This window comes from Homo sapiens, chromosome 9 (genome assembly GCF_000001405.40).
Source record: "Homo sapiens chromosome 9, GRCh38.p14 Primary Assembly".
Lineage (NCBI taxonomy): Eukaryota > Metazoa > Chordata > Mammalia > Primates > Hominidae > Homo > Homo sapiens.
The window spans coordinates 128,302,670-129,378,182 of NC_000009.12; the positions used below are offsets into that span (position 1 = coordinate 128,302,670).

The following is a 1,075,513-nucleotide window of genomic DNA, read 5'->3' on the forward strand; positions in this document are numbered from 1 at the left end:
TCCGCCTGCCTCGGCCTCCCAAAGTGCTGGGTATAACAGGCATGAGCCACCGCGTATGGCCCAACTGCGCTTTTAGAAGAGACTTCTGTCCACGGAGTGGAGGAGGACCAAGAGCAGCAGGTGAATGGTGAGAAGTGGTCAGATTCTGGAAACACTCGTATTTTGAAGTTAGAGCCTGATGATTTAAATATGCGGTATTATAGCCGGGCGCGGTGGCTCACGCCTGTAATCCCAGCTACTCGGGAGGCTGAGGTGGGAGAATCACTTGAACCCAGGAGGTGGAGGTTGCGGTGAGCTGAGATCGTGCCATTGGGCGCCCAGCCTGGGCAGCAAAGCGAGACTCCGTCTCAAAAAATAAAAATAAAAATAAAATGGGGTATAAGCCAGATGCAGTGGCTAACACCTGTAATCTCAGCACTTTGGGAGGCCAAGGTGGATCACTTGAGGTCAGGAGTTCGAGACCAGCCTGGCCAACATGGTGAAACCCTGTCTCTATTAAAAATACAAAAATTAGCCAGGCATGGTGGTGTGTGCTTGTAGTCCCAGCTACTCGGGAGGCTGAGCCAGGAGAATGGCTTGAACTGGGAAGCGGAGGTTATGGTGAGCTGAGATCACACCACTGCACTTCAGCCTCGGCGACAGAGTGACATTCTGTCTCAAAAAAAAAAAAAAAAAAATGTGGTGTGCACAGTGGTTTACACCTATAATCCCAGCACTTTGGGAGACAGAGGCAGGCAGTTCACAAGGTCAGGAGTTCGAGACCAGACTGGCCCAACATGGTGAAACCCCGTCTCTACTAAAAATACAAAAATTAGCCGGGCATGGTAGCATGCACCTGTAATTCCAGCTACTTGGGAGACTGACACAGGAGAATTGCTTGAACCCAGGAGGCAGAGGCTGCAGTGAGCCGAGATCGTGCCACTGCACTCCCATCTGGGCGACAGAGTGACATTCCGTCTCAAAAAATAAACAAACAAATAAATATGGGGTCTGAGGAAAGGGAACTTTGCTAGGGTTTTGACCTGAGCAACTAGAAAGGTGAAGCTGTGATGCGCTGGAGTGAGGAAGTCCCTGGGAAGAGCTGGTCTTGGGGAAAGATGACGAGTTAGGATTCAGAAGTGTTCAGTTTGAGATGCAAACACAGCTCCTAAGTGGAAATGCTTAACGGTATAATGGAGTTCATGGGAGAAGTCAGGCTAAAGGTGTAAAAATGGGCACCATCAGTATAATGCTATTAAAAACCATGGTGGCCAGGTGCAGTGGCTCATGCCTGTAATCCCACTACTTTGGGAGGCTGAGGTGAGCAGTTCACCTGAGTCTAGGATTTGAGACTAGCCTGGGCAACATGGCAAAACCCTGTCTCTACAAAAAATACAAAAATTAGCCAGGCATGGTGGCTCATACCTGTAGTCCCAGCTCCTCGGGAGGCTGAGGCATGAGAATCACTTCAACCCAGGAGGTGGAGGTTGCAGTGAGCTGAGATCACGCCACTACACAACAAAAGAGCGAGACTGGGCAACAGGGCGAGACTCTATCTCAAAACAACAATAAGAAAAACCATGGCAATATTGAGTTGATGTCACCAAGGGACTGGGTGTGGGCAGAGGAAGAACCAGGACCAGAGGAGAGCTCAGGAGAGGAGGAGCCCCACAAAGGAGACTGAGAAGGAACCAGGGAGGGAGACGGGGAGACCAGGAGGAGCCTCCTGAAGGCAATGTTTTTTGGGAGGAGGCAGTGACCAGCTGTGTGAGATGCTGCTGAGAAGGAGCTGCTGGATTTAACCAGGAGGAGGTCATTGTTGACCTTGACAAGTCATTTCAGGAGCGTTTTGGCGAAGGAGAGTCTGACTGGCATGGATTCAGGGCAGTGTGGGAAGAGAGGAACTGGGGACAGTGACTACAGACAACCTTTCCAGGAGTTTTGCTCTAAAGGAGGCAAAGGAATGCAGTAATTGTAGAGTTATGAGGTCAAGAAAGAGCTTTTGTTTTGTTTTTATGGTTTTTATGTGGGTGTGATAAAATGTGCATAATGTAAAATTTATCATTTTAGCCTTTTTTTTTTAAGAGTTGAGGGTCTTAATTAGCCAGGTGTCACGGTGTGCATCTGTAGTCTCAGCTACTTGGGAGGCTGAGGTGGGAGAATCACTTGAGCCTGGGAGGCAGAGGTTGCAGTGAGCTAAGATTGCGCCACTACACTCCAGCCTAGGTGACAAAGTGAGACTCTGTCTCAAAAAAAAAAAAAAATTACGTACATACTTATATATAAAATGAATCAGCTCCCAAGCCTCTGCTTCACTGACCAGCCAGATCTCCTCCCTGTGCTCATCACTCCATTATTTTCTTGCCTGATCCCCCTACGTCATAATCTCTGTGAGACCTAGAGCCTCATCTGTCCTTGAGTACCAAGTCCCAGCACCCAGAGCAGTGGCTGGCCTACAGGAGCACGCGATTAACACACGTGGGTGGGATGAAAGACAATGAGCAAGTGAGTGTCGTTTTAATCCCCATTTTATAGATAGGTGACAGCTTCAGAGGCCACATTACCCAGTCAGTAAACACAGTAAGCTGAGGTTCCACCCAGGCCCTTTGGCTGTGAAAGCCAAGATGAGTAGCCTGGGGGCCACGCCCCTCCCCCAGGTGCCCAGTTCATACAGGCAGGCAATTGGCAGACGTGGGGGCCTGTGGATTTGTCAGCAAGGTTGCTGGTGGGGTTTTTGTTTGTTTGTTTTGAGATAGGGTCTCACCCTGTCACCCAGGCTAGAGTACAGTCGTGTGATTTCAGCTCACTGCAACCTCCACCTCCTGGGTTCAAATGATTCTCCCACCTCAGCCCAGATCTGGAGTAGCTGTAGCTGGACTACAGACAAGCGCCACCATGCCCGGCTAATTTTTGTATTTTTGGTAGAGACAGGGTTTCACCATATTGGCCAGGCTGGTCTCGAACTCCTGACCTCAAGTGATTCACCTGCTTTGGCTTCCCAAAGTGCAGGGATTACAGGCGTGAGCCACCACGCTCAGCCTGCTGGGTGGCTTTTTCTTTTTTTCTGACATAGGGTCTCGCTCTGTTGCCCAGGCTGGAGTACAGATCTCCATTTACTGCCGCCTTGACTTGCTAGGTTCAAGCGATCCTCCCATCTCAGCCTCCCTAGTAGCTGGGACTACAGGCACACACCAACACCCCCGGCTTTTTTGTTTGTTTGTTTGTTTTTTGTAGAGACAGGGTCTCCTTGTGTTGCCCAGGCTGGTCTCAAACTTCTGGGCTCAAGCAATCCTCCTGTGTGGGGATCGCAAAGTGCTGGGATTACAGGCATGAGCCGCCACACCCAGCAGAATTTTAATTTAAAAGCTCAGCTTAAACACCTCATGATGCTTACACATTTGGTACATTTTTAACAATCGTTGATTGTTCAACTCCATCCGTCTCAGAGTTAAAGACACAGGATAAGGAAAACATCTCCTTATCCAAGTGATTTGGGGTGGTATTCCCAGCTGTCTGAGGCTGTACATTGACCAATTATTTTGGCCATGACTCAGAGTTCCCCTATCCTGCTATCCTGAGATCATGAGAGGCCATCACAGAGTCCACTTTTATCATCTCTATGCCAATAAGGGCTCTAAATGGGGTGGTGTGACAGCCCATGTGCCCTACGTTCAAGTTACCTAATTTTTCCAAAGAACTGAGTTTTGCTGATACCCTCCACTCCCACCCAGCTTTCCTCACCATTTCATTGGATTCTGCTTGTCTAAATATTGCTGATTTTGTTCTGATTTTTCTCTTTTTTTTTTTTTTTTGAGACAGAGTCTCACTCTGTCACCTAGGCTGGAGTGCAGTGGCGCAATCTCCACTCACTGCAAGCTCCGCCTCCCGAGTTCCAGTTATTCTGCATCAGCCTCCCGGGTAGCCAGGACTACAGGCACGTGCAAGCACGCCCGGCTAATTTTGTATTTTTAGTAGAGACAGGTTTCACCATGTTGGTCAGGCTGGTCTTGAACTCCTGACCTCGTGATCCGCCCACCCTGGCCTCCCAAAGTGCTGGGATTACAGGCGTGAGCCACCGTGCCCAGCCTTTTTTTTTTTCTTTTCTGAGACAGAGTCTCACTCTCTCGTCCAGACTGGAGTGCAGGGGCACAATCTCAGCTAATGGCAATCTCCACCTCCTGGGCTTCAGCGATTCTTGTGCCTCAGCCTCCCAAGTAGCTAGGATTACAGAAGTGCGTCACCATAGCTGGCTAATTTTTGTATTTTTAGTAGAGACAGGGTTTCACTATGTTGGCCAGGCTGGTCTTGAACTCCTGATCTCAGGTGGGCCAGGTATGGTGGCTCACGCCTGTAATCCCAGCACTTTGGGAGGCTGAAGCGGGCAGATCACCTGAGGTCAGGACTTTGAGACCAGCATGTCCAACATGGTGAAACCCCGTCTCTACTAAAAATACAAAAGTTAGCTGGGCGTGGTGGTGAACGCCTATAATCCCAGCTACTTGGGTGGCTGAGGCAGGAGAATCACTTGACCCTGGGAGGCGGAGGTTGCAGTGAGCCAAGATTGTGCCATTGCACTCCAGCCTGGGTGACAGAGCAAGACTCCATCTCAAAAAAAAATAATAAAATTAGCTGGAAAAAAATATTTAGCCAGGCATCGTGGTGCACGCCTGTAGTCCCAGCTATTCTGGAGGGTGAGGTGGGAAGATGGTTGAGCCTGGGAGGATGACGGTGCAGTGAGTCATGTTTGCACCATTGCACTCCAGCCTGGGTGACAGAGCAAGACTCTGTCTAAAAAAAACAGGCCGGAAACAGTGGCTCATGCCTATATTCCCAGTACTTTGGAAGGCCGAGGTAGGCGGATCACCTCAGGTCAGGAGTTCCAGACCAGCCTGGCCAACATAGTGAAACCCTGTCTCTACTAAAAATACAAAAATTAGCCAGGCTTGGTGGTGCACACCGGTAATCCCAGCAACTCTGGAGACTAAGGCAGGAAGAATCGCTTGACCCAGGAGGGTCGAGGCTGCAATGAGTTGAAACCGCGCCACTGCACTCTAGCCTGGGCGACAGTGCGAGGCCCTGTCTCAAAAATAAAATAAAATAAATAAATTAGCCAGATACTGTGTGCACGCCTGCAGTCCCAGCTATTCTGGAAGCTGAGGTGGGAAGATGGTTAAGCCTGAGAGGACAAAGCTGCAGTGAGTCATGTTTGCATCACTGCACTCCAGCCTGGGTGACAGAGCAAGACCCTGTCTAAAAAACAAAAACAGGCCGGGTGTGGTGGCTCATGCCTGCCATCCCAGTGCTTTGGGAGGCAGAGGTTGGCATAATCCCAGCGCTCTGGGAGGCTGAGGTGGGCGGATCACCTGAGGTCAGGAGTTCCAGACCAGCCTGGCCAACATGGTGAAACCCTGTCTCTACTAAAAATACAAAAATTAGCCAGGCATGGTGGTACACATCTGTAATCCCAGCTACTTGAGAAGCTGAGGCAGGAGAATCGCTTGAACCTGGGAGGCAGAGGTTGCAGTGAGCTGAGATTGTGCCACTGCACTCCAACCTGGATGACGGAGTGAGACTCCGTCTCAGAAAAAAAAAAAACCAAAACAGGCCGGGTGTGGTGGCTCACGGCTGTAATCCCAGTACTTTGGGAGGCCAAGCCAGGCGGATCACGAGGTCAGGAGATTGAGACCATCCTGGCTAACACGGTGCAACACCGTCTCTACTAAAAATACAAAAAAATTAGCTGGGCGTGGTGGTGGGCACCTGTAGTCCCAGCTACTCGGGAGGCTGAGGCAGGAGAATGGCGTGAACCTGGGAAGCGGAGGTTGCAGTGAGCCTAGATCGCACCACTGCACTCCAGCCTGGGCCACAAAGCAAGTCTCAAAAACAAAAACAAAAACAAAAAAATGATTAACATTTCAATCAGTCAATGGGTAGACTTTGAGTCACGCTGATTATCCACCACAATTGTGGGCGGAGCTCATTCAATAAACTGAAGACCTTTAAGAGAAAAGACTGAGGTCCCGGCCAGGTGCGGTGGCTCACGCCTGTAATCCCAGCACTTTGGGAGGCTGAGCCAGGCCAACATGGTGAAACCTCATCTCGGATACAAAAAATTAGCCAGGTGTGGTGGCGGGCGCCTGTGACCCCAGCTACTTGGGAGGCTGAGGCAGGAGAATCACTTGAACCTGGGAGGCGGAGGCTGCAGTGAGCAAAGATGGCGCCACTGCACTCCAGCCTGGGCAACAACAGAAAAACAACAAAAATCATCTCATTTTCATCTGTGTCTTCCAGTATTAAAGAGGTTGAGTGTCATTTCTGGCTTACTAGCCATTTGGATTTCTTCTGATACACACTTCATCTCATTTGCCTAATTTTGTCGTTGTCTTCTTATTGCTTTCTAAGGGCTCTCTGTATACTATGGATATTAGTCCTTGGTTAATGACACTGCAAATACTTACAATTTTTTTTAATTTTTAATTTTCGTGGGCACATAGTTTATTGAGAATTTTTTTTTTTTTGAGATGGCAGGGGTCTCATATGTTCCCCAGACTAGAGTGCAGTGGCTATTCACAGGCGCCGTCTAGCGCACTACAACCTTAAACTCCTGGGCTCAAGCAATTCTCCTGCCTCAGCCTTGGGAGTAGCTGGGATTACAAGTGCCCGCCACCACGCCTGGTCTGCCAATACTTTCTATCAGTCTGTCATGTTTACTGTCTTTTCCTCCATACAGAAGTTTTTCCTTCTCAGTTGGGTCAAGTCCATTGACCTTTCTGTTACAGCTTGAGTTTTGTGTCTTACGTAGAAAAGGTGCCCCTGCTCTCACTTTCTGCACAGCTATCAGGTCCAGCTCATAGCAGTTCTTCTATTTATCCATCCACTGCCCCAGGAGCTGCCTGGGCATTCACTGCCCCGCACCCCTCTCCAGCCCCAAGGTAGAGCTCGGGCCCTGGGAGTCCCAGGACCATCCCGGACTGGGGAGCTGCTTGGTGTCCAGCCCCGGGCTCAAGCTCTTCTCCAGCTCTGCAGCTACCTGAGGGGTAGCAGCCCGGATAGCATCCTGGATGTTGGTTAGGTCCCACTGGGTCCTCAGGAGGGCACTGTCTAGCGTGAAGAAGCCGTCGCGCGTGCGCCGCACTTGGGTGCAGACAGCAGTGGTCTTTAGTTCCAGGCCGATTTCATGAACCAACTTCCGCAGCTCTTTCTGCGTCTCATGCATGCACTGCACCTCTGCCAGGGACACACAATGACAGACATGGTGGTGAGAGCACAGCCTCTAGTGTGTGGTTGTGAACGCACACCCCTTGGATACCTCCTAGGTGTGTAACAACCTTAGCAAGACCCCTAAGCTCTCCAGGTTGTGCTATTCAGAGGACCTGCCCTGTGGGTGCCACCTGAAATGTGTTAAGACTTGCAGAACCTCAGGCCCCACCGGGACCTGCCAAGTCAGAATCTGCCCTTTTTTGGCAACAGGGTCTCATTCCATCACCCAGGCTGGAGTGCAGTGGTGTGATAACAGATCACTGCAGCCTTGACCTCCTAGGCTCACATGATCCACCTGCCTCAGCCTCCGGAGTAGCTGGGACGTTCTGAGCCATCACAACTGGCTAATTTTTTATTTTTTGTAGAGACAGGGTCTCGCCATCTTGCCCAGGTTAGAACCTGCCTTTTACTAAGACTCGGTTTCCCTATCTGTAAAATGGGAGTTATGAGGAGTAAAAGAAATCATTTATAGAAAGATAAATGATTATCTTTAAAATGTTATTAAGATGTTATCTTAATAACAGAGTTCTGTGCTCAAGCAGAGGAGCAGGCATTAACATGACCAACAGAAAAAAGGGGCGGGCGCAGGCAGAGACAAAAGGAACACAGATAAGAGGGGCCTGAGCTGGGTGGGACTGGGGACGTAAGAGTTGTGTCTGATGGAGCCCTCACAGCTTCAAACATGGGCAGCTCTGGAAATAAGCCACTAAATATAACCTTTGCTTGGTAAGGTCTGGCTTCCAAGGGTGACTTGGCAAGAGATAGGAGAGCTTTTGTTCTGCGAGCTCTGTCATCAGCCAAGTCCAGGCCAGGGCTGGGAAGGAAGTCGGCACCTGATGCCTTGGCCCGCAGAGATCAGGGCCGGCGTGTGCTGGCCTCAGCTGAGCCAGACAACAGTGACCTCTGCAAGAGCGTTCCTGAGTGACTCCCAAACCTACGGGTCCCATCTCACTGCTCCAACTTCCTTGGCCAACCTACCTAAGAGGAATTCCGGAGGTGCAAAGTAGAGGCATCGGATGCCAGTTATCAGCATCGGGGACTTGTTCATGGGCCGGATCAGGCCTCTCACGGCCATCTCATAGGCCTCCTGGGTCTTCAGGTCGAGGTTGGAGTACCTGCAGATCAGGAAGGGGGCTGCAGCTGGGTGGCCCACCTACCCTTTCCCCCACATGAGGTGCCTCTCTGGAAGCTCCTCACTTGCTTTGTGTGCCCTGCCACCGTGGCTCCTCCAGCCACCTTTCCTGCCCTCCTTCATCACCAGGTGCCTGGTAGAGTCAGGAAACCCAGGCAAGCTGGCTCCAGAGCCCAAGCTCTTAACTCCTTGGCTGCTCTTGCCCTTGGGCTCTGTGCTCCAATGATGTGGTCCCTGGTTTCCTTGCCATTAGATCATATACTCTCAGCAGGACAGCTTGGTTCTCTTGCTCTTCTTGGCCTCCCGTTGGCCAACCCAAGACCTGGCACACAGAACCATTTCTTAATGCCAAGAAAGAAACAGGTAGCTCCCGTCTGGTTCTGGGCTCTAAAAACAAGATCCATGGAATCTGCCCCAGGTTTGGGGGAGCCTACGGGAGCCAAGGGCACTTACTGCTCTCCCAGTACCTCCCTGAGGGCCCTACTCACATCACCAGGGCCTTCTGATGGGAGCCTTGGATAACGGCCAGAATGCGGTCCAGCTTCTCTCTGGTCACGTGGTCTGGAAAAGGCAGGGGGTTGTCAATGTACAGGTACCTGCTGAGTATTGGTCACAGCAAACTCCTTCCCCCCAGGCCAGCCCCATCCCTGGAACATGGAGAGAGGATGTTTTGGAGGGATCCCCATGGCGGGGTGGTTGGGAGTCCTTTGAGATTCTCATGAAAGCACTGGACCTCAGAAAGATACTGGATCTCAGAAAGATACACATGACTCAGCAGCAAGGGCACTCTATTTTTTTTTTTTTTTTTTTTTTGAGACGGAGTCTCGCTCTGTCACCCAGACTGGAGTGCAGTGGCGCAATCTTGGCTCACTGCAAGCTCCGCCTCCCAGGTTCATGCCATTCTCCTGCCTCAGCCTCTCGAGTAGCTGGGACTACAGGCGCCCACCACCACGTCCGGCTAATTTTTTAAATTTTTAGTAGCAAGGGGGTTTCACCGTGTTAGCCAGGATGGTCTCGATCTCCTGACCTCGTGATCCGCCCGCCTCGGCCTCCCAAAGTGCTGAGATTACAGGTGTGAGCCACTGCACCCAGACTTTTTTTTTTTTTTTTTTTTGAGACGGAGTCTTGTTCTGTTGCCCAGGCTGGAGTGCAAATGGCACAATCTCAGCTCACTACAAGCTCCGCCTCCTGGAGTCAAGCAATTCTCCTGCCTCAGCCTCCTGAAAAGCTAGGATTAAAGGTACACGCCAAGACACCCGGCTAGTTTTTGTATTTTTAGTAGAGACGGGGTTTCACCATGTTGGCCAGGCTGGTCTCGAACTCCTGACATCAGGCAATCCACCTGCCTTGGCCTCCCAAAGTGCTGGGATTACAGGCGTGAGCCACCGAACCTGGCCTTTTTTTTTTTGAGATGGAATCTCGCTCTGTTGCCCAGGCTGGAGTGCAGTGGTGAGATCTCAGCAAACTGCAAACTTCACCTCCTAGGTTCAAACGATTCTCCTGCCTCAGCCTCCCGAGTACCTGGGATTATAGGCGTGCACTACCATGCCCGGCTAATTTTTTGTATTATTATTATTTTTTTTTTTTTTTTTTGAGACGGAGTCTCGCTTTGTTGCCAGGCTGGAGTGCAGTGGTGCAATCTCAGCTCACTGCAACCTCCGCCTCCCAGGTTCAAGCGATTCTCCTGCCTCAGCCTCCTGAGTAGCTGGGACTACAGGTGCCTGCCACCACGCCCGGCTAATTTTTGTATTTTTACTAGAGACGGGTTTTACCATATCAGCCAGGCTGGTCTCAAACTCCTGACCTTGTGATCCACCCATCTCGACCTCCCAAAGTGCTGGGATTACAGGCGTGAGCCACTGCGCCCGGCCTCTTTTTAAAATTTAGAACAGTAGCCAGGCGTGGTGACTCACACCTGTAATCCCAGCACTTTGGGAGGCCGAGGTGGGCAGAATACCTGAGGTCAGGAGTTCCAGACCAGACTGGCCAACAGGGTGAAACCCAATTTCTACTAAAAATACAAAACATTAGCTGGGTGTGGTGGTGTGCACCTGTAATCTCAGCTACTCCGAAGGCTGAGGCAGGAGAATTGCTTGAACCTGGGAGGTGGAGGTTGCAGTAAGCCAAGATCGCGCCACTGCACTCCAGCCTGGGCGACAGAGCGAGACATCGTTTCAAAAAAAAAAAAAGAAAAGAAAAGGAAAGGCTGGGCGCGGTGGCTCATGCCTGTAATCCCAGCACTTTGGGAGGCCAAGGAGGGCGGATCATGAGGTCAGGAGATCCAGACCATCTTGGCTAACATGGTGAAACCCCGTCTCCCATCTCTACTAAAAATACAAAAAAAAAAAAGCCGGGCGTGGTGGCGGGCGCCTGTAGTCCCAGCTACTAGGGAGGCTGAGGCAGGAGAATGGCGTGAACCCGGGAGGTGGTGCTTGCAGCGAGCTGAGATCGTGCCACTGCACTCCAGCCTGGGCGACAGAGCGAGACTCCGTCTCAAAAAAAAAAAAAAAAAAAGAAAAGAAAAGGAAAAGGTCAAAGACTGACGAGATGGAGAGAAACTAGAGTCTTTGGAAGTGACGTTACATTTGAGCTAGGCAAGCAGGGGAGTAGAGGATGCTCCTGGAGCACAGATCCCGTGGCCAAAGCCTCAGCCCAAGCCTAGTGTGTGCAGTGGAACTGAGAAGGGGCCAGCGTGGCCTAGGGCGGGGAGAGGACTCAGGGAAAGCAAATGCGGAGGGAGGCAGCGGCAGCCACTTCCGGTTCTCACCATAGGTTGTCTTCTCTACCAGCCTCCCGTCCTCACGGAAGTCATCTGTAGCTTTGCCCAGGAGGCCACGCACTGTGTAATCCTTCAAGGACAGGGAGGTAAAGATCCGTCAGTGACCCCATTCTAAGCCCTAGTAGCCCCTGCCCCAGAAGCTGGGGGTGGGGGGTCCTCAGGTCTCCCTCAGGAAGCTCATGTGCCCAGCCCCTGCCCAGCTGCTCCACAGCCCCAGGAGGAAGGGCACCAGCTCTGTCATGTGGCCTTCAGCAGCTCTTGCTCTCTTTGTATTCAAGCTCTCCTGTCACCTGGGGACAGTAACAGGGCCAGTCTCACAGTACTGCTGCCTGGATTCAGCAGGACATGGTACCTGGCTCCCAGTCAGCAGGCTTCCTACAAGACTGCTGGCTGGTTTCCATGACAACCAGCACTGGCAGCCTCCAAAGGTACTGACCGCTGACAGCCACCCTGTGGCCACCCCAGGCCTCCATGTTTCTCCTCTCCAACCTAACTCGGCAATTTATCACCCCGAGCCCCTTCTAGCATGCCCTGTAGGCTTCTCTCCACGCCTCTAAATAGAATGAGATTCCATGGCCCAGATCAGGCCCTTGCTCATCCCTGCTTGTAAAAACTCCCCCTCCTCTGAATCTGTGCAGCTAACCCCATCTGCCACAGATAAGTAATGATTGGCTGGATACAGTGACTCACACGTATAATCCCAGCACTTTGGGAGACAGAGGCGGGTGGATCGTCGAGTAGCTGGGAGGACAGGCATGCGCCACCAGCCTGGCTAATTTTTTTGTATTTTTAGTAGAGACAGGTTTTCACCATGTTGTCCAGGCTGGTCTTGAACTCCTGGCCTCAAGTGACCCACCCACCTCAGCCTCCCAAAGTGGCAGGAGCCACTGAGCCCGGCCACAATTTTTAAAATTTTTATAATTTAAAAAAATTTTGTAAATAGAGATGGAGTCTTGCTATGTTGCCCAGACTGGTCTCAAATTCCTGGGCTCAAGCAATCCTCCTGCCTCAGCCTCCCAAAGTACTGGGATTACAGGTATGAGTCACCACACCTGGCCCTCATTCCCATTTTACAGATGAGGAAACTGAGGCACACAGATATTAATTAGGTAATCTACCCAAGGACACACAGCTGTCAGAGTGGTAGAAGCTGGGGTTCAAACTGAAGCCATTTGGCTCCAGAATTTGTGCCCTTAACCACTAAAAACATGGGCCCCATAACGTGGCACCTGCGTACATACTTTGTGGTATCAGACTCCATAGCCCCGACCCCACCTCTGGATGGTAAGCTCCCTGTGGGTAGGATGCTGACATCTACCTCTCAGTCTTGGGACAGAATAGGGAATGGCATCATGATCAAGCTCTGGTGTTGGAGAGACCTAGGTTCAAATCCCAGCTCTTAAAGCCCTAACAACTACATGACCTAGGTAAGTAACATCTCCTCTCTGAGCCTCAGTTCTCTCATCTGTGAAATGTGGCTAACAACAGATTCCACTTTACAGGGAGGCTGTGAGGCTTCCCTAAAGGAATCCACGTACAGTGCTCAGCACAGAGTAGTCGGCATACACTAACACTGGTAGTTATTATTGTTATTATTATTACAGCCCCTGCACAGCACACGATCATCAAAAAAATGCTTGCTTATGGCTTGGGTGTTCCCCCACGGAATCCTCTAAGCTTCAGAATCCTGCTGGTGACCCCCAGGAAAGGACCAAGGGAGAAGCAGGCTGTCCCCAGACCCTCGTACCTTGGTAAGATGAGCATTGTACATATCGGTGAGGAGCCTGCATCCATGTCCCACGCCGAGCACTGAAAAGCAGCCAGCGTCATCTCACACCTGGGACCCCCTTCCCATTCCCCTAAGTATCCCCACCCCTACCCCCACCATCAGAATACTCCCTTTTCTGATGCTGCCAAAGGCAACAAGAAGGCAAAAAGATCTTCTACAGGGGGCAGGTGCACCCCTCTGGGTATATATCACATGCAGATTGCTGGGCCTTACCCATATGCACTGAATCTGACTCATGGTTGGAGGGGGCCTAGGATCCCTGCCAAGCTCTCCACAGGATTCTGACACCTGAGAGGAAGAGATCCCTGGCCTAGTCACACAAACCTGCACTCAAATCAGGGACAGCTCTGAGTATAATCTTTAGCCTCTTTGAGCGTCAAGTTCCCCATCAGTAAAATGGGGGTAAAAATACTGTCTGAAGGCCAGGCGCAGTGGCTCATGCCTGTAATCCCAGAACTTTGGGAGGCCGAGGCAGGTGGATCACCTGAGGTCAGGAGTTTGAGACCAGCTTGGCCAACATGGTGAAACCCCATCTCTACCAAAAAATACAAAATTAACCAGGTGTGGTGCTACACTACACTCCAGCTTGGGCAACAAGAGTGAGACTCCGTCTCACAAAAAAAAAAAAAAAAAATTAGCCAGGCGTGGTGGCGGGCACCTGTAATCCCACCTACTCGGGAGGCTAAGGCAGGGAGAATTGCTTGAACCCAGGAGGCGGAGGTTCCAGTGAGCCGAGATCATGCCATTGCACTCCAGCCTGGGAGACAGAGCAAGACTCTGTCTCAGGAAAAAAAAAAAATACTGATTCCTGTGGGTGCTGTGCAGTCGGCACAGAGGAAGGGCCCAATAAACGGTGGCCACTGTGGTCACTTCCTGCCTTTCTCCCGGTCTGTTTCTCCCTCTGGCTGAGGGACAGAATAACTCTGCATTCACTCGTGGGGAGACAGAACAGGGAGAGGGGGCATGAGATCATGTCTGCCTGCCTGTGCCTCAGGAAGCAAGACAAGGGGACTGTGACTGTCGCGGCTGGAGGATGTGGGCACCACCTGACCCTGGGGACACAGATGGCTCATGACTAGGGCTTTGTGTGTCCAGACCCAGCCACATGCAGGCCCTGGCCATTAGGTCCAGAGTCACGCGCCTGGCTGCCCCATGATGCAATGATGGTTTTCCTTCTCCGGACCAGGGGTATTCACTGGCCATGGGACCCAGAACAAGTCACCTAAATCCTACTTTCTTCTTCCATAAAATCATATAGTATCTACCTAATAAAGTTGTTGTGGTAAATAAATGTGCATAAAGGGCCTCGAACTATGTCATGTGTGGGAATCACTGAATAAAGGTGGGTGACTGTGGTATTAACCTGTGATTACCTCCGTCCCACCTATCCACTCCCCAGCTGATCAGCCTTGGGGCAGGAATCAGGGCAGGAGAGGAGTGGTGGGACGTGGGTGCCAGGTAAGAAGTGGGCTGGGCTCCTGGTAGCTTCAGGATCTTTTCTCAAGCCTTATCACTGTACCCCCAGGCTTCTCACATCACCTACCAAGTACTCCAGAAGCCTGGGCATCCAACCGATGTCCCACGCCAACCTTGAGATGGGCGAATGCTGGTCCACATACTGGAAAGAAACAAACAAGGTCCATTTTCTCAACTAAATGCCACCCCAGGATGGCTTTGGGCTGCATGTTGACCTCGTTCTCAGAATGGGCCTCATGGAGCCCAAACTAGCATCAGGCCAGACTCTCAGGCTTCCCCGTCATGGAATCTGGGACCCTGAACTGTATCCTCAGTGCCCTGGGATCCAAAGGGCAGCCCAAGATGCCTCTTACTCTGCCTATCATCAGTCTCCCAGTGAGAGGCTCTAAGAAGACTGGCGTAACACTGAAGGTCAAGAGTGCGGGGTTCCCTGCCCAGCTCTACTGAGGAAGAGTCCCTGGAGGAAAATGGAGGCTGTGAGCTCCTTAAGGCAGAACCTGGGTGTGTCAACTCACTAGCTGCTCAGGAAAGAACTACTGAAAGAATAAATGCAGGAATGAGCCAGAAGTGTTTACACTTCTACAGATTAAGAGGAATCTAGGGGAAGAGTCCAGGGTAGTTAAGGGCCTATTGAATCCAGGCCATGTTACTAAATGTCAACACTGAGCCTCAGTTTTCTCCCTTGTGAAATGAAAATAGGACCCATCTCACAGCACTGTGGTGATATCAATGAGGATTGTACTTGGGGGAAGCTTAACACAATGCCTAGTACAGAGTGGCGACTCAATACATTATACTTCTTATTGTTACCATATAATAGAGTCATTGAATATCACAAGTCCAACGGGTTTTTGAGGTTTCTGGTCAAACCTCTAGATTCCCTGACACATGCCTTAATCACATCTAGTGATGGGGACACATTACCAGAACCAGTTCCATTGTTGGGCAACTTTATTCAGTAAAAAAATCACTCTTTCGGCTGGGCGCAGTGGCTCACACCTGTAATCCCAGCACTTTGGGAGGCCAAGGTGGGCGGATCACCTGAGGTCAGGAGTTCGAGACCAGCCTGGCCAACATGGTGAAACCCCATCTCTACTAAAAATACAAAAATTAGCTGGGTGTGGTGGCACACACCTGTAATCCCAGCTACTTGGGAGGCTGAGGCAAGAGAATAGCTTGAACCTGGGAGATGGAGGTTGCAGTGAGCTGAGATCACACCACTGCACTCCAGACTCCAGCCTGGGCAACAGAGCAAGACTCTGTCAAATAAATAAATAAATAAACTTATTCTTTCCCAGAAACCCAAAACCCCTACCTTAGGACTTCTACCTAGGGTCTCATTTCTCACCTGGAGTCCCAGAATAGAAAAAGGGTCAGCAAACTACAGTCCACAAGTCAAACCTGAAGACTGAAGACTGTTTTTTTTTTGTGTGTGTGTGTTTGCTTGTTTTGTTTTGTTTTGTTTTGAGATGGAGTCTCACTTTGTCACCCAGGCTGGAGTGCAGTGGCGCCATCTCAACTCACTGCAACCTCCACCTCCCAGATTCAAGCGATTCTCATGCCTCAGCCTCCTGAGTAGCTAGGATTACAGGCACCTGCCTCCATACCTAGCTAATTTTTTGTATTTTTAGTAGAGACGGAGTTTCATCATGTTGGCCAGGCTGGTCTTGAACTCTTGACCTCAAGTGATCCGCCTGCCTCGGCCTCCCAAAGTGCTGGGATTACATGAATGAGCCACCGCATCTGGCTTGTTTTTTGTGGCCTATGAGTTAAGAATGGTTTTTGCATTTTTCAGTGGTTCAAAATAAATCAAGAGACCAGTTGCAAGGGCTCACGCTTATAATCCCAGCACTTTGAGACGCCGAGGCAGGCAGATCACTTGAGCCCAGGAGTTCAATACTAGCATGGGCAACGTGACAAAACCCCATCTCTACAAAAAATACAAAAATTAGCCAGGCATGGCCGGGCGTGGTGGCTCACACCTGTAATCCCAGCACTTTGGGAGGCCGAGGCGGGTGGATCACGAGGTCAGGAGATCGAGACTATCCTGCCTAACATGGTGAAACCCCGTCTCTACTAAAAATACAAAAAATTAGCTGGGCGTGGTGGCGGGCGCCTGTAGTCCCAGCTACTCGGGAGGCTGAGGCAGGAGAATGGCGTGAACCCAGGAGGAGAAGCTTGCAGTGAGCCGAGATCGTGCCACTGCACTCCAGCCTGGGCAACAGAGCATGACTCCGTCTCAAAAAAAAAAAAAAAATTAGCCAGGCATAGTGGCCTGTGCCTGTAGTCCCAGCTACTCGGGAGGCTTAGGTGAGAAGACTGCTTGAACTCAGGAGGCAGAGGTTTCAGTGAGCCGAGATCTCACCACTGCCCTCCAGCCTGGGTGACAGAGTGAGACCCTGTCTCTAAATAAATAGAATACTACAGTTGTCCCTTGGTATCCAAGGGGATTGGGTCCAGGATCCCTTGCAGATACCAAAATTTGTAGATGTTCAAGTCCCTGATATAAAATGGCATAGTATTTGCATATAACCTAGGCATGTCGTCCCATATACCTTTTTTTTTTTTTTTTGAGGCAGAGTCTCACTCTTTCACCCAGGCTGGAGTGCAGTGGCACGATCATGGCTCACCACAACCTCTGCCTCCCAGGTTCGTGCGACTCCTCGTAACTCAGCCTCCTGAGTAGCTGGGATTACAGGTACGTGCTATCATGCCCAGCTAATTTTTACTAGAGACGGGGCTTTGCCATGTCTTGAACTCCTGACCTCAAGTGATCCGCCCACCTTGGCCTCCCAAAGTGCAGCGATTACAGGCGTGAGCCACCACACCTGGCCACTTTTTTTTTTTTTGAGACTGAGTCTCGCTGTGTCGCCCAGGCTGGAGTGCAGTGGCACGATCTCCGCTCACTGCAAGCTCCGCCTCCTGGGTTCACGCCATTCTCCTGCCTCAGCCTCTGGAGTAGCTGGGACTACAGGCGCCCACCACCACGCCCGGCTAATTTCTTTGTATTTTTAGTAGAGACAGGGTATCACCGTATTAGCCAGGATGGTCTCGATTTCCTGACCTCGTGATCCGCCCACCTCAGCCTCTTTATTTTTTTTGGAGACAGAGTCTCACTCTGTCACCCAGGCTGGAGTGCACTGGCACAGTCTCGGCTCACTGCAGCCTCTGAACTCCTGGGCTCAAGTGATTCTCCCACCTCAACCTCCCGAGTAGCTGGAACTACAGGCATATGCCACCCCACCTGGCTAATTTTTTTTTTTTTTTGAGACAGTTTCACTCTTATTGTCCAGGCTAGAGTGCAATGGCACAACCTAAGCTCACCGCAACCTCCGACTCCCGGGTTCAAGCAATTCTCCTGCCTCAGCCTCCTGAGAACCTGGGATTATAGGCATGTGCCACCACACCTGTCTAATTTTGTATTTTTAGTAGAGACGGGGTTTCTCCATGTTGGCCAGGCTGGTCTCGAACTCCCGACCTCAGGTGATCTGCTCGCCTCAGCCTCCCAAAGTGCTGGGATTACAGGTGTGAGCCACTGCACCCGGCCTTTTGTATTCTCTTGTAGAAGTAGGGTTTCCCCATGTTGCCCAGGCTGATGTTAAACTCCTAGGCTCAAGTAATCCACCGCCTCAGCTTCCCAAAGTGCTGGGATTACAAGCATGAGCCACCAGGCCTGGCCTTCCCATATATTTTAAATCATCTCTAGATTACCTTTTTTTTTTTGAGACGGAGTCTCGCTCTGTTGCCAGGCTGGCGTGCAGTGGCACAATTTCGGCTCACTGCAACCTCCGCCTCCCGGGTTCAAGTGATTCTCCTGCCTCAGCCTCCTGAGCAACTGGGACTACAGGCGCCTGCCACCACTCCCGGCTAATTTTTGTATTTTTAGTAGAGACGGGGTTTCACCATGTTGGCCAGGATGGTCTCGATCTCTTGACCTCATGATCCACCCTCCTCGGCCTCTCAAAATGCTGGGATTACAGGCGTGAGCCACCACGCCTAGCTAGATTACTTATAATGCCTAATATAATGCCTATGCATCACCTTGAGTGGATTCAACACAGTACTAGGTGCACAGCAAATTCAAGTTTTGCTTTTTGGAACTTTGTGTTTTTCTTCCCAAATACTGCCAATCTGAAGCTGGATCATGGGATGTGGAACTCATGGACTCAGAGGCAACTGTACTTAGTGACACGTGAAAATTACCTGAAGTTCAAATATGAATATTCATAAAGTTCTATTGGAATACAGCTAGGCTCATTCCTTTAGATACTGTCTATAGCTGTTTGGCACTACATTGGCAGAGTTGAGCAGTTCCAACGGAAATCACATGGCCTGAAAACTAAAACATTCAGTATCTGGCCCTTTCCAAGGAAATCTGCCAATTCCTGGTCTAATACCTCACTCCTCTGTGGACCTTCAAGGGCCTGGCACAGGAATCTGAGCACTGGGACACTGACTCGGCTCAGGGATTTCCTGGGAAGTGACACACAGGATCCTGCTTAAATCTGCCTTACCCAGTGGATGGTTGATGAAAGAGGGTACGCTGGTGGCTGTGAGGGTCAGCTCCTTCTCTTCGCTGCCTTCCATGGGGCCCAGCAAGAAGCGAACACGCTGTTTAGGAGCGGGAGGCTTCCTGGCATTGAGACCTGAACACACAGAGATAATATATACACACATACATACAAATATATGTACATATAAAATATTTTTTAAGAGACAGGGCCTCGTTCTGTAGCCCAGGCTGAAGTGCAATGGCGCCATCATAGCTCACTGTAACGTCAAACTCTTGGGCTCAAGCGATCCTCCTGCCTCAGCCTCCAGAGTAGCTGGGATTACAGGCGTGCACCACGATGCTGACCAGGAATATCTTGTTCTGTCCAAACACTTGGGGGATTAGACAACAGGGAAGTATGATGTAGAAGACAAAGCAGAAGCCCATGGTGCAGAGGGCAGTATAGCAGTAGTTAAGAAACAGGCGGATTCAAACAGACTCTACAACGTAGTAACCGTGTGACAAGGAACAATACTGAGTCAGTTTCCCCCTCGGAAAACAGAGGAAAGTGAGGAGTAAGAAAGCACAGAGAACAGGCGTTTGGGAAAGCGCTCTGCCCAGGTGAATAGGTCACGTGATTTTGTTTTGGGGTAAGGACCAGAAGCGGAGATGGACTTCCAAGAGAACGAGAGCGGGAACGTGGGTCTGGTTCGAGGCACTCACCCTTCAGAAGTTGTAGCTCCACTGTATCCCGCAGGTGCTTCCATTTTAGCCCCGGGGGCTTATAGACCGCGAAAAGCCCATGCAGCCGCGACAAGCCAGCAGACCCCATACTTGAAGATCACAGCACCCGCTGGACCTGGACGGAAGTACCGCCAGGCCCCGCCCCCAAATGTGGTCCTTTCCACGGGCGCCGCCATGTTCCACAGCCGGAAGAGGTTCGCATTTTATAGTCTTCGGGGAAAACCGGCTGTGGAGAAGGAAATAGGGCCCGGCGCTGAGTGAGCGTGGTTGCGTGTCCTTTGCAGACACTTTCTGGGGCGAGGTGACATGGCGAGAGTCTTGGATCGGTGGACGTAGACGGTAGACAGTTCGCGTGCGTTTCCTTCGCCTACTTGGCCTACATGCCTTCTGCCCGTGAAGCGATGTTTCCCCTCGAAAGGCCGTAGGCTACGCCGTCAGAATCGGTTTTTCAGTGAGTTTTGACCCCTCCGACGCTCCGTCGCCTGACAGAATCGCGGCGTTCTTCGTACCCGCCCATCCTCCGCGGACGCCCGCTGCCATGGCGACTCTGCTGCGCCCTGTCCTCCGTCGGCTCTGCGGGCTCCCGGGCCTACAGCGGCCTGCGGCAGGCAAGTGGCGCCGGGTTCTGGGCGCAGGCGGGAAGGAGCCTGAGGGCGCCCGGCTCCTCTGACCTCGGCCTTTTTCTTGCCCCGCAGAAATGCCCCTCCGGGCTAGGAGCGACGGCGCCGGCCCGCTATACTCGCACCACCTCCCCACCTCCCCGCTGCAGAAAGGGCTGTTGGCCGCCGGCTCCGCGGCGATGGCGCTCTATAACCCCTACCGCCACGGTAAGGCCGCCCGCGCCTCGCCCCCGTGGGGGCGGCTTGGAGCCGTTTCCTGTGGGTAACTGGAACATAGCCTAGGTCGGGGTACCCAAACCTGGTTGCAGCTCGTAACCACTCGGAACGTTTATGAAAATGCAGATTCCTGGATCCCACCTAAACGCACTGAATCTGAATCTGAATCTGCAGTGGAGGGAGAAATGGGCGTGAAACCGAAAGTCTGTCTTTAAACTACTTGGGAGAATCTGTCATGCAGCCATATTGAGAACATCTAGACTAAATAGATGATTCATAAGTACCGATCAGTTTATAATATCCTACTAGAAAGTCAACTCCGAGGTCGAGGACCATGTCTGCCTCGTTCCACTGCATCTGCAGCCTTCTGGATAGTGCCTGGCACATAGTAAATGCTCAATAAATGTTTGCTGGATGTGTGACTAGAACATTCTAGGGTTCTACAGTGTTTTTCTTATGCCTCCTAGATTTTTGAGTTCTGGGAAGTACTGTTATTCCTACTAACAAAAACAGGCTAGGCGCTATTATAGTGGCTCACGCCTATAATCCCTATCGGGGGGCCGAAGCGGGCAGATGGCTTGAGCTGAGGAGTTTGAAACCAGCCTGGGCAACACGGTGAATCCCCATCTCTACAAAAAAAAATACAAGAATTAATTGGGGCTGGTTGCATGCGGCTGTATTCCCAGGCTGAGGTGGAAGGACCATTTGAGCCGGGGAGTTCGAGACTGCAGTAAGTTGTGATTGCGCCATTGCACTCCAGCCTGGGCGACAGAGCGAGACCCTGTCTTAAACAAAAAATACACTATATCTCCATGTCCCCAGTGGTTTTTTGTTTGTTTTGTTTTGAGACACAGTATTGCTCTGTGGCCCACGCTGGAGTGCAGTGGCGCAATCTCAGCTCTATGCAACTTCCACCTCCCAGGTTCAAGCGATTCTCGTGCCTCAGCCTCCTGAGTAGCTGGGATTACAGGCCTGTGCGGCCTGGCTAATTGTTGTATTTTTAGTAGAGACGGGATTTTGCTATGTTGCCCAGGCTGGTCTCAAACTCCTGACTTCAGGTGATCCTCCCACCTCGGCCTCCCAAAGTGTTGGGATTACAGGCATGAGCCACCACGCCCGGCCAAGACCAGCGAATTTTTTAATTTTTTTGTAGAGACGGCGTCTTGCCACGTTGCCCAGGCTGCTCTGGAACTCTTGGCCTCAAGTGATCCTCCTGCCTCAGCCCCCCAGTGTTGAGATTACAGGTGTCAGCCGCTACACTTGGCCACTAAGTGTTATATATATATGATTTTCATGGTTTCTCACATTAACCAGCTAAGAAAGGTGTTGTCTGCACTTCACAAATTAAGACACTGAGGCTGAAAAATGTGAAGCAGGCCAGGCATGGTGGCTCACACCTGTAATCCCAGCAATTTGGGAATCCAAGGTGGGAGGATCACTTGGGGCCAAAGTTCAAGACCAGCCTGGGCAACATAGCAAGACCTCATCTCTACAGAAAATTTAAAAAACTAGCTGCATGCCTGTAGTCCTAGCAGTGAGCTATGATCACACCACTTCACTCCAGCCTGGGCAACAGAGCAAGACCCTGTCTCAAAAAAACAAAACAAAACAGAAATGTGAAGCAATTTGTACTAGGTCACCTAGATAGTGAACACACCTGGACTGTAGCCCAGCATCTCTGATGCCTAAGCCTCTACCAATCAATGGAGACATGATATTGTATTGTGAAAAGTGATTTATAAAATCTTTACAACGTTGTGCTAACTAGAGCTGTCCCGCCCCAGTAGATTAAGAATAAGAACTATAGATATGTATACTGATCCCTTGTTGTGTGCTGGGTAATTTGCTAAGTGTTTAGCCTGAATCCTTATAACAAAGAGCTAGACATCATCCCTAATTTATCCTGTAGGAAACAAAGGCTCAGACCAGGTCAGCTAACTTACCTAAGATGACATCCCCCATTTGTGCCCGTTTCTGTCCTTTCAGACATGGTCGCAGTTCTAGGGGAGACCACAGGACACCGCACCCTGAAGGTCCTCAGGGACCAGATGAGGAGGGATCCAGAGGGTGCCCAGATCCTGCAGTAGGTCCCAGCTCTGCCTGGGGGTCTGGGGGCATTCTCTAGGTATTCTGACCTCTCTAGAATCACATTGTGTTTGTTCTGTTCCGCTAGGGAGCTTTTGATACCCTGGCTACATATGGTTGCACAGGCTGGGCACTGCCCAATTCCAGGGGTGTCATTCACATACATGTGTATACACTGATGACTTCCGAGTTGTGCAGTGTGATAGCCTTGGCCCAGTTTCAACCACAGGGCTCTGTGCCTTCATTAAGTTCCCATAACATGTGCTGGCTTTACCCCTCCCTTGCAGTACCTTTTGCAAGTACTCTGGTCACATTCGAGGACTGTCTTCCTGCCGAGATTGTACCCCTGCCCATGTCCTTGGTTTGGGGTAGTATCCTAAGTCCCTGACACTAGCCTGGCCAGTTGTAGGTGCTCCATTAAGGCTTGTGGTGGCCACATTGCTCCTCTGTACATTCTCCCGCCCCTCAGCTCGCTGTAGTTGGATCGTTCACCTACCTTTGCCCACACCCTCCCAATGCCCAAGTCTTGCCTTTCAGGGAGCGTCCCCGGATTTCGACATCCACCCTCGACCTGGGCAAGCTCCAGAGCCTGCCGGAAGGCTCCCTCGGTCGCGAGTATCTCCGTTTCCTGGATGTGAACGTGAGTTTTCAGCTCCTGTGTATCTGGCAGTCACCAGACAGGACAGAGGAATAGCACAGGCATGACACCCTGAGGAAAGAGGAGCCCTGAGCTGCCACCATTGGCAGGAGTGCTCTTCAGGCTCATGCCAAGGCTTTGTCATTTTCTATGGGATAGGCAAATGGGTGGGAACATGCCTGCAATTGATAATACTGGCCAGTGTTCATTAACCTCGCACTGCATGCCTGATGCCAGCCTCATCCGTGATCTTGCTGAATCCCCCCACAACTCTGTCAAGTATGTTCTATTATTATCCTCTTTTAGCAGATAAGGAAACAGAGGCTCAGAGCAGTGAAGCAAACTTGCTAATTCCACATAACTGGTATTAATGGAGATAGTAATCAATCCCAGATCATGCTCTTCACTGCTGTACTGTATCCCTTTATTCCAGGGACATTGCTTTCCCTACGGTATGGCAGGTGTGGCACTCTCCAGCCCCTCCAGCCCCAGGCAGGGAGGACAAGGAGAGGGGGAAAGGGGGTGTCCCGACTATTGGCAAACTCATTCACTAACTGAGGCTCTGCTATGTGCCATCCCTTTTTTTTTTTGAGTCGCTCTGTCGCCCAGGCTAGAGTGCAGTGGTGCGATCTCTGCTCACTGCAAGCTCCGCCTCCCAGGTACACGCCATTCTCCTGCCTCAGCCTCCCGAGTAGCTGGGACTACAGGCGCCCGCCACGACGCCCGGCTAATTTTTTGTATTTTTTAGTAGAGACGGGGTTTCACCGTGCTAGCCAGGATGGTCTCGATCTCCTGACCACGTGATCCGCCCGCATCAGCCTCCCAAAGTGCTGGGATTACAGGCGTGAGCCACAGCGCCCGGCCCATCCTTTTTGTTTTGTTTTGTTTTGAGACAGGGTCCCGCTCTGCCACCCAGGCTGGAGTGCAGTGGCGCCGTCTCGGCTCACTGCAACTCAGCTTCCTGGGTTCAAGCGATTCTCCTGCCTCAACCCCCCACGTAGCTGGGACTACAGGTGCACACCACAACGCCCAGCTAATTTTTGTACTTTTAGTAGAGAGGGGTTTTACCATATTAACCAGGCTGGTCTTGAACTCCTGACCTCAAGTGATCCACCTGCCTCAGCCTCCCAAAATGCTGGGACTACAGGTGTGAGCCACCGTGCCCAGCCCAACCATTGTTTTGTGTACAGGGGATATAATGGTGAACTAGACAGCCAAGTTCCCTGCCCTCATTTCTATTCTACTTCGAGAGGTAGACAATAAAATAGTTTTTAAAAATTTTCAGGGAAGGCACAGTGGCTCACATCTGTAATCCCAGCACTTTGGGAGGCTGGCGGGAGGACCACCTAAGGTCAGGAGTTTGAGACCAGTCTGACCAACATGGTGGAAACCTGTCTCTACTAAAAATACAAAAATTAGCTAGGTGTGATGGTGTGCGCCTGTAATCCCAGCTACTCGGGAGGCTGAGGCAGGAGAATTGATTGAACCCGGGAGGCACAGGTTGCAGTGAGCTGAGATCACACCACTGCACTCCAGCCTGGGCGACAGAGTGAGACTCTGTCTCCAACAAAACAAAACAAAAAAATTCATATAAAAATACAGGTAAAATGTTTCAAGTAATTAGAATATTCTGGCACTGGTCCATGCGTGTTGGCTCATGCCTGTAATCCTAATACTTTGGGGGGCTGAAGTGGGCGGATCACTTGAGCCCAGGAGTTTGAGACCAGCCTGGACAACATGGTGAAACCCTGTCTCTGCAAAAAATGCAAAAATTAGCCAAGTGTGGTGGTGTATACCCATAGTCCCAGCTACCTGGGAGGGAGTTTGAGGTAGGAGGATCAGTTGAGCCCAGGAGGTCGAGGGCGGTGAGCCGTAATCACACCACTACACTCCAGCTTGGACAACAGAGCAAGACTCTGTCTCAAAAATAAAAAAAAGTATACCAGCACTATTGTCAGCAGTTGGGATACAGTGGACAAAACCAGCAAAAAGCCTGCCTTTGTGGAACTTACATTCTAGCAGCTATGAAGAGAACAAGTTAGTGTGATAGAAGACAGCTTTGGTATTGGGAAGGGTACAGCCACTTCTGACTGGGTGGTCAGGGCCGGCTCCTCTGAGGAGACTTGGAAGGTAAGGAGGAGCCAACCCTGTGGAGAGCTGAGGAGGAGCATTCTGAGTAGAGGGAATGGCAAGGGCAAAGGCCCCTTGTGTTTAGGAAAAGGAAGGTTGACCAGTGTGGCCGCAGAGGAGGGAGTAGCAGGGAGACAGTGAGTGGGCTGGAAGGGGAGCCAGGGCTGCGCCCTGTAGGCCACCAGAAGGAGGAGTCTGTATTTTGTAATAGGAGCAGTAGGAAACTTGTGGAAGGTTTTGAGCAGGACAGTAAAGTGACCTGATTTGTAAAGGACCTTAGGATCCAGTTGGCCCATCTTCCCTGTCCCTGTCCCATCTTCCCTCCCTCCTGCAACACAGATACATCCCATCAAGGCACCCCTGCCAAATGGCGAGCCAGTCTGGCTGATGGAGGTGAGGGGTCTCCAAAGGTTGCCCTAGAACAGTTTCTCAAGCCGGGCATGTTAATGTTTAGGCTGGATCACTCTTTGTTGTGGGGGCGGTCCTGAGCCTGGTAGGATGTTTAGTGGCATCCCTGGCTTCTACCCACTGGATGCCAGGAGCACCCCCCCGTCAAGTTGTGACAACCACAGATGTCTCCAGAGATTACAGATGTTCCCTGGTGGGCAGTTGAGAACCACTGCTCTGAATGGTTATTGTCCCCGAGACGATGTTCTGTTCCTCACAGTCTCCTGCACAGCTACCTTGACGGGGCGATCACCTGCACTATTTTAAACCATCTCTCTCAGATTTCACCAGGATGCAAGTCATTTCATCAGTGGGAAACTCACCAGGGTGACCTGCCTCAAGTGCTACACAGGGAGGGACAGTCTGAATTTCCCCCAGTCTTTAGCCCTGTCGCTGTGGAGGGGAGGGGGTAGCAGGGACAGGACTGCTAGGACACCTTGCTCAGCCACAGCCCCACTTGTAACCGCGCTGGCGATTGTGACACTTGTAGAGCAAGGAAATCAGCAGCTCATGGAATGTGAAGGAGCACCTTTGTCCCCAGAGAGATTTAGATAAAGGTTCAAGGTGAGGCTACCCTCCCCTCCCTGAGGCTGATTTTGGTGAGAGGTGTGGTCATCTTGTAGTATCAAGACTACAGGCATGGGCTTGAGAATTAGGAGGAGCCTGAGTGAGAATCCTGGCTCTCTTCCCAGCTTTACAAGCCTGGACAAATCCTTTGACCTCGCTGAGTCTCAGGTTCCTCATCAGAAGTAAGAGGACCTCCCATATATCTTCCAGGGCACTTATCGGCCTTGGTAATGGATATTAAGGCCACTGGCTTTGGAATCCAGCAGACTTTGTTTCAAATGCTGACTCGGCCACTTTACTAGCTGTGTGATCTTGGGCAAATTACTTTATCTCTCTGAGCCTTGTTTTCCTTATTTTTATTTATTTATTTATTTTTTTGAGTCTCGCTCTGTCACCCAGGCTGGAGGGCAGTGGCACAATCTTGGCTCACTGCAACCTCCACCTCCTGGCAATTCTCCTGCCTCAGCCTCCTGAGTAGCTGGGACTACAGGCGCACGCCACCAGGCCTGGCTATTTTTTGTATTTTTAGTATAGGCGGGATTTCATCATATTGGCCAGGCTGGTCTCAAACTCCTGACCTCAAGTGATCCGCTGGCCTTGGCCTCCCAAAGTGTTGGGATTACAGGCATGAGCCACCACGCCCGGCCCTTGTTTTCCTTATCTATATCTGCAGTAATAACAGTATTTACCTCCAAGATTGCAAGGATGAAAGGATAATATATGTAAAAGACACCCTAGGTGCCGGCACCTGGTGGATACTCTATGATCACCTTCAGCTTCACACAGCAGGCTAAGGCCATTCTTTGGGAACAGGAAGACCAGGCTGTTCCCACTGTGTATGGGTGCTGCTGAGTACTCAGAGGCAGTGGGCAGTTAAGAGGAGAAGAGTTCTGGGATCAGAAAAGTGCCCAGGACTGGCCTTTTATTCATATGTTCAAGAGGTGTTCATTCATCCAGGCCCTGGATCAGGCTACTGGAGGTAAAAGAATAAGTGAAACAGAGCCAGTCCTGCCCTTGTGTAGCAGACAGGCTGTCTGGATACTGTCCATAAAAATAAAATGTGATCGGCTGGGCACGGTGGCTCACAACTGTAATCCCAGCTCTCTGGGAGGCCCAGGCGGGTGGATCACGAAGTCAGGAGTTTGAGACCAGCCTGACCAACATGGTGAAACCCTGTCTCTACTAAAAAAAAAAAAAAAAATTAGCCGGGTGTAGTGGCACGTGCCTGTAATCCTAGCTACTCAGGAAGCTGAGGCAGAAGAATTGCTTGAATCCGGGAGGAGGAGATTGCAGTAAGCCGAGATTGCACCACGGCACTCCAACCTGGGCGACAGAGTGAGACTCCATCTCAAAAAATAAAAATAAAAATAAATAAATAAAATGTGAGCACGTAGGTAATTTTTAATTTTCTGCCAGCTACTTTAATAGCAAAAAGAAATTAATTTTTTTGCTATTAAAATTAAGGTGGAATTTTTTTGTTTGTTTTTTTGAGATAGAGTCTCACTCTGTTGCCCAGGCTGGAGTGCAATGGTGCCATCTCAGCTCACTGCAACCTCTGCCTTCTGGGATCAAGCAATTCTCTTGTCTCAGCCTCCCAAGTAGCTGGGATTACAGGCACCCGCCACCATGCCTGGCTAATTTTTGACCATATTGGTCAGGCTGGCCTTGAGCTCCTCAGGTGATCCGCCCGCCTCGGCCTCCCAAAGTGCTGGGATTGTAACCATGAGTCACCGTGCCTGGCTAGAATTGATTTTAAATATGCATCTTGTTTAGCCCAATATATCCAAAGTATTATTTCAACAAGTAATCAATTTTCTTTTTTTTTTTTTTTTTGAGACGAAGTCTCACTCTGTAGCCCAGGCTGGAGTGCAGTGGCGCGATCTCGGCTCGCTGCAAGCTCCGCCTCCCGGGCTTACGCCATTCTCCTGCCTCAGCCTCCCGAGTAGCTGGGACTACAGGCGCCCGCCGCCACGCCCGGAGAATTTTTTGTATTTTTAGTAGAGACGGAGTTTCACCGTGTTAGCCAGGATGGTCTTGATCTCCTGACCTCATGATCCACCTGCCTCAGCCTCCCAAAGTGCTAGGATTACAGGCGTGAGCCACCGCGCCCGGCCAGTATTTTTAAATCATTGAGAGTTTTACATTTTTTTCATACTAAGCATTTGAAGTCTCGTGTGTATTTTATATGATCAGCACATCTCGCTTGGACAACTTTCTTGGCCACATGTGGCAAGCGGCTGCCATACTGGACAGTGTAGGTCTAGGAGACATTAATACTCACATCCACTAAACATCAAGGTACAGTTATTTTGAGTGCCACTAAGAGGTGAATGATGTTTCCAGAGACCATAACATGAACCCACTTGGTCTGTAGGTTAGGGGTGGCCTCTCTGTGGTGGGGGGAAGGGATGGGGGACAGGGGACACTTAACCCAGGTCATGAAGGATAAGTAGGAGTTACCACAGTGAAGATGGAGGTAGTGGGAGAGAACACCCCAAGCTGGGAGCAAGTTATGCTAGGATCAGGGTCTTTGGGGCTTCATTATTTATTTTTAGAGACAATGTCTTGCTTGAGTGCAGTGGTATAGTCATAGCTCCCTGTAACCTCAAACTCCTGGGCTCAAGCATCCTCCTGTCCCAAGCCTCCTGAGTAGCTGGGACTATAGGCACACACCACCACACCTGACTAATTTTTGTATTTTTTTTGTTCTGGGTTTTTTTTTTCTTTGAGACAGAGTCTCTGTCACCCAGGCAGGAGTGCAGTGGTGCAATCTTGGCTCACTGCAACCTCCGCCTCCTGGGTTCAAGTGATTCTCCTGTCTCAGCCTCCCGAGTAGCTGGGACTACAGGTGTGCACCACCACACCCGGCTAATTTTTGTATTTTTTAGTAGAGACAGGGTTTCACCGTATTGGTCAGGCTGGTGTTGAACTCCTGATCTCAGGTGATCCGCCCACCTTAGCCTCCCAAAGTGCTGGGATTTACAGGCATGAGCCTCGGCCCCTGGCCAGTCGCCAGAGTTTTCTAGTAGGTATGAGTTAGGTGAGAGTTGTGACGGTGTCAGAGACAGACTGGCAAATCGGGCCCTGGGAACCATCAGGAAGGGTTCTAGGGGAGGCTCATGGTTGTCAGAGGGTCTCCCCAGACACCCGAGCACCCACCCGCTTCGTGGATGATGAGGAGCTAGCGTATGTGATTCAGCGGTACCGGGAGGTGCACGACATGCTTCACACCCTGCTGGGGATGCCCACCAACATCCTGGGTGAGTGCCCCCAACCCTGATGGCCTGTCTCCCTGGGGTGGCTTCAGGGCCAGGGCAGGGCTTGCCTATCTCCACCACCCTCTGCATCACCTGGCTTGGTGCCTCAATTTCTGCTTTACCTGAACATCTTAGTAGCATCTTTGCCACATGTCCCCCTTCTTTCTCCCACTGCCCCTCAGGGCTCCTGCACTAATGGAGCAGCAGAGCCCATCTTCAAGGCTCCTGGTGTCTTTTTAGGCTTTAGCTGCCTCCCTGCTCTGAAACCTCAGTAGCTCCCTAAGGCCTGCAGGAACCATCCTGGAGTGTTTAGCCTGGCTTATGGGGTCATGGGGTCCTCTGCGCCCTGACCCCAGGCTTCCTTTCCATCCCCTACTCCCTTCTGTTCACTCTTGGGCTCTCTCCTGTACTCCAAGCCAAGTGCCCCAGGGCCCAGCACAGGCCAGGACTGGGCACAGCTGACCCCGTAGAGATTAGGGAGGAACAGTGCCTCTCTTTACCCTGCTGTGAGCACCACTGGCCTTTCCTTCAGATAGCTTGTTCACCTCCCAACACATCCCTCACCCACAGGGGAGATCGTGGTGAAATGGTTTGAGGCTGTCCAGACTGGCCTGCCCATGTGCATCCTGGGTGCATTCTTTGGACCGATCCGACTTGGCGCTCAGTAAGTTTTCAAGTGGTAGCTGGGTCGGGGTTGAGGGTGGTATCAGGACAGAACTCAGAGGGACCAGGGCTCTTAGAAGTAGGAAGAGCACACGGGCCCCTGCACAGCCCGTTCCAGTTCTCCAGGAAGTAAGGGTAGAAAGAATGGAGCAGAGATGTGAAACTGGCCTGGGGCAAGGGTCTTCAAGTGAGCAAATAAAGCCTGTACATTTCACAGGACTCTGGGGTCTCTTGGGCCAGGCCTAAGTGCATGGTCAGAATGATGAGCGTCAGTGGGAAGGCAGGTTGGTGTTAGATTCTGGAGTGAGGGAGCCATGATTTAAATCTGAGCTTCGACATGTTCAAGATGTGTGGCTTTGGGCTTGAGATTCCACCTCACTGAGCTCTGTTGCCTCATCTAAAAAGCAGGGATAATAACTACCTCCTTCCGAGGCCTTTGTGAGGATGAACTGAGAAAATGCACAAGTGCCGAGCAGTCGAGTGCCTGGCCCCAGGGACTTGATGTTTTCTTTTTCCTCTGCTGCCCCACAGGAGCCTGCAAGTGCTGGTCTCGGAGTTGATCCCATGGGCCGTTCAGAACGGGCGCAGAGCCCCATGTGTCCTCAACCTGTACTATGAGCGGCGCTGGGAGCAGTCCCTGAGGGCTCTGCGGGAGGAGCTGGGCATTACAGCACCACCCATGCACGTCCAGGGCTTGGCCTGAGCTCCTGAGCCAGCGGGGCCTGGCCTACCTCCCCCATCCCCTGCTTCCCTTGGAGGCAGAGGGCTCCCTTGACTACCTTTGTTCCTCTTCTTTGAACACTGACCCTTGGACAACATTTATCATAATTTGTCATAACCACTGCTGAGTGGCCTTGAGGACGAACCCCGCAGGGAGCAAGCAGTACAGTGGCATTCCCAGGGGGACCAGCAGCTACCCAAGGAGAACCATGCATGAACAGTATCAGTCGTCTGGGCTCATGCTGGGATGTCGCAGTGCTCCTGTTGCAACTCCTCCCAGCCAGCCAGGTTTGCTGGGGGCCAGGCTGGGTGTCCTCACAGGAGTGAGGGCTACACCCAATTCCAAAAGCCTGAGAAGAGAGAAGTGGAGGGGGAGGCGAGTGTGTGAATAAAGGCTCCCATCAGGTCAAGTGTCTGCTTGTCCTCCTTTCCCCCAGGGATGCCCCTGACTTTGGCACTCTTGCGCCTTCCAAGCACCCTAGTGCTTGGAAGTAGAAGTTTCCCTCCCAGCCTGGGCTCTAGCTGCTTGTCCCCTCTCCTCTGGCCGAAGTTGGGTGGACATGGATTCAAATTCCCAGCTCCTCCCTGTTTTTTTTTGTTTTGTTTTTTTGTTTTTTGTTTTTGTTTTGAGATGGAGTCTCGCTCTGTCGCCAGGCTGGAGTGCAATGGCGAGATCTCGGCTCATTGCAACCTCCACCTCCCAGGTTCAAATGATTCTCCTGCTTCAGCCTCCTGAATAGCTGGGACTTCAAGTGCGTGCCACCACACTCAGCTAATTTTTGTATTTTTAGAGACGGGTTTTCACCATGTTGGCCAGGATGGTCTCGATCTCTTGACCTCGTGGTCCGCCCATCTCGGCCTCCCAAAGTGCTGGGATTATAGGCATGAGCCACCGCGCCCAGCCAACTCCTCCCTGTTTTCCAGCAGAGGACTTAGGGCAAGTCCCTTCCCCTCTCTGAGTCCCCATTTCATCATCAGGAAAAGTGGAATCCTAAGGCACTCATCCCCTAGGACTATTGTGGGGGTTTCTGAGGGGACATTCAGAAGGCGGACTTCAGAAAAAGGGCCCAAGGAGCAGGAGGTGGGGTTTTTTATTGTTGTTGTTTGAGACAAGCTCTTGCCCCGTCATGTAGGCTGGAGTGCATGGCATAATCTTGGCTCACTGCACCCTCAACTTCCTGGGCCCAAGCAGTCTTCATCTCAACCTCCCCAGTAGCTGAGGCCACAGGTACACACCACCATGCCCAACTAATTTTTTTTAATTTATATTTATTTATTTTTGAGACAGGGTCTCACTCTTTTTGCCCAGGCTGGAGTGCAGTGGCACGATCTCGGCTCACTGCAACCTCTGCGTCCCAAGTTCAAGCAAGTCTCCCATCTCAGCCTCCCCAGGAGCTGGGACTACAGGCGCATGCCATCATGCCCAGCTAATTTTTGTATTTTTTGGTAGAGATGGAGTTTCACCATGTTGGCCAGGCTGGTCTTGAACACCTGACCTCAGGCGATCCAGCCACCTCGGCCTCCCGAAGTGCTGGGATTACAGGCGTGAGCCACCACGACTGGCCGCCCAACTAATTTTAATTTTTTGTAGAGATGAGGTCTCTATGTTGCACAGGCTGCTTGAACTCCTGGGCTCAAGTGATCCTCCCACCCTTGGCCTTCCAAATAATCCAGATGTGAACCACTGTTTCCAACCAATCAGGAGCTGTTTTATTCTTACTGTGTTCATAAGCACAAAAAGCTGCAGTTCATTTTGGAGTGGCAAAAAGGCATTTTCCTTGGGTAAGAGCCAAGGAACAAGGACCGGCTGGATGAAAGGTATTAGAAGAGTGGGTGGCCCTGGCTTGGGTTTAGAACCAGAAAAGCCCCAAGATGGAAGAGGCTTTAGCATTTTTCAGGCCAATTCCTCATTGCGTGAATAGATGATTGATGGCCCAGAGGCAGGCAGAGAATTGCCTGGAGTAACTAAAACACAGGCCACAGGCCCCCTGGTATGTTTACCAGTGCCTCAGTTTCCCTATCTATAATCAGTTTCTAACTGTACTATATGTCAGGCAGTACTAAGCACTTGAGATGCATTATCGCACTGACACCTCAAGGTCACCACCCAAGGAGGGAGATGGTATTTTGCTTGTGTTTTACTAACGAGGCAGTAGGAATAGAGCTGGGGTTGGAACCACGGGTTGTCTGAAGACCTGCTCAGCACTGCCATACCAGGGCCCCAGCCTTCCCTGTGCGCACCACGTCTGGTTCAGGGATCCCAATAGCAGAGGAAGGGCAGGGGAGGCTGGAGGCCCACCTCAGAACCATGGACTTTTCAGGAGGGAAACCTTGTTCTGAGCTCCTTGAATCTGCGGGAAAAGGAGGCCATGCTAGTGAGTCCCCATACCTCACCAGTCTCTGCAGACCTGCCAGCTGTTTCTGCAGCTTCCCAGGGTCCCAGGCACCCCCACTGCAGCTCACTAAAGTCAACAGTGCCAGGGTGGCAGCGGAGGTCAGACAGATGGCCTTCACTGCCCAGCTGAGCAGCTCACCTGCTCTAGGCAGGCAGTGCCTGGACAACCCTGGGCCTTTGTAGCACTTGTGAGATGGACACAAAGCATCAGGCTTAGCTGGGAATGGAGTCTGGTCTCCTGAGTATAGGGTGGCATTTGTGTTACCAGCTCATGATTGGAGAAAAATCAAACTGGCTATAGGTAATCACTGGTGAGGCCCTACCAACTTCTGCCTAGAAACGTCTATTCTCCCATCTCAGTAAACCATGCTTGCCTTCATCCTGCTCCCTGAACACACCAGGCTTCTTCCTGCCTTTGGGAACAGCACCGTGTCCCCAGGTTGTTACATGGTGAGCTCCTTGTCATTCACATCTCTGCTCAAATGTCACAGCAGAGATGTCTTCCTGGGCTTCCTGCCATCTAAAGCAGTCCCTAGTCCCCCTCTGCCTCTCTCCATGCTATCATCTTCTGTTTATTATTATTTATTTTTTGAGATGGGGTCTCATTCTGTCACCCAGGCTGGAGTGCAGTGCCACTATGACGGCTCACTACAGCCTCGACCTCCTGGGCTCCAGGATCCTCTTGTTTTAGCTTCCCTAGTAGCTGGGCCTATGGATGCATGCCACCACGCCTAGCTAAGTTTTTTTTGTTTGTTTTGTTTTTTTTTGTTTTTTTGTTTTGAGATGGAGTCTCGCTCTGTCACCCAGGCTGGAGTGCAATGGCGTGATCTCAGCTTACTGCAACCTCCCTTTCCCAGGGTCAAGCAATTCTCCTGCCTCAGCCTCCCAAGTAGGTGGGATTACAGGGGTGCACCACCATGTCCAGCTAATTTTTATTTTTAGTAGAGACGGGGTTTCACCATGTTGACCAGGCTGGTCTCGAAATCCTGACCTCAGGTGATCTGCCCACTTTGGCATCCCAAAGTGCTAGGATTACATGCCTGAGCCACCGTGCCCAGTCAAGTGGTTTCTTTTTTTTTTTTTTTTTTTTGGCGGGGGGAGTGGATGGAGTCTCACTCTGTCGCCCAGGCTGGAGTGCAATGGCGTGATCTCGGCTCACTGCAACCTCCCACCTACTGGGTTCAGGCGATTCTCCTGCCTCAGCCTCCCGAGTAGCTGGGATTACAGGTGCCTGCCACCACGCCCGGCTGATTTTTTTTTTAATTGTTAGTAGAGATGTGGTTTCACCATGTTGGTCAGGCTGGTCTCAAACTCCTGATCTTGTGATCCCCCCGCCTCAGCCTCCCAAAGTGCTGGGATTACAGGTGTGGGCCACCGGGCCCGGCTTTTTTTTTTTTTTTTTCTTTTGTAGAGACAGGGTCTTGCTATGTTGGCTCGGCTGGTCTTGAACTCCTGGCCTCAAGCCATCTTCCTGCCTTGACCTCCCAAAGTGCTGGTATTCCAGATATGAGCCACTGCACTATGCCCTTATTTTCTTTAGAGCATTCACCACTCTGAAATTATTTTGTTGGTAGAGCTTGGCGGGGGGTGGCTCATGCCTGGAGTCCCAGCACTTTGGGAGGCCTGGGGGGGCAGATGACTTGAGCTCAAGAGTTCCAGACTAGCCTGAACAACATGATGAAACCTCGTCTCTACTAAAAATACAAAAAATTAGCCAGGTGTGGTGGCGCACACCTGTAGCCCTAGCTACCCAGGAGGCTGAGGTAGCAGGAGCACCTGAGCCCAGGAGGTGAAGGCTGCAGTCAGCTGTGATTGTCTGGGCAACAGGAGTGAGACCCCATCTCAAAAAAAAAAAATTAAAAAATTTTAATGACAATACTGTGATGAGCGTGACACCAGCACAGTGAGCACTGAGTGAGGGATGACCTATTCCATCTCACTTCCACCTGTCCTCTGTGCGGCCAGCTAGACTGTAAGCAACTGAAAGGCAGGCTGTCCTGTTCTGTGTTGTCTTGCTTCTCCCCCTCAGGCCTGATCCAATGTCCGGTGGTACTGCTTTGGTTTCTCCAGTGTGACGAGCCTGACTGAAGGAGAGCAGGTGGCTGGTCACCAGCATCCTCCCGCTAACTCTCACCTGCCCACTTGCATATGACCTCAGTAGTTGATGTGGAAGTACTCATGATTATACTCACGAATCCTGGTGTGCATAAGGTCAGAGCCTCCAATTCACTCTCCCTTTCATTCATTCAAGAAATGTTGTGCCAGGCGCAGTGGCTCATGCCTGTAATCCCAACACTTTGGGAGGCTGAGGCGGGTGGATCACGAGGTCAGGAGATCGAGACCATCCTGGCTGACACGGTGAAACCCTGTCTCTACTAAAAAAAATACAAAAAAATTAGCTGGGCCTGGTGGCGGGCGCCTGTAGTCCCAGCTACTCGGGAGGCTGAGGCAGGAGAATGGCGTGAACCTGGGAGGCGGAGCTTGCAGTGAGCCGAGATCGCGCCACTGCACTCCAGCCTGGGCGACAGAGCAAGACTCCGTCTCGGAAAAAAAAAAAAAATACTCCCCACAAATCTCCACGCTGACCCTGTGAGGTATTATTAATTAGTATGTCCCATTTTTTATATGTAAGAACAAAATGAATCTTGACCTTTCAGCTGAGAAGGCGAACTCAATGCTCATGCCCATACCACTGCACATTCTGCCTCCTGATGGTGATACCCATGAAGGATGTGGTGCTGGAATTTACTCAAGTCCCCAAAAGGAGGCACCCTATATTCCAGAAGAAATAGGTCCAAATCCTTATCAGACCAAAATTTCATCTTTATTTTTATTATTATTAGTTTTCTGAGACAGGCTCTCACTGCTCTGTTGCTCAGGCTGGAGTGCAGTGGCCCAATCTCGGCTCACTGCAACCTTTGCCTCCCGGGTTCAGTGATTCTCTTGCCTCAGCTCCTGAGTAGCTAGGATTACAGACGTGCACCACCACGCTCGGCTAAGTTTTGTATTTTTAATAGAGACAGGGTTTCGCCCTGTTGGCCAGACTGGTCTCGAACTCCTGACGTCATGTGATCTGCCCACCTCAACCTCCCAAAGTGCTGGGATTACAGGCATGAGCCACTGTGCCCAGCTTATTTTTATTTTTTGAGACACGGTCTTACTTTGTTGCCCAGGGTGGAGTTTAGTGGTGCAATCACAGCTCACTGCAGCCCCAAGTTCCAGAGCTCAAGCAATCCTCCCACCTCATCTTCCTGAGTAGCTGGGAGTACAAGCAAGAGCTACCTGGCTAATTTTTTTTTTTTTCCTGTAGAGGCAGAGTCTCACTATGTTGCCCAGGCTGGTCTTGAACTCCTGGCTGAAGTGATCCTCCTGCCTCAGCCTCCAAAAGTGCTGGGATTACAAGCTTGAGCCACCACGCCAGTCCCAGAATCTTTTTTTTTTTTTTTTTTTTTTTTTTTTTTGAGATGGAGACTTGCTCTGTCGCCCAGGCTGGAGTGCAGTGGCGCAACCTCGGCTTACTGCGACTTCCGCCTCCCAGGTTCAAGCAATTCTCCTGCCTCAGCCTCCCAGGGATCTATTAATGTTTAAGGACAAGTGGCAACTGTGGATGCCCAACATGGTTACTTAACAAGAAACCAATTTTTCAGAGGCCAAGAGTCCCAACAGGGCCGAGAATCTGGCCACTCGCCTATGGCTCTGGAGGTGGCATGACAAATAAGGGTGGCATGACAAATATAGGTTAACTGATTTGTTGCAGGGACCAGAGATCATAGATGGTGAAGTTAACTAAGGGCCTCCAAATCCGTGTCCTTTGTGCCAACAGGTGTGCCAGGCTGCTCACAAGACACCATGGTACGAGAAAGGATTTCTCGTAGTCACCTAGACACCAGGTTTATGGCTGTGTCGCAGCAAAGTTGGGTGTGACTTATGATTTTCGTTCTGAACCTTATTTGTTAGATAGGTCCTGGAGTCCTTAAAACACGCAGGTGAAAGTCAGGGAGTAGGAGCCATCAAAATTCGACTCTGGTGGGACTCGAACCCACAACCTTTGAATGACCACACTAGGCTCAGCTAGAAGTCCAATGCGCTATCCATTGCGCCACAGAGCCGGCTGCGGAACCCGGCCGCCCCGCTCACCTCTGCCTGAAACCGCCCTCTTAGCGAGCTTCTAGGTGTGGTGCTGGGTGTTTGCTGAACTCGGCCGGGGCCCGAGAGCGTGCTCCGGGTTTTCGGCTGTGGTGTGGACTGGGGTGCTCTTCCTACATCCGGGCGCTGGGGACAGCAGGGGGCAAGGGCCGGGGTCGGCAGGGAGGAAGGGCCGGGGTGAAGCCCGCCTGTCTCCTCGCGGACTCGGGGGTCTCCTCGGCTGGGTGGGGCCGCGCGGCGTGGACTACAACTCCCAGCGTGCCGCGCGGCGGCGCCGCCCGAAGCCGTTGCGCGAGCAGGGCGGGCTGGGGCCGAGCGGCGTCAGGCGCGCTGGGGCTGCGCTGCGCCGCCGGCTCTGTGGCTTGCCGGCTTCGGGGAAGGTGCGGCAGGCGGTGCTGCGGCCTGGCACAGCAGGTTTGGGGTGCGGGAGGCGGGCGGGGTAGGAGCGCGGCGGGCGGGGCCGGGCGGCGGGCGGGGCTGGCGGGGCGGCCGGGCCATGCAGGGCGCAGAGCCGGCTAAACCCTGCTGAGACCCGGCTCCGTGCGTCCAGGGGCGGCTAATGCCCCTCACGCTGTCTACGCTGCTGCAACCGGGCCGCATCTGGACGGGGCGCCGCGCGGCGGAGCCGACGCCGGGTGAGCATAGACCGGGCTGGTGGGTTCCCGGGTGGGGACATGTGCCAGGCCGAGTCGGGCGAGGTGGCGGTGCGGACCCCAGGTGGGGGGCGCGCCCTGCGGCGCTATTTCCCCGACAGACGCACTGTTACCTTGCTGTCTAGGGGCGAGGGCGGCACGCGTGACCCGGGACAGGGGCCCGAGGGAACTAGTCACCCTCTTCTGGCCTCTTCTTGCCCCAGCCTTCCAGGACAGGTTCCTGCCCCTCTGCTATGGCGGGCTATGGGAGGCCAGAGATCTGAGGACCCTGGACCCTGGCGTTGGGGTTGAGGACTCTGGTTCAGTTCCCCCGCCCCCGGCTTTTGCTTTTCGCGAGGGGGAGGGGGAGATGGTCTCCCAGGGCTTCTTGTGGTCCAGACCATTCCCTTTTCCTGGCTTGGAGGCTCTCAGGCCATTTCACATTTGTGACCTTCATCTACTCCCAAGAACAGGAAAACTCGGAGAAAAACAGTCCCATCAGATGTCCCCTTGATCGAGTCCTCAAAGCTCCAGGAATAGAACCCAAGAGTCCTAGCTCAACCCAGCCCCTGAAGCACAGTCAAGTCATTCGCCTTCCCCTAAGCCCTAGACCCCAAAGATTCATCCGAGTGGCTGTGTGTGTCTGTGTGATGGGTGGTGGTGTCTTCAAGGTCCTCCTCGCCTCCCTCAATCAGCTTTGCCCCCTGGGCGGTCACCTTTCAAGCACTTCCAGGCTCTAACTCGTTTTCTGGGTCGCCCTCTATAGACCAACAGACGCACTGCGATACCTGAGTCTATGGGCAGGGACCAAGCAGGGCTCCTTTTCCAGGGAGCTGCCCCTTTGACTTGGCCTGGTCATCCACAGAACCTCCCTGGGTTCTGGGTGGGGAGTCGAGCCAGAGACTTTTTTTTTCTTTTTTTGAGACGGAGTCTCGCTCTGTCTCCCAGGCTGGAGTGCAGTGGCACAATCTCGGCTCAATGGAACCTCCGCCTCCCGGGTTCAAGCAATTCTTCTGCCTCAGCCTCCTGAGTAGCTGGGGTTACAGGTGTGTGCCACCATGCCTGGCTAATTTTTGTATTTTTAGTAGAGACAGGGTTTCACCATCTTGGTCAGGGTGGTCTCGAACTCCTGACGTCATGATCCGCCTGCCTCGGCCTCCCAAAGTGCTGGGATTACAGGTGTGAGCCACCACTGCCAGCGAGCCAGAGGCTCTTAAGTCAGTACCCACCCCCAGGCCATCCGGTTTTAGGGACCCTGGATGTCAGAAGAGTGAACTGTCATGTTTTGGCTAGAAAAGCCTCTTAGAACACGTCTCAGGACAACTCGGTGGTGGCCACTGCGCAGACCAGACTTCGCTCGTTCTCGCATGCCTCGCTCCGCTTTTCCTCCGCAACCATGTCTGACAAACCCGATATGGCTGAGATTGAGAAATTCGATAAGTCGAAACTGAAGAAGACAGAGATGCAAGAGAAAAATCCACTGCCTTCCAAAGAAACGATTGAACAGGAGAAGCAAGCAAGCGAATCGTAATGAGGCGTGCACCGCCAATATGCATTGTACATTCCACAAGTATTGCCTTCTTATTTTACTTCTTTTAGCTGTTTAACTTTGTAAGATGCAAAGAGGTTGGATCAAGTTTAAATGACTATGCTGCCCCTTTCACATCAAAGAACTACTGACAACGAAGGCTGCGCCTGCCTCTCCCATCTGTCTATCTGGCTGGCAGGGAAGGAAAGAACTTGCTTGTTGGTGAAGGAAGAAGTGGGGTGGGACGACAGTGAAATCTAGAGTAAAACCAGGCTGGCCCAAGGTGTCCTGCAGGCTGTAATGCAGTTTAATCAGAGTGCCATTTTTTTTTTTGTTCAAATGATTTTAATTATTGGAATGCACAGTTTTTTTAATATGCAAATAAAAAGTTTAAAAACTTAAAAAAAAAAAGAACACGTCTCACTACACCCATTGCACAGAGGGCAGATACTAAGGTCTAAAATGTGAAAAGGTCTTGCCCAAGGTCACTTGGAGAATGGTGGGCAGAGATGGGACTATGAGACGAGAACCAGCCTCCTGCTTCTCACTCTTGGAATTCCTCACCTCAAGTGCCAAGCCCCTAGCCTGCCCCTTCCAGGCCAAGCCTGGAAAGGGACCCCTGTGGTCAGTCACCCAACTCAGTATGGCTAAGCCTTACCACAGGCTGTCCCCTTGGGATCACAGTGGCCTGGCTGTCTGGGCTGGGAGGTAGGAGACCTGGAGGGTTGGGTGTTTGGGTCCACTAACTGCCCTGTGTCCGCAGGCCACAATGCTGCTTGGAGCCTCTCTGGTGGGGGTGCTGCTGTTCTCCAAGCTGGTGCTGAAACTGCCCTGGACCCAGGTGGGATTCTCCCTGTTGTTCCTCTACTTGGGATCTGGCGGCTGGCGCTTCATCCGGGTCTTCATCAAGACCATCAGGCGCGATATCTTGTGAGTACCTGGCCCAGCCTTTCCTGGGGTCTGCCACACTACAGTGAGCTTCTGGTCCCCCAAATCTCCCCAGGCCAGACCTCATGTTCTCTACCAGCACAGGGCAGCTGAGCTGAGTTCCAGAACAGCAGCCTCTGCTCCACACCCGTACCCTGGCAATAGTACCTGGTCCCTCCATCTCCAAGGTCAAAGTCTTCTCCCAGGGAATCTCCCTAACTTGAGGCTCCCAGGCCTTGGGCAGGCTTGGCCTAGGACGTACATTGAACACCAAGTGTGTTGAGACATCTGCAAGGGGTCCTGAGGACTCTGTAAGTTTATGAAAGGGTAAAGAGGAATTTTGGGGAAAGGCCCTGCCCTCAGGTTGGCAGGGGTGTGAGATGGCACAGGGGGCACTGAGTTCTAGAGCAGAGCCCCTACTCAGATGTCTGGGATAACCTGCTCCCCAAAGAAAGCCCGGTATGCTCCAAGGGACATCCTGTACCAGAAATATCTATTCCCGCTTGTTCTCTACTAGGTGCCAGGCTAGCTTTGGGGTCCAGAGAGGAATAAGGCAGACCCCATCTGCCAAGCTCAGATTGGTCAGGAGAAAGAAAGGGACACAGCACATCTGTAAATTGGCAGTGCCATGTGGGCAGAGACCCTGGCACAGCCTTGCTCACTACTGTGTCCCAGCACCCAGTTCAGTGACCCACACCCCACACAGGCAGCTCAGCATTTGTCAATCTTGGTTGATTGCAAAAGAAGGCACGGAGTGGCACACCAGGAAGGGTGGTAGCTGTGGGAGCATGGAGCAAGGAGAAACAGCTGCCAGCCAGGACCCTGGGAATCAGAGAAGGCCTCCTGGAGAAAAAGCGGCTGTACTTGAGAGGCGCCTTAGTGGTGGTGGAAGGAGATGAATCCAACCAGAAGGCACAGCATCAGCAACAAAGGCATGGAGTCCAGGGCTGGGCGCAGTGGCTCACACCTGTGATCCTAGCACTTTGGGAGGCCGAAGTGGGTGGATCACTTGACCTCAGGAGTTTGAGACTAACCTGGGCAACATGGCAAAACCCCGTCCCTACCAAAATACAAAAAAGTTAGCCAGGCATGGTGGTGCACACCTGTGGTTCCAGCTACTTGGGAGGCTGAGGTGGGAGCATCATTTGAGCCTGGGAAGTGGAGGTTGCAATGAGCTGACATTGCATCACTGCACTCCAACCTGGGTGACAGAGTGTGACGCCATCTCAAAAAAAAAAACAAAAAAACAAAGGTGGCAGGAATGGGATGTTGCCAAGTGATTCCACAAACTTATTGAACATCTACTCTGCCTGGCACAGGACCCAGGGGATAGAGTGTTGAATAAGACAGAAGCCTATCCCAGCTAGGCTCACAGGGAGGAAGACTGGACAGACCAGCAAACTCATTCATTATTTACTGTGGTCATGGTGGGTCGAGGGAGCAGCTGGACTGTGGGAGGCCCCAAACAAGGAGTTTGGACTTTTACAGGAAGCTCTGGAGACCTAGGAGGTTTCTGCTGGAGCAGCAGGCTGAGAGGGTAGGAGTAGAACTCTGGAGCCAGAGAGGCCTAGAGTTCAAATCTCAGCTCAGCCACCCTCCATCCATGAAGCTTTGAGCAGGCCACGGCACCACGAGAGCCTTGATTTCCTTCTGTGTAAGGGGAGGGGAATCATACGAACTCTCAGTGTTATTGAGAGGCATCAGTAAGGCAGTGCATGTTCCCAGCAGGAGCCAGGAGATAGAAGTGTTGTAGGGGGTCTGGCTCATGAAGCATAGGCTGGCGAGGCAGCAGCCTGGGGTAGGGTGTCAGGACCCCTCCCTCCCAACCATGGCAGACACAGCGCCCTCTCTTGTTCACACACAGTGGCGGCCTGGTCCTCCTGAAGGTGAAGGCAAAGGTGCGACAGTGCCTGCAGGAGCGGCGGACAGTGCCCATTTTGTTTGCCTCTACCGTTCGGCGCCACCCCGACAAGACGGCCCTGATCTTCGAGGGCACAGATACCCACTGGACCTTCCGCCAGCTGGATGAGTACTCAAGCAGTGTAGCCAACTTCCTGCAGGCCCGGGGCCTGGCCTCGGGCGATGTGGCTGCCATCTTCATGGAGAACCGCAATGAGTTCGTGGGCCTATGGCTGGGCATGGCCAAGCTCGGTGTGGAGGCAGCCCTCATCAACACCAACCTGCGGCGGGATGCTCTGCTCCACTGCCTCACCACCTCGCGCGCACGGGCCCTTGTCTTTGGCAGCGAAATGGCCTCAGGTGAGCCCCAAGGGGGCGGGGGACAAGCAGGAACCCCATGGGATCTTACACAGACCACAGCTCCCTTCCAGCCCTGCCAAGGCTGTGTGGGTCAGTGGTTAAGGGCACAGAGTGGAGTCAGACAGCTTAGGCAGTGCCACGAGTAAACGAGATCCTGGGGAAGGGACTGATTTCTCTGAGCCTCAGTTTCCTCATCCGTCGTTCCTACCTCATACTGTTTTCAAAAAGGTACTTCAGACTGGGCATAGTGGCTCACAGCTGTAATCCCAGCATGTTGGGAGGCCAAGGCAGGAGGATCCCTTGAGCCCAGGAGTTTGAGACCAGCCTAGGCAACATAGTAAGACCCTGTCTCTACTAAGAAATTTTTTTGAGACAGGGTCTTGCCCTGTCACCCAGGCTGGAGTGCAGTGGTGCAGTCACAGCTCACTGCAGCCTTGACCTCTCAGGCTCAAGCAGTCCCTCCACCTCAGCCTCCTGAATAGCTGGGACCACAGACATGCACCACCATGCCTGGCTAAATTTCACATTTTTTGTAGATACTCAGTTTTGCCATGTTGCCCAGGCTGGTCTCAGACTCTTGAGTTCAAGCGATCCACCTACCTCTGCCTCTCAAAGTGCTGGGATTATAGGCATGAACCACCACACCTGGCCTACTAAAAAAAGTTTTTTGTTTTTTTTTGTTTTTTTTGTTGTTGTTGTTTTGAGATAGAGTCTTGCTCTGTCGCCCAGGCTGGAGTGCAGTGGCGTGATCTCGGCTCACTGCAACCTCCACCTCCCGGGTTCAAGCAATTCTCCTGCCTCAGCCTCCTGAGTAGCTGAGATTACAGGCACCCGCCACCACGCCCAGCTAATTTTTTTGTATTTTTAGTAGAGACGAGGTTTCACCATGTTGGTCAGGCTGGTCTCCAATCCCTGACCTCGTGATCCACCCGCCTCGGCCTCCCAAAGTGCTGGGATTATAGGCATGAGCCACCACGCCCGGCCTAAAAAAAGTTTTTAAAAAATTAGCTAGGCTTGGTGACATGGACCTGTAGTCCCAGCTACTCAGAGGCTGAGGCAGGAGGATCACTTAAGACTAAGAGGTTGAGGCTGCAGTGAGTGATGATTGTGCCACTTCACTCTAGCCTGGCAGACAGAGTGAGACCCTGTCTCAAAAAAAACAAAATAAAAGGCCGGGTGTGGTGGCTCATGCCTGTAAATCCCAGCACTTTAGGAGGTCGAGGTGGGCAGCTTTGAGATCAGGAGTTTGAGACCAGCCTGGCCAACATGGTGAAACCCCGTCTCTAATAAAAATGCAAAAAAAAACCTAGCCGAGCATGGTGGTGCGCACCTGTAGTCCCAGCTACTCGGGAGACTGAGGTAGGAGAATCGCTTGAACCCAGGAGACAGAGGTTGCAGTGAGCCGAGATCACGTCACTGTGTTCCAGCCTGGATGACAGAGAGAGGTTACGTGTCAAAAAAAAAGATACTTACCTGAAGCACTAGCAACATGGCTGATGCTAGGTGGCCCCTCAGTACAATGGTAATCATCCTTGTGACTAATTAGGCCGTATCTAGCTCATCTGTAAAATGGGAACAAAATTAATTCCCCACTTTCCTCACAGAGCCTGCATTTTATTTGCTGCCACATTGGGCACCTGCAAAGTACTGAGGTTGCTGCTTTCCAAGAGCAGCTCTAATCTCTATAAAGACCGAGTGAGGTAGGGATCTTGGTTTTATGGATGATGAGCCTGGAGTTCAGAGGGGTTTGTGAGGAGCTCACCCAAGATCACACAGTTAGTAAGTGGTAGAACTGGGGTTTGATCTTCAGCTTGATCACAGCACTCTGTTTTTTCTCCCCACACTGTTGTGGTTGTGGGATAATGAATAGGGAAGTCATTAGGATGCTGAAAGGGGGCCTGGCATGGTGGCTCACGCCTGTAATCCCAGCACTTTTGGAGGCCAAGGAGGGCAGGTCACCTGAGCTCGAGAGTTAAAGACTAGACTGGCCAACATGGTGAAACCCTGTTTTTACTAAAAATACAAAAATTAGCCAGGTGTGGTGGCACACGCCTGTAATCTTGGCTACTCAGGAGGCTGAGGCACAAGAATCACTTGAACCAAGTGAGCCGAGATCATGCCACTGCACTCCAGCCTGGGCGACAGAGTGAAACTCTGTCTTAAAAAAAAAAAAAAAAAGATGCTGAAAGGGGGCCAGGCACAGTGGCTCATGCCTGTAATCCCAGCACTTTGGGAGGCCAAGGCAGGAGAATCTCTTGAGCCCAGGAGTTCAAGACCTGCCTGGACAATATAGTGAGACCCTGTCTGTCTCTATTTAAAAAAAGCAAAAGAAAAAAAAAAAAAAAGAAAGGAAAGAAAAAAATGGTGCTGAAAGGGGAGAGGGAAGAAGGCAGCCAGGGAAGAAGAGAGGGTTGGGCAAATCAAGAGGAAGCCAGGAAGGTGGGGCCAAGCCGACCAGCGCTGCTCCATGCCCGGGGGTGGGGGTTATGTGATGTCCGTGCAGTGCGCAGGGGAGCCTGAAAGCAGGTTCCCGCTCTCGGAAGGGGATGGAGGGCCACTGGCCTCTGACCCGCACTCCTCCCTTCTATCTGGTGCACCACAGAGTAAGTAGTGCGGGATAGTGGGGGGGAGCCCAGACCTTGATGTGAGGTAGAGCTGGCATTGCACGCCAGGTCCAGCACATTCTAGCTGTGAGCAGGTCCTCTCATTCTCGGAGCGTCAATCTTCTCATCTGTAAGAGGGGCTGTCAATGGTCCCTCCTTCCCAGGGCTGTGAGACCAGGGAATGCAGGTAAAGCGGACCTACTCTGTGGTTAGCCCATGGCTAATAGAACCATTGCCGGTGCCCCTGTCAACACTGAAGGCCCAGTTGCTTCACTGCCTCTCCTCCTGCCCAGCCAGTATCCTCAGCAACATGGCCAGCCCTGCTGGGAGCAGAGGTCCCTGGGAACATGGGGTTTTCTGGCCTGCCTGCTGACTGCCCTGTCTCCCCACAGCCATCTGTGAGGTCCATGCCAGCCTGGACCCCTCGCTCAGCCTCTTCTGCTCTGGCTCCTGGGAGCCCGGTGCGGTGCCTCCAAGCACAGAACACCTGGACCCTCTGCTGAAAGATGCTCCCAAGCACCTTCCCAGTTGCCCTGACAAGGGCTTCACAGGTGGGCTCCATCCCCTCCCCATAGAGGGGCTCTCACACAGGCCCTGGACAGAGCACTGGCCTCAGTGCCAGAAGGAGGCTTTTCTGGAAACTTGCCATGTGCCTGGAACATGTCACGTCACCTCCCTTTTTCCATCTGGAAAATGGTGACAGTAAACCTGGGCCACTCCAGGGTTACTGTGAAGGTGACATGAGCTGATGTGTATCAGTGCCAGATACAGGGCTGAGAACACAGGAGCTCACAAAGTCCAGTGTGATTTGTTGAACAAGCCTTCATTGATGCCTAATGGGCAGAATCCTGTGGACTCCGGGAACCTGCCTGGTCTGGGCTTTGGTTGGGGTTGGGTGGGAGGGTGGGTGAGGAGCAAGACCCTTTGTATATTCATCAAGTGCCTCTTCAGTGCAGGACACTTCAGGATCTCCAGCTGTGATCCTCTCCCAGCACTGTGCTGCCTCCCTGACCCCACCTCCAGGCAGCCTTCCTGAGCCTCTCACCCCTCTTCTTTTATACTGTAGCCTACCTGGTTCTTCTGCTCTTCTCATTCTCTTTCCTGTGAAGCCACATTGCCTGGTGGCTCAGAGCTTGGGCTGTCGAGTCAGATCCGAGTTTATATCCTGGTTCTACTGCTTCCTTTGTGTGAACCCTGACACCTGCCCTGCCCTTGGAGCCTCAGTTCCCACAGCCATAAAACTGGGGACAGTAGCAGAACCTACTCTATGGGGTATCTTTGAGGGTTGAAAAAAATACAGTGGGGCCAGTCCTGAAGCTAGGGTGTGGCAGGAGGGGCTCAGTAACTGGTCATTGTCATCAGCACTGTTTAACTTCTCTCTTGTATGTGAATCTGGTCTCTTGGGTGCATTTGTCAGCTGCTTGAGGGCAGGGACTCTGGCTGGTTGCTCTGGTGCCCTCATAGTGCCTAGGGCTGGCAAACAGCAGGCAGGCAGAGAGCATGAGGTGTCTCGGCAGGCATTCTAAACACGTGGAGTCTGCCTGTGGAGTTCCTGACCTCCAGGGAACCTCAAGTCTGGTAGGGCCGAGCCTCACATAGAAACTCTAACGTGGCAATCCCTGTCGAGGGCTGCAGAGTGGGACAGATCAATGCTCAGCAGTGCGGAAGCTACCTCAACACCCCACTTCCTGCAGCTAATGCCTCCCTGTGCTCTATGACTTGGGGCAGGTGTCACCTTTATCGTGAAGCCCACCTGGCACCACCTCCCCTCCTGCAAGCTTGGGCCAAATGTGGCTACTGGGTTTCAACAGGTCCTGTGCCCTCCCTCGGCACTTGTTGCTTAGTATTGGAATTGCCTGTGTCCTCATCTGACTGTTCCACTGAGCTGTGACTGCCAAGAGGGCCAGGCCCGTGCCCATCTTACTCACTGATGTCTCTCTCCACCAGGGCCTAGCACAGAGCAAGGGCCCAGGAAATATTTGTTGGAATGGATGCCGGTGTTAGAGCTGAATGGTATCTGAGGTTATCAGAACAGGCTTCCTAGCAAGGGTGTGATGGGAACAGGTGTTGAAGGGTGCACACCTGCAGGTGTCCATTTGTGTGACCCTTTGCCCAGCCCTGAGCTGCCCCCGACAGCCACTCGCGTCTGTTTTCTTTAGATAAACTGTTCTACATCTACACATCCGGCACCACAGGGCTGCCCAAGGCCGCCATCGTGGTGCACAGCAGGTAAGGGGCAGGTGCCCAGGGTGGGGTAGGCACAGGCAGGGCTGGGGAGCCTCCTTCTGCCTTTCTAGGGCCCGCTCAGCCCTTGGCCCTGTGCCTTCCCAGGTATTACCGCATGGCTGCCCTGGTGTACTATGGATTCCGCATGCGGCCCAACGACATCGTCTATGACTGCCTCCCCCTCTACCACTCAGCAGGTAACTCTAGGGCTGTCACACAGCCTCCAGCACCTGCCAGGTCTCTAGGAACCCCACCCCCATCAGGCAGTGTGCTGCAGTAGAAACACACAGCTTTGGGCCAGGCGCAGTGACTCACACCTGTAATCCCAGCACTTTGGGAGGCCAAGGTGGGCGGATCACTTGAGGCCAGGAGTTCGAGACCAGCCTGGCCAACATGGCAAAACCCCATCTCTACTAAAAATACAAAAATTAGGCTGGGTGTGGTGGCTCACACCTGTAATCCCAGCACTTTGAGAGGCCAAGGTGGGCGGATCACTTGAGGCCAGGAGTTCGAGACCATCCTGGCTAACACGGTGAAACCCCGTCTCTACTAAAAGTACAAAAAATTAGCCAGGTGTGGTGGCTCATGCCTGTAGGCCCAGCTACTCGGGAGGGTGAGGCAGGAGAATGGCGTGAACCCGGGAGGTGGAGCTTGCAGTGAGCCAAGATCGTGCCACTGCACTCCAGCCTGGGCAACAGTACAAGACTCTGTCTCGGAAAAAAAAAAAAGAAAGAAATTATCTGGGTGTGGTGGCGTGTGCCTGTAGTCCCAGCTATCTGTGAGGCTGAGGCACGAGAATTGCTTGAACCTGGGAGGCAAAGGTTGCAGTGAGCTGAGATCACGCCACTGCATTCCAGCCTGGGCAACAGAGCGAGACACTGTCTCAAAAAAAAAAAAAATTAGCTGGGTCTGGTGGCGTGTGCCTGTAATCCCAGCTACCTGTGAGGCTGAGGCATGAGAATTGCTTGAACCTGGGAGGCAAAGGTTGCAGTGAGCTGAGATCACGCCACTGCACTCCAGCCTGGGCAACAGAGCGAGACACTGTCTCAAAAAAAATAAAAATAGGCTGGGCGCAGTGGCTCACGCCTGTAATCCCAACACTTTGGGAGGTGAGTGGATCACGAGGTCAGGAGTTCGAGACCAGCCTGGTTAACATGGTGAAACCCTGTCTCTACTAAAAGTACAAAAAGTAGCTGGGCTTGGTGGCGGGTGCCTGTAATCCCAGCTACCCAGGAGGCTGAGGCAGGAGAATGGTTTGAACCCAGGAGGCAAAGGTTGCAGTGAGCCTAGATCGTGCCATTGCACATCAGCCTGGGTGACAGGGCAAGACTCTGTCTCAAAATAAATAAATAAATTAATTTAATTTAATTTAAAAATAAAAATAAACAGGATTAGCCAGGCGTGGTGCACATGCCTATGGTCTCAGCTACTGGGAAGGCTGAGACAGGAGAATCACTTGAGCCTGGGAGTTTAAGGCCAGCCTGGGCAACATGGTGAGACCTGTCTCTAAAAAAAATTTTGTTTTAGGCCAGGTGTGGTGGCTCACGCCTGTAATCCCAACACTTTGGGAGGCCGAGGCGGGCGGATCACGAGGTCAGGAGATCAAGACCATCCTGGCTAACACGATGAAACCCCATCTCTACTAAAAATACAAAAAAAAAAAAAAATTAGCCGGGCGTGGTGGCGGGCGCCTGTAGTCCCAGCTACTCGGGAGGATGATGCAGGAGAATGGCATGAACCCGGAAGGCGGAGCTTGCAGTGAGCCGAGATGGCATCACTGTACTCCAGGCTGGGCGACAGAGCGAGACTCCGTCTCAAAAAAAAAAAAAAAAGTTGTTTTAAATTGAAAAAAGGATGAGCACACCAGCCTCACAGTGTGTGTGGCAGTGTCCCACGGGGCATCTGGGCCTGTCTCATTTCAGTTTGTTTCCACAGATATGCATGGCATTGCTGCTTGTTTGTAGGGGCTTAAGGGAAGACAGCTTGAATAAATATAGCTCCTGCCCTCCAGGTGCTTAGAGTCGGGTGTATATGTGAGTGTAGGAGAGAGGCAGGGAGCAAGAGGGCAGCACCAGGGAAGAGCCTGGTGATGGAAGCCGGGGAGGCTTCTTGGAGGAGGTCACCCAAGGCAGGCAGATGTGAGGTGCAGAAGCCTGCAGGGCAGCACAAGCCTGCCTGGCTGGATGGCAGTATCACTGATTTGGGGCCGGGGAGGGTCTTCATCTCGCTGACCCTCAGGGGCCATCCCTCTGCCTCCAGGAAACATCGTGGGAATCGGCCAGTGCCTGCTGCATGGCATGACGGTGGTGATTCGGAAGAAGTTCTCAGCCTCCCGGTTCTGGGACGATTGTATCAAGTACAACTGCACGGTGAGCGAGAGCGGGAAGGGTGAGCTGTCCCTTTCCCCTAGTTACCCTCTTCCCAACTACACTCCGGGGCATCTGTCTTATAGCTGAGGTGGCCAGTCATTCCAAAGGGCTCATTTGTGGCAAAGTTCCCATTGTTCAGATGGGAAGGCTGAGACCCGGAGAGGGAAAGGATGGCATGGCCAGCCCCTGGGGAGAGTAGGGGCTTGAGGGATCAGGAGAATCCTAGTGTAGTGAGGGCAGCCTCTGGAGCCTCGAATCACACCAAGTTCACCCCCAGATTGTGCAGTACATTGGTGAACTGTGCCGCTACCTCCTGAACCAGCCACCGCGGGAGGCAGAAAACCAGCACCAGGTTCGCATGGCACTAGGCAATGGCCTCCGGCAGTCCATCTGGACCAACTTTTCCAGCCGCTTCCACATACCCCAGGTGGCTGAGTTCTACGGGGCCACAGAGTGCAACTGTAGCCTGGGCAACTTCGACAGCCAGGTGCGGCCAGGTTGGGGATGGGCGAGGCTGCTGCAGGGATGGCCCACAGAAGGCACTGGATGCAGAGGGGAGGGCAGAGTTCGAGCGTGAGAGTGTGGGTGCTGGAGTCCCACTTCCCCCTCATTGTCCAGTTTTGGGCCCATGGTGAGAGAGCCCAGGCCCAAGTCTTGGCCTTCGCAGGTGGGGGCCTGTGGTTTCAATAGCCGCATCCTGTCCTTCGTGTACCCCATCCGGTTGGTACGTGTCAACGAGGACACCATGGAGCTGATCCGGGGGCCCGACGGCGTCTGCATTCCCTGCCAGCCAGGTCTGCCACTTCGGGGTCAGAGAGGGAGGGGTTGGCCTGGGAAGGAAGGAGGCCAGGCGCGTGTGGATGGGGAGCCTTGTTCTGACCAGTGGCCATCAGTTATCTCTGCTCTTAGGGTTACAAGTTACTCATTTATTTGTGTATCCATCCATTCATTCATTCATTCGCCATTCTATCTGTACATCAGTCCATTCATTCATTCTTTTTTTTTTTTTTATTTGAGACGGAGTCTCGCTCTGTCGCCCAGGCTGGAGTGCAGTGGCGGGATCTCGGCTCACTGCAAGCTCCGCCTCCCGGGTTCACGCCATTCTCCTGCCTCAGCCTCCCAAGTAGCTGGGACTACAGGCGCCCGCCACTACGCCCGGCTAATTTTTTGTATTTTTAGTAGAGACGGGGTTTCACCGTTTTAGCCGGGATGGTCTCGATCTCCTGACCTCGTGATCCGCCCGCCTCGGCCTCCCAAAGTGCTGGGATTACAGGCGTGAGCCACCGCGCCCGGCCAAGCAATTCTCTTTTCTCACCCTCCTGAGTAGCTGGAATTACAGGCAAACCCCACCATGCCCGGCTAGTTTTTCTATTTTCAATAGAGATGGGGTTTCACCATGTTGTCCAGGTTGGTCTCGAACTCCTGACTTCAAGTGATCCATCCACCTCGGCCTCCCAAAATGTTGGTATTACAGATGTGAGCCACCATGCCCGGCCCTCATTCATTCATTTTCATATTGACTCCAAATGACCCTGAGTCCAGGCTGCTTGAGATTTATTCTGGCTCAGCTCCTTAGCTCTGTGTCATGGGCGAGTATTCAGCCTCACTGTGCCTAAGTCCCCTTATCTACAAACTGTGCCCATGGCAGCACCCACACATGGGGCTGGCCTGAGGATTATGTTTCATAAAGAACATAAAACTCTGAGTGGGTCCCGGCATGGAGCAGAGGCTTGGGGCGCTGGCTTTGTTAGGCTGTCCCCAAGGAGCCTGACTTATGTTCATCCTCCCATCAGTTTCGAGAACAAACATCACTGGCTCAGTGTGTCCGACCTGCCAAGATGAGCTCCTGGGCTGGGGGAGGGTGGGGCATTTCTGTGGCAAGCAGCATGACTCAAATCAGATCAAGACACAGAGTACAGGCTGGGAGTGGTGGCTCACACCTGTAATCCCAGCACTTTGGGAGGCCGAGGCGGGTGGATCACCTGAGGTCAGGAGTTCGAGACCAGCCTGGCAAACAGGATGAAACCCATCTTTACTAAAAAATAAAAAAAAAAAATTAGCTGGGCCTGTTGGCGTGTGCCTGTAATCTCAGCTACTCAGGAGGCTAAGGCAGGAGAATTGCTTGAACCCAGGAGGTAGAGGTTGCAGTAAGCCAAGATTGCACTGCTGCACTCCAGCCTGGGCAACAAGAGCAAAACTCCGTCTCAAAAAAAAAAAAAAAAAAAAAGACGCAGGGTACACCTGGTGACAGGACGGGTGGGAGAGGCTGCCTAGGGCAGATCTGACCCTGCCTTCCCCACCCCAGGTGAGCCGGGCCAGCTGGTGGGCCGCATCATCCAGAAAGACCCCCTGCGCCGCTTCGATGGCTACCTCAACCAGGGCGCCAACAACAAGAAGATTGCCAAGGATGTCTTCAAGAAGGGGGACCAGGCCTACCTTACTGGTGGGTCCCCAGCCCTTCACAGCCCCTTCCTGAGGGTTGGGGGAGGAGGGGACCTTCTCCCACCTCCAGAGGACACCTTCCCAGGACTCCCCCAGTCCTGGCCCTTGTGGTCAAACAAATCCTTGGGCTCCAGCAAAGCCTCCCTGGCTTGAGCCCTGGTCTCAGAGCTGGCCAGGCCCAGCCCTGCCTCATCCGGCCCCTCCCTAGGTGATGTGCTGGTGATGGACGAGCTGGGCTACCTGTACTTCCGAGACCGCACTGGGGACACGTTCCGCTGGAAAGGTGAGAACGTGTCCACCACCGAGGTGGAAGGCACACTCAGCCGCCTGCTGGACATGGCTGACGTGGCCGTGTATGGTGTCGAGGTGCCAGGTATGTGCAGGCAGGCGCGAGGTGTGGGTAGGGAGGCACCACCCAGGGGCACCACCAGCTACTCAGTGTCTACCCTGCCACCCCCAGGAACCGAGGGCCGGGCCGGAATGGCTGCTGTGGCCAGCCCCACTGGCAACTGTGACCTGGAGCGCTTTGCTCAGGTCTTGGAGAAGGAACTGCCCCTGTATGCGCGCCCCATCTTCCTGCGCCTCCTGCCTGAGCTGCACAAAACAGGTGTGTCCCTCCCCTGCTCCAGCTCTCGGATCCCAGGTCCCTTCCCGTTTCCTTCTGGAGAGACCCGGTTGGCTGTTACTTGACCTCTGCACACAGCCTGGCCGGGCAGTTGGTAAAGTGACCTGCCTGTGTAGAGGTGAGCAGACGGGGCTGGCAGAGAAGACACACATTGTTCCTTAGTAGAACACATATTAGGTGCCAGGCACAGCGCTAAGCCTCGGGATACGGCTGGTGAGCTCTGGATGTTTTGCCTTCTTGGAGTTTTAGAGCAGGAGAGAGGCTGGCCTAGGACAAGGCATTCCAAAGGTAAAGAATCGACCACATAATCTGTCATGAGATTAGAGTTAAACAGATAAAAAGAAAAATGAACCACAGAGCAAGCTGATAGGAAAGCAAAAAGGTGGGACGCTTGGGATGACTAGAAGGCTCCTCTGAGGAGGGGATGGTTCAGCTGAGACCTGAATGAAAGGAAGGACTTTATGGCGGTGGGAGGCACTCTAGGCTGCAGGAATAGACACTGTAAAGCCCCCGAAGCAGGAAGGAGCTTGGGTGCTGGAGGAACGAAAGGGGGCCCCCAAGGCTGGAGCCAAGTGAGAGGGGCAGGCAGTGGCATGAAGTGGGAGAGAAACCAGCAGGGGCCAGAAGCCCAGGGCCTTGCAGGCCAGGGTAAGAGTCGGGACTGTCCCGGGGGCAGTAGGGAGCCACAGAAGCATCTCAGCAAGGCCGGGCGCAGTGGCTCATGCCTGTAATCCCGGCACTTTGGGTGGGAGGCCAAGGCGGGCAGATCACTTGAGGTCAGGAGTTCGAGACCAGCCTGCCCAACATGGCAAAACCCCGTCTCCACTAAACATATAAAAATTAGCTGGCTGGGCGTGGTGGCTCACGCCTGTAATCCCAGCACTTAGGAGGCCAAGGTGGGCGGATCATTTGAGGTCAGGAGTTCGAGACCAGCCTGGCCAACATGGTGAAATGCCATCTCCACTAAAAATACAAACATAAAAATAAAAAAATTAGGCTGAGCATGGTGGCTCACACCTGTAATCTCAGCACTTTGGGAGGCCAAGGCAGATGGATTGCCTGAGCTCAGGAGTTTGAGACCATCCAGGGCAACATGATGAAACCCCGTCTCTACCAAAAATACAAAAAAATTAGCCAGGTATGGTGGTGGGCGCCTGTAGTCCCAGCTACTTGGGAGGCTGCAGCAGGAGGATCGCTTGAGCCCCGGAGGTGGAGGTTGTAGTAAGCTGAGATCACGCCACTGCACTCCAGCTTGGGCTACAGAGTGAGACTCCGTCTCAAAAAAAAAAAAAAAAAAATTAGCCAGGCATGGTGGTGGGCGCCTGTAATCCCAGCTACTTGGGAGGCTGAGGCATGAGAAGCACTTGAACCTGGGAGGTGGAGGTTGCAGTAAACCGAGACCGTGCCACTGCACTCCAGCCTGGGAGACAGAGTGAGACTCTGTCTCAAAAAAAAAAAAAAAAAAAAATTAGCCGGGCGTGGTGGTACATACCTGTAATCCAGCGACTCGGGAGGCTGAGACAGGAGAATTGCTTGAACCCAGGAGACCCAGGAGCCACAGGTTGCAGTGAGCTGAGATCATGCCACTACACTCCAGCCTGGGCGACAGAGTGAGACTCTGTCTCAAAAAAAAAGCATCTTAGCAGGTGGGAACCTGGTCAGACTCATGCTCTACAAAGCTCTCTGGCTGCTGTGTACGGAGTGGGAGAGGATTGCAGGCAGCCCTGAGGGAGCTGGGAGACGAGGGAGGGGCTGTTGCAGTTGTCCAGGTGGGAGGTGGGCAGCGGGCCCGCAGTCGCCCACAAGGCAGCACCATCTTTCTATCTGTTGGCCCATTGGTGGCTCTCAAGAGTTCCCTGGTGGGCAGGAAATGCTGAGGCTCATGCCCATACCTGCCCCTGCTTTCCTCAGCCCTTGGTGCCTCTTCTGGGCCCTCCCTGGCTGCTCACCCTTTGGAGCACATTTCCCTGGCCACCTCCCACGTTGTCGTCATATCAGTCCTGCCTTGATGGTGGGCACTCCCTAGCCAATGTGGCTTCTGCCAGAGAGTGGGTACCTGGAGTGCCTAAAGCATCGGGGAGGGTTTAGGACTTCAGTGTGGTTCTGAAGGTTGGAGACACTGTGGCCAGGCTAATGGCCAAGACCATGAGCTTCCGGAGGATTGAGCAGCACCATACTTCTGTCCAGGAAAGGCAGGGAGGCTCTCAGACCTTGTATTTCAGATGGGCTTTGCTGCAGAACAAACCACCCCCAAACTTACTTGCCCCAAAATGGCTCGAAACAACCAGTTTATTGATGCATAATTCTGTGGGTAAGCAATTTAGGGGTTAAGTGCAGCTGAGCAGTTCTTCTATTGACCTTGCTTTGGGGTCATCACTTAGTAACTTAGCTGGGGCAAGAGGCAGTTAGATGGCCTCACCCACGTGTCTGGCTCTCGGCTGCTTACCTCTGCAGCACTGTCCAACAGAACTTTCTGCAGCGATGGAAATGTTCTAGGTTTCTGCTGTCCAACACAGTAGCCACTAGCCTGGCAGAGCTACTGAGCACTTGAAAGGTGGCTGCTGGCTGGACGCCGTGGCTCACGCCTGTAATCCCAACACTTTGGGATTAAATTTTGTTTAATTAACTTAAATTTATTTATTTATTTGAGATGGAGTCTTGCTCTATCGCCCAGGCCGGAGTGCAGTGGTGCAATCTCAGCTCACTGCAACCTTTGCCTCCTGGGTTCAAGTGATTCTCCTGTCTCAGCGTCCCCAGTAGCTGGGATTACAGGCACGTGCCACCACACCTGGCTAATTTTTGTATTTTTTTTATTAGACATGGGGTTTTGCCATGTTGGCCAGGCTGGTCTCGAACTCCTGACCTCAGGTGATCCGCCCACCCTGGCCTCCCAAAGTGCCGGGATTACAGGCGTGAGCCACCATGCCTGGCCTTGTTTAATAATTTAAATGTAAATAGCCACATGAGGTCATATTGGACGGCGCCGGTCTGGGCCCTCACCTGGGATGGCTCATCTCTGCTCCACGTGGCCTCTCACCCTTTGGAAGGCTAGACTAGCCCCAGGGCACCCCCAAGCAGGTAGAGGTGGAAGATGCAAGGTCCCCCGAGGCCTAGACTCACCCAGAACTCCTACAACATTGCTTTTGCCACCTTCTGTTGGTTAAAGCAAGTTGTAAAGCCAGTCCAGATTGAGGCCAATGGAGATTGAAAAAGTCGAGCTCTTGCCAGGAGAAGTGCCAAAGCCACATAGCAGAGGTGTGTGTGTACAGGGAGGGGAGGAATCTGCAGCCATTTTTGGTAGTCTGTCTCATCCAGGTTCCAATCCCAGTTCTACCACCCTGAGCATCAGTCTTCTCATCTGTACAGGATTAATACCATTGATTGAAAGATGCGGCCAGGCGTGGCAGCTCATGTTTGTAATCCTAGCACTTTGGGAGGCTGAGGCAGGTAGCTCGCTTGAGCCCAGGAGTTCAAGATCTGGGTGGGCAACATGGCGAAACCCCATCTCTACAAGAAATACAAAACTTGGCCAGGCGCAGTGGCCCACGCCTGTAATCCCAGCACTTTGGGAGGTCGAGGAGGGTGGATCATCTGAGATCAGGAGTTCGAGACCAGCCTGACCAACATGGTGAAACCCCGTCTCTACTAAAAATACAAAAAATTAGCTGGGCGTGGTGGTGGGTGCCTGTAATCCCAGCTACTTGGGAGGCTGAGGCAGGAGAATCGCCTGAACCCGGGAGGCCGAGGTTGCAGTGAGCCAAGATCGTGCCACTGCATTCCAGCCCCGGTGACAGTGCAGGACTCCGTCTCCAATAAAGAAAGAAAGAAAGAATTACAAAACTTAGCCAGGCACAGTGGTGCACACCTATAGTCCTGGCTACTTGGGAGGCTGAGGTAGGAGGATCACTTGAGGTCGGCAGGTGGAGGTTGCAGTGAGTTGAGATGGCATCACTTCACTCCAGCCTGGGTGATAGAGTGAGACCCTGTCTCAATAAAAAAGAAAAAAATACCATGAATTTTTTATGTACGAGTAAGAAAATATGTGCTGCTAATTATACTAGTTCAGAGATGTTAAAATCTGCAAGCACGTCCGTGTTAGAATCCAGAGAATACGGTTGAGCACCTGCCTTATGGGGCTGATGTACAGATGAAATAAGCTCACACTGTTACCTGGTAGGTACTCAAAGGGAGACATCACAGTCAGAAGACCTCCGTTCTGGTCCCCACTCTGCTGTCACTCAGCATGTGACACTAGGCAAATAGCCTCCCTTCTCCAGGCCTGTTTTCCCATCTGCAAAGTAGGGGTGGGTGGGTAACTAGCAGCTGTCCCCATGCCCCAACTTTGCCACAGCTGCTGTATGACCATTCTTTGCAAACTGTAAAGGGCTGTGCCTCCTCCCCCACTTCCCTCCCCTGTTTGTCCTCCAGCCCTGCTCCCTGCCTTCCTCAGTACTGGTGGTTGGGAAGCTGGGAGCTCGGGCCCCTGCCCTGCACTGAGTCTTCTTCCCTGCTCTCCCAGGAACCTACAAGTTCCAGAAGACAGAGCTACGGAAGGAGGGCTTTGACCCGGCTATTGTGAAAGACCCGCTGTTCTATCTAGATGCCCAGAAGGGCCGCTACGTCCCGCTGGACCAAGAGGCCTACAGCCGCATCCAGGCAGGCGAGGAGAAGCTGTGATTCCCCCCATCCCTCTGAGGGCCGGCGGATGCTGGATCCGGAGCCCCAGGTTCCGCCCCAGAGCGGTCCTGGACAAGGCCAGACCAAAGCAAGCAGGGCCTGGCACCTCCATCCTGAGGTGCTGCCCCTCCATCCAAAACTGCCAAGTGACTCATTGCCTTCCCAACCCTTCCAGAGGCTTTCTGTGAAAGTCTCATGTCCAAGTTCCGTCTTCTGGGCTGGGCAGGCCCTCTGGTTCCCAGGCTGAGACTGACGGGTTTTCTCAGGATGATGTCTTGGGTGAGGGTAGGGAGAGGACAAGGGGTCACCGAGCCCTTCCCAGAGAGCAGGGAGCTTATAAATGGAACCAGAGCAGAAGTCCCCAGACTCAGGAAGTCAACAGAGTGGGCAGGGACAGTGGTAGCATCCATCTGGTGGCCAAAGAGAATCGTAGCCCCAGAGCTGCCCAAGTTCACTGGGCTCCACCCCCACCTCCAGGAGGGGAGGAGAGGACCTGACATCTGTAGGTGGCCCCTGATGCCCCATCTACAGCAGGAGGTCAGGACCACGCCCCTGGCCTCTCCCCACTCCCCCATCCTCCTCCCTGGGTGGCTGCCTGATTATCCCTCAGGCAGGGCCTCTCAGTCCTTGTGGGTCTGTGTCACCTCCATCTCAGTCTTGGCCTGGCTATGAGGGGAGGAGGAATGGGAGAGGGGGCTCAGGGGCCAATAAACTCTGCCTTGAGTCCTCCTAGCCTGTGTGCAAACCACCCAAGCCCACCCTGACCCCAGAACCCCACAGCCCCACTGTGGCCGCTTGATCCCCCACGCCAACCCCCTGGCCCATTGACCCGCCTCATCTGTTCATTCACTTATCTAAGCTGAGGGTGTAGCAGGTAAGATGCCGCAGCCCCTGCCTCCAATGTGCTGGTTCAGCCGGGGGCAGTGCCCATGTGAATCTGGCAAGGTGTTTAACAGTGTGGGCTTGAAAGTCCAAACCAGCTCTGTCACTCTAAGTGTGTGGCCTTGGGGAAATGACTCAGTTTCATCTGTGAAATGGGATTCATCAGTTAAGAGGATTCAGAAGCTAAAAGTGCTATCACGAGTAAGGAGCTTGAGGGGAAACCGTCACCTCGGGCAGGACCCTGACTCCGCCTGAGGTGCATTTTCCCAGTTGTTTAGGGGCGGGAAAGATTTGCAGGGGTGGGGGCTGCAGTGAGAGCCAAAGCAAGGCTGCCTGGCAGCCCGGACAGAGGCCAGGGAAGCTTCCTGGAACAGTCAACACAGCTGTCCCACCAGCAGTGCCGGTGGAGAGCCAGCTGTCTCCTAGGCCCCGATGGAGGAGTCACACCCACGCTGGAAACTCACTGCCCAATGGGAAGGGGTTCCAGCACAGCCCAGGGCGGTGGGCAGTGCAAGCCCCTGGGCCTTTATCTCCACTATGGGCTTTCTAAGGAAGGAACCAGAACTTGGAGGTTTTCAGTTACATGGCCAACATCTCACAGCAAGTAGAGAGGGCTGGAATGGAGCCCGTGCCCTTCCTGCCACACCACCCTGCCTCCTGGTGCAGAAGGCGGGGGAAGCCAGAAAGCCTCCATTCCACGCATGCCTGCAGGGCCGCCTTGGCCACGCCCCGGGCCAGCAGCTGACAGTGCAGGCGGAGGGTAGCCAGGCTGAAAGCTGGGGTGCCTCCTGGGGGAGTGCACTTGGAAAGACAGAGGAATCCAGTGCCTGTCTTGGGAGAATTTGGGATGCAGAGGCAGAACTGGAGTGGGGGCCTTGCGGAGCGGTGCTGAGTGGAGTCATGTGGCAGGTATAGCTGCCGTGCCTGAGTGTGATCAGCAGAGGGCGTGTGGAGCTTGGAGAATCCACTCCTGGCCCTTAGCCGAGGGAAGCATGGAGAGGCTGATTCCCACCTCAGCCGCGAGCAGGTTCCCAACTTAGAGGACCCTGTGACAGGCCTCCGAGGGCCTTTGGTCGGGTTTCCAAGGACCTGGATTTGGTTGGCAGTGCGGCTTTGTGTCTTTAACCCTCAGTAGTGAGTTCTCCACAGTGGGAAGAAGGAGCTCTCAGAGCGGGGCATTCCTTCCTCCAGGTTGAACACAGTCACCCGAAGGCAATATGCAGTGGTGGTGAAGAGCTCTGGCTCTGGAGTCGGACAGGCCTGCATCCAAATCCCAGCTCTACCACTTGCCAGGCTAAGCCTCAGTTTCCTCTCCTGTAAATGAAGGTCAAGGAATCCCTATCTTGGGATAGTTGTGAAAATTCAATGAGATCATGCACGAAAATCTCAGCACTAGGCCTGGTGCTGGTGTCCACTCAGTGCATGGTAGTTAAAAGAGAAAAAGGAGATATATTTAGATGTTAAAACCTCACTTAGACTAGGCTAAGTTTCCCACTTCTGTACTAGGCCCCACTGCAGCCCCTCCATGATGGACAGGGACTGGTGGGCCTGTGACCCCTTCACCTCTCGGGTCTGCATCTGATCATACCTCAACCATGGCTGTGTGAGTCATCTCCGTGCATGCAGCAGGTGCTTAATACATGCTTGTGAGGTTAACTGACAAAAATAGCTACTGTTTCTCAGGCATTTCCTGACATTTATATAGTGCCCCACAGTTTACAGAGCACCCTGTAAGTTCATCTATGGAGCAAATTATTATTATTATTATTTTTGAGACGGAGTTTCATTCTTGTTGCCCAGGCTGGAGTGCAGTGGCATGATCTTGGCTCACCGCAACCTCTGCCTCCCGGTTTGAAACGATTCTCCTGCCTCAGCCTCCCGAGTAGCTGGGATTACAGGCATGCACCACCACGCTTGGCTAATTTTGTATTTTTATTAGAGACGGGGTGTCTCCATGGTCAGGCTGGTCTCCAACTCCCGACCTCAGGTGATCCGCCCGCCTCGGCCTCCCAAAGTGCTGGGATTACAGGTGTGAGCCGCCGCACCCGGCCCTATGGAGCAAATTCTAAAGGCCTACCCTGTGCAGGGAGGGCAGGGAACTGCCAGATGAGCAAGATAGAGACCTGGGTCCCAGATCTGCCCTCAGGGAGCCACCATCTCCAGAGAGGGGGATGGTGAGTAAAGAAGCAAAGGCTGTGTGCTTAGCTGCACCTAATCCAGCACATAGGCTGGGTGTATCTTGGTCAGGGAGGGCTTTCAAGGAAGATTGTTCCAGATGGAGGAAGCAACCACATGTAGAGGGCTGGAAGTCCAGGGCAGGTTAAAAGGGCAGACAGGCCAGGCGCAGTGGCTCACGCCTATATCCCAGCACTTTGGGAGGCCCAGGCAGGCAGATCACTTGAGGTCAGGGGTTCGGGACCAGCCTGGTCAACATGATGAAACCCCATCTCTATATTAAAAACAAAAATTAGCCTGGCGTGGTGGTGGGCACCTGTAACCCCAGCTACTCGGGAGGCTGAGGCAGGAGAATCGCTTGAAACCTGGGAGGCGGAGGTTGCAGTGGGCTGAGCGCTCATGTCACTGCACTCCAGCCTGGGCAACAGAGTGAGACTGTCTCAAATAAATAAGGGCAGGCAGCGAAGCTGCAGGGTTGGGGAGAGGGGTTAGAGTTGTTAGAATCCTTTGTGGGCTCTTCTATTTTTACGCCTCCAGAGAGGAGCAAGCTCCATTTGGAGGTCCGAGTATCAAGTCAAACCCACTTCCTTAGGCTGCCATTAATGTCCACAATGTACGGCGCACTTCTATGTGTCAGGCCCTGTGCAAAGCGCTTTATGTGCATGATTTCATTAAATCCTTCTATTCAAAGCACGTACCTTGTTTTTTTAAAATCCTCCTATTCAAAGCAGGTACTATTTTTTTTTTTTTTTTTTTGAGATGGAGTTTTGCTCTTGTTGCCCAGGCTGGAGTGCAGTAGCCCAATCTCGGCTCACTGCAATCTGCACCTCCCGGGTTCAAACCATTCTCCTGCCTCAGACTCCCAAGTAGCTGGGATTACAGGCACCTGCCACCACGCCAGGCTAATTTTGTATTTTTAGTAGAGATGGGGTTTCACCATGCTGGTCAGTCTGGCCTCGAACTCCTGACCTCAAGTGATCCACCCGCCTCGGCCTCCCAAAGTGCTGGGATTACAGGCGTGAGCCACCGCGCCCAGCCCAAAGCAGGTACATTTTTATCCCCATTTCACAGATGAGGAATCTGAGGCTCAGAGAGGCAAAGTCTCTCCCAAATACCACAGAGCTTGTGAATGGCAGAACTGGGAGGAAAGTCCCCTTCCCTGAACCTCAGTGTTCCCATCTGCAAACTGTTCCTCCAGGAGAGGCTGGAAGGGGCCAGCCTCGTGCGCTCCCGGAGGTCCAGCTGCCCTCGGGACAGGCAAGTGGCTGTCCAGGCCACTGCATGGTGTATCACTTTCAGTTCCTGGGAAGAAGGTTAAATACCTCCGAGGGGCCCATTGAGGCTGCGGCAGCAAAGGAGGGGGTGACCGAGTGACTTTCAAAGGGGCTTGAAATGCGTAGCCGGCCCCTCCCCCCGAGGAGGGGGCCCTGCTTCCTCCCGGCCTAATGATATTCTGGGCTCAGCCCTCGTCTTTGGCGGCAGTTTAACCCGAGCCGGGGCGGATTTCTTTCTCACTGATCTCAGCTTGACACCCAATTAGCACAAGAATGGGAGGAGGAAGCCTGCGAGAGGCGCCTCCCAGCCTCCCGGGGCGCGCGAGGGGAGCAGGCGGGAAGACAAAGGACAGCAGGCAGGGGGGCACCCGCGCCCTCGCCTCCCCAGCCGACCCTGCCATTGTCTCCCTGCGAGCTTCAGAGAGGACGGAGGCCTACGCCCGGGCTGGCCGGCCTGCTGGAGGGAACAGGGAATGGGGCCCAAGCCCCTGTTCTGTGTGGACCCAAAGGGAAAGCATTTGGGTGAGGCTAGTCCAAGGGGAGGCAGTGAGGTCAGTGCATAAGGGGCAGGGATCCCGAGGACACAAAAGCCTGGGGCTGAGGCCTTACGGGGGCTCAGGCAAGCCACCCATTCGGAGTCTCGGTGCTCTCATCTGAAAAAGGGATCACAAAGAGTCCCTGTGAGGAGTAAATTAGGGGGTGCATGTAATGCACCTGGCAGGTGCAAAGTGGGCGTGCAATAAATACTATTTGAAAGATTATGGGTGTTAAGCTAATATTGTTACTAACTAAAGGATGGAGTGGGGTAGGCTTGGGTTAGAAGGAAGGACTTTATCAGTGATAGCTGGGCATCCACAGAGTGGGCTGGTTTACCCAAAGAGCTCACCAATCTCTGGGCTGTGCCAGGAGAAGCTGGAGGACCACCTGCCTGGGAGATTCCAGTAGGGAGGGAGTGTCTCTGGCCCCGTGCATAGACTCCCAACACCTCCTTTAGACTTGGGCTTCCATGTGACTTCCTGTGGGAAGCCTTCCCGGACCCCAGGACTAAGTTGGGGACCTCCTCTGGTTCCCACAGGCCCCGTGTTCTCCCTCCATACCATGGATTGCTCTGTCTTCTGTGGTTCCCTCTATGTGGTCTCCTTGAACATCAGCCCCAGGAGGGCAAGGAGACCCACAGGTTTTGGGGTTTGTTTTGTTTTGAGTTGGAGCCTGGCTCTGTCGCCCAGGCTGGAGTGCAGTGGCGAAATCTCGGCTCACTGCAACCTCCCCTTCCTGGGTTCAAGCGATTCTCCTGCCCCAGCCTCCCAAGTAGCTGGGATTACAGGTGTGCTCCACCACACCTGGCTAATTTTGTGTTTTTAGTAGAGATGGGGTTTCGCCATGTCCAGGCTGGTCTCAAACTCCTGACCTCAAGTAATCCACCCACCTCTGCCTCCCAAAGTGCTGGGATTACAGCGTGAGCCACCATACCTGGCCTACCGACAGGTTTTTTTTTTTTTTTCGTGGTGGTGGTTTGTTTTGTTGTTGTTTTTTTGTTTTGTTTTGTTTTTGAGACGGAGTCTCGCTCTGTCACCCAGGCTGGAGTGCAGTGACGCGATCTCGGCTCACTGCAAGCTCCGCCTCCTGGATTCACGCCATTCTCCTGCCTCAGCCTCCCGAGTAGCTGGGACTACAGGTGCCCGCCATCACACCCGGCTAATTTTTTTTTGTATTTTTAGTAGAGACGGGGTTTCACCGTGTTAGCCAGGATGGTCTCGATCTCCTGACCTCGTGATCCGCCCGCCTCAGCCTCCCAAAGTGCTGGGATTACAGGCGTGTGCCACCGCACCCGGCCAACTGACAGGTTTTGTTCATCATTGTGTTCCCAGCAGCAACACTGGCCCTGGTGTGTAATAGGTTCTCAGTGAATGTTTGTCAGGTGGATGAAGCTCTTCAAATGCTCCCAAGTGCTCCATTCCAGCTCTGGGAGGCAGTTTCCAGGTCAGGGGACACTGAGGTGGGTTGGAATCAGAGGCTGTAAAGGGCTCTGTATGCCTTCTAGGTAGGCCCTTAGCTTGTTGGCAAAGGGAAGCCATTAAGTGACTTTGAGCAGGGGACTGATATCATTCATTCATTTACTCATTCAGCAAGCTCTTGGCAAACCCCTATAGAGTACAAAGTTCCGCACTACCTGCTATAATCAAAGATGAATCAGGAAAAGTTTCTGCCCAGAAGGAGCTTAGAGTACAGTAGAAGAATCTTAGAATATGTTTGCATAGAAGACCTTAGAAGATCATTTGGTCCCAAACCTCTTCACAGAATAGGGAAACTGAGTTCCACAGAGGGGTGGGTCACATGGCACGGTGAGGATGAGGCCTTTCTGTGTACCACGTGAGTCCTCCACTTTCCAAGGACCAGGGCAGTGTCTCATTTGTCCTTGTTTTATAGGAACAGGGCCTGGCACATTGAAGGGGCTCAAAGCTGTCCGTGGAGTTGATCTGTACAATGAAGCCAAGGCCAGAGGAGGTGGGAGGCAGGCAGGCCAGAGAGGAAGCAGGTGCAGGTGAGGTGATGAGCTGGAGGACTGGGGGGGCATGCCAGATTAGAAGGGAGACTCGGCTGGGCGCAGTGGCTCACGCCTGTAATCCCAGCACTTTGGGAGGCTGAGGCAGGCAGATCACGAGGTCAGGAGATTGAGACCATCCTGGCTAACATGGTGAAACCCCATCTCTACTAAAAACACAAAAAATTAGCCAGGCCTGGTGGCGGGCGCCTGTAATCCCAGCTACTTGGGAGGCTGAGGCAGGAGAATGGCGTGAACCCGGGAGACAGCTTGCAGTGAGCTGATATCGCACCACTGCCCTCCAGCCTGGGCGACAGAGTGAGACTCCGTCTCAAAAAAAAAAAAAAAGAAGGGAGACTCATCCAAATTTGGTGACTGTTTGGATATGAGAGAGGGAAAATTAGGGTAATTTGGGTGTTTACTTGGGTGTTTTGGTGGGTGGTAGTGGTATTCCTGAGATGGGGAACACAGAACCTGTTTTGTTTTGTTTGTTTTGAGACGGAGTCTAGCTCTCTTGTTGCGCCACTGCACTCCAGCCTCCCGGGTTCAAGCAGTTCTCCTGCTTCAGCCTCCCAAGTAGCTGGGATTACAGGTGTGCACCACCATGCCCAGCTAATTTTTCTATTTTTAGTAGAGATGGGTTTCACCATGTTGGCCAGGCTGGTCTCGAACTCCTGATCTCAAGTGATCCACCTGCCTCAGCCTCCCAAAGTGCTGGGATTACAGGTGTGAGCCACTGCGCCCGGCTGAGAGAACCTGTTTTAGGAAAGAGTCACTGTGCCAAGAACTTACTCACTCCTCACTACAACCTTATGGGGTTGGGATGTTATTATCCCCATTTTACAGATGAGGAAACTGAGGCGCAAAGCTGTTAAGGGACTTGCCCAAAGACACAGCTAGAAAGTAGTAGGACCTAGATATATTAATTTTTAATTTTAATTTTTATTTCAGACAGTCTCACTGTCACCCAGGGCTGGAGTGCAGTAGTGTAACCTCCGCCTCCCAGCTTGTGCCTCAGCCTCCTGAGTAGCTGGGACTACAGGTGTGTGCCACCATGCCTGGCTTTTGGTAGAGATGGGGTTTCATCATGTTGCCCAGGCTGGTTCTGAACTCCTGGCCTCAAGCAATCCATCCACCTTGGCCTCCCAAAATGCTGGGATTACAGGCGTGAGCCACTGTGCCTGGCCAGGGCCTGCATATAAAGCTGGTAGTTGTACTCCTAGATCTTTACAAAAAAAATTTTTTTTAAATTAAAAATTCTTTGGCCAAGCCAGGTGCAGTGGCTCACACCTGTAATCTCAGCACTTTGGGAGGCCAAGGCGGGCAGATCACCAGGTCAGGAGTTCGAGACCAGCCTGGCCAATATGGTGAAACCCCATCTCTACTAAAAGTACAAAAATTAGCCAGGATGATGGCGCAAGCCTGTAGTCCCAGATACTCGGGAAGCTGAGGCAGAAGACTCTCTTGAACCTGGCAGGCAGAGATTGCAGTGAGCCGAGGTCATGCCACTGCACTCCAGCCTGGGTGACAGAGCAAGAATCTGTCTCAAAAACAAAACAATTTTTTTTTGGCCCAGTGTGGTGCCTCACACCTGTAATCCCAGCACTTTGGGAGGCCAAGACAGGCAGACTGCTTGAGCCCAGGAGTTTGAGAGTAGCCTGGGCAACATGGTGAAAACATGTCTCTACAAAAAAATTTTAAAAATTAGCCGGGCATGGTGGACTAGAAGGAAGGAAGGACTTTATCAGTGCCTGTGGTCTCAGCTACTCTAGAGGCTGAGGCAGGAGGTTCCCTTGAGTCCAGCAGCTCAAGATTACAGTGAGCTGTGATCATGCCATTGCACTCCGGAGTCTCACTCTGTCATGCAGGCTGAATGCAATAGCATGATCACGGCTCACTGCAGCCTTGACCTCCAGGCTCAGGTGATCCTCCCCTCACAGCCTCCTGAGTAGCTGGGACAGGCACACTCCACCATGCCTGGCTGATTTTTGAAGAAACATTTACAGACATAGGGACTTGCTGTGTTGCCCAGGCTGGTCTCAAACTCCCAGCCAGAAGCAGTCCTCTTGCCTTGGCCTCCCAAAGCATTGGGATTACAGGTGTGAGTCGCCACACCCATTCCACCTGAACTCCTAGATCTTAACTATTACATCATTCTGCCCTTAACCACTAGGCTACACCATCATCCTCTACCAATGCTGAGTTCAGTTTTGGAAGTGTTGGTGTTTAGATACCCATAGGCCGTCTACTTCATTCCATTTCTTTTTTTTAGCGTCTCACTCTGTCGCCCAGGCTGGAGTCCAGTGGCACGATCTCGGCTCACTGCAACCTCTGCTGCTTCCTGGGTTCAAGGGATTCTCCTGCCTCTGCCTCCAGAGTAGTTGGGATTACAGGAGACTGCCACCATGCCTGGCTAATTTTTGTATTTTTAGTAGAGACAGGGTTTCACCATGTTGGCTAGACTGGTCTTGAACTCCTGACCTCGTGATCCGCCCATCGTGGCCTCTCGAAGTGCTAGGATTACAGGCATAAGCCACTGTGCCTGGCCAACTTCATTCCATTTCTGCCCTGGGCTTTTTTTTTTTTTTGAGACAGAGTCTTGCTCTGTCACCAGGCTGGAGTGCAGTGGCTCGATGTCAGCTCACTGCAACCTCCACCTCCCGGGTTCCAGCGATTCTTCTGCCTCAGCCTCCCGAGTAGCTGGGACTACAGGCGCACGCCACCACATCCAGCTAATTTTTGTATTTTTTTAGTAAAGACAGGGTTTTGCCATGTTGGCCAGGATGGTCTTGATCTCTTGACCTCGTGATCCGCCTGCCTCGGCCTCCCAAATTGCTGGGATGACAGGCGTGAGCCGCCGCGCCCGGCCTGCCCTGAGCCGCCGCGCCCGGCCTGCCCTGAGCTTTTGCAACAGGCTCCAGTGGTCTCCGTGTCTCTTTCCTTATTCCCCTCAAATCATTCTCCATATTGCAGCCAGAAATTATATTTTAAAACACAATTCTAAAATGTCACTGTCTCCCAAAACCCTTCAGTAGTCTCCCACTGCTCCTAGAGACTGAAATGTTTACCTGCTTACAAGGCAGGGGTTGGCCCCTGAGCACCTTTGCAGCTCCCTCTCTAGATGGATGAAAGTCAGGCTCCCTAACTTCCACCTTCCTCTCCATGTTCCAGCATGTTCTCACCCAGAGCCTCTGGGCCTTTTGTCCTCCTCACTGGAATGCTCCTAGAGGTTTCTCTCCCCTCACAGCCACCTAGTTTACTCAGGTTTTAGAGCCCAGCAAGTCCAGTCTACTCAGTTTTCTTTTTGAAGTTCCTATAACTTCAGTTCCTTTATTTAAGTTTGAGGTTGTACATGTCTTAGTATGCTTATTTGATTACAGTTAGTCTCCCCGCTAGACTGTGAGTGCCCTAAAGGCAGGAACCTTGCCCATCCCCTTTACCACTAGCACCGATCAAAATGCCTGGCACAGGGAGGCGCAATGAACAGCTGTTGAACGAGTGACTTCCAAATCGACAGCAAAGGGGGCGGCTGGATAGCGAGTCGCCCGCTCAGGAGAGATTCTGGGTCGGAAATAAAGATCTGGGAGTCATTTATAATTCCAACCAGACGAGTAGATGGGCTGGCCCAAGCGGTGTGTAGACTGAAGAGATTCTAACTCATGCAAGATAAGCAGCTACGTGGCTCACGGTCACGTCGCAAAAAACCTGGGGGCTCTCCTCCGCCTGCTTGTGGTCCCGTACAAGGCGCTTCCCACCCTGGGTCTCTGAGCCCAGTCGGTGAAAGACGGAAGGAGACCGATTCACAGCCCCAACAGCGCCGGTGATAGTCCCTCTGCCACCCCTTTCCCTCCGCTGCCCTCCCCTCCCCTCCCCTCCCCTCGATGACTTCCTCCAACAGCTGACGAAGCTGGATCCCTGGGCACCGCCTCTTCCGTCCGCGGCACCCGGAGACGCCCGGAAATTTGCGGGCGCGCCGGAAGTTGAGGGGAGTTTCCTGCGAGCTCGGCTTCCTCAACATGGCTGCGCCCTTGTCAGTGGAGGTGGAGTTCGGGTGAGTCACAGAGCTGGGGCGCCGTGGGGATGGATTGAAGTCGTCGGGCCCAGAATTCCTTTCCTTCTGCCGTGGGGCCTGACACGGCCGAATCACTGGGTGTCCCAGTGCCCGCTGTGAGCTACGCTACCCGCCTAGGAGAGTCTGAGAGGCCAGTCTCTCTTGGCAGTGAGGCCGTCTGTCCGGAAATAGAGGCGCACATTGGGAGGGAAATGCTCTCTGTGTACCACTCGGTGCCCTGTGCTCCGCCGGAGTCGGAGGTCGTGACTGTTAGCAGGCAGCCTCTCTCTCTTCTTTTCCATTCCTATCTCGGACCAATCCCATCTGTTTGGCATCTGAGCTCCTAGAACCTAGAAGGACCACCCTCCACCCGCTGATTTCATTCTTTGGGCAGCAGTTTCTTTTTACACTGTTATTAAGGTCTTGTTTCTCGTGGGATGTAGTGGCCAGGGCGGGACTTTTTTCTTTTTCTTTCCTAAGACTTGGGGATGGTAAACAGACCTGAGCCTCCTTCAGGACAGTCAGTAAACTTGCTGATTGCCTTCTGCAGAACTGGAGTCAGGTGGAGACACGGGGACAAATAAGAAATCACACTGAAGGGAACTAACAGGGACAGTATAGTATACACAAGATGAAAAATGCAGAGATTGGGACACACACCAGTTACTGAAGAAACACAGAGCAGGGAGGAAGTCTACCCAAGGCACTATTTGTGCTTCCTACAAACAGGTTTGTCATATGGTTTCAAAGCTGAGGGAAACTGCAGAGCTTAGAGAGAAGGCAAAGAAACAGGCCTTGAAAGATGGGTGGTGTACTTTACAGTATCACGTGGAAAAGAGGAAATAGGTAGGGATGTGTGTGTGTGTGTGTGGAATAGGTAGGTGTGTGTGTGTGCCTGTGTGTGTGTAGATAAGCCAAGGTCTATGTGACAGGAAAAGTCTGGGATGGGAATCTAAAACCTCTGCCCAGTGCCTTTCTTCTCATTGGATGCCTCCCATTTCTTTCATGTTTTCCCTTAATTGGGTAGTTCATTCACCAGCCATTTATTGAGTGCCTACCATGTGCCGGGCAGCAAGCCAGACACTGAGGATACAAAGATAAATAGAAGTCTGTCCGTGCCCTACAGCGTTCAGCATTTCTGCCCCTTAGAAGGGGGGTAAGTCTCATGACTAAGTGCATTTTAATTGATATTGTCTGGCTGCTTGGATCCAATTAGAACTGTATTGGTCTGGACTCCTCACTGTTTTGCCTCACTGACCCTTGGCCCAGCTACACTCCCCAAAGCCTGGGATTCTAGGAGGATCCCTGCTTCCTTGACAGGCCTCAGCAGAGCTGGAAAGAGAGAAGCCACAGACTGCTGTGTTAAGATTTATCTGGGCCAGGCATGGAGGCTCATGCCTGTAATCCTAGTACTTTGGGAGGCTTGGGCAGGAGGACTGCTTGAGCCCAAGAATTCGAGACCAGCCTTGGCAACATGGGGAGACTTCATCTCTACCAAAAAAAAAAAAAAGAAGATTTATCTGCAGACAACTTGCCTTTCATCCTCATGAGTCAGACATGGTCTTTGTTTATCAACAATGTCTCTGCTAGGTACTGTGCTAGCTCAGTGGGGAAGTCATGTGAGGAAGATGGGGCCATTGCTCTCCAGAGCTTACAAACCAGCACAATTGCCCTTTTTCTGACCCAATCATCTCTAACTTCAGTCTCCCTTACCTCCAAGAGCAATAATGACCCCTGGCAAGGCAGGACAACATTCCTCCACCCACCCACCCACCCACCCACCTTCTATCACCTCCTGTCACAGCACAGCGTTCCATGAAAATTGCAGCATTCTCAGGAATGCCCAACATGATGCTCAACCCAGGTTCCTTCTCTCTTTGTCCTTGTGTTGATGCACGTTTTTGCCCTGACCTTTCTTTCATTTCCTATGTATCTTAGCAGACATGATTCACCCTTATCCAGAACTGGAGCAAATTTGCAAAGGCTAACACGCCCTTCATTTTCTCTCTTTTGTCCCTTAGTGGCCCCACTCCCACTCCAGTTCTGGAAGGGTCTCCCTCCTGAGCAGATGTAGTCCTCTTGGCCCCACCAGCTCCTCCAGAGACCCTCTGGAAGGCCTCTAACACCTTCCTTCTTGTCAGTGACCACGTCTGCCACCCTTTGTCTTCCCCCTGAATTGTTCTCAGCAGAGCGTTTTCTCAGGTCACGCAGGATTCAAAGTATGTAATATAGTTGTGTTTTGTGTCCCTGTGGTCCATGTTGTAAAGGCCCAGATATGGAGTTCTCTCCGTCCCACCCCTCTTCCTCCTTCCCAAGTTGGGGAGGTATTGGCAAAAGGAGGGAATGTCATTGAGGTCAGAGAAGAACTGGGAGAAATGGGCATTTCCTTTCCTTTAGCAGATATTTGTTGAGTGTCTACCATGTGCCAGGCCCTGTTTTAGGCAGAGCTTGCAGCCCAGCAGGTGGAGAGGAAGTAAATAAACAAAATATATATATACGTGTATATGTATGTGTATATACAGAAGATTAAAAGATGAAGATACATCAGAAAAGGTGAAGGTGGTTTTGAGAATATCTATACCTGTCACTGGTATCTACAAACACATCCACCAAGAATTGGGGGGGTTGAAGGAAGATGGAGATATGTCAGTTGAGTTTGAATAGCAGATCTTATAAGACATAAGAGAGTCTGGCCTTGGTCTCTCCTGGGCTAGAACAGGCCCCTTGTCTGCCTCCCTGAATCACTCTTGAGGCTGGGCATGCACCTTCCCCCACTCCAGATGTGCTGACAGCAGAAATGCCAACCCCTCCCTTGAGGGCCAGTGAATTCAGCAGTGACAGGTCACTCTCTGAGCGAGACTGGTTCTCCCTTCATCCGCTTGTAAAGGGAAAAACAGCCTCGGCCTCTGAGCCTGGCACCACCAGGTTTGGCCAGTCTTGGTTGTTTGCCTAAGTCCCAGTGCCTTCAGTTCCCATCCCTCTTCTCTGACCCCCAACTCCTGAGCCCCTTGCCTGTCACCCTCCCCCACCCCAGCTGCTGCATGTGCCAACCCCCCACCCAGGAGAAAACGAGGCTCTTGGAAGGGAATAAATGGAGGCTCTGTGCAGGCTTGCAGCTGAAATGGCCCTGTGCGCGGCCACAGATGGGCCTCCTCTCCCCCTCCACATTTCTGCATCAACAAAGCGTGACCTTGTTTGGATGACAGTCGCCCCATGTTTTCCCCATGACAATGCTTGCCTTGCCTTTGCCTCCCAGCGGGCTGTCTCAGGACATCTCTGTTCCCTGAAATTGGGAAAGGGTGGTGGGGTGGAAGACATCTCATTCTTCAAAAGTCTGGTGAGGCCTTTTCAGTTAAGATCCACAAGAAGTCTGAGATGGGAATTGGGAGACCCAGAGGGAGAAGCAGCATGGGGCGCTGAAAGAGCCCTGGCGCTCATCTCAGAAGCCTCAGCTTCTGGACTTGGCTCCAATCATCTCTGCAGTCCCCGCCTTCCCTTGGCCAGGTGCTGGGACACAGAAATGAACCAAACTCTGCCCTCAAGAGGCTTTCTGACCTTTGGGAAGTCCTGTTTTTTTCTGACCAGTCTGCTGGTGCTAAGCAGGAATCAGTTAGACTGAAATTATAGTTCAGCCCCTGCCTCTCTAACCTTGGACAAGTTGGTTGCTTAACCTCTCTAGGCTTGAGTCTGCTTTTCTATCAAAGTGAGCAAATAATATCTACCTCCTTCCTTCTTCCCTGGGACTCCCTGAGGATGAAATGAGATGAGGAACATCTTATAAATGGTGAGGCGATGTGAACAGTTGTTCTTAGTTGATGCCAGGCCTCATGGACTCTCTCAGCCTCCAGCACTGTGATGTACCCACCAGGTCAGCAGCAGGTGGCATGGGCAGGAGCATTCAAACCATCATCTGGCCAGAGGAAACCCCTAGATGCACAGGGTCTCCAGAGTGCCTCACAGTGGCTCCCCAACATTTTTCCAGATGGAAAGACTGAAGCTTAAGATTGAGTCAAGGCCAGGCATGGTGGCCCACACCTATAATCCCAGCACTTTGGGAGGCTGAGGCAGAAGGATTGCTTGAGCCCAGGAGTTCAAGACCAGCCTGGGCAATAGAGTGAGACCTCACTATGTTATAAAATATTTTTAAATTATTATTAGTTTTGAGATAGGGTCTCACTGTGTCGCCCAGGCTGCAGTACAGTGGCATGACCTTGGCTAACTGCAGCCTCAACCTCCCAGGTTCAGGTGATCCTCCCACCTCAGCCTCCCAAGTAGCTGGGACTACAGGCGCACACCACCATGCCCACCTAATTTTTGTAGTTTTTGTAGACACAAGGTGTTGCCATGTTGCCCAGGCTGCTCTTGAACTCCTGGACTTAAGCAATCCTCCCTCGCCTCTCAGCCTCCCAAAGTGCTAGAGTTACAGGTGTGAGCCACTGTGTCTGGCCCCCAAAGTATTTTAATAACAAAGAAAAAAGAAGATTGAGTCACACATCTAAGGTCTCAACATAGGGAGAGGTGGAGCCTGGGCTTCACATCGGGGCCGGCAGCTCCAAAGGCTGTGTTCTGCACCTGTGTGGTAAGCTGCCTCTCTAGAAGGCAGAGGAGTAAAAACAAGAGTCGGCAAATTTGGGTACTTGATTTTTTTTTTTTCTTTTTAAATAATTAGAGACAGAGCCAGGCATGATGACTCACAACTCTAATCCCAGCACTTTGGGAGGATTGCTTGAGCCCAGGAGGTCAAGACCAGCCTGGACGACATAGGGAGACCCTGTCTCTACAAAAAATAAAAATAAAATTAGGCAGGTGTGGTGACACGTGCCTGTGGTCCCAGCTACCTGGGGGCTGATGTGGGAGGTTTGCTTGAACCCAGGAGGTTAAGGTTGTATCAAGCTGAGATCACGCTACTGCACTCCAGCCTGGGTGACAGAGTGAGACCTTGTCTCAAAAAATAAATAAATAGGCCAGGCACGGTGGCTCACGCCTGTAATCCCAACACTTCGGGAGGCTGAGGCAGGTGGATCACGAGGTCAGGAGTTCAAGACCAGCCTGGCCACAATGGTGAAACCCTGTCTCTATTAAAAAAAAATACAAAAATTAGCCAGGTGTGGTAGCACGTGCCTGTAATCTCAGCTACTCTGGAAGCTGAGGCAGAGGATTGCCTAAACCCAGGAGGCGAAGGTTGCAGTGAGCCAAGATCGCACTACTGCACTCCAGCCTGGGCGACAGAGCGAGACTCTGTCTCAATAAATAAATTTTTTTAAAAAGTAAAATAAAATAATAAAAATAGGCCAGGCACAGTGACTCATGCTTCTGATTTCAGCACTTTGGGAGGCCAAGGCAGGGAGATTACTTGAGCTCAAGAGTTCGAGACCAGTCTGAGCAACATGGCGAAATCCCATCTCTACAAAAAGTACAAAATTAGCTGAGTGTGATGCCATGCACCTGTAGTCCCAGCTGCTTGGGGGTCTGATGTGGGAGGATTGCTTAAGCCTAGGAGGTCAAGCCTGCAGTGAGCTGTGATTGTGCCACTGAACTCCATGCTGGGTGACAAAGCAAGACCTTGTCTCAAAAATAAATAGATAATAATTTCCCGGGTGCCTAATGATAATAATAATTACATAGAGACAGGGTCTTGCTATGTCACCAAGGCTCTATTTCACTGAGGCTCATCTCAAACTCCTGGCCTCAAGCAGTCATCTCGCCTTGGCCTCCCACAGTGCTAGGATTCCAGGTGTGAGCCACCACACCTAGCCGGTACTTGATTATTAGTAAAAATTATATCCTACCTTGCCACATTAGAAGTCATATTTAGGAATTGGTCACTGGGTCTGGGCAGAGTGGCTTGTGCCTGTAATCCCAGTGCTTTGGGAGGCTGAAGTGGGAGGATTGCTTTAGGCCAGGAGTTTGAGATCAGCCTGGGTAACATAACAAGACTCCATCTCTACAAAAAATTTAAAGATTAACCTGATATGGGCCAGGCGCGGTGGCTCATGACTGTAATTCCAGCACTTTGAGAGGCCAAGGTGGGCGGATCACCTGAGGTCAAGAGTTTGAGACTAGCCTGGCCAACATGGTGAAACCCTCTGTCTAAAAATACAAAACTTAGCCAGATGTGGTGGCTCATGTCTGTAGTCCCAGCTACTCGGGAGGCTGAGGCACGAGAATCACTTGAACCTGGGAGGCGGAGGTTGCTGTGAGCTGAGATCACACCACTGCACTGCAGCCTGGGCAACAGAGTGAGACTAAACAGAGTAAAATAAAATTAAATATAAACATAAATATTAATATAAAAAGTAGCCTGATATGGTGGCATGCACCTGTAGTCCTAGCTACTTGGGAGGTTGAACAGGAAGGTCTCTTGAACCCAGGAGTTCAAGGTTACAGCGAGCTATGATTGCACTGCTGCATTCCAGCATAGGCGACAGAGTAAGAACCTGTCTCTAAGAAAGAAAGGGGGAGAAAAAGAATTAGTCACTGCACCCAAGGTGTTTCTGCACCTTAGTCTCTGCTTCTCTCGGCCTTCATTACCAGCCCTATCCTCAGTTTTCTGTTTCCGCTACCTCTTCCTATTTGCAGGAGCTCACCTGGCTGTCTTTTTCTCTGGTCCTCCTTTGCAGAGGTGGTGCGGAGCTCCTGTTTGACGGTATTAAGAAACATCGAGTCACTTTGCCTGGACAGGAGGAACCCTGTGAGTATTGGCTTTCTGAACCCCTCTCTTGGGGCCATTGAACAGGAGTTGGTCCATGGGGAACACTCAGCCCCGTTCAGGCCTGTGTTCTGCATCCGTGTGCTAAGCTGCCTCTCTAGCAGGCAGAGGAATAAAAACAAGAGTCTACACGGCTGGGCCGGGTGGCTCATGCCTGTAATCCCAGCACTTTGGGAGGCCAAGGTGGGTGGATCACAAGGTCAGGAGTTCGAGACCAGCCTGGCCAACATGGTGAAATCCTGTCTCTATTAAAAATACAAAAATTAGCTGGGCATGGTGGCGCGTGCATGTAATCCCAGCTACTCAGGAGGCTGAGGCAGGAGAATTGCTTGAACCGGAACCTGGGAGGCGGAGGTTGCAGTGAGCCGAGATCATGCCACTGTACTCTAGCCTGGGCGACAAAGCAAGACTCCATCTCAAAAAAAAAAAAAAAAAAAAAAAAAAAAAACTTGTTAATCTTTCTTGAACAAATATACACTGAGCACCTTCTGTGTAGCAGACCATGTGCTGATCACTGTGGAGACAGACATGAACAAAAGCCAGTCCCAGGCCAGGTGTGGAGGCTCACACCTGTGATCCCAGCACTTTGGGGGGCCGAGGCGGACGGATCACTTGAGACCAGGAGTTCTAGACCAACATGGCGAAATCCCATCTCTACTAGAAATACAAAAAATTAGTCACGCATAGCGGTGCGCGCTTGTAATCCCAGCTACTCAGGAGGCTGGGGCAGGAGAATTGCTTAAACCTGGGAGGCAGAGGTTTCAGTGAGCCGAGATCGTGCCACTGCACTCCAGCCTGGGTGGCAGAGCAAGATTCTGTCACCAAAAAAAAAAAAAAAAAAAAGAATGAACTTGCAGATCTTTGGCTGGGTAACTGTCAGGATAGCCTAGGGGCTGGGGACCGGATATGGCAGGTGTTCACTGTAACCTTAGCAGTGGGTTCTAGCAAGGGCTCAGGGATGGGATTCCAGTCTCCACCTATGACTGAGATACTTCTGGGGAGAAGAGGGCATCAGTTATATTAAGAGACAGGAAATGAGGTTCCTGGAGGTGGGCGGTAGAAAATGGTCAAGTCAGGCCGGACGTGGTGGCTCACACCTTTAATCCCAGCACTTTGGGAGGCTGAGGCGGGCAGATCACGAGGTCAGGAGTTCCTGACCATCCTGATCAACATGATGAAACCCCGTCTCTACTAACAGTACAAAAATTAGCTGGCGCAGTGGCAGGCATCTGTAATCCCAGCTACTTGGGAGGCTGAAGCAGGAGAATTGCTTGAACCTGAGAGGCAGAGGTTGCAGTGAACCAAGATCGCACCATTGCACTCCAGCCTGGGCAACAAGAGCAAGACTCCGTCTCAAAAAAAGAAAAAGAAATAAGAAAATAGGCCAGGTGTTGGCTGGGCACGGTGGCTCACGCCTGTAATCCCAGCACTTTGGGAGGCCAAGGCGGGTGGATCACGAGGTCAGGAGTTCAACACTAGCCTGGCCAAGATGGTGAAACCCCGTCTCTACTAAAAATACAAAAAAATTAGCTGGGCGTGGTGGCATGCGCCTGTAATCCCGGCTACTCTGGAGGCTGAGGCACGAGAATTGCTTAAACCTAAAGGGGCGGAGGTTGCAGTGAGCCGAATCATGCCACTGCACTCCAGCCTGGGCAACAGAGCGAGACTCCATCTCAAAAAAAAATAAAATAAAATAAAATAAAATAAACCAGGCACAGTGGCTCATGCCTGTAATCCTAACACTTTGGGAGTCTGAGGTAGGAGGATTACCTGAGCCCAGGAGTTTGAGACCAGCCTGGGTAACATGGCAAAACCTGGTCTTTACAAAAAAATAAAAAATTAGCCAGGCATAGTGGCATGCACCTGTGTTCCTAGCTGTTTTAGAAGCTGATGCTGAAGGATTGCTTGAGCCCAGGAGATCGAGACTACAGTGAGCTATGATCACACACTGTTCTTCAGCCTGGGTGCCAGAGTGAGACCCTGTCTCAAAAGAAAAAAAAAATACATAAGCAGAATATGTATGGGGAGAAAAAAAGAAAATGGTCAAGTGAGATTTGGCAGGATTCTTCTGGAACTGGACACACATCTGCCAGGAATCAATTATTATTGCTCAGATTCACTGGCTGCCGCACCTCTCTGTCCCTCCCTCAGGTTGGAGAGCAGTGGCACAGGGTGGGGTCTGTCTGCCACACGTGGAGGCTGGGGGGGGGACACTTACTGAGGAGCAGGTCACTGCCCACATTGAGCTGGGAGGGGATATGTGGCTGGGGTTTCATGTCAGGATTGTGTGTCCCTGGTCGAGGAAGACATGGGGTGCTAAAGGTGACTGTTTCTTAGTTTGACAGATGGCCATGCAGCCTTGGGAGGGCACATGGTGCTCTCAGAAGAAGCTTCTCAAAGATTCAGTCTCAAAGACCTTGCCTGGAAGTTTATTAAAATATCACAAGTTATTATTTATTTCCTGTGGAGTTTGTCTGACATGAAAACCCACAAATTTTCTTTTTTTTTTCTTTTCTTTTTTTTTTTTTTGAGATGGAGTCTCGCTCTGTCTCCCAGGCTGAAGTGCCGTGGTGCAGTCTCAGCGCGCTGCAACCCCCACCTCCTGGGTTCAAGCAATTCTCCCACCTCAGCCTCCCAAGTAGCTGGGATTACAGGCAGGCACCACAACACCTGGCTAATTTGTGTATGTTTTTTTTTGTTTGTTTTGTTGTTGTTTTTGAGACGTAGTCTCGCTCTGTTGCCCAGGCTGGAATGCAGTGGCGCGATCTTGGCTGACTGCAAGCTCCGCCTCCCGGGTTCACGCCATTCTCCTGCCTCAGCCTCCCAAGTAGCTGGGACTACAGGTGCCTGCCACCACGCCCGGCTAATTTTTTGTATTTTTAGAAGAGACGGGGTTTCACCATGTTAGCCAGGATGGTCTCGATCTCCTGACCTGGTGATCCGCCCGCCTCGGCCTCCCAAAGTGCTGGGATTACAGGTGTGAGCCACCGCGCCCAGCCCCAAAGTACTTTATTCTTTCATGTAGTTGGCAAATCTATTTTGAATGCCCTCTTTGTGCCATCACTGTACTAAGTTACTGGATATTCATTAGTGAGCAAAATAGATGTGGTCCTTGCCCTAGTAGAGTTAGCAGTGTAATGGGAGTGGAGCCAGGGAATAAACAAGTAAACAAATGAATGTATAACTGCGTCATTACAACTTTTAGTAACTGGCATGAGGAGAACCAAAGGGTACTTGAATAGGACTAATAGGTGGTCAGCAGAGGTCTCTTTAAGGAGGTAACATACCAAGGCCAGGTGCAGTGGCTCACTCCTGTAATCCCAGCACTTTGGGAGGCCAAGGTAGGCGGATCACCTGAGGTCTGGAGTTAGAGACCAGCCAGGCCAACATGGTGAAACCCTGTCTCTACTAAAAATACAAAAATAGCTGGGCATGGTGGTGGGCACCTGTAATCCCAGGTTGAGGCAGGAGAATCGCTTGAACCCTGGAGGTGGAGGTTGTATAGTGAGCCGAGATCGTGCCACTGCACTCCAGCCTGGGCGCAGAGCAAGACTCCGTCTCAAAAACAAAAAACAAAACAAATAAAAGGTAGAAACCAAAATTTAGAGAAGTCAGGGGTCTCACCCCAAGTCATAGAGTTATTTAAATAGCAGGGTTGGGATTCAGAACTAGCTTTCAGGCCACTGAATTTCAGAGTCCTGGCGCTTTGCCACTAACCCATCACCGTCTATCCCAAGAGGCTCCCTGAATTACTCTAACATCTTACATTTTCCAGTTTTTACGCTTTCCTTCATTTATTTATTCATGAGTTCAACAACTACTTATTTCAACTTTCAGATGACCCCAAGAGATAAGAGACCCCTAAAAGAGAAAGAGAAGGAGGGAGGGACCTGAGGCCTGCCCAGAGTTACCCAAGTAGGGAGGCTGGGCTGGGACTCAGATTTTTTTATCCTTCATCTTCCAGCCACTGTTCAGGGAACAGGCAGGGGCCTATCCCCACTCTGGGAAGAAAGGAGGGGAGTGGGAGGGAAGGCACAATGGCCCACTTAGTCTTTGGCTCCTTTGCTGTGAGTCCCTACACCTGGTTCCTGTTGTGCCCAGAGGCATGGGTCACACAGCAGACCCATGGTAACCTAGGTTGGTGACCTAGGTCACCAACAGAGCTGGTTAGCAGCTGCCAGGCCTCACCCTGGCACATGTGAGCCCAGCTGGGGGTCAGGGGCCTGGTGCTGCTAGGAGAGTCTTACCCTTCCCCCAAGTCCATGCCCAGATATGTCATCTGGCAGACTTCCCAGCCTAGGGGCTGCCACTTGGCCAAGCGAGTCTTGGAGGTTCCAGCAGAAATAATAGCAGCCGTAAGATTTCAGAATGTGACAAGCCTCACAAATGAGGGAACTCGTGGCTCCTAGGCCAGGGGAGAGCTTCCAACCCAGCCAATTTGGGAGAAATGATGAGCAAGGCCTGAGGGAGTGAGACTGCGAGAGAGGAAGCCTGGCACGCGCAGTTGCACATCACTTATTCCTGCCAGACTCTTTCTTCCCTATCTGTAAGATGGGAGGTTGGGCTCGCTCTGTATGTTATTGAGCTGGTTGTCTCTTTGACATCTATAAGAAAAGTTTCTTCAAGATCCAAGTATATACAATTCGGTGAAGCAGAGTGTGCTGACCCAGTAAGAAGTTGTGTGAGAGAAGGGATGTCTTAACAGCCATCTCGCTGAAACGGCCATGCAGGCACCCACCAGCTTAGGGTATTGCGGCTGCTGGGAGTTGGCCTCTGTGATTCAAGCATCCCTTTGACCCAAGGCCCCCTGCCCAGGCCCCAAGTGTAGACATGGCCGCCTCACCTTTCCCTGCCTGTCTTCCCCTGTCCTGCCTTTGTGCCCCCTCTGCCTGCTCCACTTGTGTTAAAGGGTGGCTGGTGAGGGAGGGCAGGAGCTGCAGGAGCTCCTGGGCGCTTTAAACTGCTTAGCATGCATTTCACAGCCTCTCTGGGGCCAGCTGTTCCTTTCTCTGCTCTCAGGGCCTGTTTGCTGATCCCCTCTCCACCTCCCTCCTCCCCACACCCCTCCCAGTCCCTGTGCAAAATTGCTTTTGAAAAGATCCACTTTCTGCTTAATTAAACAATGAGGAGGTCCCCTCGCACATCTGTAAACCTCCTTCTGAGGCCAGTTTAGCCCACAAACTGCTCCATTCTTACCCCCATTCACTTGTAAATGGCCCCTCTGATGTTCCCTCCACCCCCTCTCCTCTGTTACTCCCCCCTTGCCAGCTCTTTCTTTTCCCTTTTCAACTGAGGCCTGGGGTGGGCTCTCCGAAGAGCCGTCTTGGAGCCTGGTGGACTTGGTGGGGACAGAGGCAGTTTAACCTGTGGAAGAGAAGACTTAGGGGATCCTTTCTTCCAAATCTGAAGGGCCATCCTGGGGAAGAGGGGGTGCATTTGTTGGCATGGTCCCCGTGGACCATTCAGGCCCAGTGGGTGGGAATGACAGGAAGACAGATTTCTGCTTGGGAGAAAAGAGCTCTTAACAATCAGAGCCGCTCCACAGAGGAGCTGACCTCCTGTCCCTGGAGGTGTTCAAAGAGAGGCTGGATGAGGGTCTGTTACGCCTGCGAGTCAATATCAGATACGACTTTGAGGTTGTTCCGTTTCAGTCCCACGAGGCTGAGGCTGACACCCTTTGGGGCCCTCCCACAGTGGGCAGTCAGTGTCCCCCAGAATAGGACAAGTCCACCGGGGCGAGGGATTCTGGTGGAGCTTGCGTCGGTGCTCTCCACAGTGGGTATCCTCCCTTTGGCAGCAGCCTTTAGAAGGTACTGGAGCCCAGAGGATGAGGAATCTGAAGTCACTGTGGGCTTACAGCTCAGAGCAGCCATCTGTTGAGCGTGTCCTGTGTGTGTGACACTGCCAGGCCTGCCTTGGGCATTGTGCCTTACGTAATCCTCAGCAGCTCTTGGTGTTTGGATTATTATCCCTGCTTGTCAGAGGATGACACTGAGACAGCAAGATGAAGTGACTTCCTAGCTAAGGCCATCGAGCACACAGCCGAGGTCCTCTGGCTGTAGACTCAGAACTCAACCACTCCAGCATAGAGCAGCAGCTCTCATTGCCTGCTCTGCCCCCGATGGGCAGGCCAGGTGCCAAGGTATCCTGCACTGGAAACCTTGTATTAAGTGCCCATCTCCTTCCTCTGGTGCTGTGTGCCCGGGGGCAGCCTGGCCGCCAGCACCTACAGACTCAGAGTGTCATTCCTACCACCTGGGTTGTACTGGGAGCATTGGCCAACCCCAACATCTTGTGGGTTCAAACATCTAACACAGAAGGAAGGTCAGTATCTAGGACCCCTCACTACTCTCGCAGTCCCCTCATTCCCTTTCCAGCTTCTGATGGGAAGATACGGGATGCCACAGAAAACCCCAGCCGGTCCCAGCACTATCTGATTAATGGTTGGCTCTACCTTGCCCTCTAAAGCTGAGGTGCCAGGCCACTGGGCAGAGCGTGCAGAAACCCAGAGAGCGCGAGGGGTATAGGTTCTTCCTCTGGATCCTGGAGTAATTACAGCATTGATATGCAGGGCACAGTGCTGAGAGCTTTGTATATATCGTCTTATTTGATCCCCCACAATGACCCTATGAGACAATGTTAACATCCCCATTTTACAAAAAAAGGAAGCCGAGGCTTCCTATTACCTAAGGTAATAGAACTAGTAAGTGATGGAGTCCAGCTCAAAACCAGGCCTGTCTGACTCCAGGGTCCATACTCTTAGTCTCTTTCTTCCTCCCTCCTTCCCTCCCTACCTCCCCAGTTGTCCACTCAAGTAATGGTAATGGTAGTGCCATACATTTGAGCTGGATCGTGATTCAAGTGTTGAGTCAGAGACACATGGAAGCACAGGCCTGGGCAGTGGGGCCTGGTTCCCAGGAAGCACATACCTGGGAGATACCGCTGAGGTTCACTGGGAGGGAGAGGCCCCTACGGGAGCAGGCCCGTTCTCAAGGCCTGGCCCCATCTCCTGCTGAGCTTCTTACCTTCTCTGTTCTGCTGCCTTGAACCTGCCCATTCCATCCTGCCCCAGCCTTCCCATGTGTTATCCTTCTGTCCAGAATGCTCCCCACCCCACTCATCCTTCAGACCCGAGCTTCACTGTTTAACACCCTCAGTCAGGCCTCTCCTGATCCCAGATGAAGGAGATAGCATTTGTCACAACTAATTAAGTATGGTATGTCTCCCCTGCTGACCTCTAGCTCCCTGAGGGTAGGTAGCTCTGTTTCCCTCTTGCCCACTACCATCTCCCTAGCATCTTGCACATAGTAGCTGCTCAATAAATATTTTTCTCCTGCATGATCACACGGGATCCCAGGAGGGAGACCGCCCCTAGTAGGAGAGGGAAGACAAGAGGACACAGAGTGGGAAGGTGAAAGTGAGAGTCTCCAGCCCCTATCTATCACAGAGCCATCCATCCCCAAGCCACCAGCCCCTGACTCTGCTTAACCCTTCCTCCTCCCCTGGGCGCCTTTGGAAGCCGACCATCTGGCTTGGAGGCTATTTGCATATTGTCTGTGCCTCAGCAAGCCTAGCAAGATGTCCCTGGGGGTGTGTTTCAGGCCAGGCCGAGTGGCCCTTGCATCCTGCGAAGGGAGCCATGAGTTCCCCCTCTCCCCACCCCCAAATCCAGGCATGGGGGAACAATACGAGTGGCGATGCGGTAGCCTCACCATGGTAACAGGCTATCAAAAATGTGGGCAGGCCTGGGTGGGGGGCGGGCAGAAGAGGGAGGGAGTGACCTCAGCAAATAGGAGCATCATGATAAATGAGCCCGCACTGGGCAGCAGACTCATCCCCCAGCTTGTCCCTCTGGGACTCCATGCTGGTGCCATCGTTTGGATGACTCCACCATGACCACTAGCCCTTCCCCCACCCCCAGGCCTATCCAGAGTGGAGCAGAAGCACCTTCCCTTTGGAGGGAGTCAGGGCTGTCCCCTAATTGAGTCCTGGTTCCATGCAGGCCAGGCACTGCCCAGACCTTCTCGCCGCCTCCACACACACAGGCACACCCCCGCCCGCTAGGGCTGGCTGATGGATGTGTCAGACCCCGGTGGCTCTATCGAGCAGCCACAAGATGTATGGGTTGGCGGCCCACCAGACAGTACCAAGATGGAGGCCAAGGGGATTCAGAGCCAAGGGGAAACCTCTGAAACCCAGACCTCAGGGAGGAACCCAGCCAGGAGTCCAAGTGAGCTGCAGCTAGTTGGAGGCAGCATTTTCCCCATCCCATGCCTGCTCCAGGGACCGTGAAGACTCTGATCTGCTTTGTTTAAAAGGAGACATTAAAATGGAAAGGCGGCAGTCTCAGTCCATGGACACTTTGCCCGTGGCCCTGTGCTTTGCTGGCGTACGATCCAGGCAAGTTGGCACCAAGCAAAGTGGACCATCCAGGCTGCAGGCCTGTCAGAGCGAGGGGGCACGCGTGCCAGCCAGCGTGCCTTAACTCCCTGCCCAAGGCTGGGGCCGTGTGTGCGTGCCACACTGTGGGCCCAGACAGGGCAGAGCAAAGTCTCCCTGAGTCCTAGCCACCTTTCCCTTGCGTACACTCTGGACTCCAGGCAGGAAAATCAAGGCCTCACCTGGGACTTCTCCAGCTTAGCCCTGAGCTTTGTCTCAGGCATTAGTCCAGGACAGCAGACCCCTCTGGACGCTGACTCGGGATGGGGTGCTTAACCCCAACCTGTCTGCTGGCTTCCCAGAGGCGAGTTGTCTCCCTGGGACCTTTATCCTCAAGTCGTCTAAGAGAATGAGAAGGAACTCCTCAGCCTCAGGAGAATGGCCCTGTTTCGGGGGCGGACAGTTGAGGACCATAGGCTTCGAGGTGTTTATAGAGCCACATTTCTGTGTGCTGTGGCCCGATACTGCTGCCCCTAGGAAAGGACAGGTGACCCTGAAGACAGGTGGCTCTGAGCCTCCACATGACATACAAGGAGGCTGGTGGCTCCCCCAGAACCACAAGGAGGCAGATCTCAGTGTTAGCTGAGCTGGAGAGGCCCTGTCACCCGAACCTCTGGCCACCGCTGGCGCGGAGGGCTCTGGAAGCACAGGGTGGTGGCAGGGGAGTGGAGCAGGGATTTGTCAGCATCCCTAGCTGGTGAATGATCCTTCTCTCCCTCTGCCAGAGGAAATTAACTGATGTTATCAGCTCAGCAATTGTTTTTTTCCCCTCACAAAGGGAAATATATGCAGACCCCTCCAAGAGCAAAGCCGAATCCTCCCCATCTGCGACTGGCTGGAGAGATAAAGGTGGAGGGGGCTCTTCAAGGTCCTCTCAGAAGTCCAGCCATGGCAGTTGGAGACTGGCTTCCAGGACTTGTGGGTAGGGGCCTGTCTCCTAACCCTTTAGATGCGACAGTCCTCCCGCCGTCTGCCTTGAATCCCCCCACTATAGGTAAATCCCATTGCCTCTTCTCCAGGACTTCAGCAGTGCCAGGTGCAGCTTTCTCTGAAGATCCACCTGGCAAGTCACTGGCCTGTCCTAACCTGTTTCCTCACCTTTGGAATCTACAAGTTCATGGGCTATCACAGCCTGGTCTAAAAGAAGCCCTCTAAACACCGTGTGTATTTCCTTGTGGGCCAGGCAAGGCTCTGGGGGTGGGCAGGTGCTATTTGGGTTTGACAAGAGTTTGTTCTGTGCATTCCTTTCCAGGGGACATCCGGAACCTGCTCATCTGGATCAAGAAGAATTTGCTAAAAGAGCGGCCAGAGTTGTTCATCCAGGGAGACAGCGTGTGAGTCCCACTCCTCCCTTCCCTGAAGCAGGTGGAGGGAGGGACGGATATTTGAGCCCCCACCCTCGGGTTCAGTCCTGGCCTTCTCTGAATCCGGTTCTCCCCTTCCTCCTCCCTAACTCTTCCAGCTCTGAGATCTGTTTTCAGTTTTCTTGTTACTAAACCGAACTCTTGAGGATTTTTTAAATCCCAGATGAAAGGAGCCTGGTGAATTTCTCAGAAAACTTGGATTCTGCCCTCTGGTTGCCACAGACTTGCTGTGGGACCTTAGGCGACTTACTTCGCTTCTCTGGGCCTCAGTTACTCTCTACACAGAAAGTGCTGAGGAAAAAACGTAGCTAGTACAACTGAAGAGCTAAATATTCTGTTTTATTTCATTGTAATTTAAATAGCCACATGCAGCTAGTAGATTACCATACAGTGCAGCACGGGTCTAGAATTCCAAGGAGTCATTGACTCTGTGCGTGCACACACCCATGCACATGCACACACACTCACTGGGGACACCCCATAGAAGCCCAGTGCAGTCTCCTTGGAAAGGACCAGGTTCCAGTTGCCACGAAGTTACTTCTAAAACAAGGCCAGTCCCCCACGTGAAAGGTGGCCGGTGCAGTTGTGAGGCTCGCTTATTTGCCTCGAAGCATAGGTCACTGTCAGGTCCTAAGGGATCAGGCCTAGGGGATCAGCCCTCCTTCAGGTCATGGTCCAGTGGTCCTGGAGGCCACCTCTAAGGCCAGCAGTGCTCCTTGGGCCATTACCAGTGGGAGCCAGGCTAAGCTGCCTGACCAAATGTTGACCTACCCTGCCTTATGCCAGGCAGGACTGCACGTGAGCATTGCCATGTGGCATGGCAACTGATTCGGAAGAGGCAAAACAGCCTTCTCTCCAGGATGGGCATGCAGAGGCCTAAAAAAAAGCCGAAGTTCTTTTCCAGGGCTAACGAGAATAAGATTAGACCCCTGGAAAAGTCCTACTAATGGTTACCATGACAGTGTGGCAAGCACTCCACACATATCAGCTCATTTCGTTTTCGTATAGGCCTTGTGGGTTAGACAGTATCACTTATCCCATTTTCAGATGAGGAACCTGATACTCAGAAACAAAATGACCTGCCCATGGTCTGGGTGGTGGTGCTGGCTGGCATTTGCACCCATTTTCCATCTGGCTACAAAGACCATGCATGACTGACCTGGTTTCCTTCACACTCAGACCAGCCTCCCCTTCCTGGGATATCTTTAGCCAGACCCCAGGAGGAAGGCTCCTCAGCACACTCTCCTGCAGCCCAAAGCTCTCAGCCTCTCTTCCTCTGTGCTACTGCCTCCTGCCTCTCACTCCTTGCTACTCACCACCATCTTTCCCACAGGCGGCCAGGAATTCTGGTGCTGATTAACGATGCCGACTGGGAGCTACTGGTCAGTACCTTGGGGGACATCCCTCCCCCAGCCCCTGCCCTTGCTGCTTCAGTGGGAAAGCGTTGGGCCTCTCCTCAGGCACATATAGAGTGGCTGGGTAATCCTCCGCCCCACTCCAGCCCCACACTGAGGCTGCTGGAGTCTCCCACTCCAGGTGAGGAAGGGATGGGTAGCTGGGGACATGGGAGTACTCCTCCATCCTGAAGATTTGCAGGTTGAGGTATAGGATACCCATTTTTCTGGTAGAGTCTGTCTCTTCCAGAGCAGCCAGTCCTCAGCCCCTGTTCTCCCAACTCCTGGGGTGGACCTGGGAAGGTGGCCCTGAGGGTCTCCCGCTCCCCTCTCTCCCGCACCAGGGTGAGCTGGACTACCAGCTTCAGGACCAGGACAGCGTCCTCTTCATCTCCACTCTGCACGGCGGCTGAGGGCCCTTCTCTGGGCCTGGGCACCCTTAGAGGGGAGAACGAAGCAATCAGACATCCCCTTGGGCCCTGCTTCCAGGTCTCCCTGTCCCCCTTGCCTGCCTTCTTCCCTGCTCTGTCCCCTAAGCTCCCTCCAGGCAGGGAAAAGAGGCCAGGTGCTAAAAATGAGCCTTTCTCAAGCACGTGAGCAGCGGAAGGCAGACAGGCGCCAGAGCCCAGCACTCCCTTTTCCAGCAGCTGTGGTGGGGGAGGGTTCCCCTCCAGTTTGTCAAGAGTTGAAGGAGGCTCTGTGGCCAGGTGACCTGGCTGCCTTCCACTCCTTGTACCTCAGTCTAAACATGGAGTGGCCGCTGACAAGGCGCTCCAGCCCCAGAGCCAGCGTCTTCATGGGGAAGATGAATGGACCTGAGTAGCTGAAGGAAGGCCCCTCCCTACCCAAAGACTGGAGGCTTCTCAGCCTCAATTTCCCTGTCTGTACAGCTGAGGGCTCTGCCTGTCCCCCACTGCTATCAGTATGGAACCCCAGCTGGGGTCCCCTATTGAGTGCCGACTCCCCCCACCGCCAGCAGCTGCTCCTCCAGCCACACCCCTCCTGCTCCCCCCACCCCTAGCCCTTGACCCTGGCTGGCCTGCCCCGCTCCACAGGCCACCAGATGGGCTCCTGAGACCCTCCCCAGGCTGCTTACAGCTCATTCTGCTGGGGGTAGAGATGAGGGGAGGGAGTAAGTTAAACCTTGGACTAGCAAGTAGAAGCCTGGGGGGATGCGTGTGCCTCAGTTTCCTCCTCCACAACTGAATATAGTGGCTGAAAACTGGGGAGATACTTGATGGCGCGAATGTCCGTTTTCTCTCCCTTCCCACCTCCTGCAGGAAGCAGGACGGGGCAGGCAGCACCTGGTAGGCACAGTGCTTTGCCCCTCCTCCCCTTCCCTTCTGGAAGTCTTGGGGCCTCAGTGCTTGCAACAGCCGGCCTTGGGCAAATAAAAGACTAGGTTGTTTACTAGCCTTGCTTGGAGCTTCATCCTTGGAAACGGGTGGCACCTCATATCCCCCCAGCCGTGGTCTGTGATACAACCTCTCCATCCTCAGCCTAGGGCCTCAGAGCTACCCTTCACCCAAAAGAGGGGTGGGGGTGAACACTCAGACAATCTGAGAGGGGGTAGTCTAATAGAGCCATCTGGAGAAGGGAGTGGCAGAGCCAGTCTGTGCTGACCAGTCTGTGTCCCGGGACGCATCCCCACCCGTCTGTCCAAGGCTTTGTCCCACCAGCTGCAGCCAGCAGCCTCAGAACCCAAAATGAGGGTAGCATAGATAAGACTGCTGAGCCCCCTTTCTGTGGTCTTTCCTTTCCATGACCTAGAGAAAAGAGCTTTGCTGGAGGGAGACCCCCAAAAAGAATTAGGGTGCTAACATCCCACCAAAAGCATCATCCCACCCAAAATGTTGCTTTTCATTCTATGTCAATAATTTAAGGTGGAATTTCTCTCACCCTGTGGAGATGAAAGTGGCAAAAGGTTGTCCCAGCAGTGTTGGGGGATGGGGTGTGCACATCATTCTTTTGGGGGTAGATGACCTGCTGGCTGGTGGGCTTTTCTCCAGGACTACTGCAGGTAGAGACCCTCTGGGCTTGTGTGGAGTGGGAGCAGCCGTGTTGGGACTATGGGGAGGAGCTGGTCTGGGTGCAAATTAAGGCCAGTGTTGGGGTCTGAGTGCTGTCCAGAAAGGCTGTGTGACCAACCCTCACTAGTTCCTGAGGTCAGGGTCTCCATGTTAGGGAACAGAGCAAGAGACTTGGAACAGCTCCCTACAGCTGCACTTCTAGAAGGTCAGCCTGTCCGATTCTTGTAACCTGGAGGTCCCTCCCCATCTGCAGCCCCCTGAGCTGCAGGAGCGGCCCCATCAGTGCACCTGATTGGAACACACTAGATTTCAGGTCCTGGAAACTGGGCGCTAGGATCCGTTTCCCTGGCTGCAGAGAGTGGGAGGTGTGATGTGGAATATCCCTTCTCCCAGCACACCCCAATTAATACTGAAGAGTAGGGCAGGAGGAGGTGCTGGGAAAACCGGGTTTCTTGGCACATGGGGGTGCAAGCACTGTGGTTGAAATTGGCCATGTCCAAGGCACACCAGACGATTTCAGGTCATTTTTAGCCCTAGACTGGAAAGGGGTCAGGGGACAGGTGACCTGGGCTCAGCCCCCAGCAGCTCCCAACTGCCCCTCTCCCAAGCAACTCCTGATCCCTGCTTTTGAGGAAATAAACAAATAAAACCCCGCTATCTCCGAAGATTTTTCTTTAATGAAAAGGATTCGTTTTTCCAAATTCTATTTCCAAAGCCGAGGAGATTGCCGGGCTGGAGCGCATCGTTGGTGACGCTTGCCCGTCGGACCCTGGCAGCGGCTGGAGGAGGCTCAGCCCATCGGTCCGTCCGGAGGGGCTTGCGGGAGGGGTTGGTTTGTTTGGGATTTAGGGGTTGGTTGAGGATTTGTTTTGTTTAGGTAGGGAGTATTGGGGTGATAAGTTAGAACAACTGCGAAACGAGTTAGCGGGCGCATTCGGCCGGCCTCTTCTTTCACCCCCGACTTCATGCGGCTTGGGCTGAGGGCGGACCACATTCGGCCCCGCCGCTGCGTGCCGGCTTCGTTCCGGCCGAAATTTGAAAGGAGGAAAAACGACGCGATCGACTGAAGGACCCTGCCGGCCGGGACTGGTCACCCGCAGAGAAGGAAGAAGGACGAGGATGCGGATGGCGGCGCTGGTGGCAGGGACCGGCGTCTCTGTGCGCGCGGGCCGGGACCGCGATCCTCGCGCTGGGGCCAGCCAGCCGCCGCCCCGAGAGGTCTCGCCCGCGCTGAGCCCTGTCCCTGGGGCCCCCGCCCCTGTTGCGCCCGGAGCTCAGCCACAGATGTCCAGCCACAATTCTCGGTTGGCCGCAGACTCGTACAAGAATTGCGTTTGGACAATCAGTGGCGAAGCCCCTGAGTTCAGGGCCCTGGTCTCCTGCGGGGTTCCCCTTCGCTCCTAAAAAGCGCCAGTCCAGGACAGCTCGGAGCTGCGCGTCGGACCACCTAGCAGGCGCTCAGCAGCGGCTGCCCATCCGGCGGTAAGGTGGACTAGCAAGCACGCGGATCCTGACCCTGTGCGGGGATCCCCATCGCCCCTGGCGTGGCTCCTTCGATCGCGGCCCGGAGTCCGCAGAGTGGCCCGCGTTGGGTCTCAGCGCCGCCCCAGGTCGAGGGGGAATCTCCTCTGTCTGGCCTGGGGAACCCCGACTCCCCTCTCCCTGCCCCCAGCCTGGGATCTCCGGGAATCCGGAAGGCAGGAGCCCCAGGCCGGGTCGCGTTTCCGAGCCCGGGGTCCGGGCTGCTGGATTCGTGGGTCCCCCGCCCCCGCCCAGCCCCGCGCACGCACCGGCTCGGGCGCTCTCCGCTTTCCTGTGGCTGAGTCGCGGCCGGGGCGCCTGCGGTGGCGGTGGCGGCGGTGGCCCGGGCGGCGGGGAGTGCTGGAATGCGCCGCCGGGTCACCTGCAGCGCCCGTGGAGCCGGACTGGGAGCCGGCGGGCTGCCGAGGCGCAAGGCTGAACCCGAGCAGGCGCCTCTGGCGGCTCGGGGCCGGGGCGGGCTTTTAGTGGGCCGCTCCAACAATACGGGCCTGGCGCGGAGAAAGGGGCTCGGCTGCAATTGGTACTGGATTTGAATAACGCCACGGGGCCATCAATGGTCATTGTGTCGGCGGGTAATGAATCTCCGCTGTCTCTCGGGCTGGCCAGGCAGCTGCAACCTGCGCTCAGGCAGCTCTTAAAGACATAGCGTGCCCCTCCCCGGGGGCCGCCTCCCCCTCTGCACCGGCCGGACCCCTCGTCCTCCCACCCCCACTCGGCACCCTCAACTCCCGATGCCCCGCCTGCTCCCTCGGCCTGACCCCTTTGCCCATCGCCCCCTCCCTTCTCCTGGGCCAGGCACCAGCATCCCGGCCCTGCTCTCCCGTGGACCTGACTCAGGCCCCGGCCTTGGCTGAGCTCTCCAAGAGCACCCAGGGCACCCCAGAGTCTTTTACGGCCCACCCCCTGTCTCCCAGCTGCATGGAAACCAAAGGCCTCTGGAGCCCCCTCCCTAGGCCCCTGCCCAGGGGCTTCCACTGGAGGGTGAGGGGGAACAGTCTGGAAGTCAGAGGGTCACCCCCTGAGAAGACCATGCTGAAGGATAAAGGAGAAGGGGGTACAGTCCCCACCCCTGGGCTGAGGATGCCATCCCTGGAGACCACACCCCACGCGGGAGCTGGAGCCTGCCCCCTCCCCCGACCAAGGACCAGAGCTTGATTCCCAGGCTCCAGCAGGCTCCTGGGTACCTCGGGGCTAGCAGCAAGGGTGGGGGGAGGGGAGCAGGTGGGTGTGAGAGGGGCGTGGAATCTGTGAATGCTTGTCTTGTCATTGTCTCTTCCATTGGACAGTCCACCCATCCAGGAGAGCAGGGGCTCTGTCCAAGGTCTAATGCGCCCCCAGCCCCACCCCCAGCCTGGTCTGGCAGAGACGGTTCTCAGTCTATTGGGTAAATACATAGCCAGCTTCTCACCCCCAAAGCCCAGCCTGTCTTTCCCAATGAACCTCACACCCTAAAGTGGGAGTGTGTGGCCATTTTTCCCATACAGCCTGCCTTCCATTCACCCCAGAGTTCTCCAAGCACCCAGAATACCCCTGCCTCTGTCCTGGCACACCAAGCTGCCTTGCTCTGAAATGCTCTCCTGTCCTCACAATCTCTGGGTGGCCTTGCCACGTGCCCGGCTGAATTGTGAATATCGGTTTGTCTGAGTCTCCTCCCTAGGACAGGAAACGGGTCCTACGGATCTTTGTGCCTCCAGGGCCTAGTACAGTGCCCTCCCCCCAACCAATCATTAAATATCTGTGGGTGGTTGCACGCATGCCCGGTGACTTTAAAATGAGCCACATAGACTTCTTGGAGTTTCTTATAAAAGTTGAAAGAATGTTGCTTGTGGGAGGTAATTCTTGCAGCCCGGGTTTTACAGGGAGGGAGTCCTGCTAACCAGATCCCAACTCCTGGGAATGCTCCATTTGGTAATAATAACAGCAAAGAGTGTATTGTGTGCCAAGCACTAAGCTCTTTGAAGGTAGTAGCTCACTGATTCCTCACAACAACCCTGGAAAGTAAGTGCTGTTATCAGCCCCATTTTACAGATGAAGAAACTGCAGAGCCCTCCTTCCTTAGGCTCCTCCCTGGAGCTTCCAGCTGGAGAGGGAGGGGGAGCATTCTGGAGGTCACAGGGTCACTCCCTGAGAAGACCATGCTGGAGGATAAGACAGAAGGCATGCAGCCCCAATCCCCAACCTCCAGAGACCGCACCCACTAGGGATCTAGAAACCCAGAGCTTTAGGACTTGCTGCACACTCTAGTTTCCAAGCCTTTATTTAGTGGGTACAGAGGGGATGGATGTAAATGCACTTAAAACGGCTAGACCCAGGAGACACTCTGTGTCACCTTATATTAATACATTATAATCCAGTCCCAGCCCACCCCAGCCTGGCATGAACACAACCAAGATGGACTGGGCAACAATAGTCTCTGATTACCAGGTGCCATGGCTGGTGTCCATAATCCCAACACTTTGGGAGGCCGAGGCTGGAGGCCAAGGCAGGAAGATTGCTTGAAGCCTGAAGTTAAATACCAGCCTGTGACAGGTGAGGTGACTCATGCCTGTAATCTCAGCACTTTGGGAGGCCGAGGCGGGCGGATCACTTGAGCCCAGGAGTTCAAGACCAGCCTGGGCACATGGCAAAACCCCATCTCTACTAAAAACACAAAGATAAGCCGTGTGTGGCGGCAAGCGCCTGTAATCCCAGCTACACAGAAGGCTGAGATATGAGAATCACTTAACCTGGCAGGTGGAGGTTGCAGTGAGCCTAGATCGTGCCACTGCACTCCAGCCTGGGCAACAGAGAGACTTGGTCTCAAAAAAAAAAAAAAAAAAAAAAAAAAAAAACCAGCCTGGGTAAAAAAGTGAGACCCCCATCTCTACAAAAATAAAAATAAACTATTTATTTATTTATTTTAAGAGGGAGTCTCGCTCTGTCGCCCAGGCTGGAGTGCAGTGGCACAATCTCGGCTCACTGCAATCTCCACCAACTGCGTTCAAGCAATTCTCCTGCCTCAGCCTCCAGAGTAGCTGAGATTACAGGTGCCCGCCACCATGCCTGGCTAATTTTTGTATTTTAGTACAGATAGGTTTTCACCATGTTGGTCAGGCTGGTCTCAAACTCCCGACCTCAAATGATCCGCCCTCCTCAGCTTCCCAAAGTGCCAGGATTACAGGCCTGAGCCACCACACCTGGCCAAAATAAAGATTTTTAAATAAAAATTTAAAAAAGAGTTGGGGGCTGGCCGGGTGCAGTGGTTCACACCTGTAATCCCAGCACTTTGGGAGGCCAAGGTGGGCGGATCACGAGGTCAGGAGATCGAGACCATCCTGACTAACACAGTGAAACCCCGTCTCTACTAAAAATACAAAAAATTAGCCGGGCGTGGTGGTGGGCGCCTGTAGTCCCAGCTACTCCTCGGGAGGCCGAGGCAGGAGAATGGCATGAACCCGGGAGGCGAAGCTTGCAGTGAGCCGAGATCGTGCCACTGCACTCCAGCCTGGGCGACGGAGCGAGACTCCGTCTCAAAAAAAAAAAAAAAGAGAGTTGGGGGCTCCCAAGCTAGGTCCTAGCTGCCTTCTAGGAGAAGGGCTTTTCTGTCCCCAGGGTACATTAGAGCCAATTTCTTTTTTTTCTTTGAGATGGAATCTCGCTCTGTCCCCCAGGCTGGAGTGCAGTGGCGCGATCTCGGCTCATTGCAAGCTCCCCCTCCCAGGTTCATGCCATTCTCCTGCCTCGGCCTCCCGAGTAGCTGGGACTACAAGCGCCCACCACCACGCCTGGCTAATTTTTTGTATTTTTAGTAGAGGCGGGGTTTCACCGTGTTAGCCAGGATGGTTTCGATCTCCTGACCTCATGATCCGCCCGTCTCGGCCTCCCAAAGTGCTGGGATTACAGGTGTGAGCCACCGCACCCGGCCAGACAGCCAATTTTTTTTTTTTTTTGAAACGGGTATCTCCCTATGTTGCCCAGGCTGGTTCTCGAAATCCTGGGCTCAAGGGATCCTTTCACCTCAGCCTCCCGAGTAGCTGAAATTTGACAGGAATGTTCCACCATGCCCAACTGAGGTATTTAAAGCCCATCAGTACTGGGCAGAGAAGTGAGTTGCCCTCACCCGCACCCTCAGGGAAATGAGGAGCCAAGAAGGCTGCTAACTGCAGCCACTGAACAGATATTGATGGAATGCCTACTGTGTGCTCGCCCAGGACTCGGCAGAGGACAGATGTCCCCAGAGGAGACGCACAGTGTGGGACAGAGGCAGATCCTGGGGGAGGAGGAGTGGGGAGTTAGGTGAAGGCGGGCACTGTCCCAGGCGGAGGGAACAGCGTGCTCTAAAGAAGTACTTGGCGAGCTCAGAGAAGGAAGGAAATTTGGTGTGGCTGGAGCGCAGTGAGGAAGGGGAAGTTCCACATAAAGCTGAGGTCGACCTTGCCAGGCTCTTAGGCTATTGGGAGGATTTGCGATTATATCCTAAACGCGGTGGGGATCCTGAAAGGTCTGACAAGTTCAGATTTACATTTTTAAAGGTTTGCTGGGACTGAAGTGTGGAGAATAGGGGGAGGGGGGATGGGGGGATAGGGCAAGTTTGATGACCAGAGACCAGTTAGGCTACTGAGCCAGGTGAGGGCCAGCGGTGGCAGAGCAGGCTCTGGAGCCGTGTTCTTGACGGTCTATCTGAGTGATTCTCCATGAGCAACGCTTAGTGGACCGATGTTTGCAAAGCACTGTGTGTGCGCTGAAGGTAGGGGAAGGGAGAAAGGCAAATAGTGTCATTGCCCCCCGGAAGTACCCGGTATCCAAGTGGACCAACAGACACAAATACCCAGCCAACTCTAATGAAAGCAGAGCCCCGGGAAAGCACGGTAGCTGAAGAATTAGCAAGGTTCTGGGGATTATAGAAGACAGAGATTCATTCCAACAGGGAAGCTGTGGGAAGACTTCAGGAAGAGCCAGCATTGCCTTGGGCTTCCAGGACAAGTGATTCCAGGAGGCTGAATCTTAGTGACAGCCTCTGTGCCTATCCATCGTGCCTGTCCTGCCTCTCTAGAAATGGGTGGGTGTTAGGAGGATCCAAACACCCTCTGCATGTGCTTGCAGTTAAGTAATGTGTCATCATGAGCTTCCACCATCACCACCATACACCCCGGGTGTGCATGCGCACACACACACAGCACACACACACAACCAACTCTCAGGAAGATGGCAGAGTCAGCAGGATGCAGTGGCTCACACCTGTAATCCCAGCAGTTTGGGAGGCTGAGACGGGCGGATCACCTGAGGTCAGGAGTTTGAGACCAGCCTGGCCAACATGGTGAAACCCCGTTTCTACTAAAAATACTATAATTAGTCGAGCGTGGTGGCAGGTGCCTGTAATTCCAGCTACTCAGGAGGCTGAGGCAGAATTGTTTGAACCCAGGAGGCGGAGGTTGCAGTGAGCTGAGATCCCACCAGTGCACTCTGGCCTGGGTGACAGAGTGAGACCTTGTCTCAACAAAAAAATTAAAAAAGAAGACCAGGCGCTGTGGCTCACGCCTGTAATCCCAGCACTTTGGGAGGCCGAGATGGGTGGATCACAAGGTCAGGAGATCGAGACCATCCTGGCTAACACGGTGAAACCTCATCTCTACTAAAAATACAAAAAAATTAGCCGGGCGTGGTGGCGAGTGCCTGTAGTCCCAGCTACTCGGGAGGGTGAGACAGGAGAATGGCGTGAACCCGGGAGACGGAGCTTGCAGTGAGCCGAGGTCACGCCACTGCACTCCAGCCTGGGCAACAGAGCAAGACTCCGTCTCAAAAAAAAAAAAATTAAAAAAGAAGACGGCAGAGTTGTCCACACTGCCAGTTAAGCAAGCCCTTCCTTCCCACCAGGACTGGCTTTTTTTTTTTTTTTTTTTGAGACGGAGTCTCGGTCTGTCATCCAGGCTGGAGTGCAGTGGCGTGATATCGGCTCACTGCAACCTCCACTTCCCGGGTTCAAGCAATTCTCCTGCATCAGCCTCCCAAGTAGCTGGGACTACAGGCACGTGCCACCACACTCAGCTAAATTTTGTATTTTTAGTAGAGGTGGGTTGAGACCAGGATGGTCTCAATCTCTTGACCTCATGATCCACCCGCCTCAGCCTCCCAAAGTGCTGGGATTACAGGCGTGAGCCACCGCACCCGGCTTTTTTTTTTTTTTTTTGAAGTGGAGTCTCACTCTGTCACGCAGTCTGGAGTGCAGTGGCACAATCTCCATTCACTGCAACCCCTGCCTCCCAGATTCAAGCAATTCTCATGCCTCAGCCTCTCAAGTAGCTGGGACTATAGGTGTGTGCCACCATGCCCAGCTAATTTTTGTATTTTTAGTAGAGATGGGGTTTCACTGTGTTGGCCTCAAACTCCTGACCTCAAGTGATCCGCCCACCTCAGCCTCCCAAAGTGCTGGGATTACAGGCATGAGCCATCGCACCTGGCCTGGCCTGGCCTGGCATTTTACCAAGGATTTTTTTTTTTTTTTTTTTTTTTTTGGTTATGGAGTCCTGCTCTGTCACCCAGGCTGAAGTGCAGTGGCGCAATCTCGGCTCAGTGCAACCTCCACCTCCCAGGTTCAAGCAATTCTCCCTGCCTCAGCCTCCCACTTAGCTGGGACTACAGGTGCCCACCACCACGCCTGGCTAATTTTTGTATTTTTAGTAGAGTCAGGGTTTTGCCATGCTGGCCAGGCTGGTCTCGAACTCCTGACCTCAGGTGATCCTTCTCGGCCTCCCAAAGTACTGAGATTACAGGCGTGAGCCACCGCACCAGGCCTTTACCAAGGATTTGACCAAACATTGTGCTCAGCACAAAGGACATGCTCAGTAAACATCTGTTGAATGAATGATGAATGAATGAATGAATTGATGAATGCTTTATTGAAGTAATAATTAAATGAATGGTAGATGGAGACGGATGCATGAAAAAGCAGACTTTGGGACAATGGAGTGAAAGATGAAATTAATAAGGAATTGACAGTGGGTGCACGGATGTTTGCAGCCAATCAGCTGAGGTTCTAGGTGTGGCACTTGAGATATTGCTGTGGGTGAGGCTCATTGAAGGGGGCTGGGAGGGGCTTCTGTCATGCAGCAGCCTCAGTTCTGCACTTTAAGGCAAGTCCAGGACCCAGAGCATGCAGACAGATGCCCAGGGAACAGCTGTGGCGACAGGCTCCACCTCTGTGCCAGATCTTTCCATCCCTAGATTCCTGTCCCCAAGTGTTTCTGTCAATCCGGGTTTCACTGTGATTTGGCCTGGCAGCCTGGGATAGAGGAAAGAACCCTATTGCTATTCAGTGTGCCTCCATAGGCCAGGCCCTTGCCCACTCTGGGCTTCAGTAGCCAGAACCATTTATACAAAGAGAATTCTCTAAGACTGGCCGGCACTCTTACATGGTGACTGGCCAGGTGTCCTACCTCTAGAAATGAACTGACAACCTGACTCACTCCAGTCTCAGAAGATGCCAGAGCCAGGCCACCTGTCCCCACTCAGAGGGGATCCTAAGAACCCCTCCACCCTGCCTAGCATTTTTCGGCTTACAGAAGATGTTCCTCTCTATGAAGTGAGTGAAGGCAGGGCAGGGAAGCCTTCCAGGTTAAAACATGCACCTGCCCGGCACGCTTCAGCCCATCGTGCTGTGTTGATGTCTTCCTTGACTGGATCACTCCCTGAAAGTGTCATATTTACCAGCTGTCTTGTTTGTCACCTACTAGAACAGAAGCTGTATGAGGGATCACGTCCTGTTCATTACTAAATCCCCAGCACCTAGAACAACGCCTGCCCCTTGGAAGGTGCTAAGTTTTTTTGTTTTGTTTTGTTTTGTTTTAGATGAAGTTTCACTCTTGTCACCCAGGCTGGAGTGCAATGGCGCGATCTCGGCTCACTGCAGCCTCCGCCTCCCGGGTTCAAGCAGTTATCCTGCCTCAGCCTCCCGAGTAGCTGGGACTACAGTGGCCTGCCACCACACCCGTCTAATTTTTGTATTTTTAGTAGTGACAGGGTTTCACCATGTTGGCCAGGCTGGTCTCAAACTCCTGACCTCAGGTGATCCGCCCACCTCAGCCTCCCAAAGTGCTGGGATTACAGGCGTGAGCCACCGCGCCCGGCTGGAAGGTGCTAAATTTTTGTTTTTCTTTCTTTTTTCCTTTTCTTTTTTTTGAGACGGAGTCTCACTCTGTCACCCAGGCTGGAGTGCAGTGGCGCGATCTCGGCTCACTGCAAGCTCCGCCTCCTGGGTTCACGCCATTCTCCTGCCTCAGCCTCCCGAGTAGCCGGGACAACAGGCGCCCACCACCACACGTGGCTAACTTTTTGTACTTTTAATAGAGATGGGGTTTCACCGTGTTAGCCAGGATGATCTCGATCTCCTAACCTCATGATCCACCCGCCTCGGCCTCCCAAAGTGCTGGGATTACAGGCGTGAGCCACCACGCCCGGCCGGAAGGTGCTGTTTTATTAAATACCTGGGTCAAGGAATAAATAGATACATGGACCATTGTAATCTGGACCATTGTAATCTAGTTAGCAACAACTACCATATATTAAGCACTGAGCACTGGGCTAAGCGCTTGACATGCATCACTACAGCCCTTCAGAGAAATTCTATCACTCTCCGCATTTTACCCACTAGGAACCTGAGGCCAAGAGAGAGCAAGCAACTTCCCCCAGGTACAGAGCTCCTGAATGACAGAGATAGGTTTTATTGATTTCAATTAATCTTTTTTTTTTTTTTTTTGAGACAGAATTTCGCTCTTGTTGCCCAGGCTAGAGTGCAGTGGTGTGATCTCGGCTCACTGCAACCTCTGCCTCCTGGGTGCCTCATCCTCCCAAGTAGCTGGGATTACAGGCATGTGCCACCACGCCTAGCTAATTTTGTATTTTTAGTAGAGACAGGGTTTCACTGTGTTGGTCAGGCTAGTCTTGAACTCCTGACCTCAGGTGATCCACCCGCCTCAGCCTTTCAAAGTGCTGGGATTACAGGCATGAGCCACCGCACCCAGTGTCAATTAATTATTATTATTTTTAATAGAGATGGGGTCCCAGGCCGGGCACGGTGGCTTGTGCCTGTAATCCCATCACTTTGGGAGGCCGAGGCAGGTGGATTGCTTGAGCTCAGGAGTTCAAGACCAGTGTGGCCAACATGGTGAAACCCCGTTTCTACCAAAAAATAAAAAAAATAACTGGGTGTGTTGGTGGGCACCCGTAATCCCAGCTACTCTGGAGGCTGAGGTGGGAGAATTGCTTGAACCCAGGAAGTGGAGGTTGCAATGAGTGTAGATCTCGTCACTGCATTGCAGCCTGGGCATCAGAGTGAGACTCTGTCTAAAAAGAAAGAAAGAGAGATCCTTCCTGGCTAACACGATGAAACCCTGTCTCTACTAAAAATACAAAAAAATTAGCCAGGCGTGGTGGAGGGCGCCTGTAGTCCCAGCTACTCTGGAGGCTGAGGCAGAAGAATGGCATGAACCTGGGAGGCGGAGCTTGTAGTGAGCCGAGATCGCACCACTGGACTCTAGCCTGGGCGACAGAGCGAGACTCCGTCTCAAAAAAAATAATAAAAAAGAGAGATGAGGTCTTGCTATGTTGCCTAGACTGGTCCTAAACTCCTAGGCTCAAGTGATCTTCCCACCTCTGCTTCCCAAAGTGTTGGTATTATAGTTGTGAGCCACCACGCCCTGCCAAGAGCTAGAGTTTTGGTTTTTTTTTTTTTTTTTTTTGAGATGGAGTTTCGCTCTTGTTGCCCAGGCTGGAGTGCAATGGCATGATCTTGGCTCACTGCAACCTCCACCTCCCAGGTTCAAGCTATTCTCCTGCCTCAACCTCCCAAGTAGCTGGGATTACAGCCATGTGCCATCACGCCCAACTAATTTTGTATTTTTAGTAGAGACGAGGTTTCTCCATGTTGGTCAGACTGGTCTTGAACTCCTGATCTCAGGTGATCTGCCCACCTCAGCCTCCCAAAGTGCTGGGATTACAGGCATGAGCCACCACACCCGGCCCTAGGTTTGTTTTAGACCTAAGTCTGCGTATCTGCAAAGACCACATTCTTCAATACTTCACCACCTCACTCCTCTTACTCTATTGCCCCAGTACCCAGTGAAGTAGGAACCATTGGAAGTTAAGGAGTTGGGACTCACGAGAGTTCAAGACCATCCTGGACAACATAGTGGGAACCCATCTCTGCAAAAAAAAAAAATTAGCTGGGCATGGTGATGGGTGCCTGTAGTCCCAGCTGCTTGGGAGGCTGAGGCAGAAGGATCACTTGAGTCTAGGAGGTTGAGGCTGCAGTGAGCCATGAGTGTGCCACTGCACTCCAGCCTGGGTGACAGAGAGAAACCATGTCTAAAAAATAATAATAATTGGGACTTAGACATACTGTATAATTCCATTTACATGAAATATCCAGAATAGGCAAATCTATTGAGACAGAAAGCAGATTAGTGGTTGCCTAGGGCTGGGGAGAAGGGCAGTTGGGGAGAAATGGGGAATGATGGCTAATGAGTATGGGCTTTCTTTCTTTCTTTCTTTTTTTGAGATGGAGTCTCACTCTGTCATGCAGGCTGGAGTGCAGTGGTGCGATCTCAGCTCACTGCAACCTCCGTCTCCTGGGTTCAAGCAATTCTCCTTGCCTCAACCTCCCGAGTAGCTGGGATTACAAGTGCCCACCACCACGCCCTGCTAATTTTTGTATTTTTCTAGTAGAGATGTAGTTTCACCATGTTGCCCAGGCTGATCTTGAACTCTTGACCTCAGGTGATCAGCCCACCTTGACCTCCCAAAGTGCTGGGATTACAGGTGTGAGCCACCACGCCCAGCCTGAGTATGGGCTTTCTTTTCAAAATAATGAAAATATAAAATGGCTTGTTGTGATGGTTGCACAATTCTTGAATATACTAAAAGCTGTTGAATGATACACTTTAAGTAGGCAAATTGCATGGCATGTGAATTACATCTCAACAATGCTGTTATGAAAAAAAAAGAGGCCGGGCACAGTGGCTCACACCTGTAATCCTAGCACTGGCCGAAGCGGCTCACACCTGTAATCCCAGCACTGGCCGAAGCGGGTGGATCATGAGGTCAGGAGATCGACACCATCCTGGCTAACACGGTGAAATCCCATCTCTACTAAAAATACAAACAATTAGCTGGGCATGGTGGTGGGCACCTGTAGTCCCAGCTACTCCGGAGGCTGAGGCAGGAGAATGGCGTGAACCCGGGAGGCGGAGGTTGCAATGAGCCAAGATCCCGCCACTCTGCCACTGCACTCCAGCCTGGGTGACAGAGCAAGACTCCATCTCAAAAAAAAAAAAAAAAAGATAAAAAGAGAGGGATGGGGCTCAGGAATCCCACCTCTGCCACTTACCTGCTTGGCACATGACTTCATACCTCCCAACCTCAGCTTCCTTAACCAATAAAATAGGAAAAATAAACATCTCCTGGGTCTTTTGTGAGGATTAAATGAGATAATACATATTATTATTCCCATTTTATCAAGGAGGAAACAGGCCCAGAGAAGGGAAGTGACTTGGGTGCAGATGGCACAGCTGGTGGGTGGCAGGTGAGAGACTCAGGCCTGGGTCTCATGGCACCACCCCATCTTTTAGCATTGTGTAGAGTGGACCAGTGTCTGCACACTCCACCCACCCCTTCACCAACACTCTCTTCCATCTCCCTCCTTCTCTTGGGCTCTGGGGCCCTGTCTCCCCACTGCTCACGCTCAGAACAAGTGGAGGTGGCTGAGTCCCCCCAGAGCACAGGACACCCTCTCCCCCAGCCCCCACCCTGCTCCCCTCCTGGGGCCATGATGCTGTCTTGCTTTTGCTTGTAATAAAGAAAATATCTCAGCTACCCTTCCATGGTTGCTTGGCAACCCCGAGGGGGGTTGGGTGGGGGGGACCAAGGGGAGGAGGGATGGGGGAGGATTCTGGAGCCAATCTGGAGACAAAGAGTAGGATTTGGGTGACATGGAGCCTGTTCTTAGTGCTAACCTGGCCTGGCTGGGGCGGCGGGTGGGGGCAGCGGGCTTCCTCCCACCCCAGTGTCTCACACCAATAAATATGGATTAGGGAAATGGGCTGAGTTTTTCCCACGGGCCTGAAAGGCCGCATCTGACCTTTCTACCCCCTTTATGTACCAATGTGACAGTCAGAGACAGCAAAGAGCAGGACCCCCTGAGATGCCTCCCCCATGGCCTTCTGACTTGGGGAAACTTTTCACCCTCCTCCTTCCCCTGGCCACAGACCAGGTCACAGCTCTGCCTGGGCCCTTGTTCCGGGGATGAGAAGGAGGCTGGTTTCCAGGTGGGCGCCAGGAGCTCCCATCCTCAGTGTCCACTCCGGGCCCTGCTGGCCGTGACCGGTGCAGAGCCAGGCTGTGAGGCCCTGGACTGGTTAGTGACGGCCCTGCCTGCCTCCTAGACAGTCCTCTGCTCTGTGGCTCCCCCATCCTGTCCCTGCCCCATCTCTGCCTGGGCCGCCTCCATCAGGAGCCCTATCGTCCGTGTCCCTTTGCGTCCCTCTCCTCAGATACTTCCCACCACCCTCTTCTCGACTTGGTTTCCCTCTTTCTCTCCTCCTGCCAGCCCCCCACGCCCCAGTCGTCCATGAAACTAGGAAGCCCTTGTGGCTGAGGTATCTCCTGCAGTGAAGAGGGCAGGAAGGGTTGTGGAGGGGGAGGTGGGGGCCGTGATCTCACTCCCTGGTGCCCTGACTTTCTGGTCGTTGGCCGGGGGTGGGGATCGGCTGCTCTGAATGGAGTCAGTGTAGAGGCAGGAAAAGCAAACACCTCCGTGTGGGCCCTGCTGGCAGTGGATGGGAGCGGTCGGGGGGCAGGGGCCTGGGCTCCTCTCAGCCTCCTTGATCAGACCTCTCCCCACTCCTGAGGCTCCCTGTCTTCCTGGACCTTTGGCCTACAGTGTCCAGAAGGAGAGTGGGGTGAAGGTTTAGGGGGAAGCCCTCTGGGAGACGTCTTTGCTCAAATCTTTCCCTGCTCCTCTGCCCAACCCCCAGCCAGTGCCCTTCCTGCCCAGCAGATGCCAGGAAAATCTGTGCCCGGGAAGGGCGGTCTGGCACCTGAGGGCCCCGCCTGACCAGTCCTTCTCAGCAGCAGGAGCTGGGTGGGAGTCACCTTATGCCAGAGACGCCCCAGCAGTGCCATCCACCTCCTGGGCTGAGGAGTACCCCCAAGAGGCTCTGCCCGGGTGAGTGCTCCTCTGGCCCCACAGCCAGGCAGTGAGGGAGGGAGAGGTTGTCCATGTCGGGGCTCCCCAAGACCCCCACAATCTCCGTGAGTCCTCATGGTTCTGTGGCCTTTTCTGTTGTGACTGTCTCACCCTCTGTCTGGGACTCGTGTGTCACTGATGGTTTGGTGAGGGGAGCTGAAGGGATGGTTAGAGAAGCTGGAGGAGAGGGCTGGGAATGTGAGGAGGTAGGAGGGGCTGGAGTCTAGGGTATAGGACTCCTGGATTCCCAGCCAGGTTTTTGTGTTTTATTTTTATTTGTATGATTTTTAAATTTCTGTTTTAAAAGATGAGGTCTCTCTTGCATGGAATATATCTTTATATTAAAAAAAAAAAAAAAAAGATAAGGTCTCACTATGTTGCCCAGGCTGGTCTTGAACTCCTGGGCTCAAGCAATCCTCCCACCTCAGCCTCCCTAAATGCTGTGATTACAGGCCTGAGCTACCGCACCCAGCCTAGCCAACTTTCTGATTAGATTTGTGAAATCACAGAGGCTGCTGTAATGGTTTCCTTTTAACACTTTGGATTCTAAAAGACCTTTGGAATGAGCTCAGAGAGAGTTAGCAGTTCATCCCGGGTGACACAGCAAACTGCTGGTACTCAAACCCACCAGGCCCCCTCATCACACCGCAGGCTGTTTGTGTTATGGAAGCCATCTTTGACCACCTCTCTCTTTCCCTCTCCACATGCAGTTTCCCCCTGAATTTAAGAGGCTGAGGGGTGGAGGGAGCCGACTCTGCCTAGCACCTCCAGGCCTTTCCTTTCTGTTGTCTCTCCAGGCACCATGCCCAGGGCCCAGCCTAGTAGCAGGAGCAGCCCCTGCCTGGGCCTCAGAGCGCCACAATCTCCTCTGACTATCCCTGGGAAGCCGTGGTTGGCTTTTGCCTTACATCCCCCAGAGAATGGCGTCTTTGTTCTTGGTGTCTAACCATAGTCCCTCATGTTGTCTTTAAAGCCCAACCACTTCCCAAAAAGCAAGGTCAACAGCTGACTGCATACCACAGCACCCCAGTGGTTCCTGCTTTGAGGTGGGACCTGGCTGGGGGGACCCTGCCGAGTAGAAACAGGCATTCCTCACTGGGTCAGGCTCTGTTCTGAGGTCGTCCACGTACCTTGCTGAATGGTGGTCACCACATTCCTGCAGTGTGGAGTCAGTTTTACAGATTGGAAAACTGAGACACGGAGCATTGAAGTGACTCATCTGTGGACACACTGCGAGAAAAAGAGCTGGGATTCAAGCCCATAGCTTGGCTGCAGAGCCCAATCCCTTAAACGTTCTTCCATAGTGCCTCTGATTCCTAGGAGGCCTCCGCTGGAGGTCATTGCATTCAATCCCCTGCATCTGGATGTCTACCCAGGCCCACCTCTGTTCACAGATAAAAATCAATCAAGCTTTTTTTTAAATAAACTTTATTTTTATTTTTTGAGACACAGTCTCACCCTGTCGCCCAGGCTGGAGTGAATGGCCACCATGCTTGGCTGATTTTTGTATTTTTTGTAGAGATGGAGTTTTGCCATGTTGCCCAGGCTGGTCTTGAGCTCCTGGGCTTAAGTGATCCACCTGCCTCAGCCTCCCAAAGTGCTGGGATTACAGGCGGGAGCCTCCCAAAGTGCTTGTCCAACCTCGTTTTTAAAGGCAACTGCAGCTGGGCACAGTGGTTCACGCCTGTAATCCCAGCACTTTGGGAGGCCAAGGAGGGCTGATCACAAGGTCAGGAGTTGAGAGACCAGCCTGGCCAATATGGTGAAACTCCATCTCTACTAAAAATACAAAAATTAGCCAGGCGTAGTGGCGGGTGCCTGTAGTCCCAGCTACTCGGGAGGCTGAGGCAGGAGAATCGCTTGAACCCGGGAGGTGGAGGTTGCAGTGAGCCAAGTTCGCGCCACTGCACTCCAGCCTGGGTGACAGAGCGAGATTCTGTCTCAAAAAATAAATAAATAAATAAATAAATAAATAAATAAATAAAGGCACCTGCTCCAAGGATGGAATTTCCCCTGGGGATAAGCAGACATTTCTTTATTCATAGCCTTCTGGCAGGGAGGGAAGACCCTCCCAGCCAGAACTCACCATGTCCAGCTGCCTCGTTGTTCCTCTCTCCTTCCCACTGGAGTATAATTTCAGGAAGGAAGCGGCTCCGCCTTGAGTATTGGCTCCACAACCTCCAGGCTGTGTGGCGTTGGACAAATGACTGAACTTCTCTGAGCCTTAGCTTATCAAGTGTAAAGTGGAGCTAATTATACATCTGCTTTGTGAGTCTGAAAAAGTTTACATGATAAAAGGGTATGAAGGTCTGAAAGGGCTTAGTGAGCACAGTGCCTGGCACCTCTGAAGTGCACAGGACCAAGTGGCAAATACTTCTCACTGCATCCTGAGGGGTCGTTCCCAGACCCTGAGATCCCACCCAGCCACAGCCAAGTCACCTTCTGGGTTGTCTTACTTAGCCATGGGATTGTCCCTGTTCCCCTGTCCCCTCCCTAGTCCGGGTTCTGGCCTCAAGAAAGAAGGCCCTAGGGGTAAAGGAGTTGGAGGAGGGGGGCTTGGCAGCACCACCATCACCACTGTCATCATCCTCATTGAAACTCTTCTACCTGCAAGATCAGAGCCTCGTGCTTTTGGCCTTATAGTTTAGCCTTCTTACTACAGATAGGGAAACTGAGGCCCACAGTGGGGAAGGACTTGCTCAGGGTCACGTAGCAAATTGGTGGTGGAGCAGGAACTAGCTCTCAGTCCTCCACATTCCCGGTTGGTTTCCCCTGTCTCTTCTTGATGACTGCCCACCTCAAGTCCTCCCCTGGTGTGCCTAGGGTGTGGGGCCTGGCACCCAGTCCTGCCTGGCAGAGCCTGGAGAGAAGTGAGCCGCGGTTGGTGGAGTAGTCGCAGCGGCCCGGCGCGTTCTCAGCCCGGCTCTTTGTCTGCTGCTTTGTGATGGTAAGTGCTGCTCCTAAATCAGTTCTGTGACACTGTTATTGTTGCCCAGGGCGCAAAGAGTCTAAACTTTTCCCCTGAGGTCAAGAATGTGGCTGGTCCCCAAGCCGCCCAGAGCAGAGGCCTGGGTGGCTGGGGGTGGGGATGGGGCCTCGCCCCGAGCTGGGGCGAGATGTTGGGGGGAGGGGGTCAGCGGGAACAAAACGCTTTGAAATGCCTCCTCTCCATCACTGCCAACATTGTCCGCTGCCCGCGGGGGGCCTGGCACCGCCTCGCCGGGGCTCCGGCCCCCAGCCCTGGCCAGGCGCGGCCCGACATCTGAAAATGGACAGAAGGTTATTGTCCCTTCCCGCAGCCCTTTGTCTGCCCCAGTTCCAGATGTCTAGGCTGGGACCAGGGAACTGACCCATGGTGGGCAGGGGGGAGAGGACAAAAAGGGAGAGCACGGGTCACTGCATCCTGAGGGGTCGTTCCCAGACCCTGAGATCCCACCCAGCCACAGCCAAGTCACCTTCTGGGTTGTCTTAGCCCTGAGATTGTCCCTGTTCCCCTGTCCCCTCCCTACTCCAGGTTCTGGCCTCGAGAGAGAAGGCCCTAGGGGTACAGGAGTCAGAGCAGGGGACCTTGGCAGACTCACGGACGGGGCTGAATCCAGCTCCACCCGGTAACTGTGTGATCTTGGACAGGTGTGGCCCTCTCCCAGCCTGCTTTCCCCATGTGGGGACCACGGACCAGGTTCATTCACAGGTAATGATGGAGCCCTCCTACGTACCAGCTCTGAGCTGAGCATGGGGGCACGCGGTGGTGCATGGGCCACTTGGATCCTGCCCTTGACCATTGTGGTTAAATAGAAGAGTAACAGGCAGCATTTCCCACCCACTACCTCTGGGTCAGGTCCTGGGCTAATCACTTCATCTGCGTCATCTCATCCTTTCCATAACAAAATCAAAGATGCAGAGGCGTTTTTCCTGTCTCCATTTTGCAGCTTTGGAGACTGCTAGACTCTTGAGAGGTCCAGTCACTTGCCCAAAGCCAGGCAGTCTGGAGGCAGCAGAGCTGGGATTCTAGCCCAGGCCGACCGTAGCCACCAGGAGGAGTAATTCGCTAATAAATACTTGGAAAGAATCGAGCACAGAACCTGACACAGCTCCAGACTCAGAACTGGTGGTGTTTACTCCATGCATAGAGTGTCCCCATTCCACAGGTGGGGCGACTGAGGACAGGGAGAGAAAGCCTGGGGCAAAAAGCTCCAGGGAACTTAAACAGTAACACCAACAGCAGTTCCAGAGTCACCAGGGCTGGCCAGAGTGAGACAGGCAGACTTGGTTTCAAACCCCAAACCCCAACTCTGGATGAGCTTGGCAAGTGATTTATTTAGATTCTCCGTGCCTCAGTTTCAAGGTTTCCTCTTCTGTAAAATAAAAATATTCCCAACTGGCCAGGCATGGTGGCTCACACCTATAATCCCAGCATTTTGGGAGGCCAAGGCGGGCAGATCACTTGAGGTCAGGAGTTCAAAACCAGCCTGGTCAACATGGTGAAACCTCATCTCTACTAAAAATACAAAAATTAGCTGGGCCTGGTGGCACGTGCCTGTCATCCCAGCTACTTGGGAAACTGAGGCAGGAGAATTGCTTGAACCAGGGAGGTAGAGGTTGCACTGAGTTAAGATAGTACCACTGCACTCTAGCCTAGGCGGCAGAGCAAGAATCCATCTCAAAAAAAAATTAAAAAAAAAAGATTTCCTGACTTCACAGGGTTGTCGTGAAAATCAAGTTATATAATACATTTAAAGCACTTAGCAGGCTGGGCACGGTGGCTCATGCCTGTAATCTGAGCACTTTGGGAGGCCAAGGCAGGTGGATCACCTGAGGTCAGGAATTGGAGACCAGCCTGACCAACATGGTGAAACCCCATCTCTACTAAAAATACAAAAATCAACTGGGCATGGTGGCGGGTAATCCCAGATACTTGGGAGGCTGAGGCAGGAGAATCGCTTGAACCCAGGAGGCAGAGGCTGCAGTGAGCTGAGATCGAGCCATTGCACTCCAGCCTGGGCGACACAGTGAGACTCCATCGCCCACCGCAAAAAAAAGCACTTAGCAGATGCCTGGTACACAGCAAACGGTTAATGATAGCTATGATTATTATTCTGAATAAGGTTAACATTTATCCCTTTGAGCCTCCTGCTGGGTTCACCTGAGGACAAGGCTCTGTGGAGTGGGGCGGGGGTTAGGAGTTGTTGAGGGGGGTGGGGATAGCAAAACTTGGTCTTCTTGGGGTCCCTAGAAGTCCCGAGATGGGCTAGTTCTGTGGGTCAGGGGGAAGCAGAAGGTATCAGGGCTGAGAGAGGGAAGGGGCTGCCTGGGCCCAGAGGAGTTAACAGCTCCCAGGACCTGGCTCAACAGGGCTGCCACGCTGCAGCCACAGCAACGATTTTAGCGGAGGAGCCAGGACTGCTTCCTGATGGGCAAAACAGCTGGCTGCCCAGAGAAAACAGCTGGCCTGGTCCCAGCCTCCTGAGAACAGAGGCAGAGCCTCAGAGGAGGACAGCTGCACATCTGGGATCCTGGGAGAGGAGGGCATGGCCAAAAGGGAGAGAGAGGGTGGTCCGTGGAAGTGTGTGTGGGTGTTGGGTGGACCCCCAGAATGGGGGGAGCTGAGGGCAGATTCCTCGAGCAGAGACCAGGGTGCGCTAAGTCTAAGCAGAATGGGCAGAGATGCCTCCAGCTGGGCTTTGAGGGTGTCAGTCTTCCCTCAAATAGGAAAGATGAGGGGCAGGGGAGGATATTGGGGACAAGCCTCTGCTCAGCCCTGGGTCCTCTTGGAACCGGGCTTGGAGCCGGAGGTGGGGAGGGTGTCCAAGCTGAGCTCCTGGATTCCCATCTGCCGAACTGCACCCAGAACCAGGAGTGGGGTGCGGGCCCATCCTCTGGCCAGGATCCTGGGCTCCCTTGGCCACAAAGCAGGACAGGGGACCAGAGATCCCCCAACTCAGGAGACGTGAAGCTGGCAGCTGGTAAGAGCATGCAAGCATCCTCTCTGCTTTGGGTCCCCATTTCAAGCCTGTTTGACTGCCAGGCCATGAGGACTCCCAATCCGGGGGCCCTACCTGGGCCCTGGGGCACCCCCAGGCTGCCCCTACCCATTGGCAAGGAAGCAGCTCCTGGGACCTCAAATGAGGTGGGGCAGGGTACGCAGAGGGTTAATGGGGGTGTGGCCAGAGTCCACTGGACCAGAGCAGCCTACCCGGGTTCCTGACCCCCAACTCCCAGTGGCCTGATACCCCTAGTTTCTCTTTGACCCAAAGGGGCTCTTGTAGCCCACCTCCCTAACATCTAGGAGTAGGGGTTGGCCCCCAGTTTGAGTCTGCCAGCCTCAGCTCCCCTCTCCCTGGTGGAGCCATGCTACAAAGTCTTTGCCAGGGGCAGGCAGGCCTTGGAACTGAGGCTCCCAGCGGGACGAAGGCGCTGGGGAGGGGGACGGTTCTTGCAGGGTCTCTACTCCAGGAAGCCAGAGTCAAGCCTGAGGCGCTGGCGCCATCACCTGGATTTGGTCAGAACTACAATGGCTGAAGTGGGTGAGGATGCTGCAGGCAGAAACCGGCAGCCCCACCAGGTGTCAACCCCATAGGATCCGGATCGTGCTCAGCCAGATGGGTCCGAGCAATCATTTTTTTCCAGGCATGACCCAGCTAATGAGGTCTTAGGCTCCACAGGACAGCACTTTTTTTTTTTTTTTTTTTTTTGAGACGGAATTTTGCTCTTGTTGCCCAGGCTGGAGTGCAATGGCGAGATCTCGGCATACAGCAACCTCTGTCTCCCAGGTTCAAGCGATTCTCCTGCCTCAGCCTCCCGAGTAGCTGGGATTACAGACACCCGCCATCACGCCCGGCTAATTTTGTATTTTTTAGTAGAGACAGAGTTTCTCCATGTTGGCCAGGCTGGTCCCAACCTCAGGTGATCCACCCGCCCCAGCATCCCAAAGTGCTGGAATTACAGGCGTGAGCCACCGCACCCGGGCTTTTTTTTTTTTTTTTTTTTGATGGAGTCTTGCTCTGTAGCCCAGGCTGGAGTGCAGTGGTGCGATCTTGGCTCACTGCAACCTCCGCCTGCTGGTTCCCAGTCCAAGAAATTCTCCTGCCTCAGCCTCCCAGGTAGCTGGGATTAGAGGCACGTGCCATCATGTCCAGCTAATTTTTGTATTTTTAGTAGGGATTACATGTCTGTAATCCCTGCACTTTGGGAGGCCGAGGTGGGTGGATCACGAGGTCAGAAGTTCAAGACCAGCCTGGCCAAGATGGTGAAACCCTGTCTCTAGTAAAAATACAAAAATTAGCCGGGCATGGTGGCGAGCGCCTGTAATCCCAACTACTCGGGAGGCTGAGGCAGGAGAATCCCTTGAACCTGGGAGGCGGAGGTTGCAGTGAGCCAAGACCATGCCGTTGCACTCCAGCCTGAGTGACAGAGTGGGACTACATCTCAAAAAAAAAAAAAAGAAAAGAAGAGAAAAGAAAAAAAGAAAATCCAAAACCCTGCCATATGGCTGGGCGCAGTGGCTCATGCCTGTAATCCCAGCACTTTGGGAGGCTGAGGTGGGCGGATCACCTGAGGTCAGGAATTTGAGACCAGGGTGGTCAACATTGGCAAAAGCCCGTCTCTACTAAAAATACAAAAGTTAGTCGGGCGTGGTGGCAGTTGCCTGTAATCCCAGCTGCTCGGGAGGCTGAGGCAGGAGAATCGCTTGAACCCAGGAGGCAGAGGTTGCAGTGAGCCGAGATCGCACCATTGCACTCCAGCCCGGGTGACAGAGCGAGACTCCTTCTCAAACACAAAACCAAAACCAAAACCCTGCCATAGTTTCAAGGCACTGGGTGACCTGGCCGTTCCTACCTATTTAACCTCACGTCTTACCATATCCTCTTGCTCACTTTGCTCCAATCACACTGGCCGCCTTTCGTGTTCCCACCCCGGGCCTTTGCTCTACCTGTTCCTGCATCTGGAACACTCTTCCCTCAGATCTCCCCTTGATTAACTCTTCCTTTTGTTCCAAAATGTCTTCCCTGAACCCTCTGTCTGAATGTTGCTCGACTCCCAACTACTCTCAGTTCTCTCTCTCTCTTTTTATTTATTTATTATTTTTGAGCCAGTGTCTGCTCTGTTGCCCCGGCTGGAGTGCAGTGGTGCAATCTCAGCTCACTGCAACCTCCGCTTGCCGGGCTCAAGTGATTCTCCCACCTCAACCTCCTGAGTAGCTGGGACTACAGGTGTGCACCACCATGCTCGGCTGATTTTTGTACTTTTTGTAGAGGCAGGGTTTCACCATGTTGGCCAGGCTGGTCTCGAACTCCTGAGCTCAAGCAATATGCCTGGCTTGGCTTCCCAAAGTGCTGGGATTACAGGTGTGAGCCACTGCCTTCAGCCTACTCTCAGTTCTTGATCATGTGTTTCAATTTGTTCATGGCATTTACCATTCCTTGAAATGATCTCTTCATTGATTGTTTTGCTTGTTTCCTGTTTCTTCTCACCAAAATGTAAGGAGCCTAGGAGCAGAGACTGCTTCTGTTTTGTGCACCTCTGTATTCCCAGCCCCTAGCGTTCCACCTGCACATAGCATGTGCTCGGGAAATAGTTGCTGAATGAATGGGATCATACAGAATGACCTGTAGGGATATGTCTCCCAGACATGGCATCAGGGAAATCTTTGCAGAGAGAGGAAGTTTTGGCTGAGACTATAGGACCCACAGTATAGAAGCTGCCCAGGAAGGGAAAGACCAATCCAGGCAGCGGGACCAAGGGAAAAAATAGAAAAGGATGTGGGAAGGTCCAAAAGCATGGAGTATTCTGGAAACTGTAAATTGTGCAATTTGGCTGGAGCATAAGGTCGGGTCAGGGGGAGGGCTTGCAGACCAGAGGAGGTGGAGAAGATGCAGGCAGGCCATGAAGGGCCTTGTTGCCCCTTGAGGGGTTGAGCTCTGTGCTCAGCGGTGGCAGCTCTGAAGGGAGTTATTGTCAGGCATTTTAGAAAGGCGTGCTGGCCGGACTCAGTAGCTCACACCCGTAATCCCAGCACTTTGGGAGGCCAAGGTGGGAGGATCACTTAAGTCTAGGAGTTCAAGACCAGCCTGGGCAGCATAGTGAGATCCCCGTCTATACAAAGTAAGTAAATAAATAAATATTAGGTATGCACCTGTAGTCCCAACTACTCAGGAGGCTGAGACGGGAGGATGGCTTGAGTCCAGGAGTTCGAGGCTGCAGTGAGCAATGATCATGCTACTGCACTCCAGCCTGGATACAGGTATGAGGAGGAAGTGTCCACTCGGGGGAGTGGTTGGAGGACTCTGGTCTCTGCAGGATCCACCTTGATGTGTGTCAAGCAGAGAATGGAAGGAAGTGAAGAGACAGGGAACAAGGTTCACATTCACCATTCAAGAGGCTTGGAGGAGTTATGGCCACAGCTAGAGGCCACAGGGGTGCCTTGGTGCTTTCTTATCTTTGGTTGTGGGAGATCCAAGTCCTTTGATATGTGGAAGGAAGGGCCTAGAAGAGAGGGAGGATGGGGATCCAGGAAGGGAGAGGGGACCAGGTGTAACCACCCAATGGGTTCACCTTGCTTGCTGCCTAGACAGAACCGATTTATCAAGACAGGGGAGGCTGGGCGCGGTGGCTCACGCCTGTAATCCCAGCACTTTGGGAGGCCGAGGCGGGCGGATCACGAGGTCAGGAGATCGAGACGACGGTGAAACCCCGTCTCTACTAATAATACAAAAAGTTAGCCGGGCGTAGTGGCGGGCGCCTGTAGTCCCAGCTACTCATGAGGCTGAGGCAGGAGAATGGTGTGAACCCGGGAGGCGGAGCTTGCAGTGAGCCGAGATCACGCCACTGCACTCCAGCCTGGGTGACAGAGCGAGACTCCGTCTCAAAAAAAAAAAAAAAAAAAAAAAAGACAGGGGAATTACAAAGGAGAAAGAGTAATTCACACAGAGCCGGCTGTGCGGGAGACCGGAGTTTTATTATTACTTAAATCGGTTCTCCCCAGTCATGTGGGGATCAGAGTTCTTAAATATAATTTGGCAGGTAGGGGCTTGGAAAGTGGAAAATGCTGATTGGTCAGATTGGAGATGGAATCATAGGAGGTGGAAGTTAGGTATTCTTAATGTCTTCTGTTCCTGGGTGCGATGGTAGAACTGGTTGGGCCAGATTACTGGTCTGGCTGGTGTCAGCTGATCCATCGGGTGCAGGGTCTGCAGAATATCTCAAGCACTGACTTTAGGTTTTACAATAGTGATGTTACCCCAGGAGCAATTTGGGGAGGACCCAAAGGCTGCATGACCCCTAAATTGTAATTTCTAATCTTATAGCTACTTTGCCAGTCCTGCAAAGGCAGACTGGACCCCAGGCAAGAAGAAGGGTCTTTTTGGGAAAGGGCTGTTATAAATTTTGTTTCAGAGTCAAACCATGAACTGAATTCCTTCCCAAAGTTAGTTCAGCCTACGCCCAGGAGTGAACAAGGACAGCTTAAGGGTTAGAAGCAAGACAGAATCAGTTAGGTCTGATTTGTTCCGCTGTCATAATTTCCTGAGTTACAAATTTGCAAAGGCGGTTTCACAGGGGCCGTTCTGTTGAGGAGGGGTGTGCCTCCTGAGGCTGGCTGAGGGCAGAGGTGGAAGGTTTGGAGGCTAGAAATGAGAGTTCCCAGGTAATGGCTTCTATTTTCTCCAAAAAGTAGTAGAGAGATCTTTGCTGGGGGAGAGGGGCGGTGGAATGGGGGCTTGAGAAGACTGGAGGCTTTGTTTTGTTTTGTTTTGTTTTGTTTTGTTGAGACAGAATCTCACTCTGTCACCCAGGCTGTAGTGCAGTGGCGTGATCTCAGGTCACTGCAACTCCCACCTCCTAGGTTCAAGTGATTCTTCTGCCTCAGAATCCCAAGTGGCTGGGGCTACAGGCATGTGCCACCACACCTGGCTAATTTTTTTTTGTATTATTACTATTTTTTTTTTTTTGAGACGGAGTTTCGCCTTTGTTGCCCAGGCTGGAATGCAATGGCGCGATCTCGGCTCACTGCAACCTCTGCCCCCCTGGGTTCAAGTGATTCTCCTGCCTCAGCCTCCTGAGTAGCTGGGATTACAGACACACGCCACCATGCCCAGCTAATTTTGTGTTTTTAGTACAGACGGGGTTTCTTCATGTTGGTCAGGCTGGTCTTGAGCTGCCGACCTCAGGTGATCCACTTGCCTCAGCCTCCCAAAGTGCTGGGATTACAGGTGTGAGCCACTGCCCCGGCCTTTTTTTGTATTTTTAATAGAGACAGGGTTTCACTGTGTTTCCTAGGCTGGTCTCGAACTCCTGGCCTCAAGTGATCTGCCCACCTCAGCCTCCCGAAGTCCTGGGATTACAGGCATGAGCCACCGTGCCTCAATGACTAGAAGCATTTGAAATGCCCTGAGGGGAGTGGGCAGGGGACACAGGGAAACAGGATTCTTGGGCTGGGTGAGAGCCCAAGTGAGGGTAGAGACCCTGAGTTTGCAGTTGCCCCAACCTGCCCCAAAACAAGATGGCTATTGGGTTTTCCAGGCAGGTGTGATGGGAAAACTCTGAGGCAAGAAAGTTAGTAACAGGCTGGACTCCTGGGGAGGGTGGGAGGACTTGGGGGAAGAGGAGGACTTGAGGCCAGGGAAGAATCAGGAAGCCCCCTGTCTTAGTCCGTTTGGGCTGCTATAACAACATATCTTAGACTGCATAATGTATAAACAACAGAAATTTATCAGCCGGGTGCAGTGGCTCACACCTGTAATCCCAGCATTTTGGGAGGCTGAGGCAGCTGGATCACCTGAGGTCAGGAATTCGAGACCAGCCTGACCAACGTAGTGAAAACCCATCTCTACTAAAAATACAAAAAATTAGCCAAGCATAGTGGTGTGTGGCTGTAATCCCAGCTACTCAGGAGACTGAAGCAGGAGAATTGCTTGAACCACCCCCCAACCCCTGGCCAAAAAAAAAAAAGAAATTTATTGCTAATAGTTCTGGGGGGTTGGGAGGTCCAAGGTCAAGGCGTCAGCAGATTTGGTGTCTGGTAAGGGCCCGTTCCTCATACCTGGGGCCTTCTAGCTGTGTCTTCATGTGGCAGAAGGGGTTGACAAGCTCCCCAGGCCTCTTTTTTCTTTTTGAGACGGAGTCTCGCTCTGTTGCCAGGCTAGAGTACAGTGGCATGATCTTGGCTCACTGCAACCTCTGCCTCCTGGGTTCAAGCGATTCTCTTGCCTCAGCCTCCTGAGTAGCTGGGACTACAGGCACGCGACACCACACCCAGCTGATTTTTGTATTTTTAGTAAAGATGGGGTTTCACTATGTTGGCCAGGATGGTCTTGATCTCTTGACCTCATGATCCACCCCCCTCAGCCTCCCAAAGTGTTGGGATTACAGGCGTGAGCCACCGCATCCGGCCCCCAGGCCTCTTTTATAAGGGCACTAGCCGCATTCAGGTGGGGCAGCCCACCCAATCAACTCCCAAAGGCCCCGCCTGTTTTTTTTTTTGTTTTTTGTTTTTTGTTTTTTTTTTTTTGAGACAGAAGTCTCGCTCCGTCGCCCAGGCTGGAGTGCAGTGGCGCGATCTCGGCTCGCTACAAGCTCCGCCTCCTGGGTTCACGCCATTCTCCTGCCTCAGCCTCCTGAGTAGCTGGGACTACAGGCGCCCGCCACCACGCCCGGCTATTTTTTTCTATTTTTTAGTAGAGACAGGGTTTCGCCGTGTTAGCCAGGATGGTCTTGATCTCCTGACCTCGTGATCCGCCCGCCTCCGCCTCCCAAAGTGCTGGGATTACAAGCGCGAGCCACCGCGCCGTGCCGGCCCCGCTTCTTAATACCCTGACATTAACATTAGGTTTTCAACATGTGAGTTTTGAGGGTCACGGACATTCTGACCATAGCACCCTTGGACCAATAGGACAGGCAGAGGCTGTGGAATGACTCTGGGGTGGGTGAAGTAGGGAACACTGCTTTGCTTTAGAAAGGGAATCCCTCTTCTGGGGCTGGGAGTGGCTTCCCGCAGGGGACTACCGTGCAAGGGAGAAGAAATCTGGCATCTCTCCAGAATGCTTCTCATTGCAGGGCCGCTGGCCTAGAAATGGCCTCAAATGGAAGCTGCCACCCGATCCTGGTGGAGGCTTTGAGCTAGGCTAGAGATCAGGACTCCAGGGTTCAGTGCGCACGTGCTGCCCCTGCACTAGGTAAGTTCCTTCCTCTATGGACCTTCAGCCCTCCCCTTGCAGTGGAGATAGTGTGCACAGCCCTGGCTCCCCTCCCTGACCCTGGGAAAAGGCTGAAGGGAGACCCCGTGCTGTTCCTAGGAAAGGAGATCTTCCCAGCGGTGGGAGGGTGAAGGGGGAGCCTCCCTCTCCTCCAGTCCTGTCTTCCCAGCCCCAGGGCGGAGCTCTTCCTGTGTGTAAGCCTCCACGCGGGAAAAGCTGCCAGTGCATTCATTCTCTCGAGGAATCCCTGCAAACCCTCCCAGATGGGTGGCGTTATCAGCCCGATTTTACCCGAGAGGCTCCTGAGGGAAAGGGACCTGTCTGAGGTTGGTGACAGACACCCAGTTCGATCCCATCTGTGGTGCCGCCAGGCCGCTCCCTTTTCTGCTCCTCTCCCGAGAGGCTGCAGAGTTCTTTCCCTCCCAGCAGGGTCCTAAGGACCCCGGCGGTGCTCCAGGGGAGCCAACATCCCCTGCTTTGGAGGACGGACGGGTCGGGTCGCAGTGAGCAGCTCCGTGGTGTCCCCTAGTTCTACACTCAGACCAAGAGAGGGCTGTGAGGGCTGTGCTCTTTTTTTTTTTTTCTTTTTGAGACGGAGTCTCGGTCTGTCATCCAGGCTGTAGTGCAGTGGCGCGATCTCGGCTCACTGCAACCTCCGCCTCCCGGGTTCAAGCGATTCTCCTGCCTCAGCCTCCCAAGTAGCTGGGAGTACAGGCACCCGCCACGACGCCCGGCTAATTTTTGTATTTTTAGTACAGATGGGATTTCACCATCTTGGCCAGGCTGGTCTTGAACTGATCTCAGGTGATCCTCCCGCCTCGGTCTCCCAAAGTGCCGGGATTACAGGCGTGAGCTACCACGCCCGGCCTGGCTGTGCTCTCTTAAAGGGCCGAAGCAATGCGGGTGCTGGCGACCGACGCAAGGAGGTGACGCACAGGGGACTTAAGGAGCGGACCGCCGCGGGAGGACGCGCCCAGCTCAGGGGGACTCCCTCTGCGCCCCCCACGCTGGGTCTCCGGCCCACGCGTGGCCCGGCTGGTCTGCGGAGCTAGCGCCAGGGCCGCCAGAGGGCGCCCGGGGCGGAGGATGGGGCGGGAGCCGGGGAAGCCCGGGAGGTGGTGGCCGAGTGGGCGCCGCCCCTCTGGGTCTGCGGCTCAGGTCGAAGAGTCGGCTGCGTGGGCCGGGGAATCCGGATTCCGGGGGTTCAACGCCCAGGGGTTCCATGAGCCCCTACTGTTCTCGGACGCCCGGCCGGCCCCGACGCACTCGTCCTAGCACCCCTCCCCTGTCCGGTCCTCCGGCCCCTCCGCCGTCGCCCCTCCGGGGTCCAGCCGGGCGGGGCTGCTCCAGGGTCGCGGCTGGCGCGGGTCCCCGGGCCCTGGCCCTCCGGTGCCCCGGGCCAAGGAGAGAAAACTTGAGCATCCACGCACAGGGGTGGGGAGCAGGATCCCACTCTGAGGGTGCACTGCCCCGCCCTCTCCGGGTCTGCCTCGGCCCCGCCCGGGCCCCAGGCCCCGCCCCCTCCCCTCGGCCGGCCCGAGAGCTCCGGGGGCCGCTGCAGCCGCCCAAGCGCCCGCCATGCGCGCTGCCCGCGCCGCGCCGCTGCTCCAGCTGCTGCTCCTGCTGGGGCCGTGGCTGGAGGCTGCGGGCGTTGCGGAGTCGCCGCTGCCCGCCGTGGTCCTTGCCATCCTGGCCCGCAATGCCGAACACTCGCTGCCCCACTACCTGGGCGCTCTGGAGCGGCTGGACTACCCCCGGGCCAGGATGGCCCTCTGGTGAGAGACCCGGGCATTGGCACCGAGTGGGCACCTAACCCCCAGCTTCGCAGATGGCCCCCGCCCCCGGCGGCCCTGTCTGCTCGCTCCCTGCCCAGACACCACCTAGACAGGCCCCTCCCCTCACAGACGGCCCTGCCAGCCCGAGCCGCCAGAGAGGACCCCGAGCCCCCTGCTGGGAGACGACAGACCTCTGAGGCCACAGGCCGACGCGGGACACCCACCCCTCCTTCTGGTCCCCTACTCCTTCCTCTTGGGGCCTTCCCTGGGTGTAGGTTGGGCCCAGCCAGCCCTTTTCACCCCAGCCTTCAGGGCCCAGCTCAACCCCAGTGGGACCTGTGGTTGGCTGGATTTGAAGAGGAGCAGACAGGAACCTCTGAAGTCCACTGGGGCCCAACGTGGCAGGGATCGACCACGCTGGAGGCTTCCGGGCACAGGTTGGGGGTGCCATCAGCACTGGGCTCCGGGCTGTGCAGGGGAGTCAGACCGGCCCCCCCACCGCCCCCGTGCTGGGGCCAGCTCTCTTGGTAGATCTTGGTAGAGGGGCGGGATCCTGTCAGCCAAGGGCAGTCCCCCTTCCTGGAGCCTCTCCCCTCTGGCATCTCTGTACCCCCAGGGCACTGGGATCGAAGGCCACAACCCCTGGTCTGTAGACACCAGAACAGGGAGGAGTCCCTGGCTGAGGTTGGGGGTAAACTGAGAAAAATGACAAGCCACCCTCTTCAACACACCACAGTTGGGCTGGGGGGGTGGAGCCCTGGCCTGGGGAGGCCGCCCACAATTACCACAGTTTGGGAGTTTGTTAGTTCCCACCCCTGTAAGACTTGACACGTAGTCTTCATTTCTGGGGAATTGGCTTAAAGGGGCAGCATCACCCAAAACCTGGGCACTTGGCTAAACCCCCACCTCTGTTATGGGGGCCCCTTCCCCAGGAGAGGGGAGGCTGTGCCCCATGACAGCAGAGCTTGGACCCATCTGCATTCTTAGGGACGCTTAGAGCATGGTTTGGTCCTTATTACAACCTGGGGGTGGAGGAAAGCAGCAGCTCTTCTGTCTAGTCCCCATTCAGAGAGGGACAGGGGCTGGCCTGTGGTCACACAGCCACAGGTCACATAGGTAGGTATCTGCCCACCTAACGAAGGTAACCAGGGAATGCACCAGGTGTGATCCTTAAAGTCGAGGTACTTTTCATCTTTCAAAATGCATTCGTTGGCCAGGTGTGGTGGCTCACGCCTGTAATTTCAGCACTTTGGGAGGCCGAAGTGGGCAGATCACCTGAGGTGAGGAGTTCAAGACCAGCCTGGCTAACATGGTGAAACCCCATCTCTACTAAACAAACAAAAATTAGCCGGGCATGGTGGTGCACACCTGTAATCCCAGGTACTCAGGAGGCTGAGGCAGGAGAATCACTTGAACCCGGGAGGCGGAGGTTGCAGTGAGTCGAGATCATACCACTGCACTACAGCCTGGGCGACAGAGCAAGATTCCATCTCAAAAAAAATGCATTATTCTTCTCTTATCTTTGTCCATGACATAAGCAGGACAGCTTAAGTTATAGAGGGAGGACGTGAAGCCCAGAGAAAGATGGGACTTGCCTGAGGTCACACAGCAGGTCACAGAACTGTGGTGGGGACCTGGCTGTGCTGCCTCCAGCCTCTCTGCTGTAGCACACCTACCCTTCACTGTTCCAAGGAGAGCTCGACCTCAAAGGTGTTAGTGCTTTGGGGTCAAGGCTGCCTTGGGGTTCAATCCTGTGGCTGTGCCCCCTCAGCCTTTTTTCTTCCCGTCCCCAGGTGTGCCACGGACCACAATGTGGACAACACCACAGAGATGCTGCAGGAGTGGCTGGCGGCTGTGGGCGATGACTATGCTGCTGTGGTCTGGAGGCCTGAGGGCGAGCCCAGGTGGTGATCTGAGGGGAAGGGTGCTGGGGAAGATGGAGAACAGCTGCAGCCCAGAGAGGAAAAGGGACAGCCCAGAGCCACAGCCTCCAAGCCAGGGCTCTGTCCACTGCCCTGCAGAGAGGGAGGGGCATGTACCCCATGGGAACATCTCACCTCTATCCCCTCAGGTTCTACCCAGATGAAGAGGGTCCCAAGCACTGGACCAAAGAAAGGCACCAGTTTCTGATGGAGCTGAAGCAGGAAGCCCTCACCTTTGCCAGGAACTGGGGGGCCGACTATATCCTGGTGAGGAAGTCTGGCTAGAATCGGGCTTCTGAAAGGCGGTAGTATCCGTCCCTGATAGAAATCTGGGTATAGGCTGGGTGCAGTGGCTCACGCCTATAATCCTAGCACTTTGGGAGGCCAAGGCAGGTGGATCACCTGAGGTCAGAAGTTCGAGACCAGCCTGGCCAACATGGTGATACCCCATCTCTACTAAAAATACAATAATTAGCTGGGCGTGGTCGCAGGCGCCTGTAATTCCAGCTGCTTGGGAGGCTGAGGCATGAGAATGGCATGAACCTGGGAGGTAGAGGTTGCACTGAGCTGAAATCATGCCACTGCATTCCAGCCTGGGTGACAAGAGTGAAACTCAGTCTCAAAAAAAAAAAAAAAAGAAAAAGAAATCTGAATGTGACTGACCCACCCGAAGGCTGGATCCTTCGGCAGGCTATCTGGGCCAGAGCCCAGACCAGATGTTCAGATTGGATCCCTATGTTAAAAGCTCAGACTAGGTACTAAGCCTGGACCCCTCAGATAGATCCCGTTGTATACACTTTACTGAGCCTCGATTTCTGGGCTAGAGCCCAGGGTATAAATTGAGCCTGGATCTCTGAACTAGAGCTCAGAGTAGGTGTTTGGATCCATTTTCTAAGCCAGATCCCAGATAAAGGTCTTAGATCAGTAACTCAGGTATAATCTCTGGACCCAGTCCCTGAGTCAGTGCCCCAGACTAGAGCCTTGGTCCAGAAACAGATGTACTGAGTTTGTGAGACCTCTGTAAGAGCATTCCCACTGGATCCTAGGAGCCACGCTGGGTCTCTGGCAGGACCACTCAGTGAACTCCTTGGGGGGCTGCAGCCCAGGCAGGGCTGGAGCCTGTGACGTCCCCTCCTCAAAGTTTGCAGACACAGACAACATTCTGACCAACAATCAGACTCTGCGGCTTCTCATGGGGCAGGGGCTTCCAGTGGTGGCCCCAATGCTGGACTCCCAGACCTACTACTCCAACTTCTGGTGTGGGATCACCCCCCAGGTGAGGCCGGGATGGGGGCCTTGGGTGGACTGAGGTCCTGGAAGGAGGGACGTGGAGAGCAGAGAGCCTGAGGCCTTGGGGTCTGTGGGCAGGGGCAGGGGAGCCCTCTCACAGCCCAAAGCATCCCTTTTCCCCAGGGCTACTACCGCCGCACAGCCGAGTACTTCCCCACCAAGAACCGCCAGCGCCGGGGCTGCTTCCGTGTCCCCATGGTCCACTCCACCTTCCTTGCATCCCTGCGGGCTGAAGGGGCAGACCAGCTTGCTTTCTACCCGCCACATCCCAACTACACTTGGCCTTTCGACGACATCATCGTCTTCGCCTATGCCTGCCAGGCTGCTGGTGAGGACCAGCCCTCCTTTAGCATTCCTTGGAGGCCTCTGCACATTTGCACATGCTATTCCAGCTGCTTACCATGCCCTTCCCTACTCTGCATTTCATCCTGTTAACCCATGAGTTACAACTTTGGGTCATGAGTTTTCTTTTCTCTCTCTTTTTTTTTTTTTTTGGTGTGATCTCGGCTCACTGCAAACTCTGCCTCCCGGGTTCAAATGATTTCCTGCCTCAGCTTCCCGAGTAGCTGGGATTACAGGCACCCGCCACCACACCCAGCTAATTTTTGTATTTTTAGTAGAGACGGGGTTTTGCCATGTTGGTCAGGCTGGTCTCAAAACTCCTGAGCTCAGGTGATCCACCCGCCTCGGCCTCCCAAAGTACTGGCATTACAGGTGTGAGCCACCCGCCCAGCCAGTGGTTACTTTTAAGATGAAAGGTTTTTTGTTGTTGTTGTTGTTGTTGTTTTTGGGACAGAGTCTCACTCTGTCGCCCAGGCTGGAGTGCAGTGGCCGATCTTGGCTCACTGCAAGCTCCGCCTCCCGGGTTCAAGCCATTCTCCTGCCTCAGCCTCCCGAGTAGCTGGGACTACAGGCGCCCACCACCACGCCCGGCTAATTTTTGTATTTGTAGTAGAGATGGGGTTTCACCGTGTTAACCAGGATGGTCTCGATCTCCTGACCTCGTGATCTGCCCGCCTCGGCCTCCCAAAGTGCTGGGATTACAGGCGTGAGCCACCGCGCCCAGCCAAGATGAAAGTTACTAGAAAGAGTTTGGGTATGGCCAGGCAAGGTGACTCAGACCCTAATCTCAAAGTCTTGGGAAGCTGAGGCTGGAGGGGAAATCACTTGAGCTCAGGAGTTCGAGACCAGCCTGGACAACATAGCAAGACCTCATCTCTTTTCTGCCCTTTTTTTTTTTTTGAGATGGAGTTTTGCTCTTGTTGCCCAGGCTGGAGTGCAATGGCGTGATCTTGGCTCACTGCAACCTCTGCCTTCCGGGTTCAAGCAGTTCTCCTGCCTCAGCCTCCCGAGTAGCTGGGATTACAGGCATGCACTGCCACGCCTGGGTAATTTTGTGTTTTTAGTAGAGACGGGGTTTCTCCGTGTTGGTCAGCCTCGTCTCGAACTCCTGACCTCAGGTGATCTGCCCGCCTCAGCCTCCCAAAGTGCTGAGATTACAGGCATGGGCCACTGAGCCCAGCCCAGCCTTTTTTTTTTTTTTTTTTTTTTGAGACGGAGTCTTGCTCTGTGGCTCCCAGGCTAGAGTGCAGTGGCACAATCTCAGCTCACTACAGTGTTGACCTCCCCCACCTCAGCCTCCCACGTAGCTGGGACCACAGGTGCACACCACCATGCCCAGCTAATTTTTGTATTTTTTGTAGAGATGGGGTTTTGCCGTGTTGCCCAGGCTGGTCTTGAACTCCTGGGCTCAAGTGATCTGCCCCCGCAGCCTCCCAAAGTGCTACAATTACAGGCGTGAGCCACCGCCCCCGGCTGCGAGATCCCATCTCTACAAAAAAATTTAAAAATTAACTTGGCGTGTTGGCCCACGCCTGTAGTCCCAGCTTCCTGGGAGGCTGAGGCAGGAGGATCGCTTGAGCCCAGGAGGTAGAGACTGCAGTAAACTGTGATCATGCCACTGTACTCCACCTTGGGCAACACAAGATGAGACCCTGTCTGAAAAAAAACAGAGAGTAAGAAAGTGTTTGGGTTTGGATGGAATAAATCCAGTCCTGGCCAGGTGCGGTGGCTCACGCCTGTAATCTAAGCACTTTGGGAGGCCGAGGCAGGTGGATCACGAGGTCAAGAGATTGAGACCATCTTAAGACGGTGAAACCCCGTCTCTACTAAAAATACGAAAAATTAGCCAGGCATGGTGGCGGGTGCCTATAGTCCCAGCTACTCGGGAGGCTGAGGCAGGAGAATGGTGTGAACGCAGGAGGCAGAGCTTGCAGTGAGCCGAGATCGCGCCACTGCACTCCAGCCTGGGCGACAGAGCGAGACTCTGTCTTAAAAAAAAAAAAAAATCCAGTCCTGAGGATGAGAGGGAGGGGTGGAGACACTGATGTTGGAGTGAAGCTCTTGAGAAGGCTGCAGAGAATATGTAATTCCGACCCTGAAGACTATCTGGTGCATGGAGAAGAACTTTGCAGGTGCTCAGGGTAAATTAGAGGTGACGATTTAATCAAGTAATCAGTGGCAGCCGGTAAGGAGGATGTTGTAATTCTTTGTTTTGTGCTGGAGAAGTCTGCAGTGTGCAGACATGCAAGAAGAAATCTTACCAAGTGCAAAAAGTGAGTGAAGGTGAAACAATTGGAGGGGAAAACACAAGAGGAAACAAAAGCATTCTGTTATTTTTAATTTGCTAGCCCTACTTCAAGCGACAGCCGTTGTTAATTGGTCAATGGTTTGAAGGAATTCAGTCTCTAACAGCCAGATACTACATCCCGGCTCTGGGCCAGGCTCTGTGCTCAATGCTGGGAATAGGGTTAGCTTTTATTTGTTTTTTGTTTGTTTTTTTTTAAGACAGAGCTTTGTTCTGTCGCCTAGGCTGGAGTGCAGTGGCGCGATTTTGGCTCACTGCAACCTCTGCCTCCCGGGTTCAAGTGATTCTCCTGCCTCAGCCTCCTAAGTAGATGGGATTACGGGCGGCCACCACCACAGCCGGTTAATTTTTGTATTTTTAGTAGAGATGGGGTTTCACCATGTTGGCCAGGCTGGTCTTGAACTCCTGACCTCAAATGATCTGCCTGCCTGGGCTTCCCAAAGTGCTGGGATTACAGGCGTGAGCTACTGTGCCCCGCCTAGGTTAGCTTTTTAATTGGCACTGTGTGCCTGCCCCTGAGGATAATTATAATAAAGGTAACAAATATTGGCCGGGTGCAGTGGCTCACGCCTGTAATCCCAGCACTTTGGATGGCCTAGGGTGGGTGGATCACTTCAGGCCAGGAGTTCGAGACCATCCTGGCCAACATGGCGAAACTCCGTCTCTACTAAAAATACAAAAATTAGCTGGATGTGGTGGTGCACACCTGTATTCCCAGCTACTCAGGAGGCTGAGGCAGGAGAATTGCTCAAACCTGGGAGACAGAGGTTGTAATGAGCCAAGATCGCACCATTGCACTCCAGCCTCGGTGACAGAGCAGGACTCCATCTCAAAAAAAAAAAAAAGGTAACAAATATTGAAGCCGGGGGAAGGCCACTCTGGCTGCCAGGTGAAAGACATCGTGGAGAGGAGCCCCAGAGGGTGTGAGGTGAAGTGGAGGGGTGTGGGGAAAAGGCGATGGCCCTTGGATCCAGGTGGGGTGGTGGGGATCAGGAGAGGTGGGGGGATTTAGGAGACAGAGCAGTGGGGCTCACTGGCACCCTGTGGCTGTGATGGGTAGGAGTTTGTCTGCTCCTGCCTCACCTTGATGCCCTGAGGGCAGGGACTCAGTCTTGCTCACTGCCGTAACCCTGGCTCCCAGCGGGTGCCCTGGACAGGTATATTGAATGAATGAACCATTTCAGTAGAAAGACCCCTTAGATATTGTGTGAGCCAAGCCCTTTCTCCCTCTGGTCCCACAGGTGGGGAAACTGAGTCCCAGAGAAGACTGACATGTTGGGTCACTGGCAGTGCTGGGCCTAGGACCTTTCAGCTGGGTTCTGAGAGCCCCACCCTCCACTGCAGCTCTCACTCAGCCTGTCTCTGCAGGGGTCTCCGTCCACGTGTGCAATGAGCACCGTTATGGGTACATGAATGTGCCGGTGAAATCCCACCAGGGGCTGGAAGACGAGAGGGTCAACTTCATCCACCTGATCTTAGAAGCACTAGGTGAGGGCTGGGGAACTGTTCCACCCACCTGCTGCCGGGGCTCCCTGCCTCCCCACGGTGCCCCTTTCCCTAGGCCCTGGACGGAGCGGGCATTGGCCTTGGGGTTCCAGCTTTGTCCCTAACTCGTTCCATGACTCTGAGAAAGTCCCTTTCCCTGTTGGGCCTTAGTCTAGCATCCCTACAATGGGGGCAGGTGGATCCTGTGATCTCTGAGGTCCCGTCCTGTGGGGTGTTCTGCCAAAGGGGGCAGGAATGAGGCTGGGGGCTAGGACTTCAGGGTGACTGCTAACAGGAGTCAGTAGGGACTCGTGCTTGGGGTGTGCTTCCCTTTGCAGTGGACGGCCCCCGCATGCAGGCCTCAGCTCATGTGACTCGGCCCTCTAAGAGGCCCAGCAAGATAGGGTTTGACGAGGTAAGTCCCCCAGCCTGTGGGCTCGCTGTTAGGAGGTGGATGGGCCCTCCTCTTCCGCTCCCTTGCACTTACCGCCCACCCCCCTGCCTCCTCCAGGTCTTTGTCATCAGCCTGGCTCGCAGGCCTGACCGTCGGGAACGCATGCTCGCCTCGCTCTGGGAGATGGAGATCTCTGGGAGGGTGGTGGACGCTGTGGATGGCTGGTGAGCCTGCCTGGTGGGGGGGGCCCTGTGCGCTTGGGGAAGCAGTGTGGTCCATCTCCTAGCCCGCTAGGACTGGGAAAAGCAGACAGGTTGAATGAGTTTCCTGTCCCATGTAGTATCCAAATAGGGTCTGAGTAATATCCTCTCAGGGAGTTCCGGAGCAGACACACGTGGGAGAAGATGCCCTCCTGCTGCTCACCAGAGGAGGAGAGCACAGTGGCTGAGGCTCCAGGGCCTGGGTTCCAGCTCTACCAGTTACTGAATGTGTGACCTCCAGCCAGCTACCCCCATCTCTCAGCCCGTTTGTATAAACAGCAGATAACTGTGCCCTTCTCTTAGGGTTTTGTGAGTTTAGTGAAGTTAGCCAGGGCCGGGCACATAGTTTCCAAAGGCTTAGGTGTCTCCCTTATTATTACTCTCCATCCTGGACTTGAGCTACTGATGCGTGGGGATTAGGAAAGGCCAGCCATGTTCCCCCGAGGAACCCAGAGGCTAGGCTTCTCCAGCCACCAGGGGTCCTATGGCCCCATATGTCGGCTGCCATTTGCTTCAAGTACTCAGCTCTTTTTATTTTTTTTTTAGAGACAGCGTCTCCGTCTGTTGCCCTCCGTCTGTTGCCCAGGCTGGAGTGCGGTGCCACAAACATGGCTCACTGCTGCCTTAAACTCCTGGGCTCAAGTAATCCTCCCACCTCAGCCTTCTGAGTAACTGGGACTATAGGTGTGCACTATCACATCCAGCTAATTAAAAAGAATTTTTTTTTTTTTTTGAGGCAGAGTCTCGCTCTGTCGCCCAGGCCTGGAGTGCAGTGGCGCAATCTTGGCTCACTGCAACATCCGCCTCCCAGGTTTTAAGTGATTCTCCTCCCTCACCTCCCAAGTAGCTGTGATTACAGGCTTGCATCACCACACCCGGATTAAAAAAAATGTTTTGTTTTGTTTTTTTTTCATAGAGATAGGGTCTCACTCTGTTGCCTAGGCTGGTCTTGAACTCCTGGCCTCAAGTGACCGTCCTGCCTCAGCCTCCTGAATAACGGACTACAGGCATGCACCACCATGTCCACCTAATGAAAAAAAATTTTTGACTGGGCACGGTGGCTCATGCCTGTAATCCCAGCACTCTGGGAGGTTATGGATGGATCACCTGAGGTCAGGAGTTCGAGACCAGCCTGGCCAACCAACATGGTGAAACCCCCTCTCTACTAAAAGTACAAAAATTAGCCAGGTGTGGTAGTGGGTGCCTGTAATCTCAGCTACTTGGGAGGCTGAGTCAGGAGAACTGCTGGAACCCAGGAGGCAGAGGTTGCAGTGAGCCGAGATTGTGCCATTGCACTCCAGCCTGGGCCGACAACAGTGAGACTCTGTCTCAAAAAAAATTTTTTTTTTGAGAGATGGGGTTTTTCTCTGTTGCCAAGGCTGGTCTTGAACTCCTGGCCTCAAGCAATCCTCCCACCTTGGCCTCCCAAAGCACTGGGATTACAGGTGTGAGACACCACATCCCCCGAGGTCTCTTGACCATAGGCTATCCATCCTTTGCTTGGGCCTCTGCCCAAGAAGTATCTATCATGTTCCCACATTCTTCCTAGAGTGCCTCCCCCTCAGGCAGCCCCCTACCATCCCACCCTTTCCTCAAGGGTCACCCCTGTCTTATCATATTAGGACATGTCCTAATAGTTATCCTCTCAGAACTCCCGAGGTGGCTGGGCGTGGTGGCTCATGCCTGTAATCCCAGCACTTTGGGAGGCTGAGGTGGGTGGATCACCTGAGGTCAGGAGTTCGAGACCAGCCTGGCCAACATGGTGAAACCCCATCTCTACTAAAAAAAAAAAAAAAACATTAGCTGGGCACCTGTAATCTCAGCTACTTGTGAGGCTGAGGCAGGAAAATCACTTGAACCTGGGAGGTAGAGGTTTCAGTGAGCTGAGATGGTGCCACTGCACTCCAGCCTGGGCAACAGGGGCTCCAGTTCCCCAGGTCCAGTCCCTTGACAGCTTCAGGTCACACAAAGGAGTTACAAGGCAGAAACCTTCTTCAAACCCGACTCCAGTGTGACTGTCCCCAACATGCACAGGCCTGGCCCCTCTGGAGGGGTCTCTGGCAGGCACCCCTCACCCCGCCACACCTGTGTCCCTCAGGATGCTCAACAGCAGTGCCATCAGGAACCTCGGCGTAGACCTGCTCCCGGGCTACCAGGACCCTTACTCGGGCCGCACTCTGACCAAGGGCGAGGTGGGCTGCTTCCTCAGCCATTACTCCATCTGGGAAGAGGTGAGGGTGCCTGCTTCCTCCATCCACAGCCTTCGGGGAGAACGGGGCCAGTTTGTTCTATTCACTGCTCTGTGAACGAGTGAGTGAATGAAGACATTCATCAAAACCTGGCCAGCAGCTTTCAATCTCCTCTGTGTTCAACACCCCAGTGGGCACCACTAAGCGGTGCTTGTTTTCATTCTGCAGTCTCTCTTGAGCATCTACTATGTGCTAGGAGATATTCTGCTCTGAGAACACAGAGGAGGACAGGAACAATGCATGTCTGCTCCTTCCTGCAATAAAGGGATCCCCCTGGGGCTCAGGGACCAGAGCGGGATTATGGAAATCAAAACCAAGCTTGCAGTGGAGGGGAGAGGTATGGGCCACTTTGAGAGGTGCCTCGTGTGGGAGGGGGTCAGAATGGACCTCACCATTGAGGGGCCGGGAGAAGAGGCTTCTAGGCAGAAGAGAACAGTGGGTGCCAAGGCCCTGAGGCAGGAAGGTGTTTAGGAGCAGAAAGAAGGAAGCCTGGGGCTTAGCATGTGCTCAGTACTTGGCCAAGAAGCCTCGGCCCAGGGGCTGGGAGTGTGAGCGCAGGAAAGAGGTTGCTGGACACGGCAGGAGAGAATGGGAACTGGGCCCTCCAAGGGCAGCCCTTCCAGGAGATGGGACATGGATTCCTTGTTTGTGTTCTCTGCTATAGCCAAATATATGTGCACGTGTATGTGAGCATTATGGGTTTTTGTTTTGTTTTGTTTTCTGAGATGGAGTATTGCTCTGTCACCCAGACTGGAGTGCAGTGGCACAATCTTGGCTCATTGCAACCTCTGCCTCCTGGGTTGAAGCGGTTCTCCTGTCTCAGCCTCCCAAGTATCTGGGATTACAGGCATGTGCCACCACACCTGGCTAATTTTTCTATTTTTAGTAGACAGGGGGTTTCGCCATATTGGTCAGGCTGGTCTCGAACTTCCAACCTCAGGTGATCTGCCCACCTCGGCCTCCCAAAGTGCTGGAATTACAGGCTTGAGTCACCATGCCCAGCCTATGTTGGCTTTTTTACCGTCCCTGAACAAATTGGAGGATGACATGGTTCACTACTTTTTTTTTTTTTTTTTTTTTTGAGACAGGGTATTGCTCTGGCACCCAGGCGGGAGTGCAGTGGCGTGATCTTGGCTCACTGCAGCCTGGACCTCCCGGGCTCAAGCAATTATCCCACCTCAGCACCCCCGAGGAGCTGAAACTACAGGCGCGCACCACCACACCCAGCTAAATTTTGTATTTTTTGTAGAGACAGGGTTTCGCCATGTTGGCCAGGCTGATCTCAAACTCCTGAGCTCAAGTGATTCCACCCACCTCAGCCTCCAAAAGTGCTGGAATTACAGGCATGAGCCACCGCTCCTGGCTTCACTACTTTCTGAGCTGATTTCCTTTTCACAGAAGTTATCAAAAGTAGTTTTCCAAAAGTTATTCTAAAGTAACTTTTCCAAAAGTTATCAAAAGTACTTTTTCTTTTGGATATTCGGGGCTGGGGTCTTCCCACCCCCCACCCAGCCCAGCTTCCTTTAGAAAATAGCAGGAGGCCAGGCCAGGTGCGGTGGCTCACGCCTGTAATCCCAGCTGAGGCAGACAGATCACGAGGTCAGGAGTTCAAGACCAGCCTGGCCAACGTGGTGAAACCCCGTCTCTACTAAAAATACAAAAATTAGCCCGGCGTTGGCCGGGCGCCGTGGCTCACGCCTGTAATCCCAGCACTTTGGGAGGCCGAGGCGGGTGGATCACGAGGTCAGGAGATCGAGACCATCCTGGCTAACACGGTGAAACCCTGTCTCTACTAAAAATACAAAAAAATTAGCCAGGCGTGGTGGCGGCGCCTGTAGTCCCAGCTACTCGGGAGGCTGAGGCAGGAGAATGGCGTGAACCCAGGAGGCGGAGCATGCAGTGAGCCGAGATTGTGCCACTGCACTCCAGCCCGGGCGACAGAGCAAAACTCCGTCTCAAAAAAAAAAAAAAAAAAAAAAATTAGCCCGGTGTGGTGGTGGGCACCTGTAATCCCAGCTACTTGGGAGGCTGAGGCAGGAGAATCACTTGAACCCGGGAGGCAGAGGTTGCAGTGAGCCAAGACCATCTTTTGATGGGAACTGCAAGCCACTTCCCCGCCCCCAGAGAGTTGGGCTTCTGGGCCCAGCCACCATCTGTCATGCTTGCACTCAGGCAGCTGGAGGAGTGGGAGGGGAGATGGCTCCTGGTCTTGGCCATGGCTGCTTTGGCCTCCACCGTTCCTGCTCCTCTTCCATGCAGCCCCCTGACTTGGGGGGCCATTTCACTCCAGTCTGGGCAACAAGAGTGAAACTTCGTCTCAAAAAAAAAGGAAAATTGCAGGAGGCCAAAGTGACAAGCTGGGCCCTGGTGTTCAGCAGATGCGGGTTCATATCCCAGCTCTGCCACTTCCTGGCTGTGTGTCCTTGGACAGGCAGTTTCCCATCCCTGCATGTCCACCTCCTTCCTGCGATTGAGGATCATCATCTCCTGCCTCCTGAGGGCCCCTGCAGATACGCAGTGGCACAGCCCTGGGGCACAGTAGCACTCAGGGAATGTAGCAAGGGCCACGGTTACCATCATGATTCTATCTGGAGATCCTCAAATGCCAGAGCGAGGTTGGGATTTCCGGTCCCAGGCAGTGGGGCCCCCAGCAGGCTTTGGGGCAACTGCATGATGTGGCCAGGCCAACTGAGGCCAGGCAGAGGCTGTGAGCTTCAGCGTGGAGGGAGGGGGGTTGTTTAACTCCGAAGAGCCATCTCCCACCCCATTGTATGCCACAGGTGGTTGCCAGGGGCCTGGCCCGGGTCCTGGTGTTTGAGGATGACGTGCGCTTTGAGAGCAACTTCAGGGGGCGGCTGGAGCGGCTGATGGAGGATGTGGAGGCAGAGAAACTGTCTTGGGACCTGATGTAGGCAGCCTGCACCCTCAGGGACAAGGGGGCAGGGTGGGCCTCCGGAGTCTGCCTTTTCCTGCTTGGGACCCTGGCCGGCCCATCCCCTGAGAGCCTGGCCCTGTAGGAGCGGGTGTGGGAGGGTCCCATGACACCCAGGACCTAAGTGACTCCTGGGCCCCTTGGTGTCACTTACAGCTACCTCGGACGGAAGCAGGTGAACCCTGAGAAGGAGACGGCCGTGGAGGGGCTGCCGGGCCTGGTGGTGGCTGGGTACTCCTACTGGACGCTGGCCTATGCCCTGCGTCTGGCGGGTGCCCGCAAGCTGCTGGCCTCACAGCCTCTGCGCCGCATGCTGCCCGTGGACGAGTTCCTGCCCATCATGTTCGACCAGCACCCCAAGTGAGGCTCTGATGGGGGCCGGGCATGGCAGGGCAGAGGCGTCCCCTCCAGGAACTCACCTCAGTCAGCAGGAAGTCCCCTCACCTGGCAGATGGGGAGACTGGGACTGGCAAGGCCAAGCCACTTGGCCCAGGTCACCAAGGAGTGGCTCAGCCTAGCCTTAGAGTCAGTCCATTCTCGGTGTGTACTTTGCACAGTGCATGCAGGCTTTTTTTTGAAATGGAGTCTTGCTCTGTTGCCCAGGCTAGAATGCAGTGGCATGATTTTGACTCACTGCACCTTCTGCCTCCCAGGTTCAAGCAATTCTGCTGCCTCAGCCTCCTGAGTAGCTGGGATTACAGGGAAGTGCCACCACACCCTGCTAATTTTTATTTATTTATTTATTTATTTATTTATTTTTGAGATGGAGTTTTGCACTGTCACCCAGTGCGGTGCAGTGGCGCAATCTTGGCTCACTGCAACCTCCGCCTCCCAGGTTCAACTGATTTTCCTGCCTCAGCCTCCTGAGTAGCTGGGATTACAGGTGCCTGCCACCACACCAAGCTAACTTTTTTGTATTTTTAGTAGAGACAGGGTTTCTCCATGTTGGCCAGGCTGGTGTCGAACTCCTTGACCTCAAGTGATCTGCCTGCCTGGGCCTCCCAAAGTGCCGGGATTACAGGCATGAGCCACTGTACCCAGCCTCAATTTTTGTGTTTTTAGTAGAGATGGGGTTTTGCCATGTTGGTCAGGCTAGTCTTGAACTCCCGACTTCAGGTGATCCGCCCGTCTCGGCTTCCCAAAGTGCTGGGATTATAGGCATGAGCCACTGCGCTCGGCTGCATGCAGTTTTTAATCAAATGACTTCCTTGTTCTCAGCCTCTGTTTCCTCATCTGGAAAATGGAGGTAGTAGAAGTCCCACTGCTCAGGGCCGCTGTGAGGACTAGATGGCGGGGAGTGAGGTGCTTTGGGCAGGCAAGGTGCCTGGCTCCGGGCAGGCATGTGTCCGGGGAGTAGGGGCCCGCCTCAATCCCCCTGAGCTATCCTCTCACCTTACAGCGAGCAGTACAAGGCACACTTCTGGCCACGGGACCTGGTGGCCTTCTCCGCCCAGCCCCTGCTCGCTGCCCCTACCCACTATGCCGGGGACGCCGAGTGGCTCAGTGACACGGAGACATCCTCTCCATGGGATGATGACAGCGGCCGCCTCATCAGCTGGAGCGGCTCCCAAAAGACCCTGCGCAGCCCCCGCCTGGACCTGACTGGCAGCAGCGGGCACAGCCTCCAACCCCAGCCCCGAGATGAGCTCTAGGTGAGGCCAGGGCGGGAAGAGGCCCCAGCCCCGTAGACCTTGGCTTGCTCTCCCCTTTGATGGCATAACTGTGTCTGGGGCTGTTTTCCCCTTCTCAGCCTTCTCTCTCCCTCTCCATCTCTAGCTTTGCCTTTATGTTTGTTGTTGTTGTTGTTTGTTTGTTTTTTTTAGACGGAGTCTCGCTCTGTCGCCCAGGCTGGAGTGCAGTGGCGTGATTTTGGCTCACTGCAACCTCTGCCTCTCGGGCTCAAGAGATTCTCCTGCCTCAGCCTCCCCAGTAACTGGGATTACAGGCACCCACCACAAGGCCTGGCTAATTTTTCTATTTTTATTTTTATTTATTTATTTATTTTGAGATGGAGTCTTGCTCTTTTGCCCAGGCTGGAGTGCAGTGGCATGATCTCAGCTCACTGCAACCTCTGCCTCCCGCGTCCCGGATTCAAGCGATTCTCCTGTCTCAGCCTCCCGAGTAGTTGGGACTACAGGCGCCCACCACCACGTCCGGCTAAATTTTGTATTTTTAGTAGAGACAGGGTTTCACCATGTTGGCCAGGCTGGTCTTGAACTCCTGACCTGAGGTGATCTGCCCGCCTCAGCTTCCCAATGTGCTGGGATTACAGGCGTGAGCCACCGCGCCTGGCCTTTTGTATTTTTAGTAGAGACAGGGTGTCATCATGTTGGCCAGGCTGGTTTTCAACTCCTGACCTCAAATGATCCAGCCGTCTCGGTCTCCCAAAGTGCTGGGGATTACAGGCGTGAGCCACTGTGCCTGGCCTCTGTGTCTGTCTATAATTGTACCTTCAGCTGTCTCCGCATCCCTCTCTAGCTTTTTCCCTCTCTGTCTGTCTCTGCCCCTGTTTTCCTATATCTGTCAGTGTCTGTCTGTCTCTGATTCTGTCTGACTCTAATTCTCTTTCTCTTCCTGCTCCTCCTGTCCCACCAGGTCCAGGTGATGACTGCAAAGCAGTGTCCAGGAGCAGGCCACTACTGCCCAGAGAGCAGAGGAGGAGGTTGTTGGCAGGGACTGCAGATCCTGTCAGACCTGGCCACCACCTTGGGCATGGCCACTCTGCCCTCTGGACCTGTCTTTCATCGGGAGAAACCACTCAGAGATGGATCCCATTCCCTAAAGGTCTCACAGCAAAGGAGCAGGACTCCCAGGCCCCTGTACCCTGCCTGGCCTGATTCAGGGCCTTGTGGCCCCCAGCTTCTGTTTCAAGCTGGGCAGACCCCAGGATCCCTTCCCTCCCTAAGGACTCAGCTGAGGGGCCCCTCTGCCCCCTTCTACCTCCACCTCAGCACCCTCCCCCAGCTTGATGTTTGGGTCTCCCCAGCACCCTCCTCCCTGGCCGGTGCAAAGTACAGGGAGGTAAAGCAGGACCCTTGCAGACATGTTGCCCAGCACACAGTAGGCCCTCAATAAAAGCCATTTGCACTTTAAATATATATATGTATGTATATATATGTATATATATATATATATATATATGTATGTATGTGTATGTGTATATATATATATATATATATATATATATATGTATGTATGTATGTATGTATATATATATTTTTTGACACAGGGTCTCCCTCTGTTGCCCAGGCTGAAGTGCAATGGCGCAAACCCAGCTCACTGCAGCCTCAACCTCCTGGGCTCAGGCAATCTTCCTGCTTCAGCCTCCCATGTAGCTGGACCACAGGCACATGCCACCATGCCTGGCCACATTTTTTTTTGTAGAGACTGGGTTTTGCATGTTGCCCAGGCTGGTCTCAAACTCCTGGGCTCAAACAATCTATCCACCTCGGCCTCCCACAGTGCTGGGATGAGAGGCGTGAGCCACTGCACCCTGCCACTTTATATATATACATATATATACACGTATATACGTATATATACACGTATATATACATATATACGTGTATATACACGTATATACACATACACGTATATACACGTATATACACATACACGTATATACACGTATATACACATACACGTATATACACGTATATACACATACACGTATATACACGTATATACACACACGTATATACACGTATATACACACACGTATATACACGTATATACACACACGTATATACACGTATATACACACACGTATATACACGTATATACACACACGTATATACACGTATATACACACACGTATATACACGTATATATACGTGTATATATGTACACATACGTGTATATACATGTATATATGTATACATACATATATATACATGTATATATATTTGTTTGTTTTTAAGACAGAGTCTCGCTCTGTCACCCAGGCTGGAGTGCAGTGGTGTGATCTCGGCTCACTGCAGCCTCCGCCTCTTGGGTTGAAGCGATTCTCCTTCCTCAGCCTCCCTAGTAGCTGGGATTACAGGCATGTGCCACCACGCCCAGCTAATTTTTGTATTTTTACTTTATATTTTTTAACTCATGGCTGAGCCTCTGCATCTCAGCTGGCCTGGGAGGAGGCTTCCTGATCTATGGTTGAGCAATTGGAGGGACAGAGAGGGGAGGACAGGTGAGGAGTCAGGCCGATCCAGCATCACCTCTGTGCTGGGTGATCTTGGGTGGGTGCCATCCCTTCCCTGGGCCTTAGTCTACTCTTCGGTCATTGTGGCTGGTTGGGTATAGAGTGGCCTAGCCTGAGCCCGGCTCACAGTGAGTGCTCACCTGTTGGGGCTGATGTGGTCATCCCCGAAGTCATTACCAGCCTCACCTTGCTGGTCAGGGTGGGCCCAGCCAGTCCAAGGGCTGCTGATGTCCCCCGGCCCTTTGGATCATCTCTTGTGCAGCTGAAACCCTGGCTTAGGGGAAGAGGAACCGCCTGGGAGGGGCTGGGGGAGATCCTGGGTTCCCCTCTGGCACTAACCAATGTGGCCACCAGAGGGCGCAAGGTGGCAGAGCCTGGACTTGGCCAGGATGCTCTCTGCTGGGTTGGGGCCAACACCAGGAAGGAAGCATGGGCCATAGGGAAGCTCCCATTGGTGCTGGGGCAACCCGCAGCAGCTCTGCGTCTTCTGCTCTTCTGATGGGAACTGCAGGCCTCTCCCCTGGCCCCAGAGAGTCGGGCTTCTGGGCCCAGCCGCTGTCTGTCATGCCTGCACTCAGGCAGCTGGAGGGGTGGGAGGGGAGATGGCTCCTGGCCTTGGCCATGGCTGCTTTGGCTTCCACCGTTCCTGCTCCTCTTCCATGTGGCCCCCTGACTTGGTTGTGTGAGCACTCCAGTCCTGGCAGAGCCTGACAGGCACTCCCTGAGGTTGGGGTATCCCTTGGCTCTGTCCTGGGGTTGAGGTCCAGGACCTGGCACGGCTGTGAGAAGGACCTTGGGCTGGAGCTGTGGACTCGGTGCTTTATTCGTTCTAAGATGAAAGTCATTCATTCTGGATGGCTATGACCTTGAGCGACTCACTTCTCTCCAGGCTCCAGGTGTCCCCTTCATTCATTTGTTAACCTTTATTAAGCACCTCCCATGGGCCGCAGTCAGGCCCTGGGGATTCAGCAGTGAATGAAACTGACAAAACCCCTGACCTCATTAAACTGACATTCTTTTTTTTCTTTTTTTTTTGTGGCGGAGTCTCACTCTATCACCTTCTGTCACCACACCCGGCCAAAACTGACATCCTAATGAGGGATGCAGACAAAAACAAAGAAAGATCAGAGGGTGTGAATTGCTATAGAGAAAAATGAGAAGCGGAGAGATACAAAGTAAGATCTGAGAAGTTAACACCTGAACAAAGACGCAGGAGTGGGCCAGGCATAGTTGCTCATGCCTGTAATCCTAGCACTTTGGAAGGCCTAAGCAGATGGATCACTGGAGGCCAGGAGTTTGAGACCAGCCTGGCCAACATAGGGAAATCCCATCTCTATTAAAAATACAAAAATTAGTCAGGTGTGCTAGCGGGCGCCTGTAATGCCAGCTACTCGGGAGACTGAAGCAGGAGAATCACTTGAACCTGGGAGGTGGAGGTTGCAGTGAGCTGAGCTTGCACCACTGCACTCCAGCTTGGGCGACAGAGTGAGACTCCATCTCAAAAACAAAAGACTTCGCCAGGCAGGGTGGCTCACACCTGTAATCCCACCATTTTGGGAGGGCGAGGCAGGTGGATCACGAGGTCAGGAGTTCAAGACCAGCCTGGCCAAGAGGGTGAAACCCCGTCTCTACTAAAAATACAAAAATTAGCCAGGTGTGGTGGTGGGCGCCTGTAGTCCCAGCTACGTGGGAGGCTGAGGAAGAGAATTGCTTGAACCTGGGAGGCAGAGGTTGCAGTGAGCCGAGATCAAACCACTGCACTCCAGCCTGGGTGACAGAGTGAGACTCCGTCTCAAAAAAAAAAAAAAAATAGACAAAAAAAAAAAAAAAAAAGACTTTAAGGAGGGGAGGGGCTGAGCCTTGGGGATAGCAAAAGGAAGAGCTTCCAAGCAGAAGGAACAGCATATGCAAAGGTCCTGAGGCAGAAGCAGGACTGACAGTGCAGAAGAGAGGAGGACCAGTGTCTAGAGTTGATAGAGCCAAGGCTGGGGCCAGAGCAGGGATGGCCATGAAGGCCATTTTGGCTTTTACTCTGAGATGGAGCCCCCAGAGAGATGGAGGCAAAGAAGTAACCATCTAACTTACATTTTTACATGATCACCCTGGCAGAGATGTGGCATGATCTCATGTAGTGTTATAAGATCACACCGGCTACTGTGCTGAGAATAAACTGTAGGCAGGTCCATGGAAGAAACAGTGAGACCAGTTAGGAACCCACTGTAATAATTCAAGCATGGCTGGGCGTGGTGGCTTATGCGTATAATCCTAGCACTTTGGGAGGCTGAGACGGGTGGATCACCTGAGGTCAGGAGTTCGAGACCAGCCTGGCCAACATGGTGAAACCTCATCTCTACTAAAAATACAAAAAAGTCGGGCGTGGTGGTGGGTGCCTGTAATCCCAGCTACTCAGGAGGCTGAGGCAGGAGAATTGCTTGAACCCGGGAGGTGGAGGCTGCAGGGGGCCTAGATCGCACCATTGCACTCCAGCCTGGGCAACAAGAGTGAAACTTAGTTTCAAAAAAAAATTAGCTGGGTGTGGTGGTGGGCACCTGTAGTCTCAGCTGCTCAGTAGGCTGAGGTAGGAGAATCTCTTGAAGCCGGGGGCGGAGGTTGCAGTAAGCTGCAATCATGCGATTGTACTCCAGCCTGGGTGACAGAGACTGTCTCAAAAAAAAAAAATTGAGATCCAAAAGGGTATGTCAAGTAAGTAGCTGGATACACAAGTCTGGAATTCGGGGCCCCAGTCTGGGCTGGAGATAGAAGCTTGGAACCCCTCAAGCTGTATACTCCTCCACCACAGGAACCTGTTAAAAGGCACATTCCTGCCCGCTCCCAATTCTCTGCAGGTTCTGATTTAGTAGGCTATGGGTGAGGCCTGACTTTTTTTACTCTCTCTTTTTTTTTTTTTTTTTTTTTTTTTTTTGGTAGAGACACAGTTCTCACTATGTTGCCCAGGCTGGTCTCAAACTCCTGAGCTCAAGTGATCCTCCTGCCTTGGCCTCCTAAACTGCTGGGATTACAGGCGTGAGCCACTGCACTTGGCCTTTTTTATTTTTGTTTATTTATTTTTGAGACAGGGTCTCACTCTGTCTTACTCTGTCACCCAGGCAGTGATGTACTCGCCAGAGTACAGTGGTGCAACCACAGCTCATTGCAGCCTTGACCTCCTGGGCTCCACTGATCCTCCTGCCTCAGCCTCCCAAGTAGCTGGATCTCTAGGACCGTGCTACCACCCCTGGCTAATTTTTAAATTTTCTGCAGAGGTCGGATCTCGGTATATTACCCAGGCTGGTCTTGAATCCTGAGCTCAAACAATCCTCCTGCTTCAGCCTCCTAAAGTTCTGGGATTACAGGTGTGAGCCACCAGGCCAAGGCTGGTGTTTTGTTTTGTTTTGAGACGAGTCTCCCTCTGTCGCCCAGGCTGGAGTGCAGTGGCGGGATCTCAGCTTACTGCAACCTCCACCTCCTAGGTTCAAGTGATTCTCCTGCCTCAGTCTCCCAGGTAGTTGGGATTACAGGCGTGAGACACCACGTCCAGCTAATTTTTGTATTTTTATTAGAGACTGGGTTTCACCATTTTGGCCAGGCTGGTCTTGAACTCCCGAGCTCAAGCAATTCCCCCCACCTCGGCCTCCCAAAGTGCTGGGATTACTGGTGTGAGCCACCACGCCTTACCAAGGTGATGGCTTTTATAGAAATCTGTTCCCTGACTTTTTAAGTAGCGAGTAGTACCTTCTCTTGTAAAATCGAATTGTAAGTGCTTCTGGTTCCCTGTCTGCTGAAGTCAGGGGCTATCGGCCCCTTTGCTGAGTGCCCCAAACTGCAGAGTTTCCTGAGCTCCTTTGTCTGCTTTTAAAGTTCTTTTGCTTCCTCCTTTGCTGGCATGTTGCCAGGATAAAGAACGTGGAATCTGGAGTGGGTCCCACGTGGGCTGTAGTCCTGACATGGCGTGGGGAATGTGTGACCTTGGGCATGTTACTTAGCCTCTCTGAACCTTCATTTCTCCATCTGCAAGTGAGGGCAATACTACCTTGTAGAATGCAGGTAAGGCACAGTGAATGGTATTTGATTATCTGGTCTTCTGATTATCCCAGAGCTGTGAGTAAGGATGCTTTTTGCTGTAAGGGACCAACTCAAACTGACTTAAGAAGACCATGTACAGGCTGACATAACACAGAGTGCAAAGCTGTAATCCCAGCACTTTGGGAGGCCGAGGTGGATGGATCACTGGAGGGCAGGAGTTTGAGACCAGCCTGGCCAACATAGGGAAACCCTATTTCTACTAAAAATACCAAAATTAGCTGGGCGTGGTGGCAGGCACCTGTAATCTCAGCTACTCAGGAGGCTGAGGCAGGAGAATCACTTGAACCCAAGAGGCAGAGGTTGCAGTGAGCCAAGATTGCACCACTGCACTCCAGTTTGGGTGACAGAGCGAGACTCCATCTCAAAAAAAAGAGTCACTTCTAGGCTGGGCATGGTGGCTCACGCCTGTAATCCCAGCACTTTGGGAGGCCGAGGCGGGCGGATCACAAGGTCAGGAGATCGAGATCATCCTGGCCAACCCAGTGAAACCCCGTCTCTACTAAAAATACAAAAGCAAAATTAGCTAGGTGTGGTGGTGGGCATCTGTAGTTCCAGCTACTCGGGAGGCTGAGGTGGGAGAATGGCGTGAACTCAGGAGGCGAAGCTTGCAGTGAGCTGAGATGGTGCCACTGCACTCCAGCCTGGGCGACAGAGCAAGACTCTGTCTCAAAAAAAAAAAAAAAAAAAGTCACTTCTAGATGCTTTTGAAGAAAGAACCCCAGCCAGTCTCTCCACATTGGCCCAAATAGAGTCACGTGTCCATTTCTGAACGAAGTGTTGACAATCACTGACAAGGAGGTGGGATTATCAACAGGCCAAGCAGACTCATCCTCAGAGCCAGGCTGGGCTCAGCCTCCTCTGCAGCGGTGTGCCATGGGCACTCAGTGTGATTTATTGGCAAGTGAGCCAATAAATGTTGATCAGCACCCTCTTTGGGGCAGCTGGGCAGGGCCTATGGTGGCCTGTGTGGGGCAGGATTCTATTTTATGTCCATGGTTCCTGTGGAAAGTGAACATGTTCTGATGAGCTAGCTCGGCCAAGGTGGGGGTCCACACCCCAGACATCCACTTAAGCAGTCAGCTGCATAGGACGCCACTGCTTGTCTTGGACAGGGGACCCATGGACCTCCTGCTAGAGGAGTTCTGGTCCCGTGTGCCCAAGGTGCAGCTGGCCCAGGAAGGAGGAGGCTGGTGTGCATCGCTCCTGGGGGTGGCTCCCCAGCTCCATCTTCACAAATTTCAATACTTCCCATCTGTTTGCAACTAACCTGTTCTCCTACTGGCATCTGTGACAGCTTTTTTTTGAGATGGAGCCTTGCTCAGTCGCCCAGGCTGGAGTGCAGTGGTGCAATTTCGGCTCACTGCAACCTCTGCCTCCCGGTTCAAGTGATCCTCCCACCTCAGCCTCCCAAGTAGCTGGGAATACAGGCATGTGCCACCATGGCTGGCTTTTTTTTTTTTTTTTTTTTTTTTTTTGGTATTTTTTGTAGAGATGGGGTTTCACCATGTTGACCAGGCTGGTCTCAAACTTCTGACCTCAAGTGATATACCCACCTTGGCCTCCCACAGTGCTGGGATTACAGGTGTGAGCCATCACGCCCGGCCCAAGTCTTTTTTTTTTTTTTTTTTGAGACAGAGTCTTGCTTTGTCACTCAGGCTGGAGTGCAGTGGCGCGATTTCGGCTCACTGCAAGCTCCACCTCCTGGGTTCAAGCAATTCTCCTGCCTCAGCCTCTGGAGTAGCTGGGATTACAGGTGTGTGCCACCACGCCCGGCTAATTTTTTTATTTTTAGTAGAGAAAGGGTTTCACCATGTTGGCCAGGCTGGTCTTGAACTCCTGACCTCAGATGATCCTCCCACCTCGGCCTCCCAAAGTGCTGGGATTACAGGCATGAGCCACCCTGCCCGGCTGGCCTAAGTCTTTAAATGTAATTGCAACTGGGCGTATGGCAGCAGCCAGGGGTCCCAAGTCGGTGGAGGACCCAAGCCCGGGGAGTCAGTGCTTCTTCCCTCCCTTCCCTACTCTTCTCCCCACTCCCTCCCTCCCTCCCCAAGAATCTTTGGAGGATTGTCCTGTGGATGAAGTTGAAGATGCATTTCAGGGCCTGGGAAAAGAAGATGAGGAAATTGAACAATTCAGTGATAAGACATTCGGGTCAGGTGCAATTGATGATGACTGGCGGGAAGCACATGAGTGCCTGGCTGAACTGGAAGTAAAGCAACCAGTGGCAGTTATTGAACAAACAGGCAATGGAGAGAGGGATGAAATGGACTTGTTGGATGACCATGAGGAGAATCTGGCAGAAAGGCTCAGTAAGATGGTGATTGAAAATGAACTAGAAGATCCAGCTATCATGAGGGCAGTGCAAACCAGGCCAGTTTTATAACCCCAACCGGGAAGTCTGAATTCCAGTATCTGGGATGGATCTGAAGTTCTGAGGGGAATCCAAAGACTACTGTTCAGGAAATGCCTACAGTGTCTGTATTAAAGTGTGCCTTGCCTCAGAGGCCCCCAGGTTCCAGAAGATGATCGGGACCTTTCTGAACATGCATTACCAAGGCGGCCAACTTCACCTATCATTGGCAGTCCTCCTGTTAGAGCTGTCCCCATAGGCACCTCACCTAAGCAGATGGCTGTATCCAATCTCACCCAACACTTTCTGTGTCTGACGCCTGTCCATGTTCAGCCCCCAATGCCACCACAATATCCTGCTCCCTATAGTGACAGGACATCAAGCCAGCTCTGCTGTGTCCCGCTACAGTCTGGATGTATGTCTCCCAGCCAGTTCGCCTGGGTCCCTGGATTTGCTGGTAGTCTACTTGCTGCTATGAATCCCAAGTTACTACAAGGGCCGGTTGGGCAGATGCTTCCCCCAGCACCAGGCTTCTGTGCCTTCTTTAGTGCTCCACCCCTGCTGCACCACCTCCACAGCAGCACCCTCCTGGCCCAGGACTTCACCTGCAAAACCTAAGATCTCAGGCCCCAATGTTTATACCAGACGCAACTCACTTTCATCCACAGCACTGTCGACTCTTGCATCAGAGACAGCAACAGAATAGAAATCAGCATCAGAGTCTCAATGGTGCAGGAGATAGAGGAAGTCAATGGAACAGTCATCAAGATCATCTCTGAAAGGATCCATATGCCAATCTCATGTTGCAGTGGGAAAAGGATTGGGTCCCTAAATTCCAGATGATGCAACTGCAAAGCACTGATCCCTGGATTATTTTTATTACCAGAATTACTTGGAAAAACAGTCAGCTGCTGAAGAAATATAAGGTGATGGCCCGAAAAAGGAGCGCACCAAGCTCATCACCCCTCAGGTGGCTAAACTGGAGCGCGCCTATAATCCAGTGCAATTTGCGGGCTCTTTGGGAAAGCTGACTGTTTCTAGTGTAAATAATCAGCAAAAAATGATTGATGCTGTTGTGACATCTTGGAGTGAGGATGATGAAACAAAAGTTTGAGACAAGAGGAGAAAAACCCTTGTCATGGCCGAGCGCAGTGGCTCAAATCTGTAATCTCAGCACTTTGGGAGGCCAAGGCAGGCAGATCATGAGGTCAAGAGATTGAGACCATCCTGGCTAACACGGTGAAACCCCGTCTCTACTAAAAATACAAAAATTAGCCGGACGTGGTGGCGGGTGCCTGTAGTCTCAGCTAGTTAGGAGGCTGAGGCAGGAGAACCGCTTGAACCTGGGAGGTGGAGGTTGCAGTGAGCTGAGATCATGCCACTGCACTCCAGGCCTGGCGACAGAGGGAGACTCCATCTCAAACAAACAAACAAACAAAACCCTTATCATAATTGAGAAAACCTACAGATTACTCCTTGATGTGGAGGACTATGAAATAAGTTATTGCCTAAAGCTAGAATGGATGACGGAAAGCACAAAATTTGTAGCATGTATGACAACTTAAGGGGGAAATTGCCTGGACAAGAGAGGCCTAGTGATGACCACTTTGTACAGATCATGTATATCCAAAAAGAGAAGAGAATGGTTGCCTGTATTCTTCCTCTGCTCTCCACAGAGCAAGCAGCTGACATTCTCCTGATAACAGCCAGGAACCTCCCTTTCTTTATCAAGAAGGATGCACAAGGGCCAGGCGCCCTGGCTCACTCTTGAAATGCCAGCACTTTGGGAGGCCAAGGCGGGCAGATCACTTGAGGTCAGAAGTTCAAGACCAGCCTGGCCAACATGGTGAAACCCCATCTCCACTAAAAATACAAAAATTAGCCAGACATGGTGGCACGCACATGTAATCCCAGCTACTTGGGAGGCTGAGACAGGAGAATCACTTGAACCTGGGAGGTGGAGGTTGCAGTGAGTTGAGATTGCGCCAATGCACTCCAGCCTGGGTGACAGAGCGAGACTCCATCTCAAACTAACTAAATAAATAAGTTAAAAATAGCCGAGTGTGGTGGTGTGCACCTGCAGTCCCAGCTACTTGGGAGGCTGAGGTGGGAGGATCATTTTAACCCAGGAGTTCAAGGCTGCAATGGGCTATGATCACAGCACTGCACTCCAGCCTAGGTGACAGAACGAGACACTGTAGCTAAATAAATACATGTGAAATGTGAGCTTGCTTCTATGAAAATAACTTTTTATGGCAGGTTTCATGTTTGAAACAGCTACACACAATTTCTGATAACTTTTTATCAGGAGAAATAGGCTTTGTAATGGTAGTCTCTTAAGAAATTCTTGATGGCTACTAATAGTGAGAACCTTTATTCACAGCTGCAGGTGATATAAAATTTGGACCTTTTTAGGCCAGGCGTGGTGGCTCATGCCTATAATCCCAGCACCTTGGGAGGCCAAGGTGGGCGGATCACCTGAGGTCGGGAGTTCGAGACCAGTCTGACCAACATGGAGAAACCCTGTCTCTACTAAAAATACAAAATTAGCTGAGCGTGGTGGCGCATGCCTGTAATACCAGCCACTTGGGAGGCTGAGGCAGGAGAATCGCTTGAACCTGGGAGGTGGTGGTTGCGGTGAGCTGAGATCGCACGCGCCATTGCACTCCAGCCTAGGCAACAAGAGCGAAACTCTGTCTCAAAAAGAAAAAAAAATTGGACTTTTTTTTTTTTCTTTTTGAGACAGTAACATTCTATCGCCCAGGCAGGAGTGCAGTGGCTTGATCACAGCTCACTGTAGCTTCCACCTCCCCAGTCTCAGGTGATCTTCCCACCTCAGCCTCCCAAGTAGCTGGGACCACAGGCACACACTGTGACGGCTGGGTTTTTTATTTTATTTTTTTGTAGAGACGAAGTCTCATTATGCTGCCTAGACTGGTCTTGAACTCCTGGGCTCAAGTGATCTGCCCTCCTTGGCTCTCAAAGTGCTAAGATTATAGGTGTGTGCCACCACATCCAGCCTGAAATGATTTTTTAATCTCTTTCCTTTCCTTTTTTTTTCTTTTTTGAGACAGAATCTCTCTCTGTCACCCAGGCTGGAGTGCAGTGGTGCCATCTAGGCTTACTGCAACTTCTGCCTCCTGGATTCAAGAGATTCTCCTGCCTCAGCCTCCTGAGTAGCTGGGATTACAGGCATGTGCCACCATGCTCAGCTAATTTTTGTATTTTTTTTAGTAGAGATGGAGGTTTCACCATGTTGGCCAGGCTGGTCTTGAACTCCTGAACTCAAGTGATCTGCCCTCCTTGACCTCCCAAAGTGCTGGGATTACAGGCCTGAGCCACTGTGCCCAGCCTCTTTTCTTTCTTAAGCTGTGTCCTGGCTATGTTAGTGTTTATTTTATTATAATCCTTAAACTAAACTTATACATTCTGTTATGGGTTGAATTGCATCCTCCCTGAATTCATGTGTTGAAGTTCTTACCCCCAGTACCTCAGAATGTGACCTTATTTTGTTTTGTTTTGTTTTTTTGAGACAAAGTCTAGCTCTATTGCCCAGGCTGGAGTGCAGTGGCACGATCTCAGCTCACTGCAACCTCCACCTCCTGGTTCAAGCAATTCTCCTGCCTCAGCCTCCTCGAGTAGCTGGGACTACAGGTTCATGCCACCATGCCTGGCTAATTTTTGTATTTTTAGTAGAGACGGGGTTTCGCCATATTGGCCAGGCTGGTCTTGAACTCCTGACCTCATGATCTGCCCGCCTCCACCTCCCAAAGTGCTGGGATTACAGGCATGAGCCACTGCACCCAGCTGCTCATTTGGATATAGGGTCATCGTAAATGTAATCCGTTAAGATGGGGCCCTGCTGAAGTAGAGTGGGTCCCTAATCCAGTATATCTGATGTCCTTACAAAAAGGGGAAATTTGGACACAAGCACACACACAGAACACCAGATGGAGGTTGGAGTTATGCTGCCAAGGAACCACCAGAAGTTAGAACAAGGTTGGGAATACATCCTTCCCTGGAACCTTCAGAAGGAGCACAGCCCTGCAGACACCTTGATCTTGAACTCCAGCCTCCAGAACTGCCAGACAATACATTTCCTTTTTTTTTTTTTTTCTTTCTGAGAGAGAGTCTTGCTCTGTCACCCAGGCTGGAGTACAGTGATGCCATTTCAGCTCATTGTAACCTCCGCCTCCCAGGTTCTAGCAATTCGCCTATCTACCTTGGGTGAAAAAGCCAGACCCTGTCTCAAACAAAACAAAACAAAACAAAAATCTCTTAGAATTGAGAGACTTTCAGTTTTCTACATGCAGGGATAGTTTGTCTAGCAGAGGGCATATTCGTTGCTTGTAAGACTGGCAAAATCCCTCCTGTTGTTTATAACACAGTAAACACTGGGTGAGTTTATGCATTCTCAGAAACTGTTGGTTGGGGCTCCAACACAGAAAGACAGCTGTACCTGTGCCATGTTAAATCAGAGAAAAAGGTTGTTGAATAGTAAGTGTAATATGAGTTGATTTAAGTGAAAAATATTTTCATTTGCCTTGAAAAGTCTGTAAGGTACACATTAAAAGGTCAACAGCAGTAAATAGGCCAGCGCAGTGGCTCATGTCTGTAATCCTAGCACTTTGGGAGACTGAAGCAGGAGGATCACATGAGCTCAGGAGTTCGTGACCAGCCTGGGCAACATAGCAAGACCCCATCTCTAATTAATAAATAATAATAACAATAAAACAGCAGTTAACATATATTAAAAAAAAAAAAAAAAAAAGAAACTGTTGGTTGGATATAAACTGGCCTAACCCTTTTGACAAGATTTCCTGTCTTTTTTTTTGTTTGAAACAGAGTGTCACTCTTTTGCCTAGGCTAGAGTGCAGTGGTGATCTTGGATCACTGCAACCTCTACCTCCTGCATTCAAGCAATTCTCATGCTTCAGCCTCCCCAGTAGCTGAGATCACAGGTGTGTGCCACCACACCCAGCTAATTTTTGTATTTCTAGGAGAGACAGAGTTTCACCATGTTGGCCAGGCTGGTCTGAAACTTCTGGCCTCAAGTGATCCTCCCACCTAGGCCTCCCAAAGTATTAGGATTACAGGCGTGAGTCACCATGCCTGGCTCCTACAGTTTATGTTTTAGCATACATAGGATCATATGGTATGTCTTGGGGATCTTCTCCTATTATTACTTATGGATGTACCTAATGCGTTTAAACTGGTATACAGATAACATAGATGTACTATGTTAATTGATTCCTCTGTTGATGCATATTTAGGTTGCTCCCAAATTTTTAACATTACTTTTAGACCCAAAAGTCTAAAAGTTTTAGAAGTTTTTTTTTTTTTTTTTTTTTTTGAGATGAGGTCTCACTCTGTTACCCAGGCTGGAGCACAGTGGCACGATCACTACTCACTGCAGCCTCAACCTCCCCAGGCTCAGGTGATCCTTCTAACTCAGCCTCCCAAATAGCTGGGACTACAGGTTAGTGTCACCACGTCTAGCTAAGTTTTGTATTTTTTTTTTTTTGAGACAGAGTCTTGCTCTGTTGCCCAGGCTGAAGTGCAGTGGCGCAATCTCGGCTTGCTGCAAGCTCTGCCTCCCAGGTTCATACCATTCTCTTGCCTCAGCCTCCCGAGTAGCTGGGACTACAGGTGCCCACCACCACAACCAGCTAATTTTTTTGTATTTTTAGTAGAGACGGTGTTTCACCGTGTTAGCCAGGATGGTCTCGATCTCCTGACTTCGTGATCTGCCCGCCTCAGCCTCCCAAAGTGCTGAGATTACAGGCGTGAGCCACCGGACCCAGCTTTAAGTTTTGTATTTTTTGTAGAGACACAATGTTGCCCAGGCTGGTCTTGAACTCCTGGGCTCAAGCCCAGCTCAGTCTCCCAAAGTGCTAGGATTACAGGCATGAGCCACACTGTGCCTGGCTCCCCAAAAGAAGTCTTTAAAGTTTATTTGATCCTTGATTGGACTTCTAAAGTGAAACTCTCAGAGCATCTATTTTGTGCTGGATTCTGTGGGACATGAAGAAGTGGCCCTTGCCTTAAGAGAGCACCCAGTAGGAGGTGGCACAAGATTTCCGTACACACACGAGTGCTTACAGCAGGGATATTGGGACCCATACCCAGGAGGGAGCCATCAGTGCATCCTGAGAAGTGGGAGCCACCGCAGGCCTCATGGAGGAGGGAGCATCTGAACTTGGCCTGGAGGGTTCCCACAGTTGCAGGGGCTGGAGATCCTGGCCCAGGCCCAGCCCCTGCGCTCCTGAAGTGGACACTCTAGAGACGAGTGGAGGATGAACACTGTTTCTGGTTTGGGTGGTTTGTGTGTTTGGGGCAAGGGAATTTCTCAGGTTGCCCTTATTTTCTGAAATGCACATACTCCTGGATGTTTCTGTGTAAACCATCAGCTCCATTTTGGCCAGAGCAGGAGTTCCTCTCAACTCTCCATGGGGACTGGGGAGGTGGAGGATGCAGAGATCAGACAGACTTATAGCCTCTGAGCTTCGGGGTGGCCTGTGGGTCTGGAGAATACTTCTGTGGTTCTCCAAATGTGATCCTTGGCCAGTAGCACCAGCATCACCTGGACATTTATTAGAAATGCAAATTTTTGGCCAAGCGCAGTGGCTCACTCTTATAATCCCTGGGCTTTGGGAGGCCGAGGCGGGTGGATCATCTGAGGTCAGGAGTTCGAAACCAGCCTGGCCAATACGATGAAACCTTGTCTCTTCTAAAAATACAAAAAATTAGCCAGGCGTTGTGGCAGGCGCCTGTAATCCCAGCTATTCAGGAGGCTGAGGCAGGAGAATCGATTGAACCCAGAGGTGCGGAGGTTGCAGTGAGCCGAGATCAATGCCACTGCCCTCCAGCCTGGGCAACAAGCGTGAAACTCTGTCTCAAAAACAACAACAACAACAAAGAAATGCAAATTATCCGGCCCCATCTCAAACCTATCGAATCAGGAACTTTTAGAGAATTGGTTCCTGTAATCTGTGTTTTAACAAGCCTGTGACTCTGGTTTGAGAACCACTGATAGCGATATTTACTCCAGGTGACCCAAGGAAGCGGGGCCCAGCCTGGGCTCCCCCGACCCCTGTCCACCATCCCCGACTGCTCCGTGCTCACCTCTAAGAGGGTGAAGCTGTTCCTGACTGATGGCTCGCAGGAGGATTGGGAGCTGGGATGCTGCTTGGCTAACGTCCTCTCCTGCAGGGAGGGGGTGAGGTCTACAAGGGGTACCCAGGGCATTCTCTGGAATGCTACCTCCCTTCCCGTGAATACTACCTCCCTCCCACTTAATGTACTAGGTGGCATTATTAATAGTATTATTAATCCATACATTCATTCAACATTTTTTTTGTTGATTGTCTACCGTTTACAGGTTGGTTTGGCTACTGGAGATACAGAAATGACTGTGATGTCACCCTAGTCCACAAGGAATCCATGGTCGAGTGGGGACACTGGGGTGGCCAGCAGGCAGTGACAGAGCAATCTCATACAAGTTTATATTACAACCAGGTGCAGTGGCTTGTCCTTGTAATCCCAGCTACTTGGGAGACTGATGCACCTCCTCGGGAGGTGGGAGAATCACTTGAGACCAGGAGTTAGAGACCAGCCTGGGAAACATAGTGAGACGGTCTCAAAAAAAAAAAAAAAAAATTAGTCGGGCTTGGTGACCCGCACCAGCAGTCTTAGCTACTCAAGAGGCTGAGGAGGGAGGATCGTTGGAGCTCAGGAGCTTGAGGTTGCAGTGAGCTGTAATCATGCCACTGCACTCTAGCCTGGGTATATTACATATAATATGTATGTATAAAAATGTGTATATTTATTTATGTTTATTTATTTATGTTTATTTTTTGAGATAGAGTCTCACTATTTCACCCAGGCTTGAGTACAGTGGCACAATCACGGCTCACTGCAGTCTTGAACTCCCAGGCTCAAGTGACCCTCCCACCTCAGCCTCCTAAGTAGCTGGAACTACAGGCATGTGCCACCATGCCCGGCTAACTTTTAAAAATGTTTTGTAGAGATGGTGTCCCCTATGTCGCCCAGGCTGGTTTGAAACTCCAGGTTTCAAGCAATCCTCCCACCTCAGCCTCCAAAAGTGCTGAGATTACAGGCATGAGCCACCATGCCCGGTGATTTTTTTTTTTTTTTTTTTTTTTGAGATGGAGTCTCACTGTGTCGTCCAGACTGGAGTGCAGTGGCGGGATCCCTGCTCACTGCAACCTCTGCCTTCCGGGTTAGCGCAGTTCTCCTGTCTCAGCCTCCCGAGTAGCTGGGATTACAGGTGCCCGCCACCATGCCTGGCTAATTTTTTTGTATTTTTAGTAGAGATGGGGTTTCGCCCATTGGCCAGGCTGGTCTGGAACTCCTGACCTCAAGTCATCTGCCTGCCTCGGCCTCCCAAAGTGCTGGGATTACAGACGTGAGACACCGTGCCCAGCCCCCCGCCTTTTTTTTTTTTAAGAGATTGGGCCTCCCCATGTTGCTCAGGCTGCTCTCAAACTCCTGAGCTCAGGTAATCCTCCCACCTCAGTCTCCCAAAGTGCTGGGATTACAGGCATGAGCCACCACGTCTGCCACCCCTGACCCCCAAATTTTGTTTACAGTTAATATTGCAAAGGCCTCCTCTCTCTACATGCTTTCTTGTCTTTCCAATCCATGCTCCACATTTTTGGAGATGGAGTCTCGCTCTATCCTCCAGGGTGGAGTGCAGTGTTGCAATCTTGGCTCATGGCAACCTCTGCCTTCCAGGTTCATGCAATTCTCATGCCTCAGCCTCCTGAGTAGCTGGGATTACAGGCATGCACCACCACGCCCGGATAATTTTTGTATTTTTAGTAGAGATGAGGTTTCCACATGTCTGCCAGGCTGGTCTGGAACTCCTGACCTCAGGTGATCTGCCTGCCTCAACCTCTCAAAGTGCTGGTATTACAGGCTTGAGCCACTTTGCGCTTGGCCACTATTTTTTTTTTTTTTTTTTGAGATGGCGTCGCGCTCTGTCGCCCAGGCTGGAGTGCAGTGGTGCAATCTTGGCTCACTGTAACCTCTACCTCCTGGGTTTAAGTGATTCTCCTGCCTCAGCCTCCTGAGTAGCTGGGACTATAGTCGCCGGCTGCCACGCCCAGCTAATTTTTGTACTTTTAGTAGAGACGGGGTTTCACCACGTTGGCCAGGCTGGTCTCAAATTCTTGACCTCAAGTGATCAACCTGCCTCGGCCTCCCAAAGTGCTGGGATTACAGGTGTGAGCCACAGCGCCCAGCCTAGAGTGAAATACTGAAAACCCTCTCATGGTTTTCCAGGCTTCTGAGGGATGAAGTCCAACACCTTAGGCTGGCCTATCAGACGCTGCATAGTCTGGTCCTGCTGACTTTGGCAGGATTTCTCTCATCGCTGGCCCTGTAACACTTCAAGGGACTGCAGTGATGATGCTTCATAGAATATGCAGTATTCTCTTGTACCTGCATGTGGTACCTGTGTACCTACTGCAGTCTGTTTAGAATTCCCTTTGCTGCTTGTTTGGCGAACTTCCACTCACCTTTCATGGCTCAGTTCCAATACCATCACCTCTGGGAACCATCTCCTGCCTGCCCCAGGAGGACCGGGACCTCCTTTTCCTGTCCTCTTTTCCTTGAACCTGTATATACTTTTTTTTTTTTTTTTTTTTTTTTGAGACAAGAGTCTCACTCTGTCACCCAGGCTGAAGTGTAGTGGTGATTTTGGCTCACTGCAACCTCCGCCTTCCAGGTTCAAGGAATTCTCCCTGCCTCCTCCTCCCTAGTAGCTGGGATTACAGGCACACACCACCATGCCCGGTTAATTTTTGTATTTTTAGTAGAGACGGGGTTTCGCTATGTTGGGCAGTCTGGTCTTGAACTTCTGACCTTAGGTGATCCGCCTGCCTCAGCCTCCCAAAGTGCTGGGACTACAGGCGTGAGCCACCGCAGTCTTAAATGGTTAATGAGGATTAGGAAATCTATCAATTATTCAACAGAGAGACAATGAATGGATCAAGGGATTGGGGAGCTCCCTGACATTACAGAACAAATTCAGTATGCAGTATACTGTGAAAGCGAGGCGGAAAAGCAGGTTTTGTTTGCGAGTCTGACTTTAGGATTGCAGGTGAAACACTTGTGTGACCCTGGAGCTGTGTGGCTAAGGTGCTGCGGGGTCACTGGAGAAAGGTCAAGGGACTGTGGCCCAGTTGGCCCGGAGGTGGTTCAGGTCTCCCAGATTCCAGGGCGGCATTATGAGCCACGTGACAGACCTCCCCTGACTGGCTGACAGTGAAGCATAATTGAGAAGATGGCGGACCAGCAAGGACCTCATCAGAATAGGTCTGTACACAGAGCGGCATAGAGAGTGCAGGAGGGTAGTAGACCGGGCGCGGAGGCTCAAGCCTGTAATACAAGCACTTTGGAAGGCCGAGGCGGGTGGATCATGAGGTCAGGAGATGGAGACTATCCTGCCCAACACGGTGAAACCCCGTCTCTACTAAAAATACAAAAAAAAATTAGCCGGGCGTTGTGGCGGGCGCCAGTAGTCCCAGTTACTCGGGAGGCTCAGGCAGGAGAATGGCGTGAACCCGGGAGGCGGAGGTTGCGGTGAGCCGAGATCGCGCCACTGCACTCCAGCCTGGGCAACAGAGCAAGAATCTGTCTCAAAAAAAAAAAAAAAAAAAAAAAAAAAAAAAAAAAAAAAAGTGCAGGAAGGTAGTGAACAGAACAGCAAGGGGAATGCCGACCCTTTCTCCTGTTGGGGCCAAGACAGAGGCGATGTGGGCAGGGGAGAGGCCGGGGAATGCGCAGAAGCCGACTCCATCTCCGCATTAATAGTGGACTAGGGGCAGGGCTGGATTTTCGGAGGCAGTGTGCAGCTCCCAATAACTAGTTCCATGGGTCCTCTGTGAGCCTAGTTTCCTGGTGGGTACCGAGGGGAGGGCGTCGGAACCGTACGCTCCTTTGAGTGAGGGGAATCCGGGAGGATCCAAGGCAGGGGAAACAGGGCCGAGCGGGAAAGGCCTTGAATGGGGGGCGAGACCCGGCCAGGCCCGCTGGACGCGTAGCACGTCTCCTTGGTGACGGGACGCGTGGCCCGGAAGTGGGCGGCCCTTCTGGCGGGGCGGGGCATCTCTGTGACGCTAGGGGCTGGGCCTCGATGGCGAAACCCAAGCGGCTCCCGGGGGGGTTTGAACTGGCCAATGGGCGAGCTGCCGACCGGGTGTCGGAAAAGGAGGCGGAAGCGGGGAGGAGCCGCTGCCAGAGCCAGACTGCATCCGCCGCGGCGTCTCCATGGCACGACCCTGGCCTCCGACTTCAACGACTTCATAAGGCGGCGTTTCTGGGCGCAGCCGTGTCGCTCCTGGTGAGAGGCCGCCGGCAGGCGGGATCCAGCGCCCTCCGGGGCACCGCGGGCGAGACCGTCGCCTTCGCACCCCCGGCGCGGTCGACCCCGCGGGGCCGTCGGGTCCTGGGTTCCCCGCCGCGTTGCGCTCGTCCCCCTCCTGTCAGAACCTGGGCCCCCGCCCCGCCCACCGGCGCGGGGCCTCTCCTCCTCCCGCTAACGGGCGGTCGGCCGCCTCCTTCCTCTCTTGGCTACCACGGGGCTCTGCCCCTCCTCTGCCGCCCGCGGGCAGGGCTTCACCTTTCTCTCTATGGGCAGAAACCGGTACCCTCCTGCCTGCTGGTGGGTGGCCGTCCCTTCTCTCCGCCGACAGAGGCTCTCCCTCGCTCTGCTGCCCGTCGGCGGCATCGCCCCGACCGCCTCGTCCTCTCCTCGGGCCTCCACATGGCAGTCACTTGTACGCCCTCCGTAGGCAGCGCTGTCCCCCGGGCACCGTCTCCGGCTTGCCAGGGCCCTCGCCCGGCGGGGGGGGGTCCCGCCCGCCCCCTCCCAGCCCGGCGTCTATCCTGCTCAGAACTCTGTTCGGTTTTCCCTCGCGGCGGGGCGCCCGGGGCCCGTGCAACCTCCGCGCCTCCCTCCTTTAAACACTATTGGTCCTCTCGGGCATCTGTTCTTCCGTAACGCCCCTTCTCCTAGGAGACAGTTGTCCGGCCCCGCCCCAGCATCCCCGCGGCTCCCTGCGCGGTTCTGGCCCTCTGGGGCCCACTTGGGGCCGAGCGGTTCTCACCCGCCCTCTCCGCACGTCCGCCGGCGCCTCAGGTTTCCCCCGGTAGCCACCGGCAGTCCTCCGCGTGGGACCCGGGCGCGGTGGTCCTTTCCCTCGCGGTTCTGCCCCGTCCCCTCCCCTTCCTCCCCTCTGCCCCCAGGTCGCTCAGCCTCTACTATTTCCCCCTACTTTGGCAGGACAGTTGCTGTGCGACTTGGACAGTAGAGGAGCGCCTCCCAAGTTTTCATCCAACTGCCAACCCCAAAGCTTCCACCCTTCTCCCCTCAGAGAGGACGTTTGATGCCGGGCCCCTTGAGAGGCTCATTGACAAGCCTGCCCCTCTGGGTCCCCCTGAGCAGAGCCTGCTGACCCAATTGCCCACCTTTGCGGCTTTGATGCCTAGCCATGTCTGCCTCATCCTCAGGCGGCTCCCCCAGGTATTGCCGATGTGGGAGGCGCCTGCGCCGGAGGGCAGGGAAAGGTGGCCAGGGGTCCCCAGGGCAGGCTCGCCTGAGGCTTCCAGCTTCCTCATTGTGTTTGCTGAAAGTCTGGACCAAAACGTTTAAAAATCGTTTTTAAAGGGAAGGGGGAACGAAATGTATACACAATCCTAGCTCTACCTCCCTCGCTCCTTCCCTCCCCAGATGTCACAGCTTCCTGGAAGCAAACAGGGTCACTCTTGTTGTCTTTATATAATAGAGTACTAGGTTCAGAGCCTTTTTGAAGGGAGTCGAGGTGTAAATAAATAACACGTAGGAGGTGGATGTGGCAGTTAGCAAGATAATGGAATCCAGGTGGTTTGACAAGAAACCCACTGAGAGATTTCCCAAAGCTATTGGCTTTACGTGAACAATGTTCTAAATGATTAGGGAAAAAAGCCTGTCTTCTCAGTTTTGGTATTCCTTGGCTAAAGGATCAGTAGAGGTCTATATATATATATATATTTTTTTTTTTTCCCCTCTTTTTAAAATCACGATGTAATACATATACAGCAAAACGCATACCAAAGTGCTCAAGTATTTTTTTCCTTGCATTTTGATGTTGCATTATTTTCCCCAAGTGTTTGTAAAGAGGGCAAGATGATAATTTTGGACCTCCCTGTCTCTGCCCCACCCTCCCTGCCACCCCCTGGTCGCTCCAGCCTCTCTGATCTCCCCCCACTTTGGGGGGCCAGGTGCGGTGGCTCATGCCTGTGCAATCCTAGCACTTTGAGAGGCCAAGGTGGGTGGATCACCTGAGGTCAGGAGTTTGAGACCAGCCTGACCAACATGGTGAAACCCCGTCTTTACTAGAAACATAAAAAATTAGCTGGGCATGGTGGCACACGCCTGTAATCCCAGCTACTCAGGAGCCTGGGGCAGGAGAATTGGAGAATTGCTTGAAGCCAGGAGGCAGAGGTTGCAGTAAGCCAAGATTGGGCCACTGCACTCCAGCCTGGGCGACAGAGCGAGACTCTATCTCAAAAAAAAAAAAAAAAAAAAGGCCAGGAGATGGATCAGATGGTTATTCCAAGGCCCTTCCCATCCTGGACTTTTTGGATATACTGCTGAAAGATTTTGGAGCAAATAGACTTTTGCTCTCTCTCTTTTTTTTTTTTTTATTTGGCTGTCTTTGCAGATCTGGTGATGGAGCTGTACAGTATATGTGTAAGCAAGGTGAATTAGACATGGCATTAAAAAAAAATCCCCTGCTGCTTGAGAGCTTAAAGGATAGCAAGTGGAATATTTTGGGAACTAGATACTTTTTTATTCTCTTAGGGGAATATTTGAGCCTTAATTTGATGAGTGTGCGTCACAGTGACCTCTCGTGCCTGAGCCTAATGCTCTTTGAAAAAATTTTTTTTTCTTTTTTGTTGTTGTTTTGAAACGGGGTCTCCCTCTGCCACCTAGGCTGGAGTGCAGTGGCGTGGTTACGGCTCACTGCAGCCTCCACCTCCCAGGCTTAATTGATTCTCCCACCTCAGCCTCCCGAGTAGCTGGGACTACAGACACACGCCACCACGCCAAGCTAATTTTTGTATGTTTTGTAGAGATGGGGTCTTGCCATGTTGCCCAGGCTGGTCTCAAACTCCTGGGCTCAAGCAATCTGCCTGCCTTGGCCTCCAAAAGTGCTGGGATTACAGGCATGAGACATGGCTTGTGGCCACTAATGCTCTATTTTTGTCACTCACTCACTGCATCTTTCTCCAGGGCCGCCTCTGCTCCAGGCACTGTCCTGGGTGCTTCTACCCTTGGCCAAACCAGCACATTGGCTTCTGTTCATGTGCTGCTTGCTTTTTGTCATCTGACAGGATGTCAGCTAGGCTTTTCAGCAAGGGTCATAATACATGTGATGTGACGATATGTTAAAAGTCCAGCCTGCAAATGCCTGTCACCCTATTTCCATCCCACTGCTGGGCACACCACGCACATCTGGTGCTCATCTCAGGGGAGTCAAGGAATTCCAGGCTGGTTTTCCTAGCCATGAACATGTTAGCTACCGTAGTCAGTGTGTAATTTCATGAGATCTGAAATATAAGATTGCCCTAGTTTTCTGCTTACAATCTGGTTCTTGTGCCTGGGTGCAGGTTTCCATCGTGTGGGAAGAACGGAGTAACGAGTCTCACGCAGAAAAAGGTCTTGAGAGCACCTTGTGGCGCACCCAGTGTAACTGTGACGGTAGGTGATGCACTCACGTAGCAGCCCTCTTTGGTCACCTTGCTAAAAATGCTTTTGCACACCGTTTCTAGGAGGTGCCTTACCCTGCTGGGCACCATCGCCGCCCAGTTGCTCTGCTAGGTGCTGTTATACATACTCTGCTGATTTTTAATTATGATCATCATTTTTGCCTGTGGTGAGGCTGCCGGGTGTGAGGAAATTGTCTTAGACTTATTCTTCCAGCCAAATCCTAAAATCTTGAGATTTTTAAAATAAAGGAAAAGAAAAAGAAGAGAAAAAAAAAGTTTAAAGAATGAGGGGAAGGATAAGAGCTGGTGGTGGTTGAGGGGTTTGTAGCTGTGGTTCTGCCTTGCTCATGTTTTCTTTAGAATCTAGACAGCCTTCTCATCCTTAGGATTTCCTTCAGCTTTCTGTTTTCCTGTTCTTTGATCTGCCTGCTCTCTGATTTATTCTGCACCCTGAGCATTTTGTGTGTTTCCCACGCCAATCTGCATGCCCAGTTGAGATCACTGTGTAGAAGGATCCGCCTGCTTTCCGCTGTGCTTCACTAAATCCAAGGAGGAGCTGTGCATTCCAGCAGGTTTAGAGGAGATCCAGCCCTAAGAACCCTGGGGCCGGCGTCTGGGATCTGTTCTGGAACGGGTGGGTCTTGCAGACCCTCTCTTGAGTGGACCAGAATCTCCCTTGTGGTCTTCTGCTGGGATCTCTGCAGGAGCCTGCTGAATGATACTCCCGCCTTACTCCCTGCCTGCATGCCAGTAGTTGGTAGCTGTCCTGCTCGCTTGGTGGCTAGGCTTTTTGGTGGCCCCCAGAGGCTGTGAGCTCTGTTTTTATGCCCAGTTTACTCATCCACAGATCAACCATTTTTGTGTTGTCCTCCCCCACCTGCCAGAAGCCAACCATGAAGGACCGCTCTTCAACTCCCCCCTTACATGTTCACGTGGATGAGAACACCCCTGTCCACGTCCACATAAAAAAACTCCCGAAACCATCAGCGACCAGCAGCCAGGTAGGAGCATGCCAGTGGGGCGAGGTAGTAGCTGTGGATCTGGGTGATCCTGCTAAGCCCAGCCTCCTCGCACTCTGACTCCAAAGGTTTGGGAGACAAACACACTCTTTCGGAGGCCGGTTTCCTGGTTAGAAGGTAGGCAGGCCTGTCATCCAGGAGCAACAGCAGTAACATTAGTCAGAAGAGGCACTCTGCTAGTCGGAGAGGGATGTCACTAGCGTGGCACCGTGGCCAGCTGGGTGTGGAAGTGACCCTGGGTTTGTCCCTTTCCACAGAAATCTCACAAGCGAGGAATGAAAGGGGACACTGTGAATGTGCGGCGGAGTGTCCGGGTGAAAACCAAGGTACCTTGGATGCCCCCTGGAAAATCATCTGCCCGGCCTGTGGGATGCAAGTGGGAGGTAGGCTCACCCTTGCCCAGGCTTTTCTTCTCGGACTGCTCAGATCCTAGCAGGCCTCAGCCTCGGTATGATTCAGGGTCAGCTATAGCTACTGGAATGTCCTAACAGACCCCATTTACTGAGGGCCTTGCTAAACCCTGAAACTATGTGAATCTTCTTGAGTTCTTATGATACTGCTGTGTGGGAAGTCCTGCTGTCCAAAGGCAGAGATGAGGAACCAGACCTCAGAGAGAAGTGATTTTCCCAGAGTCACAGAGAAGTTAGCAGAGCTGGAGTTAAGATTCATTCTAGAGGCAGTACTCTTAGCCTCTCTGCTTTGCTTGTGAGGAGCCACATCACATGTATTTTCTTTTCTTTTCTTTTCTTTTTGAGACAGAGCCTTGCTCTGTCGCCCAGGCTGGAGTGCAGTGGCATGATCTTGGCTCATTGCAACCTCTGCCTCCCAGGTTCAAGTGATTCTCCAGCCTCAGCCTCCCTAGTAGCTGGGACTACAGGCGCCCGCCACCACTTACGTCTGATTTTTAAATTTTTAGTAGAGATGGGGTTTCATCGTGTTGGCCAGGCTGGTCTCGAACTCCTGACCTCAGGTGATCCGCCCGCCTCGGCCTCCCAAGGTGTTGGGATTACAGGCGTGAGCCACCACAGCCAGCCTATTTTTCTTATAGTTTATTACATTAGAAATCTTTCATACCAGCAGTGAAAAGAAAAAAAAATAGAAATGAAAAACAAAAGTAACTCCTTGAAGTTTATAGTCATACCTCATAAAACTATGTCAAAACTGACTCCTTGATTTACCAGACAAAGGAGACTCCTTTCCCTTAGAGACAAAGGGAGTATGGGGCTTTCTTAGGATTAAATGGAAACTGCTCTGACCAGTACAATAAATTAAAAGGATTGAAATTAGACTGCTGCCTTACATTTTTTACTACATATACTTCACTAATAATCAGTGAAATGTAAATTAAAAGCCACAGTATATTTTTTTTAAAACAAAAACAATGAGCTTTTTTCTTGAATGGAAAAAGTTTAAAAAATGACAACTATCTCCTGCCAGCAAGCATATGGGATATCAATGAATCTTTTTTTTTTTTTTCCGAAATGGAGTTTCGCTCTTGTTGCCCTTGCCCAGGCTGGAGTGCAGTGGCGCGATCTTGGCTCACCACAACCTCCGCCTCCTGGGTCAAGCGATTCTCCTGCCTCAGCCTGCTGAGTAGCTAGGATTACAGGCATGCACCACCATCCCGGCTAGTTTTGTATTTTTAGTAGAGATAGGGTTTGTCCATGTTGGTCAGGCTGGTCTCGAACTCCCGACCTCAGGTGATCAGCCCACCTCAGCCTCCCAAAGTGCTGGGATTACAGGTGTGAGCCACCACACCCGGCCCGAATCTTTTAAAACGTTTTTTATAGGACTGTGAACCTGATTCAGCTGTTCTGGAGTCAGTTTGGCAGGACTTGTCTAAACATTGATTCTGTAATTTTTCGTCTAGGAAGTTGTCCTAAAAACATCATAGAAGAGTACAGGGATTTTGTTTTTTTGTTTTTTTTTTTTTGAGACGGAGTCTCGCTCTGTCACCCAGGCTGGAGTGCAGTGGTGCAATCTCGGCCCACTGCAAGCTCCGCCTCCCGGGTTCACACCATTCTTCTGCCTCAGCCTCCCGAGTAGCTGGGACTATAAGTGCCCGCCACCATGCCCGGCTAATTTTTTATGGTAGAGACGGGGTTTCACCGTGTTAGCCAGGATGGTCTCGATCTCCTGACCTCATGATCCGCCTACCTCAGCCTCCCAAAGTGCTGGGATTACAAGTACAGGGATTTTTTGTAGATTTTTTGCTGTAGCATTGTTTGTAACAGAAAAATTGGAAGCAACCTAAATGTCCATCAGGAGAGTGTTGGTTAAATTATAATACATCTGGCTGGGCGTGGTGGGCTCACACCTGTAATCCCAACACTTTTAGGAGGCCCAGGAGGGAGGATCGCTTGGGCCCAGGAGTTTGAGATCAGCCTGGGCAACATAGTGAGATCCTATCTCTACAAAAAATAGAAAACTAGTTGGGTGTGGTGGCATGCGCTTGTAATTCCAGCTACTCAGAAGGCTGAGGTGGGAGGATCACTTGAGCCAGGGAGGTTAAGGCTGCAGTGAGCCATGATCATGCCACTGCATAGCCTGTGTGACACAGTGAGACCCTGTCTCAAACAAAACAAAACAAAAGAGAAATATGATACATCCATACAATGGAATACCATGCAGCCTTGCAAAGACTGAGGTAGAGGCTGGTTGCCGTGGCTTATACCTGTGATCCCAGCACTTTGGGAGGCCAAAGCAGGAGGATCACTTGAGCCCAGGAGTTCAAGACCAGCCTGGGCAACACGACGAGACCCTGCCTCTACAAAAGATAAAAAATTAGCTGGGTGCAGTGGTACGCACTTGTAGTCCTACTTACTTGGAGGGGAGGTTGAGATTTCAGTAAGCTGTGATTATGTCACTGCACTGCAGCCTGGATTACAGAAAAGGACCCTGTCTCAAAAACAAAAAGATTGAGACAGATATTTATGCATGATAATGAAGCATGGAGATGCACAACATATAACATTTGGCCGGCCCTATTTGTGCAGAAAATGGGCGTCTGTGTCCATGTATAAACGCATATGTTTGTATGTGCAGAACGTTTTCTGGGAGAATATGTTTATATCTACAGAACGTTTTCTAGGAGAATATGCAAGTAGTGGTAAGCAGTGATTGCCTCTGAGGTATGGCAAGGTTTAATGCTTTATTTTTATTTATTTATTTACTTTTTGAGAAAGAGTCTCGTTTTGTCACCCAGGCTGGAGTGCAGTGACGCAATCTCGGCTCACTGCAACCTCCACCTCCTGGGTACAAGCGATTCTCCTGCCTCAGCTTCCCGAGTAGCTGGGATTACAGGCACGCACCACCACACCTGGCTAATTTTTGTATTTTTAGTAGAGACGGGGTTTTGCTATGTTGGCCAGGCTGGTCTCGAACTCCTGACCTCAAGTAACCCGCCCACCTCAGCCTCCCAAAGTGCTGGGATAACAGGTGTGAGCCACCACCACGCACAGCCAAAAATGCCTTTTTTTTTTTTTTTTTGAGACGGAGTCTCGCTCTGTCATCCAGTCTGGAGTGCAATGGTGCAATCTCGGCTCACTACAACCTCCATTTCCCAGGTTCAAGCAATTCTTCTGCCTCAGCCTCCCGAGTAACTGGGACTACAGGCGTGCACCACCACGCCTGGCTAATTTTTGTATTTTTAATAGAGACGGGGTTTCACCATATTGGCCAGGCTGGTCTCGAACTCTTGACCTCGTGATCCGCCCGCCTTGGCCTCCCAAAGTGCTGGGATTACAGGCGTGAGCCACTGTGCCCAGCCCAAAAATGCCTTTTAAAAAAATAAAAAGCCTTGGTAGTTTGGGTTTTTTTGTTTTTGTTTTTTTGAGACGGAGTCTTGTTCTGTTGCCCAGGCTAGAGTTCAGTGGCATGATCTCGGCTCACTGCAACCTCCACCTCCCAGGTTCAAGTGATTCTCCTGCCTCAGCCTCTGAGTTAGCTGGGACTCAGGCATGCACCACCACACCCAGCTAGTTTTTGTATTTTTTTTTTTTTTTTTTTTTTTTTTTTTTTTTTTTGAGACGGAGTCTCGCTCTGTCGCCCAGGCTGGAGTGCAGTGGCGGGATCTCGGCTCACTGCAAGCTCCGCCTCCCGGGTTCACGCCATTCTCCTGCCTCAGCCTCCCAAGTAGCTGGGACTACAGGCGCCCGCCACTACGCCCGGCTAATTTTTTTTGTATTTTTAGTAGAGACGGGGTTTCACCGTTTTAGCCGGGATGGTCTTGAACTCCTGACCTCAAGTGATCTGCTCGCCTTGGCCTCCCAAAGTGCTGGTATTACAGGCGTGAGCCACTGTGCCTGGCCTCCTTGGTAGTTTTCAAAGTACACATCACAGAGATGCTGCTATGAAAAATTTTCCTGTTGACATGGGTTGCTAGGGGTAATAATCCCCTCTGAAAAGCATAATGCCACTTCCAGCCCCATTGCCAAATCCTAGAGGTGGAAGGTCCCAGAGAGGTGGCCTGCCCAGGTTCTCTCAGCACCTGAAACAGTAGCTGTCTTTTCTGCTTTCATTCTTGTGTCTGCCCCTTTCCACTTGCCAGTGGCTTCCTGTGGCCCTGAGAGGCCCTAACTCAACCCTGTCCTTCATGGACGGAAGGGGAACAGCCCCTGGAGGTGGAAGTTTGAGGAAGATATGGAAATGAAGACCAAAAGCTGCTGTATGCATGTGGGGTTCTTGTTTGATATCTTACAACTCCTGGAATATAAGATCAGCTTTGGGAGAAAGAAGGTCTAGGTTTTTTTCTTGCCTCTATTACTAAAAGTGATCAGCCGGGCGCGGTGGCTCACGCCTGTAATCTCAGCACTTTGGGAGGCCAAGGCAGGCGGATCATGAGGTCAAGAGATTGAGACCATCCTGGCCAACGTGGTGAAACCCCATCTCAACTAAAAATACAAAAATTAGCTGGGCATGGTGGCACGCTCCTGTAGGCCCAGCCATTTGGGAGGCTGAGGCAGGAGAATTGCTTGAACCCTGGAGGCGGAGGTTGCAGTGAGCTGAGATTGCACCACTGCACTCCAGCCTGGCGACAGAGCGAGACTCCGTCTCAAAAAAAAAAAAAAAAGTGATCTATTTTTATTTAGGGAAATTTGAAAATACAGAAAAATAATCAGCTACTCAATTCTGGCTGCTATTAAGTTTCAAAATTTCTTGTTGAAAAGTACAGGCCCAGGAGCAATGGCTCACTCCTGTAATCCCAGCACTTTGGGAGGCCGAGGCAGGCAAATCAACTGAGATCAGGAGTTTGAGACCAGCCTAGCCAACATGGCGAAACCCCGTCTCTACTAAAAATACAAAAATTACCCTGGCGTGGTGGTCGCGCCACCAATATCAGCTACACAGAAGGCTGAGGCAAGAGAATTGCTTAAGCCCATGAGGCGGAGGTTGCAGGGAGCCAAGATCGCGCCCCTGCACTGCAGCCTGGGCAACAAAGCGAGTCTCCATCTCAAAAAAAAAACAAAAAAAACGGAAAAGAAAAACGAAAAGAGGACTGGCCGGGCCTGGTGTCTCACGCCTGTAATCCCAGCACTTTGGGAGGCTAAGGCAGGCGGTTCACCTGAGCTCAGGAGTTGGAGACCAGCTTGGACAATGTGACGAAACCGTATCTCTACCAAAAATACAAAAAATTAGCCCAGTGTGGTGGTGTGCACTTGTGGTCCCAGCTACTTGGGAGGCTGAGGTGTAAGGATGGGTTGAGCCTGGGAGGCAGAGGTTGCAGTGAACCAAAGTTGTGCTACTGCACTCCAGGCTGCTTGACAGAGTGAGACCCCATCTCAAAAAAAAAAAAAATGGAAAAGTGCAGGGATGTACACCCATCAGAAGTGTATTGCTCCATGAATTTTCACAAGCTGAAGGTACCTGTGTAACGATCACCCAGCATCCTAGAAGCTGCCCCTGGCTTTTGTCTATGTCACTCCCTCCCCATCACAAGGAGTAAGTAGTCACACTTTCCCATATATATATATATATATATATTTGTCATTTTAAAAAATATATAGTCATGTGGCCGGGCGTGGTGGCTCACGCCTGTAATCCCAACACTTTGGGAGGCCGAGGCGGGCGGATCACAAGGTCAGGAGATCGAGACCATCCTGGCTAACACAGTGAAACTCCGTCTCTACTAAAAGTACAAAAAATTAGCCGGGCATGGTGGCGGGCACCTGTAGTCTCAGCTACTCGGGAGGCTGAGGCAGGAGAATGGCGTGAACCTGGGAGGCGGAGCTTGCAGTGAGCCGAGATTGCACCACTGCACTCCAGCCTGGGTGACAGAGCGAGACTCCATCTCAATTAAAAAAAAAAAAAAAAAAAAAAAAAAAAAAAAAAATATATATATATATATATATATATATATATATATATATATATAGTCATATATCAATTAACAATGGGGATATATTCTGAGAAACATGTTGTTAGGCACTTTCATCATTGTGCAAACATCATGGAGTGTACTTACACAAACCGAGATTGGTAAAGCCTGCTACACACCTGGGCTGTATGGTATAGCCTATTGCTCCTAGGCTACAGACCTCTACAGCATGATGCCGTACAGAATACTGTAGGCAACTAACACAATGGTAAGTATTTGCATATTGAAACATAGTAAATATAGAAAAGGTACGGTAAAAATACGGTGTTTTGGGACCACTGTCATATATGCAGTCCATTGCTGACTGAAATGTTACGTGGCACATGACTGTTTATACATTTTCCTATTTTTGTCATTTTAAGTATTAAAAGTAACTTCTTTTCTTCTAAAAGTAATATACATACCTGGATGTGGTGGCTCATACCTGAAATCCCAGCACTTTGGGAGGCCAAGACGGGCTTATCACCTGAGGTCAGGAGTTCGAGACCAGCCTGGCCAACATGGTGAAACCCCACCTCTACTAAAAATACAAAAATCAGCTGGGCATGGTGGTAGGTGCCTGTTATCCCAGCTAGTCGGGAGGCTGAGGCAGGAGAATTGCTTGAACCTGGGAGGCGGAGGTTGCAGTGAGCCGAGATGGCACTACTGCACTCCAGCCTAGGCGATGGAGTGAGACCCTGTCTCAAAAAAAAAAAAAAAAAAGCAAAGTGTTTACAGCTTTGCATAAAGTTTCCTGAAGCATATATGCATTTTAAAATATTTAAAAAAATATTTAAAAAGCTGAGACTACAGGCACCTGCTACCACGCCCGGCTAATTTTTTTGTATTTTTAGTAGACACGGGGTTTCAGTGTCTCGATCTCCTGACCTCGTGATCCGCCCGCCTTGGCCTCCCAAAGTGCTGGGATTACAGGCATGAGCCACCGCTCCTGGCCCTAAAATATTTTTTATACTGACGTATTTAAAAAGTATTGTATTTTTTTAATACAATACTTTCCAGGTATTGTACCATGTGCATTTATAATATTTTTCTACATCATCAAAATAACTGATTACTCCTAAGAGCATTTCTTAATATCATACAATATCTGGTCCTTTTTCCAATTTACCCACTTGTTTCTACAATACCTTTTCAGCAGATTCATCTACCTTTGTAACTAATCCACTATCAGCTATTCATATTCATTTAAAAGACTTTTGACATATTTCATTTCTACCCTAGGTATAAAAAAATGTACTGCCCTAAACTTTTGCCAACTTTGGGTATTATTAATGTTTTTGCTGATTTGTTATATTATTTCTTTATGAGTATTGTTATTTTTAGAGACAGGGTTTCGCTCTGTCACCCAGGCTGGCATGCAGTGGTGCTATCATAGCTCACTGCAGCCTTGAACTCCTGGACTCAAGGAATCCCCTGCCTCAGCCTCCTGATTAGTTGAGATCACAGGCATGTGCCACTACACCCACCTGATTTTTTTTTTTAGAAGGAGTTTCGTTCTGTTGCCCAGGCTGGAGTGCAATGGCGCAATCTTGGCTCACTGCAACCTCTACCTCCCGGGTTCAAGCGATCCTCCAGCCTTAGCCTCCTGAATAGCTGAGATTACAGGCATGCACCACCATGTCCAGCTAAGTTTGTGTTTTTAGTAGAGACGGGGTTTCACCGTGTTGGTCAGGCTGGTCTCAAACTCCTGACCTCTGGTCATCCACCCGCCTCAGCCTCCCAAAGCGCTGGGATTGCAGATGTGAGCCACCATGCCCAGCGCTAGCTAATTCTTTTACTTTTATAGAGACAAGGTCTCGCTATGTTGCTGAGGCTGGTTTTGGCTTCCCGCCTCGGCCTCCCAATATACTGGTTTTACAGGGTATCCAGCCTATGTTCTTTATTTTAAACTTAACATTGTAGCCCAAGCTTTTAATTTTGATGTTGGGAATTCTCCAAAACCATCATTTAAACATGGATAGGTAATGTTCCATCACAAGGGTTCAGAGTATGTTCTTCCTGGGGTCCCCGAGTTAGCTGTTACAGCTTTTCCCGTCTAATCAGTAAATAAGCCTCCAGTGGTGGAACTCGTGGTCAAGGTTCTGCCTTCTGAGTTCATGTGTTTCTCCCTCCTCTACATCAGAATCCACCTCATTGCCTGGAGATCACGCCACCATCTTCAGAAAAGCTGGTCTCAGTGATGCGGTTAAGTGACCTCTCTACAGAAGATGATGACTCAGGTCACTGTAAAATGAACCGTTATGATAAGAAGATTGATAGTCTAATGAATGCGGTTGGTTGTCTGAAGTCTGAGGTGAGGGAGGTAGGGGGCTGGGATAGCTACTACCCTGAGGATGTGCAGGAGCACCCAGGTGGATTTCCTGCCTGGTCCCTCAGCCTGCGTCTGCAGGCCTTCAGGCCTCCTCTGCAGGGTTGCCCCGGGCTTCAGTTGCCTGCCCCGGGAGGTAGCTGGGGCAGCATGGGATCCCATCCCACCAACAAGGGCCCTCTCTATTGAGCATGTAGCTGTCCTGGTGCTCCACATGGGTGGTCCAATTTGAATTTTTACAACAGCATGTGAAGCCAGTGGTGTTACTGTCCTCATTACAGAGATGAAATACCTAGGAAACTAGGGCCTATGCCTTCCGCTTTATATAAGGTTTAACAAAAACAGGCCGGGCATGGTGGCTCACGCCTGTAATCCCAGCACTTTGGGAGGCGGATCCCCTGAGGTCAGGAGTTCGAGACCAGCCTGACCAACACGGTGAAACCCTGTCTCTACTAAAAAACAAAAATTAGCCATGCGTGGTGGCGTGCACCTGTAGTCTCAGCTGCTCAGGAGGCTGAGGTGGTAGAATTGCTTGAACCCAGGAGCCAGAGGTTGCAGTGAGCTGAGATTGTGCCATTGCACTGTAGCCTGGGCGACAGAGAGAGTCTCTGTCTCAAAAAAAAAAAAAAAAAAAAAAAAAAAAAAAAAAAATATATATATATATATATATATATATATAAATAAAAAAATTAACAAAAACAAAGCCCCAAAGAGGCCAAGGAAGTTTGTCCTCAGTTGCCGTGCTCTCTCTTGGGGTGGGATGTGACAATGGAATTGGAAATAGAACCTGGAAGTCCAAGGTCCCCAACTAGGAAATTGGCAGAGTTGTCATTAAAATCCAGGCCTTAGACTTGGATTGCTATGTCAGCCTATGTCTTCACTGCTAACACGACCTGTGTCTTTAATCCTCCACCCTGTACTCGAGGTCCAGGGAACCTCCTGGAGAACCTAGGGCTGGCTGCCTAGAATAGGCCCTTCTTGGCCAGGCGTGGTGGCTCATGCCTATAATCCTAGCACTTTGGGAGACTGAGGAGGGCAGATCACTTGAGGTCAGGAGTTCAAGACCAGCCTGGCCAACATGGTGAAACCCCATCTCTACTAAAAATACAAAAATTTGCCAGGCACACGCCTGTAATCCCGGCTACTTGGGAGGCTGAGGCAGAAGAATCACTTGAACCCAGGAGGCAGAGGTTGCAGTGAGCTGAGATCGTACCGCTGCACTCCAGCCTGGATGACAGAGTGAGACCCTGTTTCAAAAGAAAAAAAAAAAAAGCCCTTCTTCCCCTATAACTCAAAGTGCAAGAGCCTTTTTGTGACATCTCTCCTCCTATGGTGTGCCAGCCAAACCACGGTTTGCAACCTGGCTTCGTTCCCAACCCACAAGTCACTGGGGCTCTCTGTACTGAGTTTCCTCATCTACAAAAAGAAAATCAGCATCTCCCAGGAGAGTCAGTCTTCATGGCAGTTAACTGAGATTGCACCCATAAGGCCCTGGCATGCAGCCTGTGTAGTTCTCAATTGGAAGGCTCCTTATTTTTTTGTTTTTGTTTTTTTTTTTTTGAGATGGAGTCTCACTCTTGTCCGCCCAGGCTGGAGTGCAGTGGGCACGATCTCGGCTCACTGCAACCTCTGGCTCCTGGGTTCAGGCGACTCTCTTGCTTCAGCTTCCAGAGTAGCTGGGATCACAGGCATGTGCCACCACATCTGGCTAATTTTTGTATTTTCAGTAGAGATGGGGTTTCACCATGTTGGTCAGGCTGGTCTCGAACTCCTGACCAAAAGTGACCTACCCACCTTGGCCTCCCAAAGTGCTGGGATTACAGGCGTGAGCCACCACGCCCGGCCGGGGCCTTATTTTGGTCCAAAGCATTGAGCCTAGCAATGTGGCATAGAGGAAGGACCTCCCTTCAGTGGCCCCTGCCTGGGTCCCCCTGCTCAGGTCAAGATGCAAAAAGGTGAGCGCCAGATGGCCAAAAGGTTCCTGGAGGAACGGAAGGAAGAGCTGGAGGAGGTGGCCCACGAACTGGCTGAGACTGAGCACGAGAACACGGTGTTGAGGCACAACATCGAGCGCATGAAGGAGGAGAAGGACTTCACCATGTAAGGTGGCTCCTGCTCTGTCCCCGCTGATCTATTCCTCCCTACCAGGCTGCCTTGAGCCCTGGGCAATAATGGAAAGCAACGTAGGAGGTGGGCACAGGCACTGTGCCTGTGCCCTGGAGCCTGTTCAACAGTCACACAATTAATTACAGTTAATTACCTGGTTGTGCTTATGATTTGTACTATGAGGGAAAGGGAGGACCCCGTGGATTGTGGTGTGGGACTGGGTAGCAGGGAACTGTTTCTGGAACAAGTGATATTTAAGGGGTGTCCTGCAGGATGGTTAAGCATTCGGCAGGTGGGTGCTAGGGAAGAAAGCACGCTACTCAGTGGGAACATCTTATGCGAAGGCCCCAAGGTGGGAAAGTGTTTGTAGCTGAGAAATGGAAGGCAGGCCAGAGTGGGTGGGCAGAGGATAAGGGGGCCACATAGGTTGGCAGGGGGCTGGCTCTCAGCAGCCACTTTGAGGCATTTGCATTGAGGGCATTTGGAAGCCATGGAAAGGATTTATTTTATTTAATTAATTTATTTGGCCGGGCGTGGTGGCTCACGCCTGTAATCCCAGCCCTTTGGGAGCCAAGGCGGGCAAATCACAAGGTCAGGAGTTCGAGACCAGCCTGGCCAACATGGTGAAACCCTGTCTCTACTAAAAATACAAAAATTAAGCCGGGCGTCGCGGCGGGCGCCTATAATCCTAGCTACTCTGGAGGCTGAGGCAGGAGAACTGCTTGATCCTGGGAGGCATCTCAAAATTTTTGAGATGGAGTCTCGCTCTGTCATCCAGGCTGGAGTGCAGTGGCGTGATCCTGGCTCACTGCAATGTCCGCCTCCTTGACTAAAGTAATCCTCCTGCCTCAGCCTCCCAAGTAACTGGAATTACAGGTGCCCACTACCATGCCCGGCTAACTTTTGTATTTTTAGTAGAGATGGGGTTTTAGCTGTTGGCCAGGCTGCTCTCGATAACACCTGATCTCAAGTGATCTGCCCACCTCGGCTTCCCAAAGTGCTGGGATTACAGGCTTTAGCCACTGTATCCAGCCTACAGCCATGGAAGTTTTAAAAGCAGGGAGGTGGCCTGACTAGCCTTGGCTGCAGTGTAGAGAAGAGGTAGAAGGGCTCAAAATCGTATCTGAAGATGGTGCGTAGGAGGGCGTGACAGTGGAGGGGGGCAGTGCAGAGATGACAATGGTGGCTGTTTGAGAGAAACAGGGCCACAGGTAGCTAATGTCTCCTGGTGTGGAGGCCCTGGTCTGGTGCCCAGGCAGATGTAACTTCTGGCCCTGGTCCTTTCTGAAGGCCACCCAGGCCAGAAGGGCTGTCCCTGCCCCCTCCCCTACTTTTCCCTGACCAGAGGTGAGCCCCCTAGGGCATTGTGAGGCAAGCCTTGGATCTCTGGGCATGCGGGGGCCTGGGAGGGCTCACAGAGCCGTCTTTCTGGCCCCAGACTTCAGAAGAAACACCTACAACAGGAGAAGGAGTGCCTCATGTCCAAGCTGGTGGAGGCGGAAATGGATGGGGCTGCGGCTGCCAAGCAGGTCATGGCCTTGAAGGATACCATCGGGAAGCTGAAAACAGTAGGTGGCAGGTGGCAGGACCCCAGCCATGGAACTGGCCTCGGGAGGGGGCAGCTGCAGGCTGGGCAGGGTCTTTACGCGTCATCAGGCAGACTTTATGACATCTTCAGGCTGGGGGAGAGCACGCTTAACTAGGCCCCCACCCACCACTCTCACTTCCCAATCCTTGACCCTTGAAGATGACCTCTGGTCACCAGGGCCTCTGAGGAGACCTCATCATGGGTCTCCTGGGATCACAGTGAGTCAAGGCATGTGGTTGATTCCTGCAAGTATCAGCCACCAGGTCTTGTCATCCTCCTTTGCTTCCTCCAGGAAGTCTGCCCTGACTGTGCTCACCCACACTGAGCCTTCCCACCCCTTTCTCCACCTTTGCTCGGAGCAGACTTAGCTCCTGCTTGTCCCTTTAGGTCCACCGCTTCCAGGAAACCTGCCCTTGATCACCTTGGCACTGTACACAGCCTGGTTCTCCTTGTCTGGGCTTTCTGGCACCAGACCTCTTGAGTGCCCATGGGGCCTGCTTCTTCCCTTCTCCCCCTGCATCTGTAAGACTGGCTACTTGTCTTCCAGGAGAAACAAATGACCTGCACGGACATCAACACCCTGACAAGGCAGAAGGAACTTCTCCTGCAGAAGCTGAGCACATTTGAGGAGACCAACCGCACCCTCCGAGACCTCCTGAGGGAACAGCACTGCAAAGAGGTGAGCTTGGGGCCTGGCTCTTTCCCTCCAGCTCTGCATGCCCATCCTCTCTGAGCCTTTCTCCTTGTCTGTAAAAAGAAAATAAGATTGGTGCCCGACCTGAGAGGTCCTTAGAGAGATGTAATGAAATTGTTCACATGAAGTGCTCAGCACCCAGTAGACAAGTACCATCTTAGATGCCGTTGAATCCAAGCCAGGCAGCACCGGAACAACCTTGAAAGTCAGGAGAGGGGCAGTGGGGGAGTCAGGGAGGGGTTCAGCCCAGGGCATAGAAAAGAGAGTTCCAGACCTGAGCTTTTTGTTCAGTAAGAGAATGATTAATGGCTGGCAGACACAAATCGTGTGGTCTCATTTTGTTTTCTTAAAATATGTTCTCTGAGGGTGGGCATGGTGGATCACTTGAGGTCAGGAGTTCGAGAACAGCCTGGCCAACATAGTGAAACTCCATCTCTACTAAAAATACAAAAATTAGGCTGAGCGCGGTGGATCATGCCTGTAATCCCAGCACTTTGGGAGGCCGAGGAGGGTGGATCACGAGGTCAGAAGTTCAAGACCAGCCTCGCCAACAGAGTGAAACTCCATCTACTAAAAAAATACAAAAATTAGCCAGGTGTGGTGGCGTGCACCTGTAATCCCAGCTACTCTGGAGGTTGAGGCAGGAGAATTGCTTGAACCTGGGAGGCGGAGGTTGCGGTGAGCTGAGATCGCGTCACTGCACTCTAGCCTGGGCGACAGAGCGAGATTCCATCTTGGGGAAAAAAAAAAATTAGTCAGCCAGGTGTGGTGGCAGGCGCCAGTAATCTCAGCTCCTCAGGAGGCTGAGGCAGGAGAATTGTTTGAACCCAGGAGGCAGAGGTTGCAGTGAGCTGAGATTGTGCCACTGCACTCCAGCCTCAGCGACAGAGCGAGACTCCATCTAAAAAAAAAAAAACATGTCTGGGCCAGGTGCGGTGGCTCATGCCTGTAATCCCAGCCTTTGGGAGGCCGAGGCGGGCGGATCACCTGAGGTCAGGAGTTCGAGACCTGCTTGGCCAACGTGGTGAAACCCCATCTCTACTTGAAAAATACAAAAATGAGCCTGGCCTGGTGGCAGGTGCCTGTAATCCCAGCTACTCAGGAGGCTAAGGTAGGAGAATCACTTGAACCTGGGAGGCGGAGGTTGCAGTGAGCCGAGATTGTGCCATTGCACTCCAGCCTGGGGAACAAGAGCAAGACTTTGTCTGAAAAAAAAAAAAAGTTGTCTGAACTTTATATGTTAGCAAATATAGTCGACCCTCTGTATCTGTGGGTTCTGCATTCGTGGATTCAGCCAACCTTGGATTGAAGATATTTGGAAAAAATTACATATTTACTGAACACCTATAGACTTTTTCTTGATATTATCCCCTGAATCATATAACAACTATTTACATAGCATTTACCTTGTATGAGGTATTATAAATAATCTAGAGATGATTTAAAGTATATGGGAGGAGGTACACAAGTATATACAAATACTGTGCCATTTTATATCAGGGACTTGAGCATCTTTGGATTTTGGTATCCACAGAATGTCCTGGAACCAGTCCTCCATGAATACCAAGGGATGACTGTAGTTCTTTTCTTATTTTGATAGTCAAATAAAAATTAATGATGTACAACATGTTTTGACATACGTACACAATATAGAATGGCTAAGTCAAGTTAATCAACATATGCATTGCCTCACATACTAAGATATTTGTGGTGAAAACACTTAAAATTATCTCTTAGCAATTTTCAAGTATACACATCAGTAACTATAGTCACCATGTTGAACAATTTCTCCTTGTCTAATTGAAATCTTATATCCTTGACCAATATTTCCCCAATGCCCCCCAGTTCCATCTCTGGCAACCAGCATTCTGCTTCTGTGAGTTCGACTTCTTTTTTTTTTCTTTTTTGAGATGGAGTCTTGCTCTGTCGCCCAGGTTGGAGTACAGTGGCGCGATCTCTGTTCACTGCAACCTCCGCCTCCCGGTTTCAAGTGATTCTCCTGCCTCAGCCTCCTGAGTAGCTGGGACTACAAGCGTGCACCACCATGCCCGGCTAATTTTTGTATTTTTAGTAGACACAGGGTTTCACCATGTTGGCCAGGATGGTCTCGATCTCTTGACCTTGTGATCCGCTCACCTCAGCCTCCCAAAGTGCTGGGATTACAGGGGTAAGCCACCGCGCCCGGCCGAGTTCAACTTCTTTAGGTTCCACATATAAATGAAGTCATGTGGTCTTTCTGGGCCTAGCTTATTTCACTGAGTATAATATCCTCTAGTTTTGTGCATGTTGTGAAAGGATTTCCTTTTTGAAGGCTCAGTAGTATTCCATTGTGTATCTCTACTGCGTTTTCTTCATTCATCTGTTGATGGACACTTAGGTTGATTCCGTATCTTGGCTATTGTGAATGATGATATATTAGCAAATATTGCAGAAAAGACTGACAGTATAAATGGTTGTCTCCTGCTTGGTTCTAAGCAAAGAGATGACAATAGTCTCAAAATGCCAGTGCTAATGAAATGGTGACGTTCTTCTTATTTTTGCTTTTTTATTTGAGACCGAGTTTCACTCTTGCCCAGGCTGGAGTGCAATGGCACAGTCTTGGCTCACTGTAACCTCCACCTCCTGGGTTCAAGTGATTTTCCTGTCTCAGCCTCCCTAGTAGCTGGGATTACAGGTGCATGCCACCACACCGGGCTACTTTTTGTAGTTTTAGTAGAGACGGGGTTTCATCATATTGGTCAGGCTGGTCTCGAACTCCTGACCTCAGGTGATCCACCTGCCTCGGCCTCCCAAAGTGCTGTAATTACAGGCGTGAGCCACCACACCAAGCCCTGTTTTTTTGTTTGTTTCGTTTTGTTTTAACATTGTCAACCTTGTTTTTATCTTTTTTTTTTTTCTTGAGACAGAGTCTTGCTCTGTCGCCCAGGCTAGAGTGCAGTGGCACGATATCGGCTCACTGCAACTTCTGGCCTCCCGAGTTCAAGTGATTCTCCTGCCTCAGCCTCCTGAGTAGCTGGGATTACAGGTGCGTGCCACCATGCCCAGCTAATTTTTGTATTTTTAGTAGAGATGAGGTTTCACTGTGTTGCTCAGGCTGGTCTCGAACTCCTAAACTCAGGCAATCTGCCCACCTCAGCCTCCCAAAATGCTGGGATTACAGGCATGAGCCACCGCGCCCGGCCTTATCTTTAAAAATTAATATATTGGCCGGGTGCAGTGGCTCATGCCTGTAATCCCAGCACTTTGAGAGGCCAAGGCAGGTGGAACACTTGAGGTCAGGAGTTCGAGACCAGCCTGGCCAACATGGTGACACCCCACCTCTACTGAAAATACAAAAATGTGATGGGTACCCGTAATATCAACTACTCGGGAGGCTGAGGCAGGAGAATTGCTTGAACCCAGGAGGGGGGAAGTTGCAGTGAGCCTAGATTGCACCACTATACTCCAGCCTGGGTGACAGAGCGAGACTCTGTCTCAAAAAAAAAAAAAACCTGTTAATATATAAAATAAGGCCAAGTGTGGTGGCTCACGCCTGTAATTCCCACACTCTGGGAGGCCGAGGTGGGAGAATTGCTTGAGGCCAGGAGTTTGAGACCAGCCGGGGCAACACAGTGAGACTTCATCTGTACAAAACATTTTAAATTTAGCCAGGTGTGGTGGCACACACCTATAGTCCTAGCTACTCGGGAGGCTGAGGTGGGAGGATTGCTTGAGCCCTGGAGGTCAAGGCTACAGTGAGCTGAGATTGTGTCACTCACTCAGGCTGAGTGACAGAGTTAGACTGTCCCCCCAAAAAATTATATATATATATAACAAGTAATGTAAAGTGGTATCCTCACTGCCCAGCTTTTTTTTTTCTTTTTTTTTGAGACGGAGTCTCGCTCTGTCACCGAGGCTGGAGTGCAGTGGCGCAATCTCAGCTCACTGCAACCTTCCCCTCACGGGTTCAAGAGATTCTCCTGCCTCAGCCTCCCAAGCAGCTGGGATTACAGGTGCCACTCCCGGCTAATTTTTGTATTTTTAGTTGAGACGGGGTTTCACCATGTTGTCCAGCCTGGTCTCAAACTCCTGACCTCAGGTAATCCACCCGCCTCAGCCTCCCAAAGTGCTGGGATTACAGGGGTGAGCCATTGTGCCCGGCCACTCACCGCCCAGCTTTTAAAATAAGTGTCTACATAGTTGATTCCCTTTTGTGTGTCATTTTGCAATAACCTTGTCTCCCTCCCCTCAGAGGGAAGCTTTATTAATTTTTTTGTTTGTTTTGATACAGAGTCTCACTCTGTCACCCAGGCTGAAGTGGCACAATCTCAGCTCACTGCAGCCTCTACCTCCTGGGTTCAAGCGATTCTCCTGCCTCAACTTCCTGAGTAGCTGGGATTACAGGTGTGCATCACCACACCTGGCTAATTTTTTGTATTTTTAGTAAAGATAGGGTTTTGCTGTGTTGGCCAGGCTGGTCTTGAACGCCTGACCTCAAGTGATCTGTCTGCCTCGGCTTCTGAAATTGTTGCACTCCAGCCTGGATGACAGAGCCAGACACTATCTCAAAAAGGAAAGAAAGCCAGGCATGGCGGCTCACGCCTGTGATCCTAGCACTTTGGGAGGCCGAGGTGGGCAGATTGCCTGAGCTCAGGAATTTGAGACCAGCCTGGGCAACACGGTGAAATCCCATCTCTACTAAAATACAAAAAAATGAGCTGGCATGGCGGTACGCTCCTGTAGTCCCAGTTACTCAGGAGGCTGAGGCAGGAGAATCGCTTGAACCCGGGAGGCAGAGGTTACAGTGAGCCAAGATCATGCCACTGCACTCCAGCCTGGGTGACAGAGTGAGACTCCATCTCAAAAAGGAAAAAAAAAAAAAGCCTCTTGCTCTAGCCAGTTTTCTCCTTTTTTGGTTTCTTAGCTTCTGTCATCCTGGAGTCCCATCTTCAATTGGAGATGAAGGGTCAGCTAATTTGAATTCCCACCCAAAAGTGGTGTTTTGTGCTTTGTCCAGGCTCAGCTCCTTGGTGCCCATCTGTGCTCAGGGCTCCCTCACCATCTCGGTGCTTGCTGGGTAGTGCTCAGTGTGGTGGGGAACTGCTCTGGTTCTGGAGTCCGAGTCGGCTCCAGGGCCCAGTACTACCCCTTCCAGCTGTGTGGCCTCACTTGCCTTCACTTCTCCCAGCCTTAGTCTCCTCCTCTGAGATGGGGGTAGTGATAGTGCATGGCTCTTAGAGTAGGGGGCTTTGGTGAGTTCATGCACATAGGATGGCAGAAGAGTTGGTCAGTGGTTTCAGTGCCCCAGGGGAGGCCTGGAGGGCAGTGAGAACAGCCTCAGGTTCTGCATCCGTGGCCAAGCCTTCTGTCCCAGGTTCTTTGCCTCTTGTTGCCAGAGAAACCATAATACTGTCTTTTATCAGTTCCTAGGTGCCCAGGAAACTTTGGGAACCAGAGAGCCCTTTTCTCTGGGCTTATGAAGGGGATCTGTGGGTCTGAGAGGGAAAGAGGGTGAACAAGATGTCCCTCCCTCAAGGGATACTTTGTTCAGGTGCCAAAGAAAAATAGGGACAGTCACAAAGACATAGCCCAGTGAGAAAATGGGCCAGGGCAGGAGCAGGAAGTTCAGGCAAGAGGAGACCCAAATGGCTCATATGAGAGGATGCTAATCCTCACTGGTAATTAGAGAAGTGCAAATGAAACCAGCAGGAGTGCTGTTGGCAGATGACTGGCAACAGAGGCAGAGGTTGGCTGCTGCCTGGTACTGGTGAGTGCAGGGAAGTGAGTCCTCCCATGTCCTGCTTGTAGCCCAGTGAATTGGTGCAGGCATTTTGCAGGGCATTTCAGCCACAAATCTCAGACCTTCCGACCTGGCCATTCCTCTTCTTGGTATCATCCCTAGAGAGGCACTTTGTATATGCCCAGCAACGTCTATTGCTGCAGTGTTTGTAGTTGCAAAACATGGGAACAGCCTCATTGTCCAGAGGTTGTGGGGAGAGGTTAAAAATGGCAGTGGCATATTAGAGACACGGAGAGGTTCCACATGCCATGGCATATTAGAGACAGAAAGCAGATCAGTGGTTGCTAGGGGCAGGAGTGGGAGGGAATGGGAATGGCTGCTTAATGGTACAGGGTTTCTTTTTTGGGTGATGAAAATGTTGTGGAGCTAGATAATGGTGATGGTTGTACAGTATTATGAATATACTAAATGCCACTGAATTTTACGCTTAAAAATGGTTAGCCAGGTGTGGTGGCACACACCTGTGGTCCCAGCTACTGAGGAGGCTGAGGTGGGAGGATCACTTGAGTCCAGGATATCAAGGTTGCAGTGAGCTATGATCCATGATTACAACATGCACTCCAGCTTGGGTGACAGAGCTAGACTGTGTCTCTAAAAGAAATAAAAAGGTTAAAATGACAAGTTTTATGTTACATATATTTTACCACAATTTTTAAAAGTTAATAATGGAATATACCAAAGCCATTTAATTGTATACTTTATTTTTTCTTCTAGCTTTATTGAGGTATATTTGACAAACAGAAGTAGTATACATTTTAAGATGTTCATCGTGATGATTTGATACCCATATACATTGTAAAGTGACCACCTCAATCAAGCTGATTAACACATCCATCACGTCACATGGTTACCTTTTTGTGTGTGTGTGGTGACAACACTTAAGATCTCCTAGCAGATTTCAAGTATATAATACATCATTAATTATAGTCACCATGCTGTACACTTTAAATGGTGTTCAAATTTATATCTCAATAAAGCTGTTTTTAAAAATCAAGTAACAGCTGGGCATGGTGGCTCACGCCTGTAATCCCAGCACTTTGGGAGGCCAAGGCGGGCAGATCACCTGAGGTCAGGAGTTTGAGACCAGCCTGGCTAACATGGTGAAACCCTGTCTCTGCTAAAAATACAAAAATTAGCCGGGCGTGGTGGCAGTTATCTGTAATCCCAGCTACTCGGGAGGCTGAGGCAGGAGAATCGCTTGAACCTGGGAGGCAGAGGTTGCAGTGAGCCGAGATCGTGCCATCGCACTCCAGCCTGGGGGACAAGAGCGAGACTTCCTCTCTAAAAAATAAAAAAAATTAAAAAAAATTAACACATAAATACAATATGATATTATTTTCCTAAAGTTACACATGAATCCCTTTCCCCTTCCCCCAGAGACAAACAGTATTTCTCTTGATGCAGCAAAATGCTGTTTCATTACAGAGAAACAGTATTTCAATACAGTATTCTGTACAGTATTTTCAATACAGAGAAATACAGTATTTCTCTGTAGATGTAGAGAAAAAGGATGGGAAGGATACTCCTCAAACTAATAGCAGTAGGGTAGGGTTTGGAGGTGGGTACAGGAGGAACTGTAGCTTTATTAGCATTCACTATTTTATAGTGAGAATATATTCACATTACTTTTCAAATTAGAACTACAGTTTTTTGGGCCAGGTGTGGTGGCTCACACCTGTAATCCCAGCACTTGGGGAGGCCAAAGCAGGCAGATTGTTTGAACCCAGGAGTTCAAGACCAGCCTGGGCAAACAGGGAGACCCTCCAACTCTACAAATAATAATAATGTTTAAAAAGTTGGGCATGGTAGTGCATGCTTGTTGTTCCAGCTACTTTGGAGGCTGAGATGGGAGGATGGCTTGAGCCCAGAAGGACCAGGCTGCAGTGAGCCATGATTGCACCACTGCACTCCAGCCTGGGCAACAGAGTAAGACTCTAAAAAAAAAAAAAAATACAATTTTTGGAAAAGGTAAAGAATCAATAAAATGTAGACATCTGGGTTTATTGCTTAATGACTTGACTTTTTCCTTTGCCTTTCTTTGAAGGATTCTGAAAGACTAATGGAGCAACAAGGAGCACTGCTGAAACGGCTGGCGGAGGCCGACTCAGAGAAAGCGGTAACTAAGGCTGCCCTTGTCTACTCTAGTGGGTACAGGTGGCAAGAGCGTCGTTCCACTACAAAGTGTAGAGGTGCTTGGATCAAGGCAGGAGGGCTGGAGCATTTCGCTAGGTCTTAGTTTCACGATCTGTAAAATGGGCTGATGTCCTCCTGTCACGCTTGTTCTGATAGGCTTGTCTAGTTAGTTACTTGAGACCTTGAGCCACAAAGCTGGACACCAACATAGAGAGGGTAATGATGATGTTGGATTTGTAAATCATCCGTGTCTGTTAAAGCTGGATTTCCATCAAATTAGTATTATGGATTCAAAGCCATCAAAAAGTACACACCTTTGGACTCAGTAATCCTAATTCTAGGAATCTCTCCCAAAGCAGCATGTTCCAAAGTCTGTTCATGGAACCCTAAGTTCCTCAAGATGTTAATGAGTGCAAGAAACCGAAGGGGAGGTTCCATAGCCAGTTAAATTTGGGAAACCATAGGCTGGCCTGAACATGAAGTTCAACAGCTTCTTTCAAGACTTTTTTGGAGTGTCTGCTGTATTAATGCTTTTGTAAGTCTCCAAGAGAGGGGAGGGAGACGGAGGCCCAGTTTCCCAAGGTGTGGTCTGTGGCCTCTGATGCTTAGTTGAGGAAGGAGTGGAGATGCAGCAAGCTCGGCGATAATGCCTAAATGTGCATTCCCAGCTCAAGAACCCTTGTTAAGTTATGATATACATCAGTAACTTGAACCGTCAAGCAGCTCTTTCAAAAGACACAGAAGATTTAATCACATTATGGTAAACATGAGCTTTTAGGCTATGGAACGAAGTAGGCATATGACTTTTTTTTTTTAACGGTGCTGAGCATATGAGTTTCAATGTGCATTAACTGGTTATCTCTGCATGGGGGGTTACGGGGTTTCTTTGGAGGATTTTTTTGGTGTGTTCTCAATGTTTTCTACAGTTAACATTGCTGTTCTTAAATTGCAAAATAAATACATGTTCATTGTTTTAAAAAAATGTTTTAATGCATATGTTAGGTGCTTCCTACCAGAATCTCTGACATGGGCCAATGTATGTAGGACCTTGGGCCCCAGTGGCCAGGTACTCACAAATCTCTGTCCTCCCTGGGCCGGGCCTCTTTGCCCTTCCCAGGGGCACCTGACAGCCTGTGTTCTCTCCCAGCGCCTGCTGTTACTGCTGCAAGACAAGGACAAGGAGGTGGAAGAGCTCCTTCAGGAAATACAATGTGAGAAGGTAGTGTGCTTTTTTTTTTTTTTTTTTTAGACGGAGTCTCGCTCTGTCGCCAGGCTGGAGTGCAATGGCGCGATCTCAGCTCGCTGCAACCTCTGCCTCCCGGATTTGAGTGATTCTCCTGCCTCAGCCTCCCGAGTAGCTGGGACTACAGGCGTGCGCCACCACGCCCAGCTAATTTTTGTATTTTTAGTAGAGACGGGGTTTCACCATGTTGGCCAGGATGGTCTTGATCTCTTGACCTCGTGATCTGCCTGCCTCGGCCTCCCAAAGTGCTGGATTACAGGCATGAGCCACTGCGCCCAGCCGCAGTTGTGCATTTTTATGAGCCAGTAGAATATAATGGATATGCAGAGAGCTGGGTTCAAATCCTGTCTTTGGGCCGGGTGCAGTAGCTCATGTCTGGCACTTTTTCGAGACCAGCCTAGGCCACTCCCTAGCACTTTGGGAGGCCAATGCAGGAGGACTCATTGAGGCCAGGAGTTTGAGACTGTCCTGGGCAACACAGGGAGACCCCATCTCTACAAAATTAAAATTAAAATTAAAAAATCAGCCAGGTGTGGTGGCATGCACCTGTAGTTCCAGCTACTCTGGATGCTGAGATGGGAGGATCACTTGAGCCTGGGAGACTGAGGCTGCAATGAGTCATGGTCACGCCACTGCACTCCAGCCTTGGCAACAGTGATACCCTGTCTCAAAAAAAAAAAAAAAAATTATTGACCATGCGCGGTGGCTCACGCCTGTAATCCCAGCACTTTGGGAGGCCGAGGCAGGTGGATCACTTGAGGTCAGGAGATCGAGACCAGTCTGGCCAACATGGTGAAACCCTGTCTCTACTAAAAATACAAAAAACTAGCCGGTTTTGATGGCACGTGACTGTAACCCCAGCTACTCAGGAGGCTGAGGCGGGAGAATCGCTGGAGCCCAAGAGGTGGAGGTTGCAGTGAGCTGAGATTGCGCCACTGCACTCCAGCCTGGGAAACGGAGCAAGACTCCGTATGAAAAAAACAAACAAAAAATTGTGCCTCCATCACTTTTTCCGTCTCTCCACAGGCTCAAGCAAAGACAGCCTCTGAGCTTTCTAAATCCATGGAGTCCATGCGTGGGCATTTGCAGGCACAGCTTCGGTCCAAAGAGGCTGAGAACAGTCGCCTGTGCATGCAGATTAAGGTACCTATTGGCCCCACAAGTGGGGAAAGAGGAGGCAAGGGCCTGCCAATTTGATGGTAGCGGCCTGGCCCAGATATCACACTCAGGAAGTGTGCCTCCAAAGGTTTCTGAGGCAGCTGATGACAAAATACTCAGGCCTCAGAGACATTCCAGGACAGTGGCAAGAGCAATGGACAGAGACCCAGGAGGTGTTGGGCATCCTTCCCAACAGTGACGGGGTTGCGTGCCATGCCCCCCAGGCCTATCACTTAATCCCCTAGGCCCTCAGTTCTCCTCATTACCCAAGGGAAAGGGATGGTCTCTTTGTAGCCCAGGGGTCCTCTGAGGTCATACTCTGCTGAGTGACCAAGGAACTATCTCTGACCACAAGGCTGGGAGTTCAGGGAAGGATTCCAGAGCAGTTCTGACCTAATATCAAGACCCCATGGGCTGAGAGATCCAGGGAGGTGTCGTGGGGAGCTGGGAGGGACTGTGTCTCTGGTCCGAGTTAGGGGAGCCTCTCACACAGCTAAGCACTTTTTTCTGTCTTCCTCGTTTCCTCTTTGCTCTTGCCTTTTCCTCCCTTTCTCCTTCACCCTCTGCTTTGCCTTCCCACAACCTCCTTGTCTCTCTTCTCCCTCTCTTTCTCACCCCTTCCCCCTTCCAGAATCTGGAGCGCAGCGGGAATCAGCATAAGGCAGAAGTGGAGGCCATCATGGAGCAGCTGAAGGAGTTGAAGCAGAAGGGAGACCGAGACAAAGAGAGCTTGAAGAAGGCCATCCGAGCCCAGAAGGAGCGAGCCGAGAAGAGCGAGGAGTATGCTGAGCAGCTACACGTGCAACTCGCTGACAAGGTCGCAGGCCCGCGGTGCCCAGCTCCTCACCTGCCCTGAGGAGGGCTGGGTGATGGCAGAGGGGTGGTCAGCCAGATGGGTAGCGGGGAGGGGTGGGTGGATGAGGGATGGTAGTGGTGGAAAGGATAGATGGCTGGGGAGGAGGGAGAGGGAGTTAAGGGGATCAAATGGGTAAAAGCTGGAGGGATGGGTGGCTGGAGATGATTGGAGGCTTTGTAGGAGAGTTCAGCCACATCAGCTTTGTGGGTGAGAATAATGGTTAAGGAAGGATTTACAAACAGGATGCATTTGATTGCTAGAAATCTGGGAGCACTAGCTGGGCTCCCACTGTTGCTTCCAGCGCCCTCTAGAAAGGTGAATTCCAGAATGAGGTTTAGGTTACCAGGGTGAGAAACCACCTAGGATGAGCCCGCTCCCAGCTCCTGGCAGCCTCACCACTGACACTAGGCTAACAGGCCCTTTTGTCCCGTGTTCCCAGGATCTTTATGTCGCTGAAGCTTTATCCACTCTGGAATCCTGGAGGAGCCGCTACAACCAAGTTGTAAAAGAAAAGGGAGACCTTGAGCTGGAAATTATTGTCCTGAATGAGTACGTCTTAGAGTAGGAGAGGGAATGTGGCGCTGTTGAGGGACTTGGGTGTGCAGGTGGGAGGGGCCTAGTGGCTCAGGGAAGGCCACGTGGCTGCTGTTTGTACTCTCCGGGTTGGGGGCTGCACTGGGCTGTGATGTGGGTAGCCCTGAGCTGGGCTTTCTGGTTGGAGCTGGGGTGCAAGCTCTGGCCCTAGTCCTGGGGTCCTACCCTACTGTCAGGCACTGGCTAGGGGCCGGGTCTTTCTGGTCAGAGGTGTGGGTCTGACTTCATCACCTGGGCCTGATCCTGTCCTCAGTCTACACAGCATTTGAAATGGGCACCGTGGTGTCCTCATTCCTATTGGGGAATGGGGCAGATGGTGACCCGAGTGTCTTCTCTCTGTTGTCTGTCCAGGGACAGCAGCTGTTTGCCAGTGCCTGCCAGTCAGTAGGTCAGTGGTATGGCATGGGAGTAGGGGGCAAAAGTGGCCTCAATTTGCAAGTGACTGAGCTGACACCTTTCTTGCCACTGGCGAACTGTGAATAGTGACCATTCCATCATTCTCCTTTTTTCCTTCATTTATTGGAAAAACATATATTGAGCATCTACCATATACCAAGCTGCTGTGTGCTGGCCACCAGGGTTACAGCAGTAAGAAGACAAATGCATTCCCTGCCCTCTACTCTGTAGAGGAGATAGGGCTACAAGAGGCATGGACTCCCTGGACTAAGGATAGGTCATGGGGGAGCTCATTTAATCTCCCAGGTCAGGAAAGTCTCTTACTGTATTCAACTCAACTTAGCAAACATGTTCTGAGAACTCACTATGTGCCAGGCTCTATGCCAGCTGCTGTCCTTAGGGAGTTCTCTGTCTAGTGGGAGAACATAGATACCTAAGACAGAAGCATACATGGTACAGGGGAGGGGTCAGGGACAAGATGTCTTGAAGTCTGAACTGGGTTTTTAAGTGTGAGTAGGAGTTTGCCAGGTAAACTGGAGTTGCCAGCAAACTGATATGTTTGCTTGGGCCTAGTCAGTGTTCAGTGGTGGACTGTAATTGGTCAATACTGAGAGCACATATTGTGCAAAGGGTTTTTGATGGGTCTGTGGTCAAGATAGAGGAGTAAGCACCTGTGAGCCCCAGGGCTCCTCTTGAGGCCACAGTCTCTGCTCTTTGACTGATGATGGCCTTGCTGAGTGACTGAGGCAGCAGCAGGGAGCAGAAGGGACTGGGGGTGGGGCAGGCAGCTGGCTTCTAAGTTGGCGTCTTTCTATTTGTGCCTTTTTCCCACACCACACTCATTGCCGTTCCTGCCTGTGTTAGGTGAGTGTTCATATGTGAATGAGCAATCATGGCACCAGCCCCCTGCTGGGGGTACAAAAGCCCAGGGTGCTCAGGGCCCTGCTGGAGAGGAATGCCTGGGTGATAATCCCTGACCACCAGCCTGGGAGTCCAAGAAGGGATTCCAGAAGCGTCTGTCCTAACACCAAGACCTGATAGGCAGAGAGATTCCAGGAGGTGTCATAGGGAGTTGGGAAGGGATCATGTCTCTGGTCCTTGCCTTCAAAGGGTATCTTGGCCTTATGAGAGGATCAAGATGGGTACACATCCCTCTCTCTCTCTCTCTCTTTTTTTTCTTAATGGAGACAAGGTCTTGCTCCTTCACCCAGGCTATAGTGCAGTGGCACCAGCATAGCTCACTGCAACCTTCAACTGCTGGGCTCAAGCAATCCTCCCACCTTGGCCTCCCAAAGCACTGGGATTACAGGTGTGAGCTGCCACACCCAGCCCACACTTCTCTTAATAAGTCATTGCTTATTGTTGAATTGTAGATGGTTTCTTGGAGGGGGAGGTATGGGAGACACATCTTAACGGACGTCGTTCAGAGGTGGGACAGGCATGGGAGTACCACAGCAGCAATGCCAAGGCAGGGCAGCAGAGTTGCTTCTCAGTGTGGAGATTGGGGAGCAGGCAGGCAGTATATTGAGTGATGAGAACGCTGGGTCCCACACCACACAAAGACCTGGGTTCTTTAGAACCTGTGTAATTGGCCGGGTGCGGTGGCTCACACCTGTAATCCCAGCATTTTGGGAGGCCGAGGCGGGCAGATCACGAGGTCAGGAGATCGAGACCATCCTGGCTAACACGGTGAAACCCCGTCTCTACTAAAAATACAAGAACTTAGCCGGGCGTGGCGGTGGGCGCCTGTAGTCCCAGCTACTCGGGAGGCTGAGGCAGGAGAATGGCATGAACACGGGAGGCGGAGCTTGCAGTGAGCCAAGATCGCGCCACTGCACTCCAGCCTAGGTGACAGAGCGAGACTCCGTCTAAAAAAACAAACAAACAAAACACACACACACACACACACACACACACACAAACAAACCTGTGTAATTGATTCTCTCTGTCTGCTTTCACTTTGTGATCTTCCAGCCGGGTAACAGATCTTGTAAACCAACAACAAACCCTGGAGGAGAAGATGCGGGAAGACCGGGATAGCCTGGTGGAGAGACTACACCGTCAGACTGCTGAGTATTCCGCATTCAAGCTGGAGAATGAGAGGCTGAAGGTTCGCAGTGAGAGCTGGGGACCAGGCAGCTGGATGGGGCCCAGCGAGCTGATGAGGGGTCTTGTCTTACGTGGGCCTGGGGGCATCTTGACTAAGAGGGAGTCAGAAAAGCCTGGATTTGACCAGGCATGGTGGCTTAGGCCTGTAATCCCAACACTTTGGGAGGCCAAGGCAGGTGGATCACTTGAGCCTAGTTCGAGACCAGCCTGGGCAACATGGCAAAATCCTGTGTCTGCAAAACATACAAAAAGTAGCCAGGCGTGGAGGCATGCGCCTGTAGTCCCAGCTACTCGGGAGGCTGAGTTGGGAGAATCGCTTGAGCCTGGGAGGTTGAGGCTGTGGTGAGCCGAGATCGCCCCACTGCACTCCAGCCTGGAAAACAGAGAGAGACTCTGTGTCAAAAAAGAAAAGAAAGCCTGGATTCAAGTCCTTACTCTGCTGCTTCCTGGCTGTAGGACCTGAGTGAAAAACATTCCATGCCTCTTCCTTAGGTAGAGGAAATGAGGTCCTTGTGAGAATGTGGTAACGCATGTGAAATGCTTAACATGGTGTACTCAGCCTGCGCACATGAGATAGAACTCATTTGAGGTTAATGTGGGCTCTCCTGGGGGCCTGCTGGGCCCCTTCACAGGCATTAATTCTCACTTAAACTGTCCAACCTGCCAGTAACATGATGATTATCTCCATTTGAAATGAGAATAAGGGGCCGGGCTCACGTCTGTAATCCCAGCACTTTGGGAGGCTGAGGCAGGCGGATCACCTGAGGTCAGGAGTTCAAGACCAGCCTGGCCAACATAGCGAAACCCTGTCTGTACTAAAAATACAAAAAAAATTATCTGGGCATGGTGGTGTGTGCCTGTAATCCCAGCTACTCAGGAGGCTGAGGCAGGAGAATTGCTTGAGCCCAGGAAGTGGAGGTTGCAGTGAGCCGAGATTGCGCCACTGCACTCCAGCCTGGGCAACAGAGCGAAACTCCGTCTCAAAAGAAAAGAAAAGAAATGAGAATAAGGAAACTGAGGCTGAGAGAGAAGTCAAGTGTCTTGCCAAGATTTTGCCCTAGGAAGTATCAGAGTTGAGATTTGAACCCGAGTCTGACTCGAGCCCTAGCTCTTAAACTCACCATACCCACTTCCAGCCTGCCAGGAGTGAGAGGCACCTGAGCAGAGGTTGACATTTCAGAGACAGGTTTTATCTTGCTCTTTTGTTGATCTGGGCAATAACATCTAGCTTTATTTTTTCACTGATTTTGTTTTTTCTTGTTAAGATTGATTTTAAGGAAGAATAACATATGGAAAAGTACACAGATCCTAGAATTTTCATAAAGTGAATATACTTTGTCCATCACTCACTCTGATTGAACCTTGCCTGCACCCTAGTGACCTTTCTTGTTACTAATACCCCTGTAAAGGTAACTGCTAGCCCATCTCCTGTCACCACAAATTAGTTGCCTGCTTTTAACTGTAGAGATTTGAATAGTTTGAATATCCCTGGGCCTGGCGTCTACTCTGCAAGTTTGTTGAGTCAGCCCCATTGTTTGGAGGAGTTTATTCATCCTCAGCGCTCTAGGGTATGTCGTTATATGAACACACCACAGTATATTTGTCCATTCTACTGTCAGTGGACATTTGGGTTTCCATAGTGTTGCTGTGAACATCTTTGTATGTCTTTAGGTGTACACATTTGGTGCGTCTTTATTGTTTATATACCTTGAAGTAGAATTGCCAGGTCATCATGGGGTGTGCATTAAGTCTATATTTGGTAGATGTCACTGAATAGTAAAGTGTGTCACTGAGTAGTAAAGTAGTTACTGGTAGATGTTACTGAATAGTAAAGTAGTTGAACAAATCTCCACACCTGTCAGTGGTGAGTAAAAGGATAACAGTTGCTCCTTGCCTCCTTGGCAACGCTTGGTAGCTTGGTATTGAGTGTCTTATTTTATGTTAGCTACTCCGGTGGGAGTGTAGTAGTATCTCATTTGTATAGTGTAATTGTCGGATAAGTTAAAAATAACATGCACGTCTTAACAGTTATTTAGGAGGCCAGCCATGGTGGCTCACACCTGTAATCTCAATGTGAGAGGACTGCTTGAGGCCAGGACTTCTAGACCAGCCTGGGCAACCCCAGCAAGACCCCATCTCTACAAAAAAATTTTAAAAGCCAACAACTATTTAGGGGATTAGTTATAGTATGGTGCATCTGTATAGTGTATTACAGTGTGGTCATTCAAAATGATGTTTGTAGAAGTATATTTTCCTAGTCTAATTTTTTTTTTTTTGAGACAGAGTCTTGCTCTGTTGCCCAGGCTGGAGTGAAGTGGCATGATCTCAGCTCACTGCAACTTCCACCTCCCAGGATCAAGTGATTCTCCTGCCTCAGCCTCCCAAGTAGCTGGGATTACAGGCATCCACCACCATGCCCCGCTAATTTTTTGTATTTTTAGTAAGAGACAGGGTTTTACCACGTTGGCCAGGCTGGTCTCGAACTTCTGACCTCAGGTGATCAACCTGCCATGGCTTCCCAAAGTGTTGGGTTTATAGGTGTGAGCCACCACGCCTGGCCTTTCCTAGTATAATTATAAAAGTTAAATATGCTCATAGTAAAAATTCAAAACATTACAGAAATGTGATGTAGACATGAAGATCTTCGCTAGCCATGAACATATATTTTTCTAGATTATCCCCCAGTACTAACATATCAAGCACACACACATCCACTCATCCATCCATTATTCTGTCACTTGCTTTTCTGATTTAACTATATTTACGGACATCTGTTAAGGTTGGTTTTTTGAGCTTTATCTCTCTTTTAAGTGACTACTAGTTACTTTATTCATTTGATACACCATGATTTATATTGTCCCATTTAAGATGAATAATTGGGTTATAGGAAGACATTTATTTATTTATTTATTTATTTTTAAAATTTCCCACCTGCATTATAAGTTGAGAGGACATTCATTGACTTGAGAGAAGTTCACAACATAATTTTTTTTTTTAAATATATTTTTGGTAGAGATGGCGTTTTACCATGTTGGCCAGGCTGATCTCAAACTCCAGACCTCCAGGCTGGAGTGCAGTGGTGCAATCTCAGCTCGCTGCAACCTCCACCTCCCAGGTTCAAGTGATTCTTCTGCCTCAGCCTCCCAAGTAGCTGGGACTACAGGCACATGCCAGCACGTCCGGCTGATTTTTGTATTTTTAGTAGAGATGAGGTTTCACCATATTGGCCAGGCTGGTCTCGAACTCCTGACCTCGTGGTCTGCCCACCTTGGCCTCCCAAAGTGCTGGGATTACAGGTGTGAGCCACCACATCCGGCCCACAACATATTGTTAATTTTAAAAGTGTGTTACAGCTAGATGTGGTGGCTCACGCCTATAATCCCAGCACTTTGGGAGGCCGAGGTGGGCGGATCACTTGAGGTCTGGAGTTTGAGATCAGCCTGGCCAACATGGTAAAACCCCATCTCTACCAAAAATATAAAAAATTAGCCGGAGTGGGGGTGGTGGTGTGTCCCTGTAATCCCAGCTACTCTGGAGGCTGAGGCAGGAGAATAGCTTGAACCTGGGAGGTGGAGGTTGCATTGAGCCAAGGTTGTGCCTTTGCACTCCAGCCTGGGTGACAGAGCGAGACTCCATCTCAAAAAAAAATAAACAAATAAAAAGTATGTTACATACAACCTGGCAGATCCCATGGTGGGGAAAAACTATGTTACATAGCAGTAAGTATAGTATAGTCTCATTCTTTTTGACAGAAACGAAAAAGTTATGCAGCTATAGATATATAGCCATATCCAAGTCATTAAGCATTAGGATTAGTGTGTCTTGGTTTTATCCCCATTTTCTTTTTTTTTTTTTTTTTTGAGACGGAGTCTTGCTCTGTCGCCCAGGCTGGAGTGCAGGGGCACGATCTCACCTTACTGCAAGCTCCGCTTTCGGGTTCATGCCATCCTCCTGCCTCAGCCTCCCGAGTAGCTGGGACTACAGGCGCCCGCCACCACGCCCGGCTAATTTTTTGTACCTTTAGTAGAGACAGGATTTCACTGTGTTAGCCAGGATGGTCTTGATCTCCTAACCTTGTGATCCGCCCACCTCGGCCTCCCAAAGTGCTGGGATTATAGGCGTGAGCCACCGCGCCCGGCCTGGTTTTATCCCCATTTTCTTTAATGATTATATATTGCTTTTGGATTAAGAAAAAACAGAAGTCATTTATTTGCATCTCTATTCACTTGAGGTGGTAACATTAGGAGTCTTACCTGCTTCTCGGTGCTTCTCTCAGGGAAAGTGCTCTGTGGGTTAGAGTAGGGGGCCTTTCCTTTTCTGGTTCTTTGGATAGAGTTGAGGGTAGGAGGTCCACCTGAAGCAGAACCTTCCTGTGGGTTACTCATGAGCCATCCCTTCCAGGCCAGCTTTGCTCCAATGGAGGACAAACTCAACCAGGCACACCTCGAGGTCCAGCAGCTGAAGGCCTCAGTGAAGAACTATGAGGGGATGATTGACAACTATAAGAGTCAGGTAGGCCTCACTGGGGCCCTGGCCCTTCTGAGCAGTGCCCTCCCTGCCCCCATCAGACTGGGGGCTCCCTACCAGGCCACTCCCAGGGAGGGTTGGGTATGGAAGATGGTTTTCATCAAAACGTGGCTCTACCTAAGATGAACCACAGTGTTGTTGGTCCCTAGGTGATGAAGACCAGATTGGAGGCTGATGAAGTAGCTGCCCAGCTAGAACGCTGTGACAAAGAGAACAAGATCCTTAAAGATGAGATGAACAAAGAGATTGAGGCGGTACTGCTTTCCTTCCTTGTTTTCTTCTCCTACCCAATTCCATATCTAACTCAATGACTGTGAGTCTGTTCCCCTTGTTTGCCTTTGACCCTACCTGATTTGGGCAACAAAGGTGAGCTCATTTTCTCATTGGTGGGCTCATCCACTCTACCCTGTGCCTCTCTCTCCTTTGTCTCTTTCTTGTTTCCTCTCTTCTCTCTCTCATGCTGCTGCTTTGTCTTTTTTTTTTTTTTCTCTTGGTTTTCTTCTACCTCCTTTTCAATTTTCTTAAAATAACAACAACAAAAAAACTCTCCTGGCTGGGCACGGTCTCTCACACCTGTAATCCCAGCACTTTGGGAGACTGAGGCAGGCAGGTCAACTGAGGTTGGGAGTTCAAGACCAGCCTGACCAACATGGTGAAACCCCTGTCTCTACTAAAAATACAAAATTAGCCGGGTCTGGTGGCGCATGCCTGTAATCCCAGCTACTCGGAAGGCTGAGGCAGGAGAATCGCTTGAACCCAGGAGGTGGAGGTAGCAGTGAGCCGTCATTGTGCCACTACGCTCTAGCCTGGGCAACAAGAGTAAATACTCTGTCTCAAAACAAACAAACAAACAAACAAAAAACCTCATGCTTGGAGCATCCAAGTAGACAGAAATCTACAGTTATGCCAGGTCTTTGGCATGCCTATTTCATTCTATATGGTGTCCTTATTTTGTACCAGCCAGAAAATATGTCTCCCATCCTCTTCCCAAAGAGCCTTATTCTTCTACAGATGGTTTGGCTGATTAGAGCAGCGGGATTATCTTAATGGTTACCTTGGAGATGGGCTGAGTCCAGGCTCAGCCACTAATTTGTTTCATAACCTTGGGCAAGTCAAGCCCCTCTCTGGTCCTCAGTCTCCGTGTTAAGTACAAGGATGGACTTAGACCAGATATTTCTCCCTTTCCCTCTGACCTGTAGCATTGTGACTGCTTTCCTAGGGGCTTTAGAGTTAGACTTTTAAAATTTATTTTATTTTTTTTGAGACAGAGTCTTGCTGTGTCACCCAGGCTGGAGTGCAGTGGTGTGATCTCAGCTCACTGCAACCTCCACCTCCCGGGTTCAAGTGATTCTCCTGCCTCAGCGTCCCAAGTAGCTGGGACTACAGGCGTGTGCCACCATTCCCAGCTAATTTTTGTATTTTTAGTAGAGACAGGGTTTCACCTTGTTGGCCAGGGTGGTGTCGAACTCCTGACCTCAAATAATCTGCGCCCCTTGGCTTTCCAGAGTGCTAGATTACAGGTGTGAGCCACTGCACCTGGCTTGGAGTTAGACTAGACTTTAATCCTGTGTTTACCAGTTTTTAGCTGAATGACCTTGGGCAAATGACTTAGCTCTCTTGATGCTTACTATACTTGTATGGGGACAGCATCACCTATTTTACAGGTTGTCTGAATTAAATGAGCAAGTGTGCAGAGAGCCCCTGGTACAATGCCTGGGTCTTGGTGTTTACTGTGTGGTTGCCATTGTTACGGGATAACTAAATGAATGGCAAGCCACCTGCTCAATGGCCAGCGGGGAGTGTAGGCCACACTTCTGCTGTGGATTTTGCAGGATCCTCCACTGGGGACTGTGTCAGCCCTGCCCTAACTCTAAAGGACTCTGCCTGGCTCCACTAGGAGCCAGGTCTTTCCTAACTGTGGGTCTTTCCTTCCTGTGGGTCTTTCCTTCCTGTTTCAGGCACGAAGGCAGTTCCAGTCTCAGCTGGCTGACCTGCAGCAGCTCCCTGACATCCTGAAGATCACGGAGGCGAAGCTGGCTGAGTGCCAAGACCAACTGCAGGGCTATGAGCGGAAGAACATCGACCTCACAGCCATCATATCAGACCTGCGCAGCCGGGTAAGGGACTGGCAGAAAGGGTCCCACGAACTGACCCGAGCAGGGGCCCGCATACCAAGATGAGCTGCACGCCCCCCAAGGGAGGACTACTTCCTTTTTCTTGGCTGCTGCTTTTTAAAAGGAGTGAGCTATCATCAGTGCTGTGAAATAAAAGTCTGGTGTGCCAAATGCCATGTGTTTGCACAAAGTGATTGTAGTTATAGGAGCCGTCACTTGCGTGGAGTCACTGGGCCCTCCTGCTGTTGCCCCCACCCAAGACTGCTGCCTCTGCCTGTGTGCTCCGCAGCTGTCCTCAGCTCCACACCCACAGCTGGGAGATGCCAGCAGACACCGAGCCGTAGAATTTCTTTTTTTCTCTTGCTTTAGCTGCTTCTCCTGACTCTTTAACAGATGCACTGCCTGAGATTCTGTCCTGAAAGAAGCAAGCATCCCTTTCTCCCAGAAGCAGTCTGTCTCTGGGTTACTGGAACCATGCCTACGGCCTGCAGTGTCCAAGAAATTATATACCACTCATTTGCAGCGTGACCTTGGGCAAGGCCCCTTTCCCACTCTTGACGTGTGTACTTGTGATAATTAGAAAAGGGGCTACCATTTTTTGAGCACCTCTTCTGTGTTCCTGCATTCTCTCATTTAATTCCATCAGGAACTCTGTGAGGTGCATGTGTTATTTTCCCCATTTTACAGAAAGCAGCCCAAGGCATAGAGAGGAGAAGTAATTCCCCACCATCACAGAGCTAGTACCTAGTAAGCAGGGATTGGAACCCAGCCAGCTCTGTCTGGTTCCCAAGCCCACATTCTCAGTACTGTAACCTTACATTGCCTGCCTTCTCCGTTGAACCTGAGCATTCTCAGGGACTTTGAGCCTTGATAGCTGAGGCTTCTGCATAAAACAGCCCTCTGGGTAAATTCTCAAACTTGCCAACTCAAAAGGATTGACAGATTTCCTGTTGTCTTGCCTGCACTTGTCCCCAGTTAAGAGGAGGTTGAGATCAATAGTACCAGCAACATAACAGGTAAAGCTCTGTGGTTGGTTTGTATGGGCCAGTTAGCCCTGCCAGCTGTTTCTGCCTTCTCATGTCTGTCCTGGATCCTAGCTGGGTCTCTCTGAGTGGCCTCCCCTGATCGAGAAAGCATCTTTGTCATTCTTTAGCATCAAACCTGGTTTCTCCCAGTGTGGGGAGAGCCTTTTGTCTTTGGAGTTGGGCCTAACCTGTCCCTGCTGTCCTTTCTCCTCTAGGTTGTGCGTTGAGACTTGGACACCTGCTGAGGGCACTGTGCCCCTTTCCTGGGTGTGGACAACAGGTCATAGGGAAAGGGGAGGGCTCTAGCGGGAAATTCCTTTGTAAACCAGTCTGTGTTCCTGTCATTTTAGATCGAACACCAGGGGGACAAGCTGGAGATGGCGAGAGAGAAACATCAGGCTTCCCAGAAGGAAAATAAACAGCTGAGTCTGAAGGTGGATGAACTGGAGAGGTTAGAGGCACTTGGTCCCATCTCTGTCCTCTTCCTAGGACCTGAGACTTTCAGCCACTTAGCTGTTTTTTGCTTAGTGTGCGGAAGTGTTGAGGGACTCGAGGCCCTGGAAGGTACTAGGCAGACCTCAGAGGAAAAGCTGCTTCCATTTCAGTGGTAAGCATTGTGGGAGAGAGCAAGGGGGCCTCTCAGCCTGGGGAGACACTCCATGACAGCATGATCAGGATCTGCCCACCTGTAGGCACCACCTGTCCCAAAAGGCATGCCTGGTCCAGGCCTGCCAGGAGGGCCCAGTTTGAATGGAGCAGCCAGTATACTGTGGTGGGGGCACTTCCCCACTCTTTTCTGCCCTTTCTTGCCAGTCACCCTTCCCAAGACCTTTCTGATCTGACCGTTCTCTGTTATTTACGGATTGTTGGAGGCAGTCAGAGGTGAAGGGTACGGCTTTGGGAATCAGAAGCCCTGGCCTTGGGGCCCAGCTCTGCCACTTACCAGCATTGTGATCTTGAGCAAATCATTTAATTCCTTTGAAGCTCAATTTCCTCCTTTTGAGGAAAGGGTCAAGGTAGAGTTTATCTATCTATCTATCTATCTATCTATCATCTATCTATCATGTCACTCTGTCACCCAGGCTGGAGTGCAGTGGTGCAATCTCAGCTCACTGCAACCTCGACCTCCTGGGCTCAAGCAATTCTCCTGCCACAGCCTCCCAAGTAGCTGGGACTACAGGCGTATGCCACCATGCCTGGCTAATTTTTGTATTTTTTGTAGAGATGGGGTTTCGCCGTGTTGCCCAGGCTGGTCCTGAACTCCTGGGTTCAAGTGATCCACCCACCTAGGCCTCCTAGAGTGCTGGGAGTACAGGCGGGAGCCACCACACCTGGCTGATAATAATCTTTTCATGGTGGTGGTGTGAGTCTTCAATGATATAATCCTGGTAAAGGTCCTAGCATGTTACCTGGCATAGAGAAGCGCTCAGTATAGCTTAGAACATGTTATTAGTTAGCTGGTATTATCCCAGTTTTAAATATGAGGAAACTGAGCTTGGGGAGGAGTTAAGTGACTTTCCCAGCATCACACTGTTGGTACCTGGCAAAGCATGACTTAGACCCGTGACTGTCTTCCTCGAGAGCTTCTGTGAGCATCTCTAAGAGGTAGGCAAGAGGCCGGGCGTGGTGTCTCACGCCTGTAATCCCAGCGTTTTGGGAGGCCGAGGCGGGCGGATCACGAGGTCAGGAGATCGAGGCCATCCTGGCTAACACGGTGAAATCCCGTCTCTACTAAAAAAAAAAAAAAAAAAAAAAAATATATATATATATATATATATATATATATATATATATATGTATAAAATTAGCCGGGCGCAGTGGCGGGCGCCTGTAGTCCCAGCTACTCGGAAGGCTGAGGCAGGAGAATGGCGTGAACCCGGGAGGCGGAGCTTGCATTGAGCCGAGATAGCACCACTGCACTCCAGCCTGGGCGAAAGAGCAAGACTCCATCTCAAAAAAAAAGAGGTGGGCAAGAGTCCTCCAGCCCTGGTCCCAGCCTTAGTTTCAGAGGTGAAGGTGCCTGACATCCTAGGAGGCCCTAAGTGCCTCAGGTGGCCAGTGCACTTGCAAGGAGGCTACAACCAAGTGGGCTCCTTCCAGGCTCCACCTCTGCTCTGCCCTGCCAGCCTTGGAAATGGCAGCTAGATCCCCCAGGCCCTGCAGAGCTCCTTAAATTGGAAGGCATCCTGGAAGTGCACTGAGGACAGTGTGTGTATATCGGGATGGCCATATTTGCCCTATGGCTGGTCACACAAGATGTTGAGTGGTGTAGCTGAAGTCCCTTTGCTGTGGGAGGCAGCAGTGAACAGCAGAAGTTGCAGGCTTAGGTTTTGGTTACAGACTTGCCAGCTGTGCTGACTTCAGGCCAATGAATTCCCCTCTCTGAGGCTCAGTTTCTTCATTTCTGAAGTGGGGATAATAATGGTACCATTTTTCTGAGCTGCAAGTTGCTGTGTTCCATGTGATGCTATCCACACTTAACAAAGCCCACGGTCAGTCTCTGCGTTCCCACCCTTCACTCTGTTCTCTAACCAGTTGCTCCAGCTGCACAGTTCTTTGGTCGCCTTGCTGATCTGCAGATTTCTTTGGCTTATTCCTGTGGCTCCTTGGAGATTCTTGGCATGATGAGATCCCCAGTCCAGGAGAGGCTGGCAGCCCCCTGGCGGGGTGGAACATGACAGGTTGGGGTATGCCCAGGATCTGATTGAGTGCTTTCACCTAGGAAACTGGAGGCGACCAGTGCCCAGAATATCGAGTTCCTACAGGTGATTGCCAAGAGGGAGGAGGCAATCCACCAGTCCCAGCTGCGGCTGGAGGAGAAAACACGGGAATGTGGGACCCTGGCAAGGCAGTTGGAGAGTGCCATTGAAGATGCGAGGAGGCAGGTCAGTCCCGATTTCATGAATGACTAGCTCTGTGACCTTGGGCAAATCACCTAAACTCTCAGCTTATTTCTCCATCTGAAAAATGGGCACACAGTAGTACCCGCTTCATGAATTAGTTGTAAGGATCACATTTTCATCGTAGAGGGCTCAGCACTTGATATCTGATGATTGCTCATTTACTCACTACCCTCTTGAGCCTCACATAGGCTTACCACATCTTAGGTGGTGACTCCTGGAGCACTGGCAAAGCTGGGTGGCAGGCATAGTCCCCATAGTTAGTTCCTGCCCCAGCGTTCTAGAGAACACAGTCCACAATGATGTGCAAGTGCTGTCTGCAAGACCAGATAGTGGGCCCAGCCTTCTCTTTGCCAAGTGTTCCCCATGTCCGGTAAACCAGTCTCATGTCTGGGCCTTTGAATGTGCAGGTGGAACAAACCAAGGAGCACGCACTCTCCAAGGAGCGAGCAGCCCAGAACAAAATCCTGGACCTTGAGACCCAGCTGAGCAGAACCAAAACGGAATTGAGCCAGCTGCGGCGGAGCCGTGATGATGTGAGTCAGGCTGGTGGGCCGGGCTAGGAGAGTGGGCAGCAGACCTAGCTTCTGTGGGGCCTGTGGGCCAAGGTGTTTTGTTGTTACTGTTTTTGTGAATATGACATGGTTTTATTTTTCTCCAATCACTTTCTATCCCTTAAGGATATCCTGGGTAGATATTTATTTATTTATTTAGAGACGGAGTCTCCCTGTGTCACCCAGGCTGGAATGCAGTGGTACGATCTCAGCTCACTGCAACCTCTGCCTCCTGGTTTCATATGATCCCCACCCCACCCTCAGCCTCCCAAGTAGCTGGGATTACAAGTATGTGCCACCATCCCTGGCTACTTTTTTGTGTGTATTTTTAGTAGAGATGGGGTTTCGCCATGTTGGCCAGGCTGGTCTTCAACTCGTGATCTCAAATGATCTGCCCATCATGGCCTCCCAAAGTGCTGGGATTACAGGTGTGAGCCACTGCACCCAGACTCACGTTTTGTTTTGTTTTGTTTTGTTTTGTTTTAGACAGAGTTTCATTCTGTCACCCAGGCTACAGTGCAGTGGTGCTGTCATAGCTCACTGCAGCTTCAAACTCCTGGGGTCAAGTAGTCCTCCCACCCCAGCCTCCTGAGCAGCTAGGACTACAGGCGCACACCATCACACCCAGCTAATTTTTGTATTTTTTGTAGAGATAGAGTCTCACTATGTTGCCCATGCTGGTCTTGAACTCCTAGGCTCCAGTGATCATTCCGTCCTGACCTCCCGAAGTGTTGGGATTATAGGCATGAGCCACTGTGCCTGGTCTTAGAATATTTTCAGAAAGAAACCCCATACCCATTAGAAGTCACTCCACACTCGCCTCCCCAAACCTCCTGGCAACTCCTAAGAAAGTCCCTATGTCTCTATGGATTTCTATTTTGGACACTGCACAGCGGGCCCATGCTCTGTTTCTCCTCGTTAGGCGGACCGCCGCTACCAGAGCCGGCTGCAAGACCTGAAAGATCGCCTGGAGCAGTCCGAGAGCACCAACCGCAGCATGCAGAACTACGTCCAGTTCCTCAAATCATCATACGCCAACGTGTTTGGGGATGGTCCCTATTCCACCTTCCTGACTAGCTCTCCCATCCGCTCCCGATCTCCTCCTGCCTGAGGCCACTTATCAGGGCCTGGAGCCCTGATGGAAGCCATAGGAACTCCAGAGTTGCCAAGCCATAGCTGAGAAGCCTGGTGGTTTTCCTCTCCCAGTGAAAAAATGGGTTCAGGGTCTTGTCCTTAGCTACTAGCTCTAGAAAAGTCCCAAAAGCAGCAGAAGGTGAAGCAGGAAGCACTTGGTTTTCTCCTTCCTGATATAGTCACCTGTTGGAAGTGTTAAAATTTCCTCGACAGGCCTTAAATTTACTACTACATTAGGGTACCACATTTTAACTTACCATGACTTTGCTCCTTCCTTTCCTGAGAAAATATTTCCACTGGATTTTTTCCACCAGTCCCCTTACAGCCCTCATTGTTTTAGGAATCTCTCTCAGGTTTTTTCTGACCTAAACCAGCAGGAAGTCGTCCTGGGCTGTAAGCACCATCACTTGCTTTTTTTTTTTTTCTGATTTCACAAGTGTGGTGTTTTCCCAAGGCTCCCTTCCCAAGCTCAGTGCAAACCTCTCACTCCCAAGTTTCTTTGAGGCCACTTGCCCCCAAGCACTTCACAATAGACCCTCGAGGGCTTGTGTCCATTTGGCCTTTTACAAGTGTAATGCCAATTTCATTGATTTTTGTTTCTTTTGGCCTGATTTGTATCTCTGGAATGCATTTATTCTTGAAATATTTGTGTGATTTTACAAAAAGCTTTTGTAATCAGTTATTTAAGGCTCCATTTGATGATTTCCTTTACCCAACCAGTCCTCATCCCTCCTCTAAAAAATGATTAAGTAAAATGCTGCAGGACAGCCAGTAGACATTTTTAAAGTACTTGGTGCCTGAAACATCAGGCTTCTCATTTCATTTTAGCTCAGGTTGGTGCTTTCACATTGTAATCAATGAACTGTCAGGAGGGAACAAACTGTAAGAAGGATTGCTTGGTGTTTTAGGGTAGATCACTTTAGCTATTAGGAAGAGGATGGGGTAGTGTACAGTATATATTTTTAAAATGTGAATTGGTTTCTGAATAAGAATCTGGGCCATTTTTGTTCACCATTTTTGTTCGTACTGTGCTAACCTCTGCCCTTCTGATTCTAGCTAGTATTGGCCTGGGTGGTCCAGTCTTCTCACCTCTCAGCCACTCTGACTCAACTCTAGAGAATTTCTTCTCTGTTCTTTTTTCTTCTGGAGACAGGTCTCTGTCACCCACACTGAGTGCAATGGCGGGAACATGGCTCACTGCAGCCTTGACTTCCCTAGCTCAAGCAATCCTCCCACCTCAGCCTCCACAGTAGCTGAGAGCACAAGTGTATGCCACCATGCCCATCTAATTTTATTATTTTTTGTAGAGACAGATCTCACCACATTGCCCAGGTTGGTCTTGAATTCCTGGGCCCAAGTGAACCTCTCATTTTGGCCCCCCAGAGTGCTGGGATTACAGGGGTGAGCCACCACACCCAGCCTTCTCTGTGTTCTTGAATCCACCTAGGCATCTGGATTTCAAAGACCAGAAATCTCTTTTCTCTACCAAATTTTGAGGATATTTATAGTTTCCAGCTTTCAGTTTTTCCAATGAAGGTAATTCCAGCTACCACTGCCAAAAAAACTAAGCCCATTTTCATACTCTTAACGTAAATAGACAAGAACTTATAATAGGTGAAAGACCTTCCCGAGAAAGGACAATTGACAAACTTCCACCAGCATGTATATATATCTGTATAACTCATTATTATTTTTGCCAAACTAGAGAAAACCTCAGTGCAGGGCACTGCTATGTAACTCTGGTGTGAGCAACACCTCTCTTGGAGTCCCTTGCTGGGACTCTGGGGACTCTTCCAACAATTTTTCTTTTTAAAATATTTTTATTACAAGAAGTCCAGGGAATTTTTAAAAACTCAGAAAATGAAAATTGTTCACATTGCTCATACTCCAGAGAGAATTCTTCCTACCTCAAACTGAGATCTCACGAGGTGGTGGACAATGGAAGGGTCAGAAAGTCTGGGGTCCCAGTTAGAGCCGTCTCTGGACAATTGTGACTCATTCTATTTTTATTGAGATATAATTCACATAAAATTCACTCTTTTTATTTTTTTGAAACAGGGTCTCCCTCTGTCATCCAAGCTGGTGAGCAGTGGCACAATGATGGCTCACTACAGCCTCAGCCTCCTGGGTTTAAGCGATCTCCTGCCTCAGCCTTCTGAGTAGCTGGGAGCACAGGTGCATGCCACCATGCCTGGCTAATTTTTGGATTTTTTTTTTTTTTGGTAGAGGCAGGTCTCATCATGTTGTCCAGGTTGGTCTCAAACTCCTGGGCTCAAGCCATCCTCCTACCTTGGCCTCCCAAACTGCTGGGATTACAAGCATGAGCCACCATACCTGGCCTAGAATTCACCCTTTTAAAGTGTAAATATAGGCCAGGCGTGGTCACTCACACCTGTAATCCCAGCACTTTGGGAGGCCGAGGCGGGTGGATCACCTGAGGTCAGGAGTTCGAGACCAGCCTGGCCAACATGGTGAAACCCTGTCTCTACTAAAAATACAAAAATTAGCCGGGAGTGGTGGTGGACGCCTGTAGTCCCAGCTACTTGGTAGGTTGAGGCAGGAGAATCACTTGAACCCAGGAGGTGGAGGTTGCAGTGATCCAAGATCACGCCACTGCACTCCTGCCTGGGCAACACGGCGAGATTCTGTCTCGAAAAGATAAAGTGTATATATAATTCAATGGTTTGTAGTATATTCACCAAGTTGTGTAGCCATCACCATTATCTAATTCTAGACCTAGTTTTTTCTTTTTTCGAAATGGAGTCTCTCTCTGTCACCCAGGCTACAGTGCAGTGGCACCATCTCGGCTCACTGCAGCCTCTGCCTCCAGAGTTCAAGGGATCCTCCTGCATCAGCCTGTGGGGACTATAGGTGCATGGCACTTTGCCTGGCTAATTTTTGTATTTTTTGTAGAGACAGGGTTTTGCCATGTTGCCCAGGCTTGTCTGAAACTCCTGACCTCAGGTGATCTGCCCACCTTGGCCTTCCAAAGTGCTGGGATTACGGCACCCAGCCAACCAATTTCATCACTCCCAAAAAAGAAACGCCATACCCATTAGCAGTCACTCCCCATTCCCCTCCCCCAGCCCCTGGCAACTAGTCATAAAGTTTCTCTGGCTCTATAGATTTGTCTCTTCTGGATATTTCACATAAGTGGAATTGTCCAACATGTGGCCATTCATGACTGGCTTCTCTCAGCATAATGCTTTCAAGATTGATGTTGCAGCGTATCATCAGCACTTTATTTTTATGGCCCCATAACATTCCATTATATAGATGTGGTGTTTCCTCCTGCCAAACAGGGCTGGTTGGGATTCCAAAGAAGCACTATGGCCGGGCGCAGTGGCTCATGCCTGTAATCCCAACGCTTTGGGAGGTCGAGGTGGGTGGATCAACTGAGGTCAGGAGTTCGAGACCAGCCTGACCAACATGGTGAAACCCCGCCTCTGCTAAAAATACAAAATAGCTGGGCGTGGTGGCTGGCGCGTGTAGTCCCAGCTACACGGGGAGCTGAGGCAGGAGAATCGCTTGAACCCGGGAGGCGGAGGTTGCAGTGAGCCGAGATCGAGCCACTGTACTCCAGCCTGGGGGACAGAGCAAGACTCTGTCTCAAAAAAGCAGCATTAAACCCAAAACATTTATTAGGGAAGCTTACAGAGTGGGCTGCAGCAATTCTCGCGACAGACAGAGAGAAGCGGTGTTTCACCTAGGTACATCCCCAGCGAGGGGTCAGGGTATGAAGTTTATATGAGGGTTTATGGAATTTGGCTAAAAGCAGGGGTCAGTTTCAGCGTTTTGGGCAATAACCTAGATATCCTTAGTGCCTAGGGATATGCAAGGCCCGTGTTTGGTTGCAAGTCTGCAGGAAAAAACTTGCAGCTGGCTGGGTCACAGGGCGGTCAAGGCACTCTGATACTTGGTCAGTGCACAGAAAGCGGGGGAACTCGGGAACCGCGCACATAGTACTATATTTTATTTATCCATTCACCAATGGATGGACGTTTGGGTTGCTTTCACTTTTTGGCTATTATGAATAACACTGCTGTGAACATTCATGGACAAGTTTTTATATATACATAGGTTTCATTTCTTTGGCGTATTTTATATATATATATATATTTACCTAGGAGAATTGCTGGGTCAAATGGTAATTGTTTAACCTTTTGAGGAACTGCCAGACTGTCTTCCACAGCAGGTGCTTCATTTTACAGTCCCATGAGCAGTGTATGAGGGTTCCAGTTTCTGCACAGTCTCAAGGCACAGACAAATTTTCAGCAGCCCCGGGGATTGGGAGCGGTGGTTACCTCTGCGGAACGTGCCCCGACAGCCAAGCCCTGCGCGCAGGCGCACTGGTGGGAGGGCGGGAACGCGGGAGCGTCGCCGGAGGTGGGGCGTGCAGGCGTTAGGGGCGGGGCTGTGCTGCGCGCGCGTCCCGGAAGCAGAAGCCTGTGTGGCCTTCCCGGCGGCTGATTCGAGGGCTTGTTTGGTCAGAAGGGGGGCGTCAGAGAAGCTGCCCCTTAGCCAACCATGCCGTCTGAGGGTCGCTGCTGGGAGACCTTGAAGGCCCTACGCAGTTCCGACAAAGGTCGCCTTTGCTACTACCGCGACTGGCTGCTGCGGCGCGAGGTGAGCGGTGGCCCCGGAGGACGTAGGCCTTTCCGGCCCCTCGCGACCGAAACCTTCTCCCTAGCCGTTGGCACGTTCTGCTCCCGGGAACCCGTGCAGTCTAACAACCTGCATTTATTTCTTGACTTCTGTGTGTACATCCCTCTGTCCTGGGGTTTCTGTCCTCTTCAGCCTATTTTAGCGTTTCGGGGAGCTCCCCTGACTTCACAGGTGCCCCGCGCTCTGAAGGCTTCATTGCTACCCTCCGCCAGTTGGGCGCCTTCTCCGTTCTGCTGTTGTCAAAGCAATCTCGGCCCCAGGTTCAGTTAACTTACTGTATGTCTCATGTGCTGGGAGCTCTAGAGTTTGCGACGAACGATTGACACGACCTAATCCATTGCTACTAGTGAAATGACCAAATTTTTAGATTGATTTGGCAGACCTGGAAAGTGAATGGGGGCGTGGTCACCGTACCTAGCATTTGCAAAGCTCTGCGCGAGAAGTGGAGGGATGTGGAGAGTTAAGGCCGAGCTCCCATTCCCGAGTCGCTGCTAGTTAGCTACAGATAAGGCGTTGTCCTGCATCCTCAGACTTCTTGGGAAACAATCCTAAAGTATTTCCCTGTCTTTTATGTTGTTGACAGTTTTGAAAAATACAGACCTTACATTCTGTAGGTTGACTGCCAGCATATGTGCTTTCAAACCACCAGACCAAGGTTAAGCATTCTTGGCAGGAATACCACAGAAATGATGCCATGGCTTTCTCAGTAAGTCACATGAGGAGGCACACAGATGTCAACCCATCCCAACACTGGTGATGCTAATCTTGATCACCTGGTTACGTTATTATCTGCCTGGTCTCTCCGTTTAAAATTCGTCATTTTTCCCTTAGTAATTGTTGGGAAGTAATAATACCAGTATCCTTTTTTCTGGGCAAACCTTAATCCTCCATGGCTTTAGCATTCATTGATGTTTTCCACATGAATCGATACCTCTATGACGTTGCCAGATCCTGTTTCTTTATATCCGCTATTCCTTCTGCATTTGTTAGTTGGCATTCTACTGTAAGGAGGTGCTTTCTATTTTATTCAGTGAGTTGTAATCCATTACTTTTATTATTTATTTATTTTATTTTAAATGTCCCAGATTTTGTAAGCTTGTATCAAAATAATCACATGCAAGGCTAGGCGTGGTGGCTCAGGCCCGTAATCCCAGCACGTTGGGAGGCCGAGGGGGACGGATCACTTGAGGTCAAGAGTTCGCGACCAGCCTGGCCAACATGGTGAAACCGCATCTCTACTAAAAATACAAAATTAGCCGAGCATGGTGGTGCATGCCTGTAATCCCAGCTACTCGGGAGACTGAGGCATGAGAATTGCTTGAACCCTGGAAGCAGAGGTTGCAGTGAGCCGAGATTGTGCTGCTGCACTCAAGCCTGGGTGACAGAGTGAGACTGTGTCTCAAAAAAAAAAATGTAGCCTTGTAAATATGTACAACAATTATGTATTCATAAGAATTAAAAAGAAAAATGTCCCAGATTTGGCTACTGGGCACCTCATTAAGTTGGTTCCTGTGTTCCTGTGACATATTTCCATCTTTCATTGACATTTCTTTACTTTTTGACACAAAAAGATGTCCCAGGTGCAAGTTTCCCTGTCTTAATCCTGGAATCAGCTATTTCTCCAAAGAGGCTGACTCTTTTGAAGTGGAGGATGGTGCTGTATTGGCAAACCAAGATCTGGGAGTTGAGTGTGTTGAGATTCTTGATTGGGTACCATTGCTTCTAGGCCTTCTCAGTAGACAGAGCTAGGAAATAATACATATCTAAATATGTACACACATCACCACACACACATTTATGTACTGTCTATTTGTGTGTACATATATATTATAAAACCATGACTTCATACTGATAAATGCCACTTCCAACCCAGCACTTCACTTTTCTTTCTAATCTTACCCCATCCATGTTTGTAAATATGTTACCTAGCAGTGAGAAGTTTGGCTCCTGTTATTCTCAATATGTTTACTTATTTGCTCAATCAGTTTACTTTATCTCATTGTAGCAATCTCTGAACTACTCTAGTTTTTTCATTTATTTATTATATCATAGGTAATCAGTACTTATTTTCTCATACAAAGATGTTCCACGCTCATCTTATATTTTTCTGCCTCCAGTTCTGGAACTTACCTTTTCTGCAGAGACCCCTGGTTTCCTTTGATTTAAAATTATATTTACAAACCAAGATCTGGTACTAGATATGCTCATTATTACTACTAAGGGTGTATACATACATATCCATATCTATTTCTATTTTTTAAAATATTATTAGGCTGGTTGTGGTGACTCATGCCCATAATCCCAACACTTTGCGAGGCTGAGGCAGGACGAGTGCTTGAGGCCAGTTCAAGCTGGGAGCCAGGCTTGGTGTCTCACACCTGCAATCCCAGCACTTTGGTAAGTCAAGGTGGGCAGATCACTTGAGCCCAGAAGTTCGACACCAGCCTGGGCAATGTGGAGAAACCTCACCTCTACAAAAAATACAAAAAAATTAACCAGGTGTGGTGGTGCGTGCCTGTAGTCCCTGCTCCTTGAGAGGCTGAGGTGGGAGTATTACCTGAGCATGAAAAGTTGAGGCTGCAGTGAGCCGTGATCACGCCACTGCACTCCAGCCTGGGGAACAGAATGAGAGCCTGTCTCTCAAAAAAAAAAAAAAAAAAATAGTCGGGCGTGGTGGCTCACGCCTGTAATCCCAACACTTTGGGAGGCTGAGGTGGGTGGATCACCTGAGGTCAGGAGTTTGAGACCAGCCTGGCCAACATGGTGAAACCCTGTCTCTAGTAATAATACAAAAATTAGCCGGGTGTGGTGGTCGACACCTGTAATCCCAGCTGCTCGGGAGGCTGAAGCAGGAGAATTGCTTGAACCCGGGAGGTGGAGGTTGCAGTGAGCTGAGATCGTGCCACTGCACTCCAGCCTGGGTGACAGAGCAAGACTCCATCTCAAAAAAAAGGCTGGGCACACAGTGGCTCACGCCTGTAATCCCAGCACTTTGGGAGGCTGAGGCGGGTGGATCGCCTGAGGTCAGGAGTTCGAGACCAGCCTGACTAACATGGAGAAAACCCCGTATCTACTAAAAGTACAAAATTAGCCAGGCATGGTGGTGCATGCCTGTAATCCCAGCTACTCAGGAGGCTGAGGCAGGAGAATCACTTGAACCTGGGAGGTGGAGGTTGTGGTGAGCCAAGATCGTGCCATTGCACTCCAGCCTGGGCAACAAGAGCGAAACTCCATCTCAAAAAAAAAAAAAAAAAAGACCAGCCTGGGCAACATATCAAGACTCCATCTCTATAAAAAATGAAAAAATAATTAGCTGAATATAGTGGCGCATGCCTGTACTCCCAGCTGCTGGGGAGACTGGTTGAGGTGGGAGGATAGCTTGAGCCCAGGAGGTCAGGCTACAGTGAGCCATGATTAGGTCACTGCACTCCAGCCTGGGTAACAGAGTGAGACCCTGTCTCAAAAATAATTAATTTTAAAAATGAAAAAATATATACATCTAGGTTTGTGTAAGGATGCTTTACGATACTCGCACAATGACAAGATCACCTAACCCTGTGTTTCTCAGAACTTACCCCCATTGTTAAGTGACTGACATTCTACTGATTGTGTATACAGTAGCTTACTTCAGAATTCCTCGTGTTCTGTTCAGTGCTTTAGATTGCTTTCACATATGCTTTAGTGGGAATCTTTGTGCATTGTCCCTTTTTCTGTAGTTAGGGTTATTTAGTCTGATTTTCATTAGAAGGATAGTAGTCTAGGTCATTATCAAGAAACCACTGTACTTTGTTTTCATCTGATTGTTAATACATTACTTTGGGTCTTTGATGTTTATTTATTTAGGCCTTCTTAGATGTTCAGTAAGGCATGTAGTGGATTATACTGAGAACAGTTGACGTGTAAGTTGAGCTTAACCCTATTCTTTTCTCTAGGATGTTTTAGAAGAATGTATGTCTCTTCCCAAGCTATCTTCTTATTCTGGATGGGTGGTAGAGCACGTCCTACCCCATATGCAGGAGAACCAACCTCTGTCTGAGACTTCGCCATCCTCTACGTCAGCTTCAGCCCTAGATCAACCCTCATTTGTTCCCAAATCTCCTGACGCAAGCTCTGCCTTTTCCCCAGCCTCCCCTGCAACACCAAATGGAACCAAGGTAAGGTTGTGATCAGCTTAAGACAAAAGACATGGTGGCTGCAAAGTCAAAATGTTTAATATTGTCATATGACAGTGACCATACCCTAGGGGAAATAATGATTGCTCATTGTTGTAGCTGTTGTAGAGACAATGTTGACAGCACCATTCAGTGTTCTCTTTAGACAGATCCAGAGGGAGAAAAATCCCCTCTATTCTTAGTACCGAGAATAGTATAACTAATTTCATGAGCAATTGGATTTTTTTTTTTTTCTGATGAACGCTGCGTCTGTTTAACTGATATGGTCTCCCTTTTTGTGTTATCTGCTGGAAGAAGGCTTAGAGTGAAATGTATACCTTCTCTTTAAGTTTACATGCCTTCTCTCATTGGTTCTGTAGGAGATTTTACCCTATTCCTGGCTCTGTTTTGTCCCTGCCTCTGTTTTTTTGTTATTTCTCCCACTTAAAAATGCTAAACTGGGGCCATTTCCTCTCAGAAGACCCCTCTCTCTCACTAGAGAGAGAACTATTTTCCTTTCTCTTTCTCTTGCCTATTAAACCTCCACTCCTAAACGCAAAAAAAAAAAAAAAAGTTAAATTGGACCCAACACAGTGGCTCATGTCCATAATTCCAGTGCTTTGGAAGGCCAAGACAAGAGGATTGCTTGAGCCCAGGAGTTCAAGACCAGCCTGGGCAACATAGTGAGACCTTGTCTCTCCAAAATACTTAAAAATTGGCTAGGCATGGTGGCTCGAGCTTGTTGTCCTAGCTACTTGGGACATTGAGATGGGAGGATCACTTGAGCCCAGGAGTTTGAGACTACAGTGAGCTGTGATCAAGCCATTACATTCCAGCCTAGGCAACAGAGTGAGTCCCTATCTCAAAAAAAAGTTAAATTTTGGAAGTTTTTTAAAATTACTTTTTATATACTTCTAGAGGTAGTTTGTGTATATACAAATATACGTGAACATGTCTTCTTCTTCACCCTCCCTTTTTTTTGAGCTGAGGTCTGTCTCTGTCAACCAGGATGGAGTGCAGTGGCATGAACATGGCTCACTGCAGCCTCCACCTCCCAGGCTCAATCCACCCTCCTGTCTCAGCCTCCCGAATAGCTGGGACTGCGTGTGGACACCACCATACTTGGCTATTTTCTTTTTCTTTTTTTTTTTTGAGACGGAGTCTTGCTCTGTCCCCCAGGCTGGAGTGCAGTGACGCAATTTCAGCTCACTGCAACTTCCGCCTCCCGGCTTCAAGCGATTCTCCCACCTCAGCCTCCTGAGCGGCTGGGATTACAGGCACCCACTATCACGCCCGGCTTATGTTTGTATTTTTAGTGGAGATGGTGTTTCACCATATTGGCCTGGCTGTTCTCAAACTCCTGACCTTATGATCTGCCCACCTCGGCCTCCCAAAGTGCTGGGATTACAGGTGTGAACCACCACACCCAGGCTTTTTTTTTTTTTTTTTTTTAAGATGGAGTCTAGCTCTGTCACCCAGGCTGGAGTACAGTGGCATGGTCTCGGCTTACTGCAACCTTTGCCTCCTGGGTTCACGCGGTTCTTCTGCCTCAGCCTCCCAAGTAGCTGAGATTACAGGTGTGCGCCACCATGCCTGGCTAATTTTTGTATTCTTAGTAGAGACAGGATTTTGCCATGTTGTCCAGTCTGGTCTCAAACTACTGACCTCAGATGATCTACCCACCTCGGCCTCCCAAAGTGCTGGGATTATAGTCGTGAGCCACTGTGCCTGGCCAGTTTTTTTTTTTTTTTTCTTTTTTACATAGAAAGTATTTTTTTTCTATCTAGTAGTTCATCTTTTAAAATATTAGTCTTTAAAAAATATTCTTTGTGGCCACGTGTGGTGGCTCACACGTGTAATCCCAGCACTTTGGGAGGCTGAGGCAGGTGGATCACTTGAGATCAGTAGTTCGAGAGCAGCTTGACCACAGTGAAACCCTGTCTCTACTAAAAATACAAAATTAGCTGGGCGTCGTGGCGCACGCCTGTAATCCCATCTACTTGGGAGGCTGAGGCACTAGAATTGCTTGAACCCGGGAGACGGAGGTTGCAGTGAGCTGAGATCATGCCATTGTACTCTAGCCTGGGTAACGGAGCAAGACTCAGTCTCAAAATATATGTATATATAGAGACTGAGTAAATAATAACAACAAAATAAATAATATATATATTATAAATATACATAAATATATATATTTATGTTGATTTTGTTGTTGTTGTTGTTGCCAGAAAAGGTCTAGGTACTTTAAAATATATATTTTTAGCAACTGAACGTCTTAAGGAAAAAAAGGAACCTCCACCTAAATGTCATACCTTATATAAAAATTAACTTGGCCGGGTGCAGTGGCTCACGCCTGTAATCCCAGCACTTTGGGAGGCCAAGGCGGGTGGATCACTAGGTCAGGAGATCAAGACCATTCTGGCTAACACGGTCAAACCCCTTCTCTACTAAAAATAAAAAAAAAAATTAGGCGAGTTGGCGGGCACCTGTAGTCCCAGCTACTCAGGAGGCTGAGGCAGGAGAATGATGTGAACGCGGGAGGCAGAGCTTGCAGTGAGCTGAGATTGCGCCACTGCACACCAGCCTGGGCGACAGAGCAAGACTCCATCTCAAAAAAAAAAAAAAATTAACGTGATCATGGACTTAAACATAAAAAAAAAACTGTAAGCCTTTTAGAACTAAAACATAACCAGAATCTAGGGCTGGGTGAAGATTTATTTCTTTATTTATTTTTGAGACGAAGTCTCATTCTTGTCCCCCAGGCTGGAGTGCAATGGTGCAATCTCGGCTTAATGCAACCTCCGCCTCCCAGGTTCAAGTGATTCTCCTGCCTCAGCCTCCCGAGTAGCTGGGATTATAGGCGCCTGCCACCATGCCTGGCTAATTTTTGTACTTTTAGTAGACGGGGTTTCACCATGTTGGCCAGGCTGGTCTCGAACTCCTGTTCTCAGGTGATCTGCCCAACTTGGCCTCCCAAAGTTCTGGGATTACAGGCGTGAGCCACCAGGCCCGGCCTGGGTGAAGATTTATTTATTTAACATTCCTGAATTAGCAGAACTGTAGAGAAGGAGAATAGCTTAGAGATGAGGGATGGGGGAGGAAGTGGTGAGGCTATAAATATAGGTGTGACATGGGGTGGTTGGTGGTGATAGAACAGCTTTGTATCTTGAGTGTGGTGGTGTTTACATGAATCTACATGTGATAAAATTACATAGAACTATACATAAGCACAAATGAATGCCTTTAAAACTGGTGAAATCTGAATAAGCTCTGTGGATTGTACCAATATCAATTTACTGGTTTTGTTATTTTATTGTATTTATGAAAGACATTACTATTGGGGGAGACTGGGTGAAAAGTACATGCGACCTTCCTGTATGTATTTTTGCAACCTTCTGTGAACATTAATTATTTAAAAATTAAAATTTTTAAAAAGTATTTTTATGAGCAGCTTCTTGGCAACAGATTCTGATCTGATCCTGCCAATATTGTGGCGTGCCCTCAGGTGGGCCTCTTTTCCTCAGTGGACTTCAGTGTCTTTATCTGTAAATCTCATTCTGGACCAAATTGCTGAGGTCTTTTTTTTTTTTAATATGGAGTTTCGCTTTTGTCGCCCAGGCTGGAGTGCAATGGCGTGATCTCGACTCACTGCAACCCCAGGTTCAAGTGATTCTCCTGCCTCAGCCTCTTGAGTAGCTGGGATTACAGGCACGCGCCACCATGCCTGGCTAATTTTGTATTTTTCGTAGAGACGGGGTTTCACCATGTTGGTCAGGCTAGGTGACCTCAGGTGATCCACCCGCCTTGGCCTCCCAACATGCTGGGATTACAGGCATGAGCCACCGTGCCCAGCCCGAGGTTATTTTCACGTATAAAATTCCGTAATTTTTGGAGCCACTGCGCCTGGCCTAATAAATTATTAAATGGTTTTATGTAATGGATTGTCACATTATTTAGGAATTTTTGGTATTTACGTAAGAAAAACCCAGTTTGGCTTAAGGGACTGAGGGAAGTATTAATTAGTTCATGTAACTAGGAAGTCTAGGAGTGCATTTGGAATCACCTAGATCTAGGAACATCTACATTCTGCATCTTTCTGCTTGACATTATTTATTATTATTTTTCAAACATCTCCCCCACATAGGATTGATTATTTTTGACTCAATCTAGTGTCCCAAACATGGGGCTTTGCCTCTCCATTTCTCAGTTATTGGTTTCATTGTTGAGATAGATTAGGTGGCAAGATGGCTACTGGTAGCCCTGGACTCAGCATCTTCTTAGGTTAGCATTCCCAGATAGCTTCATCAGAAAAGTTCAAAGATATCCATGTCAGGTGTGTTAATGAAAATAAAAAAGCTGGGTGTGGAATCCCAGGACTTTGGGAGGCCAAGGCAGGTGGAACATTTGAGCTCAGGCATTCGAGACTAGCCTGCGCAACATGGGGAAACTCCATATTTACAAAAAAATTACCTGAACATGATGGCTCATGCCTACGGTCCCAGCTACTCAGAAGGCTGAGGTAGGAGGATCCTTGATCCTGGAAGGTCATGGCTGCAGTGAGCCTAGATAGCACGACTGTATGCCAGCACGGGTGATAGAGTAAGACCCTGTCTCAAAAAAAAAAAAAAGAAAAGAAAAAAGGCGGGGTGCGGTGGCTCACGCCTGTAATCCCAGCACTTTGGAAGGCCAAGGCGGGTGGATCACGAGGTCAAGAGATCAAGACCATCCTGGCTAACATGGTGAAACACCATCTCTACTAAAAATACAAAAAAAATTATCCTGGCGTGGTGGAGGGTTCCTGTAGTCCCAGCTACTTGGGAGGCTGAGGCAGGAGAATGGCATGAACCCGGGAGGCAGAGCTTGCAGTGAGCCGAGATTGCGCTACTGCACTCCAGCCTGGGCAACAGAGTGAGACTCCATCTCAAAAAAAAAAAAAAAGAAAAAGAAAAAGAAAAAAAATAGGCCAGGCATAGTGGCTCATGCCTGTAATTGTAGCACTTTGGGAGCCTGAGGTAGGAGGCTTGCCTGAGACTAGGAGTTTGGGACCAGCCTGGGCAACATGACAAAACCCTGTCTCTACAAAAAAATACAAAAATTAGCCAGGTGTGGTGGCGTGCGCCAGTGGTCCCAGCTACTTGTGAGACTGAGGCAGGAGGATCAATTGAAGCTGGAAGGTCCAGGCTGTAATGATCCGTGATCACGCCACTATACTCCAGCCTGGGAAACAGAGTGAGATCTTGTTTCAAAAAAAAAAAAAAAAAAAAACTTAGAAAAGTTCAAAGATGAACTCTGGCCTTCAGGTCATATTTTTCATTCCTCAAGTCCATACTGGGTGTAGGAGGATAGCAGACTTTTTTTTTTTTTTTTTTTGAGACGGAGTCTCTGTATCCCAGGCTAGAGTGCAGTCGTACGATCTCTGCGCACTGCAAGCTCCACCTCCCAGGTTCACGCCATTCTCCCGCCTCAGCCTCCCGAGTAGCTGGGACTACAGGCGCCCGCCACCATGCCTAGGCACGTGCCACCATGCCCGGCTAACTTGTGTATGTTTGGTAGAGACAGAGTATGTCTTGTGTATGTTTAGTAGAGACAGGGTTTAGTAGAGACAGGGTATGTCTTGTGTATGTTTAGTAGAGACAGGGTTTCACCATGTTGGTCAGGATAGTCTCAAACTCCTGACCTTGTAATCCGCCCACCACAGCCTCCCAAAGTGCTGGGGAAAAAGGTGCCTGGCCTTTTTTTTGAGATGGAGTCTTGCTCTGTCGCCCAGGCTGGAGTGCAGTGGCGCGATCTCAGCTCACTACAGCCTCCGCCTCCTGGGTTCAAGGGATTCTCCTGCCTTAGCCTGCCTCCTCAGTAGCTGGGATTATAGGTGCGTGCCACCACGCCTGGCTAATTTTTGTGTTTTTAGTAGGGACGGGGTTTCACCATGTTGGTCAGGATGGTCTCGAACTCCTGACTTTGTGATCCGCCCACCTCTGCCTCCCAAAGTACTGGGATTACAGGCGTGAGCCACCACACCCGGCCTGAGGATAGAGTACTTTGATAGCCAGCTTTCTCCTGAAGCCAGGAGGATGGAAGCTTAGGGATGTAGGTTGGGGATACTCCATCCAAAGCATCCCAGGATAAATGGACACTGATCTGAAGAAAGGGGAAACATTTTCTAGGCAGAGTAAAACAAACAAGTCAAAAAAAACATAGAAAAACCCAAAAAATCACCCAAAGTAACAAACATCAATTTATTAAAGAAAACAATTAGAACAAAGTCAATGTCATTCATGAAAAGCACACTAGTTCTGACCTAAATTTTTTTTTTGCTCTTGTTATTGGTGGTTGTTCATAAGTTGGGATGTGGTCTTTGTCTAGAAGAGATAACACCAACTTTACCATATTAAAAACTTATTTTTTAATTATTTTTCCATTTTCTGCTCATATAGGGCAAAGATGAGTCCCAGCACACAGAATCTATGGTACTTCAGTCCTCACGGGGGATCAAAGTGGAAGGCTGCGTCCGAATGTACGAACTGGTACACAGAATGAAAGGAACAGTAAGTGAACCCATGAAGGAAGGCAGCCTTGATCCTGCGAGCCACATTTAACTGCAGTTCCCCAGGGCGTAGGAATGGGCACTGTATGCTACTCATCCTTCCCACCTACTGTTTAGTTTTGGGGGTAGTGTAATAGAGGTCAGGAGTGAGTGCTCTGAAGTCAAGTCTGGTTTCAGATCCTGGCTGTTACATTTTACATGTGACTTTGGGAAAATTACTTAGCCTTTTCTGGCTTCCATTTACTTCTCCAAAATTTGGAAATGGTCTGGGATTGTTAGATAAGCTTATTCTGAGAAAATGGGACCTTAGCCTCTTTTTTTTTTTTTTTGAGGTGGAGTTTTTGCTCTTGTTGCCCAGGCTGGACTGGACTACAGTGGTGTAATCTTGGCTCACTGCAACCTCCACCTCCCAGGTTCAAGTGATTCTCCTGCCTCAGCCTCCCAAGTAACTAGGATTACAGGCTCGCGCCACCACACCCAGCTACTTTATTTTCTATTTACTAGAGACGGGGTTTCACTATGTTGGTCAGGCTGGTCTCGAACTCCTGACCTCAGGTGATTCACCTGCCTCAGCCTCCCAAGGTGCTGGGATTACAGGCATGAGCCACGATGCCCAGTCAGGACCTTAGCCTCTTGAAAAAATAGCAGCACTATTTTAATTAATTTATTTGATTGTATTTTGTTTTTGTTTTTGTTTTTGAGATGGAGTCTTGCTCTGTTGCCCAGGCTGTAGTACAGTGGCACCATCTCGGCTCACCGCAAGCTCCGCCTCCCAGGTTCATGCTATTCTCTTGCCTCAGCCTCCCAAGTAGCTGGGACTACAGGTGCCTGTCACCACGCCCAGCTAATTTTTTGTATTTTTAGTGGAGACAGGGTTTTGCCGTGTTAGCCAGGACGGTCTTGATCTTCTGACCTCGTGATCTGCCCGCCTCGGCCTCCCAGAGTGCTGGGATTACAGGCATGAGCCACCGTGCCCGGCCTGTTTTTTGTTTTTGTTTTTTTGAGACAGAGTCTTGCTGTTGTCAGCCCGGGCTGGAGTGCAGTGGTGCAATCTTGGCTCACTGCAACCTCCGCCTCCTGGGTTCCAGCAATTCTCCTGCCTGAGCCTCCCAAGTAGCTGAGATTACAGGCGCCTGCCACCACGCCTGGCTAATTTTTGTATTTTTTAGTAGAGACGGGGTTTCACCGTGTTGGCCAGGCTGGTCTCAAACTCCTGACCTCAGGTGATCCACCCACCTCAGCCTCCCAAAGTGCTGGGATTACAGGCATAAGCCACTGCGCCCAGCATGTATTTTTTTTTAATTAGGAAAGCAATGCATGATCTTGTAAAAATGTTTCAGAGTACAGGAATTTAGAAAATGAAAGTCTTGGCCAGGCACGGAGGCTCATGCCCGTAATCCCAGCACTTTGGGAGGGTGAGGCAGGTGGATCACCTGAGATAAGGAGTTCCAGACTGGCCTGGCCAACATGGCGAAACCCCATCTCTACTAAAAATACAAAAATTAGCCGGGCATGGTGGCACATGCCTATAATACTAGTTACTGGGGAGGCTGAGGCAGGAGAATCACTTGAACCCGGGAGGCAGAGGTGGCAGTGAGCCAAGATTGTGCCACTGCACTCTAGCCTGGGCAGCAGGGCAATACTTTATCTCAAAAAAAAAAAAGAAAAAGAAAATGAAAGTCTTCTAACATCTTGCCTCATTGGTCATTGAGTCAATAAATATTTGCTGAGCACCTATGTGCTAGATGCTGTTCCAGGTCTAGATAAAACAGTAAACATTATAGACATAGAGCTTATATTGTGGTGGGAAGAGACAGAAGTAAACAAGAGAAATAAGTAAAATATTTGGAACATTGTTGTAATCTGGGTGAAAGATGGTGGTTGCTTAGAGTAGGGTGGTAGCAATGGAGATGGTGAGAAACGACTAATTCTGCATATCAGAGTTGTTTTAATTCAAAGATTTATTTCCTGCATCTTTGGAAATTTTTCCCCTTGATTAGTTCACCTCTCCATTGCCTAAGTTAATCCTCTATATGTCCTATTCTTTCTTTCATTTTCCTTTTGTCTTATTGTTTTGTTTTCTAGAAGATTTCTATATTTTATTCTCCACCTGTTGATTGAAAAAATATATATGTATTTATTATGTCTAATTTTCATGAGTTTTTTTGTATTCTCCACTTCTTCCTTTTTCAGAGCATCTTATTCTCATTTCTTATCATATTCAGAGCTCTTTTTCAGATTCACTTGTGTTCCTTGATATACATGTCCTTCTGGATTCATTATTTTTTATTTGTTCATCTTGATCCCTTTTAGGATATAGAGATTCCTCAGTTATCTAAAGATCCTTATTGCTAGTAATCAGATCAGAGATTCAAGGGGAATAATCAGAAACAAGGTTATTAAGCTTTAGGACTTCCTAAGTGCCAGCATATTGTTTTGGAATACTAGTTCCCATACTGATTAGCTGTTTCTGGACAGTTTATTCATTTTCTTAAAAAAAACTCACGTGCCTGGCCTATTTTTTTTTTTTTCCGTATTCTGTTAGTCACGGTAGTCATAAAGTCCACTCAGGTTGAAGTAGAGGGTATGGAAGGATTGTCAGACAATTTGCAGATCTGTTTTAAAATCATTACAGCACAGGGCCGGGCCTGTTGGCTCACACCTGTAATCCCAGCACTTTCGGAGGCCGAGGCAGGCAGATCACTTGAGGTCAGGAGTTTGACACCAGCCTGGCCAACACAGTAAAACCCTGTCTCTACTAAAAATACAAAAATTAGGCAGGCATAGTGGTGCACGCCTGTAATCCCAGCTACTCAGGAGGCTGAGGCTGGACAATCACTCGAACCTGGGAGGTGGAGGTTGCAGTGAGCCAAAATCGCACCACTGTACTCCAGCCTGGGTGACAGAGTTGAGAATCCGTCTCTAAAAAATAAAAAATAAAAATAAAATAGCTGGACATGGTGGCTTGCACTGGTAATCCCAGCACTTTGGGAGGCCGTGGTGGATGGATCACGAGGTCGGGAGTTCGAGACCAGCCTGGCCAACATAGTGAAACCCCGTCTCTACTAAAAATACAAAAATTAGCCAGGCATGGTGGCAGGCACCTGTAGTCCCAGCTACTTGGGAGGCTGAGGGAGGAGAATCGCTTGAACCCAGGAGGCGGAGTTTGCAGTGAGCCAAGATTGCACCACTACACTCCAGCCTGGGCGACAGAGCGAGACTCCAAAAAAAAAAAAAAAAGCTGGGCACTGTTGCGGGAAGTCAGGGACCCCAAATGGAGGGACTGGCTGAAGCCATGGCAGAAGAACATGGATTGTGAAGATTTCATGGACATTTATTAGTTCCCCAAATTAATACTTTTATAATTTCTTATGCCTGTCTTTACTGCAATCTCTAAACATAAATTGTAAAGATTTCATGGACACTTATCACTTCCCTAATCAATACCCTTGTGATTTCCTATGCCTGTCTTTACTTTAATCTCTTAATCCTGTCAGCTGAAGAGGATGTATGTCGCCTCAGGACCCTGTGATAATTGCATTAACTGCACAAATTGTAGAGCATGTGTGTTTGAACAATATGAAATCTGGGCACCTTGAAAAAAGAACAGGATAACAGCAATGTTTAGGAAACAAGAGAGATAACCTTAAACTCTGACCGCCGGTGAGCTGGGCAGAACAAAGCCATATTTCTCTTCTTTCAAAAGCAAATGGGAGAAATATCGCTGAATTCTTTTTCTCAGCAAGGAACATCCCTGGGAAGGAGAATACGCGCCTGGGGGTAGGTCTATAGATGGCCCCCTGCATGTGGCCGTCTTTTATGGTCTGTAGACTGTAGGGGTGACATAGACCCCAGTCTCCCATAGCGCTCCCAGGCTTATTAGGAAGAAGAAATTCCTGCCTAATAAATTTTGGTCAGACCGGTTGCTCTCAAAACCCTGTCTCCTGATAAGATGTTATCAATGACAGTGGTGCCTGAAACTTCATTAGCAATTTTAATTTCACCCTGGTCCTGTGGTCCTGTGGTCCTGTGATCTCGCGATCTCGCCCTGCCTCCATTTGCCTTGTGATATTCTGTTACCTTGTGAAGTACTTGATGTGTGTGACTCACACCCTATTCGTATACTCCCTCCCCTTTTGAAACTCCCTAATAAAAACTTGCTGGTTTTACGGCTTGTGGGGCATCACAGAACCTACCGACATGTGATGTCTCCCCCGGATGCCCAGCTTTAAAATTTCTCTCTTTTGTACTCTGTCCCTTTATTTTTCAAGCTGGCCAATGCTTAGGGAAAATAGAAAAGAACCTACATGACTATTGGGGCAGGTTCCCCAATAGGGCACCCGTGGCTTACACCTGTAATCCCAGCACTTTGGGAGGCTGAGGCGGGAGGATCACAAGGTCAAGAGATCGAGACCATCCTGGCCAACACTGTGAAACCCCGTCTCTACTAAAAATACAAAAATTAGCTGGGCGTGGTGGCACATGCCTGTAAACCCAGCTACTTGGGAGGCTGAGGCAGGAGAATCGCTTGAACCTGGGAGGCGGAGGTTGCAGTGAGCCGAGATGGTGCCAGTGCACTCCAGCCTGGGTGACAGTGTGAGACTGTGTCTCCAAAAAATATATATATATATGTATATATGTGTGTATATATATGTGTATATATGTATATATGTGTATATATGTATATGTGTGTATATGTGTATATGTGTATATATGTATGTGTGTATATATGTATATATGTATATGTGTATATATGTATGTGTGTATATATGTATATATATGTATATATGTATATATATGTATATATATATAAAAAATACAATAAAATCATTATAGCACAAATGCTTGGCTCTTGGCTGTTTTGATCTAATGACTAGGGGAAGACAGCAAGAGTTGACTGTTTTGTCTACAAACATTTAGCCGGTAGCTCCGTTTTCAGCCTGATGAGGCCCACCTATATGAGTCGTGGCATTTCCCAGTCTTGAGACTCTGCAGTTCGGCTGGTAGATTGGCTTTCTGCTCCCGTGAGGCATCGTCTGCTTCTCACACACATCGTGTGTGTGTGTGTGTATCCTTGGGTTTTCTCAGCTCTGCTCTATCATTTATTGCTTCTCCACTATTTTTTTTTTTTTAAAGACAGGGTCTCGCTCCGTTGCTCAGGCTGGAATACAGTGGTGCAATCACCGCTCCTTGCAGCCTTGACCTCCTGGGTTCAGGCATTCCTCCTACCTCAGCTCTTTCTGCTTTCTAAATAACTGGGACTGCAGGTGTGCACCACCACAGCCAGATAATTTTTAAATTTTTGGTAGAGACGGGGGTCTCTCTGTTGCCCAGGCTGGTCTCGAACTCCTGGGCTCAAGTGATCCTCCCACTTTGGCCTCCTCAAGTGCTGGGATTACAGATCTCAGCCAGTGCACCTGGCTATTTCTCCACTGACTGTTTTCCAGAAGTATGTAGAAGATTTTTCCCTGCTGGTGACATCTCTCATGCTCTATGTGGTGTTATGTCTTTTTTTTCTTTCCAATTCTCACTTTAACAGAGTCCCAGAGGAGAGGACATATATGCTTGTTTAGTTTGCCTTCTTTCGCTGGAAGCTTTAAAATAAGTTTTAAGACTGGGTACAGTTGGCTTATGCCTATAATCCCAGCAGTTTGGGAGGCCAAAGTGGGAGGATAGCTTGAGATCGGGAGCTCTAGACCATCCTGGGCAATATAGTGAGACCCTGACTCTATAAAAAATTTAAAAATTAGCCCCGTGTGATAGTGGACACCTTTAGTCCCAGCTACTCAGGTGGCTGAGTTGGGATGATCCCTTGAGCTCAGGAGTTCAAGGCTGCCGTGAGCTATAAGTGTGCCACTGCACTCTAGCCTACATGACAGGGTGAGACCCTGTCTCAAAAATAAACAAATAAACAAAATAAAATATAATTATGTTTTAAAATAAAATAACATAATGTCTTAACAGTAGATTTTGACATATCTCCATGCTAGCTGGCATCTCGTCATCTTTAAGGGCTGCATAGTATTCTGCAGTATGACTGTACTATAATACGTGTCGTCATTCCCCAGTTAAGTGGTTTTAAATGTATTGCTGTTATCAACAGGGCTCCAGTGAGCATTCTTGTACATATATCTTTGCACACACATACAAGCATTTCCTCAGGATAAATTCCTGAAATGGAACAAGTGTCAAAGGATATAGACACTTCAAATTTTGATAGTTAAAATGTCAAATTGCCTTTAACCATATGTGAGTACTCTCATGAAATGATAAATTCAATATCTGATACCCTTAGGTACTAAGGAAAAGGACTTTCCTTAGTGGAGGTCCAGGAGAAAATCTTCGAGGCAGAGATTAACAAAATCAGTGAGATAGGAATGTGTATAGCTTGTTTATGGAATTAGAATGAGGATTTCCGTAAATTACCAATGAACCCCATAAGACTACACAGGATGGAAGCTTAATAGTGCATGGCTGTTTGATGTCATGTTGCTAAATTCCTGTCCGTTCCCAACTTGTACTGGAGTGACATAAACCATATGGGGCAATTGGAAGAGCTTTCCAAAACAGCTGAGCTTAAAGATCAAGCAAAAGGAGAAAGGATATTCCTGCAAAGGTTCTGATTCCATGCCCTTAAGTATCTCTGATGGTGTTAGGGGCCGATGGGCAGGTAGCCCGCAGGGGTAAATGATCAAGGTGTTGAAGGCGCTCCAGAGAGCAGGTGTTAAACATTTTCGGCCGGGCGAGGTGGCTCACGCCTGTAATCCGAGCACTTAGGGAGGCCAAGGCAGGCGGATCACAAGGTCAAGAGATCAAGACCATCCTGGCCAACATGGTGAAACCGTCTCTACTAAAAATACAAAAATTAGCTGGGCATGGTGGCAGGCACCTGTAGTCCCAGCTACTTGGGGAGCTGAGACAAGAATCGCTTGAACCCGGGAGTTGGAGGTTGCAGTGAGCTGCACTCCAGCCTGGCGACAGAGAGAGATTCCATCTTAAAAAAAAAAAAAAAAAAAAAAACCTTTTCAGGAGGGCCTGAGGCTATGGCAGGAGGAGCAGGAGAGGAAGGTGCAAGCCCTCTCGGAGATGGCATCTGAACAACTGAAGCGGTTTGATGAATGGAAGGAACTGAAGCAGCATAAAGAATTCCAGGACTTGCGGGAAGTAATGGAGAAGAGGTGAGTCTCCCTGAATTATGACTGGGAATGTTGATGTGTTCAACTGGAACTCTTTCCCAAGAGGAATTCCAAAGGGAAAGAGTTGAACAACTTCTGAGTCCTTAAATATCAAGGTAAAATAGGCAGAGAATTTTATAACCTGGAAAAAAGACCAAACTTGGAGAGACAACCAAAGGAACACAAAGAGGGAGGCTTTTAGGAGAGGTAAAACAATTTTACGGGCGTGGTGGAACACAGCTGTAGTCTCAATTACTAGAGAGGCTGAGGCAGGAGGATTGCTTGAGTCCAGGAGTTTGAGGCTGTGGTGAGCTATGCTCTGCAGCCTGGGCAACATAACGAGACCCCATCTCTAAGAAAAAGGGAAGGAAGGGAAGGGAGGGCAGGGAGAGGGAGAGAAAAGAAAGAAAGAAAAACAATTTCAGGAAGTATCCCTGACTATTCCTCCCTGCCATTTTTCATGCAGCTCCAGAGAAGCCTTGGGACACCAAGAGAAGCTAAAAGCTGAGCACCGTCACAGAGCAAAGGTCAGAGCCTGGCAGAATTGGTGTGGGTGTTTTGGTGTCTGTCTGTAACCTGCCTGGAGAGCCAGGTTTTGGCAGATGGCCACCATGGAGGATCTGGGCCGTATTATGCCTGTGTATGACTAACCTTGGGATGTCCTCTTCCTGCTCTGAGCCCATCTGTGAAAATATGTAGCCCACGTAGAATTTGAGGACTGTAGAAAGAAGAAGCCCAGGAACCCCTCAGAGAGAAGTCACTCAGCCCTTTTCTACAGATTCTCAACCTGAAGCTGCGGGAAGCAGAGCAGCAGCGCGTGAAGCAAGCAGAACAGGAGCGGCTTCGGAAGGAAGAAGGCCAGATCCGCCTGCGGGCCCTCTATGCTCTGCAGGAGGAGATGCTGCAGCTCAGCCAGCAGCTGGATGCCTCTGAGCAGCACAAAGCCCTGCTTAAGGTCGACCTGGCTGCCTTCCAGACCCGAGGCAACCAGCTGTGCAGCCTCATCTCAGGGATCATCCGGGCCTCTTCAGAGGTGAGGGGGGCTTCAGAGTGACTCTTTGCTGTCTTTGAAATGGAAGCCTTTAAAAGCAAAACTGTTTTCTGACTTAAAAAGTAATACCTGCTATCTGCTTATTGGGGGAAATACCAAACATTACTTGTTATCTCCATATCTCTTTACCTAGAAGTAACCACTGTTAACATTTTATTTTGTTTCTTTTATTTATTTCTTTATTTTTATACCTGCTTATTCTGGAGTCTTTTTTTTTTTTTTTTTTTTTTTTTGTGATGGGGTTCCCCTTTGTCACCCAGGCTGGAGTGCAGTAACACAGTCTCAGCTCATGCAACCTCTGCCTCCCGGGCTCAAGTGATCCTCCCACCTCAGTCTCCTGAGTAGCTGGGACTACAGGCGCATACCACCATGCCCTGCTAATTTTTGTATTTTTTTGTAGAGACAGGGTTTTGCCATGTTGCTCAGGCTGGTCTCTAACTCCTGGGCTGAAGTGATCCCCCTACTTCGGCCTCCCAAACTGCTGAGATTACAGGTGTGAGCCACGGTGCCAAACTTTTTTTGTTTCGTTTTGTTTTTAAATTAGCAATAGAGATCTCACTATGTTTCCCAGGCTGGTCTTGAACTCCTGGGCTGAAGTGATCCTCCCACCTTAGCCTCCCGAAGTATTGGGGTTACAGGCACGAGCCATTGTACCTGCCCTGTTTCTTTGCTTTGCTTTTTTTTTTTTTTTTTTTTTTTTTTTTTGAGACAGGGTCTCACACTCTTGCCCCGGCTGGAGTGCAGTGGTGTGATCATGGCTCACTTCAACCTCCGGCTTCCAGGTTCAAGCGATTCTCGGATTACTTGAGGCTAGGAGTTCGAGACCAGTAGGTTTCAGCCAACATGGTGAAACCCAGTCTCTACTAAAAATACAAAAATTAGCTGGGTGTGGTGACGCACACCTGTAATCCCAGCTACTTGGGAAGCTGAGGCACGAGCAGCACTTGAACCTGGGAGGCAAAGGTTGCAATGACCGAGATCTTGCCACTGCACTCCAACCTGGGCAATGGAGATTCTGTCTCAAAAAATAATTATTATTATAATAAAACAGTATTATTTTTGTCTAACATATTGTCACAAACTTTTTAAAAAATTACGCTGGCCCTTGTTGCTGAGAATACAGACCAATTTATACTTAGAAACTATGGATGTGACAGTAAGTTGGAATTATTAATACCTTTAAGAGAACAGGGAAAGAAGTATCAATTCGTTGAATGTGGATACTCCATTGGTGCAACAATTCCAATTGCAGGAAATTTATTGACTTGTATGAGGTATGATTTACCTAGGGAATGACCACTAAGCACCATCTCCGTCACTCTGACAGAGCAGCTATCCCACAGCAGAGAGTCAAGCTGAGGCTGAGCGAGCTCTGCGGGAAATGCGGGACCTCCTGATGAACTTGGGGCAGGAGATCACCAGAGCCTGCGAAGACAAGAGGAGGCAGGATGAAGAAGAGGCCCAGGTAAAGCTGCAAGAGGCACAGATGCAGCAGGGACCAGAGGCCCACAAAGAGCCCCCAGCTCCCAGCCAGGGCCCAGGAGGGAAACAGAATGAAGGTGGGTTTCAGTATGGATGTGGTCCTTTAACTCGTAAGTTTCAAATGTGAAGAGAAACAAGAGCATGTTTTGAATGTTGTGTTAAACTGTAGGACAGTTAACCAGAATTTTATGTAATGTATTTCATTCAGTTTTGGTTGATGTAGAGTCTGATTTACGATTCCAACACTTTGCGTGAGGACTTGAAATTCTGTATAACTCTAGCAGATACATTATTTCAATTATTGCTGCTGCTGAGTATTTTAAATAAATGCGCACAGATATGTGTTGGTGTAATACGTATAAGGGGTCAGGAGTTCGAGACCAGCCTGGCCAACATGCCGAAACTCCCATCTCTACCAAAAATAAAAAAATTAGCTGGGCATGGTGGCACGCACCTGTAGTCCCAGCTACTCGGGAGGCTAAGGCAGGAGAATTGCTTGACCCAGGAGCTGGAGGTTGCAGTGAGCTGAGGTGGTGCCACTGCACTCCAACCTGGTGACAGAGTGAGACTCCGTCTCAAAAAAAGAAAAAGAATCAGTGTACCATAGTGTTTGAGAGTGCTGACTCTGGAGCCAGATCAGTGGGAGTCTGGTTTTTGTTGTTGTTGTTGTTGTTGTTGTTTTTTGCGGGGAGGGGATGGAGATTTGCTCTTGTTGCCCAGGCTGGATTGCAGTGGCGCGATCTTGGCTCTCTGCAACCTCTGCCTCCCGGGTTCAAACAATTCTCCTGCCTCAGCCTCCCGAGTAGCTGGGATTACAGGTGCCTGCCACTGTGCCTGGCTAATTTTTGTATTTTTAGTAAAGATGGGATTTCACCACGTTGGCCAGGCTGGTCTCAAACTCCTGACCTCATGATCCACCCGCCTCGGCCTCCCAAAATGCTAGGATTACAGGTGTGAGCCACCGCACCCAGCCTGGGAGTCTAATTTTTCTTTTTTGGTGTGTTTTGTTTTTGTTTTTGTTTTTTTTGAGACAGAGTTTTGCTCTTGTTGCCCAGGCTGGAGTGCAATGGCACAATCTCAGCTCACTACAACCTCCGCCTCCCAGGTTCAAGCGATTCTCCTGCCTCAGCCTCCTGAGTAGCTGAGATTACAGGCATGCACCACCACACCTGGCTAATTTTTTTGTATTTTTAGTGGAGACGGGGTTTCTCCATGTTGGTCAGGCTGGTTTCGAACTCCCGACCTCAGGTGATCTGCCAGCATTGGCCTCCCAAAGTGCTGGGATTATAGGCATGAGCCACTGCGCCCAGCGTTTTTTGTTTTTTGTTTTTTTTTTGAGATAGGAGTCTCACTCTTGTTACCCAGGCTGGAGGAGTACAGTGGTATGATTATGGCTCACTATAGCCTCACCCTCCCAGGCTCAAGTGATCCTCCCCACTCAGCCTCCCAAGTAACTGGGACTACAGGCATGCGCCACCCTGCCTGGCTAATTTGTGTATTTTTTGTAGAGATGGGATTTCACCATGTTGTGCAAGCTGGTCTCAAGCTCCTGGGCCTGTCTTGGCCTCCTAGAGTACTGTAATTATAGGCGTGGGTCACCACACCCAGCCTTAGTTTTTCTACTTAGTAGTAATGTGACCATGGCAAATCACTTAACCTTTTTGTGCCTGTTTCCTTTTCTATAAAATGGAGATAATAATAGTATCTATTTCATAGTTATGGTGACAGTTAAAGCAGTCAGTACATACATAAAGTGATTATAACAGTGCCTGCCTCATATTACATGTTCAGTAAATACTAGCTATTACTAAAACCTCTCTTTTATTTCTCAGACCTCCAGGTGAAGGTACAAGACATTACAATGCAGTGGTACCAGCAGCTGCAGGATGCTTCCATGCAGTGTGTGTTGACCTTTGAGGGCCTGACCAACAGCAAGGACAGTCAGGTAGGGGAGAGGTATATGGCAGTAATTTTGTGGACTTGATGGTTCTCAGAGAATGATCACTTCGTGTCCCAAAGGAATGTAGCTGGCATGTCACTTTACCTGATTCTAAGTGACATCTACTCAGCTCTTCAGAACACTGCTTTCTCACTGTTCTCTTCTGGCAGGCCAAAAAGATAAAGATGGACCTCCAGAAGGCTGCTACCATCCCAGTGAGCCAAATCTCTACCATTGCAGGTTGGTCAGAGGGGTTGAGAACATGACCTTTCATTTCATTGTATTATCTTTCAGACTCCAAATCTATGTATCTGTAAGGTTCCTATAAAAGTATATTCAAACAAATGTTTACAGTTGGATCGGGTACATATAAGTGACATACATCTTGTTTCCCTGATATAATCATGGCTGGGCTCACGCCTGTAATCCCAGGACTTTGGGAGGCCGAGGTGGGCGGATCACGAGGTCAGGAGTTCAAGAGCAGCCTAACCAACATAGTGAAACCCTGTCTCTACTAAAAATACAAATACTAGCTGGGTGTGGTGGCTCTCACCTATAATGCCAGTTACTCAGGAGGCTGAGGCAGGACAATTGCTTGAACCCAGGAGGCGGAGATTGCAGTGAGCCGAGATCACACCACTTCACTCCAGCCTGGGTGACAGAGCGAGACTCTGTCTCAAAAACAAAAAAAGAAGACTCTTTTTTTTTTCTTTTTTTCTTTTTTTTTTTTTTGAGACAGAGTCTTGCTCTGTCGCCCAGGCTGGAGTGAAGTGGCGTGATCTCGGCTCACCGCAAGCTCCGCCTACCGGCTTCACGCTGTTCTATTCTCCTCCCTCAGCCTTCTGAGTAGCTGGGACTACAGGCGCCCACCACCATACCCGGCTAATTTTTTGTATTTTTAGTAGAGACGGGGTTTCACTGTGTTAGCCAGGATGTTCTTAATCTCCTGACCTGGTGATCCACCTGCCTCGGCCTCCCAAAGGGCTGGGATTACAGGCGTGAGCCACTGTGCCCAGCCCCCTTTTTTTTTTTTTTTGAGATGTAGTCTTGCTCTGTCACCCAGACTGGAGTGCAGTGGCGCAATCTCGGCTCACTGCAAGCTCTGCCTCCCGGGTTCACGCCATTCTCCTGCCTCAGCCTCCCAAGTAGCTGGGACTACAGCTGCCCGCCACCACGCCCAGCTAATTTTTTGTATTTTTAGTAGACACGGGGTTTCACCGTGTTAACCAGGATGGTCTCGACCTCCTGACCTTGTGATCCGCCCGCCTCAGCTTCCCAAAGCGCTGGGATTACAGGCGTGAGTCACTGCACCCGGCCTTTTTGACTCATTTTTAACAAGCTACCTTTTATGGCAAATTATTAGGATGGCTCTTAGCTTTGAAGTTGCAGTTTACTGCTGAAAACATCACTCAGGGAACCTAGGCTGTGACTTGCAGGCTTTGCTTCTGTCCTACAACATTAGCTTTTCCAAATTACTCCAAGCTCGCCTTGTTCATCCTCCAGGACTCCTTTTCTCTCCAGAGACTGAGGTTTAGAAAGTGAGAACCAGACAAGGAAGAAACTTCTTTAGAACCAGAGGTTCATTTGTATGGAGCTGTAGATGTGGAAGCCTCCAGATTATAGACTGAGCTGCCAGGTGGCTGGGGAGTGTGTGTGCAACTGGAACACTCCTCTGACGCATCGTGGGTTCCGTTCCCCGACTCACTTCTCATTGCCTGGAAAGCATAGGAAAATTTCAGTTCCTGCCCTTGATAGGCAGTCCAGCAAAACTTACATATGACTTTGCTGCCTGAAATTCTTTCTGGAACAGGGCAAGGTATAAATAAATAAATAACATATCACTTTTTGGAATTTAAAGTGCTGTGTCCTTTGATAGCAACAGCAAAGCAAGAGAGGTTGACTGGACAGCCACTCCACACCTCGATGGCCGTTCCCAGTTCCCCTCTGTTGACTGCAGACAGGGTCAGTACCTCCTTCATCAGGAAAATGGAGACATCCAGTGTGAGCTCCTCAGAGCCCCTCCACCACTGCACAGTGACATTTACCTCTTAGTCTCCTGTGTCACTGGATGAGGCGTCCTTGCTGCTGGGCTTACCCTTCCACCTCTGCCCTTGTTCCCTTTCCTTCCTGTCTCCTGTCAGACTGCCTCATCGTTTATTGCCTTTCCTGTTTTCTGTGATTACTCCTTTTTATAGGCTCCTCTCTCTCAGCCTGTAAATATATGTGAGCCCCTCACATCCTAACATGAGTCTCCCTTGATCCTATGTCTTCTAAGTGTTTGCTGATCTTCCTGAGGTTTCTGTTCGGCACTGTTGCTGCTTTCTCTGTGCAACTCTACTCCTTTGGCCTCCATGGTGCCATTACTTTCCAGGTTCTTCTCCTCCCTCCCTCACTACCCTTTCCTCTCTCTCTCTCCCTCTCTCCCTCTCTCTCTCTCCCCTTTGTGGGTTTCTTAGTCTTCTACCCCACTCTAATTGTAGGTGATTCCTAGGGATCTACTCTTTTTTTTTTTTGAGAGTCTCGCTCTTTCGCCCAGGCTGGAGTGCAGTGGCACTATATCGGCTCAGTGCAAGCTCCACCTCCCGGGTTCACGCCATTCTCCTGCCTCAGCCTCCCGAGTAGCTGGGACTGCAGGCGCCTGCCACCACGCCCGGCTAATTTTTTGTATTTTTAGTAGAGACCAGGTTTCAACGTGTTAGCCAGGATTTCAACGTGTTAGCCAGGATGGTCTCGATCTTCTGACCTCATGATCTGCCCACCTCGGCCTCCCAAAGTGCTGGGATTACAGGCATGAGCCACTGTGCCCGGCTGGGATCTACTCTTATCCTGCAGTTCTTTTCGTTCTCTCTACTTACAGGGCTTCAAACATTACCTGAATGCTGATGACTCCCAAACCTACCTCTGGTTTATTCCTTTCTTCTGAGCTTCAGATTCTCCAGCTTCAGCTACCTGAGGGACATCTCTGCCTATATGTCTCTTAGCTGCCTCAAGTTTAATGTGTTCAAATCCAAACCCATCATCTTCCTTAGCCCTCTTTGTCTGCTGTTTTCTCTTGAGTAATCAGTAGCACCATTATCTACTCAGTAATCTTAGCTGGAAACCTGGGAGTCATCTTTATGACTGCTGCCTCTCTTTCACTCACCACATCGAATTAGTCTATATCTTTGCCTTTTTTAATTTTTCTACACATTTCCTGACTCTCCCTTTGTCTCCATCAAGACTTTAAGTCCTTTAAGATCTTGTAGTCCAGCCAGACACAGAACATGCTCTAGTTAGTGCTCAGTAAGCGTTTAATGAATAGGAGGGAAGGATCACCTAATTCTTCTCTTTTTTAAAAAGGTGGGCCGGGCGCGGTGGTTCACGCCTGTAATCCCAGCACTTTGGGAGGCCGAGCCTGGCGGGTCACCAGGTCAGGAGATCGAGACCATCCTGGCTAACACGGTGAAACCCTGTCTCTACTAAAAATACAAAAAATTAGCTGGGCGTGGTGGCAGGCACCTGTAGTCCTAGCTACTCCGGAGGCTGAGGCAGGAAAATGGCATGAACCCGGGAGGCGGAGCTTGCAGTGCGCCGAGATAGCACCACTGCACTCCGTCCTGGGTGAAAGAGCGAGATTCCGTCTCAAAAAAAAAAAAAAGGTGGGCCGGGCACAGTGGCTCACGCCTGTAATCCTGTAATCCCAGCACTTTGGGAGGCTGAGGCGGGTGGATCACAAGGTCAGGAGTTCGAGATCAGCCTGACCAATATGGAGAAACCCTGTGTCTACTAAAAATACAAAATTAGCTGGGCATGGTGGTGCATGCCTGTAATCCCAGCTACTCAGGAGGCTGAGGCAGGAGGATCTCTTGAACCCAGGAGGCAGAAGTTGCGGTGATCTGAGATCACGCCATTGCACTCCAGTCTGGGCAAAAAGAGCAAAACTCCATCTCAAAAAAAAAAAAAAAAAAAAAGGTGGATGTCAGCTGGGCCCAGTGGCTCACACTTGTAGTCCCAGCACTTTAGGCGGCTGAGGTGGGTGAATCATAGGAGGTCAGGAGTTCAAGACCAGCCTGGCCAATGTGGTGAAACCCCATCTCTACTAAAATACAAATATTAGCCAGATGTGGTGGCAGGCGCCTGTAATCCCAGCTACTCGGGAGGCTGAGGCAGGAAAATCACTTCAACCCAGGAGCGGAGGTTGCAGTAAGCCAAGATCGTGCCATTGTACTCCAGCCTGGGTGACAGAGTGAGACTTCATCTCAAAAAAAAAAAAAAAAGTGGATGTCGCCGGGTGTGGTGGCTCACACCTGTAATCCCAGCATTTTGAGAGGATGAGGCAGACAGATCACTTGAGGTCAGGAGTTTGAGATCAGGCTGGCCAACATGGTGAAACCCCGTGTCTACTAAAAATACAAAAATTAGCCGGGCGTGGTGGCACACACCTGTAGTCCCAGCTACTTGGGAGGCTGAGGTGGAAGAATCACTTGAACCCGGAAGGCAGAGGTTGCAGTGAGGTGACATCGAACCACTGCACTCTAGCCTGGGTGACAGAGTGAGACTCCAGCTCAAAAAAAAAAAAAAAAAAAAAGATGGATGTCCATGAGTGGTTAGAATTAGAAGAAATCTTAAATAAGGACATGATGTTGCTGTGGCATGGGGAGGCCACGTCAGTCTAGGGTTGGAAGCTAACTAACTTTCCTCCTACCTAGAGAGGTATGGAGAGAGGCTAGATGCTAGATGGGGCATTCAGCCAGTGGGGTCCACATGGTTGGCTTTTTTTTTTTTTGATAAGAGAACTGAATGACAGGATATTTCTGAAACTTTTGTGACATTTCTTGAAGTGATTAGGAACTTGACAGGGTATTTCTCAACTGGAGATGCTGTATTAATTAAAACATTGACTTCAGGACTTCAGGTAATGGAAAGTAATTCAGATCTGCTTTGCTTTTTTTTTTTTTTTTTTTTTTTTTTTAGGGAGGAGATGGAGTCTTGCTTTGTCACCCAGGCTGGAGTGCAGTGGCACAATCTCGGCTCACTGTAACCTGCGCTTCCTGGGTTCAAACGATTCTCCTGCCTCAGCCTCCCCGAGTAGCTGGGATTACAGGCACCCGCCACCACACCTGGCTAATTTTTGCATTTTTAGTAGAGACGAGGTATCACCATGTTGGTCAGGCTGGTCTCGAACTCCTGACCACAAGTGATCTGCCTGCCTTGGCCTCCCAAAGTGCTGGCCCAGATCTGCTTAAGCAAAAAAAAAAAAGCATTTATTGGAAAGATAAAGAAATATCCTACAGAACCCAGTGGCAGGAATGAGGTGAGGTCTCAGGAGCTAGAAACTTTAGTTCTTTTTTCCTCTCTCATCTCATCTGTCCTCTCTACATCTCCATTCTTATTTTATAGATTGCCGTTCTTTGGTCTTCATGGCAGGTACGCAGCCCCCACTGCTTGTGAGTGTATGTGACACAGGGCCAGCTACCTCAAGGAAGTGACTCTTAGTTGACTGACTGGCTCAGCTTGACTGCCTCTAATCTAACTGTAGCTAGTGTGGGGGTGGAGCACACAAAATCTTTGGTACAAATATAGCTGTTACGAATCCACTTCTGTGTCTCTGAGGACGGAAGAAGGCAAGTCCTGAGAAGGGGGCATATCATCATGAGCTGGTTAGATCCTTTAGAAGGTTTTTCCTAGAGATGTGACTAACTCCTCTAGAGATACCAACCACAGTCCATGGGGTCTGTAACAAAATGTAACACCTCTTTCTATACTGTTTATCCCTTCATTTTATGTGTACAGTAAGGGATACTGTTTATCCCTTCATTTCTGTAGGGCAGCACAGCTGGGTTTTTGTAGATGCTTTGTAATTACAATGATGAAACAGGCTGGGCATGGTGGCTCACGCCTGTAATCCCAGCACTTTGGGAGGCCAAAGCGGGCGGATCACTTGAGGTCAGCAGTTAGAGACCAGCCTGGCCAACATGGTGAAATCCCATCTCTACAAAAAAAAAAAAATACAAAACTTAGCCCAGTGTGGTGGCGGGCGTCTGTGATCCCAGCTACTCAGGAGGCTGAGGCAGAGAATTGCTTCAACTCGGGAGACGGAGGTTGCAGTGAGCCAAGATTGTGCCACTGCACTCCAGCCTGGGCAGTAGAGTGATACTGTCTCAAAAAAAAAAAAAAAAAAAAAAAAAGGAAAAGAAAAAGAGATTGATCTGTGGTTATATCTTTTAATTTCTCTCTATCATGCTCAGGCTCAAAACTGAAGGAGATCTTTGACAAGATCCACAGCCTGCTCTCTGGAAAACCTGTTCAATCTGGTGGGCGCTCTGTGTCTGTCACACTTAACCCACAGGGGCTGGACTTTGTTCAATACAAACTGGCAGAGAAATTTGTGGTGAGAAACCTTGTTGCTAGAGGTATGGGAAGCAGAGGCTGGTGTACAAGATTTCAGCCTTTTTCTGGTATTAAGTTAAAATTGTACCCACCTCTATGTTCTCAGAAACAAGGCGAGGAGGAAGTGGCCTCTCACCATGAAGCAGCATTCCCCATTGCAGTTGTGGCATCCGGGATCTGGGAGCTCCACCCCAGAGTGGGGGACCTCATTCTTGCTCATCTACATAAGAAGTGTCCTTACTCTGTTCCTTTCTATCCCACTTTCAAGGAGGGAATGGCTTTGGAAGACTATCAGAGGTAAAGTTGTTTTTCTCCCTACTCACTATCCCTAGAGTGATTAATGAAATATAAATAGAATTGGAATTTGTTTTTCCCTCCTCACAGCTCCTATTACGTACCTTGAATGTTCTATCAGAAATATAATGTCTTTCGGCCGGGTGCAGTGGCTCATGCCTGTAATCCCAACATTTTGGGAGGCCAAGTTGGGTGGATTGCCTGAGCTCAGGAGTTTGAGACCAGCCTGGGCAACATGGAGAAACGCCATCTCTACTAAAAATACCAAAAATTAGCCAGGTGTAATGGTGCACACCTGTAGTCCCAGCTACTCAGGAGGCTGAGGCACGAGAATTGCTTGAACCCGGAAGGCGGAGGTCGCAGTGAGCCAAGATCGCACCAGTATACTCCAGCCTGGGTGACACAGCAAGAGTGTGTCTCAAAAAAGAAAGAAAAAATATATATACATAGTCTTTTATGTAAACTGGAGAGCCTTTGGGATTTGTGAACTTAGGTGCCAGTAGTCAATGTAGTTTAGTGGAAAGGATACTGGGGTCTTGGAATTTTATCCCTGCTTTGTCATTTAATACCTTTGCAAAAATGGACAAATCATTTAGTCTTTTTGAGCATCTTTTCCTGATTTTTAAATGAGGGTAATGACATCTATTACCTCCTGTGAATTTACCTCATGGCTTACATGAAGCTCAGATTTGATGATGGATATGAGTGCTTGGTAAACAAAGTATTCTACAGATGTAATAATATGTAATAATATATATACATATTTTTTATTTTTTTTATTTTTTTTTGAGACAGCGTCTCGCTTTGTCACCCAGGCTGGAGTGCAGTGGCGTGATCTCAGCTCACTGCAACCTCTGCCTCCTGGGTTCAAGTGATTATCCTGCCTCAGCCTCCCGAGTAGCTGGGACTACAGGCGCCCACCACCACGCCCAGCTAATTTTTATACTTTTAATAGAGATGGGGTTTCACCATGTTGGCCAGGATGGTCTCGATCTCTTGACCTTGTGATCTGCCCGCCTTGGCCTCCCAAAGTGCTGGGATTACAGGCGTGAGCCACCACGCCCGGCCTGTAATAATATATTAATAGTAATGCTGAGTGTAATAATATATTGTTATTTTTTAGCCATAAAAAGTAATCTCTGGGCCAGGTGCAGTGCCTCATGCCTGTAATTACTTTAACAATTTGGGAGGTTGAAGCAGAAGGATCGCTTGAGCCCAGGAGTTCAAGACCAGCCTGGGTAACATAGTGAGACCCTGTCTCTACAAAATTAGCCAGGTGTTGGCTGGGCGCGGTGGCTCACGCCTGTAATCCCAGCACTTTGGGAAGCCAAGGCCGCCAAAGCGGGCGGATCACCTGAGGCCAAGAGTTTGAGACCAGCCTGGCCAATATGGGGAAAACCCGTTTCTACTAAAAATACAAAAAATTAGCTGGGCATGGTGGCAGGCACCTGTAATCCCAGCCACTCAGGAGGTTGAGGCAGGAAAATCGCTTGTACCCAGGAGGTGGAGGTTGCACTGAGCCGAGATCATGCCATTGCACTCCAGCCTGGGCAACAAGAGTGAAACTCTGTCTCAAAAAAAAAAAAAAAAGGCCAGGCGCGGTGGCTCACATTTGTAATCCCAGCACTTTGTGAGGCTGAGGCGGGCAGATCACCTGAGGTCAATAGTTCAAGACCAGCCTGGCCAACATGGTGAAACCCTGTCTCTACTAAAAATACAAAAAATTAGCCAGGTGTGGTGGCAGGTGCCTTAATCACAGCTACTCGGGAGGCAGAGGCAGAAGAATCGCTTGAACCCGAGAGGCGGAGATTGCCTGAGATCGTGCTATTGCTTTCTAGCCTGGGCGACAAGATGGAAATTCCATCTCAAAAAAAAAAATTAGCCGGCTATGGTGGCATGTGCCTGTGGTCCTAGCTACTCAGGAGGCTGAGGCGGGAGGATCACTTGAACCTGGGTGGTGAAGTTTGCAGTGAGCCTTGATCATACCACTGTACTCCAGCCTGGGTGACAGAGACTCTGTTTCCCAAAAAAAAGCAATTTATCTCTAATTTGTCACCCTTATTTTGGCCTTGTCCCAGTGAATTTTTTCTTATTTCTTTTTTTTGAGACACAGTCTTACTGTTACCCAGGCTGGAGTGCAGTGATGCAATCTTGACTCACTGCAACCTCCACCTCCCAGGTTCAAGCAATTCTCATGCCTCAGCCTCCCAATTAGCTGGGACAAACAGGCATGCACCACCATACCCAGTTAATTTTTGTATTTTTAGTAGAGATGGGGTTTCACCACATTGGCCAGGCTAGTCTTGAACTCCTGGCCTCAAGTGATCTGCCCACCTTGGCCTCCCAAAGTGCTGGGATTACAAGCGTGAGCCACCACACCCGGCCAAATTTTTTCTTCCCGTATAGGATGCTTGGTTACCAAGTAAAGGATTCCAAAGTGGAGCAGCAAGACAACTTTCTAAAACGCATGTCAGGGATGATCCGTCTCTACGCTGCTATCATCCAGCTCCGGTGGCCATATGGAAACCGACAGGAGGTAGGTAAAAGAGGCTTACTGTCAATAATGAGAGGTTAGACCACAGTCCATGTGTATTCCTCCCACAGGAAATGTTGGCCTTCTTTCAGAGAGCCAGTCTAGTTAAAGGATAAACTATATGGCAGTTTCATGGGTATTATGTAGAGGACTGAATGTTGATTATTAGGGAACTTTCTTGGATCACCTGGTACTTTAAAGAGCTGGTTTTGTAACAGAGTCTACCAGAGGAGAGTCTGTTATAAATCAGTCATTAAGGTTAGAAGATTTTCTTACAAGAGGAATGAGCAAGAAATTGTCATCTTAGAACTAGTTGAGACCTTAGAAGCCATCTAGATCACATACCTTACTTCACAGATGGACAGAACAAGCTCAGAAAGCTGCAGCTGGGGTTCAGGGCTTTGACTTGCCAGCCCAATTAATTTCTCAGGGAATACAGATTAGAAGGACAGAGAAATTAATAGTTACGGAGACCTAAAGAGAAAAAATAGAAGTTGATTAAATCCAAGTTTTTATTGTATGCCTGCTGTGTCCCAGGTTCTGTGCTAAAGGTACCAAGAATAATAAATAAAATGTCAATAAGGCTAATTGTTACCCTATGGAATGCCTGAAACTGAAGCTGACACATGCATATTGAAGGGAGCCTATAAAGAATGTGTGGGAACCAATGTATTGAAACATTAAAAAATAGAAGGCGAGGTAGCTTCAGGCCTGATATCCCAGCACTTTGGGAGGCTGAGGTGGGTGGATCACCTAAGGTCAGGAGTTCAAGACCAGCCTGGCCAACATGGTGAAACCCCGTCTCTACTAAAAATACAAAAATTAGCTGGGCATGGTGGTGGGCACCTGTAATTCCAGCTACTTGGGAGGCTGAGGCACGAGAATCGCTTTAACCCAGGAGGCAGAGGTGGCAATGAGCCGAGATCACGCCATTGCACTCCAGCCTGGGCAACAAGAGCAAAACTCTCCCTCAAAAAAAAAAAAAAAAAAAAAAAAAGAATGTGTGGGAACCAATGTACTGAAACATTTAAATACAGAAGGCTGGGCGAGGTAGATTCATGCCTGTAATCCCAGCCCTTTAGGAAGCCGAGACAGGTGGGTCATTTGACTCCAGGAGTTTGAGACCAGCCTGGGCAACAAGGTGAAACCATGTCTCTAAATAAAATACAAAAAAATTAGCTGAGCACGGTGGCATGTGCATGCCTGTAGTCCCAGCTACTTGGGAGACTGAAGTGGAAGAATCACTTGAGCCCAGGAGGTGAAGGCTGCAGTGATCCATGATCGCACTATAGCACTCCAACCTGGACAACAAAGTGAGACCCTGTCTCAAAAAAATAAAAGAAAAACAGAATTTGTTTAGTTTGTGTTATTTCTGCCCTGTGGCAGGTGCTAGGGCTGGATGATCTGGGGTTCATTTCCACTTGGTAATGGCTGGATGATACACTGGGAGTTTAGATTTCTAAACAAAATGAGATCAATGATAACCAAGCTTCTCTACTCCCAGATTCACCCTCATGGCTTAAATCATGGATGGCGCTGGTTGGCACAGATCTTAAACATGGAGCCCTTGTCAGATGTGACAGCCACCCTCCTCTTTGACTTCCTGGAGGTACGTAACTCAGTTATCACACAAGAGAAGGCCAGTGGTTGAGGTAGCCTTGATCCACTGGGTGACATGAATGGGGAAACAGCATAGCATTTGGGCCTGATAGTAAAACAGCATGAGGTTCCAGTGTCATACATTTTTCCCAAGCTGTAGACCAACCTTGCTTTCACTTTTACTCCATACTATATTTACTTGGCTTCTCTGGATTTTTTTCATTATAAAGAACAGAAAATTGTACATTCTAGCAAAAGTGAAAAGAGGAATTTGTTTTAGGGATATAGAAGGGACTCCCAGGCCGGGTGCGGTGGATCACACCTGTAATCCCAGCACTTTGGGAGGCCAAGGTGGGCGGATGACATGGGGTCAGGAGTTCGAGCCCAGCTGGTCAGTATATTGAAACCCTGTCTGTACTAAAAATACAAATAAAGGCCGGGCACGGTGGCTCACGCCTGTAATCCCAGCACTTTGGGAGGCCGAGGTGGTTGGATTACCTGAAGTCATGAGTTCAAGACGAGCCTGTCCAACATGGTGAAACCCCGTCTCTACTAAAAATAAAAAATCAGCCGGGTGTGATGGTGCACACCTGTCATCCCAGCTACCGAGGAGGCTGAGGCAGGAGAATCGCTTGAACAGGATCTCACTCTGTCAGCCAGGCTGGAGTGCATTAGTGTGATCATAGCTCACTGTAGCCTCAAACTCTTGGGCTCAAGCGATCCTCCCACCTAACCCTGCCAAAGTGTTGAGATTACAGGAGTGAGCCATTGCACTCAGCCAAGAAGACACTTCTTATAGAAGAAAGCCTTGGGGTACATGCCATAACAAATCTGGAACCATTTGATCTATAGTGCCAATAGTTCCTAGTTACCTTAATAGCTCCTGACGTCAGCCAGGTGCAGTGGCTGACAGCCTTTGGGAGGCCAAGGCAGGCGGATCACTTGAGCTCTGGAGTTCAAGACCAGCCAGGGCAATATGGTGAAACCCTATATCTACCAAAAAAATACAAAAATTAGTGGTGTGTGCCTGTGGTCCCAGTTACTGAGGAGGCTGAGGTTGGAGGATCACCTGAGCCCAGGGAGGTTGAGGCTACAGTGAGCTGTGATCATGCCAGTGTCCTCTAGCCTGGGCGACAGAGTGAGACCCTATTTCAAAAAAAAATAAAAAGCTCCTGAAGTCACCATACATGAACAATGATCCTGTATCATTTGAGAACACAAGTGGTATTCTGTATACTCTCCTTACTAAGTTTGGGAGGTATACCATACCTTTAGGAAGGCGTCCATTCATTAGAGGAAAAGAAGAGTAGTTCATTAAGACCTGATTGGTTAAATGGAGATATTGCCATATAAAGAGAAATGCTTTAGAAGAAAGTTGGGTGTTTCCATTTATTCCCTTGTTAGCAAGTTCAGTGGCATTGTGGTTGAAATTTTTGATAGGTGTGAAAGATGAAGGGCTGATTGTGCTTTATGAATCTGTCCTGTGAGTGTGAATTTTCATTTTCTGCTCTGACAGTGCCTGTCTTTCCCTCTAGGTGTGTGGGAATGCCCTCATGAAGCAATACCAGGTTCAGTTCTGGAAGATGCTAATTCTCATCAAAGAGGACTACTTTCCCAGGTATCAGGCTTGTTGAGCAGACAGCAGGGGATTAAGTAACTCATAACCAGGCCTCAGATACCCAAGGGTGCTATTACCTGCTGGTTTTGATTCAAGTTAAAAACACCTGTACTAAGTATGACATCTTTCCTACTCCAGTCCCTCTCGTTGATATTTGAATAAATGCTTTTGAACCTTAATGAGAGTCTGTCTTAAATATCATTGCCCAAACAAAAACACAAATTAGGGGCTGAGCACAGTGGCTTATGCCTATAATTATGCCTATAATTGCAGCTCTTTGGGAGGCCACAGGAGGAGGATCACTTGAGCCCAGGTGTTCAAAACCAGCCTGGGCAATATAGCAAGACCCCATCTCTACAAAAAAAAAATTAGCCAGGCATGATGGCATGCATCTATAGTCCCAGCTACTAGGGAAGCTGAGACAGGAGGATCGCTTGAGCCCAAGAGTTCAAGGCCTCGGTGAGCTATGATCGCACCACCGCGCTGCACTCCAGCCTAGGTGACAGAGTGAGACACCGTTTCCAAAAGATAGGTGTATATCATAGGTGTGATTCATGTGTCTTTCTCTCCCTGTAGAATTGAAGCTATCACAAGCTCAGGACAGATGGGCTCCTTCATACGCCTCAAGCAGTTCTTGGAGGTAAGATGCCCTTAGACCAACATGCCCCACACTGTTGTTGGGCTGGAATGCACCTATGTCTGACAAGTCTTGGACCTTCCGATGCTCTGATTGCACTCTCTTCCTTAGTTCTTCCAAACCCTTCTTTTTGTTCCTAATTCCCTCTTAACCTTTGGAGTAAGGGCTGCCATTTCCTCTTCTTTATATGTATCATTCTCTATACTGCCTGTGAGAAAGCTATGCTGAGATGAGTAAAATATATTTAGTGTATCTCCTCTCATTAATATATATTTTTTTTGCATGTTGGCCAAGGTTATTTTCTTAGTCTCAGGTCTGGGGAATTGGTAAGTGTCATCACTTTTCTCCATGAGATCAAACTGCACTTTCAGTTGGACTCTTCCCCTACTTCCAAGTGCCAAGAGATTGTAAAAGGTTAATTTTGACAAAGAATTTAGAACACTATAGTGGGTTTGCCAAGATAGCCTGCTGACTTTTCAGCTTCTCAAAGCTCGATTGTGAAAATAGTGATTGTGAAAGATGAGGTTAGCCTGTAGGGAGACAAGAGTGGGACAGGAATAATAAGAGCATTTCATTTGTTGTCTGGAGCAGATCATGCAGAAGTGGACATCTTATACAGAACCATCAGTCTTACTGGCTTTTTCCTTTTTGTTCACTGTTCCATAGGGCTGAAATATGGTGTTCCTCAAAGCTTCTTTTAACCATTAAGTGTTGGGAACACTGTTATCAGAAACTCATTCTGTTTTCTTCATCTTTCCCTGACCAGAAATGTTTGCAACACAAGGACATTCCTGTCCCCAAGGGCTTTCTGACTTCCTCCTTCTGGCGCTCCTGATGTCACTCCATCACCCACCATCACCGCTGCTGCAAAGAGGCAATAATAAAGGAACTGAAGACAGCTGTATTTGGGAGAAGTCATGTCAGATTCAGAAATTTGCCATTATGTATTTTTATGTATTTATGCCTTGTGACTAGGAGAGGAGATTTTCATGGGTCACAAAATTCTTGGAGGTCCCTTAGTAGATTTGGTAGTTCCTTAAGAGATCCACGTGATAAAATAAATGGAGTTGGCCTTTCTTGTTTTTTGCAAAAGTGATAAAAGGTCTTTAGCACTTGGTCTCCTCCCTTGTCTCTAGTGTCTTTCAGAAAGTTGGCAATACCTTAACAAATGCACTCTGAGCTGGAGGGAGCCCACCATTTGCACCCACCTACCCACCCTCACCCCTGTTCAGATGAATTTCCAGAAAGAGCTAAGGCTCATAAGGTTCCCTTTTAAGTATTATTTAATAGTTGAGGCCAGATACTTACATGCAAGTCTGGGTTATGGTTGTTTTGCCTTTCTCAGCTTGTGAAGTCATTCTAAAGCTAGAGGAAGTATGTGATATACACATGGACTAAGGCTCAGGTGACACTATGGCTAGATTAACATCTGGGATTAGGACTGGAAACACATGTCATTTTGAACTAAGGGAAACTCTTTGTCATCCTAATTTGGAATTTGGTCCCTGGATGGCTAGGGATCCATGAACCAGGCAGGTACCTTTTTTGTTTTTGTTTTGTTTTGTTTCTTTTCTGTTTGAATTAAGATGGGCTAAGATGGGGCTTGCAACATTAAACATGAGCTGAGCATCCATAAGCATTGAATTGGGATTAAATAAAGATGTTGGGCAGGAACTGAACACTGCTAATATGATGATAAATATGCCTGACTAAAGCCACTACAGAAATCCAGAGATTGGCTGTTAAAATTTGTTTTGTGGAAAGACTAATTCTCTTTGATACTGCAGAGGCAGTGGCCATGGATCTGTTCCTCTGTGCTAAATGTCTTGTGGCAGGGTGTGTTTGTGGGGGAGTGTTCACTGGTACTCTTGAGTGGCCTGAAGTGACCCATTCTATGAATTGTTAATTAAGGTGCCAAAAAAAATTAATAATAAAGCTTGGTTTTTTGAAAAACCCATTGCTGATATATTGGTTCAATATGATCAATTTCCTCTGCCTTGAGCTATGTAAATCATGATAGTATACAAGTCCAGGTATAGAGCGGTATGCATTTATTCCTTTTGGTCTTCTTGACCTACACCTTGGGAATATTACTTCTTTTTCTGTCATTTCCTTTTTTGGAATTATGTACTAATAACTGACCCTATTTTATCTAGCAAGAGATGTGAAAGTGTATTAAAATCTTTGAAAGACACAATAGGCCGTGCTTAGTGGCTCATGCCTGCAGTCCCAACACTTTGGGAGGCTGAGGTGGGAGGATTGTTTAAGTCCAGGAGTTCAAGACCAGCCTGGGCAACATAGTGAGACCCCCATGTCTAAAACAAATTTTTTTGGCCAGGCGCGGTGGCTCACGTCTTACCAGCCTGGCCAACATGGCAAAACCCTGTCTCCACTAAAATTACAAAAATTAGCTGGGCATGGTGGTGTGTGCCTGTAATCCCAGCTACCCAAGAGGCGGCTGGGGCAGGAGAATTGCTGGAACCCAGGAGGCAGAGGCTGCAGTGAGCCGAGATCACTCCAGCCTGGGCGACAGAGTAAGACTCTGTCTCAAAAAAAAAAAAAATTTTTTTTTAAATTTTTCAGGCATGGTGGCACATGTCTGTAGTCCCAGCTACTCAGGAGGCTAAGGTGGGCAGATCACTTGAGCTTGGGAGGTCGAGGCTGCAGCGAGCTGTGATCATGCCACTGCACTCCAGCCTGGGTGACAGAGCAAGACCCTGTCTCAAAAAAATAAATAAATAAATAAGGTAGACACAATGGAATGAACACTGGGGACGGAGTCAGGAGACCCCGGCTCAAATCACTTTTAGGTTTTTTGGCCTTGGGAAGGTCCTTCACCCGCTCTGAACCTCAGTATCCCCACCTGTAAAACAAAAGAACTGGACATGTCACTGTAGTTTTCAAACTATGCTTGATAGCAGTTCCTTAGCGAAGAGCTTCCCAGCTGGTGTGCCTTGGCATGATGACCTCATTAGCCCTCCCAGACAAGGCCTGTGGTGGGTGAGCCCCCAGGAGCGGTTCCATTCACATTTCCTCTCCTTACCTTTGCCTTAAAAATGGCATAATTCATCCGGGTGTGGTGGCTCATGCCTGTAATCCCAGAACTTCGGGAGGCCGAAGCTAGTGGATCACAAGGTCAGGAGTTCGAGACCAGCCTGGCCAACATGGTGAAACCCCCCCATCTCTACTAAAAATACAAAAATTAGCCGGGCATGGTGGAGCACATCTGTAATCCCAGCTACTCCGGAGGCTGAGGCAGGAGAATTCGCTTGAACCCGGGAGGCAGAGGTTGCGGTGCGCCGAGATCGCGCCACTGCACTCCAGCCTAGGCGACAGAGGAAGACTCTATCTGAAAAAGAAAAGAGAAAAAAAAAAGGCATCATTTTCTAGGTACCGTGACAGGGAATAGGTTGGGAAGCAATGACTTCAGGACAGGGGGATGTTGAGTGAATGGGGCTCAGCCCTGTAGCCAGTCAACATACAGAGGCTTAAAGCAAATTTCCAAAAGGCATCCCTTTTCCTTCAAGATACTACCACCCTCTATTGGACAACTGCCCTGTTAATAACTGTACAAATCTATGAGTGTTACAGCTCTTTTAGAATTTGTCTAGCAGGTTTTCCAATCTTCACTGAAAAGCTTTAAAAAATAAAGTAAAATTATGATGGAGGTCATGGTACCTCCCAGAGTTGTGCAGCTCATGTTTTGCACAACCATTTAGGGGTTCTAATGGAGCTCTGGGATCCTCTCTGCCACAGCCTTTTTGTTTTATGTGCTGTATGATATATTATGGTTCCATGTAAGATTATGTATGGAAAAGTTCATCTGTCAAAAACAAAATGAAAAATCACTGGATGAGATGATCTATAATTTCTCTTCCACTTTGGATTTGTATTACTTCATAGAAAATACCTCTTAGGCTGGGCATGATGGCTCATGCCTGTAACCCTAGCACTTTGGGAGGCCAAGGTGGAAGGATTGCTTGAGCTCAGGAGTTCAAGAGCAGCCTGGGCAACATAGTGAGACCCCATCTCTATTATAAATTTTTAAAATTTTAAATAAATAAATTAAAAAGAAAATTTATGAAATACCTCTTACGATTTTTGAATTATTTGAATATTCTTCCTCTAGTGGTTAGTGGTCTTGCATATGTCATTTGATGCTGGTATTCCTAATGGATTTCAATGGTAAACCAAGAAAGGAGAGCACTGGGAGTCCAGGTTTTTGATACTGACGGATAGAGATAATGATTACTAGATGAGAGATGCAGCTCCTGATGGAAAGTAGCATCAGACTCCTTACAGCAGAATACTAAGGACTGCCTTCGGCTTTAATTCAAATACTCACTTGTCTCCTTTCTTGCTTTCAAACTTGACCTCATTTATCAGGCTGAGGATCCATGTTTTTGTCACATTATTGTCCTGCTAAAGCAAATCTGATGACAAATTAAAAATTCCAAGAGGACAGAAACTCTACACCTCCCTTACATAGAAGAATAGATTTCTGAGGATTTCCCACCCATGTGCTAGGAGCTTTCCCCCTACTTCTCCAGCTTTCTATGATGATAGCAGTGACAAAATTAGGCTTGGACATCTTCTATCTCAGTGTCAGGAAAACCAAAAGCTCCACTAAGAGCCACAGAGCTTCTTACAAGTGCCTATGTCACACCTGGTAATCCCCTTCACTTTTCTTCATCCTGCCTAATGAATTCCTGACATTAGATTTCCAGTGGACCTACAGAGAGTAGATTAAGCCAGGTGCAGTGGTTCACACCTGCAATCCCAGCGACTTGGGAGGCCAAGGCAGGAAGATTACTTGAGCCCAGGAGTTTGAGACCAGCCTGGGCAATACAGTGAGACCCCATCTCTTAAAAAAAAAAAAAAAAAAAAACAAACAAAAACAGCCGGCCGGGTGCAGTGGCTCACGCCTGTAATCCCAGCACTTTGGGAGGCCGAGGCGGGCGGATCATGAGGTCAGGAAATCCAGACCATCCTGGCTAACACGGTGAAACTCCGTGTCTACTAAAAATACAAAAAAAGTAGCCAGGCGTGGCAGCGTGCGCCTGTAGTTCCAGCTGCTGGGGAGGCTGAGGCAGGAGAATGGCGTGAACCTGGGAGGTGGAGCTTGCAGTGAGCCGAGATCACGCCACTGCACTCCAGCCTGGGTGACAGAGCCAGACTCTGTCTCAAAAAAAAAACAAAAACAAACAAAAAAAACAGGTCACACGCCTGTAGTCCCAGCCACTTGAGAGACTGAGGCAGGAGGATTGCTTGAGCCCAGGAGGTTAAGTCTGCAATGAGCCATCATTGTACCACTGTACTTCAGCCTGGGCAACAGAGTGAGACGCTATCTCTAGGGGGAAAAAAAGCAGATTAGAACTATAGTCTTCCTGGCTATGTGATGCATTTACAAAAACACCCATTATAAAGGGATTTATCCTTTCATTTAAAGCCAGCCTCCATTTAAGAAAGTATCAGTTTTTTCCAGAAGGATGTATTCAAGAACTTTTTTTTTCTTTTAGTTCTTTCAGGATATTTATACTCAGTGCAGCATGTGATCCTAGATTGGAACCTGCACTAAAAATAAAGATATTTCTGTGGGTGTGTTTTTTGCTATAAAGGACATTGGAACAATTGGTAAAACTTGAATAAGGCCTGTATATTAGATAATAGTACTGTGTCAACATGCATCTCTTGACTTTGATCATTGTACTGTGGTTATGAAAATGAATGTTCTTATTCTTGGAAAATATACATTGAGGTAAGTGGGCATGATGTCTGCAACTTATTTATTTTTTTGAAACAGAGTCTAGCTCTGTCGCCCAGGCTAGAGTGCAGTAGTGTGATCTCGCTCCCTGCAATCCCTGCCTCCCGGGTTCAAGCGATTCTCCTGCCTCAGCCTCCTGAGTAGCTGAGATTACAGGCACCCACCACACCTAGCTAATTTTTGTATTTTTAGTAGAGACGGGGTTCCGCCATGTTGGCCAGGCTGGTCTTGAACTCCTGACTTCAGGTGATCTGCCCACCTCGGCCTCCCAGAGTGCTGGGATTACAGGCATGAGCCACCACACCCGGCCTGCAACTTATTTTCAAATGACTGGGGGGAGGGGATATATATGTGTATACATATATATGTATACACGTGTGTATGACAATGTATATGTATACAGCTGTTATGTGTGTCTATATATGTAAACATAGAATAATAAAGCAAATGTGGTCAAAGGTTAACAAATGGGGGAATCTGGGTGAAGGGTATATGGGATTTCTTCCCAGTATTCTTGTAACTTTCCTGTAAATTGGAAACTATTTCAAAATTAACAGATACCTCTCTTTTCACCCTGCAAAAAAACATGCTTACAATTCTGATGAGGTGACAAAATCAACCTCTGGAACCTACAACCCTGAAAACAGGACCCTGGTGACTAAGGTTACCTTGAAGCCATCGACCTGTAGCAAGGATGGAATGTTGACTCTAAACATGTTTTCAACATAGGTGACTTGAAGGTAGAATTTTAATTCAATCGAGAATGCGATTTAAGCACCTGGAGCACTTGATGGGTTGAGCTAAAAGTTACAGGAGCACAGATAGACTTATTTCATCTAGTCTAAGTCCAAAGGCCTGACAGCCAGTCAGCTGATGGTTTAAATCCCAGAGTGCTTTTCTGCAGGGTTCAAAAAAAGGGCTTGATAGTCAAATAAGTTTGGCAAGTAATTTTTTTTTTTTTTTTGAGACGGAGTCTCGCTCTGTCGCCAGGCTGTAGCGCAGTGGCACAATCTTGGCTCACTGCAACCTCCACCTCCCAGGTTCAAGCGATCCTCCTGCCTCAGCCTCCCACGTAGCTGGGACTACAGATGCACGCCACCACACCCAGCTAATTTTTGTATTTTTAGTAGAGACGGGGTTTCACCATGTTGGCCAGGATGGTCTACATCTCTTGACCTCGTGATTTGCCCACCTCGGCCTCCCAAAGTACTGGGATTACAGGTGTGAGCCACTGCGCCCGGCCTGAAAATACTATGTTAAAGGTGAAGTAATCAATGATTACTTACCTACTTGGCAGAATGGGCCAGGTGTGGTGGCTCATGCCTGTAATCCCAGCACTTTGGGAGGCCAAGGCGGGCAGATCACCTGCGGTCAGGAGCTCAAGACCAGCCTGGCCAACATGGTGAAACCCTGTCTCTACTAAAAATACACAAAAATTAGCTGGGTGTGGTGGCAGATGCTTGTAATCCCAGCTATTCGGGAGGCTGAGGCAGGAGAATCACTTGAACCCGGGAGGCGGAGTTTGCAGTGAGCTGAGATCATGCCATTGCACTCCAGCTTGGGCAACAAGAGCGAGACTCAGTCTCAAAAAAACAAACAAGAATGGCAGAATGTTGATAACTGTTGGAGCTGGGTGACAGGCCTATGGAAGTTCACTGTATTAGGGTCCCCAGAGAAACAGACCAATAGGAGACGGATGGATGGACAGGGATATGATGAGATTTAATTACGAGGAATTTATTCATGAGATTATGGAGACTGAGAAGTCCCACAATCTGCCATCTGCAAGCTGGAAACCCAGGAAAGCTGGGGTTGAAATTCTAGTCTAGAGACGAGGTTTCATCATGTTGGTCAGGCTGGTCTCGAACTCCTGACCTCAGGTGATCCACCCTCCTTGGCATCCCAAAGTGCTGGGATTACAGGCGTGAGCCACTGCGCCCAGCCTATAATTCTTACTTAAATGGACTGAGTACCATTCATGTAACCTAAAATTCAGTAACACTTCAAATATTTTCTCAAGTCAATAAGTATTATATCATGAATATAGTCTTGAATTTATGAATCGTAATTAATCATTTTTCACTTGGTGACTAGGTTATGCCTAATATATTTTTTTAAATTATTAACATTCTTTTTTTTTTTTTTTTTTTTTTTGAGACAAGGTCTCACTCTATTGCCTGAGCTGGAATGCAGTAGCACAGTCATGGCTCACTGCAGCCTTGACCTCCCGCGCTTAGGTGATCCTCCCACAGCCTCCTGAGTAGCTGGGACTACAGGCGCAAGCCACCACATCTGGCTAATTTTTGCATTTTTTTGTAGAGATGGGGTTTTGCCATGGTGCCCGGGCTGGTCTTAAACTCCTGGGCTCAAGTGATCTGCCTGCCTCAGCCTCCTAAAGTGCTGGGATTGCAGGTGTGAGCCACCACGCCCGTCCTGAATGAAAATGCATCTTGTCCTGCTTAAGGCAGATTTCTAGATGTAACTAACATTGCTGGGTCAAATGGCATGCAAATTTTATATTTTGATCCACATTGCCAACTGCTCTTCCAGAAAGGTTCTACTTACATATACTCAAAATGGGTAAGATTTTCAGGCAGAAAGGAGGCATGAGTGTTGGGAAAGGATGTTCTAATTGGAGGAAAAAATTGTTCACAAAAGCATGGAGTTGGAGAAATAACATGTTTTGGAAAGAGGCTAACCTCAGACCAGTAGAGCAGAACTGTAGGGAATGATGCTGTGAAAAGGTAAATTGGAACAAGATTGTGGAGGCTGCAAATTTCGGCCTATTCCGTAGGCAATGGGAAACAACTGAAACTTGTTGAGAAGGTTTGACGTGATTTGTGAAACTAACTGTAGTAGTGGGTTCAAGGTAAGCAGGAGGGACACGGACTGACCAGGCCTAGCAGGCAGCCCTGCAAGGGAACAGATGTGAAATGACCGGAGCCAGATTACAAGGTCGGATTAGGGGAGGGGAGGGAGGAGTTTACATCTCTGCTGTCACCTGGAGTCTTAAAACCCTGGTAAGGCCACACTCCCAGAGCCTATCAGGCTGCTTCTCTAATGTGGTGCTTGATTTTAGAAGCAGGGGCTTGTGTTTTGCTTTGTCTTTTGATTGTAGTAAAATATATAGAACATAAAAAGTTTAACCTTTTTTTTTTTTTTGAGACGGAGTCTCAATCTGTCGCCCAGTCTGGAGTGCAATGGCGCGATCTTGGCTCACTGCAACCTCCGCCTCCCGGGTTCAAGCGACTCTCCTGCCTCAGCCTCCCGAGTAGCTGGGATTACAGGTGTGCACCACCACACCCGATTAATTTTTGTATTTTTAGTAGAGGCAGGGTTTCACCATGTTGGCCAGGATGGTCTCAAGCTCCTGACCGCAAGTGATCCGCCCGCCTCAGCCTCCCAAAGTGCTGGGATTACAGGCGTGAGCCACCAAGCCCTGCCTAACCATTTGTAAGTGTACAGTTCTGTGGCATTATGTACAGTCACAGTGTTGTGCAACCATCACCACCATCCTCTCCAGAACTCTCTTTCACCATCCCAGACGGAAACTTTCCCACTAAACAATAATAACCCATTCCTCCCTCCCCTCAGACCCTGGTAACAACAGTTTTTTCTGTCTCTATGAATCTGACAATTTTAGGGATCTCATATAAGTGGAATGGTCATACAGTATTCATCCTTATGTGTCTGGCGTATTTCACTTAGCATAAAGCCTTCAAGGTTCATCCAGGCACTGTGATTTGAAGAGCTGTGTTATTTCTTGCCAGCTCTGACACTGCAGAATGTCATATGGGAAGTGCAGTCCACTTGCCAGCATGACTCTTCCCAATCAGCTCCCTTCTAGGGAAGAAAAATAGTGGAAGTGCTTGCCTGTTATCTTTGCAGGGGGTGAGACAGGGTGTGGAGGGGAGGGGAGGGGAAGGGGTCTCTCCCAGGGAGAGTGGGCAAGTGACTTTCCCTGGCTGGAACATATGGACACATCACCACAATTAGTGTGTTTTCCAACAGTTGACCTTTTCAACAACCTGAAAAAGTATTGGGACTATCTAGACGCTTAAGCTTAGGGTGCCTATCAAACCTTCTGAGGATTGCTGAAACTAGAAAAAGGAGTTGAGAATTCAGTCCAACCCTCTGCTTTTTAGGAGGCCAGGAGAGGTGTGACTGAGAACATGGAGTTGATTGGTTACAAAGTCGTTACACTGTCCTGTGCTTTTTCTGTTGTTGTTTTTTCCCCCAGCTTTCCACACCTACTAGGGTGTTAGGCATATGGTGAAACTGGTGGGAGGTGAGGTAGGCAGACAACAGAACAGTGAAGAATGGCTGGTTTCAAGTGCCAAGTGCAGAGAAGGCAGGGTGAGTGGGTGGGAGGTGGAGAGCGCTGGGGATACTGTTTCTTGGTCATGTCTCAGATCACACAAAGAATCAAATAAGATTTTAGTTTCTCTATCAATACAGAGCTCTCTCTTAGGTCTCCATTTTGCATCCAGCAAAAGCAGCAGAACCCCCAGTTCACTATGGGGCCAGGGTGATTTAATAGAAAAACCCTCCCTTTTGAACAGCTCCTGCCCCTCAGTCCCAAGGTGCTTTCTTTGCTGGAGCAGAAGGTCTTGGAAATTTTAGGGAGCTACAATTGTGTTAGCCATTTTGTACCCAGAGCTGAATATCTGATCAAACATTTTACTGCAACCTGCTGGAGAAGAGGCCACGGATACCATCAGCTGTTCTCAGAAATGCACACTCCAGGGAGGAGTTGCTCAGCGCTGTTTTCTCTACATAGAAGATTGCAGGAAATGCCTCTCAGCTCCTACGTTTCTCCTACACAGATTCTCTAAAGCAGCTTCTGGGGTGTGGTCACTGCTTTTCTCTCCACTCCAATGGAGTGAGTGGGTAGGGAAATTTTTCCTCAGTATCATGGCTACAGCCAGGACAGCTTAGAAACCGTATTGCAGGTCCCAGGCACGGGGAAAGAAGCCAAACTGCAGAGGGCCAGGAAGCTCAGGGCCAGGTCTGGGCCCAGATTCTGGTGCAGTGTCCAATGACTTTATATTTATTTAAAGAGGAGAGCTGCTTGGTAACCAGGAGGCTGAAGCCTTCCTAAGCTGCAGAGCTCCCCGTCTGCCTGACTGCACAGGAATGATCTGGGTGTTACTCCCAGTGGCTGCGGCCCAGCTGTCACCGGAATGGGGATAGGGAAAGGGCTTCCTAATCCAGGGCTTCTGGCTACAGAGTTTAGAGCCAGGACCTTAAACTGCTAGGACTTTAAGTATCAGAAATTCTGAGAATCTTATTTTTCTCTTTCTGCACCCCAGCAGCCACCCGCATCAAAATGCCTCCCTTTCCTATTTGAAGGCAATACACATACGGTTGCAAAGGGAAGGTTCTGACTGCTGAGATGTAAATCCTAGCTCTTCCAATTGGTAGCTGCCTGACCTGGGCCAAGAGACTTAGCCTACATGAGCATTATGTAAGAGTGCCCATTTGTAAAATGGGAAAACATCTCATAAAATTATTGCAAAGATTAAGAAATGAAAAGGTAACACGAAATACTTAGCATAGTGCCTAGTACACAAGGCAAGTTCGATTAATTGTGCCAGAAAGAACCTTAATGTCTTGTTTATGAAATAGGATGAATGTAGCCTATTCCACTGGCGACCTGTGAGAAAGCTTTTGTTGCAGGAATGTAAGAAATTATTATTTTGCCGCTGCCGTTTCCTCCCCCATAATCTCCAAGAACATAAGAAATTAACTCTCCAAATCCCAGAATGACAGCTTTATGCCCCAAATTAGTCGACTTAATTTTTTTTCTGATTCGGATTTGGCCTTTTCCTCTCACCACCTCCTCAAACCCGGGGCCCCAAATCATCCGCGTCTTCTTGACCCCAGCCCCCACCGAATTAGGCTGACTTGGGACCCCAGCGCCAGCCTCCTCCTCGGGAAAGTGAGCAGGAAGAGACGCACTCGGGTGATCTCACCCTTTGGGACTGGGCGTTTTTCCGGCCGGGGCGCGCAGCATCCCCAGCCAGACTGCAGCGATACCCCCGCCCCGCCCTTCTCCGCAGTCCTGGAAGAGCTCCCAGGGCGGAGTGGTGCGATGCAGACGACTGTCCGCAGGGCGGGCGGTGGCGGGGCGCAAGCTGCGGGGAGGGAGGTGAGGCGGGAGCGTCTCTACCGCCAGGGCGTAGGCAGTGACCTCACTGCACCATCACCCCTCACCCCTTGCGCGCGCCCCATTTCCCCATCCTCCCGCGGCCCGCCCCTCGCTCACCTCTTCCCCCGCATTGTCGCTTCGGCTCCTTCCGGGATCGCTCGGCCCTTTCCGCCGGGCGGTCGGGCGGCGAGCCGGCGGGAGCACCGCCCCCTTTGCTCCGCCGGCGCGCTCCCCCACCCCTCGCGCAGCGCCGGGGCGCTTCCCCCGGCGCTCGCGCCCGCCCGCCGCGGGAGCGCGCGTAGCCGCTTATAAAAGAGGCGGGGCGCGCGCGTCGCCGCCACTACCCGCTGCGGAGTGAACGGTGTGGAGCGGAGGCCGCGGAGGCTCCTCGGTCCTTCAGCACCCCTCGGCCCGACGCACCCACGCCCCTCACCCCCCGAGAGCCGGTGAGAGGGGCAGCCGGGGAGCTCCGGGAGGGAGCGGGGCCCCGGGCAGCCGACCCCCGGGTGGGAGCTGGGCAGCTCTTCAGGCGGGGCGGGGCCGGCGCGCGGACAGGTGAGCCGGGCGGGCCGCGGGGCTGCCTCCATTCGGCTGAGTGGGGGAAGCCGCTGCCGCTGCTTTTGTGGCGCGTGGGCTGCGGAGGAGCAGCCGGGCCGAGGCTCGGCGCCGCCGCTGGAATGTCACTGACGGGGGGAGGGGGCGCGAGGCCGCCGGGTCCCTCCCAACCACCCCCAAGCCTGGCTGCGGCGCGGCCCTGCCCTGCCCCATCCGGCTGCGGCAGGTGGGTGGGGGCTCCCTCGTCGGGATCTTCGCCAGCCGCCTCCCTGCAGAACGCTCCCCGCACCGCCCCCGGTCCCTTCCCTCGGCCGGGAGCGACTTCTGCAGCTCGTTCTTCCGAATCGCACCAGCAATGCCGGCCAGCCGTAGAGGGAGGAAGAGCCCGGGGAGCCCGAGCATAGCGTAAACGGCTCTCTGACCTTAATTTCATCCTGCATGGCGAATCTCTGCCGTCTCTCTGAACGCAGAAGGGTCTGAGACTGGCCGTCTCCTTTTCTTTCCTTGTAATAAACATTTTTCTTTCTTCCTAGTTGTGATTTGCTTGTAAATAATAGGTAAATGCAGTGCTTGCATGGTATGTGGCTCAAATCAAATAACTTAATAGCTTAGCGTTCTTGTTTGTGTGTGTGTTTCCTGGGACTGGGTCTTTCGAGTCGAGATACAGTGTCAAAAATTCTACCATACCACTGTTGAATGATAGAACAGTCTTTTGTTTGAAAGCTGTCCCTGAGAATTTGATTAGACGCTTCCCCTAGAACATCGCTTTCAAAAGTCTCTGATGTACTAGAGTAAAATATATTTTAAATAAGCGCCTTGTTAAAAGTTGAATATGTTTTAAATGAAAAGCCTAAATAGCTCAGAAAGCTGGGTTGAGATGATGCTTGAACTGTTCCAACATCTAATCAGATCTCTTTTATATAATAGATCCTAAAATATTTAAGCCCTTTGTTCTGTCTTCATCATGTTATTTTAGAAAAACTTACCATCATGGCTGTTCGGGAAGAACAGGAGAGAGGCCATATGAAGTATTTTCATAATGTGTTGAGAAATTGCGTCGTCATAGCAATTGGCCTTAAGTAAAACAGAATGTATCAAAGATGGAAGGGTGGGGGTGTCTTGGAGCCAGGAAACAGAAAATCTTGGAAATAGCAGGAGGAACACTCAGCTATATGAAGCCATTGAGTCAAGGTTCCGACTCCTTAACTAGTCGTTTATTTTCCCTTTCATTGCAGCTAACTAATGTCTTAGATTTTGAAAGGTCAAATTGAATGTGCTGCGGAGGAAAAAAAAAGTGCTGCAGTAAAGGCCTCTGTGCAGGAAATTAACAATAAGCCTTTTTTAGTAACTGGGCCAATAATTACTCAAAGGGACCCTCAAAGTGTGTTAACTGTTATCCAGGGACCTTGATGGAGAGACTGGAAAGGAGGATTTTTGCTTCATCCTGGACAAGTGTGAAGCAGTTCTTATGGCAAACCATCAGCCTAGTAACTGATTCTCTGATATGCTTTGGTCTTGGCAGTGTGTTTTGTAGTCATCTAATAATTGGAGAAATCTGGTATGTCACAGGCTGCAGTGTAAGCCTGTCAAGCAATATGATGAAGAGGTGCACATGGGGAGAGCTGTTTTAAGTATGTCTTTTGGTTCCCTGGGTTAGAATTTTTTCTGCTTTTTCTTACCTGCCTTCATCCAAAGTTGGGGGTCAACTGCAGATCCTGAAAAGTGGATCTCAGGAATAGTCCCCCATGTCCTGTCACTGCTGAATCTACACTAAGAATGGACAAGTGTGTTCAAGGCTGGCCTGCCTTTGTAATCAGTCCTCCGTGGGCTATGCAGGGATCCCACTAGTTACGCACTCATCTGTTGCAGCATATCAGCTGCGGCTGTACTGTAGAAGAATGCAACGCCCTAGTGGCAAATGCTGACTCCAGGAATGCGGAGGAGGAGGAGGACTGCATAGCTCATCACTGGGGGCCACTTGACTGGAGCAGCTGTGCTGCAAACCATCACCTCTCTTCCACCTTTTTTGCATATTCCTCTTGTACCAATTTTGAACAGGAAATAGTATTTTGTAAAGTAAGTGTACTGGCAAACTAGGCCCAAGTCAGATCTTTGTGGCTTGAGTTCTACTTTGTGGCAATTTCATGAAGTCATGCTCTTTTATTGCTGAATGGAAGGGGATTTAGGAATCATCTTGTCCTGGGATCCTCAGGAGGAAGGCATGTTTAGTTTGAAAAAGTATATTCGGTATTATTACTTTAACAAGTGGGGAAATTGAGGCCCCAAGGAGAATGAGACTTGACCAGGGCAGCATATCTAGAAAGTAACTGCCAAGACCTGGGAACCTTGGTTCTCCTTCCACATTTTAAATCCCTTGTGGGATTTAGACGCTATACAGAATGTCAGAGAGAAGACACTGAAAAAATATCTGAAATTGGATTTTTAATCTGTATTCATATTTTTTAAATAATCTGTTTTCTTCATGATTTTGTTCCGTTTGCCCTTAGAAGCTTGTTATCTTGCTCTTCCCCCTCCCTCTTTAGACTCCACATTCCTCCATCATGTTGTCATCGTTTCGTAAACGCAGAGTCCAGGTATTTGACGAGCATGCAGAAAACGGGTTGCCTTTTTGGTTTTGCCTGGCTTGCAGTGAAGGCATATTCGTGTCAAAGAGGTTGAATGATCCAAAGAAAGGGGGAAAAAAACCCTGCCTGCATGACGTTTCTGTTAAACAAATTGGTTAGGATTTGTTTGGGGTTTTTTGGTGTTAAATTATCAGAAGTATTAGTAAATTTACTTGAAAATTTGCAAAGCCTTTTTTTTTTTTTTTTTTTTTTTAACCTCCCTCTCTTTCTCTTTAAGGCATGAATATATTAATTTCTTACCACCATTCTGGTGTTTGCATGTAGTGTTTGCTGACTTTTTATTGGTGGCTACTTGGTTTTTAAGAACCAAGGGACTAAACATATTATCCTAGATATTTGGAGAAAATAATCTGAAAATACATAGTAAAAATTGTGTTTTTAAAATTTGACAAATATTGTAAACTTGGGTTTGTTTCCTGTTGCATTGACTTCTTCCACCACAATTTCTATAATAGAGCTTACCTTTTCATGTTTAAAAAATAGCTCTCGGGCTGGGTGCGGTGGCTCATGCCTGTAATCCCAGCGCTTTGGGAGGCTAAGGTGGGTGGATCACTTGGTCAGGAGTTCAAGACCAGCCTGGCCAACATAGTGAAACCCCATCTCTACTAAAAATACAAAAAATTAGCCGGGTGTTGTGGTGGGCCCCTGTAATCCCAGCTACTTGGGAAGCTGAGGCAGGAGAATCGCTTTAACCGAGGAGTTGGAGGTTGCAATGAGCCGAGATTGCACCATTGCACTCCAGCCCAGGTGACAGTGCGAGACTCTGTCTCAAAAAAAAAAATTAAAAAACAGCTCTCTTTATATGTTTTCTTTGTGTACAGTCTTTGTTTTCTAAGTCGGACCTTTTTCACAAAAAAAAAATTTAGTATCTTGATATCCCAAAATAAAAAATATAAACATTGGAAATTTCTAGTGTTTATAGGTGATAAATCCAAGGCAGGCCTTTTTATAAATCAGATGAGTTATTTACTTAAATGAGGTTTATAAAAATGGGCCACATTATAACCATTTCCTGTTTTGAGTCATAGTAACAATAAGGAACTTAAATACCTCTCATCTGAATTTTGCAGGTTAAAAGGTAAGTAGCAGCAAGATAGTATTTGGGAAGCAATCAGAAGTAAGTTTTCTCAATATTGCTCTGCATTTCTGGATTTTGATGCAATGCAGTATGAATCTTTTGCTTTCTTAAAGCTAAGTCCCTGCTCACCTCTGCAAAATTGCGCTAACAAGTTGAAATGAATTAATCAGTTTGAAGGCTGACATGCTGATCCACAATCCTGATTGGAATGTGGTTTAAGCAAAAATATTTGTTGTTTTTATTTATGGTGTTCAGTCATCCTTTATGTATTATTGACCTCTCTGCTTACCATCAAATCTGCCACTAAAATCTGCAGCTAAGCTGGTTTTGAGTTAATTTTGTTTGATCTGAGAATCAACTGGTATACAATTTTATGAGTGCTAATCAATTCTTTGGTGGTTTGTTCTTAGGGAAGCCCTTCCACATCCATGGATATAGTTCTCTTGCTTTGCAAATCTGAAATTTGGTAATAGGCTGGCATCCTAAGCCACGGAAAAAAGACATTGTTGGTTCTGCACATTTGGGTTCTGACTAAGCAACAAAAGCAACTGATGAATGGTTTCTATGATCTTTTGCTTTGGGTGATGTTTATGAATTTTTCCATAACCAAATGACCAAACGACCCGTTCATCCTGTTAGTCCCTAAAAATCCCTTTCTTGCAAAACTGTATGTCTAGTGGTGTCCTGCCTGAGAATCAGAATTCATTTTGTAGTATTCCAAATGTCTCTTACATCCAGTGCATTCAACTTGCTGAAAGAATGGCAATCCCAATGCTTTGTTTTTAATAGAGACTCCTTTCAGCTTCACTATAATTTTTTTCTCTCTTTTGGGATTCCATAGAGAAACTGACTGCACTCACTGCAGGTGCCAGGTTTACAGAGTCCAGAGCATTTGACCTTTGGTTCGAAAATGTTTGTATCTGCAGTCTTTTGTGTTGCTTAACGCAGTGGGATTCCCACCCACTGCCTCTGCCTGTACAAGAAGATAGAGCTATATATCCCATAAATACCCCCCAATTTTTTTTATTTTTATACTCCCAAATTTTATGCCCCCAAATACCCCCAAATTTTTATTTGGGGAATGAAAATTCCCCAAATACCAAGAACTGCCTCAAACAGCTGTCTCTTGGCGTTCATCAATAAGACAAAGATATTCATGTCTAATCTATTTTGTAGGAATCCATTTTCAGTTGATACTGTGTATAAGTTTGTGTTTGATATCCTGGATCATTCTGAAGCATGCTGTATCTTTGGATTAAATTAGAAATTTCTTTTTTTTTTTTTTTTTTTTTTGAGACGGAGTCTCGCTCTGTCGCCCAGGCTGGAGTGCAGTGGCGCGATCTCGGCTCACTGCAAGCTCCGCCTCCCAGGTTCACGCCATTCTCCTGCCTCAGCCTCCCGAATAGCTGGGACTACAGGTGCCCGCCACCACGCCCGGCTAATTTTTTGTATTTTTAGTAGAGACGGGGTTTCACCGTGTTAGCCAGGATGGTCTCAATCTCCTGACCTCGTGATCCATCTGCCTCAGCCTCCCAAAGTGCTGGGATTACAGGCGTGAGCCACCGCGCCCAGCTGTATATTAGAAATTTCTAGCCAAGATTCATATATTCAGACCCCACTCTTCTTCCGAGATCTGGTAGTATTGTAAGAATGCTGACAAGTTCATTTTATTCATTTTATTTATTACAATAGAGGACATAGTTGTAATTCCTGCTTTATCCCCCTGAGATTCGCATTACTTGCTGAATGATGCAGCTAACGTTTGACTGCTGCGTTGCAGCATTTATAAATAGCCTACGTCTTCAGTCTCCTCTAATAATATTTTGCAAATATATACCTTTTTTTTTAAGTTACCTTAAATGGGAAGTTGTCCTTAAACATATAGAGAATATACTTAGCACTTCATTTCCCCTCCTTCAGTCTCTATGTGAACAGACTTGATTGGCAAAATCAGAGACAGTTGGCTCCTTTGAGATAAGCAGTCAGTTGATTGCATTCCTAGGAAGTCGTCTCTGTTGTGGTTTTTAGGCAGTTAGTGGAACTGATAGATAGGCTGGTAAGATTGGAGTTTGTTTTTTAATGGCACGTTTCCCAGATTTTTCCTTTCTGGTGCTCTCAAAAGGCGTTAATCCCATATGGCTGGGAACAGCCTGGAACGTTCTCTGTGAAGTCGGCCTTATCAGTCTGCTGCATATGCCAGGGAAGGGGTGGGGTGCTTGCAGCATGCAGCCTCGGTTGTGGAAGGAATGTGGCACGCCCAGGCCGAGCTGAGCTGACATTTCAGTAACTGACAGTTTCGGGTGAGAGGCTGTAGCACCTTTGGATGGCAGGAATTCTTAATGATATTTATGAGAATTTTCCTGTGTTTAATGTAGTCTGCAGAAATGACCCTTTTAGGAGCAAAAAGAAACTGGAACTCGTGTAGATAAACAAGAGACAGCTCCCTGTCAGGTTAAGAGGGGGGAAACTCTCACTAACCCATAATGTTTTTTGGTGTCTCCTGTAATTGCACAAATGAAAATTCTGAATGCTGACTGCAGTGGGAGCACATTGGTGACTTTCAGATACCCAGCTCCCCAGAGACAGCCTGTTGTGGCTTGGCAGACCTCCCACCTACTGACGTCAGCTGATCTACTGCAGGAAAGAAAAGTCCATTATTGCCTGACCAAAGCACTTGGTATAGAATTGACTCGTTCTACTTCACTGGGGTGACAAAGAGGGCCTTTTAGGTTGGTTAATTTCAGCAGGGCCTTGCTGAACTGTCTCTCTGGATTGGCAGGATCAAATCAGCAAGCTGGGCCCAAGCAGGGGGACTTGCTCAGATGGAACCTTTGCGATATTATGATGGAGATTTTCTTATCATAAAGGGCTGTTCCCAAATGTGATTTAATTTCTGTAGCAGGTAAAGGATTTTAGAAATGCAGTGACTCCTGTGATAGGAGGCAGAACAGCACCATACACTCGAATCCTGGAGACTGCCATCTCTTTCAGGAGCTCGTGTGCAGTGTCGTTATTGTTCCATGTGTAACTATGCCTTCCTTGGAAAATTTCTTTACAAGAAAATTTTGGAAGCAAACAAATTAGATGCATAATTTCTCAATGTTTTTCCATCTTAACTGTTTCCTGAGGGTTGAGAACAAAGGAAATATATAAATAAATAAGTCTAACCCTAATTGTTTACCAAGACTCAATCTTAAATAATTTTGATTTTTTTTTTTTTTGAGACGGACTCTTGCTTTTTCGTCGCCCAGGCTAGAGTGCAGTGGTGCGATCTTGGCTCACTGCAACCTCTGCCTCCCGGGTTCAAGCGATTCTCCTGTCTCAGCCTCCCAGGTAGCTGGGACTACAGGCGTGCGCCACTATGCTTGGCTACTTTTTGTATTGTTAGTAGAGATGGGGTTTCACCATGTTGGCCAGGCTGGTTTCAAACTCCTGACCTCAGGTGATCCACCCGCCTTGGCCTCCCAAAGTGCTGGGATTACAGGTGTGAGCCACCCTGCCTGGCCGATAATTTTGATTTTTAAGAAATGATTAATACATCCACATCCACCTCACCTTTTTTTTTTTTTTTAAGAGACAGAGTCTCGCTCTGTCGCCCAGGCTGGAGTGCAAAGGCGTGATCTTGGCTCACTGCAACCTCAGCCTCCCGGGTTCTGGCAATTCTCCTGCCTCAGCCTCCCAAGTAGCTGGGATTACAGGCGCACGCCGCCACACCTGGCTAATTTTTTGTATTTTAATAGAGACGAGGTTCCACCGTGTTGCCCAGGCTTGTCTCGAACTCCTGAGCTAAGGCAATCCACCCCCTTCAGCCTTCCAAAATGCTAGGATTACAGGTGTAAGCCACCGTGCCCGCCTTTTTTTTTTTTTTTTGACACGGAGTCTAGCTCTGTCACCCAGGCTGGAGTGCAGGGGCTTGATCTCAGCTCACTGCAAACTCCGCCTCCCAGGCTCAAGGGATTCTCCAGCCCCAGCCTCCTGAGTAGATGGGACTACAGGCATGTGCCACCACACCCAGCTAATTTTGGTATTTTTAGTAGAGACAGAATTTTATCACGTTGGCCAGGCTGTTCTCAAACTCCTGACCTCAGGTGATCTGCCCGCCTCGCCTCCCAAAGTATTGGGATTACAGGTGTGAGCCACTGTGTCTGCCTCACTGTTTTTTCACTCCAAAGTGCAGATGTGAAAAGGAACTAATAAAGAGGGAGTGAAGGCCGGGTGCTGTGGCTCACGTCTGTAATCCCAGCACTTTGGGAGGCTGAGGTGGGTGGATCACCTGAGGTCAGTTCGAGACCAGTCTGGCCAATATGGTGAAACCCAATCTCTACAAAAGTACAAAAATTAGTCGCGTGTGGTGGCGGGTGCCTGTAATCCCAGCTACTGGGGAGGCTGAGGCAGGAGAGTCACTTGAACCTGGGAGGCGGATGTTGCTGTGAACCCAGATAGCATCACTGCACTCCAGCCTGGGCAACAGAGCAAGACCCCATCTCAAAAAAAAAAAAAAAAAAAAGAAGTGAAAGGAACTAATAAATAACCAAACAGCCATCAATAAATAATATGTCGGCCAGGCACGGTGGTTCACGCCTGTAATCCCAGCACTTTGGGAGGCCGAGGCGGGCGGACCACAAGGTCGAGATCAAGATCATCCTGGCCAACATAGTGAAAGCCTGTCTCTTAAAAAGAAGAGAAATACAAAAATTAGCTGGGCGTGGTGGTTTGTGATTGTAGTCCCAGCTACTCGGGAGGCTGAGGCAGGAGAATTGCTTGACCCTGGAGGCGGAGGTTGCAGTGAGTCAAGATCGCACCACTGCAATCCAGCCTGGCGACAGAGCAAGACTCCATCTCAAAAAAAAAAAGGCCAGGCGCGGTGGCTCACGCCTGTAATCCCAGCTCTTTTGGAGGCCGAGGCAGGCAGATCACGAGGTCAAGAGATCGAGACCATCCTGGCTAATATGGTGAAACCCCATCTCTGCTAAAAATACAAAAAATTAGCCGGGCGAGGTGGTGGATGCTTGTAGTCCCAGCTAGTCGGGAGGCTGAGGCAGGAGAATGGCATGAACCGGGGAGGCGGAGCTTGCAGTGAGCCGAAATTGCACCACTGCACTCCAGCCTGGGCAACAGAGCGAGACTCCGTCTCAAAAAAAAAAAAAAAAAAAAAAAAAAGAATATGTCAATATGTCAACTCTAATCATGTTAAGAATCACTGTGTCTATTGTGCCATATTCTGGGAACCGGAGGATCCCAGGTCATCCTGGCCTTTGCAACTTGCTTACTAAATTACCTGTCTCCCAACTACTTAATTATAAAACGATGGCAGTTTCTTTATTTCCAAGCTCTGAATATAATTGGATCTATAATATGTGCCAAGTCCTGAGTTCTGTGCCCAGAGAGTAAGAGTAAAATATGGTCTTCTTTAGAGTTCCTTAAAGGACTTATGAATGTGGTAGGGAGAACACAATAATTTCATGGCAGAATGTGGCAGTGTTATAAGATGAATGATAGAGGTGGGTGGTCAGGGAGTGGAGACTTCTGATTCAGAAAGACTTCATAGAGGACGAGGCATTTGCTTTGGACTCAGAGATCTGTATGATTTGTTTTTTATATTTTTTATTTTTTTGACAGGCTGGAGTGCAGTGACGCGATCTGGGCTCATCACAACCTCCGCCTCTCAGGTTCAAGCGATTCTTCTGCCTCAGCCTCCCGAGTAGCTGGGGCTACAGGCGCGTGCCACCACACCCGGCTAATTTTTGTATTTTTAGTAGAGATGTGGTTTCACCATGTTGGCCAGGCTGGTCTGGAGCTCATGACCTTGTGATCCACCTGCCTCGGCTTCCCAAAGTGCTGGGATTACAGGCGTGAGCCACCGCGCCCAGCCGAGATCTGTATGATATTAGATGGTAGGGTTGGGAGTGGGAGAGGAGAGTGCACTCCTGGGAAAGGGAACTTTTTGAGCTTTCAAATGGACCCTGTCCAGGACCTGTAATTGGTGTTGGTGAGGGAGCTTGACATGAGATACGGCTGGAGGAGACAACTGGAAGGTGACTGAGTGAAGTCTTGTTTACCTTGTAGTAAATGTGATTATAGTGATCCTTGTCAGGGTCCTCATCAGAAATCAGCCTTCTCCAAAATAGGCTGACAGACTTAGGGCAGCAGTGTAAACTATGACTGCCTGTTATCATTAAATATTACAAAACTTTGGGAGGCCAAGGTGGGCGGATCACGAGGTCAGGAGATCGAGACCATCCTGGCTAGCACGGTGAAACGCCATCTCTACTAAAAAATAGAAAATATTAGCCGGGCGTGATGGCAGGCGCCTGTGGTCCCAGCTACTCAGGAGGCTGAGGCAGGAGAATGGCGTGAACCCAGGAGGTGGAGCTTGCAGTGAGCCGAGATCACGCCACTGCACTCCAGCCTGGGCGACAGAGTGAGACTCCGTCTAAAAAAAAATATATATATACATGTATGTGTATATATATATATATATATATATATATATATATATGTATATATTTTATTACAAAAACTGCTCTGAGCAGACATTAAGCTTTTCAAGGTCACTCCCAGTTTTTGGTTTTAAGGACTTGACGTCTGTTTTAAGAATAGAAAATAGGCCAGTGCAGTGGCTCATGCTTGTAATCCCAGCACTTTGGGAGACTGAGGCATGTGTATCACTTGAGTCCAGGAGTTCGAGACTAGCCTGGGCAACATGGTGAAACCACACCTGTACAAAAAATATAAAAATTATCCAGGTGTGCTGGCACCTGCCTGTACTCCTAGCTACTCAGGAGGCTGAGGCGGGAGGATCGCTGGAGCCCAGGAGGCAAGGTTGCAGTGAGTTGAGATCGTATCACTGCACTCTAGCCTGGGCAACAGAGTGAGACCCTGCCAAAAAACAAAAAACAAAAAAACGCCACTTTCTCAGAGTATACTGCCATGTGGTCAATCCAAGATTGGTAATTCAGATTTAGTCATTAGGTTGACACCTAGTTGTGTAGCTTTAGTCAGCACATTCTTTATTTGCCATTCTTGTCATCAGTCTAGCACTTAACTGGATAGAATTCCAATTTTACAATATGCAAACTGAAAGATTCGTTATGGAGCTCTCTCCCTACCCCTTACAAATGAATTCAGGTCTGCTGCACAGCATCTGCAACATTCAGCATGGACTTGATCATTTATTCAACCATTTCTTTTTTTTTTTTTTTTTTGAGACAGGGTCTCATTGTGTCACCCAGGCTGGAGTACAGTAGTGTGACTACGGGCGCATGCCACCATGCCTGGATAATTTTTTTTTTAGAGCCAGGGTTTAGCCATATTACCTAGGCTGTTCTCGAACTTCTGGGCTCAAGCAATCCGCCCACCTCAGCCTCCCAAAGTGCTGGGATTGCAGATGTGAGCCATGGCGCCCGGCCTATTCAACCAACATTTCTTGATGACCTCTGTATGCTAGAAATCAGGGATACAGGACCGGACATGGTGGCTTACACCTGTAATCTTAGCACTTTGGAAGACCGGAGGTGGGAGGATCATTTGAGCCCAGGAGTTCAAGACCAGCCTAGGCAACCTATCAAAACCCTGTCTCTACAAAAAAAATTTAAAAATTAGCCAGTCATGGCTGTGCGTGGTGGCTCACGCCTGTAATCTTAGCACTTTGGGAGGCCAAGGCGGGTGGATCACGAGGTCAGGAGTTCGAGACCAGCCTGGCCAACATGGTGAAACCCCGTCTCTACTAAAAATACAAAAATTAGCTAGGCACCATGATGGGCGCCTGTAATCCCAGCTACTTGGGAGGCTGAGGCAGGAGAATTGCTTGAACCCGGGATGCAGAGGTTTCAATGAGCCAAGATCATGCCACTGCACTCTAGCCTGGGTGACAGAGCAAGAGTCCTTCTCAGAAAAAAAAAAAAAATTAGCCAGTCATGGTGGTGTGCACCCATAGTCACAGCAAGTGGGAGGCTGAGGTGGAAGCATCACTTGAACCAGGGAGGTCGAGGTTGCAGTGAGCCGTGACTGCACTCCAGCCTGGGCAGCAAAATAAGGTCCTGTCTCAAAAACAAATAAATAAATAAATAAAAATCTGGTATACAAATATTAGGTTGCTCGGTGTAATCATACCTTAGGATGTATGTACAATTGCTTTGCAAATCTATAGAGAAGTGTGATTACGTCTGAGAAGGAGGGAAGGAAGGAACATTGGGTACAGTTTAGTAAAGAGTCAGGATCCTGCAGTTTACCCATTTCAGCTGGGTGTTGAGATATAAATAAATAAGCGCTATCTAGGCAAAGAAGAGTCATAGGACATTCTAAACAAAGGAAGCATGTGCACATGGCTTGGAGTTTTAAAGGGAATTACACATTTTAGAGCAGAAAGAATACTTCTATCCGCCACAAGGGTAGGGGTCACGGGTGAGAGATAATACCAGGCAGGCATGTTGGGCCAGATTGTGAAGGTCCTGCTCAAGAGGTGGGTTCTTTCTTCTGTCTGAAGGAAGCCATAGGTCGGGGGCAGTGGCTCACACCTGTAATTCCAGCCCTTTGGGAGGCTGAGGCAGGCAGATCACGAGGTCAAGAGATCGAGACCATCCTGGCCAACATGGTGAAACCCCATCTCTACGAAAAATACAAAAATTAGCTGGGCGTGGTGGTGCAGGCCTGTAGTCCCCGCTACTCGGGAGGCTGAGGCAGGAGAATCACTTGAACCCTGAAGGCAGAGGGCAGTGAGCTGAGATCATGCCATTGCACTCCAGCCTGGTGACTGAGCGAGACTCCGTCTCAAACAAAAAACAAAAAAAAGCCATAAAAGATTTGGGAGTGGCATGGCGAAGAATGTTTCCTTTTATAGTATAAAACATTTTGGACTGTGGAAAAACAATAATACAACAAAAATACATGGTTGATATGTGGAGAATAATTTAAAGGAATGGTGATATGACTAAAATCAGCTCATCTACACTTCTCCAGGAAGGTGGTCTCTTAGAAAGGCAATCTTCAGATCTGATCAGGCACAGACAGTGCCTTCCTACCACCAATGAGAACTGCTTGAATCCCTACAGAGCTGGGGCACTAGCTAGAAACTCTGACATCAGCCATCTCCTTCTGTTTACCTGCTAGGTGGATGTGGGGCAGCACTCTTGACAGGTTTCATTCCTAACTCTTAGCCTACTCACCCTTTTCTTTCTGTCTTGGGATAGACGACAGGATAAAGGAAAGAACTCCCAGATGTTTCCAGGGTAACACAATTTTATACCTTTTATTATACATTGTAGAACAATAGCTGGAAGGGACCAGCAGGCTTATCTGTTCTGCTTCCTTAGTGAACTCAAAAACCTCTCTATAGGCTGTAATTTTGAAGTTCGAAGAGACTTGAGAGCACGTCGTTTTTCCTGACATTTTTAGTCACTTTAGGAAATTGAGGCATGGAGAGGGAAGGTGGCTAGTGTGAGGTCACATGTTGCTGACAAATTCAGAAGCTTTTTGGCGTTAATCTGTATCTGTTTCCTTCTGTGTTCCTTAATTAGTTAGAGGATAAAATGGCATATTCTTTGTTTTCGGTTTTTGTTTTGTTTTGTCACCCAGGGCGGAGCGCAGTGGTGCAATGATGGCTCACTGCAGTCTTGAACTCCTGGGCTCAGGTGATCCTCCTGCCTTAGCCTCCTGAGTAGCTGGTACCATAGGCACACACCACCATGCCCAGCTATTTTTTTGTATTTTTAGTAGAGACGGTGTTTCACCTTGTTGCCCAGCTGCTCTCGAACTCCTGGAGTCAAGCAGTCTGCCACTTTGGCCTCCCAAAGTGTTGGGATTACAAGTGTGCGCCACCGCACCCCCTGCTTGAAAGGACTTCTGAATGGACTTAGCAGTGATTATTTGAATACCACAGTTGCTGTTTCCTCTGAATCCTTGAAGCCTTTGTAGAATTGACAGTACAAACCATAGTTCTCCCATTCACAGTTTTCATTTGGTTTCCTTGCCGTGTGTGGGTTAGGCATCTTCTGAGGGCCCTATGTAGGTAGGTGTTGCAGGGGAATGGATGGCCGTTTTTAATAAAGAAATAGGATCTGGGCTTCATTGTTCCTAAGAAGGGGCTGTCTTCTCAATTCATTTGTCTCCTGGGTTTATCTGATAATTATTTCTTTCCTTCAGAGAGGCTAATTACTTTTCATCTATTTTGGTGCCTATTGGTACTTATCTCAGCGCATTTTGTCATTTCAGAAAATGGACCCAAGTGGGGTCAAAGTGCTGGAAACAGCAGAGGACATCCAGGAGAGGCGGCAGCAGGTCCTAGACCGATACCACCGCTTCAAGGAACTCTCAACCCTTAGGCGTCAGAAGCTGGAAGATTCCTATCGATTCCAGTTCTTTCAAAGAGATGCTGAAGAGCTGGAGAAATGGATACAGGAAAAACTTCAGATTGCATCTGATGAGAATTATAAAGACCCAACCAACTTGCAGGTACGTCTGATCTCCTGGGATTCCTGCCAAAATTCAAGAGCCCAAATGTTCTTACCCAAAAATCAGACGAGGAAAGTTACTTAATTATGACCTTGAGAGATTGGACAAGAAGAATATAATAAGGAAGGACAAACTCATTGTTTTCCTGTATTAGTGAGGGTGAATGTGGAATCTTAGAGGTATTAATTGTCTTTTCTGGATGCTTTAAACTGATGGTTCTCAAACCTCTGCCTTGATACTACTGGTGAGCTTTAAACATTTTTCAGGGAAGTTCTGGGTTAATCTCTTGGAATGAGGTTTTTTGTTTTGTTTTGTTTTGTTTTTGTTTTTTGAGGCAGAGTTGCGCTCATGTCGCCCAGGCTGGAGTGCAATGGTGTGATCTTGGCTTACTGCAACCTCCACCTCCCAGGTTCGAGTGATTCTCCAGCCTCAGCCTCCCAGGTTGCTGGGATTACAGGCGCCTGCCACTGTGCCCAGCTAATTTTTGTATTTTTAGTAGAGATAGGGTTTTGCCATGTTGGCCAGGCTGGTCTTGAACTGACCTCAGGTGATCCACCCACCTTGGCCTCCCAAAGTGCTGGGATTACAGGCGTGAGCCACCACACCTGGCCTGGAATGAGTTTTTGAGGAAGGCATAATAGTGATGTTGCTGGCAAAAATTTATAGTTATTCTGGAGTCAGATATCAAAGAATAAGTACTTAAAGTTATGAGTCCCTTTCAGAGACTTGGTAAATCTTATCAAAAGCAAAGCCTGAATCTTATGGTACGTAAATTATATATTTAAAACTTTTTTTTTTTTGAGACGGAGTTTTGCTCTTATTGCCCAAGTTGGAGTGCAATGGTGCAATCTCAGCTCACTGCAACCTCTGCCTCCCAGATTCAAGTGATTCTCCTGCCTCAGCCTCCCGAGTAGCTGGGAATGTAGGCACGCGACACCACGCCCAGCTAATTTTTTGTATCTTTAGTAGAAACAGGATTTCATCATGTTTGCCAGGCTGGTTTCGAACTCCTGACCTCAGGTGATCTGCCTGCCTCAGCCTCCCAAAGTGCTGGGATTACAGGCGTGAGCCAATGCACTCGGCCAAAACTTTTTTTATAAAAAGGGAAAGCCTTTCTTCTCACTTATTTCAGTGAAAGATTTTTAAAGAAAATTGTTTCGGTAGCAAGTGGAACAGTAGTTGGGCCCATGGATTTTTTAACTATAAAAAATTGATTACAGTAACCTAAGAAGAGAATGAAGAACACTGCTTTAGGTACAATCCCTGCCTGGCAGGCCCCTTCCCATCTTAGTATTTGATGAAAAAGAGGTATTGAGAAATGGAGTGTAGGCAGGGTCAAAGAGTCTGGCCTCTAAAGCAAGTGAAAGAAAGTCTCATGTGTGAGTGAATATGGATGGATTTTTCAAGAGTAAGCACTGAATGTTGAGAAAACTGTTGGTATGGTTCTGTATTTCTAGAAGGGACTGGATGTTCACATAAAGGCTAATTTTCTGATAGCAAAAACAAAAAATTATTAATAGGATATTTTGTAGCATCTTCCATTGACAATGTTAGTTCTCAATGGTGAGTGAGGACCATTGATGGCCCTCGCTGGCCAGGCTTTCAGAGGACCAGGAGAAATGCAGTCAGAGTATTTGAGGAATTGAGCAGGTAAGAGAATGGGCAAGGTGCCAAATGATGTATCCCTAACTAGAGGGAGCAGGATTGAGGAGGGGAGGAACACGGGGAACAGCGGGGACAAAATGCTGATGCTGTGTGGTTGCGTCTGAGGCTCACTTCAAGGTCCGCCAACAGGGAAAGCTTCAGAAGCATCAAGCATTTGAAGCTGAAGTGCAGGCCAACTCAGGAGCCATTGTTAAGCTGGATGAAACTGGAAACCTGATGATCTCAGAAGGGCATTTTGCATCTGAAACCATACGGGTGAGTATGAGTAGCTCGTGGAGTGGATGGCTTCATCTGGGTGGAGCATTGTAGATTCATGCATACATGTCAGTTTGGGTTCCCAAAAAGATAGACTTTTCCAGCTTTTAAAAGAATTTATGAAGTCTCCTTAAGAAGTTACCCGAATCCTGCCTTTGTAATATGACAGCATGAATGCAAGCGTTTGTATACTCAGTGAGGAAATTAATATTCCTTTTGCAGAGCAAATTAGAATGTGATTATACTTTAAAGAAAACTGTGAATTTAACATTTATAAGTGGCAGTGAGATGGCAGAGCATATTAGTGAAATTGGCAAATTTAAGGACTCAGATGCAAAGATAAATAGAAACAAGCACAGACACTATAAAGAAGGTTATCTGTGGGAAAGCTTGCTGTCTTGAATCTTGGCTTGCCCTGGGAGGGGTTTACGTCTAGGCAGCAAGCCTGTTAAAGCTCCAGCTCTAAGGAATGATGTGTGGCACCTATTGGTCAATGACCATGGTGATGGGACTGACTTTGAGGCAGGAGTCCTGGAACTCTTTGGTCTGGCTGATTTTAGTGCGAGTTTATTGGAGCTGAGGTAGTAATTGATCTTTCTCTGCTTCGTTTCACATATCTAGTATGAAGATATTAAGGGAAAACAAACCTCTTGACAGTGAGGTGTGCACGTTGAGTTTCTTATAACTGGATGTACTTATCTATCTTTGATATACATCATGTCTAGCTGTGTGTTCTCTTTGGTTCTTTGTCATCCAAAGCCACATTGCATTGAGGCCCAGCCTTTTCTAGTCTTTTACCTGTCAAAGCAGTCCTGAAGATTTAAATGAAAGCTGCACCCTTAAGCCCCAGCTAGAACTGTTTTGTCTCCTACTCTTCCTTGATAACTGTGTGGAGGTTTCGTTCACTGAGGATCCAGTCTACTCATTTTCAACAATAAATGTTTGTTGTCTCACGTTTGCTTGGCAATACTCTACAGTCTCATATTAAGGACTTACAATTAGCCCTAAGATGTATGATGAATAATTATTAACTATTACTAATAATGATGATTGTAAATAGGAAATAAAAGTGAATTCCAAATGTCATATGACTAATAACATTTAACCCATTTGGGCAATGTAATATGTGTTTGCAATTAAATACAGATATTTATCTTCCCATCTTCACACTATTTTATATACAGTCTTAGAGTAAATGAAATCAGTCTGCGTTATTATTTCCTTGATAGAAGTTGTTTTCCCAGAGTGAATGAGGCACCTCTGTAGTAGAATATGTAACCAGCTTACAGATGGGGAACATTGGACAGAGATCAAGTGTTTGGCTTCAGTAATTAAGGCGGAAGGGAGGAGGACCTAAAGCTGACTTTATTCATGTCTATTAGTACCCTCTGCCCTGTTTAGACAGCTTATATATATATATATATATATATATATTTTTTTTTTTTTTTTTTTTTTTTGAGACGAAGTTTTGCTCTTGTTGCCCAAGCTGGAGCAGAATGGCAAGATCTCAGCTCACTGCAACCTCCACCTCCTGGGTTCAAGCAATTCTCCTGCCTCAGCCTCCTAACTAGCTGGGATTACAGGCGCCCACCACCATGCCCGGCTAATTTTTGTATATTTAGTAGAGATGGGGTTTCATCATGTTGACCAGGCTGGTCTTGAACTTCTGACCTCAGGTGATCCACCTGCCTCAGCCTCCCGAAGTGCTGGGATTACAGGCTTGAGCCACCGTGCCCAGCCCAGATGGCTTATTTATTTATTTATTTATTTATTTTTGAGATGGAGTTTTGCTCTTGTTGCCCCGGCTGGAGTGGAATGGCACGATCCCGGCTCACTGCAACCTCCACCTCCCAGTTTCAAGTGATTCTCCTGCCTCAGCCTCCCGAGTAGCTAGGATTACAGGCATGCGCTGTGCCACCACAGCCAGCTAATTTTGTATTTTTAGTAGAGACAGGGTTTCTCCATGTTAGTCAAGCTGGTCTCAAACTCCCAACCTCAGGTGATCTGCCCGCCTTGGCCTCCCAAAGTGCTGCGATTACAGGCATGAGCCGCCGCTCCTGGCCTAGATAGCTTATTAAAGCAACATTAACAATACTGTTAACTGGCCGGGCATGGGGCTCACACTTGTAATCCCAGAACTTTGGGAGGCCAAGGCTGAGGCAAGAGGATCACTTGAGCTCAGGAGTTCAAAACCAGCCTGGGCAACATAGTGAGACCTCGTCTCTACAAAAAAAATTTAAAAATTAGTGGGGCGTGGTGGTGCACACCTGTAGCCCCAGCTACTGGGGAGGCTGAGGTGGGAGGATTGCTTGATCCTGGGAGGTCAAGGCTGCAGTGAGCCATGATTGCACCCCTGGAGTCTAGCCTAGGCAACAGAGCAAGACTGGGAAAAAGAAAAAAAAAAAGGCCAGGCACAGTGGCTCATGCCTGTAATCCTAGCACTTTGGGAGGCTGAGATGGGCGGATCATCTGAGGTCAGGAGTTCAAGACCAGCCTGGCTAACATGGTAAAACCCCGTTTCTACCAAAATACAAAAAATTAGCCAAGCGTGGTGTTGCGTGCCTGTAATCCCAGCTAGTTGGGAGGCTGAAGCAGGAGAATTGCTTGAACTCAGGAGGCGGAGGTTGAAGTGAGCCGAGATCCTGCCATTGCACTCTGGCTTGGGCAACAAGAGCGAAATTCTGTCTGAAAAAAGTAAAAAAATAAAATAAAATTTAAAAAACCTATTAAATATAGTTTGTTGAGTAGGTATTAGGAGCTATTTATGTACAGTTACTTTGCTAACCTCTGATCTTCACAGTAAGTGTGCAAGGTGGCCATTATTTCCCTATTATGTGAGAGTAGAAACTGAGTCTCAGAGAATTTGAGTAACTTGCCCAAAGTCACACAGTTGATAGATGACTGAACTGGAATTTCCTCTATCCCCTTCTTTGTCCAGTCACCACTATTTGTTTTATTTTAATTTATTATTATTTTTGAGACAGGGTCTTGCTGTGTCACCCATGCTGGAGTGCAGTGGCACAATCTCAGCTAACTGCAACCTCCTTCCACCAGGCTCAAGTGGTTCACCCACCTCAGCCTCCCGAGTAGCCGGCACCACAGGAACGCACAAGCACACTGAGCTATTTTTTTTGTATTTTTAGTAGAGATAGGGATCTTGCCATGTTGCCCAGGCTGGTCTTGAACTCCGGAGCTCAAGCAATCCGCCTGCCTCGGCCTCCCAAAGTGCTGGGATTACAGGCGTGAGCCACTGCACCCAGCCTGTGTGCTTTATTTTTCCAACCTGTACTTCATTCCTGTCTTCTTTGCTTAATGTTTCCACCATCTGCTTCTCTGAAGGCTCCTGTTGCTTGCTTATGTCCCTACTGAGAAATCCACCTGAGTCAGAACCAGGCTTGCTTGTCCACCCCGTCAGCTTTCCACATGTTTATGAAGTGCACCTGCCTCCCTGCCCACTCACGCTCTCAAATAATAGTAAGCCTGTGAAGCCAGACTCTCTCTAACCTGCAGTATTTACAAGATCAGACACATCAGCAATGGGACAATGGTTCCAGTACTGGGACAGGCCTTGCCCTAGTTCTTTCTTGAGGGTGTAAAAATGAAATATGTGAGATGGACAATTGACTTGAATGTGAGAGGATTTTCTCTAGTCTTCTGTGGCCTCATTTTTAATTTGAGCAGGAGCTCTCATTTAATCTTTTACTTTCATGCTCACAGTTACTATGGTGATCTTGGCTTGGTCATTTATTTGGTCCCCTAACTCAGTACCTTAGTTTGGCAGAAAGTGGTAGCAGAGGAAGGTGGGTGGCATGTGAGGGCATGTCTGTGTCCTGGATAACCTGTCTGTCACTGGTTTAGACTTTCACACCATACCGGACAGCGTGGCGCCCCATAGTCACCGCCACCCACATCGGGTCCCACATCCGAGTAGGTGGAGTATTGACTTGGTTGCCTTTTCCCCCTTGCTTTGGAGTGCCTTTCACTTCTTTCTCAGTGGTGGGGTCACAGTTTTGCCAACAGTGGTGGAAGTGAATTGTGTGAGCATGTATTCCTCTGCTGCTTTCTCCTTTCAAGTAAAACATCCACACTTGTTTCTAAGAGAATCCACCCATGTTGACTGTCACATGGTTTTCAGGTTTTCATTTTGCTAGGAGTGACATCTCAATCATGGGTGGATCCCAGACTTCTTTTCTGTTAGTGTTTAAACCGCTTTGTTTGTTTTACTTATGTCTGTCAGTGTTGTACAGAAACTCCCAGTATCTTGGGTAGGCATAATCAAGGCATTGAGGTTGGATTGGAATACCAGAATGCATCATCTAAGCTTGAATTGATTACTAATTTCCTCCAATTCTTGATAAGTCCTTACTGGGCCTGTGTTATGAGAACCCAAAGATGCTGGGAAGTGAATACGTTTGACCCTGTGGCTGCCACTTGGGTGAAGTTTGGAATAAACCTCACTTGAGATGTACCACAAACTGTCTTTTCACAGAAGGTCCAAAGTTTTTTCTATCAGGGATCCTTTTTGATAGCTGATGACTTTTCAGGACCCCATCTTTTCTACTTTTTTATTTTTCCCGAGATGGATTCTTGTTCTGTTGCCCAAAGCTGGAGTTCAATGGCACAATCTTGGCTCACTGCAACCTCCACCTCCCAGGTTCAAGCAATTCTCCTGCCTCAGCCTCCCGAGTAGCTGGGATTACAGGTGTGTGCCACCATGCCCGGCTAATTTATGTATTTTTAGTAGAGACGGGTTTCACCATGTTGGCCAGGCTGGTCTCGAACTCCCGACCTCCTGATCTGCCCACCTCAGCCTTCCAAAGTGCTGGGATTACAGGAGTGAGCCACTGCGCCCAGCCCTTTTCTACTTTTTTTTTGAGACGGAGTCTCGCTCTGTCGCCCAGACTGAAGCACAGTGGCACAATCATGGCTCACTGCAAGCTCCAACTCCCTGGGGTCAAGTGATTCTCCTGCCTCAGCCTTCTGAGTAGCTGGGATTACAGGTGTGCGCCCCCATACCCGGCTCATTTTTGTACTTTTAGTAGAGATGGGGTTTCACCATGCTGGCCAGACTGGTCTTGAACTCCTGACCTCGTGCTCTGCCCGCCTCGGCCTCCCAAAGTGCTGGAATTACAGGCATGAGCCGCTGCACCCAGCCTCCCCTTTACTACTTTTCCACCAAGATTTTCCTGTTGTGCCTCATAGTTTTTACATTGATGATGCCTATAAGACCTCTTCTTTTGTTTTTTTCCCTTTATCTCCATGAATTTGGAATACATCCTTCAGTAATTTCAGCTCAGTTTACACATTAATTCCTCATTTTTCCTTTCCCAGTAGTCTTCTGGATTAGGAATTCCACTCTAATAATTTAATAATAATTAATAGTATCAATTGTGTACCTATTATTATATAATACTAAAATATATAACTATACAATATAAATATATCATAAATATAATTATAAATGAAATATAAAGATATTATTAATAATATAAATGATAATGATTTTCCTGATGTAAACTAGAGTAAATCTACCTGTGAAAGAACTAGAGTAGATCTACCTACTTGTAACTTGAAGACCACCAAAAAACCACTGTGAACTGTGGACTTTTCCCTACTGCCAGTTAAATTTACTATTTCCTCTCAGTTTAGGGATTATCTTTTAAAAATATTTTTATTCAGCGCTCCATAAGGTCTCTAACTTGTCTAAACTCTATGGAAGAGCCAGATCCCACAGAGCCAGTTGTGATCTGATTAAAACTCTGATTTGAAACTTTCAGACCCGTTTGATGGAGCTGCACCGCCAGTGGGAATTACTTTTGGAGAAGATGCGAGAAAAAGGAATCAAACTGCTGCAGGCCCAGAAGTTGGTGCAGTACTTACGAGAATGTGAGGACGTGATGGACTGGATCAATGACAAGGCACGTTTTGGGAAGAAGGGTTTGCTAAGCTTTACTCAAAGAAAAGGGAAGAGACTCCTCTGTGATCTGTAGTGAGACCCAGTGTTAGCACAGATACGGCCATTTTAAGTAAAAGGGTGGAAGTGGGGTTGCTGTCTCTCCAGCTGCTCTCTAGGTGTATGTGCTATTCTGTAACTCTGAAGCCTGGAGTCGCTGAGACAGAAATGCCGTGAACTCAACCTCTTAACTTTCTGTGGGAGGAACTAAAATCACAAACCACAGACAAAACTGTATCCATTAAAGCTAACATGGCTCCGTCCCTAATGTGTCTGTTTGATGTTTCTGGAAGCCATTGTTAACAAATGTTGGTTGGTGACTCTGGCTCTCTTATGGTCCCTGAATAGGAAGCAATTGTTACTTCTGAAGAGCTGGGCCAGGATCTGGAGCATGTAGAGGTTTTACAGAAGAAATTTGAAGAGTTTCAAACAGATATGGCTGCTCATGAAGAAAGAGTTAATGAAGTGAACCAGTTTGCTGCCAAACTCATACAGGTAAATAGCAAAGTGCTGTATGCTTCTCACAACATTATTATGTTAACTTTTTAGTATATTCAGGATAAAATTTTGATGATTGGTCCCCTAATTTCTGAGTGAGCAAGTTTTTGTAAGCATGTCTGAGAGTTTTGTTTAGATGTGAGGCACAATACTGATTACTCCTAAATTGGAAAATGCTTTTCAATGTGTTGCCTTGGGCAGGAAGGGCAGAGTTCATTTGATCTGTTTCCTCTACCCACTTTTGGGTAGGGCTGGGTGAAGCTTTTATTGGACTGCTGAAGCTAGGTCTCAGGGTTTCTCAGACGAGGGTGTGGTGGTGAATGCTAAGTTAGTATTGGCAGATGTCCACCAATGCATTAGGGCTCTTGCCTTCCTTTTTTATTTGAAGCTTCCCTGGGCTCTCTTGGGAGCCTGGGAGAACCTTGTCGTGAATAGGCTCTCCACTCTGGCGCTGGAGCCCATTAAGAGGGAATGACAACCCTTCCCCAGTGCCCACGTGTACAATCCTGTAAGCTGCTTCCACTACGAGTCCAAAGGGTTCCAAAGACATCAAGTACTCGGAACCAGAGAGTTTTTACTTTTAGGGAAATTTGATTTGGGGGGTACAAATTTTAAGTGTATAAATCTGCTTATAGGCTGGTACTTGTTTCCATTTTCTGGCCAGTGATTAAGAGAAAGATACCCGGCATTCCTCAGAAATATCTCACCCTTCCACAGTGACAGATGTGTTGCTTTTCCAAACCCTAAGCTTTCCTGCGGTTGAGCTTGAGAAAAGTAGTCAGGCCAAACCCATGGTATCCCAGATGGATTCAAGAACCCTGAAATGCTTCATTTTATTACTTTGTATCATATTTTTTAAAACACCAAAATGTGGTTGGTAGGGAAGGATACTTTTAAAGAAATGTCTCTAAGCTTGATGCAGTGGCACCTGCCTATAGACCCAGCTACTCTACTCAGACTCAGGCTGACAAGACAGGATCACTTGAGACCAGCCTGGGTAACATAGCAAGACCCTGTCTCAAAAAAGAAAAAAAGAAATGTCGTCAGTCTAAAGCCAGGGACAAACTCTTGAGCCCCGAAAATTATGTTTATGTGCAAGAATGCTTAACAGCCTCATGAACATCTGAAATACCAAATTTTCAAGCAGTTAGGGTAGATGAGTACATTGATAAAGTTACCACACAGTTGTTGCCAAACTATTTATTAACATAAAGGTTTTTGGCACTTTTGCACATAACCACCTTATAGACTAACCACACTACTCCAAAAGATAGAGAATGGCTCTCCCCTTTTTACATAAGAAATAGAAACTCTTTGGAGTTGTAGTTCACTTTGTATCATGTTGACCATTATTTCTTGTGATTCTCTTCAGAGTGGTGATTTGCTGAGATGCTTCAAGGAACCAACCCCAGGGTAACTAGTTGGAGGAGCCAGAAGTTGTGTACAAATCCAGTCTCTTCTCTTCCTTGTTTAGGAGCAGCACCCTGAGGAGGAACTGATCAAGACTAAGCAGGATGAAGTCAATGCAGCCTGGCAGCGGCTGAAGGGCCTGGCTCTGCAGAGGCAGGGGAAGCTCTTTGGGGCAGCAGAAGTTCAGCGCTTTAACAGGTGTCAAGCCAGAGTGGGCTTTGGGGAATGGGTCTCAACCTGGAGGGGAGTTGTGAAGCACAGGGCATGTGCTGGTGAGCTGTCGAGGCTGACTAGGCCTTGGTCCCATGGGGTGTTCCTAGTTCTAGGGAGTCATCATTGCTGTGGATTAACTGGTGCCTTTGTTCTGTAGGGATGTGGATGAGACTATCAGTTGGATTAAGGAAAAGGAGCAGTTAATGGCCTCTGATGATTTTGGCCGAGACCTGGCAAGTGTTCAGGCTCTGCTTCGGAAGCACGAGGGTCTGGAGAGAGATCTTGCTGCTCTAGAAGACAAGGTGGGTTTTACAAGCAGCTGATTCTGTAAATAAGTTACCAAGGGTCAGGAGAATAGTTCTGACGGAGTTCATTTCTAGGTCAAAGCCCTGTGTGCTGAGGCTGACCGCCTGCAACAGTCCCACCCTCTGAGTGCAACACAGATTCAAGTGAAGCGAGAGGAACTGATTACAAACTGGGAGCAGATCCGCACCTTGGCGGCAGAGAGACATGCACGGCTCAATGATTCATACAGGTGCAAATAATGCTCCAGGTCTTAACCAGTATCATTTGGCTTCTTTTTTGGAAGCAGGAATAGCAGAGTTAAGGGTCTGTTCTGTGTTCTGTGAAAGTGTCAGGTATCACCTACAAATGCAAATCACTTCTTACCTATGTTCTCTCTGTTTGGAGACTGGCAACTGTATCATGTGTAGTATACGTATGGTATTTACAACTTCATAAATTCTTCTATTCTGCATCACTGCATTATGATTGATAGAATGGGAATGTCCCTTTAAGTATCTGAGTATCACATGAAATATCTTATTAAAACCAGGATTAGAAAGGAAAAGAATCCTTGCTAGCCAAGGGTTGAACCTGGGAATAACAAGGAAGTTGAAAATGTGGGACAGGATTGGGGCATTATAGTGATGGAGAGAACCTAAGTTTTAAAGGGTTGATTTCAGCCTTCTCTTGCTTTCCTTCACAGTCTAGATTGGGAAATTTTCATATTTCCCAGAATTAGAATTTATATAGTTTGTTAGACATTTGAGAACATAGAATTCAGAGCTTTAGGGAGGCCATTTTCCACCCTGGAACCTCCGCTGGAAACATAATGTCTTCCTTTGGTTTTCCCTAGGCTTCAACGCTTCCTTGCTGACTTCCGTGACCTCACCAGCTGGGTGACTGAGATGAAAGCCCTCATCAATGCAGATGAGCTTGCCAGTGATGTGGCTGGGGCTGAAGCCCTGCTAGATAGACACCAAGAGCACAAGGTAATGGTATCTCTAGAATCTTCCAGAAGTGAAGATTTTAGCTTATAATGCACCAGTTTATCAGTGTTGGGTGAGGCCTATAGTCGGCGTTGGTACCATGTTATTCACAGGTGTTTCTCATCATGAGGATTATGGTTGGTTTTGCCTTTGGAGACCTGGTCTACCTGCTTCTGATAGAGGCTTAACTGGGTTCAGTGTCAAGAGGTTCACTGTGGTCCATAAAAGCAAACAGACAAGCTCTGGCGAGATAGAAGTGCTACTACTTGGCACATTGATCCTTTGTGATGTAAAAAGTATTTGTTGGGCCAGGCACGGTGGCTTATGTCTGTAATCCCAGCACTTTGGAAGGCTGAGGCGGGTGGATCATGAGGTCAAGAGATCAAGACCATCCATGCCAACATGGTGAAACCCCATCTCTACTAAAAATGCAACAGTTAGCTGGTCATGGTGGCACGCGCCTGTAGTCCCAGCTATTCAGGAGTCTGAGGCAGGAGAATCGCTTGAACCCGGGAGGCAGAGGTTGCAGTGAGCCAAGATCACACCATTCCACTCCCGTCCGGACAACAAGAGTGTTTCACTCTGTCTCAAAGAAAAAAAAAAAAAAAAAAACCTTCTGAGAGGTTTTAATGTGCTAGATACAAAATCAATATACTGAAAGTCAAACATGTTTCTCTACACTAGCAACAGAAACATAATTTTTAAAAATACTACTTATTAGAGCAGAAAATATAAAGTACTTAGGAATAAGTCTAACAAAAGAGTGTAAGACACTTCTGGAGAAAACTATAAAACTTTGTTAAAAGGCATTAAATAAAAACTGAATAGATAGAATGATTTATCTAGTACACAGATGGAACGATCTTCTGTGAAGGTGTAAATTCCCACCAGGATATATACCGTTAATGCAGTTCCAGTCAAGTGCTCAGCAGGTATATGTGTGTGTTTCTTTTTGCAATGAGATAAGCTGATTCCAAAACTGATTTGGAAGAAAAAAATTCAAAAAAAGCTGAGACAATGTTGAAGATCATAATGGGGCCAGGGAGGGACTCGCCCTACCAGGTTCTATAAAATCATAGTAAACAAGTCCATTTGGCACAAAGAAGACAGAGCCCTGGAATGAAAGAGAGCTCAGACCCATGTGAATGTGTGGAACCTTGACAAATGACAGGTGACCTGAAAAGCCATTTGGAAAGGATTTCATCAGTGAGTGATACTCTCACATTTGATGACCTAGACTGATTATGTATTAGGAAATCTGGCCTAATCTTTCATTTTGTTTCTCATTTTAGATGTCATAGTCTGGCTTATAATGCTTATGTAAAATTCAGCACCTTGTTTTTATTTTGTAAGATGCTGGGCACAAATCATGGCTTTGTTTTTTTCTCCTGTAGGGTGAAATTGATGCCCATGAAGACAGCTTCAAATCTGCAGATGAATCTGGACAGGCACTGCTTGCTGCTGGTCACTATGCCTCAGATGAAGTGAGGGAGAAGGTAAGAGAAGAGAAATGGAGCTTTTGAGGAGCAAATTACACCTTTCACTAAGTCTCTGAAAGCTATTATTCATCCTTAAATATCCAGAGAACGCATTCACCATGATATGTGAGAAACTTTCCTTTCTCTGCAGAGGTTTAAAAAGAAGGTATATGTATAGTGTGCTGATTTCCTGAGAGACAGTCCTCCTTATCTGGGGCATGTGTGGCATGTTTCCTACTTACAGGGACTTTCTGTAGGGAGCTGAGTCTTGCATTAGGAGTTGGAGCAAAGAGGAAACAAATTTTTATAAAATGATACATAGGCCAGGTGTGGTGTGACCCCAGCACTTTCAGAGGCCAAGGCAGGAGGATTGCTTGAGGCCAGGAATGGGAGACCATCCTGAACAACATAGTGAGACCCCCATCTGGACAAAAAATTAATAAATTAGCCAGACATGGTGGCACATTCCTATAGTCCGAGCTACTTGAGTTCAAGGTTATAATGAGTTATGATTTGCACCACTGCACTCTGGCTTGAGTGACAGAGTGAGACCCTGTCTCTAAAAAAAAATAAATAAATAAAAATAAAATATGTATATATATACATATTTTATTTTACTTTTTTTATATGTGTATATATATACACATATGTATATAAGTTTTGAAGTATCTTCGAGTATAAAATTGCCTAGGAACATTAGATAAATAATGATTTATATGATTTATATGTTTTTTAGTATTACATAGAGTAAAGACATTTCAAAGACTTGTCATTAGTAGCTTCGGAGCCTAAAGTCTAGGGAGTTTCTGAATTTATTTTCCATATGTTATGGAGCACCCACTCAGTTGACATTTCTTAGTGGAGAGTCCCTACTCCATTTATACTCCATTAAACTCCATTTATACTGCCTCACTTTTAAATGGATGCCCTATTTCTTCTACCTGGGAGTTTACTTACTGTTTTTACCTAAAGTCATTTGTGATCATTTGGCAATAAATTAATTCTAGATTAATTAAAACAGGCCATCCCTTTTATATTGAACATGCACATACAAGTGAATGTTGTTTTTCCCCTTTTGCAAATCGGAAAAAAGGCCTGAAGATTAGCACTAGGATTAGGAATTCCAGGATAGCTGTTCTGTCTGCCTCGGAGGCATTGGGGCTGACCTCATCTCCCTGACCATGTCTCCTATGCCCCCAAGCTGACCGTCCTTTCCGAGGAGAGAGCGGCGCTGCTGGAGCTGTGGGAGCTGCGCAGGCAGCAGTACGAGCAGTGCATGGACCTGCAGCTCTTCTACCGGGACACTGAGCAGGTGGACAACTGGATGAGCAAGCAGGAGGTAATCTGTGAGCAAAGCCTTGCCAGTGGTGGGAGAAGAAGGGCCTGTGTTTTGCCTCCTCGGGTAGTGTGCTTGTTTTGTTTTAGGACATCAGTACCATGTTAGTTCTGAATCCATTGAAGAGGGGGAATTGAGCAAGCTTCTCTCAGCTCTGCCAGCATCTCTCCCTGCTGAGATTGCAAGGCCTTCAGAAAAGGCCCCAGCTTTTCAGATTAGTGTGATGTAAAATGTTTTATTAAAGAGATTTTTTTCTTAGAACTTAGCATTGCTGGGTGCAGTGGCTCCCTGCTGTAATCCCAGCACTTTGGGAGGCTGAGATGGGAGTATCCCTTGAGCCCAGGAGCTCAAGGCTGCAGCAAGCTATGATCGTACCACCGCACTCTAGCCTGTGCAACAGACCGAGATCCTGTCTCACAAAAAAAAAAAAAACAAACAAAAAAAACAAACCTTAGCATTATGTAACATCTGAATCTAATAGAAGCAACAAAAACTATGTAAGAGAAGTTTCAATAGAATGTGGAATAGGATTTCATGATATGGCTGGATTGATTTTAAGAAAATCCAAAAGGACTTTAGACTTCCTAGAAGAGATCTTAGAAGTTTAGCAGCCATAAAATCTCTTTCCTTCTTTTTATATTTTGGCCAAAATACCCTTTGCTTCACAGTCTTAGAAGATCAAAGGAATAGGACATTATTCTGAACACTTTGTTTCCTTTGGCAAGGCGTTCCTGTTGAATGAAGACTTGGGAGATTCCTTGGATAGTGTGGAAGCGCTTCTTAAGAAGCACGAAGACTTTGAGAAATCCCTTAGTGCCCAGGAGGAAAAGATTACAGTAAGACCCCTTCTTGTCAGTGCTTTCAAATGACCCTTATAGTAAGCCAGAGTCTTTTTCCCTGGAAGGATTCCAAACAGATTTGATGAAAGATTCATATGCAGAGTACTCCTGTGGGTGCTTAAACTTTCACAAGGATGACATGCTATCTCGTTGAAGACATAATACAACTTTATGGAAAAATGATTTACTTAATGGAAACCTCCAAACTTCTTTAAGTTTGTACCCTTCATTAAAAGTAGGTCAGGGTTAATATTAAGAGGTACTCTTCCCATTGAAAATACATCTTAGAAATAAGAATTTGGAAAGCTGTTAACCTGTGTTTGACCCCTGCCAGGAGATCGTGCCACAACTAATGTCTCCAGTCTTGAATGGAGGTAGTGCAGTCTTATGATATCTGACTGGTGACATCAAGCAAAATCTCAAAAGTTATGAGAAAAAATGTCATCACCAACCTTTGGGTGAAAACCTTGACCTATGTTAAAGTTTGGTGTGTTTTATGATCTGTTCAGCAGTTACTTTTCTCCAGAGGCCAAGCTTGGGACTAGTGTGCTTACCAATGAAGAACTCTTATCTTCCTTCCTAGGCATTAGATGAATTTGCAACCAAGCTAATTCAGAACAACCACTATGCAATGGAAGATGTGGCCACTCGCCGAGATGCTGTAAGTTTGTAGGTTCTTCATGCTCCTCCTTTTTGGTACATGAATGTCTCTTCTAAGATGTTCCAGTTAAGTCTCTTCAACTGGATATCCCTTTGGGAGTGAACACTAGAGACTCACAGGGGATCCTTGTCTTTCAGCTGTTGAGCCGCCGCAATGCCCTTCACGAGAGAGCCATGCGTCGCCGGGCCCAGCTAGCCGATTCTTTCCATCTGCAGCAGTTTTTCCGTGATTCTGATGAGCTCAAGAGTTGGGTCAATGAGAAGATGAAAACTGCCACAGATGAAGCTTATAAAGTAATGTACTGTTAGTGTTGCCATGTAGCACTCGATTAGTAAGCTAAACACAGCTCTCACAAATAAATTGTAGCTAAAGGACGAAATAAGGGATTCCAGAAACCCCACTACTTAATGTAAGCCAACTGTTTTATACATTCCTCCATAAAGATAAGTATGAAGGTAGTGCAAGGGAACTTGACGTTCTCAGGTTCAAGATAGAAAGAACCCCCTTCTTTTATTCACAGGATCCATCCAACCTACAAGGAAAAGTACAGAAGCATCAGGCTTTTGAGGCTGAGCTCTCAGCAAACCAGAGCCGAATTGATGCCTTGGAGAAAGCTGGCCAAAAGCTGATTGATGTCAACCACTATGCCAAGGATGAAGTGGCAGCTCGTATGAATGAGGTGATCAGTTTGTGGAAGAAACTGCTAGAGGCCACTGAACTGAAAGGTAAGAGATGTTCCATTGAATTGTGACATGCATGTTTGGGGAACTAAATACCCCTTTCTATTAAGTATTTTAGGGACATATACCCCCCAAGAAAGGTGAGGTGGATGACTTTGGCGTTAGGGATAATTTCCTGTGTAGGAATTACTTGGCTTAAGTTCTTGATAATAATTTGGTAAATGTGGTCGAGCATACTGGTTGGTGAGGGAGTCTGAGTGAGAAGGAACTGAATTGGGCCTCATTGCTGAAAATCAAAGTTCAGCTGAGAGCCAAGGGCATTTACTAATTCTCCAGTGTCCTTATATCTCAAGGGGGTTAGAATGCTTCCAGTTCAACCTTGAGAAGGTAGAGCAGAGGCTGCAATTGATATTTTCTTTCTCTTTGTGACATAAGTGAAGGAATAAAATTCTGACCTGTATAGTCCTTCACTAAGATACTACTGTTCATGGGCAGTGTTGGCAGAAGGGTAATGCTAAGCAGTACAAAATTAAACTTGTTTTCTTCCATAGGAATAAAGCTTCGTGAAGCCAACCAGCAACAGCAATTTAATCGCAATGTTGAGGATATTGAATTGTGGCTATATGAAGTAGAAGGTCACTTGGCTTCGGATGATTACGGCAAAGATCTTACCAATGTGCAGAACCTCCAGAAGAAACATGCACTGCTAGAGGCAGATGTGGCTGCTCACCAGGTAGTGTGAACTGGGGGCTGTGGTTGGGCAAGTGAATGCAGAAACTATAGGAGGGAGGAAAAGCCAGTAATTTGAGACTAAATGAATTTTGGGAGGGATGAAATGTGTTGATTTTCTTAGATCGCTCTGTGCTGCATGTGCTTCTGCTCAAATTAAATATCATCCCTTAGAGCTTTCTAGGAGCCCCAGATGAAGGAAGGAGATAGCAGAAAGAATCCTCTCAGGAATGGAAAAAAGACCTTATCAATTTTTCTCTGTATACGATAAAACCACACCCAAAGTAAAGTCTGCTCTGTCCTTTTGCATTCCCAGGACCGAATTGATGGCATCACCATTCAGGCCCGCCAGTTCCAAGATGCTGGCCATTTTGATGCAGAAAACATCAAGAAGAAACAGGAAGCCCTCGTGGCTCGCTATGAGGCACTCAAGGAGCCCATGGTTGCCCGGAAGCAGAAGCTGGCCGATTCTCTGCGGTTGCAGCAGCTCTTCCGGGATGTTGAGGATGAGGAGACGTGGATTCGAGAGAAAGAGCCCATTGCCGCATCTACCAACAGAGGTCAGTCTGCTTCCCTCAGGTAGGAATCAACTTGGGAAAGGCTGTGCTATTGTAGCATAAAGGGGATGCATGTCAGGATGGGCAGGGTCGAATTTAAATTATTGAACTGGAACCATGGTGGTAGCTAAGAATGACAAATCAGTGCTGACTTTTCTCTTCATGGTTGGATAACTGGGGACTGGTGTCTGCTTTCAGGTAAGGATTTAATTGGGGTCCAGAATCTGCTAAAGAAACATCAAGCCTTACAAGCAGAAATTGCTGGACATGAACCACGCATCAAAGCAGTTACACAGAAGGGGAATGCCATGGTGGAGGAAGGTGAGTGATTGGTATCAGTGACATGGCTTGGTGCTGCTCCTCGTGTCTCCCCTTCTTGCCGAGGGCATGGCCACGTGGGCATCACAAACCAGGCTCTGGGGCTGAATACCATCCCCATTCTTTCCTAACTGTATGACCTGACCAGACCTTACCCTTTCTGAGCCTGAATTTCTTTTTTTTTTTTTTTTTGAGACGGGGTCTCACTCTGTCACCCAGGGTGGAGTGCAGTGGCGCGGTCTCAGCTCAGTGGAACCTCTGCTTCCCTAGTTCAAGCAGTTCTCCTGTCTCAGCCTCCCAAGTAGCTGGGACTACAGGGACACACCACCATACCCAGCTAATTTTTGTATTTTTATTTTTGTATTTTTAATAGAGACAGGGTTTCACCATATTGGTCAGGCTGGTCTTGAACTCCTGACCTCAGGTGATCCACCTACCTCGGCCTCCCAAAGTGCTGGGATTACAGCCATGAGCCACCGCGCCTGGCTCCGAGCCTGAATTTCTTATCTGTGAAACGGGGATGACAGCACCTCTCCTGACACTGTAGTGGGGAGTAAGTGAAACCAAGTAGGAAAAGAGCTGATAGAGTGCCTGCACGTGCCAGTCTCAGTAACTGAGCGCTACAGTGGTACTGTTACTAGTCTTTATGATACTATCACTAATGCCAACTTGCGATATCTGCTTCTTAGAGTCTAGATAGAGGTCATGGTTTGAGGAGGCAAAAAATGAAACAGTCCATTAGAGGGTTAGAACCTGAGCCTCTCAAAAAAAATGGAATTATGAAAGGGCACAGCTCACCAAAACATAGTAATGAAAGTGCCGTGAACACACAGAGAAAACTTATTTTTGTCCTTCTGTGATGTGTCAACGTAGTTTTTGTTATCCTCTTTCCCTACCCATCTTCCAGGCCATTTTGCTGCAGAGGATGTGAAGGCCAAGCTTCACGAGCTGAACCAAAAGTGGGAGGCACTGAAAGCCAAAGCTTCCCAGCGTCGGCAGGACCTGGAGGACTCTCTGCAGGCCCAGCAGTACTTTGCTGATGCTAACGAGGCTGAATCCTGGATGCGGGAGAAGGAACCCATTGTGGGCAGCACTGACTATGGCAAGGACGAAGACTCTGCTGAGGTAACCAGGCGTGGGAAGCGTCTCACCTGCCAGGGAAGTGGAACAGGGCTTGTACTGAGAAGGAAGTTAGGAGAAGTAGTGATGCGCGGGAGGTGTGCATTACAGTGATTGTTTTTTAAAATGTTTTGGAATCCATTTTTCACTTGGTTTTTTTTTTTTTTTTTTTTTTTTTGGAGACAGAGTCTCACTCTTGCCCAGGCTGGACTGCAATGTTACAATTGTGGCTCACTGCAGCCTCAAACTCCTGGGCTCAAGCGATCCTCCTGCCTCAGCCTCCCAAGTAGTTGGAACTATAGGCAGGTACCACTACCTGCCTAGCTACGCTTTTTAATTTTAATTTTATTTTTAGTAGAGACAGGGTCTCGCTATGTTGTCCCATCTGGTTTCAAACTCCTGGCCTCAAACAATCCTCCTGCCAAAGCCTCCCAAAATGCTAGGATGATAGGAATGAACCACCCCTTCTGGCCCATTTTTCACTTTTTATTATGAAAATGTAATCATACCTAAAGGAGAGAGAAGATGACTTCTCACTCACCTTCAACCGTTAACATTTGTCACTCTTGTTTCATCTATGTGAAACCATATGTGTGCTTACATACATACTAACATACCAACATGCACACATACATATATACATACCTACAAACATACCAGCATACACATGTACATACCAGTGCGCACATATACCCACATACCAACATGCACACATACATACATAGATGTACTTGGTTTTTTACTGGTTATCTGTTTTTTGACTAAAATTCTCAAATTTTATTCATAAAGGTCTAGGTATAGTTCCTGTACCTAGCTCTTACCACTCTTCACAAAAACTAGAATGAGTTGAATTTTTCCTTTTCTTTTTTTTTTTCTGAGACAGAGTCTCACTCTGTCATCCAGGTTGGAGTGCAGTGGCATGATCTCGGATAACTGCAACCTCCACCTCCTGGGTTCAAGCGATTCTTCTGCCTTGGCCTCCTAAGTAGCTGGGATTACAGGCGCCCGCCACCACGCCCAGCTAACTTTTTTTGTATTTTTAGGAGAGATGGGGTTTCACCACATTGGCCAGTTTGGTCTTGAACTCCTGACCTCAAGTGATCTGCCTGCCTCAGCCTCGCAAAGTCCTGGGATTACAGGCGTGAGGCACCGCGCTCGTTCTGTCGCTAGGGCTGGAGTACAGTGATGCAATCACGACTCCCTACAGCTTTGACCTCCTGTGCTCAGCAGTCTTCCTGCCTCAGTCCCCTGAGTAGCTTGGACTACAGGCACGCACCATCACATCTGGCTAATTTTTGTATTTTCTGTAGAGATGAGGTTTCAGTATGTTGCCCAGGCTGGTCTTGAACTCCTGGGCTCAAGCTGTCTGCCTGCCTCAGCCTCCCAAAGTGCTGGGATTACAGGCATAAGCCTCTGTGCCTAGACCAGGATGAGTAAGCTATAATCATAATATATATGATTGTCCCAAAAGATGAGAATCCTGAAAAACTTTGAAAATGATATTAGCACTGTAAGAAGGGCAGGAGGTGATTACGTCATTGTGCAACTGAGAAAGGCTGTTGAGGCAGGATGGCAGGTTGGCGAGGCAGTGGAGGATGGGAGGCTTCAGCCCCTGCACAGTGCTCCATGTGTGGTTTTGGTTTCAGGCTCTACTGAAGAAACACGAAGCTTTGATGTCAGATCTCAGTGCCTACGGCAGCAGCATCCAGGCTTTGCGAGAACAAGCACAGTCCTGCCGGGTAAACTTGTAACAGTTTATGGGTTACTGGAGGGAGGCCTTGAAGGACTCAGATACTGTCAGCAGGTGTTCCTATCATAGGCCCCATTTGACTCTGCTATTAACTCTTGTGACACAAAGATTTACAGAGTTTAAAATAAGATTTATTTATTTATTTATTTATTTAGAGACAGAGTCTCACTCCGTCGCCTAGGCTGGAGTGCAGTGGCACAACCTCGGCTCACTGCAACCTCCGCCTCCTGGGTTCAAGCGATTTTCCTGACTCAGCCTCCTGAGTAGGTGGGATTACAGGTGTTCACCACCATGCCCAGCTAAATTTTTTTTTTTTTTTTGAGATGGAGTCTTGCTAGAGTGCAGTGGCACTATCTTGGCTCACTGCAACCTCTGCCTCCCAGGTTGAAGCAATTACCCTGCCTCAGCCTCCTGAGTAGCTGGGATTACTGGCGCCCGCCACCACGCCCAGCTAATTTTTGTATTTTTAGTAGAGATGGGGTTTCACTATGTTGGCCGGGCTGGTCTTGAATTCCTGACCTCATGATCTGCCCGCCTTGGCCTCCCAAAGTGCTGGGATTATAGGTATGAGCACTGTGCCCGGCCCTACTTTAAAATGAGATTTTTTTTTTTTTTTTTTGAGATGGAGTTTCACTCTTGTTGCCCAGGTTGAAGTGCATTGGCCTGATCTTGGCTCACCGCAACCTCCGCCTCCCAGGTTCAAGTGATTCTCCTGACTCATCCTCCCGAGTAGCTGGGATTACAGGCACGCACCACCACGCCTGTCTAGTTTTGTATTTTTAGTAGAGATGGGGTTTCTCCATGTTGGTCAGGCTGGTCTCGAACCCCCGACCTCAGGTGATCTGCCTGCCTCAGCCTCCCAAAGTGCTGAGATTACACGTATGAGCCACCGTGCCCAGACAAAATGAGATTTTTTTTTTAAAGATACCAAAAATTTAAAGTTCTTGGATCAGATTTTATTGGTAGCTTCAGTGAAGAATTCTCATGAGTGTATATTTGGTACATTTGGTACAGCTGGTGGCATTTGAATCTGCTCTGTACTTAGATGACTCAGCGCGGACGTGTTTTTACCATGTTTGCCCTTCCTTTGGATTTTTAGCAACAAGTGGCCCCCACGGATGATGAGACTGGGAAGGAGCTGGTCTTGGCTCTCTACGACTATCAGGAGAAGAGTCCCCGAGAGGTCACCATGAAGAAGGGAGATATCCTTACCTTACTCAACAGCACCAACAAGGCAAGGCACAGAGAGTGGCTGTGTGTTTGTTCCACGCTGGCACCTCCACGTATGCTCAGTTGGGTTTCTGTGGGTTGCATGTCTCCCTGAAATGAGAAGGCTTAGAATTCAAAGACATGAGTTTCCTCACCAATCCCCCACGTGACATACATTTATGCAGTACTGTGTATGACCAAGAAGTTAATCTGTCTTCTTGAATACCTGCAAGAAGCATAGATAATCACACTCAGAAGGATAGCTTATTTTCACCATTGAGTGTCTCTAGGTGGAATTTTTGTCCTGTCAAGCCAAAGTTTGCTTTCTGTATAACTTGGACCTGTTGGTTCTTTTTTTTTCTTTTTCTTTTCTTTTTTTTTTTTTTTTGAGACAGAGTCTCGCTCTGTCACCCAGGCTAGAGTGCAGTGGCACGATTTCAGCTCACTGCAAGCTCCGCCTCCTGCGTTCACCCCATTCTCCTGCCTCAGCCTCCCGAGTAGCTGGGACTACAGGCGCCCACCACTGCACCTGGCTAATTTTTTGTATTTTTAGTAGAGATGGGGTTTCACCGTGGTCTCTATCTCCTGACCTCGTGATCCACCCACCTCAGCCTCCCAAAGTGCTGGGATTACAGGCATGAGCCGCCGTGCCCGGCCTTTTTTTTTTTTTTTTTTGAGACAATGTCTTGCTCTGTCGTCCAGGTTGCAGTGCAGTGGCATGATCTCAGCTCACTACAAGCTCCACCTCCCAGGTTCACGCCATTCTCCTGCCTCAGCCTCCCGAGCAGCTGGGACTACAGGTGCCTGCCACCACGCCCGGCTAATTTTTTGTATTTTTAGTAGAGACGGGGTTTCACCGTGTTAGCCAGGATGGTCTCGATCTCCTGACCTCGTGATCCACCCGCCTCAGCCTCCCAAAGTGCTGAGATTACAGGCATGAGCCACCGCGCCTGGCCGACCTGTTGGTTCTTACTCCAGACTACAAGCTACATCTCAGCCCAGCAGATCATTGAAGACAGCTGTGACCTCACCCCACAGGCTTTGTCTTCTTTAGGCTAAATAATGACAATAATAAATCCATCCTGGTCCACCAGCCTTTCTTCCCTAACACACTCTGAATTGACAGTGGTGTTGAAGCATGCACAGATTGACTGATCCTGAAAGAGGCCTGCCTTCTGTTTTAGTTAAGGCTGGAGAAATGTCCTTGGCCATTTTTAAGAGCAAGTTTATTCCCATTCCCACACCTTATTTATCCTTGTCATGATAATTTGAGGAAACCTGTGATTCTTATCTTTCTATTGAGTCTAATTTAAACCTAAACCAACTTGTGGTCTAACTTTGGTTTATTCAAGAGCAGCATTGCCCAGTAGAACTTTCTGTGATGGTGGAAATGTAAGTGTCTGTGCTGCTTCTGCAGTAACTACTAGCTACGTGTGATAGTAAGCCCTTAAAATATGGCTAGTACAACTGGGTGTTTTATTTAATTAAATTATAACTCGATGAAGCCGGGCATGGTGGCTCACGCCTGTAGTCCCAGCACTTTGGGAGGCCGAGACAGGAGGATCGCTTGAGCCCAGGAGTTCGAGACCAACCTGGGGCACATAGCGAGACCTCATCTCTATTTATATTAAAAAAGAAAAAAAAAAAAAAGGGCCAGGCGTGGTGGTTCACGCCTATAATATCAGCGCTTTGGGAGGCTGAGGTGGGTGGATCATGTGGTCAGGAGATTGAGACCATCCTGGCCAACATGGTGAAACCCCGTCTCTACTAAAATACAAAAAAATTAGCTGTGCGTGGTGGCGTGCACCTGTAGTCCCAGCTACTTGGGAGGCTGAGGCAGGGGAATCACTTAAACCCAGGAGGCAGAGGTTGCAATGAGCCAAGATCGTGCCACTGCACTCCAGCCTGGCAACAGAGCAAGACTCTGTCTCCAATAAAAAAGAGTTCTAACTCAATGAAAGTTAAGTGGGCACATGTGACTGGTGGCTACAGTGTTAGCACAGCTCTGGAGCATCTAAGCAGAGAGAAGGCCAGCCTTGGTGGCAGGCGGCATTGCTCTTCTGCCTGTGACCCTCTGCAGGTATGGCAGGTGAGGAAGGGACTGAATTATCAGACCTTATAGAAAGTGATTTTAATATCATTTTGGACCTTTTTTTTTTATGAGACAGAGTCTCGCTCTGACGCCCAGGCTGGAGTGCAGTGGCGCAATCTCAGCTCACTGCAAGCTCTGCCTCCTGGGTTCATGCCATTCTCCTGCATCAGCCTCCCGAGTAGCTGGGGCTACAGGTGCCCACCACCATGTCCAGCTAATTTTTTTTGTATCTTTTTTAGTAGAGACGGGGTTTCACTGTGTTGGCCAGGATGGTCTCCATCTCCTGACCTCGTAATCCACCCGCCTCGGTCTCCCAAAGTGCTGGGATTATAGGTGTGAGCCACTGTGGCCGGCCGTTTTGGACCTCTTAAAACAACGCTCTCGTGTGTGTGTATACACGTGACCTCCTTGGATTCTCCCTCTCAGAGAAGGAATTTACTTTCAGTTCTCCCTCTTTTTTCCTTAGGATTGGTGGAAAGTGGAAGTGAACGATCGTCAGGGTTTTGTGCCGGCTGCGTACGTGAAGAAATTGGACCCCGCCCAGTCAGCCTCCCGGGAGAATCTCCTGGAGGAGCAAGGCAGCATAGCACTGCGGCAGGAGCAGATTGACAATCAGTAAGGATGACACTGGGGGCCGCAAGGGCTAGGCGTCCCATAGGCATACTCTGTTCCACATGGGCCGAAGCTTAGGCGTGTCCTGAGGCTCCTGGAGCCCACCTGCACGCCTCCTGCTGTCTCCACCCCACTTTGAGCCCACAGACCTCCCTGTGTGGGTCTCAGACCCCTGACTGATGACTTATATTGCTTTGTTTTTTTTCCACCAGTGTTCATGAGTTTTTCCTAACCAGAATTTTTCTAATCATTGCCATTTGCCTTTTGGTTCGAGATGCTTTTTGAAATTGGATTTTCAGATACTCTACGCCCCTACAGCTCTGTCCACTTTGAAAAGCTGCTTTCAGAGCTTCTCTGTCTGCCATAGCTTTGAGTTCTGAGAATGGAATTTTGTAATGAAATGGCTCTGTCCTCTTTCCTCTAGCTGAGCCCCCATATTGCCCTGTGTCCCTCCTTTAGGGTATTTCTGACTCCACTAGTGGAATCAGCAGTTTTGGACACTTGGGAAATATCCAGGAAATACATTCCCACTAGAGTTTGGGTAGAATAGTGAAATTTTTGGGCTCCAGTGATCCTCAGTAAGATCAGAGTTATTTGTCCACTTTATAGATTCTGTTACTATAGAGATAAGAATGGGAGGTTTTGGTTTGTGTTCTTTTTTTTTTTTTTTGAGACAGATTCTCGCTCTGTCATCCAGACTGGAGTGCAGTGGTGTGATCTTGGCTTACTGCAACCTCTGCCTCCTGGGTTCAAGTGATTCTCCTGCCTCAGCCTCCCAAGTAGCTGGGACTGCTGGCACATGCCACCATGCCCAGCTAATTTTTGTATTTTTAGTAGAGATGGGGTTTCACTGTGTTGGCCAGGCTGGTCTCAAACTCCTGACCTCGTGATCCGCCCGCCTTGGCCTCCCAGAGTGCTGGGATTACAGGCGTGAGCCACCACGCCTGGCCTTGGTTTGTATTCTTACCAGTAGTCTGGGTCATAAATATAAGAGGAAAAAGATCAAATACGTGGCTAAATTGCCTGTTAGCACTCAGTAAAATTTCTTTCTAAGGGTAGTCCAGTCTGTTCCCTGACCTTGCTCTGTGAAGTTACCAGTGTTTTCAGCACAGGAAAATCTGCCTTAAGCATGGCAGACCCGCCAGGAAAATGAAGGTGAACTAACCCTCTAATTTTCCTGCTATTTCTTTACTGTCATGTCACTCATGACTTAGACTGCTCCTTAGACCTGTTGAATAACTCCATAGTTTCCCAACATTAAGCATCCACCATCATGGCACCAGTCGGAGCTGCTGCCTTTCATCCCTGTGGATTAACCCCACTAATTCGTGCATGCTTTTGCTGTGCCCCCTCTGTGCAGGACACGCATAACTAAGGAGGCCGGCAGTGTATCTCTGCGTATGAAGCAGGTGGAAGAACTGTGAGTAGGCTGAGAGTCTTGCAGAGCACCAATGTCCACTGCTACCCTATCCATTCTCCCTCTGCCGCTTCTCTTGAAGGCCTTTGTCCATCCAGAAAGATGAGGTGGTGGGAGGAACTGCCTGTCCGTGCAGCAGCTTTGGCTCACAAGGGAAGAGGTCGCGGTGCAGCTGTGTCGGTCGATGACTGCTTATCTCATTGGTTGCTTCCATGTGCAGCTGTGTGTTCAGAGTGGTGTTGGTTCTCCCTCCTGTTGGTTTTTGTGGTGGACCAGCCACTATCAGCAGCAAACCTGAAGGCCTGTTCTATAGTTTTCCTTAGTAGGAAGGAAATCATATGCTTCTCTTAAAGTGCTCTGATTCTTGGTAACTCATTGCTTTTTTATTTTACTTTGGGACACTTAGATTTGATGATGATTCTAGTTTTTTTTAATTTTTAGTTTTTTATTGTTTGTTGTTTTCGTGTTCAAAGATAATATTTCAGCCTTTTGTATTTTAGTTCCCGAGGGTTAGAATATTCTTTGATTCTTAAGAAATCTTTCAAGTAACAGAATGGCACAGATACTCAGTACTGTGCCTGATTTTCCTTCTGAACTTGCCAAAACTTTCTGAGAGCTGAATGTATCATTTTAGAAATGTCCTACTAATATGGAGATAAAACATCCTATATGAGGATATTTTAAAGCTCAGTGTACCCTCCCCCACCTCACCCCAGCCTGGGGGCTCTTCAGAGAATTATAAAAGACAGAAAAACCCTCTGTATACATTCTGCCCAGCAAGTTCATCTCGTCTCTCCACTGTAGTTGCATGAGCCCTGTGTTACTGTGCTAAGCGCTTGGTTTCAGTCCCTTGTGGTTGTGTTGTTCTAAGTGCAGAATCGGCCTGGGGATAAGTGTGCCTGGCTGTTCTAGCCACCTGGTTGTGAACAGTACAGTGTGCGCATATCTCTCAGGCTGTGGCGTGGGTACTTGGGATCCTCGTCTTCATCTGATAACTCTGTTACTAGGGCATCATCATTACAAACTCGTAGCCTGGAATCCACATCTTGGAGACACCTCGTGGTTTGCCTTTATGTTAGCATCTACAGCTAACTGCCTTCCTTGTCCCTCTTGTCACCCTCTTGAATTCCATCAGATATCATTCTCTGCTGGAACTGGGTGAGAAGCGTAAAGGCATGTTGGAGAAGAGTTGCAAGAAGTTTATGTTGTTCCGTGAAGCGAATGAACTACAGCAATGGATCAATGAGAAGGAAGCCGCTCTGACAAGTGAGGAGGTCGGAGCAGACTTGGAGCAGGTTGAGGTGCTCCAGAAGAAGTTTGATGACTTCCAGAAGGTATGGGCAGTCTTCAGGCTCAGCTGAAAATTTGTTTAAAGATTTGAGTCTCTTGATTTTTTTTTTTTTTTTTTTTTGAGATGGATTCTCACTGTCATCCAAGCTGGAGTGCAGTGGTATGACTTCGGCTCACTGCAACCTCTGCCTCCTGGGTTCAAGTGGTTCTCCTGCCTCAGCATCCTGAGTTGCTGGGATTACAGATGTGCGTCACCACGCCCTGCTAATTTTTGTATTTTTTGGTAGAGACAGGTTTTCACCATGTTGGCCAGACTGGTCTCAAACTCCTGACCTCAGGTGATCCACCCGCCTCAGGCTCCCAAAGTACTGGGATTATAGGCATGAGCTTCTGCGCCTGGCCAGAGTCTCTTGATTTCTGACTGCAAATTACTGGAATGCAAATTACATAGATTATATTCCATCATGTATGTAGCTTTTTTTTTTTTTTTTTTTCAATTTTTTTTTTTTTCCTTTTGAGACAGAGTCTCTCTTTTGTCGCCCAGGCTGGAGTGCAATGGTGCGATCTCGGCTCACTGCAACTCCTCCTCCCAGGTTCAAGCAGTTCTGTCTCAGCCTCCCGAGTAGCTCACCACCACGCCTGGCTAGTTTTTGTATTTTTAGTAGAGATGAGGTTTCACCATATTGGTCAGGCTGGTCTCAAACTGCTGACCTCAGGTGATCCGCCTGCCTCAGCCTCCCAAAGTACTGGGATAACAGGCGTAAGCCACCGTGCCCGGCCTCAGTTTTTTTTTTGTTCAAGACAGAGTCTCACTCTATCACCCAGGCTAGAGTACAGTGGCTCGATCTCAGCTCACTGCAACTTCTGCCTCCCAGGCTCAAGTGATTCTCATGCCTCAGCCACCCGAGTAGCTGGGATTACAGGTACGCACGACCACATCTGGCAAATTTTTGTATTTTTAGTACAACCGGGATTTTGCCATGTTGGCCAGCCTGGTCTTGAACTCCTGGCCTCAAGTGATCTGCCCACCTCAGCTTCCCAAGGTGCTGGGATTACAGGCATGAGCTACCATGCCTGGCCTGTGTAGCTATTTTTAAAAGACTTTAATTGAAACCTTTTTGGACAAATTTAGTTTTAAGGAAAGATATGCTATGTTCTCTACATGTTGTTATAAGAACTTTTCTAAGCCTAAACTACAATAGATGTGAAAGTACTCTTTTTTTTTTAATTGGGGTAAATTCACAAAGCTAGCCATTTTAAACTGTACAATTCAGTGGTATTTAGTACATTCACAGTGTTGTGCAACCACCACCTCTAGTTCCGAAACATTTGTGTCACTTCAGAAGAAAACCACATATCCGTCAAGCATTCATTTGCCATTCTCCCTAACCCCAGTGGCCCACGCAGCCACTCATCTGCTGCTTGCCTCCAGATTTACCTATTCTGGACATTTATATAAATGGAATCACGTTATGTCACTTTTTGTGACTGGCTTCTTTTGTTTAGGTTTTCTTTCTTTTATTTATTTATTTTTTGAGACAAGGTGTTCTGTTGCCCAGGCTGGAGTGCAGTGGCCCAGTCTCGGCTTACTGCAGCCTCCGCTTCCTGGGCTCAAGTGATCCTCCTGCCTCAGCCTCCTGAGTAGCTGGGATTATAGGTATGCACCACTATGCTCAGCTAATTTTTGTATTTTTTGTAGAGACAAGGTTTTGCCATGTTGCCCAGTCTGGTCTCAAACTCCTGAGCTCAGGCCGTCTGCCCAGCTTGCCCTCCCAAAGTGCTGGGATTACAGGTGTGAGCCACCGCACCCGGCCCATAATGTTTTCCAGGTTCATCCTTTTTGTAGCACATACCAGTACTCCATTCCTTTTTATTGCTGAATAATATTTCACTGTTTGATACACTACACATTGTTTTTGGGTTTTTTTGTTTTGTTCGTTTTTTTTGTTTGTTTGTTTGTTTTTCGAGACAGAGTCTCTCTCTGTTGCCCAGGCTGGAGTGCAGTGGCGCAATCTCGGCTCACTGCAACCTCCACCTCCCAGGTTCACGCCATTCTCCTGCCTCAGCCTCCCGAGTAGCTGGGACTACAGGCACCCGCCACCACGCCCGGCTAATTTTTTGTATTTTTAGTAGAGATGGGGTTTCACCGTGTTAGCCAGGATGGTCTTGATCTCCTGACCTCGTGATCCACCCGCCTCGGTCTCCCAAAGTGCTGGGATTACAGGCGTGAGCCACCACGCCCGGCCTAATATACTACACATTGTTTATCCATTCCACCACTTAAAAGGATTCTTACAACAAATTAAAATGAGGAGGGAGAACTTATTTCTCCTATAGTAACTGTGCATTAAAATTTTATCTCGTTTTTATTTATTTTTTAGAGATAGGGTCTCACTCTCTCACACAGGGTAGAGGGCAGTGGATGATCATAGCTCACTGTAACCTCAAACTCCTGTGCTCAAGTGATCCTCCCACCTCAGCCACCCGAGTGGCTGGGACTATGCACATAGGCTACCACATCCATTATTATAATTGAAAAAATTTTTCTGGCCGGGCCCAGTGGCGCATGCCTGTAATCCCAGCACTTTGGGAGGCCGAGGCAGGCAGATCACCTAAGGTCAGGAGTTCGAGACTAGCCTGGCCAACATGGCAAAACCCCATCTCTGCTGAAAATACAAAAATTAGCTGGGCGTGGTAGCGCCTGCCTGTAGACCCAGCTACTCGGTACACTGAGGCATGAAGATCGCTTGAACCCGGGAGGCGGAGGTTGCAGTGAGCCATGATCACGCCACTGCACTCCAGTCTGGGCAATAGAGTGAGACTGAGTCTCATTAGAGAAAAAAAAGAAAAAAAATTTTTCTGTAGAGATAGGGGTCTGGTTATGTTGCCCTAAGCTGGTCTTGAACTTAAGCAATCCTCCTGCTTTGGCCTCCCATAGTCCTGGGATTAAAGGTGTGAGCCACCACACCTGGCCTCATCACATTTTTAAAACATTATTTTAAAACCAAAAAGAGGTTTTAAAAAAGTCTCTATTTGATAAAATTATTTGCTGGGCATAGTGGTGTGTGCCTATAGTCCAAGCTACTCAGAAGATTGAGGTAGGAGGATTGCTTGAGCCTGGGAGGTAGAGACTGCAGTGATCCATGATTGTAATACTCCACTCCAGCGTGGGTGACAGTGAGACCCCGTCTCCAAAAAAGACAAAAAACTACAGTTAATGAAGTAAATTTGAGTCCAATAATTATCTGAGGACTGGGAAAACCAATCCATAGGGATACCTGTTGAACAGATCCTTATAGCTTTTTTTGTTTGTTTTGTTTTGTTTTTGTTTTGTTTTGAGACAGAGTCTTGCTCTGTTGCCCAGGATGGAGTGCAGTGGCACGATTTTGGCTCACTGTAACCTCTGCCGCACCCCGGTTCAAGCGATTCTCCTGCCTCAACCTCCCGAACAGCTGGGATTACAGGCGCCTGCCACCGCGCCTAGCTAATTTTTGTATTTTTAGTAGAGACGGGGTTTCACCATATTGGCCCGGCTGGTCTTGGACTCCTGACCTCGTGATCCACCCATCTCGGCCTCCCAAAGTGCTGGGATTACAGGCGTGAGCCACCGCACCCGGCCTGTTTTGTTTTGTTTTTGAGATGGAGTTTCGCTCTTGTTGCACAGGCTGGAGTGCAATGGCGCAATCTCAGCTCACCGCAACCTCTGCCTACCGGGTTCAAGCGATTCTCCTGCCTCAGCCTCCCGAGTAGCTGGGATTACAGGCATGGACCCCCACACCCAGCTAATTTTGTATTTTCAGTAGGGACAGGGTTTCTCCATGTTGGTTAGGTTGGTCTCGAACTCCCGACCTCAGGTGATCCGCCCACTTGGGCCTCCCAAAGTGCTGGGATTACAGGCGTGAGCCACCATGCCCCCAGCCATAGCTTATTTTTTTAATCCCCCCCTTTTTTTTTTTTGGTAGGCCTCTGTAGAAGAATCCTTATAGTTTCAAGCCATAGTTTGTGACTATGTCTCCTTTGACTTTGGCTTGCTATTTTGGGTTTTAGTTATTATGGCTTTTGCTTTAAAGGACCTGAAGGCCAATGAGTCACGGTTGAAGGACATTAACAAGGTAGCTGAAGACCTGGAGTCTGAAGGTCTCATGGCAGAGGAGGTGCAGGCTGTGCAACAACAGGTAGGTGTCTCCATCTTGGAGTGAGGCTCTGTTGCTGTAAGGATGCAGCTTTGTTCCTCTTGTGTCTGTCATAGCCCAACAAGCAGTGTTTCATAACACAGAACTGTGGCTTGGCTGTAGGTCAGGTCCTCTATGTGACCAAAACCATTTTGATTAACTTCTTTATACCCATATCCCTCACTTTCACTTGGTTTGGAGGGGGGTGGGGGCTTCTGTCTTCTCCGTAAGCTCATTAAATATTTAATGTTTATATAGCCATTAACTAATGGTAATTTCATAAGTTCCTCAAAGAAAAAGTTTATATATAAATACTTGAAGCTCTGCTGGACATTTGGACTGGCATTTCCATTTGTCCTTTTGGAATTATCTCCTGTGTTTCCAGGTTTGGCCATAATAAGTATTCTTGAGAGATGTGTATTTCTTCTAATAATAAAACTGGTTTCTCTCTCTCCTTGTAGGAAGTGTATGGCATGATGCCCAGGGTAAGTTTCGGGTGCTGTGTGTGGATCTTGAACATGAGAAGGACTTAAATCTTGGGAAGAATATCAAGCCAAGAACTTCTTCATCAGAATTGCTGTTCCTGAACCTCAGATGCCTTTTGTGTGTAAAGATTTGTGGAAAACTCCAAAAATTGATTTCTTTTTTTTTGAGACGGAGTCTCACTCTGTCAACCAGGCTGGAGTGCAGTGGTGTGATCTTGGCTCACTGCAACCTCCACCTCCCAGGTTCAAGCGATTCTCCCATCTCAGCTTCCTGAGTAGCTGGAATTCCACGCATGTGGCACCACACCCAGCTAATTTTTGTATTTTTAGTAGAGATGGGGTTTCACCATGTTGTCCAGGCTGGTCTCGAACTCCCAACCTCAGGTGATCTGCCCACCTCAGCTTCCCAGAGTGCTGGGATTACAGACGTGAGCCACCATGCCCAGCCCAGAAATTGATTTCTATTTGCCATTCTCCAAAAGACAAAAAAAGTTGGTTTTTTTTTTTTTCGGTCTTTTGTTTGTTTGTTTGTTTTTTAAGAGATAGGGTCTTGCTTTGTTGCCCAGACTGGAGGTCAGTGGCTTTTCACAGCTGCAGTTATAGCCTACTGCAGCCTCGAACTCTTGGCCTCAAGCAATCCTCCCACCTCAGCCTCCCAGGTATCTAGGACAACAGGCATGCAACACAAAGCACAGCTCTAAAAAAAAAAAAAAAAAAAAAGTCTTCTGTCTCTTCAGTTTTCTAAAACTTTTTCTATAGCTATCTTTAGGTTCATTTATTACCCCTTTGCAGACAATCTTATGAGTACAACATAAAAGTTGGTGGTTTTCTTATTAAATTTCTTTATTCTCTCCATTTCTTCTACTGGATAAAAAAATTGGAATTTTTCTCTCCCCTGTTTGTTGGCTTAATTTTTCTTAACCAGCCTTGTAGTTTGTTACCAGCCAAACTATGGAGGGAAAATGCTGTTTTGGTTAATGTATTAGTATCTGGGATCTCCCCTGGGGGAAACTAGAGTCATTCGCTGGAAAGGCCAGGTGCTTTGTTTCATGGTCAATTGCTTGGCTGCCTAAATTCCTCTTTCTTTGAATAGGATGAAACTGATTCCAAGACAGCCTCCCCGTGGAAGGTAAGAACTCCTTTGCAAATTATTGTTTTCAAGAGTTTTGCGAGATCATGAAATATGTCCTTTTCTGGTGTGCCTTTCTCTGAATATTCAGCTTAAGTCTTTAGTCATTTCTGGACTTGTTTGGGCTGGTTTCTTTCTGAATCTGTTAACTCTAAAATGTGATGCTTAATATACAAAAGCAGAGTGTCTGTCAAATGCTCAGTACAGTTAGGTTGCATTGATTACCCATGTTGGTGCAGGATATGCTGCAGCAGGGAGCACTGTTGTTGGCAGGGTCCCACCAGTAAGAGGCGGTCCAAAGGGAAATGATGTGAACACGAGAACAACTACACATGTAAAGGAGGGCAGGCCTTCATTCACCATCTGCCTGGCCTCTTTATCCTGTGGCCTAAGAAAGGCTTCAGAGATGCCCAATACAGAGATGTAAAGGGAGGAATGAGATGTTTCCCCACTACAGTAGACATTTTTCTGGACAAATCTGGGTGTGAATATGGCTTAACCAGAATGGGCCATCCCTGACCAAGAATACAGGGAGAAGGTGTGTTTTTTTGTTTTGTTTTGTTTTGAGATGGAGTATTGCCCTGTCACCCAGGCTGGAGTGCAGTGGCACAATCTCGGCTCACTGCAACCTCCGCCTCCCCAGTTCGAGCAATTCTCCTGCCTCAGCCTCCCAAGTAGCTGGGACTACAGGCATGTGCCACCATGCCTGGCAAATTTTTGTATTTTTAGTAGAGACAGGGTTTCGCCATGTTGGCCAGGGTGGTCTTTAACTCCTGACCTCAGGTGATCTGCCTGCCTCAGCCTTCCAAAGTGTTGGGATTACAGGCCTGAGTCACAGCACACAGCCAGGGAGAAAGTCTTTTTTTTTTTTTTTTTTTTTTTTTTTGAGACGGAGTCTCGCTCTGTTGCCCAGGCTGGAGTGCAGTGGCACGATCTCAGCTCACTGCAACCTCTGCTTCCCAGATTCAAGCGATCCTCCTTCCTCAGCTCCCCTAGTAGCTGGGGTTACAGGCATGCACCACCATGCCTCCTAATTTTTGTATGTTCAGAAGAGATAGGGTTTCCCTGTGTTAGCCAGGCTGGTCTCAAACTCCTGACCTCGGGTGATCCACCTGCCTCGGCCTCCCAAAGTGTTGGGATTACTGGCCCGGCTGAGGTTTTTTATGTGATACATTTATAACTGTGATTGTGTAACTGGTTGCCTGTGTAACTGGTTGCCTGTGTCTCAGTTCTAGCATCTTCCCTCCTGACCCAGCTCTTCAGGAATACATCACTTGAGTTACAGGCAAGTTAGACAGCAGATTCTGACTTTATAAAAGTAGATCTTTTGGCTAGGTGTTGTGGCTCACACCTGTAATCCCAGCATTGTGGGAGGCTGCCACAGGTGGATGAGCCCAGGAACTGGAGACCAGCCTGGGCAACATGGCAAAACCCCGGCTCTACAAATAAAAATAAAAATGTTTTAAAAAGAAGAAGAAAAAAAGTAGGCCTTCTCCTCATTAGTACAGTGGTGAGTTTGACAAGCAAATAAAAAACAAAAAGTAAAAAGAAATTTTAAAAGTGTGTCCCCAGAAATATGAAGAAAGCATGAAAAGCTAAAAACAAAAAGCCTCCCCTCAACAACCTTTCCGTGTCCACCTTTGAACCCGCTCAGTCACCTTGTCTGACCTCTCCTGAGGACCTAGGCTGAGAGGGGTCTGTGTCTTGTGGCCTCCTTCCCCCACTGGCTCTGACTATTCTCCTCATTAAGTAGATTTCTAACTGGGCCAGGCATGGGTATACACCTTTCCTTCTATTCAACTTTCTCTCCTTTTCTCACTCTTCCCTTTTCTTACGTAGCAAAACTTGGTCATTGATGATATGAATGGGCAACAGCCTTACCCCCTCAACAGAATGTTTCTGATAACATAAGTATTCTTTCAGAAATTTATTTTAGGTACCTTTATAAATCCCAGTACCTCTTATTGGAGACAGTGGGTCCACCTTCTGACTCCTATAAACACACGGGTTGAAAATGTCACCTAGGGATGCCATGAGGACATCTGCATCCAAGCTCAGCCCTCCTGCCCTCCTGTTTTTTTTTTTGTTTTTTTTGGGTTTTTTTTGTTTTTTTTTTTTTGAGACAGAGTCTTGCTCTTTCGCCCAGGCTGGAGTGCAGTAACGTGATCTCAGCTCACTGCAACCTCTGCCTCCTGGGTTCAAGCAATTCTCCCACCTCAGCCTCCCGTGTAGCTAGGATTACAGGCACCCGCCACCATGCCTGGCTAATTTTTATATTTTTAGTAGAGACGGGGTTTCGCCAAGTTGGCCAGGCTGGTATTGATCTCCTAACCTCACCTGATCCACCCGCCTTGGCCTCCCAAAGTGCTGGGATTACAGGCGTGAGCCATCATGCCCTTCCTCTTGTTCTTTACTCAAAGGGTTGTGAGCATTATAACCTAGGCCAATTAGAGTTTCTTTCCAATGAATTGGGTGGGCTGAAAGATCCTAAGGGACTTTATTTATTTGTTTTTATTTGTATTTTATTTATTTATTTTCGAGTCGGAGTCTTGCTCCGTTGCCCAGGCTGGAGTGCAGTGGCGCAATCTCAGCTCACTGCAACCTCTGCCTCCCAGGTTCAAGCGATTCTCATGCCTCAGCCTCCCAAGTAGCTAGGATTACAGGCTCACACCACCGTGCCCAGCTAATTTTTGTATTTTTAGTGGAGACGGGGTTTCACCATGTTGGTCAGGCTGGTCTCAAACTCCTGACCTCAGGTGATCCACCCACTTTGGTCCCCCAAAGTGCTGGGATTACAGGCGTGAGCCAGCATGCCTAGCCCTAAGGGACTTTAGGTTTTTAGAAGTAGCTACGTTGTTGAAATGTACGTTGTTGAAATGTACGTTGTTGAAATGTACGTTGTTGAAAGCTAATTCACTGCTTTATTTTTTCCCTCTGGTAAAGCCGTTGCCCTTCAACGGGGATACGGTTAAAAAGAACAGCAACCCAGTAACTATAATTGGAGATGAAAGTGATTATTAGAGCTCCTGGCTGTTAAACAGTCTCAGCTGCCAGCATTTGTTAAATTTAGGGTTTTTTTTTTTCCGGAATGTTCTCCTGTAGTATAGACAAGAAAATGACACTAATCATTAGTCTTTTAGGTATTTTTCTGTCCAACTAGCTGCTAGAATTGTGGTTTTTACCATTCTTTTTTCACTCTTCATCAGATAAAATTAATTACTCAGTTGAGTCTAATTGTGCACTTTGGGTATTTTCATGACATTCTAGTACTTGACACTTGTACTGATGTCTCTGTTAAGAATGTTGACAGTATCCCTTTAAGGTAATTTGGGTTAATCACAGGGACCTAATCAATGACACTTGCAGCTCAGATCTCTAATTGCCAGACACTTGATTAGTTTTGCCTTCTGCTTTCCTCCCTACCTAGTCTGCTCGTCTGATGGTTCACACCGTGGCCACCTTTAATTCCATCAAGGTAAGAAGCAGTGACCAGCTCCTCTGATCTCCCCTGGTTTTCTCCACTATCTTCCTTCCCTGTCTACAGCAGAGCTCTTGTTCTTGTCAACCGGGTGACCTGTGACATATCTCACTCTATTGGGTCCAAGCATGTCCTAAGTAAACATCAGCACATTCATGGCCGCTGGGTAGCTTGGTGGCTTTCCTGGTCAAGAGCCTGCCAGTTCTCAACAGTGGAGCAAGCCTTCCCTCTGATTTCCAGTAGGGCAGGGAGCTGGAAGGAGCACAGTCTCAGTAATGCAGTGAGCGGCTTCCTTGCCGCCTGCAGTGCGAGGTCCTGTGGCGTGTCGGCTCTTCCCAGGCCTGCTCTGGCCTGAGAGTCTGCTGATTGGGTGTTGGGAGGCAGCAGACTCGCTGGGATTTCTCCACGCAGCTGTGACTTAGGAAGCAGTTGCTACCTGCCAGGCCCCAGGCTAGGAGGTGAGAGTAAGGAAAAGTCAGCTGTGTCTCTCCTGCTGCCTCAGAGAGGATGCCTAGGTCAGGTGTTTGTGGGTGTTGAAGCTGTCAAGCACAGCTAGTTTTGGCTTGGCTCTTACTGGAATATTGTATACTAATTTATTCAGCGAGGAAGGTTGGAAACAGGAAATTATATATGCCCTAGCATCTCCTTCAAACAAAGTCATTTTCCCAAAGTCTGACTGGGGGCATGACAGGAGAGGGAGTGCAGTGGAGCTGATGTTTTGCTGTCCTGCAGGAGCTGAATGAGCGCTGGCGGTCCCTACAGCAGCTGGCCGAGGAACGGAGCCAGCTCTTGGGCAGCGCCCATGAAGTACAGAGGTTCCACAGGTGAGGGGTCAGCCCTGGGCTGGGAGAGGGAGAAACAGGTGACTGCTGGTTTCCTGACAGCCCCCAAGCTTGCTGACTGAGATCCTAGAGCAACTGCTGGCTCTTACTGATGTTTATTTGTGACATGGGGTGGGTGCTCAGTAAATCCTGCTAAGTGAATTATTTGGCTTTTTAGAGTTATTGGTGGTAGCCACAGACAAATATACAAATGTCAGCTAAATAAATTTTTTTAGGCTGGGCGTGGTGGCTCATGCCTGTAATCCCAGCACTTTGGGAGGCCAAGGCAGGCAGATCACCTGAGGTCAGGAGTTCAAGACCAGCCTGGCCAACATGGGGAAACCCACCTCTACTAAAAATAAAAAAATTAGCTGGGCATGGTGGTGGGCGCCTGTAATCCTAGCTACTTGGGAGGTTGAGGCAGGAGAATCACTTGAACCCGGTGGGGGCGGAGGTTGCAGTGAGCTGAGATTGTGCATTGTGCTCCAGCCTGGGTGACAAGAATGAAACTCCATCTCAGTAAATAAATAAATAAATAAATAAATAAATTTTTTTTAGTGTCCTGTAATCAAGGCAGTTGTACTTGGCATTTCTTAACCTGAATGTGTCTCGCCTTTAGAGATGCTGATGAAACCAAAGAATGGATTGAAGAGAAGAATCAAGCTCTAAACACAGACAATTATGGACATGATCTCGCCAGTGTCCAGGCCCTGCAACGCAAGCATGAGGGCTTCGAGAGGGACCTTGCGGCTCTCGGTGACAAGGTGAGAGGACCCAAAGTCATCTTCTGTCTGGCATTTTTGCCCCAGAAAGAGCAGAGTCTTCTGTTCTGCAGAGCATACCCCCTTACTGCAAGCTCATTCACCACTTTCTTCCCATAGGTAAACTCCCTTGGTGAAACAGCAGAGCGCCTGATCCAGTCCCATCCCGAGTCAGCAGAAGACCTGCAGGAAAAGTGCACAGAGTTAAACCAGGCCTGGAGCAGCCTGGGGAAACGTGCAGATCAGCGCAAGGCAAAGTTGGGTGACTCCCACGACCTGCAGCGCTTCCTTAGCGATTTCCGGTACGGAGCCATGTTCACTCAGACTTCTGGAACATAGAGCCTTCTTTGTAGGGGTCATTTTTATTGTGAAAATAGTACATGCTCAGCAGGGTACAATGGCTCACACCTATAATCCAAGCACTTTGGGGGGCCAAGGCAAGCGAATTGCTTGAACTCAGGAGCCGGAGACCAGCCTGGGCTACATGGCGAAACCCTATTTCTATTATAAAATTTTAATTTAAAAATCAAAAACGGCCAGGCACAGTGGCTCACGTCTATAACCCCAGCACTTTGGTAGGCCAAGGCGGGCAGATCACCTGAGGTCAAGAGTTCAAGACCAGCCTGGCCAACATGGCGAAATGCCGTCTCTACCAAAAGTACAAAAATTAGCCAGGTGTGGTGGCAGGCATCTGTAATCCCAGCTACTCAGGAGGCTGAGGCAGGAGAATCGCTTGAACCTGGGAGGCGGAGGTTGCAGTGAGCCAAGATCGTGCCACTGCACTCCAGCCCGGGCAACAAGAGTGAAACTCCATCTCAAAAAAAAAAAAAAATTAAAAACAGAAAAAAGTAGTACATAATCAATGTAAAATAGTCAAACTACTGAATGCCATATTGTTAAAAATAAGTCTCTGCAGCCGGGCACGGTGGCTCACGCCTGTAATCCCAGCACTTTGGGAAGTCAAAGCAGGTGGATCACGAGGTCAGGAATTCAGGACCAGCCTGGCCAATATGGTGAAACCCCATCTCTACTAAAAATACAAACCAGCCGGGCGTGGTGGCACACTGGCACACACCTGTAATTCCAGCTACTCGGGAGGCTGAGGCAGGAGAATCATTTGAACCTGGAGGCGGAGGTTGCAGTGAGCCGAGATCGCACCACCGTACTCTAGCCTGGGCGATGGAGCAAGACTCTGCCTCAAAAAAAAAAAAAAAAAACAAGTCTCTACTTTCCTATCCAAGTATGGGCATACTCCCTCTCATCTCCTTGCCATATGACATTATATTTTTCCCTAGACATATATATATATATATTTTTTTTTTGGGGGGGGAAGCGTTTCGCTTTTGTGCCCAGGCTGGAGTGCAGTGGTGCGATCTCAGCTCACCGCAACCTCCGCCTCCTGGGTTCAAGCGATTCTCCTGCCTCAGCCTCCCAAGTAGCTGGGATCACAGGCATGCACCACCAAGCCCGGCTAATTTTGTATTTTTTTTAGTAGAGGCGGGGTTTCTCCATGTTGGTCAGGCTGGTCTCGAACTCCTGACCTCAGGTGATCCACCCACCTCGGCCTCCCAAAGTGCTGGGATTACAGGCGTGAGCCACTGCGCCTGGTTGTCTTTTTCTTCTTTTTATTGAGGTAAAAGCCACGTAACATACAATTAACTACTTTAAAATGTGCAATCCAATGACATTTAATGTATTCACGGTGTTGTGCAGCCACCCCTCTCTAGTTTTGGAACATTTTCATTGCCCTAGAATAACATTCCTTAACTAATCACCCCCTCTTCTCTCTTCCCCACCCACTAGGAATCCTTTATCTGCTTTCTATGTCTATGGATTTGCCTCTTCTGGACATGTCATATAAAAGGAATCATACCATATCTGACCTTACACACTCAGTTTTGTGCCCTTGTGGTTGTACAGCTGTGAGAAACTGGATCAAATGTATGCCCAGGCCTAGGGCTTCAAGGGTTAATCCTAAAGAAAGGCTTTTTCTTTTTTTTCTTTTTTTTTTAGAGACAGGGTTGCACCACATTGCCCAAACTGATCTTGAATTCCTGAGCTCAAGCGATCCTCCTGCCTCAGCCTCCCAAAGTGCTGGGATTACAGGCATGAGCCACCACGCCTGGCCAACAAAAGCTTTTTCATTTGAAGCTATCAAAGACTTAATTGTAGCTAGAACTTGTTATTCTGGAGGGTGAAAAGATCTTAATTATAAGCCTACTGACTTTTCCTCTGAGAAATTCGGACTTTTAAAAAAATAACAAGAAGTTTTTTAACACTTTGCCCAAAGACCTAGCCTCATTCAGTAGATCAGATTAACCCAAGATAACTTTCTGAGGCAAGAATTATGTCATTCTCTGTTTTCCTGGGCAGAAGATCTCCTTACCAGGTAATATAATAGCTATTTTTCTGGGGTGCTGGTTTCCAGGGACCTCATGTCTTGGATCAATGGAATACGGGGGTTGGTGTCCTCAGATGAGCTAGCCAAGGATGTCACCGGAGCTGAGGCATTGCTGGAGCGACACCAGGTGGGTGGACCTGCCTGCTGAGTAGCAAAGACGTGGCTGCTCTGCAGGGCCCTAGAGGCCTCATTCCCACCCTTTGTGGTGAGTCGGTGGTTGACGTCAGAGTGGGCATCTGCTGCCAGTTACCTAATCCCTTCCCTCCTTTTGGCAGGAACACCGGACAGAAATCGATGCCAGGGCTGGCACTTTCCAGGCATTTGAGCAGTTTGGACAGCAGCTGTTGGCTCACGGACACTATGCCAGCCCTGAGATCAAGCAGAAACTTGATATTCTTGACCAGGAGCGTGCAGACCTGGAGAAGGCCTGGGTTCAGCGCAGGATGATGCTGGATCAGTGCCTTGAACTGCAGGTGTGTGTGCTCCTGGTTTCTGACCAAGTGTTTCCTTGCTGAAGGGCCTCATTTTCTCACCTGCCTCTTGCCCTCTTTAGCTGTTCCATCGGGACTGTGAGCAAGCTGAGAACTGGATGGCTGCCCGGGAGGCCTTCTTGAATACCGAAGACAAAGGAGACTCACTGGACAGCGTAGAGGCTCTGATCAAAAAACATGAAGACTTTGACAAAGCGATTAACGTCCAGGTGAGGCCTCTGGACCATGGAGTTGGAGTCTGGATTTTTCCTGATTGACATCTGTTTCTTGGCTTATATAGTCACTGTTATATCTCCAAGGAATACCTGCGTTGTCTAAGAAAAATATGTACATAAATAATCTTTAAAACTTTATAGATTCTGGTATTTCTGAGATTTTAATAATGGGGGTGCCACAGGAAAAAAAAATATTATCAAAGGGATGGAAAACAAATGTGTGGGTAGGTAAGGGAATAATGAACAAACAACAAGGAAGATGTAAAACTGTTTGATTTATACGTCACTTTGCTGTAAATCTGACAGCATTTTCCTATTATCAGGCTTAATTTTGTTCTGTTCTGATATTCTAACACCTGCCCCACCTGAGTGACCTGGAGACTTCTTGAGTTAAACTCTACTCTAGTAATGAATGAAATCAAGCTTTCTTTTGGCATTTTACACTCTTGCTTCTAAAGTGTCAGTGTATTCTGATCCTGCCACCAGCTAGTTCTCAGTCACCCAAAATAACTATCCTTTTCTCAAGACTGGCAGTCCAGGCAGGGCCCAGCCACAGGCCCACCTTGATCTCATGCCTTTGTTTTCTGACAGGAAGAGAAGATTGCTGCTCTGCAGGCCTTTGCCGACCAGCTCATCGCTGCCGGCCATTATGCCAAGGGAGACATTTCTAGCCGGCGCAATGAGGTCTTGGACAGGTGGGTGTCCTGTGGCACTGACATAGTCACCAGCCCTGAGAGGATGCATCCCCTCATACGAAGGCCCAGGCCTGTTCTGTCTCCCCACTTCCTTCTCCACGGTAAGATATGCTCATGTTGGATCTCATGGTTTCACTCTTTCAGGTGGCGACGTCTGAAAGCCCAGATGATTGAGAAAAGGTCAAAGCTAGGAGAATCTCAAACCCTCCAACAGTTCAGCCGGGATGTGGATGAGATTGAGGCTTGGATCAGTGAAAAATTGCAAACAGCGAGTGATGAGTCGTACAAGGATCCCACCAACATCCAGGTAAGCTGAAGTGACTGGGTGTTGGTCTTGATGTAGCCTTATGTTATTGAGTAGATTTTGTTAAATAAAGCATTTATAAAACAATCTCCTTGCACCCATGGGAAGTCAGTGAGAAATATTTCAGTAAGCCCAGCCAGTGGGAAAGCCCTAGTCAAGTTTCAGAGCCATTTAAAAGTTGCCTTCCTCATTTGTCTCCATTAAAACTATTTCTGCTGTAATAAAAGTCTATAGAATCCCCCTTCTATTACTGTTCCCAAATGCTGAGCTTCCTGGGGGAAGTATGACAAAATGAGTTTCTATTTAATAGCTGATATGTGTGTCCACATCAGTGTACTGAACTCTTGTTCTTTTAATCTGTTTTTGTAGCTTTCCAAGCTGCTGGTAAGTTTTTAATTTTTTTAAGAGTTGTAGTTAAATGAGCTCCAGTATTTGTGTTACTCTGCGTAGATTATTGTTATTATTGTGGTCACACGGTTTGCTGGTGTCTCTTCATCCATCCTTTTCATTTCTAATCATCCATTACACTCCATTCAAGTGTCCCTGTGGGATGTGGCTTTTTCTGTTGTAATTAGCCTGCAACGCCTTACTCCCCCTTCTCTCCCCCAGTTTATCACTTAGGCAAATTCTGTACAGTGTTTGATTTGCGGGGCAGTAATTGACCATTTTCTTTCAAGGAGTGCTTCCTTTTGAAGATGGAACATCAGCTTCAGCTTTTTCTGTGTAGACATTGGCTCAGACTTGCTATGAGCTCATGGTGTTCGGTGGCCTGGGTTGGGGAGGCCAGTCTGGTGTGAGGGTTTTAATGCATACCCACTCTGGCATCCAGAGGTGCCAGTCAGGAGAGGAACAGCTAGAGAACTGTAGAGAGACGGATGGTCTATTAATACCTCCAAATCTTCAAGGAACACAAATGAGAAGTTAAGATAAAAGCAGACATCACTCAACAGGTAGTGAAAGGAGACTTCAGTCAACATGTAGCTCAAAGTTACTTAAGCGGGTGGAAGAAATGAAGATAGAGAAGAGAGTAAATGGGATTTGAACCAAAGGGTGATCAGAACAAGGAACAGAAGAAGAGGGTAATGGGACTTTTGTCAGGATATCTGAGTGTTTGAGACCCTTTTCCTTCTTGGCTTTGGGATCAGGCGGTGGGAGAACGTAACAAGGACATTTCATGTTAGTGCTGAATTGAGCCAGATGGCTCCATCCTTTGACAGTTGCTGCCTCTGAAATGAAACATTTGATGCAGAATTCCCCAACACTACTGCCTTTTAGTTGTTTTTTTTTTGCCCCCCAAATAACACTCCCCTGAGACCCTGCATTTCTTACCCAGCCAATTGTTTTTCCCAGAATTGTGGCATAGCTGCTATGTCCTTGCAATTGTCTCTTGTAGCATTTCAGTACCTTCTGTTTCTTTATGGATTCATAAAAACCATATCAGGCGCCCAGGATCAGGAGCCCATCCTTCTCCTAGCCCTTTCATTTCCCAGTAAAATAAATTCCTTCCTGCAGTCAAGCCTGGGTTCTGACAGTATCCCAGTGTTTTGATTAATGACAGCTACCTAAAGATAAATCAACAAAGCCAATGTCTGTAGTAGCTGTAGATTTCTCCTCTGTCAACAGAGGGAAAAGACTGACCATCAAATATTATTTTGCTGGTTATTACAATTTATGTTATGAATTTTGCTTAATGGTGATTTCTGCTTTAGATAATGAAATGTCCATATGTATCTCATTCATTACAGCCTGTCTCCAATAAGGAGAAAGCCATGGATGGAAATTGATGTACAAGCAGATTCAAAACTGAAGTTGGCCATTGCCATCTTCTGGAAAGTGTTAGGAAGTGTGTAATTCTAGGGCTTCACTCCCAAATAGCTAGCATAGCTACTGCAAGAATTGATTTTTTGGCCAGGCTTGGTGGCTCATGCTTGTAATCCCAGAACTTTGGGAGGCCAATGTGGCTCGATTGCTTGAGCTCGGGAGTTCAAGACCAGCCTGGGCAACATGGCGAAACCCCATCTCTACAAAAAATAGAAAAATTAGCTGGGTGTGATGTCATGCACCCATGGTCCCAGCTATTCGGGAGGCTGAGGTAGGAGGATTGCTTGAGCCGAAGAGGTTGAGGCTGCAGTGAGCTGAGATTACGCCACTGCACTCCAGCCTGGGCAACTGAGCAAGACCCTGTCTCAAAAAAAAGGACTTCCAGTTCATCTACTCCTGAGCTAGTACATTTCCTTCCTCCTTTGCTAACTCCCCAAGAGATGAACCCTAAAATATTTCATACAAACTCCAATTGCCTTCTGTTAAAAACGTTGGCATTTACCCCAGTTCTTTATGTTTGCTGCCACTCCCTGCCTCTGAGAACCCCTTCCCCCTGAAAAGACATAACCTAGCAGGAACTGGTTTGGAAAAAATTTTTTTGGTATTTTTAGAGCAAGCACCAGAAGCACCAGGCTTTTGAAGCAGAGCTGCATGCCAACGCTGACCGGATCCGTGGGGTTATCGACATGGGCAACTCCCTCATTGAACGTGGAGCCTGTGCCGGCAGTGAGGATGCTGTCAAGGTATGGCCCACCAGCTCCCGGTGCCCAGGGAGGAAGATGACCACCGTCACTGTCAACCTGATATAATAACTTGGACATACAGTCTTAAGACACTAAATGGATTATAGAAGACTTTAGGCTGAATTACAGATGGGGAATGCTAGTGAGAATGGCTCCTATGAGTGTTTTCCATTCTCTTCTCTTAGAAGTTCTCAAATTGAGCTTTAGGAGAGGGACGATTCTTCATAGATTTCATCTCTTTTTGGCTCCCTTCTGTTCCCCAGGCCCGCCTGGCTGCCTTAGCTGACCAGTGGCAGTTCTTGGTGCAAAAGTCAGCGGAAAAGAGCCAGAAACTGAAAGAAGCCAACAAGCAGCAGAACTTCAACACAGGGATCAAGGACTTTGACTTCTGGCTGTCTGAGGTAACACTGAGTGGTTCCTCTTCCTACCAGTGGGGGATTTCTAGTCATTTGGCACAGTGGGTCCATCAGTGCCCAAAACCACGAAAAGGCAGGGCTCACCAGACACCCCTTTTGACAGAAACCCTTATTATATATGAGTTGCATGCTGTAAGGGATTTATGAGCAAAGGGAGTGAATGTTAAGAGAGCTGACTTGTAGTGGCACTTGGACTACAGGTCACTCACATCCATAGGGAAGGCAAATAGGAAGAGATTATGGGTAGTTATATGGCATGCAGCTCTAACAAGCCTATGCCAGGTTAGAAACCAAGATAGTAGCATCTGGGAAGCCAGAGTCAGTCATGTATTCTCCATGGAGAATGTTTGGAAAGCACAGACTATAAAAACATAGAGGTTTTGGCCAGGTGCAGTGGCTCACGCCTGTAATCCCAACACTTTGGGAGGCCGAGGCAGGCAGATCACTTGAGGTCAGGAGTTCGAGACCAGCCTGACCAACATAGTGAAATCCTGTCTCTACTAAAAATACAAAAATTAGCCAGGCGTGGTGGCACGCTCCTGTAATCCCAGCTACTCAGGAGGCTGAGCAGGAGAATCGCTTGAACCTGGGAGGTGGAGGTTGCAGTGAGCTGGGATCACACCATTGCACTCCAGCCTGGGCAACAGAGCGAGACTTCATCTCAAAAAAAAAAAATTTTTTTTTTTAATAATTGCGTAAGTTTATCATAGAGCCATGCCATAATGTAACCATTCCCATATTGTTGGACATTGAGGTGTTCCCAGCCTTTTGGTGTATATATTTTGCTGTAGTGAATATCTTTGAATATTAATCTTTGTCCACACTGCTGATTCTTTCCTAGGGGGGTTTCCTTGAACTAGGATTGCTGTGCATTTTGCCTTAGCTGTAGTATTTACTATGAATAGACTCTGGAGTCTAGGTTTGACTGACCGAGTGGAGAGAGTGTCTCAGGCCGGGCAGGCTGATTGGGGTGGCTAGGAATCACAGTAACACATTGTGATGGAGAAGTATTCAACTGTCCAAGCAAGGCCCTGGAATAGCCACTGGGCAACCTGAATTTTCCAGAATGCTGAGTATACACCACACAGTAGCCTTTGCTTTTTGTGTTTTCATTGCCAGGTGGAGGCCCTGCTGGCATCCGAAGATTATGGCAAAGACCTAGCTTCTGTGAACAACCTGCTGAAAAAGCATCAACTGCTGGAAGCAGATATATCTGCCCATGAGGTAAGCAAAGGGAGGCGGGCCAGGCCCGAGTGCCTGGGACACAGCTCTGCCTGACTCCTAAGGAAAACAAGCGTGTTTGAGAAAAGAGAGTGACTTCTTTCACTTAAAGCAGCCATTCTCAAAGGTTGTGGCCTCAGGATCATTATACACTTGGCAGTTATTGAGGGCTCTTGAGAGATTTTTATTATGTAGGTTTTATCAATGCTCACCATTATTAAAAATTACATAAATTTTAAGGCCAGGTGCAGTGGCTTACGGCTGTAATCCCAGCACTTTGGGAGGCCCAGACAGGCAGATCTCCTGAGGTCAGGAGTTCGAGACCACTCCGGCCAACGTGGTGAGACCTCCGTCTCTACTAAAAATACAAAAATTAGCCGGGCGTGGTGGTGGCTGCCTGTAATCCCAGGTACTCAGGCGACTGAGGTAGGAGAATCACTTGAGCCCAGGAGGCGGAGGTTGCGGTAAGCCAAGATCGCGCCACGGCACTCCAGCCTAGGCAACAGAGCAAGACTCCATCTCAAAAAAAAAAAAAAATGCTGAATTCAGGTTGTGGTGTTTTGCATTGGATGAAAATTCAGTTTTACACAGGTAGGTAGGTAGAAAAGGGAGGAATATTTTGATTCGGGTAAGTGTGAATAATTTTCTTTGATACTATACCAAAGTCATAGTTTCTTAAAGCTTAGCTGTGGTCAGGTACAGTGGCTCACACCTGTAATCCCAGCACTTTGGGAGGCCGAGGCAGGCAGATCATGTGAGCCCAGGAGTTCAAGACCAGCCTGGGCAACATGATGAGACTCTGTCTGTACAAAAAAATACAAAAATTAGGCTGGGCATGGTGAGTCATGCCTGTAATCGTAGCACTTTGGGAGGCCGAGGCGGGTGGATCGCCTGAGCTCAGGAGTTCGAGACCAGCTTGGGTAACACAGTGAAACCCCGTTTCTACTGAAATACAAAAAATTAGCAGGGCGTGGCATGTGCCTATAAATCCCGGCTACTTGGGAGGCTGAGGCAGGAGAATTGCTTGAGCCCGGGAGGCAGAGGTTGCAGTGAGCCGAGATTGTGTAACTGTATTCCAGCCTGGGCGACAGAATGAGACTACGTCTCAAAAAAAAAACAAAAAAAAAACACAAAAATTAATTAGCCAAACGTTGGGGTATGCACCTATAGTCCCAGTTACTTGGAGGCCGAGGCGGGAGGTTCACTTGAGTCCAGGCAGGAGGTTGAGGCTGCAGTGTGTGTGTCATGATCACACCACCGCACTCTTGGATGACAGAGCAAGGAAAAAAAAGTTGTTGGGGGGTTAGTTGCAAAGTGGCCCCTGAAACCTTGTCAGTAAACTTTTTATACTGGATTATATTAAAACCCACTGGTCCATCTTGGGCTTTGAATGTAGCTCTTACCTGTGCATGATTTTGCAACATCATGCATGGCTCATTTGGTAAATATTGCTTCACTGAGTTATGCCTGTTCTATATGTTGACACATGTGATTATATGATATCAAAACATTGCAGTTAATACCACCACCAATTTCATTAGAAAAATCTTCACATATTAGGAAGCCTTCAGGCTCCTGGTGGTGGGTGTAAGTTTTCTAAAATTCTAACTTTCTCATAAAAGTTTGAATTTTATCATTAGTAACAAACTGTCAGTATTCTTTGAAGTGACAGGCTCACTTTATTTATTCTGGACCGAGTATCTGTGAGATACCAAGTCTGAATGAGCATAGTTTGTTCGGTGGTTGTTCTTTCAAGTACAAAAGAATGGCTACTCAGTAAAATTAACTTTCACTGCCTTTTTAAGGACATTTTTAAGTGAAACAGCATTTTTTTTTCACTGTGAGTGGGTGGCAGTGAAGAATCCACTTCTGCTAGTAGTTTGCCACTGCCTTGATTTGAGCTAAAGCACCAGCATGTCCCCTCCTCCATTGCTTTTGTACTATCAGTGCAAATGTCCACACGGTAAAAAATAATAATGTCTTATAATGTTATGAAAATAGTGTGAGTTGATAGAATGCCAGAGGTCCACATAACAGACTTTGAGAATATCAACACTCCACATCTCAGTAAGGAATTCCTGAGTTCTTATGTTCAAGCAGATAGCTGTGGGAGACCCAGTTTCTGACCCTCTTATGTCCCCTGCCCCAGGATCGCCTGAAGGACCTGAACAGCCAGGCAGACAGCCTGATGACCAGCAGTGCCTTCGACACCTCCCAAGTAAAGGACAAGAGGGACACCATCAACGGGCGCTTCCAGAAGATCAAGAGCATGGCGGCCTCCCGGCGAGCCAAGCTGAATGAATCCCATCGCCTGCACCAGTTCTTCCGGGACATGGATGACGAGGAGTCCTGGATCAAGTATGTCTTCTCAGCCCTCTAGAAGGCCCCTTACGCCTGTAATAGTGGGCAGCAGGAACCACAGGCTGACTGTTGAGTGGTGAGGCTGGAAACCCTGCTGGACTGGGATCCCAGCTTGGGCACACAGTCGTGGGATGCCTCAGTGTCTTCTGCTTTCCGGGTTTACAGTGATGATAATTGGCGGTGGTGGTGATCCATGCTGGCTACATAGGCCCTGTCTAGACCCTGCCTTTTAGATTCCCGTGAAAGTTAGTGAGTTTGTTTCTGAGCTTCTGGAGAAGATCACTTCTCCAAGGAAGGAGTTGCTTTTTTTCTTATTCTCTATCTGTCCCCGAAAATGTCAGTCTACTGATTCCAGTTGATGTGGCAGGTAAACAAACATTTTTTTTTCTGAGATGGAGTCTCGCTCTGTCACCAGGCTAGAATGCCACCATGCCTGGCTAATTTTTGTATTTTTAGTAGAGACAGGGTTTCACTATGTTGGCCAGGCTAGTCTCGAGCTGACCTCACCTGACCTCAAGTGATCCACCCACCTGGGCCTCCCAAAGTGCTGTGATCACAGGCATGAGCCACTGCGCCTGGTCGGAAGGCTTTAAGGAAGTAAGGAATTAAGAGAGAGGATTTTGTTCTTAAAAGACGTTTGTGGCCGGGCGCAGTGGCTCACGCCTGTGATCACAGTACTTTGGGAGGCTGAGGCGGGCAGATCACTTGAGGTCAGGAGTTCGAGACCAGCCTGGCCAACATGGTGAAACCCCGTCTCTACTAAATACACAAAAATTAGCCAGGTGTGGTAGCAGGCGCCTGTGGTCCCAGCTGCTTGTGAGGCTGAGGCAGGATAATCGCTTGAACCAGGGAGGCGGAGGTTGCAATGAGCCAAGATCGCACCACTGTACTCCAGAGCAAGACTCCGTCTCAAAAAAATAAAAAATAAAAATATAAAAATTAGCTGGGCATGGTGGCACGTGCCTGTAATCCCAGCTACTCAGGAGGCTGAGGCAGGAGAATGATTTGAACCTGGGAAGTGGAGATTTCAGTGAGCCAAGATCGTGCCACTGCACTCCATCCTAGGCGACAGAGCAAGACTTTGTCTCAAAAAATATATATATTACTTATATAGCTGGGTGTGGTGGCTCACGCCTATAATCCCAACACTTTGGGAGACCGAGGTGGGCAGATCACTTGAATCCAAGAGTTTGAGACCAGCCTGGGCAACATGGTGAAAACTCATCTCTACCAAAAATAGAAAAAATTAGCCAGGCATAGTGGCGCACACCTGTGGTCCCAGCTACTCCGGAGGCTGAGGTGGGAGGATCACTTGAACCGGAGTGGCGGAGGTTGCAGTAAGCAGAGATCATGCCATTGCACTTTAGCCTGGGCAACAGAATGAGACTCTGTCTCAAAAAAAAAAAAAGTGTGTATATATGTATATATATAAATATCTTTGTATATTTACAGACATATATTGATATATTAATACATATTTAGTATACATGATTGATATATATTGATATAATTTGATAGGGCTCCTCAGGGCAGCACTAGTGATGCCTCCCATCCTCCAGTGCATCCCCAACCCTCCAGAATCCGGACACACAGCAGGGCTCATAGATGCATAGATGGACAGAGGTTCTTGGTCCCTACTCATTTGGGAAGTAGAGGCTTTTGTTGTTCAGAAAACTGGCAAGGATTTTCCCAGAAAGATTAGTAGATGTCTGTGAGGTCCACAGTTGACCTGATGTCCCCACTTGAAAGCAGGGAGGTGCAGAGACTGACTGTGCTGTTTCCCATCTCTCATTCAGGGAGAAGAAGCTGCTGGTGGGCTCAGAGGACTACGGCCGGGACCTAACCGGCGTGCAGAACCTGAGGAAGAAGCACAAGCGGCTGGAAGCAGAACTGGCTGCGCATGAGCCGGCTATTCAGGTAAGGAGGCCGCCTTCTGGCCAAGAGGGCAGAGGTGTTTGAGTGGGCCCCAGGGGACAGACAAACCCCTTGCGCTTATTTCACTGAGGTCCCTAAAGTGTTCATGACCCCTCAGTCCAAACCTGGAGAAGTCCCAAACTTGATGTTGAGGCCTTTTCCTGGGAGCTTCGAGACAGAAGCACCAGAAGAGCTACCTGCTGTTAACCTCCTCGTCCTTGCCTGTCAGGGTGTCCTGGACACTGGCAAGAAGCTGTCCGATGACAACACCATCGGGAAAGAGGAGATCCAGCAGCGGCTGGCGCAGTTTGTGGAGCACTGGAAAGAGCTGAAGCAGCTGGCAGCTGCCCGGTGAGTAGTCAGAGGCAGGAGCTCCCGGGAACAAGTGGAAGGCCAGCACCCAAGGGCAGACTCTGAGCTGTGGGGGTCCAGTGGGCCCTCCTACTGTCTCCTGGACCTTTGGCCTCACATGTGCCATAGTCGGTTTGCTCCAGAGCCACCTCCTACAGGCCATGCTGAGGTGGTCTCATTCTGTTCATCTGGACCCACTGTATGAGTCCAGAATCATACATGTTTCTGTATGAGTCCAGAATCACACATGAATCACACATGAATCACACATGATTCTCCAGAAATCAAGACATGAGAGTCTGGAATCACAGAGTGGGTGATTCATGATGTTCCATGGACGGCCTGACTGACTGTGAGGGCTCACCTTTTTTGTGAATGTTTTTGTTTTTGTTTTTGAGACGGGGTCTTGCTGTCACCCAGGCTGGAGTGCAGTGGCACAATCTCGGCTCACTGCAAGCTCTGCCTCCCAGGTTCACGCCATTCTCCTGCCTCAGCCTCCCGAGTAGCTGGGACTACAGGCACCCGCCACCAAGCCCAGCTAATTTTTTGTATTTTTAGTAGAGACGGGGTTTCACCGTCTTAGCCAGGATGGTCTCGATCTCCTGATCTCGTGATCTGCCCGCCTCGGCCTCCCAAAGTGCTGGGATTGCAGGCATGAGCCACCATGCCCAGCTTTTGTGACTGTTTTTAAGCATATGTTAACTATCACAATCAAAGCTGGAGGAGATTATGGCTGATTTTCTTCCTGTCTCCTGTAATTAGGGGTCAGCGGCTGGAAGAGTCCTTGGAATATCAGCAGTTTGTAGCCAATGTGGAAGAGGAAGAAGCCTGGATCAATGAGAAAATGACCCTGGTGGCCAGCGAAGATTATGGCGACACTCTTGCCGCCATCCAGGTGAGACAGAAACCAAAGGTGTCACCTGCTTTCTCTCTTGGCAACTGCCTGCTGGTCATCATTTCCCTGTTGGTTTGTTAGAGGGCCCTGCTCTTACTAGGAGAGCACACAGGGCCAGCAGCCAAGGCCTCAGTAGTTGGTTTTAGCCCTCAAGATCTCACACTAGGGGACATCACCCTTCAGTAAACAAAATTGGTATGGCTTTGTCAGTCTCAGTTCACGGGCCCTGTCATTCACCAGGCAGCGCTGTGGGCTTGAGTCTTCATATCAGTTTCCTGGGGCTGCCATAAATAAGTACCACAAACGGAGTGGCACGAACGGAGTACCACAGACAGAGTGGCACAGATGGAGTGGCTGAGGACAACAGAGATTTATTGCTTCTCAGTTCTGGAGGCCAGAAGTCTGAAATCAAGAAGCAGGCAGGACCATGTTCTGCAAACCTGTAGGGGAGGATCTTTCCTTGCCTCTTCCAGTTTTTGCTGGCACCAGGCGCCCTTGGCATGTGGCAGCATCACTCCAGTCTCTGCCTGTCTTCACGTAGCCATCTTCCCTCTGAGTCTGTCTTCACTTGGCATCACTCTGTGTGTCTATTCACATTTCTGTGTTCTGTTGTAGGGACATCAGGTCTATTGGATTAGGGTCCACGCTAATGACCTCATCTTACCTTTGCAGAGGACATTTGCAAAGATCTTGTTTCCACATTCATGGGTACCAGAAGTTAGGACTTCACCATCTCTTGAGGGGGACACAGTTCAGCCCATCACATACTCCCTAAATTGGTTAACTGTTGCTACATAACAACCCGCCTAAATGTAGTGGTTGAAAGCAGCACCCATTTCTTACTTCCAATGGATCTGTGGATCAGCGGCATCTGCAGCTGTCACTGGAGGTCCTTCACGCTCCTGCATTCAGGCAGAGCGTGGCTGGGCTGAGAGATCCATCACACACTGGCAGCTGAGCCTGATTGTCATCCAGCCTGGACATCTCTGTTCCCCTCCACATGGCCTGTTGTCCTCAAGCTGGCTAGACCAACCTCCTTCAGCAGCATTCAGACAGGCAAAGGCAGGAGCTGCAAGATGTCTGCGGCCTCACACATCATCCTCACTGCCTTCTGGCCAAAGCAAGTCCCAAGGCAGCCCAGAGGCATAGGTGGATAGATTCCCCTCTGGAAAGGAGATGCTGCAAAGTATCATGGTCAGATATGACTAAATTCCTGCCCCCAGATGTGGAAGCAGGAGTGTGCACTCCCAGGAATCGAGTTAGCTTTGAGCCACCTTCCTCACCATGGGAAGCATCCTCCCGCTGGTCAGGGTGATTCAGGTAGAATTTAGATGGTCAGTCATTTCCCATCCTCTGCATAGTTGAGTTCCCTGGAAGCAACCAAAAAGGCATGGTCTGCAGTGCTTAAATTGTACTAAGGAAAAGACCTGGGGCCAGGTGCGGTGGCTCACACCTGTAATCCCAGCACTTTGGGAGGCCAAGGTGGGCAGATCACCTGAGGTCAGGAGTCCGAGACCAACCTGGCCAACATGGTGAAACCCCGTCTGTACTAAAAACTACAAAAATTAGCTGGGTGTGGTGGTGCACACCTGTAATCCCAGCTACTTGGGAGGCTGAGGCAGGAGAATCGCTTGAACCTGGGAGGCAGAGGTTGCAGTGAGCCAAGATCACGCTGCTGCACTCCAGCCTGGGCAATAGAGCAAGAACTCCGTCTCAAAAAGAAAAAAAAAAGACATGACTTGGAAGGCCTTTTCTGAGATGTGTTCAAGTTAAACCTTAAAAATGTGTCGTTTTTGTTTGGGTGTATATCTTCAGCTTGCTTTGTGTCATTCTTGTGGTCCTCTTGGGGGAGAGACCATAAGTCACTGTTGATGGATGACAAAGGGTTTGACCCTTCCCAAAGGTCCAAAGACTGTCCCTGCTGAAGCCTGTCCCACCACTGCTGGTTACTCTCACTGCCTCACTGCCTCCTGTTTTCCTTCCTTTTATGATTCTCTATTTATTAATGTTCCTCTTTATTATCCTCTTCCCCAGCTAGACTGTAATGTGTGCATGGACAGGGACCATAGCAGTTTTGTCACTCTCTGTCCCCGGGGCCTAGCCCACAACACATAGCAGGCTCTCAATAGTGTGCCTTGGCTGCTTCTACTCCAGGGCTTACTGAAGAAACATGAAGCTTTTGAGACAGACTTCACCGTCCACAAGGATCGCGTGAATGATGTCTGCACCAATGGACAAGACCTCATTAAGAAGGTGAGTCCAGCCCATTGGTAAGACCTCCATCGCCCACTGGGACACCCACGTGTTGGTACCACAGAGGTCCCCCAAAGTTCACTTCCTGGGATGTTCACCAAACCAAGGTCTGCGTGGAGACCAGCAGCAATTCCATTCCTGTGTTTCGTGACAAGTTGGATATTTCCCCCTTTTTGAAGCCAGTAAAGTTATTCTGCAGTGCTTATTTTTTCTGCATTAAGCAACAGAGACACTGGCACTCCCAAATGCTGCTCTTAGTTTATTTCTCAAGCAATACAGTCTCTTTATAGGGACAGTAGAAAATGCAAATAAGCAAAACATAAAATAAAAATTACCCATAAAGCCCCACCCTGACACCACACATTAGATCTTTGTGTCTGACCTGCCAGACCTTTCTTTTCTCTCCACAGGTTTAGAGCTACCAGCTAGATCAAACAGCCGCAGACTCCCGTTTAATAGGATCATATCACTCCATAAATTATCAAAAACCTCGAGGCTGTACAGGGCATTTTAGAAATGAATCTACTTCATTCGCAGCCCTTTTGGGAGAAAAAATAAAGGGGCTTGGTGCTTTCTCAGCAGCAGCGAAGCCACATCCCTCCCACACAGAAGCTCTAGACTGAAGGCAGTGTGTCCGTGGGTCGGGAATTCACCAGCAATCACTCAGGTGCAGTGACGCACCTGGAGTGCCTCAGGACAGAGGTTTTAACAGCTATGGTTTCCTGTCACACACACATCATGAGTAAGATTTCTCATCACAGAGGTTGCACTCAGCAGTCATGGCCTTCAGACTAGGGTTTGATCCATAGGCAGCAACAATGTAGCTAAAATCCACTTCACTGGAGAGCTTTTCTTCCTTGCTCTGATCTGCAAATAAACTTGCGTGAAACTAATTTCAGCTACAGCCATGTATAGATGTAGACGTGGCTCCTGCACACTTAACCCCCTGACACACACCCAGACAACATTCTCTGTTCTTCAAGCCAGGAGATCACCAGTGTGAGTGTCCTTCAGCCTCCTGGCAACGAGCCAGCTGCTTTTTTTTTTTTTTTTTTTTTTTGCGACGGAGTTTCGCTCTTGTTGCCCAGGCTGGAGTGCAGGGGTGTGATCTGGGCTCACCGCAACCTCCACCTCCCAGGTTGAAACGATGCTTCTGCCTCAGCCTCCCTAGTAGCTGGGATTACAGGCATGTGCCACTATGCCCGGCTAATTTTGTATTGTTAGTAGAGATGGGGTTTCTCCATGTTGGTCAGGCTGGTCTCGAACTCCTGACCTCAGGTGATCCGCCCTCCTCGGCCTCCCAAAGTGCTGGGATTACAGGCATGAGCCACCACCCCCGGCCAGCGAGCCGGCTGCTTTGTCCTCAGCGACAGCCTGTTTCCTCTTTGAATTTATCTTTCAATTCTTTTTTCTTTTTATTTTCCCCCTTTCCACAGGTGTTAAAGAATTTCTCTTTAAATTCAATGTGACTTGTAGTATGGTTTATTTATTTATTTATTTATTTATTTATTTTTTAGACGGAGTCTCACTCTGTGGCCCAGGCTGGAGTGCACTGGCGCAATCTCACCTCACTGCCACCGCCACCTCCTGGGTTCAAGTGACTCTCCTGCCTCAGCCTCCTGAGTAGCTGGGGTTACAGGCGCCTGCCACCACGCCCAGCTAATTTTTGTATTTTTATTAGAGATGGGGTTTCACCATGTTGGTTAGGCTGGTCTCAAACTCCTGACCTCATGATCCGCCTGCCTCGGCCTCCCAAAGTGCTGGGATTACAGGCGTGAGCTACTGTACCCAGCCAATTTTTTTATTTTTATTTTTTGAGATGGAGTCTTGCTCTTGTCGCCCAGGCTGGAGTGTAGTGGCACGATCTCGGCTCACTGTAGCCTCTGCCTCCCGGGTTTCAGCAGTTCTCCCACCTGAGCTTCCCTAGCTAGCTGGGACCACAGGTGGGTGTCAACACACCTGGCTAATTTCTTTCTTTTTTTCTTTTTTTTTTTTAAGAGATGGGGTCTCACTATGTTATGTTGCCCAGGCTGGTCTCCAACTCCTGGGCTCAAGTGATTCTCTCGCCTTGTGCTGAAATTACAGGAGTGAGCCACTGCACCCAGCCCTGTATGTGTAGTATTTTAAGTGATATGATTCAGTTTTTTTCTATCAAAAATAATACTAATGAATATATCATCTTAACTTCAAATTTCAGCCCATTCGTTTTTTTTGTTTGAGACAGAGTCTTGCTGTGTTGCCCAGGCTGGGGTGCAGTGGCATGATCTCGGCTCACTGCAGCCTCCACCTCCCAGGTTCAAGCAGTTCTCATCCCTCAGCCTCCTGGGTCACTGGGATTACAGATGAGTGCCACCAAACCTGGCTAATTTTTTTTTTTTTTTTTTTTTTGTATTTTTTAGAAGAGACAGGGTTTCACCATATTAGCCAAGCTGGTCTTGAACCCCTGGCCTCAAATGATCTGCCCACCTCAGCCTCCCAGAGTGCTAGGATTACAGGCGTTAGCCACTGCGCCTGGCCCATATTTCTTTAGAATTAATTCCTTGGACCGGCTGGGCACTATGGCTCACACCTGTAATCCCAGCACTTTGGGAAGCCGAGGTGGGCAAATCACCTGAGGTCAGGAGTTCGAGACCAGCCTGACCAACATGGTGAAACCCCCATCTCTACTAAAAATAATTAGCTGTGCATGGTGGTGTTCGCCTATTAGTCCCAGCTACTCGGGAGGCTGAGGCAGGAGAATCTCTTGAACCCGGGAGGCGGAGGTTGCAGTGAGCCGAGATCACGCCACTGCATTCCAGCCTGGGCGACGGAGTGAAATTCACTCCGTCTCAAAAAAAAAAAAAAAAAAAAAAAAAAGAATTCCTAAAAGTAGAATTGTCAGTACGTGTATTTGTGTGAAGCCTTTGACCGCATTGCTCTTACAAAAGCCTTACCCTATCATTGTTTACCCAGCAGTGGACAGGGGAGCAAGTGGCCCATTTTATAGAAGTTTAGAGCCTTTCCAGGGAGGGCATAGTCAGGTAACCACAGCAGGTAAGGCTGACCAGTGTGTGCCTCTCTCCATGGCCTAGAACAATCACCATGAGGAGAACATCTCTTCAAAGATGAAGGGCCTGAACGGGAAAGTGTCAGACCTGGAGAAAGCTGCAGCCCAGAGAAAGGCGAAGCTGGATGAGAACTCGGCCTTCCTTCAGTTCAACTGGAAGGCGGACGTGGTGGAGTCCTGGATCGGTGAGCACTGTCAGCAAGGCCCGGAAGAGCCTTCCCAGAGCTGCTCTTTGTCTCCTTCCGTGTCATTGGTTTTCTTCTGCAGAGAAGAAACTGATCAATTGTGGGCATGGCAGAGAACCTACTACCAGGGCAGACCACTGACTGCCAGCTAGGAGGAGACAGTGTCCTGAGGCCAGAACTGCCACCCGGAACTGGGCTGGCACCAGGGTCAATAAACAAAAGCCTGTAAACGCTGCTGCACGCAGAGATGGCATAATGTGACGTCATGGCATGAACAAAGTTGGCACAGCAAAGGCACCACTAGCTGCCCTGGTCAGGGGCGCCACCCAGCTCCTGGGTGAGGGAAAACTGGGTCCGGATATCGGGGTCCACGTGTCCTGGGTAGTAGTAATAGCAACTGAACTAGAAGACGGGCTGCAGGGAGCTCGTCATGGCACAGATGGAGGCCAGGCCTGGGTGCAGGGAGGGGCCTGCTAATGTGGGTTCTGAGGCTGTAGTTAGGAAGATTGGGATTTATCTGTACACAAAAAATGGTTTGTCTGGGTTTTGATGTTTTTCCTTTCTAATCCATCTCCACTGAGGAGGGCAGTATATTTTCCACACTTCGTTTTCTAGGTGAAAAGGAGAACAGCTTGAAGACAGATGATTATGGCCGAGACCTGTCTTCTGTGCAGACGCTCCTCACCAAACAGGTCTGCCCTGGCCCCTTCACTGGTTGAAATGTATGCAGATAGCATCTGTGAGATGACTGGTGGCGTCTTTCACTGAGGCATTTATCTTCTGTTAGCCCCTGGGGATCAGCAGGAAAAAGATCCTGTCCTGGTCCTCAGGGAGCTTCCAGACTAACTGGGGAAGCAGACACAGAACCAGGCATCTCTGCAGCAGCCTGCTGGGTGCTGACGGGACTGGGCACTGCAGGAGCACTCACTCAGTTTTCAGCAGGCGAGGGTTGAAGGGGCAAGTTCTCCTAAGCGAAATCATGAGGGGTGAATGAAAACGGTCAGGGAGAGAGGCAGGGCGAGTGTTCTGGGCAGAGCTGGCAGGGATCCCTGGGGCGGGAGAGCGGAAGGCTGGGGTCAGGGAGGTGGGAGGAGGCTGCCGCAGTGATCTGCGGTCTGAAGGAGAGCAGGAAAGGGGGCATGTGTGACTGAGTCTCAGCAGTGTCCAGGTGGACAGTTTGGCTTGGGCATCTGGGGGACATGCTGGTGCCATCTGAGCCTAGGAAGAGCAAGTTCCAGTCCTGTGGAGTCACCACAAATTGGCTTGTCACTCCTTGTTCAGGAAACTTTTGACGCTGGGCTGCAGGCCTTCCAGCAGGAAGGCATTGCCAACATCACTGCCCTCAAAGATCAGCTTCTCGCCGCCAAACACGTTCAGTCCAAGGCCATCGAGGCCCGGCACGCCTCCCTCATGAAGAGGTGGAGCCAGCTTCTGGCCAACTCAGCCGCCCGCAAGAAGAAGCTTCTGGAGGCTCAGAGTCACTTCCGCAAGGTGAGGATGGGGCCACGTGAAGCTTAGCTGGCCCACAGCTCAAGGAAGGACGCCCACCTTCTGTCTGCCCAGCTCTGCCACTCCCCCTTGAGGAAGCTGTGAGCTCAGTGCAGAGCTTTCAAACATGGGTGTGGCTGGCATCAATTAAAACCAGGGCAAATGAGAGGGCCCTGTGAGATCGCCATTCAGAAGCACGCAGGACAGACTAGAGACAAGGGCAAAGGGTAGGAAGGGGAAAAAAGGCTGGTGAAGACTTGAAGGGGGAGCAGGAGACAGGAGCAGAGGGGAGCTAAGCTCCCAGCAGGCTGTGTGCGCCTCTGATTCCCAGGAACCACCCCGCACCCCACCTCCTGCACTGCGTCGGCACGTCCAGCCCTGGCGACTCCGCCAACTCAGTCTCTTCTGCTTCCAGGTGGAGGACCTCTTCCTGACCTTCGCCAAAAAGGCTTCTGCCTTCAACAGCTGGTTTGAAAATGCAGAGGAGGACTTAACAGACCCCGTGCGCTGCAACTCCTTGGAAGAAATCAAAGCTTTGCGCGAGGCCCACGACGCCTTCCGCTCCTCCCTCAGCTCTGCCCAGGCTGACTTCAACCAGCTGGCCGAGCTGGACCGCCAGATCAAGAGCTTCCGCGTAGCCTCCAACCCCTACACCTGGTTTACCATGGAGGCCCTGGAGGAGACCTGGAGGAACCTACAGAAAATCATCAAGGTACACCTCCCGCTGCCCTCAGGAGCTGCTCGGCCTCCCAGAGCCCTCTCTGGGCCCTGCTCAGAGCCCACACTTAACTGAGTCACGACAAGACGAGCAGGATGGAGGAGCATGGTTTCATCAGAAGTTTCATTTCTTTTTGTGTTCTTGAGGCAGGGTCTCTGTCACCCAGGCTTCAGTGCAGTGGTGCTACCATGGCTCCCTGTAGCCTCAACCTCCCAGGCTCAGGTGATCCTCTTGCCTGAGCCTCTTGAATAACTGGGACTACAAGCACGTGCCACCACGCCTGGCTAATTATTTTAATTTTTGTAGACAGGGTGTTGCTATGTTGCCCAGGCTGGTCTTCAACTCCTGGCCTCAAGCAGTCCTCCTGCCCAGGCCTCCCAAAGTGCTGGGATTACAGGTGTGAGCCACTGTACCCAGCCAGAAGTTTCCATTTCTGACAGTCCAGCAACTCCCTGCTTGACTGACCAGTCGCTTCCCTCCAGGTCCGCCTCTTCCTTGAAGCCCCTGGGGGGTGGGAACAGAGAAAGAACTACCAAGTGCTCTGAGCCGGCCTCATGTCTCCCAGCCTCCTCCTCTCATCTTTGGGGAGGTTCCTTGTGGGGAGGCCACCACCACCCTGAGCCCATCTGTGAAGGAGGGGCTGGTGTCACTGCCACAGCAGCGCACAGCATCTGCCCCCCTTTGGCCCTCAGGAGAGGGAGCTGGAGCTGCAGAAGGAACAGCGGCGGCAGGAGGAGAACGACAAGCTGCGCCAGGAGTTTGCCCAGCACGCCAACGCCTTCCACCAGTGGATCCAAGAGACCAGGTGCCAGCCCGCTGGGGCCGGGGAGCAGCAGCATGTCCCTGCTGTACTTAAGCCCTGGGGAGCTTCCAGCCCCAAGGAGGTGGTGGTGCTTTGTGTAAAACCAGAGGCAGCCTGGGAATAAAGCTGGGCTGGCAACGCCTGGTCGGGCTCTGGAGCCGGGAGTGGGGGCATAGGTGGAGCAGCCTCTCAGTGCTGCATGTCCCAGACATCAAGTTGTTAGAGATCCCGGATTGAGTGGGACCATGCAGGGCGCGTGGTCAGCCCCAGCCATGACTTGGTGACAGACGATGCAGGGTCTGTGCGTTGGGTACTGATGTTCTTGCTTTTGTTTTCCTTTCTTTCTTGTGTCTTCTCTCTGTCCCCCCGATTGCTGCTGTTGTCCGGACACCACCTTGTCTCCCGGCTGCTTGGATCTGCTCTCCACAGGACATACCTCCTCGATGGGTTAATATTGTTTTCTTCCTTCTCTGGGCTTGTCATGTGGGGGTCTCGTGCGCTTGCCCCTCGTGGCCTGGCTTGTGGAGGATCCCGGGATGGGCCTTCCTGCCCAGGGCGGGCTGCACTTCCCCTCCCACCCTTCTCGTCACCTGATGAGGAGTGTGTGCCTTGCCCCATAGCCCATGGTCCCTGGTCCCCGATAGAGCCTTCAAGCCAGGGGGAGCCGTCCTTGCCTCACTGGGCGATTCCAAGGGCTCACTTTGGGTAGGGAAGGTGATGAAGCACGAAGGCCAGAGCTGGAGTCCAGAGGCCCTAAGAACCCCCGTGCCTGTCCAGCCACCGGGCTCTGTTGGGCTCTCACCTCTGCTTCCCCAGCGAGTCCAACAGTGGTCAGTGGGCATGAAGCAGATGGCAGTGCTGGGGGCTCAGGCAGGGTACAGTAAGTCCACAGCTGAGAAGGGCTGGGCACTGACACCCCCTAAGTAGCTGAGGCTGCCACTTTACTTTCCTGGGGTCAGGGAGGGTAACAAGACTGTCCGCCCTAATAGAAGGCAAAAATGCACCCGTTATGTGATAGACAGGACGTGGGAGGAGCCCCAGGGAGGAGCAGGGCTGGGCTGTCCCGCCCAGTCCCGGCAGGGACTTCTCTGCTTGGCCTGGGGCCTCTGCCTGGCCGGGTCACCTTTGTAATCTGCCAAGCCTGCTGTGAAAGCCAGGGCTGCTGGGACTGGAGTGGCTTGGCCTGCACTCCTGAGGCTCTGCACCCAGGCACATCAAGCCTGTATAGGCGGCCAGGGGAGAAATAGACCCATCCAGCCGGGCCACACATTCTGATGGCAGAGCAGCTGGGGACGTAGGGATCGCAGTTTCCGGCCTGTGCCCGTAGGACACCCTGGCCACCTGACTCCCCTCCCTGCCCCATGCCTGTGTCTGCTGGTCTTGCTCTTGTCTCCGTGAGGTGCCACGCTCCCCTCACCTTATGGCTCCTCCCAAGCCCTGCCCATCTTGCCCATTCCTAGTGTGAGCTGCCTGGGGTGAACCACTGGGCCTGCTGCCTCCAGGTACCCGCCGGGCACCAGGTTGCCCTTGCCTGCGCCCTGCCAGCTTGGGCTTTGTGTGTGTCTGTTGCAGTGTGCTCTTGCCTCCCCTCCCTTTGGTGTATTCATTTGGTTTCTTTTCTTTGAATAGCATAGCATATCGTCGGGTCATTCGTGTCTATCAGTATGAAGTTGGGGATGATCTGTCTGGAAGGTTTTTCTCCTTATTTCTCTTCTTACCTCACTGTGGCTTTACTGATGCACTCTTGACATCCCCAGGCGGCTCCACCCTGACTAACCTGCCGCCCTCGGCTGCTTGGGAAGGAGGGGTCTGTCCTCCCACTGCACCGGCACCCAGCCTCCTGCCCCCAGGTCCTGGGGGGCATTTTCCCCGGGGGGACATGGCGTGACTGTGAGTCTGACCTGCTGGGGTAGGAGGAAGCCTGGTGCCTTGCCTTGCTAGAGCACTTTGAACCTGGGGAGATTGCAGAGCTAACCCTGGCTCGCCGGGTTTTAAAAGGGTAGGTTGGGGTGAATGTGGGTACAGGGGAGCCTGGGCTAAAACCCCACCAAGGCCACACGCACCGTGTGATTCGTCCCTGCACGTAACCCTAACTCGTTTGTTGTCTTTGTTTACTGGTAGCCTCTGTGACCTGGCACTGTGTTCTCTTGGGAAGGAGGCTCCCCAGAGCCCATCTGCTCTCAGAACTTGGTCCTAGAGAGGAGGCTCCCTCCCTGGCTGTGTCTAGAGGATGGAACCGGGATCTGGGGTTTAGTCACAGCCATCTCTCTCCTTTTGGCACAGTTGGTCGTGATCTCCCAGCACTCCACTTGTGTCCTTTGTCTGCAGGGTCGTGCTCTCATTCCCCCTAGAATGGGGCTCCCTCCCTCAGGAACCTTGCCGGGACACTCCAGGGTTTCTGTGGGGAGGCTGTCAGGTTCTCAGCCTCCCCTCTGCCCTGAGGTCTCCTGTCTGTCAGGTGTCAGGGTGTGCCATCCCCCACATGGCTGCAGAGAGGATGCTCAGACAGGCCTGCAGCCACCCTGCACCCATGGGGGAATTTAAACTCCATTCCTGAGTCATCCTGGCCTTGGGAGCAAGACGAGTGGGCTCAGCCCTGGCCCACACCAAGGCAGCAGCTTCCCATCTCTAAAACGGGAGAAATGCTCCCTGCCATCCCTCGATCCCTGGGGCCCATTAGGTAAAGATGGCCAGTTGCAGTTAGGTTTGGTTTCCTTAAAAGGAATGTGAGGTTGCCAGGCATTGCTCTCTCTGAGAGAAGGTTCATTCTGAGCTCTCGGCCAGCTGGGAGCAGGCCCCTTTCCTCACTGTCCTTCCACGTTTAGGTCCTGTATGGTGGAAGAGTCGGGGACCCTCGAATCCCAGCTTGAAGCTACCAAAGTAAGTGCCCGTGGGGCTCTGGCCCAGCAGAGACCCTTCACCCAGCCACCCCCCAGGGTACCCCTTCCCTTCCTGGCTTAAAGTCAGGAACCAGATGTGCTATTATTGTACCCTTTTCCCTTGGCCTAAAGCAGTCTAGGGCTCTTCACTATCTCTCTCTCTTTTCTTTCTTTCTTCATGGAATCTCTCTCTCGCCCAGGCTGGAGTGCAGTGGTGCGATATTGGCTCACTGCAACCTCCACCTCCCAGGTCAAGCAATTCTCCTGCCTCAGCCTCCCAAATAGCTGTACTACAGATGTGTGCCACCACATTTGGCTAATTTTTGTTTATTTTTAATTATCTTTTGAGATGGAGTTTCACTCTTGTTGCCCAGGCTGGAGTGCAATGGACGTGGTCTTGGCTCACTGCAACCTCCACCTCCTGGGTTCAAGTGATCCTCCTGCCTCAACCTCCCAAGTAGCTGGGATTACAGGCGCCCACCACCACACCTGGGTAATTTTTGTATTTTTAGTAGAGACAGGGTTTCACCATGTTGGCCAGGCAGGCTGGTCTCGAACTCCTGACCTCGGCTGATCTGCCCGCCTCGGCCTCCCAAAGTGCTGGGATTACAAGCGTGAGCCACCACATCTGGCCTAGTTTTTATATTTTTAGTAGAGACAGTGTTTTGCCTTGTTGGCCAGGCCGGTCTGGAACTCCTGATCTCCAGTGATCTGTCCACCTCAGCCTCCCAAAGTGCTGGGATTACAAGCATGAGCCACCACTCCCGGCCGAGGGCTCTTCACTTTAAAGAAAGTCTTTGGGGCTGGGTGTGGTGACTTACACCTGTAATCCCAGCACTTTGGGAAGCCGAGGCGGGTGGATTGCTTGAAGTCAGGAGTTCGAGACCAGCCTGGCCAACATGGGGAAACCCCATCTCTACTAAAAATACAAAATATTAGCTGGGTGTGGTGGCAGGCACCTGTAATCCCAGCTACTCAGGAGGCTGAGGCAGGAGAATCACTTGATTCTGGGATGCGGAGGTTGCAGTGACCCGAGATCAGGCCATTGCACTCCAGCCTGGGTGACAAGAGCAAAACTCCCTCTGAAAAAAATTACTTGGGCATGGTGGCCTACACCTGCTCAAAGTCCAGCATGGGCAATATATAGCAAGACCTTGTCTTAAAAATAAGGCTGGGTGCAGTGGCTCATGCCTATAATCCCAGAACTTTGGGAGGCCAAGACAGGCAGATCACTTGAGCCTAGGAATTCAAGACCAGCCTGGTCAATGCAGTGAAACATCGCCTCTACTAAAAATACAAAAATTAGGCAGGTGTGGTGATGGGCACCTGTTAGTTCCAGCTACTCAGGAGATTGAGGCAGGAGAATCACTTGAACCCGGGAGGTTGCAGTGAGCGTGATTGCGCCACTGCACTCTAGCCTAGGCGACAGTGAGACTCCATCTCAAAAAAATTTATAAAAATCTTTGGCCACTGCTTCCTGGAGTCCTCGCCGTACTTGTCCTTGGCGTGCACTGCCCTCTGGCAGGTCTACCAGCTGCTTTGGAACCCTCACATTGAAAGTCTCTCCCTCTATTGAGGTGGTTGGGATTTCTTCAGCTTCACCCCATCCCACTATTCCTATTCTAGAATGTTCTTGTTTTACGAGGTCTCAGGCCAGGCCTGGAGCAGGAACCAGAGGGCAGTAAGTGGCTCCTGGGCTGGTGACTGAGCTGAGGGCCCCCGTCTGAGCATCTGTGCTCCCCACCCCTGCAGCGCAAGCACCAGGAAATCCGAGCCATGAGAAGTCAGCTCAAAAAGATCGAGGACCTGGGGGCCGCCATGGAGGAGGCCCTCATCCTGGACAACAAGTACACGGAGCACAGCACCGTGGGCCTCGCCCAGCAGTGGGACCAGCTGGACCAGCTGGGCATGCGCATGCAGCACAACCTGGAGCAGCAGATCCAGGCCAGGTACCCGGGAGGGCTGTGGGCCAGGCTCAGCCCAGAGCAGGGGGAGGAAAAGACACAGTCACCTGCTGTGTGGAGGGTCTGTTCCCTAATTTCTGTTTTTCTTCCAGGAACACAACAGGTGTGACTGAGGAGGCCCTCAAAGAATTCAGCATGATGTTTAAGTGAGTTCAGCCTTACTCGCCCTGGCTGGGTGGGGGGTGTTCGGCAGCAGGGCTGCCTGCTGAGCCGCCCTCGGCTTTGTGCTGCAGACACTTTGACAAGGACAAGTCTGGCAGGCTGAACCATCAGGAGTTCAAATCTTGCCTGCGCTCCCTGGGCTATGACCTGCCCATGGTGGAGGAAGGGGAACCTGACCCTGAGTTCGAGGCAATCCTGGACACGGTGGATCCGAACAGGTAAATTAATTAAGGCCAGGTGCTGTGAGCCTCTGCCCGGGGCACCCACCTGCCCTCCCTGCTCAGGCTCTTGCTTCCCCCGCTCCTAGAGATGGCCATGTCTCCTTGCAAGAATACATGGCTTTCATGATCAGCCGCGAAACTGAGAACGTCAAGTCCAGCGAGGAGATTGAGAGCGCCTTCCGGGCCCTCAGCTCAGAGGGAAAGCCTTACGTGACCAAGGAGGAGCTCTACCAGGTATGGGCCTCAGGAGGTGGGTGAAGAGGTGTCCTTTGGAAAACTAAAGCCAAATTTGTGGCAGAGCTGAGTCTGGGGTAACAGGCCCTGCGCTGGGTATTCTCCCCATTTACAAATCAAACTCAGTATGGACAGAAGTCCCGGATCTGCTTGTAGAAGCAGCTCCGAGCCCCCAGCATCCTGAGACCTGGGAGGTCGGGTTTGAAGTGGGTGCAGCTGGCTCAGGCACCAGGTGCCATCTCTTACCCCACAGAACCTGACCCGGGAACAAGCCGACTACTGCGTCTCCCACATGAAGCCCTACGTGGACGGCAAGGGCCGCGAGCTCCCCACCGCGTTCGACTACGTGGAGTTCACCCGCTCGCTTTTCGTGAACTGAGCCACTCCCTGGGTCACCCACCCCTCGCTGCTTGCCCTGCGTCGCCTTGCTGCATGTCCGCTCCTCTGTGTGCTCTCACTTTCCACTGTAACCTTAAGCCTGCTTAGCTTGGAATAAGACTTAGGAGAAAATGGTGCTTCACTAACCCGCTTCCGGTCCAGTCACAATCATCATGTCACTGTGGGGACCCAGATCTGTGTCTTGAAGCAGCTGCCCTCATTCCGACTTCAGAAAATCGAAGCAGCTGGCTCCTCCCCTTGTTCTCTCTCCCACCCTCCCCCAAATCTGTTTTCATGTAAAAGACAAATAAATGATGACTTCCCCCAAAGCTTTGCTTTTCTTCATTTGGCTTGCGTCAGAAACACAAGGCTCGGCACAGCGAAGGCTTGCACCCGCCTCCCGGGACCCCTCAGGCCGCCACCTCTGCTGCCAGGCAGTCCAGGTCCTCAGCTTCCCGGGGCCCTTGTTCCGTGAACTCTGTGCTCAGCTGCCACACCTTCACTGTGCCCTGGGCATCGCCCGCAGCCAAGAGCTGAGTCTGCTGGCTGTTGAACTCCAGACAGTAGACAGGGCTTTCATCCTGGGTTTGCTTGATCAAAACTGTGGGTTTCTGGGAGCTTTTCTGGAGATCAAACAGCTGCACGTCACCTGCAAAGAGAGACAGATACGTGGAGTAAGAGAAACTCTAGAGACCAACCACATGGCAGGAGGAGGCTAATGCCCGGGTTCAATCCTGTTGTGTGCAGCCACAGTGGCTTTGAGTTGGGTTGCTGGAGGGAAGCCGTCCTTACCCCCATGTGTGGTCTTTTCCCCAACCCAGAACCCCAGGTACAAGCAGGGCCCAGACCACCCACCCCTTAAACAGATCCAGGCCTAGCGGCCCCTTCCTACCTTTCCCAGAGGCAGCTGCAAAAACCAAGGGCCGCACTGGGGACCAGCGCACAGCAAACAGATACTTGAGGGAGAGCTGCAGCGAAGTCAAGGGAGGGGCCTGCAGCATGGAGTACAGGTGGACATGCCCGTCAGTCCCAGCGCTCAGGAAGAGATTCCTAGACGGGATGCAGGGGGCCAGGCAAGGGAATCAGTGCTGGGGTCTGGGTGGTGCTGGCCCCCAACACCAGACCCCTCCTGGGCTGCCAGGCTCGTGAAGAGCCTCCCGGGTCCCTCAGCCTGGAGTTGGTCCTCTCATTAGAGAAGGGACGATGCCTGGGCCAACCACCAAAGACCTGAACACGGGTCTCAGAGTGGGCAGAAGGCAAGCACTTGAAGCAGTTTGTCATGAGGCTTGGCAGGCTAGAGACCCGCAGGGCAGGGACACCCTGGCCCCACTGTGCCCCAGGCCTGCCCTACGTACCTGTGGAAGGGGGAACAGCTCACAGAGTAGATGGGACCGCCGTGGGGGGAGAAGGTAAACTGTGCTGGGGCCCGCAGGGGCACGGAGCTGGGCATCCGCGTGAGGGCTGCCTCTCCAGCTGCCAGGGAACACTTGAGCGGGAAGCCGCCTTCCGTGCCCAGAATGAACAGCCTAGGGTCAAAGCTGGAGAAGGCCACTGCCGTGGCGCCCACCTCGGTCTCCCCGCGGGGATGCTGTGGAGAAATGGCAGCAGCAGGGTCAGAGCCAAGGGCATCAGATGGCACTGTCCCAACAGAGCCAGAGAACAGGAGGGGAGATCACAGCAAGTCAGGCCCACTGCCACACCTTCCCACCCCCAAGGCTCACCGGCGCAGGCCAGGGCAGTTTCCGGGTGCCCACGTACCTTCTTGAGCTTGGTGCTCCGTGGCAGCTGCTGCATGACCAGGGCGAAGCCCTCTGTGAGCTGCAGCTGGCCTACCCCGATGCCCTGCCAGAGTAGCACCTTCCCGTCGGTGGCCACACTCAGCACCTGGAAGCGGTGGCTGTGCCCAGGCTCGGGCAGCCACACCACCTGAGTTAACAGCATGCAGGGCCAGGATGGAGACAAGGGACACCTGCCCAGGTGTCACGCTCCACCCCTACCCTCCCTCTCTTCCAGGAAAAAAAAAAATTCTCCGGGAGGCCCCAGAACCAGGCTCACCCACCAGGGGGCAGGCCTGGAGGGTTCCCAGGGCCCTCTCCAGTCCCAGAATCCCAGCGCTGCTCACTCGGTGCCTGCAGAGGAGGCTGGGAATGGCCACAGGGCCCTGGGAGTGGCTCCTGAGGGGGGTGACTCATGCTGCGGGAGCTCCGAGAATGCAGGAGGCAGCTGTCCAACTGCCAACGCCCGGGTGACCTTCCTAGGAGAGTGGGCGCCCTCTCCCCAGCTCTGCCTCAGGGCCCACCCCGCCCGGCAGCCCCTGCCCTGACCTGGGACACAGGGTCTGTGTGGGTGTCATCCGTCAGGCCTGTGCGCCACAGCAGCGGGTCCTCAAGACGGCTCAGGTCCCACACCAACACCTCACCACTGTACAGCCCTCCTGCAGGGACAGTGGACCTGGGCAGAGGCTCAGCCCCACCCCCAGCCTGACTTCCTGGCCAAACACCCGCCCCAGCCCACCTACAGGGCCAGGGCCAGGGCCAGGCGGCAGAGCCACTTGGCTGGAAGTCATCCCCACAGAGGGAGAGTCCTAGCCCCCAGCTCCCCTGTTGTACCCCAGGGAGCTTTGCCGGACACCCCTGCCCTGCACCTGGCAGCTCCCTCCAGCGTTGCCTGCCCCCTACCACTGACGGCTTCCCAAGGGCACCTGCCTCTTCTGGCCTCTCCACAGCCCCCTGTCCTGGCCCCGACCCTGGCCCCCTTCCAGACTCCTCCCCCGAGTTCCACCCCTCAGGGCTCACTGCAGACCTTCACCTGGGCTCCAGACTGAGAGGGTCAGGGCCCGCCTTCCTGTCTCCGGGCCAAAGGGCCCATGGAAAGCTCCCTTGTGCCCTCTGCAGGGCGGGAAGCTGAGTCCTGAGAGGAGAGGAGGCGGACACAGCAGGCAGCTCACCTGCGACGTGGGAGGGCTGCGTGGGGTGGAAGGCCAGACACAGGACAGCGCTGGGGACCTCCACCACGGCCGACGGCTGCTGGGGACGCAGGTCTCGCCGGTCCAGGTTCCAGGCACACACGAAGGACTTAAGCGTGCTCCAGTCCCCATGGTCCAGCCTGTGCAGGGACAGGCTTGAGCCGGCTGTGCCCCTGGGTGGGGCTCCTATCACCCACCCCACCTCTCTCCCCACTAGCCCCGGACACACTCGCTGTGTCCTTGTCACCACCAGACACTACTCTGGGTATTGAAGTGGCCCACACTCCACTCTAGCACCCCAAGGGTGTGGCATTCTCTGGAAAATGGTCCCCAGGCACCAAGGACAGTCCATGCCATGCAGGATGGGGAAGCAGCTGGTGGGGCGGGCGAGGCAGGCAGGCCCAGGGCCTCCAGGCAGGGGGGAGGGTGATCCTGGCACTCAGCCCCACTGCCTGCTCTTCTGCCACTTGTTGTCAACCCTGCCCAGGAAGGCTTGAGAAGAGACTCCCAGGATGGCCAAGCTCTTAGAACCAGCCCTTCCCTGTGCAGCTACAGAGACAAGGCCCAAGGAGGGTCCTGGGGTGGCGAGCTGCCCCTCACCTGCCCCGCTGCCACTCACCGGCCGTAGGCACAGGCCACCACAGAGCCAGTGGAGTTCCAGGAGATGCTGGTCACATGCAGACCCTGCGCTTGGGCTGGCGGGTAGCCCAGGGTATACAGACAAGACACCTGCGGAGACGTCCCCAACCCTGAGTCCAAAGCCACCAGCAGGGGCCTCATGACTGCCTAACCAAACCCCACCTAGGCCAGGCCACCCTTAGCCCTAGAGGCCCTCAAGTCCATCAGCCAGGCCTAGAGGAAAATGTGGCACGTTCATCCCCACATCTGCCCCAGCAGAATGCTTCCAGAAGCCCAGAAGGCATGGCCTGAGAAGCAAGGCCGACCAGGCTCCCGCCCAGAGGGGTGGCTGCCCTCACAGGCACACTCCACAGTTTCCAAGCCTCAGGGGCTGCAGCAGGAAGGTGGGGATGGTTGCCCAGCAGCATAAAAGTGCCCAACGCGGCCAAGTACAAGGGGTCAAGCGAACCACCCGACGTCACGCTGTGCTACACGCACATGATTTTTTGTTGTTTGTGGTGGTTAGTTGGTTGGTTTTCTTTTTGAGACAGAGTCTCACTCTGTGGCCCAGGCTGGAGTGCAATGGTGCAGTCTCCACTCACTGCAACTGCCACCTCCTGGGTTCAAGTGATTCTCATGCCTCAGCCTCCCAAGTAGCTGGGATTACAGGCGCGTGCCACCAAACCTGGATAATTTTTATATTTTTATCAGAGACGGGGTTTCACCATGTTGCCCAGGCTAGTCTCGAACTCCTGACCTCAGGTGATCCGCCTGCCTCGGTCTCCCAAAGTGCTGAGATGACAGGCATGAGCTGCTGTGCCTGGCTGCCCACGATTTTTTGTCAAGCTCTGGCATCTTGCTTTCAGCCCTGCAGCCGGCCACAGCTGCATGTGAGGAGGCTGACGACCAGCCTAGCCAGGGGTAGGCACCAGCTGCCCAGGAAGTGGTGTGTGCCAGGAATCCAAACAGCCTCTCAGATCCTCTGACGTTTCAGATCTGTTGACCTCATGATTCTACATAAAGAAACTATCAACTGAGGGCCGGGCACGATGGCTCACGCCTGTAATCTCAGCACTTTGGGAGGCTGAGGCAGGAGGATAGCTTAAGCTCAGGAGTTCAAGACCAGTGTAGGCAAGATGGTGAAACCCCGTCTCTACCAAAAATACAAAAATTAGCTGGGCATGGGGGTCAGAGCCTGTAATCCCAGCTACTCAGGAAGTTGAGGTGGGAGGATCACTTGAACCCAGGACACAGAGGTTGCACTGCTGCTCTCCAGCCTAAGCAACAGAGCAAGACCCTGTCTCAAAAAAAAAAAAAAAAGGCCAGGCCTGGTGGCTCATGCCTGTAATCCCAGCACTTTGGGAGGCGGAGGCGGGCGGATCACAAGGTCTGGAGTTCAAGACCATCCTGGCCAACATGGTGAAACCCATCTCTACTAAAAATACAAAAAATGAGCTGGGTGTGGTAGCACGTGCCTGTGGTCCCAGCTACTCAGGAGGCTGAGGCAGCAGAATAGCTTGAACCCAGGAGGCAGAGGTTGCAGTGAGCCCAGATCACGCCATTGCACTCCAGCCTGGCGACAGAGCGAGACTCCATCTCAAAAAAAAAAAATGCATTTTGTAAAAAAATAAAAAAGAAACTATCCACTGGAAAGACTCCACACTCCACAAAGAGCTCCACAGCCACACCCCGCGCACTGCTGCAGCATGTGCAAGAGGTGCCTCTGCTGTGGAGAACAAGCTGCAGGAGACCAGGACCAGCAACTCCACTCATAGGTTTAGACCCTAGAGAAATGAAAACTCATGTCCACATGGACACCTGTACACCAATGTCCACAAGAGCATGACTCACTATAGCCAAAAAGGGGAATAGCCCAAATGTCCATTAGCTGATGAGTGGCTAAATGAATGTGGTCTGTCCATGCAACACCATGCAGCTGTAAAAAGGAACGCAGCACCAACCCAAGCCACAACACGCATGAACCTATTATTTTCAAACAAAGCTATACAATGGGCTAGGAGGTGGAAGGAAGCTTTTACAGGCCTTGTAATGTTCACTTTCTTGATCTGGATTTTGGTTCAAGGAATGTTTATACTTTGTAAAAAATCATCTCAGGAGGCTGAGGCAGGAGCATCTCTTGAGCCCATCTGAACTACAGCCTGGGCAACATAGGAAGACCCTAACTCTAAAAAAATTTTTTTGGCCAGGCGAGGTGGCTCACGCCTGTAATCACAGCACTTTGGGAGGCCAAGGCAGGCAGATCACCTGAGGTCAGGAATTCGAGACCAACCTGACCAACATGGTGAAATCCATCTCTACCAAAAATACAAAATTAGCCGGGCGTGGTGGCGGGTGCCTGTAATCCCAGCTGCTCAGGAGGCTGAGACAGGAGAATTGCTTGGACCCGGGAGGCAGAGGTTGCAGTGAGCCAAGATCATGCCACTGCACTCCATCCTGGGTGACAGAGCGAGACTCTGTCTCAAAAAAATAAAAAAAAAAGAAAAAGACAAAAGCTCCCTCATCTCAAACCCAATACTGTCTGCCCAACTGCCCATCAGCATTTACAGGGTCATGACTCTGGACTGTACTTGGAGGGCAGATGACCCAGAGCATGGCAGTGAAACCAGAGAGACTGGGGTTCAAGTTCTGGAGCTGTGTGTGTGGACCTGGATATGTCACTTAGCCTCTCTCAGCCTCATCTATAAACTGAAGATTATAATAGCACTACCTCATACAGTTTTTTTTTGTTGTTTTTTTGTCTTTTTTTGAGATGGAGTCTTGCTCTGTCACCCAGGCAGGAGTGCAGTGGCACAGTCTCAGCTCACTGCAAGCTCCGTCTCCCGGGTTAAAGTGATTCTCCTGCCTCAGCCTCCCGAGTAGCTGGAACAACAGGCGTGCACCACCACGCCTGGCTAATTTTTGTATTTTTAGTAGAGAGGAGGTTTCACTATGTTGGCCAGGCTGGTCTCGAACTGCCAACCTCAGGTGATCCACCCACCTTGGCCTCCCAAAGTGCTGGGATTACAGGCGTGAGCCACTGTGCCCAGCCTCATACAGTTGTTTTGAGGAGTGAAGAAGATACCACAGGAGACATTCTTTTTTTTTTTTTGAGACAGAGTCTCGCTCTGTTGCCCAGGCTGGAGTGCAGTGGCGTGACCTCAGCTCACTGCAAGCTCCACCTCCCGGGCTCACGCCATTCTCCTGCCTCAGCCTCCAGAGTAGCTAGGACTATAGGCACCTGCCACTACGCCCGGCTAATTTTTTTTTGTATTTTTAGTAGAGACGGGGTTTCACCGTGTTAGCCAGGATGGTCTCCATCTCCTGACATTGTGATCCGCCCGCCTCGGCCTCCCAAAGTGCTGGGATTACAGGCGTGAGCCACCACACCTGGCCAAGGAGACATTCTTAAACTGTGCCTGGCCCAAAGAAGGCCCTCACTGCACCGTACATGGGGAGGCAGGGCAGCCGGGCCACCCAGACTCTAGCCTGCCTCCACTGCTCAGCTGCTCAGTTTCACTCTGGACGTTACTTCCATATAGGGTGTCCATCTCCCTAACTGTAAAGTGGACAGAACAATACCGACCTCAAGGTCAGCAGTGAAGGCTCACTGACTTATTCTTAGGGAACCTAGCGCAGTACCAGGCAGGACATTAGAGCCTGGTGATTGCTGGCCGTGATGATGACTGGCACGGCTGTTATTTGTGGGAAGGAAAACAAGAGGAGACAGAAGTGGGGCAGGGGCTCGACCCGAGGCTGCACCAGCCCATCCCCTACCATCTGCTGCTGCTCGGTCCAGTTCACCTCGAAGCCATCAAACGCGTGGCTCTGCCAATTCTTGTTCAGCTCTCGGATGACCATGGCCTCCACTCTCCGAAGAAAGGCTGCGAGCCTGGGTATGTCATACTGGGACGGGGGCTGCACGCTGACAGGCACGGGGGCCTCCGTCTGCACCTGGGCGTCCACATGATTCCTGGCCTGGGCGGATGCACTGGCAGTGGCAATGCTGGCCGTCTGGCAACTTTTCTGGGGGGAGGGTGAAAACAAGTGTCACCACCCAGCTGTCCTCGCACAGCCCCCACCCAGCCCCCTGCCTGCCCCTCCTGCTTGACCCCCTCCTTGCTGCTGTGGGTCTCAGGCTAGGGGCCTCTCTCAGTGAGGTCTTGGTTGGAGATGGCCCCTTGATTCTCCTATGTCCCACAACCAATCAGTGCCAGCCAATCAGAGCACCGTGTCCCTACCTCAGCCACAGTGACCAATTCAGGGCTGGCCAAGTGACCAACACAGGCCAGTGAGACCCTGCCCCAAGACTTTTGGTGCAACAATTCGGAGGAGTCAGAGGGCTCCCTTTCTGAAGATGCGGAGGGCAGGCAGAACCACATCGGCTCACAGCAGCACCCTGGCAGACACATGGTCTGATGCCCATGAACACCCCAGCTTCACACCACCAGGCCCTCCCTCAACGGGCAGCCCTCCCAGCACCCGGGTAAGCAACAGCAGCTTCAGCATCCACTATGAGCTGCTAGGTGGGAGGCAGAGCACTGCCCCCAGAGGCCTTGCTCTCCACCCTGCCACCACGCCTACTATTCCTGGTCCCCTGCTTAGCTGTACCTGGCACAGGTACAAACATCAGAACAGGGCAGGAGAGGCCAGCCTCCCTTTCTTACAGACATGCCCAATCTTCACCAAACCAAGGCTCTCTGGGCGGAAGCAATCATGGTGATTGCTGCTATCTGTGAGGGGCTCTCCTCGGGTGGCTGCTCAAGGGACAATGACAAGGCCCTGGACTGCCACACTCCCTCCTTCCCATCTCATGCGGGATTCGAGCTGGGCCAGGAGGCAAGCCCGGAGGAAGAGGGCAGGACTCACCAGGACAGTTCTCTTCTGAACACACAGGCCTCAGCACTGGTACCCACCCTCACCTCCACAGGCCACTCAGTTCTCTCTGCTTGTCTGTGTCCTACTGAACCGCCAGCCCCCCAGCATAAGACTCTTGTCTGATCTTTGTATCCCCAGCACTTTGCATGGTATTTGGCACAAAGCAGATGTTCATTTATATACATACACACACACACACACACACACACACAAATGCCGGGCACGGTGGCTCACGCCTGTAATCCCAGAATTTTGGGAGGCCGAGGCGGGCGGATCACAAGATCAGGAGATCAAGACCATCCTGGCTAACACGGTGAAACCCAATCTGTACTAAAAATACAAAAAATTAGCTGGGCATAGTGGCGAGCATCTGTAGTCCCAGCTACTCGGGAGGCTGAGGCAGGAGAATGGCGTGAACCCAGGAGGCGGAGCTTGCAGTGAGCCAAGATCGTGCCACTACACTCCAGCCTGAGCGACAGAGCAAGACTCCGTCTCAAAAAAAAAAAAAAAAAAAATTAGCCGGGTGTGGTGGCGCGTGCCTGTAATCCTAGCTACTCAGAAGGCTGAGGCAGGAGAACTGCTTGAACCCGGGAGGCGGAGGTTGCACTGAGCCGAGATCATGCCACTGCACTCCAGCCTGGCCTATGGTAGGAGACTTTCTCAAAAAAAAAAAAAAAAAAAAAAAATTACTTATTGAGGCCGGGCGCAGTGGCTCACGCCTGTAATCCCAGCACTTTGGGAGGCCGAGGCGGGCGGATCACAAGGTCAGGAGATCGAGACCATCCTGGCTAATACGGTGAAACCCCGTCTCTACTAAAAATACAAAAAAATTAGCCGGGCATGGTCCTGGGTGCCTGTAGTCCCAGCTACTCGGGAAGGCGTGAACCTGGGAGGCAGAGCTTACAGTGAGCCGAGATTGTGCCACTGCACTCCAGCCCGGGTGACAGAGCGAGACTCCATTTCAAAAAAAAAAATTACTTATTGAGCATCTACTTGCCAGGCATTGTCTGGGTAATGAGGACACAGCAGAAAAGAAAATGTGCAAGATTCTTGTGCCCCAGGCGCTTACATAGGGGTGGGGAGAGATGAATAAACAAGAAAAAAACACCAAATCCACACAGCACTGAGCACATGCAGAGGCACGAGAAAGGAAGGAAACAGCAAGGGAGGCTGTCTGGATGGGATGGCGAGGGTGGCCTCTTAGGGAGATGGCGTTTGAGCTGAGATGTGAAGGACATGAAGGAGCCGGCCAAGTGGAAAGCTTCAGGAAGGAGTGTAGTGGGCCAGAATAAAATGTCGTGGAGGAAAATCCCCTGAGCGCCGTGGCTCACGCCTGTGATTCCAGCACTTTGGGAGGCTGAAGCAAGAGGATCACTTGAGTCTAGGAGTTTGAGACCAGCCTGGGCAACAGAGGGAAACTCTGTACCTACAAAACAATTAAAAATTTGCCAGAAGCCAGGCGCAGTGGCTCATGCCTGTAATCCCAGCACTCTGGGAGGCTGAGGCGGGTTGATCATGAGGTCAGGACTTCAAGACCAGCCTGGCCAAGATGGTGAAACCCCGTCTCTACTAAAAATACAAAAAAATTAGCCAGGTGCAGTGGCAGGCGCCTGTAATCCCAATTGCTCAGGAGGCTGAGGCAGGAGAATCGCTTGAACTTGGGGGGCGGAGGTTGCAGTGAGCCGAGATCGTGCCACTGCACTCCAGCCTGGGTGACAGAGTGAGACTCCATCTCAAAAAAAAAAAAAAAAATTGCCAGGCATGACGGCGCATCCTGTAGTCCCCAGCTACTCAGAAGGCTAAAGTGTGAAGATTGCTTGAGTCCAGGAAGTGGAGGCTGCAGTGAGCAGTTGATTGTGCCACTGCACTCCAGCCTGGGCAACAGAGCAAGTAAAGCCCAAGACGACGTGTTGGACTCTGGGAATCGTGGAAAGAAGGAAATCCAGGGTGACCCTGGGATCTGCACTGAGAACCTGTGGACGGGGCGTCCCCAGATGTGAGGTCACACTCAGGCAGAGAACACAGGGCAGTTCTGTGGGGCCTGCTTTGGACTCAGATGCCTCAGCCACCCACGGGGAGGCACCAAGTATTCCCGGGGGAGGTCACAAAGCTCTGGAGAGTTTCTGACCAGACATGTGACTTGAAGCCCCAGAGCTGGAGGAGGCTGCTGAGGGACTACACACACCAAGGAATGAATGAATGGGCCAGGGGATCAGAAAGTGCATGTGCCGAGCCAAGATGCAAGGGGACTAAGGCAGAATCTCAAACTCCATGGAAGCCACAATTCTGATGACAGTGCCAGTTGGTAAGAGCTCACTTCCAGGCACTGTGCCAAGAACTTCACCCACATCACCTTTCTTCCTCACAACCACCCTATGAAGTAAATCCTATCTTCATATTAATGTTGGCACTGAGGCACAGAGAAACTGAGTAACTCACCCAAGGTCACACAGCAAAAGGTGATCGACTTGAACCCAGGCGGCCTTTTTTTTTTTTTGAGACAGGGTCTCACTCTGTTGCCCAGGCTGGAGTACAATGGAGTGGTCATAGCTCATTGCAATCTAGCTCTGCCTCTTGGGCTCAGGCAATCCTCCCACCTCAGCCCCCCAAGTAGCTGGGACTACAGGTACACAACCACACCTGGCTGATTTTTTAAAAGAATTTTTTCGTAGAGACAGGGTCTCACTATATTATCTAGGCTTGTCTCCAACTCCTGGGCTCAAGTGATCCTCCCTCCTCTGCCTCCCAAAGTCCTGGGATTACAGGCGTGAGCCACCGCACCTGTCCAACCTGACTTGCCACTAGATTGTCTGACCTCACGACAGTAAACTGCATCTCAGCCACGGTGCCCTCCCGAACACGTGCGAAGCTGGGCCGCACCACGTGTCACTGCGCTCTGCTTCATACGCTTTGCAGATTCAGCACTTTTCACAAACTGAAGGATCACGGCGCCCCTGCACTGCACAAGCCTATCGGGCCATTTTCCCTACAGCATGCGCTTAGTTGATGCCTCTGCCACATTTTGGCAATTCTCACACTATTTCAAATTTATTCATTCTTATTATATCTGCTACACTGATTTGTGATCAGTGATCTTTTACGTTACTACAGTAATTGTTTTGCAGCACCACAAATTGTGCCTACATGAGATGGTGAACTTCATCGATAAATGTTGCGTGTGATTTGACGGCTCCACTGACCAGCTGTTGCCTGTCTCTCTCTCTCTCCTTGGGCCTCCCTATTCCGAGACAAGACAATATTGAAAGTAAGCCAATTAGGCCAGGCGCAGTGGCTCATGCCTGTAATCCCAGCACTTTGGGAGGCCGAGGCGGGCAGATCACCTGAGCTCAGGAGTTCAAGACCAGCCTGACCAATGTGGTGAAACCCCATCTCTACTAAAAAAAAAAAAAAATACAAAAATTGGCCGGGCATAGTGGCTCATGCCAGTAATCCCACCACTTTGGGAGGCCAAGGCGGGCGGATCGCCTGAGGTCAGGAGTTCGAGACCAGCCTGGCCAACACAGCAAAACTCCATCTCTACTAAAAATACATAAATTAGCTGGGCATGGTGGTGTGCACCTGTAACCCCAGCTACTCAGGAGGCTGAGGCAGGAGAATCACTTGAACCAAGCCTGGGCAACAAGAGTGAAACTCTGTCTCAAAAAAAAAAAAAAAATTACCCAGGCATGGTGGCGGGCGCCTGTAGTCCCAACTACTTGGGAGGCTGAGGCAGGAGAATCACTTGAACCCAAAAAGCAGAGGTTGCAATGAGCCGAGATCGTACCACTGCACTCTGGCCTGGGCAACAAAGTGAGACTCCATCTCAAAAAAAAAAAAAAAAAAAAAAAAAAAGGTAAGCCAATTAATATCCCTACAGGGGCCTCTAAATGTTCAAGGGAAAGGAAGAGTTGCAGGTCTCTTAATTCAAAAGCTAGACATGATTAAGCTTAGTGAGGAGGGCATGTTGAAAGCTGAGACAGGCTGCAGCCAGGCCTCTTGCAACAAACAGCCAAGTTGTGAATGCAAAGGAAAAGTTCTTGAAGGAAATTAAAAGTGCTACTCCAGGGAACACACAAATTATAAGTGAAACAGCTTATTGCTGATAGGGATAAAGTTTAGTGGCTTGGATAGAAAATCAATCCAGCCACATTTCCTTAAGACACACCATAACCCAGAGCAAGGCCCTAACTCTCTTCAACTCCATGAAGGCTGAGAGAGGTGAGGAAGCTGCAGAAGAAAAGTGTGAAGCCAGCAGAGGTTGGCTCATGAGGTTTAAGGGAAGAAGCCATCTCCATAATGTACAAATACAAGGTGAAGCAGCAAGTGCTGCTGGAGAAGCCGGAGCAAGTTCTCCAGAAGATCTAGCTCAGATTATTGATGAAGGTGGCCGCACTAAACAATAGATTTTCTTTTTGTTGTTGTTTTTTTGTTTTTGTTGTTTTGAGACACAGTCTCACTCTGTCACCCAGGCTGGAGTGCAGTGGTGTGATCTCGACAACCTGTGCCTCCTGGGTTCTAGCAATTCTCCTGCCTCAGCCTCTTGAGTAGCTGGGATTACAGGTGCCTGCCACCATGGCTGGCTAATGTTTGTATTTTTAATAGAGACGGGGATTCACCATGTCAGCCAGGCTGGTCTCAAACTCCTGAACCCAGGTGATCAGCCTGCCTGGGCTTCCCAAAGTGCTGGGATTACAGGCATGAGCCACCTGGCCCAGATTTTCAAAGTAGATGAAACATTAGAAGGACATGCCATCTAGGAATGTGAACTAGAAAGAAGTCAATGCCCGGCTTCAAAGCTTCGAGAGACAGGCTGACTCTCTTGTTAGGGGCTAATGCAGCTGATGACTTCAAGTAAAAGCCAAAGCTCATTTATATCCAGATAATTCTAGGGCCCTTACAAATTATGCTAAGGAAGGCACAGTGGCTCATGCCTGTAATCCCAGCACTTTGGGAGGCCAATGAAGGTGGATCATTTGAGTCCAAGACTTTGTGACCAGCCTAGGCAACATGGGGAAACCCAGTCTCTACAAAAGATTTAAAAATTAGCCAGGTTGGCTGGGCACAGTGGCTCACGCCTGTAATCCCAGCAATTTGGGAGGCCAAGGAAGGTGGATCACGAGGACAGGAGTTCGAGACCAACCTGACCAACATGGTGAAACCCCGTCTCTACTAAAAATACAAAAATCAGCCAGGCGTGGTGGAGCGTGCCTGTAATCCCAGCTACTTGGGAGGCAGAGGCAGAAGAATCACTTGAACCCAGGAGGCAGAGGTTGTGGTGAGCTGAGATTGCGCCATCACACTCCAGCCTGGGCAACAAGGGCGAAACTCTGTCTCAAAAAACAAACACACAAACAAAAAACAATAATATGGCACCTGCAAATTTCCTGTGAATTGGTAAGAAGCCACCATTACTCTTTGTGCTCCGGGATACCTAAGTCAGAGATCCCTTTGGGGATGAGGCCCAAGTCCATACCCCGCCACCATGCCAGGCAGTGTGTGACTAGCAAGAGGGTAAGGCTCCAATAAGCCGCCCCCGGGGGAAGTCAGAGAAAGAAATGGGGCATGGGAGTCAGGATCCTCACTTCCTAGGCCACTCTCAGAGGGGAGTGTCAAGGACGCTAGGCCCAGAGCCAGCCTCCCACACCTAGAAAGTGTATTCAGGGGCCAGGCGCTATGGCTCACGCCTGCAATCCCAGGACTTTGGGAGGCCAAGGCGGGTGGATCACGAGGTCAGGAGATCGAGACCATCCTGGCCAACATGGTAAAACCCCGTCTCTACTAAAAATACAAAAAATTAGCCAGGCATGGTGGCATGCACCTGTAATCCCAGCTACTCAGGAGGCTGAGACAGAATTGCTTGAACCCAGAAAGCAGAGGTTGCAGTGAGCCGAGATCACACCACTGCCCTGCAGCCTGGGCAACAGAGCAAGACTCCATCTCAAAAAAAAAAAAAAAAAAAAGCGTTCAGGGGAATACAAAGGGCTGGGCCAGACTTTATGTAATCAGACCAGGACATCCTTGGAGGGAATCAGAGAACAGTAATTACCAAAGCAAGACCAGCAGGGTCCACCCTCTTGAGAGTCTGAGGCCCCAGGGACGCTCTGCAGCCTGAAGCCCAATTCTCCTGCCCCAAGAGAGCCTGCAGCCATGGAGAAACCCAGAACATCAGCACTCCTGCCTCTCAGAGGAAGGAAACTGAGGCCCAGAAAGGTGAGGAGATGCCTTCTGGAAAGTCCACCTGCCCCACAGGACCCCTTTCTTGGAAAACCTCCTACCCAAGCCACAAGCTAGGCCCCAAGCCCCAGACTTCTCTGACTGAATGAAAACTGAACACTGGCCGGGCACAGTGGCTCGCACCTGTAACCTTAGCACTTTGGGAGGTCGAGGCAGGAGGATCACTTGAGGCCAGGAGTTCGAGCACCCTGGCCAACATGGCAAAATCCCATCTCTACTAAAAATACAAAAATTAGTCAGGTATGGTGGCACACGCCTGTAACTCCAGCTATTTGGGAGGCTGAGACAGGAGAATCACTTAAACCAGTAAGGTGGAGGTTGCAGTGAGCTGAGATCGCGCCATTGCACTCCAGCCTGGGCAACAGAGCCAGACTCCATCTCAAACAAGCCCACTCCAGCAGGGGGTGCCATATGCTAGAGAATCTCCTGGGCCGGGCCCGACCAAGCCAGGCCCCGCCAAGCCAAGCCAAGCGGGCAGGGCCAGGCATGGTGGCTCAGGCCTGTAATCCTAGGCCTTTGGGAGGCCGAGGCAGGCAGATCACTTGAGGCCAGGAGTTCAAGACCAGCCTGGCCAACATGGTGAAGCCCTATCTCTACTAAAAATACAAAAAAAAAAAAAAAAAAATTAGCCAAGCGTGTTGGCGGGCAACTGTAATCACTGCTACTAGGGTGGCTGAGGTGGGAGGATTGCTTGAACCTGGGAGGTATAGGTTGCAGTAAGCCAAGATCGTGCCACTGCACTACAGCCTGGGCGACGGAGGGAGACTCCGTTTCAAAAAAAAAAAAAAGAGAGAGAGAATCTGCTGGGCCAGAAGCTACAGCCAGTCCAGAAGAGGCACTCACTTAGAGGCCCAGAGCTAGGCAGCTAGGTCAATTCTGAGGAGGGATGCAGCAGAGGCCTGCCAGGGAGTGAAAGCACACAAGAAACCATTCAATTCAGCATTTCCTAGGCACCTCTGGGACATGGAAAACTACAGGAGACTCACCCCTGCCCTCAAGGAGCTAAATCACGGGAGACAGACCTGAATGTCAAAAATGCATCCCACTGGGAAAAAGTTCAATAGATCGCGGTGATGACTGTGCACTGGAATTATACTTGATGCCTCTGAATTGCACACTTTTTAAAATGGTTAAAACGGGCCAGAGATGGTGGTTCACAGCTTTCATTTCAGCACTTTGGGAGGCTGAGTGGGAGGCTCACGTGAGGCCAGTTGTTCAATACCAGCTGGGCAACAAAGCAAGACCTCTGACTCTACAGAATTTTCCAAATTAGCCAGGCGCGATGGTGTGCACCTGTAGTTCTTTCTACTCGGGAGACTGAAGTGGGAGGATCGCTTAAGCTCAAGAGTTTGAGGCTGCGTGAGCTACGATCACATCACTGCATTCCAGGCTGGGAGACAGAACCAGACCACCAGCACTTTGGGAGGCCAAGGTGGGAGGATCATTTGAGGTCAGGAGTTCGAGACCAGCCTGGCCAACATGGTGAAACCCTGCCTCTACTAAAAATACAAAAAAGAGCCAGGCCTAGTGGGACGCGCCTGTAATTCCAGCTACTGGGGAGGCTAAGGTGGGAGAACTGCTGGAACTCAGGGGGCAGAGATTGCAGTGAGCCAAGACTGCACCACTGCACTCCAGCCTGGGCAAGACAGTGAGACTCCATCTCAAAAAAAAAAAAAAAAAAAAACTGGGCCAGGTGCAGTGGCTCACACCTGTAATCCCAGCACTTTGGGAGGCTGAGGTGGGCGGATCATGAGGTCAGGAGTTCAAGACCAGCCTAACCAACATGGTGAAACCCCATCTCTACTAAAAATACAAAAATTAGCTGGGCATGGTGGTGCGTGCCTGTAGTCTCAGCTACTAAGGAGGCTGAGGCAGGAGAATCGCTTGAACCCGGGAGACAGAGGTTGCAGTGAGCTGAGATCGCGCCATTGCACTCCAGCCTGGGTGGCAGAGCGAGACTCTAAAATATAAATAAATAAATGAAAAATTTTTTAAAAAACTACTGGAAAGCAGCTGGATTAAACTAGTGGTTCTAGTGGTTCTCAAACTTTGCTAAGCATTAGAATCATTTAGGGAGATATTATGAAACCAGATCCCCAGGTCATACCACATCCAAAGTAAGCCACAGTAACTGCAAGTAGAACCCAGGAGTCCACATTTTTCAACACTTTCCAGGGCATTCCAGTGTTGACTACCTTTGAGAAGAGGAATGAGGAGGCCCCCCTCAGCTGAGACAGCAGGGCCAGTCACTGACACTCAGAAACTCCACGTGAACAGCACTGGCTTTCACTTGGCTTTCTGGTCAACAGTCCCATTCAACCCCATAAGAAGTATCCTAACAATCGCACTTCACAGAAGAGAGACTGCGTTACTAGTCCAGGGCCAAGCCACTGATAAAAAGGATCTGCACCCTCAAACTCAGATCGAAAATTAAGGTCCAGGACACTGTCCCTCTAAACAGATAGGGACGTGGCAAGAAAAGTCAAGTCAGGCCAAAGACCATATATATATATATATATATATGCCACCACGCCCGGCTAATTTTGTATTTTTAGTAGAGACAGGGTTTCTCCATGTCGGTCAGGCTGGTCTTCAACTCCCAGTCGACCTCAGTTGATCTGCAAGGCTCAGCCTCCCAAAGTGCTGGAATTACAGGCATGAACCACCACACCCAGCCCCATTTTTGTATTTTTAGAGATGGGGTTTCACCATGTTGGCCAGGCTGGTCTTGAACTCCTGACCTCAGGTGATCCACCCACCTCAGCCTCCCAAAGTGCTGGAATTACAGGCGTGAGCCACCACGCCGGCCCATAGATTACTTGTATAAAGAACAAAAAGTTAACTCAAAAAGCACCAGGCAGCAGTGGCGCAGTAGTCACCATGACGGCTAAGGGGCTGGGTGCGGTTCTGCCAGGCTAGGAGCACAACCGGCACCCAGAATCTGTCGCCGCTGCTTGAACACAGCCTGCACCATGGCCACCTCTGCCCCCTCCTCGGAGCATGTCGGGAAGCGGCATGAGATCTTTCACTGTCTCTATGAAGGCCTACAAGGAGTGCCCAAGCACCTGCTGGGTGCAGTGGGGACCAAAGAGAAGTTGATCAGAGATTTTGATGAAAAGCAACAGGAAGGAAACAAAAAGCTGGCAGAGATGGAGGAGGAACTACATTATGCACCTCTATCTTTCCGTAACCCCATGATGTCTAAGCTTCAAAACTACCAGAAGGGCCGGGGGTAGTAGCTCATACCTGTAATCCTAGCACTTTAGGAGGTCGAGGTGGGCAGATCACTTGAGGTCAGGAGTTCAAGACCAGCCTGACCAACATGGTGAAACCCCATCTCTACTAATAATACAAACATTAACCGGCCGTGGTGGCGCACGGCTGTAATCCCAGCTTCTCGGGAGGCTGACGCAGGAGAATCGCTTAAACCCGGGAGGCAGAGGTCGCAGTGAGCCAAGATCGTACCACTGCACTCAAGCCTCAGCAACAGATCGAGACTGTCTCAAAAAACACTACTGGAAGGACCTTGCCAAACTATCAGGAGATGAGAAGCACACCTTGGAGAGCCACAACTGGAGGCCGAGGAGACATGAAATATGGCACACAGCCAGGCACGGTGGCTCACACCTGTAATCCCAGAACTTTGGGAGGCCGAGGCGGGCAGATCACCCAAGGTCAGGAGTTTTGAGACCAGCCTGGCCAACACAGTGAAACCCCATTTCTACTAAAAATATAAACAATTAGCTGAGTATGGTGGCAGGCGCCTGTAATCCCAGCTACTCAGGAGGCTGAGGCAGGAGAATTGCTTGAACCCAGGAGGCAGAGGTTGCAGTGAGCTGAGATAGCACCACTGCACTCCAGCCTGGGTGACTGAGTAAAACTTCATCTCAGAAAAAAAAAAAAAAAAAAGAAAGAAATATAGCACATGTGCTGCAGAGAATGAGCACATGGACTGGCTACAATCTCAAAGGGCAATGCTTCTACAAGGCACTGGAAGCCTGATCCAGGTGACCCGAAGTACTGAACATTCTCATCAGACTGGCACAGAAACTGACCAGATTGGCTCAGAAATCACAGAAGAACCAGAGGAACAAGACAGACCAATTAGAAAGCACCAAGAATCGGGCCAGGTGCGGTGGCTCACGCCTGTAATCGCAGCACTTTGGGAGGCCAAGGTGGGCAGATCACCTGAGGTCAGGAGTTTGAGACCAGCCTGGCCAACATGGTGAAACTTCGTCTCTACTAAAAATACAAAAATTAGCTGGGCATGGTGGCAGGCACTTGTAATCCCAGCTACTCAGAAGGCTGAGGCAGGAGAATCGCTTGAACCCAGGAGGCAGAGGTTGCACTGAGCTGAGATCATGCCATTAAACTCCAGCCTGGGGAACAAGAGCGAAACTTCATCTCAAAAAAAAAAAAAAAAAAAGAAAGAAAGAAAGTACCAAGAGTTGGCCAGGTGCTGTGGTACACACCTGTACTCCTAGGTACTCAGGAGGCTGACGGAGGAAAATCGCTTGAACCCGGGAGGTGTAGGTTGCAGTGACCCAAGATTGTGCCATTGCACTCTAGCCTGGGCAACAAGAATGAAATTCCGTCTCAAAAAAAAAAAAGAGGCCGGGCACAGTGGCTCACTCCTGTAATCCCAGCACTTTGGGAGGCCCAGGCAAGTGGATCACCTGAGGTCGGGAGTTCGAAACCAGCCTGACCAACATGGAGAAACTCCCTCACTACTAAAAATACTAAATTAGCCAGGCATGGTGGCACATGCCTGTAATTCCAGCTACTCAGGAGCTGAGGCAGGAGAATCACTTGAACCCGGGAGGCGGAGGTTGCAGTGAGCCAAGATCATGCCACTGCACTCCAGCTTGGGCAACAAAAGCGAAACTCCGTCTCAAAAAAAAAAAAGTAAGTACCAAGAGTGCCAGGCACGGTGGCTCACACCTGTAATCCCCAAGCAGTTTGGGAGGCTGAGGCGGGTGGATCACCTAAGGTCAGGAGTTCAAGACCAGCCTGGCCAGCATGGTGAAACCCTGTCTCTACTAAAAACACAAAAATTAGCCCAATGTGGTGGCGTGCACCTGTTATCCCAGCTACTCAGGAAGCTGAGGCAGGAGGATCACCTGAAACCAGGAGGCGGAGGTTGCAGTGAGCTGAGATCACACCACTGCACTTCAGCCTGGGCAACAAAGCGAGACTCCGTCTCACACACAAAAAAGAAAGTACCAAGAGTAGCCCAGGTGAGGTGGCTCAGGCTTGTAATATCTATACCTTGGGAGGCCGAGGCAGGCAGATGACTTGAGGCCAGGAGTTTGAGACCAGCCTGGCCAACATGGTGAAAGGTCGGGAGTTCAAAACCAACCTGGCCAATATGGCGAAACCCCGTCACTACTAAAAATAAAAAAAACTGGGCCGGACACGGTGGCTCACACCTGTAATCCCAGCACTTTGGGTGGCCGAGGCAGGCGGATCACGAGGTCAGGAGATAAAGACTATCCTGGCTAACACAGAGAAACCCCACCTCTACTAAAAAAAAAAAAAAAATTAGCCAGGCGTGCTGGCATGCACCTGTAGTCCCAGCTACTCGGGAAGCTGAGGCAGGAGAATCGCTTGAAGCCGGGAGGCGGAAGTTGCAGTGAGCTGAGATCACGCCATTGCACTCCAGCCTAGGCCACAGAGCGAGACTCTGTCTCCAAAAAAAAACCCAGGCCGGGCGCAGTGGCTCACGCCTGTAATCCCAGCAATTTGGGAGGCCAAGGCAGGCGGATCACGAGGTCAGGAGATGGAGACCATCCTGGCCAACACAGTGAAACCCCATCTCTACTAAAAATACAAAAAATTGACCAGGCGTGGTGGCGGGTGCCTGTAGTCCCAGCTACTGGGGAGGCTGAGGCAGGAGAATGGCGTGAACCCAGGAGACAGAGCTTGCAGCGAGCCGAGATTGCGCCACTGCACTCCAGCCTGGGTGGCAAAGCCAGACTCCATCTCAAAAGAAAACAAAAAACAAAAACAAAATGTTCAGCAAGAGCTATTTTGAGTATTGCTTAAAAGCCAGTGCATCTGAATCATCAATTGACCTGCGATAAGGATGGACAGTTAACTAAACCACCTAGTGCCCTGGCTTTCCCTGAGAACCGTTCCCATACAGCACAGCAAAGCGGGAAGTGCGTGCAAGCCACATCAGATCCTGGCTTCAGCTGGGCAGACTTCTAGGCCTGAGGTAAGAAATCTGTCCTCAAGAGTAAGATTTCATGGAAACCTCACTGGCCTTGGGGAGGATTTGGGCTCTCTGCAGGTTCATGCAGCAAGCTAAGCCTCAGTATTCTCTTCTGGGACGTGTGCAGCACCCAATGCTGCTCATTTTCAGAGGAAAAACATAAGTCCTTACAATACTCTGACAGCCCCCACCTGACCTGCCTTTCCTTTCCTTACCCTCTCTGACCTCACCTGGGACCACTCTTCCCCACCCCTCACTCCTCTCCAGCCCCACCTGCCTCCTCAAACAGACAGATTTGCCCTAGGGCCTTTGCACTGACCTTTTTTTCCCCCTGTAAAGTTAGGGTCTCATTCTGTTACCCAAACTGGAACACAGTGGTGCAATCATAGCTCACTGCAGCCTCCAACTCCTGGGCTCAAGGGATCCTCCTGCCTCAGCTGCTCAAGTAGCTGGAAATACAGGCACAATGCCAGGGCACCCTACTTTGCACTTGACTTTTCATCTCCTTAGATGACTCTACCCCAGGTATCCACTTAGCCCACGCTCACTCCTCCAAATCTTTGCTAAAATGTCACCCTCACTGTAGCCCACCTGGCAAACCACCCTCTCAATCCCCAACCCAGTCCTTCCAATCTCTCAGCTTTCTCTTTTGTCCACGGCACTATTCACCTTCTAACACACTGCATAATTTACTTATTAAATATACTGTTAATGTTACAGCCGTTGCCACTGCCCCATGTAAGCTCGAGGAGGGAGAGATGTCCGTCTTCTTCTCTGATGAGTCCCCAACCCTTGAACCGCTCCTAGCACACAGCAGGTGCTCAAGCTGAAAGTCCGCACAGACCCCTTGGGAGAGGCCTTGAGCACGCAGCATCTCATCTCATCAGAGCATCTCCTTTCGTGTGCGTTTGATTAAACACCTGGAAAACTGGCTTATCTAGAATTTACAATGCAGTTTGGTCATTTAAAAGTTAGCCTGGGCCGGCGCGGTGGCTCACACCTGTAATCCCAGCACTTTGGGAGGCCGAGGCGGGTGGATCACAATGTCAGGAGATCGAGACCATCCTGGCTAACACGGTGAAACCCCGTCTCTACTAAAAAAAAAAAAAAAAAAAAAAAAAATTAGCCGGGCGTGGTGGCGGGCGCCTGTAGTCCCAGCTACTAGGGAGGCTGAGGCAGGAGAATGGCATAAACCCGGGAGGCGGAGCTTGCAGTGAGCAGAGATCGCGCCATTGCACTCCAGCCCGGGCGACAGAGCGAGACTCCGTCTCCAAAAAAAAAAAAAAGAGAAAGAAACCAAGTAGCGCCGAAACCAAGTAGCTGGCACTACTACACTCCAGCCTGGGCGACAGAGTGAGACTCTGTCTCAAAAAAAAGAAAAAAAAGAAGGCCGGGCGCGGTGGCTCACGCCTGTAATCCCAGCACTTTGGAAGGCCGAGGAGGGCGGATCACGAGGACAGGAGATGGAAACCATTCTGGCTAACACTGTGAAACCCCGTCTCTACTAAAAAATACAAAAAAATTAGCCAGGCGTGCTGGCGGCCGCCTGTAGTCCCAGCTACTGGGGAGGCTGGGGCAGGAGAATGGCGTGAACCTGGGAGGCGGAGTTTGCAGTGAGCCGAGTTCGCGCCACTGCACTCCAGCCTGGGCGACAGAGCGAGACTGTCTCAAAAAAAAAAAAAAAAAGCCTGAACGCGGTGGCTCACACCTGTAATCCCAGCACTTTGGGAGGCCGAGGAAGGAGGACAGCTTAAGCCCAGGAGTTGGAGACCAGCCAGGGCAACACATGGAGACCCCATCTCTACAAGATAATAAATAAATAAACAGCCAGCGTGGTGGCCCGCGCCTGAGGTCCCAGATACTCTGGATGCGCAGGTGGGAGGATCGCTCAGCACCGGGGGCTGAGGCTGCAGTGAGCCGAGATCGCACCACTGCACTCCAGCCTGGGCGACAGAGCGAGACCCTGTTCAAAAAAAAAAACACAAAACAAAACCAAAAAAAGTTGTTTGAAATGCTTAAAAACTACAGTTCACACAAAATCCTTCAAAACGTGGGATCCTTGGAGGTGTTTTGTTTTTCCACTTTTTGTTGTTAAAAAATGGGCCGAAAGTATCCTCTGGGTCAGTTTCTGTGGAATAAACTGTAAAGGCAAACGGTGGGACGCCCGAACCCGCCCGGCAGCCACGGTGGGACGCCCGAACCCGCCCGGCAGCCACGGTGGGACGCCCGAACCCGCCCGGCAGCCGCGCTGCGACCCCGCCTTCCCGCCCGCGTCGCTCCGCGCGGGGCCCGCGCCCTCACCGTCTCCCAGCGGATGCCCTGGACGGCCCTCCACTGCGAGGGCACGGACGCCACACCCAGGGTCTCGTCCTGCAGCGGCCCTGGCCGCCCCGGCCCCGGGCCGCTCGCAACCCCGACTGTCGCCAGCGCCGCAACACCAGCGCTTCCCGCCTGGCTGAGTGGCCCCGGCTGCGCGCGGGTTGCCATGGAGACGGTTCCGCCCTCTCGTGCGGACGCACTCAGGCGCGACCTCCGCCCCTACGCCGCCATGAGCGGAAAACGGGGAATGTGAGGCTGACGGCGCCATGTTTGAATTGGTCGCAGCGCCTCCTGCAAGACCTGGAAGAAAGAAAAGTAACGATTCTTCTCGGCCAGAGAGAGAAGCATGACCGGTTTTGCATACCCTGTCCCCAGAAAAAGCACTCTAAGAGTAGGCGCGCTACTCCTGGGCGAGGAAACTGCGGAAGTGAGGCATTGGTGCCAGGTTCAAAGATGGCGCTGAGCAGCCAAGCGCAGAAGCGAAGAGAGGGCGGCAGCCTGCGGCCGTGGCCGGCCCGCGAGGTCTGGGCCTGGGAGCGCAGATCTGGCTGAGCAGCTGATTCTTCCAGCAGATCCGAGAACCGCGCCACTCGAACAGGCTGTCACCTCGAAGCCAAGTGATCTCCCTTTAATCCTCAGTCTCTGTCTCAATAGAATGATGATGAAAAATATTCCTACGGAGATCCTAAATGTGGTTAAAAAGCTGGGAGGCCCAAATGAGGTCTTCTACAGAAACATGCTTATTAAATCGAAATTAAAAGCAAATAACTAAATAATGTGCCTACTGTGTGTCAGGCAAAGAGCCCAGAACGTCTCTTTCTTATTAAGTTCTCACCCTGAGGAAAGAATTGCTTTTTATACTATATTATGTCGTTCTGCCATTCCGCGCGCCCCACCGGAATTAAAAAAACTGGAGATTCTGACCTGAGGACTAAAAAATAAAAATAAAGAATAAACAAATAGGCCAGGTGCGGTGGCTCACACCTGTAATCCCGGTACTTTGAGAGGCCAAGGCAGGAGGATCGCTTGAAGCCAGGAGTTCGAAACCAGCCTGAGCAACATAGTGAGAGCCCGTCTCTACAAAAAAAATGTTTTAAAACTTAGCTGGGCATGGTGGCACGTGCCTGTAGTCCCACCTACTCGGCAGGCTGAGTGTAAAGATCCCTTGAGTCCAGTAGTTTGAGGCTGCAGTGAGCTATGATTACACCACTACACTACAGCCTGAGTGATAGAGCAAGACCCTATCTCTAAAAAAATAATAATAGGCCAGACGAGATGGCCAGCACTTTGGAAGGCCAAGGCAAGAGGATCACTTGAGCCCAGGAGTTTGAGACCTGCCTGGGCAACACAGCAAGACTCCCTCTCTACAAAAAAAAATTTTTTAATTGGCCAGGCATAGTGGCACACACCTGTAGTCCCAGCTGCTCCGGAGGCCAAGGTGAGAGGATCCCTGGAGTCAGGGAAATTGAGGCTGCAGAGAGCCCTGATTGAACCACGCTGTGCTTTAGCCTGGACAAGAGAGTGAGACCCTGTCTCAAAATAATAATAATAATAACAACAAAATAATAAAAAAATTCTAAAAAATGATCTGGGAAGGATAGATGCTACTTTTTTTTTTTTTTTTTAAGACAGAGTCTCACTCTGTCGCCCAAGGTGGAGTGCAGTGGCGTGATCTCGGCTCACAGCAACCTCCACCTCCCCAGTTCAAGCGATTCTCATGCCTCAGCCTCCCAAGCAGCTGGGATTACAGGCACATGCCACCACACTGGGCTAATTTTTGTATTTTTAGTAGAGAAGGGTTTCACCATGTTGGCCAAGCTGGTCTGGAACTCCTGATCTCAAATGATCTGCCCGCCTCAGCCTGCCAAAGTGCTGGGATTACAGGCGTGGGCCACTGCGCCCAGCCTGTTTGTTTTTTTTTGAGACAGAGTCTCGCTTTGTCGTCCAGGCTGGCGTGCAGTGGCACTATCTTGGCTCACAACAACCTCCACCTCCCAGGCTCAAGTGATTCTCCTGCCTCAGCCTCTCGAGTAGCTGGGATTACAGGCAACCGCCACCACGCCTGGCCAATTTTTTGTATTTTTAGTAGAGATGGGGTTTCACCGTGTTGGCCATGCTGCTTTGAAACTCCTGACCTCAGGTGAGCCACCTCACCTGACCTAATTTTTTTTTTTTTTTTTTTTTTTGAGACAGGGTCTGGCTGTGTCACCAGGCTGGAGTAGTGGTATGATCATGGCTCACTGCAGCCTCAACCTCTCCGGGCTCAGGCCATCCAACCACCTCAGCCTCCTAAGCAGCTGGGACTACAGGCATGCACTACCATCCCCAGCTAATTTTTGTGTTTTTGTAGAGATGGGGGCAGGGGTCTCCCCGTGTTGCCCAGGCTGGTCTCGAACTCCTGGGTTCAAGTGAACTGCTCACTTCTACCTCCCAAAGTGCTGGGAATACAGGCTAAGCCACTCCCCAGGCCAAAGCAGATGGTATTTGAAAACACAATTCAATCCCTTCAGGGCCCAAGATTCCGTCCCTGTACCCACCCTCTCTCCACCCCATGGCCTCTGCCTCCACCTGCTTCAAGCACACCCCTCAGGCCTCAGTTTACCACCACCTAGAAAGGCCCTTCCTCAAATGTAGACTGAAGAAAAAGGGACTTTTTAAAAACTCATTAAGGGGCCGGGCGCGGTGGCTCACAACTGGGAGGCCGAGGCGGGCGGATCACGAGGTCAGGAGATCGAGACCATCCTGGCTAACATGATGAAACCCCATCTCTACTAAAAAATACAAAAATTAGCCGGGCGTGGTGGCGGGCGCCTGTAGTCCCAACTACTCGGGAGGCTGAGCCAGGAGAATGGCATGAACCTGGGAGGTGGAGCTTGCGGTGAGCAGAGATCGCACCACTGCACTCCAGCCTGGGCGACAGAGGGAGACTCCGTCTCAAAAAAAAAAAAAAAAACACACACACAAACTCACTAAGGTCTGGTGTGGTGGCTCATGCCTAAGAGTTCGAGATCAGCCTGGGAAACATAGGGACACCTCGTCTCTAAGACAAAACCTATTTAAAAAATTAGGGCTGGGCGCAGTAGCTCACACCTGTAATCCCAGCACTTTTGGAGGCCGAGGCGGGTGGATCACCTGAGGTCAGGAGTTCGAGACCAGCCTGACCAACATGGTGAAACCCTGTCCTTACTAAAAATACAAAATTAGCGAGGCGTGGTGGCACATGCCTATAATTCCAGCTACTCCGGAGGCTGAGGCAGGAGAATCACTTGAACCTGGGAGGTGGAAGTGGCAGTGAGGCAAGATGGCGCCATTGCACTCCAGCCTGGGCAACAAGAGCAAGACTCTGTCTCAAAAAAAAAAAGTTAGCCAGGTGTAGTGGCATGCATCTATGGCCCAGTTACTCTGGAGGCTTAGTTGGGAGGATCGCTTGGGCCTGTGAGGTCAAGTGCAGTGAGCCATGATTGCGCCACTGTCTTCCAGCATGGGTGCCAGAGTGAGACCCTGTCAAAAAAAAAAAAAAAACCCTCAAAACTCATTATTATTATTATTTTTATTTTATTTTATTTTTGAGACGGAGTCTCGCTCTGTCGCCCAGGCTGGAGTGCAGTGGCACGATCTCGGCTCACTGCAACCTCCGCCTCCCGGGTTCACGCCGTTCTCCTGCCTCGGCCTCCCAAGTAGCTGGGACTACAGGCGCCCGCCACCACCCCCAGCTAAGTTTTTTTGTATTTTTAGTGGAGACAAGGTTTCACCGTGTTAGCCAGAATGGTCCCGATCTCCTGACCTTGTGATCTGCCCACCTCGGCCTCCCAAAGTGCTGGGATTACAGGCATGAGCCACTGTGCCCTGCCTATTATTTCTTTTTTTTTTTAAACAGTCTTGTTCTGTTGCCCAGAGTGGACTGCAGTGGTGTGATCTTGGCTCACTGCAACTGCTGCCTCCCGGGTTCAAGCGATTCTCCTGCCTCAGCCTTCAGAGTAGCGCATGCCACCACGCTCAACTAATTTTTTGTATGTTCAGTAGAGACAGGCTTTCACCATGTTAGCCAGGATGGTCTCGAGTTCCTGACCTCATGATCCGCCCACCTCAGCCTCCCAAAGTACTGGGATTATAGGCATGGGCCACCATGCCTGGCCTGACAAAGCTGTCTAATTTTATTTTTATTTTTTATTTATTTATTTATGTTTTTGAGATGGTGTCACGCTCTGTCATCCAGGCTCAAGTGTAGTGGCACAATCTCGGCTCATTGCAACCTTCACCTCTTGAGTTCAAGTGATTCTCTTGCCTCAGCCTCCCAAGTAGCTGGGACTACAGGCATGCACCACCACACCCGGCTAATTTTTGTATTTTTAGTAGAGACGGGGTTTCACCATATTGGCCAGGCTGGTCTCGAACTCCTGACCTCAGGATCTGCGCACCTCAGCCTCCCAAAGTGCTGGAATTACAGGCAAAAGCCACTGCGCCAGGTCAAAGCTGTTTTAATAATGAGGTTGTTGTGTTGAGCCGGCCGCAATGTTTCACGCCTGTAATCCCAGCAATTTGGGAGGCCAAGGCAGGTGGATCACCTGAGGTCAGGAGTTCCAGACCAGCCTGATGAACATGGTGAAACCCTGTCTCTACTAAAAATACAAAAATTAGCCAGATGTGGTGGTGCATGCCTGTAATCCCAGCTACTCCGGAGACCGAGGCAGGAGAATTGCTACCCCACTGCACTCCAGTCTGGGTAACAGAGTGAGACTCCATCTCAAAAAAAAAAAAAAAAAAACAAAAAGAAAAACCAGCCTGGCATGGTGGCTCACGCCTGTAATCCAGCAATTTGGGAGGCCGAGGTGGGCAGATCACCTGAGGTCAGGAGTTCAAGACCAGCCTGGCCAACATGGTGAAACCTTGTCTCTACAAAAATACAAAAATTATACGGGTGACATAGCGGGTGCCTGTTATCTCAGCTACTCGTGAGTCTGAGGCAGGAGAATCGCTTGAACCCAGGAAGTGGAGGTTGGAGTGAGCCGAGATTGAGCCGTTGCACTCCAGCCTGGGCAATAAGAGTGAAACTCTGTCTCAGAAAAAGACAAACCAAAAAATTAGCCGGGCGTGGTGTCAGGCACCTGTATTCCCAGCTACTTTGGAGGCTCCCATGCATCAGGTCCTAATAACAATCACACTTACTTGATCCTCAGGGGATGAATGTCTGAAAAAAAGCCGGCCGGGCTTGGTGGCTCATGCCTGTAATCCCAGCATTTTGGGAGGCCGAGGTAGGCGGATCACCTGAGGTCAGGAGTTGGAGACCAGCCTAGCCAACATGGTGAAACCCCGTCTCTACTAAAAATACAAAAATTAGCTGGGCGTGGTGGCAGGCGCCTGTAATCCCAGCTACTAGGGAGGCAGAGGCAGAAGAATCACTTGGACCTGGGAGGTGGAGGTTGCTGTGAGCCGAGATTGCACCCCTGCAATCCAGCCTGGCGACAGAGCGAGACTCCATCTCAAAAAAAAAAAAGAAACCCCATCTCTACTAAACATACAAAAAATTAGCTGGGCATGGTTGCATGTGCCTGTAGTCCCAGCTACTTTGGAGGCTGAGGCAGGAGAATCACTTGAACCTGGGAGGCGGAGGTTGCAGTGAGCCGAGATTGCGCCATTGCACTCCAGCCTGGGCAACAGCGCGAGACTCCGTCTTGGGGAAAAAAAAAAAGAGCCTGAAACCTGAAGGGGGCTCAATCAATGGTGGCCATAATGAAAGCGCCATCTGCCCATGCTCTTTGTGTTGAGAGGCTGGTGTGCCCTACAGATGGATACTGGACATAAAGCAGCAGGATATTCATAATTCCAAAACACAAGTGTTACAGTCTTGGGTGTTTTGTTTTGTTTTATTTGAGATGGAGTTTTGCTCTTGTTGCCCAGGCTGGAGTGCAATGGCGCGATCTCGGCTCACTGCAACCTACTTCCTGGGTTCAAGCAATTCTCCCTGCCTCAGCCTCCCGAGTAGCTGGGATTACAGGCACCCGCCACCATTCATGGCTAATTTATTTATTTATTTTTTTGCAGGCAGAGTCTCACTCTATCCCCCAGGCTGGAGTGTAGTGGCACGATCTTGGCTCACTGCAACCTTCACCTCCTAGGTTCAAGTGATCCTCCTGCTTCAGCCTACAGAGTAGCTGGGATTACAGACAACTGCCACCATGCTGGGCTAATTTTTGTAGGTTTCACCATGTTAGCCAGGCTGGTCTCGAGCTCCTGACCTCGGGTGATCCACCTGCCTTGGCCTCCCAAAGTGCTGGGACTACAGGAGTGAGCCACTGCACCCAGCCTTTTTTTTCTTTTGAGACGGAGTTTCTGCCTCACAGGTTCAAGCATTTCTCATGTCTCAGTCTCCTGAGTAGCTGGGACTACAGGCGTGGGCCACCACACCTGGCTAATTTTTGTATATTTGGTAGAGATGGGGTTTGGCCAGGCTGGTCTCAAACTCCTGACCTCAGGTGATCCGCCTGCCTCAGCCTCCCAAAGTGCTAGGATTACAGGCGTGAGCCACGGCGCCCGGCCCCAATTCATTCTTAATGATCCAGATTGAACCTCTCTGATCTCTGCCAGTGGATTATTTATTTATCTATCATGTTTTTTTTTCATTCTAGTAACTACAAATAGGAAACCAGAGGGGGAGCCCCAGGCTGGGACAAACAATGGCCACCCCCTCCTTGACATTACAGTGGAACAACGTGGCCCCTACATCCTTTATGGTCAATTCAGGCCCCACTCCTTCCTCTTCTTCTGCTGCAGTGTAGGGACCTCAAACTCCTCCTGCTTTGTTTCCTGTACCCCAAAGGGGATTGTCTGACCTAGTGCAGGGACTAGGGAAGGAGAGGAAGGAAGAAAAGTGAGTGTGAGCTCCATGGAGTGACAAAGACACAGGCTGGGCTGGGGACATTTTTGAGAATAAGCACCCCCGCAGATGGCCATACCTGCTACTGCCAGGACAGTGGAGGAGGGTGTGCTAGGATGAGATGGGGCTTGGGCTCCTTTTAATCTGCAAGTAGATGTATTTGTTCCATTTTCTGTAGCCCAATTAGGTTTTGTTCATATCTATTATAGTTTTTTTCTTTTTTTTTTTTTTTTTTTTTGAGACAGGGTATCACTCTTGTCACCCAAGCTGGAATGCAGTGGCACCATCATGGCACACTGCAGCCTCAACATCCAGTGCTCAAGTGATCTCCCAGCTCAGCCTCCCTAGTAGCTGGGACTACAGGTACACGCCATCATGCCCAGTTAATTTTTTGTATTTTTTGTAGAGAGTGGGTTTCACCCTGTGGCCAAGGCTGTCTTGACCTCCTGGGCTCAAGCGATTCGTCTGCCTCGGCCTTTCAAAAACCTGGAATTACAAGTGTGAGCTACTGCACCCAGGCTTTTTTTTTTTTTTTTTTTTTTGAGACGGAGTTTTGCTCTTCTTGCCCAGGCTGGAGTGCAATGGCGTGGTCTTGGCTCACCGCAAACTTCACCTCCCCGGTACAAGCGATTCTCCTGCCTCAGCCTCCCGAATAGCTGGGATTACAGGTGGCCGCCACCACACCTGGCTAATTTTTTTTTGTATTTTTAGTAAAAACAGGGTTTCACCATGTTAGCTAGGTTTGTCTTGAACCTCTAACCTCAGGTGATCAGCCTTCCAAAGTGCTGGGATTACAGGCGTGAGCCACCACGCCCAGCCTGTTTAGCATATCCTTCCCCGATGGTCACAATGCCTCCTCCCCACGTCCTTGATGTCTCTGTTCAAAAGCCAACTCATTAGGGAAATATTACCTTATTTTGTGTATTTTGTTCAAAGCACTGATTACAATCACTGCTGCCTCACATATATTAGACACTCTATAAGTATTGTTTAAATGAATGAATATGGTTCTGTGTAGGCAATTGTTCTAAATATGTCAATACCAGTATTTCATTTTTCTTTTTTTTTTTTAGACAGAGTCTTGCTCTGTCACCCACACTGGGGTGAAGTGTCGCGATCCTGGCTCACTTCAACCTCTGCCTTGTGGGTTCAAGCAATTCTCCAGTCTCAGCCTCCCAAGTAGCTCGCTTTACAGGTGCCTGCCACCACGCCCAACTAATTTTTGTATTATTAGTAGAGACAGGGTTTCACCATGTTGGCCAGGCTGGTCACGAACTCCTGACCTCAGGTGATCCACCCGCCTCAGCCTCCCAAAGTGCTGGGATTACAGGCGTGAGCCACCGTGCCCCACCAGTATTTCGTTTTTCAACATTATACATGCAGCACCAATTCTGTTGAAAAAAACGTTGGCCAGGTGAAGTAGCTCACACCTGTAATCCCAGCACTTTGGAAGGCCTAAGGGTGGAGGAGCACTTGAGCTCAGGAGTTCAAGACCAGCCTGGGCAACATAGCAAGATCCCATCTCTTTTTTAACAAAAATAAAAATAAAAACAAGAAAAATATAACACATAAACAGTTATTTGGGTAAAATTATAACTGTGAATTTTTTTTCTTTTTCTTTTTCTTTTTTTTTTTTTTGAGATAGAGTCTCGCTCTGTCACCCAGTCTGGAGTACATTGGCGCAATCTCGGCTAACTGAAAGCTCCACCTCCAGGGTTCAAACAATTCTCCGGCCTCAGCCTCCTGAGTAGCTGGGATTACAGGCGCCCGCCACCACGACCAGCTAATTTTTGAATTTTTAGTAGAGACAGGATTTCACCATGTTGGTCAGGCTGGTCTCAAACTCCTGACCTCGTGTTCCACCCTCCTCGGCCTCCCAAAGTGCTGGGAATACAGGCGTGAGCCACCGTGCCTGGCCAAATCTGTGAATTTCAAAGTTACTCAGCCAGAGATGGGTCATGTTAGTCTCACCGTTATATTTGCCATGACCTTAAATTAGGGCTTTCTCATAAAAAGTACTTAATCAACACGTATTGAATAAAACAAATGTGTTGGGACCAGGCGCGGTGGTTCACACCTGTAATTCCAGTACATTAAGAGGCTGAGGCAGGTGGATCACCGGAGGTCAGGAGATCAAGAACAACCTGACCAATATGGTGAAACGCTGTCCCTACTAAAAATACAAAAATTAGCTAGGCATGATGGCACACGCCCGTAATCCCACCTACTTGGGAGGCTAAGGCAGGAAAATCGCTTGAACTCGGGAGGCAGAGGTTGCAGTGAGCCGAGATTGCACCACTATACTCCGGCCTGGGCGACAGAGTGAGACTCTGTGTCAAAAAAAAAAAAAAAAAAAAAAGTCGGGCCCAGTGGCTCACGCCTGTAATTCCAACACTTTGGGAGGCTGAGGCAGGCAGCTCATGAGGTCAGGAGTTCAACACCACCCTGACCAACATGGTGAAACCCCGTCTCTACTAAAAAAAAAAAAAAAAATTAGCCGGGCATGGTGGCGGGCGCCTGTAGTCCCAGCTACTCGGGAGGCTGAGGCAGGAGAATCGCTTGAACCCAGGAGGCGGTGGTTGTAGTGAGCCTAGATGGCACCACTGCACTCCAGCCTGGGAGACAGAGCAAGACTCCGTCTCAAAAAAATAGAAAAAAAATGTGTTGGATCAATTGACAAATATTTTGGAAAAATAACTTTGGGAGCCTAAGGCGGGCAGATCACTTGAGGTCAGCAGTTCGAGACCTGCCTGGCCAACATGGAGAAAACCCATCTCTACTAAAAATACAAAAGTTAGCCGGGCGTGGGCATGGTGGTGGGCGCCTGTAATTCCATCTATTTGGGAGGCTGAGGCATGAGAATTGCTTGAACCTGGGAGGTGGAGGTTGCAGTGAACCAAGATCGTGCCACTGCTCTCCAGCCTTGGTGACAGAGTGAGACCCTGTCTCAGAAAAAAAAAAAAAAAAAAAGCCAAAATACATCCACACATCATACTACAAAATTAATTCAGGTTGGTTATAAACTGGAATGTTAAAAATGAAGACAATGCCGGGCATGGTGGCCCACGCCTGTAATCCCAGCAGTTTGGGAGGCTGAGGTGGGCGGATCACTTGAGGTCAAGAGTTCAAGACTAGCCTGACCAACATGATGAAACCCCATCTCTACTAAAAACACAATAATTAGCTGGGCGTGGTCAGTGCCTATAATCCCAGCTACTCCGGAGGCTGAGGCAGGAGAATCCCTTGAACCCAGGAGGCAGAGGTTTCAGTGACCTGAGATTGTGCCACTGCATTCCAACCTGGGTGACAGAGCAAGACTCCATCTCAAAAAAAAAAAAAAAGAAGATAAGGCCTGGCATGGTGACTCATGCCTGTTGTAATCCCAGCACTTTCAGAAGCTAAGGTGGATGGATCACTTGAGCCCAGAAGTTCAAGACCAGCCTGAGCAAAATGGCAAAACCCTGTTGCTACGAAATACAAAAATTAGGCCAGGCGCGGTGGCTCACTCCTGTAATTCCAGCACTTTGGGAAGCAGAGGGGGGTGGATCACGAGGTCAGGAATTCAAGACCAGCCTGGCCAACATGGTGAAACCCCATCTCTATGAAAAATACAAAAATTGGCCAGGTGTGGTGGTGGGCACCTGTAATCCCAGCTACTCAGGAGGTTGAGGCAGGAGAATCGCTTGAACCCGGGAGGCAGAGGTTGCAGTGAGCCGAGATCACGCCATTGCACTCCAGCCTGGGCAACAGAGCAAAACTCCATCTCAAAAAAAATAATAATAATAATTAGGAGTGGTGATATGTGCCTTTAGTGCCAGCTACTAGGCTAAGGTGAGAGGATAACCTGAGCCCTAGGAGGCTGAGGTTGCAGTAAACTGTGATTATTTATTTTTATTTTTTATTTTTTTATTGAGATGGAGTCTCACACTGTCGCCCAGGATGGTGTGCAGTGGCACAATCTCAGCTTGCTGCAACCTCCGCCTCCCTGGTTCAAGCGATTCTCCTGCCTCAGCCTCCCGAGTAGCTGGGACTACAGGCGCCCGCCACCACGCCCGGCTAATTTTTGTATTTCTAGTAGAGATGGGGTTTCATTATGTTGGCCAGGCTGGTCTCACCTTGTGATCCGCCCGCCTCGTCCTGTATTTTTTTCTTTTTTGAGACACAGCCTCGCTCTGACACCAGGCTGGAGTGCAGTGGCTCCATCTCAGCTCACTGCAACCTCCACCTCCCTGGTTCAAGTGATTCTCCTGCCTCAGCTTCACGAGTTGCTGGGATTACAGGCATTCGCCACCACGCCCAGCTAATTTTTTTTTTTTTTTGAGAGGGAGTCTCACCCTGTTGCCAGGCTGGAGTGCAGTGGCGCAATCTTGGTTCACTGCAACCTCTGCCTCCTGGGTTCAAGCGATTCTCCTGCCTCAGCCTCCCGAGTAGCTGGGACTACAGGTGCGTGCCATCATGCCCAGCCAATTTTTGTATTTGTAGTAGAGATGGGGTTTCACCATGTTGGCCAGGATGGTCTCGATCTCTTTTTTTTTTTTTTTTTTTTTGAGATGGAGTCCCGCTCTGTCACCAGGCTGGAGTGCAGTGGCACAATCCCAGCTCACTGCAACTTCTGCCTCCCAGGTTCAAGCGATTCTCCTGCCTCAGCCTCCCGAGTAGCTGGGATTACAGGCGTGAGCCACTATGCCCAGCTAATTTTTGTACTTTTAATAGAGACGGGGTTTCATCATGTTGGCCAGGATGGTCTTGATCTCCTGACCTTGTGATCCGCCCGCCTTGGCCTCCCAAAGTGCTGGGATTACAGGCGTGAGCCACCACGCCCGGCCAGTCTCGATCTCTTGACCTTGTAATCTGCCCGCCTCCGCCTCCCAGAGTGCTGGGATTACAGGCATGAGCCACTGCGTCTGGCCACAACGCCCAGCTAATTTTTGTATTTTTAGTAGAGACGGGTTTCACAATATTGGCCAGGATGGTCTCCATCTCCTGACCTTGTGATCCGCCCGCCTTGGCGTGAGCCACTGCATTGGGTCGTAAATCACGATTGTGTCATCACACTCCAGCGCCAGCTTGGGTAACAGAGTGAGACCATTCTAAAAAAAAAAAAAAAAGGCTGGGCGCAGTGGCTCACACCTGTTATCCCAGCATTTTGGGAGGCTGAGATGGGTGGATCACAAGGTCAGGAGTTTGAGACCAGCTTGGCCAACATGGGGAAATCCCATCTCTACTAAAAATACAAAAATTAGCAGGGATGGTGGCATGCACCTGTAATCCCAGCTACTGGGGAGGCTGAGGCATGAGAATCGCTTGATCCCAGGAGGTAGAAGTTGCAGTGAGCTGAGATCATGCCACTGCACCCCTGGAAAACAGAGCGAGACTCAGTCTAAAAAAAAGGAAAAAAAAAAAAAAGAAAAGGAAAGATCAAGTGCCTTGAATACATAGAAATAAAATACTTACCGGGACAGTGTATATGGAGGTCAAAATATGCTAAGGAGTGTATAACAACTAACCTGCCATATGGCCAGGTGCAGTGGCTCACACCTGTAATCCCAGCACTTTGAGAGACCGAGGCCGGTGGATCACCTGAGGTCAGGAGTTTGAGACCAGCCTGACCAACATGGCAAAACCCCGTCTCTACTAAAAATATATAATTGGGCCGGGTGTGGTGGCTCACACCTGTAATCCCAGCACTTTGGGAGGCCGAGGCGGGCGGATCACGAGGTCAGGAGATCAAGACCATCCTGGCTAACACGGTGAAACTCCGTCTCTACTAAAAATACAAAAAATTAGCCAGGCGTGGTGGCATGCGCCTGTAGTCCCAGCTACTCGGGAGGCTGAGGCAGGAGAATGGCGTGAACCTGGGAAGTGTAGCTTGCAGTGAGCCGAGATTGCGCCACTGCACTCCAGCCTGGGCGACAGAGCGAGACTCTGTCTCAAAAAAATTTAAGAAATTAAAAAAAATTTTTAAAATTAAAATTAAAAAGAAGGCCCAGCGCAGTGGCTCACACTTCTAGTCCCAGCACTTCAGGAGGCTGAGGTGGTCAGATCACCTGAGGTCGGGAGTTCAAGACCAGCATGAGCAACATGGAGAAACCCTGTCTCTACTAAAAATACAAAATTAGCCGGGCGTAGTGGCACATGCCTCTAATCCCAGCTACCTGGGAGGTTGAGGTAGGAGAATCGCTTGAACCTAGGAGGCATAGGTTGCGGTGAGCCGACATCGCACTATTGCACGCCATCCTGGGCAACAAGAGCGTAACTTTGTTTGAGATGGAGTCTCGCTCTGTTGCCTAGGCTGGTGATGAGTGGCACAAACTTGGCTCATTGCAACCTCTGCCCCCCAGGTTCAAGGGATTCTCCTGCCTCAGCCTCCCTAGTAGCTGCGATTACAGGTGTGTGCCACAATGCACGCTTATATTTTTTGTATTTTTAGTAAAGACGGGGTTTCACTATGTTGCTGAGCCAGGTCTTGAAATCCTGAGCTTGTGATCCGCCAGTCTCGGCCTCCCACAGTGCTGAAATTTCAGGCATGAGCCACTGCACCTGGCCTAAAAATACAAAAATTGACTGGGCATGGTGGTGAACACCTGTAATCCCAGCTACTTGAGTCTGAGGCATGAAAATTGCTTTGACTGATGAGGCAGAGATTGCACTAAGTCAAGATCTTGCCACTGTACTCCAGCATGGGTTACAGAGTAAGACTCTGTCTCAAAGGAAAAAAAAAAGGCTGGACACCGCTGGTGGGTCACACCTGTAACCCCAGCACTTTGGGAGCCCAAGGGGCGGATCACCGGAAGTCAGGAGTTTGGGACCAGCCTGGCCAACATGGTGAAACTCCGTCTCTACTAAAAATACAAAAAAATAGCTGGGCGTCGTGGTGGGTGCCTGTAATCCCAGCTACTCGGGAGGCTAAGGCAGGAAAATCGCTTGAACCTGGGAGGCAGAGGTTGCAGTGAGCTGAGATTGTGCCATATCACCCCAGCCTGGGTGACAAGAGTGAAATTCCATCTCAGAAAAAAAAAGAGAGGCCAAACACAGTGGCTTACACCTATAATCCCAGCACTTTGGGAGGCTGAGGCGGGCAGATCATGAGGTCAAGAGATCGAGACCACCCTGGCCAACATGGTGAAACTCCATCTCTACTAAAAATACAAAAATTAGCTGGGTGTGGTGGCCCACACCTGTAGTCCCAGCTATTCGGGAAGCTGAAGCAGGAGAATTGCTTGAACCTGGGAGGAGGAGGTTGTAGTGAGCCGAGATCACACCACTGCACTTCAGCCTGGCAACAGAGTGAGACTCCATCTCAAACAACAACAACAAAAGAAAAAAAAAAAAAAAGAGAGAGAGAAACGCGGTGGGGTGTGGTGGCTCAGGCCTGTAATCCCAGCACTTTGGGAGGCTGAGGCAGTGGATCACCCGAGGTCAGGAGTTGGAGACCAGCCAGCCTGACCAACATGGTGAAACCCCGTCTCTACTAAAAATACAAAATCAGCCAGGCGTGGTGGCACGTGCCTGTAATCCCAGCTACTTGGGAGGCTGAGGCAGGAGAATCGCTTGAACCTGGGAGGCAGAAGTTGCAGTGAGCCCAGATTGCACCATTGCACTCCAGCCTGGGCAACAAAAGCGAAACTCCGTCTCAAAAAAAAAAAAAAAAAAGAAACACCCAAGAATGGGCAGTTTAGAAAAGCAGTAGCATCATCAGTCAAGAAACACATGAAGAACTTCGGCTGGGCACAGTGATGAGCACCTGTCCCAGCTACCAGAGAGGCTGAGGTGGGAGGGTCACTTGAGCCCAGGAGTTCAAGACTACAGGGAGCTGTGATCCTGCTTCTGTGCACTCCAGCCTGGGCAATAGAGTGGGACCCTGTCTCTCTTTTTTTTTTTTTTTTTGAGATGGAGTCTTGCTCTGTCACCCAGGCTGCAGTGAAGTGACTTGATTTCAGTTCACTGCAAACTCCGCCTCCTGGGTTCAAGCAATTCTCCTGCCTCAGCCCCCCAAGTAGTTAGGATTACAGGCACATGCACCAGGCCTGGCTAATTCTTTTTTTTTTTTTTTTTTTTTTGAGACGGAGTCTCACTCTGTCTCCAGGCTGGAGGGCAGTGGCCGATCTCGATTCAATGTAACCTCTGCCTCCCGGGTTGAAGTGATTCTCCTGCCTCAGCTTCCAGAGTAGCTGGGACTACAGGTGCGTGCCACCACGTCCAGCTAATTTTTGTTATTTTTTATTTATTTATTTTTTGAGACGGAGTCTTGCTCTGTCGCCCAGGCTGGAGTGCAGCGGCTCGATCTCGGCTCACTGCAAGCTCTGCCTCCTGGGTTCAAGCCATTCTCCTGCCTCAGCCTCCCGAGTAGCTGGGACTACAGGTGCCCGCCACCATGCCCGGCTAATTTTTTTTGTATTTTTAGTAGAGACGGGGTTTCACCGTGTTAGCCAGGATGGTCTCGATCTCCTGACCTCATGATCCGCCCGCCTCGGCCTCCCAAAGTGCTGGAATTACAGGCTTGAGCCACCGCGCCCGGCCTAATTTTTGTATTTTTATTTATTTATTTATTTATTTATTGAGACGGAGTCTCGCTCTGTCGCCCAGGCTGGAGTGCAGTGGCGCGATCTCAGCTCACTGCAACCTCCACCTCCTGGGTTCACACCATTCTCCTGCCTCAGCCTCCCGAGTAGCTGGGACTACAGGCGCCCACCTGCATGCTTGGCTAAATTTTTGTATTTTTAGTAGACGGGGTTTCACCGTTTAGCCAGGATGGTCTTGATCTCCTGAACTCGTGATCCGCCCGTCTCGGCCTCCCAAAGTGCTAGGATTACAGGTGTGAGCCACCGCGCCCGGCCAATTTTTGTATTTTTAGTAGAGACAGGGTTTCACCTTGTTGGCCAGGATGGTCTGGATGTCTTGACCTCGTGATCCGCCAGGCCTGGCTAATTTTTATAGTTTCAGTAGAAACGGGGTTTCCCCATGTTGGCCAGGCTAGTCTCAAACTCCTGACCTCAGGTGATGTGCCCGCCTCAACCTCCCAAAATGCTGAGATTACAGTTGTGAGCCACTACACTGACCCTGTCTCTAAAAAAAAAAAAAAAGTTTAATCTCATTAATAATACCAGCTGTGAGATAAAATTTTCCAACTACCAGGAAGTGTCTATTCAGGGCAACTTAAATCTATGCTTCTGGGGAGAAAAAAAAAAAGGAAAAAAATTTCCACCTGCCAAAATGGAAAGAAGCCAGATTCAATGAAATGTACTGAAATATACACAGACACTACAGAAGAGCAACTGGACAATTTGGGAACATGTTAAAAACCCTTTTTATTGGCCGGGCGCGGTGGCTCACGCCTATAATCCCAGCATTTTGGGAGGCCGAGGCAGGCGGATCACAAGGTCAGATGGAGACCATCCTGGCTAACATGGTGAAACCCCGTGTCTACTAAAAATACAAAAAACTGGTGGGGCGTGGTAGCGGGCACTTGTAGTCCCAGCTACTAGGGAGGCTGAGGCAGGAGAATGGTGTGAACCCGGGAGGCGGAGCTTGCAGTGAGCCGAGATTGGGCCACTGCACTCCAGCCTGGGCGACAGAGTGAGACTCAGTCTCAAAAAAAAACCCTTTTTATTTTACATACTTTTTCACTTAACAATTGTAGTTCTAACAACATACTCTAAGGAAACAATCATGTATATGTGCCAGGACTTAGCTGCTCAGATGTTTATCACAGAGTTGCTTATAATGATCAAACAGTAGTAGCAGCTTAAATTTTCACCTTTGAGGCTTAAATAAGTATAGCACATTTACCCAACAAAAATAATGCAAGATTAAAAAATACTGTCAATAATAAAATGTTCTTATTTATACATAATGGCAAAAAGTTGTCAAAAACATTTGTTAATGGTTAAAAAATACAGTAGCAAACAGTTGTTTTGTTTGTTTGTTTTCAAGGAGTCTCACTCTGTCGCCCAGTCTGGAGTGCAGTGGTGCAATCTGGGCTTACTGCAACTTCTGCCTCCAGGGCTCAAGGGCTCCTCCCTGCTCAGCCTCCTGAATAGTTGGGACCACAGGCACAGACCACCTCACTGGCTATTTTTTTTTTTTTTTCTGAGACGGAGTCTAGCTCTGTCACCCGGGCTGGAGTGCAGTGGTGCAATCTCGGCTCACTGCAAGCTCCACCTCCTGGGTTCACGCCATTCTCCTGCCTCAGCCTCCCGAGTAGCTGGAACTACAGGCACCAGCCACCAAGCCCGGCTAATGTTTTTGTACTTTTAGTAGAGATGGGGTTTCACCGTGTTAGCAAGGATGGTCTCGATCTCCTGACCTCGTGATCCGCCCCCCTAGGCCTCCCAAAGTGCTAGGATTACAGGCGTGAGCTACCGCACCCAGCTATTTTTTTTTTTTTTTTTTTGAGATGAAGTTTCACTCTTGTTGCCCAGGCTGGAGTGCAATGGCTCAATCTTGGCTCACCGCAACCTCAGCCTCCCAGGTTCAAGCAATTCTCCTGCCTCACCCTCCCGAGTAACTGGGATTACAGGATGCGCCACCACACCTGGCTAATTTTTGTATTTTGAGTAGAGACTGGGTTTCTTCATGTTGGTCAGGCTGGTCTCTAACTCCCAACCTCAGGTGATCCACCCACCTCACCCTCCCAAAGTGCTGGGATTACAGGCACGAGCCACCACACCTGATCATCGCTAGCTAATTTTTTTTGTTTTGTGTGTGTGTGTCTTGTTTTTGAGATGGAGTCTCGCTCTGTTGCCCAGGCTAGAGTGCAGTGGCGTAATCTCGGCTCACTGCAAGCTCCAACTCCTGGGTTTATACCATCTACTGTCTCAGCCTCCCGAGTCACTGGGACTACAGGCGCCCGCCACCACACCCGGCTAATTTTTTGTATTTTTGGTAGAGATGGGGTTTCACCGTGTTAGCCAGGATGGTCTCAATTTCCTGACCTCGTGATCCGCCTGCCTTGGCTTCTCAAAGTGCTGGGATTACAGGCATGAGCCACCATGCCTGGCCGTCTCTAGCTAATTTAAAAAAAAATTTTGGCCTGGCGTGGTGGCTCACGCCTGTAATCCCAGCACTTTGGGAGGCCAAGGACGGTGGATCACAAGGTAAGGAGTTCGAGACCAGCCTGGCCAATATGGTGACACCCTTGTCTGTACTAAAAATACAAAAATTAGCTGGGCATGGTGGCACGCACCTGTAATCTCAGCTACTTGGGAGGCTGAGGCAGGAGAATCGCGTGAACCCAGGAGATGGAGGTTGCAGTGAGCAGAGATTGCACCACTGCACTCCAGCCTGAGAGAGAGATCGAGACTCCGTCTCAAAAAAAATAAAAAATGTCTAGACATGGAGTTTAGCCATGTCGTGCGGCTGGTCTCAAACTCCTGGACTCAAGTGATCTGCCCGTCTCAGCCTCCTAACGTGCTGTGATTCAGGCGTGAGCCACCACGCCCAGCCAATGATAACTTTTTAAGGAATACTCAGGAGCCAGAGCTCAGTGTGAGGGGCAAGGAAAGAGAAATGTCTGTGGTAGAGAAACTCTACCGGGAGATTCCTGAGGCCCCGTCAGAGCTGATCTCCCGGGGGTCTCAGAGACCAGCCTTGCTTCACTGTCAGCCTTCCTGAGCGGTCTGTTTTCATTACACTAAGGCTATGTTGGTATAGGGGAGCCAGAAAGACAGGGGTTGGAATCTTGACTCCTCTACTCCTTGCCCTTTGATTTTAGGGCAAGTTATGCCTTTGAGTCTTTATTTATTTTTTATTTATTTATTTTAGAGGCAGGGTATTGCTGTGTCAACCCAGGGTGGAGTGCAGTGGCGCGATCTCAGCTCATTGCAACCTCCGCCTCCTGGGTTCCAGCGATTCTCCTGCTGCAGCCTCCCAACTAGCTGGGATTACAGGCATGCACCACCATGCCCAGCCAATTTTGTATTTTTAGTAGAGATGAGGTTTCACCATGTTGGCCAGGCTAGTCTAGTCTAACTCCTGACCTCAGGTGATCTGCCCACCTCAGCTTCCCAAAGTGCTGGGATTATAGGCATGAGCCACCGAGCCTGGCGGAGCCTTGATTCTTCATTTGGTTTGGTTCTCCCAACTGTAAAATAAGGGCATAATACTATCCTATAAAGATGGATGGGAGGATTCAAAAGGGTAATGCTTAGTCAGCGCCACATGTAGGTCCAGCTGATGCTCAATAAATGGTAGCTATCTACAGCCATCCCAAGCGGACAGGTGAACAGATAAAGAAACAATACAATGTTTTGGAAACTTCTGGTTCCCAGAGGGAGCCTGGCCTTGGGGTTATGGAACATCTGGTACTCCCTGAGCCTGTCAACTTTTGGGTGGAGTGGAGGGACACCTTTTGCTTTGCCCCCAGCTGCCCTGTAGCTCCATTCTAGAACTGGGAAGAGTTGCCACAGTTGCCTAGTAACGCCCCTGGGAGTCCAGGAAGCTCAAATTTTAGAAGCTGGAGAGGAAAGGAAAGGTGGGCCAGGTCCAGCTACCCTGGAGGCTGAAGCAGGAGGATCACTTGAGTCTAGGAGTTCAAGACCAGCATGGGTAATATAGCAAGACCCTGTCTCTACAAAAAATACAAAAATTAGCTGATTTGCTGGGGCACACCTGTCGTCCTAGCTACTCAGGAGGCTGAGGAGGGAGGATCACTTAGAGCCTGGGAGGTGGAGGCTGCAGTAAGCTATGATCACACCACTGCATTCCAGCCTGGATGATAAACCAAGACCCTGTCTCAATTTAAAAATAAAGAAAAAATATTAAAAAACACACAAACAGGCCAGGCACAGTGGCTCACGCCTGTAATTCCAGCACTTGGGAGGCCAAGGTGGGTGGATCATCTGTGGTCAGGAGTTCAAGATCAACCTGGCCAACATGATGAAACCCCATCTCTACTAAAAATACAAAAAGTAGCCGGGCATGATAGTGGGTACCTGTAATCTCAGCTACTCGGGAGGCTGAGGCAGGAGAATCACTTGAACCCAGGAGGTGGAGGTTGCAGTGAGCCTAGATCCTGCCATTACACTCCAGCCTGGGTGACAGAGAGAGACTCAGTCCAAACAAACAAACAAACAGGAAAAGTGAGGTCTTATGTGTTTGAATTTTTTTTTTTTTTTTTGAGGCGGAGTCTTGCTCTGTCGCCCAGGCTGGAGTACGGTGGTGTGATCTCAGCTCACTGCTACCTCCGCCTCCTAGGTTCAAGTGACTCTCCTACCCTAGCCTCCAGAGTAGCTGGAACTACAGGCACCTGTCACCACGCCAGGCTAATTTTTGTATTTTTTAGTAGAGACACGGTTTTGCCATGTTGGCCAGGCTGGTCTCAAACTCCTGACTTCAAGTGATGTGCCTGCCTCAGCCTCCCCAAGTGTGGGGATTACAGGCCTGAGCCACTATGGTTGGCCCCAGCTGTTTTTTTTTTTGTTTTGTTTTGTTTTTGAGACGGAGTCTCGCTCTATTGCCCAGGCTAGAATGCAGTGGCGAGATCTCTGCTCACTGCAAGCTCCACCTCCTGGGTTCAGGCCATTCTCCTGCCTCAGCCTCCTAAGTAGCTGGGACTACAGGCGCCTGCCACCACGGCCGGCTAATTTTTTGTATTTTTAGTAGAGATGGGGTTTCACCGTGTTTGCCAGGATGGTCCTGATCTCCTGACCTCGTGATCCACCTGCCTCAGCCTCCCAAAGTGCTGGGTTTACAGGCGTGAGCCACCATGCCCAGCCAGTTTTATTTTTAATGTAATATGTTCACAAAGGGCCAGGTGCCATAGCTCACTCCTATAACTCTGTCTCAAAAAAAAAAAAAAAGAAAGAAAAAAGTTCACAAGCCTCCAAACTCAAAATGCAGAGCAGAATTCGAGACTAGCCTATCCAACATAGTGAAACTCCATCTCTACTAAAAATACAATAAACTAGCCAGGCATGGTGGCTTATGCCTATATTCCCAGCTACTTGGGAGGCTGAGACATGAGAATTGCTTGAACCCAGGAGGCAGATGTTGTAGTGAGCTGAAATCGCTCCACTGCACTCTAACCTGGGTGACAGAGTGAGACTCCATCTCAAAAGCAAAAACAAGAAAACAAAATGCACAGGCTAGGCACAGTGGCTCATGCCTATAATCCCAGCACTTTGCGTCGGCTGAGGTGGGTGGATCACCTGAGGTCAGGAGTTCAAAACCAGCCTGACCAATGTGGCGAAACCCCGTCTCTACTAAAAAAAAAAAAAATACAAAAATTAGCTCGGCGTGCTGGCAGGCACCTGTAATTCCAGCTACTCGCAAGGCTGAGACAGGAGAATCGGTTGAACCCAGGAGGCAGAAGGTTGCAGTGAGCCAAGATCGCGCCACTGCACTCCAGGCTGGGCTACAAGAGGGAAACTCCATCTGAAAAACAACAACAACAAAAAACACGGCAGGGTAGAGTAACACTGCTACCACCTATCCTTGTCCTCTCACCTCTGATCACCCAGTCCTTTCTCTGGGGACAGCCATGTGATTCGTTTATTGGGAATCCTTCAACAGCTGTGTTAGAGGTATACTGGCAAAGTGTTTTTATCTACTCCTCTTTTACACAAATGGCAACATACTAACCACGTGGGTTTGGACTTTGCTTTTTTCCCTTCGACTTAGCTGCAGTTTTCTTTTCTTTTCTTTTTTTTTTTTTTGGGACAGAGTTTCGCTTTCGTTGCCCAGGCTGGCGTGCAATGGTGCAATCTTGGCTCACCGCAACCTCTGCCTCCCGCATTCAAGCGTTTCTCCTGCCTCAGCCTCCCGAGTAGCTAGGATTACAGGCATGTGCACCACGCCCAGGTGATTTTGTATTTTTAGTAGAGATGGGGTTTCTCCATGTTGGTCAGGCTGGTCTCGAACTCCTGACCTCAGGTGATCTGCCCACCTCGGCATCCCAAAGTGCTGGGATTACAGGTGTGAGCCACCATGCCCAGCCTAATTTTTTTTTTAAAAGAGGCCAGGTGCAAAAAAACTTAATTTTTCATTTTCAATGTTCATGTGTAGAGACCACAGGTAATTTTTTTTTTTTTTTTTTTTTTTTTTTTTGGAGACAGAGTCTTGCTCTTGTTGCCCAGGCTGGAGTGCAGTGGTGCAATCTTGGCTCATTGCAGCCTCCACCTCCCAGGTTCAAGCGATTCTCCTGCCTCAGCTTCCTGAGTAGCTGGAATGACGAGTACCCACCACCACGCCCGCTTAATTTTTGTATTTTTAGTAGAGATGGGGTTTCACCATGTGGGCCAGGCTGGCCTTGAACTCCTGATCTCAAGTGATCCACCTGCCTCAGCCTCCCAGAGTGCTGGGATTACAGGTGTGAGCTACCGAGCCTGGCCAGGTAATCTTATAATAAAACAAAGAGGGCCAGGCGTGGTGGCTCACACCTGTAATCCCAGCACTTTGGGAGGTCGAGGCGAGCAGATCATGAGGTCAGGAGATGGAGAGCATCCTGGCTAACATGGTGAAACTCTGTCTCTACTAAAAATACAAAAAATTAGCCGGGCGTGGTGGTGGGCGCCTGTAGTCCCAGCCACTTGTAAGGCTGAGCCAGGAGAATGGCGTGAACCTGGGAAGCGGAGGTTGCAGTGAGCCGAGATTGCGTCACTGCACTCCAGCCTGGGGTACAGAGCAAGACTCCGTCACAAAATAGATAAATAAATAAATAAAACAAAGAGGCAGGTATTATCATCCATTTTACAGATATATACACTGAGACTTAGGCTTGTTAGCAAGCACATCTCTGTGATGAGGTGATCCTCAAATCCATTTCTCATTAGAACGTGGTTATTCTCTTCATGATCTTAGGCAAATCCCTTCTGTCAGGCTCGCTTGCCCTTTGTAAAATCAAGACACCTGTGACTTTCAAAATGCATTAGAAGGAGCCCAGAGTCTCAGCAGCTCAAAAAGAAGAAAGGGAATCGATGAGGGACATGGGTGATGGTGGCACGTCCTCCACCTTTTCTTCCACCAGAGAAAGCTCAGCTTTTTATCAGTATTGAGGTCATTGACTTATGACTAAGATTTAGTTAAAGTAATTAATTAATTAATTACTTTTTGAGGCAGGGTCTTGCTCTGTTGACCCAGTTGGAGTGCAGTGGAGCAATCATAGCTCACTGTAGCCTATACCTCCCGGGCTCAAGCCATCCTCCTGCCTCAGCCTCCTGAGTGGCTGGGACTAAAGTCACATGCCTTTATGTTTGGCTAACTTTTGTTTTTTGTTTTTTTTTGTTTTTTTTTTTGAGATGGAGTCTTGCTCTGTCGCCCAGGCTGGAGTGCAGTGGCGCGATCTCAGCTCACTGAGGCCTCTGCCTCCTGGTTTCCAGTGATTCTCCTGTCTCAGCCTAAGTAGTATTTAAGGCTGCAGTGAGCCATGATTGCGCCACTGCATTCCAGCCTGGGCAACAGGGAGGGAGACCCTATCTCAAAAAATAGATACACAGACACACATATATAAAATCTGGCAAACCTAAGATTCATGAATGAAATACACTGGTATAGCAATCCCCATCCAGAAACTGAGCATCACCAGGACCCTGGAGTCCCCTAATGTCTCTTCCACATACCCTTATACCACAAGACTCTGGACTTCTAATAGTACATGCTAATTTTGCCTGTTTTAGTACTTTATTTCTTTCTCTTTTCTTTTTTTTTTGAGACAGAGTTTCACTCTTGTTGCCCAGGCTGGAGTGCAATGGTGTGACCTCGGCTCACCACAACCTCTGCCTCCCGGGTTCAAGCGATTTTTGTGCCTCAGCCTCCCAAGTAGCTGGGATTACAGGCATGTGCCACCACACCCGGCTAATTTTTGTATTTTTAATAGAGACGGGGTTTTGCCATGTTGGCCTAGCTGGTCTCAAACTCCTGGCCTCACGTGATCCTCCAGCCTCGGCCTCCCAAAGTGCTGGGATTACAGGCATGAGCCACTGTACCTGGTCAATTATTATTATTATTATTATTATTATATTTTTTTGAGACGGAGTCTTGCTCTGTCGCCCAGGCTGGAGTGCAGTGGCGCGATCTCGGCTCACTGAAAGCTCCACCTCCTGGGTTCACGCCATTGTCCTGCCTCAGCCTCCAGAGTAGCTGGGACTACAGGCGCCCGCCACCATGCTCGGCTAATTTTTTGTATTTTTAGTAGAGACGGGGTTTCACCGTGTTAGCCTGGATGGTCTCGATCTCCTGACCTCGTGATCTGCCTGCCTCGGCCTCCCAAAGTGCTGGGATTACAGGTGTGAGCCACCGTGCCCAGCCTATTATTATTATTTTTGAGACAGGGTCTCACTCCGTCGCCCAGTCTGGAGTGCGGTGGCGTGATCTCGGTTCACTGCAACCTCCACCTTCTGGGTTCAAGTAATTCTCCTGCCTCAGCCTCCTGAGTAGCTGGGATTACAGGCGTGTGCCACCACGCCCAGCTAATTTTTGTATTTTTTAGTACAGACTGGGTTTCATCATGTTGGCTGGGTTGGTCTCAAACTCCTGACCTCAAGTGATTTGCCCACCTTGGCCTCCCAAAGTGCTGGGATTACAGGCGTGAGCCGCCACACCTAGCTTGTTTTTGTACTTTATACAAAAGAAATCACATGGTGTATACTATTTTGTGTCTTTGTCTTTCACTCAACATTATATTTGTAGGCTGCATTCACATCATTCCGAGTACCAGTCATTCATTTCTTTTCTTTTTTAGAGACGGAGTCTCACTCTGTCACCCAGGCTGGAGTGCAGTGGCGCAGTCTCGGCTCACTGCAACCTCAGCCTCCCGGGTTCAAGTGATTCTCCTGCCTCAGCCTCCCGAGTAGCTGGGACTACAGGTGCGTGCCACCACTCCAGGTTAATTTTTGTATTTTTAGTAGAGACAGGGTTTCACCATGTTGGCCAGGCTGGTCTTAAACTCCTGACCTCAGGTGATCCACCTGCCTTGGCCTCCCAAAGTGCTGGGATTACAGGTGTGAGCCACCTCGTCTGGCCCATTTATTTTCATTGCTTTGTAACTTTCCTTTCCTTGAATATCTCACAATGTATTCATTCTACCTTGGACAGACATTTGCATTGTTTCCAGTTTGTCTATTATGAATCTTGCTGCTGTGAACATTCTTGTCTATTATGAATCTTGCTGCTGTGAACATTGGTGCACGTTATGCATATCTGTTGGAGATGTAGGGAGGAGTACCATTGCTCGGTCACAAAGCATGAACACATTCAGCTTGGGTAGTCTTGGCATGCAGTTTTCCACCTTAGTTGTACCAATCTACCTTCTATTAGCTGTTGTGCTTTTGTTTTTTGCCTTACTCATTTTTATGCCCTAACAGACCCCCAATAACAGTGGCCTTTGTGACCCCCAGACAAGCGGCTTTCTAAAAATTCTTCTAGGTTGGGTGCGGTGGCTCACACCTGTAATCCCAGCACTTTGGAGGCTGAAGCAGGAGGATCACTTAAGGTCAGGAGTTCAAGACCAGCCTGGCCAACGTGGTGAAAACCCATCTCTACTTAAAATACAAAAATTAGTCACGCCTAGTGGCGGTGCCTGTAACCCCAGCTACTCAGGAGGCTGAGACAGGAGAATTGCTTGAAACTGGGAGGTGGAGGTTGCAGTGAGCCAAAGATTATGCCACAGCACTCCAGCCTGGATGACAGAGTGAGACTTTTTTTTTTTTTTTTGACAGTCTCGCTCTGTCGCTCAGGCTGGCGCAATCTCCACTCACTGCGATCTCCGCCTCCTGGGTTCTGGCCATTCTCCTGCCTCAGCCTCCCGAGTAGCTGGGACTACAGGTGCCTGCAACCACGCCCGGCTAATTTTTTGTATTTTTAGTAGAGGTGGGGCTTCACCGTGTTAGCCAGGACGATCTCGATCTCCTGACCTCGTGATCCACCCGCATCAGCCTCCCAAAGTGCTGCGATTACAGGCATGAGCCACCGCACCTGGCCCAGAGTGAGACTCTTTCTATAAATAAATAAATAGTAAAAATTCTTCTGGTCTGGTGTGGTGGCTTATGCCTGTAATACTAGCACTTTGGGAGGCTGAGGTGGGCAGTTGGCTTGGGACCAGGAGTTGGAGACCAGCCTGGGCAACATGGCCAAACCCTGTGCCTACTAAAAATACAAAAAATTAGCCAGGCATGGTGGTGACGTCTGTAGTCCCAGCTACTCAGGAGGCTGAGGTGGGAGGATCACCTGAGCCTGGGAAGTTGAGGCTGCCGTGAGCCATGATCACTAATGTACTTGAGCCTCAGAGACAGGATGGGACCTTGTCTTTTTTTTTTTTTTTTTTTTTGAGACGGAGTCTCGCTCTGTCGCCCAGGCTGGAGTGCAGTGTTGCGATCTCAGCTCACTGCAAGCTCCGCCTCCCGGGTTCACACCATTCTCCTGCCTCAGCCTCGTGAGTAGCTGGGACTACAGGTGCCCACCTCCACGCTCGGCTGATTTTTTTGTATTTTTAGTAGAGACGGGGTTTCACCATGTTAGCCAGGATGGTCTCGATTTCCTGACCTCGTGATCCGCCTGCCTCAGCCTCCCAAAGTGCTGGGATTACAGGCTTGAGTCACTGCGCCCGGCTGGGACCTTGTCTTAAAAAAAAAAAAAAGTCTTTTTTTGAGACAGGGTCCCGCTCTGTCGCCTAGGCTGGAGTGCAGTGGCACGATCTCGGCTCACTGCAACCTCCACCTCCCAGGTTCAAGCGATTCTCCTGCCTCAGCCTCCCAAGTAGCTGGGATTACAGGTGCCCACCACCACGCCCAGCTAAAATAAACCCTCTTCTCTTAACTTGTATCCCTTTCTGAAACAAGTGAAGAATGAATAAATACTCCAAGTCTCCAAAGTTTCCTGCTTTTCCCTCTTTCTCTGTAATTCTTTCTTTCTTCTTTTTTTTTTTTTTAAAGCAGGCATCTAATTCCTTTGTAATTCTTGATTGGGAAATCTTTTTTTCAACATTAATCTATCCCTTCAAGCAGAGACAAGGGAGGTCAGGAAGGAGTTAGCGAAACCGGGCAGTGGGGGTGTGGTTTACTGAGGAATGTTCCAAGCTTAGGTGAGGCAACAGCACGTGTTTAAATCTTTTGGAGGCCAAAGGAAAAAAAAAAGAGGATAAGTTCTCAGTAGGGGCAGGCCTGTCTACCTGGGGGTTTGGGAACGAACTGGGGGATAGGCTGCGGGGGTTTCACGTGAAACCAGGAGGTCTAGAAAGCACAGGGATCCTCTCCTCAAGGAAGAACTTGCCCCCTCCCCCAAAGCCAAGAGTGCCCCTGCAGAGCGAGGCAGAGAGCAACTAAAAGAAATTTCTCCTGATTGGAGGGTGGGTGGGATGAGGCTGGGGGAGGGGGCCGGGGTGTGTGTCCCACTGTCATGTAAATATCCCTTCCAGGCAGGGCGGCTCCAGTGCAGATTTAAGCCGCTGGCACCTGGGGCAGTCTCAGTGTTCAGCCTGCTTCCGGACGGGCGAGGAGACTCGTGGTCTGGTTCTGGGACTTCCCTAACAGCATGGCCCCTAAACGCCAGTCTCCACTCCCGCCTCAAAAGAAGAAACCAAGACCACCTCCTGCTCTGGGACCGGAGGAGACATCGGCCTCTGCAGGCTTGCCGAAGAAGGGAGGTACGTTTCTGCGCTAAGTTTTATTGGAGATTTAAGGGATTTGCAAGGATTGACTCTCTGATTTTTACCCCCCAATCCCTCTTGAGATGTGACCCCTAAGCACCCCCAAAGGGTTTTAAACCTGGGATGGTGGATTAAGTTTGCGTGAAGAACCAGAAGGGACTAGACTGGGAGAACGGGAGTGCACGGGAGCTCATCCCTGCCCCCAACTCAACACTGACCCCTGAGCTTGTCTCCCCAGCCCCCAAACTTCCTCCTCTGGGGCTCCCTTTCTTGGCAAGGGGCACTGCCAGCCAGCCTGAGGCCCCTCCTTCACCCCTCCACATCCAGCCAAATCCCCGATTCCTGGTGGTTCTACCTCAGTATCTCTCAGATCTGTCCACCTCTCTCTCTGTTCTTGCTGCCGACGGCGGCCCACAACTCTGGCCTGAATCTCTGCCACCTCCTCATCTTGGCTTCCAGCTTCCTCCTCCTCCCCTTCAGCCTGAGCATAGCCAATCACGTGGCCCACTCCCCGGCTTAAACCCCTCCCTTGCCTCCCCGCGTCCTCCAGGTGCTCAGAAACTTCTCTGGCCCGCCAACCCGGTCCCCGCCGACCTCTCCTGGTTCACACTTCTGAGACTCCCCACCTGGAGGCCTCCCTCAAGGTGGTACCCTTCACCTTGACCTCTTGGGACTCTACCCTCTGATCTCGGGGCCTAGACACCCACTTGCCCTTTCCTCTCCTTACCTGTGCACCACCTCCAGCTCTCTGCTGGAAAGTCACTTCCTGTGGGCAATCTGTGAGCCCCAACACTTGGGAGTTAGGAGTCCCAGAGTCATGCTGCCTCACCCTCTTGTCATTACATTGTAACCAGCAGTTTCATGCCTGCCCTTCCCCCCATTAAACTTAGAGGTGAGGGCTGCATTTTGGGAGACGTAGCTGGAGCTGGATAGAGAGTTGACTGTTCTGGTGACTAGGTCTGGCTCATAGGGGAGGGTTGTGGTGGAGCCTTCCTGGGCTGGGTGTGGATAGGCCCAGGGCCTGCAAGGAAACGGGAAGCTTTGATTGGCTGAGGGCAGGCAACTCTTATGGAAGAAGCACTGAGGAGGAGTCCTACCTCAGGGCTCAGTGTGGACCTGTTGGCACTTTTACTGGGTCTCAGTCCCTTTTCCTCCACATGGGATGCAGAGACCTCCTGCCCAGCTTGAAACCTACCTTGCTGGGTGAGCCACATAAAACAACTTGTGCTTGTTTTCTCTTCTATAAAATGGGATCCACAGTACTGATCTCCAGGCTTGCTGTGAGTCTGAAATCTAAGGGGAGCACTAGACAGCGCCTAGCACATCATCAGTGCTCTAGAGTGCATTTGTGCGCAGCAAAATGTGGGTGAGTCTTCCTAGTTTCCTTCCAGTGAGCTTCCTGGGAGCATTAACAGGACTGGAAGGGATGGAAAGGTGTGAGGGGGTTCATCTAAACCCAAAGAACAGCTCCTGCTGCTTAGTAGGCACTGATGGCATGCCAGAAGCTGTGCCAAGCACTTCTCTATCCTCACAGCCGTATGCTGTGGACATCCCAATTTTACAGATCAGAACAGGAGGCTCAAAGAGATGTGTATGTGTCTGTGGCGGGGGAGATGTTCCAGGCTCTGGAGATTTTTTGGTCTGTGCTTGGGACACTGCAGCACTGTGGGGGAATGCCAGCCTCTCTCTGTTCCAGTCTTTCTGGCGGTGGGGTTCTGTCCTCTTCAAAGGGAGCCGGGGGCCGGGCGCGGTGGCTGACGCCTGTAATCCCAGCACTTTGGGAGGCCGAGGTGGGCAGATCACCTGAGGTCAGAAGTTCAAGACCAGCCTGGCCAACATGGCTAAACCCCATCTCTACCAAAGACAGTTAGCCAGGCGTGACGATGCATGCCTGTAATCCCAGCTACTTGGGGGGCTAAGGCAGGAGAATTGCTTGAACTCCGGAGGCGGAGGTTGCAATGAGCCGAGTTCGTGCCATTGCACTCCAGCCTGGGCGACAAGAACAACAACAACAACAACAAAAAAAAAAACAACCAGAGGGGCCAGGAGGAGAGGAGAGAGGCAAGGGAGGAATTCTGAGTGAGGGGAGAGGCCAAGAAGAGAGAATGCAGAGCTTCTGGTGTTGGAGACGGGGAGAGAGCAGAGTCCTAAGAGTGGGTGAATAACCTCTCAGTGTGCCCCCGGCTCGCCTGTGTTTACTCACACCCCTGGCCCTTTTGCTTTCTCTTTCTCTTCAACTTCCTAGTGTGCTCATATTTATCTTGAGAAGCACTGTGTGGGGAAGGGCAGGAAAAGAGGGGCAGGGAGGTGGCAGGGAGGGTTGGGAGGCCAGAAAGGGAACCTGAAAGCCCACTCCCCCATCAGAAGGCATTACAGGGTTCCCTGGGACCCCTGCAGGTGCTTGGGAAACAGGCAGATAAGGCACTTAGGAGACATTGTGGGTCAGGAGTGACCCTATGGGTCAGGCTTTGAGGATGGAAGCAGCCAGCCCTTGGCATAGTGTTCTCAGACAGACTCAGCCCAGGAGCGGGTCGTGAAATCAATTTGGTGGGGTGTGACCTGCATTTTAAATAGGAAATTAGAATCACATCACCCTTGGTAAGGGTAAGTTTTGGTTTGTGTGTGCTAGGTCATGATGTCAAAAGTACTTCTGACTGTTGGTCACATTAAAAAAACTGAGGCAGGGTGCGATGGCTAACTCTTGTAATCCCAGAGCTCTGGAAGGCTGAGGCTGAAGGATGGTTTGAGCTCAGGAGTTTGAGACCAGCCTGGGCAACATGGTGATACCTCCTCTCTACAAAAGATAAAAACAAAATTAGCCAGGCAAGGTGGCAGTGGTGCTTGCCTGTGGTCCCAGCTACTCAGAAGGCTGAGGTGTAAGAATCCCCAGAGCCCAGGAGGTCAAGGCTGCAGTGAGCCATGGTTCTGGGCGACAGAGAGAGACCCTGTCTCATAATAATAACAACAATAAAAATAGAAAAACTGTTTTAAGGTAAGGGCTTTGTCAATTGCTACTTGGTTTAGAATCTTGGTTCTGTCACTTGCAACAAAGTTTAGTTTATGCTAGGCACAGTGGGTGGCTCATGCCTGTAGTCCCAGCACTTTGGGAGGCCGAGGTGGGCAGATCACCTGAGGTCGGGAGTTCGAGACCAGCCTGGCCAACATGGTGAAACCCCGTCTCTACTAAAAAATACAAAAATTAGCTTGGCATGGTAGTGGGCGCCTGTAATCCCAGATACTCGGGAGGCTAAGACACTCACCGTGCACTGTCTTGAACATGAAAGATGCTGCTTGAGCTTTAAGAGCTGATAGTGGGCCGAGCTCAGTGGCTCATGCCTGTAATCTCAGCACTTTGGGAGGCAGAGGCAGGTGGATCACCTGAGGTCAGGAGTTTGAGACCAGTCTGGCCAACATGGTGAAAACCTGTCTCTACCAAAAAATACAAAAATTAGCAGGGCGTGGTGACTCACATCTGTAATCCTAGCAACTCAGGATGCTGAGGCAGGAGAATCACTTGAACCCGGGAGGCGGAGGTTGCAGTGAGCTGAGATGGCACCACTGCACTCCAGCCTGGAAGACAGAATGAGACTTGGTCCCCTCCCCCACCAAAAAAAAAAAAAAAAAAAAAGAGCCAATGGTAAAGTGTGAGTTCTGGAAGGCAGAATTCCAACCCCAAGTTCTGGTTAAAAATGTCCAAAGAGAGATTTCAGGTATTTTTTTGTTTTTGTTTTAGAGATAGGGTCTTGCTCTGTCACTCAGGCTTCAGTGCAGTGGCTGCATTGGGGCTCATTGAAGCCTGGAATTCCTGGGCCCAAGCGATCCTCCTGCCTTGGCCTCCCAAAGTGTTGGGATAACAGGAGTGAGCTATTGCATGGCCAGGATTTGAAATTGGCCAGCGTATCACTAAAATCAACAAATGGTACTGGCCGGGCGCAGTGGCTCCCGCCTGTAATCCCAGCACTTTGGGAGGACGAGGTGAGTGGATCACCCCAGGTCAGTAGACCAGCCTGGCCAAGGTGGTGAAACTCCATCTCTACTAAAAATACAAAAATTAGCCGGGCATGGTGGCACGTGCCTGTAGCCCCAGCTACTCGGGAGGCCGAGGCAGGAGAATTGCTTGAACCCGAGAGGCAGAGCTTGCAGTGAGCCAAGATTGCGCCACTGCACTCCAGCCTGGGGGACAGAGCAAGACTCCCGTCTCAAAACAAACAAACAAATGCTACTAATCAGGGTTTTTCTGGCTTTTTATGGTTCATGTCTTGGGGTGCTGGAGGGACAGAATGTGGGGCATCCGCATTACTTGAAAAGTATTATTTAAACAAAATGCTTTGGCCCTCCTTAGTGGTTCAGAACTTTGCCTCTCAAGTAGAACTTGTTGGCCCCTTTCATCTCTATGAACAGAACACCGCCTATCGCTTGGGGCTGTTGTGAGGCCTCGGTGAGATAACCGTGCCATGCGCTGCTGAAACTGGCACTTAACGCTCAGTATGATTCTTGCGGGCGCTGGGCACCGCGGACTAATGTGGTACCTCCCTGCCTTCACAGGACTTCGAGTTTAATGTGGCTTCAGTGTCGTAACCTTTATCATTTCATAACAGAAACGGGTTCAGAGAGGAAGGGTGACTTGCTCAAGGGTACAAGCTTGCTGGGCAGGGCTTGGACTAAAACCCAGGAATGGCCCTGCGCGCGGATTACACAGCCTGGGGCTTCGCACACGAGCCCGAGTTTGAGTCCGATCGGCAGTTCCCCATCTGGCATCCAGAATGGGGTGCCCCCTGCTTTCTCCACGAAGTGGAAGGCGCCGAGAGGCCGGGCGGAATTCGGGGCCCCCATACGAGGCCGGGCCTGCACTTTCGGGGTGGTGGGCGCCCCGCTCCCGGTGCCCCGCGGAGCAGGGAAGCCGCTCGCTCACCACGTGACGCGCCGGCCGGGGGCACCCGCGCCTCCGTGCGACGCCCCGCCCACCGGCCTGCCGCGCGCCAGTGTCCTGGGTCGGGCCGGAGAGGGGAGAGCGGGGGAGGGGACGCGGCGCGGGGGGCGGCCGTGCGTCGCCGCGCGCCTTCCTCCCACCTCTCGCCGGGCCCTGTGTCTCCGCGCCGCGACTCCGCCCCCTCATCCCGCCGCCCAGGCCAATGGCGCCGCGGCGCGAGCCTCCCCGGCCGGAGGCGGAGCATCCGCGCGGGGCCTGGCGCGCCTGCGCCCTGCGCCCGCCCCTCGCCGTAGGAGGAGGTGGAGGAGGAGGCGGCTCGGGAGAGCGAGCAGCGAGCTGGCTGGATCGCCGAGCGCGAGTGAGGGAGCCGAGCCGCCCGCCGCCGCCGCCTCCGCCTCCCCTCCGCGAACAGGAGCCCGGGCCGGGGCCCGGCACGCCGCCCCAGCCCGTCCCTCGGCGTCAGGCCGCGAGGGTAGCGCGCGCGAGCGAGCGAGGGGGAGGGAGAGCGAGCGAGCGCCGGGAGGAGGCGGCCGGACCGAGCGGGCGCCCGCGCGTGTGGCGTGAGGGGAAGCCGCTTGCCCGCCCCCTTCGCCTTCCCTTCTCTCCCCCTCCCCGCTCCCCCCCCGACCGCGGAGCAGCACCATGTCGGCGCCGGCGGCCAAAGTCAGTAAAAAGGAGCTCAACTCCAACCACGACGGGGCCGACGAGACCTCAGGTGAGAGCAGCGAGCCCGGGGGCCGGCCCGCGCCGCCATCTTCGCCGCCCGCCCCGGCCCGCAGGCCGCCGGCGGGGCCCGGGGCGCGCGCGGGGGGCGCCGGGCGGGGGGGCGCGGCGCGGCCGGGCGGGGGCCCGCGGACTCGGCGCCCTTTTTTGTGCGCGGCTGGGCTGGGGGCCTGGGTGGCCCGCGCCGCGGCGGCCGCGCTGCGAGGCGGGGGCGCTGCGGCCTGCTCGGCGCGGGCGGAGGAGACCCCCCCTTCCTCTCCCCCCTCCCTCGCTCTCCTCCCCCTCCCTCCCTCCCGAGAAGCCTCTCTTTATTGTGCTCCGCCATGATGCCTCGCTCCCATCAGCCGCCGCCGCCGCCACATGGTGCGGCCGGACGCGGCCCCGCGCCCGACCTCCCGCGCGGTTCCGCTTCGCGCCCGGCCCGCGGCGGCGCCCCCGGCACCCCCGCCCAGAGGCTGGCCCCGGCGGGGCTTCTGCCTGGAGCTCGGGTGGGGTGGGGGCGCGGGGAACACGCGGGCGGCCGCGCGCTGGGCCTTGGCCGGCCGGGAGGATGCTCTGGCCAGCCCGGGCGCACTCCCCACGTGGGGCGGCCGCCCCGTCGCGCCAGCGTGCGGAGAAACCTGGCGCCGCGACCAGTGTATCGGGGGTCTTGGAAATGGCTAAGAAAGCTGGCCTCTGCCTAGGAGGCTCTCGGCAGGGGGGCTGCCAATCCGGGATGGTTACCGGAAATGAACCGCGCGATCTGGCCCTTTCACACCCACTTAGCTTTGTAGGGGGTTTGTAGTCTTTACAGGACAAAAGGGCACCTATTCCAGAGCACACCCCCTTTTCTTCCTCTCCCTTCTGTGCCTCACTGCTTTCCGATCTCATAGTTGCTCCCAGTAAGTGCTCCAAAGTCGTGTGGGGCCGCATCTGAGGTCTGCCCGCCTGAATTGGGTTGGAGGGGTTCATGTTCTGAGAAGGCGAAGGCCAGGGTGTAGGATGGTGCCCCGTGACTTTCCAGTCTTTGTAGGCGTGCCTGGTATCTTCATCGTAATAGCAGAGTCGTCAACTTTCTATGAAAGGTGGTTTTACCTTGATAGGTGGTAGTGGTGGCCTAATTTGTATCATTGTCATGGGTTTAGTTTCCATATTCTAGTTAGCAGCTGCTACTGTTCTCTTGCAAGTGTATAATGTGAAATAATAAACGTGAAGACTTCTGAATAAGGTTATTCTGTGTCTTTCATAGTAGAAACCTTAATGATCGGTCTGTTGTAGTGAAACTCTTTAAAAAGGCGCTATAGAAAACCAATTTCTGAGTAAACCAGCAGACAGCATGACTTGTAAATGGTCTTTTAATTAATTAAAAAGAAATTAGTCAGCTACAAGCATGAACATGTGGAACGCTTGCCTTTGTACTAGGCGTTTTTGTTTTTGTTTTAATGGCTTTTGGAATATTATAGTATTAACATCTGGAAAACTAGGTAAATTTATCTTAGAATTAAGTTTTTTGCTCCTTTTTTGCAGAAAAAGAACAGCAAGAAGCGATTGAACACATTGATGAAGTACAAAATGAAATAGACAGGTAACATTTTTCTTAATATACTTCGGAGAAATTTTCTGAGATGTGTCTAATAGCCCGGTAATTATCGAAGCTATGGTCAAATCTATCCACTGTCAAAGGGGAAATGATTCTAACTTGGTTGGAAATACTTATGTAGATTCAGTGTTTTTTGGTGAAGTGATTGTACAGAAGTTTTTGAAAGTGCATTGACCTTACAAGGTTTGGGTTTGCTTTCAAAGACTGAAAATTGTCTGAATTGCAGTGTAGGTCTTCTGATGGTTTAGCAGTGTGGCATCAGTGGTTGCTCTAACTTGCCTTACAACTTTGTTATGGATTAGCCACTTTATTTAGAAATCGCGCTTGAGGGAAACAATTGAAATTGGACTGGAAATGGAGTGGGCGAAGTAAATACACACGTTACCAGAGTGTTGAGTTTGGGCACTCTTAACAGTCATTATTACTCAGTGTTTATTGATAAATCAGACAAAATTGCCATCTTAGTTTTGAGTGTCTAAATTAGGTGATAATGGTTATTATAATTTGGTTATTTTGCATGACTCAAGCTAGTAAGTAAATACACTCTGTAATCTCAACCAATTTTTTAATTTGTTAAATACTATCATTGTCAACATCTCTTTTCATTTGCTTCAGACTTAATGAACAAGCCAGTGAGGAGATTTTGAAAGTAGAACAGAAATATAACAAACTCCGCCAACCATTTTTTCAGAAGAGGTCAGAATTGATCGCCAAAATCCCAAATTTTTGGGTAACAACATTTGTCAACCATCCACAAGGTATGTTTTGGACAGGGCATTGTTAAAGGATAAACAGTGTTTGTTAGAATGGAGGAAGCTTGGTGAAGACTTAGTCCAGCATGCTGGGTTGCGTGCAACAAAGACAGGCTGGGTGCGGTGGCGCACCTGTAATCCCAGCACTTTGGGAGGCCGAGGTGGGTGGATCACTTGAGGTCAGGGGTTCGAAACCAGCTTGGCCAACAGGTTGAAACCCCGTCTCTACTAAAAATACAAAAAAAATTAGCTGGGCGTGGTGGCGCGCGCTTGTAATCCCAGCTACTCGCTACTTGGGAGGCTGAGGCAGGAGAATCGCTTGAACCCAGGAGGGGGAGGTTGCAGTGAGCCGAGATTGTGCGCTTTTGCATTCCAGCCTGGGCGACAAGAGTGAGACTGTTTCAAAAAAAAAAAAAAAAAAAAAAAAACCTCAAAGACGGGAAAAGATATACAGCTACTGCTTTCTATTCTGTTTAGGAGAAGCTATATTCTAATTGCTTGATGAAAGATAGTGACAGTCTGATATTGAGCAATTGCCTTTAGTTAATAATGGGTTTATAAAACCAAAGATGCTCACTAAGTTCGGAAAAATTTTAAAGGGATCACTTAAATTGTTGTTAGTGTGTGCCTGTTGAAAATTCAGCTGACCTGTAATTTTCTGGCCTAGTGTCTGCACTGCTTGGGGAGGAAGATGAAGAGGCACTGCATTATTTGACCAGAGTTGAAGTGACAGAATTTGAAGATATTAAATCAGGTTACAGAATAGATTTTGTAAGTATCTCTAACTTAATCTTGTTTGCCACTGTGGAAATTAATGTGAGCTTTGGTTGGAAGACCTGTTCATATTTCTAATCTTTCAATTATTTATTACAGTATTTTGATGAAAATCCTTACTTTGAAAATAAAGTTCTCTCCAAAGAATTTCATCTGAATGAGAGTGGTGATCCATCTTCGAAGTCCACCGAAATCAAATGGAAATCTGGAAAGGTATGTTTTGAGGAATTATTTGACAAAAATAGCATTTTGCCTATTTCAGTTTAGTTTTAACCACTTACAAGTGCTTGATACTTTGGTCATGTGGCTAAATACAAAACCTTAAAATATAAAACGTTCCAGTGTGCTGAAGCCAAGTATTACAGTAGTTTAGGGTTCTCATTAGATACTACAGATGTAGGCAGGAAGATCTCTTGAGCCTAGGAGTTTACCCTGGGCAACATAGACCCTTACCTTCCAAAAAACAAAAAAAAAGAGAAAAATCTAGCCCAAGTTTAAGAATTGAGAACTGGACTAAATTTTTTGTTGCTGTTGTTTTCTGCAGTGGTGACTGAGCTCTTCAAATGGCTTGCCATTTCTCAAAATCATTTACATCCGTATTTAGGTAGTAAGACATAGTTTAGATATTTATACTGTGTTGTGCTAGTGGCTGTTAACAGTGGAACTAATTTTATGGAAAACCAAATGTAGTTGATACTACCTCTACCTGCTGCACAGTTTTATAATTGCTCTTAGGTAATAATGGTAGCGTAGATAGTATACTGATATTTGTTTTGCTTAGCTTTTGGGGAAAATCTTATTTTTTAAATTATAGGGAGTTTGGGTGTTATGGAGAGATTGTATCAAAAGCTCTTCCGGTATTCATTTAGGATTTGACGAAACGTTCGAGTCAAACGCAGAATAAAGCCAGCAGGAAGAGGCAGCATGAGGAACCAGAGAGCTTCTTTACCTGGTTTACTGACCATTCTGATGCAGGTGCTGATGAGTTAGGAGAGGTCATCAAAGATGATATTTGGCCAAACCCATTACAGTACTACTTGGTGAGTTCTAATACTCATTTATTCAAGGTTGGACTTGTCTCGGTTGTTTAAAAATGAGTCCTTATATTGTGCTTTTTTTTTTTTAAGGTTCCCGATATGGATGATGAAGAAGGAGAAGGAGAAGAAGATGATGATGATGATGAAGAGGAGGAAGGATTAGAAGATATTGACGAAGAAGGGGATGAGGATGAAGGTGAAGAAGATGAAGATGATGATGAAGGGGAGGAAGGAGAGGTAAAAGAAAATTTGGCTAAACCCACAAAGATAACTTTTAAAGAATTCATGTTATTTTGGGGTGTATATATATATATATAGTGTGGTAGAACTGACCAGAACTGATTGTGGAAAAAAAGTAAGCCATTTTGTTGTTCAAGAATTAAGGAAATGTTTGATAAGCACATGGTACTAATGTTTAACTAGGTTTTTTTTGGTTTTTTTTTGGGTTTTTTTGGTTAGACTTATCACCACCCAAGCTTGTTTTTCCCTAGCCAGTACTTAGGCAATATAGGCAGTGTAGCTGGTCAAATTCTGACATCTCTGAAATAACAAAGTTTCATGTATTTTCGACAAACTGCACAATTTCTGAATAGTCAAATTAGGATAGGTTGGTTTTATTTCGGATTATTTGATCCGAAATATACCTGATTTGGTTAGAACTGAAGTTACTAATTAATCTGAAGCAACATCATCACGGGTGTTTCCTTCGATGCAGCTGACTTACAGGTTTAGAAACTGGAGTGCCCCCAGGGGCACTCGTGGGGTCCATTGTGGTCCATATGAAAGCAAGTCTCAGCATTAATCCTGAAGATTAACTGCCCACTTTTTCTTTCAGGAGGATGAAGGAGAAGATGACTAAATAGAACACTGATGGATTCCAACCTTCCTTTTTTTAAATTTTCTCCAGTCCCTGGGAGCAAGTTGCAGTCTTTTTTTTTTTTTTTTTTTTTTTTCCCTCTTGTGCTCAGTCGCCCTGTTCTTGAGGTCTCTTTTCTCTACTCCATGGTTCTCAATTTATTTGGGGGGAAATACCTTGAGCAGAATACAATGGGAAAAGAGTCTCTACCCCTTTCTGTTCGAAGTTCATTTTTATCCCTTCCTGTCTGAACAAAAACTGTATGGAATCAACACCACCGAGCTCTGTGGGAAAAAAGAAAAACCTGCTCCCTTCGCTCTGCTGGAAGCTGGAGGGTGCTAGGCCCCTGTGTAGTAGTGCATAGAATTCTAGCTTTTTTCCTCCTTTCTCTGTATATTGGGCTCAGAGAGTACACTGTGTCTCTATGTGAATATGGACAGTTAGCATTTACCAACATGTATCTGTCTACTTTCTCTTGTTTAAAAAAAGAAAAAAAAACTTAAAAAAATGGGGTTATAGAAGGTCAGCAAAGGGTGGGTTTGAGATGTTTGGGTGGGTTAAGTGGGCATTTTGACAACATGGCTTCTCCTTTGGCATGTTTAATTGTGATATTTGACAGACATCCTTGCAGTTTAAGATGACACTTTTAAAATAAATTCTCTCCTAATGATGACTTGAGCCCTGCCACTCAATGGGAGAATCAGCAGAACCTGTAGGATCTTATTTGGAATTGACATTCTCTATTGTAATTTTGTTCCTGTTTATTTTTAAATTTTCTTTTTGTTTCACTGGAAAGGAAAGATGATGCTCAGTTTTAAACGTTAAAAGTGTACAAGTTGCTTTGTTACAATAAAACTAAATGTGTACACAAAGGATTTGATGCTTTTCTCTCAGCATAGGTATGCTTACTATGACCTTCCAAGTTTGACTTGTATAACATCACTGTCAAACTTTGTCACCCTAACTTCGTATTTTTTGATACGCACTTTGCAGGATGACCTCAGGGCTATGTGGATTGAGTAATGGGATTTGAATCAATGTATTAATATCTCCATAGCTGGGAAACGTGGGTTCAATTTGCCATTGGTTTCTGAAAGTATTCACATCATTTGGGATACCAGATAGCTCAATACTCTCTGAGTACATTGTGCCCTTGATTTTTATCTCCAAGTGGCAGTTTTTAAAATTGGCCTTTTACCTGGATATAAATTAATTGTGCCTGCCACCACCATCCAACAGACCTGGTGCTCTAATGCCAAGTTATACACGGGACAGTTGCTGGCATGTCTTCATTGGCTATATAAAATGTGGCCAAGAAGATAGGCTCTCAGTAAGAAGTCTGATGGTGAGCAGTAACTGTCCCTGCTTTCTGGTATAAAGCTCTCAAATGTGACCATGTGAATCTGGGTGGGATAATGGACTCAGCTCTGTCTGCTCAATGCCATTGTGCAGAGAAGCACCCTAATGCATAAGCTTTTTAATGCTGTAAAATATAGTCGCTGAAATTAAATGCCACTTTTTCAGAGGTGAATTAATGGACAGTCTGGTGAACTTCAAAAGCTTTTTGATGTATAAAACTTGATAAATGGAACTATTCCATCAATAGGCAAAAGTGTAACAACCTATCTAGATGGATAGTATGTAATTTCTGCACAGGTCTCTGTTTAGTAAATACATCACTGTATACCGATCAGGAATCTTGCTCCAATAAAGGAACATAAAGATTTTTTTTGGACTGGGGTCATTCTCCTTGTTTTATAGAGAAATGTTACTTGCTATTGGATTCAGAAATTGTTCTAGTTTTTTGTCTTCACATCGTTAGTGACTGGGGAAGCGTGGGTTAGCGCTAATGGTATGACATTGGTTTAGAAAGCTTTGAGCTGGTCGGTGTCCGAGTAAAGGACAAATTCAAATATCTTACTTGGATACAGTTTCTGAGTAAACAGTTTCTGAGAGGGTGAGTATAGCATTTTCATTCTGAAGTCTCAAAAGGACTTTTCACTAGGAAGAAAATTGAGTACAGTGGGTCCTGTTATCTGCAGCTTCAGCTACATGTGGTCAACTACAATTCAGATACTTTGAGACTACATTCACACCTATACTGTATGTTAAATGTGTGAATGTATAGTTATAGTATACAATAGTCAAAATTATCCTATACCGTTAATCTCTTACTGTGCTTAATTTGGAAATTAAGTTTTATAGGCAGGTACAGGAAAAATTGTATGGGGCTTGATACTCCTGTGGTTTCAGGCAGCCACTGGGGCATCTTAGAATGTATCTCCTTTGGATAAGTGGGGCTACTGTAGTCATTTGAATCAATATCCACAAGCCTGTGATAACTTTCTCACAAACTTAACAGTGAAACTTAGCACAACTAGTGGTTTTACATGCTGGTGAGCGTCTAGGGCTGTCAGGTTATAGGTCACAATAACGTTTATTTTCGGGAATGTAAAAAATCGGGAGCCCTTTAAGGTAGTAGTAGTTCACTCAACTATTGTGATCTCCTGAGGTGCCACTAATATCTGCAAATCTTGTAAGAGAACTAGGCTGTGAGAAAACAAAATGGCAACCTTACTGTACCAAAAACTTCCATACACAGTAGCCAGCATGCCTTGTGTCCAACTGCAAGACAAGTTCTTGGGCTGGTCTTTAGTGTGTATTGGAATGGGCTCAGCTCCTTTTCTCAAGGACATTTGAAAATAGAAAATAGAAGTTGGGCACAGTGGCGCATACCTGTAATTGCAGTACTTTGGGAGGCCCAGGCTGAAGGATCGTGTAAGTCCAGGAGCTCTAGGCCAACCTGGATGACAGGGACATCCCAACACTACCATTAAAAAACAAACAAACAAAAAAACAGGTGTGGTGGCGCTAGGCTAATCCTAGCTACTTGAGAGGCTGGGGCAGGATTGCCTTAGCCCAGGAGTTTTGAGGCTGCACTGAGCTATGAGTTTGCCACCGTGCTTCAGCCTGGGCCACAGAGCAAGAAGACCCTGTTCAAAACAAGACAAGAGTAATAATGGCTGTTTAGGAAGGGGCTGTGTTCCCAAGCTGTGCTGTATTTGGTTTATGAGGGGTATTTAATAACTGCATGAATTAGGATGGAGGGCAGTAGCTTGCAAGATGTCCTTACATCTAGTTTCAAAACCTTAAGGAATATTCTGCTTTAGACCATCTCGGTTTTTGTTTCTCCAGTGATTTCATTTTATTTGTTTTTGAGACAGAGGTATCACTCTGTCGCCTAGGCTGGAGTGCAGTGGCACGATCTCAGCTCACTGCAACCTCCACTTAGCAGGTTCAAGCCATTCTTCTGCCTCAGCCTCCTGAATAGCTGGGATTACAGGCACGTATCACCATACCCAGCTAGTTTTCATATTTTAGTAGAGATGGGGTTTCATCGTGTTGGTCAGGCGGGTCTCAAACTCGCGACCTCACGTGATCTGCCCGCCTGGGCCTCCCAAAGTTCTGGGATTACAGGCGTGAGTCACAGTGCCCGGCCAGTCACAAGTTTACTCCTTTTTTTTTTTTTTTTTTTTTTTTTGAGACGGAGTCTGGCTCCGTTGCCCAGGCTGGAATGCAGTGGCATGATCTCTGCTCACTGCAAGCTCCACCTCCCGGGTTCACACCATTCTCCTGCCTCAGCCTCCCGAGTAGCTGGGACGACATGCACTGGCCACCACACTCGGCTAATTTTTTGTATTTTTAGTAGAGACGGGGTTTCACCTTGTTAACCAGGATGGTCTTGATCTCCTGACCTCATGATCCACCCATCTTGGCCTCCCAAAGTGCTGGGATTACAGGCGTGAGCCACCGCGCCCAGCACAAGTTTACTTTTTAATAGGCCTGAGGCAAAGGGCTGCAGAATAGCAAGGACTTTTAAAGTGGAGGGTATAGACCAACTGTAGTTGGTGACATTGTGTGCTCAGATTCTACCCAGAGACAAACCGAAATAAAAATGGACTGGTTGTAGGGCCAGGCGCGGTGGCTCACGCCTGTAATCCCAGCACTTTGGGAGGCTGAGTGGGTGTTCACAAGGTCAGGAGTTCGAGACCAGCCTGGCCAACATGGGGAAACCCCATCTCTACTAAAAATACAAAAATTAGCCAGGCATGGTGGTGGGCGCCTGTAATCCCAGCTACTTGGGAGACTGAGGCAGGAGAATTGTTTGAACCCAGGAGGCGGAGGTTGCAGTGAACTGAGATCGTGCCACTGCACTCCAGCCTGGGCGACAGAGTGCGATGGCGTCTCAGAAAAAACAAAAATTGGTTGCAACACCAAGAAGGAAAAAATTGTATTCATGGAAGGGGGAAAATGTTTCCTCATGCAGCCTGTTGACAAGTTTTAGGTTCCTTTCAGTTGAGTTATAGTCTTTTTTTTTTTTTTTTTTTTGAGATGGAGTTCTGCCCTTTTTACCCAGGCTGTAGTGCAATGGCGCGATCTCAGCTCACCTCAATCTCCACCTCCCGGTTTCAAGCGATTCTCCTGCCTCAGCCTCCTGAGTAGCTGGGATTACAGGCATGCGCCACCACCCCGGCTAATTTTGTATTTTTAGTAGAGACGGGCTTTGTCCATGTTGGTCAGGCTGGTCTTGAACTCCCGACCTTACGTGATCCGCCCGCCTCGGCCTCTCAAAGTGTTGGGATTACAGGCGAGCCGCCGCGCCCAGTGAGTTATAGTCTTTTAAAGGCCAACTGGCTAGAGAGTTGGTTTGCACTATTCACGGTCCACTAAATGCTGAACACGAATTTCCTAAGAATTCCAGTCTTATGAAGTGTTATCACTATCAGAAGTAAGGTGCAACTACCTGGTCAGACTCATCCAGCAGTCCAGGACTTGGCTTCCCTGTGTAAGGTGGTGAAAAACACTCCCCAGGTCGGGCGCGGCAGCCACACCTGTAATCCCAGCACTTTGGTAGGCTGAGGCAGGTGCATCACGTGAGGTCAGGAGTTCGAGACTGGCCTGGCCAACATGGTGAAACCCCATCTCTACTAAAAATATAAAAAATTAGCCAGGTGTGCCGAGCGCGGTGGCTCCCGCCTGTAATCCCAGCACTTTGAGAGGCCGAGGCGAGCAGATCACAAGGTCAGAAGATCGAGACCATCCTGGCTAACACAGTGAAACCCCGTCTCTACTAAAAATACAAAAATTAGCCGGGCGTGGTGGTGGGCGCCTGTAGTCCCAGCTACTCGGGAGGCTGAGGCAGGAGAATGGCGTGAACCCTGGAGGCGGAGCTTGCAGTGAGCCGAGATCAGCCACTACACTCTAGCCTGGGCGAAAGTGCGAGACTCCGTCTCAAAGAAAAAAAAAAAAAAAAAAAAATTAGCCAGGTGTGGTGGCATGTGCCTGTAGTCCCAGCTACTCAGGAGGCTGAGGCATGAGAATCACTTGGACCCGGGAGGTGGAGGTTGCAGTGAGCCAAAATTGAGCCACTGCACTCCAGCCTGGGTGACAGAGCAAGACTCTCTCAAAAAAACAAAAAACAAAGCCACTTTCCAACCAAACTTGGAAAACCATCGAATTCAGCTTCCTGCCTGCAGTGAGTGGATAAATGAGCCGGGAGTTGAGATGTGAGCACCCTCCTATGGAGAGTTATCTCAGATTACTCTTGGCTTCCAGAAGTAACATTTAGCCATCAAGGCAAATACACATTTTAAAGTGTTAATTAGCTGGCTGGACTGATTGCACCACTGGAGAATTCCTAAAAGGTGGGGAAGGCTTGTTAGTTTGATTCCTGGGTTTTTGATGAGCTGCAGTGAGAAGCTGAGGACTTTTTTACTTCTTTATTTTACTTTTTTAAGAGATGGTGTCTCACTATGTTGGCCAGGTTGGTCTTGAACTCTTAGGCCTCAAGCAATCCTCCTGCCTCATCAGCCTCCCAGAGTTCTAGGATTACAGGCATGAGCCACTGGGCTTGGTCAGCCTTTTTGCTTCTAAATGATGGATAATAACGTTCATTTAACCTCCATTTTATTTTATTTTTATTTATTTATTTTTCTTGAGACAGAATCTTGCTCTGTTGCCCAGGCTGGAGTGTAGTGGCGTGATCTTAGCTCGCTGCAACCTCTGCCTCCCAGATTCAGGTGATTTGCCTGCCTCAGCCTCCCGAGTAGCTGGGACTACAGGCGTGCGCTACCACGCCCAGCTAGTTTTTCTAATTTTTTATTTTATGTATTTTTTTGAGATGCAGTTTTGCTCTTGTCATCTAGGCTGGAGTGTAGTGGCGAGATTGGCTTACTGCAACCTCCACTTCCCAGGTTCAAGTGATTCTCCAGCCTCAGCCTCCCTAGTAGCTGGGATTACAGGCACCCACCACCATGCCCAGCTAATATTTTTTTTTTGTAGTTTTAGTAGAGACGGGGTTTCACCATGTTGGCCAGGCTGGTCTCGAACTCCTGACCTTGTGATCCGCCTGCCTCGGCCTCCCAAAGTGCTAGGATTACAGGCGTGAGCCACCGCGCCCAGCTGCCTTTTTAATTTTTTTTTAGCAGAGACGGGATTTCACCATGTTGGCCAGGCTGGTCTTGAACTCCTGACCTTAAGTGATCTGCCCTCCTCAGCCTCCCAAAGTGCTGGGATTACAGGCATGAGCCACCATGCCCAGCCAACCCCCATGTCAAAGAACCTACTATGTGCCAGGTGCTTCTGCTAATGTCTAGACCTCAACAACTCTAATGTGTAAATGTCACATTTCGCCTCTGATTATGAAATCTGGGCATGTTTCACAGAGCCAAGTTGCCTTTGCTTATATGTCAATGCCACTTGGGTGATTTCCCATAGCAGGACAACCCAGTGTTGTCCATGGCTCACCAATTTCACTTTTTTCCAGTCCATTATGAAGGAAGTGATTAGTGCAAAGCACAACATGTGGCTTCCTTCATTCAGTAAGAGCACCAGAGCCTGTCTGTTCCAAGTCACTGTCGGTATTTGACCCTTCATCACCTTCCCACCTCCTGGAGGACGCTCCTCCACGAAGTGCTGACACAACCTCCTGTAAACGCAGGATGCCAGGACGGGCTGAATGGCCCGCCATAGACTAGGCAGTGACCAGCACACCTCCCTTGGGCTGAAATAGTGGCGGCTATTTCACCAGGTGTAAATGGCTTTTCTCCCGTGTGGATGGATGGGCTTTTTAGGGTAAAGCCCTAAAAAGTGGCACGGGCTGAACCAGCAAGCTCAGTCTGAGTAAGAGATGGGCCGGAGAGAGGTCTGGTTCATTCATCTGTAATTTGTAATTTATCATAATTTTGGGTGAGGATTTACTTTTCCACAAGTATACGTTCTTTTTTTTTTTTTTTTTTTTTTTTTGAGATGGAGTCTCGCTCTGTCACCCAGGTTGGAGGGCAGTGGCAGGATCTCGGCTCACTGCAACCTCCGCCTACTGGGTACAAGTGATTCTCCCACCTCAGCCTCCTGAGTAGCTGGGATTACAGGCGCCCGCCACCACGACCGGCTAATTTTTGTATTTTTAGTAGAGACGGGGGTTTCACCATGTTGGCCAGGCTGGTCTCGAACTCCTGACCTCGTGATCCGTCCACCTCTGCCTCCCAAACTGCTGGGATTACAGGCGTGAGCCACCGCACCTGGCCTAGTATACATTCTTGTAGTGACTAATATCTAGTCTGGGCCAACCACTCCGAGGAGAGAGACAATTTTGGATTAGCCCACATTACACCAACAACGTGCGAGACAAAGAGAGACTTGAGGGGCTTGGTCGAGGAGGCCCAGCGCGTTAGAGGCGGGAGCCAGGTTGTAGAGGGGCTCAAAGTTAGAGGAGGCGGCCAGCTCCACCGGCTGCACCCGGCTGGGCGACCCGGCAACCTTCAGGGGGCGCTGTTTCCCCCATCCCTGTCCCTAACTGGCCGGCTCCCGCGGGCGCGCGGCGGGGAAGGCCAGAGGACCTGGGCGCGGGCGATGTGCCTCCTGAGCGTCCAAACCGGGGGTGAGGCGCGGTCACGCCCAGCGGGAACCGCAGGCGCCGAAGCCCGGGTACTGGGCCCAGAATCCCGCGGAATTTTGGATCCGAGGGAGGCGCTGGGGCGCGGGACCTCGGGCGTGGGGTCCCGGGCGCTGGATCGGCGCGGACGGGAGGCGGCGCTGGTCCCGCGGGCCAGCGGGTCTCGGGAGGGGGCGCCCGATCCCGCGTCTCCGGCGCCGCTTCCCGGGAAGTTTCAAGTTTGAAAGTCCTGGCGGAGGGTCTGCGGCTTCCGGGACCGGAGTGGCTGAGAGAAGGGCCCCAAGCGGCCGGAGCGGCGCCATGGAGGAGGGGGCGCCGCGGCAGGTGAACGGCGTGGGAGGGGCGCGCGGGCCCGGGGGGTGCGAGAAAGCCTCTGTCATCGCCCCGGAGCCCCGAACCGCGGCCGCTTCCCCCGATCCTCCCCTCACCCGCGCCCCTTCCCTGCCCCTGCCCTGGCCCCGGCCCCGCGACGCCCTCGCAGAGCAGACCTGATCTCCGGGTTCGGTGGTTCCTGGACCTTGCACAGTCTCCAAATCAGTCCGCGGCTGACCCGGAGACTGAACCCCAACCAGCCCGTGAGCGAGGACGGCTGAGTCCGCAGTGTGCGCCACCAGGGTGGTCCCCAGAGTGTCCTTAAGTCGGTTCTCCTCGGTGGGGCTCCAAGGCCGACGGGAATTAGCCGGGATAGAAAGGCGGGGCACAGGGGCCTGGGGGGGTTAGAATGTGCGCGCAGCGGGGGGCGCAGTCTGTGCGCGCTTGGCAGTGGCAGGAGTCCTTCCCGGAGCACAGGAGGCACGAGGGGAGCGTAGATGAGAGGGGAGCGGCCTCCCCCGCCCCAGGGCGGGAACCTTTGGGTACATAGCGGGTTCTAGAATGCGGAGGGGGCTGGGTTTCCTGCCAGAGCTGGCAGTAGGTGCGCGTGGGCCCGGAGGACCGAGGCCATGTCTATCTGCTCCTGAGGAGGGAGAGGTGGTGTCCTGTTCCGGAGCGAGTGGTTGGGAGGGGGGCATTTGCGGACAGGAGTGGGTCCCCGCAAAGAGCGGAAAGGAGGTGGTGTGTGTGTCCATGTTGGAGTTCCAACCCAGGGCAGACGGGACCATGGGGGTGTTGCGGGGTGCGTGTAGACTCCTTGAGCGCCCAAGCCAGTCGTTTAGGCCGCCTTCAGGGCTGGGGCTCGGTCTGCCCCCTCCCACCCCCTTCCTCTGGAGGTCCCTCCGCCTGTTCCAGACGTAGCTTGTACACATTTTCCGATTTCCTGCGGGGCTCCGCCCTGCAGCGGCAGCTGGGTGACTCAGGACCCCGGTGGCCGGGCCCCCAGCTCCATGGGACCTTTGTTTGCTCCGGTCTTTGGCTCTGGCCCTGTGGCCTAGGGCGGTCAGAGGATTTCCTGAGCCTCGCCCTTGCCCTCTGACAGCTGGGCCAGCAGGCCCCGCTGAGGTCTGGGGTGGGGGGGTCCCTGAGTCTGGGGTTGCGGCCCCTTCCACTGGGCTCAGGAGAAGATGGAACACAGAGAGGTAAGATGGGGTTCCTGCAACAGCCCGTGTTGCGGGGCATCATGGGTTACCCGGCCTGAGGTCACCTTTGGCACCGGTTGGTTTGAAATGCTGGCGGCTGGAAAGGAGGTGTTCCTGTTCCTGGCTCCAACCTGGGTGAAGCCGTGAGAGAGCCTTCTACTTCCTCCCGGGAGCTGAGCAGGGAGTGGGCACCCGGAGACCTCCCCAGTTCCTCTCTGTGCCTCTGCTTTGCTACCTGTGGCATTGGGACATCAGGGGAACAAGCCCTGGCTCCCAGGCCCCTGGCTGCCTTCTCATGTGGCTTCGTGTGAACCCCTATTCGGCGTAGCTTTTGTGGCTCCTGGACTCTACTTTGGGTCCCAGATGTAGAGAGAGCAGCCTGATTACCCAGGGCTGCCAGGGACAGCTGGGGCCCGAGAGATGGTGGCCCCTCCTCTGTGTCTTGACTGTGGGCAAGTTACTTCACCTCTCTGGGCCTCAGTTTCCTCACTAGAAAATAGGGGTAATAGTACAGGCGTGGTGGCTCACACCTGTAATCCCAGCACTTTGGGAGGCCAAGGCAGGTGGATCACCTGAGGTCAGGATTCAAGACCAGCCTGACGAACATGGAGAAACCCCGTCCCTACTAAAAATACAAAATTAGCCGGGCTTAGTGGCGTGTGCCTGTAATCCCAGCTACTCAGGAGGCTGGGGCAGGAGAATCGCTTGAACCCGGGAGGCAGAGGTTGTGGTGAACCGAGATCGTGCCATGGCACTCCAGCCTGGGCAACAAGAGCAAAACTGTCTCAAAAAAAAAAAAAAGAAAAAGAAAAAGAAAAAAGAAAATGGGGGTAATGACCACCGCTACCGGGTGGGGTGGCTGGGAGGAGTGATGTGGTAATATATGCAAAGCACTTAGAATAGAACCTGGCACCCATTTACCGTGTGAACTGTCCCCCCCGCCACATCCTTCTCTAACGGGCGGAGGACAGGAGCCTGGCCTAGATGAGTGGCCTCGGAGTTTCCATCTGGCTCAGGCCTGAGCTCTAAGGGGAGAGAGGCTTCCAAAACCCTGTGCGAGTCAGTCCTGGGTGCCGTCCCTTCCTTCGCCTCCATCTGCAGTGAGCAAAGGCTGCTGGTGGCCGCTGCACCCCATGGCTGTTCTCCACCCTCTGCTTTCCACCGGCTCTGCAGCCTGGGCCGAGCCAGTGGCCCCCAGAGGATGAGAAGGAGGTGATCCGCCGGGCCATCCAGAAAGAGCTGAAGATCAAGGAGGGGGTGGAGAACCTGCGGCGCGTGGCCACAGACCGCCGCCACTTGGGCCATGTGCAGCAGCTGCTGCGGTCCTCCAACCGCCGCCTGGAGCAGCTGCATGGCGAGCTGCGGGAGCTGCACGCCCGAATCCTGCTGCCCGGCCCTGGGCCTGGCCCAGCTGGTGAGTGAGGAGCTGAGACCCCCTCAGGACAGAAGGCTCTAGGCCCATCTGGCCCCTGGCCTTGGCCCTGGCCACTGTGGCGAGACCACCTCATTTCCTGCCTATAGATCAGTAGGGGAAGGAGGAAAGGCCACAGTGGGGGTCTCGGCTCTGGGTGAGGGACTCCTGTGCTCGATACCCCCGTGCACAGAGCCTGTGGCCTCAGGACCCCGGCCGTGGGCAGAGCAGCTCAGGGCTCGGCACCTAGAGGCTCTCCGGAGGCAGCTGCATGTGGAGCTGAAGGTGAAGCAGGGGGCTGAGAACATGACCCACACGTGCGCCAGTGGCACCCCCAAGGTAAGGCCCCACAGTCTGATGGCAGGAGCACCCTGGCCCCTGGTCTGACAGGGAAATGCACCTCAGCCATTGGGCTCATAAGGAGACACCATTCCAGCCTGCAGCCTGATGGGGAAAATACAGCCCCAAACCCCAGCTGGGTGAGGAAGGCATGGCTGTAGTCTCTAGTGTGACAGAGAAGGCCTTGCCCTGGTCTAATGGGATCCTAGCCCAGCCCCAGTCCCAACTCCCAGCATGATGTCCAGAACTGGGCCTCAGTCCTTGTCTGACAAGAAGACTTGGCTGTGGCCCTGATATGATGACGGAGGCAGGACCTTAGCCTTGATCTAATGGGGGAGGCTTAGCTTAGCCCCTGCCCTGATCTGATGGGGGAGGCTTATCCCCAGCCCTGATCTGATGGGAGAGGCTTAGCTTAGCCCCTGCCCTCATCTAATGGGGGAGGCTTAGCTTAGCCCCTGCCCTGATCTGATGGGGGAAGCATCAACCCTGCTCTGATGGGGGAGGCATGACCACAGCCCTGATCTGATGGGGGAGAGTTAGCCCCAGCCCTGATCTGATGGGGGAGAGTTAGCCCCAGCCCTGATCTGATGGGAGAGGCATGACCCCAGCCGTGATATGAAAGAGGAAATTTGACCCCAGCCCTTGTTGGTCAGATGGAAAAGGCTCCCCTGACCCACCAACTAGTCCAACAAGGGAGGCTTGACTTTAGTGTTTGGCCTAGAGGTTTCACTTTAACCCTGTTTTGATGGGGGAGACCCGGCTCCAGTTCCTGGTCTGATGGGGGAAGCTGTGGCCCAGGCCTGGTCTGATGGGCCTGTGCTATGGCTCCATAGGAGAGGAAGCTCCTGGCAGCTGCCCAGCAGATGCTGCGGGACAGCCAGCTGAAGGTGGCCCTGCTGCGGATGAAGATCAGCAGCCTGGAGGCCAGTGGGTCCCCGGAGCCAGGTGAGGCCTTGAGACACAGGGAGGGCGGAGCAGGGAAGAGCAGGGCCTGAGAGCCGCCGTCCTTCCCACAGGGCCTGAGCTGCTGGCGGAGGAGCTACAGCATCGACTGCACGTTGAGGCAGCTGTGGCTGAGGGCGCCAAGAACGTGGTGAAACTGCTTAGTAGCCGGAGAACACAGGACCGCAAGGCACTGGCTGAGGTCAGGCCCCAGCCCTGGCCCTCTCCTAAGGCTGGCTTGTTCCCATACCACCCTCAGCAGGGGTGTGAAGGGAGGGTGGCCGTGTAAAAGCAGGACTTCTCTGTTGAGACTTCATGCGGAAGGTGGCTCCGGGTGACCTGGGCTGCTGCCCCCTGCCATATACCCCACGAACCTGGCTCTACGTTGTCCCCTCTGCAGGCCCAGGCCCAGCTACAGGAGTCCTCTCAGAAACTGGACCTCCTGCGCCTGGCCTTGGAGCAGCTGCTGGAGCAACTGCCTCCTGCCCACCCTTTGCGCAGCAGAGTGACCCGAGAGTTGCGGGCTGCGGTGCCTGGATACCCCCAGCCTTCAGGGACACCTGTGAAGCCCACCGCCCTAACAGGTAGTCAGAAGTTCCTCCCCCTTCAAAGCTCTCCTTCTTTTTGGGGGGAGGCCGGAAGCACAAACAACTCTGATGAAGAGTTCAAGAGTTCCAGTCCTGCCCCAGCACCCACTAGCAGCGTGACCTTGGCAAACTGACATTCCTTCTTCAAACCTCAGTTTATCCATCTGTAAAATGTGGATGATATAGCACCTACCTCATAGGGTTGCTGTGTTGCACGTGATGTGCTAAGCACAGTGCCTAGCACAGTCAGCACTCGGACAGCGTAGCTTGTATTTACATAAATAACCAGAATAATGCTTAAAGCACTGGTGTTAGGAAGCTCGCAGCCCTGGAAAGCTTGATACCCAGCACTGGGCAGCTTGGACTGTTAGAAAGTTTTCTAGGCTGGGCGTGGTGGCTCACGCTGGTAATTCCAGCACTTTGGGAGGCTGAGGTGGGTGGATCATGAGGTCAGGAGTTCCAAGACCAGCCTGGCCAAGATGGTGAAACCCTGTCTCTACTACAAATACAAAAATTAGCCGGGCGTGGTGGCGGGTGCCTGTAATCCTGGTTGCTCAGGAAGCTGAGGCAGAGAATTGATTGAACCCCGGAGGCGGAGGTTGCAGTGAGCCGAGATCACGCCACTGCACTCCACCCTGGGCGACGGGGCAAGACGCCGTCGCAAAAAAAAAAAAAAAAAAGGTTTTCTTGGGCCAGGCATGGTGGCTCATGCCTGTAATCCCAGCACTTTGGAAGACTGAGGTGGGCGGATCACCTGAGGTCAGGAGTTCAAGACCAGCCTGGCCAACATGGTGAAATCCTGTCTCTACTAAAAATACAAAAAAGTAGCTGGATGTGGTGGCACATGCCTGTAGTCCCAGCCACTCGGGAGGCTAAGGCAGGAGAATTGCTTGAACCCAGGAGGTGAGGTTGCAGTGAGCTGAGATTGCGCCGCTGCACTTCAGCCTAGGTAACAGGGCAAGACTCCATCTCAAAAAATAATAATAATAATTTCCTTGGAAAAAAAATAATAAAATTAAACTAAAATTGCTGGGTGCAGTGGCTCACACCTATAATCCTGGCACTTTGAGAGGCTGAGGTGGGAAGATTGCTTGAGCTCAGGAGTTTTTTTGAGACCCAGTCTCAAAAAAAAAAGAAAAAAAGAAAGTTTTCTTGGCTGGGCACAGTGGCTCAAGCCTGTAATTCCAGCACTTTGGGAGGCTGAGGTGGACGAATCATTTGAGCCCAGGATTTCTAGACGAGCCTGGGCAACATAGTGAAACCTCATCTTTAGAAACAAAAAAAATTAGCCGGGCGTGGTGGCGCATGCCTGTAATCCCATCTACTGGGGAGGCTGAGGCAAGAGAATTGCTTGAACCTGGGAGGCAGAGGTTGCAGTAAGCCAAGATTGCACTGTTGCACTCCAGCGTGGGTGACACAGCAAAACTCTTTCAAGAAAAAAAAAAAAAGAAAGAGTTTTCTGGTCTGGCTCAGTGGCTCATGTTTATAATCCTAGCAGTTTAGGAGGGTGAGGCATGTGGATCACTTGAGTCCAGGAGTTTGAAACCAGCCTGGGCAACATGACAAAGCTCCATCTCTACAAAAAATACAAAAATCGCCGGGCGCGGTGGCTCACGCCTGTAATCCCAGCACTTTGGGAGGCCGAGGCGGGCGGATCACGAGGTCAGGAGATCGAGACCATCCTGGCTAACACGGTGAAACCCTGTCTCCACTAAAAATACAAAAAATTAACCGGGCGTGGTGGCGGGCGCCTGTAGTCCCAGCTACTCGGGAGGCTGAGGCAGGAGAATGGCGGGAACCCCGGGGGGCGGAGCCTACAGTGAGCCGAGATCGCACCACTGCACTCCAGCCTGGGCCACAGCGAGACTCTGTCTCAAAAAAAAATAAAAAAATAAAAAAATTAGCCAGGTATGATGGTACGTACCTGTAGTCCCAGCTACTTGGGAGGCTGAGGTGGGAGGATTGCTTGAGCCCAGGGAGGTTGAGGGTACAATGAGCCATGATCGCGCCACTGCACTCCAGCCTGGGCAACAGAGAGCCCGTCTCAAAAAAAAAAAATTAGGCTGGGCACGGCAGCTCATGCCTGTAATCTCAGCACTTTGGGAGGCCGAGGTGGGTGGATCACCTGAGGTCGGGAGTTCGAGAGCAGCCTGACAAAAATGGAGAAACCCCGTCTCTACTAAAAAATACAAAATTAGCCGGGCCTGGTGGTGCATGCCTATAATCCCAGCTACTCAGGAGGCTAAAGCAGGAGAATTGCTTGAACCCGGGAGGTGGAGGTTGCAGTGAGCCAAGATGGCACCATTGGAATCCAGCCTGGGCAACAAGAGCAAAACTCTGTCTCAAAAAAAAAAAAAATTTGCAAAAATTAGCTGGGTGTGGTGGCGGGCGCCTGTAGTCCCAGCTACTCGGGAGGCTGAGGTGGGAGAATGGCATGAACCTGGGAGGCGGAGCTTGCAGTGAGCTGAGATTGTGCCACTGCACTCCAGCCTGGGTGACAGAGTGAGACTCCAAACAGAGTGAGACTCCGAGCAGAGTGAGACTCTGAGCTCTGTCACCCAGGCTGGAGTGCAGTGGCGCGATCTCGGCTCACTGCAAGCTCCTCTTCCCGGATTCATGCCATTCTCCTGTCTCAGCCTCCCGAGTAGCTGGGACTACAGGTGCCCGCCACCACACCTGGCTAATTTTTTGTTTTTGTATTTTTAGTAGAGACAAGGTTTCACCGTGTTAGCCAGGATGGTCTCGATCGCCTGACCTTGTGATCTGCCGGCCTAGGCCTCCCAAAGTGCTGGGACAGGTGTGAGCCACCGCGCCCGGCCAAAAAAGTTAATTTTCTTATCTTGCACTGAGATCTGTCTCCTTGTAGCAGCAGCCAAATCATCATCAACAAATAATCTGAGAGCATGGGCTTTGAAGCTGTATCCCACCGAGATACAGTGAGAGCTGGAAAGGCCAGTGCCTGTCTCCACAGAGCACTGCTACAGGGCCGACTGACCCCATTCCATTGTGAGCAGAGCTGAGAAGAGGAAATGCAGGCTCTGGATGGAGCCCTCTCACCTGGCCTTGGGGAATCGAGGAATATTTTCTTTTCTTTTTTTTTTGAGATGGAGTCTCGCACTGTCGCCCAGACTGGAGTGCAGTGGTGCGATATCAGCTCACTGCAACCTCCGCCTCCTGGGTTCAAGCAATTCTCCTGCCTCAGCTTCCCGAGTAGCTGGGATTACAGGCCTGCACCACCATGCCTGGCTAATTTTTGTATTATTAGTAGAGACAGAGTTTTGCCATGTTGGCCAGGCTGGTCTCAAACTCCTGACCTCAGGTGATCCATCTGCCTTGGCCTCCCAAAGTGCTGGGATTACAGGCGTGAGCCAACCATGCCCGGCCCAAGGAATGTTTTCTAGAGGAGGTGGTGTCTTGGCCTTGAAGGACTTACACGGGAGTACTTATGGCCAAGTAGACAAGTTGAGGAACGCAGAAGAAACAGCTTGTTAAAAGGCCTAGAAGTCAACTACTCAAGGCCACCCCATATCCTGTCCCCTGGCTAAACACCCCAGATACTTGAGTTGTCCTTTTTTTTTTTTGAGATGGAGTTTTGCTCTTATTGCCCAGGCTGGAGTGCAGTGACACGATCTTATTGCCCAGACTGGAGTGCAGTGGCGCAATCTTGGCTCACTGCAACCTCCGCCTCCCGGGTTCAAGCAATTCTCCTGCCTCAGCCTCTTGAATAGCTGGGATTACAGGCATGTACCACCACACCTGGCGAATTTTTATATTTTCAGTAGAGATGGGATTTCTCCATGTTGGTCAGGCTGGTCTCGAACTTCCGACCTCAGGTGATTTGCCCGCCTTGGCCTCCCAAAGTGCTGGGATTACAGGCGTGAGCCACCTCGCCCCACCTCTTTTTTTTTTTTTTTTGGAGACAGAGTCTTGCTCTGTCGCCCAGGCCGGATTGCAGTGGTGTGATTTCGGCTCACTGCAAGCTCTGCCTCCCGGGTTCACGCCATTCTTCTGCCTCAGCCTCTCGAGTAGCTGGGACTAACTACAGGCGCCCGCCACTGCGCCCGGCTAATTTTTTGTATTTTTAGTAGAGACGAGGTTTCACCATGGTCTTGATCTCCTGACCTCGTGATCTGCCCACCTCGGCCTCCCAAAGTGCTGGGATTACAGGTGTGAGCCACCACGCCCGGCCTTTTTTTTGGGGGGGGTGGGGGACAGAGTCTTGCTTTGTCGCCCAGGCTGGAGTGCAGTGGCATAATCTTGACTCACTGCAACCTCCGCCTCCCAGGTTCAAGCGATTCTCCTGCCTCAGCCTCCCAAGTAGTTGGGATTACAGGCGCCCACCGCCATGCCCGGCTAATATTTGTATTTTTAGTAGAGACAGAGTTTCACCATGTTGGCCAGGCTGGTCTCGAACTCCCGACCTCAGGTGATCCACCTGCCTCAGCCTACCAAAGTGCTGGGATTACAGGTGTGAGCCACCACGCCCGGCCTCAAGTTTTTGTTTTGTTTGTTTTTTTTTGAGCTGGAGTCTTGCTCTGTCGCCCAGGCTGGAGTGCAATGGCACAATATTGGCTCACTGCAACCTCTGCCTCCCGGGTTCAAGTGATTCTCCTGCCTCAGCCTTCCGAGTAGCTGGGATTACAGGTGCCCACCATCATGCCCGGCTGGTTTTTGTATTTTTAGTTGGGATGGGGTTTCGCCATGTTGGTCAGGCTGGGCTTGAACTCCTGACCTCAGGTGATCTGCCTGCCTTGGTCTCCCAAAGTGTTGGGATTACAGGCATGAGCCACTGCGCCCGGCCGAGCTGTTCTTTCTAAGCTTCTCTTTCTACCCTGGACCCCTGCCTTTGTTTACAAGTTCTCTCTGTGTGTAACCCCCAGGCCCAGACTCTCCCTAAATGATACTCTTGGGCCTGCTTCGTGTCCTCAAAAGCTGCTAGATCCCCACTGCTTTCTCTACCCTTTGAGGGACAACCCTCTAGTGACGTGACACATGAACTTACTCCGTTGACAAAACACGTTTCATATCCATTGGGAGAGGTGGGGCAGAGCTGGGACTCACCTCCACTGTTCAGATGGGGAAACTGAGGCCCAGGGAGCAGGTGGGTCCGGACAGGAAGCCAGGCTTCCTGCTCCCTGTCCCAAGCTCTTATCCTTGCCACAGTGCTCTCTAGGCCCCACTTCTAGGCAGCATCTCGTCATGTGCTGTGGCTCTGTGCAGCCTGGCTAAGGTCTGAGGTCTGAGCCTATGTCCCTGCCGCTCCAGCATGTGGAGGGGAGAGCCAGTTGCTCTGCCCTGGAAAGAGGTGGCTGCCACAGAGAAGTGTGCATTCTGGGACAACGTGGCTCCTCACCTGGGAGTGTCCAGGTCGGAGGCCTCCTAGGGTGTCATCGGGGTCCAAGGGTACCCTTTGGGGGGCTCATGGTGCTTGGGAGCTGCAGGACAGTCAGCAGGCTCCAGTCTAGGCACTCTAGGCCGCCACACTGAGTGAGGTTCCTCAGGTAACTGCCCTGGCCTCAGGTGGGTACGGTCTGGGTTCAGCCACCTCCTGGAGAGGGTGGCCTTCCTGGGGTCCCAGGACACCTTGGTGGTAGCAGTGGGAAGATGGCATCTGACAACGCCCCCCGCTCACTCTCCCCACAGGGACACTGCAGGTCCGCCTCCTGGGCTGTGAACAGTTGCTGACAGCCGTGCCTGGGCGCTCCCCAGCGGCCGCACTGGCCAGCAGCCCCTCCGAGGGCTGGCTTCGGACCAAGGCCAAGCACCAGCGTGGCCGAGGCGAGCTTGCCAGTGAGTAGGGAAGGAGCTTCAGGGGGAGCAGGAGACCCCTGCTTCAGGCCTGCCCTGAGTCCCGGCTCTGGCCCTGCAGGCGAGGTGCTGGCTGTGCTAAAGGTGGACAACCGTGTTGTGGGGCAGACGGGCTGGGGGCAGGTGGCCGAACAGTCCTGGGACCAGACCTTTGTCATCCCACTGGAGCGAGTAAGGCTGGCCTTTGTGTGGTCAGGGGTGACCTTGGGCTGCGGGGTGGAAGGCTGCCCAGGTCGGGGCTCGTTCTGCACCCCACCCTTCAGCCTGGCCTCCCCAATACAGGCCCGTGAGCTGGAGATTGGGGTACACTGGCGGGACTGGCGGCAGCTATGTGGCGTGGCCTTCCTGAGACTTGAGGACTTCCTGGACAATGCCTGTCACCAACTGTCCCTCAGCCTGGTACCGCAGGGACTGCTTTTTGCCCAGGTGCTCACCACCTCCGCCCTCTGACTTGGTGGGACCCTGGGGCGTCAGGGCCAGGAAGGCCTTCAAGACCGATGCACTGCGTGTAGGTGCAGAGACTGACGACCAGAGAGGAGGGCTCCAGGAATAAGGGCTCCTAGCCGCTCTCTCAGGGCTGCATCTGGAGGCCTGGGTCCTTGTCCTGACTGCCCTGCCTCAGGTGTGACCCTGGAAAAGTGCCTCTCCTCCCTGGGCCTCTGTTTCTCCACTAGTATCAATGAGGACATTGAATCTGTTTCTCTGGGTCTTTCTGGCTCTTGCATCTGTTGACCCTGGGGGCTTGGGCTGTAATCCCAGGGGCAGAGGAGGTGCCATGGCAGATGAGATGGGAGGCGACTGGTCCACAACCCTGCCCCTACCCCTGCAGGTGACCTTCTGCGATCCTGTCATTGAGAGGCGGCCCCGGCTGCAGAGGCAGGAACGCATCTTCTCTAAACGCAGAGGTGTGGAGGGAATGGGGGCTATGTGTGAGGGAGCAGGGCTGGGGTCCCGGGACTAAGCTCCCCCTTTTCTCCCAGGCCAGGACTTCCTGAGGGCTTCGCAGATGAACCTCGGCATGGCGGCCTGGGGGCGCCTCGTCATGAACCTGCTGCCCCCCTGCAGCTCCCCGAGCACAATCAGCCCCCCTAAAGGATGCCCTCGGACCCCAACAACACTGCGAGAGGCCTCTGACCCTGCCACTCCCAGGTGAGGAGCTCCCTTGCCCTAGACTGCATGCTCCTCTGTGGCGGCTTCCTGACTCCAGATCCAGGCGGTATCTGTCTGTCTGTCTGCATTGCTCAGCCCGCTAACCCTCTGTCCATCTCACTTTGGGTTGGTGTGTCCATCCTGCCAGCTCTTGCGTCTGCCTGTGCTGGGCACTGTGTCTACTTTCTCCCTACAGTAATTTCCTGCCCAAGAAGACCCCCTTGGGTGAAGAGATGACACCCCCACCCAAGCCCCCACGCCTCTACCTCCCCCAGGAGCCAACATCCGAGGAGACTCCGGTGAGGGGCTGGAGGGACTAGTGGCTCCTAGGGCCGGCTGGGGCTGGCAGGGCCACCCAGCTGTGGGGTGGCAGGCCTGAAGGGAAAGAGAGAAGGAAGCCCAGCCCTGCCCTGAGCTCCTCTATACTCACAGCGCACCAAACGTCCCCATATGGAGCCTAGGACTCGACGTGGGCCATCTCCACCAGCCTCCCCCACCAGGTACCCCATCCTGCGCACCTTCATGTTTGAGACGTTCGTCTGCTTGCTTGAACATTTGTGTATCCATTCATACATTACTCCCTGGCTCCCTGGCGGGTGCGCTGACTGGCTCTCGGGGTCTGATTTACTAAACCCACATTATTGAGCTCCAGCTCTATGCCGGCTTCTAGGAGTCCTTACTGCAGGGCTTTTTCGAGCCCATAGGTCGGGACAGCCCAGGACTGGGCATGGGAGGCTTGGAGTGGCTCTGGGTAGGGGCCCAGCCAGTGCCCTAGGGGACTTCATATACCCTCTCTTCCTTTGCAGGAAACCCCCTCGGCTTCAGGACTTCCGCTGCTTAGCTGTGCTGGGCCGGGGACACTTTGGGAAGGTAGTGGGCTGAAGAGGGTGGTATGGGACGGGATTGGGGGCCTCATCACATGAGCCGGGAGGACCTGATCTGTGGGGGCGGTAAAGGCTCCCTGGTCTGGCCCACCTGGAGCACAACCTCTCTCTGGCCCCAGGTCCTCCTGGTCCAGTTCAAGGGGACAGGGAAATACTACGCCATCAAAGCACTGAAGAAGCAGGAGGTGCTCAGCCGGGACGAGATAGAGAGGTGTGTGGGGGTGCCGCAGGGCACCCAGGATGGCTGGCCTGGGCTGTGGCATCCAGAGGGCAGTTGAAGGTTCCTGGGGCTTTGGAGAGGTGACCCCGTGGGGCCAGCCAGCCTGCATTCTCTTTTGGCACCTGCAGTTGTTAACTGTGTTTCCTTGGGCAGGTCCCCTCTTCTCTCTGTCAGTTTGCTCTACTGTAAAATGGGGGCATTGGTGGCTGTGCACGTTCAGAGCTCCTTGTGAGCCCCTGACATATAGAAACCATCACTCTATGGCCAGGCGTGGTAACTCATGCATGTAACCCCAGCACTTTGGGAGGCCAAGGCAGGCGGATCACTTGAGTCCAGGAGTTCAAGACCAATCTGAATCACATGGTGAAACCCCATCTATAAAAAATAGCCAGACATGGTGGCATGTGCCTTTAGTCCCAGCTACTTGGGAGGGTGAGGTGAGAGGATTGCTTAAGCCCAGGAGGTAGAGGTTATAGTTAGCAGAGATCTCCAGCCTGGGCAACAGAATGAGACCTCATCTAAAAAAACTAATTAAAAAAAAAAAAAGGAGGGGGAGGCTGGGCACAGTGGCTCATGCCTGTAATCCCAGCACTTCAGGAGGCCAAGGTGGGAGGATTGCTTGAGCCCAGGAGTTCGAGGCCAGCCTGGACAACATGGTGAAACCCGCCTCTACAAAAAATACAAAAATTAGCTGGGCGTGGTGGTGCACACCCAGCTACTCGTGAAGCTGTGGTGGGAGGATCACTTGAACCTCAGTGGCGGAGGCTGCAGTGAGCCGAGATCGCACCACATCACTCCAGCCTGGGCAAGAAAGTGAGACCCTGTCTCAAAAAAAAAAAAAAAAAAGGCTGGGCGCACTGGCTCACACTTGTAATCCCAGCATTCTGGAAGGCCGAAGCAGGTGGATAACTTGAGGCCAAGAGTTCGAGACCAGCCTGGGCAACACAGCGAAACCCTGCGTCTACTAAAAATACAAAAATTAGCTGGGCGTGGTGGCGCACTCCTATAATCCCAGCTACTCGGGAGGCTGAGGCACAAAAATCTCTTGAACCCGGGAGGCAGAGGTTGCAATGAGCTGAGATCACACCACAGCACTCCAGCCCAGGCGACAGAGCAAGACTGTGTCTCAAAAAAAAAAAAAAAATGAAAAGAAACCATCAGTCTACTTGCCTGGCACTTTGGCTGAGGGCCCAGTGAGCCAGGGGTGTTGTGCAGGGCACAGGGCACAGCCCAGGGAAAGTTTTCCTTCCCTCTAATACTCTTGCTCTCTCCTGTAGCCTGTACTGCGAGAAGCGGATCCTGGAGGCTGTGGGCTGCACAGGGCACCCTTTCCTGCTCTCCCTCCTTGCCTGCTTCCAGACCTCCAGCCATGCCTGCTTTGTGACTGAGTTTGTGCCTGGTGGTGACCTCATGATGCAGATCCACGAGGATGTCTTCCCCGAGCCCCAGGCCCGGTGGGTTCCATCCCTCCTGCCTGCCTCTTCCAGCAAACTTTGCCTGGTTCCCTACACCCACTCTCTACATACTGCTTTCTCCAAGTGCCCAACAGCAGGGGAGCAGGAGTCAGAGGCCTTGGTTTACATCCTGGCACCAACTGACAGCATTTGTGATCCTGGGTATCAGCTTATGAAGCTGTGCATTAGGTTTCTTTTTTTTTTTTTTTTTTTTTTTTTTGTGAGACAGAGTCTGGCTCTTATTGCCCAGGCTGGAGTGCAATGGCATGATCTCGGCTCACCACAACCTCCGCCTCCCTGGTTCAAGCCATTCTCCTGCCTCAGCCTCCTGAGTAGCTGGGATTACAGGCATGCACCACCACTCCTGTCTAATTTTGTATTTTTAGTAGAGACGAGGTTTCTCCATGTTGGTCAGGTTGGTCTCTAACTCCTGACCTCAAGTGATCCGCCCACCTCGGCCTTCCAAAGTGCTGAGATTACAGGCGTGAGCCACCACACCTGGTGAGTCTCAGATCTTTATTTGAAAAATAGGCATGATTGGCCGGGCACCTGTAATCCCAGCACTTTGGAGGCTGAGGCGGGTGGATCACCTGAGGTCAGGAGTTCGTGACCTGGCCAACATGGTAAAATCTTGTCTCTACTAAAAATACAAAAATTAGCTAGGCATGGTGGCACACGCCTGTAATCCTAGCTACTTGAGAGGCTAAGGCAGGAGAATCGCTTGAACCCAGGAGGCGGAGGTTGGAGTGAGCCGAGATCCCGCCACTTCGGTCTGGCGACAGAGTGAGACTCCATCTAAAAAAAAAAAAAAAAAGGCCGGGCACGTTGGTTCATGCCTGTAATCCCCACACTTTGGGAGGCTGAGGCGTGTGGATCATGAGGTCAAGAGATCAAGACCATCCTGGCCAACATGGTGAAACCCTATCTCTATAAAAACTAAAAAAAAAAAAAAAAAAAAAAAATTAGCTGGGCGTGGTGGCGCGTGCCTGTAGTCTCAGCTACTTGGGAGGCTGAGGCAGGAGAATTGCTTGAACCCAGGAGGTGGAGGTTGCAGTGAGCCGAGATCGCACCGCTGCACTGCAGCCTGGGTGACAGAGTGAGACTCCGTCTCAAAAAAAAAAAAAATAGGCATGATGAATATCCACTGCAGGGACCAACACTTGGTCCCTGGCACCATTTAAGGGCCCATGAAGGGTGAGCTGGAAATGCACGCAACCTTGGGGCGACCTTGGGACTATTGGAGCACCCCCACCCTCAGCATGATGCTTGTCCCAGTCTCACTCATCTCTGACTCTGGCCGGGACATCCGGGATCCCCCCGCTATGGCCATCCTGGTGCCTCCCTGCCCTGCCTCCCTGGTGTGTGTCTTGGGCCTGAGTTCTCCCATAACCACCCCTGCAGCTTCTACGTGGCTTGTGTTGTCCTGGGGCTGCAGTTCTTACACGAGAAGAAGATCATTTACAGGTGACTTTTGTCCCAGGGATGCACGGGGGTAGGGGTGGGGGTGGGGGTGGAGTGGGTAAGGACAGATGCTGCCTCCGCCTGCCTGGGCTGCTCCAGGGGCCGTTACTGTTCCCTGGGTCTAAGCCCCACTCAGTCCCTTTGATCTGCACCCTTGCCCTCAGGGACCTGAAGTTGGATAACCTTCTGCTGGATGCCCAGGGATTCCTGAAGATCGCAGACTTTGGACTCTGCAAGGAAGGTGGGGGCCGCCCATTGGGATCCATATCTCCAGCCTTGTTTACCCACCCTGGCCAATAGGATGATGGGCACATGGCATGTCCCAGGAAATCTCCTCACCTGCGGATGCCCTGGTTCCACCACCCCAGACCTCATTCCAGGGGACAGCTGGGCACACTGGCCCTTTCTTCCTAGTCCTAGAGGCTCGTAGCCCCAGCCTGCACCTGGCCCAAGGGAGAGCCTGTGGTCAGGGATGGGAGAGGAGACTGAGTTCTGCCTTCTGTTTTTTTTTTGGTTTGTTTTTTTTTTTGAGACGGAGTCTTGCTGTGCCGCCCAGGATGCAATGCAGTGGTGCAGTCTCGGCTCACTGCAGCCTCCACCTACTGGGTTCAAGCGATTCTCTTGCCTCAGCAGCCCAAGTAGCTGGGACTACAAGCGAGCACCACCACACCTGGCTAATTTTTGTATTTTTTTAGTAGAGACGGGGTTTCACTGTGTTAGCGAGGATGGTCTCGATCTCCTGACCTCATGATCCACCCACCTTGGCCGCCCAAAGTGCTGGGATTACAGGCGTGAGCCACTGCGCCCGGCTTCTTTTTTTTTTGAGATGGAGTCTTGCCCTGTTGCCCAGGCTGGAGTGCAATGGCGCAATCTCGGCTCACTGCAACCTCTGCCTCCAAGGTTCAAGAGATTCTCCTGCCTCAGCCTCCCGAGTACCTGCGATTACAGGCACATGCCACCACACCCAGCTTATTTTTTGTATTTTTAGTAGAGACGGGGTTTCACCATGTTGGCCAGGCTGGTCTCGAACTCCTGACCTCATGATCTGCCCACCTCGGCCTCCCAAAGTGCTGGGATTACAGGTGTGAGCCACCGCACCCAGCCGAGTTCTGCCTTCTGTGACCTTAGCCTGTGAGCTTGGCTCTGCATGCAGTCAAATGGCGTCATAACCATTCCCACTTCCTTGGGTACAGGGCAGGGCTTGGCACAGGCTCAGCTCCCTGGCATCATAAGGCTTGGCTATTGAAGTTATTGTGAATAGGCCACACCAAGCAGCTATTGGTGTGCCTGTTGGTTTGCAGGGATCGGCTTCGGGGACCGGACTAGCACCTTCTGTGGCACCCCGGAGTTCCTGGCTCCCGAGGTGCTGACCCAGGAGGCATACACACGGGCTGTGGACTGGTGGGGGCTGGGTGTGCTGCTCTACGAGATGCTGGTGGGTGAGGTGAGTGCTGGAGCCTGTTTCCTGGGCCTCTGGGTGGGGGTGGGGTGGCCCGTGCATCCTGCTGAGCCCCCATCTCCACAGTGCCCGTTCCCAGGGGACACAGAGGAAGAGGTGTTTGACTGCATCGTCAACATGGACGCCCCCTACCCCGGCTTTCTGTCGGTGCAAGGGCTTGAGTTCATTCAGAAGGTAAGCACTGCGGGGTCTGGGGCTGGGCTGGATGGCCGCTCAAGGCCCATGTGCCCTCTGCCGTGGGACAGCAGACCCCCTGCCACCCATCCTTAGAGCGCTCTGGGCCAGCGTGCTTGGGGCCTGTGGATGATGGCAGTGCCTGGGGCTGAATGCCCTAAGTGAGCGCCTGTCCTATTGCCCAGCTCCTCCAGAAGTGCCCGGAGAAGCGCCTCGGGGCAGGTGAGCAGGATGCCGAGGAGATCAAGGTCCAGCCATTCTTCAGGGTGAGCGGCTGGGGTGGCGGTGGTCCCCTGTGCCTGGCAGGGTAGGTGGCATGGAGTGACTCCTGGAGCTGCTGTTCCTGCCGTCTCAGGCGCCTCTCCTTTGCCCTCAGACCACCAACTGGCAAGCCCTGCTCGCCCGCACCATCCAGCCCCCCTTCGTGCCTACCCTGTGTGGCCCTGCGGACCTGCGCTACTTTGAGGGCGAGTTCACAGGGCTGCCGCCTGCCCTGACCCCACCTGCACCCCACAGCCTCCTCACTGCCCGCCAACAGGCCGCCTTCCGGGACTTCGACTTTGTGTCAGAGCGATTCCTGGAACCCTGAGGGCATCTCCTGGCACCTCTGTCCCCTTCCCCCACAGACTGTTAGAGCCTCTGCTCGTTCACCCGTGCGCCCTGCCTGGAGGTCCAGGCCTTGCTGGGTACTTCTGAGCCCTTGGGATTCAAAGTGGCAGCCATGGGGCCACTGTTGTGGGCTTTGCTCAGTGTCACTGGGCAAAGTGTGTCCCTTCCCCCTCCAGCTCGCCCTCTTCTACCTCCCAGCGAGACCTGGCCCAGAAAGGGTGCCGCAGCAAGGAGTGATATGGTTTGTCTTTTTAAGACTGGACTTGCTTTATATTAAATTTGTAAAAGTGTGCACTGGCAGCAGCCTGGGCGGGGCTGGGGTGGAGCCCGGGGTCTGCTTGGGCCTGAGCCACCCACAGGTCCTTTTCTTCCCCTTCTTCCTTGGAAGGCAGAACTGCCCACCAAGGCAGGGATCTGTCTGACTTGAAGCTCCGTTCTGGGGTCTGGGAGGCGTGGGCAGGAGTGAGGGCCCCAGGCCCTCTGAGCGCTCACCCCAGCTGGGGACAGGCCCCGTGGTTTTCAGGCACAAGACGGTAGCCCGGCCTCCAGCAACCCTAAACAGCTGGGCTGCTGCCCTCTTCCTCCTCCTCAGCCCAGAGGGTCTCCCAGGACCCTGAGGGCCATCCACAGAAGAAGTGGGCCAGGTTGCGGGTCAGGCCTCGGTCGAAGGGGTTGCTGGGGCGCTGGCGGAGATAGGCGATGCGGTGTGAGGAGATGAATTCCCAGGTGGTGGTGTTGCTGGCCACCAGGTAGAGGTGCGAGACGAGGAGCAGGCTGGCCACCAACGAGAAGAGGGACAGCAGCAGGAAGGTGGCGAACAGGAGCCCGCTGGACCGCAACCACTGACCCCAGGGCTGGAAGAACCGGAGGCCTGACCTGCGGTGCAGGGGACAGGGGCCTGGTGCTGGGGGAGGGCAGGGGAGCCCTTCCCTCCCCATGCCGGGTCCCTGGGAGTCCTGGCTCTGTCCACCCCTGTGGGAGCATTCATCCCACCCTCCCTCTACACCCGGGCAGCAGCACCCACCATGCCAGGTACAGGCCCCACAGAAGCACCACCAGCTGCAGCGCCAGGTAGACCACAAAGAGTGGGTGGTTGCGCTCTCCCACACAGTTCTCCATCCAGGGGCAGTGGTGGTCGTAGCGGCGGACGCAACGGCGGCACTCACGGCAGTGCCGAGCCCTCAGGGGCTGCTGTGGGCATGGAGGAGAGTGGAGGCTCAGTGCCAGCCCTGCTGTGGGCCCACCACTGAGGGAAGGAATCAGGGCCTGATTCTGGAAGGCCTTCTTGGAGGAGGGGCGAGGCCCAGGCAGTGGGGCAGGAGGAGGTCGAGGAGTCTCAGCTTTGGCCCAACCTCTCCCACGGGTGTCCGTGCATCACTCACCAGCACCAGGCAGTATCTGCAGCGCCGAAGAGGGATGGCTGGAGGAACCATGGCTGTCTGCTCCTCTTTGAGCTCCTCCTGGAATGAGGGGTGGGGTGTAAGACAGGGTCCCCTTGGGAGACAGATGGCATTGGCGGGCAGCTCCCCTAGGGGCCGGCTTAGCTCTGGGTATGGAGTTTGGGACCCATCCCATGCAGAATGGAGGTGTGGGGTATGGCGGAGCACCCTGGACTGAGGGCGGCTGTGTATGTTTGCAAGTCTCTTCCTTCTCTGGGGCCCAGCAGTTTCCTCACTACTGTAGATGGGGCTCTAGGGGTGGCAAGAGGAGTCACTGAACTGCTCCCACAAGAGCCTGCAGCACAGAGCCTGGCATGGAGACTGGTGCTGGTTGTTAGGTCCCTGTTGGTGAGAGTAGGGGCCCCTGGTTACCTGAGGCTGGGGCTGCACATTCACGTAGCCAGGGTCCATGAGTGACACAGCGAGGTAGAGCAGCAGGGAGCCCAGCACCAGGAGCAGGAAGGTGAGGGGCAGGAGCAGCTCCCCCTGCTCCTCCCATTGCCGCAGCTCTGGAGAGGCCGGAGAGCACAGTGAGGCTGGGCCGGGTAGAACAGGAGTGGGTGGGGTTGGGGTGCAGTTGGAGGTGGGGAAGTGTGTTCCTGGCTGAGCAAAGGCCTGGAGATGTTGGTTCCATGAGTGGCTGTGTGTGGCCAGCAGTTCATCTGCACTTTTATCTGGAGGGTCAGAGGGAACCATGGAAGGTTATAGAGCCAGATCTGTTTTGGAAAACCTCATTGCTAAAGAAATGGATCAGGGGAAGCCTGGGGGCAGAGAATCTGGCCAGGAGGAAGAAGAGAGTCGCTACAAAGGCCTGGCAGGAAGTGAGGGAGGAAGGAATGGACAGGGGGCTGCTGGGTCAAGGGAGCCAGACCTGACTGGATGTGGGAGAGAGGGAAGAGGGGTCCAGCGTCTCTGGCTCTGCAATGGTGAGAGACTGGTTAGGTCTGAAATGCCTGAGAGAGATACAGTGGGAAGGGTGCAGCTGGCAGGCTCAGATGCTGCAGAGGGGCATACGGAAGGGTCCAGCAGGCTTCAGCCCAGGGAGGTGACAGGATTTTGGGGAGGTAGGGTGCAGGGCAAGGAGTGAGGGGGCATGAGACCACCAGACAGCAGAGTGTAGACAAATCCTGTGTCCCTTGGTTGTAAGGGGGAGCAGAGAAGAAAGGGTGGGTTTTGAGGGGGGTTTTCTGATACGGAGACCTGAGCAAGTTTTTAGGCTAAAGGGTGAAGGTGGTGGAGGAGGTCTGTCTTGGGAGGAAAGCCAGAAGGGGCCCCAGTCCAGAAACTGAGGCTGGACCGCCATGGAAGGAGGGCTGGGGTCTGCTGTGGGGGACAGTGGGGGAGGCTGCCTGTGGCAGGTGAGGCGCTGGGTAGGGGGCTACTAAGAGGAATGAGGGAAATGGAGGTGGGTGGGTGGGTGAATCTGTGGGAAGATGGGAGACAGGCCGCACCCCATGGAGTGTTCTCTGGCCTGAGGGTTTGCCTGGACTTGGGCAGCTAGTGGCCATGGGGGTGTGGGGGGTGTGGGTGTGGGCAGAATGCCAATCTTTGCATCTAGTTGAGCCTCCTAATCGTATGGATAGGAAGATTTGGGGTCAGTTCCTGGGAAGGATCATGTGGGTCCCAGGATCAGGGGACATGGGGCTCAAGTCGGTCCTTGGATCTGGTGGGCACCGGCTGGGTCCTGGGATGGACAGGGCATTTGGCAATGATCAGGAAGATGCTGGGATTAATTAGGGATCAACGGGGTATCAGACAGAGAGCAGGTGGCTCTTGGAATGATAGATGGGGAGAGGGCTTCAGGAGCTGGTGGAGATCGGGCCAATCCCAGGATCTCCAGGGATTAGGCGGGAGACCCAGTGTGACCAGAACGTCTGGGGAAGTACGCGGGATCGGGTGGGTCCGGGGTCGCTCGGGGTCCGGCTCACCGGTATCGTGCAGGAAGAGCACCAGCGTGATTCCCCAGGTCAGCACGGTGTGCCCGGTCCGCACCAGGACCCCAGGGCTGAGGAGCGCCCAGGGCGCCATCGCCTCGGCCCGGGGCCCCACCCGGAAGAAGCGCCCAGAGGGGCGGGCCCTCCGAGGGAGGGGAACGCCGCCGCCCGGGGACTGGTGGATCTAGGCGTTGGGCGGGGCCGGACTGGGTCAGGGAGGCTGCCTATTGGATGGCATCTGCGGCCGAATGGACCCTCAAGCCAACAGGTGCCTGAAGAGGCTGAGGGTGGGGCCGGCGCGCGCGCAGCTGGTAACTCCCTCAACTCCAGCCCCACCCGCCAGGTAACTTTTGAAAGCGCCGGAGCGCGCGCGCACCTCCCCCGCGCTCCGCTGTGCCCTCCCCCGCGTTCCCCTGTGCCCGCCCTCGCAGCCTCGCGCATGCGCGTAGCTCCCTGGGCGCTTCGAAGATCCAGCGGCTTGCTGTGAGTCCGGGAGGCAAAATTGTACCCATTTCAAAGATGTGATGACTAAAGTCTCGAGAGGGCCAAGGCTCGCCCAAGGTTGCTCTGTGGTGACAGCTTTACCTCCTTGCTATGTATTCTCAGATATTGCAAACGGACGAGAGAAAAGTGGAGGTACGTGGTGCACATTCTGACTATGGGTGATCCAACTTAGGCGGGAGTCAGAAATCCCAGCACTGCCCCTTCCTACCTGTGTGACCCTGGGCGAGTTACTGAGCCCCTCTGAGCTGTTTTCTGTCTCTATAAGGGGGATTACAATAGTGTCTTCCTCCTAAGGTGTTTGGGAGGATTAAATAATGGAAGCGCCTTGTCTAGCACGGGACTGTCTTGCCTCTCCTGCTGTGAGCCACCACCTACAGGCGGACTTTCCTCACCGGAGGCTGCAGGCTGTCCTCCTTCCCTGTGTCCCCAGGGCCTTCTCCACTCAGCCCCGCCTTTCCACAGCACCTCCCACTGATACCAGCATCCTCCTCCGCCTCCCTCTGATTGGCCCCATCCCAGCTCCTCCAGGATACTCCTCTGACATCTGTTGTTTTTCTCAGCTCAACATCCTTTTTTTGGTTGGGGAATCGACTTCCCATCCCATGTGATTGGAGGGACTGCCCCTCACCCCATAGGATGGCGAGCGGCAGGCTGTGGGCTTTCGACTCTGCAGAACCAATCACAGGCCTTCCATGAGATTACTGTCTAGATGCTGAGAGGAAGGAGCATTCTTTTGGATCTCAAGCCTAAGGAATGGGATATAAGGCAACTGGGAGCCGTCTTTACGCTGGGCGGAGAGGGCTTACCCTGTCTGTGGCTGGAGAAAATGAGACCAACTTATAAAGACACATAGAGATGGATAAGCAGCACTAAAGGAGGGAGCAAGAGATGGTCTGAACAACATTGTCTGAGCCCTCTAGATCCGGCTGTCCCTGAAGCTGATACTGACTCTGCATCCCCTGGTTGCAAGAGTCAATGAATGCCCACCTTTTTTTTTTTTTTTTTTTTGAGACAGAGCCTCACTCTGTTGCCTAGGCTGGAGTGCAGTGGCGCGATCTGGGCTCACTGCAACCTCCACCTCCCAAGTTCAAGTGATTCTCCTGCCTCAGCCTCCCAAGTAGCTGGGGTTACAGGCACATGCCACCACGCCCAGCTAATTTTTGTATTTTTAGTAGAGACAGGGTTTCACTATGTTGTCCAGGCTGGTCTCGAATTCCTGACTTCAAGTGATCTGCCTAACTCAGCCTCTCAAAGTGCTGGGATTACAGGTGTGAGCCACCATGCCTGGCCCCAATTCCCACCTTTGACTAGCCTGAGTAGATGTTTGAGTTGGGTGTCTGTCATTTGCAGCTAAGTCTTGACTACTGCACTGGGTGCAGGATCTGATGTGCTCAGTGGGGACATCCAGCACATTATCCACTCAGCACATAATTCTGAAGCTTCCGTGGGTTAGGCACTGTGCTAGTATCAAACATCCCAACACTAGTTCAAATAGTAAGGCCAGATTTTAATTAACAATATACTACTGATAGGGCGGAGAGCCCAGTGTGAACCAACTGAAACTTCTGTTTGTGCAGAGGTGACTGATGTTTTTTGTGGTTTTGGTTTTCTGCTTTCTTGAGATGGGGTCTCGCTATGGCCTCAAACTCCTGACCTGAGGCAATCTTCCCCCTCAGCCTCCAGAGTAGCTGGGACTGCAGGCGTGCTCCACCATGTCTGGCTTAAAGGGAGAATGAGGGAGTGGAGGGAAACGGTGAGGGCTTCAGCAGAATAAGGGAAATGAAAAATTCCAAAGGGTTGGTCATGGTAAATGTGATTAGGCAGCTCCGCGTGCTCGCTGGCAATGGTGAAAGTTAGGACTCTGTTCTCCTGCAGAGACTGGGAGACAGAGGCTCTGTCCTTCCTGATATTACATTTCAATAGAATGGCCTTCAGGTCCTTGAAAAAGACACTTCTGAGTTGTAGGAGATACACACTCATCTCAAATGGACAGAGGAAGGATCACAATTGTAAGTTCCCATCCCACCACACTTTTTTTTTTTTTTTTGAGACGGAGTTTCGCTCTTGTTGCCCAGGCTGGAATGCAATGGCGGGCTCTCGGCTCACTGCAACCTCTGCCTCCCAGGTTCAAGCGATTCTCCTGCCTCAGCCTCCCAAGTAGCTGGGATTACAGGCACCCGCCACCATGCCCAGCGAATTTTGTATTTTTAGTAGAGATGGGGATTCTCCATGTTGGTCAGGCTGGGCTCAAACTCCCGACCTCAGATGACCCGCCCGCCTTGGCCTCCCAGAGTGCTGGGATTACAGGCGTGAGCCACTGTGCCCAGCACTTTTTTTTTTTTTTGAGAGGGAGTTTCGTACTGTTTCCCTGGTGTGATCTGAGGCTCACTGCAACCTCCGCCTCCTGGGTTCAAGCAATTCTCCTGCCTTAGCTTCCAAAGTAGCTGGGATTACAGGCACGTGCCACCACGCCTGGCTAATTTTTTAAAAATTCTTAGTAGACACAGGATTTCACCATGTTGGCCAGGGTGGCCTTGAACTCCTTACCTTGTGATCCGCCTGCCTCGGCCTCCCAAAGTGCTGGGATTACAAGTGTGAACCACTGTGCCCGGCCAGAGGTCACATTTCTTAGGGAGACTCAGTAAAATGGCTTTATGGTTTAGACATCAGTCTATTTTGGAGAGGTAGGTCATGTTTGAAGGTGCTGAGCGGCAAAATTAGTTTCTTTTTTTTTTTCTCTCCAACTTTTATTTTAAGTTCAGGGGTACATGTGTAGGATGTGCAGGTTTGTTACATAGGTAAACATGTGCCACTGTGGTTTGCTGCACAGCTCATCCCGTCACCTAGGTTTTTGTTTTTGTTCGTTTGTTTTTGCAATGGAGTCTTGCTCTGTTGCCTGGGCTGGACTGCAATAGCACGATCTCAGCTCACTGTGACCTCTGCCTCCTGGGTTCAAGTGATTCTCCTGCCGCAGCCTCCCGAGTAGCTGGGATTACAGGTGTGCACCACCACACCCAGCTAATTTTTGTATTTTTAGTAGAGACGGGGTTTCACCATTTTGGCCAGGATGGTCTCAAACTCCTGACCTCAAGGGATCCGCCCACCCTGGCCTCCCAAAGTCCTGAGATTACAGGCTGAGCCACTGTACCCAGCCTGGCCACAGGTTTTTAAAAGGAGAGCCCTCCATGTGCCAGGTTTTGTGCTGGGCTACAGCAGAGCCTTGATGTGGCTTGTTGCTCACAGTCCAGTGGGGGAGACGAGACAAGGCAATTTCAGCCCCATGAGATAAGTAGGTGCTGTGATGGGATGAGCAGGAACTAGAGTGTTCCTGACACAGGAAATGGCAAGTATCAGGCCAGCGAGCTAGAGGAGGAGCACCTGGCACATCTGAGGATCTTGTTTTCCCTCCTTTACTGTGGCAACCTTGAGGTAATAAGTCATGTCAGGCCAGGTATGGTGGCATATGCCTGTAATCTCAACACTGTGGGTGGCTGGAGTGGGAGGATTGCTTGAGCCCAGGAATTTGAGACCAACCTGGGCAACACAGTGAGACCCCATTTCTACAAAAAAACAAAAATTAGATGTGCATGGAGGTGCACGTTTGTTGTCCCAGCTACTTGGGAGGCTGAGGTGCAAGGATTGCTTGAGCCCAGGAGGTCGAAGCTGCAATGAGCTGTGATCGTGCCATTGCACTCAGCCTGGGCAACAGTGAGACCTTGTCTGAAAAAAATAAAAAGTAAAGTCACTTCACCTCTCTGAGCCTCAGTGTCCTTGTCTGTGAAATGGATTATTGCCAGGGTTCTGAGGAAGCGGAAGGTACATGAAGCACTTAGCCCGGGGCCTGGGACACAGAATAAGGTTCAGCAGTGTTGGCTGCTGCTGGCAGGCACTGCCCTCATTCCCTCCGAGGCACAGACGACCCACCAGGGTTCTGAGGCAAACCACTTGATGCCCTTCCTGCCCAGGTCCTGTGGGTGGCCAGTGGCAGGGGGCTGTCAGCCAGGGGAGAGAGAGGCCAGGTCCAGGCCCTGCAGGGGGTGGAGAAGAGGGGACCTCGGCTTCACAGAGGCTGTGGGAGGAGTCAGTGCTCAGCTTCCAGAAATGCTTAATTGGGTCCTGATGCCCAGGCTTAAAACCTCACATAAAGGGTAAAATCCACACACTCACGGTGGCCTATAAAGGGTGTGACCGTATCATTTCTTTTTTGTTTTTTGAGACGGAGTCTCGCTCTGTCACCCAGGCTGGAGTGCAGTGGCACCATCTGTGCTCACTGCAAGCTCTGCCTCCTGGGTTCACACCATTCTCCTGTCTCAGCCTCTCAAGTAGCTAGGACTACCGGTGCCGGCCGCCTAGCGCAGCTAATTTTTTTGTATCTTTTAGTAGAGACGGGGTTTCACCATGTTAGCCAGGATGGTCTTGATCGCCTGACCTCGTGATCCACCTCGGCCTCCCAAAGTGCTGGGATTACAGGCGTGAGCCACCGCACCCAGCCCACCATATCATTTCTTATTCCAACCAGGCAGCTCTTAAGGATGACAAGGCACTGTTGATAGACGTGCGGGGACCACAGGTGTCAGCCAGGACGGCCCTGGGCCATGCTAGAGTCTGGGCACCTCACAATTTGGCACCAGCGACTTCCTGGTCCCCTCCCACTCTACCCTTGTTCCTCACGCTGCCAGGGCCACATGGGGCTGCTTCTCTGTCCACCCTGGCGGGACCCTCTGCTGAGGATGCACTTTTCCTCAGCCCCTCGGGCCAGGCCTGGGCAACCTCCTTCTTTTCCCTGGGTTTGGCTCCACTCTGTCCTCTTGTAAGAAGCCTCCCAGACACATGGGGACATCGTGCTGGCTCCTCCCCCTCTCCCCAAAGCACTGTGGCCCAGCGGACTCCAAGCTTCCCTGATCCGCCTGCCCACTCCCATCCACTGGCAGGAGGCACCTCCTCCGCTGCCTTCTCCCTGATGGTGGCACAGAGTTGTAATCTTCTATTTGCCATCTGTCTCCCCCATCAGGCTGAGCCATCTTAGGCAGGCACCCTGTTGGTCTGGTTGCCAGCTGTGTCCTCAGTGGGCACAGGGATGTGAAGAGAACACATAGGAAACAGGTACTCCAGCTCAGTCCCCTGCCACCTGTCCCCAGCCTGCAGCCCTTTAACCCACCAAACGCACCCCTCCCTACCACAGAACTACCTACACTGCAGCCCCCCTGCCAGGGGTGGCTCAAGCCCTGCTCCAGAGCCTGGAAGCCAGGCTAGCAATCCCCTCCACAAAAAAAGACGCTCTGTTTTCCATTTTGCACAAAAATGTATTTCTGTGACTTCCCAAAGTACAGACATTTCCCCAGGCCCCAGGGGGTAAAGCAATGAGGTGTGAAGTCTGCCAGGGTCTGGCCGGGGCCGCTGAGCGTGGGAAGGAAGGGAGCGCCGCATGCAGCCCATCTGCCAAGCTGGGGGAACACAGGGCTGCGCCCACTTCCCAGGGCCGGGAGGGAGAGGCTCCAGGAGAAAAAGGCCAGGTGTCTCTCCCAAAGCTGCTCACCCCTGCCGTCCTGCCTGGAGGCAGAAATGCTAGGAACACCTGAAAACAGGCCCGCGGGAGGAAAAGGGAAGAAAAAGCCATCACCCAAAGGCTGCCTCCAGGGTTAGCGCTGCTCCCCAGGCCCCTGCGCTCCACAAGTGTCCGATGAGAAGCAATGCAGTGTCCATCGATGGAGGAGCAAGAGAGCCGGCGCCTCTCAGGCTTCCAAGGTAAAGCCTAGGGCAGGGCGGGACCGCCAGGGAGGCCCAAGCGGCCACTGCAGGGCAGTCCGAGTGCTGGTCTGGAGGCGGCTGTGTGGCCGTTGTGGGTCAAAGGCTGTCATGGGACCTCTGCCTCTGAGAGGCGTGGGGTCCTCTGGGCAGCGGGGCAGGCTGGGAGGAGGAGGCAGGCTCAGTTCTGCTGGTGGGAGCGCCTGGGCAGTTGAGGGCTATGGAGCGAGGAAGCAAGCCCCTGGCCCCAGAAGATGCTAGCTTCCAGGGCTGAGGGCAGGTTCTGGATGTGTTTGGCAGAAGGGGCAGTGGAATCTGCCCCTGAGTTCTGACCATCCCTGGGCTGGGGCTTTCCACAGCCTGGGACCTGGTGGGAGACTAGGAGGCAGCCTCCATAGCAGCGTGGCCTCAGGCAGGCCTGGCTGGACAGCAGCAGGGCCACTGGGTGCCCTGCTCCTAGAGGGTCTTCAGGGGCAGGGCTGCCTGGACCTCAGCCTAGGAATGGCTCACTTTCCTGCCCCAGATGGCCCACAGCCGGGAGCACCAAGGCTTTTGGGAGACCCAGTGGGGTAAGTTCTAATCCCCAAACCCCATCAGCTGTGCCCGGGAGCCGAGATGGCGTTCTCAGGCAGGGGCAGTGGGTCAGGATGCTCGATACGCTGTCCAAGGCCTGCTCCTCTCATGAAAGGAAGCCAGGCCGGGATCTGAGTTTCCTGGACAAGGACTGGACACTCACAGCGTTATAGGCATTTAGTCTGGTTGGGGTAGGAGTGTGTGTGTCAGCGATGAAGGCTGAGTGGGTTTGAGAATGGCCAAGGAAGCTGCAAGGACTCAGGAGTGTTGCTTTTGTTTTTGCACAGAAATCATACACACAAAACTTCACACTTCCTAACCAAAAAAAAAATATATATATATAATATATATATATCTCACTAACATTAAGGAAAAGCGTCGGTTGTGCAAAAGTCCCCCATGTCTCTTCACTCCGTGGGAGGCTCCCTCGGAAGGGGCCCGCCCGCTGGGCTGCTTGAGCATGCTTCCTCCCCGCCTGTGGTCCAGAGCGGTGGCGGCCATGGGGACGGAGGCCTCTATCTAGACGTGTCCATGTTCTCCTCTTTAAAGTTACTGCAGTGCTCAATCACCTTGCTGGAGACAATGGGGGAGACAGGATTGGAGGGTGGGCTTGGGTGGGGGTGAGCCCAGCCCCTCCGAGATCATTAGGCAGCTGGGTAAACACGTGTTCATAGTGATGGTGATGCTGACCGAATGATGTGGACAGAGGGGCTGGCAGAGTGGCTGGCATGTGCAGGGGACTCAGGGAATGGCACCTGTGGCCGTGAATGCCATCACCAGCCATCCTCCGCTTCCTTCCTTTCCATGCCCCTCTTCTCCCACCCCCAGTCCCAGGGCATCTGTGGATAGGGGGTCCCCAAATCAGCTCAGGCCCGACCTCCAAAACCCTTTGGAAGTTTCTTTAGCGACCTCTTCTTCATTTTCCCTGCACACTAGACCCTTCTCTTTCCAGAAGTCCACCAGTGGTCCCCAAACTGACTGCACATCAGATTCCCCTAGAGGCCCGGATCCAGTGGCAGGTCCAGGGTCGGGCAGGGGCAGCTGTGCTCGCACAAGGGCCCCCACTACCCTGTGGCAGCCAGGGCTCAGCACTCCAGCTCAGATTTCGAGTCTCGCCCGCCCCAGCCTGACCCCTGCCACCCATCACTGTTGGTTGTCACCTTGGACCCCGGACAGCTTGCCCATTCAACACCAAGCCTGTGGTTTGGGGGCTTCACTGCAGCCTCTGTGTGTTAAAGGGATGCCCCAATACCTTTTAGGAAACAAATACCCAGAGTGGGAGAGAGGTCAGTGGACAGGCCGAGGGCCTTCTCCTAAGCATTGTCCAGGGTCATTTACTCCTTGCTGTCAGACAGGCCAGTGCCTCAGATTCCCATCACAGGCCTTGGAGAAATGTTCAAAGTGACTGTGGTAGGTAACTGGTCAGTCTTACCCAGTGCTTCTCAAATTTCCCGGGAATCCTTGTTAACCATGAAAATTCCAGGGCCACCTCCCACCTCCCGGATGTACTGGAAAAGAAAACCTAGGGGTGGGCCCCGTCCATTTATTTTTAAATTTTATTTTTTTGAGACAGAGTCTCGCTCTGTTGACCAGGCTGGAGTGCAGTGGCACCATCTCGGCTCACTGCAACCTCTGCCTCCTGGATTCAAGTGATTCTCCTGCCTCAGCCTCCCAAGTGGCTGGGATTACAGGCACGTACCACCACGCCGAGCTAATTTTTGTATTTTTAGTAGAGACGGGGTTTTACCATGTTAGCCAGGTCTCGAACTCCTGACCTCAAGTGATGCACCCACCTCAGCCTCCCAAAGTGCTAGGATTACAGGTGTGAGCCACTTCGCCTGGCCAGTAGCGCCTTTGGCCAGATATAATAGCAGAACCAGCTGACACTTCCCTCCCCTGGCCCAGGAAGTGGCTGGCTGAGGAGCCTCTGAGTTTCAGGCCCCTCCTCCATGTGAACTTTTGCTCTATACAGAGCCATGAAAAAGTGTGCTCGGGTCAGCTTGACTGTTCTCCCTTCTAGAATGAATCCTGGAGAAAACAAGGTCGTTCGACGATTTCGACACGTCGCATCCCTGAGAGTCTCTCGTGTCCTGATCAACTCGAGAACTGGAGGCGGTGACATTTTAGATGCTGCAGTGAAAGCCACAGAGCCACGGAAGGCCGAGACTCCACCATGTTTGTGATCTTCACATTCAGCAAACTCACTCGCACTCTGCCTCATCTTATCTCTAGAATGTATTTTACCACACTGTGTCCCTTCTTTAGTGGGAATGTCTTTGGCCAAAAATAATGAATAGTTCTGACCTGACTTGCTAATACCCAGTGATAAAAGGATGGAATTTGTTGGGAATAAAAGAAAACTAAGCTTACAAACGAGGGCCCTGATGCTCCGTTCCGAGCTTGGTCATCTAATTTCCAGCCACAATGTGGTCGAGATGACATTTGGAGAGGCCCCAGGTGGACATCAATACACTGTCAACCTCCATACTCAACTCTAAGCTGTCCCTGGGAATTTCAGCCATTCCTAACCTCCAGAGGGCGCCCGCTATGCCCTTACTCCCCTAAACCAAGGTTCCAGGCAGAAACACACTGCTGGTCTCTTACCGGGCCATTTCCTTGGTCTCCTGCCGTGCGGTCGCCATCTTAATTATGTCCCTCAGAAGGGGCATCCCCCCTTCTTTGATCAGCAGAGGGCAGTACTTGTCCGCTGTGGGATAGGAGCAGACAGCAGAGGATCAGGATGGGTCTTCTTATCAGCCCGAGGCCCAGAAACCCACCCTGTCTGTGAGGACTATCCTGGTGTCGGGGGTGTGAAGGCACAGCCCTTGGTGGGGGCAGTGCTAGAAATGGGGGCAAGACGTGGGCCCAGCCCCATGGGTGGGAGTTCTGCGTCCATGTAGGGGAGGCAAGAGGTGACTCCTTGGTTTGAAGTTGCTGCATTTATTTCCAGAGCTCATTCTTTTTTTTAAAAAAAAATTATATATATATATATATAAAATATATAATCTTAAAATATATATATATATGGCCGGGCACGGTGGCTCACGCCTGTAATCCCAGCACTTTGGGAGGCCGAGACGGGCGGATCACGAGGTCAGGAGATCGAGACCATCCTGGCTAACACGGTGAAACCCCGTCTCTACTAAAAATACAAAAATTAGCCAGGCATGGTGGCGGGCGCCTGTAGTCCCAGCTACACGGGAGGCTGAGGCAGGAGAATGGCGTGAACCCGGGAGGCGGAGCTTGCAGTGAGTCGAGATCGCGCCACTGCACTCCAGCCTGGGCGACAGAGCAAAACTCCGTCTCAAAAAAAAAAAAAAAAAATATATATATATATATATAAAATCTTAAAAAAAATATATATATATATATAATAGATATAATTTTTTTTTTGAGACAGAGTCTCACTCTGTCACCCAGGCTGGAGTGCAGTGGCACGATCTGAGCTCACTGCAACCTCTGCCTCCTGGGTTCAAACGATTATTTTGTCTCAGCCTCCCTAGTAGCTGGGACTACAGGCACGTGCCATCAAGCCCAGCTAATTTTTGTATTTTTAGTAGAGACGGGGTTTCACTATGTTGGCCAGGGTGGTCTCAAACTCTTGGCCTCAAATGATCTGCCCGTCTCAGCCTCCCAATGTGCTAGGATTACAGGCATGAGCCACTGCACCCGGACTAATTTTTTTTTTTTTAAGTAGAGACAGGGTTGCGCTGTGTTGCCTGTGCTGGTCTCAACCTCTTGGGCTCAAACAATCCTCCCACCTCAGCCTCCCTAAGTGCTGGGATTACAGGTGTGAGCCACTATGCCTGGCCTCCAGCGCTCATTCTATGGAAGATGTCACCCAAACCAGTGAAACCAGTGGCTCCTAAAGATGGTGATCCTTTGAGGAATTTCTGTAAAAATATAGATTTCTAAGCCCTGTCTCTGGATATTCTTTTTCAACAAATCCAAGGACTAAGATTTATCTGTATTTTTACCAGGTGATTCTGGTGACCTGCCAGGTTGGAACCAGCTGATGGTATGTGTTTTTTTTTTTTTTCATGCAGACAGCATGGAGACTTTTATTTTACTTCTGGAGATGGGGGTCTCACTATGTTGCTCAGGCCGGAGTGCAATGGCTATTCACAGGCATGATCATAGGTCATTGCAGCTGGAAACTCCAGACCTCAGGCAATTCTCCTGTCTCGGCCTCCTGAATAGCTGGTGTGCACCACTGAGCCCAGCAGGCATGGAGATTTTGGACTGTTCCTGCACATGGAAGCGGGAAGCATTAAGAAAGCTGTCTAGGAACTCTGCACAGGTATTTCGCCTGCCAGGCCTGCTTCTGGTGATGAGGCAGGAGTGAGCCCTTAAGCTGGGTGTCCCACAAACGCTGGAAAGTGGAGGGTTCTGCTCTGAGGCACAAAAGCTGACAGCAGCAATTAATGCCCCCCTCCTGGACTACAAACTCCCTGAGGGCACATCTGCTTTCAGCTGGATGAGTGTCTGAACCCAGGACAAGTTGGCACTCACGGTAGACAGACACGAGGTTATACAGGGCCCAGGTTGCCCAGTGCTGGCTGACAGGAGAGATTCCCTGGGGAAGGAGGCGGAGAATTGGTTCAAATGACCTGCAGGAAAAGAAATCAAGGTCACTGTGGATGCTGAGGGTGGGGAGTGTGTCTTTTCTTGTCTGAGGTTTCCTCCCACTGGAGAATCCTAGTGACCAACCATGATAGGCTGGCAGGATGCCAGGGAGAAGGGACAGCTGGCCCTGCATCCCACTGGCAGGCTGCACAACAAGGTTCCCTTGGAGAGGATAAAGGCACAAGCACATGAGGGAGGCACAAGGGACCCAGATTAGGAGGAGCAGAAAGCTGGAGACCTCAGCAAGGAGCAGAGACCCAGCCTGTGGGGAAGAGGGGAGAGGCACCCTGGGAACAGAAGCACGTGTGACCTGGTTTTTTTTTTTTTTTTTTTTTTTTTTTTTTTTGTGAGACGGAGTTTCGCTCTGTTGCCCAGGCTGGGGTGCACTGGTGCAATCTCCACTCACTGCAACCTCTGCCTCCTGGGTTCAAGCGATTCTCCTGCCTCAGCCTCCTGAGTAACTGAGACTACAGGGGTGTGCCACCACACCCAGCTAATTTTTGCATTTTTTTTTCTTTTGAGACAGAGTCTTGCTCTGTCGCTCAGGCTGGAGTGCAGTGGCATGATCTCGGCTCACTGCAAGCTCCGCCTCCCTGGTTCACGCCATTCTCCTGCCTCAGCCTCCCGAGTAGCTGGGACTACAGGCGCCTACCACCAAACCCGGCTAATTTTTTTGTATTTTTTAGTAGAGACGGGGTTTCACCGTGTTAGCCAGGATGGTCTCGATCTCCTGACCTCGTGATCCACCCACCTCAGCCTCCCAGAGTGCTGGGATTATAGGCGTGAGCCACCGCGCCCGGCCTAAATTTTGTATTTTTGGTAGAGACAGGGTTTCACTATGTTGGCCAGGTTGGTTTCGAACTCCTGACCTCAAGTGATCCACCTGCCTTGGCCTCCCAAAGTGCTGGGATTATAGGCGTGAACCACCATGTCCAGCCCTTTTTTCTTTGTTTTTTTTTTTTTTGAGACGGAGTCTCACTCTGTCGCCCAGGCTGGAGTTCAGTGGTGCAATCTCGGCTCACTGCAACCTCTGCCTCCTGGGTTCACATGATTCTCCTGCCTCAGCCTCCCGAGTAGCTGGGACTACAGGTGCATGCCACCATGCCCAGCTAATTTTTGGTTAGAGCATCATTTTGCTGTTGGCCAGGCTGGTCTTGAACTCCTGACCACCCGCCTTGGCCTCCCAAAGTGCTAGGATTACAGGCGTGAGCCACCATGCCTGGCCTTTTTTTTTTTTTTTTTGGAGAAAGGGTCTCGCTCTGCTGCCCAGGCTGGAGTGCAGTGGCATGATCACAGCTCACTGCAGCCTTGACCTTCCAGGCCATGCAAGTGTTCCTCCCACCTCAGCCTCCTGAGGAGCTGGGACTATAGGTGTGAGCCACCATGCCTGGCTAATTAAAAAAAAATTTTTTTTGGCCAGGTGCAATGGCTCACACCTGTAATCCTAGCACTTTGGGAGGCTGAGGGGGGTGGATTGCCTGAGCTCAGGAGTTTGAGACCAACCTGGGCAACACAGTGAAACCCCGTCTCCACTAAAGTACAAAAAATTAGTTGAGCATGGTAACGTGCACCTGTAATCCCAGCTACTCGGGAGGCTGAGACAGGAGAATCGCTTGAACCTGGGAGACGGGGGTTGCAGTGAGCCAAGATCACACCATTGCACTCCAGCCTGGGTGACAGTGCGAGACTCCGTCTCAAAAAAAAAATTTTTTTTTTTGTAGAGGTGAGGGCTCACTATATTGCCCAGGCTGGTTTCAAACTCCTGAGCTCAAGTGATCTTCCTGCCTTGGCCTCCCAAAGTGGCTGGGATTCTAGGTGTGAGCCACCGCATCCGGCCTGTGACTGCTCTTCTGACGAGGGCCTTCTGTGGGCCAGCCTGGAGTCATGGTCCAAAAGCCTGAAACACGTGTGTGCAAAACTCCTGGGCCAGCGATTCCGCTTCCTTTCTCCCCAAGAACTATAGTACTTGGCACACTGGCAACGCTACCAATGTCAGCCTGTTCCTCCCAGTATGGGTTTTCAACTGAAATGTCCATCTGTACAGGATGGCACAAAGAAAGTGACTCCGTCCTAAAATGACGAGGGAGATCCATGCCTGGTGATTGGCCAGTCAGTCACAAAACAGTAGGAATTGATGCCAGCTTGACTTAAAGTAATGAAATCTGTGCATAGAAACACTGCTGGAAGGAGACACACCAAAATGTCAACAGGAGTTCTCTTTCAGGGAGTGAGATTATGAACGATTCTTGTTTTCTTCTTCTTCTTTTTTTTTTGAGATGGAGTATCACTCTGTTGCCCAGGCTGGAGTGCAGTGGCGAGTTCTTGGCTCACTGCAACCTCTGCCTTCCAGGTTCAAGTGATTCTCCTGCCTCAGCCTCCCAAGTAGCTGGGATTACAGGTGCCCACCACCATGCCTGGCTAATTTTTGTATTTTTAGCAGAGATGGGGTTTCACTGTGTTGGCCAGGCTGGTTTCGAACTCCTGACCTCAGGTGATCCGCCTGCCTCAGCCTCCCAAAGTGCTGGGATTACAGGTGTGAGCCACTGTGCCCGGCCCTGTTTTGTTTTCTTGTTTTTTTTATTCATTTTTATTTTTATTTTTATTTATTTATTTTTGAGACGGAGTCTCGCTCTGTCGCCCAGGCTGGAGTGCAGTGGCGCGATCTTGGCTAACTGCAAGCTCCGCCTCCCAGGTTCACGCCATTCTCCTGCCTCAGCCTCCCGAGTAGCTGGGACTACAGGCGCATGCCACCACGCCCGGCTAATTTTTTGTATTTTTAGTAGAGGTGGGGTTTCACTGCGTTAGCCAAGATGGTCTCGATTTCCTGACCTCATGATCTGCCCGCCTCTGCCTCCCAAAGTGCTGGGATTACAGGTGTGAGCCACTGTGCCCGGCCCTGTTTTGTTTTCTTGTTTTTTTAATTTATTTTTATTTTTATTTTTATTTATTTATTTTTGAGACGGAGTCTCGCTCTGTCGCCCAGGCTGGAGTGCAGTGGCGCGATCTCGGCTAACTGCAAGCTCCGCCTCCCAGGTTCACACCATTCTCCTGCCTCAGCCTCCCGAGTAGCTGGGACTACAGGCGCATGCCACCACGCCCGGCTAATTTTTTGTATTTTTAGTAGAGGTGGGGTTTCACTGCGTTAGCCAAGATGGTCTCGATTTCCTGACCTCATGATCCGCCCGCCTCTGCCTCCCAAAGTGCTGGGATTACGGGTGTGAGCCACCGCGCCTGACCTTCTTCTTTTTTTTAAAGAAATGGTCTCATTCTGTCCCCTAGGCTGGAGTGCAGTAGCATGATGTTGGCTCACTACAGCCTCGACCTCCTGGGCTCAAGTGACCCTCCTGCCTCAGCCTCCCCAGTAGGTGGGACTACAGGTGTGCACCATCACACCCAGCTCATTTTTTTTTTTTTTTTTTTTTGAGATGGAGTCTTGGTCTGTTGCCCAGGCTGGAATGCAGTGGCGCCATCTCGGTTCACTGCAACCTCTGCCTCCTGGGTTCAAGCGATTCTCCTGCCTCAGCCTCCTGAGTAGCTGGGATTACAGGTATGTGCCACCACGCCAGGTTAATTTTTGTATTTTTAGTAGGGACGGGGTTTCACCATGTTGGGCAGGCTGGTCTTGAACTCCTGACCTCGTGATCTGCCCGCCTCAGCCTCCTAAAGTGCTATGATTACAGGCGTGAACCACTGCACCTGGCCTGATTTTTAAAATTTTTCGTAAAGAGGAAGTCTCACTATGTTGCCCAAGCTGGTCTTGAAATCTTGGGCTCAGCTGGACGCAGTGGCTCATGCCTGTAATCCCAGCACTTTGGGAGGCCGACGTGGGCGGATCACGAGGTCAGGAGATCGAAACTATCCTGGCTAACACGGTGAAAACTCGTCTCTACTAAAAATACAAAAAAATTAACCGGGCGTGGTGGCGGGTGCCTGTAATCCCAGCTACTCTGAGGCTGAGGCAGGAAAATGGCGTGAACCCAGGAGGCAGAGCTTGCAGTCAGCTGAGATTGCACCACTGCACTCCAGCCTGGGCGACAGAGCAAGACTCTGTCTCAAAAAAAAAAAAAAAAGAAAAGAAAGGAAATCTTGGGCTCAAGTGATCCTCCTGTCTCAGCTTCCCAAAGTGCTGGGATTATGGGCAAGAGCTACTGTGCCCGGCCCACCTGTATGGTTTTCTGTTGTGTGTCTATTTTCTCCCCACCCCTCCCCACAAATCAGTAGGTATTAGTGGTTTGCAAAGAGCAGGCTTTGGGTACATGCAGATGTTGGCATGTATGACAAATGCTCCAGGCTGCACGGATGAGATCGTGCCCTTATGTATGCTCTGTGCTGTGTGCGGCTACGTATCAATGAGTGAAAGCAGAACCCTACAGAAGACCAGAAGGAAGGTGGGAGCTCTGAGCAGACCTTAATGGTATGAGCATCCTGCCCAGCACTTACCCCATATTCCACACCGCATCCCCGCTCCCTGCCCTGCCCACACCTGTAATTGATGTTTCTCCGAGAGTTTATGTCCCAGCTCTGGATGGCAGCCCACATGCGTTCCTCCACCTCCTCACGCTGGGGCTCACAGACGCCCCAGGCCTCGGGTCCATCAAACATGATGTGGGAGAGGACGCCGCAGGCATTGTAGGAAACCTCGATCCCATCGGCCTTGCTCTCCAACAGGTTGCTGCCAGGAGAAAGACAGAAAAATGGAGTCCCACTCCCCCAGTTTCTCTTCAGATACCAGCGGCAGGACCCCAACTTAAAACCAGAAGCAAGAGGTGCTACTTATTTCTTTATCCCATATCGTCTATATACCCAGACTACTTCTAAAGGGATTTGAGGTCATTTAAGATATAATTACAGGCTGGGCGCAGTGGCTCACGCCTGTAATCCCAGCACTTTGGGAGGTCAAGGCAGGTGGATCACGAGGTCCGGAGATCGAGACCATCCTGGCTAACATGGTGAAACCCCATCTCTACTAAAAATACAAAAAAATTAGCTGGGCGTGGTGGCAGGCGCCTGTAGTCTCAGCTACTCGGGAGGCTGAGGCAGGAGAATGGCGTGAACCCGGGAGGCAGAGCTTGCAGTGAGCCTAGATTGTGCCACTGCACTTCAGCCTGGGTGACAGAGCAAGACTCCATCTCAAAAAAAAAAAAAAAGATATAATTACAAAAGGACCACTTACGAAGGATTGAATGAATAAGAAACCACATTATCGAGGGAAAATGACATTTATAGCAAACCTAGGCTAAGAGCAGTTGTGCAACTGAGCAAACGCTAGAGCTCTGAGCATTGTGGCAGCTAAGGCAAAAAGGGAAAGGATTAAAAATACCAACCTGAAGACGCTGATGAACTGGGAAGTCATTAGTTGAGGCCTCAGCTCCTTCACTTCTGCCACATTCCCCAAAAGTCCTAGCATATTCCTATGCAGTTCCTGCTTCTCTGGGAATTCCTGGGAAAAGGAGAGCCAATGGGCCGCATCAATTAGTACTTAATGACTTAGTATCTGGTATTGTTAACCAAAAAGCTTCATGGGCATCTGGCCATGCCAACTAGACAAAGAGGGGGCATATATGCTGCCCTCCTACCCTCCAATGCTCCTAGGTCAGTGCTGGGTACACACACTAAGGAATTAAAGGGGTGGGATTGCTTGCCACAAAGACAAAGGTTGATTAGAGATCTGACCTATGGGACAGACGTGGTTCTGTTCACCAAAGCTCAAAATACTAGTTTAAGGGACCCTCCTAGAAATTAAAGCAGGAAAACAGAGCATGTGTTTAAGGATGAACAGACCCGCTGTCCAGCTCGTAGCGTAGTGGGCTCTGGCCAGCTGTGGGCAGCCTGAGAACAACGGCCGAGGAGACAGGGAGGGGCTTTCCCTGGGAGTGGGGGCTCTCAGGAGGCCCCACCAGGCCATCTGGGTCTGGAGCTTCTGTCAGCAGCAAATCCTGGGTGGGTGGGCCTGAGTCTGTCCCCACTGCCCTTCTCCAGGAAGCATGGGTGAGGGGTGCTGCGGATTTGGTTGGTGGGGAGCCTAGGGACAGAAGAGGGGCCATGTGGGCAGCTGAGGCAGCTGCTGCTGCAGGAGGTGGACACTACCTTCAGGCAGTCCAGGAAGAGCTTCATGCCGTTGAAATTGAGGAACATCTCGCAGTTGTCAGGAGTTTCATCTGTGATGTTCCACAGGGCACTCCAGGAGAACTCCATGACCTGGTCACACTGTGAGGGCAGGGCAGGGCTCAGCCAAGGCTCCTGGTACCCGGGGAGGGGGGCCCCTGACAAAACACAGACCTCCCCCAGGGGCAGCCCAGGCCCCTTGCGAGGTGGGGAAAGGGTAGCGTGGCTTCGTGAAGACTTGACTTACTGTCTTGTCCAGCAGCTTCTTCTGAATCAGCTTCAGCATGGTCTGCAGGCAGGGACAAGAGTCTGCTAGAGTGCTGGGGCTGAAGAACTCCCACCCCCACGAACCCAAGATGGAGGGGAGGCTCAGCAACGCCATGGCTAGTTCAGGAGTCTTGACGAGATCAAGTCTCCCTATATTTGGGGGAGGCTATTTGAAGGCATCCACGCCTCAGCCCCTTGGTATTGGCATTAGCAGGCCCGGGTGCCGTTCCTGGCCCTCGGGTGACTCCCCTGTGACTTTGGGCACAGCCCTTCCCGCTGGGGCTTGAGCTTCGCTGCCATCAAATGAGACCAGAAGCTCTTGAGCTCCTTTGTCATTCTTTCCTTCCTTTCACCAGTGATATTTATCATCTCCCCACTGGCCTCCAGGGCCCATGCCAAGAAGTGCTGGGGACACAATGACGGAAGGACAGCATGGCATCTTTCCCTACAGAGCTTATGAAAGCAGGATGAGCGCAGGGACTGGGACAGGATGACAGCATGCTCTAGGTGGAAGAAATCTATGAGGGCATCAGCAACATTCAGCATTAAGAAATTCTTCCTTTGGTCTAGCCTAAATCCCTCATGCTTCAGCACACTCTCCCTCTCCGACTCCCAGCCCCAGGCCCTGCTCTGAGACTCTCGCTCAGGGTAGAGGGGTGGGGGAGAGCAGTGAGGCTCAGGAGGAAGGGGGCAGCGCCCCCCACACGTACCACGACAAAGCCCATCTTGCCCACGGCCTCCTTGTGGTCGTTGTCTACCTGGCAGACCAGGGCATTGCACAGGTGCACGGCGATCCGCTGGATAGACTCGTCCTGCCGCGTGGGGTTGAGGATGCTGAGCAGGAGCTCGTTGACCCGGCGGTACTGGAATTCCAGCTCCTCGGGGATGCTGAAGTTGCAGAGCGTCAGGCAGCAGTTCCGCTGCACCTGGGCCGGGACAGGACACAAGTGGGGCACATTCAGGGTCAGACTCAGGAGCAGGGCTCTAGGAACTATCTAGAGGTATGAGCTCATCCAGAGTTGTGGCAGTCCAGCCCGGTTTTCTGGAAGAGGAGGCTATACAAGTCTTCTCTAAAAAATGTTTTTTAAAAATGTGAAATATTCATACAGAAGAATGCATAAAACACAAATGTATAGTTTTATAAATGACATAAAGTGAACTCAATGTAACCACCACCTGGGTCAAGAAACAGAACACTGTCAGCACCCCGAAGTCCCCACTGTCCCTTCCTGATCATAAGACCCTTAGCCCTTCGACCCCCCTAGAGAGAACCACTACAATATCTCTGCTTTTCTTTTTCTTTCTTTTTTTTTTTTGAGATGGAGTGCTGCTCTGTCGCCCAGGCTGGAGTGCAGTGGACCTATCTCGGCTCACTGCAACCTTCACCTCCCTGGTTCAAACAATTCTCCTGCCTCAGCCTCCTGAGTAGCTGGGATTACAGGCGTGCCACCATGCCCGGCTAATTTTTGTATTTTTAGTAGAGATGGGGTTTCCCCATGTTGGCCAGGCTGGTCTTGTACTCCTAGCCTCAAGTGATCTGCCTGCCTTGGCCTCCCAAAGTGTTGGGATTACAGGTGTGAGCCACTGCGCCCAGCCTTCTTTTATTTATTTATTTTTTTTGAGACAGGGTCTTGCTCTGCTACTCAGGCTGGAGCACAGTGGCACCATCATGGCTCACTGCAGCATCAACCTCTGGGGCTCAAGTGATCCTCCCTCCTCAGCATCCTGAGTAGCTGGTACTACAGCTGTGTGCCACCATATGCGCAGCTATTTTGTTTTTTGTAGAGATGGGGTCTCACTATGTTGTCCAGGCTGGCCTCTACTTCCTGGGTTCAAGAGATCCTCCTACCTCAGCCTCCCAGAGTTCTGGGATTCTAGGCATGAGCAACTGCACCTGGCCCCTGCTTTCTTTAATTTTATTTAGTTTTTGAGACAGGGTCTCACTCTGTCACCCAGGCTGGAGTGTGGAGGCACAATGTCAGCTCACTGCAACCTCCCCCTCCCGGGCTCAAGTGATCCTCCCACCTCAGCCTCCCTAGTAGCTGGGATTACAGGCGCCTCCAATGGCCCCTGCTTTTTTTTTTTTTTTTTTTTTTTGAGATGGAGTCTCACTCTGTCGCCCAGGGTGGAGTGCAGTGGCGTGATCTCAGCTCACTGCAACCCCTGCCTGTGGCGTTCAAGCAATTTTCTACCTCAGCCTCCTGAGTAGCTAGGATTACAGGCAACTGCCACCACGCCCAGCTAATTTTTTGTATTTTTAGTAGAGATGGGGTTTCACCGTCTTGGCCAGGATGGTCTTGAACTTCTGACCTCGTGATCCACCCACCTCGGCCTCCCAAAGTGCTGGGATTACAGGCATGAGCCACTGTGCCCAGCATTTTGTTTTGAGATGGAGTCTCGCTCTGTTGCCAAGCTGGAGTCCAGTGGTGCAATCTTGCAGTGGCTCACTGCAACCTCTGCCTCGCGGGTCCAAGCGATTCTCCTGCCTCAGCCTCCCAAGTAGCTGGGATTATAGGTGCGTGCTACCATGCCCAGCTAATTTTTTTGTATTTTTAGTAGAGACAGGGTTTTACCATGTTGGCCAAGATGGTCTTGATCTCATGATCCACCAGCCTCAGCCTCCCAAAGTGCTGGGATTACAGATGTGAGCCACCGTGCAGGGCCTTTTTTTTTTTTTGGATGGAGTTTCACTCTTGTTGCCAAGGCTGGAATGCAATGGCGTGATCTCAGCTCACTGCAACCTCTGCCTCCCAGGTTCAAGTGATTCTTCTGCCTCAGCCTCCCAAGTAGCTGCGATTACAGGCTCCAGCCACCATGCCTGGCTAATTTTTGTATTTTTAGTAGAGACAGGGTTTCGTCATGTTGGCCAGGCTGGTCTGGAACTCCTGACCTCAGGTGATCCACCTGCCTCAGCCTCCCAAAGTGCTGGGATTACAGGCATGAGCCACCATGCCTGGCTGGCCCCCGCTTTTTATAGAGATATTCTATAGGTTTGCAAGATTAACTGTTGTTATACGTAGCTGAAATGCATTCATTTTTCATTACAGTATAGTATTCCATCATGACACCCCAATTTTTTCATCCATTCTACTGCTGATGGATGTCTGGGTGACTCTAAGAGTTGGCTACTGTGAGCCATGTATTATACCTGCATCCTGGTGACCATAAGCATGGGTTTCTTTAGGGCACACATGCCTGGTATGACTTCTGGGTCACAAGATGTACATGTCTTCAACCTTTTTAGGTAACACTAGACTGTTTTCCGCAGTGGCTTTAGCAGTTTACACTCCTACCAGCAGTGTAGGAGCTCTCCAGTTGCTCTACATCCTCAGTTTTCTTTGTACTGTCTGCAGGTTTATTTGCTTATTGATTTGTTTGGGTTTTTTTTTTTTTTTTTTTGAGACAGTGTCTGATTCTGTTGCCCAGGCTGGACCATAGCTCATTGCAGCCTCAAAATCCTGGGCTGAAGCAATCCTCCTACTTCAGCCTCCTGAGTAGCTGGGACTACAGGCGCACATCACCACATCTGGCCAATTAAAAAAAAATTTTTTTTTTGAGATGGAGTCTCATTTACTCTTATCACCCAGGCTGGAGTGCAGTGGCATGATCCTGGCTCGCTGCAACCACCTTCCAGTGCAAGCGATTCTCCCGTCTCAGCCTCCCAAGTAGCTGGGATTACAGGCACCCACCATCATGCCTGGCTAATTTTTGTATTTTAGTAGAGACAGGGTTTCACCATGTTGGCCAGGCTGGTCTTGAACTCCTGACCTCAGATGATCCACCCGCCTCAGCCTCCCAAAGTGCTGGGATTATAGGTGTGAGCCACCTTGCCTGGCCTTTTATTTATTTTTAAGACGCGGTCTCTCTGTTGCCCAGCCTGGAGTACAGTGGTGCCATCATAGCTCACTGCAGCCTCGAACTCCTGGGCTCAAGAAATTTTTCACACCTCAGCTTCCAAGGTGGCTGGGATTTCTGGGTATGTGCCATCACACCCCGCCTTTTTTTCAGTTTAAATTTTATTTTATTTATTTATTTTTTGAGACAGAGTCTCACTTTGTCACCCAGGCTGGAGTGCACTGGCACCATCTTGGTTCACTGCAACCTCTACCTTCTGGGTTCAAGCAATCCTCCTGCCTCAGCCTCCCTAGTAGCTGGGATTACAGGCACACACCACCACGCCCGGCTAATTTTTGTATTTTTGGTAGAGATGGAGTTTCGCCATGTTGGCCAGGATGGTCCAGAACTCCTTGCCTCAAGTGATCCATCTGCCTCAGCCTCCCAAAGTGTGAGGATTACAGGCATGAGCCACTGTGCCCGGCCTTTTTCAAAAAAATTTTACAAGTGAGGATATATCTTTTTCCTCTAAGAACAGTTCTAATTGCAGAATGGCTAGGTCAAAAGATAGATGCATTTAGAATTTTGGCAGGTTCTGCTGGTTGCCCTTCACAAAGGTTGCACGATTCATCCCTTACCAGTAGACAGGGTGTGAGGGTGCTCTTCCCTATCTTTGCAACACTGGGTATCACCAAGCTCTTGAGATGAAATGTGACTTCCTCTTATTTTGATTTCCATTTCTGTGACAGATTTATTAATTCATTTGGGAGTCTCCAACTAGTCTTCTTTTTCTCTCTTCTTTTCCTTTTTTTTTTTTTTTTTTTTAAGACAGGGTCTCCTCTGTTGCCCAGGCTAGAGTGCAGTGGTAGAATCTTAGTTCACTGACTGCAGCCTCCACTTCCCAGGCTCAAGCAATCATCCCACCTCGGCCTCCGAGTAGCTGGGGCTACAGACGCATAGCACCACACCCAGCTAATTAAAAAAAAATTTTTTTTTTTTGAGACAGAGTTTCACTCTCGTCACCCAGGTTGGAGTGCAATGGTACCATCTCGGCTCACTGCAACCTCTGCCTCCTGGGTTCAAGAGATTCTCCTGCCTCAGCCTCCTGAGTAGCTGGGATTACAGGTGCCCACCGGCACACTCAGCTAATTTTTGTATTTTAAGTAGAGACCGGGTTTCACCATGTTGGCCAGGCTGGTCTTGAATTCCTGACCTCAGGTGATCCACCCACCTTGGCCTCCCAAAGTGCTGGGATTATAGGCATGAGCCACTGCGCCGGCCTAAAAAAATTTTTTTGTAGAGAAGGGGCAGGTGGGCAGGTCACTTGAGGCTAGGAGGAGTTCCAGACCAGCCTGGCCAACATGGTGAAATCTTGTCTCTATTAAAAATACAAAAATTAGCCAGGCGTGGTGGCATGCTCCTGTAGTCCCAGCTACTCAGGACACTGAGGCAGGAGAATCGCTTGAACCTGGGAGGTAGAGGTTGTAGTGAGCCGAGATCACACCACTACACTCCAGCCTGAGCAACAGAGACTCTGTCTCAAAAAAAAAGAAAAGAAAAAATATACACACACACATACTGCCCCTGAAATTCTACAACTCTACTTACAGAAATGTATTATAAGGATAACTAATTAAGTATAATTAACAAAGCATTGCTTGAGAGAGCAAAAGATGAAACAGCAACCTAAATTATTTGGCCCTGGGGGCTGTTTCACACACTGGGCAGAGCCTTGACCTTGGCCACTCCCTCCAAGCTCCAGCAGAGTCCTCCACACAGTGGCCTCTCCCTGGATGAGGACACTGAACATATGCTGGTGTCAGCAGTCATGAAAGTGAGCCTTAACACCAGCTGCATCTAGAGGAGGAGAGGTGAGATTGTAAGTGGCTTTCGCTCTATTTAATACATTCTTGTATCACTTGAATTTTTTCATCTTTTAAGCATTTAGGTATCTTTTTTTTGTTTTTGGTTTTGTTTTGACACAGAGTCTTGCTTCGTCACCCAGACTGGAGTGCAGTGGCACGATCTCAGCTCACTGAAATCTCCACCTCCCGAGTTTAAGCAATTCTCCTGCCTTAGCCTCCGGAGTGGAGTAGCTGGGACTACAGGCACCCGCCAGTATGCCCGGCTAATTTTTGTAGTTTTAGTAGAGATAGGGTTTCACCATGTTGGCCAGGCTGGTCTGGAACTCCTGATCTTAAGTGATCTGCCTTCCTCGGCCCTCCAAAGTGCTGAGATTACAGGTGAGGGCCACCACACCTGGCTTAAGCATTAGATATCTTTTGTAATCAGAAAAGAAACATTATTAAACAATTTTTGGGCCTAGTGCAATGGCTCATGCTTATAATCCCAGCACTTTGGGAAACCAAGGCAGGAGGATCACTTGAGCTAGGGGATAGCAAGGGCAACACAGCGAGACCCCGTCACCACATACACACAGACACACACAAATACAAATTAGCTGACTGTGGGCCGGGCATGGTGGCTCATGCCTATAATCCCAGCACTTTGGGAGGCCGACGCAGGCGGATCATGAGGTCAGGAGATTGAGACCATCCTGGCTAACACAGTGAAACCCCGTCTCCACTAAAAATACAAAAACTTAGCGTGGCAGGGTGGCGGGCGCCTGTAGTCCCAGCTACTCGGGAGGCTGAGGCAGAATAGCGTGAACCTGGGAGGTGGAGCTTGCAGTGAGCCGAGATCGTGCCACTTAACTCCAGCCTGGGTGACAGAGCGAGACTCTGTCTCAAAAAAAAAAAAAAAAAAATTAGTTGGGTGTGGTGGTACATGCCTTGTTGTCCCAGCTACTGGGGAGGCTGAGTTGGGAGGCTTGCTTGAGCCTGAGAGGTGGAGGCCACAGTGAGCTGTGATCATGCCGCTATACTCCAGCCTTGGCAACAAAGTGAGACCCTGTGTATTTGTTTTTGTTTTTCTTTGTGACAGAGTCTCCCTCTGTCACCCAGGCTGGAGTTCGGTGGCTTGATCTCAGCTCACTGCAACCTCTACCTCCTGGGTTCCAGCAATTCTCCTGCCTCAGCCTCCCAGGTAGCTGGGACTACAGGCGCCTGCCACCATGCCCAGCTAATTTGTGTATTTTTAGTAGAGACAGGGTTTCACCACGTTGGCCAGGCTGGTCTCGAACTCCTGACTTCAGGTGATCCGCCTGCCTCAGCCTCCCAAAGTGCTGGGATTACAGGTGTGAGCCACCGTGGCCAGCTAATTTTTGTATTTTTTAGTAGAGATGGGGTTTCGCCATGTTGGCCAGGCTGGTCTCAAACTCCTGACCTCATGATCTGCCTGCCTCAGCCTCCCAAAGTGCTGGGATTACAGGCGTGAGCCACCACGCCCAGCCTGAGACCCTGTCTTAATTAAAATATATATATATATATTGTGGCTGAGCACGGTGGCTCACGCCTGTAATCCCAGCACTTTGGGAGGCCGAGGCAGGTGGATCACCTGAGCTCAGGAGTTCGAGACCAGCCTGGCCAACATGGCGAAACCCTGTCTCTACTAAAAATACAAATATTAGCCTGGCATGGTGGCACGTGCCTGTAGTCCCAGCCACTAGGGGGGCTGAGGCAGGAGGATCACTTGAACTCAGGAGGCAGAGATTGCAGTGAGCCAAGATTGTGCACTGCACTCCAGCCTGGGCGACAGAGTAAGACTCCATCTCGAAAAAATAAATAAATAAAAATTATTGTTTGATCCTTTCGTAGTTTATAAGAGTGATGATTAGGTCTTCATGCTCATGTGTGAAATGTGCCTCCCTCAAACCATGTTAGGACGTTGGCATATTGCCCATCTGAAATGAAAAAAAGTTTTTGTTATATAAATATGTTGGCTGGGTGTGGTGGCACATGCTTGTAATCCCAGCACTTTGGGAGGCTGAGGCAGGTGGATCACCTGAGGTCAGGAGTTCAACACCAGACTGACCAACATGGCAAAACCCCGTCTCTACTAAAAATACATAAATTAGGCAGGTGTGGTGGCATGCACCTGTAGTCCCAGCTACTTGGGAGGCTGAGGCAGGAGAATCACTTGAACCCGCCACTGCTCTCCAGCTTGGGCAACAGAGCAAGACTCCATCTGAAAAAAAAATTTGTTGGCTGGCCAGGCGCAGTGGCTCACATCTGTAATCCCAGCACTTTGGGAGGCTGAGGCAGGTGGATCACCTGAGGTCAGGAGTTCGAGACCAGCCTGACCAATATGGTAAAATCCCATCTTTACTAAAAATACAAAATTAGCCGGGCATGGTGGCGCATGCCTGTAATCCCAGCTACTCGGGAGGCTGAGACAGGAGAATCACTTGAACCCGGGAGGTGGAAGTTGCAGTGACCCGAGATTGTGCCATTGCACTCCAGCCTGGGCAATAAGAGTGAAACTCCATCTCAAAAAAGAAAAAAATTGTTGGCGGATAAGGGAGATGTTCATATTCATGTGACAACACAGTTGAAGTAAAAATCCACCATATACAAACAGTATGCAGTTTGTGTATCCCATTTACAAAATATGTGTGCATAGGCTAAAATTCACAATTGATATCCCATGTTAATGGTGCCTGTCTCTGGGTAGTGGGTTTATGGGTGATTTTTATTTTCTGTATATCTGTAATTATAACTTTTCTATAATAAAGGCTTTTATTACTTTTATATTAAAAGCAGCTGTTGGTAAGAAATCCCCCAGCAGAGTGTATGGGCAGAAGGGCTGAGGAGACGGCACAGGCAGGGAGAAGGGCAGGGTCCCTGGGCCCCCACCCCCACATGGGGCAGGGAGGAGGATGGAGGGCAGCCAGGAGTGATGGACTGTGGGAAGGGCCAGGTCCCAAGAGTCAGGGAGTGCTGCTGTGGGAAAGGGAGCTGGGACAGATGCAGCCCAGAGCCGGGGGAGCCCTAGCGGGACGCAAGAAGCAGGAAAGGGGTGGCTGGGCCAGAGCATGCGGGGCCGTGGCGGGTGGGGGCTCACCGTCACCTCCTGGTAGGATTCCATGCCATTCAGCACCACCTGGATAACCTGCCGGCGCAGCTTCACACTCTGCTCTGAGCGGTACTCGGAATTTGTTAGGTAGAAGAGAGCGGCGCTGCCTGTCACTTGAATGTTCCTGTCATATTTGTGGCACTTGAGGGCCGTGATGACCAGCTGTATGAAGACAAGGGGGACCTGGGCTGGCAAGTGCAGGGAGAGGCCTGGGCTCTGCAAGGGGCTGGAACAGGCTCTCTGGGGCAAGGTTTAGCCTGGTCTTGCTCTCTAAAGGCAGAAGTGGGGCCTGGGGAGCAGACACCAGGGTGGGGACCAAACAAGGCCAGTGCTGAAGCAAGTCAAGTGCTGTGAGGCCCAGGCTGGGGTTCGGGTCCTGGGGCCCTGGGGACAGGGTGCAGAAGGACACAGGCTCTGGGGACACGGCTCAGCCAAGCCCGGCAACCTCCAGGTGGGGAGGGACAGGAGGCCAAGGCCCCAGGCTTGGAGCTGACCTTCAGGGCCCGCAGCAGCTGGTTGCAACGCTCGATGCGGGCGATGTCAAAAAGCAAGTTGATGGCCCGCGAGGTGATCTCAGGCCGGTGCTCCGTGTAGGCCTCGATGGCATTCAGCACCTGCTCTTCGTTTTTGTCACCACTTACCTGCGGGTGGGACACGCTCAGAACAACCCAGCAGAGGCCAAGGGCTGGGATGCCAGATCCCAGCTCAGTCTCCAGCCCCAGAATCCAGCTCCTTCTCTCTCCCAAGGCTCCCTGGCCCAGACCCATCCCACTTCCACTGCTCACTTTGTAGGCTGGAATGTGCGTGAGGCGGCACAGAGAGTTCTCAAAGAGCCCGAGGAACTGCAGCGGCCTCTTCAGAGCCCGGAAAGGTATGATGCTGCTCTTGGAAGGCTCAATGCTGGGGAAAGAGGGTGCCGGTGTCAGTGGCTTGGGACCCAGGCCTGAGCTGGGCCTCCCCACTGGGGGTGGTGAGGCATTTCCTTGCTTTCTCTTCTAGGCCCTCCAACCTCATCCCCTACTCCTTTTGTTTTTAATGGTAGGGGACATAAGCACCACCTCCTGATGGAAGCATGGCAAAGCCACATAGTAGGGGAACACATAGGATGGGCAATGCAGCCACCTTTAGAAACCACCTGCCATTCTAGTAAGGACATGGCACCTTTAGGTCTCACCAACAATCACAAAGGGACAAGCTCAACTGAACACCATTAAAGCAGGCTGGGGCCAGGGCTTATGGGTGGCCAGTTACAGCTGGTAGGGTTTGGTCAAACTTCTCAACCAACCAATCCAAGAACCGACCTATGTCCAGCAATACTCCATAGGTGGCAGACACTGCCAGCCTTGCCTCTTCCCCCCATGGCACTGTGCTCTGGTCAGGCTGAGTGTTGGGTAGTTCCCCTGTCGCTCCTCATGCTCTCACCTACTGGCCTTTGCAGGTGCTGTTCCCTCTGCTAGAACACGCTTCCTCTGGCAGAGGCAGAATGAGCTTTCAGGACAGCCAGGATGCGTCCCTCCTCCTCCTTCCTTCCTGATCCTCAGGCCACACCGGGGCCCTGGATTGCCCCTACCATAGCCCTTGTAATGACTTGATTGTCCCCACCAGCTCACACAGCCTCCAAGAGGGCAGGACCTGATTTGTTTCTTTATCTCTAGCACCCAGCACAGCACTTGGCAGAGGGGTACTTGGCAAATACTTTCTTTTTTTTTTTTTTTGAGACAAAGTCCCACTTTGTTGCCTAGGCTGGAGTGCAGTGGCGCGATCTCAGCTCACTGCAGGCTCCGCCTCCCGGCTTCAATTCTCATACCTTAGCCTCCCAAGTAGCTGGGACTACAGGTGTCTGCCACCATGTCCAGCTAAATTTTGTATTTTTAGTAGAAATGGGGTTTCACCATGTTGGCCAGGCTGGTCTCTAACTCCTGGCCTCAAGTGATCCGCCCATCTTGGCTTCCCAAAGTGCTGGGATTACAGGCGTGAGCCACTGCGCCAGCCTAAATGCCTGTTGAATGACACCCTACCAGTAGCCATGGAGGCTGGGGCCCCACCTGGTCTGCCCCGCTTCCTCTTCCATCTTGGAGATGCTGCAGTTCTCTAGGATCATGTGGCCAGAGATGTCCAGGGACATTAGGTTCCCCAGCTTCTGCACAAAGAGGCTCAGCACCTCCCGAGTCAGCTTGAACTTGTAGTAGCTGGAGAGGCGGTCTCGGGAGATGTCCAGGTGTCTGAAGATTGGGGTAGGGGGTGCAGGTTAGGAGCTGGGTACAGGGTGGGGCTGCCTTGCAGATCCCAGCTCCTTTAGTCTGTAGCAGGGGAGGGCCCATTCCTGCCACAACTTCCCCAGGGCATTCTGGGAAGAAACCCCAAACAGCCCCAATCCAGCTGAAACACTGGGTTTAAGGAATGGGACTGTGTCTTCATCCCCACCCTCTGCCTAGCCAAGCGCTCCTGAACCCTGAGGGCGTGACAACACCCACCTCTACTCCTCCCCACCTGCCCCCCAAACCCCACCCTGGTGAGCTCTGGGCCAGGAGCTCACCGCAGCTTGTGCAGCTGCACGATGACCCGGATGTGGTCGTCGGACAGGTCCATGTTGTAGAGGACGAGGGACACCAGGCTGTCTTTCCACTGGGTGAGGAAGGCGGCGTCGCTCGTCTGAATGCCTGAGAGGTCCAAGGCAGCCAGGGAGTTAAGCGGCCGCAGCAGGGACTCCACAGGGACCCAATCAATCATGCGGCCCAAGTTGAGGAAGCGGAGGCGGCTGAAGCCCTCGAAGGTGAAATCCTTAACCAGCACCTGGCAGGTGGGGTTGACGAGGTACTCATCTTCACAGCCCCCTGGGTTCTCCTCCTCATAGAAAATGTTTGTACAGCCGAAGAGGCTCAAGGACACCAGGGTGTGGCTGAAGCTCCTCAGTGTCTGCAGGCTCTTGGCGGACAGCTTCTCGCAGTTAGTCAGGTACAGCTCCACCAGGTCCTGGGAGTGGGCACAGCTCCATCATCATCACCACCCTTGCCCCTTCCCCCGGCCCCAGGCCTTGCCCTGGGCTACAGGTGGGTTGGAAAGGGGGATGTGCACAGTCACGGTGCACACTGGCTGGGCTGGGGATGGCTGGGCTGGAGGCGAGCAGCCTGGCCCCTGCTTGGTGTGGGCCCTCCTGGCGCTGTGGCGGGGCAGGTCTCACCTGCTTGCGGATGGCCTCCAGGTCCTGGTCCTGCACCAGGTCCTCACGGAGGTGGATCCGCGTGAGGCGGGTGCTGCGGGGGTCCGAAAAGAGGCTGAAGAAGCTCTCGTGTGGCTCGAAGTTACAGGCAGCGTTCACCAGCTCCACATACCTGGGAGAGAAAAAAGCCTGGCTCAGGAGAGGGCCACAGGGACTCTCATCCTCGCTTCAAAGCCAAGCCCTCCTCCCCCTGAAGCTTTCTTGGATCACCCCAAGTAGCAACCTCCTTCTCCTAAGAGTATCTGGTCAGATCCTGACTAAACTACCAGTAAGATTAAGGGTGCCCAGGAACCAGGAATCTAAAGGCAGCTCTCTGGGAGACCTTCTAGGTGATGCAGGCGCCATCTCTCCCAGTGCACATGCCTGTCACACAGCCTCCACGCACGCACACTGCAGGGGCAGCAGCCCCACTGGCATGGCCACTCTCGTCACCTTCTTTAAGCCCCTCCTGCGACCCTTTTAAACAGGCAAACTAAGCCAAGTAGTTCAGAGTTCCCAGCTGGGTACAGGACAAGCCCTTAATGAAGCCCTGTTGAGACATCAGCTCATGCAAGAATCCTGGTCTGCTGGGAAATGCTTTGGATTCAAACGCTTTAGACTCTAAATCTTGGCTTGGCTGCTTCCTACCTGGGCAACTTCACACAAGTAAATGAACTTTCCCAGACCTCAGTTTCTTCATCTGTAAAGTGGATATAACTATGGCCTGCAAAGTGTCCAACCTAAAGCCTGACCCACGGTAAATGCTCAGGACGTTATTACAGGTCCACCTCTGTCCTCAGGCCCACACAGGCTTCTAGTTTCCTATGCAGCTGTCTAATAATTTCCCTTCTGGGAATCTTTTTCTTTTTTTTTTTTTGGTAGAGACAAGGTCTCGCTATGTCACCCAGGCTGATCTTGAATTTCTGGTCTCAAGTGATCCTCCTGTCTTGGCTTCCCAAAATGCTGGAATTACACGTGTGAGCCACCATGCCTGGCCACCATCTGGGCCTGTAGATTGAACTCCCAGCATTCAGTGACTGCATAGCATGCTTCTAGGAGCCCCTAGGAGTGGGGAGGCCCTCGGAGGGCCATTCAGATTTTCTGGATGATTCACTCCCTGATCATGGATCCGTTATTCTGGCACCGGCATGTACATGCATATGTGGCCATGCTCACTGAATTCACAAGCACAGGTATGTGCATGTGAATGTACATACACGTGTGGGGCAACACTTAATTCCTTCATTTATATGCAGATTTTGACACAATCACATCTCTAAATGCACACATGCAGTTTCACAGTCAGAAATAACCTGTGCTGCATAAGCTTACATGTGTACACACACCCATGCCTTCACGTGCACACCCCTCCACACACACACCAACACACACACATATACACCTTTACGGTTATGGATACACCACTATTCTCTTGCAGCCATGAACATCCATGTGCACACACACACACCCTCACACATTCATCTCCATAGCTACTCCCCACATAGTGCACACACGGTCCCAATCTCTCTATACACATTCATGGTAAGACCCCTGCCCCTCCTCAGCCCTGGGTCTGCTCACTCATTGACGAGCCGGTCACAGATCTCGCTGGGCAAGAAGATGTCCGGATGTAGCCGCAGGGTCTCCTTGTCCAGCAGGTAGCCCAGGGTGCCATCCAGGTTGCGCAAGCAGAAGTCAGTACAGAGGGCCATCAGCGACTCGGGAGTGTCGGACGCCATGCTGGGGGCAAGCAGGTGGGCCACTCCAGGACAAGGATCCCCAGGGGCAACAGTGATTCCTGAATACTCACAGGATCATTGGCAGAGCCACTGCCTGGGGAGTGGACAAGATGCCAAGTGAGCCACACACAAGGGCTAGAACTATCAGTGGTCCCATGTCCACGCTCTGAGTAGGGAAACTGAGACCACACTCCAATTAGCAGCTTAGCAGGGCCAGGCCCAGGTCTCCTGACTCCTTCTTTCACCCGCCTCTGCTGTGCCACTATCTATGCACAATTTGACCTGCAAAGAACATGGAGCCTTGTCCAAGCACTTATTTGCCTGTGAGCAGACGTGTGTGCTGGGGACCCAGTGCTTGGGTGGGGATAATACAGATTTTCACTCTTCAGCTTCCCACAGTCTGAAGAGCTACACTGGGGTGTTCCATGCTGTGCAGTACTTCCTAACCTGTATACAGCTATGATTGATTGAGCACTTAGGCTGTGCCAGGGCTTAATAGACATATAGACATGATATCACTGAATCTCATGGTGTCTGATTAAAAATGAAGGCTCCTTACAAGAGCAATGAAAACATATGTCCACATAGAAACTCAGACGTGGCCGAGCACGGTGGCTCATGCCTGTAATCCCAGAACTTTGAGAGGCCGAGGTGGGCGGATCACAAGGTCAGGAGATGGAGACCATCCTGGCTAACACGGTGAAACCCTGTCTCTACTAAAAATACAGAAATTAGCCGGGCGTGGTGGCGGGCGCCTGTAGTCCCAGCTACTCGGGAGGCTGAGGCAGGAGAATGGCGGAGTGCGGTGAGCCGACACCCTGCCACTGCACTCCAGCCTGGGCGACAGAGTGAGACTCCATCTCAAAAAAAGAAACTCAGATGTGACCATTCATAGCAACATTATTTGTAAGAGCCAAAAAGTGGAAACAACCCAAATGTCCTTCAACTGGTGAACGGATCAACAAAATGTTACATATTCATACAGTGGAATATTATTCAGTCATAAAAAGTAGTGATCCATGCTATAATGTTGGACCTTGAAAACATTATGTTGAGTGAAAGAAATCAGTTTAAAAAAAAAGTCATATACCGTATGATTCCTCTGATAGAAATGTCCAGTGACGATAGGCAAATCTATAGAGACAGAAGTAGGTTTGTGGTTGGGAAAAAGGAGAGTAACTGCCAGTGTGTATGGAGTTTCTTTTTGGGGTGATGAAAATGGTCTAAAATTGACAGTGGTCATGGGTGCACTCTATGAATATACTAAAAATCATGGAATTATATACTTTATATGGATGAATTGTGTGACATGTGAATTATATATATCTCAGTAAAACTGTTATTTAAAAAAGTGAAGTCTCCTACTAGCTTCATGACTTTAGCACAGCTAAAGATTTCCTAACTAGGACTCAAGAGGTGCTAACCAGGAGGTAGAAAATCATAAACTTATCTACACCAAAGCAAAGAAACTTCTGTTCATGCATACACAAAAATTAATTTGAGATAGATGATAGATATAAATGTGAAAGTTAAAACAATAAGGTTTCTAGAAGAAAACACAGGAGTATATCTTTATGACTTTAGGCAATGATTTCACATGAAGAGAAAAAAACTGATAAATTGGACTGCCTCAAAATTAAAAACTCTGTTCATCAAAAGTTACCACACAGAGCCTGGGTGCAGTGGCTCAAGCCTGTAATCCCAGCACTTTGGGAGCCAGAGGTGGGCAAATTGCTTGAGCCCAGGAGTTCAAGACCAGCCTGGGCAACATGGCGAAACCCTGTCTCTACAAAAAATACAAAAAAAATTAGCTGGGCACGGTGCCATGTGCCTGTAGTCCCAGCTACTTGGGAGGCTGAGGTGGGAGGATCACCTGAGCCCAAGAGGTTGAGGCTGCAGTGAGCTGTGATTGCACCACCGCGCTCTAGCCTGGGCAACAAAGCCAGACCCTGTCTCAAAAAAAAAAAAAGAGTGAAAGATTTGAACAGGCATTTCATGAAGGAAGATAGTGAAACAGACAACAAACATGTGAAAAGCACTCAGCTTCTTTACTATTAGGGAAGTGCACAGTAAAGCCACAATGAGATGCCATTTTCCACACGCCCACTGGCTCAACTGAACGCAACTGCAGCAACAACAACATGGGCAATACCTGGCATTGGGGAAGACGGGGAACAGTGGGAAATCTCCCACAGGGCTGGCGGCAGGGCAAATTGGTGTGAACTGGGAATACAATGGGAACAGTGTTTAACACTATTCACTATTTACTAAAGCTGAACGTACATACGTTCAACACTTAGCAACTTGACTCCTAGGTATATACCCAACAGAAATGCATAAGTAAATGTGCACCAAAAGATCTACACTAGAATGTTCACAGCAGCACTATTTGTAATGGCCAAAACCAGAAAAGAACCTACATGTCCACTGGCATTGGAATGGATAATTATGGTATATTCATCTACTAAATACTGCATGGCAATGAGAAGGCACAAACTCCTGTTAACAGCTTGGATAAGGCTTACAATGTTTTTTTTTTTTAATTTTTAGTTTAGGTTTTTTTTTTTTTTTTGAGATAGAGTCTTGCTCTGTTGCTCAGGCTGGAGTGCAGTGGCATGATCTTGGCTCACTGCAACCTCCGCCTCCTGGGTTCAAGTGATTCTCCTGCCTCAGCCTCCCGAATACCTGGGATTACAAGCGTGCGCCATCACGCCGGGCTAATTTTTGTATTTTTTTCTTTTAGTAGAGACAGGGTTATCCATGTTGGCCAGGCTGGTCTCGAACTCCTGACCTCAGGTGATCTGCTCGCCTTGGCCTCCCAAAGTGCTGGGATTACAGGTGTGAGCCACTGTGCCTGGCCTTAATTTTTAATTTTTGAGATAGAATCTCATTACCTGGGCTGGAGTGCAGTGGTGTGATCTTGGCTCACTGCACCCTCTATTTCCCAGGCTCAAGCGATCCTCCCACCTTAGCCTCCTGAGTACCTGAGACTACAGGCATGCATCACCACACCCGGCTAATCTTTCTGGTTTCTTTGTTTTTTGTTTTTTGTTTTGTAGAGACAAGATCTTGCTATGTTATTCAGGCTGGTCTCAAACTCTTGTGCTCAAGCAATCTGCTTACCCCCGCCTCCCAAAGTGCTGGGATTACAGGCATGAGCCGCTGCACCTGGCCAACCCTTACTGCATTTAATGAGAGGAGTCAGACACAAAAGGATCTACACTGTGTCACTCCACTAAGTTCAAAATCAGGGGAATCTCATCTGTGGTGGGAGAAGTGAGGACTGTGGTTACCCGGGGAGGTGATTGGAAGGGAGTTTCTGGGTGCTGAGGAGCTTCTAGTCTCCTTGATCAGAGTACTGGGTATCCAGGCTCGCTTACTGTGTGAATCTTCACCGACCTGTGTATCATGATGTGTGTACTTTTTCAAGTGAATTTTTTTTTTTTTTTTTAGACTGAGTCTTGCTCTGTCACCAGGCTGGAGTGCAGTGGCGCGATCTCGGCTCACTGCAACCTCCACCTCCCGGGTTCAAGTCATTCTCCTGCCTCAGCCTCCCGAGTAGCTGGGATTACAGGCATGGGCCACCGCGCCCAGCCAGTGAATATTGTTTTTTTTTTTCTTTTGAGACGGAGTCTAACCCTGTCATCTAGGCTGGGGTGCAGTGGCACGATCTCAGCTCACTGCAACCTCCGCCTCTCAGGTTCAAGCGGTTCTCCTGCCTCAGCCTCTGGAGTAACTGGGATTACAGGTGCCTGCCACCACACCCAGCTAATTTTTTTTTTTTTTTTTTTGGTAGAGATGGGGTTTCATCATGTTGCTCAGGCTGGTCTCGAACTCCTTACCTCAGGTGATCCGCCCATCTCTGCCTCCCAAAGTGCTGGGATTACAGATGTGAGCCACCGTGCCTGGCCCGAATATTGTAATTGAATAGAAAGTTAAGAAAATGGCGGCTGGGCATGGTGGCTCACGCCTGTAATCCCAGCACTTTGGGAGGCCAAGGCAGGTGGATCATGAGGTCAGGAGATTGAGACCATCCTGGCTAACACAGTAAAACCTTGTCTCTACTAAAAATAGAAAAAATTAGCCGGGCGTGGTGGCACGCACCTGTAGTCCCAGCTACTTGGGAGGCTGAGGCAGGAGAATGGCGTGAACCCAGGAGGCGGAGCTTGCAGTGACCCAAGATGGCACCACTGCACTCCAGTCTGGGCAACAGAGCGAGACTCCGTCTCAAAAAAAAAGAAAAAAATTAATCAGACTCTATACTCATATTTTGTGCATCTTTCCTTATGTATGTATTTTTTTGTTTGTTTGTTTGGTTGGTTGTTTTTTTCTGAGACAGAGTCTCATACTGTTGCCCAGGCTGGAGTGTGGTGGTATGATCACGGCTCACCGCAGCCTTGACCTCCTGGGCTCAAGCGATCCTCCCACCTCAGCCTGTTGAGTAGCTGGGACCACAGGCATGTGCCACCACGCCCAGTAAATTTTTTAATTTTTAGTAAAGACAGGGTCTTTCTGTGTTGCCCAGGTTGGTCTCGAACTCCTGGGCTCAAGCGATCCTCCCATCTTGGCCTTCCAAAATGCTGGGATTGCAGGCGTGAGCCACTGTGCCTGGTCTCTCATGTATGTTATACTTCATAAAAGTTTTTTATTTTTTTGAGACGGAGTCTTGTTCTGTCACCCAGGCTGGAGTGCAGTGGGGCAATCTCAGCTCACTGCAACCTCTGCCTCCCAGGTTCAAGCGATTCTCCTGCCCCAGCCTCCCGAGTAGCTGAGACTACAGGCGTGTGCCACCACGCCCGGCTAATATTTTGTATTTTTGGTAGAGATGGGGTTTAACCGTGTTAGCCAGGATGGTCTCAATCTCCTGACCTTGTGATCCGCCTGCCTCGGCCTCCCAAAGTGCTGGGATTACAGGCGTGAGCCACCGCACCCAGCCCCAAAAGTTTTCTTTTAAGTGCAGGCTCTGTGGTCAGACAGATCTATGTTTTGACCCAGTTATACAATTCACTGTAAAATTACTTAACCTCTCCATTGAGGCCAACATAGTGAAACCCCGTCTCTACCAAAATACAAAAAAAAAAGCTGGGTGTTGTGGTGCACACCTGTAATCCCAGCTACTCAAGAGGCTGAGGGAGGAGAATCACTTGAACCTGGGAGGCGGAGGTTGCAGCGAGCCAAGATTGCGCCACTGCACTCCAGCCTGGTGACACTGCACTCCAGCCTGGCGACACAGCGAGACTCCGTTTAAAAAAAAAAAAAGTTACTTAACCTCTCCAGACCTCAGTTTCCTCATCTGAAAAATGGGGATAATAGGCCAGGCGCGGTGGCTCACGCCTGTAATCCCAGCACTTTGGGAGGCCGAGGCAGGCGAATCATGAGGTCAGGAGATCAAGACCATCCTGGCTAACACAGTGAAACCTGTCTCTACTAAAAATACAAAAAATTAGCTGGGCGTGGTGGTGGGCACCTATAGTCCCAGCTACTCGGGAGGCTGAGGTAGAAGAATGGTGTGAACCCGGGAGGCGGAGCTTGCAGTGAGCCGAGATCGCGCCACTGCACTCCAGCCTGGGCGACAGAGCCAGACTCTGTCTCAAAAAAAAAAAAAAAGGGAGGGGGGGATAATAATCTCTACTTCACAGGGCTGTGGTACTAAATGAGATAATGTTGAAGAAATGCTTAGTCCCAGCCCAACAGACTAAGTACACAACATGGTGGTTATGACCCCACCTTTTTTTTCTTTTTTCAGAGTCTTGCTCTGTCACCCAGGCTGGAGTGCAGCGGCACCATCTCAGCTCACTGCAACCTCTGCTTTCCAGGTTCAAGTTATTCTCCTGCCTCAGCTTCCTGAGTACCTGGGACTACAGGCACCTGCCCCTACACCCGGCTAATTTTTGTATTTTTAGTAGAGACGGGGTTTTGCTATGTTAGCCAGGCTGGTCTCGAACTCCTGAGCTCAGGTGATCCACCCGCCTCGCCTCCCAAAATGGTGGAACTACAGTCATGAGCCACCATGTCCAGCCCTATGACCCCATAATTTGTTTTTTTTTTTTTTTTTTTGAGACAGAGTCTCACTCTGTCACCCAGGCTGGAATACAGTGGTACGATCTCGGCTCACTGCAAGCTCCGCCTCCTGGGTTCATGCCATTCTCTTGCCTCAGCCTCCCAAGTAGCTGGGACTACAGGCGCCTGCGACCACGCTCGGCTAATTTTTTGTATTTTTAGTAGAGATGGGGTTTCACCATGTTAGCCAGGATGGTCTCGAACTCCTGACCTTGTGATCCGCCCGCCTCAGCCTCCCAAAATGTTGGGATTACAGGCGTGAGCCACCGCGCCCGGCTGACCCCATCTTATAGAGGAGGAAACTCAAGGTCAAACAGAGGGAGCTGTGTAAACTAGACTGGAACCTGGTCTCGTGGAATCCCTCACATCTCTTAGAGCAAGCTTGTCCAACCTGTGGTCCATGGGCTGCATGTGGCCCAGGACAGCTTTGAATGCAGCCCAACACAAATTTGTAAACTTTCTTAAAACATTATGACATTTATGGACTTTTTTTTTTTTTTAGCTCATCTGCTGTTGTTAGTGTTGGTGTATTTTACGTGTCGCCCAAGACAGTTCCTTTTCCAGTGTGGCCCAGGGAAGCTAAAAGATTGGACACCCCTGACTTAGAGGGTTCTGGAGTTCTGGGGCCCAGCATTGTCCCAGCTTCTGGGAGCCTCCCTCTGTGCCCATTTGTAAACCTTCCAGACTGCTCAGGAAATCCAGCGGGAAGCCACAGGGCACACTGGGCTTTGGAATCAGCCAGTTCTGAGTTCAACTGTGGCACCACTGTCTACTGGGGACTGTGTGTGGATGGGCTGTGGATTCAGGCAGGCATAGCTCACATTTCAGCCTTGCTGCTCACGAGGAGACAAACTTGGGCAAGTGTCTCCACCTCTCTGTGCCTCAGTCACTTTTCCTCTAAAATAGAAGCAGCACAATACCTCATCCCCAGCACGGTGTGAAGATTCCATGGAATAATATCAAAAGGGCTTAGAACGGTGTCTGGCATGTAGTCATTGCTCAATAAAGACAACCGTTATTATGTTGTTGTTATAATCATTACCTTCTCCTACCTCATCTGCCCTGGCTCCCAGCTCCGGGCCTGTGCTCCCCGGCCTGGGTCTCCCACAACAAGGCTCATTGTGTCAGCTGTCCCACTGGCAGCATGGCACCCTCGAGGGAAGGCACAAAAGCCAGGATGCCTGGGCCCCGGGCATGGCCTTCCTTTGCCTTCATTTGCTTCAAGATCTTTAAGAGCCCAGCAGCCTCTCTTGCCTGGGAAACTGGAACCAGAGGGAGCACTGCTGGCAGAGAGTCCCCACTCTTGGAAAGCAACTCTTTTCAAGCCCACCGGAATTACAGCCAGCTTTCTGGCCTACTTGGTCCCCACTGCCCCCCTACTCCAGCCAGCCTGGCCTCATCATTCACTGTCCTGGCAAAAGGCCCTCGGCACAGGTCACCTTCAGACCTTTGCCCAGTCTGTTCTCTTTCAACCAGGACCATCCAAATTCAACTAATTACTGCACTTTCTAATTTAAATACTGCCTTCTCCCCTCCCCTACCCAAATACACTCCATGTCCTTCCTCCAGGAAGTATCTCCTGGCCACTCCAGCCCACATGATCTTTGAACTCTCCTTTCACGTAGCTGATACCTATGGTCCCAGTGTCAAAGTTACTTCCTCTGGGAAGCCATGCTTAACCCACCAGGGTGTGCCTGCTGAGTCCCCCCACAGGCCCGATCTACCACAGCAATGAACACTTGGTACGATGTGGCTTTGATGATTCAGCATCCTTGATGGATGGCCAGGTCCATGAGGGCAAAACCAGGCTGTCTTGTTTGGTATCACCTCCCTGGACCTGCTCACTCAGTCCCTGCTGAGCACTGGGGGTCCTTGGTGAGCGAGCCGGACAAGGTCCTTGACCACATGGAGCGTACTGGCTCCGGAGGGAGACAGATCCACCTACAGGGCCCATAAGCGCCTGTCGCGTAACTGGGACCAGTGTCTTGCAGGAGAAGGGGCCTGGGGCTCTGGATGCCCAATCAGGGGACTTGCCCTGGACTGGGGAGTCAGAGCAGGTATCCTTAGAAGTGACATTTCAGGCCAGGTGCAGTGGCTCACACCTGTAATCCCAAAACTTTGGGAGACTGAGGTAGGTGGATCACCTGAGGTCAGGAGTTCGAGACCAGCCTGGCCAACATGGTGAAACTCCGTCTCTACTAAAAATACAAAAATAAGCTGGGCTGGTGGCGCACGCCTGTAATCCCAGCTACTCGGGAGGCTGAGGCAGGAGAATTGCTTGAACCCGGGAGGCGGAGGTTGCAGTGAGCCAAGATCACACCATTGCACTCTAGCCTGGGCAATAAGAGCAAAACTCCATCAAAAAAAAAAAAAGAAGTGACATTTCAGCTGGGACCCAAAAGATAAGTCCTAGTTAACTCTGGTGGAGGGGAGAGAAGGGGAAGGCGCTTTGGGAGGAAGCAAAGAAGTACCTAAGCTGCAAGGAGAGGGGGTGCATGGGACGTTGGCACTACGGGCCCAGGTCCATGACTATTTGCTAAATGAACAAAGGAAGCACTGAACACTCAATGTGGGGCCTGCCACAAGGTGAGGTTTCAACAAAGGCCTGTGGAAGGAATGACAAAGTACTCGCCATCAGAGGTCTGCACGAGGCCTGGGAGGTATAGTACACTCTCGCATTCTCCCTGCTTGCTGCACTCAGGACACTGCTGGGCGCCCAGTGGCTGCAAATGATGCCTCTTGGCTCGGAGGCTCTGAATGAGGGAGAGCCACTGGGGTTTTGCCTTTTCTGCAGGTCTGAGCCCAGTTACCTAGGCAGCTGCTCTGCCCTTACCATGCTCCCCAAGTGGAAGAAACACCACCACGTCAGTTGTCACGGTCACCAAAAGCCCCCAAAACATAAGCCAGGTAGATGGCGCCATCTGCTAGCCTCCCCTTAGCAGTGTTGACCTTGCCACTCAGGGCTGGAATGAGCTGGAAGAGGAAGCAGCCATCTTACATCCTGGCACAGAGACTGAAGGGCCCCGGGGCTACCATGCCCTGAGACCCATCCAGCTGCGGGCCTGGCACCTGCCAGAGGCAGCCATCTCTACCTACTCCACTCTACCTACTCCATTCCTTAGGGATTGTCATTCTCAGGGCAGTCACAGGCCATCTGGAATTCCAGCAACTGAGGACAGAGGGAGCTCTGGTTATGACCGACCACCACACTGGGAGAACCCTGTGTCTTTCTCCATCCCTTTTCTTGCATGTTCTCTAATACTAGGTCTATCATGAACATTCGACATCCTGGGGAATGAAGGAAGTGGGAGAGAAGAGAGAGAAAAACAGCACCAGCAGCAGCAGCAGCAGAAGGCACCGCCATACCACGTCCATGTTGGCTGCTTCCAGATGTGGTCCTAAGCTCCTTACAGGCTTTACTCCCTCGAGTCTCTTACTCAACCGACAAAATATTTCCTAGTACCCTGTACTTGCAACTAATTAATCATTTACATAACAATTTGTCAACTGACACCCTCCTACTGCCTGTGAGCTCTGGGAGGACAGAAGCTGTATGCTTGCTTGCATGCCTGCATCCATGCACATGTACACACACACACACACACACACACACACACACACACACGTGCGCAAGCGCGCACGCACCTGTATCCTTGGTGTCTGACTTCGGTGCCCAATTTATGCCTGGTGTTTAATAGAACAAAGGTTTGCTGTGGCTGGAATTCCCTTACTCTAGTACTGCAAGATAGAGATTATTACCCCATTTTCTGATGAAGATACTGACGCATACACAACTAAGCAGAAGCTTGCCTGAGATCACAAAACTGATGAGAGTGGGATGCAAACCTAAAGCAGACCCCCGCTTCTCACCAAATATTTGGTCTTCAGTCCATCCATCCAAACAATGGGAGGGAAAGAGAAACTGAAGTCTGGAGGTGGGAGCATGGGATCCCACCAGTGTCCTGATACCCAGAGGACAGAGAGGTTGGGGGAGCCAGAAGCTCTGAGCCTTGGAGCAGTACTCACCCTGTGAAATATTAACCTAGGAGCTGGGGGGAAAACCCAAACAAATGCCCTATTTACAGAGGCTAGACGCTTTCCAGGAGGCAGCAGATCAAGGGCCAGAGACTGGGGGTGTGAGGGGAGTCACAGCAAGTGTGGGGATCTCCAGGTGGTCGGGAAACAGGTGAAAACCAGACGCCACCTGGCTCTGAAAAGTCTGCAGAGATTAAATCTATGAGTTGGGTTATGTCAGAAAGATGCAGACACACAATAATTGGGGAGTGTGCCTCACAGCTAGGTGGCTGCTCATGATGCTGGAGACAGAGAGGCCTTGAGGAGGCTGCATTCGGCTAGTAATCAGACTGGTTGGGTTCTATTCTTGTAACCAAATGTATTAATGATCCTACCCATACTGAATACCAAGTATATACCAAGAATTCTGGCTGGGCGTGGAGGCTCACGCCTCTAATCCCAGCACTTTGGGAGGCCAAGGCGGGCGGATCACGAGGTGAAGAGATTGAGACCATCCTGGCCAACATGGTGAAACCCTGTCTCTACTAAAAATACAAAAATTAGCAGGGCGTGGTGGCGGGCGCCTATAGTCCCAGCTACTCAGGAGGCTGAGACAGGAGAATTGCTTGAACCCGGGAGGTGGAGGTTCCAGTGAGCCAAGATTGCACCACTGTACTCCAGCCTGGCAACAGAGCAAGATTCCATCTCAAAAAAAAAAAAAAAAAAAGAACTCTGTTAAGTATTTTATATGTGTTAATTAATTGAATTCTCTCAACACCCAACAAGGCAGGAGTTACCATCTACAACTTACAGAAAAGGCAGCTGGAAGGAAGGGGCTATGGCTATGCAATTTGCCAGAGACTATGGATCTGAACAGACAGATATGTACACAGGTAGTTCATTAGTTCAAGACGCAGTGTGTCAGGCTGGGCACAGTGGCCTACGCCTGTAATCCCAGCACTTTGGGAGGCCAAGGCAGGTGGATCACCTGAGGTCAGGAGTTCGAGCCCAGCCTGGCCAACATGGTGAAACTCCATCTCTATTAAAAATACAAAAATTAGCCAGGCATGGTGGCGGATGCCTGTAATCCCAGCTACTTAGGAGGCTGAAGCAGGAGAATCGCTTGAACCTAGGAGGCAGAGGTTGCAGTGAGCCGAGATTGCACCACTGCACTCCTGCCTGGGTGACAGAGCAAGATTCCGTCTCAAAAAAAAAAAAAAAAAAAAAAAGACCCAGTGTGTCCAGCTTTCCAAGCAGTTCGCATCAAAGTCACAGATAACTTATTTATTTATTTATTTATTTTTCTTTCTTTTTTTTTTTGAGATGGAATTTTGCTCTTGTTGCCCAAGCTGGAGTGCAATGGCACAATCTCGGCTCACTGCAGCCTCTGCCTCCTGGGTTCAGGCAATTCTCCTGCCTCAGCCAACCAAGTAGCTGGGATTACAGGTGCCCGCCACCATGCCAGGCTAATTTTTGTATTTTTAGTAGAGACAGGGTTTTGCCATGTTGGCCAGGCTGGTCTCGAACTCCTGACCTCAGGTGATCCACCTGCCTCGGCCTCCCAAAGTGCTGGGATTACAGGTGTGAGCCACTGCGGTCGGCCTATTTATTTATTTTTCTTTTAAGAGACAGGGTCTCACTCTGTCACCCAGGCTGGAGTGCAGTGGTACGATCTCAGCTCGCTGCAACCTCCACCTCTCACGTTCAAGCAATCTCCCACCTCAGCCTCTGGAGTAGCTGTGACTACAGACGTATACCAACAGACCTGGCTAATTTTTTTATTTTTTGTAGCGATGAGGGCTCACCATGTTGCCCAGGCTTGTCTCAAACTCCTGGGCTCAAGCAATACGCCCACCTCAGCCTCCCAAAGTGCTGGATTACAGGTGTGAGCCACCGCACCCAGCTGCCACAGATAACATTTTATCAATATGATAATACATTATCATTTTGTTTCCCAGATAAGGAAACAATGGTTGAAAGATGAGCAATGAGTTGTTCCTCCGGTAAGTGTGTGACCCTAAAGTTCGAGCCCCTTGCCATTATGCTATGGGGAGGGACCATTTCTCCAACCTCAGCTTTCCCTTCTGTTCCACGAGCCTCCGCCGCTTCCTTACAACTCAGGCACTGAGCTCACATGATCCAGTACTGCTGGTAACCACTCCGTGGCATGTCATTTTTTGGCCACAGCATTGAAAGCTTCCTGAGGGCAGGGACCCTATGTGATTTCTGGGGTCTCCATTACAGAGTATGTGAGTGGCTCAATGCCAGTGACAGGGCCTCGGCTCCACAAGATCCCCAGCCAATGTTTTCCAGCCTCAATATTTATCAAGGTCCTTACCTGTCAGCATGTTGCGAGTGGCACACGCTGTGTTGCGCGTGTTGTGAACAGGGTTGCTGAGGAGATGCCATGAAAGGATGGCAGGAAGGTGGTAACCAATAATTATGAAGAGTGATGTTCCTGAGAATAATGCTTCAAGAGACCCTTCTGCATCTCTGAAGCTGGAAAATCAGTTTCAGCGATTGCGCCAGATATAAGACAGTGGTCCACAAATAGATAACCAGACAGGGGTCTCTGCACTCACCTCTCAGGACTCCAGAACAGATGAGGTACTGAAGCCAAGCAAAAAAACCAGAGTGCCAAGAGCAGTCTTCCAGCTAGTGGGCCCCCAAAACGTGTCTGCATAATCCTAGTGGTACTAATGATAATACCTTTGTAGAGAGCTTCAGAACACACCTAATTCTTTCACAAGCTGTGTCTCATTTCATCCTCCCAACAGCCTTTAGAGTTAGTCGGAGGCAAGGGAAGGCCATTATTCTTAATCTACAAATAGGAAAACTGAGGCCCAGAGAGGAGATGGAACCTGCCTAACTCACACAGCAAGCCAACAGCAGAGCCGGGATTTGAACCAGGTCCGCAGGTCACCAGCCTGGGGTTCTACCCACAACAGCCTACCCCAACATGCTGGCTCTCAGCTCCTAAGTGCTCTGACCTTTCATTTTCAAATTCTCTGGCCCAGTTGCCCTGCTCAGCCTGTGTCCCAGGCCTGAGGATATAGTCCGGGCTTGGGGTATAAGGAGGGAGATCAACTGTGGTTCTGCTTCCTATAAAGCAGGCTGGAAAGTCTCAGCCTCTGCCGGGCACTTCCGGATCACCAGCCTCTACCCGTAGATCAGCCACGCACACTCCAACCACATATCTAGGCCCAGCATACACTGCCCCTCCCCACCTGTCTCCAAGTCACATTCATTTCAACACCCTCATTTTGCCTATTTTACGTGGTAGAATGGAAATTTGCTGGGCTCATTTTAATTCTTTTTTTTTTAGAGATAGGGTTTCCCTATGTTCTCCAGACTGGTCTCAAACTCCTGGCCTCAAGCGATCCTCCCAAAGCGCTGGCAGTGCTGGGCTCTTTTTTAAAAGTCCCCATCACCCTCCGCTGCTGTCAGAAAAGCCAGGACCAAGCTAACGTCTTCTCTGCAGAATATTAACCCAGTTACCTCTGAGGGGTGTCAAGAAGTTTCTGTCTTGCTTTCCCCAATATTTCCTCAAATCCTACTAGTTGATGGAGGCAGCTAGAGCTGGTGACACCACCAGCTAGTGCTAAAACGAACGGCTCTGAGGCAGACATACATGCCCACATTCCTCATCATCACATCATCCTCATCAGCGTGACCGCTATGTATTGAGCACTTTGTGTGAAATACTGCATTAAGCACTTCAGCCCATGATTTTATCTAATCCAACAGCCCTATTTTCTTTTCTTTTCTTTCTTTCTTTTTTTTTTTTTGAGATGGAGTTTCGCTCCTGTCGCCCAGGCTGGAGTGCTGCAGTGGCATGATCTCAGCTCACTTCAACCTCCACCTCCCAGGTTCAAGCGATTCTCCTGCCTCAGCCTCTCCAGTAGCTGAGATTACAGGCATGCGTCACCACACCCGGCTAATTTTTGTATTTTTAGTAGAGATGGGGTTTCACCATGTTGGCCAGGCTGGTCTCGAACTCCTGACCTCAGGTGATCCACCTGCCTCCCAAAGTGCTGGGATTACAGGTGTGAGCCACCACACCCAGCCTGCTGTATTTTCCAGATGAGAAGATTGAGGTGGAAAAAGGTCCCGTGCCCACCTTCTCACAACCAGGAAGCAGCGGCATAACTTAACTTGATTTAATCGCAGTTCTCTGTGACCATGATTCTTTGTATTTGTTCCATCAATGGTCATTACAAAGATGGAAGAAGGGTACTTACAACCGAAGCCCCAAGCACAATGGCCATTTGTCATCTAAAACAAATCTGTATTTTCTCCAACCACCAGACACTTCAACAAGTACGGTTCTGAAAGGGTGTCCCATTAGACACCCTGTGACCCTGTATCACAAGGACAGCCCCTGATGTCTTCCCCACCTTTTTCTGGTCCCCACTGTTCTCTGACTTTCTTGCCAACCACTCTTCCCTTTCTTCAACCTGCTCCAGTCCCCCATCCTCCCACTGTTTCTTTCTTTTTTTTGAGACAGAGTCTCACTCTTGTCACCCAGGCTGGAATGCAATGGGCACAATCTCGGCTCACTGCAACCTCCACCTCTCAGGTTCAAATAATTCTCCTGCCTCAGCCTCCTGAGTAACTTGGATTACAGACATGAGCCACCACGGCCAGCTAATTTTTTTTTTGGTACTTTTAGTAGAGATGGGGTTTCACCATGTCGGCCAGGCTGGTCTTGAACTCCTGACCTCAGGTGATCCGGCTGCCTCAGCCTCCCAAAGTGCTGGGATTACAAGCGTGAGCCCTTATGCTGTTTCTTCAAATCACCAGGCATATGACCACAGGACCTTTGCATTTGCTGCGGAATGCTCTGCCACAAGAGAACTACCTGGCTTGCTCCCTCACTTATCTCTGCTCAAAGGTCACCTTACTAGAGACCTTCCCTGAACACCCTCTATAAAATGACAACTCCCAACTCCTTCCCCATGGTCCTTCCTTCTCTATTTTTCTCCAAACCACTTATTACCTCCTTACATATCATGTTTATTATTTGCTGAATGAACAAATGAACCAAAGTAGCGAGGCCCTTCACCCCTGGCCACCACTTTCTGCTCTAAGTATAGCCTCCCGTGACCCTTTTCAAGGCTATGCTTTTATGCTCATCCTAACCAGTTTGAAGTCTGAAGAGAAACATTCTGTGAAAGATCATATATGGAAGGATTTTCCCAAGACATCAGACATTCCATTCCCCTCCCCCTTAAAAATCAAATGCACTAGCTGAGCGCGGTGGCTCATGCCTGTATTTCCAGCACTTTTGGAGGCTGGAGCGGGCGGATCACTTGAGCCCAGGAGTTCGAGACCAGCTTGGGTAACATAGTGAGACCCCATCTCTATTTAAAGAAAAACAAAACAAAACAAAACGAATGGACTGACAAACACAGGCAAAGACTGGAAATCTTGGGCTCTTTCGGTCAAAGAGCAGCCAAGACAAGTTCCACCCAGAGAGCTATAGTGGCCAGCACAGTCAGTTTCACTATCAACTCACCTGTCGGGCTCCCTTGGCCCTCCGGTTGCAACCTCACCCTGTTGGATTTCCCTATACTTTGTGTCATCCCTTTTGGGAGCTGATCCAGAATCCAAGTCGTCCTTGAGCTTCTAAGCACTTCTCTGGGGGAACTTAAGCTCATCCAACAGGTAGGAGGGGCAGAGGGTGGCCCTTTCAGCCCTACACCGATCCCCCATCTTGTAGGGGCAAACGACAGAGCGTCATTTTCTTTCTGGAGGAAGGGAGCTCAGTTTTAAAGACACGATTCTCAGACCTGGCGGCAGGGATAGAGAAAGGAACCCTCCCACCACTGGCGGAGATGGACCTCAGAGAGTGGTTGCAGCGGCGATGCTTAGGCCCCGTAGGCAGGAGGCGAAGGAGGAGGACGCAGGTACGTCCCTTGGCCCGGGGTCCGGGACCTACCCTGGACGGGGCTGCCCTCAGCGTCGGGAAGCGGACGTGATGCTTCGCAGGCGAGGAGGAGCAGAGAATGCAGCCCGGGAGAATCCGGGGCCAGAGCACCTCAGGAGGTTGGGGATCTCGTCAGGCTAGAGCCGGGGTCCAGGGGAGACGGGGGTCGGCGGGGCGGAGCTTGGGATCCCGGGGACGGGAGCTCCGGGAGGGAGGGGGTCGCGACGGGGACCCCGTGGCGGTTACCTTGCCCTTAGGGCTGCCGGCGGGGCTGAGGCTCCTGGGCCCGGCCCCTCCCCCGATCCGGCTCCTACGGCTCGGAGCCTGCAGCCGCCGCCGCCTCCGCTGTCAACAAACCCGGGGCGCGTCACTTCCGGGGCCGCCCCTTAGCAACAGCGATCGGGTTCCCCCGACCCGTCCCGCGGCTAACGCGGGCGGCGGCGGCAGAAGGTTCCGGGGACCGGCGGGCGGCTCCTTTCCCCGGGCCCGGCACGTTACGCCGGTGGAGGAAGCCGCGGGATGCCCCCCCCAGGCCACCCGAGAGAACGCGTCATTCAGGGCTCTCCCTGGCCTCCGAGGGGCCTGTTCGTGGGACCCTAGGATCGGTGCCCGCCCTGGCGCTGCGGTTCACCTGAGCCCAACACTGCTGAATAGCAGGACTGACTCTGGGCGCCAGCCCCCTCCATCCAGCGCCCTGTTGAACATGTCTTGCGTTCTCCACGGGTGGCTCACACTCGCGTGTCAACCCGCAGTCATCACCGTCCCCCAAAAGGTGCTCCTAACCTCCATCTAGGGCATGCGCCACCAGGCAACCGAGCTTCCAAATGGGAAATTGGGCGGCGACCTCGGCCCCTACATTTTCCTGGGCCCCTCGTCCAGTCTCCAAGTCCTAAGGATCCTGTCAAACCAGTTCCTTCTGGCCGAGCGCAGTGGCTCACGCCTGTAATCCCAGCACTTTGGGAGGCCGAGGCACGCGGATCACCTGAGGTCAAGAGTTCGAGACCAGCCTGGCCAACATGGTGAAACGCCGTCTTTACTAAAAATACAAAAATTAGCCGAGCGTGGTGGTGCGCGCCTCTAATCCCAGCTACTCAGGAGACTGAAGCAGGAGAATCGTTTGAACCCAGGAGGCAGAGCTTGCAGTAAGCTGAGATCGCACCACTGCACTCCAGCCTGGGCGACAGAGGAAGACTCCATCTCAAAACACCATCATTTCTTCTCTGGATTTCTCTTTTTTTTTTTTTTTTTTGAGAGACGGAGTTTCTCTCTCTTGTTGCCCAGGCTGGCGGGCAATGGCCCTCAGCTCACTGCAGACTCCCCGGGTTCAAGCAATTCTCCTGCCTCAGCCTCCAAGTAGCTGGGATTACAGGCGCCTACTATCACGTCTGGCTAATTTTTGTATTTTTAGTAGAGATGGGGTTTCGCCATGTTGGGCAGGCTGGTCTCAAACTCTTGACCTCAGGTGATGCGCCCACCTCAGCCTCCCAAAGTGCTGGGATTACAGGCGTGAGCTACCACACCCTAGCTAGATGCTCCTTTCTTGAGGAACCCTTTCTTGACAGGTGCCTCAGTTCCATTCCAAGAACTAATTTTGTGGATTTCTTTTTTCTTGCATAGCACCTTTTAATCTTTGACCAGCTACAACTATGTTCGTACAGTCTTGAATCCTTAAAAAAGCTGTTGGGCTTGGCACAGTGACTCACAACCTATAATCTCAGCAGATGGGGTTGTCGAGGCTGAGGCTTGAGCCCAGGAGTTGGAGATCAGCCTGGGCAACATAGGGAGACCCCATTTCTACAAAAATTAGCAGGGCATGGTGGTGCGCATCTGTAGTCCCAGCTACTCGGGAGGCTGAAGTTGGAGGATTGCTTGAGCCCAGGAGGTGGGGAGGTACGGTTTTATGCTCCTTAAGATGGACATCATCAGAGAGACAATAACAAATGTTGACGAGGATATGGCTAGATGGGAACTCTCATATTAATACATTGCTTGGGCCAGGCGTCGTGGCTCAAGCCTGTTATATCAGCACTTTGGAAGGCCAAGGCAGGCAGATCACGAGGTCAAGAGTTTGAGACCAGCCTGGCCAACATGGTGAAACCCCGTCTCTACTAAAAATACAAAAATTAGCTGGGCATAGTGGCGCACGCCTGTAATCCCAGCTACTTGGGAACTTGGGAGACTGAGGTAGGAGAATCGCTTGAACCTGGGAGGCAGAGTTTGCAGTGAGCCAAGATTGTGCCATTGCACTCCAGCCAGGGCAACAGGAGTGAAACTCTGTTTCACAAGAAAAAAAAAAAAAGCCCGGTTTGGTGGCTCACGCCTGTAATCCCAGCACTTTGGGAGGCTGAGGTGGCCTGATTGCCTGAGCTCAGCAGTTCGAGAACAGCCTGGGCAACACGGTGAAACCCTGTCTTTACTAAAATAAAAAATTTTAAAAAATTATCCAGGTGTGGCAGCATGTGCCTATAGTCCCAGCCACTCTGGAGGCTGAGGCAGGAGAATTGCTTAAACCCTGGGGGCGGAGGTTGCAGTGAACGGAGATCACGCCGCTGCACGCCAGCCTGGGCAACACTGTGAGACTCTGTCTCAAACAAAAGAAAAAGAAAGAAAACAGAAAACAAATAGGAAATAAGAAACAAATAACAGGCCAGGCGCGGTGGCTCATGCCTGTAGTCCCAGCACTTTGGGAGGCCGAGGCGGGCAGATCACGAGGTCAGGAGACCGAGACCATCCTGGCTAACATGGTGAAACCCGGTCTCTACTAAAAATACAAAAAAATTAGCCGGGTGTGGTGGCAGGCGCCTGTAGTCCCAGCTACTCGGGAGGCTGAGGCAGGAGAATGGTGTGAACCTGGGAGGCGGAGCTTGCAGGGAGCCGAGATGGCGCCACTACACTCCAGCCTGGGCAACAGAGCGAGACTCCGTCTCAAAAAAAAAAAAAAAAAAAAAGAAACAAATAGCAAAATGGGCTTAGATTAAACCAGGAAAATAATCATAGTGAATGTAAGGGTCTAAACACTTTAAGTAAAAGGCAGAGTTTGTCACATTGCATAGAAAAGCAAGCCCCAGGCTCATGCCTGTAATCCCAGCACTTTGGGAGGCTCAGGTGGGCGGATCACTTGAGGCCAGGAGTTTGAGACAAGATGGACAACATAGTGAAACACTGTCTCTACTAAAAATACAAAAAAAAAAAAAAAAAAATTAGCCAGGCGTAGTGGCATTTGCCTGTAGTCCCAGGTACTTGGGAGGCTGAGGCCAGACTGGGTGACAGAGCAAGACTCTGTCTCAAAAAAAAAAAAAGAAAGTAGGAAGGAAGGAAAGAGAGAGAGAGAGAAAGAGGGAAAGAGAGAAAGACAAGAAAGGAAAAAAAGAGAGAGAAAGAAAGAAAGAAGGGAAGGAAGGAAAGAGGGAAAGAGAGAAGGAAAGAAAAAGAAAGAAAGAAAGAAAAAGAAAGAAAGGAGGAGAAGAAGAAGAAGAGAGAGAGGGAAGGAGGGAGGAAGGAAGGAAGGGAAAGAAGGAAGGAGAGAGAGAGGAAAAGAGAGAAAGAAAAGAAGAAGGAAGAGAGAGAGAAAGAAAAAAGAGAGAGAGAGAAAGAAAGAAAAAAGAAAAGAGCGAGCTGGGCAGAGCAGCTCACACTTGTAATCCCAGCACTTTGGGAGGCTGAGGCGGGCAGATCACCTGAGGTCAGGAGTTCACGACCATCCTGACCAACATGGAGAAAACCCATCTCTACTAAAAATACAAAATTAGCCGGGCGTGGCGGCGCATGCCTGTAATCCCAGCTACTCAGGAGGCTGAGGTAGGAGAATTTCTTGAACCCGGGAAGTGGAGGTTGCAGTGCGCTGAGATGGCATCATTGCATTCCAGCCTGGGCAACAAGAACGAAATTCCATCTCAAAAAAAAAAAAAAATGGCTGGGCACAGTGGCTCATGCCTTCATGCCTGTAATCCCAGCACTTTGGGAGGCCGAGGCTGGTGGATCATGAGGTCAAGAGATCAAGACCATCCCTGGCCAATGTGGTGATACCCTGTCTCTACTAAAAATACAAAAATTAGCTGGGTGTGGTGGTGCATGCCTGTAGTTCTAGCTACTTGGGAGGCTAGGGCAGGAGAATCACTTGAACCCAGAAGGCAGAGTTTGTGGTTAGCCAAGATGGCGCCAATGCACTTCAGCCTGGGCAACATGAGCGAAACTCCATCTCAAAAAAAAAAAAAAAAAGAAAGAAAGAAAGAAAAGAAAGAAAGAAAGAAAGACAAGCTCTCACTTTGGGAGGCTAAAGTGGGAGGGTCACTTGAATCCAGGAGTTTGAGACGAGCAAGGGAAATATAGTGAGATCCTGTCTCTACAAAAAATTTAAAAATTAGTGAGGTATGGTGGCATATGCCTGTAGTCCCAGCTACTCAGGAGGATCTCTTGAACCCAGAGGGTTGAGGCTTTAGTAAGTCATGATGGTGCACTGCACTCCAGCCTGGGTGACAGAAGGAGACCCTGCCTCTAAAATTTTTACTTTTAAAAAAGCAAGCCCCAACAAAATGCTGCCTATAATAAGCCCACTTTAAATGTAAAGACAGAAATAGGTTCAAAGTAAGAGGCTGAAAAAAGATATAGTTTCGATATAGCAAGCCAAATTCAGCAGCATATTAAAATAGCAATATACTATGACCAAGTGAGATGTGGGAATGGGATTTATTGTTGGAATTCAAGGATGGTTCAACGTATGAAAATCAAGTACTGTAGGCTGGGCTCAGTGGCTTATGCCTGTAATCCCAGCAATTTGGGAGCCTGAGGCGGGCAGATCACCTGAGGTCAGGAATTTGAGACTAGCCTGGTCAATATGGTGAAACCCCGTCTCTACTAAAAATACAAAAATTAGCCAAGCATGGTGGCAGGTGGCTGTAGTCCCAGCTACTCAGGAGGCCCAGGCAGAAGAATCGCTTGAACCTGGGAGGTGGAGGTTGCAGTGCGCTGAGATCAAGCCACTGCACTCCAGCCTGGGTGACAGAGCAAGACTCCATCTCAAAAAAAAAAAAAAAAAAAAATTCAGCCAGGCACCGTGGCTCATGCCTGTAATCCCAGCACTTTGGGAGGCCGAGGCAGGTGGATCACCAAGTCAGGAGTTCGAGACCAGCCTGACCAAGATGGCGAAACCGTCTCTACTAAAAATCAAAAATTAGCCGGGCATGGTGGCGGGTGTCTCTAATCCCAGCTACTTGGGAGGCTGAGGCAGGAGAATCGCTTGCACCTGGGAGGCAGAGGTTGCAGTGAGCCGAAATCAGGCCACCGCACTCTAGCCTGGGCAACAGAGCAAGACTCTGTCTCAAAAAAAAAAAAAAAAAGAGAAAAGAAAACCTTAAATAATGCACAAAAATTTATTAAAGCCAATAAATGAATTTAGCAGAGTTGCAAGATACAAAAGCAACACACAAAAATCAGTTGCATTTCCATATACTTTAAAAAAACCATCTGAAAAAGAATTTAATAAAACCAATTCCATTTGCAAGGGCATCAAAAAGAATAAAATAGAATAAATTTAACCAAGGATGTAAAAGACTTGTACACTGAAAACCACAAAACATTGCTAAACAAAATTAAAGAATACCTAACTAGGCTGGGTGCAGTGGCTCACACCTGTAATCCCAGCACTTTGGGAGGCCGAGGGTGGCAGATCAACTGAGGTCAGGAATTCAAGACCAGCCTGGCCAACATGGTGAAACCCCATCTCTACTAAAAATACAAAAATTAGCCAGGCATAGTGGCAGACGCCTTTAATCCCAGCTACTTGGGAGGCTGAGGCAGGAGAATCACTTGAACCCAGGGGGCAGAGGTTGCAGTGAGCCAAGATTGTACCACTGCACCCCAGCCTGGGCAACAGAGCAAGACTCTGTCTCAAAAAAAAAAAAAAAAAAATCCCTGCTGGGCGTGGTAGCTCACATCTGTAATCCCAGCATTTTGGGAGGCCAAGGTGGACAGATCATGAAGTCAGGAGTTCGAGACCAGCCTGGCCAACATGGTGAAACCCATTCTCTACTAAAAATACAAAAATTAGCTGGGCATGGTGGCACACCTGTAGTCCCAGCTACTCGGGAGGCTGAGGCAGGAGAATCGCTTGAACCCGGGATGCAGAGGTTGCAGTGAGCCAAGATCACGCCATTGCACTCCAGCCTGGGAGACAGGGCAAGAGTCTGTCTCAAAACAAACAAACAAACAAACAAACAAACCCAATGGTGGTTTTTGAAATACAGAAAAATTCATTCTCATATTCAGATGGAATCTCAAGGAACCCTTAATAGCTGAAACAAACTTGAAAAAGAACAAAGTTAGAGAACTCACATGCAAATCAAAACCACAGTGAGAGGCCACTTCTCACCTACTAGGATGAGTATCATTTAAAAAAAGAGAGCTGGCGTGATGGCTCACACCTGTAATCCCAGCACTTTGGGAGGCTGAGGTGGGTGGATCACCTGAGATTGGGAGTTCTCGAGACCAGCCTGACCAATGTGGAGAAACCCCGTCTCTACTAAAAATACAAAATTAGGCCGGGTGTGGTGGCTCACGCCTGTAATCCCAGCACTTTGGGAGGCTGAGGCAGGTGGATCACGAGGTCAGGAGATCGAGACCATCCTGGCTAGCATGGTGAAACCCCATCTCTACTAAATATACAAAAAAGTAGCTGGGTGAAGTGGCGGGCGCCTGTAGTCCCAGCTACTTGGGAGGCTGAGGCAGGAGAATGGCGTGAACCCGGCAGGCAGAGCTTGCAGTGAGCCGAGATCACACCACTGCACTCCAACCTGGTCAACAGAGCAACACTCCGTCTCAAAAAAAAAAAATTAGCCAGGCATGGTGGCGCATGCCGTAATCCCCACTACTCGGGAGGTTGAGGCAGGAGAATCGTTTGAACCCAGGAGGCGGAGATTGCAGTGAGCAGAGAATGCACCATTGCACTCCAGTCTGGGCAACAAAAGCGAAACTTCGTCTCAAAATAAAATTAAAAAAGGAGTCATGGTGGCTCATGGCTGTAATCCCAGCACTTTGGGAGGCCAAGGCAGACAGATAACATGAGCTGAGGAGTTCAAGACCAGCCTAGGCAACATGGTAAAAACGCATCCCTACAAAAAATAAAAAATTAGCCAGGCATGGTGGCACGTGCCTGTGGTCTGAGCTACTTGGGAGGCTGAAGTGGGAGGATTGCTTGAGCCTAGGAGGCAGAGCTTGTAGTGAGATGAGATTGTGCCACTGCACTCCAGCCTGGGTGGCAGAGTAAGACCCTGTCTCAGAGAAAAAAAAAAAAAAAAAGCTTTATTAGCAATAACAAGAGATTGGAATCACAAGGGATTGGTTAATAAGAAGTTAAAAAAAAAACTCTACAGAATATGGGAGTAGCAGATACAAGGAGCAGATAATGCCCCTTGGGGTAAGATATAGCTCTTAAAGAAATGGACTTCCCCAGAGATCCAGACCTTGTTAGAAAGACAAGGCAACTGGGGGCAGTGGCTCATGCCTGTAATCCCAGCACTTTGGGAGGCCGAGGAGGGTGGATCACGAGGTCAGGAGATCGAGACCATCCTGGCCAACATGGTGAAACCTCGTCTCTACTAAAAATACAAAAAAATGGGGCTGGGCGCGGTGGCTCACGCCTGTAATCCCAGCACTTTGGGAGGCCAGTGAGGGCAGATCACGAGGTCAAGAGATTGAGACCATCTGGCTAACACAGTGAAACCCTGTCTGTACTAAAAATACAAAAAATTAGCCAGGTGTGGTGGAGGGCGCCTGTAGTCCCAGCTACTCAGGAGGCTGAGGCAGGAGAATGGCATGAACCTGGGAGGTGGAGCTTGCAGTGAGCCGAGATCACGCCACTGCACTCCAGCCTGGGTGACAGAGCAAGACTCCATCTCAGAAAAAAAAAAAAAAAAAATTAGCTCTCCCTCCTCTCCCCCTCCCCCTCCCCCTCTCCCCACGGTCTCCCTCTCCCTCTCTTTCCACGGTCTCCCTCTGATGCCCAGCCGAGGCTGGACTGTACTGCTGCCATCTCGGCTCACTGCAACCTCCCTGCCTGATTCTCCTGCCTCAGCCTGCCAAGTGCCTGCGATTGCAGGCACGCGCCGCCACGCCTGACTGGTTTTCGTATTTTTTTGGTGGAGACGGGGTTTCGCTGTGTTGGCTGGGCTGGTCTCCAACTCCTAACCGCGAGTGATCCGCCAGCCTCGGCATCCCGAGGTGCCGGGATTGCAGACGGAGTCTCGTTCACTCAGTGCTCAGTGGTGCCCAGGCTGGAGTGCAGTGGCGTGATCTCGGCTCGCTACAACCTCCACCTCCCAGCCGCCTGCCTTGGCCTCCCAAAGTGCCGAGATTGCAGCCTCTGCCCGGCCGCCACCCTGTCTGGGAAGTGAGGAGCGCCTCTTCCCGGCCGCCCATTGTCTGGGATGTGAGGAGCCCCTCTGCCTGGCTGCCCAGTCTGGAAAGTGAGGAGCGTCTCTGCCGGGCCGCCATCCCATCTAGGAAGTGAGGAGCGCCTCTTCCCGGCCGCCATCCCATCTAGGAAGTGAGGAGCGTCTCTGCCCGCTGCCCATCGTCTGAGATGTGGGGAGCGCCTCTGCCCTGCTGCCCCGTCTGGGATGTGAGGAGCGTCTCTGCCCGGCTGCCCCGTCTGAGAAGTGAGGAGACCCTCTGCCTGGCAACTGCCCCGTCTGAGAAGTGCGGAGCCCCTCCGCCCGGCAGCCACCCCGTCTGAGAAGTGAGGAGCCCCTCCCCCTGGCAGCCACCCCATCTGGGAAGTGAGGAGCGTCTCCGCCCGGCAGCCACCCCGTCCGGGAGGGAGGTGGGGGTCAGCCCCCGCCAGGCCAGCCGCCCCGTCCGGGAGGGAGGTGGGGGGTCAGCCCCCGCCAGGCCAGCCGCCCCGTCCGGGAGGGAGGTGGCGGTCAGCCCCCCGCCCGGCCAGCTGCCCCGTCCAGGAGGGAGGTGGGGGGGTCAGCCCCCCGCCCGGCCAGCCGCCCCGTCCCGGAGGTGAGGGGCACCTCTGCCCGGCCGCCCCTACTGGGAAGTGAGGAGCCCCTCTGCCCGGCCACCACCCCGTCTGGGAGGTGTACCCAACAGCTCATTGAGAACGGGCCATGATGACGATGGCGGTTTTGTGGAATAGAAAGTGGGGAAAGGTGGGGAAAAGATTGAGAAATCGGATGGTTGCCGTGTCTGTGTAGAAAGAGGTAGACATGGGAGACTTTTCATTTTGTTCTGTACTAAGAAAAATTCTTCTGCCTTGGGATCCTGTTGATCTGTGACCTTACCCCCAACCCTGTACTCTCTGAAACATGTGCTGTGTCCACTCAGGGTTGAATGGATTAAGGGCGGTGCAAGATGTGCTTTGTTAAACAGATGCTTGAAGGCAGCATGCTCCTTAAGAGTCATCACCACTCCCTAATCTCAAGTACCCAGGGACACAAACACTGCGGAAGGCCGCAGGGTCCTCTGCCTAGGAAAACCAGAGACCTTTGTTCACTTGTTTATCTGCTGACCTTCCCTCCACTGTTGTCCTGTGACCCTGCCAAATCCCCCTCTGCGAGAAACACCCAAGAATGATCAATTAAAAAAAAAGAAAAAAGAAAAAAATTAGCTGGGCCTGGTGGCATGTGCCTGTAGTCCCAGCCACTTGGGAGGCTGAGGCAGGAAAATCGCCTGAACCCGGGAGGTAGAGGTTGCAGTGAACTGAAATTGTGCCACCGCACTCCAGCCCGGCAACAGAGCAAGACTCTGTCTCAAATAAAGAGAAAGGACAAGGCTGTGGCTCACTGAATGGTAGCAAAGTCATGGTGATGCTGCACTGATGAAACTTTCTGGAAATTCTACGTTTGAAACTTGCTGGAAATCAGCTGTGGTGTCATGTTGAAACCAACCCAATTGTCCCACAGAACTGATATTTATGGTTTTTTTAAAATAAATGTAGAAGTTGACCTTCATGAGTCTTGAAACTTGAAAATGTTACACTTGTCTTATCTGAATTTATTTCTCAGGAAACCAACTATCAGGCCTCCCAGATAGTATCAAGGAACTGAAACTTCCCAGATCACAGCATCTGTACAATGAGACACCAGACCCTTCACTGGTCATGATTACCTGACCACCTGCCACCTGCTTCCTGCTGAACAACTCTTCTTTCTTATCCTCCCCTAATTCCTGTTTTCCTGTATGTAGCTACATTTCTTTTCTGCTGTATAAACTCCTAATTTTAGTTGGTCACGGAGATGGATTTGAAGCTGATCTCCCACCTCCATGGCTGCAGTACCTGATTAAAGCTTTCTTTCCTGGCAGTACTGGTTGTCTCAGTGACTGGCTTTCTGTGCAGCCAGCAGCAAGACCTAGACAAAACCCCTGGTGTTTTGGTAATAATGTCACAGAACTTGCCAGAAATCAGCCATCTAAGGTTCTTGGGAAAGCTATTTACAGGAAAGTGTCCCACCAGAGGCTCCTTTCTGAAAATAATGCCAGAGAAGAGTGTTGGGAGACGTTCCTGGCTACTGGCAATGAAGTAGTAGGCAGGCGCTGGACAAGCCCCTTGTTCTGCAGAAGCCTGTCTACCAAGCACACTAAAATTGGAAAGGAAAGCCCATTCCATGCAGGAAAAATAGTTAAAGGTCCCAAATCCATTTTCTCAGAGCAGGAAATGATGAGAGAATTTGAAGCTGAGAGTCAAGAAATTGATTACTGGCACACTATGTAATCTTTTTACATTGTTTAACTTTTACGTTAGCAGCTTTGGAAACTATTTATTTCCAAAATTACTTTGTTATTGTTTGTTTGTTTTTGAGACAGCGTTTTGCTCTGTTACGCCAGCTGGAGTGCAGTGGTGTGAGCACAGCTCACTGCAGCCTCAAACACCTAGGTTCAAGCAATTCTCCTGCCTCAACCTCCCAAGTAGCTAGGATTACAGGTGCGTGCCACCATGCCCTGCTAATTATTTTTGTTAAATTTTTGTAGGCCGGGTGTGGAGCTCACTCCTGTAATCCCAGCTCTTTAGGAGGCTGAGGCAGGGGGATTGCTTGAGCTCAGGAGTTCGAAATCAGCCTGAGCAAGGTGGCAAAACCCTGTCTCTACAAAAAATACAAAAAATTAGCCAGGCATGGTGCCACAGGTATGTGCTCCCAGCTACTTGGGAGGTTGAGGCAGAGGATCTCTTGAGCCCAGAAGGTTGAGGCTGCAGTGAGCCAAGATCCCGCCACTGTACTCAGCCTGGGTGGCAGAGTGAGACTGTGTCTCAAAAAAAAATTTTTTTTTTTAAAGATGGGGTCTTGCTATATTGCACAGGCTAGTCTTGAACTCTTGACCTCAAGTGGTCCTCCTGCCTTGGCCTCCCAAAGTGCTGGGATTACAGATCATCTTGCTCAGCCTATTTCCAAAATTTTTCATTACCCCAAATAGAAACTGTAACCATTAAGCAATAACTCCCCATTCTCTATCTCTGTAGTCCCTGGTGACATCTAATCCACTTTTATTTTTTTATAAATTTGCATATCCTAGCTACCTTATACAAGTACAATCATACAGTGTTTGTCCTTTTGTGACTGGCTGTGATACTTAGCATAATGTCTTCACGGTTCATCATGTTGTAGCATGTAAAAAAGCCATGATATGTATATACAACATTTTGTTTATCCATTCATCTGTTGATCGTTACATGAAGTGTGTCCACGTTTTGGCTATTGGGAATAGTGCTGCAATTGGCATACAACTATCTGTTCCTGCTTTCTCTCTCTCTCTCTCTCTCTCTCTTTTTTTTTTTTCTCACTCTGTCACCCAGGCTGGAGTGCAGTGGATTGATCATCATGGCTCACTGCAGCCTCCAACCTCCCAGGCTCAAGTGATCCTCCCACCTTAGCCTCCTGAGTAGCTGGGACACCAGGTGTGTGCCACCATGCCTGGATAAATTTTAAGATTTTTTACAGAGACGGGGGTCTCATTATGTTGCCCAGGCTGGTCTGGAATTCCTGCCTCAAGCAATCCTCCTGCCTTGGCCTCCCAGAGTGCTGCGATTACAAGCAAGAGCCACTGCACCTGGCCCTGTCCATGCTTTCAATGCCTAGGAATGGAAGTGCTGAGTCATAGGGTAATTCTATGTTTAGCTTTTTGAGGAACTGTCATACTATTTTCCATAGCAGCTGCACCATTTTACATTCCCTCCAGCACATGTGTGGGTTCCTATCTCTCCACATCCTTGTCAGCAATTATAACTGTCTCTTTTTTTTTTTTTTTCTTTTTTTTTTAAGACAGGGTCTCACTCTGTTGCCTAGCCTGGAGTGCAGTGGCATGATCTCGGCTCACTGCAATCTCTGCACTCCAGCCTGGGGACAGAACAAGACCTCATCCTGGGGAGGGGGGGAAAAATGTGGTGGTGGGGATTTAAAAATGTACAATAGGCCAGGCGTGGAGCCTTAAGCCTGTAATCTCTGCACTTTGGGAGGCCGAGGACAACAGATCACGAGGTCAGGAGATCAAGACCATCCTGGCTAACATCGTGAAACCCCGTCTGTACTAAAAATACAAAAACTAGCCGGGTGTGGTAGCAGGCACCTGTAATCCCAGCTACTTAGGAGGCTGAGGCAGGAGAAGCACTTTAACCCGGGAGGCGGAGGTTGCAGTGAGCCGAGATTGCGCCACTGCACTCTAGCCTGGTGACAGAGTAAGACTCCGTATCAAAAAAAAAAAAAAAAAAAGTACAATAGGCTTGGCATGGTGATGCACGCCTGTAATCCCAACACTTTGGGAGCCCGAGGTGGGTAGATCACCTGATGTCAGGAGTTCGAGACCAGCCTGGCCAACATGGTGAAACCCCGTCTCTGCTAAAATACAAAAATTAGCCAGGTGTGGTGGTGGGCGCCTGTAATCTCAGCTACTTGGGAGGCTGAGGCAGGATAATTGCTGGAGGCAGAGGTTGCTGTGAGCCAAGATTGCGCCATTGCACTCCAGCCCAGCCAAGAACAGAGAGACTGTCTCAAAAAAAAAAAAAAAAAAAAAGTACAATAAAGAACGGGCAATAGGGACAGGCATGGTGGCTCATGACTGTCATCTCAGCACTTTGGGAGGCAAAGGTGGGCAGATCGCCTGAGGTCAGGAGTTCAAGACCAGCCTGGCCAACATGGAGAAACCCGTCTCTACTAAAACTACAAAAATTAGCCAGGCATACTGGCGCGCGCCTATAATCCCAGCTACTTGGGAGGCTGAGGTAGGAGAATTGCTTGAACTCAGGAGGCGGAGGTTGTGGTGAGTGGAGATTGCACCACTGCACTCCAGCCTGGGCAACAGAGCCAGACTCCATCTCAAAAAAAAAAAAAAATTAGAAGGCCAGGTGCTGCCAGGCATGGTATCTCACGCCTGTAATCCCAGGATTTTGGGAGGCCGAGGAGGGAGAATAACCTGAGGTCAGGAGTTTGAGGCCAGCCTGGCCAACATGATGAAAACCCGTCTCTACTAAAAATACAAAATTTTTTTTAAATCAAAAAATATAAAAATTAGCCAGGCAGGGTGGCATGAACCTTTAATCCTAGCTACTCGGGAGGCTGAGGCAGAAGAATCGCTTGAACCCGGGAGGCAGAGGTTGCCGTGAGCTGGAGATCACCCCATTGCACTCCAGCCTCGGCAACAAGAGTGAGATTCCGTCTCAAGAAAAAAAAAAAAGAAGGCCAGGCATGGTAGCTCATGCCTGTAATCCCAGCACTTTGGGAGGCCTGAGGTGGGCAGACACTTGAGGTCAGGAGTTTGAGACCAGCCTGGCCAACATGATGAAACCCTATCTCTACCTCAAAATACAAAAATCAGCTGGGCATGGTGGCATGCGCCTGTAGTCCCAGCTACTCAGTAGGCAGAGGTTGCAGTGAACTGAGATTGCGCCACTGCACTCCAGCCTGGGGTGACAGAGTGAGACCATGTCTCAAAAAAAAGAAAGAAGAGTATATATGCATAGCAAACGTGTGAAGAGATGCTCAACATCATATGTCTTTAGGGAAATGCATGTTAAAGCAGGAGATACCACTTCACATCTACTAGAATGTCTAAGATTAAAAAGACTGACCACATCAAGTATTGGTGAGGACGTGGTACAACAGCAACTCTCATATACTGCTGGGGTAGGTGTTAAATAATACAACCATTTTGGAAAATATTTAAGCACTTTCTTTTCTTTTTCTTTTTCTTTTTTTTTTTTTGAGATAGAGTGTCGCTCTTTCGCCCAGGCTGGAGTGCAGTCGTGCAATCTCCACTCACTGCAAGCTCTGCCTCCCAGGTTCATGCCATTCTCCTGCCTCAGCCTCCCGAGTAGCTGGGACTACAGGCACCCACCACCACGCCCGGCTAATTTTTTTCTTTGTATTTTTTAGTAGAGATGGGGTTTCACCGTGTTAGACAGGATGGTCTCGATCTCCTGACCTCATGATCCGCCCTCCTTGGCCTCCCAAAGTGCTGGGATTACAGGCGTGAGCCACCGCGCCTGGCTAGCTGTTTCTTTCTTTTTTTTTTTTTCTCAAGAAAAAGGTGTTAAATAATACAACCATTTCGGAAAATCTTTAAGCAGTTTCTTTTCTTTTCTTTTCTTTTTTTTTTTTTTTTGACAGGGTCTTGCGTTTTTGCCCAGGTTGGAGTGCGGTGGCGCTATTGGAGTGCGGTGGCACTATCTCGGCTCACTGCAAGCTCCGCCTCCCGGGTTCAAGCAATTCTCCTGCCTCAGCTTCCTGAGTAGCTGGGATTACAGTTGTGCGTCACCACACCCGGCTAATTTTTGTATTTTTAGTAGAGACGAGGTTTCACCATGTTGGTTAGGCTGTTCTCAAATTCCTGACCTGGTGATCTGCCCGCTTCAGCCTCCCAAAGTGCTGGGATTACAGGCGTGAGCCACCACGCCCGGCCTACTCAACTAATTTTTACATCTTTTGTAAAGAAGGTAATCTCGAGGAGCTGGGATTACAGGCGCCTGCCACCACGCCCGGCTAATTTTTGCATTTTTGGTAGAGACGGGGTTTCACCGTGTTGGCCAGAGTGGTCTCCAACTCCTGACCTCAAGTGGTCTGCCTGCCTCGTCCTCCCAAAGCACTGGAATTTACAGGGATGAGCCACCGCGCCCGGTCCAGCCTATTTTTCTTAAGATATCATTTGTGTTTTTTTCTTTCTTCCTAACTTACATTTTATAGGGTTTGCTGGTATAGTTTTTATAAAAAAAAAAAAAGTTGGGCCGCGCACGGCGGTTCATGCGAGTCCCTGCTATACAGGCCTTGAGGATTCTGCAGAGACCAAGATAAGCTGGGGGGCCTGAACAGTTTAGCAGGGGAGGCCGAGACTCCTGTAACAATCATGCAGTAGTTAATTACAGGGGGGTGAGTGCAGGGAAGACGACAGGGTGACAGGTATATTGCGTAAGTAGACACTGAGGCCCAGGGAAGCGCAAGGAATAGTCCAGAGACACACAGTCTGCGCTGTCACCGGCGGGTTCTCAAATTTGGCCCGCAGGGTCGGCGGCGCTGGGGCTCCCGGCCCGCGATTGCCACGCCCACCAGACCCGAGGTTGCCCCGCTCAACCCGGCCGGCCGTAGCCGCCAGTACCGTGTGGAAGCGTGAGAGTCGAGGGGTGGCACGTGACTGGCGGGGCGGGGCGGGGCTGAGGCGGTGGAACGCGCAGGCTAGTGGCTGTGTTTCCCGCCGGAGGCTTTTGCGCAGAGCCCCGCGTCCCTGGGGGGCGGCGGCGGCGGCGGCAGCGCAGGCGGCAGAGGCGCAGGCGGCGGAGGCGGCTGGGGGGTCCGGAAGTCAACACCATGTCAAGTCTGCACAAGAGCCGGTAAGGGGCCATGGGGCCTGACCCGGCTGGGCCACTCCTGGCCAGGCTGCCCCTTCTGCCCCTCAGAAGGGGGAAGCGCGGGTGTGGCCAGGAATCGGCAGACCCCCTCGGCAGAGGGTCTCGAGCGTCCACCTTCTAACCTCATTGCCTGTGGGCTGCAGGAACGACGGAGGGGCGGCCCTTCTCCTGCCCCTGATGTCACTGCTTCTGCCTCCCTCATCCTGGACCCCTGGTGTCCCCCTTCCCCTGAGTCTTCCTCATCCAGACCCCCATGCCCCGCCCCCGTGCCTTTCCCCCTTTTGATCCCCCTGCTCCCGTACTCTCTCCAAGTGCACCCTGTCCCCCGTGCCTTTTTCTTACTAGGATTGCTAGAGAACTTGCATTCTCCAGTCTGGCCCCTCCCCCAGGCCAGATCCTGCAGCATTGGCTGAATTTTGCTCACTCTTCAGTTTTCCTTCAGGACGTGTTTTTTAAACCCTTTGTCCTTGCCTTCTGGCAGGCCCAGAGGTCTTGTAATGGTTATATTTGTGAGCATGGTCCATTGTCTGCATATCAAATTACTCCTGGTTCCTGAGGTCCAAGGAGTTCAGTTGGTGGCTGTGCGTGGACCCGGCCTGGCCGGCAGGAAGTGCCCAGTAAATGTCAGCTCACTAAGTATTAGAATGTTGGAATATGTCTAATTTTATGGTCCTCATTTGGGAACTTCTAGACAAGAATATCTCTCAAGTTTCTTCCCTGGCATTCTGTGTTTCTGGTTGTAGAGGAAGAAGTGAAATATAGTTTTGTTGTTCTCCAAAGCTGTCTTTGGTGAGGACCTTGACTAAGCTGTGTGATTTTTATGTCCTAAAGGGGAGAGAGGCACAGGTTGGAAACTGGCAGTGTGAGGGAGCTGAGGGCTGTGGGTCTCACTGAGCCGATATCAGCATGCTTCATTTGCCGCCCTATCTCCCCTTCCAGAATTGCAGATTTCCAGGATGTCCTGAAGGAGCCCTCAATTGCATTGGAAAAGCTGCGGGAACTCAGCTTTAGTGGTAAGAAGCCATTCTGTATTTTCACGGTTTCCCTACAGCAGCCCTGTGGCTAGAATACAGGGGGAGGCCACACCTGGTCAGCTCTGGGGCCCAGCTGCTGGGGGCTGGGGCCTTGGAAGGAAATTACACACAGACTCTTGGGGCCTTTTCCAGATTCTGTAGAGCTGAACAGGCAGTGACTGCCTTGAGCTTGGAGGGGTTTCCCAGAGGGGCAGTGGCCACACTTAGCATGCCCTAAGCTTTCCTAAGCTTTCCGCAGGAGGTGCCAGATTCCTGAGAGTAACAGGACAGGACTGAAGCCTGGAGAATGAGAGTTGGGACCTTTTGAGCCCAGGACAGTCTTTCCTCATTCCTTAGCTAGCTTCCTGTGTTGGTGAGTTTGGTTAACTGCAGGGTTGTTCCTTGTTCTCTCCCTGGCTTGGGGTCTAAGCTGCCTGAACTAAACCTTGGCTAGTGGTAAAATGGGTAGCCTTGGGACACTGACTTTAAGGAGCTGATCCTGCTGTGTTAGACTTTGCCCCAATGAGCACAAAGATAACTCTCTTTTTGCCTGTTTTAAAAAATATCCCAACGTGTTCTGCATAGCTTCTTGTCACTTTTTTGCCCTTGTAACTTTGCCAGCAAGAACTTCTGGCCGGGTGCCGTGGCTCATGCCTGTAATCCCAACATTTTGGGAGGCCAAGGCAGGTGGATCACCTGAGGTCAGGAGTTCGAGAACAGCCTGGCCAACATGGTGAAACCTAGTCTCTACTAAAAATATAAAAAAGTAGCTGGGCTTGGTGGCACTTGCCTGTAATCCCAGCTACTCGGGAGGCTGAGGCAGGAAAATCACTTGAACCTGGGAATTGCAGTGAGCCGAGATTGCGCCATTGCACTCCAGCCTGGGCGACAAGAGTGAAGCTCCATCTCAAAAAAAAAAAAAAAAAAAAGAACTTCTTATATTGTCCCTGTCATCCTCATATAGATTCTGAAGTGGAGGTATTCACTCATGTTCATGGTACCAGGGATACTACAGCAGCAACTGCGGTAGTGAGCTTCCTGATCTTATTGCAGGATAACTTTGTCTTTCTGTTTAGGAGTGAAATATAGGCCCCAAAGGAGAGGCAGTCAGTGTTAGTAGTTAAGAGTTTTACAGATAAGTTTCCTTCTTACGACAATTACGTTAATCTTCCCTACTTACTGGGGTAATAATGAAGATTAAATGAAATAATATCTGTAAAGCACAAAATACTTAGCATTCGTAGCTTAGTTTATATTCCACAAATATGTATGGAATATCTTCTATGTGCAGTGCTCTGTGCTATGCACTGGGAATAATAGATGTGGTTTTTGTCCTTCTGGGGCTTACCCAGTAGTAGGGGTTACAGACGTTAAGAAAATACACCATATATATATATATATATATAATAATTCCACTTATGACAGATGCTATGAAATAGTCACAGAGCCATTATTGCTTATAACAGGGGGAACTGACCTGAATTAGGATGACATGGTGGTGGTAAAGGCTGCTCCTGAGGAAGGAATATCAAGGATGAGAAGGTGTTATCCTCAAAAGAACATTTCAGGCCGGGCATGGTGGCTCACACCTGTAATCTCAGCACTTTGGGAGGCTGAGGCAGGTGGATCACCTGAGGTCAGGAGTTCGAGACCAGCCTGGCCAATATGGTGAAACCCTGTCTCTACTAAAAATACAAAAATTAGCCAGGAGTGGTGGCACACATCTGTAATCCCAGCTACTTGCAAGGCTGAGGCAGAAGAATTAGTTAAACCGGGGAGGCGGAGGTTGCAGTGAGCAGAAATCACGCCATTGCACTCCAGCCTGGGCAACAGAGCAAGACTTTGTCTCCAAAAAAAAAAAAAAAAAAATTAGCATCCAGTCTAGGCTGGGTATGGTGGCTCACGCCTGTAATCCTAACAGTTTGGGAGGCCGAAGTGGGGGGATCACCTGAGGTCAGGAGTTCAAGCCCAGCCTAGCCAACATGGTGAAACCTTGTCTCTACTAAAAATACAAAAATTAGCTGAGCACAGTGGCGCGTGCCTGTAATCCCAGCTACCTGGGAGGCTGAGGCTGGAGAATCGCTGGAACTCGGGAGGCGGAGGCTGCAGTGAGCCGAGATTGCGCCACTTCACTCCAGCCTAGGTGTTAGAGGGAGACTCCATCTCAAAAAAAAGAAACCATCCAATCTAGTCATCTTTCTTGGGGAAATGATTCTTGAAGAAGTACTTCTTGCCCACTCTACTCCCCGCCAGTTGGCTCCACGGTGAAGGGCTGGGGGTTCTGGGACTCTGGCCTGGGGCATGACCTTTGCCTGCTGTGTCCACAGGCATCCCCTGTGAGGGCGGACTGCGGTGCCTCTGCTGGAAGGTGGGTGTGCCTGGGGTGGGGCTTCTGCTCTGCTGAGAGTCCCTGGGTTTTCCTGCATGGGCTGCCCCTACCCCTGGCTTCTTCCTCCTGTTCTGCACCTTTCCTTGCTTGTCTGAGGGAGCTTTTCTGGGAAGTCCTGGGTTTTCTGTTCCTCTTGGTGTCTTCTCTGGGATCCCCTTGGGGATGGGACACTTTGTAATGCCAACAATGAAGACCTCTGCTTCCTGGTCCGTGAAGTACAGTGAAAGTCATGCTTATTGGGACAAAACAAAGGCTGTGCTTTGCCCAAAGCTCCCAGCTCAGGTGGCCATGGAAGCCCAGTGTCCTGGTTTCCAGCCCTTTAGAGCACAGGGTCTGATGATCATGTGGAAGAGTCTGTGTGAGGAAAAGCAGAGGGAAGGGCTGGTTTGGGTTAAAGGAGGAGGGAGGCAGTGGGGAGGAAGGGGGAGGCTACCCCTAGCTCATGCTGGCATTCCTGGATTTTAGCCCATCTTGTCTTCTTGGGACTTTATGAGATGTTTTTCTTGAGGCCTGTCATCCCCGCCTAAAGACTGACGTTGGTGCAGGAGGGTCACCAGAGCTTTGCCCTTCTCCCTCTGTGCAGATTCTCTTGAACTACCTTCCCTTGGAGAGAGCCTCATGGACCTCCATCCTGGCCAAGCAGAGGTGAGACCCCGTGTAAGGGCAGTGACAGGAGGGCCCTTGCATGTGACAGAGCCAGTACCGCTGGGGCCGCCCTGCCTCCTGCGGCTGCTGCTCTGCTCTGGGCTCCCTGGGCAGGACCGTTGGGAATCATCCTTCTCACTTGTCTCCTGCAGGGAGCTGTATGCCCAGTTCCTGAGGGAAATGATCATCCAGCCTGGCATTGCCAAGGCCAACATGGGTGTGTCCAGGGAGGATGTGACTTTTGAGGACCATGTGAGTAGAGGTTGACAGCGGAGACCCAGGATACAGAATGTGGAGGGGTGGCGGCCTTGGAGCAGGCAAGGGCCCCTGCATGCCAGGGGGTAGGTGCAGTCTGGTGTCAGTCCCCTCTGGACCTCCCAGTTCCTCCTTTCTGCGTTGGGTCACTAAGCTTGGGGGCCCTGGGCTCAGTAAGACAAACGATAGTTGGGGTCCAGGGAGCATTGCAGGGGCAGCCCTGCGTCAGGTGCTCTGAGGACATGGTCTATTTCAACCCTCATCCCTGTTCCTTGAAGAAAGTCAGAGCAGGGCGGGAGGGAGGCTAAGCTGCCAGGAAGCCTTGTTCTCCTCAAATGCTGAGCTCCTCCCTGGGCTTCACAGCACGTGAGAAAGAAATCGATGGGCCCCAGGCCCAGACTCACAGATAGGAATTGACGACTCAGAGCATCGATGAATGAGAGCCGAAGAAACCAAATTCATTCATTCAGCAAGCAAACATTTACTGAGCACCTGTTATATGCAAAGTTCTTGAGCTAGAGCAACGGACAGAAAAGGAACAGAGTCCCTGCCCAGCAGAGAAGTCCTCAGAGCTGGTCCCCAGGCTGGGCTCCCGGCTGTGGAGTTTGAACGGATTCAGGAGGCTGAGGGAAGGGCTGTGTTGGCTCCTCTGAGTATCTTGCAGGTGGTGTCAGGACCACACCTCAGTGTGCAGTGGGATTGTTGCAGCAAGGCCACTGCTCAGGTTTCCGGGATAGAATCGGGCCCCGGGGCCTAGCTGGGCCTTGGACAGAGCATCTTCATTTCTCCCCACAGCCACTCAACCCCAACCCTGACAGCCGGTGGAACACGTACTTCAAGGACAACGAGGTGCTGCTGCAGATCGACAAAGATGTCCGGTAGGCAGGGTGCCTGGGGCCGGGAGCTGGCCCATGGGACTTCTGGGGCTCTCTGCAGCTCTGTCTTTTCCATTTGCAGGCCGGGCCTATGGGTGAGTGTTTGCGGAGCTGCTGGTGGATTGTCCCAGCGGTTGGGTCCAGGCACTATTGATGATAGGCTGAGAACGAGGCTAGCGAGGGAGATTCTGTGCTTGCATGTACCTGGCTGTTCTTATCTGAGCTGTAGTTTCATTTGTACCCCAGGTGTTTATGGATTCATCTGACATTCATTCAACAAGTATTGAGCCCCTTTTGTGTGCCAGGCTTAGCACTAAGTTCAGGGTTGAGCACTGGTGTGTTCCCTCTCCTTAAGGATCTTAGAACCTAGAAGGGAGGATGGCAAGACAGACATTCAGCCCATTAGATCTTAGCAGATGGCATTCGTGGTAAATGCTCCTGAAGGAAAATTTGAGGGGGTTTGGGGAAACCTCACCTGAGAAGCAGTGATTCAGCTGAGATCTGAGGAGTGGGAGGCCTCAGGGGAAGAGTGCAGCAAAGGCCATGTTGGGCAGGGAACTGCCCTTGGCAAGGTCCAGAGAGCCCGCAGAGCTTGGCACATCTGAGGAACAATGCCAAGGCCAGGGTGGGAGATAGGGGCTGGACCTTGGACTTGATTCTAAGAGCATGAGGCAGCCATGCAAAGGTTTTGAGTAAAGGAGTGACAGGGTCAAATACACAGTTTTTAAAATCTTGAGCTACAATGTGTTTGTGCTTTTCCACTTGGTAAAGAAATGTGGAGATGCTGGCTGTGCGGCCCTGTCGGGCTGGGGAGTTTGGCAGCGTGTTGGGCTAGGTGAGGAGCTAGAAGGCAGGCCTTGTCCACAGGTGGGTGGAGTGGCCAAGGGCTTGGGTTCTGGAGTCCATTTGCCTGGTTTCCATTCCGCATTTACCAGTTGTTAGCTGTGTGACCTTGGGCAAGTGACTCACACCTTCTGATCATTACTCTATTGTGAAGTAGGAGTAAGGTGGTTCAGGCTAAGGGCACAGAACGGGCTGGGTCTCCACAGATACGTGGGACTTAGCACTTACAGAGGCCCTTAGAATGATCAGATCTCCATCAGAGAAGGGTCCTGGGAGCTTATCCTGTTCCTTTTACAACAGCCTGCCTGGGACCCCCGGCACTTGGTTAGACAGAACAAGCTGGCACTCTGACCCGCAGTGACCCTTCAGAATCTCCAAGGGGCAGCTCTCAGGTGCCCAAGTCAGTCTGCACCAGTACAGACAGGTGCCCCTCCATTCAGCTCCTTCTCAAGGAATGGCCGAGTGCCGGTGTCAGAAGGGGTTTAGGAGTGAGCAGGACTGAAACAGTCTCTGCCTTCTGAGAGCTTCCAGTGTAAGTCAGGAGACATATACTAAACCTGGAAACAGATATGTAATTGCAAATACTGTAGTGCTGTGAAGGAGGGAAAAACTGGTGCTTTTAGAGAATCAGAGGGAGGCCCTGTTTTCCTTTGGGGGATCGAGGAAAGCCTTTCCAGGGAGGAGGCTCAGGATGAGATATGAAAGAGGAGGAGGCAGCAAGCTGGGTGGAAGAGTCTGCTGGGCTGAGGCACAGCACATGAGAGTGCCCTGTGGCCGGGGAAGAAGGCGCATGGCAGGATAAAGCAGGGTCCTCCTTTCCCTTGCCACCCTGGGTGCTGCTCCTCAGCCCAGGCTCATCTTCAGATGGCCCCATGTGACCCCCGCACAGGGCAACTCAGCCAGGCTGCAGGAAAAAGGAGGCACTGCCTCTTGTGCTCTCAGGCTAGGGTTGGTGCAGTGTTTACCCACGAGGTGTTCTGATTGCTGTGTTCAAGTCAAGAACCACTCCGTGACCTGGGGAAATAGGTTCTGTTTTTTTGTTTTCTGTTTTTTTTTTGTTTTTGTTTTTGTTTTTTTTTGAGACAGAGGCTCCCTCTGTCACCCAGGCTGGAGTGCAGTGGTGCAATCTCGGCTCACTGCAACATCCGCTTCCCGGGTTCAAGCGATTCTCCTGCCTCAGCCTCCCTAGTAGCTGGGATTACAGGCATGTGCCACAACGCCTGGCTGATTTTTGTATTTTTAGGAGAGACGGGGTTTCACCAGTTGGCCAGGCTGGTCACGAACTCCTGACCTCAAGTGATCCACCCGCTTCAGCCTCGCAAAGTGCTAGCATTACAGGCATGAGACACCATGCCTGGCCAGGTTCTGTTTTACATGGGTAGTGATCCTTTGGTGCTTCTAGAAGCGTGTTTGCAATGTGCTAAGTATAAGAAGTCTGAAAAATGTGCGTGTACTGCAATACATATATTTTAAAAACTTGATCACATTCTAGACACCATCTCCCAACTTGTTTTCCCTCTCACTCTGTCTTGGACATCTTTCCAGTTCAGCTGTATAATATTCTGTTGTACAGTGTGAAACTTATGGAACCAAATCTCTTTTGCTACTACAAACCACCCTGTGTTTGTGCATGTTAGATAATTTTTTTTTTTTTGAGATAGGGTCTTGCTCTGTTGCCCAGGCTGGACTGGAGTACAGTGGCTTGATCTTAGCTCACTGAAGCCTTGAACTCCCAGGCTCAAGTGATCCTCCTGCCCCACCTCCTGAGTAGCCAGGACTGTAGGCACATGCCACCACACCCAGCTAATTTTTTTTTTTTTTTGAGGTGGAGTCTTGCTCTGTTGCCCAGGCTGGAGTGCACTGGCGCAATCTTGGCTCACTGCAACCTCCGGGTTCCAGTGATTTCTCCTGCCTCAGCCTCCTGAGTAGCTGGGATTACAGGCACATGCCACCACACCTGGCTAATTTTTTGTATTTTTAGTAGAGATGGGGTTTCACCGTGTTAGCTAGGATGGTCACCATCTTTTTTTTTTTTTTTTTTTTTTTTTTTTTTTTTTTTTTTTTGGGAAGGAGTCTCACTCTGTCACCCAGGCTGGAGTGCGGTGGCACGATCTTGGCTCACTGCAAGCTCCGCCTCCCGGGTTCACACCATTCTCCTGCCTCAGCCTCCTAAGTAGCTGGGACTACAGGTGCCCGACACCACACCCAGCTAATTTTTTGTATTTTCATTAGAGACGAGGTTTCACCGTGTTAGCCAGGGTGTTCTTGATCTCTGGACCTCGTGATCCGCCTGCCTTGGCCTCCCAAAGTGCTGGGATTACAGGCGTAAGCCACCGCACCTGGCCCCAACTAATTTTTTTTACAGATGGGGTCTCCTTTTGTTGCCCAGGCTGGTCTTGAACTCCTGGGCTCAAGTGATCCCTCCTGCCTTAGCCTCCTGAAGTGCTGGGATTACAGTGGTGAGCCACTGTGCCTGACCTAGATAAATATTTTTACATGGAAATATGTTTGGAGTTTAAAAGAGGAGTTAGGTTGTATGACCATAATGACACTTTAAAAAAAAAGTATATATCTATTTGCAAATACACATAAAATGTGGGCATGTATACATATACAATGACTACAGCTTTTTAAAAAAATACTGTTTTTAAAATAAAATGTTGTAATTGTTGTTGTTATTATTATTTTTTTGAGACTGAGTCTCATTCTGTCACCCAGGCTGGAGCGCAGTGGCGCGATCTTGGCTCACTGCAATCTCCTCCTCCCAGGCTCAAGCAATTCCTGTGTCAGCCTCCCCAGTAGTTGGGATTACAGGCACCTCCCACTGCGCCTGGCTAATTTTTTTTTTTTTTGAGACGGAGTTTCGCTCTTGTTGCCCAAGCTGGAGTGCAATGGCACGATCTCGGCTCACTGCAACCTCCGCCTCCCAGGTTCAAGCGATTCTTCTGCCTCAGCCTCCTGAGTAGCTGGGATTACAGGCATGCACCACCACGCCCGGGTAATTTTGTATTTTTTTAGTAGAAACGGAGTTTCTCCATGTTGGTCAGGCTGGTCTCAAACTCCCGACCTCAGGTGATCCGTCTGCCTCAGCCTCCCAAAGTGCTGGGATTATAGGCGTGAGCCACCGTGCCCAGCCAATTTTTGTATTTTTAATAGAGGCAAAATTTACCATGTTGGCCGGGCTGGTCTCAAACTCTTGACCTCTAGTGATTCAAAACGTTGTAATTAAAAACAAACAATGCTGGCCAGGTACAGTGGCTCATGCCTGTAATCCCAGCACTTTGGGAGGCTGAGGTGGGTGGATCACGAGGTCAGGAGATCAAGACCATCCTGGCTAACATGGTGAAACTCCATCTCTAAAAAAATAAAAAATTAGCCGGGCGTGGTGGTGGGCGCCTGTAGTCCCAGCTACTTGGGAGAATGAGGCAGGAGAATGGCGTGAACCCGGGAGTTGGAGCTTGCAGTGAGCAGAGATCGCTCCACTGCACTTCAGCCTGGGCGACAGTGCAAGACTCCATCTCAAAAACAAAAACAAAAACAAAAAACAATGCTTTTGGGGAGTCTTGGGGTCTCCTGGCAGATGGGATGGCGAAAACTTCCACCTTGAGTAACAAGATTATTTCCTGTTCCCTCTTGACAGGAGGTTGTGCCCAGACATTTCCTTCTTCCAGAGGGCCACTGACTACCCTTGCCTCCTCATCCTGGACCCCCAGAATGAGTTTGAAACCCTTCGTAAGAGAGTGGAACAGACAACACTGAAATCTCAGACGGTGGCCCGGAACCGGAGTGGGGTCACAAATGTGAGTGCCAACCTGGGGTCCCCAGGGACTCCCCCAACAGTATTTTCTTTCCTTTTTCTCTTAAACTCCTGGCCACAAGGTGTCGGGCCATGACCATCTGCTTGACAGTTACTCAGCGCAATCCTGATGCTGCCAGATCCTGGGGTGCTTTCTAAAAGTTGGGTAACAGAGGTTCACTGTGTCCCATCTGGGTGTAATGGCTGCTGGGAAGGGCCCTGCATCACAGTGAGTGAATGAGCCAGGCTTCTAATCTTATAGTGGGGATGGCTCTGAGAAGGTCATTACAAATGTGAGAAAATGTGATAGGGCTGGGCACAGTGGTTCACGCCTGTAATCCCAGCGCTTTGGGAGGCTGAGGCAGGAGGATTGCTTGAGCCCAGGAGTTCAAGACCAGCCTGGGCTACATGGTGAAACCCTGTCTTTACAAAAAATACAAAAATTAGCTGGGCATGATGGCATGTGCCTGTAGTCCCAGCTACTCAGGAGGCTGAGGTAGGAGGATGGTTTGAGCCTGGGAGGCAGAGGTTGCAGTGAGCCTACATCACACTACTGCCCTCCAGCGTGGGTGACAGAGCCAGACCCTGTCTCAAAAAAATAAAAATTAAGAAAACGGCCAGGCACAATGGCCCATGCCTGTAATCCCAGCACTTTGGCAGGCCAAGACAGGCAGATCACTTAAGGCCAGCAGTTCAAGACCAGCCTGACTAACCCGGGGATTTAACCCCATCTGTACTGAAAATACAAAAATTTGGCCCTGGCCAGGTGTGGTGGCTCATGCCTGTAATCCCAGCACTTTGGGTGGCCGAGGTGGGTGGATCACCTGAGGTCAGGAGTTCAAGACTAGCCTGGCCAACATGGTGAAACCTTGTCTCTACTAAAAATACAAAAATTAGCTGGGCATGGTGGCAGGTGCCTGTAATCCCAGCTACCCGGGAGGCTTAGGCAGTAGAATTGCTCGAACCCGGGAGGTGGAGGTTGCAGTGAGTCTAGATTATACCACTGCATTCCAGCCTGGGTGACAAAACGAGACCCTGTCAAAAAAAAAAAGAAAAGAAGAGAACATTCCAGGTGGAGAGGAGGGCATATGCCGAAGTCCTCAGCGGGAGAGAGCGTGGTGTGTTCCAGGTCAGGGAGGCCACGGGGTGGCTAGAAGCAGAGAGCGAGTGAAGAGGTTGGTGCTGGTAAGGCCACTTGGGGCCTTTGTCATGAGGGGTGGGGAGAATCCTTTACAGCAGTGTAAGCAGGGCAGTGACATAATTCACATCTGCTTGTGTCGGAAATGCTTTAGGCACTGTGGAGATACAGGAGTGGCGGTAGAGAGGCTACCTGGAAGGCCACTGCAGTTGTCTAGGCAAGAGGTGGTGGGGGCAGGGATGCAGCAGGGTTAGATCTGAGAGACTCTGGGTGGAACTGATAGGACCCCCAACTTTTAATAGATTCCTGTCACTCTGAGAAGCTCCTTGTAGTCAAACAAGTATATTATCTTATTCCTTAATTTACACCCCCTACTTTGGTCTCTGGAATAGTGGCTTGTTCCCCTAAACTTTTCACTGTCTTCCATCAATGGAAAAACCCTTTTCTGTAGCCTCCAACAAGCTAGGGCAGATACTGCTGCAGAAGTTTTTCTCCCCCTGGGGAATGACTTTGTTTTTTGTTTGTTTGTTTGTTTTATTTTTTTAAATAGAGACAGAGTCTTGCGATGACACCCAGACTGGTTTTGAACTCCTGAGCTTAAGCGATCCTCCTACCTGGGCCTCCCAGAGTGCCAGGATAACAGGCGTGAGCCACCACACCCAGCTGGAAATGACTTTGATCGAAGCTCTGACAGGCAGGGGCAGATATGGCCGATCCAGGGTTGCAGGTGCCTACGAGAGTTGGGTGCCCAGCAGAACTGCTGTGCAGTGCAGATTGCGTGACTAGATAACCAGGAGGCTGGCTTTGTGGGCAGTACTCTTGGCTGCTGATTTCCTGGCTGAAGGGCCGGGAGGGGACTGGCTCCTGTCATTCCTTTCACTGTAGTAACTAGGTGTAAAGAGCACTGTTACCTGGTTTAACTTTTGGTCCTGGTAGCAGAGAACCCACCAGAAACTTCATCCCTAAGCCTCTGGGTTCGTGATTGGGCAGTTTGAGTTAAAGACCATCTGTGTGACTCTGGGCAAGTCACACATATCCTGGCCTTTGTTTCCTAGACCATAAACTGGGCATAATCATTTCTGCCCTGCCTGAGCTGCCAAGAGGATGAAATGAGGTCATGGCTGTGCAGATTCTTCAAAAGCAGAAAGCCCTGGGCATCCTCAGGAGGCAGCCTGCCCTGAAGTCCTGGACCTTAGGTTTGGGAGTCAGCCAGTTCAGGGTCAAGTCCTGATGCCAACACCTAATGTTAGACATTTAAGGAGTGGCCCGACATTTCTGAGCCTCAGTTTCCTCATCTTGAAAATGATGTTGAGAGAATATTTTAGATTGTTCAGTGGATTAAATGGAGGAATACCTGTACAGCATTGTCTGCCGCATAAAAAGCTCTTGTTAAGGGCCAGGCGTGGCTCACGCTTGTAATCCCAGCACTTTGGGAGGCTGAGGCGGGCGGATCATGAGGTCAGGAGATCGAGACCATCCTGGCTAATATGGTGAAACCCCGTCTCTACTAAAAATACAAAAAATTAGCCAGGTGTGGTCGCAGGCGCCTGTAGTCCCAGCTACTCGGGAGGCTGAGGCAGGAGAATGGCGTGAACCCGGGAGGCAGAGCTTGCAGTGAGCCGAAATCGCGCCACTGCACTCCAGCCTGGGCGACAGAGCGAGACTCCGTCTCAAAAATAAAAAATAAAAAAGCTCTTGGTAAATGTGGCTGATGTGTGTCTGTGTGTGTGAACATCCCTGCATGTGTGCGCATACATATGTATGTGTATGTTAGGGGAGAGAGAGTTTAATGTCTCCAGGACCCTATGCTTCCAGGATGGCTTCATCCACTGTCACTGCCTGGGTTCTCGCATATGGGTCACTCACCTCTGGAGCTTCCGCCTGAGCAGGCCTAGGGCCGGGCCCAGCACTTGATTTACAAAGTTCCCAAGGGATCCTGGCAGGCAGCTGGTGTTGGGGACCCGTGCTCATTGTAGGAGTCTTCAGTAGGGATCATCATCTCTTTATTTATCTTCCAACTTTTTTTTTTTTTTTTTTTTTTTGAGACAGTCTCGCTGTTTCTTCCAGGCTGGAGTGCAGTGGCACAATCTTGGCGCTCTGCAACCTCTGCCTCCTGGATTCAAGCAATTCTCGTGCCTTAGCCTCCTGAATAGCTGGGATCATCGGCGCGTGCCACCACACCTGGCTAATTTTTGTATTTTTAGTAGAGATTTTTGGCCAGGGTGGTCTCGAACTCCTGACCTAAAGTGATCCACCCACCTCAGTTTCCCAAAGTGCTGGGATTACAGGTGTGAGCCACTGTGCCTGGCCTCCAACCTTTTCTTATGAAAATTTTCAAACATTCAGGAAAGTTGAAAGGAGAGTACACTGGATAACTATCTGTATACTTTCCATCTAAATGCAACAGTTGTTAACGTTTTTCACATTGCTTTATTTGTGTGTGTATTATATATAGAGAGAGTAAGTTGCAGGTGTCTGACCTTTTACCATCGAGTACTTCGGTAGGATCTCCTGAGAATAAGGGCATTGTCAGCCAAGTGCGGTGGCTCACACCTGTAATCCCAACACTTTGGGAGGCCAAGGCAGGTGGATCACCTGAAGTCAGGAGTTTGAGACCAGCCTGACCAACATGGTGGAACCCCCTCTCTACTAAAAATACAAAACAACAACAAAAAAATGCCAGGCGTGGTGGTGAGCACCTATAATCTCAGCTACTTGGGAGGCTGAGGTGGGAGAATAGTTTGAACCTAGGAGACAGAGTTGCAGTGAGCCAAGATCACTCCATTGCACTCCAGCCTGGGTGACAGAGCAAGACTCCATCTCAAAAAAAGAAGAAGGGCATTCTCCTACTTACCATTAGCACATCTGGGAAGATTAACCATGAGTCCATAATATCACCTGATACCCAACCCATGAACAATTGAGATGTCCTCAGCTGGTGCCAGTGGTATCTTTGGATATTCTCTTTCTTTGGTCTCTTGATTTGGACTAGGCCTCCCCTCCCCAACCCCATCCCCTCAACAGCTGACTTTTTGAAAAGGCTTGGCCAGCCTGGACGCGGTGGCTCATGCCTGTAATCCCAGCACTTTGGGAGGCTGAGGCGGGCGGATCACGAGGCCAGGAGTTCAAGACCATACTGGCCAACATGGTGAAACTCTGTCTCTACTAAAAATACAAAAAATTAGCTGGGCATGGTGGTGGGTGCCTGTACTCCCAGCTACTCAGGAGGCTAAGGCAGGAGAATCACTTCAACCTGGGAGGTGGAGGTTGCAGTGAGCTGAGGTCGCACCACTGCACTCCAGCCTGGGTGACAGAGCAAGACTCTGTCTCAGGGGGGCAAATAAAAGAAAGAAAAGTCTTGGGCTTGGCCAGTTGTTTGTTTTTGACATATTTAAGATTTTTTTGTTTTTTGTTTTTTGTTTTTTTTTTTTGAGACGGAGTCTCGCACTGTCACCCAGGCTGGAGTGCAGTGGCACGATCTCCACTTACTGCAAACTCCGCCTCCTGGGTTCATGCCATTCTCCTGCCTCAGTCTCCCGAGTAGCTGGGACTACAGGTGCCCGCCACCACGCCTGGCTAATTTTTTGTATTTTTGGTAGAGACAGGGTTTCACCGTGTTAGCTAGGATGGTCTTGGTCTCCTGACCTCGTGATCTGCCCACCTCAGCCTCCCAAAGTGCTGGGATTACAGGCGTGAGCCACCGCACCCAGCCTGTTTGTTTTTTGAAATGGAGTTTCACTCTTGTTGCCCAGGCTGGAGTGCAATGGTGCAATCTCGGCTCACCACAACCTCCGCCTCCTGGGTTCAGGTGCTTCTCCTGCCTCAGCCTCCTGAGTAGCTGGGATTACAGGTATACGCCACCACGCCTGGCTAATTTTTTTGTATTTTTAATAGAGACAGGGTTTCTCCATGTTGGTCAGGCTGGTCTTGAACTCCCGACCTCAGGTAATCTGCCCGTCTTGACCTCCCAAAGTGCTGGGATTACAGGTATGAACCACCGTGCCCGGCCCTAAAGTTTTTGTTTTAAATTGAAATGTAACTTACGTGCAATTACGTGTACAATTAGAGAATGTTTTTCTTGTGTGTGTACCTGTGTAAGTGCCAGTCAGTCAAGATACAGAACATGTCCACATCCAGAAAGTTCCTGCATGCCCCTTCCTAGTTAGTACTTCTCACTGCTCTGACTTTTAGCACCATAAGTTAGGTTTTAGGACCATTTGTTGTATTGCAGAATGTCCCATATTCTAGGTTTGTCTCCTTGTTTCCTCATGGTGGCGTTTGACTTGTTCCTCTGTGCCAGTGTATGTCCCATATGCTAGATAGGTCCAGGCTTAAAAGTAAACATTTACATTTCTGGCAAGAACACATTGTCCTCCTTCACATTGTCCATTTTTTTTTTTTTTTTTGAGACAGTGTCTTGTTGTCACCCAGGTTGGAGTGCAGTGATGTGATCATAGCTCACTGCAGCCTCAGCCTCGTGGTCTCAAGTGATCCTCTTGCCCCAGCCTCGCAAGTCGCTGGGACCACAGGTGCGTGCCTTCACACTCGGCTAACATTTACATTTTTTGTAGAGACGGGATCTCCCTATGTTGCCCAGGCTGGTCTTGAACTCTTAGGCTCAAGTGATCCTCCTGCCTTGGCCTCCAAAAGTGCTGGGAATACAGGCATGAGCTATTGTGGCCCGCCCATGTTGTCTCTTTTTTTGTTTTTGTTTTTTTCTCCTGAGACAGGGTCTTGCTCTATCACCCAGGCTGGAATGCAATGGTGTAATCACGGCTCACTGCAGCCTCGACCACTGGGGCTCAGCTCCCACCTCAGCCTCCCAAAGTGCTGGGATTTCAGGCATGAGCCACTGACCCCAGCATTGTCTTTCTTGATGGGCTCCTCCTCTTCTCCTCCAGATGAGCTCCCCACACAAGAACTCTGTGCCATCATCCCTAAATGAGTATGAGGTGCTGCCCAATGGCTGTGAGGCCCACTGGGAGGTGGTGGAGCGGATCCTGTTCATCTACGCCAAGCTCAACCCTGGCATCGCTTATGTGCAAGGCATGAATGAAATCGTGGGGCCCCTCTACTACACCTTTGCCACCGACCCCAATAGTGAGTGGAAAGGTAAGAAGGCTCTTGGTGCCCACATCCCTCGTTGCTGGCCCGTGTCAGGCTGTGCACCTCACTTTCCCTCTCGGGCCTCTGTTCTCCCTCTGCCAGATGAGGAGTTGGCCTGGATCATCTCTGAGATCCTTTGCAGCTGTGATCTTCTAGAATGTTGGTTGTTTACTGATCTCTTGATATTTGTAATTTAATTCTGATAGAGAAGGTGGATATGTAGGAAGCCGAATTATAAGATTTAAATAATGATTTTTAAATTGTCATCAGGAGAGTGTGTAATAAACTGCTAAGTGAATGTACAGTATTGCCAGATGTGAGAAGAAAGAGGCGATGTCTTTAGCCTGGGGGTGGAGAGGGGTCAAGGACAGAGGAAGGACTGAGCCAGACCATGAGGATGGGGCAACTCGGCGGGGCTCAGAGCAGGGCAGATGTCTGGTAGGTGAGAGGTGGGGTGGGCCTGGAGTGCGCCACTTCTGCCCCCATCCTGCTCTCTCCCAGAGCACGCCGAGGCAGACACCTTTTTCTGCTTCACCAACCTCATGGCCGAGATCCGGGACAACTTTATCAAGAGCCTGGATGACTCGCAGTGTGGCATCACCTACAAGATGGAGAAGGTTTACTCCACCTTGAAAGATAAGGATGTGGAGCTCTACCTGAAACTGGTGAGGACCCCAGGAACAGACGGGTGGAAAGGGACAGGAGGCAGAGAGTTGCTGTGCCATCCCAGCCCAGGGCGAGGTCTCGCTTGAGTCTGGGGGTCAGAAGTAGCTGCTGCTGCTGCTGCCCGGGACGCTGACCCATGTGCTGAGGCAGCTGATGGTGGAGCCCAGCTGGGAGGGAAGGGGAAAGTTGAGAATGGTGCCCATTGTGTGCCAGGCATACTGCAGGGCATTTACTATGAACTAAATTGGTTAAGCTGTTAGTAGTCTTCTGAGGTAAGTGTTAACTTCATTTTTTTTTTTTTTTTGAGATGGAGTCTCGCTCTGTCGCCCAGACTGGAGTGCAGTGGCACAATCTCGGCTCACTGCAAGCTCCACCTCCCAGGTTCATGCCATTCTCCTGCCTCAGCCTCCCAAGCAGCTGGGACTACAGGCACCCGCCACTGTGCCCGGCTAATTTTTTGTATTTTTAGTAGAGATGGAGTTTCACTGTGTTAGCCAGGATGGTCTTGATGATCTCCTGACCTCGTAATCCACCCGCCTCGGCCTCCCAAAGTGCTGGGATTACAGGCATGAGCCACCGTGCCCAGCCCTTTTTTTTCTGTTTTTTTTTTTTTTTTTTTTTTTTTGAGAAGGACTCTCTCTCTCAGAGGCCAGGTTGGAGTGCAGTGGTGCAATCTCAGCTCACTGCAACCTCCGCCTCCCAGGTTCAAGCAATTCTCATGCCTCAGCCTCCCCAGTAGCTGGGATTACAGGCGTGCGTTACCACGCCTGGCTAGTTTTTGTATTTTTAGTAGAGATGGGATTTCGCTGTGTTGGCCAGGCTGGTCTCGAACTCCTGACCTCAAGTGATCCGCCTACCTCCCTCTCCCAAAGTGCTGGGATTACAGGCATGAGCCACTGTGCCTGGCTGGCCAGGAATAATGATATCTTTTTAAACAAATATGGGTTGAGTGTGATGGCTCACAGTTGTAATCCTAGCACTTTGGGAGACTGAGGCGGGAGGATCGCTTGAGCCCAGAGGTTGAGCAACATAGTGAAGCTTTGTCTCTACAAAAAATTTAAAAACAAATTAGCCAGGCATGGTGGCACAGGCCTGTAGTCTCAGCTACTCGGGAGGCTGAGAGAGGAGCCCTCGAGGTCAAGGCTGCAGTGAGCCATCCATGATTGTGCCACTGCACTTCAGCCTAGGCAATATAGCGAGACCTCATCTCTAAAAAAAAAAGGAAGTATGCTTTTGCTGTTTTGTAGCATGCTTTTTCAGTTAATATTCACTGTGGCTGACCAGAAGGCTTGTCTCTACTGGGAATAATTGCCTGTGGAATTGTTCTGTGGATTAAATGAGTGAGAGGACATATTTAATATTCTAAGCATAGCCCAGGCTTTTAGTAAGTGCCCTGTGATGGTCACTCAGCACATCCACAAACCCAAGGCTATCATCTGCAAAGTGTGTGAAAAGAGTTTGAGCCATCATTTATAAATCTGGAGAGCTTATTATATAAAGGTTTGGGTTTCCAGCTTCTCTTTAAAAAATAGGAAGATCTGAGGATGTTGGCTGGCAGCAAACAGGCTCCGCCCCTTTACCAGGCAAGGCTGTCCGGCAGCCTGGTGCCAGCCCTGGTGCTCACACCTGGCATGCTGGGCCCTGCTGTTCTGAATTCACTTCTGACCCACTGCGTGGTGCTCCATGGCCGGCAGCCAACACAGAGTCATGCCCCCCACCCCCCACGCTGTCTCCCCAGCAAGAGCAGAACATCAAGCCTCAGTTCTTTGCCTTCCGCTGGCTGACACTGCTGCTGTCCCAGGAGTTCTTGCTGCCTGACGTCATCCGCATCTGGGACTCCCTCTTCGCCGATGACAACCGCTTTGACTTCCTCCTCCTCGTCTGCTGCGCCATGCTCATGTGAGTGCGGGCATGAGCTGTCATCAGCTCACCTGGGCAGTCCTTGGAGAAGCCAGACAGGAGGACCCTCCGCCCCGAAGGGTGGGCAGGGCTGCTCTTTCATGGCTGGAGTGGGATTCTGGAGTCCTTGGGAGGGCGACAAACCAAACTTGAGGTGGGTAGGGAGGGAGGAGTGGGCAGGGCCTGCACTCAGAGCATCCCAGGTCCCAGCGCTTTTGCTGCTGCTTTTCATAGGCTGATCCGGGAGCAGTTGCTGGAAGGGGACTTCACTGTGAATATGCGGCTGCTGCAGGTAATGGGAGTTGGGGGCAGGCTCAGCCACTGCCATGAGGCTGGCACTCGCCAGGCACCTGCCCACGCCAGCTGCTGCGACAGGCTGGGCAGGGGCAGCGGAGTGTAGTAGGGATTAAAGTCCAGACCCCTGAGCAGATCTGGTTTGGATCTGGGTTTGAATCCTGGTTCTGCCACTGACCTGGAATGTTGGGTGGCCTTGAGCAAGTGACTTGGCCTTCAAACCGTGTACTCTACGTAGGTGTTCACACCTAGGACACAGCAGGTGCCCAGAACATGGCCGTGCTTGCTGGTGGCCATGCTCAGGCCCGGGGAAGGAGGGTGGGGTGTAGTGATTAAGAACATGGGCTCACCGGGCGCGGTGGCTCATGCCTATAATCCCAGCACTTTGGGAGGCTGGGGTGGGTGGACCACCTGAGGTCTGGAGTTCAAGACCAGCCTGGCCAACATGGCGAAACCCCGTCTCTACTAAAAATACAAAAATTAGCCGGGCTTGGTGGCATGCACCTGTAATTCCCAGCTGCTTGGGAGGCTGAGGTAGGAGAATCACTTTAACTTGGGAGGTGGAGGTTGCAGTGAGCCAAGATCGCATCACTGCACTCCAGCCTGGGGGACAGAGCAAGACTCTGTCTCAGAAAAAAAGAACATGGGCTCAAGGGCCTACAGCTTTAGGTCCACAGTTTTGCTCTGCTGTGCTCATCATGTGACCCAAGCCAAGTTACAGCATCTCTGGGTCTCAGCTTCTTCACCAGCACGTGGCCTTAGTGTTGCTTTGTTGTTGTTTTTTTTTTTTTGAGACAGAGTCTCGCTCTGTTGTCCAGGCTGGAGTGCAGTGGTGCAATCTCGGTTCACTGCAACCTCCACCTCCCAGGTTCAAGTGATTCTCCTGCCTTAGCCTCCCGAGTAGCTGGGATTACAGGTGTGTGCCACCACGTCTGGCTAATTTTTGTACCTTTAGTAGAGACAGGGTTTCACCATCTTGGTCAGGCTGGTCTCGAACTCCTGACCTCAGGTGATCCGCCCACCTCAGCCTCCCAAAGTGCTGAGATTACAGGTGTGAGCCACCAAGCCCAGCCTAGAGTTGCTTTTCCCTAACTTCATGGACCAGATCTGGAAAAAGTGCAGAATCACAGTGGCCACTCACAGGGCTGTTGGGACTTCGCGCTGATGCTCAGACACTGGCCCAGTCCTACTGGCTCCACACGAGGGAGCTCGGGTTCAGTGGCAGTAGTGGGAGAGCTGAGGCAGCACGGTCTGGTCCTGAGGAAAGGGCCGCAAGAGCCTGGGAGTGGTTGTGTTTGGATCGTTGAGTTGGTGCTGCATGGTGTAGCGTCAGCTGCATGCAGGGGTCTGGGGGTTGGGGAGTGTGGGATGCCTGGTGTTCTGTGCTCCTGCCCCTGAGGCCCAGGATCCAGCATGGCAACGGGTCCCAGCAGGGAGGGTGTGGGTGTGGCAGGGGTGAAGTGGCTTCAGAGGCAACTGTTGGCCTTTTCCTGTGCCCAGGACTACCCCATCACAGATGTCTGCCAGATCCTGCAGAAAGCCAAGGAGCTCCAAGACTCAAAGTAGCCCGGCGGCAAGAGGCCCATGTTCCGGAGAGAAGCCTCCCGACCCTGTGCCCTGGCTCCCGGGACACATAGAAACCTGTAGGAACCCAGCCTGAGGGGAAGCCACAGGATCGGCCCGAGACCCAGGCCATGCCCACTGGGGACACACTGTGCCGTGCTCCTTCTGCCGCCACGCCCAGCTCCCCACCTGCCCTGCACTCTGCCCTCTTTGCCCAGGATACTGAGGAGGGCTGGAGCTCGGGAAGTTGTCCTTCCTGGGCCAGGGCCGTTTCTGGCACTGGGAGGCTGGCAGGGGCCCCTCCCTGCCTCGGCTCTGCCGCCCCAGCCTCAGTTCCTGCTTCTGGTCTTCTCCTGGGCTCCACTCAGGGGAGGTGCTTGGCCAATGGGCCAGAAACCGCTTCTGAGCGGGGCACTTCGGCTGCTCCACAGGGAAGGCGACACTGAAAGCTGAGTCCTGCCGTCTGTCTCACCCACAGATGTCTGTAGTCGGTCGGTGTGAATGTGGGCCCAAGTCCCCAGGCATCTTCTCCGTGTGTGTGTGTGTGTGTGTGTGTGTGTGTGTGTGTGTGTGTGTGTGTTAGGGAGTGAGGGTCTCTCAGGCCTCCAGGTCTCCCAGCCCCTCCTTCTCTGTCTCTACCTCTCTGCCTGTCTCCTTCCACCTCCTTCCCAGAGTGGGACTGTGTCTTGCTTCATGATTCCTCTCTCCATTACTCTCCCTGCCCTTCTCTGTTGGGGTGCCTTATCCTGAGCCACCTCCTCTCCCCGCTTGCCTCTGCTCCCCTGAACCTGGGAGACAGATGAGGAGACTGGCTCAGCAAGGCCCCTGGAGGTCAAGCTTGGCCTTTGCCTCCTGTTCCCATCCCCCAGCCCTGGCTCCTAGGTCCTCCCAACTGGGAGGGAGTCCTCCGTGCCTCACTTAGAGGGTTCTGAACCCGTTCCCTACACAGAAATCTTGGAAACCAAATGCTGCTGAGTAAGGATGAAGCTTTGAGCCTCCTGCCCCTGCTTTCTGCCCAGGGAGGGAGAAGGAAGAGGGGGAGCTGGTTTTTCTGGAGGTTCCCCCAGAGGCCCTCCTGTCCGAAAAGAAAAGGACCTTGATTCTGAGCCCAGGGTCGGAACCCATTGCTTCAGAAGAGTTGTCATTCCCTCGGCTTCCAGGTCCCAACCCAGGGTTGGGTTGAGTGAGTCCCACAAAGGGCAAGTGGGGCCCGAGGAAGCCTCTCTGGGGCCAGGGGTAGCTGAGCTTAAAGGCCCTGGGTCCTGCCAGTTCCAGGAGGGCCATGTCTGTGCCTCTGTGTACCCCTCCACCCGCTGCGGGCTGAGGGAGGTGCAGGGCCTTCTCTGACCCCTGCCTGAGCTGTTCCCAGGGCTGGAGCAGGTGTACCCTGAGCAGGGGCAGCTGGCCACTCCCAGTTCTCACCAAGTCACCTCCCTCCTTGTACAAGGTTTGCGTCCGGAAGCCGGGTGCCATAGTGAGGACCCTCGTCCTCCAGACTGGCTGGCAGGAGTCAGGCCCCAGCAGCCCTCCTGCCCCCAAAGCTTTCCGAGTCTGGTGGGCAGGACTTCTCGCTGCCCTTCCAAGCCCGGCTTTGGGCCAGGAAAGGCTTCCCCAGGTGGCTCTTCTACCAGGCTTTTCCTTTGATGCCGCCTGGATTTCCGCACCTGCCTGTCTCCTCTCCCAGAGCACAGTATTTGGGAGACTTTGACTATTTATTCAGACTCCTGGCTATGTATTGCACATTGGCAAGTGCTCTGGGGATGAGGCATGGGTATAGGAAGGGAGAAAGGAGTTGGAGACAAGATCCTCTTCATTTTCCAAGATCAAAGTCAGCCTCTTCTCCCCATGCTTCTAGGAACTGCCTGGTTTTCGAGCAGGTCCTGGCTGAGCGGGCTCTGAGTTCTGTACTGGAATTGAGTGTAAAGATGGGAAGAGAACTGGGCTGACTCCAGGACCTCCAGGATGAGGCAGAGGCATGATGCTTCCTGCTCACCTGGGCCACCCTCTCTCCAGGACTTGTCAGCTGGTGGTTCAGCCCCTTCTCCAACCCCTTCATAAGCTTGGGCCACTGCCTGGGACCCAGCAGACACTGCCCAGGACTCTTTAGTGCACTCACTCTTGTCTGCCCCCTACCTTCCCTCCTGGAACCACACTACTTGAATCACCATTACTTTGCCTCGCTGGCAGAGTTGGGTCAAGTGCCCTCTCCTTGACCTTGAGATGAAGGTCAAGAGCACAGGGACCAGGCCTTGGTTAGGCTGAGCTCCCAGCAGGACACCGCCTGCAGAAAGGACCTGCCCTGATAATGTCCCTTCCCCAGATTCTCAAGCAGATGCCCAAGGGAGGTCCCCACAGAGCCAGAGTGCCTGAGGCTTCCTGCTTGAGAACCTGCCCCCTGGATCTTGGACACTTACAGATTGAGCTGTATGAATTCAGCGGGTCTCACTCCAGAGGGTCAGAACGTTTGCTTTAGTTTTTTCATCTGTTTTGTTCCTTGAGTCAGTGCTGTTGATGACGAGTTGTCTTGAATAAATCATGTGTTCTTTGCAATGGGCATTGGTGCTGTGATGAGCTGAAACTTTGGAGACCTCAGAACAGGGAAAAATGAACAGGGATGGAGTCAGAGTCTCTTAGAGTAGCCCTTCTAAGAAAAGGTCCAGGAAATCCTTCTGGGAAGAGCCTGTTGGATTCTTCCAGTTCAGCCTCAGCAGTCTGCAGCTGGGGGAGGAGGGAGTGAGTACTGGCTAAGGAGGTTCTGCATACATGATTACATAGCCTGTTATTTTTCAGATTTAAAAAAGCTTAGACCATCCATTATATGTGGAAAAAGCATTTGACAAAATTCAACATCTTTTCCTTATTTTTAATTTAATTTTATTTTCTTTGAGACGGGGTCTTGCTCTGTCACCCAGGCTGGAGTGCAGTGGCACGATCTCCACTCACTGCAACCTCCGCCTCCTGGGTTCAAGCGATTCTCCTTCCTCAGCCTCCCAAGTAGCTGGGATTACAGGTGCCCGCCACCACACCTGGCTAATGTGTATTTTTAGTAGAGACGGGGTTTCACCATGTTGACCAGGCTGGTCTCAACTTCTGACCTTGTGATCCGTCCGCCTTGGCCTCCTAAAGTGTTAGGATTACAGGTGTGAGCCAAGATCAGGAACAAGACGAGGATGCCCACTCTCTACTTTCATTCAACATAGTACTGGCAGTACTAGCCAGACTGGTTAAGCAAGAGAAAGAAAAAGCATCCAAATAGGAAAGGAAGAAGTGAAATTGTCTCTCTTTGCCAACAACATGATCTTATATTAGAAAAAACCCTAAAGACTTCACCAAAAAGCTGTTAGAACTAAAGTGACAAGAAACAAAATCAACAAACAGAAATCAGTAACATTTCTGTACACTAACAAACTATCTGAAAAAGAAATCAAGAAAAAGGCAGAAATAAAAAACTGAATTCAGAAAAAAAAAGACAAGAAATAGAGAAAATCTCATTCACAGTAAGTACCCCCTCAAAAAAATTATTTAGAGCCGGGCGCAGTGGCTCATGCCTGTAATCTCAGCACTTTGGGAGGCCGAGGTGGGCGTTTCACAAGGTCAAGAGATTGAGACCAGCCTGGCCAACATGGTGAAGCCCCGTCTCTACTAAAAATACAAAAATTAGCAGGGCGTGGTGGCACATGCCTGTAATCCCACTTACTCAGGAGGCTGAGGCAGGAGAATCGCTTGAACCCGGGAGGTGGAGATTTCGGTGAGCCCAAATCGTGCCATTGCACTCCAGCCTGGGCAACGAAAGTGTAACTCCGTCTCAAAAAAAAAAAAAAAAAAAAGGTTTAGTAACCATAACAGCATGATACTGGTGTAAAATAGACACACTGACCAAAGGAACAGAACAGAGGAGCCCAAAATGAACCCAGGCATTTGGGGGTGAATTGGTTATCTTTTCTTTTTTTTTCTTTTTCTTTTTTTTTTTTTTTTTTTTTTGAGACAGGGTCTTACTCTGTCACTGAGGCTAGAGTGCAGGGGCATGATTATGGCTCACTGCAGCCTTGAATTCCCAGGCTCTGGTGATCCTCCCTTCTCAGCCTCTCAAGTAGCTGGGACCACAGGCACACATCACCACGCCCAGCTAGGTTTTTATATTTTGTAGAGACAGGGCATCTTTGCATTGCCCAGGCTGGTCTCAAAACTCCTGGGCTCAAACAGTCTTCCTGCCTTGGCCTCCCAGTGTTGGGATTACAGGTGCGAGCCACTGTGCCAAGCTGTGTTTGTGGGGTTTTTTTTGTTTTTTTTTGTTTTTGTTTTTGTTTTGGTGCTGTTTTTGAGATAGCGTCTCGCTCTGTTGCCCAGGCTTGCTGCAGTGGCGCCAGCTTGGCTCCCTGCAACCTCCGCCTCCTGGGTTCAAGTGATTCCCCTGCCTCAGCCTCCCAAGTAGCTGGGACTACAAACCTACGCCACCATGCCTGGCTAACTTTTATTTATTTATTTATTTTTGAGACGGAGTTTCACTCTTGTTGCCCTAGCTGGAGTGCAATGTCATGATCTCAGCTCACTGTAACCTCTGGCTCCCGGGTTCAAGCAATTCTCCTGCCTCAGCCTCCAGAGTAGCTCGGATTAGAGACACATGTCACCATGCCCGGCTAATTTTTTGGGTTTTTTGTTTGTTTTAGTAGAAACAGTTTTACCATGTTAGTCAGGCTGGTCTTGAACTCCCGACCTTAGGTGATCCACCTGCCTCAGCCTCCCAAAGTGTTGGGATTACAGGCATGAGCCACCACGCCCTGCCTAACTTTTGTATTTTTTTAATTGAATTTATTTTTATTTATTTATTTATTTATTTATTTTTGAGACAGAGTTTTACTCTTGTTGCCAGGATGGAGTACAATGGCGCGATCTTGGCTCACTGCACCGTCCACCTCCCGAGGTCAAGCAATTCTCCTGCCTCAGCCTCCTGAGTAGCTGGGATTACAGGCGCCCGCCACCACACCCGGATAATTCTTTTTGGAAGTTTAGCAGAGATGGGGTTTCACCATGTTGACCAGGCTGGTCTTGAACTTCTGACCTCAGGTGATCCGCCCACCTCAGCCTCCCAAAGTGCTGGGATTACAGGCGTGAGCCACCACACCCAGCTGTATTTGTGTTTTAAGCTAACTGTTACTACAAAAGAGTCCAAAAGTTTAAAAAAATTAGAACATTTGTAGGCCAGGCACGGTGGCACGCCTGTAATCCCAGCACTTCGGGAGGCCTAGGTGGGCAGATCACGAGGTCAGGAGATGGAGACAATCCTGGCCAACATGGTGAAACCCCATCTCTACTAAAAATACAAAAGTTAGCTGGGTGTGGTGATGCCCGCCTCTATTCCCAGCTACTCGGGAGGCTGAGGCAGGAGAATCGCTTGAACCTGGGAGGCGGAGATTTCAGTGACCAGAGATGGCACCACTGTACTTCAGCTTGGTGACAGAGTGAGACTCTGTCTCAAAAAAAAAAATAAAATAAATAAAATAAAAATACAAAAATTAGCTAGGCGTGGTGGCAGGCACCTGTAATCCCAGCTACTCACTTGGAGACTGAGGCAGCAGAATCACTTGAACCTGGGAGGTGGAGGTTGCAGTGAGCTGAGATTGTGCCACTGCACTCTGGCCTGGGTAACAGAGTGAGACTCTGTCTCAAAATAAATAAATAAATAAATAAATAAATAAATAAAAACTCGTAAAGTAAAAGTTACAGTGGCTGGGCGCGGTGGCTCACACCTGTAATCCCAGCACTTTGGGAGCCCAAGGCGTGCAGATCACGAGTTCAGGAGATCGAGACCATCCTGGCTAACACAGTGAAACCCCGTCTCTACTAAAAATACAAAAAATTAGCCAGGTGTGGTGGCGGGCGCCTGTAGTCCCAGCTACTCGGGAGGCTGAGGCAGGAGAATGGCGTGAGCCCAGGAGGCGGAGCTTGCAGTGAGCCAAGATCGCGCCACTGCACTCCAGCCTGGGCAACAGAGCAAGATTCCGCCTAAAAAAAAAAAAAAAAGTAAAAGTTACAGTAAGCTAAGGTTTATTATTGAAGAAAGAAGTATTTCAAATAAATTTAGTGTAGCCTAAATATAGTGTTGATAAAGTCTACAGTAGCGTAGAGTAGACTTTGTTCTGGGCCTTCACATTCACTCCTCAGTGACCCACGCAGAGCAACTTCCTGTCCCAGAAGCTCCATTCATGGTAAGCGCTTTATACAGACAGGTGTATCATTCTTTATTTTTTATTATTATTACTTTTTTTTTTGAGACAAGAGTTTCTCTCTGTCACCCAGGCTTGAGTGCAGTGACACTACCTCGGCTCACTGCAACCTCTGCCTCCCGGGTTCAAGCAATTCTCCTGCCTCAGCCTCCCCAGTAGCTGGGAATACAGGTGTGTGCCACCACACCCGGCTAATTTTTGTATTTTTAGTATACACAGTGTTTCACCGTGTTGGCCAGGCTGGTCTTGAACTCCTGACATTGTGATCCACCTGCCTCGGCCTCCCAAAGTGCTGGGATTACAGGTGTGAGCCACCTAGCCTGGCATACTTTTTTTGGTTTGTTTTTTTTTTTGAGATAGAGTCTCGCTCTGTCGCCCAGGCTGGAGTGCAGTGGCACGATCTCAGCTCACTGCAACCTCAGCCTCCGGGGTACAAGGAATTCTCATGCCTCAGCATCCCAGGGTAGCTTGGATTACATATCTTTATGTGATGCATGATTATATTTGCAAACCATACATCTGATAAGGGGTTAATATCCAAGATATATAAGTACTTAAAACATCTCAGTAGCAGCTGGGCATGGTGGCTCATGCCTGTAATTCAAGCACTTTGGGAGGCGGAGGCGGGTGGATCACCTGAGGTCCGGAGTTCAAGACCAGCCTGGCCAATATGGTGAAACCCAGTCTCTACTAAAACTACAAAAATATTAGCCAGGAGTGGTGGTGGGTGCCTGTAATCCCAGCTACCCAGGAGGCTGAGGCACAAGAATCACTTGAACCCAGAGGCGGAGGTTGCAGTGAGCCGAGATCGTGCCACTGCACTCCAGCCTGGGTGACAGAGCAGGACTCTGTCTAAAAAACAAAAACAGAAACAAACAAAAATCTCAATAGCAAGAAAACAATGTGATTTAAACAACACGCAAAGGACCTGAATAGATATTTCTCAAAAGAAGACATACAGCACTTTGGGAGGCTGAGGCAGGCGAATCGCCAGGTGAAGAGATCAAGACCATCCTGGCCAACATGGTGAAACCCCGTCTCTACTAAAAATACAAAAATTAGATGGGCATAGTGGTGTGTGCTTGAACCCAGGAGGCGGAGGTTGCAGTGAGCCGAGATCGAGCCACTGCACTCCAGCCTGGTGACAGAGCCAGACTCTGTCTCAAAAAAAAATAAAAAAAGACATAAAAATTTCTGGCAACTATCTGAAAAAATGCTGAACAATGCATGGATCATCTGGGAAATGCAAATTAAAACCAAAATGAGATACCACCTCACACCTGTCAGAATGGCTTATAAAAAAAAGACAAGGCCGGGCGTGGTGGCTAACGCCTGTAATCCCAGCACTTTGGGAGGCTGAGGCAGGTGGATCACGAGGTCAGGAGTTCAAGACCAGTCTGGCCAACATAGTGAAACCCCATCTCTACTAAAAATACAACAAAATTAGCCGAGCGTGGTGGTGTGCACCTGTAATCCCAGCTACTCAGGAGGCTGAGGCAAGAGAATTGCGTCAACCTGGGAGGGGGAGGTTGCAGTGAGCCAAGATTGTGCCATTGCACTCCAGCCCAGGCAACAGTGCGAGATTCACCCTCAAAAAAAAAAGGAGATTCTGTCATTTGTGACAACATGGAAGAACCTAGAGGACGTTACGGTAGGTGAAATAAGCCAGGCACAGAAAGACAAACACGACATGGTTTCACTTATATTCGGAATGTAAAACAACTCATAGAGGTGGAGAGTAGAATGATGGTACCAGAGTCTGGGGATTGGTGGGAGTTGGGGCGGTGGGGAATGGGGAAATGTTGGTCAAAGGGTACAGTTTCAGCTAGACAGGAGGATTTTTTTTTTTTTAATTTGAGACGGGGGTCTTACTATGTTGCCCAGGCTGGTCTTGAACTCCTTGGTTCAAGCAATCCTCCCACCTTGGCCTCCAAAAGGGCTATGATTACAGGCCTAAGCCACCATACCCGGCCCAGGAATGTTTTTTTTTTAGAACTATAGCATGGTATGGCCAGGTGCGATGGCTCACACCTGTAATCCCAGCACTTTGGGAGACTGAGGTGGGTGGATCATCTGAGGTCGGGAGTTCGAGACCAGCCTGACCAGCATGGAGAAACCCTGTCTCTACTAAAAATACAAAAAATTAGCTGGGGATGGTGACACATGCCTGTAATCCCAGCTACTCGGGAGGCTGAGGCAGGAGAATCACTTGAACCTGGGAGGCAGAGGTTGTGGTGAGCCGAGATCACGCCATTGCACCCCAGCCTGGGCAACAAGAGCAAAACTCTGTCTCCAAAAAAAAAAAACACAAACTACAGCATGGTCACTATAGTTAATGTATATTTCAAAATTGCTGAAAGTAGCTGGGTATGGTGATACACCATAGCCTGTAGTCCCATTTACTCAGGAGGCTGAGGCCCACAGATCACTTGATCCCAGGAGGTCAAGAACAGCCTGGGCAACAAAGCAAGACCCTGTCCCATATTTTTTTTTGAAGCAGAGTCTCACTCTGTTGCCCAGGCTGGAGTGCAGTGGCATGATCTCGGCTCACTGCAACCTCCGCCCTCCAGGTTCAAGCAATCCTCTTGCCTCAGTCCCCCAGTAGGTGGGATTACAGGCACGGTCCACTATGCCCAGCTAATTTTTGTATTTTTAGTAGAGACAGGGTTTCGCCATGTTGGCCAGGCTGGTCTCAAACTACTGACCTCAGGAGGGCTTAGTGGCTCATGCCTGTAACTTTGGGAGGCCAAGGCAGGAGGATCACTGGAGGCCAGGAGTTCAAGACCAGCCTGGACAACATAGCGAGGCCCCATCTCTATAAAAAATTTAAAAGTTAGCCAGGCATCATGATATGTGTCTGTGGTCCTAGCTACTCGGGAGGGTGAGGCAGGAGGATGGCTTGAGCCCAGGAGGTCAAGGCTGCAGTGAACTGTGATCTTGCCACTGCACTCCGTGTGGGTGACAGCACAAGACCTTATTTTCCTTAAAGGAAAAAAAAATGCTAAGAGTGGCTGGGTTGGGTGGCCCATGTCTATAACCCCAGCACTTTGGGAGGCCAAGGTGGGTGGATCACAAGGTCAGGAGTTAGTTCGAGACCAGCCTGGCCAACATGGTGAAACCCATTCTTTACTAAAAGTACAAAAATTAGCTGGGCGTGGTGGCGCGCGCCTGTAGTCCCAGCTACTCAGGAGGCCGAGGCACGAGAATCGCTTGAACCAAGGAGGCGGAGGTTGCAGTGAGCCTGGGCGACAGAGCGAGACTCCGTCTCAAAAAAAAAAAAAAATTAGCTGGGCCTGGTGGTGCGCGCCTGTAATCCCAGCTACTTCAGAGGCTGAGGCAGGAGAATCACTTGAACCTGGGAGGCAGAGGTTCCACTGCGCGGAGATCACGCCATTGCACTCCAGCCTGGGCAATAGAGTGAGACTCCGTCTCAAAAAATAAAAGTCCTTAACCAGTCCATATTTCTGAATATTTTGCTTATTCCTGCCGGCAGTGTAATACTCTGGTGAATATTTGCGTTCGAGATCCTTGCATTCCCGAGATTTCCCCAGCTCAGCCCTCTGCGTGGGTTGAACGGTATGAACCTTTTTAAGGCTTCGCTTGTACTGTACTGTCAAGCTGTTTTTTGGAATATTCGCCCCAGGTTTCTGTTCCAGCCAGCAGCCAGCATCAGCCGTCTGCATCCTTGTCCTCAAACTGCTGTTAATTAAAATCTTTGCCAATCTGGGCCGGGCGCGGTGGCTCACGCCTGTAATGCCAACACTTTGGGAGGCCGAGGCCGGCGGATCGCCTGAGGTCGGGAGTTTGAGACCAGCCTGACCAACATGGAGAAACCCTGTCTCTACTAAAGATACAAAATTAGCCGGGCGTGGTGGCGCATGCCTGTAATCCCAGCTACTTGGGAGGCTGAAGCAGGAGAATCGCTTGAACCTGTGAGGCGGAGGTTGCAGTGAGCCGAGATCACGCCATTGCACTCGAGTCTGGGCGACCAGAGCGAAACTCCGTCTCAAAAAAAAAAAAAAAAAAAAAGAAACCTTTGCCAATCTGGTAGAATTGCGGGGCTTATTTTATGGTGTCATGGAGGATAGCCTAGGGCCAGATATACCTGGGGCCCTGTGCCTGCTCTGCGAACTAGGAGCTCACTCTCCGAGCGGTGTAGAGGGTGAGACTAAGCAGTGACAGTAAAAGCTTTCGACAGTGCTTGACCCTTCCGCGGAGCGTATTAAGCAGGAGCTCCCTGCGCAGGCGCAGAGGAGAGAGTGTCTCCCACCCCACGACCAGCAGGGGGCCTGCGAGGCGGGTGCGGAGCCAGGCCTGATGGTGGCCAATCGCGAGCTGAGGCGACGATGCCACGCCCCTCATACCGGCGTCTTAAATGCGCAAAGAAAGGACGCCGGGGACACCCGGTTGGGCTCTGCTGCTCCCTTCTGGGTTCCGAGGCCCAAGCCCTTGGCAGTGTTTGTGAGTGGAAGGGAGGTCACGCTATCGTCCGCGGCCCCAGCAGCCCTGTGCCCTCGTTGGATCCCGCGACGCGGCTCCTTTAAGAGCCTCGCGGGTCGCCCGCCGCTAGGTCGCTCCCCGGCCATGCGGGCGCTGCGGGCCGGCCTGACCCTGGCGTCGGGCGCGGGGCTGGGTGCGGTCGTCGAGGGCTGGCGGCGGCGGCGGGAGGACGCGCGGGCGGCGCCGGGACTGCTGGGCCGGCTGCCCGTGCTGCCCGTGGCGGCGGCAGCCGAGTTGCCCCCTGTGCCCGGGGGACCCCGCGGCCCGGGCGAGCTGGCCAAGTACGGGCTGCCGGGGCTGGCGCAGCTCAAGAGCCGCGAGTCGTACGTGCTGTGCTACGACCCGCGCACCCGCGGCGCGCTCTGGGTGGTGGAGCAGCTGCGACCCGAGCGTCTCCGCGGCGACGGCGACCGGCGCGAGTGCGACTTCCGCGAGGACGACTCGGTGCACGCGTACCACCGTGCCACCAACGCCGACTACCGCGGCAGTGGCTTCGACCGCGGTCACCTGGCCGCCGCCGCCAACCACCGCTGGAGCCAGAAGGCCATGGACGACACGTTCTACCTGAGCAACGTCGCGCCCCAGGTAGCGCCCGCGCCCCGGGCCGGTCGCGGAATGCGGGGCCGGCGCCTGGCCTCGCGGGGCCTCGGTTTGTTCTTCTGCAGAACGGGGCAGCTGCCCAACGCGCCCCCGGTCAGGCATCGCAGTGACATCCCGTGGCGGGAGGGAGGAGCACTGGGCTCCAGGCACAGGGTCTGCAGGCCGACCAGGGCTTGAGCTTCAACTGCGAACCCTGGGCACCTCCCTGAGCGTCGCTTTCCTCGTCAAAAAAATGGGGATAATACCGTTATTCACCTTCCTCCTGCGGTAGTGATGAGGCGCTGAGGCTCACAGAGGCAAAGTGACGGGCACAGTGTCACACAGCAGAAGAAGGCTGTCTGTTGTAGAACCGCAGCGCCCAACCTATTGGGCACCAGGGTGCGGTTTCGTGGAAGACAGTTTTTCCACGGCTTGGTGGGTGAGGGCGGGTTTCAGGATAATTCAAGTGCGTTACATTTATGTACATTTTATTTCTATTATTATTACATTGTAACATATAGTGAAATATACAACTCACAGTAATGTAGGATCCGTGGGAGCCCTGAGCTTGTTTTCCTGCAACTAGACAGTCCTATCTGGAGGTGATGGGCAACAACGACAGATCAGGCATTAGGTTTTCAAAAGAAGCGCGCAACCTCCTCACATGCGCAGTTCACCATAGGGTTCCAGCTCCTATGACAATCTCCAGCCGCCACTGATCTGACAGGAGGCGGAGCTCAGGCTGCTGTGGGATCAATGGGGGGGTGGCTGTAAATACAGATGAAGCTTCCCTTGCTCGCCTGCTGCTCACCTCCTGCTGTGTGGCCCGGTTCTGGTACCGGTCTGTAGCCCAGGGGTTGGGGACCCCTAGTCTATAAAACCGTGAGCCTCCAGACATTGTCCTACCCTGCCTGCCTTCAGGCAGTTTCGAGGCAGACACCTGGCCCACGATCAGGTTGTTAGTGCCAGGCACTGTGCACTGGGCCAACCACCCTCTCAGCCTGTTCCCAGCAGGTCCTGGCACCAATGGATGGAGACTGCCATGGGGCTCTGGGTGGAGCCCATGGGGCACCAACCTCTGACCCAGCTTCCTTCTGGGAAGACAGCCCCCTATCCACTTTCCATTGTCCCAGGCCTGGAGAGCTCAGGATGGAGGTCGATTCATGGCATTCCCCGCTAGGCTCTTCCTGTGGCTCAGACTGGGAAAAGGAACGGGTTGGTAGTTGGAAGGGCTGGTCTTCCCAGGAGACCCTGGGTGGGGCTGGGGACAGGCCTCAGTCCTCTCTGAAAGGTGGAGACAGGCTCTTCCTTCATTCGACTCTTGGGAGCTGAGAAAAGACTTTGACACCTGGGCTGTGGGAGGGACAGAGGGTGGTGGCTAGCACTCTATCAGCCCTGGGTTTCAGGGAGTGACTTTCATTCCTTGAGCCTCAGTTTCCCCCCGCTTGTCTCACTGGATATCTCTGAGCCTGTCCATCCCCTCAGGACCTGGGGCGGCCCTCTGATAGAGGAGGAAGGGTCCCAGCCACAGTCCTGCTAAGCCCTATCTCTCCTACCAGGTGCCCCACCTCAACCAGAATGCCTGGAACAACCTGGAGAAATATAGCCGCAGCTTGACCCGCAGCTACCAAAACGTCTATGTCTGCACAGGGCCACTCTTCCTGCCCAGGTAAGGTGGAAACCAGGGGGGCGGCAGAACCTCCCACTCACCTGAGGCCCCTACTGCCACTCACAGGGCCAGGCTTGCCCCAGGCTCTGGGTCAATACCAGTTCCCTACTCATCTGGTTTCTTGGCAAGCCTGTCAGCTTCCCTGCCTCGAGTCCCCTCATTCCACCTCCACAGCCAAAGACCTGTCGGGTACCCCTGACCATCTCTCCTCTGCCCATGGGCAGCAGCAGGCCCTGAATCTGCCCCCGCTTCTCCCTGCTGTCACCTCTTGGCATGCCCACCCAATCTTGTTCTGCCAATATGGAACCCCCCGCAGGTCTGCAGTGCACCAAGCTCTCCCACCTTCCCCCCGCAGGTCTGCAGTGCACCAAGCTCTCCCGCCTTCCCCCTGCAGGTCTGCGGTGCACCAAGCTCTCCCACCTTCCCTCTGCAGGTCCGAGGTGCACCGAGCTCTCCCGCCTTCCCCATGCAGGTCCCCAGTGCACCGAGCTCTCACGCCTTCCCCATGCAGGTCCCCAGTGCACCGAGCTCTCCCGCCTTCCCCATGCAGGTCCCCAGTGCACCGAGCTCTCATGCCTTCCCCCTGCAGGTCCGCGGTGCACCAGGCTCTCCCGCCTTCAGTCTCTGCTCTGCTTGGAGCACTTCCCTCCACCCTTCTCGGGAGTTTGAATCTAGATCTGCCTGACCCAGGGCCTCCACTCTTGCTCCTGTGCAGCCCTGCCTCTCAGGTGGAAGCAACTGAGCACCTCTGGGTGTGCTCCGTGGTTTTTCTGGCCTGCAGAGGGCTGGGGCTGAGAGGCAACAGGTCCAGGCTGAGCAGCTCACTCTGGAATCCACAGGCTCGGGATGGAGTCCAGGCCTCATCACCTAGTTCCTTGGTGCTGTGGGCAAATGACCTGTGTCCCCCTCTGCAAAACCTGTGACCTCTTGGTTGATGTCACATGCTTCCCCAGGGCCTGGTCCATGGTAAGGGCTCGGCATAGGCTGGCCAAGGCGGTGGTTGGGGCACTGATCAAATTTCATTAGCAGGTGCCTCCTAGGGCCTGGTGGAAGGGAGGAGACTCTGCTGAGGGGGAGCCCCCGTCCGGTGTCCTGGCACCTGTGCTGGTGCTGGGATATCACCTGTCATGGTCCTTGCCCACTTGTTGCTCACCTCTGTGGGGAGAGATGGACAGTCGTTAAGTCTCCCCTCAGACGAATGTGAATATTCAGAAGGCTCGATTCTCCTAGCAGCGTTTATTGTCGCCCACTCTGCCTGACCCAGTGTTGGGCATAAGGAAAACAGAGGGAAAGAGTTAACCACCCTGGAGAGAGTTCCAGCCTCAAGGAGGAGCCAGGCAGGCTACAGAAGTCTCACAGTGAGGGCGTGGTCCTGCAGGTTGACAGAAGTTAGAGGACAGATCAGGGAAGGCTGCCTGGAAGAGGTGGCTTTGGGTTCATCCAGGCCCCCTGCCCACGTGTGCCTGGGTCTGCCCACAGGACAGAGGCTGATGGGAAATCCTACGTAAAGTACCAGGTCATCGGCAAGAACCACGTGGCAGTGCCCACACACTTCTTCAAGGTGCTGATCCTGGAGGCAGCAGGTGGGCAAATTGAGCTCCGCACCTACGTGATGCCCAACGCACCTGTGGATGAGGCCATCCCACTGGAGCGCTTCCTGGTGCCCATCGAGAGCATTGAGCGGGCTTCGGGGCTGCTCTTTGTGCCAAACATCCTGGCGCGGGCAGGCAGCCTCAAGGCCATCACGGCGGGCAGTAAGTGAGGGTGGAGCCCAGTGAGACTGTGGGTGTGTGCAGGCCGGGGAGTATTAAAGGTGGTGATTTTTGGAGACAAGTCTGGTGGCGTCCGTCCCAAGTGACCTGCAGAGCCCCTGGTTTCACTGCTGCTTCACTGATGTCCTCGGCCCCTTAGAACTTTCAGGTGTGCCGGGCACCCGCCTGGATGAGGCCAGGCTGCAGGGCGGCCAGGGAGATGAGGATGGCTTCCTGGAAGAGAAGCGTGGCAGTGGGCTGGGGCCTGGGGGGCTAGCGGGTGCCCCCGCTCCCAGCCTGTCTTCAGTGCCTGGCTGCCCGAGACCTGGCCCACTGGGGTCCCCTGTCCTTAGTAGGGCCTGGTGAGGTTAATGACAGGCCCAGGTTCACACTGCACACTTGCCACCTGGAGGACCACACAGCCTGCTCCTCAGGCTCCTCTTCTGTAAAATGGGGGCGAAGGTAACAACGCCCACCTCCCAGGGCCAGGGGAGGGCAAGAAGAGGGGCAAGAAGTTTTCACCCCTCGTGCAGGGGTTGGAAGGGTGGCAGCCAGGGTTCCTGCTGGGGGGTATGGCTGTCAGGCTCAGAGTGCTCGGCTTGGGCAAGGCCTTAGGGATGGGTAGACAGGGCTGTCGGCCCGGCGAGACTGATGGGAGTACCAGCCTTCCCAGCAGAGTTCCCGTAGCACAGCGTCCTATGCCTGACCCCAAAAGTGGGTACACAGGTTCCATGAGGCCAGGACGAAGGCTCCAGCTGCACGTGGCTTCCCCCGTGGGACAGATGCAAGTGAGACCCCAAGGGGAGAGCTGCTGTGCCCACCGTGGTCACACACAAGGAAGTGGCAGAACCAGGGCCCTGGGAGATCACTGAGCGCACGGCTAAGGAACCAGAGGCCCGGAGCAGGGGTGGGCAGGGCCCCCTGGGTCACCCAGTCTGGGAGCACAGGACGGGCACTAGCACCCATGGTTGACTCCCAGCTACACTCATGTCTCGTCGCTGTGGCAAGAGGCCAAGGGGGATGAGAGGACCACCTCCAGACAAGGCAGCCACGGGCAAGGGTGGGTGACAGGGCAAGAGTAGCACCCGCCCCTCGGACAGATCCCAAGGCCCCAGTGGCTGGCAGTCGGGGAGGCAGGCGGGCTCACCTCCGTGCGGATGGTACGGCTACCCTGGCCAGGACAGGTATTGACGTACAGGTCAAAGAGGACACTGGGTTCAGCCACCTCCAGGTTGGGGTCAGCATCCGCTCCAGCTTCCAGACCCTGGAGGCCCCCGAACACCACAAGAGCATGCCTGGCCCATGTAAGAGGGGGTCACCTGAGCGGCCACCGAGGCCCCACCCAGCACAGCGCCCAGACCTCAGTCCCTCCCCACCCCAGACAGCAGGGGCCCATCTGTGCAGCTTCACCCACCAGGCAGGTTCCTGGCCACATTCCTCCTGCCCTGGCCGCAGCCCCAGGAGGTACACACCTGAAGTTGGGAAGCTGGGCAGAGGCCACATCTGAGCCGCGCTCTGACGTCCCGATGGTCAGGTCATACCCATCTTGGAAGGGGGCCTCAGCAAACACAGCACCTGGGGGTGGGGCCAGCTCAGTGCAGGTCCTGCTCCCCACAAGCCATAGCTCCGGGTATTATGTGTGTGTGTACTGAGGCGGGGGTGGGTGGGAAGAGCTGTGTGGTGTGTGTGTGTGTGTGTGTGCGTGTGTGTACTAAGGTAGGGGTGGGTGGGTAGAGCTCTGCCTGTGTGTGCATTGAGGCAGGGGTGTGTGTGTACCGAGCAGGGGTGGGTAGAGCTGTTCCTGGAAAGTCAAGGACTGAGCAGGGCAGACACCAAGCCTGTGCTTGGCTGGGGAACAGGGCAGAGACTGGATAGGAAGAGGCACCAAGAACATGAAGTGGGCCTCTGACTTCTCTGGCCCTTTTGCCTCCATTCCCAACCCTACAGAAACATTATTGATCAATAATGATACTTTTGCTCAGTAGTCCTTAACAGCATTCCAGGCAGTGCATCCAGGGAGAACAAGGCCCAGAGAAGGGGAAGGACTTGCCCAAGGACACACAGCAAGTTGACAGGACAAAAACCCTGGTCTGATATTTGGGTCAGGCAAGGCTCCCGGCCACCTCCCAGAGGGATGGATGGATATTCAGAGAAGTAAGGTCTGTCCTTACTGAGGCAGGAAGCCAGTCGGACGGTGTAGCCCCAGTAGAGACCAGCTTTGGTGCGAGGGTCCTGCGATGATACCACTTTGCCATGGTAGGTCTTGCAGTCTGGAGGGGTAACAGAGTCTGTAAAGATGGGGTGAGGGAATGGAAGCAGGTGGCTGAACCCTGGAGCTCATCAGGCCAACCCAGGGGTTGGGGAACCTTCCAGATACCTGGGTGCTGCTGCTGGTTCAGTCGCACAGTCACCCGAAGCCCGGGCTCCAGGTTCTTGTCAATCTTCACCTCCTGGGGAGAAGCCAGAAGAAATGGGTGCCATTCCTCTCAAGATCAGCAGGGGCCACGGCTCTTCCAGATGCCACCAGGGGAGCCCCGGGGCTGGCAAGGGACCAAGGGGTCCAGGTCAACCTGCCACCCTCCACCCCTGGCACCGGCTGAACCTGCTCACAAGAGATCATTTGTGCAAAACACAGGTCACTGGCCAAACATGCACCTTTGGGGCGCTCATGGCACAGGATAGAAGTAGATGAAACTCAGTTTTCTACATTTTGGTAGCTCTGCAACTTTTTTTTCTTTTTTTTCTTTTTTAAGATGGAGTCTGGCTCTCTCACCCAGGCTGGAGTGCAGTGGCACGATCTCAGCTCACTGCAACCTCTGTCTCCTGGGTTCAAGTGAATCTCCTGCCTTAGCCTCCCGAGTAGCTGGGATTATAGATGCGTGCCACCACACCTGGATCATTTTTGTACTTTTATTAGAGACAGGGTTTCACCATATTGGCCAGGTTGGTCTCAAACTCCTGACCTCAAATGACCCGCCTGCCTCAGCCTCCCAAAGTGCTGGGGTTACAGGCGTGAGCCACTGCGCTTGGGTTGTGCTTTCTGACAGGAAGGGACTCCATACATGTAAAGGTTTCTGCCTCTGATTTGAGGAGGCTTGAGGATAAAGAGGCGGCAAATTAATGCCCTCATCCCAGCTTGGCTCTGTGCCACATGGGAGCAGCTCCAGAGTGACTTTCAACTTGTTTCTGCAGGGTTTTGTTTGGAGCATGAGGACTGTCTTCTGTTGATTTGCTTTTTAAGCAACAGTAAATTCATTCCTGGCTTTATCTATTGAGCCCCATTTTGCACAATTCTCTGGCCCAAATTTGCATCAGTGAGGGATTTCGGGCAGGTCCAGGGCTCTCCGCAACATCCATCTGCTTGCCCTCCATTGCCAGGGTGTGTCCTGGAGGTGTGTCCTAGCCCATCTTTCTGTTCCTACCTTTTTCATGCCACAGTTGACAAAGGAGCCGTGGCCTGGCCGGGTGGGCCGATCCACCACGATGCCCTCTCGGAACTCGGATTCCTCATCCTGACGCATGTGGTGGGGGCTGTCCAGGGGGTTCAGGAGCCCTGTGGAGGCAGAGCCGGGAAGAGTCTGGGAAGTGCTAGGGCACACAGGGTGCAGTGGGGACCCTGGAGCGGAGTACCGGCTCTGCCACAGACCTGCGTCTTGGCATCAGACACAGGTCTTGCTCTCCCAGGCCTGCTTTCCCACCTGGACAGCGCAGGGTAGGACTGGGTGGTCTCAGTGTCTGTGGCATGATCCAGGGGAAATGGGGGGGCGGGCCCATACAGCGTTACCTGCAAACTGTAGATCCTGGTGCTTGGGGAAGAACGCCTTCCTCAGGTACCTAGGAAAGAATGCTGACCTCAGGATGTTCCCAGGGGAAGCCGCCTCCTACCTGGTCTCCACTTTGACACACCCCTCCCTCATGCTTAGGGGAGTGACCCCCTTACTGTGGACACTCCAGGTACTGCAGGATCCGGGCCAGCTGTACGCACGCCTGCCCCTTCTTCCCAACTCCTGTGAATTCCCCCTCCACAGTCCTGGAGAGAGAGAGATGGGGGCTCAGGATCCAGCTGTGGCCCCTTCAAGAGCTCCTGTCTACAAGTGCACGCGTATAATCCCAGCTACTCAGGAGGCTAAGGTGGGAGGATCATCTGAGTGCAGCAAGTAGAGGCTGCAGTGAGCCATGACCATGCCACTGCATGCACTCCAGCCGGGGTGACAGCTGAGATACAGGTTTAGGCCTTCTGGCTCCCAATCCCACCTCTGTAGTCATCACCCCCACCTGGCAACTCTACCCACTAAGGATTACACAGGGAATATTTCAGGCAGGGCACGAGGGAAGAGCCAGGCATGTGGACGGGGCCATGGTGAAGCCTCGGCCCATCCCGGCAGCCCCTCCCTCTCCCTGAACCCTGGCACCCTGTGGGATGGCCCCTTACTTGGCATCCTGGCCCTCCTCATCAAACACCACGATCTCATCCACACAGAAGATGGCACAGGCTCTGGCAATCTGACCGGCCAAGTAGGTGCGAAGCTCCGGCGACTGAGCATTGTCCAGGATGGAGCCCGGCAGGGCTACGCTCAGTGTGTAGGGCCGCCCTGAGCAGGGGAGGGATGTTCCCAGCCAGTGTGAGAGGCAAGGGCCCCCTACCTTTCTCTCCCTTCCTCTGTCCCTAGCGCCCATGGTTTGAGAATTTCCCAAGTGGGAGGAATTTTGAGATGAGCAAAATAGATCCAGCTCCCCTCTCTGGGCCTCAGTCTCCCAGCAGTCTCCATGGCTCCTCTGAGCAGGGCAAACCACTGGGCGAGGCTGTGGAGCGGTTAGTAGCAATGGCCTAAGTTCACATCCTGGCTCTCCCACTTACTGCCTCAGTTCTCCAGCTATCAAATGGGGATAAAATGAAAGCTGATATCTAATAAGTCTTTAGTGTGTGCACATTAACCCGATAGCCATTAACCTGATCCCTAGTGAGGATACTGCCATTATCCCCATTTACAGACCAGGGGCCTTCAGCCCCGGGAAGTCAAATACATGGCCCAAGGTCACACAAAAGGTGGCTCATGCCTGTAATCCCAGCACTTTGGGAGGCCAAGGCGGGCGGATCACCTGAGTGAGGTCAGGAGTTCAAGACCAGCCTGGCCAACATGGCGAAACCCCGTCTCTACTAAAAATACAAAAATTAGCTGGGCATGGTGGCGCATGCCTGTAATCCCAGCTACTCCGGAGGCTGGGGCAGGAGAATCGATTGAACTGGGAAGTGGAGATTGCAGTGAGCGGAGATCGAGCCACTGCACTCCAGCCTGGGCAACAGAGCGAGACTGTGTCTCAAAAACAAACAAAAAAGCCCAAGAAGCACATAGATAACATGGTTTCACTGTTGTAACATTGTATCTGTACTTTGCTACACATGGATAAGTAGCTATAATTGTTTGGACAAGCTTTTGCTACAATGTTTGCTGGGATTGTTCCTGTCTTCTTTGTAGTTTTCTTTCATTTTTATTATGAAATCAAAATAATTGAAAAATGAAATTAAAGCACACAGAAAATGCTCAATAAAAAAGTCAAAAAATCAGGAAGATCATGAAGTTCTAGAGGTCTAAGTTAAGAGATATGAGGCTTGGGCCGGGCACGGTGGCTCATGCCTGTAATCCCAGCACTTTGGGAGGCTGAAGTGGGCAGATCACCTGAGGTCAGGAGTTCGAGACCGGCCTCCCCAACATGGTGCAACCACGTCTCTACTAAAAATACGAAAATTAGCCAGGTGTGGTGGCACACTTCTGTAATCCCAACTACTCGGGGGGCCGAGGGAGGAAAATTGCTTGAACTTGGGCAGTGGAGGTTGCAGTGAGCAGAGATGGCGCCGTTGCACTCCAGCCTGGGCAACAGAGCAAGACTCCATCTCAAAAAAAAAAAAAAAGAGAGATAAGGCTTGCCTTCCATAGGCTTGAAATTTACCTAAGCAGGAGGTCAGAACTCAGTTTGCTGGCTCCCTCCCTTCTCTGGGCCTCAGTTTCTCCATCAGGACAAGATGTTTGGACCTACTGGTCTGTAAAGGCCCTTTCAGATAAGACATCTCTGCTCTGCCTGCAGGACAACTACCGTGGGCCACAACCTGTGGCCCTCCCCAAGACCCCAGCTCACCGCGGTCCTCCTTCTCTGCCGCTGCCTCCTCCTCTTCCAGGCGCTTTGCCTGTTCCTCCTGTGCCCGCTGCCGCTCCAGTTTTTTCATCAGCTTGAGATCCTTCCATTTTTTTTTCTCCTCTTTCTCTGGATAAAAGAACATCCTAATTGGCCAAGGAGACAGTTCCCACTCATTGGGTCAGCCTGGACTCTGGAGAGCTGCTGGGTGAGCAGCCAGAGGGCAGCAAGGGAGCCTCCCCAGGGCTCCCGGCCCCTGCCTCCCCACTTTGTGTGCTGCAGGACCCAGAGGGAACAAAGTTGGTGTCTTTCTCCAGGGTTTGACTGAGCACTGGTGGAGTGGCCTATGGGAAGATACTCTTACCCACCCTTACTTACTCTGTTGCTTCCATTTTCGCCACTCAATCCTTTGGCCGTGTTCACCCTGGAGAAGGAGTGGTAGGAGGATTATGAGTGTGAGGCTGATGGTCACACCTGGAGGGGGTCCGTTTGCTGCACCATAGCCAGCCCCTCCACACGGGGCGGCAAGGAAGCCAAGGAACCTCTGCGAACTGCTGCCCCAGAAAGCGGCAGGAGGGCAGGGACCCGCTGTATCCCCAGCGCCTGGGACCCAGCCTGGCACACAGAAAGCACTCAAGAAACTGTCGAATGAGTTCCCACAAAACAGAAGAGAAAACTGAGGCTCAGGGTACAGCACTGCCCACAGTCGCCCTGGAAGTCAGAAAAGGGCTCCAGAAGCCACGAAAGGGCTCCGGATTCAGCATCCGGAGGCGAGCAGGGTCCCGCCTCCGTAATCCAGCGGGGGCCAGGGAGCCGCAGGGGGTTCCGGAGAGGACACGGGCGCTGTTCCCATCCTGCTGAGGCTCACGCGGCACCTTCGGGGGCTTCCGGCCTGGGATCAGCGGGAAGCAGGCAGCAGGAGGCGCGGCCCGGCCCCGGCGAAGGCCCCCACGCCACTGGTTCTCACGCCTCCACCATGCTGCCCTGCACGGGGTCCCGCCGCCCGCACTTACCGGGCCGCACGGCCGCTTCCTGCCGCGCTCCGCCATGTTCCGCACACACCGTCGGTCCCGCCTCTGCCAATGAGACTCGCCTCTTCCGGCCACACCTCCATTAAGCTGTCCAATCGGAGAGCCAATATCGCCCAGGGGCGTGGCCTGGGCGCCCGACGGGCTGCAGGGGTACGCGGGCTGGAGTAGGTTGGGCAGAGTAGGTGTCCAAATAGGCGGCATCGCGGGTACTGTGCTGAATTTTGGATGGCTCGGAGCCCCCCTCTGAGTTGGGACAAATACAACACTCAGACCTCTGAGTAGTTCACTTGTTTAAAAATAATTTTTTTTGAGACAGGGTCTCGCTATGTTGCCGAGGCTGGAGTGCAGTGGAGCAATTCTAGCTCACTGCAGGCTTGAGCTCCTGGGCTCAAGGGATCCTCCCACCTTAGCCTCCCGAGTAGCTGGAACCACAGGTGCGCAGCACCACGCCTAGCTCCTGGAAGGCTTTATACATGGGGACCCTGGGGCCTTGAGCTGTAGTGTGATTCAGAGCTGAAAATGAGATAATTTACTCCAGGTTTCTTATAGATTCGTTCACGTACTCTTTCTTTTTTTTGAGACAGAGTCTCGATTCATTGCCCAGGCTGGAGTGCAATGGCGCGATCTCGGCTCACTGCAACCTCCACCTCCTGGGTTCAAGCAATTCTCCTGCCTCAGCCTTTCAAGAAGCTGGGATTACAGGAGCGTGCCACCATGCCCAGCAAATTTTTTTGTGTGTGTTTTTAGTAGAGATGGTGTTGATGTTGGCCCCGTGTTGGCCAGCCTGGTTGAACTCCTGACCATAAGTGATCCTCCAGCCTCGGCCTCCCAAAGGGCTGGGATTACAGGCGTGACCCACTGCACCCGGCCTTTTTTTTTTTTTTTTTTTTTTTTTTTTTTTTTTTTTGAGACAGAGTTTCGCTTTTCTTGCCCAGGCTGGAGTGCAATGGCTCGATCTCAGCTCACAGGAACCTCCAACTCCTGGGTTCAAGCGATTCTCCTGCCTTAGCCTCCCGAGTAGCTGGGATTACAGGCATGCACCACCACGCCTGGCTGATTTTGTATTTTTAGTAGAGATGGAGTTTCTCTATGTTGGTCAGGCTGGTCTCGAACTCTTGACCTCAGGTGATCCGCCCACCTCGGCTTCCCAAAATGCTGGGATTACAGGCATGAGCCACCACGCCCGGCCTCGTTCTCTTTTAATTAACAGACTATATTAGTTGGGACTACAAGTGTGAGCCACCATGCCCGACTAATTTTTTTTTTTCTTTTTGTACAGATAGTGTCTCACTATGTTGCCAGGGCTGGTCTCAGACTCCAGGGTTCAAGCAATCCTCCCAACTTGGCTTCCCAAAGGGCTGAGATTATAGACTTGAGCCATTAATGCCTTTTATTTTTTGAGATCTAGTCTCACTCTGTTGCTCAGGCTGAAGTGCAGTGGCATGATCTCGGCTCACTGCAACCTCTGCCTCCCAGGTTCAAGCAATTCTCCTGCCTCAAGCTCCCAAGTAGCTGGGATTACAGGCGCCTGCCACCAAGCCCGGCTAATTTTTGTATTTTTAGTAGAGACGGGATTCTCCATGTTGGTCAGGTTGGTCTTGAACTCCCGACCTCAGGTGATCCACCCGCCTCGGCCTCCCAAAGTGCTGGAATTACAGGTGTCAGCCACCGTGCCCGGTCTCGAACTTAGATTTTTTTTTTTTTGAGACAGTCTCGCTCTGCTCTGTCGCCCAGGCTAGAGTGCAGTGGCGTGATCTCCGCTCACTGCAAGCTCCGCCTCCTGGGTTCATGCCATTCTCCTGCCTCAGCTTCCCGAGTAGCTGGGACTACAGGTGCCCGCCACTGCACCCGGCTAATTTTTTATATTTTTAGTAGAGACAGGGTTTCACCGTGTTAGCCAGGATGGTCTCGATCTCCTGACCTCGTGATCCACCCGCCTCGGCCTCCCAAAGTGCCGGGATTACAGGTGTGAGCCACCGTGCCTGGTCTCGAACTTAGATCTTATACTAAATTTGTTGTGATTTTTGACAGGTTTATTTTGTAGGCATGACTGATTAAGACATTGGCCATTTGAAAAAACAAACACAAAAATCCCCCCAAAACAACAATAACAAACAGACATGGACCATGTGATTGGGCTCAAAGTCTAGTCCCTCACACCTCCATGGAGGCAGAGATGGAGGGGGCCCGATGGGCTAAAAGTTCTGACCCCGTAATCGTACAGTGCAGAGGGATTCCATGTGACTAACAAGACATGCCTATCTTCCAGAAACTCCAAGGATTTTAGGAATTCTTTACTAAGGACCAGGGGCAAACACCAAATATGTATTTTATTATATGATATATTCCTATCAGCTCCCCCAGTTAAACATATGATATGAGCCAAACCCATGCGCTTGCTATGCAAATGCAACTTCAAGACCAGGCCCCTAACACCACCTTCCAAAGAAATTCAGGAGCTACTATTGCTATCCAGTGAGACTCAATCGGGGCCAGCTAGAAGGCCTGGGCACACCACTTCACCTCACCTCCAGAGTGCTTTCCTCTCTTGTGAACTGGAGATAACTCAGGTCTCAGTCTCAGAGGGTTGTGTAAGATGATGTGCGTCTGAGTGCCTCGCAGGTAGGGCTTGCACGATCAACATTCAGTCCTCCTCCTGAGAATTATTTAAGTCCCTGGTCCTCCTGGCCCCCACTGTGCTGTTCTCTCACCCCTGTGGGAATGTCCATGTCTTCCTTGTCACGAACCCCAATCCTCTCCACACACACACACACACACAAACACATATGACACCCCCACCCCAGCCACCACACCCAGCACCAATAACTGCTACCATCAGATTAATATGAGAGGCCAGCTATGGTGGCTCACGTCTGTAATCCCAGCACTTTGGGAGGCCGAGGCGAGCAGATGACCTGAGGTCAGGAGTTTGAGTCCAGCCCAGCCAACATGGTGAAACCCCATCTCTACAAAAACACAAAAATTAGCCGGGCGTGGTGGCAGGTGCCTGTAGTCCCAGCTACTCAGGAGGCTGAGGCAGGAGAATTGCTTGAACCCAGGAGGTGGAGGTTGCAATGAGCCAAGATCATGCCACTGCACTCCAGCCTGGGGGACAGAGCGAGACTCTGTTTCAAAAACAACAACAACAACAACAACAACAACAACAACAACAACAAAGATTAATAGTGAGGAATTCATTTGAGGGCCTTGGGTGCTAGGCCTGGTTGTGCCACTATGTGACTACAGTAACCATTTGTACAAAGTTGTGGGGGTGTCTGAGGTTCTTCTGGGCATTCTTCACAAGTTAGATCAGCCATCAGCATGAGTGTGAAGCAGAGAGAAGCCGTCAATAAGGATCTTAATAACTTAAACATTTTATTATGGACGAAAAGGAGAGGCTTGAGGACTCAAGCCTAAAGGCAACTCCCCAAGGCCAAGATGAGCCAGGGAAGGTGAGGTTATACCTGAGCCTTAGCAGGGGCCATGCAGAGCTGGGATGTGATCGGTACATGGTGGAAGTCTACCGTCCGTCTCAGCCAAGCCTGGAGAGACCAGAAGCAACACAAGACCCTACAAACCCACCTATGGAGGGGCAGGGAGAGGCCCAGGTCAGGCCACCCTCACCTTTCAGACAGGAGGCACTTGGTTCTCTAAGATGAAGAAGGGCGGCTCCCACCCAGAACATTCTGTGTCACGGAGAAGAGGTTTCCCAATAGCATCTTCCCCAACCTAGAAATGTCTGAAACCTGGACAAAGACAGACACTCAAAGAGGATCTCTGCGGGCATGTGGGGATGTCAGGGCCAAGGCGTGACTTCAGGGCTAGAGTTCCACCTTCCACTTCCGCAGCTTCTCGTCCATGGCCTGGAGCGTGGCTTCATCCTGCGCCAGCACAGATTAGTCCTACACTCTCCCCATGTGCCCAGCCGGCCTTGGGAAGCTCTGTGAGGTCTTTCCTCCCCCAGCCCTGCCCTTTACCTTCACAAAACAGAAGCGGATATAGTGGTCAAAGTGCTTCTGATGTGGCACACTATAGAAGATGGAGACAGGGATGGCCACCAAGCCCTGGGGAGGAGGAAGGACATGTCTCAACACGGCCTCGTGGCCCAGCAGGCCTTGGCTCCGGAGGGGACAGAGAGGTTCCCACGACCAGGCGGGGAAGGAGAGTTAGCTCCAATCCAGCACCTAGAGCTGCATCAAAGTCAGAGGAACAAGGCCAGGTGCGGTGGCTCACGCCTATAATCCCAGCACTTTGGGAGGCTGAGACGGGTGGATCACCTGAGGTCAGGAGTTCAAGACCAGCCTGGCCAACATGGCTAAACCCCGTCTCTACCAAAAATACAAAAATTGGCCGGGTGTGGTGGCGCATGCCTGTAATCCCAGCTACTTGGGAGGCTGAGGCAGGAGAATTGCTTGAACCCGGGGGTGGAGGTTGCAGTGAGCCAGATTGCGCCACTTCACCGCAGCCTGGGCGAAAGAGAGAAAATCCATCCAAAACAAAAACAAACACAAAGTCAGAAGAAAAGAATCCCAGAACATCATTCCAAGTCCCTCCCTGGGTATAGAGGGCAGAGGGAGGCTGACAGAGGGAGGATCATGGAGCAGGTCAGGGCAGAGCCAGAGAAGAACAAAGCCTTAGAGTCACAGATCAAACCTGGATGAACTCAAGAGTTAATGGGCCAACTCCTCACTGTACAGATGGGAAGATGGAGATCCAAAGAGGCAGGAAATCCTGCCAGCCCACACAGCATCTCTGTGCAAGTTAGAAACAGGTTCCTCAGGCCAGGCACGGTGGCTCACGCCTGTAATCCCAGCACTTTGGGAGGCCAAGGGGAGTGGATCATCTGAGGTCAGGAGTTGGAGACTAGCCTGACCAACATGGTGAAACCCCGTCTCTACTAAAAATACAAAAATTAGCCAGGCGTGGTTGTACATGCCTGTAATCCCAGTTACCCAACTACTCAGGAGGCTAAGGGAGGAGAATCGCTTGAACCCTGGAGGTGGAGGTTGCAGTGTGCTGAGATTGCGCCACTGCACTCCCACCTAGGCGACAGAGTGAGACTCTGTCTCAAAAAAAAAAAAAAAAAAAAAAAGGCCAGGAGCAGTGGCTCACGCCTGTAATCCCAGCACTTTGGGAGGCCGAGGCAGGTGGATTACAAGGTCAGGAGATCAAGACCAACCTGGCTAACATGGTGAAACCCCGTCTCTACCAAAAATACAAAAAAAATTAGCCGGGCAAAAAAAAGTAGCCTGTGGTCCCAGCTACTCGGGAGGCTGAGGCAGGAGAATGGCGTGAACCTGGGGGGCAGAGCTTGCAGTGAGCCAAGATCGCGCCACTGCACTCCAGCCTGGGCAAGAGTGAGACTCCATCTCAACCAAAAAAAAAAAAGAAAGAAAAAAAGAAACAGCCTCCTCATTCTCTGAAGTGGATACAACCCTGCCCCAAGGTTGACGGCAGAGGCTGGACTAAGATCTAGCCCAGGAGCCTCTTGCCTGGGCACCCTTGAGCAGCACACAACCTGTGAAACCATACATGGCTGCCTGGCAGAGGCCCAGCCCACCTTGTTCTTGATCATCCACTTGACGAAGCGTCTGTCATAGGGCTCATCCACAGCTCCAGGCAAGTCAGGCATCTTCCTCTCTGGGAGACAGAGGCCACACTGAGCCCCCTGCAGCCTCCAGCCCCTGCGCCCTGCCCAGACCGGCAAGTCTCACTCACTGAAGTCTGAGATGTCTGTGATGAGGAAGTAGCTGCCCTGAGGGATGATGGGCTTCAGGCCCACTGACTGTAGGCTACGTATCATGTGGTCACGGCAGCGCTGCATGGCCTGCGGGAACTGCACAAAGTAGCTGCTGGGTTGGCGGAAGAGCAGCTGCTCCCGTTCAAAGCTCTCGGCTACTGCAGCCTGGGCAGGGCAGATGGACACACAGATAGATCAGCTGTTCCCTGACGCGGGGGCCAGCCTGGGCTCTTTTGTTGTCCCCCCACTCCCCCGTGACGTCCTGCCCCTCTTCACCTGGCTCTGCGTGGGGCAGTGGAAGACGGAGTTCTGGTGCACGGTCCGCAGGTGCTTCATGATGTGATCTGGACCCAGGACCCAGCCCACCTGCAGCAGGGGCGCAGGTAGGGGGAGAGGTCCTTCCAGACCTGGCTAAAGCCTTCTTCATTCTCAGGCCCACCTCACTTGCCAAGGATCTTGCAGGGGGTGGTGACCTCCCACCCTCAGCAACTCACCTTCCAGCCAGTGGCGCTGAAGGTCTTGCCGGCGCTGCCGATGGTCAGGGTCCGTTCCCACATGCCAGGGAGGCTGGCTGCCCAAGGCCGAACAGAACAGCTGCTGAGACTGGGGTGAGGGGGACGGGGGAGGATGGTGGTCTGGGCCCCAGGGGACACGCATAGGCTTTTGACACCCTGGATTCCTCTACATACTAAGTTATTTGCACAATTTTTTTTCTTTCTTTCTTCCTTTCCTTTCCTTCCTTCCTTCTTTCTCTCTCTCTCTCTCTCCCTCCCTCCCTCCACCCCCCATTTCTTTCTTTGTTTTTTTTTTTTTTGAGATGGAGTCTCGCTCTGTTGCCCAGGCAGGAATGCAATGGCGCCATCTTGCCTCACTGCAACCTCCGCCTCCCAGGTTCCAGTGATCCTCCTACCTCAGCTTCCTGAGTAGCTGGGACTACAGGCACGTGCCACCATGCCCAGCTAATTTTTGTACTTTTAGTACAGACAGGGTTTCACCATGTTGGCCAGGCTGGTCTCAAACTCCTGACCTCAAGTGATCTGCCAGCCTCAGCCTCCCAAAGTGCTGGGATTACAGGTGTGACCCACCATGCTCGGCATAGGATTTCTTTGACCTCATCCTTTCGACAACCAGGGAGGCAGGTGCTACTGTGACACTGTGTACTCTGGGAGGCAAAGGTCACAGGATCTGCAGGGCTCCATAACCCTGGGTTCTAACTACCAGGCCTGCGCTGACTCTCAGGTGGGGTCAAGGCCCTCCCACCAATGTGCAGGGGAGGGGCCCCAGGCTGGCTTGGCTCACCAATGCTGATGTGCTGGTGCCCGTCGTAGACCATCCACTGGTAGACTTCATCAGTGATACACACCACGTCATGCTGCTGGCAAAGGCTGGCCACCAGCTCCAGCTCTTCCCTGGAGAACACCTGCAGATGCCCAAGGAGAGCACAGACCTGCAGCTGGGACCGTCCCCAAACACAGAGGCCTACTCAGAGAGGTTAAAGAACACAGCTGCGGCCAGGTGCGGTGGCTCACGCCTGTAATCCTAGCACTTTGGGAGGCCGAGGCGGGCGGAACACTGGAGGTCAGGAGTTTAAGACCAGCCTGGCCAACATGGAGAAACCCCGTCTCTACTAAAAACACAAAAATTAGCTGGGCATGGTGGCGGGTGCCTGTAATCCCAGCTACTCGGGAGGCTGAGGCAGGAGAATTGCTTGAACCCAGGAGGCAGAGGTTGCAATGAGCCAAGATCACACCACTGCACTCCAGCCTGGGAGACAGAGCGAGACTCCGTCTCAAAAAAATAAATAAATGGCGAATACAGCCAAGCCCAGTGCTAAGGGCTGTTCTGCACCATCACATTGGATCCCTGCAACACTGACCATGAGGTCAGTTCCCTCAGGTTCCCACATTACAGATGAGATACTTCGAGAGGCATAGTCACTATTCCAGGGTCACTGGGAAGTGATGGTGGCTCCCAGCCCAGTTCACTGTCCCAGCCCTCAGGCCTTCCCTGGGGATTCTTGCCCCTGTCCTGGGACCTCTGGAGTCTTGGTCCTCAGTGCTCATTGTGTGTGGCCCTCCCACACACAAACGAAGAAACGGAGGCCCCACAGCAGCAACTCAGTAACAGTGCAGGAGACATGACCAGGTCCGCAGGGGGCCAGGGAAGGAGGTCCCTCCAGTACCTTGCCCAGGGGGTTGTTGGGGGTGTTGAGGACCAGGGCTTTGGTGCGTGATGTGAATTTGCCGGCCAGCTCCATGGGGTCCAGCTGCCAGTTGCTGCTGGAACCCAGTTCTCCATTCTGGATGGGACCCTGCAAGAGCAGGTGGCATGGGGTGGTACCACTTAACCACCTGACATGCAGGTCTTCCCCAGCATCTATCCCCACCTTCTCTCCCCTGGGATCCCAACACACACACCTCCCCTCTGCCCTCCCAGCTTAGAGGAACTGGCTTCCTTCACTTCTTTCCTCCTTTTCCAACTCCCAGGGTCCAACTCAGCCCACGCCTTGGATCCCTCTGCCCATCCATCCTCTACCTAGCATCCTTACCGGCTTCAGGGACACAAACACAGGACGACCCCCTGCCATCATTGTCATGGGCTCGTAGCAGTCAAAAAAGGGTTCGATGATGATGACCTGATATAAGGGTCAAATCAGCTGGAGTCAGCATGGCCCTGACCTCTCAGTCCCACTCAGCCCAAGTCTTGCCCACTCACCTCGTCTCCTTCGTCCACCAGGGCCTGGAAGGCTGTGAACAGGGCCCCATAGCCACCAACAGTCACCAGCACATTCCTGAGCGGGTCTATCTCCTGACCCAGCAGCTCCCCAAAGAAACTTGCCAGGATCTTCGTCAGTGGTGGGTAACCCTGCCAGGACAGCAGGGGTTAACTGTCCAGCTCAGCCTGGGCCCATCCTCCGGCCCAGCTGTATCCAGGCAATTCTAGCACCTTCCAGCAGCAGGCCTGGGGGCAAAGTCAGGTACTGGTAGCCTGGGCCCCAGGGGACGTGGAATAGATCAGCTTTCAACACTCTGGATTCCTCTACACACCAAGCTATTTGTGGGATTTCTTTGATCTCATCCTCTCAACAACCCAGAGGCAGGTGCTATTGTGATCCTGTGTACTCTGGGAGGTAAAGGTCACACAATCTATATGGTCCCAGACTCCAGGGTGCCAACCACCAGGCCTGCACTGACTCAGATATCCAGTGCTAAGCTCTTCCATCTCCTCCACCAGCATTTGCCACAGGGCCTGTTCTGTGCCAGGCCCGAAGCCCAGGGCGGGGATTTAGCAGAGAACCAGAGGAAGTGCTTGCCTCCATGAACCTCAGTCCAAGAGCCCACAAGGCAGTAGAAACTCCCCACTTTCCACATCTGTAAGTTTAAGAAGCATGTTTGTGCCCACTTGATCCTCCCAGCAGCTTTGCGGGAGAGGCTTTTATTTATTTATTTATTTATTTATTTATTTATTTATTTATTTTGAGACAGGGTCTCACTCATGTCACCCAGGCTGGAGTGCAGTGGCACAATCGCGGCTCCCTGCAACCTCCGCCTCCTGGGTTCAAGTGATTCTCCTGCCTCAGCCTCCCAAGTAGCTGGGACTACAGGCACGCACCACCATGCCTGGTTAATTTTTGTATTTTTAGTGGAGACGGGGTTTCACCATGTTGGCCAGACTGGTTTCGAACTTCTGACCTTGGGTAATCTGCCTGCTTTGGCCTCCCAAAGTGCTGGGATTACAGATGTGAGCCACCGTGCCTGGCCTGATGCCCACTATTTGACAGGTAGAAAAATAGAGACCCAGAGAGAAGAAATTACTTGTCTAAAGTCACACACAGTTGACAGTCAGGAACCTCATGTTGCAGCTTTGTAAGCACCCCTTTTTGAGAGGAAGATTAGATCCAGAAACTTGTTTGCTGAGGACACTTATAAAATACTCAAGGTGAAACCCCGTCTCTACTAAAAATACAAAAAATTAGCTGGCATGGTGGCGGGCACCTGTAGTCCCAGCTCTACTCGGGAGGCTGAGGCAGAAGAATGGCGTGAACCCGGGAGGCGGAGCTTGCAGTGAGCCGAGATCGCGCCACTGCACTCCAGCCTGGGCGACAGAGCGAGACTCCGTCTCAAAAAAAACAAAAACAAACAAAACAAAACAAAAATACTCAAGGCTAAGCCAAGTGATTGAAACTTTATCTAGAACTCAACTCAGTAACTCACTAAACCAGATTTGGCCACACAAATATAAAAATTTTCTGTACAACAAGAGGCACAGGCCAGGCACCGTGGCTCACGCCTGTAATCCTAGCATTTGGGAGTATGAGGCGGGAGGGTTGCTTGAGGCCAGGAGTTTGAGAACAGCCTGGGCAACACAGAGGGACTCTGTCTCTACTGATGGAAAATCAAAAAAATTATCCAGGTGTAGTATCACGTGCCTGTAGTCCCAGGTACTCGGGAGGCTGAGGCAGGAGGATTGCTTGAGCCCAGGAGATCAAGGCTGAAGTGAGTTATGATCACACCAGTCTGGGTAATAAAACTGAGACTCTGTCTTAGACAATAAATTAATTAATTAAATAAAAATAAAAGGCACCATGAGCAAGGTCAAAACAGGAAGAGAAAAATATTGCAACATACAAGAAAGAGGTAAAATATTTAATGAGGCTGGGCACAGTGGCTCATGCCTGTAACCCAGCACTTTGGGAGGCTAAGGTGGGAGGATTGCTTGAGCCCAGGAGTTTGAGACCAGCCTGGGTAACATAAGGAGACCCTGTCTCTATTTTGTTGTTGTTGTTGTTGTTGTCACCCAGGCTGGAGTGCAATGGCACCACCTCGGCCCACTGCAACCTCCGCCTCCCGGGTTCAAGCGATTCTTGTGCCTCAGCCTCCCAAGTAGTTGGGATTACAGGCACCCACCACCACGCCCAGCTAATTTTTATTAGAGATGGGATCTCACCATGTTGGGCAGGCTGGTCTTGAACTCCTGACCTCAGGTGATCTGCCAGCCTTAGCCTCCCAGAATGCTGGGATTATAGGCGTGAGCCACCATACCCAGCTTTTGTCTCTAGTTAAAAGAAAAAAAAAAGAAAGAAAGAAAGAAAAGAAAAAGATACATACCCAAATGATTTTTTTTTTTTTTGGATCAAAGAAGGAACTTTCCAACCAGCTCTGAGACCAGCCTATTGGCAGGGATGTAAATGAGTAAACCTTACTGGAGGGCAATTATTTACTTAGTTGTTTGTTTATTTTTCAGACAGGATCTCACTATGTTGCACTGGCCTCAAACTCCTGGGCTCAAACAATCTTCCTGCCTCAGACTCCCAAGTAGCTGGGATTATAGGCACACACTGTTTCTTAACAATATCCACCTATTGTATTTATAAATATTTATAGTCTTTCTTTTGCTAGTTTTACCTCCAGGAATTTATCTTAGAGAAATACATATGTATACAAAGATGTCCACACAGGGATATTTGCTGTGGCATTGCTTATGATATTGAGATAGCAGAAGCAGTCCATCAGTGCAGAACTGCTTAAATAAATTATGGCACATCCAGGCAACAGAACAGTATGCAGCCATTAAAAAGAACGAGTGCGGTCGGGTGCGGTGGCTCACGCCTGTAATCCCAGCACTCTGGGAGGCTGAGGTGGGTGGATCACGAGGTCAAGAGATCGAGACCAACCGGACTAACATGGTGAAACCCAGTATCCACTAAAAATACAAAAAATGGCCAGGTGCGGTGGCTCACGCCTGTAATCCCAGCACTTTGGGAGGCCGAGGCAGGCGAATCACGAGGTCGGGAGTTTGAGACCAGCCTGGCCAACATGGTGAAACCCCGTCTCTACTAAAAATACAAAAATTAGCTGGGCATGGTGGCGGGCGCCTGTAATCCCAACTACTCAAGAGGCTGAGGCAGGAGAATGGCTTGAACCCAGGAGGCGGAGGCGGAGGCGGAGGCGGAGGTTGCAGTGAGCCGAGATCGTGCCGCTGCACTCCAGACTCCAGCCGGGGCGACAGTGCGAGACTGTCTTAAAAAAAAAACAAAACAAAAATTAGCTGGGCGTGGGGGCGCACCCCTATAGTCCCAGCTACTCGGGAGGCTGAGGCAGGAGAATCTCTTGAACCTGGGAGGGGGAGGTTGCAGTGAGCCGAGATTGCGCCCCTGCACTCCAGCCTGGCGACAGAGGGAGACTCCATCTCAAAAAAAAAAAAAAAAAAAGAATGAGGGTTCAGTGGCTCACGCCTGTAATCCCAGCACTTTTGGAGGCCGAGGTGGCAGGATCACTTGAGCCCAGGAGTTTCAGACCAGTCTGAGCAACATGGTGAAACCCTGTCTCTAAATTAGCTGGGTGAGGTGGCATGCCCCTGTTGTCCCAGCAACTCTAGAGGCTGAGGTGGGAGGATCACATGAGCCCCAGGAAATGGCATATCATGTGAGCCCCATGAGGTACAGGCTGCAGTGAGCCGTGATCATGTCACTACACTCTAGCCTAGGTGACAGGAGTGAGACCCTGACTCAAAAATAAATAAATAAATATATAAATAAAATTAGCTGGGCATGGTGATGCACACCTGTAGTCCCAGTTACTCCAGAGGCTGAGGTGGGAGGACCACTTGAGACTGGCAGGGTCAAGGCTGCAGTGGACCATGATCGCACCATTGCACTCCAGCCTGGATAACAGAGTGAGACCTTGTCTCAAAAAAGAAAAAGAAAAAAAGAACCACTGTTCTAATCCAAGCAGTGTCACATATTTACTATGTGGTCCTTTCCGGAAAACGTTTGGATTTATTGTGTAATCCAACCAGTAGCTCATCTTTCAGGACTTGGTTTAAGTGTCACCTCCTCCAGGAAGTCTTCGTGCATCTCTCCAGCCCCCTCCCCAGGTTTCATTCCCTCTTTCTTACTCGCACGATATCCCATCCTCCTCCATCACATCATGTATCAACTGCCTGTCGTTACTGGCTTCTTGTCTGCCATCCCCACTAGACCACGAGGCGAAGGCTCTGGGACAGAGGATACGCTCAGTAAACACTGAACTATGGTCATACAGAATCCCCTGGCTCTGTCCCCTGAAGCCTGACAGCTGTGTGGGCTTGAAGTCCAGAAAGCCCTGTCCCCTTCCTCCCCCAGTGCCTCCACGAGAGATGGGGAGACTCACAAATGTCTTGGTGTACTGGTTAAGCATGAAGTCTCCACTGACAGCGTGCTGAAAGGCTTCCACGGCAAAGTCTGGTGGTGGGAAATCCGGGAAGCCCTGGCCCAAGTTCACGACGTCATGCTCACTGGCCAGTTTCACAAACTCCACCCTGGGTAACAAATGGAGAATCAGCACCAGCCCAGCCCTCCATGGTGACCTGGACTTCGGCCTGTTTAGAAAAACTGGACAACCGGCCAGGTGTGGTGGCTCACGCCTGTAATCCCAGCACTTTGGGAGGCCGAGGTGGGCGGATCACCTGAGGTCAGGAGTTTGAGACCAGCCTGGCCAACATGGTGAAACTCTGTCTTCACTAAAAATACAAAAGTTAGTCAGGCATGGTGGCAGGGGCCTGTAATCCCAGCTACTTGGAAGGCTGAGGCAGAAGAATCACTTGAACCCGGGAACCGGAGGTTGAAGTGAGCCGAGATCGCACCATTGCACTGCAGCCTGGATAACAAGAGTGAGATTCTGTCTTAAAAAAACAAAAACAAAAAACAAAAAACACACACATACACACACAAGAAAAACAAAAACTAGACAATCAGCAACTGTCCTGGCCTGAAGATCTGCCTAAGTGTCACAGCTGGTCCCCTACATTGAGATTAGGTCAGTCAGGCACATTGTTAATCGCAGGAATCAGCCCAGGGGCTTTCCAAGTTCTTCCACCATGACCCATAGGAAGAAATCATCTTTTTTTTTTTTTTTTGACAGAGTTTCGCTCTATCCCCTAGGCTGGAGTGCAGTGGTGCAATCTCAACTCACTGCAACCTCCGCCTCCCGAGGTCAAGCGATTCTCATGCCTCAGCCTCCTGAGTAGCTGGGATTACAGGCACCCGCCACCACGCCCAGCTAATTTTTGTATTTTTAGTACAGATGGGGTTTTGCTATGTTGGCCAGGCTGGTCTCGAACTCCTGACCTCAGGTGATCCACCGCCCCCCTTGGCCTCTCAAAGTGCTAGCAGTACAGGCGTGAGCCACCACTACCGGCCAAGAAATCACCTTTGCATCATCAACCCTGTGGAGCACAAACATGGAATGGAAGCTTCATCCTTCTTGGTGCAATCTACTGCAGTATTTTCTGTCCTGTCCTATCCTACTCTATTCTTTCCAAATACTAGTTGAGACCCCCTGTACAGATTGCATGACTCCTCCTTGGATTCGTCAACACCACAGTTAAACGCTCTGCTCATATAGCCTTCACAATGGCCTGTGAGGCACATCTTGTTCCTGGACCACTGTGGGGATAAGGAGTGGAGTGACTTGCCTAAAGCCTCCCAGCTAGTACAAGGCACAGCCAGCCAGCCTTTCTACTTCCATCTCAAGCAAAGTTTGATGCTCTTGACCCTACTCTGGGCAGAACAGGGCCCCACCAGCCCAGGCACACATCATCTCTGGACCCATAATCCTCTGTTCTGGCCCTGCCTGGGGGCCACCTCTCCAGGTGGGAGAAAGGCTGGGAAGCTGGATGAAGAGGCTGGTATGTGGTTTGGGGCTAGTTTGGAGCAGAGTGAAGACCTGGCTGAGTTGAATTTGCATACCAATAAATATGTCTAAAATGTGTCATTTTTGGCTGGGCCCGGTGGCTTATGCCTGTATTCCCCAGCACTTTGGAAGGCCGAGGAGGGCAGATCCCTTGAGGTCAGGAGTTTGAGACCAGCCTGGACAACATGCTGAAACCCCATTTTCTCTAAAGATATAAAAATTAGGGCCAGGCACAGTGGCTCATGCCTGTAATCCCAGTACTTTGGGAGGCTGAGGCGGGTGGATCACGAGGTCAGGAGTTCGAGACCAGCCTGGCAAACATGGTGAAATCTCATCTCTACTAAAAATACAAAAAAAAAAAAAAAATTAGCTGGGCGTGGTGGCGCACGCCTGTAATCCCAGCTACTTGGGAGGCTGAGGCAGGAGAATTGCTTGAACCTGTGAGGGGGAGGTTGCAGTGAGCCGAGATCATGCCACTGCACTCCAGCCTGGGTGACAGAGTAAGATTCTGTCTTGCGGGGGAAAAGAAAAAGAAAAAAAATTAGCTGGGCGTTGTGTTGCACGCCTGTAATCCCAGCTACTTGGAGGCTGAAGCAGGAGAATCATTTGAACCCAGGAGGCAGAGGTTGCAGTGAGCCGAGACCGCACCATTGCACTCCAGCCTGGGCGACAAGGGCAAAACTCCGTCTCAAAAATAAAATGAAAATAAAACAAGTCAAAAAAGAAAACAATATCAACCTCTGCAAATGTCTGGTGAAGAGCTGACTGTATCTTACTTGCTTATTTTACTTATCTTAGTTTATCTGACTCTATACCAAGTGAGAAAGAGTCATCCCTGGAAAGGCCTTAGCTTGGTGCCTGGGTAGAATGGCTTTGGACAGCATTTTACTTTTTCCTCCCCAACGCTCTCCAGGTGGGTATAACTCTTCATTTTGCAGCTGGGGAGATGAGGCTCAGAGCAGGTATGTCACCTGTCCTAGTGGCACAGTCATGCAGAAGAAAGCTGAGATTTGAACCAAGCCTACTCCCTCGGGCCCTGTCTCTCCTGAGCTATGGCTGGAATCTGGCAGTCTGTGTACCGCCACCATCTGGAGTACTACTGAGTTGCTGTAAACCCAGGGATGGCCAACCCATGCCCGAGGGGACACCCACACACCTCCCCAGCCCAGCTGGCTCACCAGGGGTTGTAGTCGATCCCGTCTAGCCTTCGGGCCTGCAGCTGTTTGGCCATGGCGAGCTGGAGACGAACAAGTGGAAGGTCAGAGATGGAATCTGTCTGGGTGCAGCAGTCCGAGCTTGCACACAGGAGGGACAGCTGCTTTCAGGCCACAGCGCCATCCTGTCTGCTCCCAGGAGGGGGAAGAGATAGAGTTTGCAGAAGGGCAGGTTTCTGCCTGCCTCCCAAGCCTGTTATGCTCCAACACCCTCACCTGGTTCCTCTTGACTCCAGCAGCCTCCACCTCCCCAACCTGCAGGGGCTGCCTGGCGCCTGCCCAGTGGAGACTTCCAGCCCTGGCTCCATGCGTCCTGAGACAGAGCCCTGACTTGGCCAGGTTAAAGTCTGACTCAGGAAGGGCTGAGGGTTAAAGAAGAGGAGCAGGAGGTGGGTGGAGCGGAGAGGGAGGATAATGGCAACAGTGACAGCAGCAGCCTCCACTTACAGAGGTCTTGCTAAGCACTTCCATTTCATTCCCTGAATGACCTGGTCAGGCCTATCTTATCAATGAGAAAACAGAAGGTGGAAAACAGAGGCTGGAGGGTGCAGGAGGGGGAGTGATGTGTTTAAGGCCACACAACACACACACTCAGACTTAGGCCTGTTGGACCCAAGGCCATGTCCTAACTCTGAGGGAGGCACTAATCCGCTCCTCGGAGGGTCCCGGGGTCCTGGCTCCTGGCTCGCCCCTCCCCTCCCGGTGTTCCTCCCAGGCCAGCTCCCTCCTCAGCCACTGGTGTGCAGAAACTGGCCAGGGGCTGGGCACAGTGGCTCACGCCTGTAATCCCAGCACTTTGGGAGGCTGAGGCGGGCAGATCACCTGAGGTCAGGAGTTCGAGACCAGCCTGGCCAACATGGTGAAACCCCCATCTCTACTAAAAATACAAAAATTAGCTGGGCGTGGTAGCACGCACCTGTTATCCCAGCTACTTGGGAGGCTGAGGCACAAGAATCACTTGAACCTGGGAGGCAGACATTGCAGTGAGGCAAGAGCACACCACTGCACTCCAGCCTGAGCATTAGAGTGAAACTCAGTCTGGGAAAAACAAACAAAGAAACTTATCTGGGCGTCATGACACATGCCTGTAATCCCAGCTACTCAGGAGGCTGAGGCCTGAGAATCACTTGAACCTGGGAGATGGAGATTGCAGTGGGCCAAGATCGTGCCAGCCACTGCACTCCTGCCCGACCCAACGAGCAAGACTCTACCAAAAAAAAAAAAAAAAAAAAAAAAAGAAAGAAAGAAATTGGCCAGACCTGAGAGCCACCAAACTCAGGTCCTAACCCACCTTGGCTGGGTGACCCTGGATAGGTAATTTGGCTCCTCCTGTCCTCAGAATCCCTTCAGCAGCAGGGACCTCACATGGGCTTTGTGGTCCCTGAGGAACCTTCCGTTCCTGTGGGTTTGCCAGTCCCAGATGGCTGGTGGGCCGTGGAGCTGGGGATCCAACATTCTTCTCAGCCACCTGCTGTGGTCAATAGTGAACCCTGGCTCAGGATTTTGCTCAGTTCCACCTCGCTCAGTTCCCACTGCACTCTCACTAGAGGTGCCACAATAGTCTCCATCTAACAGATGAGGACACTGAGGCTTGAAGAGGCTCAGGTACCTGCCCAGGGTCAGAAGAGAAGCTGGCAAGGACCTGGTCAGGGTGGCAGCCACAGTAATCTCAACACCAGGCCCCCCTGTCCTGGAGGGGCCTTGGGACCATTTGAGTAAGTGCCAGGTCTTCCATGGCCCAGGAACCCCACCGCGCCTGGCTCAGTTGACATTTATTGAGTCCCTACCAGGTACTGGGTTCTGGGATGGGCACAGGGGATCATGGGAAGCAGCACCCTACAGCGCCCAAGCTGACTATTCAGATGCAGAGCTACAAGTTCTAGACTAGAGAAGCAGGGGCAAGGGAGAAGCCCACATACAGGCTGCAGTTAAAGAGGGCTCCCTGAAAGAGAAGGCTCATGCACAGCTTTGAAGCCAGGAACGAGCCAGACCCCAGAAGCCCCAGGCCATGCAGGTGGCAGAGTATTGGGGTTAGGGCACTTACAGTCTGGTGCAAGAACCAAGTGAGTGGGGCTCCAGCCTTCCTTCCCTGAAGGGGCCCCACCAGGTGCACAGAGATGGCTGCTGCAGTCCTGAACATGCCTCCCAGAGCCTTGGGGCACTGCAGACTTTTCCAGAGGCAGGGGAGAAGGGAGGAAACAGCCCTGGCCAGAAAATGCCTCCGAGCTCAGGACTTGGGTCCCCCACACACAGCTCTAACAATAACAACAACAACAACAACAACAACAACAACAATATGGTCATTGCGTGCCAGGAATAGCACCAAGTGCTCTGTTGCATGATTATCCGACTCCGTCCTTATAAGAACCCTGTTACTCATATACAATACACCCCCCAGCAACCCAAGTGACCCTTTCAAAACACAAATCACCTCTAATTAAAAAATGATCCAGGAGAGGATCACTGATAGCCCTGAATATCACCAAGAGCATAAACCAAACATGTTCTGACTCTGGAAACACATACACCACCTGCAAATTATTCCTGCTGTAAAAGTGGCCCTAAATTAGATCACACTGTTGAATGACTAAAATACAGGGACAGAAGAACATGTTAAATAACACCATGGAGATGCAATCAACAAATTCAAGCAGGGCAATGTGTCTCACACCTGTAAACTCAGCACTTTGGGAGGCCAAAGCAGGAGGATCTCTTGAGCCCAGGAGTTTGAGACCAGCCTGGGCAACATACTGAAACACCGTCTCTACAAAAATACAAAAATTGACCAGGTGTGATGGTGCACACCTGTAGTCCCAGCTACTGGGGAAGCTAAAGTGGGAGAATCACTTGATCCTGGAGAGGTCAAGGCTACAGTGAGCCATGATCCCACCACTGCACTCCAGCCTGGGCGACAGAGGGAGATATGTCTCAAAAAAAAAAAAAAAAAAAAAAGTAAATGCCTGAAAAAGAAGAAAAAAATTGAAGAAATCACACTGCACAATTTGGAAGCTTAATGCAAACATACAGGAACCAAGAAAGTGTGATACTGCTTAAAGATAGATATATAAGTCAATTGAATAGAACTGACAGTCCAGAAATAAATGGTCACAATTGCTATTTGATAAGATGCTAAGAAACTCAAATGGGGGCCAGGCATGGTGGCTCACGCCTGTAATCCCAGCACTGTGGGAGGCTGAGGCGAGTGGATCACTTCAGGTCAGAAGTTTGTGACCAGCCTGGCCAACATGCTAAAACCTCGTCTCTACTAAAAATACAAAAATTAGCCAGGCATGGTGGTGTGCACCTGTAATCCCAGTTACTGGGAGGCTGAGGCAGAAGAATCACTTGAACTTAGGAGGTGGAGGATGCAGTGAGCCGAGATCACGCCACTCACTGCACTCCAGCCTGGGTGACAGAGTGAGACTCTGTCTCAAAAAAAAAAAAAAAAAAAAAATTGGGAGGCTGGGTGTGGCTCATGCCTGTAACACGAACACTTTGGGAGGCCAAGGCGGGAGGATCATTTGAGGTCAGGAGTTTGAGACCAGCGAAACCCCATCTCTAATAAAAATACAAAAAATTAGCTGGGTGTGGTGGCACATGACTGTAGTCCCAGCTACTTGTGAGGCTGAGGCAGGAGAACTGCTTGAACCTGGGAGGCAAAGGTTGCAGTGAGCCAAGATCGTGCCACTGTACTCCAGCCTAAGCGACAAAATGAGACTGTCTCAAAAAAAAAGGTGGGGAGGCCAGGCATGGTGGCTCATGCCTGTAATTCCAGCAATTTGGGAGGCTGAGGTGGACGGATCACCTGAGGTCAGGAGTTCGATACCAGCCTGGTCAACATGGTGAAACCCCATTTCTACGAAAAATACAAAATTAGCAGGGCATGGTGGCACATGCCTGTAGTCCCAGCTACCCAGGAGGCTGAGGCAGGAGAATCGCTGGAACCCAGGAGGCGGAGGTTGCAGTGAGCCGAGATCACACCACTGCACTCCAGGCTGGGTGACAGAGCAAGTCACCGGCTCAAAAAAAAAGCGGGGGTGGGGGGTGGGAAATAATAATCTTTTCAACAAATGAACAAATGGTGCTGAGACAACTAAATATCCACATGTAAATGAATGAATTTGGGGCCAGGCGTGGCAGCTTATGCCTGTAATCCCAGCACTTTGGGAGGCCGAGGCAGGCTGATCATGAGGTTAGGAGCTCAAGACCAGCCTGGCCAAGATGGTGAAACCAAGATGGTGTACTAAAAATACAAAAAATTAGCCAGGCATGGTGGTTGGCACCTGTAATCCCAGCTACTCAGGAGGCTGAGGCAGAGAATTGCTTCAACTTGGGAGATGGAGGTTGCAGTGAGCCGAGATCACGCCACTGCACTCCAGCCTGGGAGACAAAGTGAGACTCTGTCTCAAAAAAAAAAAAAAAGAAAAGAAAAGAAAAGAATGAATTTGGACCTCTATCTCACAGAATACACACATATAAATTTTTTATTTTCTTCTTTTTTTTTTTTTTTTTTTGAGATAGGGTCTCACGTTGTTACCCAGGCTGGAGTGCAGTGGTGCCTTCTCAGCTCACTGCAGCCTCGACTTCCTGGGTTCAAGTGATTCTCCTGCCTCAGCCTCCTGAGTAGCTGGGATTATACGTGTGTGCCACCATGCCTGGCTAATTTTTGTATTTTAATTAGAGATGGGGTTTTGCTATACTGGCCAGGCTGGTCTTGAACTCCTGGCCTGAAGTTGTTCTGCTCATGACGGCCTCCCACAGTGTTAGGATTGCAGGCATGAGCCACCATGCCTGGCCAGCCCAGGCTGTTCTTGAACCCCTGACTTCAAGCGATCCTCCTTCTTCAGTGTAGGGAAAAGAAAGAGAGATCAGACTGTTACTGTGTCTATGTAGAAATGGAAGACATAAGAAATTCCATTTTGACCTGTACCTTGAACAATTGCTTTGCTGAGATGTTGTTAATTTGTAACTTTGCCCCAGCCACTTTGCCCTAACTTTGAGCTCACAAAAACATGTGTTGTAGGGAACCAGGGTTTAAGGGATCTAGGGCTGTGCAGGATATGCCTTGTTAACAAAATGTTTACAAGCAGTATGCTTGGTAAAAGTCATCGCCATTCTCTAGTCTCAATAAACCAGGGGCACAATGCACTGCAGAAAGCCACAGGGACCTCTGCCTTGGAAAGCCGCGTATTGTCCGAGGTTTCTCCCCATGTGATAGTCTGAAATATGGCCTCGTGGGATGAGAAAGACCTGACCGTCCCCCAGCCCAACACCTGTAAAGGGTCTGTGCTGAGGTGGATTAGTAAAAGAGGAAAGCCTCATGAAGTTGAGATAGAGGAAGGCCACTGTCTCCTGCCTGCCCCTGGGAACTGAATGTCTCAGTATAAAACCTGATTATACATTTGTTCAATTCTGAGATAGGAGAAAAACCACCCTATGGCGGGAGGCGAGACACATTGGCAGCAATGCTGCCTGCTATTCTTTACTCCACTGAGATGTTTGGGTGGAGAGAAACATAAATCCGGCCTACATGCACATGCAGGCATAGTACCTCCCCTTGAACTTAATTATGACAGATTCTTTTGCTCATGTTTTTTGCTGAACTTCTCCTTATTATCACCCTGCTCTCCTACTGCATTCCTCTTGCTGAGATAATAAAAATAATAATCAATAAAAAGTGAGGAAACTCAGAGACCGGTACTGGTGCAGGTCCTTGATATGCTGCATGCCGGTCTCCTGGGCCCACTGTTGTTTCTCTACACTTTGTCTCTGTGTCTTATTTCTTTTCTCAGTCTCTCATCCCACCTGACGAGATATCCCACAGGTATGGAGGGGCAGGCCACCCCTTCATCTGACGCCCAATATGGGGCCTTTCTCCAGGGTGAAGTTATGCTGAGAACGTGAGTATTGAGGACAGCTGATGAGAGATTCCCGAGTACGTCCACGGTCAGCCTTGCAGTATGCTTGTGCGCTCGGAGGAATCCAGGGTAACAATGGGGCAAACTGAAAGTAAATATGCCTCTTATCTCAGCTTCATTAAAATTCTCTTAAGAAGAGGGGGAGTTAAAGCTTCTACAGAAAATCTAATTACGCTATTTCAAACAATAGAACAATTCTGCCCATGGTTTCCAGAACAAGGAACTTTAGATTTAAAAGATTGGGAAAAAATTGGCAAGGAATTAAAACAAGCAAGTAGGGAAGGTAAAATCATCCCACTTACAGTATGGAATGATTGGGCCATTATTAAAGCAACTTTAGAACCATTTCAAATAGAAGAAGATAGCATTTCAGTTTCTGATGCCCCTGAAAGCTGTGTGATAGATTGTGAAGAAGAGGCAGAGACAGAGTTCAAGAAAGGAACGGAAAGTTCACATTGTAAATATGTAGCAGAGCCGGTAATGGCTCAGTCAACGCAAAGTGTTGACTACAATCAATTACAGGAGGTAATATATCCTGAAACATTAAAATTAAAAGGAAAAAGTCCAGAATCATTGGGGCCATTGGGGCTACAACCACAATGGCCACCTCCTCCTCAGCCGAGTGAGTGCTGGGGGAGGCAGCCTGAAACTAGGCACACTGCGACTTGGCTCGTGGCACTCATTATTGCCCAACCTACAGTTCACTACAGTGAAGGAGCAATTCAGACTCGCCCTGCAGTGTCCTGTATGGGTCAAACAGTGGCCACTCTCTAAGGAAAAGTTGGGGGCGCTACATAAAATAGTTAAAAAACTATTTAAAAAAGGACATGTTTCACCCACTTTCTCTCTTTAGAATTCTCCTGTGTTTGTAATTCAGAAAAAATCAGGCAGATGGCGCATGCTGACTGACTTAAGAGCTGTTAATGCCATAATACAACCCATGGGTGCTCTCCAACCCGGGATGCCCTCTCTGGCCATGATCCCCAAAGACTGGCCTTTAATTATAATTGATCTGAAGGACTGCTTTTTTACCATTCCTCTGGCAAAACAGGATTTTGAAAAATTTGCTTTTACTATACCAGCCGTAAATAATAAAGAACCAGCCAGGTTTTAGTGGAAAGTGTTGCCTCAGTCCAACTATTTGTCAGACTTTTGTAGCTCAAGTTCTTCAACCAGTTAGAGACAAGTTTTCAGATTGTTATGTCATTCATTATGTTGATGATATTTTGTGTGCTGCAGAAACAAGAGACAAATTAATTGACTGTTACACATTTCTGCAGACAGATGTTGCAAACGCAGGACTGACAATAGCATCTGATAAGATTCAGACCTCTACTCCTTTCCATTATTTGGGAATGCAGGTAGAGGAAAGGAAAATTAAACCACAAAAAATAAAAATAAGAAAAGACACATTAAAAAACATTAAATGACTTTCAAAAATTGCTAAGACATATTAATTGGATTCGGCCAACTCTAGGCATCCCTACTTATGCCATGTCAAATTTGTTTTCTATCTTGAGAGGGGATCCAGACTTAAACAGTAAAAAACCATTAACTCCAGAAGCAACTAAAGAAATTGAATTAGTTGAAGAAAAAATTCGGTCAGCACAAGTAAATAGAATAGATCATTTAGCCCCACTCCAACTTTTGATTTTTGCTACTGCACATTCTCCAACAGGCATTATTGTTCAAAATACTGATCTTGCAGAGTGGTCATTCCTTCCTCACAGTACAACTAAGACTTTTACATTGTACTTAGATCAAATGGCTACATTAATTGGTCAGGCAAGACTACATATAGTAAAATTGTGTGGAAGTGACCCAGATAAAATCATTGTTCCTTTAAACAAGGAACAGGTTAGACAAGCTTTTATCAATTCTGCTGCATGCCAGATTGGTCTTGCTGATTTTGTGGGAATTATTGACAATCATTACCCAAAAACAAAAATCTTCCAGTTCTTAAAATTGATTACTTGGATTTTACCTAAAATTACCAGATATAAACCTTTAGAAAATGCTCTGATGGCGTTTACTGATTGTTCCAGCAATGGAAAAGTGGCTTAAACTGGGCCAAAAGAACAAGTCATTGAAACTCAATATCACTCAGCTCAAAGAGCAGAGTTGGTTGCTGTCATTTCAGTGTTACAAGGTTTTAATCAGCCTATTAACATTGTTTCAGATTCTGCATATGTAGTACAGGCTACAAAGGATGTTGAGACAGCCCTAATCAAATATAGTATGGATGATCAGTTAAATCAGCTGTTTAATTCGTTACAACAAACTGTAAGAAAAAGAAATTTCCCATTTTATATTACTCATATTCGAACACATACTAATTTACCAGGGCCTTTAACTAAGGCAAATGAACAAGCTGACTTGCTAGTATCATCTGCATTCATAAAAGCATAAAAACTTCGTGCCTTGACTCATGTAAATGCATCAGGACTAAAAAATAAATTTGATATCATATGAAAACAGGCAAAAAATGTTGTACAACATTGTACTCAGTGTCAAGTCCTACATGTGCCCACTCAGGAGGCAGGAGTTAATCCCAGAGGTTTATGTCCCAATGCATTATGGCAAATGGATGTCACACATGTACCTTCATTTGGAAAATTGTCATTTGTCCATGTGACAGTTGATACTTATTCACATTTCATATGGGCAACCTGCCAGACAGGAGAAAATACTTCCCATGTTAAAAGACATTTATTATCTTGTTTTGCTGTCATGGGAGTTCCATAAAAAATTAAAACAGATAATGGGCCAGGATACTGTAGTAAAGCATTTCAAAAATTCTTAAATCAGTGGAAAATTACACACACAACAGAAATCCCTTATAATTCCCAAGGACAGGCCATAATTGAAAGAAGTAATAGAACACTCAAAGCTCAATTGGTTAAACAAAAAAAGGAAAAGGACAGTAAGGAATATAACACTCCCCAGATGCAACTTAATCTAGCACTCTATACTTTAAATTTTTTTAACATTTATAGAAATCAGACCGCTACTTCTGCAGAACAACATTTTACTGGTAAAAAGAACAGCCCACATGAGGAAAAACTGATTTGGTAAAAAGACAACAAAAATAAAACATAAAAAATAGAGAAGGTGATAACGTGGGGGAGAGGTTTTGCTCGTGTTTCACCAGGAGAAAATCAGCTTCCAGTTTGGGTACCTACAACTTACAGAAAAAGTTGCCATCCACCAAAAAAGCGAAGCCGCCGACCTGGGCCCAGCTAAAGAAGCTGACACAGTTAGCTGAAAAAAGCCTAAAGTACACAAGGGTAACACAAACTCCAGAGAATATGCTGCTTGCAGCTTTAATGATTGTATCAATGGTGGTAAGTCTCACTATGTCTGCAGGAGCAGCTGCAGCTAATTATACTTACTGGGCCTATGTGCCTTTCCCGCCCTTAATTCAGGCAGTCACTTGGATGGATAATATTCTATTGAAGTATGTGTTAATATTAGTGCATGGGTACCAGGACCCACAGATGACCGCGGCCCTGCCCAACCTGAAGAAGAAGGAATGATGATAAACATTTCCACTGGGTATCATTATCCTCCTATTTGCCTGGGGAAAGCACCAGGATGCTTAATGCCTACAACCCAAAATTGGTTGGTAGAAGTATCTACTGTCAGTGCCACCAATAAATTTACTTATCATATGGTAAGTGGAATGTCACTTGGGTCACAAATGAATAATTTACAGGACTCTTCTTATCAAAGATCATTAAAATTTAGGCCTAAGGGGACCTTGCCTCAAGGAAATTCCCAAAGAATCAAAAGACCCAGAAGTCTTAGTTTGGGAAAAATATGTGGCTGATACTGTGGTGGTATTACAAAACAATAAATTTGGAACTATTATAGACTGGGCCCCTCAAAACCAATTATATTATGGTTGTATGGGCCAGACTCACTCATGTTCACAGACCCCATCTGTCTGGCCCACTAATCCGGCCTATGATAGTGATTTAACTGAAAGGCTAGACCAGGTTTATAGAAGGCTAGAATCACCCTATCCATGGAAATGGGGTGAAAAGGGGATTTCATCACCTCAACCAAAGTTAGTTAGTCCTGTTACTGCTCCTGAACATCCAGCATTATGAAAGCTTACTGTGGCCTCGCACCACATTAGAATTTGGTCTGGAAATCAAGTTATCGGAACAAGAAATCATAAGCCACATTATACTATTAACCTAAATTCCAATCCGACAATTCCTTTGCAAAGTTGTGTAAAACCCTCTTATATGCTAGTTGTAGGAAACATAGTTATTAAACCAGATTCCCAAACTATAACCTGTGAAAATTGTAGATTGTTTACTTGCATTGATTCAACTTTTGATTGGCAGCACCATATTCTGCCAGTGAGGGCAAGAGAGGGTGTGTGGATCCCTGTGTCCATGGACCGACCGTGGGAGGCTTCCCCATCCATCCATATTTTAACAGAAGTATTAAAAGGAGTTCTAACTAGATCCAAAAGATTCATTTTTTACTTTAATTGCAGTGATTATGGGTCTTATTGCAGTCACAGCTACTGCTGCGGCTGCTGGAATTGCTTTACACTCCTCTGTTCAAACTACAAAATATATAAATAATTGGCAAAAGAACTCCTCAAAATTGTGGAATTCTCAGACTCAAATAGACCAAAAATTGGCAAACCAAATTAATGATCGTAGACAAACTGTCATTTGAATGAGAGATAGGCTCATGAGCTTAGAATATCTTTTTCAGTTACAGTGTGACTGGAATATGTCAGATTTTTGTATTACACCTCGAGCCTATAATGAATCTGAACATCACTGGGACATGGTTAGACGCCATCTACAAGGAAGAGAAGATAACCTTACTTTAGATATTTTAAAATTAAAATAACAAATTTTTGAGGCATCAAAAGCCCAGTTCAATCTGGTGCCAGAAACTGAGGCAATGGTGAAAGCTGCTGATGGCCTCACAAATCTTAACCCCATCACTTGGGTTAAAACCACTGGAAGTTCCACTATTGCAAATTTTGTATTAATCCTTGTATGTCTGTTCTCTGTTGCTGGTCTACAGGTGTATCCAGCAGCTCCAGAGAGACAGCAACCAGCGAAAACAGGCCATAATGACTATGGCGGTTTTGTCAAAAAGAAAAGGGGGATATGTACGGCAAAGAAAGAGAGATCAGACTGTTACTGTGTCTATGTAGAAAGGGAAGACATAAGAAATTCCATTTTGACCTGTACCTTGAACAATTGCTTTGCTGAGATGTTGTTAATTTGTAACTTTGCCCCAGCCACTTTGCCCCAACTTTGAGCTCACAAAAACATGTGTTGTCTGGAATCAAGGTTTAAGGGATCTAGGGCTGTGCAGGATATGCCTTGTTAACAAAATGTTTACAAGCAGTATGCTTGGTAAAAGTCATCGCCATTCTCTAATCTCAATAAACCAGGGGCACAACGCACTGCGGAAAGCCGCACGGACCTCTGCCTTGGAAAGCCACGTATTGTCCAAGGTTTCTCCCCATGTGATAATCTGAAATATGGCCTTGTGGGATGAGAAAGACCTGACTGTCCCCCAGCCCAACACCCGTAAAGGGTCTGTGCTGAGGTAGATTAGTAAAAGAGGAAAGCCTCTTGAAGTTGAAATAGAGGAAGGCCACTGTCTCCTGCCTGCCCCTGGGAACTGAATGTCTCGGTATAAAACCTGATTATACATTTGTTCAATTCTGAGATAGGAGAAAAACCGCCCTATGGCGGGAGGCGAGACATGTTGGCAGCAATGCTGCCTTGTTATTCTTTACTCCACTGAGATGTTTGGGCGGGGAGAAACATAAATCCGGCCTACGTGCACATGCAGGCATAGTACCTCCCCTTGAACTTAATTATGACATAGATTCTTTTGCTCACATGTTTTTTTGCTGACCTTCTCCTTATTATCACCCTGCTCTCCTACTGCATTCCTCTTGCTGAGATAATAAAAATAATAATCAATAAAAAGTGAGGAAACTCAGAAACCGATGCTGGTGCAGGTCCTTGATATGCTGCTTGCCAGTCTCCTGGGCCCACTGTTGTCTCTATACTTCATCTCTGTGTCTTACTTCTTTTCTCAGTCTCTCGTCCCACCTGATGAGATACCCACAGGTGTGGAGGGACAGGCCACCGCTTCACTCAGCTTCCCAAAGTGCTGAAATTACATGCGTGAGCCATGTGCCCTGCCCCATACACAAAAATTAATTCAAAGTGAATCACATAACTAAATGTATGGGCTGGGGACGGTGTCTCACGCCTGTAATCCCAGCACTTTGGGAGGCCAGGGCAGGCGGATCATAAGGTCAGGAGATCAAGACCATCCTGGCTAACACAGTGAAACCCCGTCTCTACTAAAAATACAAAAAATTAGCTGGGCGTGGTGGTGGGCACCTGCAGTCCCAGCTGCTCTGGAGGCTGAGGCAGGAGAATGGCGTGAACCCGGGAGGCGGAGCTTGCAGTGAGCAGAGATCACGCCACTGCACTCCAGCCTGGGCGACACAGCGAGACTCCGTCTCAAAACAAACAAACAAACAAAAAACAAAACTAAATGTATGAACTAAAACAAGAAAACTAGAAGAAAACATAGGAATAAATCTCTGTGACCTTGGGGTTCTAGACATAACATCCAAAGCATACACAACAAAAGAAAAAATAAACTGGACCTCATCAAAATTAAGAACTTTTGTGCTTCAAGGATACCCATTAAGAAAATGAAAAGACAGCCCATGGAATGGAAGGAAATATCTGCAAATCATAAATCTGAATGTTTCCAAAAAAGATACACAAACAGCCAAGGCTGGGCACGGTGGCTCACGTCTGTAATCCCAGCACTTTGGGAGGCTGAGGTGGGTGGGTCACCTGAGGTCAGGAGTTTGAGACCAGCCTGGCCAACACGACAAAACCCCATCTCTACCAAAAATACAAAAATTAGCTGGGCGAAGTCACATGCACCTGTAGTCCCAGCTACTTAGGAGGCTGAGGTACGAGAATCGCTTGAGCTCAGGAGGCAGAGGTTGCAATGAGCCAAAATTGCTCCACTGCACTCCAGCCTGGGCAACAGAGTGAGACCATGTATAAAAAAAAAAAAAAAAAAAAGCCCGGGCATGGTGGCTCATACCTGTAATCACAGCACTTTGGGAGGCCAAGGCGGGCAGATCACCTAAGGTCAGGAGTCTGAGACCAGCCTGACCAATATGATGAAACCCCATCTCTACTAAAACTACAAAAATTAGCCAGGCGTGATGGCATGCACCTGTAATCCCAGCTACTTGGAAGGCTGAGACTGGAGAATCACTTGAATCCGAGAGTCGGAGGTTGCAGTGAGCCACTGCACCATTGCACTCCAGCCTGGGCAACAAAAGTGAAATTCCATCTCAAAAAACAAAAAAAGAAAAAGAATGTTTTAGGCCAGGCCCGGTGGCTCACGCTTATAATTCCAGCACTTCGGGAGGCTGAGGTGGGCAGATCACTTGAGGTCAGGAGTTTGAGACCAGACTGGCCAACACGGTGAAATCCTGTCTGTACTAACAACACAAAAATTAGCTGGACATGGTGGCTCATACCTGTAATCCCAGCTACTCGGGAGGCTGAGGCAAGGGAATTGCTTGGAGGCTAAAGTGAGCTGAGATTGTGCGTTGCACTCCAGCCTGGGTGACAGAACAAGACTCCATCTCAAAAAAAAAAAAAAAGCAAAGAAAAGAAAAGAAAGAAAAAGAGTATTTTGGAGGAATGCTCTGGCATACTTAAAAATAGTTACCCTTGGCCAGGCACGGTGACTCACGCCTGTAATCCCAGCATTTTGGGAGGCCAAGGCAGGCGGATCACGAGGTCAGGAGATCGAGACCATCCTGGCTAACACGGCGAAACCCTGTCTCTACTAAAAATACAGAAATTAGCCAGGTGTGGTGGTGGGCACCTGTAGTCCCAGCTACTCGGGAGGCTGAGGCAGGAGAATGTCGTGAACCCAGGAGGCTGAACCTGCAGTGAGCTGAGATCGCGCCACTGCACTCCAGCCTGGGCAACAGAGGGAGACTCCGTCTCAACAACAAAAAAAAAAGTTACTCTCAGCTGGGTGCAGTGGCTCCTGCCTGTAATCCCAGCACTTTGGGAGGCTGAGGTGGGTGGATCACCTGAGGTCAGGAGTTTGAGACCAGCCTGGTCAACATGGTGAAACCCCATCTCTACTAAAAATACAAAAATTAGCTGGGTGTGGTGGCGCATGCCTGTAATCTCCCAGCTACTCAGGAGGCTGAGACAGGAGAATTGCTTGAACCCAGGAGGTGGAGGTTGCAGTGAGCCGAGATCGTGCTGGTGAGCCACCTTGCCCAGCCATTTTTTTTTTTTTTTGAGACAGAATCTCGCTCTGTTGCCCAGGCTGGAGCGCAGTGGCGCGATCTCGGCTCACTGCAAGCTCTGCCTCCCAGGTTCACACCATTCTCCTGCCTCAGCCTCCTAAGTAGCTGGGACTACAGGTGCCCGCCATCACACCCAGCTAATTTTTTGTATTTTTAGTAGAGACAGGGTTTCACCGTGTTAGCCAGGATGATCTCGATCTCCTGACCTCGTGACCCACCCGCCTCGGCCTCCCAAAGTGCATGAGAGGGGATTTATAGGGAAATTGACTCACGCAATTAATGGAGGCTGAGAAGTCCCCTGAGAGACTATTTGCAAGAGGTGCCAGTAGCGTGGCTCAGTCCAAGTCTGCAAGCCTCAGAACCAGGGACGCCACTGGGATAATTCTCAGTCCAAGGCTGAAGAGCCTAGAGTTTTGATATCCAAAGGGCAGGAGAAGGAGAATCTTCCAGCTCCAGGAGAGACAGAGACAGAAAGAGGAAAATTTTCTCCTCTTTTGTTTTTATTCAAGCCGTGAACCAATTGCATACTGCCACCCACATTGAGAGCGGATCTTCCCCACTCAGTCCACTGACTCCCACGCCAATCTCCTCTGGAAACACCCTCACAGACACACCCAGAAGTCATGTTTCACCATTCTCTAGGTATTCCTTACTCCAGTCCAGCTGCCACCTAACATTAACCAGCAGCACACATCCACGCTGCCAGACATTCGTCAGTTGCAGTTCAGGTTTTCCCACCCAGGTGCTGATTCCAGGGAAGGTTTCTGCTCTGGCAAATCATGATTCTCTGTATCTACCTTTCTGCCTCTCCAGTTTGGGGGCAGCAGGTTACCCTGTGACCTAATTTTCTGATGAACTGAAAAAGAGCCGCTGGTTTTTCAGTTTGTTCAGCCTTTTTTTTTTTTTTTTGAAACGGAGTCTTGCTTTGTCGCCCAGGGTGGAGTGCAGTTGCGCAATCTCGGCTCACTGCAAGCTCCGCCTCCTGGGTTCAAGCGATTCTCCTGCCTCAGCCTAAGTAACTGGGATTACAGTCGCATTCCACCATGCCTGGCTAATTTTTGTATTTTTAGTAGAGATGGGGTTTCACTATGTTGGTCAGACTGGTCTCGAACTCCTGACCTTAGGTGATCTGCCCACCTCGGCCTCCCAAAGTGCTGGGATTACAGTTGTGAGCCACTGCCTCCGGCCCACACGCATTTATTAAGTTTACCATCTTATATGGGCATGGTTTGTGGTTCCCCAAAACAAGCACAATAGTAATATCAAAGATCACTGATCACAGATCACCGTGTCAGACATAATAATAATGATAAAGTTTGAACTATTGTGGGAATTACACACAGACCCTAAGGGAACACATTCTGTTGGAACAATGGGAACAATAGACTTGCTTGGTGCAAGGTTCTCACAAAGCTTCAATTTGCAAAGACCGTGATATCTGCCAAACGCAATACAATGAAGTGTGGCTAGTTTGTTACAACAGCCTTAGGAATCAAATCCAAGGTGATGGGGTTGAGCTGTGTCCCCACCCAAATCTCATCTTGAATTGCAGTTCTCATAATTCCCACGTGTCCTGGGAGGGACCCAGTGGGAGGTAATTGAATCATGGGGGCAGTTACCCCCATGCTGCTGTGCTGGCGATAATGAGTGAGTTCTCATGAGAGCTGATGGTTTTATAAAGAGCTTTTCCCCCTTTGCTCAGCAGTTCTCTCTCCTGCCGCCATGTGAAGAACGTGTTTGCTTCCCCTTCTGCCATGATTTTAAGTTTCCTGAGGCCTCCCCAGCCATGAGGAACTGTGAGTCAATTAAATCTCTTTCCTTTATAAATGACCCAGTCTTGCGCAGTTCTTTATAGCAGTGGGAGAATGGGCTAACACACAAGGCGATGCCAGAGCTCACCCTCTCGTTCCTTAGATTTGAGAGCGGTTCCCAGGAGAGGCCTGAAGTATGTACTCTGACCCCTGAAACTAAGTACCTGTGCCTTGAGCAACAAAGGGTAGTGTTACTGCCATCCCAGGAGGGACATTCCTTGGTGTCACCTCAAGGGAGGGAGTCTGGTGCTTTAGCTCAGGTAACTCAGCTAAACGGATGAGCGGCCCAAGGGCAGGCCCAAGCCCAGGGCTGGTCATGGGAGGCACTCTGTGCCCTCTGCCTGTTCTATGAAGACCAACTATCTGCTGGCCCAGGACTGAGGGGTGTCTTGGGATGGGAACCATCCTGGGCCAAAGGGTCTCTTTAGGTTAGCCATTTCCTGTCCTAGACCCAACATCTTGCTACTTCTTCTAGGACTACAGGAGGAGCTGGATTTCACCCTACCGGGACCCACTCTACTGCTTTCTGACCACTGAGTTAAAAACCCACAGTTGCCTGGTAGGTCAATTCTCTCTCTGACACTCTCCCCCACATCGGACTCTGTGTCCATCAAATCAGTCTTTTTTTCCTGAAGTGACAACATTCTAAGTCATGTCTTCATCATCTCAAGTGAATTGAGCTAATTTTTGTATTTTTTGTAGAGATGTGGTCTCACTGTGTTGCCCAGGCTTGTCTCAAACTCCTGGGCTCAAGGCATCCTCCTGCCGCAGCGTCCCAGTGCTGGGATTACAAATGTGAGCCACTGTACTTGGCCAAGAATAATATTAATAATACAACCAGCTTTAATTTACTAGGACTCACTCTGTCCCAATACTTTTGTCACTGGATCCTTTCAACAACTCTGTAAAGCAAGTGCTATCCTCACCCTCATTAACAGGTGAGGAAATTCCTAACATACTAAAATAACAACACTTACATTGAGCTCCTGCAGGCCTTATAGCAGATTGTACACCTGGTGCCAGCACAGGGCAGAAACTCAGGAGAAACAGATCCCAGCTGTGGCCCTCTTCTCTGCCCTGCCCCAGCCTTGGCCCCTTGCCTTCTCTGGGCACTGCCAGTTCTCAGGAAAGGCGGTGCCTTCTGTGTGTCCAGATCACTGGCTCCATGGGGGTCAAGAAGCTGGGTGGCACCTGTGCTGCACACGGATATGCTTAAACAATCTTGCAGCCTTGGGGGTGGGGCTGGAAACCAGGATCGGCTTCCATTGCAGGGGACTGGCAGTGCATCGGGCCTATGTGTGGCCGGGTAAGACTGGGCATAGGAGTCAATGTTGGTTTGTTTGTTTTTTGACACAGAGTCTCGCCCTATCTTTTTATCACCCAGGATGGAGTGCAATGGCATGATCTCGGCTCCCTGCAACCTCCGCCTCCCAGGTTCAAGTGATTCTCATGCCTCAGCCTCCCGAGTGGCTGGGATTACAGACGCGCGCTACCATGCCCGGCTAATTTTTTTGTGTGTCTTTAGTAGAGATGGGGTTTCACCATGTTGGCCAGGATGGTCTTGAACTCCTGACCTCATGATCCGCCCGCCTCGGCCTCCCAAAGTGCTGAGATTACAGGCATGAGCCACCATGCCCGGCCAGAAGTGAATGTTATGTTGCACCCTCCACAGGGTAGGTCTGTTCTATTACCACACCCAGGATCAGGCCCCAAGTAGACACACAAGGAGGAGGGCAGTGCTGAGAGACGGGGGAAGGATTAGAACACAGGCTTTGATGACCTTGGCAGTGTGACATGAGGCAAGCCATTTTACCTCTCTGAACATCAATTTTCTATGCATGAAATAAATAATAATAATTCATGGAGGCTGGGCATGGTGGCTCACACCTGTAATCCCAGCATTTTGGGAGGCTGAGGTGGGCAGATCGCTTGAGCTCAGAAGTTCAAGACTAGCCTGGGCAACATAACAACACCCTTTCTCTACAAAAAAAAAAACCAAAACAACAAAAGGATCCAAATACAAGAGCTTGCACCTGAGCATGTGCACACATCTCTGTGTCTGTGTCTGTGAGCTTATGGGTGTGGTGAAGGTAGGTTCCAGGAACTTAGGAGGGAGGGAGGGAGGGAGAAGCCATAAGGGGTTCTCAGCCAAGAGCAGAAGGGTACAGGGGGCACGTAGGCTGCCTTAACCCAGCAACTTGGCCAGGTTGGTTGGGAGCAACTTGGGGGCTTGTGGGTGTGTTATTCCCGAGTCGGCCAGCAGGGGGCGCAAGGAGCCAGGCCCCTCGTGGCTTTGAGGTTGCTGGCCCAGGTCACAGAGCAACCTGCTGGCCCCAGGAGGGGACTACGCCTCACTTCACAGAGGAGGCCCAAAGCAGGGAGGGTGCTGCTCCAGGTTCCCGCATAAGGCAGGACTCCTGACCTCCCAGGCACACCTCCCTCCAATGCCCTGCGCCTCACCCCTTTTCTAGGAAGCAGGCCTTCCCTAGTCAGCTCCTCAACAGCCCTGGCAGTCACCTTTTATTTACCACACGCTTTCCTGTGCTAGGTGCCCCGTGGAGCCCTACACGTCCCACCACTTAAAAATGTTTTTCAGGCCGGGCGCGGTGGCTCACACCTGTAATCCCAGCACTTTGGGAGGCCGAGGCAGGTGGATCACAATGTCAGGAGATCGAGACTGTCCTGGCTAACACAGTGAAACCCCGTCTCTACTAAAAATACGAAAAAAAAATTAGCCAGGCATGGTGGCGGGTGCCTATAGTCCCAGCTGCTTGGAAGGCTGAGGCAGGAGAATGTTGTGAACCCGGGAGGCGAAGATTGTAGTGAGCCGAGATTGCGCCATTGCACTCCAGCCTGGGCGACAGAGCGAGACTCTGTCTCAAAAAAAAAAAAAAAAAAAAAGTTTTTCATTTAAAAAATTTTGGTAAAATACACATATCATAAACTTTACCATCTTAACTATGTACAGGTATACAGTTTTGGGAACTGTTTTCATCTTGTAAAACTGACAACTCTGTACCCATTAAACAATTACATCCCTTTACCCTCTGGCCCATAGCCCAGCCCATTTGCTGTCTCTGCGATTTTGACTACTTGAAATCAGGTCCCATCACTTTTATTATTTATTTACTTATTTTTTGGGGGACAAAGTCGTGCTCTGTCGCCCAGGCTGAAGTGCAGCAGCGCGATCTCAGCTCTCTGCAACCTCCGCCTCCCATGTTCAAGTGATTCTTGTGCCTCAGCCTCCCGAGTAGCTGGGACTACAGTTGTGCACCACCATGTCCAGCTAATCTTTGTATTTTTAGTAGAGACAGGGTTTCACCATGTTGACCAGGCTGGTCTAGAACTCCTGACCTCAAGTGATCCGCCTGCCTAGGCCTCCCAAAGTGCTGGGATTAGAGGTGTGAGTCACTGCTCCTGGCTTCCCATCACTTTTAATCCTATAAGAAAGATTCCTTCAAGAGGCTAAGTGGTCAGGTACAGTGGCTTATGCCTGCAAGAGAGGCCAAGGCAGGAGGATCCCTTGAGCCCAGGAGTTCGAGACCAGCCTGGGCAACGTAGTGAGACTCAATCTCTACAAAAAATAATAAATTATCTGGGAGTGGTGGTGCACGTCTGTAGTCCCAGCTACTCGGGAGGCTGAGGTGGGAGGATCACTTGAGCCTGGAGGTTGGGGCTGAAGTGAGCCATAATTGCACTACTGCACTGCAGCCTGAGTGACAAAGCAAGACCATGTCCCTCCCCACATCCCTCCCACACCAAAAAAAAAAAAAAAGGCTAAGTCACACACCCAAGGCCACAGCTAACAAGTAGCAGAGCCTACATATATATATATATATATATATATATATATATATATATATATATATATATATTTTTTTTTTTTTTTTTTTTGAGACAGAGTTTCGCTCTTGTTGCCCAGGCTGGAGTGCAATGGTGCGATCTTGGCTCACTGCAACCTCTGCCTCCCGGGTTCAAGCGATTCTCGTGCCTCAGCCTCCCAAGTAGCTGGGATTACAGGCATGCACCACCACACCAGGCTAATTTTGTATTTTTAGTAGAGGTGGGGTTTCACTACGTTGTCCAGGCTGGTCTCAAACTCCTGACGTCAGGTGATCCACCCACCTCGGCTTCCCAAAGTGCTGTGATTACAGGCGTGAGCCACCACACCCAGCACAGAGCCAATATTTGAACTCAGGACTCTGACTCCTACTTTCCAAAAGCCAAAGCAGCACAGATGCATGGATGCTCAATGGGAAATGAGAGAATTTGGTCCAGTGGCTCACATTTTATTGATGGGGATACTGATAACCAGGGATGGGGAACTGACCCACCCAGATTTCCCAGGACCAGGTTAGCGAAGTCCCAGTCCTGACATTTTTCTCATCCTAATAGGCTGGCTCTTCCAATGGGCGTTATGCACCTGGCACAGAGCAGCTGCTCAATAAACCTGCAGAATGAGAATGAATGTCTATCGCTTGCACCAGACTGTAAGCTTTGTTAGAACAAAGATTCTCTTCTGTTCATCTTTTTATTCTCAACATCTTGCACAGAGCCTGCCATATGGTAAGTGTACATCTCCTCAGTGAATTCCTATTATGTGCTATTCATTCCCTAAGCTAGCCACCATGTATACAAGGGTGATAGGATACCTTCCTTTCCTCCAAGGAGCGCACAATCTAATCAAGGAGACAAACAAGTAACTGGGCCATTTTAATATAATATGAGCCTTAATATGCAAATATTTGTATAAATCGACAACAAAAGACCAGCATCTCAATAAGAAAAAGTGTGAAAAAGATATAAATGGGAAATTCACAAAAGCAAATAGTCGCTGGGTGTGGTGGCTCACGCCTGTAATCCCAGCACTTTGGGAGGCTGAGGCAGGCGGATCACCTGAGGTCAGGAGTTTGAGACCAGCCTGGCCAACATGGTGAAACCCTGTCTCTACTAAAATACAAAAATTAGCCGGGTGTGGTGGCAGGCACCTGTAATCCCAGCTACTCGGGAAGCTGAGGTGAGATAATCACTTGAACCTGGGAAGTGGAGGTTGCAGTGAGCTGAGATCGTGCCATTGCACTCCAGCCTGGGCAACAGAGCGAGACTCTGTCTCAAAAAGAAAAGAAAAGAAAAGAAAATAGTCGCCGGGCGCAGTGGCTCATGCCTGTAATCCCAGCACTTTAGGAGGCTAAGGCGGGCAGATCACTTGAGGCCAGGTGTTCAAAACCAGCCTGGCCAACATGGTGAAACCCTGTCTCTACTAAAAATATAAAAAATATTAGCCGTGATGTGCGCCTGTAATCCCAGCTGCTTGGGAGGCTGAGGCAGGAGAATCGCTTGAGCCCAGGAGGCGGAGGTTGTGGTGAACTGAGATCGTGCCACTGCACTCCAGTCTGGGTGACAGAGCGAGACTCTGTCTCAAAAAAAAAAAAAAGTCAATAACCTTGAAAGGATGCTGAAAATTAGTCATAATTAGTGATACGTAAATGAAAGCGAAGTACTATTTTTTGCCTCTCAGATGGGCCAAGACAAACTTGAGACCCACCAAACTGATCCTACAATGTACTAAAAGGTGAGAATTTGTGATTTGAAAAGCAAGCACTAGGTTAAGAGTGTTCACTGGTGTAAGTTTTGGAGGGCAATTTAATAATAACACATACCACTCTTTGACTCAACACTTCCTCTCCTAAAAGTTTTTTGTTTGTTTGTTTTGAGACAGGGTCTTGCTCTGTCACTCAGTCTGGAGTGCAGTGGCACAATTATGGCTCATTGCAGCTTACACCTCTGGGGCTCAAGCCATCCTCCCACCTCAGCTTCCCAAGTAGCTGGGACCACATGTGCACGCCACCATGCTGGGCTAACTTTTTATTTTTAGTAGAGACAAGGTCTGACTACATTGCCCAGGCTGGTCTTGTACTGCTGGGCTCAAGCAGTTCTCCTACCTTGACCTCTCAAAGTGCTGGGATTACAGGTGTGAGCCAGTGCACCCAGCCCTAAAAGCTGATCTTACAGGAATATTCACACGTATATACAAAAATATACACTTGGATGATTAACGCAGCACTCAGCATGAGAGAAAAAAACTGGAGGCAATCTGATATCCATCAACCTGGGGCTAGTTCAGTATCGCTGTATCACAATATCACTGTATCACTGCGTGGTTTAACCATAGAATGAACCATTGTGCAACCACTAAAAGGAATAAGATTGCTTTTAGCAGTCTGACGTGGAAAGATATTCAGGTTATGTGAAAAATGCAGGTTGATTTCAAAACTTATTGCAAAGGTTTTTTTGTTTGTTTGTTTGAGACGGAGTCTCGCTCTGTCGCCCAGGCTGGAGTGCAGTGGCGCGATCTTGGCTCACTGCAAGCTCTGCCTCCCGGGTTCACGCCATTCTCCTGCCTCAGCCTCCTGAGTAGCTGGGACTACAGGTGCCCACCACCACGCCCAGCTAATTTTTTTGTATTTTTAGTAGAGACGGGGTTTCACCATGTTAGCCAGGATGGTCTCGATCTCCTGACCTCGTGAGCCACCCGCCTTGGCCTCCCAAAGTACTGGGATTACAGGCGTGAGCCACTGCGCTTGGCCCTGCAAAGCTTATAATTAGAATAGTGTGGTATTACCATAAAGACAGACATAGACCCATGGAATAAAATTGAGAGCCCAGTAATAAACCCAAACATCTATGGCCCACTAATTTTTTTTTTTTTGAGTCAGAGTCTCACTCTGTTGCCCAGGCTGCAGTGCAATGGCACGATCTTGATTCACTGCAGCCTCTGCCGATTCTTGTGCCTCAGCCTCCTGAGTAGCTGGAACTATAGGTGATCCACCCACCTCGGCCTCCCAAAGTGCTGTGATTACAGGCGTGAGCCATCATGCCCAGCCTGGCCCACTGATTTTTTTTTCCTTTTTTTCTTTGGTGAGACAGGGTCTCATTCTGTAGCCCAGGCTGGAGAACAGTGGTGTGTGCAATCACGGTTCACTGTAGCCTCGACATCCTGAGCTCAGGTGATTCTCTCACCTCAGTCTCCCAAGTAGCTGGACATTTTTTTCTTTTTTTCCTTTTTTTTGAGACAGGGTCTCGCTCTGTCACCCAGGATGGAGTGCAGTGGTGCGATCACGGCTCACTACAGCCTTGTTCTCATAGAGTCAAGCAATCTTCCTGCCTCAATTTCCTGAGTAGCTGGGACTACAGGCACATGCCACCATGCCTGGCTAATTTTTTTTTTTTTTTTTTTTTGAGATGGAGTCTTGCTCTGTTGCCAGGCTAGAGTGCTGTGGCACGATCTTGGCTCACTACAACCTCTGCCTCTGGGATTCAAGCGATTCTCCTGCCTCAGCCTCCTGAGTAGCTGGGACTATAGGCGCACACCACCATGCCCAGCTAAGTTTTGTATTTTTAGTAGAGACGGGGTTTCACCATGTTGGCCAGGATGGTCTCGATCTCCTGACCTCATGATCTGCCCACCTTGGCCTCCCAAAGTGTTAGGATTACAGGTGTGAGCCACTGTGCCTGGCCAATTTTTTAATTTTTTGTAGAGACGGGGGTCTCACTATGTTGCCCAGGCTGGTCTCAAATTTCTGGACTCACGCAATACAAAGGCCTTGGCCTCCCAAAGTGCTGGGATTACAGGTGGGAGCCACTGCGCCTGGCCTTATTGATTTTTGACAAGGGCACCAAGCCTGTTTTTTTTTGAGATGGAGTCTCGCTCTGTTGCCTAGGCTGGAGTGCAATGGCACAATCTCGGCTCACTGCAAGCTCTGCCTCCCGGGTTCACACCATTCTCCTGCCTCAGCCTCCTGCATAGCTGGGACTACAGGCGCGAGCCACCACGCCCGGCTAATTTTTTGTATTTTTAGTAGAGACGGGGTTTCACCGTGTTAGCCAGGGTGGTCTTGATCTCCTGACCTCATGATCTGCCCGCCTCGGCCTCCCAAAGTGCTGGGATTACTGGCGTGAGCCACCGTACCCGGCACCAAGCCCATTTAATAGAGGAAAGAATAGTCTCTTCAACAAAGGGTGCTGGGACAACTGGATATTTACATATAAAAGAATGAAGCAGGAGTTTCACCTCGTTCCATCTACAAAAATTAACTCAAAATAAACCAACAACTTCGAAAATTTTTATTGCAGAGATGGGGTCTCACCACGTTGCCCAGGCTGGGCTTTAACTCCTGGCCTCTAGCAATCCTCCCGTTTCGGCCTTCCAAAGTGCTTGGATTACAGGTGTGAGCCATTGTGCCCAGCCTGATCACATTCTTGATAATGTACTTTTTTTTTTTTTTTGAGACAGAGTCTCACTCTGTTGCCCAGGCTAGAGTGCAGAGGCGTGATCTTAGCTCACTGCAACCTCTGCCTCCTGGGTTCAAGCGATTCTCCTGCCTCAGCCTCCCGAGTAGCTGGGACTACAGGTGTTCGCCACTACGCCCAGCTAATTTTTGTATTTTTAGTGGAGACAGGGTTTCGCCATGTTGGCCAGGCTGGTCTTGAAATCCTGACCTCAGGTGATCCCCCCGCCTCAGCCTCCCAAAGTGCTGCAATTACCCGGGCCCGGCAGATAATGTTCTTTGGTACACAAAACTTTTTAATTTTTATGAAGTCCAAATATAGAAGTACCTTACAACCTAGCAATTTCACTCCTAGGTATATACCCAAAAGAACTGAAAACATATGTCCACACAGAAACATGTACACAAATGTTTATATCAACAGTATTCATCATAGCCAACAGGTGAAAAAAACCCAAATTGTCCATCAATGGATGAATGGATAAATTGTAACATATCTGTACCATGGAATATTATTCAGCCACAAAATGGAATGAAATATGTGCTGACACATGCTGTAACTTAGATGAACCTCAAAAATATATTAAGTGAGGCCAGGGCGACATGGCTGATGACTATAATCTCTGCACTTTGGAAGGCTGACGTGGGAGGATCATTGTTTGACACCAGCCTGGGAAACACGGCAAAACCTTGTTTCTACAAAAAATACAAAAATCAGCCAGGCATGGTGGTGTGTGCCTGTAGTCCCAGATAATAAGATGGCTGAGGTGGGAGGATCGCTTGAGCCTGGGAAGTGGAGATTGCAGTGAGCTGAGGTCATGACACTGCACTCCAGTCTGGACAACAGAGCAAGACCCTGTCACAAACAAACAAACAAAACACACTAAGTGAAAGAAGCCGGACAAAAAAGGTCACATAGCTATGATTCCTTTTCTGTGAAATATTCAGAATAACAAGTCTATAGAGACAGAAAGCAGATGAGTGGTAACCAGAGGACAGGGAGGAGGTAATGGGGAGTGACTATTTGATGGGTACGGAGTGTTTTCCTAAGGGAACGATAAAGTTTTGAAACTACAGTGACATAATGTTTGTACAACATTGTGAATGCACTAAATGCCACTGAATTGTATACCTTAAAATAGTTACTTGTATGTTAGGTGAATTTCACCTCAATTACAAAAAAAAAAAAAAAAGTATGGTAATTTTTTAAAAGGGTTGAAGAACAATATAACCCATTTACATTTTTTAAATTGTAGAGACAGGCTGGCCGCGGTGACTCACACCTGTAATCTCAGCACTTCAGGAGGCAAAGGCGGGTAGATTGCTTGAGCTCAGGAGTTCGAGATCAGCCTGGGCAACATGGTGAAATCCCATCTCTACAAAAAATGCAAAAAATTAGCTGGCCACGGTGGTACGTGTCTGTAGTCCCAGCTACTCGGGAAGCTGAAGTGGGAGGATTGCTTGAGCCCAGAAGGTTGAGGCTGCAGTGAGCCAAGATTGTGCCACTGTACTCCAGCTTGGGAGACAGAGTGAGACCTTGTCTTAAAACAAAACAAAACAAAACAAACAAAAACAAACAAAAAGGGCAGGTTGAAGAACAATATAACTCTATTTGCATTTTTTTTAATTGTAGAGAAAGCTGGATGTGGTGGCTCACACCTGGAAAGGTGGCTCACACCTGTAATATCAGCACTTTGAGAGGCCGAGGCAGGAGGACTGGAGCTCAGGATTTCCAGACCAGCCTGGGCAACATAACAAGACCTTGTCTCTACAAATAATTTTTTAAAAATTAGCTGGGTGTGGTGGTGCATGCCTGTGGTCCCAGCTACTCAGGAGGCTCAGCTGGGAGTATTGCTTGAGCCCAGGCAGTCGAGGCAGCAGTGAGCCATAATCACAGCACTGCATTCCAGCCTGGGTGACAGAGTGAGATCCTGTCTCAAAAAATAAACAAAATCAATTGTGGAGATACATATGTGAGGATGCATACATATATATACATATACACATACACATACATATTCAGGTAGTCTTTACTTTCCACAGTAGTGTGGCATTATAAAAATGACCATGTTGGCTGGGCGTGGTGGCTCATGCCTGTAATCCCAGCACTTTGGGAGGCTGAGGCGGGTGGATCATGAGGTCAAGAGATCAAGACCATCCTGGCCAACATGGTGAAAGCCTGTCTCTACTAAAAAAAATACAAAAATTAGCTGGGCATAGTGGCACACGCCTGTAGTCCCAGCTACTCCGGAGGCTGGGGCAGGAGAATCACTTGAACTGGGAGGCGGAGGTTGCAGTGAGCTGAGATCGTGCCACTGCACGGCAGCCTGGGCAACAAGAGCGAAACTCTGTCTCAAAAAAAAAAAAAAAAAAAAGACCATGTTGAATTGGCTGGGCATGGTGGCTCACACCTGTAATCCCAGCACTTTGGGAGGCTGAGGTGGGTGGATCACGAGGTCAGGAGATTGAGACCATCCTGGCTAACACGGTGAAACCCTGTCTCTACTAAAAATACAAAAAATTAGCCAGGCGTGGTGGCGTGCACCTGTAGTCCCAGCTACTCGGGAGGCTGAGGCAGGAGAATGGCATGAACCTGGGAGGTGGAGACTGCAGTGAGCCAAGATTGTGCCACTGCACTCCAGCCTGGGTGACAGAGCGAGACTCCGACTCAAAAAAAACAAAACAAAGCAAAACAGAAAAAGACCATGTTGAGGCCAGGCGCAGTGGCTCATGCCTGTAATCCCAGCACTTTGGGAGGCCGAGGTGGGCGGATCACCTGAGGTCAGGAGTTCGAGACCAGCCTGGCTAACATGGTGAAAGCCCGTCTCTAATAAAATACAAAAAGTAGCTAGGAATGGTGGCACTCACCTGTAATCCCGGCTACTCGGGAGGCTGAGACAGGAGACCAGCTTGAACTCGGGAGGCGGAGGTTGCAGTGAGCCAAGATCGCACCGTTTGCACTCTAGCCTGGGTGACAGAGCGAGACTCCGTCTCAAAAGAAAAAAAAAGACCATGTTGGCCAGACGTGGTGGCTCAGGCCTGTAATCCTAGAACTTTGGGAGGCCGAGGCAGGCAGATCACTTGAGGTCAGGAGTTTGAAACCAGCCTGGTCAACATGATGAAACCCCGTCCCTACTGAAAATACAAAAAAAATTAGCCGGGCATGGTGGCATGTGCCTGTAATCGCAGCTACTTCGGAGGCTGAGGCAGGAGAATTGCTTGAACCCGGGAGGCAAAGATTCTAGTGAGCCAGGATCGCACTACTGCACTCCAGCCTGGGTGACAGAGTGAGACTCCATTTAAAAAAAAAAAAAAAAAAAAGACCATGTAAACTTAAATTGTGCAAAGAGAACTTAATAATCGAGAAAATTATTATTGGATAATAATAATTAATAAGACAATTGTTCTGTGACCTTTTAAAACTCTCTTACCATCTGTTAAAAATGTAGCCCAGGTGTGGTGGCTCATGCCTGTAGTCCCAGGACTTTGGGAGGCCAAGGCAAGAGGATGACTGGAGCCCGGGAATTGGAGACTAGCCTGGGCAACAAAGTGAGACTCTGTCATTTAAAAATAAAAAAGTATAGAAAATGAAAAAAAAAAAAAACTAATAAGAACTTAGTACACTGTAATTTAATATTAGCAACACTGAAAATTAAGACGTTTTCTTTCGTTATAAAAGTTTATCAAGGAAAAAATTTTATTGCAAATAGCTTGGGCCAGGCGCGATGGCTCACTCCTGTAATCCCAGCACTTTGGGAGGCCGGTAGGCAGGCAGATCATTTGAGGTCAGGAGTTTGAGACCAGGCTGGCCAACATGGTGAAATCCCGTCTCTACTAAAATTACAAAAAAAATTAGCTGGGTGTAGTGGCAGGTGCCTGTAATCCCATCCCAGCTACTTGGGAGGCTGAGGCAGGAGAATCGCTTGAACCCGAGAGATAGAGGTTGCAGTGAGCGGCACTGCACTCCACAGAGCGAGACTCCATCTCAAAAAGAAAAAAAAAATTAAATACAAATACAAAAAATTAGCCGGGCATGGTGATGCACACCTGTAATCCCAGCTACACGGAAGGCTGAGGCAGGAGAATCGCTTCAACCTGGGAGGCAGAGGTTGCAGTGAGCAGAGATTGCACCACTGCACTCCAGCCCGGGTGACAGAGCAAATCTCCGTCTCAAAAAAAAAAAAAAAAAGAATATTCTGAGGCCGGGCGTGGTGGTTCACACCTGTAACCCCAGCACTTTGGGAAGCCGAGGCGGGTGGATCACCTGAGGTCAGAAGTTCAAGACCAGCCTGGTCAACATGGTGAAACCCCGTCTCTATTAAATACACAAAAATTAGCCAGGCGTGGTGGCGGGCGCCTGTGATCCCAGCTACTCAGGAGGCTGAGACGGGAGAATCGCTTGAACCCAGGAGGCAGAGGTTGCAGTGAGCCGAGATCACGCCACTGCGCTCCAGCCTGGGCAACAAAAATGAAACTTCATTCCAAAAAAAAAAAAAGAATATTCTGAACTGAACAGTGCTGCAGTCTTCCAGTGGTTTAATTTAGGATACAGAATGAGCATTTCTTCTATGTTTGTTGCCAAGGCTGGAGTGCAGTGGTGTGATCTCGGCTCACTGCAGCCTCAACCTACCGGGCTCAGGAAATCCTCCCACCTCATTCTCCTGAGTTGCTGAGACAATAAGCACGAACCACCATGCTCAGCTATTTTTTTTTTTTTGTAAAGATGGGGGTTTTACTATGTTGCTTAGGCTGATGTTGAACTCCTGGCATCAAGCAATCATCCTGCCTTAGCCTCCCAAAGTGCTGGGATTACAGGTGTAAGCCACTGCACCTGACATCTTCTATGTCTTGATGAATACGAGTCATCCTTAGTCATCCTTTGTTTTCAATGTTGTGAAATATCTCTGGGAGTTCCTGTTCTGTACATTTTGTGGTGAGATAATCCTGCCTTTTTTTTTTTTTTTTTTTTGAGACGGAGTCTCGCTCTGTCACTCAGGCTGGAGTGCAGTGGCGTGATCTCGGCTCACTCCAATCTCTGCCTCCCAGGTTCAAACGATTCTCCTGCCTCAGCCTCCTGAGTAGCTGGGATTACAGGCACGCACCACCATGCCCGACTTATTTTTGTATTTTTAGTAGGGATGGGGTTTCACCATGTTGGCCAGGCTGGTCTCGAACTCCTGACCTCAAGTGATCTGCCCACCTCGGCCTCCCAAAGTGCTGGGATTACAGGCGTGAGCCACTGCGCTCAGCCCAGGGAGTTCCTTTAATGTGAAGTTTTGCTGGTATTATTTCCTCTGGGTCATTATCTTTTTCTTTAGAACCACTTTCCTCATTTATGTTGATAAGTTTGCCTTCAAGAAGTTTCTCTGGATGCAGATCTCAGGTTTCCCAAACTGTGAACAGCTGCAGAGTTGCCATCCCCACAGCTAGCTATTTCTTCCATTATTCCATTTATGTTCAATTTGTTTTTTTTTGTTTTTTTTTTTTTTTTGGTTTTTGTTTTTGAGATGGAGTCCTGCTGTGTCGCCCAGGCCGGAGTGCAGCTGTGTGACCTTGGCTCACTGGCGTGGTGGCTCACGCCTGTAATCCCAGCACTTTGGGAGGCCGAGGCAGACAGATCACTTGAGGTCAGGAGTTCGAGACCAGCCTGGCCAACATGGTGAAACCGCGTCTCTACAAAAATACAAAAATTAGCCGGGTGTGGTGGTGGGCACCTGTAGTCCCAGCTACTCGGGAGGCTGAGGCAGGAGAATCACTTGAACCTGAGAGGCAGAGGTTGAAGTGAGCCAAGATTGAGCCACTGCACTCCAGCCTGACAGCTGTCCAGGTGACAGAGCAAGACTCCGCTTCAAAAAAAAAAAAAAATGTGTGGGATAACTGCTGCAATGGAGGCAGCTCAGGTGATCTGGCAGCACCGAGGAGGCCCAGCACCACTAGGCATGGGGACCATAGCTGTGCCGAGGACCCTTCTGGGGTAGCTCTCAGGCATCTAAGATCTGAGGCCTCCCTGCTGCCAGGCCAGGGGCCGAGGGCCAGTGGCCTGTGCCCCCCTCCAACACACACCTCTATCAGCCTGGGCAGCTACTGGCCATTTGCTTGACCCGAAGGCAGTGGATGACCCCTGGGCCCGTGGAATGCATCACTGATGCATTCCAGGGGCTGATGTCAATAACCCAGGGGCTGATGTCAGCTATGCCACTGTCCCCCAACCCCCATTGGACCAGCTCTGCCCAGAAGCCTGTGGTGACACTGGACAAAGTCCAAAGCCTCCTCAGCCTGGCGTTTGGAGCCGGCTGGAATCCAGGCTTGGCAGCCTCCACCTTCCCTCCCTTTACTCTTTTTTTATTTTAGAGATAGGGTCTCGCTTTGTCACCTAGGAGCCTTGAACTCCTGAGCTCAAGTGATCCTCCTGCCTCAGCCGCCTGAGTATCTGGGACTATAAGTGCATGCCCCAACCCCCAGCTCAAATTCTTTGCTTTTAAAAAAAAAAAAAAATAGAGACAGGGTCTCCCTATGTTACCCAGGCTGGTCTTGAACTCCTGGGCTCAAGTGATCCTCTGGTCTTGGCCTCCTAAAGTCCTGGGATTACAGCTTGGATTATAGGCATGAGACACCACACCCAGTCATCCTTTGTTCTTTTTTTTTTTTTTTTTTCTGTTTTTGAGACAGAGTCTGGCTCTGTCGCCCAGGCTGGAGTGCAGTGGCGTGATCTCAGCTAACTGGAAGCTCCACCTCCCGGGTTCACGCCACTCTCCTGCCTCAGCCTCCCGAGTAGCTGGGACTACAGGCGCCCGCCACCACGCCCTGCTAATTTTTTTTGTATTTTTAGTAGAGACAGGGTTTCACCATGTTAGCCAGGATGGTCTCAATCTCCTGACCTCGTGATCCGCCTGCCTCGGCCTCCCAAAGTGCTGAGATTACAGGCATGAGCCACGGCACCCGGCCTTTTTTTTTTTTTTTTCTTGAGATAGAGCCTCTCTCTTCACTCTGTCACCCAGGCTGGAGTGCAGTGGCACAATCTTGGCTCACTGCAACCCCCACCTGCCGGGTTCAAGTGATTCTCCTGCCTCAGCCTCCCAAGTAGCCGGGATTACAGGTGCACGCCACCACGCCCAGCTAATTTATTTTTATTTTTATTTTTTTGAGATGGAGTCTCACTCTTTCACCCAGGCTGGAGTGTAATGGCACGATCTCGGCTCACTGCAACCTCTGCCTCCCGGGTTCAAGTGATTCTCCCACCTCAGCCTCCCGAGTAGCTGGGATTACAGGCACCCACCATCATGCTCGGCTAATTTTTGTATTTTTGTAGAGATGGGGTTTCACCATGTTGGCCAGGCTGGTCTTGAACTTCTGGCCTCTGGTGATCTGCCTGCCTTGACCTCCCAAATTGCTGGAATTACAGGTGTGAACCACTGTGCCCAGCCACCCTTTGCTTTTGAATAAATGTTGCCCATCTTCACTCAAGCTGTTTCCCCTGCCTGGCATACCCTCCAATCCAAAATCCCTAGCAGGGCCTAGCCCCACCTGTACCTCCTCTCTGAAGCTTCTGTGTCCACCCAGGCCCTTTGCTGAACTCAGAAAGCACCTACCTGTGCCTGACCCTCTCCCCCAACCCCATGCTAAATTCTCTAATCCTCATCACAGCTGATTAGGATGGTATTATTTACTCTATTTTGCTCAAAAGGAGAACAAGGAAAACTCACTCAGCCTAGAGAGCTCCAGCTGTGATTCAAACCCTGGTTTGCCTATTTCCAAAGTCCAAATTCTGTCCCGTGAAATCTCCTCTCAGGCGGGTGCTAGGGCTGACAGGAGACCACCAGCCCCTTGGGGACAGGAGCCATGTCTTGTCCAACTTCACCTTGCATGGCTGCTTACAAGGGCAGGCGAGGTGACCATGCCTTCCCAGGGTGGCCCCACGTCACATCACTCAAGTCAATTATGACATTCGGTTTTGGAGCTTCTCAATAGGGGCACACTTAGAATTTGAGATGAGTCAGTTCTTCACTGGGGAGAGCTATCTGGAGCCTTGAAGGATGTTTAGCATCCCTGGGCTTAAAATGCCAGGAGACTCCCAGTTACTGAGACAACACACATCGTGGCACCTCTAGAGAAAGGGTACAGAACTGGGGATACCATGCCCAGGAAGACCAGTCTAGTGCATGAATAACCACAGAAGACCAAACCTTGGACTTGGATCAAATAGTCCCAGCTCCACCATAAACTAGCTATGGGACCTTGGTCATGCCAGGCCGCAGCCTCTTGGGGGCTCAGCTTCCTCATCTGTACAATGAAGGTGACAAGAATCCACAGAGAATATACTGTGGGTCCTGGCTCACAGCCACTTGTCAATGACAACAAGCTATTAACTTTTTTTTTTTTTTGAGACAGTCTTGCTCTATCGCCCAGGCTGGAGTGCAGTGGCACAATCTCGGCTCACTGCAACCTCTGCCTCCCAGTTTCAAGCGATTCTTGTACCTCAGCCTCCAGAGTAGCTGGGACCACAGGCACGTGCCACCACACCCAGCTAATTTTTGTATTTTTGATAGAGATGGGGTTTTACCACGTTGCCCAGGTTGGTCTCGAACTCCTGAGCTCAAGCGATAGTCCCACCTCAGCCTTCCAAATTACTGGGATTATAGGCATGAACCACCACACCCAGTCAACAAGCTATTAACATTTAAACCTACCAGGCTTTCCATAAAATTAGTAACCAAGCAAAATGAAAAATCTCTTATTATATAATGAATCCAAATTTTTTTTGATAGAAAAAAAACAGAATTCCCTGAAGACAAATGTTTGGTGACAATTTGTTGAGCCAATGTTTTCCTGGAGAGAACAGCCTGTCTGAGGAGATCTAACAATTGCGTCACTCAGACACAGTCCCCCTGGGCTTAGGAATTGGCAGAGGAGAGAGAAATGACTTCTGGAGTCCAGACGGCAGGTTTACAGGCTGGAGGGGTTGGTGGAAGACCTGAGTGACACAAACAGTAGGTATCTCACCACTTATTCCTCCTGGCACAGGACCCAGATTCAAAAACCACAATCTCACTCCCATACATTAAAGGAACACACAACAGATAGGCAGATAGCCTCGCGGGAGCCTTGGAGGAGGTGGCATCAGCTTTACAGGTGGGGAAACTGAGGCTTAGAGAGGGGAAATGACTTACTCGAAGTCCCAGAAAAGCACCAGGAGGCCCCCAGCTGCAAGCTGGGGAATGAGGGCATAGGATGAGCATTTTAAAAATTATGCCGGGAGGCCGGGCGCGGTGGCTCACGCCTGTAATCCCAGCACTTTGGGAGGCCGAGGTGGGCGGATCACAAGGTCAGGAGATAGAGACCATCCTGGCTAACACGGTGAAACCCCGTCTCTACTAAAAATACAAAAAATTAGCCAGGCGTGGTGGCGGGTGCCTGTAGTCCCAGCTACTTGGGAGGCTGAGGCAGGAGAATGGAGTGAACCCGGGAGGTGGAGCTTGCAGTGAGCCGAGATTGCACCACTGCACTCCAGCCTGGGCGACAGAGTGAGACTCCGTCTCAAAAAAAAAAAAAGGAATTATGCAGGGAACTGGCAGTGCCATCCAGGAGTGGGATGTGGCCCCAGGTCTGTTCTGGCAGGAGTTACAGTGACTGCCTCATGGCTGTGAAGGCTCCTGCATTCCTTTATCGCCCCCACCTGGATTATAAAATCAGGCGCCCTACTCTTTGGAGCTTGGAGAGGTTAGTGTGGCGTTCTGGTGGTTGGCACCTAATGGAGGCATTCTCCGGGAGGAAAGATTCCTGCTGAAGCCAGACTGAATGGGTCTAACTTGTATATTCTCCAATCCTGTTGGTCACCCTCAGTTTCTTAGTGGACACCAAGGCCAAGTCCAGGGTAGGAGCCCATCTCTCCTTGAGTCTCCAGCCTCATCATTTCTCCTTCTGGACATCCTAGTTTCCAGTCACATTGAAAGTCCCTTCCTTGGAGAAGCCCCTTCTGACTCCACCCAGGCTAAGCCACATGTCCCCTCCCAGGTGGTCCCAAGACCTGGGCTTCCGCCCTCAAAGTACTCAGCACGGGGGCGCTCAACTCCAAGGACAGGAACTATGTGCTTGACCTGTTCTCCACCAGATCCTCAGCCTCTGGCAGCTCACCCAGCACAGAGTAGGTCCCCCAGGCATTAGCACAGATGATCCTGGGAAGCTAAGGGAGAGGCCTGGGAGCCCAGCAGCCTTCCTAGGGAGGGAGGGAGACCTGTAGGAACCCCCTTCTGGCAACTTTCTTAATCTCTCTGTGCCTCACTTATCTGTAAAATGAGACTTATCTGCGTGTAAAATACAAAGTATAATACGTGGGAACATTCACTGTCTACAACTGTGGTTCTGGTTGTTCATTTTACAGGCGGGGACATGGAGGCCCACGGAGTACCTGGCAGGCCCACAGTCCACAGGTTGGAAAGAGGTGCCCAAGCCCTGGACTTTAAGCCTGGGCTCTGACCTTCAACGTTTGCTTTTCACACCACACATCATGTCAATAAATAGTTACTGGATGCCTGTTGTGTGCCAGGCCCCAAGACGGGTGTTGCGTGACTGACAACAGAAAAAGCATCTCAGTGGCGAGGGATAAGCTAGATCATGGGCATTAGTGTAAATCTCCCAGGGTTCAAATTCCAGCTTCTCCACTTCCTGGCTATGATTTTTTTTTTTTTTTAGACGGAGTCTTGCTCTGTTGCCCAGGCTGAAGTGCAGTGGCCCAATCTCAGCTCACTGCAAGCTCTGCCTCCCAGGTTCATGCCATTCTCCTGCCTCAGCCTCCCGAGTAGCTGGGACCACAGGCGCTCGCCACCACACCCGGCTAATTTTTTTGTATTTTTAGTAGAGACGGGGTTTCACCGTGTTAGCCAGGATGGTCTCGATCTACTGACCTCGTGATCCGCCCGCCTCAGCCTCCCAAAGTGCTGGGATTACAGGTGTGAACCACCGCGCCCGGCCCTGGCTATGATATTGCTAAGTTTCCTAACCTCTCTAAGGTTCTTTTCTCTTCTATTAAAAGGGAAAAATAAGACCTCCCAACAGAAGTGAAACTAGGCATTGGCTTAACACGTGATGGATGGGAGCCACGACTATCTTCATCATCTTATTTTTAATTATCTATCTGTGCACATGGTAGTAAATTTCTCGCCCTGGCCCAGGTACCCAAGACCCCAATTCTGTCGGAGACAACCGCAATTAACAACTTCTTGTGCATCTTATCAGACAGCTGGCGCGCACACCCGCAGATACGCCCACCCTCAGGCGTCCTTCTACGCAAAGATGGATAGCACCCATCAACGCTGTTTTTTCTTTTTTTAGACGGAGTCTCGCTCTGTCGCCCAGGCTGGAGTGCAGCGGCGCGATCTCGGCTCACTGCAAGCTCCACCTCCCGAGTTCATGCCATTCTCCTGCCTCAGCCTCCAGAGTAGCTGGGACTACAGGCGCCCACCACCACGCCCGGCTGATTTTTTTGTATTTTTAGTAGAGATGAGGTTTCACCAAGTTAGCCAGGATGGTCTCGATCTCCTGACCTCGTGATCCGCCCGCCTCGGCCTCCCAAAGTGCTGGGATTACAGACGTGAGCCACCGCAACCGGCCCAACGCTGTTTTTACTGTTGTTTCCTTTTTTAACCTAAGGTATCTTAGAAGTCACCCTACATTAGTGCATATTAAACATTGTTCGTCTTAATGGCTGCACAGTATTCCACTGTATGGATTATTTTTTAATTTGGTTGCCGGTACTGTTATCAGCCAGGGAATTTGCGAGGACCCAGCGGGATTTATGGAGCTGCAGAGTTGGAGTCTGGGGACCCAATTCCAACCCCAGATCTGTCCAGAATTCTGTTGTCTCGGGTATCATCTCCACCGGCGCGGTCGTGGGAGGGGGATTTGGGTGCAGACAGGACCAGCCCCAGTGTCCGAGCGAGAATCAGCGAGCAGCACGCGCAGTTGATTCCCGCGGGCGGCTCAATCATTCTGTGCAGCCACTCCGTTATACTTAGTAGCATCAAACTCATTAAGCACTCTAGCACAACCAAGCTCGGAACCGTTAGCCGACCCTCCCAGCCTCGGCACCTGACCTTGGGGAAGTGGCGCTCCGACACAGCTACTCACCCTCACCTGGGCCGCTTCACCCCTCGTTCCCAAGTACACCCCGTAGGTTGCAGCAGTCCCTGTCCCTTTAAGGGGGCCGAGCCCGGCTCCGCTACTTCCGCCCCGAAGCAGCAGGGCGCTAGCGCGGAGGCGAGAGCGGGAGAAAGCGCCGCTAGAATTCTCCTCATAAAGATGGCGACGCCCTGGCCGCCGCGTTCGCGCCCGGCGGTGACGTCACTTCCGGGGCGGAGGAGGCTGAGTGGTGCAGTGAGGGACAAACAAAAGGAGGCGCCGGAGCAGCGCTGCGGCCGGCGGCGGGACGGAGCGGCCGGGGCCTGGGGCTGCCTGCCGGGCGGCCGGGCGCGGCGAGCCCAGGTGAGTGGACGGGGTGGGGAAAGGGGCGCGAGCTGTCACCTCTCGAAACCCACTTACACACGCCCTCGGCCAGCTGCCCGGCCCGGGGCGCCCGGGGCATCTGGGGCTCTGTCTCCGGGCCGGCCCCCTGGGGACCTCCCGCGGTGTTCGGCCTACCTCTGGGCTCCCCAGTGCCCGGAGTCTCCGGGGCACCACCTTCTCGCCGGCTCCGCGGCGCGCGAGCCCCCTCCCAGGCACCCCTGTGCCTCCTTGTGCTTCAGAAACCAGGAGTTTCCGCCTCGGCTCCCCCATGTCCCCTTGTCATCCCCTGGGTCCCCCCAGATCCTCACCCCTCCACACACACTCTCCCGTTCCTAGAGGTTCCACCTCTGGGCTCTCTCCTTGCCATTTCTTTTTCAAAGATTTCCTTAGCTGTCTTCTCCTGAGTTCCTGGTCCCCTTCTCTTCCCTTGCACCCCTCCTTCCTATCGTTCCGATGGGGGCAGTGCCCTGACTTGGGGGCAGGATCCCCGGCTAGGCTCTTGGGGCCTTTCTGGGATGGGATATTTGGGAAGACCGGTCCGGAATCTAAGAACCCAGACCCTGTCCCAGTCCTGTGCATTCAGGTGGGCCCGAGGGCGAGGCGAGATCCAGTGAGGTCCAGGCCTGGTGCAGCCCTAGGTGAGCTGGATACCCAGCAAACTGAGCTCCCAGGCTGAAGGGGCATAGCTGGGGTCATGGAGTTCATGATGATTCTGCTGCTTTCGCTGACTGCTTCTTCCCCTTGATCTGGACCGGGGTGAACCGAGGTCTGCCGGTTCTCAGCTGTTGCGATTGTTGCCTTTTTTGGGAAGGAGGGATGGGTCGGGGGTTGTCTGGTAGCCGCCTCCTGATGGAGACTTGGCTGGAAGGGTGGGCGGTTCCTGGGTGAGCCACACTTCCACTGACTCCTCTTCCCCTGCCCTACCTCAGGAAGCCTTTTGAGAATGAGGTGTGGAGGGAGAGCACCTGGTAAGAGGAAGGGAACTGGGGGAGCCCGAAGTTCCCAAGGACCTCTTCCACCTCTTCTGTTAGTAGTACTCTTAACCCCTGCCAAACTGTATTCTGCCCTTTGGAGCAGACAACCTGGCAGACAGACAGGCTGTAAGAAGCGGGAGGAGATCGGCTGTTGCTGATACTTCCTGTGGAGGGGATGTGGGAGTGGGAGTTTGTTCAGAGAGACTGGGCAGTGCTGATTGCTCAGTCTCACTGGTGTTGCTTCCATGAAGGTCAAGTCTTCCTCTGGCTCATGAAGTGAGGCAAGGACAGATGACCTGTGCTGGAGGAGGCTGTTGTGGACATGCCAGGGATGAGTGACTGGGTGGCTGGTCTCTGCTTCCTTGTTTTCCTGGTCTCAGGGCTTTGGCATGGGGTCTGATGCCCTCTGCGTTCTAGGGACCATAGGGTACAGAGCAGGGGGTGCAGGGCCGGGCGTGGTGGCTCACGCCTGTAATCCCAGCACGTTGGGAGGCTGAAGCGGGCAGATCACGAGGTCAGGAGTTCGAGACCAGCCTGGCCAACATAGTGAAACCTTGTCTCTACTAAAAATACAAAAAATTAGCCAGGCATGGGGCTGCGCACCCGTAATCCCAGCTATTCGGGAGGCTGAGGCAGGAGAATTGCTTGAACCCAGCAGGCAGAGGTTGCAGTGAGCCAAGATCGCGCCATTGCACTCCAGCTTGGGCAAGAAGAGCAAAATTCCATCTCAAAAAAACAAAAAAAAAAACAGAGCGGGGGCACAGGAAATGTTCATGACTTCCCCCCAGAACTTGACTAGATGTGGTGGTTCTCCATCCCTTAGGCACACCCACCAGGAAGCCGTTTCCTTTGCAAACTCTTGAATGACCTTTCTGGACTGTAGGGAATCCTGGGGATCACTGCCGTGGGTCAGAACTCAGGGAAGTGGCCGGACCCTGGGTTGCTGCCTGGCTTGGCCTGGACCTTGCCTGTAGGAGTTGGAGGGAAATCAGCCTGGTTCCTGACTGCCTCGTCTTAGAGTAGAGCTGATTCCAGGTTTTCACATGGAGAAACTGAGGCACACACTGATGGGCCAAGACCTCTTGGAGATTCAGGTGGGATGGATGTGGGGCTCTTAGAGCCCAGCACAGTGTCTCTCCATGCCTTGACTCATTCATTCATTCATTCATTCATTCAGCCATTCTTTAGAAAGTGCCTGTCTTGGGCCTGGGATGGCTGGGAAAACATCCCTGGCCTCCTGAGAGCTGCAGTCTGGGAGGACAGGCAAACCAGAAGACACATAAGTTCTGATATACTGTGGCCACCATATTAATAGAAATATTACAGAGGCAGCCCAGAGGAAGAAGGAATTAGCTCTGGGTGGTTATGTAGGGGGTGGTCAGGGTATGCTTTCTGGAAGAGGAGGGACTAGAATAATTAGTGACAGGGAGTCCAGGGGCCCAAGTTCTGGACCTGGCTCTGCCATGGGCAGGTGATTGGACCACCCAGCCTCAGTGGGTGCCCCATCCTTGACAAGGAGGGTAGAGTGAGGTAGAGGTTGGCTTGGATGGCCTCCGTGCCTATATAGCTGTAGGTACTTTACTGCCTAGTCACCACCACCCCGTATGGAATTGCAGGGTTATTGACCTACCTCCCATGACGGCGGAGACCATCTTCCATGTCTGCCCTCCCAGCACAGGGCCTGGAACTTAGTCAATATAGTAAATACCCAGTGGTAGAAATGATGGAAAAACAGCCATCCCTCCTAGATCAGTCCAGGTGTCTTTGTCTACCCCCGCCCTCCTCCTTCCTGGGTAACTCCTGCTGATCCTTTGGCTCTCTCTGGTGGCTGGGCCACTCTCCCAGCTCCTGGCTCCCCGAAACCCGTGTCGTAGTGATCACAGCTTTCCCTACCCTGCCACTCCCATGCACAGTTCTGCACAGTGTCTGGCGCATATGGAGTAGATGCTCACCAGAGGCTGGTTGACTGTCGGAGATGATGGGTGGATTTGGTGTTTAAGTTGGAGTCTGGGCACTGGCTGGTCTCTGCCTGACCCAGCCACCCCACTGTGGCTCATCTCTTGCCACTTCCCCTCTCTGGCTCTGGATCTCGCCATGCCGAGCCCGCAAGCCTTCTCCAGATGCCATGTACTCTCTCCTCCAGGTAAACATGTGCTGTTCCTCCTGCCTGGAATGCTCTTTTTCCAGCTCCTACTCTTAGGAGTCAACTCAGACAACTCCTCCTCCAGAAAGCCTTCCCTGACCCCACTAGTCTGGGTCTAGTGCTTCTCCTGGCTCCCCCGCAGCAGAGCTCTGAGCTCTCAGACCGTCGCTACTGACTTGGCACCTCCTCAGTAGACCAGGTTCTGGAGGGAGGTGCTCTGTCAGAACCTCTTTTGTCTGCCAGGCGCGGTGGCTCATGCCTGTAATCCCAATACTTTGGGAGGCCGAGGCGGGCAGATCCCTGGAGGTTAGGAGTTTGAGAGCAGCCTGGCTAACATGGGGAAACGCTGTCTCTACTAAAAATACAAAAAATTAGCCAGGCTTGGTGGTGCGCACCTGAAATCCCATCTACTCGAGAGGCTGAGGCAGGAGAATCACTTGAATGCGGGAGGCGGAGGTTGCAGTGAACCGAGATTGCACCACTATACAAAAAAAACCTCTTTTGTCACCCCAGAGCCCAGCCAAGGGCCTGCTACCAAGCAGGCTCTCAGGAAGTGCTGGCGGTGTGGCAGGTAACTGCGACAGTCACACATGTGCCTGCTGACGGCAGCTCTCGCTTCCTTGTAGGGAGGCAGCGTCCATGGAGCAAAAGGAATGCCAGGATCCTGCACAGGCAGACGCGGGCCAGCCTCAGCACCGACAGCCGACGCGCAGATAGCAGAGCCATCCTTGGGGTAAGGACTGGGCCCCTCTCCTTCTCAGCCAGCTCCAGCTCCAGTCAAGTGCCCTTCCCAGCCTGGGGAGCAAAGGGTAGCATCTCCATCCCCACAGTCCTTTGCTTTTCTTGCTGTAGGTCCAGGGTAGAGTGGCAGACAGCAGAATTACTCTCTTCCTCCTTCTCCCGCTGAGTAATGTGTGCTTGCCGCACTCATTGAATGCTGAGTTGTTTCATTGCAAACCTCTGTTTTTTCTCCTTCACCCCAGATCTTATCAGTCTGGGTCTTGCTAATGCAGCCTCATGACCACATTTCCCAAAAAGCGTGGACCACGTTTCCCAAGTGTGTTCCATGAGACACCAGTTTCTTCGGTCACAGTGGTTTGATAATTCCAGGAAACAAAGACTTCTTGTTATCCTTGCTGCAGGACTTATCAGAGTCTTGAATCAGAGCCGTCATCAGGATTGAGCTGATCACGATAAGGGAGCTAGCGACTCGTGTTTCCCCACACTTATTTGATCGTGTAGACATCTTTGGGGACTGGGATTCCTTGGCCTGTGCTTTGGAAAACAGTTCCCAGAGGCAGGAGAGTCCCTTTAGAACATTTGGAGGATTAAATATGTTGACATAGAGCAGGCAGTTGGCAGAGTGCATGTCCTAGAAGGTGGTCCCGAGTCATAGCTGGTGTGTGTATAGACGGCTGTGTAATTTGCCAGACATACTCAGGTCGGTGATCTCATTTGACCATTTGAGGATGCTTAGGCAGTGGCCATTATCTCCAGTTTACAGATGTGGAAACTGAGAATCAGAGTGAGGAAGCAGCTTGCCCAGACTCATCTGTAAAGAAGGCAAGGACATGCGGCTTGAATCCAGACCCTGGAATCCTGGGCCAGGGTCTTCTGTTGTCTGCCCTGAGGCCTTCCTGCCTTTATCTCTCACCTCAGTTTTTTGTGTGAAGGAAGGCCTGAGTCTCCCAGCCTGGATTTTAAAAGAAATAGTAATTTTTTTTTTTTGTAATTACCAACATAGTTGTATATTCATTATATGGTTTTATACTGTTTGGCTATTTTTGGGGGACAGGGTCTCACTCTGTTGCCCAGGCTGGAGTGCAGTGGCACCATCATGACTCACTGCAGCCTCGATCTCCAAGGCTCCAGCGATCCTCCTGCCTCAGCCTCCCAACTAGCTGGGACTGCAGGTGTGCACTACTGTGCCCAGCTAATTTTATTTATTTATTTATTATGGAGATAGAGCCTCTCTACATTGCCCAGGCTGGTCTCGAACTCCTGGGTTCAAGAGATGCTCCTGCCTTGGCCTCCTAAAGTGCTGGGATTATGGGTGTGAGCCACCATGCCAGACCTGTTTGGATCTTTAATGTCATCTAGGAAATGAGTCTCTGCTGATTCTCATCTTCAGAGGTGTGAATGGGAAGGGGTATATTCTTCCACATCTATTGTTACCATTTGCTTATTTTTATAAAAATCTGGTCATGTTTGAGTTGCTGATTCACAGTTTGCTTTTGTTTCATATAATGATATCCCCCGGACCTCTTTTTTTTTTGAGATGGAGTCTTTGTCACCCAGGCTGGAGTGCAGTGGCACAATCTCAGCTCACTGCAAGCTCTGCCTCCCGGGTTCACTCCATTCTCCTGCCTCAGCCTCCCGAGTAGCTGGGACTACAGGCGCCCGCCACCACGCCCGGCTAATTTTTTTTGTATTTTTAGTAGAGACGGGGTTTCACCATGTTAGCCAGGATGGTCTTGATCTCCTGACCTTGTGATCCGCCGCCTTGGCCTCCCAAAGTGCTGGGATTATAGGCATGAGCCACCGCGCCCGGCTCCCCTGGACCTCTTTCCCATGCAAGAGGTAGATAGAGCTGTGTGTGGTCCTGGCAGAATGCACACCCTTGAGCCCCCCTGGCCCCTCCCCCTCACATGCTGGGAGTTTTGAGCTGTTTGGGCATTTACAGCAGCAGAGGGAGGTCGGAAGTGCCTGGTGTGTGATTGTGTCGACTCTCCTGTTTATGGGATAAGGTCAGCCAACTCCTGGCTCTGCCCCATAGGAGTTTCCTGTTGGTTTTGAGGAACTCTGTCCCCTGGAGAGAGGGGAGGCCTGAGCTGTAGTCTTTCATGCTGGGCAGCGCTGAGCAGGAAGCAGCAGGTCCTGCTTGTCAGATCATAATTCCTCCTTTTTGCCAAGGATGGCGTGGAATGAACCGCATGGGCCGGCCTGAGGGGTTTTGGCCTCCACCCACCACCTGGGTTCAGGGGACACACATGAATCAAGCTGAGACAAATTGAGTCTGAGCCATTGTTCTCCTGAGCCCAGCCCTTCCTGGGGATAGGAAGGAACAGGCAGACCCTGACTCAGTTTACCCTTGCTGTATCTGGAGGAAGTGTTGGTTGTGGTCCTTTTGGCATGCTCCTTTCAAGTTTTAGTTCTGAGAGTGGGCAGGTGAGGAGCAGGAGGAGGGCCCACCCTGCCACCTGGGTCCAAAGATGCTCTCTTTTGGGGTATAGCTGACCTCAGGAAGGGTTTGGGCAAGGAGAGCATACAGGCGTGGCAGCCTCGTTTTGCGGGGCTGCGAGAGCGTCTGGCAGGATCGCGCTGGGAGTGAGGTCTGTGCCAGAGCTCCTGACATCTCACCTGTGTTTTTCAGGCTCACTGTCCTGTCGCTTTCCCTCCCCCACGTCACTTCCTCCATTCTTCCCCAGGAGTCTCTTTTCTCTCCCATACACTGCTTGGGAGAGAGCTGCAGAGCTGGCCCCTCCACAGATGGTGCTCAGCGTCTCTGGCTTCTCCTTCCTGCAGTAGCACCTTCATAGTCCGTGGTCATTCTCAGCACCATGTCTCAGTGCTGAGCCACAGGCTGGGATGCTGCACGCATTTGCCCATCTTACCTTCGCCACAGCCTTGCGTGTGAGGTTGCTTTACCATTTTACAGACCAAGCCCCAGAGGGATGAGGTCTCTGGCCCAAAGTTATACAGTGTACATGTGGCAAAGCTAGGACTTGAACCCAGGTTGGTATGGCTTGGCAGCTGGGGCTCTTTCTACTTCACCCTCCATTACCCTCTTTTCTCAGGTTCCCAGGCTTTTGGGGGCCTTCAAAGTCACCTGGAAGCTTGTCTAAAATGCTGTTCCCCTGGGCCCACCACCACAGACCTGCAGAGTCTGCCCTGGAAGGTTGGCCCCAGGAATCTGAACTTTGAAGATGCTTCCCCAGCAGTTGTGAGGCTGGTGGGCTACAAACAATGCTGAGAAACACTGACCGGACGCCATTCTTTCAGCCTTAGTCCCAGTCGTCTACCGCAGAACTCATGCCCTTGGTGTGGAAGCAGGGCTGAGCTCCCCACAGGACTGGGACTGGACAGGTTTTTTTTTTTTTGTTTAATTAATTAATTAATTATTTTGAGATGGAGTGTTGCTCTGTCACCCAGGCTGGAGTGCAGTGGCACAATCTTGCTCACTGCAACCTCCACCTCCCAGGTTCAAGCTATTCTCCTGCCTCAGCCTCCCGAGTAGCTGGGACTACAGGTGCCCGCCACCATGCCCAGCTAATTTTTGTATTTTTAGTAGAGACGGGGTGTCACCATATTGGCCATGGCTGGTCTCGATCTCCTGACCTTGTGATCCACCCACCTTGTTCTCCAAAGTTCCAGGACTACAGCCGTGAGCCACTGCGCCTGGCCAATTTTTTTAATTTAATTTTACTTTTTTGAGATGGAATCCTGCTCTGTTGCCCAGACTGGAGTGCAATGGTGCCATCTTGGCTCATTGCAGCCTCTGCCTCCTGGGTTCAAGTGATTCTCCTGTCTCAGCCTCCCAAGTAGCTGGGATTACAGATGTGCACCACCACGCCTGGCTAATTTTTGTATTTTTAGTAGAGACGGGGTTTCACCTTGTTGGTCAGGCTGGTCTCGAACTCCTGACCTCAGGTGATCCACCCACCTCGGCCTCCCAAAGTGCTGGGATTACAGGTGTGAGCCACCGCACCTGGCCAGACAGTTGTTTTTTAGTGGCTTCATTTTGTGTGTGTGTGTGTGTGTGTGTGTGTGTGTGTGTGTGTGCTGGGAAGGCGAGGGGCTTAACCTTCCCTCCTCAAGGACGTGTGGGGCTGAGGTTTCTAGAAGGGCTTTTACTCCCAGCCACAAATGTTCCCTGCTGTCTTCCAGATGCGTTTCTGTTGCGTCTTGCGTCTTGCAGCAAGTTTGTCTACATCTAAACGTCTCTTGAGGGCTTAAAACCTCAAAATTAAATTGCTTGCTGCAATCTAAGCCTCACGCCTAGAGCAATGTTCCAGTGGAGTAAAAGTGGCTGTAAAATTCCATAGCTTTCACGTGCCACCTGGACGCCGTCAGAGTGCCACTGCCAAACCTGCGCCCTCTGACGGGCAGCATGACAAACGCACTGACCAGCAGCGGGGGCGGTGGGCGGGAATCCTGGCCCTGAAGGGACACCTCGCATCTCCCAGCTGACTCCATGAGTCAGGATCCCTGGGGGTAGCCCCCTTCCATCCCAGAGAGTCGGGTACCAGGCAGCTCACCCTCTGTCAGACCCCCCAGTCCTCCCCCTGGCTCACCTAGGGCTTGGCCAGTGCCCACTCCCCTGGGATCTCAGCAGAAGATGTGTCTGCTGCCTCTCTAGGGTACTGGTGGCCACATTTCATAACCTGTCTAAGAAGGCAGCGCTGGTATTCATAACAGGTTAAGACCTGTAAACCGTGTGTGGCCGTGACTCCATGTGCAAATATGAGCCAACAAACGTTGGCTGGACGTGGCGGTTCCCACCAGTAATCCCAGCACTTTGGGAGGCTGAGGTGGAGGATTGCTTGAGCCCAGGAGTTCCAGACCAGCCTGGGCAACATAGTGACCTGTCTCTACAAAAATAAAAAAAAAATTAGTCCAGGCACAGTGGCTCAGCACTTTGGGAGGCTGAGGCAGGTGGATCACCTGAGGTCAGGAGTTCAAGACCAGCCTGGCCAACATGGTGAAACCCCGTTTCTACTAAAAAATACAAAAATCAGCCGGGTATGGTGACATGCACCTGTAATCCCAGCTACTTGGGAGGCTGAGGCAGGAGAATCACTTGAACCCGGGAGGCGAAGGTTGCAGTGAGCCGAGATTGTGCCACTGCACTTTAGCCTGGTGACAGAGTGAGATCCCGTCTAAAAAAAAAAATTAGCCAGGTGTGGTGGCATGTGCATGTAGTTCCAGCTACTTAGAGGTTGAGACTGGAGGACTGCTTGAACCCAGGAGTTCCAGACCAGCCTGGGCAACATAACAACCTATCTCTACAAAAAATTTTTAAAAATAGCCAGGTGTGGTGGCACATGCCTGTAGTTTCAGCTACTCGGAGGCTGAGGCTGGAGGATCGCTTGAGCCAAGGAGTTCAAAGTTGCAGTGAGTCATGATCGCACCATTGTGCTCCAGCCTCGGCGACAGCGCAAGATCCTGTCTCAAAAAAAATAAAACGGCCTGCCTTCTAGGCCCTTCTGCCCCCAGGGCCCAGACCCAACACTGCCTTCTGGCCCTAAACCCAGGGCTAGGCTCCCTTCCAGAGCTTCCTTATAGCAGTACCCGTGAGACCAGAGGCATCTGAGTATGGCCTGATGGGGTTCCCTGTAGAGCCCTGGTTTCCATGTACCCCCTAAGGAAAAGAGTATCTTGTCTCAAGAAGTATCTTCAAGGGCCTGGGTCCCAGGTGGGTCCGGGAGGCCTGCTTGTCTTTGAGGCAGGTTGGCACAATGGAAAGTCGGGCTTGGGGTGCATCTTCCCAGCTCTTCCTAGCTGTGTGGCCTTGGGCAGGTTACCAAACTTCTCTGGGCCTCCGACATCACACCCATAAAAGGACTGATTTAAACTCTACCATAATAATAACAGCAGTGAACGTTCCAGAGCCTTACTGTATGGCAGGCACTAGTCCAAAAGCTTTATATGGACTGTCTCCTTCTGTCCTCATCACAGCCCTCCAAGCAATAGACTTGTCAACCCATTTTACAGATGAGGAAACCAGAGCCCAGCGAGGTGAAGGGACTTTCTCACGGTCTCGTGGTGAGGTGGGTGCCACCTTGCTGCTATGCATGAAGGTTGGGAGATGGGGCAAGGACATACTGGGCACTTAGTTGACGGTCAGTAACTGGGCGCTCCTGCCCCAGCCTGGCAGGGCGAGGGCAGGTCCTGAGGCTGCACCTCCAGCCCCACCTGCTGCCTCTCTCTGCTTGGCTCCGGAGCTGCTGGGGGAAGCCCAGGTGGGTGTCCCTCACCTGTTGCCTTTCACCCTAGAAGGCGGGCCACGCCCTTGCAAGTTGGTGTGAGGATGAACCTGTTTGGGAGCCCAGCCCAGGTGAGAGCAGTTTGGAACTGACCCGTGCTCCCCTCCCCCTCCAGCCCTGGCGTCTCCCCTCTTCCTCTCCCCAGGAAGTGAGGGTGTACCCTTCTACACAGGGCGAGTCCCAAGCCAGGCAACACCCCCAGCCAGCAGCCTCTGACTCACCCCAGCTGGGTGTGGGGGCCTCCAGGGCAGTGTCCGCCCTGGGGAGGGTGGAGGCTGTGTGTGCCAGACGAGGCTGAGACCTCTCCTCCCACTCTGGCTCTGGGACAGGGGAAGCACATGACCCATGGCCCGTGGTGGGAGCAGATCCACAGGCTTGGAACCCTCCCGGGACAGGGCCTGTTGAGAGCGGCCCCTTCGCGCTCCCTGGGAGAGCACTGGAGGGCCAGCCTTCCCATCTCTGGTACAGGAGGGGTGCCAACCTCCCGCCTCCCCTCCTGCTTGGGAAGTTTTCCTGGCTCAGCCTTGTTTGTGCTTTCACAAAAGGCTCTCTGTGCCCTGTTTACCCGCAGCCCGACTGCCTGCCGCCCAGGTGTGGGAGCCACGCCAAATCCCTGTGGGCCCACATGGGGTCTGGTGCGTGCTGGGGGGGTCTCTCTCTGGGACAGAGTGGGCAGCTTGTCATTTCTTGACTCCCTGTCTTCGAGAAGCATCCAGGGGATGTGGACTGGGGCTGAACCTAATGACTGGCTCTGAGAGCAGATGGCCAACTCTGCCACACGGGGTCCTGAGCCTGGGAGGGTCTCTGAGTGGTCTGCGAGTTTTCGAGGTTCTGCGAGTCCTGGGGGGTCCTGTGGGTCTCTGAGTGGTCTGGCCCTGCTCAGAGACATGGTGCTTGAGGCTCCGCCCTCACCCAGGTCAGTCCCCACTGAATTCTGGGAGGGTCATCTGCGATGGCAGGTGGGACCGTGGAACGACAGCCTGAGTGTGCCCGGTGCTGTATTGACACATGATGCCTTACTTTTAATTCTCACGATAACCCATTTCACAGCTATAACCCATTTTAGGATGTAATATTTCCATCTTGCAGTTGAGGACACAGAGGCTCTGAGGCCCCAGTGAGGCAGTAGTGGGGTTGGCGTTTGAGTTGCCCAACTCTGGGGTCTGAACTCCTCCCTGCTCTGCTCCCAGGAGGTGAGGACCGCAAGCTGCTGAGCGTGAGTGTTACGAGGCAGGGCAGGGAGGATGAGGCTGACCTGTTTCTAATGTACGGATGGCAGCTACGCATAAATTCTTTTATCATCCTGAGAAACCACACAGTGAGGAAGGTCTTTTGATTTATTTCCAAGCAGTTTTTCTACTCATAAACATACCAGATTTAAATAATGGAAGAATGTATAATATAGACAGCCCTCTACAGTCTCACCACGAGTAGACTTAACTATATATAGTTCTGTGCATAGCTTTCTAAATTCTTTTCTGTACACAGTAATGAGTTTGTTATTGATATAATTTTATTTTTTGAGACAGAGTCTCACTCTGTCACCCAGGCAGGAGTACAGCAGCACAGATTCGGCCCACTGCAACCTGCGCCTCCCGGGTTCAAGTGATTCTCCTGCCTCAGCCTGCTGAGTAGCTGGGACTACAGTTGTGTGCTACCACGCCCAGCTAATTTTTTTGTATTTTTAGTAGAGACGGGGTTTCGCCATGTTGGCCAGGCTGGTCTCAAACTCCTGACCTCAAGTAATCCACCCACCTCGGCCTCCCAAAGTGCTAGGATTACAGGCGTGAGCCACCGTGCCCAGCCATCATTCTTGTTTTAAAAAATTGCCAGGCATGGTGGCTCACACCTGTAATCCCAGCACTTTGGGAGGCTGAGGCAGGCAGATCACAAGGTCAGTAGATCGAGATCATCCTGGTTAACACGATGAAACCCCGTCTGTACTAAAAATACAAAAAAATTTGCCGGGCATTGTGGTGGGTGCCTATAGTCCCAGCTACTTGGGAGGCTGAGGCAGGAGAATGGCGTGAACCTGGGAGGCAGAGCTTGCAGTGAGCAGAGATCATGCCACTGCACTCCAGCCTGGGCAACAGAGTGAGACTCCATCTCAAAAAAAAAAAAATTATACCAGTAACAGACCAGGTACAGTGGCTGACACCTGTAATCCCAGCACTTTGGGACACCAAGGCAGGTGAATCACTTGAGGTCAGGAGTTTGAGACCACCCTGGCCAACATGGCAAAACCCCATCTCTAGTAAAAATACAAAAATTAGCCAGGAGTGGTGGCACACACCTGTAGTCCCAGCTACTTGGGAGGCTGAGGCAGGAGAATCGCTTGAACCCAGGAGGTAGAGTTTGCAGTGAGCCAAGACCACACCACTGTACTCCAGCCTTGGCAACAGAGTGAGACTCTACCTCAAAAAAAAAAAAAAAAAGATATCATATTTCCTAATTTTTTTCATTGTGGTAAAATACACATGACATAAAATTTACCACCTTAACCATTTGTAAGTGTACACTTCAATGGTATTAAGTACATTCATATTGTGTATCCATCACTACCACCCATCTCCAGAACTGTTTTCATCTTGCAAAACTGAAACTCTCTGCACCCATTAAACGCTCACTCCCCATTTCCTGCTCCCCCAGGCCCTGGTATCCCTTCTGTTTTCTGTCTATTCACTTATGTGAATAAGTGAAATCAAAGTATTTGCCTTTTATGACTGGCTTCTTTCGCAGATAACACATTTTATATACTGCTCAGCAAAATTCTTTTATGCTTAATATCTCTTAGATGTCTCTGGGGTCACTGCATACACATCTACAAGGAAGGTGGCGTTATTCCTGATTTAAAGTTGTAGAAGCTCGGGAGGCTGAGGTAGGAGAATCACTTGAACCCGGGAGGTGGAGGTTGCAGTGAGCCAAGACCGTGCCACTGCACTCCAGCCTGGGCCACGGAGCAAAGCAAGACTGTCTCCAAGATAAAATAAAATAAGTTGTAAAAGCAGAGGCTTAGGCTAAACAATTTGCCTGGGGTCACAGAATTATTTCTTGCTGGAGCTGGATTTGAACCTACATGTCCCAAACTCCAAGTCCTTGCTCTCTCTGCTCCCTGAGATCCACCTGTGCCTGAGGGAAGGCTGGGGCTCTCTGGGTTACTCATTTAACCCCCAGGCACAGAGATGCCCTGGCCCTGGCCAGGAACCTGGTCCCATTTGTCCTAGGCACCTGCTTGAGCTGCCTTGTGGGAAGGGCCTGTTCTGCATGATGCCCACTTCTACATCTCCCTGGGGGCAGGGCAGGACCAGGTAGGGAGTGCTTACGAGTTCTGCAGGGTCCTCAGGGGCTGAGGAGCAGCAGCTGGTAGGAGGAGCTGCCTCTGCTGCTCCGGTAACCTGGTAAGATGCAGTAGCTGCTGCTCCCCGCTGAGCCTTCGCCTGTGGGAGGTTGGGGAGAGCACTGGCTATGCAGGGTAGGAATGCATGAGTGTTTCAGTGAGTTTTGTGTGATGAAATGGTTTAAGAAAAGTATAAAAACTAGAACAGATACATCCATATCAAGAACTCAGCTTTGTCAGACTTCAGTGTTTTGCAGTAATTGTTTCAGATACACACATGCACGCACGCACACACTTGAATGTGCGCAGGCACTTAAGTAAAATATTCCAAGCACAGTTGAAGTCCCTTCCCCATTTTCTTCCCTCCCTAGATACAATCATTATCTTGGTTTGGAGACTTTCCATGCATGCTTTTGTATCTTCGGTATACTTGGGTATACACCTTGTAGAAAACCTTATATAACATATGCATCATCTACAACTTGTTTTTTGGATCAACATTGCTTTTGAGGTTTATCCACATTGATACATGTTGCTACAGTTCATTAACTTTAATTGATTTAAAGCATTTCCATTGTATGATTAGAACAACGTATCCTTTCTCCTGTTGATGAACATGTGGGTCATTTCTGATTTTTTGCTATTACAAACAATTCTTCAGTGAGCATCCTTGTGTGTGGTTTCTCACTTATGTGTGGAGCAGCTTTCTAAGATGCATAAATAATGAGGAGAGGAGTTGCTGGGTTGTAGAGTACGTGCATCCTACCTTCTCTAAGAGTTCACAGTTTTTGCCAATTGGGGGAGTGAAGTGATATGTGATCGTTTTAATTTACATTCCTTGATTACTAGCAAGGCTAAGAATTATTTCATACATTGGTTCCATTTGCATTTTTCCCCTGTGAATTGCCTATGCGTATATTTTGCCATTTCCCCTCATTGGATTGTTTTTGTCTTATTTATGCAGGATTTCTGTATTTATTCTGGATACTAATCTTTTCTTTTTTCTTTCTTTCTTTATTTTTTTCTTTGAGCCAGAGTCTTGCTCTGTCACCCATGCTGGAGTGCAGTGGTACGATGTCTGCTCACCGCAACCTCCGCCCCCTGAGTTCAAGGGATTCTCCTGCCTCAGCCTCCTGAGTAGCTGGGACTACAGGCATGTGCCACCAGGCCCAGCTAATTTTTTTGTATTTTTAGTAGAGATGGGGTTTCAGCATGTTGGCCAGGCTGGTCTCAAACTCCTGACCTCAAATGATCCACCTGCCTCAGCCTCCCTAAGTTCTGGGATTACAGGCGTGAGCAGTTGTGCCCGGCTGTATTCTGGATATTAATCTTTTGGTAGTTTTAAACTTTGGAAATAACTCTTCCTAGTCTGTGGCTTCTTTTCACTTGTTTATTATTATGTCTTTCGATGTATGCTTTAACTTTAATGTGATCAATACGTTACGTTTCCTATAAGGATTTATACATTTTGTGGTAAGATATTCCTATCTTAATGACATTAAGACAGTCTCTGATTTTTCTTTTCTTTTTGAGATGGAGTTTCACTCTTGTTGCTCAGACTGGAGATCTTGGCTCACTGTAGCCTCCACCTCCCTGGCTCAAGCAATTCTCCTGCCTCAGCCTCCCGAGTAGCTGGGATTACAGGTGCCTCCACCACACCTGGCTAATTTTTTATATTTTTAGTAGAGACAGGATTCCGCCATGTTGGCCAGGCTGGTCTCAAACTCCTGAGGTGATCAGCCCACCTCAGCCTCCTCAAGTGCTGGGATTACAGACGTGAGCCACAGCACACGGCCTGTCTTAGCTATTCTTGATCCTTTGAGATCGTGATTTAAAAAAAAATTTTTTTTTTGAGACAGTTTTATTCTTGTTGCCCAGGCTGGGGTGCAATGGCGCAATCTCGGCTCACTGCAGTCTCCGCCTCCTGGGTTCAAGTGATTGTCCTGCCTCAGCCTTCCAAGTAGCTGGGATTACAGGTGCCCTGCAGCACGCCTGGCTAATTCTTTGTATTTAGTAGAAATGGGGTTTCACCATGTTAGTCAGGCTGGTCTCAAACTCCTGACCTCAGGTGATCCTCCCACCTCGGCCTTCCAAAGTGCTGGGATTACAGGCGTACACCTCCGTGCCTGGCAAAATAATCTTTTTTCTTAATTATGAGTAACAAATGGTTATAATAAAAAAATAGAGGGCAGGGGCAGTGGCTCGCGACATTGCACTCCAGCTTGGATGACAGAGTGAGACTCTGTCTCAAAAAAAAAAAAAAAAAGATAAGTTTGGGGTGAAAAAGGGTAATAAACAGCAGTCTAACCTCACTTCTAAGATTGTTCAGTGTGTGTGTGTGTGTGTGTGTGTGTGTGTGTGTGTGTGTGTGTGTGTAATTTATGGCAGAGGGGTTATGTACTTTTTAGATTTAACATACTTTGAACATTTCCTCTTGTTATCAAGTGTTTTGTTCTAATGCACTTTTGGGATTGCATAGTATTCCCTTATCTGATCATTGAGTATGTTTTTTGTTTGTTTGTTTTGTGAGACGGAGTCTTGCTCTGTCGCCCAGGCTGGAGGGCAGTGGTGCGATCTTAGCTCACTGCAACCTCCACCACCTGGGTTCAAGCAATTCTCCTGCCTCAGCCTCCCAAGTAGTTGATCCAGTAGCTTCTTTAACCAGGGTGTGCTTATTGTCCACCTACTGCGTGCCAGGCCCCGCCTGTCTCTTTACCAGGTGTCCTGGAGCCCTCTGATGGTTTTCCTTCTTCCATTTCCCAACTTAACTCTCGAATGCACTTTTCATTCACTCACCAGGTGTCTCCTGAAGTCAGGGTTGCTCTGGCAGGGCTGGGCCAGGCCTATTTTGCTCTCCACTTCCTGTTCACATCCACCCGCAGGCTCTGGCTGGCCTTGGCACACTGGATGTGTTGAATGTTTCAGGCCCTGGCCTTTTAGCAGCCCTCTAAGGCAGGGCCTATCTTTAGCCCCATTCAAAGATGGGGTAACTAAGGCTCAGAGAGGTGAAGTCACCTGCCCAACATCACAAGTAGCAGAGCCAGTCTGGCCCTGGCCCGGCCCTTGCCTCCAAGCTCATGTAGGCTTGCTCTCCACTGACCTGGGCTCTCACACAGGTAGTTTGGGAAGCCTCATTTCTGTGATCTTCATGATAGTCCTGAGAGCCCACAGGGCATTTGTCACCTTCCGCCATGTTACCATGGGGAACCAAGGTGCTGAGAGGGGAAGGCGTCCTGGCTCCTGGATAGCCCCTCCCTCTCTGCCAGCTGGAGGCCAGAACAGTCGGGACAAGGGGTGTCTGTGATGGTGGCGGCAGCTCTGCAGTCACAGCCCAGCAGTCTGACGCGGGGGTGGGCAGCTGAGGGGGAAGGAGGAGTCCAGGCTGGGCAGAGGCCTGGGCGCACCCACCCCTTGGCCCATTTTTTACACAACATGGACACATGTTTAACAGGTTTGCTGCTCCTTTCTATACAGGGAAACTGAGGCCCTGGGAGAGAAGCTGTTCCACAGCTCCGCCAGGACGCAGTGCCAGCTGAGAGGGCCGAGCACAGGGAGGATAAGCAAGGGCACTTTCCGTAAGGCAGAGATAGCCCAGCCACCCCCACCCCACGCCTCAAAGGCTCCCTTCCCTTCCGGGGCATTTCTGACCACACCCAGGTGCACCCCAAGAAGGGCTCTCGGTGGGGTCTGCTCCATCTGAATGGCCCACCCTGGAGGTGCTGCCTGTCTGGGCCCACTGTAAATCCAGGTTTGAACGCCACCTCTGTCACTTATAGGCGGTATGAAGTTGGGCAGAAGACTTCTGTCTCTGAGCCGGTTTCCGTGGTTATAAAATGGACACCTTAAAAAAAAAAGCCTTAACAAAAGGACATTCTCATATGTGTTAGAACGTGGTGAGCCTTGAGGACATTACGTTAAGTGATACAGCCCATCACAAAAGGACAAATACCTTATGATTCCACTTACATGAGGTCCCTAGAGAAGTCAGATTGACAGAGAGAGGAAGTGGGATGGAGTGCTTGGAGGCGGTGGGAGGAAGGGGTGTCGTGTTTAAGGGGTGTGGGTTTCAGTTTAACGAGATGAAGAGAGTTCTGTGTATGGTGGTGATGGTTGCACAACAGTGAATGTGCTTCATGCCACTGAACTACACCCCTGAACATGGGTAAGATGGTACATTTTCAGTTACATGTGTTTTATGACAGTCTAAAAAAATTGAGGGGAAAAAATGGACCTGGAAACAATGGGGACCTCCTGGCTCAGTGCAGGGGAGAATCTGGCCTTGGCCTTGGTTGTCTGTTTCTGAACTGGAACTGCTCTCTTGTGGGTATCTAGTCATCTGCAGTCCTGAGTTCCTGGGCAGGTCCTTGCACTGGGCCCCTCCCTGTGGGGATTCCTCAGGGCTGGGCAGGGAAAGGAAGGGCCCAGGCTTCCTGGCTTTAGCTGCCTTCCCTACCCCAGCCCCAACCCACATCCACCTGAAACTGCTGCTGGCCTCTCCACCACACCGGGGGCCCACGCCCTGCAGCACCCCACCCCACCTTGTCCCCTTTCAGGTGCTCTCTGGGAGAGACTCTGAGTGTATCGAGTCCTAACAATTGACTCTTGTCCTCAAAGAGAATCTGGCTTCACTAGGTGCTGAGGAGGTGGAAGAAAGATTATACCAGCCTGGGCTGACTGCGCCCCACTCTGCACAAAGCACTTTAAAAGCATTTGGGGGCTGGACGCAGTGGCTCATGCCTGTAATCCCAGCACTTTGGGAAGCTGAGGTGGGCAGATCGCTTGAGGTCAGGAGTTTAAGACCAGCCTAACCAACATGGTGAAACCCTGTCTCTACTAAAATACAAATATTAGCCGGGCATGGTGGTGGGCGCCTATAATCCTAGCTACTCAGGAGACTGAGGGAGGAGAATCGTTTGAACCCAGGAGGTACAGGTTGCAGTGAGCTGAGATCATGCCACTGCTCCAGCCTGAGTGACAGATTGAGACTCCGTCTCAAAATAAAAATAAAAATAAAAGCATTTAGTTCCTAAGACTTGCTGGGTGCAGTAGCTCATGCCCGTAGTCCCAGCTACTTAGGAGGCTGAGGTGGGAGGATCACTCAAGTTCAGGCGTTTGAGGCCAAATGGGCAACATAGCAAGACCCCATCTCTCAAATTTTTATTTTAAATTAGTCCAGTGTGAGGCCCAGCGCAGTGGCTCACACCTGTAATCCCCGCACTGTGGGAAGCTGAGGTGGGCAGATCATGAGGTCAGGAGCTCGAGACCAGCCTGACCAACATGGTAAAACCCTGTCTCTACTAAAAATATAAAAATTATCCGGGCATGGTGGTGCACGCCTGTAATCCCAGCTACTCCAGAGGCAGAGGCAGGAGAGTTGATTGAACTCGGGAGGTGGTGGTTGCATTGAGCCGAGATCGTGCCACTGCACTCCGGCCTGGGCGATAGAGCAAGACTCCATCTCAAAAAAAACAGACCGGGCACAGTGGCTCATGCCTGTAATCCCAGCACTTTGGGAGGCCAAGGCGGGTGGATCATGAGGTCAGGAGATGGAAACCATCCTGGCCAACATAGTGAAACCCCGTCTTGACTAAAATATGAAAAATTAGCCGGCCGTGGTGGTGGCGCGCCTGTAGTGCCAGCTGCTTGGGAGGCTGAGTCAGGGGAATTATTCGAACCTGGGAGGCGGAGATTGCAGTGAGCCCAGATCGTGCCACTGCACCCCAGCCTGGCAATAGTGTGAGACTGCCTCAAAAAAAAAATTTTTTTTTACCCTAGTGTGGTGCTACATGCCTACAGTCCAGCTACTCTGGAGGCCAAAGCAGGAGGATTGCTTGAGGCCAGGAGTTTGAGACCAGCCTGGACAACATAGCAAGACCCCGTCCCATTTAATTAAAATAATTCCATGGCCTCCTCCCAGCAGCCCTGCGTGGTATCATGCCCACCATGTATGTGAAGAAACTGAGGCTGCAAGCAGTGAAGAGCTTGTCCAAGGTCCCACAGAGAGGCTACCAGAGTCCAGGCCCACACCTTGGTACTGGCTTCCCCTCTTCATCCTCGGCAAGAGCCGTGTGGGAGGGAGCCTGCCCCTGTAGGGGGCAGGCAGGTGGCTCTGACCACCCGGCTGGCTCCTGTTGGGGTGGGGCTCCTTTCCCCACACCCTTGGGAACTCAACCCTGGATTTGGTGCCTGCACCCTCTTTCCTGATCTCCCCCGAAGCCCCATCAGAGAGGGGCAGTGACTTTTCCAGAATCACACAGCAGAGGACAAGGAAACGGGTGCAGCTGGGGGTGACCCCTCCAGACAGGTTACCCTTACCAGGGGTAGGCCCAGGCACCAGCCGGGCCAGGCCTGTGAGAGACTCCAGTCCAGGCCCTTCTCAGCTCTGCAGCCAGCCCCAGGCTCTGCCATTGGAACCCCAGGGCCCTCCTCCACTCCCCAGACACACTCAAACTGGAGAGAGGAACCTGAAGCAGAAGTCCCACCTTGATCATTTTTTTTTACCCCCGCTGGACCTAGCCAAGGGCTGAACAGAGTCCGGATGTTCCCAGACCAAGCACGGAGTTGGGGCGGGTGGTCAGAATCAGACCTGATTGGGACGGTGTTTCCTGCCTTGGGCAGGTGGTTTTGCCTCTGTGAGCCTCAGTTTCCCTCACCTGTGTGACTGAGCTGGGAACACTTCCTGCCTCAGAAGGAGGAGTCTGGGTGGTACAGACAAGCCCCAGGTCGGCGGGGCTGGGGCGGCTCCTCGCAGAGGAAGCAGGTGTTTCTGTGAGCGAACACACCCCACTCCCTGAACACGAGGGAGGTGTTGCAGTATCATTGTCACCACATCCTGCCCGCTCAAACAGCCGCGCCCGCCCTGGCTGTCTCATTCCAGACTTGGGGGCAGGCAGGCTGCTGCATGCACCGGGCTCCTCTCCTCCCTCTTCTGTTCCCCAGTCTTTAGGTCCTGGCCCTGGATGGGGACTCCAGGTGTCCACATGTCTCAGTGGAGGCAGCTGTGTGATTCAGAAGCTCTCCCAGTGCCACTTTCTTTCCCAGCAGTGTAGGTGGTGCGTGGACCCACCTGGTCATTAGAGGGCCCGGGCCTTCCTGTGGGGCGGGTGCTTGCCCTGGCCCGTGAGTCCTGGCATCACTAGGAGGACTGACTTCTGGCCTGGAGCTGCCAGCCCAGGGCGGGCGGTGGTGTCTGCTGGCCCCTTTGTGACCTGAGCGCTGGTAATGCTGAGGGGCGGGGAAGCTGCACTCCCAGTCCTGTTTCTCTTGGCACCGCCTGGGTGAGACCTTGGGCAGGCGGAGGGCAAGTCCCACATGGTGGCGAGGACCTGAGCCCGGTGGTAGAGGGACAGGCCTGCTGGGTTTGTTCTTACTCTACTCTGCCCCTTAATAGCAGGGGGATGTTGGCAGGTGATGTCACCTTCCTGAGCCTTAGCACCCCCATCTCTGGGATGGGGCTATAGAGGCCTGGCCTCTTGGGCATCAAGGATGACCCTAGGAGGGCCTGCAGGGGAGGCCTGCCTGGTGCCTGGCACACTTCCAGGCCCTCAGCACTGGCTGTGGCCATCATCACCCTTGCTGAGTGCCCCATTCCACCTGCCTCACATGGGGTCCTGCTCTGCCTTCCTCCTGTCCTCCCCATCCAGCATAGCCTAGAAAGATTGGGGCTGGGGAGTGTTTGGCATTTGCAGAGAGGTGCTGTTCTTTTTTTTTTTTTTTTTTGAGTCGGCACCTCGCTCTGTCACCCAGGCTGGAGTGCAGTGGCGTGATCTCGGCTCACTGCAAGCTCCACTTCCCGGGTTCACGCCATTCTCCTGCCTCAGCCTTCCAAGCAGCTGGGACTACAGGCGCCTGCCACTATGCCCGGCTAATTTTTTTGTATTTTTAGTAGAGACGGAGTTTCACCTTGTTAGCCAGGATGGTCTCGATCTCCTGACCTCGTGATCCGCCCGCCTTGGCCTCCCAAAGTGCTGGGATTACAGGCGTGAGCCTCTGTGCCTGGCCCGAGAAGTGCTGTTCTTAAAGAGTTCCTACCTAGGCCGGGCACGGTGGCTCACGCCTGTAATCCCAGAACTTTGGGAGGCCAAGGCAGGTGGATTGGTTGAGGCCAGGAATTCAAGACCAGCCCGGCCAACATGGCAAAACACCGTCTCTACTAAAAATACAAAAATTAGCTGGATGTGGTGGCGGGCGTCTGTAATCCCAGCCACTTGGGAGATTGAAACATGAGAATCACTTAAACCCAGGAGGCAGAGGTTGCAGTGAGTCAGGATCATGCCACTGCACCCCAGCCTGGGTGACAGAGTGAGACTGTCTCAAAAAGGGAAAAAAAAAAAGTTTGTTACTATTCTGGTTATTAACATTATCAGTAATCAAAGAAAGGTGGCCCATCATCTGGGCACCCCTGTTCCTCTCCTAAGAGAGACAGACACATTTGACACAGGCATTTAAAACTTGGTTTAGATAAAAATCTAGGTTCTGGGTTACAGTGTAAAGTAAAAATTGAATGTAAAGTAAAAGCACAATTTGGCCAGGCATGGTGACTCACACCTATAATCCCAGCACTGTGGGAGGCCGTGGCAGGTGGATCACCTCAGGTCAGGAGTTCGAGACCAGCCTGGCCAACGTGGCGAAATTCCGTTTCTACTAAAAATACAAAAATTAGCTGGGCGTGGTAGCGTGTGCCTGTAATCCAGCTGCTTGGGAGGCAGAGGCAGGAGAATCATGTGAACCCAGGAGGCGGAGGCTGTGGTGAGCTGAGATTGTGCCACTGCACTCCAGCCTGGGTGACAGAGCAATACTCTGTCTCTAAATAAATAAATAAATAAAAGCACAATTTATTCTAATACACAGAAAGGGCTGGGTGCAGTGCCTCACTCCTGTAATGCCAACACTTTGGGAGGCTAAGGCCAGAGGATTGCTTGAGGCCAGGAGTTTGAAACCAACTTGGCCAACATAGTGAGATCCTGTCTCTACAAAAAATTTTAAAAATTAGCCGGGCATGGGCCAGGTATGGTGGTTCACACCTGTAATCCCAGTACTTTGGGAGGCCAAGGCGGGCGGATCACAAGGTCAGGAGAACGAGACCATCCTGGCTAACACGGTGAAACCCCGTCTCTACTAAAAATACAAAAAAAAATTAGCCGGGTGTGGTGGGCGGGTGCCTGTAGTCCCAGCTACTTGGAAGGCTGAGGCAGGAGAATGGCGTGAATCTGGGAGGCGGAGCTTGCAGTGAGCCAAGATCGCACCACTGCACTCCAGCCTAGGCAACAGAGCGAGACTCCGTCTCAAAAAAAAAAAAAAAAAAAAAAAAAATTAGCCAGGCATGGTGGCACACACCTGTAGCCCCAGCTACCTGGGGGAGGCTAAGGTAGGAGGATTGCTTGACCAGGAGGTTGAGGCTGCAGTGAGCCATGATCACGCCACCGCACTCTAGTTTGGGCAACAGAGCAAGATCCAATCTCTTACAAGAAAAATTATAAAATTATAAAATACACAGAAAGGACTGGAAGGTTATTATTCAGTGAAAAGTTAACAGTGTGTAACCCTGGTGGGGATTGTAAAGCGGATTCTTCTTTTTTTGCTGCTACGCTTTTTTACAATTTTCCGTATGTTCTCCAGGGAACATCTAGTACCTTATCCCTCCGTGACAGCCATACGTCTTTCATTGTAAGAGCAACCAGCCTTGGCCGTGTGACCACGAATGGCCACAGAGAGGCATTCTCACAGAGATCTTGCTGCGTGCCTCCTGTGTAGCACAGTCTGGGTTTCCTAATGTGGCTTCTCAGCCAGTGTTTCCCAAGCTTGGCCAATCATTAGAGTCACCAAAGTTATGTGTTAAAAATCAGGTTCCCAGCCAGGCACGGTGGCTCACTCCTGTAATCCCAGCACTTTGGGAGGCTGAGACGGGCAGATCAGGAGGTAAAGGGATCGAGACCATCCTGGTCAACATCGTGAAACCTTGTCTCTACTAAAAAACACAAAAATTACCTGGGCATGGTGGTGCAGGCCTGTAGTCCCAGCTACTCGGGAGGCTGAGGCAGGAGAATCACTTGAACCCTGGAGGCAGAGGTTGCAGTGAGCCGAAATGATGCCACTGCACTCCAGCCTGGCGACAGAGCAAGACTCCGTCTCAAAAAAAAAAGAAAAATCAGATTTCCAGCTTCTCGCCATAGTAGTCAAACTAGACTCTCTCTGGGAGAGCCTGCTGTTGCTGCTGTTTTTAATTCCTTTATACACACGCAACCAGAGATGATTTTACATTAAGGCCTCTCTGTGATCACCCAGTTTGTGAGGGAGGAGAGCCTTATTCTTAATCCCCTCTCTTGAGGCCGCTCCCCTAGGAGCCTGTCATTAAGACCCACTATGTGACCTTTGGTCTTCCGAGTGTTCCCAGAATCTTGTACACACATAACTATACACACATGTGGAATTTTGTTGTTGAAGCAGGGTCTCTGTCACCCAGGCTGGAGTACAGCGACGGGGTCATAGCTCACTGCAGCTTCAACCTCCTGGACTCAAGCGATCCTCCCACTTCATCCTCCCAAAATGCTGGGATTACAGGCTAGGATTACAGGCGTGAGCCACCATGCCAGCCCCCATGTGGAATTTTTTTTTTTTTTTTTTTTTTTGAGTTGGAGTTTCACTCTTGTCGCCCAGGCTGGAGTGCAATGGCACAATCTCAGCTCACTGCAACCTCCACCTCCCGGGTTCAAGTGATTCTCCTGTCTCAGCCTCCCGAATAGCTGGGATTACAGGCACCCGCCACTACGCCAGGCTAATTTTTGTATTTTTAGTAGAGACCGAGTTTCACCATGTTGGCCAGGCTGGTCTTGAACTTCTGACTTCAGGTGATCCACCCACCTCGGCCTCCCAAAGTGCTGGGATTACAGACGTGAACCACGTGGAATTTTTAAACCTTGCTCTTTGTTTTATGGAAGTGAGTTCATGTTGTGCCCCCTCTGCATGTTGCTTTCTTTCCTCATATTTTGCGGGAATCCCTCCAGCCCTTTGCTGCAGCTTTACAGCAGCTGGTTCCCAGTGAACTGGGAGTTTTAAATGTGTCCCTCTGGTCAATCTGTTCATTAAATAGGTGGACTTTAGAAAGGAGTTCCCGATTGCTCTTACTGGAATGCAAGGGATGGAGCAGAGAACCCTGAGGCTGCACTGGGGATCTGTCTAATCTCACTGTGCTCAGTCTTCCTGTGTATTAAATGGGGAGCCTGCCTGCCTCCCCCAGGGTGGTTTCCCAGCCAAGTGGCCACATGCTTTCTGCAGAAGGGCTGATAAGTGGGCTGCCCCGTGGAGTAGGCAGGCTTTGGCTCCCAGCTAGATTTGAGGTGGAATTTTGGACAATGGAAGAATTTTCATTGTCTTCTTCCCCTGACCCCTGGTCCTAGGAAAGCCAGGCCACCCTGTGCTAACCCCCCTCCTATGGCTCCCTTTTAGGTTGAACCATGATTCCGGTGACAGAGCTCCGCTACTTTGCGGACACGCAGCCAGCATACCGGATCCTGAAGCCGTGGTGGGATGTGTTCACAGACTACATCTCTATCGTCATGCTGATGATTGCCGTCTTCGGGGGGACGCTGCAGGTCACCCAAGACAAGATGATCTGCCTGCCTTGTAAGTGGGTCACCAAGGACTCCTGCAATGATTCGTTCCGGGGCTGGGCAGCCCCTGGCCCGGAGCCCACCTACCCCAACTCCACCATTCTGCCGACCCCTGACACGGGCCCCACAGGCATCAAGTATGACCTGGACCGGCACCAGTACAACTACGTGGACGCTGTGTGCTATGAGAACCGACTGCACTGGTTTGCCAAGTACTTCCCCTACCTGGTGCTTCTGCACACGCTCATCTTCCTGGCCTGCAGCAACTTCTGGTTCAAATTCCCGCGCACCAGCTCGAAGCTGGAGCACTTTGTGTCTATCCTGCTGAAGTGCTTCGACTCGCCCTGGACCACGAGGGCCCTGTCGGAGACAGTGGTGGAGGAGAGCGACCCCAAGCCGGCCTTCAGCAAGATGAATGGGTCCATGGACAAAAAGTCATCGACCGTCAGTGAGGACGTGGAGGCCACCGTGCCCATGCTGCAGCGGACCAAGTCACGGATCGAGCAGGGTATCGTGGACCGCTCAGAGACGGGCGTGCTGGACAAGAAGGAGGGGGAGCAAGCCAAGGCGCTGTTTGAGAAGGTGAAGAAGTTCCGGACCCATGTGGAGGAGGGGGACATTGTGTACCGCCTCTACATGCGGCAGACCATCATCAAGGTGATCAAGTTCATCCTCATCATCTGCTACACCGTCTACTACGTGCACAACATCAAGTTCGACGTGGACTGCACCGTGGACATTGAGAGCCTGACGGGCTACCGCACCTACCGCTGTGCCCACCCCCTGGCCACACTCTTCAAGATCCTGGCGTCCTTCTACATCAGCCTAGTCATCTTCTACGGCCTCATCTGCATGTATACACTGTGGTGGATGCTACGGCGCTCCCTCAAGAAGTACTCGTTTGAGTCGATCCGTGAGGAGAGCAGCTACAGCGACATCCCCGACGTCAAGAACGACTTCGCCTTCATGCTGCACCTCATTGACCAATACGACCCGCTCTACTCCAAGCGCTTCGCCGTCTTCCTGTCGGAGGTGAGTGAGAACAAGCTGCGGCAGCTGAACCTCAACAACGAGTGGACGCTGGACAAGCTCCGGCAGCGGCTCACCAAGAACGCGCAGGACAAGCTGGAGCTGCACCTGTTCATGCTCAGTGGCATCCCTGACACTGTGTTTGACCTGGTGGAGCTGGAGGTCCTCAAGCTGGAGCTGATCCCCGACGTGACCATCCCGCCCAGCATTGCCCAGCTCACGGGCCTCAAGGAGCTGTGGCTCTACCACACAGCGGCCAAGATTGAAGCGCCCGCGCTGGCCTTCCTGCGTGAGAACCTGCGGGCGCTGCACATCAAGTTCACCGACATCAAGGAGATCCCGCTGTGGATCTATAGCCTGAAGACACTGGAGGAGCTGCACCTGACGGGCAACCTGAGCGCGGAGAACAACCGCTACATCGTCATCGACGGGCTGCGGGAGCTCAAACGCCTCAAGGTGCTGCGGCTCAAGAGCAACCTAAGCAAGCTGCCACAGGTGGTCACAGATGTGGGCGTGCACCTGCAGAAGCTGTCCATCAACAATGAGGGCACCAAGCTCATCGTCCTCAACAGCCTCAAGAAGATGGCGAACCTGACTGAGCTGGAGCTGATCCGCTGTGACCTGGAGCGCATCCCCCACTCCATCTTCAGCCTCCACAACCTGCAGGAGATTGACCTCAAGGACAACAACCTCAAGACCATCGAGGAGATCATCAGCTTCCAGCACCTGCACCGCCTCACCTGCCTTAAGCTGTGGTACAACCACATCGCCTACATCCCCATCCAGATCGGCAACCTCACCAACCTGGAGCGCCTCTACCTGAACCGCAACAAGATCGAGAAGATCCCCACCCAGCTCTTCTACTGCCGCAAGCTGCGCTACCTGGACCTCAGCCACAACAACCTGACCTTCCTCCCTGCCGACATCGGCCTCCTGCAGAACCTCCAGAACCTAGCCATCACGGCCAACCGGGTGAGTGGCCCGGCCACAGCTCTGCGTGTGGGCTGGCGGGTGGCCTGGCCAGGGCTTGTGGTGGGGCACTCGGCAGGCTCAGTGTCCTGGGACCGTCGATGCCCCTGAGTGTGGAGTCCTCACCTGGGGTTTACAGAACCATCCAGGATAGAAGCTCTGTTCAAGAGACAGACTCCTTGGGCCCCATCCCAGGCCTGCTGAATCCGAATCTCTGGGCCCCGGGCCTGTCTTTGCTCCAAAATGTTGCAGTTCTCCTGCCTGGAGAGACTGCATGGCCAGGCAAGGTCTGTCCCCCAAGGTGACCTTGAGCCGGGTTCCTCTTCAGCAGGGATGTGCTTGGGCAGGAGGTCCAAACCCGGGGGTTCTCTCGCAAAGCCGGGTGGTGGGAGTCAAGACTTAGCCTGGAGTTTGTGTCTTCCTCAGCTTGTTCCCAGTCGGACTTGGAGGCAAGGAGCCAATCCGGGTCCACCCAGGACAGAAACTGTGTGGGTGGCCAGTGCTGGCTGAGGGGAAGCCTTGGATGGTCTCTGCAGCTCCCACACACCTTTCTCCACTGCATTTGGTGGTGTCAGAGGCAGAGTTGGGCCTAGATGGGGCTAGTTTGTTTCTGCCTGCCCTTCTGAAAAGGAAATTGTGCAAATCATTGTCACTGGGAGTTTGGGAGGCCACACCTTCGACATACTTTCAAGACTGTTGGTGGTCTGTGGGTGCCAGTCTCTTACCTGGCTGGGGAAGCCCCCATCCAAGGGCCCCTTGGTGGAGGCAGGCAGTGTGGATGGAGGGCTGGGTACTCCTGTGGCTCTGTGGTCTGGCCTCCGAAATGGAAACAAAGCCACTGCCATTGTGGGGAACGTCCCTCTTCCACCCGTCCTGGGGACCTGCAGGTTTTCCTGGGCCTCACATCCAGGTGGAGATTCCTGTAGTGAGACATGTGGTGGAGGAAGCCTGAGGCCAGGCGCTGGGAGACAAGGGAGAGCCCAGCCAGCCACCCTTCTGCCCCCGACACAGCAGCAGCTGTCGTGCCGGGCCCCTGTGAACTTCACTAGGGATGCCACCAGGTTCAGGAGGCTGAAGAAGAGACTCGGAGTTGACCAGGCCCAGTGGGTCAAACCTGTAATCCGAGCACTTAGGGAAGCCAAGGTGGGGCGGTCACTTGAGCTCAGGAGTTCGAGACCAGCCTGGGCAACATAGGGAAACCCCATCTCTACCAAAAATACAGAAATGATCCAGGCATGGTGGCATGTGCCTGTAGTCCCAGCTATTTGGGAGGCTGAGGCAGGATCGCTTCAGCCTAGGAGTTCAAGACTGCAGTGAGCTATGGTTGTACCACTGTACTTCAGCCTGGGCAATAGAGTGAGACCCAGTCTCAAAGTAAAATGAAGAGCCCTGGAGCCGGCCATTGAAACATGGGGTTTATTTGGGGGAACTTACTTACAGGGTGGTCCAGCAGCAGTGAGCCAAATAGGAAAACCACTCCTGCTTATAAAAAGCGTGCAGCTCATAGAGCATTTTCACTAAGCACCCTCCCCTCTGCAGCCTCCGTGTGGCAACCCGCGTTTCTTAGTTCGGTTGTTGCTGTTGGGTGCATCTGCCATGCAGCAGCCCCACGGTGCAGTCCCTGTTGGTTTCGTGGGCACCTGCTCTGTGTTCGCCCTGTGCCAGGCATGATGCACCTGTCCTCCTTCCACCAACCTGCTGAGTCCTCCCAACAGGGTCTGTCTATAGCATCCTCAGGCACGGAGGGAGGTGGCCCCTGGAATGCCCGGTCTGTCTATAGTATCCTCAGGCACGGAGGGAGGTGGCCCCTGGAATGCCCTGTCTGTCCTCCTGGGCCCCAGGACAGGACACACCTTCTCCAGCATCACTCAGACTAGATGCTTCAGGCCCTCCAGATGCCTGCTGGCTTGGAAGCCTTCCTCCCCTCTTCCCCAGGGCTCCCTTACTGCAGAGCAACCTGCAACCCACATGTATCAGGGATTTTGACAAGTCCTTATCTCCGGCCACCCCATATTATGACTTGAGCACAGTGGGAGAGTGGACCAGGGCAGGGTTTTCTCTTGTAGTTTCGGGACAGGCCCACTGAATAGGAAAACTGGAGTCCCCTGGGGAGAAGCCACATTTGGGAAGCACAGAACAAACCCAGCCCTTCTTTAATCTGTGGAGGGGGAGACCCTGTGGCTTCCCCATAGCACAGTGCTGCCCTTGATAAGCTGGGACTTCCTCACAGCTCCTGCCATTCCTGCCCTGTCCCGGGTGCTGTGCTGGGGCTGTCCTCCTGGTTGGGGGAGGGTTCAAGCCTCCAGCCTGGCTCCCCATCCTGTCCCCCACCCCCAGCTCCTCCCGCCAAGCTTGCCTGTTAGTGTCATGCCTGCTGGCTGAGGTCACCCCTCAGGAAAGGAGCTGGCGGCAAGCACGCTGTCCCAGAGGAAGGAGACCCTCTGGACACCCTGTTTAGCACATGGCTTAATCACATCCTGTCCCCACCCCCTGGAACACCAGAGCCTTAATAGGGAAAACAGTTCACTTGGGCCAACCCCAGGCAGGCCCCTCATTCTGAGTGGGAGGCCTGAGCCCCTCTTCCTCCTCACTCGGGCTTGATGGCTCCTTCTCAGCCACCTTGGCCAGTGGTGACCAGGAGGGGTGGGCGTGGCCTGCCCACGCCCTTGCGTGCTGTTTCTCCAGATTTATACTCTTGCTAATGAAAGCCTTGACAAGACAGTATTCATTCGTTCACTCGTTTACTGATGTGTGCAAATTGTTATGTTTTGTTTGTTTGTTTTTTTGGTAGAGACAGGGTCTCACTGTGTTTTCTAGGCTGGTCTTTAAACTCCTGGCCTCAAAGCCTCCCACCTTGGCCGCCCAAAGTGCTGGTATTACAGGCATGAGCCACTTCGCCTGGCCTTTGTGCAGATGTTTTTTGAGCACTTCTAGAATCCAGCTATGGAGCAAGGCGCCGGGGACATGGGGATGAAGAAGGCCAAGTAACGAGGCAGTTAGCACAGTGCGTAGGCGCTCTGCTGGAGCACCAGGTCCCTGGGAACACAGAGGAACAGGCCCCTGAAGAACGAGGAGGAGGAAGCCAGGTGGAGGGGAAAGGGACAGTCCAGGAGGTTCTGGTGGGGAGGAGCAGTGAGATGGGCTGCCCAGGAATGTGGGCATCCTGGAGAGCAGAGGTGGGGCTATGGGGGGGGGTGTGGATGGCAGGGGGGTCCTGTCCTACACCTCAGTTTCAATTGTCTCTTCATTTGTTTAACAGCCGATCCCTTGCCAGCCCATAGGCTCTGATGACTAAGACCTAGCTCTTTTGTTCAAGCAAGTGTTTACCGAATTCCTAGTGATTGAGTGGGTGAAGGAATGAGCTGACTTGCAGCGTGAGGTTCCTCTTGCGGTAGTGTGTGGGGTGGGGTGAGTGAGAGGTGGGAGGTGGAAGAGAGCTGTTAAGAGACCACGATTAGCCATCAGGTGAGGCCACGGGGCCTGGCGTGGCCAAGGCAGGTAGGGATGGAGAGACATGGACGGATCTGGGAGACGCTGGAGGGGGAATTCAAAGGGACGGGAGTTGATGGTGGGGGTGGTCTGAGTGACTTGAGCTTTTTTTTGTGGATTGTTGAGACTGGAGGAAGCACAGGTTTTCAGAGGCCAAGGTGTGTCTCATGTCAGGTGTCTGGGGCTCTGGGATGTCCAAGGGACCATCTTGAATCCACCTGAAGCCCAAGGAGTCACCCTTTCCAGGCTCATGGGTGAAGATGGGTCCTTGACTTGCTCACTGTGGAGAGCAGAGAGGGAGAAGGACAGGAGTCTGCAGAAGAGGAGGGCGAGGCCAGAGCGTGGGGCACATGGGGCCTGGGGAGTTGGCTGGATTAGGAACTGGTGACTTTGGCCAGAGAGTTAAGGGTGGACAGGGTCATGGAGGCAGAGTGAGGAGAGAGACAGCGGCTTTCCTGCAGTTGGTCAGGAAGGCCAGAGAGCCAAGGACAACGCTGGGGCCCTGGAAGCCTCCTGAGAGAGTTGTCCTTTTCAAAGATCAGGTCGAGTTGAGGCCTTTCAGTGCCGATGGGGACCCACTGAAGTCTCTGGGGAGGTAGGAGAGGGTGCAATTGGGGGATTGGGAACCAACTTCAAGCCTCCAGGGCACGGGCCGGCGACAATCCGACAATCCAGCAGAGAAGGATCGGTCCAGAGGATGGGTGTGGCTGTGGTGGGAGCCGAGCAACTGAGAGTACCTCCCCTTTTCTCTCTGGGGCCTGGAGAGGGCTCCCTGGCTCAGAGCAGGGCATGTTCTGGGGAGGAGGCCTTTCAGGGAGGGGGCTCCAGAGCCAGGCTCCATATGGACCCGAGCTCTGCCACTCGCTGTCCAGAGCTTTCCCACTGTCCCTGACCACTGCATGTGTCAGCAGAGGAGATCACGGGGTGGGAGTGGGGTCTTTCTGGGAAGGCTCTGGCCCCTGGGTGCTCCAGAGCCCACTTCCTGTCTACCCTCTGACCTTCAGCCCCTGCTGACCTCAAAGCCAACCCCAAATGCATTCCTGATCCTTGGTCACAGTGGTGGCAGTGTAGGATACACAGGTTAGGAGCCTTTTTGAAAGCACCCCCTGTGCCTGGGCTGGGCATGGTGGCTCACGCCTGTAATCCCAACACTTTGGGAGGCCGAGGCGGGCAGATCACCTGAGGTCAGGAGTTCAAGACCAGCCTGGCCGACATAATGAAACCCCGTCTCTGCAAACAATACAAAAATTAGCCGGGCATGGTGGTATGCGGCTGTAATCCCAGCTACTCGGGAGGCTAAGGCAGGAGAATCACTTGAACCTGGGAGGTGGAGATTACAGTGAGCCAAGATTGCGCCACTGCACTCTCTGGGTGACAGAGTGAGACTCCGTCCCCCGCCCCCGCCCCCCAAAAAAAAAGAAAAAGCACTCTGCCGGGCCTTGGCCATGCTTATCTCCCTGCTGGGAAAGCCACGTTGCTCCCCAGGAACTCCTGGGCCCTTCTCTAAACGCGGCTGGAGAGAGCAGGTGCCCGTGAGGTTGAGGTCCGAGTCTGCAAAACGGTCCTCAGCCACAGAGTGTCCAAGCTCAGTTTCTAGTCCAACCTGTGCCTTTTACAAATGGGGAAACTGAGGCCCAGAGAGGGAGGGACTTCCAGAGTTACCCTGTAACTGAGTGCCATATTTGGCAGAAGGGAAATACAGCATGGGCTCTGAGTGGGAGGAAATAAGACGTACATCCTCTCCTGACCCTTTCGGAGAGGCTGCAACCTCAGACGAGTGGCGTGTCATCTCTCTGGGCCTCAGTCTCCTTGGCAGGAAAATGGGGGCGGTGATAGAGCAAGCTCAGAAGGGCTGCTGTGCCATCTCCCCATCATCCTCACTTGGGATCAAGGCCCAGGGCTCCTGGCTCCTGCCCTCCTGCCCATCCCATCTGAAGGAGGCAGCCTCGGGACGGGCAGGCTCAACTCATGGCCTTACTTACACGCAGTAAGAACTCATGGCCCCAGCTGATTCCTCGCAGCAGGGCAGGGAAGAAGCTGGCATACGTGAGGCTCTTCCTGTGTGCCAGGAGACAGCACGAACCCACTGCAGCCCCCTGTTTGCTCCTTGCTCCGCTAACAGTGTGGACGGTTCACCAGAGCATGGGCTGTTGAACCGGGTTCAAATCCTGGCTCCATCACTTACCAGCTGAACCTCTGGACAAGTCAGCGTCTTTGGGCCTCAGTTACCCCATCTGTAAAATTGGAAGAGTATTGACAGAATATTTATAGGTAGTTTGCTGGTTAAATAAATTAATAGTATCAGTGCTCACAGTGAGCCTGCCACACATTAAGCTGCATACGGGTGTCGTCTGTTAACAGTAATTGCTCCATATCCTCAGGGAATGTGGTCCAAGGTCCCCCGTGGATGCCTGGCACTGCAGGTAGTGCAGAACCCTATATGTTCTGTTCGTTGCTATTCACAGGTACCTATGATAAAGTTTAATTTATAAATTAAGCATAGTACACTTAGGCTTTGAGGCTATTATTATTTTTTTGAGATGGAGTCTCACTCTGTCACCCAGGCTGGAGTGCAGTGGCGCGATGTCGGCTCTGCAAGCTCCGCCTCCCGGGTTCACGCCATTCTCCTGCCTCAGCCTCCCGAGTAGCTGGGACTACAGGCGCCCGGCACCATGCCCGGCTAATTTTTTTGTATTTTTAGTAGAGACGGGGTTTCACCGTGTTAGCCAGGATAGTCTCGATCTCCTGACCTCGTGATCCGCCCGCCTCAGCCTCCCAAAGTGCTGGGATTACAGGCGTGAGCCACCGCACCCGGCCTAGGGGGTGGATTTTCTCAGCATGCTGTTTTGCTTTCATAAATTGTTGTTAAGCTGGGCAGAACCAACAGCCTGGCTCCTGGTGAGCCCTGGGATGGAGGTGGGAGCAGCTGGCCAATGCGATATACTTCCCAGGGCCAGGTGCTGGAAGATAGTGGGGATCGAGGCAGGCAGGTCTCATCCTTAGAGCCCACATCAAGGGGGTAACAGATGGAAGGATGAGCACTGCGAGTGGGGACATGGGGGCCATGAGACCCAGGAGATCAGGGAAGGCTTCCTGGAGGAAGTGAGCAAGAGCTGAGACCTGGTGCACAGGCAGATGTTGGCCAGAGTTTGGCCCAGATTGTGCTGATGCTGGGGGCCTGGGGATCAGAAAAGATGCTGAGATCTTGGGGAGAGAGGGAAGGGAAGCCCAGAGGCCCCGTCCAAGCCCACACCCACCTCACTCTCACCCCTGCTTTTTTCCCTCCAGATCGAGACGCTCCCTCCGGAGCTCTTCCAGTGCCGGAAGCTGCGGGCCCTGCACCTGGGCAACAACGTGCTGCAGTCACTGCCCTCCAGGGTGGGCGAGCTGACCAACCTGACGCAGATCGAGCTGCGGGGCAACCGGCTGGAGTGCCTGCCTGTGGAGCTGGGCGAGTGCCCACTGCTCAAGCGCAGCGGCTTGGTGGTGGAGGAGGACCTGTTCAACACACTGCCACCCGAGGTGAAGGAGCGGCTGTGGAGGGCTGACAAGGAGCAGGCCTGAGCGAGGCCGGCCCAGCACAGCAAGCAGCAGGACCGCTGCCCAGTCCTCAGGCCCGGAGGGGCAGGCCTAGCTTCTCCCAGAACTCCCGGACAGCCAGGACAGCCTCGTGGCTGGGCAGGAGCCTGGGGCCGCTTGTGAGTCAGGCCAGAGCGAGAGGACAGTATCTGTGGGGCTGGCCCCTTTTCTCCCTCTGAGACTCACGTCCCCCAGGGCAAGTGCTTGTGGAGGAGAGCAAGTCTCAAGAGCGCAGTATTTGGATAATCAGGGTCTCCTCCCTGGAGGCCAGCTCTGCCCCAGGGGCTGAGCTGCCACCAGAGGTCCTGGGACCCTCACTTTAGTTCTTGGTATTTATTTTTCTCCATCTCCCACCTCCTTCATCCAGATAACTTATACATTCCCAAGAAAGTTCAGCCCAGATGGAAGGTGTTCAGGGAAAGGTGGGCTGCCTTTTCCCCTTGTCCTTATTTAGCGATGCCGCCGGGCATTTAACACCCACCTGGACTTCAGCAGAGTGGTCCGGGGCGAACCAGCCATGGGACGGTCACCCAGCAGTGCCGGGCTGGGCTCTGCGGTGCGGTCCACGGGAGAGCAGGCCTCCAGCTGGAAAGGCCAGGCCTGGAGCTTGCCTCTTCAGTATTTGTGGCAGTTTTAGTTTTTTGTTTTTTTTTTTTTAATCAAAAAACAATTTTTTTAAAAAAAAAGCTTTGAAAATGGATGGTTTGGGTATTAAAAAGAAAAAAAAAACTTAAAAAAAAAAAGACACTAACGGCCAGTGAGTTGGAGTCTCAGGGCAGGGTGGCAGTTTCCCTTGAGCAAAGCAGCCAGACGTTGAACTGTGTTTCCTTTCCCTGGGCGCAGGGTGCAGGGTGTCTTCCGGATCTGGTGTGACCTTGGTCCAGGAGTTCTATTTGTTCCTGGGGAGGGAGGTTTTTTTGTTTGTTTTTTGGGTTTTTTTGGTGTCTTGTTTTCTTTCTCCTCCATGTGTCTTGGCAGGCACTCATTTCTGTGGCTGTCGGCCAGAGGGAATGTTCTGGAGCTGCCAAGGAGGGAGGAGACTCGGGTTGGCTAATCCCCGGATGAACGGTGCTCCATTCGCACCTCCCCTCCTCGTGCCTGCCCTGCCTCTCCACGCACAGTGTTAAGGAGCCAAGAGGAGCCACTTCGCCCAGACTTTGTTTCCCCACCGCCTGCGGCATGGGTGTGTCCAGTGCCACCGCTGGCCTCCGCTGCTTCCATCAGCCCTGTCACCACCTGGTCCTTCATGAAGAGCAGACACTTAGAGGCTGGTCGGGAATGGGGAGGTCGCCCCTGGGAGGGCAGGCGTTGGTTCCAAGCCGGTTCCCGTCCCTGGCGCCTGGAGTGCACACAGCCCAGTCGGCACCTGGTGGCTGGAAGCCACCCTGCTTTAGATCACTCGGGTCCCCACCTTAGAAGGGTCCCCGCCTTAGATCAATCACGTGGACACTAAGGCACGTTTTAGAGTCTCTTGTCTTAATGATTATGTCCATCCGTCTGTCCGTCCATTTGTGTTTTCTGCGTCGTGTCATTGGATATAATCCTCAGAAATAATGCACACTAGCCTCTGACAACCATGAAGCAAAAATCCGTTACATGTGGGTCTGAACTTGTAGACTCGGTCACAGTATCAAATAAAATCTATAACAGAAAGTGGCCTTTGGAGGTCTTTGTGTCATGGGAGGACGCTTCCCTCACTTCTCTGAAGCCTGCCGGGCCGTGTGGAACGTTGCTTGGGCACCTACAGGAGAGTTAACTCTGCTCATCTCCTGCCCCATGAGACTCTGTGCCTTTGGAGGCAGTTACTGGAGCTTGTAAGCTGGACGCAGCACCTGCTAGGTAACAGGCTGTGACCTGGGCTGGGGATCCCATAGCCAGCACAATCTCTGTCATCCTACTCACCTGTGGTTGGGCACTCATGAGGGGGTTTTTTTGTTGTTGTTGTTTTTTTGACAGGGTCTCATTCTGTCACCTAGAGTGCACTGCTGGAATATAGTGGCGTGATCACGGCTCACTGCAGCCTTGACCTCTCCAGGCTCAGGTGATCTCACCTCGGCCTCCCAAGTAGCTAGGACCACAGGGGCATGCTGGCTAATTTTTTTTTTTTTTTTTTTTTTTTGAGACAGAGTCTTACTCTGTCACCCAGGCTGGAATGCAGTGGCTCGATCTCGGCTCACTGCAACCTCCGCCTCCCAGGTTCAAGTGATTCTCTTGCCTCAGCCTCACGAGTAGCTGGGACTACAGGTGCCTGCCACCATGCCCAGCTAATTTTTGTATTTTTAGTAGAGACAGGGTTTCACCATGTTGGCCAGGCTGGTCTTGATCTCCTGACCTTCTGATCCACCTACCTCAGCCTCCCAAAATGCTGGGATTACAGACATGAGCTACTGCGCCCAGCCGTGCTGGCTAATTTTTGTATTTTTTGTAGGGACGGGGTTTTGCCATGTTGCCCAGGTTGGTCTCGAATCCCTGAGCTCAAGAGATCCACCCACCTCAGCCTCCTAAAGTGCTGGGATTATAGGCGTGAGCCACCGTGCTTGGCCCCTCATGAGTTTTGATGGGTGGGGATGGGAGAGGAGGGCACTGGAATGGGAACCAGTAGTCCTGGGCCTTTGTCCCAGCTTCATGGGACAGGATGTGCATGAAGCTAGGCAGATCCCTTCTCCAGTGGCCTCTGTATCCCCATGTGGACAATGGGAATTTCCACTCTGTGCTCTCAAAGGTCCCTTGCAATTCCAACAGTGAGTCCCAAGTGGTCTACAGAGGTGGGGCTGAGAGTCATCGTGGGGAAGCCTGCCTCAGCTCCCAGCCCCTTTGGGGGCCTTTGGGAGGTAGTGTGGTAAAGGGCAGAGGCTGAGACAGCTGCTTCCAGATGCCAGTTCTGCCGTGTTTGATGTGGGGCTTCAGTGTTCTCATTTGTAAAATCAGGAAGGTAATGGCACACTTGCAGGACTGTTCAAGGAACAATGGCGATTATGTAGGTAGATGGGGTTTTTGGTGGAGGACCTGGCTGCTAGTACCCAATAAATGGCCTTGTATCTTCCACCCAGACCAAGGATCCTTGTGGTGGGCCAACGTGGGCGCCCTGCGGCAGGAGACTGGGTGAGGAAGAAAGGCCATCATATCTGACTTTGACCTTAGTGATGAGGCCTGGGTGGCTGCTTGGGCACCTCCTCTACAACTGGACAGAGTCTATCCCTCCTCCCTCCACGGGGACTCTGACCCCTCCAGGTGAACTCAGGCCTGAGCCAAGATTCCCTCCCTCTTCTCCCCCTGCCATGGGCTGACAGGCTGAGCAGCTGGACTGTGACTGCCGGGCTGGGGCCTTCTTTTCTGTTTCCGTGGTGGAGGTCCCTCCCCCAGTTTGGTACCCTTCCCACCACCCCCCGACCCCACTCCCGCCCCCACCCTGGCCTTGAGGCTGTCCAGCGCCTGGAGCAGGAGAGTTCGATCTGGAGCTGGTTTACATTTGGAAAAAACCACCATGTAGAAACACCGCCCACCCACTTCCCAAAGTTGAGCAGAATGAACAGTTAGTGGGAGGCTGGGCCTCTCCCCTCCCCCTCCCCCACCCACCCAGGGCTCTCCACTCTGCCTAAAACCACTGTGGTGGTCTTCTCTCTGATTGTAACAGCAATTTTGGAAGCTCAAAAAAATTGTTTAAATTATATTCCACCCAGCTGGGCGCGGTGGCTCACGCCTGTAATCCCAGCACTTTGGGAGGCCGAGGCAGGCAGATCACAAGGTCAGGAGATTGAGACCATCCTGGCTAACGCGGTGAAACCCCATCTCTACTAAAAAATATAAAAAATTAGCCAGGCGTGGTGGCAGGCGCCTGTAGGCCCAGCTACTGGGGAGGCTGAGGCAGGAGAATGGCGTGAACCCGGGAGGCGGAGCTTGCAGTGAGCTGAGATTGCGCCACTGCACTCCAGCCTGGGTGACAGAGCGAGACTCCATCTCAAAAAAAATAAATAAAATAAAAAATAAATAAATAAATAATATTCCACTCAGAACAGCCCCTGCTAACATTTGGTGAACAACTTGTTCACCAGTTGGTAGGCACTTACTCAGCGCCAGGCCTGGTGCCAAGCTCTTTATCAGCTGCGAAGCATTCATCTTATTTACTGCTCACAGGGGATCCTACTGCTAGCCCCAAATTACAGACTGGGAAAGTAAGGCCTGAACATCTGGGACGCAAACACAGTCTGCTTCACTGAGTCTCTACTACAAGCCTTCTGTGGGGGCTCCCAGGGGAATGGCTGGCCCAGTCCGAGGGGACCTCAGTGTTCTTGGCACATGGTAGGCATCTGTCTTTGTTGGGCAGTTGCATCAGAAGGGTTAAGGACAGCTGGGAACACATCCTGCCTCTAGTGAACCTCGTGGTTCTGTCATCTGCCTGCCCCTCACCCAGCCTAACCCCTCTGAACCAGGAGCCTGAGCTGCACTTACTGCTCCCCCCTGCCCCCCGGACGGCCTGGACCAAGCAGCAGCTCCCAGAGCGGTGGCCCAGCAAACACGACTTGACTCGAGGCCAAGGCTCTTGAGGGCTGAGCAGTGTCCCCATGCACACTCCTGAAACACTTTGTCCCTTCGCCATTCAGAAGGCATCATTTTGGGGAAGGCAGCAGCCGGTTTTTCAGAGCCAGCGAGTGGCCCTGCCAGCTGCTGAGCAGGGCAAGCTGAGAAGGGTGGTGGTGTGCAAGTGTTATTCTCTCTTTTTGTTTTTGTTTTTGTTTTTTGAGATGGAGTCTTACTCTGTCGTCCAGGCTGGAGTGAGTGCCGTGGCATGATCTCGGCTCACTGCAACCTCCGCCTCCTGGGTTCAAGCGATTCTCCTGCCTCAGCCTCCCGAGTAACTGGGACTACAGGCACCTGCCACCATGCTCGGCTAGTTTTTGGTATTTTTATTTATTATTTATTTATTTATTTTGAGACCGAGTCTCGCTCTGTCGCCCAGGCTCTAGTGCAGTGGCCCAATCTCGGCTCACTGCAAGCTCCGCCTCCCGCGTTCACGCCATTCTCCTGCCTCAGCCTCGCGAGCAGCTGGGACTACAGGTGCCCGCCACCACGCCCGGCTAATTTTTTGTATTTTTAGTAGAGACGGGGTTTCACCGTGTTAGCCAGGATGGTCTCGATTTCCTGACCTCGTGATCCGCGCGCCTCTGCCTCCAAAGTGCTGGGATTACAGGCCCGAGCCGCCGCACCCGGCCTGCAGGTGTTGTTCTGACCCCAGCTCCACTGTGCCAGCCCGACTTGAGATGCCAAGTATCTTGGGCCTGAGGGTGGGTAACAGGAAGCATCTCTCTCTCCTCAGCCCCTTCCTCCTACTAAGATACCCCATGTCTCCTACTTTCGTCTGAGCTGCAGATGGATGCGTTAATTCCCTTCCATAATCCTCCCAGGACCGAGAGGGTTTCAGATCGGTGCTGGGAGGGGCCCAGATAGTTCTCCCCAGGACCTCTTCCACCTTTGGAATGCCCATTACCTGGAGAAGGGGGGTGCCGCACATCCCCCAGACCAACCCTGCATCCCATTCTATCCAGATTGAGGCCTAGAGAGAGGCAGGCGTTCCTCAGAGTCACAGGGAATGGCGGCGCCTGGACTGGGACTCAGCCCAGCTGCTTGGCCTGACCCTCTCACAGCATAATTTCCCGGCACCTGGTAAGCAGTGGTGGGGGGTGGTTTCCAGAAGAAACACAGAGGAAGCAGATAAAATCCTTGGAGATGGGAAAGGGCAAATCCTGGATTAGTTGTGGGGGTGGGGGAGATTAGCCTGGAGGTCACAGGCTGATCTGGCTGTGTCTAGGGAAGGAGGGTTGGGTGGTGGGACCGGGTTTTCTCCGGGTAGGGAAGGGTTAAGTCCTCCCAGGCTCCTAAACTTTCTCCTCCCCACCAGGAGGCCGCGCTTAGAAGCCGCCCAGTGCCCTGAGCGTCTCCATGGCCTGCCTGAGCCCCTCGCAGCTCCAGAAGGTAGGAGCCTGCAAGTCGGGGCCGGGAGGGTCATGGCGGGGGGGTCCCTGCCGGACCTTCAGTAGTCCCAGTGCCCAACCCACCCCCTGCCCCATTTTACCGAGGACGAAACTGAAGCCCAGAGGAGCGGGTTCCCAACCGCAACCCCTCCTGACTTCTTCACACATAGCCCTGGGTGTCTAGATCACAGGACCCAGGGTAGGGTGGGGTGGGGACGTGTGTGTTTGACCAAAAACGAGAATAAGGCCTCGGAACCCACCAGTTCAGCCCTGGGCGGGAGTCGGCAACGCTGTTGGGGGGCGCAGCGCCCAGGAGGGGGCGGGGCCTGCGAGGGGCCCAGGAGGGCCCATGTTCGTCCAATCACAAAAGGCTACCTCGTAGGAATTAGTGTGCAACAGCCTTTTAAAAAATCACTCATACATTCCTACGCTGAGACTTAATATTTTCGTATACAGCTCTAGAAGCTTTGTTTCAAAGTCTGTTACAACAGCTACCACGAATCAAGTGCTGGACAGGTTTTTTTGGGAGGGTAGGGAGGAGACGGGGTCTTGCCACAGGCACACGCCCCCATGCCCAGCTCTTTTTTTTTTTTTTTTTTTTTTTTTGAGACGGAGTTTTGCTCTTGTTGCCCAGGCTGGAGTGCAATGGCACAATCTTGGCTCACCACAACCTCTGACTCCCAGGTTCAAACGACTCTCCTACCTTAGCCTCCCGAATAGCTGGGATTACAGGCATGCGCCACCACACCTGGCTAATTTTGTATTTTTAGTAGAGACAGGATTTCACCATGTTGGCCAGACTGGTCTTGAACTCTTGACCTCAAGTGATCCGCCTGCCTTGGCCTCCCAAAGTGCTGGGATTACAGGCGTGAGCCACCGTGCCCGGTCCTATTTTTATTTTTGCAGAGATGGGGTCTCACTTTGTTGCCCAGGCTGGTCCAGAGCTCCTGGGCTAAAGCGATCCTCCTGCCTTGGCCTTCCAAAGTGCTGGGACAACAAGGCATGAGCCACCGCGCCCAGCCTGCCAGCTTCAATAAAGGAGGCTGTACTGCTATCCCCGTTTGGTAGCCCGAGGGCCAGAGAAAGGAGGGCACTTACTTGGTCAAGTTCTCACAATGGCCAGATAATCATGTATAGCCAATCTTTGAGAGGAAATATGTTTCTACATGATTTTTATCAGCTATACTGTGTTCCAGATAGATAAACTATACTTTGTTAAACTAATCCCCTTGCGCTGAGCATTTAGATTACTCCCCACTTGGTTCTGTCATGAAACAAGGCTCAGTGAATATCCCCATATGTATATGTATATCTTTGATCCCCTATTGCGTAATCCTCCTAAAACAATTCCTAGCTGTGGCTCACGTCTGTAATCCCAATCCACTTTGTGATGCCAAGGTGGGAGGATCGCTTGTGCACAGGAGTTCAAGACCAGCTTGGGCAATATAGCAAGACTCCTTCTCTAAAAAAAAATAAAACTGGCCAGGCGCGGTGGCTCACCTCTGTAATCCCAGCACTTTGGGAGGCCAAGGCAGGCGGATCACCTGAGGTCAGGAGTTGGAGACTAGCCTGGCCAACATGGCGGAACCCTGTCTCTACTAAAAATACAAAAATTTAGCTGGGCGTGGTGGCGCACACCTGTAATCCTAGCTACTCAGAAGGCTGAGGCTGGAGAATCACTTGAACCCCGAAGGCAGAGTTTGCAGTGAGCTGAGATCATGCCACTGCACTCCAGCCTGGTCAACAGAACAAGACTGCGTCTCAAAAATAAAATAAACAGGCCGGGCGCAGTGGCTCATGCCTGTAATCCTAGCACTTTGGGAGGCCGAAGTGGGCGGATCACAAGGTCAGGAGATCAAGACCATCCTGGCTAACATGGTGAAACCCCGTCTCTACTAAAAAACACAAAAAAATTAGCTGGGCATGGTGGCGGGCGCCTGTAGTCCAAGCTACTCGGGAGGCTGAGGCAGGAGAATGGTGTGAACCCGGGAGGCGGAGCTTGCAGTGAGCTGAGATCGCGCCACTGCGCTCCAACCTGGGCAACAGAGTGAGACTCTGTCTCAGAATAAAGTAAAATAAAATAAAATAAACAATAAAATAAATAAAATTAGCCAGGCGTGGTGGTGTGCACCTGCAGTCCCAGCTACTCGGGAGACTGAGGCAGGAGGATTGATTGAGCCCAGAAGTTCAAGGCTGCAATGAGCTATGATCACATCACTACTCTCCAGCCTGGGTGACAGAGAGAGACCCTGTCTCTTAAAAAAAAAAAAAAAGAAGAAGGAAAGAAAAGAGAAAAGGGCTGGGTGCGGTGGCTCATGCCTGTAATCCCAGCATTTTGGGAGTCCGAAGTGAGTGGATCACCTGAGGTCAGGAGTTCGAGACCAGCCTGGCCAACATAGTGAAACCCCATCTCTACTAAAAATACAAAAATTAGCCAGGTGTGGTGGTGCATTCCTGTAATTCCAACTACTCGGGAGGCTGAGGCAGGAGAATCACTTAACCCTGAGAGGTAGAGGTTGCGATGAGCTGAGATCATGCCATTGCACTCCAGCCTGGGCAACAAGAGTGAGACTCCGTCTCAAAAAGAAAAAAAAGGAAAAAAAGAATTCCTAGCTGTATTTGTGTATTTACTGGATCAAGGGTATGTTGCACAGGTTGCTGTGGTTGGCCCAATTCCCAAGGAGGCAATTTTCAGCTTGATACTGATGTGATTAATTCCTAACATGCAGAGCTGAGGGGCCCATGGTGGGTGGTCATGAGTGGTGTGTGGAAGCCAGAACTGAGCATCCCATGGTGGCGGAAGGGGTGTCCTTAACCGGAAACTAGGCTCTTTGTGGGTGTGTGCAGTAAGTGACTTTCTTTTCTTTTTCTTTCTTTTTTTTTTTTTTGAGATGAAGTCTTGCTTGGTCTTCTAGGCTAGAGCGCAGTGGCGTGATCTCAGCTCACTGCAACTTCTGCTTGCTGAGTTCAAATGATTCTCCTGCCTCAGCCTCCCGAGTAGCTGGGATTACAGGTGCCCGCCACCGCACCTGGCTAATTTTTGTATTTTTAGTAGAGACAGGGTTTCACCTTGCTGGCCAGGCTAGTCTCCGACTCCTGACCTCAAGCAATCCACCCAGCTTGACTTCCCAAACTGTTGGGATTATAGGTGTGAGCCACCATGCCCAGCAGTAGGTGACTTTCAGTGTCCCTGTTGGGGCTAAAACTTGGTAACGCTCTGCAGGCAAATGTGCAGATATTCATTCCCTCCCTTTCTCTCTCAAGAGCCTCAGAATAAGAGGACCAGAGGCAAATCAGAAGAAGCCATCTACTTCCCCTCCCTGGCTGCCACTGCGCTCAGGATAGAATATAGCTCCCAGCCTGGCCCAGCCCCTGCCACCCTCCTGCCTCCTCTTCCACCCCTCCCCTCACTCTGCCCTATCCATTCCCAATTCCTTATGTTCCTCCCAAATTCAGGGGCTTCCCATATCCTGCTCCCTCTGTCTGGAATGCCCTTCCCTTATCCTGCTGGTCCCCTCTTGAAATGTCACTCCCTCAGCGCTGCTGCTCCCAGACCCTTCTCCTTCCCAGCCAGCTTACGCTAGCTGCTTCTGCCTTCAGCACTCACACTCATCCTCTCTCTCTGGCACGAAGTTTGTGACAGTAAATTTACCTGTGTGGTTAGTGTAATGCCGGTCTCTTTCACTAGACTGTAGACACCATGAGGGCAGGCATCATGGCTGGCTTGCTTATAGCCATACTTTTAGCTCCTAAAACCGTGTCTCAGACACAGTAGATGCTCAATCAATATTGGCTGAATACATGAATAAGGTTGTGTTTCCAGGTGACCCAAGCCTGGAGGGGAAGGGCAGGGACAACTTTCCCTTGCCGCTCCTTTTTCTTTTCTTTTTTTGAGACGGAGTTTCGCTTTTGTTGCCCAGGCTGGAATGCAATGGCATGATCTCGGCTCACTGCAACCTCCACCTCCTGGGTTCAAGCTATTCTCCTGCCTCCAAGCTATTCTCCTGCCTCAGCCTCCCGAGGAGCTGGGATTACACAGGCATGCGCCACCACACCTGGCCAAGTTTTTGTATTTTTAGTAGAGATGGGGTTTCACCATGTTGGTCAGGCTGGTCTGGAACTCCCGACCTTAAGTGATCCTCCCAAAGTGCTGGGATTACAGGCGTGAGCCACTGTGCCCAGCTTCCTTTTTCTTTTTCTTTCTTTTTTTTTTTTTTTTTTCGAGGTGGAGTCTCATCTGTTGCTCAGGCTGGAGTGCAGTGGTGAGATCTCGGCTCACTGCAACCTCCGCCTCCTGGGTTCAAGTGATTCTCCTGCCTCAGCCTCCCAAGTAGCTGGGACTACAGGCATGCACCACCATGCCCAGCTAACCATGCCCTGGCTGGTTTGAGACCAGCCAGGATGGTCTCAAACTCATGACCTCAAGTTATTGCCCGCCTCAGCCTCTCAAAGTGCTGGGATTAGAGGCATGAGCCACTGCACCCGGCCTCACTACTTGTTCTTCCATTCAAGCAGCCAATATTGATTGCTCTTTGCTGGGTGCCAGACTCCATGCCTGGGGTTGGGGACAGGGCAGCAAACAAGATACCTGGTCCCACCTTCACACAGCTGCAAGGTTGAGGGAAGGGTCAGACAGGAGCATTTGCAGACTGGGGAAGCCTGAGTCTCAAGCCTGCCTGCAGTTCCAACAGGATGGATTCCTGGTGCTGGAAGGATTCTTGTCTGCGGAAGAGTGTGTGGCCATGCAACAAAGGATTGGCGAGATAGTGGCTGAAATGGATGTTCCTCTCCACTGCCGCACAGAATTCTCCACCCAGGAAGAGGAGCAGCTTCGAGCCCAGGTAGGTGTCTGGGGCACATGAGGATGGGATGTGGCTTTTGAGGGAGGGCTTGGTCCCCGGCCAGAGCAGCATCGTGGAAGGGAGGATCCCAAGGCTCCAGGGTGTCAGGCCAAGCCCCTTACACACCTTTCCCTCGCTCCTCACTGGGAAGTTATCAAGTAGGCTTTATTGTCCTTTTTTTTTTTCTTTTTTCTTTTAAAACAGAATCTCACTCTGTTGCTCAGTCTGGAATTCAGTGGCGCGATCTCAGCTCACTGCAACCTCCGCCTCCCGGGTTCAAGTGATTCTCCTGCCTCAGCCTCCTGAGTAGCTGCACTTACAGGCATGCGCCACCAGGCCCGGCTAATTTTTGTATTTTTAGTAGAGACAGGGTTTCATCATGTTGGTCAGGCTGGTCTTGAACTCCTGATCTCCAGGTGATCCACCAGCCTCAGTCTCCCAAAGTGCTGAAATTACAGGCTATTATTATCCCCCCATTAGACAGTTGGGGAAAATTAGGTTCAGATCACTTGCCCCAAGCCACACAGTTAGTAGTGGACAGAGTCAGGATTTCAACCCAGATCTGTCTGATACCAAGTCCCTGCTGTTCCCAGCTTGGCTTTACTTTCTGTTTTCCGGCTGTTCTCTGGTCACCGAAGGCCACTTTGTGGCCAGCCACCTGGAATGAGCACAGTGGTCTGGATGACCCCCACCTGTGTAACTATCCCCCATGAGACTAGGAACTCAGATTTTCTCCCCCCAGTGACCGAATAGGTCACATGATAGGACCCAGTACAGTTTGCAATGGGTAAATTGAAGACTCTGGGGTCTCCCACACCGTTCTCTTGACCCTTCCTAGTCAGAGTTTATTATGAGCCTGCTTGCGCCTGGGCCAGGTGAGATCCTGGCACTCACGCCGAGGAGCACCTGCCATCTGGTGGGCATTAGCAGAAATACAACAGCCGGAAGCCATCCCAGGGAATGGGAAGAATGGGGTCTTGAGAAGGAAAAAGAACCAGTTAAGGAATGACAGTTTCTTCCAAAAAGCTGGTCTCATTTGCTGCACAGCTGCCTTCCATTCGGGGGGATACTGGGGGAAGCAGAGACAGCTCCTGCAGCCAGAGACAGGCAGGCCACTCAAGGGTTCCTAGGAGTAAGAAGGGCCGAATCCTGTGCCCTCCAAGCTGCCTTCAGAGACTAATGGGTTGTGGGGTGGGAAGAAAGTGAGAATAAAGCTGATATATTGGCCGGGCGCAGTGACTCACGCCTGTAATCCCAGCACTTTGGGAGGCCGAGGTGGGTGGATCATCTGAGGTCAGGAGTTTGAGACTAGCCTGGCCAACATGGTGAAACCCTGTTTCTACTAAAAATACAAAAATTAGCTGGGCCAGGTGATGCATACCTGTAATCCCAGCTACTTGGGAGGCTGAGACAGGAGAATCGCTTGAACCCAGGAAGTGGAGGTTGCAGTGGGCCAAGATCATGCCACTGCACTCCAGCCTGGGCAACAGAGCAAGAATCCTGTCTCAAAAAAAAACAAAAACAAAAACAAAAAACTGATATATCTTGGTTTATAATGCATGCAAAGAAAAGAGCTTGGCATGGTGCCCAGCACTCAGTAACATCCTCAATATTCACTCTTGATACTGTGAGAAAAAAAAAGATCAGTGGGCGTCCTGTTTCATTTTCTTGGGTTACCTCCAGCTTTCCTTGTTTGAGTTATTTTACAACACTGTAAGTTGGATAAAACTGATAATAATGCACATGATACTTGTCCAAGTAGGGGGTCAGTACCACTCTGTTCCAATCACGTTACCATGAACTGGGTCCTGGGGAATGCAATTATTGCCCTGTGGATAGAACAGTTGGGCAGCTGGGTGTGGTGGCTCATGCCTGTAATCCCAGCAGTTTGGGAGGCCAAGCAGGGAGGATCGCTTGAGCCCAGGAATTCGCAAACAGCCTGGTCAACAAAGTGAGACCTGTCTCTACAAAAAAATTTTTTTAAATTAGCTGGGCATGGTGGTATATGCCTGTGGTCCCAGCTACATGGGAGGCTGAGGCAGAAGGATCACTTGGGGCCAGGAGGTTGAGGCTGCAGTGAGCTATAATCATGCCACTGCACTCCAGTCTGGGTGGGTGATAAAGAAAGACCCTGTCTCAAAAAAACAAAACAAAACAAAAAACAGTTTGCATCTATCTCTAAATTCATTTCAAGGGCCAGGAGTGGTGGCTTATACCTGTAATCCCAGCACTTTGGGAGGCTGAAACAGGCAGATCGCTGGAGGTCAAGGGTTCAAGACTAGCCTAGGGAACATGGTGAAACCCGGTCTCTACCAAAAATACAAAAATTAGCTGGGCATGGTGGCAGGCGCCGGCGGTCCCAGCTACTTGGGTGGCTGAGGCAGGAGAATCGCCTGAACCCTGAAGGGAGAGTTTGCAGTGAGCTGAGATTGTGCCACTGCACTCCAGCCTGGGTGACAGAGCGAGATTCTATCTCAAAAAAAAAAAAATTCATTTCAGTTTCCTTAGTATCTACATACGTGTGTGTGTAATTCTTGGAATTCTCCTTTGAACCAGTTGTAACATCTTACTGGTTCCCTCATGAAATAACGAATTCAGTAAAATATTTGACATATGCTTAGCATCATTACCTTTAATATTTTTACCATCCAGGCATGGTGGCTCAAGCCTATAATCCTAGCACTTTGCAAGGCCAAGGCAGTGGACAAATCACTTGAGCTCAGGAGTTTGAGACCAGCCTGGGCAACATGGTGAAACCCTGTCTCTACAAAAAATACAAAAAAAAAAAAAATTAGTCGTGGCCGGGCATGGTGGCTCATACCCGTAATCCCAGCACTTTGGGAGGCCAAGGCAGGCAGATCATTTGAGCCCAGGAGTTCAACACCAGCCTGAGCAACATGGCAAAACCCCATCTCTACCAAAAATCCAAGAAAATTAGTTGAGAGTGGTGATGCACGTGTGTAATCCTGGCTACTTGGGAGGCTGAGACAGGAGGATAGCTTGAACCCAGGAGATGGAGGTTGCAGTGAGCCAAGATTGCGCCACTGGACTCCAGCCTGGGGGACAGAGTGAAACCCTGTCTCAAAAAAAAAAAAAAAATTAGGCATGGTGGTGTGAACTTGTAGTTCTAGCTACTTAGGAGGCTGAGGTGGAAGGATCACCTGAGCTCAGGAAGTCAAGGCTACAGTGAGCCGTGATCCCATTGCACCATTCACTCCAGCCTGGCCAACAAAATGAGACACTGTCTTTTTAAAAAAAAAAAAACAAACCCTGGCATGGTGGCTCATGCCTGTAATCCCAGCACTTTGGGAGGCTGAGGTGGGCAGATCACCTGAGGTCAGGAGTTCAAGACCAGCCTGACCAACATGGAGGTTGAGGTGAGCCAAGATCGCGCTAATGCACTCCAGCCTGGGCAAGAGTGAACCTCCGTCTCAAAAAAAAAAAGAAAAAAACAAACAAAAAAAGCACCTCGGCCGGGTGCAGTGGCTTACGCCTGTAACCCCAGCACTTTGGGAGGCCGAGGCGGGGGGATCACAAGGTCAGGAGATCGAGACCATCCTGGCTAACACAGTGAAACCCCATCTCTACTAAAAATACAAAAAATTAGCTGGGTGTGGTGGCGGGCACCTGTAGTCCCAGCTACTCGGGAGGCTGAGGCAGAAGAATGGCGTGAACCCGGGAGGCGGAGCTTGCAGTGAGCCGAGATTGGGTCACTGCACTCCAGCCTGGGCGACAGAGCGAGACTCTGTCTCAAAAAAAAAAAAAAAAAGGCACCTCAATTTCTTCTTCTATAAAATGGAGATTATAGTAGACCCTACCTCTCTGGGTTTTGGGAGGCTGAGTAAGATAACACATGTACAGGCATGTCTCAGAGATAATTCAGGTTTGGTTCCAGACCACTGCAATAGAGCCAGGATTTTTTTGTTTTGTTTGAGATATATTTTCGCTCCTGTCATGCAGGCTGGAGTGCAGTGGCGTGATCTCAGCTCACTGCAATCTCCACCTCCTGGATTCAAGTGATTCTCCTTCCTCAGCCTCCAGAGTAGCTGGGATTACAGGCGTGTGCCACCACGTCCTGCTAATTTTTGGATTTTTATTAGAGACGTGGTTTCACCATGTTGGCCAGGCTGTCTCGAACTCCTGACCTTAGGTGATCCACCCGCCTTGGCCTCCCAAAGTGCTAGGATTACAAGCATGAGCCACAGCACCCATCCTAGAGCCAGGATTTAAACCCAAGGATTTCAGCTCCAGAATCTGTGTCCTAACTGCTATAAGATTCAGCCTCTGGCTGAAGCCTCCAAGAATTGAGGAGGTCAGTTTTTTGTTTTTCTTTTTCTTTTTTTTTTGAGACGGAGTCTCGCTCTGTCACCCAAGCTGGAGTGCAGTGGCGCGATCTCGGCTCACTGCAAGCTCCGCCTCCTGGGCTCACGCCATTCTCCTGCCTCAGCCTCTGGAGTAGCTGAGACTACAGGCGCCCGCCACCACACCCGGCTAATTTTTTGTATTTTGTTTAGTAGAGACAGGGTTTCACCGTGTTAGCCAAGATGGTCTCGATCTCCTGACCTCGTGATCCGTCCGCCTCAGCCTCCCAAAGTGCTGGGATTACAGGCGTGAGCCACCTCGCCCGGCCTTTCTTTCTTTCTTTCTTTCTTTTTGAGATGGAGTTTTGCTCTTGTTGCCCAGACTGGAGTGCAATGGTGCGATCTTGGCTCATTGCAACCTCCACCTCCTGGGTTCAAGCAATTCTCCCATCTCAGCCTCCCAAGTAGCTGGGATTACAGGTGCATGCTACCACGCCCGGCTAATTTTTGCATTTTTAGTAGAGATGGGGTCTCATCATATTGGTCAGGCTGGTCTCAAACTCCTGACCTCGGGTGATCTGCCCACCTCAGCCTCCCAGAGTGCTGAGATTAAAGGCATGAGCCACCGCACCCGGCCTGGGGAAGTCAGTTCTATTATTATTATTATTATTGTTATTATTATTATTATTTTTTTTTTTTGAGATGGAGTCTCGCACTGTCACCCGGGTTGGAGTGCAATGGCACAATCTCAGCTCACTGCAACCTCTGCCTCCTGGGTTCAAGCGATTCTCCTGCCTCAGCCTCCTGAGTAGTTGGGATTACAACAGGTGCCCACCACCACACTCGGCTAATTTTTTGTACTTTTGTTTTTATTTTTATTTTTTCTTGAGATGGAATTTCGCTCTTGTTGCCCAGGGTGGAGTGCAATGGCACGATCTTGGCTCACCGCAACCTCCGCCTCCCAGGTTCAAGCAATTCTCCTACCTCAGCCTCCCGAGTAACTGGGATTACAGGCATGCGCCACCATGCCCGGCTAATTTTGTAATTTTAGTAGAAATGGGGTTTCTCCACGTAGGTCAGGCTGCTCTTGAACTCCTGACCTCAGGTGGTCTGCCCTCCTTGGCCTCCCAAAGTGCTGGGATTACAGGTGTGAGCCACTGCACCCAGCAATTTTTTGTATTTTTAGTAGAGACGGGGTTTCACTATGTTTGCCAGGTTGGTCTTGAACTCCTGATCTCGTGATCCGCCTGCCTCAGCCTCCCAAAGTGCTGGGATTACAGGTGTGAGCCACAGTGCCTGGTTGGTCAGTTCTATTATTATTCCTTATTTATTTATTTATTTATTTATTTATTTATTTATTTATTTTTTGAGACAGAGTCTTGCTCTGTTGCCTAGGCCAGAGTGCAGTGGCCCAATCTTGGCTCACTGCAAGCTCTGCCTCCCGGGTTCACGCCATTCTCCTGTCTCAGCCTCCGGAGTAGCTGGGACTACAGGTGCCTGCCACCATGCCCGGCTAATTTTTTGTATTTTTTTTAGTAGAGACGGGGATTTCACCATGTTAGCCAGGATGGTCTCGATCTCCTGACCTCGTGATCCGCCCACCTCGGCCTCCCAAAGTGCTGGGATTACAGGCATGAGCCACTGCACCCAGACTTTTTTTTTTTTTTTTTTTTTTGAGACAGAGTCTCACTCTGTCGCCCAGGCTGGAGTGCATAGTGCAATCTCGGCTCACTGCAACCTCCGCCTCCCATGTTCAAGTTATTCTCCTGCCTCAGCCTCCCGGGTACCTGGGACTACAGGTGCCTACCACGCCCAGCTGTTTTTTGTATTTTTAGTAGAGACAAAGTTTCACCATGTTGGCCAGGCTGGTCTCGAACTCCTGGCCTCAAGTGATCTGCCTCAATATGCTGGGATTACAGGTGTGAGTCGTTACTCCCAGCCATTATTATTCCTTTTTTTACAGATGAGAAAATGAAGTCTTGGTGACATAAAACCAGGGGCCCAAGGCTGCTAGGGAACCAGCCCTATTCGACTCTAGCATCCATGTTCTGAATCACAGTATAGTGAGGTGTCCAAGAAATTCCATGTTTGCATCTTTGGGGTGTGCTTCCAGGCACTTGAAGTTCTGGCTCACTGTCTGTGCCTCAGTGGACAAGTCTGAGAAGCCCCCAGGGTGTCTGTAACCCTGTGAGGGTGGGAAGCTTCTGAATCCGCCTCCCTCTTTGCCAGGCCCAGCTCTGACCCCAGGATGCTGTCTCAGTCCTCTGATGTCCCCTTTCCACAGGGCAGCACAGACTATTTCTTGAGCAGTGGTGACAAGATTCGATTCTTCTTTGAGAAAGGCGTTTTTGATGAGAAAGGTTTGGAGCTGGGGCCCTAGAGCTGGGGAGGAGCCATGGTGAGGGTAGGCTGGACCTGGGAATCTGCCCCCTGGGCTGGAAGCATGCTGAAGCCAGCTGCCCATGGAAGGCTGGACACCAGTTCTCTGCCTTTATCTGTTCTTTGTGCCACAGGAAATTTCCTGGTCCCTCCGGAGAAATCCATCAACAAAATTGGCCACGGTGAGCAGGGGCTTGGGGGTACAGGAAAGAAGATCGGGGAACAGGCTGGGAGTGGTGGCTTACACTTGTAATCCTAACTAACACTTTGAGAAGTCAAGGTGGGCAGATCACTTGAAGTCAGGAGTTCAAGACCAGTCTGGCCAACATGGTGAAACCCCATCTCTACTAAAAATAGAAAAAATTAGGTGAGTGTAGTGGTGCACACCTGTAGTCCCAGCTACTCAGGAGGCTGAGGCAGGAGAATTGCTTGAACCTGGGAGGCGGATGTTGCAGTGAGCTGAGATGTGCCATTGCACTCCAGCCTGCCTGGGTGACAGAGACAGAGTGAAACCCTGTTAAAAAAAAAAAAAAAAGAAAAGGAAAAAGCATGGGGAAACTGGGGAAACTGAAGCCTGAAGAGTTTAGGAGCTTTAATGAAAGCCCATAGTGGCTGGGCGTGGTCGTTCACGTCTGTAATCCCAGGACTTTGGGAGGCCAAGGTGGGTGGATCACCTGAGGTCGGGAGTTCAAGACCAGCCTGACCAATGTGGAGAAACCCTGTCTCTACTAAAAATACAAAATTAGCTGAATATGGTTGCGCATGCCTGTAATCCCAGCTACTTGGGAGGCTGAAGCGGGAGAATAGCTTGAACCCGAGAGGCTGAGGCTGCAGTGAGCCGATATCATGCCATTGCACTCCAGCCTGGGCAACAAGAGTGAAACTCCGTCTCAAAAAAAAAAAAAAGCAAACAAGAAAGAAAGCCCATAGTAAATTAGTGGTCGGGTAAATGGCATTTGTGGCTTCAGGCTCCCCTCTGGTCTTGGGCCCCTCTGCTAATCATGACACTGCTGCCACAGCACTGGGGATAGGGGGTCCACCTGATCCCCCCTAACAGGTGGGCATGTGCAGGCTCTCTACTGCCTGGCCTGGGGGAGCTCCTGGGTCCAGTGCTCCCTAGAGCCACCCTAAGGGGCACCTGACCTGCTGACAGGGTCCCTATTCTGACACCCCAAAGTCAAGTAAGAAAACCCTCACTTTTTTTCTTTAGGATCATACATTATAATTTGTTTTATAGGCTATTTATTTTTTTAAATAAAATTGAGAGGAGGTCTCGTTATGTTGCCTAGGCTGATCTTCAACTACCGGGCTCAAGTGATCCTCCTGCCTTGGCCTCTCAAAATGCTGGGATTATAGGCATAAGCCACTGCACTTGGCCTAGAATGCTTATTGTTAAGCCTGAAGTTATATCATGGTAAGCTTGTAGACAAGTTGTGGTAAAATACACGTAAGATTTACCATATCATTGCCGGGCGTGGTGGCTCACGCCTGTAATCCCAGCACTTTGGGAGGCTGAGGTGGGCGGATCACGAGGTCAGGAGATCGAGACCATCCTGGCTAACACAGTGAAACCCTGTCTCTACTAAAAACACAAAAAATTAGCCGGACCTTGTTGTGGGCGCCTGTAGTCCCAGCTACTGCCACTGCACTCCAGCCTGGGCAACAGAGCGAAACTCTGTCTCAAAAAAAAAAAAAAAAAGAAAAGATTTACCATATCATCATAACCCTTTTAAAGTACGTAGCTTGGCCGGGCGCGGTGGTTCACGCCTGTAATCCCAGCACTTTGGGAGGCCGAGGCGGGTGGATCACGAGGTCAGGAGTTCAAGACCAGCCTGGCCAATATGGTGAAAAACCATTTCTACTAAAAATACAATAATTAGCTGGGCGTGGTGGCACATGCCTGTAGTCCCAGCTGCTCAGGAGGCTGAGGCAGGAGAATCGCTTGAACTAGGGAGGTGGAGGTTGCAGTGAGCCGAGATTGTGCCACTGCACTCCAGCCTGGGCGACAGAGTGAGACTCCATCTCAAAACTAAATAAATAAATAAAAATAAAAAGTACATAGCTCAGTGGTATTAAATGCATTCAATCTTATGTTTATGACAATGAGGGACTATCCCATGCCAGGCCCTGGGCTGTCCCTGCACATTCATTAGCCCATCGAGTCCCACACCAGTCCTGCCTCCCAGGTTCTTCTAATCCTCATTTGACAGAAGAGGAAACTGAGGCTTACAGGAGAGAAATGGTTACCCGAGGCCACACAGAGCAAATGGTGGTACCGAGATTGCTCCGCATGATTGGTGCCTTGGAGCCCTTAGTCGTCTGTGAGGGGTGGGGAGTCGGGGCTGGACTGAGCTTCCCAGAAGGTCAAGAATAAGGGCATGGGTGGCATAGGGCCTGGGGTGGGGGCAAGGCTCCTGTGGAGCCCATTACTCAGTTGTAAACAAGCAGAAGGGTTAATGCCTACAAAGTAAGTGAGAATGTCAAAGTAAGCCTGAGTGTGGGTGCCCAGAGCTGGGTGTGGAGGGACACGTGGGCCTGAGATGGGGCCGACAGCTTCCTTCTGTCCCATAGCTCTGCACGCCCACGACCCCGTCTTCAAGAGCATCACACACTCCTTCAAGGTGCAGGTGAGCAGAGGTGGGGGTGAGGGCCAGGAGGGTGGGCCATGTGTGGCAGGCTGGCAGCATGACCTTTGCCCCCCTCCAGACCTTGGCCAGAAGTCTGGGCCTCCAGATGCCCGTGGTGGTGCAGAGCATGTACATCTTTAAGGTGAGCTCCTTGTCCTTGCCTCAGTTTACCATCTGTAAAATGGGCAGACTGCTCATACCAAGCCCTTCCTTACAATGGGCCAAAAGTTGCTGGAATTATTATGTTGGTGGGAGAACATGGAAAATCGGTCTCCTCTGGCTAAAGCACCTGGAACTTAGTTGATCCTCAGTTAAAATTTGGTGGTAGGGGCCGGGCGTGGTGGCTCATGCCTGTAATCCCAGCACTTTGGGAGGCTGAAGCGGGCAGATCACCTGAAGTCAGGAGTTCGAGATCAGCCTGGCCAACATGGAGAAACCCCATCTCTACTAAAAATACAAAAATTAGCCGGGCGTGATGGCACACACCTGTAGTCCCAGCTACTCGGGAGGCTGAGGCAGGATAATTGCTTGAACCCAGGAGGTGGAGGTTACAGTGAGTGGAGATCACGCCAATGTACTCTAGCCTGGGGGATAGAGCAAGGCTCCGTCTCAAAAAAAAGAAAAATTTGGCCAGGCGCAGTGGCTCACGCTTGTAATCCCAGCTCTCAGGGAGGCAGAGGTGGGAGGGTAGCTTGAACCCAGGAGTTTGAGACCTGCCTGGGCAATATAGCGAGACCCCATTCTCCACAAAAAGGAAGAAAAAAAAAAAGAAAAAAAAATTTGGTGGTAGGAGGGAGGGTCATCCCCAGGCCTCCCTCGGCCTTCCTCCTCCCTTCTTTGGCAATTGAAATGCTGTGCTCCCAGCTTTCAAGGGCCAGCTCAGTGCCACCTCTTCTAAGAAGCCTTCCAGAACCCCTGAGGAAAGAAGGACCCATCTGACTCTGGGGCTGGAAGGCTCAACTGCTGGCCTGTGTCCTAGCCTCTCCCTCCAGTCCTTGCCCTGCTCTGCTCTGTGATCTTGTTAGGCATGTGTGTGCTTGCACATGCTAGGAGCTTGTTGGGCAGGGGTGGGGGTTTTCTCTTTGCATCCCTCCTGGGGCTGGCATATGGTAGGTGCTCAGTAGCTGGGTGTTGATGTGGAATCCTGAGAGGAAAATGCCTGTGGCCAGAGCAATAGCATCCTGGGAGTCTCAGCAAGCCCAGCTCCTCTCTGCTCTCTTCTGTCCTCACCAGGCTTTTCCTCTCTCTTGCAGCAACCTCACTTTGGCGGTGAAGGTGAGCTGAGAGCTGTGGGCCCCTGAAAAGGCCATGGGTGGGACATCTAAGACAGCAATGGTTCTCAGATCTTCAGAAGGAGGGAAAGCGCTTGCTCCTGTCTGTTGTAGGAGCCTGGCCCGGAGAGGAGGAGCCACCTTCCATTCCTTCCCCTGATAGTGGATTGGTAGGGAAACCTTGCGTCCTTGGCATAGTGGGTCCTGAGCCTGCCAGCAACCCCAGCTGGTTAAAAATATAGATTTCCTAGGACAGGCGTGGTGGCTCATGCCTGTAATCCCAGCAATTTGGAAGGCAGAGGCGAGCGGATCACCTGAGGTCAGGAATTCGAGACCAGCCTGGCCAACATGCTGAAGCCCCATCTCTACTAAAAATACAAAAATTTTGGTGGGTGTAGTATCGCACACCCGTAGTCCTAGCTACTCAGGCGGCTGAGGCAGGAGAATCGCTTGAACCCAGGAGGCAGAGGTTGCAGTGAGCCAAGATCACACCACTGCACTCCAGCCTGGGTGACAGAGTGAGACTCTGTCTCAAAACCAAACAAACAAAAAAACCAAACCAAACCAAGCAAACAAAAAAAACAGATTCCTGGGCCCTAGTCCCTGAGATCTTGAGCCAGTAGGGCTGCATGGGCCTGGGAATCTGTTTTTTGGGTTTTTTTTTGAGACAGAGTTTCATTCTTGTCACCCAAGGTGGAGTACAATGGCACAATTTCGGCTCACTACAACTTCCGCCTCTCCGGTCCAAGTGATTCTCCTGCCTCAGCTTCCCAAGTAGCTGGGATTACAGGTGCCTGCCACCACGCCCAGCTAATTTTTTGTATTTTTAGTAGAGACGGGGTTCCACCATGTTGGCCAGGCTGGTCTCGAACTCCTGACCTCAGGTGATCCACCCGCCTCAGCCTCCCAAAGTGCTGGGATTACAGGGATGAGCCACCGCGCCCGGCCCTGGAATCTGTATTTTTAACAAGTTTCCTGGAGGACGAATTCAGCATAGAAATTGCTGATCTAGTTCCACACCCTACACCATGCAGCCACCCTTTACAGCCTCCCTAGTAGGTGATTATCTACTTCTGCTCAAATACCTCTGGTGACAGGGAGCTCATCCCCTCCCAGGAAGCCCTTTCCTTCCTTGCATGAGCCCAAGTCAGCCTCCTTGTGACCACCTTCTTCCACCATTCAGCCTGTACGAAGTTCCCCAAAGGGATGACCATCCCCACCCTTAGCCTGAGTCCAGTTCCCCAAAGGGATGACCATCCCCACTCTCTGCCTGAGTCCAGTTCTCCCAGTTCCTTCCACCATTCCTCTCCCAAATGTTTCAAAGCCCCTTCCATTTCAAATGTTCCTTTGGAGGTCTGTCTTAAAGTTCAGTATTCAGAAAACACGCAGTTGCCCGGGAAGGAAGGAGGTGAGACAGCAACCTGTTTGTTCTGTTGCTGAGGACCATGTTCCTTTGTTCGGTGGTTCCGCATCCTAACTGTGCCCCAGCATCGTGTGGGGAGGTTTTTAAAAATGTGGATGCTGGCCAGGAGTGGTGGCTCACGCTTGTAATCCCAGCACTTTGGGAGGCCGAGGGGGTAGATCACCTAAGGTCAGGAGTTTGAGACCAGCCTGGCTAACATGGTGAAACCCCATCTCTACTAAAAATATGAAAATTAGCTGGGCGTGGTGTCAGGCACCTGTAATCCCAGCTACTAGGGAGGCTGAAGCAGGAGAATCACTTGAATCCGGGAGGCGGAGGTTGCAGTGAGCCAAGATCGTGCCACTGCACTCCAGCCTGGGCGACAGAGCCAGACTCCGTCTCAAAAAAAAAAAAAATAATAATAATAATAAAGAAATGTGGATGCCTGATCATAGCATCTCCCTGCTTCGCACCCAACTTCCCAATTTTTTTTTTTGAGAGGGAGTCTTGCTCTGTCACCCAGACTGGAGTGAGGTGGCACAGTCTCGGCTCACTGCAAGTTCTGCCTCCCGAGTTCAAGCAATTCTTCTGTCTCAGCCTCCCAAGTAGCTGGGATTACAGGCGCCTGCCACCACACATGGCTAATTTTTGTGTTTTTAGTAGAGACAGGGTTTCACCATGTTGGCCAGGCTGGTCTCAAATTCCTGACCTCAGGTGATCCACCCGCCTTGGCCTCCCAAAGTGCTGAGATTATAGGTGTGAGCCACCGCGCCAAGCCCCAACCTCCCAAACTTAGGCCACTGGGTGAACCATCTGGTGGCTGGGGGCCGCTTGTCCCTGGTTAAGAAGGGTGGCTTGAGTTATCTCACTGGAATTAAACAGTAGTGCTACTTTATATCAAGCAGTTACATTGTTGGGCCCTAAGCACTTTTCATACATCATCTCATAGAATCCTCCAGCACCCTGTGAGGTAGGTTGTTGTTGGAGCCACTTCACGGTTTAGGAAATTGAGGCTTTGAGAGGTGAAATCGCTTGCCTTAGAGTCCTGGGCCAGGAAGTGATGAGATTCTAACTGATCATGGGAAGGCTGGCCCTGGAGAGCACCCAGAGGACTGAGGAATAGGTAATGAGGCCAAGGTGAGGTGGAAACAGGCAAAAGGATGAGCTCCTCACCCCCCGTGGGCCTGCTTAGTCTCCCCTCATCAGGACGCCTCCTTCCTGTACACGGAGCCCCTGGGCCGGGTGCTGGGCGTGTGGATCGCAGTGGAGGATGCCACGCTGGAGAACGGCTGTCTCTGGTTCATCCCTGGCTCCCACACCAGTGAGGAACCCTGTCTCTTCTGCCCACTTGGGACTCCCCACCCCCTAGGGAGAGGGACCTTGAGAAAGGAGGAGTTTAAGGCTCTCCATCTTGGCCTGCAGGTGGTGTGTCAAGAAGGATGGTCCGGGCCCCTGTTGGCTCAGCGCCTGGTACCAGCTTCCTTGGGTCAGAGCCAGCCCGGGATAACAGCCTCTTTGTGCCCACCCCAGTGCAGAGAGGTAGGCAGATGCAGAGGGCAGAGAGGCAGGGGGCTGAGTCCATCAGTCTGTGCTTGCTCGACTACCCAGCGTCCAAGAGGTTGCCCTCGGGGTCATCTGAGGGCAGTGAAGTCACAGAAAGAGAAGGAGGGGCTGGATGGGCGCTGGGAAGTCAGGAAGCAGCATGTTTTCCTGCAGGCTGATCCAGATCACCCTGGAATCCACACTCTGCTACTTATGGGCTGTTTCTCTGGGCAAATGACTGACTCCCTGAGCCTTAATTTCCCCAAACGTAAAGTGGAAAGTCAGTGAGATGATAAATATGTTGATATAGAGTCTGCCTAGTGCATAGCCACTGCTCAACAAATGTTGGCTGTTGGGCGGCCCTTTTTCTTATGAAAAGGGAAAACCAATGTCTAACTCAGCATCACCGGAGAGGTCCCAGTGGACTGGCACAGGACAGAGGGCTTCTGCCTGATCCTGCAAAGACCTCGGGAGGGGAGGCCCTTCCTAAGGCTTGCCAAGGCCACAGTCCACAGCAGAGGGGACTTGATCCCAGAGGAACATGCATCTCAATAGCTTAGCTTTTGTCCCTGAGGGAGGCTGCAGATGCCTGAGCTTTCAGGGAAGGGAATGGGGATGGATGGGGGCCACAAAACCACTGGAAGGAGGAGGGCCCATGTCCCTTCCTGCTCTGGGGAGGGGGGATGTGGGGCTGGTAGGTTCCTGACCTGCTTGTGTCTCTGCCAGGGGCCCTGGTCCTCATCCATGGAGAAGTGGTACACAAGAGCAAGCAGAACCTCTCTGACCGCTCGCGCCAGGCCTACACTTTCCACCTCATGGAGGCCTCTGGCACCACCTGGAGCCCGGAGAACTGGTAGGTGACAGGGTGGGTGTGTGTGCCCGACAGTCCCCTGGAGGCTGGGAACAGTGACCCTGCACCTCAAGGTTGTTTCTCCTCTATCCTCTGCAGGCTCCAGCCAACAGCTGAACTGCCCTTTCCCCAACTGTACACCTAAAGGCTCTCGCAGGGCAGGAGCCCTCGCCCCTCCCGGGTGAAGCTGTGGGCTGTAAACACCAGTGCCTTGCTCAGCCTCCTGGTTGCAACAGGGAGGTCTTGTCTCCCCTCCTGGGCTTTCCTCCTGCCCTGTGGGCAGCAGCCTAGGCTGGGTCAGGGGCTTCCCTAAGATCTTCACCTCTCTGCCTCCCTACTGCCCCAACATAGCCTTGAGGAGGCTTCTCAGCCACCAAAGGGTTCTGGCCCCTTCTCACTCTCCTCTCCTCTCAGATGGAACTCTGGTTATTATGGTGTTAGTTATCGAATAAAAACGACTTCAGAATGCAGCTTCCCTACTGAGCCTTCTTTCCCAAGCAGCATTGCTTTCCAGAGAAGAAAACTGCTTTCCAGGCCAGGTGCAGTGGCTCACGCCTGTAATCCTAGCACTTTGGGAGGCCGAGGTGGGCGGATGACCTGAGGTTGGCAGTTCTAGACCAGTTTGACCAACATGGAGAAACCCTGTCTCTACTAAAAATACAAAAAATTAGCTGGGCGTGGTGGTGCGTGCCTGTAATCCCAGCTACTCGGGAGGCTGAGGCAGGAGAATAGCTTGAACCCGGGAGGTAGAGATTGCGGTGAGTCGAGATCACACCATTGCACTCCAGCCTGGGCAACACAAGCAAAACTCCATCTCAAAAAAAAAAAAAAAAATTGCTTTCCAGACAAGATGCTAAAATGCATCCCAGGTACCCCAGCCCTGCTTGGCGTGGCTTGCATGATTTTAATAAGTAACATTTAGTGGGCAGTGACCGTGTGCCCTGCTCTGTGCTGAGACCTTCACAGGCTTTATCTCATGGAATCCTCACTCGGAGAGGTAAGTGCCATTATCTGTACTTACAGAAGACGACGCTGAGCCAAGGAGGGGGTAAATGACCTGCCCAAGTCACGTGGCTGCTCGGTTGTTCAGCAGGGTCAGCCTCATGCAGAGCCCGTGCTCCTAACCTTGACACTGCCTCGTCTTCTCTTCTTGGGGAGCAGAGATGCCCAGAGCTAGGAATCCAGAGTTCCAGGTTCTGGTCCTGGCTCTGTGAGCAACTTGCTCTCTGGTCTCAGGCCAGGGCCTTTCCTTCCTCTGGGCCTGTTTCCTCCCATGTCCAGTAAGGGGGCCAGACTAGGGCCTTCAGGGGCCCTTCCTGTTTGGGCATGCTTGGCAGGCACTCAGACCTTCAGAACAACTGCCAAATCTAAAACCTTAGCTGAGGTTTGGCCCAGAGGCTACAAACTGGGGAACACAGGCTGATTCTAGCCCACAGACGCATTTTGTCTGGGCCTCAGCATTTTTTTTTTTTTTTTGAGACAGAGTCTCACTCTGTCACCCAGGCTGGAGTGCAGTGGCAAGATCTCAGCTCATTGCGACCTCCGCCTCCCGGGTTCAAGCAATTCTCTCCCTCAGTATCCAGAGTAGCTGGGATTACAGGCGCCTGCCACCACACCCGGCTAATTTTTGTATTTTTAGTAGAGACAGGGTTTCACCATCTTTGCCAGGCTGGTCTTGAACTCCTGACCTAGTGATCCACCCGCCTTGGCCTCCCATAGTGCTGGGATTACAGGCGTGAGCCACCGCGCCTGGCCAGGCCTCAGCATTTAAGAAAAAACTTGAAGATTCCACATAATAATCCAGGTTCCTAAGCTTCCTCGAATGAGCATGCAATTGACAACACGGGGCCTACACTCTAGCATGGTGGCTACTGGCTGGAGCTCCCTTAGAGGCTCAGTGTGGTCCCCTGTTGTCGTTCACTGCGTTACCTGATTGGCCTTGGCAGTCATTTGAGTTTGTGACCCTGATGTAGCCTATCCCCCAACTATATACATGGACAACCCAAGGCCCAGAGGATAGAGCCCTTTCCCAAGGCCACCCTGGGAGTCCGTGGGGCAAAGCTGGTGCTCTTTCACCAACATTTTGCTGCTTCCTTTTGCAAGCAATAGGAGGGAGCCTAAGAGAAGGGAAGCGTCTCCATTGAGTCCCAAAGAAATGTCTCAATACTCTCCTCTGAGGGAAAGGACATGGCAGTGATTCTCAAGCAGAAGCTTCGCTCCCTGGAGCTCTGCTCCCGGCTTCTGGCCTTGGTGGACCAAAGCTCTCACCTCCTCTGATGTCCTCCCAAGCTTGGGGAGAAAGGGAGAACCTTGTCCAGCCTCAGGAATCTTGCTGTGCTATCTTCCTAGTGACGGAAAATGTTTATCCATTCACTATCTGTGTAGTGTACAATTCTGGGAGGGACACAGTGCAGATGGACTCCCAAATCTACTGATTTCCTGCTCCTTGTCAGTGCCCTGTGCTAGCCTTGGGGGATGGGGTGGGGAGTGAGGCAGTGCCGGAGCCTGTCTTCCCAGCCAGAGAGCAAGGCTGCAGCGTGGGCCCCTCATACAGTCATTTTACCTCTCAGGAAACTCCCCCAGCCCCTGTGGATCTTTCCTACCTTAGGAAAAGACAAACACAGGTTTGGATAGGATTAGAACATGGAAAGGTCTTAAGAAGGGCCCCTTGATGAGGTCCTGGTGCTGTTCAGCCCATCTTTCTCTATGGACACCACTCAGTGGGACACCAGAGGCGGGGTGGGGTTGGCTAAAACAAGATCCAGCCCAAGCAGGATCTGATCCTCCCTCAACCCTGCCAAAGTTGACCCACCTCTCCCTTCAGTAATTCCTAGCCCTCTGCTCTTTCCCTCAGGAGTTCTCCACCTCCAAGTGAAGCCAGGAGAGCAAAGGTCACTCTGGTTTCCAAGTGGTTTGCCCAGCTTTTCGGCTTTTCACTAAGATGAGGACTGGTCTTTGGTAAAAATGACTCCCTTTCTGACTGCTTATCAAGGGTGGGCTCTAGGCTGGACCCTCACAACACCCCGCGAGGTGTGGGCTGTCATTACTCCCATCTGCAAGAGAATTGAGGTTCAGCCTGGCTAAGTGACTCACCCAAGGTCACAAAGTTGTTTTTTTGTTTTGTTTTGTTTTGTTTTGAGACGGAGTTTCGCTCTTGTTGCCCAGACTGGAGTGCAATGGCGCGATCTCAGCTCACTTCAACCTCCGTCTCCCAGGTTCAAGTGATTCTCCTGCCTCAGCCTCTCTAGTAGGTGGGATTACAGGCATATGCCACCACGCCTGGCTAATTTTGTATTTTTAGTAGAGACAGTGTTTCTCCATGTTGGTCAGGCTGGTCTCGATCTCCCGACCTCAGGTGATCCACCTGCCTCGGCCTCCCAAAGTGCTGGGATTACAGGCATGAGCCACCACGCCTGGCCATTCAAGGTCACAAAGTTAGTAAGAAGCTGTGCAGCCAAGGATTCTGACCAGATTAGTTTGACCCAGAGACTAAAGTGTTAACCATTATGCTTTACTCCCTCCAGTGTCCACTCTGGCCTCCTCCGAGGCTGCAGGGCGAAAGAGGGGGCTCTATAGCACACTCAGGTTCTTTGAGTTGCTGGACTATCCCTTAAGACTCTTTTCTTTTTAAATATCAGCAAGGCTGGGATGGTGGCTCACGCCTGTAATCTCAACACTTTGGGAGGCCAAGGTGGGCAGATCACCTGAGGTCGGGAGATCGAGACCAGCCTGACCAACATGGAGAAACCCTGTCTCTACTCAAAATACAAAATTAGCTGGGCATGGTGGCGCATGCCTGTAATCCCAGCTACTCAGGAGGCTGGGACAGGAGAATCGCTTGAACCTGGGAGGTGGAGGTTGCGGTGAGCCGAGATCGCGCCATTGCACTCCAACCTGGGCAACAAGAGCAAAACTGTCTCAAAAAAAAATAAAAAAAAAAATATATCAGCAAAACTAGAACTAGGAGAGCTTTGCTTTTTATTTTAAATCTGAATCAACTGAAAAATCAAATCTGCTTTTCACACCTTGGCTCTTCATGCCCAAGTAGCTGTCTGCTGTGGGGACTGTTCACCCTCCCCATGTCTGTTTCCTCCGTCACTGCTGCTGCACTGTAACAGCTAGGCCATCAGCAATATCAGGAGGTAGAGAGGCAGAAGGAGATTGTCTATCTGTGTAGTGTATGCTTCCAGGAGGGACACAGTGCTGATGGACCCCAAAATCCAAGCATAACTGTAGTTTAGGTCCACTCCACTGTCAAAGATTAAGATCAGAGCTACAGAAATGATCTGCGCAAATATAGATGTCATGGTCCCCTCAAAAGTCTTTTTGGTTCCAGGCCAGCGGATCTCCCCCATGGTGCTACCGAAGATGGAGGCCACAGTATCACCCACACCCACAGCCAGGACACCGGCATAGGGGACGAGGGCCCTGGCTCCTCCCAGGCTACCCTTCTGTGTGCAGGGTCTGGGGATCAGCCAGATGGGAAGAGACATGCCCAGGAGCAGGTAGATGTGTGTCAGAATGAGTGGTCCACTGTCTCGTTCATCCAGAAAAAGGGACAGGAAGCTCCGTAGAGTGTGACCCAAAGGCTTGATGCGGAAGTAGCGCACATACTCCAGGAAGATGAAGACCGCCAGGCATACAGTGGCGGCTACATAGAGCAGTGGCCGGTCAAAGATGATACCTGGGATGTAGGTGGCTACCACAATGAGGTGGAAATACTTTCGGGCGATGGTGGGGGCCTGGTGCTTCTTGGACTCGGAAGATGACCGCTTGGCATTCTGGTACAGCACCACCAGGCAGGCCAAGGTGGCCAGCAGAGACCAATAGGCTAGGAGGTAGATGCGGGTGTCTGTCTGGAAGAGAAACTGAAGAAGCCAGAGCAGGGGATTCCTGCGGATGAGCCGGTGCAGCCAGGGTAGGACCACACCAAGGCTCAGCACACAGGTCATGAGGTGGAAGAAGATGGAGGAGGCCCAGGTGCCTGAGTCCATGAAGACAAACAGAGTGCTGAAGAAAATGCCCATGAGTACCATCCCTACTACCACCACCAGCAGGAAGAAGTCCACTGGGTCCCCCTGACTTTCCACCAGTGTCAGAGAGCGCTTGATGAGCTGGTTGAGGACAAAGCTAATGCCACCCAATACCAGCAGTGCCTCACCAGGGGTGAAGCAGCGGGGCAGCAGGTACAGCAGGATCATGTTGAGATAAACGAAGATCAGAAGGACTTCCAGGACTTCGATCACCTCCCCCACGCTCAACGAGTGCTTCATGATATAAATGATAACACCTCCAGCCAAGCCCAAGATGACACAAGTGTTGGTTGGCACTGGGCGAGTGATGCCGAGCGCCAACACTGATGAGAAGAGGGCCACTGCCATGCCAGTGGCTGCCACCACAATGCCAAAACGCTCAAAGAACGGGTTCCCAGCAGTCTGGCACCGCTCCTTCATGACTAGTCCAAGCAAAGGCATGACCATGGAGGCGGGCAATAGGCCACTGTTTGCGGACATTCGGAACTGGAAGACGGCGCTTCCCTGCTGTAGCAGCCGGTCCCACTTGTATTGGACGTAGAAGGCCTGCACTGCGAGGGCCACGGCGCACCACGAGTATCGGTCCCATACGGTTGCGTGGATGCTCAGCACCACTGCAAACACTACTGCCGCCTCTGCCAGCACCGATCCACTCAGCGGAGCCCCAGGCCCCGGGGCCGGAGATGGGCACTCTCGGGTCATATCTCTAGACCTGGGGCTTCACGGAGGCCGGGGCGACTACGGACGCCCTAGACTTCGGGCCCCTCAGCCCCGTCAAGCAGAGGGAGGCACTTTCACCCGGCCAGCAACCTTCTCCCTCCGTTCTCCAGCAGCGAGGAGGGAACTCCACCGCAGGTCACTTCTGCGGCCTGGGAGCTGGCGCCCGGCCACCCCCCACAGCCTCCAACCTACGGCGTAGACGTCGCCACTCTGCAGCCTTCCTCACAGTTACAGCCGCCCCCGCTGCCGGCTCCTCACCTCTTTGGGCCTCGCCATCTTGGCACCGCCCCGCGGCAACGTCACGTGACGAAATCCCCGCCCACGCTCCGGGTCCGGGGGCGAGCGGTCACGTGGGCATGGCGTCTGGGGGCGGGGTTAGGGCGAGCGGGCGCGCGAAGATGGCGGCGGCCGCCGGCGGGCCGTGTGTGAGGTGCGGAGCGGGTCGAATGGACCGGGGTGGCTGTGAAGCGCGGTGTCAAAGCCGAGCGGAAGCGGGGCGGGAATTGGAGGCGGGATGTGGCGACAGTGGCAGGGCCAACCCCGGCTGGATGGACGGGCACCGAGACGGGAGGCGGTTACGTCCAAACGGTCCCCGCGCGCGGGGATCTGAAGAGTCTTCTTCAGGAGGGGGGCCGGCTCTTCACCCCTTCCCTCCGCGCTCGGCCTCCCATCTCCTCACCCAGGGCCCTTTGCCTTCCTCCTCTCTCACCTCCGACGCGTCTCTTGGCGCCCCACCCGCGCTTCCTTCTCCGGCCGTGACGCTCCCTCGAGCCACGGGGAGCTTTGCGGTCTCCTGGGGTACCCCCCACCCACGTCCCTGCTGCAGGCTCCCAGTGTCCTGCCCCGGCGTCGAGTGCGCCCTGCTGGCTCCCCGACCTCTCCCGCGATCTGTTCTTGTTAGGATTTTGTTTCGCGTTGAGCGGAGCCACGCTTGCGGCTTCTGTCCTCTCCGCGCCTCGTATCGTTCTTTTCTTGCACTGAATCAAGTCAGCCAGCATGTCCAAATCCTCCAAGAGATTTCAGGGATTGAACTAGGCTTTAGGGACAAGAAGATGAAATATTATATACGAAAACTACAATTCTGACAAAGTGCTTTCTAGCGTCAGACCCTGGTGGAGCGCTTCCCAGGAGTTATCTCATTCAATTCTCGCAACTCCGAGAGGCGCCTTCTATTTCACAGATGACTCAGAAGTCCGGCTCAGAGCTAGCCAAGTGATAAAGAGAGCCTTCAAGCTGAAGTCTGCGTACCTCCAGTGCTATAACCAGACCACCACGCCTCCTTCTGTCTTCCACATTGCAGCTCGAAGGTCTTCGTTCTTCCCACCACCCTCCCTCAAAGTTAAACATCCCCGTCTCTTATCCTTCCCTGTGCCAGCAGTGTTTTCCCCACTTTTTTTTTTTTTTTTTTTTTTTTTTTTTTTTGAGACGGAGTCTCGCTCTGTCGCCCAGGCTGGAGTGCAATGGCACGATCTCGGCTCACTGCAAGCTCTGTCTCCCGGGTTCATGCCATTCTCCTGCCTCAGCCTCCCAAGTAGCTGGGGATACAGGCACCCGCCACAACGCCTGGCTAATTTTTTGTATTTTCAGTAGAGACAGGGTTTCACTGTGTTAGCCAGGATGGTCTCGATCTTCTGACCTCATGATCCGCCCGCCTCGACCTCCCAAAGTGCTGGGATTACAGGCATGAGCCACCGTGCCCGGCCCTAACAATATTATTATATAACAAGATTACTTTCCAAAAATTTAACAAATCGTTTTGTATATTGAGATTTTTTGCTTTTAGAGAGCAGACAAAATGGCTATGAGGCAGTGTACAAGTTTGTATGATCAGAAAGAGCAAAATTACCTCTGTTCTCTCATTTTGCAGGAGCAGTAGAGAACTGTGGACTATTCTGCTTGGAAGGTCAGCTCTGAGAGAGCTGGTAAGTGGTGGTGTTCTTGAGTGGGTTCTCTGGGTTCTTTGTGTAGCTTTTGTTACCAAAAAAAACCTTTTTTTAAATGTAGGAAGTAAACACATTTATTTATTTAGAGACAGAGTTTCGCTCTTGTTTCCCAGGCTGGAGTGCAATGGCGTGATCTCGGCTCACCGCAACCTCCGCCTCCCAGGTTCAAGCGATTCTCCTGCCTCAGCTTCTCGAGTAGCTGGGATTACAGGCATGCACCACCACGCCCGACTAATTTTGTATTTTTAGTAGAGATGGGGTTTTTCCATTTTGGTCAGGCTGGTCTCCAACTCCCGACCTTAGGTGATCTGCCCTCCTTGGCCTCCCAAATTGCTGTGATTATAGGCGTGAGCCACCACACCTGGCCTATTTATTTATTTTGAGATGGAGTTTCACTCTTGTTACCCAGGCTGGAGTGTAACAGCATGATCCCAGCTCACTGCAACCTCCGCCTCCCGAGTTCAAGCGATTTTCCTGCCACAGCCTCCCGAGTAGCTGAGATTACAGGTGCATGCCACCACACCTGGCTAATTTTTGTATTTTTAGTGGAGACAGGGTTTCACCATGTTGGCCAGGCTGGTGTTGAACTCCTGACCTCAGGTGATCTACTTGCCTTGGCATCTCAAAGTCCTGGGATAACAGGCGTGACGGCCACTTTTTTTTTTTTTTTTTTTTTTTTTGAGGGGGGTGTCTTGCTCCCAGGCTGGAGTGTAAGTAGCTCGATCTTGGCTCACTTCAACCTCTGCCACCTGGGTTCAAGTGATTCTCCTGCCTCAGCCTCCCCAGTAGCTGGGATTAGAGGTGCCCACCACCACGCCCTGCTGATTTTTATATTTTTAGTAGAGACAGGGTTTTGCCATGTTGGCCAGGTCGGTCTTGAACTCCCGACCTCAGGTGATCTGCCTGCCTCAGCCTCCCAAAGTGCTGGGATTACAGGCATGAGCCACCACACCCGGCTACGTTTTTTTGTTGTTGTTGAGACAGAGTCTGGCTCTCGCCCAGGTTGGAGTGCAGTGGCACGATCTTGGCTCACTGCAACCTCTGTCTCCTGGGTTCAAGTGATTCCTGCCTTAGCCTCTCAAGGAGCTGGGGATTACAGATGCATGCCACCACGCCCGGCTAATTTTTGTATTTTTAGTAGAGATGGGGTTTCACCATGTTGGCCAGGCTGGTCTTGAATTCCTGGCCTCAGGTGATCTGCCCACCTCAGTCTCCCAAAGTGCTTGGATTGCAGGCATGAGCCACTGTGCCTGGTATAAACACTTTTTTTTTGTTCCTAAAACTTTATAAACGTGGTCAGATGCAGTGGCTCATGCCTGTAACCCCAGCACTTTGGAAGGCCAAGGCAGAAGGATCAATTGAGTGCACAAGCTCAAGGCCAACCCTGGCAAGATAGCAAGACCCCGTCTCTACAAAAAATTTTTTAAAAAATTAGCCAGGCATGGTGGTGCATGTCTGTAGTCCCAGCTACTTAGGAGTCCAAGGTGGGAGGATTGCTTGATCCTGGGAGGTTGAGGCTGCAGTGAACTCTAGCCTGGGAGACACATCGAGACCCCAGCTCAAAAAAGCAAAAAGCTTTATAAACATTACGCATTCCCTACTTCTTTGCTGAAATGAGACTACCTAGCCTAGCTGCTGAAGTCTTTTAAATCTACCTTTGTATTTCATTGATTCCTTTTATGAAAAGATACCTGTGTTCATTGCTTGGCTGCTGAGAGTAGGGGTGCAAATACCATTCTTCTACCTCAACCTAAGAAAGATTCTTGGCCAGGCATGGTGGCTCACGCCTGTAATCCCAGCACTTTGGGAGGCCGAGGCGGGCGGATCACCTGAGGTCAGGAGTTCGTGACCAGCCTCAACATGGAGAAACCCCGTCTCTACTAAAAATACAAAATTAGCCCGGTGTGGTGGTGCATGCCTGTAATCCCAGCTACTCGGGAGGCTGAGGCAGGAGATTCGCTTGAACCCGGAAGTGGAGGTTGCAGTGAGTCGAGATCGCGCAACTGTACTCCAGCCTGGGTGACAAAGCGAGACTCCATCTCAAAAAAAAAAAAAAAAAAAAGTCAGGCTTGGTGGCATATGCTTGTATTAGTAGTTCCAGCTACTCAGGAGGCTGTGGTGGAAAGATCGCTTAAGCTCAGGATATCAAGCCTGCAGTGAGCCATGATTGCATCACTGCACTCCAGCCTGGGTGACAGAACAGGACCCTGTCTCAAAAAACAACAAAGAAAACTTCACCACAACATCATTTATATTATTAAATAATTACAGTCAGCTTAAGTATATCAAACATTAGAGGAATGGTAAATGAATTATGATCTACCAACTTGATACAAGTATTATGCAGCAACTTGAAAGTATGTTTATCAAGACTTTCATAATAAGGTTAAGTCATTATGTTATAATGTTAAGCAAAGAAAAGAAGGTTACAGAATTCTGTATTCAAAATGATTTCAACTCTGGGGAAAAATGCATATTAAAAACACTCAAAGGAATGTGTAATACTTAGTGTGATTCTGGAATCTGATTTTTTTTTTTTTTTTTTGAGACGGAGTTTCGTGCTTGTTGTCCTGGCTAGAGTGCATTGGTGCAATCTCGGCTCACCACAACCTCTGCCTCCCAGGTTCAAGTGATTCTCCTGCCTCAGCCTCCCGAGTAGCTGGGATTACAGGCATACACCACCACGCCCAGCTAATTTTGTATTTTTTAGTAGAGACAGGGTTTCTCCATGTTGGTCAGGCTGGTCTCCAACTCCCAACCCTAGGGGATCCGCCCGCTTCGGCCTCCCAAAGTGCTAGGATTACAGGCCTGAGCCACCATGCCTGGCCGAGTCTGATTATTAATAAAACTGCATTTGGGCCGGGCGCAGTGGCTCACACCTGTAATCCCTGCACTTTGCTGACATGGGCAGATCACGAGTTCAGGAGTTCAAGACCAGCTTGGACAATATGGTGAAACCCCATCTCTACTAAAAATACAAAAAAAACTGACTGGCATGGTGGCGTGCGCCTGTAGTCCCATCTGCTCAGGAGGCTGAGGTAGGAGAATTGCTTGAACCCAGGAGGCGGAGGTTGCAGTGAGCCAAGATTGCGCCACTGCACTCCATCCTGGGTAACAGAGTGAGACTCCGTCTCAAAAAAAAAAAAAAAAAAGAAAGCACAAAAAACTGCATTTGCGGTCGGGTGCCTTGGCTCACGCCTGTAATCCCAGCACTTTGGGAGGCCAAGGCAGGCAGATCACTTGAGGTGGGGAGTTCGAGATCAGCCTAGCCAACATGGTGAAACTCCATCTCTACTAAAAATACAATAATTAGCTGGGTGTGGTGGCTGGCACCTGTAATTCCAGCTACTCGGGAGGCTGAGGCTCGAGAATCACTTGAACCTGGGAGGCGGAGGTTGCAGTCAGCCAAGTTGGTGCCACTGCACTCCAGCCTGGGTGATAGAGTGAGACTCTGTCTCAAAAAAAAAAAAAAATACTGCATTTGTATAATTACCTTGTTCTTTTCCAGAGTCAGATTGAGGCAGAACTGAATAAACATTGGCGGCGATTGTTAGAGGGGCTTTCTTACTACAAACCTCCCAGGTATGGCAGTTCCGGGTGTCTGGTTAAAGTAATTGTCCTAAGGAAGCTGACATGGATAAAACCATCCTTCTATGTGCTTTGATGATATTGTAGGGTTATGTATACCAGAGATAATACAATTTAGTTTACCAGTGGAAAACAGTAGGGTACATTTGTTTTTTTGTTGACCGAAAGAAAAGGAAATTCCTTCTAGAAATACAGTATTGTAGAATATAATTATGACCTATGTGTGGGGATGAGAATTTATTAAACATTCAACGAATTTTCTAATATTTATTCAGAGTCCACAGTGTCTGTGTGAGTACTAATTGGTGGGAGATAGCAGTGAAGGATGATGCTAACAACTGACACTTGTGTAGTGTTAACTATGTAACAATTAATACTCTAAGCACCTGACTTATCAAAAGTTATTTAATCCCCACAACACCCCTTTGAGATAGTTACTACTTTTATTCTTTGGGTGAATATATAGATCTTTTTATTGGGTAGTGGAAAACATAGTAATAAAATATAAAGTAGTTGCAAATAAAGAGAATGCAGCTTGTAGGGCTGGGCTTATTTGATCTTGATTCCTAGTCCAGATCTCATTCTATTATGCGTTATAGTCTAAGTCACCCTCATTTCCCTTCTACTTTTGTACTGCTTTTGAATGTATTACATCTTTACCTTCCATTTTCATTCTCTTAGGTTAACGATGAACTTTTCCTTGTTATTCATCTGTCTGTTAATTCTTCCCCTGTAATTACCTTAAAGTAAATCCCAGATACCTTGTTATTTTATCTGCAAATACTTGACTATGTATCTAAAATACATGGACTTTTTAAAAAGATAATCTCTATATTATCACATTTAGGTACCCTTATCATTGTTTCCATTTTACCAGTGGGGAAACTGAGGCACAAAGAGGTTAAGCAACTTGTCATGGTCACACAGCTACTAAGTGATAGAACCAGGATTTGACCCTGGTGGTCTCATTCCAGTGTCTGTTCTTTTTTTTTTTTTGAGATGGGGTTTTGCTCTGTCGCCCAGACTGGAGTGCAGTGTCACATCTCAGCTTACTGCAACCTCCACCTCCCGGGTTCAAGTGATTCGCTTGCCTTGGCCTCCCGAGTGGCTGGGATTACAGGTGCCCGCCACCACGCCCAGCTAATTTTTGTATTTTTAGTAGAGATGGGGTTTCACCATGTTGGCCAGGCTGGCCTTGAACTCCTGATCTCAAGTGATCTGCTCACCTCGGCCTCCCAAAGTGCTGAGATTACAGGCGTGAGCCGTCATACCCAGCCTATTGTTTTCTTTACTATCTTTTTTCTGTTCCAGGATCCAACCTAGTTGTCAAGTGCCTGTAGTCTCCTCTTAGCTGTGACAATGTCTTAGTCTTTTTTTTTTGAGATGGAGTCTCGCTTTGTGGCCCAGGCTGGAGTGCAGTGGCACGATCTCGGCTCACTGCAAGCTCTGCCTCCCGGGTTCACGCCATTCTCCTGCCTCAGCCTCCCGAGTAGCTGGGACTACAGGCGCCCGCTGTGACAATGTCTTAGTCTTTTTTTTTTTTTTTTTTTGAGATGGAGTCTCGCTCTGTGGCCCAGGCTGGAGTGCAGTGGCACGATCTCGGCTCACTGCAAGCTCTGCCTCCCGGGTTCACGCCATTCTCCTGCCTCAGCCTCCCGAGTAGCAGGGACTACAGGCGCCCGCCACCACGCCTGGCTAATTTTTTGTATTTTTAGTAGAGACAGGGTTTCACTGTGTTCGCCAGGATGGTCTCAATCTCCTGACCTCATGATCCGCCCGCCTCGGCCTCCCAAAGTGCTGGGATTACAGGCGTGAGCCACCGCGGCCGGTGACAATGTCGACAATGTCTTAGTCTTACCTTGATTTTCATGACCTTGAACAAGTTTGAGGACTGGTCAGTTATTTTGTAGTATGCCCCCAATTTGGGTTTGTCTGATGTTTTCCTTATTATTAGACTGGGGTTGTGAGTTTTTGGGAAAAATACACAGAGGTGAGGTGCTCTTCTTTTTTTTTTTTTTGAGATGGAGTTTCGCTCTTGTTGCCCATGCTCGCGTGCAATGGTGCGATTTCAGCTCACTGCAACCTTTGCCTCCTGGGTTCAAGCAATTCTGTCTCAGCCTCCCGAGTAGCTGGGACTACAGGTGCATGCCACCATGCCTGGCTAATTTTTGTATTTTTAGTAGAGACAGGGTTTCACCATATTGGTCAGGCTGGTCTTGAACTCCTGACCTCAGGTGATCCGCCCGCCTCAGCCTCCCAAAGTGCTGGGATTACAGGCGTGAGCCACCACGCCTGGCCAAGCTACCCTTCTTACCACATCATAGCAGAGAGTACATGCTGTCCACATGAAATCACTGGTAATGTTAATCTTGGTCACTCAGTTAAGGAGGCATTTGCCAAGTTTCTCCTCTGTAAAGTTACTTTTTTCTCTTTTCCTATTTTATTTTTTGGAAGTGAGTACTAAATATAGCCATGTCCAGCTAATTTTTTTCACTTTTGGTGGAGATGAGGGTCTCACTTTGTTGTCTAGGCTGGTCTCAAACTCCTGGCCTCAAGCTACACTCCTGCCTTGGCCTCCCAAAGTGCTGGGATTACAGGCATGAGCCATTGTTCTGGCCCCTCCCTATCCTATTTATTTATTCATTAGTTTATATCAGTATAGACTCAAATATATTTATTTTATTTATCTTATACTTTGTTTATACCTTGTTTCAGCTTTGGCTATTGGGCATTCTTTTAGGTTGGCCTCTGTCCTTTGGGCGTGTCCTTCCTTTTTTCTTTTTTTCTTTTCTTTTTTTTCTATTATGTCATCTCCTACCGAAAGGACTTTGGTTTCTTAAGCCCTTTTGTACTTCTTTTCACTATAAGATGCTTCAAGATTTTCTTGTATTTTCCTTGCCCTGACTCTAGAATCAACCAATTCTCCAAGGAATCCTGTTATTAGAGAATGGTATTATAAAGCAGGATCTGGGTGCTGCATGTACCTCCTGCTGTTGGAGTATTATAAATTCTAGGCCTTCTCGGTGGACAGAGCTATTACAGATAATATATTAATATATGTATGTATGCCACAGACCTGGTTTTAAATTTTAGCAACTGTTTATGAGCTGTGGGATTTTTGGTAAGTTATTTACCCTAAGTGCTGGCAATTCCATTTGTAAAAGGAGAATAGTAATATTTGCCTTTTAGGGCAGTAGTAAGGATCAAAAATAATGTAACTTAATGTGTTTACAAATAACATTGTTATAACTGTAATTTAACCACTTTTTTTTTGTTTTGTTTTGTTAGGCATAACCAGTTCTGCGTTATGAAGTTTGTAGAGGTGAATGGGTGTGTGTGTGTGTGTGTGTGTGTGTGTGCGTGTGTGTGTTTGTGTGTGTGTTTATAGGCATCTGAAGGGCAGAAAATAGTCTGTAGGAAAAATATTTTAAAATATTTTTATTTTAAACTCAGTGGGCTATTGAGAATGAAGAAATGATTCACTGTTCTTTTTGTAGTCCAAGTTCAGCTGAAAAAGTGAAAGCTAATAAAGATGTAGCTTCACCATTGAAGGAACTGGGTTTAAGAATCAGCAAGTTTTTGGTGAGTAAAAATTAGCACTCGCTCAATTTATTACTTGCAGTGTGGATGTGCGTGGTTATATTGCTAGTGATAGTGAAAATTCAGTTTCTTTTTGTTTTGGGGATTAAATTGTTTTATAAATACCCAGGTTGCAACTCTTCTCCCTAAAAGTTACAAGTCAAAGTTGCCTGATCCATTCACTGCATATCATAGGGTTTTCTTCACCAGACATGTGGTGGTCTTTAAGGTGACTAAGTTTGTCATTTTGGAAGCTCACATCATGCCTACTGCTGTATTAATGTGCTTAGTGAATAAGCATCGTTGTTTCTGGCATGTACATTTAATTGTAATAAAAATTGTATGTCAGTGACTGGCTCTTGTCTTCTATTAGAGTCAGAATTGTTATGTTTTATGAATCTTTGAGAAGCATTTTTGTTTATTCAAGTCCTGTGTTCATTGTAGAAGACAAATCTTTAAATTCTCTGCATCCTGTGTGCGATTTCTGAGCTGTTCCTTACTTAAAATCTCTGTGTTTCAGGGTCTTGATGAAGAACAGAGTGTGCAGTTACTCCAGTGTTACCTGCAAGAGGACTACAGGGGTACTCGGGACTCAGTAAAGGTTTGTGGTTTATGTCAGCTCCTTTCTTCTGCCTTTATCCTTTTTCCCTGTTGGTTTTAGATAATGTAGGATTTTGGCACCAATTCTTTTATCGGTGGTAGGTGATCAGGTACCGTCATCTTCAGGGAAGACCTACTAAAGGCTTTAAAAAAAACATGACCTGGGTGCAATGGCTTGTGCCTGTACTCCCAGCTTCTTGGGAGGCTGAGGCAGGAGGATCACTTGAGTCCAGGAGTTTGAGGCTGCAGTGAACTGTGATCGCACTACTGCACTCCAGCCTAGGCAAAAGAGTGAGACCCTATCTCTTTAAAAAGTAAAGAATATATATGCATATAAGCTGAGATCTGTCTTCATACTTGGAGGAGTGGAGAGGTCAAAGACTGACATGTTAATCATAGAATCTTGGGCTATTAGAGGTGATAAGGATTTGGTAGAGTTTCTTTTTTTTTTGAGATGGAGTTTCGCTCTGTCTCCCAGGCTGGAGTGCAATGGCGTGATCTTGGCTCACTGGAAGCTCTGTCTCCCGGGTTCACGCCATTCTCCTGCCTCAGCCTCCCAAGTAGCTGGGACTATAGGCGCCTGCCACCACGCCCGGCTAATTTTTTGTGTTTTTAGTAGAGACAGGATTTCACCGTGTTAGCCAGGATGGTCTCAATCTCCTGACCTCGTGATCCCCCCGCCTCAGCCTCCCAAAGTACTTGGATTACAGGCGTGAGCCACCGCACCCGGCCAGGATTTGGTAGAATTTCTAGCCTGCCCAGCCCCTCATTTTACATAAGAGGATTGAGGCCAGAGGAGAAGGGGAGGGATTTGAGCACAGGTTTGGGTACATTTGGGTAAAAAGTAAGGTGGAAAGTATATGTAGAAACAAATGTGCAATTATAATCTTGAAGGATGAAGTGAAGGTATCTATCTTTTTTTATTACTTGAGTTTTGCCTAAAAGATGGCCTCTTAACTGCTCTGTTTTTCTTTTCAGACAGTACTGCAAGATGAGAGGCAGAGCCAGGCCTTAATCCTGAAGGTCAGTAGTAGTCACCATTTCTATTCTTTGATGTAAAATTGAGTGACAGCTTCTTGACCTCATTTTCCTGAGCATTGCTGGCTTTTGACTCTTTGTTGGGTAAGCATGGAGGTCTTTATGAAGAAGCATATTAACTCATTTATGAAAAGATGCTTTTATCCACTGGACCCAGTAGAGAAGTTTCTCCCAAGGAGATTCTTCAGCTACTGGTGGTGAGAACAAGTTCATGGATATTTTTTCTTTAGGTGTAAGTCCAACAGGATTAATTTGTATTTCTTTATTTCTTTATTCTTCAGTCCCTTTCCAGCAACCTTCTCACTTAGGATCTCGTGTTAAAATGTAATTTGTGACTTCTGAAGAAGTTTCCTATTTTATATTTAGTGAGAATAAGTACATTAGTTACAAGCAATTAGGACCTATATCAGTGGAATTTGTTTTTATGTGTTTGGCCTGCCTGTTGATAGCATTGTGTGCTACATGAATGCTCTGAGAAATCATGCTAGAAAACATTTTTGGAAACTTGTGTATATTGTTAAACAATTAATTCCTTTCATCCTGTATATTCTGGTTTATGAATGTCTTTTCCTTTATTTTGGCCTAATTCAGTATGTTTGCATTTCTGTGATTCCTTATTTATATAAATTGAACTTTTCCATCCACATCTTTAAGTGAAATTATCACTAAATTTAAACTTGAGTTTCCTATGTGCAAAGGTGAGTAACTGATTTTGAATTTTGGGTTCCTCAGATTGCAGATTATTATTATGAAGAAAGAACCTGTATTCTTCGTTGTGTCTTACACCTTCTCACTTACTTCCAAGATGAAAGACACCCCTATAGGGTAAGCTTGTTTAGTCCTCTTGCTTCTCTTTATACTGTATCATCTTAATAATTTTATTAATATTTATTTGAATATTTACCTTTTATTCTAGGTATAATTTACTCTTTTGATTTTTTAAAGGTTGAATATGCAGACTGTGTTGATAAATTGGAGAAGGAACTAGTTTCAAAATACAGACAGCAGTTCGAAGAGCTTTATAAAACTGAAGCACCAACTTGGGAGACACATGGAAATCTCATGGTATGTGGTTACTGTGCTCTCCTGTAACTTTTTTTTTTTAAGATGGAGTTTCCCTCTGTCACCCAGGCTGGAGTGCAGTGGCATGATCTCGGCTCACTGCAACCTCCATCTCCTGGTTTTAAGCAATTCTCCTACCTCAGTGGATTACAGGCACCCGTCGTCACGCCCAGCCAATTTTTGCATTTTTAGTAGAGACAGGGTTTCACCATGTTGGCCAGGCTGGTCTCGAACTCCTGACCTCAGGTGATCCGCCCACCTCAGCCTCCCAAAGTGCTGGGATTACAAGTGTGAGCGACTACACCTGGCCTATAACTCTTAGGAGAATTGTATACCCTTGCTTATAGAGCTGCAAGTTAAATTATTTATTCATTCATTTAAAACATACAGATTATCTTTTTTTTTTTTTTTTTTTTGGTGAGATGGAGTTTCCCTGTGTTGCTCAAGCTGGAGTGCAATGGCACAATCTCAGCTCACTGCAACCTCCACCTCCCGGGTTCAAGTGATTCTACTGCCCCAGCCTCCCAAGTAGCTGGGATTACAGGCACCTGCCACCACGCCCAGCTAATTTTTTGTATTTTTAGTAGAGATAGAGATAGGGTTTCACCATGTTGGCCAGGCTGGTCTCGAACTCCCGACCTCAGGTGATCCACCTGCTTTGGCCTCCAAGTGTTGGGGTTATGGGCATGAGCCACTGTGCCTGACCTAGGTTATCATTCTTGAGAAAAGTTTAAACATGTCATATAAATCAAAATATTGATGACATTAATTAATAGTACTTAATTCTGACTTTGACTTTTTTTCAATCCCATTAGTTTACTTTCATTTCTTACCTAAAATTTGTTTAGTGGTTAATAGAATTCTGAACCTAATATATCATCTTATTATTTTCTGCTCAATGTGTAACACTAGTCTGATTATTTTATTCTTTTTTTTTTTTTTTTTTTTTTGAGACAGAGTCTCACTCTGTTGCACAGGCTGGAATGCAGTGGTGAGATCTCCACTCACTGCAGGCTCCACCTCCCGGGTTCACGCCATTCTCCTGCCTCAGCCTCCCGAGTAGCTGGGACTACAGGTGCCCGCCACCACGCCCAGCTAATTTTTTGTTTTTGTTTTTTTTGTTTTTTGTTTTTTTTTAGTAGAGACAGGGTTTCACCGTGTTAGCCAGGATGGTCTCTATCTCCCCGCCTCAGCCTCCCAAAGTGCTGGGATTACAGGCGTGAGCCACCGCGCCTGGCTATTTTATCCTAATTTCTAAACCAATTTGCATCTATCGATTATAGCATGACCTTGTTTGTTTTAAAAATAATACATTCTTATTAAAACACATCAAAAACACAGCTACTTAAAAAATATTTAATAGATGAAAAGGGCCTATTTATACATATGACATTTCTGTCTCAGAAAGTTTGCAGTCAGAAGCATGAAATAGCAATAAAAGCATAAAATTCCCAGGAATAAGTTTAGGACAATATAAAATTTAAGTGAAGAGAACTTTAAAAATGCTATAAAAGGTGTAAAAGAAGACATAACTGAGGCTGGGCACAGTGGCTCATGCCTGTAATCCTAGCACGGTGGGAGGCCAAGGCAGGCAGATTACTTTAGGTCAGGAGTTCGAGACAAGCCTGGCCAATATGGTAAAACCCTGTTTCTACTAAAAATACAAAAATTGGTGGGGCACGGTGGCTCAGGCCTATAATCCCAGCACTTTGGGAGGCCAAGGTGGGCGGATCGCTTGAGGTCAGGAGTTCAAAACCAGCCTGGCCAACATGGTGAAACCTCGTCTCTACTAAAAATACAAAAATTAGGCGAGTGTGGTGGCACCCATCTGTAGTCTCAGCTACTCAGGAGGCTGGAGTGGGAGATTCACTTGAGCCTAGGAGGCAGAGGTTGCAGTGAGCCAAGATTGCGCCACTGTACTCCAGCCTGGGGTGACAGAGCAAGACTCCGTCTCAAAAAAAAAAAAAAAAAACCATAAAAAATGAAAATGCAAGTCTGGCCAATATGGTGAAGCCCTGTCTCTAGTAAAAAAATATACAAAAAAAAAAATTAGCTGAGCATGGTGGTGCGTGCCTGTAATCCCAGCTACTCGGGAGGCTAAGGCAGGAGAATTGCTTGAATCCAGGAGGCAGAGGTTGCAGTGAGCCGAGATTGCACCACTGCACTCCAGCCTAGGCGACAGAGCAAGACTCTGTCTCAGAAAAATAAAAATAAAAATAAAAATATAAAAGTTAGCTGAGCGTGGTGGCACGTGCCTGTACTCCCAGCTACTCAGGAGGCTGAGGCAGGAGAAATGCTTGAATCCAGGTGGTGGAGGTTGCAGTGAGCCGAGATGACGCCAGTGCACTCTGGCCTGTGCAACAGAGCAATCTCTGTCTCAAAAATAAATAAATAAATAAATAAATAACCAAAGGGAAAGACACACTATATATATCTATATCTATATCTATCTATCTATCTAGATAGATAGATAGATAGATAGATAGATAGATTTTTTTTTTTTTTTTGAGACGGAGTTTCGCTCTTGTTGCCCAGGCTGGAGTTCGATGGCGTGATCTTGGCTCACCACAACCTCCGCCTCCCAGGTTCAAGTGATTCTCCTGCCTCAGCTTCCTGAGTAGCTGGGATTACAGGCATGTGCTACCACGCCCGGCTAATTTTGTATTTTTAGTAGATACAGGGTTTCTCCATGTTGGTCAGGCTGGTCTAGAACTCCCGACCTCAGGTGATCTGCCTGCCTTGGCCTCCAAAGCGCTGGGATTACAGGCGTGAGCCAGCCACCATGCCCGGCCTAGGACATACCATACTCTTTTTTTTTTTTTTGGACGGAGTTTTACTCTTGTTGCCCAGGCTGGAGTGCAATGGCATGATCTTGGCTCACCACAGTCTCCACCTCCTGGGTCAAGCAATTCTCCTGCCTCAGCCTCCTGAGTAGGTGGGATTAAAGGCATGCGCCACCACACCCAGCTAATTTTGTATTTTGAGTAGAGATGGGGTTTCTCCATGTTGGTCAGGCTGGTCTGGAACTCCTGACCTCAGGTGATCTGCCTACCTCAACCCATCAAAGTGCTGGGATTACGGTGGTGAGCCATTGCACCTGACCAACACACCATACTCTTTTTTTTTTTTTTTTTTGAGACGGAGTCTCGCTCTGTCACCCAGGCTAGAGTGCAGTGGCACGATCTCGGCTCTCTGCAAGCTCCACCTCTCGGGTTCACGCCGTTCTCCTGCCTCAGTCTCCCAAGTAGCTGGGACTGCAGGCGCCCACCACCACGCCCAATTAATTTTTTTGTATTTTTAGTAGAGACAGGGTTTCACCGTGTTAGCCAGGATGGTGTTGGTCTCCTGACCTCCTGACCCACCCACCTCTGCCTCCCAAAGTGCTGGGACTACAGGCGTGAGCCACTGTGCCCGGCACACCATATTCTTGAGTATAAAAACTTACACCGGGATGGGCATGGAGGTTGTGGTGAGCCAAGATCACACCACTTGCACCCCATCCTGGGCCACAGAGCGAGACTCTGTCTCAAAAAAAATTCATATGCAAAATAAGAATAGCCGGCTGGGCTCAAGCAGTCCTCCCGCCTCAGCCTCTCAAAGTGCTGGGATTATAGGTGTGAGCCATTATTCGCAACTAAATTGATATACTTTTTAATGGGAAGCATTTTGATAATATCTAAAAATTTACAAAGTACATATTTCTTGATTCAGCAGTTTTTTGTTTAATTATGATTTTTTAAATTGTGATAAAATAGACATAGCATAAAATTTACCATTTTAACTATTTTTAAGTAACTGTGACTATACTTTTACTTTTTCTGGAATTACATATAAATAGAACCACACAATATGTAGAATTTTCTGTTTGGCTTCTTTCAGTTAATGTCATGTTTTTGAGATTCATCCATGTTATATCATATACTAGTACTTCATTCTTATTTATGGTTGAGTAGTAAACATTCCATTGTGTGGATATACCATATTTTGTTTATCCATTTCTCAGTTGATAGCCAGCCATTTGTCATTTTTGTTTTTTGACTATTAGGAATAATGTGCTATGAACATTAGCATATGGGTTTTTTGACATAAGTTTTCATTTATCCTGGGTAAATAAATACCTGAGAGTGAGATTGCTGAGTCGTAAATGTAAATTTTTTTTTTTTTTTTTTTTTGAGACGGAGTCTCGCTCTGTCGCCCAGGCTGGAGTTCAGTGGCGCGATTTCGACTCACTGCAACCTCTGCCTCCTGAGTTCAAGCGATTGTCCTGCCTCAGCCTCCTGAGTAGCTGGGATTACAGGCATGCATCACCACACCTGGCTAATTTTTGTATTTTTAATACTGGGATTACAGGCATGAGCCACCATGCCCAGCCGTAAATGAAATTTTTATAAAGAATTGATAAATTGTTTATCCATAGTGGCTATACCGTTTTGCATTCCCACCAGAAATGTATGAGAATTCTTTTTGTTTGACATTGTCACCAACACTTGGTATGGCTGTTAATTTTAAACATCCTAAATAAGTATATAGTAATATCTCATTGTGGTTTGTTTGTTTTGAGATAGGGTCTTGCTATTTTGCCCAAATTGGCCTTGAACTCCTGGATTCAAGTGATCCTTCTGCTTGGCCTCTTGAGTAGGCTGGGATTACAGGCATATGCCACCATGCCTGTCTTATTGTGGGTTTTTTTTTTTTTTATTTTTGAGACGGAGTCTCACACTGTCGCCCAGGGTGGAGTGCAGTGGCACGATCTTGGCTCACTGCAACCTCTGCCTCCTGAGTTCAAGCGATTCTCCTGCCTCAGCCTCCCGAGTAGCTGGGACTACAGGCATGCCACCACGTCCGGCTAATTTTTTGTATTTTTAGTAGAGACAGGGTTTCACCGTGTTAGCCAGGATGGTCTCAATCTCCTGACCTTGTGATCCACCCGCCTAGGCCTCCCAAAGTGCTGGGATTACTGGTGTGAGCCACCACACCTGGTCTCACTGTGGTTTTAATTTGCATTTCCCTGATGACTAGTGATGTTGAACATCTTTTCACGTGCTTATTTACTTACACCTTCTTCAGTCAAGTGTCTGTTCACATTTTTATCCCATTGTTTTTTGTGGATGTTTGTCTTATCAAATTGTCAGAGTTCTTTATATACAGTATTGTAAATATAAGCTATTTACCAGATAGATGTTTTACAACTTTTTTCTTCCACCTAGTGGCTTGTCTTTTCCCACCTTAATTCTTTTTTTTTTTTTTTGAGACAAGGTCTCGGTTTGTCACTCAGACTGGAATCCAGTGGTGGGAACATGGTTCACTGCAGCCTCGACCTCCCTGACTCAAGTGACCCTCCTGTCACAGCCCCACAAGTAGCTGGGACTACAAGCGGGTACCACCATACCTGGCTAATTTTTGTATTTTTTTTTTTTTTTTTGTAGAGATGGTTTTGCCATGTTGCCCAGGCTGGTCTTAAGCTCCTGAGCTCAAATGATTTATCTGCCTTGGCGCCTCCCAAAGTGCTGGGATGACAGGCATGAGCCACTGCTCCTAGACTGTATCTTTCCAAGAGCCAACATTTTAATTTTAATTTTTTTTTTTTTTTTTTTGAGACGCTCTCACTCAGTCACCCAGGCTGGAGTGCAGTGGCACGATGTTGGCTAAGTGTAATCTCTGCCTCCCGGGTTCAAGGGATTCTGCTGCCTCCAGCCTCCCGAGTAGCTGGGATTACAGGCATGTGCCACCACGCCTTCCTAATTTGTGTTATTTTTAGTAGAGATGGGGTTTCGCCATGTTGGCCAGGCTAGTCTCACTCCTGACCTCAGGTCATCCACCCGTCTCGGCCTCCCAGAGTGCTAGGATTACAGGCATGAGCCTCCTCACCCGGCCAAAATTTTAAGTTTTGATAAATGTTTTTGTCAGTTTTGTCTATTATGGCTCCTGCCTTTTGGAGCTTGTCCTTAAATGTTTGATAGAATTTACCAGTGAAGCCATCTGGGTCTGGAGTTTTCTTTGTGGGAAGGTTTTTAATTCTTTTATTTATTGATTAAAATTTTTTTATCTCTTTTTAAAATTTTCATCAAGTTTCTAACAAAGTTTTAAATACTGAATTGTTTTCCTTGATTGATACAGAGCTATTCAAGTTTCCTGTTTCTATTTGGGACAGTTTTGGTAATTTGTATCTTTTAAGGAATTTGTTCATTTCATTTCATTGGTGAAATCTATTTACATAAGGCTGTTCATATTATTTTCTTATGCTTTTACTCTCTTTAGAGTCTAGTGCTGTGCTCTTACTCATTTCTGATAATGGTAGTTTTTGTCTTCAATTTTCTTTATTAAAAAAAATTTTTTTTTGAGACAGAGTCTCACTCTATAGCCCAAACTGGAGTGCAGTGGCGCATTCTTGGCTCACTGCAACATCCACTTCTAGGGCTCAAGTGATTCTTGTGCCTCAGCATCCCAAGTAGATGGGAGTACAGGTGTGCACTATTAAGCTCAGCTAATTTTTTGTATTTTAGTAGAGACAGGGTTTCACCATGTTGCCCAGGGTGGTCTCGAACTCCTGAGCTCAGGTGATCCGGCCCCCTCAGCCTCCCAAAGTGCTGGGATTATAGACGTGAGCCACCACGTCTGGCCAGTTTTCTTTATTGTAATGTCTGTTTTATATTTAATTGATTTCTGTTGTGTATTTTTTTTTTTTTTTAAATTTTCACTCTTGTTGCCCAGGCTGGAGTGCAATGGTGTGATCTTGGCTCACCGCAACCTCTGCCTCCTGGGTTCAAATGATTCTCCTGCCTCAGCCTCCCAAATAGCTGGGATTACAGGCGCCCACCACCACGCCCAGCTTTTTTTGTATTTTTAGTAGAGATGGGGTCTCACCATGTTGGCCAGGCTGGTCTCGAACTCCTGACCTCATGATCTGCCTGCCTCGGCCTCCTAAAGTGCTGAGATTACAGGCGTGAACCACCGCGCCCGGACTCTCTCTCTTTTTTTAAAATAGATTTCTGCCTCCGTGTGTGTGTGTGTGTGTGTGTGTGTGTGTGTGTGTGTGTGCGTGTGCCCAGCCTTGTTCTTTAGTTTTTATATATGTATATGTTTTTTCTCCCTTTTTAAATGGATTTCTGTCTCTGTCTGTCTCTGTGTCTGTGTGTGTGTGTGTGTGTGTGTGTGTTTGTGTGTGTGTATGTGTTAGAAGTCTCACTGTCACGCAGAGTGAGACTCTCTGGATTTAATGTCCAAATATTGGATGTTTTTTGTAAATATCTGGGTTTTTTTTTTGAGACAGGTTCTTTCTCTGTTGCCCAGGCTGGAGTTTAGTGGCACAATCACGGCTCACTGCAGCCTTGACCTCCTGGGCTCAGGTAATCCTCCTACCTCAGCCTCCCAACTAGCTAGGACTACAAGATGCTGCAGGTTTTGCCATGTTGCCCAGGCTAGTCTTGGACTCCCGGGCTGAAGGGATCTGACCACCTTGGCCTCCCAAAGTGCTGGGATTACAGGTGTGAAGTACTATAGCAGACGAAACATCTTATTGTTCTCAATGTTTTTATTTGATTCTGTTATCAGAGAACACATTCTTTGTCATTTTAGTCTTCTAAAATTTACTGTCTCATGTTTTATGGCCTACCTTATGATCTTTCTTGGTGATTGTACCTGTACACCTGGAAAGAATGTCTAGTTGTTTTTTCAGTTGAATAGTATGAGTTTATTAGCAAGGGATTGGTAGTAACCTAAATGCTCATCCATCCAAGTGAGCAGGTAAAATCAATGATGGCATTTATGTGCAGTGGAATACTATGTAGTGTTAAAAATATTGAGTGTATTGGTTGAATAATCTATGGCATATCCACATAATGAATTATTATGCAAATAAAAGGATTAAAAATAGGGAGGGTTTTTGTGTGTGTGTGTGACAGAGTCTCACTGTGTCACCCAGGCTGGGGTACAGGGGCATGATTGTAGCCTACTGCAGCCTCAACCTCCCCAGCTCAAGTGACTCTCCTGCCTTAGGCTCCAGTGTAGCTGGGACTACAGGCATGCACCTCTATGCCTGGCTCATTTTTAAAAACTTTTTCTAGAGATGGAGTCTCACTGTGTTTCCCAGACTAGTCTTGAACTCCAGGCCTCAAACAGTCCTCCCACTTTGGCCTCCCAAAGTATTCAAGTATTAGGCTTATAGACGTGAGCCACCCTGCTAGTCCAGAAAATTTTTACTATACCTTTATAGGAGATAATTTTTAAGATACATTGTTGCAGCTGGGTGTATGGTGGCTCAGGCCTGTAATCCCACCACTTTGTGAGGTGAAGGTGGGAAGATTGGTTGAGCCCAGGAATTCAAGACCAGCCCTGGCAACATAGCAAGACCTTGCTTCTACAAAAAATTTAAAAAATTGGCTGGGCGCGGTGGCTCACGCCTGTAATCCCAGCACTCGGGAGGCCAAGGTGGGCGGATCACCTGAGGTCAGGAGTTTGAAACCAGTCTGGCCAACATAGTGAAACCCTGTCTCTACTAAAAAGAAAAAAATCAGCCGGGCGTGGTGGCAGGCGCCTGTAATCCCAGCTACTCGGGAGGCTGAGGCAGGAGAATTGCTTGAACCTGGGAGGCGGAGGTTGCAGTGAGCCAAGATCGCGCCATTGCACTCCAGCCTGGGGGATAAGAGTGAGACTTCGTCTCAAAAAAAAAAAAAAATTAAAAGAATTAGCTAGACATGGTGCTAACCTGTAGTTCCAGCTACTTGGGTGGCTGAGGCAGGAGGATTGCTTGAGCCCGGTGGGTCAAAGCTGCAGTGAGCTGTGGGTGTACTCTGGGTGTACTCTGGGTGACAGAGCGAGACCCTCTCTCAAAAGAAAAGATACATTGGTTGGCTGGGCACAGTGGCTTACGCCTTTAATCCCAGTGCTTTGGCCTCCCAGGAGGATCGATTGAGGCTAGGAATTCAAAACCAGCCTGTGCAACATAGCAAGACCTGTTCTCTTCCAAAAATTTAAAAAAAGAAAAAATGAGCTGGGCATGTTTGTGCTCACTTTTAGTCCTAACTACTCGAGAGGCTCAGGTGAGAGGGCAGCTGCCATAAGCTATAATTGTACTGCTGCACTCCAGCCTGGGTGATAGAGTCAGACCCTGTCTCTTAAAAAAAAAGCAAAAAATCTGTCTCTTAAAAAAAAAAATTAAATACGGACCAGGTGCAGTGGCTTGCGCCTGTAGTCTCAGCTATTTAGGAGGCTGAGGTAGGAGGATCAGTTGCGTGTAGCAGTTTGAGCAGCCATAATCTGCCACTGCACTGTATCCTGGGTGACAGATTGAGACCCTTTCTTTAAAAAATGTTCTTTAAGTACTGTTTTTAATCTCATGTTATTTCTCTCCCATTTTGTTTTCATTGGTTGTACAGACAGAGCGCCAAGTGTCTCGCTGGTTTGTTCAGTGCCTTCGGGAACAGTCCATGCTGCTAGAAATTATTTTCCTTTATTATGCATACTTTGAGATGGCACCCAGTGACTTACTTGTATTAACCAAGATGTTTAAAGAGCAAGGATTTGGTAGTAGGCAGACCAATAGGCACCTGGTGGATGAGACTATGGATCCTTTTGTAGATCGGATTGGGTAAGTCAGTGAATTGAACATCATGGAACTTGCAGTGTTTAGAGCATTGATACTATAGTGGTATGTAAGCAGGTAGGGGGTAGGTGTACTTTTCACTTAATCGGTGGGGAAATAGGTCTACTGCCACGTTCCCTTTCATGCAGGGAGTAAAGACTGGGATTGAGAGAGGACTCTCAAAATGAGTATTGTAATCTGCTCTTTTACTTACTGTCTTCATTTAAGGGGTTCATTCATTCATTGAACAAAAATTCGTTGAACAACTATTGTAGGCCAAGCACTATGCAAATGCTAACAAGATAGTGATAAATAAGGCATATATGCTTGCTCTTCTCTTTCAGGTGATAGTCTATGGACTTTAAATTTCTTGTTTTTTCTCTATTTATGACCGTGGATATATCCATAACTGGGGGCCTGGTCACTCTGTGAGCAAAGATATATACCAGTTAATTTTGTGTGTGTGTGGTATAGATGGGGTGTCACTTTGTTGTCCAAGATAGTCTTGAACTCCTGGCCTCAAGTGATCCTCCCACCTCTGCCTCTCAAAGTGTTAGGATTATAGGCGTTAGCCACTATGCCTGGCCCAATAGGTTTTTTTGATATCGCAGTGTCTTATATCTCACCTTTGTCTCTAGTGAGTTTCAGAACGGGATATATAACATGGTGATACTATTTTTCTTTCTAGCTACTTCAGTGCCCTCATCCTGGTGGAGGGCATGGATATCGAGTCCTTGCATAAGTGTGCTTTGGATGACAGAAGAGAACTGCATCAGTTTGCGCAGGATGGGCTTATTTGTCAGGTGACTTGGAATAGCCTCTTTTTTTTCAGAGGGTTTATAAGTTAGTAGTAGCTTTCAATTATTGAACTGCTGCATAAAATTTTCAGTGTTGTGGAACTACATTGTTCAGTGATGCAGAGGTTCTACAATGTTTTCGTTTTGTTTTGTTTTGGTTTTTTGAGATGAAGTCTAGCTCTGTCACCATGCTGGAATGCAGTGGCGTGGTCTTGGCTCACTGCAACTTCCACCTCCTGGGTTCAAGTGATTCTTCTGCCTCAGCCTCCCAAGTAGCTGGGATCACAGCTAATTTTTGTATTTTTAGTAGAGACTGGGTTTCACCATTTTGGCCAAGAGGTCTCAATCTCCTGACTTCGTGATCCTCCCGCCTAAGCCTCCTAAAGTGCTGGGACTACAGGCGTGAGCCACCATGCCCAGTCTGTTTTGTTTTTTTTGAGACAGAGTCTTCCTCTATCACCCAGGCTGGAGTGCAGTGGTGCCATCTCGGCTCACTGCAACCTCCACCTCCTGGGTTCAAGAGATTCTTGTGCCTCAGCCTCTGGAATAGCTGGGATTACAGGCACATGCCACCACGTCCAGTTAATTTTTATATTTTTAATAGAGATGGGGTTTCACTATGTTGGCCAGGCTAGTCTTGAACCCCTGACCTCAAGTGATCCACCTGCCTCAGCCTCCCAAAGTGCTGGAATTACAGGCTTGAGCCACCGTGCCCGGCCTCTACAATGTTAAACAGTTGATTAGACCTGGAGGAAATCTCAGGTTCGTCAGTCATCTATACCAAGGTGATAATTGAGTCTGTGAGAGTGATTCATTCATGGAGATGGTACAAGGACAAAAGAGGCCCAAGGAGAAAACCCTGGGGATTGACTGCATTTAAGGAGCCTGTGAAAGAAGAGGAAAGGGGAAAAACATTGAGATGAGATGGTTAGGAAGATAGAAAATGAAGATAGAGCATAGAAAGTTTGAGAAGGATCAGGATAAAATTTCTAAGGAATGTATCGTAACATGCATTTTATAATCTTAAGACTACATAAAATTAGTAGACAAATTTTGTGGGTAAAGGAAGAGTAATTGTAATTGAGGGGTTTATTAGTGAGGTGACTGGGGGTTTGAGAAGAGTGAAATATCAGAATGAGAGAGTGAGGCCACTCTTTATGGCTTGCTTATTGAGCGTGATGAAGAATCTGGTCGAGGGATATTAACACTTTCTGTTCGGAGATGTAGATGTGTTTTCTTCTCTCACTAGGATATGGACTGTTTAATGTTGACCTTTGGGGACATTCCACATCATGCCCCAGTGCTTTTGGCCTGGGCTCTCCTCCGTCACACTCTGAACCCAGAAGAGACAAGCAGTGTGGTCCGGAAGATAGGTGGCACAGCCATCCAGCTGAATGTGTTTCAGTACTTGACCCGATTGCTCCAGTCCCTTGCCAGTGGGGGAAATGATGTGAGTTTAAGGCTCTGGGTGGTGAGCATGGGAGTGAGCCGGCAGAAGCATTATAATAATGTAATAGTTATAATGGTGGTGTGGATAATGGGATCATGTTGTAACTAACCTTTTGAGAGCATTTAGACATCATCAGGCATTATTTATAATGTTTATGAACATTATCTTTTTGAATCCTTGTAACACTTCTTCGTGTTAAAGATTATCATTCTGTTTTATACATTAGGAAATTGAGACTCAGAGAGATGTAATTTGCCCAAAGCAACAAAAATGCCAGTAAATGGTAGATAACGGTTTGAACTCTTTGCCAGTAAAGTATGTCTTAAGAAGATAGCTTTGGCCATATTGACTGGAGAAGTCACTTTCAGGGGACTTAATCAACTGTAACAAGATGAATTAGAAATTCTCTTGAGTCTTATGTTGGGGTTTGAGTGGCATGGTTTAGAGAGCTTGTTTGTTTGTTTGTTTGTTTGTTTTTGAGACAGAGTCTTGCTCTGTCACCCAGGCTGGAGTGCAGTGGCACGATCTTGGCTCACTGCAACCTCTGCCTCCCAAGTTCAAGCGATTCTCCTGCCTCAGCCTCCCAAGTAGCTGGGACTACGGGTGCCTGCCACAACGCCTAGCTAATTTTTTGTATTTTTAGTAGAGACGGGGTTTTACCATCTTGGCCAAGCTAGTCTTGAACTCCTGACCTCGTGATCCACCCGCCTCGGCCTCCCAAAGTGCTGGGATTACAGGCGTGAGCCACCGTGCCCAGCTAGTGAGCTCGTTTTGACATGGTGAAATGAAACCTCAGGTTCAGCAATTATTTTTTCCTTTCCTTTTTCTTTTTTTTGAGACTGAGTCTTGCTCTATTGCCCAGGCTGGAGTACAGTGGATCTCAGCTCACTGCAACCTCTGCCTCCCGGGTTCAAGTGATTCTCGTGCCTCAGCCTCCCAAGTAGCTGGGATTACAGGCACCTGCCACCATGCCCGGCTATTTTTTGTATTTGTAGTAGGGATGGGGTTTCACCATGTTGGCAAGGCTGGTCTCAAACTACTGATCTCAAGTGATCTGCCCACCTCAGCCTCCCAAAGTTCTGGGATTACAGGTGTGAGCCACCGTGCCCGGCCAAATCAGCAATTATACTCCTTGGTTGGTACGCATTTGCCCAAAGGCGTTGAAAACATATCCACACAAAAACATACACACAGACCTTTATAGCAGCTTTATTCGTAATTACTAAAACTCGAAAGCAACTAAAAGGTCCTTCAGTAAGTATAACTAAACTGTTGTACATCTAGATGATGGAATATTTATATACTGCTAAATGAGCCATCAAACCATGAAAAGACATGGAGAAGACATTAAATGCATATTAGTAAATGAAGCCAATCTAAAAAGGCTTCATAGTATATGATTCCAACTACGTGACATTCTGGAGAAGGCAAAACCTTGGAGACATTAAAGAGAATAGTGGGTTGCCAACGGTCTAGTGGAGCAGGAGGTCTGAATTAGGTAGAACACAGAGGATTTCACAGAGGATTTTTAGGGCAGTGAAGCTATTCCATGTGATACTACAATGGTGGATACATGTCATACTTGTCCAAAAATCCATACAATGTACAACACAAGAGTGACCCTTAGTGTAAACTGTGGACTTTGGGTGATAATAATAATGCCAATTGAAGTTATTCAGTTGTAACAATTGTACTGTTTTGGTGGGATGCTATTTATGTGTGGAGGCAGAGGATATATGGGAAATCTTTGTACTTTTCTGCTCAGTTTTGCTATGAACCTAAAACTGCTCTACAAAACAAAGCCTATTTAAAAGGAAGAAAACTCAGCCAGCAGGCCCTACTCGTTGTCACTGGTTGGCTTATCTTGGTGGCCATTCAGGTGCTATATCAATTCCCATTACCACATGCAGACTGTTTACTGTAGGCTGGATATGGTTTTCTTTTTCCCCACACAAACTTTGATGATTTTGGCAATAATTCCCTTCTGATTTTATTCTTGACTTTGTTGTAATATTTGTGGTTCCTGCTTTCTCTTTTCTCCCTTGGTCTTCCTGATCTTGTAACTAAATTAGGAAAATTATGAAGCTTCAGATTTCCTTCCCATTTGTTTACAAAGAATATATGAATGCGATAGGATTATGCCGAACCTGGGGAAGAGTTGTATTACTCAGAATGATTCACTGACTCCTTTGTCATTCCAGTGCACCACCAGCACTGCATGCATGTGTGTCTATGGACTGCTCTCTTTCGTTCTGACCTCGTTGGAGCTGCACACCCTGGGCAATCAGCAGGTCAGTGTCTGGCTTTCATGAAGCTGTCTCTACTGCCCAGCTTTGCAATCAAGTCCCAAAAATATACCCCCATTGGATCTGATATTATTTACCTCATGTGTTAATTTGTTTACTGGCACTCATTTTTTTATTTACTTTTTTCTTTTTTTTTGAGATGGAGTCCTGCTCTGTCCCCCAGGCTGGAGTGTGGTGGCACGATCTTGGCTCACTGCAGCGTCCGCCTCCTGGGTTCGAGCGATTCTCCTGTCTCAGTCTCCTAAGTAGCTGGAATTACAGGCGTCCGCCACCTTGCCCAGTTAATTTCTGTATTTTTGGTAGAGACGGGCTTTCACCATGTCGACCAGGCTGGTCTTAAACTCCTGACATCAGGCGATCCGCCTGCCTCGGCCTCCCAAAGTGCTGGGATAACAGGCATGAGCCACTGCACCCGGCCTTGTCTTCATTTACTGTTATATAGGTGATAAATGTTAATTGTAGAAAAAACAGAAAATGCTGTAAAAAGAAAAAAGTATAGTCCTATCACATAGATAACTTGATAACATTTTGATGTATTCCCTTCCATTTTCCAAATACGTATATACATGAAAATATAGTAATTCTTCTCTAGAAATTGAACAACAATGGATTTACTATTTTTAAAATTTCTGTTTATTTATTTATTTATGCATTTATTTTTTTTGAGGCGGAGTCTTGCTCTGTTGCTCAGGCTAGAGTGCAGTGACGCGATCTCGGCTCACTGCAACCTCTGCCTCCTGGGTTCAAGCGATTCTTCTGCCTCAGCCTCTTAAATAGCTGGGATTAGAGGTGCCTGCCACCGCGCCCGGCTAATTTTTTTATTTTTGGTAGAGACGGGGTTTCACCATCTTGGCCAGCTGGTCCCAAACTCCTGACCTCGTGATCCACCTGCCTTGGCTTCCCAAAATGCTGGGATTACAGGTGTGAGCCACTGCACCTGGCCCTGTTTGTTTATTTTTTAAGAAACCAGGTCTCAGTATATTGCCCAGGCTGGTCTCAAACTCCAGGACTTCTCACCTCGGCTTCCCAAATATATACCGTTTTGTAACCTCATTTTTTTTACTCTGTAGTACATCTGTCCCAGACATTTGTTGGTGCTAGTAAGTCTTCTGCAGCAGGTTGTTGTTTTTTTTTTTTTTTTTTTTGAGACAGGGTCTCACTGTGTTGCCCAGGCTGGTCTTGAACTCCTGGGCTTAAGCTGTCCATCCCTGTCAGCCTCCCACAGTGCTGGGATTACAGGTGTGAGCTATGGCACCTAGCCTAAAATGTTTTTTAAGATGAAACATTTCAAACTTATACCAGAGAAGACAAAATTACATAATGAACCCCATGAGCCCATCACCAGCTTCTACCAGTTATCATCTCATGGATAATCCTTTTTCTGCCCCTTCCCTCCTTGATTATTTCAAAGCAAATGTCAGATACTATTTAACTTAATCTACAGACATTTCAACAAAACTTAACATTACAACCGTTATCACACAAAAGCCCCCCAGAAAACATTGTCTCTTTTTTTTTTTTTTTGGAGACAGGCTGGAGTGCAGAATACAGTGGCGCGATCTCGTCCCACTTCAACCTGCACCCCCTGGGCTTAGATGATCCATTCACCTTAACCTCCTGAGTAGCTGGGACTACAGGCGTGTGCCACCATGCTCAGCTAATTTTTGTGTTTTTCTTGAAGAGATGGAGTTTTGCCATGTTGGCCAGGCTGGTCCCGAACTCCTGACCTCAGGTGATCCCACTGCCTCCACCTCCCAGAGTGCTGGGATTATAGGTGTGAGCCACTATGCCTGGCTGAAGTTATTTTTTTTATGCTCAGTCCCATATTTGGCCTGTAACAGCTTTCTAAATCTGTTTGACACTACCCTTATATATTTTGATAGCTCTGTTGCTTTCTTGTCTTTTTTATTTTCTCCGTTGCTTACTTTTTAAATTTAATTAATTAATTTCTTTTTCTTTTCCTTTTTTTTTTTTTTTTTGAGACGGAGTCTTGCCCTTGTCCAGGCTGGAGTGCGGTGGCATGATCTTGGCTCACTGCAAGCTCTGCCTCCTGAGTTCATGCCATTCTCCTGCCTCAGCCTCCCGAGTAGCTGGGACAACAGGCGCCTGCCACCATGCCTGGCTTTTTTTTGTATTTTTAGTAGAGATGGGGTTTCACCGTGTTAGCCAGGATGATCTCGATTTCCTGACCTCGTGATCCGCCCGCCTCAGCCTCCCAAAGTGCTAGGATTACAGGCGTGAGCCACCGCGCCTGGCCTTATTTATTTTTCTTTAAGACGGAGTCTCGCTCTGTCGCCCAGGCTGGAGAGTAAGTAGCGTGATCTCCACTCACTTCAAGTCTGCCTCCTGGGTTCAAGCAATTCTCCTGCCTCAGTCTCCTGAGTAACTGAGTTTACAGGTGTACGCCACCACGTCTGGCGAATTTTTGTATTTTCAGTAGACGGGGTTTTGCCATGTTGGCCAGGCTGGCCTCAAACTCCTGACCTCAAGTGATCCGCCTGCCTCAGCCTCCCAAAGTGCTGGGATTACAGGCATTAGCCACTGCACCAGGCCTATGTTTATTTTTTATTGTTTTGAAACGGAGTCTCACTCTGTCGCCCAGGCTGGAGTACAGTGGCGTGATTTCAGATCGCTGCAAACTCTTGTCTCCTGGGTTCAAGTGATTTTCCTGCCTCATCCCCTTGAGTAGCTGGGATTACAGGTGTGCGCCACCATGTCTGGCTAGTTTTTGTAATTTTAGTAGAGACAGTGTTTCCCCTTGTTGGCCAGGCTGATCTCAAACTACTGACCTCAAGTGATCTGCCTGCCTTGGCCTGTCAGAGTGCTTGGGTTATAGGTGTGAGCCACTGTGCCTTGCCTCTTTTCTCTGTTGCTTTCTGGTACAAGATGTTACAGGATTATCTTGTAAGATTCTTGTGTAAGACCTGAAATCTGCTTATTCTAATAGCCTTGGTTATTTTTAGTGGGAAATGATATTTGATGAGTATCCTGAAAACTAAATCACTCTGTTCATTTTTAGTGACTAGGAACTTGTTTTGTAAATTGACTAACTTGGTGAAAATTAAAATTTTTTATCATTAGAGAGAAATGAGTTTGTGTTGAATTGAAAGACTCAATTTCTAGAGGCTGGGTGTGGTGGCTTACTCCTGTAATCCCAGCACTTTGGGAGACCAAAGAGGGCAGATCATCTGAGGTCAGGAGTTTGAGATTAGCCTGGCCAACATGGTGAAACCCCATCTTTACTAAAAATACAAAAATTAGCTGGACATGGTGGCAGGCGCCTGTAATCCCAGCTACTTGGGAGGCTGAGGCAGGAGAATTGCTTGAACCCGGGGGGCGGAGGTTGCAGTGAGCTGAGACTGTGACATTGCACTCCAGCCTGGGCAACAAGAGCAAAACTTTGTCTCCAAAAAAAAAAAAGACTCAATTTCTAAAGGTCATGGGCATAGAACAAGGTTTGTGTACTTTGGGAGAATTCTGGTTACTTTTGACCTGACCTTACACCTGGAGGATTGGTATTAACATATTAGGGCCAAGCACTGTGGCCCACACCTGTAATCCCAGCACTTTCCGAGGCCAAGGTGGGTAGAACACCTGAGCTCAGGAGTTCAGGACCAGCCTGGGCAACATGATGAAGCCCTGTCTCTACCAAAAATACAAAAAGTTAACTGAGTGTGGTGGCGCGCACGTGTAGTCCCAGCTACTCAGGAGGCTGAGGTAGGATCACTTGCCTGGGAGACACAGGTTTCAGTGTGCTGAGATGGCGTCGCTGCACTCCAACCTGGGAGACAGAGTGAGACCCCATCTCAACAACAACCAAAAAAACAGAGTTGCAGGAGTCCTGGTACTTGGATTTTTTTTTTTTTTTTTTTTTAGACGGAGTCTCGCTCTGTCACCCAGGCTGGAGTGCAGTGGCGCGATCTCGGCTCACTGCAAGCTCCGCCTCCCGTGTTCACGCCATTCTCCTGCCTCAGCCTCCCCAGCAGCAGGGACTACAGGCGCCCGCCGCCATACCCAGCTAATTTTTTTGTATTTTTAGTAGAGACGGGTTTCACCATGGTAGCCAGGATGGTCTCGATCTCCTGACCTTGTGATCTGCCTGCCTCGGCCTCCCAAAGTGTTGGCATTATAGGCATGAGCCACCGTGCCCGACCAGGTACTTGGATTTTAAAGAAATCATTCAGTGAGCATTTATTAGATTCCCTGTGTATGCTAAGCTCTGTGCTAAGCGCTAAGGATAAAACAATTAAAGACATTGTTCTTGGCCAGGCACAGTGGCTCATGTCTGTAATCCCAGCACTTTGGGAGGCCAAGGCAGGCGGGCCACCTGAGGTCAGGAGTTTGAGACCAGCCCAGCCAACATGGTGAAACTAAAATGGCAGAGATGAGCTGGGCGTGGTGGTGGGCACCTATAATCCCAGTTACTCGGGATGCTGAGGCAGGAGAATTGCTTAAACCGGGGAGGCGGAGGTTGCAGTGAGCCGAGATTGTGCTATTACACTCCAGTCTGGGTGAAAGACCGAAACTTCATCTAAAAAAAAGAAAGACATTGTTTTTGCCCTCTAGGAGAGCAGTTTAGCTGAGCCTAGTAATAACTTACATTTATGTGGCATTTTTGAATTTACAGTCTACTTCCTCATACATTATCTCATTTAATCCTTATTTATAATCCTTACTTATAATCCTACTTTGAAGCAGAAATTACTGTCCCCATTTTACAGATAAAGCATTTCTGGCTCAGAGAGATGAATTTGTCTAACATTGTACAGCAGACACAACACACCCTGGACAGGATATAATCTTACTTTTTAAACCCAGAGTTCTTGGCTGGGCATGGTGGTACACTTCTGTAACCCAGTGCTTTGGGAGGCGGAGGCGAGAAGATCACTTAAACCCAGGAGTTAAAGGCTGCAGTGAGCTATGATGGTGCCACTGCACTCCAGTCTTGGCAACAGAGCAAGACCCTGTCTCTAAAAATAGATAACATACCTACTTACATACTTATATACAAAAACGGTAAAAAGAGGCTGGTCTCACACCTGTAATCCCAGCACTTTGGGAGGCTGAGGCGGGCGGATCACGAGGTCAGGAGATCGAGACCATCCTGGCTAACATGGTGAAACCCCGTCTCTACTAAAAATACAAAAAATTAGCTGGGCGTGGTGGCAGGCGCCTGTAGTCCCAGCTACTCAGGAGGCTGAGGCAGGAGAATGGCGTGAACCTGGGAGGCGGAGCTTGCAGTGAGCCAAGATCGCGCCACTGCACTCCAGCCTGGGCGACAGAGTGAGACTCAAAAAAAAAAAAAAAAAAAAAAAGGTAAAAAGGAAGAAACAAACCCACTCACCCAGAATTCTTGCACTCTAGTCTGGGTGATAGAGCATGACCTTGTCTTTAAATATAAATAAATAAATAAGTCAACCAACCCATCCACCCTTAAGCAGTTTTTTTGTTTGTTTGTTTTTTGAGACAGAGCCTCACTTTGTTGCCCAGGCTAGAGTACAGTGGCATGATCTCGGCTCACTGCTACCTCCATTGCCTGGGTTCAAGTGATTCTCATGCCTCAGCCACTCAAGTAGCTGGGATTATAAGGTGTGCGCCACCACACCTGGCTAACTTTCGTATTTTTAGTAGACATGGGGTTTCACCATGTTGGCCAGGCTGGTCTCGAACTCCTGACCTCAAGTGATCTGCCGGCCTTGCCTCCCAAAGTGTTAGGATTATAGGGGTGGCCCCCACACCCAGCCAACCAACCAATTCTTAACCAGTTTTTTCTGACTTTCTATATTAAGGTGTTTATTTTATTTTATTTATTTATTTGTTTTCAAGAAGAGGATTTACTATGTTCCCCAGGCTGCTCTGGAACTCCTGGATTGAAGTGGTCTTCCCACTTTAGTGTTTATTGGTGTTTTGGTGTTTTTATTTCAACAGAATACAATAATAAAGATAGACTGGTTCAGCTAGGGAAAATGATCCATTTTTCTTCCCTTCCTCAAACAGGATATAATTGATACAGCATGTGAAGTATTGGCCGACCCTTCTCTTCCGGAACTGTTCTGGGGAACAGTAAGTATGTCAGAGAGAGTCACTGCATAGCAAAAGAATTGTTCAAACACTTGTTTTCTTACAGGTTTTGTACTAAGCATTCATGTGCATTTTCTCATTTAATCTTCATAAAAACGTATGAAGTAGATACTATTACTGTCCCTCTTTTAATGTGATGACACATGACACTTAGAGATGTGAAGTGATTTGCTCAAAGTCACACATAGAAAGAGGCAGCCAGAACCCAGTTCTGTCTGACTTGAGTCTGCAGCCCACGTTATTACCAGTGTGCTGTCTCCAGCCCACCAGGTTTTTTTTTTTGTTTTGGTTTTGTCTTGTTTTTTGAGATGGAGTCTTGCTCTGTTGCCCAGGCTGGAGTGCAATGGCGCGATCTCGGCTCACTGCAACCTCTGCCTCCCGGGTTCAAGCAGTTCTCCTGCCTCAGCCTCCCAAGTAGCTGGGATTACAGGCGCCCGCCACCATGCCTGGCTAATTTTTTGTATTTCTAGTAGAGACGGGGTTTCACTATGTTGGCCAGGCTGGTCTCGATCTCCTGACCTCGTGATCTGCCAGCCTCGGCCTCCCAAAGTGCTGGGGTTACAGGCGTGAGCCACTGAGCCCGGCCTTCCAACCCACCAGTTTTTTGTTTTTATATATGGCAGTGTTTTAGACACCAGTGTTCCTGCAGCTCTTGAAAGTGCTTTTAGGAGATTGTAACCGTAGCCTATGAGTTGTCAGGGTATTGTAACTAGTTAGAGTGAGAATTTGGCTTTGAAAAGAACAATTTCTCACCAGTACTTGCTCTGAGCATTGACAACAGTCTCAAACCTCAAGATCCAACTGATGATCTACCTGTGTATTTTACCCTCTTTTTTGTAAGATGCTGTCTGATGTTATAGAACCACAGTGCTCCTGGGAGAAGGAGAAGCTGGTATGAAACAGTATCTAGAGTGAGGATCTGTGGTTGCTGTGTGGTAGCCAACTGCTGACATAGTTGGGTAATTTGCACTTTAGTGGAAACATGTAATGCACAGGTGAACAATACTGTCTTCCCATAGAAAGGATGGCTGGGAAGAGGTCACTGGATAGAATAGTAATCTTTTTTTAGGTCCCTCACTAAATCAATTATTTTATATCCTTTTTCAGTGGAAATATGAAAGTCTTAAATTATTAAGGAGGGATGATATCTGTCTAAAAGGAAGGATTAATTCTAAATTTTCTCATGATTGCTGGGAAATTTGGAGAGATGTTAATTTGTGGATAATGTGAAGATCAGTGATTTGTCCCCTTCCACCACAGGAGCCAACTTCTGGCCTTGGGATCATTCTGGACAGTGTGTGTGGAATGTTTCCCCACCTTCTCTCCCCACTCCTGCAACTGCTCCGAGCCCTGGTATCAGGGAAGTCCACAGCCAAAAAGGTAAGTTGCTTAGTCAGATAAGTAAAGAGAATGGGAGATTCTTTATGGAGACTTTATTAGGAATCTTTTTTGCTTTCCACATTGCAGTTCTACTGCCATGACAAAAGTTTGTCTGAAGGTGAATGAAAGATACCAAAGATAGCACCTCAATTCTAAAAAATTAAATAATCTTTTCATTAAGTACCTATTGTAGATACTGTGGGACTAAGACTAAGTATAAAGTTCCTTAATATCTAGTTGGAAGTTACTAGATATAAGAAATAAATAGCTAAGAGCCAGGTGGTACAGAGTAAATGTCATTTGAGCAATAAAGACCATACTGTTCAGGAGAGATAACTGCCCTTGTGGAGTGATGGGGACTTGAGTTGAGTGTTAAAGCCCAGTGAAGATTTGGCGAGGGGCGCAGAAGGCAGTTCCAAGAACAGTCACAGTGGTGGGCTTGCAAGAAGTTTGAGAGTCTGGTTGAAAGAGCAGACTGTGGGACCTCTCCTTGCTTATCCTGGAGGGAAATGTGTGATGGTTTTTTCTGTTTTGGCAGGTGTATAGCTTCTTGGATAAGATGTCTTTCTACAATGAACTTTATAAACACAAGCCTCATGATGTGATCTCCCATGAAGATGGAACTCTTTGGCGGAGACAAACACCCAAACTCCTTTATCCCCTTGGTGAGATAAAGAGATCCCCCTTTTATGACAGCTTTTTTTTTTTTTGATGTCTTGCTCTGTCACCCAAGCTGGAGTGCAGTGGCAAGATCATAGCTCACTGCAGCCTCAAATTCTTGGGCTCAAGTGATTCTCCCACCTTAGCCTCCCAAAGCACTGGGATTATAGACGTGAGCCAATGCATCCAGGCAGTTACACTCTGAGGCTCACATCTGTACCAGGTGCTCAAAGAGGAAAATATACAGGGAATAGCCTCACCGTTTTAATCCTGGCATCATCACCACTGACTTCTCCAGTCATCTAGGCACTAACAGTCCTATGAGGTACTGTTGTTATCATCATTTGAATGGAAAACTGTTCTTTGCACTCAAGTGATTTTCAGACATATAGAAAGAGTCACTTGTCGGCCAGGTGTAGTGGCTCACGCCTGTAATCCCAACACTGGGATTACAGGCCAAGGTGGGCGGATCACGTGAGGTCGGGAGTTCGAGACCAGCCTGACCAACATGGAGAAACCCCGTCTCTACTAAAAATATAAAATTAGTCGGGCGTGGTGGTGCATGCCTGTAATCCCAGCTACTCGGGAGGCTAAGACAGGAGAATCGTTTGAACTTGGGAGGCAGAGGTTGCAGTGAGTTGAGATCGCGCCATTGCACTCCAGCCTGGGCAGCAAGAGCAAAACTCCATCTCAAAAAAAAAAAGACACTTGTCTACATGACAAGAACTTTTTTGTGTATTTTAGTTGAAAAAGCTTTAGGAATGTTAGCTACTAAGAAGAAAGCCTGTGAATCCCAGAACTTTGGGAGGCCAAGACAGGCAAATCACTTGAAGCCAGGAGCTCAAGACCAGCCTGGTCAACATGGAAAACCCCATCTCTACTAAAAATACAAAAATTAGCCAGGAGTGGTGGTGCGCACCTGTAGTCCCAGCTACTTGGGAGGCTGAAGCACGAGAATCACTTGAACCCAGGAGGTGGAGGTTGCAGCGAGCCGAGATCGCGCCACTGCACTCCAGCCTGGGCAAGAGGGAGACTCTGTCTCAAAAAAAAAAAATGTCTGTGAGTTTGTGTATCTCTGTGTGTTTAAAATATTGATGTCTGGTAGAGGAGTTACATTTTTTATTTATCCTCAGATATTAGACTAATTTATCTTTCTCTCTCAGGGGGTCAAACCAACCTTCGCATACCTCAAGGCACTGTGGGCCAAGTAATGTTGGATGATAGGGCATACCTGGTACGCTGGGAATACTCCTATAGCAGCTGGACCCTCTTTACCTGCGAGATTGAAATGTTGCTTCATGTTGTTTCAACTGCAGGTAAGGTCAGCTTTCGGAAACATCACCTACGAGGAGGAAAAGTGGATATGCTTGGAGGATTTAGAAAATAGAATATCTACATAAAATTTAGAACCATCAAGATTGTGATTTGTCTGATTTGTGTATCTGGGTCTCAGAGACTGTTCAGTGATCTTAAAGGGGTTGTTTGCCGTGAGGTCACAGGCTGTCTTTCTTCTCAGATGTGATTCAGCACTGCCAGCGAGTCAAACCCATCATTGATCTCGTCCATAAGGTCATCAGTACAGACCTGTCGATAGCAGACTGTCTCCTGCCCATCACATCTCGCATCTACATGCTGCTGCAGCGGTGAGTCTGTCTTGGCTGACCCTCAGCTGCCCAGTAGAGATCTCAGCACTTGTGCCCTCAGTTTGCAGGAACCTGGACACATACCCACTGGGTTAAAGTTCGCGCATATTCCTTGGTTTTCCTGTTTTTATATCTGTGAGGGTTTTCCTGTTTTTATATGTCTGCTGAGGGGAGAGACTGGGGAGAGAGAAGTGGAAAAATGTTTGTGAGGGAACCAGTTGTATTATTTGCTTTATTGAGTATAGTGTATTGTTCTCCAACCAGGTTAACGACAGTGATCTCCCCACCTGTGGATGTCATTGCTTCTTGTGTCAACTGCTTAACTGTTTTGGCTGCCCGCAATCCAGCAAAGGTGAGATGCCAGATCTTCCCAAGAGCCAAAAATGTAGCACTTGGCACATACCTGAAGATATGTGGGCATTTAACTCTTCCTTTTCCTTCTCAGGTCTGGACTGATCTTCGTCACACAGGTTTTTTACCATTTGTGGCCCATCCTGTCTCCAGCCTGAGTCAGATGATTAGGTGAGCCAAGTCCTAGGGTGGTGGGCCATATTCCCTAGTGAGAACCACATATGTCTCAGATCTAGCCTAGGTTTATTAATTTTATTTTTATGTATTTGTTTGTTTATTTTTTTGAGATGGAGTCTCACTCTGTTGCCCAGGCTGGAGTGCAGTGGTGCAGCCTCCGCCTCCCATGTTCAAGCAGTTGTTGTGTTTCAGCCTCCCGAGTAGCTGGGATTATAGGCTCGAGCCACCACGCCCAGCTAATTTTTGTATTATTTATGTATTTATTTACTTTTTTTATTTTTTGAGATGGAGTTTCGCTCTGTTACCGAGGCCAGAGTGCAGTGGCACGATCTAAGCTCACTGCAGCCTCTGCCTCCCGGGTTCAAGCAATTCTCCCACCTCAGCCTCCCCGGTAGCCAGGATTACAGATGTGCGGCACCACGCCCGGCTAATTTTTTGTATTTTTAATAGAGACGAGGTCTTACCATGTTGGTCTGACTCGTCTGGAACTCCTGGTCTCAAGTGATCTGCCCGCCTTAGCCTCTCAAAGTGCTGGGATTATAGGCGTGAGCCACCGCGCCTGGCCTGATTTTTTTTTTTTTTTTTTTGAGATGGAGTTGCGCTCTTGTTGCCCCGGCTGGAGTGCAATGGCGTGATCTTGGCTCACCACAACCTCCGCCTCCCAGGTTCAAGTGATTCTCCTGCCTCAGCCTCCCAAGTAGCTGGGATTACAGGCATTCACCACCACGCCCCGGTAATTTTGCATTTTTGGTAGAGATAGTGTTTCACCGTGTTGGCCAGGCTGGTCTCGAACTCCTGACCTCAACTGATCCGCCTGCCTTGGCCTCCCAAAGTGCTGGGATTACAGGCATGAGCCATGGTGCCCGGCCGAGAGCAAGAGAGATTTCTTATCCAACATCAATCACGTTAGTATGTGAGCATTTACTTTCCAGCCCAGAAAATCCAGAGGTTTCTAGATTCAGGGACTTGGTGTCCCGTTATTAAGCCACAATCACTCTGTACTTTTTCTCATTTCATGGGTTCTCGAGCTCAGCCAGTAGACCACTTACCAGTACACAGGCTCCATCTTACTACCTGAGCATTCTCGCCTTGCTGTCTCTTGACAAAAATGTTTCCCTGATGTTCCTTTGATTTTTTTACTTTCAATCTAGGTTTTACATCAATAAAACATGTTCTTAATGTTTACCCTGGGTACAGAACTGTCTTGATTGGATTATTTCCACTGGAGAGCTTTTCTATTTTATATTCAAGTCATCTAGACTATAACAAGAATGCTCTATGATTAGTTTCTTGAAACCTTGAAATTTCCCTATCATTTTTTTTCCCTCTACTTCTTTTTCCAGTGCGGAAGGGATGAATGCTGGAGGGTACGGAAACCTCTTGATGAACAGTGAACAGCCTCAGGGCGAGTATGGGGTTACTATTGCCTTTCTGCGCTTGATCACCACCCTTGTCAAGGTACAGTCTGATTTTGTTCACAAAGGGCAGAAAAAGAAAAGGTCCAGTCTTGTCAGATGACTCTGAAATAGTTTCCCTGGCCCCTGGTGCTGTAATCTTCTTGTCTGTAGGCAGAATAGTCATCTTGAAGTTACAGTGACAACAGTTTCTATGTATTGAGTACCTAGTATGTGCCAGTTATGTACTCTATTAGGTGCTTAATTATGTGAATTTATTTAATGATTGGAAGGTTTATGAAGTAGAATGGAAGAGGCCAAAAGGGTATTGCAGTTACTATCAAGCTATTTTGACAGTAACCTGGGATAATATCATATCCCAGTATATATACATGTGTGTATATTCCTGAAGCAAAATTTCACAGTTTATTTCACAACATTTATTCTTACCACACAAGTTGTACCCTGATATTTTCTATTCAGTCTCCTCCCTATTTAAGTGAATTTTGACCATAGACTGATCTCATAATCTACTAATGGGTTACAACTCGGTTTGAAAAATACTGACATAGAGCATAAATAATGACATAGAGCATAAATTTTGGAGTCAGAATTAGGTTTACATTCAGGTTGACAGCTTACTAGCTGCATGACCTTGAGCAAGTAAAGAATATCTTAAGAGTCTCTAAAACAGAATGCTATATGGTCTCTACCTCATGGGATTGAGAAGAGGGTCATGCATGAAAAAAACTATACTTCCTGCCTGCAGGAATCAATGAATGCTTAAAAAGAAATGATTGTAGGCTGGGTGCAGTGATTCATGCCTGTAATCCCAGCACTTTGGGAGGCCGAGGCGGATGGATCACCTGAGGCTGATCAGGAGTTTGAGACCAGCCTGGCCAACATGGTGAAACCTCATCTCTACTAAAAATACAAAAATTAGCTGGGCGTGGTGGTGGACGCCTGTAATCCCAGCTACTCAGTGGGCTGAGGCAGGAGAATTGCTTGAACCTGGGAGGCGGAGGTTGCAGCGAGTCGAGATCACGCCATTGCACTCCAGCCTAGGTGCCAAGAGTGAAACTCCATCTTGGGGGCGAAAAAAAAGATTGCATATAGAGATAGGAATATATAGATATTTATATATAACTAAAGAGTCCCCATTTTTAGTAGAAGGATGCTACAGTTAACAGATATCATTGGGTATCAGATTTTTGCATATCAGATCTCCTTTCTAGTATTTCAGTGATGGGATTGAGGTTAGGGACGGCTGGCAATCATGATAGTGAAGTGGCATTGTTCATCATCAGCAATCCTCTATCCTTTATGTTTAAGGTGCCTCCCTTCTGTCCAGATTTAGCCTGCATCCCTTTTCTTCGTGTTGGTGCCTTTTGTGACATTCTCTTTCATCACTTTTTCTATTCTAGAAAAGACCCACAACTTGGGCTCAACTATAAAGTAGGACTTTTGATGTTTCTTTTTTTTCATTGATGACCAAGGTTTGCCTAGATTTCCTTTGGACCTATCTATGGTTTTGGAATTAAATCTCTAGGTAACTAAATGACTTTTCCTTAAATGTGCGGAAGTCCTCACTGCATGGTTTCTTGTAGGGGCAACTTGGTAGTACCCAGAGCCAAGGACTTGTACCCTGTGTAATGTTTGTGCTGAAGGAGATGCTTCCCAGCTACCATAAGTGGCGCTACAACTCTCATGGAGTGAGGGAACAGATTGGTAAGGACAGCATGGGCAGGGAAGACCTGGGGATTTCTGGCCCCACTGGAGAGCTTTTTTCTTTCCCTTTCTTGAGATAAGGGGTCATTTCACAAGGCCACATCATTCCTCTGTCTTTTCTGGAGTCCAGGTTGCCTGATCTTGGAGCTGATTCATGCGATACTGAACCTGTGCCACGAGACAGACCTGCACAGCAGGTAATGAAGGGTTGATTACTAGAGCTTGGTGCTCGCCAAGGCAAGACACGGGCTTTTGCTGTGCAAAGCCGTCTCAGTTCTTCCAGAGAATTTACCTTGCTTGAGCCCAGAACTCAGTAATCTTGAGGTTGTTAGTTGCTTTCCATTGGCCTGTTTATCATTTCTCACTGTGGACAGAGAAGTAGGAATGAGAGAGAGAGAGAGAGAGAGAGAGTGTGTGTGTGTGTGTGTGTGTGTGTGTGTGTGTGTGTGTGTGTATGTGTATACATACACTAATATATTAATCATTCTTTATGATCGTTACAAAAGTTCATTCCTGACGAGACACTCTTCATATATATCTGCATCCCAGGGCCAGTTACTATGTATTCTTGGTTTTTTCCTCTTTCTGTATTGACTGTAACTTTCTTTCCATGCTACTGCTTATAGATGTCTTATTTTAATGGTTCTATGCATTCCATCATATGGATTAATTATGATCCTTTTCAGTAGCTGTATCTGTTACTTGATGGACATTTAGATTGCTTCTCAGGGTGATCTTTAGGTGATCAAGTCTGTTTCAGGAAAGTGATCAGAGTGCCTTCAGCTTGCAGAGAGCTGGTCTCCAGTGTCCAGTAGGTTAGGTTAGCCACCCTAGCCTAATTGGACAATGCCCTTCCTTCCAAGATACACTGAGTGGCTCCCTGGTAACTCAGAATACCTCTGTCTTCCAGTCATACTCCCAGCCTGCAGTTTCTCTGCATCTGCAGCCTGGCATACACAGAAGCAGGACAGACAGTTATCAATATCATGGGCATTGGCGTGGACACCATTGACATGGTGATGGCTGCTCAGCCTCGAAGGTAGGGCTCCTTCTCCACGTTCCCTTTGTCTGTCTTTATTGTGCCTGCATGTTACTAATAACTCCAGTTTAAGTTAACTTGCAGTAGCTTTTAGAAGACGACATTGTTCTTCCTAGGACATAGCCTTTACATACCCTAGTGGCTGCTGTATAGATTGGCGTATAGCAAAGGGAGTTGATTACTCCTCCTCTCTCCTAGTTTGGACTGGGGCCTCTAACAGAAGCTGTTGAACTCTGGGATTATTGTTGGAATCTAATTCATGAGAGCACATATATTGCGAATGAAGTCATACTGTCTGAATCATCTTTGGTTTCCATTTGGCACCCTAGTGATGGGGCAGAGGGCCAGGGGCAGGGCCAGCTGCTGATCAAGACAGTGAAACTGGCATTCTCCGTCACCAACAATGTTATTCGGCTGAAACCTCCTTCTAATGTGGTGTCCCCCCTGGAACAGGCTCTCTCACAACATGGTATGTATTTCTCTTCCAGTCACAACATGGTATGTATTTCTCTTCCAGTCATTTTTGCTCATAAATACGTATCTTAGGCAGTGTTTTTGGATGTCAACAGTATTTTCTGCTTCTTGAGGAAGTTTGGGAATGATTACCAGCTCCTTTCCTGAAATTGGAAACAAAAGGACTAGATGGTACTTTATTTCTGCCTCCTATTGATGATAGAATAATAGTTAAGAATGCAGATTTGAAGTCAGACTGCCTTGGTTCAAATTTTGTATCCAATCAACTGTGTGACCTTGGGTACGTTATTAAACAACTCTGCCTCTGATTTCTCATCTGTAAAATGGGGATAATGGTACAGGTTGAGTATCCCTTATCTGAAATGCTTGGGACCAGAAGTGTTTTGGGTTTCAGATTTTTTTTTCATATTTTGGAATAGTTGCAGTATACTTACCAGTTTAGCATAAATCCAAAATGTTCCAGTGAGCATTTCCTTTGAGCTATAGTTAGAGATTTTGACACATTCCAGATTTTTTTTAATTTTTTAATTTTTTTTTTTTTTTTTTTTTTTTTTTGAGACAGTCTAGCTCTGTTGCCCAGGCTGGAGTGCAGTGGCGCAATCTCGGCTTACTGCAGCATCTGCCTCCTGGGTTTAAGCAATCCTCCTGCCTCAGCTTCCCGAGTAGCTGGGATTACAGGCATCTGTCCCACGCCCGGCTAATTTTTGTTTTGTTTTGTTTTATTTTGTTGTTTTGTTCTGTTTGGTAGAGACGAGCTTTCGCTATGTTGGCCAGGCTGGTCTCGAACTCCTGACCTCAGGTGACTTGCCCTCTTTGGCCTCCCAAAGTGCTGGGATTACAGGCATGAGCCACCGTGCTCTAATTTGAGGTTTTCAGATTATGGATGCCTGTAGTATCTTCCTAATAAGATTATAATAAAGGGCTGGGCATGGTGGCTCACGTCTGTAATCCCAGCACTTTGGGACGGTGAGGCTGGGGAGGATACTTTGAGTCCAGGAGTTCGAGACCAGCTTGGGCAAAATAAGGAGACCTCCATCTATACCAAAACAAACAAAAAAAAGTAGCTGGGCCTGGTGGCATATGCCTGTGGTCCCAGCTACTCAGGAGGCTGAGGTTGGGGGATTGTTTGAAGCTTGGCAGGTCAAAGCTGCAGTGAGCCATGATTTTGCCACTGCACTCCAGCTTGGACAACATAGTGAAACCCTCTCTCAAAAAGAAAAAAAGATAGGCTGGGTGCAGTGGCTCACGCTTTTAATCCCAGCACTTTGGGAGGCCGAGGTGGGCGGATCACGAGGTCAGGAGTTTGAGACCAGCCTGGCCAACACAGTGAAACCCCATCTCTACTAAAAATACAAAAGTTAGCTGGGTATGGTGGTGGGTGCCTGTAATCCTAGCACTTTGGGAGGCCGAGGTGGGTGGATCACTTGAGGTCGGGTTCAAGACCAGCCTGGCCAACATGGTGAAACCCTGTCTCTATTAAAAATTTTAAAAATTAGCTGGACGTGGTGGTGCACGCCAGTAATCCCAGCTACTCAGGAGGCTGAGGCAGGAGAATTGCTTGAACCTGGGAGGTGGAGGTGCAGTGAGTCGAGATCGTGCCACTGCACTTCAGCCTGGGTGACTGAGTGAGACTCTGTCTCAAAAAAAATTAATAAATAAATAAAAATTAATAAAATAAGCACCTATTTTATTCAAAATGTATCTTTGCTGTCGATGAGTTGGGTTGAACTGTTTATCCCCAAATTCTGACTATTCTTTTGCTCCTCAATCAAGAGAAGGATACAGCCACCTAGGTTTGCTGTGGCCCTCCAAGTACTTGAGGGTAAATTCCTTCACATACACACTGTGGGTCTTTTTTGAACAGTCAGTGCTCTAAGGACTTGAATTAGGCACACTTGATATCTAAACTGTTTCCTGTGCTGCTTTAGGTGCTCATGGAAACAACCTCATTGCTGTTCTAGCCAAATACATCTACCACAAACATGACCCTGCTTTGCCACGTCTTGCCATTCAGCTGCTGAAACGTCTGGCCACGGTAGGATCGTACTTCATGCACACACACTGTTTATATGAGGGTGTTTTTTTCCCCCTGATTACAAAAGACATGCTCAGGCCACGTGCAGCGGCTTAACGCCTGTATATAATTCCAGCACTTTGGGAGGCCAAGGTGGGAGGATCATTTGAGCCCAGGAGTTCAAGACCAGCCTGGGCCACATAGTGAGACCCCATCTCTAATATAGAAAAAAGGAGAAAAGGCTGCGTGCGGTGGCTCATGCCTGTAATTCCAGCACTTTGGGAGGCTGAGGTGGGTAGATCACAAGGTCAGGAGTTCAAGACCAACCTGGCCAAGATGGTGAAACCCTATCTCTCCTAAAAATACAAAAATTAGGGGGCCGGGCATGGTGGCTCACGCCTGTAATCCCAGCACTTTGGGAGGCCGAGGCGGGTGTATCACAGAGTCAGGAGATCAAGACCATCCTGGCTAATACGGTGAAACCCCTTCTCTACTGAAAAATACAAAAAATTAGCCAGGCATTATGGCAGGCGCCTGTAGTCCCAGCTAATTGGGAGGCTGAGGCAGGAGAATGGCATGCACTAGGGAGGCGGAACTTGCAGTGAGCTGAGATCGCGCCACTGCACTCCAGCCTGGGTGACAGAGCAAGACTCCATCTCAAAAATTAGCCAGGCGTGGTGGCAGGTGCCTGTGATCCCAGCTACTTGGGAGCCTGAGGCAGAGAGTTGCTTGAACCCGGGAGGCAGAAGTTGCGGTGAGCTGTGATCACGCCACTGCACTCCAGCCTGGGCGACAGAGCGAGACTCCGTCTCAAGATAAAAGGAGAAAAAAGACATGCTTATTGTAAAATATTTATTTAAATGTTACAAATAGATGTAACAGAAAGTTAAGATGCCCTATGATCTCCTTATTCCAAGAATCCCTATGGGCAGGGGGATATGCCATGCTCCAGATTTCTTTTTTTTTTTTTTTTTTTTGAAATAGGGTCTGGCTATGTCTCCAAGGCTGTGCTCCACATTTCTTATCTGTGTTCTTGTATTTTAAAAAGTATCGGCTGGGCGCTGTGGCTCACACCTGTAATCCCAGTACTTTGGGAGGCTGAAGCAGGTGGATCATGAGGTCAGGGGTTCAAGACCAGCGTGGCCAAGATGGTGAAACCCCACCTCTACTAAAAATACCAAAATTAGCTGGGTGGCAGGTGCCTGTAATCCCAGCTACTCAGGAGGCTGAGGCAGGAGAATCGCTTGAAACTGGGCAACAGAGGTTGCAGTGAGCTGAGATCACATCACTGCACTCCAGCCTGGGCGACAGAGTGAGACACCGCCTCAAAAAATAAAATAATAAAGGTATTTAGGGCTGGGCGTGGTGGCTCATGCCTGTAATCCCAGGACTCTGGGAGGCCCAGGTGGGTGGCTTGCCTGAGCTCAGGAGTTTGAAACCATCCTGGGCAACACGGTGAAACCCCATCTCTACTAAAATACAAAAAAATTAGCCGGGTGTGGCTGCGTGTGCCTGTAGTCCCAGGTACTCAGTAGGCTGAGGCAGGAGAATTGCTTGAACCCGGGAGGTGGAGGTTGCAGTGAGCCGAGTTCACACCACTGTGCTCCAGCCTGGGCGACAGAGTCAAAAAAAAAAAAAAAAGTATTTGAGTGTGTACTTTTGTTCTTGATAAAAGCAGAATTCCTGGTACTGTTTTTCTTTCTTTTTTTTTTTTTTTTTTGAGACGGAGTCTCGCTCTGTTGCCTAGGCTGGAGTGCAGTGGCGCGATCTCGGCTCACTGCAAGCTCCGCCTCCTGGGTTCAGCCATTCTCCTGCCTTAGCCTCCCGAGTAGCTGGGACTACAGGCGCCTGCCACTGCACCCGGCTAATTTTTTGTATTTTTTTTAGTAGAGACGGGGTTTCACCGTGGTCTCGATTTCCTGACCTCGTGATCTGCCCGCTTGGCCTCCCAAAGTGCTGGGATTACAGGCATGAGCCACCGCGCCCAGCCCTTCCTGGTACTGTTTTTGTTTTGAGACAGTCCCACTCCATCACCCAGGCTGGAGTGCTGTGGCATGATCTCACTGCAGCCTCCACTCCCAGGTTCATGCGATTCTCCTGTCTAAGCCTCCCAGGTTGCTGGGATTACAGGCGCCCACTACAACACCCAGCTGATTTTTTTGTATTTTTAGTAGGGACGAAGTTTTGCCATGTTGGCCAGGCTAGTCTCGAACTCCTGATCTCAAGTGATCTGCCTGCCTCAGCCTCCCAACATGCTGGGATTACAGGCGTGAGCCACTGTGCCTGGCCCCTGGTACTGTTTTATGACTGGCTTCCTTTACTTGATACCATATCAGGCAGTCTTGATGTGCTTCATGCCACATAGGCACATTTGGACTTCCTTCATTCTTTTTTGTCTTTTTTCCTTTTTTTAATTTGGACTTCCTTCATTCTTTTTAATGTTTGCATATCACATCCTAGAATGGATGCATCCTGATTTATTTGCGCTACTTTCTGTCTTTCACTATTACAAGCAGTGCTGCAGTGAACATTATTATCCCTACCACCCTGTAAACATTTGTTTACAGTTCCAAAGATTTATGTAGGTATAAATGAACATGATATTTTTTATTAGATATTTCCAAATTACCTTCCAAAAAACATTGTAACAGTTTATACTTATAACACCAAGTATTCTATCGTTGCTGCAAGGTCTTCATCATTGTTTAGTCTTTGCCAATCTAATAAGCAAAAAAATGTTTCACTTTTCAGTTTGTATTTATTTAACCATGAGGGAAGTTGAGCATTTCTTTATACTGATTACTGTCTTTCCTGTGAATTTGCGGGCATCTCATGCTTGTTTGTGGTGATGTCCCTTTTAGCCCAGAGCTGTAGTCTGGATGCTTCCCTTTCTGCCAATTTTCTGGGAGCTCTTCAGTGCCCTTCTGTGGGAGCCCATTGAGGTTTTTGTGGAAGCAGAGCTCTAAGCCTGTGTGTTCCGGTCTCCACCAGGTGGCCCCAATGTCAGTGTATGCTTGTCTGGGCAATGATGCGGCTGCCATTCGTGATGCCTTCCTGACCCGATTGCAGAGCAAAATTGAGGACATGCGCATCAAAGTCATGATTCTAGAGTTCCTCACTGTTGCAGTAGAGACCCAGCCAGGCCTCATCGAACTGTTTCTGAACCTGGAAGTTAAGGATGGCAGTGATGGCTCAAAGGTAAGCCTGTAACCTGGGATGACACTGGGAGTTGGCTCACTGGGAGGCAGATGCTGGGCTCTGCAAGTACAGCTGCTGGCAGTGGCTGTGGAACTGAACTCTTACCTGTCCCTTCTTGCAGGAATTCAGCCTTGGGATGTGGAGCTGTCTCCATGCAGTGCTGGAGCTGATTGATTCCCAACAGCAAGATCGATACTGGTGCCCACCCCTGCTGCATCGTGCCGCCATTGCCTTTTTGCATGCTCTGTGGCAGGATCGGAGGGACAGTGCCATGCTGGTCCTCCGAACCAAGTAAGTCTGCCTCTGGGAGTAGTTTCATTGTTCTGGTCTATAAAATGGGAGTAATAATAGCTCTTATCCCAGAGGTTTGTTGTGACAGTTCACTGGGAATAAGAGTGCTTAGTCCTGGTTCAATACCTGGGAGTTTTACACTAATTCTCTTTCTAATGCTGCTGCAAGTATTAAGGATCTTTAAATATTAAGCACCTGGAAGGTTCAGTTGCTTTTGTGTTCCTGCCTTTTGCTAACTAGCTGCATCAAAACTCATTATTCTTGAGAAACAGTAGATTCAGGAGAGAGGCGCTTGCTCAAGTCACTGGATTGAATGAAACATTCCGTTCTATTGGACCTGCTGGCACAAAGGGAAGGAGTGTTAAAAGGCTAAATTTGGGAGTCTGCTGTCTTATTTCCCTCCCTCCTCTTCTGTGGGGCTTTTGGGAATCTACAGTGGAAGGAATCTTGAAGAGTTTTTATTGATCAACTCTATAATGCATAAGTGTGATTCATGAGAGGAAAATGTAATTTTATCTATGGAAACCTTTCATTTATACGGGAACAACTGACTTATCAGACACATATTAGGATTGAGACTGGTAAAATATGAAGTGACCACCAAAGGGAGCTTGAGAGAGGAGAAAATGACTGTGAGAGGGAAAAAGTTATGATTTCAAACATTTATTTCCTTTTTAGACCCAAGTTTTGGGAAAATTTAACCAGTCCGCTGTTTGGAACCCTTTCTCCTCCCTCTGAAACATCAGAGGTAAGCTGTGGCAGAGGGCAGGATGGTGGCTACAAGTCCCTTGGAGGAAAGGCTGTGGGCTGTGAGATGGGGCCGTAGACAATGATACCTCCCCTAATTAAACAACAGAATGTTCCCTTCACTAGAAACGTCTTTCTCAGGGAAGTGCCAGCTTTCTGTCCCTTTGATGTCTTGCTTTGGGAAGGAAAGTGGTTTGCGCTACTGTGTGTTGGTGGCTCTGTGGTCTTCTCCATTCAGTTGGAGACGTTGTGGACCTGACGCCTCTGCTCTTGCAAGTCAGGACATTCACATTCAACAGGGGTTGTGCTAACTTGTTCTGCAAGTGTTGGGCCCCTGCTCTGTTCCCTGTTTGATATACTGGGGGAGATCAGTGATCAGAGATGTGATAATTGCCTGTTCTGCTATCTCCACAGCCCAGCATCCTGGAAACCTGTGCCCTAATCATGAAGATAATTTGCTTGGAGATATACTATGTAGTAAAGTGAGTACTTTCCCCTCTTGAGATTTTAACTGAAGGTTGGGGGAGTGGGAGTTGGTGGCCTACCACTGGGTGCATGGCTGGAAGAGCCAAGGCAGAGGAGAGAACTGGTTTGGAACCATTCATGGAAGGCCAGTGAGCTGTGTTCCTGGCCAATCCACCGATGGCATTTATGATTGTCAGAAAGAGTTATTGTGAAGCAAACTCCATGCAACTGGGATTTTATGGAGGAGGAATCCTGGAAAGGCCTCAGCCTAACCCACACGTTGGAGGTGTCCTGGAGCCGTCTGCCTTTAAGCCCATGCAAGGTCGTTTTCTCTGCCTCAACAAGGGTCTGTACCCATTATATTCCCATCTGCTTTCAAAATCTAACTGGAGGTTTTTTCTTGACACTGTAGGGGTTCATTAGACCAGTCATTAAAGGATACACTGAAGAAATTTTCCATCGAGAAACGCTTTGCCTACTGGTCAGGGTATGTCAAGTCATTGGCAGTTCACGTGGCCGAAACAGAAGGCAGCAGCTGCACCTCCTTGTTAGAGTACCAGATGCTGGTGTCCGCCTGGAGGATGCTTCTCATCATTGCCACCACTCATGTAAGACCCTTTTGGGGAGAGTTTTCACTTTGGTACCTTAGCAATGATGTGTTGACATGAGCCTAGCAGATACAGCTCCTTGTGCGGAAGAATTAATCAGGGTTTATCCCTGAGAGCTAAACTGTAATAGGTTCTATGCTGAGAGATTGGGACTGTGGGGTATTTGAGGGTGTTGGGTCCAGGAGACCATTAAGAGGAATGCAGAGAAGTGATTTGAAATCCTTTCAGAGTTCCTAAAGCCTCCTGTACCTCCCTTAGGCCTTGGCTGGGTCTTAGCTGCTCCCTGGCTGCATCTGCCTCTTGTGCAAAGGCATAACTGTCTTCTCGTGCTGTGTACCTTGTAGATGCTAGGTCAATAAATACTTGTTGACTAGTCAGCAGGGAGCTGTGACAGCTGCAGCAGCACCCTCTCTAAAAAGCAGTTTGTCATTGGTTCTAGAAACTGCATTTCCTGGTCTTAGAAAAAGAACAGAGGCCATTGTCTCTGTACTCTGTCTACTGGGAGTTGGTTTTGAGAGAGAGAGATAACATCTGGAAGAAATGCATTGTTCTTGGCTTTTTTGTGGTTTGACTCCGTCACGCTGTATCATAAGGACTTGGTATTGAAGTGTTCTTTCTTGGGGTATCCAGATTAATTTTTTTTTTTTTTTCTTGAGACGGAGTCTTGCTCCGTCACCCAGGCTGGAATGCAGTGGTGCGATCTTGGCTTACTGCAACCTCCGCCTTCCGGGTTCAAGGAATTCTCCTGTCTCAGCCTCCCAGGTAGCTGGGATTATAGGTGCCTGCCACCACGCCCAGCTAATTTTTGTATTTTTCGTAGAGATGGGGTTTCACCTTGTTGGTCAGGCTGGTCTCGAACTCCTGACCTCAGGTGATCCACCCACCTCGGCCTCCCAAAGTGCTGGGATTACAGGTGTGAGCCACCACGCTTGGCCCAGATTAATCTTTTGACTTCATGAACAACTTCAGCTTGATAGATGCCTCCTTTTTCCAAGCACCTCCTACATCTGTGAAATTTGTTGCCTAGTGCCAGACTGCCCACATGCTTGGAGCTTTGAGCCTAGGAGGGGCAGGTTTGTGGCTACTCTTGCTGTGGCATGGTGGTTTTGGACCCCTAAGGCTCCAAACACACTTAAAGGCTCACCTGTCTTTGAGAATGGTTGATTCCCCAGGGTATAACCTTTATGTCACCTGCCTTTTAGGCCCTAGTTAGGCAGCAGTTCTTGAATTGTAGCTCTGAAAATCCCACCATCCTCTTTCCCCAAAGGAAACCTATCTGGCTCTCTGTCTCACCTGTCTACCTATACAAAAGAAAAGAAAAAAAAAGAGAAAGAAACCTAAGTCCAGGATGTTGGTCACCCATTCATTCTCTTAATGGCATTAGTGGAACGCTTCCAGGCATTGAGATGCAGCAGTGAATAAGGCAGATAAGATCTTTGATCGCATAGAGAGTGCCCTATGATGGAGGAGGTAAATTATAAACAAATTTAGCAATAAAAAATATGGTTTCAGATAGTGATAATTTGCTGTGAAGGAAATAATTAAAGTGCTGTGGTAATGAACACATGAGATAGAAGTAGTCAGGGTGGCCTTCTCTGAGTGGTGATGTCCCAGCTGAGAGCTGAATGTGTGAAGAAGCCTTCCAGGTGGAGCCCGTGGAGGAGAGAAGTCTAGGCAGATGGACTTGCAAGTGCAAAGTTCCAGCAGTGGAAAAGAGCTTGATATGTTCATGAAAGAGGCAAGCAGGGTTGGACTAGAGTGAGCACAGATGGGACTGATACTACATCAGTTGGACCAGATCCTGTGGGGTCTTTGGACCATGTTGAAGAGCTTGGTTTGCGTTTCCCGGGCACTGGGAAGCCTTTCAAGGATTCTAAGCAGAGGGAGGACAGAGTCTCAAAGAGGAGGTGAACCTGGGCTTGATTCTGACCATATCTAAGGGTTGACAGAAGAACAGCAGGGCCTTCAAGCCCTATTTTACTTTATTTTTTAGGGAACAGGATCTCACTATGTTGATCAGGTTGGAGTGCAGTGGTGCAATCATGGCTCACTGCAGCCTCAACCTCCAGGGCTCACGTGATCTTCCCACCTCAGCCTCCCAAGTAACTAGGACTACAGGCATGCACCACCATACCCAGCTAATTAAACATTTTTTGTTGTTGTTGAGATAGGGTCTCATCATGTTGCCCAGACTATAAGCCCTATTTTATTTTATTTATTTATTTAAGACGGAGTCTCTCTCTGTCGCCAGGCTGGAGTGCAGTGGTGCGATCTCGGCTCACTGCAGCCTCCGCTTCCTGGGTTCAAGCAATTCTCCTGCCTCAGCCTCCCGAGTAGCTGGGACTACAGGTGCGCGCCACCATGCCTGGCTAATTTTTGTATTTTTAGTAGAGACAGGGTTCCACCGTGTTGGCCAGGATGGTCTTGATCTCCTGACCTCGTGATCCGCCCACCTCAGCCTCCCAAAGTGTTAGGATTACAGGCATGAGCCACCACGCCCGGCCTATATAAGCCCTATTTTAAATCAGGGAGACTGTTTTACCAATGACTAATTGCCTAGCAGAGGACCCCATGTTTCTTGGCCTCTAAAATCTGGAAAATTTTCCCAGCTGAAACCTTTTTCTGTTCCTTTGCAGGCAGATATAATGCACCTGACTGACTCTGTGGTGCGTCGCCAGCTCTTTCTTGACGTGCTTGATGGAACCAAAGCATTAGTAAGTGTGTCTGGGAGATTTTACATTTCTCCCAGGGAGGTTGTCTTTGAAGTCAAATAGCAGAGGTCATGAGTCTGCCAGCCAGCCGCACAAATAGTCAGGTCACAGGGCTCACGTTGGCCTGGGAGGCCTGAGACTGTAGTGGGTCAGCAGAGCTCTGCTGCTGCCATGCCAACCCTGGCTTCTCCCCCTCCACTCCACTCCTGTGAGCTCACTGCTGGGGAAGAAAGGCAATGAGGCCGGAGGTGCCCTGTGGATGGCATGCGAATCTTTCCACTGACTTCTGACTGGTGTGCTGTCTCCTTTCAGCTCCTAGTTCCAGCCTCAGTGAACTGCCTTCGCCTTGGCTCCATGAAGTGCACTCTGCTGCTTATCCTCCTCCGGCAGTGGAAGAGGTGAGGCTGTGCCAGGAGAGGCAAGCCCGAGGCCAGAGCCTTCTTGTCAGTGCCTGCTTGCCTTCCTGAAAGGGAGAAATAGTGGGTGGAAGCTGGGCTGGTTTTCCATCTTGAGGAATGGGAGTGACATAGCAGATAGGAGGGTGAGGCAGACTGGTGGATATCCTGAGATGGAGCAGGGGCAGTGTGTGGCCTTTTATGAGGTATTTTGTCTCACTCCCCACCCCGTATTCTTTTTTTTTTTTTTTTTTGAGACGGAGTCTCACTCTGTCGCCCAGGCTGGAGTGCAGTGGCGCGATCTCGGCTCACTGCAACCTCCACCTCCCAGGTTCAAGTGATTCTCGTGCCTCAACCTCCCTAGTAGCTGGGATTACGGGTGCGCGCTACCATGCCTAATTTTTGTATTTTTAGTAGAGACAGGGTTTCACCATGTTGGCCAGGCTGGTCTCGAACTCCTGACCTCAGGTGATCCACCCGCCTTGGCCTCCCAAAGTGCTAGGATTACAGGCATGAGCCACCACGCCTGGCCCACCCAGTATTCTTTCTAGAGAGTTAGGTTCTGTGGATGAAATCCTTGGACCCTTGACGGAGATCCTGGAGGGAGTGCTGCAGGCCGACCAGCAACTCATGGAGAAGACCAAGGCCAAGGTGTTCTCAGCATTCATCACAGTGTTGCAAATGAAGGAGATGAAAGGTGAGGGGCAGAGGCAGGGGGAGCAGCAGCTGCAGTCTGCCCACTCCTGCTGACAGCCAGGCAGGGCTTCCTTCAGCTTAGGGCCACACATTTCTTCTGGGACTTTTGAGTTTCCAGTCATGGAATTCTTACCCCAAGAAAGCTATTTTTTTCCCTCATGTGTCTCTCCCTCCTCTCCCACTGGACAGATGCTGTCCCTCCTAGCGCCCTAGTACATCTCCAGCCCCTTCCTAGGAAGGAAACCTTGGTGTACAGTGAGAGTTGGCCTGGTGAGCATGACAGTGTCCCTCCCTGTCTATTCTACAGTAAGTGACATCCCCCAGTACTCCCAGCTGGTGCTGAATGTCTGTGAGACCCTCCAAGAGGAAGTGATTGCACTCTTCGACCAGACCCGCCACAGTCTGGCATTAGGCAGTGCCACAGAGGACAAGGACAGCATGGAGACTGACGACTGTTCTCGGTCCCGGCACAGGGACCAGCGTGATGGGGTGAGACAGTGCCCTAGAAGGCCATCCGTCCTTTCCACTGCCCGCCAGCTCTGTGCCTGACTCTGGGGATAAGTAGTGATCAAGACAGATAGTCGCTGCACTTCTGGAGTTCACGGCCTGGTGGGAAAGGTTAATAGATCAGACACTGCAGAAAAGCAGAAGCAGCCCATTGTACTGCAGGAGAGAAGTGCAGGGAGAACTTAGTCTCACTTCTGACTTGAACTGGGACTTAGGTGCCTTTTCAGCAATGACTTAGAGATTGTAGCCGCGGGCAAATGCAGGATCCGAAGTGAAATAGGAAATGATGTAAGGCTTTTAAGCAGGGGAAAAAGTTGATCTGATTTTTACTCTAGAAAGATCACTCTGGACTTAAACTCCAGGCCTCAAGCCATCCTCCCAGTTCAGCCTTCCAAAGTGTTGGGATTACAGGCGTGCCCAAGAAAGATCACTCTGGATGCAGTATTGAATAGTATTTTTCAAATTGTGGGATCATGACCTATTAGAGAGAGTCTTGAAATTAGCACATTTTGTTACAACCAGTCTCGCTCTGTCGCCCAGGGTGGAGTGCAGTGGTGCGATCTTGGCTCACTGCAAGCTCTGCTTCCCAGATTCACGCCATTCTCCCACCTCAGCCACCCGAGTAGCTGGGGCTACAGGTGTCTGCCACCACGCCCGGCTAACTTTTTGTATTTTTCATAGAGACGGGGTTTCACTGTGTTAGCCAGGATGGCCTCGATCTCCTGACCTCGTAATCCGCCCGCCTTGATCTCCCAAAGTGCTGGGATTACAGGCGTGAGCCACCACGCCTGGCCACAACCAGCATTTTTTTAAAATAAAGTAGAATAAAGTGTTTAAGAAAATATCACTGTGCTTTGTGTGACATTAGGGTAGGTATTATTAGTGAAAAACTGTAAACGTGTACATGAGGATACAGTCTAAAAAGTCTTTATGGGCCGGGCACGGTGGCTAACGCCTGTAATCCCAGCACTTTGGGAGGCCGAGGCGGGCAGATCATGAGGTCAGGAGATGGAGACCATCCTGGCTAACACGGTGAAACCCTGTCTCTATGAAAAATACAAAAAATTAGCCGGGCGTGGTGGCGGGCACCTGTAGTCCCAGCTACTCGGGAGGCTGAGGCAGGAGGATGGCGTGAACCCAGGAGCGGAGGTTGCAGTGAGCCGAGATCGCGCCGCTGCACTCCAGCCTGGGGGACAGAGCGAGGCTCCATCTCAAAAAAAATGTCTTTATGACTCTGGGTCATGGCCAAAAAGAAGGTTGAAAGGCCACTGGTACAAGGATAGATTAGAGAGGATGGAGCAGGATTATTTAGGAGATGGTTGCAGTAGCAGAGCAGGAGGTGGCATCGGGCAGGGTCGTAGGGGTCCCTCAGACTCCATGTGGCAGAGTTGGTTGGAGTGTCCAACATGAGACGAGGTGGCTCTGACAAGGGTGGTGGCAGTGTGGGAGGTGGGAGGGAAGAGGCGGGGGTAGCTCTGGTCAGTTTAGGGTTGCTCATTAGATTGGCTGGAGTTGCTGCTGTTCATTGAGAGCTGGACATAGGAGAGGGGCAGGGTGGGAGAGAGTGTGCATTCTGTGTTACTCAAGCTCACTTAGCAATGTGTGTAACCAAGCAGGTCTTGGGCAACCAGGCCCACCGCTGCCTGTCGTCCTCTTCCTCCTCCTCTTCTTCTTCCCCCTTTTACTCATCTTTGCCTCTGGGCAGGTGTGTGTCCTGGGCCTGCACCTGGCCAAGGAGCTGTGTGAGGTAGACGAGGATGGTGACTCCTGGCTGCAGGTAACCCGCAGGCTCCCCATCCTACCCACCCTCCTCACCACTCTAGAGGTGAGCCTTCGCATGAAGCAGAACCTGCATTTCACTGAGGCCACATTGCATCTGCTCCTCACCCTGGCTCGCACTCAGCAGGTAGGAGGCCAGCCCGAAGGCAGGAGGGAGCGTCCTTGCTTGCCTGGGTGGGTTCTGACAATCCCAGAAGCTGTGATCTAGCCTGAGAGCCCTACCTACCCTAGGCAGGGCAGGGGCAGGCTCCATCTCATTTCCTGTCTTTCCCTCCTCCCAGGGAGCCACAGCAGTGGCTGGAGCTGGCATCACCCAGAGCATTTGTTTGCCCCTTCTGAGTGTGTACCAGCTGAGCACCAACGGCACAGCACAGGTGAGTGTCAGGAGCTTGCCAGGAGGCCCAGCCTGACCACCCTACAGTTCCAGTTGAAAAGTGTCCTCCCCTACCTTTCCCCGGAAGTTGCTTTCCTCTAAATTGCCTAATACACTGATGGTGAGGAATCTTCCCTGCCCCCAGGCGGATCTCTAGCAAGAGAAACTCACCACTAAAAGGCACCGCCTGGCCTTTGTGCACTACCTCTGGGAGATGGGATGGATTCTTCCCATTGCAGGTGTGAGGAAGACTAAACCAGATTGATAACACATCCCTGGACCAGGCCTCTAGCCAAGGCAGCTGTCCTCTCCTGTCATTCCCAAAGACAGTGTGTCATTGTGACTTCTCCACCCCTGCACCACCAGACCAGGACTGGGAGAAGGGAAGTGGGTGGTCTGGGGGCTTGATGGGGCCTCAGCACCCTGCCCTCTGTGTCCCTTGGTTATTTCTAGTTTAACAGATACCTCCTAATTTCAAAAGAGTAGTCTTCACCTGAACCTCTCTCTCTCATGAGAGTCGTGAAGTATTTGGTCATCTAGCCCAGCTACCCCTTAGAGGAAGTATGTAGGGGCCAGAGCAGGGCAGTGACATGTCCAGGTTCGCATAGCTCGTCAGTGGCAGACCTGAGTCTGGAACCCTGGGTCTTGTGTCTCAGCCTGGTGCTCTTTCCTTGAATCTGCTGGTGTTGGCCCCTTTCTGGCCCTGGTGGCCAGACAGTGGCTGTGTCTATTCTGGGAGATCTTTTCCTTTCAGCGCAGCTGGGCTGCCTTAGTTGCTGTACTACAAGGAGGTCCTGCCTCTCAGCAGGGTTCCTGAGCTTGTCTGCTGTTTGTATCTTAGACACCTAGTGCCTCTCGGAAGTCCCTGGATGCCCCCTCTTGGCCAGGAGTCTACCGCCTGTCCATGTCCCTGATGGAGCAGCTGCTCAAAACTCTGCGCTACAACTTCCTGCCTGAGGCCCTGGACTTCGTGGGTGTCCACCAGGAGCGGACCTTACAGGTGAGGGGCTGCCTGCATTGCAGGGGTGGGAGTTTCAGGGTAAAAAAGGTACTGGGCCATTCATGGGGCAGGTGGGTGTGGAGCCTGGGCCTCAGTAGCGGAGGGTTGTCGATGCCTTCATTTTTGAGATGCTCTAAGTACTCTGCTGGCTCACTGGCCAGCTAGTCTGCTGAAGGACGGGAACGGTCTCGGGTCAGAATCCTGGTTGTACCACTAAGCCATTTCTTTGCCAACTCAGCATTTGGGGGCCTGGGACGTTGCCTCTCCACAGGAGGGTAGGTGTGGGTATGTCAGGTCCCTCAGCCATCCCCATCTTTCCCTGATGTGTGCTTTCCTCCCAGTGCCTCAACGCAGTGAGGACAGTGCAGAGTCTGGCCTGCCTGGAGGAGGCGGACCACACCGTGGGTTTTATTCTGCAGCTCTCTAACTTCATGAAGGAGTGGCACTTCCACCTGCCTCAGCTCATGCGTGATATCCAGGTGGGGGCCCAAGATGGTGTCTTGGAGTCTGGGGTAATGCTTGGAGACAGGGAGGCTGTGAGGTCTCACTGGGGCACTCCTAGTGAATTGCAGGATGTTCCTGAACGGGGGCTTTTCCCTTGGGGAGCACAGGGTTTGCTGTCATGTGCTTACTCTGGCTAAATGTTTCCTTCCATAGTCAAGGGCAGCCATGTAGGTTAAGAATTTGGACTTTTATCAGTTAGATCTTGGTTCAGATCCCTTAAGAATACACTTGGGGCCGGGCATGGTGGCTCACGCCTGTAATCCTAGCACTTTGGGAGGCAGTCAGGAGTTCGAGATCAGCCTGGCCAACATGGTGAAACCCTGTCTCTACTAAAAATACAAAAATTAGCTGGGCGTGGTGGCACGTGACTGTAATCCCAGCTACTCGGGAGGCTGAGTTGGGAGAATCGCTTGAACCTGGGAGGCGGAGGTTGCAGTGAGCTAGGATCGAACCATTACACTCCAGCCTGGGTGACAGAGCGAGACTCCGTCCCAAAAAGAAAAAAAAAAAAAAATGGCCGGGTGCAATAGGCTCACGCCTGTAATCCCAGCACTTTGGGAATTCAAGGCGGGAGGATCATGAGGTCAGGAGCTCGAGACCAGGCTGGCCAACATGGTGAAACCCCATCTCTACTAAAAATAACAAAAATTAGCTGGGTGTGGTGGCACACGCCTGTAGTCCCAGCTACTCAGGATCGGGAGGCTGAGGCAGGAGAATCGCTTGAACTCAGGAGGTGGAGGTTGCAGTGAGCCGAGGTCACGCCACTGCACTCCAGCCTGGTGACAAAGTGAGACTCCGTCTCAAAAAAAAAAAAAAAAAACTAAACTAAACAAAACCAAAAAAACACACACAACTGGAGCTGGGAACCAGCTGGAGAAGGGAGGGGTGAGGAAGGAACACAGGCTCCAGAGCCAGGCAGGCTTCTCTTATCTGCTGGTTGTATGACCTTGGCCAAGTCACTTGTTACTTGTAACCTTTTATTCTTTTCCTATAAAATGGAATCAGCCATAATCCTCATCTTATTTTATTTATTTATTTATTTTGAGACAGAGTTTTGCTCTGTCGCCCAGGCTGGAGTGCAGTGGTGCCATCTCGGCTCACTGCAAGCTCCGCCTCCCGGGTTCACGCCATTCTCCTGCCTCAGCCTCCCGAGTAGCTGGGACTACAGGCGCCCGCCACCACGCCCGGCTAATTTTTTGTATTTTTAGTAGAGACAGGGTTTCACCGTGTTAGCCAGGATGGTCTCGATCTGCTGACCTCGTGATGCGCCTGCCTCGACCTCAAAAGTGCTGGGATTACAGGCATGAGCCACCGCACCCGGCCTCATCTTCTTTACTTTAGGACCTTACAATATACCAGGCACCTAGCTGGGTCTCAGGGAGACAGTCCAGTCCTGAGCCCTGCTGGCCCAAGTTTGTAGCCCTGAGTACTTAGTGGCTATAGGGGCTTTAAGCTGGAAAGTGGCCAGGGGAGCATGAGGGAAGGAGGGAGAGAAGGGGAGCATGAGGGAAGGAGGGAGAGAAGGGGAGCATGAGGGAAGGAGGGAGAGAAGAGCAGCAGCGAGTGAGGAGCGCATGGGTGTTACATGGAGGGCTATTGGGTTGGTCTGGTTGGGTGACTGGGCTGCTGACAAGAGAATCCGCTCATCTCTCCTGTGTCTCTCCCAGGTCAACCTGGGTTACTTGTGCCAGGCATGTACCTCTCTCCTGCACAGTCGAAAGATGCTGCAGCATTACTTACAGGTAAGCGTCCTATGCCATGAGGTCCTGGAATACCTCACGCTAGCTTCCCAAGCTCCACCTTCATTTCTTGACTCTCCTTAGAACAAAAATGGGGATGGCCTCCCCTCAGCTGTTGCCCAGCGAGTCCAGAGGCCACCGTCTGCTGCTTCTGCTGCCCCCTCCTCCTCAAAGCAGCCCGCTGCTGACACAGAGGCATCAGAGCAGCAGGCCTTGCACACAGTCCAGTATGGCCTTCTCAAGATCCTCAGCAAGACGCTGGCAGCCCTGCGCCACTTCACCCCAGATGTCTGCCAGATTCTGCTGGATCAGGTACTGCCCATCATCTGTTCAGCACCACCTCCCCTAAAGGCTCTGCTCTGCTGTGTACCGAGAGCTACCTGGGGCCTTAATTGGGTCCTGGATGGCTCTTGTCTTTTCTCGCAGTCCCTGGACCTTGCTGAATACAACTTCCTGTTTGCCCTGAGCTTTACCACTCCCACCTTTGACTCCGAAGTGGCCCCCTCCTTCGGGACCCTTCTGGCCACAGTGAATGTGGCCCTCAACATGCTTGGAGAGGTAAGTTGGTTCTGTCAGACACTGTCCTCTCCCCCCGGCTCCTCCCCCTGCCTGCCACTTCCCAGCTGACCTTGGGCATGTTGGGCATGGTACCTAGCCTCCCAAGCCTGCTCCTCTCTGTAAACTGAACATGACAGCACCTCTGAGAATTACTGTGAGGATTAAATGAGGTAACTGATTAAATTTGCTTAGTGCAGGACATGCAAGTAGGAAGCTCTCAGTAAGTGGGAGCTGTTCCTGTTGTCTTAGTTTTTTACCCTTGCTTCTCTTCAGCTGGACAAGAAAAAGGAGCCCCTCACCCAGGCAGTGGGGCTCAGCACACAGGCAGAAGGGACCAGGACGTTAAAGTAAGTGCTCTTTCTGGGATTTGATAAGGGGCTGGGGCAGTCATGGGCCCACTGTTCTCAAGCTTGGCCAGCCTGGCCCTCTGCAGCAGTACCAAAAACCTGTGTCTCCTCCCAGGTCCCTCCTGATGTTTACCATGGAAAACTGCTTCTACCTGCTCATCTCTCAGGCGATGCGGTACCTTAGGGACCCGGCTGTGCACCCCCGGGACAAACAGCGGATGAAGCAGGAGCTCAGCTCTGAGTTGGTACGGATGGATAGGGATACGGAGGGCTGGACCAATAGGGCCAGAGCCCTGTGGGGTCCTGCCTGGCAACCCCCAAGGGTCAGAACAGTAGCCAGATGTGCTGAGCCTCACCAAGCCACTTTTTTTCTTGTAGAGCACGCTGCTGTCCAGCCTCTCGCGCTACTTCCGCCGGGGAGCCCCCAGCTCCCCTGCCACTGGTGTCCTCCCCTCGCCGCAGGGCAAGTCCACCTCTCTCTCCAAAGCCAGCCCTGAGAGTCAGGAGCCTCTGATCCAGTTGGTGCAGGCGTTTGTCCGGCATATGCAAAGATAGGGCAGTGCTGTTCTGCCCACCTACCCCTCTCCACCAGCCTACACTGCACCCTGGCTGGCAGGGGTGCTGCTGGCTGCTAGGGCCTATACAATGGAGGGCACCTCCTGTCACCCCCCTCCCGGAGTAGCCACGACTCCAGCCACCACCCACTGACGTTATTTTTATACTAGATGAAGAGGTCAACAGCAGGCATGGGGAGCCGAGTCTTCTGTGCTCAGGTCCTCACGCTGCAGACGCCCCCTAGAGGAACTTTCCTTCCTTTCCAGCATTCCCCACAGCACTGCCGGCCAGGGGAGAGGCGGCAGCCCAGCAGAGGGCTCTATGCACGGGTTTCAAACCTGTTTTCCACACTCTGTCTTTGCAGTTTTGGTAATTCTGTGGTCTATTTATACAGATATTAAAATCTTGTTTATAGACAGCTGTGTGATGTTTAACTTCAAAGCCCAGGGATGACAACGTGGCTCTCAGAACCTAGAAAACTCCCCTGGCCAGGCGCCTGGGAGTGGGGCTGCAGCCTCGGGGGAAGGCAGGTACTGATGGATGGCTAGTTCACCAGCATCTCCTCATTCCTGTCCTTGGGCTGAGGGTTTGGCTGGGTGGGCGCTGTCAGATATTCCCTTCCTTGGCCTGCGCTGGTCCTGTCCTTGACCCTGCTTTCATTGGCCCAGTGGGCTGAGCTCATCCCTGGGTGAGCCTTTCTTGAAGCTCTGTGCCTTCCTATTTATAGCCCCGTGCCCCCGTCATCCCCCGATCCCCTCTTCAGAAGCCCCAACAGTGGGGCCTACTGGCTGTTGGCCTTCTCAGGACTGAAGTCAGAATGCTAGGTCCTGCTAGGGGCCATCTAAAACACAGACATCACTTAGGGTTTCTAGAATCAGGCTGCCTGGGCTTCAGTCCCTGCTTGGCCACTTGCCAACTGTGGTCCCTTGAGGAGCTGACTGTCTTGCTGATCTCATCTGTGAAATGTGGACACTGAGGACGGCATGAGAACCCATGGCACGGGGGCACATGCTGGGTGAAACGCCCGACCTGCAGACAGCACTGACCGCTACCCACTTCTTGTGCTTGAACTGAACTGTCAGACGCATTCTACAGTCCGCTCCACAATCCAAATTTAGGAAACTTTTTCTTAGGAATAAAACGTTCCTTGTGCGGCTTCATGTCCAGGAACAGCACTGCCCTCTGAGAGGCACAGGCCCCGCAGAAGACAGGGAGGGCTGCACTTCTTCCCAACTAGAGAGCTGGGGGCCGGGGCAGCCACAGGGCCCCTGCTCACTCTGTGGAAGAGTGGGGCAGAGGGTGAGTCTACCTTTCCCTTTACCACCCTCAGGGCCAGGCCCTGACAGGAGCCCAGGTGACTCGCACACAAGGACGGTTTATTGGCTAGAGAGCAAACGCAGGCAGAAGTAAAAACACCAGATAAAAAGTGAGTGTGGAGAGGTGAAGACTGCGGCCGCTGGACTTGGCTTGAGCTGTGAGGGGTGGGAGGGGAGGATAGCACCGGAAGATGCTGCTCCGGGCCCAACACCAGCCCTGGCCAGGCTCTCCCCTCCCAGGGGCAGCGCCCAGTCCCCAGGGGCTGCCAGAGCCCTGTGTGCCTTGCCGCATTCCCCTGATGCAGCTTTTGGCAACTGAAAGGCAGGGCTCTCGCTGAGTGCACCTGGGGCTTCCTGAGCCCATCTGCGGCGGCCCCACCCTGGCCTAGGTGCTGAGTGCAGCTGCTGCAGACAGCCCCTCCCTCCTTAGTGGAGCCTGGAGGGTGGGGTGCTCGGGGATGCAGGCAGGGGCAGGGGCTCCAGAGCCACAGGTCAGAAGCAGGGCTGGGGGAGGGGTGGAGCCATTCAGCCTCAGGCACCCTCACAGCTAGGTGACTAGGGGCAGGGACAGAATGGGGTGAATTCTCCCCACTCTGAACAACTGTGTCACCAACAAACAAGTTAAGTGGCAGGGCTGCGCCCATCCTCTCCTGCCTAGGCCAGAATGCGGGGGGGATGGGGGCACCTGCCTAGCTGAGCAGTTCCAAGTAGGTGACAGGGACCTTGCCCTTCTTGTTGCCTCTCTCGCCAATGAGCCAGTCAGGGTCCATGCCAGGCAGGCTGTAGACAGTGATGAGCTGCAGAGATGGCAGTAGAGGACGGTCATGGCCTGGCCAAGGGTGGAACTGGCCCCAGGACTAAGTGGGGACAGAGCTGCCACCTCCCCATGGCCCGTGGCATGTGCTACACCTTCAGTGGCTGGCGCTCATCTCACTTGCTCCAGAGACCCAGCAGAGCAAGGATCCTTTCCTCAGAGCTGGATATGCCCTCTTTAACCTGCTGGTCCCCACTTTGCCAACAGGGCCCCTCCAGGCCCCATGTGCCTGATCCCAGTGCCCAGGCTGCTCCTCACCCAGCCCATTCCTGCCCCACCTTGCGGCACCGGGCCCACCTCATCAGCCAGCAGGGCCAGCTCACTGCTGTCGGCTGCCTCGTAGTCATAGAGCACCCGAGCTTTGCGGGTCCCACTGGCAGGGGGGGCCACCTCTTCCAGGCAGAGCGAGGCCTCCCCCGGAGGGGCCAGGCTGGCCACAGAGGGCACCACAGGCATAGTGGCCGCAGCAGTGGTGGGTGAGGTGCTGCTCAGGGGTGGGGAGGCGGGCTCTGTGGTGCCCACGAAGGTGCCGGGAAATCTGGAGAGGAGGGATACATCTTAGCAGGTGGGAGTCCCAGAAGGGACCCCAGAGGCAAACTCCCCTCCCCAGCCCCAGGAGCCCCACTCCAGCCCCGGCTACTCACATGGCACCCTGGGAGCTGGCAGCACAAAGGGAAAAGCAAAGCAAGGGAAGGGTGAGATGGCCCCACCCCCTGGTCCCTGCCATCCTCCCCACCCAGGCATTCCCTAGAAACCCTCAGGGGCTCCAGGGGACTTGGCCGTCAGTAAGGCCAGCCACTCCACCCTCATACACATGAGATGCCCGCACCCAGAGTGGGTTCCAGCAGAGCCCTCCAACCCAGCTTTGTGTCACAGGACTTGCCCAGAGGAGCTCATGCTGCCCACGGACAGGGTATGGGAGCCAGGGGGCCCCAGTGGGTTCAGCAGTGCTGGCCCCGCACCTGCCCAGCTGCTTCTGCAAGTCCAGCATGTGGCGGTAGCACTGTGCGTAGTAGGTTGTCTGAGACTTGACGAACTCGTGGAGGCAGCGCAGGTGGTTCACCTGCGGGGAAGAGGCCAGAGGCTGACTTCTAACCTCCCGCCCTCAGAACAAAAAATTCCGTCCCCATCCCCGTCCTCTACCAGACCTTGCTCCGGCATTCCAGGGTGCCCTGCCCCTGCGCCCACACCCTCCCCGGTGGGACTTGCTCTGTGAGGGCCATTCTGGGGCAGCCCTGCTGACCTTGTGGTTCAGGCACACCTGGTGCCTGCTGAGGGTTAGGTTTAGTGAGGGTGGGCAGTGGGACTCACGTGAGTGCTACTGATTCCCTCCAGCAAGAGACGGGTCACTTCTGCTTGCCGGTCAAACTCTGTCTGGGCCACGCGGAGCTCCTGCTCGGCCTGGGCAGGGCAGGGCAGCCATGAGCACCCACACACCACCCACCAGCTTCCCCGCAGTCTTCTCCTGGAGCCTACCTGGGAGCCGCCTGTCCCTTTCCCCTGGGAACACAGAGAGCCTTCTGGGTCTATGCCTGACTTCACACCTGGAGCCCCAACCCCAGAGAAGCTAGAGCCCCACTCAGGACCCCACAGGCAGCTGCAGTGACAGACCCTTCCTCCATCACCCATCGGAGAAATCCACCCAGCAAGTGCATCCTGAGGGCCTACTGTGTGCTACAGGGTACTGTGGAGAAAACATTTCCCCACAGAGGGGAAACTGAGGCCCAGGGAGGGAAAGCAGTAACCCCTCCCCAGTGGGTGTGGGGCAGAGTGAGAAACAGATCAGACCCCACAGCAGCAAGTGTGCCTGCACCCCGCCACCCCTTCTTCCTCGAGCCCAGCCCCCCAGGCCCCAACTTACCTTGTCCACTTCATCATTCCAGAGCTGTGGAGACGGCAGCAGGAGTGGCCAGCAGGGGAGGGGAGAGGAGGACAGCTGGACCCTAGAGCCTGTGCCCTGCCCCAGCTCCCAGACTCAACTTCTGCCCCCCTGCCCCTCTGCCCCCCCTCCCAAACAGGAGCTGAGACTGGGCCGAGGCCCGGCATGGGAGCTGGGGGCTGGCGGTCCCAGTCCCTCTAACATGCCTCATGCAGGAGGGGAGCAGCCAGCAGGAGTCCTGCTTATATTTCTCCTACAGTGTCAGCCCCATTCTCTGAGTGGGGTCTCAAGAGAGACGGAGTGTCCCCACCCCATCCTGACTGCTGGCTCAGGCTGCTGGGCTGGGCGGCAGAACTGTGTGACCCTGGGCCAGTCACTGAAGCTTTCTGTCCTCTGGCAGAGAAAGGTGGCCTCGTGCTTGAGTCACACTGGGACTCAATGGCAAAAGAAAAACAGGGCAGTCTCCACCCTCTAGGATGTTTCTCCTTCCACTGGGCACAGGGAGGAGGCGGGAAGTGGCATCCAGACCCTGAAGAAGAAAGACGCTGCCCGGCCACGACCAGGAGACCCAGCGCTCCTGCCGCTTCCGGAGATCTGACCCGAGACAACAGCCTGAAATAGGGAATGCGGACCCAGGCCAGTGTGCGTGGCCGGCCCGTGTGGCCCCCATGCTGCTTAGGAAGTCCCCGTCCAGGAGCACTGGAAGTTGCTGTGAGAGCCAACTAGGGTTGGCGGCCTGAGGGACAGTCACCCAGCCACAGAACGACGGCACGGAAGACATGAGGCAGCATGCTCACGAGAGAGGTGAGGGTCTCACCTCCAGGGGCGGGAAGGAGAGAAAGTGGGCAGACAAGGTGTAGCAGTGGTGACAAGCATGAGGGAGAGGTGTGGCCTAGTCCCCAAACTACATAGGAAACACCAGACTTCCCAAGAAAGCCTAAAAACCAACAGACACCATGACATGCGAAGCCTCCACGATCCTGTCCTCCCCACCTCCTGCCCCAACTCCCCTGGGGGCCCTGCCTAAGCCTCAGGACAAGACATGCCCTGCTCCAGGACCTCTGGGCCTTAAGCACAGCCTCAGGCCCTCCCGCCCCCCAGGCGCTCTCCAGGCCTACGACGCCATCCCTGCCTCCTGTCTTTAGGGGTCTGTGAACTCCAGAAAGGCACGGCCAGGCCTCCTCCTCTATCCTCAGGGCCTCCCCAGGGCCTGGCATTCAGAGACAGCAGGAGGTGGAGGGGCCCTGGGGATGGGACAGCTGCCGCCCTGAGTTCTCCACACTACTCAGTGTGGCTGGCCCTGCCGCCAGCTCCAGCGTTTTGCAGAGGGAAACAAGTCCAGCTCCATGGCCACAGGGCACCGGGGCCAGGCCGTGGACAGAGGTGGGGGCTGCTGCCCCTCCCCAGTGTCTCAGGACTGACCTGATCACATGGCAGTGCCCCCGCCTTACCCAAGCTGGCTTCTAGCTCCTGTGCAGTCAGAGGCAGTGGTGTGGGACGTGGGGAGAGAGGAGGACGAGGGGTGGGGTGGGGGTGGGGTGCGCTTACCGCGGAGGCGCTGGCCGAGAGAATGTAATTACGAGGTCTAGTCTCCTGAAAGTCAGGCACCGTCTGGCGGGGAACAGAGTTCATGTGGGGAGGGGGTCACCCTGGGCCAGGGCCAGGGTCGAGGTCAGGAGGCTACCCCAGAGTCTTGCACAAGGAGATGCCAAGAGGCCTGACCCCAGGGACGGGGATACAAACACAACACAAACCCCCTTCTCCCGACTCCAACCACCTGGAGATGAGGGGCCTAGGGACTTGGAGAGTCCAGACAAAGATCAAGTGGCTGCAGGCACTGGAGCTCAGGAGAGCAAATGCGGTGAGGAGATGGCCGAGGCTGCCTGAGCAAGTCACAGGCTGGGCTCTCCCCTGCCAGGGGCCACAGCCCCCTCCTCCCCAGACCAGTGGCACTCAGATGCCCCAGGGTCCCGCAAACACAGCCCACCCCCAACTGGGATGGCTTTTTCCATCCCAGAATCCGCACACCACATCTCTTGCTCCTGCATCAAGGGCCAGGCCCCTCCCGACAATGAAGGTGGACAGATGGATGCATGGGCAGACAGAGTGACAGGCGTCCAACATTTGCAAAAAGCTGACTCACAGGCCCCAACGCCTGGCATCCCCCCCTAAACCAGAGGCCCTGCACAGTAGAGGCTCTGGCGGGGAGACCAGCTGCTTGCAAAATGCCCCAAGGACGTGGGCTGGCCATGGCACCGTGGGTCCACGGGCAAGATGGGCAGACCGGAAGCAGCACAGCGCGTGGGACAGGTATACTCACATCTCCCTCACACTGAGCCAAGTTACCCAAAGCAGGACGGAAAGGAACAAAAACAAAGAGTTAGTGAGTCCACAGCGCAGGCAGGAGCAGGCCCCCCAGGCCCCAGTGGGAGGGGACACCAGGCGGTCGGGCGGAGGGAGGCACCACAGCCTGCCCTCCTGAAGAGTCCTAACGTGTGCGTGCTTATGGGGACAGAGCTGTGGAGCTTGAGTCCTCTGGAATGCTGTTCCTGGGGCTGCCCAAGTCCTAGCTCTGGAAAGGTGGCCTGGCCCAACCCCAGGATGTGAGGTTGTCCAGGCCCACCAGGTGAGGGAGAGGCCACACCACTGCAATGACAGGAAAGGCTCCTCTGGCCTGGCTGATGGAGAGAGTGTGTTCTGGCTGAGTTACTCCAGAGACGGTGTCTGGCCCGAAGTGACGGGGGAGACTGTCCTGTTCAGGTGCCTTAGAAGAGGTCATCCCAATAGGCACAGGTCACCCTAGCCAACCCCAAGATTGAAACAACTACACCCCTGCCTCTGATCTAGACCCCACACACTTGAGTGACCTGAGACGGTTCTCGCCAGGGGCAGTGCTGGCTCTGGGGCCACACTATGGGAGGGGAACGCAAGGTGCATGGGCAGCTGTGAGCCCAGGCTAGGCCTGGCCTCCCTCGGCTAATCAGCTGGCAGCCACAGGTAGCCATCTCCCTAGTAGGCCTGGGCCTGGGAGTTCCCTCTGCAAGGTATGAGGCAGCCTTTAGGCCTGGCAGCCCTGAGCAACCTCTTGTGCCAGGAGGGTGTTCACCCTTGGGCCCAGCTCCTCCAATCCTGGCCTCGCCCTGGGCACACTGTCCCAGGCTGCGTCCCATTGACCCAGCCAGGCTGAACAGGCCTCAGTGAGCTGGGAGTGAAGGGGGCGCCAGATGGCCCAGGCCCTATCCAATCTCATGGGACCCCTCGGACACGGCCCTGAGCAAGCGGGCGGTCCAGCTCCCAGGTTTTCCACACCATCGTGGGGGCGCCTGAGCACAGGGACCCTCGGCCTGACGTTCAAGCAGCAAGTAGTAGAGTTAGTAAGAAGGTGCCATGCCCGGGCAGAGCCGGGGACAGAGCCGAGCATCTAGGAGGGCAGGGCAGGGCATGCAGGAGACTCCAGCTGCCTGGCGGGGTGGTGCACCCAGCTGGGGGCACTGCTGGTCCGCCCACACCGTAGATATCTCCCTGGGAACCAGAGCTCGGGGGCCACCAAGGCTCCCTTGAGGGCAGGGACAGAGAGGCTCAGCCCAGCAGCCCCCAGCCAGGCATCTCCAGCCAGGGAGAGGGGAGAGAGGTCATGCCAAATACCAGGTCCCTTCATGCCACCACCCCTTGGCTCCAGCCAGAGCCTGGGCCAGGAGGCCAGCGGGGAGCGGGGACACCTACCGTGGCTTTGGCTTCTGCAGCCTTGGCCTTCTTCAGCCTCGCTTTGCAGGCATCCAAGTCCAGACGCCGGTTTTGGAGGAGCCGCCTCTCCTTCTACAGGGCAGGGCATGGGGACAGTGAGACCCTGGGCTGCCCTGGGAGACCCTGAGCCATGCATGGCAAGATTGGTGCCGGGGACGATCAAGTCAAGATAGGGAAACTGAGGCCCAGAGATAGGAGGTCACTCAGTCCAAAGGAGCCCTCTCTGGGGAGGCCTCAGGAGTTTTGTAGCCCCAGCACTGGAAGAGAGCCTGTACTCAAAGGCTCTGAGGAGGGAACTGCCATGGTTACCAGGAAGCGGAATAGTCCCAGGGCCCTCACCGAGATGGTCTTCCAGTCCCCCTCCAGGAAGTTGCGCAAGGGTGTGAGGAAGCTGATGGAGGCCGTGTGGATAAAATCCCTCTCCGCGGCTCCCAGTTGCTTTTCAGCTTCTGCCACCTTGATCAGTGTCTTCCCTGAGAAAACAGAGTTGAAGCGTGAGGAAGAAGGTCAGGCTCAGGCTACTCTGATCTACAGGAGAGGGCTCAGGAAGAGCTTGCTGAAGAGCAAGGGCCGGGGTGCTCAGTGCAGAATGCTTTGCCTGGGAAAAAGCAGAAGCAACCTACACTACACCATCAACTGGGAACTAACAAATAAACAATGGGACAGCCAAAATATGGAACACAATGCAGCCATTATAAAGATCGGGGTTAGACTTCCAGAATGTCAGAGAAAGGAGCTCAACAAATCCCCTCCCAAAAAAAGTAACAATAAAACTGGACACCACGCCAGGTGCGGTGGCTCACACCTATAATCCTAGCACTCTGGGAGGCCGAGACGGGAGGATCACTTGAGCTCGGCAGTTCCAGACCACCCTGGGCAACATAGGGAGACCTTATCTCTTTGAAAATAAAACAAATTGAAAGAAAACTGGACACAATTGTCAAAAACATCCATTTCTGGACTCTGCAAATTGACCAAGGCAAAAAACAAATTGAAAAGCATTTAATCAAGAAAAACTACTGGGCTGGATGCTGTGGCTCACACCTGTAATCTCAGCACTTTGGAAAACCAAGGTGGGCAGACTGCTTGAACCCAGCTGTTCAAGACCAGCCCGGGCAACATGGCAAAACCTTGTCTTTATAAAAAATAAATAGAAAATCATAAGAAAAATGAGCAGCGCCTCAGCACCTACGGGGCACTGTCAAGTGAACCAACATATGACTAACAAGAGTCCCAGAAGAGGAGGAGAAAATAAGGCAGAAAAAATATGTGAAGAAACAATAAGAGGCTGGGCGCGCTGGCTCACACCTGTAATCCCAATACTCTGGGAGGCCCAGGCGGAAGGATCATTTGAACCCAGGAGTTTGAGGCTATAGTAGTAAGCTATGATTGCACCACTGCACTCCAGTCTGGGTGACACAGCAAGATCCTGTCTTTAAAAAAAAGAAAAGAAAAGAAAAAACATGGTTTGATTCATCACATACAAGAGAGCTAAAATAAGATGAATTGTCTTCTCATTAGAAACAATAGAAGCCAGACAGCAGTAAGATAATATATTCAAAGTAAAGAAAAAATTGTTCATCCAGGAATTCTATATATAGCAAAACAATCCTTCAAAAGTGAAGGCAAGGCCGGGCGCAGTGGCTCACGCCTGTAATTCTAGCACTTTGGGAGGCTAAAGTGGGTGGGTCACTTGAGGTCAGGAGTTCGAGACCAACCTGGACAACATGGCAAAACCTCGTCTCTACTAAAAATACAAAAATTAGCTGGGTGTGGTGGTGTGCATCTGTAATTCCAGCTACTTGGGAGACTGAGGCAGGAGAATTGCTTGAACCCAGGAGGCAGAGGTTGCAGTGAGCCAACGTCACACCACTGTACTCCAGCCTGGGCAACAAGAGCAAGACTGTCTTTAAAAAAAAAAAAAAAAAAAAAAAAAAAAAAAGATACGGCCGGGTGCGGTGGCTCACACCTGTAATCCCAGCACTTTGGAAGGCTGAGGCAGGCGGATCATGAGGTCAGGAGTTCAAGACCAGCCTAACCAACTTGGTGAAACCTGTCTCTACTAAAAATACAAAAATTAGCCAGGCGTGGTGGCAAGCACCTGTAATCCCAGCTACTCAGGAGGCTGAGGTAGGATAATCGCTTGAAACCGGGAGGTGGAGGTCGCAGTGAACCAAGATCGCACCACTGCACTCCCGCCTGGGTGACAGAAAAAAAAAAAAATCCAAAGATACACTTTAAATTTAAAGACATGAATGGGCTGAAAAAAGTACACCATGTATGCAGTAACCACGAGAGAGTTAACGTGGCTATACTACTACCAGACAAAATAGACTTTAACACAAAATAGTACTAGAGACAAAGAATAGTATTTTATAATGAAAGAGTCAATTCATCAGGAAGATGCACAAATATAAACATACAGACCTAAGACAGTTCCAAAATACATAAGGCAAACACTGACAAAGAGAGAAATAAGATAATTCAACAGTAATAGTTGGAAACTTGAATACTCTGCTCTTTTTTTTTTTTTTTTTTTTTGGTCTCACTCTGTCTCCCAGGCTGGAGTGCAGTGGCGCGCTCTTGGCTCGCTGCAACCTACGCCTCCCGGGTTCCAGCAATTCTCCTGCCTCAGCCTCCCAAGTAGCTGGGACTATAGGCGCGCACCAGCATGCCCAGCTAATTTTTTTGTATTTTTAGTAGAGACAGGATTTCACCATGTTGGCCAGGCTGGTCTTGAACTCCTGACCTCAGGTGATCCAACCACTTTGACCTCCCAAAGTGGCGGGATTACAGGTGTGAGCCACCATGCCCAGCCTCAATAGTCTACTCTTGATAATGAATAGGACAAGACAAAATCAGCAAGGACATACAAGCCTTGAACACTATTAACCGATGTGGCCTCGCTGACACCTATACAGCACTGCACCCTCAACAGCATAATATCACATCTTCTCAAGTGAACCTAGGACATTCCCCAGATAGACCATATACTAGGTCATGAAACAAGTCTCAATAAATTTAAAAGGATTAAAACAATAAAAATATGAGGCTGGGTGTGCTGGCTCATGCCTGTAATCCCAGCACTTTGGGAGGCTAAGGCAGGCGGATCACTTGAGATCAGGAGTTTGAGACCAGCCTGGCCAACATGGTGAGACCCCCATCTCTATTAAAAATACAAAAAATACGCCGGGTGTGATGGCTCACACCTGTAATCCCAGCACTCTGGGAGGCCAAGGTGGGTGGATCACGAGGTCAGGAGATCGACTATCCTGGCTAACACGGTGAAATCCCGTCTCCACTGAAAAAAAAAAAAATTAGCCTGGCATGGTGGCAGGTGCCTGTAGTCCCAGCTACTTGGGAGGCTGAGGCAGGAGAATGGCATGAACACGAGAGGCGGAGGTTGCAGTGAGCCGAGATCGTGCCACTGCACTCCAGCCTGGGCGACAGAGCGAGATTCCGTCTCAAACAAAAAAAAAAAAAAAAAAAATTAGCTGGGTGTGATTATAGGTGCGTGATGGTGCGTGCCTGTAATCTCAGCTACTCAGAAGGCTGAGAGGCTGAGGTGGAGGATCCCTTGAACCTGGGAAGTGGAGCTTGCAGTGAGCCCAGATGGCACCATTGCACTCCAGCCTGGGCGACAGAGCGAGACTCCATCTCAAAATAATAATAATACTAACATAGCACGACATGTTCATACATTCTCTGATCGCAGTGGAATTAAGTTAAAAGCAACAATAGAAGAAAACCCAGAAAATCCACAAATATCTGAAAATGAAACAACACACTACTGACAGGAATAAAAAAATCATACAGCTACTTTGGAAAACAGTTTGGCAACTTCTTAAAAAGTTAAATTAAATTGGCTGGGCGCAGTGGCTCACGCCTGTAATCCCAGCACTTTGGGAGGCCAAGGCGGGCGGATCACAAGGTCAGGAGTTCAAGACCAGCCTGGCCAACATGGTGAGACCCCGTCTCTACTAAAAACACAAAAAATTAGCTGGGCATGGTGGCGGGTGCCTGTAATCCCAGCGACTTGGAAGGCTGAGGCAAGAGAATTGCTTGAACCCAGGAGGCGGAGGTTGCAGTGAGCCAAGATTGCGCCACTGCACTCCAGCCTAGGTGACAGAGAGAGACTCCGTCTCAAAAAAAAAAAAAAGAGTTAAGTTAAATTTACCTGAGGCCAGGCACAGTGGCTATGCCTGTAATCCCAGCACTTTGGGAGGCCGAGGCGGGTGGATCACGAGGTCAGGAGTTCAAGACCAGCCTGGCCAAGATGGTGAAACCTCATCTCTACTAAAAATACAAAAAATTAGCCGAGCGTGGTGGCAGGCGCCTGTAGTCCAGCTACTCGGGAGGCTGAGGCAGGAGAATGGCATGAACCCGGGAGGAGGAGCTTGCAGTGAGTCGAGATTGTGCCACTGCACTCCAGCCTGGGTGACAGAGTGAGACTCCATCTCAAAAAAAAAAAAAAAATTATGTTAGGTAAAAGCAGCTAAATGCAAGAAACAACATGTCATATGATTCCATTTATATAAAATGTTCAGAAAAAATGAACTTATAGGGACCGAAAACACGTTAGTGGTTGGCTGGCTGGAGGTGAAAATGGGGCTTGACAATAGACATGAAGGACTTTTGGGGTGTGATGGAAATGTTCTTTAAATTAGACTGTGGGCCGGGCACGGTGGCACACTCCTGTAATCCCAGCACTTTGGGAGGCCAAGGTGGGAGGTCACTTCAGCTTAGGAGTTTGAGATCAGCCTGGGCAACATAGCGAGATCCCCATCTCTACAGAAAAATATAAAAATTAGAAGGGCATGGTGGTGGACACCTGTAATCCCAGCTAATCAGGAGGCTGAGGTGGAAGGATGCCTTCAGCCCAAAAGGCAGAGGTTGCAGTGAGCTGAGATTGCACCACTGCAATCCAGCCTGGGGGACAGAGCCAGACCCTGTCTCAAAAAAGGTAACAGAAAATAAAAAATAAATAAGTTTGGCTGGGCGCAGTTGCTCACGCCTGTTATCCCAGCACTTTGGGAGGCTGAGGCGGGTGGATCACCGGAGGTCAGGAGATCGAGACCTGCCTGGATAACATGGTGAAACCCGGTCTCTGCTAAAAATACAAAAATTAGCTGGGAGTGGTGGTGGGCGTGTGCAATCCTAGCTCCTTGGGTAGCTGAGGGAGGACCCGGGATGCTTGAACCCAGGAGGCAGAGGTTGCAGTGAGCTGAGATTGCGCCACCGCACTCCAGCCTGGGTGACAGAGTGAGACTCTGCCTCAAAAAAAAAAAAAAAAAAAAAGTTAGATTGTGGAGATGTTTGTACAACTCTGTAAATTTACTAAAAATCATTGAATTATACACTTAAACACATAATATATAGCTTATACTTGGATAAAATTTTAAAATGAAAAAAAAAAGATGGATATGGTTCTATAAATGCTTCAGTGAAAAGATACCTGTAATATGATGTCAAGTTAAAAAGTCAGGTTCCAGCCGGGTGCGGTGGCTCATGCCCGTAATCCCAGCACTTTGGGAGGCCATGGCGGGCAGATCACTTGAGGTCAGGAGTTGGAAACCAGCCTGGCCAACATGGTAAAACACCGTCTCTACTAAAAATACAAAAAAGTTAGCCAGGTGTGCTGGTGGGCACATGGAATCCCAGCTACTTGGGAGGCTGAGGCAGGAGAATTGCTTGAACCCAGGAGGCGGAGGTTGCAGTGAGCTGAGATTGCGCCACTGCACTCCAGCCCGGACAACAGAGCAAAACTCCATCTCCAAAAAAAAAAAAAAAAAAAAAAAAAAGTCAGGTTCCCAGATAGCACACAATATGATTCCATTAAAAAATACACACAAATAGGCCAGGTGCGGTGGCTCACACCTGTAATCCCAGCACTTTGGGAGGCTGAGGCAGGCGGATCACTTGAGGTCAGGAGTTTGAGAACAGCCTGGTCAACATGGTGAAACCCTGCCTCTACTAAAAACACAAAAATTAGCTGGGTGTGGTGGCGGGCTCCTGTAGTCCCAGCTACTCGGGAGGCTGAGGCAGGAGAATCACTTGAACCTGGGAGGCAGGGGCGTTGCAGTGAGCTGAGATCGCACCACCGCACTCCAGCCTGGGTGATGGAGTGAAACTGTGTCTCAAAAAAAAAAAAATAGGCCGGGCGCGGTGGCTCACGCCTGTAATCCCAGCAGTTTTCGAGGCATAGGCGGGCAGATCACGAGGTCAGGAGATCGAGACCATCCTGGCTAACATGGTGAAACCTCGTCTCTACTAAAAAATACAAAAAAAATTAGCCAGGCGTGGTCACGGGCGCCTGTAGTCCCAGCTACTTGGGAGGCTGAGGCAGGAGAACGGCGGGAACCCAGGAGGTGGAGCTTGCAGTGAGCCGAGATCACGCCACTGCACTCTAGCCTGGGCGACAGAGCGAGACTCCATCTCAAAAAAAAACAAAAACAAAACACACACACACACACAAACCAAAACTGGTTAAGAGAAGATTCCATTTTTTACTCTTTTTTTCTGCGTAGAGTTTTTACATTTAGAATGAATTCAGGTATTATTTGTATAATTATTTTTTTAAGTAAAAAAAAGGAAGGGAGGGAGGGAGAATCAGAGCTAAAGACCATGACCCCTAGTCCCTGGCTGTGAGGCCTGCTCACCATAGGGGGTGGTCGGCCCCAGCTCACTGGCCGCGTCTGCCATGTACTGAGCCAGCAGCTCCCCGTTGGTGACCCTTGAGGGGACCTTCCTGTCCAGCTTCTCATACAGGAACTCCTCCACTCGGGCACCTGTGGGGAGACAGCAGCCAAAGCCACAGGGCTCCTTAGTTCAAGCCCAAAAATGAAACAGAAACAGACCCAGACCCGGCCCTGCCCACAGGTGCACCTGGCCTGCTGACTTCCAGAATACGCTCTTGCTCATGCCCAACCCTGAGACTGTTGTGATTGACCCAGCACTATACAGAGGAGGAAGCCAGGGCCCGTCCACTTCTCCCTTATTAATATGATTACAGACCATAATACATGCTTGCACAATTCTCTGCTCCTGGCACCCAAAAGTTATCTGGCCCCTCAATGAGCCACAGAGCAGATTTACAGGCAGACACACAGCACGACCCGGAGCCACCCTCCTTTCCCCGGAAGTCCTGCAGGTCGCTTCTGCTTGACCTTGGGGGCCTGCCTGGGTGTGCTCCGGGCAGTCCCTTCATCTCTGGGCCTTGCTGACCTCTTGAAAGTGACCAGGTTGGGACGGACACGGTGGCTCCTGCCTATAATCCCAGCACTTTGGGAGGCCAAGGCGGGTGGATCATTTGAGGTCAGGAGTTCAAGACCAGCCTGGCCAACATGGTGAAACCCCTTCTCTACTAAAAATACAAAAATTAGCTGGGCGTGGTGGCATGTGCCTGTAGTCCCAGCTATTCAGGAGGCTGAGGCAGGAGAATCGCTTGAACCCAGGAGGCAAGGGTTGCAGTGAGCCAAGATTGCACCATTGCACTCCAGAATGGGTGACAGAGCAAGACTCCACCTCAAAAAAAAAAAAAAAAAAACCAACAGAGTGACCAACCAGGTGTGTGTTTTGCCTGCCTCTTCTCCCACGTGTGTTTTAGCTTCCAGGCATTTTAACTCTTCTGTGCAAAACTCAGTGTTTCCACTGCCCTGGAGTGTCTGGCAGCCCAACACAGAGTCCCCCATTTTCTTTTAACTGTCCCTCTTCAACAGCCTTGAGCCCAAGAGTCTAGCTGAAACCCCGGCTGCAGCCCCGCCCCACCTATGCCACAACAGGGCCAGGCCTCCTACTGTATCCCTGCCCCACGACTACATCCCTCCCCGGGCCCACGAACACGCACTCACTGGGGTTGGGCTGCAGCAGCACCTCTGTCTGCCTCAAGATCTTCTCTGTCCAGTTCTTGGTGCTGTCTGCCCGGGCCAGAAGGTTTTCAAAGTGGGCATCAAGCTCAGTCTTCTCAGCCTGGCCAAATTTCTCCTCCGTGAACTACGCAGAGGGGAAGGCCAAGGGGTGGGGAGGGGGAGAGCTCAGAAGGAGGTGGGGGAGTGGTGGGGAAAGGGAGGACTGCCCCTCCCCACCAGCAGGAACCCAGGCAGGCCCCAGGGTCAAGGAACCAGCCCTGAGTGTGATACTGTGTGACCTGGCAGGGCCTCACTGTTTTCCCCTTTGTGAAATGAGGTGGCTGGGCCAGAGTGTGGGAATCACAGCTTCTTTTGGAAATCCAATGAAAGCTACACTCTCTCCCCACAAAAATGCACCTTCATATACAATCTGGCACACAGCTTAGTGCGGTGAGGAACCCTGGGGAGGCCAGCCCTAGGGTCCTTTGAGTCTGACTCTGAAGGAGAGGACTTGGTAGAAAGTACTCGGGACAAACAGGGCAGGGAGTAGGGTCTGGGGTTATCAGGGGGCTCCATGGGCAGCTGGGAGCTGCTAGGGAGAGGGTGCCAGAGGAGGGAGAGGAAGAACCCAGGGTCGGGGTTCAGAAGGACCTGATTCAAGTCTTAGTTCTGCCACTGTCAAGATGTGTGACTTTGGGCAAGGGGCTCTGCCTCTCTGAGCATTGGTTTCCTGAGCTGAAAAAAGGGAATAATAGCACCTCCCCCATAGGTTATGAGGATGAAAGAGGAAAGATGTGGGTTAGACATAAAGGCTGGGTCGGCTACAGTGCTGCTGCCCCACGTAAGGCACCGGTGCTATGAGCTGATGGGTGCAGAGACGTCTGGGAAGGAAGGGGAATGCAGGGAGGGAGGATGGCCAAACGGTTGGCTTTGGCCACCTGGTAGGGTAGATGGAAACACTGCCAGCCTATCAGAGCCAGCGGCTGGGCACACCCAGGGCCCGGATGTCGCATGGGTCCCCATCAAAGCTGGCAGAAGCCGTGGGGGCTACCTAGGAACAACCAGAAACTGGTCCAAGTCCTGGCCCCTCTGATCTAAGAGGGCCCTGGAACACATGTCCCCATTTTCCAAACGGGGACACCAAGGCCTTCTCTAGCTAAGAGAAAGGGCTTGCCCAAGGTCACAGCCAGGGTGAAGACCTGCAGGAGTAAGATAAGGAACAACAAACACTGTTGGCCAGCCCTGTCCTAAGGGTTTCCTCATGACCTCATCAACCTCTAATGCAAGGAGGGCTGTTTCCCATTTCACAGATGCTGCCACTGAGGCTGAGCAAGGGGCAGGGCCACGCAGGAGTCGGTCAGCCATGAATCATCCCTGGCTGCAGTTGGCTCCAGCTGCGGTGGGGGGTGGCGGGCTGGGCGGCCACCAGGAGCTCAGCAGCCATCAATTATGTAGCAGAGCTTGGGTTTCTCCCTGCAGGGCTGGGAGGGCCCAGCTGCCAGGGGTATGGCCTCAGCTCCTGCCTGGGGCCAGCTGCTCCTGGCCTCCCTCCCCCACCCTGGCTGGCTCTGCCTCCTCTTCCTCGTCACACTCCCCAAAATGAGACCTTCCAGAGCAGAGGCTCAGATTTCCTCGTGGCTCTATTACCTCACCCAGTCCTTTGAGGGGGGTGGCGTTCACCCCATTTCCCAAATGAGGAAACCAAGGCTCGAAGAGGCAAAGTCTCCCTTCTGGACCTGAGAGCCCCTGCCTGGAGAATGCAGATAACAGGATCTAGTTCATTGGCTATTTGGCCAGCACACAGTATGGGGCTGATACATGTTAGCTAGTATTATTATCACCATCATTAATGAAAAGCCTTGGCTAGGTGCAGTGGCTCATGCCTATAATCCCAGCACTTTGGAAGGCCGATGTGGGCAGATGGATTGAGCCCAGGAGTTCAAGACCAGCCTGGGCAACCGTGAGACCTCCTCTCTACAAAAAAAAAAAAAAAAAAAAAAAAGCCCGGCACGGTGGCTTATGCCTATAATCCCAGCACTTTGGGAGGCCAAGGCAGGCGGATCACGAGGTCAGGAGATCGAGACCATCCTGGCTAGCAAGGTGAAACCCCTTCTCTACTAAAAATACAAAAAATTAGCCGGGTGTGGTGGCGGGCACGTGTAGACCCAGTAACTCGGGAGGCTGAGGCAGGAGAATGGCATGAACCTGGGAGGCGGAGCTTGCAATGAGCATCGCCCCACTGCACTCCAGCCTGGGCCACAGAGTGCGACTCAGTCTCAAAAAAAAAAAAAAAAATTAGCTGGGCGTGGTGGCACCCACCTGTAGTCCCAGCTACTCAAGGGGCTGAGGTGGGAGCCCAGGAGGCGGAGGTTGCAATGAGCCAATATCATGTCACTGCACTCCAGCCTGGGTGACAGACCAAGAACCTGCCTTAAAAAAAGAAAGACTTTGGGAGGCCGAGGTGGGCGGATCACGAGGTCAGGAGATCAAGACCATCCTGGCTAACACGGTGAAACCCCATCTCTACTAAAAATACAAAAAATTAGCCAAGCGTGGTGGCAGGCGCCTGTAATCCCAGCTACTCGGGAGGCTGAGCCAGGAGAATGGCATCAACCTGGGAGGTGGAGCTTGCAGTGAGCCGAGATCACGCCACTGCACTCCAGCCTGGGTGACAGAGCGAGACTCCATCTCAAAAAAAAAAAAAGACAGCAAGGAAGCCAGGCATGGTGGCTCACGCCTGTAATCCCAGCACTTTGGGAGGCCAAGGCAGGTGAATCACGTGAGGTCAGGAGTTCGAGACCAGCCTGGCTAACATAGTAAAACCCCATCTCTACTAAAAATACAAGAATTAGCATGACGTGGTGGTGGGCGCCTGTAATCCCACCTACTCGGGAGGCTGAGGCAGGAGAATTGCTTGAACCGGGGAGGCGGAGGCTGCAGTGAGCTGAGACTGCGCCAGCCTGCGTGACAGAGTGACTCCGTCTCAAAAAAAAAAAAAAAAAGGCCAGGCATGGTGGCTCATACCTGTAATATCAGCACTTTGGGAGGCCGAGGCAGGAGGATCACTTGAGCCCAGGAGTTTGAGACCAGCCTGGCCAACGTGGTGAAACCCTGTCTCTACTAAGTACAAAAAAAAAATTAGCCAGGAGTGGTGGCAGGTGCCTATAATCCCAGTTACTCGGGAGGCTGAGGCAGAAGAATCACTTGAACCTGAAAGGTGGAGGTTGCAGTGAGCCGAGATTGTGCCACTGCACTCCAGCCTCGGCGACAGGATGAGACTCTGTCTCAAAAAAAAAAAAGGAAGGAAAGAAGAAAGGAGAGAGGGACTAAGGGAGGAAGGAAGGAAGGCAGGCAGGCAGGCAGGCAGGCAGGCAGGCCTCCCTCACATCCCTCCTCAGCTCTCAGGAGCTACCCTGATGGTACCAAGGGCATCACCCTAAATGTGCACCTCAACACCTCCCCTCCTTACCAAGGTTCAGAGCAGCACTCCCCACCCCGCCCTCCCTTACAGGCCACATCTGCCCAGGTGAGAAGTTCTACCAGGCTTTCCCAAACTAGACGGCATCCATCCCATGTCCACTGCAGTCTGCCTAGCTCCATGATGACGATGCCACCACCTCTCTGGACTTTATAAGTATTACTTCTACCACTACTATTACTGTTACTGCAATTACTACTAATAGTATTAGTACTATCACTCCTCCTGCCCTCTCCCACCCCCACTGGCATCTTGTCCAAATCTGCCTTAGGTTTTCTTGCCTCGGTGCCCTTATCTGGGCTGCTCCTGCCACTTGGACCAACATCATGAGCCCCTCCCTACTTTCTGAGCACAGTTCAGGGGCCCTCCATGCAGGAGACCATCCCAGAATGACCCATACAAAAGGGATCCTGCCCTCTGGATCCTCATCTCAGGGCCAAGGCCTTGTTCCTTGCTGGATCGGGGAGGCTCTTAAAGTTGTTTCTTGTACCTGCAGGGACTGGGAGGTTCCTGAGCCCATCACATGTATTGATCATAAAGAACCCCTCTCCCATCCCTCCTGACTGTCTCCCATCCAGGCCAGCTTGGTCTCAGGCGGAGCCCCTCTGTGGCCTCTCCTGCCAGGTCACATTTCAGGCCTCTCTATCCCCTGGCCTGCCACTCTGCCCCAATCCTGCCAAGAGGAAGGGGTTTGGTGCTGGAGTCCGAGGCTGCTCCCGGGAAAATGGCAGCAGTGGGGTGGGCGTGCAGAGCAGAGAAAGCCTCTATTTATAAAGCTCTCAGCTCCCTCCCTCCCACCCCGAGGCTGGGGCCTGACTGCTGGCTCCCACTCCAGTAACAGTGACCCTGTGGGGCAGCTCCCACCAAGCGGAGCCACACCTAGGCCCTGCCCTGCCTAGGTCCTGAGAGCCCTGGCCAGGTCAGGCAGCAGGGCCCCAGCCCTAGCAGGGAACTGGCAGATCAGGTTCTTCCCAGATGTGGGAGATAGTGTGGTTGCCATACCAACAGCAGAGTGGGTTCCCCCCTCCCAGATGGACTGGGGCCGTCCAATCCGAGGGGCTCTGGGATCCTGGCATCTCCACTAGGGCTGGGGCTGCCCACCAGACTTGGAACACATTAAGCAGTGAATTCTCGCTGGGATGCTAATCCTCAGCGGGACACAGCACCTTCTAGTAAACATGACTACATGGGTTGCTGGCTGGGTGTGGGCTCCTGGGGAGGGGAGTGCCCGGGTTGGGGGTGGGGAGAGAACTGTACTCAACAGAAACAACAACGATGACAACGACAACGACAAAGACAAGACTACAGGACCTGCTCCCAGAACCCTGGGATGGGCCAGCCCCGGGCCTGCGGAATCCCACTGAATCCCATAACCACGGTGTTACACCAGATTTACAGAAGGGGAGGGCGGGGCTCTGAGAGAAGTGACTTGTCCAAGGTCACATGCTGCACAGGTGCAATATTAACCACTTTGACACCAATAATGAGCTTGCCTTTGGTGAGCACACATATGCAGAGTCCCACAGAATCCTCGCATCTGTCCTGGGAGGCAGGAATACTGATCCCATTTTTCAGACTGAGAAACTGAGGCCCAGTGAGATGAAGGCCCCTCCCCCAAGGTCACAGGAGGGCACATTCCCACCCACACCTGACCCTAGGTCTTCCCATGATGTTGAGTTGCCTGTTACTCTCTGCCCCTAAACGGATAGGACTTCTTCCAATCTCAGCATCGTGGGCCTGGACAGCTTCCCAGCCAGACCCCAGCCCTCTCTCCATCCCCCAGGCCCAGGGACCAAGGAAACAGACCTCCCGTGGAGCAGAAAAGAAACAACTCCTGGCTTCCGGCCTGACTATCCAAACGTGTGAAATGGCCATGAGGGACTCATGGCACCAGCCGCCCATTGCACAGGTGCGGAGACTGAGGCTCGGAGAAGGGGTTGTGGTGGACGCATGAGTCCCTGGGCCTGGGACCCAGGTCGCTAAATGCCCCGCCAGGCGCCAGTCACTGCTGGACAAGGGCAGGGAGGTAGCACCCAGCCGGTGCCTCCTCCCCTCCTCAGCCAGGCAGGCGCCAGGGGAGCAGGGTAACCCAACCAGCCCAAAGGGTGGGCACCGGTGCCTCGCCCCAGGCAGCAGGGCCAAGGCCCGGCTCGGGCCGCACGGGCTCTTTCCCTCTTCCGGTCAGCAAGGGCTCAGGGGGGCAGAGGTGTGCCGCGGCGGGGACGAGGGCAGCAGCCCGGGAGGGCTTTCCCGCGTCCCCAGGCGTCTGCCGCAGGGTGCTCCCCGCCCGCCGCACATCCGGGCCCCCGGCGCACGGCGCGACGCCAGGCCTCACCTGCACCGCCCGGGTGAAGAAGATGCCCGCGTCCGACGCCAGCTTCTTCATGTTGAAGTCCATGGCGTGCCCGCACGGCCGCCGCGCACGGCCCGAGCGCAGCCGGCAGCCCCCGGCCCAGCCGCCGCCGCCAACCGCACCCCGCCCACCTGCTGCGGGGCACCAGCCCTCCGCGCACCCGCCTGCCGGCCTGCCCGCCTGCCCGCCCGCCGCAGCCGCCGAGCCAGCCCGAGCGCGCAGGGCGGGGCGCGGAGGCCGCGGGTCGGAGCCAGAGGGGCGGGGGCGGAGCTGGCGGTGCCGGGGCGGGACGGGACGGCAGTGGGGCGGAGCTAGAGGGGCGGGGGCCGGGCTGGTTGGCGGAAGCCGGGCGGAGTCGGAGGGGGCGGGACTGGCGGGACAGGGGCGGAGCGAGAGGGCAGTGGGGCGGAGCTACATGGGTGGGGGCGAGGCCTTGGCGCGGCCAGAGCGGGGGTTGGTCTGGGGAGCAGGTTGTGCTGGGCAGGGCTCGCTGCTGGGCAGTGCTCGCTGCTGCCCCCATGCGCCTGCCGCCGCGGATTGGGCCGGCCTCTTTTTTTCCTTTTACTAAAATTATTAAAACTGGAACACATGTGCTCTTAGATGATTGCAGGTACACGCCATAATTACATATTATTTGCCATCTTACCAATGCTTTTCAAAAGTTTTAATTGATAAATATATATTTACGGCCTACAAGGTGATGAAATTGTGGAATGATGAAATCAAGTTAATTGACATATCCATCACCTCACCTACTTTTTTTGTGGTTAGAACATTTCAAATGTACTCTTTTAGCAATTTTGAAATATGCAATACTTTTTTTTTTTTTTTGTAGACAGAGTCTTGCTCTGTCGCCCAGGCTGGAGTGCAGTGGCGCGATCTCGGCTCACTGCAGCCTCCACCTGCCGGGCTCAAGCGATTCTCCTGCTTCATTCAGCCTCCCGAGTAGCTGGGACTACAGGCGCCCACCAACATGCCCCGCTAATTTTTTGTACTTTAGGAGAGACAAGGTTTTGCCATGTTGCCCAGGGTGGTCTTGAACTCCTGATCTCAGGCAATCTGCCTGCCTCAGTCTCCCAAAGTCACTAAGTGACTGAGTAGTCACCAATATGTGCAACAGATCTCTAAAATGGGCCTCTCTTGCTTTCTCCTCCCACCACCCAGGCCTGCTGCCTCTCCCCTGTTTGTGCCTCTTCATCTCCGCTCTTTATTCACACCCCCTCCCTCCCATTCCCATTTCTTCCACTCTGTTTCCCTTGGGTTTCCTCCCGTTACTCCTCCTCTCTGACCTCTCCTCCTCTCTTCTGCCCTGACCTTGGTGACTGAGCCGGAGTCAGGCTTGGGACTTGCCCTCCACCGCTGGAACAGCTGTTTGTCAGCCTGGGAGGCCCTGTGGCTTCCCCAAATTGGAGGAGGGTTGGGGTGGCGGTCACGGGAAGGGAGGGGGTTCTGGAGCTGGGGCCTGGAGCCCCCTGTGTGGTGAGAGGAGGAGATCAAAGGTTGGGTGACTGTCAGGGTGGAGAGAATGAGCTGCCCTGGGAGCACAGATGTGTGATAACCTTGAAACCAGCTCCTCACAGCCCCAGGCAAGGAGATGACCTACAGGTGCTCCTGACCCCAAATGCCTTCCCTTGGGGCTCAGATAGAGGCTTTGTACTGGTCTTCACCTCTCCTTGCTGTCTACCTCTAGGTTTCCTCTTTTTTTTTTTTTTTCTTTTTGAGATGGAGTCTCGCTCTTTCACCCAGGCTGGAATGCAGTGGCACCATCTCAGCTCACTGCAGCCACCGCCTCCCGGGGTCTAAGCGATTCTCCTGCCTCACCCTCCACAGTAGCTGGGATTACAGGCATGTGCCACCACGCCCGGCTGATTTTTGTATTTTTAGTAGAGACGGGGTTTCACCATGTTGGTCAGGCTGGTCTTGAACTCCTGACCTCGTGATCCACCTGCCTCCGCCTCCCAAAGTGCTGGGATTACAGGTGTGAGCCACCACGCCCGGCCTAGGTTTCACCTTTGAACCCAGTGGAGAGCTCTGTTCCCAAGCTGTACCCTCTTCTATCTGGCTTTGTTCATCTTTCTATACTTACCCCAGTTTCTGTCACCTATCCCAGCATGGCTCTGCAGGGTGAGCCTCAAGTCACCTGGGGGCTTGTTCAAAATCCAGACCCTGTTCCCTCTCCCAGCCCTGGTTCTGGGTCAACAAGTCAATGGCTCTAACATTAAATCACCTGGGAGCTTTCAAAACTCCACCTACCTGGGCCATCCTGTCATGTACTTGGGCCAGTATGTACATGTTGCCTTCATCAACTTTCATGTCATTCACACATCTGCAATCCCTCAACTCTGATTCTCTGTGTTTCTGTTTTTGTGTTCACTATGTGTTTGTTTCTATTTGTCTGTATTGATCATGGACTTATTTACTATCATCTGTTTATAGCTGACTATATCATTCATTTAGCCAGTGTTAACTTTAAAAAAATCTAGTCAGGCATGGTGGCTCATACATGTAATCCCAGGAGGCCAAGGCGGGCGAATCACCTGAGATCAGGAGTTCAAGACCAGCTGACCAAGATAGAGAAACTCTGTCTCTACTAAAAATACAAAATTAGCCAGGCGTGCTGGCGCATGCCTATAATCCCAGCTACTTGGGAGGCTGAGGCAGGAGAATCGCTTGAACCCGGGAGGCAGAGGTTGCGGTCAGCTGAGATAGCGCCATTGCACTCCAGCCTGGGCAACAAGAGAGAAACTCCATCTCAAAAAAAAAAAAAAAAAAAAAAAAAAGAAATCAAGATGTAGGCCAGGTGCGGTGGCAAACGCCTGTAATCCCAGCACTCTGGGAGGCCGAGGCAGGCGGATCACCTGAGGTCAGGAGTTCGAGACCAGCCTGGACAACATGGTGAAACCCCATCTCTACTAAAAATACCAAAAATTAGCTGGGCGTGGTGGTGTAGGCCTGTAGTTCCAGCTACTAGGGAGGATGAGGCAGGAGAATAGCTTGGACCGAGGAGGCAGAGGTTGCAGTGAGACGAGGTCACGCCATTGCACTCCAGCCTGGGCAACAGGAACGAAACTCCGGCCAGGCATGGTGGCCCACACGTGTAATCCCAGCACTTTGGGAGGCCAAAGCGGGTGGATCACGAGGTCAGGAGTTCAAGACCAGCCTGGCCAAGATGGTGAAACTCCTTCTCTACTGAAAATCCAAAAATTAGCCAGGCGAGGTGGTGTGCATCTGTAGTCCCAGCTACAAGGGAGGCTGAGGCAGGAGAATAGCTTGAATCCAGAAGGCAGAGGTTGCAGTGAGCCGAGATCATGCCACTGCACTCCAGCCTAGGCTACAGAGCGAGACTCCTCCTCAAAAAAAAGGAAAAAAAAAAGTGAAACTCGATCTCAAAAAAAAAAAAATCAAGATGTATACATTTAAAGAAGGAAAGAAGATTTTATTTCTTATAAAAGGGTACAGACTGCAAGGTGACCATCCCACAAATTGGGAAGCATGCCTGTGACAGAGGCAGGAGGCAGAGAAATACTAGGCAGACAGGGGCGGGTCCCTGGCAAAACCCTACCTTCCAGCTGAAAAGCCTGAATCCTGTGGCCCAAAGTGAGAATTTCTATCCATCCGTTTGCCTGCTCTCTCCTGATTGGTTCTTTCTGAATCGTGCCTTTTTACCAATCAGATGTTGCCTTTTCCAAAACTACCTACAGCCCACCCCACCTCCCATCCTGTACCTATAAAGACCCACCCCCCCCAGACCCCAGACTCAGTTGGTAGGGAGAGAGAAGTGGCTTGACTAGAGAGAGGCGACTTTACTTCAGAGTGAAGAAGCTAGACTTCAGAGGAGAAATGGCTTAACTTCAGGGAGATGGCTTGACTACAGGGAAGAGCCATCCAGAGAGGCCAGGCTTCAGGGGAAGATTACCTGCCCGTCCCATCTCCTCTCCAGTTCACCTCTCTGCTGAGAGTCATTTCTACTGCTTAATAAAATTCTCGCCTGGCGCGGTGGCTCACACCTGTAATCCCAGCACTTTGGGAGGCCGAGGCGGGCAGATCATGAGGTCAGGAGATGGAGACCATCCTGGCTAACACAATGAAACCCCGTCTCAACTAAAGATACAAAAAATTAGCTGGGCGTGGTTGTGGTGGGTGCCTGTATTCCCAGCTACTTGGGAAGCTGAGGCAGGAGAATCACTTGAACCTGGGAGGCAGAGGTTGCAGTGAGCCAAGATCAGGCCACTGCACTCCAGCCTGGGCGACAGAGCAAGACTCTGTCTCAAAATAAATAAATAAATAAAAATAAAATAAAATAAAATAAAATTCTCCTCCTTTGCTATCCTTCAAGTGTCCAGGTGACCTCATTCTTCTTGGACACTAGACGAGAGCTCAGGACCCACCAAGTGCGGGTACCCGAAAAAGGTCGTCATACTGGCCCTCTGCCCTCACTGGCAGAGAGCAGCCACCCCACGTGGCAAAGCAAGGAGCCTACCGAGCTGATAACACACTGCTGTCCATGGACAGCAGAGCTAAGAGAGCACTGTAACATGTCCTCTGGGGCTTCAGGGTTTGCAGGCACCCCGACCTGGGCACCGCCATGGGGCCTGCATGGAGCCTCCTTCTGCCCACGCCCAGAGCAGCCAGCGGGATCCTGCACTTGCTCGCCCACATGCTCCCTCCCACAAGGGTTGAGCATGGCGGGCTGGCCTAGACAGGGCACCCCCATCGCAAGTCCAACAAAGAAGTCAAGAAAAATCCTGCATCGCCTCCAGGAAGGAGGAGAACTTGTGGTAGGAGCTTTATGCTGAATAGGTTGACTAAACATACATATTCAACAGGTTGCAGGAGGTGCTATGAATATTCATCAAGGTGGTCCCATGTTCACTTTGTGGTGAATTAATATTTAGATGTATTACAATTAGGCCCTATATGTCAAGAGGATTGTTTAGGGACATGAAGGCACACAACGGCCAATCTCTGCAAAATGGCCAGAACTGGTCCATGGCCAGTGGTCTAATTCTTTTTTTTTTTTTTTTTTTTTAAGACAGGGTCTCGCTCTGCCACCCAGCTGGAGTGCAGTGTTACAATCACGGCTCACTGCAGCCTCAACCTCCTGGGCTCAAGCGATTGATCATCCCGCCTCAGCCTCCCAAGGAACTGGGACCGCAAGTTATAGAGACGGCGTTTTGCTGTGTATTGACCAGCCTGATCTCCAACTCCTGGATTCCAGTGATCTTCCTGCCTCAGACTCCCAAAGTGTTGGGGTTATAACCATTAGCTACCGCACCCAGCTGTTGGTCTTATCAGAAGAGTAACTGAAATTAGTCTTTTGTCCAATGAAAGCTATAGTTAGGCTAGTAGAACAGGAGTTCAGTTAGTCAGCGTCCGGGAGCTGAAGGAGCTGCAGTTGTTTGAGTGTTGCTTATCTTGAGGCCAATGCTTGTTTGTATTTATTTATTTATTTATTTATTTATTTATTTAATACATCCTTCATTGGAAGCCAGTGCTTATTTGGCTGCTAGAGAAAAACAAAACAAAACACCTTTTGCCAGTTAGAGGACAGTTATTTTATTTTATTATATTTATTTTTTTGAGATGAAGTCTCACTCTGTCACCAGGCTGGAGTGCAGTGGCACGATCTCGGCTCACTGCAACCTCCGCCTCCCGGGTTCAAGCGATTCTCCTGCCTCAGCCTTCTGCGTAGCTGGGATTACAGGCACCTGCCGCCATGCCCAGCTAATTTTTTGTATTTTTAGTAGAGACAGGGTTTCTCCATGTTGGTCAGGCTGGTCTCCGACTCCCAACCTCAGGTGATCCGCCCGCCTTAGCCTCCTAAAGTGCTGGGATTACAGGCATGAGCCACCGTGCCTGGCCCTTGGCCCCCCCCCCACCCTTTTTTTTTTTTTTGAGACGGAGTTTCACTCTTGTTGTCCAGGCTGGTGTGCAATGGCATGACGATCTTGGCTCACTGCAACCTCCACCTCCTGAGTTCAAGCGATTCTCCTGCCTCAGCCTCCCAAGTATTTGGGGGCAGGTACCACCACCCCCGGCTAATTTTATATTCCAAAGTTACCACAGTACTTACAGCACCCTCAGCCTGGGTGTCTAAGCTTATCATCCCATGCGCCTCCTCCCCTGTGCCAGACAACCCCACTAATGACTCTGGCCTGTGCACTCATTCCGCCTGGACCCCAACAACATCCCCGACTCCCTTTAGCCACTCTGCCCAGTCTCCTATTCACCCCATGCCAGACCTCTCACCAGTCCCACCATGCCGGGCACTGGGCATCCGCTGTTTGGACCACCCTCCCCTCCCGTCCCCTCCCTTGCCTTCCCCTTCCCTCCCCTCCCCACGGAGTCTCGGAATGCAGTGGCGCCATCTCGGCTCACTGCAACCTCCGCCTCCCGGGTTCAAGAGATGATTCTCCTGCCTCAGCCTCCTGAGTAGCTGGGATTACAGGCGCATGCCACCACCCCTGGCTAATTTCATCATGTTGGTCTGGCTGGTCTCGAACTCCTGACCTGGTGATCTGCCCGCCTCGGCCTCTCAAAGTGCTGGGATTACAGGCGTGAGCCACCACATCCGGCCTTGGACCCCTTTTCTTTCTGGAGCCCTTCACCTCCCCAGGCAAGCCCAGGTATCTCCTTGGTATCCCACATTCCCCCATTAGAGTAACCATCACAGGGGATTGTGATTAAGTATCTGCTCCCCAGACAATGAGCTCCCTGGTGCCACCACATACCTGTCTCTTGTCCACCACTGAGCTCCCATGTCCAGCCAAAGGATTGGCACACTTAATTAGTTGAATGAATGAAGGAATGTGGCTTTACCGACAATTGTAATTTTCCTTTTTTTTTTTTTTTGAAATGGAGTCTTGCTCTGTCACCCAGGTTGGAGTGCAGTGGCGCAATCTCGGCTCACTGCAACCTCCACCTCCCAGTTTCAAGCGATTCTGCTGCCTCAGCCTCCTGAATAGCTGGGACTACAGGCACACGCCACAATGCTGGGCTAATTTTTATATTTTTAGTAAAGATGGGGTTTCACCATGTTGGGCAGGATTGTCTCGATCTCCTGACCTCATGATCCACCTGCCTTGGCCTCTCAAAGTGCTGGGATTACAGGCGTGAGCCACTGCTCCCGGGCTTTTTTTTTTTTTTTTTTTTTGAGATGGAGTCTGGCTCTGTTGCCCAGGCTGGAGTGCAGTGGCGTGATCTTGGTTAACTGCAATCTCCTCCTCCCGGCTCAAGCAATTCTCCTGCCTCAGCCTCCCAAGTAGCTGGGATTATAGGTGTGTGCCACCACGCCCAGCTAGCTTTTTTATTTTTAGTAGAGACCGGTTTTCACCATTTTGGCCAGGCTGGTCTCGAACTCCTGACCTCATGTGATCCACTCACCTCAGCCTCCCAAAGTGCTGGGAATAGAGGCATGAGCCACTGCTACCGGCCGACGATTACAATTTTAAAACGTAGTTGTGCCCAGCTCTTCGCAGTTATGGAAGGGCTGATACACCGTCCTCTTTCCATCCTCACCAAAGCCCTATGATTTGGGAAAGGGAAGATTTTATCCCTATTTCTTTTTTTCTTTTTGAGACGGAGTCTCGCCCTTTGGCCCAGGTTGGAGTGCAATGGGTGGATCTCAGCTCACTGCAACCTCTGCCTCCCGGGTTCAAGAGATTCTCCTGCCTCAGCCTCCTGAGTAGCTGGGATTACAGGTGTGTGCTACCAAGCTTGGCTAATTTTTTTTTTTAATCTTTAGTGGAGACAGGGTTTCACCAGGTTGGCCAGGCTGGTCTCGAACTCCTGACCTCGTGATCCACCCACCTCGGCCTCCCAAACTGCTAGGATTACAGGCGTGAGCCACCGCGCCCGGCCTCATCCCTATTTCATAGAGGGGTAAGCTCTAGAGAGCTGAAGTGGCAACACTTGATTCTATCTCAGGTCGGCCTGATCTCAATCCTGGTATTTAGTGTAAGACCCAGATAGGTGGCCAGAACTGAAGACCCCTTGACTCCAGCTCTCAGAGAGACACTGTCTAGCGGCGAGACCTGGCACTTTTGCAAACAACTCCAGAACAAGGGGGAGAGTGGCGACAGTATAAGAGCATGCTGCGGGAAGTCAGGGGCGGTAGTATTTGAAAATGGGCGCTTGGAGAGTGGGAAGGATTTGTCCTTGTGTGGAACAAGAATAGAGGATCCTAATACGAGGGCTCAGCCTGCTTTGGCGTACTCCAAGAAAGCCCCTTGGAGGTCTGACTGCTCCGCTTCAGCCCCTTTAAGAATGGCCCCGCCCCACCCAGCCGCCCATGTCGATCTAATCTGAATGACCAATAGTAGAAGAGAAGAGACCACTTTCGCGCTTCAACCGCACTAGGAGGAGGGGAAGAGGGCGGGAGAGGCGGAATATAAGCTTGGTCACATGACCCGCCTAATTGGCCAGAGGCTGCGGCGGCCCTGAGAGACTCAGCGATGCTCATTGGCCAGAAGAGGGTGGGGGCTTGGCGCTAGGCCACGCCCCCGGGCGGCCGGTTTGGTTGCGCAGCCGCCGGGGAAGGAGACGCTGCCCTTCCGCAGCGATGGCATCCCGGGTGAGTATCGGCCCCGGCCGAGCCCCCAAGGCGGGCGGGCAGCGCGGCAGGGCCGGGACTTGAGCGGAGGACCGAGTAGGCGCAGGTGTCCGGGCCCAACAGGACCAGGAAGGTGTCGGGGTTGGAATGAGTGGGTACCCGGGCCGGGGACGGTGCGAGAGGGTGCCTTGCTTGGGAGCGGAACGAGAAGGTACTTGGGTCAGGGAGGTGATGCCCGGGCCTGGAACGTGGCGGGGATTGGAGCAGGCGCGCAGGTACCCGATCCGAGGCGGGGAGAGCACCCGGGATGGAAGGAGCAGGCGTGCGGGCCGTGAGCGGCGCCAGAGGGTACCTGGGTGAGTTTCAATGATATTCCGGGGTGGGGGCAAGAGAAGAAGGGGCTGCCCAAGATGCCTGGGGTGGAGTGAGCAATTTCTGAAGACGGGGATATTGCTGAGGTCCAACGCGGGGATGCCCGGTGCCCGGCATGGTGGGACTATTGAGGGGTCCGGCATGGGGTGAATAGGAGACTGGGCAGAGTGGCTCAAGGGAGTCGGGGACGTTGTTGGGGTCCAGACGGAATGAGTGAGTGCACAGGCCAGAGTCATTAGTGGGGTGGTCTAGCGCAGGGGAGGAGGCGCGTAGGATGATATGCTTAGGCACCCAGGCTGAGGGTGCTGTAAGTGCTGTGGTGACGGTGGAATGAGGAGGTGTCCGCCTAAGATTGTAGGGCACAAGAGATGGCTGCCCAAGTGGGGCCAGGCCCTACACAGCAGTAGAAGTGTCCATTTGGTAGGGGACCTTGCCGTGGGCTTTTCATTGTGGAGAGGAGGTGGAGGGGTCTCAGCTTAGGCCCTGGAGGACGGACAGGGTGCCAGGGGGACGGACACAGTGTGGGTTGACTGGATTTGGATCCATCCCTGGAGTGAAGCAGGCTTGGGGGCTGGTGATGTTACCTCGCACCTGCAGGCTCTGCCTCCCAGTGGGGACAGCAGGGGCTGCTCTGGACTCTCCCGCAAACAGTGGGCCTCAGTCACCCCTGTAGCGTTTATTTGTTCAGGCTCATCTTTAACACCATGTGGGCTTCTCACTTGGGGGCCCAGAAGTCCTACAGTTGTGGCCTGGAAGGAGCAGTGGCAGTTGTAGCAGGCAGAAGCTGGGAAACCCTGCCACAGCCTTGAGATCCCCCAGAGCTTGGCCGCTTAGTACTCGGTGACCTCAGGCAGGCTGCCTCATCTCAGAGCCTCCGCGTTTCCCCATCCTTGAGATAAACATTGGCCATTGCGAGGGTTCTGAGAGGACTGGACCCAAAGCCTGTCGTGGAGAGCCTGTTCTGGATCTGGCCTGGAATAAGAGCTTGGGAAATAGTAGCTGCTGGCCCTCTGATGTTCTTGTCTTCCCTCTTTCTGAGACCTGAGCCAGCCTGGGGTTGGGGTGAAGGGTAGGGGGACGTGGCTTACAGTATTAACCTAGGTCCTGACCACTGCAGCTCACGTAGCTCAATTCACAGCCTCCTGGGCAGATGTCTCTACCCCTGACAACCTGGAAGCTTCCTTAGCCTGCCCTGCCCTCTCACACACCCCCACCAGCCCTAGAGCGAGACTGACAGGCTCCTCAGTCCTTCCCACTCACTGGGGAGAAGCTGTTTCTTCTGCTGGCCCAGTGACTTTGGCGGCCATCCCAGGGAGACAGGGTCTGTCCTGGCTTGTGTGTTCCTTCCGCTTGAGGTCCCGGGAGACCTTGAAGGCATCCTTGGGCTTGGAGCTGGAAGTGGGGGAGGACCCTGCCGGGTCTTGGGGTCCAGGCTAGGTGTGATCAAGCCACTTATTTCCTGGCCTTGGGAAGGGGCAATGGGGTACCCTGGCAGGGAGGGGAGTATCTCCCAAGGTCCAGGGGAAAGCTGCCCAGTACTCTGTGGTCTGCTGGGGCTTGCTACTTCCTGCTGCATGTCAAATTTAGCAAAAGCATTGTACTGAGCACAAAGTCTGACTCTACCAAGTACCAGCTGTGTGACTTTGGACTCCTGACTTAGCTTGTCTGAGATTCAGTTTCCTCATTGGAAACCAGAGGTGAGGCTGGGGGGAAGGTGGGTGGCATCAACTTCACATAATCCTTTTTTTTTGTTTGTCTTTTTTTTTTTTTTTTTTTTTTTTGTGGCAGAGTCTCGCTCTGTCACCCAGACTGAAGTGCAGTGGCGCGATCTAGGCTCACTGCAACCTCTGCCTCCTGGATTCAGGCGATTCTCCTGCCTCAGCCTCCCAAGTAGCTGGGATTACAGGCACGTGCCACCACACTGGCTAATTTTTGTATTTTTAGTAGAGACGGGGTTTCACCATGTTGACCAGGCCAGTCTGGAAGTCCTGACTTCAGGTGATCCGCCCGCCTCAGCCTTCCAAAGTGCTGGGATTACAGGCATGAGCCACCCCAGCCAACCTCACAAAATTCTAATGATTCAGTGAGATGATGGATGTAAAGAATGCAGCACAAAATACGTAGCGTGGAGTAGCTCTTTGTTTGTGTGTGTGTGTGTGTGTGTGTGTGTGTGTGTGTGTGTGTGTGTTTTATTTTATTTTATTTTTTTGTTTTTTATTTATTTATTTTTTGAGATGGAGTCTCACTCTATTGCCCAGGCTGGAGTGCAGTGGCGCGATCTTGGCTCCCTGCAAGCTCCGCCTCCTGGGTTCATGCCATTCTCCTGCCTCAGCCTTCCGCGTAGCTGTGATTACAGGTGCCCGCTACAACGCCCGGCTAATTTTTTGTATTTTTAGTAGAGATGGGGTTTCACTGTGTTAGCCAGGATGATCTTGATCTCCTGACCTTGTGATCCTCCCTCCTCGGCCTCCCAAAGTGCTGGGATTATAGGCGTAAGCCACTGTGCCCAGCTTCTTTATTTTATTATTATTATTATTATTTTTTGAGACAGAGTTTTGCTCTGTAGCCCAGGCTGGAGTGCAGTGTTGTGATCTCAGCTCACTGCAACCTCTGCTTCCCGGGTTCAAGCGATTCTTCTGCCTCAGCCTCCTGAGTAGCTGGGGTTACAGGTGTGCACCACCACGCCCAGCTAGTTTTTTGTTTGTTTGTTTGTTTGTTTGTTTGTTTGAGACTGAGTTTTGCTCTTCTTGCCCAGGCTGGAGCGCAGTGGCCCCATCTTGGCTCACTGCCACCTCCACCTCCCAGGTTCAAGCCGGTTCTCCTGCTTCAGCCTCTTGAGTAGCTGGGATTACAGGTGCGTGCCACCACACCCAGCTGATTTTTGTGTTTTTTAGTAGAGATGGGGTTTCACCATATTGGCCAGGCTGGTCTCAAACTCCCGACCTCAGGTGATCCACCCATCTCGGCCTTCCAAAGTGCTGGGATTACAGGCGTGAGCCACCGTGCCCAGCAAGAAAACATTCTTAACTTTGTGGGAGGTAAAAAGATGCAATGATTCTCAGTCTGGGGTCTAAGATTTTTGCTTAGCAAATGGTCCATGGGTTGAAAAAGGTAGAGAAAATGTGGCTTAAAGCCCTAAGTCTGAGAGTGACCTGTCCACCTCCCAGGTTCTGGGTCCTCTCCTGGGCTGGCTGGCCAGAGATGTTTCCGCTCGCAGGGCCCCTGGTAGGCAGAGGGTCTGTGGGTGTGGGGCTGCCTGCTGGCGGGCAGATGCAGAGGCCTGGGGCCTGATTCCAGGCCTGGGGTTCCAGAGGCAAGCTTTGCTCCTGCCTCCTCCCCCATGGACGCTCTTCTTGAGTGCATTTCTGCATGTTCCCGTGTGCACGTTCTCTTATCTGACTTGGTCATCTGTCTCTTAGCTCTGTGGAGGGGCCCTCTGGTATGTGTGTCCCTGTCCTTCTGGGGCGTGGATGGTGCCTGGGACCCAGCTGGCAACCAGTTGAAGACGTTCTCCTTGGAAGCTCTTGGCCCTGAGGACTTTGCCTGGGGCATTGGCCCTGCCATGGCGTTCCGGAGGGCCGAGGGCACGTCTATGATCCAGGCCCTGGCCATGACGGTGGCCGAGATCCCCGTGTTCCTGTACACGACGTTTGGGCAGGTAAGGATCAGGGTGGGTTGTACCTCTGGTCTATGAAACACTTCCATGCTCAGCCAAGGGCTCCTCCGTGTCCAGGAACGCTGAGCCCTCGTTCTTGCTTTGCCAAACCTCTGGTGTCTCCTCTTTGGACTGGGTTTGTTGTCTGAGGCTTCAGGCCTGTTCTTTAGCCTGAGACTATACGAACTCTTTTTTTTTTAATTAATTAAAAAAATTGTATTGGCCGGGTGCGATGGCTCACGCCTGTAATCCCAGCACTTTGGGAGGCCGGGACGGGCGGATCACCTGAGGTCAGGAGTTCAAGACCAGCCTGGCCAACATGGTGAAACCCTGTCTCTACTAAAAATACAAAAATTAGGCGGGTAGGCTGGGCACAGTGGCTCATGCCTGTAATCCCAGCACTCTGGGAAGCTGAAGCAGGTGGATCACCTGAAGTCAGGAGTTCAAGACCAGCCTGACCAATATGGTGAAACGCTATCTCTACCAAAAGTACAAAAATTAGCCAAGCATGGTGGTGTGCACCTGTAGTCCCAGCTACTTGGGAGGCTGAGACAGAATTGCTTGAACCCAGGAGGCGGAGGTTGCAATGAGCTGAGATCATGCCACTACACTCCAGCCTGGGCGACAGAGCGAGACTCCGCCTCAAAAAAAAAAAAATTAGCTGGGCATGGTGGCAGGTGCCTGTAATCCCAGCTACTTGGGAGGCTGAGGCGGGAGGATCACTTGAACCCAGGAAGCGGAGGTTGCAGTGAGTCGAGATCGCACCACTGCACTCCAGCCTGGGCAACAGGGTAAGACTCCGTCTCAAAAAAAAAAAAGTTTTTCGTAATAGAAATAGGGCCTTGCCATTTTGCCCAGGCTGGTCTTGAACTCTTGGGCTCAAGCCATCCACCTACCTTGGCCTCCTAAAGTGCTGGGTTTATAGGCATGAGCCACTGCACCTGGTCCTATATGAACTCTTGACCTCAGTTACTCAGTCTGTAAAAGGGGTCAGTGCCCTCCCTGACAACTCACATGTTTGTGGCTGACTGGGATCTTGACCGAAGATCTGCCTTGTGGGGTACAGTCCCATCTGAGGGGCTCCCAGGCCTGGGGGGCAGAGGGTGAGGTGCAGCAGTAGGAATTGTTCAGATGGGGTGGCAGGTGAGTGAGTGTCATCATCTTTGAGGCATCACTGAGAAATGGGGGTCAGCAGATCTGGGTTTCATGTCTGCCTCTGTCACCTTGAGTATATGTCTTCATGTGGGTGAACCTCAGGTTCCTCGTCTGGAAATGACAGGGACTCAGATGGGTACCCCAGGCTAGGTCCTAGTGCAGTGCCGGGCACAGCTGGTGCTTGTTCACTGCGGCTTGTGTGCTCATGACTGAGGGTGCTGGCCCCTAGACCTCACCTTCTCGGCACTGGCATCTTGCCATCTTTATGTTTTTGTGGCCTGTGTTTCAGGGAGGCTGGTCAACTTCCCCGTCTAGGGTGGCTGCCTCTCAGTCTCTCATCTGGTCGGCAGATGTGCCGGAGAGCCGGTGTGTGTCCCGTCCCTGAGGTGCTCTGGGGCGGTCCTGCTGCCTTGGACCTTCCCCAGGGAGGTGTAACCGGCAGCGTCTCCTCTTCCCTGCAGTCTGCATTCTCCCAGCTACGGTTGACGCCAGGCCTGCGGAAAGTCCTCTTTGCCACGGCCCTGGGGACTGTGGCCCTGGCCCTGGCTGCCCACCAGCTGAAGAGGCGACGGAGGAGGAAGAAGCAGGTTGGTCCCGAGATGGGAGGGGAGCAGCTGGGCACGGTGCCCCTCCCTATCCTCTTGGCCAGGAAGGTCCCTTCAGTGAAGAAAGGTAGGTGTGAGGTGGTGGGCATAGGCCTGACCTGAGGTCACATCCTGGGGTCATATCCCAGCTGGGTCACTCTCTACTTGGGGATATTGGGCCAGTGTCTTCCTGTCTCAGAGCCAAGGTCTCCTGATCTGTGAGCGGGATGACAGTAGCGTCCCTCCCTCCAGTCACTGTACTGGAGGGTGATGTGGTTGGATGCGCATGCTCCATTGGTGGAGGTGGTTTTGGTTGTTCTCATTAGCTGAGGACCCTTTGGGAGCACCTTGGTCAGAGGGGGTCGGGGATGTGGCTCCTGGGTCCAGAGAGGGATGTTCCCCAGGCTGAGGAGCAGGAAGAGCCATGTGGTTCTTGAATGATGCAGTATTCCTCCCATTCCCTTCTCTCTTAAAAATTGAGGTTTAGGCCGGGCGCGGTGGCTCACGCCTGTAATCCCAGCTCCTTGGGAAGCCGAGGCGGGCAGATCACAAGGTTAGGAGATCGAGGCCATCCTGAATAACACGGTGAAACCCCGTCTCTACTAAAAATACAAAAAATTAGCCGGGCATGGTGACGGGCACCTGTAATCCCAGCTACTCAGGAGGCTGAGGCAGGAGAATGGCGTGAACCCAGGAGGCGGAGCTTGCAGTGAGCCGAGATTGCGCCACTGCACTCCAGCCTGGGTGACAGAGCGAGACTCCGTCTCAAAAAAAAAAAAAATTTGAGGGTTAATTTGCATGCAGTAAGATTCGTACTTTTTAGCATACTATTCTGTGTCTTTGACACATAGAGTCATCCGACCACCACCATAGTTAGGAATCATTCAGCTGGTTGGAAGGTAGTGAGTTCACTCAGTCGATTGCTCACAGTCACAGATCACACTCCTTCTGTTCTCTCTTTTTTTTTTTTTTTTTTTTGAGATGGAGTCTTGCTCTGTCACCCAGTCTGCAGGGCAGTGGCACAATCTCGGTTCATTGCAGCCTCGGCCTCTTAGGTTCAAGAGATTCTCCTGCTTCAGCCTCTCGAAAAGCTGGGACTACAGGCACGTGCCACCATGCCTGGCTAATTTTTGTATTTTTAGTAGAGACGGGATTTCGCCACGTTGGCCAGGCTGCTCTCGAACTCCTGAGCTCAAGTGATCCGCCCACCTCAGCCTCCCAAAATCCTGGGATTACAGGTGTGAGCCACCGCACCCGGCCCCGGCCATCTTTCTACTCTTTTTTTTTTTTGAGACGGAGTCTCACTCTCTGTCACCCGGGCTGGAGTGCTGTGGCATGATCTTGGCTCACTGCAACCTCTGCATCCCGGGTTCAAGCGATTCTTCTGCCTCAGCCTCCGGAGTAGCTGGGACAACAGGTGCGTGCCACCAAGCCCGGCTAATTTTTTGTATTTTTAGTAGAGACAGGGTTTCACTGTATTAGCCAGGATGGCCTTGATCTCCTGAACTCGTGATCCGCCTGCCTCGGCCTCCCAAAGTGCTGGGATTACAGGCATGAGCCAACCTGCCCGGCTTTTTTTTTTTTGAGACAGAGTTTCGCTTGTGTTTCCCAGGCTGGAGTGCGGTGGTCTGGTCTCTGCTCACTGTAGCCTCTGCCTTCCGGTTTCAAGCAATTCTCCTGCCTGAGCCTCCCGAGTAGCTGGGATTACAGGTGCATGAAACCACGCCCGGCTAATTTTTGTATTTTGAGTAGAGTTGGGGTTTCACCATGTTAGCCAGGCTGGTCTCGAACTCCTGACCTCGTGATCCACCCGCCTTGGCCTCCCAAAGTGCTGGGAGCCAGGCATGAGCCACCGTGCCTGGCCCCTTCTTCTACTCTTTTTCCCAGCTTCTCACTACTACACTTAACTAGTCTTAAAAAAAAAAAAGAACTGTTCTATCGTTGTATCACTCTCTAAATGCCCTGTGTCCTTCTGTGTCAGCTCTGGTAGCCACTGCTCTATTTTGTGGCTGCTGCTGTGGTTGTAAAAACTCTTACGGCTCCTGTTAATCTTGTAATACAGACCCGGTGTTTGCTGCATTGAAGTGTTGTCTTGATCTCTTTGCAAGGCCAGGAGTTCTCATCTTGGGAGACTTGTTTTTTTTGAAACACAGTCTCACTCTGTCACCCAGGCTGGAGTGCAATGGCACAGTCTCGGCTCACTGCAACCTCCACCCCCTGGGTTTAAGCGATTCTCCTGCCTCAGCCTCCCGAGTAGCTGGAATTACAGGCATGAGCCACCACACCCAGCTAATTTCTGTATTTTTGGTAGGGATGGGGTTTCACCATGTTGGCCAGGCTGGTCTGTGTTGGCCAGGCTGGTCTGTGTTGGCCAGGCTGGTCTCAAACTCCTGGCCTCAAGAGATCTTCCCGCCTTGGCCCCCCAAAGTGCTGGGGTTATGGGTGTGAGCCGCCGTGCCCAGCTGAAACTTGTTTTAAGAAGCAAAAGTAAGGCCAGGCGCGGTGGCTCATGCTTATAATCCCAGCACTTTGGGAGGCTAAAGCAGGCGGATCCCGAGGTCAGGAGTTTGAGACCAGCCTGGCCAACACGGTGAAACCCTGTCTCTACTAAAAATACAAAAATTAGTCGGGTGTGGTGGCAGGCATCTATGGAGGTGGAGCTTGCAGTGAGCCGAGATTGTGCCACTGCACTCCAACCTGGGCGACAGAGCGAGACTCTATCTCAAAAAAAAAAAAAAAACGAAGCAAAAGTAGCCTGTGATTTCAGCACTTTGAGAGGCTGAGGTGGGCGGGTCACCTGAGGACAGCAGTTCCAGACCAGCCTGGCCAACATGGTGAAACCCCCTCTCTACTAAAAATACAAAAATTAGCCAAGCATGGGGGTGCATGCCTGTAATCCCAGCTATTTAGGAGGCTGAAGCAGAAGGATCGCTTGAACCCGGGAGGCAGAGGTTGCAGTGAGCCGAGATCACACCACTGCACTCCAGCCTGGGCTATGGAGTAAGACTCTGTCTCAAAAAAAAAAAAAAAAAAAAAAAAAAGCAAAAGTAGACCGGGTGTGGTGGCTCACACCTGTAATCCCAGCACTTTGGGAAGCCAAGTCGGGAGAATTATTGAGTCCAGGAGTTTGAGACCAGCCTGAGCAGCATAGAGAGACCCTGTCTCTATAAATAATTTTTTTTTAAAAAGAGAAAGAACATAAATTAGCTGAGTGTGGTGGCTCATACCTGTAATCCCAGCAATTTGGGAGGCAGGAGGATTGTTTGAGGCCAGGAATTCAAGACCAGCCTGGGCAACATAGAGAGTCGCTGTCTCTGTTAAAAAAATAAGAAGCAAAAGTCTCCTGTGAAAATAAATTTTAATTGTGTATTATTGTTGCAAAAGGAAAGTATTATCTTTAGAATTGGAAAAATAAGTGTTTTGTTTTTTTTTTTTTGGTTTTTTTTTAGACGGAGTCTTGCTCTGTCGCCAGGCTGGAGTGCAGTGGTGCCATCTTGGCTCACTGCAACCTCCGCCTCCCGGGTTCAAGCAATTCTCCTGCCTCAGCCTCCTGAGTAGCTGGGACTACAGGTGCGTGCCACCACGCCCAGCTAATTTTTTGTGTTTTTAGTAGAGACAGGGTTTCACCATATTGGCCAGGATGGTCTCCATCTCTTGACCTCCTGATTTGCCCGCCTCAGCCTCCCAAATTGCTGGGATTACAGGTGTGAGCCACTGCGCCCGGCCTAGAATTGGAACAAGAAGTCTTGAGACTAATATGGAAGAGGACCCTGAGAGACACTCAGGCAGCCTAATTTTGTGTCTGTCCTGGGAAACCTGGAGTCATCTGCACAGCGTTTAGCTTCTGTGCCCTGTCCCACTCTGCCTGCTCTCATTTCACCTTATTTTCCCTTCCCTACTTTTCTCACTTCTAACAAAATATTGGCCATGTATAGTGGCTTGTACCTGTAATCCCAGTACTTTGGGGCAGGTGGATCACTTGAGCCCAGGAGTTTGAGACCAGCCTGGGTGGTATGTGGAGGCCCTGTCTCTGTTTTTTTTTTTTTTTGGAGACAGAGTCTTGCCCTGTCGCCTAGGGCAGAGGGCAGTGGCACAATCTTGGCTCACTGCAACCTCCGCCTTCCAGATTCAAGCAGTTCTCATGCTTCAGCCTCCCGAGTAGCTGGGAGTGCTACCATGCCTGGCTAATTTTATGTTTTTACTAGAGACAGGGTTTCACCATTTTGACCAGGCTGGTCTCAAACTCCTGACATCAGGTGATCTGCCCACTTCGTTCTCCCAAAAGTTGGGATTACAGGTGCGTGCCACCACACCCGGCTTTCTTTGTTTTATTTTATTATTATTTTTTAATTTTTATTTACTTTTTTTTTTTGAGACAGTCTCACTCTGTTGCCCAGGTTGGAATGCAGTGGCACAATTTCAGCTCATTGCAACGTCCACCTCCCAGGATCAAGCGATTCTCCTGCCTCATCCTACCAAGTAGCTGGGATTACAGGCGTGTGCCACCACACCTGGCTAATTTTTGTATTTTTAGTAGTGACGGGGTTTCTCCATGTTGGCCAGGCTGGTCTTGAACCCCTGACCTCAGGTGATCCACCCACCTCGGCCTCCCAAAGTACTAGGATTACAGGCATGAGCCACTGTGCCCAGGCTATTTTGTTTTGTATTTTTGAGACAGAGTCTCACCCTGTCGCCCAGGCTGGAGTGGAATGGCGCAATCTTGGCTCACTGCAACCTCTGCCTCCCGGGTTCAAGGATTCTCCTCCTCAGCCTACCAAGTAGCTGGGATTACAAACAGGTGCCACCATACCTGGCTAATTTTTTGTGTTTTTAGTAGAGACAGGCTTTCACCACGTGGGCCAGGCTTCTCTCGAACTCCTAATCTCATGTGATCTGCTGACCTCAGCCTCCCAAAGTGCTGGGATTACAGGTGTGAGCCACTGTGCCCGGCCCTGTCTCTATTTTAAAAAATAACCTTTGGTGCATTTCATTAAATTTTTTTTTTTGAGACATTCTTGCTCTGTTGCCCAGGCTGGAGTGCAGTGGCACAGTCTTGGCTCACTGCAACCTCCGTGTCCCAGGTTCAAGCGATTCTCCTGCCTCAGCCTCCTGAGTAGCTGGGATTACAGGCGTGCGCCACCCCATCTGGCTAATTTGTGTATTTTTATTATAGATGGGGTTTTACCTTGTTGGCCAGGCTGATCTCGAACTCCTGACCTCAAGTGATCCACCCACCTCGGCCTCCCAAAGTGCTAGGATTACAGACATGATCCACCCAGCCCATCCTAAAAAAATTTATATATATATATGTATATATATTTGAGACAGGGTCTCACTCTGCTTCCCAGTCTGGAATGAAGTATTGCGATCATGGCTTACTGCAGCCTTGACCTCCCAGGCTCAATTGATCCCCCACCCTCAGCCTCCCAAGTAGCTGGGGCTGCAGGCCACGCCACCACACTTGGCTAATTTTTGTATTTTTTGTTGAGACAGGGTTTCGCCATGTTGCCCAGGCTGGTCTTGAACTCCTGGGCTCAAGCAGTCCTCCCCCATCTCGGCCTCCCAAAGTGCTGGGATTATAGGTGTGAGCCACCGTGCCCGGCCTTTTGTATATTTTTAAAAGTTGTCGTCTCACATCTCTTTTGCAAGGAGAATTCTAAACCATTCTCTCAATCAGCAGCCCAGAGAAGGCTAAGCAAGGAGGCGGGAAAGCAGATGGACCTCATTCTTGGCTTATCTGGCAGATCGGGACTCCTCTCCTCGGCCTGGCCCTGTGCCCTGTGGCAGGGATATGGCAGGGATGTGGTCATGAGCAGGACATGGAGGGCCCCGCGCTTTTCTCCTGAGTGCACGCCCTTGGGGCCCCTCTGTTCCCCTGACTTAGAAGGTCGGGACCGATTCCCAGATGAGGAAGAAGGGGAAGGTGGTCCAGAGTGGGGGCAGCCCGTGTAAAGGCCACAGGGGATGCCTGTGTGACGCCTGCCCTTCTGCTCCTCACAGGATACTCCAGCCGGAGAGTCCAGAGCCCCAGCAGCAAGAGCAACGACACCCTGAGTGGCATCTCTTCCATTGAGCCCAGCAAGCACTCGGGCTCCTCCCACAGTGTGGCCTCGGTGAGCAGCAGGTGCCAGGGCTCCAGGGCTCCAGGTCCGGGCTTACCCCTGCTGAGGACTCTGCCCTCAGCAAGCTTATAGACTGGTAGAGTCCATTCATTCATTCTCTCTCTCACTCCTCCACCCACGCGGGCTTTCAGGGATTGTCCCTAATCACTCACTGTGCCAGGTGTTGGTGGGAGAAAGGTGGGCTGGTGCAGAGGAGAGAAACTGATGGTCTCCTGGGGAGACCTGTACCTGTGAAAGTGCAGGTTATTCATTCATCAGCCACTGACAAGCACCTGCGTTATACCAGGGACTCTGTCAGGCACTGGAGGTGTAGAGATAAACAAGGCAGAAGCTTGGCTTCTTCTGGGGTGTGGCTTTTGGTTCATTCACTCATCCAGCAAGCAGAGTCCCAGCTATGAGCCAGGCTGGCACAGGGGCAAGCAAGAGCTGGTTCTTGTCCTGGGGCTGCCAGCCACTCGTGTGGATGAGAGGCAGGACCCTGGCACAGAATGGGTACTCTCTGTCTTCTTGTTCAAGGGGTAGAGGAGCCCCGGCATAGGGGATGGATACAGCAGTCAGGAGCAGGGCTCAGAGGGATTCCCAGGTTCCTGGGCTGGGTGTTGGTCTCAGGATTCCTTCCTGCTTTGGTGGCTTCTTTCTATGAAGCACCATCAGGCAGTTTGTGGGTCCAGGCCATTCTGAGGGTGTGGACGCTGTGGCTAGGAACAAGCTCAGGGATGGCATTTGGAGGGGGCGTGTGGCCCATGGTCAGGCAGTGGAGGAGGGCTCAGGGGGGCCCTGCAGAGAGCCCGGGAAAGCTTCACTCTTTCTTCTTGCACTGATTGGCGCCCAGATGATGGCAGTGAACTCATCCAGCCCCACAGCCGCGTGCTCGGGACTATGGGATGCCAGAGGGATGGAGGAGTCTCTGACCACCAGCGACGGCAATGCAGAGAGCCTGTACATGCAAGGTGTGGCCAGGAGGTGCCTCAGCTTCGAGGGCAGGGTGGGTGGCAGGAACAGTCCCTTCCTAGGAGCTTGGCCAGTCTTGGGTCACTTTGCCCCTCACTACCCTGCCCCAAATCCCAACTGGGTGATTTCCAGCCATTTCTGAACAAGGGACAGTGTCTAGGAACAAACCTGGTCTGAAAGAAGGCCTGGAACCTGAGCAGCCCAGGCCACACGGTCCCACCCAGTTCTTGCCCTTCAAGGCCCTCCTGCCTCCTTGATGTTCTGAGCCCCCTCTTGGGTGAGACTGTGGAGGTGCTGACCCACGCTTTTCGCCTCACCTGTGCTCAGGCATGGAGCTGTTTGAGGAAGCTCTGCAGAAGTGGGAGCAGGCACTAAGCGTGGGCCAGCGGGGGGACAGCGGCAGCACCCCCATGCCCAGGGACGGCCTCCGGAACCCAGAGACTGCATCAGAGCCACTGTCTGAGGTAGGTGGTCTTCTGCATCCCCCTACGCCCATGGGATAAAGTTGGCAGCACAGGAGAGGGGCGGCCACACCTTGGGAGGCAGGCAGTCTCCTGTCCTCTGAGACTGCTGATTTCCCTCTATGAGGGTGTCTTGATGTGAAACAAAACAATTCATGTCACGTGCTCAGCACAATGCCCGGCGCTTGGTAAAAACAGCCGTACTGAGACTCACACCCGCCTCGACCCTGTGAAGGGCAACGTGTGGTCCTGAAAGGCTGGAAGGGAAGGCGCCTCTGTTGAGGGTTGGCTGCATTGCCTGGCCTTTGTTTTGTTTTGTTTTGTTTTGTTTTTGAGATGGAGTCTCGCTCTGTTGCCAGGCTGGAGTGCAGTGGCGCAATCTTGGCTCACTGCAACCTTCACCTGCCAGGTTCAAGCGATTCTCCTGCCTCAGCCTCCTGCGTAGCTGGGATTATAGGCGCCCGCCACCACATTCAGGTAATTTTTGTATTTTTAGTAGAGACAGGGTTTCACCATGTTGGCCAGGCTGGTCTTGAACTCTTGACCTCATGATCCACCCTCCCTGGCCTCCCAAAGTGCTGGGATTACAGGCGTGAGCCATCGTACCCAGCTGTTTTTTTTTTTTTTTTGAAATGGAGTCTTGCACTGTCACTCTGGCTGGAGTGCAGTGGCGCAATCTTGGCTCTCCGTAACCTCCGCCTCCTGGGTTCAAGTGATTCTCCTGCCTCAGCCTCCTGAGTAGCTGGGATTACAGGTGCCTGCCACCACACCCAGCTAATTTTTTGTGTTTTTAGTAGAGACGGGGTTTCACCACATTGGCCAGGCTGGTCTTGAACTCTTGACCTCGTGATCCGCCTGCCTTGGCTTCCCAAAGTGGTGAGATTACAGGTGTGAGCCACTGCACCCTTTTTTTCTTTTTTTTTTTCCTTTGAGACAGAGTTTCGCTCTTGTTGCCCAGGCTGGAGTGCAATGGTGCGATCTTGGCTCACTGCAACCTCCGCCTCCCGGGTTTAAGCGATTCTTCTGTCTCAGCCTCCCAAGTAGCTGGGATTATAGGCGCATGCCACCCCATGTGGCTAATTTTTGTATTTTTAGTAGAGATGGGGTTTCATCGTATTGGTCAGGCTGGTCTCGAACTCCTGACCTCAGGTGATCTTGACCTCAGGTGATCTGCCTGCCTCGGCCTCCCAAAGTGCTGGGATTACAGGCGTGAGCTACCGCGCCTGGGCTTTTTTTTCTTTAATACACTTTTTTGGGGACTTTTTGGGCAACATCCAAGTTTTCAACAGTGAATTATTTATTTATTTATTTATTTATTTATTTATTTTTTTTTTTGGAGACGGAGTCTCACTCTGTTGCCAGGCTGGAGTGCAGTGGCGCGATCTCGGCTCAGTGCAACCTCCGCTTCCTGGGTTCAAGAGATTCTCCTGCCTCAGCCTCCCAAGTAGCTGGGATTACAGGTGTGCACCACCACGCCCAGCTAATTTTTGTATTTTTAGTAGAGACGGGGTTTCACCATGTTGGCCAGAATGATCTCCATCTCTTGACCTCATGATCCGCCCGCCTTGGCCTCCCAAAGTGCTGGGATTACAGGCGTGAGCCACCGTGCCTGGCTTATTTATTTATTTATTTATTATTTTATTATTTTTTTTTAAGACGGAGTCTTGCTCTGCCGCCCAGGCTGGAGGTGCAGTGGCGTGATCTCGGCTCACTGCAAGCTCTGCCTCCCAGGTTTACGCCATTCTCTTGCCTCAGCCTCCCCAGTAGCTGGGACTACAGGTGCCTGCCACCATGCCCGGCTAATTTTTTGTATTTTTTAGTAGAGACGGGGTTTCACCATGTTAGCCAGGATGTAATTAATTAATTAATTAATTAATTAATTAGAGACGGAGTCTCACTCTGTTGCCCAGGCTGGTGTCCAGTGGTGCGATCTCGACTCACTGCAAGCTCTGCCTCCTGGGTTCACGCCACTCTCCTGCCTCAGCCTCTGGAGTAGCTGGGACTACAGGTGCCTACCACCACGCCCAGCTAATTTTTTTGTATTTTTAGCAGAGACAGGGTTTCACTGTGTTAGCCAGGATGGGCTTGATCTCCTGACCTCGTGATCCGCCCGCCTCGGCCTCCCAAAGTGCTGGGATTATAGGCGTGAGCCACCGCGCCCAGCCTGTAATTTATTTATTTTTAAGGTGTGGCCTCACTCTGTTTTCCAGGCTGGAGTGCAGTGGCGTGATCTTGGCTCACTGCAGCCTCCACCTCCTGGGTTCAAGCGATTCTGTCTCAGCCTCCTGAGAAGCCAGAGTCAGAGGTGCCTGCCAGCACGCCCGGCTAATTTTTGTATTTTTAGTAGAGATGGGGTTTTACCATGTTGGCCAGGGTGGTCTCGAACTCCTAACTTCAAGTGATCCACCCGCCTCGGCCTCCCAAAGTGCTGGGATTACAGGCTTGAGCCACCACACCCAGCCTACAGTGAATATTTATTATTGCAATATCAGGAAAGGAAAATGAAGTTAAAAGGCTAAAATTTAAATTTTTGTGGCCAGGCACGGTGCCTCACACCTGTAATCCCAGCACTTTGGGAGGCCGAGGCAGGAGGACCAGTTGAGCCCAGGAATTTGAGGGGATGGGGCCACTTTTGGCAGCGGAGGTAGAAGGAGGAGGGAGGATTTCTCTGCCTATTCCTCCCTCACCCTTGCCTTCATTCCTCTACCCGTGTGTCCCATTGGCCGAGAGCCAGCTGGCAGGGGGACCTGGGAAACAGGTTGCAGAACAAGGGGAGGGCTGTGTCTGGCACAGCTGGTAACAAGTTGAAGGTGTCCATGCTCTCTGTCCCTGCTGGGGCGTGAGCTCAGGATGTGAAGGTCAGGGAAATACCTGAGGTTTGAAGTGACTCAAACCCTTGAGTGCCTGCAGTTGCAGCTGCGTCAGGTCCTGTCTGCGAGTCGGCAGGGAACGGGCACCTGTAGGAGTGTGTTGGTGAGGGGGACTCAAGGGAGGTAGCTTTATTTCCCAAATTGTATTTCTTGCTAAAAACTATATCTGAAAATGATAGAATTTGCATTGTTTTCCTTGTTGTGAAAGCAATTACATATTCCTTATCAAATAATGAAAAGTACAGAAATAGGAAAGAGAAGGGGGTGTAAAATAGTCTGATCCCAGACTCTGATCAGACAGCCCATGGTTGTGTGGTGTGGCACCCTCGGCCTCCTGGAGCACTGGCGCTCTGTGGGGGCGCCAGCACCAGCTGTTCAGGCCTGGTCCATAGTAGGTGCTCAGTTAATGATCTGTGGCATATCTACATGCCAGGACGCCTACAACCTTACAATCCTACAAGGGGTGCCTGCAGCCCTTCATCCAGGCATCACCACTTTCTATTCCTTCAGGCATTTTTTTCTGTCTATTGCTATAATTTTTTTTTTTTTTGAGACGGAGTTTCGCTTTTGTTGCCCAGGCTGGAGTGCAGTGGCGCAATCTTGGCTCACTGCAACTTCTGTCTCCCAGGTTCAAGCGATTCTCCTGCCTCAGCCTCCCGAGTAGTTTGGATTACAGGCATGTGTCACCACGCCCGGCTAATTTTTTTTGTATTTTTAGTAGAGATGGAGTTTCACCATGTTGGCCAGGCTGGTTTCTATCTCCTGACCTCAGGTGATCCGCCCGCCTCGGCCTCGCAACGTGCTGAGATTACAGGCATGAGCCACTGCGCCTGGCCTATTGCTATAATTTTTAAACAGTTTTATTGAAATATAGGCTGGGCACAGTGGCTTACACTTGTAATTCCAATACTTTGGAAAGCTGAGGTGGGAGGATTGTTTGAGCCAGTGAGGGAGAAGTTCAAGACCAACCTGGGCAACATAGTGAGACTCTGTCTCAAAAAAATTTTTTCTTGAGACGGGGTCTTACTCTGCTGCCCAGGCTGGAGTGCAGTGGCGTGACCAATTAGCTGGGTGTCATGGCATGTTCCTGTGGTCCCAGCTACTCGGGAGGCTGAGGTGGGAGGATCACCTGAGCCCAGGAGTTCAAGGCTGCAGTGAGCTATGATTGTGCCACTGCACTCCAGCTTGGGCAACCCTGTCTCTACAAAAAGAAAAAGAAAAGATATAATTCACATAGCATCTAAACTGTACAATTGAGTAGCTTTTGGTATATTCACAAAATTGTGTATCTATTATCACAATCAGTTTTGGAGCATTTTTATCCCAATAAGAAACCCCTGGTCCAGCATGGTGGCTCATACCTGTAATCCCAGTGCTTTGGAAGGCCGAGGTGGAGGAAAATTTCTTGAGCCCAGAAATTCAAGACCAGCCTGGGCAGCATAGTGAGAGCCCATCTCTGCAAAAAATTAAAAAGTTAGTTGGGCATGGTGGCGCACACCATGTGGTAGTCCCAGCTACTCAGGAGGCTGAGGCAGTAGGATCCCTTGAGCCCAGAAGGTCAAGGCTGCAGTAAGCCATGATTGTGCCACTGCATTCCAGCCTCTGCAATAGAGTGAGACCCTGTCTCAACAACAACAAAGAAACAACAACAAAGAAACCCCATGTACTTTGGCCATTCCCTTCACATTCCTTCATTTCCCCCCAGCTCTAGGCAACCACAAATCTATTTTCTCTACATCTGGATTTGCCTATCACGGACGTTTCTAGAAATGGGATCACAGAATATGTGGCCTTTTGCGACTGCCTCCTTTCACATAGCAGAGTGCTTCCAAGGTTCATCTGTGTTGCAGCATGAATCACTGTTTTGTTTCTGTTGTATAGATGGACCACATTTTGTTTATTTGTTCATCAGTTGGTAGATATTTGGGTTGCTTCCATTTTTTGGCTCTTATGAATAATGCTGCTGTGAACATTCATGTACAGGTTTTTGTGTGGACATATGTTTTCATTTCTCTTGGGTATATACCTAGGAGTGAAATTGCGGGGATCACATGATAATTCCATGTTTAACTTTTTTTTAAGACGGAGTCTCGCTCTGTCGCCCTGGCTGGCGTGCAGTGGCACAATCTCGGCTCACCACAACCTCCACCCCCCAGGTTCAAACGATTCTCCTGCCTCAACCTCCTAAGTAGCTGGGATTACAGGCGCACGTCACCACGCCTGGCTAATTTTTGTATTTTTTTTCTTTTCTTTTTTTTTTTTTTTGAGATGGAGTCTCGCTCTGTCGCCCAGGCTGGAGTTCAGTGGCGCGATCTTGGCTCACTGCAAGCTCTGCCTCCTGAGTTCATACCATTCTCCTGCCTCAGCCTCCTGAGTAGCTGGGATTACAGGTGCCAGCCACTATGCCCAGCTAATTTTTATATTTTTAGTAGAGACGGGGTTTCTGCGTGTTGGCTAGGCTGGTCTTGAACTCCTGACCTCAGGTGATCCACCTGCCTCGGCCTCCCAAAGTGCTGGGATTACAAGTGTGAGCCGCTGTGCCCAGCCAATTTGTGTATATTTTATGGTAGTAAATGATAAAGACTAGTATCTACATATATTTTATGTATTTGTGACGTATCTTTTTCATAATTTTTTCAGTATCTCTAGGCTAAGTGGGTTCATCTCTGAGGTTTTTCAAATTGTCATAAATTTCCAAAAAATTCTTCTATATACTTATTGAAAAATATCTGGCCAGGGGCCTCGCGCGGTGGCTCACGCCTGTAATCCCAGCACTTTGGGAGGATGAGGTGGGCGATCACGAGGTCAGGAGATCAAGACCATCCTGGCTAACACAGTGAAACCCCGTCTCTACTAAAAATACAAAAAATTAGCCGGGCGTAGTGGCGGGCACCTGTAGTCCCAGCTACTCAGGAGGCTGAGGCAGGAGAATGGCATGAACCTGGGAGGCGGAGCCTGCAGTGAGCTGAGATTGCACCACTGCACTCCAGCCTGGGCGACAGAGCCAGACTCCATCTGAAAAAAAAAAAAAAAATTTGGCCGGGTGCAGTAGCTCACACCTGTAGTCCCAACACTTAGGAGACCAAGGTGGGAGGATCACTTGAGTCTAGGAATTCAAGACCAGCCTGGGCAACATGGTGAGATCCTGTCTCTACAATAAATACAAAAATATTTGCCGAGCGTGGTGGTGGGCACCTGTAGCCCCAGCTACTCAGGAGGCTGAGTTGGGAGGATTGCCTGAGCCCATGATCTCATCACTGCACTGTAGCATGGGCAACAGAGCAAGACCCTGTCTCAAGAAAAAAAAAAAAAAAAAAAACTTATGTTGTTCAAGGGTCACATGTGTATTATTAAAATTAATTTTGCCCATTACTTTGTGCTATTTATTGTGGTCTGTAGCAAACATTAAATGTTGCACGTGGCTTTCCACTGGACAGCACTGCTCTAGAGCCACAGACACCTGTATTCAGTTTGTGGCACCACTAGTTCTACACTGTGACCTCAGGGAAATAATTCCCCCTTCCGAGCCTTGTCTTAGTTTCTCTGTCTGTCAAGGGAAATAAGAGTGTCTTTCTCCTAAGATCTCAGGGATAACTTAAAGAACTACAGTAGGCAATGCACGTCACAGAAGACTGGCCCATGGTGGCCACCAGTAAGGGTAGCTTTTAGAATAAATACTGTAATAATGACTTTTTTTTTTTTTTTTAAGACGGACTCCTGCTCTGTTGCCCAGGCTGAAGTGCAGTGGCACAATCTCGGCTCACTGCTACCTCCACTTCCTGGGTTCAAGCGATTCTCCTGCCTCAGTCTCCCAAGTCGCTGGAATTACAGGCGCACACCACCAAGCCCAGCTAATTTTTGTGTTTTTAGTAGAGACGGGTTTTCACCAAGTAGACCAGGCTGGTCTCGAACTCCTGACCTCAAGTGATCTGCCCGCCTCGCCCCCCAAAGTGCTGGGATTACAGGCATGAGCCACTGCACCCAGCTGAGCTCAGGAGTTCAAAACCAGCCTGGGCAACATGGTGAAACCCCACCTTTACTAAAAATACAAAAATTAGCCGGGTGTGGCGGTACGTGCCTATGGTCCCAAGTACTCAGGAGGGTGAGGTGGGAGAATTGCTTGAACCTGGGAGTTGGAAGTTGCAGTGAACCGAGATCATGCCACTGCATTCCAGCCTGGGCAACAGAACGAGACCCCATCTCAAAAAAGAAAAAAAGAAAGGACAGTCCTGATGAAAATCCTGACTGCATTTGCAAAAAACAGTAGAGTTAGTCTATACCTTCCTGCCTTAAATCTAGTGCTCACTTCTCTTCCATACTAATAAATGTCCTTTGTGGCATTTTTTTTCCAGAATAGGGCACTTTCATTTGCATTAGAAACCTATTCAGGCAGATATCCTTTCTCCTCAATGATTTTCTTTTTTAAAATTAAATATATATGTGTATTTTATATATATAAATTTTGTTGTTGTTGTTGTTGAGATGGAGTCTCGCTCTGTTGCCCAGGCTGGAGTGCAGTGGCTCTCGATCTCGGCTCACTGCAAGCTCCCCCTCCCGGGTTCATGCCATCCTCCTGTCTCAGCCTCCCAAGTAGCTGGGACTACAGGCGCCCGCCACCATGCCCGGCTGATTTTTTGTATTTTTAGTAGACGGGGTTTCACCATGTCAGCCAGGATGGTCTCGATCTCCTGACCTCGTGATCCCCCTGACTTGGACTCCCAAAGTGCTGGGATTACTGGTGTGAGCCATTGTGCCTGGCCCAATGATTTCCTTTCATTTATTTATTTATTTTGAGACAGAGTCTCGCTCTGTCACCAAGGCTGGAGTGCAGTGGCACCATTATGGCTCACTGCAACCTCAACCTCCCTGGGCTCACATGATCCTCCTACCTCAGCCTCCTGAGTAGCTGGGACTACAGGCACACGCCACCACGCCCACCTAATTTTTGTATTTTTTGTAGAGATAGGGTCTTTCCATGTTGCCTAGGCTGGTCTCAAACTTCTGGGCTCAAGGGATCCTCCTGCCTCTGCCTTCCAAAGTGCTGGGATTATAGGTGTGAGCCACCTCACCCGGTCCATTTTTCTTCTTTATGATTTCTTTAATAACATTTTCTTTTCTCTGGCTTAGTTTGGTATAAGGATACAGAATATAATACATAGAACATACAAAATATGTGTTAATCGACTACATTCTTATTAAGACTTCTGGTCAACAATAGGTTATTAGTAGTTAATAACCTACTAATAACTCCCCCTACTTTTAGAGGAGTCAAAAGTTATATGTGGGCTGGGCACGGTGGCTCACACCTCTAATCCTAGCACTTTGGGAGGCTGAGGCAGGAGGATTGCATGAACCCATACGTTTGAAACCAGCCTGGGCAATGTGGCAAAACCCTGTATCTACCAAAGATATATACAGAAGTTAGCCAGGTATGGTGATGTATGCCTGTAGTGTCCTAGCTACTAGGGAAGCAGAGACGGAAGGATCACTTGAACTCAGGAGGTTGAGATTGTGGTTAGATGTGATTGCGCCACTGCACTGCGGGCTGGGTGACAGAACGAGACCTTGTCTCAAAAAAAAAAAAAAAAAAGTTTTTTATGTAGATTTTCAACTATGTGGGCACAGGGGTGAGTCAGTTACCATAAGTCCACAATTTTCTTTCTTTCTTTTTTTTTTTTTTTTTTTTTGAGACGGAGTCCTGTTCTGTCGCCCAGGCTAGAGTGCAATGGCGCGATCTTGGCTCACTGCAACCTCTGCCTCCCAGGTTCAAGCAATTCTCCTGCCTCAGCCTCCTGAGTAGCTGGGACTATAGACACCCGCCACCACACCCGGCTAATTTTTGTATTTTTAGTAGAGATATGGTTTCATCATGTTGGTCAGGCTGGTCTCGAACTCCTGACCTTGTGATCTGCCCACCTCGGCCACCCAAAATGCTGGGATTACAGGCGTGAGCCACTGTGCCTGGCAACCTAAGTCCACAGTTTTCAAGGGTCAGCTGTACTTCATGTAACCTGGTATGTCCAGTATGTGATCATTTCAGCATGTAATCAACAGAAAAGATTCCTGAGACAGTCTATGCTTTTTGGTGCCGTGTTTGAAATCTGGTGTGTGTTTACACTCTGGGACTGTCCAGGTTTCCAGTGCTCAGCTGCCAGAAGTGGCTGGTGGCTCCTCTATCGAGCAGTGAAGTTTTGGAGTTTATGTGCTTAGCTGCTGGGTCCTAGAGCTCCTCCCCTTTCCCCAGGGACCTGGGGGTGAGGGAAGGGGCCATTTTCATCGGGAGCTTTGAGGGTCTGGGTTGAGGGTCCTTGTTTTTATGGCAGCCAGAGTCACAGCGGAAGGAGTTTGCAGAGAAGCTGGAGTCCCTGCTGCACCGTGCCTACCACCTGCAGGAGGAGTTCGGCTCCACCTTCCCCGCAGACAGCATGCTGCTAGACCTCGGTGAGCTGGGCCCAGTGCAGGTGGGGTGGGCGTGGAGGGTGGCAGGGATGGAGGTGAGGAGAAGTTGCGAGAACCGGGTCGTGGTTCTCTCAGTGCGTCCAATGAATCAGAATCCCCAGGGCTCTCCGACCTCGCGTGATCCAGCACCTTATGGCACAGATGGGGAAACTGAGGTGTTCCCTTCTCCATGGCAGGCTGGAGCAGAGCTGAGGTGAGGCCCAGAATCCCCAGCAAGTGCACCTGGCTCCATCCTCTTGGGTGCAGCCTTGGGGTTCGTGTGGCAGCATCTCCCTGATGGCTCTCCCAGGCCTTCGCTTCGAGTCCTTTCCTGTGGCTCAAACTGGGTGGGTGGATGGAGTGACTCACGGGAGGTTCACTCAGAGCAGGCCAAAGGCCAAGAACAGAAGTTCCTGTTGTTGGGTGCGCTGAGGTGAAATGATGTGACATACTGAGGGGGAACCAAGTTATTCTGCCAAACAGCCACTGTCCTCTTCGGACCCCTGCAGTGAATGACACCCTGGCCCCTCCCTGTGCACTCAACCCTGTGGGACCCTCAGACTCCTGAGGGTCCAGCTGCCTGGCTCTGCCAGTGGAGACACAGAACCGGAGTGGGTCGGCCGAGCCACGCACCCTGCCCTGGCTTCTCCCCACGTGCTCTGGGTGTGGTTTCTCTGTTGGAGGAATCTGCCTCCTCTGGCCTCCCTACATGGCAGAAAGGGCTGGGGGACCTTTAGGGTGGCCCGCCGCAGGTCTGTGGCCTTTGCTTATTTGCTCGACAATCCTTTCCTGAGCACCCTTGGAGGTCCACACCCCTCAGCCCTTGGGCGAGCACGGAGGGGAACTCCAGGTTAGTGGCTGTGGACTCTTTCGAGCCCTTGGTATCAATGGCTGAGTTTCAGCTTGTCAGAGGAGAGAGGCGATTTCCCCGGGGCCACACAGTTCAAGGTCCTCCCCCTGCAGAGCTTGGGCCTTCAGGCCTCAGGTCCAGCGGTGCAACCTGTGAGCCTGGCAGAGCCGCTCACCAGCCGAGGGCTCACACCTGAGGCTGACGACCTCCGAGGATGTCGTGGGTGTTGAAGGAGGTCACTCACTGAGGCGAGGAGTCCAGCGTCCTCACACAGAAGCGCTTGGCACGTCAGAGCTTTGCCATTGAGTGTGGGAATCACAGGCTCGGGATGAAGCCTCCCCTGGGCCTGATGGGGGACTTCGTGTACCGGGATTCCAGCTGAGCACTGTGTGGGGAGTCTCAGCCCCGCTTTCTCTCACTGCTCTTCCCAGAGAGGACCCTCATGCTGCCCCTGACCGAGGGCTCGCTGCGGCTGCGGGCGGACGATGAGGACAGCCTGACTTCAGAGGATTCCTTCTTCTCCGCCACCGAGGTGACTCGGGGTGGGGACCAAGCCTGGGGTGGGGTGAAGGCTGGGCCTCCTCTGCAGGTCCATGGGGCCAGCACTGGGTCATGGGAAAGTGGAGGCATTTCCTCTGATGGGAGAATTTGGATGCTCCCACGGGCCTCCTCGAAGCTGTTGGGGATGGGGGGTGCTGAGAAATCGGGGGCTGTTGTCCTGTGGGTGAGAGCAGGGGTTCCACCCCGAAGGGCTCCAGCCCGTGCTGGCCTTTCCCTTCTCCAGACCGCTGTGCCCATTGTTTGGCCTCAGTCTCCTGCCATGGGCACATGGATCAGGCACTGTGTCCTTCCTTGGGATGGGAGGACATGCACATGTGTCCTTTAGATGGCCTTTTTGGGAGGGACCCCTGGAGATGGGGATGCTGAGGGCCAGAACTGGGCTCGAACTGGAGCCTCCTGGCCAGTGTTCCCTCTGACATCCCCTCAGAGACGTTGGCAGTGGGCAGGCACCTGGGGTGGCCGCTGTGGCCGACCAATGGGCAGGTGCCCTTGCGCCGTGGCGTGCTGCTCACATGGGCTTCCCTGGTCTCTTCCTCTGCACCCTCTCCCAGCTCTTTGAGTCCCTGCAGACTGGAGATTACCCGATCCCACTCTCCAGACCCGCCGCTGCCTATGAGGAGGCCCTGCAGCTGGTGAAGGAGGGGAGAGTGCCTTGCCGGACCCTCAGGTGAGCAGGTGTGGAGGGAGGGAGGGAGGGAGCAGGAGGCGATGGGTGATTCTGGCCCTTGCGGGAGGCGGAGAAGCCAGCGGTGCTTGGCGAGGACTTAGCCTGAGTGAGTCCAGGCTGCCTGAGGGCCGTGGTGAGCTGGTGACAGCTCCTCCCCCAGCTGCAGAGGGCCTGGATGGACCCATACTGGCAGGTCTGATACCAATAATGACAGTAACAAATGAACATAATTAATAAAGAACAATAGTTACTACCAGTTCTAAATTCTGAGAGAGTGTATGCTTCTACAGCACATACACTGAAAAAAAAATTGGAATGATACAGAGAAGATGAACGTGGTCCCGGCATAAGGATAACATGCAGATTTACTAAGCATTCCATATGAAAACAAAAGTAAATTCTCAGCGGGTACAGCCACAGCCACACAGGGGGCACTGGTCCTAAGCGCAGTGTCTGGACACAGCTCCTCTGTAGGAGAGGTCAGGTACCCAGGCTGTGGGGACAGACAGGCCCAGACTCCAAGTTCTGCCACCCTGAACAAGTCGCTTAACTTCTCTTAGCCTCAGTTTCTTTGTCTGTGGTTATGTTTAGGCCTCTTCACTATCTTATATTAACGTTATTATTAACTTTTTTGTATTATTTTTATGTATTATGTATTATTATCTTATTATGATAAGAGACTGAGAACTTGACTTTTTTTTTTTTTTTTTGTATTTTTAGTAGAGATGGGGTTTCACTGTGTTGGCTAGGCTGGTCTCAAACTCCTCACCTCAAGTGATCCACCTGCCTTGGCCTCCCAAAGTGCTGGGACTACAGGTGTGAGCCACCACACCCAGCCTGAGAACTTGGCTTTTTGATCATGGCTTGCAGATTTCAGTATGTATGTTTAAAAGTTTATCTGGAGCTGGGCAGGGTGGCTCATGCCTATAATTCCAGCACTTTGGGAGGCCAAGGCGGGCAGATCACCTGAGGTCAGGAGTTCAAGACCAAGCTGGCCAATATGGTGTAAACCCCATCTCTACTAAAAATATAAAAATTAGCTGGGCATGGTGGCACATACCTGTAGTCCCAGCTACTTGGGAGGCTGAGACAGGAGGATCACTTGAACCCGGGAGGCAGAGGTTGCAGTGAGTGGAGATCGTGCCACTGCACTCTAGCCTGGGCAACAGAGCGAGACTCCATCTCAAAAAAAAAAAAAAAAAAGCAAAAAAACTGGGCCAGGCGCCATGACTCACACCTGTAATCCCAGCACTTTGCGAGGCCAAAGCAGGCAGATCACTTGAGGTCAGGAGTTCAAGACCAACCTGGCTAACATGGTGAAACCCCGTCTCTACTAAAAATACAAAAATTAGCCGGGCGTGGTGGTACGTGGCTGTAGTCCCAGCTACTTGGGAGGCTGAGGCAGGAGAATCACTTGAACCTGGGAGGCGGAGGTTGCAGTGAGCTGAGATTGTACCACTGCCCTCCAACCTGAGTGACAGAACGAGACTCCGTCTAAAAAAAAAAAAAAGTTCACTGACCAGAAATGAATCAGACACTGGCTGAAGTGATCAGGGTGATCTGCCACATCTGCTGTCAGGAGGCAGTTTGGCCATTTCAGTCCTTTGCCAGTGAAGTGTGGGGCTGGTTGTGGCCTAAGGAGGCCTCGGTCATCTCTGTACCCGGTGCCTGAGAGGCTGACACGTCCTCAGAGATCATCCAGGCAGCCTCGTCCTTTGGCCTGGGAAGACCAAGGCCTCAAGGGAGGCAGACGCCAGCCAGAGGCCACACTGCCAGGCTGAGGCAGGGCCAGGGCTGGAGCCAGAGCCTCCCCCCTCCCCACCCAGGTGCCACCTGACCCCCCGGGGCATCGCTGGGCAGGGACCAGGTTGTGTGACGCCGTCTGTCCTCCCCTCAGGACGGAGCTGCTGGGCTGCTACAGTGACCAGGACTTTCTGGCCAAGCTGCACTGTGTGCGGCAGGCCTTCGAGGTGGGTGTGGCCTGGGGGTTCCTCGGGGGTGGGAGGCAAGGGGTAGTCAGGCTGGCCATGGCTGTGTGGCATGTATGTGGCCTCCTGGTCCCTGGCCAGGCCTGCTCCCACACTGGGCTCCTCTGTGGCAGGTGGGCCACCTACCTGGCCTCTTATGTGGCCCTCTCCGTGGGCTTTGAGGGACTGCCGTGCCCGGCAGCTCACTCCCCTCCCTTCCTCCTTCCCTAGGGGCTTCTGGAAGACAAGAGTAACCAGCTTTTCTTCGGGAAAGTGGGCCGACAGATGGTGACAGGCCTGATGACCAAGGCTGAGAAGGTAGCAGGGGGTGGGGTGGGGGGGCAAATTATAAAATGCAAACCACAGAGGGTCCCCCTGAACCCCACCTGCCAGAGGGAACCCCTGTGCACAGGCTGATACACGTTCCTCCTACTCCGTTCTGTAGACTCTGCAACCGTGGATCTTGTTATTCCATTTCTAAGCCTTTGTGCCCTACTTACCATCCCGCAGTTTACCCTGGAGTGTGGCGGCATGTGGCGTCCGTCTCTCCATGCTGGCACTGGGAGGGGTTTTCCCCAGCTGCGGAGGGTCCCATTGCGTGGAGAGCGCCACACGAGGCCTCCATTCCCTGATGGAGGAACACCTGGGCTGTCTGAGGTTCACCATCACAGACAACACTATATAATCTTCCTTCTACTGCTCTCTTGTGAGGTTTTCTGTGGGGCAGAGCCTTGGATATGACATTTCTGGGTCCTGGACATTTAGAAGCCCGGCAGATATTGCTAGTTTGCCCTCCAAAAGGCCTTCACAACTTACATCACTGCCAGCAATATAAGGGTGTTTCCTTGCATCTCTGATTATTGATGAGGTTGCATAATTTTTTTGATGATTTTTTCGTCTTTTTTTTTTTTGAGACAGAGTCTCGCTCTCTCGCCCAGGCTGGAGTGCAGTGGCATGATCTCGGCTCACTGCAAGCTCCGCCTCCCGGGTTCACACCATTCTCCTGCCTCAGCCTCCCGAGTAGCTGGGACTACAGGCGCTCGCCACCGTGCCCGGCTAATTTTTTTGTATTTTTAGTAGAGACAGGGTTTCACCGTGTTAGCCAGGATGGTCTCGATCTCCTGACCTCGTGATCCGCCCGCCTCGGCCTCCCAAAGTGCTGGGATTACAGGCATGAGCCACCGTGCCTGGCCTTTTTTTTTTTTTTTCTTTAATGGGTTTGAGCAAAGCTTTTGAACAGGTCGGACAGATGATTCTAAAACACACATCTGACCTCACTAGCCAGCTGCCTACAACCCTCACTTGCGCCTGCTGCCCTTGGGGTGAAGGCCAAGCTCTGTTTGGTGGTTTGCTGCCCTGTGAGCTTCGTCCTGTCTGGCTGAAGGGCCTGCTTCTAGTGCACCAGACTTGCTGCCTGATCTGGGCTTTACATATGCTGGTCTCTGCCCCAGGAACACTGTTGCTCAATCTTGTTTTTTTTTTTTTTGAGACAGGGTTTCACTCCCGCCACCCAGTCTGGAGTGCAATGTCACGATCTCCGCTCACCGCAACCTCCACCTCCCGGGTTCAAGCAATCCTCCCACCTCAACCTCCTGAGTAGCTGGGATTACAGGCATGTGTCACCGCGCCTGGCTAATTTTTATATTTTTCATAGAGACAGGGTTTTGCTATGTTGCCCAGGAAGATCTCAAACTCCTGACCTCAGGTGATCCGCCCTCCTTGGCCTCCCAAAGTGCTGGGATTATAGATGTGAGCCACCACACCTGTCCTCAATCTTTTTTTTTTTTTTAAACTTTATTATGAAATACACATAGGAGAGAGTGTAAAAAATATAGGATTTGGCCGGGCATGGTGGCTTGCGCTTGTAATCCCAGCACTTGAGAGGCTGAGATGGGAGGATTGCTTGAGGCCAGGAGTTCAAGGCTGCAGTGAGCCATGATTGCACCACTGCTCTCCAGCCTGGCCAACAGAGTGAGACCCTGTCTCAAAAAATAAAAAACCAAAAAACAAAAAACCACCCAAAAAGTATCTATAGGATTTTTTTTTTTTTGAGACAGAGACTTGCCATGTTGTCCGGGCTGGAGTACAGTGGTGCGATCTCGACCCACTGCAATCTCTGCCTCCCAGGTTCAAGTGATTCTTCTGCCTTGGTCTCCCTCCCAAGTAGCTGGGATTACAGGTGTGCGCCACCACACCCAGCTAATTTTTGTATTTTTAGTAGAGACAGGGTTTCACCATGTTTGCCAGGCTGGTCTCGAACTCCTGACCTTAGGTGATCCACCCGCTTCAGCCTCCCAAAGTGCTGGGATTACGGGTGTGAGCCACCACGCCCGGCCTATGTATAGGATTTAATGAAAGACAACGCCTGTATAACCAGCACCCAGGTTAGGAAGTGGGACATATACCAGTAACTGGAAGCCCCCCACACCACTTTTTCCTGTGTCCTCCTCCCTCTCCCTTCCTTGGTCACTTGTCATCTGAGTACCCTTCTCTGTCCCCAGGAGGTCATCACCTGACTCATCCCCTGAGGCCCGAGAGAACCCTTGGGCTCACCGTGGCGGTGTGGCCTCACTACCCTGCCTCCTGCTCATGAGCTGCCTTGTCCTTCCTCCCCCGTTATTCAGTTAGCTCCATGAGGGCCAGTGTCAGAACTCTCCTGGCACAGATGTGTGCCCCATCCAGGGCCTAGCACAGGGCGGGTACTGCATCAGCACTCCTCGGATATTCTCCTGGCAGTGGCCGTTTACCTGGCAGTGAGCTCAGTGTATACTCAATGGTTCTTCACTGCGGGGAGTTCATTCGAGCCTCACTGCAATTTCTGCTTGGCGGATGAGGACACTGAGCCCAGGAAGGGAAGGCGGCTTGTCCAGGGTACTGAGCATGTGAAGGGTAGACTGGATTTGAAGCCAGGTGGCCCGGACCCAGCCTGAGCCCTTGACTTGGTGTCTGTGGGCCTCCCCAGGAAGCTGGGTGAGTGAACAAGTGAAGGAGGGTTAAGGTGGGTGCCAGGGCCCCACCCTCTGGGGAGCTCCTCTTTGTAACCTTCCCAGTATGGGACTTTGGTTTTATTAAGAAATGAGGCTGGGCGCAGTGGCTCACGCCTGTAATCCCGGCACTTTGGGAGGCCAAGGCGGGAGGATCACGAGGTCAGGAGATCAAGACCATCCTGGCTAGCACAGTGAAACCCCGTCTCTACTAAAAATACAAAAAATTAGCTGGGCATGGTGGTGGGCGCCTGTAGTCCCAGCTACTCGGGAGGCTGAGGCAGGAGAATGGCATGAACCCAGGAGGCGGAGCTTGCAGTGAGCCAAGATCACGCCACTGCACTCCAGCCTGGGCGACCAAAAAAAAAAAAAAAAAGAAAGGCTGGGCGTAGTGGCTCATGCCTGTAATCCCAGCACTTTGGGAGGCCAAGGCAGGCAGATCACAAGGTCAGGAGTTCGAGACCATCCTGGCTAACATGGCGAAACCCCGTCTCTACTAAAAATACAAAAAAAATTAGCCGGGCGTGGTGGCGGGCACCTGTAGTCCCAGCTACTCGGGAGGCTGAGGCAGGAGAATGGCGTGAACCCGGGAGGCGGAGGTTGCAGTGAGCTGAGATTGTGCCACTGCATTCCAGCCTGCCAATAGAGCGAGACTCTGTCTCAAAAAAAAAAAAAAAAAAAAAAAAAAATTAGCCGGGCGTGGTGGCAGGCACTTGTAGTCCCAGCTACTTGGGAGGCTAAGGCAGGAGAATGGCGTGAACCCGGGAGGCAGAGCTTGCAGTGAGCTGAGATCGTGCCACTGCACTCCAGCCTAGGTGACAGAGCGAGACTCCATCTCAAAAAAAAAAAAAAAAAAAAAAATCACGAGTTAATCCACTCTGAGAACCGACCCTAACACTTAGTGTTTTTCTACATCGTAAATGCAGACCCACATCTGAAAAGAGCATCCCAAACCCCAGCTAACCCCCAGGGTCCCAGAGAGTGAAGGATGTGTGCCGAGAGCCTCCGTGCCGTGCAGCGGCACTTTAAACGCTGTTTGTTGAATGCTTTGGCGCTGGACTGACTGCGTCACACACGAGCTCGGCAACTGCCCTAGAAGAGCCTCATCAGGGTGCGGCTGTAGCTTCTCCCCTTTCCTGTTGAGGTCCAAGGTCACGGAGATTTGAACCTTCAGCTGCCTGACTCTAACCCTCACATTCTGTGTCCCTCCAAAGTGAGATCACACTGTCACACTGGGCACTCCTGGAAGTTAGCAGGTGCTCAGCAGAGGAGCTGGCTTGAGACCTGACTGGGTGCCCTGGTTCTCTGGAGAAGCCTGCTGTGCTGAGTAGGAGACACTTCTCTGCCACGTTTTCTCTGTGCCTGCTGCGTGGGGATGGGCCCCAGCCGTGCCTTGGCATGTCCCCCATCCACAGGCCAGCCTGTCCCTGTGGGTCTTGTCCAGTGACCAGGATGGGCCGTGCTTCTCTCCACAGAGCCCCAAAGGCTTCCTGGAGAGCTACGAGGAGATGCTGAGCTATGCCCTGCGGCCCGAGACCTGGGCCACAACACGGCTGGAGCTGGAGGGCCGAGGGGTGAGTTGCTTTGTGCTGAACCCCGACATCCCGGGCTCCCCTGCATCTGAGCAGCAAGGGGGTTCTTGTGCCGAGCTCTAGCTCAGTTCCAAGCGGCTGAGACGGTTCCATCACTGCTCATAGTCCCCGGTTCCTGCCCTGCCCCAGGCCAAGGCAGAGGGAGGAATGGCCTCAGCTACACCCGTTGCACAGCAGAGCGGGAAAGACGTGTCCCCCCCACGTGTGCTCATGCCCTGGACCCCAGCTTCAGTCTCCCCATCTGGAAAGTGGCCCCGAGGCTCCGGCAGTGCCCCCATGCATGAGCCTCCCGGGGGCACCCTCTGTAGGTGGTATGCATGAGCTTCTTCGACATCGTGCTGGACTTCATCCTCATGGACGCCTTCGAGGACCTGGAGAACCCTCCGGCCTCGGTGCTCGCCGTCCTGCGGAACCGCTGGCTGTCAGACAGCTTCAAGGAGACGGTGGGTCACTGCCCTGCTCTCAGACCCACACTTGCTCACATCAGCCCGTGTGGTTGCCTGGCTCCGTCCCCTCTGTCCCTAGCACTGGCACCAGGGCTGGGCCCCCACCCCCTAGATCCGCGGCTGCCAGGCCTGGGAGACCAGAGTCTGCCCTGGAGAAGCCTCCAGGGTGCCCCGTTGCTGCCTGGTGCCCCAGTTTAGAACCAACATGGTGTGCGCTTTCTTCCTATTGTGTGGTTTTACTTTTGTGCTGGTATGAATTCGATTCCATTTTAATGCATCCTGTTAAATCAAGTTAAAAGAGGGGAAAGCAAAACCAAAAGGAAAAAAAGGCACAGAGTGAGAGACAACCCAGCACAGGACCCCCAGGAAGGCAAGCAGTAACGCTCCAGCAGCCGGGCTGTGCTGCCTGGGCCCAGGCTTCTGCGAGGTGGTTTACAGGCGGGAACCATTGCTCCCACAACCACCAAAGGAGGTGGGAGTGCTGTGTTGTGCCCCTTTACAGAAGAGGAGACCGAGGCTCAGAGAAGATCCAGCAGTAAGATTAGAGTCAAGATTCAAGTTTAGGTATGTCTGAGTCCAAAATCAGAGGAGGAAGCAGCAGAGCTTAGGCACCTGGCCCCATCTTCCTGCTTGGAGTGGGGTGAGCTGGGTTTAAGGGCTTGGTGCTGGGCTGGCAGAGGGCGAGGGGCTGTGGGCTAGGCCCATTTTGACACCCGGGGGACATCCTATTTTTGATGTAGGCCTTGGCCACTGCTTGCTGGTCGGTCCTGAAAGCCAAGAGGAGGCTGCTGATGGTGAGTGACTGGCAGGCCCGGGGGAGCACGAGCTGGGCTCTGAGGCAGCGTGGTGGGGAGCGGAGCGGGTGCAGGGTGGCTCGCTGGGCCACTTGGCCTTCACCGCTCACAGTCCTGGCCCCCTTGTTCCGCCGTTACCTCTCCCTGTGCCAGGAGCTCCCTGGAGGCTCGTGTAGACCCACTTCCTCTCCTCCCCAGGCCCAGCACAGAGCAGGCCACTGGGGAGGGGAACGGATACCCTAGGGTAGTGGCCACAGGGCTGGCAGCTGGCCTGGTGCAGGCGTCTCGGTGGGGGCAGGATACCCAGGAGCAAGCAGAGCCCTGTCCCTCCTGCCCTTTCCCCGCCCCAGTCAGGCCCCTGTAATCTCCGCTCCCAGGCAGCGACTGGCTGTGCTATCTGGCCTGTGGTTTGTCGTTCCCCTCTGCGGGCCAGGCTCTGTTGCCTAGCTGATACCAGCTGCCGTGGCCACGTGCTCCAGGCACTTCCCGCGGAGCCACTATGGCCCCACCTCTTGCAGTACTCACAGCGGCCCATGGTTACCCTGTCTGCAGAAGTTAAAATGGGCTTCGAAAGCTTGAGTCACTGCCCAGGGTCATCTAGCAGGAAAGTACATGAGCTGGGGCGACCTCTAAAGCCCAGCCCTTTATGCGACACCTGGGCCTGGTGCCCTCATCCTACCTGGGCCCCGCCTGGCCCCTCAGCCTTGTGCCCACCGCAGGTGCCTGATGGCTTCATCTCCCATTTCTACTCCGTATCGGAGCATGTGAGCCCTGTCCTAGCCTTCGGCTTCCTTGGACCCAAGCCTCAGCTTGCTGAAGTCTGTGCTTTCTTCAAGGTAAACAGAGAGCAGTTCTCGTTCTTTCCTGACCCTTGCCCTGAGCACAGGCGCCCTGGGAGGTGCCAGGAATGGGATGAGGGCCTGGGCCTGGGCCTGCTCCCAGAGAGAGGGCAGAGCCAGACCCACATGGGTCCAGAGGAAGCAGTGGGAGGGAGGAGCCTGGGGATGGAAAGGACCGGCTGGGGCTCTGGTGGTGGACAAGGGGACTTCAGGTAACCTGGGGGGCATCATGGTGGGCAGTGGCTGGGCCAGGCCTGACACCAGCCCTGCTCCCCCAGCACCAGATTGTGCAGTACCTGAGGGACATGTTCGACCTGGACAATGTGCGCTACACGTCACTGCCCGCGCTGGCAGACGACATCCTGCAGCTGTCCCGGCGCCGCAGCGAGATATTGCTGGGGTACCTGGGGGTGCCCGCGGCCAGCAGCGCAGGCGTGAATGGGGCGCTGCCCCGAGAGAATGGGCCCCTGGGGGAGCTGCAGTAGAGGCGGCACGGGCTGGGGGGTGGCAGAGAGAAGGCTCCTCCTCCCTTCCCTGGGTTGGTATCTGACAGCTGTGGTGGCTGAGGGCCGTTGCCCCTGACTTTGCCCCACCCCCATCATCTGGGAGTCCCCAAGGCCCAGAGGGGACATTTCCATGGAGAAGAACGGTTCCTGGGGGAAGCAGAGGCCAGGACCAGTGGGGCCTGTGGGAGAGAAAGGCTGTGAGAGAGGGGGTTGTTGTGGAGAATTGGGACAGGCAGAGCCAGGATGCCCCAGGTGGGGGACCCCAAAACCTCCCATCGCTCCAGGGCTGCTGACAAGGGTGCTGGGAGGGTGGAGGTGAAGGATGGGGCCTAGAGCCCTGTGGTGAAGGTCACAGTGTCCTGAGCTAGAAGCCACCTGTGGCTATATGGTCTCAGCATCCAGCTGGCCTGTCCTGATGCCCTCCCCACCTCAACCGCCTTCTCAGAGAGTTTGCAACTCCAGAGAAGGAGAGTGGGGCCACCTTAGTGGGCAGCAGGCCTGGGCCATCCAGAGATGGGGCAGAGGTGGGCCTCCCACTCCTGTGCTCTCTTCTGAGCAGGAACTGGGCCCTTGACAGTGTCCTTTGACATTCCCTCGCCCTACCAAAGATCGTCTTTTCTCCTCCCACCTCTGTCACCACCAAAGACGGGCGGAGGTGGGGCTGGGCCCTCCTGCCCCCGCCCATCCCCCTTCCATGAGCCCAGACCTCCCTGGGTGGTGCTAGGCTCTGAGCTGGGGGCTCAGACCAGGGATCGCTCAGGCCCCTGTCACCTGTGGGCCCGGGGACCACTTGGGGGAGGTCAGAGGATGTATGTGGCCGGACCAGCTTCCCCACCTTCATTAGGACAAGAAACTGCCCAGCACTTTGCCTTCAGTTCAACGCACAAACGCTCCTGGGGCCTCATGGGGGCAGAGCCTCCCCTGGGCCTGCAGAGAGTCCTGTTAGCAGCGACGTCCCCCCGCCGCGGGGTCCTGTCAGCCCGGCAGTGTCTTCTCAGTGTCTTCACCTGAGCGAGTGTCTGTGGCCCCAACGCGTTCTGCTGTGGCTCTGCCCTTTCCAGGTTGAGAGGCCTGCAGGAGAAACACACTCCCCTCCTGGGTTTCCACACTCAGGAGGTCAGAGGACTGGCTCCTGTGACCAGGGCCCCTCTCCCCTGAATGGGAAAGGGGTCTGGGGATGGGAGGGCGCACCACAGAGAGGAGATGATGCTGGGTGTGGCCCATCTTCTGTGGGCCCCTTCCCAGACACCGGATCCATGGGCACTAACCCGCCTCCCAGGCTGATGCCCGGAGGCAGCTTCCTGGGCAGGAGGGTTCCATGGGCACTAACCCACCTCCCAGGCTGATGCCTGGAGGCAGCCTCCAGGGCAGGAAGGACCCTGTGCTCCCCGCCCCCCATCCTGACATCCTGTTCTTTTGCACTTACCCTGTGCTGTGAATGTAACAGTGGGCCTTGGCCCCGCCCACTCTGATTTGCATTTTCATTTGTGTTTGTTTACACATCCATGCACTGCCTGTAGCAGTCGATTGTCACAGCTTCGACTTTTGGATGGTAGAGTGTGTGCACTGACTGTGAGTCGAATAAACAATTGAGACGATTTCCTTCCACTTTGCCATGTTGTTGGTTATGTGCATGGCTGTTTGCTTCTTGGGGCAGAGCAGGGCACCTGCTTTTTGGGGTGCCGTGGGTGAAGGTTCCAGGAGGACAAAGGTCAGGAGAAGCCTGGTGGGGGCTGTGATCCTACTTGGGGCAACTTGACTGCCTGACAGGATCCAGCCATCCCTAGGCAGGGAGGGCCCCGGTGGTCCGCGGGGAAGGGTGGGGAGCGGCCAGTGCCACGCTCAAGGCCATGGATGCAAGGTGGGCAGCCTGGCTGTGGACCCTGCTCAGGCACCATCTTAGGGAAGTCGATTCTCACTGGCCCTCAGTTTCCACATCTGTAAAATGCAGGCACTGGACCGGGCCAAGATGCAGACTCACAGGCTTAAAGGTTGTTACCCCCCAAGCTGTGAGAGCCAGGGGGAGGGGCTGGAACACTGGGAACAGGTCCAAGCCTGCCGGATCGTTACAAGTTTTCATGGGCAGCTGGAAATCACAAGTTTTATTTTACAGGTTTTTAAAAAAGAAACTTTAAAAAAAAATTTCAAATGTATGGAAAAATTGAAAAAACTATATAAAACCAACACTTCTGGTCATGTAATTAACATTTTGACTTTTTTTTTTTTTTCTTGAGACAGAGTCTCGATCTGTCACTCAGGCTGGAGTGCAGTGGCACGATCTCAGCTCACTGCAAGCTCTGCCTCCCAGGTTCACGCCATTCTCCTGCCTCAGCCTCCCGAGTAGCTGGGATTACAGGCACATGCCACCATGCCCAGCTAATTTTTTTGTATTTTTAGTAGAGACGAGGTTTTACCGTGTTAGCCAGGATGGTCTCGATCTCCTGACCTCGTGATCCGCCCGCCTCAGCCTCCCAAAGTGCTGGGATTACAGGCGTGAGCCACCGCTCCCGGCAACATTTTGCCATGTTTATTTCATGTATTTCCAAAATACTTTAGCCTAAGTTTCAGACATGTACTTTACTCTTAAACCTTTAAGCAGAGCTTAAAAACAAGGTAGTCACATTCTTGTAAGTGGGAGTTGAATGATGAGAACACATGGACACACTGCAGGGAACAACACACACTGGGGCCTGTCGGAGGGCAGGGTGTGGGAGAAGGGAGAGCATCAGGAAGAACAGCTAGTGGATGCTGGGCTTAATACCTAGATGATAGGACTGCTGGACACAGTGGCTCACGCCTGTAATCCCAGCACTTTGGGAGGCCGAGGCAGGTGGATCACTTGAGGCCAGGAGTTTGCAACCAGCCTGGCCAACATGGTGAAACCCGTCTCTACTAAAAATACAAAAACTTGGCCAGGCATGGTGGCGGGTGCCTGTAGTCTCAGCTGCTTGGGAGGCTGAGGGACGAGAAGTGCTTGAACCCGGTGGGCAGAGGTTGCAGTGAGCTGAGATCACACCACTTCACTCCATCCTGAGTGACAGAGCGAAACTCCATCTCGAAAAAAAAAAGAGAAAAAAAAACCTAGGCGACAGGATGATGTGTGCAGCAAACCACTGTGGCACATATTTACCTATGTAACAAACCTGCACATCCTGCACATGCACCCCTGAACTTAAAAAACAAAAAAACAAGGTCATTCTCCAGAATAACCACAATACCATGATCACACCTAAAAAAAAAAAAAATTCTCGGGGCCAGGCACGGTGGCTCATGCTTGTAATCCCAGCAGTTTGGGAGGCCGAGGTGGGTGGATCACCTGAGGTCAGGAGTTTGAGATCAGCCTGGCCAACATGGTGAAACCCCATCTCTACTAAAAAAATACAAAAATTAGCCAGGCATGGTGGTGCATGCTTGTAAGCCCAGCTACTTGGGAGGCTGAGGCAGGAAAATCATCTGAACCCGGGAGGCGGAGGTTGCAGTGAGCCGAGATCACACCACTGCACTCCAGCTTGGGCGACAGAGCAAGACTATGTCTCAAAACAAACAAACAAACAAACAAAAATAATTTTCTAATGTCTTTGCTGAAAATAAGAGCTTTTCCCAATCAACTGGGGATGAACTCCATCTCAAAGAAGGATAAATGCTTGAATCTTAGAGATTTTAGAGACATGAGCTGATACAGTAGCCACCTCCAATGCTGGCAAATGTTTGTTTTGGTCTTTTTTTTTTGGAGACAAGGTCTCATTCTGTCACCCAGGCTGGAGTACAGTGGTGTGTGATCTCAGCTCACTGCAGCCTTGACCTCACAAGACTAAGCAATCCTCCCGCCTCAGCCTCCCAAGTAGCTCACCGCCACTCCTGGCTAAGTTTTGTATTTTTTGTAGAGATGGGGTCTTCCTGTGTTGCCCGGGCTGGCCTTGAACTTCTGAGCTTAAGCAATTCCCCCTCCTTGGCCTCCCAAAGTAGGAGGCATGAGCCATTGTGCCCAAATTGTTTTGGTTTGTTTTAAACAGTTTTAATAAGGTATAATTCATACATCATAGATTCACGTGCTTTAATGCTGTTTTAAATAAATTTACAGAGGTGTGTACCAATTACCTCAGTATGGTTTGAGAACATTTCCATCACCCTATGATGCCCACTTATAGTAAATCCCCCAGTCCCAGGCCAGCATCAAGCTACTCTCTGTGTAGACTTGCCTTTTCTGGGCATTTGCTGTAAATGGAATCATCCAATAGGCGGCCTTTGTGGTGGGCTTCTTCAGGTGGAAGCATGTTTTGGAGGTTTATCCATCTGTGGTACGTTTCAGTATTTTATTTCCTTGTTGCTGCACAGTATTCTGCAAATGACCTTTTCCTCTTTTTCTTTCTTTTTTTTTTGAGGAGTGTTGCACTGTCACCCAGGCTGGAGTGCAGTGGTGTGATGTTGGCTCACTGCAACCTCTGCCTCCTGGGTTCAAGCGATTCTCCTGCCTCAGCCTCCCGAGTAGCTGGGACTACAGGTGCCCACCACCAAGCCTGGCTAATTTTTGTATTTATTTTTTTTTTTTTGAGACAGAGTTTTGCTCTTGTTGCCCAGGCTGGAGTGCAACAGCGCCATCTGGGCTCACCGCAACCTCCGCCTCCCGGGTTCAAGCGATTCTCCTGCCTCAGCCTCCCGAGTAGCTGGGATTACAGGCATGCGCCACCACCCTGGCTAATTTTGTATTTTTAGTAGAGACGGTGTTTCTCCATGTTGGTCAGGCTGGTCTTGAACTCCCGACCTCAGGTGATCCACCCGCCTTGGCCTCCCAAAGTGCTGGGATTACAGGCGTGAGCCAACGTGCCTGGCGATTTTTGTATTTTTAGTAGAGGCAGGGTTTTACCATATTGGTCAGGCTGGTTTTGAACTCCTGACCTCATGATCCGCCCACCTCGGCCTCCCAAAGTGCTGGGCTTACAGGTGGGAGACACCATGCCTGGCCATCTCTCAGAGGTTTCTACAACCGAAACTGTCACTTCTAGTTTGACATCACAGGGATCCAGGGCTTCCACAGCCTCCACTGAAATGGCAGTTTCCCGAGGGTGGCACCCAGCTGGCTATGTTCACTCTTCATCCCTGATGCCCACACGTGGTCTGGCATGACTGAGGAACTCAAATATTTCCTGAAGTCAACAAATGAACCTCCAACCCAGAAGGCAGCATCACCATGTTTGGGGAAAGAGGCTGTATTACTCTGTTTTCATGTTGCTGATAAAGACATACCCAAGACTGGGTAATTTATAAAGAAAAAGATGTTAATGGACTCATAGTTCCATGTGGCTGGGGAGGCCTCACAATCATGGTGGAAGGCAAAAGGCATGTCCTGCATGGCAGCAGGCAAGAGGGAATGAGAGCCAAGCGGAAGGGGGAACCCCTTATAAAACCATCAGATCTCGTGAGACTTATTCACTACCATAGGAACAGTATGGGGGTAACCACCTCCATGATTCAATTACCTCCCACCGGGTCCCTCCCACAACACGTGGGAATTATGGGAGCGATAATTCAAGACGAGATTTGGGTGGGGACACAGTCAAACCATATCGGAGGCCAAGAGAGGGAGAGAGCCTTGTTTCCTAAGGGCTTGCTGGGACCCTGAGCACAGACCAGCGTGGCTGGGGTGCGGTGCAATTAGACTCTGTACCTCTAATCTCAGGGCCACCTTGTCTGTGAACTCCCTGCCAGAGGAAAGTCCAGAGGTAAAAGGCCAGACCCTGCCCTGGGACAGCTCTGGAAAAGCCTGGGTTTCAGAGCTTGTCTGATAACCTATGGAGCAGTGGGAGGAGGTGGCCAGCAGTTTGGTTCATGAGACGCAGGAGGTTCTGAACCTGGGCCAGGAGGCCGTGGCAAACAGTGTGCCACTCTGAGCCTCGCCATCCTCAGCTACAAGCTGGGCGCACTTAGGGCTGCCTTGCAGGGCTGTTGTGAAGGTAACAAGAAGGACGCAGCACCTCTCAGGATGCAGAGCCGGCGTCGAGAACATCACTGGTCAAACCCTCAGCTCAGAGAGAGGAGGCAGGCAGCTCGGGCAGCCTCCCCTGGGGCTTCTGGCCATATTCATGCCTGCACCGCCCAGCCCCTGTCCAACAGCTGGGTCCGACTGTGTCACCTCGTCCATCTCATGGGACCCTGCAAGGGTTCCTAGGCACGTCTCCCTCAGAAATGAATCCACAGCTATGATTCCACAGGTACGAGTCCATAGCCGTGCACAGGTTCACAGCAGCAATACTTCTAACACCCCAAACTTAGAAACACCCAAATGTCCATCAAGACTAGAATGGGGGCCGGGCGCAGTGGCTCACATCTGTAATCCCAGCACTTTGGGAGGCTAAGGCGGGAGGACTGTTTGAGGTCATGAGTTCGAGACCAGCCTGGGCAACACAGTGAGACCCTGTCTCTACAAAAAATAAAAAAAGACTAGAATGGGAAATAAACTGTGGAATGTTCACACCATGGAATACCGCACAGCAACGAGAGGAAGCAAATTTCCACTGGAGGCCGCAGCATGGCTAACGCTCACAACCATAATGTGAGTGAAGAAGCCACATACTCAAAAACTGCAGACTGTAGGCTTCCGTTGACAGAAATTCCACAATCCAGGCCAGGCTCCGTGGCTCAAGCCTGTAATCCCAGCACTTTCAGAGGCTGAGGCAGGTAGATCATGAGGTGAAGAGATCGAGACCATCCTGGCCAACACGGTGAAACCCTGTCTCTATTAAAACTACAAAAAATTAGTTGGGCATGCTGGTATGCACCTGTAGTCTCAGCTACTCGTGAGGCCGAGGCATGAGAATCGCTTGAACCCAGGAAGCGGAGGTTGCAGTGAGCTGAGATCACGGCACTACACTCTAGCCTGGGCGACAGAGTGAGACTCCGCCTCAAAAAACAAACAAAACAAAACAAAAATGAAATTACACAATCCAGCCAAACTGAAGGTGTGGTGTCGGAAGTTGGAAGTCACCTGGGGTGACTGGAGGGGCGCCAGGGTTCCTAAGTTCCTGGTTCCTGATGTGGGGGCTGCTTATACAAGTGTGCTTAGTTTATGAAACCACATCAAGCTGTATACATTCGATTTCTGAAATTTTCTGTATGAAATATTTACATATACATATATATGTATATATATATATTTTAGACAGTCTTGCTCTGTCACCCAGGCTAGAGTGCAGTGGCACGATCTCGGTTCACTGCAACCTCTGTCTCCCAGGTTCAAGCGATTCTCCTGCTTCAGCCTCCTGAGTAGCTGGGACTACAGGTGCATGCCACCACACCCAGCTAATTTTTGTATTTTTAGTAGAGATGGAGTTTTGCCATATTGGCCAGGCTGGTCTTAAACTGCTGACCTCAAGTAATCCGCCTGCCTTGGCCTCCCAAAGAGCTGGGATTACAGGAGTGAGCCACTGCACCCAGCCATGTATATATATATATATATATATTTTTTTTTTTTTTTTTGAGACAGAGTTTCACTCTTGTTGCCCAGGCTGGTGTGATGTCCGCTCACTGCAACCTCCACCTCCACATTCAAGCAATTCTCCTCCCTCAACCTCCCAAGTAGCTGTGATTATAGGCATGTGCCACCATGCCTAGCTAATTTTTGTATTTTTAGTAGAGACGGGGTTTCACCATGTTGGCCAGGCTGGGCTTGAACTCCTGACCTCGGGTGATCCACCTGCCTCGGCCTCCCAAAGTGCTGGGATTACAACCCAGCCATATTTTTGAGACAGGGTCTTGCTCTGCTGCCCAGGCTGAAGTGTAGCGGCAGGATCACAGCTCACTGTAGCCTTTACCTCCCCAGCTCATGTGATCCTCCCATCTCAGCCTCCCGAGTAACTGGGACCATAGGTGTGCACCACCATGCCTGGCTAATTTTTAAAAATTTGTTTGTAGAGATGAAGTCTTGCTGTATTGCCCAGCTAGTCCTGAACTCCTGGGCTCAAGCGATCCTCCCGCCTCGGCCTCTCAAAGTGCTGGGACTACAGGTTTAGTCACGGTGCCTGCCCTGAATGTTCTATTTTAAACAAGAAAACCAAACCAAACCCAACAACAAACCCATCCTTCAGAGCTTCCCTCTGTCCCCACCATTAACAGTGCCCTCAAAGTTTCGGGTGGTCAGGCCCCTGTGGGCCTCCTCCCCACCACCTTACCCCTTCTTTCCCTCTTGCCCACTTCATCCAGCCACACGCGGGCCCCAGGACACTGGCTTACACTGTTCTCTCTGCCAGGAAAACCCTCCCTGGGTAACTCCCTCTCATTTCATAGTTCCTCATCCTCATCCTCCCTCGGGAGGCTCCCAGCACTGACAGGCCTGCATTTCATGGACTTTGCTCCCAAGGCCTATTTGGGAGCGGCAATGTGGCCCAGATCATGGATGGCTGTCCTGTCCCAGGGAACTATTCTGAGAAGCTCCCGGCCCGCTCCTCACACCTCCTGCTTCTCAGAGGCTAATAATGACAGTGCCTGAGGAAACCGAGGCCAGCTGACCCCGACGAGCCCAGGCTGGGAGTGCGCACAGCAGGGCAGTGGGCCTTCTGGGCTCTTTGGTGGGTTCTGAGTCGCCATCATCTCCGGCCACACAGGCCAGCTCACGGTCCCCGCTCTACTGGCCTGGCCACTCGCAGAAAGAGCCACTCTCAGTGGGATTTCCTGGGTAATTCTCAACTCACCTCAGGGGCGCTCGTGTCACTTATCAGACACTTGCTCTAGGTCTGGTCTGGACCAGGCTCAGGATGTACCAGGCCCTGTCCTCATGTTGCCCAGGGTTTCTCCAGTGGTGGCTGTAACCACCTGTATCAGAACCACCAGAGCACATAAGAATGCAGACACCTGGGCTCCAACTCAGACCTACTGGATCAACCCAGGCCCCATTGTGACCCAGGAATCTGTGTTTTCTACAGGCTGATCTCAGCACTCCATGAATCTGAGAGCCGCTGCTGACTGGGAGGGATAGGGAGCCGATTACAGTCCAGTGAGGTCAGGGCTGAGAAAGGACAGGAAATGCAACCGTGAGAGCCCAGTACTGGCCCCTCACTTGACTGTGGAAACCTGTAAGCCGAGGAGACACCTGAACCAGATTGGGCCGGGCAAAGTAGGGCAGGAGAGGCAGTACATCCCACGCAGCAAAACAGCACATGGTGGCCAGGGGCGGTGGCTCACACCTGTAATCCCAGCACTTTGGGAGGCCGAGGTGGGCGGATCACGAGGTCAGGAGATCAAGACCATCCTGACCAACACGGTGAAACCCCGTCTCTACGAAAAGTACGAAAATTAGCCGGGCGTGCCACTGCACTCCAGCCTGGGCAACAGAGCGAGACTCCGTCTCAAAAAAAAAAAAAAAAAATTAGCTGGGCATGGCGGCTCACGCTTGTAATCTCAGCATTTTGGGAGCCGAGGCAGGTGGATCACCTGAGGCCAGGAGTTCGAGACCAGCCTGCCCAACATGGTAAGACCCGGTCTCTACTAAAAATGCAAAAATTAGCCGGATGCGGTGGTGCGCGCCTGTAGTCACAGCTACTCGGGAGGCTGAGACAGGAGAATCACTTGGACCCAGGAGGCTGAGCAAGATCGTTCCACTGCACTCCAGCCTGGGCCTCAGAGCAAGACCCTGTCTCAAAAAACAAACAAACAGACAAAAACAGCACATGCTAGCGGCAGGAGACAAGAGGCTGAGCCCTCCCAGCCCACCTTACCTGCACTGTAATCCAATCCAGCCAGAGACAGAGTCGGGTAGGAGAGGTGAAGGCGGGTGGGAAGGTGTGGCTGTTCACGCAGGAATGTCTTGGGAAAACTGAGGGGTAGGTGGAAAACCGACTTCTTGTTTGAAATGCTCCCAAGACGCCTCATTAAGTAGCATAGACGTGACTGAATCAATAAATCTTTATTAAATGAATGAAAGGAGGAAGGAGTCCTTAACTGTAGCTAAGCTTCCACTCTTAAGTATCAATTAAGCTTCTCTGTTCAGTCCAGCGTTTAGGGCGCCTACTGCGCGCCCCGCCCCACACACTTTTGACAAAAAGGTCGCCTGCTCTGTGTGACTTGCCCTTTCGCCGGCCAGTATGGGGCAGAGGGAAATAAGCCCCCTCTGCTCTCTGGTCTCAGTTTACTCGTAACTGAAAGTGGGTCGGTTCAAACCCCCTGGAGCTGAGGTTGCCTCTCCTCTTCGAGCACGCGCTATCGGACGCGCAGGTCCCCAAGACCGCGGATCGGCAGGGGGTACCAGGGAAGCCTTCATTCAGGGCGCAGGTCCCAGCCGAACCAAAGCTCCCACCAAAGTTCAACACGCCCCCAAAGCCAGCGCCTGATTGGCCCGCCCTGCCCACAAGCTGAGGCAGCCTCACCTTCTGATTGGCTGTTATGCTCCCTGTTCGGTGCTGGAACCCTCCCCTTCTCTGATTGGCCAGATGCCTACCTGCGCTCGCCCCAGATTGGGCGCCAGCTGGGGCGGCTCGTTGGCTCCCAGGGGCCCCGCTCTCTGATTCGCCGCTCGGGCCAGCCCCCACGGCCTGCACGCTGAATGGCTGCGCCGCTACCTATATTGGCCTCCGATTGGGTGCACGGCGCCTCCCCGGCGTGATAGGTCAGGACCACCGCCCCCCTGGCTCCCCATTGGCTGCTCGAAGAAGCCCGGTCTCCGGGTAAGATGGCAGCGGACGGACAGTGCTCGCTCCCCGCTTCATGGCGGCCGGTGACCCTCACCCACGTCGAATATCCTGCAGGTAAAAGGCGGTCCCGGCTCCAAGGACGCCTTCCCAGGGACGGCCTCTCAGTCCCGGGCGCTCCGGCCTGCTCGAGCCCGCGGAGGGGGCGCCGGGGGACCGGGGTGGGAACTGTCAAATAGTGAACCACGGAGGGGCTCGGCCGGCGCGCGCGCCGCGCAGGCGCAGTGGTGCGAGGATGAGCTGGGCGAAATTGTGAGGCGCTCGCTCGCGCACTCTGCGGCTGCGCGGCCAGGGCGCTCCCCCGGGTCCCGGGGCGCCGGTGGGCTGAAATGGGTTGAGGATCTGTGTGAGGCGAGAAAAGATCCCTGGCCTGGACCTTGGCCCTTCTTCCCCGCCCTCCCCTGTCCCAGAGAGGCCGCACTCCTGTTCCAGCGTGCAGGGAGTGTCTTGTTTCCTTCGAACAGTGCTTTGGGCTGCTTGTAAGAGAAAGAGCTCCCCGTTGCTGGGAGTGTGCAAGCCGAAGCCAGGCTTTTGAGTACTTGTGGTGCCACGCCCTGAGCAGGGCACGATTCCACAACAGAGAGGACCCGATGAGGGGGCGGGCAGCCTCCGGGAACTTGACTTCTGTTGCTTCCCATCAGACACACCTCTCGAAGTGCAGGGCTTTCCAGTTGAGAGGTCCATTAGCGGCGTTCTGGAGGCTGTCTAGTAAGAGTGGCGCAGAGCCTGGGCGTGGGGGTCAGACCCATCTGGGCTCCAGTTGAGGCTGAGGCCTTGTGCAGGTGCCTGCCTCTGCTTAAGTTAATTCATCTCTAAAGTGGGACTGATTACAGTGCTTACCTTCTGGTGATGGTATGAGCATCAAATAGCAGGAGGCACAAGAAGGGCTGAGTACAGTGCCCGGCATGCAGTAAGCGTTCAGTAAATACCTGCAGTTAATGTTATCCCACCTTGCAAGACCCTCCCTGGGTAAGATGGTTGAGTGCCAGGGAAGGCTGGAGCCCCTCATTGAGCCCTGGTTGCCTGGGAAGGGCCTGCTCATGCTGCTGTCTTGCGAGATGTGAGAACCTGGGTCCGCTGAGGGCACCAGGACTGAATGCCAAAGAACGTTGACGCTGGTGTTCTGGGTTGTACTGGGGGTGGTATGGCCCTGCCAGGTCCTGGGCCCTGCCTGCCTGCCTGTCTACCATTCATTCATCCATTCATTCATTCAGTCAATATCCACTGAACACTTCTGAGTGCTAGGCCCTGGGCTAGCTCTGGTTTTTAGAATGCTTAACAGGCCTGAAATATCCCTGCATTCCTGCACTATGAAAACCAGCTGCTTTATAAGAGGAAAGCCAAAGCCTGGAGGTGGGGAAAGACTTGCTAAGGCCTCTGCACCTTCACAGCTTCCCCTCCTGGCCTCAGAGTAGCTTCTTGGAGTGCTCACAATCCAACAAGCCAGAAGGAACCTGGCAGGCAGTTGTGTGCAGCATGATACAGGCTGTGATGGACCTGGCTGAGCCTGGAGCATCTGGTGAGGTCTAGTCCCCTATTAATGCTTCCATGGTTCCCTGCACTTCTCCGTCACACCCCTCTTCACACCGTCACTTGCTTACTTCATTCATTCAACAGTTTTTGAGCCCAGTTAAGAGCCAGGCCCTGTGCTGGGCTTGGGGGATAGAGTGGGATATAAAGAGACCCTGTCTCTACTCCCAGATGCTGTCCTGATATCTACATTAGTGGATCATGAACTGAGTCTGGATGGCAGATTCTCCCGTCAGACCTCAAGCTCTGCACTAGCAGGGACATATGTGTCTTTTTTTTTGCCACTGTGGTGGGTTCTTAGTTGTTTGTTGAGTTCACCCAGAGAGCGTCCCAGGTGGGGGGAAACTGTGTGCAAAGGTCCAGAAGTAGGACAGGGCACGATGCGCTCAGGGAACTCGAGTTTGGTCCTTGGAACTGGAGCAGAGGTTGAGAGGGAAGCAGGGCCAGGACTGTGCAGGGCCAGATGAGCTGGGCTGAGGGGGAACTTGTCCTAAGGGCAGTGGGAGGCCTGAGGGGGCTTGGATCAGAGAGTAGAGAGGCCAGAGTCCCTGGTAGCATCTTCAGGAAAACCCCAGGGTAGTGCTGGCTCTGGGACAGGCTATGGAGATGGCTAAAGCTTTGGGGGTACCAGTCACTCACTATCTTCATAGCCCAGTGCTGTGAGGGTGAGCTTCATAGTGGAGAGGCCCAGGAAAGAGAAGGGACTCACCCACTGTCACCCAGTGGGACTGTGGCAGCACCAGCACTTGACCCCAGGCACTTAGCTGGGCTGCTCTGCTCTCCCAGACCAACTCCAGGCCAGTCTGATCCTGGGTAGGATGGGCTGGGTAGGATCCTGTGTGTGGATGAGACCGGGCATGTGTGTGTCTATGTCTTCAGCCCTGGAATCTGGGCTCAGCCCTCTGTGGACAACTTCCCTGCTGCTTGTGTGAGGCTGGTGGCATGGACCATTTCCCACACTGGGTTCTCTCCACCTCTGCCCCAACATGGAAGTGTCCTGGTTGCCAGGGACCAAGCTGGGTGTCTCACAGGTCCCATCTCATTGAGTCTCATGCAGCTGTAGGAGGTAGGCACTGATATCCCTATTCCACAAGTGGGTGAGCTGAGGCTTGAATCCTTGCCTCAGTTCATGCAGCCAGTGAGTGTGGGCATAGGAGCTGAACCATGCTCTCAGACCCCAGAGTGGCTACATAGCTGCCTGTCTCAAGTGGTGAGGGTGGCCTTCAGACTCAGCCTCCCCTGCCCTTGGATTCTCAGCTTGAGTGTCCCCATCTCCTAAAAGGGGCCAGTGTTCCTCTGCTGCCTCCATCCCAGGAGTGATGGGAGTGTCAGAAGCTGGTAATCAATAGGTAGGCAGTTTCCTGCCAGAGAAGTGGCGCGCAGCTGTTACCGTCGCCCTATTGGGCTTGGTTTCTGTCCGAGTCTTCAGTGTGGACCCAAGTCTGTGTGGTGTCCAGAGAACGTCGGATTTCCCTGGAGGCCCAGGGCTCAGCCAGGGCAGCCCCAGCACAACAGTGTGTGGCTCTCATGTGCCTGCCGGGCTGCCTCCCAGGTCCCAGGCTCCACCTCTGGAGTCACCAGGCCGGGTTCACCTTCCTGCTTTGGCAGGAGGGATTGGTCTAGTGTCTGGAACAGGTCAGAGACTTGGACTTTAGTCCTGGTCCCACCTCCTTCTGGCTGTGTGACCTTGGGCGAGTCACATAGTTGCTCTGGAATTCAGTTTCTTCATCTATAGAATGGGAACAGTGAAGGCACCTGCTTTAAACGCATGCTGTGTGCACTTTAGTGCTAAGTAGTAGACAGCATCACGTATGGCTGTGACTGAGTTGGCACAATCGGCCGGTAAACAGGTGTCCCTGGCTGCCTGGCCTCCATTCTCCAGGCCCTGCCGGGACCTCCTTTCTGGATCAGGCCTTACTTGTAGGGGGCTGGTCCCTCTTCTGATGCCTGTGCCCTGTCCTCCTGATTCTGTTCTCTGTCTTGCCAGGTGATCTCTCTGGCCACCTCCTTGCCTACCTGAGCCTCAGCCCTGTATTTGTCATCGTCGGTTTCGTGACCCTCATCATATTTAAGCGGGAGCTGCACACGGTGAGTCTGTCTTGCCCACACCCTCCCCACCCCACCCCCAGTGCCCCCACCCTGCTTTGGGAAGCCCGTCCGCCCCTCAGTCCAGGGTTCTCATCCCTGCGTCCACCTGTCTTGAGGTGCGTGGAGCCTCCTGGCTGGTTCTAGGTTACTCACCTGTTGGGCTGGGAGGTTCAGTCAGAGGCCATGGTCTTTGGGACTAGGTAGCAGCCAACAGGTGCACAGAGGCCCAGCTGACCATGCGTCTTCCCCAGCAGATCTCCTTCCTTGGGGGCCTGGCACTGAACGAGGGGGTCAACTGGCTGATCAAAAACGTCATCCAGGAGCCACGGCCCTGTGGAGGTAGGGCCTCAGCTGCGAGGGCCTGAGGTTCCCCCAGGTTGGGGCGTTACTGGGAGGTCTGCATCCCCCCGTGATGCCCTGGTCTCCTCTCTCTCCCAGGCCCCCACACAGCAGTGGGCACCAAGTACGGGATGCCCTCCAGCCATTCCCAGTTTATGTGGTTCTTCTCCGTCTATTCCTTCCTTTTCCTGTATTTAAGGTGAGTTTCCACCCCGGTCAGGATGGCCCTGAACTTGCTCAGGCCGAGTTCTGCTAGGGACTCACTGCTAGCCCTTTGGATGCCCCTGGGGTGGGAGGGGCTGCAGCGGAGGCAGAAGGTACCCAGGGAGCATTTGGATGGGGCCAGGGACTGTTTGGGAGGCCTGGGCTGGGCTGTGGGCTGAGGTCATCTGGTGGGCCTGTTTTCGCAGAATGCACCAAACAAACAACGCCAGGTTCCTGGACTTGCTGTGGAGGCACGTGCTCTCCCTGGGACTCCTCGCTGTGGCCTTCCTAGTCTCCTACAGCAGGTATGGAGGAGGGAGAGCCCCTGCCTGCACCCTGCCCATGTGGGGTCCTGCTGGTTCCTGGTCCCTGTCGGACCCCACCATGGACCCTAGTCCCAGAACCTGTAGTGCAGGACTGGAAAAGGGGTCCCAGACCTCTAGTTTTAAAAGGACAGGGCTCCAGCTGCCTCTTCTAGCCCAGTCCGCACTGAGCCCAAGATTCTGGGACCAACTCCACGTATCAGCCATCTCTTCCCAGCGTTCCGGAGGAGCCCACTGTAGACAAATTCAGAGGTCAAGGGCTAGATGGGAGGCAGGCAGATCCCAGCTGGCCCTTCACTGCTACAGATGGGAGAGCTGTGTTTGGGGTCCAGCGCCCTCCCACTTGGAAATGGATCTGAGGCTGTGCCCCGTGGAGTCAGTGTCCTGTCTGTGTCTCCACATGTGTGGGCACAGGTCCCTGGGAAGCTGGCACATGGGCAGTGGGGATTGTGCGGGCCTGTGTCTGACTGGCTCTCACATACTTCGCTTCTGGCCTTGGCCCAGGGTCTACCTGCTGTACCACACCTGGAGCCAGGTGCTCTATGGAGGCATCGCTGGAGGCCTCATGGCCATCGCCTGGTTCATCTTCACCCAGGAGGTCCTCACCCCGCTGTTCCCCAGGATAGCAGCCTGGTAACTGCCTCCTGCCTTCCTGGGCACTGTGGGCCCTGTCCCCTCCTGTGGGTGGGGCCATCAGTGGGCGGACCTAGGAGTCTTGACCCCAGCCCCTGTCTCCCTGGGAAGGCCCCAGTGCCCCAGGGTTTGTGGCAGAGACACAGGGGGTTTCCTCAGGCCCGGAAGCCAGAGTGCCATCCTCTGTCCTCGCCTAGGTTCTCAGGGACTTAGAAGCCTGAGTCCTGCTGGGCTGTGTGTGCCGTGGGACAGTGCCCCTGCCTGAGGTGACACAGGTGACATAGCTGGGTCTCTCAGTGGCTCTGGGGTCTCAGGCCAGGCAAAGACTCTAGGCAGTCGGGGCGGGTGCCGTGCCAGCCCCGGGCAATGGTGGGGATGGCTGGCATGGTAACAGACTCATGCCCTGATGTGCCCCTGGCTCTCTGATGTCTGTCTCTCCAGGCCTGTCTCCGAGTTCTTCCTAATCCGAGACACAAGCCTCATTCCCAACGTACTCTGGTTTGAGTACACGGTAACCCGGGCAGAAGCCAGGTGAGTTCAGGGGACAGCAGTGCTCACTGGGCCAGCCACAGGCAGCCTCTGCCTCCATGTTTGGAGGGCTCTCCGGGAGCCTCGCGCCTGCCTAAGCACTTCTCTTGCATTAACTCATTGAATCCTGCTGTGACCCCCATTTTGCAGATGATGAAACTGAAGCTTGGAGAAGAGAAGTCACTTGCTCGAGATCTTGCAGATAGTGGGTGGGGGAGCAGGGTGGTGAACCCAGGCTGTCTGGCCCAGGGCCCATGCTTTTAACCTCTGCAGCCCAGAACCAGAGAGCTGGGCAGCTGAGGTTCTCAGGGCTCCTGTGTGTGGACATCCCTAGGGATTAGTCCAGATGCTTTCTTAGGCCTGGGTAAACTGAGGCACATTGAGTTAGGAGGCCAGCCTGTAGTTGTGCAGCAAGTCAGGACAGAGCTGAGCTTTGGAGACTCCTGACTCATGCTGTTTCATTCACCCCAAATCCTGGGTGAGGTTCTTAGGGGAGTGGGAAGGCTGGCTTTTCTTTTTTTTCTTTTTTTTTTTTTTTGAGACGGAGTCTCGCTCTGTCGCCCAGGCTGGAGTGCAGTGGCGCGATCTCGGCTCACTGCAACCTCTGCCTCCCTTGTTCACACCATTCTCCTGCCTCAGCCTCCCGAGTAGCTGGGACTACAGGCGCCCGCCACCACGCCCGGCTAATTTTTTGTATTTTTTAGTAGAGACGGGGTTTCACCGTGTTAGCCAGGATGGTCTCAATCTCCTGACTTTGTGATCCACCCGCCTCGGCCTTCCAAAGTGCTGGGATTACAGGTGTGAGCCACCTCGCCCGGCCGAAGGCCGGCCCTTCTCTGGGTTCAGAGGGGAGCTGAGGCTCCACAGGAAGCCTGGGAGGTTTCTAGGCAGGCTGAGAGGGACTGTGGGGCGGGGTAGGGTGGGGCGTCCTAGCAGCCAGGAAACGTGTTTAGTGCATCAAGGTCCAAATTATCCTAACGAGCTTAAGGGCAAAGCCGGGGATCCATGAGGAAAGGGGATTGGAGGGGGTTAGGGCAGGCAATCCTATTAGAGGCAGAAAGGTCCCAGCTGGCCCCGCTGATCTCTCACTGGCCTGCCCCGCCTCACCCTGCCCTGCCCCGCCTGGCCGGCCTCCACCTGCCTTCATTTACCAAAATCTCAGGGCACACCTGTTCTGTGCCAGGCTGTGTGCTGGGGGCAAGCACAGTGACAGCCATGGTCCCCTGCTCACTGTGTTCACGGCAGGCAGGGAAGAGCTGCGACGCACCTGCCTATGTGATCAGTGCTGTGGCCTGACAGCTTGTGTCGGGAGCCTATGTGGGGACGTGGGAGCTGGGGGTGGGGGGAGGTGGGGGGGGATGGGGGGATGGGGAGGGTAGGGGGGTGGGAGGGTGTTGTGGGGGTTGGGGGAAACGTTCTCAGCAGAGGGAAGGGCATGCACAACTCCTGAAGCTGACAAAGCTTGGTGACTGCACCAGACGGAGGCTGCCGGGGCTGGAGCCCAGGGAGCAAGGGGTGTGTTGTGGGATGAGGCTGGGGACAGATCACACAGGACCAGTCAGGTTTCTAGATTTTAACTGGGACCCTAGACAAACCCCATTCTCCTCTACTGAGTCTCTGTCAGCCCCTCTAGAAAATGGGGGTGATTGGCCCTGGTTCCCTCAGGTTCCTGGGCTCACTCTGGATATAGCCACAGCCCAAATTGGGTGCTCAAATCCCCTCAGTAACCTCCATCAGTAGTTCTCCTGCTTTCGCTTGCATACCTCCCGGATGGGGAGCTCACTACATTTCTGTACTTCTGTTTTGATCAATAACAACTGAGCCCACTTGTGCTGCCTCGTCTATAAAGCGAAACTCCCCATAACTAATTGGAACCCAGCCAGGTCCCTCTTGCCTCTGTAGTCTCATCCTGGTCCCTACCCCTGCTCCAATCCCCTGGCTCCACTTCTGGGATTGCAGAGCTGAGATAACTGAGGTACAGGCCTCGCCGGGGAGATCAGCCCTGTCTAGGTGCCATTCCCAGGGCAGGTGCTCTGATTGGCCCAGTTCAGGTCAATCGCTGGCTACTGGGTGTGGGCATTTGCCTACTTAGTTGGGACTACGGGTGGGGTGGGGACAGCTGTAGGTCACTGAACACCAGATGTCTCCACATCTGACCCCCATCCTGTTTTGCAGGAACAGACAACGCAAGCTGGGGACGAAACTGCAGTGACCAGTGGGTGTGGCTGGGTCCAGCCTCCAGATCTGGCCCGCACGATGCCTTGCAGGATGGACAGGATGACAGACAGGGACGAAGCAGAGACCTCTACAGACCCAAGTCACCAAGTGGAGCCTTTTTTTTTCTTATTTTAATTTTAATGAACAAGGTGGACCAAAGGGCTGAACCAGCCCCTCAACCAGGACCCTGGGGGGCCTGCTGCCTGGGGGCCGTGGCCAGAGACCCTCGCTGTGCTGCTGCCAGCCCCTGGCTGGGCAGAAAGTGCCCTCGGCATGGGCACCTGGGTGTGGGGTGGAGGAGGAGGGCTCGCGCCTCTGGTCTCGGGGCCAGGAATTCCAGGTGGCGTGAGAAGTACACACTATTTATTTTTTGGTTTTGTCAGAGGCAGGCAGGATTTTGGAGCTGGAAGAATCTGCTCTCCGGTGGCTGCCCTGTGAACAGAGGGCTCCCGGTCAGCTTCCCAGGCCCTTCGCCCTATGCCCAGAGGGCAGACTGCCTCTCCCTGGGCCGGGGTGGCCTGGGTGCCAGGAGGAGGGGAGCATACCCCACACCCTCCCTGCCACCGTTGCCGTTCCAGAACCTCGGTCAGTGTTTCCCTGTCTGGGGGCAGGGCCCAGAGCGAGCACGCGTCTGGCGGCTGCTGTCGTTGTGTTCTACCCCGTACTGACCCAACACCACAAGGGCTTTCTCTGGTCCCCTGTCCCTAAGACAATAATCGCTTTCTGACAAAGGAGCCTGCACATTTGGGTGAGCAGACCCAAGCTGTTTACAGCTCTTTCTTGTCCTGCCATCCAGTAGCAGTTAGTCTTCATCCCCACGTGAACAAAATGGGAAGGAGCCGTGAGGAGAGGAGTGAGGCAACAGGCACCCGAAGTCCCTCGTCCTTCCCTCTGTGTGCTCTGAATATGTCCTTGTCCTTCCTGACCCATCTCTGACCAGCTGGGAACCTGCTTGGGGTCCCCCTCAAACCTGTGTCTGGGGTGTGGGCTCACAGATCCCTATCAGCCTGGTTCGTGGGAGGGCTCTTCCTAAAGGGACCCCCATCTCTAAGTCACTCTGAAAGGGAGTTGTGGAGAGGAGACGCCTCCAGACTCTCAGAAGTTTTGAGGACTGAACTGGGTCACTCGGGATCTGTGTTCGAATCCTCCCCACCCCTTTCTTTGTGGAGTTTCCTAACCTGCTGCTGAAGCACAATGTTTTGGTGCTTTCTTTTCTCATTTGTTAAAGGCAGTGTCCAAAAGCCATTCCAGATGCCAAGACCAGGGGCTTATTTCTAGGGAAGGTAGGTCGGTTTCCATGTTTCCCTCCCGTTATTTTTATTTTTTACTTTTTGCCTGAGACAAGCCGAGTATGAGGTGGTTTGATTTAAGAAAAATCAATGAAATTGTTTACTACTGTTTTAAAATAAAACCGTAAACTCTGGCAGCTTGAGCACTTGCTGATTGAGCTCAGGAGAGGAGATTGGGGCAGCTGTGGGGACACATGACCCTTAGGGGCAAGGATACGGTGAAGACCATAAAACCAGAAGTGATCTAGTCCCTTCTAGCCCACAGCAGGGGTCTGAATGACCTCTGCGGCATTTCCTGTCAGGGTCTGTCCAGCTTCTGATTACATCCCTCCAGGGGACCTCACTGAGGGCCACCATACCAAACCTGGACACTCTCAGCCTTAGGAAGTTTTCCTCTTTTCACTGTCAGTCTCCCTCCCTGTGTGGCGCTGGCCCTCCTCTCACTGAGCCTTGTTCCTCCTCTGTGGGACAGCCTTGAGGACTCAGGGGCAGCCAGTGTGCCCTTCAGAGTGTGCCAGGATAAACATCTCCACTTGGTCTGACACAGTGGCTCACGCCTGTAATTTCAGCACTTTGGGAGGCCAAAGGAGGAGGATCATTTGAGCCCAGGAGTTTGAGACCAGCCTGGGCAACGTAGCAAGACCCTGTCTCTACAAAATATTTTTTTAAAAATGAGCTAGGCGTGGTGGTGCACACCTGTGGTCCTAGCTACTCGAGGGGCTGAGGTGGGACGATCGCTTGAGCCCGGGAGTCAAGGCTGCAGCCAACTGTGATCACACCACTGCACTCCAGCCTGAGAAAAACCCCATCTCAAAAACAAATATATGTGGACAAAGATGATCAAATATAAAAGGAAAAAAGACACCATGATGGAGCAGCAGCAGAAAACAGATAATAGAAACAAACCCACAAATTCTTCAAATACTGGAATGATTAAGCAGACTGCTTTACTATTTTTTTTTTGAGATGGAGTCTTGCTCTGTCACCCAGGCTGGAGTGCAGTGGCGCGATCTCAGCTTGCTGCAACCTCCGCCTCCTGGGTTCAAGCAACTCTCCTGCCTCAGCCTCCCCTGGCTAATTTTTTTTGTATTTTTAATAGAGATGGGGTTTCGTCATGTAGGCCAGGCTGATCTCTAACTCCTGATCTCAAGTGATCCACCCATCTCGGCCTCCCAAAGTGCTGGGATTATGGCATGAGCCACCACGCCCAGCCTGTTTTACTATTTTTAAAGAGAACACCAGGCACGGTGGCTCACGCCCATAATCCAGAGATGGGCAGATCACTTAGGGTCAGGAGTTCGAGACCAGCCTGGCCAACATGGTGAAATACCATCTCTACTAAAAATACAAACATTAGCTGGGCATGGTGGCACACGCCTGTAGTCTCAGCTACTCGGGAGGCTGAGGCAGGAGAATCGCTTGAACTCAGGAGGCAGAGGTTGCAGTGAGCCGAGATCGCGCCACTGTGCTCCAGTTTGGGTGATAGAGTGAGACTCCCTCTCAAAAAAATAAATAAATGGCAATATCTGCAGGGAACAGGAAACTATAAGGCGAGCCCTGGCCTCGAATCATAGCTAAAAAACAAGGATCCGAGAGGTAGATTTAACAGCAGATGAGAGAGAGTTAAAAAGGAAAAGCAAACTGGAGGGTGTGTCAGAAGACATCCCGGCTGCAGTGTGGAGTGGGAAAGCTACCGGGAGCAGCTTCAGGCGCACCCGCCCCCGCTAACTCATCGCCTTCACTTCATCCACACTCACCTGCTTACCCTGACCCCGCTCCAACCTGCCCAAGGTGCGGTGCTGGGCAGAAGCCCAACTCTTCAAGCCCTCAGAAGCCTCTTTGAAATATCCACTTTTCGCGGCTGGGCGCGGTGGCTCACGCCTGTAATCCCAGCACTTTGGGAGGCCGAGACGGGCGGATCACGAGGTCAGGAGATTGAGACCGTCCTGGCTAACACGGTGAAACCCCATCTCTACTAAACAAAATACAAAAAATTAGCCGGGCGTGGTGGTGGGTGCCTGTAGTCCCAGCTACTCGGGCGGCTGAGGCAGGAGAATGGCATGAACCCAGGAGGCAGAGCTTGCGGTGAACTGAGATTGCACCACTGCACTCCAGCGTGGGCGACAGAGCGAGACTCCGTCTCAGGAAAAAAAAAAAAAAAAAGTTCATGCCCGCTGGATGTACAGACTTTCCGTAAAGCCACACGTCTATTTCTCTTGAATTCATTAATCTTATTAGGCTGGGCGTGGTGACTCACGCCTGTAATCCCAGCACTTTGGGAGGCTGAGGCAGGCCTGAGGTCAGGAGTTTGAGACTAGCCTGGCCAACATGGTGAAACCCTGTCTCTACTAAAAGTACAAAAATACTGGGTGTGGTGGCACAGGCCTGTAATCCCAACTATTTGGGAGACTGAGACAGGAGAATTGCCTGAACCTGGGAGGCAGAGGTTGCAGTAAGCTGAGATCGCACCATTGCACTTCAGCCTGGGTGACAAGAGTGAAATTGTCTCAAAAAAAAAAAAAATTTATTACTCATTCAAATGTCAAATGATGCATTGCTCAAGATATACCAATTCAGAAGAGCTTTTTTTCACTCATTTTGCAAAAACGAATCACGTTTTTCGTCTGCATCACTGGCGCCAGAGTTTGGTCACCCCTGGAGCCCCCTCTGGGTCAGCTGAGCCTGCTCTCCTGGGGCCGCTGTCTTGGCTATGCTAGCCTTTAAGCAGCGCCTGTAGGATTTCATGCACAGCACTAGCTCTAGAAATTTCATTCCAAGCCACAAGTGCCCCCTGGCACAACGTTAAGCGCTGGTTTATCCCGACATCCAACACTTGAAAGTGTGAGGTCTCAGGAATTACCCCTAAGGAAGAACGGCGAAATCTTGTTTCTTTGCCTTTTTCCCCCACAAAGGACCTCTAGGGATTCCCTCTCACCATGACTGAGGTTGCTCAGATGCTGAATGCGCCCTCCCTGAACAATACTTGGTGGCTCCAAGGAATTGAGGGGGCTTCCATGTGATGGGGCCTGTAATGCCACCACCCTAAGGGGATGCCCCTCAATTCAGAAGGATAATTCTGGGGGAAAAAAAATCCAACCTTATATTCAGACCTGTAGGGTTCTTAGGCGAGTTTTGGGAATCCAGGGTGTCTGTCTGGCAGCCTCTTGACTGTTCGCTCTCCCCTCCCTGTCCTGCCTGGGCTGGCTGCAGGCCCACTCCTGGCTGCTCATGCAGCACTCTGCCCTGCTGTGTACCCTGTTTCCTAGCGGTTCTAGTCACCCCCAGAGGGAGCACCCTGTTGTGTAGCGAGGAGCAGAGTCCGGGTGCTGGTCCAGGTGACATTCTCTTCCAGGCCTGCGTGTTCCCCCCAGAGGCATCCCTTTCTCTGCCTCCATCCATTTCCTCCATTGTCTGGGCTACACCTCCTGTCCCCTTGGGGCACTGGGCAAGTGGCTGCCCTCTCCTGCTGAGTACACCACCAATGGTCAGGCCTGGCAGGTCCCTGCGCCTGATTAGAGCTCAGGCTCAGCCCAGCCTCCCTCTTTACCCGCTTCCTTGTGGTCCTGAGGCTGGGCCGGTTTCCACCCATAGCATCCCTTTCTCCACCCCCTGCTGCGGGACACCTAGGTGGATGTGGCCTGGGGCTGGGGACCTGGCTCTAGGGAGGGGCTTCTTGGAGCCCCGGCCTAGAGGAGACAAGTGTGGCCTCTGTGAATCCTGCTCTGCCATTTAGCGTCCCGGTGACCTTAACCTCGCTAAGCCTGCTTCCTCATCTGACAAACGGAGAAAACCAAAGGCCCCACTCTCGGATGACTGTCCCAGCTTAGTCAGGTCACAGAGCCCTTCACTCACAGGCCAGCCAACCTCCCCCAGCCCACCCCGGCATCCGCCCTTGTGGTTTCACACAGGCCTTCCTCACAGGCCAGTGTCCTAATGGGAGACTCTCCCCTCTCCACAAACTGCACGCTTGGTTTTGCCAGGATGCCCTGCCTCAGCCATGGACACGGGGCTATGGGCAGGTATGTGGTTCTGCTCTGATCGCACCTGCCCACCCCCGAAGGTGTCTGTCCTGGCAGCGGCTGGGCCTGGGGCAAGCTGAGCCTGCTGCTGTACTCCTACTTTTGCTGGGCTCAGTTGGGGGAAGTAGAATGACACCCTGGGCCCCTGGGTATTAGCAACATTCATCAGCCCACCAGACCTGGGCCTGCTGGGCCCCACAGTCCCCTGGGAGAGTTGCCCCTACCCACAACCCATGGGACTTGGGAAGGCCCAAGCCAGAGGTAGGTGGGAAGCTGCTGGTGAAGGACGCAGCCCTGGCTCTGGTATGGTTCTGGGCCCAGTGCCCCAAGGTCACAGCTGGACCTTGGCTCCTGGGCCAAAGCCCTCAGGCCCACCAGCTGCTTGGACACCAGCTCCGAGGCCCAGGGAAAGCTGAAGAGGGCAAGGCCAGGTGCCTGCCCCCACCCTGCCTGCCTCTCAGCTGAAACACCTCTTCACCAACACAATTCCCCTTTATTGATGACCTTCCACATTAATATCATACAGCAGGGCGGGGGCAGGAACCAAGCTGAGTGGAACCAGAGGCGGCTCGCTAGCAATGTTATCCACAGGAGCACAGCCGCAACGGAGGTGAAACCTCACACCCTGGCCCCTCGGCCCCAGACAATCCTGTCTCCAGGTCCTGGGAGTTTGGGAAGCAGGGTACAGATGGTGGCCTGGTCATGGAGTTGGCAGGGAGTGGCCGGGGCTGAGCTGGTGAGACAAAGAGCTCTTGCCAGTCTCCTGCTCTGGAGGGCTGGTTCCCTTCCCCAGAGGAGGCACCGGTGGAGGACGTGCCAGGGGCCCGGGCCTAACGTCCTGCTCAGCCTCTGCACTCAGCCCCAGGTCGGGCCCTGGCAGGTGCTGGGATGACCCACGGAAGGCACTTGGCTGGGGCCTGCAGGCCCCCTGGAGGATGCGGTCCGTGGCTCAGTAGATTTGGGGGGACCAGGGAAGAGGGAACCAAGGAAGAGGGAACCAAGGAGCTGAGCCCTGGTGGGTGGCCCATCCCAGGGTGGGCTTGGCTGTGGCATTGGCAGGCCTGAGTCCTAGGGGCTCAGAGCTTGGCCCGGGGGTGGCTCTGCAGCAGGGCACGCATGTCCAGGAGCGCCTTCTCCAGGTAATGCGCCAGGCGGGCGGCGTTGGTCTCCGCGCAGCTGTTGTAGGCCGACAGGGAGAAGTTGATGTGGGCCTCCATGGGGTTATAGCAGACACCGTAGCCGTCGGGGACCACGGGCCCGAAGAACATGACACAGTCTGTCTTGGCAGGGACCTGGGGACGGCAGGATGAAAGCTCTCAGCTCCCCTACCTTGACGCCCCCAGCACTTCCCAGGCTGCCTGTGCTTCCGCCAAGACTGCAGGCCCCTTGTGGGCAGGGATCATGGTCTGTCCCCTGCTATATCCCAGCAACCACTACAGGCTGGCACGAATCAAATGTTCCTTTATACCTGACCAGTGAGTCAGCGAAGCTGATTCTCCCATGAGGAGCACTGACCCCTTCTCAGCCTGCCTGGGCTGCAGAGAGGCCCCTGCCCCCAGCTCCTCCTCTGGAACTCAGCTGTGTTGGCAATGGGTCAGTGGGGCCTGTGTAGGCCACATCAAACTACCAGTGGGTTCTCTGCCTCCAGCCCCCGGGGCACCTGGGGCAGTGGCCCACCTGGCTGGTGGAGAGGTGGAAGTGCATGGCGATGGCGTAGGAGGTGTCCATGAAGATGTCGGGCATGCTCACCAGGTCCTCGATGGCCTGCAGCTTCAGGCCCAGCAGGTGTCGATCAAAGGCCTCCCCGCGGATGGCCTGTTGGGGTGGGAGAGCTGTCAGGAGCAGGGGCTGTGGACCCCCGGGGTATCCCTGCCCTCTTCAGCCTGTGGCAGCGCCACCCTTCGCAGGCACTGGCCACTCAAAACCACAAGACCAGAGTATTCTGGCCAGAGAGAGCCTTCGTTTCACAGATGGGGAAACCAAGGCTCAGGGAGGGGCGGGGATTTGCCCAGGGAGGCAGGAAAGTGCAGGGTTGTAGGGCAGGGCCCTGGAGCTGGGTGACCTAGCCCCATCCTGGCTGCAGGGCCTTGGCAGGTTGCTTAGGTTCTGGAACTGTAGTGTCTTCATCTGTAAAGAGGGGTGAGTCCTACACTCCCCTCGCAGGGTGGCGGTGAGCTCTAAATGGACGTGTGCATGTAGCACGGTCAGAGCCTGGACACACAGGTGCTCAGAGACAGAGCCAGGACACGCATCCAGACAGCCACCTCCCTGACTGCAGCCCAAGCTGCTGGAGGGCAGGAAACTGGCTGTCTGCTGGACCATGTATACCTAGCGTCAGGGAGAGATACCTAGCATCAGGGAGAGAGTGTGACCCAACATCTAGGGCCCAGGCCAGCCCTGGAACCTGGAACCAAGGCAGTTACTGGGCCCAGGCTGGGTTTCTCCAACTTTAAAATGGGGATATTTGGCCGGGCACGGTGGCTCACGCCTATAATCCCAGCACTTTGGGAGCCTGAGGTGGGTGGATCACCTGAGGTCAGGAGTTTGAGACCAGCCTGTCAACATGGTGAAACCCTGTTTCTACTAAAAATGGAAAAATTAGCCAGGTGTGGTGGTGGGTGCCTGTAATCCCAGCTACTTGGGAGGCTGAGGCAGGAGAATTGCTTGAACCTGGGAGGCGGAGGTTGCAGTGAGCCTAAATCACACCACTGCACTCCAGCCTGGGCGACAGAGCAAGACTCCATCTCAAAAAAAAAAAAAAAGAAAAAGTTGGGGGCTATTCAGCCTGGCTCCAGGTGCTCCCAGGTTGGGGGAGATGTGGTCCTAGCAAAGGGTTGGCAGCCATTGGCTGCAGGGACGGACAGTCAGAGGGACAGACAGATGGCTGACACTAAGGGACAAGTGAGTAGGCACAAGCGGGCTCACTTACCCGGTCGGTGTAGCCTCGGTGGGCCTGCACGGCCTTCCGCAGCAGCTCCACCTTCTGGTGCTCCTAGAGTGGTGAGGGTCAGAGGGAGCTGAAGCACTGTCCCTTCTCTTCTGGCCCACCTCAGTAGCCCACCCCCACCCAGCACTAGATTCTGAGCTCTTTAAGAGGAAATATTGGGGCTGGGAGCGGTGGCTCACGCCTGTAATCCCAGCACTTTGGGAGGCCGAGGCAGGTGGATCCCTTGAGGTCAGGAGTTTGAGACCAGCCTGGCCAACATGGTGAAATCCCGTTTCTACTAAAAATACAAAAATTAGCCGGGCATGGTGGCAGGCACCTGTAGTCCCAGCTACTTGGGAGGCTGAGGCAGGAGGATTGCTTGAACCCGGGAGGTGGAGGTTGCAGTGAGTCGAGATCACACCACTGCACTCCAGCCTGGGCAACAGAGTGAGACTCTTTCTAAAAAAAAACAAGAAAAAAAAAGAGCGAGTATTGCAACTACCAACTCCTTGGTCCTCAGCCAGGGCCTGACATAGGGCAGTTGCTTACTGCCAATGAATAAATGAATGAACAAATGAATGACTCCCTTTTCCTCTTTGGTCCCCAGGAAGCTCAGAGCTAGATTCACGGCTCCAGCTTCTGTTAGATTCCCCGTGCCCACCATGGGGCTGGAATCCTGTAGGTGCTCAATTATTGTGTGTTGACTGAGTGAGCAGGAGGGAGGGGCTCAGGCCCAGCTCACCCACCCTCGCCCCAGACCTCTCACCGTGACGCTGGAGTCATCCATGGCCTTGACAAAGGTGAGTGAGTCCATGGAAGCCGAGCGGATGGTGTCGGTGCGGCCCAGGTGAAACATGCGCAGGGAGGCACTTTCATAGGTGGCACATGCCTGTCCGTAGATCCTGGTGGGAAATGGGGCTAAGCACGCCCCTTGGAGGCGGGCACCCCCTCCCCTGCCCCCAGGTCTCCTCCCTCCTCCATGGGTGGGCCACAGAGGCGCACCTGTAGTAGGCCAGCTGCAAAGCCATCTGGATGAAGGCATCTGGGCTTAGCTTCTCCGACTTGGGGAAGTCTTTTCCAAAATGGTGGAACACCATCACGGTGATATCCAGGTCCTGGATCATGCTGGGGGTGTGGGAAGAGCAGGTGAGGAGCAGGCCCCGGCAGCCCCTGCCAACCCCACGGAGGGTCTGGGTGTCATGACAGAGCTGGCACAGGAGCCTCTCAAGCTCAAGGGCCTGGCCTCACCCATCCAGCACAGGGATGGCGGGGGCAGGCACTTACATGCTGAGGTTCTGCTTGGCCTTCTCGATGTCGCTCTTGATCTCGGGGGTGATGTTGAACCGCAGCTTCTTGGGCATGGGCAGGGGCACCAGGGGAGACCGCACAAGCTCGGGTTTCTTCCTGCACAGTAAACGGGGCCTCAGGCTCATGCTGGTGCCTCTAGAGCCTGGGTCCATTCTGGGACCAGGGTGGGGAGGATGGGTACCTGAAGCTGGAGGGGGCCAGCCCAGGGAGGTGTGAGTTTGTTCTGAAAACCACCCTCACTTCAGCTTTTTTTTCTTTTTTCTTTTTTTTTTTTTTTTAGATGGAGTCTTGCTCTGTTGCCCAGGCTGGAGTGCAGTGATGTGATCTCAGCTCACTGCAACCTTGGCCTCCCTGGTTCAAGCGATTCTCCTGCCTCAGCCTCCTGAGTAGCTGGGATTACAGATGCCCGCCACCTTGGCTAATTTTTTTCTTTTTCTTTTGAGACAGAGTCTTGCTCTGTCACCCAGGCTGGAGCAATGGAACGATCTCGGCTCACTGCAACCTCCACCTCCTGGGTTCAAGTGATTCTTGTGCCTTAGCCTCTTGAGTAGCTGGGATTACAGGCACCCACCACCACGCGTGGCTAACTTTTTTTTTTTTTTTTTTGAAACAGAGTCTCATTCTGTCACCCAGGCTAGAGTGCAATGGTGTGATCTCAGCTCACTGCAACCTCTGCCTCCCGGGTTCAAGCGATTCTCCTGCCTCAGCCTCCCAAGTAGCTGGGATTACAGGCACCCGCCATCATGCCTGGCTAATTTTTGTAGAGACAGGGTTTCACCATGTTGGCCAGGCTGGTCTTGAACTCCTGACCTCAGGTGATCCGCCTCCCAAAGTGCTGGGATTATAGGCATGAGCCACTGCACCTGGCCTAATTTTTTTTTTTTTTTTTTGAGACAGAGTCTTGCTCTGTCACCCAGGCTGGAGTGCAGTGGCACAGTCTCCGCTCAACGCAACCTCTGCCTCCTGGGTTCAAGCAATTCTCCTGCCTCAGCCTCCTGAGTAACTGGGATTATAGGCATGTGATACCACACCTGGGTAATTTTTTTTTTTTTTGTATTTTTAGTAGAGATGGCATTTCACCATGTTGGCCAGGCTGATCTCAAACTCCTGACCTCAATTGATCCTCCCACCTCAGCCTCCCAAAGTGTCAGGATTACAGGCGTGAGCCACCATATCTGGCTGGCTTCCTTGGAAAAAAACAGATTCCCAGGCACAAAGGAGAGTGATATTTCTCTATAAGCTGGTCTATCACCTGTGTGTCACCTGTCACTAGAAGCTGGGGAACTAGGCGAGAGATGTGACTGTACTCACGTGTACTCGATGACATAGTCCAGAAGGGTGACAATAGGGGGCCCCTCCGCTGCAGCATGCTCGTACACAAGCCCACAGGAGCCATCTTCTGCCACGATGAACTGTGGAAGGGAAGGGAGACCCCGGTCAGCCCCAGGGCCCTGGGGGGTGGCCCCTCACCCAACCACTCTTTGGTTGAGGCAAGGGCCTCTCTGAAGCCATCTCAAGGGGCTATGATGACTTATTACTGTTATTAACAATAGCTGACACTCACCAGGTGCCCTGGTGTGCTAAGCACATCCCACGCTCAGCGTGCCTGACTGAGTCCTTCAAACTACTCTACCGGTGAGGTTGACCATCACCCCATTTTACAGGTGTGGAGAGGGACTGTTGTGCCAGGATTGCACTGGTGACCCCGGATCCCAGGTTCTCTGTGAGGTGCTGAGGGGGTGTGCTGGGGGTGACAGCGGTTTCCAGGCCAGAGGCAGGACTGGTGATGACAGGCTGGCTGCCTGGTAATTACGGCAGCGTCCAGCCTGCTGGCTTCCTGCCTGCTTTACAAGCTAGGAGGCTGGGGACGCAGGGCCGGGGACGGGCAGGAAGTCCCGAGGCTGCAGAGGTCCTGTTCAGGTGTGTGTGAGTGGGCGAAGCCCTGCCGGGCCTCACCTGCAGCGTCTTGTCGAACCAGCGGTTGCCGCTGTTGAGCCTGCTGCCGCCCCCATGCAGCATCTGGCCTGCCACGTGGCTGCGGTACACGTCTTCTGAGACCCTGGGCATGGTTGCATCTAGGCACACGGTGAAGATGCTCTTCTGGATGGAGCGCACGGAATCCCGGTTCACCTTGTCTGCAGGTGGCATGGGGCGGGGAGACGCAAAATGGGGTCTCATGGTGTGGGAGAGATGGACCAGCCCCTCCGCAGCCTCCTGCCCTGGGCTCTTCTGACCCATTTGTACCTCTCTGGGATGAGGAGACCCCCCACCTCGCCGGCCCTCCAGGGCATTCACCAAGTGCAGGGTGTGGGTTCAGAGCTTCGAACTCAACAGGACCCTGCAGGCCCACAGCACTCCTCGAGGCAGGGCCCAACACCTGGCCCACTTTAGACACAGGAAACCGAAGCCCAGGGGTCACATGGGAGCTGGTGTGGCAGCCGGGGAACCCACACAGGTGGTCTGACTTTGGGGTCAATGCCCCTGAGCAAGACATGCTTTGGAGGACTGCTGGTACTTGGGGGCACAGGGGGTGTGGAGGCGGGTGGGCTTCTCAGCCAGAGGACTTGGACTCTAATCCTAACTTGCTATTTAGCTGAGAGAAACTACCCTAACCATGAGGTGTCCTCAACTAGGACATGGGGCCCACATTGCCTGCTCCACGTTGAGAGGATGCAGCGGGAAACATGTCTGCCCATGGCTGTGCGGGGCCCAGCATGCCGGGGGAATGTTGGGAAAAGGACTTGTGGGGTGCCTGTATAAACTGGCCATAAAAATAGGGGACAATAAGTTGTGGAAAGCCAGAAGAGGCCACGGAGGAGGAAAGCCTACTAATTGCCATCATGTTCCCATGCTCAGAGCGAGACCCGCTCTCCTATCTGTAAACACTGTGTTCAAGGAGAAAGACACTCCTTTGAAACACTGGGAAGTGGACAGATGTGCAGGCTCCTAGTTAAGCCCGCTCCCACCAGCTACTCTCCGATAAGTTAAAGACACGCTGTTTGAGCACAAAGGAGATTCATTTAAACTGCTATTGCTATAGATTATGCCTCCTATGAGGCACTGCCTCCCTTTCACTGTTTCGCCCTGAACATGTGCTTCTTAGAGCTAAGTGACTGCACTCAATAGTGTGGAGACCAGAACTCTGCGCCTTTTGCAGCCTCCATTTTGCAACTGGCCCCTGGCTCCCACCTTCATGAACTCTTAACCTGTCTCTTCTCATTCCTTTGTTGCCAGCAGACTTCGGGTACCCTACAGGTGGAGTTGAGGCTGGTCCCCAACAGGGGAAGAGGCCTGGGTGTGCAGCCCCAGCACGGCCCCCAAGAGGCACCTTTGATGAGGGTGTTGTATGCCTTGGCCCAGGAGTTGCGGTGGTTGGAGGTGAGGATGCCCACAGGCTCCTTGTTGGTCTGTAGGGATGAGTTCCAGATCTTCTCCAGCTGCACAAAGATCTGATCCGCAGTGAGGGGTGTCCCGTCACTGTGGTACACATCCAGCTCAAAAAACTGTTGGGGCACAGGCAGGTAAGAGGAGGGAGCTGAGTGGGGACCTCAGGCTGAGAGCAGCCACCTCCCCACACCTGCCTCCTCCTGGCCTTGGCCTTGGAGGGGATGGAGTCAGGCCAAGGGTGAGAGGGGGAGGAGGTCCTTGGATCACCCTTCTGGGCTGGGCAGGCCCACGGCCCCTCCTGGCCTCCCTGGGCCCCCAATGGAGAAGCCAGGGGCGCCCATTCCTGGGGCACGTGGGCACGTGTGCTGGGGAACCCCAGTGGGGAAGCCGACTGCGGCCGTCCGGCTGTACTCCTGCAGCAGGGCCGGGGCTTGTAGGTGTGGGTGGGGGCCACCCACCTGGTAGTTGTGTACCACGGTGATGTGCGTGGGAGGCTTCTTGGTCTTGCTGAAGTTGCTGACTGTGTCCTGCTTGGGGCCCGGCACTCGGCAGGAGGACAAGATCTGATAGTACTGGTTCATGCACAGTGGCTTCCCCCCCAGGTACTCCACGGGCAGGGTCTCGCTATGGGGTAGAGGGGCAGTGAGGCCACCACTGGGCAAGTGAATGGGGAGGAGGGCAGGGTAGACAGGGACCTGCTAGGTACTGCTGGGGGCTCACACAGTGTCCCTGCTCCCACTCCCAGATGAGCAGGACACCTCAGGGCTGTGCTGTGGGCAGGGGGCTCGCTTTCTGCCCCAGATGGGCCCTGTTCAGAAGTCATCTAGAAACTCCCTCCTTTCCCCTCTCTGGGCTTCAGTTTGTCACAGGGGAGATGAAGCAGCGAATAAAACTCTGGGGTCCTCTTTAGTTGGGATGGGACAGGGTCACCCACCAAGAGGAGATTCCAGCAGCTGGAGCAGGGCCCAGGGCCCAAGCTGGCATGCCGGGCCAGGGCTGGGGTCAGAGGTGGCTGTGGTAATTAAGCAGGCCTGGGCAGGTGTGGGGCTGGGCAGGGGTGGGGATGCTCACTTGTCAATCATGACCTTGAAATCCAACACACCCTCAATGAGTTTGGCAGCAAATCTGGAAAGATTGATTAGAGATTAGAAGCTGCGTGGACACCCTGAGGGAGGCCCCGGGCTAGGGACACCTGCTTGGGGAGCGGGAGGTCTAGTCTTCCAGCCTCTCTCACCGCTTCCAGAAAGCCTGGGAGCGCAAGGGAGGGGCCTGCGAGTCCCAGCTTGCCAGCCTGTGTGTGCTTCTTCATAACCTCTAGAGGGAGCATGGTCGGGAGGGCTCGGGGAAGTGCTGGTGGCCAAGGGCCTAGTAGGACTTGGGTGCTGGCCCCCTGCAGCTGGAGTGTGGCTTGGTTAGGGGTCAGTGGGCTGGGTCTACCCACAAAGGGCCTGAGCTCCTGAACCTCAGCCTAGAATCTGGAGGGGGTGTCATCTGCTCTGAAGCATCGGTTCTGGAGGCCCCGGGCCCCTGGGGTGGTGTGATGGGAGAGCAGTGGCTCCGGTGTTCCCTCCACTAGGTCCCTTCCCCACTCTGGGCCTCTGTGTCCCCCAGGCCGCCTTCCTCCCAGGGCTGTCTGGCCCATGGCAACCACCCTCAATGCTTGGGGCCGCCCCTGGATCCCACCATGGGGACCAGTGGCTGGAGTTCCTGGGCCTGAACCCCGGCCCTTCCCAGGGTACCCTGGTCCCTTTAAGAGAAGCAGGTGGTGGCAGCCAGTGGCTGGTCCTTGGGCAGGAGATCCTTGTCACTGGTATTTTTATCTCTGGTAGGACTGGAATAGGGGCTGGGGCAGGTGACCTGGCTGAATGTGGAAAAGAGGACTGTGTACAGAGGTCACCCCTGTGGCTAGCTGAGAAGAGTGGAAAGGAGAGGTGAAGTGCTAAAACTGGGGTCGGGGAGAAGCCTCAGGTATGGAGGAGGATGGGGCCTCTGCGAAGATGTGGTGGTTAACAGCCATGAGGCTTTAGAGCTGGAGAGACCCTGCTTCCTGAATGGGGTCTTGGGCAGCTCCCTTCCCTGCTCCGAGCCTCAATTTCCCCATTTGTAAAATAGGGAGGATGCTCCCTACTTCATAAGGCTGCTTGTGGGGCAGAAAGATAAACAGGGTCGGGGCCCCTCCAAGCGGCTGGGCGAAGTGAACTCGAGGGGCCCGGCTGCCTCCTGGCCCCCAAACCCCAGCCACTCACCGGAGCTGACCCTGCAGGTCCACGAAGTCCTGCTTGGGTAGCATCACGCCTGGGCTCGAGTAGATGACCACAGGCTGGCGGTACTGGAGGTAGGCGGTCTTGAGCCACCACTCAGACAGCTGGGAAAAGTGCCAGAGCCTGTCAGGAGGGGTGCATGGGCCCTGGTGCCCCCTGTTCCCCAGGGCTAGGGGACCTGGCTGGCCCCCATGCCCTCTACCTGGCTATGGAGATTCTCAAAGTAAATGCCTAGATCCAGAACCCACCCTCCCTGCCCCACAACTTAAACCCACCAGCCTCTTCCCTTTAGCCCGAGTGATCAGTATTAGCCAGATCAATCCGATGCTGCTGCTAAGAAAGGATGTGAAAGAAAGATCAGGAGGAAACCCGGGGTGTGGGGAGGGGCAGCAAGGTGAACGAATTCTTTTTTTTTTTTTTGAGACAGGGTCTCGCTGTGTCATGCAGGCTGGAGTGCAGTGGCGCAATCTCGGCTCACTGCAAGCTCCGCCTCCTGGGTTCACGCCATTCTCCTGCCTCAGCCTCCTGAGTAAGTGGGACTACAGGCGCCAGCCACCACACCTGGCTATTTTTTTGTATTTTTAGTAGAGACGGGGTTTCACCGTGTTAGCCAGGATGGTCTCGATTTCCTGACCTCATGATCCGCCCGCCTTGGCCTCCCAAAGTGCTGGGATTACAGGCATGAGCCACTGTGCCCGGTCTTTTTTTTTTTTTTTGAGACGGAGTCTCGCTCTGTCCCCCACGCTGGAGTGCAGTGGCATGATCTCGGCTCACTGCAAGCTCCACCTCCTGGGTTCACGCCATTCTCCTGCCTCAGCCTCCTGAGTAGCTGGGACTACAGGCGCCCGCCACTGTGCCCGGCTAATTTTTTTTTTTGTAGTTTTAGTAGAGACGGGGTTTCACCGTGTTAGCCAGGATGGTCTCGATCTCCTGACCTCGTGATCCTCCCGCCTCGGCCTCCCAAAGTGCTGGGATTACAGGCGTGAGCCACCGCGCCCGGCAAGGTGAACAAATTCTCATCTTACACATTCTCTGTCAATGACTGTCATATGTTAAATTAAAATGTATGCCTGAATAGATAGAAAGGAAAAAAGGGAAGGGTCTACAAAAACAAAGTCCAATGAGTGACTTTTTTTTTGAGACAGGGTCTCACTGTCACCCAGGCTAAAGTGCCACGGTGCTATCTCAGCTCACTGCAACCTCCACCTCCTGCATTCAAGCGATTCTCTTGCCTCAGCCTCTTGAGTAGCTGGGACTATAGGTGCGCACCACCATGCCTGGCTCATTTTTGTATTTTTTGCTGCAGACAGGTTTTCACCATGTTGGCCAGGCTGGTCTTGAACTCCTGACCTCAAATGATCCACCTGCCTCAGCTTCCCAAAGTGCTGGGATTCCAGGCGTGAGCCACCGCGTCTGGCCCAATAAGTGAGTTTTTGACCATCCCCAGCAGAGAACTGTCCAAGGAGGCAGGAGACTGGGGTATCAGAGCAGCCTGAGGAACCTGTGGCCTCGGGGAGTAGATACCCACTTTGATCTCAAGGTCAGGGCAATCTTGAGGGGATGCTCCCTGCAAGGATGAATCCTTATGCTAGTGACAAGATGTGGGTGACACATCCTTACTCTCTGCCCTGACGGTCTGTCCTCTCTCTGGGGGGTGGGGGGTCTCTGGGCACCAGCCAGGGATGTGGTATTAAAGGCTCCATGTCTGGCGCTGCGCACACTCCCAGGTGACTGTCACCCTGTGTCCTCTATGCTGACTGCAACACCCACCCTTCCTGCACACAGCCAGTACAGCTTTCTCTGGCCTTCCACCCCCAGAGACCTGGGCCCACCTGCGCCCCCTCAACCCGTGGTGAACAGCAGCAGGATGCGCCTCTTCATCACACGCACTCCCCTGCAGCACTGGGCCACTAGCCTTTGGCAAGGGGTGAGGGGGAGGCAACTTGGCAAGGGGTGAGGGGGAGGCAACTTGTCCCCAAGTTGTACAACAGGTGACTGGTAGCCCCTAAGAACTGGGTCCCTGAGTCAGTCAGACCTTCCTGTGTGGCCGAGGGCTTCCTTGAGAGCTGCTGTGTGGCTCTGGGCTTTTGGGCCACCTCTCTGGGCCTTAGTTTTCCTCATCTGTAGATCAGTGAAGGGCAGACAGGAGCTTCCTTCCCTTGGGGAAACAGCCAGGGGCCTGTACTCCACTAGGGATCCCAGAGCCTCTGGCCAAAGCTTGGGAGACCAGAGGAGACCCCGCAGGTATGGGTACTCCCCCAGCGAGAATCTGCCAGGTGGTGGCGGAGACCCTTCGGTGGCCCCGTGAGTGGAAGGAGGGGTGCCCCCACCCCTTTAACCAGGAGCTTCTGTTTGAAGGAGTCCCAGGCTAAATGAAGTCGGAAAACCACCAGCCCCCAGACGCTCTAAGGACCTTTCGGGGGAAGCATCTTGGTTCTGGAGTCCAAAGTCCTGACCTGACGCGTCTCAGCAAATGTTGACAACTCCCACCTCCTGTGTGCAGCCCCACAGCCTCCGCCAAGCCCCAGGGCTAGAGCTCTACCTCCCCTCCCCATGGCACCCCCTATAACACAGCATTTCCCAGGGCCGGACCCGCTCTGGCTCTCCCACAGGTAGCTTCTCTCTCAGGCAACCCCGACTTGGCAAATTCCACCCGTGCCCCCACCTCATTGGCAAGTGACACTGGCACTGCCTCCAAAACAGTCCTGGACCTAACGACTCTCCCTCTCTCCCATCCGGTGTCAGACCCAGGCTGCCACAGCTCCTTGGGGGTGATGTCACCCCTCCCCCTCGCCTCTGGCTTCCACTCTGCCTCCCTCCCAGCAGCTGGGTCACCTTTTTTTTTTCCCAAGACAGAGTCTTGCTCTGTCGCCCAGGCTGGAGTGCAGTGGCACAATCTTGGCTCACTGCAACCTCCACCTGCCAGGTTCAAGCAATTCTCCTGCCTCAGCCTCCCCAGTATCTGGGATTACAGGTGCGTGCCACTACGCCTGGCTAATTTTTGTATTTTTAGTAGAGACAGGGTTTCATCATGTTGGCCAGGCTGGTCCCGAACTCCTGACCTTGTGATCTGCCCGCCTTGGACTCCCAAAGTGCTGGGATTATAGGTGTGAGTCACTGCATCCAGCTGCCACTTTTTAAATCTGTGTATTGAAGTATGAGATGCAAATAGAAAAGCACACCAAACATTGGTGTAGACATATTTGCCAAACTGGGTACACCTGTGTCATAGATCAGATACAGAACCTGGGCGATCGGTCACTGAGTGACACATATCCCCTGCCTGAGGCTGTCCCACCAAGCACAAGGGCATCTTCTATCTGGTTGTACCTGCCGTGCACCCCACTCCTGCCTCTGTCCTGGAACATGAAACCTTGTCCACAACCTGTATCCTGTTCATTACCTTTCTCTCCTCCCTACTTGAATGTTAGCTCCAAGGAGCTGGTGACTGTGTCCTTCTTGATCACCCAGCACCCTGCCAAGTGCCAGACACAGAGTATGTGCTCACGAAACTCTGGGCAGCAAACGAACGGCCGTGCCAGAGCAGTGGGCACTGGAGAACTGTGCATGTGCAGCCAGCAGCAGGTCACAGTGAGGATGCCCTCACTCACCCAGTTCTCCGTCTTCCTGGCCCGACGCTCCAGCCCCTTCTGCAGGCGCTCCCCTACACCTCCTGAGGCCTGAAACTCATCCACCAGCTGCTTGGTGTGGGCCCACTCCTCCTCACTCACGATGGGCTGCAGCGCCTTCAGGTAGTGGTCCAGGGACTGCTGGAGAGGGGGCACGGGCAGCCGTGGCAGTGCATCCTGGTGTGCCTTGAAGCGGCTGGAAGCCTTCATCAAGGAGAAGGGCTTCAGGAAGCCCAGAGGCTTCACCTGCAGGTAGCAGAACATCCTGTTCATTCCCTCCCCGGCTCTGGAGCCCTGGCAGCCCCAAAGCTGTAGTCCTGGGCACTTAAGTGCCCATCCCTGGGGGCAGAGACGGCCTCTTGGGTGGGGCTGGCCCTGGCCTCCCAGCCCTAGAGCTCTAGGTGTCCCCGCCTCTCTGGGGCCTGGAGATGCAGGTAGGGATGGGGGAGGGTGGGGTGTGGCCATGGTTCTTAGCAAGGCTCAGGGGAACCAAGTCAGGATGAACGGCACCTTTGGGGTGGCAGAGGTGAGGGGGACCGCCCACCTGTTGGGTTGCACAGGCCCCTCCTTTCTCACCCTGGAAGAGGAGCCAGCCAGCAGAGTGGTGACTGTCCCTCTTGGAGGTCCCCACGTCCTTTTCTCCCACCCTTTCCAGGTTGAGAAACAGAAGGGAAGAAGAGAGAATCACAGAGAGCCAGACAATGGCAGCACCTTCGGGTGAGGGGCCTTGGGCTTCCTCCTGCCTTTGAGATGGGGCAGGGGTGGGGTGAGGGCAGTGCTGTGGCGAGAGAGCCGGGTGGCCTGGCATGGAGGGTGAGAGGCGGCAGAGAGAGAAAGAGAAAGTCCAGGAGGCCCTGGAGTGGGCAGAGACAGGAGGGCCCGAGGCTGCTCTTGCAGTGGGCAGGCGAGTGGCAGGAGCTCTGTTCCATACCTTCTCTCTCTGCTGCCCGTCCTCCTCCATGGCAGGACTGAGGTTCTGGGCCCTGTCTGTCTGCCTTGGCTGGATCTCTAAGCCTAACTGTGCTACAAAGTGAGTGAGCAGAACCTAGCCAGAGGCAGCCACTTGCCTGGGCTGGAAAGAGAAGACAAGAGCCAAGATTCAGCGGGAGGCAGGTGGCAGTGGCGATGGCTGTGGTGGAATCGGGGGTTGTGGCAGTGGCAGGGGAAGCTCCTGGACTCTAGAAGCTGCTCCACCCTCCCGAGCTCCCAGAAGTAGAGGAATGGGGAGCAGGTGAGAGGGCTAGTGGGGGGGCATTCCAGTAGAAGGGAACCTGGAAAGTTCTTTCCTTTCTTCTCTGCATGGGCTCAGTGCCAGGGAGTCAGGACAAAAGGTAATAAAAAATCCACCTGTCAGAATCTGCGAAGATCGTTTTGATGAGGGAAAACTTGGCTGGAGGACAGAGACTGCCTGGCCGCTGAGGTTACACCACAGCCCTGGGATCGGTCCTGAAATTAGGGTTGGTGCAAGGGAGCAGACACCAGGAAAAGGCCATCAGTGGATGGGACAGCCAGAAGCCCTGCCTATTTCCTGTTTCTCTCCAGGACTCCTGGGACCCATCTGAGCCATCCCTCTACGAACACTCATTTTTTCCTGAGCTGTGGCTCATTCAGCTAGGGTCCAAGAGCGGAGGACTTTTGGTATGAAAAATAAACCAAAGGACACTGGGATTGGGCTGGATTTGAATGAGCAGGTCCAGGGGACTCTGGGCAAGTCCCTCCTTGCCTCAGTTTCCCTGCAGGAAGGTAACCAGTCCAGTCGGATGGTCCTGGAGGATGATCTAGAGGCTGTTTGTGGGATGGATGCAGCTTGGGAGACAGTGACAAGGGTGCGGTGGAGGCTCAGGGTGTTGCAACACCTAAAAGAGCCTCTAGGCCTGAGCCTGGATGCACCCTCCGCCCTCTGGCCCCGTAGTGTGTGTCTGAGACAGAGTGAGACACCAGCAACATATGCTTGGATCAGGGACGGAAGGGACTGAAATTAGGCTAGCATCCGGGCTGCTCACCGGGGAGGACTGAGGGGTAGATATAGCCAGGGTGGGGAAGGGGGCTAGAGGGGAGGATATAGCCAGGGTGGGGAAGGGGGCTGGAGGGAAGGATACAGCCAGGGTGGGGAAGGGGGCTGGAGGGGAGGGAGACCATGGGGCTGCCACCTGCCAGTTCTGAGGCCTTTCTAGCTTGATGCCTCCGCGTGTTTCTCTGGCCACACACAATTCCCCAGGGACCGTCTGATAAACCAAAGGAGTGTGACCAACTGGACAGGGTCGGAGGAGTGGCTCTGGCCTAAGCGTGCGACGGGTGTGTCAATCGGAGAATAACTGGGAGAGTGAGCTAGGGTCTGGATGCTCCTGGTCTCTCTCCCCTACCGGCCTGTCTCTGGGTCTAAGGGTGGGGGTGCTAACTGAAGCCGGGGTCCCCCTTGTCTTTCCTGGGTCGTTGGAACTGAATGCTCCAGGACGTGGGTTTAATCCCGCTTCTGACCTTGCGCCCCAATCTCCTGCTCTGCCAAACCTGGGACGCCCGCCTGACCCCACCCCATCAGCTGGAGGCCGGGTCGAACAGCGGCCGCAGGACGCGGTCTCCGTTCCCGGACGCAACCGCACGGCCCGCCCAGGCCGTCCAGGGCCCTCAGGCCCGGGATCCGCCGCACTCACCACGGTCCTGGCAGCGAAGGCTAACATCTTCGCTGCCCGTCCGCGGACACGCAGTCCGCTCCGCCCCACACACCGGGCAAAGTCCGCGCCGCCGCCGCCGCGGCTGGGGTCGGTGGGTCCTTGCTAGAGCCTTCGGGCCAAGGTCGCTGAGTTACAGCCGCCAGCCGGTAGAGGCAGCCCCGCGCCCACCCTCTGGGCCGAGCGGGCTGCGGGAAGGCACCCGGGGAGGAGGACTCGCGAGGCGGGGCCTGGGCCGGTAGCGGGCCCCGGGCGGGCAACGGTGCCCGGGAGGTTGGCTGTGGGGCGGGGACGGGGCATCGATGGGGCGGAGTCTCCTTGAGGAGGGACAGGAGGGGCGGGGACGGAGGGGCGGGGCGTCGCCCGGTAGCGGGTCGCAGTAGGCTGGCTGCGAGTCGGGGGCGGGACCACGGCGGGCGGGGACAGAGGGGCAGGGCCGAGGGCGAGTCATTGAGACCTGTGGAGGAGGAAGGAGGAGGTCACCGTCCAGCTGTCTCTCCCCTGTCCCCACATGTCTTCTAAGCTGTTGGAGGTAGTGGTGTGCACCTTTCCAACTCCGTCTGGTGTCCTTGAGCCTAACTCTTAGAGTGATAGGAAAACACAACCATGTTGACCGGGGAATGTCCTCTAATATTCCTTGGGTTAGGGTCAGTACCACCCACAAAGATGACAGGTGGTACTCCGGGACAGGAGACTGTCCCGGAAAAACATGGCTGAGCACAACCCAAACTTGACGCCCCGCACAATCGTGGCAGTCGCGGCGCCCGACGTTCGGGCGGCCGTGAGCGGTCCTAGCGCTTGGCGGCCGTTGGCGCGCATGCGCCCCGCGCGCCCCGCACTGACATGGCCGTCGCCCGGTTCCGCGCGTCCGCCGCGCGCCGGCCGTTAATAGGCTTGCTCCCTGAGCGCCCCGCACCGACATGGCGGCCGTCTTCGCTGTGGTGACTTTAACTCTCGGTTTTCGGTTATAGCCGGCCGGCGCTCACTTGTCTTCAGGAAGCTCGGAGCCTTTGGTGGAGCCGGGGAGAGGAAGGGTGGGTGCAAGAGTGAAAGGCGAGAGGGGACTGCAAGCATCCGGGTCGGCTCCTGGCCGGAGCAAGATGGCTGAGGGCGAGCGGCAGCCGCCGCCAGGTAAGGCCGGCGGGGCCAGGCCGGGCCGGGGTCGGGTAGGGTGGGGGCGGTGCCAGGTGTGGGAGGCTCAGGAGGGCGAGAGTCATGACACGGAGGAACTGGAGGGGCAAAAGCTGAGGGGCCCCGAGGAGGGACTGAGTTGAATGGCCTTAGGGGAGAGGTGGGTGGTGGGGCGCCGCTGGGGAGGGAACCAGGGGCTGCAAAGGGGTGGTGATTGGGGCGCAACTCTGGGTTTTGTGGGAGTCCAGGCTGCCCGAATGCTGGGTGGGCAGCGCCGTGGTCATAAGGGGGCCTTTTGCATCTCTGGGCAGCGCGTGCTTAAGTAAGCTGCTGACTCGGTGGGGAAGCTGCCAGGGAGGGGGGCGAAAGTGATTCCGGAGGCTGCCGTCTTTATTAGTCGCTGCTTAGGGGATGGGGTGGTGCTCCGTGGGCCTGCGCCCGCCTCGCCTCCAGTTTCGGCCTCCGCGTCCTGCTCACCCCTCATCCTCCTACTCTCTGGTTCCAGTGCCTGAGAATTTATTGAGGGAAACTGCCCGTGGTGTCTAAATCCCTAATTTTAAAAGGCTGGTTGTGCAAGGAGGTTAGTCTCTCCGGCATCTCCTTCGGTAACTCTTATTTACCTTGTAGCCTCTTTTTAGTTCATCTTAAATAACTGGGATGGAGGTGCTACGGAAGGATCTTAGAGACCCTTTTTGTGCAGAAGGAGAAGGCTGTTTGCCGACCTACCTTGAACTAAGAAGGACTGGCCATAGATAACTTTTACATTCCCGACAGAGGCAAATAGGTTGGCCGACCAAACACAGCTAATGTTTTGAAAGCATTTGATATTCTTGCTATCCTGTCTCCAATGTTGGGGTCCCTGGGAAGGTCTCAGGAGGGAGAAATGTTGAAAATCAGAAAAGGCATCCCCTCCATGCCCCACAAAAGAGGTGAACAAAGAGCTGGGTTCCGTTTCTTAGGACATTCAAAACCAGACATTTATTTTGTACAAAACCTCTGGGTGTGTGCCCTTAGAACAAGGATGTCCAGGCCAGGCGCGGTGGCTCATGCCCGTAATCCCAGCACTTTGGGAGGCCGAGGCGGGCTGATCACCTGAGGTCGGGAGTTCGAGACCAGCCTGACCAACATGGAGAAACTCCGTCTCTTCTAAAAATACAAAATTAGCCGGGCGTGGTGACACACGCCCGTAATCCCAACTACTAGGGAGGATGAGGCAGGAGAATCGCTTGAACCTGGGAAGCAGAGGTTGCGGTGAGCTGAGATCGCGGCATTGCACTCCAGCCTGGACAACAAGAGTGAAACTCCGTCACCCCCCAAAAAAAAAACCGGGGTGTCCACTCTTTTGGCTTCTCTAAGCCACATTGGAAGCAGAATTGTCTTGGGTCACACATAAAATACACTAACACTAACGATGGCTGATGAGCTAAAAAAAAAGTCGCAAAAAAAAAAATCTCATAATGGTTTTGTGTTTCTTTTTTTTGAGACAGTGTCTCACTCTGTCCCCCAGGCTGAAGTGCAGTGGCATGGTCTCGGCTGACTGCACCCTCTGCCTCCCGGGTTCAAGCGATTCTCCTGCCTCAGCCTCCTGAGTAGCTGGGACTACAGGTGCGCCACCATGCCTGGCTAATTTTTGTATTTTTAATAGGGACAGGGTTTCACCATATTGGCCAGGCTGGTCTCGAACTCCTGACCTCGTGATCCTCCTGCCTCGGCCTTCCAAAGTGCTGGGATTACAGGCATGAGCCACCGTGCCTGGCCTATGTTTTAAGAAAGTTTACAAATTTGTGTCCGGCTACATTCAAAGCTGTCCTGGGCTGTGGGTTGAACAAGCTAGCCTTAGAAGTTCTGGTGATGACTCCGGGCACAGTGGCTCACACCTGTAATCCCAGCACTTTGGGAGGCCGACACAGGCGGATCACTTGAGGTCAGGAGTTCGAGACCAGCCATGGCCAACATGGCAAAACCCCGTCTGTATTCAAAATACAAAAATTAGCTGGGTGTGGTGGCACACGTCTGTAATCGCAGCTACTCGGGAGGCTGAGGCAGGAGAATCACTTGAACCCAGGAGGCGGAGGTTGCAGTGAGCCGAGATTGCTCCACTGCACTCCAGCCACTGCACCCCAGCCTGGGCGAGAGAGCTAGACTCCATCTCAAAAAAGAAAAAGTTCTGGTAAGGACATCAGGAGATAGGAGATATAAGGCAACCACTGTTATCAGTGAGATGAATGTGTCCCTGAAGATGAGTGGGGGTGGGGAGTGGGAGGAGAGAGAACCTGTGCCCTGAAAGAGAGCTGTGCTCAGGGAGGTTATCCGTGGCTGGAAACAGCCAGGTCCCTGGTTGTGGTCCTTTTTTGAAATTTGAAACAGAACTTTTGGGAACAGCTGGAAAGAACTTCTTCTTTTTAGTTTTTTTTTGAGACAGAGTTTCACTTTGTCTCCCAGGCCAGGGTGCAGTGGTGCAATCTCAGCTCACTGCAACCTCCGCCTCCTGAGTTCATGCGATTCTCGTGCCTCAGCCTCCCGAGTTGCTGAGGCGCCCACCACTGTGCCGGGCTAATTTTTTGTATTTTTAGTAGAGATGGGATTTCGCCGTGTGGGCCAGGCTGGTCTCGAACTCCTGGCCTCAAGTAATTCACCCGCCTTGGCCACCCAGAGTGCTGGGATTACAGGCGTGAGCCACCGCGCCCGGCGAGAAGTTCTTAATGTAATGATGAAAACTTTGGATTTTGGAGTCATACATATCTGGCTCTGCCTGGCAAGTCACAGCTCTGTGAGCCTCAGTTACTTCTCTCTTTTTTAAAATTTCTTTTTTTTTCCCTGAGAAAAAGCCTCAGTTATTTCTTAAAATAACTATAGGCTACTATACTTTCTTCATAGAATTGTAGTATGTGTTTTATAAGATGTGTGCAAAGCATGGGACATAGTAGGCGATCAGTAAATGCTGATTGCCCTTATCTTTTTCAAAGTTTCAAAGTTGTACAGGTTGAACATGTAGACGAGTTTCAAATGGCCAATGATAATGCTATATATTATAGTCTTTGTTGGGGGGCTTAGGAAGGAACATTTCTAAAATTCTGAATGTTGATTTTATACTGTGAGGTTGTTGGGAATCCACTGTCCCTTGGAACCTATGTCTCTATAACCTGAGGCTGGAGAGACTGTGGGCGTGACCTCATTTATCACCATCCTGCCTTTGAAGGCTTGTTTCTTTGATTTGGGATTGTGTGTTCTGGCAACTTGTGTGTGTTTCATCAGTAATTTGTTATAGTGCTTCCTGGTAAGGTAGCCTTTTCCCAAACATGGACTGGCCTGAAGGCTCTCTTCCTGTGAAATATCCCGGTTAAATAATGTCAGGAGTGCCATCCCTTTTTTTATTTTTATTTTTTGAGACAGAGTCTCACTCTGTCACCCAGGCTGGAGTGCAGTAGCATGATCTTGGCTCAGTGCAACCTCCGAGGAGAGCTGTCCCTTTGCAGAGAATGGTGATCTCACACATATAAAAGGGCTGTATGTTCCCAAAGATTATTTCCAAGTTGATTATTTGGAATGTGGGACACATTTTCCCATAAAAGCAATGTGGTTGGGTTACTAGTCTGACCTACAAAGCTTTTTATTTGGCATCTTAGTTGAAGTGCCAATTTACTAATAGCAGTTTTGGGTTCTGGGAACAGAGCTTGCAGGACAGGTGGGAGGAGGAAGAGAGCTTCTGATCTCTTTCTGGGGCCTTGGTTTGAGTTAGGCAGAGATTTGTCTTTCTCTAAACTCAGGTTCTCTATCCTTCTCCTTAGGTCTCCAAGTCCCCTGGCACTTTTCTTTTCTTCAGTTCCTCTCCAGACAGGCTCTATTTCTCCAAATGTTATATGTTCCAGAAACTTCTTAGGTCCCTGTCCCTTTTTCTCCATGTAGCTGATGTCAGCCAGGTTTTAGGAGGAAGGCAGGGGGACAAATTTATACCAGGTTGTGAGTGATTGATGATAGTCCTTTACTCTTCCACTTTAGGGAGAGTTTGCATTTTTTTTTTTTTTGAGATGGAGTTTCACTCTTGTTGCCCAGGCTGGAGTACAGTGGCGTGATCTTGGCTCACTGTAACCTCTGCCTCCTGGGTTCAAGTGATTCTCCTGCCTCAGCCTCCCGAGTAGCTGGGATTACAGGTGCCCACCACCACGCCTGGCTAATTTTTTTGTATTTTTAGTAGATATGGGGCTTCACCATGTTGGCCAGGCTTGGTCTCAAACTCCTGACCTCAGGTGATCCACCAGCCTCCGTCTCCCAAAGTGCTGCGATTACAGGCCTGAGCCACCGCGCCTGGCCAACTGCCTCCTGGGTTCAAGTGATTCTTCTGCCTCAGCTTCGCGAGTAGCTGGGACTACAGGTGTGCGCTACCATGCCCGGCTAATTTTTTTTTTTTGAGACGAGTCTCGCTCTGTCGCCTGGTCTGGAGTGCAGTGGCGCGACCTCGGCTCACTGCAACCTCTGCCTCCTGGGTTCAAGCGATTCTGCCTGCCTCAGCCTCCTGAGTAGCTGGGATTACAGGCACTCGCCACCACGCCTGACTAATTTATTTTTTATTTGAGGCGGAGTCTCGCTCTGTTGCCCAGGCTGGAGTGCAGTGGCGCGATCTCGGCTCACTGCAAGCTCTGCCTCCTGGGTTCACGCCATTCTCTCACCTCAGCCTCCCAAGTAGCTGGGATTACAGGCATGCGTCACCTCGCCCAGCTAATTTTTTTTGTATTTTTAGTAGAGACAGGGTTTCTTTTTTTTTTTTTTTTTTTTGAGACGGAGTCTCGCTCTGTTGACCAGGCTGGAGTGCAGTGGCACGATCTTGGCTCACTGCAAGCTCCGAGTTCCATGTTCTCGCCATTCTCCTGCCTCAGCCTCCCAAGTAGCTGGGACTAAAGCACCCGCCACCATGCCCGGCTAATTTTTTGTATTTTTAGTAGAGACGGGGTTTCACCGTGTTAGCCAGGATGGTCTCGATCTCCTGACCTTGTGATCCGCCCGCCTCGGCCTCCCAAAGTGCTGGGATTACAGGCGTGAGCCACTGTGCCCGGCCACACCCGGCTAATTTTTGTTATTTTTAGTAGAGACAGGGTTTCGCCATGTTGACCAGGCTGGTCTTGAACTCCTGAGCCCAGGTGATCTGCCCACCTCTGCCTACCAAAGTGCTGGGATTACGGACATGAGCCACTTCACCTGGCTAATTTTTAAATTGTTTGTAGAGATGGGGGTCTCCCTGTGTTGCCTGGGCTGGTCTTGAATTCCTGGGCTCAAGCGATCCTGCCGCCTGGGCCTCCCAAAGTGCTGGGATTACAAGTGTTAGCCACTGTGCCTGGTCTAGATTTTCTTCTTTCTACAAGTTATGAAAATTTCCATTATGTGGGCATATAATTAATTACACATCATCTTATCAACTGATATTTGGGTTGTTTCTAATTTTTTTTTGTTTTCAAGACAGGGTCTTGCTCTGTCACCCAGGCTGGAGTGCAGCTCACTTCAGCCTCAGCCTCCTGGGCTCAAGTGATCCTCCCGCCTCAGCCCCCGAATAGCTAGGACTACAGGTGTGCACCACTACACCTGGCTAATTTTTGTATTTTTTGTAGAGATGGGGTTTGGCCATGTGGTCCAGGCTGGTTTCAAACTCCTGGACTCAAGCAATCTGCCTGCCTCGGCCTCCCGAAGTTTTGGGATTATAGGCGGGAGGCACTGTGCCTGGCCTAGATTTTATTCATTTTATAAGCTATGAAAATTTTTATTATGTGGGCCTATCTTTTTTTTCTCTTTTTTAAATTTGAGACGGAGTCTTGCTGTGTTGCCCAGGCTGGAGTGCAGTGGCGTGATCTTGGCTCACTGCAACCTCTGCCTCCTGGGTTCAAGCGGTTCTTCTGCCTCAGCCTCCCGAGTAGCTGGGATTACAGGTGTGCGCCACCATGCCTGGCTAATTTTTTGTATTTTTAGTAGAGGTGGAATTTCGCTATGTTGGCCAGGCTGGTCTTGAACTCCTGGCCTCAAGTGATCCACCCGCCTCGGATTCCCAAAGTGTTGGGATTACAGGTGTGAGCCACCACACCCAGCCTCTTTTTTTTTTTAAGACAGTCTCACTCTGTCACCCAGGCTGGAGTGCAGTGGAACGGTCCAGCTCACTGCAAGCTCTGCCTCCCCAGTTCAAGCGATTCTCCTGCTTCAGCCTCCCAAGTAGCTGGGATTACAGGTGTGTGCCGTCATGTCAGGCTAATTTTTGTATTTTTTAGTAGAGATGGGGTTTCAATATGTTTCCCAGGCCTGGTCTGGAACTCCTGACCTCAAATGATCCACCTACCTCAGCCTCCCAAAGTTCTGGGATTACAGGTGTGAGTCACCATGCCGGACCTGGGCATATCATTATTTACCCATTGTCTTATCAACTGATATTTGAGTTGTTTCTTTTTTTTTTTTTTCCCCCGAGATGGAGTCTTGCTCTGTCAACCAGAGCTGGAGCGCAATGGCACGATCTCAGCTCACTGTAACCTCTGCCTCCTGGGTTCAGGCAATTCTCCTGCCTCAGCCTCCTGAGTAGCTAGGATTACAGGTGTGCGCCACCACACTTGGCTAATTTTTGTATTTTTAGTAGAGATGGGGTTTCACCTTGTTGGCCAGGCTGGTTTCGAACTCCTGATCTCGTGATCTGCCTGTCTTGGCCTCCCAAAGTGCTGGGATTACAGGTGTGAGCCACCACGCCCAGCCTATTTGGGTTGTTTCTAATTAATAAAAAATTTTTTTATTTGAGTCAGAGTTTCACTCTTGTTGCCTAGGCTGGAGTGCGATGGCACGATCTTGGCTCACTGCAACCTCTGCCTCCTGGTTCAAGCAATTCTCCTTCCTCAGCCTCCCAAGTAGCTGGGATTATAGGCATGCGCCACCACACCTGAATAATTTTATATTTTTAGTAGAAATGGGGTTTCACTATGTTGGTCAGGCGCATCTCCAACTCCTGACCTCAGGTGTGATCCACCCACTTTGGCCTCCCAAAGTGCTGGGATTGTAGGCATGAGCCACCGCGCCCCGCCTAAAATTTTTTTTTTTTTAAAGTAGAGATGGGGTCTCGCTGTGTTGCCCAGGTTGGTGTCAAACTCCTGGACTCAAGTGATCCTCCCACCTGGGGCTCCCAAAGTGCTGAGATTACAGGTGTGAGCCACTATGCCCAGCTTTTTTTTTTTTTTTTGATGCATTAAACACCTTTGTGTTTCCGTGAGCACATCTGAAAGATAGATTCCTGTAAGTAGACCTGTTGACTCATTGTGTATATGCAGTTTTTTATTCCAAAAGATTGTCCCCTTAGGAGGTCCTTCCCACCCACAGAGCGGGAGAATTCTTGTTTCCTCTTCCTGGAATCTTGTTTTGTTTTTATTGAGACAGAGTCTCGTTCTGTTGTCCAGGCTGGAGTGCAGTGGTATGATCTCAGCTCACTGCAACCCCCACCTCCTGGACTCAGGTGATCCTCCTGCTTCAGCCTCCCAAGTAGCTGGGACTACAGGTATGCAACCACACCCAGCTAATTTTTAAATTTTTTTTGTAAAGATGGCGTTTTGCCAAGTTGGCCAGCCTGGTCTTGAACCCCTGGCCTCAAGTGATCTGCCTGCCTTGGCCTCCCAAATTGCTGGGATTAGGTATGAGCCACCACACCTAGCCAGATGTTTTTAATTTGCCAACCTTATCCAGAAAGAGAAATCACATATAATTTACGTGTCCGTGCTTATTCAGGAGGTTGGCAATTTATTCCAAATGTTTACTGCAATTAGGTTTTTTTTTTTTTTTTGAGACGAAGTCTCGCTCTGTTGCCTGGGTTGGAGTGCAGTGGTGCAATCTCGGCTCACCACAAGCTCCGCCTCCCAGGTTCACGCCATTCTTCTGCCTCAGCCTCCCAAGTAGCTGGGACCGCAGGCGCCCGCCACCACGCCTGGCTAATTTTTTTGTACTTTTTTAGTAGAGATGGGATTTCACCATGTTAGCCAGGATGGTCTCGATCTCCTTACCTTGTGATCTGCCTGCCTTGGCCTCCCAAAGTGCTGGGATTACAGGCGTGAGCCACCGCACCTGACCTGTTTTTTTTTCTTCTGTGAATTGCCTGTGTATGTCTGAAACATCAACTTGGTTTTATTTTTCTAACGGTTCTGCTCTGGGGGGGAGAGGGAAGGGAGGGCATGGTTATTGAAGGGATTGTCAGTATTGCCCTTCTCTTTCCTCCCCAGAGTGAGGGAGGGCAGGAGGCTGTGGGTTTGGCTTAACAAGCCCTTACTCTGTCCTGGAAGTATGTGTCTGGTTTATTCTAAGGCTCAGGTGTTGGAGTCCTGGTTTAAAAGTGAGAGAGAGGCCGGGCGCTTTGGCTCATACCTGTAATCCCAACACTTTGGAGGCCAAGGCGGGTGGATCACCTGAGGTCAGGAGTTTGCGATCAGCCTGGCCAACATGGTGAAACCCCGTCTCTACTAAAAATGCAAAAATTAGCTAGGCATGGTGACATACGTCTGTAATCCCAGCTACTCAGAACACTGAGGCAGGAGAATCGCTTGAACCCGGGAGGCAGAGGTTGCAGTGAGCTGAGATCGCGCCACTGCACTCCAGCCTGGGCGACAGAGCGAGACTCTGTCTCAAAGAAAAAAAAAAAAATTAGCTGGGTGTGGTGGCACGTGCCTGTAATCTCAGCTACTCAGGAGACTGAGGCAGGAGAATCGCTTGAACCCTGGAGGTGGAGGTTGCATTGAGCCAAGATCGTGTCACTGGACTCCAGCCTGGGCAACAAGAGCAAAACTCCGTCTCAAGAAAAAAAAAAAAGGTGAAAGGGAGTGTGTGTGTTGTAGGGGAGGATTCTATTTATCTGTTTGTTTTTTCATTTTTTTTTGTCAAGATTCTTCAGAGGAGGCCCCTCCAGCCACTCAGAACTTCATCATTCCAAAAAAGGAGATCCACACAGTTCCAGACATGGGCAAATGGAAGCGTTCTCAGGTACCATTTGGAACTGTGGTGAGAAACTTGGGCTTTTCAAAGACAGTGGTTTTCCTAGCATGACGGGCGGTGAGTTCCTGGCCCTTCTTGCTCTTGGAGCCTGACTTTTCAGAAGCTAGGGAGAAAGGTGACAGGGGAGCTGGCTGTCTCTTCCCTTCAGAGGCAGTACTCAGAGATGCTTTATCAGGAAGGTTGCCTACTTTTTCAGGCTGCTGCCAGGGTAGCCCGGGAGAGTTCCGCTCCTGGTTCTCTTAAGCCATTGCCCCTTGAGTGTTGCTGTATTGGCTGAACATGAGTGTTTGAAATGATGGAGCGAGTCACTTTGATTCTTGGCTGCAAGTAACAGCAAGTGTGGCAGCCAGTGCCTCAAGGGGAGAAGAGGCTATCTCATGGAAACTTTGGCCAGGGATATGGCTAAGCCTGCAAATACCTGGGAGCTGGGACCCAGAGCACTGGGCACAGACTGGCTTTCTCTGCTGCTCAGCTGAAATGATGGGCAGAAGATAACTACTTGTACCTCTCAGGCTTGTGGTACAGGCTGTGGAAAGACAGACTGAGCAAAAGAAAGCCAATTTCAATTTCTCAGGGAAGGCCTCTGGCCCAGTTCTCGTCAGGCTCCTGCTCCCGGCCTGGTGAGCTGGGCTGGAGAGTGTTGCTCATGCAGAAGGCTGGGCACAGGGGTCCTTGCATGCTGGGCAGATTCTCCAGGAGACCCACACCCTACAGCTTCTATGCCTTGTCCTCACTGGGGCTTGGGGCCATCTAAACCTGTCTGATTCCTTTTTCACAAGCCTGCCCTCTCAGTATTTGGAAATAGTTATCATGTCTTTTCTGAATCTTCACCAGGATCAACAGTCCCTTCAGCCTAGGGGGCAGCTTGGTCCCTTCAGCTGCTCAAAGGATATGGTTTCAGTCCTTTCATCATCTTGGTTGCTTTACCTCGGGGCATCTCAATGTCAGCACTATGGACATTGAGGGGCAGATAATTCTTCATTGTAGGAGGCCGTCCTGTGCCATGTAGGACGTTTACTAATATCTCTGGCTTCTACCCACTAGATGTTGGCAGCATGCCTTTCCCCAGCTGTCACAACTAACATTGTCTCCAGATCTTGTCAGATCTTCTCTGAGCCAGATTGCTCTAGTTGAGAACCTGCTTCTTTGTCTGAATCCAAATGTGACACTTCCTTTGCTGCTTCTCATCCATGTGTTCCAGTGTAGCTGCAGTCAGGACAGGGGCTCAGACTTGCCCTGGTCTGAGAGAGTTGCTTTGGAGAGGCCTGGCCTGCTGGGGGTCATCCCATGGCTGGCAGGAGGATCTTGGTATAGGAATACTTCCTTCTAGATATCAGGGCTTGTCTCAGGGCTTACTGTGGACACCCCGGCTTGGATAAGGAGAAAGGAAGAAAGAGAGAGGAAAAAGGGATGAAGAAGAAACAAAACCAATCAGGAGTCACTTGTTCCCAGCAACTGCCTCTCTAGGGGCCTGCACCTCAATGCTATTTTTTTTTTTGAGACAGGGTCTCACCCTGGCCCCCAGGCTGGAGTTCAGTGATATGATCATGGCTCTCTGCAGCCTCCACCTCTTGGGCTCAAGCAGTCCTCCCACCTCAGCCACCTGAGTAGCTGGGACCACAGGCACGTACCACCACACCTGGCAAACTTTTTAATTTTTTGTAGAGATGGGGTCTCACTATGTTGCCCAGGCTGGTCTCAAGCTCCTGGGTTCAAGTGATCCTCCTGCATCAGCCTCCCAAAGTGCTAGGATTACAGACTTGAGCCACAATACCTGACCCTCAGTGCTTTCTTATCCCTGTGTTGGGTGTAACTGCAGCCCAGCAGGGAAGAAGAGTGTCTAGTTGAAAGCTGGGAATGGTTGTGTGGGGAGACCTGTCTGTGGCAGGCATCTGCACTCCAACTAGACAGCCTGGCCCGCCTTTGGTCGCTGATTGCTGGGGGTGAGACACTTGGTGGTACTCCTTGAATTCCTGGTGGTAGAGCATCATGGACAAGCATGTGCCCACTCAGCTTTGAAGTTAGGCTACTGGGTCCTAGCTCCATGTCTAATGATATCTTGGTCTTGGGAGACCTTGGGCGGATCACTTCTCTTGAAATCTTGGTTTCCTCATCTGTAAGATGGCGCCAGCAGTGTCTACCTTATAGGGCTATTGTGTAAAAAAACTGCTGGCAGCAATAGTGAGTACTTGGTTCACTCTGGCTGGAGATCAGCGTGTTGCTGTGGTCACTGTCTTGCCAGCTTTTCTGGAGGGTAGGGGTCGGTATTTGGCATTACGTTTCTGCTTCTCCTGCTATTGGGTTGGGAGTCAGGGTCAGGAGAAGTAGAAAGCTCGGAGCTCTTTGGTAACCTGGTGGAGCTCGGGGCAGGTGGGGCGGGGGGGTCTGCCACCCCTCTCCCCATCCCCATTCTCCTCTCTGTTTGGTAGGCATACGCTGACTACATCGGATTCATCCTTACCCTCAACGAAGGTGTGAAGGGGAAGAAGCTGACCTTCGAGTACAGAGTCTCCGAGGTAGGCCCAAGGAGGAGCTGCTGCAGCAGCCTTTCCAAAAATAGCTCCAGAGTCACTGGGTGCGGTGGCTCACCTCTGTAATCTCAGCACCTTGGGAGGCCGAGGCAGGCGGCTCACGAGGTCAGGAGATCGAGACCATCCTGGCCAACATGTGAAACCCCATCTCTAGTAAAAATACAAAAAATTAGCCGGGTGTGGTGACGGGCGCCTGTAGTCCCAGCTACTCAGGAGGCTGAGGCAGGAGAATGGTGTGAACCCAGGAGGCAGAGCTTGCAGTGAGCTGAGATCGCGCCACTGCACTCCAGCCTGGGCGACAGAGCGAGACTCTGTCTCAAAAAAAAAAAATAGCTCCAGAGTCTTGTGGGCTCAGTGCCCACCACGGGGCCAGAGCAGAAAATAAGATCGCCCAAATACATGTGCACTTCACATTTTCATATCTATATTTCTAATTTTTGAAATCTGTGAATAGATGGATATTTATAAAATTGAGATCAAGGTAAATATGCTGTTTTGTAGTTAGTATTTTTGCTAATTGGTTTTTTCTTTCTTTTTTTTTTATTTTGAGACGTAGTTTTGCTCTTGTTGCCCAGGCTGGAGTGCAGTGGCGCGATCTTGGCTCACCAAAACCTCTGCCTCCTGGGTTCAAGCGATTCTCCTGCCTCAGCCTCCTGAGTAGCTGGGATTACAGGCGTGTGCCACCACACCTGGATAATTTTTTATTTTTAGTAGAGACGGGGTTTCTCCATGTTGGTCAGGCTGGTCTCAAACTCCTGACTTGAGGTGATCTGCCTGCCTCGGCCTCCCAAAGTGCTGGGATTACAGGCATGAGCCACTGCGCCTGGCCTGGTGTTTTTATATAACTTGAAATTAAAACAGATTACAAAACAGTAAATGTGCTCACTGGAGAGATCAGTAATAGACATGTGTATGACATTCACAGCAGAGCTGATCTCTCCCTGTGTTTCTCATACCCAGCTTCCAGGGCAGCCCCTCCTGACAGTGGTCACCCAGGAAAGCAAGAGCTTCTCTTCTCCTGCAGTGAGCTGTGCCCTCATTTATTTATCTTATTTTATTTTTTTTTTAAATATAGAGACAGGGTCTCACTATGTTGCCCAGGTTGGTCTTGAACTCCTGGGCTCAAGCAGTCCTCCTGCCTTGGTCTCTCGAAGTGCTGGGGTGACAGATGTGAGCCACCAAGCTTGGCCCCTCATTTATTTAAACAGCCCATCTTCAGACTTTTAGGTTGTCTTGGTAAACATTGCTCCTCGCATATCATTGCATCCCCGCACATAGATCTGTGGGCCTTGTTTCCGAAGGATTCATTCTTAGACGTGGAAATGTGGAGTCAAAGGGCACATGCATTTTTTTTTTGCGTTTGGGTTCACACTGCCTGGTGGGTGCTTTTTGGACGTTGTTTCAGAGATAGTTTTGTTTGTGTAGAGAGGGCAAGAGCTGAGGGGAGGCAGATACTGATTGGCAGGTGTGGCCTTACTGGCTGTTTGCTTTTGCTGGATGCTGTCTCCCAGGGCTAGGACCTAGGCCTCCAGGAGCCTCTTGGGTTCATGTCCCACCTTGAGTCTCTTATCTCAGACACCAGGGCCTGAAGGGCCTCCCTTTACTTTGGCCTACCCAGCTCTCTAGCCACAGCCTTGGACCTGTTGGGTAAGATGTAGCCCTGCCCTGGCCCAGTTTTTCCACCTGCCCCAAGATTAACACTGTGTGCCTCACCCTCATACCCGGCCCCTGGCAGAGCTGCCTATTGCTGGGCCTGTCTGGCTATTAGGTGACCTAGGTCCTGTTCTGTCCACTTCAGGAGAACCAGGCCTGTGCTTCTGGTAGACAGCCTTCCCTTGGGAGCCAGGCCCATTAGTGGCTTTTTGGGTTCCTTTTGGGCTCACTCAGTCCTTTGGGACTGAGGCTCTGGGTGCAGGATGGCTGGGGAAAGAGGGGGTTCCTCCTGGAGCCTGTGGTGAGGGATGCTCAGCTGTGCTCAGTGGGCCAGGAATGTCGTGGAGGAAGGCTAATTAAAGGGGAAGGTTGTAATTACCCCAGCAAATCCTTAGCTGCCAAGTCCCCTAATTGCCCGTGGCTTTGATGGTAGCCATCCACACCAAGCAGGTATTGTCTTTTTTTTTTTTGAGTTTTTCTTGTTACCCAGGCTGGAGTGCAATGGCATGATCTTGGCTCACTGCAGCCTCCACCTCCCAGGCTCAAGCGATTCTCCTGCCTCAGCCTCCCGAGTAGCTGGGATTACAGGCGCCCACCACCACACCCGGCTAATTTTTGTATTTTTAGTAGAGACGGGGTTTCACCATGTTGGGCAGGCTGGTCTCAAACTCCTGACCTCAGGTGCTTTGTCCTCCCAAAGTGCTGGGATTGCAGGCGTGAGCTGCTGCGCCCGGCCCAGGTATTGTCTTAGCTCAAGGGCTGTACTTTGGCAGGATTGCAGTGTGGTTACATGCTTGGGTTCTGGAGTCCAGCTGGCTAGTTTCATAACTTGTGAATCATTTTTGACCCTCTGTTTCCTCATCTGTAGAGTGGTAAGAGTCAGCAGACTAGTCATGGCCCCCTGGGGAAAATTCACTGAGATCCCACGAGTAGTGGTTGTCTTTTGCATAGCGCCTAACACATACTAAATAAATACTTCGATTGTTATTAGCTATTGTTACCATTAGGCATTAGTCAGTTCTAATTTTCAATAGTGTTGTTGCATAGAAAGCTAGCTTTTGGCTGGGCGCGGTGGCTCATGACTGTAATCCTAGCACCTTGGGAGGCCAAGGCGGGTGAATCATGAGGTCAGGAGTTCAAGACCAGCCTGGCCAACATGGTGGAACCCCGTCTCTACTAAAGATACAAAAAGTTAGCTGGGCGTGGCGGCAGGCACCTGTAGTCCCAGCTACTTCGGAGGTGGAGTCAGGAGAATCCTTTGAAACCCGGGAGGCGGAGGTTGCAGTGAGCCAAGATGGTGCCACTGCACTCCAGCCCAGGCGACAGTGCGAGACTTCGTCTCAAAAAGAAAAAAAAAACTAGCTCTTATTTTTTTATTATTTATTTATTTTTATTTTTATTTTTATTTTTGAGATGGAGTCTTGTTCCCCAGGCTGGAGTTCAATGGTACGATCTCGGCTCACCACAACCTCCGCCTCCCGGGTTCAAACGATTCTCCTGCCTCAGCCTCCCGACTAGCATGTGCCACCATGTCCATCTGATTTTGTATTTTTAGTAGAGATGGGGTTTTTCCATGTTGGTCAGGCTGGTCTCGAACTCCCGAACTCAGGTGATCTGCCCGTCTTGGCCTCCGTAAGTGCTGGGATTACAGACGTGAGCCACTGTGCCTGGCCAGCTAGCTCTTATTTTAAATGATGCCTGTCCTCCTCTTATGGGGGTTAACATTTTCGATTTTTGCAAAATAAATGTGATAAGAGATTTATTTTTGTTGTTGTTGTTCTGTTTGCTTTTTTAAAACTTACAAGGGGGCAAAATTCAAAAATGGTCAGTAAAATGTTAGGGAAGATTTTACTGGTCCTTGAAATCCAAAAAGGAAACACTGGCCTAGGGAGAATGGGAGAGCTGGAGTTGTTCTTTGTGCCTCGAAGGTGTTTCAGCCCCAGTTCCCTTTCTTTCAGCCCTTCTCTCCCAACACAGCAAACAATAGAGGCAGCCCCTACAACATTCAAAAAGCCCTCTCCTGAAGAGGAGCTGGGAGCCTTTGAATTATTCATTGGCCCAGCTGAGCTAGCAGCTGGGGCCTGGCTCCTGTGACTCCGTCTTCTCTGTCCCCTTCAGTGCCTCGCCTAAGACTGAGATCCCTGGGGAATCTGGGGCTGACTAGTGCTTCCTGGGGCCAAGATGACTGTGCCATCCATTGTAAGCCCCCGTTTCTGCATGGGTTAGGTCTGGCCTGTGCTTATCAGCCATTCCTGGTTTTTCACAAAGCCAGGCTCTGGCAGCGCTCTCACATTTCAGCAAGGCAGCTTTATGCCATCCTAGCCCTCTGCCTTAGCCAGGTGTAAAGGGAAATTTATCCTCTTACAGGCTACTTTTTCTGTCCTCCCATGCCCCAAGCCTAGATAAAGGGGAGATAAGAGAGAGCAGCACTCAGGGCCGGTTTCACATATGCAGCTGGGGGCATGGCCAGCCTGTTTCATTAGCTTAAGCCTGCCTCTCCCCAGGTACATACATAGCTCTTGGCTGAGTCTTTGCACATGGCAGGCCTGGTCTGCCTTGCCCTCCCAGGCGCAACTTCTCATGTGGGCATCACCCTGCTAGTTCTTACCCAGTGCCAGGATTTCCTGTAAGTTTCTTATGCCGTTTGTTTCCATAGACACAGGCAAGATCCACTTCCTGGCAGGGACTCTTTTCTCAGGACTGAATGGCTGCAGATAGCCTCCGCGTTGTATTTTCCACCGGCCCTGGTGCTGGGCTATTTCTAAAAGCCAACCTGGAAGGAGCACCTTCTAACTGATCTTTGGGTTGGATAGACAGCCACCCGATTTCTTCATTGAGTAACATTTTATGTGCCAATGCTGCCCGCACCTCTGACTCCGATTCTACTTCTTGGTCCCTGTCTTCTGTGGGAAAGGTGTAGGGGGATGGGCTCTCAAACTCTGCCACCCTACAAAGCATTGCACACGATGATCTGGCATTTCCACAAAGATTGAGTTGCAAGCTGATTTACCATAGCATTGTGTATGAAATAGGTAGTGAAACAGGTGGAAATAACCCAAACATTTAACAGTGAGGAATTAAATTAATTATAATGCAGTGGCACGATGAAATGTTATTCACTTAGTAAAAGTTGTCATAAGATTATGTTTATATGTAGATGTGGAATGAGGTTCATGAGGAAAAGGAGCAGGCTGCAAAGCAGAGTGTGTCCTGCGATGAATGCATACCATTACCCCGCGCCGGGCACTGTGCACCTTCGGAGGTATTTATCATCAGCCCCATTTTTTAGACGAAGAAACTGAGAGGCTCAGAGTTAGTCACTTGCTCAAGGTCTCACAGCAGCTAAATGGTGTTTTAGCTGGGGTTTGAATCCAGGCCCACCATGCTAAACCATGTAAAACACTATGAGAAGATAACACAGAAGGGTATGTTAAAATGTTTAGTGTAGGCCAGGCACGGTGGCTCACGCTTGTAATCCCAGAACTTTGGGAGGCCGATGCAGGTGCATCACTTGAGGTCGGGAGTTTGAGACCAGCCTGACTAACATGGAGAAACCCCATCTCTACTAGAAGTACAAAAATTAGCTGGGCGTGGTGGTGTGCGCCTTTAGTCCCAGCTACTTGGGAGGCTGAGGCAGGAGAATCGCTTGAACCTGGGAGGCAAAGGTTGCAGTGAGCCGAGATTGCACCACTGCACTCCAGCCTGGGCAACAAGAGCGAAACTCTGTCTCAAAAAAAAAAAAAAAAAGTTTAGTGTATTTCTGGGTGGCAGGATTACTGGTCATTTTCATTTTCTTCTGTTTATATTTCTATTTTTTATGATGAGTAGGTATTGCATACTGAACAAAAGGCTTCCATAAAGTCTTTTTAAAAAGATGTCAGGGCTGGAGTTAGCTTCTCTATAGCAGCAGCCCATGGGTAGGCTGCCTACAGAAACCAGGTGCTAAAGCCACCCCGTCCCTGTCCCATCAGCCTAGTGTGCTTCCCTCTCTGGAAAGCCTATCATGCTCTCCTGACCCTCCTTCATATTCAGAACAGTGGGGAAGAAAGAGGGATGGGGGAGAGTTCCCAGTAGGGGCCATGCCAAGGGGTCATTGTCTGGCAGCAGTGGACTTCCCTCTGTGGCTAAGCGGGAGCCACTTGCTCTGTAGCTTGGACCCCTCTATTTTGCCTCCACAGGCCATTGAGAAACTAGTCGCTCTTCTCAACACGCTGGACAGGTGGATTGATGAGACTCCTCCAGTGGACCAGCCCTCTCGGTTTGGGAATAAGGCATACAGGACCTGGTATGCCAAACTTGATGAGGTGAGGCTGCCACAGGACAGGCCAGGGACTGGGCTGGCAGTGAGGGTGGTTCTGGCACCAGTTGGGGAAGGGCCTGCATTGTATAGCGCTTCTAGGCATATACAAATCTCAGTTTGTTAAAATGTCAATTTCACTTAGCAAAATTACAAATGAGTTTATACTCTGCTTGGTCATCTTCTGGGAAACACGACTGTGCACATACGGCCCTCTGCACTACAAGGCTGTTTATTAAGTCACTGTATTACAGCAAACTGGAAATGTTCCAAGTATCCATCTGTAGGGGATTATTTAAATAAATTAGTCCATCAATATCATGGAGTACTGTGCAGCTATAAAAAGGAATTTTTTTTATTTTTTATTTTATCTTTTTTTTTTTTTAGACGGAGTCTCGCTGTGTTGCCCAGGCTGGAGTGCAGTGGCGCAGTCTTGGCTCACTGCAAGCTCCACCTCCTGGGTTCACGCCATTCTCCTGCCTCAGCCTTCCGAGTAGCTGGGACTACAGGCACCCACCACCACGCCCGGCTAATTTTTTGTATTTTTCGTAGAGACGGGGTTTCACCGTGTTAGCCAGGATGGTCTTGATCTCCTGACCTTGTGATCCGCCCATCTCGGCCTCCCAAAGTGCTGGGATTACAGGTGTGAGCCACCACGCTCGGCCCCAAAAAGGAATTTTTTTCATAGCTGGGCACGGTGGCTCATACATGTAATCTCAGAATTCGGGGAGGTTAAGGCGGGAGGATCACTTGAGCCCAGGAGTTTGTGAGTAGGTTGGGCAACATAGCAAGACCCCGTTACTGCAAAAAATAAGAAATGGTGGTGCACACCTTTGGTCCCAGCTGCTTGGGTGGCTGAAGCAGGAGAATGACTTGAGCTCTGGAGTTTGAGGCTGCAGTGAGCTATGATGGAGCCATTGCACACCCACTTGGAATGCTAGCTGCATACTCCATGGTGTGGATGGACTAGTCTATTGAACTGATCCTCTACTGATGTTTTTATTTTTGAATCTTACGAAGGTGTTACCTATTCAAAGCAAACAAAAATAAAAATGCAGGATCTCAGACCCTGTCTAGAAAAGCAGAGTCTACAGGTCTGGGTAGGGACTGGGAACCTGGATTTTTACTAGCTTTCCAGGAGATGGCTCATGCCAGTTGTCTACAACTGAGCTTAAGGAAATTTGGGTCCTAATTGCTCTGGCCCAATATTTTCACATAGAGCAGAGGGGAGGACTCAGGACCCAGTGAAGTGCTGTTCCCAAGAGACGCCCGGGCCTGCCTCTGGACTCTTAAGATGGTACATGATCTTTTTTTTTTTTTTTTCCTGTTGTTCAGGCTGGAGTGCAGTGGCATGATCTCAGCTCCCTGCAGCCTTGACCTCCTGGGCTCAAGCAATCGTCCTGCCTCAGCCTCCCAAGTTGCTGGGACTACAGCATGCGCCACCATGCTTGGCTAATTTTTGTGTTTTTAGTAGAGACGGGGTTTCATCATGTTGGCCAGGCTGATCTCGAAATCCTGGCCTCAGGTGATCCGCCCACCTTGGCCTCCTAAAGTGTTGGAATTACAGGTGTGAGCCACTGCTCCCAGCCTTAAGTTATATCTTAAAGCTGACAAATCATAGCTTTACAGCTTGATGGATTTTTACATGTTTTTACTCATGGACTCACCACTCATGCCAAGTTTTTTACCCATGGATTCACCACTCATGTCAAGCAATAGAACATTCTAGCTGGAGTGCTCCCCTTCCCAATTGATATCGCCCAGATTATTCTGATTTCTATTCCATAAATTGATTTTTTTCCATGTTTCTGAACTTCGTATAACTCTCTGGCTTCTTTTGCTCAATGTCATGTCTGAGATTCATCCATGTTTTCATGTCTAGCTATAGGTCTTTTTCTTTGCTGTGTAGTATTCTATTGTATGAATATACCACAATTTATTCATTTCACTGTTGATGGACATTTCCATTGCATTTCCACCTTTTGGCTACTCTAAACAGTGCTGTTGTGAACATTCTTCTGCACGTCTTTTGATGGCACATGACACCAGCTCTTGCTGACCTGAGAGTGTGAAGGAAGGTGGCCTGTGTGGGAATCATAGCACTGACCTTCCAGAGTCTCTGTGGGGCTCCAGTGAGTTACCACATGGGAGGGTTGAGGCTTTTTTCCAGATTCCTCCTGTTTTGCCCCTAGACTCCTGTGCCCTGGAAAAATCAGTTGATGATAAGTCGCCTGGGTAGTCTTCTGCTGTGGAAGAATAAATGCTGTCCCTCCCCTTCCTTCTGTGGCCTGTCAGAACAGGAACCAAGCTGGCCTGGCAAGGCAGTGTGGGCCCCCAGTCAGGTGCTGCCCCTGGGCACCTGCCCACTGGGATGCTGCTTAATATGCTGCCACCACTTTGTGTCTCTTGTGTTACCAGGAAGCAGAAAACTTGGTGGCCACAGTGGTCCCTACCCATCTGGCAGCTGCTGTGCCTGAGGTGGCTGTTTACCTAAAGGAGTCAGTGGGGAACTCCACGCGCATTGACTACGGCACAGGTATCTGCTGCTTGTGGGGCTCTGTACTTATCTAGCTTCACTGCTTTCTGTTTTGGGCTTCAGGTGGTCTCTGGGCCCTCTGAGCAAGTGAGAGCAATCAAGAATTCGCCAAGCACCTGCAACCTATTGGGGCCAGCTGGGGTTAGGGTGGCTTCACCGGCAGGGAGGGCGTAGGCATGCAGGGAGGCCCGGATGCTGCAGCTCTGCTGTGGTCCACCAGGGGGAGCTGATGCCCCGTGCATGGTGCTTGCGCAGCGCTGCTTTCTGTTCTTGTGAAAATGGTCTCTGAGCTCCTCATCATCACCAAAATAATTATTAATTGAGCACTTACTGTGTGTCAAGGCAGCAGCTTACTGAAGCTTTGAGAAATGGGAACGCTTCTTGGTGGCCTTTGCAGTGTCGTGGCACACCCTCTCCCTTGAACCCCTTGTCTCTTAGCCACATTCTCTGTGCTATTGGGCTGTTTGGATCTGTGGTCCATGTAAGCCAAGGGACCTGGACTTTGAGGAGAGGGAGTGTGTGGACACTTTAAAAGGGAAGTGTAGACAGGTGCAGTGGTGCGTGCCTGTAATCCTAGCACTTTTGGAGGCTGAGGGGGAGGATTGCCTGAGCTCAGGAGTTTAAGACCAGCCTAGGCAACGTAGCAAGACTCCATCTCTTTTTTAAAAATTTATTTTAAGTTATTTTTATTTATATATTTATTTTTTTGAGACAGGGTCTTGCTTTGTCACCCGGGCTGCAGTGCAGTGATGTGATCTTGGCCCACTGCAGCCTTGACCTCCCGGGCCCAAGTGATCCTCTCACCTCTGCATCTCCCCACTCCCCAGTACCTGGGACTACAGGTGTGCACCACCAGCCTGGCAATTTATTTATTTATTTGAGACAGAGTCTCACTCTGTTGCCCAGGCTGGAGTGCAGTGGCATGATCTTGGCTCACTGCAACCTCCACCTCCTGGGTTCAAGCGATTATTCTGCTGGGACTATAGGCACACACCACCATACCTGGCTAATTTTAGTGTTTTTGGTAGAGACAGGGTTTCACCATGTTGGCCAGGCTGGTCTCGAACTCCTGACCTCTGGTGAGGTCACTTCTCCACCCACCTTGGCCTCCCAAAGTGCTGGGACTGGGATTACAGGCGTGAGCCACTGCGCCCAGCTGATTGTTTTGTATTTTTTGTAGAGATGGGGTTTTGCCATGTTGCCTGGGCTGGTCTTGAACTCCTGAGCTCAAGCTGTTCTCCCACCTCAGCCTCCCAAAGTGCTCAGATTACAGGTGCAAGCCACCATGCTGAGACCCCATCTCTCAAAAATATAAAAGGGAGGTGTTCTCTAGGTCAGGGCATGGCCTGTGGAGCCACCATGCTGAGACCCCATCTCTCAAAAATATAGAAGGGAGGCATTCTCTGTGTCAGGGCACGGCCTGTCGAGCCACCATGCTGAGACCCCATCTCTCAAAAATAGAGAAGGGAGGCGTTCTCTAGGTCAGGGCCTGGCCTGTGCAGCTAAGGAGGACCTCTGCTTTGGTGAGGGCCCGCCTTCCTTCCCTGAGGCAGGCAGATGGGGCACCGCTCAGCCCTCCCCTTGTCTGGGGAATGTGATCCACAGGAGGGAGCCCCAGCCACAGAGGCAGGCCCTGGAGAAGGGCCCTCTTGGACCGGGTGGGGCTTTGACTAAGACCAGCAGGAAAAGATCAAAGAGGGAAGACTGGCCAGGTCAGCAGGGGTTGGTGCCCCAGCTGCATGTGAACCCCTGAACAATGGGAGCCTGGGCCCTGTCTGGTCATAATTGGAAACTGTGGCAGGGGAAGGAAACTGAGCTCACAAGCTTCCAGGCCCTGGAGGGGTCTTCGTCCTCCAGAGACAGGACAGAAGTATTCTCTGACACATTCTCTTCTCACCTCCCTCCAGATAGGTTTTGTGTGACATTGTGAACAATGGGATTCAATCACAGTCCAGTGAGTTGTTCCTACAGTGCAGACCATTCCTGTTTGATATGACTGGGAAAGGAAGGAGGATACTTTTTCACCCTGTAATCTGATCATGTGTTCCCTGCTTAGAAGCCTGCAGTGGCTCCCTATTGCTCTTAGGGTAAAGTCTGAGCTCTTTCCTATGGCCAAAAGGCCCATGTGACCTGTAGCCTCCTGTCATTACACGTTCTCCCTTGCTCTCACTGCCTTCGACATACTGGCCTCCTTAGTGTTCCTCAAACAGATCAAACTTTTTCTTGCCTCAAGGCCTGTGCACATGCTATTCCTTCTGGCTAGAATGCATTTCTTGCTTCCCTCACTCCCTTTGCCTTGCCAGCTCACATCTTTCAGATTTCAGATTAGATGTTACTTCCTTAGGGGAAACCTTGAACCCTTACGTCAGGGTCCTTCTGTGATATCCTCCAGTTAGTACCCTGTCTTTCTCCTTCAGAGCTGGAATCATAGTAGTGACTGTATATTTATAATGTCTGTTGTCCCTGATAGATCATAAACTTTCTGAGGGCAAGGACTTACTTGTCACTGTCTCCTAGTGCGTAACATGGACAGTGACTGCTTACATAGTAGGTGCTCAGTAAATATGGTGGAATTGCTGAGTGAGTTAAACCTACGTAATGAAATGTAAATGTCCAGCCCGGGTCTTTTACGAGTGGAATTATAGTACTGGTAGTTCTTTTTTTTTTTTTTTTTTTTTTTTTTTTGAGACAGTCTCACTTTGTCACCCAGGCTGGAGTGCAGTGGCCTTATCATGGCTCACTGCAGCCTCAACCTCCTGGGCTCAGGAGATCCTCCATCTCAGCCTCCTGAGTAGTTGGGACCACAGGCACATGCCACCATGTCTGGCTAATTTTTGTATTTTTTGTAGAGACAGGGTTTTGCCATGTTGGCCAGGCTGATCTCAAACTCCTGAGCTCAAGCAAGCTGCCTGCCTCAGCCTCCTGAAGTGCTGGGATTACAGGCATGAGCCACCATGCACGGCCAGTACTGGTATTATAGTTCTTGAAAGGAAAGGGCCTAGCAAGTCTTTCTGAATGGGGAAGAGGTCTCATTGTCTCCATGTTGACCACCCTCCTCAGAGGGGCACTTATCAATGATTCGGATTCTGGGAGACTAAAACAATCCCAGTCCTTTACCTGGACTACTGTCAACGCTGGTTGTTTTTCTCCTCCAGGGCATGAGGCAGCCTTCGCTGCTTTCCTCTGCTGTCTCTGCAAGATTGGGGTGCTCCGGGTGGATGACCAAATAGCTATTGTCTTCAAGGTGTTCAATCGGTGAGAGAAAGGACAGGAGGGTTGGAGGAGGGGGCGTGAGGGGCCATCTGTTTCCTCCTCAAACTGGGAAATGGGGTGCTCTAGGGTTCTCCTGAGTAGCTCATGGTTCTCTTGTCCTGTCCTAATCAAGCTCTGGCTGTGGATGGAGTGTCCAAGCCTTTTTTCCAACAGGTTCAAATTAACCTCCAAGTAAAAGCAAGTGAAAGAATTGTCACATAGGCCGGGCGCGGTGGCTCACGCCTGTAATCCCAGGACTTTGGGAGGCCCAGGCAGGCGGATCACGAGGTCAGGTGTTCGACACCAGCCTGGCCAACATGATGAAACCCCGTCTCTACTAAAAATACAAGAATTAGCTGGGCGTGGTGGCACTCGCCTGTAATTCCAGCTACTCAGGAGGCTGAGGCAGAAGAATTGCTTGAACCCAGGAGGCGGAGGTTGCAGTGAGCTGAGATCGTGCCACTGTACTCCAGCCTGGGTGACAGAGTGAGACTCTGTCTTAAAAAAAAAAAGAATTGTCACATAATGTCTGCCAGTATTGACACAGTGTTGACCATATGGAGGAAGAATTCTAAGCACTTTATGTATAACTCATTAATTCTAACAACAACCCTATGAAATAGCAACTGTTATTTCCATTTTACATATGAGGAAACTGAGGCACAGAGATATCCGGTGTCTTCACTGGGTTCACGCCAGCTGAACCCAGGTAGTCAGACTCTGACCTGCTGCCCCACACCACCCAAGCCAGTCGCTGGGCAGCACTGATGTGGATCAGTTACCCAGAGCTCTTAAAATCCCCATTGCGGGCCCCAGTCTAGCAGTGCTGCTGCAGCAGGCCTGTGACGGAGCCCAGGAGCAGTGCTCGATGCTTCACAGGTGGTTGATATGCAGCCTCTGATAATATAGAAGGTTGGAACCAGAAGAACCTAGGAGATAACCTGCTGGGACTTGTGTTAGCTTTCAGACAGGCCAACTGAGGCTGGAGAGGCTGAGGCCCTGCCCAGGGTTTTACAAGTTGTCAGGAGTTGATGGCACCAAAACCCACCTTCCTAATCAGTGATTTTTTATTTATTTATTTGTTTATTTTTTTTGAGACAGGGTCTTGCTCTGTCGCCCAGGCTGGAGTGCAGTGGAGAGATCTCGGCTCACTGCAAGCTCTGCCTCCTGGGTTCATGCCATTCTCCTGCCTCAGCCTCCAGAGTAGCTGGGACCACAGGCGCCCACCACCACACCTGGCTGATTTTTTGGATTTTTAGTAGAGACGGGGTTTCACCGTGTTGGCCAGGATGGTCTCGATCTCCTGACCTTGTGATCCGCCTGCCTCGGCCTCCCAAAGTGCTGGGATTACAGGCGTGAGCCACCGTGCCCGGGCCCTTAATCAGTGATTTTTATGCCTTTCCTGAGCCAAAAGATGGCTGAGTGTTTGTTGGGGGAAATAAAGCTACATTATTGAAATTGAGACCAGTTAACACTCTTCAGTGGTTATTTTGGGGTCTCCTTGTGCTCCCAGTGGCCGAAAGGGTGAGACTGTCTTTTTACTTTTTGCTACCTTCCCTTTCCCTGTCCTCCTGTGCAGGTACCTTGAGGTTATGCGGAAACTCCAGAAAACATACAGGATGGAGCCAGCCGGCAGCCAGGGAGTGTGGGGTCTGGATGACTTCCAGTTTCTGCCCTTCATCTGGGGCAGTTCGCAGCTGATAGGTACTAGAGCGGGAGGTGCCTATCCCTCCACCCCCAACCAAGGCTGCGTTCTGTGGCCCTCCCCTGCCCCTCCTGCGCTCCCTCCTTCCCTTCTTCCTGCCCAGGGCAGACAGTGACAGCTTGGAAAGCAGGGCATTAGACCAGCTATTGAGGGAGGCTGTTTACTGTCGACCTTCTGCTGTGAGAGCCCGTGTGGTGGGCTGGAGGAGGCGGAGGCCAAGCGCCACCAAGATAATGGGAAGTGACATGGGCTGGAGCAAGGGCGCACGCCTGGTGCATAATGGACTGGTGTGAAATGCGCCCCAGCTCCTGGCAGCAGCTGTGGGGTTTTATGTTGAAAATGAGGGACCCTTTTGATTTGGTGACCAGTGTCATCCACTGTTATTATCGAGCTGTGTGCAAAGGGGCCCGTTAGGGAGCAGCCGCCAAGTGCTGGGTGGTGGGCCTGCTTCCTGTGGGGCTCAGAGAGGCCTGCTCTGGTGACTCCCCAACTCTTGAAGCTAGTTTTCAGGATGGGCGTAGGTGATCATCTCTATTTTGATGAAGAATGAACTGCCTACAGACTGATATTCATAAATGACCATTAGTTGTGGCCTCGGGTGCATTGCCTCCCCGAATCTTCTCAGTGACACTGCGAAGGGTCTGCCAGCATGAAGCCGGCTCTGCTGACTGGCACCTGCACCAGGCACCATACTGAGTGCTGTAGGTGTGGTAATTGTTGTCATGGCCCCTAGGAGGAGGTGCTCTTCTTGTCCCCAGTGTCCAGGTGAGGAAACTGAACCTTGGCAGGCTGAAGTCATGCGTCCAACGCCATGCAGCTAGAGCTTAGCACATTAGAATACACAAACCCAGAGTTACTTATTGCTCCTTCAAGGTGAGGTGTTGAGGGCACCACGGGCAGGACTGAGGCCCCTGGGGGGGTGTGACTGCTGGGCCGGGTTGCCCAGGTAGTCGTGGGGCCTGGTTCTGAATGCTGGGGCCCATTCCTTTTCCCAGACCACCCATACCTGGAGCCCAGACACTTTGTGGATGAGAAGGCCGTGAATGAGAACCACAAGGACTACATGTTCCTGGAGTGTATCCTGTTTATTACCGAGGTGAGGAGGAGGGGTGAGAGAGAAGCCCATGGCTGCCTCCAGGCTCAGATGAACCAAGGCTGGTGGCCTTACAGTGGATCAGAAGAGCCAGAGCTGCTGCCCAAAATGGCAGGGCCGGCCGGAGCGGGTTATTGAAAAGGAAGCACCACTGGGCCTCTTCCGAAAGAGCCGCTGCTGACTGTCAGGTCCTCCGCCCAGTTCTCCTTCAGTTTCTCCTGAACACCACAGGAGTCTTGAGATGAGGGTCTAAGACTTGGTCACTAACTGGCCTTGGTGACTGCTGCAGCAGGTCTGAAAGGGTCGGGGCGGGCGGAGGTTTGTGGGGGAGGGTCAGCATCTTTCGGTGGGGCCCCACAAGGGTCTGTAGAACCATGTGCTGTGGATGTGTAAAATGAAACCACCAGAGGAGATGGAGCGAACTTCTGGTGCAGACAGCTTTTCTGTCGAAGGGACACGTCTCTGTCAGTGCCTGAGGACGTGGGCCCGAGCAAAGTGCTGGAGTGGGAGTGCGCAGGCCTGGCCTGTGGTGGCAGTCACTGGATAGCCAGCCCCACGGCTGGGTTCTGGAACTGGAAGTTATTGTCTCACCAAGGCAGGATTCCTTGCAGTGGGCCCTGGACCACTTGTGCGAGATCTCCTAGTGTGTTTGTTAAAACGCACATTCCTGGGCCCTCCATCCCAGCTTATTGCATCAGAATCTTAGGGGACAAGAGCCAGGAACCTGCATCTAAACACACGTGCCAGGCGACTGCACAGGAAAGCTGGGGACCCTCTGCTCTCTGGACCTCTCTTGAGGGAGGTGTTAGGACTTCTCATCCTCTCTGCCATCCCCATGCCCCAGTTTCCAAAGGGCGCCCTCGCTCAGCTATCTGGAGAGGGTTTGAGAGTTCTATCCCTCCTCAGTCCCTTTCCCGACACCAGCACGGATGTCTGCTGCCTCAGTGAGGTTCCTAGCAGGCCTGTGGATGCTGGCCACGGGGGCTGCTCTCCGTCCGGGCTGTGTATTCTGAGCCCCCGACGAGGTGGAGAAAGCTGGGTTATAACCAGCAGCCTTGGCTCCAGGCTCTTCCTGGTCAACATTCGGCTCAGGCTTCTGCCAAACTCCAGAGGCCAGAGGGGAATGACACATTTTTTCCAAGTCAGCAAATGGAGCCGGGACTGACGGCTGGGCGGCCACCACTTCATTCCCGGAGATCTGCTGCCCTCAGCAGTGTGGCAGGCCCAAGGTCGGGAGGACTTGGGGGCAGCCTGGCTCACTGCCTTGAAAGCCAGTCACGCGCTGCTCTCTGTGGAGTGGAATGTGGGGGTCTGCGGAGCCCTGGGGGACCTCAGGATAAGCTGGAGGAGCAGGGTGGGAAGAAGGGTGCAGATGCCACACTGAGTTCTTGGGTGTGGCTGAAAGGCTGAGCTGTTTGGGCTCCCCCGGCGGCTGGCCAGGCCTCTGGGTCCCTGTCGGTATTCTAACTAGGAGGCATGCCAGGCCTGGCCTCCAGGATTTTGGGAATTGATTCCATGGTAAAATTTTGTCTTTAGTTGGTTGGTTGATTTTGTTGGTATAAACACCCCAAAAGCTTTTCCAAAGTTTGGGACCCAGTTCCTCCAGTAGAGGAAATCTCAAAGTAGCCACTAGGTGGCAGGAGAGGCACACTGAACTTGGAGAGGGTTTGGTGACATTTATTTGAGGCAGCAGAAGGAACAGGGAGGGGAGGGCGTGCCTAGAGTTGTTGGCTGTTCCGCACCTTCTCCACAGGTCCGGGTTTTCACTTTGGGTCTAGGCTCTTGGGCATGGTGTTCAACAGTAGACCCTAGGAGGAGTGTGCCCAGGAGCCGGGGTGGCTGCAGCAAGGGCCCATCTTGCCACGTGGCCGCTGGTTGCAGCACACGTTGTGTTGGTTCTCCAGAGCGCCCACCCTCTTCCACCTCGGAGCAGTGAGCAGCATTTTGCAGTCCCTAGTTGGTGAGTGGCCTGGCCTAGCTCACTGGGGACCTGGAGGCTTGCATGGAGTTCTGTACGCCTTGCTTGGGAAGGAGGCAGTGTTTCCTCTGGAGACCCTGGATTCACCATGGTGCTCTTTTAACTGGGAGATTAACTAAAACACCGAGAACTTGGGAGTGGAATCAGGCAGCCCTTTCAGGGTCTCATGCCAAGACTGCCCTGATACCCGTGGGCATCCTAGGTGAGGGACCCCACCTTGCAGGGCCTCTACAGCCTCTGTAAATGCAGCCCTGGCGCCTTTAAGAGCCCAGGGCAGGCAGGAAAAGAATTTCAGTTTCAATCTGGCTTCTAAATTTGGAGTTTTGGGAAGGGAGGGATCAGATTTCAGCTGGAAGGGAAGGAGCTGACAGGAAGGCGCTGTGCAGAGCCTCCCCACCCCCGCCCATCCCCCCAGTTACTGACAGAGGAGCCATTTACAAAAGGCCGATTCTCTGGGGAGTGGAGAGGCAGGAACGCAGCGTCTGTGAGTAATTTCCTGCTCAATATGGCTGCTCTGACTCACACGATTCCCCTGGGGTCACTGCGGGCTGCAGCTCGCTCGCTCATTCTGGTTCTTTCTCTTCTCCCTTTGTGGCTAGAATGAGCTAATTTTTTCTTTGTCTTCCAGCCCCGATTCCTTTTTCTCCCACTCGTCTGTTTTCCTTTGCCAGAGTTACAGGCAAAGGACTGTAACCTCCCTGAAGGACTTAGGGAGACCCTGGGGTACTGAAGGCCTGGGGGCAGCCTGCAGCCCCTCCAAAGAAACTACCTCTCTGGCCTTTCTGTGTGTAGGGGCCCAGGGCCACTGGAGCTCCAGGACATGGGCCTAGCCCTGGCTCTGCCAGAGGCCTTTTGAGGATCTGTTCTTTGGCCCTGGTAGGCGAGGCTGGCCAGGAGGCAGGGGCTCTTGTCTTCCAGTGCCCATCTGCCTGCCTTTGCCTCGGAGCCCTTGCCGGGCAGGCCCCTGGCAGACAAAGCCGACAAAGCCGACAGGGTGCCTCCTGGTTGCTTGCTCAGAGGGCCCTGTCCAGAGAGTGAAACTGGTTACACAGCTCCATGCTCCCTGAGCTTTCCTGGGCCTGGAAGTGTGCACAGGGCTGGAGCCTGCAGACTGGGGAAGGGGTGGGGTAGGGTGGGGAGGTGGGGGAGGGGCTGGGGGTGGAGTGTGGTTGAGCAGGGCAGTTGAAACAAAGCTCCCCAGAGGTGAGGCCCCTGTAGGCTCGGGGTGCCTGGCTGCCCTCCTGGAGGAGAGAGCCTGGGGTGATTCTGAGTGAAGCGAGTGGTCCAAGACAAGGCCCCCAGGGACCAGAGTGGGCTTTGTCTCTGTTGGGTGCCTCGGGCTCTTGCCTGGCTGTGGTGGAGCCTGGGAGAGAAGAGGAGGGGAGGGAGGAGCCTGTTGTCCTTGCTCCTGAACATGGGTGTTTGGATGGGCTTTTTGGGAACCTGGGCCAGGGGAGGGAAATGAGGGGGATAAAATGACAGGTTTTTTTTGACTTAAATCTTAAAAGTTTTGTCACAGTTGCCCTTACTAGAGAAGTAAGAGGCCTGCCAGGAGTGGGTCACCAGGTGGCAGCCCATGGCTCAAGAGTGGGGGCTCCTGAGGGCTCTTGTGGTGAACTGATGCCCCTTTTTGGAGAGCGTTTCTGGCTTATCTTTTCTCCTTCAAAAAATAACCCAGTCTCCCCTGACACCCGCATGTTTCTAGAACCTTCCAAGTCTCTGTTTCTTTGCCAGATTCAGCCTCTTTGCAGAGTCTTCCTTCTGCAGCATGGGTCTGGGGTACAGAGCCCTGTTCCCCTGTAAATGCTGCCTATGAGCTGGGGGGCTGTGTCGAGGGGAATTATGAACTGCTTGGTTAATAAATACAAATGTGCTGGACTTGCGGTGTCAGGGGGATATGCTCAGGCACACAGGCGTCCCTCTGTGGTTTCTGACGTCATGGGAACTTCATGCTGGCTGCAGAATCTTTCTCTTCCGTCCTGGAGGGTCAGACTCTTTGGCAAGAGGGAGGACCAGGAATGGAGCCGTCCTTGTGCCTGCCTCTTTCAGCTGCTGTGGCGGCCACCCCTTCCCCACCTCCTGGCCAGGCCAGGCTGGCTGCTGCTTCAGGCACCCCTGCCTCCCATCGGCCCTCTCTTCCCTGCCTGCATGGCAGGCAGAGGGCTGTCGGATACCTGGGTTTGGTCATACCCACCTTGGTCCTCTTGCAAATTGACCCTTTCCTCATCTCTTCTAGCTCTGCTGGTGGCAGGTGCAGACCACGTGTCCTGTGGGGGGGCCTGGGGGAGAGGGGGTGGGCCTGGAGGGGTGGGGCCTAGCTGCTGCTGCTATTTATCTGAACCCAAGTGAATCCCTGTGCTGGAGAGGCGCTCTGAGGCTCCTGGGGAGTCGGTGGGAACGACACCAGAAGCTCAGGTGGAGATCTTATCTTCCTGAGGCTGCTGGATTTGGTGGGCGATAGGAATCAGGCCCCCTTTTTTTGGCTGTGGGAGAAAGAGGGGTGACTGCGGGTAGGTGGGCAAGGAATGTTATATTTTCCTAGCAGGCCTTGAGGGCCAAAGGGGAACCTTGTCTCTGGCACTTGCATGTGCCTGTTTGTATGTTTGCCCCTCAGGCAGATGCTATAGCTTGGTCCCCAAGTGTCTGCGCGTGCATTGTGTGCGTGTGCGTTTGTGTGTGTGTGTGTGTGCATGCATGGGTGTGACTTTGCTGCAGGGGAGGAGGGATGAGCTCCCAGCCAGAACCTGTCTCTTCAGCTTGTGGCTTCTCTTTTTCAGATGAAGACTGGCCCATTTGCAGAGCACTCCAACCAGCTGTGGAACATCAGCGCCGTCCCTTCCTGGTCCAAAGTGAACCAGGGTCTCATCCGCATGTATAAGGCCGAGGTGAGTGGGGGCTGGCCAGTGTGCCCGTCCCTGCTGCCGCACTTGGTCCTGGGCTGGGGACAAAGCAAAAGATGTGGAACCTGGGGCTCCTGCTTCCTCCTACCCCACTGTTTTGCTCTGAATCTTAGGCCAGCCCCTCTGACACTTGGGGCCTCGGAATCTCCCATCTGGGGCATGGGCAGTCAGAGAAGCACCAGCCACCCCAGCCCCGAAAAGCTGCAGTCCAGCTCTGTCCTGATGAGCTTGGAGGCTGAGGCAAGGACCTGCTGCATGGGGAGTGGGGGCGATGGGGGCCTCCCTTCTCCTTTATCAAGTGGCCAAAGGCTCCTCAAAGCTCGGGCAGTCTGAGTCTGGCTCTCCCATGGCATACCTGGGAAGGGTCTTACCCTTTGGAGGCATCTCCAAAGTGCTGCCTTCAAATGTTAGTGTGTATGATCACTGAGTGGTGGGAGGTCTGAGGGTAGGCCGAGAATTGGCATTTTTATGGACCGCTTCAGGGATTTTGATGCAAATGGTTTTCCCTGCTCTCAAATCAGATGCTGAGGAGAGGAGAGCTGAGGCTTCCTGGAGCTCCCCCTGCTGGCAGGCAGCCGAGGGTGTCTCCTGCCCTCTTGGCACTGTTCTCCCAGCCAAGGAGGTGGCCTTTTCTCTCTTCCAAGTGGGGAGGAGACATTTTATTTCTACTCTGTCCCTTCTGCTAGCTCCTCCCACTTCCTGGGAAGACTAATTCTAGAACTGCTTGACCTTGGCCAGGGAAGGGCTGGATGTGAAGTTCCACACCTGGAGTGATGGGTCCTTAAAGTCCCTTCTTTCTGTTCTCAGGCTGGCCCTTGTGACTAGTTCATGGCCTCAGACACTGTACTGTGGGCACCATCTCTTGACTCCTGGCCGGCCTTCTCTTCTGGGAAGGGGCTGCTCCAGGTCTTCATTGGACCCAGAGCTTCCTGGATCCCATCAGCAGAGGCGGGACAACGGGGAAGGGTGCCAGAGGCCAGCGGGGTGGGGGAGCACAGATGCTTCCAGTTGGCTTGGCTCCCTGCACTTGGTCCTGAAGGGGTTAATGAGGCTTGAACTGAACAGACCGGGCCCTCACTCCCTTCCGCCCCCTCCCCCTTTGGTCCCCTTCCTCTGGACCTCACATCCTGTGTTTAGGTTCCAGCCCACATACCTCTCTAATCTGAGAGGCCTGAGAGCCCGTTGGCTGGAGCTGCCTAGGTTCCTTCCGGCTGCAGCTGGCCACCCCCGGCTCTCCACTCCGACTCTGCCCTGGGTCACTGCCCTCTGGTGTCCTGATGTTCCTGACCCCACCCCCGCCTGTCCCACAGTGGGGGCTGCTGGGGAACTCTCACTCTGCTGTGCCCCGCCTCCAGGGTGTCTGAGCATGTGAGAGGTGCACATCGCCCACCAGCCACCTCCCAACCCCAACCCTTGTGTGCCAAAGAGAGGACTCTGGCTGCCTTCTCTGCTTGGTACCTGAAGTACTGTCTTCTCTACAAGCCTCTTAATTCAAGTGACTCTAAACTTCTCTCGACTCAGGCTCTAAGGCCCAAAGGATAGGGCAAGAGACCCTGTCCCCTTCTCTCACCTGCCCTTCCAGAGACAAAAGAACTCCAGGCTGCCAGAGGATGAGGGAGGAGCATATTCGGATTGAAAATGGTGATGGTGTGGCAGGAACACAGGGACTGTCCACTCTGCACAGGCTGTCGGGGTCTCCGTGGGGGCTGAGCACAGGGTGGCAAACACAAAGAGGACACTGAAAATGACCAACTCAGGATGGGGGAGCTCTCTAGTAATCTGAAAAAGGGAGATTCTAGCCCTAGTTGAGGCCGGCGCTGTGTGGGGAAGGGGACAGGCTCCTGTATAGGGTGACGCTGGAACTCCCTGACTTTAAGATCACCAAGTCAGGCCGGGCGTGGTGGCTCACGCCTGTAATCCCAGCACTTTGGGAGGCCGAGGTGGGCGGATCACGAGGTCAGGAGATCGAGACCATCCTGGCTAACACAGTGAAACCCCGTCTCTACTAAAAATATAAAAAAATTAGCCGGGCGTGGTGGCGGGTGCCTGTAGTCCCAGCTACTCGGGAGGCAGAGGCAGGAGAATGGCGTGAGTCCGGGCGGTGGAGCTTGCAGTGAGCTGAGATGGTGCCACTGCACTCCAGCCTGGGCGACAGAGCGAGACTCTCTCAAAAAAAAAAAAAAAAAAAGATCACCAAGTCTTTGCCTGTAATCCCAGCAATTTGGGAGGCTGAGGTGGGTGGATCACTTGAGGCCAGGAGTTCGAGACCAACCTGGGCAACATGAGGAAACCCCGTCTCTACTAAAAATATAAAAATTAGCTGGGTGTGGTGGCTCATGCCTGTGGTCCCAGCTACTTGGGAGGCTGAGACGGGAGAATCGCTTGAACCTGGTAGGCGGAGGTTGCAGTGAATTGAGATCACACCACTGCACTCCAGCCTGGGCAACAGTGTGAGACTCCGTCTCAAAGAAAAAAATCACTGGTTGGGTGCGGTGGCTCATGCCTATAATCCCAGCACTTTGGGAGGCCAAGGCAGGTAGATCACCTGAGGTCAGGAGTTCATGACCAGCCTGGCCAACACGGTGAAACACTGTGTCTACTAAAAATACAAAAATTAGCCTGGCATCGTGGTGCGCACCTGTAATTCCAGCTACTCAGGAGGCTGAGGCAGGACAGTCACTTGAATTTGGGAGGTGGAGGTTGCAGTGAGCCGAGATCATGCCACTGCACTCCAGCCTGGGCAACAGCGAGACTCCATCTCAGGAAAAAAAAAAAAAAAGATCACCAAGTCTTTGCAGTGTTCAACACTCATTGACAACTTACTAGCAACTAGCCCTTAGTCCTTGGTCCCGAAGGGCCCATGGGCTGGCATGTTGCCTACACAGAGGTCCAAGGAGAGGGCTTGTTTTCTCAGGCCAGTTCTTAGCCCCTAAGGAGGCCCTCCAAGGCCTGCCAGTCTTGCAGTCCAGGGGTGGGTAGGAAGGCTGGGTCTCCAGTCAGAACTGGTTGATTGAGGGGAGTCAGCCTCCTGGGCTGCCACAGAAGTCTGACCAGCCTGGCAGTAGGTGGCCTCAGGATTTGGGTCTAACTCTGCTCTGTCCCAGCCTTTCTGACCGAAGAACCAAGTGCTCTCAGGGGCCTTGTGTGGTTGCGGGGCGGCGGGGGGGAGGGTCTGTCTTTCCTCTGGGCCATGGCTGTGTGGGTGCTGCCTTCAGAAGGACCTTGTCAGGACCCAGGGAGTCCCTTCCCCAGCTTGAATCACCTCTGGCTGGAAGGTCAGGGGGCAGTCTGAAGCCGCTGCTCCGCCCAGGTACATGGGAGGGCCTTGCTGGGAGAAAGGCTGGGCTGGAGGCTCCTCCTGCCCTGGAGCCTTAGGCTTCCTTGGCCCAGCTCCTGTGGCTCTGAGGGGGCTGGCTCTGGGGTCCTGTGGGCAGAATGGGAAGAACCCCTGCCTCCACCCCTTCTCGCCTTGCAACTTCTTCTATGGGAGCTAGAGGGAGGTTGACCTTTGACCCCTTCTGGAATTCCAGGGCCCTTGGGGGGTGGGGGGGCTCTTATGACCACTTCTGGGATGACATAAGCACCATGGCAGCTGCCTTGGCCTCTGGCCTGGATCTGCGGCTGCTCCCCCTCCCGCCCAGGGACCACCTCCCGCTCCCTGCTCCCGCATTCTGTGTCTCAGGCCCAGGATCCTGGCTGTGGCCAGGGCTCTGCTCCCCACCCCACCATGAGCTTGGTTTCCATCCTTCTTTCCCTCCCCTCCTGGCGCCTCTTTGGCCCACTCGTCACCCTGGTGCTTCTCCCTCTTAGGTTCCACAGCTGATTTTTGAGGAGAGGGAACCTGGGCCAGTCATAGCACCCGTTTGTCTCTAAGTTAGTTGGAGGTTAAGATCACAGCCACAGAGTGAGGCTCTTACTCTCTCTGAGGCCATAAGTCTTGTTCCACCCCAGCCAGGAGGTGCCTAACATACTCTGTTTTCTGTGGCCAAAGGTGTGGGAGGAGGCCCTGGTCAGTCTTGGCAGATCCAACCCTCGCATGCCCAGAACGGCTCCTGTGAGAGCTAGTGTCCAGGTGTGGCAGGCATGGGGGTGCTGTTGCGGGAGCTGCAGCTGGAAGCTGGGGTTGGCTGCCTGTGGGCCAGGCCAGCTTCTGTGATAGGCCCTGTCACTTGCTCTCCAGCTCTGCTCCTCTGCTAGGAGCCCGGGCTGGGCTGGGCTCAGGGAGTCGGGCCTCCCCCGTGCTCAGCCATTCCCCTGTTCAGCGCTCTTTTTCCCCTGCCCCCCACACAGGCTGCTGGGAATTGCCCAGGGGTGGGGGGAACTCAGTGTCAGCTGGTTCTTATTGTCTCGCTCTGAAGTGCCAAGATGCCTTTTTCAGTCCAGAGAACTGAAAGCTGGAGAAAACAGGCTTTGGGACCCGGCCTCAGCCTCTTAGGCTTACGTTCAAATGTCCCCACGTCTCTTCTCTAGAACTGGGACCTGGGCTGGGGGTCCCCAGTGATCAGGAGGGTTCTTTCCACCTCAGGTTCCCAACTTCCCTCTCTGGGCCAAGTGATGGCACCTGGCTGCCTCTCTTCTCGGTTTCTACCTTGTAGGTTTGGGCTGCCTTTTCTCTTTCTCTCTCTCGTGGGTCTCGTTGTGGAGTGGGTGTCTTTGGATAGAAGGAGTGAGGAACTGGGGGAGGAAGGCCTGGGGGATCCCCTGGCGGGGCTACTTCCTGGGCCCGGGATGGACACCTGGGAGCTGCTGCGGTTGTTGGGGTCCTGGCAGGGGTGTGGTGTGGCCCTCACCACTCTGCTCACCTGCTCCTTCCTCACAGTGCCTGGAGAAGTTCCCTGTGATCCAGCACTTCAAGTTCGGGAGCCTGCTGCCCATCCATCCTGTCACGTCGGGCTAGGAGGGGCCAAGCCGAAGAGCCACCCAGGCCACAGTTCCTGTGCCTGCCTTCCCCACCCCAGCAGTGGCCCCTCCCCATCCCCTCCCTCTGTTCGTCCCGTTTGATGAGAGGCTGTTTACTGGGGTGGGGTGGCGAGATGGGCTTGAGGGGGCTCAGAGCATAAGGCTTCAGGGCCCAAGTTGGGAGAAGTGACCAAAGTGTAGCCAGTTTTCTGAGTTCCCGTGTGCTAGACTGGCCAGAAGAGAGGGTCTGGGGCCTGGTCACTCGGCCACTCTCTCCTGTTTCTGGCCTCTTCTCCCTTCACTCCCGTCCAGTCTGGTTTTGAGAGCAGGGGCTGTTCTGCAGCACCGCAGGGAAGGGAGGAGAGATACCTGCTGCTTCCATTGCTTTTCCCTTCCTGGAGTCGATGCCTTTCTAAGGGTTGGAGCTGCTCCTTGCAGGGGCGGGTCAGTTTCCCAGGCCATGCCGGGGTGGCCATCTATGGTAGGGCTGGAAGCTGAGGCTGGCCGCCAGCTGTGGGCTGGGGTGGGGTGGGTGGGGTCGGGTGGTGGAGAGGCCTTAGCTGTCCTGGCTGGTGCCCCTCCCAGGCTCCTTTTCACCCTGCCCCCTGGGCCTGAGGCCCCCTGTGTCCAAGCCTCCCCCTGGCTCTTCAGTTCTCTAGCCCTTGGCTCTGCTGGGTTTCCTGACTGTAGCCACATCTCTCCCGCTCCCTAAGGGTAACCTAGCCAATGGAAGCTGCCCTTTGGGTAGGTGCTGGGCTCCTGGGAGGGCCCAGATGATGGGGTGAGGCATGTCTTTCCAGAACTTTCCCTGGCAGGGAGGGGATGGCAGAAACTCAGGGAGGGGCTTGGGGCCCATTGTATCTGGAGAGCCTGGATTCCTCTTGGCAGTCTTAGGCCCGGCCACTTCTGCTACCTTTGCGCTGCTGTGAGCCTCACCCTGGGCCCCTGGGCCCTGCTTCTCTGCTCCCCTGGGTGATGGGTGGGCCCAGAAGGTGGCAGTCCCACACCTTGTCCTCCCACCTCCCTGAACTGTCCATTGCTTTTATAGGGTGAGGTAAGAGACAGCCTCCCAAGCCCAGGCTTTGGCACTCAGAATGGGCCCAGTGGGGGCTGGGCAGGCCCATTGAGGGCCACCGCCGAGGTTTCTCCTAGGGCTGTTCCTGGGCCTGGCTCTTACAGGCTCGTCCCCCAGGCCTGCCCTTCTCCACTGCCCCCTCCTGTGTCTGGGTCCACACACCCTTCAGGAAGGGGGAGCACTGAGAAGCACAGCACAGGGGCTCAGCCTGGGATCCGGTGATGGTCTGGGCAGAGGCTGGGTCAGGAGTCCCAAAGGTCAGTGACAGTTTCTCAGAAGAGGCCCAGCGTCCACCTCTCTCCCAGGGCCAGACAGCCCTTCCTGGCTCCCCCATCCCCCTATGGGCTCCCAGCCCCTTGCACCCTCATTGCTGTTCAGATTAAAGCCTCTGTTTTGCACCTGTCACTTGTGTGAGGTATGTCTTTTCATGTCACATGTTTAACCCATTTCTGCATGACTGACCTCCATCAGGTCCCCTTCTCTCAGGCCACAGTGTCTGAGACGAGCTGTTTCAATTTGGGTTGAGCCTTTCCTGGGTTTAAATCCTAGCTGTCTGCAGTCCCAGCTGCAAGGTTGTAAGTTACTGAAGCCCCTGAGCCCCAGCTTCCTCAATTCACAAAATGGGGACAGTCACAGGGTGACTGCCAGCAGTGGACAGCAGATGTGAAGTCCTCAGCTCAGGGCCTGGCACATAGCATATCCCGGGTGGTCACTGCAGCTGTGCTTGGTGAAGGGGGCCCCTCTGGACTCCCAACTTAGCCCCAAGCTGGCCAGGGAGCCTTTGGATGGGCTTTGACAGTGGAACATGCACCTGTGGTTTGTGAGGGGGTGGCCCTCTATTCTCCCTCCTCTGCCCCTCCTGTCCCTGCTGGGCTGGAGTTGAGGGTCTCTGGGGCTGCTGTGCCCCAGACTTCCTTAAGACACTCTTGCTCAGAGAACAAGGGTCCTTGACCTTTCTCTTGGCCTTAGAGGCCTTGCATGGACTGGAAAGCCTCAGCCCCTCATCACCTTGCGCTGCCTCAGGCACACCCGAGTTCAAACTGAGCAGCTGCTGCTTACTCACCAGGAAGTAGAGGGCCCTCATGGTTGACTTCTCTCTGAGCCTCAGCTTCCTGATCTGAAAAATGGGCATAATGACGTTCCTATCATTGGTCTTGAGGATTCCTTCATTTCACAAATAGTGGCTGCATGTTCCTCATGACTGCAGTGCACCCAGATATGACAGTGTTAGGTAGCCGGTGGATTATGGAGAAAATAACGTCAATTAGAGAAGGCGTTGATGGGGGCAGGGCAGGGGGTTACTTGCTCTAAAAGGTCCTGTGAGCTGAGACCCTGAGGACAAGAAAGAGCCGCTGTGGAGAGCTCAGGCCTGGGCCTGGAGGGCTAGGGTTGGGTATAGGGGCCAGACTTTTAGGCCGGGGCCTTGCGGGCTCTGCTGAGTTTGGACAGTGTTCTATGGGAAGGTGCTGGAAGGTTTTGTTGGGGAGAAGGGGAGATAGGACCATTTGGGAGGTTGTAGTTGTGATTGGGCACAGGGATAGTGGCCTGGGTGAGGGTTCAGAGTGGGATGGTGGGAAGTGGTCCAATTTAGGCTGCATTTGGTGTCGCTAACAGGAAGGGAGTTATGACAGGGAGCCGAGCAGCCAAGAACCCCAATTCTTGGCTTGTGTGGCTTGGTGCCATTTCCTGGGGTGGGGGGCCCTGAGGGAGAGGAATTGCTGTGGGGGCGCGGAACTGCCTGTTAGCTTCTAAGAGGAGGTGCTGAGGATGAGGGCGCTGGGGTGGGCTGAAGAGGATGGAGGTGGCGGGCATGGTGACGAGGCGTAGTGCCAAATGGGTGGAACATGCAGATGAGGGAGAGGAGAGGGCCGGCTTCTGCACAGAGGAGGGTGGAGTGTGGGCAGGGGACCCAAAGCTGCAAATACAAGGAGCATTGGCCCTGGGTGGGCTTTCGTGGGGTGGGGGAGGGGGGAGCAGGGATGAGAACGCAGACCGCACCCTGTGAGGTCTGCTTGTCATGGCACAGGCCCCCACCCTAGGAGGAAGATGTGGAGGGATGGTCTGCTGCTTGAGGTGGATACTGACCAGACATCACTCGCTTCTCTTCTGAGTTTCACTGTGGTGGGAGTGGGGACGGGAGAGTGGGCAGGGTGGTGGCCAAGGGACTGCCTTGAAGGTGGGCTCTGGTCAGACTGGCAAGGGGCTGCCTCCTGCTGCATGCTGGGAAGGTCCAGGAGAGCGGGAGGTTGAAGGGAGCGAGGTCCTGAGAAGGTACCGGTGGCCTTCACGGGGCAGGTGGCTGAGGCAGGATGCTCGTTTCTCCCTGTGGGAGGAAGGCAGACCCTGCGCCGGTTTGGCGGCGGGTTGGGCTGGGTTTATTTTTACAGGGAAATGTAAGGCATGAGGGGCAGTGAGAGCTCCGAGGACGTGGGCGTGGGCTTCTGGGCAGGATGGGAGCCCACTCAGGCCCTGGGAGATGGGCCATGGAGGCACGTGCACCTGTAGCCTGTGCTGTGCTCGGTGGAGGTTGGCCTGCTGCTGGCACCCCAGCGGCTCAACATGTCCGAAAGAAGCCCTCTGAGTGTGGGGCTGGCTGCAGAGCTGAAGGGCGGGTGTCACTTCCCAGCATCCTGGGCCACAGGAGCTCCAGGATGGACAAGCTGAACTCAGCCACTTGTGCTCCTTTTTGGTTCGCCGGGGCAGAGGCCGCTTCATGCTCGTGAGAGGTGAGAGGAAGAAGCCTTCCTGGGAGGAAAATCCTGGGCAGAGGTTGGGGTTGGAAGGAGAGCAAAGCTGAGGGTTTGGTGTGCCCAAGACTTGGGCCTAAGTCAGGTGATATGTTTTTCTTGAATCCCACAAGCATTAAGCATGTGTTATATATGTATGAGGTATTGGAGGAATGTGGAGATGAGAAAAAGGTAAGAATCTGCCTTCAAGAAACTTCCAGCTTACTGGGGAAACAGAGAGATGGAGAACTAGTTGCAAAGGAGGGCGGAAGGTGATGCGGCCGGGTGGACTTTAGGTAAGCTCTGGAATACTCTGTGGAGGAGGTGGCGTGTGGGCATCCTCTCACCTGGGTGATGGGCGCAGACCAAGGACGTGCTCGCGGGGCCATTGTGCACAGAGATGTGGAGGGGTGGCTGGCAGGGGACACAGTTGCAACAGCAGGTCGGGGCTGGCCTGCAGAGGGCTTTAACACCAGCTCGGGATCCAAGACCCCCGCCATGGATGCCCGTAGCACTCCACACGTGGCCTTGACACTTGCCTAGCGGCATTTAATTCTCTACAAAATGCATTGCTTAAGGTTCGTCTTCCCTGCTAGAAGATGAGCCGCAGGAGGCCAGGGACTGTCTGTCTTGCCCACTGCTGTATCCCAGTGCCCAGCAGAGACTGGCACACAGCAGGCACCCGGAAGCAGGAATCAGTGGTTCGGTGGGGAGTTGGTGGGGAGCTGGGGAAGTATGTAACTGGTGCCTCTGTGGTGTGTGTGAGAGATGAGGATTGGGATTTAGGAAACTCATGGGCAGCTGGCTGGATGCTGGTGATGGGACTGTGGATGCTGGTGATGGGACTGGGGCCTTGGCCCAGATAAGGGATGTTGAAGGCCCCAAGCAGCACAGAGAGAGGCCCTGGGCTGGGAAGCGGAGGGTGGAGGTGGGAGCTGGTGCTGAGGAAGAGGGAGGGGTTCTTAATGACCCTAGGCACATGCCTGAGAGGAGGACTCCGGCAAAGGTAGCTCAGCCAGGGGTGCAGAGTTTGAGGAGCTCTGGTAGACATGTTGCATGGGCTGAATGGGAGGCTGGCAGGGCTGCCAGGACCCAACCCCTGGTAGAGTGGGGAATCTGGGGCCAAAGAGATTCCCAGAATCCTCTGCTGTGCCCTGCTTGTTCTCCAGCCTCAGGCCCTTGCCCACACCCTTGCTGTGTCAAGGTCCAGCCACCCTGGCTGCCTCTCTTCCTCACACTCCTGGAGCCGCTGATCAGTTTGGCCCTGTTCGAAGAACCCTTTACCCCACTGGGCAACCCCTGGTGTTTCTTTGGGGCTCAGCTGAGGCTTCGCTCCCTCTGAGAGGCCTCGCCTGGCCCCCTAGATCGGGGCTGGTCTCCTGGGCCTGCTTGCCTGGGTGTCCCCACCCCACCCAGCACTCAGCCACACCCCTGCCGTAGGGACACCGGGGTCTTTGTTGGGGAGGGGCAGCCAGCTGGTTAGAATTTGGGGTGGTAGGGGGCTGTCTGCAGACACAGCTTCTCTTTACTTGGGGTTCCTTGGTGGGGGCTGATGGAGATTCACATGAGGCAGGCTAAGGCCCACCACCTTGCACTCAGCACCTAGCTTTGCTGCTCCTGTGAGGCCAGACACCTCATCTGTCCTATTTCCTGCTAGCCCTAGGAAGGTCCTGCAGACACTCGGTACATATCTGTGAAATGGCTGTGACAGTGGCAGGGGCCCTCGTGCAGAGCATGATACAGACACAGGAGGGGGCAGGTCAGCCCTGGAGAATCCGTGGAGAAAGGAAGCTGGTGCCCCGCCTGGGGCAGGTGAGTGGAATGGGCAGGGAGACTGAGTGGCCACTGTTGCCCTGGTGCCAGGCAGCCAGCACCGGAGGTGGGTATGGGGCCTGTGAGAGGGCAGTTCTGAGTGCTGTGGAGCCAAGCAGAGGAGCAGTGGGCTGGAGAGAAAGGAGGGTGAGGTTGGCACAGTGGGGAGGAAGAAGGAGGCAGGTGGGCATGGGGGGCCCCTGGGGTACCTGAGTGCCACTGCAGGCGGAGGGCGGAGGGAGGGAGCTGAGGAGAGGACCAGAGAGGCCCAGGTCAGGGTTGAGCCGGGAGGATGGCTTGCTTTCATTCACTCAGCAAACACTGTCAGAGCCCTCTCTGTTCCAGTCTGGGGACAAGTGCTGGGGCGCTGCGGTGAACAAGACAGGCAGCACCGTCCCTCCTGGAGGATTTTCCCTCTTGGACTTATTCCAGCAGAACCTGGGAAACACTCTATATGTTCAGCAGTTGGGGATTGTTAGGGGGCTGGAGGGAGCAGTCATCCTATGGGCTGTCAGATGACGCGATTATCCATTTATTTGTCCAGAAAGATGCGGATAATCTGTTATTCGTGGGGAAGGCAGCTGCAAAGACTGCAGGTGAAGGACAATGCTTTTTTGTAAAAAAGCAGAAATCTGCATTCTTGATCCGTCCGTCTGTCTGTCCATCTACATGAACACAGGCCCAGGTAGTGATGAGCTTATCTCTGGGTGGTGGGGATATGAGGGTTTTTGGAAAATTCTTAATGCTTTTCCTGCTTCCAAAGATAGTTATGAAAATGCCAACATGGCCGGGCATGGTGGCTCGCCTGTAATCCCAGCACTTTGGGAGGCTGAGGCAGGCGGATCACGAGGTCAGGAGATTGAGACCATCCTGGCCAACATGGTGAAACCCCGTCTCTACTAAAATACAAAAAATCAGCCGGGTGTGGTGGCACACGCCTGTAATCCCAGCTACTCGGAAGGCTGAGGCAGGAGAATCGGTTGAATCCGGGAGGGGGAGGTTGCGGTGAGCCGAGATTACACTACGGCACTCCAGTCTGGGCAACAAAGCAAGACTCCGTCTCAAAAAAAAAAAAAAAAAAAAAAAAACCCTAACATTACTGAACCACAAAAGAAAAAGTAGTGGCGGGTCAGTTTTAACCTTGCTTTATGTTTTTCGTATTTGATTTTTAAATCTTTCTACCATATCCACATACTACTTTTGTAATAAGAAAAAAAAAGAAAGGAAACTGAATAAAAAGATCTCCCCGCTAACAAGCGCCGGAGGATGGTGCATCTTGGGCAGAGAGGAGGGGGCTTGTCCTTCTAGTCAGGAGGGAGAGGAAGGAGAGGGGCCTTGCTCACATCTGTTGGGATAAAGGAAGGGGAGGTGAGTTCTTGGTAGGTGCTTTGGCCCAGAGACCCCCTGAGAGGGAGTGGGCAGTCGGGGCTGGGGGATTCAGGGAGTGAGAGGTATTGGGGAAAAGTGTTTGAGAGTCCATGTGAGCTGGACCCAGGGAGAGGAGGCAGCCTAGATCCTGATTCCTCAGGGGGCCTTTGGACTGGGGAGAGTTGTGGCCAGCAGTTCCCTGGCGGGCATCTGCAGCCTTCCTGGTGACCTCTGGGACCCAGCTTCTGTTCTCAGGACCCCAGCACATGTGAGTTGGATCCAGAATTCAGTCCCAAAGTTGAGGTGCTCTTTCTCCTGCCTGGGCCCTGGATGGGGGGTTTGGTGGTTAAGAACCAAGGGACGAACGGTTCAATTTCTCTCAGTGCTTGTGATGCTGCTGGGAGTATTTTCCTGAATCCCAGTGAAGAGGCGAAGCCCCTGATGGGTCCAGCTTCATCCACCATCCTCCCCTGAGCAGGTGACATCAAGGGATACCTGGGACAACACCCAGGAGTAGACGGACCTGTGAGGATGGGGCTCAGAGCTGCGGCGATGAGACGTACTCCACAGTGGCTGGGGCTCTGGGAGGCTTCCTCTCCTGGCAGGGCAGCTGGCTGTATCCCCAGTTCTGGCCCCGAGGCCGGGCCTTTGCTGGCCTGTAGTGAGATCTCCCAGTCTGAGCCTGGACAGATTTCTTGACCCTTGTTATTTACATGAGACAAAGTTGGGGCTTTTCAAAAGGGACACTGCAAAGGCAGGCCGAGTGCAGCACCTCATCTCCAGGTAACTGGACCCAGCCCCGGGCAGGACAGGCAGGTGGGCGGGCTGCGGACGGAACAGCCTGCTCCTGCTCCCCACCTCTGCTTGGTGAGATTGGGCCTGGCCCTTGCTGGGCTGACGGACTGCGCACACCCTCTAGAGCCAGCTCCTGCCCTCTGCAAGGGGTGGGGAGCGTGGTGGCCAAGGTGTGCGTGGGCTCTGGAGTGGCTCTTGCATTTCCCTCTGTGTGACCTTGAGCCATGACTGAACCCCTCTGAGCCTCAGTTTCCTTACGTATAAACAAGGTAAGTAAACATGGCCTTACAGGGTGGATGTACCAGACACCGAACGGACACAGCCCAGGGCTTTGCTGGCACCGTCTCATTGAATCTCCGCAGGCCACCCTGCGAGGTGGGCATGTGGCAACCGAGCCATGGGGGAATTCCTTGGTGGTAAGTGGGTTTCAAACCTGGGCCATCAGGCTCCAGCGTGGACATTTCTTTCTTTCTTTCTTTCTTTTTTTTTTCTTTGAGACAAGAGTCTTGCTGTGTCATCCAGGCTGGAGTGCAGTGGTGCCATCTCTGCTCACTGCAACCCCCAACTCCTGGATTCAAGCGATTCTCCTGCTTTAGCCTCCCAAGTAGCCAAGATTACTGGTGTGCACCACCACACCCGGCTAATTTTGTATTTTTAGTAGAGACGGGGTTTCACCATGTTGGCCAGGCTGGTCTCGAACTCCTAACCTCAGGTGATCCACCCACCTTGGCCTCCCAAAGTGCTGGGATTACAGGCATGAGCCACTGTGCCCAGCTCAGTGTGGACATTTCTACCCACTGAGCCCAATAATGGCTGTGAATCTGTCCCACGAACGTTTACTGAGCACTTGCTCTGCCAGGCTCCAAGGAGACCCCAAGGACCATGGAGGAGGCAGATGCGGTTCCGTCCCTCATGGAGGTTTAAGGAGGACACGGGGCATGTGGGGAGCTGTGGGAATGTCGTGGACAGGGTGGAGAGCCTTCCTTGAAGGCAGGATGAGGGCTCCGGCAGCAAGGCTGGGAGGTGTGCTGGGTGTCTGGAGCTGGGGCGGTCGTTCCCTTGCTGGCTACTGGCCCCAGGCCTGGCTTCTGCCCGGACTGTGGTGGCCTGGCCATTCCTTCAGGAGTGGCTCCTGCCCTACTCCATGCAAATTCCTGGTCCCCATGTCTCAGTTGCCACTGCTGCTCCAGGCCCCAGCAGCTGTCTGCCCCCTGATGTCTGGGGGTTCCCGCAGCGAGCCTGGAGCTTGTGGCTCCTGCATGCGGCCTATGTGTCTGGCCCTGAGCTAAGTGCTTCGAAGCTTCTCTTGCCTCATCCTCACAATGGGCGCTGATGTCCTCATTTCACAGAAGGGTCTGGGGTCTCTTTCCCGCCAAAGCTCGTGCTCCTGCAGCCTCTCCACGGGGCCTGACCTGAGGGCTCGGGTGGCATGGGCTGCCGTGTGCTGCCTGTCCCCACTGTGGTGGCCTGAGAGCCCTCCTCCACTCCACTTCACTCTACCCCCTCCCCCTCCTCCTCCTCTTCCTCCTGCTCCTGCACCCATCTCTCCAGGACTGGCCCCAGACCCTGGGCTTCTCTGAGAGGCACCTCTTCCAAGGGCCCAGTTTCTTTTTGGAGGCAGGGCCGATTTGCACAAAGATGACGAAGACGCATGACAGCAATGACTCTCTGGCTGGTAGCGTGCCTCTTGGTGTGTGCAGATTGTGCTTTATGTGTCACCTCGTGGAGTCCCCACAGTGAGCCGAGAAGGTGGCATCACATTCCCAGTCAAGGGCTTTTGGTGGTGGGGCTCAGATCTTAGTGGCGTCCCAGGGCCTCCAGCTTGTCCAAGTGGGTTCAGGGTGGTGCCCAGGTTTGTCTGACACCAGGTCCTACAAAGGCCAGCATGGTGGGGTACCCGGAGCTGGGCAAGGGAAAGATTGGCTATGGCCACGTGGCTCCTTGTTCTCCCCAAGGCAGTCTGTCTCTGCGGACAGCCATCAGGCCCCAAATCCAGGCGTCATCCTTTTTATTTTTTGAGACAGGATCTTGCTCTGTCACCCAGGCTGGAGTGCAGTGGCTCGATTTCAGCTCACTGCAAACTTTGCCTCCCAGGTTCAAGTGATTCTCCTGGCTCAGCCTCCCTAGTAGCTAGGATTATAGGCCTGCACCACCACGCCTGGCTAATTTTGTATTTTTAGTAGAGACCGGGTTTCACCATGTTGGCCAGGCTGGTCTCCAACTCCTGGCCTCAAGTGATCCACCTGCCTCAGCATCCCAAAGTCCTGAGATTATAGGAGTGAGTCACCGTGCCTGGCCCAGGTGTTATCTTTTTTATTTTTATTTTTTGAGACAGAGTCTTGCTCTGTCGTCCAGGCTGGTGCAGTGGCACAATCATAGCTCACTGCAGCCTTGGCCTCGTTTACCCTCTATTGCTTGAGAGTTTACTCTCCTGGGTCCACACCTGGGACTACAGGTGTGCACCATTATGCCCAGCTAAATTTAAGAAACTTTTTTTCTGTAGAGACAGGGTTTCCCTATGTTGCCCAGGCTGGTCTCAAACTCCTGAGCACAAGTGATCCTCGTGCCTCGGCCTCTCAAAGTGCTGGGATTATTACAGGTATGAGCTACCATACCTGGTGCAGGTGTTATCCTGAATTCCTTTCTTTTCCTCTACCTCTCAAATCCAACCCATGAGCAGGTCCTATTGGGTCTCCCTCCAAATTGTAACCCAAATCTGCCCGCAGCCAGGGAGCACGGTCAGCTCTCCCAGGAGCGCTGGCCAGCAGCATCTCCTCTCTGCTCTCCTGACTCCACTCTGCCACTGTCCCTGGGCTCTACCCTGAGGTGCTTAAAGGTGATTCTACCCTGAGGTGCTTGAAGGTCACTCCCATCAGATCCCTACTTGAAGGGTGGCTCCTGACTGTGCACAGAAGGCCCCACGAGGTGATGAGCCACTGTGCCCCCGCCCCACTCGCCCACTCCCGTACTTCAGTCATGTTGCCCTCTCTCTGGTCCTCCAGAATGTCTTTTTTTTGTTTGTTTTTGAGACAGAGTCTCGCTCTGTCACCCAGGCTGGAGTGCAGTGGCGCGATCTCGGCTCACTGCAAGCTTCGCCTCCCGGGTTCACACCATTCTCCTGCCTCAGCCTCCCGAGTAGCTGGGACTACAGGCGTCCGCCACCACACCCGGCTAATTTTTTTGTATTTTTAGTAGAGACGGGGTTTCACCGTGTTAGCCAGGATGGTCTCGATCTCCTGACCTTGTGATCTGCCCGCCTTGGCCTCTCAAAGTGCTGGGATTACAGGTGTGAGCCACCATGCCCTGCCTGGTCCTCCAAAATGTCAAACTTGTTGCTGCCCCAGGGCCTTGGCACTTGCTGTTTCCTTGGCTTGCACTGCTTGAGCCCAGGCTGAGCAGAGGCACCCTCTGGTTGTTCAGGGCCCAGTTCAGATGCCACCTCCCGAGAGAGGCGTCCCAGCTTTCTTTTTTTTCTTTTTTTTTTTTGAGATGGAGTCTCGCTCTGTCCCCCAGGCTGGAGTGCAGTGGCGCGATCTCGGCTCACTACAAGCTCCGCCTTCCAGGTTCACACCATTCTCCTGCCTCAGCCTCCCGAGTAGCAGGGACTACAGGCACCCACCACCACGCCCGGTTAATTTTTTGTATTTTTAGTAGAAACGAGGTTTCACTGTGTTAGCCAGGATGGTCTTGATCTCCTGACCTCGTGATCCACCTGCCTCGGCCTCCCAAAGTGCTGGGATTACAGGCATGAGCCATTGTGCCCGGCCACACTCCAGCTTTCTCTGAGTTGCTCCTAACTTGAGCCTCCATCCGCCCTCTGTTCCAGTTGCCTTCATGAGCCCAGTTTCATCTCAAGTTTTATTATCTATGAACTTGTTCACTTGGTGATCATCTCCCTCTCAGTGGATGGTAAGCCCAGTGAGGGAGGGCACAGGCTTACTGTGGCCAACACTGGGCCCCCAGCACCAGGAGTAGGGGCTGGCCCAGACTACGTGGATGCCCAGTTACTACCTGCTGAACCATGAATGAATGAATGAATGAATGAATAAAAAAGTAAGTCCTCTGTCCCTGGTGTTATCCTAGAAGAAGCTGAACAACAGGTGCTGACCAGGGCCTTGGCTGCAAAGTTGCTCTCCCCTTACTCCAATGCAGGAGCTCTGGGGGTCCCGTGGAGGGCCCTGCGGGCAGGACAGCTTCCCAGTGTCCCAAACTCTGAGGGTTTGTGCTTCTGCAGCTCACTCCCAAGTTTGGGCAGCACCCTTGATGGAAACGGGCAGACTGCATGGACTTGGCCTCAGGCAGGTGAAGTCCGTGGGACATTCCCAAGGTTGGAGAGGCAGAGCAGCAAGGGAGAGGCTAAGTGGGAGTCACGCTGCTTTTGATAAACTAGTGATGCCAGCCGGGTGTGGTGGCTTACACCTGTAATGCCAGCACTTTGGAAGGACAAGGGGGTCCGATCACCTGAGGTCAATAGTTCGAGACCAGCCTGGCCAACATGGTGAAACCTTGTCTCTACTAAAAATACAAAAAATTAGCTGGGTGTGTTAGTGGGCACGTGTAATTCCAGCTACTTGGGAGGCTGAGGTGAGAGAATCACTTGAACCCAGGAGGCGGAGGTTGCAGTGAGCCGAGATCATGCCACTGCACTCCAGCCTGGGCAACAGAGGGAGACTCTGTCTCAAACAAACAAAACAACAAGAACAACAACAACAAAAAAACTAGTGATACCACCTGCCTTGGCAGGATAAAGGTCCCAGTGCTTGTCTTGGCACCCAAGGAGCAGTCGAGCCCCCTTTGCTGGCCTCCTTGCCTTCCTCTGGAACCTCTGCTTCAGTGACAGAGCCAGGGCTCATTCACAGCTATGTTCTCAGTGCCTGCCTGACCCACAGAAGTGTTTTGTTGTTTTTTTTTTTGAGACGGAGTCTGGCTCTGTCACCCAGGCTGGAGTGCAGTGGTGCAGTCTTGGCTCACTGAAGCCTCCACCTTCTGGGTTCAAGCGATCCTCCCACCCTAGCCTCCCAAGTAGCTGGGATTACAGGCACGCACCACCATGCCCAGTTAATTTTTATATTTTTAGTAGAGACAAGGTTTCACCATGTTGGCCAGGCTGGTCTCGAACTCCTGACCTCAGATGATCTGCCTGCCTTGGCCTCTCAAAGTGCTGGGATTACAAGCACAGTGAGCCACTGTGCCCGACCAGAAGTGGGTTCCTTCCATGCGCCATTCCCTCCAGGTGCTGGGGACAGAGGGGTGAACTGGTGAATTTCCTGCCCTTGTAAAATTTGCGTCTAGTGAGGACGATAGACAAATAAATATACAGCAAAATACTGGGCAGCGATAAAGTCTATGAAACAAGGGTAATTGTGATAGAGAAATATTATTTTGAAGGGGGTAGTGAGGGTGGCACTTGAACAGAGACCTCAGTTCGTGACAGAGATTACCCTGAAAGGAGCTGAGAGAGCATTCCCGGCAGAGGGAACAGCAAGTACCAAGGCCCTGAGGTGGGAACAGCTTTGACACTTGGGGAACAGCAAGGAGGAGGCTACAGGGCATTGAGTGATGGGGAGGGGTGGGGATGAGTGGAGAGGCAGCGGGCTGGCTCAGCAGGGCCTTGCAGAGGCCATAGTAAGGACTCTGTTTGCCTTGCTTGCCCTTCCTGTTTTCTCTCCCTTTCTCCCTCCTTTTCTCCCTCCCTCGCTTCCTTCCTTTCTTCCCCCTCCCTCTCCCCTCCCCTTCTCTCCCCTTCTCTTCTTTCCTTTCCTTCCTTCCTTTTCTACCTTCCCACTTGCCCTCCCTCCTTCTCTCTCTCTCTCTCTTTTTTTTTTTTTTGAGACAGGGTCTCACTCTGTCGCCCAGGCTGGAGTGCAGTGGTGCAATCATGGCTTACTGCAACCTTGACCTCCCAGGTCCAAGTGATCCTCCCACCTCAGCCTCCTGAGCAGCTGGGACTACAGGCATGCGCCACCACACCCAGCTAGGCTTTTATTTTTGGTAGAGACAGGGTCTCCTTATGTTGCCCAGGCTGGTCTCAAACTCCTGGGATCAAGTGATCCTCCCGCCTTTGCCTCCCAAAGTGCTGGGATGACAGGCATGAGCCGCTGCGCCCGGCCTGTGTTTTGTTCTGAGTGGAGTGGGGGCAGTGGTGTGCTCACACTGGCTTGCGAGAGCTGACTGTGCACATTCCTCTCCCTCTCCATGTTCAGCGATGTCACATGGTAGCTAGGAATTGGCCAAAATGGGAGTGTTTACACCACAGGAATTGGCAAATTCTTCAAGTGAGCTCCACCCACCAGCTGGTTTTAAACATTTACACTACTGGGAAGGTTTGAGATGGGGAGAGCTATGATTCGACTTCAACATGTTCGCATGTACGGGAGTGGAGAGGAGGAGAACGGCCAGTAGGAGGGCAAGCGCGAACACAGGAAGACCAGGGAGATCTGCAGGGAGGTTAGTGCACTAGTCCAGGAGGGAGGTGGTGTGGCTGGGCTGGGAGAGCAACAGCAATGGTACTAAGGTAGATTGTGAAGCTCTTCTTTTTTTTTTTTTTTTTTTGAGACGGAGTGTCTGTCACCAGGCTGGAGTGCAATGGCGCGATCTCGGCTCACTGCAGCCTCTGCCTCCTGGATTCAAGTGATTCTCCTGCCTCAGCCTCCCGAGGAGCTGAGATTACAGACATGCGCAACCACGCCTGGCTAATTTTTGTATTTATTAGTAGTGATGGGGGTTTCACCATGTTGGCCAGGCTGGTCATGAACTCCTGACCTCAGGTGATCCTCCTGTCTTGGCCTCCCGAAGTGCTGGAATTACAGGCGTGAGCCGCCGTGTCTGGCCTGATTGTGAATCTCTTCTGAAGGAGGATTTGCTGATGGACTGGATTTGGCTTTGTGAACAAAAAAGGAGTCACGATGCCCTGGTTTTTGGCCTGAACAACTTGCTGGATGGTGGGACGGGGCAATGGCGGGGAGAAGCAGAGGTTGTAGGTGTCTCTCCGGGGTTTGAAAGGCCCAGACAGACGAGTTCTTAGATGTCAGTATCCCAAGAGTAGAGGCCAAACATGGTGGGACCCTTGACTTGCATTCGGCACGGAGGTCCTGGCTGGAGAGAATTGTCAGTGGGTTGAAGGGACCAGGAGAAGGTGGCAGGAAGGGAGAAGGGGCCAAGGCCTGAGCCCTGGGACTCGCCGGCATTTAGAGGAAGGGAGACTGGGAACTATGAGCCGGAAGAGAGGAACTACATTGCGTCTCTCCTCCAGCTGGTATCTACATTTTTTATTTTTTCACACCAAGCACGAGAGGTGTGTGTACAAGACGCACAGTGGCGGCCTGTGGCTGTGCAGCGCCCTCTCCTCTGGCAACAGAACCTTCTTCCCAATGGAGAAGCCACGAGAAAGGGTTGAGGTGGGGCCGGTCAGCCCCCTACTCAGGGGTGGACACATGCCCAGACCTGGCCAATCACAGGGGCCCTGCTTTCCTGTGCACTGTGATTGGTTCTGGGATGAGCTTGTGACCTGGCTGTGCCAATGAGGATCATCCCCAATGCCCTCTGTTAGATCAGGTGGGAAGATGCCCTGTGCCAGGGCTGCTAAGCTGGGAAGATGCCATCCTGGGGATGCCAGTGGCAAGGCCAGGTACAGGATCTGTGGGGTGCGATACAACATGAAAATGCAGGGCCCCTTGCTCAAAAAGCAGGAAAAAGTGCCACGAAGGGTCCATAGAACGCTTCCTTCCACCATCTCTCAACTTGTCATGGCATTTTAAATTTTCTATTCAATGTCATTCTAAGTACAGAAAGGTGTACTTAGAAAGGTGTAATTATTGTAAATAATTAGCATGAATTTTACCATTCATCTTTATATTGCGTAATACCAGTTTTATTTATATTTATTTATTTATTTATTTTAAGATGGAGCCTCTCTCCCTGTCACTCAGGCTGGGGTGCAGTGGCCAATCTCGGCTCGCTGCAACCTCTGCCTCCCAAGTTCAAGCAATTCTCGTGCCTCAGCCTCCTGAGTAGCTGGGATTACAAGTGTGTGCCACCACACCTGGCTAATTTTTGTATTTTGAGTAGAGACAGGGTTTCACCACGTTGGCCAGGCTGGTATTGAACTTCTGACCTCAAGTGATCTGCCCACCTCCCAAAGTGCTGGGATTACAGGCATGAGCCACTCTGCCTGGCTGTGTAATACCAGTTATAAATATAAATACCAGAGCATTTAATTCATGTGCAGAATCGCTGAAATTGCACAATTCATATTCTGTGGCTTGTCCCTGAGTGTGCCTTGAACTGGCCAGAAAAGACAAACACAAGCCAGGCTCAGGAAGGTTATAGGGGGAGGAGAAGACCCCCTGGTTAAGGTGGTTAAGATAGTGCTTCTCCGTATGGGAGATTGCCACAAGGGTGCACACCCTCCCAGCCCCCTCCACCCCTGCTATGCCTCCCTGCGTGCTCTCTCTAGATGGGGCCTGGCAGCTGCTGGATTAACCTTCCAACCAACCACTGGGCTGATGTCCTGAGTCCTGGTACCTCCCCTTCCCACAGGCCCCCACCTCAACCTACAGCAGAGGAGTGGTCTCTAAGGACCTCAGTACCCAGATCGGGGTAGGTGAAAGGTTCACCCCACGTCTAGACACGGTCTCTGGTTGGCTGCCAGTCAGGCTGTGGTGCTGCTAATGCACAGCAGTGGCGGCTGTCACCGTGCCCTGCAAGGTGCTGCTCACGGATGCCTGAACTCAACCCTCTCTACGCCTGTGCCCAGGTCCCTGCCGAGGATGGGAGGGAGAGGCCAGGCAGAGCCAGGGCACCAGAGTGCCAGGGGGCAGGGTAGCAGGGGGACCAAGAACCTGTCTCAGGGAGGTGGGGAGGTGGCAGGAGACAGGACTGCACCTGAGTCGAAGCTTCAAACACGCTCCACTGTCTCAGACTTCACTCAACACAAACTCAACGATAAAATGATGTTGAATTTCAAGACAGCAGAGCATTAGACTCCAAGCATGGGCTCATTTGAACATGGGGCCCTGTGTGACTGCACGATCCCTGGCCAGTGGCCTTCTTGTTCTGGCCGCAGAGAAAACCTAAGAAGAGGCCAAGGAGAGGTAACGAATAAGCCCTGATGACATCATGTGAGCCTCTGGATCCAGCTACGCCTGAGCCGAAACACCCATGGACTTCCCTGTTTCTGTGCCAGGAAATAAATCCGCTCTTTGCTTCAGCCAGCTTTAGCTGAGTTTCTGAGGCCTGAACAATATGGGACCCTGAGAGGAGAGGATCCAAGGCCCAGGAATCTCGACACCCGAATCCCTTTCTTGGCTTAAAGAATCTTGGAGCTGTCCATCAACTTGGAATGTCTGCAGGTTGCCTAGAGGTCTCACTGCCCCTCCCCACATGGATCTGTCCTGTTCTGGGGCCACGTCCTTTATCTGTCTTAGGCCTGGATTTCTTTTTATGAACAAAGGGAAGCTTTATTCCCCAGTCTTCCCAGTTCTCCCCAGGCTGTTTGATGTGGGTGTTAAAGGAGACACTGGACTTCCACACTGGGGGTGTGTGTGTGTGTGTGTGTGTGTGTGTACTGGATTTCCACTCTGTGGTGTGTGTGTGTGTGTGTGTATGTGTGTGTGTGTGTGTAGTGGCCTGGAGGGTGCCAGGGAGCTGGGAGGACAGCAGGAAGGATGCATGGAATGTTTAAGAAACATCAGGAAGGCCGGGCACGGTGGCTCACACCTGTAATCCCAGCACTTTGGGAGGCCAAGATGGGCGGATTGCCTGAGGTCAGGAGTTCAAGACCAGCCTGGCCAACATGGCGAAACCCTGTCTCTACTAAAAATACAAAAATGAGCTGGGTGTGGTGGCGCAAGCCTGTAATCCCAGCTACTTGGGAGGCTGAGGCAGGAGAATCACTTGAATCTGGGAGGCGGATGTTGTGGTGAGCCAAGATTGTGCCATTGCACTCCAGCCTGGGCAATAGAGTGAGACTCTGTCTCCAAAAAAAGAAAAAGAAACATCAGGAAATAACTGGATTTGGGGGGCAGAAGGGGGAGGAGTCAGAGGCCCAGAGGTAGTGGGGAAGGGTCTGATTGGAGGAGGATAGGCAGAGCAATATCTTACTGTTTCCTCTTTAAGCCACTCCCTAGAATGGAGTCCATTCATTCATTCATTCATTCATCCATCACTTCATTCATTCATTCAATCATCAAGCATCTATCCTGAGTGAATGTTGACTGTCAGGCACAGCCAGGTCCTGAAGATAATCAGACACCTTCCTGGGGACTAATCTTTTAAAAAATATGAGTCCTAATCTATGGAAAGACAAAAAAATCCAACAAAGTTTCTAAGGCACTTCCTCCTGTCTCTTCCCCCAACTCCAGAGTAAAAAGATCTTGATTGGGTCCCGCTGGAAAAGATGCATGTTACTTTTTTTTCTTTTGAGACAGGGTTTTGCTCTGTCTCCCAGGCTGGAGTGCAGAGGCACAATCACAGCTCACTGTAGCCTAGATCTACCAGGCTCAAGTGATCCTCCAACCTCAACCTCCCTAGTAGCTGGGACTATAGGTGTGCACCAACATGCCTGGCTAATTTTTTTTTTTTTTGAGATGGAGTCTTGCACTGTCGCCTGGGTTGGAGTGCAGTGGCATGATCTCAGCTCACTGCAACCTCTGCCTCCCATGTTCAAGCGATTCTCCTGCATCAGCCTCCCAAGTAGCTGGGATTACGGGTGCCTGCCACCATGCCCATCTCATTTTTTGTATTTTTAGTAGACACGGGGTTTCGCTATATTGGCCAGTCTGGTCTCAAACCCCTGACCTTGTGATCCGCCCGCCTCGGCCTCCCAAAGTGTAATTTTTGTATTTTTTGTTGAGACGGAGTTTCACTATGTTGCGCAAGCTGGTCTTAGACTTCTGGACTCAAGGGATCCTCCAGCCTCGGCCTCCCAAAGTGCTGGGATTACAGGTGTGAGCCACTACGCCTGGCCTGTTAAGTCATAATTTTGTTCAACAGGAGAGTCAGTAGGAAAACTGTCATGCATTTTGCAATGAAAAGTTATCTGGGCAGAGCTGACCAGTGCCAATATTGCAGCTCTCATTTACTGGGCACTCACTGTATGTCAGACTCTGAGCTGTAGCAGCCTTACTGCACAGGCAGGTGCCCCCATGCATGTCTTCATTTTGCAGACAAGGGACTGGAGGCTCAGGGAGGTGAAGGAAAGAGCTTATTGTCACCTAGAAAGCAGCAGAGCTGGCCAGGCGTGGTGGCTTACCCCTGTAATCCCAGCAGTTTGGGACGCCGAGGCGGGTGGATCACCTGAGGTCGGGAGTTTGAGACCAGCCTGACCAACATGCAGAAACCCCGTCTCTACTAAAAATACAAAATTAGCCGGGTGTGGTGGCGCATGCCTGTAATCCCAGCTACTCGGGACTCAGGAGGCTCAGGCAGTAGAATTGCTTGAACCTGGGAGGCGGAGGTTTCGGTGAGCTGAGATCCTGGGCAACAAGAGCAAAACTGTGTCTCAAAAAAAAAAAAAAGAAAAAAAAAAGCAGCAGAGCATGGTTTGTCTTGAGCTCTATGTGGCTTTGGAGGCTGAGCTTGGAACTGCCAGCCTGGGCTTTGGACGGGCACCCTGGGTAGGGGTGGTCCTGGGTAGAGATGGCCCTGGGAATCCCTCCGGTGCTTGGCCTTGTGCCTGGTGGTCCACAGTCTCACAGTCACTCATCTGATATTTAACAACTTACAATGAGGAGTGCTCCACAAGGAACCCTCACATAGCTTGGGATGCTCTCCCATGTTCCGTCTTTGCTGAGGGTCCCTTGGATGGGTGTGTTTGTGGGGCATAGTCTCTGGGGGAAGAGGGGCAGATCCTGGATTGGTCTGGAGCCCCAGCTGGCCCCGCACAACTAGGAAAACTGGTTGGGGCGGCTGACTCAGGGTGTGTTTATACTGGCGTACTCCCCGCCCCCTCCCTCCCTCAGGCACCCTCCCCTCCCGTCCCTGACCCGGGAGAGGAAGGAAGTTCCTATAACGTTCATAGTTGCCACTAGTTCTGCGTGTTGTGCATTGGGCACGGAGCAGGAAGACCTTCACAGGTTGTAACTGGTCCCAGCTTCCTTTGAGGAGACTGAGTCTCAGAAAAGTCAGGCTGCTCCCTCGATCCTACAGGGGCAAAGCTGGGATTGGAATCCAGCTCTGACTGATGCCCCGGATGGAACTCTCATCCACTGTGATTAGAATACAATCTGAGCACCTCCTGCTTTTCTTTCTGGCCCCATCTCCTGCCTCTCCCACTTGCCCTCTCTCTCAGCCAGTTCTATGAACATGCTAAATTTATTCATTTTCTTTTTTTTCTCTCTCTCTCCTTTCTTTTCTTCTTCTTTTTTTTTTTTTTTTTTTTTTGCCGGAGTTTCGTTCTTCTTGCCCTGGCTAGAGTGCAATGGTGTGATCTTGGCTCACTGCAACCTCCGCCTCCCGGGTTCAAGCGATTCTCCTCTGTCAGTCCCCCAAGTGGCTGGGATTACAGGTGCACACACCAGCATGCCCAGCCAATTTTTGTATTTTTAGTAGAGACAGGGTTTCGCCATGCTGGCCAGGCTGGTCTCACCCTGACTTCAGGTGATCTGCTCGCCTTGGCCTCCCAAAGTGCTGGGATTAAGGCGTGGGCCACCGCGCCTGGCCTCATGTGTTTAGTCTTCACCTTTTCCGTTCCTTCTGCCTGGAATGCTCCTCCACCGTTGTTTGTCCAGCTGCTATGGTAGAGACTTCTAGCGCTCATCCATGTGTACTCGCCTTTCCTTCCCAGTTACCCAAGAAAACTGCTTTTCCCAGCCCCCTTGCAGTTAGATGAGGGCCTGGGACTCATTCTGGCCAATGTGCTCTGAGTGTGAGTGAGGAGAATCACTTCCAGGCTGAGGCCATGAAGAGCCCTTGCAGGACTCCCCAGCTCTCATTCTGTGCCACGGTGGAGATTCTGGAAGCCTTGTGTTGAGATAGACGCAGGCTGAATTGCTGAGTCACCGTATGGAGGGCAGCAGCCTAGGAGACCTGGCAGTCTGACTCAGACTTTGCATGGTCAAGAAACAAATCCTTTCTACCTGCTGGAGATCTTAAAAGAGAAAGAAATCCTTGTGTTAAATCTTTGAGATGCAGGGATTAATTTGTTACTGCAGCATAGCCTGTCGTATACTAATAGAGCTGATCTGTTCAGGTGTCAGTTGAAATATCACCTTCTCTGATCAAAATATCTAAACTGGTGCCACCCCCACCCCCTCCCCCTCCAACCAGTCCTTTCTTTTTTTTTGAGACTTTTTTTTTTTGAGTCTCGTTCTGTCATCCAGGCTGGGGTGCAATGGTGCTGTGATCTTGGCTCACTCCAGCAGCTGCTTCCTAGGTGCAAGTGATTCTCCTGTCTCACTTTCCGAGTAGCTGGGATTACAGGCACGCGCCTCCACGCTAGGCTAATTTTTGTATGTTTGGTAGAGACGGGGTTTCACCATGTTGGCCAGGCCGGTCTTAAACTCCTGGCCTCAACTGATCAGCTCACCTCGGCCTCCCAAAGTGCTGGGATTACAGGCATGAGCCACGGGCCCTTACCAATTTTTCTAGCACTGTGTTTATTTTCCTGAAACACTTATCTACTTGTTTGTTGCCTTGTGTATTGTCTGCACACCTCCCCCCACCACTAGAATGTAAGCTCTATGAGGGGAGGGCCCTTCGTTTGTCTTGTTCATGGCTGCATCCTTGGTGCCTAGCACAGTGCCTGGCATATATAGGTACTCAATAAATATTTGAATGGGTGAATGTGTGTATATTTATTTTTTGAGACAAGGTCTCACTGTCACTAAGGCTGGAGCGCAGTGGTGCAATCATGGCTCACTGCAGCCTCGACCTCCTGGGCTCAAGCCATCCTTTTGCCTCAGCCTCCCAAGTAGCTGGGACTACAGGCGGGCACCACCATGCCTGGCTAATTTATTTTTTGTAGATGCAGGGTCTCACCATGTTGCCCAGACTGGTCTCGAACTCCTGGGCTCAAGCTAGCCTCCTGCCTCGGCTTCCCAAAGTGCTGGGATTACAGGTGTAAGCCACCGGGCCTTGCCTGAATGCATTTACTGAATGAATGAAACAGGCAGATAACCACACTCACAGGTAGACATGGAATTTGATATTGGTACCTGTGTTTTTCTTTTTTATTGGAGTAAATATATTTACTGATATCCACTTTATATCTAGTTCAGTTACACAATCTGTAAATATAGGTGGCACAGTGGCTCACGCCTGTAATCCCAGCACTTTGGGAGGCCGAGGCTAGTGAGGTCAGGAGTTTGAGACCAGCCTAGCCAACATGGTGAAAACCCCGTCTCTACTAATATAAAAAAATTAACAAGGCGTGGTGGCACACGCCTGTAATCGCAGCTACTCGGGAGGCTGAGGCAGGAGAATTGCTTAAACCTGGGAGGTGGAGGTTGCAGTGAGCCGAGATTGCACCACTGCACTCCAGCCTGGGTGACAAGAACTAAACTCTGTCTCAAAAAAAAAAAAAAAAAAAAAAAAATATATATATATATATATATATATGTGCATTTTTTCTTTTGGATATCACCATGGTCCTTCTACCTGTGTTTTTCTTTTCTTTTTTTTTTTTCTGAGACGGAGTCTCACTCTGTCACCCAGGCTGGAATGCAGTGGCAAGATCTTGGCTCACTGCAACCTCCATCTCCCGGGTTCAAGCGATTATCCTGCCTCAGCCTCCCAAGTGGCTGGGATTACAGGCACCTGCCACTACGTTCAGCTAATTTTTTGTATTTTTAGTAGAGACGGGGTTTCACCATGTTGACCAGGCTGGTCTCAAACCCCTGACCTTGTGATTCACCTGCCTCGGCCTCCCAAAGTGCTGGGATTACAGGTGTGAGCCACCGCGCCCAGCCTCTACCTGTGTTTTTCTTACTCGGATGGGACACAAAGCCTCAGATCATCAGAAAGCTGGAAGCAATGGTTTCTTTTCTGACTCTTGGAATATCAGAGCTGGCTTAGAACCTTCTGTCTTCTCACTCTGTCTTTACAGATGAGGGAATATGGGCCCCTTAGGGAAGTGACTCATCCCAGGGCCCAATTTAAGTCTGTGGCTGAGCCAGAACCTGTGTCTGGGTCTCTGTACTCCTGGTCCAGTGCTCTGTCCACTGAGCTTTGCCTCTTCCTCTTTAGTTTCAGCCCAAGTTCTGAAAATATTTCCTGAGTATGTTTGCCTCTTCCTGCCCACCTTGCCGCGTAATCCTGTGACTCTGAGCAAGTCAGTGGCGATTGATGGCTGGGACTGGGTGGGGCTGAGACAGCGGTCAGAGATGAGAGAGGAGAAGGAACGAGACTCCCTCCGCAGTGCTCCTCAACCATGTCCTGGAGCTGAGCTTGTTGTTTTGTCTCACACCTCTTAAAAAAAAAACCAGAGGACAGGAGTGTGGATTCCCGTTGACCAAGGCTGTCAGGTAGAGGAGTGTTTCTCAGGGGTTGAGCCTTCCCCCAGCCAGACTGGACCTAGCTGCTCCCTCCTCTCTGCTCCATAGAACACTGGACATCGATTGTAGCACCTGTCATGTCACATTTTTCTCTGGCGTACTGTTCGTTTTTCTTGTAAATACAAAGGTGATACATGCTTATTGTAGAAAATTTGGAAAATATAGACATGTATGAATGATAAAATAAAGGTCTCCTGTAATTGCCCACCTAGTAATAACCATTTCAGCATTTTTGAACTTGTATTCAGTCTTTTTTCCTCTAAACGTATGAATAGCTAAGGCCACCTGTACCCAAGATGTCCCTAGGCCCTACCAGCGGGGGACATCCCGGTGGCCATGTTAATGTTTCCTGCGGCCACTCCAGCCCTATCCTGCTGGCTAGCATCTTGGCCTGCCCTGAAGCCTTTGCAGTTGTATCTGGGAGTCCCTTGAGGAGCCACATGTGAGATCCCAGCCAGGTTCTGCTTCTGTCTCCCTGCAGCTATCCCTGCCCTAAGTCCCCTGAGGGTGGTCCCTGTTGCTGCCCTGGCCACGGAGCCTGCTGGAAAAATCCAGCCCCCTTGTTCGGCCTCCCCTCCCCTGATGATTCCTGAGTGACAAAACTGGGAGGCACCCGATGGCCCTGGAGCCTCTTCATCCTGGCCAGGAGCAGGGAGGGTGTTCCCCTTCCAGCGCTGCGTTGACCGCGTTGTCGCCCAGGTTCTGAAGCAGCCATGCCTGTGCTCCGAGTTCCACTGGGAGACACCTCCCTTAGCTCAGCTTGCAGCCCCTCTCTCTGAAGGACATCTTGGGTCTGCCAGCCGGTACCGACCACCCTCCTTTTCTGAGAAGCTTCTGTGAGCTTCCAGTGGGCGCTAGCTACTAACCACCCCTCATGTCCTGGCTGTACACTTAGGACATTACAGCCTTTCCCTGGGATTTTCTTTTCTTTCTTTTTTTTTTTTTTGAAATGGAGTGTTGCTCTGTGGCCCAGGCTAGAGTGCAGCGGCACAATCTTGGCTCACTGCAACCTCCGTCTCCTGGGGTCAAGTGATTCTCCAGCCTCAGCCTCCCGAGTAGCTGGGATTACAGGTGCATGCCATCACACCCGGCTAATTTTTGTAATTTTAGTAGAGAAGAGGTTTCACCGTGTTGGCCAGTCTGGTCTCAAACTCCTGACCTCAGGTGATCCACTGCCTCCGTCTCCCAAAGTGCCGGGATTACAGGCGTGAGCCACCACGCCCTGACCAATGCTTTTGTTTTCCCTGGGATTTTCTGAGTCGAAAATAAGAGAAGAAGGCAGTTCCTCTTGGGTGGCAAAGCTTTGAGAATTGGAGGCCAGGAGCTGCCACCTGTGGCTACAGTGGGAAGCTTGAGTTCAAAGAATAAAGTCACAGGAGATGGAGAGATAGCATCTTGGAAAAGATCTGTGCCTGGATCCTGCTGTGCCTGAAGCCAGCTGTGCCCCTGCCCACTGCACAGTTCTTGCCTTGAGCCAAGAAATCCCACCTTTTGCCCAGGCTGATGCCAGTGGTGCTGCTGTCCCCTACCACAAGTGAGTCTTCAGGAAACAGGGCTCTGCCTTGGATGAGGTGGGTACAGACACCACTGTGCTGTGTGTCTCTTCATCCCTGTCCCTGGAAACTGCAGCATGAAGTATTGGGGGTGAGGTGTGTGTTCCCAACCAGCTAGTTCAGGGATGAAGAGATCCCAGAACCCAGTTTCGGTTCAGCTGGGACTTATCAATGTGACTATTTAAACAACCTCGGAATCATTTGCCAGCTCGCAATGTAATGTTACAAATTCTTACCCACTCAACTGTGAGCTCCAACAGTAGAAACTGGCCACCTCTCAGTTGTGTGACCTTGGGCGAGGTTTCTCATTTCTGAAATGAGGATGCTTACAGTCTCTACCTCAGAGGGTAGCTGGAAAAATTAAACGAGCTAATCCAGAGAGAGGGGCTTGCTGTTCTCGTCATTTGCTGCTATTGTTCACTGTGGTCAGATTAGTGCCTCACACAGGCCAAGCACCAAATGGGAGCTTCATAAATACTGTCCACTGATTGGAGGGAGAGCTCCTGGTGTGCATCCCCTGTGCCAGAGGGACACACAGTCACACACACTGTATTTCTTGCTGCACACACACACACACACACAGCACCCAGCACCCAGATCTCAGTGCCCTGCACAGTGACTTTCCTGGGAGCCTGAGGCATCCCCACCCCTGGCTTCTCTGGAGGGCAGCCTGCAGCTCTGAGGCTCTGGGCTGTCATCCCAGCAGCTCCATGTTGCTGGGAGCGCAGCTTGGAGCCTGGCTCAGCCCTACACCACGTATCAAGGGCAGCCAGACCCGTGGTGTCCTAGGAGCCTGGGGGAGTGTGTTGGGGGGAGCTGCTTAACCTAGGAGGACCACGGACTTGCTGGAGCTCTTGCTTCTAGAGCTGCTGCTCTCTGGAAGCTCCCCCTTGTCATCCCCCGGGCACCCAGTCTCTTCTAATTCCCCTACCTCCCTAAGCAGCACCCCTAAGTCCTGTCTGGGGGCTCCACTGGTCTTTTTACTGGAGGGAGAGAGGCTTGTCTGTGGAGCTGAAATGGACTCCTGGTTTGCCTGCCCGCCTGACCCCATCCCCCTTTCAGACGACCCCCATGGCCAGGCAACCCCATCCACCCGCCTCCCGGACCCAGCCTCTCACTTGTGCTATGCACGGGAACATCGGTCTCTCTGGATGTTCTAGGCTGGTATGTTTCCTGCTGCGCCAGTGGCCCCAGGGATTGTGAGTGGGGTGAAGATGCAGCTTAGGAGCAAGTGTTGGAGACAGTGTGTGGCTGGGTGTGGCCCTCAGTGTGGGGTGTAGTGTAGAATCAAGGCTGTGCAGCCTGTTACAGTTTTGTGTGGAATGTCTTGGTGAGACGGGTAGATTGCCAGTGGGTTGCGTTTTGGGTCAAGGGGAATTATACTCAGGGCACTAACCCTTTGTGGGGCTGCCCAGGTCCTTGGGCCCCGAGAAGATAAGGGAAGGGGAAGGGCACCTCTCTTTAGGGTGCTCCCAGAGCGCCCCATCCCATCCCTTGGCATTGCTAGATTCCAGTGTGCGGCTTAGGCTCAGATCACCCGGCAGAGGGGAGGGGAGCCCTCGTCTGGGGTCCTGCTGAGTTCAGAGATCTTATTTCGCACCCCACCATCCACTCTCCTTTACCACAGGGATCCCTGGGGCGGGTGGGGAATTCCCAAGCCCTTTGGCCGGTCCCTTCCAGTGCCCAGCTCCCAACAAAGGGGGCCGACCACGTGCCCCTCCTCGACGTGGGCCTGGAGTGGGGACGCACGCGGCCCCGGGACCCAGCTCAGGCAAGGGCGAGATGCAGACTCCACGCAGCTCCCCGGGTGGACGCGAAGCGGCCCCCGACAGCCCCGCCGCCTCCGCCGAGCCTCGCCCACTCTCAGCCCCAGCCACTGCAGCGCGCCCGAAGCGGCGCTAGGGGGAGCTCTGGCAACTGGCTTCGTGGATTGAAGCAAAACCGTGCAGCCAACCGCGATTTCCTTGGACTTGCAGGGGAAAATGGGGAGGGAGGAAACGCACTGTTCCCCCTCCTCGGCAGCTCCAGACTCTTCCCGTGGGAGGCCGATGAAGCAGCCCTGGGGGTGAAGGTGCCTTTCCTCCCCGCGACTCACGCCCCCAGAGCCTCCTTTTTCCCCACCCCCAACGCGGACCTCCGCGGACCCCCGCATTCTGGAGAGTGTCCCCGAGAACTTCGCCTCGCGTGACACCGGGATCCAGAGCGGAGCAGTCCCCGGGGACAGGCTTGCGTCCGCCTCTCAGAGTCTGGCTTGGGGGCCTCTTGGCGGCAGCCCCTCCTGTCGCCGCGGGAGGCGCGAAGGCTGGGGTGGGGGGCGCGAGCCGTCCTGCGGGGTGGCTGCGAGGCTCGCACCGGCGAGGGCAGTGTGGGGGCGAGGGAGCCAGCGAGAGCGAGGAGCTGTGGGGAGTCGGCAGCAAACAGCCAGCAGGCTGCCACTTTGCTTTCTTTTTCTCGTTCTTTCTTTCCTAACCCCTCTTTGCAAAGCTGGAACTATCCCGCGCGCCCCTGGGCCCAAGCCGCGGCTCCAGATGTGGATTTGTTTCCAGTGGGGAGAACGCGAGCTTCCCCCGGGCCTTGGCACATTCTCCCACTCTGAGGTCATTCCGTAGGTGGTCAGAGGGGAGCGCGCGCCGGGAGCCTTCCTCCCTCCATCCACTGGGGAGGGAAGAGCGGCGGGTGGGAGGGAAGGAGAGGGAGAGGGGAGGGGCGCGAGGAGGGAGGGAGACGCCGCCAGCACACCACCAAGTGGCACCGAGCAGTGATAACAAACTCAACTTAAAAAAAAAAAAGGGAAAAAGAAAAGGAAAAAACTTCCCCAAGTTGCAGCCCGAGACATGCGGACGTGCGGGGCAGAGGCGCGGGGCAGGGAGTGCGGGTGGCCCTGAAACCCCCGGCGTCCCCCGGCTGCTTTCCCCGGCCACAGAGAGCTCAGACTCGAGGCCGACCAGGCCCTGCGCCTGTGCCTGGGCAGGAAATGTGCTGGAGGCTGGCTCCGCTTCCCGCTGGAGACCCCGGGGCGGCCAGTTCCCGTGGGGGACAGGACCCCCCTGGAGCGGGGGCGGCCGAGAGACGCGCAGCACCCGCTTCATCCCCAGCCACCAACATCACCCCCCATTCTCCCACCGCCGACCTTGCGGATGTGGGTAGATCCCGCCCGCCCAGGCCGAAGAGAACTGGGGTTTACATGGGGGTGGGCGGGGTCTCTCCCCACACCTCTCTATCCTCTCTGACGCCCCCAGACATCTGAAAACAAGGCACCACCATCTTCTGTAATCGACTTTTTATTAAGATTATAAATTTAAACAATCTGAACAGTTTTACCCGGTGATATACAATTCAGTATGCACAAAAATACAGGGTAATGAGGGAAAAGGGCCGAGAAAGGAAGGATTGGCAACTCGTTTTGGAGTCCACACGGTGCTGATGGCAGAGAACCAGAGGGGCTGCAGACGAACCCCACCTTTTTACAACAAAAGGCTTTTAAATTAAACAAATCTATCGAGCTGAAGACACAGGACGGGGTTCTCACAGGCTCGAACAATGCTGGTTTCATGAAATGCAACCGAAGGCTGAACCAAGGCAGTGCAACTTAGAAGCACACACACAAACACCACAGCTGACCAGGAACTTAGTGCAAAGTCTCCAACGCAGTCGGCGGTCCCGGCCCCTCCCTCCCCCGGGGCCGCCGGGGATCCAGGTGAAGGAATTGACTTCCTTTTTTGTTTAGTGAGGACCGCAGTGCTAGGCATGATGGGAAATGTAGTCCGCCGTGCCCGCCCCCCACCCCTTACCCAGTGTCCGAGAGTGTCGGGGTGTCAGGCGCCACCCCCGAGTCCGGGAGACGGGTGGAGGAGGGGAGGAGAACGGAGCCAGAGGGGCGGGGAGAAGAGGGGTTCAAGACACCCGCCCCGGGAAGAAAAGAAAAAAAAAGTTGAAGTGTTTTCATTTCTGCCTTCTCATTTTGAGAACTTTGGAGTCCGCCCCCAGAGAGGAAATGTGACCCAAACGTCCCTTTCGGAGATAGAGTTTGCCTTTGTTTTTGCTCAGAATTTCACAAGACCCATTCCTCACCCCACAGAGGGACTCGGGAGAGCGGAACGTCGGGCTTCCCGGGTCTGACAACTGATTGGAATCGGCTTCCCAGGTCCGGCGCCCTCCTGAGCTGCGCCCCCGGCGCGCCCCGGCGGCCAGGGCGCCCTGCCTCGCCCCCGGCTGCCCGGCACCTCCTCCGGGCAGCAGCCCTCCCTCACGTGGTAGGCTCCTCGCTAAACACCACTGCAATCACTACAATAAAAAGAAAAAAAGGAGTAGGAGAAACACAAAGCATACTTAAATAGGCGCTTTTTCTCTCTGCAAAAATAAAGTCCAAGATTTTAGATTTCTTTTTTTTTTATTTTACAATTTATAAAACATCAGCCGCCTGCCCCCGCTCGCCCCCAGCTCAGCCCCGAGTGGCCCGGCGCCCGCTCGTTCCCTCCTCTCGCCCCTTTGCCGAGTCTTTGTCTGGCCCCAGCCCCGCGGGGCCCCGGGTCCCTGTGCCCTCGGGGGTCCCTAGAAGGCGACAATGGCTCGAGTCCAGGCGCCGAGGCTGGCGAGCGCCTGCTTGGCGCACAGCTGCCCGTTGAGCGGCGGCGGCTGCTCCGAGGAGTCCGGCTGTCGGCTCACCAGCCCCGAGAAGCCGGAGCCAAAGATGGAGATCAAGTTTGAGATGTTGGACGCGTCCGGGGACGAGTCCGGGCAGAAGTCCTCGAAGCGGGCGCGCTTGCAGGGGGCGAACGGGGCGCCCCCGGGGGGCTCGGCCCCCAGCCCGCCCGCATCCTCCTCGTCGTCTTCCTCCTCCTCCTGGCCAGGGTAATACTTGCGCTTGCAGCCGGCGGCGGACGCCAGGCCCGGTCCCGGAGCGCCCTGGCCACAGCAGGGGCAGTGGGCGGAGGCGCAGCAGTCCTGGTGCAAGTAGCCGTTCTCCACCGTGGTCACCACGTGAGTGTCTAGGTCCAGCACGGTGGTCTGGCTGCTGCAGTGCAAGCCGAAGTCCGAAGGGGTAGGGTATGCGCCCCGGTAGAAGCCGGGGGAGGAGGCGGGGGCCGGGGAGGCGGGCGGAGAAGCGGCGGCGGCCGGAGGGGCGGCCCCTGGGGGCGCGGAGCAGGCGGCCGGGGCGCGAGGGTCCCGCGGGCAGAGCGCAGCGGGCGCGGGCGGCGGCAGCGGCAGCGGCAGCGGCGCAGGACCCGGCTGCAGAGGCTCCAAGGGCTGCCCGCGGTGGGGCGCGCCGTGCGGCGGCTGGAGCGCGGCGCACCCGGGCAGCTCCGAGAGCGCCCCCGCGCCGCCCGCGGGCGCTCCGGCCGCCGCCGCCGCCGCGCAGCCCCTGGGCGCCGGGTGCTGGTGCTGGTGCAGCTGCTGCTGGAGGTGCAGCTGGTGGAGCTGGTGGAGCTGGTGCAGCTGGTGCCGGGCGGCCGGCTCGCGCGCCTCCGCGTCCCCGCCGCCGCCAAGTTGGAGCGGGCCGAAGTCGGCCGCGCTGGCCGGCATGCCCGGCGCCGCGTACGCTAGGTGCTGGTGCTGGTGGTGGGGCGGCTGCTGCTGTTGCTGCTGCTGCTGGCGCCGGTAGAGCTCGGCGTAGCGCTCGCTCAGGTAGAGCTGGCGCGCGTTGCGGAGCACGTAGGACACCAGGAGGTTCTTGTGCAGCTTGATGCCGCCGCGCTGGGTTCGGGAGCTGTGGATCTTGCGCAGGGAGATGCTGATCAGGCTCTGGGCGTCCAGGGCGCACTCCATGCTCCCGCGGAGACGGCGGCGGAGCAGCCGCCGCCGCTGCTGCTGTTAACGCTTCTGCTGTTTCTGCCTCCAGCCGGCCGCCGGGGCGCGCCGGGCAGGGGTAACGGAGTCCGGGTCAGAGGTTCGGCTGCGCTCCGAAAGGAGCCGCCACCATGCGCCGCGCGCCACCCGCGGGCTCGCGCTCCCCAGACGGCGCCAAAGCAATGAGTCTCGGCCGGCCCCGGCCCCAGCTATTTAGCCGGGTGCCCGGGCCCCGCCCCACATGAGAAGAGCCAATAGGAGCTCTGAGAGTCTCCTGAGTGACAGGCGCAGCCCGCCCCGGGGCTACTCGGCTGGCCAATCAGACCAAGGCGGTTCCTTTGTGCTATTCAAATACCGAACGGACCCCGGGCCTCCAACGCCGCTGCTGCCTCGAATGTTCTCCTGGGGCTGCCGCGCCGCGCGGGACTCGGAGCCGCCGGGGCCGCAGTCTGCAGCATAGGTCGCCTGGCAGCGGCCACGTTGAAGCCCGCGGCTGCCCTCGCCTTAGGTCCCGGGAGCCGGGGGTCGGCTCACCTGAGTGCTGCGGCGACGGCTCCTCCCCTTTCCGCACGGCTGGGCCTCACCTGCGGCAGGTGCGCGCCGCTCATCGCTCCCCCAGCGGCGCGGCGCCTCCACCTGCGCACCTGTCGCCCCCCCGAGTGACCCGCGGGAGTCAAGGCCTCTCTACAGGAGGCTGGTGGAGCCGCCGGCTTGACACTGGGGAACATCAAAGGAGCGAGGTTTTGGGGGTACCCTCTACCGCAGAGAATGTAGGGCCTGACTCCTTGACTTTTTGGTCGAGGGGCCTCTGGGAATGCTTGCGGAAGGGAAGTCCTCCCCATTTGTCTGACAGGAAAAACCAAAACATCGTGAATTTTGACCTTCTCTGATGGAGAGAGTTCCGAGGCCAGGCATGACCCAGGGAGTGTGTGGACCTCGCGACCAGCTGAGGCTCAAAAGCGTCCTGGGAGCCGAAACGCTGAGTGCCCTAATCACCAGCTCTGTAACCTTTCCTTTCGTGCCTAACTAATAATAATGACAATAGGGACTATTATTATGGGCCTAATATGGGGCAGGCCCTTCCCAGCAACTCCCCAATGCCTCACTCTAACGTTTGTAGAGGAGGGGCCTGAGGCTCGGAGGAGTGGAGTGACTTGGGGAACCACACAGTTCCCAGGGGGCGGAGCTAGGAGCTGGGACAGGACCCTGCGCTCGAGACGGGAGGTGAATACCAAAGGCCCGGGGACTCACCGACTTAACTTCTGTTGACACAGCTTTCCTTCTTATCCTGAACCCTTCAGGTCCCAGCTGGGGACTGAGACAGTGGGAGAAGAGAGGGACAGGATTGCTGATTCCTGGGGGCGCTCTATCTGGACCAAGAGGCCTGAAGGGGGCTGGTTGCTGCTCCCAGGGGTTTCAAAGGTGCCTGGGGTGGGGGCTGCCCAGACAGCTCTGGAGGCTCTTGGAAATGGTCTGGAGGTTTGCCTGAGGAGGGTCCATGAGTGGATCCCTGAAGGATGAACGAGGTCTGCAGAGTCTCCCAGAGATAGGTGGACCTTGTGGGGCTGGACTCAGGGGGGAGGCCCATGACCAGACGTCCTGCTGCTTCACCGCCTCCTCAGGGGATCTTCTGAGTCTCTGCTTTTTGGGGCTTCCTTCTGAGTTCTCAGCACCTACTTCATCCCTTGGTGGGAGTGGAGAGACCCAGTAGCCCACCCTGTGGTCTCTGGGTCTTTCTTTAGTCTTAAGAATTTCCAAGATTTCTGCAAAAGTTTCTTAGCATCTACTCCATGCCAGGCGTTGAGAGTGAAGACAGAGTTAGCGGGTGTTTACTTCATTTTTCCGATGAGGAAACTCGGACACTGACAGCGTGAGACTTGCCCAAGATCACATGGCCCCAGGGCTGGTGCTGTGTCCTTCCCTTGGCCCCCTCGAACAATCTCAAACGCTTTGGGCCCCTGTGACCAATAGCACCTCTCCAGGCCTCCTCCCAGAGAAGCCAGGATTGAAATTTCAGGGGACTTCAGATAAAGGATGTCCTACCTACATTTTATTGGTGATACAGACCTACAGGCTGTGGAACTTGCTCAGGTGATAACACGTAGAAGTAAAAATACACTGCCCTTCACTTCCCTGGTGCCTGTCTTAAAGGCACACAAAGACTTTATTTATGGCCGGGCGCGGTGGCTCACGCCTGTAATCCCAGCACTTCGGGAGGCCGAGGCGGACAGATCACGAGGTCAGGAGATCAAGAGCTTCCTGGCTAACACAGTGAAACCCTGTCTCTACTAAAAATCACAAAAAATTAGCTGGGCGTGGTGGCGGGTGCTTGTAGTCCCAGCTATTTGGGAGGCTGGGACAGGAGAATGGTGTGAACCCGGGAGGCGGAGCTTGCAGTGAGCCCAGATGGCGCCACTGCACTCCAACCTGGGCAACAGAGTGAGACTCCGTCTCAAAAAAAAAAAAAAAAAAAGACTTTATTTATTTATGTTTGAAGTTCACCTTTGAGACATCACTAGCATGCAGAGGGATCTGGGAGCTCTTACCGGCTTTACAGCTGTGAGGACTCTGTATGCAACAGTGAAGTCTGGGATCCACAGTGTCTGGCACACTGCAAGCCCACAGCTCCAGAAAATATTATCAGCACTGATTTGGGGTCTTCTTTCTGTCATGGCCCAGTGTTTATTGGGGGAAACTAAGAGTTTACACACCTTGCTTGAGGTCACATACCAGCAAGGGGTGGAGTCAAGATCTGAGCCCAAACCCATCTGTTTCCAGGGTGGGAGTTCACCAGAGGTTCCTCCAAATCAGCTTCCGCTGTCAGTGGAGCCAAGGCCAGTTCTCAGGGCCCAGCTCTTGGTGAATATGATCTTGGTTTGATCGACCCCCACCGCTTTACTGCCAAGTGCTGTGGGACCAGGGCCCATAAGGAAGCAAATGTCAGTCTCAGCCTCAGCCCCTCATTCAGAGCTGTACCCCAGAACATGAATCTGGGGGCCCAGATGGGGAAACAGGGCAGGGATGGAGGTGGATTTCCACCTACAGGTTGGGGGCAGAAGGACCAGGCCCCTCACATGGGCAGCTCCTCGTGGCACCTCCTAGTCCCCCACAAGGTGAGTTTGGGGATCTTTGAAGTTCCTTTCATTCACTGGGGCCAGCTGAGAAGTGGTCAGCCTCTTCTGGGTGGCCCCATCCTCTGGGTCTGTTGGGGGCCCACACTCTGTCTCTCCTCTTTCTCAAGAACTGAGAAGTGGGCTAATGGGGAGGGCTCAGCAGTTGTGCAGCTTCATAAAAACCCTTGGTCTTTTTTGAGGTGGGCTGGGAAGGGGAGGCACCACAGCTGTCGTCAGGAAAACCTTGCTGAAGGAGGCAATGGAACAGCTGCACTATTTGGTGCCCGGGGGAGCGGTGTGGCTTGGGGGGCACATAGTAGGAATTCACAAACGTTTATAGAATGGGTGGTTTGCATGCCAGGCTTCTGCTGGGATGCATAAAGGTTCAGGGCAGCCAGTGTGTGCATGTGTGTGAGAATGTATGTGCCCACGTGTCAGGAGAAGGTACCCTCAGATCTGCACCCCACGAAGGGGAATAGGCCCAAACGAGACAAGGATGAAGGGCTGGCCTTATTTCTCTGTACACCTGAGAAAGGTTGGGGATCTCACCTTTCCCCCTGGAGCTGGGGAGGTTACATCTGGCACAGAGTCACTGCTCCCTGGAGGAAGTTAATTAATGCCTCAGTATTTACCAAGTGTCTGCTGGGGCAGCATGGAGCTGGGGCATGGAACCGCTGGGGACCTGGGCTCCCATCAAACCCCAGGTGGTGTCAGCCCTCCATCAGAGCAGTTAACACTTCACAAGTGCACATATGTCTGTGGACACCTTCTGGTCACCCGGGCTTGGTGGCAGGGGACATGGTTAGGAAGGCCCCTGATCCACAGTGGGATTTGCCCTGTTGGCTCCCGGGGGTTAACTTGGGGAAGGGGTCCATAGGCAAAAAACTGTATTGGGGTGTTGTGTTGGAGGAAGTGGGAGAGAAACTTGGAATTCACACATTCATTCATTTTTCATTTGCCTGAGAGATACTTCCAGAATCCTTCTCTGGAGTCCCTGGGAATGGGTCAGGGAACAAGATGTGATTCTGCCTTCAGAAGGCCACGATTCAGAGGGAAGCAGACAAGCTAGATAGACCAGAAAATACTGAGAGCTAAGTCTGTGATTGGAAGGACAGGGCTGGAGGAGGGCAGGTCCAAGGTCCAAGGCTGGTCTGGGAAGTGAGAAGCTGAGACCTGGAGACCAGGAAGAGGGGGGATCTTCTAGCAGCGAGAACAGCAACGAAGGGGCCCAGCCAAAGGCCGGGTCCACAGTGGGCCCTGACCTGTGGCATGAGTGAATCAATGAACCTAAGGATGCAGACAACATTGCTAGTTTGAAGGGCCCTGGAGACCAGATTGACCCCCAGCCTCAATTTCCAGATGGGTAAACTGAGGTCTGGAGAAGAGGAGGGATGTGCTCTGTGTTCAAGACATGGGACCACAGCTGGGGTTGGAAATCAGACGTCTCACCTCCGGGTCCTGCCTCTAGCTGCCCTAGTGCACTGTGTCTCTGGCTGGGAGTGTGGCTTGTTCCAGAGGGGTGGGGACCGAAACCCAGGGCTTCGGGCAGTGGCAGGGAAGGCAGAGGGTGTGGCTGGCCACAGGGGTCACTGTTGAGTCTTCTCTTTCTTAGGCTGAGGAGCCAGTGGCGCTGTAGCTGGTGGACACTGGGGAACGAGGCTAGGGCTGCGGATCTGGGGTAGCCTCCGCTGGCCCCACAGAACTTGCTCCCTGTCACTGGCCCGGGTGGAGGTTAATGACCCCCGCCCTTCGCTGTTGTCTGTGTTTTCCTAGCATAGTCCTGGGCAATAGGCCTAGTGCCCAGAAAGCCACTGTGGCCCTGGCTTCAAGGACCTTAAGTGTAATGAGAAAGACTGACAGTGGTTTGGCTCTTCTTGGAGCTCTCGCTCTTACCAGGCACTGGACCAAGTCTCCCTGAATTTCCACACCAACCTTTGAGGCAGGTTCAGTTATAATTCCCATTTCATGGATGGAGCAACCGAGGCACAGAGAGCTTGGGTGAGTTGCCTGTTCACACCGAAAGGAAGGAGACGTCACAGGGCTCTGGGGGTGGGGGGCGGGGCACTAGGAACTTCGGGAGAGGAATGAGGCTCTTTCGTTTGTCGGTCCTCTGGGTGAATTCTGCACTTGTCCATGGAGTGTGCATAGGGTACAGATGTGATATCTCACATCTGGGGTCCCTGCTCCAGCATCTGGCAAAGGCTGCGTGTTCATTTGTTCATTCATTCATTCATTCATTCATTTATTCACCATGGGCTGAATGCTGGCTAATGTGTAGGGGCTGTGCTAAACTGTGAGGAGCAGGGCAGGCAGATGTCACTCCCCTGAGCCATGCTGAGGCATCCTTGATTCTTTGGAGCCAGATCTGATTGACTAGTGGTGTCTGCCTGGAGCCCTGGGTGCTCCAATTGATTAGTGATGTCTGCCAAGGGCTCAGCTGGAGCTTTTAGGGCAAGCCTGCTGGGAGGTGCTCTGGGGTGAGGATGGGGTGTCCTTCAGTGCTCTGCACATCTGGGTGGCCTAACAGATAGGGTGGAGACTGGGGGGATGGGGGCTGGAGAAATGGGTTCTAGCTTCAGATTGGCCTTGTTATCCTTAGGGAACGCAGATTGCTTCTCTCGGGCCTCAGTTTCCTCATTTGTCACCTGACTCACAAGTGCTTTGAACGTTGAGAGGCACTGTGAAGGGATTAGTACTGAGCTGAGACCGGAAACTTCCCCTGCCCTCTTTTCTCCTTTCTCAAGATCCTGCCTGGAGCTGAGCACTCTGGGCAGGCCAGAGTTAATCCTGGGCCGGGCTGGTGTGTGTGTGTGTGTGTGTGTGTGTGTGCAAGAGTGTGTGTGTGAGTATGCGTGTGTGCATGTGAGTATAAGAGTGTGTGCATGTGTGTGCACATGTGTGAGAGAGAGTGTGTGTGTGTGTGTGGTGGTGGCAGCTCAGCTTTCCTGGCTGAGTTGTTTATAACTCACTCAGTACAGACCTTTGTCCCTTCCCCAGCTCAGCTGGGAGTTTCTAAGGAGTGAGAAGCTCCTTGAGTCTTAGGAATCCTATAATTTTTTTTTCTTTTTTTTTTTTCATTTGAGTGGTGGGAGCTGGCGTACGTGCCTCTCTCCTCCCCACTCCCCACTCCATGAGTAATAACTGTAGACACCATCGTGTCAGGCCCAGGACAACGTGTAACATGTATTATTTGTCATTAATCCTCCAAAGGATCTCACGAGGCGATGGTACTGCATTCCCCCTTTCCCAGACTGAGACCTGGGGAAGTGAGGTTGCACACCTGGAGCCACACCTCTCTCGCTGCTATGTGGGTCCCATCCTCTGGTCTGAGCTTCATCCATCTTTGCCAGCTGTGCTTCGCCCTGGCTCTTTCCACCATTCATTCATTTCCTCACTTGCTCAGTGGTCCTTTCACAAATATTAAGTGCCTACTGTGTGCCACAGCAGCCCCTGCCATCGTGAGCCTCATGTGCAGGCATTCCAGATGGAAAAACAAGCAAGCAGTAAGTAAGCAGATAAATAAATAAGCTTGCGAGGAGGGGATAAGGGAAGTCAGCCAGGCTTGGGGTGGGGCCTAGAGGGAGGGGAGAGTGTCTGGCTCCCAGGCCTCCCACCACCGTCTGGTGCTCCCTGGTGGGCCTGTCCCCCTTCTCAGCTCCCAGACTCTCCAGCCGTCGGTTCTGAAGCTCAAGCTGCACTGGTGCCCCTCCTGCTCCCCACCCTAGTGAATTCTTAATGCTACTTGCACGGAACAAAGCAGTTTTGGTTTTCGTTTTGAGAGCATTTCTCAAAAAATCATTTCTCAAGTGTGTGTGAGGAGAGAGTAGGAGAGCACAGCGAACCCCGGCTGTCTGCCCTCAATTCCTCTCCCAAGCTCCTTTTCATTCCTGTTTAATTTTTTTGAAAAAATGGGGCCAATTAGAATTTCAGTTCCTGACCTTGTGTTGGTGAAAGGGCACCAGGCAGGGCCCTTGACATCTGTGTCCTGTGTCCACCCAGCCCCTTGGGGGCTCAGGCGCTGTCATTGCCTTCGTCATACAGATGAGGAAACTGAGGCATAGGAAGAAGTTTCCGGTCAGGGGCCTCCCACCGAGTGGCGGACTGGAGCGGGGCATGATCCATACTCAGACCTCTCAGCCAGCCTCTTTCCGTACTCCACACTGGCTAGCCCATCACACACACACACACAGACACACACACATGCACACGCACACATCCTACACATACACAAACATGCATGCACACACACGCACCCAAATGTACACATGCTCACAGAAACATACACAAACACATGCACACACCACACATGCACACACAGACACACAAACATGCACACACATGTGCACACACAAACATGATGCGCACACCCACACCCACATATACACATGCTCACACGCACACACACCCTGCACACACCACATATGCACACACATGCACACACAAACATGATGTGCACACAATGCACTCACATATACAAATGCCCACACACATGCACACACACACCCTGCACATACACAAATGCATGCACACACACAGACACACAAACATGCAAACACATGCACACGCACACACCCTGCACACACACACACGGCACACACACATCGTACACACACAGCACACACACGCACATGCACTCACACACACACTTGGGGCTAAGTGAGCTGCCCACAGTCACAATGCCGGCCTCAGGAGGGTAGAAACGAGGGAGGGCGCCTGGCCTGTGGCTTCAAAGGGGCAGAGAAGAGGAGGGAGAGAGATGTGCATTGGGGAGAGTGGAACCTCGTGGTTTGAGGAGGGGGCAGGGCCTTCTCCCAGAACTGACCCCAGAATGTGGCACAGTGGGTCTCTCTGTCTTGTGTCCCGGGTGATGGCCCCCAGTACCCTCTCCTTAGTTTATTTCCTGAGTACTTGCCGTGTCCTCGCCACTAAGTTTTTTGCTTGATGAATCATCTCTGTGAATCCTCCTGATAGAATCTGCAGCAGAGGTACTTTCATTACCACGCCCATTTCACAGGCCGGGAGGCTGAGGCTCAGAGAGGGTAAGCGACTGCACCTTAGACTGGCTTGTCTCCACAGCCAGCTTGCTTAACCCTGACACCTGGCAGGGGAGGGGCGGGGGGCAGGCACTTAACGGGAAGCAGAAGGTGGCTTCCAGGACTCAGAATGGAGGCGCGGGAATATCTGTGTAACCCTGACAATCCTCTACGCTGCTCTTGCTCATTCTTGCAGCCTGGTTTCATGGGTTCCTAGTGCTCTGCTCCGTGGCTGCTCCTCCAGGGACAGCTGCAATGGCCCAGCCTGGTGTCTCATCTTCCCTTCTTGCTGCCTTCATCCTTCCTCATGGCAGCGTCTCTCCTCAGTTCCTGATTTTTCTGCTTGGCAACGAGGACATCTTATTTATTTATTTTATTTATTTAAGAGGGAATCTCACTCTGTTGCCCAGGCTGGAGTGCGGTGGTACGATCTTGGCTCACTGCAACCTCCACCTCCTGGGTTCGAGTGATTCTCCTGCCTCAGCCTCCTGAGTAGCTGGGATTACAGGCGCACGTCACCACATCCGGCTAACTTTCGTATTTTTAGTAGTGATGGGGTTTTGCCATGTTGGTCAGGCTGGCCTTGAACTCCTGACCTCAAGTGATCTGTCCACCTCAGCCTCCCAAAGTGCTGAGATTACAGGTGTGTGAATTACAGGCGTGTGAGCCACCACACCCGGCCCAACGAGGACATCTTTAGTCCTATTGCCTCATTCGTAAGAAAATGGAAGGGATTTTTATAAAGGGCTGTGTGAGATGAGCTATGCTTTGTTGCAGTAACAAATAATTCCTGCTGGACAGTGTGGTTCACCCAGCTACTCTGAAGGCTGAAGTGGGAGAATCTTTTGAGGGCAGGAGTTCAAGACCAGCCTGGGCAACATAGTAAGACCCCTGTCTGTAAAACAAAAACAAACTTCCTGCATCTTTGAGGCTTGATCCAATGAAAGTCTCCTTCTTTCTCTTTTTGAAGGATGTTATATGGGGAAGCCCTAATTGGCATCCCTCCCTTCCATTGGCCAGAGCTGGGTCATGTGTCATCAGCTAGCTGCAAGGGAGCCTGGGAAATTTAGTCCTCAGGTGTGCTCCAGGACTGGCAGCCCTATTTCTCCACATCCAAATGACCTGGTTCAGTGAATACACAGCGTTGCCACTGACACAGGGCCTTGAACAATGAAAAAGTGGATCTTTGACTGGTTCATTGATCACAAAAATAAGCTATGATGCTCTCAGCTGGTGGTAGGGGTGAGGGCATAGTGGGCACCTCTCATCACACAGCTACTAAGAAAATGTTTATTTTTTAACCTGTCTGTCCATCTCCCCCATTAGACTGTAAATTCCCTGAGGACAGGTCCATAAGTCTCTGCTTGGCAGCTTCCTTAGTCCTTGACAAATAATAGATGCCCAATTAGTATTTTCTCAATGAACAAACATTGCCTTCTTGAAAGGATTTTGGTGAACAACTGTTTAGCTTCTCATGCATCAGATGTGTACAAAAATATATTTTCACATCACAGCAGTCTAGCATGAAGCCCTTTTTTTTTTGAGACAGGGTCTTGCTCTGTTGCCCAGGCTGGAGTGCAGTGGTGTGATCGTGGTTCACTGCAACCTCCGACTCCCGGGCTCAAGAGATTCTCCCGCCTCAGTCTCCTGAGTAGCTCGGAATAAAGGTGCACGCCAGCATGCCTGGCTAATTGTTGTATTTTTTTTTTTTTTGGTAGAGATGGGGTTTTGCCATGTTGCCCAGGCTGGTCTCAAACCCCTGGGCTCAAATGATCTGCCTCCTTAGCCTCCCAAAGTGCTGGGATTACAGGCATGAGCCACCATGCCTGGCTGAAGGCCCTCTTTTAAAAAAAGTTTTAATCAGTCTTGTCCTTCTGCTAAGGTTGAGCACTGCTGTTTAATCAACAAGCATCATTCTTTTATTTTTCTTGAGACAGAGTCTTGCTCTGTCGCTCAGGCTAAAATGCAGTGGTGCGATCTCGGCACACTGCAACCTCTGCCTCCCAAGCTCAAGTGATTCTCCTGCCTCAGCCTCCCAGGTAGCTGGGATTACAGGCGCCCAACAACATGCCGGCTAATTTTTGTATTTTCAGTAGAGACAGGGTTTCACCATATTGGCCAGGCTGGTCTTGAAGTCCTGACCTCAGGCGATCCACCCGCCTCGGCCTCTCGAAGTGTTGGGATTACAGGCTTGAGCCACTGCACCCGGCCCCATTCACTGTTGATTCATTCACTGATTCTTTGATGACTAGAGGGATGGATCGATTCACTCCTTCAGCGGACATTTGTTGAGTATCTACTATGTCTGATGCCCTTTCCAAGACAGAAGAGAAGGGGAAGGGACAGTGGCTTGCAATATACCCACAGAGACGGGGTTTTCTAATTGTCTAATGAAATCGATAATATTTAATTCTATGAAACCACAGCTTGATGGTCTCACCGTAATATCATACACTGAATTTAATCTATTCTAAGTCACCACCTTCCTCCCATATCTAACATCTCTAAAATTGAGAAGTGTCTTACCATTGATAACACCTTCGATTTGGCAAAGTCAGGCCATTATACTCATTGGACTAGTTAACGTTTATCTATCTATCTATCTATCTATCTATCTATCTATCTATCTATCATCTATCTATCTATCTATCTACCTATCTGATGGAGTCTTGCTCTTGTTGCCCAGGCTGGAGTGCAGTGGCGTGATCTTAGCTCACTGCAACCTCTGCCTCCCGGATTCAAGTGATTCTCCTGCCTCAGCCTCCCGAGTAGCTGGGATTACAGGCGTGTGCCACCACACCCCGCTAATTTTTGTATTTTTAGTAGAAACGAGGTTTCACCATGTTGGTCAGGCTGGTCTGGAACTCCTGACCTCAAGTGATCCTCCTGTCTTGGCCTCCCAGAGTGCTGGGATTACAGGCGTGAGCCACCACGCTCGGCCTGTTCATTTACTTTTTTATAGCCTAAGTGAACACTGAGATAATGAACATTTACAAGGCAGGCATGACATACAGCATGCCCCATCATCTCACACTTAGTGACTAGTTAGTTCTGTCCCTGTGTTGGTTAGGGCGGCCTATTAGGGTCACGGAGAGGGGAAGGGAACCATTGTTTCTTTCGAACTGAGTATATATTTGGCAGTGTGCTTGTTCATGACACAAGATTTTTAAAAACACCCCACCAAGCGCTTGTATCATCTCCATTTTACGGGGGATTTTAAGAGACCAGGGCTTTGCTGGAATCCCTCATTGGAAGAGCTGCGGTTCCAACCAGTGCTGCCCTATTCCGGAGCCCATACTCTGAATCACCCTCCACTGCTGCGTGCAGATGCCCACGCTGGGATGCAGTCGCCAGCCCCATTTCGAAAGAGGGAACTGAGGTCCACAGAGCTCACCTGCTCTTCTTAGACTCACAACGTCAGAAAGTCATAGGGCTGGGGTGTGAACCCCAGTCTCTTATTTCCCAGAACCCAAATGCTAATGGCTCTACTCTCCTGCATCTGGCTTCCCCAGGGCCTTAAAAATGAGGCTGGACTGACAGGGGGAGGGTCCTGAGACCAAGCCTGGAAAGGGAGTCTCTTTGAGCCCTTCTGTCTTTAAGATTCGGGATGAGGATGCCCGGGGCATGCCCGCCATGCCCACTAGGTTAGTTTTGGGCCAGAGGGAATCAGATTCTGATGAAGCTGAAAAGGCAGCTGATAAAATGAGTGACAGCAGCCTTTCTTACAGCATCAGAGGGGCCCGGTGATGGGAGGCGATCCTTGTGAACATTTTAGTGGGACTTAAGCAGTTTTGGAAACTCCATAACTAAATTTGATTGTAAACAAGCATGAGAATAGGCTGGGTGGGGTGGCTCAGGCCTGTAATCCCAGTGCTTTGGGACAGCAAGGCAGGTGGATTGCTTGAGGCCAAGAGTTTGAGAGCAGGCTGGGCAACATAGCGAGATCCCATTTCTACAGATAAAAAAGACTTAAACAAGGCCAGGTGCGGTGGCTCACACCTGTAATCCCAGCACTTTCGGAGGCCGACGCGGGTGGATCACGAGGTCAGGAGTTTGAGACTAGTCTGACCAACATGGTGAAACCCAGTCTCTACTAAAAATGCAAAAATTAGCTGGGTGTGGTGGCAGGTGCCTGTAATCCCAGCTACTCAGGAGGCTGAGGCAGGCGAATTCCTTGAACCCGGGAGGCAGAGGTTGCAGTGAGCTGAGATTGCGCCACTGGACTCCAGCCTGGGCGACAAAGCGAGACTCCATCTCAGAAAACAAACAAAAAACAACAACAAAAAAAATCCAAAGACTTAAACAAAACTTTAAAAAATGTGTATAGCTCTGACAGTAGGCTTTGTGCTGAACTCCCTGGCATGGGTTCCACCTCTTCTCTGTTGAGGAAGAGTCCTGCGGTTTAGGTGGTATTGGCCTCACTCCCCAGTTCCAGGACTGGCAGCCCCATTTCCCCACTGGGCAGGAGTGGGACAGAACCCAGGTCTAAAGACAACCAACACAGAGTTTAGGTACTATTTGATTCCTATGAGGTAGGAATTTCCATCAGCTCCATCTTACAGATAAGAAAACTGAGACTCAGGCTGGCTGCAGTGGCTCACGCCTGTAATCCCAGCACTTTGGGGGGCTGAGGCGGATGGATCATTTGAGGTCAGGAGTTTGAGACCAGCCTGGCCAACATGGTGAGACCCCGTCTCTACTAAAAATACAAAAATTAGCCAGGTGTGGTGGCGCATGCCCGTAATCCCAGCTACTTGGGAGGCTGACGCGGGAGAATTGCCTGAACCAGGGAGGCAGAGGTTGCAGTAAGCCGAGGTTGGCCACTGCACTCCAGCCTCGGTGACAGAGTGAGACTCTGTCCCCCCTCCAAAAAAAAATGTGGAGAGGAGACACATGGAGATGACTTGAATCTAACCCACAGCTTGGAACGTGGTTTGGCTGATTCACAACTTGGAACAAAACTACCCAGTTGAGCCCAGGCTAGACCAGGCAAACTGCAGTCAACTTACAGACCCATGAATGTGAGAATAAATGTTTGTGCAGGCCTTTGAAAATTTGACATTGTTACACAGCATCCTTACGGCAAAAGCTGACTGGTACATAAATATTAAGTGACTTGATTAAGGCCATACATCTGATTTGTGGAAGAGCCAGAGTCTAGAATTTTGGCCTCCTTGGACTCGCCAGCCAGCGCTTATCTGGATGCTTCAGGAAAGGCATCAAATTGCAACCAGTAATGAGAAGAGCACCGGAGGTGACACTCCCTGTAGGCATCGGGGCTTTTTCTAGCTTTCTTTCTTTCTTTCTTTTTTTTTTTTTTTTTGGAGACGGAGTTTGGCTCTGTTGCTCAGGCTAGAGTACAAGGGCACAATCTCGGCTCATGCAACCTCTGCCTCCCAGGTTCAAGTGGTTCTCCTGCCTTAGCCCCCCGACTAGCTGGGATTATAGGCATGGACCACCATGCTGGGCTAATTTTGTATTTTTAGTAGAGATGGGGTTTCACCATGTTGGCCAGGCTGGTCTTGAACTCCTGACCTCAAGTGATCCGCCCACCTCAGCCTCCCAGAGTGCTGGGATTACAGGCGTGAGCCACCGTGCCTGGCCGTAGCTTGCTTTCTTTGTCTAATGGAGACAGTAAACCTGCTGTACAGAAACACATCGCTGACTACTCTTTGCATTTCATCACCATAGGCAAGTTTGGAGATGGATAATTTTTGGAGGGAAAACTATTAGTAATTTTTCTGTTGTATGAGCTTTAAGGAAATTTGGCAAGACAACTACAGGTTCTCAGAAGTTTTTTTTTTTTTTGAGACAGAGTCTCACTCTTTCACCCAGGCGGGAGAGTGGTGGCGTGATCTTGGCTCACTGCAAGCTCCACCTCCCGGGTTCACGCCATTCTCCTGCCTCAGCCTCCCAAATAGCTGGGACTACAGGCGCCCGCCAACATGCCCAGCTAATTTTTTGTATTTTTTAGTAGAGATGGGGTTTTACTGTGTTAGCCAGGATGGTCTCGATCTCCTGACCTCGTGATCCACCTGCCTTGGCCTCTCAAAGTGCTGGGATTATAGGGATGAGCCACCGCGCCCAGCTGGTTCTCAGAATTTTTTTGCCTTCTCAGAGGCTGTTTAATTGGTAAGCCAACTTTCTGTTTAAAAAGTCTCTTTCTTAAAAACGTGATACATTTTAGATGCATTTGTGAATATGAATTGTCCTTTGAGTGTTGCTTTGGCTGCATCCTATAAGTTGTAGTATGCAATACTCTCATTTTATTTAATGTCCAAATAGGGTGAAACATCAAAATAGTATGTAATTTTTTTTGAATCCCCTCTTTATTTCAGGAGTTATTCGGGAGACGGTTTTCAAGTTTCCACCAAGTTAGATTTTTAAAAATAAATTTCTGTGTGAGGTTGAGGTGAGAGGATCACTTGAGGCCAAGAGTTTAAGACCAGCCTGGGCAACATAGTGAGAACCTGTCTCTACAAAACATAAAAACTTAGCCAGGTGTGGTGGTGTGCACCTGTGCCTAGCTACTTAAGAGGCTGAGGTGGGAAGATTGCTTGAGCCTGGGACATTGAGGTGGCAGTGAGCTATGATGACACCACTGAACTCCAGCCTGGGCAACAGAGTAAGACCCTATCTCAAAAAAATTAAAAACCATCACCACCACCACCAACAATCAATCTCTAGCTGTTAATTTAACATTTCCATTTCATTGTGTTGAGAATGTATCTTATTTAGGAACCCATTGAAATCTTCTTTGTGCCCTAATACCATGATAATTAAATGTTCTGTGGGATTATTATTTTCAAGAGTGCAAGTTTTTGACAGCTCTGAATACCTGCAAATACTTGCAATCCAAGGACTCCCCTCTGCTTCCTGGCATCATATACAAGGATTTGAACTGAAAATTGGGGGGACATTTGTTTTAAGAGAAAATTCCCCAAGTTCCAGCCCAGCCAGGTGTCTGTTTCTGCTGGTGACTTTGGGCTCTTCTGAAGAGCTGGGTTTTGTTGGTTGGCTCCTGTGGTGTTGTTATAACAAACATGAATGAGTCCTGCAAACAGGAGGTCCAAATGGAAGAAGCACTTAATTAATATTTGACTCCTGCTGGGCATGTTTAGGGGTGGGTAGAGGAGGCTGATTTTTGGTTTTCTGGTTTATTCACTTTTCTGCTTTCCCCTCTGCTAATTACTGCATTACGCTCTCCTCTTTATTGATACAATTTGCATTTTAAAAGTGATCTGGGAGATGCGGAAAGACTATTTGGCCACAACGAACTTTTCACAAATCAAATGATCCTCCCCAGCTTCTTGTACGGGCAGTTTCCTGGTCTGCACAGCCATGGCCTCAGTGCTGCGGCCCCATTAGTAGTTTGGTACACCTGGTTGAGAGCGCGGCTCTGCCAGTGACTAGTGTGGAATAACAGTCACCAGGGTTTGCTGGGTTCTCACCTGCTGCTAAGCGCTCCCATCTCATCGCCTTCATGGCTCTGCTGTGGGGGTGGGACTTACACTCCCCCATTTTCCAGGGAAGGAAACCGAGATTTGCACAGGCTAAGCCAGTGCTTCTCAGACCTGGCTGTGCCTCAGAATCACAGCAGGGCTTGTTCATGACACAGAGTCTCAGGAGGGAGGGCCAGGTCACACTGACCCAAACTTGAGTCTAATCCGCACTTCCCTCTTGTCCTCCCTGTCACCTAGCACTTCCTGCCTCCCAGGGGCAGCTGGGGGTTCTCTGAGTTCCAGAAAGAGGGAGACATGGGAACAGGTGAGGACGCAGGGGACAGAGCTGCCTCACGTGCCATGCTGGGGCCCCTCGAGAGTACCCACCTCATTCCCTGCTCTCCCTGAGGTGCCCTGAGACCCGACTGAGCCTCAGCCAGCCTCTTGTCTCCTCTCTCAACATCCAGGGTGGCGAGACTCCAGCCTCCCTCTCTCCGTCCCTCCCCAAGCCCTGCCTGTGCCATGCCCTGAGGAAGACTCTGGAGGAGTGCATGGTCTTATGGGGGAGACAGTGTCTCGGGTGAGCTGCCTCTACAGTCAGCCTTTCCCCACACTCAGAGGAGAGCACCCAGGAGCCAACTCTCAGCCCTCCTGTGGGTTCTTTGTGCCTAGAATACAATCCCCTCTCTGTTCCCAACCCTTCAAACTCTCCCCTTCCAAAGCTGCTTCCTCCAGGAAGCCTTCCTTGATCTCCCCGTTAGAACCATCCACTGTTCTTTGTCCCTGTGACTGTGAACATCTCTGCTTAGCAAACATGTCATGGATCCAGGTTCACACTGGTGTCTGTTAATCCTGCTATCCTCCCCACTCAGTGGCCAGCTCCTCCTGGTAGGCGAAATCAGTGGTGGGGGCACCCACTTTGGAGGCAGAAGGACCCAGGGTCTGGATCTGGGACTGCCTCGGGCATTTTTCCCTGGGGAAAAATCATTCTCTTCTTGTAGGTCTCCCCTTACCTACCCCCGACCTGACTTAGGGTAGCAGCTAACTGCCGCTTTATCCCTTCAGCTCTCCCGTCCTGGTGCTGCCACATGCCCACCCTGGAAATTCAATGGAGTTATTTAACCCCTGAGCCTCAGTTTCCTCATTTGTTAAACAGGGATAAGAGGAGCCCACCCAAGCTGGTAATCCCAGAACTTTGGGAGGCCAAGGCAGGAGGATTATTTGAGACCAGGAGTTTGAGACCAGACTGAGCAACATAGCAAGGCCCCATTTCTACAAAATAAAAAACTAGCCTGTAGTCCCAACTACTAGGGAGGGTGAGGTGGGAGGATCGCTTGAGCCCGGGAGTTCAAGGCTGCAGTGAGGTATGATTGAGCCACTGCACTCCAGCCTGGGTGACAGGCAAGACCCTGACTCTAAAAAACCAAACCAAACAAAAAAAACAAATAAATAAAGTAAAAAAAGAAGAGCACTTGTGTGACGGGGTGGCATGAAGATTCAGAGAGACAGCGCATGGCGCTTGGCACGAGGCACCCGTCAGTGCCAGCCCTCCTCCGATAGTGACCAGTCCCCAGATTTATCAACCCCCCACCCCATGGCATTTGGATTTGAAGGTGAGAGGAGCCCTCCTTCCCGTACCCGAAAGAAGAGGAGGAAGAATCATGGGGTTGCTGACCCTGAATCTGGCTGCTTCCCTAAAAGACCGTCCACAAAGACCACCAAGTCCCACACACTAACTTCTCAGGGAAACTGAGGCCCAGAGAGGGGGGGGCACTTGCTCAGGGTCACACGGTGTGGCCCTGGAGGAATCCAGGCTCTGTAGGTCTGATAGAATCATGCTGGCACTCTCCCCTTTGGGGCTGAGTTTGCAGTTCAGGTCTGGAGACTCCGGGCCGCAGGGCACCTCAGGGGTCTGTTCTGCCGCATCGAGCCCTTCACTCCTGCATTCAAGCATGTTTCTTAAGTGGCCGCTCTGTGCTGGCCCCTCTGCTGACGGTGAGGGTCTCCGACGTGGCCTGGTGATGAGTTGGGATTTGTGGTTAGCTGCGACTCACAGAAACCCAACAATGATGACTTGAGCGGGAAGCACACGGTGCTGTGGGAGGCAGTCAGGCCTGGGCAGCCTCTGGAGACGCCCTTCTGGCCACCTAGCACGTGGCTTTCCTCTTTGTGGCAGAAAACGGCTGCTTCACCTCCAGCTCTCAGGACAGCATTCCAGGCAGGAAAATTGGGGTGGTGATTGGGAAAGGGTGAAGGGCAAAGTACAAAAGGCCCCTGCCAGGTGAATTCCTCTTTTTTTCAGAAAAACAATTGATTTCCTGGTCATTCTTAGCAGGAGACTCCTAATTTCATCTCATTGCTAGAATTAGGTAAAGCAGCCCAGCTAGCTGCAAAGGAGTCTGGGAAGTGAGTATTTGTATCTGGGCATATTTGCCCACTTGAACAAAACAGGGTTCTGTTAGGAAGGTAGCTGGGGACAAAATGGACACCGAACTGTCCAGCAGCGTTCTTACTCAGCGAACAGGGTTTCTGCCCTCAAGGCGCACCCACATCTGCTTGGCCACATACATTTGGACCTTTTTGCTGGAGCACGAAGTAGGATGTTGCTGGCATGTGCCCTGGAGGGATGCCCAGCAGTCTCCTACCATCTCCAGAGGGAGTGTCCTGTGCCCAGCACAGTGCCTGGTGCGTGGTAGGGGTCCAATCAATATTTGCTGTGACTCAAGGGAGGAGTTTCTAGATAGTAGTGTTTCTGGTGCATTTTCCATGACCCAGACCAGCTTTAAAAATTTTTTTGCATTGTATTTATTTATTTTATTTATTATTATTATTTTCTGAGACAGTCTCACTCTGTTGCCCAGGCTGGAATACAGTGGCATGATCTTGGCTCACTGCAGCCTCCTCCTCCTGGGTTCAAGCGATTCTCCTGCTTCAACCTCCTGAGTAGCTGGGACTACAGGTTCACGCCAACACACCTGGCTAATTTTTATGTTTTTAGTAGAGACAGGGTTTCGCCATGCTGGCCAGGCTGGTCTCGAACTCCTGACCTCAAGTGATCCGCCTGCCTTGGCCTCCTAAAGTGCTGGGATTACAGGTGTGAGCCACCGCACCTGGCCTTTCTCTTTCCTTCCTCTCTCCCTCCCTCTGTCTGTCCGTCCCTCCCTTCCTTCCTTCCTTCCTTCTTTCCTTTCTTTTGAGACAGAGTCTCACTCTGTCGCCCAGGCTGGAGGGCAGTGGTGAGATCTTGGCTCACTGCAACCTCCGCCTCCCGGGTTCAAGCGATTCTCCTGTCTCAGCCTCCTGAGTGGCTGGGACTATAAGCACATGCCACCACCACGCCCGGCTAATTTTTGTATTTTTAGTAGAGACGGGGTTTCACCATGTTGGTCAGGCTGATCTCGAACTCCTGACCCTGTGATCCACCCATGTTGGCCTCCCAAAGTGCTAGGATGACAGGCGTGAGCCACTGCACCCAGCCATTTTCTTTTCTTTTCTTTTTTTAGAGACAGGGTCTTGCTGTGTTGCCCAGGCTGGAGCAGAGTGCAGTGGCGTCATCATGGCTCACTGCAGCCTCGTCCTCCCCGGCTCAGGCAATCTTCCCATCTCTTGAGTAGCTGGGACCACACGTGCATGCCACCATGCTTGGCTAATTTTTAAAATTTTTGTAGGGGCTGGGTGTGTTGGTTCATGCTTGTAATCCCAGCACTTTGGGAGGCCAAGGTGGGTGGATCACTTAAGGTCAGGAGTTCAAGACCAGTCTGGCCAACATGGTGAAACCACATCTCTACTGAAAATACAAAAAATTAGCTGGGCGTGGTGGCGGGCGCCTGTAGTCCCAGCTGCTCAGGAGGCTGAGGCAGGAGAATCGCTTGAACCCAGGAGGCAGAGGTTGCAGTGAGCCAAGATCTCACCATTGCACTCCAGCCTGGGCAACAAGACTGAAACTCCGTCTCACAAAAACAAAACAAAAAAATAAATTTTTTGTAGACAGATCTTGCCATGTTTGGCGAGGCTGGTCTCAAACTCTTGGCGTCAAGTGATCCTCCGCCTTGGCCTCCCAAAGTGCTGGGATTACAGTTATGAGCCACTATGTATGGCCCAGTCCAGCTTTTGTATTGGTTTACATGAGGCTTTTAGTTTGGATCTTTATTCAATGCCTCTTCTGTGGATGAGATGGTGTGGGGTACAGAGGCAGGGGTGCTAAGACCAGCCCCTCCTGCAGGGAGAAGGCCACGATCCTCCCTGACTCTTGTGGGGGCTTCCGTAATGCCCAGTACTGAGTCCCCTACCCTGGGACCTGTGCTCTGCCTCTGGAATGGAAGCCACTCTGTAACCCCTAAAACCAGAGAAATTGGCAGCTGCTCCCTTGGCTGAGAACATCGCTGACTCCAAGTGCCCCAGTGCTCTCCACTCATCATTTCACAGACGACCCTGAGGGAGGCAGGGCCAGTGCGGCCTCATTCCACAGACGAGGAAACAGTCTCGGCCACTTGGCCAAGGTCCCAGAGCTTGTAAGGAGCAGATCTGGGATTTGAACCCAGGTCTGTTCAATGCCAGAGTAACTGCCCTCTGTCCGGGCTGGCTGACACCACCCGTCATTTATTAGGCAGCAAATGGTTATCCCGTCCTCTGGGCTTAGGGCTTATGGCTGTGTTTGCGGGGTGGGGATGGAGTGGGAGGCGGGAAACATTCCTAGTGGTGGGAAACCAGATGTGGGTGCAGGGAGAGACGCTGGGAGAGGTGCCAGGTGTCAGGGGCCACGCTGTGACATCTCCTCCTGGTGGAGGGTTCCAGCCCAGGGCAGGGGACGGAAGCTTCGGTGGCCCCTACGCTGAGCCTGGCATCTCTCGGGTCTCCTAGTGCTTAGAGCTGACACGGGGATCAGTGCTTGGCTGGCGCTTGCCAGAGGCAGTGTTTCTCTCCTTCCTTCTTCCCTTTTTTTCTGAGACAGTGATCTTGGCTGTGGCGCCGAATCCGCTCTATGGGAAAAACTTGTTTTTGTCGGTAAACTCGAGCGTTATGACTCAGAAGACACCCAGGGAGCAGCCTCGTGGTGTCAAGGGGCCGCTCTGCTAATGAGCTAATGCTTAGGAAGTGCTTTGAAGACGAAAAATTCCACACGAGGGTTGAGGGTGTGTGCTGTTATTTGGGGGAGAGGGTGAATAGGAGGATGAAGTGGAGGGAAAGGGGCAAAATCTTGCTAAGGAACAGCCCCCCGAGACCCTCGGGCTGCGCGGCAAGGCTGGCTTTGCGTGTTGCTGATGCAGGCGTCTGTCTGGGCAGAGGCACCAGCTGCCCCTTTGTTCAGAACAAGGCAGATCTGAACTGGGTGGGACACGCGGCTTTGATTTAGTTTTTCTTCCGGGGGAGGGGGCGGGCTGGGGTGGGAAGGGATGGGACTTGGGTGACTCCTGTCGTCTAGCCTGAGATCTTCCAGTCTGGAAGCAGCTGCTGTCATTCATTCATTCAACAAACACATCGACCTGCGCCAGGCATGGGCCATGGAGCAGGAAACGAAGATAGTCCCTGTCCTCTTGAAGTTTATGGCCTGGAGGGGGAGATGACATCTAACAGATGAAGACGTCAACCACCTTGCAGTTAGAATTGTGAAAGGGTGGCGGCAGAGAGACACCTAAAGTCATGGGTGCGGGAACCACAGATGTCCCAGCCCAGGTCTGGGAGTGCCAGGAAGGCTTTCCCAGGAGGAACAGCTCAAAGGAAAGAGTGGGGGTTTCCAGCTCCCAGGCAGAGAGACAGGACACATCAGCAGAGAGATTGGCATTAATTAATACACTGAATAAATGGCCGGGCCTGGTAGCTCACGCCTGTAATCCCAGCACTTTGGGAGGCCAAGGCGGGTGGGTCACCTGGGGTCAGGACTTTGAGACCAGCCTGGCCAACATGATGAAACCCCATCTCTACTAAAAATACAAAAAATTAGCCGGGCGTGGTGGTGGGTGCCTGTAATCCCAGCTACTTGAGAGGCTGAGGCAGGAGAATAGCTTGAACCTGGGAGACAGAGGTTGCAGTGAGCCAAGATCGCGGGACTGCACTCGTCTGGGTGACAAAAGCGAAACTCTGTCTCCAAAACAAAACAAACAAAAAAGACACTGAATAATTCATCCAGCAAACCTTTATTGAGTACTTACTATATGCCACACACTGGGGACACAGAGGCACTCAACACAGGCAGCCGGACTCCCTATGGAGCTGCCGTTCTGTGCACCAAGCAGATGAAGAAGCAGGTAGAGAAAGCAGCAGACAGCAGTAAGGAGTGGTGGGGAAAAGAAACCGACTCATGGGGTAGAGGGGCCTGGGGAGGCTCCTACAGATTGTGCGGCAGAGAGGGAAGGCGTTTTTCAGGACGTGGGGTTTAAACTGAGACCGCCAGAGTGGTAAGGAAGAGCCAGCAGCCTCTAGCCGGCCCAGCCAGTGCAAAGGTCCTGAGACAGGAATAAGTTCAGTGTGATCAGAGAACTAAGAGAGGCCAGCGCAGTGGCGGGCACGCAGTGAGCCCCAAGGAGAGTGAGAATGCAAGTTCTGCAGGGGTTCCTCGTGAAGGGCTGGCTGTGTAGCATAAGTATTACGTTCATTGTAAATAAAGAAACTACTAATACAGGGGCTTATACAGACAGAAGATTTTGCTTTAGCCAATGATAAGCCTTCGGTGGGTAGTCGGGTTGGTGTAGTAACTTACAGATGGCACGGCCACCCCTGCTCTATCTTCCCTTTCACTGTCTTCAGTGTGGAGGCTGTGTCCTCACAGTTGCTGCCTCATGGTCACAAGATGGCTGCGGCACCTCCGGGCCTCACATCCATGTTCCAGGCAAGAGGAAGGAGAAGGAGCAAAAGGCCGAAGAGCAAAGAGTGAGAGGGCCTTTTCCTTGCCAGCTCCATCTCTTTATTCAGAAAGGGAATTGCTCCTCAGGGACTTTTGTTCTAACTTACTGGCTAGATCTGGGTTACATGGCCACCTTGGACAGCAAGGAGGCTTGGAAAATCGAGGTTTTCTTTTGTTTGTTTGTTTTGTTTTTGAGATGGAGTTTTGCTTTTGTTGCCCAGGCTGGAATGCAATGGTGCAATCTCGGCTCACTGCAACTTCTGCCTCCCGGGTTCAAGTGATTCTCCTGCCTCAGCCTCCTGAGTAGCTGGGATTATGGGCCCCTGCCACCATGCCTGGCTAATTTTTTATATTTTTAGTAGAGATGGGGTTTCACCATATTGGCCAGGCTGGTCTTGATCTCCTGACCTCAGGTGATCCACCTGCCTCATCCTCCCAAAGTGCTGGGATTACAGGCGTGAGCCACAGCGCCTGGCCCCCAGAAAATCAAGTCTTAAAATTTTGCTGGTCTCTATAGTAGAAGGAGGAAAGGGAGAAGAGCTTGGGTTGACTTTTGGGGTGCAATCCTAAAGGCCTGCAAAGGCCCGAAGGAGGGAAGGCCTTGGTGAATTCTGGGGACAGAAAGCCCCAGGGGTCAGGGGCAGGGGTCAGGGTGAAGAGTGCAGACTTCATCTGGAGGACCGCAGGGAGCCATGGTGCGTTCAGATTTGCTGAAGCTGCTATTTAAACTGAGCACTGGAGACACGTCACCGAGGGAGGCCCATTCCCTGCTCACCTCAGAGACTTGACGGGGGCATCCTCAGGGCTCCGATGAAGCCCTGATTCCTTGGAGAAAGGCTTGCAGCCCCTCTCCTTCCTGGATTGCACACCTCCAGCCCTGGCAGCCTGTCCCCTGGTTGGCACCCAGCAGCAGGCCACAGATGGCTTCTGGCTGTCCCATGGCGTCGCATCAGGGCATGCAGCGGATAGTGACTCACACTGGCACCTCTTCTGCTTGGAAAATGCCCTACACATCCATCATCTTTGGTTTTTCTGCTAGAACGATGGCATGAGGTGGGTGTATTTTTCACTGATGGGGAACAGGCAGAGACGCAAGCTCCCTTGCTTGAATGAGGACTGTGCTCGCCCTGCAGACTCTGGAAGAAGGGCTCCATGCTCAGCCCGCACTGGGCATCTCTGCCTGCCTGCTCAGGGTAGAAGGGCCACTCTCTTAGGGATGATTCAAGGGTCTTGGAGGCCCTATGCGGTCAATCTTGTTTTCCTGCCACATCAAGGGAGTGTGCAATTTTCGAGGCCCCGAGCCCTGTGTTTTCACTGAGGGCAGACATAGGGCATTCGCTGTCTTTGCCCGTGGAGCTGTTCCTCACACTAACCATGCAGGGCTGGGTGGGAGACATGTATGGGGGGTGGGGTGGGGTGGGAGGGGGCCAAGAAGACATGTAAGACCCGGGGCCCTGTCCTTGGGAGTTTAACATCTGGGTGGGCCTCCTTGGACCAACTTCCTCTGATCTGCTTGTGACTTCGGGAAAGTCCCTTCCTGTCTCTGGGACAATTTTTTTTTTTCTTTTTTTTTTTTTGAGACAGAGTCTCGCTCTGTCGTCAAGGCTGGAGTGCAGTGGCATGATCTCGGCTCACTGCAACCTCCGCCCCCTTGGGGCAAGCGATTCTCCTGTCTTAGTCTCCCAAGTAGCTGTGACTACAGGTGCGCACCGCCATGCCTCCCTAATTTTTGTATTTTTAGCAGAGACAGGGTTTCACCATGTTGGCCAGGCTGGTCTCGAACTCCTGGCCTCAAGTGATCCACCCACCTCGACTTCCCAAACTGCTGGGATTATAGGCACGAGCCACCACGCCTGGCCTCTGGGCCAATTTCCTCATCGGTATAATGAAGGGGTTGGCAGGGCTAGTTCTGAATTTTCCCAACCCACCCATAAAATTCACCCTTCAAATTCTAAAGATTCCATTCCGTGGTCTAACTCTGTGTGTCTGTCCTTGGTTCCAAAAGTCCCCGTCCTTGTGGCCCCTGTTGTTTTGGACCCATCACAGGTAATTATGTATTTGTGTGATTAAACATCCCTGGCCTGTCTCCCTGCCTGGGCTGTGTGCTCAGCAAAGAACCATGCCTGTCTCTGTCTTTGTCCTTTAAGAGATCAGCACAGGGCCTAGCGCATAGTAGGTGCTCACTAAATACTGTAGCAGCTGGTATTGTTGGGAAATGATGCTGGGAGAGGCTGCTGCTGGAGAGAAGGGAGCCACCGACCGCCCTGCAGGCAGTCAGCGCCCTCAGTCCCTTCCTCCTCGCGGGCCGCAGAGGCTCCCCTTTCCCCGAGACGATAAGAATGCCCAGACGCCCCAAAACCCAGGCCGCGCCCCTCCGGGTAGAACTACAGTCCCCAGAAGGCCGCGAGGGGCGGAGCCACCAGCGCCCGCCCCGCCCGGGCCCGCCATGCCGCACAGCATCATGGGAGTTGTAGTTCAGGCCCTGTCCCCCGGGCAGCCGCTGGCGCGGACGTTCGCGGAGCAGCCCGGCGCCCGCGCGGCTCACGGGGCCCTAGGACCCCTCCCCTGGGGGACCTCCACCCTCCGCAGGCCTTTTGAATTAATCCTACTGCGCCGGGGACCCCAGGACAGTTCTGTCGCGTACTCCCGGGACCCTTTAAGGGGCGGGGCTGGGATCCTGCCCCACCCTTGACTCCCCCACCCTCCTCTCTCAAACATCACCCCGGGCGCTTTAAAACGCTTGATCTCGCTGGAACCTTTTCGGTCTCCGTTAGCCACACCTTGATTGTCGAGTGTGTGTCTGGCCCTTTGGGGACAGCGCTTAAAGTCGGGGTGGGCGGGGGAGGGGATCACCGACATTCAGTCTTGAGTGACACACCAGATGACCCCACCGGAGAGGAGGAGGGTGGCACAGGGGCCTGACGGACCTGGGGTATGGGCAAGGCTTCCAGGGGCCGGTGACATTCAGACTAGGCCTGGGTTGGCCAGGGCAGGAGCAGGGAAGGGTGTTCCAGTCAGAGGGAACAGCATGAAGGAGGGCTTCGAGGCTTTAGGGGAAGCAAAAGAAGGCCTGGGAGGCTGGCAGGCAGAGAACGGCTGGGGAGGGGCCGCTGGGAGGGGTGGAGAGGTGAGTAGGGCCCGTGGGAAGCACCTGGCGAAGAGTGTTTCTGATCCCCAAATCCAGTATGCGTGCCGGGTTCTCGGGCAGAGTGGCCAGGCGGAACGTGACCAGGGTTCAGTGGCAGAGCCTGGAACCAGCCTGGGGGTCCTGCTTCTCAGGCCCCGGCGTGTCCTTAGGGGAAGGGGAAGGAGACTTCCCAGGGCAGGGCTGCAGCAAGAGCTGGCACAATGCCATCCTCAGGGGGCACAATGCCCCCTCAAATCCCAGAAGCAAGGGGTTTGAGGAGGGAGTATGGGATATATGGGGAGGAGCAACATCCCTGCTGCTTGGAGGGGGAAACTGAGACCCTCACAGATTTTTGCTGAGTGAGCTTCTGTGAGGTCCAAGAAAAATCTTTTCCTCCCCGGCCTCTAGCTGTCAGGAGCCCGCCATGAAAAATAGGGGAGGGTCATTTTCACACCCTCCCCCATTCCAGATGTGGCAGGAGCAGGAAGGATTTGTGCCAGATGTTGGGGTCTGCGGGCCCAGCAAGTTGCCTGGGGCTCTGCTATTGAAAAGTGAACCTTAACTGGGTTGGCTGCGCTAGCGGTGATGGCCGTGAGATCCTGGGGGATGTGCTCCGTGGCCCTGGTCATGTCTGAAGGGAGAGGCAGGGAGCCCAGGCCTCACTGTCAGCAGCACCTGACTTTTGCTTCCACGGTCACCCTGGCAGATCCTTCTCAGCCTGCTTGACTCAGGGCATGACTTCCCTGCCTGGATCCCAGGCTTCCTACCCTGCCCCTCGGGCCCCTGGACTTCTCCAGAGTGTTCTGGACACGAGTGGTCCAGCAGAAATGAAGCTCCTTACCCCACTGAAAACGTCGGGTGTCTGTGCCCTGGGTGAGGATGGCACCCAGTGTGGCCTCATCCCCCAGATCAGAGGCCTGGCTCTGCTGGGGTTTGTCTTTGATTAATAAAAAATGGGGAAGCAAATCAATTAGCCCTTCACAAATGCAACTCAGATGGCAGGAAAAAAAATCTCTCATGATGCTTGGGGGCCTCTTCTTCACAAAAAGATGGGAACACACAGAAAGTGTTGGCCCGAGACCCCCGCCTCCCATCCTGATGGGAACTGCACACGTGCTTGAACAGGGAGAGGACACTGAATATGTACAGATTAAAAACTTAGGGTATGTGGGGCCATGGGGGTGCGGGGAGGGGTGAGGGGGGCGTTTGTTCTTCAGGAGCCCCTTCTCCACTGGCAGCCCTGGCTCCTGAGGACCAGGCACAGTCTTCACCTCTCTTCACCTCTTTGATTGAATTTCAGGGTCGATATTCTGGAAGCCAAGTGGTTTCTCCAGATGTCTGCTGGCTGTGTTGGAATCTCTGGAACGCTGGCTAAATGCAGATTCCTGGGCCCTCTTGCTCTGACATCCTGATACGTGGAATCCAAGGTGGGGCCCAGGAGTTTGGATTCTTTTTTTTTTTTTTTTTGAGACGAAGTCTCTCTCTGTCGCTCAGGCTGGAGTGCAGTGGCGTGATCTTTCACTGCCAGTCTGCCTCCCAGGGTCAAGCGATTCTCCTACCTCAGCCTCCAGAGTAGCTGGGACTACAGGTGCATGCCACCATACCTGGCTACTTTTTTTGTATTTTTAGTAGAGATGGGGTTTTGCCATGTTGGCTGGCCTGGTCTCAAACTCCTGACCTCAAGTGATTTGCCCACTTAGGCCTCCCAAAGTGCTGGGATCACAGGCATGAGCCACCATGCTCAGCCAGGAATATGGATTTTTAAGCAGCTCTTGAGGTAGTGGTGGTGGGCACTGAGTGGAGACCACTGCTCCAGAGTGGCGGGCAGCAATGGAGCCTCGAGCTCACAGCTCTGGAGTCTGCCAGATCGGGGTCCGGTCCCAGCTCCACTCTGACTGCAGGACATCTGTGATGTCCCCTTTCTAATCCTTGGGTCCTTGTCTGCAGAATGGTGATAATACCAGCCTCCTCAAGGGGTGCAGATAGAGAGCATGCTGTTCAGTACTGGGTAGCTGTTATTATTACTTTTATTGTTATTGGGAGGGAAGGAGGAGGAGGTGGCTGCTTTTGAGTTTTTTGTTTGTTTTATTTTTATTTTTTGAGACAGAATCTTGATCTGTCACCCAGGCTAGAGTACAGTGGCACGATCATGGCTCACTGTAACCTCTGCCTCCTGGTTTCAAAAGATTCTCCGGCCTCAGCCTCCCGAGTGGCCGGGACTACAGGCGTGCGCCACCACACCTGGCTAATTTTTGTATTTTTTGTAGACATGTGATTTCACCATGTTGGCCAGGCTGGTCTCGAACTCCTGACCTCAAGTGATCCACCCACCTCGGCCTCCCAAAGTCCTGGGATTATAGGTGTGAGCCACTGCGCCTGGTCTGCTTTTGAGTTTTTTGATTGCTGTGGAAATGCCTCTCAATACACAGTATGGGCGAGGTGCCCTTCTCCCTACACGCAGGGAAACCTGCGCCCCAGAATCAGGGCCTCATCAGAGCTGGAGACTCACCCAGGGCCTAGGGGTGTGGCTTGGAATGTCTATGGGGTGGGGTGGGCCGGGTGGTTACCCCTGTGGGAGGAGGGTTGGGGATGCACGGCAAGGATGGGCACGACAGGACCCCCAACCCTGCTCTAGAGAGCCCTCCAGGCCCCCTGGGCTGGGGGACCGGCTTTCTCCTTCTGCCTGGCCATTTGACTGTTGCGCAGTGCAGCTCCTTGTGATGCATTAGCTTGTCTGTTTCCTCTTTGGGCCGAGTCCTCTGAGCAGGGCCCTCTGTCTACTCTTTACCCTCTGGCCAAAGCAGAGGGTTTCTGTCCTCCAGACCTGGCCTGCAGATCCGCCATGGGGGTGAAATTGGGACATGGGTGTGGCTGTGTTTACCTGCCCAGCACCCCACCCTCTCAGTCACCCTCAGGTCCCTTTTTGAAGTGGTCCCCTGTCCTTCAGGAGCACACCTGTCATCCCAGGCTGGCCAATCAGCACATGGTGAGCATGCAGTCATGTGACCCAAGGCAGGCCAGTGAGATGCAGGCCTGGGACCTGGGAGCAAAGAAAGGGGAAGGGAAGCTCTCTTTTTGCCAGGGAGCCTAGGCTGGTAGGATACAAGGTTGGAATTGCCAGGGTCAACTGTGTGGGCAGCCTGCGCAAGATGAAGCCAACACTAGACAGCAGAGCTGAGAAATTGACAGGGGATGGCGGGAGGGAGACATTGTTTGAACACCTGTGTATTAGTCCGTTCTCACATTGCTGTAAAGAAATACCTGAGACTGGGTAACTCATGAAGAAAAGAGGTTTAATTGGTGCACAGTTCTGTAGGCTGTACAGAAAGCATAGTGCTGGCATCTGCTTGGCTTCTGGAGAAACTTACAATCATGGCGGAAGGTGAAGGGGAAGCAGCCATGTCACATGGCCAGAAAAGGAGCAAGAGAGAGAGAGAGAGGGGAGGTGCCACACACTTCTAAACAACCACATCTCATGAGAACTCACTCAGTATCACAAGAACAGCACTAAGAGGACGGTGCTAAACCACTCATGAGAAACCCATCCCCACGATCCAGCCACCTCCCACCAGGCCCCACCGCCATCATTGGGGTTGACAATTCAACGGGAAATTTGGGTGGGGACACAGATCCACACTATATCAACCCGGATCCAGCCTTGCCTGACACGGTCTATCCCTTTTGGCTTAGGACAATTTGAGTTGGCTTTCTGTCCTTGCGACTAGTTCTGATGAATGCAGAAAGCTTATTTCACCCATATGTCTGTCCTTCTGTCTACCTATCCATCCCATATTTACTGAACACCTGCTCCGTACCAGCCCCTGTTCTGGGGCCTGGCCCCAGCCCTCCGTTTGAAGGGACAGGTGACAAAGTGACGAGCCTTTTAGAGCATGGGACACTAGGAGCTGCTGCAGAGGTGAGCCCTGGTGGCTGTGGCTGTGAGAGTCTTTGTGTTGTGGGGAAGGGGAATCCAGGCAGGCTTTGTGGAGGAGGTGATCTCTGGGGTGGCCTTGGAGGCATAGGCAGGATTTTACTAGTTTGGGAGTCTGGGAGGGGATCTTTCAGAGCAGAAGGCATCAAAAAGACAGGTAGAAAAGACCAGGAACACTGGAACCCGGCTGCCTGGGGTGGAGGGGTTGGGATTTTATAAACGGTTGGGTCTATATAATAGTCATACCTGCTCACTGCCACTACTGGTCATAAAGAACCAACATCTGTTGAGAAGCACCACGCTAGCACTTGATGTTTATTTTCTCATTAATTCTCTCCACCTCCCTTGAGGGGATTCATGGGTACTATCTTCATTTTGCAGGTGAGGAGGAGATGGAGACTCAGAGAGGTGGCGGCCTTCTCAAGGTTTTGCAAACACGCATGTGGCCCAGCAAGTCTCTCTGACTTTGACCCCAAGTTCTTTTTTGAAAAAAATTAAGTTAATTATTTTTTAGAGACAGGGTCTCTGTCACCCAGGCTGGAGGGGAGTGCAGTGGTGTGATCATAGCTCACTGCAGCCTTGACCTCTGAACTCAAGTGATCCTTCCACTTCAGCTTTCAGAACATCTGGGACTATGGGCATGCGGCTCCATGCCCGACTTTTTTTTTTTTTGTTAGCGATGAGGCCTCACTTTGTTGCCCAGGCTGATCTCGAACTCCTGGACTCAAACAATCCTCCCACCTCAGCCTCTCAAAGTGCTGGGATTATAGGCGTGAACCACCTTGCCGGGCTTGACTCCAAGTTCTTAACTGCTCAGGCCCACACAGGCCCTTTTGCAGCTCTGCATCTCTGGCCACGCCTTGGAGGAGGTTGAGGTGGAGGCCACAGAAGCAGCCCTGGAGAGTTCTGGAGTTTCCATTGCTGGGGGCCATAGAAAGAGGCTTGCCCTGTAGGCTCCCAGGATCAGCTTGGAGTCTGTCACGTTGATCGCTGTGGGACCCTCCCACCCCCTGCTCTCCTCCAGCCTGGCCCCTCCCACTTCCTGTCTTCCCCACAGCCGCCCCTGTGATGGAACATTTGAGGGTACATCTGCCCAGGCCTCTCTGTTGCTGAACGGCCTGGAATGGCTCCCTATTGCCCTTGGGTAAAGTTCAGACCCTTCCCCTTGGCCTGCAGGCTCTACCTTCTCCTGTCCGGCCTGCCTCTCAGCCTCTTCTCTGGAGCCCAGCCTCCTGCGGAACCATGGCCACCCTCCCCCTGAGTCCCTGGGAGCCACACCCCTTTCAGCATTTCTTTCTTACTCTCTAGGAGCCGGCTCAGGTGTCTCTCCCTCCAGGAAGTGGGGCTTGTGCCCTTTGGATACCTGCACTCCCCATCACCGCACTCCCCATCGTGGCACTTCCCTTGTTGCAGTTTTATGGAGTGTGCGTCTGGCTCTCCAACTAGACTTGAACCGCTTGAGTGCATAACTCGGGACTTGACCATTTGCGTCTCCCTACGGCCAGCTCAGCCTCCGCACACAGGGACCTGCAGAGAGTGGATGTAGCCACTGCCCCAGCGTCCCTGGGCTCTGAAGAGAAGCCATTGCCCTTCAAGAGCCACCCTCATTTCCTGGGCACTGGTTGGAAAAAACGAAGAAAAAGAGACACCCAGCTCACCTCCAAGTTTGCCTGCAGGTGAATATCTTGTTGAAAGAGAGGGGACTCCCTGAGTCTTGCTGGGTTGAGGAAGCTGATTGGATTTCCGGACTCAGAGGAGGGCTGCAGAGAGGGAGGAATGGGGGGGATGGGCAGCTGGCTTTCTGGATGGGTGCAGGACAATGACATTGATGGGGAAGCTTGGGGTGGCTCTGCCGTTGCCCACTGCTTGGCTGGTGAACTTGCTACATCTTGGCCAGCACTATCCTCTTCTGGCCTGCACCCTGCCAGACACAGGCAGTACCCCAAATACCCTGTCCCTGTGCCCCGAAGTCTCCATGACCTTCAGATCCCAAGGGACAAGTGGCTCCACGAGGCAGGGCCTGTCCCTCTGGCTCACACTATGGAGTCCACAGAACCTAGCCCGGAGCCTAGTGCACAGTAGGTGCTCAATGTATTCTATTTGAATGTTGCATGAGTGAATAAATGCAGGAATGTCAGGCTGGAAAACAGGTATTTGTACACCTGTTTTCATAGCAGTGTTATTCACAGTAGTCAAAGGGTGGAAGCATCCCACGTGTCTGCTGATGGGTGAACGAGTAAACAGAATGTGCCCCAGCCATACAATGGAATGCGATTCAGCCTTTTTTTTTTGAGACGGAGTCTGGCTCTGTCACCCAGGCTGGAGTGCAGTGGCACGACCTCAGCTTGCTGCAACCTCTGTCTCCCGGGTTCAAGTGATTCTCCTGCTTCAGCCTCCTGAGTAGCTGGGATTACAGGCATGTACCACCACACCTGGCTAATTTTTATATTTTTAGCAGAGACAGGGTTTCACCATGTTGGCCAGGGGCTGGTGTCGAACTCCTGACCTCAAGTGATCCTCCCTCTTCGGCCTCTCAAAGTGCTGGGATTACAGGCGTGAGCCACGGCGCCCGGCCACGATTCACCCTTAAAAAAGGAAGGACATTCTGACACATGCTACGACTTGGGTGAACCTTGAGTACCTGAGTGAAATAAGCCCATCAAAAAAGGACAAATATTAGCCAGGTGCTGTGGCTAATGCCTGTAATCTCAGCACTTTGGGAGGCCAAGGACGGAGGATTGCTTGAGGATTGCTCAATACCAGCCTGGGCCACAAAGCAAGACCACCCATGTGAGGTGTTTAGAGTAGTCAAATTCATAGAGACAGTAGGATGGGGAGTGCCAGGAGCTGGGGAGAAGGGGGAATGGGGAGTTAGAGTTTAATGGGGACAGATTTTCAGTTTTACAAGATGAAAAATGTTCTGGAGATGATGGTGGTGATAGAGGCACAATGTGGATATGCTTCATGCCACTGAACTGGACCTAACCATTTATGTTTTGTGTATTTTATCACAATAAAAAATGAAAAAAAAGCATCTTTTCCTAAACTTTTTATTATTTGAGCTATTTTTTTTTTTTTGAAACAGAGTCTGGCTCTGTTGCCCAGTCTGGAGTGCAATGGTGCGATATTGGCTCACTGTGACCTCCGCCTCCTGAGCTCAAGCAATTCTCCTGCCTCAGCCTGCCGAGTAGCTGGGATTACAGGCGTGCGCCACTATGCTTGGCTAATTTTTTTTTTTTTTTGAGACGGAGTTTCGCTCTTGTTGCCCAGGCTGGAGTGCAGTGGTACAACCTCCACCTCCTGGGTTCAAGTGATTCTCCTGCCTCAGCCTCCCGGGTAGCTGGGACTACAGGCACGTGCCACCATGCCTGGTTAATTTTTGTATTTTTTTTTTTTTTTTTAGTAGAGACAGGGTTTCACCACGTTGGCCAGGATGGTCTCGATCTCTTGACCTTGTGATCTGCCCGCCTCGGCCTCCCAAAGTGCTGGGATTACAGGCATGAGCCACCGCGCCTGGCCAATTTTTGTATTTTTAGTAGAGATGGGGTTTCACCATGTTGGCCAGGCTGGTCTTGAACTCCTGACCTCAGGTTGTCCGCCTGCCTCGGCCTCCCAAATTGTTGGGATTACGGGCGTGAGCCACCATGCCTGGCCTATTATGTGAGCTATTTAGCTTTAACATCTCATTATGGAAAATTTCAAGCACTGACCAAAAATAGAGAGAATAATATAATGAACCCCATGTGGCATCACCCACTGCACCAACGATCCTTCCCCATCAGTCTGATTTCATTCTGTCCCCACCTTCTCCCTCTCCCTGTTTGCTTTGAAGCAAATCCCAGACATATTGTTTCATCTGGAAATACTTCAGTGTGTAGCTTTAAAAAATAAGAGCTTTTCAAACTTAATACATCGCTACAATACCTAAAGAACCAAATCAATATCATCACATTTCTCAAAAGTGTAAACATATTCGTACATCATTATAGATATAAAACACCTGTACAGTGTCATCGAATTGCCAATGCTCTGACTTCTCATTTATATTTAATATATAAACACATATTTATTTATTTATAGAGTACATTTAATATATAATTATATTTATGTGTTTATTGGGTGATTGCATATTATGTCACATATATAAAACACCCAGTCATATGTAATTATCTGCATTTGAGCCAGGTCTAAATCAGGTCCACACACTGCAATGGATTGAGAAGTCATTTACATCTCCTCTTAGACAGACTTCCTGCTCCATGTTTCTGCCTTGTATTTGTCCTGGAGAGCTCGCTCAGTCTGGATCCTGCTGGATTTGTCCCCGGGGTGGTGTGTGACTGCATCTGTGCTCCCTGTATGTCCTGTAGATTGGCATTTGGTGGAGAGGCTTGATCAGATTCAGGTATGCTGTGTTTGGTAAGATGACGTCGCAGGTAGTAGGGCGCCCTCCCACCGGGGAGGGGGGGCTGTCCTCCGGTTTGTCCTTTCTGGGGAGGCTGCAGGATATTGAAGATCATCTCCTGGACCTGTGAGTTCTTGAGGGGCTGCAAAATGGAGAGAATCCGTGCTACTGTTCCCTCTTCGACTATTAGCTGGAATATTCCTAGAGAGAAACTCCCCATCTTTTATTTCATTATTTCATTATTTATTTATTTATTTTGAGACAGAGTCTTGCTCTGTCACCCAGGCTGGAGTGCAGTGACGTGATCACGGCTCACTGCACCCTCCCCTCCTGGGTTCAAGTGATTCTTATGCCTCAGCCACTGTGTGCCCGGCTAATTTTTTTTTTTTTTTTTTTTTGTAGAGATGGGGTTTCACCATGCTGGCCAGGGTGGTCTCGAACTCCTGGCCTCAGGTGATCCACCCACCTTGGCTTCCCAAAGTGCTGGGATTACAGGCATGAGCAACACCTGGCCCCTGCCTCCTTTTCTTAACCAAGGAGGAAGCTGAGGTTCCTAGGCAACCTGTGACTTGAGTTCTGGGTCTCAAAGTGAAGGATTAGAAGGGCCCTGCTGGGCTAGGGCTAGACCCACACTGTTTTCACCACTGGTCTCTGCTGCCGTCCAGGAGATGAAAGGGCAGATGTCTTATTGGAATTGACTTGAGCTGCGGCCTTGACTTTCTCCCCTGAACCCTGTAGGCTGCCCCGAGCTCACCTGGCTGATTGGTGTACATCTCCCCTGCCTCAGTGTACGGGAATGTTTGGTGCAGGTTCCAGCGGGCAGTGGGCGTTTCTCCTTCACTTCAGCTGCTCCTTCTCCGTGCTTACCACACTGGCTCTCTCTCAGCCTTGGCCTCTTAAGAAGAACAAGCCCTGGCTGGGCACGGTGGCTCATGCCTGTAATCCCAGCACTTTGGGAGGCCAAGGCGGGTGGATCACCTGAGGTTAGGGGTTCGAGACCAGCCTGGCCAACATGGTGAAACCCTGCTCTACTAAAAATACAAAAATTAGCTGGGCGTGGTGGCAGGAGCCTGTAATCCCAGCTACTCAGGAGGCTGAGGCAGGAGAATCGCTTGAACCTGGGAGGCAGAGGTTGCAGTGAGTTGATATCGCGCTGTTGCACTCCAGCCTGGGTGACAAGAGCGAAACTCCGTCTCCAAAAAAAAAAAAAAAAAAAGAAGAAGAAGAACAAGCCCTCCCTTGACCTCTTCTCCAGGGGGCAGCCTCACTGTCAGGCCTGCTATGTGCTCCCCATAACCCCAGCCCTTAGGTGGGTTCCTTAAGCCTGCCTGGTGTCTGGTTGTGGACACTGAACTCCACCCTCTGCTAATCTTCAAAATCAAGTCTTGCACCAGATGCTAACATTTCATTTATTAAACTGATCATTTTTTCATTTAAAGTTTCTTTTTAAAGACAAGTTAACAGGTCATGGAGGTGTAACTGGCTTGCGATAAATGGCAGATTGAAGTGTACACTTTAATAATGAACTGATAATTTATTGAGCACCTATTATGTATCAGGTATTTGCCCGGCAGCCTGTGGGGGCTGAGCAGCTTGGATGTCAGACAATCTGGGTCAGAATCCCAGGCAGAATCACACAAAGCAGCTATGTGACCTTGAGCCAGTGGTGTGAGGCCCTGGATTCTCACCTGTGCAACCTCTTGGGGTAGATCGGATATTATTCCCAATTTTCATTCCCTCCTGGAATAGAATTATACACCCATGCGCTTTGCCGTGTGACTTTGCAGTAGCTCCCACTGGAGTAGGCAGAGCATATTTCTCTACCCCGCTGAAGTGTGGGTTTGGCCATGTGACTTGGGATATTAGTGGATGTGCCAAAGGCATAGGCTTGAAATATGGCTGGGTTTTTGGCTTGGTGGTTTGAGCTTCTCCCATGTGCTACAAGACTAACGTGTCCCAGGTAGCTGATGGTTCCAGAAGAGGGACTCATGGAGCTGACCCGAATCTGATCCGTGGCCTGCAGCGAAATCGAGCTGACCCACAGAATGACCCACCCCCGCTGACCCACAGGCCTATGAGAGATGGAAATAAACATGGCAAGCTACTGGCTTGGTGGGGTTGTTTGTTACACAGTCTTATCATGGCAGAAACCTGACCATTCCACATGTATAATAATAGCACTCACTACCCAGGATTGTTTGAGGATTAAATGAGATCATATATTTAAAGTTACAAATTTAATGTATTAAAATACCCGTGTTAGAGTGGGGCATGGAATAACTCTATACAATATGAGATATTATTAAACACGGCCGAATGTGGTGGCCCACGCCTGTAATCCCAGCACTTAAGGAGGTTGAGGTGGGTGGATCACATGAGGCCAGTAGTTGGAGACCAGCCTGGGCAACATGGTGAAACCCTGTCTCTACTGAAGATACAAAAAAAAAAAAAAAAAAAAAAAAAATTAGCTGGGTGTGGCGCACACCTGTAGGCCCAACTACCCTGGAAGTAGAGGCAGGAGAATGGCTTGAACCTGGGAGGTGAATGCTACAGTGAGCCGAGATCACACCACTGCACTTTAGCCGGGGCGACAAAGAGAGAGTCCGTCAAAATAAGTGTAAGAGTAGAGTAAATGTTTCTCAATGTATAACACGACACGTTGACACATTCATTTAACTCATTAAGATTATTTTTTCTCTTCTAAGCCTTGAAGCACAGGCTAACTGTGTTACCTATAGAAACATTGCCTATAGCTCACAGCCTGGGACATGACTCAGAGAACTGAAAGCTCTCAGCATGGAGACCCTAATGTCCCTCTCCTTCACCCCCATCCCATGCATGAAGCCTGCCATCCTGTCCATCTCTGGGGGTTCCTCAACCTTTGCTTGAATCCTTCCAGTGATGGAGATCTCCCTACTTCCCATGCCAATTTCAGAATCTCCCTCATGGTGAGATAGGCTCTCTCTCTCTCTTTTTTTGTTTTTTGAGACAGAGTTTCGCTGTTGTCACCTAGCCTGGAGTGCAATGGCATGGTCTCGGCTCACTGCAACTTCTGCCTCCAGGGTTCTAGTGATTCTCCTGCCTCAGCCTGCCGAATAGCTGAGATTACAGGCATGCGCCACCACGCCTGGCTAATTTTTGTATTTTTAGTAGAGACAGGGTTTCACCATGTTGGTCAGACTGGTCTATGAACTTCTGACTTCAGGTGATCTGCCCGCCTTGGCCTCACAATGTGTTGGGGTTACAGGCGTGAGCCACCGCGCCTGGCTGGCTCTGTCTCTTTGACTCTCTTGAGTTGGATGTTGGATGACTCTCTTGGGCAGGGCTGGGGATGATTAACACCAGGTGTACATGCTCTGGGTCAGATCTGGATTAAATACTGGAATCCACACTTACAACTGTGTGACCTTGGGCAAGTGTATTCACTTCTCTGAGACTCCGTGTAAAGTGGCGTTAGGGGAGACAGAAAATCCACCTCCCGGCTGGGCGCGGTGGCTCACACCTGTAATCCCAGCACTTTGGGAGGCTGAGACGGGCGGATCACTTGAGCCCAGGTGTTTGAGACCACCCTGGGTGGTGAAATCTCCCACCTCTACGAAAAAAAAAAAATCAGCTGGGCATGGTGGTGTGCACCTGTAGTCCCAGCTACTCAGGAGGCTGAAGTGGGAGGATCACCTGAGCCCAGGGAGGTCGAGGCTGCAGTGAGCTGAGATTGCACTATTGCACGCCAGCCTGGGCAGCAGCGAGACCCTGTCTCAAACCCACCCCCACAAAACAAATAAAACAAAAATCCACCTCCCAGGATGTTGTGTGGATCAAACAAGAGGCGCCCAGTAGGTTCTCAGCAAAGGAGGGCATATCGAGGTGTGTCTTCCGGCTAAGATTCCCCAGGTTACAGAAGTCCCCACGTTCCCTCGTTCTTCTCCTGTCCTCCTCTTCTACTTCATGGTTCCCTTCTCTAGTTTTTTTTTTTTTTTTTTTTGAGACAGAGTTTCACTCTTGTCACCTAGGCTGGAGTGCAATGGCGCAATCTTGGCTCACTGCAACCTTCGTCTCCTGGGTTCAAACGATTCTCCTGCCTCAGCCTCCCGAGTAGCTGGGATTACAGGCACCCACCACCACGCCTGGCTAATTTTTGTATTTTTGGTAGAGATGGGGTTTCACCACATTGGCCAGGCTGGTCTCAAACTCCTGACCTCAGATAATCCACCCGCCTCGGCCTCCCAAAGTGCTGGGATTACAGGCGTGAGCCACTGCACCTGGCCTCCCTTCTCTAGTTTTGAGCATCACCCACGGTTTTGCAGGTTGCTTTGAAACCTGGCACGTAGAGACTGTCAGTTGGCTAAGGTGCCCCGGGGCGCACTGGTGCCCGCTGAGGTTGTGATTCACACACTCATGGTGTGCCTGGCCCTGGCCTGGACCCTGCGGATGCTGGGCAGACCCTCTGCCCTCAGGGAGCCCACATTCTGGCGGTGAGGGGGAAGGTGGGCATCAAACCAACAGATACGACGGGACTGAGGGTGTGCCATGGAGAAAACAGAGCTGGACAGGGCATAGGAAGCGAGGTGGTGGCAGAAGCCTGCGGAATTCATCTTGGGGTTCCACTAGGAGAGATGCCATCTCCGGAACAAGGAAGGGGTGCATCCGCTCCTCTCCCAGGTTGGGTCAAACTGGCATGTGCTGTGCTGGGCTGAGCATCAGTGGCCTCTTGGGAATGGCAAAAGCAAAGGGGTGTATGTCCAGAGAGGGGAGACCTGGTGGGCAGGGGACTGGAGCCATGTCACCTCGGGCATCATAAGAATGGCTGCCATTTAAGGTGGGAGCTAGGCTCTCTATATATCTTCTTTTCTTTTCTTTTTTCTTTCTTTTTTTTTTTGAGATGGAGTCTCACTCTGTCCCCCAGGCTGGGCTGGAGTGCAGTGGCGCAATCTCGGCTCACTGCAAACTTCGCCTCCTGGGGTCAAGCGATTCTCCTGCCTCAGCCTCCCAAGTAGCTGAGATTACAGGCATGCACCACCACGCCCAGATAATTTTTGTATTTGTAGTAGAGACAGGGTTTCACCATGTTGGCCAGGCTGGTCTCGAACTCCTGATCTCAAATGATCCACCTGCCTCGGCCTCCCAAAGTGCTGGGATTACAGGTGTGAGCCACCACACTCGGCCTCTCCAAGCATTTTTACATTTATTTCTCACACCAAGGTACCCTTCTACCCTTATCCCCATTTTACAGAGGAGGTTCAGAGTGCTAAGGGGAGCTGCCTGAGTTCACACTGTGAGTAGTGGAAGAGGCGGGATTTGAACCAGACCTGCTGGACTCTGGAGTGTGTGCTCATGATCTGTCTGTGAAACTGGAACTCAGCCCCTCAGGCCTGGGTAGTTGTGCGCTGGTAAGTGTACAACAACCAGCTCGCTTAAGAGAACAAAAGCCTGTTTTGTAGCACGTGCTGATTTTTATGGTGTCAAGACTCCTGCCGGGGTTGATTTCAAGCCAGTAAAGGCAATGTGGTGTGGACGGGAGTGACCAGCCCTGGAGTTTGACTGGTTGGAGGGTGGGTCGGACAGGCAGCTACAAATGTGGAAGGCCCAGGGATGCTTGGGAAGCCCTTGGAATCTGGGCCTGTGACTGTGGTTCTTTGCAAATGTTAACTGAATTTCTCCAAGGAGGCCATGGTGTCTTCCAGGCCCCGGGGGGCCTCTGCCCCATGCTGCCGCGTTGCAGCACAGGCCTCCATTGCAGTGGGCAGGCAAAAGAGGCTCTGGGGCGGCCTCTGTTCTGCAAGGTCAGGAAAGGGCAGGTGGACTCAGGAGGCCGGGTGCTGTCAGGGAACGGCTTGGTACTAGACTCACTCACACACGCCTGGGTGTGAGTCCTTGGTCTGCCACCCACAAGCCTGTAAAATCTTGGGTGCAACATCCGCCTTCTCCAGGCCTCGGTTTCTCCCTGAGTCAAAGGCAGAGGTAGGACCCATGACCTCCTGGGTCCTCGCGGCTTAGGCCTTCCTCCATCAAAGCCTCCGCGCGTGCACATGGGCTCCCAGCCGGCTGTGAGCCCTGCCTGCACACGCTTCCCTGCCTCTCCTCCCGCCGCATTGCTATTTAAAGTGGCGGTGGTTTGGCTCACTCTTTTTTTAAAAACCATTCCCGTACTCGAGCCGAGTTCCACAAGGCCAGCTGTCACCACTAAAAATGTCTGTCGTGTGACAGCCACCAGCAAAGAGATGGGAGGAGGCAGGAGGCCCCGGATGGGACCACAGAGTGGCTGGAATTAAAACACACACACACACACACACACACACACACACACACACACACACACACCCAACAACACTGTGAGGAAGAAACAAAAGATGGGGGTTGCCTTTCCTCTTCCTCCACCCCTCCTTTGTGAGATGCTCGTTGGCCCTGCTGGGGGACTGATGGCAGGGGATGCCATGCCACTGCGGTGACGGGGTGGCACAGGGTCTGGCAGACAGGCAAATCTTTGCTGCCCTTGACTCCCCTGTGCCGTCCCCGTGCTGGGCACTACACCCCTGTGGGTCCTCCGAGCAGCCCCCACCTGTGCCTCCTGCTTTCAGCCTCCCCTGCCATCCTCATTCCACCCACACCAGGAAAACTGAGGAGGTGACCTGTGCACAGTTGCAGAAAAATGATGCTGTCACAGCAAAAGACTGATGCGGGCTCCCCCAGGAAGGGAAGGAAAAGAACATTTGGTTAGCCCCTCCTGGGGCCACACCTTTCCACGAGTCACATTTTTTTTTTGAGACAGGGTCTCGCTCTGTTGCCTAGACAGGAGTGCAGTGGTGCTGTCATGGCTCACTGCAGCCTCAACCTCCTAGGCTCAAGTGATCCTCCTGCCTCAGCCTCCCTAGTAGCTGGTACCACAGGTGCATGCCACCATGCCTGGGTGAGTTTTAAATTTTTTGTAGAGATGTGGTCTCCCTATGTTGCCCAGGCTGGTCTTGAACTTGTGGGCTCCTGGCTTAGCCTCCCAAAGTGCTGGGATGACAGGTGTGAGCCACCGTGCCTGGCCTTGTGAGTCACTTTAGAAGTGATTAAATGTTTGCAATAAACTTGAAAAGGAGCCTCCATTACCCCCATTTCACAGACAGAGAAACTGAGGCTCGTGGTGGAGGAACTGGCCTGGAGCAGTACCCTGCGGGGATAGGCACAGACAGGCTGAGTGTGGCTCTTGGCTTTGGACACAGTCACTGCGGGGGCTTGAGCAGGTGATTCTCCAGCCTTAACCTCCTCGGCTGTGAAATGGGGCAATAACGCAGCCGCTCCTGAAAGACGTGATGATGAAATAAGACCAGGCATATAAAGGAGCGGGGAAGGACAGTGGGGCATAGAATGTGCTGGAAGGTCAGGAGCTGGAACAGGACTCAGTGCTCTCAGATTCCAGAGGCCAAATTCTTTCCACCGCATGTTTGTGGCCTCTGGGGGCTGCTGGAAGCAGGGCCTGGGGGAGCCCTGGAGATGGCGGCGGAGAGAGGCTTTTACTCTCTGATCCCCCTCAACCAAGATGTGGCCACGGTGGACCTTTGGGGGCCTGGCCACTGGTCTGCGCCTGTGACTTCCCTCATGGAGGCTCTTGACCCCAGTTTGGGATGTCTTACTTTAGGGGGAGGAGGGGGATAGGCAACAGGAGACCCATGTGGACAGAGACTCTTTGAAAAGAAAAAGGAAAAAAATTTCCAGGTAGGAATTTTGTGTCTCTAGAATCATTTCCTTCCTCTTTTCTTGGGGCTCTTCTGGCCTCACTTCTTTCTCCTGCTGGGGTAAGTCATTCACACTTTAGTAAGAATTATACTAGCCACCCTGTGCAGAGCATAGCCTCTCTTCTATGCCAGTAGCTTGTCTCTGAGTGTTTTTCTCTTAAAAAGCTTTGTCCCTCTGGAAGGAGTGTGTCCATCTGTTCAAAGCTCTTTAAACATTTATTTCTTTATTCATTCAACAGACATTGATTGAGTGTCTGTGGCCCGATCCTGGGTGCAACATCAACCAACTCCGGATGGTGCCTGTAGGTGCACAGAGTTGGGCTGATGGGAGTGGCTCTGTGATGATTCTCACGCCCCTGCAGGGATCTGTTAAGCACCTCTGGCCTGGACTCCCTGATTCAGATGTGTCCGCAGTGGGGAGCCAGGCATGACCCTTCGCTCACTGGAGTCCTATTCCAATGGAAGGGACACGCGGCACTCAGTCAAATACGTGCTCAGCACGACGGCAGTTAGGGATAAGATTATGGAGCAAAATAAAGCCGGGTTGCGGGGGGGCAGGCGTGGTGGCTCATGCCTGTAATCCCAGCACTTTGGGAGGCTGAGGTGGGCGGATCACTTGAGGACAGGAGTTCGAGATCAGCCTGACAACATGGCGAAACCCCATCTCTACCAAAAAATACAAAAATTAGCTGGGCGTGGTGCCACACGCCTGTAATCCCAGCTACTCGGGAGGCTGAGGTGGGAGAATCGCTTGAACCCTGGGAAATGCAGGTTGCAGTGAGCCAAGATTGTGCCACTGCACTCTAGCCTGGGCGACAGAGCAAGACCATGTCTCAAAAAAAAAAAAAAAAAAAAAAAAAGGGTTGGCCAGGGAAGGCCTCTCCAAGAAGATGACTTTAAAAAAATGCATCCATTTATTTGCATAGTGCATTCACATGGCTCAAAACCCATGTTTTTGAGGCCAGGCACAGTGGCTCACACCTGTAATCCCAGCACTTTGGGAGGCCAAGGAGGGCGGATCACCTGAAGTCAGGAGTTCAAGACCAGCCTAGTCAACATGGTGAAACCCCTGTCTCTACTAAAAATACAAAAATTAGCCAGGCATGGTGGCACATACCTGTAATCCCAGCTACTCGGAAGACTGAGGCAGGAGAATAACTTGAATCCAGGAGGTGAAGGTTGCAGTGAGCCAAGATAGTGCCACTGCACTCCAGCCTGGGCGACAAGAGTGAAACTCTATCTAAACAAAGCAAAACAAAACAAAACCCCAGAATAGAATAAAAACCACAAACAGAGGCCCCGCTCTCACCTCCGTCCCTCTGCTGTGTGGTGCCCTATCTCAAGAATCACTGTCCTTAGTTTTTAAATAATCTTTCCGAGTTTCTTAGGCAGCTGTAAGTAACTATAAATACCGTTTGTATTGAAAACTCAGCACTGACAGGTACTGATATTTTAATTGAGACCTGAAGGATGAGACCCTTCAAACCTACGAGAGCTCCTGGCAGAAGGAAGGGCGGTGGGCAGAGCTGAGTGCATGGCTCCTGGGGGCACAATGAGAAAGAGGAGGTTACTTGGAGTTGTCAGGTGGGGCATGACCCAATGGACACCGGGTTTAACAGGATCCCTTGGGCTGCTCGGCGTTGGGACAGAAGCAGAGAGAAGTCAGGAGTGTATGGACAAGCACAGTCATCCACTGAGTGAGTGTTTGGTGGGTGCTGGCACGCATGTAGTTTTTATAACACCCCTGGGGGCAGCCCTGTGCAGAGGAGGAAATTGTGGCAAAGAGAGCTTAATGAAGCCACCGAAGGTCACGCCACAGGCAGTGAGAGCAGAGCTTGGGTAGAAGCCCAGGTAGTTGACTGGGAGCTTGAGCTTTTTTTTTTTCTTTTTTTTTAGATGGGATCTTCTGCTGTCACCCAGGCTGGAGTGCAAAGGCACGATCTAGGCTCACTGCAACCTCTGCCTCCCAGGTTCAGGTGATTCTCCTGCCTCAGCCTCCTGAGTAGCTGGGATTGCAGGCGCCTGTCACCACACCTGGCTAATTTTTGTATTTTTAGTAGAGATGGGGTTTCACTGTGTTGGCCAGGCTGGTCTCAAACTCCTGACCTCAAATGATCCTCCCTCCTAGGCCTCCCAAGGTGGGGTGAGCCACTGCGCCCAGCCACATTTCTTAATATTTTAACTTCTGCACACACCTGCTTCTCCTAACTGGCTGCAAGTGGCACCAGTGGGAAGATGATTGGGTGAAGGCCACATAGCAGGGAAGGGGCGAGGAGGGACTTGTCCCCACATCTATCAGGCTCCAGGGCTGAAGCCCTCCCCCAATAGAGCAGTGACCCTCTGCCAGACCTGTTGTGCCAGAGTCACCTGGGCTGCTGGTCAAATGCAGATTCCCGGGCCTGGGTTGTGGCCCAGGGATCAGAGTCTCTGCAGGAAGGGCCTGGGAACCTGTATTTCGAACGAGACTGTCTCTCTCACCTCCTTGCTTACTCTGTGCCCTCACATCCTGAAATTTGCATCCTGAAATTTGAGACCCCGAGGCGGTGGGGATGGGACCTGCCTGGTCACCCAGCTCAAACCTTTCCCTCTTTTGGGAAAGCCCAGCTCAGCCCTTGCTGGGAGGGTGGGTGGCAGCCTGGTCTCTGTGGGCCAGGGCAGGGTTCTGGGCCTGGCGCCTCCTTTCAGAAGCTGATCGATCCCAGGGATGGGCTCTCTCCTCCCTGAGCCGCCAGCCCCACCTGCCTTGGAGGGCGGACCTCACCTCTCACCGAGAACCTCAAGAGTCGGGCATGTTAAATCCTGTGGTCTTAACTCAGCTCTGAACCCCACCCCCAGCACGGGGACCCCGCCGCACTGCAGGGCCAGGGTGGCCTCTGAAATGAACCCAAGCCTCACCGGCCTCCACTGAAGAACATCTAGGCTCTTGAGTGGGTGCCTGAAAACCCATTGCCAGCTGCCCAGTGACTGTACTGCCTCCCATCTCAACCCCTTGCCCCCACCTGTGTACTTCTTGTCCTTTACGGGAGGCAGTGCACGGGAGAGCACAAAGCTCGGGCACTGCGTGCAGGTTCCAGTCAACGTCCCTGTCACAATGTCTAGGACCGCCGTTCTCTGATACTTGCTCCCACCGCTGGGCACAGGATATGTCTCCTTCCCATCTCTAGAGCCCAGAACGCACTCCTGTCTCCCGCCTGCTCCCCGGCTCCCCCTCCCTTCCCCGAGTCTCTCTGGGATGTAGCTTGGTCCTCAATGGTTCAGTGGACTCACTGCGAGGACAAGAGTCAGGCGGACCCCTGAGGCTTGGAGTCTCCTGGTGGCCTCGACCCTGGCTCTTGAGCAGCTGTTCAGTGCTCCTCCCTGTCCCCTCTGAGGCCGCCGTTTCCCAGGTGTGTGTCCCCGTCTCTGAACTGGGACTTGTCGCTCTGCTGCTGCTTTTTTTTTCTTTCTTTTTTGAGACAGAGTTTTGCTCTTGTTGCCCAGGCTGGGGTGCAATGATGCGATCTCGGCTCACAGCAACCTCTACCTCCTGGGTTCAAGCAATTCTCCTGTCTCAGCTTCCCAAGTAGCTGGGATTACAGGCACGCGCCACCACGCCGGCTAATTTTTGTATTTTTAGTAGAGATGGGGTTTCGCCATGTTGGCCAGGCTGGTCTCGAACTCCTGACCTCAGGTGATCTACTTGCCTTGGCCTCCCAAATTGCTGGGATGACAGGCGTGAGCCACCACGCCCGGCCCGCTCTGCTTCTTTAACTCCTTAGTTTTCTCATCTGTGAGAAGGGGTCACAAATGTGGTGTCACTTGTGGGTCACATGACGTGGAAGAGGCCCTGGCACAATGCTCAACAAATGGCCCATGTGGTGCTGTGATCCTAGGAGTTGGGGACTCGGGTTCCTAGGTGGCTGTGGGAGAGGGCACTTCAGTGGCTCTGGAGTCCCAGAGCCCCGGCGAGGTGGCCTGCAGCCTCCAGGCCAGGAAAGCGAAGCCAGCCCTTGAGCCTGAGCCGCCTGCCCAGAGCCGGTGCCCTTTGCTGTGGTGCTGGAGTCAGAAGGGCCTCTCAGTTCCTCCCTCCCTCCTGCCTTCCGCAAGTATTTATTGAGTTCCTGCCGTGTGACATTGGAGTGGCCTTGTCTTTGTGGAAACAGATGGCCCCGAGCCAGCTGCCCTCTCTCCTCTACACGTGGCTGAGGGGCTGCCGGGGCTCTTGAGTGGTTCCTATCCCAGGGCCAAGGCCAGGCCTTTTAAATTAATTAATTAATTCATTATATTAGAGCTGGGGTCTTGCTATGTTGCCCAGGCTGGTCTCGAACTCCTGGCCTCAAGAGGCCCTTCTGCTTCAGCCTTTCAAAGTGCTGGGGTTACAGGCGTGAGCCACCACACCCAACCCGAGGCCAGGCCTTTTGCTTCATGTCTGGGTGGGCTCCTGAGAGGGGCAGAGGACCAACCTCTCACCAGGCCCCCACAGCGGTCCCTGGGCCCAGGCAGGGTGCTGGGGCCTCTCTTTGTTCAGGGTGGGCTCTGAGTTCATCTGTTGGTTCTTCATGGATTCACCCACACACATACCACTTCTTCATTTGTGTTTTAGGATTCATTCTTGCCCCAGGTGTTTCTCCAGCACATTGTGTGCTGGGCCCAGTGCTGAGTGCTGAGAATGCATGGGTCACAGAGCCAGCCCTGGCCCTTGCTCTGTGAGGAAGGCAGGGGGGCCTGAGCTGGTGACTGAATAGGGGACAAGGGCACTGTAGAATGAGAGAGCCCCGGGCGCCCCCACCTCCTATGAGGGAAGGGAAGATTCACAGAGGAGGTGACCCTGGGCTTAAGCCTCACAGGAGGAAAGGGGACTGCCTAGTGCCGCTGAGTGAGGAGAAGGTACTAGGGCCCAGAGGAGCGTTGGCCAAGGTGAATAGAGGAGAAGCGAGCAGGAGATGGAGGAGGCGAGCCTGGGAGGCAAAGCAGGTCTGGATGGGACAGGTCTGGGTATCTGTCTAGGAGCCCAGGGGAGCCACTGATGTTATAGGCGGGACTGGAAGGGGGGGTGACCATGCCAACCTGATGGCCTGGAGACGCAAGAGGAGGCTGCAGCGGCCAGGACCCCAGGTAGGCCTGTGCCCCCCTCATTCTGGGTCTGTACCTAGATGGAGGCCCCTCCGCTCCCTGGGCCCAGGGGCGTCCTGTGGTCCAGGCAGGCACCTCCCCTGACCCAGGCGAACCAGCCCGTCCTCCTCTCCTTCGACTCATGGGCAGGCAGGACCAGGAGGCAGCGTAGGAGAGAGGCCGGGGCTGCCTGATGACAGGCGCAACCCCGTTCTCTCTGGGTGCTCCTTAAATCTTGAAATAAATTAGGCAGAATCAAAATCAGACTCTCTTCATCAGGAGAAATTACTCATTTCAAATATTTGCAGCCGCTTGAACTGAAATGGAGCGAGATGAGGACTGAGATGAATAATCTGGGCCCTTTTCAAAGACAGCTTTTGCTCAGCACTTTTCCTGATTCCTGAGCCCCTCCCCCAGACTCCCCTGTCCCCTCCCTCTCCCCCTTGGGACCCAGCCTCCATCAGCCTCCATCTTCTCTCTCAGGGCTCCCTTCTATCACCCCCAGTCCTGGACCTTTTCTCTTCCTCTCATTCCCTTTTCCTTGATTTCATTCATTAAAGCTGCAAATATTTGCTGAGCACCTCCTCCGCCTGGCACCGAGACTGGCCTCTGGACACAGTGAGACAAGATGGCCCAGCCCCTGCCCTCATAGGGCAGCAGGGGCCCTTGGCTGGGAACTTGCCCGATCCACAAGCAGAGTGCTCACCCTGTTATTTGCCCTGTGTGGCACCACTTCTTTTTCTCCTCCTTTCTTCTTTCTTCTTCTGTTTCATAGAGACAGGGTCTTGCTATGTTGCCCAGCCTGGTCTTAAACTCAAGCAATCGTCCCCCGTCAACCTCTCAAGTAGTTGGGACTACAGGCATGAGCCACTGCATCCAGATAATATTTTTCTTTCCATTTTTTAAGAGACAGGGGTCTCACTTTGTTGCCCAGGCTGGTCTCGAACTCCTGGGCTCTAGTGATCCTCCCACCTTGGCCTCCCAAGGTGCTGGGATTACAGGCCTGAGCCACCACGCTCAGCTGCATTTCTTAATATTTTCAAAAATTTCCTTTCCACACTTACAAAAATGAAAGCTTATATAAGCACCTCTCCAGAGGCCTTTTGGAGGCTGGGAGAAAATCTGGAGAATTCCAACCCCTCCCCTGACCCCCTTCCTCCTCCACATCCGCTCGTGGCCTGCAGGCTGGGCAGTGCTTGACGAAAGCCAGGCCTGCCCACCCTTGCAGCGACCACAGCAGGAAGCTGACAGGCGTGCTGGGTTGTACAGGGAGGGGGCGTGGTTGGAGGCGAGAGGAGCCGAGGCCGCCACACCCCACATTCTTTGAAAGATGCTTCCAGGCTGGATGTGGAGGCCAACCGCACCACCTGGCTCCGAGGGTCCTGGGCTGTCACAGCCGTTCTGCCAGCTGGTGGGGTGGGCAGGGGGCATGCCAGCCCTTCCTCTCTTGGATGGGGAGTCCTGGAGTAGAGGAAGGAGAGAGAACAGGAAGAGGGGAAAGAGGGAGAAGGAGGGAGAGGAGGAGGAGAGAGAAGGGGGAGGACACAGGGAGAGGGGGGATTTGCAAGATGGGGTTGGGGAACACCCCACTGTGAGAAGGCACAAGGCTTGCATGACTGGTGTATGTGGGGGAATTGTGGGGTTTAGGGTCTGATACCCCCATGAAGGCACAGGGATTCGTGCCTCTGTGATCCCACAGATCTTCTTTTTTTTTGAGATGGAGTCTCGTGCTGTCGCCCAGGCTGGAGTGCAGTGGCGCCATCTGGGCTTACTGCAACCTCCGCCTCCCAGGTTCAAGCGATTCTCCTGCCTCAGCCCCTGAGTAGCTGGGATTACAGGCACCCACCACCACGCCTGGCTAATTTTTTTGTATTTTTAGTAGAGACGGGGTTTCACCATGTTGGCCAGGCTGGTCTCGAACTCCTGATCTCGTTATCTGCCCGCCTCAGCCTCCCAAAGTGCTGGGATTATAGGCTTGAGCCACCGCATCTGGCCAGATCTTCTTTTAAATTTTTTTTATTAATTATTATTATTATTTTTTAGATGGAGTCTTGCACTGTCACCCAGGCTGGAGTGCAGTGGTGTGATTTTGGCTCACTGCAACCTCCACCTCCCAGGTTCAAGCGATTCTCTTGCCTCAGCCTCCCGAGTAGCTGGGATTACAGGTGCCCGCCACCACGCCCGGCTAATTTTTGTATTTTTAGTAGAGATAGGGTTTCGCCATGTTGGCCAGGCTGGTCTTGAACTCCTGGCCTGAAGTGATCCGCCCTCCTTGGCCTTCCAAAGTGCTGGGATTACAGGCGTGAGCCACCTCGCCCATCCTGCCGGGTCTTGATTGATAGGTTGTAACTGGGACTGGGCTCTGAAACCCACCTTGACCTCACCTAAGTAGTTTTCCCTCTGCAGAGCTGTGGAAATGTTGACTGAATACCCCTTGGTGCACAGGTGCTGATGGCAGGGGCAGGCGTTCAGGGACCAACGTGTTCTGGAAATGAACCAGTCAGTGTCTTTGGACTCCAGTGTGGTGCGGGGGGTCCGGATGGGTCCTGTGGGGGTAGGGGTGGCTTTGAGGTTCAACCAAGCATCGAGGGCAGTGCCTGAGAGGACCCTGGAGGCCAGCCCAGCCTGCCGGTCTCACTATGGGGTCCTTTGGGGGACTCAGAGGATGACTGAGGAGGTATCCACCCCCGACCAAGGCCTCTGGGATTCCCCACCCTCTGCAGGTTCAGCCAGAGCTCCCAGGAGCCTAGACCTGGGAGCAGGGGTGTGGAAGAGGAGGGAGAAGCCAGCTTGGGTACGTGGGGAGGCAGAAGCCTGGAGAAGGCCAGGGCTCTCCGAAAGGGAACAGTTACACTCGCAGGGCTCCCGCGTGGGGTGGGGTGTAGACAGGCCAGGCACCGGGCTGGGAGCTTCATACTTAGTGATGTTCCCCATCCTCCCAGCACCCCCGGTGGAGGGTGTGATGTTTCCCATAATCAGATGAGGAAACTGAGGCTCAGTGAGCTTGTGGCTCACCCGCGACCATGTGGTTGATTCAGAGCAGAGCTGGGGGTGGACGCCAAGGCCTTGTGTCTACTCACTAGCCCGTGTAGCCTCTTGAGGCCGCGCAATTGTAGTGACACCTATATAGTGGTTATGTGGCTAGGCATTAATTTACATAGACCACACAGCTTCTCTTAATATTCCCATTTTACAGATGGGAAAGCTGAAGCACAGAGAGGTTAACTCACTTGCCCAAGGTCACACCACGAGCAAGTGGCAGTAGTGGGATTCGAAGCCAGGAAATCTGGCTCGAGAGGCCAGGCGTGAACACGCTAAGTGTTCTGGGGGAGGCAGACGACTTTCTCCTTCCTTCCGTCTCTGTTCCTTGCTCTCTTTCCATCTACATGTGAAGGGTGTGCAGGGCTGCTGACCTCCCTGGACTTTTTAGAGATGGCTTTTTTTTTAGAGCCTGTCTGGCTCTGTTGCCCAGGCTGGAGTGCAGTGTTGCGATCACAGCTCACTTCAGCCTACACCTCCTAGGCTCGAGTGATCCCCCCACCTCAGCCCCCCGAGTAGCTGCGACTACAGGCGTGTGCCACCATGCCCAGCTAATTTTTTTTTTCCCGAAATGGAGTCTTGCTCTGTCACCTGGGTTGGAGTGCAGTGGTGCGATCTCGGCGCACTGCAACCTCTGCCTCCTGGGTTCAAGCAATTCTCCTGCCTCAGCCTCCTGAGTACCTGGGACCATAGTCGTGTGCCACCACACCTGGCTAATTTTTGCATTTTTAGTAGAGACAGGGTTTCACCATGTTGACCAGGCTGGTCTTGAACTCCTGACCTCCTGATCTGCCCGCCTCCGCCTCCCAAAGTGCTGGGATTACAGGCGTGAGCCACAGCGCCCAGCCTAGAGATGGTTTTCATGCAGCAAAGTGTCACTTGTCCCACTGAGCATTGTTTTCCTCATCTGTAAAACAAAAATGAGTCTGATCTTGCCAATTCCACTCCACCTCTTTTGGGGAGGAAAAAACTTTTACTAGGACGACTTAGTAAAATGCAGACACCATGAATGGACCCTGCGGTGAGGGGAAGGAGGAGAAACAAGATAATAAATCTGATAAATAAATGAACAAGATTTTGCATTTCCTGACTGTGGTTGGTGAAATTCTAGGAAATAACTTTATTGTCCTGACAGGAGTCCTCGGTTCCTTTCACAGACCTTCCTCAAACATCCACTGTGTGTGTGCCTGGGGCTGCGGAGACCCAGGACAAAGCCGAGAGTCAGACGGGCAAGGCACCTGCTGTCACGGAGCTCATGGTCATCCTCTTCCTTCCCTCCTTCCCATGATATTTTTTGAATTAATTAATTTTGTTTTGAGACAGAGTTTCCCTCTGTCACTCAGGCTGGAGTGCAATGGCATGATCCGGGCTTACTGCAACCTCCGCCTCCTGGGCTCAAGCGATTCTCATGCATCAGCCTCCCGAGTAGCTGGGACTACAGGCATGCACCACCACGCCCGGCTAATTTTTATACCTCCCATAATACTTACTGAGCACCTGCTCTTTGCCAGGTGTGGTGCTGGGTGCTCAATGCTGCAATACAGCAGTGAAGTCCTTGAACTCCCGGGCTCGAGTGATTCACCCTCCTCAGCCTCCCAAAGTGCTGGGATTACAGGCGTGAGCCACCTCGCCCGGCCTGCCGGGCCTTCATTGTTACGTTGTAACTGGGACTGGGCTCTGAAACCCACCTTGATCTCACCTTAGTTGTTGCCCCAGCACGAGCTCACAGTCCAAAGGGGGGAGACAGACCTTGAATGCCTCATTCCTGAAATAACCAAATGAAATTATGATCTGCCCTAGGTGCGGGAAGTACAGGGTGCTCAGGGCAGTGTCCCCTGGGGACCTGGCTTGTTCTGGGGTGGTGGCGAGGGAGGTCAACTTGGAGCAAGTCTGACATGATCAGGTGTGCGCGCTAAGCGGGAGGTACTCCGTGAATGACACGGTTGCTGCCCCAGTCTCTTCTTCTGGGGTCTTATCTCTGCAGTGCCTGAATCACCGCTGGTCTGTTGCTCAATCTGAAAGCAGAGAGGTCTTTGTCCTTCGTCACTGCCCAGGATTCTGAGCCTGCTGTGAGGTTGGGAGGCAGAGGCCGGGGAGCTCTGCCCAGCAATGCTCCTGGGAACCCTCTGAAGTCAATGGTTGAGTTGTGGGTTCCACTTGAAATGCCATGTAAATTTTGGGGTCTTTTTGATCTGAAACTAGGGGTTTCTCACCCATGAAGAGGAGGAACTGGGAAGGAGGCAGGGACTCCAAACAAAAAGAAATGGCTTTCAGGCCAAAGCCTGGGATGGGGTTGAGGTTATAGAAGCCAGAGATTCACGGAGAGACCCTAGGATCACTGCAGCCGGGGGGTTCCCCAGGCCCCAGTGTGGGGCCTGGCAGAGATCGGGGCTCGGTCACTGCTTACAAAATGAATGGAGGAACCCCAACACAAAAGGACCCTTCCTGACCCTTTTTACTCTCTGATGGGGTGAGGGCGCCAGGGTGGGATGGATGGCGGGGGGTTTTCCTTCCATGTCTCCCTCTTTGTTACCTTCATAAGACAACATCTGACCCCCCACTCCATCATGGTTTTGGTGGCTGTTGATGCCATGGTCTCAACTTCCTTCTCCTGCTGAGGCTAGAATAGAGGCAGGAGCCACACCAGGCAGATCTCTGCTGTCCTAGACTTTGGCCAAAGGCACTGGGGAGCTATGGATGATTCTTAAGGGAGGGCATGACATAAGGAGTTCTTCTTGTAATGGGATTATGGTTGCCACATAAAATACAGGCCACCCAGTTCAATTTGATTTTCAGATAAACAATGGATAATTTTTTAGTATAAGCATGTCCCAAATATTGCATGTGACATACTTAACACTAAAAAACTTACGTTGTTTATCTCAAATTCAGATGTAACTGTGCATCATATATATGTTTTTATATATGTATGTGTGTATATATATGTGTGCACAATCTTGGCTCACTGCAACCTCTGCCTCCCAGGTGCAAGTGATCCTCCCACCTCAGCCTCCTGGGTGGCTGGGACTACACTTGGCTAATTTTTAAAATTTTTTAGAGACAAGATCTTTCTATATTGCTCAGGCTGGTCTTGAACTCCCGGCCTCCAGCAATCCCCCTGCCTGGGCCTCCCAAAGTGCTGGGATTACAGGTGTGAGCCACTGTGCCCAGCCTACATCCTATATTTTTATTTGCTAAGCCTGGTGACCCTAAATGAGGCCTTTTCCAAGCTCTCCCTTGACCTCTCGTCGCCCATGGTGTGAGAAGGGAAGGAGACCACAGGATGGCCATCGGCTTCCATAATTTCCTGGGTTTGTCTCACCCCATCCTTGGCATCAGGACTTGTTCCTGAAGCTGAGGGGCCGACTGGAAGGGCCAACATAGGGTGAGTGGTTGGGGTCCAGGGTAGACAGCTGTCACCGCGTGTCAGAGTGTGTGGTTCATACGGTGGCACCAGTGCTGTTCTGCTCTTGATAGAGATCTGGAGAGTGGTAGCCGGGGGTGGGGGGAGCCTGCCCACGCCCTCCCACCCACCCCTCACCGGAGTCCTGAGAGCAGATGCCATGATCAGCCCGTGTTTCACTGGAGGCTGCCGAGGCTCAGAGAGCCCCGCTCGGCCCCGGCACAGCTCTGAGTAGTTGGGTGGGGGCTGGAGGCCCCTGGGTCTGTCTGACTTGGAGCCTGTGACTCAAACACAGGATGTTCTGCCTGCTCCCAGCCTTGGGGTCTCCCCGCCAGCCCATTGAGCCCTGAGCCCTGGCCTGGCCTTGGCCTCTCCTTTGGCTCCCGCGGCCTGCCCTGGCTTGGGGGCACTGTCTGCCCATCTCCTTCCCACCCCCGTCCCCCAACCCCAAGGTGAGGTCTCATGGAGAGCGGCGTGTAAGATGGGAGGGCCGTACCGTCAGAGGACGTGTCTCCAAAGAGCCCGTTGCAAGGGGCCACAGACCCTCAGTCTCCCTGAAGAACAAGGCTCACAGTGCTTATCTGTTGAGCACTTGACACCGCCAGGCCTTGGAAGCCTCACACTGACCCTGCTAGGTAGGTCTCACCAGGGCACCCATTTTATACACGGAAAAACTGAGGCTCACAGAGGTGGGGGCCCGGTGAACCGTGGCAAGCAGAGAAGGAGGGTGTGCCAGACTGCAGAGCCTGCCCTTTCCTGGCACACCTCCCTGGCATGTGGGGGTCTCGGGGGCTGGCTCCGTGGCTTCTCACAGCACCCAGCGGGCCGGGGCAGCCTGGGATAGTGGGGAGGAGCCCCAGGCCTGGACACCAGACCATGGTTCTCTTCCTGTGACGTAAGCCAGTCACCTGTTGCCTTCCCTACAACACAGAAATCAGGGTGTTAATGTCTTAGTGCAGGGGTGTCCAGCCCTGGCTTCAAACTAGAATCACCTGGAGAGCTTGAACAATCACTGCTGCCTGGGGCCCACCCCTGGCAGTTCAGATCGAGTTGATCTGGATCCGGGTGTCATAGATCTTAAAGGCTTTCAGATGGTTCAGAACCACGGGGTGTGGAGAGAATCATGAACTGGGGTCAGAGCTGAGGAATGTAGGTGCACCTGGAAGATAAAGAGAGCTAACTCTCTATCATCTTTTCCATATCTTGAGAGATAGAGCTGTCATCTTTTATGGAAAGCTCTATTAAATTACAATCTGTAAAAAGAGAGGAACCCCCCTCCTCCTTCCTGAGAAAATCCCTGGTTTTCCCTCCAGCAGAACTCTGTGTAGGGTGATCGACACTTTCCATCCCACTACCTCCACATCCATCCACCCATCTGTCATCCATCCATCCACCCAAATATCCACCCATCCATCAATCCACTAATACTTCCTTCTTTTCACCCATCCGTCCATTCCTTCCCACACACCTATTCATCCATCCACTCACCTATCCATCCTTCCATACAATCTCTCACCCATTCATCCATATATCCACTCACACATCTATCCATCCATCCATCCATCCATCCATCCATCCATCCATCCATCCATCCTCCCATCCATCCACCTACCCACCCATCCATTCATTCATTCATCCATCTGTCCTCTCATTTATCCTCTAATCCTTCCATCTGTCCATCCATCCATCCATCCATCCATCCATCCATCCTCTTATCCATCCACCTACTCATTCATTCATTCATCTATCCTCTCATTCATCCATCCATCCATCCATCCATCCATCAATCCTCTTATCCATCCACCTACCCACCCATCCATCCATTCATTCATTCATCTATCCTCTCATTCATCCTCTCATCCATCCATCCATCTGTCCATCCATCCATCCATCCATCCATCCATCCATCCTCCCATCCATCCACCTACCCACCCATCCATTCATCCATTCGTCCATCTGTCCTCCCATCCATCCATCCATCCATCCATCCATCCATTTTGTCACTCATCCATCTATCCATGCACCCATCCATCCATTCATCTATCTATTCACTCATCTCTTTTTCTTCAACTAAGACTTGTTGAGCCCTGTCTTGTGCTGAGTCCTGGACTGGAAGCTGGGTATAAAATGATGAGTCAGACCTGGTCCTTGCCAGTAGAAGCTTGGTCTCATTGGGGAGACAGACATGTGAGAAACAATTCCAACAGAACATTGTAGGTGCTATAATAGAGATCTAGAGAGGCTGAGAGTGGGAGTGCAGGGTGGAGGAAGTGTTGACAAACATTAGGATTGCCCATTGCTCTTGGGAGGATGCCCAGATTTCTGTGCAATCAGCCTCCCATTGTCTTTGGGTCTTAGTTTAAATGTCACCTCCTTGGGGACAGTGTCCAGATTACAGCCAGGGCATCCCCAAAGAAGAGTCTGACTGGTAGCTTTGGGGTTCCATGGTGTCTGCCCTCGGTCATGTGACACTGATGAGCTGCTCTCTCCTCGCCCTTTTGGCTTGTGGTCTGCTTTCATTTTTCAACTCACTGCTGTAAAATAAGGGAAAAATGCAATACAATGTTTTGATAGTTCCCACTCATAACCATTGCAGTCAAAGATGCTGATGAAGACCCACAAACACAGGGAGAGCCGTTTGCAGGCCTGGTTCAGAGGGAAGAATTTTACTAATTCTACCTCTTACACCCTCATTCCAATTCAGGGAGGTAGAGACCATCCTTATCCCTACTTCAGGGTGGGGGCTGTCAGGCAGAACCAGGCCGTGTCCCGGCTTGTTTGGTCTCATTGTAGGCACTGTTTTGACTTTCCAAGTCTGTCCACTTCCATGAAATGGGCGAGTCATAGGTGCAGAGATCAAGACTCCAAGAGATTGAGTTGTGTGGCCAAGGTCACCAGATCTGGGACCCACCCTGAGACTTCACCCCTCACTGCTTGTGCCACCAGCCATCTCATCTTTGCTCTCTGGCTTCCAGCCCCTCTGCATCTCTGGCCAATGGTCTGAGAGGTGAAGGGACACGTGTCCCCTCTGGGCTGAAGCACAGAAGAACCAGAGCTGACTTCCCTGTAGTCTGTTCCCCTGTTCTAGTGACTGAGAAGATCACTTGTTCCAGATGAGGAGCTACAAGATGGTGGAGCCCCTGGCCTGGATCCCTGTGTGGCCATGTGGAGCAGAGCAGTGGCCATATAGCCTTCATGAGAGACAGACTTCTGTTATGTTGATCCACTGAGATTTTGAGGTTGTTTGTTCCTGCAGCAGAGTGTCACGTAGCATGGCTAACACAACACTCTCCCACCTCCAAGGTGCCTACTCACTATGTGTGAGAAGATGGGTGAGCACCGTCCACATCCTCCACCTGTGCGGATCCTCAGGAGGTGCTCATGGCCACTTTCTGGAATGGCCTGAGTGAGGCTGAGCCATACAGCTGCACAGGATATTCTGGCTTTTGCTGACGTGGTCTCTTGTCCACGCTGGGTCCTTGGCAGGGCTTGGGCCCTAGGCTGGCAAGGCTGCTTCCCTTCTCTGCTGGGCCTCTCTGAACCTGGCAGAGCCACCAGAACCTGGGCACAGCTGGGGTCCCTCCTGTGTGCACCCCTCTGGAGCCAAGCCCTTCCACAAAAGTCCCAGCTGCTGCTGGCAGGGTGGAGGGACATCTGGGCCACACAAGCCTTGGTGCCTCTGCCAGTGCCAGAAACCAGGCATCACCCCACAGCTAATGTAGGCCTGGTTGGCAGGGAACATGGCCTGCTGGGAGCTCGTGCCTCTGGGCCTCTCCAGCCTCATCCCTGCCCACCCTGCCCCCACCCCCATGCCATCCTCTGTCTTGGATCCTTTGCTCCAGCTGTTCCCTCTGCTGGAACACCTTTCCTGCCCGGCCTCCTTTCCCCCAATCTGGACGCCTTCCTCACCCTGGAAAGGCCCTTCTTCCCTCTCCCATTGCACTATGCCACTTGGACATGGACCCTGTCACTTGGCTGTGTACCCCTTGGTTGGCTTGCCCATCTGTTCTACGAGGGTATGGTCCTCGAGGGCAGGAACTGTCCCACTCTTGGGACTGAGCCCTGGCTTGGCCATGCATGGCGTGAGTGGAATGAATGAATGGACGCCCGCTCTGCTTGGGAGACTGCACCTGTCCATTAAGCACCTGCTCCAGGCCAGGCCCGTCACCACCCCCACCCCCCACTGTGCTCGGGCTCCTTTTGGGCCACCATGAGCTCATGAGGTCATCGCATAGGCTCATAAAGTTGTTGTTATTGTCGTTGCTATTTTTCATCCCTGTCTTAGCCTGGTTGCCCTGAAAACAGAGCCTGTGATGAAGACTCAGGTGCAAAAGGGAAGGGCTCCGAGGGGGCTGTGTGAGGGGGTGGGAGAGTGAGGCTGAGCAGGAGAAGCCCATGTTAGGGTGTCATGGGGCTGGTCACCACTGTGGGCAGGGTGGCCTCCATCCCTACTGGGCCCCTCCAAGGGGTATATGGAAAGCAGCCCTCATCCCTCCAGCGTCCCAGCCCTCGTTGGTAGAGGTTGCCCTGGGCAACCCCGAAGTGCAGGCCTTTGGTGAGGACTCCCATTGGTGCCCCTCACCACTGTGTTGTCAGGGGGTGGGTAGGGGATGCAGAAAGTGAACTGAAGGACACACAGTGGGTGCAGGGGGCCACGCGCCTGCTGGGGTCTGTCCCCTTCCTGGAGCTTGCCTGGACGCAGTGATGAAGCTGCAGGCATGTGACACATTTGCTTCAGCTCCCATTCTACAGACAAGTCAACTGAGGCCCAAAGGTGAGGTCATTGGAATAGTGCCTACAGTCACTTTAAGGATGCAAAAGTGCTTTGAAGACTGTCAACTTCATTCTTTCATCCTTTCAAACCACATCCTGTTGCTGCAGGTGGGGCACGTGAGAAGCTCACATCCCTGCCCCAGCAGCTTAGGTCCTGGGGGTGGGACTGTGGGTGCTCACGATCCTCAAAGCTGCAGTGCCCAAGGTTAGGGAGCCACTGCTGCTGCGGGGCGGGGTCAGGCAGAGCCAGGCTGTGTCCTGGAGCCATCGGCCCCGTTGCAGGTGCTGCTCTGACTCTTCAAGTCTGTCCTCTCCCATGAGACGGGTGAGTGACAAGGCTCACCTTACACGGCAGTCTAGGGGGACTCAGTGGGTCTTTGCTGAGATAAGTGTGCAGTTGGGAGTTCTTGGAGCTGGGCAGCCCTGGGGCTGCAGGGACAGGCTCTGGGGTGGGTGGGGAGGATGCTGGGTGGGCGAGCAGACTCTGGGGGAGGGCAGACCCCGTGCCAAGGACTTTTTGCACCTTTTCCTATTTCACCCTCCCAGTTGCCCTGTGAGGCACACACGTGATCATCCCATTTTACAGATGCAAAGGAAAAGTGGCTGCGAGGGCCAGCTGCTTGTTCAAGATCATGCAGCCAGCAGTGGCAGAGCTGGGGACAGAGCCACGGCTGCTTACCACGAGACCACGGGCCTCATAGTGGAGGCCTCAGTCCCCAGCACAGTTCCTGAGACACAGGGCTTTGGAATGACATGGTGTGTTCCTGGGGGCTAGGGGTCCTGGGAACACGGGGCAGCCGGGGGTCCTACCCAAAGCCAAGCCTGTGTGTGGTAGGGGCTGCTTTCATTCTCTTTCCCTCCCCTCAACCTCCCCCCTGCCCCCGGCCCCTCCCCACAATCATTTTTTCTGCTTGCCCTGCAAGGATGTAGCCCAGCGGCTGTTTTCAGCTCTGGAAGTACCGTGCCTATAGACAGCGCTTGGCCAGGGCCTGGTTCTGGGGCCCCTCCCAGCCCTCTCCCCTTCAGATATTGAGGTTCCTCTTCCAAACGCTGGAGGAGTCCAGGGGCTTGCTGCCGGGCCAGGCCTGATTCTAGCCCACCTCCCTCATCTCCAGTCCTCACCTCCATCCCTGCCCAGGTAGTGAAATTTTAAACAGGCACATTCCTTCTGCCCAATTTTCATTAATTGGATCTAAAAGGGTTTCTATTTTCTCCCTGAACGCTGATTGATCCTGCCGAGGTAAACAGCACCGCCAAAAACAGGGAGGGGGGTGCTGCCGAGGGAGGGAGACGGGATAACTAATGTTACTTGACATTTACTCAGAGAGAGGAAGGGAGGAAGGGAGGGAGGGAGGTGAGTCACACGCCAGAGCCTCAGCCCCCAGATTCTGCAGAAATGAACAGCCATGAGGCAGGCGGGAGCGAGAGGGCTCCGAGAAGCTTCAGTTCCCCCAATTTTGCAGGCTTCAGGGACCCCTGGGGGTTCTCCACTCCTGGGAGGAGAGGGTCTCTGCGTCCTTAAATGGCTGTGCATTTAGCTCTGAAGGTGGGACCCCTGAGGACGCAGGCAGGCTGAGCTGATGGCTTTTCTGTTTGTGACACGAGAGATTCGAGTATATGTGAATGTATCTCTCCCTGGGGGAGCTCTTTGCAGGTGGGGGGTGGTGGAGGTGGCAGGGAGGGTTGGTGCTTGGTTTCTCCCCCTGCCAGAAAAACCCAAAAGCTCTACCCAGCAATCTTTGTCCCTGGCTGCCTCAGTTTCCCAACTTGGTGCTCTACCCACTAGAGTTTATAGGAGGCATAACTGTGGTTTGGGAACCTCGGATCAAGGGGAAGATGACAGGTAACCAGGGCTTGCTCTCTGTACTGGGATGGAAAAGCTCTGGCCCCACCATTACCACCTGTGACAATGGCCTACTATGTGCAGGGAAGTCATCTCTTCAATTGTTCAACAAGTGTTTGCTGAGCAGCTGCTAGGAGCCAAGCTCTCTGCTGGTTGCTGGAGCTCCAGGAGGGAAGAGCCTGCCTGGCTCCCACCTCCCTGCCTGGCCTCTGTTCTTTCCCATCCCTCCCTTCCCTCCCTGTTCCCTGGAGCTGTGAGTGCCACCCCCGGCAGGCCTGCCACCCTGTGAGATCTTCCTCCTTTGACCCCTGCCCTTAAGAGCTGGCTGTGTTACCTCCTCTTCTGGGAACCTGCTGGTCTCTTTGCCCCTAGAAGATCCTCCTTTCCTCTGAGTACCAATGGCCTCGGTTTTCTGGGACTGCCACATCCAACATTAAGCCCATCCTCTCCCATGTGCGCCTTCTCTTGAGTCCCATGATTTTTTTTTGTTTGTTTGTGAGACGGAGTCTTGCTCTGTTGCTCAGGCTGCAGTGCGGTGGTGAGATCTTGGCTCACTGCAGCCTCTGCCTCCCGGGTTCAAGCGATTCTCCTGCCTCAGCGTCCCGAGTAGCTGGGACTACAGGTGTGCACCACCACGCCCAGCTAATTTTTGTATTTGTTTTTTTTTTAGTAGAGGCGGAGTTTCACCATGTTGGCCAGGCTGGTCTTGAACTCCTAACCCCAGGTGATTGTCTCCTCCCGGCCTCCCAAAGTGCTGGGATTACCAGCCTGAGTCACTGCACCCGGCCAAAATCTTTGAGTTTTAAATTTCAATTATTGTAATGTTCATTTCTAGAGCCTCTATTTGGTTATTTTACGAATTCACTATGTCACTTTTCATAGCTTTTATGTTCACTGGTGTTACTTTAAGCTTGTATTTTTACTTTTTTAAGACATCGTAAGCATAACTGTTTTACAGACTGTGTCTGCTAATTCCAATATACAAAATTTTTTGTGGTATGCTTCTGTTGTTTCTGTCTGTTTTTTCTCATGGTGTCTTTTTTTGTGTGTGCCTAGTTTTCTTTGTGTGTTAGCCATAGTGTTTGAAAAATTAAAGTGCAAGGATAATTTAAAGCATGGATGAAGCTACCTTTCCCCAGAGAGCATTATTTTGTTTGTTTGTTTCTATCACATATTCCAATGTACTGTCTGGACCCACCTTAACCCAAGCCTGAGTTTCCCTGAGCTTATAATATATATAATAATATATTATATATTATATATAATAATATATTATATATTATATATAATAAATAATATATAATAATATATAATATATAATAATATATTATATAATTGTAATATATATAATATATAATATAAAAAATAATATATAAATATATAAAATATATAATATATATTATATATAAATATATAAAATATATAATATATATTATATATAAATATATAAAATATATATAATATATATTATATATAAATATATAAAATATATAATATATATTATATATAAATATATAAAATATATAATATATATTATATATAAATATATAAAATATATAATATATATTATATATAAATATATAAAATATATAATATATATTATATATAAATATATAAAATATATAATATATATTATATATAAATATATAAAATATATAATATATATTATATATAAATATATAAAATATATAATATATATTATATATAAATATATAAAATATATAATATATATTATATATAAATATATAAAATATATAATATATAAAAAAATATACAATATATAATATATAAATATATAATATATAATATATAAAAATATATAATATATAATATATAATATATAAAAAAATATACAATATATAATATATAAATATATAATATATAATATATAAAAATATATAATATATAATATATAAAAAAATATACAATATATAATATATAAATATATAATATATAATATATAAAAATATATAATATATAATATATAATATATAAAAATATATACAATATATAATATATAAATATATAATATATAATATATAAAAATATATAATATATAATATATAATATATAAAAATATATAATATATAATATATAATATATAAAAATATATAATATATAATATATAATATATAAAAATATATATAGCATATAAAAATATATTATACATTATATATAAAAATATATTATATATAATATATTATATATATTATATATATATATATAATTTTTTTTTTTGAGACAGGGTTTTGCTCAGTTACCCAGGCTGCAGGGCAGTGGCGCGATCACGGCTCACTGCAGCTCAGGTGATCCTCCCACTTCAGCCTCCCAAGTAGCTGGGACTTCAGTCATGCACCACCATGCCCGGCTAATTTTTGTATTCTTTTGTAGAGACGGGGTCTTGCCATGTTACCCAGCCTGGTTTCGAACTCCTGGGCTCAAATGATCCACCCACCCTGGCCTCCCAAAGTGCTGGGACCATAGGCATGAGCCACCGTGCCCAACCACGAGACTTCCACATTCCGTGGGTCCTGGGCTTTTATTTCCATCCCCTTTGTCCTTCACAGATCGGAGAGGAATGGCTCTTCCAGGCTTGGGATAGCTTGTTAGGCAAAAGTGGCTCCATGCCTATGCCTTTCTCTAAGTTCTTGTTTTTCCTTCAGGTCTGGTTTAAAGATTTCTTACTCTTTGATAAGCTTTTCATGCTTTGAAAAAAATATGTATTAGATTGAGATATTTCAACTTTTAAAGTTATCTTCAGCTACAATGCTGGTCACAATAACCTAGTCCACCATGACCAGAAGTCTGACTTACTTTTCTAAACAGGAAGTATGGCCACAATTCTCCCCCGCTGAGAAGCCTTGAGGGGTGCCTGCTGTCCTCCAGTAAAGACCCCACTCTTGACTGGGTCTCCCAAGGTCCTGGAGGATCTGGGCCTGGCCACCACCTCCTGCAAGCTCACCTCTCGGCTCCCCTCCCTGGTGTAGTCTGCTTCCATGACACTGAGCTGCTCTGGTCCCTGAAGGCCACTCACCTCTGTAGGTAGACAGGCGCTATTTGGTTCTTTCAGATTGAGGCACTTTTCCCTACCTCTTGGTCTGCTAAGTCCTCTTTGCCTTCTAGGTCTCCTGTTAGATACCACCTCCTCCAGGAAGCCTGCCCTGATTGCCCCACCCCAAAAACCCCTTGTGAGGTCATGTGTCTCTTCTGGGCTCCCACAGTTCCCCATACATCCTCCACTACAGCACTGACCACATTGGACTGTAATTACCTGCTTCTGTTAGACTGTGGGCTCAGCCAGTATTTGTTGAATAAATGAATGAATGGGTGGACAGATGGGTGGTTGGCTTCTCATTCTTCCCTGACATTGTTCACCACCTGAACTAGCAGTGCCTGATGAGAAGTCCTGTCCTTCTCTCATCCCCCTCCACCTCCCCGCCCAGTCCTTCGCACAGAGTGGCTCAAAGCCCCTTCTAGCACACACTTCCCTGACCCCTAAATCAAGAACTGGGGGCTGTAGGTCCCAGGAAGAGGAAAATATACAAGACAAGGCAGAGTCTTAATTCAAATACTCGGGAGCTCCATTTCCTGCAAAATTCACACTTGTACACACAAATTCCAAAACCGCCTGGCAAAAGAAGGCAAGATGGGAGGTGTCCAGGACAGTGATGATGTCCAAAAGGGCTGTGTCTCTGACTTGGGCTAGGATCCCTCACTGTGGGCCTGTGCCTCAGTCTACCCATCTGGAAGGCAGGGGAAACCATGTGATCTCCCTGACAGCACTGATGGGGTGGGGCAGATGGGGCATTCTCACCAGCTTTTACTGACTGCTTTCCCTAGCATATGTCCCCCCGCCCACGTTCCAACCCCTCTGCCTTTGGTGACGCTGTGCCCCTCTCCAGAAAACCCTTTCCCTCCCCTCACAAGTCACAGCCACCTCCTCCTTCAAGACCAAGCTCTGCCTCCCCTGTACAATGGGTGCTGACCGCCCTGGCCCATGCAGGCCCTGGCCAGCATCACCCTCCACAGGATTTGTGGTTTGGAGCCTTGATTGAGCACCACCTGTATGAAGGGCCTGAGCTGCGTACACAGCATTGAGTGAGACCTGCAGGGCCCCAGTTCTCCTGTTCTTGGGGTGTGTCCCAGACTCACCAGGGAAGGGGAGGGTTCTCACAAGGGCTGATGGCTCAGCTGGCCTCTTGGCAGTTCCCACCTCCCCTGATCCCTGGCTGTCACTCAGAGCTGGCTGGTGGGACTCAGAGGGTAGGGGAGGTGGCAGAGGAGCAGGTTTTCTTACTAACATTTGCAGGAGTGATGATAACATCCCCAAATATTGTAAGGTGCCTTAATATATATCAAATGTTTCCCCTATACCTGGTCACAATTACGGAAGACAAGGTGGGGCTGGGGGCTGGTTATTTTACAGATGAGGAGACCCGAGACCAGAGAGGGACCGTGACTGCCCAAGGTCACATAGATCTTTGGCCTAACTTGACACAGCATTCATTCACAGCCTGAGCACCGCTCTACGGAGCTCCTGGACAGATCTGCGTGTCCCCTCCTGGGAGTCCCATCCACTGGAGCCGCAGAGTGGGGGCAACACTGGACCCTGCATGCTGGTTGGGAGGGGAACTGGAAGAGTGGGCTTCATTCCACGTATAGGGGGAGCCCCAAAGAGTCTGTAGCCAAGGAAGTGACAGGGTCTGATTTGCTTTTAGAGGATCTCTGAGGCTACTGGGAGGAGAAGGCGTGGAGCTGGGTGAGAATGGAGGCAGGGAGGCCTAGGAGGGGCTGGCGGTGATGAGGCTGGGGTTGAGGAGGAGGCCGCAGGAAGGGAGACAAAGGGAGGCATTTGGAAAGCATCCAGAAGTCGCGTGGCTGGGACCTGATAACAGGTGTGAGCCAGGGGCTGAGAGGCAGGGAGGACTTAAGGTATGCAAGGACAGCTGAGGGAGGATGGGTGTCATTCGCAGATTGGAGGAGCCCTGGAGGAGGAGCCAGTCTGGCTGGGGTGCAGGAGGGCAGGGTGACAAAGATCCAGTTTTGGCCAAGGTGCCTTTGGGTCATGAGTGGGGACATGCAGTGTCTGTGAGGGTGGCTGGGATTTCGGGGCAGCCATGATCCAGTCGAAGCCCTTCCCCAGCCCCTGGCCTCCAGCAAAATCAGGACTTGGGGCCTGTTCCTTGGGGCCTCGGGAACACGCAGATCTCATTCCCCGCCCCAGTTTCTCTGGAAGGAAAACACCCAGGGCCTCGGTGGAACCGGCATTAATTTCCCCTGTTCGGCTCATCATTCCATCATCACGAGAGAGCCAAACAGATGACCATTTCGTCATTGCATATGCCCATGCGGGGCTTCCGTAATCTGATCACTTAATCACATGCTTATTCCATGAGGACGGAGGCACGGGCAAGCTCTGGGGCCCACTCCTTGGGCAGCGCATTTTGGACCAAGTCCCTTAGCGTTCCTGGCTGCCTCTGTTTCTCTGCCTGCCTTGGGAATCCAGACAGCCTCATGACAAGAGGAGATGAGGCAGTGGTTGCGGAAGAGCCTGGTCTCTCAGCCACAGCAGCCACGAGGTGCTGGCAAGCTCTCTGCAGCCTGTGCTGCTGGGAGGTAGAGGCTTCGGCAGCTTGTCCTCCTTGTGGCCTAACACACGCTGCCCGTCTCCCCACTTGCATGGAAGCCCCAGGAGGACACGCAGTTTGTCTCTTTGGTTCATCAGTGCCTGGGACAGTGCCTGGCACATGAGGGAGCTTAGGTGAAGTTTATCGAAATTTCCCATTTGTCTTTTTGTTTTGTTTTGTTTTTAAGACAGTGTCTCGCTCTGTCGCCAAGGCTGGAGTTCAGTGGTGTGATCTCAACTCACTGCAACCTCCGCCTCCTGGATTCAAGCAATTCTCTGCCTCAGCCTCCCAAGTAGTTGGGACTACAGACACACGCCACCACACCCAGCTAATTTTTTTTTTTAAGAGATGGGGGTTGTACCATGTTGGCCAGGCTGGTCTTGAACTCCTGGCCTCAAGTGATCCACCTGCCTTGGCCTCCCAAAGTGCTAGGATTACAGGCATGAGCCACCAAGCCCGGCCATGGCCCCATTTGTCTTAAATCCAGTGCTGGGACCTTCTGTTTCTTTCTATGTAGGACCCTAGGGCTGTGAACAGCTGCTGACCACCCGCCTTTCCATAAAACAGGGCTAATGACAAGAAGGACTTCCAGGAAGGACTGTTGTGCGGATGAAATGTGATCATCCACGTGGCACCCCCAGCATGGACCTGGCACACCGCAAGTGCTCACTGCTGTCTGCCATTGCTATGATGTGGAGGTTTACTCCCCTATCTAAATTTCAGTGAGGCTTCAGGCTGACCATGTCAGAGCTGAGCCTCAGTTCCCCTTTATAAGACGAGATGTGATGTGGCCCCCACCAGGCGTTGGAGGGATTCTGGAAGACACACAGAAGCCCATTAGCAAATGCCTGGATGTGAAGGGGAAGCACATTTCCTACTGGGATTTGCAGGCATGATGGTAATATTCTTTTCTTTTTGTTTTTGAGATGGAGTCTCGCTCTGTTGCCCAGGCCAGAGTGGAGTGGCGTGATCTCCGCTCACTGCAACTTCTGCCTCCTGGTTTCAAGCAATTCTCCTGCCTTAGCCTCCCGAGTAGCTGGGATTATAGGCGCTTGCCACCACGCCCAGCTAATTTTTGTATTTTTAGTAGAGACAGGGTTGCACCATGTTGGTCAGGCTGGTCTCAAACTCTTGACCTCAAGTGATCCACCTGCCTTGGCCTCCCAAAGTGCTGGGATTACAGGCGTGAGCCACTGCGCCCGGCCAACATTCTTGCACATTGTAAAGTGCTTTAAAATACAGTAAGTGGCCAGCATGGTGGCTCACGTTTGTAATCCCAGCACTTTGGGAGGCTGAGGTGGGTGGATCACCTGAGGTCGGAAGTTCGAGACCAGCCTGACCAACATGGAGAAACCCCTCTCTACTAAAAGTACAAAATTAGCCTGGCGTGATGACACATGCTGGTAATCCCAGTTACTCAGGAGGCTGAGGCAGGAGAATCATTTGAACCCGGGAGGTGGAGGTTGCCGTGAGCTGAGATTGCGCCATTGCACTCCAGCCTGGGCAACAAGAGCAAAACTCTGTCTCACAAAACAAAACAAAACAAAACAAAACAAAACAAAACAACAAAAAGAGACCAGTAAGTGCTTCCATATCTAGTCTCAGTTATGGAGGACAAGGTGAGGTTGATCATTTTACAGATGAGGAGAACTGAGTCCAGAGAGGGACTGTGACTGTCCAAGGTCACACAGCCAGCGGGTGCACTAGAAGCCACCTCTTCTGCCCACCTCCCCCGCCAAATGGGGCAGCAGGAAGGAGAGGACCAGGGGAGGGTGGACATGGCCGGAAGCTCCAGAAATGTCTCCAGCTGCGGAAAGAAAATTCAACCATTACTCTAGACAGAGACCTGGCGGCTGTGACTGCTTCCTCTTCTTTCCTCACTTCCTACATCGAAACCAGGACCCACTGGCTCTGTCCACATCAGTCCACGTGCCTCTCCATGCCCGTGGCCCCCATGCAGGCTGGGTCGTCACCATCTCCCTGCTGGAAGACTCCACACGGCAGCTGAGCAATGCCCCTGCTCAAACGCCAAGGCCCTGACTCATCCTCCTGCTTCCACCCTGGGTCCCCGGCATACACGATTGGGCCTGCTCCCTCCTGGCCTCATCTCCCCCGACCCGCACCCCGGCTCCCTGAACTCCAGCCGTACCGGCCTTTGGGCTAGCTCCCAACTCAGGGTTCCATGCTGGTTGTTCCTCCACCGGGGATGCTTCTCTGCATACTCTGTATAGCTGGCTCCTTCTCAACCTTCAGTTCTCTGTTGAAATGTTCCCTCCTTAGAGGGTACCTCTCCAATCAACCTATTTAAAGGAGATCCCTTCTGTTACATTTTTCTTCCTGTATTTTCATCTGCAGCGATTCTTGCCACTGGTAACCCTCCTTTCCTGCCCTCCTCTGTCTTGTCTTGTTCAGGAACTGCCTCTCTACTGGGGAGCATCTTCCAGAGAGGCAGGGGCCTGGGACATCTTTGCCATTTGAGGAATCTTTCTTTGCACAGGCCAGGCACTGAGTAGCTGCTCAATGGATATTTTTTATTTTATTTATTTATTTTTATATTTTAAAATTTTAATATTTTTTTGAAGATGGAGTCTTGCTCTGTCGCCCAGGCTGGAGTGCAGTGGCGTGATCTTGGCTCACTGCAACCTCTGCCTTCCGGGTTCAAGCAATTCTCCTGCCTCAGCCTCCCAACTAGCTGGGACTATGGACGTGTGCCAGCACGCCTGGCTAATTCTTGTATTTTCAGTAGAGATGGGGTTTCACTGGTCATGAACTCCTGATCTGCTGGCCTCAGCCTCCCAGAGTGCTGGGATTACAGGTATGAGCCACTGCGCCCGGCCAATATTTTTTAGATAAAGTAACGTATTCATCTGTAAGTAGTGATAGCCCAAAGCTGCGTGGGGTTGTTCTGAGCTTTCCGTGGATGATGCCTGAGGCCACTCCACACGTAGCTTCTGGCACAGAGCAGGTGCTTACAGACGGTGGCTCGGGTCACCCCCGGGATGGGAATGGATGGGGTGCAGGGGCCTGGGTCCCGGTCCCTACCATGCCTGGCACAGCTGCACAGGAAATCTGCCGAATGCTTGAATGAGAAATTTATAGGACGGAGAAATGGGGGTTAGTCATTGTCCTCCGCTATTGTTTTTGTTGCCTAGGAACCCCCCACCCCCACCCTTAGAGGTGAGTGACTTTGTGGAGTGAGGAACAAGGAGTGAGTGACCCAGAAAGTAGAACAGGCGCCCCGGGAAGGCAGAGGGACAGAGGGAGGCGCGGGAGGGCTCTATCTGTGGGATCCAGAGCTGGAGGAGGTGCTGGCTTCCTGGTTGGGTGGAATTCAGATTCACAAAGATTCCCCTGGTATCCACAACTTACAGAAGGAGTTTAAGATAAGGAAATGTGAACTTCTGCACATAGCTCCAAACATCAGCCGAAGGATGGGGGAGATGGAACCTAACGGCAGCTTGGCTGGAAACTCCAGGGGACTTGGATTGGCTCCGGCTTCGTATGGGTCTCCAGGGGTCCCCAGATGACCCCTGAGCCTGTAAGAGCTGCCCGGTACAGGATCTCTGGGGGTGCTTGGGATCTGAACTGTAGATCCTTTTCAAAAAAAAATTTAAAATTTTAATTAAAAAAAAAAAATAGAGACCGTGTCTCACTGTGTTGCCCAGGCTGGTCTCGAACCCCTGGGTCCAAGCGATCTTCCCGTCTTGGCCTCTGAAAGAACTGGGATTACAGGCATGAGCCGCCTCACCCGGCCTGAACTGTAGATCCCTAGAGCCTGATATAATGTTTCAGTCACCAATGCAGATTCTGCTTCACTGAGATCCTGACCCTTGTCCTCCTGTCCTGGGCCCCTCTAGGGGAACAGGGTGGGAATGCTTTGGGACGTCCACCTGGGCTCCATCTTCCTCATCCCAGGGTGAAACTACTTGAACTTTCCAAGTGGGTCAGGGTTTGGAGAGAAGGGTGTAGCCCAGCAGGAAGGAGAAATGACCCTGGTTCAAATCCCATCTCCACCACTTCCTAGCTGTTGAACCTTAGACAAATAGCTCAACTTCTCTGGGTCTCAGTTTTCTCTTCTGTAAAATGGGGATAATGATTGTTTCTCCCTAACGTCATGGTGGGGATTCCATGAGGCAACATCTCTGGAGTGTGTGGCATGACTCTCGGCCTCTGGAGCCGCATTTGGGCCCTGGGATGCCTTCTGAGCTGACAAAGTTCTTGCCCTGGAGGAGGCATGGGGGGCTTCCTGTTTTAAGCTGGGTCCCACATGGTGAGGGATGCAGCAATCACAGGCACTCAGGAGTGCCACCATCACACCAGCAGCAGCCGTGTAAATGGTGGCAAGAGTGACAGTGACGATAAGACAATGAGAACCAGCCTTGACAGAGTGCCCAGACCCTGCTTCACGCTGCGCTGAGCACCTTCCAAGGCTCATCCACATCACCCTCACCGAGGGCCTGGGAGGTGGATTTTGTCACTCTTCCTGTTTCACAGACAGAAAAGTCACACTCAGGGAGCTGAAATGACTTCCCCAAGGGCACCCTGTTGGGACCCAGTGGTGGCGGCTCCAACCCAGAAGTCCGGCTCGCAAGTCTGTGCCCTCAACCTCCTACCGGGCTGCCTGCTTTTTGTCCACCCTGTTCCTCCTACCTGAGCTAATGTCAACTGTTCTTCCTTCCTTTTTCATGGGCATTCTGCCTCAGAGAGGGATGGAAGTGAGGGTGTGGGTAGTAAACTGCAGGAAACTGACATGGGTGGGACCCTCTGTGACACTGGGCTCCCCCTATTGGTTCTGCCTGATTGAGGGCCTTCTAAGGCTTTAGGGGTTAATGGGGACAAGACTGACTAGCAGTGGGGCTTGGTATTCCCTGCTGAACTGACTCATCTCAAATCACCCAGACCCTTCAAGTCCAACTCAAGTTTTGATGTTTCTGTGAACTTCATCCCTGCAGGCCTCCCTGACGAGGCCACCCCTCTTATCTTCCCTATCCTAGGGCTAAGAAAAGAGTCGGGGCTTTGGAGTCTGTGGGGTCTTGATATGGTTTGGCTGTGTCCCCACCAAAATCTCATCTTGAATTGTAGCTCCCATAGTCCCCACGTGTCATGGGAGGGACCCATTGGGAGGTATTTGAATCATGAGGGTGGGTTTTTCCTACGCTGTTCTCATGATAGTGAATAAGTCTCACGAGGGCTGATGGTTTTATAAAGCGCAGTTCTCCTGCACAAGCTCTCTTGCCTGCCGCCATGTAAGACGTGCCTTTGCTCCTTTGCCTTCTGCCATGATTGTGAGGTCTCCCCAGCCATGTGGAACTGTGAGTCCATTAAACCTCTTTTTCTTTATAATTCTTTTCCTTATAAACTTCTTTTTCTTTATAAATTCTACCCAGTCTCGGGTATGTCTTTATTAGCAGTGTGGAAATGGACTAATACAGGTCTGGATTAAAACTCTGCCCATGTGCATCTATTAAAAAACCCACAGTTAATATTATACTTAATGGTGAATGACTGAAAACTTTCCCCTTAAGATCAGGAACAAAACAGGGATGCCCACTCTTGCCACTTCTGTCCAACAATGTACCAAAGGTTCTAGCTAGGACAGTTTGGCAAGAAAAATAAATAAAAGTTGTCAAGATTAGGAAGAAAAAAGTAAAATGATCTCTATTCACAGATAACATGATCTTGTATATAGAAAATCATAAGGAATACACACACACGCACACACACACACACAAATGAGAACTAATTAATATATTTTGCAATGTTACAGGATACAAGATCAATATATAAAAATGGATTATATTTCTATACACTAGCAATGAATACTCCAAAAATGAAATTAAGAAAACAACTCAATTTGCATCAGCATCAAAAACAACAAAGTACTCAGGAATAAATTTAACAAAAGAAGTGTAAGATTTGTATGCAACGGTGTTGAGAGAAATTTAAAGAAACCAGGCATGGTGGCTCATGCCTGTAATCCCAGCACTTTGGGAGGCAGAGGTGGGAGGATTGCTTGAGCTCAGGAGTTCAAGACCAGCCTGGGCAACATAGGGAGAACTCGTCTCTACAAAATAAAAAAAATTAGCCAGGCATGATGGCGTGCGCCTATGATCCCGGCTACTTGGAGGCTGAGGTGGGAAGATCACTTGAGCTTGGTAGGTTGAGGCTGCAGTGAGCTGTGATCGTGTCCCTGCACTTCATCTTGGGCAACAGGGTGAGACTGTGTCTCAAAAAAAAAAAAAAAAAAGAAAGAAATTAAAAGAAGACCTAATTAAATAGAAAGACACCCTGTGTTCATGGATTAGAAGACTTAATATCACTAAAATGGCAATACCAACCAAACTGATTTACAGATTCAATTCAATCCCTATCAAAATTCCAGTTGGCTTTTTGCAGAAATTGACAAGCTGGTCCTAAAATTTACATGGAAATGCAAGAGACCCAGAATAGCCAGACAATCTTGAAAAAGAACAAAATTGGAGAACTCACACTTTCTCGTTTCAAAACTTACTACACAGCTATAGTAATGAGACTGTGTGGTGCTGGCGTAAGAATAGCCTATAGATCAATGGGATAGAACTGGGAGTCCAGAAACAGACCTGTACATTTATGTTTATGTTCAATTGATTCTTGACAAGGGTGCCAAGACCATTCAATGGGGGGAAAGAACAGATTTTTCTATTCTTTGGACAATTGTATATCCAGATCAAAAGAAGGAAACTGAATCCTGACCTCACACCATATACAGAACTTAACTCAAAATGGGTCACAGACTTAAATGTAAGAGCTAAAACTGCAAAACTCTTGGATAAAAATATAGGAGTAATGGCTGGGCATGGTGACTTACGCTTGTCATCCCAGCACTTTGGGAGGCTGAGGCAGGTGGATCACCTGAAGTCAGGAGTTCGAGACCAGCCTGGCCAACGTGGTGAAACCCTGTCTCTACTAAAAATACAAAAATTAGCAGGGCGTGGTGGCAGGCACCTGTAATCCCAGCTGCTTGGGAGGCTGAGGCAGGAGAATCGCTTGAACTTGGGAGGCGGAGGTTGTAGTGAGCTGAGATCACAGCACTGTACTCCAGCATGGGTGACAGAGCAAGACTCTCTCTCTCTCTCTCTCATATATATATATTTATATTTATTTATATACATTTGAGTAAATTTTTATGACCTTGGATTAGGCATATGACACCAAAAGCACATGGACAAAACATAAATAGAAAAATTGACTTCATCAAATTTGAAAATGTCTGTATTTCAAAAGACACCAAGAAAGTGAAAAGATAAACCACGGAATGGGGAGAAAATTTTGCAAATCACATATCTGACAAGGGACTTATATCTGGAATACATAAGGAACTCTTACAACTCACTAATAGAAGACAATCCAATTTAAAAATGGGCAAAGGATTTGAATACACATTCCTCCAAAGGAGACATACAAATTTCAATAAGCACATGAACATCAACACCATTAGTCATGAGGGAAACGCAGCTCAAAACCACAATGAGATGCCACTTCACCTTTATGGGATGGTGGACAAAAACAAGTGTTGATGAGGATGTGGAGAAACGGGAACCCTCAAGCATTGCTGGTAGGATTGTAAAATGGTGCAGTTACTTTGAAAAACAGCTTGGCAGTTCCCCAGAATGTTAAATATGGAGTTGCTATGACCCAGCAATTCTACTCCTAGGTATATACCCAAGAGAACTGAAAACATATAGTCACACAAACACTTATGCACATTATAAGCATTTTATTTTTATTTTTATTTTTGTTTTGAGATGGAGTTTCACTCTTGTCACCCAGGCTGGAGTGCAATGGTGCGATCTCAGCTGACTGCAACCTCTGCCTCCTGGGTTCAAGCGATTCTCCTGTCTCAGCCTCCAAATAGCTGGGACTACAGGCATGCGCCACCACGCCCGGCTAATTTTTGTATTTTTAGTAGAGTCGGGGTTTCACCATATTGGCCAGGCTGGTCTCGAACTTGGTGATCCATCCGTCTCACCCTCCCAAAGTGCTGAGATTACAGACGTGAGCCATCTTGCCTGGCCAAGCATTTAAATACTTAGAGCAGCTTTATTCATAATCACCAAAGGATGGAAACAATTCAAATGCCCATCAACTGATGGATGGGTAAATAAAATGTGGTGTATCCTACAATGGATTATTATTTGGCAATAAAAAAGAATGAAGTGTTGACACACGGCATGACATGGATGAGCCTTGAAAGCACGGCGCTAAGTTAAGCAGTTAGACACAAAGGCCACATTTCCTGTGATTTCATTGATATGAGATGTTCAGAACAGGCAAATCCATATATATAGAGAGAGGGCAGATTAGTTGTTGCCAGGGACTGGCAGGAGGGCAGGATGGGGAGTGACTGCTAATGGGTAAGAAGTTTCTTTTGGGGGAGAAAAAAATATTCTGAAATTTGACAGTGGAAATGGTTGCACAGCTCTGTGAATAGACTAAAAACCATTGAGTTGTACACTTTAAAAGGGCGAATTGGAGGCGGGCAGATTGCTTGAGTCCAAGAGTTTGAGACCAGCCTGGACAACATGATGCACGGTGAAACCCTGTCTCTACAAAAAAACAAAACAAAACAAAACAAAAATAGCCAGATGTGGGGGAACATGCCTGTGGTCCCAGCTACTCAGGAGGCAGAGGTGGGAGGATCACTTGAGCCCGGGAGGTTGAGGCTGCAGGGAGCCGTGACAGCACCACTGCACTCCAGCCTGGGCGACAGAGTGAGACCTCATCTCAAAAAGAGGAAAAGGTTAATGTTATGGCGTATGAATAAGCAGTTATTCAAAAAAGAGAGGGGGCTCATCTCTAACTCACAGGAAATACAGGGAGAGACAAACGAGTTAAAAAACACTGCAAGGGGCCGGGTTTGGTGGCTCATGCCTGTAATCCCTGTATTTTGGGAGGCCAAGGTGGGCGGATCACTTGAGGTCAGGAGTTCAAGACCAGCCTGACCAACATGGCGAAACCCCATCTTTACTAAAAATACAAAAATTAGCCGGGTGCGGTGGAGTGTGCCTGTAGTCCCAGCTACCCGGGGGGCTGAGGCAGGAGAATCGCTTGAACCCAGGAAGTGGAGGTTGCAGTGAGCCAAAATTACAAATTGCATCGCTGCATTGTAGCCTGGGTGACAGAGTAAGACTGTCTCAAAAAAAAAAAAAAAAAATGACACGATGAGGAAGCAAATAGACCAATCCAGGTTGTGGACACTTGTAGGACACTGGCCCCGTTTCTTCAATAAATCGATGGCATGAAATGAAAAACTTTTTAAAAAGCAATAGGACATAGCAACCATATGCCACGTGGAGATATTACCTGGATCCTAACTTGAACAAATCACCTGGGAAATGACCCTGATGAGAATATCTGGGAAATTAGATGATGCCATGGGTATCAGATGATCCCACGGAGAAGCCGGGATGAGAATCCCAGCCTACTGGATGCTGATCCCTGGCTCTCACCTCCTCGTGTCCCTGTGGACATGGTGGCTGCACCCAGCAGTTGACGTGTGTGTGTGTGTGTGTGTGTGAGTGTGAGTGTGTGTGAGCTGGGGAGGGTGAGTTCACCTCTCTGAGGCCAGCTGAGGCCCGTCCCGAGGTGAAAACTGTTTTCCTCTTGCAAGGGTACAGGACACTGGAATGTCCTTTGAGCTGGCCGCGGCCATCACACAGGGCCTCAGTCCATGCCGAGCCCTCCACCTCTGCCCCAGGTCACCCTCTGCCCCCCTACTCCGGATGTCCAGGAGCCAGGCTCAGCAGCCCAGGCAGCTGGACAAAGGGGCCTTTGGAGGCTGGGCCAGGCCTGTGCCTCAGCTGTGGGCTGTGGCTGAGGCCACCACAGAAGGCTGCTTGTGGCCGGGCCGGGTGGCAGCCAGAAATAGGTCCCGCTGGGCGCTGACTCCTGCGGCCCCGCCCTGGGCTCGGCCTGGGAACGTGGGTATTTGTGGAGCTGATGGGAGGAGACCTTCATCAGGAAAGCGGGTCTATTTTGGGGCTTTTGGGAAGCGTGTTAAAAAAGGGGCCCCAGCCTTTAGCGTTTACCCTGAGCCCCTGCCTTTCATGCACAGGCTCCTGAGCCCCCGGGGTTGAAATCCTGGCTCTACCCGGCTAGCTGTGTGCCCTACGTGCTGTGTGGTCAGTCACCCCACTCTGAGCCTCGCTCTGCTCATCTGTGTGATGGGGACGAATCTTGACAGCTCCTTCATGGAGAAGATGGGGGCACAGCACCTGGCACAGTCTGCGCTCACCAGGTGCCCGAGGTCATTGGGCTTCCCCTCCCCCTTCCTCGCCTTCCGCCCTGGCTGGGGGCTGCTCCTGCTGTTGAGGTCTCTCCCAGCCCCTGGGCTGGCTCTGCAGGGCCCTGGAAGGTGGTTTGGGGCACACACTAGCCTCACCGTTGTTTAGGGGGATGGAAACGCAGAAGACCTGGCAGAGCCTTGCAAGCCCCTTGCAGCTGGGCGGCCCCTCCCCTCCCGGCTGGCTCCCTGGTTATCCACAGCCTCGCGGGCTCAGCCCTGGACCGCAGCCTCCGTCCTTCCATCATGCACCGGGGCCCTGCAGGACTCATGCTCAGCGCTGGCTGTGGGAGAAATTTCAGCCGCCTCCCCCGCGACTTCTGCGTCTGCTTGTCTTGGTGATGGAACTGCTGGCGGAGGAGCTCTGCGGGTTTAGGCCCGTGGTCCATGGGGAAATACAGACCAGGGTTCAAAGCCAGAGTCAGAGGGCGGCAGGGGGCCTTGGAGAGGGAGAGAGATAGGAGTCGTGTGTAGCCAGCTCTCCTGGAAGCCGGGGGCCAGGTCTCCCCCTCCCGGCCCCTGTGTGTCCTTGAAGCTATTTTTATATGTTGCTGGAAACCAGAATGACAGCCAGAGCCAAAGCGCTAGGAGGTTTCCCGTGCACCATGGGTCTTGCCCAGGGGACCATGGGCCATTCCCAGCAGATTGATGGAGACAGTCCAGAAGCTCCACTGTGCGGATCGGGGAGCCTGGGTCCCCCATCCCTTACCAGCTTGGAGGTCACTGTTGGAAGATCCCTGGCTGGCACAAAAATGAGGAACAAGGACTTAGAGAAGCGATGGTGAGGCTGCAAGTGTTCTGGGGTCTTTGAGCCCTGCACGAAAATCCAGAATGCTCATGGAGTTCAAAACTCATTCATGGCTGGGTGCAGTGGCTTCACACCTGTCAATCCCAGCACTTTGGGAGGCTGAGGCGGGTGGACTCCTTGAGTCCAGGAGTTCGAGACCAGTCTGGGCAACATAGTGAGATCCTCTCATCACTCCAAAAATAAAAAAAATTAGCTGGGTGTGGTGGCATGCACCTATAGTCTTAGCTACTTGGGAGGCTGAGGTGGGAGGATTGCTTGAGCCACAGGGAGGTCAAGGCTGCAGTGAGTGAGCTGAGATCACGCCATTGCACTCCAGCCTGGGCAACAGAGCGAGACTCTTTCTCAAAAAAAAAAAAATAAATAAATAAAAAAGGAATTCATTCATTCACCACTGACCTCTTTACTCATCACATATTTAAGCAGAATCTTATAGGTGCTGATGGGGGTGGGGGTCACCCACAAAACATCCAGGGCCCTGCTCTCAAGGCACTCACGAATCTGCCTGCTCCAGTCTCTGGCTCTGAACCCTCCCATGGCTCCCCATTGCCCATGGAGACAGTGGGATCTTTGTACTCTGACAAGAGCAAGTCACAGAAATGTTGCCTGCTCACCTGCGCCTCATGAGAGAGCATCCTCACCTTGCCCGTTGGGCTTTCCCCCACGTACCCCCTTTTTCCCAGTCTGGTCAGGATCTTTCAGGGGGCGACTGAGGGGACAGGACTGGGGCAGGATGGGAGAGGCTGAGATGCACACTTGCTGGGTGAGCTCTGTGCTGTTGTTTTTGGAGGGACTCTGGGAAAAACAGAAAGAAAACAAAGCACTGGAGTCACCCGGGCTAAGCTGGGTGGAATGAAGAAGAACCGAGTGAGCAGAAAGAGGGCAGGGGACTGCAAATGGGGAACTCGGGGGGTGGCATATAGTGCAAGGGTCCTGGAGGGAGAGGTGATGGGGCTGAGAAGTCCTGCTGAGGGGTATAAATTGGACTCTCCTTAGTGTGACACAAAAAATATTGAAAGTCCCTATAAAGAATGTTGGGTTGCTGCCCCGAGCTGCTTTAGTGAGACTCTGCAGAGATGGGGCCACATGGGCCCCGGAGTTACTCGAGTTACATCTGGATGGCTTGCAGGGCTTTCCATGATCTGTGGCCCGCCCAGCTCTTCAGCTTTACTGCTCATCTTCTTGCCTTTTGCCTCCCCTAAATCCTCATCTAGATTCCACCTTCCAGCCTGACCTGGTTCTTCTGACCTCCCTGAGAGCATCTTGCTTCCTGCTTCCCACAGCCTTATGGTAACAACTGCCTGGGACCTGTCTCCACCCCCATCCCGTGGCTCTTGTCTGCTGGGCCCCAATTCTCCTTCCTTGGTCACCTGTTTGAAACGCACAGACTGACTATTCCTCTCTTGCTTCCTACTGTGGTATCATTTTTAGTTCCACCTTAAAAAGAAGAATATGAAATTAGTGCACAGGTAAATTTTCCTAGCCTGTTCTTAGAATAATCCAAAGAAAAAACCCAGAATATCCAGGGAAGTGAGTTTGGCTGGTCACTTTGTCTTGCTGGTTCACAATGAAACATAGTGATTCATTCATTAAACAAAAATCATTTAGTTTGGGGCCAGTGACATAAATATACTTAGTGGAACTCAAGCCTCTATAATCCCAACCCTAACCCCCAAACCAAATCTAAACCCAGTTCTAGCCCCAATACCAACCACAATCTTAAAGCCAACCCTAATCCCAAACCCATGCTAACTCCAATCCTAACCTCAACCCTAAATCCAATCCCAAGCCTAACCGAAACACCAAAACCAACTCTAACCCCAACCCAACTCTAAACCTAACCGAAAACTCAACTCTAACCCCAGATCCAACCCTAATTCTAATCTTCCTGTTAAAAGTCTTCCTTCCTTCCCTCCCTCCCTCCCTCCTTCTCTCTCTCTCTCTTTCTCTTTTCTTTCTCTCATGGAAACGGACTCACTCTGTTGCCCAGGCTGGAGTGCAGTGGTGTGATCAAGGCTCACTGCACCTTCGAGCTCCTGGGCTCAAGCCATCCTCCCACCGCAGCCTCCTGAGTAGCTGGGACCCACAGGCATGCACCTGTGGGTCATACCTGGCTAATTTTTGTATTTTTTGTAGAGATGGGGTTCCATTATGTTGCCCAGGGTGGTCTCGAACTCCTGGGCTCAAGCAATCTGCCCATGTCGGCCTCCCAAAGTGCTGGGATTACAGGCGTGAGCCACCATGCCCAGCCTCAGCCTTCCTTTTCTTTCTTAGTGCAATGTGCAGAGTATGATGAAATGCATTTCTGATTCTAGATTGTCCAGTGCCTTCAGATTGGAACAGGTAGAAGGTGAGTGAAACTGGATTGAATATAAGCCCAATCCCGGGAATCACTTTGAAAAACAGGGGTGTGTATTTTAGTTTAAGTCCCCAGGAGCCTATTTTGTGGCCATTTTCGAAAATCAAGATCCTTAGTGTGACCCTATCTAACTGGCCTTCCATAGACGCCTCCCTTGCCGGCTTCTGGACCACACAGACATTGTCCTTGCACGCATGCCCAAGCTCCTTCTGGCCTCCAGGCTCAGAGCACCCACACGCTGTTCCCTTTGCCTGAAATTCTTTTCCTCCACTCCTCACCAGGCTAACTCTGGCTCAGTCCTCAGGTCCCTCTTAAAGGTCACCTCCTCAGGGAGGCCTGCCCTGCCTGCCCCTCCCCCAGCTCCTTTTTATTTCCTACGTGCTCATGGCTCATGAGTTTTCCTTTCAGGGCATTTATGGATATTTGTGGCTGCGTGTTTGTTTGCCTGTTTATTTCTTTAACGTCTGTCTCCCCAGCCAGACGGTGACCTCTTTCAGGACAGGAATGTTTTGTTCACAGTTGTAGCCTGGGTATCTAGCACAGTGCCTGGCACACAGCAGACTTACAGAAAACTGTTGAATGAATGAATGAATGAGTGAATGAATGAAGGAGTGCATTTCCCACTTCTTCCTAAAAGTGAAACAGATTTCAGCTCATTGAAACTCCTGGCTAGGGGGTATTTGTTGGTCTCAGGCCCTGCTCTGGGCCCTGGGGAAGCCAGGTAAGAGGGACGCGGTCCCTCGGTGCAGCCATCTGTTTCTGCCTCCATTGAACTCTCTCAGGCTTACTTAGAAACAGAGGTTTTTGAGAATCCATTTTCTCATTTCAGATTCTCCTCCACGTGGAGTGGGAAGTCGGCAGGTATCATCTCCACTGCTTCACAAGATGCTTTTTCCCAGAGAGGCAAAAACGCCCGTGAGGGTGACCCGGCTGGGAGGCAAACCCTGTCCTGCCCCCAGCTCTTGGCACTGTAACTTTCTTTCTGCCCCTGCACCCAGAAATGCTCATCTGTGTCTACCTCCGGGAACTCAGCAGCCTGGATGCTGCATGAGACCCTGAGGGACTGCAGTACCATCTTCCCAGTTTGTCGACAGGCACGTTGAGGCAGGTACTGGGATCAGGCTTGGGCAAATGAGCCTCTGAGAGGGTGGATCCTTCACTTACGAATGAGGTCCTTCTTTCCATAGGAGCAGGAAAAAGGCCGTTTGTCGTAAGGGTCACTGCTGTTACTGGTCACCTCTGGGTGCGAGTCCTGGGCTAATCGCATATCTTGCGGGACCCTGACAACTCCCCCATTTATCAGATGAGGCAAAGCAAGGCTCAGTCACTTGCACAACGCATATCGCTAGTAAGCGTTGCTGGTGGGATCACACTCAGCACTTCATAGGCAAAGAAAATCCCAGGAGTGCCGAGGAAACGCTGTCAAGATGTCAAAAATACGCGGTAAGACGTCAGCCCGGTGAGCATCCTCCGCACTGCGGACCGCCCGGGGTCGGGGTCACCCGGGCCCCGCCCCGAGCTTGCTGTCGTATCGGCCCCGCCCCACCCACGCCCTCCCGGCCCCTCCTGCTCCGGGCGCGCTCGGCTCCGCCCCCACGGGCAACACGGCCTCCCATTGGCCGCGGTTTCCATGGTTACGCGGGCCGGCGGAGCTGCGGGCTCCCAGACACGTGTCCCCGGGAGCCGCCCAGAATTTGACAGGGGACCATGTGCGCGGCAGCGCGGGAGCGAGACAAAGGACCGGGGGAGGCGGGGAACGAAGCCGGGCGGAGGGGTCCGCGTGGCCCGGGCGGGGATGGGCCCCGCGCTTCTCCTGCGAGCAGGGCACCCCCTCTTCCTTTTTATTTTGAAGGAAAGGGAAAAAAGGAATTGCTACGGAAAGAGAGGTGGGAGAGGAACCCAGTCAATTTCACCTGCTCCCCTTCCTCCAGGAAGAATCGGGTACGCGGGCATCTGAGAACCCGCAGGGTTTCTGCTTATGCCTCCCGGCCCTGAGTTTCTAACCCCACATTGACCTCAGACCTTGAGGTTTAAATTCTGTTTCTCTGTCTTGTTCTAGAACCGAAAGCTTAATAAGTGTGGTTGTTTTGATATTCGAATCATGAGACCCAAGGCATCGTAGGGGACCTCGCCTGCATCCATTCGCCTATCCATCCTACAGCAGCGACTGCACCCCTGATTGTGATGACGAATGCACCCCCATCCTTGGGCTCCGTGCCCACTGCTGGGCTGGGCTGCTCCCTCAGGTGCGGCAGCCAGAGGAGGTGTGGACTCCCATCCCACGCGTTTATCCTCCTGCAGCCTCTCGAGCTTGGTGGCATAGCCGTCCTTCCAGTCCCCAAGCCAGATGTCCTTGATGCCCCTTCTCCCAGCCCCATCCCCATCGCCAGTTGTATCAGTTTTCTATTGCTACTGTAACAACTCACTACAAATTGAGTGGCTTAAAACAACACACATCTACTCTCTTACAGTTCTATAGGTCAGAAATCTGACATGGTCTCAGAGGGCTAAATTCAAGGTGTCTGCAGGACAGTGTTCCTGCTGGAGGCTCTTGAGGGAGAATCGGTTTCCTTGCCTTTTCCAAGTATAGAGGCCGCCCACATTGGCCCCCTTCCGTCTTCAAAGCCAGCAATAGCTCCGAGTCTTTCCTCCCTAGCATCGCTGTGACGCTGACTCTCCTGCCTCCCTCTTCCACATTTAAGAACCTTGTGATTACATTGGTCCTCCCAGATAATCCAGAATAATCTCCCCATCGCAAAATCAGCTGATTAGCAACCTCAATTCCACCTGCAACCTTAATTCTCCCCTGTCATGAAATATAAGAAGGAGATCCATATGTTCCGGGGATTGGGATGCAGACATTTTGGAGGCATTGTTCTGCCGACCACGCCATCCTGACAGTTTTACCTCTGGAATCTCTGCAGTCCACCTCCGCCTCGCCATTCCTGCACCACTCCCTTTCTGGTTACCCGCTATTTTCCCAAGATGCCTTCAGTAGCACCTATCCACTGTTGTCATCTCTCTAACCTCCCTCTGTCCACAGTCCCCTGGGCCCCCACTCCAAGACAAAGATGCAGATGTCGCTACTTCCATGGCACTGTCATCTGCAAGGGAGCATCCTAACTCTCCTTGGGCACACACAGGCCCTCAACCTGCCCTACCCCATTGGTTCCTCCGGATCCATGACCCCTCCCACCCTCCGCCTCACACCCCTGTGCTCCCTTAATAGTAAATCACTTCTGGTTCTCTTAAGATCCTGGGGCATTTGGTTCTTCCTGGCCTTGGCCTGTGTGGCTCCCATTCTCTGAACTGTCCTGCCCACCTTTATTCGCCTCCCCCAGGAAGCCTCCCTGACCCCCCAGACCCTTTCATTGCCCTCCCTTGGAACAGAAATGTGCTTTTCACTGACTGGATTGGCCCAAAGAGATCTGAACTTGAGGCTGCCTCCTCATGTCACTGAGAGCCCTCTGGGGTGGGCACTGTGCCTTGCTTGCCTCTTTGGTCATAGTGCCCAGCATGAGATTGGTCACATAGTAGGTGCTCAATGAACTCAGATTGAACTAAACTCAAGGACTTGGTCGGGGGGTGGTGGTGGTGAGAAGACCAGCTGGGCTGCTTGGGGAAGTAAAGTATAAAGTTGGATGGAAAAGCACGAGGACCTTGGCTCTATTTCTGGTTCTTGGGGTGGAATAATAATGACAGCAACACCAATGGTGGCTGGCCCCAAAGGTCGTCCCGTGCCAGGCATAGGCTAAGTGCTTTATGAGAACATTATCAATCAATTCCCACAACAGCCTTAAGAGGTACCAACTTTATCAGCATCCCCATTTTAGAGATGAGGGCCCTGAGGCTGGGCCAGGAAGTTATCTTGATCTTGGCTGTCCCTGATTGGAGGGGTGGTGGGAGTTGGGGACGGGCGGCTCTGGCAGAGACCTGCAGGGAGGTTGCAGCTGGCCTGGCCTCTGGAAACAGCCACCTTAATGCTCTGCCCTGAAGCCTCTTTTTTTTTTTTTTTTTTTTTTTTTGAGACAGAGTCTCGCTCTGTCACCTAGGCTGGAGTCCAGTGGCATGATCTCAGCTCACCGCAACCTCCACCTCCCAGGTTCAAACGATTCTTCTGCCTCAGCCTCCCAAGTAGCTGGGACTACAGGCACATGCCACCACACCCGGCTAATTTTTGTATTTTTAGTAGAGTTGGGGTTTCACTATGTTAGCCAGGATGGTCTCGATCTCCTGACCTCGTGGTCTGCCCCCGCCTTGACCTCCCAAAGTGCTGGGATTACAGGCGTGAGCCACCGCGTCCAGCCCCCCAAGCCTCTTCTTTCCTCACTTCCTGTTCTCTGTCCTCATTATTCCACCAGTCTATTGTCATTTTTTTCCCCTTCCCAGCCTGCCCAGCCAGGATATGCGGCAGGAGGTTCATTTTTGAAAGTATAAGAAGGGCCGCCGGGAATGAGTGTCTCACGGGGACAGAGTGTGCGTTTGGGAAGATGAGACGGTTGTGGAGATGGATGGTGGGGATGGTTACACAACAACGTGAATATGCTTAAAGCCACGTTCACGGAACACGTACAAATGACTAAAATGGTAACTTTCTGGTATGGATATTTTACCACAATAAAAAAAAAATGCTAAAAAAATTGTAAAGAAAAAGTGCTTTGTGTTTGCCGAACTTTTGAGGATGGGCCGCCCACTGCACATTTGCCGTTTCCCAAGCGCCTCCCACGGGCCAGGCCACGCACTTCCTCCTTTCATTCTGGAAACAAGCTTGAGGAGAGAGGTGGCGTCCTCCTTGTAGACGAGACTGAGGTTCAGAGCCTGGCAGGGGCGAGGCTGTCTTTGCAAACCCGACAGGCCTCTCTCTGGTTCTAAGAAGCACGGCAGGGACGGGGTAGGAATTTGGGCTCAAAATGGGCCTCTGGGCTGCGGAATCTTGAGCAAATTGCTTCCCATCACTGATCTTCCTCTTCTGACTATTGGGGACAATAATAGTGTCCTCCCTCGTGCAGGGGGAGGATTTGCTGAGATGTCGGAAGGTCCTAGCACAGCATCTTGGCCACCATCAAAAATAAAATTCTCCCCAGAGCTCTCCACGATGCCTCCCTTGCTGTCCAGAGGACAGAGGGCTGGAGGTAAGGTCAGGAGACCCGTGTCAGGGTCTCAGCCCTGAGGCTGACTTTGTCTGTGACCTTGGGGAAGTCCCCTGCCTTCCCTGGTCCTCAGGCTGCCCTCTGTAAAGTTAGGAGAGTGGGTAGAGTCAGCAGGGCTCTCTGGTTCTGGTTTTCTGGGGTTTCTCCCGTAATCCTGGTCCTGTCCAGAATCAATGTCCTCTCTCCCACCACCCGCTCTCTGGGCAGAGGGGTCTGGGCCCATCTCCAGTTCCACCTTTGCCCTCCACCCTGTCTTCTCAGGAGCGTCCAACCCCCAAGCAAGAGGAAAGGGAGGGGAAGGTGAAGGCAACAGAGTTCTTGATCCCAGGGTATGAGTCGCTGCCTAACACCCAGACCTGGCTTCTGACAGAAGCGCCAGCAGGAATTTCCCGCACCTCCGGTGTGAATCCTGTCCAGCTTCCTGCCATTGGCTTGAATTGTTGCCTGGTAACTCTAGGTGCAAATCACCCCTTCCCCGCAAACTACATGCTTTTTTTTTTTTTTTTTTTTTCTGAGACGGAGTTTCGCTCTTGTTGCCCAGGCTGGAGTGCAGTGGTGTGATCTTGGCTCACTGCAACCTCCGCCTCCTGGGTTCAAGCAATTCTCCTGCCTTAACCTCCCCAGTAGCTGGGATTACAGGCATGTGCCACCACGCCCGGCTAATTTTTATATTTTTAGTAGAGATGGGGTTTCACCATGTTGGCCAGGCTGGTCTCAAACTCCTGACCACAAGGGATCTGCCCACCTTGGCCTCCCAAAGTGCCGGGATTAAAGATGTGAGCCACTGTGCCTGGCCTCCCCACAACTACATGTAAGTTTCAGGATCTCAGAGACACGCTTCCTTTTGCCTGTCTCTTCTACCGTCTCCACAGGACTGGGCCAGGGGGGTGCTCCCGAGATATCCCACAGTTTTAGAGGGCCATTTAGCTAGGATCCTGGACGCTGGGAGCAAGAAAAAGAGAAAAATGGTGATTCCAAACTATAGGCTTCTGGAGGAAGAACACGTGCAGGGGAAGGCAGGCAAGGTCAGCACTCTGGGGGCTCCAGCAGATGCCAGGATGGTGCACACCGAATTCCTGGCACACGGGGGCTTAGTGACAGGACCTGGGCTATGGTGGTCACTGATAAATCATAATATTAAGAAACTCTAATGGGACATCCACAGGTGCTGGATGGAGAAAGGTAAGCATTTGGAGACATTTGACCACGATGATAATTTTCACACTAGGTGATGTTTTAGGGGTGATCACTGCATTTGAGGCACTGTGCTGAGCACTGACAGTCAAATTTCGTTTACATCTTAGAATGAGGCAGAGACTGTTGGCTTCTGCATTTTACAGATGGAGGCTGTATTAGTCTGTTCTCACATTGCTATAAAGAACTACCTGAGACTGGGTAATTTATAAAGAAAAGAGGTTTAATTGGCTCATGGTTCTGGGTAATTTACAAAGAAAAGAGGTTTAATTGGCTCATGATTCTGAAGGCTATATAGGAAGCATGGCTGGGGAGGCCTCAGGAAACTTACAGTAATGGTGGGAGGCGAAGGGGAAGCAGGCACACTTACCTGACTGGAGAGGGGAGTGGTACTGCCTACTTTTAAACAACCAGATCTTGTGAGAACTCACTCACTCTCATGAGAACAGCAATGAGGAGGTCAGCCCCATGATCCAAACACCCTCCACCAGGTTCCTCCTCCAGCACTGGGGATTACAATTTGACATGAGATTTGGGTGGGGACAGAAATCCAAACCGTATCAGAGACACTAAGGCTTCGGGGAAGCTGTGCCCAAGGTCACACAGCTGGTAATGATGCAGGGCAGGTGAGCCCCCAGATTGGGGCTTAGCCCTGGAGGGTTCTTGGCTTTGCCCAGGAAAGAATTCAAGGGTGAGCCGCTGGCATTAGGCAGCAGCTTGTATTGAGAAGGCTGTGCACAGCGGCAGCAGAGGTTCTGCTCTTAGTGGAACAGGGCTCTCCCATGGGCAGTGTGCCCAGAGTAGCAGCTCAGAGGCCGTTCTGCACTCATATTTATTATACCCACTTTTATTTTATTTTATTTTACTTATTTTAAGGTGGAGTCTCGCTCTGTCACCCAGTCTGGAGTGAAGTGGCACGATCTTGGCTCACTGCAACCTCCACCTCCCGGGTTCCGGTGATTCTCTTGCCTCAGCCTCCTGAGTAGCTGGGATTACAAGCACCCATCACCACACCCAGCTAACTTTTGTATCTTTAGTAAAGATGGGGTTTCACCATGTTGGCCAGGCTGGTTTCGAACTCCTGACCTCAGGTGATCTGCCGGTCTTTGGCTTCCCAAAGTGCTGGGATTACAGGTATGAGCCACCGTGCCCGTCCAATATACCCACTTTTAATTATTTCCAAATCAAGGGGCAGATTTTGCAGCGATTTTGAGAAAAAGAGTGGTAACTTCCCAATGATTGGGTTGTTGCCATGGAAAGGGGCAGTAACTGCCAGGTGTTGCCATGGCAATGGTAAACTGACATGGCACACCAGTGGGCGTGTCTTACAGAGAAGTGCTTTTGTCCCTTCCCTGTTTTAGCTAGTTCTCCATTTGATCAGGTGTTTGAGCCCCACCTCAGAGTCCAGTCCTGCCTCCTACCTCACGAAATGGCTGAGATTGAGAGACACATGTGGGCTGGGATTGAGGAAGGCCCAGAATTAGGGAGTAATGGGGTTTGGGGAGGACAGTTTACTGCCCAGGCTTGGTGGGGGTGGTGGGGAGTTGGTGTTCAGTCTAGCAGGTGAGAAGCAGCCACAGTGGGCCAGGGATAGGGGAGCATCGGAAATCACAGGGATGAGAAACAGTACTGAACAGACTTCTCCAGCCCTGACCAGACCTCAGTTCAGCAGGCGCTCAAATGACCATAGGTCCTATGAGGGAAGCTCTAAATCAACTTTCAAGCAAGAAAGGGAGCCCCCTGCTCCTCCATCTCATCCAGCCTCCTTCTATTTATTTATTTATTTATTTGAGACAGAGTCTCTCTCTGTCGCACAGACTGGAGCGCAGTGGTGAGATCTCGGCTCACTACAACCTCCGCCTCCCGGGTTCAAGTGATTCTCCTGACTCAGCTTCCCGAGTAGCTGGGACTACAGGCATGGGCCACCACTCCCGGGTAATTTTTGTATTTTTAGTAGAGATGGGATTTTACCATCTTGGCCAGGTTGGTCTTGAACTCCTGACCTCAGGTGATCCACCTGCCTCTGCCTTCCAAAGTGCTAGGATGACAGTCACGAGCCACTGCGCCTGGTCCACCAGCCTCCTTCTAGAGCTGAAACTGACTGTGAGAAAATGTGGGCCTTCATCAGAAAATCCATTCATTCATATGCTCATTAATTCACTATCTACTAAGCAGCACTCTGTGCCAGGCACTGTTCTCGCCCAGAAACACAGCAGGAAAAAGAGACAAAACTTTCTGCCATCATGGCCTCTACGTTCTAGTGGAGGGAGATGGACAGTAAGTGAAAAACTGCGTACGTTATATACTTTATTAGAGGTGACAGATACTATACAATGGAGAAAAATAAAGGTGGGGAGGGCAGAGAGAGTCCCAGGAAAGGTGGTTTGTGATGTAAAATAAGGGGGATGGGCATGGTGGCTCACAAATGGGGCGTGGGCAAGATGAGCCTGGAGTTGACAAGGAAGGGTGGGCTTAAGCGATTCTTGTGCCTCAGCCTCCCGAGCAGCTGGGATTACAGGTGCGTGCCACCATGCCAGGTTAATTTTTGTTTTTTTTTTTAGTAGAGATGGGCTTTCACTATGCTGCTCAGGCTGGTCTCAAACTCCTGGCCTCAAGTGATCTGTCTGCCTCAGCCTCCCAAAGTGCTGGGATTACAGGCATGAGCCGTTGTGCCCGGCTTCGGTTATCCTTTTTTATATGGTGAAAAAAGTACACAACCATAAAATATACCATCTTCACCATTTAAACAAAAAATTTTTTGAGACAGGGTCTCGCTATGTTGCCCAAGCAGGAGTACAATGTCTATTTGCAGGCATGATCATGGCTCACTGCAGCCTCCAACTCCTAGGCTCATGCGATCCTCCTGTCTCAGCCTCCTGAGTAGCTGCGACTACAGTGTGTGACACTGAGCCTGGCTCCGGCTTCACCATTTTTCAGTGTGTATTGCAGTGGCATTAAGAACATTCACATTCTCTGCAGCCATCACCACCATCCATCTCCAGAACCTTTTCATCTTCCTGAACTGAAACACTGTACCCAGTGAGCACCACCTCCTTATTCTCCCCTGCCCAGCCCTGGGCAGCTACCATCTGGTTTCTAGCTCTATGAATTTGACTGCTCTAGGGACCTCATATAAATGGAGTCATACGGTCTTTGTTTTTTTGGGTGTCTGGCTTATTTCTCTTAGCATAATGTCCCCAAGGTCAGTCCACACTGTAGCAAGAATCAGAATTCCCTTCCTTTTAAGGGCCCTGTGATATTCATCAATGACATATCCTTTCCAAGGACACGAGTCAACTTGTAACAGTGCCCAAGGCCTGAGTCTCAGTCATTTCAAGGATTTTAGAGGCCACAGACATGGGGAGGAAGGAACCAGCCAAGAAGCTTGAGGAAGCATGGCGGTGAGGTTGGAGGGGAAAGAATCATGAGTGCCTGCAGCGGGTATCGAGGCAGAGGGAGTGATGCCAGGGCCACAGCCTGCTGAGGGTCAGGGAAGAGGAGGCTGGAGATCCACCATCGGATGAGCAGTGGGAAGGCCATTGATGAGCTTTACAAGAGCAATGTTGGTGGACAGAGGGTGTGGCACCTGTCTGGAGTGAGTTCTGGGAGCCTGGGATGAGAAGAAGCAGACACAACAGGTAGAGAACTCTCTCCCTCTCTCTTTTCTTTTAGAGACAGGGTTTTGCTCTGTCACCCGGGCTGGAGAGCAGTGGTGCCATCATAGCTCACTGCAGCCTCAAACTCCGGGCTCAAGCAATCCTCCTACCTCGGCCTCCCAAAGTGCTGGGATTACAGGGGTAAGCCACTGCACCTGGTCAACTCTTTTGATAAATGTTGCCATAAAGGGGAGCAGAGAAATGGGGTGATGGCCGGAGAGAGGGGTGCAGTCAGAGGCTTTGCCAAGGTGGGAGTGGCCGCGGCCCTTCTGGATGCTGGTGAGAACTGTGCCGCAGGGATGGGACTGTGGGTGATGCAGGACAGAGCAGGACTGGAGCTCCTCCTCCAGGGGAGTTGGGATCTGGTGCAAGACAGGGTTGCCTGGGGGCCTGAGTGTCGATGTCTGGAAGCAGGAAGGTGGCTGAGGGACAGGCCCAGGCACCCAGGGGTAGAAGCCAAGGTGACCGTCCCTGGGTTTTATCCTTCTTGTCTCTGTCCCTCTGAAATAAAAAGCAGGGTCGCCAGGTGAGAGAGAGTCGGAGAGATGGTGTGGGTGGGCGAGGGACGAGGAGGAGGGCTGGACTTGTGACCCAGCAGGGGGCAAGTGGATGGGCAGGGAAGGAGATTTAACCGATGGAAATCATGCCGGCTGTGCACCTGCTCTGTGCCAGGAGTCATGCCAATAGCACTTCCACGTTTTCTCATTTAATTCTCCCAGCTCTCTATGTGGTGTCTGTCATTTTTATTTTCCATTTTACAGAGGTGGAGACTTTAAGTCTGAGGAAGGTGCCATGGTCTGAATGTGTGTGCCCCTCAGATACATGAGTTGAAACCTAACCCCTAAGGTGGTGGCATGAGGAGGTGGGGCCTTTGGGGGTGACCTGGTCATGATGGTGGAGCCCTTAGGAATGGGATTCATGCCCTTATAGAAGAGGCCCCAGAGAGCTGTCTTGTCCCTTCCACGTGAGGATGCAGAGATGTGGTGCTGTCTATGAACCAGAAAGTGACCCTCCCCAGACACTGAATCTGCTGGTGCCTTAATCTTGGACTTCCAGCCTCTAGAACTGTGGGAAATCAATCTTTGTTGTTTTTCTTTACTTTTTTCTTTTTTGAGACAGGGTCTCACTCTGTCGCCCAGGCTGGAGTGCCTGGCACAATCACCGCTCACTGTAGCCTCAACCTTCCTGGCTCAAGCGATCCTCAGACTCCTGAGTAGCTGGGACCGCAAGTGTGCACCATGACACCTGGCTAATTTGATTTTGATTTTCATGTTTTATAGAGAAACGGTCTTGCCGTGTTGCCCAGGCTGGTCTCCAACTCCTGGGCTCAAGTGATCCTCCTGAAGTGTTGGGATTACAGGCATGAGCCACTTTGCCCGGCCTAATCTCTATTGTGTTTTATTTTTATTTTAAATTTTTTCCCTTTTACTACATATGTAACAAAACTGCACTAATCTCTGTATTTTATAAGCTACCTAGTTTATAAAACTAGGCAGTTTATGGTATTTGTCTCAGCAGTCCAAACAGACTAGCATAGAAGGTGATACAACTTTCCTTCGATTATATAACCTGTAAGACTGACCACCAAACAATCCTGTCCAAATCCCAGAAGAAGCCTGAAGACTATTTTTTCAATTATAAAATTACATTTTTCCCTCTCTGTAAAAGTACTAAATGTTTATTTCAGAAAATTAAAAAATTCAAAGTAAGGTAAATATGAAAAAAAAATTAAATGCTTATAGTTTCACCATCCAGGAATAATGACTGTTAAATGGGGTGATTTCCTTGCAGTAATGTTTTTTATACATATTAACTGGCAGACGTGATGCTGTGTGTTCAGCAAATCCTGTTTCCCTTCTCCTCTGACATGCAGCTAGACTACATTTCCCAGCCTCCCCTGCAAGGAGAGTGTCACATGACTGGGTCTGACCAGTGGAATGTGGGAGAAGGTAATGTCCCTTACTTATCAGCCTGTTCCATAAAATCTTCTATTACTCCTTCAAGTTCTCTCTTCTTTGGATGCTCTCAGGATGGGAAGGACCCAGTGAAGGACCTAGTGAAGGACTCCAACACCCTAGTGAGCAGCCAAGCTGCTAGATGGAAGAAACCAGGGTTCCCAAATGACCCAGTAGAGTCAAGACTCTTCCCAACCCCTGCTGCCCAACATTTGACAGTGTCTTGGGGAGAAATGAACCTTAGTTGTGTTAAGCCATTGAACTCTGGGAGTTGTTGGTTAAAGCAGTTAGCCTTACACAGCAACATCATGTAAATATTGGAATCATATTACAGATACCCTTTTTGGCAGGCCAGGGGCAGTGGCCCATGCTTGTAATTCCAGCATTTGAGGCTAGGAGTTCGAGGCCAGTTTGGCCAACATGGCAAAACCCCATCTCTACTAAAAATACAAAAATTAGCCAGGCGTGATGGCACATGCCTGTAATTCCAGCTACTCGGGAGGCTGAGGCATGAGATCACTTGAATCCGGGAGGTGGAGGTTGCAGTAAGCTGAGATCATATCACCGTACTCCAGCCTGGGTGACAAAATGAAACTCTGCCTCAAAAAAAAAAGATACCCTTTTAGGCTGATTTATTATTATTGTTACTATTACTTAACATTTATCACAACCTTTCACCATATTATTAAATCACTTTTTTTTTGAGACAGAGTCTTGCTCCATTGCTCAGGCTGAAGTGCAGTGGTGCAATCTCGGCTCACTGCAACCTCCACCTCCCTGGCTCAGGTGATCCTCCCACCTCCACCTACCAAGTAGCTGGGACTACAGGCGCCTGCCACCATGCCCAACTAATTTTTGTATTTATTTATTTATTTTTGAGATGGAGTTTCGCTCTCGTTGCCCAGGCTGCAGTGCAAATGGCGCGATCTTGGCTCACTGCAATCTCCGCCTCCCAGGTTCAAGTGATTCTCCTGCCTCAGCCTCCCGAGTAGCTGGGATTACAGGCATGCGCCACCACGCCTGGCTAATTTTGTATTTTTAGTAGAGACAGGGTTTCTCCATGTTGGTCAGGTTGGTCTCAAATTTCCAACATCAGGTGATCCGCCCACCTCGGCCTCCCAAATTGCTGGGATTATAGGCATGAGCCACTGCGCCTGGCCTAATTTTTGTATTTTTAGTAGAGATGGGGTCTCACCATGTTGGCCAGGCTGGTCTTGAACTCTTGGCCTCAAGTGTTCCGACTGCCTCAGCCTCCCAAATTGCTGGGATTAGAGCCATGAGCCACCATGCTGGGCCCATATCATGAAACCACTTTTGACAGCATAATTTTAATGGTGGCACAGAGTCCGTTATCATTATTTATTTACCCAGTCCCGTGTGGATATGTAGGTTGCTTCTGACATTTGCGTTTGTATGTCATGCTCCAGTGAACATCCTGGTGATCAACTGGGTGGCCCCATCTGCAGATGCACTTGTGAAACCTACCTTGGTTTCCTGCCTGAGCCTCTCCTGTATCGGTGCTTAAAAGGGTGCCCTAACTCTGCAGAAACTATCAGTAGAAATGAGTGTAGGGGGCCAGGCGCGATGGCTCACGCCTGCAATCTCAGCACTTTGGGAAGCCAAGGTTGGTGGATCACTTGAGGTCAGGAGTTCGAGACCAGCCTGGCCAATATGGTGAAACCCCGCCTCGAATAAAAATACAAAAATTAGCTGGGCTTGATGGCGCGAGCCTGTAATCCCAGCTGCTTGGGAGGCTGAGGCAGGAGAATCACCTGAACCTGGGAGGCAGAGGTTGCAATGAGCTGAGATTGCACCATTGTACTCCAGCCTGGGTAACAGAGTGAGACTCTGTGTCAAAACAAAAAAACAGAAGAGTGTAGGGGGTGAAATGTACGTTCTTGGGCTAAGTTGTGTGAAAAGCCTGGATTTTCCAGATCTGATCTCCTTTTGCCCTGTGCCCCCTTTCCTGCTGATGTCTTGGCAGTGGGGAGAGGAGGGGTGACAAAACCGAAAGTCTCTCTTTTTTTTTTTTTGTAAAGTCGTCTCTTACAGGAAAATATGTGGTCCTTTCAAAGCCCTATCCCTTGTAAGGGTGGTTTCTCTGCACTCGGGGGGGTCTCCCTCCTGTTTCCTTTTGAAGATGGTGTCTGGCTGTGTGGAGAAGCTTGCATGGGCCAGGACAGGAGTCTCTTGCCCTACTTGCCATCACTGGACCTGCTCAGGAGGGGCGGGTCTGGTCTGCCCTGGTCTCCGGGAACCGCATCCACGTTCTCTGAGGCTGACTGGACTTCGCTTTGCCCTGAAAACTTCCAATTCACAGTCAATCTTCTTCCCATATGTTGTTTTTTTCTGTGGCTGCTCTAATAAAGTCCCACAAACCCGGTGGTTGAAAACCACAGAAATGTGTTCTCTCACAGTCCCAGAGGCCAGAAGTCTGAAATCAATGTGTGGGCAGTGCCGTGCCTCCTCTGAAACCTCTAGGGGAAGGTCCTTTCTTGCCTTTCCGGCTTTAGCCCCAGACTTACAAATGCATCTCTCCACTCTCTGCCTCCAATGTCACATGGCATTTTCCTCTTCTTCTAAGAACACCACTCATATTGGATTAGGCCCCACCTAATGACCTCTTCTTAATTATATCTGCAAGGACCTTTATTTCCAAATAAGGTCACATTCACAGGTACTGGGGGTTAGGGCCGCAGCATATCTTTTTTGGGGACACACTTCAACCCATAAGACCATCCCATTCAGTTCCTGGGCTTCCTCCACTCAGCTGCAGGGGTTGGGGGTCTCTGTGAGACTGTCCTCAGCCCCTCTGCCTGGGGACTGGGGACCCTCAGTCATTTCCATCTGCTGCAGCCTGGCCACACTGGGTGCAATGTCAGGCCTAAGGTGAGCCTCGCAGACCCCTTAGGATGCATCCTGGGGACATAGGCACCAGCTCTGATGTCCTCGGATCCCCCAAACCTATCTGAATCTTTCTACTGCCCCCAGACGCCTCACGCCTGACTTTCAGCCTCCCTTCCCCTCCTCCTGCCCTGAAAGGGGCTTCCAGTCCCCGCTGCTGTCTAGCAGGGACTCTCCTTTTGTCACAGTCCCCTTCTTCCCTAGTCAGGGATGCAGATGGTATCCACACGGCTCTTCATGGGACCAAACGCTTCATGGTTTAAGTTTTATGGTAGGGAGATGCTGGGGAGAGAGAAAATGTACTGAATTAGCAACAGGGGAGACACAGCAGGAAACATTTCCACAATTCTATGCCTGTTGAAATGATTTTGATGTTGAGCCCTATTTGCCTTGACCTTTTTTCTTGTTTTTTTTTTGAGATGAAGTCTTGCTCTGTTGCCCAGGCTGGAGTGCAGTGGTGTGATCTCAGTTCACTGCAACCTCCACCTCCCGGGTTCAAGCAATTCTCCTGCCTCAGCCTCCTGAGTAGCTGGGATTACAGGCATGCACCGCCACGTCATGCTAATGTTTGTATTTTTAGTAGAGACTGGGTTTCACCATGTTGGCCAGGCTGTTCTTGAACTCCTGACTTCAGTGATCCGCCCATCTTGGCCTCCCAAAGTGCTGGGATTACAGGGGTGAGCCACTGCGCCTGACCTTGCCTTGACATTTGAAAGGCTAAACAAGGCAAACCCTGGCCTTATTTCCTCCCCCAGCCCAGTTACCCGCTCAGCCAGCCCAGCCATGCTTCCCAGTCAGTCTCCCACTGCTCCTGGCCTCTTCTGGCCCCTTGGCACACGTTCTCATTTTCTGGAACACTCTTCCCCTACCCCCTTCCCTGGGCAACTCCTCCTCATGCTTTGGGTCCCAGCTTGTACAATACTTCATCGGAGAAGTTGCCCCCCATGCCCCAGACACATGACCCCCACCATGGGCTGCGTGTTTTATATTTGTGACCCTCAGCGGACCACAAGCTCCATGAGGGGAGGGGCCATGTCATTTCCTTCACCTCTGCTGTTCCTACTACTGGCACTTGTAGTGAGGTAGGGTGGGACTGGACTCTGGAGGCAGACCTTGGACACTGGACCAAATTGACCTTGGACACTGGACTAGCTAAAGCAAGCCTGGGGTGGAAGCACCTCTTCATAAGGCTGCCCACCAGTGTGCCATGCCAGTTTACCATTGGCATGGCAACACCCAGAAGTGACTGCCCTTTCCATGGCAACAGCCCAATGATCTGGAAGTTACCACCCTTTTCCTAGAAATTTCTACATGAACTGTCCCTTAATTTGCATATAATTAAAAGTGGGTATCACTATGAGTGCAGAATTGGATCTGAGCTGCCACTCTGGGCACACAGCCTGCGGGGGAGCCCTGCTCTGCAGGGAGCAGTTCCTCCGCTGGGCTAGGCATGGCCACTTTAATACAAGCTGTTGTCTAACACCACCAGCTCACCCTTACATACTTTCCTGGGTGAAGCCAAGAACCCTCCTGGGTTAAGCCCCAGTTTTGGGGCTCATCTGCCCCGCATCAGTAGGAACCCACCAAGTGTGGGAAGAGGGAATGGAAGCCAGCGGAAGTGATGCCATCATTTTGTATGATGTTTACTCCGTGAAAGTGCCGACATGCAGCTGTTGTCAACCTACAAACATGGCAACTGCTTATGATCAAAGCCCTCCTCAAGCCCCCACTTTTGGTAGACCCCCATCACTTGGTGATGGTCAGCTCGTCTGCTGGGGAGGGGAGGCTGCAAATGGTCTGTCATTTACCGGGCATTTCCTTTCTCCTCTCGAGTTGACAACCGACCCTTTCAGGCTCAGCCGGTTCTACCTTGAGTGAGAGCGTGAGTGTGCGATGAAGTAGCTCCCATGGTTTAGCTAGCTGCTCTCCATGCCCTCCCTCCACACCCTGCTGAGTTCGCTTCATGCATCTTGTCTTAGAGCAGCTTGGAGACTGACCACTATTTGAGCCAGTGTACAGCAGCAGTGAAGAGCAATGGATTTGGTATCAAACAGCCCCCAGCATGGGGCCTGGCACACAGTAGGTGTTCAATAAATGCTGATGGAATTATGAAAAACAAATTGGGATTTGTGTCACAGCTCTGCTACTTATTGGCTTTGAGACCCTGGGCAAGTGACACATGCTCTCTGAGCTCAGCTCCTCCCGTGGTATCTGGAGACCCCCGAGGTCAGCCTCACCCAGACACCTTCCCAGCTTCATCTCTGACTGCACTCGTGTGCTTCAGCCAGACACACCACTTGCTGTTTCTGTTCCAACCTCATCCGTCTTCCAGGCTCCTTGCTCCTTTCAGGCCGGCCCTTGCACCTGGACCGATTTTTACCAAACGAGGTGATGTGTGTCAAAGCACATTGGCGATGGATGGCTACTATCAAACAAACAGAAAATAGTAAGTGTTGATGAGGATGTGGAGAAATTGGAGCTCTCGGGCATTGCTGGTGGGAATGAAAATGGTGCAGCCGCCGTGGAAAACAGCATGGCAGTTCCTCAAAAAAAGTAAAAATAGAATTACCATATGATCTAGCATTTCCACTTCTGGGTATATACTCAGAAGAATTGAAAGCAGGGTCTCAAAGAGAGATCTGTGCACCCATCGTCATAGCAGCATTATTCGCAATAGCCAAAAGGTGGAAGCATCGATGGGCGAATGGATACGCAAAATGTGGTGTAGACACGCAAGGGACTCGGATTCAGCCTTAAAGAGGAAGGAGGTTCTGACACACATTGCAGTGTGGATGAACCTTGAGGATATTATGCTAGTGAAATAAGCCAGCCCCAAAAAGTTAAATGCTGTATGATTCCACTTACACAAAATACTTAGAGTCGTCATAATCATAGAGACAGAGAGTGTTGCCAGGGGCTGGAGGGAGCGGGTAACGGGAATGAGCGTTTACTGGGGACAGAATCTCATACTATAAAGATGAAAACTTTCTAGAGATGAAGGTGGTGATGCTTGCACAACCACGTGCGTGTACGATGCCACTGGACTGAACATGTAAAATGCTTGCAATGGTAAACTATGTGTTATGTGTATTTTACAAGCAAAAAAAGAAAACTTTGGTAATTGCCTGTGCCAGAAGCCACCATGCCCTGGCTTAGCGGGACAGAGGAGCCAGCCCCTGGGAACAGACTCCTACCCTTGAGAAAAGGCTAAGACCACTGTGGTGGGCTCTCCCCAGGCTCCCCTTGCTCTAGCCTGGCCTTGCCTCTCGGTTCCCTGAATCAATCAATCTTTCTTTCTTTCTTTTTCTTTCTTTCCTTCTTTCTCTCTCGCTCTTTCTTTCCTTCCTTCCTTTCTCTTTCTTTCCTTCCTTCCTTCCTTTATCTTTCTTTCTTCCTTTCCTTTCTTTCTTTCCTTCTCTCTCTCTTTCTTTCCTTCCTTCCTTTCTCTTTCTTTCTTTCTCTTTCTTTCTTTCCTTCCTTCCTTCTTCTTTCTTTCTTTCTTTCTTTCTTTCTTTCTTTCTTTCTTTCTTTCGGTCTCGCTCTGTCACTCAGGCTGGAGTGCAGGGGCACAATCACAGCACACTGCCACCTTGACTTCCTGGGCTCAAGCAAACCTCCCACCTCAGCCTCCTAAGCAGCTGGGACCACAGGCACATGCCACCATGCCCAGCTAATTTTTGTATTTTTTGTAAGGACGAGGTCTCACTATGTTGCCCAGGCTGGTCTCAAACTCCTGAGCTCAAGTGATCCTCTAGTCTCGGCCTCCCAAAGTGCTGAGATTACAGGTGGGAGCCCCTACATCTGTTCTGAAATCTTCTTCGCCCTTCCCCCCACCCCCTTGTCAGCCCCTACGTCAACAGCCACGTCCATGATACACCCTGGGTCCTGACTTGGTCAGTAACACCCTCCCATCTGCCATTTCCGCCTGAAGCATCCCATCTTGGAGCACTGCCTCTTGTCTTTCCACACATTCCCTCTGCAACCTTAACTCTGATCTTTCTTTGCCTCTTGCCATCTGCCCCCAGGGCACATTCCTTTTCCTTCACCTCCCGTGTCCTCTGCTTCCTTGGGTTCCAGGCTCATTGTCTGCTGCAGACGCCCTCAGTCACCCTGCCCTCCCCCTCCTCCATCCACCTGGCAGAACCCCTGTCCCGGTTGAGTTCTGGGTGCTGCTCAGTGTGCTCTGACATCCAAGCAGCGGAGCCCTGGACAAAGCCACCTGATGGCACAAACAGCTTTATATCTCATGACCTTGACCTCCAACAAACATTTGTGCTGTCCAGCAATCCTCTGTGTTCCTCGGTCAGCTTGCAGCCCCCGTCTCCCAGACCACAACTTCTCTCTCTCCCCAAACCTCCAATACCCCACCCTCCCTCAGCCCTCATTCTCACTGTCGGATGATAGGTTGCTTTTTTTTTTTTTTGAGGCAGGATCTTGCTATGTTGCTGAGGCTGGAGTACAGTGGTGTGATCACGATTCACTGCAGCCTCAAACTTCTGGGCTAAAGTGATCCTCCCTCCTCATCCTTCTTGAGTAGCTGGGGCTACAGGTACACATCACCACGCCTGGCTAGCTTTTTTTTCTTTTTCTTTTTTGTAGAGACAGGGTCTCACTATGTTGCACAGGCTGGCCTCAAACTCCTGAGCTCAAGACATCCTCCTGCCTTGGCCTCCCAGAATGTTGGGATTACAGGCATGAGCTTCATTGAAAACGCAGAGGCAATCAGAGGCATTCCTGGCCCTGCACTCACCAGCCTCCCTGGGTGTCCCCCTGGGCAGCTGCCCCTCCTTTCATGCCCATCAGCTGTCCCTCCTCTCATGCCCGTCAGGTCCTTCCCTGCCCGGGCCCCGTGCACCTCGCTTCCTCTCCACCTTCCCCTGGCTTCCCTTCACATGGCCCCATCTCTCCTGCGTCACCAGCTGTTTCCTCTCCTGGGTCAGCCCCATCAGCATGCCACAAACATGCAGGAATGCCCCCAGATTGTAAGAAGCCACCCTCTGACCCCACAATCCCCTTTAGCTTCCGCCGTGCTTATCCGATCCCCTTCCAGCATATTCCCTTGGAAGGGTGGTCTCTGTGCTGTCTCTCCGCTCCTCCCCCGGCCCCCATCATCCCCCAGGCCCACCAAAGTTGGGCTCCCAGCCCTGCCATTCCACCCAAACAGCTCTTGCCAAGGTCAGCATTGACCATCACAGTCCTCCACCTGCCAGCAGCCTCAGACATGGCCGCTCACTCCTTCTGTCTGTCAACACACCCTTCTCCTGGCCCCAGGACATGGCTTTGCCTCCCACTTTGCCTCCCTGCCTCTCATTTGCTCCTCCTGTCCTGTGTAAACTGCCTGCCCGCCCTCTTACTGGGAGAGCTCTTCCATCCCAGGCGCTGGGTCCCAGGTTCCTCCCCGAAGTCCGGCCCCTCCCCTGACCTCTAGGCCTGCACTCCCAAAGGACGGGTTCCTCGATCCTCAAACTTAATGTTTCCCAAACCCCATCTCCTCCACTGATAAGCTTGAAACCTGCTCCTCCCACAGCAAATGGAAATTGCGTGCTCTGCTTCCTCAGGTCAAAGCTCTTGGAGCAGCCCTTGACCCCCACCTCTCCATTACATCCACGTGATGGGTTGCCTTTTTTTTTTTTTTTTGAGACAGGGTTTCACTCTGTCACCCAGGCTGGGGTACAGTGGCACAATCATAGCTAGACCAGCGATCGTCTGAGCTCTCACTTTAAAACACACTTGAGGCCCGGTATGGTGGCTCAAGCCTGTAATCCTAACCCCTTGGGAGGCCAAGGAAGGTGGATCATCTGAGGTCAGTTCGAGACCAGTCTGGCCAGTATGGTGAAACTCTGTCTCTACTAGGCCAGGCGCGGTGGCTCATGCCTGTAATCCCAGCACTTTGGGAGGCCGAGGCGGGCAGATTATGAGGTCAGGAGATTGACACCATCCTGACTAACACAGTGAAACCCCATCTCTACTAAAAATACAAAAAATTAGCCGGGCATGGTGGCAGGTGCCTGTAGTCCCAGCTACTGGGGAAGCTGAGGCAGGAGAATGGCGTGAACTGGGGAGGCAGAGCTTGCGGTGAGCTGAGATCGCGCCACTGCACTCCAGCCTGGGCGACAGAGTGAGACTCCGTCTCAAAGAAAAAAAAAAACAAACCCTGTCTCTCCTAAAAATACAAAAATTAGCTGGGTGTGGAGGTGCATGCTTGTAATTCCAACTACTCGGGAGGCTGAGGCAGGAGAATCGCTTGAACCTGGGAGGCGGAGGTTGCAGTGAGTGGAGATCGCCGTCAGTGCACTCCAGCCTGGGTGACAGAGCGAGACTCCGAGACTCCGTCTCAGAAAAAAAACAAAATGAAACAAAAACCTCACACATTTGGCCCCCGGCCCCTTTCCAGGGTGCCTGGGACCCAGGGCTGGGCCATCCCCGCTCCCCCATAAGAATGCCGCAGTTCCCCACAGTCTCCCAGCTCCACCCTTCTCCACACAGAAGCTAAAAGACCCTTTTAAAATGCAAGTCAAATCCCATCTCTTGCCGGCTCAGAACCCCCCAGGGGCTTGCGGAGAGGAAGATGCAAAGTCCTAGCTGCTGCCCACCAGGCCTGACTGACCTACGTGGCTGACCCCATCACAGGCCCCAGGAAGGCAGGGCTGTGTCTGTCTGGTCGTGGGTGTCTCGGCACCCAGGCCATGCATCGGTACATATTTGATGGATGAATAAGTGACGGATGGGTGACTGCGGCTTCCCTGGGAGGCTCCGCCCTGCCTTGGAACCCAGCCCAGCCCAGCCTCCGCGCTTCCCTGCCTGCCTGGGCCTGCACCTGGCCAACCCCCGCAACAACCTCCACCAGGTGTGCAGCCTTGAAAACTGTTGGTTCTGGTTGCCAACTCTCCTAGCAGAGAGGGGTGCTCCAGGGACCAAGGGTCTGTGGTACCTGAGCAAATCTCTTCTAGCTGCCCTGACCACCCTCCTGTGGGTCCCTCTCCTCCATTTCCCCCACCTGGTGGGTGGGGCTGAGGGAGCAGAGACCACGCCCCCAATCCAGCCACACTCTTCTTCCAGCCAACCAAGCACCAGAAAACCAAGATTTGCACAAAGAGCTGGTGGCCTGGGAGCAGGTCCCTCAGGCTCCTCACATCTGCCCTGCAGAAGGGGCAGACATTGTCTCATTCTGGGAGTCACTCATGGTACCGAGATCAAACCCCCAGGTAACCCCCACACAGCCTTGCACAAGCCTTGCTTCTCACTTTGGACATCTACATTGCACCACTTGGGGTCGTCATTTGTAGCCAGCGAGGTGACCTGGGTGGGGGCAGAGCTGGATCTAGAACCCCCCCCCCGGTCCCTCCCCTGGGCAAGGGCCCCACATTTCCTTTTCCAGTGATGCTCCCATGCCCAGAATCTTTCTGGACTCCAGCTGCAGAATGGCCATTCATCTCGGGTTTCAATTTCCCACCTGCCCCTTTGACCTCCCCAGGCGGGGAGCGGGGGCCTTGGCTGGGCTTGTCGCTGGGGCTTGGGGGCAACTCGCCCAGTGAGAACCTGCTACGTGCCAGGTGCGCCTCTCACCCAGTCCTCACAGCAGCCCTGCATCTTCACAAATGAGAAAACAGGCCGGGCGCGGTGGCTCATGCCTGTAATCCCAGCACTTTGGGAGGCCAAGGTGGGTGGATCACCTGAGGTCAGGAGTTCCAGACCAGCCTGGCCAACATAGTGAAACCCCGTCTCTACTAAAAATACAAAAATTAGCCGGGTGTGATGGCGGGCGCCTGTAATCCCAGCTACTCAGGAGGCTGAGGCAGGAGAATCACTTGAACCCGGGAGGCAGAGGTTGCAGTGAGCCGAGATCGTGCCACTGCACTCCAGCCTGGGCGACAAAGGGAGACTCTGTGTTAAAAAATAAATAAATAAAAGAAAAGAAAACAAAGAAGAAAGGTCCCTGGTTAGGGCCACGGGGGGATGCAGCAGGGCCCATGGCCTGGGAGGGGGTGGTGGCTGGGCGGTGCCAGGATGGAGAGATACATCTGTCTTATAAGAGTGGGCAGACAGGCCCTTGTTCCAGGAGCTGAAATGAAACAGAACTGTGTATATATCTTCTCATCTATAGACTAAATTAAACTAACTCATAGAAATAGTCTGTTTTAAGTTTCTTTACTTAAAAGTATCTTACACGTTTAACACCTGCCAATACACGTATGTACGTGATATTCAGTAATGATCATTGCAAACTGGGCACGGTGGCTCATGCCTGTAATCCCGACACTTTGGGAGGCTGAGATGGGAGGATCACTTGAACCCAGGAGGTTGAGGCTGCAGTGAGCTGTGATGGTGCCACTGCCCTCCAGCTTGGGTGACAGAGCAAGATCCTGTCTGTAAATAATAATAATAATAGTAATAACTGCGACCACCTATACAAATTTCATCTATACATCCCAGGTATTGTGCACCCTCCATACAAATGTATGAAAATTCACAGAAAGCCTGTGCTTGGTCAGTGCTATCATCAGGCCTATTTGGCAGATGCAGAAACAGGCTCACAGAAGGGAAGTCACTTGCTGAAAGCCACATGGCTGGCACGGGGTGGCACTGAGACTTGCACCCAGATCTGGGCAGCATTAAAACCCCTGCCCCACCCGTGGTCCTCTCCTGTCTCCGTGTTAGCGTGGAGCCCTGAGATGTTTTAGGAGCCGGCTTTCCGATTTCCATCTGTGTTTGTGGTGATTGCCCTGATCTTTCAGGCATTCTGCCCTAGAAAGCCCCTTGGGGAGGGGGCTTCCTGTTTCACCTGCTTGGACGTGGCTTTGGAGCTAAGACCGAGAGGAGTCAAGGTGGGATTCCTCGGATGCCCTGAGGGAGTGCGATGGGATGCCTGGGGGCTGCTCCTCCAGCCTCAGACACTCCTGCCCACAGCCCCTGGCCAGGCCCTGCCTGAGCCACTGCTCTAGGCTGCAAAGGGCTGGCTCTCATTTCCTAATTCATCCTGCCAGCTGGAGCCAAGGTGGACTCTCCCCATAGACTGGGATGAGTGCCCTGGCCCAGCTGGACCTGGTGGTGGCTATGAGCCCCCTTGTGTCACCTTTTCCCTACCCAGGGCTCATCACAAGCTGCAGGGGGATGCTCTTGGGTCTCAGGGAGAGTGGCCTGAGTCCCCCGGGGCTTCTGAGTGCATCCAGGCTGCTCTGCTGACCCTGGAAGGCAACCAGGGAAGCTGTGAGGTCAGGGTAAGGGATGGGCCTCAAGAGCGGGTCATGGCCCAGCTGGGGCCTGTGTGGACAGAGGCCTCACTGTCTCCACTGCATGCAGGGAGTCTTGAGGCCAAGTGACACATTTGCCACCTGTGACATACGCCACCAGCCCGTGTGTCTGTGCCCCAGATACAGCCAGCCAGTGCAGAGTGAGGCCTGCCAGGGCCCTGTGTTGTGGGGATGTGACAGAGCTGCCAGTCCTGGTGCAGGTGAGACGTCACCGCCATCCCAGCTGGTCTCCACCTGGAGGACAATTTGGGGACCTCCTGGCACCCTCATGCGTTCCCTCCCCCTTGTTCTGCGTGACTGCCTGTTTTAATTCACATGTCCCTTTCTAAGACTTACAACTGCATTTCTCATAAAGGAAATTATTGGCACAGGGGATAATTGTGATCCAACTCTCTGGCTTCACTTAGAAATCGAGAGGGTGGTCAGTGGGGTCCCACTTACGAGAAGTTCCGGATGGCAGAACAGTACTACAGACATCATGGTCCTCAGGAGGATGCTGTCCTGCCCCAGAGAGGCCGCCGAGGGCTGGCGGAGGGGACCTGGAAGGCAGGTGGGGTTGACTGAGATGTGCCAGGTCGGGAGGGAATCCCAGGGCGGGGACCCTAGAGAAAGCGTGGCACATCTGTGGAGAGCGGACGGGCCACGCTGGGAGTGGAGGGCTGAGGGCTATGTCAGCCCGCTCCAGCAGGAGGACATGAGCCAGGCCTGTCCAGAGGGCTTCTGCAACCTCTTCTGGAAAAAGGACCAGGGAGGTACCTGTTTCATGCCCAGGAGGTCATGATAGTGCCTATCAGCGTTAAATGCCATCTGGTCCTTGCCTCGCAAGGAGCCCTGTCCCCTGGTTCACTGGCTTAGGGGTGCCCCTCAGGTCAGTGTTTCCCCAGTGTGGGGTGGGCACCCTCGGTGACCTAGGAGACAGTGACGTCAGGGATCACACAGCCTCATACCACACAAAGGTGATTCCCTTCTCTGTCTCAGCCCTCTGGTCCCCTGGAGGGGAAGCTTGCAACTCCCCAACGCTTTTCTATCAAAATGCCATCGGCAGGCAACAATAGCCAGCTAGAATTTCCTAACATTGCTTATTTTAATTGTAATTTATTTTTACTTTTACCTTCTATTTATGGCCCATGATCTTAGTTTTTTTTCCACCTAACAGTAGTCACATAAAGTTCCCTTATGGATGCATTTACCTAAGTAATAGCAGTGAATGCTTTTAAAGAAAAATAGAGAGCAAATAACAGAATAAGGTGCCACTGGAAGGGCCGGGTCAAGAGGAGGGGGTGGACGGACCTGTGGGTGGCACTGGCTTTTCGTAACTCAGGAATCAGGAAGTGTAGTTGACACTTGTTTTGTTATGTTTGCTCCAATGGAAAAGGAAGCTGTGGGTGGAGACACATCTGACGGGAGGGATTTGGATCCTGCCAGCTCGTCCCTGCAACCCCCTACTCCGGTCCCCTCAAACCTGTCCGTGGCTGGCAGCCCTGTGATACCTCGCCACATTCTGCAACAGAATCCGAGATAGAGGTAGAAGTGGGGGAGTACGTCGTGGCTGTCAGGGCAGCTTTCTGTAAAATGCTGCCTGGAGGAGCATGTGATTCCAGACCCTCCTCTCTGCAACGAAAGTGAGGTTGACACCTGCAGGTATGATTGTAACACGACTTTTAGTTCAGGTGAGCGCAGCCTTCCTCTCCTGGAGCTCTGGCTCATCCAGCCCTGAGCTCCCCAGTCCAAGGCTCTCCGGGTACCTTGGGCAGCCTCCCTAGCAGGGCGGTGGGATCGGACCAGCTGTTCCCGGCTGCTGGTCCGTTCCAAGCTGCAAGGGCCTAGGTGCGGAGCAATGACCGGCAGGCCGAGCTCCCTCCCTCCCTCTCGTTGCAGGCCTGGGGCCTCCTGGCCCACTGAGCAGAACACACAGAAGCTGGGCCCACCCCTGCCCTCCCCACAAAGGGTCACGGGAGCCACCGCCTGACTTTGAAGCCCACTGACTTGCGGCTGACAAGAGAAAAGGTATTTGGAATTAAGTGAAGGGCGGGAGGCAGGGGCGGGCTAGGCCCTGGGGTCACATAGCTGCAGGCACCTTGACTGCAGCTGCCGTTGGCCCCAGTCCCTTACTTTCTAGGGTTCTGCAGTGGGCCAGAGAAGGGACTATTATTATTATTTCATAACATTTCATCCTGGCTTATTTCTAGCCCCTCAAACGGTGTCCGTACAGGGTTGAACTGCCAAGGGCTCCCAGACCCCTGCTGCCAAGGGGCGGCTGGCTTGTGGTGGCTCTGGGGAGGCAGTGGTGCCCGTCACTGGCACTGGGGAATCTTGTCTGACTTCCCTTTTCCTCCATCTCCTCCCCAGGGCCCGGCTTTTCCTGTGCCCTTCATTTTCCTCCCCCTGTTCTGGGACTTGTGGGTGTCCCCAGAGCAAATTCTTGGGGAGCCATGCCCAGCCGGTCTAGGGGGCACTCAGGGGCTTGCATTTTGTCAGGCTCCCTCGTGGTCTGGTGTGGGTACTCTGGGGACCACATTTGGAGAACCTGGGCCCCCCAGTTGTTAACTAGCAGACGAGGGCCTGTACTTAGGGGCCATTGTCCAGCGTTTAGTGCAGAGTGACTGGAGAAATGGGAGGACCAGACCCTGTGATGGGAGTGAGGGTAGGGGGCACAAGATGGGCCGCCACCCTCCAGGATCTCCTGGTTCACACCAGTGCCTGCGAGAGGCCCCTGGGGCCTCGTGAAAGCACAGGTGGCTGGTTGCATCCCAGGGGTTCTGATTCCCAGGACTGGCCAGGCCAGAGAATCTGAATTTCTGACAAGTTCCTGGGCAAGGCCAATGCTGCTGGCCAGGAGGACCACCCTTTGAGAACCACAGGTGGACACCAGCAGCCGCAGACCCGGCTAGGACCAGGGCAGAGGCCACGCCCTCCCCATTCCCCCGGAGCTGCCTCGGCCCTTGGAGGAATGAGCAGGACCTAAACAGGAACCACGTGATGATATTGACGTGGCACCTGCATGGGAGCACTGCTGCCTGTCCACACTGAGTGCGGCTTCCAAGACCACCCGCAACACACACAGCCCTGCAAGGCGGGAGCTCACGTGCCCCTCACTTTACAGGCGAGAAAGCTGAGGCTCAGAGAGGGCAAGTGACCTGCATAAGGCCACACAGCCAGCAAGTCAGGGAACGGGTGGCCAAACCCAGACCTGCCCAGTTTCATGTTCGCGCCGTGAGGGGTCCAGCGGCTGTGGTGTCACTTCTGGTTACCCCGTCATTTAGAGGGGAAAGATGTGGAGAAATAGGAGTGTGTGTGGCAGGAAGGGACTGGGGGAGAGAAAAGGGCCCAGGAATCAGGCGTGCGTGTGGCGTTGAAAGGAGCAACAACTCAAAGTCACGCTCAAGGTCATGCTTAAGGTCATGCTCAAGGTCATGCTTAAGGTCACGAGTTCACCCCAGGAATCCCGCCCTCACTGGAGCTGAAGCAGACCCCTCCCCCAGGCTTCAGGGGTCTCCTGTGGCCAGGTGATCCCCTCCCCGTCAGCACCCCAGGGCACACAATGACACCTGATATTCCGCTAAACAGGACACTTCAGGGTGGAGGTGGGGCAGGGGGGTGGTGGGAGGCCGCAGTACTCAGCCTTTGCTCCCATGGGCCCAGCACCCCTGGGTGGACCTAGAGAGGCTCTGGGCACCCAGGTCTCAGGTCTGGCCTCAGAGCAGAGCTTTGGGCACCTCTTCCTCCACATCCACACCTGCTCCGTGCACACCTGCCCCGGGTCCTGGGTCTGGCAGCATCTTGGGCTGACTGTGGAGGGCCTTTGCTGGGCTTGGCAGGTGGGCATCAGGATGGGTAACTGCAGAGAAGAGGGAAGGGGGTGGTCTGAGGGCAGGGGGTGGCCTGAGGGTGGCCGGAGGAGTTCAGGAAGAGCACTGGAGCACGAGTCTCCTTTAGGGGACTCACCTTCTCTTTCTGTAAAGGGAAGGGACAGGGCTGGGTATCCTGAGGGGCACTGGTGGTCTTATGGGGTGGGGACATGGTGGGAAGGGGCCTGGCCCGCTCTGGTCTCCAGCCTGTGTCCCAAACCCACCTCCCCTTGGAAGAGGTCCCAGGAGTCGCCAGCACCTGGTTCTGGCTGGGCTGAGAGAGGCTGTGTCTGCTGCACCTGGAGTTGCAGGGCCAGCCACGGTCTGTGCACGTGGACCCCTTGAAGCGCAGAGGCTGACGCATGGCGAGTGCTCGTTAAACATCACCTGCATGTGATTATTAGTAATAAAATGTCTTAGAAGCTGGAGGGACTGAGAAGGGCCTTCTAAGCATGACAGACGTCTGTCTAGGTTGGGGTCCTTTTCATCAGGAGGGACCTGGGAGCCAGGTACCCTCTGCTCACAGGTAGTAATGCAAGAGGCCTTGTATTTTCTCTTCCTTTCCAGGCACTGAGGGCTCGCCACAACCCCCTGTGTATTTATCTTACAGAATGTGCCCCTGTGATCATGTGAAAGCATCAGCCAGGGGTCCAAGAACTTCCCTCTGGAGCCTCACACTCCCAGCGTGGCACCCAGCAGGGAACAGATTCTCTCCAAACCTTTGTGAATGAATGAAGGATGACGTCACTAGAATCCATCCCTGTTTTATTTTTTATTTTTATTTTTTGAGACAGAGTCTCGCTCTGTTGTTGCCCAGGCTGGAGTGCGGTGGCACAATCTCAGCTCACTACAACCTCCGCCTCCCCGGTTCAAGTGATTCTCCTGCCTCAACCTCCTGAGTAGCTGGGATTACAGGCACCCATCACCACGCCTGGCTAATTTTTGTGTGTGTTTAGTACAGACGGGGTTTCACCACGTTGGCCAGACTGGTCTTGAACTCCTGACCTCAGGTGATCCGCCTGCCTCGGCCTCCCAAAGTGTTGGGATTACAGGCGTGAGCCACCACGCCCATGCCCATCCCCATTTTATAGACAAGGATACCAAGGCTCAGAGAGGGGAAGCCACTTGCCAAGGACGCACAGGAGGACACCAGTGAGCAGGACCTCTGGTCTGTCTGGGAGGCCACTGGGCCTCTTCCCAGAGTCTCTGCTTGGTGAGCCAGGATTTTACACCCGCCTTGGGCCCAGTGGGCTGAGAGGACATGGGCTGGGGTGTCGGAAGCTGCAGAGCTGATCCCTCCTGCTTGGCTGGAGGCTTGCAGACCCGGCAGGCAGGCTCGGGAGGCAGCGGGCGACTTGAAAATGCACTCCCTACCACAGGCTCAAGAGTGACGGCGCCTGTCAGGGACCGGGAGGCAGGGCCTGTCTTTTCCTGCTGTTTTATTGCCTTCAAAGTCTGGACCAAGTGGTTTCTGGATGGAGTCACGGTAACCTCACGTCTATTCAAGCAATTCGTTCATTGTTTCATTTAGTAAAATACCCACAAAACAAGGAAGAACACCTTGGCGGTGCCTCTGATCCCCCCATTTGTCTGCAAATCGGAAAAGCATGATTCCATCGATCTCCTGTTTATTGAGCGCCTACTACATGCTAGGTCGGATGGTCTAGTTCAACCCCTCGCAACGCCACAGCTGCTGTCTGTTTCGTATCTTGTATTTTTCGCTTGACAGTTTATCATGTGCATTTTCTCGGGTACCAAAGGCCCTTGTAAGAGATGGTGTCTGGAGAATGGGTATCTCAGGGGCCTACCACCTGGCTTACCTCCTCCCAAATCAGGGTTCCTCTGCACCACCTCCTCTCTGTCCAGCTCCTCCTTCAGGGCCTGGCTCAATTCTACCTCCTCCACAAAGCCCTCCATTCCCTCCCCTCCTGGTCAGTGTTGTCTCTTTTGCAGCCACTAGCTCTCTGCCTTGCCTCACCCGGGTCTCCTATCCCTCTCCTTCTCTCTCATGGAGTGATGCCTTTTTTCTTCCTCTACACACATCAGGTCTGAGCTCAAAGTCACCTTGTCAAAGGCCCTCCCAGGACCACCCTGTGTGATTATCCTGTGGGCTTGTTCCTGTGTTTGTCCCTGAGCCCACAGGGTCTGGTGGTTCAGTAGAAGGACTCCTGCAGAAGGTGCTGGATAAACACTGGAAGATCTAGAAATAAAAATAAAAGAAAGACTGGGCGCGGTGGCTCAGGCCTGTAATCCCAACACTTTGGGAGGCCGAGGTGGGCGGATCCCCTGAGGTCAGGAGTTCGAGACTAACCTGGCCAACATGGCGAAACCCCATCTCTACTAAAAATACAAAAATTAGCCAGGCATGGTGGCATGTGCCTGTAATCCCAGCTACTCAGGAGGCTGAGGCAGGAGAATCGCTTGAACCCGGGAGGCAGAGGTTGTAGTGAGCTGAGATCGCGCCACCGCACTCTAGCCTGGGCGAAAGAGTGAGACTGTATCCCAAAAATAATAAAATAAAATAAAATAAAATAAAATAAAATAAAATAAAATAAAATAAAATAAAATAAAGCACACTCAGTTAAATATGAATGTCAGATAAGTACCAAATAACTTGTGAGTATAAATGTATCCCAAATATGGAATGGAATACACATAGTAAACATTTTTTTTTATTATCTCAAATTCAAATGACACTCAGCATCTTGAATTTAATCTGACAACTCCACCTCCTCCTACCCTCTTTGCCCCTTGTCAGGCAAGCTCAATAGCTAGGCCGAGAGCTGCTGAGGGCGGGGACCTTGTCTGTCTAGGCCACTGCTGTATGCGTGCCTGGCCCTCAGCAGGGAACCTGACATGAAGCACACGCTGGATAAATAAATACCTGTTGCTGGAGCGAGTGATGGGTTCCCAGCCCTCACTGGGGAATCGAGGGGACTCCACCTCAGCCCAGCCAGATGGAATCGTCGGGAACAGAGTGCACCTTAATTTCTGCGAAGACCAATGCAAATTAGAAGAAGACTGAGATGCAGGCTGTTTGATCCAAGAGATGCTTTTTAATTATTGTAAAACAGCTGTGACTTACTGAGCACCAACTGTGTACCCGGCCTCACACTGTTCTCATACACAACAGCTCCACGGGGAAGGCATTCTCACCGAGATTCAGAGAGGGGCAGACCTGGCCTCGGGTCGCACAGCTGGGAACCGGACACCGGGCTCTCTCCAGTCAGCTCGGGTGCTGCTGGCCCCAGCACCTCCCCCATGGCGTGGACCAGGGCCTCCGAGGCTGCTTTAAAGAAGGTTCTTTGAGAACGGCGCATGTACCGTGTGGACACTCGTGTGCGCCCCTGAAGTTTTTGAGCCAGCCACCCTGTCATCAATCTTGGTTATGCAGTTCATTTATTCAGTAGACCCCAGGTTCCCATCCACGTTTGGTGCACAGGAGAACTCCCCTGCTCAGGAATTCTGAATTAAGGAGGCTTTGAATGAACGAGGCTCTACTGAATTTAAATTCCAGATGGGGCAGGGAGGGGCTGGGTACTGGTGAGCGGCACAGACTGGGCAGGTAGATGCGGCAGGAGTTCGAATCCAGCCCCTACCGTTTCTCAGATCTGTGACTTTGGAAAAATCACTTTCTCTGGCCCTCAATTTTGCCATCTCTAAAGAGGGGGCTGAATGAATTCAGACACCCCAAGGCCCCACAAAGTGCTAACGACTGAGATACGCTGGGGTTGGAGGTGATTGGGAACAGGTTACGGTCCTGCTTTCCCTGGGGGAACCTGGCCCTGTGTCCGAGGTGCCCGTGGCATCTCTGCTGGTTGCCCTGGTTTCTGACTCACCCCAGGGAGCTGCCGGGCAGGGGAAACTACCCTCCTGGCCTCCTGAGACCTGCCTTCCAGGCTGCAGGCCTGCTGTCGGGGCTGCTCTGTGTGTGTGTGTGTGTGTGTGTGTGTGTGTGTGTGTGTGTGTGTGTGTGATGAGGCATGGGCTGCGCTCTGCACAGAGGTGGGGGTGAGGGTGGGCTCACATATTTTAAGTTCATCACCTGGCTGGGGAAGTGGCCACCCTTGCTCCAGAAAGGTGGCTCTATGTTCCCAAATTGTCATCACTGTCCCTCACATGTGCTGGAATAACATTCAAACTCCCCCAGGCTCCCAAGGCCCCATAAACTGGCTCCTGCCCGAGACGCTCGCTTCTGCCTTACCCCAGCCCTGTGGTCACCCGCAAATACTCCAAGCCCTTTCCCTCCTTACAGGCTTTGGCCTGGGCTGCGCTGGCCAACAGAACTCCCTCTCCCCTCCGCTGCATCCCTCTCTTGCTCTGCCTTCTCCAGGAGGCCTTTGTGAACGTTCTGTGGACATGGGCTCTCCATGAGTCTCTCAGCTCGTGTTTGCTTCCCCCTGAGCCAGGGTAGAGGCTCCTGCACGCTGAGTCCTTATCTGTGTTGCGCCGACCCCAGTGCCTAGGCAGGGCCTGGGCCCCAGGGCCCCTCTGGATCTGTTGAAAGAAGAGGTCAGAGGGCTGTGTCATCTAAACCCCGTTTGCATTGAGAGAGTCATTCTTACTGCCACATATCCATGCATTCATTTGTTCATTCAACAGAAAGCACCAGGCCCTGGGCGATTGAGGGTTGAAAGAGACACTGGCCCCTGCCCTTGTGAATCCCTTTCCAGCCAGGTGTGTCAGGGGCGCTGGGCGGGTGAGGCCGGCACTGAGCAGGTGAGACCCAAAAACAAACACCACCTGGCGATTTCTCTGTTTTCTCCCACACAGTCCCCCTTTTTGGATGTTAAGAGATTAATATATGCAAATACCCTTTTCCTATGGTGGTTTTAGCCTTGCACTCTGTGGATTAAGTTACTTGATTTAAATACATCTTCCCCCCACCAACATATACATGTATAAATCCTAAACACTAAATAAAATCCCCTCATTTCCCGTGTGCTGCGGAGCTTCTAATCCCAAGTCCTGTGGGCATTTCAGCAGTTAAGATGGTTCATGGGGGTTGTGGAGATTTTATTTGGAATATCAAATACCTGTCCCTTAATGGAGTTCGCTAATACCAGCCAGAGGGGGCCAAGGGAGAAGCTGGAGCTGGAGAGGTGGTGGGAGGAGCTTCTGGAAGGAAAGAGGCCTGTTACCAAGTGAGGAAGGGTTTGGACCGGATGAGGGTGGTTGCATAGCCAGACTGGAGGGGACACCTGGGTTTGGACGCATCAGAGGGCTGGGCAGGACTGGGGGTTCATCAGAAACAATCAAGGAGACTGGGTGTGGTGGCTCACACCTGTAATCCCAGCCCTTTGGGAGGCTGGAGCAGGAGGATCACTTCAGCCCTGGAGTTTGAGACCAGCCTGGGCTGCACAGTGAAAGCCTGTTTCTAGGAAAAGTAAAAATGCAAAAATGAGCTGGGCATGGTGGTGTGCACCTGTCGTCCCAGCTACTCGGGAGGCTGAGGTACGAGGATTGCCTGAGCCTGGTAGGTAGAGGCTGCAGTGAGCTGTGATTGCACCACTCCACTCCGGCCTGGGAGACAGCACGAGACTCTGTCTAAAAAAAAAGAAAGAAAGAAAGAGGAGGAAGCAAGGAAGGAAGGAGAAAGGGAGGAAAGAAAAGAAGAGAAAGAAAAAAAGAAAGAAAGAAGGAAGAAAGAAAGAGAGAGAAAGAAAGAAAACTATCAAGGAGTGTGTTTGGGGACAAATGTGAATCCCGCCAAACTTGGACCTCAGCCTCCTGGCCAAGCGGGAGGGCTCCGGAACCCGAGGATCACCTGGCAGGTCACCTGCACTTCTGCAGTCGAGGGACAGAGCCTAGGGCTGGCCTTTGAGCACCTGAGTAGCAGGTGCATGGTTGAGATTCGCTCACCCTCCCCTGAAACTGGATGGCCCAGGAACGCCCCCATGCTGTGACTGGCACCCTCTGGAATCCCCTTTCTTGCCCCAGGAAGAGTGCCCCTCCTTGGAATGTTGGCACAGAGGCCACCTTTTGCATAAGTGTACCCGGAGCAAGCCCAGCTCCGCGCCGCACTCCCGCCCCTTACTGGCCCCCCGCCTTTTTCCGTGGGCACCAGGCTCCCGCCAGCAAACGTGATGATTTACTTTCTGTGTTCTGTTCTGCTTCCTGTCTTGTCCCCCACCTACTCCCACCCAGACCCGTCACCTGAGTGTCAGCTCCTTGAGGCCAGGGTCTGGTTCTGCTCTGTTCACTGATGCGTCCCCAGGGCCTGGTCTAGGCGCGGCATGCAGTGGACGCTCAGGAAATAATTTTGTTGACTGCGTGAACTCCACACATATGGCCGGAATCCCTCCCCACCCCTAGCCAGGCTCTGGCCGGGAGCTGGCACACACAGGGAATTACAGTCTGTGGACCCAGTAAACCACCAAAGACCCAAGACAATCTGGCAAGTCCTTACTGCATACTTGTCAGACCGAGTCCTGGATTCCAGGGCCTGTGGAAAGGTGTGAGGAAGACCCAGCCTGGTGGGAGGGGGGCCCCCAGCACCTACTCTCTGCCCCTCCTGCCTCACCCCTGCTTCACCGAAGTCCTGCCCCGGGAGGTGGCACAGGAACAGAGGTGTGAGTGAAGTCAGGGAGCTGGTCTTGAGAAGATCTGGGACACAGCTTCCGTTGGTATCCTATTGAATCAAAATGCCGGCCCCCTGGGCTTGCAGTTTGCTTGTGTGTCTCTTTCCATCCGTTCACTCTCAGTCTATCTGTGTTTCTGTATGTAAGTGAGGTGGCTCATGCCTGTAATCCCAGCACTTTGGGAGGCTGAGGATCACTTGAGGTCAGGAGTTCGAGACCACACTGGTTAACATGGTGAAACCCCATCTCTGCTAAAAATACAAAAATTAGCCGGGTGTGGTGGTGCACGCCTGTAATCCCAGCTACTCAGGAGGCTGAGGAGGGAGGATTGCTTGAACCCAGGAGGTGGAGGTTGCGGAGAGTTGGGAATGCCCCACTGCCTGGGTGACACAGTGAGACCCTGTCTTAAATAAATAAATAAATAAAGTGCAAGTCCGCATTTGGTATCTCTGTATCTCCTTTCCTACCCTCTTTGCATTATTATTATTATTATTTAACGATTGCTTAAATGATTGTAAGACATACCCCTAAGCTTCCACAGTTAACTTAGAGTTAACATGGGACCACTTTGCATCAAATGTGGGAGCCTGCAACAGCACAGACCCATCGGCTGCTCCCATGTGTCCCTCACACCACCGTTGTCGTGTATATAATTCCTGCTTTAGATAATCCTATCTATGTTACAGAAATTAAGAGAAAAAAATGACCTTTTCTTTTTACCCAGGTATTTGTCATTTCCAATGCTCTTCCTGAAGATTTTTTTTTTTTTTTTTTTTTTTTTTTTTTTTTGAGACAGAGTCTTGCTCTGTCCCTCAGGCTGGAGTCCAGTGGTGTGATCTCGGCTCACTGCAACCTCTGCCTCTCAGGTTCAAGCGATTCTCCTGCCTCAGCCTCCCGAGTAGCTGGGATTACAGGTGTCCGCCACCACTCCCTGGTAATTTTTTGTATTTTTACTAGAGACAGGGTTTCATTATGTGGGCCAGGCTGGTCTCGAACTCCTGACCTCAGGTGATCCGCCCGCCTCAGCCTCCCAAAGAGCTGGGATTACAGGCTTGAGCCACTGCACTTGGCCTACTTTACATGTATTCTTAAAGGATATTTTTGCTGGATATATAATTATTGGATTGAAGTATTTTTTCTTCCTCTTTATTTATAATATTTATTTTAATTTTTTAAAGAGATGGCATCTCACTATGTTGCCCAGGCTGGTCTCAAACTCCCGACCTTAAGTGATCCTCCTGCCTCAGCCTCCCAAAGTGCTGGGATTAAAGGTATGAACCACCATGTCCAGCCTCTTCTTCTTTTAAAGAAAATTCTTGGCCGGGCGTGGTGGTGCATGCCTGTAATCCTGGCTACTTGGGAGGCTGAAACAGGAGAATCGCTTGAACCTGGGAGGCGGAGGTTGCAGTGAGTCAAGCCTGCGACACTGCACTCCAGCCTGGGCAACGGAGTGAGACTCTGTGTCAAAGAAAAAAAATCTTATTTTGAAATAATTATAGATTTAGAGAAAGTTCCAAAAACAATACAGGGAGCTCTGGGCACCCTCAGCTAGTCTCCCCCCAGTGGTACAGCTTACATAATAGTATAATATCAAAACCAGGAAATTGACATTGGTACGACGTGTGTATAATGCCATGCTATTTTCTCACCCGTATAGAATTGTGTAGCTACTGTGGCAATCAAGATGCAGAGCTACCCCATTGCCACAAGACCTCCCCAATTGCCCCTCTGTAGTCACACCTGCCCCCTGCCCCCCACCCGACCTGTGGCCTAGCATGCACTCATCTGTTCCGTATGATTTGGTCTTTTCCATGAAGTTATGTAAATGAAAACACACAATGTGTGATATTTTCAGAATGGCTTTTTTCTTTTTTTTTCTTGAGACAGAGTCTCGCTCTGTCTCCCAGGCTGGAGTGCAGCAGCATGATCACAGCTCACTGCAGCCTCCAACTTTCTGGCTCAAGCAATCCTCCTGCCACAGCCTCCTGAGTAGCTGGGACTACAGGCTTGCACCACCATGCCCAGCTAATATTTTTTCTTTCTTTCTTTTCTTAAATCCAAATACTTCTGAATACTTTTAATTTTTTTTAGAGATGTTGTCTCACTATGTTGCCCAGGCTGGTCTCAAATTTCTTGGCTCAAGCCATCCCCCTGCCTCAGCCTCCCAAAGTGTTGGGATTACAGGCATGAGCTACCACACCTAGCTAGAATAGCTTTTTTACTCAGGGTAATGCCATTGAGATCCATCCAAGTTGCTGTGTGTGCTCCTGTTTTTTTTTTACCTTGAGATGGAGTCTCGCTTTGTTGCCCAGGCTGGAGTGCAGTGGTGTGATCTTGGCTCACTGCAACCTCCACCTCCCAGGTTCAATTGATTCTCTTGCCTCAGTCTTCCAAGTAGCTGGGTCTACAGGTGCGTGCCACCATGCCCGGCTAATTTTTTTTTTGTATATTTAGTAGAGATGGGGTTTCACCATGTTAGCCAGGATGGTCTCGATCTCCTGACCTCGTGATCTGCCTGCCTAGGCCTCCCAAGTGTGTTCCTTTTTATTGCTGAGTAACATTCTGCAGTTTGTTTAACCGTTTACCTACTGAAGGGCATTTTGGTTGTCTTCCAGTTTTTTGGTTCTAACACATGTGGATGTAACTTTTCCTTTCTTTGGGGTAAATGCCCAGGAGCATGATTGCTGGGTTATATGATAAGTGTATTTTTTTTTTAAGACAGGGTTTCATTCTTGTTGCTCAGGCTGGCGTGCAATGGCGTGATCTCGGCTCACTGCAACCTCTGCCTCCCAGGTTCAAGAGATTCTCCTGTCTCAGCCTCCGGAGTAGCTGGGATTACAGGTATGTGCCACCATGCTCAGCTAATTTTTGTATTTTTAGTAGAGACAGGGTTTCACCATGTTGGCCAGGCTGATCTCAAACTCCTGATCTCAAGTGATCCACCCACTTCAGCCTCTCAAAGTGCTGGGATTACAGGTGTGAGCCACCGCACCTGGCCATGGGACTTCTTACTTCTTCGTTTCTGACCTGTTTGCCTTTTATTTCCTTTTCTTGCCTTACTGCTCTGGCTAGGATTTCCAGCATTAAACTTAGATTGTGAGAGCGGACCTCTTTACCTTGTTTCCAATCTTAGGAAGAAGGCTTTTGGCCTTTCACCATTCAATATAATGTTAATGACCAAATTTTTTGTGGCAGGTGGTAGATATTCTTTATCAAGTGGAGGAAGCTCCCCTCGGTTCCTAGTTTTCTTAGAATGTTTTCATGAATGGCTATTAAATTTCATTAGATGTTTTCTCTGCATCAATTAATATGAGCATACGATTTTTGTTCTTTAACCTGTTACCTGGTGGATTATATTGATTGATTTTCAAATATCAAACCATTCTACACCCCTAGAATAAACCCCACTTGGTCACAATGTAGAATTCTTTTTTTTTTTAAGACAGGATATTGTTCTGTTGCCCAGGCTGGAGTGCAGTGGTTTGATCATGGGTCATTGCAGCCTCAACCTCCTGGGCTCAATTGATCCTCCCATCTCAGCCTCCTGAGTTGCTCAGACTACAAGCACATGCCACCACACCCAGCTAAGTGTTGTATTTTTTTGTAGAGACAGAATTTTGCCATGTTGCTCAGGCTTGTCTCAAACTCCTGGGCTCAAGCGATCCACCCTCTCAGTCTCCCAAAGTGCTGGGCTTATAGGCATGAGCCACAGTACCCCACCCAAATTCTTTTTATATATTGCTGAATTCTGTTTGCCAATATTTTCTTAAGGATTTTGGCATCTATATTCATTGGGTATATTGGTTTGTGGTTTTCTCTTTTTTTGAGCTGTTTTTGGTTTTGATACCAGGGTAATATAGCTCTCATAAAATGAGTTGGGAAGTGTCCCCTTCTTTTTTCACAAATTCAATTTCTTTAAAAGTATTCATGTGATTTATTTCACAGTGGGTAAGTGGTAATAGTTTGTGCTTTTTAAGGAATTGCCCATTTTATCTAAGTTGTCAATTTTATGTGTAGAGTTTCCATAATATCCCCTTATTATATCTTCCTGAAGTCTTTAGGGTCTATAGAGCTGTCCCCTGCTCAATTCCTGATATTGGTAATTTGTGTCTTTCTCTTCTTTTTTCTTTGTCAGTCTTGCTAGTGGCTTCTCAATTTTATTGATCTTTTTAAAGAACCAGCCCTTTGTTTCATTGATTTTTTTCTATTATTTCTTATTTAAATTTTACTGATTTTTGCTCTTATACTTATTTCCTTCTGTTCATTTTGGTTTTATTTTGCTCTTTTTTTCATTTTCTTAAGGTGGGAGGTTGGAGAAATGACTTAGATTTTCTCTATTTCTAATATAAACATGTAGTGCTACAAATTTTCCTCTGAGTGCTGCTTTGGCTTCATCCCATAACATTTGATATGTTGTGTTTTTGTGTTCATTCAGTTCCATGTGTTTTTTTTTTTTCAATTTCCTTAGAGACTTCTTTGACTCATAAATTATTTAGAAGCATATTCTTTAGTTTTCAACAGTTTAGAGATGATCCTGTTACTTTCCCATTATCTACTTTGGCTTCTACTTCAATTCTATTATGGTCAGAGAATACACTCTGCATGATTTCAATTCTTTTCCTTTTTTTTTTTTATTATACTGTAAGTTCTGGGTTACATGTGCAGAACATGCAATTTTGTTACATAGGTATACACGTGCCATGGTGGTTTGCTGCACCCATCAACCCATCACCTACATTGTTTATTCTCCTAATGTTATCCCTCCCCTAGCTCCCCACCCCCCACAGGCCCTGGTGTGTGATGTTCCCCTACCTGTGTCCATGTGTTCTCATTGTTCAGCTCCCACTTGTGAGTGAGAACATGCGGCATTTGGTTTTCTGATCTTGTGATAGTTTGCTGAGAATGATGGTTTCCAGCTTCATCCATGTCCCTGCAAAGGACATGAACTCATCCTTTTTTATGGCTGCATAGTATTCCATGGTGTATATGTGCCACGTTTTCTTAATCCAGTCTATCATTGATGGGCATTTGGGTTGGTTCCAAGTCTTTGCTACTGTGAATAGTGCCACAATAAACATACGTGTGCATGTGTCTTTATCATAGAATGATTTGTAATCCTTTGGGTATATGCCCAGTAATGGGATTGCTGGGTCAAATGGTATTTCTAGTTCTGGATCCTTGAGGAATTGCCACACTGTCTTCCACAATGACTGAACTAATTTACACTCCCACCAACAGTGTAAAAGTGTTCCTATTTTTCCACAACCTCTCCAGCACCTGTTGTTTCCTGACTTTTTAATGGTTGCCATTCTAACTGGTGTGAGATGGTATCTCATTGTGGCTTTGATTTGCATTTCTCTAATTAGCAGTGATGATGAGCATTTTTTCTTATTTCTGTTGGCTGCATAAATGTCTTCTTTTGAGAAATGTCTGTTGGTATCCTTTGCTCATTTTTTTGATGGGGTTGTTTGTTTTTTTCTTGTAAATTTGTTTAAGTTCTTTGTAGATTCTGGATATTAGCCCTTTGTCAGATGGATAGATTGCAAAATTTTTCTCCCATTCTGTAGGTTGCCTATTCACTCTGATGATAGTTTCTTTTGCTGTGTAGAAGCTCTTTAGTTTAATTAGATCCCATTTGTCAATTTTGACTTTTGTTGCCATTGCTTTTGGTGTTTTAGACATGAAGTCTTTGCCCATGCCTATGTTCTGAATGGTATTGCCCAGGTTTTCTTCTAGGATTTTCATGGTCCTAGGTCTTACGTTTAAGTCTTTGATCCATCTTGAGTTGATTTTTGTATAAGGTGTAATGAAGGGGTCCAGTTTCAGTTTTCTGCGTATGGCTAGCCAGTTTTCCCAACACCATTTATTAAATAGGGAATCTTTTCCCCATTGCTTGTGTGTGTCAGATTTGTCAAAGATCAGATGGTGGTAGATGTGTGGTGTTATTTCTGAGGCCTCTGTTCTGTTTCATTGGTCTATATCTCTGTTTTGGTACCAGTACCATGCTGTTTTGGTTACTGTAGCCTTGTAGTATAATTTGAAGTCAGGTAGCGTGATGCCTCCGGCTTTGTTCTTCTTGCCCAGGATTGTCTTGGCTATGTGGGTTCTTTTTTGGTTCCATATGAAGTTTAAAGTAGTTTTTCCAATTCCATGAAGAAAGTCAGTGGTAGCTTGATGGGGATAGCATTGAATCTATAAATTACTTTGGGCAGTATGGCCATTTTCACGATATTGATTCTTCCTATCCATGAACAAGGAATGTTTTTCCATTTGTTTTTGTCCTCTCTTATTTCCTTGAGCAGGGGTTTGTAGTTCTCCTTGAAGAGGTCCTACACATCCCTTGTAAGTTGTATTCCTAGGTGTTTTATTCTCTTAGTAGCAATCGTGAATGGGAGTTCACTCATGATTTGGATCTCTGTTTGTCTGTTATTGGTGTATAGGAATGTTTGTGATTTTTGCACATTGATTTTGTATGCTGAGACTTTGCTGAAGTTGCTTATCAGCTTAAGGCGATTTTGGGCTGAGACAACGGGGTTTTCTAAATATACAATCATGTCATCTGCAAACAGAGACAATTTGACTTCCTCTCTTCCCATTTGAGTACCCTTTATTTCTTTCTCTTGCCTGATTGCCTTGGCCAAAACTTCCAATACTATGTTGAATAGGAGTGGTGAGAGAGGGCATCCTTGTCTTGTGCCGGTTTTCAAAGGGAATGCTTCCAGTTTTTGCCCATTCAGTATGATATTGGCTGTGGGTTTGTCATAAATAGCTCTTATTGTTTTGAGACACGTTCCATCGATACCTAGTTTATTGAGAGTTTTTAGCATGAAGGGCTGTAGAATTTTGATGAAGGCGTTTTCTGCATCTGTTGAGATAATCATGTGGTTTTTGTCCTTGCTTCTGTTTATGTGATGGATTACGTTTATTGATTTGCGTATGTTGAACCAGCCTTGCATCCCAGGGAGATTTCAATTCTTTTAAATGTGTTGAGATTTGTTTTAGTGCAGAACATGGCCTATTTTAGTAAATGTTCTGTGAGCACTTGAAGAGAATGTATATTCTGTTGTTGGATAGTGTTCTGTAAATGCTGACTAGATTAGTTTGGTTGGTGGTGTTAAATTCATCTATATTTCTGCTGATTATCTGTCTAGTTGTTCTATCAGTTGTTGAGAGAGGGGTGTTGTCTTCAACTATAATTATAGATTTGTCTATTTCTCCTTTCATCCATCAGCTTTTTCCATTCCATCAGTTTTTTCTTCATGTAATTTGAAGTTCTGTTGTTTGATACATATATATACATTAGAAGTACTATGTCTTCTTAATGTGTTGCCCCTTCTATCAGTATGTGATATCCTTCTTTGGTAATTTTCTTTGCTCTGAAGCCAACTTTATCAAATATTAATATAGCCACTTCTGTTTTCTTTTGGTTAATTTTTGCATGGCATATCTTATTTCATCCTTTTACTTAAAATCAACCTATAATGTTATATTTGAAGTGAATTTTTCACAAAGAGTTATATTTGGGCCACTAAAAAAATCCACTCTGCCAATATCTGTATTTTAATTGGTGTATTGAGGCCATTTGCATTTAATGTAACTATTGATGTGTTAGGGCTTAAGTCTGCCATTTTATTTTTTGTTTTATGTTTGTTCCCTCTGTTTTCAGTTTCTCTTTTCTCCCCTGCCTTCCTGTAGATTACGTAAACATTTCTTAGATTTCCATTTTTATTTAGCTCTAGTATATCTCTTTGTATAATATTTTTAGTGTTTGCTTTAGGTATTGCACTATACACACGTAAGTTTTTATTTATTTATTTTAGAGTCTTGCTCTGTTGCCCAGGCTGAGGTAAGTGGTGTGATCCTAGCTCACTGTGGCCTCAAACTCCTCGGCTTATATAATCCTCTCACCTCAGTCTCCCAAGTAGCTGGGACTACAGCTGCATACCACCACACCCAGCTAATTTTTCACCTTTTTTTTTTAGAGACACGGTCTTGCTATGTTATCCAAGCTGGTCTTGTACTTCTGGCCTAAAACAATCCTCCCTCCTTGGCCTCCCAAAGTGCTAGGATTACAGGCATGAACCACTATGCCTGGCTTATACACACAGAATTTATTATAGTGTACTAGTATTGATATTTTATCAGTTTGAGTGAGTATAGAAATCTCATCTTCATTTCAGTCTCTTTACCCTCCCTTGTATGTGATATAATTGCCTTAAATATTTTCTCTACTTATTGAGAACCATATCAGACACTATTATAATTTTTGCTTCAATCATCAAACATAATTTATAAAACCCAAAAGGAGGAGGAAAGTCTATTGATTTTGCACATTTTTTTACTCTTTTTATTGTTCTTCCTTCCAAATGTTCCAAGATTTCTCCTTTTATTATTTACTTTTGGTTTCAAGAACTTCCTTCAGCCCATTTTTAAGGGTAGGCCTGCTGGTGACAAATTATCTTAGGTTTAGTTCATCTGAGAATGCCTAGACTTTTCCTTCATTCTTGAAGAATATTTTCACTGGATACAAAATTCTGGGTTGACAGTTCTTTCATTTCAGGATTTGAAAACTGCTGCACCCACTTACTTCTGGGCACCATGGTTTCTTATGAGAAACCTCCTGTCATTCAAATTGTTTTCCCCATTTTGAAAGGTATAGTTTCTTCCTCCCTGCTTTCAAGATTGTTTTCTTTAGTTTTGTGATGTATCTTTTTATAATTTTCTTTGGATTTATCTTATTTCTGGTTTTCTCAGTTTCTTGAAACTACAGGATTGTATCTTTTGCCAAATTTAGGAAGTTTTCATTCATTATTTCTTCTAATCCTTTTTTAGTCACATTCTCACTCTCCTTTCCTTCTGGAAATCTATTGGCACAAAAGTTATTTTCTCTTTCTTTCTTTCCTTCCTTCCTTCCTTCCTTCCTTCCTTCCTTCCTTCCTTCCCTCCCTCCCTCCCTCCTTCCCTCCCTCCCTTCCTTCCTTTCTTCTTCCCCTCCCTCCCTCCCTCTCTCTCTCTCTTTCTTTCTTTCTTTCTGACAGAGTCTCACTCCATCACCCAGGCTGGAGTACAGTGGCACCATCTCGGCTCACTGCAACCTCTGCCTCTTGGGTTCAAGTGATTCTCTTGCCTCAGCCTCCTGAGCAGCTGGGATTACAGGCACCCTCCACTACACCCGGCTAATTTTTTTTTTTTTTTGTATTTTTAGTAGAGACACGATTTCACCATGTTGGCCAGGCTGGTCTCAAACTCATGACCACCTGCCTTGGCCTCCCAAAGTGCTGGGATTACAGGCATGAGCCACCGTGCCTGGCCTATGATTAATGATTTTCAATTGTGTTCTGCACATTTTGGGTATGATGTTCTGAGACTGTGGATATTATTGAAATCTTCTGTTTTAGCCTATCTCCTTTGATACCACATTGGTGTGGGAAGAAAAGCACTATCTCATCACTGCCAGGCAGGGATGAAAGCCCAAGTTCCCATTCAGTCTCTGCTGACACCGAGTGAGGAAAAGGTGCCTTGTTACTGCTGGTTGGGGTGGAAGTTTCGGCTCCCCACTCCACTGACACTGCCCTGCTTGGGATGGGGAGGGACCTCTCATTATGCTCCCCTTGTGGTCTCCACTGATACTGTGGAAGGTGGGAAGGACATTACTGCTGAGAAGTGGTAAAAGCCCTGGCTCTTCACTAGGCTTCCTCTGATTCCACTTCAATGAGGAGAGGAAGAGGTGCTTCATTATCACTGGGTGGGAGTATGAGTCCAGGCTTTCTCTGTGGTCTCTGCTGACATCACAGGACTGACTGGTGGGGATGGAAGTCCTGGCAGGGAGAAGGTGGACTTGGTTACAGCCTCCAGAGGGTAGAGGTCTAGGCTCCCCATTCTACCTTTGTCGACAGAGGTGGAGTGGGGCCACAGTTTTCTTACCATGTTTGGCTAGTTTGGGGTGGTTATTGTCTAAAAGTTCTGTCTTGCTAGGCAGCCCCTTTCCTGGTATTTTGGCTAGAGAGGGGAGGCTTTTCTTGAGAGCTTTTTTTTTTTGTGAGGAGGTCTGCACTTGCTGCTTTTTTGGGGCTGCTGGATTCTCTAGCCTCGCTATATCCAGGGTTACATGAGGCAAAAAAGAAAACCATCATTCTCAGCAAACTATCGCAAGGAAAAAAAACCAAACACCGCATGTTCTCACTCATAGATAGGAATTGAACAATGAGAACACATGGACACAGGAAGGCGACCATCACACTCTGGGGCCTGTTGTGGGGTGAGGGGAGGAGGGAGGGATAGCATTAGGAGCTATACCTAATGTTAAATGACGAGTTGATGGGTGCAGCACACCAACATGGCACATGTATACATATGTAACTAACCTGCACCTTGTGCACATGTACCCTAAAACTTAAAGTATAATAAAACAAAAACAAAAACAAAAAAACAAAAAAGAAAACCCAGGAATCTTAAGGTCCTACGCAGTTTGCCTTCTTCTTTCTACCTTTCAGAATCATTGTGGGTTTGTTTTTAGCCGGTTTTCAGCTGCATTTAGTGAGAGGACTAGGGAGAAGCACGTCCACTCCATCTTGTCTGGAGCCAGAGTTGAAAGCATTTTTTTCTTTCAGCGCTTTGATGTTCCACTTTCTGGTCACCTCCATAATTTCTGATGAAAAGTCAGTGATATTTCAAGTCACTGTTTGGACTGAATATGTCACTTTTTTTCTGGCTACTTTCCAGATAGTTTTAGTTCTCAGCAGTTTTGTCTAGGTGTGGCTTTCTTCTTACTTATCCTGCTTGGGGTTAGCTGAACTCCTTGATTCAGAAGTTCTTTCAGAAAATATAGGAAATTTCTGTCCATGACTTCTTAAAATATTTTTTTCTAACCTCCTTTCTGTGTCTCTAAAAAAATTAAAATAGTAATTTAAAATCCTAAATTAGAGAACTCTATATCCAGTGGTTTCACTGGTGACTTCTATTAAACATTTAAGAAAAAATAATACATCAGAAACTCTTACAGAAAAAGGAGAAAGAGGAAACCTTCCCACTTGTTTTGTGAGGTCAGCATAACCCTACCGCCCAAACCTGACAAACACATCACAATAAAACTACAGAACAATATCCCACAAGAACATAGATGCAAGCATTCCTAAGAAAATACTAGCAAATTTAATCTAGCAATATATTATAAGGATAATACACTAAGACCAACTGAGTTTTGTCTCAGCAATGTAATATTGGTTTAATGTTAAAAATTTAATCAGTGTAATACACAGTATTCACAAAATAAAGGAGAGAAACCATATGATCGTTGAAAACACAAAAATGTTTAAATAAAACTCAATGCTTATTCAATGTGTATACACACACACACACACACACACACACACTCTCTCTCTCTCTCTCTCTCACCAACTAGAAATGGAAGAGACCTTTCTCAATCTAAAAAAGGACATGTGGGCTGCACACGGTGGCTCACGCCTGTAATCCCAGCACTTTGGGAGGCTGAGGCAGGTGGGTCACCTGAGGTCAGGAGTTCAAGACCAGCCTAGTTTAACACAGTGAAACCCCATCTCTACTAAAAATACAAAAATTCGCTGGGTGTGGTGGTGGGTGCCTGTAATACCAGCTACTCGGGAGGCTGAGGCAGGAGAATCGCTTGGACCCTGGAAACAGAGGTTGCAGTGAGCTGAGATCCCACCACTGCACTCTAGTCTGGGCAACAGAGCGAGACTCTATCTCAAACAAACAAACAAACAAATATACAAAAACAAAACATAAAAACGGCATGGATGAAAACTCTACAGCTGATATTATACTTAATAGTGAAATAGTAAACACTTTCCCCCTAAGACCAGGAAAATGGCAGGGATCACAGTCTCTCTATATTATTGTGCTGAAAGTCCTAACTGGTGCAATAAGACAAAAAGAAAAAAAAAAAGAAAGAAGAAAAGGAAAAAAAGAGAAAGAAATAAAAAGCATGAAGACCATAAAGAAAGAAGTAAAACTGTCTCTCTTTACAGATGAGATCATTCTCTATGTAGAAAATTCTAAGGAATCTGCAAAACAACTACAATAACTTAATAAATGAATTTAGCACGATTGTAAGATATAAGATATATATATGTTTATATATAATTGATAATTACATATCTGTGCACTGGCAGCAAGCAGAAATGTTTTTTAAAATTTCATTTATAAGTATAACATACTTAGTAATAAACTTAGCAAAAGAGAGAAATGAAAGAAGCCCTAAGATAAACAGAAAGAAATTGTGTGCTCGTGGGTCAGAAGACCCAAGTTAGTTAACAGGTCAATTCTCCCTGGATTGACCTATCATAATCCCGGGAGCATTGTGCGAATGCATAAATTGGCCCAGCTCAGTGGCTCACGCCTGTAATCCCAGCACTTTGGGAGGCCGAGGTGGGTGGGCCACCTGAGGTCGGGAGTTCGAGACCAGCCTGACCAACATGGAGAAACCCCGTCTCTACTAAAAATACAAAATTAGCTGGGCGTGGTGGCACGTGCCTGTAATCCCAGCTACTCGGGAGGCTGAAGCAGGAGAATTGCTTAAACTCTGGAGGTGGAGGTTGTGGTGAGCCAAGATTGCACCATTGCATTCCAGCCTGGGCAACAAGAGAGAAACTCCGTCTCAAAAAAAAAAAAAAAAAAAAAAAAGGAGAATGCGTGAATTGTCAATCTCATTCTAACATTCATAGAGAAGAACCTAAGTTAGCCCTCCAAATCTTGCCGTAAGTTGAAGAACTTACAGTACCTGATTTCAAGACTAAAGAACAAAGGCCAAAAAAAGACTAGATTCATGGTATTGACTAGAGAGTCCAGAAGTAGGCCCACATTTATACAGCACATTGATTTTTGACAAAGGCATCAAAACAGTTCTATGGGGAAAAGCAGTATTTTGAATAAATGATGCTGGAACAACTGGATGTCAGTATTGAGAAAAATGAATGTTGAATCTTCAAATTATACAATAAATTTAATTCAAGGTGGATCGTAGGTCTAAATGTAAAAGCTAAAACTGTGAAACTTCCACAAGAAAACACAGGGAAACACTTTCACGATCTGTGAGCAGTCCAGAATGTCTTAGATGGGACAGCAAAAGCAACAAACATTTAAAAAATCGATAAATTGGGCCTGGTATAGTGGCTCATGCCTGTAATCCTAGCACTTCGGGAGGCTGGGGTGGGTAGATCACGAGGTCAGGAGCTTGAGACCAGCCTGGTCAACATGATGAAACCCCATCTCTACTAAAAATACAAAAAAATTAGCCAGGCGTAGTGGCGGGCACCTGTAATCCCAGCTACTTGGGAGGCTGAGGCAAGAGAATCGCTTGAACCTGGGAGGCGGAGGTTGCAGTGAGCCAAGATCGTGCCATTGCACTACAGCCTGAGTGACAGAGTGAGACTTTGTTTCAAAAAAAAAAATTGATAAATTGACTTCATCAAAATGAAAAGTCTTTATTGTTAAGAAAACTAAAAGGGAAACCACATACTTTGGGCAAATACTGCAACCCATATATCTGATAAAAGGCTAGTATCCAGGTTATATAGATAATCCTGTAACTCAATAATAAGAGGGTTTATGTGCTGGAAAGATTTGAACAGACACGTCACGGAAGAATGCATATGAATGGCCAATGAACACATTTGAAAGTGTTCATCGTCATTAGTTATCTGGGAAATGCAAATGAAAATCCATGAGCTACTACTGCAGTCCCACCAGAACAATGGTCCCCAACCTTTTTGGCACCAGGGACCAGTTTTGTGGAAGACAACTTTTTCATGGCCAATTTTTCTATGGCTGGGGGTTTGGGACGGTTTTGGGATGAAACTGTTCCACCTTAGAACAGGCATTAGTTCAAGTCTCATCAGGAGGGTGCAACCTAGATCCCTCGCATGCACAGTTCACAATAGGGCTCACGCTTCTGAGAGAATCCAGTGCTGCCACTGATCTGGCCGGAGGTGGAGCTCACGCAGCAATGCCCCCTCATCAGCCACTCACCTCCTGCTGTGCGGCCCGGTTCCTAACAGGCCATGGACCTATACCAGTTTGTGGCCTGGGGGTTTGTGACCCCTGCACTAGAATGACTCCAATTTTAAAAGACCGATGGCACCAAATGTGGATGAGGATGTAGAAAAACTGGAACTCTCATAAATCACTGATGGAAACATAAAATGTTACAAGTACCTCGGAGAAAGTTTCACTCTTGTCTTATAAAGTAAAACATACATCTACCCTATGACCCAGTAATGCCACTTCTAGATGTGGTCCCAAAAGAAATAAGTGCACATGTTTGCAAAAAGATTTTTATGTAAATGTTTGTAGCAGCTTTATTTATAATACCCTCAGACTGGAAACTGCCCAAATATCCATTAACAGAAGAACAGATAAACAAATTGTGGTATATCCATACTATGGAATACAATTCATCAAAAAAAAAAAAAAAAAAAGAGAGAATGAACTATCAATAAACACAACAACACAGATGAATCACAGACATTATGTGGAATGAAAAAAGCCAGACACAAAAAGATACAAATTGTGTGATTCCACTTATACAAAGTTCTGGAACAGGCAAAACTAATCTATGGTGAAAAAAATTAGAAAACCGATTGCCTGTGGCGGTGCAGGATTGGCTGGGAAGACACAAAGTAACTTTCTGGCATGTTGAAAAGTTCTTGATTTTGCTAACGTGTGGGCTTCAGGTGTATGCATTTGATAAAATACGTAAAACCTCATAAAATGGTACACATGAAATCTGTGCATTTGTAAATCGTGCATTTGTGAATATGTAAATTTTACCTAAAAAACCCTGAAATGTAAACAAAGATTCAGAATAACATTACACAGGTCAGCAGTCACAACAGCACCTTGGCCACCAGGACTATGAAGAGTGCTCAGCTGCCTCTGCTCGGCCACCCTGTGACCGGGTTAGGGCAGAGCTCTTTGGGTCTGACCACACTTGCTTACAGAATCACAAGACAAAGTCCTCCACATTCTGGAGACGGAGGCTTCCTGGACGCTGCCTCTGCCACTGCATTGCTTTGCCTTGGGTAGCCAGGCAGTAGCTCACGCCTGCTCTCCTTCACAGGCACAGCCGGCTCTTTGTCCTCTGATCAACCTGATCGTCATAGGACCAACCTCCTCTGTACAAAGATAAATGCTGTTCCCCTCAATCAGTACTGACCTGGGAAACAGGGCTTCTTGGTTCTAGTCACAAGATTTGCCTATGAGGCCCGCACTTTGGGAGGCTGAGGTGGCAGGATCGCTTGAGCCCAGGAGTTCGAGACCAGCCTGGACAACATAGCAAGACCCTGGCTTGACAAAAAAAAAAAATTATCTGGGCATGATGGTGTGCACCTGTAGTCCCAGCTATCTGAGAGACTGAGGTGGGAGGATCGCTTGAACCTGGGAGGTTGAGGTGACAGTGAGCTATCATGCCACTGGACGCCAGCCTGGGTGACAAAGCGAGACCCTGTCTCAAAAATAGAAAGAAAAAAAAAGATTTGCTTGTGATATTTGGGCCACTCTCATTCACGTATTCATGAATTACCAAATATTTTTTTGAGCCAACCCTGCTGTAGGTTCTTGGGACACATGAATGAGCAAAACACAGGAAAACTTTTGTCCTCTTCCAAGTGGGAGGACACTGATGGTGGTGCACAGAGTAATGGCCCCCAAAGACGTCCACGTTCTGATCCCTGGAAGCTGTGAGTGTGCTACTTCATGTGGCCAAAGGAATTCTGCACGTGTGATTAAGTTAGGAATCCTGAGATGGGGGGATGATCGTGGATTATCTAGTTGGGCCCAAGGTAATCACCAGGGTCCTTATACGGGTCGGGGAGGAGGGTCAGAGCTAGAGGAGGCGACGAGGTGAAGGAAGCAGAGGTTGGAATGATGCCTTTGGTGGAAGGAGCCATGAGTCAAGGAACGTGGGTGGCCTCTAGAAGCTGAAAAGGCAAGGATGTGAATTCTCCCCTAGAGCTTCCAGAAGGAATGCAGTCCTGCCGACACCTTGATTTCAGCCCAGGGAGACTCATTTCAGACTTACAACTCCCAGAGTTACAAGATAATAAATTTGGGTTGTTTTGAGCCACCAGGTTTGTGGTAATCTGTTAGAGCAGTGACAGGAAACTGACTTAAACAATACACCTACTACCTAAGCAGATTATCCATGATGCGTGAGAAGGTAATGGAACAATAATTCTGAGCTCCTCTTTGCCTGGGAGAGAGGCGGCTGTTGGGGTGTCTGTTTGCACATAGAGTAATTGGGCAATGAGCTTGACAATATTTGCACTCATCTCTAAAGGAGAAGCCTTTTGTTTATGGTAGGAGACAGCCTGACAATAGTGGTAAAATCCTATTGCACAGTCCTGGTGGGCTGCTTGTACACTGCCTGTACGTAGGTAGAGTTTAATTGTATTAAAATGTGCAAATGGCTGGGTGCAGTGTCTCATGCCTCTACTTCCAGCACGTTGGGAGGCCGAGGCAGGAGGATTGCTTGAGCTCAGGAGTTTGAGACCAGCCTAGGCAACATAGTGAGACCCCCTTCTCTACCAAAAAAAAAAAAAAAAAATAGCTGGGTGTGGTGGTGCACACCTGTAGTCCCAGCTACTCAGGAGGCTGAGGCAGGAGGATCTCTTGAGCCTAGGAGGTCGAGGATGCAGTGAGCTGTGTTTGCACCACTGTACTCCAGCCTGAGCAAGAAAGAAAGATCCCATCTCTTTTTTTAAAAATTGAATTAAATGTCCAAGCGATCATATGTATAAACTCCCATGTACAAGATGGAGAAACTGAGGCATGAGAAGAACTGGTTACCGACTTGACCCAGGGCTGCATAGTGAGATGATGGCTTCTGGCCATCATTGGGCTGGCAGTTTGAGCCCAGGTTTCCTCTTCACATGAAAATCAGAGCTTCTCGGCCGGGTGCAGTGGCTCACACTTGTAATCCTAGGACTTTGGGAGGCCAAGGCGGGTGGATTGCCTGAGGTGAGGAGTTCAAGACCAGTCTGGCCAACGTGGTGAAACCCCATCTCTGCTAAACGTACAAAAAAAATTAGCCAGGCGTGGTGGTGTGCACCTGTAATCCCAGCTACTTGGGAGGCTGAGGCAGGGGAACTGCTTGAACCAGGGAAGTGGAGCTTGCAGTGAGCTGAATCGTGCCACTGCACTCCAGCTTGGGCGACAGAGTGAGACTCCGTCTCAAAAAAAGAAAGAAAAAAGAAAAGAAAATCAGAGCTTCTCTCACACACACTAAATAAAAGCACTGTGCCTGCTCCCGCAACGTCCCTGTAGAAATGAGCACATCTGAGTGTCCTACCCAGTGCCAGGCTGGCTTAGCGTGGATGCCCCCGGCACACAGCTCTCTTCCTTTTCTCGGCACCTCCGCCGCTCTCTAAATCCCCTGGGAACATCGGGAACACTCTCCGGTGTTGCTTTACACCTGTTTTTACTTGCCTCCCGCTCTCCAGCCAAGGAGTGGGCTGGATTCACGATGACGTTCACCTTTGTCACTTGAAGGCAAAACTGGTATCAAGTTTGTTGCCTCGTGATGACCATGGATTATGATACCGGTTCAGCTGCTGTAGCAAAACCCAAAATAGCAGCGATCTGAACAAGATAGTCAGTCAGTCCCAACATCCACAGCCCAGTGTCAGTACCCAGACTCCCCTGGGCTTGCCGCTCTGCCATCCTTAACACACAGCTTCCACCTCGTGATGCACGGTGGCTGCTCTGGTTCCTGCCACTGTGTCTGCATTCCAGCCGGCAGGAAGGGGAGACCAGGAAGGACCGTCTTCCTTTAAAGGGCAGGGCACACATCATTGCCATTCATGTGCTGCTGGCCAGAGCCTGGTCATGTGGGTGCCGTTCATCACAAGGGAGGCTGGGAAATTTTGTTTGTTTGTTTGTTTGTTTTGAGAGACAGTCTTGCTCTGTTGCCCAGGCTAGAGTGTAGTGGCATGATCTCAGCTCACTGCAACCTCTGCCTCCTGGGGTCAAGCGATTCTCCTGCCTCAGCCTCCCGAGTAGCTGGGAGTACAGGTGAGTGCCACCACATGCAGCTAATTTTTTTTTTTGTTTTTTTCTTGTATTTTTAGTAGAGACGGGGTTTCACCATGTTAGCCAGGATGGTCTCGATCTCCTGACCTTGTGATCCACCCGCCTTGGCCTCCCAAAGTGCTGGGATTACAGGCATGAGCCACCGCGCCCAGCTCAATTTTCCTTCTTTCTTTCTTTCTTTTTTTTTTTTTTATAAATAATATGGGGTCTTGCCATGTTGCCCAGGCTGATCTTGAACTCTGGGCTCAAACTATCCACCCACCTTGGTCTCCCAAAGTGCTAGGATTACAGGCGTGAGCCACCGCCCCCAGCTCAGTAATTCTTCTTGAGTAAACTATATGGTTCAAACCACTCGAGTCAGGTATTCTGTAACTGATATCAATGAAGGCATTCAAACATTCGCCTGTCCTTGCGCTAAAACCTTCAGCGGTTCTCCACTATGCAGGGCATAAGGACTGAAAGCCTTAGCCTGGCTCACTAAACCTGTGTCTAGTCTTCCCACCAGCCCTCATCTCCCTCTCCTTGGCTCACTCTGTTACCACAGCACTGACCTTCTTAAGATTGTTCTTTTGACTCATCAGCTTCTCACCACCTTGGGGCCTTTGCACATGCTCTGCCCTCTGTCTGGAATGCCGTCTCCCTGCACCTGCACTCCCAGCGCCACCTGGCCAACCTCTACAGATCCTTTTGGCCTTTGTTTGTGTGGCCTTCAGCAAGGCCTTCTTCCAGGTCTTCTCTTGTGGTGCTCATCCCATCTGGAATGACATGTTTCTCTGTAACCTTGCTCTTTCCTTGCAATTAGAACCTTATCACAGGCCAGGTGCGGTAGCTCATGCCTGTAATCCTAGCACTTTGGGAGGCTGATGGGGGTGGATCGCCTGAGGCCAGGAGTTTGAGACCAACCTGGCCAGCATGGCAAAACCCCGTCTCTACTAAAAATACAAAAAATATTAGCCGGGCGTGGTGATGGGTGCCTATAATCCCAGCTACTTGGGAGGCTGAGGCAGGAGAATTGCTTGATCCCGGGGACAGAGGTTGCAGTGAGCCAAGATTCTGCCACTGCACTCCAGCCTGGGCAAAAGAGTGAAACTCTGTCAAAAAGAAAAGAACTTGATCACAGCTGGTCCTGAGCCTATCTTTCCACGCTGTAGTCCCCTGTACCTGGTATAGTGTCGAGTCCACAGCAAGTGCACAGTTGTTTCTTGGATGAATGAAATGGTTTGTGAATCATTATTTCACTGCCTGTCTCTCCTGCTGGTCTCCAAGGACACTTCTACTGGGAATACCTCACTCGGCTCTCAGGAATCCATCCCTGGCCAATCCCTCACATGCCTGCTAGCACTCCATTCATTTGTTTACAAGTCCCTCTCTCTCACACACACACCCATCACTGTGTTCATCTACTGCTACATAACAAATAATCCCCAAACATAGAAGCTTTAAATAGCAGGAAACATTTATTATCTCATTGTTTCTGTGGGTGAGAAATTTAGAAGCAGCTTAGCTGAGTGGTTCTGGTTCCGAGTCTCTTCTGAGAGTGCAGTCAGGGGCTGCAGTCATCTGAAAGCTCGACTGAGGCTGGGGGATCTGCATGCTCATGGAAGGTGTAAAGGCAGGTGATTTGTTTCATTCCATCAGCCCAGCCCCAGTGTCTTTCGGGGCCAAGGGAGGGTTGGTGATGGTTTTGGAGATTTGGGGAGGAGTGGTGGCTGTGCCCAACCCTTTAGGCACTGACGAGAAAGAATATAACAATTAAAAGCTTCAGGGGAGTGGATGAAATAGATGAATAAATAAATAAATAGACCAGGTGCAGTGGCTAATGCCTGTAATCCCAACACTTTGGGATGCCGAGGCAGGAGGATCACCTGAGGTCGGGAGGTCGAGACCAGCCTGACCAACATGGAGAAACCCCGTCTCTACTAAAAATACAAAATTAACCTGGCGTGGTGGCACATGCCTCTAATCCCAACTACTCAAGAGGCTGAAGCAGGAGAATCACTTGAACCTGGGAGGCAGAGGTTGCAGTGAACCGAGATTGCACCATTGCACTCCAGCCTGGGCAACAAGAGTGAAACTCTGTCTCAAATAAATAAATAAATAACAAATGAATGAATGAATGAGAGACCTTGAGGAATTTCTTGCTTTGCAGTGAAATTCTATCTCCTTTGTGTCTTGTGTCCCAAGATGTGTCTTAGGTAACAGAGCATGGGACAGAGCCACTGCAGCCATGCCCAGGGAGGGCCGGGGTGAGTAAGGTAATGACAGGTGAATCCTCCCATTGGGGGAAGTGCTCAGAAAGTGTAGGCGGGACCCACAGGCTTCTATGTCACCTGCAAGGATTTCTATGGCCTGGAACATCTTCCTGTGGATGCTGCTGCTGTGGCTGCTGTTGGTGGGTGGGGCGGGGGGTCGGGGGGCTCTCTGCTTTACCTGTGGCTCCCCAGCTGCCTTTTCTGGGGTCTGGGGGGGCTCCCTTCCCCACAGCCTGTGGTCCTCACTCCCCTAGGAGAATGTAAATGTCATTTTGCACAACTGAACTCCAGGGAAACTGCCCAGACTCAGTTAATCCCTGCTTTCCTTGCTTTAAGCAAACCCGGTTTATGGAAGTCTCTGGGATCACAGTTAAGGTAGAAACACTGTTTAGCCTCCGGGTCTGCCCCATACATTGAGCTGGCATTGCTCAAGGCAGCCTCTTGTTTCCTCTCGTAGCATTGTGAGGTTTTGGGCAGAACGTGGCTGCACTGTGCACGCGGTGAGGGATCGAAGGGGGCCCCCAAAGACACTCGAAGAACAGTGGGGGCCCTGAAAAGTGCCAATGCTGAGCCCAGACAGATGGAAGACCTTGGACAAATTCCCCGACACCCCTGAGCCTCGATTTCCTCATCTGAAAAGTGGGGTGGTGATGACAGCACATCTCAGAGGGCTGGGAGGACGAAGCCACCAAGTGACAGCTGCGATGGATCCACAGGGGCAGCAGCCGAGCAACCCGAGATCTGCAGAGCCATGGTGGGCCCAGCCCCATCCTGCCCCCCATGCAGCCAGTGAGAAGCCCTGCTGCTGGAGGGGATGGAGCTACGGGGACCGATCAATTACACCACAGTGTGAGGTCTCTGTGCCTTCCAAACTCCATCCTGAGTGTTTATTGCCTCAAAAATGAAGGGTGGGAGCCCCAAAGACCAAACAAACAGCTGATGAGAGAGAGAGAGAGAGAGAGAGGGAGAGAGAGAAAGAATGGGTCTGCACTGCAGCCTGTGCTATAACAAGAGACAGAGGGACCCTCTTGACTGGGGTCTCCAGCTGAGAGCGGGGAGGCCCCCTGGGGAGGTCTCTTCCAAGGTCTGAGGAAGGAGGAGAGGTGGATGGGGCCTTGGGATTAGGGAGATGGGGCGGGGCCACCATGTGTTGGCTGTGGGGCCCTGGGCAAGGAGTTAACCTCTCTGTGCCTCAGTCTCCTCCTCTATAAAATGGGTATGACAGACAGTAATAGTCTCTCCACCCTTAAAGGGCCGTTGTGAAGATTAAAGAAGTGAACAATTGTTGGTGCTTGGAGCAAAGCCTGGCTCTGGCAGTGGGCTTTGTATTTATGTTTGGTCAGTATATAAGAGTAAATGCTTAAGACCAGCTGGGGAACCACAGCGAGATCCCATCTCCACAAAAAATAAAATTAAAAAAAAAAATTAGCCGGACATGGTAGCATGTGCCTGTGTTCCCAGCTACTGCGGAGGCAGGAGGATGGCTTGAGCCTCGGGAGGCTGCAGTGAGCCATGATCGCACCACTGCACTCCAGCCTGGGCGACAGAGTGAGGCACCATCTTAGAAAAAAAAAAGTAAATGTCCCTGCTACCCGCAGGCTTCCCACCCATAGGCCTGCAGGCCCAGCTGCTTATTGGAGCCGGCCTGAGGTGGAGTCAGGGGTCTTCCTTTCTTTATCTTCTTTCCTGCCACCCCCACCCCAGCTCCTGTGGCTCCTCCCCTTGTCCCGGAGGAAGAGGACACTGAGTGGCACCTCACCACACTTCCCCTGAGGTCCCAACACAGGTGGGCCGTGGATGCTTCCTAAGCCTCCGCTGTGCCTCCTACTGACACAGTGAGAATGGGGCCAGGAGGCTGGGGAGAGATTTTAGGAGACCTGAAGTCTCTGGAGATCTTTGATCTTGGGGGAGGGAGGCTTACAGTGATGGAGTCTCTTCCGCAGCAGGCCCCTCACCTCCCCTGAGGACTGTCAGCCAGACTTGGGGTGTGTGTTTGCCCACATGGGTCAGGACAGAGCCCCTCGAAGCCATCCTTCCACCAGGTTAGCTCAGACCACAGACCTGGCCGTATCGCTGTTGGGGGTCTGATGGTCACATGGGCACCTTAGCCTCATTGAGAGAGGTGGGGTTCAAAGAGCTCTGGGACCATCTCAACCCCTAGACAAGTGAGCAAGTCTGGACCTCAGTCTCTTCTTTTGTCCAGTGTTCTGCAGATTCAGAGAAATAACAGGCATCAAGTCTATGCAGGCCAGAGTTTAACGGATGTGTCTGCCACTCAAGGGGGTGGTGTTGGGGGGACAAAGGACAGTTGTACATGACTGTGCCAGGCCTGCCCTGGAGTTCTGAGCCACCTTGCTGAACGCCAGCACCCACGGCTGCACGGCCCCTAAGGGTGGCACTGTCCTTGCTTCCCAGCTGCGTGAGGGACAGGACCTAGTTATTGCTTGTTTGTGCAGGTGTGATGCTCCTACCTAGAGAGGGTCCTCAGAACCTCCCAGCCCACTTCCCCACTGTCCTCCCGCCAGCTGTGCTGGTCAGGGTTCTGCTAGAGAAACAGAAGCAGTAAGAGGTCGATAGTAGGAGATTTATTACAAATAATTGGCTCATGCAATTGTGGGGGCTGGAGAAGCATGTCTGAAGTCTAGACGGCAGGCTGTCGGAAAGGGCAGTTGGAAATCTCCACCTGGGCACACGCTGCCATCCACAGGCAGTGAAGCACCAGCCCTGTTCTTAAGGCCTTTCACCGGATTGAGTCAGGCCCACCCAGAGTATCTGAGACAATCTCTCTCTCTTTCTTTCTTTCTTTTTTTTTTTTTGACATGGAGTCTCGCTCTCTCACCCAGGCTGGAGTGCGGTGATGTGATCTTGGCTCACTGCAAGCTCCACATCCCGGGTTCACAGCATTCTCCTGCCTCAGCCTCCCGAGTAGCTGGGACTACAGGCACCCGCCACCAGGCGCGGCTAATGTTTTTGTATTTGTAGTAGAGATGGGGTTTCACCGTGTTGGCCAGGATGGTCTTGATCTCCTGACCTCGTGATCCGCCCGCCTTGGCCTCCCAAAGTGCTGGGATTACAGGCGTGAGCCACCACACCCGGCCGACAATCTCCCTTTCTTAAAGTCAACCAATCATGGACTATTTATTTATTTTGAGACAGGGTCTTGCTCTGTCACCCAGGCTGGAGTGCAATGGCACCAGCTCACTGGAACCTCTGCCTCCCGGATTCAAATGATTCTCGTGCCTCAGCCTCCCGAGTAGCTGGGATTACAGGCATAGGCCACTATGTCTGGCGAATTTTTGTATTTTTAGTAGAGACGGGGTTTCACCATGTTGGCCAGACTTGTCTCGAACTCCTGACCTCAAGTGATTCACCCGCCTCAGCCTCCCAAAGTGCTGGCATTACAGGCATGAGCCACCGCCCCCGGCTGGCAATCATGGACTTTAATCGCATCCGCAAAATACCTTCCTGGCAACACAGAGATTCATGTTTGATTCAAGAGGTGGGGACTGCAGCCTCCCCTGAGTGGACACAGGAAACTGACCGTCCCACCATCCCTCCTCTCTCTCTGGTTTCTCGCTCCTGCCAGCATGAACACTGAGTATCGCCACTGGCCTCCCCCCGGAGCCAGGGTGGGGGTGGGGTGGGGAGGTGGGGAGTGAAACCAGCGCTGAGCTCCTGAGTCAGGCCCTTCTGGACTTCCCGGACTTTCTCCCCGCTCCACCTCCCAGCCCCCTGGGATAAATTCCACCTGGACCCCCAGCCCTCGGCCTCAGCTCCTCCTTCAGTGTGAATCCCTGGCTTGTGACATCTCCACAGACTGGCCTGAGCGAGCCCCACATAAGCCCAGCTTGGAGTGGGGCCAGGAGCCTCCCTTACTGCCTTCAGGGAGCTGCCAGTCTCCTGAGGGAGCCGCAGAGCCTGGAATCCGGGTCCCAGGTTTGCAGAGCGAGCTTGCAGAGAGCCTCTGTTTTCCCTGATTCTCGGCTGTGCTCTGGGCCGGACTCCCTGGTCAGCCCATAGCTCTTGGCTGCAGGAAACCAGCCCCGTGCTTGTTTTGTTTTGATTGCACAACCCCGGTGCAGGAGGCCAGGGTGGACATCTGCTGTTTTGGCCAGCCCAGCACCCAAGCCCCCCTTTTCTGGCAAGAGCCCCCCAGTTGCCTCATGGGGACCTCTCCCAGTGTGTGTAGCCTGGGGAGTGTGCTGTCAGCCTAGATGCCCCTGTCCTGCCTGGCCAAGGGATGGGCCTTGTCTTCGTCTGTTTTCTGTTGCTTATAACAGAATACCTGAAACTGGGTAATGTATAAAGAAAAGGAATGTATTTCTTATAGTTATGGCAGCTGAGAAGTCCCAGGTTGAGGGACCACATTCGGTGACACCCTTTTTGCTGGTTGGGATCTGTGCAGTCTCCAGGCAGTGCCGGGCATCACATGGCAAGGGGGCAGAGTGGCCCATGAGCTGGCTCAAGCCTCTCTTCTTTTTATAAAGCCACCAGTTTCCCTCCCATGATGACCCGTTAATACACTGAAATCCATGAATGCATTAATCCATTCCTGAGGGCAGAACCCTCATGCTCCAATCACGTCTTAAAGCTCCCACCTCTCGATACTGCCCCACTGGAGATTAAGTTCTTCATGACACATGAAATTTGGGGGACACATTCAACCCACAGCAGGCCTGGAGCCCCATCTTGGTCACCAGCCATCCTACCCTGAAGATAGATGCCCATCTGGCCTCATTCTTGATGGCCAACCCCTGGGGTGGTCACTGAGTCTTTCCTGGCTCTGGAAGATGCCCTGGTTTCGTCCCATCCTCACCAAGGCCCGCCTGGATCTCCAGCCTTTGCTTCCATTCTCTGAGCTCCCTCTTGGTCTGATGATAAAGCCCCTTTCTGCTCAAGTCAAACGAAGTCCATTTCTCTTGCTTATAACCACAGAAACCTGACTGGTTAGACACTGAATGCCACCCGACTCTGCCCTAACTCACTGCATGACCCTGGGCAAGATGGCCCCTCTCTGGGCCTCAGTTTCTCCAACTGCACGGCTGAACGCGCCTCCCATGCTGACGCCCCAAGGCCCTGTGGCTGCTTTGGTCATCGTGGCTGACTTGGACTGGTGGTGTGTTTGCTGCTGAGGATCGGTGGGGGCCTTCCCTGCCCTGACCCTGGAGGTCTATGGGGCGTGCCTGGTTGGGGAGAGGGGATGACAGCTGGGGAATCCTCAGCTTCTGTGTAGTTGGGCTCATAAGGACCAATGTGTTGGTACCAAGGCTGTTGCTTTAATAGGCAGTGGTCCACTTCTCTTTAAGTCCTTTTGCTTCAAATTTTTGGGAATCTGATAAAGGCTTTAGCTGCTTTCCTTAGACCAAAAAACTTTCCTCTACTCCCCTTGTTCCTTCTCTGCACACTTTATTTTTACTTTTATTATTTTTTGAGGCAGAATCTTACTGTGTCACCCAGGCTGGAGTGCAGCGGCGTGATCACAGCCCCCTGCAGCCTTGATCTTCCGGGCTCAAGTGATTCTCCCATCTCAGCCTCCCGAGTAGCTGGGACTATAGGTGCCAGCCACCATACCTGGCTAATTTTTGTTGTTGTGTTGTTTTAGTAGAGACGAGGTCTCGCCATGTTGCCCAGGCTGGCATGCTTTAAGGTACAGTTTCCAGAGGAGGTGGAGGAGCAGCCTTCAGAGGCCTGTCCTGACCCTAAGGTGACCAGCCTCTGGGTTTCCAGATGAGCAGCTTTGGCACACAGGTCAGAGGCCAGGTACAGTGGGCACTTTGTTAGTATCGCTTCATGTCAACTCATCCACCTGAAGAGGACAGCGTTTGAGGTAGAGATTGCTATGTTTTCACCAAACCCTGGTTCATTGGCTTCCTCCTGGGCATGCAGCTGGACTGCATTTCCCAGCCTCCCTTGCAGCTGGGAGTGGTCACATGACCCGGCTCTGGCCTGTGCAACGGGAGCTGAAATGATGTGGCTCCTCTGCTCCTGGTTTAGCTTGGTCCACAAGCATCCTTCCATGCTATCCTCCATGCTCCCTCTTTCTTCTCCCACATGGTTGCAGCAGAGGAGGATAAGGCCTTAGGTGATGACAGGGTCACGGGGTGAAGGGGCCCGGGCCCCTGAGTGACCACATGGAGCAGAGCCCTTGCCCCTCCCTCCACCAGCCCCCAGGAGACTGTAATGCAAGCAAGAAATAAACTTCTCTTCGGGGGCTGTTTCTTACATTTGTTATGACTAAGTCAACATTTTCATCATCCCCATCCAGGGGAAGTCCTTTTCCACTGAAAAGGAATCCATCTCAGGGCTCCTTTAAAATAGAGAGCTCCTCCAGTGCCTTTGGCCTGGGATCCCTGAAGCTGGAGAGTGTCTGCCTCCGGCCCTGAGCCTAGCGCCTGCCTGAACCTCAGGGCATCTTCTCTGGGGCTCTGATTTACAGTGACTCTGGGCTTCACCCCTTGCCCTCAGGTTCCCACCCCTGCTTTCCTCCTTCCTCGTGTCTGTAGTCTGTGGCCTTCTTCTTCCATCCTGCGGCCTCCCATTTACTTTGACCATTGTCTGGGGTTGAAAGACCAAGGTTCAGGGGTCAGGTGTATCTATTTTTTTCCCTTCTCCCTGACAAATTGCTCCCTGTGGGCAGGGCCCGCGCTGGCTCACTGTGAACTTCCTCCTACACAGTAGAAGGTTGAGCACACAGGGGCCGCTTCTGGAACGCCACATTCTTTGCAGTTCCACAGTGTGGAAGGCCCTGAGGGGGTTGCTCCCAGGATCCCATGTTCCCTGGGGCACTCGGATTCCAAAGAGAGAAGCCGGCCTCTGTTTCCGGCTCATTTCCTAAGTGAGCCACTGCAGGGCTCCAGAAAGGTGGAGTCCAGGCAGCTGGCTCTGGCCTCTTTTCCCAGCTACACACAGCATCCTGGCCCCTGTCCACAGCCCCTCCATGTCTGGGAGACCAAGAGACAGGTCTAATGCCGTGCCCAACCTATCCCCACTGTGGGAAACTCTTTCCATCACCCTTCCTCCCAGCGGGGACCACTTTCCACCTTTTAAATAATTAAGTTGGTCTCCAAACCACCAGTTACCAAACCCTTCTGCCCTTGGTAATCTTCCAAAAAATTTACAACAACAACTCTCCTTGCTGTGTGCCAGGCCCCAGGCTAAGCCACTTATACCCTAGATACCAATCCCTGGGGATGGATGTCATCAGTATCCCCATTTGACAGATAAGGAAGGTGAGGTTCAAAGGGCCTCCTGCCCCCCGTCGCCCCCGCCCTGGCCCTGTACCAGCTTCGAATGCAGTGGCAGGGGGCCACGATCTTGTGCCCAGGCCTGGTTCTCCTACCCCCAGCAGCGGGAGAGAATGCCGGGGAGGCACGAAGCCGATCCCTCCCCAGGGGGCTCCCACAGCTCCCAAGCTCACTGACACTTGGGTTTCCTTCCTCTCCTCTGGCCCTCCCCTGGCCCCCTCTGCTGCACCCCCAGCTTGTCCCACCCACCCTTGAGCTCGACCCCTCTCCCTCCCCGGTTCCCACCATCAAAAGCGCCTGCTGCAGGGCTTGGCTCTGTTTGGTTTCTCCAGAGCCTGCCCAGGGAGCTCTGCCTCTCGGAGGCTGTGTGCTCACTTTGCAAAACAGCAGAAATTTATAGCCCAAGTAATTGATCACGGCGCTTCTGCCTCCCTCCATCTCTCTCGGGCTCCTAATTCCCTTCTCCCGCTCTTCTCTTTTTTCTCAGCGCGCCATCTGTGGTGTCAGAGAAAAGGAAGCCAAAAGTGGGGGGGTGTTTCTAGTCCCAGTTCTGCCAATTACGAGTCACATGAACCTCAGTTTCCCCATCCGCAAAACGGAGAAGCTAATAATACCTGCTCACAAGTGTGCCGGGCCCGTGGAGGCCGGGGCCGGGAGGAGCACCCAGACGGAGTGACTTCTGGCCCTGAGCCACCCTGTGGGGGTGCAGGGTGGGGTGGGGGCCCACCTTCCCAATGGGGACACTGGGGCCAAGAGAGCTCGAGCCATTCACTCAGGGTCGCAGAGCTGGTAAACAGCAGCCCTGGGGCTTGAACCAGGTGAGTTGTACCTCAAAGACGGAACCATTAGGCCACACTCCCCCGACGCCGGCCCCAGGGCCCATCAGAAAACAGGTGAGCCTCCCCAGGCCTCCCAGACCCCTATTTCACTCCATTCTGGAGCTAACTGTGGGGCAGAAGGAGAGGCCACTAGGGCAAAGTGAACACTTTGCAAATTGTAGAGAGCCGCGAGGATGGAAGGAAACTTCACAATCATTCCCATCACTCTTCAGGGCCGGCCCCCCTGGATCAGACCCCTCCACTGTCTGGGAGACTCACTGGGACCTAAGAGCTTCCCTGGCCCTCAGTTGCTGTCTCTCCCTCCAGAGAAGCTGTATGAATAGCGGCCTCCCTCCGGCCAGGCCCCTACACCTGCCAGTCTCCAGGAAGGCCCACAGAACCTTGCAGAACAACTCACAAATGACCCCGAAGAGCACTTCACTCGCCCTTCCGTGGCAGATGAGGCAGCAGACCTGGGAGGGGAGGCCCAGGTTCCCGGCCCGAGCTCTGGGGGGCCCGGGGCTGGAAACTCCCCTCTGAGCCCCACTCCAGGGCGGGGCTGAGGCCATTCCTGACCCCTTCTGTTCGGTTCTGGGGGATGGGGGACGAGTGCTTCCAGGGGGGAAAGTGCTTGTCTTTTTTCCCCTCCGCCCTCAGTCTAGCTTGTCTCTGCCTGTGTACGTCTCTCTGTCTCTCGCTGTCTCTGTGTGTGTCTTTCTCTCCAAGCCCCCAGCCCGCAGGTACGGGCTTGCTTCCACCCGTGCGTGGCCCCCAAGACTGAGCACAGCTCCTCGGGTGTTTGCATCCAAGGTGCCCACAGCGCCCCGGCCTCCTCCCTTCCCCATGGCAGCCCCGGGGGTTGCTCTGGGCAGGGCGGTCCGCAGCTCGGGGGCGGCGGGCACGTTCTGTTCCCCGCTTTCGGGCGGGGACCGCAGGCTCCAGCCCCGGCGGCTGCCTGCTCCCGCCTGGCTGGCGGAGATGAGAGCCGGCTGCAGGGCTGGGAGCGAGGCAGCAGCACACAGAACAAACAGAATTTTTTTTTGCAACTAGAGGGGGAAGCACAGAGCTAAAAATAAAACGAAAAGATCAGTATCTGTCAGTCTGACAGCTGATTGGCTGCTCGGAGATGCATATAATTACCAGCAACTGGCGCTGGGTAGGCAAAGCCGGGAGAAACTGCTGAGACGAGGTTAGGATTTAACCTTTAAATTCTGGAGCCATCGGAAACCGAGGGGAGGACGACGGGTGTCGGTGCTAATGAGGCTGGGGGCGGGCGATGCGCGGTGGGCCTCCGAGTCCGGGGCAGGTCTCGGGGGTTCCCCGGGGAAGGCCCTGGGAGCCCTTGGCCCTGGCGGCCTCCGCCATCAGACTGGGAATGTCTCTGATTGGGTGGCCAGGAGGCGGTGGCCCTCCTCCCCGCCCAGCTGAGGGGTGTCGTCTTCCGCGAAGTTAGGGTCTCACCTGGGAGGCAAGGAGGGAGGGGGCTGCCTGAGGCCCTGGGCCCCTCCGGGACTGGCGCACCCCGTCTCACCCACATTCCTTCGCCTTTCCCTGCCCAGTGTGGATTTCCAAAACCCATCCCCGCTCCCCTCCTTCCTTCACCCCAAGTCACCCGTTCCCAGCTCTGTTTCTTGCCCCACCCAGGGAGGGCTTTTCCGCACCTCAGGCTTGTCCTAGGGCCCCCAGACAGACAAAAACTGCGGCAGTTGAGGGGTGTTGTGCTCTCCCTAAGCCTCAATTTCTTCATCTGTTAAAGGCAGGTGATGAAAATTGGGCCTACCTGGCTGCTGGTCAAATGCCAGGGCTGCTGTGGGCCCAGCCTTGCATGTTGACTCTCACCTGAGCCAGGAGTCAGGAGATCGGGGTTCTAGTCCAGCTGGGAATTGTCCCAGTGTGAATTGGGAGTAAGAGTTCCTGCCCTCTGACCTCTCCAGGTGGCAGCGGGGACCACGTGAGATGGCGTATGTGGCCTTGAGCGATAAACCTCACCTGTCGGGGGAGGTGGGCGAGGAAGCCTGCAGCTCCTGGAACCCACCACTTTTCTCTCCCAGGCCCTTGCCCAGGCTGTGGCCTCTGCCTGGAACCCCTTTTCTTCCCATCCGAGCCCTTCCCTTCAGTGCCTCTTCCTCTGGGAAGTCCTCTCTGGTGCCCAGCCCGTCCTCTTCTGCCCACTCTGGGTTTCGCACCCCATGCTTAGGCCCTGATTGCCTGCTTTGCACACAGGGCTGTGAGCTCCATGAGGGCAGGAACCACATGGCTGTTCACAGCTGTGTTGCCAGGGCCTGGCCTGGAGACCCTCAGGAAGTGAGACATCTGAATCCTCTGCTCTGTGACCCTGGCAGCCAGGTAGAGCCATCTTGGCCATGGCACCCAGGCTTGGAGCAAGCAGCAGCCTCATGGGTGGGGAACCACGTTTCCCCAGCACATCGGCAGGCCCTAAGGGGACATTCGCTTGGCTCTGCCCTCAGAGCACTGATGCCCGGGGGACACTGCCCTTTGTGTGTCCCATGTAAGAGAGGATGCAACCTTAGAGGGGGCAGGGGTAAACATGGTCCCAGGCCCTGTTGTCCCCTCCTAAGAAAGTTCCCAGTTCTGCCTGTCCATCCCTGGCCTTTTCCCTGTGCTGTCTGGGACAGTGGGTGGAGCTGCCGCTGAGCGGTGGGACCTAGAAAACACATACTGACCTATAGGAGGCACTGCCCAGAGCTCCTAACTGGGGTGGGGTGCAAAGGAAAGGTGGGTGAGGGAAGCAGAGAGAAATCATATTAGTAGCTCACACGTCAACAGTCTAGCTGTGTGCCTGCCTCTCTCATGCACTTCATGGGGATTATTTCCTAGAATTCCCACAAGAGCCCCTTGCAGGTGGTGCGATTGTTAGCTATAATTTGAAGATGAGGAAACTGAGGCACAGAGTAGTTAAGCAATGCACCCAGGAGCCCACAGCTAGGGAGGACAGAGGCTGGATCCAGCCCAGTCCCCTGTCTCCTGGGGCCAGGCCCAGCGCTCCCACCTCTCTGATAAGGATAAAAAGGAGGGAGCGGGAAGGGAGATATTCCAGAGGCAACTACCATGAGACCTCCCGGCAGAGAGGCTTGAAAACATCTTTTGTGTGTGGTACGCAAACCATTTCCCCTTTGGTGTCTCTTTGAAAGATTTTGGGAAGATTTAAACTTTTTTTCAATGATTTGGGGATGTCAGACTGGTGTTTTTTTGAGGGTGACACCGTGATGAGACTGGCCCCCAAGGCAGCCCCGTTTTACTCAGGTTATGGTAATAGAACTTCTGCAGCCTCAAAAGCAGCTTCCGCCGACTGAGCGCTCACCCCGGGGTCCGTGCTGGACTCAGCCTTGACTCGGATGCCCACCCTGAGCCCCACCCGAGAAAGGGATTATTTCATCCCTGCATTATTTCCTTAGAGCTGATGGCAGAATCTGCTCATCTCCAAATTCGCTGTCTCCCCGTTAGGAGTGAGCTTGGTGAGGGCTCCAATCTGGTCTCCCCCGTTCATTGCTGAGTCCCTGGCACCCAGCATCAGCCCCGCATGGAGCAGCTAGTCAATAAAGCTTTGCTGGACACATTTCAGATGAAGAGACTGAGGGTCAGAGAGGTCACATGGCTTGCTTGGAAGAAACATCAGATTTGTCTGGCTCAAGAGTCCACTTCTGGCTCCCCCCTCACACAGTTGCTTAAGAGACCCCCAGCCCAAGACAGCCTCAGAGCCTGGGTCTTCCCCCCCTCCGCCCATTCTCAGGCCCTTATACTAAAACCAGAGAGGCCTCTGAACTGCTGTCTGCCCCCCCAACCTTTTCCTTGCTTATCTGGGAATCACGCAAAAGTTGGCCAGAGTTAGCTCAGTCTCAGAGAAGCTGCATTCTTCTAGAGTCACTCGGTTTTGCGTGACCTGATTCAAATTTTCCATCTTTGTCACTTTGATTCCCACTCTGAGAAGTTTTCTCAGTACATATAACCTTACTATGTGATGACTGGCCTGGGTATTCATATGTGCACTTGTTACCTGTTGCTTATCTCCTGGGGGACCCCTGGTTCAGAGGGGTTTAAGCAGGTGTCCTGGTGAGACCGGGGTTATAATCAGAGACTCTCAGGGTTAGAGCTTGGCCCTGCCACTGAGTGGCCTTGGGAGTCTCATTTGACCTCTCTGAACCTTGGATTCCTCACTTGTGAAATGGGGACAGGTTGAGTTCCTGCATGGAAAGTGTCTTGCTTGATGTCTCGCCAAAAGACCAAAACTGCCGTCACTCACTGCCGGAGAGGCCCTGCACGTGGATATTAGAGTTTGCTGGGTTTTGTTTGTCCTGAGCGAATGTCCGTCCATGTACAGGCTGATGGATTTTGTAGGTGCAAGGTCCCTAACGCAATCAATCTCTCTCCTCAAAAGACCATGAGCATGCCTGGACTCAGAGAGCACCGTGTGTGGGGGGCTGGCGTGGGCACGTGTCCGCAGCTGGGACTGGCTTCTAGGGTTCTGGGCTCAGGCAGGAGGGCGGGGTCCCAGGAGGTCATCTCTCTCTCCTTACCCTGGAGCCTTTGGAATTTGGTTTCCAAATGTCCTGAATTCCTGTTCATTAATATGTGGCTCAGTACAGTGCTTGTCCCGGCAGCAGGAGCTTGGTTGGTGTTAGTCTGCTGGGGAATGGGATAAAGCAGAGAAATGTCAAGCTTTCCCTTAAAAACAAAAAACAAAAGCAAACCCTCACATCTCCCACCAATAACACACCATTGTTATCCCTGTACTTAAGACATGTTGTTGCCGGGCATGGTAGCTCACACTTGTAATCCCGACACTTTGGGAGGCTGAGGCGGGTGGGTCACCTGAGGTTGGGAGTTTGAGACCAGCCTGACCAACATGGAGAAACCTCGTCTCTACTAAAAATACAAAATTAGCCGGGCATGGTGGTGCATGCCTGTAATCCCAGCTGCTGGGGAGGCTGAGGCAGGAGAATGGCTGGAACCCGGGAGGTGGAGGTTGTGGTGAGCTGAGATCGCACCATTGCCCTCCAGCCTGGGCAACAAGAGCAAAACTCTGTAAGAAAAGAAAAGAAAGAAAGAAATGTTATTTTGGAAAAACATCTGCCTGAACTCCAGGCAGTACCAGCACCTTCCTTGTGTCCAGCGTTGCATGGGGAGTGCCAGACAGCAAGGCCCCACTTGTGGGCAGGTCTGTGCACTGTGACATGCCAGCCTCTTCACAGCCCAGGTCATCCTCACCTCCACCCCATGAGGTGCAACTAGATGAAACTGCCACTTCCCAGATAAGGAAGATGCACAGGGAGCTAAGAGGCCCGGCTGAAGGTCCCACAGTGAGAAAAGTCAGTAGCCCAGCTGTGGGCCTGAGCCCCAGGTGCTCCAGTGGGCAGGATGGAGTCCTGGTCTTCAGCAAGGCTCAGCTTGGTGGGGGAGACACATCCCCGACCCCAGACAGACTTTGAGTTCTGGCAGCTGGGCACTGGGGGAGCTTTCTGGGAACAAGCGTGAACCACACATGGTCCCTGCCCTGGAGTCGCTTACATCTCCCAGGAGAGGGGGATACATCCACAGACTGTGAACACATGGGCCTAAGAGGGGCCACCCAGGGCTGCAGAACTGATCCATCCCATACAAAATCACTGAAAAGACCCCCACAGACCTTGCTTAAAAATAGTCTTCTTGGCCAGGTGCAGTGGCTCACGCCTGTGATTCCAGCACTTTGAGAGGCTGAGGTGGGTGGATCACCTGAGGGCGGGAGTTCAAGACCAGCCTGGCCAACATGGGAAAACCCCGTCTCTACTAAAAATACAAAAAATTAGCCGGGTGTGGTGGCGGATGCCTGTAATCCCAGCTACTCGGGAGGCTGAGGCAGGAGAATCGCTTGAACCTAGGAGGCAGAGATTGCTTTGAGCTGAGATCACGCCGCTGCACTCCAGCCTGGGCACTAGAGCGAGACTCCGTCTCAAAAGTCTCCTGGCGGTGTGTCCGCATCAGAGTTCAGGTCGTTCATTGTGAATGGATGGTGCATCTTTTACATCTAAGTGGACTCCTTTTTAAGCCGTATTTGAGACCTAGTTGGCTTTCCCTTCCCAAGAATGTCCTGGCCCATGGTCCTGGAGACCTCTGAACCTGGGTGTCCAGCTACTAGACACGTAAAAACCATTTCTAAGTACCCCTTGTGGGCCAGGCTTATATCTGTAATCCCAACACTTAGGGAGGCTGAGGCAGGAGGATTACTTGAGCCCAGGAGTTTGAGACCAGCTTGGGCAACAGGGTGAGACCCAGTGTCTACAAAGAGTAAGATGATTAGTGGAACATGCTGGTGTGCACCTGTAGTCCCAGCTACTTGGAGGCTGAGGTAGGAAGATCACTTGAGCCTGGGAGGTTGAGGCTGCAGTGAGTCTTGATTGTGCCACTGTACTCCAGCCTGGACAACACAGTGAGATCCTGTCTCAAAAAAAAAAAAAAAAAAAAAAAAGAAGCCCTTGTGTCCCTCCCCTGCAATCCTGTGCTGTGCCCAGAGGTGGCTTCCAGTCCAGAATGGAGAAGACGCATTCCGGCCGTCATGGGCTCTGGGGACCCCACCTCCTCCAGGCTGCTGGCAGATGGAGAAAATGTGTCTGGGGCAGAGGCTACGAGCTGAAGTTGCCAGTTGATAGCAGCACCTGCTGTATCCATCTGACCTTCCAGCTCTCACCTTTAACCTTTGCACTCTCCTGACCAGTATCTCCAAGGCCTCCAATCTCCTGTGGGTTGTGGGGTGGAAGTGAGAGGGGTAGGGGAGGGAAGAGGTCTGCCTGGGAGGAGCCAGGGAAGCAGCTGGGGTGGAAGCCCCACAGAGACCCCACTCCCTGGAATGCTTCTGGGCTGGCCGCACCCCCACGCTTGGTGCAGGTTTCTACAAGAAATTCAAATGTGTCTGCGGCTGGATTCTGCCAGGCTCCCCTGAAACCTGCAAACAAGAGCCCACATGTCCTCGAGGACAGCTTGCAAGAGAACGGGGGACGAGGAGCATCTAGCGAAAACCCAGGATGAGTGCACGAGGTGCCCCTTCCCATCCTGGGCCTCACAGGGCAGCCTGTGGCCACCCCCATCGCCAGCAGGGCTGGGTGGGAGTGGGGAAACAAAGACTTTATTTTAAAGAAAAGATGGGCCAGGCATGGTGGCTCACGCCTGTAATCCCAGCACTTTCGGAGGCTGAGATGGGCGGATCATGAGGTCAGGAGTTCGAGACCAGCCTGGCCAACATGGTGAAACCCTGTCTCTACTAAAGATAAAAAAAAATTAGCCAGGCGTGGTAGCACATGCCTGTAATCCCAGCTACTTGGGAGGCTGAGGCAGGAGAATCGTTTGAATCCAGGAGGTGGAGGTTGCAGTGAACTGAGATCGCGCCATTATACTCCAGCCTGGGCAACAGGGTAAGACTCCGTCTCAAAAAAAAAAAAAAAAAAAAAAAAAAGCCAGGTGCGATGGCTCACGCCTGTAATCCCAGCACTTTTGGAGGCCAAGGTGGGAGAAACATTTGGGTTCAGGAGTTCGAGGCCAGCCCGGACAACATGGCGAAACCCTGTCTCTACTAAAAATACAAAAATTAGCCGGGTGTGGTGGCAGGCACCTGTAATCCCAGCTACTCAGGAGGCTGAGGCAGGAGAATCACCTGAACCTGGGAGGTGGAGGTTGCAGTGAGCAGAGATCGTGCCATTGCACTCCAGCATGGGGGACAAGAACAAGACTCTATCTCAAAAAAAAAAAAAAAAAAAAAAGGATAAGAGAGCAGGTGCCACCGCTGAAAAATAATCCCGACAAATGCCTTCCCTTCTGCACCTCAAATTTCTCAACTAATTCCTCTCTCTGTTCCCACTGGGAAAGTCCCTTCTTCTGTTATTTGCCCCAAGGCCCATGTTTGCCCAACGAGCAAACTGCATTTGTTAAGTAACATAAGCGTTCTCATTTTGGGTTACTGAAGGGCAGAGATGATGCCTGTTAACTCCCATCAGCTCCCAGCAGACTGAACAGGCACAGTGGGCTGACACCATCCCACCCAAAGCAAAGAAATGTGGTGGAGGAAGCCTGGGGCGGCCTGGCCTGCAGTAAAGGTGCAGTGACCGTCAGGGACTGGGAGAGGCTGTGAATAGCATGGAGCCAGTCCCCACACCAGAGAGCCTTTGAAGGCTTGCTCCACGGAACCAATTGGGAACTGCTGGGCTAAGCCAGTTGGATGGAGGTGCAGTTCTGACCATCCCCGTGGCCACTCCCACTTCCCCTGGACAGCAGGGTATCCAGGGACAACTCAGTGGCTGTGGGATCACCCTGACTCTGCCATTTAGTAGGCTGTCCTTGGGGAGATGACTTCCCCTCTCTGAGACCTTGGGTCCCAGGGTCTCCCTCCTGGGTTGGGAGTGCTCTGTAAGGGCCAAGTGTCTTTCATGTCGCTGTCACCTCTCTTTCAGGTCTCCTGACTTCCCACCATGTGATGCAATGATCATCTTGCTGGATTTCTGTGATGAGAGAGGGATGCTGTGGTATAGAATAAACATGGAAATGGGTCTTGGGAAATTCCTCTGGAGTCCCTCTGAGGAGTGGTCTGTGATGGGACAGGGGCCCTGGAAGGGGAGGGAGGAAGGCAGGTGTGGCCGCCCCTTAGGAGGCAGGCAGAGGGCACCCTGCAACCAGGGTGCATCCAAGCGTTCCCCAACCTTAATGTGCCTTGACTCGCTGTGGGGTTTCGTTCAGATGCAGGTTCTGAGGGAGCAGGCCTGGCCAGGGGCTCCCAGGTGAGATGGAGGCTGTGCCAGCTGGGACCACATTCTTTGTAGTAAGGGTGTTACGAATTCTTTTCACCCTCAGTGCCCACGCCTGAGCCTCTGGCTGGAGGGAAGTGGGCAGGCCACTTGATGTCTGCAGAGATGCCTCCAGAAAGGCCCGAGAGCCCCAGAATGCATGTGCCAGGAAACACGAAGCAACATGAGGGTAAAATTATGTTTTTAACAGAAGAAAAGACCTCTGCCTTGCAGCGTGTAGACAGATTTCTATTCCCACCCCCACGCAGCCCCAGGGACCTGAAAGAATGTGGTTTTCTGAGCACGGCCTTCCGTTGCTGAAGGGGGCGGATCCACTCTTAAAAAGTTGCTGTAAAATGAATTTTTCTATATCAAATGCTATTTTCCAGTGGCTTGTGTTTTAAGACCATGGTTTCATTCCCACTGAGAAATACCCAGCCTTGGTGTTCCGGATGCAGCAACCACGAAGGGGTGGGGGCTCAAGGGTGCAGCCCAACCCATGTGTCCCATGTGTCCTTGTGTGGCAGAGCTGATGGGAGCTGGCACTAGGGTTTGGGATTCAAAGTCTGAATCCCAAGTGCTCCCCAAATGGGCTGAGGTCCCTGGCCAGACCCTGGCCCAACACCACTCATTGTAAGATGGGAGTAGGCCGGGCGTGGTGGCTCACGCCTGTGATCCCAGCACTTTGGGAGGCCGAGGCCGAGGGCAGATCACGTGGTCAGGAGTTTGAGACCAGCCTGGCCAACATGGTGAAACCCCGTCTCTACTAAAAATACCAAAAAAAAAAGAAAAAAAAATTAGCTGGGCGTAGTGGCAGGTGCCTGTAATCCCAGCTACTTGGGAGGCTGAGGCAGGAGAATCGCTTGAACCTGGGAGGCAGAGGTTGCAGTGAGCCGAGATCGCGCCACTGCACTCCAGCCCAGGGAACAGTGCAAGACTGCGTCTCAAAATAATAATAATAATAATAATACTAATAATAAGATGGGAGGGGCCAGAGGTGGCCCGGGGCAAACCAGCCCCTCAGCCAGAAAAGGAGCCAGGAGCTAGGGGCCCATCATGGCGGAGCAGCCATCTCATCCTTATATCTTATGCTGTAGGTCAGACACTGGATATTATTATTATTATTATTATTTTTTGAGACAGAGTCTCTCTCTGTTGCCCAGGCTGGAGTGCAATGGCGCCATCTCGGCTCACTGCAACCTCTGCCTCCCAGGTTCAAGCGATTCTCCTGCTTCGGCCTCTTGAGTAGCTGGGATTACAGTCGCCTGCCACCACGCCCAGCTAATTTTTGTATTTTTAGTAGAGACAGGGTTTTGCAGCGTTGGCTGGGCTGGTCTCGATCTCCTGACCCCAAATGTTTCTCCCGCCTCAGGTTCTCAAAGTGCTGGGATTACAGACATGAGCCACCATGCCCGGTCAGACTCTGGATATTAGGCTGTGAGTATTTTTAGTTATTTTAATTTTTATTTATTTATTTAGAGACAAGATCTTGTTCCATTGTTCAAACTGGAGTGTAGTGGCATGATCTTATCTCACCGCAGCCTTTAATTTTAAAGATAGGGTCTCACTTTGTCACCCAGGAACCTCGAACTCCTGGGCTCAAGCAATCTTCCCACCTCAGCCTCCCAAGTAGCTTGGATGACAGGTATGTGCCACCATGCCTGGCTTTTGTTGTTTTTGTTAGAGAAGTGGTTTTACCATGTTGCCCAGCCAGGCTGGCCTCAAGTGATTCTCTTGCCTCAGTCTCCCAAAGTGCCTGGGATTACAGGCATGAGCCACTGGGCCTGGCCTATTTTTAGTTTTGTATTGGGCACAATTGTTTAAAGTATTCAAGGAATCAGTTGCCATGACAGTTTGGCTCTGTGTCCCAAAGCGTGCTCTGAGGCTCTGACACCAGAGTTCCACGGTCAAAGGCCCCTGAGAAGTGCTATGTTAAGGGAACAGCTTCCTCGCCTAGAGGGGTCTACTTTAATATGCCAAGGAGCATGGGAATCTTGAACAGGAGACTGGAATCCACAGTCTGCCTCCATTCAACTGATCTTGGTTTTCCAGAGCAAAGCCTGGGATCAGCATTCCAAGGAACACACTTTGGGAACATAGTCGGTGGAAGGCTCTCATAACTAAAAGGTCTCTCTGTTTCTGTATTAGTTCCTTACCTACTGTGGAGTACAAATTATCCCAAACTTAGTGGCTTAAAATAGGCATTTTAGTATCTCAGCTTCTGTGGGTCAGGAATTCAGATGTGGCTTAGCTGGCTGGTCTGTCTTAAGGTTGCCATCAAGATGTCAGCTGGGGCTGTGGTCATCTGAAGCCTTGACTGAGGATAGAGGATCTGTTTCCTAAATGGCTCACTGACATGGCTGACAAAGAGGCTTCAGCTCCATGCCATGCAGACTTCAGCAGGCTGCTTGAGTTTCCCCACAATATGGCGGCTGGCTTCTCAGAGTGAGTGATGCAAGAGAGTGAGACTGAAGCTGCAGTACCTTTTATGACCTAGCCTTGAACAGTACATGCAGTCATTTCCTCAGTATCCTATTGGTTATGCAGGCCAGCCTGATTGATTGTGGAAATGTGTGAATGCCAGGAGGTGCGAATTGTTTGGAGACCATGTTGGAGGCCAACTGCCTTAGTAACCATCACTTTGGTACCAGGACATGTAACTTGCCTCATTTGCACAGTTGCTTTTTCTTACCATTTTGTAGACATGAGTAACATTGGGAAGTGAACCTGTTAACCTGTGATATGAAGAGAAGGGGAAGAGACCAAAAATTTATCAGCCACACCAAGCCCTGGAAAACAGCGGTACTAATAACCCAGCCTCCCTTCCTGGGTGCTCACTCTGTACCAGGTACCTCATGGGCCTCAGGGTGCTATGCAACCCCTGTCCCCATGAGCAGGTTCCACTGATATTTTCAAGTCAGGCCACTCATGCCTATGAAATGCATGAAATGAGATTTTTTTGTGATGTTGGCTATGGCAACACACGTGGCTCTGCCTGATGGAAGCTGAGACAAAATTGGTAACCTGAGCGAACCCGTGTGGAGAAGATTTGAGCAGAGAGTAAGCTTAGGATGGATAAATGCCCACGATAAACAAATAATAAATAGATGAGATGAAATATTTATTTCATGTACAGGATGAGGATTAAATACGTTAACAAGATGAGGAGTCAGGGTGAGCCTGGGGAATCCCTGGTTTCACTGGAGCCTCCTGGCTGGGAGAAGTGTCACGTCTCCAGGCTGGGGCAGCGGCAGGGCTCCCTGGTTGGGAGGTCTAGTGGTGACACGTGGAACACCTGGTGGTGAGCCCCAGAATGCCTGTGTCCCAGGCCGACCCATACTGGTCATGAGCTGTGTGATCCAGGCAAGTGACTTCACGGACCTCAGTTTCCCATCTGCAAAATGGGATGATAACAGCAAACTTCACCACTTGTGATGAGGATTCGGAGAGTGAATCTTTGGCCCAGCACAAGGCCTGTAAGGTGTTTCACATGGCAGAGTTGGTGGCGGGTCACCAAGGTGGTGGTGTCCCAGGTTGAAGGAACCTTTCTAGAAATTCCATTGCCTGGAAGGATCCAGTGACACACAGTGGACCCTGAGCCACAAAACAGACTGTGGTAACTGCTGGGGCCTCCCGCAGGGTGATCCCCGAGGAGGCTGGGAGGAGCTCAGCCCTTTCTTCTGCTGGGGGCATGTGCAGGCATGGAGACTGCCCGGCCCCTTCCTGTCCTGTTGGGGCATGATTTTCAACAGAGGGAGGATTCTGGGCATGTTTTCCTTTGGAAGTCTCACCAGGCTGAGCAGGACTTAGAGGAACTCCGGCTACGTTTGCTGTCCCAACAAATAGACCAGGTATAGAGAGAACAGGCCCTGTGAGAGGTAGGGAAAGGAAGGGAGCTTTGGTGGGGAGATTTTGGGGTCTTTCCTGTGGGTACCGAGGTTCTGGGCAGCTGGGTGTGCTGGCCTCCTCTCTGGACATGCTCTGTGGGCATCTTGGCTGTAAATTCCAGGCCCCCCTGCCAGGGATTCCCTCTCTGAGTCTTCAACGAGAGTGAAACTCCATTTCAAAAATAAAATAAAATAAAAAAGCGAGGAGGCTGTGGGCCTAGATGATCTCTCAGCCCCTCCCAACTTTAACACTCTGATTAATTGCTGCATTTATTGAACTCCAGCTGTATGCAGGAGTGGTGTCTGGGAGATGGGAGGTGCTGACCCCAACCCAGGAGGAAGAACCAACCTGAGCCTGCAGATTTCTATGTGGCCTGGGATGGCAGAATGGCCATGTAGGCTGCAGGAGAGCCTAGTACCAGGCCCAGCTGCCATCTGAAACGTGTCCTGCTGGTGGCACTTTGGCGTGGTTCAGGTGTTCTGGTCTTAGAGTCCATTTGGTTTGTACATGAAAATATGTTAGCGGCCTCTTTCCAGTAAGGTTCTGTTTTTGTTTTTTGTTGTTGTTTGTTTTTGTTTTTAGACGAGTTTCGCTCTTGTTGCCCAAGCTGGAGTGCAATGGCATGATCTCTGCTCCCCGCAGCCTCTGCCTCCCAGGTTCAAGCGATTTTCCTGCCTCAGCCTCCCAAGTAGCTGGGATTACAGACATGTGCCACCACGCCTGGCTAATTTTGTATTTTTAGTAGAGACAGGGTTTCTCCATGTTGGTCAGGCTGGTCTTGAACTCCTGACCTCAGGTGATCCACCCGCCTCGGCCTCCCAAAGTGCTGGGATTACAGGTGTGAGCCACTGAGCCCAGGCTTTTTTTTTTTTTTTTTTTTTTTTTTTTGCGACGGAGTCTTGCACTGTTGCCCAGGCTGGAGTGCAGTGGCGCAATCTCGGCTCACTGCAACCTCCACCTCCTGGGTTCAAGCAATTCTCCTGCCTCAGCCTCCCAAGTAGCTGGGACTACAGGTGCGTGCCACCACACCAAGCTAATTTTTGTATTTTTAGTAGAGACGGGGTTTCACCATGTTGGCCAGGCTGGTCTCGATAGCCTGACCTCGTGATCCACCTGCCTCGGCCTCCCAAAGTGCTAGGATTACAGGCGTGAGCCACCGCGCTCAGCCCAAGGTTCTGTTTTTTATTCAAGGCGTCTTAGGGCTTAGAGCTAAACTTGACCATGTCATTCCACACATAAGCCCTTCCCTGGCTCCTCACTGACCTCAGATGACGGTTCATGCTGGGAGTGGCCTCAAGGCCTTCTGGGACCTGGCATGGGCCAAGCTCTCCCACCTGGGGCTTTCCTCCCCTTCCTCTCTCTCCTCCAGAAACACAGATTGAAACATGAGAACGTCTCTCTTCCCTCTAGAGCCTCACACTTGCTGCCTCCTCTGCCTGGAACTCTCTCCCTCTGCTCTCACAGGGTTCCCTAAGTGTCGCTTCCTCCAAGAAGCCCTCCCTGATGAGTTGAGCCACTTTAGTTTGTGCTCAGGCTCACCCTGCACGTCTTGGTTGCTCTCATCACTGTAATGATCTAAAACACACGTCTGCTCATGAGACCCGCATCCCACCCCCGATGCTGGGGCCGCTCTTGGATTTTCATGCCTGCTGCCAGCACCCAGGGGGAGCTCCGGAAATGTCTGCTGGGTGAGTCATGAACGCGCAACCTGTTGATCCAGGTTGGTAATCAGTGGCCGGGCCTGCCAGCAAATCACCTGACCCGGTCACCCAGAGGCTGGGAAGGACTGCCGCGGCTGCCGCCCAGATCCCTCCTTCCTCCCCCTGAAGGCTCTGCCTGGAAGGAGCGAAGGGGTTAAGTGTTTCTGGCGGCCTGGTGCTGTGTCTGCTGCAGTTCCCCCTTCCGGGGCTGCAGCAACCCGAGGTTGGCGAGGAATGTTTGCAATGCAGAGCTAGGAGGAGGGCGGGCTGCTAGAGGTGGGGGCCGAGGCAGGCCCGCGGCCAGGCTCCCTAGTTGAGCAATGGCCCTGCTGGTTCCTGTAACTCGGACCCCTCCCGCCTTTTCCCGCCCTGCCGGCTTCCTCCACCCCGGCTGGGCTGCCTGCCGGGCAGTGGGGGCGGCCTGCACTCAGCTGCAGAGGGAGGTGGAGGGACAGAGGCCCAGATAGCCTGAAGGTCAAGAGTGAAAGAGAGGGGTTCCCTGAGAGACAGAGCAGGGGTGCAGTTGGCTCAGCCACCCCAGCCCAGAGAAGCGGGGCCTTTTCCAAAGTCACACAGCAAGACACCAGTGAATTGGGCCACAGCTCTGGGTCTGGCCTCTTTAGTTCCCATAACTCTAGGCTGCAACTCCCACACACAGCAGGGAGGTCACATTGCCACTCAGCTGGGAAGCTTTGAACCACAGGGGACCCTCTCCCAACAGAAGGCAAAGCCCCCCCACCCCAATGCACTGGCTTGGCCTCTTCACCTAATCCCCAGGGTCTCAGAGAGGACAGTGCACCCACTGGTCTAGGTGCACCCCTCCATCCTGCCATTAACTCCCCACCACTTCCCACTGCCCACTGCCCGGCCAGGTCTTGGGGACCTTGGTCACCTCTGTTCCTCGCTTCCGGGAGTATGAAGTAAATGAATGAAGGCCAAACTTGAGCTGGTTCTTGAAAACCCTCTCTCCCCTCTTCCTCTGGGTCTTTTCAAGGAAGGACCAAACTGGCACGGTGGCTCATGCCTGTAATCCCAGCACTTTGGGAGGCTGAGGTGGGTGGATCGCCCGAGGTCAGGAGTTCGAGACCACCTTGGCTAACATAGTGAAACCCTGTTTCTACTAAAAATACAAAAAATTAGCTGGGCGTGTTGATGGGCACCTGTAATCCCAGCTACTCTGGAGGCTGAGGCAGGAGAATCGCTTGAACCCAGGAGTTGGAGGTTGCAGTGAGCTGAAATCACACCATTGCACTCCAGCGTGGGCAACAAGAGCAAAACTCCATCTCAAAAAAAAAAAAAAAAAAAAAAAGGAAGGACCTTCATGAGTACCAAATATTCACTTGGGCTCAGACGCAAAACTCAGCTCTTTCTCCACAAGCACCCCCCTCCTTTGGGGGGAAGCTGTGTTCCCTGACACTGTGGGATGAGCTCCTCCCTCTGCCGGCAGTATTTCCTCTCTGGGGGACCTCTGGGGAGGTGGCCTTGCAGTTGGGCACACCTGGCTTGCATCCCAGAGGCACCACCTTCAAGCTTCCTGGCTTTGCCACACCTCTCTGAGCCTCGGTTTCCTTATCTGTGCCATGGAATTCAGAGAGGCCCCAGTCTCACTAGGCTGAGGCTCAGGGCCAGTTGCCTTTTCCTGGCCCCACAGATGTATGGTCAGTTTGGGGGTATGCCCCCATCCCTGCTCTGGGCTTTGCCTAAGACAGGCTGTGGGCAGCCCTCAGAGGCGCCAGTTTGGCCACACCTGGCTGGAATCAGCGGGTGGGTGGGAGCACACAGCAGGGACCCAGTGCCTTCTAGAACACAGCTAGCAGTTCCCGTGAAAATCAAAACACCCCATTTTACAGGTAAGGAGGCTCTGGGAGGAGTGGCTTGCCACACTATGCAGATATAAAGAGGGATATTCACCAAGAAAAACATACCAATAACACCAAGGGCCCTCCTACACATTGTTCTACCACTATTTATTGAGCACTTACTACATGCCAGGCAATGAGCCAAGTGCTTTACAAGGCTGACCTATTTCAATCCAACAGCATACCGAAGAGGGAGGCATATTGATCCCCCTTTTACGGGAAACAGTGAGGTTGATGCATTTGCCCAAGATCACACAGCTCTTGGGGAGTGGAGCCTGACTTTGAATTTAGGCCGCCCGCCCCCAGAGCCTGTGTTCTTGGCCATCCTTCTTCGCACCTGGCTTAGAGACCCAGGCTCTGCATAGAGGGGCCCAGTGATCTTGGGTTAGTCCCTTAAGCCCCAGCCTAGCAAAAGGGAAAGGAAATATCTTCAGCACCCAGTGAGGGGGAGCTCAGAGAGGGGACCCCTTTTACTACAGGGCACACAGCCGGCTGAGCCAGGACCCACCACACTCAACTCCCCGGCCCCTGGCTCCCAGGAGGTGGCTCCTCCATGGCCGGGAAGGACCCCCACGGCTGCTCCCGCAGGCAGATGGACAGACGATGGCCCCCTCCCACGGCCTGCGGGCTGTGTGGCATCGCCACCTCCTCCCGAGCAGGCTGCCTTTAAGAAACCAGAAGATTGATTTCCTGGCAGGCTCTACGCCGAGGAGCCCGTCCAAATGGTTTGCATGTCTGCATTTTTTACTGCTCCGTTTAATATGTATGCAAATGCCGGCCGGCTGCGCCCGCCGCGCGGCTGCACAGTCACACGCGGCGCCCCATTAAAGCGGCCGTCCCGGGCGCGCGCCTCATTCGAGGCGACGGGCTCCGGGCCCTGATAGATGGGGTGCGGGGACGGAGACAAATGACGGCCTTTGTAATTTCTTTTCTCTCTTTTTCCGGGGGAGGGGGAACTCGCAGAGGAGATTTAAATATATGCAAAATTGTTTGCGGGCTGGGGGTGGGGCGGAAACCTGAAAGGGGCGGCGGGGGGAGGAGCTGGTGTGTTCCTGGTGGGAGTCGGGCTGGAGGCAGGAGGGGAGCCGGGCCCCCACAGTCACCTTCTGGCGGAGACAGCCGAGCGAGCCGCTCTGCTCCTGATAAGCAGGCCCGGTCCTCTGGGAAGCGTGGGCTTCAGCCGCAGAGAAAAGGAAAATGCTGGTTATTTTCGGCCCCGTTACACGCGGGAAGCCGGGGATGGTGGTTTTTCCCCCATCGCACCACCGCTTTCTTTTCTTGGGCTTCCAGGGCTTATAACTTAATTGGTACGGTGTCATTTAAGTTTCGCATTAGCCCATGAAGTGGGTCCCGGGTTCACACCCATTGTGCAGATGGGGAAACTGAGGTTTGCGGGAGTGAAGTCCCTTGGGGAGGGTTGCAGAGAGAGTGGGTGGGGATTGGGTCCCTCCAGAGCCCTGTCTTTGATCCCCACGGCCCTCTGCTGTCTCTCTGGCTCTCAGCGGTGGGGTGTCCGCGTGCCTGCCTGTGCCCCAAATCTGCCCGGGCTCGCCCCATACCACGAGCCAGCCCCCTCCTCCTGCCTGCCCCCACGCGCGCCAGGTGACAGGCCCACAGCCCAGCGAGCTGGGGGACTGAGCCTCACATTTTCCAAATATTGCTTAAGCCTAAAATCCGAAGTGCTGGTTTTAAAGGAATCTTTCCTAATTTGTCAGGATTTTAGGCCACATGGCAGCTGGGGGCAGAAACATTTCTGAGAGGAGGCTCCAGCCTCAGGAGAGACCCACCGTGGAGCAGACCACTCAGACCCACCGGAGACCCAGAGTTACACACTGCTGTGTCCGTGTGTGCGCGCCTGTGTCCGTGTGTGCTTGGGTGTGTCGTGTCATTGTGAGTGTGCTGGTGTGTGTGCACCAGTGGGAGTAGGGGAGTGTATATTAGTGCATGTGTGAGTTTCAGTGTGTATGTGTTAGTGTGTTACGGGAAAGGGGTCCTGATCCAGACCCCAAGAGAGGGTTCTTGGATCTCGCGCAAGAAATAATTCAGGATGAGTCCACAGTGAAAAGCAAAAGCAAGTTTATTAAGAAAGTACAAGGGATTGGGCGCGGTGGCTCGCACCTGTAATCCCAGCACTCTAGGAGGCCGAGGAGGGCAGATCAACTGAGGTCAGGAGTTTGAGACCAGCCTGGCCAACATATAGTGAAACCCTGTCTCTACTAAAAATACAAAAAAAAAAAAAAAAAAAAATTAGCTGGGTGTAGTGGCATATGCTTGTAGTCTCAGCTACTTGGGAAGCTGAGGCAGGAGAATCGCTTGAACCTGGGAGGCGGAGGTTGCAGTGAGCTGAGATCACGCTACTCCAGCCTGGGCAGAGCAAGACTCCATCTCAAAAAAAAAAAAAAAAAAAAAAAAGGGATAGCGGTAAAAAGACAGCTACTCCGTAGACAGAGTAGGATGTTCCTGAAAGTAAGAGGAGGAGCGAGGAACGCATCCACCCTAGGTACAATGCTTGTATATATGGGGAGATTTGCTCTGCTACAAGGGTTTGTGATAAAGGATTAATTTTCTTAATTACTATATTTTGCAAGAATCGATATTATTATCTTTAAAGCAAAATTAGGAATGCCTTTGTTCTTCAGATATGGCGATATCTGGACACTCCTAAGTCCGGGTCTGTTTTAGTAAACATTATTAATTTGTTCCCTTAACCATAAACCTCTAGGGGCTCGGAATACCCACCTTTCTGGTAATGCAGCCCAGCGGGTCCCAGCCTCGTTTTCCAGCCCTCACTCAAAATGGAGTCGCTCTGGTTCGAACGCCTCTGACAAGTGTGTACCTACGTGTCAGGGTGAGTATGGGGCTGTATGTACACACGTGTCACTGTGTACACGTGTCGGTGCGCATGTATGAATGTGTGTTGTCCTTGGCTGGCAGGCAGCTGGAGTGTGAATTTCCCTGAGGGTTTCCACTTCCCTGTGGTTCAGGCTGGGGCCGTCCCCGCTCTCCTGGCCCCAGAGCTGCCCCACTAGGCAGGGAAAGCCTCTGGAATGAGGGAACAGGATATGGCTCCATGAGGCCCCCACAAGCCAGAGGCACCCCTGAGCTTTGCATAGATGGGAAGGACTTGGATTGCTGGGGCCGGGCTGGAGCCTGGGAATCCTGAGCCGGAAGTGAGGGGTGCACACAGCTGTCTAGAGAAGCCCTCTGCGTGTGCGTGTGTGTGTCCCTCCAGATCTGTGCATGTTGAGTCACTCGGGGAAGTGGCTCTCCTCATGTAAATGTCTTCAGGATGAAGGGAGGTCCTTCTGGTGTCTGGACTTGAGCTTCTCTGGGGGCAGAACCTGGGCTCTGGGGGCTGCTATTTGGGAATCACCCTCCTTGCCGCCCCCTGGGCCAGTGCCCTGAGGACACTGGAGGGGTCCTTGAGCCCTAGTGGGGGGTAGGGTGTGTGTGTGTGTGTGAGAGAGAGCCAGAGAGAGTGTCTGTGAGCAGGGGTGTATGTAAATGTGTGTGAGGATGTGTATATGTGCATTGGTGTGAGTTGTGTGTGTGAGGTTGTGTTGGGGTGAGGGTGTGGGCGTGTGAGTTGGTGTGAGGGTGTGTGAGTTGGTGTGTGTGAGTTGTGAGGTTGCGTTGGGAGTGAGGGTGTGTGCATGTGAGTTGGTGTGTGAGTTGTGTATATGTGAGGTTGTGTTGGGTGGGGGCAAGGGTGTGTGCATGGGTCTGTGAGTTGTGTATGAGGGAGGATGTGTGCATGGGAGTTGGTGTGTGTGAGGGTGTGTGAGGGTGTGTGTGAAAGTGTGTGGGTGTGAGTTGGTGTGTGTGTTGTATATGTGTGAGGTTGTGTTGGGGTGAGGGTGTGTGTGTGAGTTGGTGTGTGAGTTGTGTATGTGTAAGGGTGTGAGTGTGAGTTGGTGTGTATTTGAGTTAGTGTGTGTTGGTGTGCATGCGAGTTGGTGTGTGTGAGTTGGTGTGTGTTAGTGTGAGTTGTATATGTGTGAGTTGGTGTGTGTGTTGGTATGAGTTGTGTATGTGAGTTGGTGTGTGTTAGTGTGAGTTGTGTATGTGTGAGTTGGTGTGTTGGTGTGAGTGACTTGTGTATGTGTGAGTTGGTATGCGTGTGAGTTGGTGTGTATGTGAGATGTGTGAGTTGGTGTGTATGCGAGTTGATGTGAGTTGTGTATGTGTGAGTTGGTGTGTATGAGTTGGTGTGTGAGTTGTGTATGTGTGAGTTGGTGTGTATGAGTTGGTGTGTGAGTTGTGTATGTGAGTTGGTATGAGTTGGTGTGAGTTGTGTATGTGTGAGTTGGTGTGTATGTGAGTTGGTGTGTAAGTGACTTGTGTATGTGTGTGTATTGGTGTACATGTGAGTTGAGTTGGTGTGTGAGTTGGCATGTGAGTTGGTGTGAATTATGTATGAGTTGGTGTGTGAATTGTGTATGTGTGAGTTGGTGTGTGAATTGTGTATGTGTGAGTTGGTGTGCATGTGAGTTGGTGTGTGAGTTCGTGTGTGAGTTGGCATGTGAGTTGGCACATATGTGAGTTGGTGTGTGAGTTGTGTATGTGTGAGCGCATATGAGTTGTGTGAGTTGGCATGTGAGTTGGTGTGAGTTATGTATGTGTGAGTTGGTGTGTGAGTTGTGTATGTGTGAGTTGGTGTGCATGTGAGTTGGTGTGTGTGTGAGTCCGTGTGTGAGTTGGCATGTGAGTTGGCACATATGTGAGTTGGTGTGTGAGTTGTGTATGTGTGTGTTGATGTGTATGTGAGTTGCTGTGCGTGTGAGTTGTGTGCGTGTGAGTTGGTGTGTGAGTTGTGTATGTGTGAATTGGTGTGTGTGTGAGTTGTGTGTGTGTGAGGGAGGGTGTGTTTGTGGACAGATGTGTGTGCGCCTGGATGTGCCGGACCGGTTGGGAGGGGCGGATGGACCGAGGCTCCGCGACAGGCATTTCCGAGCTCCCCTGGCAGATCTGGCTTAGGAGGAGCTGCAGGGACCAGCGCTGAGGGCCCTTCTGGCTGCCCTGGTCCGGGCCTTGGTGTCTTCCTGGTCTCATCTCTCTCTAGTCTCTGCAGTCCCCTGGGCTCTCCAGTCCCACAGGGGGCTCTCCCTTGGAAACCCGTGGGGAATGTCACCCGTGGGGAATGTCTCTGCCCACCCAAGCCTCCCCGGGGAACGGCAGACAGGATGGCCCCTCAGGCCGGCACCTCCCAGAACTCACGTCCCCACAGTGGCCCTGGGGTCCCCTCTGGCCTCACGCCCGCTCCTCTTCCTCTCTTTCAAGATTTGCCGGGTGCTGGGCCCCAGAAGCCAGCCCTCCTGACGTGTGGCGGCCGTCCTCACCGCTCCCTCCTTCCCTGCAGCATTCCCCAGCCCCCGGCCCACCCTCCTCCCACCCGCTTCCTGACCCAGGCTCCCGGGCCTTCCCCTCGTGGCCACCTAGCTGTGTGCTTTGTTTGGCTGCTGTCACCCCCAGGAAGGTGATCCCCGTGAGAACTCAAATAGCAGATGCTCATCTGGGACCCCCGCCTCCAGCCCCAGGGGAGGTTTCCTGGTCCTCACTGTGGCCGGGGCATGGCTCCTTCACCCCGGGGCTCACCCTCGGTGTCCGTGAAGTCCAGCCGACGGTGACCCTAAGTCCTCCCTCCACTCGCCTATGTTTGGGGATAGCCCATCCTTCCTGCAGGCCTTTGTCTTGGTGTCACCCTGCCTGAGCTGGCCCCAACCACAGTAGCAACAGTGATGCTGATGTGTGACTGCTGCCAGGAGCCTGCTCACATGACCGTGTGGAGAAAGTTCTTTCCCTGAGGACCATCTGGAGTGGACGCGTGCACTACCCCTCTCTGAATACACCCTCCCCACGAGGCCCTCTGGAGCATCCTGTAGAGCCAGCCCCTACCCAGAGACCCTGAGCCCAGAGAATGCGCTGGGTGGTGAGCCTGGGGACGAATGCAGAGCCCTAGGTCTCCTCTCCAGAAGTAAGTATGGGGTTTGTGTAAATTGCTTGGTCAGGAGGGCGGGACCTGGGGTCTTCACTAGGCTTCCCAAAAACTGGGTTGAGCACATAGTAGGTGCTCACTAAATAACTGTTGAAATAGATAAGCAAGGAGGCTGGGCGAGGTGGCTCACATCTGTAATCCCAGCACTCTGGGAGGCTGAGGCGGGCAGAGCACCTGAGGTCAGGAGTTCAGGACCAGCCTGGCCAACAGGTTTAGTGATGAAACCCCGTCTCTACTAAAAAAAAAAAAACCAAAAATTAGCTGGGCGCAGTGATGCACGCCTGTAACCCCAGCTGCTCAGGAGGCTGAGGCAGGAGAATCGCTTGAACTTGGGAGGCGGAGGTTGCGGTGAGCCAAAATCGTGACACTGCACTCCAGCTTGGGGGCAACAGAGCAAGACTTGTCTCAAAAAAAAAAATATATATATATATATGTATATGTGTATATATACACACACACACACATATATATATATGCAAGGGGATGGAAGGATGGACACAGGCATGGGTTTGGGCCACACAGTCTTGCTGGGCCTCCTGCCCATGGCCCTCCTGGGGTCCGGAACCTGGCAGAGGCTGAGGTTCCGGAGAAGTTGGGCCCCCAGCCTGTTCACTGGGGCACAGGTCACGCTGTAGACGCAGCCCCACTAGCTTGTTTAGGGGTCGAGGACTCCTACAACATCCCCGGGAGGGGGGTGGCACTGGGACCCTTATTTCCTCCTGTGGAAGCAGAACCAGGTGACCCTCGCCCCCCGGCTGGCTGTGGTGCTGTGTGTCACCCGGCTGGGTCAGGCCCTGACACCGAGCAGGGTTCACTGTGGCTCTTGAAGACCTTGTTGTTGGGGCTGAAACGCATCTGCACCTCCACCTGGGTCCTCCGTCCCTCAGGGTGGGTGTTTATTCCCAAGCAAGGGGTCACCCAGAGAGCAGCCCAAAACCTCCCTTGAGTCCTGAGGAAGGGGCAGCCAGAGGCTGGGCTGGGAGGAGGCGTGGCAGGCGTTGGGAGCAGCTGCTCCAAGTGCAGTGACCATATTTTTCTGAGCTGAAAAATGAGGACACAGGATGTAGCTGAGGGCTTTCTCAGGTTGGTTCACTTAATGAAGGGGAAAAAACCTTCCAAAGGTATGAAAGTTAAAGCTTATTTAGTTATGTGGGGAATAGCTTGTTTTTGTGGAAGGAACCTGAGTTTCCAAAATCAGGGGTTTTCTGGAAAGGAATAATTCCATTTGGCTAATATTTGGGGGGCACCTGGACCAACCTTGTCTTTAGTGGGAAGCAAAGCAGGCATGATCCTGGCCTCACAGAGTGACGTAGGGAGACGGACAGTATTCCAATAATTTCATGGTTCAGAGGTCTTTTAGGAGGTAACTGATGAAGAGGGAGCGCAGGATGGGGTGGGGAAAGCACATTCCAGGCAGGGAACAGCATATGCAAAGGCCCTGTGGCTGGAGGGAGAGCTTCGCGTTTGAGGGACAGGAGGGCAGCCCCGAATGTGACGAGCGAGAGGGAGAGGAGGATGGAGATGTGGGCAGGGGTCAGTCTGGGCGGTGGCCAGCAGCCATGAGAGTGTGATGGGCTGTCTCTGGCAGGCAGTGGGGGAGCCATGGATGGTTGGACACAGGCGTGACCTGGTCATCCTGGTGGATGTTGATGGTGATGAGGAGAAGGATGGGGTTGAGAATCGTAGGAGGTACTGAGTTCTTACCGCGTGCCAAGCACCATTTCACAGATCGAAGTGAGGGCTGGGGAGGGGAAGTGACTTATCCAGGTCACACCACTGGCAAATGGCAGAAATGGGACTCAGACCGCATCTGTCTGGCCACACAGTCCGCACGCTCGTCCTGCATGTCCTGTACACACTGTACACAGAGCTGCCCTTTGTCTGGATGCGGAAGCCAAGGGACATGCAGACGACCCTGTCACCTGCCTCCCTGTGGTGCTGACTCCTCTCTGCTCTGAGTTCCAGGCTGGGTGGGGACTGCAGGTCACAGGATTGGCCGGAGCTGGAAAAGCCCAGCTCAGTTCCTGCTGAGGCCCAGCAGGGGAAGGAGAGGTTGCAACATCGGCGGAGGCTGAGGTTCCGGAGAAGTTGGGCCCCCAGCCTGTTCACTGGGGCACAGGTCACACTGCAGACGCAGCCCCACTAGCTTGTTTGGGGCTCGAGGACTCCCACAACATCCCCGGGAGGGGGGTGGCACCGGGACCCTCATTTCCTCCTGTGGAAGCAGAACCAGGTGACTGCACTGCTGTAGACCCACCAGCGGCATTGAAAAAACCCTCACCAGGCTGGGCGAGGTGGCTCATGACTGTAACTCCAGCACTTTGGGAGGCCAAGGCAGGCAGATCAATTGAGGTCAGGAGTTCAAGACCAGCCTGGTCAACAAGGTGAAATCCCATCTCTACCCAAAATACAAAAACTAGTCCGGTGTGGTGGTATGCACCCGTAATCCCACTACTCAGGAGGCTGAGGCAGGAGAATCGCTTGAACCCGGGAGGCGGAGGTTGCAGTGAACCGAGATTGCGCCACTGCACTGCAGCCTGGGCGACAGAGTAAGACTCTGTCTCAAAAAAAAAAAAAAAAAAAAAAGAAAGAAAAGAAAAAAGAAAAAGCCCTTATCCCCTCCTTAATCATTAGGGAAATGCAGATGAAAACCCGGATGAGACGTCACCTCCCACCCATTAGGATGGCTACTATCAGGAACCAGAAAGAACAAGGGCTGGTGGGGAGGAGGTGGAGAAATTGGAACTCTCAAGCATTGCTGGTAGGAATGAAAATGGTGCAGCCGCTGTGGAAAACAGCATGGCAGTTCCTCAAAAAAAGTAAAAATAGAATTACCATATGATCTAGCATTTCCACTTCTGGGTATGTACCCAAACGCGTTGAAAGCAAGGCCTCGAAGACATATTCATGCTCCCATCTTCATAGCAACATCACTCACAATAGCCAGAAGGTGGAAGCAACTCAAGTGTCCTTGAATGCAGGAATAAACAAAATTTGATACATACGTACAATGGAATATTATTTAGCCATAAAAAGGAAATTCTGACACACGCTATAACATGGATGAACCTTGAAGACATTACGCTAAGTAAAATAGCCTGTCACAAAAGGACAAATACAATAGGATTCCACTTATGTGAGGCTCTAAAGAAGTCACATTCATAGAGACAGAGAGTGGAATGGTGATGGCCAGGGAGAAGGAGGAGTTAGTATTTCACGGGTACAGAGTTTAAGTTTTACAGGATGAAAAGAGTTCTGTGGGTGGATGGTGGTGACCGTTGCACAATAGCATGAATGTACTTAACACTACAGAACTACACACTTAAAAATGGTTAAGATGGCACATTTTATGTGTATTTTAAAAAATTTTTATTCTCAGTTCTCTTATGTTATTGACAGCTGGCTTTCTTTTAAGTTTTTTTTCTTTTTTCTTTTTTGAGACAGTGTCTCACTCTGTCACTCAGGCTGAAGTGTTGTGGAACCACCACAGCTCACTGCAGCCTTGAACTCCTGGGCTCAAGCGATCCTCCCACCTCAGCCTCCGGAGTAGCTACCACATCCAGCTAGTTTTTTACTTTTTTGTGGACACACGGTCTCACTATGTTGCTCAGGCTGGTCTAGAACTCCTGGCCTCAAGCCATCCTCCTGTCTGGGCCTCCCAAAGCGTGGGATTACAGGCGTGAACCAACTCCCGGCCTTAAGTTAGTTGCTTTTGTAAGAAATAAAAATACCAGGCGGTAATTGGCATTAGAGCAGTCAAAAATCTCAGATGCTAGTGTTCCTGGGCAAGTAACCTTGCCTCTCTGAAGCTCAGTTTTCTCATGGGGAAATGGGATCGTGATGGCACCTCCCTCCTGGAGCCACTGTGAGGGTTCCATGATGCCTCCGAGGTGCTCTTCCCAGCGGCCAATGTGCAGTGAGCACCCAGCTGCCCCTATAGGACTGGCAGGTCTTCCTTGAGCCTTTGGGGTTAGGGATTTAAGCAGCATAGGCCTTAGTCAGAGGAGAAAAAGTCCCTTACCCCACCATCCACATGGGGAAACGGGCCTAGAAGAGTCAAAGGACTTGCCAAGATCTCTCAGCATCTCCTGAACTGGAATGTGGTTTTCCAAGAGTCCCCTCAGGACCCGGGCCAGGCTTCACCTGTGCCTGGGTGTGCAGCTGTATTGGTCAGCAGGGCTCCCTCTGCTGTGGTAACAAATGAACCCCGCATCTGAGCGCCTTAAAATGGTCAAGGTTTGTTTCGCATCCGGCAAAGTCTGCTGTGTGTCCAGGCAATTCTTTTATTTTTTTTTTTTGGAGACAGAGTCTCTCTCTGTTGCCCAGGCTGGAGTGCAGTGGCACAATCTCAGCTCACTGCAGCCTCCGCCTCCCGGGTTCAAGCGATTCTCCTGCCTCGGCCTCCCGAGTAGCTGGGACTATAGGCGTGTGCCGTCACGCCCAGCTAATTGTTGTATTTTTAGTAGAGACGGGGTTTCACCATGTTGGCCAGGCTGGTCCCGAACCGCTGACTTCAAGTCATCTGCCCACCTCGGCCTCCCAAAGTGCTGGGATTACAGGTGTGAGCCACCGTGCCCAGCCTCCAGGTGATTCTTCGGGGTAACTGCCCTCGCTATGAAGGGAGGCTTAAAAATCCAGGCTGCCTCCTGCTGGTGGCACCCCCATCTCCAGATCACTGAGTCACGGGAAAGAGCATCACATCACTTCCTCCCACGGCTCACTAGCCGGGGGCCTCATGCAACCGCAAAGGTGGCGGGTCCTAAGAAAGAGACGAAAACTGGCTATAGGTGAGCACTAGATGTTTCTACTCACAGTCAGGGTGGGGTGTGAATCGAGCTGCCCCTTTCAAAATACAAATGAAGGCTTCCTGTTCTTTTTCTGTCCTTGAAGAATCCCGGGGACGGGCCCTAGCAGGCAGGCATTTTTTTTTTTGAGACGGATCTCGCTCTCTCGTCCAGGCTGGAGTGCGGTGGCATGATCTTGGCTCACTGCAACCTCCACCTCCCAGGTTCAAGCGATTCCCCTGCCTCAGCCTCCCAAGTAGCTGGTATTATAGACATGCACCACCACCCCCAGCTAATTTTTGTGTGTGTGTGTATGTGTGTGTGTGTGTGTGTGTATATATATATATTTATTATTATTATTATTTTTTTTTTTGTAGAGACCGGATTTTGCCATGTTGGCCAGGCTGGTCTTGAACTCCTGACCTCAAGTGATCCACCTGCCTCGGCCTCCCAAAGTGCAGGGATTACAGGTGTGAGCCACTGCACCCGGCCTCAGGCAGGTATTTTTACCAGCCGAATACTCTTGCACTGTGCACTCTTCGTGTTCATCATCAGTCCCCCGGATGGGTGTTTAAGGCATTTCCAAAGCTCTGTTATTAAAAACACGATGCAATGAGTTTCTTTCAGCATTTCCCCTTGTTGCCGTGTGAATGCGTCCGTGGTATAACTTCCTAAAAGTGGAATCGCTTGGTCAAAGGGTGGGTGCATTTAGCAACCTGATGGCTTTCCAGGAGACAAGTGCTGCCTCCCGGCCACGAGCTTTTAAGAAGAACTGTTGATGGAACCCGAGCTGGAGTCCCAGGGACCGGGGCGAGTTCTCCATCCCAGGGGATTTTCAGATGGGACACTGGGGAGAAGCTGCCCTGCCCATCTGAACTCTATGATCCCAGTACTAACACTGGTAGCTGTGCCATCCCCAGTATAGAGACAGCACCGTGCTCTTGGGAGGGTGAGTCATTGGCCCCCGGCTGCCCAGCAAACAGCATGTGACCCCCACTTCCCAGCCAGGCCTGGGTCCTCTTGGGTTCCGAGATCCCAGCCCCCTGCTGTGATCCTCAGGGATCCCTTCTTGACTGGCGTCTCCCAGAGGCACTTGTGTTCCCCCAGAGCTTGCTCTCCACAAGTTTCTGAAACTCATTGCTGCTGCTGGAGACTCCATTGGGTCTAGCTCTTGGCTGCTCTGGTTGTGCAATCACCCGTCTGCACGTTTTTCTTTCGTGCAGAGAAAGATCTGCCTCATCTTTCTGCAAGAGCATCTTGGTATTTATACACTTTTTGTCTTGATTTTACAATTTTTGGCTGGGCACGGTGGCTTACGCCTGTAATCCCAACACTTTGGGAGGCTGAGGAGGGTGGATCATGAGGTCAGGAGTTCAAGACCAGCCTGGCCAAGATGGTGAAACCCTGTCTCTACTAAAAATACAAAAATTAGCCTGGCGTGGTGGCGGGCACCTGTAATCCCAGCTACTCGGGAGGCTGAGACAGAGAATTGCTTGAACCCGGGAGGCGGAGGTTGCAGTGAGCTGAGATCACACCACTGTGCTCCAGCCTGGGCAACAGAGTGAGACTCCGGCTCGAGAAAAAAAAATTATTTCTTGGTTGGGCAATGTCACTGTTGTTTCTGAAAAAATACACCCTTATTGTACCATAAACTGATGAGTTGAAGCAACACTGGAAACTACAAGAAAGAAGGTAAAAGTCATCAACACGCTTCACCTGGAGATGACTCTGGTTAATGTCTAGGTGGACGTCCTTCTGCAGAGTGTACACATTTCGCCCCATCCCCTCTAATGACAATGAAAACCTCTCTGTTTCTTGCTGAAGGTGGGGTGTGTAAGTCACTGGAGTGGATCTGAGGGCCTGAAAATCTCCATCCCCTCCCCTCCCACAGCGTAAACAAACAGCCTCCCAGCACCCCTCCCGCACTGCCAGGTTGGAAGCCACCGCTCCAGCTCCAGGGAGCAAGGCTTGGTGCCCACTAAGCAGGTGCTAATGATTCCCCCACTCTCAAAGAAAGTTCCATTCACTCCCCAAGGTTCCACTCCCCTACCTTCCAGACACTCCAGTTTGTGTATTGAGTTCACACAAAGCCAAGTTGGCCTCTGTCTGCTTTGTGGTTCTATCTCTAACCCCCACCCACCATCAGCAACAATCGACTTTTTCTAAGCGCAGAGAGGGCCCCAGCTTGGGCCTGGGTGGTCCCATTTGCCTGTGCCTCTCTGGTGACATAGATGGTTGGTTGACCCCTGGGATGTCAGGGGCTTCCTGGGAGGACCTTCGCCTGCAGGGAAGAAAGAGCCTGGCCTTGCTTCTTAGGGAGGAGGCATGACCCCAGGTGGCAGTGTGGTGGTGGCGGCTCTAGGACCCAACTGGACGCAGGCGTAGACATTTCTGTAAGGACAACGGGCACCTGGAACCCACACAACCTTGCTCTGGGGCCTCTTGGAGGCACAGGGCTCTGGCAAATTGGGACATCATCCACCGGGGAGTGGCAGATGTTGCTGTTATTCCCAGTGAGGGGTGGCAGGGGTGAGTGGTGGAGGGTGTGGCAGTTTCCATGGCAGGGGCAGCTTTGCCCTGCGTGGCACCACGGTGGCCTCCCTTAGTCGTTCCTCAGACCTGTTCCTGAGCATTTGTGAGTCTTCCTGGTGCCCGAAGAAACCCTGGGGGCGGCTTGACATGAAACAAGAGCAGGAAGGGGGCAAGAGCCTGTGACACTGTCAGGGTGACCCTGTGGCTTCTTCAGGGGAGGGTGGGTGGTGCAGAAGCTTGGGTTTTGGAATCACACGGACTGGAGAGTGTCCTAGTTGAGTCTTATGCTGACTGGCTGTGTGACCTTGGGCAAGTCACTTAAGGTCTCTGAGCCCCCGTTTCCTCATCCACCCTAGAGGCACAGTAGTGCCCACGTGGTGGGCTTGGATGAAAGACAGAACTCGATGCCCAGGCCTCCTCACCTGGCAGCGCTGCTTTGCTCTGTCTGCTTGCCCTGGCGGTGGTGGCCTGGGAAGAGCTGAGTTACAGAAGTTGGGGGACTTCAGGAAGCCACAGTTCTCATCCCAGTGGCTCCTAAGTCTTGACAGCAGTGGGGTCCAAGCTATATTTCACACCCGCCTTCCCATTGCAATCTTGTTCTTCTTTCTTCTTGAAATGAATCTGACCCAAGTGATCAATACAGAAGGATGCAGGGGTAGGGGCTGTGAGACCTCACCTGGACCTCTCCATTCCCCACCAGATGCCCCCTAGGGTCTATGGAACAGTTGGAAAAACCCCTGGCCCCAAGAGGTGCTGGCGGCAGATAAACGGGGAGGGGGGGCGGTAAGGGGAGTCGTTTTCCAATGCATTCCTCACTGCTCTGGCTTAGAAGAAAGACGCGTCTCGTCTCGGGTGCTTCTGAGGGTCCTGCAGGGCCTGAGGTTGCTAAGCCAGGCGGCCCACCTTTCCCCCTTCCCATAAGACATGAAGACGCCCCTCCGTGTGGCACAGGGCAGAGCTGGCCAGAGCCCTGCTCAGTGTGTCTGGCCACTTGACCTGGGACAAGCCCTCCTTCTGAGCCTCTGCTGTATGGGGCAACCGTAGGGCCCTGGTTCGGAGCCCGGTGTGGGGAGGATAGGAGGAGCTGTCAGGCCCCATGCACTGCCCCTGGTGCCAGTCAGTACCTGATCAGTGGTGCTTGCCATTCTTTTTTCTTTTTTTTTTTTTGAGACAGGGCCTCCCTCTGTCACCCAGGCTGGTGTGCAGTGGCACAATCTCAGCTCACTCTGTAGCCTCGACCTCCTGGGCTCAAGCGATCCTATGTACAGGGCGTGGCAGTTTGCAGGGGCCAGGATCCTGGTCCTTGGTCAAGGCGAGGGAGGCCTCACCGGGCCCAGTTTGCAGATAAGGAAACTGAGGCTCCTTGAAGGCAGGCCACAGACTGCTAGTGGGTGTGGCCCCTTGACCTGACAGGCTATGACTAGGGAAGGGGCACGCTTTCCCCCGCTCCTCGCCCCAGTTTTAGGAACCCCCGCGGCATCCTTGTATATATATATATGTATATACGTATATTTCTTCCTCAGCTCCTCCTTTGTGTCTGAGGCGCTGTGGGGACTGTCAGAGGGGCCTGGAAACCTCCCAAACTCTGGCAAAGATGCCCAAACAGAGCAAGTTTGGCCCTAGAGAGCAGGGAACCAATCCCGGCCCCATCCCACAGAGGGGGAAACCGAGACTCAGCCAGCTGAGGGGCTAGTCCAGGCCCCCTAGGAAGCCGAGGTGGCCTCAGCCTCCAGGCCAGGGCTTCCTAGGACTGCAGTCCTCTCCTGCCCCTCTTCAGCCCCGCCTTCCCCGCAACCCCAGCATCCCCTGTCCTCTGGAGGAAGATTTCCGTGGTCCCGGTTGGGGGTGCCAAACTGCCAGCGACAACAGCGTTTTTTAAATCCTAGAGTCGCTGACTCGTGTGATTATTCTTATTTAAGGCAGGGAAGGTACTGGGAGTGGGGAGCCGGTCACCTCTGGGTGGGGGGCACCTCCGGGTGAGGGCGGCCCCTCCTGTCTGCCTTGTGCCCAGCTCCAACCTGGGGAGGGGGAGGAGAGGGGAAGCAGGAGGAGGAAAGGGGGGGAGGGGGATGGGAGAGGATGAATTAGGAGGATGGAGAAGGGGGAGGAAAAGGAAGGGGGAAGAGGGGGCAGAAGAGGGCGGAAGAGGAAGGGAAGAGGGGGCTGGGGTAAGGGGAGAAGAGGGTAGGAGGGGAGAAGGGGCAGGAGGAGAGGATTAGGGAGGGAGATGAGAGGGGAAGAGGAGGCTAGGGAGGGCGTGGGGTGGAGGGGGTGAGGAAAGGGCTAGGGGAGGAGGATGGGGAGGAAGATGAGGGGAGCACAGAAAAGAACCCCCCCGCCCCCGCCTTGGTGGCTCCCTAAGCAGATAGGAGATACATAATTTACTACGGAAATGCAAAAAGAATTGGGAAACTCTCAATTTATAAATATTTATTTTTACAAGTTCGCCCCTCCCGGCTCCCCCTTGCTGGCCCTGGTCTTTTCTCTCTGGGGCCCTCGGGGCGCAGGTCCCTCCTCTCCGGCTCCCACTCTGGCCCCTCTTCCCCTCCCCGCCTTCCTTCTGCAGTCCCTTCCCCCTCGGGCGGTCTCTGTCTCCCCCAGGTCCTCTCCTTCCTCTCTCCCGCCTGTGTCTCTCCCCCTAGTGCGTCTCTGTCTCTGTCTCTCTTTGTGGCGGGACGGGGGCGATTTTTGAGTCTCCCCCGCCGTGGGTTTCTGTCTCTCTGGCTGTCTCCCCCATCTCTCCATCTGCGTCCTCCCACTTGCCCCGCGCCCCCCGTCTCTCACACCCGAGGACCCCAGCTCCCGCCAGAGGGTCCGGGGGCGGCAAGAGCCCCCGTAGGCTCCCGGGGGATGGGGGGAGGGGTCGTTTCCCTGGCAACAGCCGGTCGGCGGGGCGGGGCGGGAATTGGGTTGAGCCCCGCCCCTGCCCCGCCCCCTCGCCCTGGCCGCGGGTTGGGGGCGCCTGGGTGAGGCTTCCGAAGCACGTGGACCGGGCCGTGGGGGCGGGAGGGGGCTCCCTGGGAGGCCGGCCCGGAGGAGGGGCGGGCAGGTAATCAGCCAATCAGTTAATCAATCGGCGGGTCAATCCATCAATCACAGGCCCCCAGAGCGGCTGGGGTTGAGCGCTCAGGGTGTGGAAAGAGCTGAGTTCTAATCCCTGCTCGGCCTCTTCCTGGCCGTGTGGCCCCCAAGCCCGGAAGCCCCTGCACAGCGCCGAGCCTCGGGGTCCCCTCTGCGCAGTGGGGCTGTGGCAGCACCTGCCTGCGGGGCTGACAGTCCTTCCTGGTGGCCTGGTAGTCCCTGTCCACCCCTCCACCTCACGGATGGGAAACGGGAGCTGCTGAGAGGGGAAGTGGCCGGTGGGCACAGAAGGGATGGAGCGGGGAGGGGCACCAGCCATTTCACAAGCTCGGCTGCATCTGCTGGCCCAGGCCGTTTTTTTTTTGTGAGCGGGGCCTGCGCTGTCCCCATCCTTGGCAGCACCTAGCTCAGTGCCCGACCTGCACAGGTCCTGGCTTCAGGTGGGAGAACCCGAAATGCCCTTTTGATCGCTCCTCCCGGTCCCTCTCCCCTCCTGGGGTGGGGAACTGAGTCCGGGAGAGGCCAGATGGATGCAGGGTTGCTTGGCTAGACCCGTGCCGGCCCCTCCTCTTAAGCCATCCCTAGGCCTGACACATGAGCTGGGGTGGGGCGGTTGTTTGTTAGTGAAGGAGGAGGCCTCAGGCAGCGTCTGCAGGGTCAGCAGCTGGAAGGGTCTCTAGATGCTTCCTGCAACTCAAAGCCAGTTGTTTGTAACCAACACGCAGGTCTGCTCAGCCTTCTAACCAGCACCTCTCCCAGCCCTGTCCCTCCCTCCCTCCCAAGCGGGCTGGGGGCTGGAGTGGAGGCTGATGAAGGGGCTGGTGGGAGGGCCCTCTCCAGGAGGGACTGGGGAGTCACAGGGAAGGTGGCTATTTATAATTTCAGCAGCCCCTTTAAGCCCGGGCTCCAGGCCTGCTGCCAGGCCGGTTCTGTTTGAAGCTCCCAGCTCTAATCCTGCTGCAGTCCTGCTCTCAAATCCAGATCCTTTGGCTGCCTCCCATGCAGGGAACAAGCCCGGCCTGCGGAGCTCTCCCAAGGCTGGGGACAGCTGCAGGGCTACTCCCTCACTGTCCCCAGCCTCCTATGCTGGGCAAGCACATCACACACACACACACACACACACACACACACACACACACACACACACATTTCCCTGTGCTACAAACAACAAATTCATCCTTTTTTATTTTTTTGTAGAGACAGGGGTCTCACTATGTTGCCCAGGCTGGTCTCAAACTCCTGGCCTCAAGCCATCCTACTGCCTTGGCCTCCCAGAGTGCTGGGATTGCAGGCATGAGCCAATGTGCCCGGCCTACAAACGTGCTTTTCATAGACTGGCATTTCATGTCTGTGGCCTGTGGGCCCCAATCCCAAGGCCTGCCCTGCCCTCTGCGGGAAGGATGTTTTCAGAACTTTGTGGCCCTCCCCAAAGGTTCTAGGTTCTATGCCCCACCTCCTTAGAGCCCCAGGGCCCCCAAGTGTGTTCAGAACCCGAACCAGCCTAGGAACTGACAGGAAGAAAGAGTGGAAGTTGTGGTGGGGAGGGGTTGTCGGGTCTTGAAGGAGGGGAGTTGGTTCAGATGCCCAGGGCAGCCCTGTCCCGTCGGGTCCGCCCAGCGGCCTCTGCCCATTCCCATGCTGGGCTCTGTGCCCGGGCTCTCCGTGTCTTACCTGCCCCTGGTGGACGTGTTCTTACTCCCATTTTACAGATGGGGAAGGTGAGGCTGGGAGTATAGGTAACACACCCAAGGTCCCCCAGCTAGTGAGAAGAAGGGTGGGGTTTGAGCCAAACTCTCTGGGGCTCTATGGGTCAGGCTGTCCCCCACTTCTGCACTGGCAGTGTGGGTACTTGGCAACATCCTGCCAGCTTTTCCCTGCTGCTGGTCTGGGGCTTCCACAAGGCCTTCTGGGTGGCAGGGTGGCTTGCGTCTCTGTGTGGCACACTATGGTGTCCAGTCCACATCCCTGGCTGACCGCATGTACTGGGGAGAAAGGAAAGAATAGAGACGCAGGGGAGGCCCCTCGGTCCAGCTGCACTGTTGGTAACGAGGGTCTCAGAGCAGACCCAGAGATCAGGCTGTGGAGCATCTCAGGCAGCTCTAGGGGAAGGGAAGGCATAGAAAAGACTAGAGGGGTCAGTGAGGACCAGGCCCCGAGACTCAGGGAGCCCCATGTCAGACCAGGCACCAGGAAGGGAGTTGAGGCCAGGGATTCTGCTCCAGAACTAGCTGTGTGACCTTAGGTAAGGCCCTTTACCTCTCTGGGCCTCAGTAAAAATAAAGAGGCTGGCCAGGTAAGTGGCTCATGCCTGTAATCTCAGCACTTTGGGAGGCCAAGGCGGGTAGACCACCTGAGGTCGGGAGTTCGAGACCAGCCTGACCAACATGGAGAAAACCCGTCTTTACTAAAAATACAAAAATTAGCCGGGCATGTGGTGGGCACCTGTAATCCCAGCTACTCAGGAGAATCGCTTGAACATGGGAGGCAGGGGTTGTGGTGAGACGAGATCGTGCCATTGCACTCCAGTCTGGGCAACAAGAGTGAAACTCCGTCTCAAAATAAATACATAAATACAGTGGCTCAGTTCTTTAATTTCTGAGAAGGCTTCCAAGTGGAACAGTTCAGAATTCTCTGAATGTTTTATTTTCCACCGAACTTCTCTTGAGCACCAGCAATGTCACAAATGCTGTGCTTAGGTGCAGCGAGCGGGAAGCTACAGGAGACCCCCCCACTCTCGGGGGGATGCGCACTGGGTCCTGGGGGAGCTGAAGTGCAAACGACCCACTGCCTGCACCAGGCCATGTGCTGCTGGAGGCATAGAGCAGCTAATATTGGCTGCCATCTACTCCGCACCTGCTGTATGCTTTATCCTGTTATTGAATCTGCACAACAACCTCATGCAGTAGTTACCATTATTCTTCCCATTTTACAGATTAGGAAACTGAAACCCAAAGAACTAAATGCCTGTCTGAATTCTTTCTCGCTCTGTTGCCCAGGTTGGAGTGCCATGGTGTGGTCATAGCCCACTGAAGCCTCAAACCTCTGGGCTGAAGCCATCCTTCCGCCTCAGCCTCCCAAGTAGCTGGGACCATAGGTGCATGGCACTGTGCCTGGCACTGTCTGAATGCATACAGCTGGTAAGTGTGAACCCAGGCAGATCCCAAATGGTAGCTGTCTTGACGGTTGTTAGAAAAGGGCTTCAAAGTGGAGACTTTCTATGATCTTCCCTTCCCAAGTGGAAAGGGAGGCAGAAGGATGCTCCAGGCGCACCCCAAACAGCAGTTATCTGCTGCCATGTGACAAGCCACCCCAAACACAGTGGCTCAAAATAATCATGTATTGGACTCTCTTATGATTCTGGGGTTGACTGGGCTCAGCAAGGCGGTTCATGCTTGGACTCTCTCCTGCAGGTGCAGTCAGAGAATAGCAGGAGCTGGAGTCATCTAAAGGCTCCACTGGGCTGGGTGCCCAAAACAGCCTCATCGTGGGGCTCATATTCTCTCCTAGTGTATCCCAGATTTCTTATATTACAGCTCAGGGCTCCAAGAGGCAGGAGGCCTCTGTCCCGTGTCACTTCCACAATCCTCCACTGATCAAAGCGGTCATGTAGCCTACTCAGATTGAAGGCAAGGGGCATAGACCCTACCTCTTAATGATGGGGGTATCGAGGAATTTGTAGCCACGTTTAATCCACCACAGATGCTAATACATATTTCATGGCAAAAATGGAGGTTCATGATTAAATACATTGCGGGAAAGGCAGGATTAAACAAAAGTGTTCTTTCCTGCAGGGCTTCTCAGAGCGTTTGCAGATGTGGACAGTTGGTCTCCAGCCTAGGAAAGGAGTTTGCACAATTTCCCAAACGGATTTTATGAACTGATTTTGGTTTGGCTGCTAGGAGGTCCTATCTGCAGTGGGGGCTGCTGGACCTGGGAGGCTGGGGTGCTGAGGCTCCTCTGCACACTCCACTTTGGGTGACATTGTTCTAGAACCTCCAGGTCCAGCTTCCAGAGGACCATGAGTGGGTATGATAAGGTTTGAAGTGGGGCCGGGCATGGTGGCTCACGCCTGTAACCCCAGCACTTTGGGAGGCCGAGGCGGGCAGACTGCCTGAGCTTAGAAGTTCAAGACCAGCCTGGGCAACACAGTGAAATCCCGTCTCTACTAAAATACAAAAAATTAGCTGGGCATGGTCACGTGCTCCTGTAGTCCCAGCTACTTGGGAGGGTGAGGCAGGAGAATTGCTTGAATCCGGGAGGTAGAGGTTGCAGTGAGCCGAGATCATGCCACTGCACTCCAGCCTGGGCGACAGAGCAAGACTCCATCTCAAAAAAAGAAAAGAAAAGAAAACGAAAGAAAAAAGATAAGGTATGAAGTGGAGTTCATCTCCGGCGGCTCCCACCTTCCCAGGCATCAGGGTGTGTAGGGGAACTGGCCAGATCTGCCAGCCAGGGCCACCTTCCCAAGCAGGCAGGGTCAGGTGGCACCACTTCAGGTGACCAGAGCTTCTGACCGCGTAGCCCTCTCTCTTCTTCCCTGCTGGCCCTGAGAAAAGGGCTTCCGCCCTCCAGCCTCCTGGCACTCCCTTCTGTCTGGGCAGAGTGGGAGGTGGATGGGGGCAGGAGCAGGGGCCTTGCTGCCTGACTGTGTGACCACGCCCCAGTGCCCGCCCCAGGAGAGTCTTGGTTTCCCACTCACTCCCATGGGGATGGTGAAGACACCTCTCACCAGTTGAGCGTGAGAACACTTTGCAAGAGAGTAGCTGGTCTTTCCCGGACATCTACTGGGTAGGCAGGCCCTGTGCCCAGCACATTCCAAGCACTGCTCATGTCATCCTCTCTGGGTCTCAGCATCCTCATCTGTAAAATGGGATGCCAATAGCACCTACTGCATAACATTCAATGAGGAGCAAACCGGGTAATGGGAGTGGAATTAGGAGACAGAGACCCAAGCCCACTCAGCCTAAAGGTCTCAGCCACAAAGGTCTGTGCGCACCCTGGTCCTGGCTCCTGGCTGAGCGGGACCCAGTGTGCAGTGCTGCGGTTGTTGGCCATGTCTGCTGCGTGTGGCTGAGTCCGGGCACAGTGTATGCCCATGTGCCACTGTGCAGGGCAGGCTGTCTGCGTGTGGCCCTTCCCCAGCGAGCAGGGCAGCACTGCCTGTGAATGCCACAGTTTGGTTTGTGCCCCCACCCCCTGTGGGGCCCTTCCCCCTCCGTCTCCCCACTGGCACCATCCCCCAGGAGGCCATGTCCCCAGGCTTGACGTCTCCGAACAGAGGCAGGCAGGGGAGAGCTGGTTACCTGAGAGCAATAATCAGGAAGGACCCTGCCACCACCCTCCTCCCCAGCCTGGACCAGTGACGCAGCCCTGGGAACAGTCTCTGAGGCTTTCAGATGGATCCCACACCAGCTGTGTGTCCTTGGGCATGTGACACCAGGCCTGTTTCCCCCTCTGAAAATGGCCCCTGTGATGTTTCTGCCTCTCAGGGCTGGAAGGAGGATTCCGGGATGTGCTGTCTCCACCGCTGCCTTGTGGTGCAGCTCCAGCAGCCTCCACCCATCTGGGATTCCAGCCAGAGCCCTGGGGTGGGGGGACGGGGTTGCAGACACAGTGGCAGGGCCCAGGTGGGAGCACCAAGCTTCCAGGTGAGAGGGCTGAGGCTGGGCGTGGTCAATCCAGGGCACCTGCAGAGTAGGGGTCCTTGGGCTGGTTTTCTTTTCTTTTTTTTTGAGACAGAGTCTCGCTTTGTTGCCCAGGCTGGAGTGCAGTGGCAGGTTCTCAGCTCACTGCACCCTCCGCCTCCTGGGTTCAAGCGATTCTCCTGCCTCAACCTCCCGAGTAGCTGGGATAACAGGCACGCACCACCACACCCAGCTAATTTTTGTACTTTTAATAGAGACAGGGTTTCACCTTGTTGGTCAGGCTGGTCTTGAACTTCTGACCTCAAGTGATCCACCTGCCTCAGGCTCCCAAAGTGCTGAGATTACAGATGTGAGCCACTGAGCCCGGCCCTTGGGCTGGTTTTCTAAACCAGCCCCCCAGCACTGCCCACAAACATCCCCACAGAGCCAGGGCGCCCCTGAGTTCCACCTTCCATCCTGGGAATTGTCGCCCATAGGTGGCCACAGCCATCCTGCTTCCTCTACCTCTTTCCCCTCCCACACCCTGCAGCCACTCGTCTTCCACAAGAAAGGGTACATCTGCCCACTTCTCCCAGTGCAGGACCCCCCCGCTGCTCTTCCCTCCCCTGCCTGGAGTGCTGCTCCAGACTCTTCCCAGGCCCGGGCTGCAGCATGGCTCTTGACGGCCGTACCCCACACAGGGGCTGTGGGTGTGATGAAGTGTCTCCCCCAGCTCACGGCCCTGCAGGGGCGTAAGTCCCCCTTACAGAGTCAGCTCTATCCCTCGACTCTGAAGGCTGCAGGGGCACGGTTCCTGCCCACTCCTGCAGGCTCACACCTCTCCACCCCCACCTCTGCTCCAGCCAGAGGAAGTGACTTTCCAGGCCTCTGGGCCCTTGCACATGCTGTCCCTGCTGCCTGAAATGCTCCCCGTTGTCATCAGATCAGCTGTTCATTCTTTAGGACTCAGCCTGGGCTTCCCCTCCTCCAGAGAGCTCCCGACCCCTCCCAAATTCTCCCATAAGTCCCAAGGCTCTGTCACCAGGCTCTTGATACGTGTCTGTCACCCCCATGAGACTGTCCAGGAGGGGTCCGTGTCTAGTTTGTCTCTAATCCTCTAGCTTGGCCCAAGGCCTGGTTGGGAGGTGGGTCTCCAGTGTGGAAGGATGGCCCAGTCCCCTCATCCCGCACCTGTGCCTCGGCCATGCCTCCCCAGGTGCCTTCACCTCCCCACCCGCCTTTCTCTGCAGCGTAGCATCGTGGTAAGAACACCCGCCCTGACATCACACAGACCTGCATCCACGTCCCAGCTGAGCCTCAGTTCTCACATCTGCAAAATGGGGAGAACAACAGCAGCAGCGTCCTGAGGCTGGGGTGAGGACCGAGTGAAAAACCTTTGTCGCATCTTTGGGCATCGCAGGAGTTCAATAAATGTTAGCTATCGTTGTCACTTTGTATTATCCAGCCCAGTCTGGCCCGTTGTAATCACCTCCTGACCTGTGTCTGGGAGCTCACAGCTCCAAGCAGCAATTCCACAGCTGGAATCATTTCACTGTCACAGAACACTCCATGGCTCCCCATTGTCTTCCCCAGGACATAAACACTCCAACTAATTTTCTTTTTTTTTTTTTCTTTTTTTTTTTCAAGACGGGGACTTGCTCTGTCACTGAGGCTGGAGTGCAATGGCATGATCTTGGCTCACTGCAACCTCCACCTCTTGGGTTCAAGCGATTCTCCTGCCTCAGCCTCCCGAGTAGCTGGGATTACAGGCGTCCGCCACCACACCCAGCTAATTCTTTGTATTTTTAGTAGACATGGGGTTTCACCATGTTGGCCAGGCTGGTCTCAAACTCCTGACCTCGTGATCCACCCGCCATGGCCTCCCAAAGTGCTAGGATTACAGGCGTGAGCCACTGTGCCCAGCCACTCCAGCTAATTTTCAAAGCTCTTCATCACCTGTCTTTCTGGATTTTCTGGAGAGGCCACTTTGACTGGTGGCCAAACAAAAGTCCCTCAAAGAGAAAGGGGTTTCCTTGTGGCTGGTACAGACACCCCCGCCAGTAGGCCCCTCACCTCCACCCCTGCTCCTCCACCACCCACCCCTCCCCCACTGGAGGCTGGGCCGCCTGGGCAGGCCACTCACCTCCCAGAGCTTCTAGTTCCTTCAGCCGCAAAGTGGCACTAATCCCAGTCCTTCTGGTGATGCTCCCCGACTGTTAGGGATCTGTGGGGTGTGGGGGTCTGAGTGGGACCATGCCGGGTCCAGAGGGCTTAGCTTGGCGTCAGGCACACAAGGGCTGCAGGAGGCCGCCCCAGCCCCATGGCCGCCCCGTCTAGCCCACAGCCCTCCACACAGGCTCTGGAGCAAAGCCAGAATCCACCCTGCTCATCTCTCAGAATTCCCCTGCCTTTTCAAGCTGAATATTACCCTGATTGTGTTGTAGGGAAAGGAAGAGAACATTTGTTCTTTAAAAAAACAAAAACAAAAAAAAACCATTTTCTTCATTTACAAAAGTAATACATGTTAATTGTGGATAATTTTGAAATTAAGATAAACCAAAGAGAAAATTTTAAATGATCTATAATTCATCACCCATCTATCACCACGTTGAGCATTTGAGCTTCTAGCACCTAGATTTTTATTTTTTATTTTTTTATTTTTTGAGACAGAGTCCCGCTCTGTCGCCCAGGCTGGAGTGCAGTAGCGTGATCTCAGCTCACTGCAACCTCCACCTCCTGGGTTCAAGCAATTCTCCTGCCTCAGCCTTCCAAGTAGCTGGGATTACAGGTGCACGCTGCCACGCCCAGCTAAGTTTTGTATTTTTAGTAGAGACGGGGTTTCACCATTTTGCCCAGGCTGGTCTCGAACTCCTGACCTCAGCTGATCCGCCTGCCTTGGCCTCCCAAAGTGCTGGGATTACAGGGGTGAGCCATCTCGCCAGGCTGCCTCTAGACTTTTAACGAATGTGTGGCGCTCGCTCGCTGTACTTCGAGCACAGGAGGGGACCCTAGAGCGCAGGTCCCCCCCATACATACTTTGTTTTGTAACCTGATTCTTCCATTCACCAGCAGAACGTGAACTTCCATGTCACCCCAAACCCTCGACCCTCTTGTTCCTCAGAATGCTCCACAAATTGGCTGCCGGTTAGACGTGTGCGTGAGTATGCGCGTGGGTATGTGTGTGCGTGTGTGCGTGTATGTATATGCACGTGCGTGTGTGTATGTGTGTGCATGTGTATGCATGTATGTGCGCGTGTGCGTGTGTGTATGTACATGCGTGTGTGCATGCATGTGTGTGTATATGTGTATGTATGTGTGCATGTGTGTGCCTGTGTGTGTGTGTACGTGTGCATGTATGTGTGTGTGTGCGTGTGGGCGTGCATGCATGTTTGTGTGTGTGTGTGTGCGCGCGCACGCGTGCAGCATCACAGCCCTGTCCCAGACCCCAGCCTCCATACTTCCCCAGGATCTCCAGGAGCTCTGAGGCCCAGTGTGGTTTGGGGAGCTGGCTTCCAGCCCCCTTTCCAGTGGCGGCTGAGTACCCCTCTGTGCAATGCCGAAGACTTATTTCAGCCAATCCACTCATGTGGAACACAGAGGTGGTTTCCAAGTTGTGATATTACAAACACTGCCAATAAATTATATTTATTGATAGAATCATTAATAGCTAAAACCCTGGCCATAGCACAGATATTTTCTTGGAGTGAATATTAAGGAGCTTCCCTGAGTTCTCGGCCTCCCCACCACTGGCTCCCCTTCTCCTCAGAACATTCTGGAGCGGGCCAGTCACGGTAGCTCACGCCTGTAATCCCAGCACTTTGGGAGGCTGAGGCAGGTGGATAACGTGAGGTGAGGAGTTCGAGACTAGCCTGGCCAACATGGTGAAACCCTGTTTGTAAAACTACAAAATTAGCCGGGTGTGGTGGTGGGCGTCTGTAATCTCAGCTATTCCGGAGGCTGAGGCAGGACAATCGCTTGAACCCGGGAGGCCGAGGTTGCAGTGAGCCGAAATCGTACCATTGCCCTCCAGCCTTGGCAAAAAGAGTGAAACTCTGTCTCAAAAAAAAAAAAAAAAAAAGAACATTCTGGAGGGGTAGGGACCATCTTCACCCCTCTTCCGTGGATGCAGAAACTGAGACTAGGGGCAGGGATTACATTCTCCCAAGGTCCCCCAAACCGTGGCCTAACCAGGCCCTTTCCTTTCCATCCTCTCCCTGCCCCTTGCCCTGCATAGGCGTTTTTCTGTTTTGTTTTTTGTTTTGTCTGGAATGTCGGCCCCTGCCTGGAGGGTGCGCACAACAGCTTCCTGTCTGCCTGGTCCCTGACCAGAGGGACCAGTTTGTCTGGGTGACAGACGAGGCATGACAGCACATGTGTGGCTGGGCCAGCTGGGACAGCATCACTCTACTGTGCAAACCTCCAGGGGACCAGGAGTGGGGCTCCGAGGAGGTGGGTAGGACATGGTAGAAGAGTGAGAGGGGCCTCCAGGTCATGGGGGAGTGGGGCTCGGGCCCAGGGGTGCAGAGGGGGCTGTGAAGGACATCAACGGGGAAGCTCTTGGCTTCCTGGTGCCCGTGGCAGGAAACGCAGCCATGTGAGCGTGAATCCTTTTGGGGGAAGCCCTTGGCGAGGAACAGAATGCAGTGATGGCAGCAGATTCTATTAAAAGCAATTCTCATTACGGTACCATTAATTATTAATAGGATTGGGCAAATAAAAGATGGGAAGACCCAGCTGGGCCTGACTCAAACTTTGCCTCCGAAGCAAATGGCTTTTGGTTCCCATCCAGGAGCCCCAGCCATGAACGTGCCTGTTGGAAAAGTAATGGCAACCCAGAGGCTGCCATGGTGGGACGGGCACCACTTATGTCTGCTTAAAAAACATAAAGACTTTTTAATCTTTTTATAATAATATATATATTATTATATATTATAATATCTATATATATATAGAGAGAGAATATATAAATATATATATTTATTATATATATATTTATTATATATATATATTTATTATATATATAAATATATATATATTTATTATATATATCATATAAATATAATAAATACTGGCACGGTGGCTCACACCTGTAATCCCAACACTTTGAGAGGCTGAAGCGGGAGGATTGCTTGAGGCCAGGAGTTTGAGACCAGCCCGGGTAACACAGCCAAATCCCATCTCTACCAAAAAACAAACAAACAAACAAAAAAACAAAAACAAACAAACAAGAAAACCCAGACATTAGCTGGGCACAGTGGCTCAGGCTTGTCATCCCAGCTACTCAGGAGGCTGAGGCGGGAGGACCACTTGACCCCAGGAGTTCAAGGCTGAAATGAGTTGTGATTGCGCCACTGCACTCCAGCCTGGGCAACAGAGCAAAATCTTGTCCAAAAAAAAAAGGAAAGAAAAGGAAGAAAAGGAGGCTACCCGAGAAAAGGCACCTGGAGGAGTGCAGGGGACTGTGTCTGCTCTCAGAGCTTGGCTTTTAGGCCCAGATGGCCTGGTTGTCCTTCCCATTAGGAAACATCCGTCTGCTCGCCTGGCTAGGCACTGCAGACCTCATTCTCCTCAGAGCACCTTCCCGCCCCAGGGGCTGTCAAGCCTCTAAAGAGATCCAGAGAGGCCAGGCGCAGTGGCTCACACCTATAATCCTATCGCTTTAGGAGGCTGAGGCAGGTGGATCACTTGAGGTCAGGAGTTCAAGACCAGCCTGGGTAACACGGTAAAACCCTGTCTCTACTAAAAATACAAAAAAAAAAAGCCAGGCATGGTGGTGCATGCCTGCAGGCCCAGCTACTCGGGAGGCTGAGCCAGAAGGATGGCTTGAACCCGGGAGGAGGAGGTTGCAGTGAGCTGAGATCACGCCACTGAACTCCAACCTGGGCGACAGAGTGAGACCCTGTCTCAAAAAAAAAAAAAAAAAAAAGAGAGATCTAGAGAGAACTTTCTCCATGTAGCAGCAGAAGCCATGGTGAGAACAAAGTCAATGAAGAATGTCAGGCTTGGGCTGAGGAGGCCCCAGAGAGAGAGAAGCTGCCCCTCTTTCCTGCCCCCACCCTGCCTTGTCTTTACTGAACTCCTAACCACCCTTTGAAGCCCGGCTTCTATGACCTCTTCTCCAGGCAGTGCTGCTTGGTCTCAGCTGGGGCAGCCACTGAGTACACAGACGCTGTCCCTGCTCTTGCGGAGCTGCCAGTCTAGCAGGTGACTAGCAGGGTTATATTAAAAAAACCCTTGGCCGGGTGTGGTGGCTTATGCCTGTAATCCCAGCACTTTGGGAGGCTGAGGCGGGTGGATCACGAGGCCAGGAGATCGAGACCATCCTGGCTAACATGGTGAAACCCCGTCTCTACTAAAAATACAAAAAATTAGCCAGGCGCGGTGGCGGGCGCCTGTAGTCCCAGCTACTTGGGAGGCTGGGGCAGGAGAATGGCGTGAACCCGGGAGGCGGAGCTTGCACTGAGTGGAGATCACGGCACTGCACTCTAGCCTGGGCGACAGAGTGAAACTCTGTCTCAAAACAAAACAAAAAAACCCACCACAAGCCGTGATGACAAGTGGAGATGATGCTCTAAAGCCAGGAGATGGAAGCCACACACGATCAGGACAGGAATCTCAGATCTGTTTCTTCCCCAGAACCTGGAGCAAAGCAGGTGCTCAAGAAATGTGTGTGACCAGGCGCGGTGGCACACACCTACAATCGCAACTGCTTGGGAGGCTGAGACAGGAGGATCGCTTGAGCCCAGGAGGTCAAGGTTGCAGTGAGCCGTGATGACACCACTGCACTCCAGCCTGGGCGACATAGTGAGACTCAGGAAAAAAAAAAAAAAGAAAGAAAAGGCAAGACAGACTGACAGAGAAAAAGAAATATGTACAACGGCACGAGACCGAGGCTTCCGAGATGGAGAGACCTCTGGGGAAATAGGTTTTTCACAGCAGAGGGAAGAAGGGCCGGGACCTGAGCCTGCCCCCACTCCTTCGTCCTTCCAAAATTCCCCTGGATTATTGGCTGATTTATTTCCCAATATCCCCTATGAGGCAGAGCGGTGAAGGCTTCCTTTTCTGGGACTAAATGAATATGGGGATGAATACGTCTGGGTCAACAAACACACAAAAACCAACAGCTAGGAACTTGTGGATTTCAGGATAAAATGACATCTATGGAGAAACGCCTGATACAGCCGTTCTTATTTTTCCACTAAATACCCAGGAAGGCAGAGAAAAAGATGAAACCTCAGTTGGTTTGGAAACAGAGATGGCTGCCAAACTCATACCAGAAGCTGGGAGGAGTTTCTACTAATGATCACGGCAGAGGACAATGTTGGAGAGAAACTTGTGACTCAGGGACCAGGGATGAAGGTAGGAAAGTCCCCAGGATCTTTCCCATAATTTGCTCCCATTCAGAGACCTGGAAGCTGTATTTTTAGTAGAGACAGGGTTTCACCACGTTGACCAGGCTGGTCTTGAACTCCTGACCTCAAGTGATCTGCCCACCTCGGCCTCCCAAAGTTCTGGGATTATAGGTGTGAGCCACCATGCCCGTCCAACAGTAATTTCTGAAAGGAGCTGCAGAAGATGTCAGAAAACTGTGGCAGGCCAGGTGCGGTGGCTCACGCCTATAATCCCCGACAAAACCCTGTCTCTATTAAAAATACAAAAACTAGCCAGGCATGGTGGTGGGCGCCTGTAATCCCAGCTACTCGGGAGGCTGAGGCGGAGAATTGCTTGAACCTGGGAGGTGGAGGTTGCAGTGAGCTGAGATCATGCCACTGCACTCCAGCCTGGGCGACAGACTGAGACTCCATCTCAGAAAAAAAAAAAAAAGAAAACCGAAGGACATAAAGAGGTTAAAAATACAAAAGACTGGACAAAGGCATATGAGGCAAATTCAAGTTCAATAAAAGCAAAGGTAATAATATTTATATCAGATAAAGAATCACAGGCAAAAATCATGAGATGGGACGCGAGGTCCTTTGAATTGGTAGAGGGGACAAGCCGCAGGAAATATCTGATTGTCATGATACTTTATGTCCTACACAGCACTGGCTCCAACCAGAGAGAGTGATATCTTAGACACACATACACGGTCAAAGAAAAAACTGTGGTGCGAGGAGGAGTCTTTAACACATGTCTGTCTTTGACATATTTAGTCTTTTTTTTGAGACAGAGTCTCACTCTGTCGCCCAGGCTGGAGTGCAGTGGTGCGATCTCAGCTCACTGCAACCTCTGCCTCCTGGGTTCAAGGGATCCTCCTGCCTCAGTCTCCTGAGTAGCTGGGACTACAGGCGTGTACCGCTACGCCCGGCTAGTTTTTGTATTTTTGGTGGAGATGGGTTTTGCCACGTTGGCCAGGCTGGTCTCGAACTCCTGGCTTCTTCATATGATCTGCCCATCTCAGCCTCCCAAAGTGCTGGGATTATAGGCGTGGGTCACCGCACCCAGCCTCTTTTACATATTTAAAGAGTACCTCCCCAACAATTAATGTAGGATCGGAATAATATAATGAATAAGATTGATTTAATAATTGAACTTAGTACCCTACAAATAAAAGGTACTCATTTCTTTGCCAGAGTCCATCAAACATTTATAAAAATTGATCATATATTAGGCCACAAAGAAAAACTCAATAGAACCCCCAAAGCAGATATAGTGAGAGCTTCATTCTTTAACCACAGTGCAATTAAGCTAGAAATTATTAACAAAAGTTTAAATTAAAAAGCCAACCATTTGAAAATTAAAAACCACTTTCGTAAATAACTTTAAATAAAACCTACATGACAAACTGTTACACTGCAAATACCACATATCCAAACATATGGGAAAATGGCTCAAATGTTACAAGGAGGAAATTCATACTCAGTGTTATGAACTTCTTAAATAAGAAATTATGAAAGTCAATAAATTAAGATTCAACTGGAGAAATTAGAAAAAAGAACAAAATAAAGCTAAGGAAAGGAGAAAGAAGGAATCGATAAAGATAAAAAGAAGAATCTAATATATTAGAAAAGAGAAAAACGCTAGAAATAAAAATAATTACATGACTTGGTGTTTTGAAAGTCTAATAAATTAGGTAAACTTCTAGCAGATGGAAAGAAAATAAGCAGAGAGAAACAAATGCATGACAATAAAGGCAAAAAAGGAAATTCTAAAAATTAAATTATAATAAGCAAAGTTAGAATAATAAATGTGGAAATGTGAACAAATAGATATTTTAATAAGAAAATACATATAACCAAAACTGATTCCACAAGTAGGAGAAAACCAAAAAAACCTATTACTGCAGGATAAATTGGAAAGGTAGGGCTGGGCTTGGTGGCTTATTCCTGTAATCCCTATATTTTGAGAGGCCAAGGTGGGAGGATCCCTTGAGTCCAGGAGTTCGAGACCAACCTGGGCAACATAGTGAGATCCCATTTCTACAAAAAATGAACAAAATTAGCCAGGTGTGATGGTGCACACCTGTAGTCCCAGCTACTCTGGAAGCTGAGGTGGGAGAATTGCTTGAGCCCGGGAGGTCGAGGCCGCAGTGAGCTGAGATTGCACCACTGCACTCCACTCTGGACGGCCTGGGTAACAGAGCAAGACTCTGTCTCAAAATAAAATAATTAAATAATTTTTTAAAAAAGAAAAAGAAAAGAATAGGTAGAGAAAGAGCTACTTCCTAGACTTCCTAGGGAAGTGTTGGGTCCTGACACTTTTACTAGTAAGTTCTTTCAAATACTCCGTTTTGGGACACAGGAAAGATGGAAAGCCTCTCCAACCATCTTAAGAATATAGTGGCCGGGCGTTGGTGGCTCACGCCTGTAATCCCAGCACTTTGGGAGGCTGAGGGTTGTGGATCACCTGAGGTCAGGAGTTTGAGACCAGCCTGGGCAACTTGGCAAAACCCCGTCCCTACAAAAAAAAATACAAAAATTAGCCAGGCGTGGTGGTGCGCGCCTGTAGTCCCAGCTACTTGGGAGGCGGAGGCACTCAAACCCAGGAGGTGGATGTTGCAGTGAGCTGAGAGATCACCACTGCACTCCAGCCTGGGCAACAGAGCAAGACTCTGCCTCAAACAACAACAACAACAGAATGTAGTATAACCCTAAAAGGTTGGCAGATAACACAAAACTACAGACCAGTCTTGCTTAGGAACATGATACAAGTCCTTAATAAAATACCCGCAAATTACCCTGATTGAGACTCTTTGGGTCACAAGTAAGAGAAATCTACTCAAATGAGTTCAGAAAAGGGGAAAATTCATTATGAGGATTCAGAGACCACCCCTCCCCCCGCCCCAGAATTAAAGAAGGAAACAACTGCACAGCCAGACTCCAACGGCAACAGAAGCCCCCAGTGCCTGTGAATGCACAACTTCACCTCATCTTTAGCCTCTGCTGCTACCAATCAGACTGCCAAGGCCTAATGACTCCTCAAGTTGACTTTTAGGGTCTTTCGGGGTCCCAAGTGTAAGATTCCCATGACTGTGGCAACATCTGTGTGTTCGCCAACCTTTCCATTCCTCCTTCCAGGCTGGGCCCACACTTCCCATGGGGGTTAGGCAGGGCCGTGTGACTTGCTTTATCCAATAAAATGTGAGTGGAAGTAACACATGCCACTTCTAGGTAGAAACATTGAATTGCCAGTATGAGAGTCTCCAACTCTTCTTCCCTTGCCTCAGCAAGCATGAGACCACCTGCTACGCAGAAGGACCATGCCGACCACATCACAGCTGTCTGCCTGGAGCCACAGGCGACTTGGTATGAGCAGGAAATAAACTTCTCTCAAGCTGTGAGGTTTTGACATTATTTGTTACTGCAGCACAATCTAGCTTATCCTGAATAATTCAATGACAAAGAACATCTATCTCAGGCCAAGAGTCAACATCTCATTTAACATTAAAATACTGGAAGCAGCCGGGTGCGGTGGCTCACACCTGTAATCCCAGCACTTTGGGAGGCTGAGGCGGGCGGATCATGAGATCAAGAGATCATCAACATAGTGAGACCCCCATCTCCACTAAAAATACAAAAATTAGCTGGGCTTGGTGGCGCATGCCTGTAGTCCCAGCTACTCGGGAGGCTGAGGCAGAAGAATTGCTTGAACCAGGTAGGCGGAGGTTGCAGTGAGCCAAGGTTGCGCCACTGTACTCCAGCCTGGGCGACAGAGCGAGACTCTGTCTCAAAATAAATAAATAAATAAATAATAACATAAAATTTAAAAAGTACTGGAAGCATTCTTAGCAATGTCTTGAACGTGGCAAGGATGCTTTATATATGCTCTATAATGCTATATTGCTGTGAAAGTTCTGGACAATGCAATAAGACAAGAAACACAAATTAAAGGACAGCCACTAAAAAGGAGACAAATTATCCTTACTTGTGGATATTATAATTGTCCACTTGAAAATCCAAGGGAAGCAAATGAAAAACTATTAAATAATGAAAGCATTCTACCAAAGTAGCCAGTTGTAAAATCAACATACAAAACACCCACAGCTTTCCCCTCTCCCTCCCTCCTCTTTTTTGCTATCAGATTGATTGTGTTTCTTTATTTCTCACCTTTTCCCTTTATTGGTTTGAAAGTTACACATTCCTTTTATGCCTTTTAGAGATTATCTTTAGGTTTTTATCATGCATAAAATTTTTTAATAATCTTCAGCTGGGCACAGTGGCTCACACCTGTAATCCCAGCACTTTGGGAGGCCTAGGCAGGCAGATCGCCAGAGGTCAGGAGTTGAAGACCAGCCTGACAAACATGGAGCAACCCCATCTCTACTAAAAACACAAAAAATTAGCCGGGCATGGTGGTGGATGCCTGTAATCCCAGCTACTCAGGAGCCTGAGGCAGAAGAATCGCTTGAGCCTGGGAGGTGGAGGTTGCAGTGAGTCGAGATCATACCATTGCACTCCAACTTGGGCAACCAGAGCAAAACTCCGTCTAAAAAAAAAAAAATTGACTTATAATCAAAATCACTATTTTTCACCCTCCTGCTAGATAGTACAAGATCTTGGAGTGATTTGACTCCAGTGACACCTTCCAAACACTATATTATGATTGCCTAATATTTAGTTCCACCTTTTCTTTATTTTTTATTTTTTTAGAAACAGGGCCTTGCTATGTTGCCCAGGCTGGAGTGCAATAGCTATTCATAGGCTGCACCCCAATACTGATTAGCACAGGAATTTTTACCTGCTCTGTTTCCAACCTGGGCCAGTTCACCCCTCTTTGGGTAACCTGGTGGCCTCCTGGCAGGTCGTCATATTGATGCAGAGCTTAGCACCAGCACCCAACTGGCATAGTCAACTTCAGCCCAGAGCTCCTGGCCTCAAATGATCCTCCTGCTCCGCCTCCTGAGGAGCTGGGACTACAGGCATGTGCTACTGTGCCCGGCAGTTCCACCTTGTTTTAATCCACCACTGGTAATTATGATTGTTGATTTTACGGCCAGCTCTTATTTAGATTTTACCCATGTTTCCATATCTCCATTCATTGCTTCTTGCAGAATGTGCTTGGTACAGGGCTTGATTCCCTTCTTCCTTAGGTCATCTTTTACTAGCTCTTTCAGCAAAGAGCTGTGAGTGGTAAAGTTCCTCAGTCTTTGTCTGAAATGTCTTTATTTTGCCCTTGCCCTTGAAAGACAGTTGAGCTGAAAGACAGTTTTGGTTGACAAATATTTTCCTTCGTCCTCTTGAAGAGATGATAATTACATTTTTGTCCTCTGTCATTGCTGATGGGCTTCGCTGTTTCTTTGTGGGCTTCGTGCCAGTGGTGAAGGCATGTGTCCTGGACTCCTGAGCTGCCTGGGTCCAAGTCCTGGCCCTGCCATTCATCATTTTGTGAATTTGTGCCTGGTTATCTACAGTCACAATTCTGCAATTTGGATTGGGCTCAGCTGGGCAGCTCTTCTGCTAGTCTTGCCTGGGGTCTTTCACATGGCTGCTCTCACCTGCGGTTTGAATGATATATTCGTTTGCTAGGGCTGCCTTAACAAGATACCACAGGCTGGGTGGGTTAAAAACAGAAAGCTGCTGGGCACGGTGGCTCACACCCGTAATCCCAGCACTTTGGGAGGCTGAGGCAAGAAGACCGCTTGAGCCCAGGAGTTTGAGACCAGCCTGGGCAACATGGTGAAACCCAGTCTCTATAAAAATACAAAATAAAACCTAGCCAGGAGTGGGGGCATGCACCTGTGGTCCCAGCTACTCAAGAGGCTGAGGTGGGAGAATCACTTGAGCCCCAGGAGGTGGAGGTTGCCATGAGCCGTGATCGTACCACTGCACTGCAGTCTGGGCGATAGAGCAAGACTCTGTCTCAATATAAATAAAATAAATAAATAAATAAATAAATAACAGAAAGGTATTTTCTCACAATTCTAGACGATAGAAGTCCCAGGTCAAGATATTGGCACAGTTGGTTTCTTCTCTCCTTGGCTTACAGATGCCCCTTTCTTTCAGCATCTGCACACAGTGCTTGCCTGTGTGCTAATCTCTCTTTTTTTTTTTTTTTTTGAGATGGAGTCTTGCTCTGTTGCCCAGGCTGGAGTGCAGTGGTGCCATCTCGGCTCACTGCAAGCTCTGCCTCCCGGGTTTACACCATTCTCCTGCCTCAGCCTCCCAAGTAGCTGGGACTACAGGCACCCGCCACCACGCCCAGCTAATTTTTTGTATTTTTTAGTAGAGACGGGGTTTCACCGTGTTAGCCAGGATGGTCTCGATCTGACCTTGTCCTCGTGATTCAACCGCCTCTGTCTCCCAAAGTGCTGGGATTACAGGAGTGAGCCACTGCACCTGGCCCTAATATTAGTCACATTAGCTTAGGGCCCACCTATATGACCTCGTTTTACCTTAATTATGTCTTTAAAAGCCCTCTATCGGCCGGGCATGGTGGCTCACGCCTGTAATCCCAGCACTTCGGGAGACCAAGGCGGGTGGATCACAAGGTCAGGAGATTGAGACCATCCTGGCTAATACGGTGAAACTCCATCTCTACCAAAAATACAAAAAAATAGCCAGGCATGGTGGCACGCGTCTGTAATACCAGCTACTTGGGAGGCTGAGGCAGGAGAATCACTTGAACCTGGGAGGCAGAGGTTGCAGTGAGCCGAGATCACGCCACTGCACTCCAGCCTGGGCGACAGAGCGAGACTCCGTCTCAAAAAAAAAAAAAAAAAAAAAAGGCCCTCGATCCTAATAAAATCACATTCTGAAGTAGTGGGGTTAGGACTTCAACATGTGAATTTGTGGCAAGGCAGGGGGGCAGGAAATGATGTAATTCAGCCCATAACACCTGGGGTGGAGGGTTCTAGATGAACTCACTGCTATGCCTGGCAGGTGGTGTTGGCCATCTAATGGGTGGTTCCCTTCCAACAGAATCTACACTAGGCTTCTTTTTATTTTTTATTTTTTGAGATAGGGTCTCACTCTGTTGCCCAGGCTGGAGTGTGGTGGCACAATCACAGTTCACTGCAACCTTTGCCTCTAGGGCTCAAGTGATTCTCCCGCCTCAGCCTCCCAAGTAGCTGGGACCACAGGTGTATGCCACCAGGTTTGACTGATTATTTTATTTTATTTTTAGTAGAGACGATGTCTTGCCACGTTGCCCAGGCTGGTCTTGAACTCCTGGACTCAAGCAATCCACCTGCCTTGACCTCCCAAAGTGCTTGGATTACAAGTGTGAGCCACTGTGCCCTGCCTACACTGGGCTTCTTGTCGTGTAATTGTTTGTTCTAAGATAGCAAAGGTAGAAGTCTTGCAGCTTCTTAAGGCCTGGCTTTGAAAGAGGCATAACATCATCTCTGCTACCCTCCATTGGTGAGATCTCAAGGCCATTCCAGATTCAAAAGGGGTTGAAAAGGACTCAGCTTCTCACTCTGTGGCAAGAGTATCCTCTTAAGGGGAGGAGTAGCAAAGTCATAGGGAAGTGTGATTTTTGTTTTGTTTTGTTTTTGTTTTTGAGACAGAATCTTGCTTTGTCGCCTAGGCTGGAGTGCAGTGGTGCGACCTTGGCTCACTGCAATCTCCGCCTCCCGGGTTCAAGTGATTCTCCTGCCTCAGCCTCCCAAGTAGCTGGGACTACAGGCACCCACAACCATGCCCAGCTAATTTTTGTATTTTTAGTACAGATGGGGTTTCACCAAATTGGCCAAGCTGGTCTCAAACTCCTGACCTTGTGATCCGCCCACCTCGGCCTCCCAAAATGCTGGGATTACAGGCATGAGCCATTGCGCCTGGCCGATTTTTTTTTTTTCTTTTTCAGACAGGATCTCATTCTGTTGGCTCAGGCTAGAGTGTAGTGGTGCAATACAGATCCCTACAGCCTCGACCTTCTGGGCTCAAGCAATCCTCCCACTTCAGCCTCCCAAGTAGCTGGGACCACAGGCGTATGTCACCACACCCTGCTAATTTTTGTACTTTCTGTAGAAATGGGGTTTCATCATGTTGCCTAGGCTGGTCTCGAACTCCTGAGCTCAAGCAGTCTGCCTGCCTCGGCCGCACAAAGCGTTGGGATTACAGGTATGAGCTACCACGCCTGGCCAAATTCTTCAGGGGTCATTATTGTAACAAAAATTAAGTAGCATTAACTAATAAAGATTACTTAAGCTTTTTGTCGCTTGATTTTTTCATCTTTAAAATGTGGATAATAACATTAATAGTTGGCTGGGTGCGGTGGCTTAAGCCTGTAATCCCAGCACTATGGGAGGCTGAAGCAGGTGGATCACTTGAGGTCAGGAGTTCAAGACCAGCCTGGCCAACATGGCGAAACCCTATCTCTACAAAAAATACAAAAACTAGCCGGGCCTGGTGGTGCGTGCCACCAGTGGTCCCAGCTACTTGGGAGGAGGTGGAAGGATCACCTGAACCTGGGTGGTCAAGGCTGTGGTGAGCTGTGATCATGCCACTGCACTCCAGCCTGGGTGATAGAGTGAGACCCTGTCTCAATAAATAAAATAAAATAAAAATAACACTAATAGTGTTGTTTTGAGGACTTAAAGAGTCAATGTACTCAGAACACCATTATATGTCTTTATTATGGATGCTGTTAGATAATCTCTTCTTCTTTTCTGGTTTAAGTCATTTTCTTTGTCTTTAGGATTACATATTTGGTATAGATAATTGGGTTTGGTTCACTATTATTTATCCTTCTTGTGGTTGATGCATTTTTTTTTTTTTTTGCGCCACTGCTCTTGGCTGACTTTTTAATTTTTTGTAGAGACGAGGTCTCACTATGTTGCCAGGACTGGTCTCAAACTCTTGGGCTCAAGCTATCTTCCCACCTCATCCTCCCAAAGTATTGGGATTACAGGTGTGAGCCACCGTGCCCAGCCTGATGCACTTCTTAAATTTGAGGAATTGTGTCTTTCATCAATTCTGGAATATTCTCAGACATTATCATGCTGAATATGATCTCTTTTCCATCCTCCTTATAATCTATCTCTTTCCAGGTCTTCTCTAAGCCATATGTTGGACTCTTTTATTCTTTTCAATGTGTTTCTATTTTTATTATTTATCTCTTTATCTTTGTTTCTTTAAAAAAATTTTTTTAGAGGCAGCATCTCACTCTGTTGCCCAGGTGGGAGTGCAGTGGTGTGATCACAGCTCACTGTAACCTTGAACTCCTGGGCTCAAGCAATCCTCCTGCCTCAAGCCTCCCCAGTAGCTAGGACTAAAGGCATGTGCCACCACACCCAGCTAATTTTTAAAATTTTTTTGTAGAGACAGGGAGTCTTGCTATGTTGCCCAGGTTGGTCTCAAATTCCTGGTCTCAAGTGATCCTCCTGCCTTGACTTCCCAAAGTGCTGGTATTATAGGCATGAGTCACTCCATCTGGCCCTCTTTATCTTTGTGGGCTACATTCTGGGTAATTTCCTCAGTTCTGTCTTTCAGTTCATGAACACTTCTTCAGCTGCGTCTTATCTGCTATTTAACCAAGGCATTGAAATTTATTTTCAGTGGCTACGGTTTTCCTTTCAAGAAGATCTTTGTTTTTCCTTCAACTTTGCCTCTTATTTTTGTTTGTGTTGTTTTCTTTTCTTTTGTTTTCTATTTTTGAGACAAGGTCTGGCTCTATCACCCAGGCTAGAGTGCAGTGGCGTGATCTCGGGTCACTGCAACCTCTGCCTCTCAGGCTCAAGCCATCCTCCCAACTCAGACCCCTGAGTGGCCGCTGGGACTACAGGCGCTCACCACCATGCCTGGCTAATTTTTATACTTTTCATAGAGACAGGGTTTCGTCATGTTGGCCAGGCTGGTCTTGAACTCCTGACCTCAAATGATTCGCCTGCCTTGGCCTCCCAAAGTGCTGGAATTATAGGCGTGAGCCACTAGGGCTGGCTGCCTCTTTTTTCATGGTGTCTTTTCATTTTCTTATTTTTTTTCTTTTAATAATTTAAAGCACACTTCTTTTGTAGTCTCTTTCGGAGTGTGCTCTTATCCCAATTTCTTGGTGGTCTAATCCTCTTCTTGTTTTGTCTGCTGACACTCCCTGTTGAGGATCAGTTCATTTTGCGGTTTGCATTTTTAGCTGTGAGCTCCTGTTCAGCGAGGATCTTGCTTTTTGTTGGGTTCTCAGCTACAGAATGGCTTCTTGCTCCAGTTGCCTCCTCCCAAACTCCAGTACTGGGTGATCTCCCATTTTTTCTTTCAAGATCAATTTTTTTTTGTTGTTGTTGTTAAATTTTGTCCATATTCCTCAGCAGGAGCAGTGTCAACATTAGCTCAGTCTGCTAGGTTAGGTTAGTCAAATTTAATAGATGATAAAGACATCATTTAAAATCAGTAGGGAAAAGATGAGCTATTTATTAAATGGTATTAAGACAACTGTTCAATATCTGGGGGCGGAGGGAGGCTGTTAGCCTTAACATACACCATAACTAAAATAAATTGCAGACAAAACGAAAACTTAAATATAAAAGTGGAACTATAAAAGTGCTAGATGAAAAGAATGTGATGGGAAAGGCCTGTTTAATTATTCAACGGATGGTAAAATCCTCCTGAAGCTTTGCTACGAAAAAGTTTGAAAGTTATGTACATGGAAGAACTACGAAAAAAAGCCCTAAAAAGTAAGTGACCAATTAAGAAGATATTTACAAGAGATGATAAAGGCTCAATATCCTGCATCTACAAAGAGCTCTCACATATCCATTAGAAGACAGTGAATACCTAATAGGGACATATGCAAAGGACATGAATTAGTAATTCACAAAATAAGAAATAAAAAAAGCCAACAAGCATATGAGAGTAGGTTCATCTTCACTAACAACAAAAGAAATACATGTTAAAACAAGTTATCCTTTTACCCTATCAAATTGGCCAAAAATTTCAAAAAGATTAAAATATCCTGTGTGGTGAAGGAAAAGGGGTTCTACAGAATCCCTCTTCCCTTGGTCTCAAACTCCTGACCTCAAGCAATCCTCCCATCTTGGCCTCCCAAAGTGCTGGGATTATAAGCAGGAGCCACCGCGCCTGCTGTCTTATTTGGAAAAAGGTACATTTTGTCAATGTAATTAAGGTAAGAATTATTTATTTATTTATTTATTTTGAGATGGAGTTTTGCTCTTTTTGCCCAGGCTGGAGTGCAATGGCGCGATCTCGGCTCACTGCAACCTTCACCTCCTGGGCTTAAATGATTCTCGTGCCTCAGCCTCCTGAGTAGCTGGGACTATAGGCGTGCGCCACCACATCCGGCTAATTTTTTGTACTTTTAGTAGAGATGGAGTTTCACCATGTTGGCTAGGCTGATCTCAAACTCCTGACCTCAGGTGATCCACCCGCCTCAGCCTCCCCAAGTGCTGGGATTATAGGCGTGAGCCACCACTCCCAGCCAGGATTTTTTTTTTTTTTTTTTGAGTCAGGTTCTCACTCTGTCATCCAGGCTGGAGTGCAGTGATACAATCATAGCTCACTGCAGCCTCAAACTCCAGGACCAAAGCAATCCTCCCACTTCAGCCTCCTGAGTAGCTGGGAAAGCAGGTGTGTGCCACTATGTCCAGCTAATTTTTCTATTTTTTGTAGAGATGGGGGGTGTCACTGTGTTGTCCAGGCTGTTCTCAAACTCCTGAGCTCTAGCAATCCTCCCACCTCTGCCTCTCAAAGTGCTGGGATTACAGGTGTCAGCCACCTTGCCTGGCCAAGTTAAAGATCTTGAAATGAGGAGGTTATCCTGGAATAAGACACTTGGGGAGAAGACAGACAGACAGATAGAGGAGGAGACTGGAGTGATGAGTCCACCAGTCAGGAATACCAGCCCTGAGAAAAGCTGGAAAATGCAAAGAAGCATTCTTCCCTCTAATCTTGGGAGGGAATGCAGCCTTGATGACAGCTCGATGTTGGGCTTTGAGCCTCCAGAGCTGTGAGAGAATGAATTTCTGTTGTTTTAAGCCATCGAGTGCGTGGTCATTTGTCTGACAGCCCTAGGAAGCCAATACAGAGTGTCATCGGGACATTTTGGAGGGTAATTTGGCAGAATGTAGCACAGGCCCTAAAACGTGCATCTCTTTCCTTCTAGAAATTTCTCAAGATTAATAATTGAGAATTTGTCAAAGATCCCTTAGCAAGGACATTCACCGCAGCCTTCTTCTTTAAAGGAAGTTGAGTAAACAACCTATATGTTCAATAATAGGATGGATTGAATAAACAATTGTTTAGCTGTATAATGATAAAGATTAAAAATAATCATAGCCACAGCCAATAGTGTGCTTTCGACGGACTCCACATGAAAGGAGTGCTTCCTGCCCGTTTTCTTATGTAATTCTCACCACAATGCTATAACGCAGGCTTTAGTAACCCCATCTCCCAGAAGAGGACCACACTGAGGTCAGAGGGTGTAGCCACCAGTCCAAGGTCACATAGCAAGGGGCCAAGATTCTGACCCTAACCCTTGTGCTATGCCTTTACCACCCAACAAGACAGATCATGGTGCAGCCTTCAGATACCAAGATGCTGACGACAGGTCTTTACACAGAAGGATGTCGGTGGCATAGTGTTGGGTGGAAAAAGCAGTCGAGCACGTACCATTTTTGCAAAAATAAAAAGCACATTCAGTGTGCAGAGAAAAAAAGCCTGGAAGGATTTACTGTGCACGTTAGCAGGGAGGTTACCTCTGGGGATGGATTCA

General features: G+C 51.2%; 28 protein-coding genes, 16 long non-coding RNA genes, 4 other non-coding genes and 8 pseudogenes across 251 annotated transcripts, besides 196 other annotated features; 35 read left to right on the top strand and 21 right to left on the bottom strand.

The window, feature by feature from the left end:
* Positions 1-2,489: 2,489 nt before the first annotated feature.
* TRUB2 (TruB pseudouridine synthase family member 2) lies at positions 2,490-19,778 on the bottom strand. 4 transcript variants are annotated; one of them, NM_001329863.2, is made up of 9 exons: positions 19,631-19,778; positions 18,930-19,061; positions 14,483-14,557; positions 13,153-13,227; positions 12,898-12,959; positions 11,139-11,220; positions 8,860-8,932; positions 8,218-8,354; positions 2,490-7,206 (listed from the first exon to the last, which is right to left on the bottom strand). In NM_001329863.2, exons 4-9 carry the CDS (start codon positions 13,154-13,156, stop codon positions 6,881-6,883), a joined length of 684 nt encoding a protein of 227 aa, NP_001316792.1. In that variant the 5' UTR covers positions 13,157-13,227; positions 14,483-14,557; positions 18,930-19,061; positions 19,631-19,778; the 3' UTR covers positions 2,490-6,880. The 4 variants fall into 4 exon arrangements, with proteins under 4 accessions (NP_001316792.1, NP_056494.1, NP_001316791.1 ...); NM_015679.3 differs by lacking the exon at positions 13,153-13,227; NM_001329862.2 differs by lacking the exons at positions 13,153-13,227; positions 19,631-19,778 and adding an exon at positions 19,187-19,549.
* Positions 3,401-3,695: a silencer, noted in NCBI's record as "tiled region #12606; HepG2 Repressive non-DNase unmatched - State 18:Pol2". NCBI's record gives its function as "represses a minimal TATA promoter and a strong SV40 promoter by Sharpr-MPRA in HepG2 cells {active_cell/tissue: HepG2}" and the evidence as "EXISTENCE:reporter gene assay evidence [ECO:0000049][PMID:27701403]".
* Positions 4,581-4,875: an enhancer, noted in NCBI's record as "tiled region #14380; HepG2 Activating DNase unmatched - State 18:Pol2, and K562 Activating DNase unmatched - State 5:Enh". NCBI's record gives its function as "activates a minimal TATA promoter and a strong SV40 promoter by Sharpr-MPRA in HepG2 and K562 cells {active_cell/tissue: HepG2 | K562}" and the evidence as "EXISTENCE:reporter gene assay evidence [ECO:0000049][PMID:27701403]".
* On the top strand, positions 10,882-14,230 carry LOC105376286 (uncharacterized). Of its 2 annotated transcripts, XR_930377.3 has the most exons (3): positions 10,882-11,236; positions 11,429-11,578; positions 12,755-14,230. It is a non-coding gene; the product is annotated as an uncharacterized LOC105376286 (long non-coding RNA). The 2 variants fall into 2 exon arrangements; XR_007061802.1 differs by lacking the exon at positions 11,429-11,578.
* Positions 19,478-20,017: an enhancer, noted in NCBI's record as "active region_29078". NCBI's record gives its function as "activates an Ori minimal core promoter by ATAC-STARR-seq in GM12878 lymphoblastoid cells {active_cell/tissue: GM12878}" and the evidence as "EXISTENCE:reporter gene assay evidence [ECO:0000049][PMID:35858748]".
* On the top strand, positions 20,170-31,403 carry COQ4 (coenzyme Q4). Of its 6 annotated transcripts, NM_016035.5 has the most exons (7): positions 20,170-20,259; positions 20,347-20,478; positions 22,474-22,570; positions 23,110-23,212; positions 29,484-29,613; positions 30,181-30,274; positions 30,805-31,403. In NM_016035.5, exons 1-7 carry the CDS (start codon positions 20,190-20,192, stop codon positions 30,974-30,976), a joined length of 798 nt encoding a protein of 265 aa, NP_057119.3. In that variant the 5' UTR covers positions 20,170-20,189; the 3' UTR covers positions 30,977-31,403. The 6 variants fall into 6 exon arrangements, with proteins under 6 accessions (NP_057119.3, XP_047279404.1, NP_001292871.2 ...); XM_047423448.1 differs by lacking the exons at positions 29,484-29,613; positions 30,181-30,274; positions 30,805-31,403 and adding an exon at positions 23,643-25,157; NM_001305942.2 differs by lacking the exons at positions 22,474-22,570; positions 29,484-29,613; positions 30,181-30,274.
* Positions 20,398-20,457: a silencer, noted in NCBI's record as "silent region_20335". NCBI's record gives its function as "represses an Ori minimal core promoter by ATAC-STARR-seq in GM12878 lymphoblastoid cells {active_cell/tissue: GM12878}" and the evidence as "EXISTENCE:reporter gene assay evidence [ECO:0000049][PMID:35858748]".
* Positions 30,913-31,412: an enhancer, noted in NCBI's record as "H3K4me1 hESC enhancer chr9:131095861-131096360 (GRCh37/hg19 assembly coordinates)". NCBI's record gives its function as "activates a minimal SCP1, AML or CMV promoter by ChIP-STARR-seq in naive H9 embryonic stem cells {active_cell/tissue: H9 hESC(naive)}" and the evidence as "EXISTENCE:reporter gene assay evidence [ECO:0000049][PMID:30033119]".
* Positions 34,590-34,748: a silencer, noted in NCBI's record as "fragment chr9:131099538-131099696 (GRCh37/hg19 assembly coordinates)". NCBI's record gives its function as "represses an EF-1alpha promoter that drives an FKBP-Casp9 reporter gene in an ReSE screen in HepG2 liver carcinoma cells {active_cell/tissue: HepG2}" and the evidence as "EXISTENCE:reporter gene assay evidence [ECO:0000049][PMID:32094911]".
* Positions 37,235-37,876: a silencer, noted in NCBI's record as "fragment chr9:131102183-131102824 (GRCh37/hg19 assembly coordinates)". NCBI's record gives its function as "represses an EF-1alpha promoter that drives an FKBP-Casp9 reporter gene in an ReSE screen in HepG2 liver carcinoma cells {active_cell/tissue: HepG2}" and the evidence as "EXISTENCE:reporter gene assay evidence [ECO:0000049][PMID:32094911]".
* Positions 37,235-37,914: a biological region, named in NCBI's record as "ReSE screen-validated silencer GRCh37_chr9:131102183-131102824".
* On the bottom strand, positions 37,407-37,497 carry TRR-TCT3-1 (tRNA-Arg (anticodon TCT) 3-1). Its single transcript is given in 2 exon segments — positions 37,407-37,442; positions 37,461-37,497. It is a non-coding gene; the product is annotated as a tRNA-Arg (tRNA).
* Positions 37,505-37,914: a silencer, noted in NCBI's record as "silent region_20336". NCBI's record gives its function as "represses an Ori minimal core promoter by ATAC-STARR-seq in GM12878 lymphoblastoid cells {active_cell/tissue: GM12878}" and the evidence as "EXISTENCE:reporter gene assay evidence [ECO:0000049][PMID:35858748]".
* SLC27A4 (solute carrier family 27 member 4) lies at positions 37,858-58,801 on the top strand. Of its 4 annotated transcripts, none has more exons than XM_024447391.2 (14): positions 37,858-37,948; positions 38,085-38,169; positions 40,458-40,624; positions 42,486-42,880; positions 45,876-46,034; positions 47,643-47,712; positions 47,815-47,906; positions 49,969-50,078; positions 50,356-50,565; positions 50,746-50,872; positions 52,384-52,521; positions 52,729-52,893; positions 52,981-53,127; positions 57,665-58,801. In XM_024447391.2, the coding sequence occupies exons 3-14, from the start codon at positions 40,464-40,466 to the stop codon at positions 57,820-57,822; spliced, it is 1,932 nt and encodes a 643-aa protein (XP_024303159.1). In that variant the 5' UTR covers positions 37,858-37,948; positions 38,085-38,169; positions 40,458-40,463; the 3' UTR covers positions 57,823-58,801. The 4 variants fall into 4 exon arrangements, with proteins under 4 accessions (XP_024303159.1, XP_016869711.1, NP_005085.2 ...); XM_017014222.2 differs by having other exon boundaries at positions 37,858-37,914; NM_005094.4 differs by having other exon boundaries at positions 37,858-38,169.
* Positions 37,985-38,384: a silencer, noted in NCBI's record as "silent region_20337". NCBI's record gives its function as "represses an Ori minimal core promoter by ATAC-STARR-seq in GM12878 lymphoblastoid cells {active_cell/tissue: GM12878}" and the evidence as "EXISTENCE:reporter gene assay evidence [ECO:0000049][PMID:35858748]".
* Positions 39,021-39,200: an enhancer, noted in NCBI's record as "active region_29079". NCBI's record gives its function as "activates an Ori minimal core promoter by ATAC-STARR-seq in GM12878 lymphoblastoid cells {active_cell/tissue: GM12878}" and the evidence as "EXISTENCE:reporter gene assay evidence [ECO:0000049][PMID:35858748]".
* TMSB4XP4 (TMSB4X pseudogene 4) lies at positions 39,488-40,091 on the top strand (annotated as a pseudogene).
* Positions 61,370-62,260: an enhancer, noted in NCBI's record as "OCT4-NANOG-H3K27ac-H3K4me1 hESC enhancer chr9:131126318-131127208 (GRCh37/hg19 assembly coordinates)". NCBI's record gives its function as "activates a minimal SCP1, AML or CMV promoter by ChIP-STARR-seq in naive and primed H9 embryonic stem cells {active_cell/tissue: H9 hESC(naive and primed)}" and the evidence as "EXISTENCE:reporter gene assay evidence [ECO:0000049][PMID:30033119]".
* Positions 62,261-63,152: an enhancer, noted in NCBI's record as "OCT4-NANOG-H3K27ac-H3K4me1 hESC enhancer chr9:131127209-131128100 (GRCh37/hg19 assembly coordinates)". NCBI's record gives its function as "activates a minimal SCP1, AML or CMV promoter by ChIP-STARR-seq in naive and primed H9 embryonic stem cells {active_cell/tissue: H9 hESC(naive and primed)}" and the evidence as "EXISTENCE:reporter gene assay evidence [ECO:0000049][PMID:30033119]".
* Positions 62,494-62,563: a silencer, noted in NCBI's record as "silent region_20338". NCBI's record gives its function as "represses an Ori minimal core promoter by ATAC-STARR-seq in GM12878 lymphoblastoid cells {active_cell/tissue: GM12878}" and the evidence as "EXISTENCE:reporter gene assay evidence [ECO:0000049][PMID:35858748]".
* Positions 67,012-67,876: an enhancer, noted in NCBI's record as "H3K27ac-H3K4me1 hESC enhancer chr9:131131960-131132824 (GRCh37/hg19 assembly coordinates)". NCBI's record gives its function as "activates a minimal SCP1, AML or CMV promoter by ChIP-STARR-seq in primed H9 embryonic stem cells {active_cell/tissue: H9 hESC(primed)}" and the evidence as "EXISTENCE:reporter gene assay evidence [ECO:0000049][PMID:30033119]".
* Positions 67,877-68,740: an enhancer, noted in NCBI's record as "H3K27ac-H3K4me1 hESC enhancer chr9:131132825-131133688 (GRCh37/hg19 assembly coordinates)". NCBI's record gives its function as "activates a minimal SCP1, AML or CMV promoter by ChIP-STARR-seq in primed H9 embryonic stem cells {active_cell/tissue: H9 hESC(primed)}" and the evidence as "EXISTENCE:reporter gene assay evidence [ECO:0000049][PMID:30033119]".
* On the top strand, positions 68,650-89,347 carry URM1 (ubiquitin related modifier 1). 4 transcript variants are annotated; one of them, NR_049743.2, is made up of 5 exons: positions 68,705-68,746; positions 75,326-75,437; positions 85,147-85,228; positions 86,592-86,640; positions 86,997-89,339. NR_049743.2 is itself a non-coding variant. In NM_030914.4 (5 exons), the coding sequence occupies exons 1-5, from the start codon at positions 68,712-68,714 to the stop codon at positions 87,063-87,065; spliced, it is 306 nt and encodes a 101-aa protein (NP_112176.1). In that variant the 5' UTR covers positions 68,705-68,711; the 3' UTR covers positions 87,066-89,347. The 4 variants fall into 4 exon arrangements, 3 of the variants coding, with proteins under 3 accessions (NP_001129419.1, NP_001252511.1, NP_112176.1); NM_030914.4 differs by having other exon boundaries at positions 75,367-75,437; positions 86,997-89,347; NM_001135947.2 differs by having other exon boundaries at positions 68,650-68,746; positions 75,367-75,437; positions 86,592-89,347.
* Positions 68,804-68,903: an enhancer, noted in NCBI's record as "active region_29080". NCBI's record gives its function as "activates an Ori minimal core promoter by ATAC-STARR-seq in GM12878 lymphoblastoid cells {active_cell/tissue: GM12878}" and the evidence as "EXISTENCE:reporter gene assay evidence [ECO:0000049][PMID:35858748]".
* Positions 80,465-81,109: an enhancer, noted in NCBI's record as "OCT4-NANOG-H3K4me1 hESC enhancer chr9:131145413-131146057 (GRCh37/hg19 assembly coordinates)". NCBI's record gives its function as "activates a minimal SCP1, AML or CMV promoter by ChIP-STARR-seq in naive H9 embryonic stem cells {active_cell/tissue: H9 hESC(naive)}" and the evidence as "EXISTENCE:reporter gene assay evidence [ECO:0000049][PMID:30033119]".
* Positions 83,043-83,687: an enhancer, noted in NCBI's record as "H3K4me1 hESC enhancer chr9:131147991-131148635 (GRCh37/hg19 assembly coordinates)". NCBI's record gives its function as "activates a minimal SCP1, AML or CMV promoter by ChIP-STARR-seq in primed H9 embryonic stem cells {active_cell/tissue: H9 hESC(primed)}" and the evidence as "EXISTENCE:reporter gene assay evidence [ECO:0000049][PMID:30033119]".
* On the bottom strand, positions 89,342-90,832 carry MIR219A2HG (MIR219A2 host gene). Its single transcript, NR_186569.1, has one exon. It is a non-coding gene; the product is annotated as an MIR219A2 host gene (long non-coding RNA).
* Positions 89,949-90,045, bottom strand: MIR219A2 (microRNA 219a-2). The gene has a single exon (NR_029837.1). It is a non-coding gene; the product is annotated as a microRNA 219a-2 (primary transcript).
* Positions 89,952-90,039, top strand: MIR219B (microRNA 219b). The gene has a single exon (NR_039815.1). It is a non-coding gene; the product is annotated as a microRNA 219b (primary transcript).
* Positions 90,365-91,070: an enhancer, noted in NCBI's record as "NANOG-H3K27ac-H3K4me1 hESC enhancer chr9:131155313-131156018 (GRCh37/hg19 assembly coordinates)". NCBI's record gives its function as "activates a minimal SCP1, AML or CMV promoter by ChIP-STARR-seq in naive and primed H9 embryonic stem cells {active_cell/tissue: H9 hESC(naive and primed)}" and the evidence as "EXISTENCE:reporter gene assay evidence [ECO:0000049][PMID:30033119]".
* Positions 102,088-102,888: an enhancer, noted in NCBI's record as "H3K4me1 hESC enhancer chr9:131167036-131167836 (GRCh37/hg19 assembly coordinates)". NCBI's record gives its function as "activates a minimal SCP1, AML or CMV promoter by ChIP-STARR-seq in naive H9 embryonic stem cells {active_cell/tissue: H9 hESC(naive)}" and the evidence as "EXISTENCE:reporter gene assay evidence [ECO:0000049][PMID:30033119]".
* Positions 108,673-109,292: an enhancer, noted in NCBI's record as "H3K4me1 hESC enhancer chr9:131173621-131174240 (GRCh37/hg19 assembly coordinates)". NCBI's record gives its function as "activates a minimal SCP1, AML or CMV promoter by ChIP-STARR-seq in naive H9 embryonic stem cells {active_cell/tissue: H9 hESC(naive)}" and the evidence as "EXISTENCE:reporter gene assay evidence [ECO:0000049][PMID:30033119]".
* On the top strand, positions 116,491-134,682 carry CERCAM (cerebral endothelial cell adhesion molecule). Of its 4 annotated transcripts, XM_047423450.1 has the most exons (14): positions 118,188-118,405; positions 118,535-118,842; positions 120,199-120,309; positions 120,477-120,594; positions 121,469-121,603; positions 121,741-121,945; positions 125,633-125,752; positions 126,088-126,164; positions 126,261-126,367; positions 128,502-128,634; positions 131,433-131,560; positions 131,741-131,944; positions 132,984-133,236; positions 134,180-134,682. In XM_047423450.1, exons 3-13 carry the CDS (start codon positions 120,236-120,238, stop codon positions 133,234-133,236), a joined length of 1,554 nt encoding a protein of 517 aa, XP_047279406.1. In that variant the 5' UTR covers positions 118,188-118,405; positions 118,535-118,842; positions 120,199-120,235; the 3' UTR covers positions 134,180-134,682. The 4 variants fall into 4 exon arrangements, with proteins under 4 accessions (NP_001273689.1, XP_047279406.1, NP_057258.3 ...); NM_001286760.1 differs by lacking the exons at positions 118,188-118,405; positions 118,535-118,842 and adding an exon at positions 116,491-116,609; NM_016174.5 differs by lacking the exon at positions 118,535-118,842 and having other exon boundaries at positions 134,180-134,678.
* Positions 117,574-118,473: a silencer, noted in NCBI's record as "silent region_20339". NCBI's record gives its function as "represses an Ori minimal core promoter by ATAC-STARR-seq in GM12878 lymphoblastoid cells {active_cell/tissue: GM12878}" and the evidence as "EXISTENCE:reporter gene assay evidence [ECO:0000049][PMID:35858748]".
* Positions 118,734-118,923: an enhancer, noted in NCBI's record as "active region_29081". NCBI's record gives its function as "activates an Ori minimal core promoter by ATAC-STARR-seq in GM12878 lymphoblastoid cells {active_cell/tissue: GM12878}" and the evidence as "EXISTENCE:reporter gene assay evidence [ECO:0000049][PMID:35858748]".
* Positions 135,949-136,122: a silencer, noted in NCBI's record as "fragment chr9:131200897-131201070 (GRCh37/hg19 assembly coordinates)". NCBI's record gives its function as "represses an EF-1alpha promoter that drives an FKBP-Casp9 reporter gene in an ReSE screen in HepG2 liver carcinoma cells {active_cell/tissue: HepG2}" and the evidence as "EXISTENCE:reporter gene assay evidence [ECO:0000049][PMID:32094911]".
* Positions 141,806-143,963, top strand: LOC100129352 (protein PAT1 homolog 1-like; annotated as a pseudogene).
* Positions 152,410-153,146: an enhancer, noted in NCBI's record as "H3K4me1 hESC enhancer chr9:131217358-131218094 (GRCh37/hg19 assembly coordinates)". NCBI's record gives its function as "activates a minimal SCP1, AML or CMV promoter by ChIP-STARR-seq in primed H9 embryonic stem cells {active_cell/tissue: H9 hESC(primed)}" and the evidence as "EXISTENCE:reporter gene assay evidence [ECO:0000049][PMID:30033119]".
* Positions 152,516-198,623, top strand: ODF2 (outer dense fiber of sperm tails 2). 23 transcript variants are annotated; one of them, NM_002540.5, is made up of 23 exons: positions 153,483-153,586; positions 154,529-154,768; positions 156,898-156,988; positions 157,489-157,630; positions 157,881-157,997; positions 158,273-158,341; positions 166,514-166,684; positions 168,639-168,799; positions 170,244-170,373; positions 170,941-171,072; positions 178,911-178,982; positions 180,147-180,218; positions 181,269-181,385; positions 182,032-182,217; positions 182,696-182,805; positions 185,221-185,356; positions 189,757-189,867; positions 190,032-190,136; positions 191,841-191,999; positions 193,372-193,472; positions 195,744-195,906; positions 196,332-196,457; positions 197,398-198,623. In NM_002540.5, the coding sequence occupies exons 5-23, from the start codon at positions 157,890-157,892 to the stop codon at positions 197,584-197,586; spliced, it is 2,418 nt and encodes an 805-aa protein (NP_002531.3). In that variant the 5' UTR covers positions 153,483-153,586; positions 154,529-154,768; positions 156,898-156,988; positions 157,489-157,630; positions 157,881-157,889; the 3' UTR covers positions 197,587-198,623.
* Positions 153,020-153,109: an enhancer, noted in NCBI's record as "active region_29082". NCBI's record gives its function as "activates an Ori minimal core promoter by ATAC-STARR-seq in GM12878 lymphoblastoid cells {active_cell/tissue: GM12878}" and the evidence as "EXISTENCE:reporter gene assay evidence [ECO:0000049][PMID:35858748]".
* Positions 153,147-153,882: an enhancer, noted in NCBI's record as "H3K27ac-H3K4me1 hESC enhancer chr9:131218095-131218830 (GRCh37/hg19 assembly coordinates)". NCBI's record gives its function as "activates a minimal SCP1, AML or CMV promoter by ChIP-STARR-seq in primed H9 embryonic stem cells {active_cell/tissue: H9 hESC(primed)}" and the evidence as "EXISTENCE:reporter gene assay evidence [ECO:0000049][PMID:30033119]".
* Positions 153,240-153,289: an enhancer, noted in NCBI's record as "active region_29083". NCBI's record gives its function as "activates an Ori minimal core promoter by ATAC-STARR-seq in GM12878 lymphoblastoid cells {active_cell/tissue: GM12878}" and the evidence as "EXISTENCE:reporter gene assay evidence [ECO:0000049][PMID:35858748]".
* Positions 153,510-153,819: a silencer, noted in NCBI's record as "silent region_20340". NCBI's record gives its function as "represses an Ori minimal core promoter by ATAC-STARR-seq in GM12878 lymphoblastoid cells {active_cell/tissue: GM12878}" and the evidence as "EXISTENCE:reporter gene assay evidence [ECO:0000049][PMID:35858748]".
* Positions 153,883-154,618: an enhancer, noted in NCBI's record as "H3K27ac-H3K4me1 hESC enhancer chr9:131218831-131219566 (GRCh37/hg19 assembly coordinates)". NCBI's record gives its function as "activates a minimal SCP1, AML or CMV promoter by ChIP-STARR-seq in primed H9 embryonic stem cells {active_cell/tissue: H9 hESC(primed)}" and the evidence as "EXISTENCE:reporter gene assay evidence [ECO:0000049][PMID:30033119]".
* Positions 153,950-154,049: a silencer, noted in NCBI's record as "silent region_20341". NCBI's record gives its function as "represses an Ori minimal core promoter by ATAC-STARR-seq in GM12878 lymphoblastoid cells {active_cell/tissue: GM12878}" and the evidence as "EXISTENCE:reporter gene assay evidence [ECO:0000049][PMID:35858748]".
* Positions 154,080-154,229: a silencer, noted in NCBI's record as "silent region_20342". NCBI's record gives its function as "represses an Ori minimal core promoter by ATAC-STARR-seq in GM12878 lymphoblastoid cells {active_cell/tissue: GM12878}" and the evidence as "EXISTENCE:reporter gene assay evidence [ECO:0000049][PMID:35858748]".
* Positions 154,440-154,489: a silencer, noted in NCBI's record as "silent region_20343". NCBI's record gives its function as "represses an Ori minimal core promoter by ATAC-STARR-seq in GM12878 lymphoblastoid cells {active_cell/tissue: GM12878}" and the evidence as "EXISTENCE:reporter gene assay evidence [ECO:0000049][PMID:35858748]".
* Positions 154,619-155,354: an enhancer, noted in NCBI's record as "OCT4-NANOG-H3K4me1 hESC enhancer chr9:131219567-131220302 (GRCh37/hg19 assembly coordinates)". NCBI's record gives its function as "activates a minimal SCP1, AML or CMV promoter by ChIP-STARR-seq in naive H9 embryonic stem cells {active_cell/tissue: H9 hESC(naive)}" and the evidence as "EXISTENCE:reporter gene assay evidence [ECO:0000049][PMID:30033119]".
* ODF2-AS1 (ODF2 antisense RNA 1) lies at positions 166,256-170,343 on the bottom strand. The gene is made up of 2 exons (NR_170291.1): positions 170,264-170,343; positions 166,256-166,614 (listed from the first exon to the last, which is right to left on the bottom strand). It is a non-coding gene; the product is annotated as an ODF2 antisense RNA 1 (long non-coding RNA).
* Positions 169,741-170,242: an enhancer, noted in NCBI's record as "H3K4me1 hESC enhancer chr9:131234689-131235190 (GRCh37/hg19 assembly coordinates)". NCBI's record gives its function as "activates a minimal SCP1, AML or CMV promoter by ChIP-STARR-seq in naive H9 embryonic stem cells {active_cell/tissue: H9 hESC(naive)}" and the evidence as "EXISTENCE:reporter gene assay evidence [ECO:0000049][PMID:30033119]".
* Positions 170,243-170,742: an enhancer, noted in NCBI's record as "H3K4me1 hESC enhancer chr9:131235191-131235690 (GRCh37/hg19 assembly coordinates)". NCBI's record gives its function as "activates a minimal SCP1, AML or CMV promoter by ChIP-STARR-seq in naive H9 embryonic stem cells {active_cell/tissue: H9 hESC(naive)}" and the evidence as "EXISTENCE:reporter gene assay evidence [ECO:0000049][PMID:30033119]".
* Positions 177,544-185,728, bottom strand: LOC124902281 (uncharacterized). Its single transcript, XR_007061803.1, has 2 exons — positions 185,174-185,728; positions 177,544-178,147 (listed from the first exon to the last, which is right to left on the bottom strand). It is a non-coding gene; the product is annotated as an uncharacterized LOC124902281 (long non-coding RNA).
* Positions 192,117-192,617: an enhancer, noted in NCBI's record as "H3K4me1 hESC enhancer chr9:131257065-131257565 (GRCh37/hg19 assembly coordinates)". NCBI's record gives its function as "activates a minimal SCP1, AML or CMV promoter by ChIP-STARR-seq in primed H9 embryonic stem cells {active_cell/tissue: H9 hESC(primed)}" and the evidence as "EXISTENCE:reporter gene assay evidence [ECO:0000049][PMID:30033119]".
* Positions 193,161-193,455: an enhancer, noted in NCBI's record as "tiled region #9551; HepG2 Activating DNase unmatched - State 12:CtcfO, and K562 Activating non-DNase unmatched - State 17:Gen3'". NCBI's record gives its function as "activates a minimal TATA promoter and a strong SV40 promoter by Sharpr-MPRA in HepG2 and K562 cells {active_cell/tissue: HepG2 | K562}" and the evidence as "EXISTENCE:reporter gene assay evidence [ECO:0000049][PMID:27701403]".
* Positions 201,861-202,070: a silencer, noted in NCBI's record as "silent region_20344". NCBI's record gives its function as "represses an Ori minimal core promoter by ATAC-STARR-seq in GM12878 lymphoblastoid cells {active_cell/tissue: GM12878}" and the evidence as "EXISTENCE:reporter gene assay evidence [ECO:0000049][PMID:35858748]".
* Positions 202,023-239,619, top strand: GLE1 (GLE1 RNA export mediator). 10 transcript variants are annotated; one of them, XM_011518549.2, is made up of 18 exons: positions 202,278-202,534; positions 204,547-204,671; positions 206,207-206,428; positions 212,860-212,970; positions 219,999-220,147; positions 220,611-220,671; positions 220,923-221,177; positions 222,523-222,754; positions 224,510-224,622; positions 224,787-224,856; positions 229,996-230,022; positions 230,844-230,986; positions 231,092-231,282; positions 233,686-233,815; positions 235,317-235,421; positions 236,947-237,029; positions 237,606-237,669; positions 238,433-239,619. In XM_011518549.2, exons 2-18 carry the CDS (start codon positions 204,564-204,566, stop codon positions 238,499-238,501), a joined length of 2,133 nt encoding a protein of 710 aa, XP_011516851.1. In that variant the 5' UTR covers positions 202,278-202,534; positions 204,547-204,563; the 3' UTR covers positions 238,502-239,619. The 10 variants fall into 10 exon arrangements, with proteins under 10 accessions (XP_006717123.1, NP_001490.1, XP_024303287.1 ...); XM_011518550.2 differs by having other exon boundaries at positions 202,278-202,365; XM_006717060.4 differs by lacking the exons at positions 202,278-202,534; positions 229,996-230,022 and adding an exon at positions 202,023-202,235.
* Positions 202,291-202,450: an enhancer, noted in NCBI's record as "active region_29084". NCBI's record gives its function as "activates an Ori minimal core promoter by ATAC-STARR-seq in GM12878 lymphoblastoid cells {active_cell/tissue: GM12878}" and the evidence as "EXISTENCE:reporter gene assay evidence [ECO:0000049][PMID:35858748]".
* LOC101929270 (uncharacterized) lies at positions 225,942-249,744 on the bottom strand. Its single transcript, NR_188457.1, has 4 exons — positions 249,699-249,744; positions 240,710-241,015; positions 234,158-234,286; positions 225,942-226,331 (listed from the first exon to the last, which is right to left on the bottom strand). It is a non-coding gene; the product is annotated as an uncharacterized LOC101929270 (long non-coding RNA).
* RNU7-171P (RNA, U7 small nuclear 171 pseudogene) lies at positions 241,248-241,304 on the top strand (annotated as a pseudogene).
* Positions 249,562-250,331: a silencer, noted in NCBI's record as "silent region_20345". NCBI's record gives its function as "represses an Ori minimal core promoter by ATAC-STARR-seq in GM12878 lymphoblastoid cells {active_cell/tissue: GM12878}" and the evidence as "EXISTENCE:reporter gene assay evidence [ECO:0000049][PMID:35858748]".
* SPTAN1 (spectrin alpha, non-erythrocytic 1) lies at positions 249,918-330,993 on the top strand. 29 transcript variants are annotated; one of them, NM_001375318.1, is made up of 59 exons: positions 249,918-250,642; positions 252,680-252,730; positions 264,069-264,308; positions 266,103-266,228; positions 272,006-272,146; positions 272,530-272,676; positions 274,154-274,287; positions 274,460-274,604; positions 274,683-274,837; positions 275,441-275,576; positions 276,968-277,069; positions 278,253-278,390; positions 279,113-279,223; positions 279,810-279,887; positions 280,025-280,180; positions 280,408-280,612; positions 281,119-281,300; positions 281,613-281,856; positions 282,052-282,174; positions 283,079-283,296; positions 284,937-285,029; positions 286,140-286,274; positions 288,808-288,956; positions 290,314-290,373; positions 291,506-291,704; positions 295,731-295,835; positions 296,294-296,317; positions 297,411-297,446; positions 300,874-300,921; positions 301,657-301,748; positions 302,365-302,509; positions 302,627-302,808; positions 304,935-305,034; positions 305,183-305,380; positions 305,461-305,607; positions 306,205-306,308; positions 306,453-306,615; positions 306,982-306,996; positions 309,045-309,176; positions 309,440-309,577; positions 310,712-310,816; positions 312,963-313,171; positions 314,971-315,091; positions 315,318-315,439; positions 316,202-316,334; positions 318,489-318,587; positions 321,659-321,818; positions 322,434-322,510; positions 323,100-323,309; positions 323,722-324,018; positions 324,717-324,829; positions 325,256-325,273; positions 326,456-326,518; positions 327,652-327,706; positions 329,458-329,654; positions 329,762-329,815; positions 329,903-330,049; positions 330,139-330,286; positions 330,540-330,993. In NM_001375318.1, exons 2-59 carry the CDS (start codon positions 252,698-252,700, stop codon positions 330,663-330,665), a joined length of 7,533 nt encoding a protein of 2,510 aa, NP_001362247.1. In that variant the 5' UTR covers positions 249,918-250,642; positions 252,680-252,697; the 3' UTR covers positions 330,666-330,993. The 29 variants fall into 29 exon arrangements, with proteins under 29 accessions (NP_001362247.1, XP_047279739.1, NP_001362241.2 ...); XM_047423783.1 differs by having other exon boundaries at positions 249,918-250,027; NM_001375312.2 differs by lacking the exon at positions 326,456-326,518.
* Positions 251,881-252,175: a silencer, noted in NCBI's record as "tiled region #290; HepG2 Repressive DNase unmatched - State 1:Tss, and K562 Repressive DNase unmatched - State 25:Art". NCBI's record gives its function as "represses a minimal TATA promoter and a strong SV40 promoter by Sharpr-MPRA in HepG2 and K562 cells {active_cell/tissue: HepG2 | K562}" and the evidence as "EXISTENCE:reporter gene assay evidence [ECO:0000049][PMID:27701403]".
* Positions 252,367-252,866: an enhancer, noted in NCBI's record as "NANOG-H3K27ac hESC enhancer chr9:131317315-131317814 (GRCh37/hg19 assembly coordinates)". NCBI's record gives its function as "activates a minimal SCP1, AML or CMV promoter by ChIP-STARR-seq in naive H9 embryonic stem cells {active_cell/tissue: H9 hESC(naive)}" and the evidence as "EXISTENCE:reporter gene assay evidence [ECO:0000049][PMID:30033119]".
* Positions 256,208-256,267: an enhancer, noted in NCBI's record as "active region_29085". NCBI's record gives its function as "activates an Ori minimal core promoter by ATAC-STARR-seq in GM12878 lymphoblastoid cells {active_cell/tissue: GM12878}" and the evidence as "EXISTENCE:reporter gene assay evidence [ECO:0000049][PMID:35858748]".
* Positions 324,353-324,998: an enhancer, noted in NCBI's record as "H3K4me1 hESC enhancer chr9:131389301-131389946 (GRCh37/hg19 assembly coordinates)". NCBI's record gives its function as "activates a minimal SCP1, AML or CMV promoter by ChIP-STARR-seq in naive H9 embryonic stem cells {active_cell/tissue: H9 hESC(naive)}" and the evidence as "EXISTENCE:reporter gene assay evidence [ECO:0000049][PMID:30033119]".
* On the bottom strand, positions 330,984-381,791 carry DYNC2I2 (dynein 2 intermediate chain 2). 3 transcript variants are annotated; one of them, XM_011519179.3, is made up of 10 exons: positions 381,697-381,791; positions 353,872-354,189; positions 338,022-338,270; positions 334,249-334,358; positions 333,612-333,769; positions 332,989-333,098; positions 332,423-332,506; positions 332,020-332,252; positions 331,557-331,714; positions 330,984-331,313 (listed from the first exon to the last, which is right to left on the bottom strand). In XM_011519179.3, exons 2-10 carry the CDS (start codon positions 354,055-354,057, stop codon positions 331,075-331,077), a joined length of 1,527 nt encoding a protein of 508 aa, XP_011517481.1. In that variant the 5' UTR covers positions 354,058-354,189; positions 381,697-381,791; the 3' UTR covers positions 330,984-331,074. The 3 variants fall into 3 exon arrangements, with proteins under 3 accessions (XP_011517481.1, XP_047280013.1, NP_443076.2); XM_047424057.1 differs by having other exon boundaries at positions 332,423-332,590; NM_052844.4 differs by lacking the exon at positions 381,697-381,791 and having other exon boundaries at positions 332,423-332,590; positions 353,872-354,178.
* Positions 332,024-333,223: an enhancer, noted in NCBI's record as "CDK7 strongly-dependent group 2 enhancer chr9:131396972-131398171 (GRCh37/hg19 assembly coordinates)". NCBI's record gives its function as "activates an origin of replication core promoter dependent on BRD2, BRD4, P300/CBP, MED14 and CDK7 cofactors, with strong dependence on CDK7, by STARR-seq in HCT116 cells {active_cell/tissue: HCT116}" and the evidence as "EXISTENCE:reporter gene assay evidence [ECO:0000049][PMID:35650434]".
* Positions 333,276-334,026: an enhancer, noted in NCBI's record as "H3K27ac-H3K4me1 hESC enhancer chr9:131398224-131398974 (GRCh37/hg19 assembly coordinates)". NCBI's record gives its function as "activates a minimal SCP1, AML or CMV promoter by ChIP-STARR-seq in naive H9 embryonic stem cells {active_cell/tissue: H9 hESC(naive)}" and the evidence as "EXISTENCE:reporter gene assay evidence [ECO:0000049][PMID:30033119]".
* Positions 338,189-338,793: an enhancer, noted in NCBI's record as "H3K27ac-H3K4me1 hESC enhancer chr9:131403137-131403741 (GRCh37/hg19 assembly coordinates)". NCBI's record gives its function as "activates a minimal SCP1, AML or CMV promoter by ChIP-STARR-seq in naive H9 embryonic stem cells {active_cell/tissue: H9 hESC(naive)}" and the evidence as "EXISTENCE:reporter gene assay evidence [ECO:0000049][PMID:30033119]".
* Positions 345,739-345,848: an enhancer, noted in NCBI's record as "active region_29086". NCBI's record gives its function as "activates an Ori minimal core promoter by ATAC-STARR-seq in GM12878 lymphoblastoid cells {active_cell/tissue: GM12878}" and the evidence as "EXISTENCE:reporter gene assay evidence [ECO:0000049][PMID:35858748]".
* On the top strand, positions 348,329-349,481 carry VTI1BP4 (vesicle transport through interaction with t-SNAREs 1B pseudogene 4; annotated as a pseudogene).
* Positions 353,590-354,234: an enhancer, noted in NCBI's record as "NANOG-H3K27ac-H3K4me1 hESC enhancer chr9:131418538-131419182 (GRCh37/hg19 assembly coordinates)". NCBI's record gives its function as "activates a minimal SCP1, AML or CMV promoter by ChIP-STARR-seq in naive H9 embryonic stem cells {active_cell/tissue: H9 hESC(naive)}" and the evidence as "EXISTENCE:reporter gene assay evidence [ECO:0000049][PMID:30033119]".
* Positions 353,698-354,027: a silencer, noted in NCBI's record as "silent region_20346". NCBI's record gives its function as "represses an Ori minimal core promoter by ATAC-STARR-seq in GM12878 lymphoblastoid cells {active_cell/tissue: GM12878}" and the evidence as "EXISTENCE:reporter gene assay evidence [ECO:0000049][PMID:35858748]".
* Positions 354,208-354,417: an enhancer, noted in NCBI's record as "active region_29087". NCBI's record gives its function as "activates an Ori minimal core promoter by ATAC-STARR-seq in GM12878 lymphoblastoid cells {active_cell/tissue: GM12878}" and the evidence as "EXISTENCE:reporter gene assay evidence [ECO:0000049][PMID:35858748]".
* Positions 354,208-354,878: a biological region, named in NCBI's record as "NANOG-H3K27ac-H3K4me1 hESC enhancer GRCh37_chr9:131419183-131419826".
* Positions 354,235-354,878: an enhancer, noted in NCBI's record as "NANOG-H3K27ac-H3K4me1 hESC enhancer chr9:131419183-131419826 (GRCh37/hg19 assembly coordinates)". NCBI's record gives its function as "activates a minimal SCP1, AML or CMV promoter by ChIP-STARR-seq in naive H9 embryonic stem cells {active_cell/tissue: H9 hESC(naive)}" and the evidence as "EXISTENCE:reporter gene assay evidence [ECO:0000049][PMID:30033119]".
* HMGA1P4 (high mobility group AT-hook 1 pseudogene 4) lies at positions 360,465-360,909 on the bottom strand (annotated as a pseudogene).
* Positions 365,136-365,636: an enhancer, noted in NCBI's record as "H3K4me1 hESC enhancer chr9:131430084-131430584 (GRCh37/hg19 assembly coordinates)". NCBI's record gives its function as "activates a minimal SCP1, AML or CMV promoter by ChIP-STARR-seq in primed H9 embryonic stem cells {active_cell/tissue: H9 hESC(primed)}" and the evidence as "EXISTENCE:reporter gene assay evidence [ECO:0000049][PMID:30033119]".
* Positions 380,287-380,923: an enhancer, noted in NCBI's record as "NANOG-H3K27ac-H3K4me1 hESC enhancer chr9:131445235-131445871 (GRCh37/hg19 assembly coordinates)". NCBI's record gives its function as "activates a minimal SCP1, AML or CMV promoter by ChIP-STARR-seq in naive H9 embryonic stem cells {active_cell/tissue: H9 hESC(naive)}" and the evidence as "EXISTENCE:reporter gene assay evidence [ECO:0000049][PMID:30033119]".
* Positions 380,755-393,727, top strand: SET (SET nuclear proto-oncogene). 5 transcript variants are annotated; one of them, NM_001374326.1, is made up of 9 exons: positions 380,755-380,777; positions 381,111-381,338; positions 388,501-388,558; positions 389,189-389,331; positions 389,993-390,096; positions 390,199-390,312; positions 390,969-391,139; positions 391,227-391,373; positions 391,972-393,727. In NM_001374326.1, exons 2-9 carry the CDS (start codon positions 381,227-381,229, stop codon positions 391,993-391,995), a joined length of 873 nt encoding a protein of 290 aa, NP_001361255.1. In that variant the 5' UTR covers positions 380,755-380,777; positions 381,111-381,226; the 3' UTR covers positions 391,996-393,727. The 5 variants fall into 5 exon arrangements, with proteins under 5 accessions (NP_001361255.1, NP_001116293.1, NP_001234929.1 ...); NM_001122821.2 differs by lacking the exon at positions 380,755-380,777 and having other exon boundaries at positions 381,124-381,338; NM_001248000.2 differs by lacking the exons at positions 380,755-380,777; positions 381,111-381,338 and adding an exon at positions 382,403-382,544.
* Positions 380,924-381,561: an enhancer, noted in NCBI's record as "NANOG-H3K27ac-H3K4me1 hESC enhancer chr9:131445872-131446509 (GRCh37/hg19 assembly coordinates)". NCBI's record gives its function as "activates a minimal SCP1, AML or CMV promoter by ChIP-STARR-seq in naive H9 embryonic stem cells {active_cell/tissue: H9 hESC(naive)}" and the evidence as "EXISTENCE:reporter gene assay evidence [ECO:0000049][PMID:30033119]".
* Positions 381,975-382,064: an enhancer, noted in NCBI's record as "active region_29088". NCBI's record gives its function as "activates an Ori minimal core promoter by ATAC-STARR-seq in GM12878 lymphoblastoid cells {active_cell/tissue: GM12878}" and the evidence as "EXISTENCE:reporter gene assay evidence [ECO:0000049][PMID:35858748]".
* Positions 383,270-383,359: an enhancer, noted in NCBI's record as "active region_29089". NCBI's record gives its function as "activates an Ori minimal core promoter by ATAC-STARR-seq in GM12878 lymphoblastoid cells {active_cell/tissue: GM12878}" and the evidence as "EXISTENCE:reporter gene assay evidence [ECO:0000049][PMID:35858748]".
* Positions 383,400-383,499: an enhancer, noted in NCBI's record as "active region_29090". NCBI's record gives its function as "activates an Ori minimal core promoter by ATAC-STARR-seq in GM12878 lymphoblastoid cells {active_cell/tissue: GM12878}" and the evidence as "EXISTENCE:reporter gene assay evidence [ECO:0000049][PMID:35858748]".
* Positions 384,850-385,726: an enhancer, noted in NCBI's record as "H3K27ac-H3K4me1 hESC enhancer chr9:131449798-131450674 (GRCh37/hg19 assembly coordinates)". NCBI's record gives its function as "activates a minimal SCP1, AML or CMV promoter by ChIP-STARR-seq in naive H9 embryonic stem cells {active_cell/tissue: H9 hESC(naive)}" and the evidence as "EXISTENCE:reporter gene assay evidence [ECO:0000049][PMID:30033119]".
* Positions 386,013-386,922: a silencer, noted in NCBI's record as "silent region_20347". NCBI's record gives its function as "represses an Ori minimal core promoter by ATAC-STARR-seq in GM12878 lymphoblastoid cells {active_cell/tissue: GM12878}" and the evidence as "EXISTENCE:reporter gene assay evidence [ECO:0000049][PMID:35858748]".
* Positions 387,303-387,422: a silencer, noted in NCBI's record as "silent region_20348". NCBI's record gives its function as "represses an Ori minimal core promoter by ATAC-STARR-seq in GM12878 lymphoblastoid cells {active_cell/tissue: GM12878}" and the evidence as "EXISTENCE:reporter gene assay evidence [ECO:0000049][PMID:35858748]".
* Positions 399,727-400,296: a silencer, noted in NCBI's record as "silent region_20349". NCBI's record gives its function as "represses an Ori minimal core promoter by ATAC-STARR-seq in GM12878 lymphoblastoid cells {active_cell/tissue: GM12878}" and the evidence as "EXISTENCE:reporter gene assay evidence [ECO:0000049][PMID:35858748]".
* Positions 399,727-400,650: a biological region, named in NCBI's record as "H3K27ac-H3K4me1 hESC enhancer GRCh37_chr9:131465059-131465598".
* Positions 399,834-418,247, top strand: PKN3 (protein kinase N3). Of its 8 annotated transcripts, none has more exons than XM_017014650.2 (22): positions 399,834-400,270; positions 402,432-402,874; positions 403,065-403,210; positions 404,044-404,155; positions 404,227-404,354; positions 404,553-404,736; positions 410,383-410,529; positions 410,609-410,718; positions 410,830-410,973; positions 411,377-411,452; positions 411,528-411,696; positions 411,893-411,995; positions 412,129-412,196; positions 412,503-412,566; positions 412,700-412,791; positions 414,078-414,254; positions 415,656-415,718; positions 415,880-415,956; positions 417,017-417,159; positions 417,241-417,348; positions 417,534-417,614; positions 417,725-418,247. In XM_017014650.2, exons 3-22 carry the CDS (start codon positions 403,178-403,180, stop codon positions 417,935-417,937), a joined length of 2,292 nt encoding a protein of 763 aa, XP_016870139.1. In that variant the 5' UTR covers positions 399,834-400,270; positions 402,432-402,874; positions 403,065-403,177; the 3' UTR covers positions 417,938-418,247. The 8 variants fall into 8 exon arrangements, with proteins under 8 accessions (XP_016870139.1, NP_037487.2, NP_001304855.1 ...); NM_013355.5 differs by having other exon boundaries at positions 402,634-402,874; NM_001317926.2 differs by having other exon boundaries at positions 402,634-402,874; positions 417,534-417,570.
* Positions 400,111-400,650: an enhancer, noted in NCBI's record as "H3K27ac-H3K4me1 hESC enhancer chr9:131465059-131465598 (GRCh37/hg19 assembly coordinates)". NCBI's record gives its function as "activates a minimal SCP1, AML or CMV promoter by ChIP-STARR-seq in naive H9 embryonic stem cells {active_cell/tissue: H9 hESC(naive)}" and the evidence as "EXISTENCE:reporter gene assay evidence [ECO:0000049][PMID:30033119]".
* On the top strand, positions 407,111-407,374 carry RN7SL560P (RNA, 7SL, cytoplasmic 560, pseudogene; annotated as a pseudogene).
* Positions 410,275-410,776: an enhancer, noted in NCBI's record as "H3K4me1 hESC enhancer chr9:131475223-131475724 (GRCh37/hg19 assembly coordinates)". NCBI's record gives its function as "activates a minimal SCP1, AML or CMV promoter by ChIP-STARR-seq in naive H9 embryonic stem cells {active_cell/tissue: H9 hESC(naive)}" and the evidence as "EXISTENCE:reporter gene assay evidence [ECO:0000049][PMID:30033119]".
* Positions 410,777-411,276: an enhancer, noted in NCBI's record as "H3K4me1 hESC enhancer chr9:131475725-131476224 (GRCh37/hg19 assembly coordinates)". NCBI's record gives its function as "activates a minimal SCP1, AML or CMV promoter by ChIP-STARR-seq in naive H9 embryonic stem cells {active_cell/tissue: H9 hESC(naive)}" and the evidence as "EXISTENCE:reporter gene assay evidence [ECO:0000049][PMID:30033119]".
* ZDHHC12 (zDHHC palmitoyltransferase 12) lies at positions 418,204-421,458 on the bottom strand. 6 transcript variants are annotated; one of them, NM_001318023.2, is made up of 5 exons: positions 421,325-421,458; positions 419,769-419,905; positions 419,340-419,417; positions 418,982-419,145; positions 418,204-418,833 (listed from the first exon to the last, which is right to left on the bottom strand). In NM_001318023.2, the coding sequence occupies exons 1-5, from the start codon at positions 421,422-421,424 to the stop codon at positions 418,512-418,514; spliced, it is 801 nt and encodes a 266-aa protein (NP_001304952.2). In that variant the 5' UTR covers positions 421,425-421,458; the 3' UTR covers positions 418,204-418,511. The 6 variants fall into 6 exon arrangements, with proteins under 6 accessions (NP_001304952.2, NP_001304949.2, NP_116188.3 ...); NM_001318020.2 differs by having other exon boundaries at positions 418,204-418,811; positions 418,982-419,148; NM_032799.5 differs by having other exon boundaries at positions 418,982-419,148.
* Positions 421,347-421,826: a silencer, noted in NCBI's record as "silent region_20350". NCBI's record gives its function as "represses an Ori minimal core promoter by ATAC-STARR-seq in GM12878 lymphoblastoid cells {active_cell/tissue: GM12878}" and the evidence as "EXISTENCE:reporter gene assay evidence [ECO:0000049][PMID:35858748]".
* Positions 421,793-430,574, top strand: ZDHHC12-DT (ZDHHC12 divergent transcript). The gene is made up of 2 exons (NR_046240.1): positions 421,793-421,966; positions 430,173-430,574. It is a non-coding gene; the product is annotated as a ZDHHC12 divergent transcript (long non-coding RNA).
* Positions 426,067-426,898: an enhancer, noted in NCBI's record as "H3K27ac-H3K4me1 hESC enhancer chr9:131491015-131491846 (GRCh37/hg19 assembly coordinates)". NCBI's record gives its function as "activates a minimal SCP1, AML or CMV promoter by ChIP-STARR-seq in primed H9 embryonic stem cells {active_cell/tissue: H9 hESC(primed)}" and the evidence as "EXISTENCE:reporter gene assay evidence [ECO:0000049][PMID:30033119]".
* Positions 426,899-427,730: an enhancer, noted in NCBI's record as "H3K27ac-H3K4me1 hESC enhancer chr9:131491847-131492678 (GRCh37/hg19 assembly coordinates)". NCBI's record gives its function as "activates a minimal SCP1, AML or CMV promoter by ChIP-STARR-seq in primed H9 embryonic stem cells {active_cell/tissue: H9 hESC(primed)}" and the evidence as "EXISTENCE:reporter gene assay evidence [ECO:0000049][PMID:30033119]".
* ZER1 (zyg-11 related cell cycle regulator) lies at positions 427,117-469,817 on the bottom strand. Of its 9 annotated transcripts, none has more exons than XM_017014188.2 (16): positions 469,683-469,817; positions 452,739-452,990; positions 451,140-451,290; positions 450,495-450,931; positions 450,004-450,180; positions 448,744-448,858; positions 448,453-448,599; positions 447,953-448,120; positions 439,861-440,076; positions 439,131-439,172; positions 438,866-438,985; positions 438,103-438,218; positions 437,262-437,450; positions 432,665-432,762; positions 430,757-430,859; positions 427,117-428,725 (listed from the first exon to the last, which is right to left on the bottom strand). In XM_017014188.2, exons 2-16 carry the CDS (start codon positions 452,894-452,896, stop codon positions 428,668-428,670), a joined length of 2,295 nt encoding a protein of 764 aa, XP_016869677.1. In that variant the 5' UTR covers positions 452,897-452,990; positions 469,683-469,817; the 3' UTR covers positions 427,117-428,667. The 9 variants fall into 9 exon arrangements, with proteins under 9 accessions (XP_016869677.1, NP_001362885.1, NP_001362887.1 ...); NM_001375956.1 differs by having other exon boundaries at positions 447,947-448,120; NM_001375958.1 differs by lacking the exon at positions 469,683-469,817 and adding an exon at positions 469,146-469,258.
* Positions 429,524-430,024: an enhancer, noted in NCBI's record as "H3K27ac hESC enhancer chr9:131494472-131494972 (GRCh37/hg19 assembly coordinates)". NCBI's record gives its function as "activates a minimal SCP1, AML or CMV promoter by ChIP-STARR-seq in naive H9 embryonic stem cells {active_cell/tissue: H9 hESC(naive)}" and the evidence as "EXISTENCE:reporter gene assay evidence [ECO:0000049][PMID:30033119]".
* Positions 430,025-430,525: an enhancer, noted in NCBI's record as "H3K27ac hESC enhancer chr9:131494973-131495473 (GRCh37/hg19 assembly coordinates)". NCBI's record gives its function as "activates a minimal SCP1, AML or CMV promoter by ChIP-STARR-seq in naive H9 embryonic stem cells {active_cell/tissue: H9 hESC(naive)}" and the evidence as "EXISTENCE:reporter gene assay evidence [ECO:0000049][PMID:30033119]".
* On the top strand, positions 446,689-446,792 carry LOC124902340 (small nucleolar RNA U13). The gene has a single exon (XR_007061916.1). It is a non-coding gene; the product is annotated as a small nucleolar RNA U13 (small nucleolar RNA).
* Positions 468,665-479,200, top strand: LOC124902282 (uncharacterized). Of its 2 annotated transcripts, none has more exons than XR_007061804.1 (2): positions 468,665-468,879; positions 478,904-479,200. It is a non-coding gene; the product is annotated as an uncharacterized LOC124902282 (long non-coding RNA). The 2 variants fall into 2 exon arrangements; XR_007061805.1 differs by lacking the exon at positions 468,665-468,879 and adding an exon at positions 477,594-477,630.
* Positions 468,845-468,894: an enhancer, noted in NCBI's record as "active region_29091". NCBI's record gives its function as "activates an Ori minimal core promoter by ATAC-STARR-seq in GM12878 lymphoblastoid cells {active_cell/tissue: GM12878}" and the evidence as "EXISTENCE:reporter gene assay evidence [ECO:0000049][PMID:35858748]".
* Positions 469,085-469,554: a silencer, noted in NCBI's record as "silent region_20351". NCBI's record gives its function as "represses an Ori minimal core promoter by ATAC-STARR-seq in GM12878 lymphoblastoid cells {active_cell/tissue: GM12878}" and the evidence as "EXISTENCE:reporter gene assay evidence [ECO:0000049][PMID:35858748]".
* Positions 469,623-470,349: an enhancer, noted in NCBI's record as "H3K27ac-H3K4me1 hESC enhancer chr9:131534571-131535297 (GRCh37/hg19 assembly coordinates)". NCBI's record gives its function as "activates a minimal SCP1, AML or CMV promoter by ChIP-STARR-seq in primed H9 embryonic stem cells {active_cell/tissue: H9 hESC(primed)}" and the evidence as "EXISTENCE:reporter gene assay evidence [ECO:0000049][PMID:30033119]".
* Positions 480,881-481,175: an enhancer, noted in NCBI's record as "tiled region #12591; K562 Activating DNase matched - State 5:Enh". NCBI's record gives its function as "activates a minimal TATA promoter and a strong SV40 promoter by Sharpr-MPRA in K562 cells {active_cell/tissue: K562}" and the evidence as "EXISTENCE:reporter gene assay evidence [ECO:0000049][PMID:27701403]".
* Positions 480,881-481,219: a biological region, named in NCBI's record as "CRISPRi-validated cis-regulatory element chr9.3033". NCBI's record gives its function as "regulatory_interactions: NAIF1".
* Positions 480,885-481,219: a transcriptional cis regulatory region, noted in NCBI's record as "candidate enhancer chr9.3033 targeted for multiplex CRISPR interference". NCBI's record gives its function as "positively regulates NAIF1 gene expression in K562 cells {active_cell/tissue: K562}" and the evidence as "EXISTENCE:mutant phenotype evidence [ECO:0000015][PMID:30612741]".
* Positions 484,232-484,721: a silencer, noted in NCBI's record as "silent region_20352". NCBI's record gives its function as "represses an Ori minimal core promoter by ATAC-STARR-seq in GM12878 lymphoblastoid cells {active_cell/tissue: GM12878}" and the evidence as "EXISTENCE:reporter gene assay evidence [ECO:0000049][PMID:35858748]".
* TBC1D13 (TBC1 domain family member 13) lies at positions 484,584-507,761 on the top strand. Of its 4 annotated transcripts, none has more exons than NM_018201.5 (12): positions 484,584-484,707; positions 485,665-485,738; positions 488,066-488,106; positions 488,711-488,772; positions 488,925-489,024; positions 489,823-489,905; positions 494,386-494,545; positions 500,581-500,791; positions 501,287-501,450; positions 503,190-503,350; positions 503,585-503,642; positions 505,145-507,761. In NM_018201.5, the coding sequence occupies exons 1-12, from the start codon at positions 484,685-484,687 to the stop codon at positions 505,208-505,210; spliced, it is 1,203 nt and encodes a 400-aa protein (NP_060671.3). In that variant the 5' UTR covers positions 484,584-484,684; the 3' UTR covers positions 505,211-507,761. The 4 variants fall into 4 exon arrangements, with proteins under 4 accessions (NP_060671.3, XP_047279435.1, XP_005252117.1 ...); XM_047423479.1 differs by having other exon boundaries at positions 503,253-503,350; XM_005252060.3 differs by lacking the exon at positions 488,066-488,106.
* Positions 509,123-509,296: a silencer, noted in NCBI's record as "fragment chr9:131574071-131574244 (GRCh37/hg19 assembly coordinates)". NCBI's record gives its function as "represses an EF-1alpha promoter that drives an FKBP-Casp9 reporter gene in an ReSE screen in K562 erythroleukemia cells {active_cell/tissue: K562}" and the evidence as "EXISTENCE:reporter gene assay evidence [ECO:0000049][PMID:32094911]".
* Positions 515,831-520,007, top strand: ENDOG (endonuclease G). Of its 2 annotated transcripts, XM_011518347.3 has the most exons (4): positions 515,831-516,516; positions 518,070-518,179; positions 519,019-519,145; positions 519,659-520,007. In XM_011518347.3, the coding sequence occupies exons 1-4, from the start codon at positions 516,016-516,018 to the stop codon at positions 519,668-519,670; spliced, it is 750 nt and encodes a 249-aa protein (XP_011516649.2). In that variant the 5' UTR covers positions 515,831-516,015; the 3' UTR covers positions 519,671-520,007. The 2 variants fall into 2 exon arrangements, with proteins under 2 accessions (XP_011516649.2, NP_004426.2); NM_004435.2 differs by lacking the exon at positions 519,019-519,145.
* Positions 516,065-516,124: a silencer, noted in NCBI's record as "silent region_20353". NCBI's record gives its function as "represses an Ori minimal core promoter by ATAC-STARR-seq in GM12878 lymphoblastoid cells {active_cell/tissue: GM12878}" and the evidence as "EXISTENCE:reporter gene assay evidence [ECO:0000049][PMID:35858748]".
* Positions 516,229-516,794: an enhancer, noted in NCBI's record as "H3K27ac-H3K4me1 hESC enhancer chr9:131581177-131581742 (GRCh37/hg19 assembly coordinates)". NCBI's record gives its function as "activates a minimal SCP1, AML or CMV promoter by ChIP-STARR-seq in naive H9 embryonic stem cells {active_cell/tissue: H9 hESC(naive)}" and the evidence as "EXISTENCE:reporter gene assay evidence [ECO:0000049][PMID:30033119]".
* Positions 516,229-516,834: a biological region, named in NCBI's record as "H3K27ac-H3K4me1 hESC enhancer GRCh37_chr9:131581177-131581742".
* Positions 516,745-516,834: an enhancer, noted in NCBI's record as "active region_29092". NCBI's record gives its function as "activates an Ori minimal core promoter by ATAC-STARR-seq in GM12878 lymphoblastoid cells {active_cell/tissue: GM12878}" and the evidence as "EXISTENCE:reporter gene assay evidence [ECO:0000049][PMID:35858748]".
* Positions 516,982-527,125, bottom strand: SPOUT1 (SPOUT domain containing methyltransferase 1). The gene is made up of 12 exons (NM_016390.4): positions 527,076-527,125; positions 526,441-526,486; positions 526,066-526,191; positions 524,363-524,522; positions 523,871-523,960; positions 523,715-523,764; positions 523,353-523,483; positions 522,308-522,380; positions 522,102-522,200; positions 521,403-521,505; positions 521,078-521,225; positions 516,982-520,164 (listed from the first exon to the last, which is right to left on the bottom strand). The coding sequence occupies exons 1-12, from the start codon at positions 527,109-527,111 to the stop codon at positions 520,096-520,098; spliced, it is 1,131 nt and encodes a 376-aa protein (NP_057474.2). The 5' UTR covers positions 527,112-527,125; the 3' UTR covers positions 516,982-520,095.
* On the bottom strand, positions 516,982-579,281 carry KYAT1-SPOUT1 (KYAT1-SPOUT1 readthrough). Of its 3 annotated transcripts, none has more exons than NR_182311.1 (25): positions 579,228-579,281; positions 542,684-542,742; positions 539,985-540,132; positions 535,549-535,698; positions 535,382-535,468; positions 535,016-535,144; positions 534,133-534,253; positions 533,328-533,404; positions 533,110-533,199; positions 532,812-532,998; positions 532,654-532,733; positions 531,071-531,157; positions 530,558-530,974; positions 527,076-527,336; positions 526,441-526,486; positions 526,066-526,191; positions 524,363-524,522; positions 523,871-523,960; positions 523,715-523,764; positions 523,353-523,483; positions 522,308-522,380; positions 522,102-522,200; positions 521,403-521,505; positions 521,078-521,225; positions 516,982-520,164 (listed from the first exon to the last, which is right to left on the bottom strand). NR_182311.1 is itself a non-coding variant. In NM_001414398.1 (23 exons), exons 2-23 carry the CDS (start codon positions 542,734-542,736, stop codon positions 520,096-520,098), a joined length of 2,478 nt encoding a protein of 825 aa, NP_001401327.1. In that variant the 5' UTR covers positions 542,737-542,742; positions 579,234-579,281; the 3' UTR covers positions 516,982-520,095. The 3 variants fall into 3 exon arrangements, 1 of the variants encoding a protein (NP_001401327.1); NR_182310.1 differs by having other exon boundaries at positions 533,328-533,436; NM_001414398.1 differs by lacking the exons at positions 530,558-530,974; positions 531,071-531,157 and having other exon boundaries at positions 579,234-579,281.
* Positions 525,589-526,519: an enhancer, noted in NCBI's record as "H3K27ac-H3K4me1 hESC enhancer chr9:131590537-131591467 (GRCh37/hg19 assembly coordinates)". NCBI's record gives its function as "activates a minimal SCP1, AML or CMV promoter by ChIP-STARR-seq in primed H9 embryonic stem cells {active_cell/tissue: H9 hESC(primed)}" and the evidence as "EXISTENCE:reporter gene assay evidence [ECO:0000049][PMID:30033119]".
* Positions 526,857-527,036: a silencer, noted in NCBI's record as "silent region_20354". NCBI's record gives its function as "represses an Ori minimal core promoter by ATAC-STARR-seq in GM12878 lymphoblastoid cells {active_cell/tissue: GM12878}" and the evidence as "EXISTENCE:reporter gene assay evidence [ECO:0000049][PMID:35858748]".
* Positions 527,317-527,376: an enhancer, noted in NCBI's record as "active region_29093". NCBI's record gives its function as "activates an Ori minimal core promoter by ATAC-STARR-seq in GM12878 lymphoblastoid cells {active_cell/tissue: GM12878}" and the evidence as "EXISTENCE:reporter gene assay evidence [ECO:0000049][PMID:35858748]".
* Positions 527,853-528,076: a silencer, noted in NCBI's record as "fragment chr9:131592801-131593024 (GRCh37/hg19 assembly coordinates)". NCBI's record gives its function as "represses an EF-1alpha promoter that drives an FKBP-Casp9 reporter gene in an ReSE screen in K562 erythroleukemia cells {active_cell/tissue: K562}" and the evidence as "EXISTENCE:reporter gene assay evidence [ECO:0000049][PMID:32094911]".
* Positions 530,273-579,854, bottom strand: KYAT1 (kynurenine aminotransferase 1). Of its 19 annotated transcripts, none has more exons than NM_001352995.2 (15): positions 579,234-579,281; positions 544,764-544,974; positions 544,011-544,187; positions 542,684-542,742; positions 539,985-540,132; positions 535,549-535,698; positions 535,382-535,468; positions 535,016-535,144; positions 534,133-534,253; positions 533,328-533,404; positions 533,110-533,199; positions 532,812-532,998; positions 532,654-532,733; positions 531,071-531,157; positions 530,273-530,974 (listed from the first exon to the last, which is right to left on the bottom strand). In NM_001352995.2, the coding sequence occupies exons 2-15, from the start codon at positions 544,857-544,859 to the stop codon at positions 530,915-530,917; spliced, it is 1,548 nt and encodes a 515-aa protein (NP_001339924.1). In that variant the 5' UTR covers positions 544,860-544,974; positions 579,234-579,281; the 3' UTR covers positions 530,273-530,914. The 19 variants fall into 19 exon arrangements, 16 of the variants coding, with proteins under 16 accessions (NP_001339924.1, NP_001339923.1, NP_001339925.1 ...); NM_001352994.2 differs by having other exon boundaries at positions 544,011-544,190; NM_001352996.2 differs by having other exon boundaries at positions 579,228-579,281.
* Positions 535,663-536,163: an enhancer, noted in NCBI's record as "H3K4me1 hESC enhancer chr9:131600611-131601111 (GRCh37/hg19 assembly coordinates)". NCBI's record gives its function as "activates a minimal SCP1, AML or CMV promoter by ChIP-STARR-seq in primed H9 embryonic stem cells {active_cell/tissue: H9 hESC(primed)}" and the evidence as "EXISTENCE:reporter gene assay evidence [ECO:0000049][PMID:30033119]".
* Positions 542,472-542,698: a silencer, noted in NCBI's record as "fragment chr9:131607420-131607646 (GRCh37/hg19 assembly coordinates)". NCBI's record gives its function as "represses an EF-1alpha promoter that drives an FKBP-Casp9 reporter gene in an ReSE screen in phorbol 12-myristate 13-acetate-treated (for megakaryocytic differentiation) K562 erythroleukemia cells {active_cell/tissue: K562(+PMA)}" and the evidence as "EXISTENCE:reporter gene assay evidence [ECO:0000049][PMID:32094911]".
* Positions 558,801-559,095: a silencer, noted in NCBI's record as "tiled region #9337; K562 Repressive non-DNase unmatched - State 23:Low". NCBI's record gives its function as "represses a minimal TATA promoter and a strong SV40 promoter by Sharpr-MPRA in K562 cells {active_cell/tissue: K562}" and the evidence as "EXISTENCE:reporter gene assay evidence [ECO:0000049][PMID:27701403]".
* Positions 560,921-561,215: an enhancer, noted in NCBI's record as "tiled region #7409; K562 Activating DNase unmatched - State 5:Enh". NCBI's record gives its function as "activates a minimal TATA promoter and a strong SV40 promoter by Sharpr-MPRA in K562 cells {active_cell/tissue: K562}" and the evidence as "EXISTENCE:reporter gene assay evidence [ECO:0000049][PMID:27701403]".
* Positions 579,351-579,500: an enhancer, noted in NCBI's record as "active region_29094". NCBI's record gives its function as "activates an Ori minimal core promoter by ATAC-STARR-seq in GM12878 lymphoblastoid cells {active_cell/tissue: GM12878}" and the evidence as "EXISTENCE:reporter gene assay evidence [ECO:0000049][PMID:35858748]".
* On the top strand, positions 579,464-615,370 carry LRRC8A (leucine rich repeat containing 8 VRAC subunit A). Of its 15 annotated transcripts, none has more exons than XM_047423596.1 (6): positions 579,464-579,581; positions 583,346-583,452; positions 589,398-589,489; positions 589,716-589,776; positions 604,488-606,652; positions 613,427-615,370. In XM_047423596.1, exons 5-6 carry the CDS (start codon positions 604,496-604,498, stop codon positions 613,700-613,702), a joined length of 2,433 nt encoding a protein of 810 aa, XP_047279552.1. In that variant the 5' UTR covers positions 579,464-579,581; positions 583,346-583,452; positions 589,398-589,489; positions 589,716-589,776; positions 604,488-604,495; the 3' UTR covers positions 613,703-615,370. The 15 variants fall into 15 exon arrangements, with proteins under 15 accessions (XP_047279552.1, XP_047279553.1, XP_011517166.1 ...); XM_047423597.1 differs by having other exon boundaries at positions 589,719-589,776; XM_047423601.1 differs by lacking the exon at positions 579,464-579,581 and adding an exon at positions 579,965-580,240 and having other exon boundaries at positions 589,719-589,776.
* Positions 579,531-579,810: a silencer, noted in NCBI's record as "silent region_20355". NCBI's record gives its function as "represses an Ori minimal core promoter by ATAC-STARR-seq in GM12878 lymphoblastoid cells {active_cell/tissue: GM12878}" and the evidence as "EXISTENCE:reporter gene assay evidence [ECO:0000049][PMID:35858748]".
* Positions 582,777-583,539: an enhancer, noted in NCBI's record as "H3K27ac-H3K4me1 hESC enhancer chr9:131647725-131648487 (GRCh37/hg19 assembly coordinates)". NCBI's record gives its function as "activates a minimal SCP1, AML or CMV promoter by ChIP-STARR-seq in naive H9 embryonic stem cells {active_cell/tissue: H9 hESC(naive)}" and the evidence as "EXISTENCE:reporter gene assay evidence [ECO:0000049][PMID:30033119]".
* Positions 589,575-590,182: an enhancer, noted in NCBI's record as "H3K4me1 hESC enhancer chr9:131654523-131655130 (GRCh37/hg19 assembly coordinates)". NCBI's record gives its function as "activates a minimal SCP1, AML or CMV promoter by ChIP-STARR-seq in naive H9 embryonic stem cells {active_cell/tissue: H9 hESC(naive)}" and the evidence as "EXISTENCE:reporter gene assay evidence [ECO:0000049][PMID:30033119]".
* Positions 597,449-597,588: an enhancer, noted in NCBI's record as "active region_29095". NCBI's record gives its function as "activates an Ori minimal core promoter by ATAC-STARR-seq in GM12878 lymphoblastoid cells {active_cell/tissue: GM12878}" and the evidence as "EXISTENCE:reporter gene assay evidence [ECO:0000049][PMID:35858748]".
* Positions 601,072-601,244: a silencer, noted in NCBI's record as "fragment chr9:131666020-131666192 (GRCh37/hg19 assembly coordinates)". NCBI's record gives its function as "represses an EF-1alpha promoter that drives an FKBP-Casp9 reporter gene in an ReSE screen in K562 erythroleukemia cells {active_cell/tissue: K562}" and the evidence as "EXISTENCE:reporter gene assay evidence [ECO:0000049][PMID:32094911]".
* Positions 606,646-613,476, bottom strand: LOC101929291 (uncharacterized). 5 transcript variants are annotated; one of them, XR_001746953.1, is made up of 4 exons: positions 613,407-613,476; positions 612,324-612,372; positions 607,375-607,569; positions 606,646-607,271 (listed from the first exon to the last, which is right to left on the bottom strand). It is a non-coding gene; the product is annotated as an uncharacterized LOC101929291 (long non-coding RNA). The 5 variants fall into 5 exon arrangements; XR_007061808.1 differs by having other exon boundaries at positions 613,396-613,476; XR_007061806.1 differs by having other exon boundaries at positions 607,375-612,372.
* Positions 607,073-607,856: an enhancer, noted in NCBI's record as "H3K27ac-H3K4me1 hESC enhancer chr9:131672021-131672804 (GRCh37/hg19 assembly coordinates)". NCBI's record gives its function as "activates a minimal SCP1, AML or CMV promoter by ChIP-STARR-seq in primed H9 embryonic stem cells {active_cell/tissue: H9 hESC(primed)}" and the evidence as "EXISTENCE:reporter gene assay evidence [ECO:0000049][PMID:30033119]".
* PHYHD1 (phytanoyl-CoA dioxygenase domain containing 1) lies at positions 618,313-639,372 on the top strand. Of its 3 annotated transcripts, NM_001100876.2 has the most exons (13): positions 618,313-618,999; positions 619,261-619,378; positions 619,614-619,687; positions 624,369-624,527; positions 631,113-631,188; positions 631,342-631,389; positions 633,779-633,834; positions 633,914-633,976; positions 635,088-635,109; positions 637,700-637,828; positions 637,930-638,046; positions 638,776-638,902; positions 638,999-639,369. In NM_001100876.2, exons 3-13 carry the CDS (start codon positions 619,655-619,657, stop codon positions 639,042-639,044), a joined length of 876 nt encoding a protein of 291 aa, NP_001094346.1. In that variant the 5' UTR covers positions 618,313-618,999; positions 619,261-619,378; positions 619,614-619,654; the 3' UTR covers positions 639,045-639,369. The 3 variants fall into 3 exon arrangements, with proteins under 3 accessions (NP_001094346.1, NP_777593.2, NP_001094347.1); NM_174933.4 differs by lacking the exon at positions 635,088-635,109; NM_001100877.1 differs by lacking the exons at positions 618,313-618,999; positions 619,261-619,378; positions 633,914-633,976 and having other exon boundaries at positions 638,999-639,372.
* Positions 628,641-628,935: a silencer, noted in NCBI's record as "tiled region #12425; K562 Repressive DNase matched - State 5:Enh". NCBI's record gives its function as "represses a minimal TATA promoter and a strong SV40 promoter by Sharpr-MPRA in K562 cells {active_cell/tissue: K562}" and the evidence as "EXISTENCE:reporter gene assay evidence [ECO:0000049][PMID:27701403]".
* Positions 639,077-639,275: a silencer, noted in NCBI's record as "fragment chr9:131704025-131704223 (GRCh37/hg19 assembly coordinates)". NCBI's record gives its function as "represses an EF-1alpha promoter that drives an FKBP-Casp9 reporter gene in an ReSE screen in K562 erythroleukemia cells {active_cell/tissue: K562}" and the evidence as "EXISTENCE:reporter gene assay evidence [ECO:0000049][PMID:32094911]".
* DOLK (dolichol kinase) lies at positions 642,861-644,934 on the bottom strand. Its single transcript, NM_014908.4, has one exon. It carries the CDS (start codon positions 644,632-644,634, stop codon positions 643,018-643,020), a length of 1,617 nt encoding a protein of 538 aa, NP_055723.1. The 5' UTR covers positions 644,635-644,934; the 3' UTR covers positions 642,861-643,017.
* Positions 643,694-644,256: an enhancer, noted in NCBI's record as "H3K27ac-H3K4me1 hESC enhancer chr9:131708642-131709204 (GRCh37/hg19 assembly coordinates)". NCBI's record gives its function as "activates a minimal SCP1, AML or CMV promoter by ChIP-STARR-seq in naive and primed H9 embryonic stem cells {active_cell/tissue: H9 hESC(naive and primed)}" and the evidence as "EXISTENCE:reporter gene assay evidence [ECO:0000049][PMID:30033119]".
* Positions 644,257-644,818: an enhancer, noted in NCBI's record as "H3K27ac-H3K4me1 hESC enhancer chr9:131709205-131709766 (GRCh37/hg19 assembly coordinates)". NCBI's record gives its function as "activates a minimal SCP1, AML or CMV promoter by ChIP-STARR-seq in naive and primed H9 embryonic stem cells {active_cell/tissue: H9 hESC(naive and primed)}" and the evidence as "EXISTENCE:reporter gene assay evidence [ECO:0000049][PMID:30033119]".
* Positions 644,680-644,749: an enhancer, noted in NCBI's record as "active region_29096". NCBI's record gives its function as "activates an Ori minimal core promoter by ATAC-STARR-seq in GM12878 lymphoblastoid cells {active_cell/tissue: GM12878}" and the evidence as "EXISTENCE:reporter gene assay evidence [ECO:0000049][PMID:35858748]".
* Positions 644,819-645,380: an enhancer, noted in NCBI's record as "H3K27ac hESC enhancer chr9:131709767-131710328 (GRCh37/hg19 assembly coordinates)". NCBI's record gives its function as "activates a minimal SCP1, AML or CMV promoter by ChIP-STARR-seq in naive H9 embryonic stem cells {active_cell/tissue: H9 hESC(naive)}" and the evidence as "EXISTENCE:reporter gene assay evidence [ECO:0000049][PMID:30033119]".
* NUP188 (nucleoporin 188) lies at positions 645,030-704,427 on the top strand. Its single transcript, NM_015354.3, has 44 exons — positions 645,030-645,082; positions 646,520-646,574; positions 650,104-650,177; positions 653,681-653,765; positions 654,283-654,363; positions 655,341-655,385; positions 656,133-656,225; positions 656,346-656,465; positions 665,837-666,048; positions 666,731-666,845; positions 668,089-668,289; positions 670,491-670,580; positions 676,593-676,658; positions 677,937-678,056; positions 678,595-678,721; positions 679,880-680,032; positions 680,233-680,359; positions 680,624-680,711; positions 680,805-680,881; positions 682,231-682,345; positions 683,889-684,009; positions 684,140-684,206; positions 684,920-685,048; positions 685,378-685,517; positions 687,451-687,557; positions 690,528-690,734; positions 690,856-691,025; positions 691,704-691,773; positions 692,187-692,254; positions 692,650-692,845; positions 695,482-695,559; positions 695,869-695,954; positions 696,503-696,648; positions 696,955-697,136; positions 698,860-699,060; positions 699,215-699,307; positions 700,148-700,306; positions 700,648-700,785; positions 702,478-702,552; positions 702,634-702,861; positions 702,976-703,107; positions 703,381-703,454; positions 703,570-703,699; positions 703,833-704,427. Exons 1-44 carry the CDS (start codon positions 645,051-645,053, stop codon positions 704,007-704,009), a joined length of 5,250 nt encoding a protein of 1,749 aa, NP_056169.1. The 5' UTR covers positions 645,030-645,050; the 3' UTR covers positions 704,010-704,427.
* Positions 645,100-645,149: an enhancer, noted in NCBI's record as "active region_29097". NCBI's record gives its function as "activates an Ori minimal core promoter by ATAC-STARR-seq in GM12878 lymphoblastoid cells {active_cell/tissue: GM12878}" and the evidence as "EXISTENCE:reporter gene assay evidence [ECO:0000049][PMID:35858748]".
* On the bottom strand, positions 690,985-703,895 carry LOC101929314 (uncharacterized). Of its 5 annotated transcripts, XR_007061810.1 has the most exons (4): positions 703,811-703,894; positions 702,551-702,628; positions 691,221-691,365; positions 690,985-691,062 (listed from the first exon to the last, which is right to left on the bottom strand). It is a non-coding gene; the product is annotated as an uncharacterized LOC101929314 (long non-coding RNA). The 5 variants fall into 5 exon arrangements; XR_007061809.1 differs by having other exon boundaries at positions 691,023-691,365; positions 702,551-702,625; positions 703,811-703,895; XR_930382.4 differs by having other exon boundaries at positions 691,023-691,362.
* Positions 703,936-703,995: an enhancer, noted in NCBI's record as "active region_29098". NCBI's record gives its function as "activates an Ori minimal core promoter by ATAC-STARR-seq in GM12878 lymphoblastoid cells {active_cell/tissue: GM12878}" and the evidence as "EXISTENCE:reporter gene assay evidence [ECO:0000049][PMID:35858748]".
* Positions 704,116-704,185: an enhancer, noted in NCBI's record as "active region_29099". NCBI's record gives its function as "activates an Ori minimal core promoter by ATAC-STARR-seq in GM12878 lymphoblastoid cells {active_cell/tissue: GM12878}" and the evidence as "EXISTENCE:reporter gene assay evidence [ECO:0000049][PMID:35858748]".
* On the bottom strand, positions 704,367-725,662 carry SH3GLB2 (SH3 domain containing GRB2 like, endophilin B2). Of its 16 annotated transcripts, none has more exons than NM_001287045.2 (13): positions 725,423-725,662; positions 719,613-719,754; positions 718,422-718,550; positions 712,102-712,235; positions 711,742-711,834; positions 710,339-710,350; positions 709,567-709,629; positions 708,001-708,024; positions 707,451-707,540; positions 707,102-707,202; positions 706,784-706,798; positions 706,437-706,677; positions 704,367-706,122 (listed from the first exon to the last, which is right to left on the bottom strand). In NM_001287045.2, the coding sequence occupies exons 1-13, from the start codon at positions 725,483-725,485 to the stop codon at positions 706,015-706,017; spliced, it is 1,215 nt and encodes a 404-aa protein (NP_001273974.1). In that variant the 5' UTR covers positions 725,486-725,662; the 3' UTR covers positions 704,367-706,014. The 16 variants fall into 16 exon arrangements, 15 of the variants coding, with proteins under 15 accessions (NP_001273974.1, XP_006717251.1, NP_001425364.1 ...); XM_006717188.3 differs by having other exon boundaries at positions 708,001-708,096; NM_001369913.1 differs by having other exon boundaries at positions 705,123-706,122; positions 724,894-725,662.
* Positions 704,406-704,555: an enhancer, noted in NCBI's record as "active region_29100". NCBI's record gives its function as "activates an Ori minimal core promoter by ATAC-STARR-seq in GM12878 lymphoblastoid cells {active_cell/tissue: GM12878}" and the evidence as "EXISTENCE:reporter gene assay evidence [ECO:0000049][PMID:35858748]".
* Positions 708,731-709,641: an enhancer, noted in NCBI's record as "H3K4me1 hESC enhancer chr9:131773679-131774589 (GRCh37/hg19 assembly coordinates)". NCBI's record gives its function as "activates a minimal SCP1, AML or CMV promoter by ChIP-STARR-seq in naive and primed H9 embryonic stem cells {active_cell/tissue: H9 hESC(naive and primed)}" and the evidence as "EXISTENCE:reporter gene assay evidence [ECO:0000049][PMID:30033119]".
* Positions 719,873-720,680: an enhancer, noted in NCBI's record as "H3K27ac-H3K4me1 hESC enhancer chr9:131784821-131785628 (GRCh37/hg19 assembly coordinates)". NCBI's record gives its function as "activates a minimal SCP1, AML or CMV promoter by ChIP-STARR-seq in primed H9 embryonic stem cells {active_cell/tissue: H9 hESC(primed)}" and the evidence as "EXISTENCE:reporter gene assay evidence [ECO:0000049][PMID:30033119]".
* Positions 720,681-721,488: an enhancer, noted in NCBI's record as "H3K27ac-H3K4me1 hESC enhancer chr9:131785629-131786436 (GRCh37/hg19 assembly coordinates)". NCBI's record gives its function as "activates a minimal SCP1, AML or CMV promoter by ChIP-STARR-seq in naive and primed H9 embryonic stem cells {active_cell/tissue: H9 hESC(naive and primed)}" and the evidence as "EXISTENCE:reporter gene assay evidence [ECO:0000049][PMID:30033119]".
* Positions 723,523-724,086: an enhancer, noted in NCBI's record as "H3K4me1 hESC enhancer chr9:131788471-131789034 (GRCh37/hg19 assembly coordinates)". NCBI's record gives its function as "activates a minimal SCP1, AML or CMV promoter by ChIP-STARR-seq in primed H9 embryonic stem cells {active_cell/tissue: H9 hESC(primed)}" and the evidence as "EXISTENCE:reporter gene assay evidence [ECO:0000049][PMID:30033119]".
* Positions 723,523-724,650: a biological region, named in NCBI's record as "H3K4me1 hESC enhancers GRCh37_chr9:131788471-131789034 and GRCh37_chr9:131789035-131789598".
* Positions 723,931-724,162: a silencer, noted in NCBI's record as "fragment chr9:131788879-131789110 (GRCh37/hg19 assembly coordinates)". NCBI's record gives its function as "represses an EF-1alpha promoter that drives an FKBP-Casp9 reporter gene in an ReSE screen in HepG2 liver carcinoma cells {active_cell/tissue: HepG2}" and the evidence as "EXISTENCE:reporter gene assay evidence [ECO:0000049][PMID:32094911]".
* Positions 724,087-724,650: an enhancer, noted in NCBI's record as "H3K4me1 hESC enhancer chr9:131789035-131789598 (GRCh37/hg19 assembly coordinates)". NCBI's record gives its function as "activates a minimal SCP1, AML or CMV promoter by ChIP-STARR-seq in primed H9 embryonic stem cells {active_cell/tissue: H9 hESC(primed)}" and the evidence as "EXISTENCE:reporter gene assay evidence [ECO:0000049][PMID:30033119]".
* Positions 724,651-725,214: an enhancer, noted in NCBI's record as "H3K27ac-H3K4me1 hESC enhancer chr9:131789599-131790162 (GRCh37/hg19 assembly coordinates)". NCBI's record gives its function as "activates a minimal SCP1, AML or CMV promoter by ChIP-STARR-seq in primed H9 embryonic stem cells {active_cell/tissue: H9 hESC(primed)}" and the evidence as "EXISTENCE:reporter gene assay evidence [ECO:0000049][PMID:30033119]".
* Positions 724,651-725,554: a biological region, named in NCBI's record as "H3K27ac-H3K4me1 hESC enhancer GRCh37_chr9:131789599-131790162".
* Positions 725,045-725,554: a silencer, noted in NCBI's record as "silent region_20356". NCBI's record gives its function as "represses an Ori minimal core promoter by ATAC-STARR-seq in GM12878 lymphoblastoid cells {active_cell/tissue: GM12878}" and the evidence as "EXISTENCE:reporter gene assay evidence [ECO:0000049][PMID:35858748]".
* Positions 725,595-726,024: a silencer, noted in NCBI's record as "silent region_20357". NCBI's record gives its function as "represses an Ori minimal core promoter by ATAC-STARR-seq in GM12878 lymphoblastoid cells {active_cell/tissue: GM12878}" and the evidence as "EXISTENCE:reporter gene assay evidence [ECO:0000049][PMID:35858748]".
* Positions 725,595-726,638: a biological region, named in NCBI's record as "H3K4me1 hESC enhancer GRCh37_chr9:131790847-131791586".
* Positions 725,899-726,638: an enhancer, noted in NCBI's record as "H3K4me1 hESC enhancer chr9:131790847-131791586 (GRCh37/hg19 assembly coordinates)". NCBI's record gives its function as "activates a minimal SCP1, AML or CMV promoter by ChIP-STARR-seq in primed H9 embryonic stem cells {active_cell/tissue: H9 hESC(primed)}" and the evidence as "EXISTENCE:reporter gene assay evidence [ECO:0000049][PMID:30033119]".
* Positions 726,639-727,378: an enhancer, noted in NCBI's record as "H3K4me1 hESC enhancer chr9:131791587-131792326 (GRCh37/hg19 assembly coordinates)". NCBI's record gives its function as "activates a minimal SCP1, AML or CMV promoter by ChIP-STARR-seq in naive H9 embryonic stem cells {active_cell/tissue: H9 hESC(naive)}" and the evidence as "EXISTENCE:reporter gene assay evidence [ECO:0000049][PMID:30033119]".
* Positions 733,942-734,071: a silencer, noted in NCBI's record as "silent region_20358". NCBI's record gives its function as "represses an Ori minimal core promoter by ATAC-STARR-seq in GM12878 lymphoblastoid cells {active_cell/tissue: GM12878}" and the evidence as "EXISTENCE:reporter gene assay evidence [ECO:0000049][PMID:35858748]".
* On the top strand, positions 733,957-769,413 carry MIGA2 (mitoguardin 2). Of its 12 annotated transcripts, none has more exons than NR_138421.2 (17): positions 733,957-734,012; positions 737,783-738,021; positions 739,635-739,845; positions 745,758-745,870; positions 746,712-746,829; positions 747,158-747,294; positions 748,631-748,751; positions 756,485-756,602; positions 757,881-757,981; positions 758,562-758,677; positions 760,575-760,647; positions 760,876-760,962; positions 765,104-765,202; positions 765,529-766,306; positions 766,407-766,460; positions 767,180-767,296; positions 767,578-769,413. NR_138421.2 is itself a non-coding variant. In NM_001329990.2 (16 exons), the coding sequence occupies exons 2-16, from the start codon at positions 737,926-737,928 to the stop codon at positions 767,782-767,784; spliced, it is 1,782 nt and encodes a 593-aa protein (NP_001316919.1). In that variant the 5' UTR covers positions 733,957-734,012; positions 737,783-737,925; the 3' UTR covers positions 767,785-769,413. The 12 variants fall into 12 exon arrangements, 6 of the variants coding, with proteins under 6 accessions (NP_001316919.1, NP_116198.3, XP_047279931.1 ...); NR_138423.2 differs by lacking the exon at positions 748,631-748,751 and adding an exon at positions 762,138-762,256 and having other exon boundaries at positions 760,504-760,647; NR_138425.2 differs by lacking the exon at positions 748,631-748,751 and having other exon boundaries at positions 760,504-760,647; positions 765,529-766,230.
* Positions 734,412-734,541: an enhancer, noted in NCBI's record as "active region_29101". NCBI's record gives its function as "activates an Ori minimal core promoter by ATAC-STARR-seq in GM12878 lymphoblastoid cells {active_cell/tissue: GM12878}" and the evidence as "EXISTENCE:reporter gene assay evidence [ECO:0000049][PMID:35858748]".
* Positions 756,411-757,610: an enhancer, noted in NCBI's record as "MED14-independent group 3 enhancer chr9:131821359-131822558 (GRCh37/hg19 assembly coordinates)". NCBI's record gives its function as "activates an origin of replication core promoter dependent on BRD2, BRD4, P300/CBP and CDK7 cofactors, and independent of MED14, by STARR-seq in HCT116 cells {active_cell/tissue: HCT116}" and the evidence as "EXISTENCE:reporter gene assay evidence [ECO:0000049][PMID:35650434]".
* Positions 758,952-759,064, top strand: LOC124902334 (uncharacterized; annotated as a pseudogene).
* Positions 767,088-767,227: an enhancer, noted in NCBI's record as "active region_29102". NCBI's record gives its function as "activates an Ori minimal core promoter by ATAC-STARR-seq in GM12878 lymphoblastoid cells {active_cell/tissue: GM12878}" and the evidence as "EXISTENCE:reporter gene assay evidence [ECO:0000049][PMID:35858748]".
* Positions 768,175-769,124: an enhancer, noted in NCBI's record as "NANOG-H3K27ac-H3K4me1 hESC enhancer chr9:131833123-131834072 (GRCh37/hg19 assembly coordinates)". NCBI's record gives its function as "activates a minimal SCP1, AML or CMV promoter by ChIP-STARR-seq in naive H9 embryonic stem cells {active_cell/tissue: H9 hESC(naive)}" and the evidence as "EXISTENCE:reporter gene assay evidence [ECO:0000049][PMID:30033119]".
* Positions 769,125-770,074: an enhancer, noted in NCBI's record as "NANOG-H3K27ac-H3K4me1 hESC enhancer chr9:131834073-131835022 (GRCh37/hg19 assembly coordinates)". NCBI's record gives its function as "activates a minimal SCP1, AML or CMV promoter by ChIP-STARR-seq in naive H9 embryonic stem cells {active_cell/tissue: H9 hESC(naive)}" and the evidence as "EXISTENCE:reporter gene assay evidence [ECO:0000049][PMID:30033119]".
* Positions 778,140-778,869: a silencer, noted in NCBI's record as "silent region_20359". NCBI's record gives its function as "represses an Ori minimal core promoter by ATAC-STARR-seq in GM12878 lymphoblastoid cells {active_cell/tissue: GM12878}" and the evidence as "EXISTENCE:reporter gene assay evidence [ECO:0000049][PMID:35858748]".
* On the top strand, positions 778,442-787,769 carry DOLPP1 (dolichyldiphosphatase 1). 3 transcript variants are annotated; one of them, NM_020438.5, is made up of 8 exons: positions 778,442-778,538; positions 781,999-782,099; positions 782,354-782,438; positions 782,538-782,637; positions 782,849-782,947; positions 783,470-783,598; positions 784,040-784,129; positions 786,302-787,769. In NM_020438.5, the coding sequence occupies exons 1-8, from the start codon at positions 778,463-778,465 to the stop codon at positions 786,336-786,338; spliced, it is 717 nt and encodes a 238-aa protein (NP_065171.2). In that variant the 5' UTR covers positions 778,442-778,462; the 3' UTR covers positions 786,339-787,769. The 3 variants fall into 3 exon arrangements, 2 of the variants coding, with proteins under 2 accessions (NP_065171.2, NP_001129389.1); NM_001135917.2 differs by lacking the exon at positions 783,470-783,598; NR_072983.2 differs by lacking the exons at positions 782,354-782,438; positions 783,470-783,598.
* Positions 787,770-792,124: 4,355 nt separating this feature from the next.
* Positions 792,125-808,124, bottom strand: CRAT (carnitine O-acetyltransferase). 12 transcript variants are annotated; one of them, XM_005251708.5, is made up of 16 exons: positions 807,814-808,124; positions 806,510-806,608; positions 805,739-805,809; positions 805,145-805,408; positions 801,519-801,637; positions 800,344-800,397; positions 799,731-799,896; positions 799,214-799,388; positions 797,842-798,020; positions 797,197-797,297; positions 795,862-795,981; positions 795,580-795,702; positions 795,344-795,479; positions 794,581-794,643; positions 793,329-793,466; positions 792,125-792,943 (listed from the first exon to the last, which is right to left on the bottom strand). In XM_005251708.5, the coding sequence occupies exons 4-16, from the start codon at positions 805,370-805,372 to the stop codon at positions 792,728-792,730; spliced, it is 1,818 nt and encodes a 605-aa protein (XP_005251765.1). In that variant the 5' UTR covers positions 805,373-805,408; positions 805,739-805,809; positions 806,510-806,608; positions 807,814-808,124; the 3' UTR covers positions 792,125-792,727. The 12 variants fall into 12 exon arrangements, with proteins under 12 accessions (XP_005251765.1, XP_047278727.1, NP_001333477.2 ...); XM_047422771.1 differs by lacking the exon at positions 805,739-805,809 and adding an exon at positions 806,230-806,234; NM_001346548.2 differs by lacking the exon at positions 805,739-805,809 and having other exon boundaries at positions 793,401-793,466.
* Positions 799,147-799,892: an enhancer, noted in NCBI's record as "H3K4me1 hESC enhancer chr9:131864095-131864840 (GRCh37/hg19 assembly coordinates)". NCBI's record gives its function as "activates a minimal SCP1, AML or CMV promoter by ChIP-STARR-seq in primed H9 embryonic stem cells {active_cell/tissue: H9 hESC(primed)}" and the evidence as "EXISTENCE:reporter gene assay evidence [ECO:0000049][PMID:30033119]".
* Positions 807,880-808,319: a silencer, noted in NCBI's record as "silent region_20360". NCBI's record gives its function as "represses an Ori minimal core promoter by ATAC-STARR-seq in GM12878 lymphoblastoid cells {active_cell/tissue: GM12878}" and the evidence as "EXISTENCE:reporter gene assay evidence [ECO:0000049][PMID:35858748]".
* On the top strand, positions 808,281-846,277 carry PTPA (protein phosphatase 2 phosphatase activator). 11 transcript variants are annotated; one of them, XM_047423560.1, is made up of 12 exons: positions 808,281-808,363; positions 808,803-808,962; positions 817,844-817,941; positions 820,383-820,469; positions 825,295-825,399; positions 826,316-826,441; positions 828,853-828,970; positions 832,126-832,225; positions 833,802-833,926; positions 834,923-835,023; positions 839,776-839,883; positions 844,718-846,277. In XM_047423560.1, the coding sequence occupies exons 1-12, from the start codon at positions 808,343-808,345 to the stop codon at positions 844,793-844,795; spliced, it is 1,227 nt and encodes a 408-aa protein (XP_047279516.1). In that variant the 5' UTR covers positions 808,281-808,342; the 3' UTR covers positions 844,796-846,277. The 11 variants fall into 11 exon arrangements, with proteins under 11 accessions (XP_047279516.1, NP_066954.2, XP_047279515.1 ...); NM_021131.5 differs by lacking the exon at positions 825,295-825,399; XM_047423559.1 differs by having other exon boundaries at positions 839,776-844,811.
* Positions 808,730-809,009: an enhancer, noted in NCBI's record as "active region_29103". NCBI's record gives its function as "activates an Ori minimal core promoter by ATAC-STARR-seq in GM12878 lymphoblastoid cells {active_cell/tissue: GM12878}" and the evidence as "EXISTENCE:reporter gene assay evidence [ECO:0000049][PMID:35858748]".
* Positions 808,730-809,482: a biological region, named in NCBI's record as "H3K27ac hESC enhancer GRCh37_chr9:131873890-131874430".
* Positions 808,942-809,482: an enhancer, noted in NCBI's record as "H3K27ac hESC enhancer chr9:131873890-131874430 (GRCh37/hg19 assembly coordinates)". NCBI's record gives its function as "activates a minimal SCP1, AML or CMV promoter by ChIP-STARR-seq in primed H9 embryonic stem cells {active_cell/tissue: H9 hESC(primed)}" and the evidence as "EXISTENCE:reporter gene assay evidence [ECO:0000049][PMID:30033119]".
* Positions 809,010-809,059: a silencer, noted in NCBI's record as "silent region_20361". NCBI's record gives its function as "represses an Ori minimal core promoter by ATAC-STARR-seq in GM12878 lymphoblastoid cells {active_cell/tissue: GM12878}" and the evidence as "EXISTENCE:reporter gene assay evidence [ECO:0000049][PMID:35858748]".
* Positions 824,177-825,099: an enhancer, noted in NCBI's record as "OCT4-NANOG-H3K27ac-H3K4me1 hESC enhancer chr9:131889125-131890047 (GRCh37/hg19 assembly coordinates)". NCBI's record gives its function as "activates a minimal SCP1, AML or CMV promoter by ChIP-STARR-seq in primed H9 embryonic stem cells {active_cell/tissue: H9 hESC(primed)}" and the evidence as "EXISTENCE:reporter gene assay evidence [ECO:0000049][PMID:30033119]".
* Positions 828,861-829,415: an enhancer, noted in NCBI's record as "H3K27ac-H3K4me1 hESC enhancer chr9:131893809-131894363 (GRCh37/hg19 assembly coordinates)". NCBI's record gives its function as "activates a minimal SCP1, AML or CMV promoter by ChIP-STARR-seq in naive and primed H9 embryonic stem cells {active_cell/tissue: H9 hESC(naive and primed)}" and the evidence as "EXISTENCE:reporter gene assay evidence [ECO:0000049][PMID:30033119]".
* Positions 829,107-829,308: a silencer, noted in NCBI's record as "fragment chr9:131894055-131894256 (GRCh37/hg19 assembly coordinates)". NCBI's record gives its function as "represses an EF-1alpha promoter that drives an FKBP-Casp9 reporter gene in an ReSE screen in phorbol 12-myristate 13-acetate-treated (for megakaryocytic differentiation) K562 erythroleukemia cells {active_cell/tissue: K562(+PMA)}" and the evidence as "EXISTENCE:reporter gene assay evidence [ECO:0000049][PMID:32094911]".
* Positions 830,509-831,009: an enhancer, noted in NCBI's record as "H3K4me1 hESC enhancer chr9:131895457-131895957 (GRCh37/hg19 assembly coordinates)". NCBI's record gives its function as "activates a minimal SCP1, AML or CMV promoter by ChIP-STARR-seq in naive H9 embryonic stem cells {active_cell/tissue: H9 hESC(naive)}" and the evidence as "EXISTENCE:reporter gene assay evidence [ECO:0000049][PMID:30033119]".
* Positions 835,819-836,446: an enhancer, noted in NCBI's record as "H3K27ac-H3K4me1 hESC enhancer chr9:131900767-131901394 (GRCh37/hg19 assembly coordinates)". NCBI's record gives its function as "activates a minimal SCP1, AML or CMV promoter by ChIP-STARR-seq in naive H9 embryonic stem cells {active_cell/tissue: H9 hESC(naive)}" and the evidence as "EXISTENCE:reporter gene assay evidence [ECO:0000049][PMID:30033119]".
* Positions 836,915-837,004: an enhancer, noted in NCBI's record as "active region_29104". NCBI's record gives its function as "activates an Ori minimal core promoter by ATAC-STARR-seq in GM12878 lymphoblastoid cells {active_cell/tissue: GM12878}" and the evidence as "EXISTENCE:reporter gene assay evidence [ECO:0000049][PMID:35858748]".
* Positions 837,077-837,704: an enhancer, noted in NCBI's record as "NANOG-H3K27ac-H3K4me1 hESC enhancer chr9:131902025-131902652 (GRCh37/hg19 assembly coordinates)". NCBI's record gives its function as "activates a minimal SCP1, AML or CMV promoter by ChIP-STARR-seq in primed H9 embryonic stem cells {active_cell/tissue: H9 hESC(primed)}" and the evidence as "EXISTENCE:reporter gene assay evidence [ECO:0000049][PMID:30033119]".
* Positions 837,125-837,174: an enhancer, noted in NCBI's record as "active region_29105". NCBI's record gives its function as "activates an Ori minimal core promoter by ATAC-STARR-seq in GM12878 lymphoblastoid cells {active_cell/tissue: GM12878}" and the evidence as "EXISTENCE:reporter gene assay evidence [ECO:0000049][PMID:35858748]".
* Positions 837,465-837,624: an enhancer, noted in NCBI's record as "active region_29106". NCBI's record gives its function as "activates an Ori minimal core promoter by ATAC-STARR-seq in GM12878 lymphoblastoid cells {active_cell/tissue: GM12878}" and the evidence as "EXISTENCE:reporter gene assay evidence [ECO:0000049][PMID:35858748]".
* Positions 837,705-838,334: an enhancer, noted in NCBI's record as "NANOG-H3K27ac-H3K4me1 hESC enhancer chr9:131902653-131903282 (GRCh37/hg19 assembly coordinates)". NCBI's record gives its function as "activates a minimal SCP1, AML or CMV promoter by ChIP-STARR-seq in primed H9 embryonic stem cells {active_cell/tissue: H9 hESC(primed)}" and the evidence as "EXISTENCE:reporter gene assay evidence [ECO:0000049][PMID:30033119]".
* Positions 838,225-838,274: a silencer, noted in NCBI's record as "silent region_20362". NCBI's record gives its function as "represses an Ori minimal core promoter by ATAC-STARR-seq in GM12878 lymphoblastoid cells {active_cell/tissue: GM12878}" and the evidence as "EXISTENCE:reporter gene assay evidence [ECO:0000049][PMID:35858748]".
* Positions 838,732-838,781: an enhancer, noted in NCBI's record as "active region_29107". NCBI's record gives its function as "activates an Ori minimal core promoter by ATAC-STARR-seq in GM12878 lymphoblastoid cells {active_cell/tissue: GM12878}" and the evidence as "EXISTENCE:reporter gene assay evidence [ECO:0000049][PMID:35858748]".
* Positions 840,851-841,478: an enhancer, noted in NCBI's record as "H3K27ac-H3K4me1 hESC enhancer chr9:131905799-131906426 (GRCh37/hg19 assembly coordinates)". NCBI's record gives its function as "activates a minimal SCP1, AML or CMV promoter by ChIP-STARR-seq in naive and primed H9 embryonic stem cells {active_cell/tissue: H9 hESC(naive and primed)}" and the evidence as "EXISTENCE:reporter gene assay evidence [ECO:0000049][PMID:30033119]".
* Positions 840,881-841,175: an enhancer, noted in NCBI's record as "tiled region #8657; HepG2 Activating non-DNase unmatched - State 14:Gen5', and K562 Activating non-DNase unmatched - State 25:Art". NCBI's record gives its function as "activates a minimal TATA promoter and a strong SV40 promoter by Sharpr-MPRA in HepG2 and K562 cells {active_cell/tissue: HepG2 | K562}" and the evidence as "EXISTENCE:reporter gene assay evidence [ECO:0000049][PMID:27701403]".
* Positions 842,737-843,366: an enhancer, noted in NCBI's record as "H3K27ac-H3K4me1 hESC enhancer chr9:131907685-131908314 (GRCh37/hg19 assembly coordinates)". NCBI's record gives its function as "activates a minimal SCP1, AML or CMV promoter by ChIP-STARR-seq in naive H9 embryonic stem cells {active_cell/tissue: H9 hESC(naive)}" and the evidence as "EXISTENCE:reporter gene assay evidence [ECO:0000049][PMID:30033119]".
* Positions 845,755-845,854: an enhancer, noted in NCBI's record as "active region_29108". NCBI's record gives its function as "activates an Ori minimal core promoter by ATAC-STARR-seq in GM12878 lymphoblastoid cells {active_cell/tissue: GM12878}" and the evidence as "EXISTENCE:reporter gene assay evidence [ECO:0000049][PMID:35858748]".
* Positions 845,889-846,389: an enhancer, noted in NCBI's record as "H3K4me1 hESC enhancer chr9:131910837-131911337 (GRCh37/hg19 assembly coordinates)". NCBI's record gives its function as "activates a minimal SCP1, AML or CMV promoter by ChIP-STARR-seq in naive H9 embryonic stem cells {active_cell/tissue: H9 hESC(naive)}" and the evidence as "EXISTENCE:reporter gene assay evidence [ECO:0000049][PMID:30033119]".
* Positions 864,628-865,617: an enhancer, noted in NCBI's record as "H3K27ac-H3K4me1 hESC enhancer chr9:131929576-131930565 (GRCh37/hg19 assembly coordinates)". NCBI's record gives its function as "activates a minimal SCP1, AML or CMV promoter by ChIP-STARR-seq in naive H9 embryonic stem cells {active_cell/tissue: H9 hESC(naive)}" and the evidence as "EXISTENCE:reporter gene assay evidence [ECO:0000049][PMID:30033119]".
* Positions 872,003-872,052: a silencer, noted in NCBI's record as "silent region_20363". NCBI's record gives its function as "represses an Ori minimal core promoter by ATAC-STARR-seq in GM12878 lymphoblastoid cells {active_cell/tissue: GM12878}" and the evidence as "EXISTENCE:reporter gene assay evidence [ECO:0000049][PMID:35858748]".
* Positions 872,436-873,157: an enhancer, noted in NCBI's record as "H3K27ac-H3K4me1 hESC enhancer chr9:131937384-131938105 (GRCh37/hg19 assembly coordinates)". NCBI's record gives its function as "activates a minimal SCP1, AML or CMV promoter by ChIP-STARR-seq in naive H9 embryonic stem cells {active_cell/tissue: H9 hESC(naive)}" and the evidence as "EXISTENCE:reporter gene assay evidence [ECO:0000049][PMID:30033119]".
* Positions 872,684-872,783: a silencer, noted in NCBI's record as "silent region_20364". NCBI's record gives its function as "represses an Ori minimal core promoter by ATAC-STARR-seq in GM12878 lymphoblastoid cells {active_cell/tissue: GM12878}" and the evidence as "EXISTENCE:reporter gene assay evidence [ECO:0000049][PMID:35858748]".
* On the bottom strand, positions 872,883-875,592 carry IER5L (immediate early response 5 like). Its single transcript, NM_203434.3, has one exon. It carries the CDS (start codon positions 875,381-875,383, stop codon positions 874,169-874,171), a length of 1,215 nt encoding a protein of 404 aa, NP_982258.2. The 5' UTR covers positions 875,384-875,592; the 3' UTR covers positions 872,883-874,168.
* Positions 873,087-873,146: an enhancer, noted in NCBI's record as "active region_29109". NCBI's record gives its function as "activates an Ori minimal core promoter by ATAC-STARR-seq in GM12878 lymphoblastoid cells {active_cell/tissue: GM12878}" and the evidence as "EXISTENCE:reporter gene assay evidence [ECO:0000049][PMID:35858748]".
* Positions 873,357-873,406: a silencer, noted in NCBI's record as "silent region_20365". NCBI's record gives its function as "represses an Ori minimal core promoter by ATAC-STARR-seq in GM12878 lymphoblastoid cells {active_cell/tissue: GM12878}" and the evidence as "EXISTENCE:reporter gene assay evidence [ECO:0000049][PMID:35858748]".
* Positions 873,747-873,896: a silencer, noted in NCBI's record as "silent region_20366". NCBI's record gives its function as "represses an Ori minimal core promoter by ATAC-STARR-seq in GM12878 lymphoblastoid cells {active_cell/tissue: GM12878}" and the evidence as "EXISTENCE:reporter gene assay evidence [ECO:0000049][PMID:35858748]".
* Positions 874,847-875,186: a silencer, noted in NCBI's record as "silent region_20367". NCBI's record gives its function as "represses an Ori minimal core promoter by ATAC-STARR-seq in GM12878 lymphoblastoid cells {active_cell/tissue: GM12878}" and the evidence as "EXISTENCE:reporter gene assay evidence [ECO:0000049][PMID:35858748]".
* Positions 875,417-875,796: a silencer, noted in NCBI's record as "silent region_20368". NCBI's record gives its function as "represses an Ori minimal core promoter by ATAC-STARR-seq in GM12878 lymphoblastoid cells {active_cell/tissue: GM12878}" and the evidence as "EXISTENCE:reporter gene assay evidence [ECO:0000049][PMID:35858748]".
* Positions 875,417-876,476: a biological region, named in NCBI's record as "Sharpr-MPRA regulatory region 13939".
* Positions 875,521-875,815: an enhancer, noted in NCBI's record as "tiled region #13939; K562 Activating DNase unmatched - State 1:Tss". NCBI's record gives its function as "activates a minimal TATA promoter and a strong SV40 promoter by Sharpr-MPRA in K562 cells {active_cell/tissue: K562}" and the evidence as "EXISTENCE:reporter gene assay evidence [ECO:0000049][PMID:27701403]".
* Positions 875,553-876,476: an enhancer, noted in NCBI's record as "OCT4-NANOG-H3K27ac-H3K4me1 hESC enhancer chr9:131940501-131941424 (GRCh37/hg19 assembly coordinates)". NCBI's record gives its function as "activates a minimal SCP1, AML or CMV promoter by ChIP-STARR-seq in primed H9 embryonic stem cells {active_cell/tissue: H9 hESC(primed)}" and the evidence as "EXISTENCE:reporter gene assay evidence [ECO:0000049][PMID:30033119]".
* Positions 876,477-877,400: an enhancer, noted in NCBI's record as "OCT4-NANOG-H3K27ac-H3K4me1 hESC enhancer chr9:131941425-131942348 (GRCh37/hg19 assembly coordinates)". NCBI's record gives its function as "activates a minimal SCP1, AML or CMV promoter by ChIP-STARR-seq in primed H9 embryonic stem cells {active_cell/tissue: H9 hESC(primed)}" and the evidence as "EXISTENCE:reporter gene assay evidence [ECO:0000049][PMID:30033119]".
* On the top strand, positions 879,102-907,038 carry LOC105376289 (uncharacterized). 2 transcript variants are annotated; one of them, XR_007061813.1, is made up of 2 exons: positions 879,102-880,515; positions 906,200-907,038. It is a non-coding gene; the product is annotated as an uncharacterized LOC105376289 (long non-coding RNA). The 2 variants fall into 2 exon arrangements; XR_007061812.1 differs by lacking the exon at positions 879,102-880,515 and adding an exon at positions 905,936-906,035.
* Positions 900,121-900,415: an enhancer, noted in NCBI's record as "tiled region #2152; HepG2 Activating DNase matched - State 4:PromP, and K562 Activating DNase unmatched - State 1:Tss". NCBI's record gives its function as "activates a minimal TATA promoter and a strong SV40 promoter by Sharpr-MPRA in HepG2 and K562 cells {active_cell/tissue: HepG2 | K562}" and the evidence as "EXISTENCE:reporter gene assay evidence [ECO:0000049][PMID:27701403]".
* Positions 900,121-900,578: a biological region, named in NCBI's record as "Sharpr-MPRA regulatory region 2152".
* Positions 900,169-900,578: a silencer, noted in NCBI's record as "silent region_20369". NCBI's record gives its function as "represses an Ori minimal core promoter by ATAC-STARR-seq in GM12878 lymphoblastoid cells {active_cell/tissue: GM12878}" and the evidence as "EXISTENCE:reporter gene assay evidence [ECO:0000049][PMID:35858748]".
* Positions 907,039-933,559: 26,521 nt separating the features above from the next.
* Positions 933,560-957,928, top strand: IER5L-AS1 (IER5L antisense RNA 1). Its single transcript, NR_187590.1, has 7 exons — positions 933,560-933,642; positions 933,904-934,073; positions 954,229-954,263; positions 955,102-955,133; positions 955,660-955,715; positions 956,125-956,213; positions 956,332-957,928. It is a non-coding gene; the product is annotated as an IER5L antisense RNA 1 (long non-coding RNA).
* Positions 934,441-934,735: an enhancer, noted in NCBI's record as "tiled region #6917; K562 Activating DNase unmatched - State 4:PromP". NCBI's record gives its function as "activates a minimal TATA promoter and a strong SV40 promoter by Sharpr-MPRA in K562 cells {active_cell/tissue: K562}" and the evidence as "EXISTENCE:reporter gene assay evidence [ECO:0000049][PMID:27701403]".
* Positions 943,741-944,035: a silencer, noted in NCBI's record as "tiled region #6206; K562 Repressive non-DNase unmatched - State 5:Enh". NCBI's record gives its function as "represses a minimal TATA promoter and a strong SV40 promoter by Sharpr-MPRA in K562 cells {active_cell/tissue: K562}" and the evidence as "EXISTENCE:reporter gene assay evidence [ECO:0000049][PMID:27701403]".
* Positions 945,149-945,649: an enhancer, noted in NCBI's record as "H3K4me1 hESC enhancer chr9:132010097-132010597 (GRCh37/hg19 assembly coordinates)". NCBI's record gives its function as "activates a minimal SCP1, AML or CMV promoter by ChIP-STARR-seq in primed H9 embryonic stem cells {active_cell/tissue: H9 hESC(primed)}" and the evidence as "EXISTENCE:reporter gene assay evidence [ECO:0000049][PMID:30033119]".
* Positions 950,130-950,985: an enhancer, noted in NCBI's record as "H3K4me1 hESC enhancer chr9:132015078-132015933 (GRCh37/hg19 assembly coordinates)". NCBI's record gives its function as "activates a minimal SCP1, AML or CMV promoter by ChIP-STARR-seq in naive H9 embryonic stem cells {active_cell/tissue: H9 hESC(naive)}" and the evidence as "EXISTENCE:reporter gene assay evidence [ECO:0000049][PMID:30033119]".
* Positions 955,755-955,804: a silencer, noted in NCBI's record as "silent region_20370". NCBI's record gives its function as "represses an Ori minimal core promoter by ATAC-STARR-seq in GM12878 lymphoblastoid cells {active_cell/tissue: GM12878}" and the evidence as "EXISTENCE:reporter gene assay evidence [ECO:0000049][PMID:35858748]".
* Positions 955,938-956,476: an enhancer, noted in NCBI's record as "H3K4me1 hESC enhancer chr9:132020886-132021424 (GRCh37/hg19 assembly coordinates)". NCBI's record gives its function as "activates a minimal SCP1, AML or CMV promoter by ChIP-STARR-seq in naive H9 embryonic stem cells {active_cell/tissue: H9 hESC(naive)}" and the evidence as "EXISTENCE:reporter gene assay evidence [ECO:0000049][PMID:30033119]".
* Positions 974,362-975,270: an enhancer, noted in NCBI's record as "H3K4me1 hESC enhancer chr9:132039310-132040218 (GRCh37/hg19 assembly coordinates)". NCBI's record gives its function as "activates a minimal SCP1, AML or CMV promoter by ChIP-STARR-seq in primed H9 embryonic stem cells {active_cell/tissue: H9 hESC(primed)}" and the evidence as "EXISTENCE:reporter gene assay evidence [ECO:0000049][PMID:30033119]".
* Positions 975,271-976,179: an enhancer, noted in NCBI's record as "H3K4me1 hESC enhancer chr9:132040219-132041127 (GRCh37/hg19 assembly coordinates)". NCBI's record gives its function as "activates a minimal SCP1, AML or CMV promoter by ChIP-STARR-seq in naive H9 embryonic stem cells {active_cell/tissue: H9 hESC(naive)}" and the evidence as "EXISTENCE:reporter gene assay evidence [ECO:0000049][PMID:30033119]".
* On the top strand, positions 979,747-983,050 carry LINC02975 (long intergenic non-protein coding RNA 2975). Its single transcript, NR_121587.1, has 3 exons — positions 979,747-980,023; positions 980,261-980,389; positions 982,841-983,050. It is a non-coding gene; the product is annotated as a long intergenic non-protein coding RNA 2975 (long non-coding RNA).
* Positions 982,037-983,010: an enhancer, noted in NCBI's record as "H3K4me1 hESC enhancer chr9:132046985-132047958 (GRCh37/hg19 assembly coordinates)". NCBI's record gives its function as "activates a minimal SCP1, AML or CMV promoter by ChIP-STARR-seq in primed H9 embryonic stem cells {active_cell/tissue: H9 hESC(primed)}" and the evidence as "EXISTENCE:reporter gene assay evidence [ECO:0000049][PMID:30033119]".
* Positions 983,011-983,984: an enhancer, noted in NCBI's record as "H3K4me1 hESC enhancer chr9:132047959-132048932 (GRCh37/hg19 assembly coordinates)". NCBI's record gives its function as "activates a minimal SCP1, AML or CMV promoter by ChIP-STARR-seq in primed H9 embryonic stem cells {active_cell/tissue: H9 hESC(primed)}" and the evidence as "EXISTENCE:reporter gene assay evidence [ECO:0000049][PMID:30033119]".
* Positions 984,926-985,908: an enhancer, noted in NCBI's record as "H3K4me1 hESC enhancer chr9:132049874-132050856 (GRCh37/hg19 assembly coordinates)". NCBI's record gives its function as "activates a minimal SCP1, AML or CMV promoter by ChIP-STARR-seq in naive H9 embryonic stem cells {active_cell/tissue: H9 hESC(naive)}" and the evidence as "EXISTENCE:reporter gene assay evidence [ECO:0000049][PMID:30033119]".
* LOC107987133 (uncharacterized) lies at positions 991,612-1,010,001 on the top strand. The gene is made up of 3 exons (XR_001746956.1): positions 991,612-991,652; positions 1,009,059-1,009,129; positions 1,009,584-1,010,001. It is a non-coding gene; the product is annotated as an uncharacterized LOC107987133 (long non-coding RNA).
* Positions 1,010,855-1,011,024: an enhancer, noted in NCBI's record as "experimental_106889 CRE fragment used in MPRA reporter constructs". NCBI's record gives its function as "activates a minimal promoter by MPRAs in K562 erythroleukemia cells, with activity observed for the non-introgressed 9:132075888 variant allele {active_cell/tissue: K562}" and the evidence as "EXISTENCE:reporter gene assay evidence [ECO:0000049][PMID:34662402]".
* Positions 1,017,817-1,017,876: an enhancer, noted in NCBI's record as "active region_29110". NCBI's record gives its function as "activates an Ori minimal core promoter by ATAC-STARR-seq in GM12878 lymphoblastoid cells {active_cell/tissue: GM12878}" and the evidence as "EXISTENCE:reporter gene assay evidence [ECO:0000049][PMID:35858748]".
* Positions 1,018,037-1,018,156: a silencer, noted in NCBI's record as "silent region_20371". NCBI's record gives its function as "represses an Ori minimal core promoter by ATAC-STARR-seq in GM12878 lymphoblastoid cells {active_cell/tissue: GM12878}" and the evidence as "EXISTENCE:reporter gene assay evidence [ECO:0000049][PMID:35858748]".
* LINC02913 (long intergenic non-protein coding RNA 2913) lies at positions 1,018,347-1,019,934 on the top strand. The gene is made up of 2 exons (NR_149714.1): positions 1,018,347-1,018,377; positions 1,019,123-1,019,934. It is a non-coding gene; the product is annotated as a long intergenic non-protein coding RNA 2913 (long non-coding RNA).
* Positions 1,018,357-1,018,406: an enhancer, noted in NCBI's record as "active region_29111". NCBI's record gives its function as "activates an Ori minimal core promoter by ATAC-STARR-seq in GM12878 lymphoblastoid cells {active_cell/tissue: GM12878}" and the evidence as "EXISTENCE:reporter gene assay evidence [ECO:0000049][PMID:35858748]".
* Positions 1,018,729-1,019,297: an enhancer, noted in NCBI's record as "H3K27ac-H3K4me1 hESC enhancer chr9:132083677-132084245 (GRCh37/hg19 assembly coordinates)". NCBI's record gives its function as "activates a minimal SCP1, AML or CMV promoter by ChIP-STARR-seq in primed H9 embryonic stem cells {active_cell/tissue: H9 hESC(primed)}" and the evidence as "EXISTENCE:reporter gene assay evidence [ECO:0000049][PMID:30033119]".
* Positions 1,019,298-1,019,865: an enhancer, noted in NCBI's record as "H3K4me1 hESC enhancer chr9:132084246-132084813 (GRCh37/hg19 assembly coordinates)". NCBI's record gives its function as "activates a minimal SCP1, AML or CMV promoter by ChIP-STARR-seq in naive H9 embryonic stem cells {active_cell/tissue: H9 hESC(naive)}" and the evidence as "EXISTENCE:reporter gene assay evidence [ECO:0000049][PMID:30033119]".
* Positions 1,021,907-1,022,408: an enhancer, noted in NCBI's record as "H3K4me1 hESC enhancer chr9:132086855-132087356 (GRCh37/hg19 assembly coordinates)". NCBI's record gives its function as "activates a minimal SCP1, AML or CMV promoter by ChIP-STARR-seq in naive H9 embryonic stem cells {active_cell/tissue: H9 hESC(naive)}" and the evidence as "EXISTENCE:reporter gene assay evidence [ECO:0000049][PMID:30033119]".
* Positions 1,031,337-1,032,536: an enhancer, noted in NCBI's record as "MED14-independent group 3 enhancer chr9:132096285-132097484 (GRCh37/hg19 assembly coordinates)". NCBI's record gives its function as "activates an origin of replication core promoter dependent on BRD2, BRD4, P300/CBP and CDK7 cofactors, and independent of MED14, by STARR-seq in HCT116 cells {active_cell/tissue: HCT116}" and the evidence as "EXISTENCE:reporter gene assay evidence [ECO:0000049][PMID:35650434]".
* Positions 1,031,520-1,032,322: an enhancer, noted in NCBI's record as "NANOG-H3K27ac-H3K4me1 hESC enhancer chr9:132096468-132097270 (GRCh37/hg19 assembly coordinates)". NCBI's record gives its function as "activates a minimal SCP1, AML or CMV promoter by ChIP-STARR-seq in naive H9 embryonic stem cells {active_cell/tissue: H9 hESC(naive)}" and the evidence as "EXISTENCE:reporter gene assay evidence [ECO:0000049][PMID:30033119]".
* Positions 1,033,127-1,033,930: an enhancer, noted in NCBI's record as "H3K27ac-H3K4me1 hESC enhancer chr9:132098075-132098878 (GRCh37/hg19 assembly coordinates)". NCBI's record gives its function as "activates a minimal SCP1, AML or CMV promoter by ChIP-STARR-seq in primed H9 embryonic stem cells {active_cell/tissue: H9 hESC(primed)}" and the evidence as "EXISTENCE:reporter gene assay evidence [ECO:0000049][PMID:30033119]".
* Positions 1,033,931-1,034,734: an enhancer, noted in NCBI's record as "H3K27ac-H3K4me1 hESC enhancer chr9:132098879-132099682 (GRCh37/hg19 assembly coordinates)". NCBI's record gives its function as "activates a minimal SCP1, AML or CMV promoter by ChIP-STARR-seq in naive and primed H9 embryonic stem cells {active_cell/tissue: H9 hESC(naive and primed)}" and the evidence as "EXISTENCE:reporter gene assay evidence [ECO:0000049][PMID:30033119]".
* On the top strand, positions 1,034,254-1,044,808 carry LINC01503 (long intergenic non-protein coding RNA 1503). 2 transcript variants are annotated; one of them, NR_120685.1, is made up of 4 exons: positions 1,034,254-1,034,319; positions 1,036,123-1,036,248; positions 1,039,067-1,039,374; positions 1,044,557-1,044,808. It is a non-coding gene; the product is annotated as a long intergenic non-protein coding RNA 1503 (long non-coding RNA). The 2 variants fall into 2 exon arrangements; NR_120686.1 differs by having other exon boundaries at positions 1,039,163-1,039,374.
* Positions 1,049,631-1,050,432: an enhancer, noted in NCBI's record as "H3K4me1 hESC enhancer chr9:132114579-132115380 (GRCh37/hg19 assembly coordinates)". NCBI's record gives its function as "activates a minimal SCP1, AML or CMV promoter by ChIP-STARR-seq in naive H9 embryonic stem cells {active_cell/tissue: H9 hESC(naive)}" and the evidence as "EXISTENCE:reporter gene assay evidence [ECO:0000049][PMID:30033119]".
* Positions 1,050,433-1,051,232: an enhancer, noted in NCBI's record as "H3K4me1 hESC enhancer chr9:132115381-132116180 (GRCh37/hg19 assembly coordinates)". NCBI's record gives its function as "activates a minimal SCP1, AML or CMV promoter by ChIP-STARR-seq in primed H9 embryonic stem cells {active_cell/tissue: H9 hESC(primed)}" and the evidence as "EXISTENCE:reporter gene assay evidence [ECO:0000049][PMID:30033119]".
* Positions 1,055,562-1,056,097: an enhancer, noted in NCBI's record as "H3K4me1 hESC enhancer chr9:132120510-132121045 (GRCh37/hg19 assembly coordinates)". NCBI's record gives its function as "activates a minimal SCP1, AML or CMV promoter by ChIP-STARR-seq in primed H9 embryonic stem cells {active_cell/tissue: H9 hESC(primed)}" and the evidence as "EXISTENCE:reporter gene assay evidence [ECO:0000049][PMID:30033119]".
* LOC107987038 (uncharacterized) lies at positions 1,062,339-1,066,193 on the top strand. The gene is made up of 2 exons (XR_001746582.2): positions 1,062,339-1,062,775; positions 1,066,080-1,066,193. It is a non-coding gene; the product is annotated as an uncharacterized LOC107987038 (long non-coding RNA).
* Positions 1,067,501-1,067,792, bottom strand: RN7SL159P (RNA, 7SL, cytoplasmic 159, pseudogene; annotated as a pseudogene).

What these genes read in the sequence shown, in the direction of transcription:
- TRUB2 (NM_015679.3), bottom strand. Translation starts at nt 19,739, where the DNA reads ATGGGGTCTGCTGGCTTGTCGCGGCTGCATGGGCTTTTCGCGGTCTAT. An exon ending in CCAGGCTTCTGGAGTACTTG is followed by an intron (nt 12,960 to 14,482) that starts GTAGGTGATGTG and finishes GCTGCTTTTCAG; the next exon opens with TGCTCGGCGTGGGACATGGA. An exon ending in GGTAGAGAAGACAACCTATG is followed by an intron (nt 8,933 to 11,138) that starts GTGAGAACCGGA and finishes TGCCTTTTCCAG; the next exon opens with ACCACGTGACCAGAGAGAAG.
- COQ4 (NM_016035.5), top strand. Translation starts at nt 20,190, where the DNA reads ATGGCGACTCTGCTGCGCCCTGTCCTCCGTCGGCTCTGCGGGCTCCCG. An exon ending in CCTACAGCGGCCTGCGGCAG is followed by an intron (nt 20,260 to 20,346) that starts GCAAGTGGCGCC and finishes CTTGCCCCGCAG; the next exon opens with AAATGCCCCTCCGGGCTAGG. An exon ending in GATGCCCACCAACATCCTGG is followed by an intron (nt 29,614 to 30,180) that starts GTGAGTGCCCCC and finishes CCTCACCCACAG; the next exon opens with GGGAGATCGTGGTGAAATGG.
- SLC27A4 (XM_047422664.1), top strand. Translation starts at nt 39,697, where the DNA reads ATGAGGCGTGCACCGCCAATATGCATT. An exon ending in GTGCACCGCCAATATGCATT is followed by an intron (nt 39,724 to 40,457) that starts GTACATTCCACA and finishes CTGTGTCCGCAG; the next exon opens with GCCACAATGCTGCTTGGAGC. An exon ending in CTGCATTCCCTGCCAGCCAG is followed by an intron (nt 50,873 to 52,383) that starts GTCTGCCACTTC and finishes TCCCCACCCCAG; the next exon opens with GTGAGCCGGGCCAGCTGGTG.
- URM1 (NM_001135947.2), top strand. Translation starts at nt 68,712, where the DNA reads ATGGCTGCGCCCTTGTCAGTGGAGGTGGAGTTCGG. An exon ending in TCAGTGGAGGTGGAGTTCGG is followed by an intron (nt 68,747 to 75,366) that starts GTGAGTCACAGA and finishes CCTCCTTTGCAG; the next exon opens with AGGTGGTGCGGAGCTCCTGT. An exon ending in GCCTGGACAGGAGGAACCCT is followed by an intron (nt 75,438 to 85,146) that starts GTGAGTATTGGC and finishes ATTCCTTTCCAG; the next exon opens with GGGACATCCGGAACCTGCTC.
- CERCAM (NM_016174.5), top strand. Translation starts at nt 118,209, where the DNA reads ATGCGCGCTGCCCGCGCCGCGCCGCTGCTCCAGCTGCTGCTCCTGCTG. An exon ending in AGGCCTGAGGGCGAGCCCAG is followed by an intron (nt 120,310 to 120,476) that starts GTGGTGATCTGA and finishes CTATCCCCTCAG; the next exon opens with GTTCTACCCAGATGAAGAGG. An exon ending in GCAAGATAGGGTTTGACGAG is followed by an intron (nt 126,165 to 126,260) that starts GTAAGTCCCCCA and finishes TGCCTCCTCCAG; the next exon opens with GTCTTTGTCATCAGCCTGGC.
- ODF2 (NM_001351578.2), top strand. Translation starts at nt 153,423, where the DNA reads ATGGGCGAGCTGCCGACCGGGTGTCGGAAAAGGAGGCGGAAGCGGGGA. An exon ending in GCGCAGCCGTGTCGCTCCTG is followed by an intron (nt 153,587 to 156,897) that starts GTGAGAGGCCGC and finishes GCCTGGGTGCAG; the next exon opens with GTTTCCATCGTGTGGGAAGA. An exon ending in CATCAGCGACCAGCAGCCAG is followed by an intron (nt 157,998 to 158,272) that starts GTAGGAGCATGC and finishes CCCTTTCCACAG; the next exon opens with AAATCTCACAAGCGAGGAAT.
- GLE1 (XM_011518549.2), top strand. Translation starts at nt 204,564, where the DNA reads ATGCCCATAATCCCAACACTTTGCGAGGCTGAGGCAGGACGAGTGCTT. An exon ending in CAACACCAAATGGAACCAAG is followed by an intron (nt 206,429 to 212,859) that starts GTAAGGTTGTGA and finishes CTGCTCATATAG; the next exon opens with GGCAAAGATGAGTCCCAGCA. An exon ending in AGCACCGTCACAGAGCAAAG is followed by an intron (nt 220,672 to 220,922) that starts GTCAGAGCCTGG and finishes CCTTTTCTACAG; the next exon opens with ATTCTCAACCTGAAGCTGCG.
- SPTAN1 (NM_001375318.1), top strand. Translation starts at nt 252,698, where the DNA reads ATGTTGTCATCGTTTCGTAAACGCAGAGTCCAG. An exon ending in ATCAGTGCCTTGAACTGCAG is followed by an intron (nt 305,381 to 305,460) that starts GTGTGTGTGCTC and finishes TGCCCTCTTTAG; the next exon opens with CTGTTCCATCGGGACTGTGA. An exon ending in GCAGTGAGGATGCTGTCAAG is followed by an intron (nt 309,177 to 309,439) that starts GTATGGCCCACC and finishes TCTGTTCCCCAG; the next exon opens with GCCCGCCTGGCTGCCTTAGC.
- DYNC2I2 (XM_047424057.1), bottom strand. Translation starts at nt 354,057, where the DNA reads ATGGCAACCCGCGCGCAGCCGGGGCCACTCAGCCAGGCGGGAAGCGCT. An exon ending in AGGGCATCCGCTGGGAGACG is followed by an intron (nt 338,271 to 353,871) that starts GTGAGGGCGCGG and finishes CCCTCCCCCCAG; the next exon opens with AAAAGTTGCCAGACGGCCAG. An exon ending in AGCTGTTCCCCCTTCCACAG is followed by an intron (nt 331,715 to 332,019) that starts GTACGTAGGGCA and finishes CATCCCGTCTAG; the next exon opens with GAATCTCTTCCTGAGCGCTG.
- SET (NM_001374326.1), top strand. Translation starts at nt 381,227, where the DNA reads ATGGCCCCTAAACGCCAGTCTCCACTCCCGCCTCAAAAGAAGAAACCA. An exon ending in ATTTGTCAACCATCCACAAG is followed by an intron (nt 389,332 to 389,992) that starts GTATGTTTTGGA and finishes TTTCTGGCCTAG; the next exon opens with TGTCTGCACTGCTTGGGGAG. An exon ending in TCAAATGGAAATCTGGAAAG is followed by an intron (nt 390,313 to 390,968) that starts GTATGTTTTGAG and finishes GTATTCATTTAG; the next exon opens with GATTTGACGAAACGTTCGAG.
- PKN3 (XM_006717080.4), top strand. Translation starts at nt 400,756, where the DNA reads ATGAGAGGGGAGCGGCCTCCCCCGCCCCAGGGCGGGAACCTTTGG. An exon ending in CAACATCCGAGGAGACTCCG is followed by an intron (nt 411,996 to 412,128) that starts GTGAGGGGCTGG and finishes CTATACTCACAG; the next exon opens with CGCACCAAACGTCCCCATAT. An exon ending in ACGAGATGCTGGTGGGTGAG is followed by an intron (nt 417,160 to 417,240) that starts GTGAGTGCTGGA and finishes CCATCTCCACAG; the next exon opens with TGCCCGTTCCCAGGGGACAC.
- ZDHHC12 (NM_001318015.2), bottom strand. Translation starts at nt 421,424, where the DNA reads ATGGCGCCCTGGGCGCTCCTCAGCCCTGGGGTCCTGGTGCGGACCGGG. An exon ending in GCAGATACTGCCTGGTGCTG is followed by an intron (nt 419,149 to 419,339) that starts GTGAGTGATGCA and finishes CCATGCCCACAG; the next exon opens with CAGCCCCTGAGGGCTCGGCA. An exon ending in TGGGGCCTGTACCTGGCATG is followed by an intron (nt 418,834 to 418,981) that starts GTGGGTGCTGCT and finishes CCTGCACCGCAG; the next exon opens with GTCAGGCCTCCGGTTCTTCC.
- ZER1 (NM_001375956.1), bottom strand. Translation starts at nt 452,896, where the DNA reads ATGGCGTCCGACACTCCCGAGTCGCTGATGGCCCTCTGTACTGACTTC. An exon ending in AATCCTACCAGGAGGTGACG is followed by an intron (nt 440,077 to 447,946) that starts GTGAGCCCCCAC and finishes GTCCCGGCCCAG; the next exon opens with GTGCAGCGGAACTGCTGCCT. An exon ending in GAGACCAAGGAAATGGCCCG is followed by an intron (nt 428,726 to 430,756) that starts GTAAGAGACCAG and finishes CATTGTCTCCAG; the next exon opens with CAAGGTGATTGAGCACTGCA.
- TBC1D13 (NM_018201.5), top strand. Translation starts at nt 484,685, where the DNA reads ATGTCAAGTCTGCACAAGAGCCG. An exon ending in CAGATCGACAAAGATGTCCG is followed by an intron (nt 489,906 to 494,385) that starts GTAGGCAGGGTG and finishes CCCTCTTGACAG; the next exon opens with GAGGTTGTGCCCAGACATTT. An exon ending in ACCGGAGTGGGGTCACAAAT is followed by an intron (nt 494,546 to 500,580) that starts GTGAGTGCCAAC and finishes CTTCTCCTCCAG; the next exon opens with ATGAGCTCCCCACACAAGAA.
- ENDOG (NM_004435.2), top strand. Translation starts at nt 516,016, where the DNA reads ATGCGGGCGCTGCGGGCCGGCCTGACCCTGGCGTCGGGCGCGGGGCTG. An exon ending in TGAGCAACGTCGCGCCCCAG is followed by an intron (nt 516,517 to 518,069) that starts GTAGCGCCCGCG and finishes CTCTCCTACCAG; the next exon opens with GTGCCCCACCTCAACCAGAA. An exon ending in GGGCCACTCTTCCTGCCCAG is followed by an intron (nt 518,180 to 519,658) that starts GTAAGGTGGAAA and finishes GTCTGCCCACAG; the next exon opens with GACAGAGGCTGATGGGAAAT.
- SPOUT1 (NM_016390.4), bottom strand. Translation starts at nt 527,111, where the DNA reads ATGGCGGAGCGCGGCAGGAAGCGGCCGTGCGGCCCG. An exon ending in GGAAGCGGCCGTGCGGCCCG is followed by an intron (nt 526,487 to 527,075) that starts GTAAGTGCGGGC and finishes CTCCTTCTCCAG; the next exon opens with GGTGAACACGGCCAAAGGAT. An exon ending in GCCGTACCATCCGCACGGAG is followed by an intron (nt 520,165 to 521,077) that starts GTGAGCCCGCCT and finishes CTTCTCTTCCAG; the next exon opens with GAAGCCATCCTCATCTCCCT.
- KYAT1-SPOUT1 (NM_001414398.1), bottom strand. Translation starts at nt 542,736, where the DNA reads ATGGCCAAACAGCTGCAGGCCCGAAGGCTAGACGGGATCGACTACAAC. An exon ending in ACTGCCCCACGCAGAGCCAG is followed by an intron (nt 532,999 to 533,109) that starts GTGAAGAGGGGC and finishes TGCCCTGCCCAG; the next exon opens with GCTGCAGTAGCCGAGAGCTT. An exon ending in GGCAGAGAAGGAGGACCGCG is followed by an intron (nt 524,523 to 526,065) that starts GTGAGCTGGGGT and finishes TCCCCTGCTCAG; the next exon opens with GGCGGCCCTACACACTGAGC.
- KYAT1 (NM_001352994.2), bottom strand. Translation starts at nt 544,859, where the DNA reads ATGTTCAGGACTGCAGCAGCCATCTCTGTGCACCTGGTGGGGCCCCTT. An exon ending in GGGATCGACTACAACCCCTG is followed by an intron (nt 540,133 to 542,683) that starts GTGAGCCAGCTG and finishes TTTGTTACCCAG; the next exon opens with GGTGGAGTTTGTGAAACTGG. An exon ending in TGGTGGACGAAGGAGACGAG is followed by an intron (nt 535,469 to 535,548) that starts GTGAGTGGGCAA and finishes CCCTTATATCAG; the next exon opens with GTCATCATCATCGAACCCTT.
- LRRC8A (XM_047423596.1), top strand. Translation starts at nt 604,496, where the DNA reads ATGATTCCGGTGACAGAGCTCCGCTACTTTGCGGACACGCAGCCAGCA. An exon ending in TAGCCATCACGGCCAACCGG is followed by an intron (nt 606,653 to 613,426) that starts GTGAGTGGCCCG and finishes TTTTCCCTCCAG; the next exon opens with ATCGAGACGCTCCCTCCGGA.
- PHYHD1 (NM_174933.4), top strand. Translation starts at nt 619,655, where the DNA reads ATGGCCTGCCTGAGCCCCTCGCAGCTCCAGAAG. An exon ending in AGGCGTTTTTGATGAGAAAG is followed by an intron (nt 631,189 to 631,341) that starts GTTTGGAGCTGG and finishes TTTGTGCCACAG; the next exon opens with GAAATTTCCTGGTCCCTCCG. An exon ending in CACACTCCTTCAAGGTGCAG is followed by an intron (nt 633,835 to 633,913) that starts GTGAGCAGAGGT and finishes GCCCCCCTCCAG; the next exon opens with ACCTTGGCCAGAAGTCTGGG.
- DOLK (NM_014908.4), bottom strand. Translation starts at nt 644,634, where the DNA reads ATGACCCGAGAGTGCCCATCTCCGGCCCCGGGGCCTGGGGCTCCGCTG.
- NUP188 (NM_015354.3), top strand. Translation starts at nt 645,051, where the DNA reads ATGGCGGCGGCCGCCGGCGGGCCGTGTGTGAG. An exon ending in GCCGGCGGGCCGTGTGTGAG is followed by an intron (nt 645,083 to 646,519) that starts GTGCGGAGCGGG and finishes CTCATTTTGCAG; the next exon opens with GAGCAGTAGAGAACTGTGGA. An exon ending in GCACCAACGGCACAGCACAG is followed by an intron (nt 699,308 to 700,147) that starts GTGAGTGTCAGG and finishes TTTGTATCTTAG; the next exon opens with ACACCTAGTGCCTCTCGGAA.
- SH3GLB2 (XM_006717188.3), bottom strand. Translation starts at nt 725,485, where the DNA reads ATGGACTTCAACATGAAGAAGCTGGCGTCGGACGCGGGCATCTTCTTC. An exon ending in GCTGCTGCAGCCCAACCCCA is followed by an intron (nt 718,551 to 719,612) that starts GTGAGTGCGTGT and finishes GTCTCCCCACAG; the next exon opens with GTGCCCGAGTGGAGGAGTTC. An exon ending in GGGGCCGACCACCCCCTATG is followed by an intron (nt 712,236 to 718,421) that starts GTGAGCAGGCCT and finishes CTGTTTTCTCAG; the next exon opens with GGAAGACACTGATCAAGGTG.
- MIGA2 (NM_032809.4), top strand. Translation starts at nt 734,299, where the DNA reads ATGGAAGGAGCAGGCGTGCGGGCCGTGAGCGGCGCCAGAGGGTACCTG. An exon ending in CCTTCTTCTCCGCCACCGAG is followed by an intron (nt 757,982 to 758,561) that starts GTGACTCGGGGT and finishes ACCCTCTCCCAG; the next exon opens with CTCTTTGAGTCCCTGCAGAC. An exon ending in CCAAGAGGAGGCTGCTGATG is followed by an intron (nt 766,461 to 767,179) that starts GTGAGTGACTGG and finishes TGCCCACCGCAG; the next exon opens with GTGCCTGATGGCTTCATCTC.
- DOLPP1 (NM_020438.5), top strand. Translation starts at nt 778,463, where the DNA reads ATGGCAGCGGACGGACAGTGCTCGCTCCCCGCTTCATGGCGGCCGGTG. An exon ending in TTAAGCGGGAGCTGCACACG is followed by an intron (nt 782,100 to 782,353) that starts GTGAGTCTGTCT and finishes CTTCCCCAGCAG; the next exon opens with ATCTCCTTCCTTGGGGGCCT. An exon ending in GGAGCCACGGCCCTGTGGAG is followed by an intron (nt 782,439 to 782,537) that starts GTAGGGCCTCAG and finishes TCTCTCTCCCAG; the next exon opens with GCCCCCACACAGCAGTGGGC.
- CRAT (NM_001346546.2), bottom strand. Translation starts at nt 806,463, where the DNA reads ATGCAGAGAAGAAAGGAAAGAACTTTCCAG. An exon ending in TGGATGACTCCAGCGTCACG is followed by an intron (nt 794,644 to 795,343) that starts GTGAGAGGTCTG and finishes TCACCACTCTAG; the next exon opens with GAGCACCAGAAGGTGGAGCT. An exon ending in TCCACCTCTCCACCAGCCAG is followed by an intron (nt 792,944 to 793,328) that starts GTGGGCCACTGC and finishes TGCCGTCCCCAG; the next exon opens with GTCCCTGCCAAGACAGACTG.
- PTPA (XM_047423559.1), top strand. Translation starts at nt 808,343, where the DNA reads ATGTCTTCTAAGCTGTTGGAG. An exon ending in GGTATGCCAAACTTGATGAG is followed by an intron (nt 826,442 to 828,852) that starts GTGAGGCTGCCA and finishes TTGTGTTACCAG; the next exon opens with GAAGCAGAAAACTTGGTGGC. An exon ending in GCGCATTGACTACGGCACAG is followed by an intron (nt 828,971 to 832,125) that starts GTATCTGCTGCT and finishes TTTCTCCTCCAG; the next exon opens with GGCATGAGGCAGCCTTCGCT.
- IER5L (NM_203434.3), bottom strand. Translation starts at nt 875,383, where the DNA reads ATGGAGTGCGCCCTGGACGCCCAGAGCCTGATCAGCATCTCCCTGCGC.